Raw genomic sequence first — 1,153,433 nt, forward strand, 5'->3', positions numbered from 1 at the left:
ATACAGGGAGGAAAAAACCCAGAAGTAGCAATATTAACCTTAGACAAAGTAGTGTTTAAGATTACTAATACAAAACAAAATAGAAAGAGGCCTTATAATAAAGGCAGACTTTATGAAAAAAATATAATCAGTATAAATCTGTATTCACCAAACAACATAGCAGCTAAACGTATAAAGCAAAAATGATTAGGAATGCAAAGAGAATGTTGTAAAAGTGTGATTGTAGTTGAAGATTTAAGAAGTAGACTTCTTTTTAAGGAAATTTCCAAACATACATAGAAGAGGAAAGAATTACACTATGTTAGAAAAGTGTTATGACTCCTGTGTTTTCATCAGCCAGCTTCAAAAATTATCAACATGGTGCCAATTATGATGGGAGATTTTAATGTATCAATCTCAGAATGGCCAACCTATTAGATAAAAAAGCATGTAAAAACAGAGAAATTGGACAAGATAATCAATGAATACAGTTTAATAGATATGCAGTTTTATATACAGAGAACTTTGCATTCAAGAAATATACTAGTCCCCCTTTATCTGTGAGGGATACATTCCAAGACCCCCAGTGGATGCCTGAAACCATGGACAGTGCCAAACCCTATATATGCTATGTTTTCTCCTATACATACATACATACCTATGATAAAGTTTAATTTATAAATTAGGCACAGTAAGAGATTAATAACAATAACCAGTAGTAAAATAGAAAAATTATAACAATATACTATAATAAAAGTTATGTAAATGTAGTCCCTCATTCTCAAAATGTCTTACTGTACAAATTTAATGCCTTTTCCATCTTAACTAAGCACTTGTCACACACTGTGTGGCTGTAACTTTTGCAGTTTGAGTTCAACAGCAAAACTAGCATGAGGGCTTACCTGGTGGCACAGTGGTTGAGAGTCTGCCTGCTGATGCAGGGGACACGGGTTTGTGCCCCGGTCCGGGAAGATCCCACATGCCGCTGAGAGGCTGGGCCCATGAGCCATGGCCGCTGAGCCTGCGCGTCTGGAACCTGTGCTCCGCAACGGGAGAGGCCACAACAGTGAGAGGCCCGCATACCGCAAAAAAACAAAAACAAAAAAACCCCCCAAAACACAAAACTAGCTTGAATTTGTTTTTTCTTCTTCACAATTTCATTGATAGAAGATTCATTATCTTAGCAACCTCAGCATATGATTTTATTTCCTTATTAAGTCAAGAACTTTTGCCTTTTCACTTACTGAAGCATTTGCAGCTTCTCTTTGGCATATTTGCATTGCCAGCATCACTCCTCTTGCATTTTGGGATCAATATTAAGTAGAATAAGGGTTATTAGAATACAAACTTTTTGATACCATGACAGTCATTCTGATAATTGAGTCAGCTAATGACCAAGAAACAGACATTTCTCCAAAGAAGAAATACAAATGGTCAACAAGTGCATGAAAAACGTGCCCAGTATCATTAGTCATTAGGGAAATGCAAATCAACCAACAAAAAGCTACCACTTCATACCCACTAGGGTGGCTGTAAGAACTAGTGTGAGCAAAGATGTGGAGAAATGAGAATCCTTTGCTGGTGGGAAGATAATAAAATGGTCCAGCTGCCCTGGAAAATGTGTCAGTTCCTCAAAAATGTAAACATAGAATACAATCCAGCAATTCCCTCTTGGATATATACTCAGCAGAGTTGAAAACTTATATTCATACAAAAAGTTGTATACAAGTATTTATAGTTACATTGTTCATAATACCAAAAAATGGAGCAACAACCCAAATATCCATCATCTGAAGAATGGAAAAATAAAATGTAGTGTATCCATACAATGGAATGTTATTCAGCCACAAAAAGGGATGGAATTCTGATACATGCCACATACAACATGGATGAACCTTGAATACATGATGCTAAGTGAAAGAAGCCAGTCCTGTAAGACCACATAGTGTATGATTCCATTTATGTGAAATGTCCAGAATAGACAAATCCATAGAGATAGAAAGTAGATAAATTGTTGCTGTGAGCTGGGAAGAGGGGGATGTGGAGTGAATGCTACTGGCTATGGAGTTTCTTTTTGAAATGATAAAAATCTTCCATTCATAGGGGTGATATTTGCACAACATTGTGAATATATTATAAATCACTTAATTATATACTTTAAATGGTGAATTTTATGGTATGTGAACTATATATATCTCAATAAAAGTTAAATATATGTATATTTTACATATAGATATTTATGGAAAAGATCAATGACAGAGAAAACCTTAATTTTAAAAAGCAGAAAGTTTACTGGCTATGTTTTCTGATCATACCAATTCAATTAGGTAGATAAGAGATAATAAAAGTACACATTACAAAGATGGCCAAAATGATATTTAAAACTTGAAAGTTAAGAAACAGTCTCCACCATTCTGATCCAATAATACGAAGTGCTGGTGAGGATGTGGAGCTACTGGAATGCTCATACATTGCTGGTGGGAATGCAAAATAGTAGAGACACTGGGAAAAACTGACCATTTTAATAAAGTTAAACACAAACCTACCATATGACCCAGCAATCCCACTTCTGGATATTCACCTAAGTAAAACGAAAACCTATGTTCACACAGAAACCTCTATGGGGATATCTTTAGCAGCTTTATTGATAATTGCTGAGACTGAAAACAGCCCAAATGTCCCAACTGCTGCCTAGATGAACTGGTACAGGCATATAATGGGAAACTGCTTGGCAATAAAAAGAAATGAACTATTGATACATGCAGCAGTGTACATGAATCTCAAATGTATCATGTTAAGTGAGATAAGCCAGACTCAAAAGGTTCAAATTTTAGGATTCCATTTATATGATGTTCTAGAAAAGGAAAAACTACAGGGATGGAGAACAGACCAGTGATGGCCAGGGTCTAAGACTTGGTGGAGAGTTTGATTGCAAAGTGATAACACAGAGGAATAACGTGGGGGGCAGGGGAAGTGTGATGGACCTGTTAGTATCTCCATTGTTGTGGTTGTGAGATGGCTTTTGTCAGAATGTATAGAACTGTAGTTAAAAAGAGTCAATTTTACTGAATGTAAATTTGAAAAGAAAGAAAGAAAAATATCCTTCAAAATAACACTTGGAACCAAAAAACAAAATAAAACCCACCAAAAATCAAAATTAAAGTTTCTTTAACACTGTGCCAAAATATACAGGATGTAGTTAAAGCTGTATTCCAAAGAGAAGTTATAGCCTTAAATCCCTTCATAATTAAAGAATAAAAACAAAAATATAAAATAACTTAGCAGTCGTTTTTAAAAATTAAAAAAAGAAAAATAAGATTGAAAGAAAGTACAAGAGGGGCTTCCCTGGTGGCGCAGTGGTTGAGAGTCCGCCTGCTGATGCAGGGGACATGGGTTCATGCTCTGGTCCGGGAAGATCCCACATGCTGCAGAGCGGCTGGGCCCGCGAGCCATGGCCGCTGAGCTTGTGCGTCTGGAGCCTGTGCTCCGCAACGGGAGAGGCCACAACAGTGAGAGGCCCGCGTACCTCAAAAAAAAAAGAAAGTACAAGAAAAGGAATTAAAAACATTAATGCTGAAATCAGTGAAATAAAAAACCAAAATATTTTTACAAGAACAAATAAATCCTAGAGTTATTTGAATAACTCAATATGGAAAAAGCCCTCTGAGCCTGATTACAAATTGAAAAAGGAAAAAGGAGATATAGCCACAGCTACATAGATATTAAAATAATTTTAAGAGAATATCACTTGCAATTCTTTGACCAAACTTGAAAACTTAGAGGAAATGGACGATTTCTTAGAAAAAGTACAATTGTCAAAATTGATGAAAGAATAATAGAACAATTACCGTAGAAAAAAGTGAAATGTTGATTGGGAATCTGCCATTAACACAATGTCACAGTTGAGTTCTATCTAATCTTTAAAGAACAGTTCATTCCAATGTTATTTAAACTATTCCAGGCCATAAAAATAGTTCATTCATTCACTTATGAGTCCTGCATCATTTACATCAAAACCTGATAGACGAATCAAATAATGAAGTTATAAATCAATCTCCCTTATGAATAGAGATGCCCAAAATTTTAAGTAAAATATTAGCAAACTGACTCAAGCAACATATCAAAAATTGATAAATTCTGATTAGGAGTGCAAGGTTGATTTCAATATCAGGAAATCTATTGATATAATTCAATCACAAATTCAAAATATCAATAAAATCCATATCTATAATCATACCAACAGATGCAGAAGAGTCATTTGATAATAATCGCATTTATTTTTTTTAAAAAAAGTAAAATAGGCATAGAATGAAAGAAAATGACTTGTGCATAATAATACCAGATTCACTGGAGTGAAGAACAAAAATCAAAACAGAAACTAAGAAAAAAGCTGTGTTCTTGTCAGAACACTTTCAGAAACATTGTCCCACTGTTCTCACAACTCTGTGAAGCCTGAGTTTGAGAACAAACTTTAATGGTGCTGTACTTCATTTTTCACGTTTAGAAAAGAAGACTTGATCTAAGTGATGCCTGAGACCCACACGGTGATGGACCCACTTCTGGCTGAATTCGCCAAGTCAGAACAGCAGAGGACGCAGAGACCCGCGGTTTCCAGCTCCACTTCCTTCCCTGTGCCTCGTGGAGAAACCAGGGCCTGAGTCCTCCTCATTCCAGGCAAGTACAGGCTCTGGAGCCCCAGCTGTGGGGCTATGTTTTTGTTGCCATTTTGGAAGAAGAAAATTAAGAAAAACCATCCTTTGTTTAGGGTTTGCCCTTTTGGGGTGGGGGGGGGAGTTAATTTTCATTTTCTTGTAATTTCAAACCTGCAAAAATGTTGAAAGCATAGCACAGAGAACCCTGTTATGCCCCCTCTCAGATGCACCAGTTATTTACATTTTGCTCAATGTGGTTTATTTGAGCAACAAATTACTCTATTACTCTGTTCATGTAAACATTCTTCTTCCTGAACTGATTGAGAATAAGTTGCTGATCCTGTACCCCTTTTGCCCCTAAATACTTGAGTGTGTTCTCTTGCATAACCACAGGGCAATCAGAAGCCGGAAACATTTATACAACACCGCCAGCTAATAACAATCCCGATTTACATTTCATATTTTTCTCATCTGGAATTGAAACCCAGATCACGCAGTATCATTTCTCTTCAGTCTATTTCGATGTGGAAACATTTCTCAATATTTCATTGTCCTTTGTGAGCTTATGGAAGAGCAGTAGGCAGTTCTGTAGACTTTCTCTGAGAAGGAGAGAAGCATCCCCGATGCCCAGGCACTGGCAGATCCCAGCAGTTGGGGCCTGGGGCTGCTCTGAGCAGCTGGCACCCACAGGAAGGGATCAGTGTTCTGCTGAAGCCCAACGATATCACAGAACCCCAGGGCCACTCTGTGACCATGCTGGATCATGGCAAAAACAAAACCACCTTATGATCATGTCTCAACAAAGAGAAGACATGACCATTGCCAAAGCTGCAAAGTACCAGACACCCGCTCTGGCTAATAAGTGACAGCTGCTCTAGCCTGCCCTTCCCATAGACAGGATTAAGACGTCTGGGCATAACTTACCCCTGTGTCTCAACAGTAACCAACCCAGAGCAAAGCCCATGCCCTTAAACCCTCCTCCATACCACCTGTCCCAAATCCCATAGGTCCTCCTAACATGCTTTGATAGGACGAAGAATAAGGCTGGCTTGTCCAAACACAGGGATGCTGCTGGCCATCTTTGATTGATCTTCCCAACTGGGACTGGTTTGCGGTTTCATTGTGATTAGACAAAGAAGCTGACGCATCTAGGATGGAAACTGACTGAATTTTAGAAAATAACTTGGCCTGGGTGGCTTTTCAACAACCAGTTGAATACATTTTCCTTAAATGTGATCCGAGAGATCATGGGGTCCCAGTTGTGGGCCAGAGGGGCCCTGCAGTCACTTTGGCCATCCTCAGACAATTCTCCAAATTATTGTGGAATATCTTGTTGTCCCAGAAAGTAAGGATGCTTTGCCGGACGGGTAGTAGAAACGGCAGTTCCTCAGTCAGAACTGGCTCCTTTTCTCTGAAATGCTTGTTCATATCCTTTACCTATTTTCTATTGCGTTGTGTTTTCTTACTTATTGATTTCTAGGAGGTCTTTATGTATATTTGGTAGTAATCTTTCATCAGTGATATTTATGGCAATACCTTCTTCCAGTCTGTAATTTGTCTTTTCACTTTCTTTAGGGTGTCTTCTGTTTGTTTGTTTTTTAAATTGTGTGTTTTTTTATTTTGTACTTTTTATCGTGGAAAATTTCAAACACATAAGAGTCGAAAGTATAATATAATGAATACCCAGATACCTGGGTTTTAACAATACACCAGTTTTTAACAATTATCAATGAGTGGCTGAAGGTATTTTTGATGAAAAAAGTTATTAATTTTAGGTAGTCAAGTTTATCGGTATTTTATCATTAGAGATTCTTTGGTCTTATTTATTTTCTAAATAAATAAATATCTTTTGGGATAATTTTAGATTTACGGAAGAGTTGCAAGGATGGTAAATGCAGAGTTCCGGTCTCCCCTGACCAGTTTCCATTTTCCCTAACATTATCCTACATTACCATGGGACATTGTTAAAATTAAGACACCAACACTGGTGCATTACTATTAACTAAACACCAGACTCTGGATTTTGGATTTTTCCATTCACAGCCTTTTCTGTTCAAGGACCTCACGCAGGAAACCACAGTGCATCTGTCACATCTCTTAATCTGTTCCAGGAACGTTTCTCCGGCTTTCTTTACTTTTCATGCCCTGACACTTTTGAGGAGTAGTGGTCAAGTATTTTGTAGATAAGGCCTTATTTTAAAATTAGTCCTTACTTGCAGGCTAGAAGAAGTCACCTATGTTTTCTTCTAAAAGTTAAAATTTTTTCTCTTGACATTCAAGTTCTTAATCTATTCAGGATTTACTTGTATAGTGAGGATCCATGTTCATTTCTTTTTCCATAGGGATAACTATTTTTTGTCATTGAGCAGTTTCTCTTTTCCCCAAGGATGTGCCATGACCCCTAGGTCATATTTTAATGTTCCTCTTTTGCATTCTGTTTCAGGCTATTTCATTCCATTGGTCACTTTGCCTGTCTGCCAATAACACAGTTGCCTTAATTACTCTAGCTTTATCCTGAGTCTGTGTTTGGCAGAGGTAGTCTTTTCTCTTTCATCATCTTCTTCAGAAGTGTCTTGGATAGTCTTTGCTCTTCCTCGAGGGTACAGTTGTCATGTTTTATAAAAATGAACACATAAACTCTGCTGTGAACTTTGATGGGAGTTGCATTAACGCTATAGATCATTATGTGAATTATGACACTTTGAGGTTAAACTTTCCTGCCCATCAACATATAATATCATTCCCTTTATTTGGGTCTTCCTTAATGTTTTTCAATAAAGGTATACAACTTACTGTGTATAGGGGTTGCATATCTTTTATTAGATTTATTTCTAGGTTCATTAAGGTTTTTGTTACTGTTAAATGGTGTTTTCTTAAAATGAAATTTTCTAATTGGTTGTTGCTAGTGAGTAGAATAAAACTGTCATTTATATGTTTGTATATATCATCTTGCCAAACTCTCTTTCCTTTTTATATCTAGTAATTCATTTGTTAATTCCCTTTAGTTTCCTATGAAGACAATCATATCATCATAAAATATTATAATTTTATTTCCTCCCTTTCAGTCCTTATGACTTGAATTTCTTTTTCTTGTCTTATTGTGCTGGCTGGGACATGTTGAATGGACATGGTAATAGTGGACATTGTTGCCTTCTTTCTGACTTTATAGGACACTATTCCTACTGTTTTTTTAAAATCAAAGTTATACTTGCCTCATGAAATGAATTGAGGAGTAAACTTTTTTCTTTATTCTAGATGTCTTTATAAAATTAGAATAATCTATTCCTCAAATAAGTTGACTTGCCTGTAAGACAAACTGGGCTTGGTGTTTTCTTTAATGGGAAAGAGCCCATTTCTGACATACATCATGTTTAGAAAGTCACTAATTTTTCAAATGAAAACCTACTTATGACATTTATTTTTCCAGTAAAAAAGACTCTCCTTATCTATCTGTCTGTCTGTCTATCTATCTATCTATCTATCTATCGTGAAACCTTTGTAGTATTTTACTCTGCTATGTGGCTTTTGGGTTAAATATTAGCTGACCACTTTTGAAGGGCAAGTTTCTGATTAAAGAAACTGATTTCTTAAGTGCATTTTAAATGAACACACACACACATTTACATCATACTGTTCTTACCAAAATACTTTTGAGAAAATGACAGTGTTTTAAAATAAATTAATTTTCTGTGTGTGGATTGTTAAAAATCTCTTTTGTGATTCCAGGCTGACTTCTTTTTGACATTACATTCATGTCTCATCATGTCCCTCCTGACTTGCTGAAACATGATTACCTGGAAAGGAAGTTCTGCTAGGAGCAGAGATTAGTTTTGTGAAAAAGAGGAAGACAGACAGGCATCCATAGCAAGCCTGGGCATGTTTCTTAGGTCTCCTTTAAGATTCAGTCCTTGAAGAACAGATTGAACTCTTGCTCCCAAAGATAAGATCAGCTTTTCAGAGGAAATGTCAAAAATTTGAGAAATAAGAACAAAGCTGTTAGTAATCATACCTTCACTCACATAGCTGTTTTGAATGCCTCCAATGTGCAAGGTACCATAGTTGACACTAAGGATACAAGGAATAAATATGAAGCAGTTCTTGCCCTCAAGCAACTCACAGTCTAACAGTATTAAGTTGATAATTAAATATGCACAGGGTATTGTGGAAGGTGAAAGTGTGTGTTCAAAGATAGCTTCCTGGGGGAAATGATGCTCCAGAGTAGGAACTAAGCCTACAGATGGTCCACAGTACAGAATTACCACTTTGTTTTCAGTAAACAATGAATGATGACTCCCTTCTACTACTAGGTCTGAGTTGAACTACCTAACACCCCAATTGCCTTACTGAAGCCAGCAAAAAAGCCAGACAATATGTTTAAAAAACATAGTCTTCCTAAAAGCATCAAAGAACTAAACAGATAGTGAAGAGTTACAAGGACAGGATGTGGGATGAGATAGGAATCCAGGGAACGAAGTCCAGTATTGGGACTGCTTTTGCCTAGAGGACACTTGTTGACCCAGAAGAGGTGGGTGAGTGGCTGGCAGCACAGAGATAGCCTTCCAGGGCTAGGAGGACAAGCAACGGACTCGGGGCAGTGCGGGGGTGTGGGCAGTCTTCAAGGACTGCACCTTAGGAATAACAGAAAACCTGAAGTAACCATGATATTAACTGCAGCCTACTTTCACGTCCTTTGGATTGTCTAGAAAAATCTCAGCTGTTACCGTATTGAGGTAATAATGATTGTTGGTGTGCCTAAGACCTTGGCAGAAACTTAAGAAAAGCATCTCTGGAGGAAAATAATACCTATGCTTGGTCACAGCTTATTTCTATAAACAATTGTAAAACTGCAATGATCAACGCAAGATCAAATATAACCCACTACATGAGGCGCTGAGGCAAATAAATGAGAATCAGCACAAACAGCAGACACTAGGAATAGACTCAGAGATACTCTAAGGTGCAGTTACTAGACAGAAACTGTAAAATCACAATACCTGTTATGTTCATGGAGATAAGCCAAACTTTAAAATTTTAGCAAAATATTATCTTTTAAAAATGACATTGCATATGTGAAAAAGAACTGCATCTGTCTGGATCCAGACAGAAAGTCAACCCCAGATAGGCTGTGCACTAAATGTGAAAGGTTAAACAATGAAACTTTTAGAAGATGAATAACATAGAAGAATATTTTCCCGACCTTGCATTAACACTATTTTTTTTTAAAAAAGATCAATACATTTGCCTACATTAAAATTAGGAACTTCTGTTCATGAAAAGACACTAGGAGGAGAGTAGAAAGGCCAGCACAGACTGGGAAAAAATGCTTGCAGCCTGTCTAACTGACAAAGTGGCTTCTATCTAGAATATTTAAAGATGTGCTGCCAATCAATAAGAAAAGGACAGATAACCCAGCAGAGAAATTGGCAAGAGAATGAACTTTACAAAAACTGAAATCCAGAGGGTTAATGAACATATGAGAGGATGCTCAATCGCTTTAGTAATCAAGGAAATTAAAATTAAAATCACAATAATATACCACTACCCACCTACAGAATGGCTAAAATTTTAGAAACTGACTTCCAGGATGTGAAGCTACTGAAAAATTCATGCATTACTGGTGGCAGTAAATTAGAGCAATCACTTTAGGAAACTGATGGCTGTCTCCTAAAATTGAAAATACATATACATACCCTGTGACCCAGCAATTCTACTCCTACCTTTATACCCCCCCACATATGCTCCTAGGAATTAACAGAGATGTGTCCGAATGTGCACAGCGGCCTTGTTTCAAATAGCCCAAGACTGGAAAGAACCCAAGTGTCCATCAACACCAGAATGGGTAGGTGGTGGTGTATTCGCATAAGAAATGCAAAGAGAATTGTTTTGGCTGGAAGCCATGATGACAACGTAGATGAAGGGGCTCAAGTAACCGCGAGATGATGCAGAGGAGCAGACCCCGAGCTACAGAAGAGTGAACGCGCCCCTGGAGACACCCCCAGACCTGCAGTCCTGTCTGCTTCCACCTCCCCCACCCCTCCCTTCTCCTTCTTGCAGTAAACGGGGCGTTTCTTTCCCCATCTGCCCCATGCTCTAGATCCCTCTCTCACTTAAAAAAAATAATGTATTTATTTATTTTTGGCCGCGTTGGGTCTTCGTTGCCGCGGGCGGGCTTCTCATTGTGCTGGCGTTTCTTGTGGCGGAGCACGGGCTCTAGGCGCACGGGCTTCCGTAGTTGTGGCTCATAGGCTTCAGTAGTTGTGGCTCGTGGGCTCTAGAGCGCAGGCTCAGTAGTTGTGGCGCACGGGCTTAGCTGCTCCGCAGCATGTGGGATCCTCCCGGACCAGGGCGCGAACCCGTGTCCCCTGCATCGGCAGGCGGATTCTTAACCGCTGCGCCGCCGGACGCAGTGGCAACGTGATGCTTCTCAGGGCCCTTCCTCTTTTCTGGGTTCCCATCTCTTTGCCTGTGAATGAGCTCTCCTCCAGAGCTCCATGGCCCTCTGGTCTTGGCGCTGGGCCCTAGGGCCTGTGTCCTGGAGTGCTGTGAGGTGGATGGAGAGGGGAAGAGTCTCCCCACCCTTGTTCCTCCACCTCGGTCCTCAGAGCAGGGGCTGGGATGTGAAGCGGAAGGCGGGGGGTGGGGGGGGTGGGCGTCAGCTCAGTTAAACTGTGTGCCAGGGTCTGTGATAGGCTTCCTATATTTCCCCCTGTATTTTATTTATTTATCTATTTATTTATGCAGATCAGGAAGTATATTAGTTTGCTGGGGCTGCCTTAACCAGATACAGAGACTGGGCAGCTTATACAATAGAAATGTACTGTCTTTCTGTTCTGGAGGTGGGAAGTCTGAGATCAAGGTGCCAGTAGGGTTGGTTCCTCCTGAGGCTGTGAGGGAGAATCTGCTCCAGACCTCATTCCGTGGCTTGTGGGTGGTCATCGTCATTCACTGTCTTCACATCATCTTCCCCTTGTGTGTGTCTGTCTATGTGTCCAAATTTCCCTTGTTTGTAAGAACACAGCCATATGGGATTGGGACCCGCCTAATGGTCTCATTTAAACTTGATTGCTTCTTTTCTTTTTAAATTAATTTTTATTGGAGTGTAGTTGCTTTACAATGTTGTGTTAGCTTCTACTGCAAAATGAATCAGCTATATACATATACATATATCCCCTCTTTTTTGGATTTCCTTCCCATTTAGGTCACCACAGTGCATTAAGTAGAGTTCCCTGTGCTATACAGTAGGTTCTCATTAGTTGTCTATTTTATACATAGTATCAATGGGGTATATATGTCAATACCAATCTCCCAATTCCTCCCAGCGCACCCTGTATTTTTAAAAAACTTTTATTTTTAAAATATTTATTTATTTATGGCCATGCCACGCAGGCATGCGGGATCTCAGTGCCCCGACCAGGGATCCAACTCGTGTCCCCTGCAGTGGAAGCGCGGAATCTTAACCACTGGACTGCCAGGGAAGTCCCCCATCCTCTATTTAAAAAATAATTTAATTCTCAAATCAACCCCCTGAGGTGGTTTTTACAGGAGAGTGAGCTGAGGTTTAGAAAAGGTGAGTCAGGTCCCCGCCTTCCCCTCGCCCGGCTGCCTCCGCGGGACACGTGCCCGGACCAGCATCAGCCTCTATCCCGAGTCTGGACCTGGCTTCTACTTCCTGAGGCTCTGAGGCCTTGAGCAGGTGACAGAGCCTCTCTGAGCCTCAATGTAAGTTAGGGAACTGGGTAGGACCCCCCCCGCCTCCCCGCTGGCTGGCGTCAACAGGCCCGGGGGAGCTGAGGGGCAGGGTTGGGGGCTGGGAGTTGGGGTGCATGGCAGTCTCTGCCCTGTCCCATGGCCAAGTTCGAGGGGAGCTGGAACAGGGGGGCCTCCGGGACAGGCAGGTTGGAGGGAGGGTCCCTCACCTGCACTGGAGCCTGGGGGAAGATGGGAGTCTGGAGGTCTGCAGTACCTTTCCAAAGCCCTGTGTGGCCACCACGGGACATATAATGTAGGACATTCCTACAGGGCACTGGACTCTCCAGAATCCCCCTCCTCTGACCCTCAGGTCCATTTCTATCACCTTTTCTAGTTCCACCTCAGGCCACACCTGTCTCGAGTTCAGAAGAGGCTGGAATCTTCCCAAGGTCTCTGTCACCTGTCTCCCCTCTCACGGCTCTCAGCTGTCATCTCTTTACCGACTGCTGCTGTCATCTCCTTACCGTCTCCTTCCTTCTCATCTCCTCACACTGTCCTCTGAGCCGCTACAGATCAAAATCCTGCTCCGTCTTCAAAGCCATCTCTGCTGATCACTTCAATCCGAGCTGAAAGCTGAAAGCCGAAAACTCTTTGTTGGAAATCCTCCGATGCCGCTTTTCCGCGGTGCGGGAGCCATCTGCGTTCTGTAATTCTGTGGGTTTCTCTGTTTGCACACAGCTGACCGGGAACTCCTTGAGGGCTTTGTCCCTGTCGCCCCTCAGCCTGGCCTCCGACCTGCCTGAGGGAGCAGCACATGAGAGACCACAGAGCTGGTCCTTCATTTCTCAGGGCAGAAGGTGCCATCTGGAGGGGACAAGGACACATCTTGGTCTCTGGGAACGTGCACAGGAGGCGGTGCCCAGAACGCTGGCCTCTGCTCAGGCTGGGGTATCAGCAGCTCGCTTCCTCACTGCCTCCAACCCGATGTTGAGAGAGAAATGCTCCACTAGAAAGAGTTGCCTTGAGGCTGAGTTATGGGAGCTTTCTGGCAGTGCCAGGCTGACCTGTGGTCACTGCAGGTTCCTACAAGTAGTAAAAGTTGACGGTAAGGAGAGTAAGACAAGGAAGCATGTTTCTTATTCCAGGAGGGGATGGGAGGGTATCTAATGGCTGCAGAGCATTCGTGAAAATGTCTGGATTCTCATCTCCGTTCATGGGGTTGGGGTCTGACTCCAAACATCTCCCAAGGCCTCGTCCCTGGTCCTGCTCTATTCAGGGTCTACCAGTATCTGTGAATCTTTGCTCCTTGACAGAAGGAGGAAGCCTAAACTCAGGGCATCAGCCTGTCCCAGGCCAGAGGTCACGACCTTAACTGTAACTATGGTTTTGCCGATCCTTCCTGCCCTCAGGGTCTTCTCACAGGTTTGACCCTATTTACCCCACTGAACCCCAGGCCTGCCTGATTCTCCTTTATTTCACAAACCTTCTTGGCTCTGAGCTTGGTTTCCCCAGTGAATGCTCATTTCAACTCAACAAACATTCCTTGAGCTTCCAAGAGAGCTGCAGTCTCTGCCTTCAAGGAACCTTTACCTTTGTAGTGAAAATAAGACACTTCCACAAAAATCAAAATGTAGGTTGTGGTGTTTCAGCAGATGGAGAAGCAAAGTACTACTGGAACCGAGAGGAGGTTAGTTCCAAATGAGTACAGGGAAAAAGAGGAAGGCAGGTCTGGGAAGGCTTCTTGGAAGAGGTGGCATTGAACGGGGCTTGAAGGCTTCAGGAAGTCCAGACGGGTGGAGGAGGGCATTGGGCAAAGGGAGGGTGTGCTTGGGAAATCACCAGCATTCCACTATGGCTCAAGTACAAGTTGAGAGAGAAAGAGAGAGACAGAGACACAGAGACAGAGAGAGATGATCAAAGGAAGGTTGAAATGATGTCATTGACGGTCTTCAGGTCAAGCTTAGAAGCTTAAACTTTTGTAGACGAGGGGAAACCAGAGAAGAATTTTGAATCGAGAAATGCCCAAGACTCAGTCTGGAAGCCATTCTTTGCATATCTACATCCGTAACCTCTTTAAGAAGTCACCCTTCTCTCTCCATCCGTAGGGTCACCACAGCCTCTCTTCACGCCACCATCTTCTCTCACCTGGATTGATGCAGCACTGCCCTAACTGGTTTTCCAGTCTCCAGTCTCCCCTCCACTATGTCCGCTCCTAGTGTATTCCTTCCCCAGCAGCCAACTTGGTCACTGTCAAAGTGCAAATCCAGCTGTGCCCATTTCCTGCTTTGTGACTTGCGAGAGCTTCATGTTATCCTTGGGATAAAGCCAACATTCCTTTCATAGGACCCACCTGTCCCTTCCTGCGTCTTGCCATTTCTGCTGCCTTACTAACTGATCTCTAATTCTGCAGTCCCTTTCTCCGTGGGAATGCCCCCGCCACTCATTACCTGGCTTGACCCCATGGGTCTCTGGGTCAAGGTTCAGCTCTGGTGCCCCTCTCCTGGGGACCCGGCTCTGTCTCCCACCTCTGGCTTCAGCTTCCCAGCTTCCTGTTGTTTTAACACATCGTGCAGTGTCGAAATGGCCTGTTGATCTATTCTTTTCCCCTGGTCTCTGATTTTTGATCGGATCTGTGTTCCCACAGAGCAGGTGCTTGGGGCTCAAAAAAAAAAAAAAAAAAAAGTGTTCTCAGAAGGATGAGTAAGTGTTCACTTCCTCCCTAGACTGACTGACCTCTCCTGCCCACAAGCCCCACGCCCTCTGGACAAATTATTTGCCCCTGTTTCTTCTCTTCTTCTCCTCCTTGTCTTTCTGTCCGAAGAGGTAACTATAGTGCAGTAGGAAGAGGACACATAAAGTTGTTTACAAATAACACCTCTGTGAAAATTCTGGAGTGAAAGGCCCAACGGTTAGCAGTGGCGGCCTCTGAGGAGTAGGGCAGGAGATGATACTGTATTCTTTCCATTTTCTCTAATTTCTTAAATTGACCGTATTTTGTAATGGGGAAATACTCTTTTTTTCCTTTTTTTTTTTTTTTTTTTTTTTTTTTTTAGTTAGAAAGACTGAAAGAGTTTGGTTTCAGGCAACTGTCTAAAACAAGAAAAGCAGAAAAAAACATATATTTCTAAAATCTCTCTCGAAGGACATATAATAAATGGACAATGTCAATCACCTCCTTGGAGGGGAGCTAGGAGGCCAGGGCCTGGGGAGACGAACTTTTCACCGTACCCCTAAGTACCTTTTGGATCTTGAACCACGTGCAAAAAATAGTGTGATTACAAGGAAATGAGTTTTTGACTTTTAACCCTCAGGTAACCGAGGGAACCTCGCTTTCCCCATCTGTGAAATGGACAAAACAGATGCGACTTCACAGGGTGGCTACAGGGAGTGGGTTGCACGGCCGGGCTCTGGGGCGCCACCCAGAGGCAGGCTGGGGCCTCTGCCCTCCGATCCCCTAGTGCTCCCTCCCTCTCACCCCTGCTTGTCCTCCAGATGAAGCTGTCAAGGCCGAACTGTGTCTGCCAACATATCTCCCCGGGAGTTGCCTGCCTTGGCTTCCTGCCTGTTGGAAACCAGCTAATAGCATGGAGCAAAAGCCACCCTTGGAGGCTCTGGGCATCTCAAACAGCCAGACAGCTCTTTGTGTTTCCTCAGGTTCTCGGCTTGCCAGCTAGTTCCACACATCAGAAATATTTTGGGTCAGCACTGCAGTTTCAACCACACAGATGCGTTTTGTTTCATGACTACTTCCTTATAATAGCTCTGGGAAAAACTGCGCTGGGCCCCGTCCCAAACCACGTTCCTGGCATGGCCAGCTACATTCAAGATGGTGTCTTTGGGTAGAATCATAAAAGAAATCGAGATCTCCTGCAACTCACTAGGATTTGGTCTGGAAGAAAGGACTGTTTGGGTTGAGTTTCTAAAGGGCTGTCATCACCCCAACCTTCAAGCCGTTTGAGGCAGGAAGAGGAGCTTAATTTGCTATGTTTCTGCCTGTTCAGATATCCCTGCTTTTCTCTGCAGCCCTGTAGAATTTTTTTCTCCTGTATGTGGATATTGATTGAGTGTTGATGAGAAATGTGATGCTGAAGGAGGTGCTGTCTTTGTTGCCTGGGATAGGGCTGCCAGATTTGGCAAATAAAAATACAGGGCACGGGTTAAATCAAAATTCCAGATAAACAATGAATCTTTTTTTAGTATGTCCTATGCAATATTTGGGACACGCTTACATTAAAGATTTTTCATTGTTGTAGTCTAAGGATGTCCCATGTAATATTTGCATACTTATATGAAAAACTACTCATTGTTGATCTGAAATCCAGATTTAACTGGGTGTTCTGTCTTCTATCTGACAAGCCTGCCTGTGGAGGACACAGACGAGCCCTCCTTAGCTCCACGTGGGAGACAGGAGGCTGCATCCACGGCCCACGGGCCCAGCCGCTCCACGGCATGTGGGATCTTCCTGGACCGGGGCACGAACCCGTGTCCCCTGCATCAGCAGGCAAACTTTCAACCGCTGCGCCACCAGGGAAGCCCTAAGATTATGAGGTATTTTTGTTTGTTTGTTTGTCTTTTGGTGGTACGCGGGCCTCTCACTGTTGTGGCCTCTCCCGTTGCAGAGCACAGGCTCCGGACATGCAGGCTCAGCGGCCATGGCTCACGGGCCCAGCCGTTCCACGGCATGTGGGATCCTCCCGGACCGGGGCACGAACCCGTGTCCCCTGCATCGGCAGGCGGACTCTCAACCACTGTGCCACCAGGTAAGCCGGTCCCATTCTTAAAAGCAGCCCTCCCGGTGGGAGGGAGGCTCGGGAGGGAGGGGATATGGGGATATATGTGTACATAGAGCCAATTCACTTTGTTGTACAGCAGAAAGTAACACACCATTGTCAAGCAATTATACTCCAAGAAAGATGTGAAAATGAGTAAATAAAGCAGCCCTCCACCCTAGGCCACAGGCCCAGAACCCAAACGCGCCGGGCCCAGCGCGCTTGCTTGGTCCCCACGCCCTCCTGAGCACTTCTCCTCCCCCTGCCTGGGATCCACGTCCAGGATGGGATCCGCTCTCCTGGTTCCCATGACTCAGGCTCTCCCCAGATTTGTTCTATCCTCTTTAGACAGATCCACCCATTGCCTTGGTGTGAGGAATCTAGTAGAAACGCTATCCGTCCAGAGGCCCGAGTTCCATTGAGACCCTGTATCTGAAGATGTGATTGGATTCCAGAGGTGGGCGTAGACGTGTATCCGTGCTGAATTCCACCCAACACCATCTGCTGTGGGGCAGGTGGTGACTGGGGTGCCTTTCCTGCTGTTTCATTCTGGTCCAGTAGGTGAATCCTCAGTAGTGTCTGGGCCGGAGTCCTCAGAGGGAACTGTGTCACCTGAGAAAATAGGATTCAAACTCACTTCTGAGTCACTTCATGATGCCAGATGCCCTGCTAGCTCCTAGAGACCTATACCCAATTGTGACTTTCTGCACAATTGTGACTTGGACTGCTTTCTGGCACGGCCCTGACCTTCCTTCCAATGAGAGGCCGTGTGAAAGGGGCCCTCAAGCCCTGCTGGTCAGCACATGGTGTGCAAGATGCTGCTTGTGGCTTAGTGAGGCCTGACAGGACACTCCACATCGTGTTAGCCAGAGGCCATGAAATACCACGTCTGTGCTGGCTGCTGGGGCTGCTGAATGGGGCACCACAGCGTGTACTGTCTCTCGGTTCTGGAGGTTGGAAGTCCAACTCCAGGTGCCAGAAGGGCCGGGCTTCCTCTGACACCCGCTGGGAGGCCTCCCCAGCTTCTGGTGGTTGCTGGCCATCCTCGGTGTTCCTTGGCCTGCAGACCCGTCACTCCAAACCTCCCCCTTCACTTGGTCTTCTCCCTGTGTCCTGTCACCAGATGCTGCCCATGACATGTATTTTAACAAAAACTGATTGGTTGCTAATAAATAAAAATGGAAAAGTTGACACCAAAAATCTGGACTGGGGCAAGTAACAGTGACCAGTGTGCCGGCTTTGCTAGAGTGCAGGTGACTGTCTTGTCACACACACGAGTGTAAATGAATTCGTCGTACCCTTTTCTGAGAGTAAACACAGAGAAAGGTGGGGGACACGGGATGGGGCACTCGAGGTCGGAGGTGAGAGGGGACACCTCTATCTGGGGCGGGGTGAGGGGAACCGAGCCCCTCAGCACCTGGGGGCGCTCCACGGGCGGGGCGGACCGCAGACCCTGCCAGTGCAGCCCCGGCAGTGATGTTGATGGCTCAGAGCAGCGCCCTCACTCCTCGGCCTCTGCGCCACCCTCGGTCCAGCCTCTCAAGGTCCCCTCCTTCTCTGGCACGTTCCTCGGGCAACACAAAGGTTTTTCATGGGATACTTTGGAGTTGTTTTAATCATCTGTACACGTTTGGGCTAAGGAGGTGTTTTTTGTGACTCTCAGCCGTGCCTACTTCCATCTGGTTTCTCGTGGTTTCTGGGACAGTCCTCGCCCCTGACCCCGAGGCAATCAGAGCTCTGATTTTCAGGAACATTTCTCACCTGCACGATTCTGCACCCCTTAGAGCCTCTGCTGAGGAGAGTTCTACAAATGCCGTCCTCATTCATTTTTGTTTATACAGCACAGCAGGAGGCATTTGTCCACATCCTTGTTCCAAGGCAACACCGTAGCTAAAATTTCACTCCTTAGTTTACCCCCAATTTTGAATTTCTTGGTTGAGGACCATCACTTTCTTAATTTAAAAAAAATCTTCCACCACTGACACATAGCATTTGGCTTTCTAAAGGGCTATTTTCGACAAAGCTACTAATCTTTTTAAAACGATTTAAGTACTATATATACACAAGCTAAAGGTTCTATCCCTGATGAGTTGGAACAATAAGAATGCACTGAGTTTCAGCTGCTGGGAGGTCAGCAAGGTGGGGTTCCTGGCAGTCCCAAGGTTCTGGGTCCACACTGGGTGAGATGCACCCACACGAGCCTATGAGGCACACATCGCTGTCTGTGTGCTGGGGAGGGGTGGCCAGAGCTCAGAGCCCAAGGAGCTTGTCCAAGGTCACTCAGCTACTATAGGGCAGAGCAAGACTCTGCACTCCGGTTCCCTCACAGCAGAGCTGATCACTCACAGCCTCTGGCCGGGTGACCACCTGCCCCACGCCTCCCACTCAGGGGAGTCTGGGAGGAAACACCCTCCTATAGGGGGTGGGGAGCAGGGTGGGGAGGGAGTTAAAAAGACACGCCTTTAACTTTATTTGTTTGTGGATTATTCAACTTTGATCCAGGGCCAATTTATTACCTTGGTAATTCTTAAGAAGCAAGAAAATTTTAAAATCGATTGATCCATCCATACGAATAAATATTTGAAGCCTAAGAGAAAATGAAAGAAATGGAGGCTTAGCAAAACTGCATTATTCCACGTCGTTGACTTTTATAATCTTTTTTTTTTTGGCTGCATTGGGTCTTTGTTGCTGCGTGCGGGCTTTCTCTGGTTGCGGCGAGCTGGCGTTACTCGGTTACTCTCCGTTGTGGTGCGTGGGCTTCTCATTGCGGTGGCTTCTCGTTGCAGAGCACGGGCTCTAGGCACTCGGGCTTCAGTAGTTGTGGCACGTGGGCCCAGTAGTTGTGGCTCCCATGCTCTAGAGCACAGGCTCAGTAGTTGTGGTGCACGGGCTTAGTTGCTCTGCGACATGTGGGATCTTCCTGTACCCGGGCTCAAACCCATGTCCCCTGCATTGGCAGGTGGATTCTTAACCACTGTGCCACCCGGGAAGTCCTATAATCTTTTGAGAATAGTTGTAAATCAATAGATGTTGAGAGTCTGTGGTGTTGGCTTGGCTGCCACCATCTTGTTGGAACAGAATTCAGTTCTGGATTTTGTCTCCTGTGTATCACTGCTGACCCTACGAATTTTGGGGGTGTATTTTGTAAATCTGCATACCCGAAGGATGGCAAGCCCCTTCAGAACACAAACTACGTTCGCATTGCACCTTTATCGTCTGTTCTCTGGGGCATCTTGGGCAAAGTGCATAAACATTCTCATCCTGGGTCTGAGAACAATAGATCTTTTTTTGCTCAGAAAACTAAACAACTGGAAAACAGTTAAGACATAAAAGTCATATGAGAAGTACAAGGCTTAACTCAACAGTCAGTATTTACATAGTTAATATAAAGTGGATCATTAATATATAAATATATTTGGAGAATGAAAGAGGAAAAAATAGAAGTAGGTAGTTGCGTTAAGTTCACAAAAATCCTGTGAAAACACTGGCTCTAAAGTTAATATGTACCAGAATCGACTAAAATGGTTCCAGTGTTGCCACTGGGAGTGGGGCTTAGGGTGGGGCTGCTGTTTTTCATTAGGAACCCATAATCCTTTATTGTCAGGGTTCTTAGTTGAGACGACAGAACCCACTCTAGCTTTTTTTTTTTTTTTAAGAAGACAGGAGTTTGGGCTTCCCTGGTGGCGCAGTGGTTGAGAGTCCGCCTGCCGATGCAGGGGATACGGGTTCGTGCCCCGGTCCGGGAGGATCCCACGTGCCGCGGAGCGGCTGGGCCCGTGAGCCATGGCCGCTGAGCCTGCGCGTCCGGAGCCTGTGCCCCGCAACGGGAGAGGCCACAACAGTGAGAGGCCCGCGTACCACAAAAAAAAAAAAAAGAAGACAGGAGTTTAAGGAGTAGCTGGAGCTCCAGGAATCACAGGGAGATGTGAAGAGGCTGGGTTTCTACAGTGGTGCCACACTGGGCTGCAGAAACGGCCACTGCCTGGACGCCCACTGCCCTGCTGAGAGCAGCAGCCTCCTCGCCACAAGGAGGCGAGGCTCCGGGTCAAAGGTGTGGGAGGTCAGGCGATGGGCAGAGCCCACCTCCCACGGTCCAGAGTGGTGCTGAGAACCAGCAAGGCTAAAACGCTGCTGGGCAGCTGGGTTTTTATGACATGGAACTGTTCAAACAAATTTTATTTTTTGAAGCCAAGCATACATATTACTTTGATGAAAATAAAAAAAAAACTAAAAAAGGGAAGGGCTTTGTGAGCTGGAAGTAGAGCCAGCTTCTAGGCTTGTCAAGTACTTTTAATAGGATGAGTTGGCATTTTCACATGGTAGGTGGAAAGTTATTTGAAGGTTGCTTTTAGCTCACTTCATCTTTTTTTTGGTTTTTTTTGTGGTACGTGGGTCTCTCCCATTGCGGAGCACAGGCTCTGGACGCGCAGGCTCAGCGGCCATGGCTCACGGGCCCAGCCGCTCCGCGGCATGTGAGATCTTCCCAGACCGGGGCACGAACCCGTGTCCCCTGCATCGGCAGGCGGATTCTCAACCACTGTGCCACCAGGGAAGCCCTAGCTCACTTCATCTTAAGGGATGCGGTGTAGCCCTCTTGCTGGCTGTAGTCAAGTACAGGTGAGGCCGTGAGCCTGGTCCTTACCCAGGAAAGAAAGGCATTTGCAAAGCCATTGCCTCTCCCCCGGTTTTGTTCTGAGCTCCTGACCTCTGCCCTTCCCCAGACCCCTTAAGATCGACATGGGAAACTTGATTATCCTAAAGCAGTCATCTGAAATCGCACTGTGTCAGGTCAGATGGCTGACTGAGCCTGGCCAGGGACAGGTGTCCAATGAGGAGGGAGGAAGTGGACACTCCAAGGGGCGTATTTATAGCAGTTGGAGTTAAAAATACAACCAGCCTGGTCCCAAAGCCTGGGCGCGATGGTGTGGACCTCTGTGGTGAGTGAGCCTCGCAGCGCCGAGAAGCAGAGTGGGGTGGGAAGGCCCCTCGCCACAGAAAGCCCCAAGAGACGTCTCGCCCGGAGGCCTGTGATGCCGTGAACACAGGCCCTGGGAGGTGACTAGTCACCGGCAATCCGAGGTCTCTTCCCACATCTGGCTTCCTCGCCAGCTGGAGCTTAGATCGCGGAACACCGAGGGGAGCTGCAGGAACGCATTGATGAAATCTGCAGGGCAGGGGAGGACTTTCCAAAGAGCTTCACATTTAATCACCGTGTTTTCCCCCCAAGTTTTACTGAGATATCGTTGACATGTAACACTGTCCGTTTGAGGTGTACAGCATCATGATTTGCTATATGTATATGTATGTATTGAGGAATGATCATGGTGGTAAGTTTCACTAACAGCCATTACCTCACACAGTTACTCTTTATTCACAAGTTGACTGATGGGCAACTTTGTCACTGATGTACATTGTGTTGTAGCTATTGAAATGCGCTTCTGGAAAGAGATGGAACATTGAAGAAAACTGCTTTTGTGGTGAAAACATTGTTGCAAATTACAAAAACCACATTTTTTTATGAATGTAAAATTTTTATTCATTTCTTTTGGTACGAACTAGTGTTTATTTAAAAATAACATTTAGGAATTTATACTCCCAGGACGTGTTATAGTTAACATCCAAAGACAATAAATATTTCGTGACAATTTATTATATGCTTAGTACTAAAAAGCTCCTAAATCTGAACAGTGTTGGCACTACAAGATTAGCGAATTGTGTTTGGCTAATGATTATGATAGAAAAACACTGAGGAAAATTTCAACCATTACAATCGGTAAAGGTATAATTTTGTATTTCATGAAGGACAGTAGTCATATTTAGCAATAGCCTCATTTACACATTAGAGTATACTCACCTCGAGGTTGTAGTTTGATGCTGTTTCTTTTCAATTCTCTTCTTGCAAATAACCAACAAGGCAGAAACTGCTTCCAACTGACGGTCCAAACAAAGGAGGAATCATGGCTAACCGTCTGGTTGCTAACATTTGTTAAAGGCAAATCGCAAACTTCGGAGTATGGTTCAACATCACCAAAAGGGGTAAAGTTGCTTCCTCTGGCCACCTTCTTCCATGAAAAAAGTGTACTTTGACTTCTAAAATGGATTTCAAAAATTCAGTAGAAAGATTTAACAACTATCAACACTTCCAACACTGATTTTTCTAATACCCAGAAACATCCACTTAGCAGTTGTTAAGACTAAGTTGAAAAACTGAATACTATTATACAAATGTAAATTATTACTATTAGCTAGTAGGAATAATCACTTGATTCTTAATCCTGTTTATATTTAATTATAAACATGAGACTGATTTTTAGAATAAAAAGAATGAAGAACATCTCCATCATGTGTCTTTGTTCCCAATAATCCCTTTCAGATAGATCTGTGAAGTAATACACAGCACAGTGTCGACATACCTTTCATTTCAAAGGCCAAAAAAAATGGGCCTTAAGTAGTGAGATCACTTCTATTAGGCTTTATATTAGTATCAGTTAATGAGTTAAGCAGTCAAACGAGTATCAGTTGATTTAATCTCGCCCAAATGAATGGGTCTCTGTTGGTTGATCAATGCAGAGAAACTCTGCAGGTAAGAAGTATCCAAGGTATTCCACTATGTCTGGGGTGGTGTCATAATGGTAGTGTCCACCTTCTTCATGATGACTGAAACAAGGAGTGTGCTCCAACCACAAATCAAACCCTGGGTCTCTGGAGATAAAAACTGGCAAACCAAAGGAGCCTTCATCTCATGAAAACGTAACCATTGATTCAAGTCTTCATCAGAGTTCAATGGGCAGGAAGAAAATTCTGCCGGCATAATGTGAATCTTCACTTTTCTCTTCTGAATCACGAAAGTACCTCCCATTCCTACAGGCTTATCTCCATAATGTTTTTCAAGAGTGTGTTTCACACAAGTCACAAACTTTAGTTTTCCAGTTCTTCTTTTGGCTTTCACCTCAATGACCTTTCCAGGTTGGCCTTCACTGGCAAAAAGATTAGCCAGTAATGCACACCCCAAATCATGATATTTCTCACTGTATTTCTCCAGTAGGCACCCTCCCTCTGCCGAGTTAACAGGAGCAAAGTAACTTCTATTCACTGGACGTTTGTGTTCACTTTCTGTTTGAACAACTGGCATAAACTCAGAATTGAATCCAAGAGTTTGAAACGGGCCTGCTCCTGCTCCAAGAACAAAAGCTCCAGGAAGCTGGATTTCTTTTGCGATTTTATTTAGATCATAAACTTTTTTTTTTTTTTTTACTTATAAGAGGCAAAAAGTAAGGTACACCTCCTACTTCTGCAATTCTAGTTTTCCCACAGATACCTTTTACGGGAAAGGTAAATGGCTCCTTAGTCAAATTAGGGCAATCAACTACAGACACCTGGACATCAGCAAAGTTATCCGTTAGCGCCTTTGGCTGAACTCCAAACTCCGGAACTCCACGCTCCAGCTGCCCTCCTTTCCACGTGCTGCCTCTCCCCTTCTGCGCAGGTCCCTAGCAGAGGCCCCGCCCCACGCTTGGACGTCGCCCCGCCTAGGCCCCACCCCACGCTCCAACGTCCCCGAAATCGCTTTCTGAAGGGAGAAAGAAGGCTGCTGGGAGAGGCGGGCAGCGGGCCTTTGTCCGCTTGCGGGGACCCAGTGCAGAGCGGGTCCCGCGCGAGGCCAGGGACGCGGATGCAGACCTCTGGGGCCTGTCGCAGGCCTGGATTAACTGACACACATGGCAGAGAGACGCCAGCTCCCAGGTACTGCCCGCCACCGTCCACCATCTAGGGAATGCGGCCGGGGAGCCCCTCACGCACTGCCCTGGGAGCGGGACGGGGCTGGGAAGAGGAGAAACACGCAGGGATGAGGCCTGACCAGGGAGCGCCCGGGGGACCCACATGTGAAATCTAGAAAAAGATGGGTGGTTTTTTTTTTCCAAGAGAGAAAGAGCTGGGTCTTAAGAAGCACACGAACAGGAGACCCGAGTGTGAGCGGACATGTGCCTCCTTCCCTGCCTCCTGCACACTCTGCTGGGTTGATTACTCACCGTGGCTGGGCCGTGGGGTCAGGCTTTGCCCTGGGGAGTTGCGCAATCACAGTTCTGAGTGTTGAAAAAAATAGTCTCATTGCGCCCATGGGTGCCTCTGGATGCTCAGAGGGAAAGGAGTCAGCGGGGTCCTCCTCGTCGAGCTGCCCAGAGACCCTGACTAAAGGGGAGAATTATGTGTATTAAACCCCCTGCGTCCTTTCCTCCTTTACTCCTACCCACCCCTACTTCCCAGACCCCAAAGCAAAAAACAACACAGGAGTGACAACGGTGGCCAGCTTACAGATAGAGAGCTGTGAAAAAAAATCCAAACTAGATTTTCAAGTCCACCCTGTTTATGCGACTTTCCAAGTGATTAAGTCAATGATTCCCAGCCCGGGTTTTAGGACACCCCCAGGTGTCTTTATTCCAAGGGCGATCGTGAAATTCCCCAAATAAAATGATTTTAAGTCCCTGCACTTTAAACTAAGCTCACACCTTGTACTCGTTACAAGCACACACTTTCAGAGGGAAGGAGATTGTGAAATCCAACAACAGTCTGATTCCAACAGACCGGCCACAGCAATCAAAATACCAGTTTGTATTTGGGTAACACTTTGCGGCTTTGAGAGCACTTTCTGATTCCTGGGTTAGTGACTAAACGTGTGAATTAATACAAAAGGTGACTGTTCTAGCCTCCACATTGCACTGGAGGTAGGAACGGAGACGGGCCCTTCCTCTGGCACGAAGCTATCTCCGTGTAGCTCATCTGTGAAGTTTCAGTGTGTCAGCGGCTGGTGGAGGTGCTGTTTGGAAAAAGGCTGGTGGCCCAGGCCTGGGCGGCAGTGGCATTGCTTGGGCCAGGCAAACAGGGCTCTGCGGGGCCCGGGGTCATGGTCAAAGAAAAGCAAGGGCAGGCAGCTTCAGGCTGGCTTTCCCACTGGGCCGAGCAAGGCTGGAAGTTCTGGGGTAGCGGCGTGAGCAGCTGGCCAGGTTAGCAATGAGCTCATGAGCAGTAAGGCCCAGGCTGAAATCTGGGTCCATTTCTTCCAGAGCTCACTCCCCTGCCAGCCTGCGGAGCTGCCTCTCGGTCAAATTCCTAGAACTGAGTTGTGTTCAGACAGACTGGGGTCTGCTTACGTGGGGCTGCCTGCATCCTAACAGGTTGATGTTTATTTTAAAACAACACCATGGAAATTGAAGAACAGAGAGCAAACTTGGTTTTAAAGAAAATAAATATGAGAGAAAAACTGAGAGAAACATTATGTGTCACGGAAACACAATTCTTTGGGTATCTGTCTCCAGAAATCTAGCCCAAAAGGTACACTGAGTGTTTAAAGAGTGAACTAAAGTTAAAAACATAAAAATGCACATTGTATGTGTGTTGTGAATGACATTCACACGCACTATGTACAACTGTACTGAATACAGTTTTCCAGTCCATACGTGAAACAATGTGGCAGATTAATAATCTCGGCAGTCATATTAGCTGTAGATAACCAACACATAAACCCACATGCTACTGTAATTTGGCAGTTTATTTGTATTTTAGGGAGTCACAACTAACGCTGCATAAGTACATCAAGGTTCACTTTATCAATTCGGGGACTGACTGTTGTGTTATTTTATATTTCACTCTGAAACACAGAATTAAAAAATCTTTAGGGTAGAAAGACATATTTCAGAAAAAACTTTATTTCCTCTTTAAATTGACCATATCTGGCTATGTACTGTTTAACTTATTTCAGTATTTTTACCGTGGGTAGTTAGATCTAAGCAATAAAAAGGAATTGTCATTCCCCAGGATATAATATACATGATAGAAAATGACTGTCCTTCTGTATTCACACTGACACAGACAATTACAAAAGGGGCAGTCTGGGATCTACTTTATTTTCTGCAGTTGTCATAAAAAGCAAATGTCTATTTTCACTTGGGAAATGGGATACATTATAAAAATCAGGTCAAAACATGCAGATAGTTGTCACTGTTTATATGTAGCTTTAAACCCTGGAGAATGTTTTTTTTTTTTTTTTTTTTTTTGCGGTACGCGGGCCTCTCACTGTTGTGGCCTCTCCCATTGCGGAGCACAGGCTCTGGACGCGCAGGCTCAGCGGCCATGGCTCACGGGCCCAGCCGCTCCACGGCATGTGGGATCTTCCCGGACCGGGGCACGAACCCGTGTCCCCTGCATCGGCAGGCGGATTCTCAACCACTGCGCCACCAGGGAAGCCCGAGAATGTTTTTAATGTTTTATTTCCCAGTCATTTAGTAGCTTCCATGACTAGGTTTGGGTGCAAGGAAATTTCTGGAAATTTACTTCATAAAAAATCATGCACCACATATTCTTAGTATACACTTTCAGTAGTCAGGCATAGTCTCCAGATTTCGATTTTTCTAAAGTCCTGGCAGTTTGCTACACGTCAGTGATATTTGTTCATACTTTATATACTATTTTATGATGATTCAGGCAGATTCGCGTTATAAGTATCTTTAGGAGAACTGCATCCTTTGTTTATTACAGAATATAGACAAAGCTGCATGAATAATTTCTAGCCTAAATGGATGGCAACCACATACTTCTACTTGCTGGGGCCAAACTTTCAGCATCATTTTTGATTCCTCTCACATTCTACATCCAAATCCACCAGACAGTGCTTTTGACTCAACCTGTGGAATATATCCAGAATCTTCCCGGGGCTCACAGCTTCCCCTGCCATCCTGGAGTGGGGCCCCGTGTTCGGGCACTGTCCTCCTGTCTGGTCCTCCTGCACCGGCCCTGGTCCTCTTTCAGTCTGTTTTCTGCCCAGCAGGCAGAGTGTCCCTCTTAGAGCCTGAGTCAGATCTTGTCACTGTCCTGTCCCAGCCCTGCCGTGGCCCACCTCACTCAGAGGGAGAGCCCGAGTCCCCACGACGGTCAGCCAGGCCCACACTCCTCGCCCCCAGCTCCACACTCTGCACCAGCCATGCTGCCCTCTCCACCCTGCCTCCAGGCCTTTTCTCTCCCTTTCCGGAGAGTCACCTGGCTGCTTCCTTCACCTCCTTCAAGTATCGGCCTAAATCTGGCCTTCTTATTGAAGCCTGGTGTGAATACTCCCATTTAGGATGGGAGACCGTCCTGTCACAACCCGTTCCCCCAGACAGCGCTGATCTCCCCACCCCACACTCCTCCCCCTCTTTCCTAGCCCTTATCCGTCACCCTTAGCAAACGGTAGAACTTGCCTATTTATCACAGTTATTGTCTGTTTTCCCCCAAAACTGGAACGTACATTCTGGAAGGCAGGGATCTTCCTTTGTTCTGTTCACCGATGCATCCCCAACTTGATAAATACCTGTTTATTTCAAGTGTCCAGAGGCGCTTGATAAATACTTGTTGGAGGCATCAGTGTGATGCCTCAATCTACCTAACGGAGCAGCATCACGTGGTCGCTCTGGTGAAGGCCTGTGGGGCTGCAGGCCATCCTCCCTGCACTGGGCTATGGCTCAGTCACGTCTTACCTGGAGAAGGACCAGGGCCCAGCCTCCTTTGAGCTGAGTCTGCTGTCTTATAGATGGATTCATGGAGTGCCTGTTTTTCTTTTCCTTTTTAGCACCTTTAATTATCCTGAAAAACAATTTGAGTGTGATGGTAAATTAAAACATGTTTCTAACATGAGTAATTTATTCTGACGTATGTGCTTTTCCAGGTTTGCAGGCAGGGCTGACCTCGTGAGTAGCCCACCCATGTAGTGTTGTGCAGTTGGAAGGGTCTGAGGAAGGCCAGCTTGCCCCCAAATATCTTCCTTCTGGTGGCGTGGTCCACCGGGAGGTTAATGGGCTGGAGGGACAGTTATTGAAGTTTGTGATGACTCCCACCTGGTGGAGGCAAGTCTTGATTGTTCACTTGGTTAGTGAAATCCTAAATGGTGAGAAATAGTATGGAAATGCATTAGCGAATGAGTTAAAGCTAGAAGCATGAGAATGCATATTAGAGCAATGGCTTGTTGACGGCATGTCTGACGTTCACAGTGCAGTTTTCCTTTAATGTCCTTCAGAATGGAACTTCAGCATCTGCCTCGGTCAGGATGGGGCGGGAGGCTGCGTGGTGGTCCCTGGGCCAACCTGCCTGGGTTCCCTAAGGAGAGCTGACTGGCTCTCAGCTGAGGCTCAGTTCAGAGAAGGAACGCCTTAGAACAGCAGTCCCCTACCAGACAAATAGCAAAAGCTCTGGGCACCTGGTGACAAAGATGAGCACGGCAGTTTTTGTTTGAAGGATTTTCCCGGATCTTTCTGATCTATCCACCCGGAAGTTAATGCGGATGAATGCCGACCATTAGTCTGGACCAACGGGTCTCCAGCCTTCCTCGGGAGCATTCGGGGCTGGCAGCTTTCCTACCAGACACACAATCCACTCGCACACAAATGAGGAAGGGAACAGCCTTGGGCCCTGAGGCTCGGAGCCCGTGGGTGAGGAAAACAGGTCCCGCAGCATCTGTGACTATAGTGCACAGACCGTCACCTTCTTTTCTCCCCCCCACTGCAGTCAGGAAAGTGCAGGGTCTGGAAGTGCACACAGTGAAAGAGGAGACACCCTGTTTGTACTGCGCACATCTGCGGTTTCTGAAGTGTAGGCTTGTCCACAAGTGTAAATTCTGCTACAACGCAACGTCTTTCTGCTGCTTCTCCCTGCTTGCAGCTGGGAGGCTTGGTAGGGACCGCCACTGGGCCTTCGTTAGGTGGGTCTCACCAGGGCGCACGGGCATGACCTCTGTTCTGAAGTCGCTAAAGCATTAGTGCAGGCCGTGGGTCCAGCCCTCGGCCCATCGCAGGCCTGCTCGTCTCACTTCCCAGAGGGCGGAAGTCCCTGTCCTGCTTCCCAGTGTCCACCAGGCCACAGGTTGGCTGATCCAGGAGCTTCCATCTCCAGACAGGCCTGGACCTGGGGGGCGGGGCCGCAGCGGGATAAGGAGGAGCCTGGAAGGCGCAGCGCCTGGGGAGAGGTGGAGCCTGGGCTGGAAAGGGTGTGTCCTGGGTAGAGCCTGAACTTGGAGGGGCGTGGCCTCAACTTGGGCAGAGCCCGAGGTGGGGCAGGGTTGGTGGGACCTGAAGTCCCCACCCGGGTTGGGTGGGGGCTAGGAAGGGGTGGGACCTGAACTGGGAAGGGTGGGCCCTGGGTGGAGCCTGGATTGGGAGGGGCGGGGCCTTGGTGGGCGAGGTCACCCTCCCTTTGTTGGCTCAGGTCCCTCTAGGCAAAGCTGAGTCTGATCTGGAGGGGTTTCCTTGTGGAGCGATTGCAGGCAGGGTGATGTGCTCTAGCCTTCTTGTGTTTGTCCTCTTCCTCCCCTACACCCAGGGATAAGCTAACTGGCTCAAACAAACGGAGAAATGTGCCCCATCAGGGCCTCCAAGCGTTTTTCCTGGACCAGGCTCCTGGCCATTAGAGTAGATGAGACAGACACAGGTCCCTTAGGGATGAGCTGCCTTTCAGGTGAGATGAACTGTGTGACCTTCCACGAATCAAAATGCTTTTCAGTGGTTTTACGGTTTAAAAAAATCACAAAAGAAATACAAGATGATTGCATTAAAAAATCAAAATAATGCTGTTGTATATGGAGTAAAAAGTGAAATCCTTCTTTATATTTCTTGCCCTCCACCCCCACTGTCCACATGGGACACTGTTGTAAGCACTGTTGAAAGGTTTGGTGCACCTTTCTGGAGGTTTTCCTGTACATTAAGTGTGAGTGCACACACAGTCCACATTAAACACACACATGGTATTTTTTTTCTTTTTCTTATGTACATAGGGCTGTAGCTCACATACTCAACACAAAAACACTGCATCCGGAGGGTGTTCCTAGCAGTGTATTTGATCCATCTCATTCTTTTCAACCAGGGCCTACCATTCCACAGGATGGGTGCAATCATGAAAACATTTGGTGGCTGTATTAGTTTCCTGAGGCTGCCATTAAAAAAAATTACCACAGTCTTGGTGGCTTAAAACCACAGAAATTTGTTCTCCCACAATTCTGCAGTCTACAAGTCCAAAATCAAGGTGCCGGCAAGACCATGCTCCCGCAGGGCTCTGGGGGAGGATCCTTCCTTGCCTCTTCCAGTACTGGGGGCTCTAGGAAATCCTTGGTGTTCCTTGGCCTGCAGCTGCATCACTCCAGTCTCTGCCTCCATCTTCATATGGCCTTCTCCGTGCATCTTCTCCTCTTTTTATAAGGACATTGAATTTGGGGCCCATCTTCTTAACTAATTGCATCTGCAAAAACTCTGTTTCCAAATAAGGTCACATTCTGAGGTTTTGGGTGGACACGAATTTTGGGGGACCACTATTCAACTCACTCTGGTAACCATAGGTCTTGATGGCTTCATTTTACTGCCCATTGTCTGTGTCCCAGTCCAAACCCAGATGGAAGAGTCCTAAGGGCCAATTCCTGAAGAACTTTCCATTCCTCCCGTGAACAGCAATGGACTGACCACCTGCTATGTGCTAGGCACCTAGATTAGAATCAGCTGTGGGCAAGACTGAGGCTCTGGCCTCACACAGTGCACTTGCTCTGTGACAAGGGCTACGTCTGTCGTCAGAGAATCCCTATGCCTAACACAGTGCCTGGAGCTTCATAACTAAGTGTTCAATTAATGAATGAGTGAATGGATAAATGAGAGATACTGACAAACAAGCAGATAATAATAATATGTTGTGGTATGATACTGCAATAGGGGCAAAGTACAGGGCAGCCGGAAGAGCAGCTGGAATCTAGACTTTGGGGGTTAGGGTTGCTTTCTTGGATGAAACAACTCCTAAGTTGGGACCTTACTGAAGTTAGTTAGGCAAAGAGTGTGGGGTTGGAGTGGGTGGAATGTTCTAGGCAGAGGAAAGGGTGGCTTGGCAGCCGGAGGTGAAACAGGTGTAGAAAATCAGAAGCCATTAGCAGCTCAGGATGGGTCCTGAGCCATCTCTGCGGGGGACAATGGTAAAGAAAAAGCTGCAGGGCCTTCTAGAACAGTCTATCTAATAGAACCTTCTTCAGTGAGGGAAGTGCTCTAGATCTGGTCCGTCCAAGGTGGCAGCCATAGCCACATGTGGCTAGTGAGCACCTGAAATGAGGCTAATGTAACTGAGGAACCGAACACTTAATTTTATTAAATTTTTAAGAATTTAAATATAAGTAGCCATGTGTGCCAGGAGTTCTTGTATGAACAAAGCAGCTCTAGATCCTAATATCCTAACTTAATCCAAAATCACAGTTTTGTCCATGAATTCAACTTCTTCCTGTACTACTAAGTCCTTTGCTAGATTCATCTACTGTCAGGGAGCCAAACGGATCTGAGCTCTGCCTGCTGTCCAGGGTAACAGAGGCCAAGTCAGGAGCTGGGTGGCAGAGGCAGAGCCAGGGCTTAGATCTGAAATGCAGTTAACATTTCTTAAATGTCTGTGGTAATCTAGACACACATGACCATTCTTTGAAACACATGCTGTTACTTTTAATTTAAAAAACTACGTGTAAATATGTACCAACAGTGGGAAAGACCCATTACCTCTGGGTAGAGTCAACTGAGGATCGGAGGTCAGGAGGTCAGGGGGCAGGAGAGTTTCTTTTCCCAAAATGCCCTTTTATACTGTTAGATTTAATATGAGCACATGCCATCATTAAAAGTGAACCAAGAAAGCAAAACCAATGATTTTTAGTGGTAAACAGTGGCCACTACAAAGCGAAGGGAAGTAGAATTCCCCTTGGCTCTGGGAGCCAGCCAAACAAGGTCTAAAGTCAGTGAGATTTACTTGATGCACTTACTGTAGATGAGATTTTATTTTATTTATTTATTTATTTATTTTGCGGTACGCGGGCCTCTCACTGTTGTGGCCTCTCCCGTTGCGGAGCACAGGCTCCGGACGCGCAGGCCCAGCGGCCATGGCTCACGGGCCCAGCCACTCCGCGGCATGTGGGATCTTCCCGGACCGGGGCACGAACCCGCGTCCACTGCATCGGCAGGCGGACTCTTAACCACGGCGCCAGCAGGGAAGCCCTGTGGATGAGATTTTAAAAGCTCACCATTTCCCAGAGACAGTGCTTCCTGGTTGTCGTCTGGAGAGGGGCAAGGAGGCTCCCCAGATTCCATAAGAAGCAGGCAACCTAAAATGTACCCCATGCCAAACAAGCCATGAGTTGTGACATGTTTAAACTGTAACTGGGTGAGGGAGAGTGAATCACAACTGAGAAAATGTGGTCACAAGGAGAAGTCAGGGTACAGGTTTGCTGGGCAACTCCAGGGATATGTCAGAAGCGGCTGCACCAGCAGGCTGACTCGGTCCTCTGGCTGCAGCCGGACAGCCACGGCCACAAGGACCTGAGAAGGGGATACTTTAAGGATATCGGGTCTCCTTTGTTCTGTCTTTACATTCAGTAAGTAGCGTTCTTACCTTCCTTTGCCTTTTGTAGTGCGTTTTCCCACTAGGGAGAAACAGTGCTGACTGGTTGAAACAAGTATGCTCACGATACACAGGAGTGAATGAATGCGTTAACGCTCTGCAGTGCCACGGCCAGTCCTCTGTGAATTTGGATTTCGGGGGCCAGTGTCACAAATGCAAGCAACGCAGGCTTGGAATGAGAGGTACCCAGCTCCCATTCTCAGCTTCTCCCCTCATTAATGTGTGATCTTGACCTTATTACTTAACCTCTGAGCTTCAGCTTCTTCTGTGCAAGATGGAAATGAGCTTGGGTAAAAATCGAGAGAATACGGGCACAGCACTTGAGATAATGTCATGTGATAGACATTCGATAGATGGTTCTTTCTCGCTCTCCCATGTATAAATGAACATATCAAACCATACATATATGGCACAGAGTCCCCCTCAGTGAGTTAGACGGGACTCCAGCTACACGCACAACCTCTAAGCTCCCCCGGAGTCCGTCGGCCAGCTCCATCGAGTTTATTTGGGTTTGGGACATCAGATCAAGCTCTGAAGACAGGAGCCTGGATCTAGGCAGAGTCTACCACCGGCTGGATCTGTGACTCAGCAAGTGACAGAGCCGGCCTGGGCCTCAGAGTCCTCATCTGTCAAATCATGGGGCCACCTGAGCAAGAAAGAGCCGCATTGCAAACCGCAGAGAATAAAAGGTGGGAGTAATGGCAGAGGAAAAGGGCTCAAGTCAAAGAGAGTGACGCTTGCAGCGTCATCTCCTGGACCCTTCTTTCCTCTGTGCTGACTGATGACGCTGCAGCCGGGCCCTAGCCTTCGGTGGCCGCTTCCGAGCAAGTGCACTTGGCGGGAAGGAAAGGGCCCCTGGCGGCTGTGCAGTCAGGCGGGGTCGGGGCAGGGTTTGTGCCCGGCGGGGAAGTTCCATTCAGGTTGCCTCTGTCGAGTTTGACAATGATTTTTCCCTGAATGAAAGACCCTTAAAAGAAAACATTTTCTGGCATGTAGTGAAATTTTAATAACTCTGTATTTTGTAGCAGAAGCAAGATGTAAATGTTACTGGATCACAAGGGAAAACTCAATTCTGTTTTACTCATTCACACAACCCATTGAAGAGTGTACAATGGAAAGGACTTGGATGGGTGTGATTCACGCTTCTTTCCCAAAGTAGGATAAGCAACAAGGCCGTGTCCGAGTGGACGGTGGTCATGAAGGCCCATAACACTCATGTCCAGATACTGTTGGGAGGCAGTAAGATGCTCTGATATGGGTTCAGCAGGGGCTGGAAGCCAATAGCATTTGGAGAGAGGAGGGTCTGAACAGTAAGGCTCTTTCTTCTCCCGGAGTCAGTAAAGACTAACACCGTGAGCTTCAGAAATTGCCTTCCTGGGCTGAGTCCCCACTTCTCCTTCTAGAACTTAGACAAAGGCCTCAACTCTGTTCTCAGCTTCCCCACCTGTAACTTAAGGGCATCCTTCCTCATTCTCACAGGGTTGTTCTGAGGAGTAACTCGGTGAGTAGCCATAGAGCCTGGCCCTTAGCGCTCGTGGAGGCCAGCGTCGTGCGGAAGGAGTGGAGGAACAGGGTGGCGGGGCGAGGTGGACCAGGTGGAGCCTAAGAGGCGAAGTTCGGTTTTGAGCAAGCGCCGTCATGGGAGGTGAGGCTGACACAGCTTCTGGTGTTCAATCAGGAAGAGAAGGTTTAATCAGTCATCACCTAGTGCGAGAGGAAAAACTAGGTTATTGTCATCCTTCCTGCCTCTCCTCGATATACAAATGCAACATTAATGACGTCCCCCAGAAAAGAATCCCGTTTTGACCCACATGCCCCTTCAGTTACTGAACCCTCTGTCCTCTGTCCACTCCTGACTCCAGGGACGGTCCCGCTGTCTCTCCTCCGTCCACAGCAGGACTCCAGGCTGCCTGTTACACCGTCCTCCTGTGCTTTCTCTTGTTCTGTCTTGCACTTGCTCCATCAGGCTTCACTCCACGAAGGCTACCTTCGTGGGGCTACATCAACCCGCAATTCTCAGTCTTCCTCTTTCTTTCTTTCTTTTTTGTGATACGCAGGCCTCTCACTGTTGTGGCCTCTCCCGTTGCGGAGCACAGGCTCCGGACGCGCAGGCTCAGCGGCCATGGCTCATGGTCCCAGCCGCTCCGCGGCATGTGGGATCCTCCTGGACCGGGGCATGAACCTGTGTCCCCTGCATCGGCAGGCGGACTCTCAACCACTGCGCCACCAGGGAAGCCCAAAGATATTCTTTCTGACAAAGAGGCAGGAGGAGCCGGGGCTGCCTGACCTTTGGCGAGGGGTCAGCCTGGGCCTGCCTGCACCTCCTTGCTTCGGTGCAGGAATTAACCCTGGCGGCTTCTTCCTCGAAGGCCAGAAAGCCCAGAGCACTGAGTGTACTAAGCCTACTGCCTCCCAGTTCCTGGTGGGCGCTGGTTACAGGGAGGCAAGGGGTCTCTTGAGTTCGGATCCGGCCAACTTGGGACTATGAGAGCTGATTGCCTTCAGAGTGCTTCTCTTGCTGAGTGTTTGTGGTCATTCTTTAAAACGTCCTGAAACAGGCGGTTAAGAACCGGTGACTTCAAAGTGAAATGAAAGGCATAAGAGAAAGCATCACGGGTGTTGTATAGCAGCCATCTTCAAGAAACACAAAGCACTTTGCATCAGGGGATGTCTTGACATACGGTCCCCAGACTCTAGAGGCCCTGGTTGCCTTCGGTCCCTTGCCATGGGATGCTGGGTGGATATAAATGATTCGTTTCTCATCTTTAATAAAGTACTTAAAATGGCCACAATGATACATGCATCTGGTTAAAAAGTTCCAGCAGCGCAAAGGCTTCGTGAAGGACCACAGGCTTTTCTCCAGCTGTCTCTCCCCTCCCACCACCCCTCCTCCTCTCTTGGTTTTTTTCAGGGGACTTTTAGTTTTACACCATCATGGTTCATACCCACGTTTGCCTCTAGAAACACAATGAAGTATGGTGCTCTGTCTGTAGATTTATTCCAAATGTTTCAAAGCTGTAAACAGTGTTTGATATGCAAATGTCAAGGTCTTTTAAGATCTTTAGGCTCTAACTGTCTGAGGCCTGGGTCCCTGTGTGATTACCAAAGAAAACCCTGGCTTGGCCCATTCAGCTGTCTGCCAATCGTCCCCTTTGGGGTGGCAGGAACCGTGCAGGCAGCAGCAGATCCTATCATGTAAAGGCTTCATTCTGCACGTATCTGCATGGCTCCAGACCAGGTTTGCAAGGCACACGCAGATGTTGTGCAATTACCTGAGGTAATTACTGACTAGTCTTGCTGGCTGCCTTGCAATAAAATCAGGGAGAAGGGCTCCACAGCTCAACCCCATCAGGTCACCAGAAGGCCCAGTATCTTCTTCTGAGCGTGAGTTTAGGACAGGAGAGCTGGCAAAGATGGAAACGTAGGCTTCTCTGTAGCTGTCAGGGCCTGTTGACATCACCCCGCAGAAGCTGCAAAAATAAAATAAAATAAAATAAAAGTGAAAAGATTTCCCAAAGCCTTTGACAGAAAAAGTACTTTTTAATCAGATGCAGAAATCCTTCTCAGCAAACAGCCATGCTGAAGCAGCCACACTCAGGCCACAGCACGGCGAGGGCCAACAAAGCAGGACCTGCTTTCAGTGTCAGAGACTGTGGACCCAGGTGGACCCAGGTTTGGTTCTTGGCTTTGTTCCTTATGAGCTGTTGGGTCCTGTTAACTTACTTCCTTTCTGTAAGCCTGTTTCCTAAAGTGTAGGGGTACCTGCCTTACCCTTCTTGTGGGATGGTTAACCTCCACGCCCAGAAGGCTCTGCACAGCTGGTCACCACAACCCACCTTCTGTTCCCAGGAGATGTTCATGTCTTCACTCTGGTCCATCCTGTTTCAGGCTGGGTTGAGCCAACACCTGCAGACGGACCTCGTCTTCAAATGCATATTTTTTAAATCATCTTTATTGGAGTATAATTGCTTTACATTGTTGTGTTAGTTGCTGCTGTATAACAAAGTGAATCACCTATACGTATACGTATATCCCCATAACCCCTCCTTCTTGCATCTCCCTCCCACCCTCCCTATCCCACCCCTCTAGGTGGACACAAAGCACCGAGCTGATCTCCCTGTGCTATGCGGCTGCTTCCCACTAACTATCTATTTTACATTTGGTAGTGTATATATGTCCATGCCACTCTCTCACTTCGTCCTATCTTACCCTTCCCCCTCCCCGTGTCCTCAAGTCCGTTCTGTACGTCTGCGTCTTTATTCCTGTCCTGCCCTTAGGTTCGTCAGAACCATTTTTTAATTTTAGATTCCATATATATGTGTTAGCATATGGTATTTGTTTTTCTCTTTCTGACTTCACTCTGTATGACAGACTCTAGGTCCATCCACCTCAGTACAAATAACTCATTTTCATTTCTTTTTATGGCTGAGTAATATTCCATTGTATATATGTGCCACATCTTTATCCATTCATTGGTTGATGGACACTTAGGTTGCTTCCATGTCCTGGCTATTGCAAATAGTACTGCAATGAACATTGTGGTACATGACTCTTTTTTTTTTAATACATTTATTTATTTTTAGTTTTGGCTGCGTTGGGTCTTCGTTGCTGCGTGCGGGCTTTCTCTTGTTGTGGTGAGCAGGGGCTACTCTTCGTTGTGGTGTGTGGGCTTCTCATTGTGGGGGCTTCTCTTGTTGTGAAGCACGAGCTCTAGGCACACGGGCTTCAGTAGTTGTGTCACGTGGGCTCTGTAGTTGTGGCTTACGGGCTCTAGAGTACAGTCTCAGTAGCTGTGGCGCATGGGCTTAGTTGCTCCATGGCATGTGGGATCTTCCCGGACCAGGGCTTGAGCCCGTGTCTCCTGCATTGGCAGGCAGATTCTTAACCACTGTGCCACCAGGGAAGCCCACATGACTGTATTTGAATTATGATTTTCTCAGGGTGTGTGCCCAGTCGTGGGATTGCTGGGTTGTATGGTAGTTCTATTTTTAGTTTTTTAAGGAACCTCCATACTGTTCTCCATAGTGGCTGGATCAGTTTACGTTCCCACCAGCAGTGCAAGAGGGATCCCTTTTCTCCACACCCTCTCCAGAATTTATTGTTTGTAGATTTTTTGATGATGACCATTATGATAGGTGTGAGATGATACCTCATTGTAATTTCGATTTGCATTTCTCTAATGATTAGTGATGTTGAGCATCCTTTCACTTGTTTGTTGGCAATCTGTATATCTTCTTTGGAGAAATGTCTATTTAGGCCTTCTGCCCATTTTTGGATTTGGTTGTTTGTTTTTTTGCATTGAGCTGCATGAGCTGTTTGTATATTTTGGAGATTAATCCTTTGTCAGTTGCTTCATTTGTGAATATTTTCTCCCATTCTGAGAGTTGTCTTTTCGTCTTAAGTTTTCCTTTGCTGTGCAAAAGCTTTTAAGTTTCATTAGGTCCCATTTGTTTATTTTTGTTTTTATTTCCATTTCTCTAGGAGGTGGGTCAAAAAGAATCTTGCTGTGATTTATGTTATAGAGTGTTCTGCCTATGTTTTCCTCTAAGAGTTTTAGAGTATCTGGCCTTACGTTTAGGTCTTTAATCCATTTTGAGTTTATTTTTGTATATGGTGTTAGGGAGTGTTCTAATTTCATTCTTTTACATGTAGCTGTCCAGTTTTCCCAGCACCACTTATTGAAGAGGCTGTCTTTTCTCCATTGGATATTCTTGCCTCCTTTATCAAAGGTGAAGTGACCATATGTGTGTGGGTTTATCTCTGGGCTTTCTATCCTGTTCCATTGACCTATATTTCTGTTTTTGTGCCAGTACCATACTGTCTTGATTACTATAGCTTTGTAGTATAGTCTGAAGTGAGGGAGCCTGATTCCTCCAGCAATCTTAAGATTGCTTTGGCTATTCAGGGTCTTTTGTGTTTCCATACAAATTGCGAAATGTTTTGTTCTAGTTCTTTGAAAAATGCCAGTGGTAGTTTGATAGGGATTGCATTGAATCTGTAGACTGCTTTGGGTAGTATAGTCATTTTCACAGTGTTGATTCTTCCAGTCCAGGAACATGGTATATCTCTCCATCTGTTTGTATCATCTTTAATTTCTTTCACAGTGTCTTATAGTTTTCTGCATGCAGTTCTTTTGTCTCCTTAGGTAGGTTTATTCCTAGGTATTTTGTTCGTTTTGTTGCAGTGGTTAAATGGGAGTCTTTCTTTAATTTCTCTTTGAGATTTTTCATCATTAATGTATAGGAATGCCAGAGATTTCTGTGCATTAATTTTGCATCCTGCTACTTTACCAGATTCATTGATTAGCTCAAGTAGTTTCCTGGTAGCATCTTTAGGATTCTCTGTGGATAGCATCATGTCATCTGCAAACAGTGACAGTTTTACTTCTTTTCTGATTTGTATCCCTTTTATTTCTTTTTCATCTCTGATTGCTGTGGCTAAAACTTCCAGAACTATATTGAATAATAGTGGTGAGAGTGGGCAACCTTGTGTTTTCCTGATCTTAGTGGAAATGGTATCAATTTTTCACCATTGAGAACAACGTTGGCTGTGAGTTTGTCATATATGGCCTTTATTATGTTGAGGTAAGTTCCCTCTATGCCTACTTTCTGGAGAGTTTTTATCAGAAATGGGTGTTGAATTTTGTTGAAAGATTTTTCTGCATCTATTGAGATGATCATATGGTTTTTGTCTTTCAATTTGTTAATATGGTGTACCACATTGATTGATTTGCATGTATTGAAGAATCCTTGCATTCCTTGGATAAGCCTCACTTGATCATGGTGTATGTTCCTTTTAATGTGCTGCTGGATTCTGTTTGCTAGTATTTTGTTGAGAACTTTTGCATCTCTGTTCATCAGTGATATTGGCCTATAGTTTTCTTTTTTTGTAACATTTTTGTCTGGTTTTGGTGTCAGGGTGATGGTGGCCTCATAGAATGAGTTTGGGAGTGTTCCTCCCTCTGCAATCTTTTGGAAGAGTTTGAGAAGGATAGGTGTTAGCTCGTCTCTAAATGTTGGATAGAATCCGCCTGTGAATCCATCAGGTCCTGGGCTTTTGTTTGTTGGAAGTTTTTTTTTTTTAAATTTATTTTTTAGTTTTTGGCTCTGTTGGGTCTTTGTTGCTGCAGGTGGGCTTTCTCTACTTGCGGCGAGTGGTAGCTGCTCTTCATTGCGGTGTGCGGACTTCTCATTTCGGGCACGTCTGTTGTAGAGCATGGACTCTAGGTGCGTGGGCTTCAGTAGTTGTGGCACGCAGGCTCAGTAGTTGTGGCTCGTGGGCTCTAGAATGCAGGCTCAGTAGTCGCGGTACACGAGCTTAGTTGCTCCACGGCATGTGGGATCTTCCCAGACCATGGCGTCAACCCATGTCCCCTGCATTGGCAGGTGGATTCTTAACCACTGCACCACCAGGGAAGCCCCTGTTGGAAGATTTTTAATCACAGTTTCAATTTCAGTGCTTGTGATTGGTCTGTTTATATTTTCTATTTCTTCCTGTTTCAGTCTCAGAAGGTTGTGCTTTTCTTAGAATTTGTCTTTTTCTTCCAGGTTGTCCATTTTATTGGCATATAGTTGCTTGTAGTAATCTCTCATGATCCTTTGTATTTCTGCAGTGTCAGTTGTTACTTCTACATTTTCATTTCTGATTCTGTTGATTTGAGTCTTCTCCCTTTTTTTCTTGATGAGTCTGGCTAATGGTTTATCAATTTTGTTTATCTTCTCAAAGAACCAGCTTTTAGTTTTATTGATCTTTGCTGTCATTTCCTTCATTTCTTTTTCATTTATTTCTGATCTGATCTTTATGATTTCTTTCCTTCTGCTAACTTTGGTGTTATTTTTGTTCTTCTTTCTCTAATTGTTTTAGGTGTGAGGTTAGGTTGTTTATTTGAGATGTTTCTTGAGGTAGGACTGTATTGCTATAAACTTCCCTCTTAGAACAGCTTTTGCTGCATCCCATAGGCTTTATTTAGGCCATCGTGTTTTCATTGTCATTTGTTTCTAGGTATTTTTTGATTTCCTCTTTGATTTCTTCAGTGATCTCTTGGTTATTTAGTAGTGTATTGTTTAGCCTCCATGTGTTTGTAATTTTTACAGATCTTTTCCTGTAATTGATATCTAGTCTCATAGCGTTGTGGTCGGAAAAGATACTTGATACGATTTCAATTTTCTTAAATTTACCAAGACTTGATTTGTGACCCAAGATATGATCTATCCTGGAGGATGTTCCATGAGCACTTGAGAAGAAAGTGTATTCTGTTGTTTTTGGATGGAATGTCCTATAAATATCAGTTAAGTCCATCTTGTTTAATGTATCATTTAAAGCTTGTGTTTCCTTATTTATTTTCATTTTGGTTGGTCTGTCCATTGGTGAAAGTGGGACATTAGAGTCCCCCACTATTATTGTGTTACTGTCGATTTCCTCTTTTATAGCTGTTAGCAGTTGCCTTATGTAATGAGGTGCTCCTATGTTGGGTGCATATATATTTATAATTGTTATATCTTCTTCTTGGATTGATCCCTTGATCATTATATAGTGTCCTTCTTTGTCTCTTGTAATAGTCTTTATTTTAAAGTGTATTTTGTCTGATATGAGAATTGCTACTCCAGCTTTCTTTTGATTTCCATTTGCATGGAATATCTTTTTCCATCCCCTCACTTTCAGTGTGTATGTGTCCCTAGGTCTGAAGTGTGTCTCTTGTAGACAGCATATATACGGGTCTTGTTTTTGTATCCATTCAGCCAGTCTGTGTCTTTTGGTTAGAGCATTTAATCCACTTACATTTAAGGTAATTTTTGATATGAAATATGAATATTCCTAGTACCATTTTCTTCATTGTTTTGGGTTTTATTATTGTAGGTCTTTCCCTTCTCTTGTGTTTCCTGCCTAGAGAAGTTCCTTTAGCGTTTGTTGTAAAGCTGGTTTGGTGGTGCTGAATTCTCTTAGCTTTTGGTTACCTGTAAAGGTTTTAATTTCTCCATCAAATCTGAATGAGATCCTGCTAGGTAGAGTAATCTTGGTTGTAGGTTTTTCTGTTTCATCACTTTAAATATGTCCTGTCACTCCCTTCTGGCTTGCAGAGTTTCTGCTGAAAGATCAGCTGTTAACCTTTTTGAGATTCCCGTGTATGTTATTTGTTGCTTTTCCCTTGCTGCTTTTAATATTTTTTCTTTGTATTTAATTTTTGATAGTTTGATTAATATGTGTCTTGACGTGGTTCTCCTTGGATTTATCCTGTACGGGACTCTCGGCGCTTCCTGGACTTGATTGACTATTTCCTTTCCTATATTGGGGACGTGTTCAAGTATAATCTCGTCAAATATTTTCTCAGTCCCTTTCTTTTTCTATTCTTCTTCTGGGACCCCTATAATTTGAATGTTGGTGTGTTTAATGTTGTCCCAGAGGTCTCTGAGACTGTCCCCAGTTCTTTTCATTCTTTTTTCTTTATTCTGCTCTGTGGTAGTTACCTCCAGTATTTTATTTTCCAGGTCACTTATCTGTTCTTCTGCCTCACTTAGTCTGCTATTGATCCCTTCTAGAGAATGTTTAATTTCATTTATTGTGTTGTTCATCACTGTTTGTTTGCTCTTTAGTTCTTCTAGGTCCTTGTTAAACATTTCTTGTATTTTCTCCATTCTATTTCCAAGATTTTGGATCATCTTTACTATCATTACTCTGAATTGTTTTTCATGTAGTCTGCCTATTTTCTCTTCATTTGTTTGGTCCGGTGGGTTTTTACCTTGCTCCTTCATCTGCTGTGTATTTCTCTGTCTTCTCATTTTGCTTAACTTAATGTCTTTGGGGTCTCCTTTTCACAGGCTGCAGGTTCATAGATCCTGTTGTTTTTGGTGTCTGCCCCCAGTGGGTAAGGTTGGTTAAGTGGGTTGTGTAGGCTTCCTGGTGGATGGGACTGGTGCCTGTGTTCTGGTGGTTGAGACTGGATGTTTTCTTTCTGGTGGGCAGGACCACGTCCAGTGGGGTGTTTTGGGATGTCTGTGAACTTAGTATGATTTTAGGCAGCCTCTTTGCTAATGGGTGGGGTTGTGTTCCTGTCTTGCTAGTTGTTTGGCATGGGGTGTGTAGCATTGGAGCTTGCTGGTCGTTGAGTGGAGCTGTCATTGAGACAGAGATCTCTGGGAGAGCTCTTGCCAATTGATATTATGTGGGGCCAGGAGGTCTCTAGTGGTCCAATGTCCTGAACTTGGCCTTCCCACCTCAGAGGCTCAGGCCTGACACCAGGCTGAAGCACCAAGACCGTGTCAACCACACAGCTCAAGTCACCTTTGCCAGCAGAAGCCTTCTTGCCGCTCTCCTATCAAGGAAGCCAGCCATTCCCAAATTAGGAAAAAAAAATCTTTATGCCCGTGGCCCAAATGAATATATTTTTTTAAACTAAAGTCATTCTTTTAAAAAATATATATAATTTATTTTTTTGGCCACACAGCACAGCTTGCAGGATCTTAGTTCCCAGCCAGGGATTGAACCTGTGACCCCTGCAGTGAAAGTGCAGAGTCCTAACCACTGGACTGCCAGGTAATTTCCCCCAATGCATATTTAAAACTAGAGTTTCTGGGCTTCCCTGGTGGCGCAGTGGTTGAGAATCCGCCTGCCGATGCAGGGGACACGGGTTCGTGCCCTGGTCCGGGAAGATCCCACATGCCGCGGAGCAACTAAGCCCGTGAGCCATGGCCGCTAGGCCTGCGCGTCTGGAGCCTGTGTTCCGCAATGGGAGAGGCCACAACAGTGAGAGGCCCGCATACCGCAAAAAAAAAAAAAAAAAAAAACAACTAGAGTTTCTGGAAGGAATTCCTACTGTCTCTCCATTCTATTTTTGCTGACTGGGATTTTTAAGTTTCAAGATATTTTACCTTTCCCAGGTAGGCTACAAATAATATCATACTTTAACATTTCTTGACGGGCAGTACCATAAGCATTTAAAGATATGTGTCTTAATCTCAGCCAATGTGAGCCTAAGTGAGTTGGAGGGAGATAGAATTGATAAAAATTCTGGTATTAATAAGATGGAGATCCCAGAATGTGTGTATGGGTTCCAAATGAGGAAGCATAATACCTGCATGGACCTCATTTTAGTGCTGGCATTAATATCTTGGCCAGGTTTTTAAAAGGTGTCCATAAATAAGAAAACCTTTATAAGATCCTTCCAGTTTCTATTGAGTGTGTATAAGTACATAGAAGTGATACTAGAGAAAATACAACTATCTCAGCCACTAAAATTTGTGTGTGTGTGTGTGTGTACATATATATTTCCATTTAAAACCCAGTGAAGATAATTGAAATAAAGGAACATTCTGGATAGGTATCAATGTAGACAAAAAGTACACTGAATTGCACCATCATCCCTAAGTAAATAGTGCAATTCAGAATTAATAAGTGATAAAATTACTCCTTTGCTTTTTAACTCACTTGATGTTTTAAAGTTCCATTTCTATTACAAACTCACTGAAATACTCAGAGAAAACTCTCAAGGCATCTTCAAGCTGACTTTTTTATAACGACTAAATGAAAACTAACAGCCAGTTGCTCGGAGTTTGGAAATCCAGGCACTGGGTTGTTCTGGCCTTTTTGGTAAGTTTCCTTTTATGACAATAGCTGCAAATCTCTTTTTTTCCTTAATAAACTCTTTATCTAGACATTTTTATTTATTTATTTACTTTAGGCCACACCACGCGGCTTGTGGGATCTTAGTTCCCTGACCAGGGATTGAACCAGGGCCCGGGCAGTGAAAGCACTGAGTCCTAACCACCACCATGGAATTCCCTAGTAATTTTTAGATTTACAGAATTATTACAAGGTTAGCACATAGAGTTCCACACACCCTGTGCTTAGTTTCCTCTATTATGACCATCTTATATTAGGGTGATATATTTGTAACAAATGGCGAACCCATATTGATATATTATCATTTGAGTCCACACTTCAGATTCCCTTATTTTTAAACTAATGTCTTTTTTCTGTTCCAGTGTCCCATCAGATACCATACTATACTACTTGTCATGTCTCCTCAGGCTCCTCTTGGCTGTTACCTTTTTCAGACTTTCCTTGTTTTTCTTGACCTTGACAGTTTTGAGGAGTATGGGTATGGTGTTTTGTGGAATAGCCCTCTATTAGGATTTGCCTGATATTTTTTTCACGATTAGACCTGGGTCCTGGGTCCTGGCGTGGAAGGTAAAGTGCAGTCCTCATCACATCATATCAAGGTACGTGCTCCCGACATGAATTATCGCCAATGATGTTACCCTTGGTCATCTGGCATGAGGTAGTGTGTATCAGGTTTTTCCACTGTAAATTTATGTTTTTCCCTTCCCTTTGTATCCTTTTTTTTAATTATTATTTTTATCAAAGGAAAAACATCTCTCTCCTCTCTAAACTCATCCATAGCATTAACTTTGTACCCATGGAGATTTAGGATGCTAAAGTTTCCTTAAGGATTTAAGTCTCTGGAAATCCCTGAGAGCGATCTTTTCAAAATATTGATAGTGAGTCTGTTCACACCTTCTGTCTAAGATCTGATGGGTAGTAGTGGTCATACTTTGGTAGGAGCACAGTGGAAACAGATTTCTCAACATAAATATCCAGTAAGTATGGAAGATACGTATTCTTGTGGCTCCTTAAGGTTACAGTTATCATTATCGTTTTCTCCCTGTGCTGCATATAAGTCCTCCCACTTTAAAAAGAAACAATTCATTCTCTGCAGTAATCAAAATATGTTATGTAAATAGCCTTCTGTGTTCTCCTATATTCAATATATCTTCTGGCTAACGGCTGTCAAAAACTTAGCATATTTCCTCTCTTATCTATGGTAACTAGATTATCTGGTGCAGCCCAGCATTTGTGCTCTTTGGAGCCCAGCAGTTTCTGAGAGTTGGAGCCAGGTCAGATGAAAGAAGCGACAGGAAGATGTTTGGGAAGTATCCTATGGCTGCATCCCATGTCCCTCCTGTCCAGTTGTGGTTAGAGCAGAAAGGGATTTGGTGTAGGGTATTGGCTGGCTGAAAGGAGCACTGGGAGGACAGAAGAAGCAGACTCCGGGCTGAGCTGCCAGCTCCCACATTCCAGCAGTGGGTGCGAGGGAGTCATGGGTCCAACCACATCAGAAAGCTGCCTGCAGAACTGGGAGGCCTCCCCTGGAGCGGTTGGCACCAGATCCACCCAGTTCAGCTGCAGTGCACACCAGCAGGCTGGAGGCCCTGTGCCCTGCCTCTGCCCCACTAATTCCATTCTAATGAGCGCACCCAACTAGCAGCACCTGAATCTCACGTAGGACCCTAGCTGCTCAGGAGCTCACGAAGTGACCTTTCCTGTCCTGGCTCCCAAGCCAGGAAGTACATTAGAGTGAGGCTGGAACGCAAACACAGCGAGTAAGTCCCCAGTCACACCCCATAGCCCTACAGAGAAGCATTGCTTCTCTGACGGGTAGGGTAGCATCACTCCCAGGGCCAGTGAGGGGAGGTGCTGGTACGTTCCATCAAGCCCAGAAGACTCCGCTTGAGAAATGGAAGGTGGGAGCCGGGAAGCGGAGTGAGTTATGCAGGCTAGACCTTAGGTCCAGTCCCAAGGGTGAAGTGCAGAGCGGAGGGCTGAGTGTTGGGGTCCCCATGCAGTGGGAATCTAAATCAAGAGAAGGGGCAGACAATACGTTTTCATTTCCACATTGCCTGTGATTAATTGGTAATGTCTTCTTGGAGCGCCAAATTAAGAATTTCTAGGTTCAGTGGAGAAGAAAGTTGTGATGTATTAAGAATATCTGCTGTAGGCACAGGTAAGAGTGACTTGGGTGTAAAGTGTTGACCATCTTTTTCATGACGGTCTCAGGACATCAGCAACAAGAAGTGAGTGTAGGAAACTGAAGCTCTTGCTTCTTGTGTCCAAGAAGAAAGAGGGTGGGGTGGTCAGAGGACCTGAGAGCTGGAGGTGGTTAGAGGTGCCTCGCTCAGAGAGAGAGAGAGAGAGAGAGAGAGAGACACAGAGAGAGAGACAGAGAGAGCAAGATGGCAACACAAGGTCCTTCCTGGCCTGGAGGACGGCTGTACATTTAACTTTATAAGGAACACCATGAATGCAATTCAAAATAATACACAACTATTCATCTTGAAGTTAGCAGTGAAAGCTTTTTTTTTTTTTTGGCAATGGAATAACCAGACTATGTTTAAGTGCACATGAAAAGGAGGAGTGCTGGTAATCGACTTAAATAATGGAAATACTCATCCTGAGTTGACTCCTAGTCTCAAATGACGTCAGCAGATGATGCAGCCACGTCCTCTCCAACCTCAAACCCTGACAGCAGCAGGGGGTTCCACAGGGCTTGCCCCACACTCTCTTGAACAGCTTTAGACTATGGTTCAACGAGGCCAGAATTCTGCATACTTCCATTATACTTTCCAGTTCCATTAAGGAAAAGAACAATATGAATTACAGAGTTTTTAGACACCTGCACAAAACGACTGAAGTGAAAGTAAGCCAGAAGTGGCTCCACAGAAATTAACTCTCAGTAATTGCTGAGAACAATTAGTGGCTGAATATTTCCAAATTGTTTTAGGATGCTTGAAAGGTTGTTCTCTGAAGTTGCTCACACAACCCACTGTCAACCTTATTTTTCCTTTATATTTTTTTCTCTCACTTTTCTCCGCTTTTTCTGTCTTCACTCCTATATTATATGACCACGATTGATGGGGCTGGCACCAGATCCACCCGGCTTGGAGTGACAATACAATACAAAATACCATTTTCGTTTCAAAATATACAGTGCCATTTTTATATGGCTTACTTGGGACCTGCTTGGGACAACAAATATAAAAAAGCATGTAAGGAAAAACATGAAACTTCATGCTCATCCGCAGAAGCACCTACTGTTAATAGAGGCATACTTGTAAAAAATCTTGTCTACAGTGAATCAAGCTTTATGTTCTTTCCTGTGGCTATAGAATTTGCATTGTCCTCTCAAAGAAAAATTTCCTCAATCTGTTTTTTATATTAACCAACAACCCAGTAAGTGAGAGAATGCTTTTAAAAAAATCAGATTCACTTTTGTCTACCTATATCTATCTATCTATCATCTGCATACAATACACATACACACAGACATATAGATATGTATAATACAACCTTTAAAATGATCTAACTTAAACATTTTTTATGAGGATACAAGCATTTATTAAAATCATAGCACATTATTACAACTACTGTTACCAGTTAGACTCAGGGTTCCTCGTGACCTCGTGCCTAGGTCACCATTGCTCACAGGATCCCCGTCACTCATGGCCCTAAGGAAGCACCCATCAACTCAGGCTGCCTAGGAGGTCTTTCCATGTCTCCTGATGACATTGTTATTGCTACCTGCTCCAACACCTACCTCTTCATAAAGTGTTTACTACTTAAACAAATAATGGTTTAAATTTGATGAAAAATTGCTCTTGAACTACATTTTAACGATGGCTCCAGGGTGTGAGTGATGGACGATAGGTCAGGCTTAGTGCCTTGTCCAGGACGACCCCCCAAGCCCGAGTGAGCCCATTAGGCGTGAGCTCCCTGTGCGGTCTCTCTTGTAGCCTGGAGTCTTGTCTGTTTCCTATAAAATTCAGAGTGCATTTCCAAAGCCCTGAAAATGAATAACAGCACACAGCGAAATCTCTGAAAGTGCCTCCGTGGCTCACAAATCTAATTAGAGTCCAGTCAGCCCTGCCTGTCCCCAGACGCCCCACATGTCCAGTGTTTCTCTCCCCACTGACTGGGGGCACCCACGTGGCAGCCCATCCGGTGCCCTGACCTCCCACATCTGCTCACATCCTTCCCCAGCATCACGGTCACGCCTGCCTCTGGATCAGAGGAAGAGCATCTCGAAAGCTTGAGGGCCTGTTTCTTAGAAATGGAAATTGGTCTTCTTGGCCTAATTTTTTTTTTTTTTTTTTTTTTTTTTTTGCGGTATGCGGGCCTCCCACCGCTGCAGCCTCTCCGGTTGTGGAGCCCAGGCTCCGGACGCGCAGGCTCAGCGGCCACGGCTCACGGGCCCAGCCGCTCCGCGGCACGTGGGATCCTCCCGGACCGGGGCACGAACCCGTGTCCCCTGCATCGGCAGGCAGATTCTCAACCACTGCGCCACCAGGGAAGCCCTTCTTGGCCTAATATTTTATTAAAACGTTTGTTCTTATACATTTTGTTAAGAGAAGTCTCCTTTATTCATCAAAACGTTTACTTTGTGGCCAGTGCAGGCAGTTGTCAACTGTCAGCTTTGGCCTTGGTAGCTGCTCTGCTCTCTGCATACCCTGGAAGCTGGGAGCAGTTCTGCCTCCTTCCTTGACATCCGTGCACTCAGGGGGTCAGTTCTAACGCAGAGCAAATGGCCATGGAGCCTCATCATAGAATCGCCTCTGCTTGCTCTGGGTCCACTATTAATACTGGTCAAGAAAAGGCAGAGTAAGAAACGAACTTACAGTGCAAGGGGAAACATCTAGTTGTTTTGCCTAAAGAAAAAGAAGTTGGTGAGATGGAACTAAATCCAGATTTTCTTCTTCAGTGTTCAAGAATAGACTTTAGAATCTCTTTTCTCTTTCTTTTTCTTAGAACAGGTATCCCAACAGTTTCTTGTAAGATCCCATTTTCCATGTGATCACCTGACATCCTGTAACAGATCAGGGTTCTTGTAGGATAGACTTTTCCTAATAAGCTAAGTTGGTTTTTTTTAAAACAAAATAAAGGGTTACCAGCTTCCTCCTCTGTCCGTAGCAGATAATTCCATGTATTTTAGCTGAAAATCTGTGAGTCTTTAGGACTCAGATTTCTGTGAAAGTATCTTTCTACCTGTGTACATTGAGACATTCAGCCAAACGTGGATGGCCTGGGGATGGGAGAGGCCTGGAGACCCATCCTGGACTCACGTCAACCGACACAGATGAAGACGGGGCTAGGGAAAGGGAAGTGTATCTGAGAGACACATTGAAGATGGAGCTGACACAGCTGGCAGCTGACAGGGCAGTGAGTGAAGGCGGCCTGGGCCTGGGTGACCAGCATGTCTGTCACAGCACTGACCCAGCACCAGGGCGCCTTCATCAGATTCCATCCCTCTCACTGGGATGTCATACATCACGAAATGACAGGGCTGGCATGAGACCAGGCTTTCTCAGATGCCCCCAGCCCTCCTCTCAGGCTGCCACGCCCCCTAGAGAAGGCCTCGGCGCTGCAGTCGCCCCCCCCCCCCCCGCTTCTGCGTCCCCTCCCTGCTTACTACTGATATTTCCCCTGCTGTATGGGCTCCCCGCACCCATCATGCTGCAGACCCTGCGCCAGGGAGGTGGCTGGGGACCTCCACGTGGCTAAATGGCGTAGGTGCTTTCGTGGTGTCCTCTTGAATGACTTCGGCGTCACTGGTGGAGGTGCCCCTCCTTGCAAACCTCTCCCCTCGACTCAGTTCCCAAGGCCGAGTCTCTGCCTCTGTGCCCACTCCTTCCTGCCTGTCTGTTGGCAGCTTCTTCTCCAAGCTCAGCGCCAGGCTGTCTTCTCTCTGCACCCTCATCCCCCAGTGAATTTTATCTGCTTCCTCAGCTTCGGGTGCTGTCAGCACACTGCCGAGGCCCCAGTGTGTGTCCCCAGCCTCTTCCAGCCAGCTGCCCCCTCCACTTCTCTGCGTGGCTGTCTCGTGGACACTGCAGACGCAATGCGCCCCACATCCGGCTCCCTGCCTCTCCCCCTCACCCTGAGATCTGCCCCCTTGGGTGTCTTTGTTTCTCATAATGTCAGTGAAGGAATTGTTTGGTTTTTTTTAAACTTTTTATTTTATACTGGAGTATAGTTGATTAACAATGCTGTGTTAGTTTCAGGTGTACAACAAAGTGATTCATTTATACATATATATGTATCTATTCTTTTTCAAATTATTTTCCCAGCTAGGTTGTTAAATAATATTGAGGAGAGTTCCCTGTGCTATACAGTGGGTCCTTGTTCGTTATCCATCTTAAATAGAGCAGCGTGTACATGTCAATCCCAAACTCCCTAACTATCCCTCCCCCCCACTTCCCCACAGTAACCATAAGTTCGTTCTCTAAGTCTGTGAGACTGTTTCTGTTTTGTAAATAAGTTCATTTGTATCATTTTCTTTTTAGATTCCCCATATAAACGATATCATACGACATTTGTCTTTCTCTGTCTGACTTACTTCACTCAGTATGATAATCTCTGAGCTGTTCAATTAGGTTGACAATTAAGAGTTGTTCTTAATATGTTCCTCTCCTCTTACCCAGTCAGTTAACATGTCCACTGAGTCCACTTTCAAAATCCACCTTGTCCTGGTCTGCCCTGTCCACTCCCACCACTACCCTTGCAGCCCAAGAAACCATTTCTCGCTGGGAGGGTTGCGTGAGCATCCTGACTGGGCTCCACCTGGTCTCCCTGCCGCGCCCCAAGCTGATCTTTACAGAGCAACCAGAGCCACCACTCAGGGGGCCAATCTAAGCATGCGCCAGTATTTCAAGGACCCGCTGTGTGTCCCTCCTGCGTGAGCAGCCTCCTTGGAGCCGCTGGCCCTGGGTTCACCATGCTCGTGCCTCCTTCTGGTTCCTCACTCACCACGTCCTCCCTGCCCCAGGGTCTTTGCACGGGCTGTTTCCTATGCCCACGACTCTTCCCCACACTCTCTGCCTGGCCAGCCATTCTTCATCCTTCAGATCTCACTTTAACATCAGAGAGCTGTCCCTAACTCTCTGCCGCCCCCCACCTGATCCGCGTGTCACCTCTCAGCACACCTTTGACTTTTTCTTGGTAGCTCTCATCACATTTAGCAATTATATATTTACTTATGTGATTTTGGGGTTTGATGTCTGTTTCCCTCATTACTTCTTACGCTTTGTTCATGTTCTTGTTTGCTATATCCTGGCACATAACAGGGACTCAAAATTTTGCTACACACATGTGTGAATAAATGATTACTAATGGGTTTAGAGTAAATGATTTCACTCCAAGTCTCTAGGAATAATATCATTTGTCTGAATAGGGGACATGGCTGTTTATCTCAAAGTCACTTTTGTTAGAGTAGCTATACCCACGTGTGATGGTTATCTGCTCTTTCAGAGACACATTCTTCCAAAATTACTGGCTCATACTTACCTCCAAATGGTCAGTCTCTTGTTCTAATAGCCACCAACCCCACTTTTTCTTTTTTTTAAATTTTTGGCTGTGCTGCGCAGCTTGAGGGATTTTAGTTCCCCAGCCAGGGATTGAACCCGTGCCCTTGGTAGTGAAAGCACGGAGTCCTAACCACTGGACCACCACGGAGTTCCCCCAATTGCCCTTTTAAATCCAGAAACCCGTGGAATGGCAAGTAGACTCCTGGGCTTATTGTCACCCACATGTTTAAACCACGGTTACCTACCTATTACCTTTCTTGTCATCTTTAGTCTTCCTTTTCTAATGAAACGATTTCTTACAGTTTTCAGTAAGAAACAAACAAACAGAAAGTCCCACAAGAAGCAGTAAAAAGACAAAACCCCCCAAAGCGAGATGAACACCTACCCACAACAGTAAAAGCCTTACTTGGATCATTATAACCGATTTGTGTGCTTCCTGGCAACACACATCTTGGGGGCGTCCTGGCCTCCAGCCCCCTGTTGTGGTTCTGAGCGCTTCTGTGATAGGAGTGTCAGCATCGAGCAGATTGAGGTGCAGCCTGAATTTACAGAGCCTCACGTCACCTAGTTAAGCCAACAGCCTGGATGAGAGTTGGAACCTAGAGGGAAGAGCTGGCCCTGGCTAAGTGGGGACTCAGGGCTGGCAGGGAGGCCACCATCACCAACGGGGAGGACGCCACAGTCGCATAAGCAGAGGTCCCATTTCAGGGACGGTTATGCTTCTCTGCAGAGGCCAGCTCGCCGAGGGGTTTTCCCCTCCATGTGAAGGTGGTTGAAGGGAATCAGGGTTTCAGGACCACAAATCAGGAAACCCATCATTTTCTTTATCTTCAGCCAGGGTTATTTTTCTCCCAGCAAGTGGTCAGGGTCCTGGGCTCTGGCCTGAGCTGGGTTGCAGTAGCTGGTCCCCGAAGCTTCAGGGCAGGAACTGAAGAGCAAATGACACTGTCCAGGGACAGGAAGATTGAGAGACCCGGTACATCCTCCAAGATGGGTGCATAAATAAGGGTTGTGTGCTCAGGAGGGTGGCCAGGTGCAGAGGCTGGAGAAGCCGCTGGGGTGTTGGGGGCAGAAGTGGAGCCTGTTTGCCCAGGACGCTGGCTGGCAGTCACCTCTCTGGGAGCCTTCAGGCAGCCTCACTGTTGCTTGTCGTCACCATCACCGCCTGGTTCTCTCTGCCTGGCACGGCGTCCTCCACTTGGGAGGGGGGGGTAGGTCACATTGCGCTTCAGGGGGCTCTTCCTGGGATGGGCTAGTCACTGTGCTGTTGTCGCACCTGTTGGAATGTGTGTGAAAGTTCTGCGTCCCTGGTACTAGAGCCACAGCAGGAACCAAAGGAAGGGCCAGTCGGGCGATAGAGTTGGCTGTGAAGACAGCACACTTCACCTTGCTGCTGCAGGCTGCTCAGAGCTTAGACGACCACCGCCTGAGCAGTGTCTGGGCCAAGGTGGGAACGTGGCCAGACCTGCTCTCACTGCCTGATCTGTTCGCTTCTGAAAAAAGGCTGCTACTGGTCAAGGCTGAATCAGCTTCCTGCCAGGCACATGCCAACAATTCACGTCTTAGAAACCACAGCCCAGGGCTTCCCTGGTGGCGCAGTGGTTGAGAATCCGCCTGCCGATGCAGGGGACACGGGTTCGTGCCCCGGTCTGGGAGGATCCCACATGCCACGGAGCGGCTGGGCCCGTGAGCCATGGCCGCTGCGCCTGCGCGTCCGGAGCCTGTGCTCCGCAAGGGGAGAGGCCACAACAGTGAGAGGCGCGTGTACCGCAAAAAAAAAAAAAAAAAAGAAAAAAAAAAGAAAAGAAAAGAAAGAAACCACAGGCCAGCAGGACTGATCCATTGTTTAGCCTGTTGATCAGGAATTCTGAAGAGCAGGCGCCCACGACTTTGCCTACAATGTGTGCATTTAAAAGGGGGAGGCTGCAAATCTGTGGACCCTGGAAACTGCTCAGAGAGTGTGTTCGGTGAGATGAGAGTCCTCCCAGCCCCGGCTCTCTGGCTGTCTGCTGCCCACGCGGTAACAGCTGATCAAGTATTTATCAGGGCAGCTTCATCTCCGTCTGGTGTGCTCCGAGGAGCTACTGGAATAACAAATGCCTTTTTGGCTGGCTAGACTCTTCCAAATGAATCCCAGCAGAAAGCTGGAAAGCGAGTGCTGTTTCTCCTTCCTCCTAGCCTTTGTCAGAACACAGCTGCCTTTGCCGAGGGCTTGGGTTTCAATCTCTGGTTGAAGAACTGAGATGCCGCAAGGCACGGCCATTAAAAAAAAAAAAAAAAAAAAAAAAAAAAAAAAAAAAGGATACAGCTGCCCTGCTATTCAACACTGCCTCACTGTCCAAGCCAGAGTCCACCTGCCCCCAACCCCTGCCCCACAGCCCCACCAAATGTGGGGATCCCACCATGAAAGATCTTTCTCTGGGGTTGCTTAGTGACTTCAGGGCAGGGGCCTTAAAAACACCAGTGTGTGGGGCTTCCCTGGTGGCACAATGGTTGAGAGTCCGCCTGCCGATGCAGGGGACACGGGTTCGTGCCCCGGTCCGGGAGGATCCCACGTGCCGCGGAGCGGCTGGGCCCGTGAGCCGTGGCCGCTGGGCCTGCGTGTCCGGAGCCTGTGCTCTGCAACGGGAGAGGCCACAGCAGTGAGAGGCCCGCGTACCACAAAAAACAAAACAAAACAAAACAAAACAAAAAAAAAACACCAGTGTGTGGCCGAAGGAGGGTAATAGTAAACTCAATTTTTGTTAGTCCAAATTCTGGACACGCAGGGGAGGAAGCAGGAATGGGGAAGGGGAAAAGCTTAGGCATGTATGTTCCCATGTGAAAAGCGGCAACAGGAGACAAAGTGTTGGTGAGAAGACAGCGAGAAAGACCTCGGGGTGGTGGTGGGTCTCCCCAAAGGTAAAGCTCTGGCTTCAAGTTGCCTAAGGCCTCTAAACCCCACACCAGAGGACAGGACTGGCAGGCTCGTAGAAAGGCCGTTGTTCCTGCGATGTAATTCACCGTTTAAAAGATTCTGTTGGGTCTATTTCAGTTGAATCCAGCCGCACATCTGTTTGCTGTTAAAAGTGTCATCTCCATCCTAATGTTCTTCAGCTTGAAGGAAATAAATTCTGGGTACTGAAGGCAGATAAACTGGGATGGCTCATGTACAATTGCCTTGGCTCAAGTTCAAGGGCATTATGACTCTTGGCCTAATAAAACCCATGGGTTGTTTTCAGCTACTATAATAAGATGCTGGTTTTCCATTTAGTCTCCTATAAAGAAATTAGAAATTGAACATCTTTATTTCCTTCAGCATTTTTATATAAGGTTTAATTATATGGTGCCTACCGTATTTTCAAAAGTGGGTCACCATTCCATCTAGCTGTTGGATTCCTCCAAGTGTAGAAACGAATAGGGTCAATGTTACTTGCCATTTGCACACCAGCAGGCTGTATGCTCAGTGGGGTCAACAGCAAGGAAAAAGACGTGATTGCTCTTTTGGCCAGTTTGACAATATTGACCTTGATCTGCTGATCTGAAACCACACATGGGAAAACAAATAGGGAAGAGTCTTGGCTTTGATACTTGGTGCCCAAAGACAGTGACTGATAAGAAAAATTGCGGTACCCTTTCTTCAAAAATACTTTTAAAAGGAGTTTTGCAGTGAAAGTGTCCATCTTCCCATGGAGGGGGATGCCCTGGGGCCCACCCGTGGGCCCAGACAGCTCAGTGCTGTCTCTAGCGGTCCCCACCTGGGCTTGCGAGGGCTGCACAGGCCCCCCGTGGGTAGCTCCTAGCAGCTGGTCCTCTCTCATCAGCATGTACGGACACGGGCCTTGAACACCAGCAGTGTGTGCTCGTGGGGCGGAGGCACTAGAGTCCCTGAGCTGGAAGTTTCACTCTGTCATCCAGTGCCTGTTGACAGTGGTTAAGTGCCAAGCACTTTCTAGGCATCATGGACGTGGCTGTGAACAAGAGGGAAAAGTGCCTGCCTCATGGGGCGCACATTTCAGTGAGAAGACAAACAATAAACAAGGTAAGCAGAGAGGTGTGAGCGCTATGGAGGGTACGATTTAGTGAGGGGACGAGGAGTGTGGGCAGCGTCTAGCACAGCAGCCAGTGCGGCGGTTTGCGTGGGCGTAACCATTGGTCCAGCCTGGCTTTTTTTTTTTTTTTTTTTTTTTTGCGGTACACGGGCCTCTCACTGCTGCGGCCTCTCCCGTTGCAGAGCACAGGCTCCGGACGCGCAGGCTCAGCGGCCATGGCTCACGGGCCCAGCCGCTCCGCCGCACGTGGGATCTTCCCGGACCGGGGCACGAACCCGCGTCCCCTGCATCGGCAGGCGGACTCTCAAGCACTGTGCCACCAGGGAAGCCCCCAGCCTGGCTTTTGACGAGCAGGGATCCCCGCACTGCCCTTCCCTGCTTCTGGCCGTCACAGGAGCCTGGGGGATGCTAAGAGCTTGAAGGAGATCAGTTTCTTTTGGACTGCAGGGATACTGACTTGAAGGGTGCAAGGGAAGGTGCAGGGCAGAGTGGTGTAGGACATGGTACCTGGGACGTCCTATGTCTTGTAACATCAGAGAACGCAGTGACGTTGGTGGCCATTATTATGCATATTTTCCATAAGATAATAGCCTCCATGAATCTCAGAGAGAGAGACCCCATGGAAAGGCAAAATGGGTCCATCTTAAACCTAATCCCATTCCCACAGCACAGCACAGGTGTGATTTTTGTGCTAGTAAATGCTTAACAGCAAGCTCTCTAAAAAAAAAAAAAGTTTGTATATGTAAAGATTTTATTATAAACTTTACTAACATAAAGAATGTATAGCACACAATCTACAGATAATAATGAAATATACAATTTTTCTTTTCCTTTCTTTTTTTTGGGCCGTACCGTGCAGCTTATGGGATTTTAGTTTCCCGACCAGGGATTGAACCCCGGCCCTTGGCCATGAGAGTGCAGAGTCCTAACCACTGGACAACCAGGGAATTCCCATGAAATATACAATTTTAACAATGCAGTTGACCCTTGAACAACAGAGAGGTTAAGGGCACCAACCCCTGTGCAGTGACAAGTCCAAGTATAACTTTACAGTCGGCCCTCTGTTTCTGCAGTCCTGCATCAACTAACCGTGGATACAACTAACTGAGTAGTACTGTAGCACATAATTTAGTGAAAAAAAGCCGTGTCTAAGTGAACCAGTGCAGTTTAAACCCTTACCGTTCAAGAGTCAACGGTATTTACAATTTTTATTGTAAATTCCATATAGCCAATTAATTCTCACAGAATGACTTCATTGATTTTTTAAAAAATTTCATTTCTTGTTTTAAAAAATGTATTTATTTTATTTATTTATTTTTGGCTGTGTTGGGTCTTCGTTGCTGCACACAGGCTGGGCTTTCTCTAGTTGTGGCGAGCAGGGGCTACTCTTCGTTGCGGTGCGCGGGCTTCTCATTGCGGTGACTTCTCTTGTTGTGGAGCATGGGCTCTGGGCATGCGGGCTTCAGTAGTTGTGGCTCGTGGGCTTTAGAATGCAGGCTCAGTAGTTGTGGAGCACAGGCTAAGTTGCTCCGCGGCATGTGGGATCTTCCCGGACCAGGGATGGAACCCATGTCCCCTGCATTGGCAGGTGGATTCTTAACCACTTCGCCACCAGGGAAGTCCAGCTTCATTGATTTTTGTCAAACTGTGTCCATAGGCAACCTAAGGTTACAACTAGAGAACAAGTGTGGTTCCATCATGCATGTTGGTTGATATTTTCCTTTAAGTGAACAAGTTAAGATAAAAGTGAAACAAGCAAGATGTGTGTCATAACTTCACTCACTGGTTCACCAACAACACGAGTGACTGATTTGCTGAACTGGATAATGGTTTTTGAAAACTGAAAAATATTTCCTGAATTTTCTGTGCTTTTGTCAATGGAGCAGTTTTTCCTATTCTTTAAGTCTAGACAATCAACAAAACAATAAATCAAATGAAGCCCGGATTTGTAGTATCTGCCAATTTCCGAGGTGTAAATACTCCCACAGTGGCTGATTTCAAGCTGCCCAGTGACCTCATTGAACTTGAAGTTGAGAAGGGATATGTATTCCAATGTATACGATTTCCATCATGTGGATATAAGAAATATAAATAGCTTCAAGAGCACAGACAATAATAAAATGTAGTAAAATAATTAGGAAGTGATGAATTTTGAGTATTTATTACCATCATGATGCTCATGAAAACTGGTACAAACATTCCATCTCATTCAGCTTTCAGGAAAAGAGCCCAAATCCAGCTTCTTCTCAGCATATCCACTAGTATGACCGTGGTTCAAGCATGGTCATCTTTTGTTGACATTATTTCACTCACATACTGCTATGGACTAAATTGGTTTCTTTTTCTTCTTTTTTTTTTTTTTGGCTGCACGACAAAGCTTGTGGCATCTAAGTTCCCCAAGCAGGGATTGAACTCAAGCCCCTGGCAGTGAAAGTGCGGAGTCTTTCCACTGGACCACCAGGGAATTCCCGTGGACTAAGTTGTACCCTTCCAAAATATATACATAAGTTAAATCACTAGCCGCCAGTGTGACTGTATTTGGAGGCAGGGCTTTTAAAAAGAAGGTTAAATTAAGGTTAAATGGAAGGGACCCCAATCCAATATGCCTGGCGTCCTTATAAGAAGAGGAACAGACACCAGGCATGTGGGGACACAGAAGAAAAGCCCTGGGAGACACAGAGAAGGCAGCTTTCTGCATGCCAATGAGAGAGGCCTCGGGAGAAACCAAGCTTGCCAACTGGCTCTTGGACTTCTAGCCTCTGGAACTGTGAAAAGATAAATTTCTGTTGTTTAAGCCACCCAGTCTAAGGCAGCCCTAGCAAATGAATACAACTCCTGACGGGTCTCCCTGCCCCCGTCCATGCCCCCCAAAATACAGCAGCAGCCTGAGCCTGTTGAAACGTGATCATGGCATGCCTCGCCTCTGCTGAAATCCCATCGGTTTCTCATGCAGCTCAGGCCACAGCCCATGTCCTCACGCTGGCCACAGTCCGGTATTATTCGGCCCCTGCCCTCTCCTTGACCTCATCTCCTAAGTCTTCCCTTTTCTTGCATGACTCTGACCGCCATGGCCTCTTTGCTCTTTCCCAAACATGTCAGGCACGTTCCTGTCTTAGGCCCTTTGTGATGGTCCTTTTGCCCTGAACAGATATGAGCACGGCTCACCCACGTGTCTCCCTCTCCTCCAGGGCACTCCATCCTCTGGGCCAGGCCTTCTGACCAAATCACATAAAACAGCAAACTCTACCCTCGGTCCAACAGTCTCTGTCCCCTTATCCAACTTGTCTTCATAATTCTTACTACCTTCTGACATTCGACACGTTTGCTTCTTTACTGTTTATTGTCCGAATTTGTTTATTGCATGAACAAACAAATGGATGAAATTTCTTCATGTTCTTTCTACTTGTAAGTACCCTGCTGTGATCTGATTTTATTCTCCAAAGGACTGCAGCTGGGAGTCTTAGGAGCCTGTTTAAGAAAAGGAATAAAGTCAGAAGATCAGCCTCTGTGAGTTTCGGTGGGTTGGATGAGACTGTGAGGCTGTTAGGACCAGGGAAGTAGCAAAAGATAACAGATCATGAAAACAGGGACCTCATCACTGCCTTCCTTATTTTTAAGTCAGAAGGGCACACGCCACTTGACACAGCGCTCCCAACTTTGCGTAGGAATCGATGTACGCGAGTGGCATATCATTAACATGAACTGGGGTGCCAGCTGCCACTGGTCATAATGAAAGTGGAGCGTTATGGCATTATAATTCTGTTAATGCAAAACCATCTTGCAGTGGGAACCAGTGAAGGAAGAATCTCATTAAATGCAAGTACTCATTTCCTTAAAACTCCCTCGAACGCTGCATACTGTGTGCCCAGGAGATGAGGGTGGAAATGCGCCTCCTTTGATGCGTGGTACAGAGAAGCAGCTGCGCAGAGCGAAACAAAGCTTCCACACGTCCATCAGATGTCCAGTGCTGGCAGAAGATGCGGGGCGGGGGGGTGCACGGAAGACACAGCTGTACTCCTGAGCGGTGGGCATTTAGCCACATCGAAGGGGGCTTCTTTGCCTCTTAAATTCATTAGTGTCTCGATAAGACTGTGCAGTGATTAGCAGGCAGACCTGACTTCTCAGGAAAATGGAATGAGAGCAAAGTGCTTGGGGGAAGGGGCTCTTTCCTGGGGCAGCTGTGAAGTCCTATCAGGAGGCAAACAACTGATGACACAAAAGGAGAGCAGCTGCAGGGGAGCCTCTAGGGGTTGGGGGTCACTGTCCCAGACAGCCACCAACCTGGCAGGCCGGGAAGGCAGGGCTCCAGGGTCGAGCTGCCAGGTGACAGCTGTGGCTGCAGCCCCAGCAGACCCCACAGGGCCATCTTCCAGGCCGGAAGCTGGAGAAATGTGGATGGTGGCCCTGATTCAGCTGTTTTGGGTAATTCCAAGCATTTGGCATCACATCTGGTGTCAGTGATTTGGTTACTGTTTTACACATTTCATTTCACATTGGGTATTAAGGGATGAAGGCAGTCATCCACCAAAGCAGGGAGTGTGGAAAAAGAGCCCACTTCTGAGCAAGTCCTCAGGTCACAAGGTTAATCCACTCTGGTGGCTCCTGTAAGAACCACTAATTGAAGCGTGGCTCAAGTCTGGGAACGCAGGCAGCATCCTTGCCTTGGTTGTTACCGCATCCCTGTGGACGTTCATTCAGCTTCTGGCCCAACTGCCTTTCTGTGGATGCTACCTAGTACTGGGACAGTTTTTTTTTTTTTCAGAAATGACTGTCAGAACATTAAGTGTTTAGTGTAACTCGCCCACGATTGAGTATTGGCTCTGTGAAAAGAGGAAATCTCTAATGCATAAATCGGGTGTAAGAGTGAACAGCTGGGTAAAGAGTCATGTGAGGTGCTCTGGTTATTACTAGACCACCGGTGGGAACGGCTTGGGCAGGAGCGACCTTTAGCCCTATAAGCAGAAGGTCTCAGTGTGAAGAACACACAGCATTTGGGCTTGAACCTGGGTCGTGTCCAGGTTCTGCCTCTTGCAAACTGTGTGGCGGGCTCAGGGTCCCCACCAGCAAACGGGGACAGCACGCACCTCAGATGGTTATCTGAGGTCGAGTGAGGCGGGGTATGTGAACGCGATGGACGATCTGTCCACTTAGTGCCAACCGTGGGCATCCCTGGTGCTAGGGGCCCGGGGCTCCTGGGGAATCCCTGTTGCCGCCCAAGCTCCGCCCACATCCCGGCCCTCCATGCATCCCTGCTCTCCCACCCATCTTCCTGACACCTCCACGCCTTAGCTTTTTTTTTTTTTTTTTTTTGTGGTATGCGGGCCTCTCACTGCTGTGGCCTCTCACTGCCGTGGCCTCTCCCGTTGCAGAGCACAGGCTCCGGACGCGCAGGCTCAGCGGCCACGGCTCACGGGCCCAGCCGCTCCGCGGCACGTGGGATCCTCCCGGACCGGGGCACGAACCCGCGTCCCCTGCATCGGCAGGTGGACTCTCAAGCACTGCGCCACCAGGGAAGTCCCCCACGCCTTATCTTGATCTCCCATATCCTTTTTCTTCTTGTTTTTTTTTTTTTTTGACCATGCCTGGCGGCTTGTGGGATCTTAATTCCGGGCCAGGGATCGAACCCCGGGCCCTCGGCTTTGGCGGTGAAAGCACGGAATCTTAACCGCTGGACCGCCAGGGAATTCTCTTGGTTTCCCATCTCGTGGCTACCTTCCAGATGCGACTGTCACTGAGTTTTAGCTGCAACCGTCCCCCAGGTAGAGGTGTCACTGATCTCCTCTGAATTTCACACGCAGGAGTGACAGCGTGCCCACCTCTAACTGCCCTGTGCATCAGTCGGTCTCCCTGAGTGGATTTTTAACCCCAAGGGCGGAAACGGCTCCAACTGTCTGTCTGGTTCAAGTAGCCAAGTGGGGAGGCTCAAGGAACACCTGAGCACCTGCTTTTTCTGGTCACAGGACAGAGAAGGGGGTGTTGACATTATATCATAGTTTTGCAGGGTTTCCTGTTAGTCTTACCCAACTTGGAATTAAGGTGACTGCCTTTGATAAGGTGGTAGGACCATCACCCCCTGGTCAGAAGCGGAGGAGAGCCCCAGGCCGGCAGGCGCAGGGACGGGGGACCCAGGGGAGGTGGGTCCTTCCCAGGCTCAGCCAGCGCAGCAGGCCGTCCGCATCTGAGCATCTGCAGAGCCCCCTCAGGACTGGGGGGTGGGCCAGGAGAAGCCAGGGAGGGCTTGTGTTTCCATCAGCAAGGGACTCATTATGACTTTTAATGCTAAAATATCTATTAAGCTTCCACAATGAGCCAAATACTATTTACAGGGTATCTAATAAGATGGTTCTTGCTCTCAGAGACAGTTTTGAAAGCACGGTAATCACAGTTTTTTAGATAGTACAGAAAATTTCTTTCCTGGCTTCTGAACGGCTGGGCCCGCCCATGCTGCCGTTTCCAGCTGGGTGGACCCATAGGGGCTGCTCTCGGTGAAGTGGGCAAGTGGACGGTGCCGGTTTTTCCCACCCGGGTCCAGCTCTCAGGTGCCTCCCCCCGGGAGTGAGTGGTCCGCTGCTCGCGGGAACCTCCACTGCTGTCCAGAACAAGCCCTTTCTTCCCCCGCAGGGAGCTCGGCACAGCCATCTCTCTCCAGACCCCCTCTTGGGTCATGTTCTGAATGGAGTATCTTTTTCACTACTAGGATGATCCACACAAAATTTAGGGCAACAATGGTCCAATGTCAGCAATCTCATAGAGTTCACCTAATAGATGTCAGATTGAAAGAAGCAGATGCATTATTTTAGTTAGTAGCTTAAGGGAGCATCGAAGTGACTAGGAACCCAGACTCGGGAGTCAGATAGGCCTGAGTTCAAACCCTGGTGCTGCCCCCCTGGCTGTCCAACATGGGTCACTGTTTCCCTCTGTTATCAAATGAAGGTAACAATACCGACCTCAAATGTTTGGTGTGATGGTTAAAATTCACAACCCGGAAGAAGGCTTTTACTAACTGATGGGCATTTACAGGTGAGCCTTGATGATACGCTGGTAACAGAGCAGATCTTAGGTGGTGTGTCCTTTGTCTGTTTGGAAGGCCCGCTGAATGCTGAGTGCACCCCACATGCCCAGCGCTGATCAAAGTGGTTGACATGTGTTAATGTGTGGAACTCTCATGACAACCCTGCAAGGTAGATACTATTATTATTGTTCCCATTTTACAGATAAGGAAATGGAGGCTCAGAGAGGTGAGGTAACTTGCCCAAGGACACACAGCTAGAGAGGGGCAGATCTGGGTTTCAAATCCATGCGGTCTGCCTCCAGAGTCCACACATGTAATCTCCTTGCACCTGGTTTCTCTCTGGGTCCTGTAATCGACTTGGATAAGAACTGGATTTCAAAAGACTATCTTATTAAAAAGTGGGCAAAGGGCCTGAACAGACATCTCAGCAAAGAAGATACACAGATGGCAAGTAAGCACATGAAAAATTGCTGAACATCACGTCATGAGGGAATTGCAAAATGAAGCAACGAGATACCATTACACACCTCTTAGAATGGCTAAAATCCAAAACACTGACGACAAAGGCTGATGAGGATGTGGAGCAACAGGAACTCTCACTTATTGTTGGTGAGAATGCAAAATAGTACAGCTACTTTGGAAGACAGTTTAGCAGTTTCTTACAAAACTAAACATACTCTTACCGTACTATCCAGCAGTCACACTCCTTGATGTTTGTCCCAGTGAAATGAAAACTTGTGTTCACACAAAGACCTGTACAAAAATAGTAGCTTTATTCGTAATCGCCAAAACTCGGGAACAGTGAAGATGTTCTTCAGTAGGTGAATGGATAAATAAACTGTGGCACATCCAGACCGTGGAATACTATTCAGCGCTAAAAACAAATGAGCTATCAAGCCGTGAAAAGACAGGGAGGAACCTTAAATGTGTATTACCAAGTGAAATAAGCCAATCTAAAAGGACTACACAGGGAATTCCCTGGCGGTCCAGTGGTTAGGACTTGGCGCTTTCACTGCCAGGGCCCAGGTTCAATCCCTGGTTGGAGAACTAAGATCCCGCAAGCCGTGCCGTTCGGCCAAAATAAAGAGATAAAAATAAAAATAAAAAAATGAAAGGACTACATACTGTGTGTTTCGAGCTCTGCGGCATTCAGGAGAAGGTAAATCTGTGAAGACAGTGGACGATCAATGGTGGCCAAGGGTTGGGAGGAGGTGGCGCACAGAGGACTTTCAGGGCAGTGAAGCCAACTGCAGCAGTAGGTATCTGTCATTATACACACAGACGTAGGATGCCAGGAGTGAGCCCAGATGTAAACTGCGGGCTTTGGGTGATCACGAGACGTCAGTGCAGTTCATCAGTTGTAACAAATGTACCATCTGGTACAGGGTGCTGATGGTGGGGCAGGCAGAGCACGTCCTGCGGGGACAGGGGCGTTCGGGAGCTCTGTACCTTCTGCTCAGTCTAGCTCTGAATCTAAAACTGCTCTAAAATGTAAATCCTAGGTAAAAAAAAAAAAAAGAAAAAGAAAAAAGAAAAGACTGGCGCTTTGGAGGCCAAAGAAGACTTTGAACTAACCCTCCCTTTAAGCCCTTCCAGGATCTAACTTCAGCACTCAGAAAGAAAAAAAAAAAAAAATTCCTGACTTCAACTCAGAGTTCACCAGACCAACCCAACACTTCGCCAAAGCTATGCGCATGTGTGTAAGGGAGAATTCCATGATAACACAGCGTCTGGGAACATGCAGCTGAGAGATGAGGACGTTTCTGGACATTACAGTTGCTGGAAGAGCTTCCTGGTAGTCTGGGCTCGGGGTTTGCAGGACAAGGCTCTTAATGAATGAGGTCTTCGACTAACTTGTGAGCAAATGGTGTGTGGGCTCATGTCAGGCACCACCTGTGCATGAGTCAGAAACACTTAAAAAAAAAATCCATGCTGTTCATGAAATCAAGAAATCCAACACATGCAGAAATATCAATGCTGTGTCGTCACTCAGAGGCCGTCGTCAGACACATGTGAAGTGGAACTAATAAACTCAGGTGCTGAAATAGTCATTCTGTCCTTGTTTTCTTTCTTGTGTTACAGTCTCAAAACTCAGAACATGTAGAAGTCTGCTCAACAAATTGATTTGGACTCATGGTTTTGGGGCCTGAGCAGAACTGGGCCAAGCTTTAAAAAAAACTCGGGGGGCTTCCCTGGTGGCGCAGTGGTTGAGAGTCCGCCTGCTGATGCAGGGGACATGGGTTCGTGCCCCGGTCCGGGAAGATCCCACATGCCGCGGAGCAGCTGGGCCCGTGAGGCCATGGCCACTGAGCCTGCGCTCCGCAACGGGAGAGGCCACAACAGGGAGAGCCCCGCGTACCACAAAAAAAAAAAAAAAAAAAAAAAAAAAAAACTCGGATTGGAAGAAAACTTGAAAATACCACTTGCTCTGTAGACAGGGGGTGGTTTCAGGGTGCTGTCTCTCCTTGCCATCAAATACTACTTCTGTTCTACTTGGACTACACAAGGGGAGAACTGGCTAGAAGGCTTATAGGCTGAAGTTGTCAAGTTCTGTCTGTAAGAATCTGAGAGCGTGTACCTAATAAGTCTGCTGAGTAAAAGCTCTTTTGTTGTCTGTGCAGGAATCCTGGTCTTCAGGGAGAGCAGAGGAAACTCACTTTTTTATCTTCTGGACTTCCATCTTCTTTAAAGGCTGCTTCTTCTGGATCCTTCTCCCCTTGTGAGGTGGTCACACATTGTAGCAATAAACTCACCCTCCAGGACCCACCTTTGCTTTTTGCTTGGAGCAGACAAAAGAACACCCCCCCACAATTCTGAGGGCTTTTCCCGGTTTTGTAATTGCTTTAGATGTAAATTACTTGGGACTTAACTTTTGCTTCCATTCTTATCCACGTTGTACTAGACAGTTTTCCATGCGGGCAGGTTTAGTGTTCCCTAAGGACCAGGGATATCCTGTTCCCTGAATAACTAGTTTTGGAATGGAAAAGAATGAGTAGAAATAACTCATAATCTTTTGACTTCTTCCAAAAGTACTTATTGTCAGTGAGACTGGCCTTCATCTGGTACAGAGTCATTGGCACCTCAAAGGGTTCATGGCTGGCAGGTTGAGAACATTCTGTTAGGACACAAAGGAGACTTTCCTACATATTCTCTAACAGGAAAAGTAAAACAAGTTTTCAGTCTGCCATAAAGGGGCAAGTAGACATCATTAAGGTGATTTTCCTGAAAATCTGAGCACTCTTTATCTACGACTCTGCTTAAGAGATGCTCAAGGAAGTGGTTCTCATTTGAACTGCTTGATCATCTACTCAAAATTGTCAACAAGATGATTTTTTAAGAGTCTGGGTAATGTTTTCCGTGTGCATTTCTGTATTATGCTAGGGTAATTGGACAGATGGAGGCTAATTTGAAAATACATTAAGATGAAACAAGAGGATCATTTTTAATCGACACAGGAGATGCGTAGCCCTTTCACTCCTCCGAAGCGTCCCACGAGCCAACCCCTCCTGTACGAGGCCAGGTGTTCAGCCATCGGGGAGGAGGCTGCACCAGTATAAAGGTCCCGATTCCAGCCTGTGGTTCATGATGACAACGCCTGTCACTGTCCCTGTGAGTCCACTCTGAGGAGTTAATTAATTGTCAGCCAAACAGCCTCAGTTGGTGGCTGGAATGAAACTCGGAAGTTGATCCATCGAGATAGTCGTCTCAACGGTCACCTTTCCTCGAAGCTCACAGTTGTGATGCCTCTTTGCCAGCGTTCACATCTAGATGGTACGTGGCTCCTACCACTTGGTGGCACGGGGCAGAGCCCCCTAAGCCCCTTCCGGCTGAGACCAACCTGGAGCAAGGGGCTGGCAGTTGCCGGGCTGGCAGGGCGGCGGCGGGGGGGGGGGGGGGTGGCTCAGCGCGTTGCCCGGTGCAGGCGGAGAGCTCTCGCCCCCCACTCTGCTGACTCCAGGGAGCAGCTGCTCCAGACACACCGTGCGGGGTGTGTGTGACAGTGAGGACTGTCATTCTCCTCTGAACACCCTGCCTTCCCCAGAACCACCTGCCTCACGTCGCAGTGTTTGGTGTTTTTGAAATGGGCTGTTGGCGCTGAGGCAGCAAATACTGCTTTCCGTTTCCCAGTGATGCTGCAGCCCCTCTTTTCTGCTCACTTGTCTTCACCTCCAGACACGATGCGCAGAGAGCAAGAGCTGGGCACTCGGCAGATGCTTAGTAAACACAGACTGATGGATTGGTTGATCAGCTGGTGGGTGACTAATTGGTTGATTGGAGCTCCCTGCTCTTTGCTTAGGTCATGGCAATGCATCCCCCTAAGGACAGGGGTAGAGGCAACGTGCATTTGAGGGGTGGGCTGGTCTGCAACCGGCTTAGTCTCAGAAACCTCTTCCTCCAAGACGTCCAGCTCAGAGAGACTCACATTTGCATGATTAAATCCAGAGGAGCCTCAAAACGCTCAAAGCCTCAGGACTGAAAAGTGCTGGGGGAAGAGAGTTCCTTTGTGGTGGGCCCAGCCTGTTTTCGCCTCTGGCTCAGGGCCCTCTGCAGCCAAACTAAAACAAGTGCTGGAGGCCTGCTGGCTGCTGGCTGAATGAACTAGTCAGGAACACGGTCAAATTTCCCCCCTCTGAGCTTCATAGCCCCTGCTTCAAGGGAGCTAGCAACTGTATACCTTCGAACAGCACAGGGAAGGGCGAACTCCACTGGTATTTTTGACATTGCAGTGTTTGTCTTTGTCTTTAGGTTTAACCGGGAACATTGGGAATCTGAATTTATTATAAGCCGGTGACATTTTTAGCTGCCATCCCTACAGTGGGAGCTGACTCTGTATGTGTATGGTTTATGGTTTTTGAATTTACTGTGCCTGGCAAAAATGATTATGCAGAGAAATGTTCTTTATTGTAAACTCTTCTTATATAGTAAAAGACAATTTTGGTCAGACTAATTGCTAAATTAAGCTTATCCCTAATCAAGCTCAGCTGATTAATTTTAAAGGTTTTGACAATGGACATTTTAGGAGTGTTTAACCAGGCTAATAAGTGCTCTTAAAATAGAACTCTTATGATAACCACACTCTAAGCTGGGTAAGTAAAAATATTCAATGGACACCCCACCCATTAGCCACAAAGAGGAAAATTATAGCCTATACATACACATACATGTGGTATATATATATATGTGTGTGTGTGTGTATATATATATATATATCTCCTTTTAGCTGAAATCTTATAATTTATTGTATATGATTATAGAATAGGAACAAATAAGGAAAAGGTTTAGGCTCTGATGAAATTTTAGCATTATGTTGGAATGGCTCGTGGTAGCATGTATAAATAAAGTTTAGAACCCCCCCACCCTGTCCCGATAAATAAGCAATGCAGATATACACACTCTGTTTTCAAGCGAATAAATTTAGATGCTCAGGGCTTCACCTCTAATAGCCAAGGCCTTCTTTAGCTATAAAAAATATGGTTCTTTCCAGGAGATTTCAAAATTCACTTCACATATACCTGAAAAACACGAATGCACAATTGGCTGGTTTTCTTTATGGGATAATAAAATGATCTGTTCTCTAACCTCTCATTTTTATCGTTGGCAGGAATGTGACTGTACTCTAACCCAAAAGACATCTGTTAGCAATTTGCAGTCTCTGAGTGGCCCATGGTTTTATAGGAGCTTCATCTAAATCTCTGATTCATTTGTTAAGAAGTCAGCTAACTGAAGTGGGGTGGGGCAGCCATTCCCCCCCGCACTGGGATGGGGGAGGGTCTGGTTGGAGTCGGGGCTAAGCAGAGGCTCACAGCATGGGGCTGATCAGCCCAGGGTTTCTGGGCTGCCCCAGAGCAGGCAGTGGAGGGCGGAGGCTCTGCCCACCGTGGGCCTGAGGTTGGTTGCTGAGAATCTGGTCTCTTGCCTTGCCATCCTCTTTTCTGTAATGTGCTCTTACTTTCACAGAAGGGTCTATTCCGAGTTGACACAAGCATGTTTCTTAAGGCATAAAATCGGAAAACACACACTCGCACCCTGGAACTAACGGAAAAGCTCACCCTTGGATTCAGACAGACGGCTCCAAATCCAGATTCCTAGCGCTGTGACCTTAGGGAAGTAATGAATTTTCTCGTCATTTAGAAAGTGAACGTGATAATGCCAGCCTCGATGGAGAGGAAGTGATCTATGTCATGTTCTGGGAGCAGAAAAGAGCATCATTTTGTAAGGCCGGGTGCGCCACCCTGCCACTGTGTTTCTGTTAATCAGAAGATCTATTTTAGGCCGTGGTGTTTGCACAAAGCAGGCCAGCCCCCTCACGCTGGCTTAGCCTCTACCTCTCTCCTGGTGGCTCTGTCCAGTAAGGAGCCCCTGTTGCCCACTCTCCAGGGCAAACACTTCAGTTTCCTGTAGCTCTTTCTTCTAGTATTTACCTCCATATTTCTCAAACAGTGCCCGTACTCTGCTATTTCTCAGTTCATCAAGTTTAGACATTTTCTCTTGACTTTTGATTCCAACAGCTGAGCATTTCTGTATAAAGCACCACCCCCTTTCTCCCTCCCCCATGCGGTGGTTGTATCTTGAGAGAGGACTGTATTGATGCAAACTAGTATATAGAGAATGGATACACAACAAGGTGCTACTGTATCGCACAGGGAACTATATTCAATATCCTGTGATAAACCATAATGGAAAAAAATGAAAAAGAATATATATGGGGGCTTCCCTGGTGGCGCAGTGGTTGAGAGTCCGCCTGCCGATGCAGGGGATGCGGGTTCGTGCCCCGGTCCGGGAAGATTCCACATGCCACGGAGCGGCTGGGCCCGTGAGCCATGGCCGATGCGCCTGCGCGTCCAGAGCCTGTGCTCCGCAACGGGAGAGGCCACAACAGTGAGAGGCCCGCGTAATGCAAAAAAAAAAAAAAAAAAAAAAAAAAAAAGAATATATATGTATAACTGAATCACCTTGCTGTACAGCAGAACTTAACAAAACATTGTTAAATCAACTATATTTCAATAAAATAATTTTTTTTTTTTAAAGAGAGGGCTGGGGACTTCCCTGGTGGTGCAGTGGTTAAGAATCAACCTCCAATGCAGGGGACACGGGTTTGAGCCCTGGTCCAGGAAGATCCCACATGCTGCGGAGCAACTAAGCCTGTGTGCCACAACTACTGAGCCTGTGCCCTAGAGCCCGCAAGCCACAACTACGGAGCCCATGTGCAACAACTACTGAAGTCTGGGCGCCTAGAGCCCGTGCTCCACAACAAAGAGAAGCCGCTGCAATGAGAAACGCGCACCACAACAAAGGGTAGCCCCTGCTCTCTACAACTAGAGAAAGCCTACGTGCAGCAATGAAGGCCCAACGCAGCCAAAAATAAAAATTAATTAATTAATGTTAAAAAGACTTAAGAAACGGAGAAGACTCAAATTAACAGAATTAGAAGTGAAAAAGCAGAAGTAACAACTAACACTGCAGAAATACAAAGGATCATGAGAGATTACTACACGCAACTATATGCCAATAAAATGGACAACCTGGAAGAAATGGACAAATTCTTAGAAATGCACAACCTTCCAAGACTGAACCAGGAAGAAATAGAAAATATGAACAGGTCAATCACAAGCACTGAATTTGAAACTGTGATTAAAAATCTTCCAACAAACAAAAGCCTAGGACCAGATGGCTTCACAGGCAAATTCTATCAAACATTTAGAGAAGAGCTAACACCTATCCTTCTCAAACTCTTCCAAAAGACTGCAGAGGGAGTAATACTCCCAAACTCATTCTACGAGGCCACCATCACTGATACCAAAACCAGACAAAGATGTCACAAAGAAAGAAAACTACAGGCCAATATCACTGATGAACATAGATGCAAAAATCCTCAACAAAATACTAGCAAAAGGAATCCAACAGCACATTAAGAGGATCATACACTATGGTCAAGTGGGGTTTATCCCAGGAATGCAAGGATTCTTCAATATATGCAAATCTTGATACACCATATTAACAAATTGAAGGAGAAAAACCATATGATCTCCTCAGTAGATGCAGAGAAAGCTTTTGGCAAAATTCAACACCCATTTATGTTAAAAACTCTCCAGAAAGTAGGCATAGAGGGAACTTTCCTCAACATAATAAAGGCCATATATGACAAACCCACAGCCAACATCATCCTCAATGGTGAAAAACTGAAACCATTTCCACCAAGATCAGGAACAAGACAAGGTTGCCCACTCCCACCACTATTATTCAACGTAGTTTTGGAAGTTTTAGCCGCAGCAGTCAGAGAAGAAAAAGAAATAAAAGGAATCCAAATCAGAAAAGAAGAAGTAAAGCTGTCACTGTTTGCAGATGACATGATACTATACATAGAGAATCCTAAAGATGCTACCAGAAAACTACTAGAGCTAATCAATGAATTTGGTAAAGTAGCAGGATACAAAATTAATGCACAGAAATCTCTGGCATTCCTATACACTAAAGATGAAAAATCTGAAAGTGAAATTAAGAAAACACTCCCATTTACCATGGCAACAAAAAGAATAAAATATCTAGGAATAAATCTACCTAAGGAGACAAAAGACCTATATGCAGAAAATTATAAGACACTGATGAACGAAATTAAAGATGATACAAATAGATGGAGAGATATACCATGTTCTTGGATTGGAAGAATCAACATTGTGAAAATGACTCTTACTACCCAAAGCAATCTACAGATTCAATGCAATCCTTATCAAACTACCACTGGCATTTTTCACAGAACTAGAACAAAAATTTTCACAATTTGTATGGAAACACAAAAGACGCCGAATAGCCAAAGCAATCTTGAGAACAAAAAACAGAGCTGGAGGAATCAGACTCCCTCCCTGACTTCAGACTATACTACAAAGCTACAGTAATCAAGACAGTATGGTATTGGCACAAAAACAGAAATATAGATCAATGGAACAGGATAGAAAGCCCAGAGATAAACCCATGCACATATGGTCACCTTATCTTTGATAAAGGAGGCAAGAATATACAGTGGAGAAAAGACAGCTTCTTCAATAAGTGGTGCTGGGAAAACTAGACAGCTACATATAAAAGAATGAAATTAGAACACTCCCTAACACCATACACAAAAATAAACTCAAAATGGATTAAAGACCTAAATGTAAGGCCAAACACCATCAAACTCTTAGAGGAAAACATAGGCAGAACACTCTCTGACATAAATCACAGCAAGATCCTTTTTGACCCACCTCCTAGAGAAATGGAAATAAAGACAAAAATAAACAAATGGGACCTAATGAAACTTAAAAGCTTTTGCACAGCAAAGGAAAACTTAAACAAGACAAAAAGACAACCCTCAGAATGGGAGAAAATATTTGCAAATGAAGCAACTGACAAAGGATTAATCTCCAAAACATATACAAGCAACTCATGCAGCTCAATATCAAAAAAACAAACAACCTAATCCAAAAATGGGCAGAAGACCTAAATAGACATTTCTCCAAAGAAGATATACAGATTGCCAACAAACACATGAAATAATGCTCAACATCATTAATCATTAGAGAAATGCAAATCAAAACTACAGTGAGATATCATCTCACACCGGTCAGAATGGCCATCATCAAAAAATCTACAAACAGTAAATGCTGGAGAGGGTGTGGAGAAAAGGGAACCCTCTTGCACTGTTGGTGGGAAAGTAAATTCATACAGCCACTATGGAGAACAGTATGGAGGTTCCTTAAGAAACAAAATAGAACTACCATATGAACCAGCAATCCCATGACTGGGCATATACCCTGAGAAAACCATAATCCAAAAAGAGGCACGTACCACAATGTTCATTGCAGCTCTGTGTACAATAGCCAGGTCATGGAAGCAACCTGAATGTCCATCAACAGATGAATGGATAAAGAGGATATGGAACATATATACAATGGAATATTACTCAGCCATAAAAAGGGACGAAACTGTGTTATTTGTAGTGAGGTGGATGGACCTAGAGACTGTCATACAGAGTGAAGTAAGTCAGAAAGAGAAAAACAAATACCCTATGCTAACACATATATATGGAATCTACAAAGAAAGAAAAAGAAAAAAATTGGTCAGAAGAACCTAGGGGCAAGACGGGAATAAAGGTGCAGACCTACTAGAGCATGGACTTGAGGATGGGGGAGGGGGAAGGGTAAGTTGGGACAATGTGAGAGAGTGGCATGGACATATATATCCTACCAAATGTAAAATAGGTAGCTAGTGAGAAGCAGCTGCATAACACAGGGAGATCAGCTCGGTGCTGTGTGACCACCTAGAGGGGTGGGATAGGGAGGGTGGGAGGGAGGAAGACGCAAGAGGGAAGAGATATGGTGACATATGTATATGTAAAACTGATTCACTTTGTTATACAGCAGAAACTAACACACCATTGTAAAGCAATTATACTCCAATAAAGATGTTAAAAAAAAGAAAAGACTTCAGCATGGACTGTGTGATATTGTGTGCATGCTAGTTAGTTCAGTTTATAAATAAATAAAAAAGAGAGGGCTGTATTAATAGTGTCAGCATTATTAGGACCTTTTAAATTCTGTCCACTGCTGAGCCATAGAATGTGCTATAATTAGGTTTCCTTTCTTACACGACATTTCCCTTTTCCCTGGAATGAATAATCAATGTTTTGTCTTTTCTTTTGCTTTTTTATAAACTTAATTTGATCCACAAGCTTCATCTAGGATTATAAACATTGTAGTATTATTTTTCAAATAGTGAATAAGCTAGTCGATCAATCAATTCCATTCCTCTGCCCTTTCCCACCCCACCCCCTGGAAAGCCCCTCCCGGACCTCGTCACTCTCCTGTTCCCCTCTGTACTGTCCTGGACAAAGCTGTCCTCGTAGAAACTACCTTTACTGTTTACTGCTCTCCTCTGAATCCCACTTCCTGGGTTGCTTCTCTTCTTCATCTATGCTCTGGATTTGGAGGGGGAAATCCTTCATTCTCGGGAAAGAATGTAGGGGAGGCAAATTTGAGTCCGTGCAAATTTGCAAATTTCATATTGGAGACTGTTCTCAGATGCTCTTTGCCCCTTGCCTGTCCGTCCGTATTTGAGAGGGAGGTGCTCACGATGCTCTTTGGAAGCTCTCTGTGCTGATGTAGCTTGTCCGCTCAGGAACTTCCGCGTTGAATGATTAGGTGGCCTTTTCATTGGCCCCAAAGTCAACATGTTCAGGGTGTTAGGAGAAGATTGCCCCCCCGTCCCGCCCCTTTCCTTGGGGGCCAGAGGGCAACCTGCTGGAATTCTGGAAGCAAATTAGGAATGAAGGGAGTCAACTTGAAGAATTTCACTTATTAATCCTATGTTCAAGCCCCAGGCTCACCCTGCTTTCTCTCTGTTTCCTTCTGGTCTCTTGGCATTTGGGGTGGTAAGGCGGGTGCATGGGTGGGGTGGGCAGGTGCCTGATTTCTGGGCGTGGGGGAGTGAACTCCACCTCCCACCTCCCTGTCGTCAGTTCTGAGCCTTCCCAGGTCCCTGGAAAAAAAATCGGTGCTCTCTTTAGCATCCCCTCTGCAAACCAAACTATTGATCCAACCGCCTGTCCTCTTTCACTCTGCCAATTAGCCGCCCCTCCACTCTTGGCTCTCAGAAATGTGTTCAAATCCTTCATCTTCTGAGGTCTCCTCCACCAATATCTTTGCCCTCGTGGTTTTATATACTTTTTATTTTGAAGGGGAAGGAGATATATGTACGTGGCTAATTCATCACATTTAACCAGGAGTCCCAGACCTGTCAATTTTGCTGAAGAAATCACCAGCACTGGTGACAGGAGGGAAGGGCAGAGATTCCTCCACTTCTGGGTGGTGAGGCCATCCCAACTGAGGCAGGACAGAATTTTGTTTCGGAACCTTCTTTTATCTTTTAGGCCTTCCCCCATCGGTCAGCCACATTCTGGCTTTGGGCAAAGATGATACAGCAGAAAGGCAGAGAAAAGTCTTTTTCTGACTCACACTTACTTTTTTTTTTTTCTTTTTTCGGTGCGCGGGCCTCTCACTGCTGTGGCCTCTCCCGTTGCGGAGCACAGGCTCCGGACGCGCAGGCTCAGCGGCCATGGCTCACGGGCCCAGCCGCTCTGCGGCATGTGGGATCCTCCCGGACCGGGGCACGAACCCGCGTCCCCTGCATCGGCAGGCGGACTCCCAACCACTGCGCCACCAGGGAAGCCCCTGACTCACACTTTCTTAACTTGGGATCCATGGACTGGTTGGGGCGCGGGGAGCCTGTGGTTAGAATGTGAGTGAAGTTGGATGGGAGAAATATCTCATCTCTGTTTTCAATAGCCTCTAGTTGAAATTCAATTATGAATGCTACAACAAACCACAACGGTAAGTAATGGCAATATTTGTGACTTCATTACCAATAGAAATCAGAGATATTTTCCTATCACAAGACAGTAGTTGCAGGTACCTCTAATGATCATTTACACTCATTGGAAATCGTGGTACTCATCAGACCTGTTCGTCTTATTTTTTTAATGCGTTAAAATAGAAGCATTATGTAACAACCTCTTTTTTTTGGTGGCACCACGCAGCTTGTGAGATCTCAGTTCCACAACCAGGGATTGAACCTGGGCCCCAGCAGTGAAAGCCCAGAATCCTAAACACTAGGCCACCAGGGAGCTCCCCTTAAATATTTTGATAAGTATATTTCCATATGTTTGGCTTATTTTGTAATCCAGTGTATTATGTTTTTGCAATTACAACATTTTCTGAGAACTGGTCCATAGGCTTCACCAGACCCCCCAAAGTTTAACATCCTGCTTCAGAGTTTCAAATGCTTAGCATTCAGGGCTGCAAGAGTCTAGGCTCTGAAGGGACCCAGAGCATGGAGGATGCATGAGGATGCAAGAGGGATACGGGCTCCAATCAGAAAGTATATTTCTATAATCAAAGAAGTTTAAAAAACGTTACATAAAAGTGTTGTATTTCTTACCTACCTGAGTTATCAAATGCAATTTACATCCAATACACATGATGAGTGACTTTGGTTAAAACTGCACAGGCCTGAAGGTGTCTTTTTGCTACAGACTTGTTTTTTCTTTTCTTTTTCTTTGCAGTGAACAAAATCAACAAGAAAGAACACCAGATTGGCCGCAGAAGACCCAGGCTCTGGTTTCAGATGGATGGCCTCTTGGAATCACCCAACCTCAGCTGGGAAACTGGACCAGGTACCTTTCAAAGGCCTTCCATCTCTCTGGACGTGTGAGATTTCAAAACAGTTTTCCTGTCTGGGTTTCAGGATCTTCTGAGAAATAGAAAGATAATGCGTGATGAGCCATGAGCATATTGTGAACCTCAAAGTTCCTTGATTCTTGCAAGGAAATAGATTGGCACTTTCTGACGTTTTTTTCAGAGGGAATAAATCTTGATCTCCTTTGATACTGCCCCACATGCTTTGTGCTGAGTATTTGGCCAATGAATATCTATTGACTCATTGAGAAGCAAAATCTTAGTTTTATTTATATTAGTTTAGACTAGTTCCTGTAGGAGACGTAACTCTGGGAGAGGTCTATGAGTTTAGTGAGGTGGGCAGCACGTTCCCATTTCCCGTATTACTACACTGAAACATCTGCCTTCAACTGTCTAGACTGTTACCTACAAGTGGCAGCAGTATTTCTGCTTCAAAACCCACCTTTCCCATTCCTCCCTCCCTCCTTCCCTCCTCCCTCCTTCCCTCCCTCCTTCCCTCCTTCCTTCCTTCCTTCCTTCCTTATCAGTTTAGAATGATTTTGGATGCAAGTAACAGAAAACCCCTAAGCTGTCTAAAATAATTAGGGAATGTGTTCCTTGGCCTAATGAGAGGTCTAGAGGAGGGTGGCTTTGGGGCTGATTCATTCAGTGGCTCCGCACTGTCACCAGGGGTCCCCATTCTTTCCTCCCTTCCAGCCTCAGTGAGAACTCTGGCTACTCACCTTGTGTTCACAAGATAATCACGGTAGGTCCGAGCCTCACATCCAGATATGGCAACACGGACAGAAGAGAAATGATCGTTCCTTCACTTGGGACTCTTTTTATAAACAAGAAAATGTTTCTTGGAATTCCTTCCCCATCCCCAGAAGACCTCCCCTTATGTCACAAATGGCCAGAAATGAGCACAGGGACATCCTAGATAAATCACTGCCGAGGGGAATGGAACCACTAGGACTGGCTTATCCAAGAGTCACAGAGGAGAAGCCCAGATGCTGTGACAAAAGTAGGGCTCTCTTGAGAATTCCCTGGTGGTCCAGTGGTTAGGACTCCGAGCTTCCACAGCAGGGGGCACAGGTTCAATCCCTGGTCGGGGAACTAAGATCTTTCAAGCCCGGTGGTCAAAGAAAAAAAGAAAGAAAGAAAAGAGAAAGAAAGGAAGGAAGGAAGAAAGAAAGAAAGAAGTAGGGCTCTCTTGGCAAAGAAGAAATGGGGAGTGGTGGTGGTAGCCAAGCAGCAGCGCATTACACCGGCTGACGGTTTTGTCCTTGTTAAGATGGTATGTATGGATTTTTTTTTTTAATTGCTCCACTTCCTCAGAGAGAGTGAGCGCCTGAATCCCTGTTATTTCACCAGTCTCCTGAGGCGTGTGCTGAGCCTCTGGTTCCATCCTAGGGGCGAGAGAGCTGCCTTGGGGGCTCCTGCTGGCCACTGGCCATGCTGTGTGGTCTGACACTGGTCTCTTGCTCTTTGCCACGCTTTAGGCACCCTGACCAGCTTGTGGGCTGGAACTTTCGCTGCACTGCTGTCACAGGTCAAGATCCCATGCCCCCCCCCAAGATTCTTCATAGATGGGTCTCATGGGAGCCAGGTTTATCCTAAACCATGTGGTCCCCCATGTTTGTAGTTGCACACTTGGGATCTTCCAGTGGAATGAAGTCGATTTTAGTCATGTTTGTCCTTACGGCTTAAACTCAGGTGAACATTTATCTCAAGTTTGTTGATGTGAAGCAGAAGGCAGGGCTTAGCATACATATCGACCCATCCTAAAGTGTCTTTGGATTTCCTTACAAAGGTGGCGCAAGCCATCAAAATACTCAGAAAGTCAAGCAACTCCTGTTGTTTCAAAATGGACTTTTCCTCCTGTCACGGCCTGGATGTTCTGATGGGACTGTACTTCCAGCTGATGGCCAGCCCAGATTTTGAAAACTGATCTTCTAACACAGTCTCCCGTTTTTCTAATTCGCATGTCTTCCTTCTTCTGCCCGCAGTGGCAGAGGTTGCTGCCCCATCCCAGGAAAAGCCCTGGGCAAGCTGGCTTTCTCTCTATGTCTGGCTGACGTGGCCAAGAGTCTACCTCCTGTCCTAAAATCCTGGTACAGATGAGATCCAAGAAGAGGTTAGAGTCTGTTTGGAAAAACACAGGGCTGCATATCCCCCAGTTCTTTGCTTTCTACCTTGTTTGTGTCTATAGACCTGACTTTTTTTTTTTCCCCTGAAAATCCCCTTGTCCCCTTCACTCCCTGCTTCTAACACAAGTCGCTCTGTGCCTGGGGCTGCATACACAGCCCACAGCCCCAGGGGAGAGGAAGGATGAACAGAATAAACTGAAAACCAAACCAACTAACCAGAGCTTAACCAACCTGGGGGAAGAAAAATACTCAACTCCAACCTTCCACGTGGAGATCGTACGCCTCTCACAAAAATTAAATCAAAATGCATCATAGCCCTAAATGTAAAGTGCAAAATTATGAAACTCCTAGAAGAAGACAACATAGGAGAAAATATAGATGATCTTGGGTTTGGGCATGACTTTTTAGATACAACGTTAAAAGGACAATATACAAAGAAAACAGTTTGGTAAGTTGGACTGCATTAAAATTTTAAACTTCTGTTTAGAGAAGGACGCTATTAGGAGAACGAAAAGATAAGCCACGCTCTGGGAGGAAATCTTTGCAAAACATGTATCTGATAAAGGAGCAGTATCCAAAATACACAAACTCTTAAAACTCAACATTAAGAAAACATGCAACCCAATTTAATAAAAGGCGAAAGATCTGAACAGACACCTCACCAAAGAAGATATATAGATGGCAAATAAGCATATGAAAAGATAGTGTACATCATATGCCATCAGGGAATTGAAAATGAAAACTGCAATGACTTACCACTACACAACTATTTCAGTGGCCAAAGTTCAGAACACCGGCAATGCTGGCGAGGATGTGGTGCATCAGGAACTCTCACTTACTGCTGGCGGGAATGCAGAATGGTGCAGCCACTTTGGGAGACAGTGTGGCAGTTTCTCACAAAACTAAACCTACTCTTGCCATATGATTTAGCAATCACGCTCCTTGGTATTTACCCAAAGGAGATGAAAACTTAAGCCCATTCAAAAACCTGAACATGGATGTTTATAGCAGCTTTAATTATAATTGCTCAAACTCGGAAGCAACCAAGATGTGCTTTAGTAAATGAATGGATAAATAAACTGTGCTACGTCCAGACAATGGAATAGTATTCAGGGCTAAAAAGAAACTAGCTATCAAGTAACGAAAAGACATGGAGGATCCTTAAGTGCATATTACTTAGTGAAAGAAGCCCATCTGAAAAGGCTACAGGCTGTGTGACTCCAACTACGTAACCTTCTGGAAAAAGGCAAAACTGTGTAGACAATTAAAAGATCGATGGTTGCCAGGGGGGTGGGAGGGAAGGAGGAGCAAGAAGGTGGAGCACAGGGAATGTTTAGAGCTGTGAAACTATTCTGTACTATTATGAAACGTTTACACACCAAACATCTGCCAAAACCCATAGAATGTAGAACAGAAAGAGTGAACCCTAATGTAAACTATGGACTTCAGTTAATAGTAATGCATCAATACTAGTTCATCAGTTGTAACAAATGTACCACACTCACACAAGATGTAAATAATAGAGTGGGAGTGGGGTGGGTGGGAAGGAGTTTATGAAAATGCTGTGTACTTTGTGATCAGTTTTCTGTAAACCTAGAACCGCTCTTAAAAAGGAAAGCTTATTAATTAAAAAAAATAGTTTAGGTGTGGGTTCATTTATCTACATGGTGATCCTTACTGCAATACCACACTTGACTACTTAGCTCTAAGCTACGTCTTGAAATCAGATAGTGTGGTTAAGTCTGAAACTGTGAATCTGAGATGTTACCACCTTCAGAGTCATATCTGGAGAGACAGATAGATGATAGATAGATAGCGGATTGGTAGATAGAGATAGAAGCAGAAGCACCAAGACTTTGAGTCAGAAAGCACATCTTTATTTACTTACTTAGGAATAATAGTGGCCAGAGTGGCATCACAGTGTTGGTCCCCACGAGCGATATGATGAGAGCCAGGTAGATCCTGAACATTCGATGAGATGGTACCACAGAAATATAGAAGCAGGAATACCTACCCCTCTCTTAGAGGGAGAGAGAGAGAGAGAGAGTTTATCTTTTCCTTATTTGGGGGAGGAAAGGAAGGTCACTTCTCCAGAGCGTTAGCCGCCAGCTTTGTGGGGGATCAGAAGTTTCACCACCCTTCAAGTGAGAGCAGATGGCTTTATCATGAAGGAAGCAGGTGGATCAGGTTTAACACCCACAACATGTGAAGAGCAAATGTTTCTGGGCGATCAGAGGAGACCTCATCTTTACAGCACGTTGATATCTGTTGCTCAGGAGGCAGGACTGTGCAAAAACACTGAGAAATCCAGGAATTACTGCCTTGCACAACGTAAATTCTCTAACTTTATTCTTTTTCAAATGGTTTTGGCTATTCTTGTCCCTTTATATTTCCATATAAATTTTAAAATCATCTTGTTGATTTCTTTTTTAAAAAAGTATATTAGAATTCTAAATGGGATGGCGTTTAATCTATAGGTCAGTTTAGGGAGGATTGGCATTTCAATGTTGGGTTTTTCCATATACGAACATGGGGTGTCTCTCAGTTTGTGTAGGTCTTGAGTAATTTCCTTTTGCTGTGTTTTGCAGTTTTCCATGTACAAAAGACGTGTGTCTTTCATATATTTCTTTAATTTTATTCTTAAGTAGTTTTTGATGCCCTTTTATAGTTTTATAGATTGATGTTATTTTATAATTATAAGGATTTCAGTTTCTAATTCTTCATTGGCAATCAAGAGTAATACAATTGATTTTTGAAAATTGACCTGTATCTTGTAAGCTTAATAAATTCACTTACTAATCTGGATGAATTTTTAAAGTAGATTTCTAGCATTTTTTTCCTTTTCAGTCTCTATGTCTTTTATTTCTTTTTTGTGCCTTATATCACTGGCTAGGATCTCTAATAAAATGGAGAAGTGGTGAGAATGAACATCCTTGCCTTGTTCCTGATCTTAGGTAGAAAGGAGTAAGCTTTTTTCTACTGAGTATAATATTAGCTGCAGGTGTGCTATAGATGCCCTTAGTCAGGTTGAAGTCAGTTCCTTTCTGGTCCTAGTTTGCTGAGAGTTTTGATTTATTAGTTTTTTTAAAGTCATGAGTTGGTGTTGAATTTAATCAAATACTTTTTCTGCATCAGTTGAAATGGTTATGTGGTTTTACCGTTTATTCAATTAAAATGATGACTTATTCAATTAAAATGATGACTTATATTGATTAATTTTTGTATATTAACCAAACTTGAACTTCTAGGATAAACCCCACTTGGGCATAATGTATTATCCTTTTTATATATTGTTGGATTCAATTTGTGAATATTTTGTTAAGAGAACTTCTGTCTATATTCATGAAGAACATTAGTCTGCAGTTCTTGTTTCTTATGACATTTCTATCTGGTTTTGGAATCAGACCTTTTGTGTACCCCAGCATTTACCAATATTTAACATTTCCATTGTTCTTCATTCTGTTTTGAGTACCAGTTTCACTACATTTCTCTTCAGTCTAAAAAAGTTCTTTTATCATTTCTTATAGTGTAGTTCTGACTATGATGGATTTTCTTGGTTTTATTCTCTCTGAAAAAGTCTTTATTTCACCTTCATTCTTAAAGGATGTTTTCACTGAGTATAGCATTCTGGGCTGATAGTATTGTCTTTCAGCACTTTAAAGATCCTGTTCCATTTTCTCCTGCCCTTCAGGGTTTCTCATGAGAAGTCGGTAGTGATGGAATTGATATTCCTCTATATGTAATATGTTGTTTTTCTCTTGTTGCTTTCAAGACACTGCTCTTTATTTTTGGTTTTTAACAATTTGACTTGGATATAACTCATAAGCTTCTTTGTGTTTATCCTGCTTGGTGTTTGTTCATCATTATGTGTTTAATCAAATTTGGGGAAATTTTTGGCCTTTATTTCTTCAAATTTTTTTTTTTTTTCTGCCCATTCTCTCTCCTCTCCCTTTAGGATTCCAGTGACACAAATATTAGGCCACTTGATATCATTTAACTGGTCCTTGAGTTTCTGTTCAAATTTTTAAAAAATTTTGTCTTCTCTGTTTTCTTCATTTTGGATCATGTCAATTGACTTATCTTGCATTTCCTATAGTCTTTAGTATGTCTATTCAGCTAAGTGTATTCCTGTGAAATTTTTATTTCAGAAATTGTTGGGGGTTTTTTTGTTGTTGTTCTAGAATTTCCTTTTAGTTTTCTTTTTTAAATTGTGTCTGTATCTCTGATGAGATTCCCTGTTTTTCTGCTGAGATTTTCATTTGTTGAAAGCATGTTTCTTTCACTTCACTGACAATAGTTACAATACCCACTTCCAAATCCTGCCTGTGGGGTCCAGCTTGGGTTCATGTGGGGATACGGCTTCGTTGCTTTTCTTTTCTCTTGAGAATGAATTCCATTTTCTTGATTCTTCATATGACAGGTAATTTTGGATTGATCCTGGACATTATGAATGTTAAGTTGTAGAGATTCTTGATTCTGCTATTTTTCTCCAACGAGTGTTTTTCATATGTGTTCACAGGAAAGTTTTGTGTGAAAACTCAGTTTTTCGATGTGAATTCTAGTCTCAGTCTAGATCTTATTTCCTTAGCTGAGCTGTCTTAAGCCTGTTTCACATACATGTGGCTCAGGGTCTGTCAGAGACACGGGCAGGTAGAGTTGGAGGGTCTGACCTCTGAGTTTCTCCCTCCTGGGACCCCTCCCCTCCTTCAGCATTCATGGTTTCCTGGCTTCACTTTTCCGGTTCACTGTCTTTATTTTTCTTGTTTCCCAGGGCAGAAAACCTGTGGGGTTTTCCATGTTTGCCACCAGTGCTGCTGTGCATGCTGCATGGACCACACTTAGCCACTGGCAAAAAGCCACAGAGATGGGAATTTACTTGTGTGGCTCCCGGTCTCACCTTCCCCAGTAAATGTGTACCACCCCACCCCAGATGTCAGCTTCTGTTCACTCTCCAGTACTTCTTTTCTCTCCTTCTCCTTCTCCTTCTTCTCCTTCTTTTTACTTTTTGGCCACACCACACGGCATGCGGGATCTTAGTTCCCTGACCAGGGATTGAACCTGTGCCCCTTGTGGTGGAAGTGTAGATTCTCAACTGCTGGACCACCAGGGAAGTCCCTCTCCAGTACTTCTTGCTTCGTGTTCAGGTTTTATAGTCGTTTCCTGCAGGGGCGTGGGGGGCTCGTCTGGTTGTGTTCTAGTCCATCAAATCCAGAGGCAGAATCTTTCTTTTTTTAGGGGAGAAGACGTTCTATTGAGATTTTGCTATAGAAATAGCTACAGAAGGCTGGGGACTGAAGGGAGCAGCTGCCGTCTCCCTCTGCACAGGTCACTAAGGTACCCACGGGAGCCTGGTAATGCCCAGAGGGGGAGAGGACACCTGAATGCCACCTAGTGTGAGGAGTCTGATGTGAGAGAGAGAGAAACAGAGACACAGAGAGAGAGAGAAAGAAGGAAAGAAAGCAAAGGCAGAACCTTGATTGCAGTTTTGATATCAGAATGGATATGATTAGACTTTAAATACCCCAAAAAGAGGCTTCCTGCTGTTAGCTGAAAGTGACTGTGGGATCTGTGTGACCCTGTTCACTTGGGTCGGGAAAAATACTTCAACTGGGTAAATTTCTTTGAGACTTCACATATCTAAAAATGTCATTATTCTTCTTCACAGAGGATTGACAGTTTGACTGGGTAGTCCCTTAACCACCGAGGCCGTGCTTTTATTATGGAACAGTATTTACAATGAACAAAAACAAATAAACGGATAAAGAGATAAAGGTATAGAAATAAGAAAGTCCTAGGAGGTTTCTGTATCCATTCAAGCAATGGACTTTTTGGCTTTTGCTGAGGTTGTGAGTGTGCCTCTGGAGTGACCATGCAGTATTTGTCTGAAAGCACTTCTTAGGAGAATCACCTTTCTCTCACTGGTGGGTCTGGTCGATCGCGGGGTCCTTCTCCATCTGACCACAGGGATAAGCACAGGCGCTCACGCAAGGCCGGTCACGTTTCTGTTGTGTGGTTAATCATAGGTCTGCCGGGCTGTCCTCTGTTGGCCTCTCCAGACACGTCCTTGCCCTGTGGTCACCCGCTCGCTGTCCTGGGAGGCTCCCTGATCCATCCGCCGCCCACTGGACCGAGCCTCTGGGACGCTGCCCGGAGATCAGTGAGAGGGCCGGGCAGAGGCCAGACGGCGTGGCTTCACTGGGCCCCCCCCCAGATGCCACAGCTCCTGTAAGAAGGGCCTCTCCACACAGCTCCCCACTCCAGCTCCTCCGGATTGCTTCTTTCTCCTGCCTCTTCTGGCCTGGGAATAACACGTCCTGTGGTTTGTAGCACCAAGGACAGCACTAGCTTGTGCTGGTTTCCTTAAAACCTGTACTCACCACCGTAAATGACCCCTTTATTAAATTATCTCACATCGCCTAATTTAGAGTGTGCGATTTGTTACCTGCTAGGACTTTGGTGGATACACTCTTTCCCCTTAAAGGAGGTGAGGCCAGAATTTCTAGTCGCCACCAGCCAGGCAAGCAGAAACAGAGCCACGAGGTGGAGATGAGCCTGATAACGTCCTCTGAGCATCTGGCCTCAGCTTGGCCTGCAGCTAGCTGTATCCCAGTCTTCCCAGAAGTATCAGCTAACAAATTCTCTTTTTGAAAACTTAATCTAACTGGTACAGGATCCATGGAATTTATGGGGAGCCTGCTGGCTGGCTCTGGGGGGCAGGAAGGTAGCTCTCATCTTGACTTGGTACTGTGTGGCCGCGCCAAGTTACTTAATTCTTGATTTTGTTACCTTTGTCACAGCTAAATATTCACCTGCCCCTGCTAGCCTATCTTGTGGTGTATTGAAATAAGACCTTCAGAGCGCAATATCAATTCTTATTTTGTGCCCAGCTTATTGGCAATGCAGTTCAAGGTTTAAAAAAACTTATTGGAAGAAATATGTATCATATTCCCTCAAGAGATCTCGAACATTACACAGAAATTTCATGTATGTATCCCTGTGCTGGTGATTCTGAAGCCTAGGGCCAGAGGACTTATTTTTTTAAAAAAAGGAAAATGCTCTTCATCCGGGTCCCTGGGAGACTCTGGGAAGCTGGGTAGATCTTTGCTGTCGGCCTGTGGCAGACCCCATGATTTGCTTACTCGGTGTCTATCTCCCACTTCCTCCTTGCTAACAGAGCTCTAATTTTGTTGAGAAACCAGTAAGTCCAGCCCCAGGTTATAGGCATCAGAGACCTAATCTAATTGCTACCATCAATGTTTCCTACCACTCTGGTCTCCTTGAAAGCTGGGGTGGCCATATGCCCCGATCTGGCCAGTGGCACCAAAGTGGAGGTCTCAGGGTGGTGAGAACAGGGTTACTCAACCCTGGCACTTCTGACATTTTGAACCAGACAATTCTTTGTTGTGGGGAAGCCATCCTGTGCACTGTAGAATATTTGACATCATCCCCAGTCCCTACCCACTAGATGTCAATAGCACCCTCTTAGTTGTGACAACCACTAATATCTCCAGACATTGTTAAATATCTCCTAGGTAGTAAAATCACCTCCACACACACCAGTGTGTCTGGTCCCTCCTTCTCTGTCCTCCCTCCTGCCTTGGACAAGGGTGTGAGCATTGTAGCTGCGAGAGCCATTCTGCAGCCATGAGCGAAAGGCCAGACATTTCCTCCAAAACCACTGCTGCTTAACAGCCACCACCTAGTATGTGTTTATGTCACTACAGCCAGATTTTCTGAACTTTTAACCAGATACATTCCTAATTTGATGGCGCATATAATGGGCCAGGACAGGCGTGCTCTCTACGCAGCACTGGAGGTGGAAGCGTGTAAGATCAAGTTGTGGAACTCAGTTGTATTCCTCTGTACTAGCAAGAGACAATTAGAAATTGAAATGAAAAAATACCATGTACGATAGCATGGAAAAATATTTAATACTTGAAAATAAACCTGACAAAAGATGTGCAAGATGTGTACTCCAAAAACAATCAACAGTCAACAAAAACAATCAAACCTTGCTGGGAGAAAAGACTTCAATAAACAGAGAGATACACCATGAGTTCTGAAAACTCAGAATTGGTCAAATGTCAGTTCTCCTCAAACTGATCTACAGGTTCAACGTAATCCCAGCAAAAATTCCAACAGGCGCTTTTTAAAGTATAAATTGACACTCCCACAAGGTGGAAGAAGTATCAGTATGCATGTAGACCCCAGACTGATTGCAACCGGAAGGCTGACTCCCAATCACCTCACCACCAACCAATCAGAGGAATGTCTACGAGATGATCACGCCCTCTTTGAACCATTACTATAACACTCCTCACTACCCCCTCCAGGTTGGGACACACAATTTTGAGAGGCACGAGCCCACTGTGTGCCCCTTTGCCTGGCAAAGCAATAAAGCTGTTCATTTCTACTTCAAAATATATATATATATATATATATATATATATATATGTTGACAGGCTGATTCTGCCATCTTATAAAAATGTAAAGGAGCAACAAGAAGCAAAACAATATTGAAGAAAAGGATAGGTTGGAGTTCTTACACAACCTCCTTTCAGGCTTATAACCAGGTAATCAAGGCAATGTGGTGTTGATATAAAGACAGACACATAAACCCCTGCCACTCTCTCTCAAATAGAGTCCAGATACAGATCCACGTGTGTACGATTAGTTGATTTTTGACAAAGGTGCCAATTTAATTCAATGTGAGATGGATAGTATTTTCAACAAATGGTGCTAGAACAATTGGACATCCATGTGGCACAAAAAGAACCTCAATCTTAACTCATGCCATACACAAAAATTAAGTTGAAATCCATACGTATAAAAGCTTAACACTATCAAACTTCTAGAAGAAAACAGAAGAAAATCACTACTTAGTTGGGGTAGGCAGATTCCTCAGGCAGGGAAAAAGCACAAACACAAAGGAGAATTCACAAATTGTACCCCATCAACATTAAAATCTTCCATTACTTGAAAGACATGATTAGAAAATTAAAGGGCAATCCATAGAGAGAAGAAAATATTTGCAACCCATACATATGAGAAGGAACAAGCATCTAGCATATATAAAGGAGTCTTACAACTCAATAATGAGAAGAAAAAACACTCCTAAACTGAAAATGGGCAAAAGATTTAAACTGACACTTCATAAGAAGGACATAGGAATTGCCAATAAGCACATGAAAAGATGCTCAGTATCATTAGGCATCACAGGAATGTAAGTTAAACCACAATGAAGTACCTCTACACAGGCACTAGAATGGCTAAAATGAAAAGAACTGACCACATCAAACGTTGATGAGACTGTGGAAACACAGGAACACTCATACCCTGACGGTGGAAATGTAAAATACGGTACAACCGTTTTGGGAAACAGTTGTGCAATTTCTTATATAGCTAAGAATATACCTATCATACCATCCGGCAATTCCAGTCCTAGGCACTTACCAAGAAAAATAGAAACATGTCCACAGAGACTTTTCCATGAATAATCTCAGCCGTCCTATTCATAATAGTAAAAAACAACACCAACACCTATCAGCTGGTGAATGGACACACAAATCGTGGTACACCCATACAATGGCACGCTACTCAGCAACAGAATGTAAAAGTCCACTGACATACAACAGCATGCATCAGTCTTACACATACACTGAGCAAAGGCAGCGAGACACACGGAATATATTATATGATTACATTTACAAGAAATTCTAGAAGAGGGAAAACCAATCTCTAGTTGCCATCTGGGCATGTGTTGGGGTGAGGGGTGTTTTGCCAAGGGGCAGGAGGAAACTTTCTGGAGCAATGGAAATATTTTGTATCTTGATTGTGGTGGTGATGGATGCACGGATGTATAAATTTGTCAAAGCTCAGCTATGTGCACAGTTTAAATGGGTGCGTTTCATTATACATTGTTGACTTAAGAAAGATGACCAGGACTGGTCTTACTGCTGTAGGGTAAGCTACAGGGGAGACTCTTCCCCTGAGGCAATAGTGGGCGTCAGGGGTTGGTTGTGGTTTCCTAGTTCTATGACGAAATAAGTCTTCCTTGTTAGGGAGACACAGGAGAAGGTTGATCTGACTGCTGATCTAACCACATTTTCTCCCTATCCGTATTGAAGAGATACCTTCTGAAGCATGATACAGCTTACTGATTTAAATATTTACTTAGTTCTGTCCCCATGTGTCACCCCCCTCACCCGTATTATAATTAAGCTTTCATCTGCTTTTCTCATTGTGCCTGACACATTGTAGGTATCAGTTAAGATATAACGGATGCCCAGCTGTCATCTTCTGTATCTTATTTCTCAGTTGGTTCCAGAATCAGAAGGAAAAGATGGAATTGTTATTTATCTGTCTCCTAAAACTCTAACAGTCCTCTCCTCCTATTGAAAATCATAACACTAGCACAATAATAAACCATAAATTGGCCATAAATAAATGTTTATTGGGTGTTTACTATGTGCCAGGTTTACTACACATGAAAATGCTTATAAAATGGCATATCTTCCTCATAATAATGCTCATAATAACTCAGTGAAATGGTACCATTTTCATTTGCCTTTTGGAGTGGATAAAATTTAGGCAGAGAGAGGTTAAGTAACTCTCCCACCGTCACACAGTTAGTAGGCGGCAGAACTGTTTTTTTTTTTTTTTTTTTTTGGTGGTATGCGGGCCTCTCACTGCTGTGGCCTCTCCCTTTGCGGGGGACGCGCAGGCTCAGCGGACATGGCTCATGGGCCCAGCTGCTTCGCGGCATGTGGGATCTTTCCGGACCGGGGCACGAACCCGTGTCCCCTGCATCCGCAGGCGGATTCTCAACCACTGCGCCACCAGGGAAGCCCTAGAACTGGGTTTTGAATCCAAGTAATCTGTTTGCAAAATGTTGGCCTCACCCACCACTGCTTCCATTCTTTTTTTTTTTTTTCCAATATATTTATTTATTTATTTTTGGCTGCGTTGGGTCTTCATTGCTGCACACGGGCTCTCTAGTTGTGGCGAGCAGGGGCTACTCTTCGTTGCGGTGCGCGGGCTTCTCATTGTGGTGGCTTCTCCTGTTGCGGAGCACGGGCTCCAGGCACGTGGGCTTCGGTAGTTGTGGCTCATGGACTCAGTAGTTGTGGCTCACGGGCTATAGAGTGCAGGCTCAGTAGCTGTGGCACACGGGCTTAGTTGCTCCGAGGCATGTGGGATCTTTCCAGACCAGGGATCGAACCTGTGTCCCCTGCATTGGCAGGCGAATTCTTAACCACTGTGCCACCAGGGAAGTCCCTGCTTCCATTCTTGTCTGGCTCTAGTCCATTCTTCACACAACAGCCTGAACAATTTATTTTAAGGTAGATTTTATCAGGTCAGTTCTCTGCTGTAATTCCTCCAGTAGATCCCCATCACCCTTAGGGGAAAAAACAAAAACAAAACAAAACAAAATCCCCTTGATATGGTTCATAAGACCCTGCCACAACCTTTTCAGCCTCATTGGAGCCGTTTTCTCCTCACTCTTCCAGGGCCGTACTCATCAGGCACATCACATGACTTCCTGCCTCGGGACCTTTGCACACGCTGTGTTCGTTACATGGAAGGCTCTCCCCACACCTCTGGTTCTTCAGGCTGTGTTGAAATACCACATTTTTAGAGAGGCTTCTCTAAGCCCTTCTTCCCCAAGGCCAATGGTATCTCCCTTTTACTGTCTCACTTTAACTGTATTTTACAGCCATGGCACTTAACCACATTTTGAAATTATTTTCCTTTCCTGTGTGTAACTGGTACGACCTGCTTCACCAGCCTGGGTGAAAATTAAACCACAGTGCTTCATTTTCAAGTCAGAACTGGCTCTGGTTTCCACGAGCCAGATTTCCAGGAAGCTTACACCCTTTCTGGGGTTGTGGGTATGTTCTTTTCCCATCAAGTTGCCCAATAAATTCAGGGGTTTACTCACCTCGAAGGGGCCAGTCCGGACCCCAAACACCTCGACAAGAGTGAGCTGGAGCCTCTGATGAGTTCAGGAGTTTGCACCCTTATTTTACATGGTTGTGCTCCTTGTTGAGAACTGACCCGTGCACTGCCCCCAGTCCACTTTTGTTGGCCGAGCTCACACTTTGGGGCTCACCGTGTGCTGGCGGGGGGTCCGATGTGGCTCTGGGGCTCAGCTCCGGTGTCCCATCCCTGCCCAGTGGCCGTGGGGTTCCTGGCTCTACCCCAGGCTCTGTAGCTGGCGCTGCCCCTCCATGGTACGTTGGAAACGGGGTTCAGGGGTGATCCCTGAGGACTCCAGCCTGCTGCAGGGTAGACAGCTTACACTCCAGAGTCCCCCGTGGGATCCAGCTGCACATCCTCCCTCTTTTGTGGTCCTGCTTCCCCTCAGCCCACACCCCAGAACCGCGTACTGATGAATCCTCGCATCTCAGGGTCGGTGGCTGCGGGAGGGGACCCGAGACCCGCTCCCTCTCAATGAGCTGCCTCCGCACCCTTGACAGCCTTGCTGCCAGCTGATCACGGAAGCCATCTTGTCGCCCAGGCTGTGCAACCTGCACCCGCCGTCGTGCTCTCCTTCCCTTTCATCCCGGGGAGGCCTGGCCCCCGTCTGAGTCGCCCCCTCCCCTGCTTGCCTGGAGGATTAGGAGAAGCAGCTTCTGTTGGGCGCACTCAGACACGGGCCTTCCACCCGCCAGCTCTAAAGCAAGGTTGGCGCTCTCCTCCCGCTACCAAGGGGGGCCACTCACGTGAGCATTTCCAACGTAAAGACAATTTGCTCCTGAAAAATTGAGAACTTTCCTAGATACAAACTGTGAGAAACTTTTACATGGAAGCTCATTTTAGACTGAAAAAAAAAAAAAAAAAGCCTCCATCCTACTGAGTGTTTCCTCACTGCAAGTCTGTCTCCTGTTTAAGCCTCGGGACCTCAGCTTCTGTGAACCCACTCCTGGCACATGGCGGGCAGCCAATCAGTATTTGCTGAATTAATGAATATATCACCAACTCCTGAAAAAAATAATGCCTATCAGGAAACTAGGACAAGAGTTCGAGAACCAAAGGATTAGCGTGGAGTTACCTAATCACCTTATGAAAAGCTGATCATGGGTAGATATGTTTGTGTCTATATACATGTAATTTTATTCACGTTTTCTTCTTTTTTATTTCAAGAAGGGCTGCTTCTTTTTATTTGGAAACTTTCAAGTGAGAGTTCAGACATTCAACATGGAATGAATATAAACAAGAAATAGAATATAACAAACACGAGGGAACTCACCACAAAGTTTAAGGAATAAACCCAAACTAAAGTACAGCTGCAGCCACTTGGGTATCCCTCCTCACTTTTCCTCCCACCAGAGGTAACATTGTCCTAATTTGGAGAAACTTCCACAGCCCTAGAAGCCACAGCCCAACACAGACGAGATCTTTCCCCTCCCGCTCCAGCCACAGGTGATTCAAGCCAGGTGGACGCTCCACACACCTGGGCCAGTCAGCTGCTGCTTCTCAGGAGTTTAGACTCGAGAGCCTGAGCTACTTTGCTGTGATGAGCAAATCTGACGCGTCATGCAAAGTTGACGGGCTTAGACTTATTTTGGGTGTGGCCACAATGAGCCTTGAGAGGGAAGGAAAGTGAATAGCATGGAGGAATTTAAAGATTGAGCAGATGCTCAGGGAAGTGAGGGGAAGGGGGGAGATGGGGAGGTAAAGAGAGGGAGCGGGGAGAGGGAGAGGGGGAAGAGAAGAGAGGGAAGGGGGAGGGGGAGAGTCTTGTGCCCTATTTCCAAGTAGTTTCCACTTCCCTGTTCCACACGTCCCAGACCTGTCTGCTTTTCCTAATTGTGATCTGTGAGAGTCCTTTATAACCTTCCCATGATCTCCATTTTACTTGACCTAGTTTGGATGGATTCTATTACTTAAAAAAAAATAAATATATTTATTTTATTTGTTTATTTTTGGCTGCGTTGGGTCTCCGTTGCTGCGCATGGGCTTTCTCTAGTTGCGGTGAGCGGGGGCTCCTCTTCGTTGCGGTGCGCGGGCTTCTCATCGCGGTGGCTTCTCTTGTTGCGGAGCACGGGCTCTAGGTGCGCGGGCTTCTGTAGTTGTGGCACGTGGGCTCAGTAGTTGTGGCTCGCAGGCTCTAGAGCGCAGGCTCAGTGGTTGCGGCGCAGGGAACTAAGCAGCGGGCTTAGCTGCTCCGTGGCATGTGGGATCTTCCCGGACCAGAACTCGAACCCATGTCCCCTGCATTGGCAAGCGGATTCTTAACCACTGCGCCACCAGGGAAGCCCCAATATTACTTTTTTTTTTTTTTTTTTTTTGTCTTACGCGGGCCTCTCACTGTCGTGGCCTCTCCCGTTGCGGAGCACAGGCTCCGGATGCGCAGGCTCAGCGGCCATGGCTCACGAGCCCAGCCGCTCAGCGGCATGTGGGATCTTCCCGGACTGGGGCTCGAACCCATGACCCCTGCATCGGCAGGCGGATTCTCAACCACTGAGCCACCAGGGAAGCCCCCCAATATTACTTTTAACTAAATAATTCTTAAGGTAAACCTTCCCCACAGAAAGAAGAAATATGATTCACCCAGTACAAGTGGACGAAGTTCCTAGAATCATAGAATTTGATTGATTCATTTATTCAACAGCTATTTATTGGGCTTTGTGTGAATCTTTGGTCCAAACTTCCGGTTGGGGTGATCAACCCACTTGGTTTGCCAGGATTTTCCCAGATTGAGTACTGAAAGCCCTGTGTGCTGGGAACCACCTCGGTCTCTGCAAACTGGGACCCTGGGCCACCCTACTTCAGTGCACCATCTTGGTCTTCTAGTTATTCACACCGCACAAGCATTTGGCTAGACTTTAATGGCTAGAAAGTTCTTTGTGCTAAGTTTATTCCATCTTCATATAGTTTCTGCTGCCATATTCTGCTCTGGTTCTTCTCTGGTAAGACATATTTTTCCAGTGTTAAAATGTATTCCTTCCTGGCCAGGCATGAGCTATAACTTATGCCTGGATTGGTTACCCATGGCCTACGCCAGAGCAGGCAAAAAATCAGGGTACTTCGCCGGCTCCAACAATCCCCTGGCGCTGTGCCTGTGCTAGTCTCTTCCTTGGGAGGAACGTCTGAGAACTCCTTTCTCTGGCCAAGTGATCCCAAAGCTCTACCCATACACGTGCCCCTGACTACTGCATCCGTTCACCAAACACATCCATAGAACCTCTGGTGCCGATACAAGAAGGGGAGATGGGTCCTGGATGCCAACGAATATAATACAAGGTCCTGAGCACCAAATTCTATAGGAGAGACGGGTCAGATGCTAATGGGATTGGGAGGAAAGAGTGAGGACGGGCAGCTGGGGGAGTCGGTCACTCCAGATTAAAGCTCCGGCTGAAAAAGCAACTGCTCAACTGCAGTTTTCTAAACGAGAAGACCACGCACACTGACCTCATTGTGAGGAGTGACCCACTTTAACAGGTCAAACTTTTTTATTTTTTTTTTTATTTTTTATTTTTATTTTTTGTGGTACGCGGGCCTCTCACTGTTGTGGCCTCTCCCGTTGCGGAGCACAGGCTCCGGACGCGCAGGCTCAGCGGCCATGGCTCACGGGCCCAGCCGCTCCGCGGCACGTGGGATCCTCCCGGACCGGGGCACGAACCTGCGTCCCCTGCATCGGCAGGCGGACTCTCAGTCACTGCGCCACCAGGGAAGCCCTAACAGGTCAAACTTTTGGAGAGTATTTTTGTTTCATTTTCAAGTCAAAGCACTTAGAGACCTCGGCCTGAACTGCCTTCGCTCAGGAGGTGCATGACCTACTCCCTAATTTAAGGAGGTGTCTTTCTTTCTTTTTTTTTTTTTTTAATGTTATTGAAGTATTGTTGATTTACAACGTTGTGTTAATTTCTGCTGTACAGCAAAGTGATTCAGTGTACATATATACATAATACATTCCTTTTCATATCCTTTTCCATTATGGTTTATCACAGGATTTTGAATATAGTTCCCTGTGCTAGACAGTAGGACCTTGTTTTTATCCATTCTGTATATAATATTTGCATCTGCTAATCCCAAACTCCCAATCCGTCCCTCCCCCACTCCCTCTTGTCAGCCACAAGTCTGTTCTTTATGTCTGAGTCTGCATCTGTTTCATAGATAGGCTCATTTGTGTCATATTTTAGATTCCACATATAAGTGATATCATATGGTATTTGTCTTTCTCTTTTTGACTTACTTCCTTAGTATGATAATCTCTAGGTCCATCCAGGTTGTTGCAAATGGCATTATTTCATTCTTTTTTTTATGGCTGAGTAGTATTCCATTGTATATATATCCCACATCTTTATTCATTCATCTGTCGATGGACATTTAGGTTGTTTCCATGGCTTGGCTATTGTGAGTAGTGCTGCTATGAACATAGAGGTGCATGTATCTTTGTGAATTATAGTTTCCTCTGGATATATGCCCAGGAGTGGGATTGCTGGATCATATGGCAACTCTCTTTTTAGTTTTTTGAGGAACCTCCATACTGTTTTCCATAGTGGCTGCACCAACTTACATTCCCACCAACAGTGTAGGAAGCTTCCCTTTTCTAAGGAGGTGTCTACTTAAGTGCCTCCTTCGTTGAGGCCTCCTCAGCCTACCCTATCCAAATAGCACCCCGGTCATCGTCGTCTATTTTTCTTCTTAGCATTTATCATCACCTATTACATATTTTTTGTTTGTTCGTTTAATCTCTTCCTCACCTCTCATTAGGATGTAAGCTCCATGAGAGCAGAGGTGTTATCTATGTTATGCTTTGCTGTATCTATAGAACAATAGAAGATGCTCAATAAATGTTTGCAGGAAGAAGGAAGGAAGTGGGTGGGTTTTAATGCGAGAGGAAAGGTCCGGTGCTGCCAAGGTAGAGCAAGTCCATTCTGGGTCTTAGTTGTGCCACTTACTGGCTGAGTGACCCTGAACAAGTCACTTAACCTCTCTGAACCTCGGTGTCCTCCTCTGACAAATGGTGGTAACACTAGCACCTGTGGGCCTTGAAAAGTTGTTGGGAGGATTCCATGGGGTCCTGTGTAAATAGCTTAGCAAACTTCCTGAAAGTGGGAGCAGATACCCCATAAACAGGAGCTACAATGATGTATGTGGTGTTAGCAGGGGTGAGGGAGAGGGCCACAGCCCAGATCCCTGGGTGCTCTGGGAAACGGTGATCCTCCTGCAGGGAAGAAGAGTGGGTCCTGACCAGGCTGGAGGTGAAGGTCAGTGGTTGATGACGGTTGGTGATCCAAGTCAAGTCTTTGCCCTGAAAACCAGTTTTTCAGATCTCCAGACATCCAGAGTTTCTTTGAGGATCAAAAGAAATACCTTATACGAATAAGTTCCTTTTAAGCCATAAGTCGTATGTAAAGGCTCTTATTATGATCTCCCAGTTGCCCGAGGCTGTCTATATATAGACGCTTGTCCATCCTGTCCTCCACGGACTGTCCAGGCAGAAACATTGCTAGTTATCTGCATCGAGCTCTGCTCAAAAGACTCAGTTTCCCCCGCATTTATTTTATATTATTTTAGCCTATTTTAATATGGGCATTTAGCAGAACAAATGTACTTTTCTATTATTCTACATTATCATATTATAATTCCTTAAGGGAATGTTATTTGCTTTGGAAAACTGCCTAATTTTTCATTATCCTCATCTTTGTTGGTGTAATTTCTTTGTCCAGTTTGCTCTGTTTATAAATATATATATTACTTTGGCTCATTTTTACCCCTGTAAACCCATCCCTAATCTCCACAGCATGATCACGATATAAGTTTTAGGAATATTTTTCCCTTACTCACCATTATTTGTTTATTTGGTCAGTCATTTATTCATTCAACAGAGAAAGTGCCCACTCTGTGCCGTAGTGGACTGAGGGTAACACAGCCAACCGAGCAGATTTAAAACGAAGAGCTGTGGAAGAAAGTACAGCAGGGAAGGAGGATAAAAGATTGAACTGTCAGGGGTTCCACATTGGGATGGCTGGGCCGCGCTCACTGAGAAGGTGGCATTTTGTAAAGACTTGGAGGGATCAGGGGACAGTTCTAGAATTGCTGTCTTGCAGAGCATGTCACCTAAATTACACCCTCTGCTATATTAAGTGTGGTTTGCGTATCACTGTGCTAGAGTAGAGCTGGGCCTGTGTAATGTAATCCACCCAGGCTGCTGCCGCCCCAGGGCTACAGCCCAGGACTCCTCTGGCATTTTGTTCTCAGTAGTTTTAAATACCTAGTGATTGGTCTAGCATCTTGCCTGCATGAATACTATTTTGCTGTTTCCTCTTATAGTTCTTAGAAGTGGGAGTGCTTTTCCCCCAACAGTGAACGCACAACTTCATCTTGTGTGTCTGCTTCCCGTATTGCATGCGTTTCATGTTCTTCTTTTTCAAATACTTGAAAACAGAATAAAGAGATCTACACATTGTAGACATTTGGCTGTAAAACCGTCCATTGCCCTGAGTGTGCACCACAGGAGCTCTATGAATTATTAAATTGATTATATGACACTGAATTTGGTCAACTTTTTGATACTCCTTACATTTCTCCTCAGCATGACCCCTGAATAGAATCAGGATGTTTTGAAAATCTAGATTAAACAACGCTCATTTTCTAACCAAAATCAAACTAAGCTTACTTTCCCTTTACCCCAGAAAATATGGTCAAACTGCCATAGAATCTACATGGCTTTTAAAAGTTTGGTACAGAAAAAAACCACTAAGAGCCCTTTTTGCTTTTGGTTTTCTTTTGCACTCTTCATATTCTTTAATTATTGTCTTTGCCTGTGGCAGATGAACATCTCAGGAAAGACAGTCACCCCCAACCCACCATGTGAGGTGGGGTGTTGCGGGGATTGACACCGAGGGCCCCCAACCCACTTCACTGCTTGGTAACTCTGACCTTGGCCAAATGCCATCATGTCTCCGAACCCCTGTTTCTTCTTTCATGATGTAATACGGAGCCTCCTTCTCACAGGGCTACTGTAAGCCCAGGGAAACCAGTGGTCCCAGCAGAGACAGACAGAACTCAGGCCCTGGTGGGTCACTGGAACCCCTCTCCTAATGCCAGGTTTCTTCCCGAGGGCCTCATCTCTACCTCCCCATTCCCTCCCCTAGGGTGTCTTCCTACCTTGCTTTCAGTCACCAAACCTCCCCCCCCCACCCCCCGCCATGCTTCCACAGATAACATCATCTCCTTGTGGAGGCTCTGTGGAAACCACAAAGAGAAATCGTAGTGTCGGGGATAATTAACACTGTATTGGTTTTTTTAAAAAAACTCTTTCCTGAACTGCATTAATATTTCCCCATTATCAGTTTCAGTTTTCCAAAAACTTATAGAAATTTTCAGTATTCGTTGGTAAAGAACAACTGGTTTCTAATTACCGTTGAAATTTTTCTTTTTTTAAAAAATTTTTTAAAAATTTATATGTTTTATTTGTTTACTTTTGGCTGCATTGGGTCTTTGTTGCTGCATACGGGCTTTCTCTAGTTGTGGCGAGCAGGGCTACTCTTCATGGCAGTGCGTGGACTTCTCATTGCGGTGGTGTCTCTTGTTGCGGAGCACGGGCTCTAGGCACATGGGCTTCAATAGTTGTAGCACGTGGGCTCTAGAGCTCAGGCTCAGTAGTTGTGGCTCGTGGGCTCTAGAGCGCAGGCTCAGTAGTTGTGGCTCACGGGCTTAGTTGCTGCATTGCATGTGGGATCCTCCCAGACCAGGGCTCAAAACCACATCCCCTGCATTGGCAGGCAGATTCTTTTTTTTTTTTAACATCTTTATTGGAGTATAATTGCTTTAAAATGTTGTGTTACTTTCTGGTGTATAGCAAAGTGAATCAGCTATATGTTTACATATATGCCCATATCCCCTCCCTCTTGAGCCTCCCTCCCACCCTATGTATCCCACCCCACTAGGAGGTCACAAAGCACCGAGCTGATCTCCCCGTGCTATGCGGCTGCTTCCCACTAGCTATCTATTTTACATTTGGTAGTGTACATATGTCAGTGACACTCTCTCACTTCGTCCCAGCTTACCCTTCCCATTCCCCGTGTCTTCAAGTCCATTCTCTACGTCTGGCAGGTGGATTCTTAACCACTGTGCCACCAGGGAAGCCCCGAAATTTTTCTTTCTAGCCAACACGTAGTGAATATCTGCCTTTCTGCTAACCTGACCGCAATGCCAATCAAATTTAACCTGTGGAATACCTAAACATAGAGATAAATAGCACTTCTACATTATCAAGTGTTGTGTTTTATTGTTTGTTTGTTTTTTCCCGGTGCGCGGGCCTCTCACTGCTGTGGCCTCTCCCGTTGCGGAGCACAGGCTCCGGACGCTCAGGTTCAGCGGCCATGGCTCACGGGCCCAGCCGCTCCGCGGCACGTGGGATCCTCCCGGACCGGGGCACGAACCCGCGTCCCCTACATCGGCAGGCAGACTCTCAACCACTGCGCCACCAGGGAAGCCCTATCAAGTGTTTTAACAAGTTAGAAAATGGACCAAATCCTTGTAGGTGGCAGTATTTAGTTTGGGATGTGCTCTGCCTTCATGGCAATTTAGTTACTATGATCCTGGGGACTTTTCTAGACAAAAAATGCTCCATGTTTTCAAATTCGTCAATCCATGTCTTATCAGAGGTTGTGTGTATAAATTTTATTGTCTGTAAATAAATAATATAGTAAGGGGAAGCATTTGGGACAAGACATAGGCTTTCATATAAAAATAATCAGTTTGAAGCATTTAACTTGAAATGAGGATTAAGCACACTTAGATAACTGTCTCAAATGGTAATGAAGTGTTTTGTTTTATTTTTAAATGTCTTTTTGTCTTAATGCAAACTCAAGGTCCTCCTGTGGAGTACTTTCATTTAGCAGGAAAACAAGACCAGACATGAATTAATGCTCTCCTCTGAGCACCTACTCTTTCTCTATTCTGAGCTCTTCAAAATTCAAGGTGCTTCTTTTTTTTTAAAGTAAGATTAATTCTGTTTTATTTACTTTATTTTTAATTGAAATATAGTTGATTTACAATGTTGTGTTAGTTTCAGGAGTACAGCAAACTGAATCGGTTATACATATACATATATCCACTCTTTTTTAGATTCTTTTCCCGTATAGGCCACTACAGAGTACTGAGTAGAGTTCCCTGTGCTGTACAGTAGGTCCTTATTAGCGATCTGTTTTACATACAGTAGTGTGTATATGTCAGTCCCAATCTCCCTGTTTATCCCTCTGCTCCACCCCTAACCCCCTGGTAACCATAAGTTTGTTTTCTACATCTGTAACTCTACTTCTGTTTTGTAGATAAAGTTCATTTGCACCTTTTTTTTTAGATTCCAAATATAAGTGATATCATAGGATATTTGTCTGTCTCTTTCTGAGTTACTTCACTTAGTATGATAATCTCTAAGTCCATCCGTGTTGCTGCAAATGGCATCATTTCATTCTTTTTTATGGCTGAGTCGTATTCCATTGTATATATGTTCCACATCTTGTTTATCCTTTCCTCTGTTGATGGACATTTAGGTTGCTTCCATGTCTTGGCTACTGTAAACGGCACTGCAGTGAACATTGGGGTGCATATATCCTTTCAAACCATGGTTTCCACTGAATATATGCCCAGGAGTGGGATTGCAGGATCGTGTGGTAGCTCTATTTTTAGTTTTTTTAAGTAACCATCATACTGTTCTCCATAGTGGGAGCCGCCTTCTCTTTAATGCCCAAACTATGAAGTTAAAGCAAGTGTTTGGAGAAACCATTTCCTGTAGTATCTTTTCGCTCACAGCTCACAAATATTAAGTTCTTCCTTCTACCTACAGACTATCCCAGGCTATTTGTATGGTTTCTGAACCCATCTGTTCTAACCTGTACTCGCCACTGCTATTTAGAATACAGATGTTAATCACCTCTTTAACATCTCCCAGCTCCTTGCTAGAAGCCTCATGTGCCCCCAAGCATCTATTAGGTTCTCAATACCCATGCCTTTCCTCTTTCCTTTCACAGCAACCCAACTCTTCCTTCCCATTAACTCTGCTTAGAGGGGCATGGATTTGCCCTCCAGGCAGAAGTACAGACCTGACGTTTCATCGGTCTGCACTGAAGTCCCAACTAAGGTAGACCTTCTCCCTCTGAGTTGAATAAAATAGTCTGAATTCTAAACATCTTAAACATCTCGTTAACAGGATGAGTTCAAACATGTCAGAGAGGCTCCTTCCCACCCCAAGTCTGTCCAGCTCGTTTGTAAGCTATGGTTTCCCTCTGTGATGTACAGCCCTGTCTGTGTTTATTCCCCTACTGGGCAGTCCATGGGTGAAGGCTGGTGCATTATTACGGTTTGTTTTCATCTGTGGGTTCTGTCATCTTTTCCCTCTGATTATAAATTCCCCAAGGGGCCTGACATTAATTCTGAGATTGTTATTGGTTTGTCAACTGATTTTTTTCCTTGTTTCTTGTTTAAGGTTCAGAAAGTTGCCACTATAATGAATGAAACGCAGCTTCCAACGGGCCTCTGAGAGCACATAGAAACCCTATTTATCAGTAGAATGAAAACATCACTTTAAATCGTTACTGAGAATGACTCAGTCCTACCCCTTGAAAATAATTCATTTTAGTAGAAATTAAGTATTTGTAATCTGATGAGTCTTCTAGAACTCTGTACTAATTATAATGCCTCATTTTATTACCAAAAGCTTTAGAAGGAAGAGTGCCTTACAGTTGCAAAGAATGGAATTTTTTTCAGGACAGTGAGTTCTTTAAGTTTATTACTTTACATACTCCTAGTAGTGATAATTGAACTGAAAAGGAAATAAGTCAGAACACAGTGGAAAAAGAAGAGAGCACAGTGCCAGGCAAGAATAGATTCTCAACAAATGTTTGCTGAATAAATTGAATGAAAAGGAGAAAAGGAAAAACAGAGTTACAGTGGACAGGATCTAAGAGCTCCTGGGATCATATTCAATTAAAAACATTCAAACCATCCCACTGTGAGCATGTGTATGATTTTTGTCATGGGGAAAACATGTGTCCCTTTTTTGAATAAAATTCTAGAGAACAAAAAGGGGGGAAAGGGACTTCCCTGGTGGCGCAGTGGTTAAGAATCCACCTGCCAATGCAGGGGACATGGGTTTGAGCCCTGGTCTGAGAAGATCCCACATGCCACAGAACAGCTAAGTCCGTGCGCCACACTACTGAGCCCATGTGCCACAACTGCTGAAGCCCGCCCGCCTAGAGCCTGTGCTCGGCAACAAGAGAAGCCACCGCAATGAGAAGCCTAAGCACTGCGTGGAAGAGTAGCCCACGCGCGCTGCAACTAGAGAAAGCCCGCACGCAGCAGTGAGGACCCAACGCAGCCAAAAAACAAAAAATTAATTAATTAAAAAGAAAAAATTGGGAAGGAGAAGATGAATGTCAAGAGAAGTTGAATGAGATGAACAGAAGATGAAGGCAAAGAGGAAACATCACCCTGATACCAAAAGCAGACAAAGATGTCACAAAGAAAGAAAACTACAGGCCAATATCACTGATGAACGTAGATGCAAAAATCCTCAACAAAATACTAGCAAACAGAATCCAACAGCACATTAAAAAGATCATACACCATGATCAAGTGGGGTTTATTCCAGGAATGCAAGGATTCTTCAATATATGCAAATCAAACAACATGATACACCATATTAACAAATTGAAGGAGAAAAAGCATATGATCATCTCAATAGATGCAGAGAAAGCTTTTGACAAAATTCAACACCCATTTACGATAAAAATTCTCTAGAAAGTAGGCGTAGAGGGAACTTTCCTCAACATAATAAGGGCCATATATGACAAACCCACAGCCAACATCGTCCTCAATGGTGAAAAACTGAAACCATTTCCACTAAGATCAGGAACAAGATAAGGTTGCCCACTCTCACCACTCTTATTCAACATAGTTTTGGAAGTTTTAGCCACAGCAATCAGAGAAGAAAAGGAAATAAAAGGAATCCAAATCGGAAAAGAAGAAGTAAAGCTGTCACTGTTTGCAGATGACATGATACTATACATAGAGAATCCTAAAGATGCTACCAGAAAACTACTAGAGCTAATCAATGAATTTGGTAAAGTAGCAGGATACAAAATTAATGCACAGATATCTCTGGCATTCCTATACACTAATGATGAAAAATCTGAAAGTGAAATTAAGAAAACACTCCCATTTACCATGGCAACAAAAAGAACAAAATATCTAGGAATAAATCTACCTAAGGTGACAAAAGACCTGGATGCAGAAAATTATAAGACACTGATGAAAGAAATTAAAGATGATACAAATAGATGGAGAGATATACCATGTTCTTGGATTGGAAGAATCAACATTGTGAAAATGACTCTTACTACCCAAAGCAATCTACAGATTCAATGCAATCCCTATCAAACTACCACTGGCATTTTTCACAGAACTAGAACAAAAAGCTTCACAATTTGTACAGAAATACAAAAGACCCCGAATAGCCAAAGCAATCTTGAGAACGAAAAATGGAGCTGGAGGAATCAGGCTCCCTGACTTCAGACTATACTACAAAGCTACAGTAATCAAGACAGTATGGTATTGGCACAAAAACAGAAATATAGATCAATGGAACAGGATAGAAAGCCCAGAGATAAACCCACACAAATATGGTCACCTTATCTTTGATAAAGGAGGCAGGAATGTACAGTGGAGAAAGGACAGCCTCTTCAATAAGTGGTGCTGGGAAAACTGGACAGGTACATGTAGAAGTATGAGATTAGAACACTCTCTAACACCGTACACAAAAATAAACTCAAAATGTATTTAAAGACCTAAATGTAAGGCCAGAAACTATCAAACTCTTAGAGGAAAACATAGGCAGAACACTCTATGACATAAATCACAGCAAGATCCTTTTTGACCCACCTCCTAGAGAAATGGAAGTAAAGATAAAAATCAACAAATGGGATCTAATGAAACTTCAAAGCTTTTGCACAGCAAAGGAAACCATAAAGAAGACCAAAAGACAACCCTCAGAATGGAAGAAAATATTTGCAAATGAAGCAACTGACAAAGGATTAATCTCCAAAATTTATAAACAGCTCATGCAGCTCAGTCAATAACAAGAAAACAAACAACCCAATCCAAAAATGGGTAGAAGACCTAAATAGACATTTCTCCAAAGAAGATACACAGATTGCCAACAAACACATGAAAGAATGCTCAACATCATTAATCATTAGAGAAATGCAAATCAAAACTACAATGAGATATCATCTCACACTGGTCAGAATGGCCATCATCAAAAACTCTAGAAACAATAAATTCTGGAGAGGGTGTGGAGAAAAGGGAACCCTCTTGCACTGTTGGTGGGAATGTAAATTGATACAGCCACTATGGAGAACAGTATGGAGGTTCCTTAAAAAACTAAAAATAGAACTACCATATGACCCAGCAATCCCACTACTGGGCATATACCCTGAGAAAAATGTAATTCAAAAAGAGTCATGCACCAAAATGTTCATTGCAGTTCTGTTTACAATAGCCAGGACATGGAAGCAACCTAAGTGTTCCTCATCGGATGAGTGGATAAAGAAGATGTGGCACATATATACAATGGAATATTACTCAGACATAAAAAGAAACAAAATTGAGTTATTTGTAGTGAGGTGGATGGACCTAGAGTCTGTCATACAGAGTGAAGTAAGTCACAAAGAGAAAAACAAATACCGTATGCTAACACATATATATGGAATCTAAGAAAAAAAATGTCATGAAGAACCTAGGGGTAAGATGGGAAGAAAGACACAGACCTACTAGAGAATGGACTTGAGGATATGGGGAGGGGGAAGGGTAAGCTGTGACAAAGTGAGAGAATGGCATGGACATATATACACTACCAAACGTAAAATAGTTAGTGGGAAGCAGCCGCATTGCACAGGGAGATCAGCTCGATGCTTTGTGACCACCTCGAGGGGTGGGATAGGGAGGGTGGGAGGGAGGGAGGGAGATGCAAGAGGGGAGAGATATGGGAACATCTGTATATGTATAACTGATCCACTTTGTTATAAAGCAGAAACTAACACACCATTGTAAAGCAATTATACTCCAATAAAGATGTGAAGAAAAAAAAATGATGCAAGTTCGCTCACGTTTCTATTTTTCTCTCTTCTTATTCCCTTTCCTTCTTTCTAGTGTTTATACTCAGAATTCCAAAGGGAGATTTAAGAGCAATTTGGAAGTATGTTAAGGAAGACAACACCAGGTGGCAAATAGCAATTTAATTCTCCTTGCCAACAGGGCTAAAGACTTAGTGTGCTTTTTATTAGAAGGGCCTGGTGGGAGGAAGAGGGGAGGGAATGGGAGGAAGGAAAAAGCCATTAAGTGTGCTGTGATGAAGGCTGCACAGAGACTGATAGAGCTCAGATAAGAAATCTCTTAATACAGGCATGAATTCCCGTTTTCATCCTGCCGCCCGCTAGAAAACTGGGTATACAGGCATTTAAGACGTTTTCTCTGCTGCAAATATTTGCATGGGAGTTGTGTGTTGACACCGTGTGGCTTTGGATTTCAGGGAGCAGGCTGATGCCTCTCAGGACATGTAAGTACAGATGGCAGGGCTGCCACACTAGCTGATTTCAGAGGCAGCTCCAATAGTCCTATCTGCCCTCCAAACTGAGTCAAGGGCGGTACTTTTCATTTTGAAAATAGGATGAGAGGTCTGCTTCTGAAATCTCTCCTATAGTTATGTCCTATTTAGTTTTTGTCTGATGGAAAAATTGGATTTTCTGGAACCTTATACAGACTATTTAGATTGTGATAAATATATGTCATTTAAGATAAACTAGTAGATCTGGCCGTTGCTATTGCTGTTACTTCAGCTTCTGTTCCCATCAGCCTCTTCGTCCCCTTTCCTGCTGTGGAGGTTGCTGAAGTTCTGTCTTCATTCTGGCTAGGAGTATGGGGGAAGCCCAAACCCAGCCTACTGACCTGAATCAGAAGGAAGGAAGGTCCCTCTTTTTTTTTTTTTAAGTCATACACTCTTCCTTTTTGTGAAGATCAGTAAGTGTGAATGGAAGAGGCAGGTAGGAAGTTTTGTTCCCCAAGGGAGCTGAACATAAAGAGAGAACCGTATGGATGCATCAAGGTGAATGTCATGAGCTTGGTGCCCTGTCTGACCAGACCCTCCATCATGAAACAGGAAGTGGTCTGCCCAGAGCAGCCAGACACATCCAGAAAGGCTGGCCGTGCTTCCCCTCTCCCCTCTGCCCTGTGGACAAACGGGCTGTATGGGTACGGTGCGGGGAGGGCACCCTCGGGTGGGAGGATAGCCTGTCTCCCCGTGTGTTTGTGGGGAGCAGCCTTGTCAGGCTTTAGACTCTGGGTCTGCAGATCTCACACTAATCGGAATTTTCCTTTAAAAAAAAGCAAGGTTGGGCTTCCCTGGTGGTGCAGTGGTTGAGAGTCCGCCTGCCGATGCAGGGGGCGCGGGTTCGTGCCCCGGTCCGGGAAGATCCCACGTGCCGCGGAGCGGCTGGGCCCGTGAGCCATGGCCTCTGGGACTGCGCGTCCGGAGCCTGTGCTCCGCAACGGGAGAGGCCACAGCAGTGAGAGGCCCGCGTACCGCAAAAAAAAAAAAAAGCAAGGTTGTGGTAGACAATATTAAGACTGTAAATGTAGTTCTCAACAGAGAACTTTTCAGTTCTTTCCCATTTTTTTTTGTTTTGTTTTGTTTTTGTTTTTGTTTTGTTTTTTGCGGAGCAGGTGGTGAGGGACAGAACACAACGGCCGCCTCAGAAGGATGGAGGCCCGAGGCCCAGGGAGGACATGTGGGCTGTACAGCCCTTGTCAGTGTTTTCGGGGATGGAGGAATCATTGGGGATGGTTTCAGGGGCCAGACAGAGGAAAATGAGGTCTCCTTTGCAGCAGCCAAGAGGGTTCACTTCTCAAACAGACCTACGACACTCCTGGGCTTCTGTGAACCAGCAGGGCTTCTGTCTGCAAGACGTTGGTTCTTCAACTCTGCCAGTGGACAAGGTCATGGGCATAGTACTTTGCTACTGTGACCCTATTTCCCCCTCAGGCAAGTGCACACAGCACAGGCCATGCAATAAATGGTAACAATGACAGCAACACCTGTGCAACGTTTGCCCTGCCCCAGGTGTGGCACTAAGTGCTTCCATACCCGATCTTACTTAACCCAGAATAATACCCAGAGGTCAGCGCCGTTACTGTCCCATCCTCCACATGAGAGAACGGGACAAGAGCTATCCCTGCGTCTGTCCTGAGTTAAAAGGTTAGGAACCAAGGATCCTGCAAGCGTACTGCGATCGTCAGCCTTTTCTTACTGAATTAAAAAGCCCAGTCTGAACACATCGTACACAAATCCTCAGGCTAAAGTGTTCTCCTTTTCTTCTTCAATTTCAACTTTGTTTTCTCAGCTGACAAGATTGTGGGCGAAGTGACATCACCATCTGATCCGCATCTAAAAACATTTTGGCTAAGTTCAAAAAATAGAGAACTTGAGCATGCTCCCTTAATTACATCTGACCATTTGAGCAGCTGCGTGAGAACCCCGGGTAGCCAGCCTGTTCTGCAATGTGTTTTGAAAACAAGCTTTTGCGTCTCTCAGCGGCAAGGATTCTGTGTATAGGGTGTACACTGTGAATCACAGTTTCAAAGGAAAACGACAAACACAGCTCTCAGCCAAGCAATTTGTGAAACTGGATTGCTGACAGAAACCCAGGAAGCAGCAGGAAAACAACCAAACACAAAGACACAGTCAGGCGCCTGGGTGTGAGCTGAGCAACCCCGTGGAAGGGGCCCCAGGGTGGAGGGAAGACGGGGAGCAGAGACCCCGAGGGGCTGAGAGCACGCCGTCTGGGCCCAGGATGCCCGGCTCACCTGTGTGGTACCCCAGCTGCCTTTGACTGCTCCTAACGTGTGTTCAGTTCACCGAGGGAACAGGGAACGAATGTTTCTTCAGTTAGATTCACAGGTTTTATTTGATGTATGTATTTATTCTTAGAAATTTCCACATCCTTTGTTTTTTTTTAAAAAAATTTAATTTTATTTTATTATTTGGCTGCATTGGGTCTTTGTTGTGGCCTGCAGGCTTCTCTCTAGTTGCGGTGCACAGGCCCAGTTGCCCGCCGCTTGTGGGATCTTAGTTCCCCCACCAGGGATCAAACCCGTGTCCCCTGCATTAGAAGGCGGATTCTTAACCACTGGACCACCAGGGAAGTCCCAGATTCACAGGTTTTATAACAGTCATGAACTCAATCAGTCCACATCTCTTTAATGATTACGTTCATGGATTTCGTGGTCTTTTTCTTTAATAATAACAGTAATAACAGCAACAACAACAGCTAACACCTACTGAGCTTTCTACCTTCAACATGTGTCAGAGTCTCTCCGTCCTCACTTGAATGTAAGTTCCACGAGGGCAGAGGAGTCTCTCCGATCTGTTCAGCGATGTAGCTACAGTTCCTGGAATAGTGCCGGGCACACGGTAGATGCTCGTTAGGTGTTTGGTGACTGAATGGATGGCTGAACAAACATACTCCTGTTGCACATTGGCAGGTAGTACTCTAAGGGCTTCCCTGGCTCATTTAGACTTCATCACTATTCTGTGCAGTAGGCATTTGTTATTCTTCCTATTTTACACGTGAGCTGACTGAGTCCCAGAGACGTGACTTAGCTTGTCCAAGGTCACGGGGCTGAAAGGGGCAGAGACAGAAAAGGACCCAGGCAGCCCGACCCCAGAGTCCCCTTCTCCATACTGTTGGCCTTCGAGCTTCATTCACTCACTTTTAGTTTTTCCTCCGTCTCCCTACGTTTAATTCCCTATGATGCTCTTCTAACAGGCCAGACTACCTTATACCAAAGCCTTCTTTACACACAAAAGGAAACTTGTATTTTGCTCTTTTGAAAGCATACAGTATTGAATAGTCTTATTGCTTATGCCAAAGGGCCTTGAGTTAGTTTAGATGTAGAAGAAATTAAGACTGGAGAATGGAAATATGACCTCAAGGGGAACCTTAAATTTATATTTTCTTTTAAGAGATAATATAAACTATTATGATTTATTTCATAAAAAGATCTTTATACTCAAGTTTTCTCTATGGGACAGTATAAAAAAATCATTTCTTTGAAGTAATATGAGGCAAAGTTACCCAGGTCATAAATTATAAGACTAAGTTTTTAATCCCTGAATTTTATATAGTCTTACTAATTCTTGAGGGAAATTTTCTCTCTTTAAGACAATGAGATAGATGAAAATGATACTATGTTCAGAGAAGTACAGGCTCACCACCAAAGAGATAGATAAAAACACATTATTTATCTCTCTCCAGGGCATATATCCAAGGAAAACTCTAATTCGAAAAGATACATGCACCCCAGTGTTCATAGCAGCACTGTTTAAATAGCCAAGATGTGGAATGATATAAATGAGCTTATTTACAAAACAGAAACACACTCTCAGACTTAGAAAACAAACTTATGGTTACCAAAGGGGGGTGGGAGGGGAGGGGAGGAGGGGAAGAGATAAATTAGGAGTTTGGGATGAACATATACACACTACTAGGTATAAAATAGATAAACAACAAGGACCTACTGTATAGCACAGGGAACTATATTCAATATAATAACATATAATGGAAAAGAATCTGAAAAAGAATATATATATATTTATATATATATAATTGAATCGCTTTGCTGTACACCTAAAACTAACACAACTTTGTAAATTAAGTATACCTCAATTTAAAAAATGGTTAAGAAGACATTATTTAACTACAATTGCGGCCTGTGCTGAGCTATATTTTTTCATGATAGATACTCCTTATATATTGGATATGTTTAGGTTTACTTGCTCAGGCAGAGAAGAATCAAGGAAGATGTCTGTTTTAGCACTGTATACTGTTGAATTTGCTGATGGAAATTTTTCACTGTAATTTTGCACTCATGATTAATTGACAGCATTAAAGCTTCTTATGTGATAAAGCTCCACCCTCCACTTTCTCCAGCGATGTCCTGTCACCTCCTAACCCTGGTGCCCGTGCCAGTTGATGAAAATCATGCTCCAGCCACCACCAGCCCCCCAGATAGTCATTCCTTTCGTATTTTGGAAAAGGATGGTAAGGGGAGGTAGAAAACCTTTGCTGAGGGTGTGGCCATCTCCTTTAGGTGTTTCTTGGGTTTCTGATTGCAATCCAGTGGAACCTGTAAGTGAGGACATAGCACTAAACCCAGCCCTTCATTGGTAGTAATTTTTGTGACACCCATTCCTCACAAAAAGTTTATAAATTTAGAGCCATAGACTCTTAAGAGAGATCTTAATAATCATTTTGTACAACTCTCAGGCAATTCAGAAATCGTATATTTGCTAAGTCCTTACTGAATTATATTAGCAGAAGACTAACGTTACAATTGCGAGTTTCAAGTTCTTTTTAAAAATATTATTTTTCCTATTGGAAAATGTTTTATGATAAACGTGGAAAACATGGCTCTATAATTTTTGTGTATCTCAAATTTAGCTGAGTTAGTGGAAACAGTCTTTATGGAATTAGATGAAGCCTCTCTCTTTTTGGGGCAACCTCTCCATTTGCCTTGACCAGGCTTCTCAGACAACGCAAATGTGAAATCTGAATCATATTCGAATGTGTGGAAAAATACGCCATGAAATTGTCAGATCCCAAAGCCCGTTGCCACCCTACGTACCAAATTAGAAGGATCTCTCCCAAGAGAAAGCAGTTCATCTCTTACTTTCATTTTTCAAACAACGATCATGAACCATTTTGTCTCACTTTAAGAGAGGCTCTTCAGCAGTTTTCTTTTTGCAATTGTAGAAGGTTCTTCCTTTGTAAATGTAGACACTGGAAAAACAAAAGCAAACATTTTCTTGCCAATTTTCATAAGTCTTAGTTCTGTCAGCTTTTCTTGTTAAAAACATTAGATTTTTATCTTTGATTTATTTTATGCTCCTTTGATTGGGTCTGAGGATATTTCAGTGGGTGCAGACTTCAAATTTTCTAATCCAGATCTCCACATCTTTAATTTTTTATGGGGAAAAACCGTGTTCCTCTTCTGCATCTCCCCCAATTAATTCGACAAATCATGCCCTCCTCTAAGGAACATTTCCAAATATCTGCTGAGATCTCTTCTCCACATCCCCCGCGTCCTCGGAAGGGCCGTCCCAGCACCTCCCCACAGCACGTATTCACTGACCTAAGATTCATCCCCTCTCCCAGCCCCCAACCACCTTTCAGCTTTTCTTGGGGGGATTTTTGATCATTGAAAATAAATACCTCCAAATATGTATAACTTCAATAGGGATTATATTACAGCACCGTAATGCACAATTTTAAAGCTGACTGAAGTGATGCAGTTGTTTTAAAAGGAGACCCATGGTAGTGAGGTGACAATAATATTGCTCATTCGTTTTCCAAAACTCCTTAGAAAAATGAATCGACTTGGTCACACTTTATAGATACTGTACTTTGCGATCACATAATATAGCCGTGACTCTATCAACATCATTCAGCAAAGCTGGTGATGATAAAAGCTAAGGACATGATTCCATTCTATACAGGTTAAAACAAGTTTAATTTACCCATCTGTGTGTATTATTTGTTTTAAATTAATTTAAGGTGTTTTTCCTTTTGTAGCCTTTCAGATAGGGACACCATACAGAATCTATAGAATCTGAGTGGGGAAATATTCTTGATTCTTCCCTTTTTCTCACCCTTTCAGCCCAACAAATCTCAAGGCTTTCTGATTATAACTGCAAAGTATTTTTCATCTTTGTCTGCCATTTGAAGATTAGAAGGAAATAAACCTCTTATTATTTATTGATGATATGCTTGTCTACATAGAAAACCCAAAAGACTATATAGAAAAATTAGTAAAATCAGTAAGAGTTTGGCTAGGCTGCTGAATACAAAATCAATGCACAAATGACAATTGCATTTTTATACACCAGCAAAAGTGGTTACAAAGTATAATTTTGAAAAAAGATACCATTTACAGTAGCAGCAAAAGTATAAAGGAGCAAGGGAGAAATCTTCCAAAATGAGCAAGCTCTTTATGAAAACAATTTAGAACGTTGTGGACTGACATTAAAGGACAAAATAAGTGGAAAGATGTATTATATTCATAGATGGAAAGCATCAATATCAACTGTTCCTATATTGATCGATTCATTTTAAATTTAGGTCCCAAAAGTTCTTCCCAATCCTTCCCTGCCTGGAATTTGACAAAATGATCCTAGAATTTATGAAGAAGAGCAAAGGGTGAAGAAGGGTCAAGAGGTTCCTGAAGATGTGTCTTGACTTGTTATATAAGACCCATTATATGGTAGTAAAGACTGTTGGTATTGGCACAAGGCTAGACAGACAAATGGAACAGACTAATGCAAATATGGAAACTCTATTTATGACTGGACAGGCATTGAAGATTCGTGAAAAAAGGGTCGGCAATTCAATAAATGCTATTGATCCAACCAATTGGCTCTACATACAGGAAACAATTAAGTTGGATTGTTCCCCCACACATTAAAAATCTATTCTAGGGGCTTCCCTGGTGGCACAGAGGTTAAGAATCTGCTGGCCAATGCAGAGGACACGGGTTCAAGCCCTGGTCCAGGAAGATCCCACATGCCGTGGAGCAACTAAGCCCGTGTGCCACAACTACTGAGCCTGCGCTCTAGAGCCCACGAGCCACAACTACTGAGTCCATGCGCCTAGAGCCCATGCTCCACAACAAGAGAAGTCACTGCAGTGAGAAGCCCGCGCACCTCAATGAAGAGTAGCCCCCCTCTCGCTGCAACTAGAGAAAGCCTGCTTGCAGTAATGAAGACCCAACGCAGCCAAAAATAAATAAATAAATAAATAAATAAATCATTCATTCGACATGACTTAAAGACAAAATCAAAAGGCAAAAACCATGAAAAAATTTAGAAGACAATTAGGAGAATGTATTTATAAGCTTGGAGTAGGTATAGATTTTTTTTTTTTTTTTTTTTTTTTTTTGTGGTACGCGGGCCTCTCACTGTTGTGGCCTCTCCCGTTGCGGAGCACAGGCTCCGGACGCGCAGGCTCAGCGGCCATGGCTCACGGGCCCAGCCGCTCTGCGGCATGTGGGATCTTCCCGGACCGGGGCACGAACCCGTATCCCCTGCCTCGGCAGGCGGATTCTCAACCACTGCGCCACCAGGGAAGCCCAGTAGGTATAGATTTTTAAAATAAGATGCAAAAAGCACGAACTGTGAAGGAAAATAAAGATAAATTCAGATACATTAAAAATAAAAATGTTTGCTCATTGTAAGACAACTTATGAGAGTAAAAAAAAAAAAACTGAGAGAGAACATTTTCAATACCTACCATTGACAAAAGGATCAATATACAAAATATACAAATTAACAAAACAAGTAGATACCAAAAAACAAAACAACCCAATAGGGAAATGGGCGAAGTCATGAAAAGGTACTTCACAGAAAAGGAAACATGAGTAGTCGGTTCATAGATATAGGAAAGTGTGCACAATCTCATTTACCAAACAAGGCAAGGAAAATGAAAGGCACCAGTTAGGAACTATTTCACACTCTTTATACTCAGCCCCAAATTAAAAAGTCTAACAATACTAAGTGCTGGAGAGACTATGGAGAAATGGAAATTTCCACTTTGGAAACTAATTTGGCAGTGACAAGTGAATCCCACATGTGCAGAACCTACAACCAGGAAGCTCTACTGCTAAGAAATATATCCTAGGTATATATATACTATTTCTAGCACATGTGTACCAGGACAGTTGTACAAGAAGTCCTCAGCAACCTCGTTCCTGACAGCAGAATACTGGGGACAACCAAGTGGTCATAACTGGTAGGGTGGCTGGACGGTGAGATAGTCACACGATGGTCATCTAAATTACACAGCAGGGCTTCCCTGGTGGCGCGGTGGTTGGGAGTCCGCCTGCCAATGCAGGGGACGCGGGTTCGTGCCCCGGTCCGGGAGGATCCCACGTGCCACGGAGCGGCTGGACCCGTGAGCCATGGCCGCTGGGCCTGCGCGTCCGGAGCCTGTGCTCCGCGGCGGGAGAGGCCACAGCGGTGAGAGGCCCGCGTATCACAAAAAAAAAAAAATAAATAAATAAATAAAAATAAAAATAAATTACACAGCAGCAAACAGACTGCAGCAGCAGCATGCATCAGTGTACCTGAATCCAACAATGCAGTGTTCACTGAGGAAAGCATGTCATATACCATACACCATGCAATTTCATTTCTACGAAGAATAAGATAAGCAAAACTAAAGATATTGCCTAGGGATATGTACTTATTGGGTGAAACAAAGGAGAAAGGTTGGGAGTTGGCATGAAATTCAGAAGGAGGGAGGGAAGCCATTGAGAAGGGGCTTTACTAGAAACCGGGTTTCTAAGAAGGATCTGTTTCTTAGGGAACAATTACATAGACGGTTCTTCTTGTTCTTCTTTAAACTCTGTTTGTACAATTGCATAAAAGAGAGAGAAGCAGAGATGGAAGAAAGAGAGAGAGGGAGGGAGACAGAGACTTTCACATGATCCATTGCATCCTTGTCTTGTGACATCCTGATGTCTTTATAATAAAATTTCCTTCTTTGTTCTCTAATACTATGGGCTGAATTGTGTTTCCCCCAAATTTATAGGTTGAAGTCCTAAGGCCCCAGACCTCAGAATGTGACTATATTTGGAGATAGGGTCTTTTTATTTTTTCATTGAAGTCTAGTTGATTTACAGTGTCATGTTAGTTTCAGATGTACAGCACAGTGATTCAGATATATATATATATCTGAATCCATATATATATATATATATATATATATATATATATATATATATATACTTAAGATGTTCTTTTCCAGATTCTTTTCCCTTACAGGTTATTACAAAATACTGAGCATATGGGCTTCCCTGGTGGCGCAGTGGTTGAGAATCCGCCTGCTGATGCAGGAGACACGGGTTCGTGCCCTGGTCCGGGAAGATCCCACATGCCGCGGAGCAACTAAGCCCGTGAGCCATGGCCGCTAGGCCTGCGCGTCCGGAGCCTGTGCTCCGCAACGGGAGAGGCCACAACAGTGAGAGGCCCGCATACCGCAAAAAAAAAAAAAAAGAAGAAAAAAAAAAAAATACTGAGCATAGATCCCTGTGCTACGGTAGGTTCTTGTGGAGATAGGGTCTCTAAAGGGGTAGTTTATGGGTGGGCCCTAGTCCAGTATGACTGGTGTCCTCATAAGAAGAAGAGACTGAGACTCAGACGCACACAGAGAGAAGACCACGTGAAGACGCAGGGAGAAGATGGCCGTCGGCAAGCCGGAGAGGGAAGCCTCAAGAGAAACCAACCCTGCCCAGCCCTTGACCTCAGAATTCTGGCTTCCAGAGCTGTGAGAATACAAACTTCTGCCGTTTAAGCTATCCAGCCCGTGGTACTTGGTTATGGCAGCCCGAGCAAACTAACACAAGTAGCCTGAGCTGTTGTCTGGTGTTTGCAGAGTCCCCTTGGGTCCACCCGCTGTGTACTTTAATCTCAAGGGTTCCCACCGCCCCAGCTGTCCTCCTGCCTGGCAGCCCCCCAGCCCGCCTTGCACAGCTCATGCCTGCAGTGGCCTTGCTGGTCCTCCTACGGGCATCCCTTCCTGAAGCCAGGGCTGGGTGTCCCTGCTGGGACGTCAGGCATCCTGCACCTGGTTCCGCCTTTGACTGGAAACCAGTCTTTGTGTCTCTCTGCTCCCTAGACTGTGAGCTCTTGCAGGGCAGGCAGAACCACGTTCATCTTCGCCTTCTCATAGGTAAGCGCCTGGAACACAGTGCTGCTTGTCAAGCGCGTGCAGTAGGACAGTACAGACCACCCCCAGAGAAGGCCATTCATAGAAACACTGTCAAGGATCATCCAAAGCAGCAAACCCCTGTGTTGTTCATGTTATTTGTGTATTTAAAATTTTGTCTTGAAATGTTGTATAAATTCTGAGGAGGGGAGGGAGAGGAGTATCTGATACTAAAATTGCTTTGCATTTTTTAGAGTATTTTCCCTTACCACAAAAAGCAGATGTCGCCACCAATATCCGCTCTTCCACTTCCCAAAAGAAAGTGCAGGATTAAATCCTACCGCTGATGATGCCACAGGGTGTCTCCTTACGCAGGCATTTGACAACTGACTGTTAGATGATGCCTCATTCAACAGACACTTACTTAGGAATGCTGACTCCGTAATGGACAGCAAAGATGGCGGCCAGGACATCTCCCAGGAGGCCCGCATTCTTGTAAGAGGAGACAACAAGCGAGAAAATGATCAGATGGTGATATGTATGTGTGATGCAAGTTCTTAACACAGGCTCTGGGATGGAGCCTGAAGGGGGTTCCTTTGGTTGGACAGTCAGGGAAGCCCTGTCTGAGGAGCTGCCTTCAAGCTGAAACCTGGTGACAAGAAGCAGACACGTGAACGTTGTTGGGAAGAGCATTCCAGACGGCGGGATTAGACGTTGCGGAGGCCCAAGGAAGAAAAGAGGAGCTGAAGGGAGGCCCCTCCAGTGCGGCTGGGGGGGAATACAGGCAGGGCGGTGGGGAGGCAGGGACCAGATGATACAGAGTCTCCTGCATCAAGTGAGGCTTTTATTCCAAGGATGGTGGAAAGTCAGGTAAGGGTTTTAAAAAGAGGAGGGGCACAATCTGACTCATATTTTTGGAAAGATCACCTGGCTCCTGTGTGGGGAGTAGGTGTGAGGGGGGCGGGGAGGGCGAGAGTGAAAACAGGGAGATCGACTAGGAGGCTGCAGTAGCCCCAGCACGCAATGGTAGGGCTTGCAAAGAACCTGGAGAGAACCGGGCAGGTTCAGGGTAGTTGTGTAAGTGGAGGGGAGGGGAGGGAGGACTCTGGGTGATTTCCCGGGCGGAGGGCGGTGCCACTTGCTGAGAATCAGAATCCTGCAGGAGGAGCAGATCGGACATGAGAGTGGGGTGGGCATCCAGGTGCTTTTCAGGTTTCAGATGCTTCTCTGCATCTGGGAGGAAATAGCTTGTGAGCAGATCGAAACAGGAGTCTGGGAGTCAGAGGGGAGGTGGGGGCTGGAAAACTATGCCCTCCATCTATCCATCTGTCTCTCCCTCAGAGTCAAGGTCATGAATGCTGTGTAAGCCCATGGACCGAAGGGGATCACCTAGGCAGCCAGCAGAGATGGAGAAGCTAGTGTGGCTGATCTTTGCTGTGTTCCACAGTTTAGTGATGCTTCAGGCTTGAGATATCGAGGCAACGTCATGGAAAAAAAGAGCAACCAGAAAGGCAGGAGAAAGACCCAAGTGTGCGACATCATGGAAGCTCCCTGGGAGAAGTGCTTCCAGAGGAAGGAACAGTGCCACGTGTTGCTGAAGGGTCAAGTAAGAAAAGACCGTTGGATGGGGAAACAAGGTGTGTGTGACCTTGACCGGAGGGATCTCAGTGGAATTGTGGAGACAGGAATATGATTCAAGAAGGTTTAAGGGAAAATGGGAGTGAGGGTGAGGGTGGCTGTACCAAACCAGGCCTTCACAAAGTCTTGCTCTAACGAGCAGCAGAGAGGGACTGCCCTGGTGGCACAGTGGTTAAGACTCTGCTCTTCCAGTGTAGAGGCCGCGGGTTCGATCCCTGGTCAGGGAACTAGATCCCACGTGCATGCTGCAACCGAAAGTTCGCGTGCCACAGCTAAGACCCGGCGCAACCTAAATAAATAAACTAGAAAATAAAGTTTTAAAAAAAATAAAGAGCAGCAGAGAAATGGGAGCACTTTCTGGAGGGAGATGGGGGGGAACAAAGGAAGATGCTGGGGTTTTTGTTTTTTGTTCCAGGTGTGAGATTCTGGAACTTGTTTGTGTGCTAATGGGAATGATTTCATACAGGGGGAAATACTGATGAAAATTTTGGGGGCTAAAGTTCTCAAGACGAGAGGAGATAAGGAACATAGAATTTGGATTATTGTCAACAAGAGTGTTACTAAACATTTATTTTGAAACCAATCAAAGGCATTCCCCCTAACTCCGGACTATAAAATAAATATTAATAATGATAATGACAATGGTGAGGTAAGAACTGTTTTTATCATGCACCTTCTATTAGTCAGAGACTCTGCCACTTTCTTTATCATTCTGACAACACCCAGATGAAAAATTTATTATTTTCTTAGAAATGTTTACAAGCGAAGAAGTTGAGTCTCGAGAGTTTCTTTGGCTTGTGATGAATAGGTGACAGATCTAGGATCCAAATCCAGCCTTGTTAATGCCCAGGTGCTCTGATTGCCCAGTGATGCTCAGATCTGGGTTTTGCAAGCCCCCCTCCCCACGGCTCTCCGCCCTCGTGCTTCCCCAAAGCCCACAGGCCCTGAGGTGCTGCTACCACAGAACAAGATGTGTGATGATTGCCAAGATGCTGGGAACCTGTCTCATGGTTCTGTTTAGAAGCTGCTCCGTTTTTTCCCATCTGAAACGGTTACGTTTTCTCTCCCAGGACCGAAATGGTTACCACTGTTAATGAAAGAGCTATTTTCGCTTACCAGCCATTGCCTGAAAACAAACAGTCCCGTGGGAATAAATATGACCTGTTCAGGACAAGTTCTAGCAAGCTGTGTTTAAGGTTATTTATATTTTCCAAAGGCTTCTTATTTCGAGTTCACAAATAAATGTGTGTGTGTTTGTACTGCAATCTTCCGGAGATCAAGAATTGTGTTTCTCACTGCTTTATATTTCCCTTATAATTCTCGAAGAGCTTGGTATGCAGAAAATGTGTTCAATAGTGGAACTGCTGTCTGGTTGATGGCAAGTGTTTGTGGAAAGCTCAGACTCTTACTGAGTTTCCTCCTATCTAGGTCATGAAGAACTCCAGGGAATGAGAACTCTATTGGATCGGACCCTTGATCGAAAAAGCCTTTCTTCCATTTTTAACGTCAACCTGGGGAATGGTCGATCGATTGCTAAACTTTGCAAATCTGCTTTTTGTTGTGTATGTATGCCATAGAAGGGCCCTCATTATCTGAGCATAAAAAGCTACCTAAACAGAATCCACTTCCAACAGGGAATGAAATTTCATGTTAATTAAATTTAAAAATTTTTTTGATTGGGACTTAACTAGAAAAATGAAAGTAGGTAATGTGAAAAACTCTAAATTTTAAAAAATTTTAGGACTTCCCTGGCCGTCCAGTGGTTAGGACTCTGTGCTTCCACTGCAGGGGGAGCAGGTTCGATCCCTGGTTGGGGAACTAAGATCCTACATGCCGCATGGTGTGGCCAAAAATTTTTTTAAAATTAAAAATTTATATTAAGAAGGTTTAGATTAGGTCACATAATATGAACTAAGTCTTAGAATAAACCAATGAATTATTCATTTGGGGAGGGCGTGAATTTCTGACACAACCGTACAATCCAGCATCCTTTGCTTCACGGCTGATTTTACAGTCTGACCGTGAAAAGAACTGTTTTTACAGAACATCCCCGAGCTTCGTCAGTTTTCCAAGGACCCTTCTTAATCCTTTGATGTTCCAACCAATTTCTTCTGAAGCCCTGTCCTCGTCGCCCTTGTGCGCTTTCTTCTGTCTTCAGCAGTCTAACCTGAGCGGACCTTCCCTGGTTCACGGCGCTGGCTGTGACGGGGGTGGCTGTCCAACATCTTTTCCATGAAAACCCACCTATGTCATGAGATTGCAGTTTCGCTCTGTGCACATCTGCACCGGATGTTTACCACCTCAGGTGGTCAGATCGTTAATGACTTAGGACCTCGGTGACCTGGACGGCCATGGAGACGTGGCCATTGAGCAGAAAGAGACATCATAATGGTTGTGCCTGGAGCTCCATTAGTGGCCTGTTTTGGTGGTTGTTTCTCTAAGCTAATGTAATTCTGGAGCTAAGATAAAAACATCCTGATTTGCCCATCCTGATGTGAAGTGGTGGGGTGGAGGGAGAGGAGGAAAGAGTGAAAAGAATTAGAAGGATTTGAAGTATTTGCTCTTAACTTCCTTTCCCACTTCATCCCATTCAGGTCTCTTGATGTTCCATATTTCTCTAGAATAACATCCTCCCTCCTGCTTCAACCCCAATTCAATTAACCCCACTTACTAACATTTCCCACCCAACCACTCTTCCCCCACCCCCACCCCGACCCCAAGCAATGGGAGGAAAGAAAGGAAGCCTGGAAGGGCCTGGAGCGTAAAAGTGCTTCTCCAAGAGGCATTTGGACTATTAAACAACGAGGAGATGGATTTAGGCCCTGAGAAGAGGTAGGAGGATTGCACCTTTAGCCCCCACCCCATAACTGAAATTCTCAGCACACCCTAGGGACCAAGGCGTAGCTCTGTGCAGCAGCTGCTCGAATTACAGCCCTTCAGGGAAAGCCATCATGCTCTCTCCAATCTTCCCCTCCATCACCTCACCCACCGAGTCACTGCCACCCAGCTCAGGCCCAGAGCCGCCACCTCCACTGCTTTGCCAAGGCCTGCACCGAGGTTAGATGACCGTCCTCTTCCAGAGTACTGTCTTAAACCACAGTGGAATCCCTTTACGTCTGTACACCATAATAATTACGTTAATGAGACGAATCTACTTGTACTGACACGAAAATCTGCCCGAGATATATTAAGTGAACAAAAACTTGCAAAACTGTATCCATAATAGAACATTTTGTTAAAATAGTTGTATTGACATATATATTGGTTCATGGAACTGGATGTTAAAATTGAAGATTCAATAGAATTGACACGGTAGGATAGACGTCAGATACCATGTGGAGTGTGACGCAGTTCACCCTGGGGGAATCTTCAAAGTAAATCCTGAAAACTGGTTCTGGGACCCTTGAATCCTGTCGCCTATTTTGAGAATAGAAGCAAGTGGAGATACATTGGGAGGAAATGTATTTGAAGAGTTCTGCTACCGAGGGCCAGGAGCCAGGAAGTGCTTGGCCCTTCATCTGGAGCCCAGAGAGGATAGGATTCTACAGACACTTGTAGAGCTGGGTTTGTGTCTCTCGGAGTTGGGGAACCCCACGGATTGGTGCCTGATTCACGCCTGACAAAGCAAATGTGGCCTGTGGCAGGGCAGAGAGTGGCTGGCTGCGTTTGAGAAGCAGCCACGCTCCCATGGATCCGTGTGTATGGACACGGAATGCATGACTATTTCTTCTAGATCCTGGGCCAAGAGGGAGACAGAGCCAGTCTGCAGCCACTTAAAGTCTATCTAAAGTCCAGAAAGAGGGCTGGGGCGGGCCAGGGCCTCCATCAGAGAGAGTCTGAGTGAGGAGTGGATCCTGAGACTCGAGGACTGAACTGGGTAGGATCCAGTTGAAGAAGAGGCATCCCCTAGGCCTGGGGGCCTAGCAGGGGACCCCCAAGATGGCCCCAACACACCCTGGAAAGGAGATGTCAGCTCGAAGCATTTGTCTGCCCAGAGCGGCAGCCAGCAGCTGAGTAAGGAGGTCCGAGTCTCCCCTCACCTGTCTTCCCCACACTTGACTTGACCAAGCCAGCAAGGAAGGAAGAGGAGAAAAGTAAGAAAACCAGATCATCACTTGCAGGAAAGGAAGTCTCTCCTTCTAACGGTGCCTGAACTGATGAATAAAATCTTGGACTGGATACCTAGTTTCTGATTTGCTACTGTGTTTTGTGACTGCACAATAGTCTAGTTCCTAAAAACTGAGCAAGAAAATTGCGGGGCCTGTCAAGTGTTTAGCCAGTGGCAGGGGAAGATTTCCCCACTGAATCAACTTTAAAGGGCTAGAGGGAAACAGAAATACACTGACGTTGTTCTCACACCCCTTTGGTGTGCTTCATGGAAAGACCGGTTTCATAAACAAGGTAAGATGTCCAGGAAATGGACACACCAGCCCTGGTTATCTCTAGGGGGTGGGGACAGGAAGTTGTTCTCTTTTTCTCTTATCTATTTCCACTATATTTGAATTATGGAAGCAGAGCGTGGTGACTTTTGTAATCAGGAAAGCCATGATGATGAATGTGCCCATCTCAAATATTAGGAGGAAAAAATCATCTCCATGAGTAAAAAAAAAAATATGGCGAGAAAGAGAGCAAGCTGAAAAACAAAATACCAATCGTCATAGCTAACATTTGTAGACAGCATTCCATTTTCCAAAATATTTTCATTTTAATGATCTCATTTGATGGTTACAGCAACCCTGGAGATGTGTATTTGAATTATTCACATTGTGCAGATGTAGAAACAGAAACAGTCATAATGGTTGGTTACTTCGCTTGGCCAACAGCACTGCTAGTGAAGAGAAGGCTCAAATTCAAGTCTTCTGGCTGTAAGTCCCATATTCCTCCCATTTCATAACAACAAGTGCTGCCATGGAAGGATATTTAGTTGTCAGGAAGCATTCTCCCAGCCCATTCCCCGTGGAGGGCATGTGGTCCCCTGGTGGACGTGACACAATAAAGCCATGCTGACACAGCCTGCATTGACAGTACTTTTCCGAACTATATTCCACTTTCCTCTCTGAACACTGGAATCTCTCTATGTGTTTAACCCCTCACTTTCCCCCACCTTCAAACTGATATTCTTGCTGAATTCCATGCCTATCAATGACTCCATCATTTTTCCAGCATCACAGTCTCAGACTTCAGTTTTCTTTGATTTCTCCATCTTATTTTATTCCATACTTGGTTATTTTAAAGTCTTTTAGTTTGTCTCCTGAAGGAACTCAGATCTGTCCATAATCCATTTGCGTGGATTGGACCTCCCCCCTTGGTTCAGACATTTAGTTTCCTGTGTGGTTCACTCACTGCCGATGATCGATTTTAAAAATTACCCTTTTCTGGAAGCTTCGTCTGACCACCTCTGGCCACTGAGGCTTCAGCCTTTGTGTTCCCATGGCAAACTACACACCGTGTTATAATGACCTGTTTATATCATCAATCTCCGGCTCTCTCCCTCTCAAGAAGAAGGACATCCTTGAGGGTCGAGATTACTTCTTACCTTTTATCACCATCATTTAGCACAGTGCTTGGCAAAATACTAATTTCCCAATAAAAGTTGAGTGAGTGAATGAATAAATTTTTTTCACAAAAGGACATCTCTGGAGCACATGAAATCTGGGTGTCAGAAGTGGGAGAAGGGAAGCAGGGTGTCGGGAGAGGGAGGGAGCCGGCCAAGGCAGGCACCAGGACCCTGGGCTGTGACCCAGACACGCTGAGAAAGAGGAGAGGGCGCAGGCTCTGGGGAAAACGAGCTGCTTCAGCCTACACATCCCCACTTATCGGACTCTGGGCAGTTTCAGGGGAGGGCAGCAGGGGTGAGCTGCAGGGGTGCGGTGGAGACACTCCAGAGGCAGTTACCACGAGTCATTGAGTGGTCGTGCCTGGGAGGACAGCAGAGAGAGCCCAGGCCTGGGCAGCTGCCCAGGGAGATGCTGTCCACTCAGGGTGAGGTGTCATCCTAAGTCCTAACTGCAGGGGGAGGGCACTGCCCCCTGGAATCACCACTTGTTACCATTTTGCTAGGATGCTGAGGCAGGGAGGCCATCCCAGCTGACCTGACTCCTTTCCGCAACCCACACTGGTACTCCAGATCCTTCAAACACTCCTCACTGACCACTGAATACAAGAGAGGTTTTAGCATAAAAGGCCATCCCTTACTGGGTCCCCCAACACACCTTTCAACGTTTATCTCTAGCCACTCACTTGCAAGAATCCTCCACTTCCACAAGGACTGTCTGCTCGTCGCTGCTTTGCCCAAAGCCTCGTGTCATCTTGCCTCCCGCTCTTGCTCAGCGGGACCCCCTTCCTGGATTACATGGGAGCCACCCTTAGGATGCAGGCAGGAATGTCTCCACGCTATCTCTGTGCTGAGTCGAGACCCAGGGCAGCCAAAGGAGGCTGTGCACGCATGTGTGCACGTGCATCCGCGCACACACATACACACACACACACACACACACACACACACACACACAGACTGTAACAGCCCCTAGCATGTCCAAAGCAAGAATGTCAAAGGAAAAGCCATGGGAACCTGTACATTACTTAGCATCCTAGGTGATTCTTAGCTCTTAAGGAGAAACTTAGAATTTCAAGGTAATTTAAAATAAAATTCAAAGAGCTTCTTGTGTAGATGTATTCATTTTCTATTGTTAGGTGACAAATTGTTACAAGCTTAGTGGCTTAAAACAACACATATTTTTTAACTCACAGTTTCTTTGGGTCAGGGGTCTGGTCATGGCTGAGCTGGGTCCTCTGCTCAAGCTCTCACAGGCTGATTTCAAGGTGTCAGCAGGGCTATGGTCTCATCTGGAGGCTCAATTAGGGAAGAAACTGCTTCCAAGCTCATTAAAAATTTTTTATTTTCTTTATCTTTTTGGCTGCATTGGGTCTTAGTTGCGGCATGCAGGATCTTTTGTTGCAGCGTGCTGGCTTCTCTCTAGTTGTGGCGTGCAGATTTGCTCTCTCTAGCTGTGGCTCCAGACCGTGTAGGCTCTGTAGTTGTGGCACGGGGGCTTAGTTGCCCCGCGGCATGTGGGATCTTTGTTCCCCGACCAGGGATCGAACCCGCGTCCCCTGCATTGGAAGGCGGATTCTTTACCACCGGACCACCAGGGAAGCCCCCAAGCTCATTTGTGGTTGGCAGAATTCACTTTCCAGTGGCTGTACGATGGAGACCTTGGCTCTGAGGTCACCCCCAGCTCCCGGCCAGATGGCCCTCTCCGTGGGCCGTTCACAGCATGGGCAGCAGGAGAGTACCCCTTGAGTGTACTGGGTGGAGTCTTATAGGAGGGAATGCCATCACTGGAGTGGCATCCCATCAGGTTTGCCAAAGTCTGTTGATCAGAAGCAAGTCACAGGTTCTGCCCCCATGCATGGGGAAGGGTTTATACAGGGTGTAATTCACTGGGGTTGCCTCATAGTGCATCTGCCACAATAGATTAGGACATGGACGCTCTGAGAGATTAGCTTGTCAAGGTCCCAGAAGAACGAGAGGCAAATGTGGAAGGAGAAGTCCTATCTCTTGCTTCCAGCCAAGCGTTCCTTCTATTCTAGACTGTCTCCCATCTTCTGATCACCGTGCATTGCTTTAAACCACAGTCAGCAAACTTCTCCTGTAAGTAGCCAGATAGTAAATATTTAAGATTTTCTGGGCCATATGGTCTCTGTTGCAACGGCTCACCTCTGCTGATGGAGCACAAAAGCCATAGATAATATGCAGTGAGTGAGCGTGCCTGAGTTCCAATAAATCTTTATTTATGGGCACTGAAATTTGATTTCATTTAATTTTCACATTACAAAATATTATGCTTGTGTTGATCTTTTTCTTCTCGAACGCTGAACAATGAAAGAACCATTCTTAGGTCACAGGCCACACAAACAGGTGGTTGGTCAGATTTGGCCTGTGGATCAATGGACAGCTGTGCTTTCACAAGGACGCACCTGCTCTGCCAGGGAGAGCCAGACCCTCTCAGCTGGTGTGTCCGCCTGTGGTACCCAGCCCACAGTCAGCATCTACTCTTTTCAAAATAACAGTAACTTAGGAACCAACATGACATCTACCTCACAAGGCTGAGCTCTGAAGTGAAGATGATGCCACAGAGCCACCAGGTGACAAGTGTCTCGCTGGTCATCAGTGACTGAGAGGTATTTAACAAACTCTACTGAGCATCCGTACGGACAGAGCGCTACTGCAGACATGAAGAGTTTCTGCTTGAATGAAGATTACCTTCCTTTGGAAGAGACACGCAGTGAATTAATAAACAGGTAACTGTGTAATGTGTCAGATGGAGAAAGATAAGGCAGGGGGGACAGAGAGGGACAGGGGAGAGCTATTGTTATTCCATGTCGGCGGTCAGGAAATGCAACAGTGACAATTGGCAGAGCCCCTTAGGATGTGAGGGAGGAAACCAAGCAGATCCTGGGGTGAAGGGCGTTCTAGCCGAGGGAACAGCAAGTGTGAAGGCCCCGAGGAAGGGGGCCTCTCAGCCAGGTTACAGATCAGCAAGGCCCATGGGGCAGAGTGGACAGGGAAGGAGTAGAAGAGGTTTGGCGATGCTGGGTGGGTCATGGAGACCTTGGAGATCACTGTCAGGACTTCGGTTTTGCCTGTGCGTGAAGTGGAGGGCATTGTGGGGCTCCCAACAGGGAAGCGACAGGGCCTGGCTCACAAGGTCACACACTTGAGAGAAGGGCTGGGAGAGGCAGGCACACGCGATGTTGTTTTGTCAGCACAGAGACTGCTTCCTTCTGTGGGTTCTGGGTCGAGGATGGGACCCACTGCATCGTGCTCCCCTGGGGGAACCTCCCCACCTGGAACAAGTGTGTAGCCCCTGCTGAGAGGCTGAGCAGATGACATTCCACAGCACAGAGCGAGCTTTTGGAATTGAACCCCTAGCTTAACAAAGTAACTTGACAGAGGAGGGGAGGATGAGTAAGCCATCTAACATCCGGGACAGAGGAGCTGCAGGGCTGGATGCACGCTGGCCCAGCACACCTGAATTACCGCACAGAACGCCAGGGCCTGGGCACTGGATTTCATCAAAGAGCAGCCTCACTGCCCCTCACCTCCTTCTGACAGGAGCAGGTCTGGCTCTGAGGGAGGAGGACGTCCCTCCCTCAGCTGGATCGGGTTGGGGGCCCCTGGGTGGGTCTCAGGCTGGTAACCACCACCCAGAGGCCCTCTGAGAAGGCCCCACGTGGTTGTTTAATTCCCAAAACAGTGATGCAGTTAAAGCTTCCCCTTCACGCAGCCTTATTGTTTCAGGATTTGAGAATTTCAGGCATTTAATCTTGACAAGGTCAAGAAAAAGTATATTGTTCCAATTATCAACCACAGTGCATTTTTTTCTCTTTACTGAATGAAACTGCTCAGCCACATTTGCTAAAAAGTCTTTAAAAGCTGATTCATATCCCCTGACCAGAAGTCCTTTAGAGCTAGATTTATCTAAGCCTTGGTGTGAAGCTTTATGTGAATTCTTTTCATCCTTTTCCTTTTAATCATCAAAGGTTAAGTGTCCTCTGGGTGAGGAGAATTTCTCTTCTTAAGAAATGATTAAAATCATTGCCTTGATCTGCTCCCATTCCCACTTCATTTTCTCAAAGTTTTTTTTTAGCAACTTGGGTCACAGAAAATGACCCAAGTACTTTATGCCTCTAGTAGAACCAGGCCCACCTTGGAGAGAAGGCAGAATGATCTACCCAGCTACGAATCCCGATTCAGACTAGGCATTTCACTACCTACGCCTCTGGTTTCCCCCAACATAGAAGGACAGCACTCTAGGCCTCGCTGGAGAACTTGACCCTGAACTTTGCCCTCAAAGATTCAGCTGAAAGAACCTCGGGTGGAAACACCTCTCCACACCACCACCGGACGCTCCGATCTGCCTTGGGTCAAGTGGCCACTAGGAAGTAAGTGGCTCAGACTGCTTTGCTTGACCCTCCTGCAGATTTGTCTCCAATAGTTGGGTTTTAACATCACCAGCTGTGCTGTCTTCACCCTGCTCTGTGCCCTGCTGGGCTAGCCTTCGAGGACTTGATCGACAAGTTCCCTCGTTCTTAGGCTTTGGAGCCTAGGAGGGAGAGAGGCATTTGACTGGGGACCTGGGCTCTGCCAGGTGGATCATGATGTTGGACGGGTGGATGGAAGGATGCAGGTGATGGCTTTCTGCAAGGAACCCGGGCCTCTCACTGCACTCCGAGGTTGGGTGACACGGGGGCATACTGAAGTGGTGATCTCAGCCTGGACTCCAGCTTTTCCAAGCAGGACAGTGCTGACACAGCTTCCAGGCGTTGCTAGGGGCTGGAACAGGACAGCAAGAGTGTGGTGGATACTTTGGTGACTGTAGCTGATGGACTGGTTGAGGGTGATCTGGAGTATTTTGAAAGTGAGGACTTGGAGGCACATGGTTGGGACATGAAAGTCAATACCACCCCATCTGGAATCACAAGCTGGTGAGTCAGGTGCCTTATGGATCTCACCAGCCTTGAAAGTGAAGACACAGCATTGGATGCAAGGGGAAAGGAGATGGGTTCACCCTGTCCTGTGCAGTTTTCTTCCGTTTTGAACCAGGTCGTTCTGAGTACTTTTCATGACTGATGACAGTTTTCGGTAGGTCGGGGGGATTATTAAGGCACCTCCTCTCTCTTCTCCTTTCCCCTTTTTTTCCCCTTTCTTTCCTTGGCTGTTACTCTCACCCATACAATTTATATGAGCTCAGGCTTCAATAGAAAAACCAGTTTTTAGGCTTATGTTTAATGTTGCACCACAGAGAAGCTCTGTGGAGCCTAAGTGCCGTTCTTATTTTTCTCAATCTGCCTTTTATCCTAAGCACAGCTATACTATTACAAGATTCATATCTATGTCAGGAAACCATCTTTCCCCCATCCATCCGTATTTATTCACTCATTCTTCAAACACTTACTGAGTGACGAGCGTGCGTCAGCCTTGGGAGAACAATTCTGGGGAAGCGCTGTGAGTTATACCACCTCTGCCCTCAGAAAGCTCAATCCACTTGTGAGTAAGCTTCTCGACAGTGCACGTGGCTTCCAGCCATTGGCAGTCCCATCCTCCAGAGCTGCGCCGTCCAATATGGCAGCCAAGAGCCACAGGTAGCCACTGAGCTCTCACGAGGGCAGACGTGTGCTGGTTATTCAGTGTTTGCCGAACGAGTGAATGCGTGAGTGAACGCACATGGAGGCCAGGTTCAGAGTGAGACATGCTGTTCGTATAAACTACACTTGGGGTCATGAAAAATGAGTAGGCGAAAGAATGTATGAAAAATGTTGGTTAGTAGACACTTGGTTCTGTCCAAAACGTCCATAAGACATTCGGTCTATGCCAAAAGGTTCTCGATATTTGGTCATTTTTGGTCCTGTCCAAAACACCCATGGAGACATCTGGTCCATGCCAAAAGGTCCTTGATATTTGGTCCTTTCCGAAACCATTTGGCATGGACCAAATATGCTCATGGATGTTTTGGCCAGGACCAAATGTCCTGCAAGGAAAAAATTCATTAGTATTTTTAAAAAGTTGATTATATGTTGAAATGATAATGGGATATACTGGCTTGAATAAAATACATTATTAAAATTAACTTCATCTGTGGCTGGCTACTAGAAGACTTAAAGTTACAAATGTGGTTCTCTTGATGTTTCTCTTGGACAGCTTCGCTCTAGATGGCCTGCTTCCACCTCCTTCTCTTTCCTCTTTTCCAGGAGTGAGCACTTCCCCTGGGTACCACCACCATTCCTGATGTGTAGCGCCCATTATACTCTAGTGGCTGACCGTTCACGTCTGAAACTTTTGGGCACCTCTTGAAGGAGGAACTTACTATCCAACCTGCAGTTCAGTGCTTGGTATAAAATAGGTGGACACTAATTATTTGGTGAATACTGATCCAATTCTCCTATTAGACTAAACTTGTGTGAGGCTCGGCATACAAGATTGTGAACATGGTCTTAAGTATGATATTGAGTAGGCACTCGATATGTGTGTGAAACATTGCAGTGATAAGTTTAATTTCTAAAGTACAACTGAATTTTAAAAACTCCTGTAAATGTTTTCTTTATTCCTAATTCTTAAAACTTTTAAGGGTAAGATGCTAGGTAATACAGTACTGTTCCTACACACATGGGGTGTGTATTTATTTCACTGTGCACATGAATGCTGCTGGATATAGTTAAATTTATCGTCCATGTGGTCCGTTTGCAAAATAGATACGAAGCCTAGCTAGATTCTAATTAATTCTCAGCTGTTTTCAAAACCAATGTAATCAATCAATTATAAAAAGAGAAGTACAATATAAGGTGTCATAATTGTTTTACTCGAAGTGTGCAGAATTTAAGACAATAAACACACCAGAAGACATTTATGTAACATTTGACCCTTGTCTTTGACGATTTTGCTTCTCACTGGGACTGGGTTCGATTTTATGCTCATCTCAGGCCAGAAGCAATTTGGTCAAGCTGAACACTTTGTAGATGTGAAGGTAGCCTGGCCCTAATGCACCTTTATGGTTAGATGTTAGGTGAGTATATTCGTGAAAACAGATTCATTATTTGTGAGGACATTTTATGAATTTGACCCAAGACACCAAAGTGTCTGGTGTCTTAAATTAACACAGCATTAGTTTTCCATCAGTTATTAATATAAAGGGAATCACTGTATCTAGATAAACTAGGTAGATTTAAATAAAGCTTAAAGGCTTTATCTAGTTAGTTAAATAGACATTATAATTATTAATCTTATGATCGTATTTTTGAAAAGCTGTCTAACCCCTTATTAACTATTGAATAGTGGAAGGAATTGATGTAAGTGAAGTGGTACAGGGGTACTCGGACGCTGCCTCTTTTGTGAAGGCAGGCCTCCCTCCTCAGTACTGCTGTAAACACTTTGCTGGCACTTAATATTTAATGTCTTGAAGTACAGTTATTGGAGTAGCTATCTTATTCTAAAATCTATATTTTTCTTACTCACTTTAAAAATTCTGCTTTCCCCATGGAAGTTCTTCTCTAACTGCATGTGGAATCAAATTAAAGTGAAGTGAGTACAGGCCTGAGAGTCATGAGCCCTGGTCCAGACACTGAACAGCTGTATCACGTCTAGCAATTTCTCTGAGTCTTGAGCTCTGCCCCGCCGCCCCCACCCCCCATTCTCCCTTCCCCCTCAGCATCCTCCTTTGCTGTCTGGTCCTGACTTTGTTATCCTTCACCTACATTATGGTAACTGGACTTTACTAAACTACACACTGCCATGCGGCAGCATGTACTAAGTGTCTTAATACATTATTTTAAAAAATCCTCATTATTTAATCTTCATAATCATCAGTCCCACTTTTCAGCAGATGAGACTGAGGTTAGAAGGAGATTGAATGCCATGCCTAAGGCACTAGTAAATGGTAGAATCAGGATGTGAACCTACGTCCCAGCAACATCTGATTTCCTCTGGCTCTTCCTAAACTTGCCTTTCAATCAGAACTATTTTCAGAAAGCCCTACTGTAAACTAGAATACTCCTCCCTCCCCAAAGCATTAAAACAGAAACAACATCTATAATTATCAGCACTTGTTATTGTGGGTCCAAGTATTTATACAAGAAGCAAGAAGACCTCAGCAAGATGTGTTGTCATCGCTGTCACAACCTTAATTATTGGGTAGAAAAGTTGAACGTTGCTGCTAAACAGAAGAGGAGTATGAGAGCTTTCTCCGTGAATGTGTGGCAAGAAACCTGGGGTCTCTTTCTGGGTCTGCCTCAAGCTTTCTCTGTGGCCTTGGCCAAGTGATTTCAACACTCCTTAGCATCGTGGGGTTAGGTGGGATATTGACACACGGTGCCTACTTATTGCACTGCTTTGCCAGGACAACGGATTGTATTGGTCAAGGGCTGTAGATGAGCGGAAGTACAACGTTTTATATGACAAATCGCACTATACCTGGGGCAGGGAAAGTGCAGGGATCCTGGAAAAGATGAATCTGTCCTGTTCCCTTAGTTTAAAAAGGGAGGTGGACGGTCACCAGCTCTTTCCGGCTCTACCTGCTGAAGTTCTCCTTGAGCCCACGGAGCTGTTGATTGCTTTCACACACCCTAGAAACGCTGGCAAAAATGAATCCACTATCGTTTGGGACAGACGTGGGCCGGCGACAACCCTCTGCTGACATTTGCCATTCTTTCAACACAATGACACACAGCTGTAAGGGTCACCAAGATTCCTGCCCTGAGACAGAGGAGCGCCAGTTACTTTTCTTGGCTTGGTCTCCGTTCCTCTAAACTGTCGCCTGTCCCCATGCAGGTAACTCCTTGCGGAGTTGCTTTCCTCTCCGCGGCTGAGGTGGCAGCGTTCAGCGCCGGCCTTCTCAGTGCATTGTTCATAACTTTGCGTTAAGATTGCTTGGGTTGCAGAATTTTAAGAAATAAAACGATGTGAGTTGCTGATGTTTGAGCTACACCCGTTGAAGCGGGTGGGTCACCCGGGGTCACAGGAGCTTCAAGGTCAGTAGTGGCCTCGGGAGAAAGGCCTCACCGCAGAGCAGCCCCCTCATTTCTGCTGGTAACGCGCAGGCTGGCCTCCGGGGGCGGGAGCGGGGGGAACCGGGCGGGGGCACCCACCCCTCCGGGGCGCGAGGAGTCTGCCGCGGTTCCGCCTGGCCCCTCCAGCCCGAGGAGGGGGGTTCACAGCGACAAAGGAAGGGGGGCTCCAGAGAGGCTGCGGGAGGTTGGGGGCTGCGGCGCCCTGGCTGGGGGTCGGCGGGCTGGCAGGGAGCGGGCGGAGGGAGGCGGCCGCGCGCTCCGCCCCGCGCCAGGCCGCCGCGTGTGCACAGTGTTGTGGGCCCGCCGCGCCCCTCCCCTCCTCTCTCGTCCGCTCCCCTCCCCTCCTTTCTCCCCTCCCCTCCCCTCCCCTCTGCTCTCCTCCCCTCTGTTCTCCTCCCCTCCACTCCCCTCCCCTCCCCTCTCGTCCCCTCCCCTCCCCTCCTTTCTCCCCTCCCCTCCTTTTTCCCCTCCCCTCTGCTCGCCTCCCCTCCCCTCCCCTCTCGTCCCCTCCCCTCCCCTCCTTTCTCCCCTCCCCTCCCCTCCTCTGCTCTCCTCCCCTCCCCTCCCCTCCCGTCCCCTCCCCTCCCCTCTGCGTCCCTCCCCTCCTCTCCCCTCCCCACGCCTCCTCCCCGTCCCTCCCCTCGCCGCCGTCCCCTCCCCCGCGGCCCGGAGCGAGCACCGCGCCAGCGCCACACTGCCCCGCCGCCGAGCGCGACGACACGCCGAACAGGTGGCCGGAGGCTGCGGCGCCGCGCGGGCACAGGCGGGCGAGCCCCGGGCCAGGCGAGGCGAGGCGAGGCGAGAGCGGCGGGCCGGGCATGCGAGCCGAGCTGGTCCCCGGCCTCGGCCCCTAGCCTCGCGCCCGCGCCGCGCCCCGCGCCCCGCGCCCCGCGTACAGCTGCCCCGGCCCGGGGCGCTCCGGCCTCTCTGGCCGCGGTCACCGAGGGGCGCGGGCCGGCCCGCGGCGGCGGCGGCGGCGGCATGAAAGTGACCGTGTGCTTCGGGAGGACCCGGGTGGTCGTGCCGTGCGGGGACGGCCACATGAAAGTTTTCAGCCTCATCCAGCAAGCGGTGACCCGCTACCGGAAGGCCATCGCCAAGGTGAGGGGCCGGGGGCGCAGGCGGGGGCGGGCGGCCCAGGGGGCGGAGGAGGGGAGGAGGAGCGGGAGGAGGGAAGGCGCCGGGATCAATATGGCGCTTCCTGGAAGGGGAGGAGGAGGCGGAGGCGGGGAAAGGGAGCGCGCGGCGGCCGACCCGGCCTGCGCCCCCCGCTCGGGCTGCGGGCCGCAAACTTCCGCGCGCCCGGGCGTGGGGCTCCGGCCCCTGCCTCTCCCTCGGGTCCCGGCCGCCGGCGCCCCGAGCCTCCCGGGAGCCGAGCCCGAGCCGCGCCGGGGCGCGCGGAGCCGGGCCGGACGCCTGTTCCCGGCCGCGGGCTGCGGCCCCGGCTCCCCGCCCAGGCCCGCGGGCGGAGGCCGGGCGAGGGAACTTTCCTGGTGGAGCGGAGTTCGCTCCGCGCGCTGCGAGAGTGGCTGGCTCGCTGTGCCTCTGGGCCCCCGCCGGGCAGTGGGAGCCCCTCGTGCGTGCCCGGCGGGGGTCCCGGGCGGATGGGGCCGCGGCGCGGAGACCGACCCGCTCCCACTGGCTCGCTATCGTCGCTGGAGCCCAGCACCTCGGTGACCGAGGGGCGCCGGAGCACGGCTCCTTGAAGGAGCACAGCCCCGAAATCGGTCACCGAATATCGAGTTTTCTTGCAGGCACGTCGCCGTTGACCTGTCTGCCACGAGCTCCATGTGGAGCCCGGGCCGCGCGCGGCCCGGGCCTGGAGTTGAGTAGCTTTCCCTTTTTCCCCGTGGAGTGATAACATTGTCTCCACTTCACTGCATTCCTGTACAATGTGTCAGAAGTGAAAAGGCATCTTGTTAAATTGTTTTATCGTCTGTGTCTGTTTGACAACAGCCCACGCGTCCCAAGTTTCTCCCCAGCACCTGAGGATATTTCCTTTGCGGCAGAGTAACGTTTGGTGGAAAGTGTGTTCACTTTCAAAATTTCCATTTTGTCCCCGATCTTGGAGTGGTTTGCGTCCTGTGGGTTTGGGGGGTGTCGCAAGTGAGAGGGACGGTGGCTTTGGCAAACCTGATTGAGTGTAGACAGGGTGCTGGGGTGGTACTCTCCAAAGTCTCAGAAATTAAGAGGGGAAAAATACTTTTTACACTGTTGTTTTTAGTGTAGAGAAAAATAGCATAAATTTCGATTTTTAAAGATAATATTGGGAACGTTTAAGAACCTGACACAATGATGGAAGATGTTGACTTTACTTAACGGCTCTAAAATGTTCTTTACAGTTGGTTGAACTCACTGAAAATCAAATAAAATTAGTGGAAATTGGGCACCTGTTTATCTTGAAGCACTGTCAAGGGGAAACCCCCTCTAAACCCATGTTTAGCATTTTAAAGCTCTGTTTATGAATGACAGTTTGTGATCTAAATGTTCTCTATCAATAAGTCAGGTTGCATATGTACTCAGGAAACCAACTAAATAAGTCATGCAAGGAAAGAGAAATACAGTAATATATATATATACTCTGCATTGTGTCCACGTTCCTGAGTAGGGAGGGGTGATCAACATTTCTTTGCTTACATGCTTAATTTAAAATTTACATGCTTCAAATTAATCATTTACATGCTTAAACATTTACATGCTTAAAATTAGTCTTATTTCATTATGCACACGAGGCACGTTGGTCGAACAGCTTGTTTGGGAGATACACATGTAGTTGTTTGAGTCATTTGTATGTTCCACAGAAATTCTTAAGCGTTTGCCATGTCCAAGGCATTGTTCTAGGTGCTGGACACCTGCGGGACCCCCTGGCTGCTTGTGGAAGTTGGACCGTGAGAGTCTAGCAAAGGGGCTCCACAGTCCTCCAAGTGAGGGCGGCCAGCCTTTGGACTGGCGAGTCGTGTTGAAGTGGGGAGAAGAGAGGCCTCTGGGGTGTCGGGTAGATGGAGTTGAGAGGTATTGCTGAGGATCTGGACTTTGTTTTTAGGTATCAGTGGTGGTGGTTCCACAGTGACTGGGGAGCAGGAAAGGAAGCGCAGGGTTTTGCAGGGTGCCTGGGAAGGCACCCCAAGAGGAGCACAACACCTGAGTTGTGAAGGGTAGGCATGAGATTGATTACTTTTTCTAGTGGAGAAGGAAGGAAGGAAGGGTGATTCTCAGAGAGTGATGGTATTGTGGGAGTTGGAGATCAATGACTCAGAGATGATTCAGGGGTTTCCAAAATTATTTACGTTCTCTTTAAGTGCAACTCACAGTTCAGCAGGTAAGTTTTAAAATGGGCTTTGTGGTCCACAAAGTTTAGTCATTGGATCACAAGACTGTTGACTCTCAACTGTGGCAAGAGCTGGAGTTTATTACAGGTACAGTTGTATTTTTTCCTCTTAAATGATTAGGTAATTGGCTAAGATTAAACTTTAGTCACTCTTCCCATTTCTCCCACCCGGTTTAAAATGATTATGAAGCAAACACTTATTAACACTTGTTTTAACTTTTATTCTCTTATCTCTTCCTTACCCCTTACTGTTGAATAGAACAAGATAAATTTTGTATGAAGAATTGGGTAACTGGGTAGCTGTAGAGTGGTGTTTGGTTGCTAGGTGACATGTGCCATGATGAACTCCCATCTGGTGGGGAAAAATGGGGGAAGATCATGTTTATGGCTTTGTATAAAAACCAGATACGCTGGAAAAAAAAAAAAAGAAAAAGGAAAGAGAAAGAAAGATCCCAAGCCACTAAGACTTTCTCTGCAGAGAGCGTTTCGTGGTGTGATGGGGTTAATTTTTTGGCATTATACTTGAGCTGTTTTCAGGTTAAGCAAATCAGTTTTTCTGGGCAGTGGAGTGGCATGACTTAATATTAGAAATGTCCTCAATAAGCAGATATTTGAAGGCTTACACTTATTCATAGCATTTTTATTTTTTTCTCCAGTGAAAAAATAGTTTTCTGTTTATGATCACTGATGGGTGAAAATGCTTTGGCTGTTCTTCTCCATCCACCCATCCTCATCCACACCGTCTCTAAGGAGGGTGCTCTGCTAGACACTGAGGACCATGTCACACGGACTTTCTGTGTATGTGACCCTTCTTCTACCTGTGGCCTGACTCATCCACGATCCCCAATGGACACAGGGTGCAGAGCACCAACTGCCGGGACTCTAGTGTGGTGACTTGGCTTGTCAGGGCTTTGCGGGCTCCTTCTTGATTCTGAGTGGATTGGGGCTGGCTCTGAGATTGCCCGATTTTCCTGTTGTGAGTCCCAGCTCTGGTTAGGAGAAAGATAAGAAAATCTCCATGCTTTTTTTTTTTTTTTTTTTTTTAATTGTTAATTTGTTGAAGGGCCACTGTATGCAAAATGTCACGCTCTATGAAGAAATGTAAGGCTAAATTCTTGCACTGCAGAAGAATGTAATCTGGGAGACAGGTGAATATGTTAAACAATAAATAACAGTAGGCAATAGCATTAATTAGCAACAGGGTGGTACATACAGACAGTAGTTGCTTCTGGATTTCAGAGATGGGAGTGGTCATTGTGGCCTGGGGGGTTTGCCTTGGGCTTAGTAAGTGGGAAGGCTGGCCTGGATTTAGGACAGTGCTTCCTAACTGGTTAGTGGGGTGACCTCCAAAAGCACCTGCCTGGCCCAGGTGTCCCAGTCTGTAGGGCTGCGGTAGGGTCCAGGCGTGTGAATCTGGAGAGTTGCTGCCATTCTGAGAGGTGGGAGAGAGGCGTTGCCGGTGAGCGTCAGGGCTAGTTTGGCTCCTGTGCTGCCTTCCCGTCAGGGGGTGGGGCAGGACCAAGCTGAGGAGGACTGGGAACGCTGGGGCAAGACACTGTCACTTCCTACTGTCTGATGGTCCGGGGAGGGACTGGGGTGTTTGGGCAGGACAAGCGCCCCTCTGGGAGGAGGGCCACCAGGATTGCGTTCATCCACGGAGACACCGCCGATTGCTGAGTAGTGGAGGGAAGACGGGGCTAAAGGCAGAAGTGAGGGTGGGGGGGGGTGGCTGGAGCCTCTCAGCTCACTGCCACCGCCCCTGCCACGCATAGCCCTCTTCTGGAAGGGGGAGCTTTGGATTGGGTTTGGAGACGCAGCTGTTTTCACCGGTGAACCTTGGGCACGCCAACCCCACAGAGCCTCATTTCCTCCCCTCTAAAACGGGGTCCTCCCTTGCAGGGTTCACGTGAGTCCTGATGAATGGGAAGCTCCTCAGCACTGCCTCTGGACCCCTGATGGGTTTTACTGGGCGGATGGTTTTACTGCCTGTGAGGCTTTCGCAAGCAGTCTGCTCTTCCTGTTCGGGTTTCTCCTCTTTGCTTAAGAAGAGAGTGTGTAATTTAATTAAAGAATAGGTAGAAATGGTAATGTTTGCCTAAGCAGCGCCACAGTCAGAAGAGCAAATTTGTGTGTGTGTGTGTGTGTGTGTGTGTGTGTGTGTGTGTGTGTACGTGTGTACGAGGCAGGGAACGTGAGAGTAGTGGATATTGGCTTTACCCTAGGTTGCTTTCTGGGCCTGTGGTTTTGGGGCCACTGCTTCTGTCCCTTGAGCATGGAAGAGTTATGTGAGAGTTATTGAATAGCAATTTGTTGTTGTTAAAAAAAATAACAAATTTATGGGCAGTAACTTTTGAAAATGTGCTTTTCTTTTTTTGGGGGGCGGGAGGAGGACTGTTGATGACTGAAATCGTGTAAATCTTGGTTTTCATGACAAATCTTGTGGTTGGTGTGAGATTTCTCGTGAACAGATGGATGGCTGCATGTTGTTACACATTCACGAGCTTATTGAAACTTTTAGGAAAATAGATTGTTGCAGAATTTGAATGACCATATTTTTGAATAGTGAAACGAAATAAATTTTATTATTTCATTAACATCTTCCCATCTTCCCTTTCAGAAAGGAAAAAATAAACAAACATGTCTGAAAGGCTGATCTTTCTAAAATGCAACTCTCCATGTACTCTTCTGCTTAAGGGCCTCGACACCTGCTCTCCCCGGAGGCCAAGGTCTGCCGCCTCAGCAGGGCCTGTCCCTTGCAGGACCCCTCTTGCCTCCAGCCTTTCCCTCCTCAGACCCCCTACCCCACCCCTACCCACTTGGCCTTGCTTGCACTTTCCTGCCTTTGCTCTGGCATTCTCTGTTTCTCCCACCTGGACCATTTGCTCGCCTCCTGTCTACTCATCTCTGGAGCCCCGGCTCAGTTCAGCCTGGCCCTGCACCCCAAGGCGTCCTGAGGTTCTCCCCGCTGGGCATTTGTCTTAGGAGCTTCCCGCACTGATCTGGAGGGACGTGCTTTGCTGTGGGTGCTTCGGTGTGTTTGTTTCGGACCAGAACTGCGCCCCTTCTCCTCCAGGTGAGGTGCTTGAAGGTGACGGCCCTGCCTCGGTCTTACCTGTATGGCTAGTATCTGCCCCATAGTCATCTTACAAGCTGAGTAGATACGAAGTTGAGAACAAATACTCGGCACGTATTCTCACACAAAGAGCGCACTTTTGCTTCAGAGACTGTAATTTTAAGGACTTGAAGGTTTGGTATGTTTGGCATATTAGCACAAAGAGATTGTAATTGAAACTCGGATTTAGTGTGATTTTGGAGTATCTGAAAGTTATTCTTTTGTGTCGGCTCTTTTCAGGGAGTTTGGTCCCTTTTTCAGACTGCGCAGGGCGACGGTCCTGGGGTTGGCATTGGGCCTGGTTCAAGGCAGGTGGCCAGGGCAGTGCGGGAATCTGGCCCCAAAACACACCTATGCTGGGTCTGGCGCTTCTACAGCTGTCAGTTGGGATCCATGGGTAAGTTCCAGGAGTAAACAGAAATGTTCAGGATCTGAGATTCACAGGGAGAGTCTGGCGATGGGAGGTGCTTCTTGGCTCACGGTGAACGCCCTGAACGCCGGTGAATTGGGTGCGGAGGTAAGGTTCAAAGCCCCATCTTCATGCACAGAATCTCCACCTGTCCTTTGAGGCTTGTACCTCCCTGTAGAGCTGGATGCAGGCGGCTGATGGCAAACACTTGAAAGATGAACAGAGCCTTCTGCATTTTTTCAAAGATGGAAAGAAATATGTACAATTGGTCCAGGAAGGTGCTTTCCACAAGTGGAGGTGCTTTTCCACGGGGTGGAGGTGGGTGGCTAGGCCCACACAGGGGGCTTTCCTCCCGCTCGGCCACTCACGGACAGGTCCTACCTGCCGCCAAGGTCAGTGGCAGTAGAGCAGGGGCTCAGGAAATTTATACATTTTACCGAATTTTGGTATTTTTTCTGTTTTACATGGAAAATAGACAGATCTTTATGAAAAGAAATGCAGAGTTCTGTGAACATAGTAGAAAGGTGATTATTCTTTGTCTTTTAGTCATTATTTTATCCTGTTGAAATTTTTTTTCCATTTGGAAGGATTATGTAAAAATGCCTTTCCTTCATGGCTCTGTTTCTTCCTGTGTCTGACCTGCCATCTTTATGTGGTTCTTGTCGTTAAATATTACTTTTGTTTATTCTTTTTTCCTCCATCAACTTATATTGGAACTCAGAAATAAAATTTCCAGCTTCATTCTTTTTTTTTTTTTTTTCTTTTTTTTTTTTTGTGGTACACGGGCCTCTCACTGTTGTGGCCTCTCCCTTTGCGGAGTGCAGGCTCCGGATGCACAGGCTCAGTGGCCATGGCTCACGGGCCCAGCCGCTCCGCAGCATGTGGGATCCTCCCAGACCGGGGCACGAACCCGTGTCCCCTGCATCGGCAGGCGGACTCTCAACCACTGCGCCACCAGGGAAGCCCCTCCAGCTTCATTCTAAGTGACTTGAAATGTGAATTATTTAATTTTTTTCTCTCAGAAATAGCTCATACACACATACACACACGAGAAATGAAAACACATGTCTACACAAAAAACGTGTACATGAATGTTCATGGCAACATTATTCATAACAGCCAAAAAACAGAACAAGCCAAGTGTTCAACTGAACAAAATGTGGTATATCCATACATTAGAATATTATTAAGCCATAAAAATGAAGTTAGGATACATGCCTCGCTATAGATGCACCTTGCAAACATTATTCTATGTGAAAGAAGCCAGTCATAAAGACCCACATATTGTATGAGTCCATATATACGAAATGACCAAAGTAGGCAAATCTATAGATGTAGAAAGTAGAGTAGTGGTAGCCAGGGCTTGGGGGTTGAGGGTAATGGTGAGTGACTCTTTATGGTGATGGGGTTGGTCTTTGGGGTGATGAAAATGTTCTAAATTTAGATAGTGGTAATGGTTGTATGCCTCTGTGAATATACTAAACATCATTGAATTGTGCACTTTAAATGGGTGAATTTTATGGAATACTATTATGTCTCTGTAAAGATGTTAAAAAAATAGACTATATAAGCCACTATGAACAAAGATCCATTTTTATGTATATTATAGTTCTGAGAGTCCCATAAAACATGGGACTTTTCTGTGTTTTTCTGTGTCAGAGATACTCAAAAACCTCAAATGAAGACTGGCTATTTTTAGGAGTTTTCCATACAATGTGTGAACCTGCTTTCTCGAGCCTGCCTACTCTATCCTGGTGCTGTCTGCTAAGCCCCGGACTACTGAGGGTCTGAGTCCCCTGGTCCCCCCTTTAAAGACTTCACCAACTAACCGTTCACCTGTTCTGCCTTGTTCTCCCTCAGCCAGAGAGTCCTTCCTCCCCAGCTCACCAGCTGCCCTGGCAGTTGATTCGGGTGCTCTAAGATGTCCATTGTGGAAGAGCTTCTCCAGTTTTTGGTTTTGGACAGTAGTTTTGAGCTTTGGCAAATCTCACAAGCTCAGTGAGCGCCAGTTTTCCCGTCCTCATCTTCTCGTCTTCAGAAGTTCTGGGCTGGGCTCCTGATGTGTTTCCCGGTGACAGCCACCCCGAGTCTGCGTGGTCGGTTGTCTGCGTGTGGGACCATGAGGCCTGAGGGGTGTGCAGTGGCTTTTCAGAGGCGCAGACAGGGTAGATCTCTACTCTGTCCACCCGCCCTGTGAGAATGTTTTGCTTCCCTTACTTTGAAATGATGGGCTCGGCCCCCAGGTCAAACATATACTGTTTGGAAGTTAGTATGTATTTCACCTGGACTGTCCCTCAGAATTCCTTACTGTCCCAAGATAAGTATCTTTTAAAATAAAATTACATGATCAGAAGTAACTTAATAAGACTATTCATTTTGTGACGCGAAACTAAATGTATGCTTCTGCATGGTTCTAAATGGTTGGTATATGTGTACGTATACACGCACATATATATTCATGAACTTGGTATTTCTATGGTGGTATAAATTTAAGTGGTTTTAGAGATGACAGGTCAATATTATTCCCACTTTTAATGTTCTTTAATATACAGAAACAGTAAGAATTAATTTTTTGGAACCCAGGTTTATTTTTTTCTGGTGTGTAGTTTTTCTTGTTATTGTATTACATCCCTGTATGATAGGGTTTCTGTTTCTGAAAAGGCCTCTTTGAGATATTCTACAATAAAAATCAATGTTTCCTTCTCATTGTTTATTTCAGAAAACAAGTCACTGTATATCAAAAACCTAAAATTGCTGAATACTGAAAATATGTGGTATTAGCAGGTGAAAAACACAAAAAAGAGAGTGCCATTTTTGTGTAAGTGGTTGATATGAGAATGGGTTTTTTTGTTCTAGTTCTTTTAAGTATGCAGTAAAAACTGGGAAAGTTTTTTCATGTTCGTGGGTTTTTTTTTTTTTTTTTGGCGGTACGCGGGCCTCTCACTGCCGTGGCCTCTGCCGTTGCGGAGCACAGGCTCCAGACACGCAGGCTCAGCGGCCACGGCTCCCGGGCCCAGCCGCTCCGCGGCATGTGGGATCCTCCCGGACCGGGGCACGAACCCGCGTCCCCCGCATCAGCAGGCGGGCTCTCAACCACTGCGCCACCAGGGAAGTCTCATGTTCGTGTTTTAATTTTTTTCTAAATCTCATATTGAATCCAGAATTAAAAAGCCATTTCCTAGTGACCACACAAAGGCATTTAAGGTGTATCATTTGTAATTCTGAAATCCAGTGTGCAGAGTCGTATGTGGATAATAGTTAGCCAGGTTCCTGCCCAGCCGGGTTACACTCTAACCTGAGATTCTCTCGTCCCAGCCAGCAGCACCTGCAGAAGGAGGTGGGATGTGCGGGATACTGGTTCCTGGTGTACCACCACCCAGGATATGACTAATCACAAATCCATGAAAGTTGAGTGTAGGGTTTGGAATCTTTACCACTTTGTTAGAGATCTGGAAAAAACCTTTCAGACAAATCAGGAGGATCTCTAAGTGAAAGTGCCTCCTTTGGATTGATAACTCTTTAGACAACTGCATCTGGAAGACGGTGGCATTTCAGCATTTGTACTGCCTGAGGAATATGAAATGAGTCATATTTTCAATTATGAAGGCCCATACTATCAGGGATATTTTTTTCAAGGAAACCTGGAAAGCTGATGAAACCCTGAACCTTTTATGGTGGAGTCAGTTTGACCCACTTGTTAAAAACACAGATGTTTGCACAAACACAGTTAGCTGGAAGTGGAAAGTTTGGCGGTGGGTGTTTTTTTCCTCCTAGGAGGCAGGCACACCAGTGTGACACACACTCTGGGCCAGGATTCCGAAGAGCAGATTGCATCGCTCGTGTGTCTGAGAGCAAGAACGGCAACTTCTGTAAGCCCAGGATCCTTGGCTTCTAATACCACGTCCTTCATGGGATTGTTGTGAGGGCATGAAGAGAGAATGTAAAAAAGCATTGTAGGAAGTGAAACGGAGTAAATGTGAACTGTACTGTTCTTTGGTTTTTGCTAAGAACGGTCGCCAGTGAGTAAGGCTCACTTGAGTAAATGCTTCTAAATTGTTTCTTCTCATCCTCCTTAGAATTGCTCTAGATGTGGGAAATTGAATGTTTGGTAAAAAAAGTTCTCCCTTAAAAAAGTCTCTTTTTAAACTTTCTTCTGCAGTTTGGGAAATAAAATCCCAGTGACATTGATTTAGATGCTCCGAAGGTGTCCAGAGTGGAAGAGCTTTTCTAGTTTCTGGTTTTGGCCACAGTAGTTTTGAACTTTGGCAAGTCCCACCAGCTCTGTGAGCCTTAGTTTTCTCATCTGTAATTTGGGAATGTTTTCTTTTGTTGGCAGTAATGAAGATCAAGGGGTTTAATGTAGATAGCCCCCTTGCCATATTATATAGACTCTTAGTCAACTTTAGATCTTTTTCTTTGTCTCAAGTTTTACACATAGATTAGGCACACTTTTAATGGCTAATTCATAAAGTCAACTTGATTTTTATTTGATGTATGATACCAGTTGTCACTTTTTCAAGATGGTTTGTTAAAGAGTTACTACTTTCTCCTTAAAAGTACTATAGAAATTCCAGTTTTAGTATTTATTAATAAATCAATTGGAAATAGGGAAAAAGAATGTTCTGATAACCCAGTAGTTAAAGCTGATTCTTTTACAGATCAGGAAGTGTGTTTGTCTATCTTAACTGTGTTCTTTTTCTACTACTAGCCCTTGTTATTTTCTAAAATAACTGTGGCTGCCATACTGCTAGATGAATGGAGATTATGGAAAATTTCTTTGCTGTATTTACAATATTTTAAAAGGCATTGGTTACACATTTTTCCATTAAAAATGTTTTGAAACTTGGAAAGAGTAAAACTAGAAATTGTAAATACTGTTGATATTTATCAAATGTACAGATGTTTTAAAGACCTTTAGCTTTTAATTACTAGTAGTAGCTCTGAGAATACCCTGGAGCTCAAAGAGGTAATCTGAGTTATAAAATAAAATGGGAAAGTCGACATTTCTTTTTTAGAATTTTTGAATTTTATTTTATTTTTTTATACAGCAGGTTCTTATTAGTTACCCATTTTATACATATTAGTGTATATATGTCAATCCCAATCTCCCAGTTCCTCACACCACCACCACTTGAAAATCGACATTTTTTGACCCCTCTAATCCTTTATTATATAGGCCTCTATAATTCATGTGCCCACTTCTTTGGAAAACAAAGATAAATGGATAACACTTCTTTACTCCTCTGGATCTTTTAATTTTTTTAAAAATGGAAATGCATTTCTTTTCTTTCTTTCTTTTATTTTATTTTTGGCTGTGTTGGGTCTTCGTTTCTGTGCAAGGGCTTTCTCTAGCTGTGGCAAGCGGGGGCCACTCTTCATCGCGGTGCGCGGGCCTCTCACTATCGTGGCCTCTGTCGTTGCGGAGCACGGGCTCCAGACACGCAGGCTCAGTAGTTGTGGCTCACGGGCCTAGTTGCTGCGCGGCATGTGGGGTCTTCCTAGACCGGGGCTCGAACCCGTGTCCTCTGCATTGGCAGGCAGATTCTCAACCACTGCGCCACCCGGGAAGCCCTCCTCTGGATCTTTAAGATGGTGATTCTGGGCAGCTACATCAGCAGTCAGTGAACACAGAGCATCTTTTGCTTGGGTAGGTAATTGTAAGGGTTGGCAGATTGATGCGACTTGTAATACCTTAGTTCAGCTAAAGGCACCCAAGGCCAGTCACCTGAAGACTTCACCCCAGAAGAATTGACCTGTTTTTATCATCCTGAACCCGGGAGTGGTATCGGGAGGCTTGCTCTGGGTGTGGCCTTACTGCTCTGTCAGTCTTGCCAAGTCACCACGACTCAGCTGGCTTTGTGCTCAAGGGAACCACCTCTTCTCACACGCCTCTTCCCCAACACAATACAGAGTCCTCTTCCTCTCTTTGAGGACTTTAAACCTCCTATTAATTAAAGGAATGCCTCCTCCCTCTCTGCATCTGTTCTTAGGGAAGCTGCTAGGCAGTGATTAAAACAATAAAGCTTATCTAGTTGTGCAACATGCATATTTTGACTTTGATCCCTTCCCGTATTTGTTTGTAAACACCGTGTCATGTGAGTGCATTTGAAATCCAAAGCTTTTGTTTCATATACAGGACATGAAAAAGAGATACGGCAGCTTGGGAGATTGGAATTTATACCTATCTTTTCCATTCACAATTTCCTGTGTTTTTGTGCTTTGTAATGAAAGTGATGAATGGTGCTTTCAACACCTTTACAGAATACCCCAGCATTTTTTAACAAAACTGTAGAGAAGTAACTCTGGGAGAGTTCCCCCCCACCCCAGCTTTACTGAAGTATAATTGACAAATAAAATTGTAGCATATTTAAAGCGTACACCATGATTTGATACATGTATACATTGTGCAGACTTTCCCCGCATCGAGTTCACTAACACATCCATCACCTCGCGTATCTCTTTCTTTATGCTTGCTGAGAACATTTAAGTTGTACTCTTTTTACCTGGGAGAGTTTTAGACAGATGTGCTTTGATAGTTGGTTGGCGTGGGATTTTAATCTAAAGCAGAGGAGCTTTTGGTCCTGGGCTGTTTCTCCACCTACGAGGAGGGGGGCTGCTTCCTCTATAGATTCAGGGGAGTAGTATTTTCAGGTCAGTCTTTGCTTTTGGTGTCAATAAGCTTTTTAGGTCAGGATGGATGATCGAACGCTCTTGCACAGGAGGTGCTGTATCAAGGGCATTATTCATCTGCCTATCAGGTTGGAGAGCTGCTGAGAAAGTACCTTTAACAGTGATCTCCCTCACGTCTTCTCAGTCCTAACTCACTGAGGAGTTTGCGACAGGCAGGAGGGGAACCAGGACACAATGGTATCGGGAAATAGAAGCAGTGATAGATACCCTTATTATCAAGAGTCATGGTTAGCGCTTTGGGACATTTTGTGCCTCAGGCCCTAAGTGCTGGGCTCGTGCTTCCAGTGTATTCCTTAATCCCTTGGAGTGGTAGTGATGCAACTCCGAGTTTACGGGTGAGGACGCTTGGGCTAAAATGGATTAAGAAAGTGGAAAAAATTGTACGTCTGATGTGACCCCTCTGGCTGGAGAGTCTGTGCTGTTCCAGAAGAAAGAGTAAACAGTGCCCATCAGAGAAGACAGGTTGTTTTCTGACCTGGGTTTCCTTGAGTGGCTCATGCGCATAAGGAAGAAGTGCGCCTTCAGGAAGATGGAGTCGGTGGGGTCAAGGAGGCTTCGGTGTGCCTGGCTAGATGTCCGAGCCCCTTGCTGCTCAGGTGTGGTCTGTGGACCAGCAGCACTGGCTTTGCTTGGAAGCTTGTTAGAAATAGAGAATCATGGATCCCATCCCAGACTCTCTCAGAATCTGCATTTTGGCCAGAACCCCAGATGGTTCCAGAGCAGTAGCTCTCAACCCTGGCTGCAGGGTTTTAAGAACCAGATGCCCAGGCTCCCCACGAGCCATGGGTATCAGATATCCAGGCCGGGGTGGATACTTAGATTGCTACGAAGCTCCTTGGGTGTTCTCTGTGCCGCCAGGGTGGAGAACCTCTGGTTTAGAGCAGCCTCCAGGCCTTTTGGGGTTGTTGTGTTATGTGACCTGGGGCCTGCCGCCTTGTAGCTGTGCGTGGAAATTTCCAGAACACGAGTTGAGAGGATCAGCCAGGGTGCTCACACACAGGCTGGTCACTTAGGTGACAATGGCCCAATCTGTACATTTTCATTGCTTTTGAAGTCACTCACTTATTTTTTTATTTTTAAATTTTTATTTTATATTGGAGTATAGTTGATTAACAATGTTGTGTTAGTTTCCAGGTGTACAGCAAAAGTGATTCAATTATACGTATACAAGCATCTGTTCTTTTTCAAAATGAAGTCACTCACTTTAATGACTGTCTGTTAATTTTTGAGTTTTATTTGTGGATACAGTTGACAGCACCCATATTAAGTATTCCTTAGGTTTTAGCTGTTAACTCTTAAGGGTGTCTAGTCTGAGCTTAATAACATAAATGAGTTAAAGGGTCCAGGAGGAGCGGTAAAAAGACAGCACGTGGGATAGAAATGCGGCGGTGAGGCGGGAAAGGAAAGGTCATATTGAGTAAAATATGCGAGTTTCGGTGTGAGTCACATGATGTCCTCTGGGTGCCTGTGATGTGTAGAGACAGGGCAACCAAGATTTTTGGTTTTGGGTAAAGCCGGCTTGTGAGCAGTGGACTGAATGCTCATTTTGCTGGAGTTGCTTTTCAAGCTTGTTTGTGGCTGAGCCTCCCGTGTAGGAGAGAAGGCGTGCCTCGCCAGGCCAGCAGGGCGTCCCTCTCACACACTTCCACACTCAGCTTGTTGGAATATTCCCGTCGAACGGAGTCCCATCCCCACACCAGTGAGTGAGGGCAAACGTGTCTCTGGCCCGAGGCCTCGGGAACCTGAACGTGGGTCAGAGGATGTGCCTGCCCGGATCCGTTTTATTAACTTCGACACGGCATGATTGTTTTCGTTTTTCCTGGCATCATGGCTCGTCATACCCTACATTTTTATACGTTTCCTCTGTTACTCGAAGTAGGGACGGAAAAGAGGACAGATGACCAGCTGTCATTCTTTTTTTAAAAAAATTTAATTAATTAATTAATTAATTTTTGGCTGTGTTGCGTCCTCGTTGCTGCGTGCTGGCTTGCTCTAGTTGCCGCGAGCAGGGGCTACTCTTCGTTGCGGTGCACGGGCTTCTCATTGCAGTGGCTTCTCTTGTTGTGGAGCCCGGGCTCTAGGCGCGCAGGCTTCAGTAGTTGTGTCTCCCGGGCTCCAGAGTGCAGGCTCAGTAGTTGTGGCGCACGGGCCCAGCCGCTCCGCGGCATGTGGGATCTTCCCGGATCAGGGCTTGAACCCGTGTCCCCTGCATTGGCAGGCGGATTCTTAACCGCTGCGCCACCAGGCGAGCACCCAGCTGTCATTCTTTTTTTTTTTTTTTTTTTGCGGTACGCGGGGCTCTCACTGCTGTGGCCTCTCCCGTTGCGGAGCACAGGCTCCGGACGCGCAGGCTCAGCGGCCATGGCTCACGGGCCCAGCCGCTCCGCGGCATGTGGGATCTTCCCACACCGGGACACGAACCCATGTCCCCTGTGTCGGCAGGCAGACTCTCAACCACTGCGCCACCAGGAAAGCCCCAGCTGTCATTCTTCACATGGAGTTTGCCAACCGACCTTCATTTGGGTCATTGGCATGTGGGGCTGAGCTCCCGTGTTGCGGTGCAGGGAAGACCCAGCACAGGGCTCACTGGCAAGAGGTGATTCAGGCAGGACATCATCGCCTCAAGGGAGCTTTCAGAGCTGCCAAGTGCAGTTCTTGGCAATAACATTTAAAACATTGTCTTCAAAGATGCTGCAGCTATAAGAACTTACCAGGACTGAATTTTACAGACCTGTTAGAAATTACTTTAGTTAAAGGCGTAATGTGACTGGGAGAGCTGTGCCCACGTGAGAATGTTTTTCTTGTTTAGCAGTTTCAAATAGCACTTAACCATGAGTTGGTTAGTAGAAATGTTGCTTGAAAATTTGTTTGTCTAGCTATTGCTGCTTAACAAGCCACCCAGAACTTCATGACTTAAATCAACGACTAATTATGTCTCATGAGTTAGTGGGTCAGGGTTTGGGCAGGGCTCAGCCCAGTGGTTCTTCTGCTTTACTTGGGGTTACTCACGGCTGTTCAGCTGACAGGTGGTCTGGTCTGGGGGGACCTAGATGGTTGCATTCATGTGTCTGGTGCTGGTGGCGGTGGTAGAAGCTTGGGGTTCGCTGGGACTGTTGACCAGAGCATCGTGTCATTTTGTCTCCAGCATGGAGGGCTGAGGGCTCTTGGAGTCAGGAGAGGAAGCTGTCACTCTCTAAAGACCTAGACCTGGAAGCCAGCACAGAATCATTATCCCTGTCTTCTCTGTGCCAAACCGGTCACTAAGCAGCCCAGATTCCTGGGCAGGGGATGCTGGCTGTACTTCTCAAAGCCAGGAGTGTCCAGGAACTTGTGAACTTGTGACCCTCTTTATTCTGCTGTCAGTGTAGGGGTGTGTGTGTGTGTGTGTGTGTGTGTGTTGCATGTAACATCAAACATTTAGTCTTTTTATTGTTTTGTGTCATGCTTTAAAATTCTCCTTTTCTTGATCTGGGCACAGTAATAAAATGTATGTCCTGAACCTTCAAGGCTGAAAACCTAAGAAGTAGTTGGAGTTCCTACTTCCTGAGTCCAAAGACCTGACAGCTTTTCCAGGCTGTACTGCAGAAAGAGAGAATGATAATAACACCTTAGGTTTATGTGGCATCTTCTGTAAGAGGTTCAAAGTGGCTGGGCCACTCATGATTCCTTGACTGGAATGTCCTGTGAGATAGATTAGCCATATACCCTCAAGTTCATGTGCCGATGAGGAAATGAAGTAATTCCATCAGTCTGCTAATGAACAGTATTCAGAATGCAGCTCTTCCAATGTTCTACATACTGATTAGAACTTGAGTATGAGTTTACCTTTCTTAGATAGGATTCTGGAAAATGGTGGAGGCTGACTTTTGAACAACTGGTAATGTTTTGAATTATATGCTGTTTGCCAAAAGGTGTCATGTTTAAAAAAGAGGTAGTTATTTTTCTAACGTGGATTTTTTGGGGGTGGAAGCTTATGGGTATTGCGTCACTGGGGTGTTTCATTATAATGAGTTAAATTCTCTGTGCTCAGCAGAGACAGGCAGACAGTAGATGGGGTGAAGGTGGCTGCCCCCTCGTGAGTGTGTGTTGTGGACTGAGTGCGGCCTTGAAAGTGGGAGACCCTTGTCCCCTGGGGTGTCCATTCCTGCGTCCTCCCATCGTGGGAGCATCTCCTTGTGATTATGGGCGATTAAATGGAGTTTTCAAGGGTGGTTTAACCATATGTTAAGCTCATTTTACTCATGCTGTTGAGCTCCTGACCTCTGGGTAATATGCGGCTCTACCGTAACGATCTAAATGTGGTATTGCTTGCATTCACTCGTTTTTGCTTAAAATGAGACACTTTACAAATAATTGATAGGTATCAGGCTTTGGGAATAAAGCTCTCCAGCCATCACTTGTTAAGAGCATCTCCTGGTTCACGACCTCCCCGCCCCATGTGCGGGGACCCACCCTGCATGTTCCCGGCAGGGAAACTCACCAAGGACGGCTTTCATCACAACACTCTCCAGCACAGGGCAGTCCATGGGGTCAGCAGGGCCTTCCAGGGAAAAACAACATATATCGGCCTGAAAACGGCCCCTGCCTACCTTTCGCCTTGATCTCCCACCACCTCTCGGCTCTGCCCGTCACGACAGAACGGACTCTCCTGTTTCCCCGTTCCCTGGCCTGGAGGCCTCTTGCCCCCGTTTCCCCTCTCACCTCGGTCCTCCCATCATCTCCCCTGTACTGTTGCCACAACCGTAAGCTGTGCCTTTCTGCTCTGATAGATTTAGGGGCTCCCCGTTGCCCCAGGACCGTCTCCCTCCCACACCCCCCAGGGGACATCAAGGCTCTGCCCCGGCCTCGGCGTCTCCTCGCCTGGCACCACGTGCAGCTGCCCAGGCCCTGCGGGGTCATCTCCGCCACGCCCCACCCCCCAAACCCAGAGGGATCCAAAAATTGACACATCGAGTTACAGGGCTGTAAAACATAACTAATGCCAACATGTTCTTTTTGAAAGGAAGTTACCCCAATAATTTCAACTGTTATTACACTAAAAAAATAAATTTATCTATTTATTTATTTTTGGCTGCGTTGGGTCTTCTATGTTGCGCACGGGCTTTCCTCTAGTTGCAGAGAGCCGGGGCGACTCTTCGTTGCGGTGCTTGGGCTTCTCATTGCCGTGGCTTCTCTTGTTGCGGAGCACAGGCTCTAGGCGCGCGGGCTTCAGTGGTTGCAGCACGCGGGCACAGTAGTTGTGGCTCATGGGCTCTAGAGCGCAGGCTCAGTAGTCGTGGTGCACAGGCTTAGTTGCTCCGTGGCATGTGGGATCTTCCCGGACCAGGGCTCGAACCCGTGTCCCCTGCGTTTGCAGGCGGATTCTTAACCACTGCGCCACCAGGGAAGTCCCTATTACCTGTTTTATTACTTGTGAATAATTAGAAGAGGATGCACTTTTAAGAGACCGTACGCGGATACCATCAAGAAGGATTTCTTGCATGTTCCTTCTGCAGTGGTGCTGGTTCCAGCAGCCCATCTCCCCGAGGAATCTGTGGTGCTGTCCGCCCTCCCCTGCTGACAGCCTTGGCTTGACACGCTGGATTTACTGTGCTCAGATGTCACCGTAAAGATTACGGGTGGATATGCACGTTCCAGGGGGTGGGTGACTTTTCCATAAAGTGGATAAAAGAGGGGGAAGTGTGTCCTTTGTGGAAAAACAGGGTCCTTGGAAACTGCATGGCAACTATGACTAAAGCTGGAGTTAATTAAGAAATACTCCTCTGGCGGCAAGGAGCCACTTTTTAAAAAAAAAATAATTAAACCTGGGGCTTCCCTGGTGGCGCGGTGGTTGAGAGTCCACCTGCCGATGCAGGGGACACAGGTTCGTGCCCCGGTCCGGGAAGATCCCACATGCCGCGGGGCGGCTGGGCCCGTGAGCCATGGCCGCTGAGCCTGCGCGTCCGGAGCCTGCGCTCCGCAACGGGAGAGGCCACGACAGTGAGAGGCCCGCGTACCACAAAAAAAAAAAAAAAATTAAACCTGAATGAATATTAAGATGTGTTTTTTTGCATTTGCTTTGCTCTGAGGAGTGGAGTCTGTGAAGCACTGATAGTGGGAGAACAGGTGCTGCTGTATTAATGACAATTTTTGAATCGAGTGAGGAAAGTGAACTGGCAGCCTGAGCTGGGTATTTGAAATGTTCCTCTTTCCTTACTTGGGAGAATCGGCAAGACCTTCTGGACTCCGTTCTGTCATCACCGATCTCCTCAGCCTAGTGCTGAGCAGAGCAGGAGGTCCATGCAGAGTGAGTGGTGCACAGGTACCTTCCACGAGGCTGAGCTTCCATCCTGATGGATCGGGACATTTAGGTGATGGGTCACGGGCAGTTAGATGATGGATGTGTCGGGGCAGTTAGATGATGGGTCGGGGCAGTTAGACGGTGGGTCAGGGGCAGTTAGATGATGGGTCAGGGCAGTTAGAGGAAGCTGCCAAAGCAGGAGGTGAAGGACCAGTCCACGTGTAGCCCAGGGCAGCTTGGATCTGCTGCCCTTGAGTGAGTCTCGGTCAGGTCAGTGTGCCGGCTCCCCGGGAGGTGCCGAGGGCCCCTGATGGGATGAGGTGAAGGATGAAGTGTGCTGACCCGTCCCTCATTCCTGTCTCTTCCCGAGAAGGCTGGAGCCCCACTGGGCTACCCGGCCCACCTTCCCGAGGAGGGTGCCGGCCCCTGTCCATGCTCCGGGGCGCAGGCTGCGGCCCGCAGTGGGCTCGGGGGCTCGGGGGCTTGGCGGGCATTGGTTCGGGGTATCAGGGCCGCCCAGCCTGAGCTCAGGGTTCTCTGGCCTGGGAGGTGGTCTCCTGCGTGACAGCTGCTCACTCAGAGGTGGCAGGAGACTGCAGAGTGACAGTGTCTGTGTGGCTGGATTTAGGAATGGTCATCAAGGAAAAAAATGGTGTTTTGTATTTTGTGTTGTGTAGCTGAACCCAGGAAGAGCGTGTTAGAGGTGAGTTAGGCCCTCAGTTTGCTTTCTTTCTCCCCGTGGGATGATTTTCTGTTTTATGATGCTCTCAAACTATCAACCACAGTGTGTGCGTCTGTGTGTGGCCCGTGTCCAAGTGTGTCGGTGGATCTGTGAGCACCACATGTATGTATGTCTGTGCGGGAGGCTGGGATGGGGGGGTGGTAACTGCACTGAGTTCTCTAGCGAAAGACTCGGGACTTAGTTTACAGTCCTAGGCTGGCTTTTGGTGTCTCCCAGGGAATAAAAGAAATGCAGTCAGTTTTTGTATGGTTCATTAAATCTTTAAAAATCCATTTATACTGGGGTACATTGCTGGAATATTTAGAAACCAATTTACAGAAAGCTTCATTTTTTTTTTTTTGGTTCAGTTTGTTTGTATTAACTCAGCTATGAGTTGATTTTTCCTGCTTCATTTCCAAACTTCTCATTCACGTACAAGTGCTGCATTGCGTGAACGCTGGTTCTGCACCGGGCGGCGCCTCTGAGGCCCCTCTCTGCCACTCAGCTCATCTGCGCGGGTGCTCTGCGCTCTCGCCTGTGGAGTAATTTCAGCATCTTTTCCCCCCTCGTTTATGCATGAGCGTCATTAGCGCGTCTGGCTCCTGGGGGAGCTGACTGATTGGTAAATTCGTGCTGGCAGAGGAAGTGGAAGACAATGCACAAGTGTTTTATTCAGACAAACACTCTACAATTTATTTTATTGGATTTTGGCCTTTGAATGAGAACACCGCAAGTAATCCTATTACAGTCTAGGAACTGCTTGCTCACACCAGATTACAGGCTTCAGAGTGTGCTGCTGTGCCTTTGGAAGCACAGACGTCTTTGATAAATGAGGCAATTTCCAGATTCATCAATAATTAACCAGGAATATGACAAGTTTTATCCCAACCCAAGCTGCACAGTGTCTGAGACAATCTGCCTCTGCAGATGAAATCTCTGTAGCTCACGGTTCAGCATCTGGGGACGCAGGCTTCCTCCTCAGAGGTGCTGGTTTGAGCTGGTGTGATGAGTGTTTTCTTGAAAAATGTTAAGCATTAATTGTTTACAAGAGCATAAATACTTATTATAGGGAATTTGGAATATACAGATGATTTTGTAGAACATAAGAAGTCACCTGCAGTCTCGCCAGAATAATCTAAAATTTGAGTATTTCTTTTCAGTCTGAATTTCTGTATGTTTGTAAATACAGATGCTTTTTTTTTTTTCTTTCTTTTTGTGGTACGCGGGCCTCTCTGTTGTGGCCTCTCCCGTCGCGGAGCACAGGCTCCGGACGCGCAGGCTCAGAGGCCGTGGCTCACGGGCCCAGCCGCCCTGCGGCATGTGGGATCTTCCCGGACCGGGGCACGAACCCGCGTCCCCTGCATCGGCAGGCAGACTCTCAACCACTGCGCCACCAGGGAAGCCCCAATACAGATGCTTTTAAAAAATAGTTGAAATCATGATGTATGATTGTTCCTACTTCGTTTACTTGTTATGTTCACATTTTCCCATATCTTGTTTTTTGGCCGCACTGTGTGGCCTGCAGGATCTTAGTTTCCTGACCAGGGATCGAACCCGTGCCCCCTGCAGTGGAAGCGTGGCGTCTTAACTACTGGACCGCCAGGGAAGTCCTTCCCCTGTCTTTTAAAAATTGTCATAATGAATTTTAAAGACTATATAGTATTTCATTGTGTGGATATATACATATTTATCTAACTGTTTGCCTAGTGTTGGAAATTCGTTGCCCTATTTTTCACCATTTAAAAATATTGTAACAATCAAGCGCGTAAAATTTGGTCTGTGGTTTGGATTATTTATTTAAATTAGGTGTATAGTTTTTTTGCGGGTAGGAAGTCATGAACTTCTTTAAGGCTCTCAGTTTATGCATTTTGCCAGTTTGCTCTCCAGAAGTTGTGCCAGGGCACACGTGGCCAGCCTGGGAGGCTCTTCCCGCCTCTGCCAGGGAGACCTCCTGGGTCAGTGGGTGACACCCTCACAGCTGTGGGCCCCTGGGCCCAGGAGTGAGGTCTGCAGCCTCATTCTGATCGTCTGTTAATTAGCTGGGCTGTAATATGTGCACCTTCTCTTTGAAGATTGAATGAGAGACACGTATGTAGAGGCTGTGGCCATGAGCTTGCCCACTGTAGGCATCTGGTGCTTGGTCCTTGCGGAGGAGGTGACTGATCTCACGTGCAGGGTTTAGATTCGTCCGTGTCCCTGGAGCAGGGCAGTGGCTTGGGAGGTGAGAGGCAACCACAGCAACTCATCCTCCACTTTCAGGGAGACACACAAAGTGCTCCTCCGACCCGGGATTCTGCGTAAAACAGTTTGACAACCAATGTTTCATATTAAAAAAGTAAAACAAACCAAAGCAGCTTTTTCTCCTGAGGATGCTATGTGAGTGGAATGCAAAGGTGTCCTTGTGTGTAGATGATCTCCCGCCCTTCCACACGGCCCCCCTGCTTAGTCAGTGCACGTCAGGTGCCCCTCTGCCCTGTGCTTTGGGTGTGGGATGACATTTTCTGCAGCTTTCCTGCTAGCCTGACTGGGCTGTGGTTGTGAAGTTTGTCTTTTCTCCACTTCAAGACTTAACACGTTTCCTTTGCCTCTGTGGTCTTCAAGGGTTCCTCCTCTCTTGCCTGAGATACAGAAATGCCAGGTACCTGCACCGCTGTTCATCCTGCTGCTTACCTGCTCCCAGGCCTTACTTAGATCGGTTGTAAAGCGCGTCTGGTCTCAGCGGTTCCCTGACAGTTGTCATCTGCCCACTCAGCCTTCTCACCGAGCGGAGTTATCTGAGCAGCGCTCCGTCTTCTGTTCAGATTCCGCTGCTGGAATTATAAATGTTTCCTCCGCTTCTTTTGAGCGTGTCACGCCTCCCCATGGTACGTGAAGAACGTGTCCTTGTTACCACTGCGTTTGCGTTAGTCTGTACTTAGTCTGTACGGCTTCAGTACTCTTCATATGAGCTGGGTCTTATCTTTGTATCCTTGAGGTGTGTAACAGATTTATAAGGATTTGTGTTGAGTTTCGTAGGATTGAAGAAGTTGGGAAAGACCCGGGAGTTTTTCAGTTACTTGACTCTGAGGTGGATGTGGTGCTAGTTTTTAGACTAACTGCTTTTGAGAACTTTTTACAAGACTTGGCAGCTGTGTGTCCCACTTTTGGGTGTCTGAACCCCCTGAAATAATGCACAGCAGTCACTTTTCCACTGAAGTCTGAGTGACATCTTTGAACTGAAAACAAATCTTTGCGTACATATTGGAAAAGAAATAGACACATAGGACCCTAAAACCCATTTTTAAGTTTTTAATATGGCAGTGAGTGTCAGAAATGGGTAGATTTTTAGGCGGATCTTTCGGGCGTGGTGTTTGAGCGGGGCTGGATCGGCGCGTGGCTGTTCTGTGCCATCAGACACTGGCAGGCACCTCTGTCCTTTACAATCCCCAGATGTAACGAGATGCCTCTGACTGTAGTTACTTCCAGCTGCCATGCATGAAACTGCTGGCCAGCCCTCCCGGGCGGCATTGGCGGTTGCAGAGCCTTTCAGACTGTCAGAGGACGTCTGCCATCCCCTCGTAGCCCACTTGCCCTTCCCTTGCGAGGCTCACACCGCTCAGGCCAGTGGGGTGTTGTTTGTTGACTTGGGCTCTTCCAGCATCGAATGCTCTGCCATCGCTTGGCCACGTTTAGTCAGTGATTATGGGTCAGAGCTATGGCCAGAACCAAAAAACGGTTGCCGGAAAGAGTCGGTTAGATCATCCCAAGCTGCTATCGGAGTATGGATTTCAAAGTGCAGAATTAAGGCAATAAGGAGAAACCTGTTAAAAATCATGGATTTTGTTGTCTGGGGTCTCAAAACATAACTATGTGATACTTGTGCAAGTTTTTGGAGACTGAGGTCACTTGAGATTTGAAAAAAACCATTCATTTTTAAAAGGATAGAATCATTCTTCTTTTGTGTATTTAAGTAAAAATGTAACCTAACATCCCAGGTAGCTTTGCTGTGTGGACTGAAAGATTAACAGCATTTTTATGAAGCTCTAGCCATTATCTTCTAGAAACACTTTACTATTCCTATAAATGAATTTAAATAAATTCCAGTGTCCACTTTAACCATTTCCAGCAATTCTAAGGCCGCGAGGAAGCTTAGTTGGTGATTGGATTTCTGGCACCAGCTTTTCAAAGAGGACATTGATGTGAAGATTGAGAGGAATGAATACTAGGAATTATTACTATTGTAATGCCTTTAATAAGAGGGTTTCAATGTCCATGAACAGTTATGTTCCCACTTGACTCTGTGGGAAACTTCAGGATGCATTCCCAGTTCCACAAGATTAGATAGGAGAGACAGAAAAAGAAAAGGGAAGAAAATCTTCAAAAAAGTACATTTGAGGGACTTCCCTGGTGGTCCGGTGGTTAAGTATCTGTCATGCAATGCAGGGACCACCGGTTCAATCCCTGCTCAGAAAACTAAGATCCTACATGCCGTGGGGCAACTAAGCCCGTGCACCGCAACTACTGAGCCCACGCCACAACTAGAGAGAAGGCCACACACTGCAATGAAGAGCCCACGTGCTGCAACTAAGACCCGATGCAGTCAAAAAATAAATTAAAAAAAAAAAAGTACATTTGAAAATACCAGGAGAATGCTCATCTCCACTTAGACCTGCTCTTTTGTTAGTATCCAGATCTTCATTGGACAAAGTGAAACATGCTAAAACACTTGAGTCCTTCTTCTCCTGCCATCTCACAGGGAGCTAGCGTTTTCTTCCCTTAGTTTGTATTATTTATTATTTATTTCTTTGTTTGTTTCTGGCTGTGCTGCACCGCTCGTGGGATCTTAGTTACCCAGCGAGGGATTGAACCCGGGCCCTGGCAGTGAAAGTGCCAAGTCCTAACCACTGGATCGCCAGGGAACTGCCCCCTTAATTTTTATATCTTGCTATTTATATTGTATGGCTTGGACTACTATTAACTTTTTAGAATACTTACTTTAAATATTAGAATGATGGTTACAAAAACTGTAGCAGTTTCAGAAACCACTTATAAGATGCATATTTTATATATAACATGCTTCCAAGTAGTAAGAGGAATGCATTAGATGATTTGGAAACATACTAAACCAATAACAGTTTGTTTTAGAGTGATGAAATATGGTGGTTTCCCCTTTTTTTAATTCTAAAATTTTTATAATGTGGCTTTATGTTTGTGATAAACTAAAACTATATACTCTCTTGCTTTTATTTTAAATGTCCTGGAAGACTTATTATAGTCTTAAATAATATGCACCCTGAGGCAATTATTCTACATAAAAAGTTGATATCAATCAGATATCTAAAAAGTTCAAGTAAATGTACGTTAGAGAGAATATTTAAAAACCGAAATTTCTAGATGGGAGTTACATCAGTCCCAAACTAAAGCATTTTAACTATTGTCCCTTGGATTAAAATAAATTCAACTTAATCAGTCAAATCTTAAGTTTTACCACACTGGCAAAGGTGGTATTTTTAAAATGTTTTAAACTAAGTGAAATTTAAATGCTTACCTTAAGTCCTTCTCGGAATAAAGCTGTCATGTAGGGGGAAACCACGTTAACGTTTGTAATTCCTTGGGTAAAGGTGATGGCACCGACGTGTTGGAGCGATGGTTCCTAGTTCTGCAGGACTTCCGAGCAGCCGGAAGTGGAGTGGCCAGCTATTAAGTGTGTTGATGTCATTGTTAGACTTGCAGTTAATTAAAAAGAACAGATGGGGCTTCCCTGGTGGCGCAGTTGTTGAGAGTCCGCCTGCCGATGCGGGGGACGCGGGTTCGTGCCCAGGTCTGGGAAGATCCCACGTGCCGCGGAGCGGCTGGGCCCGTGAGCCATGGCCGCTGCGCCTGCGCGTCCGGAGCCTGTGCTCCGCAACGGGAGAGGCCACAGCAGTGAGAGGCCCGCGTACCGCCAAAAAAAAAAAAAAAAAAAAGAACAGATGTAGGGCTCATCTCAACGCTGGAGGTTATGAAAGATGGAGCTCCTCAGGGAAGACCTTCCTGTGTGCCCCAGGGTTGGTTGAGCGCCTCTGGCTCTCTTGGAGAGGGTTGGGGTCCTCCTTCCAGATTCCATGGTAGCCTTTCTAAAACTTCTCTCCGGCGCTCAGCGGAGGAGGCTGGGTGTAGCCTCTGCTCCTCCGCTAGGACTTCTTGGGATCTTCCGTGAGCACACAGGCAGGTCTTCTCACGCTTCTTGATCAGAATGGACTTGGGTTACACCCTGGCCTTAAATTGGGCCTCCGTAATTTGTTGGAGGCTTTTGCTATGATGCAGTTGGGTCCAGAAGCTAGTTGGGATGATATATGAGGGAAAATTACATGGTAATAGTGGAGTCAGGGTGTATTCCCTTACTCTGTTCTCTTTACAAAGTTAAAAATATCTAGAAAGTATAGCAGGCGTGTCACAATTTTTCAGTAGGTGCCAGATTTAGGCATCAACTTTTAGAGTGCTTAAGCGCTGTGAAGAGAGAATTCCATTAATTATACAGTTTTGTTTTTCTAAAAAGTTCCAAGGCATCTCCACTGCTGTCTTGGGGTTGCCGGGACCATGCAGTCCGGCGCTGGGTGTGCAGTGTGGCTCATAGGCTCCCCTGGCCCAGGAGCTGCCCCCGCCCCCAATAGAACTGTGAGCTCCGGGCCAGGGGTGATGCTTTGTTTCCTTTACACCTTGTGAGTGTGGACCTTGCTGAGAAATTAATTTGTGTCCGACTCCCCTCCCCACACTTCTCCTAGAAACCCTTGTTTACTCAGATAACTGAAGTTAAATGCCTTATAGGAAAAGGCATGGTGTATTTAGAGAATCAGATCCAACTTGGTTTAAACATTCTATTACAGGATCATACTGACCTTTTCCTGAAAACACCACCAGACTCTTGATTTGAGAGGTTTTCGCCTGTTTTCCTTTTGCATCAAGTACTAGCCATGAAAGAAAGCCGAAATCTGGTGGGCCCCTTTATTCTGCTCTTTATTTTTCTGAATATGGAAACCACCAGAAACCAATAAAAAAGAATAGGAAGTGACTGGAGAGCAGACGGGAAATACCAGTTTCCCTAGCGAAGTACTGCAGCTCATCCAGAGCCTGAGGTCGGGGTCAGAGGGGCGAGGGAAATAGCACAGAGGGCGTCTCTGCTGCCCGGACCCGCAGCATCTGCAGCTGTGCAGCCTCTCGGGAGACGCTCGGTGTCACCCAGATGCCTAGGTTGGATTGATGCTCCTGTGAGCCTCTGCACATGTGGGCGCTCCGGGGGCTGGTCGGGGAGGGGTGCCCCAGGTCCCCGAAGGGGCAGAGCTTGGATGCTGTGCTGGAACTGGAAAGCTTGGGATGGGAAAGCCATCTGCCCCCCAGGTTCAAGAAAAGTACAGAGAAAACGGAAGTACTTCCCTTCAAATACAGGAAGTCTCCAGTTGCTTTTATGTTTCCCCTCGCAGCTGTGGGGAATAATATCTTGCAACTTAGCCTGAACATTGGGTTTCAGCTCCTTTTCCCGTGTAGCATCCTGAGGGTTGGTTTTCTGTTATTTCCTTATTACAGTGTACTGTCGTCTGCATTGAGTACTGTTCTTCGTTAGTTTAGAAGTCCTGTTTTACCCAGAGACACAGAACAGAAAAATAGCAGCAATTTTGAATTGCAGCTCTTCTCGTTCTCATTTTTAAAAATACGGCTTCTGTAAAAACTGTGGCAGGAGGAAAGAAGGGGCTTGCTCTTGTCCCTGGGGATAAAATAGGCAGGAGACCAAAGACAACTCCGTTTCCACTTCGTAGTGATTTTATTAATGAATCCCAGTAGAGTTTTAACAGCAGAGCGGGATTTCCTCCTATTGTGATTCCTGATGACCTCCAAGATATAATTCTTTAGGATAGTACTCATGTGACCTCGTTCTGATTACAGGCTGGTAATAATTAGATGCTTATCCCCAGAAAAAAAAATGCCATAAAATTTTATTACTTGTGCAAGGGAAATGCTTGTGTACCTTATCATGTGAATTGTTATCCTATAGTCTACATCATTCCGAAAATGTATTGAGAAGGCTGTTGACCAGGAGTCCTCCCAGAAACCAGTTCTTGGACTTACAGAGAATACCTTCAAGGTGCCTGACACACTGTACCCACACTTCCATCGTTGAAGAGCATCTGGGTCTGGGGGAAGAAATAGAAAACCAGGGACGTATCTGCTGATTGGTTTTTAAGGTTAGGTTAGGTCAAGGGCAAAATAAATATTTTATAAAATATGTATCAGCAACTTTAAAACCATTCACCTAAAAGACGCAGAGTCAAAATAAACTTCACAGTGTTTCCTGTGGGGATAGCCAGCAGGTGTCAGGCATCTCAAGAAGACATGGAGGGTGTGATGGGGAACGTTGATTCCGTGTGTCACGCGGTGGCATCAGTCTCCTCGCTCGCTGATTTCTAACCACATGGATCCTCAGCTACAAGGGACCCAGGAAAACCACCGAGGAGTTTGCCCCTGTATACGAATTTCTCTGAAATGGGCACATCTTCCCGAAAGTGCCAAGTGAGAGAGCTGTGTTGGATTTTTTTCCACGTGTGAACCTCACCTGGGTCGTGTTTGCAGTTTTACATGACACGTGATTGAGACGTTACAACAGGTGCGCGTCTCCTGCTCGCTTTGTCTGCCCGTCACTTCGTGGAAGTAGTGAGTCCAGTGGCTTCTTGCAGCAAATTCAGGAACGGTTGATCTCTGCATAGTTGCTTTTATTTTATGTGGATGGTGGCTGTAACTTTACATATATCGATGTGGGTTGATTACATGTACTGTCTATGCTGTAGGACGCTAGGTTACTCTTAAGTCAGAATCCGACATCTTTGTCAATTGGCTGTTTTTTTGGCCATCCCTTGTGAGCAAAAATGCCGGTCTACCTGCCTCACTTTAAGGAAACGTGATGGGCCAAAAACAACAGATGCATTTTTTACCAAGGACGCACTAAGAGGAAAATCACACTAGGTCTTTTTTTTTTTTTTTCGTTTAAAGAAACTGCTTTTTAAAATATTTATTTATTTATTTACCTTTGGCTGCGTTGGGTCTTCGTTTCTGTGCGAGGGCTCTCCCTAGTTGCGGCGAGCGGGGGCCCCTCTTCGTCGCGGCGCGCGGGCCTCTCGCTGTCGCGGCCTCTCTTGTGGCGGGGCACGGGCTCCGGACGCGCAGGCTCAGCGGCCGTGGCTCACGGGCCCAGCCTCTCCGCGGCACGTGGGATCTTCCCGGACCGGGGCTCGAACCCGTGTCCCCTGCGTCGGCAGGCGGACTCTCGACCGCTGCGCCACCAGGGAAGCCCCCACACTAGGTCTTTTCAACGGCAAGCTCTTCATTAAAAATATGATTTGACATTTACATCAGTTCAGCATACGTACAATTCCCCGTGTAATTGGTAGGATAGAACGTAGGGCAGTACAGATCCTAAGAAGTCGCTTTTAAATATGAAAGCCTTCTGAGCAGTGTAGACGTGTTCCTCACCACATGTCTGCCTGGGGATCACAGGTGTGGCGATGCACTCAGTGCCATTCACAGCGGCCAGTTCTAAGTGTTAAAAACTCTTGCTGGAAAAGCTCTGTCGGCCTGATACCTGCTTCTTTTCCACCCTTGGCAGTTCACGTTGCTTGTTGCTCAGCAAGACAGGCGAGTCTTCCCCCCTCCATCTGTGATACCCAGGGCTAGAAGCTACGAACCCAACATGAGGTCGAGGCAGCACAGAGATGTTGCTGCCTGCCAGACACGTGGATCTGAGCCAGCCGCTGTCTTACGTTTGTCCTTGGCCGAGGGCTGCAGAATCAGACTGCGAATCAGACCTGGAGGTCACCTGGTGCTCTCTCCCTCCCTCACTGCCCACTTACGGGGGACACCTGGACCCCCCACCGGCTTACAAGTGCGGTCCAAAGTGCCACACGTGTGGTTTTGACCAGGTTCAACACCCAAAGGACATTTACCACCCATTCACAGTTTCACCATCTAATATAATAATAACAGTTGGGGAAATTTGAAAAATACTTGGTTGACATTTGGCAACCATAGTATAAAAAACGAGGCTGGTTTCATGAATGTGGCCCAAGCGGTCCCAGCGTAGGTCCCAGCGTAGGTCACAGGTCACAGTGTCCCTGGCTGATGCTCAGAGTTTACTGGAATCTGCTGCTTCTCCTCCCCTCCCCCAGCTCCACCTGAGGGAGAAGGGAGAAGCTTTGGAGGCATGTGGATATGGGGTTTGGAACCATTTCTGGCTGTGGGACCTCAGTCAAGTTATTCGACCACTGAGTTGCAGCTTTTTTTTTTCTTTTTTTGCGGTACGCGGGCCTCTCACTGCTGTGGCCTCTCCCGTTGCGGAGCACAGGCTCCGGACGCGCAGGCGCAGCGGCCATGGCTCACGGGCCCAGCTGCTCCGCGGCACGTGGGATCTTCCCGGACCGGGGCACGAACCCGCGCCCCCTGCATCGGCAGGCGGACTCCCAACCGCTGCGCCACCAGGGAAGCCCCTAGTTGCAGCTTTTTCTTTTTCTTTTTTTGAAGGGCACGGCACTCTCTCCCTTGGAAGGATGTTGGAGAATGAAGCTCTAACTCAGAGACTAACTGGTCTCCTGCATCCTTGGGGAGACAGCACTGCTCATCTTAATTTTCTGACCTCTTTCCTGGCCCCATGACCATTCTTCAGAGAATCAGTCATCAGTTGATTAATTAAGAATTGAGCATCTCTTACTGAGTTTGTGGTGCTGGTGATGTGAAGATGCCCCCTCAGAGCCCCCAGTCCAGTGGGAAACAGCGGCAGCAGGGTGAGCAGTGGGGTCAAGACCCAAGCACCATGTGTCGTGGGAACCCAGGGAGGGTCACCTCCGCTCCTCCCAGGCTGATGGCAAGTAAGAGCCCATCCAGAGAAGGTGACGTTGAAAGTGGATTTGGGTGAGCCCAGCAGGGGAAGAAGCACTGGCCTTGGAGGGAAGGGGCTTACTGTCAAGCACAGGAATTTGCACCTGCCTCCGTGAGCATTTGAAGGTTCTAAAGTGGGGGAAATTACACGAAATTACTGAAAATGCTTTGGAAATGTTCTTATTTTAAATTTTTTTTGGAGGGAGAGAGAGGCTGCTGGTTTCCTGCTCAGTGTTGTTCCGTCTCTAACTTGAAATTCTTCTGTTATAAAAGACCAAGAAGAAATACAATTGGTTAGTAGTAGCCTACGTTCTCCACCCTGTAGCCTGTCTGTTCTGTGCTCCAAATATAGCGTAGAACCTTAATTTCCTCTTTTAGTTACTTAAAAGAAAATTGTTCCTGTGCTTCAGCTAATTCTTGGGTTTATTTTCCTGACAGAGTTCTTTGTGGTTCAGAGCACATTTCTGTTTCCTCCTTGGCCATGTGCCTGCCCCTCCAGTTGTTTTTTTTTTTTTTTTTTAATTTTTTTTTTTAGCATTAAATTAAATTAATTAATTTACTTTTGGCTGTGTTGGGTCTTCGTCGCGGTGCGCGGGCTTCTCATTGCGGTGGCTTCTCTTGTTGCGGAGCACGGGCTCTAGGTGCGCGGGCTTCGGTAGTTGTGGCTCGCGGGCTCTAGAGCGCAGGCTCAGCAGTTGTGGTGCACAAGCTTAGTTGCTCCACAGCATGTGGGATCTTCCCGGACCAGGGATCGAACCCATGTCCCCTGCATCGGCAGGCGGATTCTTAACCACTGCATCAGCAGGGAAGTCCCCCCTTCAGTTTTTAGATACATTATTTTAAAAACTGAACTACCCAGTTAGTTCATTTCTTTGCATAATGCTGTGTTATCTTCCTCAGATTGTCATGCTCTAGTGTCCCCAGAGCTGCAAAAACAGTGATCTCTTTTTAGGTGAGTAATGTGTTCTTTTTCTTGGAGTTTTCAAAATTAGGTCTAGAGATGGTATCTGCTGCTGTGCTTCTTATTATTCCCTTGTCTTGTTATTACTGGTTTCAAAACTGGATTCTCACTTTCTTCCATGGCTCTTGACTGCCTGACTAATGAGTTCCTGTTTGGTCCAAATTATGGGTGAATTTGATTTTCTTCATACTTTTCCAACATTTCTACAATGAACTACATTTATTTTGTTAAAGAACAAAGTGTTATTAATTACAAAGAATGAAACTGAGGATGATAGCTTCTATTACTGCTTCTTCAGAGGCAGGTCAAGAGTTCTTATGACATGCTCTTAAAATTCTAGAGTGATACTTGGAGGTTTCCCTCACATCTTGATTCTGTGCAAATTTGTGGTTAAAAACAAGAAAGTTGTACCTACTTTATATATATAAAACTTGGTTTCTCTGGATAGTAAGTGGCAAATGCTGATAGCAGTGCTTTGTCTATTTTGCTTCCCTCTTATTTGCACCCAGATTTCTTCATACTCCCGCAAGTACATCCAGTGTTTCCTCTTGTAATACATTTTCTGAACAAAGGGTACCTTTAACTGGCAGACTTGTATTCCATTGTCTGTCCAGTCTTGATCCTGCAAAGAAATGTGTTCTTTTTGCTGGTCAGTCTTGGTCTAATGGCACATAAAGGTTAGAGTACTGCTGTATTTTTTTTTTTTTTTTTGCAGTACACGGGCCTCTCACTGTTGTGGCCTCCCCCGTTGTGGAGCACAGGCTCCAGATGCGCAGGCTCAGTGGCCATGGCTCACGGGCCCAGCCGCTCCACGGCATGTGGGATCTTTCCGGACCCGGGCACGAACCCGCGTCCCCTGCATGGGCAGGTGGACTCTCAAGCACTGCGCCACCAGGGAAGCCCTGTACTGCTGTATTTTGAGCAGGTTCTCTGTTGCATAATCTTGAACAACTGGGTACTATGCTACTTCTTTCTATGTTGTATCAGTCTCCAGAAGAAAGGGATTTTGGAGTTTAAAAAGATTCCTTTTCCCTCAAAGTCCATTTTCTTTATCTGGTTGGCACTTGTCTTCAAAGCACTGATTTTCAAAGCATAATTTCTGACAATGCAGATCTTGGGTTCTTCCATTTCATATACTTTCATTTTTAAAAAACTAAGTAAAAATTTAAGAGTTACTGAAGTTTGTTATCTGTAAATGAAAAATTAGTGTGAGATTTGAGTTCAGTATTTTAAAGTGTGGATGTCACTTAGTACTTGGCAAGGTTGCAAAACAGTAGCAGGTATGTACATGCAGGTGATTTTAATTCAAGTAATAAAACTTGAGAAGGAAGTTTTATCAGTATAAGATCAGTGTGATCTTTGAGTTGGTTGTGGTTTTCAGTGGCTTTTTTGTTTTTTTTTGCTTTTAAATTATAAATTAGTTCATTTGGTGTCGTCGTTATCAATTTACAGTGGCCTTGTGTCATGTACATTTAACTTATGCTAATTTAACTATAAATATTTGCTTAAAAATAATTAACAGTATATATATATATTTTTTCCACGCAACATTCTCCTAAACAAGTCAGACTTGTGTTAACCAGACTTCTGGTGTTCAACCAAGGAAATAGTCTCTTCCAACACTACAAGAAAAACTGGCAGCGTTGGCCTTTATGCGAGAAAATGCAATACTCAGAAACCCATATACGTGCTGTACTGTGTAGTCTATTTATGTAATTTTCAGGGATAATTTTGTCTTAACCTTAGCCTTGATCTTAGAAGCCCTGCATAAAAGGTGATGCCATGCGGTTTGCTGTGAATTCTTTGGCCAGATCTACAGGGTGTAGTGATACACTTTATTATCAGCAGCATTGGGGGATTATAATTTTTTAATAATGAGAATTTAAGTTAGGTATGCTTTGGTGTTCAAGTATGACCCAATGTCAGTAGATGTGTATTTTCACCCTCCATTTGTTTGTACAGTGACAGTCCATTTTTGTCATTGACTTTGTTCTCTATTGGGAGGTAGTAATGGTTGAGAAATGTGAGCTGTGTTAGATAAACTGGAGAGCCACTGGTTTAAAACAAAGCCGTCTTTCCTTCTCAGAGGCGGGAGTCCCTGGGAGTAGTGATGTGTTCACTTCTGAACTTTCATCCAACTGATCAGTGATAGAATTAAGTCCCTATTATTCTTCTTCTAGTATGAAAGCTTCTCACTGAAAATGCAAGGCACTTGTGGGGCACTTTGACTCCATCAAACTCATGAGAAGAACATTAAGAGCCCAGTGGATGGTTGGCCAAAGGACTCAAATGGGCAATTTACAAAGGAGAGAACTAACTAGTAAAAAGCCATGGAAAAACACTGAATATACCTACTATTCACAGACTCACGAATTAAAATATTATCATTTATCTTATTAAGTTGGTGAAGCAAAACGTGCATAACATATCCCCTGCTGCAAAGTCATAGTAACCTGGTGCTTTTGGACCCACCACATTGCTGGAGCTCTTGTGCAAAAGTGTCCATCTCCTTGGAGAAGCGCGATGGCGAGACTATCAAGATTACAAAAATGTTCTTACCCTTTCATTCAGTTCCTGGAATATTGTTCTCTGGGAAATTGTTTATCTAGGAAATTGAAATTATGGGTGAGAATATTCAGCCAGCATTATTTAAATTCTGAAATCCTCAGAATGACTTCAAAGGTCCAACAGCAGGAAAATCGTTATGTAAGCCATGGTTTATCAATTAGAAGAAATTATATGTAGCCATTAAATGCATACAAAGATTTTATAGCAAAGTGAAAAAAGGTTATGCTAGGTTAAGTGAAAAAAAGGTACAAAGTTAAATATACCCTACAATTAGAACAAGGTTAATACGCTATAACTAAGGTAAAACCCAAATGTTATTTGTTGAAGGGTAGAGAGTTCATAGATGCATTTTCTATTTCTTTGGTTTATAATGAAGAGCTTCATCAAAGTAAAGAGAAAGTTAAAGAATTAGATAAGGTTATGGTAGGATGAAAATGAAATGCTGGGATGATTTTATTTTGAATCCAAGGGAGTGTGTCAGCTCCTTTGGTGTGCCGTCTGGTTCTGCTAGCAATTCATTTGCTGTGTAAGTGGATATTGCTTTCCTAGACGCCCAGGTATGAATGAGAAGTAATTTTGGTAGTTAAATGAACATGTTAAGGCCATATTTTATTCTATTTTATTTTATTTTTTAACATCTTTATTGGAGTATAATTGCTTTACAAGGGTGTGTTAGTTTCTGCTTTATAACAAAGTGAATCAGCTATACATATACATAGGTCCCCATATCTCCTCCCTCTTGCGTCTCCCTCCCTCCCTCCCACCCTCCCTATCCCACCCCTCTAAGTGGTCACAGGACACCGAGCTGATCTCCCTGTGCTATGTGGCTACTTCCCACTAGCTATCTATTTTACATTTGGTAGTCTATATATAATGTCCATGCCACTCTCTCACTTTGTCCCAGCTTACCCTTCCCCCTACCCATATCCTCAAGTCCATGCTCTAGTAGGTCTGTGTCTTTATTACCTTCTCACCCCTAGGTTCTTCATGACTTTTTCTTTTTTTTCTTAGATTCCATATATATGTGTTATCATACGGTATTTGTTTTTCTCTTTCTGACTTCACTCTGTATGACAGACTCTAGGTCTATCCACTTCATTACAAATAACTCAATTTCATTTCTTTTTATGGCGGAGTAATATTCCATTGTATATATGTGCCACATCTTCTTTATCCATTCATCTGTCGATGGACATTTAGGTTGCTTCCATGTCCTGGCTATTGTAAACAGAGCTGCAGTGAACATTGTGGTACATGACTCTTTGAATTATGGTTTTCTCAGGGTATATGCCCAGTAGTGGGATTGCTGGGTCGAATGGTAGTTCTATCTTTAGTTTTTTAAGGAACCTCCATACTGTTCTCCATAGTGGGTGTATCAATTTCCATACCCACCAGCAGTGCAACAGGGTTCATTAAGGCCATATTTTAAAGCTGAAGTTCCATCTGCTGAGTGTGTCTGTTTTTGCGAAGGTATTTATTGCAGCTTCCTTTCTCTATTGAGAATACAAGCCAGAGGACCATGTAGAAATACATTTTCTTTCTTAAGTATTTTAGAGTAGATCTCTGAATCATCAACTATTTTGATTCTTACTCCTCATTTTGGATCATTTTTATAATCCTGTTTGCAAAAGTCTGTCCACCTTTGATATGTAATTAGTGTATTAGTGACTGATGCTTTTTAGCAAAGTATTTACTACATTTTTTCTATAGTACACGTCTCTCAAAGATATTCAATCCTCACTAAATAACTAAGATCACACGTTTTTGGATGAAGGTTGAAATCTGCATAAATGCTTATTCATGCAGTGTAAGTGGGTCTTGGCCAACAAATAGGCATATCTATTCCATATATTGGTGACCTATCAGTTGTGTTTTTCATTTGTACATATTTTCCTTACTGTTCCAGAAGAACTTAAAGTGACTTTATAGAGAAAATGTTACTTTGAGAAAAATATATGGAATCTTTCGATAGTGGTTTTATTTTTTTCCTTTCGTGAGGAACCATCTTATGAGCCCTTAGCAGTGTGTTTTCTGCATGTTTGTTTGTGTTTGGCAACGATTACTTGGGTCAGCGGGCATAATGGTCCCTCACAGCTTGGTGAGTTTTTTCATTTAAGTTTATATCTACTGAAGAGCCTCCTCATTAAATGAAAGTTGCTTCTTGGAAGATGAGGAGGAGAAGTGTAGAGGAGCTAAGCTCTGCTTCGGGCAGATTCTTTCCTGAGTCTCTTCAAATCTTCCTTTTTAATTTGGTTTCTTTGGTTCTTTACTCATGGAGTCTCTTTGTGTGATAACTGAAAAAACAGGAAACCCCGTCTATTGATTCAACCAGTGTTTCTTGAGCACTTATTTGGTACCAGGTAGCATGGAAGGTGCTGAGAGAGATACATGGTATCCTAGCACTTGAGTATTTTAGAGAATATTTTAGAAAATAAGGTTAATCGCTGCCTTTGGATTGTAATCATTGGCATATTACAAGGCCTAGGTTTGGAAAGTTAGCGAGGGGTACGTACACTACCCTTATTAATATAGCCTTGTTGTGAAGAAAATCTCCTTGAGGGATCCTTCCCGGATCTCTTCCCCCTTCCTCCAGAAACTTACTTGAGTTGGGTGGCTTGAGTACCAAGTTGGGAGAAATCCTTCCATTGCAGCTTTCAGCAGTCATCACTTACTCTGCAGTGTGCTTACCTACCGGCTTGTCATGTTGAAAGGATTCACAATACAGTCGTTACCCTGATGGAACTCACCAACAGGACAGGAGAAGAAGGAAAAGGGAATGTCTGTGAACATGAACTCTTCAGGGACACAGAGAGCCTTGGCCCCATGGAGGAGGTGGGACTTGGCTTTGGAGATGGGACCTTGTTAGAGTAACAAATGCCAGGCCAGGAGACAAGATGTGAGCAACGCGGACTCTGCAGGGTATCGTGAAGTTTACTCACAGCAGGTGGGCTGGTGCACAGAGGGTGCTGTCGGCCATCTGGGGAGGTGAGGTGGGAGAGACCTACCTGCATGGCAGGCTGCATAGGCAGACGTGGGCGTTTCTCCCTTATCGCCTAAGAAACGGGGTCCTATCAGGTTTTTGAATGGGTGCGCTTCCTGATGATACGTGAGGAAGGCTGTGGGCAGGGAGCTACTGTAGGGTTATCTCAGTTGCAGAGGGGATAAACAGAGGCCCTGGGGGAACGTACATTGCATTAGGTAGTGAGTGATGAGCATCTGAACGAAGGTGCTGGTGCGAATAGAAAGGGACAATGCAAGGGACACGATCCTTCTTTTGATACAACGTGAGAGGAAGGAGGCAAAGATGCCATGCTGAGTTTAGGCGCCGAGACTGGGAGATAGAGAATTATTCAGTCATAACTCGATTCCAGGTCAGCAATCATCTTTGTAACCTTGCATATCAATTTTCTCATCTGTAGACTACAGAATTAACCTGCAGGTTCCCTTAAACTTGGAAGTGTACTGATTATCCACTTTTATGTAATCACACATCTTATTTTCTGAGGATGGCCCTGGCTTTTACTAAAGGATAATTTCAAGCCCCTGAGTTCTGGTGTGCACATTTTGTCAATGGGATACTCTAGTAAGCCTTGGGATTTTATCACTGCCACATGTGGGAGGCCTGGTTTCATGAGTTATACTGTTTTTCTGCTGATACTTCATTACATTGTTTTCTGTGTGTGTGTGTTTTTAATAATTAATTAATTGATTAATGTTTTGGCCTTGCCGTGCTGCATGCGGGATCTTAGTTCTCCGACCAAGGGTCGAACCCGTGCCCCCTGAAATGGAAGTGTGGAGTCTTAACCACTGGACCCCCAGGGAGGTCCCTTTTTTCTGTGATTTTAAATGCCACACTCCTCTAGAGCAGCGCTTCTTCAGCTTTCATGTGCACACTGGGGAACCTGCGGAAATGCGGACCCTGGTTCAGCAGGTCCGAGGTGGGGACTGAGAGTCTCCACTTCAGACAAGATCCCAGGCAGTGCAGATGGTGCCGGACCTTTGATGATCAGGAGAGCAAGGCTCTGCAGGAAGGGTGCTTCTACTTAAATTGCATGCTTTGAAAACGGGTTTAATTATTGATGGTGGGAAGGAACTCCACTGCTTCAGGTTTTTAGTGTTATTTAAATATTGCTGAGAAGGCAGATTTCGTTTGCACCCTGCTTTCCATATTGCCGAATATCAGAAAGAATCCCCCCTACTTCCCTTCTAGAGCTTGCATTATAGAAATATTAATATTTAGAAGAAGTTTCATGTATTAAAATAAACTCGACATTTGAATAGTGATACTTTCTACTGCTGAAGAAACCTACGTTGCTTAATAATAGCTGCAAAATATAGAATGCTTGCAAATGACTTCCTGCAATCTGCAATTCAGAGCAGACCCAAGAAAAATTAGCAGGGTTTATTCTGATAGTTTCAAATAAAATGGCTTCCTTTTATTTTGAATAAGCACAGCACTGTGGAATAAACTGTCCTGTGAAAAATATTGGAATTAGGTTAGTGAAATTGTAAACATCACTGTGTATCTGTCATATTTTGGTGCCAAATGATTTGAAGCAAAAGTGATATTAACTGCTTAAGAAGGTAATCATGAATAGAGAATGAAATTTTTCTTTGGGAGGTTGGCTCCTGATTTTATTATCTCTTTTAGAGAAATATCTATAAATAGGCATTTTAAATAAAGGGAAATACAGAGAAATCAATTGAAAAAAAAAAAAGGTTACAAAAGCATTAAATTAGTCCCGTTTCTAGCATCCATTTTTATTGAGTTGCCTGTGTGTTTTAGAAGAACTTACCTGTTTATTGCTTAATTGCTAACATATAAGGTACTTTATATATATGTTATATATATATTTTACATATTTTATATATAGATTTATATATATATATATTTTAATGTATTGGTAGTGTACCTTAGAAAGGCTGACGTTATAAAATTGATATCTGCTTTTTATTGTATTAAGAATTCTTCGACTTCCCTGGTGGGGCAGTGGTTAGGAATCCACCTGCCAATGCAGGGGACATTGGTTCAAGCTCTGGTCCGGGAAAATCCCACAGGCCGCAGAGCAGCTAAGCTCGTGCTCCGGAACTACTGAGGCTGTGCTCTAGAGCCCGTGAGCCACAACTGTTGAGCGCACCTGCCGCAACTACTGAAGCCGGCACGTGTAGAGCCCGTGCTCTGCGACAAGAGAAGCCACCGCAATGAGAAGCCTGTGCACCACAACACAGAGTAGCCCCCACTTGCTGTAACTAGAGAAAGCCCGTACGCAACGAAGACCCAATGCAGCCATAGATAGATAAATAAATAAGTAAATAAGTAAATAAATAAATAAATTTAAAAAAGAATCAGCCACAAATAAATAAAATTTAAAAAAGAATCATGTACCCATGATTAAGCATTCACTATAAACGAGGGTACACACTGATTTAAAAGAAAAAAAAGGTTTCTTAAGGATGTGCATGTCAAAGCTTGAACTATGTTCTTGATCTGTGGAGTTGTAGATCCCTTTCTGAAAAGGAAATAAAACATTTTGAAGTTCTGATAATAAATCACTTGGGTGATTTCCCATTCACATTTTTAATATAATTGACTCTCTCAGGGAGCAACTTGATTTTTGCCAACTTTAGTGTAATTTCCTGTGTTCAAACATCCAGTGTAGTTACGTCCATCCTGGCTGTTGTTCATGTCCTCGGCTCATAGTGGCAACAACAAAACAAAAAACAAAAAACAGCTGCTCGTGGACCAGCCGACCTGCCAACCGCTTTAGCCACTGCTTCAATAGCAAATGTGGGAAATTTTGCCCCAACCCAGAGGGTTTGAAAGATTAGCTGCCTTGAGAGGATGGGCTTCAAACCTGGTAAACATGCATCACGCAAAATCTGGTTTTATCTTCGGATCCTGTTTATGTCCAGCTCTATTCACTTGGTTTATTTGTTAGATTCACACGGGCCTGAGGCATTATAATCTGATGGGTATATTTCTGCTATAGATCGGACCAAGGCCTTACAGAGTTGTTGGAAAAAGCAGAAACCCTTAGAGGCGCGTCCTTGTGCTTTGCTAGTGGGGAGTAAGAAAGGCAGCCACGCCTTCCAGGTTGAAAAACTTCCTTGGTATTTGGTTCCACTTCTTACCACTGTCAAGGGCTGACCTGAACTTGTTTATAGGCGTGACCCACCTTTGTTGGCTTATCCTGTGAGCTGTTAGGAAATAGTGTCATTTTAATTTGCTCTATTTCTGTGAAGCTCCATTAAACAAGGTCTGAGCTCACCCCGTGGAAAAACTGCTTTGTTTCTGCCTAAAAGGACAGGGCGTTCATTTCTGTCAGATTGGTTCTTTTAAATATACCAGCCTGGGCATGTGTGTGTCTTTGCCTAAACACCTGTTGCTTCATGAGATACACCACGGAATTGAAAGAGGCAGTGAAAACTGTTCCTTGGCTGGCATTAGAACCGGACACCGCCACCAAGAAAAAGGCAGCAAGTGTTTGTAAGACTTACATGGGTGGGACTGGCTGAGGTTATTTTTCTTTCTCCGTCCTGTGTAATTAGTTTTTGCTTTAGAAGATTGTTTTGCGCTAACAACACGCGGACAGATGTACCCTGCTAGTTGCAGGGCAGCCGTCTTGACAGTGGCGGTGATGGGAGCAGCAGATGTCCGTGGTGTTCGCCCACGTGCCAGGCACAGTGATACGCACGGGGGATCCTGTCCATCTCACGGCCATCCCGTCTGGTGGGTGCGATCATTGCTGTCGTCCCCAGGAAATGAACCCACGAGGCTGAGTGATACTAAGTGCAATAGCTGGGATGGGCTGAGCTGTGCTGTGCCTGCCTTCGGGGAACCTGCCCTGGTGAATGGCTTCGGCACTGCTGTGCTTTGTCCACATTTGCTTTCAGACGCCAAGATGCTTTTTTTTTTGTAATTTATTTTTAAATGAAGTACAGTTGAATTACAATGTATTAATTATTGGTCTACAGCACAGTGACTCAGTTATACATATATGTACGCTATTTTTCATGTTCTTTTCCATTATGGTTTATCACAGGATACTGAATAGAGTTCACTGTGCGATACAGTAGGACCTTGTTGTTTATCCTGGAACATTTTAATGAAAGGAGTACAAACTTTAAAAAACCATTATGAATTTACTTATGTGTAGTTCGTTGAGGGAAACGTGAATGCTCGCATGTTTTACCGTGAGATTTTTAATACCAGGTCTTCTTCCCTCCCTTGTTTCCCTCCTTCTCATCTCCCAGAGCGCTTGAACTTCATTCCAGAAGAACCTCATAGACTTTTAGGGTTTTGAGTTCCCGGAGGAATATCACAAAAACTCCCCAAATCCAGTGATGTTAGACCTTGAAGGTCATGGCAAATCCATGGCCTCTGCCTGGCGTCCCCACGTAACCTCAGTCACTGCAGGCGCCACCACTAGGACATTGAAACTGGAACTTGACATGCAGTTTATTCGTCCCCTCTAATTTACTCTCAAAGCAGACATTCTGAGTTAGGTTCCTGTGGTCCAGAGGGTGAGTCATCTGTCCGCAGTTACATACCTGGTAAGTGGCAGGCGAGTCTGGACTCCCCGTCTAGTGCTTTCCACTCTGGTAGGCCACCCTGCTCCTCTGACAGTGAGCTCCAGTCCTGTGACGCACCTGTTCAAAAACGTCTGTGCCTCTCTTTTACCTACAAGCTGTTCCTCCTGACACTCAGGGCCTCTGTAATGAAAAGTTGGGTGAAGGATGCTTTTTCAAGTCCAGGTAAGCCATTCTGTGCAAGGTGCTTAGCAGAGGTGACGGGATTAGTCAGAGGTCACAGCTCTGTCTTCAGAGAGTTTATAGGCTAGCTCAGGGCTAGAGGTATAAGCTTAGTTCAGTAGTACCAGGCAAAAAGGGGTCATTTCAATCAGAGGGAGAAAGTCCTTTTGCAGCTCAAAGGCATGAGAGATGATCATTGGTTGAATACCAGGAACGATGTGGGAGGGGAGATGGCATTGAGTGGATCTTAATAGAAGAGCAGGTATGTGGGCATGTTGGCTGGGACAGCATGGAGAGCCGCAGTGGTGACAGGATGGCTCATGTCTGAGGTGCAGGGACTATTTGGCTGAATAATGTAGCTGTAAGGTGGCAGAGGAGACGGAAAAATGGCATCATGTAATAGAGGGTCTTGGATGTCAGACCATCAGCTGATACTTAATTTAGGAAGTAATTGGGAGCCATTGAAAGTTCTTGAGCGGGGGAATTAAGTGATTGGGGCTGTATTTTAATAAGATAAAGCTGGCTTTGGTAGTAAGGGCTGATCAGAGCAGGGAACCTCCCCCTCTCCCCACCAGCCTTTCCTCATTCTGAATTAATGCCACTTAGAAAAGAGCCACAGAGACTCAGCAGCTGGGGGGCGGGTGGTTACCTAAAGAGGCACTTAGGCCTCACACCCAATTTCAGACACAAATGGATGTTGTCATTCTGGGAAGAGGATGTGCTGGAGCAGAGCTGGCGCTCTCTGAAAATAAATGGCAGCAGTCGTGCTGCTGAGGCGAGTGTCCCCCATGTTAATTAGAAGGCACGTTCCAGGGAGCTGTCATTCTCAGGAGTGTGGAATGGTTGTGGGGTGTCCTGTGGGAAGTGCACAGAAGTGTAACTGAAGAACACTGGATACGGTTTTATACAGAGAAAAAAATGCACACTGAAGAGTCTTGTCTAATGTAACTCTTTAAAAGTCTCAGTTCTATCAGTCTGTCAGGGTTAATGACTGTGCTCATGTATAACCTATTTTTTTTTTAAGACCTTTGAGTTATTTGGAGCATTTTGGTTGCTTTCTCATGGCGTGCAAAGTGCTAAAAGAATTGTTCTGTTTTTCAAATGGCTGAACCGAGAAACATTGAGGTCCCTTCATTTGTAAAATCCTTTTAGAGCTGAAGTATTTTAATGGAGAAGAGAGCAATTAATTCTGTTGTTGCTGTTTTCCTCAGTTAATCTCCATCAGCGTTTGGTTAGGCAGTCTTTTTTGACCGAATCCATCCTTCCCAAATGTCCCCTCCCCCCTCCTCCTTAGACACACACTTACTCTGCCTCTTTCTCACCATCCCTCACCCAGCCCTGTTGCTCTTTAGCGATCCCATCGCATTTCCGGGGGCATTATGCTGTAACGTGTTGTTATACGCATTCTTAGCCACTCGTGTTCTTATCAGACCGTGGACTCCGTGAGAGCACGGCCCCTGTTCACGCTCCGCCCCGGTGTGTATGTGCTTGACAGATGTCAGATGAACGGAGGAATTAATATGCACCTACAGTGAAGCTGGGGTGGGCTTTTGGGAGGAAGTTGAACTATTGTAATTGCTGGAATATATGCAAACAGCTTCAATATATGAGGGAGGTTGATACTGTTGTGACATCCTCTGCCTCATTTTTATCGATTAGAAGAGTGAGGCTTAGCGGTCACCCAGAGAATATCAGAGGATATGGAAAGGGCACTGATGGCCTCTTCATTTTCACACCTTAATGCTTGTGAGAAATCCTCGGATAGATTCTTTTAAAGCACTCATAGGATTCTCAGTGCCGTGTGAAGCACTGACGGCTACACGGTAAACGTTAGTCACGTGCTGGTCTTCGAGGGGCTGTCAGTGAAATGGTAGCGGGATACACAAATGCAGAACCCGTACATTTACAGGAGGGCGTCCACGGTCCGGGCACAGCCTAGCTGAAGAATAGTCGGTGACATTTCGGAGGGTGGGCAAGGGGTGGGTCAGCTCTCGTTCACCGGTTTAAAGACTGGCTCCTTCCGCATGGAGGCATAAACTTGAGTATGGTGGTGGGGGGGAGTCAGAATGAATGCAGGGCTGGCTGCGTCCTTCGGTGATGCCGACTTCTGTGTTCAGAGGCTTTCAGTTAAACCAGTTGAAAGCTGTCTTTTTTTTTTTTTTTGCGGTACGCGAGCCTCTCACTATTGTGGCCTCTCCGGTTGCGGAGCACAGGCTCCGGACGCGCAGGCTCAGCGGCCACGGCTCACGGGCCCAGCCGCTCCGCGGCACGTGGGATCTTCCCGGTCCGGGGCACGAACCCGCGTCCCCTGCATCGTCAGGCGGACTCCCAACCACTGCGCCACCAGGGAAGCCCGAAAGCTGTCTTTTAAGTGAGAGCGTGGCTGTAGAGGTGGGTTAGGAAGTGGTGACAGAGTGGCTCAGGGTGGTGGTCCGAGAGCTGTGGCCGAGGCTGCGGTGCGCGGGGTCACTGGCAGAGCACGCGGTCGGCGCCGAGCTTCAGCCGAGCCCCACACCTGCCGGACGGTGGCAGCGCCTACCTCGGAGCGCCAAGTGGGCCAGCCTGTTTTCTACGGGCAGTCAGGGTTTGTTGACGGCGACGCCAAACTGAGATCGAGATCGGGTGGGATGATGGAATTCATTCAGCTCTGGCAGGAGGCAGACGTCGAGGGCGTTTATTGAATATATTGACGGAGGGCTGGGAAGAGGAGGCGGTGAACATGCGTGTTGTCAGGTTGGCGAGCAGTGAGGGCTGAGCGCTGAGGTTGACGGTGAACTCGAGCTCAGCGCCGAGAACTGGGCATTTACCTGTTTGGAGCTAAGGGAGTCACACCCATCAGAGCTCTGTCTTGGTGCCGGCTGGAGCCACACCCCAGCTGTGCTCACAGGTGGTGACATGTGTGCAGGGCTGCAGCCAGGGCTGGGAGCCAGGGACCAAGCTGTTTGAGAATAAAGGTGGACAAGGGCCAAGTCTGGGCTCCTTTCCCTTTTTCCTCTGTGGTGATGCTCTCAGAGAGACAGTTTCAGGGCTGTATGTGGTATACTTGGATCTTGGAAGGTCCTTCGAGCACTGAAGTCCAGTGGAGTAAAGCAGCTGCCAACATAAGGAGACGAGGTTGGTAAAGAGTTTCAAGGAACAAAATATTTGCATGTGCTTTAAAAAAACAAATTCGGGCTTCCCTGGTGGCGCAGTGGGTTGAGAATCCGCCAGCCGATGCAGGGGACATAGGTTTGTGGCCCGGTCAGGGAAGATCCCACATGCCGCGGAGCAGCTGGGCCCGTGAGCCATGGCCGCTGAGCCTGCGCGTCCGGAGCCTGTGCTCCGCAACGGGAGAGGCCACAACAGTGAGAGGCCCGCGTACCGCAAAAAAAAAAACCAAATTCATCCTTCTTACAGACAGATTGGAATCTCATCACTTAGCATTTTGTATTTTCATTTTTATTTCTCTCATATTCTTATGAATTTGGAGGTCACACTAAGGTGATTAGTTACTACTTTAAAAACATATTAATGTTTTCTTCTATTAATATTATTTTAAACGTTCTTAATGGCTTACATATTTCTTTGTATGGCTATACTATGTACATAACTTTTCTTCCTAGATATATAAACAGTTTTTATAAATAACCCTGCACCGAGCTTGTTTATATGTTAATACTTGTCTAAATATCCAATATTGTCTTTAGATTCCAAAAGAAGAATTATTGGGTTAAAGGAAACAAACTGTCTATATTGCCATGTTGCTTTTTAGAAAGGCTGTAATTTTCTAGTCCCACCAGCATACCAACATTTATGAAAGTAAGGCTTCATTTCATATCTACTGGATTATATCATTTTAAAAATTTTGCTAAATTTATTCAGAAATAATAATGAAAAACCCTGCTGTTGTCCTCTGCTTCCTGGAACTTTACCAAGGGAGGGTGTCCACTCCTGCACTTGTGTCCAGCAGTGTTTGGATTGCAACAGTAGCAGGAGTGGACGTGTTCGTCAACCAAAACCCCAAAGAGAGCTGGAGGCCACTCTTCAAGACGCTGCTTCTTGTAGTAACAAGAAGCCATTACTGGTCGCCTCTCATCAGCTCAGTTCACTGAGGTTGAATTAAAAAGACACGGAATCGGTTGACTTTCTCGGGTGCTCAGGTGCGCAGGTGCGCAGGAGCACTCCTCGAGGGGCTGTCACTCAGGCGCCCAGAGCTGCGTTCGTTCCTTGTTCCTTGTGCCCAGAGGAGCAGGGTGTGGCATTGACCAGTTGCTGGGCTCCACCCGCCCTTCTCTCTCCTTATCCTGTTTCATTTTTCAGGGCCCTTCTTCCCAAATGAAATCATCTTACATCTTTGATTCTTTTTTGTCCCCTTAGAATCCAAGCTCTGTTATAACAAGCACTTGGTTTTTCTAGTTTGTGCTGTCCCCCCCCAAGATCTGGCCTGTAAGAGGTGCTGAGTGAGCCCCAGAGGCTCTCTGTTGCCCGTGGAAACAAGTGCAGACTGTCACCCCATCTTCGGTTTGCCCCATCGGCTTTCCCGGACCGTCTTCCTGAATGACACTGCCCTGCACCCCGTGTGCGCCCTGCCTGTGGTGCCCTGCAGCCTGGGGGCCTCCTTTCCCTGACTGCCTCCTTTCACATGGGGCCCGATGAGGACCTGTGAGTCTTTAGGGTCCAGCTCAATGTTTTGTGGGTCTCCCCGCTAGAAGCCTTTCCTCACATCCTAACTGGCTCTAGTGCTTGCTTTTCTGAACCCCTGAAAGTCATCCTCTGTCTTAAAAGTGCCTTCTAACCATGGGTGTGGTTGTGTCTGTCTTTGTGACTTTGGGTTGGGGACCTGCTGCTCACCCAAGTTCCTGGCCCAGCAGCTGAAGGCCCACTGGACCTTTCACTTAAAGGACTTTGTTTCCCAAACTGCTTTTTTTTTTTCCCCTCTGAAAATTTCTCAACATTTCTCATCTTACCTCTTCAGTTGTATATTTTTTGGTCAATGAATTACTTAAAATGTTACAGCTGGTAGGAATCTTGGCCAATATCTAGTCTCATTAGAATATGTACCTTGTACTACGGTTTTTCCCCAGGAGTTTCGGATCAGCTTTGGGGCTGGTAGCAAATGTAGATAATTGTTTCCTGATTAGGAATCAGATTTGACACTTCCTATTGAAGTGTTTTGCTGTCTGGGATATGAAGCAGATGGTCGCTTATGGCAGAACAGATGTCTGTGTGGAATCAGAGCATTTTAATCTGCTCTTGTACCTTGAGGTGTTTCCCTTGACAAATACCTACTTCTGACCTGCTTGTTTCAGCTTTGGGTGATTTTTCCCTGCTAAGGGGCTACATAGATCCTTACAAAGAAGTCTGATAAAATATGACAAATGAAACATAAGTAATTCAATATTGGTTAATCCACATGCTTATTCGAGTGCAAGTCCAATGTCTTGATTGACTGGGTAAGCGGCAATTTGTTGATAAACACTCCGTTCACGTGAACTACTGTTTATAACACTAAAAAAGTCATTTCACTAAATACAGTTTGATTCTTCAGATTATCTGTTGAACTCAGGCTGTCGGTGGGCTGCCTGGTTTTGAAATTTAGCTCTGTCACTAAGACCTGTGTAGGCTGAGGCAATGACCACGCGTTGCTGTGCTTCAGTTTCCTGATCTGTAAAACGGGAGTGAGGGAGGGCGGCTACAATAGTATTGCTTTTAGGATTGAACGGGGGTTACAAGAGTTCATGGGTGGAAAGTGCTGAGCGTGCTTCCTGGCCCACAATCACCACAGAGATGTTAGCTCCGTCACTGATATCGTTAATGTACCATCACTCTCCTCATCTGAGAAATCAGAGCTCTCGCTGCCCACGTGCACAGTAGAGAGGCTGGAAGAAGGGCCGGATCTGAATAACGAGCGTCCAGCTGAGACCTGTGCGTGGTCTACCCAGCTTGGCTTTGTTTCTCTTTCAAAGGCGCTGGTTGTGCCAGCTGTTCCGTGGCATGTGTAATGTCTGTGGATGGTTTTAGTTTGAAAGTATAGGTTTTTGAGACTCACAGAAAGAAAACTTGTGGTTTCCAGGGCCCGGTGGGAGGGCTGGCCTGGGAGTTGGGCATTAGCAGATGCAAACTATTTTATATATATATCTCTCTATATATATATCTGAATCACTTCACTGTACACCAGAAACTAACACAACATTATAAATCAACTATATACTTCAATAAAATAAATTTTTAAAAAAAGGAAAGTATAGGTTTAGACATCTTGTTTAGGTTTGAGTCTTTGCCTCAGAGTGTTACATTATTCATTTTTGGATAGAGATGTTAAATAGAGGTATTAGAAAACCAGTGTGTCGAAGTTGAACTTTTCCAGGCCGTCTTCGCTCAATTTGCACGGTCACTGCATTCCTACAATATTGAGTGCCATTGAAACTGGGCAAAATACTGTGTAGGACGGATTTAGCCTCAAGGATCAGAAATTTATAAAAAATTTGTTACTTACCTGAGTGTCTAGTGGGACCTTCAGAACCTGAAGATGATTTCTCCCCTCTGGGAGACTGTCCCCACGCTGCAGGCTGTCTGGCTCCCCTGACCTCTGCCACTAAATGCCAGCAGTGCCCCAGCCGTGTGACAACAGAATTTCCAAAATGCTGCCAGGGAGTGGTACCTCCCCTTGGAGAACTACTAAGACAGAGGGAGCAATGTGAGTTCTCATGGCGGGGTCTGTCCCTAGTGCCCACGTTGGAGAGAAAATGCTCAGGGTACGTATGGAGTGTTGGTTTGAACCAGTCTGATGATATTGATGTTCTGATGTACAGTGTTTCTTCTTAAAAATATAATATGCCCGAGGTGTATGTTGTGTTTGCGCAGGACAGATGGAGTGCTCTGCAAGTGTGCCGCCTGCTAGGTGTGAGGGCTTGTGTTCTCTGGGAGTGCGGACCCCTGCCAGTCCCAGCGCCAATAGCTGCAGTTTCTTCATCAGTAACAAATTCACTTTTCCCTCGCCCGGTCTCTAACGTATCAAAGCTACTTTGTGGAACAGAAGAGCTTTCGTCTTGTATCATATAGATGGAAAGAAACTTTACGAAAGTAAAACGTTTAGTCAGATAGGTTGCTAAGTGTTCTTGCGTTTTGGGACCTAATCTGTTATTGGGCTGAACTGGATGACTTTCAGGGTTAGAGGCAGAAACAGAAATTTCTGTTTTTATGATTTTCTTTTTTCAAGGTAAACTTGTTTCAATGTCATCAAAAGTATGAGTGTAAACAAAAGCATCAAAAGAGCCCTGTTGGGTCTTCCCTGGTGGTGCAGTGGTTAAGAATCCACCTGCCAGTGCAGGGGAGACGGGTTCGAGCCCTGGTCCAGGAAGATCCCACATGCCGTGGAGCAACTAAGCCCGTGCGTCACCACTACTGAGCCCACATGCCACAACTACTGAAGCCCGCGTGCGTAAAGCCTGTGCTCCACAACAAGAGCAGCCACCGCAATGAGAAGCCCGTGCACTGCAAAGAAGAGTAGCCCCCGCTCACCACAACTAGAGGAAGCCCGTGCGCAGCAAGACCCAACACAGCCAAAAAAAAAAAGCCCTGTTAAGTGAAATCGAGGTCTCTTTTGTGGGTGTGTGCACATATGCATGTATATGTTATGTGGATACATCTCATGGGTTCTCACGCAGTGTATATACAAAGCTACCTACACATGTGGAAGCACTTTTTCAAGCCCCATCCTTGAGACCTCTTCCTCTCTAGTTCCTTTATCATGGTATCCATAATTCCTTTGGTGGTAGCACTTTGTTCCTTTAAGACATCACGTTCTTAAATAGAAAGTAAATGTGAAAAAAAAATGTATCATACATAAAAAAATAAAAAGTGTATCATACATAATAAAAAATAAAAATAAAATTAAAATACTACAAAGATATTACAGAAGGAAGGCATGTATCTTTGCTTAGCATTGATTCTCCAGGGAACTCTACTCATTTAAGTGTCATGGGAGGAATGCTTGAATCATTTTATGCAACTTAGTAGGAGAAAAGTGCCATTATTTGCCTCTGGAAATCTCCTAGGAATTTTATAATTTGGCTATATTTCTAAAATGCTTCACTGATCATTTTCTTAGAGTTAAAGAATAATAAATCCTAATGGTTTAGTTTTAAACTACCCTAGATACTAAGATATGTGTGTAACTCTTTTCTTTAATGTTTGAAAAATAATAAATCCAAATTAGGATTCTTTTTTCAATAAGGTCAGATACTTGAATACAGTTGTGCCTTTTTTTAAAAAAAAAAGATTGGTTGAAGCTTATGCCCAGATAATGTTGTTATCTCTTCTATGATGGGCTCTATGTAAAAAAAAGTATATTAATTATCTTATTTATATAATTTATCCATTGCAGTATAAAAATTATCCCCGAACGTAAAGGCTTAAAACCCTGGATACTTATTAACTCATCGTTTCTGGGGGGCAGGACTTACAATGTGGCTAGGCTGGGTTCTTGGCTCATCTCTTATGGGGCTGCGGTCGTCTGAAGGCGAGAGTGGGGTTGGGGAACCTGCTGAGGTTCACTCACGTGGCTGTTGGCAGGAGGCTTCAGTTCCTCACCATAGTGAGTGAGCACCTAATACAGGAGCCACCTGCTTTTTATAACCTAATTTGGAAGTGACAGGCCCTCTCTTCTGCTATATTCTCTTCATTAAAAGTAGATCACGGGGAAGGGATCACACGGGGGCCTGACAACTAGGAGGTGAAGATCACGGAGGGGGTGGGGTGGGGTGGGGGTTTGGAGGCTGCCTCCTGCATTACGTTTACTTATATAATATACAGTGTGCTGGAGCCTGGAATTACAGTGAACTTGTTGAAACCTGAATACCTCATGGCAACGTGAAAGATTTTGATGGGTAAAGTTCTGTTTCTGAAAGCGAATAAAGAAATCTCCAAGGAAAATGAAGGATTTTTAAAATTCATAAATGTTCTAAGCAGAAAGCTCAGTGGTGTATGCAGAGCTTCTCACTATATTAAAACATTACACCTTAAGACTCTTTTATTTCATATGTGAACTAAGTGACTTGGGAATTGCCACTGGGGGTGACCTTTCATTCAGTAATCCTCTCTAATATTAGTTTTTAACCTCAGCCTTATTATGCGGACTGAAATCCGTGTGCTTTAACATGTTCTTTGCTCAAAAGAATTTGCCATGGTTTTGGGTGAGGAGTGATATTGGCTGGCTTAAATCAACTCTATCAATTCTTTTTTTTTTTTTTTTTGCGGTATGCGGGCCTCTCACTGTTGTGGCCTCTCCCGTTGCGGAGCACAGGCTCCGGACGCGCAGGCCTAGCGGCCATGGCTCACGGGCCCAGCCGCTCCGCAGCACGTGGGATCTTCCCGGACCAGGGCACGAACCCGTGTCTCCTACATCGGCAGGTGGATTCTCAACCACTGCGCCACCAGGGAAGCCCTCAATTCTTTTTTTAGACTGATACTTTTTCTTTACCCTTTTTTCACTTGCTTTATCTTGGAATGTTTGATTGTTAAGTGTGTCATCGTTCAATGAAATGTTTGAGGCAGAAAGTTCTAGAAGTTTATTTTCCCTTTTTGCTGAGGTGCTGAATAGATGACAGTTTCTTGTGGAAATAACCTGGATGATTCTAACCAATGACCTGATGTTTTCCTTAAGCAGGGCTGCTTGTGAAACAGCTCTCAAGAGTACATTGTATCTACTATTAAGTCTATTAATTGTAGACACTTAATATTTGTTGGTTACATTTATACTTAGCTTTTCTTTGGAGGTGATAGGGCCAGTTAGGTCCTAAGTTTAGAGACTTGACAGTGTGACTAACATCCACTGCCAAAGCCTTGCTGTTGTTTTCTGCGCAGCAGTATATTTCTTTGGCTTCCTGTTTCTGGTCTCAGTATTGAGTCTTGATTAATGGAAGCAGTAATAAAGTATTTGCTCTTCATTTATTTCTGTTCTCACTTATCTTCAGTGCCTGTGATTCCATAGCTTTTCTTTTACCCTTTCTGCTCTTCTTGGGCAGCAGTGAGTGGATCCAAAAGCACCCTTAGTGTATCCTTTGTTTACATAACCTATTCTGTCTCACACAGAATTGGGTCTGTCATGACTCAATTTAGCTGTTTTTGTCACACCCATTATACAATGGGGGATTTCCAGTGTTGTGAAGCCCTCCTTGTCACCAGAGTCCAAGGTGTGCCTTTCAGGGGGCAGGGCTAGAACTCTTCAGGTCTTGCATTTTGGGTGGGAACTGTTCTTAGGGATTTTTTTCTTCTGTGAATGAGTAACAGTGAAATTAATCCAAGCTCAGGGCTTAAATTAAAACACATTTACATATTTTACACTGTAAGTTGAAGATCCAGGTACTTAGCTGCCCCAGTGACAAAATGATTCATCATTAGGTGTAGTTCTGCAGAGAGCATGACATGACAGAGGAAAAAGGAAATTTCAGGTGCAACAGCAGTACTCTGATTGAAATGCACTTGGCTTCTCTAATGTCCTTTGTTTCAAAACTCCTCTCCTGCAGTTGAGAGTGAGACGTAGTGCAGTGTGGTGGGGAGACTTAGGAATGATGTTCTGTCACTTCCCAGCTTCAGTACTCGGAAAAAATTACTTAATCTCTCTGAACTTGGGTTTCCTCATCTGTAAAACGAGGAGAATGCCAATTTCCTTGAGAGATTTGCTGGAGGTTCGTAAGAATGTACGAAACAACGTCTAGCACAGTGTGTGGTAATCGGTGGGTATTCCAAAACAGCTGGTGGGATTTTAAAACTCTTCTCCTTTCTTCAGCTGACATTTCCTAGCCTGGCTCCCCCTGCATCAGTGCTAAGACTAAGGCCTGGCTTGTGTGAGGTTTTGTTAAAGTGACCCATGTAGATGATGGTAATGTGTCCAGCATATGGTCTAGGCAGCTACTGGATGACGGAGAAACACTGAGCGCTAACAGAGGGGACGGGAACAGATGTGATTTAGGAGTAAAGAGCAAGGTGGGCTCGTAACTGAGTTGACAGCAAGGAATCAGTTTATGAAATTAGGTTTCACACCTGAAAACTTCATGTGTAAAAAAGGCAGCTTTGCCTTAAAAGAGAGAATTTTAGAACATCTTTGTGAAGCACCAGCAGCGAAGCCCTCCAGGTCTAAGGGCAAAATGAGGCATCGCATGTTGGGTATTTCACAGCATTTGTCAGAAAAAACGTGTCCCTTACCAGGGTAAGTGGGGACCAGAAGCCTGGATTGTGGTCTTAGTTTGTCCAGGGGGATTCACTGTGGTTTGTAGGATATATTGTTTGAGAAAACAGATTGTTCCGGAGTCTCAGTGAGTGGATAAGAAGATAGGAGCTAAGGGGGAGGTCCCTGAGCTCACAGCTTCTGTGAATTTCCTTAACCAGATATTGTGGTACGAGGATGCAAACTTTACGTTTTTTCTTTTTTTTTTTTTAGCTTAGGCTGTTGTTCAGTTAGGAGGTTCAGTCACGATCTCTATATTTGAATCTATCATGCAAACATCCTGGAAATACATATTTTTGAAGTGATAAAGTTTTTTTTTTTTTTTTAATGTAAATGAAGGCTCAAAAGTAAAGAAAAGGATTCAAAATGGCATCATAGACTTCCGAAATGGCTTTGGATCAGAAGGAAAACAGAACAAAACAAAACAAAAAGCCCTAACGTTGTACACTGCAAAGGAGTCAAAGGGAAATTTTCTTTCACAAATATTCAAGAAATCATGTCATTTATCTTGTTTAAAAGCCTCCTTTTGGGAGAACGGCAGTACCTTTTTGTGACTTGAGTCTAAAACCTGAAACTGAGATTCATGCAGAGAGGCAAGTAGAAGAATAAAATTTCAAGAGGAGGGTGGATTAGAAATGTACTCATCTGTCTTCAACTTGACAGTCCTCTAGAAACGAGGAGCTTTGTACTGTAAACAGTTTATTGGTTCAGAGGGACAGAGATCGTCTGTAAAGAGGTGAAGGATGGGAAAGAGTACTGTTTCCCTGCCCAGCGCTGTCAATCCAGATGGGACTCCAGTTCCTCTGCTGGTTTTACTTGACATCTTGTTGTGAGTCAGCTGCTCCCCTCTGAGCCCTGGACAGTGACCTTGCTCGTTTCCTCAATCACAGGGAACCTCTCCACCCCCAGCCCTAGAGCAAGAGGGGCCAGTGGGCACAATTCTCACTGTTCCCTTGGAGGCAGGTAAACACAGCCTGTCTTGACTCTTGAGATTAGTGTCTATTTGATTCTGTTGATCTGTCATCATTTTCTCTGTTCTGTGATTAGTTGATCAGCACGGAGAGGGAAAGTTGGAAAAAAAGCGTGTTGTACATGGTTAGGGTGGGACGTTTTCTTTTTCCCATTCCTCACCTCAGCTCTCACTTTAACGACCATTCTTTGAGCATCCACATCCTTGAGGAGAGGCTATTCTTAGGAGGCATTTGATTAGAAGACTGCTAAGAAGTGGCTGCAGATGCTGACACTGTGGAAGCTTGCTTAGGTTAATATTGTTAGTACCTAAGATGCAGGTCTGGATGACAGTAGCATGGAGCCCAGACAGACCCTGACTAAGACCTCATGAGTGGCCAGTTGAGCCTCAAGAAGGGAGGACTCCCTATGGAGTGTGTGTCCTTGTACCTGGGCTAGTGCTACACCCAACAGTTCTTGGTGGAGCTGTCAGTCCCTCCTTTGCCCGTGAAAACGTTTTGTCTTTGGCTCACTCCACTTCTTCTAAGGCCCTTGGAAAATGACAGCAGCACCTTGATCGAAATTCTCAATTTGTTCATAAACTTGGGGGATTTCCTGCATGTGGTCCTGCATCTGTACAGTCAGGCCATATTCTCACCACTACTGACGTCTGTGGTGTTGGTTGAAGTGTCTCTTCCTGCTATTAACTACTCATAAAGGCCATTTGTTAAAAGGGGGAAGGTTATTTCTATGAAAATTATTTGTGATGAGATGCATAGAAAATAGATAGATATAAAATATTGTCCTTGTTTTCGAGGAACTTGCTGATTTTGAGAGGTAAGGGATGACATACAAGTTGTCACCTAAGGCAGGGGTTATAGCAATAGCCACTGTGACTTGGAAGAGTTTTTGTTGGTGCTGTGAACAGATGCTTGTGTATTTCTCAATAAGTCAGTGATTCAGCAACATTAAAAAACATCTAGGGCTTCCCTGGTGGCGCAGTGGTTGAGAGTCCGCCTGCCGATGCGGGGGATGCGGGTTCGTGCCCAGGTCCGGGAGGATCCCACATGCCGCGGAGCGGCTGGGCCTGTGAGCCATGGCCGCTGAGCCTGCGCGTCCGGAGCCTGCGCTCCGCAACGGGAGAGGCCACGGCAGTGAGAGGCCCGCGTACCGCAAAAAACAAACAAAAATCTATATGCTGTCTGACCTATGACAACAATTTGTTTTACCCACAATTTCCTAAAAACCGCTTTACCTTATGTTATTCAGGGGAAGCCACTTTTGAAGTGGCCTCATTATAAGCAGGGCCAATCTGTTTTGTTAACATGCTGTAAGCCTGACAAGCACGCCTATTTTCTAACATATGCTAGATGACAAGTATCTGCCCCTTTTTGGCTTTGAGTTAGTTTTTTCTCCCTGTACTTCCACCATTCACTTTGAGGTTGATTTTGTGCCTCCCTTGCCCACAGCATGCTCTCCTGTCGATGATTCTCTGCTTCTCCACAGGCTGCATTGGCCAGTCTAGAGATAGAAGAGGATTTGAAGCAAATGTCCTCTTGGATTTTATTAGCCAGGCATTTGAAAGTTCAGAGATCACAGCACTCTCTGCCATGCCCCGTGGGGATGGGCTGCCCAAAGGATGTTCCCTCTTCTCTAGGAGTTTTCTGAAGTCTCAGGAACTGGGCTCAGACACTAGCCCTGGAAAGCAAGTGGTGGCTTGGAGGAGGGAGGGTTAAATAATCTTGTTTTCGGTGAAGACTTCCACCAAGTAATTCAGCCCAGATCAGTCGAGGACTTCGTAGGTTGGAAACTTAAATGCCCACATGCTTTAAACAAATGCTTTAACCGTGTTCAGTGGAGCTTGCATTTTGTGGTGTGGAATCACTAGTGTGTATACTTCATTCAGGTGGGTTAAGATTGAAGGGAGGGGAAGGAGAAGAAAACGTATTACTAAATTAATGAGAATCAAAACATTTCCTTTCACACTTTCCATCTTGGTCAAAAACTTTGCTTCCAATCCTCTGCTAAAAATTATGCATTTTCTGACTGGTATCCTATTACAACTATTGTAAGTAGCTAAATATTTACTTTTATCCTGATTGGTATTTTGATAGGCAGCAGTAAACCCTACAGTTGCATTATTTGACCAGAGCACGAGTTACTTTCTGTGTTACCTTCCACGCCACGTGGTAAGGTCTCAGGAATATTTGTGCCTTTGGCATTTTAAATGACTGCATTCACAGCTTCGCTTTGCAGTGATCTGGCCTTACGTCGCGCGGGGGTGGGGGGAAATTAGAGGCAAAGTCAGTTGGTGTGTCAGGCAGATGTGGCACCCCGTGGTTCACGGTTGGCACCCAATACACCTGTTCTTCGAGGTTTGCCTGGAGCTTGGCCGCCAGCTTCTCCAAGGGCGCCCTGCAGTCTTGGTTAGTTTTTCCATTTGTCAGTCCAGGCATCCTTGGGTCAGGGGTAGGGTGTCATCCAGTTCTGCTTCTCAGATGGGTGCGGGCGAAGAGTAGAGGCTTTGTTTGTGCACACATCCAGCCGGGTCGGGTTCTGAGCACTGACCCCTGGGGTCCGAGCCAGCAAGGCCGAGGCTGCCAAGTGTGTCAGGGGGGGTTCACCTGCTGCTCTGTTTCTTTTCTTCCATTCTGACAACTCGTGATGGGACATCTGGAGAAATCGGTAGTGGCAGAAGAAGAAAGCATTTCCACTCTGACTTTGAGACCAGTCTCTGCTAGTATTCCGTTTAGTAACGATAGGCTTCCTTGGAACGAAACCTTTTGGCTTCGTGTCCTCAGCCCCTGGCCGTGCACATGGGGCGCACGGCCACACATCAAAGCACTGTCCTTTACCGAATACCAGTCTTTGCAGGTTTAGTTGTGTGACAGGTGACAGCGTCCCATTGCCAATTAAGGACAGGTGTCTGTTGTAAGTCAGATCTGCCTCTTGCATTTTGTTTGGCTATTTCTTTTTTTTTCCTTTCTTTCTTTCTTTCTTTTTTTTTTTTTTTTTTTTTTTTTTTGCAGCACGAGGGCCTCTCACTGCTGTGGCCGCTCCTGTTGCGGAGCACAGGCTCCGGACACGCAGGCTCAGCGGCCACGGCTCACGGGCCCAGCCGCTCTGCGGCACGTGGGATCTTCCCGGACCGGGGCACGAACCCGCGTCCCCTGCATCGGCAGGCGGACTCTCAACCACCGTGCCACCAGGGAAGCCCTTGTTTGGCTATTTTGTAAAGAGATTCCACTGAATTGGGAGACAGAAGTATTTGAGGTCAGTGATAACACTTGACCCCATGAAACACTGTGAAGTGGTCTTCATATCAATCAGCTCTGACTTAGCTTCGATATAAATACTTTAAAGTATAAATACCATATATATATATATATTTTCAAGACTTTCTTAGCTTTTGCTGTGGTTTCAGGGGCATCTAAATGACTTCTTAAAAGTTTATCCCATAAATAATATGAAGTGCTGCTTTATGTTAGTGGAGCTGCCAGGTCGGGAATGCTGTCTGCACAAGCTGACGTGAATACCTTGTTTTCAAGTTGTCCCATTGAGGTTTGAGCTGGGGATAGGAAGGAGATGGCCTTTATCATATACTTCTTCTGTGATTAGCAGAGGGGTTGTTCTCTCCTGGTTAAGCTTGTCTCCACTAGTTCTTTCTAGTTTACGGGCACCTTAGAAGCTGGGTTTTTCTTGTCCCACAGAAAAACCTCCCACAAAAATAAATTGTTATTCTCTAAGGAAGTATGACTGCCTTTTAGTTTACTGGGAAAAGCATTAGATTAATGAGTTAGGAGAACCGCGGGTCTCAGATGTGTAGCCAACTTGAGCTCCCTGTCTCACAAGCACTCAGTAACTTACTCTGCAGAGTTGAGGTGCTCTTGCTGTCTTAACCCTAGTCCTCATCAGCACAGCAAGTGTTTCCTTTCGGTGGGTAATTATGTGCCAGGTACTAGGCTGAGTATTTTTATGCGTTTAATACTTAGAGCAGCTCACGGAGGAATGCATCCTCATCTTGCAAAATGAAGTTGTGTAAGCAACTTCCCCCAAAGCTCACGTGAACAGTGCCTGGAAGTGAGGGCTTTGAATCCGGTTTTGTCTGATGGCAATGCCTGTACTTCTCTGTGTGCCTCCCACTCCGAATTTACAGTACAAAAGGGTATAAATAAGAAAAGAAAAATGTTTCTTATCTCACTTCCAAGAGTAATCCACATGGATATAGTGTGTAAACATTTAGACAACTTAATCAGTACAAACAAGAAATAAAGGCTTCTGCCCTAGCTCTTCACCTCCGAATGTAAACACGTTAATTGTGGCTTCTGCACAGCCTTCCAGTTTTCTAGGCTTTTAGGTAGGGGCGTGTGCGTGCGTGTATGCTTGTGTGTGTGTGTGTGTGAGTGTGTGTGTGTGTGTGTGTGTGTGATGGTTCGGTAATACTAGAAGTATGCCTGTTGCTTTCTAGAAGTGGAATTGCTGAGCCATTTTTCTTTTCATAATCCTTTTTGCTTTTGTTTTTAATCTTCCATAAATTAAGATATGTTTGACTCTCTTTCTGTATTCTGTATCTATTCTGTTTACTTTTTTCTCCTTTTCTCTCCTCAGTCCCAAACTGTTTTTTATCCTGATAAGGCACCTCCACACTACATTTTGTTTTCATAATTTTTCTGAATTTTCCGTGTTTATTTTTCAAGATTATAACTTTAGTCTCATTTTGCCAAAGCTGACCCATTCCACAGAAACAAAACAAATAGAAATCTGTTAATATTGTAATTGAGAATGCATTTTAATTATCAGTTCCTTTATGGATGGAATTGACATCTTTATCAATAGTTAAATCTAACCCCCCAGAATTTCAAGAATATATATAATTTCCCTTTTACTTAAGTCTTTTTTTGATCACTTTTTAGAGTTCTAAATACGTGTAAGTCCAACACATTATATTGTTTCCTAGGCAGTAAACCCTTTGGATTGCTGCTCTCAACTTTTTCTCATTTTTAAAGTGGCCAAAGTTTATATATAGGGAAGCAATTATTGTGTTTAATTTTCATAACATTTATGAATTATTTTTATAATAATTCAAGTTATTCTTTTGCATTTTTCAGGTATATAATTTTATCATATGCAAATCATGATAATTTTGCCTCCTTTTCTATATTCATAGCAAATACTGACTTCTCTGTTTAGTTGCCTGGCTAGCACTTCCAGAGTAATGTTAAATGAGAGTGGTGTTAATTAGCATCCAACCAACTATCTGCCAGATGACATGATGTTTTTGGTATAAAAGCTATCAAGGTCTTCCATAAAGACACGTGACTGTTAAATTTATAAATGTGGAAAGAGATAAAGTAAATTGAAAGCAAAGGTACACGGGGGAGGTAAGAGACTAGGACTAGGCTTTGAGGAGTAAATAATGAGAAAATCTAAGGGAAGAAAAGTAGGGAAGAAAAGTAAGGTCCGTCCAAGTGCAAGGGCTGCACCCAGTGCTGTGCTGAGTTGGCCAGAGCTTCGTAACCAGATATGCATCAAGGCACCGTGTCTGTCTGATGGATGCTCTGAAGCTGACATCCTTTCATGAAGCGCCTGAGACAGAGGGGCGGCTCCATAAATGTCTGCGAAGGGGTAAACGGAGGGAAGGGAAGGTGGGAGGAGAAGGAGAAGCTGCTCCTTGGAGGTGGAAGAGTTGGACGCAGGTGAACCATCCCCGACAGGGTCAGAGCGTGTGGCCCTGTTTGTCGCGTGGGGCTTTGCGGAGGCGCCTGGAGCGGATGCAGCGTGGAGGGCTCCTGGTGGCTGAGATAGGGTGGCAGCCCCTGGTGGGCTGGCCGGTGTCGGCTCCTGCGCCCACATTTTCTCAATGTTCCGTGCTGTGAAGACAGGACAGAGGATGGTCCAGGTGCTGCCCCGACCCCGTGCCTGCACTCCATCCTGCACTTGGATGGCTGGTGTTAGGTCTCCTGGGTCAGAGAGCAGTGAGCACAAGGTTTGAGCTGTTCCGTACACCTTGGGGAACCAGCAAGGGCACAGGGTGTTGGAGTGGATGCGTAGCCAGGCAGTCCCAGGGTCTGCTGCAGAGCCGTCAGCATCTTTCAGGAGCGGCTTTTCAGTCACTGTTAGTCATGGGCCCTTTGATTAAATGAACTCTTTTGAGGAGGGAGCCCAGTAGGGTGAACATACGATGAAAAGACTGCTTTGGGTTCGGGGAAGAGGGCCGGGAAGAGCTGAGACCATCTGTCTGGGACGCGGTTTGAGGGCATTGGGCCGGGTCTCCAGGATGCTGCCAGAAGCTCAGCAAGAATATCAGCGAGTATCAGTGGACTTGTGACCTGATAATATTCACTTATGGCCGAGTGGCGGAGAAGGTTAGCACTGTGTAAAGTCATAGCTCCCAGTGTTTGCTTTTACGTTGTTTAAGGATGAGATACTTGACTTCCATGGTTTAAAAAAAAATTACGTTTTCAGTATTCTGACAACAGTATTTAAGAACAGATTTTTTTTTTTTTAAGTTAATTTTTTGGCTGCGTGGCCTGTGGGATTCCCCGTGTTCTGGGACGGACACTGGTGTTTATTGCCGGCTATATCACAGTCTAGGGGTTTTGTATACGTTATTTGATTAAGTCCTCACACTGATTCTATGATGTAGGCGATATTATCCCCATTAAAAAAATTTAATTATTTTATTTACTTATATTTGTCTGAATTGGGTCTTCGTTAACTGTGCTCAGGTTTTTCTCTGGTTGCGGCGAGCGGGGGCTGCTCCATGTTGCGGGGCGCGGGCTTCTCATTGCGGTGGCTTCTCTTGTTGCGGAGCACGGGCTCTAGGCACACGGGCTTCAGGAGTTGTGGCACGTGGGCTTCAGGAGTTGTGGCTCACGGGCTCCAGAGCGCAGGCTCAGTAGTTGTGGCACATGGGCTTAGTTGCTTCGTGGCATATGGGATCTTCCTGGACCAGGGCTCGAACCTGTGTCTCCTGCATTGGCAGGTGGATTCTTAACCACTGCGCCACCAGGGAAGCCCGATATTATCCCCATTTTGATAGAAGATGAAATTGAAGTGTGGTGAGGTTAAGTAGTTTGCACCATCTCTCAGAGCCTGTGGGTGAGAGTCAGGACTGGAACCCAGGAATGTCTGACTGGAGCTCCTGGCTGGGATGGGAGCAGTCAGGTCTCTGGCCCGTGAGGTGATGTGACCACTTGCTGCAAAGCATACTTTTGTAGGGGGGCTGCTGGCATTGAGGTGGAGGGGGAGACTGGGATTTCCCCCTAGTCTGAGAATTCAAGGTTCTGTTCCCTGTTCCCCTGAGATGATGTGTGCTAAAGGTAACATGTATGAGAGCTTCTCAGAGGAATTATGGCCCACATGTGATCACTCAGCCTGCACTATAAATAGCAACTTAAGGAGACGTTTGTGTTGCAACTTGCAGATCTTTGTAAAATGGGAATATCTGCTAATTCCAAAGTGATTTTTTAAAAATAAAACTTAATAATGCATTTTATAGTTATTTTTTTTGCGGTACGCGGGCCTCTCACTGCGGTGGCCTCTCCCGTTGTGGAGCACAGGCTCTGGACGCGCAGGCCCAGCGGCCATGGCTCACGGGCCCAGCCGTTCTGTGGCATGCAGGATCCTCCCAGACGGGGCACAAACCCGTGTCCCCCGCATCGGCAGGCGGAGTCCCAACCACTGTGCCACCAGGGAAGCCCCGATATTAACAATTTTAAAGATGTAGAGAAAGAAGGCGTGTCGATTGCCAAGTCTTCTTGGATTGCAGCCCTGGGTGGGCCTGGGATTTCTGGGTTCTGGTCCCAGCCTTCTCACTACCAGTCAGTGGGACCAGAGTGTGTGTATTCATTTCTGGAATTTACCCCTTTAACTCTCATTTTTTTATTTGCACCATGGTGAGTTTGGTGTCTTGGTTACCACTGTTGATTTTCAGGACAGAGAAGGTGCCTGGGAGGATGCACAGGTCCTTCTCACCTCTGCTTCCTCCAGCTGACTCCTCCCACCTGCAAGTGAATGACTGCGGGGGGTGGGGGATGGCAGGTTGCCCTGGACAGAGGGTTGACCTGAAGCAGCAAATGCCCCAAGCGGCTGGGTCTCTAACCTGAGGCCTGAGCTCCTGCCTGTGCGCTAATTTCCTGAAGCACACTGACCCGCTTCTGATCCCTGGGGGGAACAGTGTGGCCTGCAATTATGATGAACATTTGGAGGGAAGTTTCTAAACTCTCCTCAGATGATCCTGTTTTTATTTAAAATTTTGGCATTTTATTCATCATGGATTTTTGGCATTAATTTTGATTTTTTTCAAAACTTGCTTTAAAGTGTTTATGAGAATCTGGCCCCTGCTTAAATTGTGTCTCACAGGCAAGTCCCCCTTGTCTCACCCCAGTCCTGGCCCTGCTCTAGTCATTGCCTTGTAAAGACTACAATTCTTTGTTGTTTGTCATAAAGAGCGGTTATCAAAGCCAGGTAATTTGGAGGTTTAAACAAGAGATTCCAGTGATATGCTGGTAAACAGATGCCTGTTTATGCCGACTTAGTTGGTGGCTGGGCAATAGCAGTTGCAAAAACCTGAGGTAAAGATACAGAGTGAAGTAAGTCAGAAACAGAAACAAATACCGTATGCTAACATATATATATGGAATCTAAAAAAAAAAAAAGGTCATGAAGAACCTGGGGGCAAGATGGGAATGGAGACGCAGACCTACCAGAGAATGGACTTGAGGACATGGGGAGGGGGAAGGGTAAGCTGGGACAAAGTGAGAGAGTGGCATGGACATATATACACTACCAAACGTAGGGTGGATAGCTAGTGGGAAGCAGCCGCATAGCACAGGGAGATCAGCTCGGTGCTTTGTGACCACCTGAAGGGGTGGGATAGGGAGGGTGGGAGGGAGATGCAAGAGGGAGGGGATATGGGGATATATGTATATGTATAACTGATTCACTTTGTTATAAAGCAGAAACTTAGACACCATTGTAAAGCAATTATACCCCAATAAAGATGTTAAAAAAATAAAAATAAAACCCTTGCAATTTTTCAAGTTAAAAAAAAAATGCTGTAAGGCGGGCTGTGGTCAAGGTGCCAGTCTCTCCCCTTAGGGGTGAAAAGAAACCTTTTAGTCTTTCAATCCTGGAAGGTGAAGATAAACAGCCAAATATTGGATTAACTTAAAAAACTTTATTACTTTTGAGGGCTTCCCTGGTGGCGCAGTGGTTGAGAGTCCGCCTGCCGATGCAGGGGACGCGGTTTCGTGCCCCGGTCCGGGAGGATCCCACGTGCCGCGGAGCGGCTGGGCCCGTGAGCCATGGCCACTGAGCCTGCGCGTCCAGAGCCTGTGCTCCGCAATGGGAGAGGCCACAGCAGTGAGAGGCCCGCATACCGCAAACAAAAAAACTTTATTACTTTTGAGATGATAAATGTAATGTCCTTGCTACTGAATTCCTCTTAACGGTGCGGTGAACTATTTTTTAAAACTGGGATTTCTCACGGCAAATACGTTAAGATTTACTCAGATAATGCAAATCTTCCCCCACGGTGAGTAATGTTAGGAGAAACAGAGCCACCTGGCTTGTTGCCTTTAACTGTAAAATTAAGCTGTTGTGATATTTATTATCATTTCTGAGTGATGCCATGGGGGGCGTCCCTAGAGCAGAGCGAGATGCAGCAGGGTGGGGCTTGCGGTGATGGTCTGGGTGCCTGGGATTGCCGTGCTCTGTCTGTCACTGGGATCGCCCAGGCCTGGCTGTCTGTTGCTGCTTGCATAGGCTCAGAGTGTCTGGGGATCTCTTCGACTAGTAGAGACATGCTTCTCCTCAGAGCAGTCTTGCGGGCGGCCCTGAGTGCCAGGTGCCCCCCGCTGCTCTATAAGGCCGGGAAGGGCCGCAGTGGGAGGGCCTGCCTTGCCCCCTCCCCCGCCAACCCCCATCGTGGGGGGATGCAGAGCCATCCCGGGCAGTCCTGTGGCTTGCCCAGCCCTCAGGCCAGCTCTGTTTTCCTCTTGCCTCTAACCGTGGCATTGACTTCTGACAGCTGAAATGCAGGATCAGTCTTCACGTAACCTGGAAGAAGTCACTTCATCTTCAGACAGTCATTCCCAGTCAGTGCTGCCTGTAAAAATCCATCAGGGCTGGTGAGGATGTCTGCGTGTTCAGAGGACATGGGTTTTAGGTAGGGGAGAACCTGGCCGCTTCCCTTTGGCTCAGCGCGCTGCATTAACTGGCAGGAGATTTCCGGATCTGAAATTTAGAGTCGGTTTCAATCCATTTTGAAAGGCAAGTGTGAGGGGAGGCCCTCTGTGTGTGCTGATTAAGTTGGGGTCTTATCAGGGTCCGTTTACCCTACGTTCAGCTGTCTGTCCATCAGATCTATCTCAGAAGCGGGTCTGAGGCTGTGCCACCTCCTTCTCTGCGAGTTGACAAAGCTCTGTTGGGGCATTGACTCTGAGCCTTGTTGACGGGAGGACTGAAGTTACTGACCAGACGTGTGGCTCTGGTTCCTTAAGAAACTGCTCACTCCAGAAGGCAGGGGCAGACAAGCACCGTGGCCTGGGGCGGGGGGGGGGTTCTGTCTGGCCTCTGGTCCTTGCTGTGCATGTGCCCTGGAACCTAGACGTCCCCAGAGGTTTCCTGGTTGGGAGAAGGATATAGTGGAGAATAATGAGGAGATGATGATACAGTTTAATTGAATGTCTGCTAAGTCCAGGGCACTCTCCTAGGCCTTCCCGCGTGAATCGGTAACCCCCTGAACTAGGTGTTACCTTTACATCATACAGGTGGGAACTTTGGCATGGCTGGAGTGAGCAATGGAACCCGAGACCCCGTGGCTCCAAAGCCTTGGCTTCCAGCAAAGAGCCTGTGGAAGGAGTGCGAGGGCCACAGTTTCTGGGGTTGCAACGTCCCATCCCTGTTGCTGGTTGTAGATTTTTCACTCTGGACACAGGGGGGCCAGCCTGCATGGTTTCCTTTCTTCTTTCAAAAATTGGTTTTTAAACATAACACATATTGTTAAAGAACAGCAAGCAGTACAGAAGTAAGGACTGACCGTCTTCTTGCCAGGTTCACTCCCCGGCTTGAGAAGCCGGCCCTGCACAGGCAGCGAGGGAGTGGGTGTTGGGCTGTGGGCGGGGTGGGGGTGGGCTCAGTCGATCATCTGTGAGCTTCTCTAGAGCGAGTTAATGACCTCTGACCTGGTGACACAGTTTTGCTCCTAACCTGCCAGGACATTTTAAGGCCAGGAAAACTGAAAAGAAGTGAGGAGCTTGGGCTGTAGGATGTGAGATGGAGACCACTGATGGCGTGACGCCATTCAGGGCAACCAGACCAAGAACCGGGAGTCGGAAGATCTGGGGTGGCAGGGGATCCAGTTAATCTCCTGGTTCTGGGGATGTCACGTGCCCTTTCATCCTCTCAAGGCTGTTATGGGGAGGTTGAGACAACAGAAGTAAAGACATCCTGAAAACTAAAAAGGCAATTCTTGTGCTGGATGAAGAGAAGGAAATGTTTCATTTGCCTACTAAGGTTTTGTCACTGAACCTGCTTGTAAGAGTTTGCCTTACTGTTATCTGTTTTAATGATTTTGTAAACTTTTATGTTTCTAATGACTTTGAAATCTTAAGAAGTGTCCTGTGAGTTTACAAACAAAAACCAGTCATTATTTTTTGCACTGAAGCAAGCGTTTTATCACCATTGTTAGCTTCTCTTTCTTGTTCATCGTGAAGTGGTGGGCGATTTCTCAGTGGAAACGTACAGTGTGCTGATTCATACATGATAAGGGCTACTGTTGTCCGGGAGCCCCGCACCCCGGGGTAGTGAGGACCACATTGCACTGACCAGCACGGGCAGAGCTTCTGTGCTGCCTGTTGAATACGCTGTTTGGTTTCTGGTCCCGTGCAGGTGGCTGTGCTCCTGTGCACAGGGGGCAGTCACTGCAGAGATTTGGAGGCATGTTCATTCAAAGCTGTTAGAATTTTGGTGTCCAAGGACACAAACAGAATTAGCTGTTTTTGGGGTCCATCAAAGATTTTCTTTTAAAATAAAAATAAATATTTGACTTGTGAAAACATAGCAATAGACTTTTCCATAGGCAACAACCTGTTTCTAAGTTTGGCATTTTATTGTGTTTGGAGAGATGGTGTTGAGGAGACATTGGCCAATTGGTCTGTCCATCTGCAAAGAGAGCAGCCCCATTAAGCCATAGTACTCATTTTTGGGGGAGAAGTTCTGTGTAACTAAGTTCTAACGCATTTATATTTAGGTGTGTTCCATTAAAAGTGGAACTTAAGAGTCAGCGATTTGAGACCTCTCCAATGTTGTGTGCCCAGCAGATTATTGATAGAGTGATGTTTCTGCATAAACAGACTTATAAAGTCAAGTTTCACATTTTAAACGTTTAAAATCACCGTTGCATTAATTGATTTTATTATCCTCTGAGGTCTGGATCTAAAAAAAAAGATATATGCCCATTAATTTTTCTTGGTTCAGAATCAAGATTCGTCTTTGAGTCCCCAGGAGGAGAGGGGGAGGGGACAGAATTTGTTGTTCATAAAATACAAGCGAGGCTGGTGGGGGAGACATTTTGAAGCTTTGGAACAGATTGCCGTGAACATGGAGGAGACCCGGGAGATGGCGGGTGAGAGGAGGTGGGGTGTGAGATGGGGCGGGAGCCAAAAGAGCAGTCAGCTCTGAACACGCTTTTAACAGCCCTGCCAGGACCTGAGGATAAACCTCCGTTTTGTTGTGACTGCAAAGGTGATTGACAGGAAGTTATCTCGTGCCACTGCCACCGATTCAAAAGGCCGGTGACTTTGAGATACTTGGGTCATAAAGGAGGCCAGATCCTAATGGCACATTTGTTTACAGGGAGACCAGATCCACTGATATATATATATATATATATATATATATATATATATATATATATATATATATATATATATATATATATATATATATATATATATATATATATAACATTTTGCATTCGGAGCATCTGTGTCTGCTTGAATCAGCTACTATCTCGGCATCTAGGGGAGCTCTTAGAGTCATCTCCCGCCGCTCAGCTTGGAGCTTTTTCCGAGGACTTGCGTCTCACCCCCAGGGCTGGTCATCGTCTGGGAAGGGGCCCCGCCTCCGTTCCCTCTTGCACTGGTTTCTTATTTCCTTCCCTCCTCCTCTGGGGGTAGGTGGGGGGCCTGGCTCTCACCAGCTGCCGTCTTTGTGTTTTGTGTCTTTAGCAAAGGCCCTCTGACATCCTCCTGCCTCCTCTTTGCCTCTTGTGAGCCTGGGGGAGGTGAACCTCAGTGGTTGTCTGTGCCCTTGCTTCTTCCACTGCTTGCCTGGTGTTACTTAACCCAACTCCAGATTTTGTTTGCTTTTCTCCAGTTTTTCCATAAATGTCCTCTTTCTGTTCCATTATAGTGAGTTATCAATTGTATAATAAGAAAAACTTAGGTTTCAATGCGTGTTTCAGTGGGGGAGGGTGAGTTACCTTCTCCTGGCTGTCATCTTTCCTTACTTCCTTTGGTAGGTATTTCACTCAGATGTATCATTTATAGCCTTTCACTGAAGACCCCATTTGTACTTTTCCGGTTTTATGTTCTGTAGTAGTGTGTTCTTGAAACACTTGTTTACAAGTAAAATCAGCAATACTTTGTATGAAGTGGCAATAGGCTTCCCTCCATTTTCATGAGGTTTGAATACACAGTAGCTTTGATGTTCCATGGGGCTGATTAAAAGTGAGATTCTATCAATATTTTGTAATAACCTATAAGGGAAAAGAATCTGTAAGAGAATATATATATGTATATATATAACTGAGTCACTGTGCTGTACACCTGAAACCAACATGAAATTGTAAATCAACTACACATTAATTTAAAAAAAAGTGGGATTCTACTTGTATGACAGATGTATCTAGTACCAGCTTTTCCAGGACCAGCGGTACTTGTCTAGCTGTCTAATAAAGGTATTTTCCTTAAAATTACAGATGTTTATATCATGTAGGATAGTTAGTCCAGTGTGGGAGGAGGGAGGGGAGGTTGTTTCGTAGTGGGTTAAAACTGGCATTAAAAAAGAAGACTTAAAAAGAAAATAGTTTAGGACATTGCATATAGTTAAGACCCATAGCCTTTAGGAAAAGTTCAGAGTCTCTGCTTCTTCAACAAGACACCCACACCTGGACTAGCCTTCCTCCTTCCTGGCTCTTAGCCCAGGTGCATCCTGTGCCCCAGGTGCCTAGATGGCGTCTGTCCCAGGCTTCTGGGCGTGGCAGCCTGCGTGCCTGTGTTCCTGTTTTCTTAAATGTGCACCAGGCTGCCCTGCTGTAGTTTTGCCTCTCCAGATACAAGCTTGTTGAGGAAGGGGACCTGACTTTCACCTCTCTGTCCTCGGGGTAAGTGCCACTCAGTGATATTTGTGGCAGACATCTTTTCTGTCCCTGGGGTGCCAAGGTTAAGGGCCTGACTTCACCTGTCCTTGAAGGCAAATGTAGCCAAATACCTAGAAGGGCTTTCTGCTTTTTTTTTTTTTTTTTCTTGCAGTACACGGGCCTCTCACTGCTGTGGCCTCTCCCGTTGCGGAGCACAGGCTCCGGACGTGCAGGCTCAGCGGCCACGGCTCACGGGACCAGCCGCTCCATGGCATGTGGGATCTTCCCGGACCGGGACACGAACCCGTGTCCCCTGCATAGGCAGGCGGACTCTCAACCACTGCGCCACCAGGGAAGCCCTGGGCTTTCTGCTTTTGACTGTTGTGACTGCAGAAATAGGAAATCCTCCTTGCCTGACCACATAATCACAGAATAACCTTTGGCTTCTGTTAAAAAGTGAAAGGCAAATTGTATGAGTGAGATACCTTTGACCTCACAACTATGAGCTCAGCCACCTAAATACACAGCGCAGAACTAGTTCTTGGGACCAGATAAGCACCACGCACCCCTGCTTCTCCCTCTGTCCATTCGTGTTCCTGGGACTGGATTTGGATCCTGCTGTTCTCAGCTGAGATTGTGGAGAGTCTTAACTGTAAGAGGGGATGGAGACATGAGGCTGGGTGTGTCCAGCTTTCTGGAATGTCTAAAGTAACCTATTTCCAACATTTCAACATCATTCTTAAACTTTTCTCTCTGTATCTGTCACTTTTTAATGAACATAGACACTAGTGCAGAAGTAATTATTTAAGCAATCTATTTCTATCCCATTTCTTTAATAACATAGGCTGTTAATGAGAAGATCAACTCTAAATTGAGTTTAACCAAACACGAATTATAAATGCATGGGGTGCATGAAAGGTGGACTTAAACCTTTCCAAGGAAACCATTTTTCTATTCGTTCATTTCTCTCACAAACATTTATAATGCACGTACTCTTTGCTAAGCCCCATTCTAGGTGTTGGGGCTCTGGTGGTAAAGAGGAAACACAGGCCCTGGCCTCAGGTAGCTGCCTCACAGCTGGTGGTGTGGCCACTGACTGGGGAGGTCCAGGGAGGAGCAGTTTTGGAGGGGTTTCAGGGAGCTGCGCTTGGCAGTGTTGAGTTTCAGATGCCAGCAGTATGTTGTTTTGTTTTGTTTGTTTTTGTAAAGGCCAAAATTCAGTATTCACTTATCATTACCCCCTCTTAATTTTCTATTTCCTAAGTGTTAAAAATTTGCTGTTTTGTTGCAGTTATAATGGTCATACGTTTTTCTTTCTTTGGGCATCCTGCATGCACTAATTAGAAACAAATCTTTGGTTTGACTGTCTCCTCTTCCTTCCACTGGGGAGGGAGGTACTCCTGCCCTAGGGATAGGGGGATGACCAAACCCATGACACCTGACACGGGACAGATGCCCTGGTCGGCAGGCCATTCCGCAAACAGTAGCTTACATATACCCACAGCCCAGGGGAGGAGAACCCCTCATGCCGATCGGGGGGGAGGGTCCACTTGGGAACAGACTGAACAAGCAGGGGCCACAGGAGGAAGGCTTTGTAGGATTGAGGGGGAGGGGTGACCCCTGGTTCCCCCAGGAGGATGTAACTGGCTCGTTTGAATAATTTCGTGCGCTGGTGGGGAGCTAGAGGCGGCACCTCAGGGATGAGCAGGAACTGGGCCTGGTCCCCGCGTGGAGGGAGGGTGGGTGGGGGCCGTTTCCGTGGGATCAGGGTGGGGAGGGGACTTGAGCTAGGCCATTGGAGATCCTCCTGGTTCTCCAGATGTCAAGGCAGCACATAATATGGAGCCTCAATTTTAGGCTTTGCCCCACATATTTGAATTAAAACAATGCTTTATACTTATTAAATGTATGGAGAATGGTTTCTCCGTTTTAGAAGGCTGTAAAATATTTGAGGATATAAATGTACAGATAATTACAGTATCAGAAATGCACATATCATGGAACGATTTAAGCGAGCCACGAGCAACATGTGGTCCGTCCAGCTTCTTTGATCTGCCAGGTCTTGGTTAGGTCAGAGGACTGTTTGCTGACAGCTCTGAGTGGCTGCAGGGGAGGCCAGGGCATCCTCCCAGGAAAGGGGGCTCTGTTATGGGGCCAAAGGCCTTTTCTTTCTGTGTAAAATTTTAATTCTTATTACGTCTTGCTGAAGGGAGAAAACATGCCTGGATAAAAAAGTGTTTCAGATATTGATCTCTAATTAATGATACGCATGAAGTGATTGGGGAAAGATTACTGATGTCTGCAACTTACTTTGAAATGCATCACAAAATGAGATGGAAAATGGGTGGATAGACGGATAGATTTGTGATAAAGCAGACGTGCAAACCATTACTTGTAGAATCTAAGCAGTGGATATATGGGAGTTCACAGTCTAATTCGTTCAACTTTCTGTATGTTTGTATAATTTCATAATACCACAGTGGGAGAACAGTGTTTCAAAGTAAATGGAATGTGTTTCATTAGTGGATAAAAATAGCATTAAAAAAGAGAGTTGAAAATATTTGAGTGCACGTAGAGTAAGACTGTTCAAGAGAGTTTTTTTTAATTAAAAAATTAATTTTAATTAATTATAGTTGATTTATCATATTGTGTTAGTTTCTGGTGTAAAGCAAAGTGATTCAGTTATTTATCTGTTGTTTATCTATTTTATATATAGTGGTTTGTATCTAGTAATCCCAAACTCCTAATTTATCGCTCTCCCACCCCCTTTCCCCTTTGGTAACCGTAAGTTTGTTTTCTATGTCTGTGAGTCTATTTCTGTTTTGTAGATAAGATCATCTGTGTCATAGTTTAGATGCCACATGTAAGTGATATCATATGGTGTTTGTCTTTCTCTGTCTGACTTACTTCACTAAGTATGATAATCTCTAGGTCCATCCATATTGCTGCAAATGGCATTATTTCCTTCTTTTTAATGGCTGAGTAATATTCCATTGTGTATATATACCACATCTTCTGTTTCCATTCCTCTGTTGATGGACATTTAGGCTGCTTCCATGTCCTGGCTATTGTAAATAGTGCTACTATGAACATTGGGGTGCATGTATTTTTTTCGAATTAGAGTTTTCTCCAGATACGTGCCCAGGAGCGGGATTGCTGTCAGTAGAGTTTTTGAGTTTGTGTGTGTGATGCAGGGTTTTCTTGTGAAAAAATACACATTTTACAGTTTGAAAACACTGGCCTCAGGTGTTTTTTGCAATAAAGTGTGCAGTTGTGGTGTGAGGGCCTGGAGAGATGCACGACATTATGCAGCTCTCCTCCTACAGGGAGTCAAGGGAAAGCTAGACGTGAAATACCAACTGTCTAACTTAACGATGAATTTTTGTTCAAGGGTTTAATGATGTTGAAGAATTTGCTGTAAGAATTAGATCATATCATCAGCACTGGCTATTTTATCTTGTTCTGTTTTCAATTTTAGGCAAAAGAAAGGGAAACCTTTCATTGATGGGTCAAGAAAAATGAATGTGTATATTCAGTTGCTAATATTGCATTTCCTTTGCAAAATGTAATTTTTTTAATAGAAGAAAGGAAAAGAAGATGAAAGCAACTCTTGGATTATTTATTTTTTAGGACTTTCTCCATTTCAGAATTATACATTTTAATTGCTTGTACAAATATTTGGGGAAAAACACACATGAGGGAAAAAAATCTATAACTTTATCACTCCAAGAAAAGTGTTTATTACACAAGTGGGGTGTGCACTGTATATAAAATACTTTGTTTAAAAAATTGGGATTACGAGCCAGGTGCAGGCTCTGACCAGCTGAGCAGTGCGGGACCATGCCAGTCCGAGGTCACCCCAGAGGCCTGGAACACTGCCTATGGGCAGCTTGTGGGCAGCAGGGGGCGCTGTGGAGCCTCTGTCGCTTCCTGGGAGAACCCCTCCCTGGCCCAAGTGGTTAGTGCAGCCCACCATGACCGGCCCCAATTTCTCTACCTATCTGTGCGTACTTCCTAAAAAAGACAGTAAACCCTGGGCCGGGACACGCCAAGCACTGAATGAAAGTTCCTGTAGCTCCACATTCTTGCCAGCATTTGGTGTTGTCACTCTTCTGGATTTTGGCTGTTCTCATATCTTGGCTTTTCCATTTGTCCTAGGGTTCTGTCTGTCCGTTTTTTTTTTTAAAGTATGGTTTTTAATGCTTATTATCATTGGTGGATTTGTTTTTTGGTTTGGTTGCTCTCTTCTTTCTTTTTTAAAATTACTTTTTAATTTTTTTGTTTTTAATAATATGTTTTTTATTTTAATAACTTTTTATTCTATTTCATTTTATTTTATTTTCTTTCTTCCTTCCTTTCTTCCTCCCTCTCTCCCTTCCTCCTGCACTCCCTCCCTCCCTCCCTTCCTTCCTTTCTTTTCCCTTTTCTTCTGAGCTGTGTGGCTGACAGGGTCTAGATGCTCTGGCCAGGCATCAGGCCTGAGCCTCTGAGGTGGGAGAGCCAAGTTCAGGACACTGGTCAACGAGAGACCTCCTGGCTCCACGTAATATCAAACGGCAAAAGCTCTCCCAGAGGTCTCCATCTCAGTGCTAACAACCAGCTCCACTCAACCACCAGCGGATGCCCTGTGCCAAACAACTAGCAAGACAGGAACATAACCCCACCCATTAGCAGAGAGGCTGCCTAAAATCATAATATATTCACAGACACCCCAAAACACACCACTAGACACGGTCCTGTGCACCAGAAAGACAAGATCCAGCCTCATCCACCAGAACACAGGCACCAGTCCCCTCCACCAGGAAGCCAACACAACCCACAGAACCAACCTTAGCCACTGGGGGCAGACACTAAAGACAGCAGAAACTACGAACCTGCAGCCTGTGAAAAGGAGACCCCAAACACAGTAAGTTAAGCAAAATGAGAAGACAGAGAAATACACGGCATCTTAAGGATCAAGGTAAAAACCCACCAGACCAAACAAATGAAGAGGAAATAGACAGTCTACCTGAAAAGAATTCAGAGTAATGATAGTAAAGATGATCCAAAATCTTGGAAATAGAATGGAGAAAATACAAGAAACATTTAACAAGGGCCTAGAAGAACTAAAGAGGAAACAAACAATGATGAACACCACAATAAGTGAAATTTAAAATTCTCTAGAAGGAATCAATAGAAGAATAACTGAGGCAGAGGAAAGGGTAAGTGACCTGGAAGATAAAATAGTGGAAGTAACTACTGCAGAACAGAATAAAGAAAAAAGAATGAAAAGAATTAAGGACAGTCTCAGAGATCTCTGGGACAACATTAAAGGTAACAATGTTCAAATTATAGGGGTCCCAGAAGAGGAAGAGAAAAAAAAAAGGGACTGAAAATATTTGAAGAGATTATAGTTGAAAACTTCCCTAATATGGGAAAGGACATAGTCAGTCAAATCCAGGAAGCACAGAGAGTGCCATACAGGATAAATCCAAGGAGAAATATACCAAGACACATATTAATCAAATTATCAAAAATTAAGTACAAAAAAAGATATTAAAAACAGCAAGGGAAAAGCAACAAATAACATACAAGGGAATCCCCACAAGGTTAACACCTGATCTTCAGCAGAAACTCAGCAAGCCAGAAGGGAGTGGCAGGACACATTTAAAGTGATGAAAGGGAAAAACCAAGATTACTCTACCCAGCAAGGATCTCATTTAGGTTCAATGGAGAAATTAAAACTTTTACAGACAAACAAAGGCTAAGAGAACTCAGCACCACCAAACCAGCTTTACAACAAATGCTAAAGGAACTTCTCTGGGCAGGAAACACAAGAGAAGGAAAAGACCAACAATAACAAACCCAAAACAATTAAGAAAATGGTAATAGGAACACACATATTGATAACTGCCTTAAATGTAAATGGATTAAATTCTCAAACCAAAAGACGTAGACTGGCTGAATGGATACAAAAGCAGGACCCATATATATACTGTCTACAAAAGACCCACCTCAGACCTAGGGACACATACAGACTGAAAGTGAGGGGGTGGAAAAAGATATTCCATGCAAATGGAAATCAAAAGAAAGCTGGAGTAGGAATTCTCATATCAGACTAAATGGACTTTAAAATAAAGACTATTACAAGAGACAAAGAAGGACACTATATAATGATCAAGGGATCAATCAAACAAGAAGACATAACAATTGTAAATATTTATGCACCCAACATAGGAGCACCTCAATACATAAGGCAAATGCTAACAGCCATAAGAGGGGAAATCGACAGTAACACAATAATAGTAGGGGACTTTAACACCCCACTTTCACCAATGGACAGATCATCCAAAAAGAAAATAAATAAGGAAACACAAACTTTAAATGATACATTAAACAAGATGGATTTGATTGATATTTATAGGACATTCCATCCAAAAACAACAGAATACAATTTCTGCTCAAGTGCTCATGGAACATTCTCCAGGATAGTTCATATATTGCGTCACAAATCAAGCCTTGGTAAATTCAAAAAAATTGAAATTGTATCAAGTATCTTCTCTGACCACAACGCTATGAGACTAGATATCAATTACAGGAAAAAGGTGTAAAAAATACCAACACACGGAGGCTAAACAATACACTACTAAATAACCAAGAGATCACTGAAGAAATCAAAGAGGAAATCAAAAAATACCTAGAAACAAATGACAATGAAAACACGACGGCCCCAAACCTATGGGATGCAGCAAAAGCAGTTCTAAGAGGGAAGTTTACAGCAATACAGTCCTACCTCAAGAAACAAGAAACATCTCAAATAAACAACCTAACCTTACACCTAAAGCAAATAGAGAAAGAAGAACAAACAAAACCCCAAAGATAGGGCTTCCCTGGTGGCGCAGTGGTTGAGAATCCGCCTGCCGATGCAGGGGTCACGGGTTCGTGCCCTGGTCCGGGAGGATCCCACATGCCGCGGAGCAACTAAGCCCGTGAGCCATGGCCGCTGGGCCTGCGCGTCCGGAGCCTGTGCTCCGCAACGGGAAAGGCCACAGCAGTGAGAGGCCCGCATACCACAAAAAAAAAAAAAAAAAAAAAAAAAACCCAAAGATAGCAGAAGGAAAGAAATCATAAAGATCAGATCAGAAATAAATAAAAAAGAAATGAAGGAAATAGTAGCAAAGATCAGTGAAACTAAAAGGTGATTCTTTGAGATGATAAACAAAATTGATAAACCATTAGCCAGACTCATCAAGAAAAAAGGGAGAACACTCAAATCAATAGAATTAGAAATGAAAAAGGAAAAGTAACAACTGACACTGCAAAAATATAAAGGATCATGAGAGATTACTACAAGCAACTCTATGCCAATAAAATGGACAACCTGGAAGAAATGGACAAATTCTTAGAAAAGCACAACCTGCTGAGACTGAACCAGGAAGAGATAGAAAATATAAACAGACCAATCACAAGCACTGAAATTGAGACTGTGATTAAAAATCTTCCAACAAATAAAAGCCCAGGACCAGATAGCTTCACAGGCAAATTCTATCAAACATTTAGAGAAGAGCTAACACCTATCCTTCTCAAACTCTTCCAAAAGATTGCAGAGGGAGGAACACTCCCAAACTCATTCTATGAGGCCACCATCACCCTGATACCAAAACCAGACAAAGATGTCACAAAGAAAGAAAACTACAGGCCAATATCACTAAAGAACATAGATGCAAAAATCCTCAACAAAATACTAGCAAACAGAATCCAACAGCACATTAAAAGGATCACATACCATGATCAAGTGGGGTTTATTCCAGGAATGCAAGGATTCTTCAATATATGCAAATCAATCAATGTGATACACCATATTAACAAATTGAAAGAGAAAAACCGTATGATCATATCAAGAGATGCAGAAAAAGCTTTTGACAAAATTCAACACCCATTTATGATAAAAACCCTGCAGAAAGTAGGCATAGAGGGAACTTTCCTCAACATAATAAAGGCCATATATCACAAACCCACAGCCAACATCGTTCTCAATGGTGAAAAACTGAAACCATTTCCACTAAGATCAAGAATAAGACAAGGTTGCCCACTGTCACCACTATTATTCAACATAGTTTTGGAAGTTTTAGCCCCAGCAGTCAGAGATGAAAAAGAAATAAAAGGAATCCAAATCGGAAAGGAAGAAGTAAAACTGTCATTGTTTGTAGATGACATGATAGTATACATAGAGAATCCTAAAGATGCTAGCAGAAAACTACTAGAGCTAATCAATGAATTTGGTAGAGTAGCAGGGTACAAAATTAACGCACAGAAATCTCTTGCATTCCTCTACACTAATGATGAAAAATCTGAAAGACAAATTAAGGAAACACTCCCATTTACCACTGCAACAAAAAGAATAAGATGCCTAGCAATAAATCTAGCTAAGGAGACAAAAGACCTGTATGCAGAAAACTATAAGACACTGTGAAAGAAATTAAAGATGATACAAACAGATGGAGAGATATACCATGTTCTTGGATTGGAAGAATCAAGATTGTGAAAATGACTCTACTACCCAAAGCAATCTACAGATTCAATGCAATCCCTATCAAACTACCAATGGCATTTTTCACAGAACGAGAACAAAAAATTTCACAATTAGTGTGGAAACACAAAAGACCCCAAATAGCCAAAGCAATCCTGCGAAAGAAAAACGGAGCTGGAAGAATCAGGCTCCCTGACTTCAGACTATACTACAAAGCTACAGTAATCAAGACAATATGATACTGGCACAAAAACAGAAATATAGATCAATGGAACAGCATAGAAAGCTGAGATATAAACCCATGAACATATGGTCACCTTATTTTTGATAAAGGAGTCAAGAATATACAATGGAGAAAAGACAGCCTCTTCAATAAGTGGTGCTGGGAAAACTGGACAGCTACATATAAAAGAATGAAATTAGAACACTCCCTAACACCATACACAAAAATAAACTCAAAATGGATTAAAGAACTAAATGTAAGGCCAGACACTCTAAAACTCTTAGAGGAAAACATAGGCAGAACACTCTATGACATAAATCACAGCAAGATCCTTTTTGGCCCACCTCCTAGAGAAATGGAAATAAAAACAAAAATAAACAAATGGGACCTAATGAAACTTAAAAGCTTTTGCACAGCAAAGGAAAACTTAAACAAGACGAAAAGACAGCCCTCAGAATGGGAGAAAATATTTGCAAATGAAGCAACTGACAAAGGATTAATCTCCAAAACATACAAGCAACTCATGCAGCTCAATATCAAAAAAACAAACAACCTAATCCAAAAATGGGCAGAAGCCCTAAATAGACATTTCTCCAAAGAAGATATACAGATTGCCAACAAACACATGAAATGATGCTCAGCGTCACTAATCATTAGAGAAATGCAAATCAAAACTACAGTGAGGTATCACCTCACACCAGCCAGAATGGCCATCATCAAAAAATCTACAAACAGGGCTTCCCTGGTGGCGCAGTGGTTGAGAGTCCGCCTGCCAATGCCCCAGTCCGGGAGGATCCCACATGCTGCGGATTGGTTGGACCCATGGGCCATGGCTGCTGAGCCTGCGCGTCCAGAGCCTGTGCTCCGCAACGGGAGAGGCCATAGCGGTGAGAGGCCTGCGTACCGGAAAAAAAAAAAAAAAAAAAAAAATCTACAAAGGATAAATGCCGGAGAGGGTGTGGAGAAGAGGGAACCCTCTTGCACTGTTGGTGGGAATGTAAATTGATACAATCACTATGGAGAACAGTATGGAGGTTCCTTAAAAAACTAAAAATAGAACTACCATACGACCCAGCAATCCCACTACTGGGCATATACCTTGAGAAAACCATAATTCAAAAAGAGACATGTACCACAGTGTTCATTGCAGCACTATTTATAGTTGCTAGGACATAGAAGCAACCTAAGTGTGCATCTACAGATGAAGAGATAAAGAAGATGTGGCACATATATACAATGGAATATTACTCAACCATAAAAAGAAATGAAATCGAATTACTTGCAGTGAGGTGGATGGACCTAGAGTCTGTCATACAGAGTGAAGTAAGTCAGAAAGAGAAAAACAAATACCGTATGCTAACACATATATATGGAATATATTTTTAAAAAAAGGTTCTGAATAGGCTAGGGGTAGGGTAGGAATAAAGACACAGACACAGAGAATGACCTTGAGGACACGGGGAGGGGGAATGGTAAGCTGGGAGGAAGTGAGAGAGTGGCATGGACATATATACACTGCCAAATGTAAAACAGATAGCTAGTGAGAAGCAGCGGCCTAGCACAGGGAGATTGGCTAGGTGTTTTGTGACCACCTAGAGGGGTGGGATAGGGAGGGTGGGAGGGAGATGCAAGAGGGAAGGGGATATGTGGATATATGCATATGTAGAGCTGATTCACTTTGTTATAAAGGCGAAACTAACACACCATTGTTAAACAATTATACTGTAATAAAGATGTTAAAAAAATCTGGGAATGGGCAAAAAAAATTGGGATTATACTACATATATTGCCTTGCTCAAATGCTTAGAGGCAAAGTGTCCTGACATTTGCCACTTATGTTGAAATGAATAAAAAAATAAGGTGGATTAATTGTTTCAATTTTCTGTATTATAAACGATGTCATGAGAATCTTCCTGAATAATGATTGCGTACATGAACTTTTCTTTCTTTCTCTTGTTTTTGGGCTGTGTGGCATGTGGGGTTTAGTTCCCTGACCGGGGTTCGAACTTACACCCCCTGCATTGGGAGCATGGCATCTTAACCACTGGACTGCCAGGGAGGTCCCTGGACTTTGTTTTCTTAGGCAAAATCTTTGAAGCCTGTTTGATAAGGGTAGGTTGCATTTTGATAGGCATTGGTGATGAAGTCAGGGAGATGGAATTCTTGAAGTATAAGCCAAGTTTGGGGGCTGGCAAGTACTCTTCAGTTGGAACAGATCATTTGAGGAGGAGGAAGAGTGGGAGATAGGCAGAGAATTTAGATTGTGGTTAGTTACATGAGGGTTCAATGCCAGACTGAGTCTGGATTTGCAGGTCCCATCTAGTGAGAAGTCTTGTGAGCGTCACCACATAACCCATAATATCTCATAGTATGGAGGTAGCCTCACTTCGATAACCATTCCTATAATGATGATTTACATTTTTTCCAATATTCTGTTATAAATAACTACTGGGAGAGCATCTCTACAGATCTGTTCTTTGTGTGGGAGTTTTTCCTATAGAATATAAATGAGTTGCTTGGAGCAAAGGAAGTGCACATCTTATGTTTTATTAGATATTGATAAATTGCACTAAAAAAGATAATTTATGCCGCTGGCCTTTTGTGAATATTAAGTTATGTATTTATTATTATTTTTGTGGTCAATTTAGTAGTCAAAAGTTGGTGTATGATCATTACTTTAGTACTGGTAGGTCTAAGTATTTTCTTTTTTTAAAGTTTTTTATTTTATATTGGAGTATACTTGATTTACAATGTTGTGTTAGTTTCAGGTGTACAACATAGTGACTTAGTTATACAGATACATATATCTATTCTTTTTCACATTCTTGTCCTATATAGGTTATTACAGAGCACTGAGTAGAGTTCCCTGTGCTATACAGTAGGTCTATGTTGATTATCTATTTTATAATTTTATAGATACTGTCTATCTATGGTAGTGTATGTATGTTAATCCCAACCTCCTAATTTTTCCCTCTCCCCTACCTTTCCCCTTTGGTGGGAGAGATCCCCTCAGTGTCTTCTTATATATTTTTATCTTTTGCTCAGAATTTCCTAATTATTTATTCATTTTTCCTTTGGGTTGTTTTTTTAATGAGCCCTTTATAATAGTAACTTTGTGATACACACTGAAAATATATTTTCTGTCTTTTCTCTGTCATTTAACTTTTTTAAAAAAATGGTGCATACTGTACAGGAATTTTAACTTTCTGCCTTTTGAGTTTTATGTGTAGAGTCTTGCTTAAGAAAGCTGTGTTTGTAAATCTAATACTTTAAAAATAATGAAACAAAATTTTTAGAATCTAATCTTGAATTAATCTGAAATTGATTTTGTTTGATAAGGTAACAATCTAAGTTCTTCCCTGCATCACCCTGCCTGCCAAGTGGAGAGCCAGTTGTTTTAACACAGCATCTAAAATTTCTGTTTTGTGTCTGTTTTGTTTTGAAAGTGCCCACATATTTCTTATGTACAGAAAGAGCAATTCTTCGATGGGTGGGAATTTGTCTGATCTTTAAGTACAGAAGCATGTTGTCCTAGGGCTTTTGTAAGGTACTTATTTGATATAATATCCTGTGTTTACTTTTTTGGATTGGATAACACTGATGCATTGCATTGTGATAAAAGTTTTTAAGGGAAATTATTTTTTGAGCCTGAGAAATAAGTTGTAACTTTCTAAGTCATAAATTATTAGATTAGGAAATATTTTGCCGATCATTCTTTATGACTTTTAAAATCACATGGTTTGCTTACATACTGTTTACACTCTTTTCTGAATAAGTGATGGTTTTGCTATTTATGGGGTTCATTTTGTCAGTGGGAAATAAGTGGAAAAGAGCTTTGATTTCACATTTACAGAAGCATAATTTACTCTTTTTTTTGTGGATTGTAGTTAGCTTGATATTAGGGATTTTGAGAAATATGGTTCATATTAAGTTTGAATCTGCTTGCTAGAATAGATAGATACCTGATAAAAACTCTGATCATGCTTGTCACTAGTTGTGTGTTTTTCTTTTTTTAATGGGATACTTTTTCTTATTAGTGACAGCATGGAAATATGTTTGCACTAAAATCTTAGACAACTAGTAGTAAAGAAAATGTTTTTTTTTTCTCTCCTTAAATTTTGTCTTCAAGAGAAAGAACCCTTTGAAGAGTGATTGTAATGGGATTTTTCAGTACTAGTAGTTGCTGGCAGTGATGCTGTAAAGTTCAGCTTTCATATGCAGTCAGGAAACGAGTGGTTAAGTGATGACTTGGTTGGTCATGCTTTCACACATGATTAATGGTGTTACCTTTGAACTTTGGTATAAAGTCTAAGTAAGAGGGAAGCATATGTTTCATTGTACTAGTGAGACTCTTAGGTTTGCAGTTGACAGAGATTTATTGCCCAGCACCTGTGTTTTCCTTGAGAAACCTCACGTTTCTTTGTCTGATCCTGGCCGCCTCCTTTGTTGCAGTGTCACCTCGTTTCCTCCAGAGGGCAGGAGAGAGGGAGATCCAAAGAGTAGGTGGGCAGTAGGGCAAGAGGCAGGAGCCCAGGGTCTTTTGTGCAGGGACTCCTCCGTGAGGCCCTGCGTCTGCCTGGTGCTGAAAGGCAAGGGTTCTCTCTCAGGCGCTGACCCTCACTGCTGGGGGCGCGGTATGGGGGGGTGTCAGGGATGCTCATCCCTTTGTCCAGGAGTGCTGGTTTGTTTTATTAAGACAAATACGGATATTGTGGAGTAAGATACACATTTTTTATGCATTTTAAAGATAAAACCGAGATACTCCAAAAGAAACTTGGAAGCCCTTTGTGCTGGGGGCAGGGGAGAAGAGGGCTGTGCAGTACATCTCAGACCTTCCGCCACGGGAGGAAAAGTGAGAACTGCCTGTTGTTATGGGGGACTCTTCCGTAGTTCAGCGTTTTCATAAGCTTGCACGTCCCTGTGGTGGTGTCGCCTCTATAATAGCTCTTTTGTGGAGGTCTTTTAGATTAGAGACAGGGACGCTTCCCTGCTGTCTGTCTTTCAAGAAGGGATTAATAGCTGTGATTAATCTTGCAAAAAGCTATTCGTTTCAAGATTTCATCTTGCAAAGTTCTTTCTCTTCCTTTTATTCTTACGCTGTCACTTCTGAGAAGCCGGGAACCCTGAGCCCTTGGGCTCATTTCCCTTTATGTCTGTCGCATTTAGTTGGCTAACTTTGTTCCCCTCTTGTAAATATTTGCAAATTCATTACAATATTTACTTTCCCTGTGGTTTAAGTTTTAAAAAAAAGATTTTGGCAAAAGGTGTGGCATGCTAAAGAAATATTGGCATAGTAGTTGGGAGTTAGAAGTTTTTAGGTCTCGCTCTCCAGTTAACATTTAATTTTGAGCCTTAACGTTCTCAGTTATTATTCACGACCTTCAAATTCTTCGCATTCGTTTAAATCTCATTGGTTTTATTGGCAAACAGAAAGTGTTTTATGTTCTTTTATGGCCTAAAAAGTGCTGTTTTAGGAAGTACATTAATTTATAGGACATATAGGTATTTTGTGTTGTGTCTAAACAAACTTGGTACAGTAGTTCAGGTAATGTGACGTCTGATTAGCACTCACTGTGGTCAGCACTATAGCAGGGACTGTTAACAACTGTCAACGTCAGCAGTGTAAAGGACTCATGTAAAAGACACATGTAAAAGAACAGCTCTGCAAATAAGAGTTGAGTGAAATGTATAGGGGAACTGAGGATCTCCTACTAGAATACATTTTCTTTGCATACAGCCTCAAACTCAGACCTCCTCTATAGAAGCGTTCTTTTTCTTTTAGAAAACGTTTATTTATTTGGTTGCACTGGGTCTTAGTTGCGGTAGGCGGGCTTCTTAGTTGCGGCTCGCCGGTTCCTTAGTTGTGGCATGTGAACTCTTAGTTGCGGCATGCATGTTGGAACTAGTTCCCTGGCCAGGGATCAAACCTGGGCCCCCTGCATTTGGAATGCATGGAGTCTTAACCACTGTGCCACCAGGGAAGTCCCGGAACGTTCTTAAAAGAAGGTGATCAGTCATAATTTTGTAGTTTAACATTTTTTCTGAATCAGAAAAAAATGATAAGCACAGAGAAAATAGTTTAAAGAAACAGCTCAAAGCATATTTTACAGATGTTTATAATGATGACTTAGTCATGTATGCATTCATGGGGATACAAATATCTTTACAATACAGAGACCCTGCCTATGGAAACTTGTAGCTATAAAATTTCTAAGTTTGGGTATCAGAGTTGAGTAACTTACAGTGATAGAGCTGTGTAGCCAGGTCACATTATGGGCTCCTGCCCCCCCACCCCCATTGCTTTTGGCATTAGGTCATTTCCTTTTAATTGGGAGACGATAAAATAAGCATACCTATGAAACTCATTGCTTGATTTATTAAAGAATGATTTTGAGGACATGGGTTTACTATGTCTCACACAGCATTCTTCTTGAGAATCCGCAGGGGAAATTTCTTCCTGTTGATATACACAGTTGTGGCTCTCTTCTTACGTGTATGTACTCAGTGAGAGGGGCCCTCTCTTGCCCAGGCTGCTAGAATCCTTACAGCCAATCTGGAGACTTCATGGAAGGCATTTTGAATATCGCCCTTGACTTCATCTTTGTTTTCTAAATTTAATTTCTCTGCTCTTGATTTTGGATTATTAAAAAATAATACTGCTGCATTCTGCAAATTTGTAGCTGTATTGTACAATTTAATGTATGCGAAAAGTTTTCAATCTGCAAACTCTTTAGTTTCCAGACATAGTTAATTTATCCTGTAGAAAACAAAAAAAGGTTTGGATTTTGAGGAGGGAGAGGCTCTTAAGAGTTGTGGTTGTGGACAAAATGCCTTTATATCCTGACTGCTTTTATGTATTGCTGGGTTTACTTTGCTAATATTTTGTTAAGGATTTTTGTGCCTGTATTCATGAGGGAGATAACATATATTTTAATCTCTTTGTCTGATTTTGGTATCAGTTTTATGCTGGCCTTTCAACATGAGTTGTGAGATGTGTTCCCTCGTAGTTCTCGAAAAAGTTTATGTAAAATTGACATTAATTCTTCCTTAAATGTTTATAAGAGAATTCAACAATGAAGCCATCTGAGCTTGGAGTTTTCTTAGTGGGAAAGTTTTAAATTATGAACCTATATTTTAAAACAGGTTTATTCAAATTTTCTGTGTCTTTTGGTATCAGTTTTGGTAATTTGTATCTTTCAAGGAATTGGTCATTTCATCTAAGTTGTCAAATTTTTCAGCATAAAGTTGCTCATAATATTCTGTTATTATCCTTTTAATATCTGTATGATTTGTAGTGATATCCCTTTTGCATTCCTGTTATTATAATTTGTGATTTCTCTTTGATTAGTATAGCTAGGGATTTATCACTTTTATTAATTTTCAAGGACCCAACCTTTGGTTTGGTTGATATTCTATATTTGTCCATTTTCCATTTCATTGATTTATCATTTAGCTTTATTATTTCCTTTCTACTTACTTTGGTTTAATTTGCTTGTCTTTTTTTCAAGCTTCTTAAGGTAGAAACTTAGATAATTGTTTTTAGACCATTTTTTCTTTTTAAATATAAGCACATAGAGCTATAAATTTCCCATCAAATTTAGCTGCAATCCACAGGTTGTGATATGTTGAGTTTTTATTATCATTCAGTTCAAAATCTTTCTGATTTCCCTGTGAGTTCTTTTAGCCTTGGGTTATTTAGAAGTATGTCCCTTAACTTTCAAATATCCAAACATTTGGAGATTTTCCAAATATCTTTATTATTGATTTATAATTTAATTCTGTGGCTAGGGAATATATGCTGTATTATTTCAGTCCTTTGAAATTTATTGAGACTTGTTTTATGACTCAGCCTGTGGTTGAATCTGGGTGAATGTTTCATGTGCATTTGAAACCCTATTTCCTTCTTATTTTAGCCAGAAAAGGAAAGACAGGTTGGATTGAGAACAAAACAGCATCTTTCTCCCAGCTAAGGTGTGGGAGTGATGCAGGCTGCTGTGTTCACAATGACTTTCTTGGTGTATTTTATGTGGGAGGGGATCTGGGGGTCCCTTCCCTGTATGATTGACAGCAAAGCTATAATCATGCAACGGGAGGCAATTGTAGTCTATAGAAGCAAGATTGCTTCATTGGTTCCTTCCTCAAATTGCAAATTTGCTCACATTCTTTGGGCAGCTCAAAAAATGATGGAAATATGATTCGTCTTACTGAAATTTCATTTTTCAGCAGTAGGACTTTTATGTAATATTATATAGTTGTCCCTCAGTATCCATGGGGGCTTGGTTCCAAGACCCCTTCGGACACCAAGATCCGTGGATGCTCAAGTCTCATATAAAATGATATGGTATTTGCATATAACCTAAGCACATCCCCCTGTACACTTTAAATTATCTCTAGATTACTTATTAGATTACCAATACAATGTAAATGCTATGCAAATGTGCTGACATATGGCAAATTCAAGTTTTGCTTTTTGGAACTTTCTGGAAATTTTTTTTTCCTATTTTTGACCCGCATAGTTGCTTGAATCCTTGGATGCAGAGCCTGTGGGTACAGATGGCCGACTGTATATATTCTAAGGATGATAATTTCATAGGTGGATGACTCAGACTGTTTTGTTGTGAAATAATTTATTCACTATGCATTTCCTACTAAAATAAATACTAAAATTTGATGCCTTGAGCCTCTCTATTTTAACTTAGAATTCTGTAGCTGGAGTGTGGCAGGTAGAATAAAACACCCTGGGATAGTCAGGACAAAAATCATCATCACCTCTTACAGAACTTAGACTAACAGGGGACTCTGTCAGATAAATACAACCACTTGGCAACATAAATTAAATTTTATTTTCTAGGAATATTGACCTAACTGAATTTCACTAATCCCTAAACATTGAATTTTTTAAAAAGCATTTTGCTTGTACTGGATGGTGATAGTTTTAAAATCATGACAAATCACAACTGCCACCACAATTTTTACCTCAGTACTCATAATACTCATGCATTGTTCAGCTCACATTAGGGTGAATAAAGGGCAAAGGAGGCACTTCTGTGAAAGTTTGACTTCAACCAGTCATTGGTTTATTATCGAAAGTTTTGGAAACTTTTTTCAAAAAGTTTTTTCAAAAAGTTTTGAAATATTTACTACGTTTTTTGGAAACCTTGGTAATGTTAAATTTTCATTGTCTCTTGATGTAGTTTAATGTGTTTTCCAGGCTCAGAATCTCACTTTCAACAGCCCGACATTCCCACATCTGTACATTTATTTGTCCAGAAGGCATAATTTCTAAAAGATGAGCTAAAACATTAGAACTGATAACGAGTGTCAGAAGTATCTCACATTTCATAAGATGAACCATGTGTGTTATGTGTTATAAGATGCTGCAGGAGGGTTAATGCTTATCTTGGGTCAGGATATAGCCCTGAGAAATGATTTTTTTGAGTATTTTAAGAAACAATAAAATTCTTTATGAATTACTCTTTAGTTCTGATTTAGACTATAAGACCTATTAAAATTCTCCAACGCATATTGAAAAGCTCCTGATTTTGCATAAGCGAGGCAAGGGGGATGTTGGATGTGGTTTTTATCAGAAGGATCCTCCATTCTTTTCCCATCCTTTTAAATTGAATCTCTCCCTGGGGATAGATCACAGATGAATGCACAAAAGCCAGAGTGAAGCACAGTGAGCTGTTGGGCTGCCGTCAGATTACTTTCTGGCTCTTCTAGAAGGTGGTTCATTGCATAATGAGTTAATTTGTTGTGTGTAACTTCCTTAGCGTATCTTTAATTAAGTGGGGCTTTTGTGTGCACACACTGGTCAGATTGGTTTATAGTAGCAGGCCTTCTTTAATAAATCAAGAAGTCACACCGTTTGAAGATCTTTAGCTTCCATTTCACACATAGAATATTTTAAATTCTCACGAGAGCTTTTTATTCATAGCATTGTCTCTTTTAAAAGAGTAGGCTGTTTTTAGCATTTGAAGAGTTTTACATATGAGGATACTTGGATAATTTTGCCAGATGTGAGGATTCAGAATATTACACTACATATGACAAACTATTTTAAACATTAATGGGGGCTTCCCTGGTGGCGCAGTGGTTAAGAATCCACCTGCCAGTGCAGGGGACACGGGTTCGAGCCATGGTCTGGGAAGATCCCACATGCCACGGAGCAACTAAGCCCGTGTGCCACAACTACTGAGCCTGCGCTCTAGAGACCGTGAGCCACAGCTACCAAGCCCACGTGCTACAACTACTGAAGCCCGTGTGCCTAGAGCCCGTGCTCCACAACAAAGAGAAGGCACTGCAGTGAGAAGCCTGCGCACTGCAACGAAGTGTAGCCCCCGCTCGCTGCAAGTAGAGAAAGCCCGCGCGCAGCAAGGAAGACCCAATGCAGCCAAAAATAAATAAATAAATTTATTTTAAAAAATTAGTGGACTTCCTGAAAATGTGGAATCTTTGATTTCTGCTTCTAGGTAATGAGAAAGAAAAGATAAGTATAGAAATGGTTGTGTTCTGCTGGACAATAAAAACATTTTACTGCAGCTTGCAGTGATATCAGCTGATTGGGGAGCACTTCAAAATAGGCAACGATGTGACACGTTTACTGTAAACCGGGTAGTAGCTTTAGTGGAAATGAATCATTTTAAAGTGGGAAGGCACTTTTAGGTGCATATGTTCCATTCTTTTATACTCATCCTTTAGTATAAAAGGGGATGTTTCAGGATTGAAGAGAATTTTGTTGCTTTTGTTTCTCAAGTGCCCTGTGTCGTTACAGTCTGTGGAACTATTTAAGATCGGGACTCGCTGGCTACTAACGTGACTTTTTCTAATCTGTGAAGATGTTCACCAATGACATTTATTATCAGAGTCTGTTAAAAGTTTTATCTGCTGTGTTTTTTTTTTTTGCGATACGCGGGCCTCTCACTGTTGTGGCCTCTCCCGTTGCGGAGCACAGGCTCCGGACGCGCAGGCTCAGCGGCCATGGCTCACGGGCCCAGCCGCTCCGCGGCACGTGGGATCCTCCCGGACCGGGGCGCAAACCCGTGTCCCCTGCATCGGCAGGCGGATTCTCAACCACTGTGCCACCAGGGAAGCCCTATTTGCTGTGTTTTAATGTACAGGTTTCCCAAAGGCTGTTTGTATGTATTTGAAGAGCTGTATACTTTTGTTAAGTATTTGAGAGCCAAAATGTGAGAGCTTTTTCTAAAAAAACTGTGCTTTATTAATTATGATAAATTCTTAACTAGATTGAGGAAAACGGAGAACGAAGGGCTTTTTCTCTGCATGATCTTTACCTCTGATCCATCATACACAACACACTACTAAGCCTCAAAGCTGTGGAATCTAATCAAATAGAAGGAACAAACATGGTCTTTGACCCAGAATGGGTGCAGGGATCTGGTGTTAAGGTTGAACATGACTGGTCAGATGTCAGGTGTACACGGTGCTGGTGGAGGGGCGAGTGCCGGGTGAGGTAGGGTGAATACTTCCACCATTCCCAACGGGGAAACCCGCCTGTAATTCTCAAAGAGAGTGTTTAACAACAGGGCCGGAAGAGTTTTATTCTGGCAGCAACGTAGGATCAGGGATAGAAAAAGAAGAGACCAGAGACAGAAAAAATTTAAAAGGCTTCAAAGTGCCCATAAGTCATTGTGCTTATGAACTTGGGTAGTTTTTGATTAAGAAAACAAATGTAGTGGTCTCTCTAGCGGCTGTGCTCGGACTTGTTCCGGTGAAATGAATTTCGACCTCTTTCCCAAGCACAGGGTGGGAGCTCTTCTCGCTTTCAGGCTTAAGCTGCCTGGAAGGACAGGCCTGCTTGGGGTGCGGCGGGGCTTGCCCTGCCTGCAGGGGGAGGTAGTGTGGACAGCAGTGCTTCAGTGGCATCTGTCACGGCCACCTGAGCAGGTGAGAAGATGCCGCATGGCTCATCAGAACGTGCAGCTCCTCCAGAGACCCGGGGCCTCCAGGCGGGAGCGAGCCCTCACGCCACACCCCTGATTTTCCTCCCCAGGCTGCAGGAACCCCATCCGCCGCCTTCATCTGCTCTCTTGGTTCCCATAGGCACGTGAGCTTGGGACTCTTGTGCCAAAGTGTTTAAACTTGACTGCTCCGAATGATGGGCTAGCCCGGCACACTGTGAAGGGGGAATGGGTGGTCTGCTTTTTGCGGCTCAGGGGTTGGTATATGTTTGGGGTAGTGGGCCCCTTACGTCTTGAGCTGCTCGTCTGTGATTACAGGTGGGGAAACGGCCAGAGCTTTTAATTGCCTGAGCTCACACAGCTAGTTATTGGCAAAGCAGGGACTAGAGCTGATTCCAGTCCACAGAACCCTGTGGAAAGCTGCCAGGCTCCTGGGCTCTGGGGCTCAGGGACACTGTGGTCCAGGCTCAGGGAGGAGGCTATACAGACGCAGTGCTGGCCTTTCCTGCACGTCTAAGAGAGAACAGCTTTTGTTTTAGGAAACCACCAACTCCTAAGTATAAAAATAGTTATAACTGAGAGCTTTAGGGAGCTTTAGGAAGTTATATTGCATCTGGCTCACAGATGGTTGGCCGTTGATGGTTAAATTGAGGCAGAGATCCACGAGGTGCTAACTGTTGACCTCTACTGACCCTTAAAGCTGGGAAGAACTTGGACCAAATCTCTGTCTAGAGAAATTTGCACTTAGATACTACATTTAGCTGCTGCATGGCTGAGAATAGAGGAAACAGGGGATTTCTTTATAAACCAGGAGTGTCCTCACCCAGGAGAGTAGAATCAGGCCACACCAAGCAAATCATCAAGCAAGGTTCTGGGTTGTACAGAACTTCGTTATTCAATTGTAACCCTCATGGGAGGTGGGAGAGCTGGTTTCCAGACCAGTTGGTCTGGGTTGGGATGGTGGGTAGCTAGTTAATAAACCTCCCTGGGCGTTTCAGATGAAGTGGGACTGAGAGCTCCTATGTATACCCTCACTCCCTTTTGGGGTACATTGACCCTAGATATTTGCACCCCTAAAAGGGTAGGGTTTACAATGTACAATACCCATCTACGCAGTTGAGGAAGGGGCTTTTTTTTTGAAAATCCTGGCTATAATGATAGTAACCAAACTTACCGAGCAGTGACTAAATGCCATGAGCTATTTTTAACCGCTTTAACGTTTTCGACTCCTGTAATCGTTTTAACTGCCCTGTGCGTTGGGGACTCTTGTTACGTTTCTCAGCCGCGGGGAGGAAGGCGGAGCGAGGCTGGGTAGTTGGTTCCAGCGGGGCGCAGAGTCTGGACGCAGACTCCTGGGCTCTGTTGCCTGTGCGGAAGCTCCCTTCATACTGATGATCAAGAAGCCACTTAGCGCACGTGGCTGACTCAGAGCGTCGGCATTTCTAGTGCTTGGGCTCTTGCTACACAGCACGTCTTTGTGCCTTGGACCGTGGCATCCAGAACCCTGTGTGATGTGCACGAGATCTGGAAACACCTGCTTGCAGGGTGGACTGATCCCAGAGCTCTCCCCCACTGCCACCTGTGGTGCTTTGTCTTAAGGATCAATAACACGACATAGCGATGAAGAGAAAAACAAAAATGTCCCATGGTTTGTGGCCAATTTAACTAGTGTGTGTGTGTGTGTGTGTGTGTGTGTGTGTGTGTGTGTGTGTATATATATATATATATGTATTTTCACTGTAGCATTTTCTGTGGTTCCATGTGCTATGTTTACTGTGGTAGTAATCAAGTTATTTTAAATAGTTTGTTGAGATTAGGAACAGGGCAGTTTATTATATATAATTTAATTTTTTACAAGCAAATTTAGAAACTTACTAATAAATTTAGAAACATTTTACTAACAAATGTAGAAATGTATGAGCTTTTTAAAAAACCAGTCATGTATGGGATTGCAGGGAAATAGACAGCTCTGTCTCTACCATCACAAGAGAGTGGATGGTCGTACAAGACTTTAAACACGGGCATGATTTGGAAGGACACTTTAATTGCACGGCTTCATAGATCACCATGCAGCTTCCAAATGCACTGCATTGGGGTTTCCCCCCCTGCCCCTTAAAAAGTGTTTTAGGTAGAAAGATGTTTTAAACAACATAGGATTCGTGTCGCAGCATCCCCAGATTGCCTGTTTATTTTCTCGTGAGCACATGAGTTTATTCTAATTTCTGATTAAACTGTTCCCATGCTGAATATGAAGCATCAGCTAAGAATGTGTTTGCTCTGATGGGATGAAGGCATCCGCGGAGGAAAGGAACCTCTGCTCGCAGAGTGCCCTCTGCTGGCGGCTCTGGCTTTTATCAGCAGTCACAGAGCCATCATCCTCGAAGTAACTGAAGGAACGCGACCGAGCTTGAGAGTCAAAGGCACTTTAAAGCCACCTCCCAGCAGCAGCATCCCTTTGCCCTGTGGCCTAGAGTGTAAGGCAGCCCCCGAGGAGGAAGCAGCCCCGTCCCGGTCCTGCATCCCTGCATCCCCGCGGAGTTGCCAAGCCCGAGCGAGCAGGCGCCTTCAAATGCCTCTGCTGCATCACTGTGATCAATACTTGAGCATATTTTAAAACGCAACGTAGGGGGCTTCCTTGGTGGCGCAGTGGTTGAGAATCCGCCTGCCAATGCAGGGGACACGGGTTCGACCCCTGGTCTGGGAAGATGCCACATGCCACGGAGCAGCTAAGCCCGTGTGCCACAACTATCGAGCCTGTGCTCTAGAGCCCGTGAGCCACAACTGCTGAGCCCGCGCGCCACAACTACTGACCCGCATGCCTAGAGCCCCGTGCTCCACAACAAGAGAAGCCACGACAATGAGAAGCCCGCGCACCGCTACGAAGAGTAGCCCCCGCTCGCTGCAACTAGAGAAAGCCCGTGTGCGGCAACGAAGACCCAATGCAGCCAGAAATAAATAAATTAGATAAATAAATTTCTTTAAAAACAAACAAACACGCAAAAAACACAATGTACTGGGATAATGCAAAATTTATGACGTGGTTCGGTTTTCCCCCCCAAGCAGGGAACTAGCGAAAGTAGGAAGTTTAAAAATTTTCTTGACATAATAAAGCCTAGGTTAAAAGCCTCTGATCTGATTGATCCCTAACACATTTTGATTTTTAACGAATTGTTTGAAATATACAGTGATCTGAGCTGAAAGAGGTTGAAAGAAGACCATCTTATCTGTGACAGATAAAATCTGGGGAGTCGGTAAGGCACCGTGTTCATTTAAGGGGGAAAAGCTCCAGGAAGTCACAATAGGTATGGTGACTTTGCTGGTGTGTGTGTGTTTCTGCTGTCCTTGACGACTTTTCCTCTTAAGGTTTTATTGGAAACACGAGAGTCAGGGGCAACCTCTACCCTTCAAGTCAATGTATGTATATGGCAGACGAGAACACTAAACTAAAAACACCCTGCTCTCGGCTGTGCTTTGTAAATAAAGGCCACTCTGTTTCGGAAGGGGTTTTAAACATGCTTTGCGATATCCCAAATGCAGAGGCAAATAATACGAAGTTAAAAGTTTTTGATCTGGACGCCTTGAGCATGTGTCCTGACATGAGGAGGGAGTGGTGTGACCACAGGGGCTGCCCTGTTGAACACCGAGTGTGAGCGGCCCTGTGCCCCCCGGAGATGGAGCAGCCAGGCCTGTCCCTCAGTTCCTGACCGTCATGGCGCCTCCATGGATGCCTCCTGTGGTCGTGGTTGGCAGGGACCCTGTGCACTGAGCCAGTTTACTCTTAAAATGTGTGGTAGGAAACGTAAAATAGCTAGCTAGTGGGAAGCGGCCGCATAGCACAGGGAGATCATCTCGGTGCTTTGTGACCACCTAGAGGGGTGGGATAGGGAGGGTGGGAGGGAGACGCAAGAGGGAGGAGATATGGGGATATATGTATATGTACAGCTGATTCACTTTGTTACACAGCAGAAACTAACACACTATTGTAAAGCAATTATACTCCAATAAAGATGTTAAAAAAAATAAATCACACTACATCTGAAATGTTTAAATGGCTATTTAGAAAATTGTAACAAATGGAAACTTATATACAAAAGCATCTGTGTAAAAAAAAAAAAATGTGTGGTAGGTAAACTATGACTTGTCTTCTCTGAAGGTGATGTCCATCCGCCAGAAGATGCAAGGGTGAGGGTTGGGGGGCGATGGGTGAAATCTTACTTATTACTATTTAGAAAATAACAAGCCAATGTTTTTCTAGTGTAGAGCCTATATATTTGTAACTTAATAGATGCTTAGTTGAAGGTATTGGTGTAACCCAGTACAGATTTTTCTTTTTTTTTATCTAACTCAGATTGGCAGTGATACTTAATGCTTTATTTGTGTCTTCCATCAGATACTGAATCATCCTACCTGTTAGGTCTCTCACCTTCTTCTTCAGTCTTGTCCCGATTGGTGAAAGTGGGGCTTCTGACAGCTCCGGGAGATGCGGGTCCCGCAGTGTCTGTGACTTGAGCCGTGGAACCGCTGTGCCTTTCTCGCCTGTTGACCCTGCGGGGCTCGAGCACCCCGGTCACGTGCCCGTCCCTTGTGCACACTGGACACTCGCAGGGAGAGGGACCCCCACGCACCCCCGTCTCATCCAGCCCAGCGTGTGCGCTGAGGTTTGGAGGGAAGGGGTCGGTTCTTCTGTGTCCTCCTGCTTTGCTGTCCCCGCAGAGTCCAGATGCTAGGCCAGCGTCCCTGCAGCGTGAGCCCCCATCATTTTCCTTCTTCACATGGTTTACTTTACACTCTATTCTTTCCACAGTTGTTTGACTCTTTTCAAAGACAGCATGGAGATACAGGAAAGAAAGAAACAAACTTAATTTAAAGGTTAGAATTCTGTTATTTTCAGAACGCAATGTCCTCACCTCTGGCATTGATTTCATTTGGTTGCCACTGGCCTTTGTGAACAGTGGACCTTGCTTAGGATTTATACTTCACCGAGTCAAGTTTGCTTCCATATCGTATTCCTTTGTGTGAGCTTTGTCAAGGGGGCTTGAATATTTGGTGTAGATTTCAGAATTAATGCATCACCCTTCTCAAGATACTTACATTGCCTTTCTGCTGTGATGGGGCCCAAAGTTGTATCAAATGCCCTCTAATTAGTCTGAAAAGTTCTATCTTCTTAGTTCATAACATTGTGACTTCTCATTAAATGAGAGTGACAGTCCTTAAAGGCAAATTATTTTATTTAAATTATGATGGATTTTGCCTTCCTAAATAACTGGGCACATTTTTAGGACTTCAGTGGTATATGTTCATGTATCTATATGTTTTATTTTAGATGAGCTGAGAAGAATTCTTTTTTTTTTTGCGGTACGCGGGCCTCTCACTGTTGTGGCCTCTCCCGTTGCGGAGCACAGGCTCCGGACGCGCAGGCTCAGCGGCCACGGCTCACGGGCCCAGTCGCTCCGCGGCACGTGGGATCTTCCCGGACCGGGGCACGAACCCGCGTCCCCTGCATCGGCAGGCGGACTCTCAACCACTGCGCCACCAGGGAAGCCCAGAATTCTTGACATGGTACAAAATGGCATCATTTCAAAGGCAGCTTTTCTTTTTTTTTTTTTTTTTAAAGAAAAGGAAGGAAGGAAGAAAAAAAAGAAGGCAAAATTGAGTGTCAGTAGTCTACAGTCTATTTATATTCACTTGTGGGACCAATTGTTTCCCAGCATACCTTGCACCACAAACTGAAATTTTGGTGCCAGTCCCCTTGTGCGTGGGTCCATCCAGAACAGAGACAAGTTTTTGCAGGAATGTCATGTGACTGTAGGACAGGCCCACACAGAGGCTTTGTGTCAAAACAAACACTCACCAAGGCCAGATGGGCTCTGCCTCTTGTTCGATGCCATAGATTTTCAGTAAGAATGGGCCCTAGTGTTCACATACGCAGATGCCCTGGTGTTATGCTAATTCAGTCACTTTCGTGCTATTCATGGCTCTGCTGTGACATGATCAGAGTGGTATCTTGGCAGCAGGAGGGGGTCAGAGGGCCGGGCTGGACACGCCTGATGCCATGGGTGCAGGGGTCTCTTCTCTTGCTCATATAGCACACGTCAGACGGGTTTTCTGTTTTCCTTGTCCAGTCTTGTTGACCTGCTATTTACTTTCGTCTTTTGATAAACAGGAAGCGCTGCTGCCGTGCTTGGAGGGGGTGTTTTAAGGACCTGTTATTCTTAAACACATTTGAGGGATGGGAGTTTCACCTAGATAGCATTTAACTTCAAAAAGAGGAAGGAGGGGTTGAGGGTGGGGGGGGGAATGTAGTCCCCAAATAATCCCATAAGCCTTAAAACTTTGGAATTAAAAAAAAAAGATTTGGGGTCTTTGGAAATGCTTGTCAGATCTCAGATTGCAGGTTCACACGTGCTGCTTCTGTGGGTGACATCTTAGCTTGTTTAAATAGTTGTTTAGAGCAAACGTGAAGCTCTAGATGACATTTGGATTAGGGCTTGAGTGTCAGCGATTCCCACTCGGGTTTAGAGAGCCTCTTCTGGGTTTAGAGAGGCCCTTCTGTAGCCTGGCCCCCGGGGGTCCTGTGTGTGCAGCTCAGCTCAGCTCAGCACAGCCCGGTCCTGGGGAGGTAGAAAAAGTCAAGTGTGAGACAAGTGCTGATGGTGTGTGTCGAGTCTGGGCTTTATTCCCCGCTATTCAAACATGCCATGTATGTCTTGGCCTCCACCTTTGTCCTAAGATGTCCCCCATTTGAGGTGACACATGATTCCTTCATGAAGCGTTCTTTGTCTTTGGTGTTTTCTGAGTTTTTGTAATTCCTGTACCACTTGGTTGGCATTTAATTTTGATGACTGGATATTGTTAGTGAACTTCCCACATACCTGTGGCTTGCCTCCCAAAGTTGATTGGAAAGTCTTGGCGAACAGGGGCCTTACACAGACCTGGCAGTACCCGCTTTGTCCTAAAACACAAGCACTGCTTTCAGACTGAGCATTAATTTCTTCATCATCTGGTGGTGTGTCACCTGCCACCCTGTAATCTGCAAGCTGTTAAACCGGGTAATAAGTGTACAGTGTCTTCAGTCATTGGGAGCCTCCAAGTGGGTGGATGTTCTTCCATGTCCTCGACTGTTCCTGCTGGCAGGAATCTTCCAGTCATCTGGACGGGCCCGTGGCCTCGCTTCCTGCTCTTCTGCTCCGGGTGGTGCAGGCTTGTGGTTCTGCCGCCACCAGGCGGCTCCCTGGGTTTGGAAAGGTGGATGGGATCCACAGAGCTCAGAACTCTGCTGCGGCAAAGACGCCTGTTTGTCAAACATATGTCAAAAGAGAATGTTGTAGGGGAGGTTAGGTAGTTTTAATTTTGCATCGCAAGTTGCTCTCAAGATTGGATTATGGTGGTTGTGGAAATGCTTATCTTCCTTCCACTTTGAGAAGGAGAGCTGCCTGGAGTGTGCTGAAGTTTTGTGACTGCTTGAGCACTGTGTGAACGAACCTCAGAGATAGCCCAGCCCCTTCATTGCTACCCACACGGCCTCAGGTGTTTGCAAGGAGCACATGATTGTGCCGGGGTCGGCCCGGGTCGGGCCACTGAGCCCGTGGGGTCCTTTCACTGCCCTTTTATCGTGGCTACTGACTGATGAACGGGCTCTGCGCCCACTGGAGGGAACCTCAGTCGATGAACGGGCTATGCACCCACTGGAGGGAACCTCAGTCGTTAAAGCCAGGCTTCCTCGCCCCACCCACTCTATGTGTGCATCTTCAAAGCTTCACAGACCAGCTGTCCCCCACCCTGTCTGATAAGTTTATAGTCACAAGTTCTATTGTTGTTTGAGGTTAGTCCGTTTCACCCTTGAATTACTAGTTGTGTAGTTAGGTTTTCCCTGAGTTCCCATACAGCTAATTTGCAGGATTTTTTAATCGGAAACTTTAAAGTTATGTGGCAGAATAGGGTTAGTACAGACTGGTCGGGTTTGGGCTGGCTATGTTTTCTGTTTTAGTGAGTGCTTCGAATGTGCTGCTTAGTGTGTTTTGGTTCGTTCGTTTGTTTGTTTGTGAGATACTGTGCACCATAATTTCTCAGAAGCAATAAATTGAAGGCATCGTTAACCTAAATTTCAAATACCTCGTACGGGAAAACTTTACAAGGACAGCGAACTAAGCATGTATCTAAGGGATTAAGAAATTATACGGTACTAACCTGCATCATCTCCTTTACGTTATTTCATAAAGTGCCTTGGAGCCCTTCCTTTAAAATTCCCCCATTTCAAATGTACTTGAAATTGACCAGATAAACCCAGATGACTTTATGAGTCGCACTAGGGATTTTCAGGAAAAATCTAAGCGCCAACGCATTTTGAAACAAACGAGTTTGTAAAGGAATACAAACCGATCTTTGGTTTGAGATCACCAGTGGCCTGTCGATGAGTTTTGGGCTTTGGGGCCGTGTTTAAGCGAGAGTCCCTGTTGTTTCATCTGCTAGCGACTCCAGGGGGCGGGGACCGTTTGCTGCCGTAAACCCTGCGTCTGTCCAGGGCCTGCCGTAGCCTGGATGCACCGCAGGTGTGCGAGGGTGTGAATCAGGTCCGCGGGCTCCTTAGTGGGGATAATTGTAAAGCGTGCACGCCCTCGACCCGTGGGTGTGCGTGCTGTGGAGAGACAGGACAAAGGGTGAAGCGGGATGGAAGGCCGATGCTGGGGAGAGGTAGAGGTTAGGGGCGAGTGGCATTTGGGTAAAGCTTTCCACAGGGGAAGAGGTGGGGATGGCTTCCCAGGAGGGTCCAAACGAGCCACAGCAAGCTGAGCAGCAAGGAGATCCCACGGACCCACTGGCCTGGATCTTGGTGTGTGCGGGGCCTGTGCCCTTTGTCTGTTGCTCCTCTCCCTCCTGAAAATCGTCCCGAAAGCTGGCGCGGGTTCCTCGCCTGCAGGGATGTCCATGGCCGTAAGACTCGGGAGGACTCCCGGCTCCGGCCCATCCGTTGACGACCCCATCACGGCTCCCTCCCTGGATCGATGGTGGCCGTGGCCTGGCGGGAGGAGGATGCCCACCTCTGGCCTCGGCGGTCCCCACAGACACCGGGTCAGGCCCTTCCTCCCTCCCTCCCGAGCGCCGGGCGGTCTGAGCCTCGCTCTGAGCCTCGGGGCCACGCCTGCGAGGTGCTGGTGCTGCGGCCCAACCCGCCCCGGACCCCGCGCGGCGGGGGGCTGTGCTGGATTTAGGTGTAGGGGCCACAGGGTGCGTGTGGCTGGACGGCTGCGTGCCCAGGCTTCCAAAGAGGAGACCCCAGGTAGGTGCAAGTCCTCCATCAAAACCCACCGTTTCCTCAACATCCCCTCGGTTAGTTCAGGAGTATTTATTCTGATTCAGCCTGGTCGGGTACTGCCAGGTGTAAGGAATTAATTGTGGATTTTTAAGCAATTTGAGATAACTTCTTTAAAGAAAAACTGGGAGGCGGTTTTTGGATTAAGTAATAGGAGGGTGCAGCGGAGAGCTGCTTTGGGGTCAGATATGGTTGGTTTGTTTTAGAATTCTGAGCTATTTAGAGTTTCTCATGTGTCAGGGAGGCTTTCTTTCCAGGTCAGAGAAATTCCTTTTGGTTTGAGTCAGCCTCTCTTGTTGGCTGGTTGGAGAGTAAATAGGAGAGGGGAGATTTTTCTTCAGTTAGGCTGGGTGAGAGCCCTAAGAATCTCTTAGGTTGGTTATTTCTTTATAAACACTAGAAAAACATTCAGCATTTTAGTTCGCTTTAAAAGATCTCAGTTATTGCCTGAACTGCACAGGTGCCGTGGGCCGCTGAGGCTGCAGGGTGGGTCCGTGCCCTGAGGGGACCGAGGCCCGGTTTTAATGGTTATGGCTTGTATTTTTCTGCAGCTTGGAATCCAGCACTGCCAGGTGCACGGCTGGAATGCAACGCTTCTTAAATCAGTGTGTCCTTTATAGGCAGCATGGGGTAAAGCATTACTTCCTCATACTGAAGTTAGTCAAGTCTGTTAATTGGTGGGTGATATATTTTTCATTTTTTTTCCATTCTTAAAAAATTTATTTATTTAAATTTATTTATTTTTGGCTGTGTTCTGTCTTCGTTGCTGCATGGGCTTTCCCTAGTTGCGGTGAGTGGGGGCTACTCTTCGTTGCGGTGCGCGGGCTTCTCATTGCGGTGGCTTCTTTTATTGCAGAGCATAGGCCCTAAAGCATGCGGGCTTCAGTAGTTGTGGCTCGCGGGCTTAGTTGCTCCGCGGCATGTGGGAACTTCCCGGACCAGGGCTCAAACCCATGTCCCCTGCATTGGCAGACGGATTCTTAACCACTGCACCACCAGGGAAGCCCTTTTTTTAAGCAAAAAAAAAAGAAGAAGAAGAAGAAAGGACTCTATCGATCAAATTTTCCCTTCCACATTTGTCCCCTTGACGAATCTGTTTGATCCTCGTGCAAGAGGCAGTGTGTCAGAAGGAGCATAGCAGGAATTTAGAAGTTGGAGTCATGAGCTGAAACCCCCTTTCCCCTTCACCTGTAATTACATGTGTGACGATCTCAGACAGGTTAGGTTTCCTGCTCCCCTGTCCTCACATCTGCACGTGGAGCTGAAAGCGTTTCCCACGAACGAGTGTCGTGGAAACAGTCACTGTGCATGAGTGGGCCCACCGCTGGCCCTTTGTGGAGTCAGGGCAGGGATGGGGAGGTGCAGGGGAGGCCTAGAGCAGGCACCTACCTTCAGAGCTCCGGTGGTCACCACGCCTGGTAGGAGAGGCTTGGAGTTTGGGCTCAAAATCCTGTAGCTCTCCATTGTGTTTAGGGACTCAGGCCCATGTGCTACCTCACACCCCTCCTCTGGTGTCTCTGACCCAGCAGGTGACAGTACTGCCCACACCCTGCCTTGGGCATCCCGACACTGACCAGGACATGAGCAGGAAGAACTTGGCTGGTCCAGGTGAGCTGTTGTCTGGCCCACCCTTTCATGGGTTGTAGGCAGGTTTATCCAGGCGTAAACTCACTTTTTCCTGGCCTTCCAGACCCGCAGTGGTGCTCGGGATGCAGCTCTGTGGGCGAGCATCAAGGTGTTTCCGCTGGAAATTGGGTTCCTTTACACTGGAAGGGTAGAGTATCTGGAAGGTTTCTTTCCCCATAGCTCACGTCGTCTGGAATGTCAGCCGGGGTAGTCACACCGCGGTTCTTGAGTGGGCTCTGGGGTCTGAGGCTACAGGGTGAAGGGGGTGTTGATCGTGACAAGGCACCCCTGTCCACGGGCTTTCCCTGGGCAGTTAGGGGAGCACAAGCCTGCATTTGTTGATTATAGTTTCTGAGAAAGTCTTGTTGAAATTTTTTTCTTTGCCCTATAGGGTTATTACTTTTTTCATGTATATTTTACACATTATTTATACAACAATATGGTGTTTTGTTCATTGTTCTGTGCTAAAAAGAGCAGAAGATGCTCCCTGCCTTTAGGGAACTTATCTAGAGATAACAAAATACCCGCTCGTGTTCAAGGAGATAGGCTATTAAGTGACAAATTTGTGGTCTAGATGAACACCTTGGAGCTGGAGCACATTTCACACAGGAGGTGCTGTGTTCTCCATCAGGAGAGGCACAGACGGCCTGGGTCGTCGGAGCCATGGGCGTGAAAGCGTTCAGACGTGTGGAGGACCTAGTGTTTACTGAGCACCCGCTGTCTCAGGCGCTGCGCTGAGTGCTTGGGATGGGATCCGTGGAGAGCCCGGAAAAGCAGGCTTGGAGAGAGCATTGAGTGCTTGGCCAAGGACGTTGGGTTTTACCATTTAGGATGTAGTGAGTCACTGGAAGTGACTCATTGTGGGGCAGGGACACGATGAAACAGGTGTTTTGTGAAGATGGGGGTGGTTGCAGGATGTGGGCAGGATTGGGAAGAAAGGCGCCTGGAAGCAGTGAGGTGACTTAGCAGGTGGTTCCATTATTGAGAACAGGAGAAGAAGGAAGGGGAAAGGAAAGGATGTGTTCACTCGTTATTTAAGGTGATACAGTTATAAGGTAAGATTGCACATACATGTTTGCTATGAAAACCAGAAGGTACAGACAAGGGCTGCCACCTGTGTGTAGCCGTTGGTACCTTTTGTCCATGTCTGCAGGTTGCACTGTCTTCAGACTAAAGATGAGATGATACCTTCCATGATATTCTGTGCACAGCATTTACATTGCTGTATAGTGTTTCATTGATCGGATGTACTCAGCCAATTTCTAATTGTTGGGTATGTGGCTGGTGTCCTATTCTGTATTATTGTTTCTTAAAACATCTGATTTCATATATACATCTTGACCATGTAGACAAACATTTTAAATTCCTGGGTTAATGGGTATGTTCAGTTTTAAGCATATTGATGCATAGTACCAAATTCTCCCTCCCTGCAACTCACCCCTAACTACCTCACATATCCCCTAAAAACAAGAATATTCCTTTATGTAATTACTCTATGCCGCTCACATCCAGGAAATTTTCCAGTTATCAATTCTGTTACATGATATGACAGATTCTTCAATTGTCCCAGCACTGTTTTGTTTTGTTTTTTAAATAAATTTTCTCTCCAGATGCAGGATCCACTCTAGGATCATATACTGCATCCAAATATTAGACAACGTGGATTTTTTTTTCAAAGAAATCAGTGCAGTTGTGTTATTAAAGGTCTCATATTCTGGACTTGTCTGGCTGTTTCCTGTGGTGTCATTTGACTTGATTCTCTATCCCCTGTATTTCCTGTAGAGAGGCTAGGTTTATGGCTTGATTAGATTAAGTCTACTGCTGCCAGTAGAAATGAAGATAATACGTTGCTTTTAGGGGAAAGATAAGGAATATAAGCTTCATAAATTAGAATTAAAATAGGACTTGATAAAAATATTGTTCAGTTCTTAGTTGTTCCCAAACAGACATGCTTTTTATTCATGGCATTAAAATTTCCTGGCAAGCAATCAAAACAAGCTCCCCGGGGAATTCAGATAGCTCCCGAAGTCACATGCAGTGAGAGAGGTCGATGTCTGAGGCTGGTATGTCTGGAGGGCTCTGGTCTAGAGATATGGATTTTGCAATTCTCTGCAAAGAGCTTAGAGGTGAAACAACTCTGAGAAAGAATTTGTATCTGATACTGCGAATACATGTATAACCACCTATATGGTCATCACAGGAATGTCAAACATATGTGTATGTATTCATGGTGACGGTTTTTAAGATGTAGTAACAAACATCTGTTTGATTTAAGAAGTGTTCATAGGACTTCCCTGGCGGTCCAGTGGTTAAGAATCTGTGCTTCCATTGCAGGGGGCACAGGTTCGATCCCTGGTCGGGGAAAGCTAAGATCTCACATGCTGCGCGGAGCGGCAAAAAAAAAAAAAAGTGTTCATGAAAGCGTTAACCCATGAATTTATGAGCTAAAACATAATACATAATGATACATAGAAGAAACACAAAGCATTTCAGCCTTGAGAAATGTCAACTCAGTTGGACCAGGGTAGAGCCTGAGATTTGGAACTTCTGGTTAGTTTTCAGGTGATGCTGATCTGGGATGGAATTCCACTTAGAGAATTACTGCTTCAAATCATGGATGAGATTAGAACTGTAGTATAATACTTAGGTGAGTGGGTTTTCAGACTTGATTTTTTAAACAGGCAAAACACTTTTATTAAAATAAATATTTTATGGACCTCCCCATTATGCAAAATATTAAAAAAATGATGCTGTTGGGAAGAGATTGGGAGGAAGGGCTGCAGGAAGGCAAGCGCCTGTGATGCTGTCTTTGGAAACCGTCCGTGTGGGTCTGAGAAAGTGCGGGAATGAGTCGGCAGACGTAGGGCCGAGTCCCGGCTGACAGCGTTTATTAGTTGTGACTTCTCGTCAGCAGCTTACACGCTGAGTCTCAGTTTTTTCATCTGAAAATAGGGATTATAAACCCTCCCATCACATTAGATAATGCACACGAATGCAGTGCAAATATAACTGGTGGTTACTGCATTCTCGTTCTTGCCTTGGCTCTGTCCCGAGCCAGCTCTGTGATCTCTTGTACATGATTTCTGTGGAGTGGGGCTGGAATCGGGGAGCATCCATGGCTCAAGCAATCTCTATGTTGTTCTGAAAGTGATGTCACAGGTAGAGAGGTCAATAATGGGCTGCTTTCCCACACTACTGGGCTAATATGCGACCCTATGAGAGATTATGTGCTGGTTCTAATAAAGCAAAATGCCAGAATGTTATTTCCTTGAAGTTGGAATTCACCTTTGGTTTCAGGCTGCCTTTTTCTTTTTTGATTGACATATTAAATGAAGCCATCCACTCTTCAAGGGAGGCAGCAGGTTTGTGGTTTGCTCTGTTGTGTTGCTGTGATGAGGTGGTGGCATGGGCGTTGGGTGTGGTTTGGGGTGGAAAAGTGGGAGTGCACTTACCTTGAGGCTAGTATTTAATGGTGGTCTGCTGTTGAACAGCAGCTGTGTTTTCTGCCTTTACTGAGAAGGCAACAAAAAATCTGTGTAATGTTACTGCAGCAAAATTGAAAATGGGTCCTGTGGTTTGAATTTATACATGATAGGCATTTTTGCAGTGGAAATGATTAAAGTAGCTAAGGTCAAAATCACACGTATAGTCGGCCCTCCGTATCCGTTATGTGTCTCAGATTCAATCTTATCTACAGATTTCAATTGAAATTATTTTTAAAAAATTCCAGAAAGTTCCTAAAGCCAAACTTGAATTTACCACTTGCACAGGCAACTATTTACATAGCGCTTACATTGTATTCAGAGGTGATTTAAAGTAGACAGGGGGATATGGTAGGTTATATGCAAATACTACACCATTTTGTACAAGGGACTTGAGTGCCTGTGGATTTTGGTGTCCTGGAACCAACCCCCCTACAGATACTGCGGGAGGACTCTACCACATCTGTCTTGAAATACCAATGATTCATTAAAAAAAAAACAAAAAACACTTTGGAACATACTTTAAATGTCTTGTTTTTGGTTTAAGTAGATTGGAGAGATACTTAACCAAGAGTATCTAGCACGAGGCATCAGTCCTCTTGACTGTGCTCTTCTATTGACTTGAACGAGGAGGTGCTTTCTATCAGTAATTGTGATGTCATTACCAATGGCTTCATTTGTCCCGAGACACAGTTATCCTCGGCTCACGGGATGGACGGTTGCTAACCTTGAAGCTGTGTGCCATGCGCATTATTTTAAGGCATTTTTCCAACGGTTTCTCGTCTTTTTGCTTCTGAACATTATAGATGTGCAGAGTGAGGGAGTTCTACCGGGATTTTCTCATGAAAAAGAGCAGCGCCTCCTATAGAGGTTGCCGTTTCCAACTCTTGTACCCGATCCTTTCCATATTCTCCTCCATATTTCTGTGTGAGGGCTTATGTCGGTTCTTCTTTTTTTTTGCAGGGCTGGGGGTGGGGGCGGTCGTCTGTCTTTTGACTCAATGTGGAAGATTTAACCCTGTTTCACTGCCCTGGGAGTGCGTTGCCCCCCCCCCCCACCACAGACTCTCTCTCTCTCTCTCTCTCTTTAGACCTCTTCCCCCCAAAGTAGTTATAATTTTGATTAAATACTTGACGTTCACACTATTTTCCGTATTACAAGCTTCCCATAGCTGAACCATGTATGATAGATACCTTGATTACGCTTTCTTTCCTTCACAAGGTTTGTGTTTTCCGTGAAACGAACAACTTTTTTCCCCCCATTTGGTTGGTCTTCTATGAACTTGCAGCTAATTCCATCCCAGCTCTTCCAGCTGTGAAGTAGCATCTGGGTGTGTCTAGTTGCGTCGGGTCCTCTCCCGGCCTAGTCTTGGGGACGGCTCCTGGCCGGGCCGCCCCCCCGGCAGATCTCTCCTGTGTCTGCCCCCTGCTTCACACGCCATGCCTTCCTCACTCACGGTCATGTCTTGGGTTTCGTCGGTGCACATCCTCTAGTGTTCACTTGAGAAAGGTACAGAGAGGGTAAGTTTTTAGAGGCACTGCATTTCTAAAAATGTCCTTTTCTACCTTCACTCACACTTTCCTGGTAGTTGTTGGCTGAAGTCTAGAATTCTATGTTGTAGACAATTTCTCTTAGGAATTTTGAAGTCAGTATTCTATTATCATCTAGATTTTGGTGTTGCTCTTGAGAAGGTCCAACCCATTCTGATTTCTGATTCCTTTTCCCTTTGTTGTGGTGACTTGTATTTTACTTTTTGGAAGTTCCTTCCTTTCTTTCGCCCTCCCTCCCACCCTCCCTTTTCTGGCATCTGATTCTGCTAAAACCTCACCACAAACCTTTCCCAAATCTTTTCAGTGAACGTAATCTTTTCCTCTTCTGAACTCACAAAGCATCTTTATGTTTACTTTTCTCATGACTCACGGTCTGTCTCTTTTTAACTCTTTGTTTTATCTGATAGATTTTAATTTCTCACAGTAGGTAATGATTGTCAGTGCTTCACACATAGTAAATACTCAGTTCTTTTGGATCAACATGAAGTTTCTAGTCTTACGTTTACAAGTATATTCTCATTTGAAGATTTGACAGGATGTAGACCATTGCCGTGCACCATGGTTCATGCACGAGTGGGGTGCTGTTTCCATTTGTAGACGCTTTTCTTGAAACGGGCGTAACATATGCGGTGCTTGTGTGTTACTCAGGTCATTACTCGCAAAAGCTCAGTATCTTGTTGTACACTGTGACAATGCTCTTTATGGAGTGTGAGAGATTTCTTGAAATTTGGATAGGAGTCCGTCTTTCATTAGGACTTTCCCTGCACTGTGTTCTCTTCCTGTGTCCCGGGATAGGGTGGGTATCAGCATTCTTTGTAACTTGCATCTTATCAAATCTCTGTGCTTTCATTCCAGCTGGTCATAGAAATGTTCCCTCCATCTTTTTTCCCAGTCATCTTGGGGTAGAAGCAGTGATTCTGTGTGTGGTTTTGCCTCCCGATTTCGTCTCTGGGCTTGGATCCATCCTGGGGAGCCTTGTCTGGCGGGGACATTTGCTTCTTGGTAGCCCTCTCTCCAGCCACTTGTTGGACGAACCCTGTCTCTCATTTCTTGCTCATGTGTGATGGATTTTTGTTCATCATACTGTAAACTTATTATTAGTGTTTAAATCTTTGGTTATTTTATATGTACATACTGTAAGTGAAACTTTTTTAAAAAAAATTGAGTGTTGTGTCATGTTTGTTTTTTAACCCAATGACAGGTCTACAGATTGTAGAATTAATGTTTTGGGTATTTTTAAAAGTAGCTTATCACAGCTTTCTGTTCAGGTACATTTCTAAGTTTCTACAGCCAGGACAGCAATGATTTCTGTTATTATTTCAAACTTAGTGTAGACTGACACAAAGTGGAACCAACGAATATGGTCTAAATTTTTTAGAAAAGTTTTCCCTCACGGGTACTTGACTGTTCCTTGAAAACACAACGAGTGCTCTGGGTATGGAGAGAGAATTGTGTGCCTGAAGGCTGTCAGTTACAATCTCCTGAGAGACTCCTCTTCCAAGGAGTTGTATTTCTCAGTGGCAAAAAGCCTCCTTCCTGGTTTTCTGACTCTGCGGGAGGAGGTCATTTTCACATGCACTGCTCAGATCTGATTTTTTAGTGTGCTGTGCTCTCTCGAGATTACTGATGATTCCCTCTCGGTGCCTTCTCTCCAAATGGTCGTTTCCATTCAGCACATGGTATGGAGTGACATTTAATAAGCACCAGCCTGATGAATGCCTTGATATGGTGTTGTCAGGGCTACTTGGCATAGCTGACCGTTGAATCAGGACCTCTCTGGAGGCAGAAGTCAACAACTGAATCTCAGAATTAGACAAGCCTTGATCAGATCGTTGAAGGATGATAAGCCAAGTTTGCAGAGTGTTTCAAGGAGGAGGGAGTGACCAGCGGCATCTTATTTTGCTGATAGACCAAGGAAGACGGGTCTTGAGAACTCCTTTAGCAACATGGAGGCTGTTGGTGACCTTGATGGACGGTTTTGGTGGGGAGGAAGCCTGATTGGAACAGGGTTATGGGAGAAGAATCTGAGATGACAGATCTTTAAAAAATTTTGCTGTCAAGCGGGTCGAGGTGTGGTAGCTCGAGGGTAAAGTAGGGTCAACAGAAGATTTTATACTATTATTTTAGCATTTGGAAAAATACAGTATTAACAGCTTTTAAAGGCTCAAAGTTGATATCTGAATACTATTTTCCATACTGTTATGGCTTTAAAAAATTTTATTGAAGTATAGTTGAGTTGTGTTAATTTTTGCTGTACAGCAAAGTGATTCAGTTACATATATATATATACACACACATATATATATACATTCTTTTTTAAAAAAATATTCTTTTCAATTACGTTTTACCATAGGATATTAAATACGGTTCCCTGTGCTGTACAGTTGGACCTTGTTGTTTATCCATCTTCTATATATTAGTTTGCATCATACCATTATGGTTTTTAGAGACATTAACAGTGAGGCTGGAGATAGCGCTCCAACCTTTCTTGGGGTGTTCCGGTCAGGAGAAGCTCTTGGAGAAGAGGATGGCTGAGGAGACTTGATGGATGGGAATGGTCAGCCTGGGGGGTAAGGTGGGTCCCCAGGCACTGGGCAAGCGAGGAGGGGTGCAGTTATACAGGGCACAGTGCGGGCTGTGAGAGGGGAAGTGGTGGGAGAGAGGCTGGACGGTAGCAGGTTTTCAAGTACCAATTTAAGAGGTTGGGAACTCTTTAGGAGGGAATTTATTTCAAAGGACTAGCTCCAAGTGTTATAGAAAGGCAGTAGGTTGTGATCTCATGTGGAAAGAGTGAGGAGGGTTAAGAGGCTTTAAGAATGTGTTTTATAAGCTACATGTTAGAGGTCAGCCTGCTTCTGTGTGCATAAAGGTGTTTTAGAAGTGAAAGCTGATATTTGCGTTGATTAGGTCATCCTGCAGCTTGCCTGGGGGAAGCGGAGGGCAGGATGGATCAGTGGTAAGTGGCTGGGGATGGTGCCTTTCTCTTTATTCACCCCCAGGTTATTCATTTTTCCTCATTTCTCTTGGAGAGTTAATACCATTTGGTAAGGAAGAGTAGCAGTATAGTTTGTTTCAGGACTTTGTTCTTCAACAGCTCAACAATTCTAGAAATGACAAATTCTGGAGACTTTCTGGACTCACAGCAGTGGGTTTCTTAAGAACTCTCTGGATGACATTGTAACCAGGGAATTACACAGAGTAAGGACCAGTGAGTGAAGGGGATGCCAAGGGTATGTGTGAGTGTGTGTGTGTGTGTGTGTGTGTGGTGTGCGTGGTGTGTGTGTTTTCTACAAGCTTACTTTCCGTGCTCTGGATGAACAGTTGATTTCAGCCCTGAATCTATTAAAGAAATCTAGATAGATAAGGGTACAGAGGAACTCTGGGTTTTTGGCATAGTAGTTTTTATGATAATGTTTAATAACTTTGAGAATTAGGGTCTGGACTGCCTTCTGTGCTGGTTAGAAATGACAGGGATTGATAATTCTGCATTTTGTATGTGTTCCATTTTTTTGTGATTCTTAGTCATGGCTCTCTTAAAGATGCCCTTGGAGGGCTTCAAGGGTATGGATTGCCTGACCCCACCCCTGGAAGGTCAGAGTCAGTAGATCTGAGTAGGGTCCAGAGTCTGTATTTTAACTCTCATTAATCTTGTGCCTCCTCCATCCCAGACTTTCCTTTAAGAAAAAACTGTACCAGACATCACTGGTTAGGCTGGGGAAATGGAGTGTTACCTTGAATTGGACTTTTTATTAGTAATTCTGTGCTGTGGATGATTTCGTAGCTAATGGCAAAAGGTATAGTTTAGTATATTTTCATTTAAGTACACAAGAGAACGATTATAGAAGTTTAAGAACAACTGTGTTCTCTCTTCACATAATTTTAGAGCTTGATTTTATGTTACATTGTGTGTATATGTATGTGTGTGTATATATATGTGTGTGTGCACATGCATGAACGTGTGTGCACACACACATACCCCAGGTAGAAGTGTGTAACACTTAAAATGAAGTCTTTTCCCTTCCTTCTCCCCCAGTCCCACCCCCAGGGATAAACATTGCAGATTTCGGTGTGCATCTTTGGAAACTTTGCTGTATGCACACATACAAGTGTATGTAACTTTGTCTTTACAGCAATAGACTCCAGCACGCGTGCTGTTCTGAGTTTGCTTAGTTCACTTGTGGTCTTAACATTCTTCCGTGTCAGTATATTTAGACCTGTTTGTAGGGGTTACTTTGAGCCACCGAGGCAGGCAACCTCCTTTTCTTCAGATAAGCTGTGACATGAGCTTTTCAGACACACAGTATACGTTGCTGGCTTATTAGAATATCTCAGTAGATTGGATTAGGAGGATTCATAAGTATTTCATATTGGACCATGGGAAACCCAGCATAGCTCAGAGGAATTAATAGTTCATGGGCAGTGAGTTTTGCTCGTTTCTGCAGTTCCTGTCACCATAGTGTATTGGCGTCTGAGCCAAAGGGACGTGCATGCAGGAGTGACTCCAGGCTAAAAAAAAGAAAATGGACTCAACCAAAGACAGGGAGCCACTTGAATTTTCAGTCAGTTGGGATATTCTCGATGAGGTCGATTTCTTTTCACGGCAGGAGGTTATCCCCATGTGAACTGTTGCGTTCGCTTTTGGTGATGCTGACTTGCTGTCTGTTCTTTCATACAGGATCCAAACTACTGGATACAAGTGCATCGACTGGAACATGGAGATGGAGGAATTCTCGATCTCGACGACATCCTCTGTGATGTGGCGGATGATAAAGACAGAGTGAGTTCAAGTCAGGAGAGCGGCTCTGAGCGCGTTCCCTGAAGGCAGGGGGGCGGGGCGTGGGTTCCTCCCTGTTTCAGACACATGTATTTTAAAGGACATTTGGGCCACTTATACTGGTATGTTTGTTTTATAATAAGTGTCATGAATCTTCCCAGGGTATAATGATTTTCTTGATACCTGGGACTTAACACTAGGTTTTGAACTTTTAAAATTGCAGCGTTTTAAGTGGAAGTATCTTTAAGAGGTTTCCATGCCATCCCCGCCTTCTTTTAACCAAATGTAACATCTTTCCCGACAACTCAGGCCTGTCATTATGCTCAGTGTTTCCCTGGGCGACATACAGAACAGGTCCCTGTTCTGACCCCAGAGGTGGCCCGTCCCAGCAGCTGGCATGGCCCGGCTGCATCTCAGCATATCCTCCCGGCGGGCTTGGCTTTCAGGAAGCCACCCTTTCCTCGGTGGCTCCTCTCCGAGTGCTGTCACACCGCAGCAGCATCTTCACTGTTGGCTGTGATGGAGGCATCACTGGCCGGCGTCCGCCCTCCTGTCTGTCCTCCTTGAGGGAATGAGGCAGAGGAGTGACTCGGAACGTGTTAGGGACCTGTGGCAGGATGTTGAGCTCTGGCACAGGAGTCAGCGGATTCTTGACTGCTTGACTCCAACTTGAGCAGGCTGTGGCCGCACCCCCTCGTATCTGACCTGCTGGGAGACGCTGGGAGGGCTGGCGGCCGCATCCTCACCCGTCCGTCCCGGCCTGTGATAGCTCAGGGTGGGCTGCACAGCGAGGTGACTGCGTGGGGCCGAGGAAGGTACATCTTCCGGTGCCCACTCCTCTTCCTCCCGGGAGCTCCAACCGCTGGCCCCTGGCCTCCGGAGCTGTGGGCTGGGCGAGCGCGGCTGCCGTGCCTACGCACGCCTGTGTTCCTGACAGCGTAGCGCCTGGCTCAGAACCGGCCAGTGTCTTCTGTGTTTTCTTGAAATCTTAAGGAAAATGAAAAATTCCAGGGTACCAGGTATTGTGTAATGTCACGGATGTTTGATGCACTAGCCCCTGCCGTAGTGGGGTTTGTTCCCTGCAGCGGCCGTGGGCTGGGAGCTTGTGGTGTCAAAAATGCAGAACTTTCCTGCCTGTCTGTGATTTGCTGCTGTTTCTCCTGGGCTCAGTTCTCCTTGTCAGGCTCTTCTGTGAGCCAGGAATAGGGTGGCTCTCAAATCCTTTTCCTGCAAATCCACATGAAGAGCATCCTCTAGAGACTTAAATTATAGTCATCTTATTGTGCAGCTCAGCTCCAGAGCTTAAACGACAGAAATTTATGAAGAATCTAAACAGGTTGCCCTTTCCCAGCCATAATGCTGTAAAGAGATGAGCTAATGTGTTGTACTGATCTTTTAATATTTTCTCCTCTCCCTTCCTCTTCCTTTTCTTTTTTCTTTTTCTTTTTTTGGTGGTTTTTCTTCTATAAAATAATACAGCTTCTTATGAAGAAAAAGAAACATAGAAAGAAGGAAATAGTCACCTGTGACCCCCTTGCTGCTTAAAGCTCATTACTGCCGCTATTTGAGTGGGCTTTGCATCCTGACGCTTTTTTCCTTCAGAGACAGACACACACTTTTTCCTCTTAAATAAAAAGGATTGAGCAGTAGCCTGCTTTTTTGGAGTTGATTATAAATACATTTCCACATCCATTAACCATAGCTGTGCCGACATAACTGCACAGTATTTTCTTTTAGGGATTTATGTGCTCTTTCATTCGTCCTGTTTTGGATTCTTGGATTTCTGTGAAGGAAGCTGAGTGGTCCAGGGTGTGTCTTTTGCACCCAGCAGCAGTGGTGAGCATTCCTGTTTCTCCACCTGTTTCCTTCCTTCCTTCCTCCCTCCCTCCCTCCCTCCCTCCCTCCCTCCCTCCCTCCCTTCCTTCCTTCCTCTTGAAGTGTAGTTGATTTACAATGTATGTTAGACTCAGGTGTACAACAAAGTGATTCAGTTATACACATATACATATATCCTTTTTCAGATTCTTTTCCATTAGAGGTTATTAGAAGATAATGAAACCTGTTTCCTTTCTCATTGAACACAAATGTAATTTCCCCCCAAGTTGGTGCCATCCTACTTTATTCTTCAGCCCACGTGGTATAGCGCCGGGCAGGTTCATGGAGCACAAGTAACGCTCCTCCCTGCACCCCCACCAGTGTTCACACTCCAAACACAGTTCACATTTTGAGTAGGTAGAGTATTGAGATGTAGATGTTCAGCCATAGGATTTTTGTTTGTTTGTTTTGCGGTACGCGGGCCTCTCGCTGTTGTGGCCTCTCCCGTTGCAGAGCACAGGCTCAGCGGCCATGGCTCACGGGCCCAGCCGCTCCGCGGCATGTGGGATCCTCCTGGACCGGGGCACGAACCCGCGTCCCCTGCATCGGGAGGCGGACTCTCAACCACTGCACCACCAGGGAAGCCCCAGCCATAGGATTTTAAAAAGAACTTTAAAACCATATTGGGACTTATTTTATGGCCTTTTTGGTGGGCATTTCATGGGTACTTGAAAATAACATGGATCTGCAGCTGTTGGATCTATAAAGATCTACCAGGTTAAGGGGTTTGATGTTCTTGTTTAAATTTGGGGGCAATTTGTTACTCAGCAACTGAAAATAATACACTCTTCTTTCAGCACCACCATTAGATTGCACATAAAAACCAAAAATAAACTGTGTAATCTAAAACAGCTGCATATTGAAATCATAGGATAAACAAACCGTGTTTTAGATTTTATATTCTTACGTGAATTTGATGATAAATCTACATTTTCTGGAATCTTTTCTTATATATCCTATGTAGGTTAAAAAAATCTTTTAACCTGAGAAAAAGGTTTTAAATATTAGTAAGTGAGATCAGTTTTCAGACAATTTTACATCATGTAGATTAAATTCAGTTTTCAAATAGAAAAACGGTAGAGGGTACAAAGTACTGCTGACTAAAATAGTTTTAAAATCATTGTTTTATTTGTTCAGAAATATTTAAATATGTGTATGTGTATAATTAATTTAAATTTTTGAAGGAGCATCTTAAAGCACCCATTTTAAGTTATAACTGTGAGAATATAATTAATCCAGAATCCCAGCACCCAGATTCACCGATGTTGTTGGGTGCATTATTCAAAGTGAGGGATTGTGTGTAGTGAGTTGTATGGCTCTTTTCCATGGTTCTGAAATCTGATTTAATCACCCTAGAGTGTTTTCAACTTTTCTTGGCAGTTTCTCTAGCTAAGGATCTTGACACCTATTTTGCTTTTAGGTTAGAAAAACATTCTCCTAAACAATAAAATACCTCTTTAAAAACATGTCCTCGGGCTTCCCTGCTGGCGCAGTGGTTGAGAGTCCACCTGCCGATGCAGGGGACACGGGTTCGTGCCCCGGTCCGGGAAGATCCCACATGCCGCGGAGCGGCTGGGCCCGTGAGCCATGGCCGCTGAGCCTGCGCGTCCGGAGCCTGTGCTCCGCAACGGGAGAAGCCACAGCAGTGAGAGGCCCGCGTACCTCAAAAAAGAAAAAGGCAATAATTCAAATGATCACGGAAGAAAATTGAAGTATCTATTTAGCTGTAATTTTGCTCATTATCCTTTAGTTATTAGAGTTCAACGCACAGCACTGAGGAATTTTTCATTTAGTGCCTGTACGATTCCAGTTCCAGGGTTTACCCAAATGTATTCAAAGTGGCGTGAGTGTGGGTTGTCTTGCGTTCTTGGAGTAGGTTTGATTTTCTGAGACATAGACTATCCTAGGTCTACTTTGGGTATGAAGACGTGCCCTGTTTGTTTGTTCCTTCTGGACATTGCTGCTTCCAGGCAGCGTTGTCATAATGCTCTGTTTACTCTTAGGATCTGACTCTCAGTCTTCTTCTCATTGACATTCCGCGAAATCGTGAAAAGCTGACGTGGATTTCACGCCATCCCCAGCACTGTTTACAATAGCGGTAATGGGAGCCTTCCTGAGTGCTGCGCTGCGTTCTTTCTGAATTTCTTCCTGGTTTGCTCTTCATTATTTATAATTTACTATCGGTGAGCCTCTCCCAGTTCTCTGTCCCTCCCGTCATTCCCTCTGTGAACTACAGTAAACTTAGTACATAGACGACAGAGTAAAAATCCTGGGCATTCACTCACTTCTCCCTCCAGTCTGGCACCTCACACTGACCTTGGGTGGCAACAGGTTTCAGGGGGAAGTGACCAGCACTTAGAGTCGTGCAGGGTGGGTGCTGTCCGCGGGGTGGATCAGCAAGAAGAGTATCTTTTTCTCACTCACACCATTGTCTTCTCGTTTATGTTTTTGGTGCTGAAGGTGGTTTAAGATGTGGCATCAAGCATTTCCTCTGTCACATTGGGATGTCATTTTGTTTTGACCTAGAACGATGTCATGTGTGTTCTGTTTTGGGGATGACCTTTGGAAATAATCTTCCACTATCGGTGTCTTGCTTTTTTTTGTAGGAAGGGTTGGATGGGATAGCAATGTACATTCTTTGAAGAGCTTGTGTGTTTGGAGTGGGGTTCAGGCACCGTGAAGGGTTGTTGTGGAGACTGTTGATTGCTGCTTGTTGGAAAGGAGCCAGGATTCTCTGGGGGACAGTCTGGCCAGTGTCCTCATGTAGAAGAATGTGGAGAAAAAGAAACTTTTAAAATATATTGGGATTGTGGGCAAGCAGCGATTTCTACACGTCGGTGAAAGCTAGCACAGAGGCCCTTATGGAATAGACAAGTCAAAGCTGCAATGTTGAACCGAAGCTGAGTGTCCCTCCTCCTGCTGGATAAAGGTTAGGTAGAGAATTTGTTCAAACCAGGGTGCCCGAATAATAATAATAATTTAAAAGATGGCACGTATAATAATTTTCTTTGAAAGAAAAGACTTGTAGTCTTTTTTTTTTTTTCTTTCAGTATTTTAAATTAATGTAACCTGTTTGCTGAGCACCTGTTGTGTGCCAGGGCATTGTGCTTAGTGCTGTGATACATTGTTGAACGAAAGTAACCATGTTTCCTCCTCTCCTGGGGCTTATGATCTATTGTGAGAGTCAGAGTTTCTGATAGATAATGATTCTGAAGAAAAGGAACGGTCCTGTGAAAGATGTGCCAAAGCTCAGGGTGAAGCAAGACTTGCCTTCAAAGAAAATGTGACACAGCTGGACTCTGGACAGCCAGGTGAGAACGAGGGGGGGTTAGGTGATCAGATTAACATGGCAGAAATATCCCCGGCTGAGTGTGTCAGAAATGAATGGGCAGGAGGCAGAGTGGACCCCGGGGGGGGGGGCCTGTGTGTGGGTTTTGGGGGAGGTGGGAGACGGATAGGGGGGACAAGGTGGAGAGGTGGGGAGTAGGTAGATCTGAGGTGGCTTGACAGGTAAATGTGATGGTGACATTATTCCCCAAGGCAGGGAGTGCGTGCTGCGGGGGGTGACTTGGGACGCAGTGGGGAGATCAGGATTTAGTCCTGGTTTTAGTCAGTTGGGGTGCCTTGGAGGAGGTGTCGGTTAAGCAGTTGGATATTTGGGACAGAAGCACAGACAAATGTGTGCATCTGATATAAATTTGTTAAAAAATGAGATTAAAACAACATTCAAAATATGGTCTAATTTTAGTGCAAACAGTTACATACATTGGAAAGGGTTTAAGGGACCGACTGAAATAGTTATCTCTGAGGGTGGAATGGGTGAAAAACTGGGGATTTTGTTACTTTCTGTTTTTTAATTTCTCCATAATTCTCCTGCCTAATTCCAGTATGAAGAGAGCATTAGGCAGTTCTAAATTGAGGTTAGAATATAAACATCTTTTTTTTTTTCCTTTAAACTTTAGTATGAGTTGGCATAGGGAAGGAATGATTTAAAGAGTTTGCTAACTTGGAATTGAAATAATTTGTATAAACAGGCTTCGTTTAACTAGATGCCTTGATTAATTTCCTCCTAAATGGATTTCTTTGAGTTAGGTTCTAAAGAAGAAAATATTTAAATTAAGTGCCAAGTAGAGCAATTAAATGGCTAATTAATTAACTCAAAGGGATTATTTGAGTACCGGTTTGTCCCCAGCTGGTCAATTTGTGGGTGGGTGGGTCGGGGAGCACAGGGCCAGGTGTAGCAGAGGTGGTGATGGGTGAGGGCTATTAGTGCAAAGGAACAGAAGAGCGGACCCGGGCCCTGCACGGCCCCTTGGAAGCAGTAGGAGCTTTGGAGGGCGGCGGGGGGGGGCGGGGGGGGGGACGACACTCTCTGTAGAGTCTTGGCTTGTCAGCCTTCCCGAGGGAGGCAGTGAGGACTTTGCTTGGCTGGAGCTGCCCGGTGAGTCAGGAGGAGTGGGGGGCAGTTATCATGTTAATTGTAGGCTAGGGCTTGGTTCCCTGGTCTGCTGCACGTTGCTTTTCTATTGCTCCATCAGCAAGGCGCGTCTTCTCTGGGGGGTCCGGGGAAGGAGGCCATACTGCCTGTGTCTGAATTCTGGCCCCGTGACTTCTTTACTTTTATGAGCAATGTATTTAATCTCTCTAACCTCAGATTTCACATCCCTAAAGGGAGGTTAATGATTGTAACCTACCTTACAAGGTCATATTGAATTTAAGGCTGAGAATTTGTGTTCCGGTCTCAGCATTGTGCTTGGCAAAAATAGGGCCCCAGGAGATGGTAATAACTGTCATCATTGCGGGTCACCGTTGCCCCCACCATTCATTGAATTAGGTGAACTAGTCATTCTTTAAATACCAGTTTCTAATGGTTTAAAAACAAACATATAAGCCAGGCTATCGTAGGTATTTGTTTTATAAAATGAATTTCTGTAGATAATCATTTTCATTTACGTATTTTACATTCCTGTCACTTTGAGGAGAGCTTGCTGCATAATAGGTGTTCAGTAACAGTTGAGGGAAGAAGTATGTTATTTTCTGCATCTTTAGAATTTGAGGATTCCTAGTATGCTATCAGTATGTATGTTCTTTTCTGAAAAGAAGCAAAGATCCTGGTTTTGATTTTTAGTATTTAGGAGCCAACAAGGACTGTATCATTAAAAACCAAACCAAACCAAAAGTCTTGGAATCAAAAGCAAAGGCAGCAAAGGCAAAAATGAACAAGTGGGAATACATCAAATTAAAAAGCCTCTGCTCAGCAAAGGAAACTACCAATGATAGGAAAAGGCAGCCTACAGAATGGGAGAAAATATTTGGAAACCATATATATATGTGATAAGGGGTAATGTCCAAAACATGTAAAGAACTCAAAAAGCCAATCAGATCAAATAATGGACCGAGGAACTGAATAGATGTTTTTCCAAAGAAGACATACAAAATGACCAACAGGTCCTTGAAAATGTGCTCGTGGCTGATCATGAGGGAAACGCAACTCAAAACCACAGTATCGCCTCACACCTGTTAGAACGGCTGTCATCAGAAGACAGGAGATGACAAGCGTTGGTGGGGATGTGGAGGAAACGGGGGCCTTGTGCACTGTTGGTGGAAATGTCAATTGGTGCAGCCGCTCTGGAAAACAGTATGTACGTTTCTCAAAAAAATCAAAACTGGGGCTTCCCTGGTGGCGCAGTGGTTGAGAATCCGCCTGCCGATGCAGGAGACACGGGTTCGTGCCCTGGTCCGGGAAGATCCCACATGCCGCGGAGCAACTAAGCCCGTGAGCCATGGCCGCTAGGCCTGCGCGTCCGGAGCCTGTGCTCCGCAATGGGAGAGGCCACAACAGTGAGAGGCCCGCATACCGCAAAAAAAAAAAAAAAAAAAAAAAAAAAAAAATCAAAACTGAAACTACCAGAGGATCCAGCAATTCCTCCTCTGAGTATTTAGCCAAAGAAAATGAAAACATTGTCTTGAAAAAATATCTGCTCTCCCATGTTCATTGAAGTATTAGTCACAATTGCCAAGATATGGAAACAACCCAAGCGTCGTCCATCCATGGATGAATGGATAAAGACACCCACACCCACACCCACACACAGAGGACTATTATTTATTATTCATCCATAAGGAAGACCCAAACCCTGTCATTTGTGACAACATAGATGGACCTTAGGGAATTTATGCTAAGTGAAATAAGCCAGAGAAAAAGAAGTATGTATTGTATGATCTCATTTATATGTGAAATCTAAAAAAGGCCAAACCTGTAGAAACAGAGATTATAATGATGGTGGTTACCAGGGGCCGAAACGTGGGAGGAAAGGGGTGATGTTGGTTGAAGGTACACATTTAAGATGAATAAGTTCTGGGGAGGTAATGAACAGCGTAGTGATTAGAGTTAGTAATACTGTATAACATGCTTGAAAGTTGCTAAGAGAGTAGATTTTCAATGTTCTCACCACAGAAAAGGTATGGTAATTATGTGACACGATACAGGTGTTAGCTAATACTACGGTTGTAATCCTCTTGCAGTGTAATAAGTTTATCAAATCAATGCTTTGTACACTTTAAACGTACACAATGTTATATGTCAGTTACATCTCAGTTAAAATTGGGGGTCAGGGGGAAGGAAGGCCTTGTTTACAGTTTTAAAATATTACTTGTCCAACACTGACAATTCTCCAGAAAAACAGCACATCTCAAAACAAGTGCTCCAGAATAAATGCTGTGAAAAGCTGTGTTATAATAACTTTCAACTTTTAAAATGTTTAGCCTAGGTTTTCTTTTCTCTCCTATCTAGAGTGAAATGTATGCAATTCAACTTTTCATGTATATAATAAATTGTTATCATCACAAAAAGGAAAAGAAGGAGGAAGGTAGATGACTGTTGGTTTCTTCCTCATTAATATTTTCTGAATAATTGGAGAAGTAATTATAAATGATAAACAAGATCATCCCATTCATTCATTCATACAGTTATTCAGGTATAATCATGTAGAAAGTAGCAGGTTTTTTTTCCTCCTGGATTTTATAGTAAAAGAGGAGGAAAATAGGAAGAGCCTGGACCCTTTGATCCTCTTATAATTCCAAAATAAGTCAACTAATAAAACTGAAGCCTCATGTGTTATACACTGTAGCAGGATATGGCTGTAACTTTGTATCAGCCCTGAGAGTTGGATAGATGGTAGTGTCCGTGGTTTGAGAAGAGGGAGAACCAAATATACTTCCTGAATCTGCAGATCTCTTTTGCTTCTTTGGGCGATTAACTGGTCCCAGATAACAAACATTTTTATCGTTGGTTGGGGCTGGAGAAAGAGGCTAGTTTAGCTAGTAAAAATATATTGATTTTAACGACTGTCTTTAATTTTGTTAGATTACTTATATGTAATCTTCTTTATGAGTGTTTGTTAAAATGCCGGGAGGTTAGTGCCATGTATAATTGTATCACAATTATTGATTATTATCACAGTTATTGATTATTATCACAATTATGGATGCTTCCTGTTCATGTATCAGACTAAAATTACAGCATCTGTTTGAGCAAAGGTTAAGCAGATCTTACAGATTCATTCATTCCTTCATTCATTTCATCTTTCTGACATTCATTCAACAAACACTTTTCAGTCTCTAATATACTAGAGAAACAGCTGGAGGTGCTGAGGGAATATCGTTGGCGGGGGGGGGGGGGGTGTCCTCTTATCTCACAGGGCTCTCCTTGCAGTGAGGAAAAGAGACTCCAAAGGCAGTGAGTCTGGGCAAGGACAGCTCTCAGGAGGAGACAGGTGGGCTGATCTCAGTGGCTGAGAAGGAGCCAGATCTGGGAACAGCTGGAGGTAGAGGGAACAGCATGTACAGCAACCTGACGTGGAAAAAAGGGTCCTGGATCTTAAGCAAATGCGTGTGGCATGGATGCAGCAGGCAGCTGGGAGAGGGGACATGGTGGGGTTGGAGAGGAAGGGGGGTATTAAGGACTATATTAAACAATTTGAGATTTGCTCCTAAATGTAATAAAAAGCCCTTAAACTGTCAAACTGAGAGGTGATACAATTAGAGGTGTATCTTAGAAGGTTGCTTCGGGAAGAATGCATCGTAGATGTGAGCAATGAGGGCAAAGAAGGTAGAGTGAGAGTGATTTTAGAGTCTTAACGGGGAGCTAGGTGGGGGTCCTTTGGATGTCCATTTCATTTAAATGCAAGATGTCAGGGTTGGAGACAGTCAAGTCTCTTTCCTATTGAGATATTTAACTGATTTTGCAATGCCTTTGAGACATCCAAGCAGAGATGTTAAGTAGGTCATTGGACATATAGTTCTGAAGCTCAAGGGAAAGATTGGAGTTGGAGGTATGAATTTGGAAATGACAACTATATAGAATAGATGGTATTTAAAAGCATGTGACAAATAGCGTTTCCACGTGGCAAAAATTTGCAATCATTCTAACCTAGTCATTCTAACCAGTCTTTATTGGTTCCTCCAAGGGTACACCCCCTCAGCTTAATACTTGCCTTTCACTGTGATGGAAAATCCTAATAACATTTTAATTAGGAAATTAGTATTAACATGTGGAAAAGGAACTCAAGTTCTTCGGAGTCAAAACAATTGAATGAGAGTAACGTGACATTTAGATTTGGAGGAAAACAACTGAGTATAAAAGGCTATAAAGAAGCAGCTCAGGGAGATGACTTGTCAGACGTGAGGCGGTGGCAGTATTATTTCTAAGACACACACAGAAAACCCCACTCAGAAAGCCTCGAGAAACTTGTGAGTGCTACAACCATTTGATCTCAGATGGCAAGCACCTGACTGCCACCCAGGAAAGGGCTTATTTAATATAATAAAGGCACATAGTATAAAGGCAGAAACTCACCTGGAATAGGGGGACCCTAGAATCTGTATCCTGTATTTCAGAATTCTGAGAGTCCCTGCACTGGAATGCCTAATAGATTGCTTACTTTCTTACAAGATATTAAGCAACACTTCTTTTCAAGGGGACAGTCACATGGTGATTGTCCTCAGGGATTTTGTTATTAGCAGTAGTGTGTAGTGTCAGCAGAGATTTCTCCGTACGGGGAACTTGAGACTGAAACCTAGCTGCAGTCACATCATCATTATTATTTATTTTTATTATAACAGCATCATTTTCTTTAATTTGGCTCAGACATGTTTATTGAGCAGCTGTTCCATTCTGGGCAGAACTTGAGATGTTGAAGGGAATAGGAGATGCTTGCCTTTGGGGATCCATCAAAAAACAGGAAGATGAAAATGCTAACAAAATATTTTTCATCTAAAACACTTTTGTTCCACATTCTAGGATTTGGTTATCTCTTTTGTCTCTCTCTTTTTTTCTTAGTCCCATTTAAAGTAATTCCAAGTACTTTTAAAGCAAGAAATGGTCCATAGGTAGGTGAGAATATTCAGGCTGGATAAGTTAGGAGGTATGTTCAGCATCCAGACCAGAGATGCTTCGAATCCCTGGCAGTCTAGTGGTTGAGAGTTGGTGCTTTCACTGCCGAGGGTCCGGGTTCGATCCATGGTCGGGGAACTAAGATCCCACAAGCTGAGCAGCACAGCCCAAAAAAAAAAAATTAAGACTTTCCCTCCTCCAGAAAGGCAGTCTTGAATAAAGGTAATTCTGCCTTCAACTGACATAGCAGAAGACTACCTTGTTTATTAACATTGTCCCCTTTAAAATTCCCATACTCTTATGATTTATCAGCTAGACATTCTGGTGTAGGCTAATCTTTGGTTATGTAGTTTTTCAGTTATGTAGTTTGTTTAATGATTGGTGTGTGTTTTAAAAAATAATATTGGTGTACCACTTGTTACAAAAATAAACTCTTGGGATTATGAGCTGAATTTAAAAAATATTACCTTGACTGTACTTCCTTTCAGTCCTTGAGTTAGGCTGTGTGGGTCCCAAAGCACTGAGTTTTGTGGGGCCCTAGTGTTAATAGTACCATGAGCATTAATTGTGTTGTGAATATTTGTAGCATTCAGTACTTACTAGAAACTGAGTTCTCTGATTTCTCCTCTACCTTATTTTCCTGTCCCTCGTCACACTCAGCATCATTCAGTTAGACCTGAGATAAACTGAACAATGCTCTTGCTGCCTTCAGAAGGGACATACTACAGCCTCCTCTCCTTTCTGGGACAGAGGATGCGTGTTCCAGACTCCTGGTTCATTTTTCTTGTGACTATTTTGTCCTATACTTTTCTGAGTAAAAGTATTTGAGCATCAGATCACTCCACTTCTTATTCACTGGAAGAAGAGAATGTTCAAGGAGTTTAGAAAATAGTCCTGCTGAGTAAGAGGGCTCCTGCTTTGAAGTAGGGGTTGGGACTCCATCCTGTCCTAGAGCTGGCTGTCTGTTTTGTCAAGGAATGAGTTAAAGAGACTTCTTTGAACCTGCTGTGTTCACTCACATCCTGCTGACTCCAAGGTGTGTTGCTACATGCTGTCGCTCCTGACAACTACTCCTGGCCTGTTTAACTGGTGAAGGGTGTTTTCATTTGTTGCAGTGCAAGCTGTGTCCCTGGTCTCCCTGCTGTATCCAAAGTTCTTGCTTCCGTGGAGGGTTACTTATATGGAGAGGGTTCTATCTTATATTTCCCACCTGTTTGCAGTTTGTTGCCCTTTCTAGAGGACTGAGCAAAACATAGGCTGTGTATCTGGGTTTTGGGGACGGTTTATCTGGGGACAATTTTTTTCTGTAGTTAGTTTTGGAACCTGAGTCACCGTGGATTTTGCCTTTCTAATGGGTTGAGATGGCTGACAGATTGACAAGGAAACCCGCGAAGTATTACTCCTTTTCTGGAACCTCTCGGAAAGATTCAGTGAAGGCACTGAGGTTTTCAAGGTCACTGAACCTCAAAAGAGTCACTGCAGAAGTCAGCCAAAGGCAGGTTGGTACATAAATTTCTTATCCCTCTAAATTTTCTTTGGAGTTGAAAATAGTTGCAACTTTTGGAAAAAAGTTTCTTGATTAATTTGAACATTCTTTTATAGTTTCAAAAACATACTGACATTTTCTGCACCATCAGTGGGTTTGTGAATGTTTACTATTTATTTGTGTGTATGTTTGTTTTTTTTTTTACGTGGGTTTAAATTACTCACTGTCACAACACAAGGTCGTAATGTTATCAGAAGATTCTGATTCCTAATACGAACTCTTCTCCTAAAACATTGTTTTAATGAGGACCCTCATGCTACCCAAACACCTCACTGAAAGGATTAGTTGACTTTTGTACATAAACAAAATATTAGAATAAAAACAAATTAGTGTTTATATAATTTCATAGGAATATTGTTCCATGGGACTATGTGGAATTAAACTAATTTTTTCCTAAAAGATAGTTGGAGGCTATCACATGGAAATATAAATGATAGGAAGTGATTCTGGCTGTGTGCTTTCTTGTTGTTCTGTTTTACTATCTATTTGTTGAGTACGTAACTTGAGGCTGTTCAAATAATACATAGCAATTTTGTTTTAAATAGTATTATGTGTTAGAATTGAAAAGATTCCTCCTTAATATTAATATTTTTGGAGGTCTTTTTCTGTTACTAAACAACAATAATAATTGGTAAGAAGTCAACTAACATCTCACATAGACTGTGATTTTTTTTTCCCCTTTCATCATTTATTTTTGGACAAGTGCCATGGCTTTTGTGTGCCCCCCAGTGGCCTTTTGGTAGAATGGTTATTTTTGAGCTCCGTTAACAAGTAGTCAGGATATCCAAACCACTGCTAGGGGAAGGACTGTGCTTTCGACATTACAGAGAAGTGCTTCAGAACGACTTCCTCCATATGATTCAAATTCAGCTCAAATACGTGATCCTTATCTGGCTAGTTTCTGAAGGATGTGTGTTTTGGAACATCTCTCAATGGTATATAGAAGTGGACACTGAGGGGCTTCCCTGGTGGCGCAGTGGTTAAGAATTCGCCTGCCAATGCAGGGGACACGGGTTCGAGCCCTGGTCCACGAAGGTCCCACATGCCGCGGAGCAACTAAGCCTGCGCGCCACGACTACTGAAGCCCAGGTGCCTAGAGCCCGTGCCCTGCAACAAGAGAAGTCTCTGCAATGAGAAGCCCGCACACTGCAAGGATGAGTAGCCCCTGCTCGCCACAACTAGAGAAAGCCCGCGCGCAGTAGTGAAGACCCAACACAGCCAAAGATAAAAATAAATAAAATAAATAAATTTTTTAAAAAAAGAAGTGGACACTGAAAACTCATATGTATCATCAGTTCTACGCTGATTTTGGTCCTCACATGCTAAATCTTGAGTCATTTTAATTTCCTCTTTTCCCCCTTCTCTTCCTCGTTGTCATGGAGAACGTTGACATATCAGAAACAGGTCAAGTCTGAGACATTCCAAATCACTCACCTTTTTCCTCCAGCAGAAATCACAACCCTAACAGATGTTTGTTGGTTAGGAATTCTCAACAATCGTGATTTTTTTCAGTGTGACAGTTGTTTATGTGCAGATCAGTGTAATTTGAGTTGAGGACACAGATTAAAACCTGTTTCTAAGAAGTTAAACCTTCTATACAGAAAGTATACAGAAAATAATACCAGAGTATATGGAAAATAATACCAGAAATGAATGAGGAAATGAAGGGCACTGATTCAGTTGGCAGAACCTTTTCTCTCCCTCCTTGAAGAAGCATCAGGTTGAAAACTCTGCTTGAACTTGAGCAAGGGGGGTCTGCATGCTGGAATTCCATGCTTGAGAATTTCAATGTGAGTGCCCTGTCTTGTCAAGAAGGATTCCATAGCATTGTTTATAGAAGTAGGGTGTTCACCTTGAGTTCTCTGTCAAAGTCCAGTTTGTCTAATTAAATTCTGCTGAGCGTTTCAAACTTCCTGCCTGAAACGACTTCTAATTGCTTGTAGTTCCAGGGGTGGTAATAATAGTGATGGTGTTCTGCTCTCATGACATGCTTTTAAGTGATTACATTCCAAGCTGTTGGGTAAGATGAGATTACTTTTCATGTTAAAGACAAGACGTGGCCTTTTGGAGGATGCACGGGATGTTGGCTTGTGTCCGGGAAGAGCAGTTAGGTTCCTGCTCAGAGCTCCTGGGTCATTATGTATGTGGCAGTGGGTGACACTCATGACAAAGGAAGACATGTTTTTTTTCCCCCTCAAGGAAGACATGTCCCCTCCTCAGAGCCTTGTTTCTCTGATAGAGGCCAGCGTGTGACATTTAAGCAACCATATAATTTCAGCTTTGTGCATTGTTTTGCTTGAGGAAAGGTTGCCATAGAAAATAGCGTTCAAAATCAGGGTTTGTATACTTTTGCGGGCCGAGGGTTAATGGTTAAGACAAGAGTATGATGATACCTCTGAGAGTTGTCAAGAGAGTTAAGATCGTGTGTTAAGTGGAAAAAAACTAAGAGAAGCAGAAATGTCATATCTTGGACAGTTTGCTGGGCTCACAAGACAAAGCATTCAATTTAAAGTGTGTGAGGCTGAAAAATCTGCCTCAGCCAAAACACAAGCATTTTGGAGTAAATGGCTGGAATTCATGCATCAGGACGTGTGCGTGGTCCAGTGTGTGGATTTCAGTCATTTACTACAAAACTCTCATTGTGATCTTTTGTCTATGTGTCTCTGTCTCTATGCTGACTTTCTACATCTTGATTATATAGAAAATCACAATCTAGACATGGAAGTTAGCAGAATAACACATTCTGACAAGGTTGCTTAACAGTAGAAGAACAATGAAGCTAACTCAGAAAGTTAGATGGCTTTTTAATTCAACAAAAAGGAACCCCAAGAACTGTAAGTTATATAGACGTACATTTTATCTTGTTATAGAGCCTTCCTTTTAAAGTAGAAGACACAGAACTCAAAAGAAAGCTGCTTTGGTCTTCTAGGGCCCAAAGATAATTATTTTGAACCCCTTTGTTAATTATCCTCAGGTACAAAGTAAAGGAAATTGGGTGGATTTTGTATTCAAATACGCTAGAAATTTGTAGTATCCATCGTGTGTGTGTGTGTGTGTGTGTGTGTGTGTAGAGATAACATGCTAAGGCTTTTTGTCTCATGCTTTTCCGTGTTCTATTAAGAGCAACATGTAGAAGGATCACAGTTGATCGAAGTGTAACTCTGTGTGCTCAAAGTTGTATTTTTATAAGAGTCGTTCTTTCCACGATAGACAGTGCGACTCCTCATCAGTGAGAGCTTGCAGTTCTGTCCAAAATAATTCAAAGTACAACACTATTTATCATAAAACACTAAAACATATGTTCTTGGTAAGAGCTTTTTAGAAAAGTGTCAATACTTTAAGACTATGTAACAAGTTAGGAATATGTAAGTTCTATTTCATAAAATGTAACCACCTTTTTTTTTTAAAAAAAGAGAGAATGACTTAGAATGTATATGTGTGGATAAGTTGGAAGAGTGTTTTGTTTCTTTGTTACCAGAATAGTTTCCTAATCATAGCAGAAAAGATAGTGCTGGGCTTCCCTGGTGGCGCAGTGGTTGGGAGTCCGCCTGCCGATGCAGGGGACACAGGTTCGTGCCCCGGTCCGGGAAGATCCCACATGATGCGAAGCGGCTGGGCCCGTGAGCCGTGGCCGCTGCGCCTGCGCGTCCGGAGCCTGTGCTCCGCAACGGGAGAGGCCACAGCAGTGAGAGGCCCGCGTACCGCAAAAAAAAAAAAAAAAAAAAAAAAGATAGTGCTGCTCACTGATGTCACTCAGACGGGAAGAAGTGTGTTTTTGATAAGTTTTGTGTCCGTATTATGTCATCAAGTTAGATTCCCTCTTACTCCTGTGTTGCAGAAGTTGTACATTCTTGCTTTTTATCACATCCTCAATTAATAAGAAGCTCCTAAACTTAAATACAATTTATATTTTCAAGAATAGCTCGGGCTTCCCTGGTGGCGCAGTGGTTGAGAGTCCGCCTGCCAATGCAGGGGACGCGGGTTCGTGCCCCGGTCCGGGAGGATCCCACATGCCGTGGAGCGGCTGGGCCCGTGAGCCATGGCCGCTGAGCCTGCGCGTCCGGAGCCTGTGCTCCGCAACGGGAGAGGCCACAACAGTGAGAGGCCCGCGTACCGCAAAAAAAAAAAAAAAAAAAAAAAAAAAAAGCTTATGTATATATTTAATATTACATTTAGCTTAATAACAGCTACGTATTTGGGTGAATATGTGCACATTATAGTACTCCAAGTATTAGTTTAAAAAATACAAACCTTTAGTCTTTGCTAACCTCAAATTATTCTAAGGCAAATAAATTTTCTTCCCAAAACACGCTGTCCCCAGATTGAGCTATTTCTGATTTGGATTGAAGCAAGGCCTTTTTAGTTATTTTTAGGGAAATTTGTGCTGGGAATTAGGCATTCATTGTACTCCTTAGTTCTCCTTTGACATTTCTTGATTAGGTGGTTTCATCTGAAACGGCAGCCAAGTTAAAGTAGGCTGAGATAATTTAGAATTTAAGAATAGATGAATCCAGAGCTTTTAATACTTAAATGTCAAAGAGAAGAGAAATGCGTGTAGGTGACCATGTTGAGCTTTATCATCCTTGAGGGGAGCAGAAAAAGACTGTTGAACACCGTGTTTTAGAAAGCATCAAGCAGGGCCTAGGTCTTTAACTTCACCCTTTTTAAAAAAAATTCTTTTCTTAAAAAAGTAATTAATAATTAGGCTGTGCTGGGTCTTAGTTGTGGCATGTGGGATCTAGTTCCCTTACCAGGGATCGAACCTGGGCCCCCTGCATTGGGAGCTCAGAGTCCTAGCCACTGGACCACCAGGGAAGTTCCTAACTTGACTCTCAGTCTACAGCCCTTACTGTAGTTAGCATGTCACCATGTCATAATGCCAGCCAGAACAGGCCTTGGCCACCAAGAGTCAGAAGGACCAGCATGAGACGTGGCTCATGATGAGTACAAACTTTAGGCCGTGTGGTTGGAGGATTCCTGTATGTTCTTTCGAAAGGCAGCAGCTCTTTTATCGGAGGGTCTTCAAACAGGGTGGAAACAAAGCAGCCCATCAGTGGCGTGTACACGATTTATGTTATGAACTGTTGGTTATACATGTTCCTGAGGAGGAACGGTCTCTGTCGGGTGAGAAAGGACGGTTGTTCCTGCCATGGGGAACATGCAGTTGCCTGGTTAGAGTGACCGGGTGCTCGGCTGGTGGTAGATTCCTTGTCTACCTTTTTGGGCTGTGAACTAAATGCACTGTAATTTATGTTAATTTGTGCTTTAAAAGTCTTCCAATTTGGTACTTGATCATAAGGCTGGGTGAGAAAGATGAAGAAATGTACAGAAATAGCAGTGTTCCTGGGGAAAGGGAGAGCAGTTAACCTTTTGAATCAGTCATATGTAAATAAACCTAGGCTTTTTTTCAGTGATATATCTATTTTCAAGTTGTATCTTTAAAACCACAAAATGTGTTGTTTTCGAAATTTGTGACCTGCTTCTCTGTCCCTTAGGAACTCTGCTGCTGAGTTCTTATAGCACTTACAGCCTGTGCTGCTCTTCTTTGTAACAGGTGGAATGATTGACATTGTTTCAAAGAATCAGTTCTCTTTGATTTGGAAACATATAATCATTTTGGCAAGCATTTTCCCTTTTCAGTTTCTCCTAACCCTGATGTTTCAGTGTCTCTTGCGGCATTATATGGTAACATTGGCCCTTAGTGTTTAAATTATCCTTGAATTTAATTTTCATATGGAGTTTGAAATACATATTACTATGATGCATATAGTAAAAAATTTTTTTAAATGTTTTTTATCACTATGATCTAAATATCAACAACCAAGCAAACTTTTAAGTTTTTAAAAAAATTTTTTTTGAATTGTTTGAACCTTGTGGAGGAGATACATGCATTACCTGAAGAAGTTGGTTTGAAATTCATTCTCTTTTAAAATTTGATTTGCATTCATTGCTTTATATTTATTTTTCTATACTGAAGTTGGCATTTTTATACAACTCGAATATCTGTTGATACATTTGAGTTTCCTGAGTGAGAACTATTTCTTAAATGCAAAAAGCAGTGGCTTGCCTTTATCATACATCTTACTCTTTGATTGGAGCCATGACTGTGACAGAAATACGGTATATAAAACGAACCCAGGGGCACCTCTCTGATGCTGTGTGTAATGCAGGCCGAATGCTTATTTCTTTTGATTTGAAGACTGTAATTCCTGCTGAGGTCTCAGCTTCTGAAAGAGTGGCCACTGGCAGGTGTCCTCCATCGTCTGACCTTGGCCAGTGACTCTGGATTCACTGTCGTCTCAGTTTTGTAGACTTGAATGGCTGTCCATGTATTATTAAAGAACAGTTGAAAAAAAGAGACAGAAATGCATTTCTGTGCTTTTTGTGAGGCTCAGTTACATAAAACTTCAGGTTCTAATGATCTCAGCTCCTTTCTTGTATTTGGCTGTCTCTTAAAAACAAAGTTGAAAGTGTACATAAAACAAACAAAATTCCTCTCGGATCAAGTGTTGTGGGATTGTACTTGGAGAATTTTTATAGCTTGATTGGACTTTAGATTTCATTTAACCTCAGAATTCTTTTTTCAAAAATTTTTTTAAAATTTAGTTTTGGCTGTGTTGGGTCTTCGTTACTCTGCGTGAGCGTTCTCTAGTTGTGGTGAGTGGGGGCTACTCTTCATTGCAGTGCATGGGCTTCTCACTGCAGTGGCTTCTCTTGTTGCGGAGCACAGGCTCTAGGTGTGTGGGCTTCAGTAGTTGTGGCGTGTGAGCTCAGTAGTTGTGGCTCACGGGCACTAGAGCACAGGCTCACTAGTTGTGGTGTGTGGGCTCAGTTGCTCCGCGGCATGTGGGATCCTCCCAGACCAGGGATCGAACCTGTGTCCACTGCTTTGGCAGGCGGACTCCCAACCACTGTGCCACTAGGGAAGTCCCTAACCTCGGGATTCTTAACCATGGGTCAAGCCAGATGTTGTAGACGCTTACAGACACTCTCGAACATGCTTGTGGGGGCCAGTCGGGGCCTCTTCCTCCCTCCAACCCCCCAAACAACCTTAAGTGAGTCTGGCCTAAACCACTGAATGCTGACAGGTGAAGAAACAGCTCTGGAGAAGTTAAGGGACTTATGGAAGATAATAGAACTATGTAGCTGAAGATTTGAGAATAGAACTCAATAGCAATGAGCATAGGACGCGTGCTCATCATAGGAAGAAACAAGAGCATGAGGCTCCGGGCCCTGTGAGTGACAGCTGAGCCAGTACGCTGGTGTTGTGTTGGCTGGTGTTGTGTTGGCTGGTGTTATGTTGGCTGGTGTTGTGTTGGCTGGTGTTGGCCCTCACACAGGTGTCCCTGTGTTCTGAGGCAGGTGAAAGAGTGTCTACAGCTATGTAGGTGTGACCTCTGGTGGAGATAGGAGGCTGGCTACTAACGTCCCCTCAGATTCCCACACCAGAGATTTTTATCTGCAGTAACAGCACAGGTAAGCTCCTTTCTTTCGGATCAAGATTTAAAAGTCAAGATCAAAATATCTAACCTCGTTACTAAGTAAGACTCTCTTAGCTCCTTTAACACAAAGTATGATCTTGTTAACAAAGTTATCTAACTTTGGATAGCTTTTCAGTATCAATCTGAGGAGGATACATAAGTCGCTTTGTCATATGGTTTAAATATTTATTCTTCATCATAGAATTTTAGGATTTTCCTTCATAGGATTGAAGGCCAAATTTTTAATAAATAACTTTGGAATAAGGTTTTCTGTCTATATTGAAAACCATCTGAGGAGTCCAGATATCTTAGGTAAAATATTTATTTTTGGCCTTGCAGCTTGTGCAATCTTAGTTCCCCAACCAGGGATTGAACCCGGGCCCTTGGAAGTGAAAGCGTGGAGTCCCAACCACTGGACTGCTGGGGAATTCCCTAAAAATTTTTTTTTTAATCACCTTTTTTTTCCCCTTGGTTAACAGGATTGTTTCCCCTTTACTAGTTTTTTTTTTTTCAATTTTTGAATTTTATTTATTTTTTTATACAGCAGATTCTTATTAGTTATCCATTTTATACTATTAGTATATATATGTCAATCCCAATCTCCCAATTCATCACACCACCCTCCTTCCACCCCCCCACCGCTTTCCCCCCATGCTGTCCATACGTTTGTTCTCTACATCTGTGTCTCTATTTCTGCCCTGCAAACCTGTTCATCTGTACCATTTTTCTAGGTTCCACATATATGCGGTAATATACGATATTTGTTTTTCTCTTTCTGACTTACTTCAGTCGGTATGACAGTCTCTAGATCCACCCACGTCTCTACAAATACCCAATTTCGTTCCTTTTTATGACTGAGTAATATTCCATTGTATATTTGTACCACATCTTCTTTATCCATTTGTCTGTCGATGGGCATTTAGGTTGCTTCCATGACCTGGCTATTCTAAGTGGTGCTGCAGTGAACATTGGGGTGCACGTGTCTTTTTGAATTATGGTTTTCTCTGGGTATATGCCCAGTAGTGGGATTGCTGCGTCATATGGTAATTCTATTTTTAGTTTTTTAAGGAACCTCCATACTGTTCTCCATAGTGGCTGTATCAATTTACATTCCCACCAACAGTGCAAGAGGGTTCCCTTTTCTCTACACCCTCTCTAGCATTTACTATTTGTAGATTTTTTGATGATGGCCATTCTGACCGGTGTGAGGTGATATCTCATTGTAGTTTTGATTTGCATTTCTCTAATGATTAATGATGTTGAGCAGCTTTTTATGTGCTTCTTGGCCATCTGTATGTCTTCTTTGGAGAAATGTCTATTTAGGTCTTCTGCCCATTTTTTAATTGGGTTGTTTGCTTTTTTTAACATTGAGCTGCATGAGCTGTTTATATATTTTGGAGATTAATCCTTTGTCTATTGATTCATTTGCAAATAGTTTCTCCCATTCTGAGGGTTGTCTTTTTGGCTTGTTTGTAGTTTCCTTTGCTGTGCAAAAGCTTTTAAGTTTCACTAGGTCCCATTTGTTTATTTTTGGTTTTGGGTCCATTACTCTAGGAGGTGGATCAAAAAAGATCTGCTGTGATTTATGTCAAAGAGTGTTCTTCCTATGTTTTCCTCTAAGAGTTTCATAGTGTACGGTCTTACATTTAGGTGTTTAATCCATTTTGAGTTTATTTCTGTGTATGGTGTTAGGAGTGTTCTAATTTCAGTCTTTTACATGCAGCTGTCCAGTTTTCCCAGCACCACTTATTGAAACGACTGTCTTTTCTCCATTGTATATCTTTACCTCCTTTGTCATAGATTAGTTGACCATAGGTGCATGGGTTTATCTCTGGGCTTTCTATCCTGTTCCATTGATTTAGATTTCTGTTTTAGTGCCAGTACCATACTCTCTTGATTACTGCAGCTTTGTAGTATAGTCTGAAGTCAGGGAGTCCGACTCTTCCAGCTCTGTTTTTTTCCCTCAAGACTGCTTTGGCTATTTGGGGTCCTTTGTGTCTCCATACAAATTTTAAGATTTTTTGTTCTAGTTTTGTAAAAAATGCTGTTGGTAAATTGATAGGGATTGCATTGAATCTGTAGATTGCTTTGGGTAGTATAGTCATTTTCACAATATTGATTCTTCCAATCCAAGAACATGGTATATCTCTCCATCTGTTTGTATCATCTTTAATTTCTTTCATCAGTGTCTTATAGTTCTCTGCATGCAGGTCTTTTGTCTCCTTAGGTAGGTTTATTGCTAGGTATTTTATTCTTCTTGTTGCAGTGGTAAATGGGAGTGTTTCCTTAATTTCTTTTTCAGATTTTTCATCATTAGTGTATAGGAATGCAAGAGATTTCTGTACATTAATTTTGTATCCTGCAACTTTACCAAATTCACTGATTAGCTCTAGTAGCTTTCTGGTGGCATCTTTAGGATTCTCTATGTATAGTATCATGTCATCTGCAAACAGTGACAGTTTTACTTCTTCTTTTTCAATTTGTATTCCTTTTATTTCTTTTTCTTCTCTGATTGCCGTAGCTAGGACTTCCAAATCTATGTTGAATAATAGTGGTGAGAGTGGACATCCTTGTCTTGTTCCTGCTCTTAGAGGAAGTGGTTTCAGTTTTTCACCATTGAGAATGATGTTTGTGGTGGGCTTGTCATATATGGCCTTTATTGTGCTGAGGTAGGTTCCTTCTATGCCCACTTTCTGGAGAGTTTTTATCATAAATGGGTGTCGAATTTTGTCAAAAGCTTTTTCTGACTCTATTGAGGTGATCATATGGTTTTTATTCTTCAGTTTGTGAATATGGTGTATCACTTTGATTTATTTGCATATATTGAAGAATCCTTGCATCGCTGCGATAAATCCCACTTGATCATGGTGTAGGATCCTTTTAATGTGTTGTTGGATCCTGTTTGCTAGTATTATGTTGAGGATTTTTGCATCTATATTCATCAGTGATACTGGTCTGTAATTTTCTTTTTTTGTAGTATCTTTGTCTGGTTTTGGCATCAGTGTGATGGTGACCACATAGAAAGAGTTTGGGAGTGTTCCTTCCTCTGCAGTCTCTTGGAAGATTTTGAGAAGGATGGGTGTTAGCTCTTCTCTAAATGTTTGCTAGAATTCACCTGTGAAGCCATCTGGTCCTGGGCTTTTGTTTGTTGGAAGATTTTTAATCACAGTTTCAATTTCATTACTTGTGATTGGTCTGCTCATATTTTCTATTTCTTTCTGGTTCAGTCTTGGAAGTTTATACTGTTCTAAGAATTTGTTCATTTCTTCCACGTTGTCCATTTTATTGGCATAGAGTTGCTTGTAATAGTCTCTTAGGATGCTTTGTATTTCTGCAGTGTCTGTTGTAAGTTCTCCTTTTTCATTTCTAATTTTATTGATTTGAGTCCTCTCCCTCTTTTTCTTGATGAGTCTTGCTAATGGTTTATCAATTTTGTTTATCTTCTCAAAGAACCAGCTTTTAGTTTTATTGATCTTTGCTATTGTTTTCTTTGTTTCTATTTCATTTATTTCTGCTCTGATCTTTATGATTTCTTTCCTTCTACTAATTTTCGGTTTTGTTTGTTCTTCTTTCTCTAGTTATTTAGATGTAAGGTTAGATTGTTTATTTGAGATGTATCTTGTTTTTTGATGTAGGCTTGTATTGCTATAAACTTCCCTCTTAGAACTGCTTTTGCTGCATCCCATAAGTTTTGGATCATCGTGTTTTCATTGTCATTTGTCTCTAGGTATTTTTTGATTTCCTCTTTGCTTTCTTCAGTGATCTCTTGGTTATTTAGTAACGTATTGTTTAGCCTCCATGTGTTTGTGTTTTTTACGTTTTTTCCCCTGTAATTGATTTCTAATCTCATAGTGTTGTGGTCCAAAAAGATGCTTGATATGATTTCAGTTTTCTTAAATTTACTGAAGCTTGATTTGTGACCCAAGATGTGATCTATCCTGGAGAATGTTCTGTGCGCACTTGAGAAGAAAGTGTAATCTGCTGTTTTTGGATGGAATGTCCTATAAATATCAGTTAAATCTATCTGGTCTGTTGTGTCATTTAAAGTTTGTGTTTCTTTATTAATTTTCTGTTTGGATGATCTGTCCATTGGTGTGAGGTGTTAAAGTCCCCCACTATTATTGTGTTACTGTCGATTTTCTCTTTTATAGCTGTTAGCAGCTATATGTATTGAGGTGCTCCTATGTTGGGTGCACATATATTTATAATTGTTATATCTTCTTCTTGGATTGATCCCTTGATCATTATGTAGTGTCTTTCCTTGTCTCTTGTAACATTCTTCATTATAAAGTCTATTTTATCTGATATATGAGTATTGCTACTCCAGCTTTCTTTTGATTTCCATTTGCATGGAATATCTTTTTCCATCCCCTCACTTTCAGTCTGTATGTGTCCCTAGGTCTGAAGTGGGTCTCTTGTAGACAGCATATATATGAGTCCTGTTTTTATATCCACTCAGTGAGCATGTGTTTTTTGGTTGGAGCATTTAATCCATTCTCATTTAAGGTAATTATTGATATGTATGTTTCTATGACCATTTTCTTAATTGTATGGGTTTGTTTTTGTAGGTCATTGTCTTCTCTTGTGTTTCCCGCTTAGAGAAGTTCCTTTAGCATTTGTTGTAGAGCTGGTTTGGTGGTGCTGAATTCTCTTAGCTTTTGCTTGTCTGTAAAGCTTTTGATTTCTCTGTCAAATCTGAATGAGATCCTTGCCGGGTAGAGTAATCTTGGTTGTAGGTTCTTCCCTTTCATCACTTTAAGTATATCATGCCACTCCCTTCTGGCTTGTAGAGTTTCTGCTGAGAAATCAGCTGTTAACCTTATGGGAGTTCCCTTGTATGTTCTTTGTCATATTTCCCTTGTTGCTTTGAATAATTTTTCTTTGTCTTTAATTTTTGTCAGTTTTATTACTATGTGTCTCAGCATGTTTCTCCTTAGGTTTATCCTGCCTGGGACTCTGTCTTCCTGGGCTTGGGTGGCTATTTCCTTTCTCATTTTAGGGACGTTTTCGACTATAATCTCTTCAAATATTTTCTTGGGTGCTTTCTCTCTCTCTTCTCCTTCTGGGACCCCTATAATGCGAATGTTGTTGCGTTTAATGTTATCCCAGAGGTCTCTTAGGCTGTCTTCATTTCTTTTCATTCTTTTTTCTTTATTTTGTTCCGTGGCAGTGAATTCCACCATTCTGTCTTCCAGGTCACTTATCCGCTCTTCTCCCTCAGTTATTCTGCTACTGACTGCTTCTAGTGTATTTTTCATTTCAGTTATTGTATTGTTCATTTCTGTTTGTTTGTACTTTAATTCTTCTAGGTGTTTCTTCTTTAATTCTTCTAGGTCTTTGTTAAACATTTCTTGCATCTTCTCTGTCTTTGCCTCCATTCTTTTTCCAAGGTCCTGGATCATCTTTACTATCATTATTCTGAATTCTGTTTCTGGAAGCTTGCCTATCTACACTTCATTTAGTTGTTGTTCTGGGGTTTTGTCTTGTTCCTTCATCTGGTACATAGCCCTCTGCCTTTTCATCTTGTCTGTCTTTCTGTGAATGTGGTTTTTGTTCTACAAGCTGCAGGATTGTAGTTCTTCTTGCTTCTTATGTCTGTCCTCTGGTGGATGAGGCTATCTAAGAGGCTTGTGCAAGTTTCCTGATGGGTGGGACTGGTGGTGGGCAGAGCTCAGTAAAACTTTAATCCACTTGTCTGCTGATGGGTGGGGCTGGGTTCCCTCCCTGTTGGTTGTTTGGCCTGAGGCGACCCAACACTGGAGCCTACCCAGCTCTTTGGTGGGGCTGATGTTGGACTCCGGGAGGGCTAACACCAAGGAGTGCTTCCCAGAACTTCTGCTGCCAGTGTCCTTGTCCCCAAGGTGAGCCACAGCCACCTCCCACCTCTGCAGGAGACCCTCCAACACTAGCAGATAGGTCTGGTTCAGTCTCCTATGGGGTCACTGCTCCTTTCCCTGGGTCCCGATACGCACACTACTTTGTGTGTGCCCTCCAAGAGTGGAGTCTCTGTTTCCCCCAGTCCTATCGAAGTCCTGCAATCAAATCCTTCTAACCTTCAAAGTCTGATTCTCTAGGAATTCCTCCTCCTGTTTCCAGACCCACAAGTTGGGAAGCCTGATGTGGGGCTCAGAACCTTCACTCCAGTGGGTGGACTACTGTGGTATAAGTGTTCTCCAGTTTGTGAGTCACCCACCCAGCAGTTATGGGATTTGATTTTATTGTGATTGCACCCCTTGTACCAGCTCATTGTGGCTTCTCCTTTGTCTTTCGATGTGGGGTATGATTTTGGTGAGTTGCAGTGTCTTCCTGTCGATGATTGTTCAGCAGTTAGTTGTGATTCTGGTGCTCTCGCAAGAGGGGCTGAGTGCATGTCCTTCTACTCCACCATCTTGAACTGCTGTCTTTAATCACCTTTTGATGCTGATCTTCGAACACTCAAATCACCAAACATGGGAGAACAGGCATTTTGTCAAAGGATCGTGTTCCTTTTCATTAGTTCCAAACTAATTATCACCTCCTTTTATTACAGTGCACTGTTATGTTAGTATTTGTTTTTGTTTTTCATAATATAAAACAAATCCTTTAATTTTTCAGGTGTTTAAAAAACGCAGTTTTATACTTAAGCCAACCTTGAAGATAAGCACAAAATTTGTGCTTAAATTTACCAGTTTACATGTTTATTTTTGGTTTTTTTTTTTTTTTACCCCCAACACCTCAAGCACCCATTCTGTGCATAGAACTGTCCTAGGTGCAATGAAAGAGATTTTTAACTTTTAAAGCATGATTGCACTTTCTGGAATTGTGTTATTTCCTTTTCCATAGAGTAAAAATAAATAAAATCACCATTGTTTTCTACTGACCTGCCCCAAACCCACTTCTGGCTTATAGAAATGCTAGTTTTCTGCCACATTTAAGGTGTTTCAGTGAACTCAGCTCCTAATAGCTATGTTGGTATTACAAGCATTTTTTCCATTCTCTTTTCTGTCTCCCATATTTTCATCTGTTGTATCCTCAACACCTACAACAATGCCTAGCACATAGGAAGTGCTCAAATATTTGTTGAATGAATGGGAATGTGATATTACCCAAAGTATCTTTGCTTTGAGAAGGTCCGATTGTGTGAACAAGTTTTTTCTTTTGCTTATCCATGAAAATGAAATATTTACCATTCGATTTAGGTATAACTACAAAGAAGGCTCTGGAGATGTTGATATTGTGAGCATTTATATGCTGTAAAGCCAGGTTTGGAGGAAGTGAATTGTGTGTGCTCTCTCTCTTTCTCTCAGCTCTTCTTAGGTTTTGATTTCTCTCGAAGTTACTCTAATGGATGTGAACTCTGATAGACAGTTTCTACTGATAGTTCCCGTCTTCGTGGAATGTAGGAGGAGTGTGGTGACAATGAGGCAGTCACTTACGCGGAGTAGGTCAGGTCAGGTGGAGAGCACGGACAAAATCCCAGTACAGACCATTTTATAATGGGAGGGGTTCTACATATGGGAAGGTGTTTTTATGCTGGTGGAAAGAGACTTTTAAAAAACTTATGGCCAAGAAATTGACCTGAGATGCGGTTTGTCTGGGCCTGTTCTGGCCTTGTGGTTTCCATGTGTCTTTGTAGGTGAGGGCTGTGAACAAGTAGCAATTAGTCGTTCACCCATCTGCCACCTTAACCGTTGCAGGCAACCAGCGAGAAGCCACGCGCGTCATCAGCCCATGCGGGAGGCTAAAGGAACAAGGAGAGATGTGATGTATCTCCTTCCTTCCTTCCTTGGTTTTTGGAAAATCCCTCCTCCTCACTCCCTTCTAATGACCTTAGAACAGTAAAGTGGCAGGTAATTTTTCCTCCAGGCCCTACAAATGAGGATGGAGCTTCATATAATTATATTAGAGCTCAGGATAATTATTTTCCACGAAGTCATCACAGTGTCATAAGCATTTCCTGTGGAATTTAAGACTAAACACTAGCTACAGTAGCTGATGTTTACATTCAGCTTAATTTACCAAGACCAAGTGCACCTCGGCTGGGCGTTCGGCTGTCAGTCATCCGACTGGACTGAACTAGAAAGGGGAGCGCCCTGGCTTTGTCCCACGCCACCCACGTGTGAGCACTTTGATGCTTGGAATTAACTACTGCAAACACCTCTCAAATATTGTATAGATATATGTATTTGTACAGATACAAAATCATCTAAAATCATTATTCATTTTTCAGTGCCCAAAGCTGGCAGATAAAAATACCTCTTTGCGTAATGTTCTTTCGGCTCAGTAGTGAATAAGGTGGCAACCCTGTAACCCCCACTTGTCATGCTGCTGTTGGTGTAGCCACAGTGAATGCTGTCGTAGGCGCTGGTGGTCTCACCACCATCACTTGCTCTGGATGTCGATCAGTACGTTCTGAGAAACTGTGCGGTGACACTTGGAGTACAACCCATTCTTCACATACTGAATTCTAATTTCCGACTCGTCGGCCTTGCGTTAACTGAAAGATCGCTTCTGCCGGCTGGTTGGCCCTCGATGACTGGTTCATTTTAACGTTTGGATTTTGTTCTTGGATTTCCAAACCAATTTCTCAACCTCTATGCCAATAATTATGTGGTAATAAAGTTTAGAGTATTTGCTGAGAGATCTGGAGCAGATGCTTCTGTTGTTGGATATGCATATCAAGTCTGGTTTCAAATTAGGTCCAAACAAGGTCTGGTTCAAAGTGCCCATGTTTAGTGTCTGGAACCCTCGATCCCATATTATATGTGCCTGCCCTGCGCCCCCTCTGTCTGCCTTTAAGGATGAGGGGAAGGTAGTCAAGCCCAGGAGCAGAAGAACGAGAAATGAGGAACCCTCCGTGGGCAGGTGGTAGAAGGTGAATAGGACAAAACTGAGTAGCTGAAGTTGTCTTGTTGGGTCAGTAGCTGAAGTTGTCTTGTTGGGTCAGTAGCTGAAGTTGTCTTGTTGGGTCAGTAGCTGAAGTTGTCTTGTTGGGTCAGTAGCTGAAGTTGTCTTGTTGGGTCAGTAGCTGAAGTTGTCTTGTTGGGTCAGTAGCTGAAGTTGTCTTGTTGGGTCAGTAGCTGAAGTTGTCTTGTTGGGTCAGTAGCTGAAGTTGTCTTGTTGGGTCAGTAGCTGAAGTTGTCTTGTTGGGTCAGTAGCTGAAGTTGTCTTGTTGGGTCAGTAGCTGAAGTTGTCTTGTTGGGTCAGTAGCTGAAGTTGTCTTGTTGGGTCAGTAGCTGAAGTTGTCTTGTTGGGTCAGTAGCTGAAGTTGTCTTGTTGGGTCAGTAGCTGAAGTTGTCTTGTTGGGTCAGTAGCTGAAGTTGTCTTGTTGGGTCACTCCTATAGTGCTGTGTAGAGTCTGCTAGTGATACTGCATTAACTCCTGAGCTTTGACAAAAAACCAGGTTGAGATTCTTACATACTTCGTATTGTATTGGGAACCAAAAGTAACAAGTCAGCAGAAGTTTCTTGCTACTTGATTAGGCACATAATTCGTCCACATATATTGCATGAATACACGTGCTAGGGTTTTAAAAAAATCATTAATGCCTCAGTAATATACCTCCTATACTCACACTGGGGTTTTTTGGAGGATTGGCTTTTATTTGGAAATAAATTAGGTGGTTCATGAGAATCTTTTAGTATGATTATCCTCTAGCTTATTTGAATTGCTACACCTATTTTGTTAAAGACAGTCTAGAAATCTTTATTATTAATAACTTGCACAGATTATATTAATTCAGGAAACTTCTCCAGGCAAGTTTTCTTTTTTCCTAAAATGTATGATTTTCCTGGTAGTTGTGGTTTTGCTTATGTTGTCCCTACGCAGTGGGGTGCCTTTGCAGAAAGTTGCGTGTTCCCTCTTACGGGCTCTCTGTCCGTCTAAAGCACACGCACGTAAACACATAATTTATGAAGCATTTCTGAACTGTCCGCAGAGTCTGTATAAGGTATTACAGAAAGCAGGACAGAATGTGCTTGAGAACCCAGAAATGATTAGAAAATGTATTTAATATTTTGCACAGAAAGACTTGCTTGGGATGAACCTCTTAATAAACCTTGTCTGGGATGACAGATGCAGCGGCCACTAATTTGACTAAGAAAAAGGTTCTGATTGCATTTGCTGTTGATACAGACATTGACATAAGTATATTAAAAGCACTCTTTTGGGAAAAGTGAAAAGTGGAGCGTTTTGTGGATGCATAGAGCGACACAACATCTTTAAAGTATTTGCCGTGTCTGGCTCTTCCCAGGCCAGGTGGGTCACATGCAGGAGCCCGTTCCCTGTGTCGTGTGCCCGTTTGTCACATCGGTAGTTGCCTACAATTGGGTGTCTGGAAGTAGAGAGAGGGAGTGTTTTGAGACCAAGGAAAGCTGACCATAGAGAGAGAAAGGGCCAGCAGTTCTTTTCGGCCACCCTAAGACGTCAGCTGAACCCGTTTTAGAGAAAGTGATCACAGACGAAGTGGAGACACCATTCTCTTGACGTGTGTACCTCCAGGGATGTGTGGGGCGTGGCTCTCTGCCTGCTTGTTTTAGGGACTGAGATCCAAGGAGCTGAATCTGACCCTCTCTCCAGGGGGGTGCGGTCTTTGCAGCACATGTGCCCCTTTCTTTGACTGCACTGCTCGGTGACGGGGAACCTTAATGCATCGCTCATTGTGCCAATACCTCCCTCTCTCGAAGGGCTTACCTGAAGGTCAAGGGCTCTTGTCTCTCGTTTCACTGCAGTGAAGTCCAGAAGTCCCCCATCGCTGAGCTCTTTGCAAAGCTGTGGTGATAACGGCTCTCCTTTCTGTGATTCTTTCCTCTTCGTCACTGAACCTGGGTGAAGGCCTGTGGACCATAACCCAGACGCAGTTTTGGCTGCAGATGAATAAATAGATCATGCCCATTTTTTTTTCTTTCCCCTTTATTCTGTGTGGAGGTGACACTCAATAACTGTTAACTTCCTTTCCTAACCTCCACAGAAAAGGGCTTGCTCCAGTTTCTCTGCTATGACCATCAAACCTTCCCTTGACTAGATATGAGCAGTTTGGGAAAAACCACAGGACCTTCATCAGACCTGTTCAGGAAAAAAGTTTGCTCTTTTTTTTTTTGCGGTACGCGGGCCTCTCACTGCTGTGGCCTCTCCCGTTGCGGAGCACGGGCTCCGGACGCGCAGGCGCAGCGGCCATGGCTCACGGGCCCAGCCACCCAGCGGCATGTGGGATCTTCCCGGACCGGGGCACGAACCCGCGTCCCCTGCATCGGCAGGTGGATTCTCAACCACTGCGCCACCAGGGAAGCCCAAAAGTTTGCATTTTTGCTGCATGAATATCCCGAGTTCCTTTATTCGTTCATTTGTTTTAGGATGTTTGCAAGTGGCTTTGTTTTATTTATTTCCTAAGAAACTGTTGCTTTATTAGTTACAGAAGAACTAGCTTTGTCAGCATGTTGGGTATGCGAGATGCATATTTTTTGTCTCTTGTTTCTCAGGGAGAGTAATTACAGCTTCAATTAAAAAGTAGTTTTTGACTGGAGGTGCCTAGGATGTCCTGAAGGGCTATGTTATGTCTAAAGATGAAAGCATCTTTGTTAGATCTACCGGTCCAATGAGTTATAATCCTAGCCCTTCTGCCACATGTAAAAAGTGGCTTTTTGGTAGATAATTTAATGTGTGAAAGAGCTCCTGTTGTCGGTTCAGTTTTTAAAAGTAACATTTGCTTCAGTTCCTCGTTGATGGGGTCAGCAGATTCCATTCTTGGGTGCCAGCACAGGATATGAGGGGCGAATTGGGATACAACATCCCTCACCGCAAAAATGCCTTCGAGTATTGAACTAGAACACAGTGCTTCTGTGTCTTGTTTGAAAATAATTTTCCAGTCTGGAAGCAGCTGAGCGCTGCTGTGTTGGGTGGTTCAGCCCCCTGGTTCTTGCTGCCGGAGCCGCTATCCCGGGTGCTGACTGGGGCTCTGGGGGGCTGGTCCGGTCTGGCTCATTCAGCCCCAGAAAGCCTAGTGATGGCTGAACCCACCCGTGAGACCACCTGTCCATGTGTTCACTGCGGTGTATTTGGATCAGGGAGAGAATGACAGGCTCTGTCCTCACATGCATCTTCATTTTGCCCGGTGTAGCTGTGCCTTTCAGTGGCCACGCACTCAGGGTACCCCCCGGGGTGGGGACGGGAGCCCCCCGGTCCAGAGGCACGTGGCAGCCCTGTGCACAGTCATTTACTCCTCAGTTGATGCTCTTCTGAGACTTCCCCCATGTTTAAAATGTCCTTTGTGTTCTAAAATTTTATTCTAAGTTTTAAATGGTCTATCTTTTGAGAAACAATAAACAGAGTGCAGGCATTTATGTAGATATTCTATATGTGGTTCAACCAAACTTCTGTCCTATGAGAAGCCTTAATTAAAACCAAGGACTTTTAGAAATTAGTTTCAAATTTGAAATTAAACTAAAGAGGGTTTTTAATAATTCTAAAAATTTTAAACACTGGAAGGAAGCTTAGAAATAATTTGTTTTATCGGCTTCCTTGCTTGGGGGAAGAAGCACAGGCCCAGGTGGCGTGTGGAGTCGCGTTGCTGGCAGGACCTGCCTGGGCGCTGGACTCCTGGAAATCTGTCTTGTTTTTACGGTCTGCTTCCTGAGGGTGTAGACCAAGGCCAGGCGATGTGTGCTCTTGTTTTGCATGAGAGTTTTCTATGAAAGTGGATTTTGTGGGTAAATGTTAACCAATAAAATTATACAAGTTAAATAACGAATACTTTGAAAATAATGTCATGTATAAATTTAGCATTTATCCCGCGCCAGGCATGCTTATGAGGACTTTTAAACAAACGTGATGATCGATCACTGTGTCTGAGTGGAGTCTGCTGTCTTCTCCAGTTCACGGACGAGGAAGCCCAGGCACCATGATAACGTGCCAGGATTAAGCGGTTATTTGTCAGCCCCGACCCGGCCACCTAAGCTTTGCATTGTACGTCCTGCATTTGCTGCTTGTCCGTTGCTCCTTGTCGGGGGTGCTGGACGGAGCCTGGAAGGAAGGACCAGGAGGTGGCACCTGGTTTTGCTTGCTTCCTTGCTCTTCCTGTCAGCATCGCCCAGCCAGGGCCATTCAGTGGCAGCCGATTCTCGTTTTCAGCTCTTTTCTCAGCATTCCCAGAACCAGCTTCATCAGCCCTCCCCGGGGGCTAGCAACACCCGCCAAGCACCCCGCTCAGATGCCCCAGCACCAGCTCTGCTTAGCGTTTCCTCCGAGCTCAGAGGGGCCAGCCCAGCCGGGCAGTGTCCCCGCCCCAGGAAGCCCCTCCGTTAAGCGCCCCCCATCCCAGCCCCAGCAGGCAGCACCCCCTTCTCAGAGGCCTAGGTACCAGCTGCCCGAGGACCCTCTTCCCAGGCTCTTGGTTCTGTTTACCCTGGTCTCCCGCCTCCTCTGTGTCCCCAGCTCCAAGCTCACCTGTTTACCTGATTCCTTTTACTCTCTGTTGCGATTTCTCTTTTCCTTACTGGGCCCTGACTGTACTTTTGGCATATATTAAATAATATTCAGGATTAAGCAAATTAGCCAATAAAATAATTTTGGTGAACTTATCCTAAGAAAGATTGTAATTTAAACCAGTATCTAATTATGAATTAGTCCTAGTACATATTTTCACATAAATACCAAAGGGTATAAAACCCAAAAAGTCTTTTTTCAAAACTGGAATGACTTCTTTATTGAGTTCCAAAAAAAGTTAAAATGAAGCTGAAAGAAAGTAGGAGATAGTCCCACATATATTAACTAGTAAAAATCTGTGGCTTTTGGGAAAGATGCTGATCCAGTTAGAATAAACAAGTATTATTTGATTTTAATAAACTCCAAGTGGACTTAAAAAAGTTCTTTCATTAAATGAATTTCAAATGACCACAGACCTCTATGTCTAAATTCCTTTCTCTTCACCCCAAATTTAAGGAAGCGTGAAACTGTGTGTGTGTGTGTGTGTGTGTGTGTGTGTGTGTGTGTGTGTGTGTGTGTGTGTTCTGGTTTTTCTTACTTGCGCTTTTGCCAAGGATCTAGAAGACCTGGTCACTCTTGCAAAAGTTTGGGGTCCAAGTTTGCATCCGAACATAATTCCTTGCGGAGTGAAATGTAGAACTGTGACAGCTTGGCTCTTTCCCTCAGGCACAGTTTGGAATGTTCAATAAAAGACTGTTCCCTCACACCGTGTTTCCATTGAGCTTGCATGCATGCCTTAGCTTGGTGCTTTTGCAATTTTTATGTAGCATCTGCTTCCCAATCCGAGGGTGCTAACAAGGCCTTAATACAGATAGCAGTCAGGACAGCGGGGAGCTGCCCCTGTCAGCTTCTGACTTCTCCTGCATCTTGAGTTATTATTCATAACATAAACTGTCTCCCAGTTCCCAGCATGTTCATAATTAATGGAAGAGACTATCCCAGGAAGTTCAGCAGCCACAAGTAGGTCACCATTACCAGATGTTTAATTATCGTCATTAGGAAGCATTTGGAAATACCTGGTGAGCTTTATAAAACCATAACAATAAGCAAATCCCTTCGGATTTTGGCAGATCGGTTCTTTTGTATCGAACGATGATTAAAGTGATTACAGGCACAGCCTGGAGCCTTCCTCGGAACATCTTTATCAAAAAGAGGTAATAATTATGCTACACTCCACGTGAAATACACACCATCTTCCTTTTCATTCGTTTCCTGATTTTCTTCAGCTGTGCCAAGTTTTAATTAATGTGCTTCAATAGTATGAAAACTTGAGCATCTATAATTACATCTTTAGTAGCAATATTTAAATCTTTACTGACAATATATTTATCAGGTAACACTTCCTGGAATTAAGGTCAGTTATCTGGGACCTCAAGAAAATATTGGAATGGAATGTGTTCCAGATATATATATATATGTATATTTTAATTTTGAAGGTTAAAAGTAAAATGCAAAATAGGAGAGGCCGAGAGAAATCTCATGTTAGAGAGAATGGATTTACAGCCACTCTGTCAACATTACAATTGTTTTGCGAAATGTGAGGGCGGTCCTAGTAACTAAATTTGACCAACCAAAGGAATTTTAAAGAAAATGCTCTTAATTTTTACTTTTTTCTTCAATCTCAAGTTTGTGTCATAAAAATTTTTGAGTTCTTTACTACTGTGTGAAAGGGCTGTTTTCAAGCCATCCTTTTGTTTGTTTTTGAGCTCACACTGAAGATTACACTAAAAAGTCCTTTTGGTTTTTGAATTCAGTTCTGAGGAGCCCGGGGAATTTCTGTATCTTGTTCTTTACTGCTTTCTTTCACTGCTCATTTTGTTACTCTTAATATTTGTTTCATTCCCTTTCTTGTGGCTTCTCTTAGTGGAATTGAAAGTTTCTGTTAAGGTAAAGTTTTGGTTTTTAAACCAAATTTCCTAGTCTCCAGTTACGTGGGTCCTCTCTGTATTGTCATTCCCAAGGCTCTTGGTAAAAGGGCACATGATGTAACATAGTTGCTGTTTTTAAGAAGTGAGAATGGCCGTGTTCTTCAGCGTTCCCATTCCCTTATTTACTCTCCCCTGCCCTCCTTTGCACGTTTTTGTAGTGATATCATGCACATGACACGCCCCCACCCCACCCCCGGTCCTGTGTGATCAGGAAAAACACAGGCTAGGGCAATGCCTGCTGTCTTTTACAGAGAAAACACAGATAAATCATTGAGAAATAATATGCTAGGAAGATTTATAGACAAACGCTGTGTAGTGTGCAGCAGCTAGACAGGTGGCCTTAGGAGAGAGATTCTCATAAAGCCTTTGTGTTATGTAAAATTCAAGCTCCACTTTTTAGGAGTTTGCAATGGTTTGATAGGAAACTAAGTTTACTTCTATTTTGAACAATGTAACACAGGTAAGATTGCAGAGTAAGCATGTTAAAGCACAGAAAAATCACTTGATTACATAAGGGAAATTGCTGTTTTCTTAACAGAGGGTTTGAATGGCAAATACTCTTCAGAGTCGTGCTTAATGGGCATTGGGCAGAGGTGTGGGCTCAGAAGAGCATGTGTCGTGTCCTCTCCTATTTTCATGATAGGAAAGAATAAACGGTGATTTTTTTTTAACCACTTATTTTTATGGTTCTTATTATGAGGCAGTTGGTGTGTAGCAGCGGGTGAGCAATTAGGGATGCACTGTGATTTTAGAAAGAAGAGGCGAGGGTCACACATGTTTTGGGCATCAGCCTTAGTGAAGTATAGATGCGGAAATGCTTCTCGTGTGTCCGTGTAGCAGTGGGCTGTGTTCATGAGGGAGCCGCTGGGGAAGAACCCAAATGGAAGCTCTTTAAAGCCAGACGTCAGAGCTGAGCTTAGGACAAAGTGCCGTGTGCTGGTGAGGGAAAGGTTTTGTGATTGGATTTGGTGTGCGACTTGATCTAATTTAGCAATGTAGCAACCATGGTGCTATGTTTTTGTTTTTCATCAGTGGAACAATTGCCTTTCCATTGAGAGTCACAGATATTTTTTCCCTAGAAAGGCTGGCAGTGCATCTTGGATTCTAGAGCACAGAGTCTGGATTCAGATGGCTTGGATTCAGGTTCAGTCCAGCTATCTGACTGTGTGACTTTGGGCACGTTACCTAACCTTTCAGTGCATCTGCAAAAAGGCCGTGATGATAATAATAGTACCATTTGCAAGGGGGTGGTTGTGAGGGTGAATGCAGTACGTGGTGGATGGTGTCGCCTTATACGTGTTAGCTATTATTATTTCATTGTTTTGTATCTGCATAGCCTTCCTCAGAAGCCAGTCGTGGAGTCATATTTATGATACTTCTCTGAACTGCTTTTCACAATTTTACTGGCACCAAATGTGTTTATTTTCACCTAATCCCTATTAGAACTGTAATCATATTTATATTTTGCAAAGGTTGTCAGTTTACTATTAGAGCAATTAATAAAGACAAGGCGTGAATTATTCTGTTAGCTCACTCCTCTGTGTGAAGCGGTTTTAAGGATTCTGCCATTGTCAGGTGTGTGTGTGTGTGTGTGTGTGTGTGTGTGTGTGTGTGTGTGTGTGTGTGTGTGTGTGTGCAGGCGTGAACGCTTCTCTTCTAGACTTCTCTTCTTTCTGCCCTGTAATCTCATCTGCAGGTAACAGGTCGCAGAGATGAGACTCTTCCTTCACAGCCGGCTGTCCCGTGGACACCCCGAGGGCTGTGTCAGGGTCCCCTGGGCTTGCCCAGGCAAGGGTCCATCTCCAGGTGCATCTTTGTAGAGGTGTCCTGCGAGTCTGAGTTCCTTCTCTCTTCCTTCCAAAAAGCCCCTTCACGGGCTCACGCGACACGTGCTCTTGTTATGTTCGTGTGGGAGCATTTTCTTTTCAGAGGAGGCAGGGTTTGTCAAAACAGGGAAAAAGATGAAAAGATTTGGTTTTTTCCAGTCCTTAAACATGATGAACAGATCTCTAAGGAGAATGAGAATGACATGTACTAGGGAACGAACGTGTGAGGGACAGGCTGCCCAGCTGATCACAGGGAAGGACATCCAGTGTTTCCAGTTTAAGTATCTGACCCCGAGGCTTTGCTTATCAGGTGGTTCTACTCCCAAATATTGCCTCCTTTTTAAAGTTTGAAAATATTTCTTTCCCTCCTAAAGAACATAGTCCTCATGACTGACCCCAAATATTGTTTTTCTGATTATTATTCCTTATATAAGACCTTCAGATCTTTCTCTTCCTTAAGAGTGATCTAAGCTAACACATTTTTTTCCCTCTTAAACATGTGATTCATCTTTTTTAATTTATTTCTCGTCCCTTACCAGCCTCAGAGCTCTAGGGCTTGTCTTTTAAATGAGCACTTGTTTTAATGCTGCCTTCATCCCCTTTGACTTTTTATTTGAAATGCAAATCTCTGCATAACAAGCCAAAGTCTGACCCACTTATACAGTTTGTTACTTTCCATATAGGCTCCTTGTTACAACTGGGGAATTTACATATTTATTACATTTGGTTGCAGCTAGCCTGGATATTGACATGTTTCGTTCTCTAGAATCTTGAGTCTGTCTTTCCAGGAGGAATCTTTTGGTGATGCTGCAGGCTCAGAGGCGCCGGGCCAGGTGGTGAGGCAGGACCCCTCCCACAAACAGCACACACCCCAGTCAGTCCGCTAGGTCCTGTCGCCATCTGTGCTCTTGTCTATTACTTGGAGGATGTTGGCGGTTTCGGAATCTCAGCATTTCTATCCTGTCCCCGCCTCTGGCCGCCAGCATCCATGTGGTTATTCAGCAGAACGTCTGAAGCCAGGTGCCTTCCCTGCTGTCTGGAATCTAGTGTTTGGATTTGGAAGAAAGTGAAAGGAAACCTCTGTCTCAAATCCCCTAAGGAAACAGGGTTAGAAAAAAAGGTGTGAAAGCTTCTGGGGCCATCGCCTTGTTCTTGTGATTGGCACAGACCATCCCCATATGCCGGCCTGTCTCTCCATGGCCAGCAGCGGACTGAGGGGTGGCCCCGTGTCCTGAGGTCATGCACGGATGGGGCGTGTCTGCACAGTCACAGCCGGCTGGCCGGGGGCTCCGGGCGAACTGTGAGCAAGATGCCGGAGGTGGGGCGCTGTTTGTCCAGCATGAATAAGTGCTGTGTCCGCTCCTTGGGGCTTGCTTCTCCTCGGGAGACAGTCTTCAACCACGGGACTGCGCTCTGCGTGTGCAACGTGCAAGGAGGGCTGGTAGTGTGTGCCGGGGTGTAAAATGCGAGCGGGGGGTGGGGACCGGTTGGCCCACTTTGTTCTGCAGAAACAGCCCCTTGTTATCCAGAATGAAGAGAGCCCGGAGTAAGTAATTTGACGTGTATTTCCTAAAGCCCGAGTCTCTCACGCCTGCCGTAGTAAGAGCTCAGGGAGGTCAGCCTCCTGGCTGTGCCTTCGTGACCCCGCAGCAGGGTTCACAGGCTTGGTCACTGACGGCGTCTTGGCTCTAGAAGGTGCAGCCGGTGGCTTCATCACTTGCCAGGTCTGGCCGGAAGGTGGTCTCAGTGTTGTATGGCCCAAGAATCTGGGGAGGGCTTCCAAGTCGGCTGTGCAGACCGGCTCCCAGGGTCCCGGGGGCCCGGAAGGTGCCACCACTGGGTCTGGCCGAGGAGTCAGGCGGGGGGGGGAGACCCCTCTGCAGGGACCTTCCCGGTCAGGGTGAGCCATCGCTGTGTGTGTGGGGGGGCTGCCCCTCCCCTTGTGGCTCCCCGGGGAGGCTGGGCGGGTAGGGGGCACAGGGCTGTCTTGTGTGAGGGAATCCTGAGAGAGGAGGCGGTGGGTCATGCACCCTCGTAGGAAGGGTGTCGGCCTGTGAGGGCGAGACTCTGCTCTTAGAGAAACGGTGTCATTCGCTGCTCGGACCAATGGAAAAGCACATGGGAAGTCTTCGGCTTTATGGATTTTTGCCTTTCGGAGCAAAAAAAATCCCCTTTTTGTGTCAGCGCTGCCAGGAGCGTGTGAACTGTGCCCGTGGGTTCCCCAAGCACGGGCCGGGGCGTTGGGGACGCCCTTCCTCAGCAGTCACGGTTGGGACACCACGGTCAGACCCCCAGGGGGTGACCACGGTGCTGGGTTCAGCCTTCTCAGTTTTCCCTCCCTGTCCCTGTGCTTTCCGACCCAGGTGCTGGTAGCAGCTGTGTTGCTGAGAGTTGAAGGTGAAGACAGTTTCTGAGCTCACCCCAAAGGCTCCAAGTTTTTCTAGGCTTTCTTGGATATGTCAGCAACTTAAAAAACATGCCCTTTTACTTTTGGGGTCCTTGCACTGCCCAGGCTGCAGCTCCGCTCCTCTTGAGTTCGTCACCCGAGATGCATTTGGTCTCCAGGCGTCACGGTCACTCACAGGGATGCAAGTGCTGGGCGATGCCCTTCTTGCAGCTGCACAGGCGTGGGACAGGGGAGGGGCCGGGAGAAAGTTCAGGGACCTGTGGAACTTGGTCCCTTTAACTTGGAGCATACACAGCTCCGCCGCCACGTGTAAAACCAGTGACATGGCTTTCCATTTTGGAGGAGTCATTGGCCAGCCACTGTGATAAGTTCACGCCCTGGGACGTGTAAGCTGATGGCCCGTCCCCTGTGAAAGCGCCACGTGCTCTGGGGAGGGGGCCCACAGTTTGCGTGGAGCTCCTTAGATCTCCACGTGTCACGGGGTCTCATCACAGAGTCCTCACAGCGTGGCCGACTTGAAAAGAGGAGCTTTCACACAGCTCTTGGCATTTGTTTTCAGATGAAATACATCAATATGAACAATAAACTATAAAACATTCATGAAAGTTTTTGGAGTTTCTTTTAAGAATTGCTTTGAAGCTGACTTAACATTTTGCATTTATTACCGTCACTCTGCAGTTCAACTCAGCTTTACAGGTTTTAAATATTGGGTTCCCATATGCGTTTTAGGATGATATAGCATCGCATGAAGTTTCAGTCTGTTTATACAAATCAAACGCAGTCCCCAGACCCACGTGCGTGCCACATGGCAGTATTGGGATGAAGAACGTGTTTCTATTTATAAACAAATATGCTGCTGAGTATTTTAGGTGTGATTTGCATATTGAATGTCTATCTACGATTGGTCTCTGCAGAGAAGAGTCGTGAGGCCCCCTACTCTTTGGCCCTGTTCTTGGAGGTTTTAATAGAGGTGCCTGAAGCAACGCTTAAATACTCCCACCCGCAACTGCAGTTTCAAGCAGTACAAAGCTCGGTTTCCAAATATGTTTATCATTTCTTTATTGAATATTTTCAGAAGCTGACATGTCCTAGGATTTCTCTCACATAGGTGTTAGCAGCTCCTCACATTGATTAGAAGGCAAAGAGTGAAGCTGTGTTATACGTGCTTGCATCGTGGCTCCAAAATCACAAGGAAATTAAGGCTTCGTGTCAGCCTGGTGCCGACACGAAAAGAAGGCTTTTCAGATTTTTTTCTGGATTTTTCTGTCAGGTATAGATCTGTTCCTGGGGGCTTGCAGGGAAGGCTTTAAAGGTTCCATTGTCACTGCCTGGGTACTGGTTATGTCTTAGAATACAGAACAGAACAGCTTAAAATTGGTGGACTTGTATTGGGAGGCCGCTGGCTTTGTGAAAGCTTCACCCAGCAGGCATTCTGAAGTCCCCTACTTTATTTAATTCAGCCGCACTTCCATTTGTGAAGCTTACAATATGCCTTCCAGACGTGGGACATGGCAGCAAGGGGGCCAGAGCCCGCACGCCAGCTGCGCTCACAGTAACGGATGGTTTGGTGAGGGATGCATTGTGGATGCTGTTCACGATGAGATTCTGCTACGTACGGACGGAACAAAGTTCCACGTGTGAGCAGTTGTCTGGCTGTATTTAAAGCAACTCACCCTCCTCTCTTTTCTCTTAAACTGTGTAGAAGCAGTCAAGGTGAAAGAGTAATTAGTAAAGCTCTCCACTTAAATAAGAGCAGATACTTCCACATTTTCCAAAAAAATAAGTACTAAGTGGGCGGCGTATGGCTCTGATGCTGAAGAGAACCGTGAGAGGTGTACGCACATTTGGAGAGGGAGACAGTAATGACATAAAAGATCATGCAATTATTGCATTAGAGATGTGACGGGGAAGTGTTCCCATCTAAGTAATGAGCAGAGTGCGCTTATGTGAAGAATGTTCCGTGAGGCACATAAAGTCCTACCGGGCCGCCATGTCAGGCTATTAGTGTATGATGATCACACTTCATTTTATTGCCAAATCACTATTATGCTCTCTGAGGTATGAAGTGATATTAATGACCATTTGCAATGAGAAATAACTTTATAGCATTGCTATCATTTACACATATTAAAATACATTGTAATGTGGGAGAACACCCTGAGGGTAGAGATGAAAACTTAGGAGTTTAATTTGAAATGCAGTTGGGAAATTATTTGGGTAGGAGAGAAACCTTTCGGGCAAAATTTCAATTAAAAAGTACAATATTTTCTAAACTATTCATGAGAGATGAGAGCCTGTTTTTCACGTACCTGGACTGAATTATGGTTACCAAAAAAAAAAAAAAAAAGTTCGGGTACTTGTACTCACTCATCAGTACTCATCCAAAAACAAACATGAAAAGTTATTAATGCAGTTATTTAGGAAAAGCATAATTGATTGTTTGACTGTAAGCATTTAGATATTGTAACCACAAATTGATACTAAGTATTTCTAACTTGATTCTTTTGTGAAAAATCATATTTCTGCACTCTTACTGTGTTCTGGGGGATTATGTCCTAGTTACTATAATATATGCTTTTTATCAAGCCTCAGTCTTGTCCTAGTGATTCTCCAGAGAGCTAAGCAGTTAAAGAGATTTTCTTTTCCATTTCAGATTTTAGCCTAAAGTTTTATTCTTAGTAGTCAAATATTCTCTAACTGTATAACAGGGAAAAATTAGAACATGTCAAATACAGTAACACAGTTTAATAGTTGGCTCTAAAAATCTATTAATCACTTGGTAATCTCTGCTTAGCTGCATTTCTACTTTTTTTCTTTTCTCCATTTCTTAGGGGAGTTTTTATTCGTCCGTTGATCCAATATTTTTAGGAGCCAGAGAGGGTCTGGCTGTGCTCAGTGCAAAGGTAGCTGTCCCACCTGCCATCCTTCTCCTCCCCTGTCACTGTCCACAGATATGGGCCTTGTTGGGGTCACCTTCAAAGCCACGTGGCAGGGACCACGGGTCTGTGTTTGGGGCCTGAGCTCCAGAGGCAGCGCTGGGCGCGCCCTTGTGTCAGGCGCTCTGAGATCACGGGGCTGGGGGTTTCTCGCCATCTCCCACCCCGAGTGCCTTGCAGAGGCCGGGGAGACCAGGTGGCAGCCCCGAATCTGCTCTCCCCAGAGGAGGGAGGATGGGTAACCCTGAGGGGGCTGGGCCGAGACTCCTTGGAGCCCCAGGCTCCAGGGATGGGGGGACCAGGGGCCCGAGGCAGGCCCATTGCCAGGCCACTATTTCTAATTTTAAAAAACTTGGTTTCCTAGTGTGGCTGGTGAGAACACATGCGTGCAAAAAAAATTCTTGGTTGCTTTGGGTGGCAACACTGAGTCTAGAATCTCATTATCTTGGCTTCTCATTTACTGTCCTTTTCTTAAAACTGTATGTATGTACTGTCTGCTGGTCTGACCACGACAGACACCACCCCCCCTTGGAAAATCAGGTCAGTATCCCAGCACCACAAGGAAACAGTGTAATACACAGGCTTTCTTTTACTCGTTTAAAATATGTATCTTTACTCTCACGTATTCAGCAAATAAATTTCTTAAAATTCATAACCTGCTGAAGACATTGAATGCCAGTTTCCTCATCGCTGAGAATGCGGGGGCACCGGCAGAGTCCCTCAGGGCAAATGGCTGCCCAGTCCCGTAGGTCGGGGGTTATTCAATGTGAAGGCGCGTAGCTGTTGTGTGCCCCGTGAGCAGCGAGTGCCCTGGAGGAGGGGTGTGTCTTTTATCCTTCTTCCATAGACTGGTGCCTGGAACGAGCTGCCAGGAAGCATCCCAGGGCCCCAGGTGCCTGGGACCTCGGAGACGGCTCTCCTCTGCAGCCGCCCTTGGCCTGGAGCACACCCTGTCTGTCAGCCACACTCGCATCTCAGCGGTCAGACGGTTGTTAGGGCACAGAGCTGGGCCCTGCGGACCCAGCTGCTACTTGTGTGCAGCAGTTTTAATGCATTAAGCTTGGAAAGCTCCTGCTGAGCTGGACAAAGACTTTCTGTCCTTCCCGCCCACCCGTTCTATCAGTTGCCGGCTGCAGGGCAGACGTCTCCCCTGCTGAAGCTTAGGCCCTGGGATGTGCAGCTCGCAGATTTGACTCTGGAAGCCCCCAAAGACACGGAGAGATGGTTCTGAATTTTGTGTATTTGTCTCAGAGTTCAATATCCAGTCACTGTGGACAGCTTTGCAAGGTTTTGCAGCTTAAAAGTATTGTGCAGGCGGTAAATGGAATGAAAATCCGAGAGGCAGACACACACTACATACGTATCTCACCTCTGTGGAGTCTTTTACTTTTGTATGTTTTGTAATTCTCTTTTAGATTTACGTGAGAAGTGATACTCTTTTAAAATGTGGAGAAAGAAATTCAGTGGTATTATATTTGTAGGTGTCAAAACACGAAGTAATGGAATTAGAAAAGGCCTTTGTGCCCGTTTGACTTAATTATTTTATATTTCTGTCAGCAAAGGATACTTTAGTATATTTAGACAATGTAGGACTAAAATGTACACAGAATCTCCTATTCACTCACTGCACAGATGTTCCTTGAGCTATTTCTTTTCCTCCACCTTTATTGAGATATAATTGACACATAACACTGTAAGTTTAAGGTGTACTGTGTACTTAGTATATATTGTGTAATGGTATCACACACTAAAGTTGGTTAACAAACCCATCATGTCACAGAGTTCCTGTGTGTGTGTGTGTGTGTGTGTGGTGAGAGCATTAAGATCTACTATTTTTGCAACTTTCATGTATACAATACAGTATTGTTAACTGTAGTCACCGTGATATACGCCACATCCCCAGAACTTATTCATGTTATAACTGGAACTTTTTACTTTTTGACTAACATCTCCCCTCTTCCCCCCAACTCCTCCAGCCTCTGGTAACCGCCAATCAACCTTATGTTTCTGTTAGTTCAGCTTTTTATAGTTTCCACATATGAGTGAGTTTCCGCATGTGAGTGAGATCATACAGTATTTGTTCTTTCTCCGTCTGACTTATTTCACTTAGCATAACTCCCTTAAGGTTCATCCAGGCTGTCACAGATGGCAGGATTTTCTTCTTTTTCATGGCCGAGTAACATTCCACTGCCTAGATATACACCATACTTCCTTTTTTAGTGATGTTGAGCACCTTTTCACGTACCTGTTGGCCATGTGTATGTCTACTTTGGAAAAACGTCCATTTAGGTCTTTTGCCCATTTTAAAATCAGATTTTGTTGCTGTTGCCGTTGAGTTGTATGAATTCCTTGTATATCTTGGAAATCATCCCCTTACCAGACACATGGTTTGCAAATATTTTCGCCCATCCCATAGGTTGCCGTTTCATTTTGTTTATTTCTTTTGCTGTGCAGAAGTTTTTTAGTTTGATGTAGTCCCACTTGTTTATTTTTTATTTTGTTGCCTGTAGTGTCGTATTCCAAAAATAACGCTAAGACCTATGTCAAAAAGCTTTTCCCCTATTTTTTTTTCAATCGGTTTTAGGTCTTACACTTAAGTCTTTAATCCATTCTGAGTTAATTTTGCGAGTGGTATAAGACAGGGGTTCAATTTCATTCTTTTACAGATGGATATCCACTTTTCCCAGCACCATCTATTGAAGAGACCCATACTCTCCCCATTGAAAATAGAGAAGACTCTTTTCTCCCTTATCAGATCTAGTTGACCATATATGTGAGGGTTTATTTTTGAACTCTCAATTCTGTTCCATCGATCTGTGTGTCTGTTTTATGCCAATACCGTAGTGTTTTAATTAAATATAGCTTTGTAATATAGTTTGAAACCAGGGAGCATGATGCTTCCAGCTTAGTTCTTCTTTCTCAAGATTGCTTTGGCTATTTGGGGTCTTTTGTGATTCTACATGAATTTTAGGATTTTTTTTTTTTTCTGTGTCTGTGAAAAATGCCATTGGAATTTTGGTAAGGATTGGATTGAATCTATAGATGGCTTTGGGTAGTATGGGCATTTCGACAATATTCTTCCAATGTATGTGTCTTTAATTTTTTCATCACTATCTTTCACCTCCTTGGTTAAATTTATTCCTAAGTATTTTAATTGTTTTTGATGCTGTTATAAGTGGGATTAGTATCTTTATTTCAGATAGTTTGTTAATAGTATATAGAAACACAATGGAGTTTTGTATTTTGTTTTTTTTTTTTTTTGTGGTACGCGGGCCTCTCACTGTTGTGGCCTCTCCCGTTGCGGAGCACAGGCTCCGGACGCACAGGCTCAGCGGCCATGGCTCACGGGCCCAGCCGCTCCGCGGCATGTGGGATCTTCCCGGACCGGGGCACGAACCCGTATCCCCTGCATCGGCAGGCGGACTCTCAACCACTGCGCCACCAGGGAAGCCCGAGTTTTGTATTTTGATTTGTATCCTGCAACTTCACCCAATTTGTTTATTTGTTCTCACAGGTTTTTGGTGGGGTCTTTAGGGTTTCTATGTATAATGTCATGTCAAGTGCAAACAGAGATGATTTTACTTTTTCCTTTTCAATTTGGATGCCTTTAATTCCTTTTTCTTGCCTAATTGCCTTGAGTCCTTTCTGTATATGAGCTATGGGGGGACCCCAGGCCAACATCAGTGCAAAGGACACACAGACCCTGCTGTGTGCAGCCCACGCAGTGCCCCTTGCACAGCAGAATCGCACCGTTTAGGACCTGAGGTTGTACCTTTAGGTCACCCCCATGCTTGCCTGACTTCATCCTGGGGGATTGTCAGGGAAGCGGCCCCTGAGATGTCTGCTTTTAAACCAAAGGCTTGGAAAGGAGTCACCAGCTGGAGGACAGGTAAGGGAAGGGAAGCCTGGAGGGGGAGGAGGGGGAGAAGGGGGAGGAGGGGGAGGAGGCGGTCTGTCCTGCTCGGAAGGCCAGCAGAGTTGGAGGTGGAGGAGAGGGGCCCGGGCGGGGCGGTGGGGCCATCTGTCCACTCAGCAGACATCTGAGTAGCTGCAGGGGCCCAGCGCAATTCTAGGTTCAGTGAAAAAGCCAAGTTTCTGTGCTTGTGATCTTTATAGTTTGGGGGCAGGCATGGACAGTTACGGAAATAGACACGCAGGGCGTCAGGAGGGCTGAGTGCTGACAACACCCGTAAACAGGAGGGGCAGCGTGACCCCAGGTGGGGTGCTGGTCCGATGGGCTGCTTGAGTCCCTTTTCGCTGATGGGACCACATACAGCAGAGGCCCTCAGAGGCGTATTAGGGTTTCTGGGATCAGTTACAAGAGCACAGGAAGCATGGAGCGGGCTCACTAGGGAGTGACCAGGCGTGTCTTTATAAAGGTGGTCTGGCTCCTCTGCGGACGGTAAAGCAGTCACGAGGCTCTTGCAGAATCTGGGAGAGAGCGGAGGGCAGCTCTGGCAATGGAAAGAGGGAATAGCGGGCAGATTTGAGAGGCTTGTTAGGAGGTGGGGTGACAGGGCACGGCTCCTGGCCAGTGCAGCAGAAGAGGGGGCGAGGTGGGGGGGCGCGTGGTGATCACAAGGGAAATTTTGGTGCACTGAGTGGATGTGCTGGTGGCGTTCAGATTGCTCTGTTGAGCAGGTGATCAGCTTTGGGGCTCCTAGGAGGGGTCTGGCCTGGAGTGATGAAATTGGGTGGCTGAGGACCAGGCTCAAGGGTCCAGGGAGAGCCTCGGTCACGTGAAGGTGACGGGGTCCTGAGCTGAGCCTTGGGGCCTCCGGTGAGGGTGAGCCCCACTGCAGCAGGGAATGGGGGAGAGTGGGTGGGGAGGTGAGCAATGAGGGCCCGAGGGGGCTGGGTCCGCAGGCTGGGGGAGCCCTGGGGTGGCAGGGGCTTGGGGGGTCAGGGATGCAGCTGAGCCGTGCCCGAGGGGGGATGCGGAGCCAGGGAGGCAGTGGACAGTGAAGGGTCGTCCTGAGGAGGGTTGGTGACCACAACACATTCACGGGGCGTTTGGAGGGCCTGGTTGGTGGGGTAGAGGAGGAGGGGGCGGAGGCGGGCAGAAGTGGTGGACAGTGCAGGGCGCTGAGGAGGGGCGAGGGCCCGCGTGTGCGGGACGCAGGGGACCGGCGCTGCCCCTCGGGTGCAGGCCTGCATTTGCATGGGACCTCACGCCCACCGTGCCACTAAGTCCTTTTCACAGCTCCGTGCGAAGGTCGTAGGTACGCTTTGCTGGGGAGGTGCCTGCCGCCAGGTAGGGGGACCTCAGTGCATCTTCTGGTCCCTTGAAGCCCTCCTCCACCAGTGGTGCCTCTCCCGCGCGCTTTCCGCTCTCAGCGCACCGCGTCCCTACACTTGATTATCACACAGCACGGGGTTAAGGATCAGTGAGCAGGAACCTGCCCAGTGTTGCTCTGAGGCGCCTCCCTCCTAGCCAGTGGGGTCGTTGCCCCATTTAACAGACGAGGGGACCGACTCAGAGCTGCCTCCCGGCTTGCCCAGCACTGTCCTTGGCCTTGGGGCACGCGGATGGGGTGGGGGTGGGTTCTGAGCGGCCCTGCTCGAGGCCTCCTGTTTCCTCCGCCTCGGGGGCATGTGCTCAGAGGATCCATCGCCCGAGGGCCCCGAGACTCTCAGATCGTGCAAGTTCAGGGCTCAGGGTGGCAGTAAAGGCCACACTGGTCTGGTGAGAGATTGGTTTGGAAGGCAGAGCTCGGATGCTCTCAGATTCCACCTTCGCACGAGTTGTTGGCGGCGGGGGGCGGGGGGGGGGGACGGACCGCGATTTTCCGAGGAACGAGCAGAGATGGGCTCAGCCTACACGCCGCCCCCGCCCGCCCTCTCCCCACGCCGCCCGGCGCGGCGCCGGCAGGAAGGCTGCTGCTGCATTTCATTGCCTTGCAGCTTTGGCCTCTGTGGTTTCCTCGCCGGTCTCGGATGTGTTTTGGCACAAGGAAGGATTCAAGTTGGGAGCTGTTTTAATTATACAGTACAGTGTGCTCATGATAAGGAAGTCATACATCACGGGAGAACGTGAGGAAGAAACTCAAAGTACCATCATTTCTGCGTCGTGCAGCAGGAGCCCTCCTGCTCCTTAGACCGTCCCAGGCGAGGACTGAGCAGTGCTGGTCCCGGAGGCTGGGTGGACCTCTGCTGGGTGGTTCCGAACGGGGAACCTTGGAAGGCGTGCAGGGGGCAGGGGAGGGAGGTCTGTCCTCTGTGTGTGTGTGTTCACATAAAGTCTCCTGTGTGGCGAGTGTGAGATGTGTGCTGGGCGAGGTGCTCACATGCGTTCTCGTAACAGCCCTGCTCGATCGCTGCTGTTTCCGGGTTCACAGCGGAGGAACTGGGGGCTCCAGCCACTCACCGGCGAGCTGGTCCCTAACGCTGCGATCTGGCTTTTCACGCTGCGCCCTCCACACGCGGACGGGGAGAGCTGCCCCAGGCGCTGCGCCAGTCCTGTTGGTTTAAAAGCACGTGTTATATTTCCCCCTGGATTTTCCTGTGCATTTTAAAAAGAGTAGTGGTCCCCATCAGATCTTGTTTTGTAGATTAGAAAGCATTTGAAGCCAGAGAAAAATCTTAGCTATTACGCGAATGGCACGAGGACTGTAGGCATAGTAAGAAATATTCTTTGAAATAACCTCTCACAGGCGTATTTCATATTTTATATTTTTCTCTTTTAGGAAATGTGAAGGAATTTTATTTTATTTTCCCCGGAGGGAGAACTGTAAATCATCTACATACTAACAAGACAAAGATGTTTGTGGGTGATTGAACTGAATTCAGAGCTGATTTCCAAGTCAAAGCAAACCCGCTAAAAAGTTAAGCTTTTCAAGTGCTTTGTAACACCAGGTTGAAGGGGCTATTCTAAGACTAAATAGTTGAGCTGTTTTGTGCTATTTTTATTTCAAAATACCCAGGAATGAAAGTCAATACTTTGCTAATTTTCAGGGTGTGATTCCTGGACCTTCCAGCAGAGGTCGCTGCCAGTTTGTGATTGAGTTTTACCGCTGGCAACTAAGTGAGCCTGTGTCTGCGGTGCTTTCCAGAGGAAACGGGTCTGAGTGTGATGTGAAAATAGTTAGACTTTATTTTAGAATGTTGTCATGAAAATTATTATAGGTGTCATAATAGCATGTGTAAGGTATCTTAGAAGATATGACTGTTTCTTTCTAGCTGGAGGTACAGACCAGTTTCCAGTGAGGTTTGACATACAGTAGGGGCTGTTACTAAACGTGGCTTGATTCCTTACTTAGCCCGCTCCCCGCCCCCTACCCCCCCGCCCAGCTTGAGTTTTATAAAGGAAATCTTATTAGTTATGACTTTAGGGGACACATTTAATTTCTGGTGTGATTTTAATGTGTAGCAAAAAAAAGAAAGCGTGAGAATTCCTTATTGGTGGCTTTGTGATTTCCTGGTGACTTTTAATCGTTATTAAGTTTCAGTTAGTATTGCATTATCAGCTCCGGATCCTGATAAGTGATTTCATTTTAAGTGGAGACTCAGACGGCCTTGTTCCCTCCACTCTCCACTTCCCCGCTCCCCAGGGGGTCCACGTTATCTTCCTGCGTACTTTGTCTGCTAGACCCACCCAGCCCTTGTATTCTGTGGAATTTACTTGTCACTTTTCTCAGTACAAGAGTGGTGGGTGCAGTAGATGTCTGTATGTGTATATGTGTGTTTTGTCTATACATACGCATATGGATACAGATACATTTTGGCTTAAGTTTTTTAGTGAGAAAAATTTTAAGTAATGTGTCGGCATGTCCGTACATTGCTGAGGTTTGAGTATATTTCATGCCTGCAGTCTTGATTGTTTGATTCCCATCAAATGCCGTTGAAGTTTTTAGGAGACCCCTTTATATTTTCTGGGGGTAACTTGTGTTTTCTGTTGTTGTTTTTTCCTTTATCCAGTTCTCTCGCTCATTTCACAAGCTTTCCCTGCCTGCCTGACCTCCAACTTTAGAGGTGCTATGCCGGCGGCGTCCACTAGAGGGCAGCACGACCGCACAGCGTCCGGCAAAGTCTCCGGGCTTTCTTTTCAGTTGGCAGGTGCGAGGGGGCACTTGCGAGAACAAAGCACATTATTACTGAAGGCAGAAACCCCCAGCGACAGAGCATTGTCGTGAATTCAAATACACGGTCCGGGAAGTTCTCAGGGTCCCGGGCACTGGTCTCCAGGGCGAGCCTGAGACACTGATCACTTGAAATTAAAGCTCACACTTGTGGATGGGGCGAGCGCTGACAGTTACCGGGCGGCTCATTGTGGGGCTTTTGTGGCAAACCCGGGGAGCAAGCTCCTCTTATCCCTTGAATACTTATGAGGCGTAAAAATAAGAGTTAGCTGGGAGGAGGCTTGCTCTCTGGATTCATCCCTGTTTGTGAAAAGAATGTGGAAATTACTTGCAAATAAAGGCATATATGGATTACTTTATCCATCTTGCAGGAAACGACGCTCATAGCACCTGATGGAGTCCTTGCTAACAGACTTATTTTACTTGTTGATTTCTGGAAACTGGACCATTTAACTATTAAATCCTTGCACAGGGGTGTAATTATAGTATTAGATGTCTATGCTGTTTGTGTAACTCGCGTCTTAGAATATTATCTTGATTTTAAGTTCCTTTCTTTAGCTTTCATGCCGCCTTTTCAACGTTCTTTGTGCCTGACACGGAGTTTTGAATGTGATAGGTCGTAGCCAACATTTGTCTAATAGGTTTCTATAATACGAGCAACTGTGCCATTCCTCCCCCGGCTCAGTTTTCTTGTTAACATACTTTTCCCAAGCCGTGCTCCGATGCTCCTGCATCCAGGCCTTCCCGCCTGTCCGTGATCACGGCAGTGCCCCGCCGCGCCCGCCGGCTCTTTCCGCGCTGGTCCTCCCCGCGAGCTCGCAGGCAAATTAACGCAGGGACGTCGTAGCCCATCGTGAGGTAAATCAGTTGATTCTGCTAACTGGTTGACAACATCTGGCTGATGGGAACTGCACGCTGCCTTAAGCATCACTGTTGCCTTGACTCGAGGTGCAATTTGGCTTTTGTTTTTCCTTCTCCAGCCCTGCAGAAGTGCTTGCGCGGTCACCGTCTCCGTTATTTGTCTGAGGCTTTCAAAGGCTCTCACCCGCGGGTGTGAGATCGGGCGAGGTGCCAGCAATGAACCGGAGTCAGAGGCCTGGCCCCGCCCCAGAGGCCAACCAGGTGCTGCCCGCGGGCCTCATGGAGAAGGTGGGCTCCTGCGGCCACGTGGGTGGCCTGGGTGACCTAGGCCCGGAGGGACTCGGGCCGCCTGGCTGAGAGCGCGGAGATGCCGGGCTCGGCGGGGGCAGGGCAGCGCCGCGCCTGAATTTGGGTGTCCATGGGGCTGCAGCCATGTTGGTTTGGCTGAAACTGACCAAGCCTCAACACACGCAAAAGCTTGTGTGTATCCTTCCGGCAGAGTAAGTGTGACCAGTTGTGGCGAGCATTGCCCTCTGAGGAAGGCACCATTAAGACCCTCATAAGCCTCAGGGCCCGATTGTACTCTCCTTGGTATGCATCCTGGACTTTATGGTATGAACGTAAAAAGGGAGATGGCCTTTGGCCAAATCGCTCCAGGGACCTGCTCAGTTACTGGGAGTCCCTGGTTGTTCCCTAAAGCTAGGAAAAGCAACCCTGGAGGGGAAATTGGTGCCTTTGAGGGAGAAGCCGAGAAGCCAATCAACCAGCTGATGCCGATAAGGCGTGACTAAGCCGAGAAGCCAATCAGCGAGCTGATGCCGATAAGGCGTGACGAAGCAAATTCCCTGCTTTAGGGGTATATATACGGCTACGCTTTGTTGTTAAACTTGCCTTGCAACCATCAGTTGTCTGTGCCCTTCTGATCCCATACCTTGGTGCGTTCAGTTCCCTACCCCCCTCTCGTCGATTGTTGCTGCACTTTGAGGACCCGCCGTGGCTGGCGGCAACCAGTAGAGTTTTTGGCTTTTTTTTTTTTTTTTTTTTTTTTTAAGAACAATACATGAAGACAGCATCCTGGGACTTCCCTGGTGGTCCAGTGGTAAAGAAACTGCCTTACAGTGCAGGGGATTCGGGTTCCATCCCTGGTCAGGGAACTAAGATCCCACATGCCGTGGAGCAACTAAGCCCTTGTGCCACAACTAGAGAAGAGAAAACCCGCACGCCACAACTAGAGAGAAGCCCGCGCACTGCAACGAAGAGCCTGTGTGCTGTGACAAAAGATCCCGAGTGCCACAACTAAGACCCAACGCAGCCAAAAATAAATAAATAAATAAGTAAATAATAAATCTTTTTAGAAAGGGAAAAAAAAAGACAGCATCCTCGTCCTCATTAGAGCGAACCCCGCCATGGCATGTGCCGTGGCTTGCGTCGGCCACCACCTCTGTGACCTTGGGGGTTCCAGAACCTTTCCCCGACTTCGCCCACTGACGTGTGTGCTCTAATGCCCACATAGCTCGTGGGACGATGTCACATCACGTTTATAAAAGCCCAGCACGAGGTCGGGTGTGTTCCAGCAGGCGCTCACATGTTCATTTCTCTCTTTCCGTCATCCTTTACAACTGAATTAATAGAAAAAAATCAGAGTTAAAACAAATATATTGAGTATTTCCTACATGCCAGTGGTCTGATCTCAAGGAACGAACAGTTTAGTGGACTTGACTGATGAGACTGGGTACCAGGTTCTGTCCTGAGTGCTTTCGTAGTTCCCCGAGTCCTTTTAACCACTCCTGTCGAGTTACTGCCCTCGCTTTACCCCTGAGGTCTCTCGGGATGGTCAGGAAGGCTAGGAACCCTTTCTGTGTCAGGAAAGGAAGCAGTGGGGACTCAGATGTCCCCTGTGTGGCCCCAGGACGAGCCCTCAGCGGGCGCCCAGCCTCCCACCCACAGGGGTAGCCCAGAGCTGACCTCAGTGAGAGCGGGCTGACGTCAGCTTTCTGCTCCGGCCGCTCGAAATGCTGTGACCACGGGCCTTTCCTGAGCACAGGCCATGTGGCTGCGTGCGGCTCCCGCGAGGGCGGAGCCTGTGCTTGGAGCCCATGAGCCTTCACTCCTGGGGACCTGGCTCCTCCGCCGTTTGGAACCGTGTGTTAGCGGGGCCCTGGGCGGGCAGCCTCGGGCGAGCTCCTGCGCTGCCCTCGGCCTGGCCCCTGCCTCGTTCACATCAGGGCGTCTCCTCGAGGCTTGTTGATGCCTTTTGTTGCTGGCCGCGCAGCTTCCGTCGTAAGTAGAAATCGCCCGACCAATTGAAAAGGCTCCCAATTCTGGAAATGGAATTTTGTGGCTTTCACTCAATCCATAAGATATTTGGAAGCACCATGTGTAGGGTCTTCTGCAAAAACCAAAGCTGTCCCTGTCTCACTGGAGGTGTTTTTGCTGCCGGTGACTCCTGGTGCCTGTGAGGGGATTGTTAGCCATGGTTTTCTTTCTTTCCTTCTTATTCAACAGAACATCTCTTAAAAATGTTGCATCTGCCCTGCTCTCAAAATCTCTCTGTTCCTTAAAAGCCTGAGATGTTTTTTTGTTTTTTCAAATTGTAAAAGTAGTGTATACTCATGGGAAAAGAAAGAGAAGTGTATAAAGTGGAAAATAACACAAAATGCCCCAAATACCACACCCCTATCCTCCCCTGGAGGGAAAACACAATTCTCTTATTTTTTCTCTTTTTTTGGCAGCATTCTTCCAGAAATTTCTGCACATACATGAACATTTTAAACACACCCCCATACACAAATGGTTTCCTGCTATACATACTGTTCTGCCAATATATCTTGGATGTGTTTCCACATCAGCAAATATAGCTTGACTTCATCTGTTAACAGCTCCTTAGTAATTAGGGGATAATTTCTTACAACTCCCCTATTTTTTTTGGTTCCAAAGCAAGACGATCTGGACCCATTCCCAGGGTTCTCTCCGTACCACTTCCTGTTTTCAGTGCTCTTCCAGCCCTGCTTCCTTTAGGGAGAGTTTCATTTACTAATGTCACCCACTCTTCAACTTTCTGCGGCTTTCAGTTGCCTAGGTGTGTTACCAATTACCTTCTTAATAAGAAAGGCGGGAGTCACAGGACTTGAGCTGGAACTGGAAGCAAGTGCAGTTGAATCGGGAGTTGGGGACCAGGATGGAGCAATCGTCTTTTTATTCACGGTGTCAAAATTGGAGCCTCCAGTGCAGAACTTCTGGGGGTGAAAGTTCTTTGGCCAGCGACCTGGGCACCCCTCTTCTGCACCTGCCTCCTTTGTTCTTGGCTGAGTTGTCTTCGGCCACAGGGCTCCATTTCCCTTTTGAATTTAGTGGGAAATCAACAGACACAACGACGCGTTAGAAAAAAAATTACAATTAGAAATGTAACTGACTCCTTGTATTTGAACCGATGTCAATATTATCAATATTTCTATGACAGTATAGCTTGCTAGGTTTATCTTCTAGAGTTGTAACGCGACCGACAATTTGTGTATAATCGGTATGATTAGCCTTCAACTGCATAAGATTCTCATTTTCAAAACATGCACTTTTAGGTAACCCATTCCTACTTTCTCTCTAAAAGCAGCATTTCTTGGTGTTATCTACCTGGTGTGAATGCCGTAGAAGCTAGTGTGAGTAGCATTATCTGTAATTATCTGTGTCCAACTATTCATACCTCCTTACTTACTTTTTCTTTCTGTATGTTTGGTGTCCGCCTCTTAAAATCAACGTTAATTCCTTCATTCTAAGAAAGCCTGGAGCACCTGGGGGAAAGGCAGCCCCTTGGTCTACTAACTGACACGGAGGTTGTGATAGCCCCTTGGCGTGGATTTTGGGTTGGGTTCCGGGTGTGGGCAGTGGGGCGGGAGGAGACACGCGAAGTGGAATAGGTGAAGCCAGCAGAGAGCTCGGTCACTGTGGCTGTGATCGCTGAGGTGTTTTGTTTTTTTTTAAAAAAATAACTGACAGCTTTGTGACTTTTTAGGGTCTCTCACAGTGATGTATGAGTGCAGGTGCCCAGTTATTCCAAACCTCATCCCAGCCCAACGTCCCGTGATGGCAGAGAAGCAGGCTTTGTTCTCCACTTTGGCAATTCCTGTTATGCTGTGGATACCACTTACTGGGGCAGGAGCTGGTGGGAAAGCGGGGTCAGGTCCTCACTGGCACACAAATAGGAAAACAAGGCTCTCGGGCACCGCGTAACCCCTGGCCCTGCTGGAGTGAGGGCTGACTGCCTGGCCTGGAGAACGTTCTCCCCACACTACCCCTGGCTTGTCACATTCCCCTGAGCAGTCCACTCGCCTTGACATCATTTACCTTTCTGGGCCATACGTGACTGTGGTTTTGTACCCAATTTAGAAGGAAACGGTTGGCTGATGCTTGGAGGGCAGCGGAGAGAGGCCAAGCGGGTACTTTTTGACAAGCTGACCACATGGATGTTTAACCTCAGTGGTCACTCAGCCAGGATTTGGGATGTTGGAAAACTTGAGTGTTTGGAATGTTGGAAAAGAAAGATCTCCGTTCACAGAAGAGTCACTCTGTGTGTTTGCTCCCCACCAGTGAGTCTCAGAGAGAGGCCAAGTGGGGACAGAGGTGCCAGGCCTGGGCTCCTGCTCATGCGTTTGGAGGTTGGGAACCTGGACAGGTGAGGGAGGTGCCTTCCTCCGTGGGGCGTGTGTGCGCCTGCCAGATCCGTGCAGGGGCATGTGATTGCGGCTTAACCCCCGTGAGACCAAACAGGGCCTGGCAGTGTACGCGGAAGCGAATCTGTTTTTCCAGGTTTGCTGACTGGGGACCAGCTCGAGGCCTAAAGGGAGCTGAAGTGTTTTTAATTTCCAGAGCCCTGGGTTATCATTGTGTCTCATTTTAGATCTCCTGTCCCAGCACCGCCTCTTCTAGTCTGATGGCCTGTATGTTTAGGTGACTTCTGCGGGGGCTGCTCGTTACCTGGGGGATCCTGGCGACGTTCACCGACCCCGGTGGGGACAGCTGCGTGTGTTCCCATGTATTCTGTTTCACGCATTAGATATTTATCTAAATATCTACATACTGCCTATATTCAGTATCTAAAGACCTGTAGTGTTTGCTTAGTGAATAAATAAACACGTGGTCTATTGAACTCAGGAAAATGACAGATTACTCAAAAAACAGTCTTAAAAATCTAATGAAAGCTGAAGGTCTTGAATATTTTGGTGCTTGTTTTAATCAGGTCACTAGACATAGGTTATGACAACCAGATGCGTGTTTTATCTCAAGCATTTGAGCTACTTGGGTGGTCTGTTTTCCTTGGGTCCCAGATAATGCAATGTGATATGAAATTTTTTAAACTTTTTATTCTATATTGGAGTATAGTTGATTAACAATGTGGTGTTAGTTTCAGGTGTACAAAAAAGTGATTCAGTTATACATATGCATGTATCTGTTCTTTTGCAAATTCTTTACCCAGTTAGATTGCTACAGAATATTGAGCAGAATTCCCTGTTCTATACAGTAGGTCCTTGTTGATTCTCCATTTAAAAAATAGCAGTCTTTTTTTTTTAATGTCTTTATTGGAGTATAATTGCTTTACAATGGTGTGTTAGTTTCTGCTGTATAACAAAGTGAATCAGCTCTACATATACATATATCCCCATATCTCCTCCCTCTTGTGTCTCCCTCTCACCCTCCCTATGCCACCCCTCTAGGTGGTCACAAAGCACTGAGCTGATCTCCCTGTGCTATGTGGCTGCTTCCCACTAGCTATGTATTTTACGTTTGGTAGTGTATATATGTCCATGCCACTCTCTCACTTCATCACAGCTTACCCTTCCCCCTCCCCATGTCCTCAAGTCCATTCTCTACGTCTGCGTCTTTATTCCATTACGATATGACCCAGCAATCCCACTCCTGGGCATATACCCTGAGAAAACCATAATTCAAAAAGAGTCATGTACCACACTGTTCATTGCAGCTCTGTTTACAATCGCCAGGACATGGAAGCAACCTAAGTGTCCATCTACAGATGAATGGATAAAGAGGATGTGGAACATATATACAATGGAATATTACTCAGCCGTAAAAATTGCAGTGTCTTAGACATTTCTCCAGTGAAGACACATAGATGGCCAAGAGGCACATGAAAAGTTGTTCAGTATTGCTAATTATTAAAGAAATAAAAATCAAAAGTACAATGAGATATCACCTCACACCAGTCAGAATGGCTGTCATCAAAAAATCCACAAAAATAAATGCTGGCGATATTAATTTTGATGAATGAGGGTACATAGGTATGAAATGTGCTTAGTTGAGCCCTCTCTGTGAGGCTCTCCACTAGCAGATTGGAGGTGATTTTCTTTCTGGGGTTGCAGTCAGTTAGATGCTCTGAGCTGGGGAACGTAGCACCACAGTGTCTTACTGACCTCAGCTTGTGTGTGTGTGTGTGTGTGTGTGTGTGTGTGTGTGTGTGTGTGTGTGTGTGTGTGTAAGTTAAGGAGACCCCCCTACACCCCTGTGCTTTGGGATTACTGCTTTTGTACATGGAGGCTGGAAGATGTCCTCTTTTTAGGACATGGGCTGTAAAGAGAGATCATGTTAGTATAACCTTTGCCCCCTAAGGTGTGGATGAGTGCATTGTAGTTGGAATTTAATTTTAACAGGGTTTATCAAACTGCTGAAAGATATTGAAAATGTTTAATGCGAGAGTCGGGACAGTAAGTCACACGTGGGCTTGTTAAATCGGCATCCATGGGTGAGGGCGCTCGGGCCGTGGGGCCCTCCTGGGACCTTCATTACTGCGCCAGCCAGGACGTCGCGGTCACGTCGTAACTCTGCGATATTGCACGGCTGCTGGAGCCCGCGGTGAAGGGGGATTTAACACCCTGTCTCCCCCTCCAGGGAGAGGGTTTAAGGACCTATTCTTAGATCATTTGGCTTTTCACCGGGATTTTAAAAGTCACATCTGAAGTGTGTAGGCTGTGTCACTGTGACATTGAATGGTGTCTTGTGACCCCCTCCCATCTGTGATACATTTTTTTCTTTTTGGTTCATCTTTTTTTCCTCCCCTTTGCATGCTTTTTTTTTTTTTTTTCCTTTTCTTCTCTTTTTGTTGACTTGCAATTTTCTTGCCGAAATTACACGTTTAGGATGCAGGTATGGCCACCCTTCTCTTGTTGGAGACGCTCATCGGGGACACCTTGCTGGTCCCTGTCTCTCAGGCTAGATGAAGCCTCTACCCCGTCCTCTAAGTCAGGGCGGCAGACTACGGCCCTTGTGCCAAACCTGCCGCATCGTCGGATCCGGCTGCCATTCCTGTGCACCGTCTGTGGCTGCTTTCACTACCCAGCACTGGGCACTGTCGAGGAGTTGCCTCAGGGCCTAAAACACCTACTGTCAGGTCCTTCACAAGGAAAGATGGCCAACCCCTCATCTAAATCATTGCAGGTATTTAATAACTGCCGAATGAATTGACATATTAAAAATTTCCCAATCAGGTTTTACTTAATATGGAAACAAAACCACCGGTCGCCGGTACTTGGGCTACGGGTACACCTGCAGTAAAGATGCGTCAGAGCATGTGCTTGAGTTTAGTCCACACGGATGCGTACCGCCCCATCAAGGTCACCGCTAAGTACAGATGTCGTGTAAGCTTCTGTGTGGTGCCTCTCAATAAGAAAAGGGAAGACTTGGGGAGATGAGTTGCCGGACTTTGGAAAGTATCCCCAGGTAGCGTGGATGGGCACCCCACATTCATTGAGAATTAGTTCCTTACTCTTGGCTGTGCAAGTCCCCGGCGAGTCAGGCAGGTGAGGGCAGAGGCTGTGAGCTCCTGCTCCCCGCCTTTCTGCCTTCAGGTGGCGAGGCAGGCCACGCCCACCGAGAGAGCTGGTGAACGGGGGTGCACAGGGCTTCCGATGTTTCACAAAAACTGATGAAGCAACTTCTGTACGCCCCTCGTTTCCTCCTGAAGTCACTGACCTTCTTTCCCATGGGAGACGTTAAAAACGGTTTCAGTCAGAGTGCTTATGGGTGGTCTGGTAGTTCTGGAGGGTGTGCTGTAGCAAAGGACCAAGAACTGGGTGACTTCAACAACAGAAGTGCGTTGTCTCACAGCTCCGGAAGCTAGAAGTCTGATCAGCGGGGCGGCGTTCCCTCTGAAGGCTTTGAGTAAGGCGTGTTCCACGCCCCTGCCAGGCTTGCGGCGTCGCACGTGTCCCTTAGCTTGTGGACCCGTCACTCCAGTCCTGTGTGTGTTCACGTCGTCTTCCCTTGATGTCTGTCTGTCTCTGCGTTCAAACTTCCCTGTTTTATAAGGTTACCAGTCATACTGCATCAGGGCCCACTGTAATGAATTCATTTTAACGTAGTTGTTTCTGTAAAGATCCTATCTCCAAATAAGATCATGGTCTGAGGTCTTGGGGCTTAGGACTTTAGCCTGTCATTTTGGGGGGGGTCATAATTCAATGCATATTAGATGGGTGTCTGAGATCAATATGGTTTAAAAGGATGTTTGGCTTCAAAAGGGAAGTCTTATAAAAACGTGGCGAAGGGCTTCCCTGGTGGCGCAGTGGTTGAGAGTCCGCCTGCCGATGCAGGGGACACGGGTTCGTGCCCCGGTCCGGGAGGATCCCACGTGCCGCGGAGCGGCTGGGCCCGTGAGCCGTGGCCGCTGAGCCTGCGCGTCCGGAGCCTGTGCTCCGCAACGGGAGAGGCCACAACAGTGAGAGGCCCGCATACGGCAAAAAAACCCAAAAAACAAAAAAGAAAACACATGGCGAAGAGAAGGCAACATGTCACTCTCTGAGCCCGGACAGTCTTGGGCATGATTGCTTAGGCTTCGTCAGTGGGCTCACATGTTGATTGCATCGGCCATGACGTCTCTTTTTGGATATGCACATTCACATGCTTGGGTGTGGTTAGAAAGAAGGGACTGGTTTTTGAAAGTTTGCCCTGAAATTGCAGCGCACACAAGTGTGTTAGATGTGAGGATCGTAACCACGTTATTCTCATGTGTTTTGTCATTTCCTTGGCTGATTTTCAGACGTTTATATCCAAATATGAGTTTCAGCCCTCAAACCAGTCAGAATTTTATTCTTGATTTTACATTTTAGTCATAACATATATAATGCATAGTCTGTGAGTGCTTTCAGAGACCCTCTTCTGCCAGATGTAGAGTTATGAGTTAACCACACAATCATGTCCAACTATATTGTTCTTTTTGTTCGGTTTCCTTCCCCTGTCCTCTCTAGAAAGAAAGAGATTAAACAAGACAAGCCTTATTCTCACAGAGAGAGAGGATGAGAGTCAGAGAGCCAGGGAGACAGAGAAGACACTTCCCCACTCAGAGAGGAGGAGAGAGCAAGGAAGCACGCACAGATAGAGAGTGATTGCAAAAGGGTTGCCAGTGCACCTGCCCTTCTACTGAGTGGACATGATTGAGAATGAGCATTTGGTGGAGGCTGGAGTCTGCTCTTCCTTCGATCCCAGCGCCTCTGGCTGCCCCATGTCAGCATCTTGCTGCATTGAGTGAATTACAATGTTTAGACGGTGGTCATCATCCCCCGCTGCACCACCTACTTCATGTTTTGGGCAATCAACGCAAGAGCAGTCTGCTTCACCACTGGGTAGTTTGAAGAGATTTTTAAAAAATGATACTGAACAGATAAGATCTTTGCCTTCTGTCCTGATTTAGGCTTAAGAACGTATCCCCAAATTAAGATAGGGTTCTGGTAAAGTTGACTTTTAATCTTACTTTGAATCTCCTCAATATCACTATTTTCAAAGTTGGAAGTGAAGCACCCCCCATTCAGGTCGCATTAATGGGAAATAACTGAACTTGGATTTCTCCAGCTACAGCTTGGGCGTCTGACCAGAGTCACCGGCGTGTGACACCTGGTGCAGCTGCGCCTGGAGGGCCCTTCCCTGACTTGGTGCCACTGGTGATCACAGCTCACACCAAGAAGTGCGCCTGGTGCGTCGTTGGTGCTCTGCGTGCTATTTAAGCTGCTTTCTGATCCTCAGCTGCTTGATCTTGTACATGAGGCGAGTAATTCCTGCCCTCCCTGCTCTTGTGGGTTACTCTTATGTAACTCTCACATGAGTTACTGTGAGAAGAGCACGTGGATCGGCCCCCAGGCTCTGAGCTGCGCGGTGAGGGCTCTGTGGCTGAGCCAGGCGAGGACTGGGGACTCCACTCGAGGCCACCCTCTGTAGCTTTCACGTGTCTTCCCGGCCCAGAGCTTGGGGCTGGTGACCCCGGCCCTGGCCTGAGGCCTGATGTCCCCTGGGCCCTGCCTGGTGTGACATCAGGGTGGGGTGAGCAGGTCTCCCTGGGTGCCTGCCTCCCAGAGGGGCCTGCAGCAGGCGGGGTGTCAGCTTTCACGAAGCCCTGCATCCCGGCCCCCAGGTCCCAGGCCGGCCTCTCTGCCGGGGTCCCCTGGTGGCTTTGTGCCCTCGTTGCAGGGTGGGCCTTGCTGACTGTGCTGGCCTTTCCACTGAGTTTCTTTTCCACAAGTTCCTCTTTCCTCACTGTGCTGGGACAAGGGTCCAAATATCACCCTTATTATGTAAAAGCTGCAGCTTCTGCTCCAACTGCTATGTTCCCAACAGAAAGGGCCAGTCCCCCTTTTATGCACATCTTCCTGCCTCCAACTGGAAGGCACAGACGTTGCTGCCGGAGATGCAGACAATCAGGAAACCAGTTTTTCATTGTGGGACTGTCCATTTTCCTGGGGAGATGACGTGAAACACAGCAGAGACACATGACGGTGACGGCAGTGGCCAGCCGGCAGTATGGGGGGACCCGTGAGCTCCGGCCATGATCGGCCGCCCACTGGCCTGTCCCGAGGACCTGGAGCGCACGTTTAGGATTTGGAGGATGGATCAGGTGGCTCCTTGCGCTAAGATGTGTCTCATTGAAATTTATTCTGCTACAAAAACAAACCCGGAAGAATTAAGAAAATGGTCATAGGAACATACATATCGATAATTACCTTAAACATGAATGGATTAAATGCTCTGACCAAAAGACACAGGCTTGCTGAATGGATACAAAAACAAGACCCATCTACATGCTGTCTGCAAAAGACCCACTTCAGACCTAGGGCCACATACAGACTGAAAGTGAGGGGATGGAAAAAGATATTCCATGCAAATGGAAATCAAAAGAAAGCTGGAGTAGCAATTCTCATATCAGATAGAATAGACTTTAAAATAAAGAATGTTACAAGAGACAAGGAAGGACGCTACGTAATGATCAAGGGATCAATCCAAGAAGAAGATATAACAATTATAAATATATATGCACCCATCATAGGAGCACCTCAATACATAAGGCAACTGCTAACAGCTATAAAAGAGGAAATCGACAGTAACAGTCATAGTGGGGGACCTTAACACCTCACTTACACCAATGGACAGATCATCCAAACAGAAAATTAATAAGGAAACGCAAGCTTTAAATGACATAATAGACCAGATAGATTTAATTGATATTTATAGGACATTCCATTCAAAAACAGAAGATTACACTTTTTTCTCAAGTGCACAAGGAACATTCTCCAGGATAGATCACATCTTGGGTCACAAATCAAGCCTCAGTAAATTTAAGAAAATTTAAATCATATCAAGCATCTTTTCTGACCACAACACTATGATATTAGAAATGAATTACAGAGAAAAAAACATAAAAACACAGACACATGGAGGCTAAACAATACATTACTAAATAACCAAGAGATCACTGAAGAAATCAAAGAGGAAATCAAAAAATACCTAGAAACAAATGACAATGAAAACACAACAACCCAAAACCTATGGGATGCAGCAAAAGCAGTTCTAAGAGGGAAGTTTATAGCTATACAAGCCTACCTCAAGAAACAAGAAAAATCTCAAATAAACAATCTAACCTTACACCTAAAGGAACTAGAGAAAGAAGAACAAACAAACCCAAAGTTAGCAGAAGGAAAGAAATCATAAAGATCAGTGCAGAAATAAATGAAATAGAAACAAAGAAAACAATAGCAAAGTTCAATAAAACTAAAAGCTGATTCTTTGAGAAGATAAATGAAATTGATAAACCATTAGCCAGACTCATCAAGAAAAAGAGGGAGAGGACTCAAATCAATAAAATTAGAAATGAAAAAGGAGAAGTTACAACAGACACTGCAGAAATACAAAGCATCCTAAGAGACTACTACCAGCAACTCTATGCCAATAAAATGGACAAGGTGGAAGAAATGGACAAATTTTTAGAAAGGTTTAACCTTCCAAGACTGAACCAGGAAGAAATAGAAAATATGAACAGACCAATCACAAGTAATGAAATTGAAACTGTGATTAAAAATCTTCAGGACCAGATGGCTTCACAGGTGAATTCTATCAAACATTTAGAGAAGTGCTAACACCCAACCTTCTCAAACTCTTCCAAAAACTTGCAGAGGAAGAAACACTCCCAAACTCATTCTATGAGGCCACCATCACCCTGATACCAAAACCATACAAAGATACTACAAAAAAAAGAAAATGACAGACTATGGAACCTAGAAAAATGGTACCGATGAACCGGTTTGCAGGGCAGAAATTGAGGCACAGATGTAGAGAACAAACGTATGGACGCCAATGGGGGAAAGCAGCGGGGGTTGAGGGTGGTGGTGTGATGAATTGGGCGATTGGGATTGACATGTATACACTGATGTGTATAAAATTGATGGCTAATAAGAACCTGCTGTATAAAAAAATAAATAATATAAAATTCAAAAATTAAAAAAAAAAGAAGAGCATTGGTACAAGAAGAGAAAATAAAAGAATATTCTTCTTCAAAAGTTAAAAAGAAAAAAAGAAATTTATTCCGGCTCCTTTGGTTAATGATGGGGAGTGTCGTCTCTTGGTTTCCCTTTAACCACTTGTTTTGTTCAGATGGTAAAACACTCTTGTCCCAGAAGTTTTCAATTTAGATGCCTTGTTCATGATTTAAGTTGAAGATTGAAGTTATTTAAAACGGAACATAATTATTTAGGGTAAGAAAGTTTGATAGCCTTTTAAAAAGATGCCTAGAAAATTCCCGTTTTGGTTTAGTTGCACCGTTAAATAATGCATATTTAATGTGCGTAAATAATTGTGTGTCTGGAGCAGGCAGGTCTGCTATAAAAAGACGCCGTCAGACGGGGTGCGATGCTGTACCTTCATGTGTGCGAACAGCCTTGGGGACTGTTCCGTGGCTTCCCCCGTATGTGCTACAGACACGGCCGTGTGAAGTGTCAATTTTCACTTCTGGGCTGCTGAAGCCCAACTTATATTCCCATATGCTTTTGTGTGCCTTTGTAGAGCACTTTAGGGTAGATTTTTGCTATTTCATCACTTTTCTTACTCTGCCTTCAGGGACCAGAAACACTGATGTTTCACACGTGACCTGCAAGTTCTTAAACTGACACGGGGCTGAAGGGCCAGGAGAAAGAAAACAGTCCATTTGTTAGGAAAAAAAGAAATAAGTGAAAAAGCTCAATTCCCACTCCTCTCCAGTGATCATATCAGGAGGATTATGAGAAATACTATTAATATGGACTATCCCCCAGGCACTAAAAACCAAACCAAACCCAGGCACTATTGTTTGTCATGCATTTTGTCCTAGCAGAATCATCTTGTTTTCCCCAGAGCTTCTTGTTTTTGTAAAAGACACTAAAATCAACTGACTAAAGTTTATCCAGTATATTCTTTCAACCATAATTTATTCAGTGTTTTTATGTAGCCTGATGGGACTAATTATAATTGATATCTTGCTTACAGATACAAATTCATCTTTATCTCTGCAGTGGCTCCACCCCACCCCCCTAGAAGGGGGATAAAACCTTCCCTTGTGACAAATACTGTCTGTCATCCTTTTGTAACATTGAAATGGCTGACATTTTAGGTGAAAGTTATAGTATGGAATTATTTTCAGAAGCTTCTTTAAAGGAAACGTAATTTCCTTTCACACATATAATTTTCTTATTTGATAGCCCTTTCTATGTTATTTCATGATACCTGGAGCCTTTGGGTTTTAATTTAAAACAGCATTGATCTGCAAAATTAAGCAAAATGTATAAATCAGAAAAAGTGAAGTTTTTCAGAATAAATGATGATCTTGGATTTCTGTCACTGGAGTGTTTTCCAAATTAAGTTCTATAAATGTATCTTTCTTTCTATATGTTTCTAATAGATGGGCAATATGGCCCTGTTTAGAGGAATTCTGTTCTTTGTTTTTAGCAAGGAATGTGGTCAGGTGTGAGTTTGACTTGGGTTAATAAGTAAAAGTCTAACTGAAAACAAGTGCAGGAATGGCCACCTGTAGAAGAACCTGGTTCTTCTACTGAATTTTAGGAAAGGTGTGAAAATTAAATAATGATTAAATAAATGATCGGGATTCACGTGTTGCTTGAGAACTCTTTTTCCTCAGCTGGCACAGAACGTTATATAAATGTGAGCACCACAGCTTGGATACTTATTTCATCAACATACATTTTAAATGAAAATATATTTAGGTGCACAATCTTTTTTTTTCAATTTAGGTACCCTAAAGTAGGTTTAATAAGACAAAAGTCTGACACTGAAAAAAAAGAAATCTGTGCATAATATGATTGCATTTGTTGTTATTGGTATAGCCTGCCATAGAAACTTCTAGAGCATAGCAACATATTGCCTATGGCTCTTTAGAAAGCATATATTTACATAAAGAATTAATGTGTGATGATTTTTGTAAGGAGGTGGGAAGGCAGAGGTGCTGTTTATTTCAGGTCATGGTGTGAATCGGGTGTCTGGGTTCTGTCTGGAGAGTTTTCAAGTGTGTTTTGAACTGCTAGGAATGTGCGAATAAGTCATGTTCCTTTTGTTCAGTGTTGGAACTATGAATTCTTTAATGGGTCCTGCCTGATTGAATATTTTTTTGTGCAAACCTAGAATACAGTGGGATTCTCCTGCCATCTCTGTTCGGAAGTTTCTCTTCATTGGATCACTACCAAGGAAGAGGTCATGTGAGCCCACTTGGGGGAGCAGGGACCTCCCGTGGGCTGGAGGGCACTTGCACGCCCGCTCAGTGTGGTACCAGGGCATGCACGTGGCCATGTAGCGATGTGGCTTTTTTTTACTGCATTTTAAGGTTTGAGCGCTTCTCATCTCCTGGAGCTTTCATAAGGAATGAGAGCTGGTTCATGGTTAGGGATTTGGAATCAGAAGTTTCCCACTTCTCTTTCAAGCTTTGGACTTGGTTTAATTAAAGAGTGCCCTGAAATTATAAGGTGCGCTTTTATCTGTTTATCGGTGAGACTTTTAAGCTGATAACAGGGAAGCAGCACAGAGGTGGAGAAACAGATTGGATTCTGAGGTGGATGAAACGCTCAACCCAATTTCGACTTTTCTGTTGTGTTCATCAAACAGCATGTTGTTTTCTCCAACTGCCTTTTTCGTAAGAAAATGAATGTACATTCCAAATGGAAAGATAAGTTTATGCGAGTCTGGATTTTAGCTTGTCTGCGTATGAGGGTCTGTGAAGGGTTTTGTTGGCACACTGGTTCTTCTCCTGGTTCAGAGAGAGAGGGAGACCCTCCTCGCCCCCAGACCTCTTGCTTTCCAGTGACGGTGAGTTTGGAGGGAGTGCATCTGGAAAAGAAGCAGGAAAATGCAAATGGAATCTGAGAGCACAGATGGGGGTGGGTTCAGCAGCTTTGGGCTGCTGCTGGAGAAAGAGTCACCTCTTGGTTGTTAGGGATGCAGGTCGTGTTTTCTTGCTTTTTTCTTTTTTTTGGGTAATAAGTTGATGGCATTTGAGAAGGAGATGCCAAAATAACCAAAGGGAGGCAAGATCACATCATGCACGAGTGGTTGATGACCTGGGGACGTATCTCGTGTGTGGTTTTGTCTGAACAATGTCCATTTTTTCCAGTTGTTTTCACTCCACGAGAGCGGGACCCATGGTCCTGCTGCGGAGGTGGTGGGAGTGTTCATTTTTACCCCTGGTGCCTGGTGTCGGGTTGGGAGCTCATAGTAGGTATTCAGGAAGTGTTTGATAAATGAATAAACGAAGGCATACACCTAGAAGGTGGTTCTGATGTCGGACAGACCCAGAGGTAGGCTTGCTCTGCACAGCGCCGAGGGGAAGCCTGGGGTCCTGTGTTAGGAAAACTTTTCCTGAGTCAGAGCCCCCTGAGATTGCTGTGAGCTGCCTGGGGAGGGAGGGGCTGCAAGCAGGGGTGAGTGGTGGAATAAAGCGGAGGGCACTCAAAGGTTTTTAATGGGCAGTTAAACCAGATGATTCTAAAATGCTATTTATATTCTGAGACTGCGTTAAATATTTGAGCATCTCCTGTTTCCATAACGATGTGTGAGTCACCAGGGAGAGAGATGGCAGTGTGTGCAATGAGGTGCCTACCTAGGCTTGGGTATTCCCAACCTCATCTTGGTAGTAAAATAAAAATTTAAGAATAAAACTTGGCAAATAACAAATTGTACATAGATACAATGAAATTCAGGACAGTCAAACCATTCATTCAATAAATTTTTGAGTGCCAATAGGCATTATAGGTGCCGGGGCTGTCTTTGTAGTTGGAGAGAATAGCAAAACCTCCTGGGAGGGGATGGGGATGGGACTGTAAAGAATTTCTAGAAGTTCATTGGCGGCCTGGAGCATCAGGGGGGTGTGCAGTGGGGGGAGATTGGTGCGGGAATGGGGAGGTGCCCTGGACAGTGAGGAAACCTTCCTTAGGAAAGTAGTAGCAGGCAAACCAGGAAGGAGGCTGGGGTCACGTTGTGGTGGACCTCAGGTATCGCCCGAGCACTGAGTTGATCCTGTGACTGAGTGCGGAGGGAGAGGGGTGTGCGGTTCAAGTGCATTTAGAAAAGTGATTGCTTCCGCCAGATAGGAATGTGGAGTAGGCAAAAATGATGTAATCATAGACATGGAGATCCAACTGGCCAGTCAATCAGGGAGGTATCATAGCTAAAAAGACATTTGGCGTTTTGTTAGTGGCTCATCTGTTTGCTGATTTAAACTTAGTTGGTTCATTTTGGGTCTATTCTTTTTCGGGTCCATTTTCTTTTCAAGTGGATTCATAGGCATTTACCACTTTCTCATTTCTACACTTATTGTGACTGAGTTTGTCACTGTTATGGAAGTGTTCTCACATGCTGGCTTCACTGGTGTAAGATGTCACTTGATGTCACCAAGAGTTGAGAAAAGCTATTTTAAGTGGGGTGGGAAAGGAATGTATTTCAGTTTTTAAAGGGGCCACTGAATTTTCCAACAAAGCTGAGAATTTTTAAGGAGCTTGGGCACTTGTGCATTCTGTAATGTTGGGAGGTCTTGTTAAAAGGCTTCGGATTTCGTTCTGGTTCTTTGTTTCTAGGTCACTGTTAGTGAAACGTCATTGGATACTTATAAACAAATATAATCGAGTGTTAAGTCCTTAATATTTTAAAATAAATATTAGGAAGCCTGAATTTTAGAGGAATTGTGCCCCCCCCATTTCTTCTTCCTTTTTTTCAGGGCTATGGCTTAAAAAGACCATGGTTTTGAGGATCCTCTGTTACAATAATATAATTTTGCACCAGAGAATACAGTTAAGTACCAATATTTATAGAGAACTGTAGCTAATATTTTCAAATATTTTCCTTTAAAAATTTTTCAAGCAAAATTGCATTTCTTTTAACTTTTACCTCCACAGTTTTACCTAAGCTAAGACGTTAAAAGAGTTTAAAGATAAAAACTTTTAAAGAGTTCCTGGAGGCTAGCCCCATACTCTGTGAGGGTGGCTGTCCCTTCAGTGAGTTCAAATGTCCAAAACTAGTCCTGTGAAAACTGTCCCTCCGTGCCACGTGTTCTCTGCTTCAGTTTGTGAAACAATTAGTTGACATGGTTCTGTGGGCCAGATTACTAGGTTATCTATAGACACATTGAAAGATACTTTAAAAAACTTTTTAAGGAAGTTAGGTAAAACTATTAATCAGTATTAACAGTCTTTTAAAAATGCATGTTTGGGACTTCCCTGGTGGCACAGTGGTTGGGAATCCACCTGCCAACGCAGGGGACACGGGTTCGATTCCTGGTCTGGGAAGATCCCACATGCCGTATCCCCGTTGACTAGCTTGGCTCTTGTTAAAAAAAAAAAAAAAATGCATGTTAGACATTTAGAGTATGATGTAAAGAAGTGATCTTGGTACCTTTAGATAATTTGTTAATAAATGTGGTCATTCTTAATTAGTTTTCTAATCCTTGAACAGCACACTTTTTTTTTTTTTTTTTTTTTTGGTCTCACCCTGATTTTCCTTGAACTTTATAATTTTTACTCCTTTTTCTCTCATTCTTCCGTCAGAGAGCTTCTTGATATATTCAAATTTGTAGTCTCCAGAGCTTCAGCTCTTATTAGCTCTTCTTCAGAGGCAGCTCTGAGATAATTTCCCAGAGGATTCTGCTGCTTCCTCGGAGAGCCGTGGTCCCTCCCCACGCAGGGGAGCCAGAGGAGGGAGGTCGTGGACTCAGATGACGGATGTTGGCTGACTTACGCTGTCAGGAGCACTGTTTCCAAGAAGAAATAAAACTTTAAAGGAGGAAAAACATTTTTTTCCTTTCTCCAAATTTAGCTCTTTGCCTTTGAAAACTGGATCCAGGAAAACAAACGCATCCATCCGAGTATGTGTATCTGAGTATGTTTGTTCGCACATTTCTGTGTCTATAAACTTGTCCCATGAGTATGACTGAGGAGTATATTCCTAGTGATTGCTTTAGTTTTAGTAATTTGTGTAAGTTGGTTCACTGGAGGGTCTGCTGATCAATAGAGAATTATACATTTGCAGCTCGTGGTGCAACATAATTTCAAAAAGCAAATTTAGAATAAGAATTGACAAGGGTTTTAGAAAACCGTGTGTTATTTTGTTTTTTACTACATGAGATTCATTTTCTAAAAAATTTTTATTTATTTATTTTCATTCGCAAAATGTTTTTGGCCCTTTGACCCTAAAGGGTTTCCTCCATAAATTCAGAAACTTGGAAGCTGATCCCCAGAGAATATTGGGCAGAAAACCAGTTTTTAAACCTTTTTTATTCTACAGGAAATGAATGTGTTTGCCCTTTTCCTGTGGTGCCATATTGTCTGAATTTTCTTTCTGTTCTTATAATGGGCAGAAAGAGTAAGAAGGCCACACATTTGCTAATCCTCTTGGTGCTGTGTCGTGCTATGCTGCAGGGCTGAATAATTATGATTAATTGTGAGCTGGACCATGTGCATTTCAGAGAGTGGATTGTAATTAAATAAAACCTAATGATTTTAACATTGGGCTACTGGTATGTATTTATGATACATAGCTCTATTATTCCTACATGATATACTTTGTAATTGCACAGATGTTGCTGAGCTCAAATTTCAAGCCATAAAAATGTTTTGGGACTGCTTTCTAACGACAGTAAGGTTTCATGTATCTTTGTGTTTCACAGATTAGACCTCAGAAAGGTGAAAACTGAGTGGTGAATCAAAAAGAAAGCAGGTGGCCAGTAGCACACATAGGCACACACTTTAATCAAGATGCAAGTTGGCTTTCTTGTGTATTGCTCACTTGACTGTATTTTTACATATTTTTATAAAAGTGCAAATGTGAGTTTATGTTAATGATTTAAAATACTTGAAACCATCGAGCCATTGTGGGTTGGTTCTGAGCATGCCTTTAAATTCATCAAAGAAGTTATTTTGTGTGATGGACTTTAAGTATAAATATTTATTAGTTTTTGTACGGTAAGTAGCTTTGGTTGAAATATTGTCACCTATATGGTTTAGGTTTTATAGCTGCTTGGAGAATTATGTACATTAACTCGAAAGATTAATTACATTTAATTTTCATTTAAGATTAATTAGTATTGTTGACTTGATTGCCTGGCTAGGTACTTTATCATCTCCCCTTCAGCTCGTTTCCAGCCCACGGTTATTCAGTCATTTTGCAGGCGAGTAACTTCGTGTCCCAGGCTCTCATTTTTCCCCATAATGATAATAAGGATACCCACACTGCTGCATTGCTGTGATGATTAGCAATGCTACTAGGTTCCATTCACTGTGTCCAGTGCTGTAAACCAGAATTAAGAAGCTTCTGCATCCATTATGTCATGAAACCTTGCTACTGCCCTTTGGGGTAGGAATTTTGCCCCAGTTTTCCTGATAAGGAAATTAATCATGCAAGTTTCCCACAGCTTGACCAGGGTTGCACGCAGCTCCTGAGAAGCTGGGTTAGGACTAAGCACGTACAGCACCCAGCACTGTCCCGCTCACCTTGTGGTGGTTGTTATAGATTCGCAATGACCATTGGAGGAAAGTGTGTAAAGAGGTGAGAACTAATTTTTTAAACATTACATTGTCTTAGGCTTTTTTTTTTTTTTTTTTTTTTTTAAATCATGGTTGTCTTCTTCCTAAGGGATAATTTCTCTCTCACTGATAGGGAAAATGTCTATATGTTTAAGGATTTGGGGGTGTATTTGGAAAAGGATTTTATATGTTTTTAAATTTTATATTTTTAATGCATTTTAAACATAGCTTTAGAGCACTTTGGGTGTATACATACAATTATATACACATATTACTAGCTTATGTCTATGTTTATGTATCGCTTACACACTGTGTTTATAGACGTGTACTATATTTGAATTACTTTATTCTAAATGTCAGGCATTCCGTTTCATTCCCATTTTCGTCTACGTGGATTAAGATAAATTTATCAGTTTTCAGCTGCTTCTCCCGATGTCATTATGCACAATCGTGTATGGGACCTCAGGGGTGCAATTCTTGTGGTTGGTCCAAGATCTAAATATTTCCCTGGACCTCCTATGATTTTATTCTGATGTGTCCTATTTAGAAGTTCATAGGGAAGGGATTCTAAAAATGATATTAATTTTGTGATTTGTCAAGTTAATTTTTCTGGCCATATTTGAAATTAAATTTGAAAAGGCATTTTAGGGGGACTTCCCTGGTGGTCCAGTGGGTAAGACTTCGCACTCCCAATGCAGGGGGTCCGGGTTCCATCCCTGGTTGGGGAACTCAATCCCGCACGCATGCCGCAACTGAAAGTCCGCGTGCCGCAACTAAAAACGATCCCGAACACTTCAACAAAGGATCCCGCATGCCACAACTAAGACCCGGCACAGCCAAAATAAATAAGTAAATAAATATTTTTTAAAAGAGAAAAGAAAAGGAAAGGTATTAGGAAAATCTAAAATTACTCCCTTATGCTTCTTTTCCTTGCTTTCCTCAGTGTATGAGTACTCTCTGTGCCTTTTGATATTTTGGTTTTTAATCTCTTCTGCCTTCCAGTTTTGTCCTGATAACGCTTGGTTAGCTAATGCCTCTCTAAGAGTTACGCTCTCCTATTAGTTTGTATTTCTAGAAAAAGTTTAAATTTCACATTTTGATTAGCTTACTTTCTTTCCATTTTTAGGTTGAGGACTACAGTTGTTTAACAGTAAACGAACTTGGTGGTTAGGCAGCATTATGTTCCTAAAATGTCTACTTATAATGTACAAAGTTGTGATGGAAAACATTCATATTTGTATTATCTCATGTTTTACATGTAACTATTAAACACAGAATACCTCTGAAGACTATCATTGATTTTCCCAGCCATCAAAGATTTTTACTTTCATGTAAGCATTGAATAATGAATGTAAAAATAAATTGGTCCTTATTCTGCCTAATTCTAGATTCATGGGTTTCTTCTATTTTTAGGGCTGAGTTTGGCTGGCATCATGGCAATAGACTGATATCAGCTCTTCTAAATTGTTCGGGGACTAGGATGTTTTCAGTTACTAGGTATTTTTAAACAAGAAAAGAAAAACACCCATTTTTGTCCCCGTCTTTGTATGAATGTATTTCCCTGGGTGCTGCTTACTTTGTAAAGTCATGGAAGGGTTGAAAATTTTCAAGTTTGCTATCAGCACACACACAGCCTTGTCAGCTGGACTTGCAAATATAAATAAGCCTTGTGTATTTTCAGCAATCAAAAGCCATGGCTGTTTTCTCATTATTCTGATGGGTACCACACTTTATAAAACCTAGAATTAATCACATACAGTGTTCAGCAATTTCATTTTACAATCGATGACGATCATGACGTGAAACAAAACGAAACACCCCCTCCCCGCTACCATTATCAGAAAAACCTCCTAACGTAGCATATTCTCGGAACTACAGAAATATTCTTTGGGGAATGAATATAGTTCAACCCTGATCCTACTGGTTCCTTAGAATTTTCCTCCTGTCCATTCTCTGTACACGCCTCTTTTCCTCTGATTGACACAAGTCTACACACAACATTTTGGTTTATTTGCTAATCCTCCTAACTGTCCTCGAAGGCTGGGTGTCTGCTGAGACTGTCTGCATAATGATTTCCTGGTTTGAAGAGCATCCCGGTCCCACAGTGCCCGCCGGGGTTTGATGAGTGCAGCTGTCTTCTGTTGTTTTGGACAGGGACACAGCCTAGCATGTTTGACATGTTTGTGTATGGAAGAGTCTGAGTAGCAGCCAGAGACAAATGAGCATCTGAGAGCAAACCAGGCGCTCGCTCGGGACCGGCCGAGTAACTTGCGGGGACGCCCTCGTGCAGAGTGAACGCGCCTGGTGCCTGGTTCAGAAGGTCACCATTCAAGACACTGACAACAGAGCGTCCACCCAGTGCGGGCCTCTGTGCTGATGCAAGGGTGGGCGCACCCCTGAAGCCTGCCCTGCTCTTCCTCTCAAACAAATGAAGGAAGAACACCTAAACGTTTCTCGCAAAGCTTTTCTTTTCTTTTTTCTTTTCTTTTTTAAATATTTATTTATTATGGATTTGGTTGCGTCGGGTCTTAGTTGCGGCAGGTGGGCTCCTTAGTTGCGGCATGCGTGTGGGATTTAGTTCATGCACCAGGGATCAAACCCAGGCCCCCAGCACTGGGAACGCGGAGTCTTAACCACTGCGCCACCAGGAAAGTCCCAAGCTTTCTCGATTCTGATGCTAGAGGGCTGAGTAGAGTGGGGTGTACCTGGCTCCATCCGGTCTAGGTCTTGGAATCGGGTTTTTCCTCGCTGATTGACCCCTGGTCCTCTCACGGCTATAGAATGAGCTCTGAGGGGTGCCAGACCCACGAGCAGATATGTCTGCAAGGTGCCAAAAGATGAATTTACCTTTCCTCCCTTTTCTCAACACATTTGGAACAGAAAAGGGATGATAAGAACAGACATCACCTCGGATAACTGCCATTCAGAATGTGTATAATTATTAGAGTGTATAAAACACAGAGGATCGTTTTCTTTGAATCCATTCACTTTCCACTCATACTCTTTTCCCTCCCAATAATCCCAGGAAGTTACTTAATTATTTAACTGTTCTTCTAGCTGTTACACATTAAGAATTCCTGTTGTTGGCACAAAACCCATCACTTAAGCCTCGTCTTGGGAATGCGCTCATCCTTGTTATTTCTGATACGACCATGAGATGTTGTGGTTTTTAGCACATTTGTCTGTACCCTGGAGGGTTGTTTGCAAACACGGATCACATGTGTTGTGAATTTATCTGTAAAATGATGGAATCTTTTTATGGTTTTAATGTATCTGGAGTAATGACTTTGTGGGTGGGCTGGGGTGAAGCTCTGACAGTTTTGAGATCTGTAAAATGCAGAAAACTTGGTACTGCCTTTTGAGGCACTTAGATGGGCCCCCAAAGATTAAGATTTGCGCCGAAGTACGTTTCTCAAGTTTGCCTTTCACCACAAAAATAACGCATCTATCTATGGATCTGGACCACTCTTTCCATGTCCCAGCTGTGTTAGGGCTCTCCCGTGGATACAATTAACTGGTTTGCCCCCTAAGACCTGCGAAGAACCACCAATCAACAGAAATCCTGGAAACACATGCTGCACAGCGTGCGAACTTGATGGAGGGGATTGGATCAGGCGTGCTTTTCCCGCTTCCAGCTTCATCTGTCTGCTCCTCTCCTTTCTCTTGGTTGCTCCACTGGTTTGAGTTACCCAGGGTCCCACGTCACCTTCCCCCTCCTACCCTGAGCATATGCCTTTAGACACCCACCTGCACATGTGTACAGATGTAGTTTCTCCTATGAAAACTGGCAGGACTAACAAGAAATTACTTGTATTTGTGGATTGGCTGGTCACAGCTTTATAACGCTCACAGAGGTATATTTCATTGGCTGTTTGTCCTTTGCTTTGGGGGCCGTTTTGTGAAATGAGGGAACCAACTTTTCTGATAGGATTTTAAGGCAGCAGTTTTTTTTGGGGGGAAAAACTAGATGGTTTTTGAATTTCTTCTTGAAAGTGTCTGGGACTGAAGGCATCTTTGACAGTCACCTCTCTCCTCCAGGATTTGGGTGTAAAGGGATTGATGGCACGTGGGATGGTTTTCTTGTGTGTAATTGTCTTGTCACTGAACCCAGAGCAGGGGCGCACCCCAACTTACCCGTCTTCCCACCTTTCTCTTTCCCCCATGACTGCTACATGTATGTTTTCGGCTTTTTTTTTTTTTCCCCCCTATTTCCGTTCCTTCCTAACTTTCTCCCCCCTTCTGGTCCTTCTGCTCCCTGTCTGGTGTGCGAGCCGCACGTGATGGCCTTACACACTGTTACACGCTTCTGGTTATGAAGTCTCTGGCGAAGAGGTGAGTTGTTTGCAGAGCCCCCCTCCTTGCTGTTCGACGGCTTAGATAACTGAGGTTCTGTTCTGAGTTGTGAACTCTGGTTGACTTGGAAGCCCCTTTCCCTAAAGGCAGGGTGAAGCGCCCCACCCTGGACTGCGTGTCTGCTTTGCAACGTGCTCCTTTACCCCTTGCCGTCCTTTTTGGCTTTGTTTTGGAGGGAACTAGGCAGAAGGGGCCATCTTTGCAGATTAAACCCGGGCAAGTTAATGTTGTCATTGGGCAAAGACTATTAATCCCTGGGGTTCTTGGAATGTGTCAGATCTTCTCTGCCAAGGGCAAGATGCCATCAAGGACAAAGATGAGCTCTTAAGGGAAACAAGGATGCAACTTTATTAGTACCAGAGCTGCAAAGCACTAGGCAGGGGGTCCTTTCTAATTTAAACTTGCAGCCCACCCAGGCGCCATTGCTGCGCGCCAGGACACCTTGGCAAGCTACCAGCAAAGAGTAATTTTCAAAGCACAACGTTATTTTCTCTGATATACTCTCTCAGGTCCTATATACTCTGCTTAATTTTGATAACCGTTTGCTGCTCTAGCACTAGACGGTACTTTTCTTCTTTCCATTAATCTCTTTCTACCAAACTATTGCATTAAAGGGTACCACACTTTGAAATTTAAAAACTACAGCATAACTGTTTGTCAACTATTTTAAATTACAACAATTTAAAAAATACTAGTGATCTTGAATACATATTTTACATTTTTTGAACCTCAGTTTCTCTTTCTGTTCATTGTAGGCATTATGTGGGTAGTAGAAAAGACCTTTAAACGTTAAAGTGCATATATAGTGGATTGAAGAACCTTTGTGTATCTATAAACGCATGCAACTGCCACTCAGATTGAGATGTGGCACATTCCCTGCGCCCCAGAAGGCTCCTTGAACCCATTTTGCCGATGGGCAGTTCACCCCTTGCCTGTTGTTCTGATCGATCACTCAACATTAGTTTTTCCTGTTCTTGAACTTCACAGAAATGAGATAATACATTATACACTCTCGTTACTGGCTTCATTTGCTCATTATTATGTCTGTGAGATTTATCCATGTTGGGTTGTAGCAGCGGTTCATTTGGTGTAGTAATCTATTGTATGATTATGCCACAACTTTAAAAAAATTATTTATTTATTTTTGCATTGGGTCTTTGTTGCTGCACGTGGGATTCTCTAGTTGTGGTGAACGGGGGCTACTCTTCGTGCAGCGCGCGGGCTTCTCATTGCGGTGGCTTCTCTTGTTGCGGAGCACGGGCTCTAGGCGTGCGGGCTTCAGTAGTGGTGGCTTGTGGGCTCAGTAGTTGTGGTTCGCAGGCTCTAGAGCGCAGGCTCAGTAGTTGTGGCGCACAGGCTTAGTTCCTCTGCGGCATGTGGGATCTTCCTGGACCAGGGCTCGAACCCCTGTTCCCTGCGTTGGCAGGCGGATTCTTTTTCGTAAAACATCTTTATTGGAGTATAATTGCTTTACAATGGTGTGTTAGTTTCTGCTTTATAACAAAGTGAATCAGCTATACATATACATATATCCCCATATCCCCTCCCTCTTGCGTCTCCCTCCCTCCCACCCTCCCTATCCCACACCTCTAGGTGGTCATAAAGCACTGAGCAGATCTCCCTGTGCTATGTGGCTGCTTCCCGCTAGCTATCTATTTTACGTTTGGTAGTGTATATATGTCCATGCCACTCTCTCACTTCGTCCCAGCTTATCCTTCCCCCTCCCCATGTGCTCAAGTCAAGTTTTTTTTTTTAAGATTCCATATATATATATATGTGTTAGCATACGGTATTTGTTTTTCTCTTTCTGAGTCACTTCACTCTGTATGACAGACTCTAGGTCCATCCACCTCACTACAAATAACTCAATTTCATTTTTTATGGCTGAGTAATACTCCATTGTATGTATGTTGCAGGCGGATTCTTAACCACTGCACCGCCAGGGAAGTCCCCATATGCCACAGCTTTTTAGACTGTTTCCAGTTTGGGGGTACTTCTGATCAGTGGTGTACCTAATGTATTTGACACCAGCATGGATCATTTTTATAACACCCTACTATACAACAAAATTATTTTCATTAGTAATTACAACACAAAACACAAAATAACCTCCAGAAACGAAATGCAGTGAAAGTTTTCCTTTAGTGAATCTCCAATATTTAATTGTGTCAGTTAAAAAAGTATTGCAATACGAAAAAAGGAAAAAAAGAACTGGATGAACAGTTTTCAGTTACACTTAATTTTATTTTTCTTGAAAGAAAAGTGAACAGTGTATACCCACCTATGTATTGGTCTGTCACAGTAATGAATGTCAACATTGTGGTTTCTGTTTTTGAGACTTCTCCAATCTGAGGACAACAGGAAAGGAGTATTACCTCCAGCTGAGTGTAGGTTTTGTTCTATTTGGGGGAGTGTGAAAGAGAGAGGGGATGGTGGTGGCAGTGGTGAGTCGGGAAGCTTCCAGACCTACCCCCTGAATGTTGACTGAGTCTGGGTAGCTGCAGGGTCAGGGCAAGGCTGTTCCTGGTGGAGGGAGTGGTATTTACACTGGCAGAGGCTGCGACGTGGTTCCGTATCGGTACCAGTTCCGGACCATGAGGGGCAGGGCGGGTCGAAGTCTGGTTGGAGCTGTAGCCAATGCCAGACCCTGGCAGTCCTGCCTTCTAAGTCGGGCTTTCAGTGTAGGGCACAGCGGGGCACATGTGAATTGGGATTTTAGATCATCCGCTTTAGCGCTGGTCCCCTTATTAGAAGCTGTTCTTAGCTCTTTACTCCTGTATCCCCAGAGCTTATTGATGGTTCTCGACCTCTGCCCTAGTTTTTAACAGTTTCCAAATGTATTTGGTGCTGGGGCAAAACCCAGTTTACTCCTGAAGTCCTGGGGTAGGTACACTGAAGCATTCCTGATAACATTAATAGTTCCGTTTAGTAAATATTTTGGAAAAAGAGCCTCTTTATGGGCATTCTCTCCTCCCTCACTTGAACAAATTTGCTTTTTCTTTCTCATGTTATCCAGAAAGTTCTCTGAAGACTTGCAGTGTTACATACATTGAATGTTCTATTGATTTTTACCTTTGAATGCTAAAATATCTTATACCAGGTTGGACAACTCCTTGTTATAAAGCTCACGTTTAGTTTCAAACTGAGTCTGGTGCCAATTTTATGTTCCAATAGTTTATTTATATTTAAAATTCCAATTTCCCAATATTTGTGCTGTTTTTCAGAATTGTGTCTTCGTGTTCTTTCTTTCAGTGGGTGTTGTTTATTATGCCTCACCTCTTTCTGCAGGAACTTCAGAGATTCCTTCTTGCTCTACAGAACACATTAGAATTTCTTCTCTTTTTCAGTGTCTTAATTAGGTGATACGAATATGTGCATAATTAAATACATTCTGCAGTTCCTAGCCAAGGATTTCTTTTTGACTCTTGTAGACAGACATTTATGGGTAATAGTTGTTACTCGTGAGTTCATTTTTAAAAAAGATAAACGTCTGAAGTTTCAAAAACTGATTTCATAGTTCATGGGTTAGCTTTTGATAGGTTCATATACAGGTGGAAACAGGGTCTGCAAGAAAGTTACTACTTTGGAGTCATAACTAAACTGGTTGTGATTGTCACCCACTGGCAACAATTGGAGTCTTGTTTTCTTTCAAGTGACTGTTCCTTAGAAACTGTTTTCTGCGTGTGTACCCCAGTTCACCCCAACTTTGTCTTCCCCACACATTGAAAATTAGATGATTTCTTAGACTGTTCCCCCTCCGAAAGAATGTTTTAAATCACAGAAAAGTGTTTTTATTTTATATATATATATATATATATATATACACACACACACACACACACACATATATGTGTGTGTGTGTGTGTGTGTGTGTGTGTGTGTATTTTCGCCGTGTGGCCTCAGTTTCCTGACCAGGGATTGACCTAACCACTGGACCTCCAGGGAATTCCCGAAAAGTGTCTTTCTAAACAAATTGTCCCAGTAAAACTTGGTAAGCAAGATGGTAAGCAAGAAAAATATACAAATATGTAACACATTACATTATAGGATATATAATAATATTATATAAGTAAAACCAAAAAATCAGTAACAAATTATAAACATAGGTGAGGCGGGTACAGTCATCCTCCGAGGATACTGGCTTCTCTTAGCAGCCTTTGCTACCCTCGTTCTGCCATCACCGCAGTGATGTTGAGAACACTGCGGTCTTCCCAGATGTTCTTATTCCCGTATTATCTTGAATGCCTATCTTCGGCTACTAACTTATCCTTGCTCCAGTTTAACCCCTCAGCACTGTTTCCTTGACCATTCTGTTAGGAATCTAGAGATTTCGGGGTTTTCAGTGTTTCTTTGATAAAGCAGATCCTTGGAATGTTTTTGGCACTGGAGTGGGGGCGGGGTGTGAAATCTACCCTCTCTCCCTTTCAGCTCTACATCTGGGAGCCATTTCTTATTTATGTGCCTAAAAGTAGTCAAATCCCTTCTCTCTTTTGCAATCTCTCTCTAGATTTATTTAAGATGGAGATAATGAATTTAAAAACTGCTGGACGCCTCTGCTGCTCTTTGAGGTTGCTTTAGGGACACACATGCCCCTGGCTTTGTCATCTTCCCTGCTCTAGAATTGGGTTAGGCACCTCTGCACGTTTTCTGCAGGGCTTTGAAAATCTGTGTGCGTGTAATAGAAGGAAAGTCCAACGCAGTTATGTTTCACCAAGCCCATTTTCCAAAAAGAGGTAAAAATTAGGGTTGGATGCACATATTGCTTGCAAACTTGGATGCTCCCAAGGTTATCTGCATAGACGTGGCAAATCTCACCTGCTCTGTAGTGACTGTATAGGATTTAACTGGAATTAGAGCTCAGGAACAAAAGCAATGATTGGAACAACATTTGTTCTTAAAGGTTAATGTGGTATCCACGCCCGCTCACACTTCTTTTTTTTCATGGAAAGAATTGGTATGTTCCGTAAGGATAAAATTAAGTTTTTATCCTCATCGTGTATTTAATGAGAAAGAATAGGAAAAAGAAAACAGAGATAATTCTATTGCAAAAACTGAGGCAGAATATTTTTTGCCCTAAATAGTGAGCTCTTTCTATTTGAAGTAACTAAGTGAAAAATAAAATTTTACTTCACGTCAGTTTCAGTGGAAAAACTTAATTTATTACACCGCAGTGTAATAAACTTTACTTTTTGCTCTAGAAAGTGACTTAGTTATGGTGACATACCCCCTCCTTCCTTGAAGTCCTTTAAATGGGTAATTCTGAAAAGCATCACCATAATTGGTATTTGGTATGTCACTGGGTACACATGAGGATAAATAAGAAATTGTAGTGAAATCAACTTGAAATTTAACCAAATTGGAGACATCATGCCTTGTAGTGTGCTTTATGAAGTATAGTCATATTTTGTAGTACTTTGTAGTAGATTTCAGAAGTTGTAGTTGCAAGCAAAAAATCTTTTATTCCTAACTTTCTGAAGGATTTATTTGAGACTGAATATTCAGTAAACACTTATGCCAATATTTTGCAATAGAAATTTCTTTTGTAGTACAGTATTTAGTATTTTCAGTTTATTAATCTTTGCTATGCTAAGAGAAAAATAAATCTCTTTCCCTCTCTCCCGTCCAACAAGAATTACTTCTCAAAAATTTCATCAGAGGCTGATTTGACTTCTTTAAAGCTAGGACAGAGGGATGAAGACAGAATTTCACAGACTATGGTCTAAGTCTGACAGCCTGATATTTTTAGGGAATATTTGGATTTTTAAGCCTTAAGAAGTTCTCATATATTCCTGGACCACAGAACTCCAACCTCAAGTTTAGAATTTAAGCACCTGAATAATAATGATGATGGCAGTGGTCCTTTCCTATGTGTCTGTTATTTGCTTGGCCCCGTCCTAGGTGTTTTAGACATTGCTGTCTTATTCAAGAGGCAGACAGCCCCACGGTGCTGATCTGAAGAAAGTAAAGCTTCAAGAGTGGCTTGGCCAAGATGCCTTGCGTCTGAAAGGCCAGTGTTGGGATAAAAGCCCAAATCTGACTTGTTTTAGTGCCATGTCCTTTCACGGTCCTCATCTGCCTTCAGAAGGACTTCATGGCTAGGATAATGCTCTCTTTCTAAATTCTGGCATTACTTAATCCTCATTCTTGAGTTGTTTTGGTCTCTATCTAGCCAAGCCATGTGAGAGAAGAGTTGAAGAGCTTTTTACACAGGCTTCAGTGATGTATTTGTGTAAATGGGTTGCAGAGTCCACCCAAGTTCACTTCCTCATGACAGAAGTGATTGTAGACTCTTTGTACTACTTGGAAATAGGAGTTGAAATGTAATAGTCATGAAGTGTCAATTGTGGGTCATTTCAAAGACACTGTTTTTACAAATTTATTACACACATGCTAGGTCCTTCGAACAGCATGCTTTGACTGAAGAGTCTTTACTAGCAGCACACGTTCCCCTGTGCTCGGCATTGTCCTTAGGGTGTAGGATTGACTTTTGAAGTAATAAACCTTTTCTTTGCTCTCTGTGATCTGAAAGGGAAGCTATAGTCTGAGTGCTCGGGAAGAGGCATAAGTCATAATTGTGGGTTGTAATCAATGTAAATCCATGAGAAAATGGTTCAGCTTCAAACAGCCGGGTAGCAGAAGCTTGTAAACCCATGCCCCCATCCTCCTTTCTGGGGCCCAGATCATGGAAGAATTATTCATCTTTTTTTAGCCATGGGATTTCTAAGGCTTCTCACAATCTCCCGTCTCTTGGCTTCTAGCAAGAAAACAGTATCAAGTCTTAAAAGACAGAAATGAATTCCTAAGTAAGTTACACTTTTTCAAGTTTTCACTAAATTTAAATAATAATAATACTCCTACAGATGACAGCTCAGGCCATCTCTTCCTCAGTGGTGCTGAGCTAACATTCTGAAATCAAGATGGCATTCTCTCTGTTCCCCTGTCTGGGTAATAGCTGATAAAACATTAATCATCTCAAGGTTCTATTCAAGTCCATTGATGGAAATGGTGAAATGTAATTTAGCTTGAGGAATTGAATTAATGTTTTCTAATAGCTCTGAGGTATTCAGTGATTTATAGGTTTCAATGCTGGAAGGTGTGTGTGTGTCTCTGTGTGTGTTTGTGTGCAGTAGTTAATCTAAATAGGTGATTACAAATGATGCACATCCTGTGTTACAAAAATGTGTATTAACTCTGTGGTGAATGTTAGTGTGGTTTATTTGTGTCTGTCATTGTAACATTTATTATATTATACACCGGGCACAAAGTGGTACTCAATTCAGAACTATTTGTTGAATTTTTACAAAACCTTTAACTATGGATGTACATATGCAGATGTGGATATGGATATATCTACATCTATATCTATATAATGATATATTTTCGAGAAAGTTCAGAATTTATTCTTTTGTTTTTAAGAGTGTAAGAGTTTATTATTTGTCTGATCAGAAAGATCTTAGAAATCAAGTACACACATTAAGTAGTTATTGTGAATGTCCAGAAGTAACAAAAATTAGCTAATTGTTGCATATCCTTACTTGCATACATAAATACTATTTTAAAGATACCACATAGGTATTTTTACCATATATATCTTCATACTGCTAAAATACGTTATTAAGATTTACTCCTAAGGTGACTTACTTTAAATGCCCTTCTATAGAATATTTTGAAATTACTTCATCATCTCTAAAGCTATAAGCTTATCATAAACCATAGTATCAAAATACACTTTATAGAATTCATTATGCTACATAACATTTATTCATTACAGAATTTATTCTTATTTGATTATTTATGTTATGAGCCTCTAGCATGCAAGCATTAGCTTTCCAATCTATCATTTCCCTCCTTTACAGCTCTTTTATTTCTCCCATCCCCTACTCTCTACCCTATAGCATTTTTGCCTAAAACCCACATTAATAATATACTTGTGTCTTTCTCACTACTCATTTCTTTTAAAAAGTTACAGTAGGATGCAGGTCACAGTACGGAATGAAAGTGTGGGTCCCTTGTTCAAAAATGATTAATAAGTTTGAAACTGCAGCAGCAGAGCATTAAACTAAGTGCGTGGGACCCTGTGCAGTGACACAAGTCGAACGCCCACGAACCAGCCCTGCGCTGCTGTCGGAGCGCTAGTAGAAATAATCTTAGAGCGCTTATTCACACTGATCTGTGAAATGACTACCCTCATTGGCCCGTGTAAAATCCTTGTGCTGCTAACCAGTCATGGTTTTACATAGTGTTTGCACAAACCTCTCAGGATGGGGAAGCATGAGCATGTGGGAGGTATAAATAGAGTGACCCCTGACCTCCGCATATCTCTGTGTGTAAAACAGAACATTGCCACCAACACCACAGTGACTATGATACAGAACTCATCTTTCCTTTGGAAAGGCTCAAAGGCGTCTAGGCCATGGCGCATGAATTCCTTTGCCAAAATGATGATTTTTCTCCTTTGTCCTTGAGATAGCACTCTGCCTGCTTTTTACGGTTGGATTTAACTCTGGGAGCAAAATGCATTCCATTTTTTTGAGGTGAAGATCGTTGTAATAATAATAATGTAAAGATGGAGTTTTAAATGCTTGGGTTACTCATAACATGGATTTGTCAGTTTTTCTGTGCGGGGAACAAATGCACCTGTGTACTGAGTCATACATTTCAGAATTGTCTCCCCACTTCCCTGCTTGCTTCTCTCCCCCCGCCCCCACCCTTTGCCTTGAGGGAACTGTGCAGGTAGATAATTCTAGAAGCCAGGGAAATGTTTTTCATTTAGGATTAGCCCAAGGAGAAACCTGAGGTTTAATGAGCATGGTCTGAGGTCTCTTCCTACCCATTCATCCTACTAGATTGCCTCTTGGTACTTTTCCAAATCCTTGGTACCGAGTTCCTTTAATCAAGTAATTATTTCAAAGACAATGATCAGGTTCCTAAAGGGTCGTTACTTCTTTTATAGTCTTGCTTTTTAATACCTCGTTCCCATATCTTTATCTCTAGATGTCTTATTTCGGTATCTTTCAGTTGGGGCTGAGAACGAATCAGCATTAAAGTAGTAATTGTTGCTTGATGTTACTAATCTATTTTCTTTTCATGGATATTGGAATTATGGAATCTTAGGGAAAATAGTTTGTTTAAAAAAATTCTGGGGCTTCCCTGGTGGCGCAGTGGTTGAGAGTCCGCCTGCCGATGCAGGGGACACGGGATCGTGCCCCGGTCCGGGAAGATCCCACATGCCGCGGAGCGGCTGGGCCCGTGAGCCATGGCCGCTGAGCCTGCGCGTCCGGAGCCTGTGCTCCGCAACGGGAGAGGCCACAGCAGTGAGAGGCCCGCGTACCACAAAAAAAAAAAAAAAAAAAAAAAAAAAAAATTCTGGTAAACATCTTGTGGAGGATTCTGATTCTCTTGGTCTGGAATGATAACCCGAATTTTTTGAGTAAGTGATACTTTGATACAGCTCAAAATTCAAAAGGTATGACTGCCACCACCATCCCCAAGCCATCCAGTTCCTTCCTTGGAGGCACCCAGTGTTTTGTGTGTGTGTGTGTGTGTGTGTGTGTGTGTGTGTGTGTGTGTGTGTGTGTCCTTCTAGAGTGAGTTTAGGCTTAAATGAGCAGATGCACGCACCCCTCCCTCATTTTACACAAATAATTTTTACAGTTTTGCACCTTTTAAAAATTATCTAAATTATAATGTTATGGGATTTTACAAAAGGCAATAAATAACCTTCAGGACTGTTGTTGTGCAACAGTTGTCCTGCAATAGAGGCAGAACAGTTTGGGGGATGGGAGGGAGGTATGTGTGCTCAGTGGCCCGAAATCACACCTGCATTCTCTTCTCATAGAGTTGGTGCTCTCTGTAGGCTTTTAGAGTTTTGCCAAAAAAAAGGGAATATTAGAAAAAGTGGTGGGCCTTAGTACTAGAAATAATAAAGAATTAACAGGGGAAGTTTAGCAGATTGTTTTTAAAAGAAAAATTAGCATCCAGTTAGTTTAATTTCAGTTCCTAATAGACTCATGAAATAACATTAACAAGAATGTGTAAACATCTATAAGATAATGGAAACAGGACTAGAGATTTTAAAGCAGTAATCATCACACAAAAACCTGATTGCTTTCCTTGATAGTTTTGTAGAATTACTTGATTTTAAAAAGGCTAAAGATGTTAAATATCATGATTTTGAGAAAATAGTTTCTTTTTGAAATCTTATATACCAAATTAACTGAATTGGATAAAGAAATGGTAAATGTGTAATAAACTATCCAGAGGGATAATGATTACTGAAAACATCAAATTGAAGAGAACCACAGGGTAACACGTATATATTTTTCAATGATCTGGAAGAATTAGCTAAGCAGTATATTAACGGCATCTACAAATAATAGTGAAGGGGAGGTGCCTTTTTTTATGATTATTAGTGAGAATGAAGCATAGGGTCAAACATGCAAGTTTAGTATAATAGCAAAAGGTGAAAAAGACTTCTTTTCAAAAACCTATTGTATCTGGGGAAAAATCATCAAGTCCATGGGTCAAGGGAAGGAAAAACCTAGTGACCAGATGACTGTTTCAGGAGATGATAGTAATAAAATAACAGTTGATTATTATGTGAATTAGATATGATATTGATGTACAATTAACGTAAAGATTTTTAATCCGCATGATGAACAAATGTCAAGTGGTAGTCATGGAGTACTATTATATATATTTGCCAGCTCCATTACCCTCCCATCATTAGATGGCATTATCACCGGGCAAAACAAGAACTTCTAATGCAATAAGGGAAATTTTCAAAAGAAGGAGTGTCTCTCAACTGAGAAGGTAAAAAAGGGGGACACATATTGTAGAGACACATGTGAAAATTCATTGAGCTGGATGACATTTGTTTTACTGTGAATTATTGGGATACTCAACCTTTTGATGAGTTGGGTACCGCGTTGCTCTCTTTCTCAAGGTACTGCACACTGCTGCTTGAGAAAGATGAAGTGGGACCAAGGAGCTAGCCTCTGAATGGAATGGCCTTCACCATGACGTTGTTCCTATTTTACACGTTTAGGCTTTAGCTTTGAAAAGTTGCAGCATCTTACCAAGTGTGGTATACACAGTGCATGGGTCTTTAAGCACACGGCTTTCTCCTCCTTACTAGACTCGGGAGTGTTTGCACTGGATTTTCTGAAGTAACATCAGTAGTCATTCTTCATATTAGGATAAAGTAGGGATATTATGTCTACGTGGACAAGGAGGAGGATAAGATTTCTGTCTCTAAGGCAGTCATGATGGGTTGCCCTTTTGACTTAAAGAGCCTCACAGCAACAAATGCATGTCTGCTTTGGACCAGGAAGAAACAATAGTTTGAAAAATAATAGCTTGAAGTCAGTAGGACATGCCAGGCATCTTCATGTCTTCAAATTCATGTATCAAGCATAGGTTTTCTAACCTGAGTGAAGGATCCTAAGGATTTGGCATACTGTATGATTCATGTATACCAAAGGCTCTGGTAAATAAAATACCTGGAAATGGTAGCATTATTGATATATGTTAAACTGGTGGAGATAAAGGAATTAAAATTAGTCCCTCATTTGCATTGATTAAAAAATCAATTTTATAGAGACTTTTGAAGTTATTAAAGTGATAGGAAATTGCCAAGCACATTCTCCTTCTGGTAGGGAAAATGTTCTTTTTTCCTTTCTTCATGAGTTTGACATAGAATCAATACTAATATCATTTGTATCGTACTTTAGTGTTTACAAAGTGGATTCACATATATTCTCATATTTCATCTGTGCAATGACCTCTGGAAGATAAGATTTCCTAATTGTGTTTTTTACTGTCTATTTCTTAACTCTGTCTAAAAGCAGATTGATTGGGCTCCATTTCCTCAATTGAGAAGGCTGGCCTGATTAACGGTGTGGTAGAACATTCAAGGAGACGGAGGAAAGGAGGAAGCAGGGAATCTGGGTGATAGGAACTACTCCTGAAATGGTTTCACCAGCAATCTCCCTTCTTTTCCCAAAGGTTTAAGACAAAACACAACCCCAAAACAAGGAGAGCAGGGAGCATGCGTGTCTCGGAACTTGGTGGTGGAGTCGGGCTTTCCTGCTGTCTGCAGAGGAGGATGCCTTGGGTGTCTGTTCTGCAAAGTCGACTTTGTTTTTTCTCCTCAGTGTCTTGTTTAAGACATTCGCTTAATGGCATTCGCTTAAACTCGGTTTACATTTCATAGCATTAAAACAAAAACTGAGATCTCTGTATCATTCTTTGTATAATTATATTTACTAAATATCTGGTAAATACTTTTTCGTGAATCTTTGACTTTTATTAGTTAGGATCAAGCATGGCAGTATACAACCCCCAATTCCCCAGATAACAACAGTGGCTTAAGCATGCTAAAAGTTTATTTCCCGCTTAAACAGAGAAGTCAAGCATCGGCATGGCATTCCCAGGGCTGGTTGGTAAGATACCCCCAGGGTCAGAGAAGCAGATGCCGGACTCACTTCAGTGTTACCCTCAGCCCATCAACCCCATGGTCCAGAGTGCCTGCCAGAGCTTCAGTGGTCAGGTCCACATTCCATGCATCAGAAAGGAGGGAAGAAGGGCGCCTGGTTTCCCTTTCATGTAGAGGTGCATGTAAAGTATTAGGATAGTCACCTGATTCATTTAAACTAGGGGCTCCGAAAGGACGTTGGAGAACATATTTGTTCTCACAAGTCACTTTCTCACTAGTAACCCTCACTCTAGATTTTTGTACTGCTTCTACTTTGGACAGTATTTCCCAAGGCTCCAGGAGGAAATGTAAGCAGCTTGATGCTGCAATAGTTTTCTATGTGATACCCCCTTACCCCCTTATTCTTTAAAGGAACAAATAAGTGCCTAGAGAACAATGGGCAAAATGCCAGCCCACCATTTCTTTAAGGGTCTGAGATTTGGCTTTAGAGAATAGAAGAAAATTCCAGAAACGCTCTTAAGAAAGTTATTATTTCTTTCAGATGTGATTTGGAACAGCAAAGGACAATATATTTTATAGCGCAACTTTTAAGACAACTGAATTGGCACTAAATTCACGTAACTTCCAGCAAGCCTTTATATTTCTACTGGGGAATTCCTCGGTTCTTGGTGTAAATTTTTAAATAGTTAATATCAGCTTTCTATTTCTGTTCCTTTCGTTTTAGAGCTAATGGGGAAAAGGCTCGCTTTGTGACAAAGAATGCCTTCTAGTTAGCCTGTGAATCAACTCATGCGTATTTCGGTGTCAGGCGTGTTAGATAGTAGTTTTTAGGTACTTGAGGGATTGCCTATAATATCGTGATTGTGAGATTTTCTTTCTCATCCATAACCAAGTGAAATCCCTCCTTTCCACTGCTGCCTCGTCCAGGCCCCCAGCGTTCTGATTCTTTCCCACAATCCATTTTCATCAGGTTCAGCTCTATACCAGCAGAGCAAGTCCTGGTTTCTCAAAGACCTGGATCTTAGTTTTAGAGTTCCTGTTGAGGGACAACATATGCATTTAGGCAAATTGTTGTGTCTTTTGAGGCCTCAGTATTCCCACATTTAAAAAAGAGCTTAAGTTACAATATTATTCTCTTCCACTTCTGAAATTCTGTGCAATGGTTTCTTTAAAAATTAGCTAAAAATTTTACTAGAACATATTTTCCCCAAGAATCCCAAATAACCTGTTAATTTATATTTAAAGATGCTGTATTTAAGAAATGTAATAATTATTAGCTTTTTGAAAGGAATTTAAGTCAAGAAGTGTTTGACATTTGAATATTTGTTATTATGAGTTCAAGTAGGTAAGCTTATTCTTTTTTAATGATACCTATATCTTGTGGGAAAAAAGAAGTTGAAACAAAAATGTTAACTTTCGAACCCTAACCACATTCTACATTTTCTGTTAGAAATTAAATGATAAATGTGTTGGATCACTTAAGTCAGATAAGGAGTCATCTCATGGGGCAAACAGTCTGTCAACCTCCTTGATGACAATTCAGTTTGATTTGTATTCAAATAGTGAGTCTCACTTGATTGGCAGCTAGTGTTGTTCTGAAGTTAGGTGCCTGTCCCGAGCACGCTGCGTCTGTAGTCTTTTTTTACTCTGTGAATGACGGTATAAATCTTTATGTGCCCAAGTTTGGTCAGGATTTCAAGCTTAAAGAGTTTAAATGGGGGAGATTCCAGGTTTTTGGAATAAATTTTAGGGATAACTGCCAGAATTAGTAAAAAGTATGGGGAATAGATACAGCCTTTAAAAGAGAAATCTCATTTTGCAATTTTTAGCAAGCAGATTAAAGTGCTTTTTGAGATTCTACCAGGCAAGTTTAGTTGGAGATTTAAAATTATTTTCTTCAATGAGAATGGTAGGTATTATTTATTTAGTGCCCACTGTCTGGCAGTGAACTAGCCTCTTGCATGTATTTTCGCTTAATCTCTCCAAAAGTTTCCTGGGAGAACACCTGTCTCACAGGGGAGGAAACCAAGGTCATCCAGGGTGAGTGACAGGAAGGCAGAGGTGCAGGTGGGCTCACCCTCATTTGAGATAATACTTAGACACCAGGGCTTACTGAAAAGGATGTTGCTGAAGTGGTTTATTTAATACTTTGCTTTCTTGATTAAGCAGATGTCCTGGCATTGTGTGTGTCTGGCATATCTTTCCCCCTCCCCTAACCTCAGTACTTCTCCTCATAACTTACAGGAACTCCGCCTGAACTGATTCAGAAAAAGTGGAAAATAAACATTTTGCCCACATAAAAATCTGATTAGTACGTGTACTTGGGTCCATCCTAATACTCTTAGAAACGTAAGGCATGTACATTACCTCAGGGGTTGAGTGCGTTTGAGAAGTTGGAAATATGAGTGTGAATTGGTAAGGGCACAGCCTGTGTAGACAGAGAACCTGGGTTTGAATCCTGGCTTCACCTAGTACTTAACATGTGACCACCCGGAGCCTTCGTTTCTTCGTATGTTAAACGGGCTGATTAACAGAACTCACTTCAGGGCTGTCAGCTTAAAGTGAGATGATAATTGTGAATCGCAAGAATAGCACTTGGCAAAATGTGAGTTGCTTTTGCCATTTTATAATGTCTTCTTTGGTAATTTTATTGTTCATTGCCCCAGGAATACCTTCTCATTTGATTAAGAAAAATGGCATGTCTTAAGAATTTTAAAAATAAGAAATAAAGATTTACTAATTAATATTGGGTGTATTTTTATAGGTTATTTATTTAAAAAAAACTCTGTAGAGTCCTCTAAATAGAACCTTTTCAGTGTGCGATTCAGTTAAACGATTCAGTTAAAAATATTTTCCTTAAAAATTTTTTTTCCAAATTTTCAAAAATTTTCTGTGATATTTTTACTGAATAGTAGTTAAAGTATTCTGAGGAGGTGTTACAGTTTTTAAAAGTTTATTCTCAGTTTTCTGGCATTTTTATTGGAAAAAGTTATTTCTCATTCCCATTTTACAGGCAGGGGATGATACAAGAGCAACAGAGAGTGATGGATTTGTGCAGAGGAGGAAAAGGGTGTGAGGAGAAAAGCATCCTTGATTCTCATTCAAATTGGATTCGTTCTGCTGTGCCCTGTGGTGTTACCAGCATGGCCAGCGGTTTGAAACGTTTTAAATTTTGCTTCTGGGTTGTCATATAGTTCAGTGCATGTGACTGGAAAGGTCTCTTGGGCAAAGATGCTAATTTAAGAATGTTGTCAGTCTAAATGTTCCTAAGAGGATTAAACAAATTCCCCAGCAAATAAATGGACATGTTTGGAAGGTTTTCCCCCCAAGTAATTTCCAGAGAACACACACAAATCATTTGTTAAACTAAATATACAGGTGTATGAAGGAGCCCAGCTCACGTGGCTGGACAGTCGTAGAGGGAACCTCTTCAGTGGGCTTGGGTTCAGCTGTAGGAGCTGCACACCATTTTAATTAGAGTTTATTTACAGCTAGCAGCTGCTCCTGTGTTCCTCTCCCCAAAGTCAGTAAGGAAGCTCCCCTCCTTGCATTAGTATTCAGAGCTCCGTCAGCCCTCAGCTCAGACTCTTTCCCTTGTTTTTGTCAGGGAAGATGATGGAACAAGGTTGCTTAGAAACACTTAGCCACACTCTCAACGGGAATTACCAGTCTGTCCTGTGTGTTCACCTCTGCATGCAGGGGAGAAAATTGAGTTTTGCTGCTGACAACATTAACTGATTGCAAGTTGTTTTAGAGGGAGTATGGTGTTGAAAACCAGATTCCCTTTCCTTTTTATGCGTTGGATGCAGAGAAACTATACGGTGACTCATTCTGCTGTAACTGAAATGATCACGGAGGTGTCTACGTTTGGATTTGTACGTGTTAGTATTCAGATCTTGACACTGGTCAGCTTACAGGATTCTCTTTGGGTTTTGGAGACGGTTTCTGTAGTGATTTCTTTGGTTTTCAATAAATTCGCACAGCCGCCTCCATCAATAGAGTTCTGATGCGTGCAGTCAGGGAATGAAACATGAAATTGGGGTGAGATGAGGGCTGAAAGGAAAACCAGCCTCCAGCTGTTTACTTCTCATTTCATATGGTCCAAAAATGCTTTTGTCGTTTTTTTGTTTCTTTCCTCCACCCATCTGGTCAGATAGTCGCCTTCAAAAATCTCTTGCCCTCAAATGTAAAGAGTCATCAATGCAATGTGTTTCTGTGGTTGATTTCATTTGACTTGAATTCATTTTTAAAGATTTTTCTGATTTGGCTATTATGAGCTCTCTTAAAAGCTGAAAGAGGTACAGAGCAGATGAGAGAAAGTTAGACAAAGCAACCAACCACCTCTCTGAGGTCAGGATGGGTACACTTGGGGTAGGAAGAGGGGCCAGAGACAAGCAAAGGGCTTTTGTTCTGGATCTGCAGCCCTCTCCTCTGTAGCACCTAAGCCAGCCAGTGTGTTTCAAGCATAGTCTTTTGTCATTGATGTGTTCTACCGTGGACTCCCATTGAAACGAATGCATTGAGATTTGGGGAGGCCCTGTCTTTTACCCTCTTGTCAAACAACTTTTAAATTTCTATATATATATATATAAAATATATATGTATTTTGGCCATGCCATGCGGCCTATGGGATCTCAGTTCCCTGACCAGAGATTGAACCTGGGCCATGGCAGTGAAAGCCCTGAATCCTAACCATTAGGCCACCAGGAAACTCCCAAACATCTTTAAAACTGACTCATTTATTCAAGACGACACATAAAAATCACCTGCAGAGCTTGAAAAAGCAGTGCTTATTCCTTGTCTTGCTCTTTCTTTGCAGATTCTGATTTAGTGGAAAAGAAAGCTTTCAAATTCTTAAAGGATATATTACTCTATAATGTTAACATTTATAAGATGTATTGTATGCTAATTTGACCTATCAGGATAAAATTGCAAATACAAAAGAAGTTACTTATAAAAATATTAATCCAAGCCTTACCTAACTGGACAACAAATGGCTTCATAATGTCAAAAGACCTCTTGGAGAAACTCCTTGGTAAAGTTATACTTCTTGATAGTGCTTCATGAAAAGTGGATGCTCTAAGCAAATTCAATCCAGAAACTACACAGAAGCTGACGCTGTGAAACCCTTCTAAGCCACAACTGTAATAGATCCTTGAAATTCTTGATGTTAACTACAGAGACCATTTTAACTCTCCAAAAATTGTAATACCAGTGTGTGATATAATGACCCCCACAAAATATCTTAAATAAGGCAGAAAACATTAAGTGCTGCCTTTAGTATAGAAATAGGGTATAAAATAAATCATTATTAAAAAAATGCTACCACCAAAATAAATTTTATATCACTGCATCATTAGATTAGACAACTTTACTATCATTTACTTTTACTACCACATCTAGTAGTTATATTTTATTTATATCTTTTTTTTTTGTACAAAAAGAAAAGAAATCATTTATGAGTTCTTGTGTAAGAGAGGAGAAGCAGAGAGCAGCAAAGCCATGAATGTGATGCTGGTTAGGCTAAGATGAGCTCGGTCACAACTCAGGTTCATCTCAACTCATATTATTGCATTTATCTTCAAAGTACCTTCTTACTTGGGAAAATCCCTGGATCAATTAGTTTTGTAAGTAAAACAAAACCTTTGTCTTACGTAGAGCATCAATAATATTTTCAAGGTAATCCAAAATAATTGTAGATGGTATTCAGAGTTAACAGTTGCTTGCTTTCATAATCCATAGTTCATACACTCATATGTACCAGTTTGAGAAATGTGTTTTCTTTGTGCAAATTCTCATTGCTTTGGTAATGCAAGGCCAGATATTCTTACTAGATAACGCATAATAGTATTGTTTGCATTCTCTCACTAAATATGGAGTCCTGTATTATTTTTCCTGTTAGTGAACTTAAAGAAAACAACAACAAATATTGTTGTTTACCTAAGGAGCTAACTTTATACCAGTGATGCACATCAAATTGGTCCAAATATGAATTCGTACATTAAACCAGAGAGTAATTTCACAACCCAGTGTTCCAAAAAGTTGAACTGATGGTTCAGTTTTGCTAGGGACGTTAGCATTCTTAATTGAATCAGCCATTGCTTTCGCCACCAGAAGTTTCATTCCATCTGTTCTTTTGGTTTATTATTCTTCAGTGTGTCATTTACTTTATTTCCCAAATATATAGGGTTCTTGCTTTTGTCATTTAAAATTATTGCTAGTTTTGCTACCTTTTGCTGAGGAGGAAGCCTTGTGACTTTATGTTTTATAGTAGCTGATTTATAATGTTAATGCTACCTCCCAGGGTTATAAAGACCAAATGAATTGTATACGTAACAGGCTTGGAGCCATGCTTACCCTATACTGAGTTCAGTATTAATGTTAGCTGTTCACATCATCATCATTAATCTAAAAGCCAGCGACTCCTGGGTCCCACGTGGCAGCCGAGCTTTGCCAACTCAGTTTGCTCACTGAGGCACGAGGATAAAAAACTTCAAACCTACTTCTGTGCTACCTTTCGTAGAATCCCAGAATTGAACGTTTTACTATCTGAAGAGGGATGCTAATTTTAATTCACATTCATCTAGCTGTAAGAATAAGTTACTATGCCCCTGTCACAGTTTGGAACTTCATAACCGATTAGAGTTCTGTGTGGAAACAAAAGCAGTCCCTCACATCTTAATTTTTCCAGATAGTCCTTTGTAGCCCAACATTGCTAAGCACTGCGGTAAACCAACAGAGTTGTTGTTTATAAAATAACTCAAACAACAGGTACAATTTTGAGTATATTTTTGAGAGTTCTGGTTAAAACTAGGAGAGGAAGCAACTTTTGGAATTCAAGTATGAAGATTCTTTTTTTTTTTTTTTTTTTTTTTTTTTTTTGCGGTACGTGGGCCTCTCACTGTTGTGGCCTCTCCCGCTGCGGAGCACAGGCTCCGGACGCGCAGGCGCAGCGGCCACGGCTCACGGGCCCAGCCGCTCGGCGGCATGTGGGATCTTCCCGGACCAGGGCACGAACCCGTGTCCCCTGCATCGGCAGGCGGACTCTCAACCACTGCGCCACCAGGGAAGCCCAAGTATGAAGATTCTTAAAGGATTAGATACGTGTGTTGTTTTTCTATTTTTTGTGTCTGCTTGAGGAAAGTAAAAATATGTATTGGTGGCACCGGAATCACCTGTTCCTATTTTTATTTTAGCAAAAAGATGTAAAACCTTGAATAATGGTGTGGAAAATATAATCGTACCTATTGTTTCTAGTTGTCTGAGTAGAAAGGAAAGGCCTGCTTAATCAATGGTCCGTTAATCCTCATTCATTCAGCTATGGATGAACTTAATTTCACCATTTTTTCTGATATTATAATTTTTCTAAAAGTTTTGGTAGCATTTAGTGATGGTGACTTGTTAAAAAATTACTGTCACTTATAATGCTGTGTTATATAGCATTGCATATTTATTTTGAGTCAGTTTCTCCCTCATGATTTGAAAATCAAAAAGAAATTAAATGTCTGTGTGAGGTTTGTGGTAGTAAGATCAGCACCCCCCACCCATTCTTCTGTAGAAGTATTTTCCAGTTTCTCTATAGTTTCCATATGCTGATGTTTAAAACTTAATGCAGTAAAGCTTTTCTTATTTTGCACTTGGCTGAGGTTGTGTTACTGTCTTTGCTTGCTCCGAAGAGCTCTGGGAATGATTTGGTTATACCTTAGATGATTATTTATAGAATACCCTTTTTCTGGCATTTAAAAAGTTTTCATATATTTTTAGATAGTATGAAAAGTAGTATGATGAGTTTAGCTTTGAATATTAATACCTGTTAATTATTAATCATACTAAGGAATGATTCTTTGTTTTTGGAAGGCTTTATTAACGTTTTTATCTGGAGGTAATCGGACACACTGTAAGTGTAATTGCCTGTGCCAGTTGAAGTATTTCTTATGCAACACTATTAGGAATAAAAGTTCGGAAGGGAATTGGGCAATTGACATTTGAGTGCATCCTTCCTACAGCTGAGGAAATTGAAGTTCAGAGAGGTTAATTGCCCAAAGTCAGACAGCGAGCAGGTTCTGGAACAGGATTTTAGCATCTGACTCCAGTGTCTCTGTTCTTTAACTTGCAAATTGCTGCATCTGAGAAGAACGGAGTGGGTTACCCTTGGCTCTGCCACCCCTTAGCTGTATGTCTCTGTTATTATATTATTATCATGTTATTATTCTTACTCTTAGACCTCAGAGTTTTATTATTTATGAAAATGTCAAAGGATTTTTGAAAAATAAAATCCCCTTTATTCTTTAAAATTTTAAAAATATGATTTATGTTTTCTGGTGTAATTATCAGAGAAACAAGTTTGCTTTTTTATTGTGTAGACACTTTCAAATTGAACAAGGCTTTGATTCATAACAAAAGTTATTTAAAATCACAATGAATTAAAGCTTCTTCATAGGTGTCTCTTTTGCCAATAATGAAAGACAAGATTCCTGCAACACTGGTTGACTGTAAAAAAAAGTGTGATCATCGTGGTGGAGAAGGTCATTCACATCTGTAACACTAACTTCAGCTGGGTGAATTTTGATTTCACTTTTCTGTCCAGTGATAGTCCCAGCCAGGATAAAATGCAGGTTTTTTTGGAAGGTAGTTCCTGAAACTCCTCTATTCAGTAGGAAGCATGGATAACAGACTCAAGGTTGGTCCTGGTGGTGACCCATGGAGCCTGGAAGGGACGGCTGAGGGACGGTGTCCCTCTGATGGCTCCACAGGAAGAGAAGTGCAGAGTGAATGGGAGACAGTTGCTTTCCCTCCCTCTTAGCCCAACTATCCGTACTTCTCCGACAGGCAGAACTCGATTATACTCTGTAGTAAACTAATCGTGCTTGCTAGCTAGCCCCTCAACAGTGACACATATCACACCATCTGAGGACAGATGGCTGGAGCATAAATCTGGAAATGTCAAGTCTATTGTGCAGGGCTTCTTGGTAAAATATTGATAGCTTAGTGTCCAGCTGTAACTGCTGCTTTCGGCTCTTCTTGTGTTTATCTTACTGTTTAAACGAATAATGCTCTTACTACTTTAAAAGCCACTGGAAATTTTAAAATTAGATTAAATTGTCAAAGTACATAACTGATGTTTGCATCTCTGTGTATTTGTGTTAATGAACGATTCCAAGTAGTACTCCATGGGTGGATTTAGCCTCTGAATGTTTGAAATTCTGACCAGACCAGTTGTTTAAATCAGTGTAAAAAGAAAATGTCAAAGGACACAGTCTTCTTAAGGATTAAAACTGTTTCAGAGATGATTTGGTGATTTAAATTTTCATAATACTCGTTACACCCAAGCAAACATTCCTGCATATGTACACACCCATATTTAGTTACTATTTTAATTTAAAGTGGTCTCAATTCTTTATCACTATTTTTAAAATGAGTGCTTGTCTGTATTGACATTGTTTTTTGAATTTTTTTTTAGTAGATTAGTACTTCGTTTTCAGAACATATACTAAACCAGTTCATGGTGTATATAGACACTGATATTCACACTCTGTTGAGTATCTTTTTTCTCTGTTGCACATTAACTAGCAACCCTGTTTTCAGGGAAGGTTGGATCAGGCAAGACCTCATCAACCGCTTGTTTTCTTTGCAGTGGGGCGCTGTACTAACAGCTATCAATTGCGTTTCCTGTTAGTTTCCTGTGCAGCAATCTTTCTTACCTAGTCTGTAGTGCTCTTTATTTCCAAGTCTTTACCGGGGAAGTGACTATAAATAGAGAAGTTAAATTTTATCCTAAAATACATTAAAAAAAATCATCCGGAAAGTATCTGAACCGTTCTAGAATTTTAAAAAAAAAGTTTACCCCTTAAAATAGTACAAAAAAGAGTTTTAATAATAACATTTAAAGACATGTTCTTGTCTTAAAGCAATATTGGCTCTACAGCCATCAGATCAGCATCTTGTGTGTTGTTTGGCCTGATGCAGGAATGGATGTACCAATTGCAAAAACTCTTGGATTAATTTGGTTAATTAATATCTAGATAGAACACTATAAATGAACTACTGTGGGACTTCTATGTGATATTTTCCATTGCAAAAGCAAAAACGCATGTAGGAAAAAGAAAACACACAACTCATGTTTAAAGCCTGTTTTTTTCTTTGTTTTGATATTACACAAGTACATTTTGCATTATGATCCATTCTGCATCACTTTATCTACCATTTCGGGTCAGGTGTTCTCACTGCATTTCCTGAATAACGTATTTACCATACATTTAACTCGTGGTCTCCCCCGCTCCCCCACCACCCCGAGTCTACACCTTATTTCCCCCAGGATATCTTTGCACTTGCGGGTCAGAAGGGCCAAATCATGACCCTGACCTGGTTTTTAAGGATTTTAATCTGTGGAATTAGTTGCAATCTGTGTTTTGTTATAAGATTAAGGCTCTTTGTAGATGCTTATAACGACCTGTATAGAAATGTCCCTCAGGGGTGCTTCATGTTATGTTCACATCATTTTCAAGAATGCACAGCTCTGTCAATCTCTGAAAAAAATAGTTCAAAACTTTCTGCAAAGTAGAAAATTTCATTCTGTGCTATGGCATTGACAGGGGCTGGTTATTGTTCCTTACCCACACCGCAGGGGGTTGTTGACTGAGCCTTGAAATCCACACCCTCACCCCCATAGTAAGAGCTCCCTCCCTGCTTTATCATTGGGGTGACCCCAGGATTGATGTTGGATTGTCAACGGCCAGTTCATTGGACTTTGTTTAATCATTGAAAAATCAAGGTTGGTGTTTTCCTTTTGATAAAGTGGAAAAATAGTTGAATCATTAGTTTTATTTTTATTTTATTTTTTGCCATTTAGAAAATGGGACAAGTTAGGAAAAGCCAATTATCATGATAATCTGAATCCTGCATTTTTCAAAGTTTGTCTCCCCACACCAAACCGGTGATCTAATTAGTGTTGTGGGCTTACACACTTAAAGAAAGGGACCATTGTACTTTCCTGTTTGAAAGTGAAGGTCATCCGTAATTACCTGAGGCAGAGGTTCCCAGGTGTACTAGGCATCAAAATCACTTTCTAAAAACTTAGATTTTAAGAATTGGGAATAAACTAATTACAACACAGAAGTTGTTAAAGAGCAAGTTGTTTATTGAGTTAAGAAAAATGGGATTAAATCTTTCAATGTTATGTCTTCTATCTGGCCATATGGTCTTCAATAGTGACCAGATGAAGAACTGTCTTGATGTAATTAAACTAGCTCTCATAATTGGGTATAATTGGACAATGAATTATCTTGGGTTTCTGGACAGCAATTAATATCACTAATGGTCTAAATTTATTTTAATGCTATTCATTTGACAGACAGTATTGCTTAACAATACTGAGTGGGCTTGAGAGCCAGTTTCCCGAACTTAATCCTGGCTCCGCAAGTTAATAGTTCTGTGCATTTAGACAAGTTACTTGGCTTTTCTGGACCTCAGTTGACCTGTCTCTTAATTGGGGATAAGAGATGTACCTACCTCATAACTTTGTTGTAAGAAATAAATGAATTACAGTGAGCATTTGAGAAGTGTTGGTTATTTTTATTCCATCAATAAATGAAAAATTATCATATTAATGGCTTGCAATTATAGACTGAGATAATAAAATGTGTTTATATATTCTCACAGGACATGAGCATCCCAAATATCTACTCAACCTATATGCATATAATAGAAAAGCCACTCAAGAGAGAGTGAAAAGATAGAGAATCTGTACTTTGCACAATCACATATCCTAAAGTAGTGTGTGAGGTTTCATTAATTATGTGACTCAATAATGTTATGAGGGACCCAGCTCTTTCTTTTCTGTCATCCTCAGCGTCTCGGCTGGTTCTTCCCAGAATCACAAAAGAACTGTAGTGGCTCCATCCCACACATGCCAGCAACGTGAGTTCAAAATCCATCCCCAAAGCCCTAGGAAGACCTGATCTGCTGACCTGTGGGCTAGAATTGAGTTCCTTGTTCTTCCCTAAGCAAATCCTGAAAATGAAATGAAATGACAAGAAGTCACATAGCCAATCAGAAACAAATAGATACTGAAAAAATTGGGGTTCGTGACGGTTAGTGACGAAGGAGTTTGGAAAGGATATTGAGTAACTAATGTTGTAGCATTTTAAAAAATATTTTAAATAGATAAATAACATTTATTTATATATGAATAAAAAGGCTAGGGCTTCCCTGGTGGCGCAGTGGTTGAGAGTCCGCCTGCCGATGCAGGGGACGTGGGTTCGTGCCCCGGTCCGGGAAGATCCCACATGCCGCGGAGCGGCTGGGCCCGTGAGCCATGGCCGCTGAGCCTGCGCGTCCGGAGCCTGTGCTCCGCAACGGGAGAGGCCACAGCAGGGAGAGGCCCGCGTACCGCAAAAATTTTAAAAAAGGCTAACATTTGGCTGTATGCAGCCTACCTACCAGAAGATGAATTAATTGTTATATATATAATTTCTCCTTATAAACTATTAACTTCATTTCATGGATAAAGAATGTCAATAGTCCAAGATGACGGATCCTCCAAGGTGAGGATCAGCTGACAGATACATGGTCCTCTGAAGTTTAAGCTCTTTCCATTATAACATGCAATTTCTTATTCCTTTTGGGCATCAGGATATTACATGATGCTCTTAATCGTACCTTATTGTAATGCTGATTTACCTTATTTCTGAAGACAGGTATGACTTTTATGTATATACAGATTCCGTATACAAGACACAGTGTTCGATATTCTCATATTAGCACAATTTTTCCTAATGAATTGACTGTTTTATTAAATGGAAATTGGATGTAGAATTTGTGAAATGCCTCATAATATCTTTTGGAGTAACATGTAAGTGCTTCTGTTGAGCCCTGTGGCTCCAGCAACTTATTCTAAAGCATGTATTTTAAACTCTAATTTTCAAGATGTTAAAAACCCCCAAAGAGTCCTTGTTGTCTATCCTTAACATATTACAGTATTAAGTTTATAATCTGGGTAACTAAAAGAATGGTGATACAAAATATGGTTGTATTTAGAAGGATGAATGATTGCAGTGTCATGGTTAGTATAGAGTAGAATTAGCTGGTGTTCACAGGACTAGAAAGATGCATTAGTTTAAGTTAAACAATGATTCATTTGGTTGAAATTGTTTACGTTCTGCTTGGTTTTGAAAAATGGTTTTAACAGTTATAGAAATGATAGACTTAAAAAAAAACTTAAATGGTAATCCTCCCTTAAAATTTCTGATAAGAAACTTGGAAGATGGAAAACCAAAATGGACCTATAGAGTAAGCAAGTGGTCCTGGCTGCCTGTCCTCGGAGCAGAGATGCAGTGGGCTCCACCAGTGGTCCTAAGAGTGCTTCACCAATTACTAGGCTGTCTAATGGGAGGATGACATTTCAACATGGCTTCCACCCTGTACCTGGTTTTAATGCATATGATTTCGGATAAGTGGAAATTGAAACTGAGAAATCTGATGACACTGGTGTGAAATTAGAGGAAAAATGCAAAGCAGTTAGTAAACTTTTAGCAAGATAAGATTCCCATCATTTCACCTTTGTAATTGCCATAGTGAATGAAGACAAAGGCTGGAGTAATTTAATTCCTACAACGCAAAATGTTTGGGGTGGTAGTGAAGGGGATATCTTGTTCTCATTCCTCCTCCCATCTCACCGCCCCCAAGATTGGAGACAGAGTGTAATTTGCATCAGAAATTTGGAGTAATCAAGAATATTTCCCGGTCCCTGCCCCCTTCTCAGGATTGGAACCTCAGCTGTTGCTCTCTTGATGTTGAATAGCAGTGCCACATATTTTTACCACAATATATATATTCTGTTCTTTAAAACCTTACCCCAAATAGTGGTTTGAGAGAATCCTAACCTGCGTACATGCCCAGAGGGAAAGGATAGAGACTAATTTGACTTCAAATTCTGTTGTTTTGCATGAAAAAGCTGAGTTTGTTGCAAATGCCTCAACACATCCAAAGAGGGCTGACACTTTGTTCCCCTTGCTATCCTTTGGAACTCATGAAAATGTGATTAAAATTTAATATCTTTTTTTTCTTGATGAGTCTGGTTAATGGTTTATCAATTTTATCTTCTCAAAGAACCAGCGTTTAGTGTTATTGATCTTTACTATCGTTTCCTTCATTTCTTTTTTATTTCTGATCTGATATTTATGATTTCTTTCCTTCTGCTAAATTTGGAGTTTTTTTGTTCTTCTTTCTCTAATTGTTTTAGGTGCAAAGTTAGGTTGTTTATTCGAGATGTTTCCTGTTTCTTAAGGTAGGACTGTATTGCTATAAACTTTCCTCTTAGAACTGCTTTTGCTGCATTCCATAGGTTTTGGGTCATCATGTCTCCATTGTCATTTGTTTCTAAGTATTTTTTGATTTCCTCTTTGATTTCTTCAGTGATCACTTTGTTATTAAGTAGTGTATTGTTTAGCCTCCATGTGTTTGTGTTTTTTACAGATCTTTTCCTGTAATTGATATCTAGTCTCATAGCGTTGTTGTCGGAAAAGATACTTGATACGATTTCAATTTTCTTAAATTTACCAAGGCTAGATTTGTGACCCAACATATGATCTATCCTGGAGAATGTTCCATGAGCACTTGAGAAAAATGTGTATTCTGTTGTTTTTGGATGGAATGTCCTATAAATATCAATTAAGTCCATCTTCTGTAATGTATCCATGTTCTTGGATTGGAAGAATCAACATTGTGAAAATGACTGTACTACCCAAAGCAACCTACAGATTCAATGCAATCCCTATCAAACTACCACTGGCATATTTTACAGAACTAGAACAAAAAATTTCACAGTTTGTATGGAAACACAAAAGACCCTGAATAGCCAAAGCAATCTTGAGAACGAAAAATGGAGCTGGAGGAATCAGGCTCCCTGACTTCAGACTATACTACAAAGCTACAGTAATCAAGACAGTATGGTACTGGCACAAAAACAGAAATATAGATCAATGGAACAGGATAGAAAGCCCAGAGATAAACCCACACACATACGGTCACCTTATCTTTGATAAAGGAGACAAGAATATACAGTGGAGAAAAGACAGCCTCTTCAATAAGTGGTGCTGGGAAAACTGGACAGGTTCATGTAAACGTATGAAATTAGAACACTCCCTAACACCATACACAAAAATAAACTCAAATGGGTTAAAGACCTACATGTAAGGCCAGACACTATAAAACTCTTAGAGGAAAACATAGGCAAAACACTCTATGACATAAATCACAGCAAGATCCTTTTTGACCCACCTCCTAGAGAAATGGAAATAAAAACAAAAATAAACAAATGGGACCTAATGAAACTTAAAAGTTTTTGCACAGCAAAGGATACCATAAATAAGACAAAAAGAGCCCTCAGAATGGGAGAAAATATATGCAAATGAAGCAACTGACAAGGGATTCATCTCCAAAATTTACAAGCAGCTCATGCAGCTCAATAACAAGAAAACAAACAACCCAATCTAAAAATGGGCAGAAGAACTAAATAGACATTTCTCCAAAGAAGATATACAAATTGCCAACAAACACATGAAAGAATGCTCAACATCATTACTCATTAGAGAAATGCAAATCAAAACTACAGTGAGATATCATCTCACACTGGTCAGAATGGCCATCATCAAAAAATCTAGAAACAATAAATGCTGGAGAGGGTGTGGAGAAAAGGGAACCCTCTTGCACTGCTGGTGGGAATGTAAATTGTTACAGCCACTATGGAGAACAGTATGGAGGTTCCTTAAAAAACTACAAATAGAGCTACCATACGACTCAGCAATCCCACTACTGGGCAAAACCATAATGGTTTTCCTGAGAAAACCATAATTCAAAAAGAGTCATGTACCAAAGTGTTCATTGCAGCTCTATTTACAATAGCCAGGAGATGGAAGCAACCTAAGTGTCCATCATCGGATGAATGGATAAAGAAGATGTGGCACATATATAGAATGGAATATTACTCAGCCATAAAACGAAATGAAACTGAGTTATTTGTAATGAGGTAGATAGACCTGGAGTCTGTCATACAGAGTGAAGAAAGTCAGAAGGAGAAAAACAAATACCGTATGCTAACACATATATATGGAATCTAAGAAAAAGAAGTGTCATGAAGAGACTAGGGGTAGGATGGGAATAAAACACAGACCTACTAGAGCATGGACTTGAGGATACGGGGAGGGGGAAGGGTAAGCTGTGACGAAGTGAGAGAGTGGCATGGACATATATACACTACCAAGCGTAGGGTGGATAGCTAGTGGGAAGCAGCTGCATGGCACAGGGAGATCAGCTCAGTTCTTTGTGACCACCTAGGGGGGTGGGATAGGGAGGTTGGGAGGGAGGGAGATGCAAGAGGGAAGAGATATGGGAACATATGTATATGTATAACTGACTCATTCACTTTGTGGTAAAGCAGAAACTAACACACCATTGTAAAACAGTTATACTCCAATAAAGATGTTAAAAAAAATTTAATACCATTGTCTCAAAAGAAAAAGGGGTAAAAAGAACTTCTTGGGCATGTGTGTCTCTGCCTTTCCCTAACCACTCCCCTCCCCCAAACCAGGTTGCAGGTACTGGCCCCATTATTGAAAGGCTTTGTCTTCCTGGAAGTTTTAAAATAAAGTTCTTGCATCTGTTGACACTGACTTTCAAACATAGGAATTGTTTTTAATACTAGAGCCATGTATCAAAAAAATTTTTTATCCCTTATCTTTGACCAGATATCTGGCGTGTTCTGGAAAATTTTTGGTACACCCCTTAGAGAGTTGCTTATTAATTGTTTTGCAGCTTACAAAAGCACTCGGCCGTGTTGAGACTGACAGTACAGTTTACACACATACACTGACAAACATTCATATTTGACAGAGTAAATTGTACAGTCAAATGTTCATTGACTTTGTTATTTTAAAGCATTTTCTAATTGAACTATATCTGGTTAATCCTACTATGCTATACTGTCTAGTAAAGTAAATTTACTGTATCTTGTGATGTTACATACTTAAGTATACCCTGGTATACCTAGGACAGGGTTGTTTTGTACCCATAAATAGCAAAATATTGTCCTCACTGATTCATGGATTAAAAAGATAAATGTTAAAAGATGCATTACAAGGGGGAAACCAAAAAAATGAATGTATTTCCATTTAGTAGATCGTTTTGGTTTTCTGTGACATTGTACTAGGCTTGTGTCCTTTCTTCATTATCAAGTCCTATGCACGTAACAACCTCTTAAACTCTTTAAGCATTAGAATTAGAATTAACATATATAAAAGCATTTGCTTTTGATAAGTATCTGTGGTATCATTAACTTTTCTGCATGGCCTAGATTTGAGCCACAGTTGTTCTGGGTTTGAGAAATATTATTGCTATTTGCCAGTACCCCAGTATGGAAGCAAATGGAAAAAATATTCAGGATATAGTAAAGTCAGCCTTCTAAAGGTCTATAAAAAATCTCCCCAAATTCTGTTTTGGACTCTGATGTCTTCTTCACGAATCATGGTTAGTTATGGTTTCTCATGTTTAAGTCTTAGAAATTAAGCAATTTCTTTTGCCTGGGAAGCCAGGCATTTACCACTGTTGTGAATTACTCAGTAGGACACACCAGATTTTATGATGCACGTAATTAAGGCACATGACCTATGTCAGCTTCTAATGCAAACTTTTAAAATCCTTTACTTTGTAAAAGATATTTTATTAAATAAGAAAACTCTCTTCACGGACTCATTTTAAATGCCTGTTTCTGTACAACATGAGGGATCTCAGTTCAGCTCCCAGGATCATCTTAAACACACCCAGTGTGTTCTTCACTTTGACAAGCGGTGGAAGCCTCTCAAGTGCGTTTTTGTTGTTATAATCACTTCTGTTCTCATCCAGTAAGTAAGGTCAGATTATATTGCTGTCCTGGGAGTCATCCTTTTCACCAGTTATTGTGTGTCTTTCTGTTTGGTGAGTAAGTCTATTTATTAAACTGTGGAATAATGATTTACAGGGGAAATCATGACATTGACGAGTGGGCATTCACTTTAAGGAATCTTGACTTGCTGGGATGTTAAAAAGGTAGCAATCTTGAGCTTCCCTGGTGGCGCAGTGGTTGAGAGTCTGCCTGCAGATGCAGGGGACGCGGGTTCGTGCCCCGGTCCGGGAAGATCCCACGTGCCGCGGAGCGGCTGGGCCCGTGAGCCATGGCCGCTGCGCCTGCACGTCCGGAGCCTGTGCTCCGCAACGGGAGAGGCCACAGCAGTGAGAGGCCCGAGTAATGCCAAAAAAAAAAAAAAAAAAGGTAGCAATCTTGTTTTCTCTTTCATTGGTATGTGTCTGTTCTGACTGGTAACTACTGCAACTCTGGTAGAATTTACAACTCAGTGTTTCACTTTTCTTTTAGAAAGTGTTGTGAAAGCTCCAGACGCTTACAGTTTAAAATAAAATTGGGCTTAAAAAACATCTTGGGCTAATTCTCTAGAGTTTATGACACTTGCCTAAAAGTGCGTGGGTACTTAGCAGTTACAAATAAGAGGGCAAGACCCCTAAGCCATGGGTTATAGAAAATCATAACAAGTTTGTACCAATTAGCCTACAAGCCTTTTTAATCTTAGATCATTTAAAAATACTACTTTGCCAATAAGATCAACTCAATCAGATTGAGCTCTGGTAAGATGTGCACAATTACCTGAAGTAAAAGGCAGATGTGGCACCAGTACTAAGAGGACATGTGGACCAAGGACGGAAGAATGACAAGAGGCAGTGCTTTGGCATAGGGTCTCCAGAAAACTTAAGGCTTTGAAGAAAAAGAAAAGTCTTTTAATCCTTTACGAGTTGTTTATCTCAGGGAGAAGGAATAGCAAATGTGTGGGTTTGGAAGCAGCATTTAATTGATCAGTGGTTCCGTGTAACTGGAATAAAAGCTAAGTGTGTATACTTGGGTTGAGGGGACATCGTGGCCGGGAAGGTGTCTTTGCAGTAGGTAGCTTTACACTCTTGCAGATTTCCTATTATAGAGTCAAGGGACCGTCAGAAAGAAGGTAGGACTCATTTCTAAGTTACTGAGGACTTGACACTTAGAGGAAATGAGTTCGTAGGCACGATAAGTATTTTATCGGTTGCTCTAAAGATCAAGGCAATGATGATAGTTTACAATGTGATTCTTGCCTATCATTCCATATGACTGATAAAATGAAGCAGAATTTCTGTTAAGAACTATAGGTACCAAAAACTTTGTAACAGCACACGCTCAAATTGGTTTTGGAATAAACAAGTCATAAATGCGCCTCTGATGTGGCCGTGATAGATCATTTGGGCTGTAGCAATGAGGGATATAATGACTTTTGAGCCATACTTTTGAGCAAAGAGATGTGCAACCCATGTGTCAGTAAGTAAGTAGGAGCTGAGAAATGTGTCCCTATAGGGAGGTGTGTTTGAAAGGTCTTACTTTGTCCAAATCTATCATATACGGCCAGTGATACCACAATTGTCTGCATCTTTCTTTGACTGAGAAATAGTCTTGGCAAAATAATAATGATGATGATAATAATAATTATATCATGCCTTTTGTATTTTCTAGGTATTCTGATTGGTAATTATTTTCTATGCATGTACTATATTCTACATGATGTGTTGGGCGCCAAGGATGTAAAATTGAATAAAGCACAATTCCTACTTTTCAAGTAGCTGAGTAATTCTCATCTGTTTTCTTCCCCAAACTACTCAGAGGTAAAATCACATTCTGGTGATAACAGTGACCTACTTTGGAAAGGGTGCTGTTTGGTGATTGATATTCCTCTGTCCCGGGTGAACCAGTGGGTCCATTGAGCATTGCTGTGCTACTGGCTGAGAAAGTTAAACCCACTATTATACCTTCCTTTATCACCTGTGCCTGCTGGTGGGATGGGGTCAGTTACATATATGTCTTCAGAAAATGTTTGCATAAAACACAGACCATCTATGAACCAGAAATATCCTTGTCTAGATATTTTCGGGTGGAACATAGAAAAGTGAAGGGCTGTGGGTTTGTAGAAGGGAAAGAGTGTGTTGGGGAGGCTTAGTTATCGCCCTTGAAGTCCATGATTGGAACAGGTGTGGACAGAAAACACCCAAACATTTTAACTTTGTTCATCTAAATGATCTTAAGCCAAGGGATTGAAGAGTGGTAGCACAGTTACATATGTTAAACCTTTATTGCACATAGGCTGTGAGGCTGTATTCAGTTGAGTTTCTTGATGTTCCGCATAGCAATAACCAAGTCAAGTTAGCGTAAGAAGAATGGGACACACTTCTCAGAGGGGTTCTTCGTAACCAGAGGTACCAGAGGGGTTCTTCATATCTTCAGCTAGCACGAGAACAGGAACAGGGTCTAAAAGGGCATTAGGGACACCAAAAGTCCCGCTTCTTAAGACGTGATTTCTTGCTTGCTTCTGGAATTCTGCTTTGTTCTTCCTCCCCTAGAGCAGCTTTCTTTGCCCCTCTGTTTCCATGTTATAATTTGTCTGTCTCACATCCCTAAATGTGCCTTACGATTGTCTCAGCCTCTTTCGGTCTTTCAGTCCCACTTGCCAAGTTCCTTGGGGAGATAGTGCAGTTGGTCCAGTTGAGATCAAAAATCCAACTCTGATCTCATCAGTGTGGCTGGAAGGGGAGGGCGCAGGTGCAGTGATGGTGGCAGTGGCCGTGGGGTTGAAGGGGAACCACTCAGAACACCTGTGTTTACCAGGCGCCCACCCCTTTGGATGGGTGGTAGGAAGGTAGGTGTGCGGGTGAGAGGAGGCGTTTCTGAGAAAATGGGGGATGGCATTGAATTTGGGCATAGTGGCCTTATAAGAGACATATGATTACAAAACAGCTAAAACATCTTGAGGATATTAGAAAAGAATAAGGATAGTAAAATAATAATGCAAGTTAAGCGTTCAGGCATGTATTTGGTACAAGGCTTTCTAATAGTTAAAGCAAAAGTTGAAATATTCATTATTCTTTGACCCTATAACTTTGTGTTGTTCCTCAGTTATTTTGACTTATGTTTTTCCTGGGAGATCATTTTCCCATACATGCAATATACAAGATTTTGTCTTCTGATTGAATTTAAAAAATATAAATAAAACTTCCCAACATTTTCTTCAAGTAGAAGAAGCATCATTCTATTTGAATGGATTGGGACCACAGTCTATGTCTTGAAAGCTAACATTTGAATTTCTATTCTTAAAAGACTGCATGTATTTATCCATTTTCAACCAGTTAATAGGTCCTCAAATATTTTACTCAGTGCTATCGAAATATCTTACTATTAGTATTCTAGATTTTTCCCCATGAGTTAATGATTTTGGCTATTTTTCTCATTGTGAAAGATGAAAGAGTTGGCGTAGTCTTGATAAAAATATATCAGTTCCTACTGTTAAAAGTTTTTTGTCCCAGTCTTAAAGCTCAATACTTTAAAAGTGGCCCCAATTCTGTGGGATCCTGATTCCTTATGAAAGGCTGTTGCGTTGTCATTGATTAACTTGGCATATTAAGTTTCTTTCCGTTTATATTAAAATTCTTCTTTAACTATGGGGATTACTCTGCTTAGAAAGTAAAGCCTTTAAATGATGAAGAATTTATGTTCTTCTTTTTAGATTACTTAAGAAGAAAGCTTGACTTTAAGCCACGTACCAGGCACTCTAACTTTTCCTATTGTTTAAAAAAGGCGAGCATTAAAAAGTTAGTACAAAGAAAGAACCTAAGCTACCTTCCTTCAGAATTTTTCACATTCTTAGTTCACTGAAAGCATTTGTCAACACTTCATCACTAACATGCAGTATAAGTTAATGACGCACAAAGTTTAAAACCTCATATTCAGTTAGAAGACCTATTCGTTTTGAAAGCAGTAAATAATAATTGGCATTTACTGAATTTTAAATAGGGTCTACGTGTTGTATTTTTGGTTTAGAGTGTGTATAGCATTTTGTGTTATGCTGTGAAACTTGATGTTCTGAGAATGTAGTTACCTTTCAGCATTTAACCTAAAGTCTCTTCCTGATTTAAATGTGGAATATTTCCTCCCTTTAATTGCTAACATGTTTTTCAAATATTTACGCATGGTTTTTAAGGTGCTAATTGGCACTAGCATAGTTGATGGATGGTAAACTGTTGGAATCAACATTAACTTAAAGCACATCCATAGTAAATTTTTGTATCCTGGCCTGCTGGCATTTGTGCATTAAATGCATCCCAGCCTAGCAGTAAAATACATAAAACGGCAGTATGCAGTTTCAGATTTTATCTTTCCAGAGCCTCAGATGCCAGCCACTGGGTTGGCCTCGGCAGAATTTGATGGAGTCTTTTGTAGAATTGTAAATGTTACAGTGAGGGTCTTATTTTTTTTTGCCTGTTTACGTGTTACAACTCATTTGGTTCAGTGGGGGGGTTTAAAAAAAAAAAACACCGTTCTTCTAAAACCCAAATCCGTGATTAATGTAATCATTCACGTCTCACTGTTGCTTTTTGTTTCATTCATGCTTGTATTTCTTCCCAAATTTTCTTCCACGGTCGTTAGCGTGTTCCGTAAAAACACGCATCCTGGCAGATGGAACGCGTTCCCCTGAGCCAGGCATCCTGCCCCTCATCTGCTCAACTTCCCTTAACCCCTCTGTAGTTGCCCTGAGAGTTTGCTATTTATCCAGTACACCATTTTTGCAATTATTCTATCGTTCGGAGACATTCAAACAAAGGCCTTTTCTCCTCCGAGTGCAGAACCTGGCTGGGAACTCCAGTCCCCACACCGTTTTCCTGTGTGGCCCCTGGGGGTCCGCTCTGGGGACTCGGGTTCAGGGGACCGGAGAGGAGGCCTGCGGTTCCCTTGTCCGCCGCGTCTGTGCGGGTTCTGACCCAGGAGCCCTGTCTGGCGACCACTGTGGCTTGTGGTGAGTTACTTCCCAGCTCTGAAGCTGGCTGCTAAGAAGGACAGGAGGGTGGATTAGTGGCGATTTGCTGCCATCCTCCGGAGTCCTCGCTAGCACGTGGTGAAGTCTGATGACAGTACCTCCCAAGTGTCATTGTCTTGTTGGATTATGTCGCATCGTTTATGGAGCGTCAAGTGTGTGAAGCGCTGCTTTTTGTTACTGACGTTAACATTTCAGTAGGTTTTCCCATTACATTCTAATAATGGTTATTTTGACACCTTAAAGGCTTTCTCAGCCCATTTACTGAAGTTCCCTTAAAGCTTTACATCAGTCGTATGCAAGAGTTAAAATGTCTTTTCTTGGCATAAAGTTTTAACTATTTTCAGTGGAACCAAAACCTCCTGGACCCCTTTCAGAATCATCTAAAACTTGAACTTCTTCTATTTCTGGGTAAAAAAAAAATCCGTTCACAAATGAGCTGTGCAAGTCCATCACCCTTTTTGACTTCAGACTTTGCCAAAATTAAACAGTAGAACACCAACATTTCCTCTGTAATCTTCATCTATGCCACCAGCCCCTACATCTGTGAAGTGTTTTGCAGCCAATCCAGAATGTGGAGCTACTCTCCCTGAGCACCCAGGAGGAAGAGCTATCTGAATGTCGGTTTTCACAGGGGCTTTCTCCACAGGTGGTAGTATGTAGTCATAGGTGCCGTACAGGCCATAGCCCACGGCACGTGCATACCCCTTGGTCCGGGTGGCCGTGTGCTCCGAGAGCCGGGCAAGGTGGGGCTGCACGCCGCCCTCCCCCGCAGGCCGGGCCCACCTGCTGGGGGAGACGACTTGTGCCTCTTGAGAGAAGGACATGCAGGGCAGAACACGAGCACAGGAGGCAGCTCGGGGACCAAGAGAGAGCAGGACGAGACCAGCGCGCTAAACTTCTGTTCTCTAACTTAGAGTTAAAAGAGCCAAACCACCTTTTCTTGTATCTGAGTTAGAAGAAAATCCTGATTATCTCTAAATATGGAATGACTGTAAAATATGTAAGCCCCAAGTTGGGACACTTGGTTTTCTTAAGCCTCTGTGAACATGATTTCCTTGAAATGTTTTATGTTGCACCGCAAGGTATATATATATTTGTAAGGGAAAGATTCAGTTTCTCTCTGGTTCAGTACATAAAGATGGAGAGCATTCAGCAATGATGTTCATGTCACATGGTGGCGTGAAGGGACCCTACCTTCCTGGATGTACATCTGTGCATCCGGCCTTAGCACTTACAGGTGCTCCCGCTTTTTTTTAAGGAATCAACAAATGAATCATGACTCATTTCACACAGCTTGCGGGATTTCCTTCTCACTAAGTTGGCTTAGACGTGGGAAAGTCCAGCAAAGTTCTCGCCTTATTATTAGGTCATCGGCAATGCTGATTGAAAGCGGGGTGATTCTCACTGACGGGAGTGGACCTCTGTCTGGCGGATGGTACCCCTCCTCGAGCTGTCTGGACGTGGTCATGCAGAAGAAGCAGAAGTGTGTGCTGGCTCAGACGTTTGCGCCGCCCAGTCGGACGCTAGGACCTTCTCACAGAGAGGTCAGAGAAGCTCTGACCTCTGCAGATAGCAGCTTCCCACATGGAGGGGGTGACTGGAAGAGCATGACCCATCCAAAGATAGACACCCAATGAAGTTCACTTTTTGAGATAAAATTTGTAACTCTAGTGTTTCAGTGAAATTTATTCCTGTTTGAGGATCGTGGGATATCTTCTAAAATAACAAACCCCTTCTAAGTCCAACTCTAGCCAGTGTATTTTAGGAGATACTATAAATGTTCTGTTGCTAAAATGGCAGCCAATGTAAGGAAAAAGCAGAGCTGCATCAATGGGAAGCAGGGATTGGCTGGATTCCGACACAATTCCGAGAACCAACTTCAACAACAGCAACAAAACTTAACACGTACTGGTCTTACTTTATATTGTGGCTTCAAAACAGAAGAGATCCTACCTCTACAAAGTAAAGGCAGGGGGCTATGTTTTATTTATTTTCGACTTTATGAGGTGCATCATAAAATCTTAAGACCTTCAGAAGAGAAAACTATTGAAAGCTGCCTCTGTTGTCTTATTTAAATAAGGCTTTGTGGTCAGATGCTCCAAGTCAGAGGGGAACCATCAGAGTTCTGTTGAGACGAATCCGTAGCGTATCCCAACAGGGCTTCTAGTTCAGAGTTTCTTATGTGGGAATTAGCACTATTGCCAGCAGTTTCCAATATACTGGATTTTAAAAGATATCACAATTAACGTACGGAAAAAAACATATTGGCTTGAAGTTTCTCTTGTTGGAAGATATCGGCTAAAACATTAAAAAATGGAGCTTTTGAGATGAGAGCTGTCTGATGGTTGCAGTTCAGTTTTGCAGCCCCTGCCCGTCCTCTTTATCGATGCTTGGCTAGTTTGGTTGGTTGGACTTGGCGGATGGAAGGTCCAATAATGGATATTCCGGGATCATTCTGTTCCCAATAATTGAGACTTGACTATTTCAGATGACCTAACTTCTGCGAGTGATGAACTGGAAATAGGACTTGGGACGTGATAGAGACCAAAGAAAAACTTAGGAGGCAATCCTGTTCAAAGTATTTACAAAAATAAAGCCAATCAAAGGTGCCTCTTCTATGACTCTTTAGTTCTTGGTCTTCGAATCAAAGAGAAGAATGACACTTCCTGTTTGGAAGGCTGGAGTGTTGAGGAGGATTTTTCATAAACCACTATGTTTAAGGTTAGATTTTAATGCTATTTGGGTAGTGAATTTCATGCTGTTTTAAACATTGGAGAAACTTCTGTAGGAAATGAGATTTTAAAAATGAAAGGAAGGGCTTCCCTGGTGGCGCAGTGGTTGAGAATCCGCCTGCTGATGCAGGGGACACGGGTTCGTGCCCTGGTCCGGGAAGATCCCACGTGCCGCGGAGCGGCTGGGCCCGTGAGCCATGGCCGCTGAGTCTGCGCGTCCGGAGCCTGTGCTCCGCAACGGAGAGGCCGCAACAGTGAGAGGCCCGCGTACCGCAAAAAAAAAAAAAAAAAGAAAGAAAGGAAAAGATTATTTTGACTTATAGAAAACTGTTTCCAGGGTTAATCGATGTTACTGCTTTAAAATAGGTTTTTAAAGAACAGGATGGCTAACTGGTAGAACCTAAAACATCAAATAGGGAGGCTTTGTGCTTGATCACTAGAGACAGAGCTGTCCCAGGACGCCGACCCCGTTGTGTAACTCTTGTCACCATCTCATTAGCTTTTAGAGCCCACAGAAGCACAACCACATTTATCGAGTCTTGGGAAAGTTTTTGTTTAATGTAGGCTAGCTTTTCAGTAGTTAATAGAAATGATGATCAAAGTTTGCTGGTTAATTAGCCATTTTAAGAATAGTCATTGCCTGAAATATGTTTTTCCTGTCCACACAGTGTAATTTTTCTCTCACCATTAAACAGTATTTTAATTTGAGTTGCCACTTGAGCAATAGGTGTCAGGTCATGCAGTGAGAATAAGACAGCTCTCTGTAGTAATCCATCCGATTGCAAACTCACCCGAGTGCTTCGCGTCCCCTCCCTAATCTTTTTTTTTTAAATTACCTTTATTCAAGTCAATTTCTGTGTGTGTGTGTGTGTGTGTGTGTGTGTGTGTGTGTGTGTGTGTGTGTGTGTGGTACGCGGGCCTCTACTGTTGTGGCCTCTCCCATTGCGGAGCACAGGCTCAGTGGCCATGGCTCACGGGCCCAGCCGCTCCGCGGCATGTGGGATCTTCCCGGACCGGGGCACGAACCCGCGTCCCCTGCATGGCAGGCGGACTCTCAACCACTGCGCCACCAGGGAAGCCCCTCTGTTCTATTTTTAAGTGGCTGTATGAAAATAAAGAAACTAAGCAGAGTAAGTAAGCTTGTTTCTGCATATTTCCTCTTGTAAATTCCTGTAAATTCCTAATGTTCATTGAATTGATCTGCGGATGGGAACTGGCTGACGGTGAGGGTGTCCCCGTAACTGTTTGATGAGCAGTTCAGTAATGTTACCCGTTCTATAAATTTGCGCGAACATTTGAAAGTTTCATTCGCCGTTGTAGACTCAGAAAATTTGTGTTCTTATTATCAAATATTGAATAACTAAATTTCAGAAAAATAACTTGTGGAATAAGTTAAAAAATTTAAAAACATTTCTTCCTTTTGTGTGTTTGAAAACTAGACAGCAGGCTAGTAATTTCTTGCCTTTTCAGATAATTTCATTTGTGTTCCTGCAGTACTAAGTGTTTTATCTGACTGTCAGGGGTCCTTCTCCATGATGGTCTTAAATTCTAATGTGCTCATTCATTGTGTTGAACCAAAAGGATACATTAAATGTCCAAAACAATATGAAAGAAGAGGAACACCGCTGGGTTAATGCAGTGGAAATTAAAGCTATGTATTCTCAGTGGAATCCTGAAACTTATTGATAAAATGAGTATTGGTAATTGATCTGATCTGCGAAGTATTTATTTTTCTTCTTTGTACAAGAATGTTCATCTAGTATATTCAGCGTTTTAGTGAGTAATATAAAATGTTAACTTCAAAATTGAAAACAATTTTTCATTATTACTTTACTATCAATATATGTTGAAAATTCAGTAGGTTCTAGAGGTATAGAACAAGTAATTTATTTATGGTATTTTTTTCTAATTTCATTTTATCATAAATATATGATACGTTTTACATTAAAACGTGCTTATAGTGTAAGGTATTGAAAAACAAAGGAGTACAAAGTAGAAAAAATATCTCCTGTAATTCTGCAATATCAGATGTTTACTACAATATGTTAATATTTTGGGGTGTGTCGTTTGTTCTTTCCATGCCTGTGAATGTATTTTTTAATAGCTATATTGGTTTAAAATACCTTGGATGTACAGTGATTTATTTAATGCACCTCCTCTTGCGTATAGTTAAAGGTGTTATGAATTTTTTTTTTTTTTTTTTTTTTGTGGTACGCGGGCCTCTCACTGTTGTGGCCTCTCCCGTTGCGGAGCACAGGCTCTGGACACGCAGGCTCAGCAGCCATGGCTCACGGGCCTAGCCGCTCCGCGGCACGTGGGATCTTCCCGGACCGGGGCACGAACCCCTGTCCCCCGCATCGGCAGGCGGATTCTCAACCACTGCGCCACCAGGGAAGCCCTGTTATGAATTTTTGATAGGACTGTTATCAGTGTTTTCCCTCTCATCGTCCATGTTGCTAGATTCTCACTGAGATCTTGTCCACAGGTTTCTCTCTGTTGACAAGTGCTTTCCAGCAATGGTGGTGTTTGGCCCATCCCATGAGTTTAAGGGGCCTCAGGCCACTTTCAAAGCTCTACTCCCGGAGTGCCTGTTACCTTCTGTCTCTCACCTCATCCCTTTAGATTGGGGCAGTTGGGATTTTGGTCAGAGATGAGCCAGTTTTGGAAACTTGGCCTTGATTCAATAACAGGAGATCACATTGCAAAGATCACATTGCGAGATGGGCTACACATAAGTTACTCTTTAAAAAAAAAATTATTTATGTATTTCGGCTCTGCCGGGTCTTAGTTGCCTCATGTGAGATCTTTAATTGTGGCATGCAGACTTATTAGTTGTGGCATGCGAACTCTTAGTTGCGGCCCGCATGCGGGAACTAGTTCCCCGACCAGGGATTGAACCCAGGCCCCCTGCATTGGGAGCTCGAGTCTTACCCACTGGACCACCATGGAAGTCCCTAAGTTATTCTTTAGTCAAGCAATTAATAAAAAATTGAACTGATGAAAGAGGACTCCAGTGGTTGTCTGAAATTCACACCCTGTCTATGTTTTGAGGAAGGTAGCCTCAATGCATGTGGGGCTTTCTACCTGTGATAGAAGACTGAAATTACGTCCCGAGGGAAGCTGTCCATTTCCACAAAGCTTATGTGAGTTACTGAGTGGATGAACTTGTACTGTGAGAGCAGAAAGGGAGGGACACACTCCTTGCATGCTGCGGGTAATAGTGGTTAACAGTAAACTTTGGCTTCAGACGGCTTTGTAGAGAGTCTCGGTTTAGAGCTTAATATGACTGAGCCAGAGCTGCTCCAGTGTAATGAGAATATGAGTTCTAGTTCATTGAAACATAGGATTTTTTTCAGAATATAAAAATAGATGCAGAATTTAAAACAATATTAGACTGTGAGCTTAATTTTTTTATTTTTATTTTTATTTTTTTTTTGCTTCGTTGTGAAAAATCTGCAGGGACTAGGCTCCTTTTCACGGCATTATTTCTACCAGATGTTTAAAACAACTGGAATCGTCTTGAGTATTGTCATCAGTTGCCATTGATTGGCCATCATCTGTGAGAATGAAGCTTCACTCATGTAATTTTCTTGACGAGTGCAAGACAGGGGCAGGCACTGAGTGTACGGTGTTGACACACTTAATTTAGTACTCCTTCTGCAAAGCTATTACATTGACTATTAATTGGCCTTCTCATAAAATTTCTGCTTAATGCAAATGATGAAAAAAATGCACCCTTGGATATTAGCTGCTGCTTCTGAAATAATTCTCATGCCCTGAGATCTTATTAGTGACAGCAAGCACATCCACTTTCCTTTTGAACATAATTAGGTTTCTTTTAAATATAATGATGAAAATATATTAGACTGTGATTTTAAAATATTTTAAGCAAAATCCTTAACTTAGAACTTTACAGTTTGTGGTTGTTCTGTTGCTTCGTCTTTTTCTTGGCAGTTTGAAAAGCAAAGAGGAGCTTGTCTGCGTTCAATCCTTCACCAGGCTGTGCTTTTCCATGGCAGTGCCTCTGTCTGCAGGCGCGAAATTTAGCAGTTTCAAACCAAAAACACTCCAACTTGCATTGTGGTTTGAAAAGCACAAGCAGTGAATAGGAAGTAGGTTTCTGCTTGTGTTTTCCTGGCTTGGTCTTATCTCTCCTTTATTTTTCTCTTTCTGGTTCTCCCTTTCTCACCATCTTCTGCTTTAGGATTTTTTTTAGTCAACTCTAGTAACTTACTCTGGTGGTTTCTGATGATGTGAGAGCTGTCTTATTATTATTGAAGTTCTTGTCTGAAAAATTGTGAAGTTTAAACCAAAAAAAAAAAGAAAAACCTGAAACCAGTGGCTTCTTCACAACGTGTAGAGCATAGGAATTTATTACTTTCTGGTGAAGGATTTACAAATTATGAGACCGTCCTGCCTTGCTCTATCTTTTTATTATTTGTCACAAAATCCTTTATTCTCTTTCAGTTTCACAACTCTGCAGCGAGCATCCGTCATTTTTATTATAGGAAAAAAAAAATTGGAACCAAGTTTTAACTTGTCCATTGAGAGGCTATGGTTACATTTACTTCTTTTTTAAAATAAATTTATTTATTTATTTTTGGCTGTGTTGGGTCTTTGTTGCTGTGTGTGGGCTTTCTCTAGTTGTGGCGAGTGGGGGCTACTGTTTGTTGTGGTACGCGGGCTTCTCATTGTGGCGGCTTCTCTTGTTGCAGAGAATGGGCTCTAGGCACGCAGGCTTCAGTAGTTGTGGCTGGTGGGCTCAGTAGTTGTGGCTCACAGGCTCTAGAGCACAGGCTCAGTAGTTGTGGCACATGGGTTTAGTGGCATGTGGGATCTTCCCAGAGCAGGGCTCGAACCTGTGTCCCCTACATTGGCAGGCGGATTCTTAATCACTGTGCCACCAGGGAAGCCCTATGTTTAGTTCTTAACTATTAGCAGATTCCGCTTACAGGGGTGCATACGTGGGCCCTGTAGGAGTGACCGTCAGATGGCGTGAACTACAAGGTCAGTTAGTGGTCTTGAAACTCGTAGCTGTCTCCAGTGTTGGCACTGGAGACATTTGGGGCTGGATTGTTCTTGGTTGCGTGAGACTGTCCTGAGCATTGTAGGAGGTTTAGCGCTTTTCCCTGACCTGTACCAGCTAGTGTCAATAGCACCCTCCCCCCGTTGTGACAACCAGAAGTGTCTCCACACCTGCCAATGTCCCTGGGACAAACACTCTACAGGAAGAGGTGCATTTGACTTGGTGGCCAGGTGAACAAATATGTAAATCTTAAACAGCCTTCCTACTTAAAATATACATTGATATTTTCTATTCTTTTCTGTTCCATCTCGTTCATTTCATACCATTTTATTTAAATTTATTATTATTATTTTTTGGCTGTGAGGAAAGTGGGATCTTTCATTTTTCGGTGTTTTTTTTTTAACATCTTTATTAGAGTATAATTGCTTTACATTGTTGTGTCAGTTTCTGCTGTATAACAAAGTGAGTCAGCTATACATAAACATATATCCCCATATCTCCTTCCTCTTGCATCTCCCTCCCACCCTCCGTAACCCACCCCTCTAGGTGGTCACAAAACACCGAGCTGATCTTCTTGTGCTCTGTGGCTGCTTCCCACTAGCTATCTATTTTACATTTGGTAGTCTATATATGTCCATGCCACTCTCTCACTTTGTCCCAGCTTACCCTTCCCCATCCCCGTGTCCTCAAGTCCATTCTTTTTGTCTGTGTCTTTATTCCGGTACTGCCCCTAGGCTGTTCAGAACCTTTTTTTTTAGATTCCATATATATGTGTTAGCATATGGTATTTGTTTTTCTCTTTCTGACTCACTTCACTCTGTATGACAGAATCTGGGTCCATCCACCTCACTACAAATAATTCAATTTCGTTTCTTTTTATGGCTGAGTAATATTCCATTGTATATATGTTTCATATCTTCTTTATCCATTCATCTGTTGATGGACACTTAGGTTGCTTCCATGTCCTGGTAAATGTAAATAGTGCTGCAATGAACATTGTGATACATGTCTCTTTCTGAATTATGGATTTCTCAGGGTATATGCCCAGTAGTGGAATTGCTGGCTCATATGGTAGTTCTATTTTTATTTTTTATTTTTTTTGTTGCATTATGCGGGCCTCTAACCATTGTGGCCCCTCCCGTTGCGGAGCACAGGCTCCAGACACGCAGGCTCAATGGCCATGGCTCACGGGCCCAGCCACTCCGTGGCACGTGGGATCCTCCCGGACCGGGGCACGAACCCGTGTCCCCTGCATCGGCAGGCGGACTCTCAACCACTGAGCCACCAGGGAAGCCCTATTTTTAGTTTTTTAAGGAACCTCCTGTTCTCCATAGTGGCTGTATCAATTAACAGTCCCACCAACAGTGCAAGAGGGTTCCCTTTTCTCCACACCCTCTCCAGCATTTATTGTTTGTAGATTTTTTGATGGCCATTCTGACTGGTGTGAGGTGATACTTCATTGTAGTTTTGAGTTGCATTTCTCTAATGATTAGTGATGTAATCATCCTTTCATGTGTTTGTTGGCAATCTGTATATCTTCCTTGGAGAAATGTCTATTTAGGTCTTCTGCCTATTTTTGGATTACGTTGTTTGTTTTTTTGATATTGAGCTGCATGAGCTGCTTATAAATTTTAGAGATTAATCCTTTGTCGGTTGCTTCATTTCCAAATATTTTCTCCCATTCTGAGGGTGGTCTTTTCATCTTGTTTACGTTTTCCTTTGCTGTGCAAAAGCTTTAAGTTTCATTAGGTCCCATTTGTTTATTTTTGTTTTTATTTCCATTTCTCTAGGAGGTGGGTCAAAAAGGATCTTGCTGTGATTTATGTCATAGAGTGTTCTGCCTATGTTTTCCTCTAAGAGTTTTATAGTGTCTGGCCTTACATTTAGGTCTTTAATCCATTTTGAGTTTATTTTTGTGTGTGGTGTTAGGGAGTGTTCTAATTTCATACGTTTACATGTAGCTGTCCAATTTTCCCAGCACCACTTATTGAAGAGGCTGTCTTTTCTCCGTTGTATATCCTTGCCTGCTTTGTCATAGATTAGCTGACCATATGTGTGTGGGTTTATCTCTGAGCTTTCTGTCCTGTTCCATTGATCTATATTTCTGTTTTTGTGCCAGTACCATGCTGTCTTGATTACTGTAGCTTTGTAGTATAGTCTGAAGTCCGGGAGCCTGATTCCTCCAGCTCCATTTTTCGTTCTCAAGATTGGTTTGGCTATTCGGGGTGTTTTGTGTTTCCATACAAATTGTGAAATTTTTTGTTCTAGTTCTGTGAGAATGCAGTGGGTAGTTTGATAGGGATTGCATGGAATCTGTAGGTTGCTTTGGGTAGTATAGTCATTTTCACAATGTTGATTCTTCCAATCCAAGAGCATAGTATATCTCTCCATCTGTTTGTATCATCTTTAATTTCTTTCATCTGTGTCTTACAGTTTTCTGCATACAGGTCTTTTGACTCCTTCAATTGGTTTATGCCTAGGTATTTCATTCTTTTTGTTGCAGTGGTAAATGGGAATGTTTCCTTAATTTCTCTTTCAGATTTTTCATCATTGGTGTAGAGGAATGCCAGAGATTTCTGTGCATTAATTTTGTATCCTGCTACTTTACCAGATTCATTGATTAGCTCTAGTAGTTTTCTGGTAGCATCGTTAGGATTCTCTATGTATAGTATCATGTCATCTGCAAACAGTGAGAGCTTTACTTCTTCTTTTCCCATTTGGATTCCTTTTATTCGTTTTTCTTCTCTGATTGCTGTGGCTAAAGCTTCTAAAACTATGTTGAATAATATTGGTGAGAGTGGACAACCTTGTCTTGTTTCTGATCTTAGAGGAAATGCTTTCAGGTTTTCACCATTGAGAATGATGTTGGCTGTGGGTTTGTCATGTAAGGTCTTTATTATGTTGAGGTAAGTTCCCTCTATGCCTACTTTCTGGTGGGTTTTTATCATAAATGGCTGTTGAATTTTGTCAAAAGCTGTCTCTGCATCTATTGAGATGATCATATGGCTTTTCTTCTTCAGTTTGTGAATATGGTTTATCACATTGATTGATTTGCGTATACAGAAGAATCCTTGTATTCCTGGGATAAATCCCACTTGATCATAGTGTATGATCCTTTTAATGTGCTGTTGGATTCTGTTTGCTAGTGTTTTGTCGAGGATTTTTGAATCTATATTCATCAGTGATATTGGCCTGTAGTTTTCTTCCTTTGTGACATTGTTTTCTGGTTTTGGTATCAGGGTGATGGTGGCCTTGTGGAAAGAGTTTGGGAGTGTTCCTCCCTCTGCTGTATTTTGGAAGAATTTGAGAAGAATTGGTGGTAGCTCTTCTCTAAATGTTTGACAGAATTTGCCTGTGAAGCCATCTGGTACTGGGCTTCTGTTTGTTGGAAGATTTTTAATCACAGTCTCACTTTCAGTGCTTGTGATTGGTCTGTTTATATTTTCTATTTCTTCCTGGTTCAGTCTTGGAAGGTTGTGCTTTTCTAAGAATTTTTCCATTTCTTCCAGGTTGTCCATTTTATTGGCATATAGTTGCTTGTAGTAATCTCTCATAACCCTTTGTATTTTTGCAGTGTCACTGTTACTTCTTTTTCATTTCTAATTCTATTGATTTGAGTCATCTCCCTTTATTCTTGATGAGTCTGGCTAATGGTTTATCAATTTTGTTTATCTTCTCAAAGAACTAGGTTTTAGTTTTATTGATTTTTGCTATTGTTTCTTTCATTTCTTTTTCATTTATTTCTGATCTAATCTTTATGATTTGTTTCCTTCTGCTAACTTTGGGGGTTTTTTTGTTGTTGTTGTTCTTCTTTCTCTAATTGTTTTAGATGTAAGGTTAGGTTGTTTATTTGATATGTTTCTTATTTCTTGAGGTAAGATTGTATTGCTATAAACTTCCATCTTAGAACTGATTTTGCTGCATCCCATAGGTTTTGGGTCGTTGTGTTTTCACTGTCATTTGTTTCTAGGTATTTTTTATTTCCTCTTTGATTTCTTCTGTGATCTCTTGGTTTTTTAGTAGTGTGTTGTTTAGTCTCCATTTGTTTGTGTTTTTTACAGTTTTTTTCTGTAATTGATATCTGGTCTCATAGCGTTGTTGTCAGAAGAGATACTTGATACGATTTCAATTTTCTTAAATTTACCAGGGGTTGATTTGTGACCCAAGATATGATGTATCCTAGAGAATGTTCCATGAGCACTTGAGAAGAAAGTGTATTCTGTTGTTTTTGGATGGAATGTCCTATAAATATCAGTTAAGTCCATCTTGTTTAATGTATCATTTAAAGCTTGTGTTTCCTTATTTATTTTCCTTTGGGTGATCTGTCCATTGGTGAAAGTGGGTTGTTAAAGTCCCCTACTATGATTGTGTTACTGTCAGTTTCCCCTTTTATGGCTGTTAGCATTTGCCTTATGTATTGAGGTGCTCCTGTGTTGGGTGCATAAATATTTACAATTGTTACATCTTCTACTTGGGTTGATTCCTTGATCATTATGTAGTATCCTTCTTTGTCTCTTGTAATAGTCTTTGTTTTAAAGTCTATTTTGTCTGAGATGAGAATTACTTCTCCAGCTTTCTTTTGATTTCCGTTTGCATGGAATGCCTTTTTCCATCCCCTCACTTTCAGTCTGTATGTGTCCCTAGGTCTGAAGTGGGTCTCTTGTAGACAGCATATATACGAGTCTTGTATCTGTAGCCATTCAGCCAGTCTATGTCTTTTGGTTGGAGCATTTAATCCATTTACATTTAAGGTAGTTATCAATATGTATGTTGCTGTTACCATTTTCTTAACTATTTTGGGTTTGTTATTGCAGGTGTTTTCCTTCTCTTGTGTTTCCTGCCTAGAGAGGTTCCTTTAGCATTTGTTGTAAAGCTGGTTTGGTGGAGCTGAATTCTCTTAGCTTATGCTTGTCTGTAAAATTTTTAATTTCTCTGTCAAATCTGAATGAGATCCTTGTTGGATAGAGTAATCTTGGTTGTAGGTTTTCCCCTTTCATCACTTTAAATATGTCCTTCCACTCCCTTCTGGCTTGTAGAGTTTATGCTGAAAGATCAGCTGTTAACCTTATGGGGATTCCCTGGTATGTTATTTGTTATTTTTCCCTTGCTGCTTTTAATATTTTTTATTTGTATTTAGTTTTTGATTGTTTGATTAATGGTGTGTCTTGGCGTGTTTCTCCTTGGATTTATCTTGTCTGGGACTCTCAGCGCTTCCCGGACTTGATTGACTATTTCCTTTCCCATGTTAGGGAACGTTTCAACTATAATCTCTTCAAATATTTTCTCACTCCCTTTCTTTTTCTCTTCTTCTTCTGGGACCCCTATAATTCAAATGTTGGTGCGTTTAATGTTGTCCCAGAGGTCTCTGAGACTGTCCTCAATTCTTTTCATTCTTTTTTCTTTATTCTGCTCTGTGGTAGTTATTTCCAGTATTTTGTCTTCCAGGTCACTTATCTGTTCTTCTCCCTCAGTTATTCTGCTACTGATTCCTTCTAGAGAATGTTTAATTTCATTTATTGTGTTGTTCATCACTGTTTGTTTGCTCTTTAGTTCTTCTAGGTCCTTGTTAAACGTTTCTTGTATTTTCTCCATTCTAAGATTTTGGATCATCTTTACTATCATTACTCTGAATTCTTTTTCAGGTAGACTGCCTATTTCCTCTTCATTTGTTTGGTCTGGTGGGTTTTTACCTTGATCCGTCATCTGCAGTGTATTTCTCCGTCTTCTCATTTTGCTTAACTTACTGTGTTTGGGGTCTCCTTTTTGCAAGCTGCTGTTTCGTAGTTCCCGTTGTTTTTGGTGTCTTCCCCCAGTGGGTAAGGTTGGTTCAGTGGGTTGTGTAGGCTACCTGGTGGAGTGGACTGGTGCCTGTGTTCTGGTGGGTGATGCTGGATCTTGTCTTTCTGGTGGGCAGGACCACGTCCAGTGGTGTGTTTTGAGGTGTCTGTGACCTCATTATGGTTTAGGCAGCCTCTCTTCTAATGGATGGGGTTGTGTTCCTGTCTTAATTGTTGTTTGTCATGGGGTGTCCAGCACTGGAGCTTGCTGGTCGTTGGGTGGAGCTGGGTCTTAGTGTTGAGACGGAGACCACTGGGATAGCTCTCACCGATTGATATTATTTGTGGCTGGGACGTCTCTGGTGGACCAATGTCCCTAACTCGGCTCTCCCACCTCAGAGATTCAGGCCTGACACCAGGCCGGAGCACCAAGACCCTGTTACCCGCATGGCTCAGAAGAAAAGGGAGAAAAAAGGAAAGGAAGAAAAAAAAGTTATTAAAATAAAAAATGAAAAAATTATTAAAAATTGAAGAATAAAAAGAAAGAAAGAAGAAAGCAGCCAAACCAAAAAACAAATCCACCAATGATAATAAGCGCTAAAAACTATACTTAGGAAAAAAAGAGACAGAATCCTAGGACAGATGGTAAAAGCAAAGCTATACAGACAAAATAACACAAAGAAGCATACACATACACACTCACAAAAAGAGAAAAAGGAAAAAAGTATTTATCTATATATAAAAGAAAAAGGAAGAGAGCAACCAAATCAATAAACAAATCTACCAATGATAATAAACTCTAAATACTAAACTAAGATAAACATAAAACCAGAAACAAATTAGATGCAGAAAGCAAACCCCAAGTCTACTGTTGCTTCCAAAGTCCACCGCCTCAAGATTGGGGTGATTCATCGTCTATTCAGGTATTCCACAGATGCAGGTACATCACTTTGATTGTGGGGATTTAATCTGCTGCTTTTGAGGCCATTGGGAGAGATTTCCCTTTCTCTTTTTGTTCACACAGCTCCTGGGGTTCAGCTTTGGATTTGACCCAGTCTCTGCATTTAGGTCGCCTGAGGGCATCTCTTCTGCTCTCAGACAGGACAGAGTCACAATAACAGCTGATTCGGGGGCTCTGGCTCACTCAGGCTGGGGGTGGGAGGGGTACGGATGCGGGGCTGACCTGCGGTGGCAGAGCCCAGCATGACGTTGTACCAGCCTGGGGCGCGCCGTTTGTTCTCCCGGGGAAGCTGTCCCTGGATCCCGGGACCCTGGCAGTGGTGGGCTGCACAGGCTTCTGGGAGGGGAGGTGTGGAGAGTGACCTGTGCTTGCACACAGGCTTCTTGGTGGCGGCAGCAGCGGCCTTAGCGTCTCATGCCCATCTCTGGGGTCCGCGCTGATAGCCGTGGCTCACACCCGTCTCTGGAGCTCCTTTAGGTGGTGCTCTGAATCCCCTCTCCTCACACACCCCAGAACAATGGTCTTTTGCCTCTTCGGCAGCTCCAGACTTTTTCCCGGACTCCCTCCCGGCCAGCTGTGGTGCACTAGCCCCATTAGGCTGTGTTCACGCCGCCAACCCCAGTCCTCTCCCTGCGATCCGACCGAAGCCCGAGCCTCAGCTCCCAGCCCCCGCCCGCCCTGGTGGGTGAGCAGACACGTCTCTCGGGCTGGTGAGTGCTGGTCGGCACCGATCCTCTGGGCGGGAATCTCTCCGCTTTGCCCTCCGCACCCCTGTTGCTGCGCTCTCCTCCGCGGCTCTGAAGCTTCCCCCAGCTCCGCCACCCGCAGTCTCTGCCCACGAACGGGCTTCTAGTGTGTGGAAACCTTTCCTCCTTCACAGCTCCCTCCAAGTGATGCAGGTCCCATCCCTATTCTTTTGTCTCTGTTTATTCTTTTCTTTTTTTTTTTTTTTTTTTGTGGTACACGGGCCTCTCACTGCTGTGGCCTCTCCCGCTGGGGAGCACAGGCTCCGGACGCGCAGGCTCAGCGGCCATGGCTCACGGGCCCAGCCGCTCTGCGGCATGTGGGATCCTCCTGGACTGGGGCGCGAACCCGCGTCCCCTGCATTGGCAGGCAGACTCTCAACCACTGTGCCACCAGGGAAGCCCTATTCTTATTTCTTTTGCCCTACCCAGGTATGTGAGGAATTTCTTGCCTTTTGGGAAATCTGAGGTCTTCTGCCAGCGTTCAGTAGGTGTTCTGTAGGGGTTGCTCCACATGTAGATGTATTTCTGATGTATTTGTGGGGAGGAGGGTGATCTCCATGTCTTACTCCTCTGCCATCTTGAAGGTCTCCAGCATGTGGGATCTTAGTTCTCTGACCAGGGATTGAACGAGCGCCCCTTGCATTGGAAGCAGGAGTCTTAACCTGCTCGACCTCCAGAGAGGTCCCTAACAATTATTGTAAGGATATTTTTCTGGATGGAGTGGGTCCCTATGGCACTTAGTATTCACTATTTGTGGGATAAAGATACATTGTGGGTTTTCTTGATGTGCGGTGCACCAGGGCTAAAGAACACGCTTTGTCCTGGGCTTCCCGTAGCTGCTGTGTGCAGAGATGGTTCTGAAAAACAGCAGCAGGTGAAGCAGCAGAACTGCCCAGAGCCGCTCCTCCCTGTGATCCAACACCTGCCGCTCAAGATGGATCATCCTGTTACAGACCCGTGGCTTCCTCAGTTCAGGACTCTGTCAGCATGAGACGGTGTGCCGTCTTGGGCTTCAGGGGGTTTGCACAAGATTCAAACTGGAGGTTGCCCGTGAGGCCAGACTTCATCTGTGGAGGATCCATAGAATAAGAGAACTTTGTTATTTCTTTAGGAACATAGATTAGATCTTAGGGCGGAAGGCTTTTTGAGTCTCATACCACAGATCGGGGAGGTTTAAATTTCCATTTCTGTAAAGGAAGCATTTAAAATGTTAGGTGCATATGCACTGGAAATCCTTCCCTTCTCTTTGCATTTGTGTTTCTCGTGCAGATACCATGTGTGAAATATCAGTTACACACTGTTATGTACAGGATGATGGTTCTCTTAGGCAACAAATAAGAAACCTTCCGAGTGCCTTATAAATAATGTATTAAGATTAGGAAAGAAGCATTAACTTTACCTCCTGAAAAATTGGCTCCTGCATTTTCTATATTATTGTGAATGTGTCTTTATGGAATGTTTTGATTATTTAATTGTTTTGAGTGGTGGTTATTTTTTTTCTCTTTAAAATTTTACCTGTATCTTAAATTAAGGCTATGAGAGCTTGTGAAAAAGTTGCTATGGTGACTATATATTTAGGCTTCTATCTCCAACTTAGGAATGGATTTATGCTCTAAAACCTCATTTTAAAATCAGTTATTTGGAACTCTGTTGTTTTTTTCGTAGAAACAATATTGCAAGTAATAGTTAGATTTCAGACTCAAGCAAAACCACTTACTTAAATCAGAAAGTAAAGGAAATTTCATATACTTCTATCTTTATAAATAGAATAGAGTACTCATTTTTTTCACCTCATGAATTCTTTTGCTAGAAGAGGTTTAGCAAATGGTCTGTTTGTTTGGCACTTTTTCTTACCTTACAGGATTTGAAATATAGCGTCTATTGGACCACAAGGTGCTTTGGAGGATTCATTCATTCCTTCAGTAAATATTTACTGTGTACCTACTATGTGCAAGGCGCAGCTTGAGGCCCTGGGGCCTTAACATTGAATAAAATGGTTAACCCCTGCCTGATACCTGCTGGCAGTTGGGAGCTGACCTCTAAGTAATGCCCTGGGAATGGGGTAGGAGGCCAGGGAGGAGGCTGTCTACAGGGCTTGTTCTCTGATTGCTAACAGAAGCCTGCGAAAGGGACCCTGTGGTTCCTGAAGTTTCTGCTCCATAGGCCCGTCTCTCAAATTCCCCTTCTGCGCTGTCTGTCGTGCACTGGAGCCCGTTCTGAGCTCCGCCATCGTGAGGCACTCGTGACTCATCTTTGTCTTCCGAGTGTCAAGGGAGCCTGAAGCACAGATGTGCCTGTAAATGTTCAACAAGCCACCGATTTGTGGAGTTTGTTGGTTTCTGTGCTGCGAATGCTCTGCCGCGGCCCGTTTCAGGAACCAGTGTGATGTCAGGGAGTGTGGAGTTGGAAACACACCATTTACACCGTTATGTATGTAACATTTCCACCCTGTGGATGAGAGAGACGCGCATATCCTCAGACCACAGAGAGCAGTGAAACGCAGTAGTGTAATCAGGAAAGGGTGAGTTTTTATTTATTTCTTACCTTTGATTTTAACTGAATTTATTCAGTTGTAAGTTTGCACAAGTAAATTTTAACGATGACTTTGTTAACAGCGGGTTTGCAGAGTTCCTGACAATTTAGCCGTGAGTTCTCGAGAGCCAGCACACCACTGAGAGCACCACGATGCCTTGCCTGCAATCCCTACGGCCAGATGTTCGAGTCGAGATTTTTTCCCATTTTAGAAAGGCAGTAGGGAAGGTGATCAGAACATGTAACATCCCCTGTGACGCTGAAGGCAGAACTCTGTAGTCCAATCATTGATGGCTCTGCGGGGACACATGCCTCGTTACCAACATGCGAGTAAATGCGTATTATAAATAATCTTGCATCGGTCCAGATTCGGTTTTGCCAGCACATGTGCTTCTCAGAAACTTATGAAAACATGTTCGTTTCTGGAGCCATTTGATGTTGGAATTGTGGATAAGGCATCGTGAAGCTGTATTATTTGTTTGCAGATCAAAGATTGTTATTCCAGGTCTATGAGAACCTGTGCGTTTGCCTTCTCTGTTTGAAAGAGGGTGGAAACTCAGCAGCCCTCCCCCTGGGATCAGAGCTGCCCTGTAGGAGGGGCCGTGGCCCCGCCTCCCTCTTCCTCCTCGGCAGCCTCTGGCCGGGTGACTCCCCTTCACCCTTGAAGACTCTTTCTGTGCTTCCCTCTTTCAGCCCAGCTTCTTGGCCCCGCCTCTCTCAGGGCTTCACTCCAGTCTATCCGCTGCTCTGTTCACCCTGGCACCTGTGTCCCGCCTGGCACTGATGGTACAGAGACCGCAGCATCTGGAGTCCAGCCCCTGAGCTCATCCTCCAAGAAGTGGAATGAAGCTGACAGCTACCTCGGAAGAGCAAATTCCCAGGGTGGAAGTGCATTCCAGAGTGCTTGGACTATTGGTGTTGTGTCTTTGCAAAGCTTCTTTTCTTTCAAGTCCTGTGACCGAGACAGCTTTCGTTAGATTCTCATCAGTCAGACCCATTTCTCTGCACACGTGTTGTGTCTTGTTTATCAGGGAGCGTGTATCCCAGGGATGTCACCTGGTGGTTGCTTCCAGGAAGGCGGCCAGGTTAGGGCACAGCGGCCAGTCTTCCTGGAGCGCCCGTGCAAGCTGACGCTCAGATTTCCTGACTCTCTTGTGGTTTTTGAAGGCTCCACTGGGAATATTTGACCCCAGGAACTCTGGATCACTAATTTGAGGGGTTTTCCATGACTGTTATTTTATGAGGGGAAACTGATAAGTGAACTTACAGTTTCATCACATGTGGAAGTTTAATTCAGCCTTTCTTTCTTAGTGGAAGTATTGAATAAAGATCTTGTCTTTACACAATCTTGTGCAACATTCTGTTTTATTCATGTATGACACTTAGTGATGTCACAATTTGTGAAGTGACTCCCCCTCGCCCTCCTAATTTACCGCTTGCCTAAGTGTGTTTTACTGTCTGATAGGATTGAATCAGGCCAGGTTTAAGGTGGCAGCATTCTATAAATAATATGCTTCTTCCAAAGAAAAAGCAACAGCCTATTAATGGTTTGTTTACATGAAGTGTGTGTTTATTTCTGGCAATTTTGATGTTAAGTGTCTAATTAGATTTGTGTTTTACAATAAGCACTAATTTGACCAGTTTGGGAGTTTGTATTTTCCTTTCTTCTAGGCTAGTGTGCAAGGTTGTAGGAACTGTGTTTAAATGTCCCAGCAGTGGCCTTTTCTGCGTTTGCTATCATGCCTGTGTAGACAGACTGTGCGGTCTGTGGGGTGGGTCTCTTGTGTGTGAGAGTGATTTTATTGTCTGGGCGGTTTCCGGCTTCTGGATCATTAAGACATTTCCAGCATTTCCAGTGGTTTCAGAGATAAAACTCTTGGTGAGGAGTGCGGGCCCCATAGCAGCCGGGTTCTGGGTTGGTTTGCCACCGGATCCAGGATCCCTGGGGTCTCCTCGGCTTGCAGATGGTCTCCTGTTGTTACTTTCTTCTACGTTGTCTCTCTCACCTTTTCTTTCAGTCCTTGGGTCATTCATACTGTTGTTTTGAATCCCTTATGTCGTGTCCAAGGTATTGACTGTGTTGACTTCATCGGGAGAGAGCAGGGTGATGTGCTGAGACCACTGTACAGATGTTCAGACGGGGCAAAGTGTCACAGCAGAGGTGCAACCAAGGACCCTGGAATCCAGGGTTCAGGATCCCCCCGGTGGTGGTTGGTTTTCTGGGGGTGGATACTGTCTTCTAAAAAGGTGTGAGATCCTTTTACAAGGAAATGTGGTGATCTATGGGAAATAACGTTTGTCCTGCAGGGATTCACAGCAAAACCATTGGCTTCAAGCACACTTGGGAGGTTTTGCCAATTACAGGTGGTGGTGGACCACAGCCAGTTAACGCAGCCCTGTAGGTTTCTCGTTTCCCTGGGTGTTGAGAGGGTGTGATAGCAGTGCTCTTTGTATTTTGAGGATAAGAAGGGTCAGCTCCTGCCATTAGTATCACTTGGTTGCTACTGCTGCTGCTGTTACGGTAATCATATTTTTTATTTTATTTTATTTTAAAAAATTAATTAATTTCATTTTGGCTGCTTTGGATCTTCGTTGCTGCGCGCGGGCTTTCTTTAGTTGTGGTGAGCGGGGGCTACTCGTCATTGCGGTGCGCGGGCTTCTCATTGCGGTGGCTTCTCTTGTTGAGGAGTATGGGCTCTAGGCACGCGGGCTTCAGTAGTTGTGGCACGCGGGCTTCAGTAGTTGTGGCACGCGGGCTTCAGTAGTTGAGTTGTGGCGCATGGGCTTAGTTGCTCCGCGGCATGTGGGATCTTCCTGGACCAGGGCTCAAACCTGTGTCCTCTGCATTGGGGCAGGCGGATTCTTAACCACTGTGCCACCAGGGAAGTCCCACATTTTTTAAATCGTCAGGAATTTTGTTTTTGATTCTCTTTTATTCCAATCCATGTAAAGTGATTCCTTATTTCTGGGTTTTAACTTTGAACATTTATATAGTAAAATGGGAAGATGGAACAGAGAAAGTAGCAGGAATACTTCAAGGAAATGAAGAGAATTTGAGGATATTGAGAAGAGATTTACACTGCTAATATATAACTGTGGCCATCAGAGTGATGTGATGGAATTTAAGAAATGTGTATTGATATTTAACTGAATGTTAGAAAATGTGTCTTTAATTCTGCCTTCTCTCTTTTAGAGGGGAGATCTGTGAATCTGCTGCAACTACATGCAGAATTCAATGCCTCTGTGCATTTTGTTTTTTCTCTGGAGAAGGTTCATTCTTTCATTTCGTTCATTTCTTGGCACATAGTAGGTGCACGGTGCGAGTAAAAGAATAAGTGAAGTGAAGTAGGTGATGGGCCTTATAGGCCGGTGCAGCCTCGTATAATCAGCAGTGCAAGTTGTGTGATCCTTCCTACGGGAGAGGCGGAAACCGCAGCTGGAGGGTCAGGGACTCCGGGAACGTCCCTGGCTCCTTGTTTTGCATCAGCTTACTGTTACCCGGGACTCTAGCCTCAGCCTACTTCAAAAGGACTTCTGCCTTCAGAGAATAAATAGTACGATCTGGATGTTAGAGTGTTGAAAAAGTAGGGGGACGATGACGTGGGTAATTGGTCTCATTCCGTGAACTAAGGTACAGGCTGCACTGATCTCTTTCTCTCTTCTTGCAGGCTGTGGTTTTCTGGGTGTTCAAGCAGAGGCGTGAGGTCAGGGCATGATGCCCTGAGGACTTGCAGTGGATGAGCTGCTGGTATCAGCTTGCCTACGCTCTTCAAAGGGCTTGCACGATAGATATGCAAACTGATATTAATTCATCATGTATTTATTGGGGGCACCTTTCAGGCAGGAGCAGGGTGGGACGTGAAGATGAAAGAAATAGACCTTTTCACAAGAAAACCAAGAGCTGTTTACAGAATGCTCATCTGTTGAGACAAGCATAATGTGAAGACGAATTAATTTGTTTAGTGTTATTTGCACAAATATCTGAGTGTCTATTTTTTTGTATATCAGTGGGCTAAAAATTAAGTTTTTTTCCTATTCTTTTACCATTTATTCCCTATCATTGAAATTATTTTAGCACGGGTATTGCGGTAGCTTTAGGTCCCACTTGTTGAAAATATGTATTGATGTCATCTTCCTTGAGAAAGTGCTAATATGCCTCCTGGTGGTATTTAAATACTACTGATCGCTACCCCGTGATAACTCTCCCTTTCCTGGTTTCCTTGAGTTTACTTACATTGTTTAGTCAAGTCTCATATTTCTTCCAAAACGAAATTGGAGGAAGAAAAGAGAAGCCTGCGATCTCAACTTTGTGGCGGTTTGGTTCTGATTTCTCTACATGCTTCACATCCAGATCGGGACCTTAAATAAACTCCTGGCTTCGCCCACCATCCACCAATGACATCGCCCAGTTCCATGTCACTAGTCTTGAACTCCCCTTCCCACCATGGACCCCCCAACTCCAGGTGTCTACTGGGAATTGGCTCCTGGATGTACCTCAACCTGAATGCATCGTTTTTCATCCCAAACTTCTTCGTCCTTATACTTGCCCCCTGCCCAGCCACCCAAGCCTAGACATCTCAGATTTGCCCCCCTCCTCCAAGGCACCACTCACCCACCAAGCACCAAGGCCTTTTAAATAAGTCTCAGCTCTGCGTTTTAATAATTATTTGTGTTAATTGTGTTTTCACTCCACTGCTTTCCCATGAGTCTAGGCCCCCCTGACTTCTTCGCTACTGGACTGACAAGCTGCCATGTTTACCCTTCCAGTCCTTTCTCCAGACTCCTCCAAGCCTTCTGCAGAATAGATGCAGATTACACTGCTGTGCGTTCAGGGCCGCCCCACGGTTTTCAGGATGAAGTTCACATGGCTGAACTTAGTCTGGGACCCTTCATCTTCCTCGGGCGATAACCTCAATCTCTTGACGCTCTCTAAAATCATCACGGTAGCTGACGTTTACTGAGTACTTGCGACCTGCAGGAACCCTTCCAAGCACTTGCTCAGAATTAAGTAAAATAACATATGCAACAGCCCTATGCAGCACTGAGACCCCAAATGTGGAGGGGAGGAGCTGTCCAGGTCCCACAGCTGGGAGGGGTCACCTCTCTGAGCCTCAGTCGTCCTGGGGAACCCATCCAAGACTGGCAACCTCGCCCTTATGAAAGGAGTGGAGGGCACTGCAAATGATGGATGACCTTGACTGGACCGCCCCCCGCCCCCATTCCAGGTCAGCCATGGGGAGGTTTTCTGTGAGATGCAAATGGAAGGAAAGCAGAGGTTCTGTCTTTCTTCAGAATATGTTCTGCCAAAAAGTAAGGTTTCAACCCTCTTTGTGCTTGGCTAAATCCATTAGATGGCACTGGATTTCAAAAGATTTGTGTGAAATTTTAGTATTAAGCTGATCTGTGGATTAGGGGACATGTTCAACTTCTAAGGTATTTCTTTCATCTGTCAAATATGGAGGAGAAAGGATTGACACACAATTAGTATTTATTCTGTGTTCGCTTTAAAAAAAAAACATTGCTAAGCAGGTTATACTAATGAAGAGTAGTTGCCATAAAGAATTTTATTATTTAGTTACTTTTTGAATAAACCTGCCAGCTGATTAAAATGAGCTTAATTTAATCAGCATTGTCTTGCATACTGAAGATAATTTGGGATAATGTCAAGGCCACGTTATCTCTCCTTTGTAGAAGGTGGTGAGATAATGAGTGTAGCAAAAAGGAGTCAGAAAATGTTTGAAGTTTTTCATCTTTGCCTCTGGGTGGATATTTAAAAATCACACTTTGTCTTTTTGCATGCAAATTAAACTGAAAGGCATTTTGTAATGTAACATTAGTGTTATATTTTACAAAACAAATTCGTTGAACTCTGATCTTTTGCTAATATTGGCTTGTGGTTGTCAGAACGAAGAGTGACTTTTTGTTATATATCAGTATAAACTGAACTTTCATTCAGAACTTGGAGTGAACAGAAGTGGTGCGTTTGATGCGCCTTCAGTGGGAAACAGATGCCTGAGAAGCAGCGACTCCCAGTTCTTCTGCTCTGCTTTTCTTGGTCACTTTTTGCCCCTGTGTCCCTCTCCTGCCCCTCAAAGTCAATGAATGCCATAGAATCTTCTGAATTCCTGTCTTTCCAAGCAGTTAAACTCTTTTTTTCTGATGATGCTTTTAGATGGAAGCTAAGCTATCAGTGGGAGTCTGGTTCAAATTGTGAAGTCAGCAGTTAAGGGATTACTAACCCCCAAGTGAGTCCCCTATACGAATGGCAAGTTGCCTTGGAAACAAGGCAGGTTCCTTCAGTTGGAAGCATGATCTTGCCTGTAAACGCAAGAGATGATGATTTGCTTACCTCTCTTGCACCATCTCTAGGTCTAACGTTGTGCCGAGATGCTTTCTGCTTAACTCCTTCTCAGTACTGATGGCTTGATGGAACCAGAGCCAAGTTTTCTTTTCTCATGCTTCTAATTTTAAACATAATTTGCACAATTTAGAACTAAGGAAGTGATCCTTTAAATTTCTGTTTTAGGATGGGAAGTTTTCCACTACCAACTGCCAAAAAAATAAAGTATTACAGTTCACCGGATTTGACTGGCAAGGAATTTTAGTGATGAGTCATTTGTCATATATTCAACAGTGGAATGAGGGATGGGTTGCTTAGGGAGAGTATGTGAACGCATTGTTTGTTCTGTGAGGTGGTTATTTGATGAGCCGTGGCATATTTCTCCTGCGAGCCTGGAATCACCCGATCCGTCTGCACTCCGTACAGCACAGAGGCTAGGGCACAGGTTGATGCGAGGCTGCCCTTGCGACTTGAGGCTGAAATCGACTCCTGCTCCCCTCTCATGTAGACGTTTGTATCTTGCTGGGTGCAGGGGTGGTGAGGGCATACGGAGACGAGGTTTTCAGGTCAGTGGAAGAGGCCCTGGCTTAACTTACCTGGCTAGCTGAGGAGGTGAAAAAGACTAGAGGGGCTTCCTAACCAAGGTCTCCACTCAGCTTCAGCAGACTCACCAAGTGGAGGCAGAAATCTAGAAGTGCAGGACGGCAGGCATGAGCAGTGGTCCTGCCTGGTGGTGATGGTGGCGCTGCGTTTCTGGGCTGAGCCATCACATTGCAGCCTCTCATCCCTTTGGTCTGTGGTTCAGGGGTTGGGGATAGTTGAGGCTGGTGTCCTAGACTGTGGAGTCCGTGTACAATGGCATGTCTTTGTGGGACAGAGGGGAAGTGTCACTCATGCATACATACTCCGCAAAGCTCAAGTCGCATCTCTGGGGCTATGCGTTTTCGTCGCGGACCTTTAAATCACAGTTTAGAGTAGAGCATTGATTGAAAGGCTCTGTGTGTGTGTATGGTTTTCGCTTGTCTCATTGTGCCTGTCTGTTTCCTACGTGATGTTGGACTTTTTTTTTTTTTTTTTTTTTTTTTTTTTTTGCGGTATGCGGGCCTCTCACTGTTGTGGCCTCTCCCGTTGCGGAGCACAGGCTCCGGACGCACAGGCTCAGCGGCCATGGCTCACGGGCCCAGTCGCTCCGCGGCATGTGGGATCCTCCCGGACCAGGGCACGAACCCGCGTCTCCTGCATCGGCAGGCGGACTCTCAATCACTGCGCCACCAGGGAAGCCCTGGACTTTTGATTAATAATACATATATTTTTAAACTTAGATTCCCCAACCCCCAGGCTATGGAATTCATCAAAGGAGTCACTCCTGGGGGAGTCTCTCATTTACAGTTCGTTAATGCAGCTCTTCCTGAGTCAGTGTTTAACACGTACCGATTGTCGAGCTAAATTGTGTACAGATTAAAACACCTTGTTGCTGAATCCTGTTTCTACCCCTCGCTCACTTTTGGAGAGACGTATGTTAGGAGGGTGGCAGGGGCAAGGAGACGGGGGCAGGGCACCCATAGGTGAGGACCTGCTGCCTTTCAAATCCCAAGCCCCGGAGCTGGAAGTTGAGACAGATTTGAGGTTGAGGCTCCAGGTACAGTGCAGGGAAGGAACTCCAGCTCTTTACCTTTCTTAGCTTAGCCAGGAGGAAAAGTGGCTACGCCTTCAGCATGCATGGCTTTTAGAGTTCTCTTCTAAGCTGTGGGGTTTTTGGTGTGGGTTTTTTTTTTTTTTTTTTTTTTGTATCAGACAATATACACTTAATTTTTAAAATGTTGATGAAGCAGAGAATCAATCTTGCATATATAACATATAAAGTTTTTCAGTGGCAAGCTTGAGAGTCTACTTCTGTTGTGAGTTTGTTTTCATTAGTACAGCTTGTATTACTACTATTACAAAACACCATTGACCCAAATATATTCTTTTGCTGTTGTTTTGCTTACTCGACCCGTAAAACTGTAGCTTTATTTAAATGAGTTTTTAATGAACCATGAGAGCGAGTAAGGCTCAGAGAGTGACTAAGGATTAAGTGTTGCCTCTGTCATTAAAGTGAGTTCAGTCATTAGAAAGCTTACAGATTGATTTAATAGGTTTTTGGCCCATGTCTACACAGTAATTCATGATTACATCATTACCTTTGATTCTGAGGTTCATAGGGCTTCTTTCCCAGTTCTACCATCACCTCTTCGAGGGGAAGCTGCATGTGCTCATGGTAAACTCACAACAAATGCCACCTCCTCCTCCAGTTTGGTGTCAATCCATATATGTGTGATTAGCCAATTTCAGATTCATTTTGTTCCGTCTTAGTGCGCAGTCTTGCTTTTTATTAACACTTCAACAATAGTGTAATGTAGTTGTAACCTCATGGATGGGTACAAACGGAACAGTGGCCCTTGGTGACGGGGATGGGAGGGCGAGGGGTTTACATTATGTCTGACAAGTGGGTCAGCCAGCTGATGGCTTCAGCATTTGCATGTGTTCATTGCGGTTTGCGGTTGATACACTCAAGGCTATTAGTTGAGCACAACTCTTAAATTGGGAATCTAATTAGTCTGAAGCCTCAGTGGGTGACGCAGTGTGTCACCCTGAAGGACAGCAGAATTAAATCCCAGCTCTGAAATAGAAGCTGGGGAGTGTCATAGGTGAATAGATTTCACTGTGATTTCCAGATGAAGTATAGTATCTTTATTAAGCATCTCTGTCCATGAAATAGTACCTTCTTAAAGGATGCTCTTAGCTCTTGTGGGACGATAACCTTTGATCATCCACAGGTAGAAGCTTGTGATGGTGTTGGTCTCCTTGGTTGTTCAGGTAGGGAATGTCTTTACCCCCTCCTACATGGTATATTGTTTGAAATGACACTGTTAAATATTTATCTCATTAGGTTCCCTTCTTGTGAGTAGATAACATACTGCACTAATCTATATAACCGTGCTGGTGTCTCTTAGTTTTCCTTTTCTTTTTCCTTTTGGCTGTGCCACACAGCTCGCGGATTCTTAGTTCGCTGACCAGGGACCAAACCTGGGCCTCAGCAATGAAAGCGCCGAGTGCTAACCACTGGACCATCAGAGAATTCCTTACCATGTTTTTAAAGGTGTATCCTTGAGTCAAAGGGCAAAAAAAAACCAAAAAAACAAAAAAACCCGTAAAGGTATCGATATGTGTGATCCTAACTATAGAAACTCCTAGATTGACCTATGGGAAGAAAAAGTCATTTTTGGAATAGTGATAGTTTAGAACTGTATGTTATGGAACAGCCTTACTTCCATCATAAAATACATGTATCTCCAACTGCTTGATTTTTATTGTTAGTTTTTTGGAATGTTATACTGTGATAGAGCTCTCACATTTTTATTGCATTTTCTCTCTGTTGCATTTATTCTTCACAGCTAAATCTGCCTATGAAACCTCCCTGCCGTTGTCCAGAGATGTGTTGTTTTACGTGATGCCGTCGTTATCTTGGGGGTTCAGAAGCATCATTGTCATAGTCTCGTGTTAGGAAGAATATTGAAGAATGTGGCAAGCACAGAGAGTTCCCCACCAGAAGCAAAATCAAGTGCATGTTGTCTTTTGTGTTTCTTGCCGATTTTGCTTTGATACCGCAGACGAAGTGATTCAGCGGAGTCTGGCTTACTCATTGAGGCCAGTCATGTTCCTTAGGTGAAGAAAGGGTCTTAAAGGCATCTTCAAGTTCAGTGACATTTTTAGTATTTTTCCACATACTTTGGACCTTCTCCAGGACCGGAAACATGATGCCTTTCTAAAGAGTTACAGGTCTTTATTTCAGAGTCAAACAATTCGGTATATTAATGTTGAGTGTGCAAAAGATGTTCATGAGACCCATAATAATCAGCTTTTTCTGGATATGTGCAGCCCTTACATGAAGAAATCAACAGAGACAGACGGATGACTGAAGGGCTATGGCGGTAAAATGGCTTTGGAGGGCGTGTGGCGCCTGGGCCTAGAGTCTTGGCGACCTCACTTAGGCAACTACTTGACTTACGTCCCCTGCCATTTCCTATATGAAGACAGAATCTGCAACATCTTTTGATTCTCTTTTAAAAAGCTCTTCTGATCAAGACTGAATGATGATATCTTTAGCATGGTTACCCTCAGATATGTTCAGAAACTTTTAGGTAGTGGTATCAAAATTATGTTAACTTGGTAAAGTGGGCTGTTAGCTTTAGTTAATCAAGAATGAATAGAATTCGATTCCAAGACTGGTAGGTGCTCATAGCCTGGAGTTTCCCAGAAGGCTTTGCTGTCAACTTGTTAGATGCTCCAGGGCAGTGAGGTTGGGAGAAAATAAGATCTCTGAAGTTGGATGGATTTGACTTCCAATTTCAGATTCATTCTATACGTATAGCTAAGCTCTAGTCATAATAATTTTTCTGAGTCTCAGTTTTCTTTTCAGTGAAATGAGATGTAAAAAGCTGCTCTGTGTCTGTGTGAGGGGTTGAGGGGAGGATGGAGGGCACCTGCAGAAGAACCTCATTCTGTGCTTATAGTGATGTTGAATTTTTCTAGCAAGCCTTCTCCTTTCCTTTTCCTGTTGTTTTCCCCTCTTATTATCGGTGTATCAAAGAACTTTGCCTCAGTCTGTAGTTACTCTTGAAACTGATCCTCAGTTTTCCAGAAGTATGTATTTATCGACCACCACACTATCACTTAATAATAGCTAACAGTAAGCATGTGCTTGTGTTCTGAAAGTCGACACGCCTTCTCTCTGATTTGTCACAAGTCCAGGAGGAGAGGTCCTGGCACTAGATTAGTTTCCTATTGCTGTCATAACAAATTACCACAAACTGGTGGTTGAAAACATCACACATTTATTAAGTTGTAGTTCTGTGGGGCAGAAGTCTGACATGGGTAACGTCCAGGTGGAGCAGAGCTGCATTCTTTCCTGGAGGCCCTAGGGGAGAATTCATTCTCTTGCCTTCCAGAGGCCTCCGCGTTCCTTGGCTCATGGCTCCCTGGCTTCATCCTCAAAGCCAGAAGTGTAATCTCTCTCTAACCATCATTATATCTCCCTCTGACCACAGCTGGGAAAGGGTCTCCACTTATCCAGACTCCTGTGATTAGCTGGGGCGCGCTGGGTAATGCTGGACAGTCTCCCGGTTTTAAGGTCCTTGATCTGAATCACATCTTCAGGTCCCTTTTACCATGGAAGGGCAACGTCCACAGGTTCTGGGGATTTGGATGTGGACAGACATGGGCATTATTCCGCCTTCCACAATCACCATCCTCTTTCCAGATGAGGACAAGTAAGGCTTAGAGATGGCCGAGAGGCCAGTGGATTTGGCCAACATCCGTCTAAGAAATAAGATCAGAGCTGGTTTTGAATGTTGTTCTCTTTGCGAATTCTATGCTCTTAGCCACTTGGCTACACACAGTTCTGGGCTTTTAGCTCATATTTTTATCCATGAAAGAGGCCACCCTTGATCCAAGTGGTTTATATATGCGTTTGCGTGTGATGTTTACAAAATGGGTTTTCTGTTGGAGGGTTCTGATGTCTCAGGCAGCTGAAATGGCTTGTTCTGAGGGAGGTGGAAATGTGTGGCCAAGTTTGGAGTTTTGTTTATAGGCGGGTCATCATGGATGTTATCCTAAATTGTGCCTGTCTTTTCTCGTGGAGGCTGGATGGGTGAATGGATCAGAAGAGCAATGAAGTAATAACTATTGAAAGTTAAAGTGAACTTTCAAAAACAGTCTACTTCATGGACAGCAGTGAAGAGTCCATCTGTTAAAATATGGATTTGAGTCACGTTTCACAAACTTAAAAGCAAGACATTTCCTTTATTTTTTGAAGGACATGATAGAGGTTTTTAATATGTGATTTTTTGTGAAGGTCTCGTTTTCTTTTGCTGTGCTACTGTGTATTCTTGTAGAGTAGATTTTCTAAAATCATATATCCTTCCCAGTTTAACACAAAATTACTATATGTCTGCACCTGGCACTTACATTTTGGTTTAAATGAAAGCTGTAGAATTGTATGTTATTGGCATATTGCAAATCACCAACTGTGATTCTGCCACTGAAATTCAAACAGCATTTGTTTGTGGCACAGTCCAGATTTCATAATTCTTGTGTTTTCTAAAAATGCTGAAGAAAATTATTGAAACTAATATATGTGTATCAGTTCTTCCATCATGTGTGGTATTTAAGGCTCGTTCTTTGTAATTTTCAATCTCCATTTTCAGTTTGCAGAAAGGACTTGATTCTTGAGAGAACACATCATTGTGAAAAGTTAATAAGAAAACTTGAATTTCATTTGTTTCCAATTAAGCGCCAAAATGTCAGAACTTAATATCTTCGAAATGCATATTAAGCCACACAACTTGTGAGAAGTCTGATGAAATTAAAATCAAGTACAGAAATTCAAAATCCTGATGAAGAGCTTGAAATGAATATTGTTAGCTTATCAGGGTTACCAAGGTACCTTGACTTCTAGTTTTATTTCCCAAATTGAAAAATTTAAATTGGATGTTACTAGAGGGATGAGCAATCTAGTGCAGGATCGTCAAACTATGGCCCGTGGGTCAAGTTTGGTCCACCGCCTGCTTTGTAAATAAAGTTTTATTTAAACACAGTCACCCTCATTTATTCAAGTATTGTGTATGGCTGTTTTCATGCTACAATGCAGAGTAGAATAGTTGTGACAGAGACTGTTTGAATTGCACAGCTCCAAAAATATTTACTATCTGGACCTTTTAAGAAAAATGCTTGCTGACGCCTGATCTGTAGCATGTCTGTGTTACTAATATGGGGAGATGCTTATCAGATAAACAGGCTGATTATAAATATGCATATATGCATATATATACCTACAACACACACACATATATACTGTCTATGGAAACTTTAGTGTATATATACAAACACCTTTCCATTTTTTGTAACTGCTAAGGATTTCTTTTCCAACTGATGTTGCTTATTATAAGGTTGAGTGGCCCAACTATTCATCTGACTTTAATTTCTTCTTAGCACTTAACCTTCCTTCAGATCGTTTAATCAGCTAATTATATAAGATGCCACAGCAGGATTCTGAGCTTCCTGTTTGTCTCATGTCTCTATGACCTTATGGTGGTTTTCTTGTTTGTCTTATGAATTGATTGATGTCAATAGCATTTGTTCAAAATGACAAACTGTAATTATAAATACTTTTCATATTCTGTGAATACACCTTTTGGTCTGTTAACTGATCGGAGTATTGGCGTTGAAAAGGCCTGCATTGGAGGCAGAAGGTGTGGTTCTTTTCGTGTGCAGTCCTGACTCTTCTTTTCTCGGAAGGCTGAGCTGAGCTCTCCAGGCATGGGATTGGAGCATGAATGACCAAGGTGTTCTGTGCCTTAGAACTTCATTACCCTTTGAGATTTTAAAGAAGTGCTGCCACTGTTTAGTTATAAGAAGAAATAGGTTGAATTTTAATTTTTATGGTACTTAGTTATGCTGTATTGTGAAAATTTTCAATTTTGAAACAGTTTTATATTTCAGAAAAGGTACGAAAATAGTACAGAGTGCTTCCATATGCCCTTCATCTATCCCTAGTCTTCACATCCAACACAATCATAGTATAGTTGCCAAAGTTAGGAAGCGAATAACATTGAGTCCATACTACTAACTAATCGATAGCCCTCATCTGAATTTTGCCTCTTTCTCACGAATGCCTTTTGTGTAGCCCAGAAGCCAGGCGACGGGCTCACACTGCATGCAGTTCCTATTTCTCCTCAGTATCCTCCAATGTACACAATTTCATCAGCCTTTTACTTTCCCAGCCTTGGTATTTTTAAAGAGTAGTAGTTATCTTACAGACTGTTCCTCAATTTGGATTTATCTGACGTCTCCTCACGGTTAGACCAAAGTTATGCATTTGGGGCAAGAGTACCACAGAAGTAACGTTGTATACTTCTCAGTGCATTTTTCAGAGGGTACGTGATGTTGATGAAGTGAAGTGACAGCACTGGGTGAAGTGCTGTCTGCCAAGTTTCTGCCCGCAGACACTACTTTCTCTTTTTAATTAAAAAGCATCTTATGGGGAGATATTCTGAGATATGCCCATATCTCACCATTCTCTCACCCATTAACGTCAGCATCCATTGGTAGATCTTGCCTGAGATGGTTCTGACTGTGGAGGTTGCCTAGTGATAATTTCTCTTTTAGTTATTTTTTTCCATATTTATTAATTGGGATGCTCCAGGAAGGAAAAGCTGTCCATTCTCCACCATTTGTTTATTTATTTCTTCGATTATTTCCTTGTATCATTTTGAACTCATAGATGTTTAGTTTATCTTGGGTTATAATCTGATGCTATCATTATTTGATCATTTACAAGTGTCCCAAATGGTTCTGGCCCTTGGGAGCTCATTAAGGTTGGCCCTAATTCCCTTTGATGTGCTTCCCTTGATGTGTTCTTTAGTATCACAAGGTGTTCCAGGCTCATCATGTATTTTCTCTGTCCCCAACCCTGGAATTAACTATTTTTCTAAGGAGCTCTAGTTCATTTATTGGAGAATAGTATTAGAAACCATGATCTGGCCACTTGTGTTCATTGGTTCTTGGACCAGCAATTTGACCTTGAAGCAATGTCATTGCTTCTAGGATCTCTCACTGGACAGAGCTAGGACACATGTATTCACATCCATCCATACCCGTCTGCCTACCTACTTATAAAAACCACAAGTTCATATTGATGCCTCTAATTCTAATCTAATACTACAATATATTTCCTTGCTTGTAACTTCTGTTTCTGGCGGTGAGAACTTTGGCTCTCATTATCCAGAATATTTTTCTTTTTCATTCATTCCTGCTGTGTGTGTCTGTGTGTATGTGTGTGTGAGGAGGAGGAGGAGTGTGCATTTCTAAACCACGCGCTTGTAAGGAACAACTTTACTAACTAGAATACAATATGTCTGTGACGGTTCTTTTTGCCTTCAGCCTTACGTTAAACAGTGAAAAAAAAAAGTTTTATAAAGTGACTTAGTTCTTTTCTTCCCCACCGTTTTTATTGTGGTTCTGTTTTTCATTTGTAACATAGTTGGGATTATTTATTTGTGCTCCATTTTAGATTCCCGACCCCCAGACCCCACCTTGCCTCCTGGTCGATTTCAATTATTTATTTCTCTTTTAGGTATTTGAATCACTATGATGGTTCTAAGAGTCAGAGTTACAGAAAAATATATTCAGAAAAGTGTTACTGCCCCATTATCTCCGCTGTTGTTCCCATTCTCTCTTTCTTTCAACCCTGTTCCTACGAACTCCCTGTAGCCTACCCGTCTCATTTGTTTCCTGTATCCTTTCTGTGTTTCTTATGCATAAATGAGCAGATGCTGCACGGTTGTTAATATACTCTTCTTCCCATATGAAGAGTCCATTATAACTTTTGCTGTATAAGCTATATATCTTGTATATGCATTATATATAGGTATATATGCACTTTCTTTTCCACTTGATCTATCATTTACAAAAAGATTTAAATCCACTCCATTCCCTTTAGCATTGTGTGAATAAATAAAAAATAAAACCATTTTATTTTTATTTTCACTCAGAGAATTTTGCATAGGAAGTGTATGACTTAGAAATATAAAAATAAAGCATCAAAACTCAGGGCAAGACTATGTCTTTGAAGTTTCTTTTCCTAAAACATAACATTCCTGGGTGTGTACATGTCCATATTTTTCCCCTGTAGATTTACATCAAAGGTGGTGGAAGTTTTTGGTTGTCATTTTAAATGCCTTTCTTTATAATTGCAAATTTACCTGTCATTTCTAGCTGGTAGCAGTGTTTGATGAGCAGGACCCGCACCATGGAGGTGACGGCACCAGTGCCAGCTCCACAGGCACCCAGAGTCCGGAGATGTTTGGCAGTGAGCTCGGCACCAGCAGTGGTTCAGCCTTCCAGCCTTACCGAGCAACGAGTGAGATCGAGGTCACCCCTTCGGCCCTCCGAGCCAGTGAGTGCAGATTTCGTCTTCACTTACGGGGATGCCGGCTGTTTTATCCAGCCATGCTCTTGTGAATGGAATTCGTTGTCTGTTTATATAAAAAACTGATCAAGTTTAGAACCTGGGTGAGTGTCTTTTGCAAGAGAGGGAGGCAAGATTCTTTACGTTTTCACAGGTTGGCCTTACTTTACTTTGGACTGGTAGACTTTTAATTGCTCACCAAAGGTAAATCAGGATAATAGTTATACTACCTGCATTTTACTTTCCATATGTTTTGTATGAACTCTAGAACAGATAGAAATAATCAGCATCCTTCCATTGAAACCAAACACAGTGTGTTGGATTGACCATCAACTCGGTTGTAACAGTTACTTGAACTTTATCTGGAGAGCAGGGGCTGAAGGGACCTCAAGGATTGTTATCTTCAGGGATCTGGAAGAGCTGCTACTAGATACCATCTCAAGAAAGGAAAATATTGGACTTAGTGAGTTCATAGTAGGAATCCTAGGATTCCTAGTGCCCAAGTTCCAGGACACTAGCTTGAAGAATCCTGTAGCCATTCCTGCCAAGCTTACAGTAAAGAACTTCTGCTAAACATTCTATTTAGCATTTGTAATTGTACAGTCTTATCATTGAGCAATTGTTAAGACTAACAAGGCCTATTTCAAGAAATTTATAACTTTAAAATCATTTATCTTTTAGGCACATCTATCTAGAAACATTTCAGTTTTTCAGGTGGAAAATTTAGTCTTGTGTGATGTTACTGGTAGTCTTCAGTAGATCTTCACGTAGAGATAGGTAATAATATGTAATAATATATAAAATAATCTATAAATATAGTTAGATAATTTTTAGAATATATAGTTTATTCTTATAAAATGCCTCATTGTCCCCACTTTTCACACTGGTAACCATCTGTAGCATTTTGGTAATTTGCTTCTGGATGTTCATAAACTATTTCTGCTTCCTTGAGGATATATATATGTGTATATATATATATATATATATATATATATATATATATATATATATATATATATAGAGAGAGAGAGAGAGAGAGAGAGAGAGAGAGAGAGAGAGAGACGATCCATCAGAAACCACAGGGAAAGTATGCCATATAGAGATGTAGAGGACTGAAAGGCACATTGCATGATGAGATATGTATGTGATGCCCAGGGGATCGTGTCTGGTTGCAGACCAATGTTAACTACTTTCTAAAATTGCTTTCTATCACCTGGACAAGAATAATTGTAGTGAGAGCTGGGCACAGTAGAAAATGTTTCCAGGGAAGTGAGGACAGGAGCAGCCACTGTAAGGGGTTTTAGCTGGACCTTTCCTTGTATCCAGGAGATGTAGGTTGTTTGTGCACATACATGGACAAATATATTTTAAACTGATTTTGTGGAAGTAACATTTGATTACTACATGGATACACTACTTAAAAAATCTTATGTAGGATTTACTTTGGGCAGTGGTTTTCAAAAGGTGAAGTGTGTACCATATGAAGTAATATGTAGGGGGTGTGCAGGTCATTTTCTTTTCTTTTATTGTATACTAGCTCATTAAGTCCATGCCTTAATGATTATCTGCTTGGCACAAGCTTGTGTTTAAGAAATGGATTGCCTAGTTTTGATATAAAGAAGATTTTAATGAAACAAGAGTACAAGGATTCATAGGTGCCTAATGTTTGGAAAACAGTGTCTTTATGTGAGTAATTACACCTTAATGTATATAATGAAATGCAGAGCTTTTTGTTGTGTTACTTTTGTGGTTTTTTTATTCATGTGTTTTACAAAGCAAGGTGCACCTTTAATTTAGCTGCACCTTAAAAATGTGTTGGAGAAAAGGCCAGTCCTGTCTTTAGGTTAAGAAGAATTTGAATTGGCTTGCTGCCCATCCATTTATATATTTTTTTAAATTTATTTTTTACTTTTTGGCCACGCTGTGTGGCACGTGGGATCCTAGTTCCCCAACCAGGGCTCGAACCCAGGCCCCCTGCATTGGAAGCGTGGAGCCCTAACCATTGGACCGCCAGGGAAGTCCGCCATTTATATCTTTTGACTTCACTGACTCAACAACATTTTTAAACCATTACCACCCATATCTGGCTGGCTTTGTGTGTTAAAATTTAAATGCTGTTTTCAACCCCAAATGTATCTTTTACCTTGTTTTAATTGAGAAAAGGAAGTTATACTTGAAGCATATGCGTTGTCTTGCAGTCATCAGTGGGAAAATATGCAAATATTCAGAGCAAGAAGCTCTGAATTTTATTTGCTAACGTTATTTAGATTTTATGGCCTTGGCAGGCACTGGGTAAATGTATGTTAAACATCTACTAAGTACAAGGTTTGGTGACTATGTGAAAGTTACCCAATACATATGAGTTGTTTTCTACAGTATTAATACCATTCATTCGGAAATAAAACAGCAGTAGGTCTGTGCTGGCCAGGCCTTGTGCTAGGTGATCAGAGTTCAGAGTTGAGTTATTATGGCCTAGTCCTTGCCATCAAGGAGTTTATGTTCTTCCTCTTTTTCAGATATGGAAATAAAGAAACCAACAATATGTAGAGATTTGTTCAGTGATGGAATAATCAACTCCAGTTAGGGGCATGGTTAAAAAAGGATTTCAGATAAATAAGCCTCAAAATTTATCTTGAAGAAATAAAGTGATAATTTTCCTATGAATGAATTAACTTATCTCCTCCATTCCTTAAAAAACTGATGGAAGCTAAGAAAACTGTGGAAGTATTTTCCTATGACGTGAGGAAAAAAATTAAAACATTTTGTTTTCCTCCCAAAGTTCATTATTCCCTTCTGATTAAGAAAAATAATTTAAAACATTTGGGCCTCCAGACGTGCTGTGGGCCCCGGGCATTGGACCTTCTCTGCCTTAGGACTGTCCACACTGGAGGGATGCAGCAGTTTTCAGGCCAATAATGCCATTTTAGGGAGTGGTGCATAAGGAATATGCTGATTTGACATCAAACCCTTTGAAATGTTCTGGCATTTCTTGGAAGGTCTCTGCATCCTTCCGGCATAGATGGGTATACTTCAATTTAAAGATAAGCAGATATGGATAACCTGAATAAATGTGTGTGTGTTGTGTTTTGTTTTTTTTTTCCCAACCAGACTTTTGATAAGTTTGGGAGTATAGTCTACTTTATGCTTTTTTTTTTTTTTTTTTTTTTTTTTTGCTGTACGCGGGCCTCTCACTGCTGTGGCCTCTCCCGTTGCGGAGCACAGGCTCCGGACGTGCAGGCTCAGCGGCCATGGCTCACGGGCCCAGCCGCTCCACGGCACGTGGGATCTTCCCGGACTGGGGCACGAACCCGCGTCCCGTGCATCGGCAGGCGGACTCCCAACCACGGCGCCACCAGGGAAGCCCTACTTTGTGCTTTTAACATGAGCTTGCTGTGCAGACACTCCTTTCTAGGGTGGCGGTTCAGCATATTCATGGTTCAGAAAGAGGCAAAGCCACATCACGCGAGGTCAGCAGTCTCACTCAGCTTCAGTTCGTTCTTCTCCAGGTAGCTGGCCCAGGACTGTGAAGAGTAAATGAGATGTTTGAACTTCTGATAGTGCCTGACACACGGCAAGCACTAGGGTAACAGGAGATTATAGACAGATGATGGTGATAATGATAATGATGTCTCTTGAGTGCAAACCCAGTAGTCATGGATGTTCTAAAGGCGTGAGGACTTACAGAACCCAAGTAAATAGGACATGTCTTCCTGGATAGGAAACATTGCCTTTCTTAGGTAGGTGGGATGGAGTGCTTTCATACAGGGTCAAAGTGGAACCGTGTTCTCTTAACCTCACGGTTCTGTGATAGATGTTTAACTGTATTTTTATTGTTCACAAATCCAGTTTTAGAGAGACCTACTGTGCTCAGGAGCACAATTTCCGGAGCAGATCATAGAGACCAAGTCTAGCATTTTTTTTCCCCCACTTATGATTTTTTTTCTTTTTTAATTCTCAAAAGCTTTTTATAGAGATCAAACATTCTGGGGGTAGCCTGGCTTTAGGATGATGGCAGGATTTCTTTTCATCCCAGAATACTGATTTAATATTTCCTTTGGAAGAGCCAGACTGAAGATTCGAGAGTCCTTGGCAGTGGCATATGCCCTAGTGATGGAAGAAGTCCTAGAAGTAGAATTGCTGTAGAAATTTTGAGAAACAAAATATCCGATTAGATTGTCTTTTAACATTTTAACCTTTCTGAACTATGTTAATTTTACAGTTAATTTTTATCCATGTCTGGCAAAATGTTGCTGAAAACGGTGCTCTTTAACTAATTGGTAAGATTTTACTAGCTCCCTAACTTTGAAAACTTACAGAGACATCAAGAACTGCTGTACAAGGCTTGTGTCATAAAGTTAGGTGCCCCCGACCCCACCACCTCTTTCTTGAGCTCTAAATTTTTTTTCTTACTCAAGAATATACGGATTGGTTTTGTCTTGCTACGAGATCCAAGATCTTTGGTTTAGAGACCTATTCTCTTAACATTACCTGGTATTAGAATACTATTTTCCGGATTTTATTTAAACATATACTGAAAATAGAAATAATATTCCTATTGTATTTCCTTTCAACTTGTGAAGTGGAGCATGGCATACAAATGGCATTCTCAGCATTTCAAATAATTACCTTCTTACTGTGCAAGTTCTATTCAGCATAGAAAACCCATCCAGTTTTGTTGTAGATGCAATCTGATTATTACATGTTGACAAGGTCATATATCTATTAATTGGATTGGAGATGGGATACAAAATTGCTGTAATTATTGTAATTTTCTAGCTAATTGCAGGGTTGGTGGTGAATATTTTACTTCTGCAAAATGAAAAACAGTATTCCATCAGAAGTTGTTTTATGGGGTTTCAGACATTGTGTTTCGTATCTTTGGTGCTTTTTGCCCACAAAGTATCTCTTTTGTATCTTTTTTGTGTATCGATCCGCCTCTGAATGTCAGCGCGCTCATTGGCAGGGATCAGTGGAAGCAGCAGAGGCAGAGAGCCTGGAGTACTCTGAGCTACCTCTTTGTTCCGGTTGCCACGGTACCTCTATTGTTTATTTATAAATTGGAGTACCCTCCCTTCAGACCTGCCATCAAGGTTGGATGCGTCAGATCCCATTGGCAGAGGACTCCTCTGATCTGATCTGCTCTTTTGCCACCTGTGCGCCCAGAAATACTCCATGAAATGAGCGTTCTTCACGATATTCAGACGGTTTATGTGTTCTTTTTTGGCATGAATAATTAAGTGAATTATTGGTCAGCCCACTTCACATTGTAATACAGGGCTTATGTTGCATGTTCTCCGTCTTTTGTATCGTTTGCTGTATTTAAGCTAAGCCAGCTTCTAAGAGCTGGAAGCCGAATTGACATTTTAAAAATAATGGTGTGTACACCAGGTGAGTGTGTTTGGAGGGTTGCAGGTGGGGGGGCCGGGCTACTGAGGGGGGTGTTGGAAGCTTGCTGCCGAGGATGGCGCGAGCAGACCGATGTTTATTCCCTGCTGGAGTATGAACTGGAGGCGCAGGTGACAATCGCCAGGCCTAATGAGCAATTTGGCAGATAAGACGGGCTGTCAGGCGACAGCAGTTCAGCAGCAGGCACACTGTCTGTGGACCAAGATGCTTGTCCCAGAGATGGCATTTCAATACCATAAAGAAAGCCTTCTTTTTTGTTGATATCTGGTGTTGCAGAGATGTGTGTTTCATCCTTCAATTTTCCAGTGAAGTAACCAACCATCAACATATGGTGATTTGGGTTGTAAAATTATTTTTAAACTTGCCTTTTCATGTGGTCATCCATTAAGAAAAATGGAGGGGGGGGGGACGGCAAGATATATTTTCCCCACACCAGAACACAAGAAATGTTAGGTTTTAAAATGCTAATAAAATGTAAGCGATCAGTTGCTTCGTTGGCCTGAAACATTTCATCTGTGGTCTTTACATTGGAACTTAACACTCCACAAGGTAACAGTGTAGTCTTTTCATCATGGTGTGTCATTTGTATCTGCTTCCTTTACCCAGGAATCCCTTCCTTCCACAGAGCACACGAAAATCTAGACGTGTGCATGGACTCTCCCCACAGAGGCTATGAGTATACTGTATTGCGTAAGGGATGCTGGGGACAGGTTTCCACATCTTTGTAGGATGGAGCAGTTCCCCAGGAAACCTCCAGGTCCATCTCCCCTATTTACCATCAGGAAACTGAGGCTCGGTGGAGTGAACTAACACAGTCTGTGCTTATGGCATAACCATAGCACACCTCTTCATATTCAAGACAAGTAGAGTTATTGCTGAAAATGTATGGGCACTTACTGTATGTCAAGGTCCCATTGTGGCATCTCCAGACACCAGTCTTGAAGTCAGAACATCTTTGCACTTCCTGTCTGACACCAGTATTTCCGAGTTATCTTTCAGCAGAATAATCATTTGCTTCCTACATTGTTTAATTACGTCTTTGTGAAGTACTTAATTAAAAAAAAAATCTCCACACAGATGTATACAGTATTTTACACTAAATAATGGTGACTGTTGGGCCACTGGGAGGAGGAGTATATTTTAGAAACTCTCTGCCCCAGGTAATCAGATGGACTTTGGCCTGTAGTTAGCGGGTGGTCCTTGGTCATTGAAAAGGCTTCCTGTAGTGTTCGCGGCAGTGCGAGATCTCCACACCCCAGACCTGATGGAACCGGACCCCTTGTGCACAAAGTCTCTGTATCTGTCACACCTGCTGAAATCTAGGGAAGAATAGTTTTACAGATTCCGTCCCCACTCCACTAAGATTTCTCCACTGTCCAGTCACTTCTGTATTTCTCACTTCTTTTTGTCCTTGGCTAGTATATTTTACTTGACCCTGAGGCCTCGCCTTGTAGCCTTGCCTTTGTAGGGGGATATAGCTTATGTGTCCGGTTTTTTTTTTCTGCCTATCAGGTGCAGGAACGGTTACTGACACTTGAAAATTTGTAAAAGTGATATAGCTATGAATATATTAAGAAAGTACAATTTAAATCGAAGCAAGAAAGCCCATTTTCAAATGGCAATAAGAAGTGCATTACATAGAGAAAATAATTGTATGAAAATGTTTGAGCAGACACCATTAGATTGTAATCAAGCTTTCTTTTTCATTTTCATTCTACATTCTAACCAGGTATCTAGGTTCTTTTTTCTATTAGCACATGTCACAGAGAGACCCACATGTGGATTATTTTGTCATCATGAAATCCTGGCAAATAACATCTTCTCTTTCCTTCTTGCTGCTCCTGATACAGATCTCTTGTATAGATCTTCTTGAAACTGTGTTTGCTTATTTATTCTTTCATTGCTTTTAATGTCAGAAATGTCTTTGCGTTCCTCGTCCTGTTTGCCCCTGTCTCCAGCTAGAGATCGGCCTCATCTCTCAGAATCGTTGTGTGAGTCCCAAATGGGAAGGGACCGAGAGGCAGCCCTGCAGGGACACAGAGTGCTTGGTAAATGCGCCCCTGAGGTTTTCACCCCCTCTGCCTGTTCCCTGAAATGGACAGCTAGTGGTCCCTGTGTTGGCCACGTTTCGAAGAAAAACCACCTTACATCTAAATCAGTGTATTGGTTCATTTTACTATTTTGTATTTACAAATGTCATTTATATTGATGTATAAATTGACAATTTATTAATTATTACTTATCACTCCATTGCCTACATTTTAGCAAATTGGTTTTCTCCTGGAAAAGAGCCTGGGCACTGCAGCCTGTGTGCGTAGTGGCCTGAGATCGTGTGCTCCAGGACACACGTGAGAGAGGGCAGCGCCTTCCCACAAAGAGGTCTCCAGCCAGCCCTTTCTGTGGCTTAGATTTGACGCTTCCTTTACAGATTTCCCTCCAGTTGGCGTTTGACAGATCTTAAATAAATCTAGAATTTTTATAACTGCAAAAAAGGGGACTGTGCTTCTGTTACCTCACCTCCTGTTTCTCTCTCTTGGTCTGAAACATGGTCCAGACCATGGACCTGGCTTATTCTCAGGTACTGTCACACTGCTTGTTCCTTGGTGGAATGCCTTTCCATTTGTATTCTCTCTAAAAGTTGTAGAAAGTTTTCTATCCCTGCATTTTTCTACATTACCCTCCATTTTCTATCTGTTCTGGGGATTAAGCAACCACTACGTGTTATCTTTTCAACTCTTTCTTAGCGTTGAGAGTAAATACAGCAATTACAGCAGCCCGTTGCCTGGGCTGCAGTTGTGTTTTGACGGTATTATAGAAGCATCATTTTCTTGTCTTTATAGTGGTACCCTAGTAATAAGTCTTTGTATGTACATATACACATATCTATGGCTGATATTTAGTGAGGTTATATATGGAAGGAGTATAGGAGTAGCATGTACCTTCAGGAAAATGAATCATTTTGTAGAGATAATTCCCGTGTCTAAAGATGGAAAATTACAACCGGAACCGTCTAGGACCAATCATAATATGCAAAGAGCAGGAGCCAAAGGGCATTTCAGACTCCACCACTTTACTCAGCCCATCATCACATTTAATTAAAATGTCAGTTTGTGCCATGGCTGATCCACTGGTTAATTTGTTATTTAGATCAGCCTGAGAAGTGTTTATTTTAAATATAGAATTTGTGTTAATGCATTGGAAAAGAATATTCTCTTGCTTGGCAGAGATGTTGCAGCCTAAAGATTTATGACTTAGAGCAACAAAATCCAGCTGGTGATCGGTTTGCATAAGTAGTATATGCGGGTATCCACTAATGCAGGATAATAACCGTGCTGTGTAATCAGAGGAAGGGGATTGGGGATATGGGAGGCAGAAGCAAGGTCAGTGATGAGTCACAGGGGCTTCCTTGGGGGTCCAGTGGCTAACACTCTGCTCCTCCACTGCAGGGGGCACAGGTTTGATCCCCGGTCTGGGAACTAAGATCCCGCCTGCCACGCAGTGCAGCCAAATAAAGAAAAAAAAAGAAAGAAGAAAAGATGAGTCACCCATCATAGAGCAGAACTGCACTGGATCCTGAGAATGGGTCTGTGATCCATGGTCAGGGCTTGGGGATCATGTGTCCACTCTGAGGGGGCTGGGAGAGCCAGGTGGGCAGGGGTCTGTCTGGGCTTTTGCCCTTGCTGCTTCATCCAGAAAGCTTCCCAGTCTGCCTTCCTCATTTCTCTCCCTCATCGAAGGCATGGCACCTCTTTTCTTCAAAATTGGGAAATTCGTTTGATCAGAGTTAATACATAAATTTTGAAGAGCAGGGTGTTTATAATTTTCTGTGTGTGTATATGTATCAGTTTTCCATTCCCGCCATAACAAGTTACCACAAACTTAGTGCCTTAAAACAATACAGATTAATTTTAGTACCATAAGTCAAGAGTCTCGTGTGGGTCTCAATGAGCTGAAGGCCAAGGGTTGGCAGGGCTGTGTTTCTTTTGGAGGCTCCAAGGGAGAATCCCAAAGAAGGGAGAATCCATTTCGTTGCCTTTTCCAGCTTCTGGAGGCCACCTGTGTTCCTTGCCTGAGGCCCTTTCTCCATCTTTACCTCCGGCAACCTTGTATCCCTTTGACCATTCTTCTGCAGTCACGCCTCCCTCCCTTTCCTTCTCCCCTTCTCTCCCATTGTTAAGGACTCTGATTACGGTGAGCCCCCCTGGAAATCGAGGATCATCTCCTCACCTCAGTCTTTGCCTTCATCCCACATGTACAAGCCCTTTTGCATGTCAGGTAACATGGCAGGTTCTAGGGATTAGGATGTGAACCAATCTTTGGGGGCCATTATTCTGCTTACACAATATACAGTTGATGTATAATATTAATAATGTGAGGTAGTGTGAAAAAAATACCACTTCCATTGCTCTCTGTTTGGGGCGTTACCTTTCCTCATCAGGTGACTCTGGATAACGACAATCAGTGTCTGACCCAACAACATTTATGTGATGATCATTTTGATGTAAGTACATTGGAAAGGAAAGTAATGAACGTTGGGACAAACCGTCTCATTAGAAGTATTTCTCTGAGACCATTTCTAATTTAGGTGAGCCAGATAGAGCAATATTTATAAAAACATCACTAGCCATTATTATATAATTCTGTTTGCTTGACCTTCATGTAATAGTTTGTTTGCTATTTATCTCTTTTGCATAATTAAAAAGAATTTTCAGAGTAGTGACTTTTATACTCTAAGGGAGAAATTTTGATTAGAGAAATTATGTGCAATTTGTGAATCCTGGAAATATTGGGCAGTTTCCTTATCTCACAGGTACTCTCTCTTCTTGCTCCAGCTCTCCTTCTTACCTTCCTCATGACTTACTGTATGTGTTTTTTTAAGCTTTAAAAAATCATCTGCAAAGTTATTGCAGATGTTTACTTTAGTTATGTTCTAGGCCTTCCCATAAAGTATCTGAGCAATGACTTTTAGGATGATGACATACGTTGATGGAGCTTGTGAGTATTAGATGTAATTTTTATTCTTGAACCTCCATCAGTTCGCATTCTTGAGCTCTTCTAGAGGTTTCTAATAATTCTGTTTTGAATGGCGTTAAAGTGACTGAAGCCTAGTTTTTTTTTTTTTTTTTTTTTTTTTTTTTGCGGTACGCGGGCCTCTCACTGTTGCGGCCTCTCCCGTTGTGGAGCACAGGCTCCGGACGCGCAGGCTCAGCGGCCATGGCTCACGGGCCCAGCCGCTCCGCGGCACGTGGGATCCTCCCGGACCGGGGCACGAACCCGCGTCCCCTGCATCGGCAGGCGGGCTCTCAACCACTGCGCCACCAGGGAAGCCCTGAAGACTAGTTCTAATGAGCCTTCATGAACACATTCATCTGAAGACCCTTTTTTTGGTATTACTTCACCTTGTTTCCTTCTTTTGCCTGTAAAGAAGTGCATTGTTGGGCCTCTACCAATCTTTTAAAGAATTAAAAGTTTTCTAAGACAGCACTCTTTCCTCTTTTTATTTTGTAGCTGCTTTATGTACCTCTCTGGCAGTTCAGTTTCTGAATAATGGAATGTGATAAAAGACTGTTCAGTGCTTCCCTGGTGGCGCAGTGGTTGAGAGTCCGCCTGCTGATGCAGGGGACGCGGCTTTGTGCCCCAGTCCGGGAGGATCCCACATGCCGCGGAGCGGCTGGGCCCGTGAGCCATGGCCGCTGGGACTGCGCGTCCGGAGCCTGCGCTCCGCGACGGGAGAGGCCACAACAGTGAGAGGCCCGCGTAACCCCGCCCCCCCCTCAAAAAAAAAGACTGTTCATATCTGTGAACATAAAATTGCAACACATCCAAGTTCAAATGTGTACTTGATCTTTAAATTTTATTTGCCAGGGTGCTAACATTCCTTTAATAGGATTTTTCTTTTACACTGAATAAATGTTTTATAATATTTTCCACTGAACACAATTTTATATATATTTCAATTTTCGTACATTCTGCGAGATTGTAAATTTAAAAGGCAACCTCTCAAACAACCTTCTACATCTATATCCTCACCTGGATATGCTTGATTCGGGGCCAATGCAGTATTCTTATTAGTGAAGAAAATTGAGACCCTTAATTAGAAAAAATATCTCCTGAAACCACATTTAAAATGACTGCTCTCTGCTCGATGATTACGTCATCCATCTTCATTCACTTCCTTCATTATCAAGACATACTGAATTGCTGCATTTTTGTTAAGGTCTTAATATAAGACTTAATTGTGTCAGAGGAGAAGTTTGGTTTAGCTATCAGTGGTGGTTATTATCCCTTACCAACTTTAAAGACAGAGTATATACTTAGAGGGAAAAAAAAACATTTTTGAACTATAAATAGATTGAGTAACTACTGCTGGCACAATTTTATTCTCTGGAACTTGGCTGTTGTAGACCTTGATTCCTGTTTACTTATTTACAATGAACGACGCTTCACCATCATGGGTAACACAAATGCTGATGCATGCAATCTACTTTCTTACGCAAGAGTCAGGACTGTCATGATAGTGGGTGTACTAAACATGTCTGGAAAAGGTGTGCGTGCGTGCGTGTGTGTGTGATTTGCAGTGATGCCTTGCCTTTATTTTTGTATATTTCGTAAGTATTGTCTTTTTTTACTGACTGAAAACTGAGTTTTGATATGAGCTTTTTAACTTAAAATTTCCATAGCAATACTAAAGATTATTACATGACGTGAAGGTATTGCTCATAAAACGAATGGGGCAGTTTTTTGCTGTATGATGAGTCTATTACGTTTCTAAATAAACGAAATGTTACGTTTTCTAGATTTTTTTCTTCATTTACTTTCATAAATTCTGTCCTTGAAATAAGTACACATCACACACATGCCACACACCCAGATGGATTTTTAAGGAAGTTATTAATCAGATGAAGCTAATAAATAGTGAAGACTCTCTACCTGCATCTGACCGCTTTTTATAATTTGCTTTCAGTTCCCATGGGTTCCAAGCTTCAAGTTTTTATGCTACTCATACTTGAAAATTTTGTTTTTTTTCTGGCAGCTCATCTGCTAATCTTTTTGGTAACTATTATATTTTTGAGCATTTTCTCACAGTAAATGTTAAGACATCAAAATAATATAAGAATATTTTTCACATTTCTGTACCATTACTTATTGTCTATCACTGCATTGCTCCTTGAAAAGATTTACTAGGTGTTTGGTGGGAAAAAGCAGCTGCTTTATATCTGTGCCTTGATTATCATCAAATATGCTTCATCCTTCTGAAAAATGGAAGAAATCAAACTACAGTAGTACTTGTCACTTAACCTTTTAAAAGTCAAGGCACATCTAAGTAAATGGGTTCAGGGTCACATCTAGACCCACTAATCATGTTGTTAAATTTCATGTTGCATCTTAGACCTTTAATTTGTGAGAAACAGCACTTTAGGAGGCTTGACTTAGCAAATCTTTTTGGTGAAACTGAGCCTCTTCTGAATAAATGTTGTATTGATATAAAGTCAGCACAGCCTGTTCGGAAGAGATTCATTCAACTGTAGCACAGAAGATATTAAAGAAACCATCATGATGAATATGCAACTTTACACAGCTTTCCTTTTTAAAAAATTTAACCCTGATTGGGGAAAAAGACTATTATTCAGTATCATTACATTGCATATTTTCACTTGTCTTTATGATTTTCTCCTTTGCAAGGTCACTTGTCTTCTGTTCAATTTTTTAATCGTAGAAAATTTCAAGCATATACAAGATTAAAGAGAACAGTGTAAAGAAATGCCATGCCCCACTATCAGTTCTAACAATTATCAATTTATGACCAATCTTGTTTCATCTATACTTCCCCAGATGGGACTATTTCAAAGTAAATTCCAGATCTTATATCATTTCTTCTGAAAATATTTCAGTACTGCATATATTTCTGAAAAGTAAAACTTTAAATATATAATCCCATATAATACTTTCTCAATGCTATGTAATATAATATTATTATTAAAATTACTCTGTTTTGTAAATGTGGGTTCATATTTGGCTTCCTTAAATCAGCATCCAAAGAAAATCTACACACTAGATTTGATTGATAATGTTTCTTTTAGTCTATAAGTTCCTCTTTCTGTGTGTGTGTCTGCATGTGTCTATATATGGGTATGAATATATGTATGTATACACACACACACATATGCACATTGCAATTTACTCATTGAAATTGGACTGATTTTCTGGTGGTTTTCCTCTGTCTGGAGCTGAATCCATCCCTGTGGCATCTATTATGTTGTTACATACCCTGTGTTTCTTATAAGCTGGTAGTTATTAGATGTAGAGTCTTGATTTGATTCTGGTCTGAGTCTTTGACAACAGTTTCTCTAGGTGGTATTGTACAGTTCACTCGAGAGACAAAGTCTGGTTGTTTCTCATTGTGTGATATTAGCAGCATTGGTGATTATTGCCTAGATCTGTTATTATTTTTTTTTAATGCTTGCAGCATGTTGATATTCCAGTTCTTTCGTTTATTGGCCACGTAATTTCTCTAAAGATAATTTTTTTTTTTGTCAACTAGTTTGTTACCCTGAGCTATCCTTTGTATAGGAAGAACAGATCACATGGCCAATTCTGTCTTTTTATCAGTTTTCATAATAATGAGTTTGTTTTCTTGGCTAGCATCTCCTGGTTTCACTTTTCCTTTTCCCCTCTTCAAAAAAGTCAGTAAGAACTCGTAAGCATTAGTATAGTTGTTATTTCAGTCCATCGCATTATTGTTCTTATTGCTCAGACCATCCTTGTTGGTGGCAGTGGGGCCTCTCTACACTGGCTCCTGAGTGTTCTTGAGAACAGCATCCTTGCTTTCTGCTGTGAAATGTGTTCCATGCTCATCTTATATATTTTCTGCCATCACATCTGGAATCAGTCGCTTCCCAAAGCAGTCCCGTCCTGTTAATGGGAAGAGGTATTCAGAGACTGCTATTTGGGCATTGATTTCATTTTGCTAAGCCGAAAAGTAAGTTAAAATTAAGAGCATACTGGTCGGGCTTCCCTGGCGGCGCAGTGGTTAAGAATCCACCCGCCGATGCAGGGGACACGGGTTCGAGCCCTGGTCCGGGAGGATCCCACATGCCGCGGAGCAACTAAGCCCGTGCACCACGACTACTGAACCCACGTGCCACAACTACTGAAGCCCGCACACCTTAGAGCCCGTGCTCCACAACAAGAGAAGCCACCACAGTGAGAAACCCGCGCACCACAACGAAGAGTAGCCCCCGCTCGCCGCAACTAGAGAAAGCCCGTGCGGCAACGAAGACCCAACACAGCCAAAATTAAACAAATAAAATAAATAAATTAAAATAGAAAAAGAGCATCCTGATGTAAGTTCAATTTTCAGAGTGACGCCTGAAAGTGTAGTGAATCTGCTCTTGATTATTTGAGAGGTGAATCTTTCTAATCAGCACGGGTTCTTCCTGTCAATTCCAAGTTCCTTAATTTGAATTCTGATGAAGTTTTTAGGCAACTATAAGACTAGCGTTGGGAGTTCCCTGGCGGCCCAGTGGTTAGGACTCGGCACTGTCACTGCTGGGGCTCGGGTTCAATCCCTGGTCAGGGAACTGAGATCCTGTAAGCCGCGTGCGTTTTTATAATGGCTTGCAGCCAGTGGTTTAGGGCTTTGTTGTTGTTCAATTAGTGAAGAAGAACTGGCATCTCAGCTAGTGAGCTTAGCATTTATATGTGCCCCTGGTGAAACCGAGTGGCCAGAGCACTGTCTCTGGTGGACACCATGGGGGCATTTGGTCATGGCCAGAGCTGCCGGGGTCTTTAAGGGTCTGTGCGAACTGGCTGTCCCTAGTGGCGTTGCACCCACCCAGCTCCTAAAGCCTCACCAAGCCTTGTGACTTCACGAGCCTCATTTCACCTTCCAAGGCTGGTGTCGGTGGCGGTCTGTGCAGCTGGGTCGTGATCAGGGACGTGGGGACACAGAATACTGAAGCTTTGCATACATCTGTATTGTCTCGTAGTTTAGAATTTACCATTTCTTGTATATATGATTTTTTAATCTGATGGAGGCATTTTAAAAAATATTTATTTATTTTATTTTTTTTGCGGTACGCGGGCCTCTCCCTCTTGTGGCCTCTCCCGCTGCGGAGCACAGGCTCCGGACGCGCAGGCTCAGCGGCCATGGCTCACGGGCCCAGCCGCTGCGCAGCATGTGGGATCCTCCCCGACCGGGGCACGAACCCGTGTCCCCTGCATCGGCAGGCGGACTCTCAACCACTGCGCCACCAGGGAAGCCCTATTTTTATTTTTTTAACATCTTTATTGGAGGCTTGTATGTGTTTAATAATGCTTCTGTTCCTTGAGCATGCGTTTCAATGATTAATAAATAAAAAACGCTACTGCGGCTGAAGAAGGTTTTTGCTTTTACTGCTCTGTTATCGGGAAAGTAAAGCTCCCGGGCCTGTCTCTGGCCCGTCTCTCTGTGTCCTCTCTTGGGCAGTCCTGGAGTCCCTTCTGCTCATAGCAGGAGTGATTGTTGAGAAACCCACATCTCTTCCTTCTACCCCAATGATTCAAAACTTTCCGTAGCTTCCCAATATTTTTTTAATACAGTTAATATTGGTAAGTTTTGGTAAGGTTTGCAAGAACTCTTTTGCTTCTGTCTTTGCTACCCTGTACTCAGCTACCTTGCTGTGTTTCTTGGGTGGGTCTCACGCTCCAAGCACCTTGTTTCCCTCTGAGTGTGGTAAAGCTGCTTCTCTGTCCTCATTGCCCACCTGCCTCACCTCAACTTATCCCTCCGGGCTCTGCTCAAGTGACAGTCTCTCTGGTGGCTCTTGACTGCACAGCCTTGCCGTGTGCTCCTGAAGGGCCTTGTGCTTTTGGTGACTCGAGGGGAATAGGGGATTTGTCTCCACATCTACTGGCGTGCTGGTGACTGTTTAACAGCTGAATCTCTGAAACCAAAAGAGACCTGGCTTGTCGCATTTGCCCATTTCCATGGTTTCTCACTGGGGCCAATTTCAAGTTCCCAATATCATGTCACTGAACACAGAACTGGAGAGAAATGCCCCATTATGGTGTTTCCACCACATGGATGCAATTGATGCATCACGAGTATATGTAACAACAACACGTAGTAAAGGAGTTGGGAAGCGCTGTGTTTTGAGTATTGTCCTTGTTTTTAATATAATCTATTTAATTATACGTTTATATAATTTAAATTTTAATAATGGCTCTGTTTAACGACCAACTCTCAAAGATTTCTGACAACTTCAGCTTTTCTCCTAAGATGTTTGAGCCAGCTCTGGAGCTCACCTTTGTGAAGCACAAACAAGTCACATGTTTTGAATTGATTACAAACAGTGGAATAAGGCAAGTTTGGTAGGTGTTTACTGCAGGCAGTTCCAATTGTGAGGGGCCTGGAGCAATTCTGGGACAAGTCAGTGGAGGAGGAAGAGAGAATGTTACAGGTAAATCGATCTATAGATTGGCAACACGTAGACACTGGCTACGTGTTGGAAAGGAGGGAAAGAGAATGTTCATATTTGACCATGTTTGTACTAAAAAATGTGTATAGCCTCCCTCCCCCATAGCGGGAAGATAGGATCTTTCATATCATAGCTATGCCTGTAGTTGTGTGAAACGGTGAAAATGAACCTGAGTCATGACTGTCTATCTTGGCAAAGCCTTTGTGATGATTACCCTTTCCGGGATGTGCAGTAGCATAGCCTGCAATGCCCACCTAGTGGTACACAGCAGCCCACCCAAGTTTTAGCCTGATGAGAAGTAAAGGTAGGGTTCTTGTCCTGCTTGCTCTTTTCTAGTGACTTAGCTGTCATAGAAACATAGTTGATTTTTATTTTTGATATTTTAATTCAGTAAATGTGTTTCGACGTGGAACCAGCTCTCTGATAGCCAGTTTATTCTTAATGAATCTTATGATTAATTTGTAAAGATACTGCATACTATTTCTTTTCAATAGGAATTTCTCTTTTCTCTTTTTAGAAATGCAAGCACAAAAAGATTGTGGTTTGTCAAATCATTGTTTAATCCCTTGTAAAGATCCTACACTTAGGTCATTATCGTCTTTACCCATAATTTGCTTTAGAGCATATGAGATTTTTTGAATTTTGAGGTTTCAAAGGTTTGATGTTAGTTTTTTTTTTTCTTCATAAAGGAAGACCAGTGTTTGGTCCCAGGCCTCTTGTGAAATGTGTGATGTATAATCGGAATACTGTTGCTTGGAATAAATAAATGCCAACTAACTAATTTCTTCAACATATACTTTTGAGCATATTAAGTTCTAGACATGTTAGAATGAATCGGTTGTATATATCCTGTTAATTTTGATACTTTAAAGCTTACCATCCTTTGTATAAATATATTGTTGATACTGTATAGATCCAATAATGTTAGATATGTGCTCTGATTATCTAGTAGGCATGGATTTATGTTGGTCTCTAGAATAACAATAAAAACAATAATTAGAAAATAAAAATAGAGAATTGTGAAAAAGGAAAATGTAAGTTGAAAACTAAGACAAAGGAAAAGAAAATTTTATCTCTATGTAATGTGTGTCTATACCATCTATCACATAGTATACATTTAAGTCCACAAAACTTTGTGTTTACTCCCTGGCAGCTCTTGTGAAAATTTTAACATTTCCTTCCTTTTCAAACTTCCTGACCAAATACAGGCTTTGGCAGCCTCCTCACAGACATGCACATAATTTCAGTCCGTCTACCTATGAGGTTCTTTTAGCATTTACTCTTTTCATTTTTCTTTTAACAGCCATATTGTTTAAATTTTCTTTCAGTTGATCTTACACATACCATGTATGAAGGAGCTTATTTCTATGGAGGTATATTGATACCCAGTGTTCTGAAGAGTGAACAGGAAAATAATCTAGAGAGTAAGATCAAAAGCCAAAAGAAAAGCAAATGTAAGTGAATGGAGGCAATTCCAGAGGAGCGTGATGGCATTAAATGGGATCTAATGAAGTTCAAGGGCTCTGGGGAATGGATTATAATGTATTAATCTGACTTTGTTGGATAGACAAGATAGAAAAAGAAAAAGCAGTGAACATATTCTTGTTTGGAAGCCCTATTTTGCTATTCATTCCCTTAATTTACCAATCACTGAAAGGTGCATTATCAGAAAAACACTTCAGTGACATTTGCCTGTGGCTACTAAGTTGGTAGTTTTGCCTGAATTACTTGATCAATTCAACCTAGGTTCCAATTGACTAAACGTTTGGCTGGAAAGACTTTTGGTGAAAGTATAGACTATTTCACAAGCTTGTAGTAGCACATTGTGTGAAAATATAAATTATGAGCATCCAACACATTTCTGTTAATCCAAGTAAATGTTCCTGACTTAGACATGAGAGCAAATGCCATCGTGGTTACAAAAGCTGATGTAAAATGTAGACATTTTAATACCCGTGAAGTGGGACATTTATAATATTATTTTCTAAAGGTTAACTGTCAACGTTTAGGTCCTATGAAGAAAAAGTTTTAAAATGGCTTAGAATATGGTATTTGTGTTGTTTCAATGTTTGAAGACAAAAGAGCCCTTCTATACTTTATTTCTAAAAATCAAAAGCTGTTAGAGCCAGAAAGGTTTTTGAGTTTGAATCCAATCCCTTCTTGTTATAGATGAGGAAAAAGAAGCCTGGTGAGAATATGGACAACCTAGTGCTATTTTAATCTGTGTTGTGAAGTGTGTGGTTTACTTTTGAAGTAAGACCGAAGCATGTATGAGCATGTCTTTGTAACAGAGGATGCCCCGATGCACCCTGTATCCTGTGCTACCCCGTCATCCTGGTGACTCTCTTCTTTTGTACGTTGAATCAGCAGATAGTCACAATTGTGGAGAAAAGTCAAGAGGCATATTAAAAATCTATACTAATGTAGATAAATTTTGTAAAATCAAACAAGATTGATTACCATCCCTACTTAATTCAGAGCAAAGGAAAGGAAACTAATTTTTCTATTTTTCCACACCTCGTTTGCCATAATGAAAATGGCATTCTGCTTTGAATCATTTTCAGTGAAATGATTTTCAATATTGTTGTCTTTGTGGCATTTTGACAATTAAAATGTATTTCTCAAGCCCACTGGAAATGCTTCAATGCTTCTCCTTCTTTTCATTTTTTCCGCTGGTCGTATCTGTGCTTGTTGCCTAGGAAACTACTATTGGGTTGAATTCTCTTTGCTTGCTTGTCAGGCTGTCAGAGTTATGGGTAAAGTTCGTGGCTTTATAGTTGTAAAAGTGCTTCTTAAATATTAGAAATGTTTTATCTATATTAAAGTGCTTTATCTCCTCAATTAAAAAGTAGCCAAGCAGTTGTTTGGTTTTCTTAAAATAATATTCGCTCCCCCTCCCCGATTATTATTGGGATTTTCTGTGTTGTATACAGATTTGCAGTAGGATTTGAATTGTCACAGTGGGTTCATTACAAATATAGCACTTTAATAAAAAATTTCTTCTGTAAATATTTGTTTTGTTTCTTTGGGGAGTCATGGACGTGTATTATGATTCCCAAAATGTGCAAATGCGCACATGAAAATATTACATAAAAAAGTCCAATGAGATCTTAGAAAATGTAGGTTATTTGCCCTATATCAAATAAGTTGAAAAATTGTTCTCTCTATATAATGTTTTTGAATTAAAGTTAAAAAGAAGCAGGACTTTGTGTTGTTGAAATTATTAATGACAAATCAGTCAGTCAGAATTGATTTCTCCAAAACACCTTGCCTCTATTAAGCATATTTGTTTTAGGGAAAGCATAGCTTCCAGATCAGATTCTGAGCTCCTTGAAAGAATGGGGATTTTCAGATTTCTGTCTTTAAACCATTCCTCTCTTAAGGACTATGTTTTTTATTTACAGGGAAATAAATATAGGAAGGCCAGTGAGGACTGTCTGATAGTTATAAAAGCTTCTGTGCATCCTATTTTGGAGGAAGTTTATTTCTGGCATATTTCATTGCATTTGCTGTTTAAAAAGAAAAAGAAGAAAACATTTAAACATTCTTTATTTGAACTATTTTTTTTGCACTTTTTAATACAAAATTAATTCCAAATAATTTTAAAATTCATTTCACATCAAAAAAGTGGCTGATAGATAAAAGGAGTTTAAAAATACATTTTTAAGAACATACCTAAGCAAATTACTTAAAATCATTTTTTTAAGCACAGATGATAGACTTGGGCTGCTGTGGACCCAGTCTCAATCCCTGTCTCATGAATGTTATGATAAATTATTAAAACTAAATTGTGTTTTAAAGATAAATAATTCCATTTTGTAGTTGAAGCACTCAGCCCAAAAGGAATGGAAAACTGATGCTTGATAGTCTTAGAAGCTGAAGCAGTTTCTCCCCCCAAACCTCTAGAAAAAACTGCTTTTAAAAAGAAAAACTTATGATTTTACATTTGCTTGTATGATTTCTCTTCAAAATGTCATCAACAGAGGTGCCATTTTGCAACAGCATGTATTCTCTTTTGACCCCTGGATAGAGTTCTAAAAGGCCCATTTTGAAGCTTTCTCAATTTTATAAGTTAGAATGTTGTGGCGTTTGTAAACCAACATTAGACAGAAAAAGCTCCTTTTCCTCTTTTGCTCAGTTCCATCAAGATTATCCTCTCCTGCAAGACCAGCCAAAACAAAGTGAGAATACATCAAATGTGATCTAGCTTGAAATGAGTATCTATACTTCTATGAATACCTATAAGACTAATTTTAGAGAATGAAATTATATTTGCAGAAATTTAATAAATTGATTAATATTTAATGTAAATAAAAAGCAGCAGGACTGCCTTATGTCTTATCCTTTCCTAGTGATTAAAAGTTAACAAAACTGAGAGTGTAGAATTAATGATTAATTATATTTTTGCTAAGCTAAATTCAGTGTCTGACAAAATTGTTTATATATATTAAAAATTTCAGTAATGTTTATTTTGCACACTGTGGTAGCCACTAACCCCATGCAGCTGTTGAGTCCTTGAAATGAGGCAGGGGAGACCCAGGAATGGGATTTAAGTGGCCGGGGTGGCTAGTGGCTACTTACTGGGCAGCACAGAAAGGGGCCTTGCTACTCCAAGGCACCACCTGGGGACTTGTTAGAGATGAGGCCTCTCAGGCCCCACCCTGGACCTACTGAATCAGAATCTGTATTTTTAACAAGATCTCTTAGGGTGAATGTGCAGTGCTCTCCAGCCCAGAGCAGTGATTCCCCGCCTTAGCTGCAATTACAATTGCCTGGAGAGCTTGTAAAAATAACGCCCGAGCCTCATCCTAGACCCGAATTTCAGGATTTCTGGGTGGGGGCCCAGGAATCGGCATTTTCCAGGATCGTCCCAGATCATTTTAATGACTAGTGAAGATTTGGAGCCACAGATGTCACTCAGAGAATGTACGAACAAGTGCAAGGTGGAGACGGGGAAACCTTAGTACTGACCCGGACTTCCGACCTTTTACTAAGGTCAGATAAAGGAGGGCTGCAAGTGAGAGAGAGAGAGACTTAGCCCTTATTGAGTGCTTAGTGTATTCCAGCCATTATTATCCTAAATTGAGTATGTACTTGACTGAAAAGACTCTTTTGGTGAATATATAGCCTATTTCACAAACTGTAGTGACATACTGTGAACATACAGATTGAACCTGTTAATCCAGATAAACGTTCCCTTTGTGGATATGAAGTATTAAGTGTATAGTTTTACACACACACACACACACACACATATGCATACACACGCATATACACACACGCATATACACACACATACACACACGCATATACACACACACGCATACACACACATACACACATACACACACACGCATACACACACGCATACACACACACATACACACACGCATACACACACACACACACACACACACACACACACACACATTCTCCGTGAGGTCCCTCCGCTTCACTGTGCCACTCTTCATTCCTCCCCACAAATCCCCTAAGAATAAAATGAATTGTGATGAAGTTAAAAGCATCATTTGTTTGCCAGTCCTAGCGAAAGGGAACCTGTCTCATCCTTAAGTTCTTTCATGCCCTTTCTTTTCACCTGTGGAAAGGATCACACAAAGATGCAAACATCAGGTGAGCCATTGGCTCAGGGACAGTGATGTTTCTGCAGCTCTGAGGTTCGGTGTGAGCGAGTGAGTGCAGCTCACATGGATTTGCTGCTGTCCTCCCTCGGGTGAGACCACGATGGTAGAGGTTGGTGAGGAAGTTGTGAATAACTCAGAGCCCCGATCTTTCCGTTCTTGGTGTTGCAGGATTCCATGCTTCCTGGAGAGGGGCGTGCTCTCTGTAGCCTGACTATCGAGGCTTGGATTTGTCTCCACCACTTACTGATAGGTTAACTTCAGCCGAGATATCTTAACCCTGTAACACCAGTTTCCCTACCTATAAGATGGGAGTAATAATGTAGCCTGTTTTGTAGCCTTGTTCTGAGGAGATGATCAATTAATGCAATAAGGTTCTTAGCACATGCATGACCCACAGTAAATGATCAACGAATGTTAGTGATTACAGACTTAATTGGCTTGTTATAAATGATCAGGGTGTATTTGCTTTACATGACTCTTTCCTCAAGGAGAAGGAGGAATGGATTAGATTAGCTATGAGAGACCTCTGCACTTTGAAGGTAACACAAACAGACATGTGGCCATATGTTTCGGAACCATCCAGTCTTATTGCCGCCTTGTAGCAGCCAGGGCCAAATGGCTTTATGAATAGCCAGGGTGTACAAGGAATTAATTTGAAGCTGGAACACTCAGGACAGGAAAGTGGGTAATGAGCTATTCAACTGCTTTTGCAGTGCCGCCGTCAGACTCCCTCGGGATAAACTAGCATTTCTCCACTTTCTGCAGCCCCGACGTCTTCCTCTGCTTCATTTTACTTTACAGTCCTGATCACCTCGTGACATCATCTGCACTCATTTGTTTATCCATTGTTCTCAATCCTCTCAGTGAGGGAAATGTACAAGGGATCTCTCTGGTGATCTACATCACCAGAATGTACAGTCCTTGAGGGATCACTTAATGGCAGCAACTAGAAGAGTGCCTAGCACACAGTAGGTGCTCAGTAGATATTTGTATTGAGTGAATGACTTCTGATACATTCTTGTATAGCTTTTAGTACCATGAAGATTCAAGTTCAAGATGAAGAGCCTATATATGAGCAAAATGAAGTGTAGAGACTCTAGTGGAAGTTTAACACCTGAGAGCTAAGAAGGGCCTTGCCATTGTGAAGTAGGTGATGATGTTTAATGTGCTAGTGAAATAATTATAAAGTCTAGTACAGTAGAGGACCTTCAGATGTACATCCTTATGTAACAGAAAATTGGCTCGTGAAATTAGGGAAAAGCTGGTCATTAGTTAGGAGAAAAATATTACACTTTTGTATAGTATTATGAAATAAAGGTTAAAATAATAAAGGAATGGGAGAAAAATGCTAATCAAAAGTTAACTTGACAGTTACTGAGGTACTTGAATCCTTAATAAAATAATAGAAGACAAATATCAAAGGAGAAAGGGCATTGAACATTTAGAGAATATCTCCAATGCAATCAATAGTCAACAAGTTTGAAAGACAAATGACTCGTCACTTGAAGTTGATAATTTCAAAACTTAATTTACATGATTGTTGAACTAAATTGGTACAGTGAAAGTGATATAAAGGATTTGATATGGATAAACATGTAAAATTTTATGTGAAGAATTAATTTAGATTTGCTTGTACTCAAACATTCTCTTCGGAGAGCACACTGCGTGAAGAACAATAGTGCAAAGATAATAATAAAAAATTAGTAGAATGTTGTTGAGATTCTTGGCCAGAGAGAGTTTATCACCAATATGTCAATTAATAATTCTTTGAGCTTCTCCCAGGAGAACCCCCCCCCTCCCTTTTTTGGTCTCCTCTGGCCATCTAATATCTGTAATTGTTTTTTCTTTGCTAAAATGATTGCCCTTATAATACTTGAGACAATCAATGTGAAAAGGATGGAGATGGATGGATAGTCACATTCATTCATCTCTTTTATTTATACAACAACATTTTAGCAAACATTTGCTGGGGTGGAACCTCTAAGATTAATGAGGGAGACGGTCGAGAGAGAACTGGTTCTAATCAGTGAAATTAACATAAGGAGTGGTGTCACTTACGCTTTCCGAACCATGGGGACTCCTTAGAGAAGGTGGTACCCTCCAGGCTGACCTTAGAGTGGTGAAGATGGGGTGGAATGGGGAGGAAAGGACGAGGTCTGGAGGAGTATGTGGCCTCTGGCCACTTCAGAGCGTTCCAGGTGGATCTGAGCGTAGGGTGGAGAGGTGCTACTCAGATCACGGGGGTAGGTGCCAGGGCTTAATCTGATGTCCTGTGCCCCGACCGTACCAACCGTTCTGAGTCGTGACATCTGACGTGTGGTTTAGCAAAGGTGTTACGGGTGTTCTGTAAGGGATGCATCCAGATGGCCAGGCTGGAGGGAAGGCACACACAAGGGGGTGAGAGTGCACCAGAAGTCTTTAGCACAGCTCAAGGAAGTTTTAGCATAGTGCCGTCCTGCTGCATGGAATCCTGAAGTGTGGTGGTGGACGCTAGAAAGGCTGAATTTCATCTTCCATGACCCGAGATCTATGGAATCGTCTTAACAAGAGCCCCTGGCGTGTTGTATACACATTAAAGTGTGAGAATTTCTGACTTACGAGACCCTGCTTGGCTCATCCAGGGCTCCCTCCCTGGCGTTCGCTTTCTACATCATTTCTTTAAATCTACACCTTAGCCACATGGAGTTGCTTGCGGTCCTTTTAATTCTGAAGAATTTAGGCGTCTGGCCTCTGCCCCTGCAGCTTTCTCTGGCTGCATGTTTTCTTCCTTTCTGTCCATCCCACTGGCCAAACACCACCGTCACCACAACCAAACAAAACCGCAGACACACAAACCCAAACCTTCAGCATTGGTGTCCTCTACATTCACTTCTTCGATGGTTCGGCACGTGTCCAGGGCGACCCCCGGGGGAGTGTGACGGTGACGAGTGCAGTGTTGTCCCCTAGGAGCTGTGTGCTCAGGGGAGGCGGATCCCCAAACTCAGATGACGGCACAGCAGAGACGCTGGTGGCATGAGGCCATAAAAGGAGCCCCTTGTAGAAGTGGCCAGGGCTTCCTAAGAGAGGAGACACCGAGAGTGTGAAAGGACAGCAGGGAGAATTTAGCCGTCCCTTCTGTCGTGAAGTGTTCGAGGATGGTCTTGGAAAGGTCACCCCTTAGGTGTTCTGGCGGCTCTTGGTATTTCTCCTGAAGCACCATGATCACCCTGCATAGGGCTGAGTGATCCGTCTGCCTTTTCCACCGTGCCGCAGCCTCCACGAAGGCAGAGGCCGTGTCTGTGCCACACCCTGAGCTCCCCAGAGACTGGTGCTCAAAAGTACCCGCTGATAAAGAGAGGGAGGTTTCCGGTTCTGTATTAGTGGGCTGGTGGGAAGGAAGCCACATAATAGTGGGTTTAAAGGAAAAGGGAGGGATGAAGCACTCCGCTCTTCTTTCTCCGAGATTGCTTGTCAAGGAAAGAAGCCAGGGGGCAGTATCTGGGGAGGAACCTGGAGGAAATGGGGGTGGTTCTCTTTTAAAGGTTTCTGAGTCGATTATTCATTTGACAAATATGTATGGGAGAAGGTACAGTTGGACCTCACCCTTTGTGGAGGTTCCCACAAATATTGTCGAATCCAGTCGCACGTGTCCCCAGTTGACGGTGAGCTAGTACCTCCTGCCTCTTTTTCAGTGCTCATACTGTAAACAGGGTCCCTTTCGTGGTCTACTTGGTGCCATGTTTTTTCACGTTTTTGTGCTTTTGGTTGGTGATTTTGCTGTTCAAAGTGACCCCCGAACATCAAATGCAGTTTTGTGCTCCTAAGTACGGTAAGTCTGTGATGTACCTTATGGAGAAAATACACACGTTAGTTCATCTTCAATCAGGCATGGGATTTGGTCCTGTTGGCTGTGAGTTTCATGTTCACGAATCAACAATATCTATGAAAGGAGGTGTCTTTAAACGGAAACACATGTAAAACACGGCCATTCGTGGATGGGTTGATGAAATTGCTGGGAGCAGAGGCTCCGACCTCACCTGTGGCCCCTCCCGGACCACTGCTTCAGTATTTCCGAATTCTGGGAAGGTTAGCAGTTGTCTCACGGCACAGCTGCCGCGCACAACACGCATCAGGTACTTTCTCTTCCGGGGGCCGCTCTGGGTCCCGGGATCAGACAGTGAGGAAGACAGAGCCGGACTTGACGCTCCCGGTCCTCGCCCTCCAGCTGGCGCGACTGTCCCTGGAAATAGACAGAGGGCACGTGCAGGGCTCAGCACACATCTGGGAGGGAAAGCTCCACCGCTGGCAGTAACACAGAAGTCCTCCCCGCCTTTTCCTGTTCTTTCTCCGAGTATTTCGTTCATTTTCTAAGAAGAGCTCGGGAGTAGCTCCTACCTGCTCCCCGCTCCGCCCTACGTCTCCTGCCCCCTGTCTGTTTCTTCCCCGCTCACTCTCTTGTGTCCTCAACTTCAGTCCCCTCCTTGCTCTCTTAAGGTATTTTTCTGAAAATACAAAAATTAGCAGCCAGAGTTTCCCACAGTCTTGTCCTAGAGAAAGTCTCCCCTGCCCTCTGTTCACGTGACTGTGCCGCGCTCCCTGCCCAGTGTTGGGTTTCGTCGGCACCCTGAGGTGTCATTCCTCTTCTTACCCTCGCCTCCTTCCTTCCACTCACACCTGGTCTTACCTGTCCTCAGCCCTCGCCGGGCAGGTGGGGGTCGGCTTGAGTATTTGAATGGTCAGAGTGGGATTCACTTGGAGTGATTTTTTCCACAATACACAACTCTCAAAGGACCCTTGGCCCCGTATTCATTATTCTGTAGACTCTCTAGAAGCGTTGTGTCTATTAGATGTTGGCAAGTGCGTGTTGACTTCACACCTGCCACAGCAGGACAGAAAGGGGACCCCAAATCAGTGAAAGGGCCAAGGTAGCCCTTGGAAGCACTGTTTTCTCTGCTTTGGGGGCTGCCTGGGTGTTCCCCATGGGCCAGGAGGGAGCTCAGGACCCTGACAGCACCCACCCTGTCCCCAAGTTCTGTCTTAGCAAAGGATTTGGGGACACTCAGTTTTTATGTCCGGATTTAGTAGCCAGTGCACATTTTTATAAGCCCCTGGTCACTCCCATAATGGTCTCAGGCCAGCCCTCCCCTCCCCAAGGAGGCCGGGAGGCAACCATGAAAGGCTTTCCACCTCTGCAGCCAGACCGGAACCACTCTCTCCTACCCTCAGGGACCACAGGAAAGCAACCCCCGAATGAAATCTTTAACGGTTAGGAAGTTTTTTTGTTGCTGCCTGATGGATCTTTCTTTTTAAAAATAATTAATTAATTAATTTTTGGCTGCGTTGGGTGGGTCTTCGTTGCTGCACACGGGCTTTCTCTAGTTGCAGCGCGTGGGGGCTACTCTTCGTTGCAGTGGGTGGGCTTTGCATTGCGGTGGCTTCTCGTTGCGGAGCACGGGCTCTAGCGTGCAGGCTCAGTAGTTGTGGCGCACGGGCTTAGTTGCTCCGCGGGTATGTGGGATCTTCCCGGACCGGGGCTTGAACCCGTGTCCGCTGCATTGGCAGGCAGATTCCTACCCACGGGGAAGTCCCACTGACTGAGCTATCTTAACGAAAAATTTAGGTTCCCACTTTGGGGGTATGTGCGCATGCGTGCAGGGAGGGAGGCGGGGCGGTTGCAATGATAGCGTGAAGACCTGTCCTGCAGGTGCACGACGGGCTGATGCTGTTAGGAGGAGGAGCGAAGTGGAGTGGGAGAAAGGGGTAGAGGAATCCCACTGGTGTCCTGAGCTCCTGCAGGCCCGCTGTCGGTGCTGCTGCCGGCGGGGGAAGGGCCGACCCTTCTCGGAGTGTCCGCGGGCTCCAGGCTCTCTCGTGTGGCCTGGTTAGGCCCGATGGCCGGGCCCTGATGGAGAGGGACGTGAGCCCTGCCCGGCTGTGCTGTGCCGGTGGCTGTGTCCCTGCAGTGAAACCCTCCGCTCCCCTTACCTCTTGGGGAGTTCATCACCGGCTGCTTTTCCCTAATCAGGTCGTATATTTGTCCTTCCTTTAAACTTTCATTAATTGCCCCTTTCCGAGTCAGCCGTCTGCTGCTGGATTGGATGGATTTGAGGAGTTGGCGCCTTTCGAGGAGCAGCCACGGGGCATAGGACCCTGGGCAGTGAGAACGGGGGTGGGGGGAGGCACGGAGGCACCCGAGCGTGGAGCATATTGGGTGAGCCGTCGGTGTGGATGGTCAGCAGGGCGCCAGGACGGGTGTGGCGGGAGGAGACTGTTCTAGGAGATGGGGTTAGAGAGGTGACTTCAGTCCCGGTGGCTGCAGGCCTTGACCTCGAGATATCTCGCCTGGGACCTTCTGTTTAATTCTTTGGAGGGCTTTTATTTACTGTTTTAAATTGAGATAACTGTAGAATCACATGCAGTTGTAAGAAATAATATAGAGGGATCCTTTGTATATTTCCCTTACCGGGAAGATTTTGAAACACTGTAGTTATTAGATCGCGGCAACGCTGAAACAACCCACTGATCTTATTCACATAGGCCCACTTTTCCTTGTACTCATATGAGTATTTGGAGGGCTCCTGATCAGGGTGGTTGTGTTATCGGTTTCAGCATGAGAATTGTAATGATGCCAGTTTCGTATGCCTCAGAAAAATTCTCGGTTTTATTTTGTAAACATTCGTATGACATTAGAACATTGCATGTATATTTTCCCCTTGACTCTCTTTTCTCTCTTTTCCCTCCTCATATGTGTCTAAGATTCAGTGGGACCAGTGAACGCATCCTCTTATCTATAGAAGTGGGTTTTAAAGTCAGTGTTTCTCAATTTTTCCAAGGAATCACCTGTTATCGCTAGTGACGTGTAAGCATATTGTGGCTTTGACACGTCTTAGTTCTTCCTGGACAGCAGTGCGGTCAGCTCCAAGTGGCACGGATGAGGAGTCTCTTGACAGGCACTCCAGGGACAGCTAGGTCACAGAGGAGCAGTGTGACCTTTGACCCAGCCCTACAGTCTCTGTCCAGGCCTCAGTGCACTTATCTGTAAATGTGATATTTCAACTTATCTCTGAGGTGCCTTCCAACTATAGTATACTTTATTTATTGCTTGTATATATATAAAATATATATATAATAGCAGGGTGATAAAGTCATTTTATATCCTTCTCTCTGATTCATTCATTGTTTTTTCAAGCTTATTTCCTGCCTTGCCTTCCCTAGATTTCTTCCAAGGATTTTATCTCAGTAAGTGAAATACTGATAAATACCTTTATAAAAAGGGGCAACTTATATTGGAAGGTGGGCTTTGCAATCCTGATGCCAGGGTTTTTCTCCCTGTGGCATGTGTTAATAACTTGGTCCTTCTCACTGTGAGATGTGTCTTTAAGAAATGTGTAATTGCCCCAAAGATGGGGGAGACGGTCTTCATTTTGCATGAAGAGTAATTATGCCGTTTGCATCGCATGTTCTAACAGAACTTGTGTCACTGCATACGTATTATTTTTAGATTTGGTTAAATACCTTGATGACTGCTGCCTGTCTTATGGAAAAGGTTTCTTCATTGCCTTGAGTGGGTAAATAATTTAAAAATCACTTGAAGAATGAAAGAAGAGAAACATTGGGAAAGTTGATTATGTGTAGGGGTGTAATGTGTAACCGTTAAAAATGTATCTATCTGCCCTTTCAGTATTTGTTCTAATTCATTATGAGATGTTCCATTTTCCCACTTATTTAAAAGGCACCTAATCTAGAGAAGCAAATCAATACTTACAGTGCATTAGTGCCACAGAGAATTTGAGATCTTGTGATGAGGGTTTATTGCTGTTTTATCCACTCTTCAAAGGAAGGCACACATCAAACAGCTGTCCGGGACCGGGTGGCATTGCGCCCACCCCCTGTGTGCTTCAGTAGCTTAACTATTGAAGATCCTCATCTTTGAATTTTCTTGTTAATATTTCAGAGGCTATACTTTGAAAATATATATATACTAAATAACTCAGAAGACTATGAGGAGAGAAAGTTTTATTATCATGTTTTGAAAGGCATCGATTTTCCTAAAATGGAGGGCGAGGAATTGTAATAATAATGACCAAATTACCTGAAATGAGAAGCTCCCATTATTTCTAATTGCTCTGAAGAACACAAATTACATCAGATTATTAGTAATGCTGAAATAGGCCGTGAGCCCCAGAAATATGGAGCAAATTATAGGCAAAAAGGCTGTATTTGTATTTTATTTCTCCGAGGCCAAGACAAAATTGCATTCTTTCTGCAATATTATGCTTTATCAGTACAGTGAGAGGTGGGGAGCTTGTCACATGAATCAGGCAGTTGTGTTTCGTGCTTCTTTTTGTTGATAAGACCAGACGTTTGGAAGAATCTCTCTCCTTAAAATCAAGTAGGGTTCATCCAAAGACCTCACGCCAGTTGCGGCTACTTCTGCACTGTTACCCACACCTCTGTGTATCTTCATCCTCCTTTGTTGCTTGTAATACTTTCACTTATTTAGAGGCAACTGGTCATTCCTGTTGATACTGTTTTAAATGCTTTTCTATTTTTTTTCTAGTACATCTTCATAAATTGTTTTAAGTTCTGTTAGGATGAGGTTTGGTGGGTGAATACTAACTAGTAGAGAAGTGTATCCCATGCGGAGTCACACCATTTTTAGCATTAAAAGGATCTTCTGTCCCCGTTAGTGCAGCCTCTGGTTTTATAGACGCGGAGACTGAAGTCCAGTGAGGTGAACCAGCACGCCAGGATTATGCGTTCAGGCCAGTGGTTCTTCGTGTGTGTGGTCTCTGGGTCCTTCACATCAATAAGGCCCTGTCAGGGAGACTGTTAGGCAAAACTCTTTTCATGGTGTTCCAGAAACATTTTGTGTTGTTCACTGGGTTGACATGTGCACCAGGGGCGCCCAGACACGATGGGTAAGAGGCAGGCTCCTTGGCACAAAGTGAGATGGTAGCCCCAAATGTATCCTTCGCCCAACACGCCCGCAGTTTAAGGAAAAAAGCCATTGTATCGACTATCGTTGATGAAGCAGCAAAATGATGACTTTTAAAAAATCCTGACCCTTGAGTTACACAATTTAACATTTTGTGTGACAGCATCGACGGTAGTCATAAAGTACTTGTACATACTGAAGAGCAGTGGTTTATTGAGAAAAACTTTCATGTGATAGTTTGAGTTGTAAGCTAAGGTAACCGTTTTTAGTGGAACACTATTTTTGTTGGAAAGAAGGCTGGAAAAACTGTGCTTATTCAGACTTTGGTGTCTGGCAGGGTTTCTAGAAAATGGATGAAGTGAGCCTGTCACTACATGGCAAATGACTGACAATATTTGTTGCCAAAGATAACATTCAAGTTTTCTAGTAGAATTAGATTTTGGAAAAACGTATATCCCACTGTGAGCATGACACCTTCCCAGTACTTAATGATTTTTCTGATGGAATTGGTAATGATATTCACATATGTGATTTTCTGATATAAAGAAATATATCGGGCTTCCCTGGTGGCGCAGTGGTTGAGAGTACGCCCGCTGATGGAAGGGGACACGGGTTCGTGCCCCGGTCCGGGAGCATCCCACGTGCCGCGGAGCGGCTGGGCCCGTGAGCCATGGCCGCTGCGCCTGCGCGTCCGGAGCCTGTGCATTCAGAAGATTGGCAAAACCCAATTAATAATATATTCCAAATAACTAATGTTACAAAATTTGTCACGGGTAAAAGATCCATTCCAGGTGTAAGACAGACAAATGTAACAAAGAATGGGAAGTTTACATTCCATATTGTAGCTAACCTTTGAGAAACTAATTTCTCAAGTTTTGGTGTGGTATCAAAGAAGAAGATTTACAGTTATCTGAAAAGATTACTAACATTTGATTTCCTCTCCCAGCTAAATATTTGTGGAGCTCGTTTTCTCTTCGTATACTAGGTCATATTGCAGCAGGTTGAATGCAGAAGCAGTAGTGAGAACCCAGATGTCTGCTACCAAGCAAAATGTGAAACAGTGCTGCTACCCCACTACATATGCTTTATTTTGTAAAATTGTTTTCATAAAATTCTGTTGTTTGTGTTAACATGTAATAGGTTTATTATTGTTAACTTAAAAATGAATAAATAAATATTAAAAATTTTTTTCATTTTCACTTCTAGTATGGTAAATATCCCTAGCTATAACCCACATAAACAAAAGCTCTTTGGGGTCCTCAGTAATTTTTAGAGTGTGTGAAAGGGTCCTGAGGTCAGAGTTGAGAAATACCGGTGTAGGCGGGTCTCGCTTGGGGCATGCTACATCATCTTATACATCATACTTCCTCTATTGAACCAGTAGAGGTTTTGTTTTTTTCCTTCTCCTGTTTTATCATTTTGGAAATTGGGGCTCCAGTTGTTTCAGTCTGTGTATAGCTGATGTAATAGTTCTTTAACTCTCCCAAATCTAATGATGCTATTAGTTAAAATCAGTGTTTGGTTTCTAGATGTAAGTAATTTTACCGTGGTCTTCTCTTTTACAAAGTCGAGACTGTTTGTATCTGCAAGTAGCTAGAAGTGGAGTTTGTTTTCCAATGAATGGTTGAATAATAGAATTAATTTCATGATTTGGGTAGTGATGGAGCACTGACCCAGGCGCCTCAAGTTCTGGACAGGAAACTGTCCCTGTGTTCCTCCTGTCACCTCTCCAAACCTCCGCTTACTCATCTGTGAAGCAAGTTGCATGTTTCTCCACTGGGACTAACGTTAAAAACGAAAAAAGATTTAGATCCTTTCAAGTCACTGGTTTCTTAATGTTATTTAATCTGTGTGTGTGTGTGTGTGTGTGTGTGTGTGTGTATAAACCGGATGAAAATGGCAATTTTCACACAACCATAAAACCAAGAAGAAATTATAAACCAATAAAAATATAGATTTTCACCATCAGTGTGAGACACTGTGTCTAAATCATAGGCAGTATGGGCGTGGACACGTGGTGTGTTACAGGGTCTTTATATTTGGACCCAGTTTTGCTGCCCGTGTGCATACGCTCTGATACTCTGTTCTAGCAGCTCAACAATTGCAAGAAAACCTTAACTTCAAGATCATCACGATGTCACTTGGCATTCTTTGTTGAGAACACGTTGTTTACTTTTTAAAATGAGTTCTGTTCTTTTCTCATTCGCCTGGTTATCAGATCTAGGACGCCTTCCTGAATTTGACTGTGGCCACCACTGTAACCATGGGGTCTGACACTGCACGGCGGCGGTGGGGGGGTGTACTCAGTTACAGGATGGTGCAAATGAAAGATCCACACTGTCCTTAGATTCATTTCTTTTATTGCCATCACTAAAATGAAAACAGGAAGTGGAATGAATGTGTGAGCAACTCGTATGGTAGGAAGGGCTGCCTAGCAGCACGTCTCCTGGGACATCCTTTACACTGTGGTTGATGTAGATGCTGCCTGGGGGCTGTGCCCCAGGATCTCCCCAGAAGGTGCAACCCAAGGGTCTGCAGTCCTGCTCTAACCCCCCCCACCCCCGGCCTCGAATCCTCTTTCTTTCCCTGCATCTAGAATTTTGAGACTTACAGATACAAAGAGGTAAAGTGCTAATTATTTGTGTCTGTTTCAGACTAACAGATTAACACAGAGATCATGTCCCTTCAGAAGATGATGATCCTAATTATTCGTCTAATCTGAATCATGTCTGCAATGTATTTCTCTTGGGGAAATTTTCAAAAACAAGTTGAGTAAGCTGTTTTATTGTGTCCAAGTGAATTTGGTGAAATGTATAGTCCCTGAATTTATTTGGGGATTGAAATAGACTTTCATGTGGTTATTTTATTATTGTGGGTACTGCTTCTAGTCATTACCTCTGTACCATTTTTAAAGGCCTTTTGTGAACTAATAGTGCTTCTTTTAGAATTAACACACACACACACACACACACACACACACACACACACACACAACTTGAGATATACAGAATTCCTTAACAACTAAGTAATCCGCGACCCTGTAATTGGAAAGCAACAGAGCCCATATCTCAGGAGCATTATTGTAATTTCCCAGAAGTATTTTATTCTTCCTCCTCCCCATGTTATTGCTTTTCTGCTTACATTTTTGATTTTTGAATCTGGGAACAATTTTGTTAATTGGGAGGGAACTTTTTTATGGTGAGAGCATTGTACTATTAACACACATAGTTCCTTAGATGTATATTTTTGTGAACTTGTTTTGCAAGTGACTGTATAGTTCTTTGTTGTGTTTTATTTTTATTTGTTTGGTGCAAATTATAAGCAGCAAGAGCTGCCACAAGTTTTTACACTTTTTACACACTGAAAATTGAAAATTATTCTTCCCCATGATTTTCATGCATGTGTTTCTCTCAGCAAGTTAAGATAACCACCAACAATATTAAATGTTCAGTATATTTTTTTCCTCTGGTAGTGTTAGTCAGGCTCTTTCTTGGTTATCAAATCCTTTATTGGAAGCAAATGTTAAATGCAATATTATTATGATTCATATGCTTCTGTTTTCTCTAGTTGTTTCTAATTTGCTTTAACATATTGGATTGACAACGGTTTAAATATAACCTTCAATGCATGTAAATAGTCTATCTTTAGTTTCATATCCTCAAGGATCTCTGTAGCCACACCACTGAGCAAATGCATCAATATTCCAAAAATGTTTCTCATGGCAAATGATGAGTTTACTCCTTCACCGCTCAAGCTGCTTTGTTAGAGGCTTTTTATAAATATTTAACTTGTATCCTAGTTTTTGAAAACATTGCTCTAAGCGTAATTTCATCTAAAATTTTTGTGTTACGTTTATTACGCTTTTCACTCTGTTGATGTGTGGGGCTTTTGGTTCTGATTCTCAGTGCTACAGACTCATGTGCCTTTATTCTTCTCTCTGGTTTTGTGGTTCTGTTTCTTTTCTGTAACAGTGATCACATCTGCTAGGATGTTCTCAGTGCTGCCATTACAAATTTTAGCCTGGGTTTGTTGTTGATTTTTTTTTTTTTTTTTTTTTTTTTTTTTGCGGTATGCGGGCCTCTCACTGTTGTGGCCTCTCCCGTTGCGGAGCACAGGCTCTGGACGCGCAGGCCTAGCGGCCATGGCTCACGGGCTTAGTTGCTCCGCGGCATGTGGGATCTTCCCGGACCAGGGCACGAACCCGTGTTTCCTGCATCGGCAGGCAGATTCTCAACCACTGCGCCACCAGGGAAGCCCTGTTGTTGATTTTGTTAAGAGTCATTGCAAACACACTCCTCTTTCATTTGAACACAGTTGCTAAAACACTATCTTTTGTGTAATTGTGTATGTGTGTATATGGCAGACACTACCTGCGTATTGGTGTACTACTTCTAAGATTTCCGTTTTCTTAAGGATAACAAACATGTCTGTGCTCTGTACTTTCTGATAATACTTTGTTGAACAAAGGAAATATTTTATTTAACAGATTTCTTTAATAGGCGAGCCAAACCAATATCAGGATGATAGGAACAGCAGTGATGACTCTTGTCACTCTCTATTGAGTGCACACCATGTGTCAGACACTGTCTTATGCACTTTAGCTCATTCAGTCCTCCCGGTACCCGTAGGAGAGAAGTACTGTTTTATTGCTGTTTGTGTAGGAAGGGCCACAGGCAGGGGACAGGGAGGCCACTTGCCCAGAGCCACACAGGTGACCAGGGTGAAGTGCAGATGCCAGCCCGGCCTTCTCACTCCAGATATTGTGTAGGTACCATATTTCTTTTGCAGTGAAGTATTTAAAGGGACTAAGGAAATTTCTATTTAGGAGGCTGACCCACTGTCACCTTAAAGTGTTATTCTGGTCTTTAATCTTTTGATTTAACTACCTTTATCCTAACATGTAGTTTTCAGACATTAGGTTATCTTTAATAACGCTGTTTTGTGTTGTAGATATGCCTCTTCACGTCCGACGAAGCAGTGACCCAGCCTTAATTGGCCTCTCCACGTCTGTCAGTGATAATAACTTCTGCTCTGAAGAACCTTCACGGAAAAACCCCACACGCTGGTCGACAACCGCTGGCTTCCTCAAACAAAACACCGCCGGCAGCCCTGCAGCTTGTGACAGGAAGGTAACTGCTTCTAGTTCGTGTCTTTCTATCAGTGATGGGAGTCAGCCGTGGACCAGGCCTTTGCTTCCACGGCGTCCCTGCTACGTCCTCTGTGACCTTCACACCAAAGTTCAGATAACTTCTTATTTTGTATTGCCCTCGAATTTTCTGATTAAATCCTTGCTATATTTTGTGTATCCATTTATGTATCCATTTTTGGAATGGATAATATGTTCCTATGATGAAAATTGAAACCTTTTAACATGAAGTATGTACACCTAAGGACCCTCTCCTAACTCCTAACTTGTCTGCTGGTCACCCCATGTCTCTTCCTGGGCAGCCACATTATGAGCTTTTTGCATGTCCTTACAGGAAACTTTTGTGCATGTATAAGCCCATATGCATGTTGGCCCCTGAAGTACATTAAAGAAATCACAGCATGTGAACCATTAAGGATGAAAGTGGATGCCTTCCATGGTCATTTGCTCTCTCTACTCAATTGAAACGAAATGGAAGTGTACTGTCTAGTCTTAATAATCTCTTCTTTGACCAAATTTAATTTGTCCATGACCTAATTTATTTAGTCTAAATAAATAAGCTTTATTTTAGTCTATTTAGTCTACCTTTTTTCCAATTTGTGTTAATGCTCCGTGTCATATATTCCTACAGAAGCTGTACCATCCCGTTCTGTCATACCTCTAACCTTTTACCCAATGAGCTTTAAGCCGTGCTTGTCATTTTCACTGCTGAATCTATAAAATAGATTCTCAGCAAACATCTGTTGAATGAATTTATAAACGTTTTTCAGTGCAGCCAGTAACTGAGCACCATACATATCGAGAAGTGTGGAAATATATTAATCACATATTTATTAATAGTAAAAATCAATGTAGTTTGATATTTGCTTGATTTATCCTTTGCATCTATGTCAAAATACCTGTTTTAAATATTTCTTTTATCTTGGTTTCACATTTCAACAAACTCTTCTTTGTACCAGTTCAAGTAAAGGAAAAAAAAAAAAAAAAAAGAAGGGAATATGTAAATTTAAACTGAGAAGAATCTACCAAGAAAATACAATGTACTATAGTCTGATTTTTTTGGATGAGGGGTTTAACTCTTCTGTTAGATCTTATTAGATATGTGATGAGTTTCTTCTCATTGAGATTAGCCTGAAAATTTAGAATGCTTTATCATGCAGTAGACCATTCAAAGAATCTGGTTTCTGAATAGGCCTCGTGACCTTTAATTTGTGCTCAGAATAGACCTGATTTCCATGGATATTCACAAATATATAACAAGTCAAGTTGGTAGTTTAAAAAAATTTATTACTTTTAAAAAAGGTTTTCACTTAGTTGAAGGATAGAGGGTCAGAAGTCACTGAGGTAATCACAGTTTTCTTTCTCACCGATTCAACATCTTGGCTGTATGAGTCAGCTTCAGTTACAGCAAACCGAACCACAGAAGCTGTTTTAAACATAAAAGGACTTAATGTTGAGAATTTCTTTTTCAGAAAATTATTGGAAGGGGTAGAGGGGCAGGCCGTAGGCTGGGCCCCCAGGGCTTTCTGGACAATGCAGTACAGCGTGTCTAGCTGGCCGGGGAGGGGGCAGAGGTGCAGGACCTGGCATCCTGCTGCCTGCATTGGCCCAGTAGATGTTAGCACTGTCTCCCCCTATGCTCACCTTGCCGCCTGTCACCTGTGGGCCTGAACCCAGGAACACCCTAGAAAACGCCCTCATCCCCATGGCTTGCCACTAATAACAGCCCAAGAAAATCCCCTATTTCACAATTATCATGAAAATCTCAGGCTGTTGAATCCAGATGGGCAGAATGCAGTTTGCTCCAGATCTTTATGTCTAGGGGTGTCCGGGAAACGGACTTCAGCCTTCCAGGCTCTGCAGCCCAGGGAAGCTGCCTGGAGAGGATGGAGATGCTTATGGCCAGTTAACCATGTCCACCTCACTGCCATTCTCTTTTATTTTGTTTTATCTTTTGGCCGTGCCTTGTGGCACGTGGGATCTTAGTTCCTCAACCAGAGAGTGAACCTGCGCCCCCTGCGGTGGAAGCGTGGAGTCGTAACCACTGGACCGCCAGGGAAGTCCCTCATTCGTTGTTCTCTTTTAAATAACATGTGTCTATCCTTGTAAAAAATTGGGCAACTAGTAGAATAGAACAAAATTACATTATCCATAATTCCAAACTCATCAACAACCAGTACTAAGATATTAGTGAACATACAGACATACACACACACACACAGTCGGAGTCATTCTTTGTCTATATATTTGCATCCTGATTATTTCTACACTCTTTTCATCTCATAGGGATTTCCCCTGGTGTGAATTTTATTAGAAAATATTTTTAATGAACGCAAAGTATTCCAGGGTAGAGTATACTTTATCATTCTCTTATTGTTGGACATTTATACTACTTTTTTTCACATTATAAGTATCAGCACTGTAAGACAAACTTGAATATAATTCTGTTTTAAAAATGGTTACTTTACCCAACAAGCTTTTTCCCTATTGGGAGTGGTATTTAATGTAGCCAGATGCCTACACTTTCCCATGGCAGAGGCCTTGATTCACACACGTATCTCTAGATGAAATCATATTCACGTACGACACACATAAAAGGTAATGTGTAATGAATTCGTCTTTTGAATTATCTTTGGCTTTACTTTTCGAATACCTATTTACTAAGTTTCCTAGTCTAGATTTTTAAGCTGTTTGTATTTTAGTCTGAGCTGTTTGGTTTTTTTTTTTTTTTTTTTAACAGGTATATGTCTGATAAATGCTGTCTTATTTTCAGTTATAAAATGACTTCCAATGTCTTCAATATTAAGAAAGGATGCTTGGAGGAAAGCATACTTGCTAATCAGTATGAAATTTATTTATTTCTGTTGCATCCATGAGAGTTTACCTATGCTGGGCAATTTCAAGATGTTATAAATTCTTATCAGCATGTAGAGGTTTAGGTTTTCTGTATAAAAACACGGAAATCAATCAGTTAAGCGTTCTCAGTCCTGTGATTCATTGATCTCTAATGGTTAAAATAGGTTGGTGTTCTTGTATAACTCATCTGCATATGTAAGTAGCTTCTATTCTTCCAAGTTAAATAAGCAAAACAGTTTTAGTGTAATGTCACCAATCAGTTAAAATCTCTTTATTTCTGAACGAGGCAGTTCCTTTCTCGTGTGTGAGAACACAGCCACGTTGAAATCTCCCTTGTGGTTCAAAACCACAGATGAGAGGTAGACTCTTCCCAGTTAAAATAGTGATACTGTTTCATCCCACTCTCGAGTTTAGAGGGCAAAGTTCACAGATTTTGATGCTGCTAAGCCAGTTGAGGGCTCTAAGAGACCAAGGGTGTCACGGGCTTCTGGATTTCCTAAACTCTGTCATAATTTTATCCGGCAGTGAGGCATAGCAGGGAAGAGAATCTTGGCTTTTTTTTCTGAGTTCTTTGGAACATTGGCTTATTCCTGTTACCCAGCTCTTTGTGGCTGACTGCCCTTTTCAACTCTTAGAGACCATTTTGCTCACAATTTGTGTGGAAAGTATCTTGCTGGAAGATGTATCTTCATTTGAGATTTTGTGTGTGCATATTAATACTTCATCTTGGGAAAGAGTATTTAAGTCGGTGTGAATTCTCAAGTCGTTCTGCCAACTCTTTAGCCATCCTTACTAGGTCCGTGTCCCTGTGAATGAAGAGGCCACCAAGGATGTGGACAGAGTTTGACTCATTCCACTGTAATGCGGCACTTATCAGAATCAGTCTGCCATGAGGCTTTAGGAATCAGGTCTCTGTTCTGTTTTGTTGGGCAGTGGTTGTAAGCTGTTGTTTCTTCCCGTAAATAATAAGAGGTGTTGTTTTTCTAAGTTATATTGCCCCCCAATTAACATAGGTAGAATTAGCATAAAATCGTATTTTGACTAGTTTCCAAGAGAGATTCTTACCTGATCAGGGTAGGGGAGGAAAGTGGTGAGAGAACATATTGCCTCAGCATCATTACGTTAAAAAAATTTTTTTCCCCATTTCTTAAAGAGATGTTTAAGAACATCTCTGGATGTTTCTGACCCTCTGGGTTTATTATTTCTGTTTGATTTAGTCTCTTGTCACATTTGATATCTTTCCAATACCCCTGACACATGCAAACTCTTGGAAGAGGTACTGTCTTAATTATGTCTTTGTCACCTCTCTTTCCATTACATTCAAAGCAATGTGAGATCTTCCTTCTAACTTGATTTTTACAAATCTTTCTTGTGGTATATTTTGAGTCCCCAAACAGTTTTTTTTCCCCCAATAATAGCATTTCTTGCTCTTTGCATTTTCTAAAGAAATGAAACACATAGAGAAGCAGGTAAGTAATTTGGGGCCTTGATGATGAGGAGTGTTGACATTTGGTGTACGAATTTGAGGACTTCTGTGGAGCATAGTATAGTTCTACACAGATGGTGGCTGTCCTTGGTACCAATGGGGAGTCATCCAATCAGTACAGTTTAATTTCCTGCCTTTTCCCCTAATCTGTGTTATACTGAGAGCATTTTCCTTTGTCTTGTAAATGTCGATACTTTGCATTTGCACAAGGTTCTATTATGTAATGATTTTTTGGAGTTGTTTATTAACTTTATTTGGTGATTTTTCTTGTTGCTTAACATATTTATACTTTAGCCTATTTTTTTTTTTTTTTGCTCTTATAAGTAACCTTTAGAAGTACCCTTCAGAGAATATCCTTATATACCAATTTATGTTCACACCTCTGATTATTTTCTTAGAGTAGATTCCTTAAGTACACTTATTTGACCAAGGAAACAAACATTTTTAAAGCTATTCATAATTGCTTCCCATAAATTCATGAATAATAAAGTGCAGAGTACTTATGATGTATAAAGAGCTCTGTGAGAAGTCCTAGATGGGGTAGGGGATGAGGGGTAGGATGCAGAGCACCAAGAAGCAACTGGTACTGTTTCTGAGTTCCAGAACGTACTGTCTTATTGAATAGTTTAATAGTTCCGTTTGGCTGTGTATCAAAATTACCTGTGGGCTTTTAAAAGATGAAACACACTTATACCAATAGATTCATTTACCCATTTCCGGACGTTTGTGTGTTTTTCTTTAAAGCTTCTCTGTTGATTCCGGGGCACAGTCTTTTTTAAAGAACTTGGGTCCAGCGGGAAGCAGAAGGTATCTTTGTCTATCAAGAGGTGGCAAATAGGAATATAATCGTTGTTTTGATATGTCTTCGTTTGGGGCTAATTTTTCTATCTTAGAATAGAATCTGGAACATTTAGCATATTTGGTTTTGTGACACTTCACTTCTTTTCACACTTAGCTCAAATTTTTAAATGAAAAGCTATTAATTTTTTTTTTTTTAGTTTTGTTTTAAAGTATTACAACACTCCATTGAGATATTGGATCCTATCTTATCAATACAAGACTAGAACAGGAAATACTTTTCTAGATAGAAGCTATGATAGAAGCACTGTTTCTGTTTACTGTTACTCAGTGCATCCCACGTCCCCTCCAGTCTTAGTTCAAGTGCATTTGAATAAGTAAGGTCAGGACACTGGATTCCCAGCATTAGGGTCACCAATCAGGCACAAGAAACCTCCAGAAAATGTCTGCTCCCTGTTTTACTGAGAGCGAGAAAACTTTTGCAGTTGATACACAGACAATATAATAGCAATGACATTTGAATCCTGCTCCACGTGGCTCTTTAAAATAGCTGCTTACTGACTCATTCATTCATTTGTTTGTTCATTCATTGTAAAGTGATATTCTCTCTATATATTGTCTATAACTGAATTACCTTGCTGCACACCTGAAACTAACACAACACTGTAAATCAACTATGCCTCAATTTAAAAAAAATGGATCTCTGCTCTCTTTAGAATTAAAAAAAAAAAAAGGAGAACTTTTCTTTTTATGCAGGACCTTTGTAAAAGCATATAATCTTGATCAAGTAAATTATGTACAGACATTAAAAAATAAGTAAATAAAGTGGTATTCTAAATTCACCTATTTTTTGCTCTCTCATTCTCTTCTCAAACCTTTGGCTTCCTGGTCTGCTTCTTCCCATTTTTTCTTTCTAATGTAGAAGGTGAATCATATTGGTAAATTTTTTATTTTTGAATTAGTCCATTTGACCAGCTGGCTATTAAAAAAAAAGTTGTCTATCTTTTGCTTATTTATGGGCCAACCATAGCTCCCAGCTAGTTACAATAACCATCTAAAACCTCAAAGGATGGGCTAAGAAGTGTTTTAAAACTACATTTCCTTTGCGAGAGCCCTATAGCTGTGTTTAATTTTCTGGGGTATTTGCTTCAAGGGGAACCCAGGTCTTAGGCTATCCTGCTACAACATTTGTACTTCGTATAGAAGGCCTCGAAAACTATAAATTTCACCCTTCTGTTTTGCATATTAAAAGATATTAATTTGAACGCACTGCATTTTTGTTCAGTAAGTGATGGTTCTACTCATTTTTAAAATAGGCTAACCTCTAGTGCCAAGCTGCCCTAGCCTGAGCTGTTAATAATTGAGACTCATCTATTTCTGGGCCACATTTAGGAATATAATCCCCCTTCACATACTTTAAGTATTATAATTTGTGTTCCAAGTTATGAAATCCTAAGGTGCTATTGAGAAAATGTTTAAGCCTGGGTGTGATATTTTTAGAGTTCACAGACCATTCCAGGAATATAAATCCAAAGCAATGTCAGAATCCTTGTTGAGCACCCTCAAAGTTACATATCATACAGAGGGAAATGAAGATGTTATACCCATTTTTCTTGATTTGGGAGAGGAGACCAGGAACTGGCACTGATTAAATTATATTGAACAGCAACAACAAAAAAATTATATTGAACAAAAACTCATGTATTCTTTAGACACTTAAAAATATTTTGGCCTCATTTCATCTTTCTAAGTTGGTGTCTACTTTTAATTTTTAATACTTTAGCTTATAAACATACCTACTTTGGGTCATGAAGTCATGTCCTGTTATTAAAGAGAAGAGCCTAGTGAGGTGCTGAGACTGAGGTACCTGGTGTTTGCTTTCCAGCTGCTGGGGCAGCTGTGTTTTAATTTTCATGTGTTCTAGGTGCCATCATGTGCTGGACCACCTTTGGGGCAGTGTTTTTTACAGGGTGGGGATAAAAATGGTTTCCATCTTTCCCATCTCCAAACTGTACTGTTTCTGAGGTTTTGGTATTTTCATGTAATGATAGCCAAGTTGATCTGAGTACTTCTTGCTGGCTGTGTTATATCTCATTTAATCACCTTCTGAAGTGTAAGTAGTGTGGCCGTTCCCAGTTTATTGATGAGGAGGTAGAGCCTGAGAGAGTTTAAATAATTCACCTAAGAATTAAACCAACTGCTGAAAGATACGGTTGTGTTATGAATCTCAATTGTCCTGTTTCATATTCTGTGCTCTTAAGTATGCTACCCACTTTCCAACATACTTACAGACTCTATATATTGCCCAGTGTTCATTTAGTTGAATATTTTAAACTGTAAAATATTTCATAACAACCTTCTCATTTCTATCACCTCTAAAACCTTCTGTTAAGCAATTAAAATAGGAATATAAGAATAACCAGCATTTATTATTAAAACGAAAATAATTTTTAAAACCTCACCAAGTCATATTATATCTTCACATCTTAGTCTTGAGTGAAAATATGCTAGCGTCATTAATATCACTACTAATAATCTGATTTTGTTAACTGATCTCCACTTCTTTCCCCCTTTTGGGGGGAGCTTTTGTCTTTTGTTTTTTTCCAATCCTTGTGATTGATATTTTTATCATTGTTATTGCGAAATTATATACTCAGCCCTCTTCCTGATATTTTATGTGTGTTGTTCAAAATAGCTTAACAACAGCAAAGTAAATAATGATATAATTGGATTTTATTCGAAAGACCAGAATAAATATCCACGAGACTACGGTGATACTAATAAATGATTGAATAAAAAATAAAATGGGGAAAAGGTCCAAATTTCCTCGCAGGAGAATTCCAAATAATATATGTTATACTTCCCCCTCCAGAAGGTGGAGCTTAATTCCTCTTCTCTCTCGAGGACTGGCTGCCCTTAGTAATTTGTTTCCAAAGAATAGAGGATGGAATGAGAAAAACATTAACTCTATAGTGGGGAACTGTGGTGAACTGACCTGAACCCAGTGGTCAAGGTTAGTATCACTAGCGATAATTCATGGTGATGGCATGAGCCCCTGATGTAGTGTAATGAGATGGGACCTCAGTGGAATTTTCCCCAAAACTCTTGATTCCAATTTAATCATGAGGAACCTTCAGACAAACCGAAATTGAGGGACGTTCTACACAGTACCTGACCACCATCCTTAAAGAATGTCATGGTCGCAAAATACCAGGGAAGACTGAGAAACAGTCTCAGATCGGAGGAGTCTGAGGAGACACGATAAGTAAATGCAGTGTGGGATCCTGCCGTGAAACAGAAAAAACTGATGACTTGCAAATAAGTCTGTAGTTCGGTTAACAGTGTCGTACCGATGTTAATGTCTTCATTTTGACAGATAAACCAAAGTTATGGAAGATGTCAGCATTGGAGGAGGTTGGGTAAAGAGTATGCAGGAGCTCTCTGTACCATCTTTTCTGTAAATCTAACCTTCTTCCAAAACAAGAAGGTACAATGTAGGTTGTACCACCCACATTTTGTGCCGAGAACCAGATGGCAGTTAATGCACCAATAATGAGAATTATGGAGCGAGGAGGGTTCAGCCACTGGGCTCCATGAGCCTCCTGACACACCTGTTTGTTCCCTGAAATATGTTTTTTGCTTTGAAAATGAGTTCTGTTAAAAGTTCTTCAACTGATTTTGTTAAATATTGGTTTAAGGTTGGCCCCCTTTCCTGCTACAAGCCTGAGTTTGAGAAATGCGTCAGTTTCAGACACTCTGCATCTTCAGGACTGGGGGCTCCCACTTTGTCTTCAGTTTTTATTCTGACAACCTCCTGCACCAGCTGTTTCTTTTTCACTTTATTCAGATTGTTAAGATTTTTTTTAAGGTGTGTGTGGGGGCTCAACAGCAATCACTCAGAAATTTCCCAGAATCACATTTTCTAAAATTATTCAGTTATAATTTGCGGACCAAAGTAGTTTCCTTGAAAATTAATATTCTCAGAGAACATGCTTTTTCTGCTGATGGGGTTTGGAGAGAAGGACTTAATTCTTTAGAAGTCTGAGCCATTAATTTCTTTATTCTAAATGCTTCTCTTGTGGAGGTAGAGCCTCACAGATAACTTCTTTTGGTTTTGGGGTTATAACCCAATTATATCATTATTGACTTTGCTGTTGTTAAGCTGTTTAGAGCAATGCAGGCAAAAAGAAGAGGGCTGAATATATTATTTCTCAATAACAGTAACAACAATAATATCAATGACAAGGATTAGAGAAAACAAAGACAAAAGTTTCCCCCCCAAAAGGGAAAGAAATGGAGATCAATTAACAAAGTCCGATTTTTAGTAGTGATATTAATGAAGCTAGCATAGTTTTACTCAAGCCTAAGATGTTGAGATATAATATAGACTTGGTGAAGTTTTAAAAATGATGCCAGTTTTAATAATTAATAAACTTTATTACTTACTGCTGATTAGTCCTGACTATTCTTAGATTCCTATTTTAATTGCTTAACGGAAAGTTTTAGAGGAGATAAAAATGATCTTCTACATTTTTGAAAAATGTAACTGTGGAAAAGGTTTACCTACGGAGGCCATTTCCCAATTAAGGGGAAAACTTTACAGTAACTAAATTGTAGATGGTACCCGAGAACTTTTCACAGGAATGACTCAATTCTGCTGTTCCACCCAGTCCATTGAAGTTATGATTGTAAACGGAAAAAATGTAAGGGGCTGCTAATATTTACATTGCCACATTAATTATATATGGTGCCAATTGTAGTAATTTCTTTGGATATATATTGCTTTAAGACTAAGGTAAAACTGTTTTCAAATTTTAGCAATTTCTTTGAAAAAAAAATATATATAGCTTTAAAATTAAGGTAAAATCTTTAGATAGGTAAGCATAGAAGACTCATCTTGCACATTTGGATAAGATGTAAGATGGCAGATCTTTTGGAATCAGGCGACTAAGTTACTCTCTCTCCCTCACCTCCTCGCATCCTCCCTCTCTTGTGCAGTTCGCTCCTGATGCCAAATGCGATCATTATTTACAATTTTAGTTTTGAGATATGAACATTTGGAGTTATGTGTCTTCGAAAGAAAATGAAATGGAGATGGGTATTTTGTACCTTCAAAATAAGAAGCGTGTAGCACGTTCTAAAATATTGGAAAATTGTTTCAGATTCCATTTTGTTTTGCGGAGTCAAGCAAGTGCTGCCCACATCCTTTATGGTTGTTGTGGAAAATGAGCCAAGCTCCTCAGTGGGATCTGACTCGCAGCCTTTGTAGCCTGTGTTTTTCTCCTACACTTGCCCTCGGTGGAAGGAGTAAGGTCAGACGTGGTGGTCCCGACCTTGCTGACTGTGGGGTGCAGGTGGCTGTAGAACAACTAAGTGACCATGGTGGTTTTCGTGAAATTCTGTGAAAGAAATAAAATGGGAGCTGCTGTTTTTGCTGCTTCTCTTTTAGCTCTTTTCCTTGGTGCCTCAGAATACAGATGGAGATAACGTCTTTGTAACTTGAAAAAAGATTACACTTCCTCCCCATCTACCTTCTCCTCACCCCTTATGCATGTTTTCATAAGATAAAGGAGATAATCCCAGTTATATCAGACAAGAGATCATTGTATTTAAATCAGTTTTATAAATTTATTTATTTATTTGTTTTTTATATTTGGCTGTGTCGGGTCTTCGTTGCTGCGCGCGGGCTTTCTCTAGTTGCGGCAAGCGGGGGCTACTATTCATTGCAGTGCTCGGGCTTCTTATTGCAGTGGCTTCTCGTTGCGGAGCACGGGCTCTAGGCGCGCGGGCTTCAGTAGTTGCAGCATGCAGGCTCAGTAGTTGTGGCTCACAGGCTCTAGAGTGCAGGCTTAGTAGTTGTGGTGCTTGGGCTTAGTTGCTCCGTGGCATGTGGGATCTTCCCGGACCAGGGCTCGAACCCGTGTCCCCTGCATTGGCAGGAGGATTCTTAACCACTGCACCACCAGAGAAGTCCCGAAAACAATTTTAAAACAAACATTTTACGCTTGATTATTCCTAAGACTATGTAGTATTTATCAATGAACCAACCATCTCTAACATAAATAGAAGTTGTGATTCAAGATTGTGTAATGGCCTTGCCCTAGTTGACAAGCAAGAACTTGGGAGATGCTTTCCCGTGGGAGGGGGTCATTATATAGGAATGGCTGGATATCAGAAGTTATACCCAGGTAAACTGCTCTTCCTGCTTAGATGGAGAATGAGAACTTGGAAATGTCCTCACTCAGAAATTGGGCATTGAAGTGGGGAGATATAACTGTGGAATCTGGTTAGTCATCCTAATCGCCATAGAGCATTTGTCGTAACTTCTCTGAGTCCCTGTTTCTTTTTTTAGACAGTGAGAGGTTCAGCTGGATGTTCTCTAGCTTTTTCCTTCCAGCTTTAAAAATTCTGTATCTAAAGTTTCTCATGGCATTCTGAGCTATTGAGGTGGGTCAGGAACAACTGGGGAAATTGGTTCCAATAAGGAGCCCGAATGAGGCTCAGTTTTGCTGATCTTTTTCTTCTTGGATTTCCTGGTCTGCTCCACTAGTAGGTCTGGTAGCTTCAGAGACCTTTGTGCTCTGATGGTCACCTCTGGAAACACCATGGCCTTCATAAGTTGGTGTACCTCCATGTGAGATTTGACCAACCCCTTTTATGCCAGATCCTTTGTGTTATAGCCTGATGCATATCTGTTCCAGGGGTTATTTTTCTTACCTGACATCAAGACTGTTAACAAGGTCAGTTGTAAGTTGTGAGATAAACCTATAATATCAAGCTTCTGGTTTTGTGAACATATCAACCTGAAGCATTTGCTGTGCAACAGGAAACTTATTTACAAAATTAATTTTAGTTCTCAAATGTGTTCTTCCATATTGGAGAGTTCCAACATATTTTTTTTTTTGGTGTATTTAACATTTTTGAGTGTCCCACTGATCTAAATGTAATTTTATGATCTAGAAGCTATTGAGCATGTATTTATGATACATGCTGGAAAAGACATGAGTTATAGTTCAGAATTTTTAAGGCCAGATTGAGTTTTGAGAACTGTGTATGGTACCTTTAACATTTCAAAGGAAAAAGAAAACTAATAAAATTTGATGTGCATTCTAGGAGATTTTACTTCATACATTAATAAAAAAATTTGCTTGGCTAATTAATATTTTTCAACTTTTTTTTTTTTTTTACTAATTTCTGTTCAAAACATAAACTTGGTTTACAAAGAAAATTAAAATAATTAAAAATAAAATATTTATTACTTATGAAATTTGATCTAAAGAGGTGATGTGGTAAATGTTTTGGCATTCAAAATCTTTGGACTTTGACCCTTTTGTTTTTTAATTTTAAACAACTTACAGTGTCAGTGTAATCAGTGTCTCTTGTTGCAAATTCTACCACATTTTATTAGACTATATATCTATCATTTATATTTATATATAAATAAATGATAGATATATAGTCTACTATTAGACAGAATTTTGTTTTGACCACAAATCTATGAATGTTCGAATCCTCTTTGTCCTGTCATAGTTCTGCTCGGAAGTAGGAACAAATTTTATTTTATTTTTTATACAGCAGGTTCTTATTAGTTATCTATTTTATACACGTTAGGGTATACCCGTCAGTCCCAGCTTCCCAATTCATCCCACCCCCCCTGCCACTTTCCCCTTGGTGTCCGTATGTTTGTAGGAACAAATTTTAAACACACATTATTTTCTTTATCTCCTCCACCCCTCTCATTAATAATGATTAAGAATGTGGAAGAAGGCAATTATCAAAAACGAAAGTAAGATGTATACATACAGGTACCAGTACTTATGCTCATTTAGGGACAGGAATTACCACTAATATGGAAACGATTGTTTGACCTCTGATCAACGACATTAGGCATTGCATGCAGGATATTGGTCACCATGTATTTCGAATAATGCTTTTTAGTTCATTACACTTGAAAATAGCCATGTGCCTAAGATAAGTGATGATAATTACTGTGTTTGGAATAAAATCCTGTGTTTCCTTACTTTGAGAAATGCCTTAATAGGTAGGCAGTTGGTTTAAACTGATAGGGACTGCCATACTTTCTGACTTCATTTACAAGTTGGCTGTTGAACCTGTGTGTGTGCGAATTTATTTATCTCCTCCCTCCCCCCAATTCTTATTTATATCTAGAGGGTGGTTTGAAGGTCAGAAAAGTACATTGACAACAATCCTGTTTACAGACCATTTTATGGCTGTTATCTTTAAGCTTTAGCCTTGGCATTGCTTCCAAGGTCATACTCTGGTATAGCTGTCAGGAGGCACAAAAGACAAACTCTGGCGCAGGAGCAGGAATGGGGCTCCCACACTGAATTGACAATATGACTACTGAAGATTTTAGCAAGCTTCCTGCAATTAAAAAATTGTCCTAAGCCGTAATTACTCATTTCACTTCAGCCTCATAATTTCAGGTTAGACATTCTGAAAATGGTTTCCTTTGTTATTTTTTGTCTGTCTTTTCTCGTGGAAATGATAAAGCGGAAGATTGAATTCTCTTTGACCACAGTTGCAGAGTTGAAAAATATTGTAAATTTAAAACCTTAAAACCACATAGGAATATTCGAAACCATAGGATGCACAGAGAGTGCAAAAATGAAATCTATATGCATTGGGTGTTTGGTGTTTCAAAATATGGCACAGTTCCTAGTGATTTTTAAAAAGATGTTTGGAATTTTTACATTGAGATAAAGTGGAAATATAGTTGGGTTTCCTCTCGTAACACAAAAATATCCATTACTTCTGTGATGTTTACGAAATATTCCTGTATTTCTGCAGTAGGGATGTAGGTTTGCCAGGAAATCTGACCATCAGCTAAATAGCTATTTCTGAGAGATAAAACCTTGGAGCTGCAGCTTAATATGCCAGGAATAAGCCCCTGTCCCAAGGCATTGGGTGGGTTCTGTGTTATTTCTTTTTATTGGCTCAGGGAGGGGGCAGAAAGGACAGTCACTTTCCTTTCCCTGGAAGGGATTTACTCCATGACCAAGCTATTGCTACTCGGGAGCCGCAAATTAATATGCATTTCTCAGACTGGGTCGCTTTTTGACACCTGATGATATGGTAGTACATTTAGAGGATAAGGAAAATGCCTGCTCACAGCAGCAACATCTGGTTTTTTTTTTTTTTCTGGCAAGAGGGAAAGTTTTCCACCCAGTGCAAAAGCTTGAGTGGATGTTTGGGCCAGTCTCTTAAGTGGAGGATTCAAGTTGTAATTTTTAAAAAAGGAGCGTAATTCATTATGGTATTTTTCTTATATAATCTTTTAGATGTAAAGTAGTGGCTTTAATGATTTTTTTATTGTTAGCAAATTCAGTAATTTTTAGGATTTTCTATATGGGTCCTACTGCTAGATTTTTATAAGTCTAAAGAAAAAGATTTCTTTCTTTCTTTTTAAAGTTTGCCAATATACAGAATGGAGACATTAATTTGATCATAGAATAAAATAGATTTAAAACCCCATTCTCCAATTTATTGTAAATTCAACTCTAACTTGTGAAAATATCAATGATGAAAAAATTTGTTGGTTTATTTTTTTCTTCAGGTTATGAAGTGGTTTTGCATATACATTTAGCAAATATTTTGACTTTTTTGTAGTTGACTATAGTTTGGTCCATGAAAAATGTAGTCTTGCATAGACATAGTCAAAAGTACCATAATTTAAAAATCATTTATACTGGAAAAAGTATTTTCAAATTGAAAATAGAATGCATTGTATCCATTTCAGTTGAAAACAGTGACTATCCATGTATATATTGTAGAAAATACAATGTAAGTAGAAAATACATTGTCTGTTACGAGGTTTATGGATGTGCTAACATCACAGATACTAATCACAGCTTTATAGGACTATACTCTGTGTGTGCACTTGATCCAAACTTCAGACAGGATTTTGAGGACAAACAGTGCTGAAATCCTAGTAGCACCTGCATGGTGCTGTTGACAAAAATAACAGATATGTTGCATAATGATTAGTAGTATATTTTAGAAATTCTTCACTTACCTGGTGATGACTAAGGTGACTGTAACTGGACTTTTCATACATAATAAATCAATTAATATATGCATTTATTATTGACTTTACCATATCAACATTGAATTAGAATTTTTTTTTTGTTATGGGGGTATGTTTTATTTTTCTTACCAATTAAATTACTCAATGTTGATTCTACGAATATAAAATTGTAGAATTTTTCAGATGGAGTTCAAAAGGACAGATCTTTTGATTTTTTTTTTTTTTAGCCCTATCTGCCTTAATATGATTACTTTGTGGTGGCCTGCTGCATGAATTACATGTCATAATTGGCATAGAGAAATGCCACACTACTTTTTAGATGCAATTGGACATAATCACCTTTTTCCACAGACACTGTATACTGTAGGTGTGACATTAGATTGAAATAGGCATCTAACAGTGGTATACATCTTTCAGTATAAATTTAAAAGTACAGGCATTGTATGTCAGTGAAAGTACATTTCCACTTGTCGTGGTACCTGATTAAAGCATTTCCTTATTGATTTGATTTTTAAAACAACGGATAGAAATGTTCCTTTAAAATTCTGGGATTTTGAAACCTTGTGAAAGTAGGAAACGTAGTAAGTATTCCAGAAAAAGCCGTCCACGTAGGTGCAGGCCACCGAGCTAAGTGCTAGAGTTTAAAGGTGACTGGTGATCTTCTGCCTAGGTGTCACTGTGATCATGGAAATAGCAATCTTAAAAATTAACTAAATTATAAGTTAGAACTATAATTAGGAGTAAAATCGGAATTTAGTAGTTCAGAAAGCACGACATGATCAGTTCTGTTGAGAGTCAGGAGATTCTTCTTAGAGAAGGCAGCTTGGGAACTGGGCCTTGAAGAGCGGTGAGTATTTTCACAGAAGAAATGTTGCTGGGAGTCTGGGCTCAGGAAAATCCTGACGGAGGTGAGGAGGCCTGTGACACCACGGGTCCCCGGGTCTGCCTCATGCTTGTTCCAGGTGTGACGTGACCTAACGGGCATTTTAGAAGAATCCTCTGTGGAACGTTGTTGGAGAGGAGAAGGTTTGAGCCAGCCTCCAACTAGAAGGCTGCTGTAATGGTTCAGAAGAGAGGCACGTCGATCCTGCACTAGGGTGATGGCCAAAGGGTAAGATCTTGGCCATGAGCTTTGGATTAACGAGACTGTGGAGATTAGGTACGTACCTTTGGGACATCCTGTTCGAAATTTAGATCATGAATTCAGAAGAGCAGTTTAGTGTTGGTGACTTGTGCATAGAAGTTGTCGGGGAGGAGGTTTTGCACTTGTACCTTTTTGAGCTTGTTCAGGGAGACGGTAGTGAGTGGTCCATAGTAAGAGCCTGCAGGGGCCATTTAACGGAAGACGAAGAATGATGGAGATTCAAAAGGAAGTACCGGCAGCTCTTTGGATTCTAGACATCAGGAAAAGAGAGTTTTGTGGCATCTGGTCCCTTTACTTTAAAGATATATATTTCCCTTTGCAAGTGGTATTTTGTCACTATGCATACATCCGGTTCATTATCAACTTTTCACCTAATGGTTTTAGCATCCACTGATTATCTTTGCCTGAATGAATGATTTCATTAGGAGTTGAAAACGGTGATTTTTCTAATACTATTAATTGTTCTACTTCCATACCTCGGCATTTTCCCGAAAAGACGAGCTTTCCCCCATTGGCTGGCACTATTGGTTTCTCTGAAATACAGTTCCTACTGAAAAGGCACGATAGAATTTTAACGCTTTCTGTTTGATTATTCATTTTCAAAGTAAAGAGTTGGTATAATAATCACCTCTAATGGTGGGAAAAGAATAGAAAAACCAGGTCCCTAGCCAATGGTAGGATCCTGCACGATCCTTGACGTAAAAATTGTGCTTGTGTTTCTCCACACTTCCAACCCTTTCTCTCTCCGTAGACGTTTAAGGTTCTGTCATTAATAAGTTTATCTGTCCCTTATGATTTATTTGAATTTCTGGTCAGTAAGTTTAAGGACAGCCATATGAAACAGATAGTTTCGCTTTGTTCTGAAGTTACTATGCTCAAATTTTAAGGAAGGGCTCTTAGTATTTTGAGATACAGTGAACTTTAGTTTCTTCATTTGCTTCATTCTTTTCTTTTGACTTTGTCTATGTCCTCTGCTTATTTTACCATTTCCACATTCCTATAAGCAAGGTCAGTACCTCATCCCCGGGTGCAGCGCAGCAGCCTAATCTTACCAGCCTCTTCCTTTTACTTGTGGTTATGCCCCATCACAGCTTTCTTTCTTCTTCTTCTTTTTTTAAATAACTTTATTTATTTTATTTATTTTTGGCTGTGTTGGGTCTTCGTTGCTGCACGCGGGCTTTCTCTAGTTGTGGCGAGCAGGGGCTGCTCTTTGTTGCGGTGCGGTGGCTTCTCTTTTTGCGGGGCGTGGGCTCTAGGTGCGCGGGCCTCAGTAGTTGTGGCACGTGGACTCAGTAGTTGTGGCTTGCAGGCTCTAGAGCACAGGCTCAGTAGTTGTGGCACATGGGCTTAGTTGCTTCGCGACGTGTGGGATCTTCCCGAACCAGGGCTCGAACCCGTGTCCCCTGCATTGGCACATGGATTCTTAACCACTGTGCCACCAGAGAAGCCCCTATCACAGCTTTCTTGAGCCATAGTGACCAAAAAGGTACAGAGTTTTACTAGTAAAAAGTACTTGCTGCTAATGGTTAATTCCCCTATCGAGTTTTTAAAGTTTATTTTCTGTAGTTTGATTTTTAAAAAATTACAAAGTTTCATGCCAAAACTATACTGGTAAATCTTTATAGGTTAAAAAGTTTCTTTTTCATATGTCACAGCGTTGGCATAGGTCCAGGACAATCAGTTCATTTTAAAGTTTTATTCTCTGATGAAATAGAAAACAGTATCCTGGTCTATTGCTAAGGTCTATACAATGCAAATCTATTATATTACACTTTTTCGTTTCTGTGTGTGTGCTGACTGCTCATGTGGTTTAAGTAATAAAGAATAAGGATCAATCATGTATATGATGATATTTACAACCACGCTACCCTTAGCAAAGTTTTTAAGGAAAATATTTGGGTACTTAAAGTGGGGCACTGATGTAAGTGGGTTAAAGTGAGGTTAACATTTTAAATTTATTCTTGTAGGAGATACTTGGATTTAGTTATTGAACTAAAATGTTCAACTTTCCTACCTTATCCTAGCCTTCTCATTTCTTTGCAGAACATTGAAATTAAGTTTTGCAGCTCTTAAGCCAAAGCAAGTTGTTATACATTATTATTTGAAAGAGATACCTTGGTTGCTCTGGGGTGTATTAAATAAATATTTATCAGTTGACTAGGTTTTTATGTAAAGACATCACTCGTCATAAGCATGTCGGGGTGAACAACTATGTGTCTATTGTGTACCATGTATTGGGATAGACTAATTTTTTTCTCTACTTGATGTTTGAATTAATGTTTACAACTAGCCTGTGAAGGAGGCAACAGAAGAACCCAGAGTCTTCAATCTCTTGCCCAAAGTCACAAAACTGTGAGGATCTAAATAAAGAGCAAATTCATTCGTCTTCCCTGTTTTAAACATTTTTGGTGAATTATAGAAAATATCTCACAATATTATTCTAAGAATGGAAGGAAGAAGAAAAGAGAAAATGCCGTGATTGAGTGATGATAAAAGTCTGGTATAGAAGTATTTTCCATTTTCTGGTACATGTACTTGGCTTGGGGAGGTTGATTCGAGAGGAGGGCAGGGTGTGTTCTTCTGTCTATAGTGAGCCTGCATGTGTGGCCACAGCCCTCAGACTCCCTTATCCCAGGCAGGCAGGTGACTGCATTTCTGAGGTCTAACCTGGAGGAAATGTCCTCAGTCAGCTTTTTGGTATAGACTTGGGGAAAAACATTTTAAATATGTAGAATCATTTTTCTGCTACTTTTGAAAAACCAGGTGCATCATTAATTTGCAAGATCTGGTTTTTTACAAGACACCTTTTTGTTTCTTTTCGAATAGAAAGATGAAAACTACAGAAGCCTCCCACGGGACACTAGTAACTGGTCTAACCAATTTCAGAGAGACAATGCTCGCTCATCTCTGAGTGCTAGTCACCCAATGGTGGACAAGTGGCTGGAGAAGCAAGAACAGGTAACATAAACGAATCCTTCTACATGCGTCGGTGGTGTAACTTCCTAGCCCATCCCCCAGACGTTTCCCTCCATCACAGTGATGACTGGAGATAAGTGATTCTGCCCAACTGTAGTTAAGGACCAGGCTCTGTATCAGAGTGTGTGTAACATATATAGAGAATATTTCGGTGGTGGTTCCTGATCAAAGATTTCTCATAAGCAGGTGCTGTAGATTCTCAAGTATCACCACCGTAGAGCTTGTTAGGCTGTGAGGCACAGATACTTGGTGTGAAGAATACTGTTGATAGGTAGACTTTCAAGACCACCCATGGGCTCCCCTCTCGACTGAGAGGCAATTAAGTCCAAGGATCTGAAGAGGCAAAATAAATTTTCTGTTATCCCTGACTTCACTTTATGGGAAAAATATAAGCTGTAGTGTTGTTTCAGCATTTAGACTGTCTTGTCAGGTCTGGGGGCTTGTCCTTTCATAAATGTCAAGGACCTGTTGTAGGTGTCTACATTTTCAGAGTAGCTTAGTTCACTCTGCCGGGTCGTCACCTCCAATTCATGAAATCGGAATTACCACTCAGTATACATAATGGCTTCCTGGCTTGGGAAGAGGACTGTTTGCAGCAAAACTGTTGGTTTGAAGACTAAGAATTTATCTGGTAAGTTTTGATGTATAAAAAATTCTTGCAGTGTTGTTTTTTTCAAGTGTTAATTATTTATTGTTAGTCACAGTGTTTCTCTGTAGTGGGAACACGAGTGTTTTCTTTGTAGTTTTAATAGTTTTGATACTAAAAATGCACTTATTTGGTTCCTTCGTCATCTATATTCTTTAAAAAGTTCATATGGATCACAAACTAGGTGAGTACTCGGTGACAGAATGTTTTGTTGTGTATCAGTTTCAGTAATTTCTAAAATTATTGGTAATTAGGTTGCCTAGATACTGGAATAGATGTTTTTCAATTTAGATTAATGGTATCAGTGGAAAGAAGCCCTAAGTGTTTTGCTGAATTCATCTCAGTCTGTTTTATAGCATAAACCTCCTAAAATAGTTCTGTGTATGTGGGGTGTTTGATTATGAAACAATAAAAAAAGGACAGTTTGCCTTTGAGACCTGTGATGGAACGATTTTTATCCTATAGTAAGAAGCATAAAACTTTGTGTGCTGGAAATAATTTTAAGATTTTTTTTTTTTTTGATGTGGACCATTTTTAAAGTCATGATTGAATTTGTTACACTATTGCTTCTGTTTTATGTTTTGGTTTTTTGGCTGCAAGGCATGTAGGATCCCAGCTTCCTGACCAGGGATCAAACCCGCACCCCCTGCATTGGAAGGCGAAGTCTTAACCAGTGGACCGCCAGGGAAGTCCCTGGAATTGATTTTAAATAGTTTAAAAACCGTGGAAGTTCTCCTTAGGAAAAACAAGTGATAAAAACAAGTGAAAACCCACTGATGATGAAACAGTAACACCAATTAGTTTAAAATCTGTATTGTTTTCAGAAAATGATCACTCTGAAGTAACTTTTTAGGATCGAGATAGTTCACCTCGGGCCTCGAGTCAGACTGGCTGCTATCGGCTCTTCACCACGTGTGGGGTTTGGGCACTTGCTCACCTTGTCTGCCCCTGAGTTTATTCACATAGTGGACATAGCGGATGGGGTAATCATAGAGCTGGCCTCATTGGTGATATAATACCTGCTGAGGGCTTAGAGTCATGCCCGGTACCCAGACAAATTCAGTGTGTCTCAGTATATTTGTTGGAAAAACATTGGGTGCTAATGCAGAACATCTAGATTGCATGATAAGGAACTACTCCTTGCTCCTTTAACAAGAAGTCAGGGGGAAGGGAAGGTAGGGGTTCATTTCTGGCCCAGTGGCCTTCCTGAGGGTCAAGGTTCCACAGCTTCTCCCAGAGCTCCGCAGGCTTGGCCAGTCCTTTCCTGCTGGGTGCAGACCATCACATCCTTGCAGAGGAAGGGGGCCGGGCCCTACTCTTCACTGTGGCCCATTTGAAAGCAGATAAGCTTTTCCTGTCACCACCACCTCCCCCTTCCCTGCCCACCAGATGCCCTTTGTGTTTTGTTGTCCAGAATCTCATGACTTGCCTACCCCTTTGGAAGTCAAAGGCAGTAAAAGTACCTGTGTTGGTTTAGACTAATTGCATTTGACCTCCTGGTGCTGCGGCTGGAAATGGGGGTTTACCTTCCCTGAAACACAATTGCTCATCACTAAACACAGTCAGGGCTCCGTTCAAGCTAAAGATGCTGAATCTGACCATTTTTATTGCAAGATTAGGAGAAAAAAATTGGCAGCCCAGAGTTTCTAAAATATGATACATTTAATTACTTCTAAAAATATAACTTTGTCTTACTATTGCGATTGTAGGCCTGGTTTTGAGGGAAGTAGTATAGATTTTCTTTGTAATTTGGGGGTTTCTTTTTAAGCAAAAGAGATGCATTGAGACACAAAGACCTTTTTTTTTTTTTTTTTCCCCCAAAACTAAGCCTTGATTGGCTTTTGTTGAAGTTATTTGAAGTATTTGTTCCATGATAAGAAAGTTAAAAAAGAAAAAAAAAAAAGTGCTTTCTTAGTATGTGTAGCCCACTGTAAATGACATTAGCTTATTGACTTCTGAGCCTGCAGTCATCTCCTTCCTTGGCTTCAGTTTAAGAAATGCTGATCCATTCATTAAATTTAATGATTTACCATCAGCAGGATAATTAACTAGCCTGAAGTCTATTTAACTGGACAGGAACAGCAAAAACAAAACAAAACCCATATTAAAACTTTGGCCAAAAGTAAGCACAATTGTTTGGGTAGAAGCGTACAAATAGGTTATGCTGGATACACTGGAAATCTAGTCCAGCCATTCTCATTTAATTGTGGATTTATTCACTTAACTGTTCCCATGAGTCATTTGACTTTAATGGCCTGATGTCTCTTATGTGGTTTGTTTTTTTTTTTTGCCGTTAAAAATATAGTAAAGGAGTGGCATCATGTAGATAAAAGAATATTTCATATGGTTAAAAGAAAAATCAGCCCTTGCCTTTATGCTTTGGGATCACTGGGGTGGAACTGATGTCTTCTTTTAGTTATGCCATCTGGACTGAAGAGGTCAAGAGAGTTCTAGATTGTATATGCCTCCAGTGGTTTTGTTTTTGCTCTATTTCCTACTAGAGTGCTTGTTTCTCATTATCTCTGTTTTCTGAAGGCAATTATGACCACATCACCTTTGCCAGTGGGAATAAACAGTAGAGATGAAAAGGACAAAGGAGGGTGTGAGTGCTGGGCTAGCAGGCACCTCTGGAAGCTGAGGTGCTTTCTCTTTGGGGATTGATAAAGGGGGCCATTGAACCTTCCTTCCCTCTGTTAGAGTGTTGGTAAGTCACACCTCTGTCTCTAAAGGTAGGTGGTATATCTGAACTCTGAACTCTGACCCAGGAAGCACTTGGAGTCAAAGTCAACATGATTCCAGAATCACGGCTGACTCACCTTGCTCAGATTTGCCTGTAGCGGCATCCTATGTCAGGGTCATCTCAGAAGGTAGAGGACTGAGCATCTTTTAAAGACATCCTTTTCTGGGCTTCCCTGGTGGCGCAGTGGTTGAGAATCCGCCTGCCGATGCAGGGGACACGGGTTCGTGCCCCGGTCTGGGAGGATCCCACGTGCCGTGGAGCGGCTGGGCCCGTGAGCCGTGGCCGCTGTGCCTGCGCGTCCGGAGCCTCTGCTCCGCAACGGGAAAGGCCACAACAGTGAGGCCCGCATACCAAAAAAAAAAAAAAAAAAAGACATCCTTTTCTTACCTCAATCTTGTGATTTCCTTCTCCTAGGAGCTCTCAGAGGAAGCACAAAGGATTAGAAAACTAAACGGGTTTCTGTCGTGTTGCCTTAAAAACGTTCTTCTGCTTCTGAAATTTTGACTCTGAGACCCAAGAAACAAAAAACACAGAAAACCCCCCTCAGTTTTTTTTTTTTTAAATAATTAATTAATTTAATTTATTTATTTTTGGCTGCGTTGGGTCTTCGTTGCTGCACGTGGGCTTTCTCTAGTTGTGGTGTGTGGGCTTCTCATTGCGGTGGCTTCTCCTGTTACAGAGCACGGGCTCTAGGCATGTGGGCTTCAGTAGTTGTGGCACACGGGCTCAGTAGTTGTGGCACACGGGCTTAGTTGCTCTGCAGCATGTGGGATCTTCCCGGACCAGGGCTCGAACCCACGTCCCCTGCATTGGCAGGCGGATTCCTAACCACTGTGTCACCGGGGAAGCCTCCCCAGTTTTGATGTATGACAATGCTTTAAGAAATCTGAATTCCTTTTAACAATTACCATGTCCTTGACTCTGCATGGACTATAGTTTAATATTGGCAGATAATAGATCACAAGCTGCCTTTGTTCTTCTATCCCCACAGTTTATTGCAACGAATAAATTCCACAGAAGAGGAGGCAGGAACTTCACAATACATGATTGGGAGAATTTGGGACCAGAATGTAGGGGGACCTTAAGGGAAATTTAAGCTAATTGGGAGCCTGCCATTTTCACTACCTTGTCTGGGTGAACAGGCCTGAAGCCAATTAACAGAAAACACTAGGAGGTGGAAGGCACATTCCAGCCACCACTTTCGCTCTGTTACAGGCGATGACTACCCTGACCTTTAGAGAAAAGTCCGCGCTTTAAGGTTCTTTCCATCAAGCAAAACCTGCATCTAATCGGCAGATTATACCGAGGGAGGCGGACTCAGGGAAAGACCTTAAGTGTGTGGTGATCACGAGGTTTAGGTTTGACATTGAATGGGCCGTCCCCTCCCCTTTGGAGCCTGTGAGGCCATGAGTTTTACAAGCACCGAACTGCCTTTTTCCTTCTTATTTTGTGCACTTTTGTCACTGTCTCCAGCCACGATGCTTTTGCTCCAGGCTTTTTCACGCAGACAGGACATTTCTGAATTTTGATCACTTATTCCTTCTGAAATGAATGTGGCTAATCCAGGGATAGGTCTGTTTTTACATCAGGCTCTATTTGTTGACTCCTAGAGGTTATAATTAGAAAATAGCTGATGGTTAAATAGAAAACCTATGTAATAAAATAATGCCAGGGAATGAATGCTTATCATTGGTCCTGTTCTCAAAAAAGAAGAGTCCAGGGCTTCCCTGGTGGCGCAGTGGTTGAGAATCCGCCTGCCGATGCAGGGGACGCGGGTTCGTGCCCCGGGCCGGGAAGATCCCACATGCTGCAGAGCGGCTGGGCCCGTGAGCCATGGCCGCTGAGCCTGCGCGTCCGGAGCCTGCGCTGCGCAATGGGAGAGGCCACAACAGTGAGAGGCCCGCGTACCACCAAAAAAAAAAAAAAAAAAAAGAAGAGTCCAACATTGTCTGCTTATCCTGATACTTTTTAAACTTTTGAAAATATTTATACATTATGATTGCTATTCACGTGCTACACAGTGAGTGTAGTCACAGATCATGGAAAAGGTAAGTTACTATGAAAGTGTTTCATTTCTACACTTCATTGTAATTTGATTAAAGCCAGAGTTTTGAGGAGCTAGAGCAGAAGTAAATTTTAAAAATTAGAGCCTGTTTTGGATGCGAGTAAACAGAGTAGTGAAGCAACGTTTTTAAGCTTTTCCAGATCTTATATGGGGATAGTTTAAAAAAATGAGTAAGTCAGTCAGTAAATCCTCGTGTTCCTAGGTTTTGCCCATTTCACCCTGGCGTGATGAGTGACGGGGTCAGGGGTCATGCTGTGGGCCCACACCTCTCGCCGTGGTTGGGTTTTCTTCCATCCACCTGCACAGGGAAGATCCTCATCCTTCCCTAAGTGCTTAGAAACCTTTTCTAAATGGGGAAAAAAAAAAAAATCTCATCTCATTAACACTTAGAACCATCCAGATGACATAAATAACTTGTTTTCCAGAATATGAACTGATCATACTTTCTTAATGACAAAATGAGGGGGTAGCTTCTTCAGAAATCTGATTACAACAGCTGCAAACCCGTCAGTGAAATGACTGCAGGGTCAACCCCTTAGAACAAGGAAGAGCCATGGAAATTCTGACATGGGAACTGGCCGGGCTTCGTGGTCTCTGCCACGCTAATGGGACAAGAGGTTAGGGTCTGGTCTTGCTAAATAGTAACTGGAATGTGGTTTGTTTGTTTATTCTTTAGCACATAGACACTGAGTAACCAAAGGACTTGATAATCTGGTTAAAAATAATCAAAGGCCCCTGCCTCCCAATTCTAAAGTTCTACAGTTTGCTATTAAAAAGCAGGGGACTTATTAATATTATTTCCTAGTTGGCAACGTTTCGCAGAACTTGTGCCAAAGCTAATAGAATTGTGTCCACCTCTAGCAGCAGCAAATGTAGAAACTAAAAACATTGATCGTTTTAAAAATTAAGTTTACTTTTCATTATAAAATGCCAGAGAGTTTCTTTATAGCAGAAACATGTCATGTTCACAATAACACCAAAAATAAAACCAAAACAACCTTCGAAGAGAGGTGTCATGTCTCCTGGCTATGCCAAGAGCAGATTATCTTGTGCTTTGATAATGGGAGGTCCGCCATTATAATACCTGTCTTAACATTAGTTGAGTTTTAAAACTGATAGTGTCATCTACGTATGTGACACATATTATTTTTCAGAAGCCCTACACATTTTCTACTTGTATTATCAAAGAACAGTGGACTCATAGCATCAAATACAAGAACAGGACTGGAGCGCAGGGGGCTGGTGGACATTCTTCCGAGAAGGAAACGCGAGTTTCCCAGGGAGCCTTGCCAGCCACGTGCAGGGCCGCTTTGGATGGTGTTTTCTCGTGAGAGCGACAAGCAGCATTTTACCCTTATGTAAATTCAGTGGCACGTAACTCACTGGCGTGGCCTTTTCTCGGTTGTATAAAATCTCCAACCTTCATTTTCACTATAGACAAAGTGGGGAAATAATAGCCGCTCTTGGCTTCGTGCGTGAAGATTGAGTGAGTAACACATATCAAAATGCAGATCCAGTTTCTGGTGTATCGTGGGCACTTGTTAGATGCTGCTTTCCTATCATTATTTTGGGTAAGAATAGCCTCGGGAACTCTCCCTAGTGTCACAACGGTCGCTGGCTGTTTTTCTCCTGGCATATTGGGAGTACCGTTTGGGGTGCTGTGCTGCTTCCTTTTCATCCCTGGTGTATTTCTAATGCTCTCATCATCCTTCCAGAATTGGATTCTCGCTTCCATGGCGTCTTACCAGAATTAAAATAAAAGTTAATCATTTAAAATCATCTCTGGTTCTTTTCTGAAGAACATAATCTGACATAAAAATGACATTACTGTCCACCTCTGTGTCTGTGTCCATCTTTTATATTCCCTTTTGGTTTTGGCAAGCACGCGTGGTTTTGATAACGATTAGATTTAAGGATGCCATTTAAGAATGCTAAGTGTCTTACTAGGGTTTCTGCTTTGGCCACTTGCTAAGCTTCTGGGTGCCTTTGTGAAGTGAACGGAGCTCGGGAGACACAGGGCTGCCCATGGGCTTTTAGAGTGAGGGGTGCAGTTTAAGGGGTACTAGTCAATTCTCGTGTTCCTTTATGACTGGCCATTTTTATTGCTTCTTTGGCCTATGGAGCTCAAAGCCTGCAAGCAGCAGGGAAGTGCTTCAGAAATTCTACCGAGTGAAAAATCTTTGGTGGTGTGTGGATTAACCTTCAAGGGGAGTCTGTTAGTAGCTGATGATTTTCTTGCCTGTGAATACAGCTGCTAGAACTAGATGTTGCGAGCTTGCACTGTGGATAAAGGCGCACTTTCTTTTTTAGCTACAACCCTCAGGTGCCTTTTCATAAATTCGTTGCAGGCAGTCTTCAACATTTTGTTGTGAGCTGTGTGATTAAATATGACCATGAAAAGAATACAGGCTTTCTCCCCTCTCTTTATCCCCACCCATCTGTATGTCATTTGCTTTTGAAAATTTGTTCTTTATTTCTACGTTCAGTGAGCTGGGGAACTGCTATCCTTTAAAAACCCTGGTTAAGAAATTGCATTAACATCTTTGGCTTACAGTATTTTGTTTTCACTACCCGTTTCCTGCAGCCTGCCTGTACCAATTGAACCGCTCTAAGCCATGTAAAATTTTGGAATGTTATGATCTAGGTAGGTATACGTTTTCAAAATCAGTCTATACAGGCTTTTTCCAGCTACCTTCAACAGGATTCTGGAATGGTCCTGAAAACATGGCCGTTTTTAAGCACTAAAACGTTTTGCCCAATGGTTTTATGTTCTTTCTTCCCCCACTGAGGCCTGGGTATATGTGCCCTGTAGTATTTTCATTGGGTCTGTGTATCTATGAGATATTTTTTTAAAATTAATTAATTTATTTATATATTTATTTTTGGCTGTGTTGGGTCTTCGTTTCTGTGCGAGGGCTTTCTCCAGTTGCGGCGAGCGGGGGCCACTCTTCATCACGGTGCGTGGGCCTCTCACTATTGCGGCCTCTCTTGTTGCGGAGCACAGGCTCAGTAGTTGTGGCTCACGGGCTTAGTTGCTCCGCGGGATGTGGGATCTTCCCGGACCAGGACTCGAACCCATGTCCCCTGCATTGCCAGGCAGACTCTCAACCACTGCACCACCAGGGAAGCCCTATGAGACTTTTTTTTTCCTTCAGTTCTTCCTCCCTCCCTCCCTCCCTCCCTCCCTCCCTTCCTTTCTCTCTTTCTTTTCTCTGCTCTTATGGCTGAAAGGAGGTTGTTGTTCAGCTTTCTTACTAAAGAAGAAAATACTGAAAAATAAACATGTAATTTCCACAACATACACCTGATGGTACTGCAAGGCACGGGGGTTTATTTGGGCTTTTAGGTTTTACTTTATGTATTTGTAGAAATATATACTGCTTTGCAAGAAGAACATATTACTTGAAATATTTTTATTTTTAGTAAATCAAACTTCATAAGATTAGAAGCTGGAGCAATGTTCTCTCTCTCTTTTTTAATAAATACCATAATTCCCAAACTGTAAGATGAAATGGCAATGTGGATATTAATCAGAATCAAGTTAAACCCTCTGAGAAGCGCACTGTCTCTTCCTGCCTGCGGTAATCCTTTATTTCTCTGAATTCATTCTTGTATCCTCCTGTTCCCATCACTAGGGTTACAAACCTTCCTGGCCTTGTGCTTGCTGCGTGTCCTCACAGCTGGAAGAAGCTTCCCTAAGGCCAGCCGTCTTCACCTCTGTTCTGTCTGCCACCCCTTCTCAGTCTTAGGACTTTGCCTTCGTATTTAATTCCTCCCTACACAGCCCTGAACGTGTGTGTGTGTGTGTGTGTGTGTGTGTGTGTGTGTGTGTGTGTGTGTGTGTGTGTGTGTGTGTGTGTGTGTGTGTGTGTGTGTGTGTGTGTCTCTGCACTAGATCTTTCCACTCAGCAGACACATGCTCCATTACCACTCCGCCTGTCCCCCAGCCCTTGTCTCCCTTTTGCCTCAGCCTGGCTCACTGTCCCTCCCAGTTCACAGATTTTGTTCCTTCTTATCTTTCATGTATCCAACCCACGCATCCCACACCCTCCCTAATCCCCATGCTTGCAGGAGGGGGACATTCCTGCCGCCCTTACATTATTGTCTCTTCTTTCATCAGCCTTCTGTTTATATTTTTGAGTTTGAATTTATCTTTGTTTATGTCTGTTTCCATGCCCCGCAATGGCACAGGCGTTGTCTTGGTTACTGTTTGTTTGTAGCTCTGAGTCATCCCCCATGTGTTTTTGAGTGAATCAGTGTTGTGAAAAATTGAAAGGAAGAAGTCCATAATATGTTTTACTTTTTCTGATACCATGTATTACAGTTGGATTCTTTGTTGGGTGGACTAGATTGGCCGTTTTTATGCCATATGATATGATATTGTGATATGATATCATATGATATGATATTGTGATACGATATTGTGATATTAGTTACGAGCTAAAAATGGCAGATTATAGGTAAAGCAAAGAAAACCTGTTAAATATTAAGTCATGTACATAAGTAAACCTTAGAAACACGGTCCTACTTCTGAGTCATCGATGTTTGGCTGCATCCTGGCTTGTGTTGCAAGTGGTGCAAGTTTTACTTCAAAAACCCTGACCTGGTGGAGAGTGCGGTCTTCCTCCTCCACTTATTCAGCTGCTCTGATCTTCCCCCGAGAACATCTTGTAACTGCGCATGGGCTCGGGTGTTAAAAGGTGGGCACCATCAGTCTGTTACTAACAGTGTCTCGGCATCCTTATAATTTTTGCTGTATGACAGTTGGTCACAGTTGCGCTGGGAAAGCCCTCTGAGGCTTTTAAGGCTTTGTCTAGAAGGTCATGGTCTTAGAGGGTAAGAGCTCCTGGGACTTACTGAAGTGAGGCATTAGTGGGACACGAGGAAAAAAAAGGCCGCCTAAAATGTTGCTCGAGGTCCAACATAGCCATCAATTCTATTAGCTCTAAAAATTTTAATTACTTGAATAATTAAAATATTTGATTATCAGAAAATATTAAACTACTCTGTTTATAACTAAAGTGACAGATTAATTTTCCATTTAATTGGAAAAACAATATTTGAACAAACCATTTGATTATATTTAATATTTTATAAGCAAGTGAGTTGAAAGTAATATATTCTCTCCTGAATTTATATTTTATTTGTTTCAGAGCTGTTTTCTTACTGTTTAACATTTTTTTTGCAGAGAGTGCTGAGGTTTTTATTGTCATTAGAATGAATATGAATTATACTATTACTCCGGGACCCCAGCCTGGCGAAAATGTTTTCTTTAAGAGACTAATTTTCTTATTCTAGGAACAGTGGAGTTTGGTATTTACATGTTCAGTATATAAAATATGGATGTTATAAATTCTGATATACCATTACCATTTTAGATCTAGTAGATAGCTCTTTGATATGGTTTTCTTCAATTCTCTGAGTAAAGTTTCTCTCCTTATACATGTATATTTCATATAAAATTGAGTTTTAGAAATTATTTTCAAAGAGAGGAGTGATATCCTTTGTGTCTTATGGAATTGCACAAAAAGTTTTTTAGTGAAAGGAATTGATTCTTATAGAAAGATAACCTCACATAGATTTTAGAGAATTTTTTTTAAAATTAACGCTTATTAGGTATCCCTGTTTATTCCTTATCCTCTGGGCTCATTGAACATCTAATGAGATAAATGATTAGAATAATGGGGTCTTCCCTGCTACGTTGGAAGATAGTATACTCGTTGGACTATATGGGGATTAATTTGATAGCATGATTTCTTTTTTAATTAATTAATTAAAAAACATCGTTATTGGAGTATAATTGCTTTACAATGGTGTGATAGTTTCTGCTTTATAATAAAATGAATCAGCTACACATATACATATAACCCCATCTCTCCTCCCTCTTGCGTCTCCCTCCCACCCTCCCATATCACACCCCTCTAGGTGGTCACAAAGCACCGAGCAGATCTCCCTATACCATGCAGCTGCTTCCCACTAGCTATCGGTTTTACATTTGGTAGTGTATATATGTCCATGCCACTCTCTCACTTCGTCCCAGCTTACCTTCCCCTTCCCCATGTCCTCAAGTCCATTCTCTACGTCTGCATCTTTATTGCTGTCCTGCCCCTAGGTTCTTCAGAAACATTTTTTTTTGCAGTACGCGGGCCTCTCACTGTTGTGGCCTCTCCCGTTGCAGAGCACAGGCTCCAGACGAACAGGCTCAGCGGCCATGGCTCATGGGCCTAGCTGCTCCGCGGCATGTGAGATCTTCCCGGACTGGGGCATGAACCCGCGTCCCCTGCATCGGCAGGTGGGCTCTCAACCACTGCGCCACCAGGGAAGCCCTTTTTTTTTTTTCTTAGATTCCATATATATGTGTTAACATATGGTATTTGTTTTTCTCTTTCTGACTTATTTCACTCTGTATGACAGACTCTAGGTCCATCCACCTTACTACAAATAACTCAATTTCGTTTCTTTTTATGGCTGAGTAATATTCCATTGTATATATGTGCCACATCTTCTTTATCCATTCATCCGCTGAGGAACACTTAGGTTGCTTCTATGTCCTGGCTATTGTAAATAGAGCTGCAATGAACATTTTGGTACATGACTCTTTTTGAATTATGGTTTTCTCAGGGTATAGGCCCAGTAGTGGGATTGCTGGGTCATATGGTGGTTCTATTTTTAGTTTTTTAAGGAACCTCCATACTGTTCTCCATAGTGGTTGTATCAATTTACATTCCCACCAACAGTGCAAGAGTGTTCCCTTTTCTCCACACCCTCTCCAGCATTTATTGTTTGTAGATTTTTTGATGATGGCCATTCTGACTGGTGTGAGGTGATACCTCATTGTAGTTTTGATTTGCATTTCTCTAGTGATTAGTGATGTTGAGCCTCCTTTCATGTGTTTGTTGGCAATCTGTATATCTTCTTTGGAGAAATGTCTATTTAGGTCTTCTGCCCATTTTTGGATTGGGTTATTTGTTTTTTTGATATTGAACTGCATGAGCTGCTTGTAAATTTTAGAGATTAATCCTTTGTCAGTTGCTTCATTTGCAAATATTTTCTCCCATTCTGAGTGTTGTCTTTTCGTCTTGTTTTTAGTTTCCTTTGCTGTGCAAAAGCTTTTAAGTTTCATTAGGTCCCATTTGTTTATTTTTGTTTTTATTTCCATTTTTCTAGGAGGTGGGTCACAAAGGATCTTGCTGTGGTGTATGTCATAGAGTGTTCTGCCTGTGTTTTCCTCTAAGAGTTTTAGAGTGTCTGGCCTTACAGTAAGGTCTTTAATCCATTTTGAGCTTATTTTTGTGTATGGTGTTAGGGAGTGTTCTAATTTCATTCTTTTACATGTAGCTGTCCAGTTTTCCCAGCACCACTTATTGAAGAGGCTGTCTTTTCTCTGTTGTATATTCTTGCCTCCTTTATCAAAAATAAGATGACCATATGTGCGTGGGTTTATCTCTGGACTTTCTATCCTGTTCCACCGATCTACATTTCTGTTTTGTGCCAGTACCATACTGTCTGGATTACTGTAGCTTTGGAGTATAGTCTGAAGTCAGTGAGCCTGATTCCTACAGCTCCGTTTTTCTTTCTCAAGATTGCTTTGACTCTTCGGGGTCTTTTGTGTTTCCATACAAATTGTGAAATGTTTTGTTCTAGTTCTGTGAAAAATGCCATTGGTAGTTTGATAGGGATTGCATTGTGAATTTTTTTTAATTAAAAAAATTTTAGAATATGTTATTTACTTGATTCTTGCAAAGGTAATACATTCATAGCTCCCAAATCAAACATTATACATGGATATTACACAATACTTCCTTCCAGCCCCCAGCTCACCTCCCCTTATGCAGCCACTGTTACCAAGTTCATGTGGACCCTTTCAAAGAATACCATTCTTGCATGAGTAAATATGAAACTATATTCTCCTTTTACATTGTTACTTAAATACTACCTATCATCTTCTGGGCTTTGATTTTTCTGCTGAGAATGGCTGGGCGATCTTTGTATATGGAAACTTAAAAAAGGTCTATTTTTGAAACAGTTTACTATTTTTCCTTTGTACAGATAGGATGTTGTCTGCTGATGAGCATGTTGATTGTTTACTGTGTTTTGTTCTTGCAAACAACAGCCCAGTGAGTAACCTTTGTCCTTCAGCCACTTGGCATTGAGTATCTCTTGGACAGAAACCTAAAAATGAATTGTACATTTGTGGGTTTGTACGAGAGTATATACATGTATAACTTTGATGGATGTTTCCAGACTGACCTCAGTCGATGCTGGACCAAGTTACACTCCCACTAGCAATGCCCAGGAGACCCCGTGCACTCTGTCATGTCACGTTACAACATGAGGTTCTGTGAAATCTGTTCAGCTGATGAGATATGCCTTTGAAATCATTCCCTTTCCCCACTCTCTAGAGCATAAGGCTGTTGACACAGTTTGCAGCTTGTGAGCTGAGAGTGGGCTTCCTTTCCTCTTAGGGAGAATAAGCCACTCAATCCCTGTCTTCCTGGGAGGAGAAGGAAGCCTTGGCGCGCACAGTGGGGGTGGCGTGGGGTGGGGAGGGGGTTCTTGTTACTTCTTCACAGAGTAACACGGAGGAAACACACCATAGTATTAGTTTTGATGCTACTGTTTCTGTTGTGGGTAGATCTTCCTGCCACCCCTTTATGGACATCCCAGCGCTCCTCCCCTGCAGCCCCAGTGCTGCCAGCTCCCCTGAACTTGTTTGGTCTCCAGATTCATCTTGCGCTTCCATCGCTGGCCTTTTAAACATGCTCATCAACTCTCCCCTTGCCTCTTCCTAAGTCCTCTCGCCCTGGTCAGAACTTGGAAGTCTCCACCTCTGGAGACATCCTGACACCTGCCTTCCATGGCCCATTATCCTATCCGCCTGCTCCTGCAGGCGGGGGAAGGTGCACCCAGGAGCTTTTATTCCCTTTCTTTCCATCATGGCACTTACCGTGTTTCATTTTAATTACGGGTCTTTCTCTTTTAATGAGTTCACGGCCGTATTTGTTGCTCAGGGTTTCTGTTTGTGAGGGAGGCATACCTCAACTTCTGGTGGCATTAAAATCTCTTTTGCAACCTTTGCATCTAAGCACACCTTACTTTCACTGAATGCTTTTGTAATTGTAAAGGGCCACATGCTTATAATTTGTGTGTCTAAATGGTTCTTCTCTTAACACATTTTTATAGCCAAGATTTTGATTAAAAATATATTATTCCATAGATAGTATATCTTTCCTTACAGTGAATGTTTAACTTTTCAAGAATCTCTTCTAGATTAAATTGGGAAAATGTTGAAGGGAGGGCAAGGAAAGTTAGATTATATCAGCAGAAATCTAGGCTTTTGGACTTACTCCTATTTTAAGTCCCCTGGGGGACGAATTTTCCTGAGAACTTTGTCTTTTAATCATAAACATACCCGATTCAGTTATACTTTCATAAACCTTTGGCTGAGAGTTTGGCATTAATGTCCTGAACTCATAGAAAGAGAAACATATTTTTGTGGATTGGCCAAGAAAAACAGGTCTCAATTCAAATAAAAATAATGTTTCTTACTTTAAAAAGATTTTTCCACTGAGTTATGTGTTAAACATTTTGCTAATTTAGTCTAATATTGCACATGACTTAGGCAGTGACTTGATATACTTTCTGTGGATCAATATAATGCCTATCTGAATATTTCAAATTTTGCTCTTGAGTAGGAGTTAAGTTGAATTAGGGTACACATAATTCTTTAACTAACTTTTATTATTTATTTTGTGGATTTTTATAAAAAGATAAATCCCATGTCTTATTTCTTTAAATCTACTGGAAATCGTAAAATAGGCAAAGGACTTTTATTGATGGTGAAAATGCCTTCTTTAAGGTGCATGTGCATTTTGCCTTCTGTATGTGACTGGACCAGCATTTTGAATCTACTGCATCCCTGGAAACTCTTTCTCTTGGCTTCTCTGACATTCTGTCTCTAAGCTCAGTCATTGTTTTATTTGCAGAAATGTCTTTCTTCTTCTCTTCCTGTGTGCGTGCATGCAGGTCATTTTTCTAAATGGGATTTTACCTGCTCTTCCTTGGCATGACCTTTCGGTTTCTCTTCCCATCTTACCAGCTTTGTGTTGCCCACAAATACTAACTGACTACTTCTGTCTAGCCGTCTTTTTACACTTTCTCCCAAGTAGAGGGAAGTGGTTCCTAGTCCACAGGGCAGTGCGAGTTGAAACCCCTTGCTCTGGACCTGACTCTCCATCCATCACAGGCTCTGTGTGCCAGAATGACCCCCCTGTGAAATTGTCTGTAGTTAATTTTCAAGTGTTTCCTAGAGCTAGAAAATTCTATAATTGCCAGTGACTTTCTTGTTCCTTGTCATTTTGCCTTGGGGTCTCCCAGGTTTCAAACTGACTTTGTTTCTTTCTCTTTCCGCTGCTTCTTGTTTTCTCTGTTGCCAGGTACTACATATTATACCTTTAGTCTTGCATATATACGTGTTCTTTCTACCTTCTAGCACCTGTTCTCACTTCAGCCGTACTCCTTTCAACTGGACTGATGTGACATGTGTCTCCCTCTACCATCTATCCCTTCTTTAAGTCAATGCTGCACATTCCTATTTGCCTAATCTTTCAAACCACTGTTTGTATTGCATCACCTCCAAGTTTAAAGGCATAAAAAACTCCCTCCTGCGGTGATCTAAAATTAACCTCATGAGCTTGGTGTTCTGTATACTCTGCAATCCAAAATCCAAGTTAACGTCTTTAGACTTCGTCTCCTACCATGACCTCATGCATATCCTATGCTCTGTTGGACTTCTGTGCATTCCTTTTAAATCAATATGCCTTCTGTTAAATAAATATTCCTTCTATTTCTTCTATTCCTCCAATGTCCCCCTCACCTTTTGAATCAGTGTTGTGCCGTTAATTACTTAATCCAGTCTCTGGTCACGTGTTTTGGATGCTCGCTTGAAGATGCTGTCCTGCTTGAGAATGGAGTAGTTGGAACAGGGAGGAGACCAAAATTGAGTCCTAGTTCATGCTTCTTAATGGGAATCTTGAATAAGCTGCTTAACCTCGAGCTTCCTGGAGGGGCAGAACCTGGATGGAAATGGTCACTTAAGGAAAACCAATATTCCAGAAGTCTGTCTGGAAAACAAGGAGTCTGGTAAAATATTGAGGAAATCCAAATCATTGATTTCAGTTAATGATCTTTACACAAAATACCAATCAGTTTTTATCCCATGACGTCAGGGGTTATTTTCTTGCTTTTGAGTCAAAGATGTTGTGATGCTCTGCTCTGTCTGTGTGGGGCCCCCTGTGAGGAGGCTGTGTCATGTGCTCCCAATCAGAGGCTCAGATTTGATTCCTGCCTTGAGGGATTTATTAGTCTGACTGCTCTGAACCCCCCTTTCCTTATCTGGACCGTTGGAGGAATTACCTCTTTCTTACTAATAAAGTTCAGAAGCTTTCATGACCTTATCACAGTGGTTTACAAATTATGCTCCTGACCAGAAAAACTTAGATTTCTGTTGCCCTTAGCTGTGTGACCGAGGTCACTTTGATTTGACTCTTCAGTAAAATAATATAGCTCAATAGTCAATCAATGTTACTTTAATTACATAATACATTAGTCAAAACCTAATAGAAAAGTTATTGCTGGTCTTTGCCATACACCCTGTCCTAGTGATGGCTTTAAATTTTCAGTAGTCATGTTCTATCATTAGGAGCTCAACTTGCTTCTTTTTTTTTTTTTTTTTTTTAAATTTATTTTAATTAATTAATTTATTTATTTTGGGCTGTGTTGGGTCTTCATTTTGGTGCGAGGGCTTTCTCTAGTTGTGGCTAGCGGGGGCCACTCTTCATCGCGGTGCGCGGGCCTCTCACCGTCGCGGCCTCTCGTTGCGGAGCACAGTCTCCAGACGCGCAGGCTCAGTAGTTGTGGCTCACGGGCCCAGTTGCCCCGCAGCATGTAGGATCTTCCCGGACCAGGGCTCGAACCCGCGTCCCCTGCATTGGCAGGCGGACTCCCAACCACTGCGCCACCAGGGAAGCCCCAGCTTGCTTCTTATCTTTAAATATAAGGCCTTGTTGGATAGAATAATAAGCAACTTACATTCAACAGTCTATTCTACTGTCAAAATATGTAGGGGTTTTTTTGTATGTGTAGTATTTAGTCAAAATAATTCTGTCCCTGCTCTCAGCTGCCTTGTAGTCTCTTGGGGCCACAGAGCCCTGTGATCCTTGCATGCTTCTGGTGAGTGAGAGGTGGGTGAAAGGCACCACGTGGCCATTTCAGTGCATGTGACAGTTGGATGGATATTCAGGTACTCTACCCCACAACACTAGGACTGCTTTGGATAAATAGATGGTATTCACTTTGGGTCTTGAAAGATGACAGTGGTATCCCGGTAAAGCCCGGTTACAGAAAGATGAGCATAGGGGAGGTTTTGTTGGCGAGAAGTCTGGTGTGATGGGAGTTTAGTGTTCATGTGTGGACAAGATAGATATTAGAAGTTAAATTGAGTCCAGATTGTGCGGAAGTATCCAAATAGATATTATGCAAATACAACATTGGTGATGGAGAAAAGGGGTCAAGTCTGTCACATTGGTTCAAACACCAAGTTTCTTTACCCATTAAAGTACACTGAAAATGGATTTGAGAAGAGAAACCCCCATTAGAAGGATAAGAAATAATGTCCTAGATCCATGATGTTGCAGCAGAGATGAAAAGAATAAATTTGATAGGTACTAGGAGGTAGAATCAATTGGTCTTGGTAGTAATCAAGATGTGATTTTCTGTGGTTGGGATATTTAAAATGGCTCACAGCAATTTCAGTAGAACGAAGGACCAGGCACCGGATTTCTAGGGGGCTGAGGGATAAGTGGGAGGTATAAAACATGAAAAACTAAGAGAAGAAGAGGAAGGCGTTTTGTTTCTTTAAATGATGGGAGGGGTTGCTTAGTTGCCTGCTGATATGAAGAAGTCATTGCTCATTGGGATAGGGCTGTTCGCTCAAAATTTAAAGTTAAAGAGAACCTTGATTACCTTGCATTAATAAGCCAGATTTCATCAGGCTTCGTATTTGATTAGTTCCTCCTGGAGTCTTTAAAAGACCCTTCTGGGGGCTTCCCTGGTGGCACAGTGGTTGAGAGTCTGCCTGCTAATGCAGGGGACACGGGTTCGAGCCCTGGTCTGGGAAGATCCCACATGCCGCGGAGCAACTAAGCCCGTGAGCCACAACTACTGAGCCTGCGCCTCTGGAGCCTGTGCTCCGCAACAAGAGAGGCCGGGATAGTGAGAGGGTCCGCGCACGGCGATGAAGAGTGGCCCCCGCTTGCCACAACTAGAGAAAGCCCTTGCACAGAAATGAAGACCCAACACAGCATAAATAAATAAAAAAAATTTAAAGACAGAACTCTATAAAATTTAAAAAAAAAAAAGACCCTTCTGGTTTCTACTGACCTGAATGGTTTTGTGTTACTGGAATATATCTTGTTTGTTTCTTCCAACAGATTACTATGAATATATTAAATAACATTAGGCTTGATTCTTATCCCAAGGAATTCTGAGTATTAAAATCTCTCTTCATTCTAAGGAACTTTTTGTTTAGCAGAAAATATGATATGGCTGGTGATTTTATTTTTTACCCTCTGCATGTGTTGATCTACGTAATGAATATGAGTTGCTCTACATAATGAGCTGATGGAACTGTTTATCATCAAACTTCAGCTTCTTTCTTCTATTGTTTTTCTACTATTAGGTAAGATGTTAATGTATAACTAATTGTACCTTATGGTATATACCAGTTGAAAGTACAGAAATATATCTGAGCTTCAGAATAAAGGGGAATTTAAGAGTTAATCTTCAGTCAGTGGTGAGCTGCTTTTTGCTAGAATAATATTGCTTAGGGACTTCCTACGAATAAGAAGATAAAAATTGGGCCAGGGTTTCATGGTTTCTTTTCAATTTCTCATGTGACTTAAAATTTGCCAGGTTGTTAATATTTGAATTGTAATAATGATTCTGTGAATTTAAAAAAATCATTGGGATTTTAAGGTGGTCTGGAAAACGTGGGTGATTGTTATATAATTTAATGTCTTGATACTCCAGTTCTCATCAAAACAACTTTAATAATAACAGAAACATGGGCTGACTTTTTTTTGTTTTTAACCCCAAGAGTCTGTGTGTGTGTGTGCGTGTGTGTGTGTGTGTGCGTGTGTGTGTGGTTGTATATGTGCATCTCTGTGTTGTATTTAGTTAGGGTAATTAATTTTTGGTTAATAATTACAAGATATACTATTTCTTGACCTTCAGTGTGCTAAACTCTTTTTAAACTAAGAGCTTGTTTATTTAATTTATTTTTTACTGAGATAAAATTGATGTTTAACACTGTGTAAATTTAAGGTGTACAAAACGTTTATTCGATACATTTATGTTTTGCAGTATGGTTACCACTGTAGAATTATCTTACACCTCTATCCACATCACATAGCTATCTTTTCTTTTTTTGTGGTGAGAACAATTAAGATATAGTTTCTAGCACCTTTGGAGTTTGTAATACAGTATTGTTGACCGTAATCACAATGCATTAACCACCAGTGCTAAGCTCTTAATATGCATTGTCCTTATACAGAACCTATGAGGTAATGTTTAGCATTATTATCCTCATTTCCTGGATGAGAAACGTGAGCCTTAAGAGTCATACAACTTGCTAAAGGTCACGCAGGGAGTACAACACTTTGCATTCAATTCAAGGTCGTCCTGGCTCTAATATCCATTCATTCTATTATCTAGTTAATGACAACTGCATAGACAAAGATAACTTCCCCTTAAACTGAGATTCACAGGGGTGGAGCTGTTGACCTGGGGTGTGTCTGGGGGGAAGCCTTTGAGGTTGCTTGATTGCTCAAGCTTTCTTAGGGTCTTTCCTCTTGCTTCTCTGCCTGGAATGTGCTTTCCCCAGACTTACCCTTGCTTAACTCTCCCCCGTCTTTCAAACCTGTGCTCAGATCTCACCTTCTCCCTGAGACTTTCCGAACCCCTGTTTAGGGCTGTAAGGGGTTGCTACCCCTGCCGAAACCCCCACTTTCCCTGCCTTTGTCATTCCCATTTCCCCTGGCCGTACTCTATGTTTACTAGCACTTTCTTACCTACATGTAATTTGCTTATTTATCACATTTATTGTAAATTTTCCATTCCTGCCTGTTAAAATGTGTTTCAGGAGGGCGGGAATATTGCCTGTTTCGTTCACTCCTGTGTCCCCAGTGCCTTGGACAGCGCCTGGCACATCATAGGCATCCAATCATTGAATAAATAAATAAGTGGCTAGATGCACGAGAACTCCCTGAGTTCATAAGGAAGATAACCCCCTCCCCTTTGTTTTAATGAGCTCGTTCCTAGGGAAAGCATCCCTGGCTTTTTTCAGGTTCTTTATTAGACTGTACCCTGCGTCTATCCCAAGGGGTGGTGATTCATATGCTCATTAACTGAATTAAAAAAACATGGAAACAAAGTCACTAACTTGAAAAAAAAATGCACCCCCATGTTCACTGCAACATTATTTACAGTAGGCAAGGTATGGAGACAACCTAAGTGTCCATGGATGGTTGAATGGATAAAGAAAATGTGGTGTGCACACAACACACACACACAATGGAATGTTATTCGGCCATAGAAATAAGGAAATATTGCCATTTGTGAAACATGGATGGACCTTGAGGGCATTATGCTAAGTGAAATCAGTCAAACAGAGAAAGACAAATACCACATGATCTCACTTATACGCGGAATCTAAAAACAAAAACAAAAAAACCAAATTCATAGATTCAGAGAACAGATTGGTAAGTTGCTAGGGTGCAGATGCATGGGGGTGGGTGAAGGGGGTCAAAAGGTACAAACTTCCAGTTCTAAAATACATAAGTCCTAGGGATATAATGTACAGCATGGTAGCTACAGTTAACAATACTGTATTATATATTTGAAAGTTGCTAAGAGATTAAAGTTCTTACCACAAGAAAAAAAATTTGTAGCTGTGTGGTGATGGACGTTAACTAGACTTGTGGTGATCACTTTGCAATATATACAAATATCAAATCATTATGTTGTACACCTGAAACTAATGTAATGTTATATGTCAATGATATCTCAATTTAAAAAATGGATACCAAGTTTTCAGCTGTATATGATTCAGAGAGATCAAAAATATCAAGAACTAGCATATACTAGTTCATTTAAAATTTTTCCTTGGAATCATTTGGAAAAGATAAATTGTGTTTTACATTTTAAAATTACAGATTGGAGAATAACAAAATTCATGTTAACATGTATATATGTTTGAATGTCATCATTTGAGACAGCAGGCCAAACTGTGGGACTTAATGCCTCATAAATGCTATAAATACACAGTTGAAGGGACCAGTCGTGGTCTGTATCTTCTTCCTGAGAATGTACACCTATGATGTGTCTCAGTTCAATTCTGCAAGAATAATTGTACATGTAAAATATGTAACCGAGCTGGGCAATGAGCATCTCCTGGTCAAAGGGACGATACCTGTCCTTAGTCATGTAAATGGCCGCAATGCTGTATAATAAGTAAGAAATAACAGGAGCATGTGTGCAGATGTAAACATATAGTTGAGGCCCACTGAATTCTGGGGTCTTGGTCATGAGCCATTTGGTCACTTATTTCATTCTCTTAATGATCATACACCCTTGTTTTAGCCGTCTGTCTCCCACACATGAACTGGTTGTTAAAAGTTTGAATGCTGTTAATCAGAGTATATCATTTAATAAAACAAGTAGGAATAAAAATTCCTCTTCACTTCGGTATATTGGCTTAATGAAGCCCTTTTTACTGAAATAAAATATTTTTGACTTGGGACTTCCCTGGTGGTGCAGTGGTTGAGAGTCCGCCTGCCGATGCAGGGGACACGGGTTCGTGCCCCGGTCCGGGAAGATCCCACATGCCGCGGAGCGGCTGGGCCCGTGAGCCGTGACCGCTGCGCCTGCGCGTCCGGAGCCTGTGCTCCGCAACGGGAGAGGCCACAACAGTGAGAGCCCCGCGTACCACAAAAAAATATATATATATATTTTTGACTCATTTCCAAAGAAAATGAGAGTAATTGTCTTCTTATAAATAGGTGCTCATCCTCACTGGGAATCATGAAAAAGCAAATTAAAATATTGATTTTTTTTGGCTATAGTTCAGCAGAAAATTTAGCCAAAAAATTTTAGCAATCCATTGGTTGCAAGGATGTGGCCCTATAGGCACACTTGCGTGCTATAGATTGGAATGTACTTGATGAACCCTTTCTGAAAGTGAATTTGGCAATATCTCTCTCTGATTTCAAGACTTTGCTAGTGGGAATATTACCTACAGAGAAATGTTTGCTCATGTATAAGTATGTTAATTGTTACAGTAGTAAAAAATATAGAAACAAGCTACTCTTGTCCATTAATGGAGGAGTAACTATGTCAATTATTCTGTATTGTACTAAGGCATACTCTGCAGCTATTAAAAGAATTCAGGTAAAAATATCTGTATAAATATTGAAAGATTTCCAAGACATGTTGTTAAGCAAAAAAAAAAACAAGTTTCACAGGATATATATTATATGTTTCATTTCATATAAAAATTACACCTGCATATATGGGCATCTCACGTATATACTGTTATAGAGAGGGAATTGGAGGGATATTTTCCAAATTACAACTGTGATTCATTTTAAAGGGGGGAATTGTGGAGGTAGTATGGGGCTTCCGTGTTTTATTCTGTGTACATGAGCACCAGTTTAATCTTTTACGAGATGACATGATGATGGGGAAACACTCCTCATAACATTAAAAAAAATTGCCAAAGAAACACATACACTCCAACGCTGAGGTGGGTTGTTTTCCCTTGCTTCAAAGAGCATTTCTTTCTTTCTTTTTTAATCATTCATTCATTCATTTATTTATTTATGGCTGCGTTGGGTCTTCGTTGCTGTGTGCAGGCTTTCTCTAGTTGCGGCGAGCAGGAGCTACTCTTCATTGCGGTGCGCGGGCTCCTCATTGCGGTGGCTTCTCATTGCGGAGCACGGGCTCTAGGTGCGCGGGCCTCAGTAGTTGCGGCACGCAGGCTCAGTAGTTGTGGCTCGCAGGCTCTAGAGCACAGGCTCAGTAGTTGTGGTGCACGGGTTTAGTTGCTCCGCGGCATGTGGGATCTTCCCAGACCAGGGCTTGAACCCGCGTCCCCTGCATTGACAGGTGGATTCTTAACCACCGCGCCACCAGGGAAGTCCCCAAATAACATTTCTTTGTATTACTTCTCTCCCATTCTTCCCTCAACGCCCAACATCTTCTTTAACATTTACTTGATGATAAATTTTAAATTAATATTTTAATATTTAAAAATTACCCTATTATTTTTTTATATTCAGTTTTATAAATGCATAGCACCTTTTATTTAAAAGTTTAATGCATTCTCAGAAGATAAGATTGGAATCACTTGCCCTCTAAAAACGGCCCACGACCAGATAAATGTCCTCATGTCTCGCGCCGTGATTTGAGGGTAGTCACTCAGTAAACACTAGTAAATTAAAGATTTCTAAACAGATTAAATTAATTTTCTGAAGAACTGTAATCATGGGTGTTTAAACAGACCATGAATTTATTTGCTGTCATTTATGAGACAAAAGATTAAGTCTGGTAGAATAAGTTACTCCTAATTTCCATCAGGAATGTGGATAATGTCCAAAATAAAGAATGTATGATCACCAACCATGGTACTTAACTGCCTTGAAGAGTTTCATGATAAACACCTAAAAATTTACTTTTTAAATCTCAAAAATTATCATCCATTCATCTTGCATGTAGAATAATTTTTTTTGAATTAGTACATCCAAATCTTTGAAAATATACAATTATGAAATGGATTTATTTTTCTAGACTTAAGAAAAACCTTTATAAGTATGCTTTTAATAAGCAAAAGTTATTCTTTAAAATATGATTTTAGACTTGCCTTGATACTTTCCTACCACATACTCTGAAACCAAATCTTATCCTTTCTAGGTTGGTCATGGGTCATTTCCCTCTGGAAACTTTTATAAAATCACACTGTAATCTGTTAAACCAAGGGTATTTTAATTTGTATCATATGGGAAAGCACCTGTGAAATCCTTGCCTAAATTTCTAATCTTTCATAATTTAAACTTAATTTGTCTCTCTCCTTTTTTCCTTTTTTTTTGGGTGGGGGCAGTTTAAAATATCAGCAAAGCTGAACAGAAATAAATGCATTTGGTAATTGAAAACAATTAAGCTGTATACTCATCATTTTTTTGCAAAAAATTCTCCAAATTAAAATTAAACCTAGGGCTTCCCTGGTGGCACGGTGGTTAAGAATCCGCCTGCCAATGCAGGGGACACGGGTTTGATCCCTGGTCCGGGAAGATCCCACATGCCACGGAGCAACTAAGCCTGTGCGCCACAACTACTGAACCTGTGCTCTAGAGCCCACGAGCCACAACTACTGAGCCCGCGTGCTGTAACCACTGAAGCCTGCACGCCTAGAGCCCGTGCTCCGCAACGAGAGAAGCCACCGCAATGAGAAGCCCGCGCGCCACAAGGAAGAGTAGCCCCTGCTCGCCGCAACCAGAGAAAAGCCTGCGCACAGCAACGAAGACCCAACACAGCCAAAAATAAAAATAAATAAATATTTTAGAAAATCAAACCTATCCAGTTGTGCTCCATTTTCTGTTTTTATCCTCAATTCACCTTTAAGATATCTCTGGCAACTTAAGCCCAGTGGTTCAAAAATAAAACATATGTGAGAGAGAAGACAGATGTTAGCAATTAGTGAATTTAGACGAAGGGTCTATTGAGTGCATGTAGTCAATTTTCTGTAGGTTGGACATTTTTCCCAAAAATTTGAGGAAAAGGAAGTTGCATGTAATCCAAATTCTTTGCATTTTCTTTAAAACAGCAAAGTCAATTCATTCTTACCATTGCAGCTCAGGAAGTAAAAGTGTTTCACAGTCTCAAGGTCTTGATTTAAGAAATATTTGGCCAAAAACTCAGGTACCATTTCATCCGCAGCCCCTGTTTGTTTATTGTCTCCCTGTCCACATTCTGACTCCAACAGTGGATGTGGATGTTGGTATCTGTCAGGGTTGGGCCATGTTGTCATTTTCCTGTTGCCCTTAGGTTGTTACCTTGGTAACCCCGAGCTGTCCAGGATAGCCCAGCCTCGTGTTTGGGGCCCTGGAGTCAGGAACCTAGTCAGCTGTTGTGAGTTTGTAAAGATGCCTGGTGACTGTTGGGTGACTGCTGGGTGTGCTCAGGAGACCTTCTCAGCTCTGCAGGCTGCCTCCAGACCTGGCTCAGCAGTAGCTGACTGCTGAAAGACAAGGGGGGTGACTGTGGGTGCTCTCCTCCTTCCCTGCCTGTAGGCTCTCTTTGCATTTCAGCTTGTGGTGCTGAGAATGTGTGTTTGCTCCCTTTACAGGTCACCTGCCCCGCCCTCCAGGAGCTCGCCTTTGAGTCTGGTAGATTTACATGAGGATTGATAGCTGTGTGACAAAGGATGGGTTCCTTAACCACTCTGAGCTGCAATTCTCTATTTGTAGAACAGGAGCAGCACGGATATAGGGCCTGGCTCATTCGTGAGGATGTTTAATATTATCACCCCTGTCAATAAATATTTTCCCTCTGCTTACCCGTCTTTATCCTCTGAGGTAATTATATAAAGTTCTTTTCAGTGTTTAACTAAAATATCTATAAGATAAAATAAAGTGCTTTGTTCAAAATGTATGCACTTAACAGGTATATAATTATTAAACACTGAAAAGCAATGTTATGCTCAAGGCCACTGCTTTTAGTTGTTTTGCAGAAGGGGAGAAGTGGGGTGAAGTACAGCCTGTGCTTTGCACCCCAAGCCAGATTCTCCAAGGGGACCCCTTCCTCTAGTCTCACTTAGGCGCCATAGAGGTGCCAGATGCACTTTGGTGTCTAGTCCCTTTAAAACTGGCCTTTCAGGAAATTCAGGTTCCAGTTTAGATAAAAATTGTCCTTTGCTGTCAGCGTGGTGGTGGTCATTGTTAGAGAGTCATTGCTTGATGGTACACATGGTTCCCAACTTAGGATGGTTCAGTACGCATTCATAAGAAACCTTACTTCGAATTTTGAGTTTGGATCTAGTCATGGATGTTTGCATCCATTCTCTCCTCTCTCGTGTTGCTGGGCGGTGGCAGTGAGTCGCAGTTTGCAGTCGGCACGTGATCTGGAAGGTAAACAACCAGTACACCGACCACCATTCTGTTCTTCTCTTTTGGTACAGTGTTCAATAAATTACGTGAGATATCCAGTACTTTATTATAAAGTAGGCATCGTGTTAGACAATTTTTCCCAACTGGAGGCTAACGTAAGTGTTCTGAGCACATTTAAGGCAGGCTCGGCTAAGCTGTGCTGTAGGTTCGGAGCACTGGATGCATTTTGGGCTTATGATATTTTTGACTTACCATGAGTTTATTGGGACAAACCCCATCATAGGAGATCTGTAATTGATTTGTTAGTTGGTTCAAAGAATAGTTAAACATCTGTTACATGAATGGCCTTCCTAGGATATAAAATAAAACTAAGCAATAATCTGGCCAAGTATGAGTAAGTGTCAGACAGAATGTTGGTACTTTATATTATTGATATTTTTAATTCATCTTCTAAGAATTCTTTCCTTTCCTTCTCATCTTCCCCAGAACCACCTGAGTAATTATAGCCGGCTTCTGCCTGATGGTCCCGTGTCTTCCCAGCTCTGTTAAGTGGCATCATGTTGGTAGTTTCCAGTCTGCCACAGGGCGAGTGTTTGTATCACAGGTGTTGGCGAACATTACAAATCAGATCTTTTTTCCCTTAAAAAAGTTTTTTTTTCCCTTTGGCGAGCCAGCTCTTAGACAGTTACCAGCGCACTCCTGCGTGTATCACATCTTCAGGGCACTTCCTAGAAATGACTGGTTATCCTTCCCAAGTCTCCGCTTTGACAGCCCCGTCATTGCCTTGGGTTTTGTCTCTAACCTGATGAGGCTTCTCTTTACGCCAAACAAGTTTTTGCGGGCCAGAGTCTGTCCCCACCTTCCCCACTGGAGCCCCCAGAAGAGCTGGGCTGAGGATTGTTCAGGTCCACCTCCAGAGTGCTTTCTTAGTGACATTGCTCTGATGGAAACCCCAGGACTGACCTGAGGATGTGATGTCAGACTGATGCTTTCACACTTGCTAGTCCTATCAGAGAAGCAAGGCAGGGCCCGAGCGCTCTTTGGGGTGTCACAGAGTGTGAAGTCTTGAGAAGACCCCTGCTCCTTAGCTGAGTGCAGGACAATATGTGTGTTTCTATTTTTTAAATGACATTTGTATCTTGATGGTATCTCTTGAGACTGTCAGAAGTGAGGTCTGTAACTGCAGGTCTCTTTGACCTCATCAAATGTTTGACTCAACTCACTAGTAATAATGTCTGTTTAGTGATTCTTTTAAGAAGTTGGAATTTTATTAATATCTCACTGCTACCCTCAAGAGTATATATAGGCACAAAACCCCCCTGCAGTTCCATTTTACAAAGAATTCTCATACGTGGAGGTGATTTTTGAAATGATAGAGAATAGAGACAGAAGATGGGTTTCACGTTTAATACCCAAGGGAGAAAAGCCACCCGCAGACACACGTCCAGGAAGCCAGCAACCAAGGCTTCACAGAGAGAGAAGAATCCACGTGAAAGGGCTGTGAGACTTATTTTAAGAAATTGCCTAATGACAGATTCAGGGTTTTGAATAGGAAATAGTATTTGGTATTCAAGATTTCTCAAATAAAGGAAGAAAGGTAGCTCTGGCGCTTGAAAAGCTAATCTGAATCACAAAGGCTGAGCTGACTTTACAGGAAAAGTGTGGAAGACTTCTGAATGTGCTTCCCTTGTACTGTCTTTATCTGAAGATACTACAAGTTGTTCACCCTCGTGAAATTAGCCCACGCTCTGGGTCGTGATGCTAAAGATAGCTGTTGAGCTTTTTAAAAATACATGGACTGGGCTTCCCTGGTGGCGCGGTGGTTGAGAGTCCGCCTGCCGATGCAGGGGACGCGGGTTCGTGCCCCAAGATCCCACATGCCGCGGAGCGGCTGGGCCCGTGAGCCATGGCCGCTGAGCCTGCGCGTCCGGAGTCTGTGCTCCGCAGCGGGAGAGGCCACAACGATGAGAGGCCCGCGTACTGCAAAAAAAATAAATAAATAAAAATAAATAAATAAAATACATGGACTGTCTAATATCTGGGTCGTGATGCTAAAGATAGCTGTTGAGCTTTTTAAAAATACATGGACTGTCTAATATCTTAAAATGTATTTCAGTTTGTTATTAGTTACAAAGTCTATTTTCTACCAAATTGTAGTACTTGCCCGGTAAAACTTTTTAAGAGAGGAAATTCCTACCACTTATCAGTCCAATTCAACCTGTCTATTATCTGGAGAACAAGTAAGCAGGCAACTTGATCCTCTTTTATCTGAACATTCAGGAGTAAATATTTCAAGAGTCAGACAGTTTCTATCCCCATAAATGACCTAAATAAATATTTCAGAACTTTTACTTTTGTAACTGAAAGTAACCAGTGTCTGTTATGTTTTCTTTTTGTCCCGGATATCACTGCTGCGATCATTTTATACTAAATATTGTAATGAGTCTCTTACTCTGAAAGCATCTCTTTCTGGTAAATACTGATAAGACAGTCTTTCACATAAAATGAGCTCAAGTTTTTTTAGTCCATTTGCAAATCACAAATTCCAGATTTAATTATATCCCAAGGGAACAACCTGAGGAAACCAAACAAACTGACATAATTGGATCAAATTGTATAATCAAAAGCAAATAATATGGTTATTAAACCTAATGAAATGACTTCCCAGCAATTAATTCATTTCCCTGACTCCAGAAATTTTAGTAACAAGTAAGTGTGTTGAAAGAGATACTCTGAACAATCACCCTTCCTAAACAGTTCTTTTCTCCAAGACTGTTTTTGGTTGAAATATTTCTGAAAGTTACACATTAGATGGGATAGTTGTTATCTTCTGGGACATGAGTAAAAGGAGAGGTGGCAGGAGGTGACATCTGGGTCCTTATTAAACCCAGGAAGAAATCAGTGAAAGGGGCAAATGCTTTTGTAAAGTAATGATCTCTTGTATTACCACCTCCATTTTACATAAAGTGAAAACAAACTGTAATTGGTAATAGCTATATGACATCTAAAGGATTACTATCACTAGTTTATAAAGATTTTGTTGAAATTCATAGAAAAAAATAGGCTTCTGATAAATAGATGAGTGAGATGAGTAGATAAATCAACCACATATTTTACTTATGTAGTAGGCAGTGTTCCAAGCATTTTATGTTAATTAACTCATTTGATCCTCATAGAAACTCAGTAGATAGTATTATTCTTCCCAGTTTATAAATGAGTTAACTAAGGCAGAGAAGTTACATAATTTGTCAAAATCATTCTGCATGGAGATTGTTTTTAACCACCAGGCTAAAGTGCCATGTTTTTAACCACCAGGCTAAAGTGCCATGCCAAACATAACACATGTTTATTGGTTTAAATTAGTGTACTTGTTTAATGTCTTAATTTTTGTTTAGCATTTGTATCAGATCCCAGGCATTAAGGGCAATGCAGCAATACACAGCTAATTAGCTTTATTAATGTTAACCTCTATGTTTATTATAAACTTTTGAACCAACCATGATTTTAAATTGAGCATTCAGACTAATCATCGTTGCCATGTACCTTGTGTCAAAATATAATAGGTTTTGTTCTGTTTGAGATAATACAATCTCTTGATCCCCAGAAAATCTACCAACTAGCTTTTACTTCATTGAATTTAACTAGAAAATTGAGTGAAAACGAGATTTTTCTTTTTTTTTTTTTTTTTTTTAAAACTGCTTACTTATCGAAGCCATTTACTGGTTTCAAGTAAGTTAATGACTGCATTTCATTTGTGAAGTTATAAGATTGCATTGGAAAATAATAAACCAGTGCAAACTCTAATAGATGTTTAGAGTGGATTTTGTTAGAGGACCCATGTGTTGCTCTTTACTTGCTTATTAACAATTTAAAATAATGAGGTGTAGAAGTTTGGGGACTACAAAATTGTTTTTTAATAAGCCCTTCAGAATTAATAATGGTAAACTACATATTTATCATCAGGGAAAAAGGGTAAAATATATACATCTTGGTCCCCGTTGGAAGCCGTGTGAGGTTTTTGTGGGCTGTGCACAGAGCCCAGTGGTGAACTTGCCTAGCTGTGACTCTTCTTCACTCTTTATTCTTTCTTTAATTTTTAATTGAAATTTCTTCTAATTTTTTGATATGGCATCTTATCAGTCTTTTGCTCTTCTTCTCCATTCAGACACTACACCAAATCATTGATTTTTAAAAAAAACTCTCTGCTTGATTTCTAGGACTGATTCAATATGATATACATCAATATCAATGACTAGTTCCGTCTTTTTACTTCCCTATAATGTTCTGTTTTCTTTCTAGATCCTTGATTCTTTGAAAAGTCACTTTTCAGACAAATTATAAAGCAGCGATATTATGTAATAAAAAGTACTTTATGAAAGTTTTGTAGGGTTTTATTAAAAAATAAAAATAACCTTTCTTTATTTCTAAAAGGTTTTATGCTCATTGTAAAAATAATGTTACAGAGAAACAGTAAAAATCACTGTTACCCAGATGTAACAGCTGGTAAGAAGATTTCCTGATGTTCATTATTTAGGTTTCTCCTAAAATGAAAATTCACACACACAAATATTTTAATAGTAATTCTCACTCTATGAAAGTACATTTATTATATGTTCAGAGTTTAATATTTTTTACAACATAAATTTTATTTTCATTTCTCACAGGCCCTAGCCCTGACTAACCAGTCAGCTAGGGTCACATGAGTACTGAATAGTTCTGGGTTACTCTTCCCTGAGTGAAATAGAGTGAAAAAACATGGTGAAACTGAAGAACCACAGGCCATGAAGCTGTTTTCAAAATCCCAGGGCTGCTGCTGCAGAGAAATCTGAAATCTTTTCTAGACCTAATTTCTTCATAATAAGAATTCCTACCTTGTTGTGGGGATTAAGTGAAAGACTGTGTACGCAGTTTGTGGTGCGTTATAGATGTTTAGTAAAATTGGTTCTTTTTCTTTTTCCTAAAAATTTTGTTTTAATATGTAAGGTACTTTGCATGTAGTGATAGCCATGAGTCAATCCCAGCAAGTTTATGAGCTAGAGAAAGTCGTATTTCTTTATTTGGATTAAGAAAGTGGGGCTCGGTGAGATGAGTAATACATGGCAGAGGCAGGCCTCATACCCCGGTTGGTTGTTCATTACACCCGTTCACGTACTGGGTGGATCCAGTACATTTCTATATATAATCTCATGTAGAGCATTCAGTAAACCTTATTAAAGAATGCTTTTCGAGGCTTCCCTGGTGGTGCAGTGGTTAAGAATCCACCTGCCAACACAGGAGACACGGGTTCGAGCCCTGGTCCAGGAAGATACCACGTGCCGGGGAACAACTAAGCCTCGTGCCACAACTACTGAGCCTGCGCTCTAGAGCCCGTGCGCCACAACTACGGAGCCTGCGCTCTAGAGCCTGTGCTCGGCAACAAGAGAAGCCACTGCAATGAGAAACCTGCGCACCGCAATGAAGAGTAGCCCCTGCGCGCAGCAACGAGGACGCAACACAGCCAAAAATAAGAGAATAAATAAATAAATAAATTTATGTTTTTTAAAAAAAGAATGCTTTGAGTGTCAACAACACAGCTCTGTTATCCAAGCTATGTTGTGCTCAGAGAGCTGGGAGCTTGTCACATGGTTACATGGCTCAGTTATATTTGGAAAAAAGACTTGCACAAAATGCATTTTAAAAATCCCATATACTTTGTTTTTTGGAATATGTTTAAGGGTTGTGTTGTTAAGGATTAAACTGAGGTTGTATTGAGGACTAAAGAAGTGGGTTCTTTAGTAATTGGCACATCAGAGTCCTTGGTGTATACTAGCAATTATCATTTTATTGTTAATTAAAATTTGTGAAGTTTAAAAGTTGTGTCTTGCCTTTTTAAGAAGTGATTTATACTTATCTGTAGCAAGAAATATTTGTTTAGATCTTTTCTTAATGATCTAAATAAAAGTTTAAGTAATTACTTTAGTTTCTCCATTAACAAATCAATGGTTAATTCGGAAATCATCTTTAAGCCAAGGAGAAATCGATTTTTTGAAAGAAAATAGTTATAAGTGGTTTTTTAAAAAATAGATCTGAATAAGTATTGTTTACTTACCCATGTATTACTTATTTCACCCCAAAGGTAAAGCATTTTAAAATTTCACCTCAGTAAGGTTTAAAACGTTATTGTTAGGCAAGATTGGTCAGATGACAAAATCAGTACATTTCAACAATCCATACGTCAGAGTATTTTTTCAGTAATGTTCAAAAGAAAACCAATGGGTATTAGTCTCATAAGGAAGCCACACCTGAACCAGATTGATTAGGCTGATTAAAATCATGTCATGATTAAAATCAGTGTAGCTAATGGGTACATTTGGCCATTGGTGTGTGGTAGGGAAACTGAGCAGTGTATAGGCACTTCCTGCAAAACGAATGGCCTCCATATGGTTGAAGTGGTGATAGTGGTCAAGTCTTTGGGATAAAACTCTAATAATCTATGAGAAGCAGGCTTACGTTTTGGAACTAAATGTCAAGATTCCACTGTGCATGTAACAGGTGCAATGAGACGAACTATTGGCTGTTCTCTGTGGTTAGATTAGCTTCATCAGTCAGCATCATCTGCTCTTCTTCTCAAAGACTCTTCTCTTGCCTTGGGTCGTGTGGAGTCCTGTTGTGTATGTTTCAAGACAGGAAATGTTTCATTTCTGTGGTAAATGCAAATTTCATGGACTGCGTTCTGGGCTATGTTTGCCATTCCATTTGATCAGTGTTAGCTTGAGATGAGGATGTTAGGTATCCGGTCTAGGGCATGCAACTCACATATAACATTCAATATCACAGGTACTGAATACTCCTTCATTTAATCCAAAATTATTTGGTGTTGAGCTCTGGGTTCTGTGGAGCAAGTTTATATTGTAATGCACTGCACTGCCTTTAAAGGTATAACAGCTATTAATTTCCCTCTAAAACATAATACAAGAAGATAGTTTTATTCTAAAAAGTCTTGTTTATTATCTCGTCTATTCTTAAGAGTATTTGAATTCTTGTTTTTATATAAATGTTTTTACTCTAGTAGAATATAATGATCTTTAAGTAAAATTATATTACACACTTCCTGATTTTATTTCTTCAGAAGTTTGCTATAGATTTATCGTTTTCAGTTGTGAAATTCCCCTGCCCCCCAAATGTTTTCAGTTGTTTTCCACATCTGATGGGAAATTATTTTTCCCTGGCGATTTGGCCAATTAATCAAGTAGTGGAAACCTTAACACAAGAGCCTTCTGGAATCCAATTTGTGATACTTAGAGGACTTGGAAACAGATTCCCCTTGGAATTTATTTTCCACCATATGTGATTCCCCCCCAAAAGTGGTTTAATTCATCCTGTCAACATTCAAATAAATATTTTCTCTGGGATGCTATGGTTCACTAATAGTTAATGTCTCACATTGAATTCAGAAAATTTTGCAATTCTAAAATTCTAAAAAGGTGACAAAGATCATTTGGTTGAGCATTTGTGTAGCAATATAACTGAACCGGTCAAATTATTTTACTCTAAAAAATAATAATAAAAACACTTGAGGAAGAATATTGTAAATCTGTTTCCCAGGGTATCATCAGAACTTTCGTTTCTTTTCTTGCTTCTTAAACATAAAAATCAAGGTCAGGTATGCAGGAAATTTACGTACACAAGTATAACCTAAGTTTTTGAAAAACGTTTTAAAATGATTAAATTATTCCTTAAAATTGTAGGCTTTTCTTTAAAGTAGTAACTATTCAAACTATTTAGATCCTTGGAACCCAAGAGTTTGAATGTTGACATGCAGGTGATTGCTTTCCGGATGAAGTTTTATTATGTTCCCTAAGGCAGACAGTGTGCTTTTGCTTTCCTTGTTTGGTAAACAAACCAGTTGCAAAGCTTGTCCTCTTAATTCTTTATATGAGTGATGGAGGCAGGATTCAGATTTTAAGTGTTCTAATTACAGATCCTGTACTATTTTGCAATGGCATCCACTTTAGTATTTGGATATCATTTTTAAAAATCTGTGACTGTAGAGAAGATATATAGTGCTCAGTGGGAAAAAATACAACTAGATAATTTTTGAAATTAAAAAAGATAATTAGAGGCTTAGCCAAATTTGGTTTTCTTAAAGACATAGTTCATGTGAGTGCTTGTGATTTCAGAATATATCATCCATTGGTCCTTCAAGAACTTTTTCAATTGAAGGTGACTCTTTATATTGTTAATATTATGGAAGAGAGTAGGATTATTAATTTTTATGAGAAGCAGAGAACAAATAGGTTCACATAAAGCTTTTACTGCCATTTGTCTAATACGAGTTTCTAACCTGATCTAAAACTCACTCTTCTCACCCAAGCTTATCAAATACTCATTTTTCTCTCACTTTTTTCTCTTCCTTGACTACTTGTCTCCTCCATCTTAAAAAAAAATTGCTTAGATCAATATTTTACGGTAGATCAAAGGTTAACAAAATCTTTTCCCCCTCTGTGTGAGAATGTAAACTTCGGTGGGTTCTTCTTGGCTCCCTTTTTCTGGAAACCTGTTAGTTTCTGTAAACAATCTTTGTATGGTAATTAAATTATTTTGATTGGTAATTTGCATCTAGACTTGAAAAACTGTAACTAGCTGACAAACAGGCTGTCCCTATGGCAGTGTCATGAGACATACTGGCTTCTCTGAGACAGGAGGCTCCCAAGCCAGGGTAGCGCTTCGCATCCAGCCCATGTGAGTCTCTTCCCCCGCACCTGAGCTGTCATCTGGGGGACACACAGGAAGAGACCCTAGACATCTTCAAGGATGGCTCCTGCCAAGGACAAAAGCGGGACACTGCCTTGCTGGCAAGTTGGGTTTCCTGCCTTTTATCCTTTGCAGTAAATCTGATGCCACGTGGCATTTGGGGGTCTTGAGAGTCTGGCTGTTCAGGTGGATCTAAAGAGCCGCTCTTGGTGGGCATTTCAAATATGTAGTCAGAATAAAATTACATATATCATGCTGGAAGGCGTTTAATGAAAAAACTAGCAGTCTCTGTGTTCTCCTCCTCTGTGTTCCCCCAGCCCCTTTCCCCAGAGGCAGCAACTCCCAATTTATGCAGACGTTGGTTCTGCTATTTACTTCCATGTTTCTGAATAAAATATTTATGTTGCTCTTTCCTGGTTACCAGTTATTGACATCTGTTGACTTGCCATTTATGGAAGATGGGGTTTTTCCTTTTATGCCACTTTCCCTTTCTTCATCCCATCCTCTCAGTATTGTTACATGAAAAGTCCAAGTGAAATCAATAGCCAGTGTCACATTATATGGTGATGTAAGAACTGCTCACTGCATAACCAAGTTAGGTACTCTGATTACATGTCCTTTCCTATACATTTTCCTTTGTTGTGCTTGGAGCTAATTGCTTTGACTTTTAAAAAATTTGTTTTGTTTTCTCTATACGTATCTTTAATTCCCCTCCCCCCATACTCTATCAGGTCTGTCAAAATGTTTCCCAAATGTTCAAAAATATTGAACTATTATTATTATTTCTTTCTCATTGAGATTGACTTTCCAGACCTCTCCAGCCTGCTGCTCTAATCTGCACTTGTTTTTGCGTCTCTGGACTGTCACCATATTCTGGGACTTTCCTTGGGTTTTGTCCATTGTTTTATTGAATTTTCTGGATTTTGCTGGAGCACATCCAAAAATAGCTTTATTATGGAAGGGTCCATGGGAAGTAAAGACTTTGCATGTCTGAGAGTTTTTTTGAATTTTCACACTTGCTTTTTTTTTCTTGCCGTACGCGGGCCTCTCACTGTTGTGGCCTCTCCCGTTGCGGAGCACAGGCTCCGGACGCGCAGGCTCAGCGGCCACGGCTCACGGGCCCAGCCGCTCCGCGGCATGTGGGATCCTCCCAGACCGGGGCACGGACCCGTGTTCCCTGCATCGGCAGGCGGACTCTCAACCACTGCGCCACCAGGGAAGCCCAACCTTGCTTTTTTTTGTTTGGTTGGGCATATTGTTCCACGTTGAAAAATTAGTTTTTCCTTTTTTACTTTTATCTGGTACAATTTAATGTTAGCATTCAAAAGATATTGTTATCATAGAGCATTGTTAATGATATTCCCAGTTTTAGTACGCTAGCGATCATATAAATGCTACCACTTGGCAATGCTCAGATTAAACTGTGTTGTTGGGAGATAATTCTCCAAGCTTGCCTTTTTGTACATCTTGAGAATGAAGGCCTTTGTTCTGGATTCTTCTTTCAGCAATGTGCTGAAAGAAGCCTTGGAAGATAGGCATAGTGTCTCTCTCCAAAGCAGTGGGCAGACATGCTTACTGCCTATGTAAAAGGTTCGAGTTCCCTGGGCTCATGTTTCTTCTGTGTGGGCCCCTGAGAATTTTAGCTTAGGAATCAGTGCATAAGAGGATGATGCTCTGGCTAATGCTGTTGCTGTAATGGACTGTCCTTTGTCTCCGTCCCGGGAGTCTCGTGTCCTCTATGACATCCATGAAGCTATGGCAGGCTCACTATGAGCTTTCATGTAGGGTGAAATCATAGACCCTTCACGGTTCTTCACATCTATTTTATCTTTGAAAATTTCCTCAACTAACAACCCATGGTCTTTTCTTCTTCCCACCATTTACTGGATTGTATACAGCATTAGTTGTTTATATTTTTAAATATGTTTTCTCATTCCGGAGGCCTTTTACGATGAAAACACGTTGTATACAACAAAGTGCAACAAATGTTAGGTTTTTTGCAACTTTATAAAATGCAGATGATACAGTTTGTAATTAGCTGAGTAGGTAATATGTTTAATATTAAATTTTACTGCAAGGCACAAGGTATGTATGGACAAATATATACTCTCAAAATATTTTATAGCTGTGTAACATTACCCTAAAACAATTACTAAGGTATGTTTTATATGTCATATATTTATTGTTTATTTCTCTTTTCAATAACAGCTAACATTTATTGTCAGTTACCATGTGTCAGGTATTATGTTATGATTGTGATGTGGATTATCTTACTTATTCCTCTCAGTAGTCCTACAAAGAAGATGCTTTTATTGTTCCTAGTTTACAGAAGAAGGGATAGAGATACAAAAGGGGTATATAACTTTCCTAAGGATAAAATTGGCAGATGGCACACTTAGTGTTCACATCTCGGTTTGTTTAATTTTCTAATCTGAACTCTTAACCACTACACTCTGCTGTAAAAAGGAGAGAAGGTAAAGGACACAAAGTACATTGACTCACCTGAAAATTTTTTTAACACTATGTAGCTTAAATTGATACTCTAGACCTTCTATCTTGATTTGACATATATAATAACTGAGCTTCATTTACTATGGTTATGATGGAATTCAGTGTATAACTCCTACTAAAAGTGACTATGTTCAGCTGCAGCTTTAAAAAAGTACAAGACAACAAAATAAAACAATATAGGAGCTGATACTGTACACATCCAGACATTGTGGTTCCCACAGCAATTGCAGCTCAGCTTCAGGGCAGTGAAATTTGCAAAATAACTGAACACCGTATGCAGCTACATGAAAGAATATTCTGCATGCTCTCGGGGACCTGGTAATGGCCACTGTGGGAACAATGAATGTGTCAATTATCAGTTACTGTTTCATCACTGTAGTCTGGGGCGTTTCATTTATGTGGCCGTTTCACAGTGTCACACAGGTTGTTTCTGTTGGTTATACATCATGGTGGTGTTTCAGCGGTGTTTACATTATTAATGAATCCTGAAACAAAACGTCTTTAACCCATAAGACTGTTCGTATGTTTTCCATCTGATTTATATAAACACAATCACATTTCTCTCCTCCCTACCCCCACTCCCAATGGAAAAGCATAATTTGGGGAGTTCTTGTTTACATTAAGTGTGGCTCTTAGGCAGGTTCAAGGTGCTGGTTAACCTTCGAAATGTATTATGTGCTGGTGCTTAAAAGAGATAGGTGACTAAGAACTACATAGTCGAGCCTCTCAGAACACAGGGTCACCAGTCTTCAAGTAGCTTGACTTCATGCAGTGCCCTGCCATTGAGGATGCACGGAGCCTATCTAAACTCAGAGAAAAACTCGGTGCATTCAGCTTCTTATTTGGGCAGATTCTCAGAGGCAATGTCAGTTGGGCATTACCAACTGCCCTGCCTTGCCTTCAAACTGCTTCAGTAATTTGAAATATTGTTTGATGCTGTGTCTTGAACCTGTAACCTTTGCTTATCATTTTGTTGATTGATGTCTCTGTTGATGGTATATATATTTCTACTGTGAGTCTGTTAAATACATGATTAAAAATATACAGTTTTTTTCTCTACTGGTGCACTCTCATTAGGTGGTTTAAGTTAAGTTCACATATAAAGTCAGTGTTACCAAATTTATACAGTAGAAAGGGTAAACCTAACAAATCGTATGTGCACATAAATTCTGCACATTGTGGATCCAAGGTGAAACTCTCATGAGCCTCTTAGCCACTGTGTTTGGAGATTCTGAGTCTTTTCTGAATATTCTAATTTGGATAATAGGACCATTGATATCGTCAGGCATGATTATCCTTATTCAAACGATCCTGCAAAGCCAACGTCACTGTTAGTGAACTGCTTAGTGAAAAGACAGTGGCCAAGATTATAAAGTAAGGCATATTCTTGGGTGACGTTTCATTTACTTTTATGAACCATCACATTTATTCCACATGCACCTTTTGAAGCACCAGCATGTTTACCCAATTTCTACAGCATGTTGGAATATAAGTTTTACAAACTATTACCTTTCTAAAAGGAAGAATACAGTGGTGGTTGTCGAGGTTGTTATCTTACTCTTTGTGCCTTTCCCGGCACTGGGTCCTTTGTAACGGAAGTAAACAGAAGTGGTTCTTCATGGCTAAGATCTTAATGCCTTTACCTCTAAATGATCAGTTGATTGGCTTAGGGTAACTTTATGTGAGATTTCACAGGATGAAGTATCTAAGTCTAGGATTGTGCTTACCTGATGTTCATTTTGACAAGGTGTGTTAATAGGAACTGGGGAACTGACAATAGGACTGAGGGTTTTGCTAGTTGTTAAGGTTTATAATGATCTCAACTCTTTGGATTAGTATCAATGTTAACCAGGCATCCCCAGTGTAATGTACATTTATTTATTAGTTTATTATAACATTGTAGTGATATATAATTACTTCCTAAAACATACACCAAAAAGTGAAATAAAAATGATAAGAGGGTTAATATAACTTCTAATGTTTTCTTTCCTTATTGCAGTGGCATCTTGTTCGCCCCCTAGGATATACTAACTCAGGAGACTATTGCTTTAAGATGCAGCTTTTCACATGTACAAACCCATCTTATCATTAAAGGTCATCCTTGCTGGAGGAGAGATATTGTTAACATTATCATAATGCCCCTTAGACTCCAGCTTTATTCAGTTTCCTTTCATTCACTGCATAAGAATAAACCTGACTCAGAGTGTGCTTCTCTTTGTGTTGCGCCCTCTCTAGGATGAGGATGGCACAGAGGAAGACAGCAGCCGTGTTGAGCCCGTGGGGCATGCCGACACTGGTGTGGAGAACGTACCCAACTTTTCTCTGGAGTAAGTTACTGACAGTTTCAACTAACTCTGTAATATCCATGTAGCTTCACTGATAGCAGCAAGTATTCCGAAAGCATATGGCATGCGTTATGTTTGTGTTTAGGTAAAACATGCCTTGCATTGGTTTGTTTTCCAAAGAGCATCTTTCATCTATTGAGTTAATGATCTAATGTAAGAACTATAGCATGGAAATTCACATGTACCTGCTCTGAGTTTCATGCCTTGGCAAATACTATTAAATTATAATATAAAATAGTATTTGATTGAAAAAAGTCTGTTGTGTTCACAGCACTGTAACTGTTTTCAGATTGCTTTTGTATGTCAGTATTTTGGTCATTTGTTTGTTCTTCAACTTTGCTAAATTAAAAAAGAAATTGTGGACATAATTTATTTGAAAAACTAGTTGAATCATGTAAGCATGACTCATTTTAGTGTATATTTTTTTGATTTGAAGAAATAGAATCTCTCAAGATATTTGATAAAAAATTACAGGTTAGGGATCTTGAACATGATTTAAAGTGTAAAAAGTCAAAGAAAAACTTCCATATATTGTCACAACTTTACAACTATCTTAAATAATGGCAGGTTTGAATGGAAGATGTTCTCAAGACTTCTTCTAAGTTACCTTAGAGCAGGGAGGGCAGTCATTCTAAATTTTTTCTTTGATTTTGGGTAAAAGTTGGGGTCCAGATATTAGTAATTAAACTCGTAATTTTGTCTTTTCTTGGTCTTCCAAGGAAGGGCTATAAGAACTTTCTCAGTGAGATTAAACAGGCTTCGAATCAGATTATGTTTGGATATTCAGCAACCAGCACTCTCTAAGTATTTACACACTTAAGAAACACTTGCACTGTCACAGTTCTTTTGAGAAAGAATATAAAATAAAATAAATGTATTAAAATTACCATACTAGTTGGCAAACCATCTTAGTTGACAAACCAGTCATTAAATACATGTTCAAATGGTATTAACAGTATCTCAAATAGGATTTTAGGAAATTCTATGAAAATAGAAAAAAATTAAATATCCATTTAAATAGTATTACTTTAGTAAATATGTTGGCAATATGACAAAATTTCAATTTTGTCCTAATTAGTGTATGTGATTGAATCTATCCACTTAGAAATACAGTTGTAGCATTGGCATTTTCCATTGCATAAAAACTATGTTGTGATCTTGGTCAAGTCCGTTGGTAATCACTTATGGTTGTCCAGATTGCTTAAAACTAGATATGTAATTGAAATGGTATTTCCAAATATTGCTTGTTAGATCAGGACTGCTTAGGTTTCTGTGCAGTACTCACACCCACAGAAATACCTACAAAGGAAGTGGAATCTCATTGAAATGGTGTAGAAAATTTACATTCTCCAGATTATACCAATTGCATTAAACTTGGGCTTTTGATATTAATACTAAAGTACTGTAGTTACGTGGTAGAAGTAACTTCATGTTACTTCATATAAATAGCTTAAAGACTTTAGAGTTCAATTACAAACACCCTTGGGACAGTCATTTGATTTTTTACGGGTATCCCGTGGGGTTGCATTGCCTGCATATGCAGTGAGCTTACAGCAGGTAGGATGGCGACCTTCTGTGGAGCTCTGAGTTGGGAGGTAAGGGTGGCTGTATCCCATCTGGATTTTGCCACCTCCCGCCGGGGCAAAGCGTTGACCTTATTGGACTTTTGCGGGAGGGGATCAATGATGTGACATGTGTAGGAGCACTTCGTAAATTATAAAGTGCTGTGTAGCTGAAGCATCTCTATCCCATTAATCTTCGTAGTCCTTGAATAGATATTAGGATGGGAAACTTCCAGTGGAAGTCTAGAGATGTGATCACAAAATGTAGGCTTGGACTACACAGAAGAGTGGGGTCCGAAAGCAACGGTGCTGTGTCATTTTGAATGTAGTTAATCTCTGATGATTGCTCCCCCCTCCCCACCCCATGCCATCAGACTAGCGTGCAGGTATGTAGAGTTCAACGTGCCCTCATCACCACGCTTGTGTTCCAGAACATGTATGTATGTGCGTGTGTGCCTGGTGGGGCTTTTCGTTTTGTCCTCCTCTGTTGTTTATTGTGCGTCTGTGTCGTTGTGGTTTTGTGTTTGGTCTGGTTTCAGTTTCGGTTTGTGATGGTCCATGTTCATGCTCCCTCATTCATCATATTGTCTCACAGTGCTATGCTAAAGCTCGTACAAGTCCCCAACGACGGAGGGCCTCTGGGAATCCATGTAGTGCCTTTCAGTGCTCGAGGCGGCAGGTAACGTATCTTTGCAGGGTTTTAATTGAATCATAATGTGGAGGGTTTTGTCTTCATTTATGCTCGGGTATAGAGTGGTGTTGACTTAGCATATGCTTAACAGAAGGCTTTTCACTTGGGGGCCACTGCATTATAATCACAGAAAGCACTTAGGCTGATGAAGAAATCGGGCATCGAAATTATCCTAATAATTTTATTGTTCACCACATCCATGCAAATTGACGATAGCCTTTAGAGCCAGAACTCCAGCTGAACGTGCAAAGGTAAGGGAGAGCTTAAAGCAATTTTCTGGGGAAAAAAATGTATCCAATAAAAATTACCTAGGTAACATAGAAAATGAGTCATTTAAAATTTGCTTTTATGTTTATTTAGTTCTTAAATTTTATATGATTTTTATGATTAGGTTTGAGATTTTTTTTAAGTTAGACAAACCACAGATTTATTTTCTGCTGTGTGACTTGTGTCTCCTCTTCAATCTGCCCACTCAAGTATCAAAATTTTGTACTATTTGTTAGTATGACTTCATTACTTCATAGAACATATATCCTTAAAAACATCAAATGTTATATGAGTTTCTCTTATCCTGCTGCTTTCTTTTTGTGAAAGAATTAGTGTACGTTTGCTTTTATATGTATTCAAATACTATGAACTGAATTTGCAACTAATCAAGTGTTTGATGAGCCTCCCATCATCCACAAGTGAAATGCTGCCTCCTTCCGCATGGAGGAGGGGGCGGGCATTAGCCTTTGAAGTTTACTTCCATCCTCTCCGATTTACCCATCTAATTATTACCCATTGAAACATTTATGAACTATCTGGCTTCTTAATTTGAACTTCCTTCTTTTATTGTTATCATTTTGTCTATTTTTTAACTTCTTTTACACTGGGAGGAGAAAAGGGGGAGCCGGAAAGTCACCTTAGGTCAGTGACCAAGAACAGGAACATAGTTTCAACCCTTGTCAAGGAATTCCAAGCATCCAATATATTGTGAGAGATGGAGGAAGCATCAGTTACAAGCACGTGATTGAGTTTATCTACTTAATTGTTCAAAATAAGTATTTGAACAATTGTACTGCCTTCCCGGTATATGTTCCTGACGGTATCGAGTCCAGATTTCATGTCTTTGGCAAAGCACACGCTTTATGGAAGGTCTGGAAGCTGACACTGTGATTTATGTAGAGGCTTGAATGTGAGCGTTATATCTAACAAGATGTGAAATTCACCTTGAATCAGGGGTGGGGGGGTGTTAAATTCACAGAGTTATGACTGCTTTCACTTTCTTCCTTTTTTAAAAAAAACTGTGGAGAAGCATTGAAATGTCTTCAAAGGACTTTCAGTTAAATAAGCTTAGTTGTTTTCAAAATGGCCCTTGCCTTTATCTCCTTTAAAAATTATAATTTTAAGTGATCTCAGAAGTTAAACCCTTTTTCCATTTATTTCATGAGTAGAAAAATATGAGAAGAGGGTAAAATGCATGGATGATAGCCTCCGAATATTAGTGTGCCTTTAACTGCTTGTGGAATATAACTCATCACAAATGAGATTTAATTGTGTACGTACCAGCTTTAAACCAGTATTTCAATTACAAGCATGTTATTTTCTGTCATTTATTACACATTTCCTACCTCAGTGTGAAAGAATATTAGGATAAAATAGGTTAAAAAGCCTAAAGCAAAAGGAGTATAAGATAGAAAAAGAAATCTACCGCAGATTAATTCAGTGGAAGGCATTTCACAAAATCGACCACAGTTACCGGTTACCATGGCGTTTCGTTTCGATACACAGAACACATTCAAGGAGACGAGGATCCCTTTACAGAACTAGAAGGTGTTTTATAGCTGAGTCATTTTTAATCCCTGTTGATGTGGCAACTTAACGAAGTCTATCCTGTACAGCTTCCCTATACAAGGGACAAAGAGATTAAGAAAATGAGATTCTTTATAAATCCTTTTTTGGCATTACTAGTTTTCCTACTGGGAAACAGAACAGAATTCTTTCCCCCCAACACCTGTGATGCATCTTTGAACTTCCTCATCACCTTGACAGTCAAGGCTCTTCAGAGTGAGGCTGACAGTGCGGAGAACAGCAGGAGGGCTGCTGAAGACTCATAGACGCCAGTCTTCAGGAGCCAGAGACACCCATCTCGCTTGTTCTCAGACATGCTGACACGTGGTTTCTTCTCAGTCAGTCAGAAACCTCCCCAAGCATTTACCGTGTGACGGTTCCTGTGTTAGGTCCTGGGAAACAAGGATGAACAGGACACAGTCTCTCTCCAGGGGTTTGCAGTCAAGATGGAGTGATAGCCAAGAACTCACACTATTATAATTATGTGATAAATGCCGACATCCCTGTATCATAGGTGTTCTGTGAGCTGATAGAGGAGGGGTTGTCTGAATTAAGTAACTGAAGTTGGCTTGTTGTAGAAGATGATTTTAATTGTGATGACAGCTTATAAAGGGAGATACATCAGCTCAATGGTGGCTGCAAGGGCAAATTAAGCAATGCAGTATAGCAGAAAGGAAGAAATTAATCAGGACTCGTGAAGAAATTGCACATATTATCCAGTGGGAATACAAGAATACATATTCATGGGATGTAAGTTGAAATCTCCAAGAATAACTTTCTTTGTACAAAATTCCAATCATACTTGGGCCCTCTCAGTTTGGGAGATGTAACTAATTGCATAACACTTACTGAATACTTATTTTCCTAAAAGTGACACATGCATGTCAGTATTGCTTTCTGATTTCAATCTCTAAGTCAAAAATTCTCAAGGAACAGTGCAGAATGGGAATTAAACATCATAAAGAGAGAGGAAACTCAATGCCGAACATCTCGAGTATCGAATATAATTCAGGAAAATTGGAAGAGTGTGAAGTCAATGTTAGAGAAATTTTTAAAGCTACTTAGGTACTATTATGGCCTGAGGTATAATGAAGTTTTTTGAATAAAAATCCTGCTGGACCAATTTAAAAAGGCTATTTTCTAGAGTAGGTTGAATGTTGTTCCCTGATTGGGAACATTAGTGACCGGTGGCTTGTGGCTGCTGTTCCTACAGCCACTGTCTTGGATGGTAGAAACGGGGACAAAATAAATGCATGGGAGAGACTGTGCTGTCTCCCCCCTCCCCCCCTTTTTTTTAAAGTTTTTTTTTTTTGATATGGACCATTTTTAAAGTCTTTATTAAATATGTTACAATATTGCTTCTGGCTTTTTTTTTTTTTCCTTTTTTTTTTTTTTTTTTTTTAAGTTTTTGGCTGAGAGGCATGTGGGATCTTAGCTCCCCGACCAGGGATCGAACCCACACCCCCTGCGTTGGAAGGCGAAGTCTTAACCACTGGACTGCTAGGGAAGTCCCCGTGCTGTCTCCCCTTGATGCTCTGTTTTTCTCTAGTCATCATCTTGTATTTTATTCAAAAATATAAAGTTAACTGATCCCCACCCAGAACTCTTTATTCACAGTTTTGTTACCTTGAAATTAATTTTCACTTCACACATGTAATTTCATTTCCTCCTGATTTAAATGTCAAACATAACCTCCTTATTTAAATCACAAGTCCTACTGTTTCAGGAAGGCTATGCCAAGTAATTGTCATTTCCTTTGGCAGAAAAACCATGTTTCCTGTTTTATTTTTTTATATTTCTAGGACCTAGCCCAACGGTATTGCTCAGTGAAGCTTACTGTGATGATCCCTATTAGCTCTGCATTGCTGTATTAGAAACAAAACAAGAATGTATCCTGCCTTGATGTTAATGAGTTTTCCGAGCCTTTCTAATTACTTAGGGATACGATTATGTTGTCATGTTAAGTATTTAGAAAGCAAAATATAAAAGTATATTCTGAAATGGGGCTGGACTTATGAAATAAGGTTTTGTATTTAGTTTTAAGGGACTTAAGGTCTAATTGAGAAATCTGGATATAAAAAGATCTGTACTATGTGTCTAAAGAGCTCAGTGCACATGTGCCGTAGGGTTGAGAGGAAGTAGGGCTATTGACTATTGGATGTTATGAAGCAGTAGAAGTTGATCTGTTCTTTAAAGGAAATATAGGACTTATGCTAGTGATGTTCCGGAAAGATAGTCTTTCTAGGAAGAGAACGTTTGAAGGGAAGACGCTCCATACAAATTTGTGTGATTTGCTGAGAAATAATGAGTCAATGATTTGAAACTGAGTGTATTGGAAGATAACACTGGAGAGATGGTTAGAAAGCACTTTATGAATGGCCTCTGAGACTTCATTCAGTAAATAATAGAGAAATTGTTGAAGGTTTTCGAGAAATATCATTGTATGATTTTAAAAAATAACTATCATTCCTCTACTTGGACTCCCAGTCTAACTTATGGTGGATATTCTTAATCTTGTCCCCTCTGGAAACACGTATGGCTAAAGCATATTATTCTTAATAAAGTGCCATCTGCTTCTCCGCGCCTTTTCTATAATGGGCCTTTTTCCATTTACATACATTCTTTATTCTTAGCCCTGTGGCCCTTGGCATTTTCTTTCACTGTGCTTTTTCTTATGCAAATAGTAATTGTATGTTTGTTTATTTGATTAAGCAAGTGTTTTGTTGTTGTTGTTGCCTGTTTGTTTTTAAAGATCTGCTATCTCCTAGGCACCATTCTTGGTTCTAGGCAAACTCTCTGTAAAGGGTCAGATAGTTAAAATTTGGGGCACTGTGGGCCACCGAGTTTCTGTCGCAAGTATTCAGTTCTGTCATTGTAGCGTGAAAGCAGCCATAGGCGTGGATAACCCAACAAGCCTGGCTGTATTCCAAAAAAGCTTCATTTGCAAAAACACGCGGCAGGTCAAATATCGGCTCATGGCCCGTAACTTGCCAGCCCTGCTCCAGAGAATCAGACAAATAAAAAACGCCTGCCATCATGGAGTTTACATTCTATTATTTTTCATATCTAAAATTCCTTCTCCTCTGTTTCCTATTCATACTGTTTTGGGGGCCAGGATCCAGAATTTGATTTCCACCTACTTGGTTGATGAGAAAGCCTCTTTATTGTAACCGTATATTATTTCCCCTCATTGCACCCTACTAATTCTAGCAAATTCCCAGGAGGAAGGGAAATAGAAAAAAATCAACCGCACTTAACATCCTCCAATTAGTAATAGGCACTCACGGATTTCTTCTTTCCAATATCTGATTGTCAACCGTGAGACCTGAGGAAAAATCTAAAGTCTTTAATTAGGAAAACAGTCCTTGGTCAGAAGGAGTGTGTGTGTGTTTGGGTCTACGTGGTTTTTTTTTTTTTTTTTTTTTTTTGCGGTAAACGGGCCTCTCACTGTTGTGGCCTCTCCCGCTGCGGAGCACAGGCTCCGGACGCGCAGGCCCAGCGGCCATGGCTCACGGGCCCAGCCGCTCCGCGGCACGTGGGATCTTCCCGGACCGGGGCACGAACCCGTGTCCCCTGCATCGGCAGGCGGACTCTCAACCACTGCGCCACCAGGGAAGCCCTGGGTCTGCGTGTTTTAAGCTTTCAGCTGCTGCCTCATGCTGCCAAATACCTTACTTATTAATTGCTCTCAACTTTCTTTTTACAGATGTGCCATCGTTTGATTTGTCTGATTAATTTTGAGTTGTATCCCAAATGATTTTCTTCAGCCATTTACCTTCAGTTTGATAGAGTTATCAGGTGAAGGGTCAATACCACACCTTTTGACTGCCATATTGTTTCTTTTCATGACTTTTTTCCTGGACTTATTTTCTTACTTGTATTACTATCCATAAATTCTGCCACGTAAAGCTAAAAAATGTCACATCCCTAAAAGAATATTTTAAATGTTTAGGTTTTGGAGTTGAAATAACAGTGACCCTGATGGAAAATATAATTCCTGTGATCAGATTAATATAGAAAAGGAGTGAAATATAATTGTTTGTTTTCGGTATTGTGGATGCACGTATTGAATAATTTTCCTCTCAAACAAAAACTGAAGTGTTTATAAAGTTTTTAACTATTCTGTACACAAGAGTAGTTAGCAAACATCTTTGGAAGGTCTAAACTCCTCTACTTAATTATTCAGTGAAAATCTGTGAACTTGGCTACTCTGATTAATATTTACCTGGGTTATAAATAATGTTAGTTATAACTCTTAGCTCATCTAACCTTTATTTTATTATCTTTGGCTCTATAACACATCAAAAACAGACAGTTCATCTTTTCCCAGAATTTCCAGGTAGCTGTGCCGTCTTCCCTCTTTGCGGCAGTCAGCGACAGCCTGGACCACACGCTGAGTCTTCATGTTATTGGCAGAGGGGTTGTTAGGAATCACCCATGTTTTGAGGCCAGAGATGCCTGCGTCAGAATCTGGCTCTGTCTTTTTAGTAAGTGTGGTCCGGGCAAGTTAGCTTCACTTAGCCTCGGTCTTCACGTCTGAGGGCTGGGACACTCCTCTGACTTTGGTTAAAATATGAAAATACATGTACTTATAAAATACATGTAACATACTTTTAGTGAGGTACTTGGCAGTGACAGCTAAGAAGAATGCTATTTCACCTTCCACTTATGTTCCTGTGATGTGCCGTTAAAATTTCCTCCAAGTGCTGGGAGTTCTGGTTGTCTAGGCAAGTGCTGCTGAGTCTTTGTAACAGTGGAAAACGATCTCTTCTGTCATGAATGTGAGATGAGAATTTACTCTTTTATCATAAATCTGAGAATCCCGGTACACACTTCTTTAGTTAGTTGGGTGTATTTGTTAATAAAGAATTACAGCCAATTTGAATTTCATGGAAACAACTCAGGTGTTAAGAAGAGATTTATCCAAGGCTTGTATACTGTATTTCAGTTCACTGTAGAGTTTTAAAGTTGACTATTCATTTTTAAAAGAATACATATGCTCCTGAACTCTGTGTACTTGATTTTAATTTCAGTATTTTCCATGAAACACAATTTAACTTTACCGAATCTGTAGCCTTTCGTCTGTAAGTCTTAGGTTGTGCCTTCTCAGTTGCAGACTTGCTTTGTTCTAATAAAGGGACATGCTAAATGCATTTGTTTTAGAGAGGAAAGTTGTATTTTACATTTAGATAAATCTTGCTTCTTTAAATGTGGTAGTAAGATGCCTATCATTTCTGCCCTCATCTAAAGGAATTCTCTACTTTTACTTTACCATTTGGGGGTCTACTTTATCTCATCCCCTAAAGATTAAAAAACAAAAAATCAAGATGTTATATTAAGTTGGCATTCTGGCTGTGGTTCTGAGGGATCGAATGTAGGTCATTGCCAGCCCCCTGTTTAGTGCTCAGTGAGGTGAAAGGGTCTTGCTGATGCGAGCCCTTTCTGCCCAGGCCTTCTCTGCCTTCACTGTATTGGTGGTGTTTATACCATGTCAGATTTTGTTAAGATGAATTATGATCATTTCCATACAGCTGGGTGGCAGTTGTGGGAGTTTACATTATCAAAGCAAAACTCAGACTTGCTCAGCCAATTTAGATGTCAATAAAACATTTGTTACTTATTTTCAGTTTTATCATTGGCTGTAATTTATACTTAGAATTGAAAATGTTAACATGTGTGACTGAGTTCGTTTTAATTAAGTGTATAATTAGGCTAATGAACCTTGTAAAAATGTAGTGGTGCAATCCTTAATATAATCTAAGCAGTTAAATTTCTAATTATGCATCCAAAATCATGTACAGAGATGCCGCCTTTCAACGGCTTGCTCTCTGGGGCTGTATTCTTCTTCTTTGCCCGCTTTGGGGGTTAAGAAACATGGTACAAAAGCCATGATGAAAGACTTCAAAGAAACGTGTGTATTTACCTATTTTTTTCTTTTAGGAAAATTATTCAGAAGTGGGATTTGTTCATAGTGGACGTAGTATTTTTTTCCCTAAATTTTTGAAAAGGTAGAAGGACCAGGGAAGAGGAGTAGACTTGGGGCTGTTTCCGATTTACCAGAAGAAATCCACTCGTTCAGAAAGCATCTTGCCAAGTCGGGTTTACGTTAGATTCATGCAGGAGGTGAAGAGGTCTGTCCCCTGTACCCCTGAGCCCCTGTAGCCATGGCTTCACAGAGCCGCCCTCCCTGCTGTGTTAATAATACACCTGCTCGTCCTCCTGTGCCGGCCAGCACAGCCAGGCCGGTGCTTCTGCCCCTGGACTGTGCCGCACAAGCAGGGCTTCCACCCCTCCCCCAACTCCTCTTCTCCTGCTCCCCTTCTCTTCTATTTTTTGCAAAGTGGTTTCTTCTTCTGATGGAGAGTGGTTGCCCTAGTAAGGAATTCTGGTACTAACTGCCGAGAAGAAAATCCATCGTCTCCTCCCGGTAGAGCGACACGCCAAAATGCTCTGAGCTTTACGACCTTCAATTATTTTCTCTAATAAGAGTGTTATGGGAACCCCAACACCATCGGTACTCATTTCTTTATTCCTTTAGAAGGAATTCTAGTTGCTGGTTGAATTTGCAAAATAGATCCCTAAAATTTGTTTCTACTTGTGCTATGCGAGTCGCCTTTCCCGGGGCGGTGGCAGGTGTGGAGATGTAACTGCTGGCACACACACATTTTTCAGGAAGATGAAAGTCTCTGTGATTACTTCCCGTTGATTTCCCTTCAGAGGGCCCTCTTCATTCTCAGGCTGGCTGTTACGTTATCAGTTCAATTTTCCTGTAAAGTTTTTTTGATAGTTCGTGCCCATTCCTTTTGTAATCACTTTCACCTAGTGAAGCAAATGAGATAATTTTGCAGATTGTACCATTTTCCTTTGAAATTAACCCATTCTTCTGGAGAGAGTGGTTCTAATAGTGTGGTCAAGTACTTAGAAATCAGCAGGCTACTAAGGTCTCCTTAATTCAGTCTGTCCCGTTGCTTCCTTGATCACTTGCTGCGTCTGTCAGGGTGACATTCTTCCCCTTCTGCCCCTCTGCCCGCCCCCCAGCCCACCCCCATCAGCTCCCGAGCCTCTAGTGATGAGAGAGAGGATTCGGAGGTTTTTGCAATGACTTTTACAATGTTGGATTCTAAAACCTCATTTAATAAACGTCTGGGGCTTCCCTGGAGGCGCAGTGGTTGAGAGTCTGCCTGCCGTTGCAGGGGACACGGGTTCGTGCCCCGGTCCGGGAAGATCCCACGTGCCGCGGAGCGGCTGGGCCCGTGAGCCATGGCTGCTGAGCCTGTGCTCCGCGAGGGGAGAGCCCACAGCAGTGGGAGGCCCGTGTACCGCAAAAATAAATAAATAAATAAACAAACAAATAAATAAACGTCTGCAATATTTCATGTAAATGCAATAGCATATTTGTTTATGATTTGTAACATGTTTACTGCATGTTAGGATTACTCATGCATTTGGCCATACATGAGGGCTTGTATAGAAAGACAAGTCATTCAGTGAATGAAGCATGTCAGGCCTTTTTACTGTGGATTATTATTATTATTATTATTATTTTAACATCTTTATTGGAGTATAATTGCTTTACCATGGTGTGTTAGTTTCTGCTTTACAACAAAGTGAATCAGTTACACATATACATATGTTCCCATATCTCTTCCCTCTTGCGTCTCCCTCCCTCCCACCCTCCCTATCCCACCCCTCTAGGTGGTCACAAAGCACCGAGCTGATCTCCCTGTGCTATGTGGCTGCTTCCCGATAGCTATCTATTTTACATTTGGTAGTGTATATACGTCCATGCCACTCTCTCACTTCGTCCCAGCTTACCCTTCCCCCTCCCCATCTCCTCAAGGCCATGCTCTAGTAGGTCTGTGTTTTATTCCTGTCCTACCCCTAGGTACTGTGGATTATTATTGTAAAATGATTCCCATGGGGGAAAAAAAGTAGATTTAAGAAAAGGAAAATGATTACCTAGATGAATATAAATCTATAGACCTATTCATCTGAAAAATATTAATGCCACTTATTAAATTACAGATTTCCAAGTTATATTATTTAAACTGTCATAGATACTGAAAGGTTCCATTGGAGATACATTTATAAATTTGAACAAGTGACTGGTACTAGTTACCTGCTAAGTAATTTCCATTAAACATAGTCTCTCTCTCTCTCTATTTCTCTAAAAATATTCTGTAGACTATTTTGGAATACACAGAATATTTCAGAATACATAAAGGCATTTTAATAATTTTCAGTCACTTTAGATCACAGAAATGTTGTAACCATATTGAGAAATCACTCACGATCTCACCAATTAAAAACTAATTAATTAACTGGAGTGACTCTTGTTGGGCATATTTTTACTCAGGGGCTGAATACGTGAACTTGAAAGAAGCCCTGTTGGTCTGCAGAGGCAGATTTTAGCAGCAGGTGTGGTACCAAAGCTGTGGCTCTGTTAAGACTGCCCACGGGCGGCCAAGTCATCTCTGCCTTCCCCTGTGCTCTCAGGTGGCTGCTGGGATGGCGAAGTGGCCCAGTGTCGTCTTCTGGTTCCACTATTACCAACCACTGTGATTGAATTTGATTTCTCTAATTATTCTGTCCCATTCAACAGAGTCATCGGTATATCTTAATGATGGGATGCTTTTGATAGAACACTTTGCTCAGTCGCCCATAGAGACAAACAAACAGTAGGGAGGCTTGGGGAGATAGACTGTGGGCTTGGTGACACTTTAGCGGTCACTTAATTATTGGTGTGGCACATTAAGAGATCACTTCCTGCCAAGTAGGAGCTCAGACAGTTAAGTTGCTCATGCTGCTGTGTCAGTGTACTTTTTCTTATCTTTGAGCTGAGAGAATTTTTATATTTAGTTATCAGTAGTTCCAATATACGGTGGCAAGTAACTAAATGACCTACGTCATATTTTTTTCATTGGGCACCAAGCTTCTTAGACTCTTACACTAGTAGGTGCTAATCTCCAAATAGTAACATGACAAAAGGCAATTTAAATGTTATCTCCTCTTACTCTTGTAGGTAGGTATGCTTAACCATAGTAAAACACCATGTGTCTTTATTATATTTAATAATAAAGATTAGAATGAAGTTAGGCAGTGACTCAGTAAATGTTTATGAAAGAAAGAAGGTTAAACTGCAAAATAACAAGCAAAAAAAAAAAAGGACCTTTGCTTTAATTCAATTCATTTCAGCTCAGTCCTATATTTGGAATAAGTGACACCGTCATGAAAAAAAGGATCCGAATCTGGATGTTATTTCACTTATTCTATTTTGCAAAAAGCTTATTAGAAATAGGAGACTTGTTTGCTTCAGCTAAACTCAAGCACCCATTCATTCAGTTGTCATTTGTCAAGACCTTACTACAAGCTAAGTGCTGGAGCGTGTATTGCTGAGTCCCACCTTCCCCGCCTTCCAGGAGCTGACAGTGCAACAGTAGAGATAAGGTGTGTGTACAAGTAACAGTAGCAGGGGAGCGAGATCAACAACAGCAATTACTGCAAAGGTTTAAAAGAAGAAGGACACTATCTATTGGAGTATCTTTCTACTGGAAAGCATATACAGGGTACTGCAAATTGTACTCCATTGGAAAATACAGATAGGCGATTGGAAATGATGGTGTCTTCAACTTTAATTTATTCAGGATTCTAAATGCTGGTTTCTTTTTAAAAATTTTTTTTGGCCGTATTGTGCGGCATGTGGGATCTTAGTTCCCTGACCAGGGGTTGAACCCGAACCTTCTGCATTGGAATTCTGCACAGAGTCTTAACCGCTGGACCGCCAGGGAAGTCCCCTAAATGCTAGTTTCTGTATGGGTATTTTTTTTGGTCTCTAAATATTAGGATTATGAAAGAAAATGCAAGCTTGGGACAAGCCAAAAATAAAGTTCATAAAAATTTTAACATGCTCGTAATACAGAGTACATGCTAACCGCCAATTAAGTCAGAGCATCAGAGAACTAGGTGGAGATTCCTATTTCGTGTCAAGCTGTGTTCATATATAGTGTTTGTTATTTGTCCCAGGGTATAAAGAATGTCCGTCCTGTCAGTCAAGGAGTTAGTGCTCTAGACCAAGTACATTTGTAATAATTTTTTTTTTCTCCATCTTGGTCTCTAAAAGTTCATTTGGGCTTTTCTTTTGACTTGAAATTTGAGTACACGTGGAGGGGTGAATGGTGACTGGCATTATTGGAACTTGTCGCTCGCTTTCTGTTTTCTTCCGATGGGAATAATGGCAACAACTTACTTACTTTTTGGGAGACCTAAGAAGTTTTGAAATTCAGAACACGAGGCATTACCAAATTCAGATGCCAAGACTGGAAACTCTTCTATTTTTGGAATCTTCCCAATTTTCCATCTCGTGTACAGGTTAACCTTTCCTTGGTACCTTTCCTTTCATGGAAAGGTGGGGCTGCCATCAGCACTGTAGCAGCTGGCTTAAAACGGAAAACTGCCAGAGCTGTTTACAGTCCATGCTCAGCCATGCTGCCCACGGCCACGGCCATGAGCCGTCAGGCCAGCGCTGCCGGGAGCATTTTTAAGCATAGCGAGAAGTGTACGATTCGTTTCAGAAGCATAACACTGACACGCCAGAAACAATTGCTCATATTTATTGAAAAGATCCCTTTCTACACACCATTTATACTGTTGTGATTTCTGTGTTGGTGTTATTTTTAAATGTCTGAATAGCAATTTAATGCACCCCTTTATTAGGCAGTCTTTGTAAGTATAATCCCGCCATTAAAGCAGTAGGGCACTGTGCACGGTGGAAATATTACATGTGTAATGATTTGCATTCTTAATGTTCCAGAACCCTGGGGTTATTAGTAAAACGATTGGAGAAAGGTGGTAAAGCTGAACAAGAAAACCTTTTTCATGAGAATGATTGCATTGTCAGGATTAATGATGGCGACCTCCGAAATAGAAGATTTGAACAGTAAGTGTGTGCTGCCTCATTGCTGCTCTTTTCCTGCATCAGGCGTGACCGAGTGCGGGCGATTGGGGTACCTCAGTCCATATGTCTGTGGTCTCTGCCTTCATGCTGGAGAGGAGTATTTTCTGCCATTATCTAGCTTTAAAAAATTTCATCAAGCTCCAGGTAATGACTATCATTAGACTGTTTCCAAATGCCCTCTGACTGACGCCGCACTTCTTAAAATATTATGGGCCCGATTTAGGCTTTACGGTTTGGCCACTTCCTCGCCTTTTGGAAAATTCATCAGGTTGCTAGTTTTTCTTATACTTTTAACTCACACGTCCAACTTTGTCACATATAATGTGACAAATCGGAAGACAAAGCTCCTTGGACCTGCAGTGTCCGCTCAGATTTTCCTCATCCTGACTCAAGCCCTTCCTCTATTAAAAAGATAAGAATTGTCCAGTTCCTATAAAACAAGGCAAAAATGAGCAGAAATCATAAGGACTTGGTTAAAGACCTGACTAGGGATCCAGATAAGATGGAGTAGCTTCTTGGGCTGGTCTTGGAATAGCACTGTGACCAACAGCTCTTAACATTTTGAGTTATTGAAGCTGCGTTGGCATTCCTAAGATTCATGCGTGCCCAAACTTGGATTAATTTTTCTGATAAATAATGGATTGTCACTTTCTAAAGTTTTCTAAGTATACCTATTTCTTTAACAACTCGACTGGTCTCCTTGTAAGGAAGTACTTTATGATTTTTACAAGTCGTACTGGATAATGTTGTGGAGAGAAGTCATATTTAATTTCTCTTAATATTGAAATGATAATACCTGTTGTGCTTAAAACTACAGTATGATTGAATGATTTACAGTGGAGGGTATTTTGTGGAGGGCATACCAAAATACTGGTATTTTGCCTGCAGTTGTACATAACTCTGTCATTTTTATCTAGAGAGTGGGAAATTTGTATCCGGAGACACAGCCCTGCTGCGATCAGAGCAAACCCGATTGAAAAATGGGTTATGAGGATTTTGTTTTCAGTTTCGACAGAGTGTGTCCGTCCTTGTTGCTTGATGAGTATACTTAATTCAGCTCATAACATCTTCGAGGCTGCCAGTCTTCGTTTGCTAACTTCCCATTCTTTCTCAAACCCAGAGCACAACATATGTTTCGCCAAGCCATGCGGACATCCATCATCTGGTTCCACGTGGTTCCCGCGGCAAACAAAGAGCAGTACGAACAACTGTCCCAAAGCGAGAGGAACAATTACTATTCGAGCCGCTTCAGCCCCGACAGCCAGCGTGTGGATCACAGGAGTGTGAACAGTGCAGGGCCGCAGGCTCTGCCGAGGATGCCCCGGCCGAACCCCCTGCCCGAGCACGCGGACCCTCACCCCCGACTCCTACCTCAGAGCGCACAGCCCTCGGGAAAGCCGCCCGCGGCTCCGGGCCCAGCCGTACACCACGTGTTCAGTCCCAGCAGTGGTTACAACACCAAAAAAGTAGGCAAGAAGCTTAACATCCAGCTTAAGAAAGGTATGACCTGTCTTCCTGTTTTTCATGACATCTATTTTCAAAATCAACCAACTAACCCAAAGCATCCTAAGTCTTACCTCATTATTAAGAACTGATACATCTTTTGAAAGAAGCATTTACAGTTGTATATTTTTTTATGCTTTTCAGATTCACTTTGCTGTATAAAAATTAACACGTAGAAGATCACAGGGTAGGCCTTAAACGTTACGTTTCTATGAAAAGAGTAGCAGCTACGACTGCCGTAAAATTTTTGACAAGGAAGGAAACGGGTTTCAGGATGTTACCATCAAACCCAAAGCAACAGGGAGGCTCTGACTGTTTTGAGTGTCCCGCTTGATGTCCACATACAACCCCCCTCGAGGACGTTAGAAGTCCTTCCTCCAGTTCAGCCCGTCCTTTGGTGACGGGAAGGGATTGACTCCTTTGAAGCTATTGTTGGTTCCAGGTGAAATGCTGAGAAGCAAGGCCACCGGCCCCTTGTCTCCTGCTCTTCCAGAATATCGCATTCTTTCCTGCTCTTCCAGAGTATCGTATTCTTTCCTTCCTCAAGGTGACAAGGGGAATCGGAATGGGCCTTGCTAATATAATACTTTATTACCTATGCCTTACATCAGTGTGTTTATCTAAGGATCCCCCGCCCTTAGACAGAGCGTCGTGTGTACAGAAGGTGTTCATTTCTGTGCTGGCCTCCCTGCCGACTCCGATCAGGCTCCTGGCTTGACTTTCTCGTTCCCAGTCACCGTCCCCTCCAGGCACTGAGATACACTTTTGCCATTAATCATCCCTTTTAGCTGAGCATTTTTATATATTTTTACATCATGTCCTTCAAATTGGTGTCATTATAAAGAATATTTCTCCTTTTATGAGCTCAACCAACTCCTACAGTTAGTTGCAAATGAAACCAAGAGAGGCTGAGTGATTTCCTCAAGTCACGTGGCCACCAGCAGCAGATCCTTCCTGGAACCTTTCCTGTGTCCTGACCTTGAGACCGTTCTCCTTTCCATTCGGGGTAGAGTTTACACCTCCGTAAACTCTGAGATTCCTATTTCCTTTCTAAATCATACTCTTTCATTTTACTTTATGTGAACCACAAATGCCTTCTTTCTGGTTACTGGCTTTTTAAGCTCCAAATACTTGGTTGACCTGATCAGGAATTGACAACCTCACTCCACTTTTGGAACCCCTTACAAATAATCACATCAGCTTAAACCCCTTTTAGCCCTGTTAATGCATAAGTGAGAGGGATATCGGATTCTCTTTCTTCCTTTTTCTATACTCAAATGAAAGGACCTGGTTTTTAAGCAAAAGCATATCAAGACGCACAAAGAGAGTTATAAAACATAAAATTCTGCTTGGGATCTTTCCAAAAAGGAAGACTATTTTCCATTGTCATAAAGATTTTCGTTCATAAATATCTTTGCCTTTTTACTCTGATATAGGCATATTCATTGTTTAATTACAGTTTTCCATACAATTATTATATGTTAACACCTTATGATATAATATGAACTTTTAAAATGAAGTGAAATTTTATTTGCCGTTAAAAGAATCACTCTTGGGCTTCCCTGGTGGCGCAGTGGTTGAGAATCCGCCTGCCAATGCAGGGGACACGGGTTCGTGCCCCGGTCCGGGAAGATCCCACATGCCGCGGAGCGGCTGGGCCCGTGAGCCATGGCCGCTGCGCCTGCGCGTCCGGAGCCTGTGCTCCGCAACGGGAGAGGCCACAGCAGTGAGAGGCCCGCGTACCGCAAAAAAAAAAAAAAAGAATCACTCTTTTGAATACAGAAATCAATAGTTTTATTTTGGTAGCATTTAAAAATATATGATTACATGTTACAGAAGTTAATTTAGAAAGATTATGCTCAATCAACATAAAAATAGAAATAATAGTTTTCTTTTAAACGTTTTTCTGACCTTGAGTTATATAACTGATACAGAGCGTCATAGATCTGGCCTGATTTTAGTTTATTAACTATGAGAATGTACGGCAAAAGGTGGAAACTGCCTGTGCATTCTGCCAGGACTTACAAATATAAAAAAATAATGTTCACTATAAATAAAAGTGACAAAGAATGCTCATTGTCTTTGATTAGTACTAAATACAGATGCTTTAATGATTGTATGGGTTGAACAGGTTTTCATTGTAGTTAACAGGCAATGTTTTTACCAGTTATTATTGTTACATTTAACATTTTTTAATGAAGTACATCAAAAATGTAGGGTTTGTCAGTGTTAAACTTTAAACTCAGTTCAAAGTGAACTGACACGATTTGAATGACAGAAGCTCTTCATAAACTGTGGTCAAAGCTAAGGACTAAGAAAACCTTTGTTATGATGATTCTTTGGCATACTTTTGGAACTATGTCATATAACATGTCGAAATAGAGGAGCCCCTATGTACCTGCTTCCGTAATTATGATTTCTTAATATTTATTGTCATTTTGGCATTCTCAAATACCCTGCTCTTTTGTAGAAATTAGCTTTTTAATAAAGTCAGAGGAGAAGGTCAGTGATCTATTTCAGTCAGTGCAAAATGTTTTGTTGGCTTTGCTAAATGAAAATTGATATCTATTTATCTTTCTTTGAAAGGTCATCGCCTGAACTTTTGGCGTACAGATTTAGGGGTTATTGCTGATATTTTAATAGTGTTTTGGTTCATATAACAATCAGTCTTTGTAGTCCATAGAAATTAATATTGCAAAAGGAGAATAATTTAGAATTCTTCCTTAATAAATGTTATTGCAAGTCATTAGAGTTTCATGAAAGCACAGAAACATATGGAAAAGTCCCAGCAGAATAATTAGGAAAATTTCATATAGACAATATGCCATTCAAGTCTTCACAGAAGACTTAAGAAATTAACAGCGTAGGCACATTAAAGTGATTTCAGACTTGAAGTAAATGAATGTTTTGTTTGAATTTGAGAATATTTACAGTAGATTTTTGTTACATGTACTGTGTTTTCATCATTTCTACTTTGTTTCTTCTTTAACCCACATTTTTATTCATGTTTATTTGCCTATATTTGTTTACTTAGAGATTCATACACTGACTTATAGTTTTTTAGCGAGTGCTGCATCAAATTAATGAATTCTTCTGTAGATTTTTCACCTTTACATATCTCCTTATTCTTCCTTTGTTGAGCAAGTTATTTGTCCTCAGATCATTTTAATTGGAATGGAATCTAATATAGTTTTTAAAAGCTCTGGTAGGAGTGAATCATTATTGGAAGCCTTATAAAAATTCTGTTGATTCATTAGAAATTTATCATTATCGTCACATTTTTTCTTGGCTCATTCTGGCTCACTGCATGCTGGTTTCAGTGACATAACCCTTTTCACTGTCCTGAGCTTATAAGGGTGCCTGTCGAGAAAGCTGCCAAAGAGCCTGGAATGGAAATTATACACTAGTACAGTAAAGTGTAAATGCCTCGTTGGTTTCAGTGCCTTTAAACATCATATGGAGATCCTCAGATATGGTAGCTATGATCTCAGATGGGTAATTTGCCTTTTTTTTTTTTTTTTTTTTAAGAAATATAAACGGTAGGATTTAGGTGAACTAGAAGAGAACTAGGCAAAGGTAATATGGTTCATCCTGTCAGTTTGGGGAGGTTCTTTTATCTGTATCTAGAAACATTTCTCATTTCACTCGTTCTTTTCCATCTCCCTGGACTTGTTCTCTTCCTTTTCTTCACTGCTTACCCTTCAAATGTGGATACCATTATTGCACAGTAATACTTGATAATTGAGATACAATGGGTTTTAACAGAAGGTTTTTTGTGGGGTTTTTTGTATGTAGAGAAATTGTTTATTTTCATAATCAAATACTTAGACAAATTTAAAAACATTCGGCAGGCATATTTGTATATTATTTTCATCTGTCTGACTAGGTTCCCGTTTTTTCTTAGACTAATGAATTTTGATATATATACCATTTAAACCTTCCGTAATTTAGTCTATGTTGAAAAATCTTACAACTTTTAAAGTATTAAATGTGTAGGTCACTGTGAAAGTTACAAAACGTCAAGTTGAGGTAGAGAATAATAACAAATCCTTCGTGTATGATATACTTGTGAAATTTAAGATATCTCATTTTGTTTACCTCTTTTTTTTTCTGTTATATATTCAGGTACAGAAGGCTTGGGATTCAGCATCACTTCCCGGGATGTGACAATAGGTGGCTCAGCTCCAATTTATGTGAAAAACATCCTCCCACGAGGGGCTGCCATCCAGGATGGCCGACTGAAGGCGGGAGATAGACTCATAGAGGTGAGTGGCTTCGGATGTTCCATAATTCTTGAAAAGTTCCATTTTCAAGGGTCAGAGTCTTTTTAGCATTTTCATAAAATATGAAATTAAATTATATATCTTAGCAGAAGTATGCATCCTAAAACATTGTATTTCCGCTTCACTTTTACATTTCTCCGTGTTATTTGATGAGAAATGTCTTTTCATTTAGTTTACTCATAAATTTTTAGTTACTTGGACATTTGGTTTATGAGATAACATAACATTTGTCATTATGTAAGTACAGTGTCTGTTAGGTTATATTTCTGGATGACTTTAAATTTATGTCTGGCAGTATAGAAATGTTATCTCCTCTGGAATCAGAGCAGAGACAAATGAAGTAAATCAAAACAGTGTGTCTTGATGAGAAGAACAAGGAAATTTGGAAATGTCAGCGTGGAGAATGAATTGAGACATAAAAATCAAATGTCAGGGAAAAAAAGAAATAGTTTTTCAAAATTTCCTTTCTGTACCTCATGGGTTTCATTCCGTTCATTGGTCTTTGAAGCTATCTTTGACATACATAAAGATACATAATTTCTTATGTATGAAGTTTGTGTGAATGTTGTGCATATAGAAATGAAGGGGAGAAAGATGGAGAAAGAGGATACCTTGTTAGTGGTTTTTCTAGTGTTTTCTTTAGAAAACATAGTCTGTATTTTTAGCGGCAGGCACTGTGTTTCGTAATTATTAACCAGCATTTAAGTACTAATGTTAAATATATTGAATGGATAAACAACAAGGTCCTCCTGTACAGCACAGAGAACTATATTAAGTATCCCATGGTTAACCATAATGGAAAAGAATATTTAAACAAAGAATATATGTGTATGTATAACTGAATTATTTGGCTGTACAGCAGAAATTTATACAACATTGTAAATCAACTGTACTTAAATTAAGAAAAAAAAAACAAGTACTAATGTTAAAGTAAATTTTTATGACATTATCCTTTTTTCTTAACTTGTAGTTTCTTGTAGTTTTGAACTCCCCAGCTCCAGCTCTTATTCTAAAGACTTCTTGAAAAGTAACAGAGCAAAGGATTAGCTTCCAGGATTTTTTCCTGTGTCTACATTTTGGGCCTAGATTCCTTCAATCTTCCTCTTTCCTCTTTGTCTTGTTTGCATGACACCATGTTTTAAAGGGAGAGTGATAGAGGCCCAGTAAAAGGGAAGGTTTAAGTACAAACTGTGTTTAGGGTATCGTTTCCAGAAAGGGCCTCTTGTCCTCCGGCTGTAAGTTGGGTACTCTTAGTCCCCGTTTGTAGTTGTAGCTTGTTTTATTTAGGAAGTGTATCAGCTTATTTTTGCCTCTAAATCATAAAAAAGTCTGTCCTCTTCCTCCCGCTCTCTCCCTGCAGGGCCCCCGCCCTTCTTCCTTGCTAAAGGTAATCACTTTGTTTTTGTGCCTCCCTTTCATCATGTAATTGCTTTACTTGTGACACATCACAGAGGCTTTTGCTTTTCTTTTTGAGGAATGGAAGGGTCTGCGATCTGTATCTCTTCAGAATTAGGCTTTATCTTCTGTAGCTCTCAGGCATGTTTTAAACCTACCTCTCTAGTATCCTTGGTTGTATTTCTACAATATCAGCAGTTCTGTGGGCAAAAAGTTTTTCTGAGTATCTGGATATTTGCAAGCCTATATTTAAATCAAGTATCAAGTGACTAATTTTAAAAAATTATCTAGAAAATTTTTGCTTTCTTTGAACCTATTATTACTGACCTATTTCCTACAGTCCCTTGATAGTAATGCATTGAGCTATATAAGAAGGTTTCCAGTGGGGGAAAGGTTCCAGAACATTAAAACTACAGGAAAATTTTGATATTACAATTTAAGTGATATATTTAATTGCCTTAGACAAATGCTATTTCTGTCTAAAGAGAGTAATATAGAATACTTTGAAAAAGAAATTTCCACTCATTTCCGTTAAATATGTAGTGCTTGCTGATCATATTCTACTTTCTACAAAAAATGATGAGATTCCCCAGGAAGTGGTATTTTCAAATCTCTCTTTTTTTTTTTTTTCTGATAAAATTTTTTTCTTAAAACACTGAAAAATCTTGAGGTGAACTACTTCAAGCCCTCCAAAAATATTATTTAGTAGAGATTCTTCTTCAGTGTTTGCTTTTTAGGGATTAAAAATTTATCATCCTAATTTTCAATAAAATTTCAGTGAAAGCTAAAATGTTTTTACCAAAATATTTTTAGTGTGTTTTTACTATCTTCTGCAAGGGTGGCATCTTTTTATTTTGGTGTAAGGAAACGTGTGATGCACAAGGGCATCAAGATATCCCAGTTCAAAGCCAGGAAGTTTTGTGTTAACTTGGCGTTGTAGATATATTTGTATCTCTGGTTACTTGTTAATGCACTAGTGGCTGTGCTTTTGGTTTAATGATAAGACCTGAAGGATTGACTGCTTCCTGCCTCACTTCCAGGTAACTGCTCTGCATTTCTTTACTAGCCCCAGCAGCCTGGCGGTTACCAGATCAGGGCAGAATGTACCACGCAATGAACCATGTTCCGTGGCAGACACGATCAGTTCTAGAATGTGTGTCTCGTCTCTTGTTATCTGTTTGCCCAGTATTGCAGCTGAAAACTTTTTGTCTGTTTTAGGTAAATGGCGTTGATCTAGCAGGCAAATCCCAGGAGGAAGTTGTTTCCCTGTTGAGAAGCACCAAGATGGAAGGGACCGTGAGCCTTCTGGTCTTTCGCCAAGAAGATGCCTTCCACCCAAGGGAACTGGTGTGTAAATTCAGAGCAGATGAAAGGTTTCTGATGTACCTGAGGCAGGGATCTGGGCTAGCGACCCGCTGGCCAGTGTTTATTAAGAGACTTTCCAAGCAGTTTCTATATTTTATATATCTTTCAGCCTTAGCATAATACAAGCATTCCTTCCTCATATTTCTTCTGTTTTGGAAACAGATATCCATAATGTTGAGTGCAAGAGTATTTGAAAATCAGATTGCAGGGATATTTTCTAGGACAGCAAATGTTTATTACTGAACACTTTTAGATGGACTGATTGAATACAGAGATGTCGATTATTCCATAACTGTCACTTCAAAGGCTGTTGTTGAAAGCTTGCCATCTTCTCCACTACATATGACAAATTTTCATATTTCAAGTTTTCATGGTACATGTAGCTAAGCCAAATAAAGATGCTTGCTTACTGTTGTATGAAAAAGAGGACCTTAATTAAATACTCTTATTGAAAGTAAAAAGACCTGAGTTGCAATAAGCCCCAGGGCCATTAATTCCTAACATAGACATTATTTAGAATGACATAAATGAAATGAAAAGGCATTTGTTTGCAAACTATTTATTTCACTTTTTATACATATGTCAGTGCATCTAAATATTAGATAGGGGTATTTACATAGTATTTGTGTGAATGAAATCTGTATATTAAATTGACATAGTTCTTAGTGTTTTTCTGCAAAAAGTGGTAGGTTTCATTTATGTGTAGAAATAATATAATGGGAGGAATCACCTTTATCTTTTGTTTTGATGTGGTAGGAAAATTGTTTTACTTCAAGTACAAGTGGTATTTTAAATATTTCACAACAGATTCTAGTTGGGTCATTTTAGGACATTTGACCTGTCTTTCAGATAGCTTTTAGCTTTATCTAAACAATAATGAATCCATATATACTAGAGTGGTTTTAGGGACGCAGTAGGTTTTAGGGACGCAGTTCCCAAATTTGTCCGATTACCCTAATTCTCTTAGGCTAATCCTTCAAGGATGGATGTGTCATGGTTAATAAAAATTTCCTTTTATTATAAAACAGATAAATTTTAGTCTTGGGAATATCCCACCTCTTGGTTGCACACACACACTGACAATTTACTATGATTTCATGGAAATTTCAGATTGTGCTAGGGCTGAAAACGGAACACTTGTGTTTTAAGTAGATTTTGAGAAATGATGAAAACTTCTTTATTTCTGTTTAGAAATGTTTAATGCATTATTTCTCAATTTAAATTTGGTTTTCCATTTTCCCCCCACTGTTATCCAATTCTGTGCTTTAAATGCCACCTGATCCTAAATCTGGAGTTGTCTCTATTAAATTGTAAATGAGCAGTTAAAAAAAATTAAAAAAAACACGAAGCTTTAGATGCGATAAAGCTTTAGTCCTTCCTCAGTGTATCTGAGCCTGGGTGATAGTTGGCATTATTAGGTTGCCAAAGCTTAAACACTGCTCTTACAGCCGTTCCCGAGTCAGTGCCAGCACAGACCAGCTTAAGGTTATTCAGGTTCTTCTGGTCCAATTTTGATCTTCCAGGCTTCTGTTTTCCCCTTCTGCTGCCTCCTTTTTTTTTTTTTTCTTGGTTATTTAATTTATTGCTTGTGAGCTTTTCATTAAGGAGTGAGCCAGTAGGCCGTCAGTTTATTCACGTTGCAGCTGCTATTCAAGGTTTTAAAGAAAGAAAATTCTGAAAACTTAAAGGAGTGCATTGAAAATGATCTTTCAATCCAATTAACAGAACTCTTTTCCTCTGTTTGGGGTGTCTGTGTTTAAATTCTGTGTCTAAAACAAAATACTTTTATCAATAGGTGTCCTTTTTTTTTTTTTTAATAAGTCAACCTTGTAACTATCTATTAATTAATACAACTCTAGAATACATGAAAAAAAATCACATTTATAACCTGTGTAATATTGTAAAGTATAATGCTTGTGGTTCAGACTGTTATTATCTGGTCTAGCTATCAAATTACAATATACCTTATAATTTAGACTTAGTTGGGAAAATTAGAAAACAAAATTAGAAACAGTGCCAGGAATAGAAAAGCAGTTTCGTGAGATGTTTTCCTCCAGATAATAAACTCATGATATACTGTGAATGAGCAAGTAAAAATTCACATCTAGAACAATTTTTTTAAACAACCCCGCCCACACACATACACACACATAAGATAATATAACCACATCCATGAAAGTTTGCAAGACAGAGTAATATATCAGCCATAATATAATCACCCTCTATATATTTTGTAGATTTTAAGAACAAACAATTTTTCCTTGAGAGTAAAGCTTTGTGTCCCTGTGTGTTGAAGATGGCTTTGGTCAGTCTGTATTTATGTTTTTCTTCAATTCTTCTAGAATGCAGAGCCAAGCCAGATGCAGATTCCAAAAGAAACGGTAAGAGCTTTGTCTTTTGCAGGATGCAGAGATGTTGGAAAGATAAATTGAACTAACTTCTTACTAATTAATTACAAAGTTATTTGTCCTCTCTTTTCTTGGCTCATAATAGATCCTAATATACAAAGATTTATTAAATCCCAAAGTGGTCTTACCTTAAGTGACTTATTGCTACTACCCCAAATGAAGAATATTTTGTGATTATTTTTGATCAGACAGTGATAAAAAAGAGACATTAAAGACTTTCCTATTCACCTGCATATTAAGAGGGAGCAAAATTGGTGAGCTTAGTAGTTTAACATCTATCTATCTATCTCTATATATATAGCTTTCATGAGTTGTGAAGTGCTATAAGTGGCTACAAAAATGAAAAAATGAAAAAAGAAAACAATTCAGGCATAGAAAAAATAGGGAGGGCTAAAAGTACAATAAAAATGTATCATAAACATGAAAAATAAAATATCAGCAATTAGACTAAACATATTGTCATAATAACTTATATTTAATATGTTATTTATTATCAGTTATTATAGTGTATTTTAAGGGGCTAATTCTCCTAACCGAAGTAACTTTTCACAGCTTAGATTAAAAAGCAAAACATAGGTGTTTAGAAGATAAATCCTAATACAGGCTGAAAATAAAGGAATAAGTTGAGTACTAACGGGTGGTACTAACATAATGAAAGTAAGGATTGCCGTATCAGTCTCTGAACTTCTCTTCTTTTTTGTGTGGGTGCATTGCATGGGGAAAAAAGAGAGGGTGTTTTATATTGACACATGATATCATCTGGTAGAAATTCCAACAGTCAGGATCTTTTATATATTAAACAGCACAGCACAAACACATGTCATTCCCAAACCTTTGTGAGTAAAATGAAAATTTAGCAAAACCAGACCCATGGTGGCTGATGCTAATACGTATTTTTACAAATTTGGCATGTTAGATAGACAGATAAAGTAAGAATATGAAGAAATTGGATAACATAATTAACACTAATAATAGCATTACATAATTTAATTTTTCTTGACACATTCATAACCAGACAACTTTGAACCTAATAAGCAAACAAAATGTTATTTTCAAATATTCCATCATTACAAAAATGGATGAATAATCAGACCTCAGAGGAAAATCAGTAAACAACCTTGAGAACATTACACATTCATAAGTACAGGTTGTAGGAAATTCACAGCCTTCATTTTGTACCCATTAAATCAATAGGTCTGTGATAGTTAATCAGAATCACAATAGTATTTGTGTGTGTGTGTGTGTGCGCGCGCGCGTGTGTGTGTGTGGTGTGATGGCGGGTATATTGAGAGGTGAGGGGAAATTGGACAAGTTGATTCTGAAGAGTCAAGTGGGACACAAGAATGATTTATTTTAAAAGATAATAATTATAGCAAAATGTACTTTAAAGCTAAAATACTTAAAATAGCATGATATTGTTATAGGAACAGACAAGTAGATCATTGAAACACATCGATGATGTAAGCAGTCCCAGTGTTTACGTGTTGTGTGCATGTTTGTTAAAGGAGACATTTCAGAATAGCAGTAAAGAGTGGTTTGTTTACGTTTAGAACAATTGGCCATTCACTTAAAAAAGTTAGATTCCTTTTTCTCACCATACACCAAAATAAATCCCAGTTAATATGAAATTAAACCTAAAAACATACCCAAAAGTATTGAGAAAATATGTGAAAAATTTCTCTGTTAACTTTGGAAAGTCAATGCTTATCCCAGCATGACAAAGCCAAAATGTCCTAAGAGAGTAGATTGATAGATTTGTTTATATATATTAAAAACCTTTCAGAGCAATAACCACACCATGAAAGAGTTGCAAGATAAATGCTAAAGGCATTTTGCAACGTGATCCTTGGGTGAAGAACCACTCTTTGGTGTTTGGAATCTTAATATCATAGAACTTTTTTGGAAAAGCGAATGACTTCACACATAAACTATATCTGTTTATGCCGAAGATGATCTGAGATGGAAAATGATGATATAAGCAGTAAAGATAGGTGTGTTCTTTCAAAACATTTAGTCACTCCTTGTGAGGAGATCGAGGATTAGCTCTGAAGTTTTCAATCGCTAACAGGAAGAAGCAGCTTTGGCTTTAAATGTGGTATTCCGTTGAGAATGTCTAGGTTTGTTCTACTCTACTCCTCACCCACAAGATTTTTGTGTTCTTGATAGCATGGCCAGAGTAAATGACAATTCAGTCACCTTAACAAAAGAGATGATATATGTGTATGTGTGTCTGACTTGCAATTACAAATGGGAATTTTTTTCTGATAAGCGTTTTCCAAGCTAAGTTAAAGAAAGTACAGTTTTTTTGTTTGTTTGTTTTTGTTTTTGTCTAAATGTTTTCTTTTCGGTTTCTTATTCTTTCTTTTCTCTCTCACATCTGGGCCTCTCTTTCTACTCCTGCTAGGTGATATACCATTTTGGGCTGTTAAAGGCTTCATGTTAAAATTATAATTTAAAAATTGAATTCCAGGATCTCTGCTTCTCTCTGTCTTTTGATGGCAAATCATTAAATTTATTCAAGTTGCAAAATTCTCTGTTATTACTTAAACTTTCCGTGATTGTAAGCACTTTGAGAATGGAATGTCCTGAAGCTCAATTAGTTTGTTTGTTAGTTGATTATCACAATGACTCCCAGAACTGATTAAGTCCAAGAAATTTTAAAAAAGGTCATTTAGGTAGATGAGTAGGGCTGTACCAATAGTTGGTAGACCCTTTAAATATCTGAGATGCAGGTTTCTTGTACATCTTCTAAGTATTGTATTAATTAGTGAGAGTGGGCAACTAGAAACCCTACTGAATTTTAGGTTATCTATACATTCAAAATTGGACAAAAAGCTGAATTATTTAGCAGAGGCTCAAGCTCACTTGTTCCATATCCTGAACAAACTCCTTTGCCTTTGAAATGTTTATTCACTTGATAGTTTGTTCCTTTGGATGTCCAGGTTGGACAAGACAATACATGGGTGTATTAGTCAGGGTTCTCCAGAGAAACAGGACCAATGGGATGTGTAGATATATAGACAGAGATTTATTTTAAAGAATTGTTTTGTGTGATTATAAAGGCTGGAAAGTCCAAATCTGCAGTGTGGGCCAGTAGGCAAAGACCTAGCAGAGCCCATGGTGCAGATGAAGTCCAAACGCAGTCTGCCAGAGGATTCCCCCTTGCTCAGGAAGGCCTGTCTTACTGTTCTGTTTTCTGATTGGATGAGGCCCAGTCACATTGTGGAGCACAATCTGTTTTATTCAGAGTTCACAAATGTAAATGTTAATCTCATCCAAAAACACTTCCCAAGTGAACACAAAAGTAACCATCACAATGAAGTAGTGAATTTACCTACAGGCTATCAGGCCTTGACTTACCAAAGTGCCAGTTTCTTCTTTGGGCTTCAAAGAACTATGCAAACCTGCTTAGGAAGGCACCCAAGAACTCTTTGGTAAGATCCATGTAAGAATATAATTGTACATAAAACATACTCAGAGCTACTGGATAGAAGTAGGGCTTTAGAAAATAATAGTGTTTAGAGATGATACTAGACCATATGGATAAGACATAAAACATGCTTAAATGTCAAGAATTCAACATTCATTCTAAGAGTTAGTGAGATCTTCCTGTAGAAACTGCAAGGATACATTGAGGAGATTTGGGGACCCTCCCTGAAGATCAGGAAGCATCTTGATAAGCTAACTTCAGACAGGTTATAATCTTGATTTGGAAATTTAATGAACTAGTCAATAAGCATGGTCATAGACTTATTAAACTAATGGTTGTGGTATATCAAGTTAAGCCTACCATGTTGACCCCACTGTAAATTAAGAAAACAGTTGAAGGAATTAAGAAAACAGTCCCATTTACAGTAGGATCAAGAAGAAGAAAATACTTAGGAATAAATTTAACCGAGGAGATAAAAGACCTGCACACTGAACACTGTAAGACATTGATGAAAGAAATTGAAACAGACAAAAATAAATGGAGTTATATTCCGTACTCACAGGTTGGAAGAATTAATATTGTTCAAACGTCCATATTACCCAAAGCCATCTACAGATTCAGTGCAATCCCTGTCAAAATGCTGATGGCATTTTTCCCAGAAATAGGAAAAAAATAAAACTAAAATTCACTGAAACCATATTGAATCTATTGGTTTGATACTGGTATAAAAAGAGACATATAGAACAGAATAGAGAGCCCAGAAATAAACCCACACATATATGGTTAATTGATTTATGACAGAGAAGCCAAGAATATGCAATGGGGAAAGGGTAGTCTCTTCAATAAATGGCGATGGGAAAACTGGATTGTCACAGGAAAAAGAATGAAGCTGGTCTCCTATTGTACACCGTGTACAAAAACCAACTCAAAATGGATTAAAGATTTGAATGTAAGACCCAAAACCATAAAACTCCTAGAAGAAAACATATGGGGTAAGCACATTGACATTGGTCTTGATGATGAATTTTTGTACTTGACACCAAAAGTAAAAATAAACAAATTAGACTACATCAAATACAAAGCCTTCTGCACAGCAAAAGAAACCAATGAAATGAAAAGACAACCTCTGGAATAGTAGAACATATTTACAAATCATATATCTGATAATGGATTAATATCCAAAACATATAAAGAACTCAGAAGTCAATAGCAAAAAGATAAACAATCTGATTAGAAAATGGGCAGAAGAACTGAATAGACATTCTTCCAAAGAAGACATACTGATGGCCAACAGGTACATTAAAAGGTGCTCAACATCACCAATCCTCAGAGAAATGTAAATCAAAACCACAATGAGATATCACTTCACATCTATTAGAATGGTCATCAGAAGGACAGGAGATAACAAGTTGTGAGGATGTGGAAAAAAGGGAACCCTTGTGTGCTATTTGTGGGAATGTAAATTGGTGCAGCCACCGTGGAAAACAGTGTGGAGTTATCTCAAAAAATTAAAGATAAAACTACCATATGATCTAGCAATGCCATTTCTGGGTATTTATTCAGAGGAAAAGAAATCTGGATCTTGAAGAGATATCTGCACTCCTATGTTCATTGCAGCACTTTTTACAATAGCCAAGATGTGGAAACAACCTAAATGTCCACCAGTGGATGAATGGATAAAGAAGATGTATGTGTGTGTATATATATGTGTGTGTGAGTGTGTGTGTGTATACACACACACATATATGTTATATGTATACATATATATATTGTATATCACTTACATGTGGAATCTAAAAAAGCCAAACTCAGAGAAACAGAGACAAGAATGGTGGTAATGAGGACCAAGGGGATGAGGGAAAAAAGGAGATGTTGGGATTTCCCTGGTGGCGCAGTGGTTAAGAATGCGCTTGCCAATGCAGGGGACCTGGGTTTGAGCCCTGGTCCGGGAAGATCCCACATGCCACGGAGCAACTAAGCCTGTGCGCCACAACTACTGAGCCTGTGCTCTGGAGCCCACGGGCCACAACTATTGAGCCCACACGCCTAGAGCCCGTGCACCACAACGAAGAGTAGCCCCCGCTCGCCACAACTAGAGAAAGCCTGCGCACAGCAATGAAGACCCAACGCAGCCAAAATTAAAATATAAGTAAATAAATGTATTTTTTAAAAAAGATGTTGGTCAAAGAGTATAAACTTCTAGTTATAAGACGAGTAAGTTCTGGGGATCTAATGTAGAGCATGGTGATTATTGTTAATAATACTGTATTATATACTCAAAAGTTGCTAGGAGAGTAGATCTTAAATGTTCTTGCCACAGAAAAGAAATGGTAATTTTGTGGTATGATGGAGGTGTATTAGCTAAGCTGTGATGGTAATCATTTTGCAATATATACATGTACTAAATCAACACTCTGTGCACCCTAAATTTACAGTGTTATATGTCAAATATACCTCAACAAAGCTGGGAAAAATAGTCAAATCAGACAAAGCAAATAGGGAGCCCCAAATGGGGGACTGAATTATGGGTTGTTACATCTTCATCCAAAACTTTGTATAAGTTATTTGGGATAAACTGATCATCAGACATTTCTTTAGGCCTATAATGTAAATTAATTTCAATATCCTAGGTAACACAGATGAAAGAGTACAAAATTCTCTAATTTGAGTTTTTGTTGAAGATTTATACTGTCACACACTAATCATATGCTAACCTCAATAGTTTGGTTTTGAGCATCAAATGTTGCTATTATGGGCTTCCCTGGTGGCGCAGTGGTTGAGAATCCGCCTCCCGATGCAGGTGACACGGGTTCGTGCCCCGGTCTGGGAGGATCCCACATGCCGTGGAGCGACTGGGCCCATGAGCCATGGCCGCTGAGCTTGCGCGTCCGGAGCCTGTGCTCCGCAACGGGAGAGGCCACAACAGTGAGGCCCGCGTACCAAAAAAAAAAAAAAAAAAAAATGTTGCTATTATCACAAAGAATTTTATAAAATGTGTTCTGTTTCTAGTGCTTTAAATACTCAAACTTATTTTAAAGTCATGATTCAATGAAATACTTTTCAATTCAAATGACTCAAACTTAGTTTAAAACAGTCTTATTCCAAGATTAGGATAGAATAATATTTTCATGATCTTACAAAAATAGTAATGATTTTGTATAGTGAATCTCCATCAGTTTTTAGGGGATTCATTTGAAATTCCCTACTTTTACTATAATAAGTTAAGGATTTCCTAATGTTTGGTGTATTTTCCTTTGGGGAACATATCTTAGTTATTTTTTATTGTCCTCCTTTTGTTGTATAGTGGTAAAAAGTAATATCTTTAAAATTTATTCTATGATATTTTTTTGTTATTGAACTCAAATTATTTTAAACATTATGTTGGTAGTAATGTCTGTATTTAAAATAACTGTTTTAGATATAGCAAAACTATTCTGGATTAATTACTACATGCAATTTTTATTCTAAAACATCATGCTGTCACAAAAGTTTTAAGAATAGCCTAAGGAACTCCAGTATACCCTTCTCCCACATTCCCCAATTGTTAATATTTTGCCACATTTGATATGTAATTTTCTTCCATCATCCCCCTTTCCCCTCCCTGTAATTTTTCCTCCTTTCCTTCCTACTATATAAGTTTTTTCAGAATTGAGATAAATTGTAGATGTAACTCCTCTTTATCTGTAAATTTTTAGTGTGTGTACTAGATCATATGGTAGTTTTATCTTTAATAAGAACAAGGACATTTTCTTATATAATGTTTAGTTACCAAAGCCATGAAATTAACATTGACTTAACATTGTTGTATTACCCGTTGTCTCAGTTAGTGTCCTTCATGGTGTGCAAATGTGAACAAATGAACGAATACATAAGAAACAAATCCTTTGGATCACACCTGGCATCTAGTTGTCATGCCTCTTTAGTCGTTGTTGTTGTTTTGCGGTACGTGGGCCTCTCACTGTTGTGGCCTCTCCCGTTGCGGAGCACAGGCTCCGGACGCGCAGGCTCAGCGGCCATGGCTCACGGGCCCAGCCGCTCCGGGGCATGTGGGATCTTCCCGGACCGGGGCACGAACCAGTGTCCCCTGCAAAGGCAGGCACACTCTCAACCACTGAGCCACCAGGGAAGCCCTTTAGTCGTTTTTAATCTGGAACATTTCTTCAGTTTACCTTTGCCTTTCATTTTTGAAGAGCAAATTACTTTGAGAATGTCCCCAATTTGGGTTTGTGTGACATTTCTTTGATTAAGGATTTTTCTGGCTTCACATTACAGATTAACAACTGTACCAAACCTTTTTTATTTTTTCTCCCCAGAATTTTTAGCATCAAGCAAAACATTTTAAAATTCTTTAAATGTTATTTATTTTACGTCTACTGTTTAAATCAGAAAAGATCATAATAAAGCCAGATGTGACATTTTAACTTTGCTAATAAGAATAATTAAAATATCAACACAAATAGCATGCATAAACATTTATCTCACATATGGGATAAATTAAAATATATAGCTTAAAGAAACTGGAGGGTTATTCCTTTATGCAAAAAAAAACCCACCATAACTTCTCTATTTAAAAAATCCTCCCCTTGAGGGCGTCCCTGGTGGCGCAGTGGTTGAGAGCCCACCTGCCGATGCAGGGGACACGGGTTCGTGCCCTGGTCCGGGAAGATCCCACGTGCTGCGGAGCGGCTGGGCCCGTGAGCCATGGCCGCTGAGCCTGCGCGTCCAGAGCCTGTGCTCCGCAACGGGAGAGGCCACAACAGTGAGAGGCCCGCGTTCCGAAAAATAAAAAAATAAAAATAAATAAAAAATCCTCCCCTTGATTAAAACCATAAATGGTTGTTATCATTTGTCTGCTCTACCTGCATATTATTTAATCTCTAGATATAAATAAGTGTATTTTCTCTTTAACTTGTATGAAAACAGGTGTTAAGTGTGAGAATACGATGACATAATTTCTTTTTAACATCCATCATAAGGTTTTCCTTCCTAGCCTGTCATCCCCATCCCAGCACCAATCTCTGCCCAATGATTATGTTTCGTCCACGTAATATAATCAACTTTTACTATCTTGTTACCCATTTTGCAGATTAACTGCAGACTTAGAGTGGCCTATGGGCCAGCTGTCTCCCCTTAGCAATTGGGGCTTGTTTGGAGAGGAAGGAAAACTGGTCTTTAGTGCTGATCATTTGTGGCTGTTTTTCTGTCTCGCTGCAGATATGTGTGTATCTTTCCTGCTGTTCTGAGGATAGCGGGAAAGTAAATAGCTTTCATACTGCCCATGCAGTAGGTTCCCTACTTCTAATATGCTTAGCAAAAATGCCCTGTTTTTCTGGACATTAGAAGGCAAAAATGCCAATGGAGTAATGGCCAAGGGAAAACATGACAGGTTGCATTGATAGAAAATCACTTGGGGTACATACATGTCTGTACATGAGGGACATAATGTGCACTTGAGTGACATTCATGTCCAAATGGCTTGAGGAGCAAGTTAAAGGGAAACAAAATATTTATCATGTTTCCTTAGAAGGAACTTGACTCAAGAAACAGTTGAGATAGTACAGAATCTAGATGGAGTAACAATCGAAGGTGATAGAAAATTAGCTTCTCCTTTCTATCAGAATGAAGAGATCCCCATACTAGTAAGATTTTGGAAAAATTCTCAATAAAGTAGCCTTAAAACTGGTTTTTCGGGCTTCCCTGGTGGCTCAGTGGTTGAGAGTCCGCCTGCCGATGCAGGGGACGCGGGTTCGTGCCCCGGTCCGGGAAGATCCCACATGCCGCGGAGCGGCTGGGCCCGCGAACCACGGCTGCTGGGCCTGTGCGTCCGGAGCCTGTGCTCCGCAACGGGAGAGGCCACAACAATGAGAGGCCCGCGTACCACCAAAAAAAAAAAAAAAAAAAAAAAAGTTTTTAAAGAGCAAATTATTTCAAACATTTTGCTGCCAGAGAATTAAGTTCTCAAAGCTGGAATTAATTTCAGTCTTATGTCAAGAGCCAAATGGATTGATAATGCAATATCAAAGGAAAAGTACAATTTCTCACTTAAATGTTTTTAATGATAATAATGACTTAAGACTTGATAAGAAAGCTGAAAAAGGATATTATATCCGTCTGCAGTTTTCATAGGAAATGAAACTTTCCCATAGAGAATACATTCTCCTTTAAGACAGGTTCAGAGCAGGGTATGTCAGGAAGTGACTTGAACTTGATTAAAATTTCTCTTCATATATTCAGTCAGCTCCTTATCTTGATTTTTCAAGTAGAAGAAAAATGAGAATTTTAAGCCTTTGTAAAACATTATGGAAATGTCAAAATCAGTAAACGTTAAAAAGCCAAACAAGATATAAATCATTAAGTGACAATTAAGAACCTTCCAGATTTGAGGCAAATAAACGTACTGAATGATCAGATCGAAATGTGTCCAGTTAAGGACTATCTTTGGTTTCCATGTCTTTTCAAGTGCAACTTTCCCAGGAATATAAATACTGATTCTGATTCACAGAGTGAATTTTATCTTTCAGTTACTTCTGAATTTAAAGTAGGAGGGGCTGTAGTGTGTTTTGATACTATTTTGTATTTCAAACATCAGAAACAGATTTTATATTGAAGTAGCTGTATTCGTTCACACAAGGTCTTTATTTACTACTCTTGAATTGTTTTGAACCATATGGATGAAAATAAAATTTTAAGAGCAAAACAAGTATATAAAGATAGTATAGTAAATATGATGTCAATAGTAAATATGTCATAGTAAATATGATGCATAGTAAATATGATGTCAATATTTTGATATGAGTATGTAATATTTATTTCTCCCAAATCCATTGATTTTATTTGAGCTGTAATTATTCTCTAGGAATATTTTAAGTGTAAAAAGGCTTTTATAATGGGCAGATATAGGCTTTATTTTGATTTTGATACTGAAATATATTTACTTTGTATAGTTAACATACTATCCCTCTGTATCTTTTCAAGTTGTTCTTTCTTTAATATTCTTTATTATATATATATAGTTTTCCTGTTTTTAACATATTAACGATTTTTTTTTAAAACACACCTTGTCCTGATAACTATGAGGCTATCTTTTGAGAGGCACAAAGAATGTTAACAATGAATATTAGTAAATTAGAAACTTTGAAAAATCATGTTATGGATTTGGAGATTTAAAAATAACATATCTTTTGTATTATGATAATCTTTTTAAAAAATCTCTTACTGATACACTCTGTACTTCCAAAAATTATTTCATCTAATTGAGATTTCTGCAATTGCATGTTAAATCTCCAAATTATTATTAAAAATTAATATTAAAATTATTTTATCATTATTATGTTAAGTTTGATAATTATTAGAAAAATTTTAAAAATGTGTTGAGAGACAAAGAAAAAAAACTGAAGTCTACCTACATTTCCATTGCTGTGCAATAGGCTTTCATGTGTGTAATTGAACATTCTTTAAAAGTGTAATCTTTAAAGGATGCGTTATATTCCAGCCTAATTACATACCATTAGATGTTGAACCATTAGCTGTTGAACCATTCTTTAAGTATAATTTGATACTTCCAGCTTGAATGAATAGGTGGATGCTGGAGAAATATTCCAAAATTACAAAAAGAGAAGGAGGAAAAGTTGTGACGAGGCATTTCGTTGTGATTTAAAGAGTTTGTGCCACATGTCTGTTATGTGACATAAAATGAAATGCTGAATTTGATAAAGAATTCTGGCCTCGTCTGTTTGGAGATGGCCAGTGTAGAGCTGGGATCCCTGAAGAGGATTACAGAAGGCAGATGCCTTCCTCTTCCGGTGTCCGACATTTTTATATGTCATCTCATTGCCTTTCATCAGGTTATACTTGAAGCATTCATTTCCTCCCTGCTGTTTTAGGGGAGCTGAGCAAAAGTCCGTGTATCTCAAACGTGTCGGGTTCTGCAACAGTCTCCTTATGCCCTCGATGGCTACAATTACGAAGTCACAGCCGGCATATACAACTCTTTAATTAAACAATAATGCTTGAATAATATCCCCAGCTGTAGATGTATCATACAGTACTGTGGAAAAAAATTTCTCTAATGTTGTTTATCTCTACTTTGTCTCACAAATGTCGAAGGTTAAAACTCTCTAGTGACTCTCTGAAAATGAATACCGTTTTTTCTGCTGACTTTGTATCATCAGGATTTGTTACTGTTTGTGAATAAAATGATGCACCCTTAGTGAACATTAAACTATTAATAACATTGAAAATTTCTTCGTGAAAAACAAAGGGACAAATGAGTTATATTTATTTATTTTGATTTCCTGCTGTTACTGTTTTTCTCCTGTGGTTTAGAATATATAAAGAGATTTTTTTAAATCCCGCAAAAAACAAAAAAACAAACCAGAACTCTGAGTCTACGTGAGTTTAGTCCTTCTGCTACATTTTTTTCCCCATATTTCTCGGAATCTGGTTTAGGTTTGTTTGAATATTGAAACAAGTACCGCATACAAATATTAGCAGCTGGTTCCAGGAATCATCTGGAGGGAGTGCAGATGCGCTGTTATCATGGATCTTGTTGTGGAACTTTGGTGGAGATACTGTGCCTGTTATGATTAAAGAACTGCTCATTAGCAGTCCTTAAAATAACAGAAAGAAACATTGGAATATAATGCGCAGTTTTGTTTCCTGTTAGAAAGCAGAAGATGAGGATACTGTTCTCACACCTGATGGCACCAGGGAATTTCTGACATTTGAAGTTCCGCTGAATGATTCGGGATCTGCCGGTCTTGGCGTCAGTGTCAAAGGTAACCGGTCAAAGGAGAACCACGCAGATTTAGGAATCTTCGTCAAGTCCATTATTAATGGAGGAGCAGCATCTAAAGTAAGCAAATGTCAACATTATCAAGCTTATGCTCATTCGCAAAAATGTTTAATTACAGCCCTCTTCTTATTTTGGAAACATGGAAGAGGTAGGGGCGAATTCTTTCCTCTACCCTCTTAGATTCTGTTTCTGTGGCCTGTGAATTAAACCAACAAAAGACAGGTTAACAGGAGAAAATGTTTACAAATTTGACTGATGGGGGCTCCACAGGAAAAGTGAAAACCTAAAGAAGCAGTTAGACTTGGAAGCTTGTATACCATCAAATGCTGATAAAGTGTGGAGTAGGGATTAGACAGAGAAAGAGGGTTCAGACTTGCAGGTGTGGTAAATAGTGGGATGGTAAATGTATGAAGGAAACCGATGGTAGAAAAGGCTTATTTTGTAGGCTCATCTCAGTGCATCTCTGTCTCTGGTGGTGAGGGTCATTCTCTCCTTCCAGGGTGTGGAGAAGAGAGGGGGCACCTTCACAAGGAGAACTTTATGTCCACATTCAGCCAGGAGCAGGGAGAACAGAGCCCCCTTCCTGTGTCTGCCACTTCTCAGTTGCCTTCTGCTAAAATAATCCCCATGCCAAAGCGGCGTGTTTTGGGGTAGTGTATTCTGATACCCTGTAACACTTAAATGTTTTCAGTTTTCTTCCCAATACCCCATCCGTGATCAAACAACTAGTGCAATCTCAGTGATCTCTCACTGAGAGGAATTCATATCTTCGACTCCCCGTTTTTGGTCTCACAGAATTCACAGCCCGTGGTCATTACAGTGAAATGGAGAGTATCTCTGCAAAGACTTAGCTCAGGTTCTGGCACGGAACTAACCTACTGGAAAGGTTACTCTCTTCCCCTCCCCTCTCAACCCCTCCCATGGGTCACTTCTCCTGTTTCCCAGTCTAGAGAAAAATTTCCTGGCTGTCTGTGAAGGGGGCACTTCTCTGCAATTGTCTGAGAGCCTGGAGCTTTTGGCTGTTGTAAATAACCTCTCTGGGTGTCTCTGGAAGCAGGAAAGTAATCACTTTGTGTCCTATGAATTAGTATGCTATTTTGGTAAACAGATTATGATAATGACTTGATTTACAAATGTATAAATGATTGAAGTAGACACAGGCTGCAAGGGCTGCTTACGTATTATTATGCCGGTGTTCAGTTGGGCATAATCCATTCGCATTCAAGCCCTTTTCTCTTTCTTTTTGCTTTGTTTTTATTTATTTTTTTAACGAACGAAAGGGAAAGCCGCTTCTTTTGTCACAGACTATTTCATGGCACTTATTTTTCACCTGCCTCCTTCCCAGGACGGGAGGCTTCGGGTGAATGATCAACTGATAGCAGTGAATGGAGAATCCCTGTTGGGCAAGACAAACCAGGATGCCATGGAAACCCTGCGGAGGTCCATGTCCACCGAAGGGAACAGGCGGGGGATGATCCAGCTCATTGTGGCGAGGAGACTAACCAAAGGCACCGAGGTAAAGAATGAGAAAGACAAAAGGCATCTGAATGGTCGTAGGGCCCAGTTCCTCCCTAGCACTGGGCCAAGACTGGCAGGTCCAGGGGCTTCACCTTGAAAGCCTCTCAGTTATCTTCGCTGGCTGGAGTTTATTGTACTGTCAGTGGATGGTGATTTGTTAATTCTTAATTCTGCGATCAAAACACCCCTAAGTGTGCAGTAGTATTTCTATTGCCACCTCAACAGATAACACTGGGATCTCGAAGGCCCCGTTAGCTGGGTTCAAGAGACAGGGCCACGCCTTCCTGCTCAGAGCCCGCACTTTCTCTTCTGTTCAGCAGTGTCGAACCAGGAGGGAGAAACATTGAAGTGACTGCTCGTTCCCTTGCTTATCTAAAATGGGTGCCTCTTGTAAAGCCCCTCACAGGGGAGAGTCGGTTTCTCTTGTGACATTGTCAGAAGTGTAAGCCCGCCTTCCTACCCCCTGGCCCCCTTTCTCCTTCGCTGTAGGGCTGAGTATTTTCCTCCGGAGGGGCTGCCTTTTCAGTGGTATCTCCTGCATAAAGCCACGCTGGGTTCTGCGCATGTGCTGCCGTCTGTAATTAGGCAATGGGTGGGAAGGTTTCCTCTCCCGAAGGGCGTGAGCGTCTGTCTTCCCAAATAGTAAAAACGTACCAAGTAGACTTGCATAGCGGGGCATTTGAGAATTTAAAGGGAATTGCGTACAGATTTGTTAATTAATATTAGAACCGGAAAAAAAGTTTTTTCAAAGAATTTTTATAAAGTATGTGCCGCCTCTAGGAAACAGGTGGGACCTGCTTGCTGAAGGTATAACGTTTGTCGTTTTTGTTTTCATTGATGCTCAGCTCCTCACATTTTTAAATCAACTAAGAGAAAATGATTAGCAAATGGTACAAACTGGAAAGTATATCTAAACTGCTTAGGAATTTTAAAATCTGAGTTTACTATATAAAGCAAGCCATCGATGATGGCTCATCTGATCCTTTAATACAATAGGATTTTGCCACATACCCTTGAGCTCAGTGGGTAGTCAGTGGAGAGGTGACCGATTTTTGAAAATGTACTGACTGTAGACTTATTTTTACACTTGTTTTTATTTTCCAAATGGGAGAGTGGCTTAATGCTAATTAACAAATTAGTTTCCACAACAACAAGAGAACAGTGTCACCTTAACTAAAAACCTCAGAGTGGAAAACTGTGGGAAGTAAAACATTTACTTTCTTATTATAAATATAAATGCTAATCCCTCAGAATAGGCTACTGGATTGGCATTCTTGAATGATAATTTGTATTGGTTTCCAAATCATTAACTGATTTTTTAAAAAACAAATTTTATTTATTTATTTGGCTGTGTTGGGTCTTCGTTTCTGTGCAAGGGCTCTCTCTAGTTGCGGCGAGCGGGGGCCACTCTTCATCGCGGTGCGCGGGCCTCTCACTATCGCGGCCTCTCCCGTTGCGGAGCACAGGCTCCAGACGCGCGGGCTCAGTAGTTGTGGCGCACGGGCTTAGTTGCTCCGCGGCACGTGGGATCCTCCCGGACCAGGGCTCGAACCCGCATCCCCTGCATCGGCAGGCGGACTCTCAACCGCTGCGCCACCAGGGAAGCCCAACTGATGTTTTTTAATGTAAGTCCTCCAAAGAGCTATGTGAAAAATTCTCCACAGTAAGTTCACCAGACACATTTTTCTTTATTAGGTCTTTTTCAAAAATGGAATAATTTCATATACCCTAAGACTGTATTCGTGTGACAGATGTTCATTAAGCATCTACTACCTTCAGAAAATAAGTTAGATCCTGGGGATACAGTGGTGAATAAAGACAGATGGAGTTCCCTCTCTGGACGTTCTCCTGGGCAATAGATCACATTCTTAGTCTCTTTAAAAGCAAACTAAAATTTCTCAAAGTTTTCCTTTAGAGAGAAACATTGAAATGTTATAGGGGGACTTAAAATGTAAAAAACGCACTGAAGGGCAGCATCCCGAATCCAGGCGTGTTTTTGTCTATGGCTCAGGTGGTTCCCTCTTGTCCCCCAAACAAACCTGTACCAACCTGAAAATGTTTTGATAAAAGCACCGATTTGATCCCCTGTTGCCCTATAAAACACACGGAATTGGAATCCCACTGCAGTATCTCTGTCTCATTCACTTCTGCATATGAATTTATGTGAATGAAAAGGATTTAAGTGAGGGAACAGAGGCAGCAGGCAGTAATAGCCTTTAATATTCAATATCCTTTACAGTATCACTTTCATACATTGCTGGTTATTACTATTTCTTAGGCTAGAGTAAGCTTATAAAGCAATTATGTCAAAAAAAATCTTATCACGAGTGCTGTGCTGTCTTTGTAATACCAGCAAAAAGCCTTTTGTACTGACAGGGTTTAACTAAAGAATTCTGTGAAGACGGAAGAGCTCATTTCAGCTTCCCATAAGCCTTAAGACATGACTTTGCTGCTGTTGTACTTATATATTACCTTTGGAAAAACATCTCCCTGAATTACTGGCAGGGTATGTGTAAATTATGTTACCGTAAATATTGATATAAGCATAGGGTGTCTTGTCACGGATGAACCTCAAGCCAGAATAATGTGCTGAGTTCTCTCCTCCTGGGTCCATCTGTCAGCCGTGTGGTCCGGCCTTTGACAATATCACAGAACTATATTTTACTAACTCGTCTTTAAATCAAGGGTTTGCATACTTATTTTCAAGCTAGAGAAGACGAAAATTCGCAGAGGAACATCTTTTGTGCTTTGTCACATCCTCCCTTGCCCTCTTCTATACGTGGGCAGTGCTGTCTGTTATCTTAGTATGTTTTCTTCAAAATTGGCAACTCTCGGCACAAAGTCTCATCTTCCCTTGCACTTCCCTGGTCTTTGTCCCCATACAGCACATTTGAGACATTTTCTAGAAGGTGCTTCTCAGTCTCTTCCACTTGACTTCTCAGGAGTCTGTGAACACTGCCTCGTTCTTGAATCCTTTCCTGCCGGCTCTCTCCATTTTTCTCCTGCTTCACTCTGGCCCTCTGTCTCCTTTAAGGTTGCTCTCTTCTGCCTGTTCCTTTTTTGGTTAGTGTTCCTCAAGGGGTTTTCTGGGCTGTGTCTCCTTTCGCACATGCTCCCTGGGAGACCTTCGTTCCTTGGTCTTCAAGTACCACTTTCCTTATGATGAATCCCATGGACCTGTTTTCAGCTCAGGACCCTACTCTAGTCCCAGCCACCCCTGGAGATGTCCACTGGTAGGTCCCTCAGGCACCTGTGCTTTTTCCACCAAAACCCATTCCTCCCTCAGTTCCTCATCTACCTTGTCCTCCTTCCCCCCCGAGATAGCTCCACTGTTTCTTTACTTGTCGAAGCTGGAAATCTGGGGTGGCTCTGACCTCTCAAATGCCTTTCCTGTCTCTGCCGCCTCCTCCTCTGGACTCTTCCTCTCCTCCCTCACTCCTCTCCACCCACCTGCCCTTACCCCATGCTCTCACCGGGCTCTCTGCTGCAGCTCCCTGCAGGATTTCTCTCTCGACCCGTTTTGTCTACACGGCAGTAAGGCACATCTTCCCACAAAACAAACTGATCGTGTCACTCCCGGCCGCAGTCTCTTCAGGAGCTTTCCTTCCTTTCCAGGATGGGCACCAGTCTCCATCACGTGGCCACTAGGACGTGCACAAACCAGTCCCTGTGTCCACCAGCCTGTCCCTTACACGACCTGAAATGTCTCAGGTGTCTGATGCTGCCTTTCACCTCTGGATTCTCCATGTGAGTCAGCTCTGCTCCTTGTCCTCGCAAAGTCAGCCTTTAGATTTTAGTGTCCTCTCTCCAAAGCCTTTCCGTAGTTCTGGGAACTCCCCTTCAGGCAGCAGCTGGCACACCATCATGGTTCCTCTCTGCTTTTCTTTGGTGGGAACTGCACATTCTGAGACGGCTGGGATCTTGTTCATCTCTCCATCACTGGGGTCCAACCCAAGGCTGACACCTAAACGTGGACTGGATGATGAGGGGAATAATCCCAGAGAGTCAAGCCTTTTTAGAAGAAAAAGATGAACTTACTGTTAATCTTCCTAAACTTAAGTTACTGTTAGACACTGAAGTTCTAACAAGGCAAGGTAACAGAGTTAATATTTTAGCAGTGATTCTGGATTTCCTTCACTTTTCCTTAGCTCTAATGCTCTTACTTAAGTATTTAAAAAGATTCCGTAAGCAGTAATGGTTTCTTTAAAAAAAGAGAGAGAAAAGAAATGGCTTTCCTTTGTTTTGTGCTCCTGAAGGATGGATGAACTTTTTGGGCATCTTTTCCATTGGAAAGAATACAAAAAGCAAGAGGCAGAAACATTGGTATCACTGCAAAGGACAAATTTGTTGAGGACTTTGAAGGAGAACTTTGGGAAATGGGTATTGAAAATCACCTGTGTAGGAGAATTATGATAATTCTAAATGTTCCAAGGAAATTAGTATTTGTAGGAATTACTGCAATTTAACCTACTTTGCAGTCACTTCATTATATCTTTGTTAGACATGATTTCATATAAAGCCTGCCTTGATACCAATAGAGAATAAGACCAGGTAAGTTTTATCTTAGCCCCCATGCTGAGGAATTTAGTCACCAAGGACTACTTTTTTTTTTTAAGAAGAAATAAAACTTTTTATTTCTAGATAACATGATTTCTACGTAAAAAATCCTAAGGAATCTATAAGGCAATTACTTTAGAACAAGTAAGTGAATTTAGCAAGATCATAGGCCAGTAGGCCAATGTACAAAATCCATTTTATTTGTAAGTACTAGGAATAGACCATTTGACAGTAAAATAAAAATCAGTATCATGTACCATAATATCAAAGATCATAAAATACTTAGGGATAAATTTAACAACACAGGTAATCTCTGTACTTGTAATTCTATAAAACGCCACTGAAAAATTAAAATAGACCTAAATTAGTGGAGTGATATATGATTAGCAGACTCAGTATCATTGAAGTATCAGTTCTCTCAAATTGGCCTATTGATTTAATAAACTCTCATTAATCATCCCAGCAGGAATTTTTATAGCAATGGACAAACTGATTACCAATAGGGATTATTAATTTTTATATTATTTATTATTAATATTATATTAATATTAATTAATTTATATGAAAATCTAGAACTGGAAAAACTATTCTAGGATGAAAATATCATTGGTTGCTTTTGGGTGGGTTGGGATTGAGTGGGAAATAATAGGAAGGAATTTAATGAGGTGATGGCAATGCCCTTTATCCAGAGAGGGGTGTACGTTCCATGGGTTTATCAATTTGGCAAAACTCGCTGAACTGACCAAGGGCTACTTTAAAATGAATTCTCTCTCTACGTTTAATTCTCTTAGAAAGCTACATTAGAATAGGAAGGGGCCTAAGGTATCTTTTATGATTCTCTTTATTTTATATATGAAGAAATAAATACAGAGAGGTCAACCGAGGTGCTTAATGGCTGCAAGGCCAAGGTAGTGGCAGAGTAATTTAGAAGCAAGGTGTCCATCCCTCTTATGCACATGAGAGGGTCTGATTGCCTGTGAGTGTGGGGTTCAGGCAGTTGATACTCTGGCTGTGTTGGGAAGAGGTGGACAGTAAACCCATGAGTCCCAGCGTCAGGCAGACCGTCGCGTTCTGGGTCTGCCACATCCAGGCTTACTTCACCCTCTGGTCTGTGCTGTCAGCCACATGGGAACGTGAAGGACATTAACTGTGGTTCTGCATGAAAGCAGAACCTGGAACTGAACCCTGACACTCCGGCCACTCTTCTCCAAAGAAAACTAGACCCTGTCTTACTATTCATGGTCCTGTGTTAACTTGTCCTTTGGATGTTAGTCCTTTCTGCAATGTGTGATTGTAATCTCGATCAACTTTCTTTTACTTTCAGCCTTGTGCTGTGCCCTTAGCTTTAAAGGCCCACTTCCACATGGCCTATATGTACGTATAAGATCCGTAAACCGATTTAAGGAAACTCTGAGTCATTCACTCAGAAATGAATTTATTCATCCAATTATTCACCCAGTGCTTGCTCTGTGCCAGGAATTGGGGATAGAATAGAATAAGCTTATAAAGACTGAAATATCGGATAATAAGATCGTTCCAATTACTAACTGGGACCCAGTTTTAGGTTTGCTGGAGGGGATTAGGGCCATATCTATGCCAGCTTTTCACCATTTCTAGTTGAGATGGTGGGATACATTTTCTTTATGTGAAAGACATGATTTGACCCACTATTGCGCACTTATAACAACTTGAGATTTTATTAAGCCCCACAGATATTGTATTAGTTTTTTTTTTAAAAAAACAATATTTTACCTTTTCCTAGGAAGAGTAGGCCAAATGTATAATATGAGGCATATTCATTGGACAATATCCAGTTCTTTGTTATTGAATAGCACTTATTATTTTCTGATTATAAAAGCAATATATGATCATTTGAATATCTTTTTAAGAGCGTACTACATTACATTGTTTTTAGATATGGGGTAATTCCCAATTTTTATGTCTTTGTAAATGAAGTTCTGATAAATATTGATCAGCATGAATCTTTATGATTCACTTAACTTATTATTTTGTGAGGATACTGACCACAAAATGAAATAAATTGCCTGGTCACAGAATATAGGATATTCTTTGGCCTGTGACATATATTTCCACATTACTTTGCGAAGAGACTGTATCACTTTATGCTGATCCCCAGTATGAGTTATCTTGCTGCAAACTAGTTTTCTTTAATGGGTGGAAAGGCTTTCCTATTTTCCTAGGGATGGAGTTGAGGGCGTCCCACACAACTGTCCCTACTCGGGACTGAGTTCTGTTGGATGGAAGAACATTTTTTGCAGTTAAAATGACAAAGTGAAAATTGCAGTTCTTTTATTTTGGTGTCTTCTTCGAATTAAGCTTAATTTGATAAGGTTTTTATATAGAGAGATCAGAAGGGCCTGGGAGCAGCCCATACTGCAGGAAGGCCAGGCCAGTCTTCCAGGACTGCCCTCCTTGGAGTGGCTAAGCTCCCACTCCGATAATGCGATGCATTCCTCTTTCTTAAACTCAATTGCTTGCAACAAAAAAAATCATCAAAAGATTTAAAACAAAACTCTGTACCCCAATCAGTTTTTTTTTTAAGAAATTAAAAGGCATTGTGTCTTCTGTTAAATATTTATGTATTTGGCCATTGATGTCTTCATTTAAATCTGTCTTTTGAGATGCAAATTAGACATGGTTAGGGAGGTGGGGAGGTACAGAAGCTTTCCCATGAAAGTGTTCAAGTACAAGGTTCCTAATGAACAGGCATCTTATTGTTTTTCTCTGGAAAGCCTGCATGTGCTATTTTTTAAATGGAATTTTTATTTGACTTTATAAAATTCTAAAATAGCCTCTTGAGATATTGAGGGATTTCTCATAAAGGTGCTTTATAAAGACTTTATCATCTAGAAAATTGCAGTTATATGCTTCAATTAAATGTATTTGTTAAGCAGACTCGAGGATGTGTTGTCTGTCTTATGATTAAATAAATTATTGTGTAGGATGCAGGTCTTGTGTGTTGAGACTTGTATAGCAGGTCACTAATGTATGTGCTCATTAAAAAAATTCACACATGCCTGTTTTTAAAGGTATTAGGTATTTGTTGTGTTTGTTTTTACTTCTCCAGAGTACCTTGGAATTTAGGAATAATGTTCTTTGAGAAAATGTTCTTGTATTTTTTTACATCTAAGACCTGGAATATTTAATTTACTTTTCAGTAAAGCTGTCAGTCGTAATCTGCAATTAAAAAAAAAAACTAATAAAACAAATCCTCATTTCACAATTTAAACCTTATTGAGTCTAATTCACTAGCTCTGCAAGTTTATTATTCTCCCGCAGTTTGACGTGCCTCCAATTGTAATTGTGTTGACCCTTCAATGCATTAAATCTCCCTGGTGCTTATCACACTGGACGAGATAAGTCTACAATTCGGAACTTCATTAAATATCTCATTTATATTAAACAGATGATAGCTTCTAACAGAAATAATAATTTGTTCAGGTGAAGGAGCCACAGTTGTGGTTTCCTCTGTTTGGAATGTTCAGTCTTCTCTCCACTTTGCTGTGCTCTGCCCCCTGCCTCCACATGGGCCCCTCCACCCCACCCCCCAGCCCTCCCTGTCTCTGGCTTCCAGCCAGCTCCAAAGCATCATAAGATTTTAGTTGGTGGGGTTAACCTCAGAGCCCACACTGGGAGGATTTGTGTGCTTTGTTCCTCCTTGTTTCATAGCTTTACTAGCATAAAGTTCTCACTCATATTATGTTTATGAAGTATATGACTTTATAAGGCACAACTGTCTTAAAGAACACCACATACTATTTTAATTCTTGCTGATAGAAATCCACCTGCATTTTTTGCTTATCTAGCAGATTCTATATATTTGTGAAATAGCTACCTTTGCCTGCCTTATTAGAATACTTGCTTTTTACTTCTGTATTGTCAATATCCTGTGTAGTTTATTTTCTCTCAGTTACTATCTCATACTTAAGATCACAATGAGAGAATAGGATGATTGTTTCTAATTTCAGCAGAAGAAACTAAGGCTCAGTGTATTGTTGAAGACACTTGAACTGACAAGTGGTCTTTAGGTCTCAGAGAGCGGGTGGTCATTCTCCCCCCCACACACACCAGGGTGTGCTGTTAGGTGTATTTATGCACTCTAAGTGTAAAAAGTAGACTTAAATTCCAGCTTCCATTCTGATAATGATAAAGCATGTCTAGCGCAGGGCAACATCGCATAAAGAATTCTGAATTAAACCATAACTCAAATTGACTTCAACAGATACTGTCAAGCTGAAAAAAAATTAGCAACAAGGTGAGTTTGGAAAAAAGCCTTTCGTATCCATATTTTTCCTCCAGTGGTTGAAATCTGACACCTTCCTGGGAGGCACAGTGTAAAGTGGCACAGAAAGTTGGTCATTAGGCAAAGCTGTCATCACCAATTCTTTTGGTACAGGGTGAAAAGTTCTAGTTCATTTGGTACCCAGTTCGATGCAGACCCTGGGCAAGTTGGTCTAATGCCCCCAGGCTGCTCATGGGCCTCCAGTTCTGACTTTAACTCCCCCCCCACCCCCCCGCCAACTCTCTGCAGCTGAAGTCACCTGGGAGCCCCTCTGGACCTGAGCTGCCCATTGAAACGGTGTTGGATGATAGAGAACGAAGGATCTCCCACTCCCTCTACAGCGGGCTTGAAGGGCTTGATGAATCACCCACAAGAAATGCTGCGCTCAGCAGGATAATGGGTGAGTCAGGTAAAACCCTGTTGATCACATCTTGTTTTTATGCTTTTACTGGTTCAGGGAGAGGTTATTAATGTAATATTAATGTAAAGGAGGCCCATGTTTTCAAGGGGAAGAGGAGCAGGTTCATTATAATCATTCAGGAAGTGTTAATGTGAAGAGAGGAAGTCAATACATTGATTTTGTTAAGTGAGTTTTGGATCCTGTAACGTGGGAAAGAGAAAAAAGAAGGGGAATCACACAGAAGTCTTTTCCAATGATCAGGATATTCTTAGCACGTTTGAGACGATAAGCGACGCTGTGTTTTTGTTTTTAAATCAAAATTTAGTGGCTTATGGCAAGAAGGATTCAGAAGTTACATGTTTACAATAGCACTGTTTGGAGGGAGGGGAAAAATATGTATATGCATGTATGTGAATATTCACATTTTGTGGTTTGTACTTAATAAGGTGTTACCCTTTTTTCATTGCATCTTGACTTTTTCAAAGCCTTCATTTGAAAATCCTGAAACTAGTTGTTCACATCCTTTGTTTGCATTCAGCACCATACTGTCTGCGTGGCCCCCAGTGGGGAATGAGGTGATTAGCACTTGCGCTGCAACCGTTCAGCTCTCCGCTAACAGATCCGGTTAATAAAGACTTGCTTTGCCACCAGAGTGGTTTGATTTACTGAGTTGCTCATCTTGGGATTAGCTTGCGAGAGTTGTCAAATTTAACACATAAGAAGCTGTTTTCATTAAAATAGCACGTGACATAAAACAGTTACTGCTGGTGTGTTTTGCAAGCCTCTAATATGAAGTACAACCTAAATTTAACTCCATTTTTAATGGAGATTTAGTACAATTCACGTCTCCATTTGGAAGCTTCACTGGAACAGGAATTTGTTTCCTTCATCAGTGGATGTTTATGGAAAGCCTACTGTTGGCAAGACATTGTGTATATACTTTGCTGTAGATACAAAGACAAGTGAGAATCAGTCTGCCGTCGAAGAACTTTCTACCGGGCATGATAGGAAAAATACGTGAACATGACTGGTAGAATTTTCTGTTGTTCTTCCTCTAATCCTTCTAGCTTTCTTGTTTGGAAAAAGTGCTAAATTCCTCATTTCTTAGTTTGTTACGTGTAGAATGAAGACGTGCCAGCTCTCTGGTTTAATGTTGCCAACAGTTTTCCTTTGGCCTGCTTGACATGGTGCAAGTCGGGGAAGGATGCTGAAGATATTGCACACCTGTCAGGTGACAGGCCTTGCACATAGTTTGTCAGATTAACCTTTGCTTATTCATGATCACTCTCCTCACTGTGGTGGGGTTTTCCCTACTTTCTTGGTTTTGCCCTGACACTTTATCTTCGTTAAACACTTTTTTATTGATGAAAATTCAAGACCCCTTGAGCGAGAGAGTGTATGTGTTCCCTGGATCTGTGTGCATACAAAGTGATTCGCTGTAATTTCCCCTTTATTATAGGAACATAGGACTTGCCATACTGAATCAGACCATTGGTCCACCAGTTCCTGTAACCTGCGTCCTGACTCCAATCCCCGATGCTTCAGAGGAAGGCGAAAAACTAAAACTAAAAAAACAAAACCCCCCCAGTTCACCTAGTGACCTTTGGAAATGCTGTATATATGGGTTGAGGATTCCTTCTTTGTCTTCAGTCTGTTGCTCTGATTTTATTAGCTGTGGCCTCATTAGTCCTCTTAAGTTTGCATTAGAGTTGCCATTGTTTTCCCTTCCCTCTGCTAGAGATGTAATGGACTTTCAAATTCCAGATGCTTCTGCTGGGGCAGTACTCTTCCAGCTCTGTGCTTTGTGATGTACTGTGCGTGGCCTTTTGGGCTGGGGTGGGGGGCAGTGACAGACTCCTTACTCTTCGTTGGTAGGCCAAATTGATGTTGAATGATTTGGATATTTTCTTAAGATAGTTTTTTACATGTTGTATGGGAAACTAGGGATCCCATATAGTTTTACTCTGAGAAATGTATATGCTTACTTTGATTTATCTTGAGTTTTACAAATTCGAGAATTCCTCAGTCTTTGTCAGTCCCTATTTCAGCATCATTGGCCCTAAGAAACAGACAGTGTTCGTAACATCACTTTCCACTTAAAGTTAGAAATCTTGCAAAGATAGTACCTTGCAACAAGATACTAAAGCCAGGTACCAAATATAAGAAATTAAAGCATTGACTTTCAGTTAACCTAAACCAATAGCAACGGTACTTACTGCTGGGCACAGTATCTGGGTGCATGGAAAATTTTCAGATCTTGTTTGGTCTTCTATACCTTTAGGATACCTCCTGTGTAGACACCAGTGGAGGCGGTGGTATCTGCTTCATGATCTGCTATGATTCAGATAGAACTTTGTATTGGAATTCCAGCTGACTGCATTAGGAAGTGATTAATTTTATGTGGACAGGGTGAATTTTCATGTAGCATATTCCTCCTGTGGGACTGTAGACCCAAAAGGAGCTTTGAGGCTTTCTGACTCATTTCTATGGGAACCTAACCCAGGAGAGAAGCTTCCAAAAAATAGACCAAAAAAGGAAGAGATTTTAGAGTTGGAAGCACGTCAGATGTCATCAGCTACACTTTCCCACTTAACAGATAAAAGAACTAAGTCCCAAGATCCCATGACGATTTTTGTTTTATTTTGTTCTTGGCTATTTCCTCTTTCTAAAAATAGCCATCTCTGCGGAATACTGGGATCACACAATAAGTGTTAGTGACATTCATCCTTTATTGACATCCATTTTTAAGTATCCACATTTTCAAGCAACTGGCTTTAGACAGTCTAACAGAATCTTCCATTCTGGCAACCACTGTGATTTAAAAATCAGCGAAGTTATCTTTGAAACAACCTTACAAATCGTGTACTCCAACCTACTAAACGTCTGTTCAGGGGAATTCTGGCCCAAAGAAGTTAAGTGACAGGTCTGAAGCCCCAGACTTCTGTGTTTCTGAACCAAAATTACGATGCATATTTTTTCTGAGTCACGAGTTCCACGTTACTGGAACCTGATCAATCTCCTTAGCTTTTGGTGGGGTCAGCCAGAGTCGCGGCCAAAGGCAAGAGTTCTCCAAATGTCATCTGTATTGGCTGACTTTCCACTATCATGGATTTTCAAGGAGTAATTTTGGACATTTATCAAAAAGAAATTGGTAGCAAGGCTGCATAGGATTTCTTCCTTTTAAAAGCCTTAAAGTTTTACAAATTTCTGGACTGTCTTAACTAGTACTACTAATAACCATAGAGGTAATAGGTGCAGCTAATTTCACCAGCGTGTTCACTTCGTAGGACATATCACAAGCTGACATTTGGGCGCATGGAACCTTAAATGTTTTCCAACTTTTTTATCTGAAGAATTTTTCCATTTAAAGCACAACTAAAATCTGTGGTCTCCATTTTTTAATGTAATCTCAGTAGTTTTTATATTCATACATTGTGGTGAGTTTAAAAAATAATTCTGTTCAGAATACTTTGATCTTGTTAGAAAGTCAACGTAGAAAAATGGAACATTAAGGTTGTTTTTATTGTGAGTCAAATCTCTGGCAAAAGGTTTCTCATTTCACGTAGTGTTGCCTTCTATGTAAATGTACCAATGAATAAATGTTTAGTAAACAGTCATTCTGCATCTCATTGTTTCACTCGGCTACAGTCTAAATCTTAGTTTGTTGGTTAACTAGTTGAGGAAAGGAAAGTTTATTCATCAAAAACCGGATCAAAGGTTTCTGAAGTCACCCTTCGAAGGGTTCACATTTAGCATATGCCAAGTACCTGCAAACATAATTGAGAGTTATTCTAAGGGGGGCTTGGTAGAATATGTAGTTTGATAGCTTAGTTCATTACCCCCAATATATTCTTGGAGCCGCATCCCAAAACACTGTTCGTTGCAAGTATGTTAAGAAGTGGAAAATTGATGGAAAACATATATTCTCAAGTCTTTTGAAATATTAGCCTCCAGAATCATAGGGGAAAGAAAAAAAGCTGAATCCTTGTCTTACTGTTAATAGGGACATTTCCTGCCATTTCTTTAGTTATAAATTTTTAGATCACCTAAGGAACAGTATTTCTACTCAAAACAACATAAAAAAGGATTGTCACATGAAGAACCATTCTGTGTTCCATACTGCTTGCTAGACTGTCTCTCAGAATATATTGCATAAACGTTTTTGTTTTTGTGTTTAGAAATGAATGTGCTATATTGCACCAATATAGTTTCTTCCAATAAATCTTGCCTGTGTGAGGACATGGCATTTAATGCTGTGACATGTGCCTTGTCAGTGGTGAGCTACCAGGGATAACTTGGATTTGTCATTCTATACACTGTTTGGGGAAAAAAGTATGCTTTGGGAAGGAAATGTTTCTTTAGGTAATAGTGCTGGAATGTCCGATCTTATTTATGAATGATATTTTATTGAACAGATTTCTGTCTTTCTGTACTAATATCCTAAAACTCAAGTAGGCATAAAGGAGTGATTTGAATTCAGGAAAGGGAAGCAATGAAGTATTAAATTTGATTTACATTTTTATCATGAGCATTTATAAACAGTTGCTAGTTTTCACAGTTTGTCAAAATGGATGCATTTCAAATCAAAATAGAGTATTTTTCATGATAATTTGCTGAGTAGAGGTTTCAGTGAACATATATTATTTCTGTAATAGAGTAGTTGATGCTAAGTAATGATTGCATCTGAAATTTCTAGCAAGTTTGCTTTCGTGGGTTGTCCTGAAAAGATCAACTTAATGTTTGCTCGTTTGTTGAAATGTCTAGAATAATATATATTTTTTAAAATCCTTCAAGTCTATATATGCCATCTCCCAGTTTCCAAAATGGTGTTAAAACGAAAATTATCGTTTACACATTCTTGTGAATGTTTAAAAATTCGATCTTAAGACAGATGTGAAAATGTTCATGAACTGTCTTCACATTGCTATTGTGCTATTTTTAAAAGCAATTACTCTGAAAGGACAAGGGCACCCTGTTTGAAAAGGTGGTAGGATTGGGAAAGTGCAGCAATCCTTTTTATTTGCGTAGGAACCAGGGGAGGTGACTTAACAGCTGTGGACATTGGACTTGAAATGACAGTGTTTCCATCCTCCTGTAAGGTGACAGGGAAACTGTCCATTCTCCTTGCTCTGTTGGGAGAGACAGGCCAGTAGGGCGACACCACACCGTGATGCATGTTTCTCTGAGGACAGCCTTTCGCAAGATATCCATGTGAACCGAAGCTTCGCCCATGAGTTCTTGCTCAGAGGAAATATGGCACAAGATTTGAGGAGGAAGCCAGAAGAACTATAGGTGTTTTGGGGAGGAAGATGGCAACATTTGGACCCCAGCTTTATCTTTAAGGATTCAGGCCCCTGAAGTATAATTTTATCCCAGGAAAGATAAACGCCTATCATGCCGATCCCGGAACCTGAGCAGATTTTACTGAAAGAAACTGATCATTGTGGACAGTTCTGGGTCTTTTCTTAACTGAGAACACTATATCCTAATTGAATAAATCAAAATTTACAGGCTCCCCTGTCTTGGCCTGAGAAACCTCTGGGCAGTGAGATCCTAATCTTTTCTCTTTAATATCACTCCTGCCATCTCCCCATAAGGTTCTGCAATCACTCATCTTTGAAGTGTCACCTTAGTGCACTGTGCACTTTTCTCCATTATGCATTTAATGATGTTGTTGCTGATGTCTAAAATCAATGTCGTCATCTTTTTTTTTTTTTTTTTTTTTGCGGTACGCGGGCCTCTCACTGTTGTGGCCTCTCCCGTTGCGGAGCACAGGCTCCGGACGCGCAGGCTCAGCGGCCATGGCTCACGGGCCCAGCCGCTCCGCGGCACGTGGGATCTTCCCGGACCGGGGCACGAACCCGTGTCCCCTGCATCGGCAGGCGGACTCTCAACCACTGCGCCACCAGGGAAACCCCCGTCATTTCTCATAGTAGAAGAGATTGTATTAATCATTCAAAACCCATCTCGGATGTTGACTTTTTTTTAAGACTCCCAGCATCCTCTTCCTTCAGCTACCCAGGCGATTACCAGCACTAGTGAATGCCAGGGCACTTCTGGCACATCACTCAGAGCACCAATCAATTACCACTTTATCTATCTCCTTCTCTGAGGTGTGAGCCATGGAGAGGCAGAGATTAAGTCTTCCTTACAAACCTGCCAGGTGGTAGGTGCCCAGCTAGTGAATGAGTGAATGATTGATGTAAGTCTGCAGGGCTTCCCTCCAAATTTCCTGGTAAAGTTTTTCAAAGGACTATAACAACTTCAAATCTATGTGACATTTTCACATTAGAAGTCATTCTGGAGATCATCTCTGGCCTTAAGAAACTTAATACCAGAGATATTGAATACCACACCCAGAGCGCCATAGCTGTCATGTCAGAGGAAGGAATAGACCGGAGGTCTCCACTTGACATTCATTTAGGAAAAATAAGTTTACTTAATTGTATTTTGTCCTACCAGGTTGAGCAGATTTTGGAAACTTAGACTTTTTCTAATGTAGCAAAGTGTTAACATTCATATACATAACCCTTAGATGGATGTCTAGAATTTCTCTTTGTTTTTCTCCACTGGACAGGTAAATACCAGCTGTCCCCCACAGTGAATATGCCCCAAGACGACACTGTCATTATCGAGGATGACAGGCTGCCAGTGCTCCCCCCACATCTCTCTGACCAGTCATCTTCCAGCTCCCACGATGATGTAGGATTTGTGACAACGGACACTGGCGCATGGGCCAAGGCCGGCATCAGTGAGTCAGCAGAGTGGTAAGAGCACTCTTGGGAAAACATCGGTTAATCGCAGTCACACTTGATTTTAGGGTTAACTGGTCCGTCACCGAGCACAGTGAATCCATGTCTTTTATAGCGGTGTTCTGATTTAATAATAATGATTTAATACTTGTAGTTACCACTCCTCAAACACAAGATTCCCTCCAACCTCATAAACCCGCCCAACTGTGTTAGCCTTTCCGGGGCTGTCGTGAAGAGTTCAGCCAAAGCAACAAGAAAACTACCACTAACCCCCAAACCCTACTCATTTAAGTTAAGTTTCACAAGTGAAACTTTTATTTTAGATCTGTGTGAATTCGACGAATCGTTTTTCTATTCCATAAATAAATTCGAAGCAAATCCGTTCGGTGACTGAGAGTTTGTAACAAATAGATGACTTTGGCCAAAGTAATAGTTGTTATGTTCTGGGAGTGGAAAGAGGCTTTTTCAGATTTTCTTTTTAGAGTGCTGTATCCACTAGTCTTTGTACTTACTTCTAACATTATGACTTCAGGAGCAGTCTAATGCTAGTTTTTTTCTCCTGTATCTCTCAGAATAGAAGAAAGCATTTGATATTATTGAGCCAACGTGTGGCAAATAAATGTGGATGAGTGTCTTCATTTGCGTGCCTACTAATTATATACATCAATAAGCGAAAGGAAAGTCCCTCCTAGGGGTGACCTTGGAAGGCTGTAGTGATGATGAACGCAGCCATGTGAAGCATTATACCAGAATCTTCTTATTGCCCTTTCTCTGGGGTCTTTTAGGAATCCATCAGCAAAATGATATTTCAGTGTTGAGACATTGAGCTACACTCAAGCCCGCGTGATAACAGCTTATCTCTTTTTTTTGCGGTACGTGGGCCTCTCACTGTTGTGGCCTCTCCCGCTGTGGAGCACAGGCTCCGGACGCGCAGGCGCAGCGGCCGTGGCTCACGGGCCCAGCCGCTCCGCGGCACGTGGGATCCTCCCGGACCGGGGCGCGAACCCGCGTCCCCTGCATCGGCCGGCGGACTCTCAACCACTGCGCCACCAGGGAAGCCCGACAGCTTATCTTTGAACGAGGTTTTTGGTTCAACGTAGAGGGGGAACTACCATACAAAGTAAAACCCCACGTGAATCAGATGCTGTAGCATTTTCCGCTGCAGTTTATATCCTTCTGAAAGTGAAAGCAGTGACAGAAAGTAAGGATTAGATACTTGCAGTATTCATCGAAGGGACAAAAACCTTTTGAGTCTCCACCGTGATGAGGAATTTTGAAGGCAGCTGTAGGAATAGATGTTTGGGGCCTTAAGAAATGCTGTATTGGTGAATGTCAATAAACAACGAGCAGGGCTGGAGTGTGGCATTAATTTCCCTAAGGGGATTCATAAAACAGTGAGGACTTGTATGATTTTGCTGTGGGGAATGTGCAGGGGCTGGAAAAGAATATGAATGAAGGGTTATCCAAACAAGAATGGCAGCTGTTCTGAATCACAGCAGAAAATGTAAGCTTTTCCAGCCTGACAATATCTCCCTAATCCTTGATGAAAATGTTATGAAAACAAAAGGGCAATAAGGCAGGATTAATAACTGGAATTTTAATAACTTTTTGGGGGGGTCAGGGTATGGTTACATTCTTTAAAGAATCAGCTGTCAGTCCTGCAGACTAACTTGCTAAGTATGCTAGCGTATTGTTTCTTGTGTCTGAAATTAGTTTAATGGGTATATTGATAGGGAAGAATTAATTATGTTATGGTTTAAGAATATTTAGTTATTTTAAGATGCTTATTCACTCAAAAACTCATCTGCCATTTTCGGTTGTGTATGTGTACAGTTCGCTGCACGATTGTGGAAGGCTGAATATGTCAAATGGCTAAACTTTGCATTTCTTAACTGATAGAATATACTTGTTTTCAATCCATGAATTGATTTAGGGAACATAACGTTTTTAAGGTGAAGAAGGTAAAACAGCAAATACTAATCTTAGTGACAACATAATTTCAGAGGATAGAAAATTAGTTTAAAAAATACGCCAGGATGTGGCTTTCAGGAACAAAAATTTGTACTTCTTTGAAAAACCTTTAACCAATAATTTTTATTAAAAATGTATTGCAGATTCACTCTGTTCACACATTTGATGCCTATTTGGAATTCAGGTTTTAGTGTAATTCACACGATACAGAAAAGGGTTGATGAGAATGTGCAGGATGGTCGGAGAGATCAACTTTCAGTATGTAAAAGAATTACTCTTGGGGCTTCCCTGGTGGCGCAGTGGTTGAGAATCCGCCTGCCGATGCAGGAGACACGGGTTCGTGCCCTGGTCCGGGAAGATCCCACATGCCGCGGAGCAACTAAGCCCGTGAGCCATGGCCGCTAGGCCTGCGCGTCCGGAGCCTGTGCTCCGCAATGGGAGAGGCCACAACAGTGAGAGGCCCACATACCGCAAAAAAAAAAAAAAAAAAAAAAAAGAATTACTCTTGGACTTCCCCGGCGGTCCCATGGTTAAGACTCCGAGCTTCCATTGCAGGGGCCGCGGGTTCAATCCCTGGTCGGGGAACTAAGATCTCGTATGCTGCATGTCTCGTATGCTGCATGGCACGGCCAAAATAAACAAACAAACAAAAGAATTACTCTTAGTTCAAATATAATATTTAGTGTTTATTGTTGCAAGATTGGGTCATAGTTCTCACCATATGGGTTTTAATTTTTCACTTCTAGGACTGTTTTTGAATTGGGATGTATGTGCCCTGGAAATCATAAGCATAGTAGTATGTGGATACTACTATATAAGCATAATATACACACACATATATATTTAAGAAATGTATAAAAGCAGTCTCTACTTATATACATAATATATGATGGAGCTGTGCACACATATGTATGTACATACATACATAGGGTCTAAGCAGAGTAGTATGAGAAGGGGCACCTAAGGCTTCTAGGTGAACATGACCCTGCTTCTTCCTGGAACGTCCAGTTTATTCCGGGCTTTACAGATGAGATATGATATATTAAAAATGAAAAGATTTAGTGTAGGATGCAAACAAAATAACATTGATTAGGATATAACATAGTGTTTTACATAAAAAAATCATTTTTGCTTTGGCCTGAGCTCCCAGTCCCCGGGCCAGAACAAGGGTTAGCCAGCTAGGTGCCCAGGGGAGCAAACGTAAGGAGCTTCTCACTCTCATGTGTGGCCCCTGAACTCACAGGACCCTGAGATCAGAGCTCCCTTGAATTCTGAGTCCCAGGCACCTACGTTGCCTCCTCCCCGGGCCCTGCTCTGTACTTGGTGGAAAAGATGGAGAAGGATCGTTCATTTCCTTTTTGAGCTTTTGGTTGGTGGTTGGTTTTTAAATACCCTGTTTCCGTTATCATAATTTTCATAACTTTGAAAATTTGAGATAGCAGGTCTTTGTTGGCTAATAATAATTTATTTTGCATGGTGGTTTGCAGTTTACTGAGGGCTTTCCCCTTGTGTCCTTGAATTCTCTCAGTGGCCCGGCCAGTGGTTGGGGCCCCTCTTTTTTTCATGGAGCCAACGAAGACACAGGGGCTCAAAGCGTTCAGGCCACATCACCTGATGGCGAAGCACTGCCTGATGTCTTCCTTGTCGCAGTTTTTGGTTTAGCCCTTCCCTGATGCCATTTGTCATTTCATGCCCGGTGAATTGCAGCTAAATTTCTGATGTATATCCAAACCAGATCACTACCCTTTTACCAATATGCATGGTTATTCCCATAGGACCAATACAGGCTTAGAGAAGCTGGTTTCCAGCAGAAGCATAAGGAGGGCTTGTGTAGTGGAAGCTGACGTAGTGGAGAGGCCGCCACACTCTAGTGTGTCCAGTGAGCTGTAGAGGGATGTTCTGCTATGTGGCCACATAGGCAAGGTGGCTCCACACTGATACAGGAGAGCTCTCTACTCACTCACTGGGCTCAGCATAGAGAAAAACCACTTCATTGCGGGGTTGGGCTCACAGCACCGGGTGGTGCTTCTGAAAGTGTTAGTGGGATTTTACAAATAGGACCGATTCCCCTGCCACTTCCATTGTGAAAACACTTGATACTGTATCCTGTTACCACTGACCTGCCCTGTGCTTCAATGTCTCTGCCAGAGCCACTGTGTTGGTGTCACACAAATCAAATGCCATCCAGACTTAGTCATGCTTTTCCGGACCCCCTGGAATACCAGTCAGTCTCCCATCCATGCATCCACAGTCTTCTGTGTGCTTCTGGTTTGGTATTCTTCTTAGGGAATAGAGATCTTTTCTTATTTATTACTTTGACTTTGGTACGCGGCACCACACTTGCATCAGAATAGGTTCTGATCGTGATTTGTTGAGTTGATTTCTTCTCAGTTGAGTAAGTATTGCAGAGAAGCTACATCCTCATAAAACGACATGCCATAAAGGTGTTTTGGTTTTTCTTCTGAAACATAAGATAAAGGATATATAAGATGACCAGAACGTATGCTATTTTTAACAAAAATTTATTTTACTGAAGTAGAGTTGATTTACAATGTTGTGTTAATTTCTGCTGTACAGCAAAGTGATTCAGTTATACATATATACATTCTTTTTCATATTTGGTTCCATTATGGTTTATCACAGGGTATTGACTAGAGTTCCCTGTACGATACAGTAGGACCTTGTTGTCTATCCATTTTGTATGTAATAGTTTGCATCTGCTAATCCCAGACTCCCAATCCGTCCCTCCCCCATTCCCATCCCCCTTGTCAACCAGAAGTCTGCAGAACATACCCTTTTCAAAACTTCTATTCAGTTGCAATTCATATAGTCACTAATTTGCTGCCAGTATTTGTATTAATATATGAAAGTTTTCCTCAAAGATTCAGTCTTTCTCACATGGATAAGGAATTGCTCTAAATGTAAATTAATGTCATATTTTCCCATCACCTCCTACACAACCACAGTTTTTTTTTTGATGGACTGTATTTGTGCTATTTAGTTTAAATATTTCTGAGGACTATCCATATACACACATTCATACACACAGGTGTAGATGAACTTTCCTGAACGTCATGTCTCTTATTTTCAGTAAATGTTTTTATGTTTCTCTTTCTCTTCACGCCAGCTCTTTGAGTCCAGACGTCGATCCAGTTCTTGCTTTTCAACGAGAGGGATTTGGACGTCAGAGTATGTCAGAAAAACGCACAAAGCAATTTTCAGATGCCAGTCAATTGGATTTCGTTAAAACGCGAAAATCAAAAAGCATGGATTTAGGTAGTGAGTACAATCTCCATGAATCTTTATCTAAATACAGTTTAGATGCTTTCAGATGAAAATTGATGGTCCCAAACACATGTCTGTTTACTGTGAGCAATAGAGAAAATAAATGCGAAATGAGGCAATTTGGCAAAAATTAGTTTTTCTCCAAGTTTGAGATAACCATACTTCTCCTAAGTGGCATGTTTACATCATGTGCAATATGTTAATATATATGTTTTCTGATGAGAAAAGAAACAAACACATGTGCATATCATGCTCTATTCATGTATCTTTATTTGAAAAAAATGCAATGTTTTAACACTTTCGCTGCTTAAAACCAGTTTCATTGGAATATGATTTGGTTGGTTGTGGGGATGTTCGAACCAGAAGAAGCAGTTTTGGAGAGAAACCATTATCTCAATCCATGTCTAGAGTTTGGTTACTTCATGATATTTTCCTTCCATTGCTGTCCTTTAAGCTTTATTTGATAGAAACTCTTATGTGTTGATAATTAAGGCCTTTAACTGGAGGCATAATTTAAGAGCATATTTATTGTAGAAAGTGTTTGGAAGCAAATGAGAGGAGGAAAATTATCCTAGTTGTTCAATCAAACACCAATCAGGTAGTGTCTCTTTTAAAATCCAAATCCACCCCAAAACCAAAACAAACAAACAAGTTAATTAATTATATCCATACACCAACTGAATGATTAGAAAAACCTTTGTTAATCAACTAGAACGTATTTACGCTGTTCTCTGGTGGCTGTTTGTACTTCGAGACTAAAAGCATTCATTTATCCCATGCAGAAAAGAAAAATCGGGCTATTCCTTGCCTGGCTAATTATGATATGCTAACATATCAATAACACACGTGTCTGTGAAATGACATGACTGGCATTGCATGGAGACACTGCTTTTTTTCCCCTTTTTTTGATTATGAATGTTTGCTTGATATTTCATATATTTTGCATGAGATATTACCTAAGAATTATCACCTAACTGAAAAGATCTGGGAATGGTTGAAGCATGTTGGGCTGTGGGACTAACTGGGCTAACCATTATACATTTACCTTTTAACAGTAGCTGACGAGACTAAACTCAATACAGTGGATGACCAGAAAGCAGGTAAGAATGGACACTTAGACTGTTGCCATAGAAACTGCGGTCCAAGGAGCTTATCATAATTATAGAGCTGCCAATCACATAGCACGTAAACATAAATATTCCAGGCTGGCACGGATGTTTTCATAGTAGGAAATCAACTGGTACAAGAAAAGGAAAATTTTCTTGCGAAGAAATTTATCACTGTAGTGCATAGTAAATGGAAATATAATTTAGTGCTTCAGAAACACTAAAACAACCTTGATCTTCTTAATTATATTTGTGTGGGAATGTTTCGTCACAATTTTTTTAAAAAGTCAAAATCCTGAAAGCGTGATCTCTTTGGGTGGATTCTTCGTTTCGAAGTCATCTATCTGATGCTTAGGTTAACATCCAAAAGTGATTCTCAAAGTGGCGATTTTTGTTTGACGGATAATGGCACAAATATAAATATTTTCATTGAAGGACAGTGTCTAGTATTGCTCTCATTAGTCACTCAGAAAAGCTTAGATCTTTTTCTGATGCAAGCATTGGTTCGTAGTTACCTAACATTGAATTAGACTATGTATTGCATCCTTATCTTTGTGAACCTGCTTGAAGGTTTTGGTTTTGTTTTTGTTTTTTGTTTTAATTTATTTATTTTTTGGCTGCGTTGGGTTTTCATTGCTGTGTGCGGGCTTTCTCTAGTTGCGGCGAGCGAGGGATACTCTTTGTTGAGGTGCGTGGGCCTCTCATTGTGGTGGCTTCTTTCGTTGAGGAGCACGGGCTCTAGGTGCATGGGCTTCAGTAGTTGTGGCTTGCGGGCTCAGTAGTTGTGGCTCGTGGGCTCTAGAGTGCAAGCTCAGTAGTTGTGGCGCACAGGCTTAGTTGCTCCGCCGCCTGTGGGATCTTCCTGGACCAGGGCTTGAACCCTGTCCCCTGCATTGGCAGGCAGATCCTTAACCACTGCGCCACCAGGGAAGCCCTTGTTTTTGTTTTTGTTTGTATTTTTAACTATTTAGGGCTTGCTTCTAAAATGTTGCCTAAATCATTCCGTAGAAACAATGGATTATTTTGAACTGGGTTTCACATGATAGTAGATTTTATATGTTATTTTATGACAGTAATCAGAGGAAAGTCTTTATGTGTAATTAAAGTCATGTGCTTTGTACAATTGAGCGTTTTGATTTATTATTATAAGTTCGGAGTAGAATTTTAATTATTCTAGATCCAGTATGATGTAGTTACACCACTTAGCACTAATTAGCTTCAATTCACCTTTTTAACCTGTAGTAGTAATTAGTTTTAGGCTTCTTGAAAAATATGTATCCCACATACATATGTAAAGATAATTGTGGACATGGTTGGAGTTTTCACATTCTGTAAAGATAGATTGTAAAAACTACATCCAGTAAATCATTGGATTAACTGTAGTGCAGGGCAATTAACAATAGCCTCAGCCCTTATTAAGTAGTTATTTTTTTAATCAAACATAACATTCATTGGAATTCTGAAGCAGAGCTAAAGAAAAGCATTATTTGATAGTTTACATATGTAAATTAGTAATAAGTTTTTGGAGTTAATGGTATTCAGTACTTTGCAAGAAGTAACCCCTGTTCAAGTTAATGTTTATAAAAAACAAATTGAGCTGCTCAGATTAAAGAACATGACTTTATATAATATGCCAATTAGGTAAAGTAAGGAAAATAGTTAATTTAACCAACTCATTAACAGGAAAAGTACAATTTATTATGATTAAAAAATAATAATATCCAGATTTCAACTGAAAACATTAAATAACTTTCATGGTGAGAAGGCAGATTTTTATCATCTAATTGAATCATCTGCTTTCATAGTGCCGTAGAACGTTAGTTAGATCCTAGATAAAAAGCATTTATAAAATACTATGCAATCTATCCTACCGAATTAAATTGGAAAAACTTGGGACAAAAAATTATTACATAGACATCAAAGTAGTTTCTGGTCTATTGCTTTTAAATCTACAATGAATAAAATATCTACACTGAATCCTTCCCATCCTCCAGTATTAGACAGTGAACAGATTTTCAGTTATTTTTCTTTCTTCACTTCACTTGAATTGCTAAGATTATCATGATTTTACAGTTTAGTCCAAAGGTTTTTGGTAGAGTCACAGTGGCATTTTAGTGTAGATCATCTGTCTAGCTGTAAGCCTTTCATAATGAAAATTGAATTCATTTCCCTTTGCCCTTGCAAAAGACATCCTCTCCTTTTTTTTTTTTGGTGAGACACGTATTAGTAGGTAAGAGTAGAAAAATAGACCTAAGGAAAATAGTATGATTATGATTTCCCCCTTTATTCCTGGATTTAGGAATCTTCTATGATATTTGGGGGGTAAATTTACTTTCTGCAAGAAAAGAAGGAACAGCAATAAGAGAATTGTGTTTCTAATAGTTTAATCCTTGAATATAAAAAATAAGCAAAATATCCCAATGACCTAAAAGATTTATATAAGGAGCTTCAAAATACTATTTTTAAATTATTATTTTAAATTTAAAATAATTTAAAAATTATTATTTTACATTTAAAATAATTTAAAATTTAGAGACATTGATTTTTTGTGTGTGTAAATAAAACTACTGTCTTGCCCCTACTTTATATAGTGAGAGATATTTTCAGCTTTTATTCCTGCTAAATGATAAGTTTATGATGTTAGGAATCTCAGTGATCCTCATTTAGGAATCTTATCAATTTATTACTTAACAAAATCTCTGTTAAAGTTTCTTTGACAAACATAGCACTTGCATGAATGAAATCCATGTTATAGATCAAGAGTCAGCAAGCTCTCTCTGTAAAGAGCCAGGGAGTAAATATGGTAGATCTTGTAGACCAAACAGTCTCTGGTGCAATTACTTAATTCTGATGTCGTGTGAAGACAAGGCATGGAGGATATGCAAATGAATGGACATGGCTGTGTTCCGGTCAGAATTTCCAGATTTGGCCCCTAGTTTGCTGATCCCTGTTATAGATGCACAAATTATAGATGTTATGAAAATTTTCAACCATATCTAAAGACTGTAGTTTATTAACCTACCATATACCCAATACCCACCATATATAATTATCAACATTTTGCCAAAATGTTATACTACAGTGTTAAGAATTTAGAGAAAAGAGTAGATAGGTAAGCTCCCAATTATGTTTACAAAATATCTATTGCTTATTTAGTTACAATTCCATCATTTTTTTATCCCTGATTTGCTTGTGTTTTGTTTCTTAATAAATACATATATACATTTATCTATACATATATCAATATTTATATACATGTAATATATATACATTTATTTGAATAAACACTCATGCCATATCTGAAATTATTAAAGCTTTTAGTGCTCTGAGTATCTTAAGTCAAATCTCAGCTAACTTTTCATACATAAATTATGGGGTTTTTTTTTTTTTGGCTGCGTTGGGCCTTCATTGCTGCATGTGGGCTTTCTCTAGTTGCGGCGAGTGGGGTCTGCTCTTCATTGCGGTGTGCGGGCTTCTCATTGCACTGGCTTCTCTTGTTGTGGAGCACGGGCTCTAGGCACTTGGGTTTCAGTAGTTGTGGCATGCAGGCTCAGTAGCTGTGGCTCGCGGGCTCTAGAGCGCAGGCTCGAGAGCTGTGGCCCATGGGCTTAGTTACTCTGCAGCATGTGGGATCTTCCCGGACCAGGGATCGAGCCTGTGTCCCCTGCATCGGCAGGTGGATTCTTAACCACTGCGCCACCAGGGAAGCCCATAAATTATGTTTTTATGATAACCTTTACTGGAAGCATCAAATCTTCATTGGAGATATATACGTAGATACATATAGATGCATACATGTATACATACATATATACATAAACATGTCCTTTGTGAAGCCAAGAATGTACTGAATATTTGCCATATAAATGTTTATAGGACCTAAATGGAACTAGTAAGTTATGAAAATTGATAGGCATGATTTATTCAGAAAAAGATCTTCCTAGTGCTAATTCTAGAAAATGTGAACGTAAATGTCCCTACCCAGGAATCATCTTTTCCCATTCTCTTTGATTCTTTGATTTCTTACTTTTTCTTTCATTTTTCGGAACAAAATTCATTTTCCTTCCTGTGACATGACCTTTATGGGTATTTAAAACATGAACTTGTCAAAAATAGGGCTATCGGGCTTCCCTGGTGGTGCAGTGGTTGAGAATCCGCCTGCCGATGCAGGAGACACGGGTTCGTGCCCGGGTCCGGGAAGATCCCACATGTCGCGGAGCGGCTGGGCCCGTGAGTCATGGCCGCTGAGCCTGCGCGTCCGGAGCCTGTGCTCCGCAACGGGAGAGGCCACAACAGTGAGAGGCCCGCGTACCACAAAAAAAAAAAAAAAAAAAATAGGGCTATCAAGAGAAAAAGTAAGATTGATCATCCTAGAAAGAAACATTTCTTGTGAATTTTTGTCAAAAAATAAATAATCAAATATATACAAACCTGCATGGAAAAAGTTAAATAAATTATATTTTTCTCCCAAGCACAATGGTTTATAGAATATTTTTTCTTCTTTAGAGTCATCTGTCTGCCTTTCTGCCTATGTTACATTTTAACATACTAACTTAAAACTGCTACCCCATTGTGAAAATTATGTGAAAGGTGTCATGTAAATGAATCTTACAAAGATAATTCTTGTTTTGACTCTCCCAATTTAATTTATATTCTGTTTTATACTCTGAGCAATGGAAAGCCCGTGTGAGAACTATTTGTCTTCTAAGTGATAACATATCAAGGCTACTCCATAATTATTGATCCACATATGGGCTGATGGCCCCACTTGGAGAGAAACTATCCAGCCTCTCCTACCCTACATTTTTTTTTTTTTTTTTTTTTTTTTTGCACCTGTCTTTTTAACAGTATAAGTGAAGAACTAGTTCTGTAACCTGGATTACCCAGCTGGTGGTTGCTGGCATTTCAGCCATCTAGAGGCTAATTTCATCTATCTCTGAGTGCTGGGTCAAGCAATGATGGATGAGTTTGTCTTACCTGTTTAAAGAAATCGATTTTGATTGCCTTCTAAAGCTTGGTTACCGTCTCGGGACTTCCTGCCCTAGATCCTCAAATCACAGAGCCACATTTTAAAAAAAATATTTATTTATTTATTTGGCTGCACCGGGTCTTAGATGCGGCACAGGGGTCTTCGCTGTGGCATGCAGGATCTGTTTTTAGTTGTGGCATGTGGGATCTTAGTTCCCCAACCAGGGATTGAACCCAGGCCCCCTGCATTGGGAGCGCAGAGTCTTAACTACTGGACGACCAGGGAAGTCCCCAGAGCCACATTTTTAATCCTCTGAATTCTCTCCTGCCATCCTACTGAAATTTCTTGGTAACTGTGATGTCTTGTTCCTTTTGTTCATCACCTGTTGCTCTTTGCAGGCCTGGAGCTCTAAGTACTCACATCCAGCTCTTGAGTCCTTTCTCCCTTACTTCTCTCTCTCTCTCTCTCTCTCTGTGTCTCTCTCTCGCCCTTATATAGTTTGTTTCTATTCACATCTTGTGTTGCTTTTCCAAGAGAACTACCGTTTTCCAGAATTAGGTTTCTACCTGGTGCCAGGGTGCCCTGTTTCTATTGGTGACACGTGGTCTCTTGTGCTTTTCTTACTTGCTGAGTTGTCCGAACCTGCACCATGATGAGGAAAAGCCTTGATGAAATTCACTGAGGTGAAAGTTTCACTTCCATTGTAAATAACTTTAAACCGCCAAACAATGATTTCAGCTACATTTTGAAGCTTACTCTTGGTTGCTTCCCTCAGCCTTCTCATCATTCTGCTTTTCAAATGAGCTCCTGGGTTTTCTGCCTCTTTTATATTATTGACATAACTTGGAGCAAATGATTTGACAACGATTTCATCTGTTAAGCTAAAAATGGAAACTAATAACTCAGAGTGTTTCCTAATGAGAATAGAGAAAATAGACCTACTTTGATGTACATTTGGGAAAAGCTAAAATTAGTTACTGTTACTTTACTTTTTATATCTTGCCACCCACAGTCCAGAAGTTGACGTTGAGCAAATAATTTATGTGCCTGATATTTTCTACAATTTGTAGATATTCAGACATGTAATTTTCTCCACTCATTCTAACTAAGATTTTGTTTTTGCAAACCTCCAAGGTTCTCCCGGCAGAGATGTGGGGCCTTCCTTGGGTCTGAAGAAGTCAAGCTCTTTAGAGAGTCTGCAGACAGCAGTCGCTGAGGTGACTTTGAATGGGGACATTCCTTTCCATCGCCCGCGGCCGCGGATAATCCGAGGAAGGGGATGCAATGAAAGCTTCAGAGCTGCCATTGACAAGTCCTATGATAAACCTGCGGCAGATGACGACGATGAAGGCATGGAGACATGTAAGTTTACAATGTCTGAAAGAGTAGCCATGCCAGGCATCTCTATAAAGCAGAAGTTCTTAAAGTGTGCTCCAGGGAACCCTAGGGGTTCCCAGCATCCCTTCAAAGGGATCCAGGAGATCTAAATTATTTTCATAATAAGAAGAAGATGTTATTTACCTTTTTTACTCTTATTCTCTCACAAGTGTACAGTTGGGTTTTCTAGAGGCAACATGTCACGTGATATTGCAATAGACTGAATGCGAGAAGATAGAAGAAACTTTTCAGCTAGATATTAAAGAGATTTGCCATTGTTCTCAATAATCGTTTTTGGAGAATACGGTGGTTTTTTTTCTAAAAACCATAATTTCTGTTAACATGAAATCTATTATTTTTTATGAAGTAATTTGTATTTTTAAACTTTCTCAGTTTTAGTTTAGTAAATATTGACAGACATAATCCACATAAAATTTTGAGTCCTTAATAAATTTTAGGAGTATAAAGGTATCCTGAGACCAAAATATTTGAAAACCACTGCTGTATAGTATGTCTTTAATATATCTCAAATGAGTACATGTAATCATCTGTGATTTTGATAACATATTTTTGTTTTGTTTTTATGAATTACTCTTGCTTTCTTTGAACTGAGCTAGCAAGACATATTTGTGTATGTGTATTTCCAAATTGCCAAATATTTTAAGCCAAGATTATTGAAAGTCAAAGGTTACCATGAATGAGCAATGTGTTTTCCATAGTGTATTGAGAAAAAAGTAACATTTATAAATACGTACAAATGTATGCTTCAGGGAGTTGTCACTGTAGTTAAGTATTTATGGTATAAAAATAGCCATTCAATTTAAACATAAGGAAGAAACTCAGTAGCATATTTACTTAGAAGAGAAAGGACTAGAGTCCTAACAGAAAAAATTGTTGATTAACTTATATTGTCCGTATCTACTAAATCACATTTTAGTTTTCTACCTTCAGAGTGACTCTACCCATCTAACCATTGTAAGAAAAGCTAGAGGGAGAAAGAAAAGAGAAGGAAAGCTGGAGACACCACTGCCCAGGGTCAAAGCAGAGATCATTTAGGTGGATTGTAAACAATTACAGTTTAACTTTTGGGTGAACCACTTCGATCACAGGTACCTAAGGAAGTCTGTGCTGGGGAAGGAGAGTTTTAAATGAAAGTCACATTCTGAGGAGATTTAAAGCAAAATTATATAATCTTTGCCTATCAGATATAATGTGTTTCGGACGATGAATATTTCTGCCATAATGTAACACACAAAGCAAAGCTTAGGAGAGGATCACTGCTTTCTCCCCCCAGATTTCTTAGTCTAAATCTGGACAGTTGTTCACTCCATCCAGCCAGTGATTTCAAATCTGTGCAGCTCATTGTTCCCAGATGAAGAACATATTTCCTATTTTTGCTGCCAATCTTGGTCTCCAAGATCCTGAGTCATATGAGTTTTCAACCCTCTTGGGTTTTTCCCGGCGTATCAGTGGTTCCTTGCCAGCCTTACCAGTATTACTCGCGCTGCCTTTCTAGAGTGAGGACCCTATATCACTTAGAGATCTTGCCTCTGTCCTGGGTGCATATTTAATAAGAGATACAGTGCTTTGGCACCTCCATATTTGTTTTTGTAAGCACAATTTATGCTTCTGAGCTTTTTTCTTGTGCTGGTTAAAATGTTATTTAAATTCCCTCATAAATGCAATTTTCTCACATATATCACTTATTTCAAATGTGCAACAGGGGATGGCATAGCTATCAGTACCAGGCATGTTCTTAATTCTGTAGCCTCCAGAGCTTCCCACTGGTGTGAACATCTAAATTTGTCCCTCTATAAACTTAGTCTCCTTTTTTAATTGGAAAGAACAGATTTAAGTATTTTATATGAAAACTTTTGTATTCAACTATCATCAAGACAAAACCCAGTACATAGACAAACTACGATTTGTGTAGGGCAGGGAAAGTTCTGGACGGGAGCTGAGAGAGACACACTGTGACAGCGTGCACCTTCGACCACAAAGTGCTGGGTTTTCCCAAAGTCCTGACTTTGTGATGTATTTTTCTAGACCAGTCTGGTGAACTTTGGATATGGCCAGAGAAAGGCAACTCTTGTACATTGCAAATGTTTGCAGTGCGGAGTGTCAGAACTGTGTGAGTAGGGTGACGTGAGCCTGGGGTCCAGGTGACTTACATCCTATTCACATTCTTCTCACCCATTTGGGATTTGGGTCAAGTTGCTTAACATCCTTGAGCTTTAATTCCCTCACTTGTAAAACTGAAGCTTTGGACGCCCAGGTCATTGAGGCTCAGATTGTGTGTGGCAGCGGCCAGTGAAGAGGGGAGCCTCGGTGGTCTCAGGGAGTCGGGAAGCACATGGACGCCTGAGTGGGTGGGCTCTGTCAAAGTCACCAGCCCCCCCACACCCCGCTGTCGCCTCAACAGTCGTGTGTTATTTATTGATTTACTTAAATTTTTTTGGGGGGGGGTGCTGTGCGGCTCGTGGGATCTTACCCAGGGGTCAAACCCGAGCCCCCTGCAGTGAAAGCGCCAAGTCCTAACCACTGGACCACCAGGGAATTCCCAGTCCTGGGTTTTTTAAATCGCTTTTCATACATTGTGGTTCTTTGTCAATTTTAAGTTTAAAAAAAAAAGGAAGTTCGCAGTTTTCTAGAAAAAGTTTGAAAAGCTCCGGTTTAGCTGGTTCCATTTCTGAGGTTCTTTCCAGTTTTAACTTTCCATGACTCAGTTTCCCCCTTCACTTACTGACCTCAGTCCTGCCTGCCCGCTTCTCTCATTGTCTGTAAGGTCCGCGAAGAAAGACACCACCGTGTCTTATTCCTGCGTAACCAGGCTCAGAGCTCGGCAAAGCATTGGAGTCAGTGACTGTTTGTCACATCAGTAAATGGACTCCTGCTTGACTAGCCCCACCGTTTGTGAGAGACACACACCCAGACACAGCGAGCTTCGGGCTGTGGTACTCGGGGCAGCAGTGACATGTCACTCCTGCTTGTGTCCCACACTGGACCTGCATGTCTGAGACCTCCAGTGCCCCAGCAAACCGTTTGTTTTTCTTTAAAAAAAGAAAAATACTCTCTCAAGGCAGGTGTTACTGCTGGTGGTCATGAGACTGTAACCTTTACGTATGACTAGGTACAGGTGTGAGAAGGAGGCCCCGCTTGGCTAGCTCCTCCTCTAGTTCCCTGAACACCATGCTTTTCCGAGTCAGGCTGTGGATTCTCCTGGCCTGACCCACACGCTCTCTTCCACCGTCTGCATTTGTGTTTCCGCTTATGCTCCTCCCTCGGGCATCCTTGCCCGCGCAGCCCTTGCCCGCGCAGCCCTCGCCCGCGCGGCCTCGCCCGGCATCCTTGGCGTACGGGAGCTGTCCCCAGCCACATGTCTAGGCCCTGCCATCCTCGTGCTCTGTGGGACGCTCCGTACAAGAAAGGGCCTGCCTTGTACGGAGGTGGGACTCAGAGGACTCAGTTATGGCCACCGTTAAATTAAAGATGCCGGGTCACTGTGGAGCAGGGCTCTGTAAGAGGACCCTGTCTGGGCAGACAGCCTTTGTTAGATGGCTGTCCCGTGAGGATGCAGTCCGTGCACCCTGGAAACACGGGGGCGGCATTACCTGTACCACCCAGCTGCCTGTTTCTGTCCCGTGCAGCCCTTTCCCACTTTGCAGGAAAGTCGCTTAGGCGGAGGCCTGGTTGACTGCTCTCGTCAGTGGGGTCGAGGTCCTCCCCGGTGACTTTCTTCCATGGCTCGGAACAGGCTTGCCTCTTCTCAGCAGCATCGAAATTGTGGCGCGCACACAACAGTGGAGGCCAAGAGACTGGGGCGGGAGCCACGTGGTATCTGGTATCTGTCATCCTCGGTAACACTTACGTGCTTCCTGTGGAGATGGCAGAAGCCAGCGTTTTTGTCTCTCATTTAATCCATCTGGCCTCTCCATGTTGTGTGTGTCTGTCTGGATCAAGATGGAGCTTTGTATTCTGGGACCCATTATCTCCGAGGCCCTACCTGCGTTTGACAGGTCAGGGCATCTACAATCTGCTCCCTGTTCTATGCAAATCACACTTCCCGCCTGGCTCCCAGCAAGCAGCTCCTACATCCCCCATAATAAATCAGTTTCTGTTGAAACCAAGAACATGGATGCTCTATATAACATTGCTTTGTTTTATTTTTGAAAATATGGAGTCCCGTTTTTTTTTCCCTATTAAAAGTTGCCAGATTCTCAGCCTTACTATCAATTCAGTAACAGGTTTTCGTCGGGGTCACGGAGGTGAAACACAACCAAACCAAAGACTATCCTATTAATTGTACTTCTCAATTTTAAGATCTATCCAGTTTACAATTTTAAATGTGAGAACTGTATGCCTTGAAAACACAGAGACAGATAGCTTTTGAGTTGCTTGCCTACTTTCTTATAGTACTCTTTTAACAGATCAGAAAAAAAGCACTGCTCTAAAATATACATAACTTAGGTTAGCAGTATGAGATTTGAAGAAACTGAATTTATGTTAGTAAATCAGCTAATCTGAAAGCTTCCAGGAGAATTTTTGTTTATTTTATTAGCTTCAAATAGCATATTGCATGAATATCTCAGATTTTCTACTCTCAGCATCCTCCACATTTCTAGCCACCTTTCGTCATTACATTTTGAACAAAAAAAAATGCAAACTAGGTTGTTATCTTAAGAAACCCCATTAGATTACTGTTAATCTGTAGTGGAAGAATTCAGTATAGGGGTTTCAAAGTCGAAGTACTTTGTAAAAGATTTCCCATTTGATTATCATAATGGATAATTGGGTGTTGATCTATAAAAAATATTTGTTCTGAAGGGCTGGGAATAAGAGTAACCTGTCTTGGGCTTCCCTGGTGGCGCAGTGGTTGAGAGTCCGCCTGCCGATGCAGGGGACATGGGTTCGTGCCCCGGTCCGGGAGGATCCCACATGCTGCGGAGCGGCTGGGCCCGTGAGCCATGGCCGCTGAGCCTGCGCGTCCGGAGCCTGTGCTCCGCAGCGGGAAAGGCCACCACAGTGAGAGGCCCGCATATGGAAAAAAAAAAAAAAAAAGAATAACCTGTCTTATCCTCTTATGCCAACTTGTATACTTAAGTATCACTTGCAGTTTAAGAAAAGGAGCTTTGATTAATTTTAGGAAATTTCTGAATGCAGTAGAGGTGTAAGCATGTGAAATAGCCGAAGCTCTCTATTCCTTACATTTCTTTTTCTAGGTGAAAGGTAAGTTAAGCTAAAAGTATGATGAAAAGTCACATATGAAGTGTTTGAATTATAGAATCCTCATTTTAAGCATTTTTTTTGATAAGGAAAAAGTATGTCAATAGATGACCAAGATCGTACTTAGAAACAAAATCATAGAATGCATGCCTTCTGATTTGCAGTCCTGTGAGTTTTCTAGAGTATTAAACAAAATTCTGAGTGGGAAAAGCCATTACCCTGAAACTACTGTAGAGTATGAATGAGTTGTAGTACCTAACATCTGATATTTAAGCTCTGAGCTCCTGAGGGGCTGGCGGTGGTCCAACCCAGTGGATAAACTGCCACTTGGGAAGCAGTGTGGTTGATGGTGAAGGGCCACTGCAGTGCACGGGTCACCATGGCACCAAACCGTGGGGGACCCACTCAGCCCATGTGGAAGTTGAACGGGGTGGGAGATCGTAGGGAGAAGGCTTCCCAGAAGAGGTGTTGTTGTAGGTGAGTAATACTGCTTGAGTGGTCTTCACTGGGTGCGTAGGAAACGCAGGGAGCCGGGACCACCTCTGGCCGCCATCATCTTATTAAGGTTCATGCATGCACTGCGGGTGAGGGCGCGGTGAGGGGTGAGGTTTAAGACGCAGTCAGAGAACACATCACAGGTGGCCTCGTTTAAATTATCTTTGTTCATACTAAGGACCTTAAAGAGCATTTGAAGAATTTCAAGGAAAGGAATGTGCTTGTTAGGGCTGTACGGGATGGCTTATTGGGGATGGGATGGTAAGTAGCAGTGCTGGTGGCAAGGCTGGTTCTGTGATGATATTGCAAGACTCCAGGTGAGTCGTGATGCTTGGCAAAGCCAGAGGAAAGGGAGAGACTGCGTTTACATGCTTAGCGTCTCACGTGTAAAGATGGATAATGATGATGGGATTTTGCTCATTAGTACCTCCGGGCTCAGAAACTTAGAATCATCATCTCACTGTCTAATCACTCCATTACCGGGTTTTCTTATTTTTTCCCCCATGAAATTTCCTCATTTCTCTCCTCCTGCCCCGTCTAGCCCCAATCTGCATTTTTTAATATCTGAGGTTGCTATTAGGATCTCCTGACTGGTCTGAGTGTCTCTACGTTGGCTGAGTAAGCTCTGGGATCACACTGTCCTCACAGTCCTTCAAGCTCCCGCGTGCGTTCTCACCCAGACCGTGCACTCTCTGTGAGGCTTATCTTCTCACTGCCCTGACTGTCCCCTACCCTCTTGTGTACATTGGTCTGTCCTCTTCCTTCTTCAAGACACTTATTCCCAAGCAGTCTAGTTTTCCTTTGACTTTCTAAAGCCCCAACTGGGTATGGACGCTCCCCGATTTACGATGGTTCAGCTTAGGATTTTTGGACTTTACGACGGTTCGAAAGTGACGTGCATTCCGTGGAAACCGTACATCTAACTTTGAACTTGGACTTTTGCCCGGGCAGGTGATACGCTGATCCTCTGCGGAGGTGCTGGGCACTGGCAGCAGCCGCAGCTCCCAGCCAGCCACGTGATCACAAGGGGAAACAACTGATACGCTGGCAGCTGTTCTGGTTTCCACTTTCAGTACTGTATTCACTAAGTTACAGGAGGCATTCAACACTTTATTATAACCTAGGCTCTGTGTTAGGTGCCTGAGCCCAACTTAGGCGAATGTCAGTGTTCTGAGCACATTTAAGGTAGGCGAAGCTAAGCTATGATGTTCGGTGGGTTAGGTGTATTCAGTGTTATTTTTGACTTAACGGTATTTTCAATTTATGTTGGGTTTAAAGGCCGTAACCCCATCGTAACTCAAGAAAATTTGTATGTAGATGTATCTGAGACTTTTTAATATAAAATATTTTTTTAATATCAAGAAATTTTGTGGATCTCCCAGTTTGGATTGTAGGGCATGGGAGTTAAGAACACTGGCTTTTAGGGGACAGTTGTTTTGATTTCTCAGTAAAAAGCAAAACAGAGCACTGCTCTCCATTCACTGTTTCATCACATTTGCACATTTTTATGTTGTTATTTATTTTTGGTTTTGTTTTTTCACTTAAATGAGTCAGAGCAGTGGCCTGGACACTCTTTCCTTGACACCGTAATTTTTTTGTATATTGCTAAAATATACGTTTGACACCAATTCAGTCCTTGATAAAAATAAAATTCTTAGTGGCAATTCCAACAGCACGGTTATGAGTGCTACCATTTTCATTGTATAGCCAGTCCATTGGGTCTGTTGAAAGGAAAGCGTTCAGGTTCTTTATACATTGTCCCCTGTGCACAGGAAACAGTGTCTATTGTGGACCATCATTTGTATGTGAAAATCAATTATACACTGAAAGCAAATTTGCAAGCGTTCAGAAAATGGAGGGTGTCACCCTCATTGTATTTGTTCTGCAGCATTCTCCTGGGCAGGGGGGGATAGTGGAGGTGGCATTCTACCAAGATCTTCAGGAACATTTTACCTGTTTGTTTGGAGGGGTGCATTAAAGAAAACTTTCGACTGGGAAGTAGAAGTAAAGAATGGTTTTTGATAATAAGTCTTAAACTCTTTGGAAGTGTGGTTTTATTGTTTTTGTCTCTCTACTCCTTACTCCAATGTAAACTAAGAGGTTGGCTTTTTTTTTTTAATGAAATAAATCTAATTTTAGAAGAGTGGGTTTTAGGAATCATCTATTTGAACATTCCTCCAGTTGCTGAAAACCCTTCTCTAAGCCTGCTGATAAATGTCACCCACTTCCTTCATGGCTTTTTCTCCTTTCACCGTCATGTTCTCTGTTCTTCATAATATCAGTTGTTACTCCCACCCCACATTTTAGTATAAAAGCTTCTTAATTCTTCTTGCCAGCTTTGTGTGTGTATGTGTTTTTTTTTAATGTTCTGAAAAAGCTAAGTTTTTCCATTGCCAAAAACTCATCATTCTAATGTTAAAAGTCAGGGTCCAGAAAAGCAGATCCTATTATTCAATACCATCTGTGTCACTAGCTGTTCATTTCTTACATCTTTTCTTCCTTTTCCAAAGTCAAATATTCAACTAAAATAAGAAACAAAAATAATATGTGTATACATATATTAAAATATATATGTATATATATTTATAATAAAATGTTCTCAAATCCTATGCAGGATTTGCAGTGCCTGGGAGTTCGGTCCTCATTTATTTTTATTACATTGTATTTTACCTTACATTAGTCAATAGAAATTGGTAGTGGTCAGTGGATTTGCTAAGTCTAGTGAAATTTTCTAATTACTAATGTCTCATTTTAACTCACTCATTTTAAATTTTACAAAGGTAGATTCTGAAGACTGCGTAATCTTGTGTCCAATTATTACGTTTAATCCTTTGTCTTCCAAAGTAAATTGGAAATTACTCAAGAATATGTGCTTCTATTATTAGATATTTCTAATTCCTAGAGTAGTTCTTTCTAAACAGGGAGCAGTAAAGGATGGTTTTCACATGATGGGCTATTTGTTCAGTCCACTCAACAAATATTTCATAACACTTCTTTGAGCTATGCCCTCGGAGAAGAGTACTTGCTTACTGGCAAATAAGAAGTAATGCTGTCATTTTCATCTCGTATTTCTCCGTTTTGTATTTCTCTGGATGTTTGTACCAATTCATTTAACACTAGTAACAAGTCTGAACAAATAATTCTAGTAAAATTGTCAAAGCTGCCTAGAGTGACATTAACTGCTAAATCTTACACTTGTGATAAATAGTACTGTGGATGTTCCCCAGCTGCTCTAAAGTTTGATTTATATAATGTACCTATTAGGATGCTTTCCGCTGCATTTAGTAGAAAACCCAGCTCAGACCAGCTCAGACCATGAGGAAATACATTGTCCTACGTAACTGGTTCATGAGTTGGGTAGCGTCCAGGATTATTGATTCCACAGCCTAACGGTGTTATCAAAGCCCCGCCATCCTTCTGACCCTTCTGCCACACTGTCCACGAGTCAGCTTACCCAGGGGGTAACTGCAGGGCTCAGAGGCCTCGTGCTTTCCTGATCACATCCACATGAAGGGAATGAGCCGTCTCCCCACACATGGAATATGTCCATTCGGGGTGATGGGGCCAGTCTTGGACCAATAACACTGGACTAATAAATCAGCAGGGGTAGGGGCCCATAGGCTGGTGTAAACTTAGTAATGAATTCACCCCTTGAAGCTGGGTTGCATTCCTGAGCACAATCAGAGTTCATTGGGAAGAAGAAATGGATTTGGGCTAAGCAAGCAATGGAGATCATTACATTCGCAACAGTAGTATTGCTTCTCAATGGAAAAAAAAAGACCATGTGGCTTAGAGTCAACTGTTGACAATGAAATGTGTGTGATGACCAGATCAGAGTGTTTATTTATGGCAGAAGCTACAGAACTTTGAGGTTCAATTGACGCCTAAGGTCATTTTCTCCATAATCATTACCGTGTATGTGCTCAGTCTTTTCCAAACTTCTTGGTGACCCAGTCCTAACGTGATATCTTGCAGAACTGAGTAGCTGAATTTGTCACATGGACTAGAATTTTAATTGAGCTGTATTTGCATCTGTTGAAAAATGGTAATTAGGTATGTCTTAATTATAGAATGTGCTGCCTGAAAGAAAAATAAGCAACTTCACGTTATACCTTCTTTAAAAAGAGAAACTTGAAAGTATCTGTTTTTATAGGTAATCACATGGGAAAGTAGCTGATAGTGCAGTGCCTAGCGCAGAAATGTTAGTCAAAAATAGAAATTTCCATTTGTTTGGAAGGAGGTAATCATCTTTCTTTGTGCAGACTATCTGCAGAAGGAAAGCAAACAATCTGCAAAGAGCAAAATTAAAGAGAAAAAAACGCAAAATTTATATAGCATTTAAAATAGTCAATTACCTAAATGTAGGCTTATGATTAGTCCGTGCGTTGTAATTTATTGTATGAACGCAATAGATCAAGCCATTTACGGGTGACATATTACCAGTACTTTTCTTACTTGAAAAATTTGTTTATCTGAATATCCTTTGTAGTTTAAGAGAATAAAAATATTTTATGTACCTTATTATAAAGGTAGTGTTAAATGTACAAAGACTGGTTTTAAAACTGAAAACAAAATCTGACTATCAGTGACCTTGAATACATACATTAAAAAAAAAAATTAAGCACGTGTAACCAATTTACTTAAGCTTTTAAAAACCACAGTAATTCTGCATAGGGATGGGGTAAAGTGAGATTCTTATTTTTCTCTATCAAATAATTTTAGCGTTTGAAGCATACACAATGTAATACTCTAAAAGAACATCTTATGTTTATGCATATGAAGGCACATATTGCTAAATATTTTTAATTAGTTGGCATTCAAAGGGATTAGTTACATCAGTACAGCCCCAGAAGAGTTTCTGTGATAGTGTATTATCTAAATCAGAATGTTCAGATTAAGCATAAAGAATTCTCAAATGTTCAGGTATGATTGTAAAACATTCCACTTGCTTGGGGCAGGAAACTGAGCGAGGAGTTTTGATTTTATAAAATGAGGTTACAAAACCTGAAGTTAATAAACGACTTAATACTAATTTTCTCTGTTTCACCCAGTTTAGAAAATAAGTTGTATTACATACACCAGGAAATTATTGTGACTATGAAAGGACTTGGCATCAAATGTGACTTCGGCGTATAGTTCGTCATGAAGGAGCTGCCTTTATTCTGTGACGGAGCCAAGAGCAGACATATGTCCCATGTGCTTCTCCCAAAACGATTAGGCAGAAAACTAGCAGAATTGCTACCGATCTTTCCATTCATGATTTATGATAATGATCCCTGTGGAAGACGAAGTCTTCTACATGTATTGAACTCGGGTTTTTTTTGTTTATAGTTTCAGACGTTGTAGGGTGCCAGGCAAGCCACTGGATAATACGTAGAGCACAAACAATAATAGCATAAAACTCTACCAGAAACTGATGAGAGCTTAACCAAGCACAGTGGCCTTCCTGGGGATTCTGTTACCGGGTGTGGCGTGTGTTGTCAGTCTTCATTAGAGGAGCGTAGACATTGTTCTGAAGCTAGAGGATGGTGATGTGCAGAGGTTGGATAAAAGTTTGTCTGGTTGGGATAAAGTCACGAGTCAGGCTCACCAGTAGTCTTCCAGATAAACAGCCATTTACGGGCAGCTGCTGTCTGCTTAGCAGTCCTCATTTTAGAAGTTTAGGGAATGGGAAACGGACCTGTGATCGTATCATATGAGAAGTGCAATAATAAAAGTTTGTACAAAGCGCTATGGACAGATAGGTGAAAGGAGTTTTGTCTGCGAGACTTTTAGAATAATCACCAGCATCCACTTATCTAATCTATCTTGAGCGTACCAATAGACACACCTAGGTTTTGTAGTTCCCGGGAACTTTTGAGAACTGTTTTATCCTGATTTGGTCCATTACCTCAAAGTTGAGGCCACACCCATTTCCCATAACGTGGAAGCCAGGGTCTACCATCAGTCAGAGCACAGCCAAGTTCAAGGGTGTTTTCAGACAAGATGCTCCAACCCTGCCTAAGCTATATTTACATTTTCTTGGGGAACGCCCCTTGCAAAGGCTACACAGCAACCCCCCCCCCCCCCCCCCCCCGGGCCAGGAGTCTTTCCCTGCTCTCTGTGCACCACACAAAAATGACAGCCTTAACTCAGCATTTATTTGTAAGGCTATGGATTTTCACTAGCAATGCCCATCTGAAAGCTGTAACTAACTGACTTTCGCTAACAAACCCGCACGATTCCTTTTCCATATGAGCTGACAGAGAGGGAAAGAAGCAACTTTTTAAAAAGCTGCCTTGTCTCTTGCAAGAGGAGAGTGGCTTCCAGTTAGCTACCCCAGTGCAGGGGGAGGCCAGCTTTTCTGCTCATCTCTGGTTGGGAGCCGGTCCTCGAGTCCCTGTGCACATTTGATTGAGCAGCTACAAGTCACGCTGCTGAATGGCTACAGGATTGACGGTGGGTTTCTTGAGATGCAGTGCTGGCTGCTGGAATGATCTTCTGGGCAGACCGTGGAGTGACTGGATGATAGATGGCCAAATCCATGCTGCATGAGTTGTGGAACTGAGCAATCACAGAGGTGATCAAAGACATGCATGAAGGTCTGGCTGAGGTACAATTGTACCAGAATAAAACAGTAGAGCGAGCCCCACACTGGCGGTGTGCTGGCCCCAAATCTCTCTGTTTCCTCCACAAGAAATGGAAGAAGTTGGTCTAAATGACCTCCAAAGTACCTTCTGGATTTAGACACAGTGGTATTTTTACTCTTTGGCTGTACCCAGGGCATGACCTGCTGGGATGGGAAATATGTTGGCTTGTGTTTTTAATCAAATGTGAAAACAAGAATTCTACACTTTTTCTGTTATGTTAAATAATTGGCACTTTTTAAAAAACTGAATTATTTGGTTATGGTTGTGCCATCATTTGATAGCATCCTCTATGATCTGTGAGGGTTGAATAGCAGAACAAAGGTACTAAGATTGTTTTTTAATGTAATTTTTATTTTACATTAGAGTATAGTTGATTTACAATGTTGTCTTAGTTTCAGGTGTATGGCAAGTTGATTCAGTTATACATATATCCATTCTGTTTTAGATTCTTTCCCCATATAGGCTATTACAGAGTATTGAGCAGAGTTCCGTGTTCCCTGCTGATTATCTGTTTTATTTTAATTTTATTTTATTTTATAAATTTATTTATTTATTTATTTTTGGGTGTATTGGGTCTTCGTTGCTGTGTGCGGGCTTTCTCTAGTTGCAGCAAGCGGTGGCTACTCTTCATAGCCGTGCGCGGGCTTCTCATTGCGCTGGCTTCTCTTGTGGCTCACGGGCTTCGTTGCTTCACACATGTGGGATCTTCCCGGGCCAGGGCTCGAACCCATGTCCCCTGCATTGGCAGGCAGACTCTTAACCACTGTGCCACCAGGGAAGCCCTGATTATCTGTTTTATGTATAGTAGTGTGTGTATGTTAATCCCAAATGCCTGATTTATCCCTCCCCCGGCCTTTCCCCCTTGGTAACCATAAGTTTGTTTTCCAAGTCTGTGAGTCTGTTTTTGTTTTGTAAATAAATTGATACTAGGATTGTTTTTTTTTTGTTTTCGTTTTTGTGGTACGCGGGCCTCTCACTGTTGTGGCCTCTCCCGTTGCGGAGCACAGGCTCCGGACGCGCAGGCTCAGCGGCCACGGCTCACGGGCCCAGCCGCTCCGCGGCACGTGGGATCCTCCCGGACCGGGGCACGAACCCGTGTCCCCTGCATCGGCAGGCGGACTCTTAACCACTGTGCCACCAGGGAAGCCCACTAGGATTGTTTTAACTGGTCTTATTATACTCTTGATTTTGCGTGTTGCTAACTCAAGTGCTGGTGGAGAGGCAAGACTGAATTTCATTTGAAGATACGTTAATTTGATCTAGAGATCAGTTCTTTGGGAAAGATTTCTAACTGTCTTATATATTTCTCTGTTAGAAGAAGCAGAAAAACACTGATTCATACTTTGTTTGTTGATGCAGGGGGAAAATGACCTCAGATTTCAAGGGGTAATCTAGAACCCCAATAATTCTTATTATCAATATATTTGTAAGAACAGCTTAGGCAGCTAATCTGGAAAAAGGTTTATGAGAATGGCTGTTGATGTGTGCGAAACCTACTCTAGCTACTTGTCATTCTTTCAAATGCAAAAAGTTGGGGGTATGCACCTGGACCATATGCTTACTAAGTGTTGCTTCAAAGTATGGAACATCGTTATCACTAAGCAGCGCTTTTATCTGCAAAGTTCAAAGGAGTGTGAGGCTGTGGATTTATGCCTTCGTGTCTCCATCCACCTCTGTTCACCTGCCATCGTGTCGACCAACATGCAAAATTATTTTGGATTAGAACATATAGGAGCGTTGGCTTATGATGTTGGCCTTGTAATGACCATATAAGGAAAAGTTAGACAGGCTGTGAAGATCCAGTCTTCTCTATGCAGAAATCACAAAGGGTCATACATATTTGGGAGGCTGAGGAAAGGCGTCCTGTGCTGACATTGGTGTGCTTACTAGGGAGTGGTGCAGTTGTACAGATTCATCAGGGGCTGGGGTGGAGCTACATCATCCTTACCCAAGAGGAGAGGAAGCTCTTGGCGAGGCGCTGCTTGTCTTCATTTCGCCAGTGTGGTACACAGGACCCTTGGGCTTGGCTGTGTGATGAGGGCTAGCTTATCCCCCCAGCAGTACAGGCTCTATATCAACGCGAGAGAATCCATCCGGCCCAGGAGCCAGATTACTGTTACTCTTACTATTACTGTTACCGTTACTCTCTTACTGTTGGCCCACGATCTTCACGCGGGAGTACACACGTGCATAGGAAGAATCGTCCACACCACGTGTTCATTCTAATCCTACTCAGAAGTGAACAGCCTTGCAGACCTAGTTGGAAATGTGGGAGAGAAGACCCTCACGCGACTTCAGCCTCCTTGTTTTTGTCCCTCTGGTTCCCTGTGTTCCTTACCTGCTTTGTGTGTTTGTTTCCTTCCCAGTGGAAGAAGACACGGAAGAGAGTTCAAGATCAGGGAGAGAGTCTGTCTCCACGGCCAGCGACCAGCCTTCCCACTCTCTGGAGAGACAGATGAATGGAAACCAAGAGAGAGGCGAGAAGACCGATCGCAGGAAGGAGAAAATGGGGAAAGAGAAGAAGAAGGACAGAGACAAGGAGAAGGAGAAGATGAAAGCCAAGAAGGGGAAGCTGAGGGGCCTGGGAGACATGTTCAGGTAGGTGCTGTCAGCCAGGGCCAGCCGGCCCCCGTGTGAGTGCCAGGCCAGTGCAGGCACAGCTTTGACGACCTTGTCTTTGAGGTCAGTGGAGATTTCTTTTTAGATCCCAGGCTTCGCTGCTGTGTTTTTACTTTCTTAAGGGTTGCACTTGAACTACTTCAGGCCCTTTTAAAGAGCCTGAAAGATGCTATCTTGCCAACCATGTAAGTAACTGTGGAGAGGAAGGAGGGCCGGAGACAAAGGGCCCTCACAGCCGTGTTTGTTCTTTTGTGCGTGTGAACAATTGTTCATTGTTGAAGTTGAACATCGAGCCCAAGTTAGTGGTAGCATATAAAGGTTCATTAATAACAAGTCTAATAAAAAAAAAATGTTACAAATAGAGCTTCAATTAAGCTGTGTTGATTAATGTAATACTTATTACTTCAGTCGGTAAAGATTTCATTAAATGCAGTCTCTGGCTGTTCCCTGACAGCTGTTTTTGTGCCCTTAAATTATACTGTAGGATTACTTAGCATATCATTTTTTTACAAATCATGGCTGCACAATAAAAGTGACAAGGCGTTCAGAAGTTGCTCTGAAACTCTCCCATAAACGTTCATCGGAGGTGATTTATAATATTCAGGTATTTAATGTTAAATATAAAGATTGCTTGATTGTTCCATAAATTAAACCCCTAAACATATCAAGATGATGGTTTAAAATTGAAAACAGATGGCATAGCCCTTTGACTCTTCCAAAAGTAGCTATCCTGCATTATGAATCCCTTCCTTTTAGCTTTTTTTTTAATTGCAAAATGTGAACAAGAGTTTTTATTTTCATAGAATTTCCTGATTTATGGTCCTGAGGTTGACCTCAATAACTCAGGGAGTTAGAGATAAGTCAAGGCCATGAAGCGAGGACTCAGGCCCAGCCTGCAGGCTACACCCATACCAGATGTGTCCTGTGGATGTCTGGCTAAGTCAAGTGCATGGAATAAGTAAACTACAGACACAGATCACACAGAGCCCGGCCCATTGGCAGTATCAGCTTTAATTTAAATACGGTCGCATTTCCATCTTCAGTGCTTCAGAACACTGGGATTTGCATCCTTTCGCACCAGAGTTTTTCTTGTTTATATACCGCTCCTCCTGAATGCATTCGCAGTCAGATCATCTTTCATCATTATATTCCGTGTCCAGGAACACTTACGGATGGAATTGAGCTAACTGCCACTTTATTTCAGTTTCTGTGTTAGGCAGAGGGCTTCTCACTCTATGTATGCAAACTGACAGCTCGTCATCAGGCACCTACATGATGCACAGAAATAAAGCTGTTGTCTATCAATTAACATTGAGGGAATTTGCACCCCTGTTTTCTTTAAATCAGAGAATATGAAGTAAGAGGAAACCTCCGCCCCTAGGATATACACATCCTGCCTGGAGCCCAGTCTCACTTCCAGGTGCCCCCCTCCCACCCACCCCCCCAGTGAATTCTTCCTGAAGGCTAATGGCTTGTAGGTTTCCTTCCTCGGCCAACATTTATCTGATGGATTCAGTGCTCTGTTCTTCTCATTGAATAAAAAAGTAAGCAAACTTCTAGATTGTTTATAATTATTTTAGAAATTATACATTATTTTAATTATACATTAGTTTTTCTGTAGCTTGGGACTCCAGAGTAAGAGAGGCTTTATGGTAGAGTTTTCTTTTTGGGGCCAGAGGAGTGGTGAGTTTGAGGACCATGGGGAAATATATGTTGTTTCAAAGGGACCCTGAATGCAACCCAACCCAGCCCCGTTTCTACTAAAAGTTCTGTAAAACACTGTATGATGTTTTCTCTAGATCAAATTCTACAGATTATACCTCTAACACGTAGTGAAAGCCAGCTTTGTGATAAAGAAGTTGACCCATTTGTAACTTCAAAGGCCTGAGTATTCTTAAAAATCAACTTCTGTGTTCAAGTGCAGGGGCTGAAGGTATTTTCTTAAAAACTGAGCTCACAGTCTCCCAGTGTTTAAGAATGGCTACTGAGGAAATCATGGGTGTCCACACTTTTCTGGGACCAATTTGCTGGAGTCAGCCCATGTTGGCTTGTGAGGGTCAGTTGCTCAATTTTTAGAAATTCTGCCAATTGATTGTTAAACACAGACATTATTAAAGATTAGGTAAGTTCTGTAAAAATCAAAGGTAATGAATAACTCAAAACTCATCACTTCCTAATTTATTTTATTACATTTCACTATGATCTCTGCTTTTGAGGTGATTTACGCCCACTGTATTGGCACGGTGCTGATGCCACACCCTGGTAGCTTAAAATGAGCCGTGTTGGGGGTACTTATACCCCAGGAAGTGTATGAATTCCACAAAACAGGGCTTTTTCTTCCAGGAGAGCCACATACCACCACATGGAGAATGCAAAGATATCCTAACAGGTTGCAGTATCTTGTCTAGTTGGCTTGAACGTGGCCCTCTTCTCTCTGGTTTCCCTTTGGGAAATGATTGAAGCTTGCTGAATATTCCTCCTTGAAAAGAAGTTGAGAATCCTTTATTAGACTAACAGAAGCTTTTTGTTTGGTTGTCTGTTGCCTCTAACTCCTTCACGGCATTATGAAATGTCCTTAGTATTTGAGAAGACCCTTAAAGCATTGTTAGACTTTTCAAAACCTTTTTTACCACCTTCCGTACCTACTGGATCTAATTATTTGAGACTAATAGACTTGCAGGTTGATTCTTTTATGTTTCCTTTTTTTTTTTTTTTTTAATTAACAGAGGGGAATATAGTAAGATTTTAAAATTAGTCTCTTCCTTCCTCTTTGTTCTTTTGAGGAGAATAGGATGTGATTCCCTTAGCAGTGTTGCTTTAAAATACCTTAATCAAAACGTGTATGTGCATATAATTTCTTAGAGCACTTTGTAAGAAGATTCAAGTATAGCTGCCCAACATAGGCCGAAGTACAAAGCAGGGGTCTGTGTGTGTGTGTATGTATGTGTGCGTTGGGGGATGTTGTTATGATTTGTTTCTGTTTTTTGGTTCAGTTATAACAGAAAGAAGAAGGTAAGGGTAAGGGGTATTAGATGTTGGGAGTCTAGCTTTTGAGGCATGTGAGCTTTTTCCCTTTAGTCTCTTGAGGGAATAATAATATGGTTTCCTTCAAAAAGCAGGCTCACAGGCTCTGCTCCCCACCGTGTCCCTCCCCTTGACCCCAAAGCACACACACTCTATTCCCACCCCTGTAAGCTCTCTGTGATTTTGTTTACATTTGATGAGGGCCACATAGATGTACCATATCTCAAAAACTGTACCAGAGGAAACCACGGCACCTTGAGTCGGTATTTTTATTCGTTGGTCTATACAGACGACATGGTTTTCTACTTCGTGCATTGAATGGTAGTCACAAAAACAATTTAATTATTGATAAACAGCTCTAAGAAAGAATGTTGGGAGTCACATGAATCGCTCCTCTGTTTATAAATTATGGAGTATATGAAGTGCAAAAGCTGCCTTAATGCAAGTTTTAAATCACAAATTTAAGTCTACAAGGAATCAAATGACAAATGTAAAGTGTCCCGTGTTTGTAGGAATTTCTCCTTGTATGTACTACGTCTTCTTTTGCCCCTAAGGCACTCCCATTGCCTTAATTAAAATGGCTTTGGATCTGAGAAGGCTGAGTTTCTCTACTAAAAAGGTAAACTTGACTTTGTTGATGTGATCGTTCTGTGTGAAAAGTGCAGGGCAGGGTGAGGGTCTGAAATGTGGAGGCTTTGCGTATATGTCTGATTCTCGGATGCATGGCTGTTCACATTTAATACTATAAAATATTTCTGAGAATTCTGCAATTGTATGAAATTGTCACCAAAGAGGGAACTGAGTCCATGCTTTAGAAGGAGAGAGATCTGTTGTTTAATGTTTGAAATGCATCCGTTTTTAAAGGAAGGCAATAGCATTGTTTAGCAGCATGTTTTTGTGTGAGTTTCCATCTCCAAAATGAAATAATCAGTAAGATAATAAACTCCCTTATTTAGGACAATATTCTCAGACAGTAAGCATTTAAAATCATGTATTCTCCTTTTTTTTTCAACCCTTGAATAAGTGTAATTCGTTGCTACTTTGCCTGAAAAATGAGAATCGTTTTCTTTTGAATATCATGGAATTGCCTGCCCTCTGAAACGGAAGGTTCCTGGACATGACCCCACTCACGCCTCAGGTGCTTTGTGTGGTGCTGTGACACATGATGGCCGAGGGCCTGTCGCCCCCTGGACCACTAAAGCAAGAGCCATGTTGCACTGTTACCGTGAAAACTGAATCCTCCAGTTACGTTGAAAATGATTCCCTGGGTCCCTACAGCATGGCTTTATTCAGTTCTGTACGAGGAAAAGGATAATTTAGTTTGAAAGCTTGTTTGGTTGAAATCAGATATACGGCTGTCTTTCCCTTTGTAGAATATGATCGTCTTCAGAACGCAGTGAACACGATCAGGTTTTAAAACTCGATGTCATAGTTTGGCTCGCACCCTCCAGGCTTTTGAGAGAATAACAAACACACGTCTCGGTTGCCTCCCTTACCTGCGCTCACTAACCGTGTGTCTGTACCGTGTTTCTCGTTTAGCCTGGCCAAACTGAAGCCCGAGAAGAGATGAGCAACAAACGAGAGTCCAAATGTCTTGAGAAGCACATATTGCACAGTTCTGTTCTTTGTTTTTGTTTTGTTTTTTAAACAAACAATAAATTTACTTTCAATGAATTCTCAGTGGCTCTTGACAGATTTTGTTTACGACATCAGCAGTTTTGATGGTTTCGTAACACCCACGATAATCGCTTTGGGACTTTCTGTTCTTGATGTCAAGCTTGGGGGTTTACTGCTTGACAAGGCAGAGAAGTGTTTTTTCCTCTCTTTTCTTGGCCCGTTTTCATAGTGGAAAACCAGAGTCCTCACTGCTGGTGTATTCAGAACTCACCCGCCCACACCCATCGGGCGCGAGGATGGGTGCTTTGAGAGTGCGCGATGTACCGGGCTGGTTTTGTTTGGCATGGCAGCTGGGGACACCGGCAGGTAGGGGGACAGTCTGCGGGCGATGAGGTGTGTGGGCCGGTGTGAAATGGACTTTTTGGCAGAGGTTCTTCCCTTGATGGGTTACACAGTTTAGACCAAAAAAATGGGGGGCTGGGGGCTGAGAAAACAGATATCTTTGCTCAGGGATGGCTGAACCAGCAAGTTCTTCCAGGGTGAAAAAGTAGAGCGACGTTGGCAAATAATGACCCCGAGGTTGCTGGGAGCGCAGGGAGTGAGAGTGCACGCTCTCTTATAAAAACCTTGCTGGAAGGATCTGCCAGGTGTTGTCATCACAGGTGTGAAAGCTCGTGCCGGTGGATCTCAGACCGTCCTTCCTTTAGAGCAAAGCCTTCATCCACAACCCCTTCATGCTTCATGGCCCCCTGGGATTTCGGAGAAACTGCAGAGTTAGCGCCACTTCCTGAGAATGGTAGAATTGCATCCGGCTCAAAAAGAAATGGGATGATGAAGAGGAAAGCCATGTCATAAGCGGCATTACGGTACTGGGATGGGAGCCTGTGAGAAGGATTCCCCTCCGCTCTGACCTGGGAGCGGTTGGCAGCCCGACCCGCGCACCCTCCCCGGCTGAGCAAACCCTCTGGTGCTGCCGGAAGGGAGCACACAGAACAGTGTCAGTCTGCTCACGTCAGAAATAGCAGGACGTGTGGATTTTTGCCTCGGGCCCAATTGCCCTGTGGATTAATGTGACCGGTTTCTCGTTGGCAGAATTGAATGACCTCCAGTGCAGCCTGCTGGTGATTCAGGGGACGCAGTTAAAATAAATGTGGAGAAAAATTAGGCCTACTTAATGCAACACAAGAGCAGTACTTTGTCGTGGGAAGGAGGAGCTGGAAGAGAACGGTTTTGCATACTTTTATTTGTTTTCTTGTTTGTCACCTGGACAGGGAACCGGTCCTTAATATAAGTGAGGTTTCCTCGGAATAAGTTCTGAATTTGTAAATCCGATACTTAGTATATGCTTCTTTTAATTTGAAAGGAAACAGGTTCCCGTTTTTAACAGAGGAAAGTAAGTGCCAGACTGACCTCTTAGCAAAGATGAGTCCTAGGGCAGCTGATAGCATCCCTGGTGAGGATTCTTCTGGCTGAAGCAAAGAGCCTCTGACATCTCCAGCGTGGAAACCGACTGCTGGGGGAGCCGAGGGTGCCGAGCGTGACGACCGGGCCTCGCTCAGACCTTTCCTGACGTTCTTGAACGCTGCTTTTGCAGAGACCCGCGGCCTGAATACAGAATGCAAGTGTCAAGGATGACACCTACTTTATAGTCTCTGTAAAGCAAACCTTTTCGTAAAAGAAATTTTTGACAGTTCTGAGATGCTAAGTCAATTTCAATACCAGACTGTGTAGAAAATGGCATCTTTTTTCTGCAGTTGATGTGAAAATTGAAGGCTAGTGACTATTCACTCCTTACTAACAGTGTAAATAAATACCACACACTGTTGAAAACTGCACTAGAAGACAGGCTTGGCTAACGACATCTACCACAGCATAGATTGGAAATATTCTGTCTGACTGTTTTTTGTTACCATTAGAGACTCTCTCTATATCTTTTACATTAAATATCGTGGCTCAAGTACCTGTTATTCCTAAATGGATTTTTGTCAAGCCACAAAGTATTATATAAAAGTAACTGTTTGATCCTTTCCAACAGTCTTTTAAAGAATTCACTGGGGGAGTGGCCTCTCACACAATGGAGTGTTGGATGGTTTTCTTCTGACCTATGTTTAATAATGGCCAATTGAGAAACAAGAGACGAAAACTGGGTTAGATTTCCTATCATAGTGAAATAACCTATGGTCTCCTGTGAACCTTTCTGCTTACATTTTTTCTTTTCTTTTTAGGACGGATGAGCCACCCATGCCTTAAGCTCAGGCCAGTCTCCCAAAGCTGTCTGATCCTTTCTTACTTAGGCCGGGACGTCGCTGCAGCAATTCTTTCTTCTCTCTCCTGCACCCTGATGCTGGCCCTTCCGTCCTGGATCATCTACTCTGTCCTACCCTCCGCCTTAGAGAAGAGTCTGTCTTGCCCTACCTCCCCTTCCAAGTACCCCCTCACTTTCCCATGTCCTCCTTTCTCCTTTAGCAAGCCCTGCGATCAGTTTCTACCTGCTGCCTCCGTTGTCCTGTTCTCTCTTAAACTCCCTTCAATGAAGCCTTCGTCCCCCTTGGCTCCCTAAAGCTTGTTTTCATCCGGCCACCAGCGGCCTCCCCTGCTGCGTCTTCCTGCTGTATTCGCACCCTCTCCTCGGTCCGCGGGACCCTTCGGCATGTGGCTACCTGCTCCTCTCTGATAGCACCCTGCCGGGGTCACCTTTCTCCCTGCCCACCCCGTCACTGTCTCCTTTGCCACTTCTGGACCTGCCCCCGTCCTCCAGATGTTGGAGTGCTCCAAGCTCGGGGCCTCAGTCTCCGTCTGTTTTCCTCTATTCTGCAACACAGAGCGTTTGCATTCTTAGGAAACAGAGCCTCGGGGCTCCAAAGACAGTCTGCTGGCACATGACTCCCAAATTCACATCCCCCGCTTGGGCAGCTTCTTTGAACCCTAGATCAGCAGAGGCTACCTCTTCCCCGGCGCCTGAAACCTAACGTGTGGGGAGCACACAGCTCCGGCGTTTCTCCGGATTGTTCCCCTCCGTCTTCCTTTCTCACGTAATGGCAGCTCTGGTCTCGCTGTTGGTTAGATCCAAAAGCTGGCAGTAGTCCTCGATTCCTGTTTTTCCTTATACCCCGCATTTAATCTGTTAGGTACAAACGCAAAGGCCCATTTGATCTGTTTTTGACGCATCTCTGGAACCCTCACACTTCTCAGCATCCCCAGCCCCTCCTGGATTTGGGCAGCAGTCTTAGCAGCTACACTCCCCGCCCCTGCTCTTGCTTCTCTTCTGTAGGTTCTGAACTTCGAAGCTAGAGTCACGGCACGTCCCTCCTCTCCACCCCCAGTTGGCTTGCAGGTCTCTCAGAGTGAAAGAGGAAATCCTGAGTCTCCCATTGGATGCTACAGGATCCACCCTTCCCCCCAGTCCCTCCGACCTCATTTTTTCTACTCTTTCCTCTGCTGACTTCACCCCGACCACCCCGGCCTCTCTTCCCTGAACTGCCAGGCCCACTCGAGCCTTGGACCTCACCCATCCCTCTACCAAAATAATCTTTTTGTCAGACGGTCACGGCCGGGTTCACTCTTGGACATTTAACATCTTCACTCAAGTGTCAGCTTTCAGGGGGCTTGTCCAGTACCACAAACTGTTCTCTCACCCACGGGACACCTCCTGCCCCACTTCTTGGCATTCTTTTTCTCCTTTGCACTTACCACCCCCTAACATATGATCCATCCCACTTACCTGGTTTAGTAAAATGTCGACAGTGTCAGGGACTGTTACCCCCTTTTCCCTTGTCTCAGGATTGGCTTCTGATGAAACCCAGGCTAAGATAATGTGTTTGTTGTGTGAACAGATAAAGAAAATCCATAAAATTGCTAGAGTAGGTGGTGCCAGTGCACGTGAGGAATTTCTACCTGGAGTGGTTTTGCCTGTTATAAGCAGTGACCAAACCAGGGCAGGGCTGCTTGTTCCCACCTTTGGGAGATGCAGTCGCTTCCCGAGTTGGCCTGTGACTGAGGGGATGGTCCTCAGGGAGCAAGTCTTTTCATGCTCCTAGAGCACATCATGTTCTTTGGTTTCTTGTGGAAGTGACTGTTTTCTCTGCTCTTAGTAGTCATAAATGATTTAAGGATTTTCTATTCCATCAGACTTGCAAAATAAGATGATACAGTTTCCAAGTTAAGTCCTCCTGTCGGGCAGTCCCCAGCCTTCAGTCTGGGGGTTGTATGGTTGAGGGTTCATGGGTTCAAACAAGGAGTAAGTGTCGACATTGCCCTACGGACGTCTTCCTAAGCCTCAAATGTCAGGCTCTGGGCGATGGCGTGAGATCCTGTCCCTAAAAGAAGCCAGAACCTTGGTTTTACTCTTCACAGTTCTCTGAATAGCTGCCTCAGAGAGAATTACCTGGTAGCTGACCTCCCCCTTCCGGGGACCACTCCCACCAGGTTTAGTTTACAGACTGCCCCACCCCTAGGTGGCGCTCTGGAGCTTTCCCCTTTTCCCTCCCAGCCCCACGGGGCCTGGAATGGCCCTGACCAGTGCGAGGTGTGGCTTGACCAAGATGGGGACATCTCACTTCCTTCGTTTCTCCTTCCACAATGTCTGTAACGTTTATAACTTATCTTTCCCCTGTATTGAAAACAGCGTCTCTGTTTCTCACGATCTTTTGGTTTATGTTACAATTCTGGTCCTTAAAACAAAGAAACTAAAGGAACAACTTTACATTCTCTGTCGACACAAAGGAACAGAGACTTTGAACTGAACTGACACAAGCTAACTGGAAAATATCCCCACTTTCTGTCCTAAGCTCTCTCCGTCTCTGCTCTTCCAGTTAATTTAGAGGGCTGTCCATCCGAGACCACTTCTTGGCCCTCCTTTCTGATTTTGGGGGTGACGGGCTGGTCGGTACAGCTTTAGAGAGAAGAGCATCCTTTGGCTGGCCTGCGTCCACTGACCAGGAGTAGTCACTGAGCGCTGGGGCCGGTGGACCGGCCGCCCAGAGCACTATTTTCGATGCTCCTTTAACTCCTCAGAGTCACCTTGTCACCAGGTAGGTGCTCTTTTTAGCCCCATTTTATGGATGAAGAAACTAAACCCACAGGTTGGGAGAGGTGAACTAGTTACAGAGGCCACCCAGTGGGTGAGGGCGGGGCCGCTGGGTTCGAAGGCCTGTCGCCCTTTAGGGGCAGGTTTGCACCCCTCTGCTGGACCACCCGGCCTCCTCAACCTTTTCTTGTGGGTTCTGCTGCCCCAACCCCATGTGGGAGCTGCGACGGCCGTGAAGGTCGTCCTGTGAAGTGGCCCTGCTGCTAGCCGGGAAGCGTGGAACGCAGTACCCTTGGAACCTGGCTTCTGTTCCTATTTGATCTCTGAAGCTTCTTCTCTCTGTGGTCCTCTCTCTCTCCAAAATACTTCTTAAGGACTCAGGAATTTTACTGGTAATTAAGAATTCCCAGTGGCCACATCCCCTTGCCCACAGCTGACCCTCAAACTGGACCACTAGCCCTCCTGCTCTGCTCTCTCAGGATGGTCCCCTGGTCCTGTGAAGGCTCTGGCATCCTTCCTGTTTTCACACCTCATTTCCCTTCCCTTTCTACACACCTCCGCGATGGATCCATCACTGCTGTCTGGTTTATTTTTTTCTATTAAAATAATTGTGAGGCCGTTCGTCCTTTCCTGGGAGTATGCCCTCAGCCTCGACTTCCTCTTCTTGTCCTCCGGTGGGTCTTCTGCCCCCTCCGTGTCACCCACGCCCCGTCCCTGCCGCCCACATCAGCACCTGCCCGGCCCTTGGATGCGCTCAGCCCCGGGGCCTCCGCTGGGAGGCTCTCCCGGCTCCGCGCCTCCTGCCTCGGTTCCCCCGCTCACTGTCCGTCTGGGGTCATCATCCCTGGCGTTGCCAGATTCCCACTGTTGCTTGCAGAGAGATAATTTATCTAATTCCTGCCTCTGTAACTGATTTTAGCCATCAGGAGAGGATCTCAGGTGTACTTTTGAATTCCTAGAATTTCAGGTTTCTTTTCTTTCCTTTCTAATTTTATCTCCTTTTAAAATATAATGCCAAAAACATTTTTAATTGAGAAAAATGAGAGCATCTCCTTTATCTCAGTATAGGTTGATTCTGGAACAGTTTCAGACAGGTACTCTAAGAAGAGGGCGGTTTTCCTTTGGTGTGTCTCTAGAGCCTAGCGGCAGCCGCTTGGCAACAGCAAAGCACTGACAACCGCTTGTGCAGAACGCTCTCTACTGCGCGCGCACAAGCTGTCCTAAGCACACCCGGGAAAGGCGACTCCCCTAAAATAAACCTGGTGTGATGTGTTTCCACAATCAGGTAAGTATAAATGAGCAGTAAACCTCCCGGTGGGCCATCATATTTGATAAGTAATTCTATTAAAGATGAACTGTCACGGCTCCTTTGCAAACTGGCGGGTGAGAGTGGAGAGCTGGGGCCAAAGAAGGCTTGTGAAGGGCAGTGCCTTCCCTCGATGGTGCTTCGGGCAGGGAAGGCACTTACCTGCTGGGGGGGTGCGACGTGGGCCTCTGGTCCCGATTACTTCTTTTTTGTTGTTTATTGAAGGACAGTTGATTTACAGGGCTGTGCTAGTCTCTGCTGTACAGCACAGTGACTCGGTTATACGCAGATAGACATTCATCTTTTTTATATTCTTTCCCGCTGATGACTTCTTAAGGGAACGGCCTCTTCCTCCCACCACGTCCAGTGCCCTCGCTGCCACCCCGTCAGCTGTGCTGTCGGGCGACTCGGAAGCAGGTGCGGGATGTGCAGCCATGCGTCTCACGCAGGAGTCACCTGGGCAGTGAAATGAATTCTGAGTGTTTCACTCTTGACCCGGAAAGAATTGTTTCCACCCACGAGGGGGTGGATTCTTTTCAAGTCTGTTTCGATCCTTCGGTAATTGTGAGGTGAAAGCTTTAATCCACACATTCCACGAATACTTAACTGGAGTCCTGCTCCAGGCAGGCTAGGCTCGAGGCCAGGTGCGGGGGGATTGTGTGACGGGTGTAACGGGAGCCCGAGGGGGCCCTGGGCCTCAGGAGGGGGCCTGTAGGGGTTGAGGGGGGGCTCAGAGAGCCGGGGGGCTCAGTCCGGGAGGCAGAGTCAGCCTCCCTCCAGAAGATGACCTCCAAACCGAGGTCCTACAGATGTTGTGACTTCTGTATCCGAAGGCGCTTTTTGGAGGAGAGGAGGAGTTTTCATCAGAGGGATTCAGGCGCCTTTGATGTGATCCTCAGCAAGACACACATTCCACCTGTAACCCAGCGAACACATACGCGCCAACAACTCCAGTAAACATTTTGCCGCCTGATCCCTGACCTTCCTCCTCGTGATGGGCTCTAATGCTGAGAGGCATCAGAGTATAGAGGTTGAGGGCTCTGGACTCTGAAGTTAGATGGCTCGGGGCCAACTCCCAGCTGTACCCTCAGCAGCCTTGGGTTTAGGGCAACTTTTTGAACACCTTTGTGCTTTACTTTTCTCAGTTGTAAAGTGCGGATCATAATGGTAGCTGCTTCCCAGGGTTGCTTGGAAGCTCAAGTGAGCTGGTATGTACAAAGCACTTTAGAACCCCTCCTGGCACAAAGAATGTGCTATGTAATTGCTAGCTGTTATAGTCATTATTATTGTTCGGTAATTCCATTTTCGAAAAGAATGTTGAGTCCTACCAAATCAGTTTTACATCTTTAATGGGTTGCAACACCCAATTTGAAAAATGCTGTTTAGGGGGTAGAAATCCTCTAGGTTTGCAGAGGTGTGGCGGGGGGGGGGGGCGGGGGGGGGTCTGGAGGCATTTGAGAAGCAGGGTGGCTCATCGTGAAGGACTCATGACTCAGTTAGGACCTTATCCTGAGGACACTAGGAAGCCTTTCGAGAGAAGGGCTTGATAAAATTTACATAGTTTTAGAAAATAATAATTTTTAATTTTAAAAATTAAAAGGGCTGAACCAGAGAGAATGCAGGAACTCTGTTAGTTCTCTGTTGTAAAGATCATGGTCAGAAATGGTGGTGGCCGAGGGGACAAAGATACAATATACATTTCTCAGGAGGAATGTAGGCTACTTGACTGTTCGGTTAGATATAAAAAACAAGAGAGAAAGAACAGTAAGAAATAATTCCATGTTCTGGCCTGATCAGCTGGATGGATTGTCACGTGCAGACAGGAAAACCCCGGAAGAGGATCGTATTTGTATACTTGGGGGAGAGTGACATGTTGAACCCGGTGTTTACTTATCTGCAGGTAAAAGTGGAGGCGACAGGGGCAGAGGAGGGGGAGGCCTGGCGAAGTGAAGATTTGGGAGATGAAGACAGAGGAGGTGACTCTGAGCCCGGGGCAGTATCAGTGGAGGGGCTGCCGGGGAATTGTGTGCAGGGGCAGAGGCCAGAGCTCTGAGGACCCTTCAGATGCCTGGGGGCTCAGCGTGGGGACTCAGTCGGCAGGAGGAGATGCTGGTGATCCAGGAGAGGCCGCTGCAGAGAGAGGAGGAAAACCAGAAAAGTGTGGTTGTCAAAGCCAGGGCAGGAGTACGTTTCGTTTTTAAAAATTATTTTATTTTATTATTAAAGTATAGTTTACTGTATAGTATTATATGTTACAGGATGTCAACATAGTGATTCACAATTTTTAAAGGTTCTCCATTTATAGTTATTATTCAGTATAAACTATTGACCATATTCCCCATGTCATACGGTATATCCTTTTATCCTGTCTTACACCCAATAGTTTATACCTCTTGCTCCCCTATCCCTAATTGCCTCTCCCGGCTTCCCTCTCCCTACTGGTAACCAACAGTTTGTTCTCTATGTCTGTGAGTCTGCTTCTTTAAAGAATGAAATTTTGCCATTCGCAGCAACGTGGATGGACTTGGAGGGCGTTATTTTGCTAAGTGAAATAAATCAGACTGAGAAAGACAAATACTGTGTGATATCACTTATACGTGGAATCTAAAAATACGACAGACTATGAGTGCATTTCTTACTTGTTAGAAGGATGTGCTCTCACCAGGGAGTCACAAGTGCTCACGGCCTCGGCTGCATGGGAGCTGCTGACGTCAGGAGGTGTCCCTGGACCCGTGTTGAATGGTGACCGTTGTTTCGTGCTATACTTCAGTGTCTCTTTGTGATGCCAGTACTGACAATCTCCTGACACTAGTTCTTGTTCCAAGTTAAGGATATTATATATCAACTCCTGTTTCAAGAAGCATAGCTCTTTTTCCCCCCCCCCCCAACACTCTCTACACAAGCACAGAAACCTGTGCCAGATTTCCCTGTTTTTGAGCAATAGAAATGATGTTTTTAAGTGGCATGTTAATCCCAACTGCAGATATTCACAGAGGTTTGTAGAAATTAGGATTCGAGGTATCAATTTTTTTTTTTAAGTAAGTTATTACCAAAATATAACTTGGAAGAAAGATGAGTAAAATGATGAAATGGTTTTGTTGACTGTGGGATCGCTCTTTCCTTCGAGGCGGGAGAATTTATCATCTCCTATCTCTGTCCTGTTCCCTCCTGTTGGCAGTTGTGGGGTTGCTGTGCACGTGACCCGAGCGGGTGGACCCTGGTGACTCAGGTGCTACGTGACAATAGGACCCTCCTCCACTTTTCTCTCAAAACAAGAAAAATCCTGAGGTCAGATAAATTGCTTGCTTCATCAAAGAACCAGCTTTAAAATTACCTTGTGTGAAAGATATTTTTTAAAATATTGTGACATTTAACCATTATGATACATACTCAGGGGTCCTCATTTTCAGACTGTGCTTTCCCAGGACCTACTTTCCCAAGATTCATGAGTGCTTCCATTCCTGTGGCTTCAAAAAAAAAATTTTTTTTTTATTTTTTAATAAACTGTGATTTGCAGATATCTTTGTTTTTCAAGGCAACACTGCCATGTTTTATGTTCCATCCAAGGGGATATGACGTTTTGGCTATGTTCAAGCTCTTCATGGGTTTATATACTGTTGAATTGGTATATTGAGCATGACTGTGATTTTAGCTTATTGCCCTTTCATGAAGCGTTCCTGGCTGTGCTCTGCTTATGTGCATAATTTTTAAAAAACCTTTTTATTATTTTTATATGCATTTTTGCTATCATGAATCATTCTGTGTATTCTGTACTTTATAGCCATTGCTGCATTCAAAAACATTGCAACTAGATTTCTTTCTGGAAATATATTTCCCAGGAAAGTGTCGAATTATATGTATTTCCTGCTGTGACACAATTTTGACTTCTTTTATACTTTCAGTAATAAGGTATTGTAAACTAAGTAATTTTTAAAAAGCAGAAAATGTAACTAGTTAGCTATTGTTTGGTCATAGTTAGAAACCATTACAAAGCTTTAGAAGGTTATTACTAAGATTTTAGATCTGTCTTCTCAACTTCGATGAACAAATAGAAAAAAAATTATATAACATTTTTCCTATGGAACTCTTTTCTTGAAAGGTCCCATATTTAAATATAGTTTTATCCATATGGGTCTTATTATCTTTACTGTCAAAGTTTTACACTTTTTCTCTTAGAGTAGACCCCCGTCTAGTCTGGCAAAACTCCTTTGAACATTATTTTTCTTGTGAGATGGGAGTTATATAATTCACTAAAGCAGGGTTTTCATACTGTTTCCAGATACTCTGGTCAGCAATAGAACAGGATACTTTCTTCTAGAAGTATCTTCCACTGTCCTGCATACATGCAGCTGAGCTGCAGCTGTCTAATTAGAGAGAAACACCATTAACAGCCAAATAATAAAAAGTGTGTGAAGGTGTCTCTGCTCCCCCACTGGAGAAATGCCCACGTAGCATCAAAAACAACGAGGGGAAATGAAATCATTTCTGACTCAGGGCGCGTGGTTTGCTTCTTGTTTTCTACTGAGAAGTCTTTGTCAGCTCGAATAGCAGTATTGTCCTGAATGGAGGAGGCTCCTGTTGGTGGGTTTTTTGGTTCTCATTTAGTTCTGCTCTTTCCCTCTTGGAAGGCTGCTGGCCCCATCCTGCTGTCCCTTGGCCACCATGGACCGACTGAGAGGGTGACATCTTGAAGAGAAAGTTAGTTGCTGGGAACTGTAGGACTGAACCAAGTTGAGGTATTGATGTGAAGATGGGATCCTTTCCAAAGATGTTGCAAAGAATGTAGTCTCCTTTCCTTTATTTGGGAATCTGAATGCCTGAAAGGAAACGCTCCTTCTTGCCTTCTTATCTCCGAGCTTTTATCTGTGAGAAGTTGTTTTGGTTGTAGCACAGTAACTGTGGTTAAAGGATGACGCGGCTTAGTTTTCTCTAATTTAAAAGAGGTCTGGGGCTTCCCTGGTGGCGCAGTGGTTGAGAATCCGCCTGCCGATGCAGGGGACATGGGTTCGTGCCCCGGTCCGGGAGGATCCCATGTGCCGCGGAGCGGCTGGGCCCGTGAGCCATGGCTGCTGAGCCTGCGCGTCCGGAGCCTGTGCTCCGCAACGGGAGAGGCCACAACAGTGAGAGCCCCGCGTACTGCAAATAAAAAAATAAAAATAAAAAAATAAAAAATAAAAGAGGTCTGTGAAGATTGACCATCCAAGCCTTGTATGATGGCCACAGAGCAGCAGCAATGTCACTACCTCTTTTTTACTCAGCCATCCTTAATATGTATTTCTTTATTTTTTTAATTGTGGTAAAGTACATATAACATTTACCATCTTATCCATTTGAAAAAAATAACTTTTTACATTGAGGTATAGTTAATTTACAATGGTGTGTTCGTTTCAAGTGTACAGCAAAGTGATTCTGATATTTATGTATATATTCTTTTTCAGATTTTTTTCCATTATAGATTATTATAATATACTGAGCATAGTTCCGTGTGCTATACAGTAGGTCCTTGTTGTTTACCTATTTTGTATATAGGAGTGGGTATATGTTAATCCCAACTTCCTAATATGTCTTCCCCCCCTTCATCTCCTTTGGTAACCACAACTTTGTTTTCTGTGTCTGCGAGTCTATTTCTGTTTTGTAAATGAGTTCATTTGGATCATTTTTTTAGATTCCACATAAAAATGATCTCATATGATATTTGTCTTTGTCTGACTTACTTCACTTAGTATGATGATCTGTAGGTCCATCCATGTTGCTGCAAATGGCAGTATTTCATTCTTTTTTATGGCTGAGTAACATTCCATTGTGTGTGTGTGTGTGTGTGTGTGTATACATACACAAATATATGTGTGTGTGTGTATATATATATATATATATATATATATATATTATATACCACATATGTGGTACATATCATATACCACATCTTTGTCCATTCTCCTGTCCTTGGACATTTAGGTTGCTTCCATGTCTTGGCGCCATCTCAACCATTTTCACATTGCTGTGTAACCATCACCGCAAGCCTTCCCCAGCACTCCTTTCATCTTGTAAGATGGAAACTCTGTCCCCTTTAAGCAGTAACTTCCCGTTCTCCATCCCTCACCCCTAGCAACCACCACTCTAACTTTCTTTCTGAGTTTGACTACTCAAGGTATTTCATATAAGCGGAATCACGCAGTATTTAACTTTTTTCGACCGACTTATTTCACTCAGCATAATGCCCTCAAGTCTTAAACATGTTGTAACGTGTGTCAATCGCTCCTTCCTTTCTCAGGCTGAGTCATAGTCCATTGTATGTATCCACCACGTGTTCTTCATCCATTCATCCATCCGCAGACACTTAGTTTGCATCCGCCTTTTTTGGCTGTTGTGAAGGATGCTGCTATGAACACGAGTGTCTTAACGTGTCGTTGTGTCCTCGCTGTCACTTCCTGGTGACAACTCTGAGCATCCTGTCAGAATCCTAAGCAGGAAGAAGCAGGAAGGGGAAGAGGCAGCTGCTGTTTTTTATTATGATTCTTACAAAGGGAGCCCCCTCTGTAAGGGTCTTCCCGGAAGTGCCGCCATCCACCTCGATGAGCCGGAAGTGGAGACTCACGATGATAATGAAATAGTTAATATACATGGAGTGCTGGTATGTGCCAACACCGGGAATGTATCGTCCATTTAATTCTCAAAATAAATCCGTGAGGGTGGTCGCATTTCATCCAAGAGGTTGAGTGAGTCGTCCAAGGGTAGTAAGTCACACAGCTAGTAAGAGGCAAAGCTGGGATTGTAACTCAGGAATCTGGCTCCAGTGTTAGGCTCTTGACTGCTATCTTCTGTTCCTGTTTTCAGAGGAGCTGGGGAAGATAGTTTTATCTCAACTAGGCGTATTTCCTCTCCCTACCAAATCGGGGCTCCGCTTCGATGGAGGAGGAGGAGAATGGACATGGGTAGGCAACTAGCAGAGTCTGCCCTGGAGCGCCTGCCCCTGGGAGCTGCCTCTCCGTCTCACGGTTTCTGAAGCCCGGTGGCCTCTGGCCTCTGAAATTGCAGCTGCCCCGTAGCACTGGGTTGCTGGCCACCGTAACGCTGCCGTGCCAGCCAAGCCCCACCACCGGCCAGATCATTTTGGCTGAACCCAAAAGACGGGGAGTAGAGCACAAATCCTGGAATACCTGATTATATCTACCACTTGAAGCGGTCATGGTCTCTCCAACGTCGGGAGCCTAGAGGAGCTAGCTGGAAACACAGGAGGAGGGGTTGAATACATAGATATTTTTGTTAGAAAATTGTTTCTGTTATTTACTGAGTAATGATTTCTGCCAGCAGTGCATTACCTGTTTAAAAACATCGTATTTAATCTTTGCTACTACTACTTTTTATAGTTAGTATTTTTATTATTTAATAGTGCCAATTGCCACATATCAGATAACCCACGTCTTCTTTTTTTTTTTTTTTTTTTAACAAATTTATTTATTTGGCTGCACTGGGTCTTCATTGCCGCGCGCAGGCTTTCTCTAGTTGCGGTGAGCGAGGGCTACTGTTTGTTGCAGAGCGCGGGCTCTAGACGCGCAGGCTTCAGTAGTTGTGACTTGCGGGCTCTAGAGCGCAGGCTCAGCAGTTGTGGTGCACGGGCATAGTTGCTCTGAGGCATGTGGGATCTTCCCGGACCAGGGCTCGAACCCATGTCCCCTGCATTGGCAGGCGGATTCGTAACCACTGCACCACCAGGGAAGTCCAACCCATGTCTTTCTGATTTTGGAGTAGAAGTTCTCAGTCAGTGTTCTAATGTTGATTGTACGAATTTGGTGCTTTTTTAACCCACTGATTTGTATGGATATATTCCCCCAATATTCCAGCTAGATCTTGTCTTCTGGGACTTAGATGGTCATCAGCTTTCAACCTTAACCCTCTCTGTAGAAAGAGCTTTCCTTCTTCAGTGTGGAGGAAGTAGTCCTGAAATAAATGATTGGTTAAGACCAATTACCTTCTACTATCCTTTGAATCCTCTTCTTCTTTGTAAATAATAAGGCTATCACATTGAACTTAGTTGTTTGTCTTAAACCCTAGCCCAGAAGTTCTCAACCCCCAGGAATTTGCCCCACAGGGGACTTTGGCTGTGTCTGGTGACGTATATGGTTGTCACAAGTAGGGGTGTGTGTGTGCTGGCATGTGGTGGCTGGAGGCCAGAGATGCTACTTAACAGCCTACGATGCACAAGGACCCCCTCACCCCACACACATAGGATTATCTGGCCAGCAATCTTGACAATGCCAAGGTCAAGGAACCCTGCCCAAGCTCAACTGCCGTCCAAGATGCGGTTGAGTTGTTGACCTTCAGATAAGTTTCCCTGGATGCTTTGGTGTTTTGTGTCCGATTGTCTCTGGTCCATCTATCAGCAATACGTCTCAGCCATCATTCTGTGTGGAGGACCCCTGTTTAAGAGTTAAAATTACATCGACCACTTTCGAGTATTTTACAGTCTAGTTGATGTTACGCCATTTAAGGAGCTTATGTGGTGACCTTTCTTACAGTTTACTTTGAACGTGATTTCAGTGCAATAAAGATTTTGCTTTGCTTTTAACATATAAATGAACATGAAGAACCTAAGGGGCATTCGAAGGGGTTGAGGTCAGTCTAAGAGGGAGAAGGGTATTCTGTAGTGGAAAGAACTTGGGGTTTAGAGTTTGAAGCCTTCTTTTCCCAACCCAGCTCCACCATCTCTGGCATTTAACCCATCAGCCTCAGTTTCCTGATCTCCACTTTCTTCACATTTCGTTTTAAGAACAAAATGAAAGACTGTGTATTGAAAGCTTTGTGAAATTTTAAGGTGCTGCATATCTGTCAGCTCCTGTTGATTAAGTTCTTTTCTCATGGGCTTTTCTCCCCTGAGATTAATTATTCCTGCGTTAGTTCCTAGATAAATATTCTGAGTGCCTTTGCTTAAAAAAAAAAAAAATGTATAGTTTATTTCTATCCAGAAATATGTGTGTATACATATATATGTGTGTGTGTGTATTGCCCTCAGTGAAATGAGGTTTACTAATATACCATGATTATACTAGTTTAGGCCAGACAGGTCGAACTTCAGCCCAGGAAAAGCAACATAATGATACCCTGTAACAGCTGCTGTAGCTGGGGAGACGTGGGGATTTAAACCGACTGCGATTGGTGTTGGCTCCAGTTCCAGGAGGGTTTGTTGGACAAACATGCGTGTTCTGACAGAGCCCCACTTACGCCTTGTGTTTGCCAGAGAGTCATGGAGCCTCAGACCACACAACAGGCAGTACAGACGTGACAGTTCTTAGGAGGTGGAAGTGAGTTGGGAATGAGAGGAATTCCAGGCCAGTGCACAAATCTACAAGTTCTGTATTGGAATGCTTGTTGAACTCTTTAGCCAAATAAGGGAAAATGTGGTGGTTGGCCATTTGTCAGATTTCATGTCCCCTTCCCAGGAGGGGCATGCTGATTGGAGGGGAGACCCTAAACCTGTCTCTTCCTCCTGAGCCCCTGTCATTGGATCCCTGAACCCACCCCAAGATCGTGGATCGCAGTCACCAGCTGGGTTCTTACCCACGGGTGAGTCACAAACAATACTCAGTGCTGTGCATCCTAGTGGAGTGAAGCCCCAGGACAGAAGAATAAAGAAAAGAGCCATTGCCAGGTTTTGGTGTCACACGGTCACCTTCTGTATGTGTTAGACTTGCCAGGACCCAGGTGCACTGTAAGAACACCGATTTTAACCAAGTCTGTGACCTTAGGTGCTTTGTTCTTTAAGAGGTGATGTGAGTCAGGTAGACGGTGGCTGTGGGCCCTGAGGCCTGAGGGGCAGCATTGCTCGTTGTTCTTTGTCTAAGAATTAGGTGTGGCCTCCAGCTCTTGGCAATTTGCCTGCACAGCCCCGTTGGTCAGCTCCTTAATGTTAAATCTGAATATGCAAATCAACTGAAAGATAAAAAATGAAAAGCTCTGACTCCTAATTTACTCGGCAGAGAGTATTCTCAGAAATGTGAATCATCAGAAATTGGTTCCTTTCATCGACAGAAAAAAGTGCTGACTGACACCTTAACTTTACATAATGAGATCTTTGGGGAAGTTTGAATGTTTCATAGTTTCCCCGGAGTTGTTTCCTTCCTCCCCTCCCCCAAACGGCAATGACCACGTTATCTATCTGTCTTTACCACTTTCATTTGCTCTGTAAACATAAGGATAAGAATATATTGGAGGGTGTTTTAGCTGAAACTGTAATTAGGTGTCTCGTATCAATAGTCAAAACATAGACTTTGAAGCACAATACATATTTAACTGCGGGTGAGTATTTCTGAGTCAAAAAAGATACCCTTAAGCTGTGTGTGTGTTTGCATTACTTTCTCAGCATTTATAACCCGGATGCCAGTTTGAGCCTCAGATAGGCAGATGGTAACAAATAATTAGAATTATCTTTGTTACTAAATACTCCTGACTTTGTCCTAATAGAAAAAAAAAAAAAAAGGTATGTTGTAAAGTATCATTCTATCTTTTACTTTTTCTTCTTTCAAGTGCCCTTTTATGTAGATGTGTTTTTTGACTTAGGTCTCATTAACATTTCTTATAGGAACTGCCTTTGGGGCAGTACCACTTATTAAATTGTTCTGATGCTTTAGGAAAAGGAAAACCATGGTAACCAGATATAGGGTGTGATTATTTGCCTCTAACGTGGCAAAGTGTTGGGTTTAACAAAAGAAGCTTAATACAAATGTTCCAATTGACCCTTCTCATCACTCAGGCTGCTTAGAGCTCAATCAATCTCTCATTATTATCAGAGTTATTTTAGCAAAGGCAGCAGTGATAGTATTTTTCATAATCACTCCTTGAGCCAAATGTAATTTGCAATTTGTAGTATTGTGTTATGAAACAATAATGCATTAAAATGAACAGTGCAAGAATTAGGAGTGTAGTGGTAAAGAAAGGATCCAGAGAAGTAGTTGTGGGATGGACATGGCTGATTTCAATGCCAAATTAAGCATTTAGAAAAATCAGACTTGTGTCTTGTTTTTACTATATTTAATTGTGTGTGTGTGTGTGTGTATATATATATATATATATATATATTTTTAAATCTTATATGTAATAATATATATATTATTTATTATAAAGGCAATGTAGTAGCTGGAGGGAAACAAAAAAAATTACCATATTATTTGCCTTTGCGTGTTTGGTGTTTTGAGTTAGCATAGTTTGATTACCTGCGTGGGTATATTTTGAAAAAATGAGGTATATCAAGCCTTATAAAAATCCTGTATGGAACAGTCATTACTGATTGACCCCTTTTTACAAAGAGGAATTTATTTACTACAGAAAGTATGTAGTGTGGTCCATGGACTAGCTGATGTCAGGGAAGCTTTAATATCATAATTAAGATATACCTTCACCCATCTAATGTCATTTGACTTGAATGGCTCTAAGTATAGATTATAAATATTATTTCAGAGTTATTTATATGTTCATCTTGTGTTTTGAAGGATTACTATGCTTGCTTGTTGTTGTTTTTTTTTTCCTTAAGCCTTTATATCTGGATCCCGCGCTATTTGGGGTGTGTGTGTGTGTGTGTGTGTTTGGTTTGGTTTTTAAGATCTTTGGAGTTTATGATGATTCTTATAAAGTCAAAATTGTTAATGTGCTGGGTTCAAGTTTCTTAATTGCTTTACTATTTCCTTGTCTTTATCCGTCCTGGACTCCTGCAGTGTCAGGTTACTAGGCATATCTGTGCATCCTTGATTCGATAACACAGGCTACGCAGGGGAAGAATGCACTTCTAAGGGCATTTAATGGGGGTCCTGAGAAGGATATGTTGTCCATTAAGGGAACGTCACATGTCTGAAGGCTGTTCTAGCTTGGTTAAGTAGAAGCTATATTTTCTTTAAAAAAAAAAAAAAAAGTCACTTATTTTTTTTCCTGGATGCCAGGCAACACAAATTTAGTTTATTAAATCTAATCAGACTAGCACTGATGAAAACCGTACACAATCAAATAATGATTCTCAAGTTTGCAGATTTCCTTTTAAAGAGAACCCCTGCTACACTGCGCTGACTTAAAACCGCATCCCATTTGACAAAAGCACTATCAAGTTGTCATGTACTCTTTCCGGGGCTGCTTCTCATCATGGCTGATTACCAAGATGTTTTTTGCCTAAATGGGAGCTTTCTGCTTTTCCTAATCAGCCCTCTTTTCCCTGATTGATCCAGCACTGCCAAAAGCCACTGCTGAGCAAATCGGTACACAATCATGGTAGCAATTTCTTTAAATGTCACTAACATATGGAAGATCCTGTATGGGAAGGACACATTAGAAAGGACTTTTTCCCCTCGTTTATAAAATGGAGGCTGAGGCACACACATAAAAAAGGTAGGGCCAGAAACCACGAGCACATCATCATACAAGAGAAATGCACGCAGTGACTTCTTGCTGTTTTACCCTCTGATTGGGTTTGGGCCATTTGACACGCTTCTGCTGTTGCCTGGCACGATTTGCATATATTACATAGACAGCGTTGACTTCTGGAGTGTCACTGCACTTAGAAATATTGGCAATGTCTTAAAGATGGGTATGTGGCAGTTTGTGTGATCTTTTCCAATGATTAGAATCAGTTCTTGACCTTGCGTCTGAACTCCTGGCCTTCGTGGAAAAGTTCATGCAGGAACAATGTCCCTTGGACCTCCTTGCTTCCAGCAATACAAGATTTATCTCATTGATTTCACCCAAGATGTTTTAATCAGATGCTCTCAGTATAAAAGCATAGAGTGACTGGCTGATTTGGAGGTGGCTGGGTGTGGTAATAAAGAGTCTTGGGCCGGAATTCTGGTTTTGCTGCTTACTTCCTAGATGACCTGTTAAATCACTAAATCGCCCTGTGCTTCCTGAGGTTTCCCCTAAAGAATACATACTTAATATGCCGGTTATTGGAATCAATGAAATCGAGTATACATAAATAAGAATTCAATAAATTCTAGTTAAGTGTTGTTAAGTGAACAAAAGAGTCTTCAACAGGTGCTCAGTTCTACGTGTCACTTAGGAGTGAACTTTGTGGGTCTGGGAATTTCATTTTCTCTAGGAGTGTCCAAGTTCAGACCCACCAAGGTCTCTTTTTTTTCTTTTTCTTTTTAATTATTTATTTATTTATTTTTGGCTGCATTGGGTCTTTGTTGCCACGAACAGCGGCTACTCTTCATTGCGGTGTGCGGGCTTCTCACTGTGGTGGCTTCTCTTGTTGAGCATGGGCTCTAGGTGCTGGCTTCAACAGTTGTGGCACGTGGGCTCAGTAGTTGTGGCTCGCGGGCTCTAGAGCGCAGGCTCAGTAGTTGTGGCGCATGGGCTTAGTTGCTCTGCGGCACGTGGGATCTTCCCAGACCAGGGCTCGAACCCGTGTGCCCTGCACTGGCAGACAGATTCTCAACCACTGCGCCACCAGGGAAGCCCCCACCAAGGTCTCTTAAACTCACTGAGGTGAACTGAGCTCTGTTCCTGACTCGCAAGGTGACTTTGCACAGCTCTGTATGCAGACCTCTTGGGCCTCAATTTCCTTGTCTGTCAAATGAAGACATTGGACAAGGTGACTCATCTCTAGGCTTCCATCTTCAGACATACGTGCATGTAGAGCTTCAGTGCACTTGGACAGGAGTGCACTAGAACAATCTAGCAGAGACAGACTCTGCTGTAGACTCTAGACTCTGCTAGACAGACTCTAGCAGAGACGCTTGGCTAGATTTTTATTTTCTTCAGCTAAAATTTAGAGCAGTTACGTTTTAGGGCTTTAAGGCAAAAATTAGTTCCTAAGTTCATCACCAGGGTGATGAATTAAGGGAAGTCACCGCTAGCACCAGGAACGTGGGGTAAGATTATACGAGATTTAACTGATAAAGAGCTTGTAGAGATACTTGGATCCAAAACCATTTAGGAAAAGTATCACTCAATGGGGATGCAGGAATGGCACAGGACACTGTCTTCGGTTTTGCTCTACAGGTTCTTGAACTCGGCCCGCTGGGCAGCTGGCATCTCTCAAGGATCTTTAGGGCCCTGGCACATTAGTACAGCAGGCAGTGGTCAAAGATGGGGTAGCACAATGGCTGTACCAACACATGTGTCCACCAGAAACTGGAAGCTTCCAGAAAGAGACAGCGAGTTTCTGGAGAAAGGGATGATTAAATCACGTGATGGTGCACATATGTAGAAATGAGGGGAAAACATAGGGCAGGGGATGGAGTTAGAAGACTGTGTTGACCATTACCAGTGTGGGAGTTGTTGGGTGTGGGGGGAGGGCGCAAGGCTTCTGGTAGCTGACACTGAATTTGGATTTGTGCCATTTTCACTTCTCTCCCCAGCCAAGCAGTGTCACTTAACCTATACATTTCTTAGGGTAAACAGTAAGACAAGTCTTATAGCAAAGCCCTCCTTAGACCTGAAGACCTCTGTTGAGAACTACCAGACTTCTAGGTGACATTTCTGTGAGTTATTTTGGAAGAAAATCTTATTTTAAAAATTATTTCTCAAAACTTACAAGATAATTGGTTCTAGATAGTCTGTTCATCTATTTTTAAATATGGCAGCAGATTTTTTAGACTTTCTTTTTTCCTCTATTGTGTTTTCAAATATGATATTAAGAAAAGCCCTTTCATTACAAAACCAATTTTATTTTATGTATAGCAGGATGCTGTGTGTTATCATTCAGCCTAATCTTTCCTAAAGATCTCTAATTTTAGTAGCAGTAGAAAATATAGTAAAAATAGTTCAGTGTTATTTATACCACAGAGAGAATGAGGTTAATTTGCTAAAAACCAAAATGATGGTTGAAAAGCACAAAACTCTTATCAGTTAATTTTTCATGATGGCTCTTTCTATATAAAACCAGCAGAATTTTGTTGCAATCCATTGTGACTGTTGGTTTGTTTGTTTTTTTCTTCCCGCATTCATCAACAAGTGCACATCTCGCCCATCACTCTTTGCAGTAATAATATATATGGCTGATACTGGCAGACGCAGTGATCTCATTTGTAGCGCGTCATGGTAGAACCCATTTGGCAGATTACTTGGAGATTAGCTGAATGGAAACATCGCTGTATCCTTTATGAAGAAAGCCATATGTTTAAGCAAAGTTGCAATCAATTTCACTCTGATAAGACGGGCTCATCCACTGTATCCTTCTGTGAAAGAAGTCTTCAGTGGCTTGTTGGCACTTTTTTCATAGTACCTTCTGTCTCCATGGGGCAGTACCTGTAGAGAAATTTTTCCCTTTCAATTTTTTCTCAAGCTCTCTATTTTTTTTGGTCTCTATTTTAAATAAAAGGCCATTCTACTGTATTAATGCATCCTAAGATTTGACCAAGAAGTTCTTCCAGAGGTGGCAGACATTTCTCTTTGAACATGTGTATGGGGTAGTCAGGAGGCAGTTGATGAAACTGATTCTCTGCTGCGAATGGATTTGCTTCCTGGACAAACTATTAGCACAGTGCTTTTTCAGCTATGCTGTTCCTTGGAAAATGATCCATTTGAAATTCATCTGTGGCTTTTAAAAGATAATAAAATAAGTGTAACTGATGTCCTCCAAGTTTCTAAGCATCTTGCTATTAAATGATTGTCTTCATAGGTTGATTACTGATTTCAGCTGTGAAATTGACTGTGAGTATGTGTAGCTGAAATTTTTCAATGACCTCTCCTGTCGCCCTTTGAGAAAGAATTAAGCAACTATAAATTAAGATGAACACTAGAATAGATTGGCAATTAGAGTGATGAGGAGATAGCTAATTCCTTTTTCTTTCTTTTTTTTTTTTTTTTTTTTTTTTTTGCGGTACGCGGTCCTCTCACTGTTGTGGCCTCTCCCGTTGCGGAGCACAGGCTCCGGACGCGCAGGCTCAGCGGCCATGGCTCACGGGCCCAGCCGCTCCGCAGCATGTGGGATCCTCCCGGACCGGGGCACGAACCCGTGTCCCCTGCATCGGCAGGCGGACTCTCAACCACGGCGCCACCGGGGAAGCCCCCTTTTTCTTTTTATACTCTGGAATGGTTGGTATATTTTTTTCATTTACAGCCTTTATTTCATTCTGTCAAAAAGTTATAGCTGAGGGATACATTTTTACCCGTTAACAAGTAATGTGCTGTGCTTTTATAGTATGCCTTAAAGAAATCACATAATTTATTAACTAAAGCAGGCATTAAGGGAAATGTCCAAATGCTAACCTATAAACATTTTATCTATGGTTTGTTCAGTTTTTCATACATTAATCTTGAAACTGTAGTTTTTAAAAGGAAAATAAAAGTTTGATAATAAATTTACAAATAATAAAATAGTATATTCTGGTGATTATGAGGCAGCCGAGGAAACTAATATTTTGACATCAAATACAATGAGAAAAAAAATTCACTTCCTAAGTATGAGTTGGGATTCATAGGGTTTTTTTCTTTTTAATCGTGTATTTGAGATAAAAAACTGAAAGTTGGTAGACTGAGATAGAAAACTGAAACTTTCTTCACAAAATAGGACGAAGACCATTTAAAAAAAGATGTTAACAATAGCTGATTAAATTCAGTGTTAGGTTTTGGGTTGAACATATCGAAACTGCTTTAAAACATGGGAAAGGCAACCACCTCAATTTTCCCCCACATTATTAACTCAAAGGGCAGCTTCTTCTTGGAAGATTCAACTGTACCTTTTGGTAAAGATAGATGATATATGTTGTATGACGGTAGTGTTTCTCAAATATGATACAGGGTTGAATGTATGTAATCTAGAATGTGAACCAGCAACACAAACAAAACAGGTCAATATGGCAACGTTGTATTGTTTGAAGGATATTTATGAACTGAAAAACTAAATGGTTAAATGATTTACCTTTAGGAATGTGTATTATAAGTAAAATGTCACATAGAGCTGATTCACTTCATTGTATAGCAGAAACACAACATTGTAAAGCAATTATACTCCAATTAAAAAAAAAATAAATGTCATGTATTAAGATTTGAACTTGACACTTTTCTTGAAGTTAGACTTTAATACATTTTATATTTCCAGGTGCCTCAATGTTGCAGAATTTTCATGATGGGATTCACATGGGCTTTAAATACCATCTACATGCTGATGACACTCAAATGAATATGTCTAGCCCTGTCCTTAGATGCTCAATAAATTTTTGTCAAATGTTGGCTCCTCCTGGGATGTATCAGTTGTTTATGTTTGCTCTTTCATTTATTAATTCATTCTATAAAGACAATCATTATGCTTAACTCTTAGACATTATTGATATATTGACAAAAACAACGGAAAGAGAAAGTTTTTATTTTTAATGCTTTGTATCTATTCGTTTTAAAAGCATAATACATAGTTTCTCCCCTGTGAGAGATCATCAGTTTCGGGGCTTAAGTTCCCAGGGAGTTTTTCTTTTCTTTCTTTTTTTTTTTTTTCTTCTTTTTTGCCACTGAAAAGATCTTCTAATTTCTAAATAAAATTAAAATTTAAGGGTAGATTTGCTTGATGGAAGTTAATTTTACAGGCAGTTTTCAATGCCATTTAATAATGCACATAATTTTGAAGGAATAGTGGTGGTGAGACTTTAACTTTTTTCTATTTTAACATCTTGAGAATGCTTTCCCTTACTTATTTCCAACATAGTGTTACTTTGGTGAACCCATGAGATATTCCCATGTACACTTCCTGCATAGACCAGTATTTGACATCAGATTTATATCAAAAAAGAAAGACATATGCTCCCAACCACACCAGTAATTGAGATACTTTTTTCTCTTTTATATCAGCTTTGGACCAACTCTTTTACTCGTCTCTTTTTCAATATGATTAATTGTCGCCATAAGCCAGATTCCTACTTTGTGCTCAGAAAATCCTTGGTATACTTTATATATTTATGAATGCTTAGTTGAGTAACTGTCTATAAAAGATTTCTTTTTTGAAACATCTGGTGACCAAATCACTACAGATGAATATTATTTCAGGGTATGGAACACATGCCTTCCAGGCAACATGGTCTGGAGAAAAGTAGAAAAAAGTAACAGAGCAGGAAAAAGAGTGGATACCAAGTCTGAGGTTTCTAAGGTATTTTGGATGCCCGAAGGGAATAATATTAGTGTTTTTTTGGAGAGCCTCGAATTCAGAGCCCACATGTGGAAATGTGTGTGCACTGTTTCTGAATTGCGTGTTTGTTCCTCATGTTTGTTTTTGGTCAGATACAGATTTCCAAGTCAAAGATGCCACATTCGGCGATAGCTTTTCATCAGATTTAGGAACAGTATTTGTTGAGACTGCCTTAAAGCTTTCAGTTTAATAAGCCCAAAGTACGATCACAGTGTAAATTATCCTTTTTATTTTGAACCTTGCAAATGTGACCTTGTTTGTCAGTGTTTAAACTATGAGGAATGTTGCCAATAAAACTGACTGTGAAAATAAAGAAGAATAGTTGTTTATGGAGAGATCATTAAAAAGATGATTATGGATTATCATTCTGCAGTCCTAAGAGAACCCCACTCTGATGCAGATTTTTATCCTCGGCACCTGACGTACTCGGCACTCTGTTCTATACATTGATGGCTTGTGTGTTCAATAAGGATGAACTGCAAGGATTTTGTTGTTATTTTTGTGTTGCCTAAAGAAAAATGGGTATGGAGGCCATTTCCAAAAAGGGTGTTCTCCGGAAGTTCTAATTAAAAAGGATTAAAGTAATCTGATTGAAAATATTAATACTGGGCAGGAGACATTGGGGCCTCCTTTTGAGGATGCTCACACTTCGTTGAGTGCATAGGTCTTTATCCCAAAAGAATGACAACGCGTTTTGTATATATTGACAAGTTAGAATTTTTTGTTATCAACAGGTTTGGCAAACATCGAAAAGATGACAAGATTGAGAAAACGGGTAAAATAAAAATGCAGGACTCCCTTACATCAGAAGAGGAGAGAGTACGGATGAAGCAGGAGCAGGAAAGGTAGATTTCAGTTATTTGGTTGAACCTTATTAGAGGGAGGTTCTTTTGTTCCTTTCTACTCTTTCTTTCTTTCTTTTTTTTAGTATAAAGAAATTGCATTTATTTTATTTTTGTTTTTTTCTGTGTCAATCCAGATACTGATGGTTGGATGAATACAGCATAAAGAACGATTAAAAGAAAAAACCTTATATTTATTTGAGGCATTAAAATGAATTTTATTGGTTTTAGTTAAGATCTTTGTATAGGAGATGGTATGGCATATGAGATGAATAAATCAACTAATGATCAATAAATCAATGAATGATCACTTAAAATCACAAGATATATGTAAAATTCTGTCTAATTCATCTGTGAATATATAGTATATTATAATAATTTTAAAGAAACGCTCATCTGGAAATAAAACTCTTTGAGTTTTTATATCTCATTTAAAATATTTTGATTTCTAATAAGAATTGAGGAGGCTGTTGGTTTTTTACTGTGTTGTTTTCCTATCAAATCTGACATCTATTTCTTTTTTCTCCTTCTATTTTGCTATATTTTTGTGACATTTTTTACTTAAATTTTACTCCATCTCTTCCAGAAAGATTATTATCTATTGTTGAGTCATTTCATGTTGGGAACCCAAAGACCAATGAAATGAATGAGAAGTTACTTGAAGCAGACACTTGAAAACCATTTTATGAGCAATTAGAATTTTTCTCCTTATAACTCATAGGGGGATGAGAGAATCATCTCACCCTTGTATTATTATTGCAGGCTTGGAGTGAGCTTCTCTGTAGCAGCTATTTCATTTCAAGCTGCCAGAGCAAGAGCTACTATGCCTCTTTTACTTTTAATAATCTGGGGTATCAGGAGCATGAGAAGCCTTGATCAAGGTTATAAAGCTAAATATCATCCACAGCTTAGGATTGTAACCCAGCATCTCTAAGACCAAGTGTGACATTCTTACCATAATTCTAGAGTAGTGATACGTTTGATCTCATTCTTTTTTTTTTTTTAATTTTATTTATTTATTTATTTTTGGCTGTGTTGGGTCTTTGTTGCTGCGTGCAGGCTCTCTATTACATAATTATTGACTATATTCCCCACACAGTACATTTTATACCCGTGACTTATTTATTTTGTAACTGAAAGTGTGTACCTCTTAATCTCCCTCACCTCTGACAATTTCACCTCCTTATTTCTCTCCTCCCTGCAACGCCCTCTCCTCTGACAATCACTGTTTGTTCTCTGTATTTGTGACTGTTTCTGTTTAGTTATGTTTGTTCATTTGTTTTGTTTTTTAGATTCCACATATAAGTGAAACCCTATGGTATTTGTCTTTTCTGTCACTTAGTATAATACCCTTTAGGTCCATCCATGTTGTTGCAAATGGCAAGACTTCATTCTTTTTTATGGCTGAGTAATATTCCACTGTTATACCACATCTTCTTTATCCATTCATCTGTTGGTGGACACTTAGTTTGCTTCCATATCTTGGCAATTATAAATAATGCTGCTAAACAGAGAGGTGCATATATCTTTCTGAATTAGTGTTTTCATTTTCTTGGGATAAATACCCAGAAGTGGAATTGCTGGATCACACGGTAGTTCTATTTTTTGTGTTTTAAGAAACCTCTATTTTGTTTTACACAGTGGCTGCACCTACTTACATTCCCACCAACAGTGTACAAGGGTTCTCTTTTCTCCATGTCTTCTCCAACACCTGTTATTTGTTTGATAATAACCATTTTGACTGGTGTGAGGTGATATCTCATTGTGATTTTGATTTGCATTTCCCTGATGATTAGAGATGTTGAGCATTTTTCATGCACTTGTTGGCCATCTGTATGTCTTCTTTGGAAAAATGTCTATTTAGGTTTTCTGCCCATTTTTTACTTAGGTTTTTTTTTGTGTTTTTTGGGGTTTTTTTTTATGTTCTTTGTTTGTTTTGAATATTACCCCTTATTGGATATACTGTTTGCAAATATCTTCTCCTATTCAGTAGGCAGCCTCTTTGTTTTGTTGATATAGTTTCCTTTGCTGTGTAAAAGCTTTTCACTTTGATATAGTGCATTTGTTTATCTTTGCTTTTGTTTCCCTTGCCTGAGGAGACATATCCAAAAATATATTGCTAGGAGCCATATCAAAGAGCACTCTGCCTATGCTTTCTTCTAGGAGTTTTATGGTTTCAGGTCTTATGTTTAAGTCTTTAATTCATTTTGAGTTTATTTTTGTGCATGGATGGAGGGAATAGTCCAGTTTGATCCTTTTGCATGTAGCTGCCTAGTTTTCCCAACACCATTTATTGAAGAAGCTGTCTTTTCCTTGTTGTATATTCTTGCTCCTTTTTAGTAGATTAATTGCCCATATGAGTGTGGGTTCATTTCTGGACTCACCATTCTATTCCATTGATCTGTGTGTGCTTTTGTGCCATTACTATACTGTTTTGATTACTATAGCTTTGTAGTATAATTTGAAATCAGGGAGAGTGATACTTCCAGCTTTGTTCTTCTTTCTTAAGATTTTTTTGGCTGTTTGAGGTCTTTTGTGTTTCCATACAAATTTTAGAATTATTTGTTCTAGTTCTGTGAAAAATGCCGTTGGTAAGTTGATAGGCATTGGATTGAATCTAGATTGCCTTGGGTAGTATGGTCATTTTAGCAATATTGATTCTTCTAATCCATGGACATGGTACATTTTTCCATCTGTCTTTGTTGTCTTCACTTTCTTGCATCAGTGTCTTATACTTCCTTAGTTAGATTTATTCCCAGTTATTTTTATTTAGATTTTATTCTCTTTGATACAATTGTAAATGGGATTGTCAGAGTTGATTGTTTCATAGAACTGTGAGCAAGTTCTGAGCCAGTGCTGTGAACTTCCTCTACTTTATGGCTTCTGTTTTGGGTACTTATGAATCTTATCCCTGAAACATCTTTTTTTTTTTTTTTTTCCAATTCTCTCTTTCCCACATATTTCTCATCTGTTTAAAACATATATCTTTTTAAGGTCAAATTCTAAATTTATCCTAATTCTAAATCTACAGAAAATTTGAAAAAAAACCCATAAAATAGGAAAACTAAAATTTGTCTGTAATAACAGCACTGTTAACATACTGGTCTATGCCATTCTAATTTTTTTCCTATAAAATACATATTTCCACACATACATACTTTTAAAAAACTGACATCTATTTTCAATAGTTAACAACTATTTTCATTTTGATTTATTTTACATTTTCATACAGTTTTAGAAAATCATGTTAAATGTTTTCTGGAGCAAGGCCAAGGTTGTATGAACAGGATGGATGGGAAAGAAGGACAGAAGGAAGGAAATAAGGTCTGAAAGATGAAATTTTAGCTGTGATAACTGGCCAAATTCCCCAGTTCTCAAATAATATTTACCTCATATGTTATTCATTCTATTAAATGAGATTTATAACTTTAACTGGTTTACATTTTATAGTTACTCAGCAGGGGATACCCATGATGATATTATTATCTCTATCTACCTTGTAAGTTGGAAATATTTTCAAGGAGACTGAATGCTTCTAGTGGAGACATGAAAAAGTTAATGAATTTCTTAGGAAATTCTTCCATAATATGAAGAATATTTATAAATCTGCTAAGGACTTATGGCTTGAAATGTTCTATTATTCAAAGTGATAATCACCTTAAAAGCCTTGTGTTTTCAATACCTGGCCATTGAATTATCTTTGTCCATAGTGTTGCACTCCCTGTTCTGAGTGTGTCATTTTGGAATGCTTTGTGGCATTTTTGCCTCCAGTTTCCAATCACTGGCATTTCTCTTTTCAGTTTTACCAACTGTTCCCAATATCTGCTTTGAGTAAGTACTTGAAATTTTGATAAAAACGTTTTTGTAGTCTTTCTTAGTTGATAAGATCCTTTTCACAGATAATATATGTTTATTAGTTTTTGAGAAATTAATATTTAAACAATATTATCATAATGTAGTAGTAAAGTTTCTTTAAAGTGCATGAATAAAAAATTAGTGAAATTACAGAAGGAATAAACTATATAGCAATAATAGGTGCATTCCCTGTGCATCTGAAAGAATAAGCAAATTTCACTCCTTTTGGCTTGAAACTTAGTGTTCAGATTCCCCAAATTCTGGCATCAGAACCCAGATATCCTGGATAATTTTTGCATGCAGGTCACATATTGTCATTCAAACAGAGCTTGACTTTTAAAATTTGACCTTTTAATAGAAAAAATATATTTTTGTATCATCTAGCAGAGTTCTTCATATTTTCTCTGACCTCTTAAATCCTTCAGAAAAGTCAGTTCTAATCAATGAGATTAGTTCATCAGACATATTTTAAGAATTTGTTGTGCAAGTGAACAAATTTTTAAAGAATCTATTAACTTTGTGGAAGTCTAAAATAGACCAATACTTGGGCAAATTGGAACAGATTTTATTGACAGTCTGTAACTAGAGTAGGAAAGGCAGTTTTATTTTTGATTAGAGCTGTCTTAGATGTATTTGGCCAATTGTAGCTTCTCTTTGAGTTGGAAATAATCGTAGGTGCTTTGACACTCGTGAAAGCTCGAACATGATGTGAGTGAATGAGCAAGTATCTATGAGAGAGAGAGAGAGTATGTGTGTCTGTTTTGGTTAGTGAAATATCATTCTAGTGTTTTGTTAGTGTAAAAGAGAAATGTTTGTTGTTCACGATATATTAAGTACATAAAATGATGGTATAAATTTTTTATTATTATTATACTTGTTCCTCTCTCAGGGATTCCTTGCCTCTGTTCAGAGGAAGAAAAGATTTAAACCTCATAATATTAAAAAATCAACGTAAGACATTATAATCAATTGTGAAAGTTGGTGGCCACAGAGCTTTGGGAAGGGAAGAGGTTGGGGGGTTAGAGTTAATAACAAACACTTCATAGAGAGGGCGATTTGGGGTCTAGATCTAGTTCCCAAGAAATTATGAATTTAGCAAAATGGAACAATTCTACATCCACGCTCAGATACAGGGCTCATGGTGGGTGCGCGTTCTTGTAACTGCTTAGATTCTGGAAAAGTTGTGGTTGTATTACTGATTAGTACTGTCTCTATGAATGCTGTTCTTTTATCTCTTTTTCAACTTTTAACCATTTTATATTATAAAACTGCTATTATCTCATTTTAGCTTTGAGGGATGAAATTTAACTCCCCCCACCCCCCACCGCCCCCCACCTATTTATTATAAGATACCACTGTGGATTTCAACAGCTTACCTTCTTCCCTTGAATGGAAATGTATCTTTAAAACAGTTGTTCCTGGCCTTCCCTGGTGGCGCAGTGGTTGGGAGTCCGCCTGCCGATGGACACGGGTTCGTGCCCCGGTTCCGGAGGATCCCACATGCCGCGGAGCGGCTGGGCCCGTGAGCCATGGCCGCTGAGCCTGCGCGTCGGGAGCCTGTGCTCCGCTACGGGAGAGGCCACGGCAGTGAGAAAACAAAAAAAATAAACAACAGTTGTTCCTGCTCAATTTTTTTTAAGGCCCCATTCAGAATGTGGAAGGCTTTTCTTTTCAAATCAACTTTTGCCCCAGTATTACACAAGTATTAAAACCTTACTTAAAATTATAACTGTGTTTTCAAATTTAGTGGGATATTGGCCTTCTTTAGGGAGTTCAGCATAGACACCTTATTGGCCACTTACATCTTGGTAGGTGGCAGTTGTTAGATTTGCCCAGCAAGGTAAGCTGAAAATGGAAGATTTCTGACATCTGCCATTTGCTGAAGTGTTTTGAGGGGCAAATAAAACATTCAGTTGAACACAAACTTCTATTAAATCGAACTGTTTTTTCCAGTTGCCTTGTAGCTTAAATTTCATTCTGCCATGAAATTGGGGTTTTATTTGACGAATTTCTGTAGTACTGGTTTTTAGAGAGGAAATATTGTTGGGAAAAGATCCAGGAAATTTATTCCCAGACTGAGGCTTCTGGATGGTAGTGCAATAAGTTGGGGGTAAAATGTTTCCCAAAGGAGTTGATTTCAAGCTCTTAAATATTCTTTTGAAGATAGTTAACCCTTATCTAATATGTAGCAATCTGAAGTTTATTTTAATTTTTATGTTAAACTAATATTAGTATATTCTATCTTCTGTAGATGTTAAAAGTGTTTTAATTTTTTAAAATTAAAATCATTAAAGGTTACTTTCTGCTTCTTGGAGTCTTTTAAAAAGATGCATGATTCAATACATTCCATTTATTGAGGCTTCATAGCTTTGGAAGTGGAAGTATTTTGGATACAGCAGAGTAATTTAGGTAACCATTGATTTTTCCATCCTGAGAAGTTGTTCTTCAGTCGTGCTTCTCAAGCCTTATGTCTTTTCTGGCTATAGAAAAACTATACTTCATAGTCATAAAAAAGTTATTTTCATTTCACTCTACTGCAATTAGTGCTAAAAGCCATTCATTGTAAAAATAAAAATTCTAATGAATAGAAATGTTACAAGAACAGAAGTCCTGTGTGTTTTATCTTCCTCATGCATCATCCATTTTAATTAGAGAAAAGGGTAGTGAACACTGCAATGAGTCTGGAATGAAAATCATTAATTGATGTCAAGCTGAAGAGAGACCTTAGCATGAATTTAGTGACAGCAGGAAAGAAATTAACCTTATTACTTTATTTAGTATATTACATTATTTTGTGTATTCTTTTCTATGCAGGTTCAAGGCAATTTCATTTTCATAATGGAAAAGACTGTTATTTTTCTAACAAAAAAGAAAGGTGTGAATATTTATGTTTGAACATACCAAATTGAAATGATGAATTCTTTACTAACATTTTAAAAAGTCTTGGTAAAAAGTTTTAATGGTTGTTTTAATATTTTTGTTAACATTCCAAGAACAGGGAAATAGTGCGTGAAGATGTTGCGCATCAATGTCAGAACAGCTGTCTGCCATCATTTAAACCTCAGAATGGTTCTCTTGTTTATGGCTCAGAACGACTTTCTGGACTGCTTAAAGCAATAGACATTTATTTCTTTGGCTAAGTTTTGGGCTAATCAGTTACTTTTGTCATTGGTGAGGTTTGGCCCGAGATAAATTAGATGGATAATGCTAAACAACAACCTGACTGTTCAGAAAAATGGATGACTCTTACATCTTAGAGATAATTTGTGACCCCAGGGTCACCGTAAAAGGGCGGAGGGGGTGTCCTTTTATAGCATTGACCATCTGGAACTGTTAAGGGCTACACTGCAAGATACCCTCTTTTTGAAAAGTTTCCATAAACTATCCTGTTCTCCTTAAACAAAACTATTTTCTCCTCCGAGCCAAATATTTTTTTCTGAAATAAGAAAAATATGAAATGTAAATGTGAACATGAAAATATACAACATGTATATATAACTTTTGGTTGTGTTGCAAAGTCCCTTTTCTCACTTTATAATAAACAAGACATTCAAATGTAAAAGTATGTAATAAAATCATTGTGTGTCTTTTGTTGACTGAACTGTCACTAAAATGCACCAAAACCACAGTGCATTCCTCCTTTTAAAACTCTACTGTTTTGTGCCATTTGCACAGCAAGGTTCATTAGCATTGATTTCTAGGATGAACTTTGAAATACACATTGGTTCAGGCTAATAACCAGATTTGTCAGTCCTTTGTGGCTTGTCCCACCGTTGGTGGCCGCAGTTATACTGTAGTTTTATTCTAAGGTTTCCGTCAAAAGTATGAACCACTAGCATGGAAAGGAGGGATACAAACAGCTTTTATAACTTTGGGGATAAATTTATTGGTAATGACAAGGTAAACAATAAAAATATAATTTCTTATGTTATTGGAGCTTGAGGGAAAAAAATCAATGTTTTTAGAAGGTACTATAGATGTGACTGTAATGTTTATTGGATGTAGTGATGAGTGACAATTAGTAATAATGTGCAACTTTGGGTAAAAGAAAGCAATTGAGAACTGGCATTTATGATTTGTTCCTTATGCCACTAAGCATTTCTTCTGAGCCATTGACTTGTCAGAAATTGACCTCCAGTCAACATGAGTTTCTGTGTAATTTGGAACAAAAGAACATTCAAATCCAGGACCCATCAATAATACGTTGAAACTGATGTGTAAGTAGTTTGGGGAGATTATCTAGGTTTCGTGCTTCCCTTGAGAAGAGACTGTTTCTATTCTCTTTTTCTGGTGACTTAACAGTGCCACACTTCCAACCTCAGTAAGCAAGAGTAGTTTCACTTTTAACCAACCACAGGGTTCAATCATTTTTAAAACAATCCAAATCACTCCTTTTGGTTTCAAGAGGTTCTCCAAATTCTGAAGTTTTGGCTTTATTTCTAATATAGCCCCTCAAATTTCTTTGGGTTCCCAAACTTCAAGACTTGTGTGAATGCCCACTCACCCTGAATATTACCTATGATTAGGTGATTGTCCGATGGTGACCAAATATAGTAGTAAAGTGGGTTGTGAGATAAGTGGTCCTAACTGAGCTTCAAAATAATACCCCACTGAGTTGAAGAAAGAAGTCATTTCCCTCTCTTGAAAGTTTTTCTGGCTGAATACAGAGTCGAAAAGACAGTATGGTTTAAAGAATAAAATTATCTCTGAACTTATAAACTTTTTCATTGTGAATGTCTAGTATTTCGTGGTACTCAGCTTCTATAATGCCATCCTCGACTGTCATATTTGCTCCTAAATGAATAAGTAGACTATAATAAAAAATGTACTATAAATTTAAATAAATTTGACATTACAATTTGAGTTCCTACTTCTCTTATGGGTGTTACAACTTACATAAGTATAATACAATATCGAAACCAGGAAGTTGACATTGATACCACCTGTGTGTATAGTTCTGTGTCATCTTATGTGTAGATTCATGTAACCACCCCTGCAATCAAGAAACAGAATTATTTCATCACAAATATCTCCTTTTATAGTCCCACTCACCCCTTGCTTACAGATTAGCACCATTAATCTGTTCACCATGCCTATAATTTTGTCATTTCAATAATGTTACATAAATGAAATCTTATAGTCTGTGACCTTTTGAGATTGACTTTTTTTTTTTTCCACATAGCACAATACCCCTGAGATCGATTCAAGTTGCCGTGTGTAATGGTAGTCTGTTTATTTCTATTGCTGAGTAGTATTCTATGCTATGGATGTTTCTTCAACCATTCACCTATTGTAAGATATTTTGATTATTTCCAATTTTTGAATATTAGAAATAAAGTGTTTAGGAACAATTGTGTACAGGTTTTTGCATGGACCTGAGTTTTCATTTCTTTGGGATAAATGCCCAGGAATGCAATTGCTGAGTGGTATGATAAGTACATGTCTGGTTTTGTAAGAAACTGCCAGACTCGTTTCCATGATGGCTGTACGATTTTACCTTTTCAACAGCAGTGTGTGAGAGATCCAGTTTCCCTGCATTCTTGCCAGCATTTGATAGCATCATTGTTTTATTTCAGCTGATCTAATAGGTGTGTAGTGATAGCTCTTTGTGATCTTAATTTGCATTTCCCTAATGGCTGCTGATGTTGAACATCTTTTCATGTACCTATTTGTCATCTGTACCTTCTTTTCAGAGAAATATTGCTTCATGTCTTTTGCCCTTCTAATTGCATTGTTTTCTCATTGTTGAGTTTTGAGTGTTCTTTATATATTCTGGATATGAGTCCCTTGTCAAATATGTGGTTTGCAAATATTTTCTCCCAGTCTGTACTTATTTTTTCATTCTCTTAATATTTTTACAGAGGAAATGCTTTAATTTTGATGATGTCCAGTTTATCTGGTTTTTCTGGTATGGATCATGCTTTTGGTATGATTTCTAAGAATTCTTCACCATTGCTAGGTCCTAAAAATTTTCTTCTATGTTTTCTTCTAAAGTTTTATAGTTTTACATTTTACATTTAAATTTGTGATCCATTTTGAGTTAATTTTTGTATAAGGCATGAAGTTTAAATTCAATATGGGCTTTTGTGTTTTGTTGTTGTGTTGTGTTGTGTTTTCATTTTTGCCTATGGATGTCTGATTGCTTCATCACTATTTGTTGAAAAGAGTTTTATTTCATTGAATTGCTTTTGTACAATTACGAGAAATCAGTTGGCCATACTTGTTGGATATTTCTGGGTTCCTTATTCTGTTCTATTGATCTAAGTGTCTATCACTCCACAGAAACCACACCATCTTTTTTTTTTTTTTAGAAAATGTGAACAATTTACTAGCCATTATTGTAATCGTTTTTTAAACATATTTATTGGAGGATAATTGCTTTACAATGGTGTGTTAGTTTCTGCTTTACAACAAAGTGAATCAGTTATACATATACATATGTTCCCATATGTCTTCCCTCTTGCGTCTCCCTCCCTCCAACCCTCCCTATCCCACCCCTCTAGGTGGTCACAAAGCACTGAGCTGATCTCCCTGTGCTATGCGGCTGCTTCCCACTAGCTATCCACCCTATGTTTGGTAGTGTATATATATCCGTGCCACTCTCTCACTTCATCACAGCTTACCCTTCCCCCTCCCTATATCTTCAACCCCATGCTCTAGTACGTCTGCGTTTTATTCCCATCCTACCCCCAGTCTCTTCATGACATCTTTTTTCTTGGATTCCATATATATGTGTTAGCATATGGTATTTGTTTTTCTCCTTCTGACTTACTTCACTCTGTATGACAAACTCTAGGTCCATCCACTTCACTACAAATAACTGAGTTTCATTTCTTTTTATGGCTGAGTAATATTCCATTGTATATATGTTCCACATCTTCTTTATCCATTCATCTGTTGATGGACACTTAGGTTGCTTCCATGTCCTGGCTATTGTAAATAGAGCTGCAGTGAACATTGTGGTACATGACTCTTTTTGAATTATGGTTTTCTCAGGATATATGCCCAGTAGTGGGATTGCTGGGTCATATGATAGTTCTATTTGTAGTTTTTTTAAGGAACCTCCATACTGTTCTTCATAGTGACTGTATGAATTTACATTCCCACCAGCAGTGCAAGAGTGTTCCCTTTTCTCCACACCCTCTCCAGCATTTATTGTTTCTAGATTTTTTGATGATGGCCATTCTGACTGGTGTGAGATGATATCTCATTGTAGTTTTGATTTGCATTTCTCTAATGATTAATGATGTTGAGCATTCTTTCATGTGTTTGTCAGCAATCTATATCTTCTTTGGAGAAATGTCTATTTAGGTCTTCTGCCCATTTTTGGATTGGGTTGTTTGTTTTCTTGATATTGAGCTACATGAGCTGCTTGTAAATTTTGGAGATTAATCCTTTGTCAGTTGCTTCATTTGCAACTATTTTCTCCCATTCTGAGGGTTGTCATTTGGTCTTGTTTATGGTATCCTTTGCTGTGCAAAAGCTTTTAAGTTTCATTAGGTCCCATTTGTTTATTTTTGTTTTTATTTCCATTTCTCTAGGAGATGGGTCAAAAAGGATCTTGCTGTGATTTATGTCATAGAGTGTTCTGCCTATGTTTTCCTCTAAGATTTTGATAGTGTCTGGCCTTACATTTAGGTCTTTAACCCATTTTGAGTTTATTTTTGTGTATGGTGTTAGGGAGTGTTCTAATTTCATACGTTTACATGTACCTGTCCAGTTTTCCCAGCACCACTCATTGAAGAGGCTGTCTTTTCTCCACTGTATATTCTTGTCTCCTTTATCAAAGATAAGGTGACCGTATGTGTGTGGGTTTATCTCTGGGCTTTCTATCCTGTTCCATTGATCTATATTTCTGTTTTTGTGCCAGTACCATACTGTCTTGATTACTATAGCTTTGTAGTATAGTCTGAAGTCAGGGATCCTGATTCCTCCAGCAATCTCAAGATTGCTTTGGCTATTCAGGGTCTTTTGTGTTTCCATACAAATTGTGAAATTTTTTGTTCTAGTTCTGTGAAAAATGCCAGTGGTAGTTTGATAGGGATTGCATTGAATCTGTAGATTGCTTTGGGTAGTAGAGTCATTTTCACAATGTTGATTCTTCCAGTCCAAGAACATGGTATATCTCTCCATCTATTTGTATCATCTTTAATTTCTTTCATCAGTGTCTTATAATTTTCTTCATACAGGTCTTTTGTCTCATAGGTAGGTTTATTTGTAGATATTATACTCTTTTTGTTGCAGTGGTAAATGGGAGCGTTTTCTTAATTTCACTCTCAGATTTTTCATCATTAGTGTACAAGAATATTGGAGATTTCTTTGCATTAATTTTTGTACCCTGCTACTCTACCAAATTCATTGATTAGCTCTAGTAGTTTTCTGGTAGCATCTTTAGGATTCTCTATGTATAGTATCATGTCATCTGCAAACAGTGACAGCTTTACTTCTTCTTTTCCAATTTGGATTCCTTTTATTTCTTTTTCTTCTCTGATTGCTGTGGCTAGAACTTCCAAAACTATGTTGAATAAGAGTGGTGAGAGTGGGCAACCTTGTCTTGTTCCTGATCTTAGTGGAAATGGTTTCATTTTTTTCACCATTGAGGACGATGTTGGCTGTGGGTTTGTCATATATGGCCTTTATTATATTGAGGAAAGTTCCCTCCATGCCTACTTTCTGCAGGGTTTTTATCATAAATTTGTGTTGAATTTTGTCAAAAGCTTTCTCTGCATCTATTGAGATGATCATATGGTTTTTCTCCTTCAGTTTGTTGATATGGTGTATCACGTTGATTGATTTGCGTATATTGAAGAATCCTTGCATTCCTGGAATAAACCCCACTTGATCATGGTTTATGATCCTTTTAATGTGCTGTTGGATTCTGTTTGCTAGTATTTTGTTGAGGATTTTTGCATCTATGTTCATCAGTGATATTGGCCTTTAGTTTTCTTTCTTTGTGATGTCTTTGTCTGGTTTTGGTATCAGGGTGATCATGGCCTCATAGAATGAGTTTGGGAGTGTTCCTCCCTCTGCTATCTTTTGGAAGAGTTTGAGAAGGATAGGTGTTAGCTCTTCTCTAAATGTTTGATAGAATTCGCCTGTGAATCCATCTGGTCCTGGGCTTTTGTTTGTTGGAAGATTTTTAATCACAGTTTCAATTTCAGTGCTTGTGATTGGTCTGTTCATATTTTCTGTTTCTTCCTGGTTCAGTCTTGGCAGGTTGTACATTTCTAAGAATTTGTCCATTTCTTCCAGGTTGATCATTTTATTGGCATAGAGTTGCTTGTAGTAATCTCTAATAATCTTTTGTATTTCTGCAGTGTCCATTGTTACTTCTCCTTTTTCATTTCTAATTCTATTGATTTGAGTCTTCTCCCTTTTATTCTTGATGAGTCTGGCTAATGGTTTATCAATTTTGTTTATCATCTCAAAGAACCAGCTTTTAGTTTTATTGATCTTTGCTATCATTTCCTTCATTTCTTTTTCATTTATTTCTGATCTGATCTTTATGATTTCTTCCCTTCTGCTAAATTTGGGGGTTTTTTGTTCTTCTTTCTTTAATTGCTTTAGATGCAAGGTTAGGTTGTTTATTCGAGATGTTTCCTGTTTCTTAAGGTATGATTGTATTGCTATAAACTTCCCTCTTAGATCTGCTTTTGCTGCATCCCATAGCTTTTGGGTCATCATGTCTTTATTGTCATTTGTTTCTAAGTATTTTTTGATTTCCTCTTTGATTTCTTCAGTGATCACTTTGTTATTAAGTAGTGTATTGCTTAGCCTCCATGTGTTTGTATTTTTTCCAGATCTTTTCCTGTAATTGATATCTAGTCTCGTAGCATTGTGGTTGGAAGAGATACTTGATACGATTTCAGTTTTCTTAAATTTACAAAGGCTGCATTTGTTACCCAAGATATGATCTATCCTGGAGAATGTTCCATGAGCACTTGAGAAAAATGTGTATTCTGTTGTTTTTGGATGGAATATCTTATAAATATCAATTAAGTCCATCTTGTGTAATGTATCATTTAAAGCTTGTGTTTCCTTATTTATTTTCATTTTGGATTATCTGTCCATTGGTGAAAGTGGAGTGTTAAAGTCCTTTACTATGATTGTGTTACTGTCGATTTCCCCTTTTATGGATGTTAGTATTTGCCTTATGTATTGAGGTGCTCCTATGTTGGGTGCATAAATATTTACAATTGTTGTATCTTCTTCATGGATTGATCCCTTGATCATTATGTAGTGTCCTTCTTTGTCTCTTGTAATAATAGTCTTTATTTTAAAGTCTATTTTGTCTGATATGAGAATTGCTACTCCAGCTTTCTTCTGATTTCCATTTGCATGGAATATCTTTTTCCATCCCCTCACTTTCAGTCTGTATGTGTCCCTAAGTCTGAAGTGGGTCTCTTGTAGACAGCATATAGATGGGTCTTGTTTTTGTATCCATTCAGCCAGTCTGTGTCTTTTGGTGGGAGCATTTAATCCATTTATATTTAAGGTAGTTATTGATATGTATGTTCCTATTACCATTTACTTAATTGTTTCGAGTTTGTTCTTGTAGGTCTTTTCCTTCTCTTGTGTTTCTTGCCTAGAGAAGTTCCTTTAGCATTTGTTGTAAAGCTGGTTTGGTGGTACTGAACTCTCTCAGCTTTTGCTTGTCTGTAAATGTTTAAATTTCTCCATCAAATCTGAATGAGATCCTTGCTGGGTAGAGTAATCTTGGCTGTAGGTTTTTCTCCTTCATCACTTTAAATATGTCCTGCCACTCCCTTCTGGCTTGCAGAGTTTCTGCTGAAATATCAGATGTTAACCTTATGGGGATTCCCTTGTGTGTTATTTGTTGTTTTTCCCTTGCTGCTTTTAATATGTTTTCTTTGTATTTAATTTTTGATAGTTTGGTTAATATGTGTCTTGGCGTGTTTCTCCTTGGATTTATCCTGTATAGGACTGTCTGTGCTTCCTGGACTTGAATAACTATTTCCTTTCCCATATTAGGGAAGTTTTCAACTATAATCCCTTCAAATATTTTCTCAGTCCCTTTCTTTTTCTCTTCTTCTTCTGGGACCCCTATAATCCAATGTTGGTGCATTTAATGTTGTCCCAGAGGTCTCTGAGACTCCTCAGTTCTTTTCATTCTTTTTTCTTTATTCTGCTCTGCAGTAGTTAGTTCCACTATTTTATCTTCCAGGTCACTTATCCGTTCTTCTCCCTCAGTTATTCTGCTATTGATCCCATCTAGAGTATTTTTAATTTCATTTATTGTTGTTGTTCATCATTGCTTGCTTCCTCTTTAGCTCTTCTAGATCCTTGTTGAATGTTTCTTGCATTTTGTCTGTTCTGTTTCCAAGATTTTGGATCATCTTTACTATCATTATTCTGAATTCTTTTTCAGGTAGACTGCCTATTTCCTCTTCATTTGTTAGGTCTGGTGGGTTTTTCCCTTGCTTCTTCATCTGCTGTGTGTTTTTCTGTCTTTTCATTTTGCTTATGTTACTTTGTTTGGGGTCTCCTTTTTACAGGCTGCAGGTTCGTAGTTCCCGTTGTTTTTGGTGTGTGTCCCCAGTGGCTAAGGTTGGTTCAGTGGGTTGAGTAGGTTTCCTGGTTGAGGGGACTAGCGCCTGTGTTCTGGTGGATGAGGCTGGATCTTGTCTTTCTGGTGGGCAGGTCCACGTCTGGTGGTGTGTTTGGGGGTGTCTGTAGCCTTATTATGATTTTAGGCAGTCTCTGCTAATGGATGGGGCTGTGGTCCTGTCTTGCTAGTTGTTGGGCATAGGGTGTCCAGCACTGTAGCTTGCTGGTCGTTGAGTGAAGCTGGGTCTTGGTGTTGAGATGGAGATCTCTGGGAGATTTTTGCCGTTTGACATTACGTGGAGCTGGGAGGTGTCTTGTGGACCAGTGTCCTGAAGTTGGTTCTCCCACCTCAGAGACACGGCCCTGATGCTTGGCTGGAGCACCAAAAGCCTTTAATCCACATGGCTCAGAATAAAAGGGAGAAAAAATAGAAAGTAAAGAAAAAATAGAAAGGGAGGAAGGAAAGAAAGAAGGAAGGAAGGAAGGAAGGAAGAAAGGAAGGGAGAAAGGAAAGGAGAAAGGAAGAACGAAAGAAAGAAGATAAAATAAAGTAGGATAAAATAAAATTCTTAAAATAAAAAATACTTACTAAGAAGAAAAATTTTAAAAAGTAAAAAAAACGGGACAGTCAGAAGCCTAGGACCAATGGTGAAAGCAAAACTATACAGACAAACTCTCACACAGAAGCACACACATACACACTAACAAAAAGAGAAATAAGGGAAAAAAAGAATATATCTTGTTTCCAAAGTCCATGTCCTCAATTTGCGATGATTCACTGTCTATTCAGGTATTCCACAGATGCAGGGCACTTCAAGTTGATTGTGGAGCTTTAATCTGCTGCTTCTGAGGCTGCTGGGAGAGACCACCCACTCTTCTCTTTGTTCGCACAGCTCCTGGGGTTCAGCTTTGGACTTGGCCCTGCCTCTGCCTGTACGTCGCCTGAGGGCATCTGCTCTTCGCTCAGACAGGACGGGGTTAAAGGAGCCGCTGATTTGGGGGCTCTGGCTCACTCTGGCCGGGGGGAGGGAGGGGTACGGATGCGGGGCGAGCCCGCGGCGGCAGAGGCCAGCATGACGTTGCACAGCCTGAGGCGCGCCGTGCGTTCTCCTGGGGAAGTTGTCCCTGGATCCCGGGACCCTGGCAGTGGAGGGCTCCACAGGCTCCCGGGAGGGGAGCACACCATCTTGATTATTACAGGTGTATTACCAGTCTTGCAATCAGGAAGTGTTATTCCTCCCACATTATTGTTCTCTTCACAGTTGTTTAGCTGTTCTATCCTTTGCCTTTTCGTATAAATTTAAAAATAATCTTGTCTATATTTACTAGAATCTTGTTGGGTTTTTTTATAGGAATTACATTAAAACTACATATCAGCTTGAGGAGAACTGACTTTACTATGTTGAGTCTTTCATCCGTGAATACCATTTGTTTCTCCAGGTTTTAGATCTTCCTTGATTTCTTTCATCATCTTTGTATAGTTTTTGGCATATAAGTCCTGTACATGTTATGTTAGGTTTACATCTATGTATTTTATGCTTATCTATAAACCAACCATTATAATCTAAGTATTTCATTTTATTTATTTATTTATTTATTTATTTATTTATTTATTTATTTATTTATTTTGCGGTATGTGGGCCTCCCACTGTTGTGGCCTCTCCCGTTGTGGAGCACAGGCTCCGGACGCGCAGGCTCAGTGGCCATGGCTCACGGGCCCAGACGCTCCGCGGCATGTGGGTTCCTCCCAGACCGGGGCACGAACCCGTCTCCCCTGCATCGGCAGGCAGACTCTCAACCACTGCGCCACCAGGGACACCCTCATTTTTTATTCATTGTAAATGACATCGTATTTTTAATTTTGGCATCTGTGTTCATTGCCAGCATATAGAAATACTATGGATTTTTGTATACTAATGTTGTATCCTGTGACCTTACTGAACTTTCTTTTTAGTTCTAGGAGATTTTTGTAGATTTCTTGGGATTTTCTACAAAGACCATCATGTTTTCTACAAATAAGAACAGGTTTTTTTAAAAAAAGAGAACAGTTTTATTTCTTCCTTTCCAATCTGTATGCCATTTATTTCCTTTTTTAGGCTTGTTTCATTGTCTAGAATTCCCAGCATCCTGCTGAATTACAGTGGTGGGAGCAGGCATCCTTACCTATTTCCTAATCTTAAGGGAAAGCATTCAGTCTTTCTCCATTATGTTACCAGTAGGTTTTTTATAGATGCTTTTTATCAAGGTTAGGAATTTAGTTCTGCTCTCTTACTAGTTTTTTGAGGATTTCTGTCATGAGGGTGTTGAATTTTGTCAGATGCATTTTTCTGCATCACGTGATATAATCATGTGATTTTTCTTCTTTAGCCTATTAATATGATATATTACATTGATTGATTTTTCAATATAGAACTAGCCTTGCATTCCTGCAATAGACATCACTTGGTCATGGTGTGTAATTCTTTTTATATATTTCCAAATTCTATTTGCTAATATTCTGTTAAGGAATTTTGTTTCTATATTCATAAGAAATGTTGACCTGTAGTTGTTTTTTTATTATTGGACTGATTTTTCATCTGATTTTTTATCTTTTCTGTATTCTTTTGAATACATTTATGTATCATTTATGCTAGCAGTGGTCTACTTCAAATATGAAAAAAGTAAATAACTTTTCAATAAAATATTAAACACAGCTGAAAATATTGCTTTTTATAGATAAGACTTCACTTTTAAGTTAACATTTAAATTTGTAAGTATGTAATAGAAATATTGTTTTCCCATCAAAAGTTATCAAAATTCTGTCAAGGGTAGTTGAATTATCTTCAGCTAACTAAGACCATCTTAGGACATATATTATTTCAATAGGTTGAGGGGGACTTTGTACCAATTAGCTTAATAAAATCTTAGGAAATATTTAAACATATCTTCAGTAAAAGGGGTTATTTAAGGTCTGTTTCTTAGTTATAATACAGGCGTTTTATTTCAAAATTTGATTAGATACATGCCTTCTTGTCCTTTATCTCAGTATTTGCCAGTTCTGTATACATCACATAAAATCAAAGTCACTATAATTAAACTGAGATCTTCTTTTGCCATTAATAAGGAATTGTGGTGTGGATTCGTGGTTAAGCTTCATAGTATGTTGAACTTGTATGTTATATTTGTAATGAGTAAGATTGTACATGGTTCACCCACACGTAAATGTATACATATATACTATATGTGTGTGTAACTTTTCTCCTCAAAAAATGTCATGAGTAAAACCCAAGTGGATGCCTAAAACTATTCCTAGTGAATTTTAAAAGCTAGTTAATAAGTGATCATTTAAATTAAGATGTAAGTCATGACTATGTCTTACTGATATGAACAAAGCTATCTAAAATGATAATTTTTGAGCATCCATGACATTACCTTGACAATCTAGAATGAAAATAACATCGTTTATCCTATCTATCTTCTTAGAACTACATGAAATAATAGGTATTTTACAACATATTTTGAGGAATGTTTCTATATGCAGTTCTTAGGAAAGACATGGTTTCTCTTGTTCCAACTTATTCTAATTTTACAGGATTCAAGCGAAAACTCGAGAATTTAGGGAGCGACAGGCTCGGGAGCGTGACTATGCTGAAATCCAAGATTTTCATCGGACATTTGGTGGTGATGATGAGTTGATGTACGGGGGAATTTCTTCCTATGAAGGTTCCATGGCTCTCAGCACCAGACCCCAGAGCCCGAGAGAAGGGCATATGATGGATGCTTTGTATGCCCAAGTGAAGAAGCCGCGGAATTCCAAACCTTTACCTGCAGACAGGTAGGCTCCTGGAGCAGTCAAGGTATTGCTTCCAAATCAACTTTTATATAGTTTGTGACAAGGGAGTAGATTGTTCATCAATTCTCAAACTAGAGCTGCCTTTTATTAATGTCCTTTAAAAACCCCCCTGTGTCTAAGAGTATTGAGTTTTTACAAATCGAAGCCTAATGGAAGGAACAGTAGAGATTTTGATAGCTTGTCTCATGATCCCAAAATATATCATCTTGTTTTAAAATGATTTCAGATGGGAGAACTAACCTGTACTTTATAACTCAAATAAGAAGCAAACTTGAAACTATGGTTCTTCTATTTAAAGCATATTTCCTTTTATTGCTAGGAGAGCCTCTAGTCGTGGTAGTTAAGTAGATGGGCAATGACATGATTTGTTCCAATTATGATTGATTTGGGCCTTTTTTTTTTGGTGACATGATTTCATATCATGAAAGAATTAGTGAATGAGATGTATAGTATAGCCAGTCTTCAAATTGCTTCTTAATAGCCACAGACCACAGGTCTGACTGTGTATATTAGTGTAGCACAGACGAGTGCAATGCTGATCCTATGTTAATGGTTATATATTTATTTCAAATTTTATCTGAAACAATTTAGAAACAGATCTTCAGCTCCTTCATTTATGTATTCAAGCACCATATAAAGTTTAGTTCATGAAGAACATAATATTCATTTCTTTTTATTTGAAACACATGCATGCTATCATCATAAATAATATACTCATTCCATCCCATCTTGTAGTGATGTCTTATAATCATTGTGAAGCTAGGCTTTAAAAATAGTAGGTCTCACTTCCAACTAGTGATTCTTTAGCACATGTCAGATACCTGGAGGACTTCTTAAAACACAGTTGGATCAACCCTTCCCCAGAATTGTGATTCCGTAGGACTGGAGTGGAGCCTGAGAATTTGCATTTCTAACAAGTTCCCGGGTCTGATGCTGGTGCTGTACTTTATGAACCCCTACAAGACTAGAGATGCATTGGAATTCCTTTGTCTCTAGCACCCATGTGTTATTTGGCTGCTTTATTTTGCAAGCTGTCTATGTTTTAGCTGTTTACTTGCAACTATTTTTAATAAATGTTTGCAAAGGCAACAGGTAACCCTCAGGCAAACCCAGATAGAAGCATTTTAAAGAATAGCAAAAGGAGAAGCAGATCTTAGGGAAAGCTAGTCAGATTGTTGTTCTGTTCTTTCTTTTTTGTTTGGTTTTGTGTGGTTTTCAGGTTTTAAAAAAAAATTGTTTTATGAAGATCTGTTTGGTGTTGATTGTAATGAGTGAGCCTTGTAAGTTAACATAGGAGGCTCATGGTTTATTTAAACCCCTTTGGTGTTCATTGTGCTTATTATCTAATATGGATGTATCAGGATTCAAAGAATAAGGTTATTATTAGCGAGTGACATTTTCTTAAAAAGCTTTTACTAGGTTTTTGCTGTACTTGTGAAAGCTGTTTGTCAAAGGTCAAATCGCACTTGAAGGCCATGGATGCCCCATGGAAAGTGTTTTCTTGGGAGAAGGCACAGCAGCAACGCTGGCACTGCCAGTTAGTAACCCCTGGAGGAACTAAAAGAAAATTAGTTAATGTGTTATTGATCATTGATAAAAAATATTGATCATTTTCAGCACCTTCCAGGTCTAGTTTGAAAATCTAAAAGATAGTGACTTACAGTGATTATTCACATGGCTCAGAAATCCCCCCTGACAGAGCTGGGAGTCCGAAGGGGTCTCTCCAGCTCCTGGGGTCCAGAAATGGTTGCTTTAAACCCCCGTTTAAACCCTATTGCCCTAACAAGAGTCTAAGCCTCCTGAAGATCTCTGCAGATTTTCAAAAGGCCTTCTGTGTCCAGGATCCTAGGGTCCCCAGCACCCCAGCCTGCAGGCTCAGTTCTGCCCCAAGCTGACCTCAGACTGAAACTCAGCCTCCTAATTCATTTCCATCAAAATCCCACTCAGCAACCCGTTCCAGAGGAGGCTTTGGTCTTGGGGAGAAGAGCTCAGAATCACATCATACACATCGGTATGTTCAAGGCCCCTCTCAGCCTCACTCAGGCACATCCCAGACAACTGTGTGTCAGAGATTTTACAGTTCTATGTGTTAGTGTCCCAGAAGGGTGATTGGACTACAGACTTTCTAAGACGTGTCCAACTCAAGAGAGAGATAATTTATTTTTTAAAAAATGGATCACAGAAATTTATGTTCTGTGGTTTTATAATTATTATTTTTTCAGAGAATAAGCTGTCCATTGAACAATGATTTCACTAATCCCTGAAGTTGGGAGTTATGGCACCTGTAAAGCATTTCTTCATCAACCTATAATTGAATTTGCATTTGGTTTGGAAATAATGGCATCACCTCCATTGCCTTTTTCTGTCAGAGTAAAAGCTATAAAAAAGTGTTTCTCAGACTTGAGTAGCCTAGAGACTCTTTACAAGATGATCTCTTGATACTGCTGCATAGAGTTAAAGTGTTTTGATTATAATGTTACTTAAATATGTATAAAAATAAAATAGGGCCAAACTCCTTCTGTTTACGGCCATTAGGTAACTATAAAACCAAACATCTTTACAAATTAAATACAAACAAAACAGTAAAACCATTTCATTCAAATGAACAACATTAATTTAATGTGGCCAATAATGTTTTTTTAAAATCTTAAGTCTCACACAAATCATGAATATGGTTGTGGATGCTCCATGCCTGGTTCATTTCAGTTTGTTTGCTCCACAAGCCAAGGGCTGACTCAGTTCAGCCATCACTCTTCTCAGTGAGATTCTGCAGTTCTTTTGCATGTCTGTATCCCATGACCTTTGACCCGTGTGCTACATCCACGCATCCTAATGCATGAAGTCCAACCTGCTTCTCTTACCATTAGCTCGAGACAGTAAAAGTAGCATTTCTTGGTGCCTCTGTGTCTGTAAACTTAAATTCAGACAGTGAAATAACACATAAGATGATCTAGAATATGCTTCTATTAACTTTGTAAAAAGTTAAATGATGGAAACATAAAACTTGAAACTCCTCAGAGTTTTTACTCAATAAAGAAACTCCCATCAACTAACTAAATTTCACCCGAGTTTGCTGTTGGTGTCAGATGAACTTTACTGTTCAAATTTTTGGAGTTCATGGGAGCGTCGCCAGTCCGTTGACAGTCTGAAGCGTAGCCTGAGTCTGTTCTGGGATTTTTATTATTCAGTAAGAAAGCCATATTCTGAATTTCATTGCTTATAATTTTGATTGATCTAATGGAAATGTGGATCTGGTAGTCCCACATGGAAATAACCAGGGATAATTTATTAAGTGCTGTGAATTTGATGTCAAAATGGAACACTTTCTCAATTTCCACATATTATTTATAAAATGCTTTTTCTACGATAGCTTCATACTCTGTCTGGCAATATTGTCCATGCCTGTTTAATTGTATTGACACACGAAACATTATCTGACTGTACCCTTTGGCCATTGTTACTACTATTTATTAATGCCCTTGGTAATATTCTGAGTTTTCATGTTGGGTGGATGCCAGAGAAGTCACCCCTACCCTTCTGTTTTCTATGAATAACAAAGTTCAAACTCACAAAAGTGTGGGTGAACTTACTTTTATCCTGCTTATAACCAGAGACCTCAAAGACGTAGCTATTGTAAACGATTCCTAGTCCTATATCTCTTTGGCGGAGTGTATTTCCTATGTGATTGCTGTGTCTTCTGATGTAATGTGCCCAGCTTAAAATTTTCAATTTCCCAGGCTCCCTTGCGGTAACAGGTGACCACGTGACATTTTTGTGATGAATGAGCTAAGTGGGACTCATTTATAGGATCCACAGTCTCAGAGGATGGGACCTTCTGCCAAGTTAGGTTTTTCCTGCTGAAAAGAGAGCCGACTCAGCTTTTTCCCTTTGCCATTTTCCCTTCTCCCTGCCTGGATTTGGCTGGTGCCCTTAGATGGGGCTCATCTAATAAGCCTGAGGATGAAGGCCACATGGAGGGAGAGGGAAGCAGCCTGGTCCCTTGAGCAGTGGCTTCAGGCCTGGGCTGCCCGCCCTCTGCTCCTGTTACCTGGGCACTGAGCCCTTCCTTACCTAAGTCCCCCTCTACCAGGGTTCTGTTTCATGCCCAACACCATTCTGAGTTTAGGGAATCATGCACACAAGAGCCCAAGGGAATCATCATCTTTATATCAAGGTTGTCCACACACACATTGGAGAACTACCCCCTAGTCAAATCATTGCCACAATATATTGTGAAATTAAGTAAGAATTGTGAGATTCTTAAGTGTCATTCAATAATCTCTTCTGCCTTTCGTTTTGCTAGCCTCTACTGAAAGAAATGTTATCAATCAAATGTCTGCTAGCATTTATCCTTTTTTTATTGATGTATTTGAAGTATAATTGACATACAATATTGTATTAGTTTTGGGTGTATGACACACTAACTCAACATTTGTACACATTGTGAAATGATCAGTGCAATATATAGTTAGCACGTGTCACCATGAAAAGTTAAAAAAAAATTGTCTCCCTTGTGATGAGAACTTTCAAGATTTGCTCCCTTATAGCAGCTTTCAAATTTGCAGTGCAGTGTTCCTGACAGCATTTATCATTCTTAACTCTGATATACCACTCTCTCCTACCTCTATCAATAATCCTGTTATAAAATCAGAAACTCTTTTTTTAAAAAATTTCATCTATGTATTTATTTGGTTGCGGCGGGTCTTAGTTGCAGCACGCGGACTTCTTCGTTGCGGCATGCGAACTCTTAGTTGAGGCATGCATGTGGGATCTAGTTCCCTGACCAGGGATCGAACCCAGGCCCCCTGCGTTGGGAGTGCAGAGTCTTACCCACTGCGCCACCAGGAAAGTCCCCTGTTATAAAATCAGAGGCAGCTAAGTGTGATGTCCAAGATACACACTGCCTGACTTTGCTTCTGGGCTCGTCCACCATTGGTGTGAACTCTGTGCTTCATTTTCCTCATCTGTAAAATGGGGATAATAGTGGTACTTACCTCATTAGGCTTGGGGTGGACTAAGTCTGTTAATATCTTCCAAGCACTTAGCACAGTGCCTGGTCCACAGTAAGCACTATTTAGGTGTTTGCTGTTGGTATTATAAGTTGGGAAATGGGCACTTACTCTCAGGAAAGGACAGCATCCCCACCTGGATACAGAAACAAGCAAGGAATGAAAATGGAATGAAAAAAGATGGTTTTATTCCTTATACTTAACATACATATAAAAGTGTGGGGATGCAGTTCTCTGATGCCCACAGATCAGTCATCAAGTAGGTTGGTCCCTAAGTATTCTCCATAAATCACATCATATCATGAACCATTTCTCTTTAAATTAGGACTTATTGAGTTCAGTGTGAGGCATACCAGATTGCTTCTGTAGTATAAATACTTGGAAGAAAAGGTAGATGGTAGGTACTGAAAAAATGCCTTATTTGAGAATGAGTTAGGGGGATAGTGGTGTCAGGACATGAGTCATCAATTTCAGTCTGTTTTTTGCGAATTTGTACTTTCATGGACGTCTTTGAAGTTCTTCCTGTTTTACTTTCATGAAAGTTTTGCTGATTCCAAGCTTCAGTGCTCCATGGAGATATGGAGGCTTGGACTTCTCAAACCTTGGGGAAAATGTTGACATTACTCTTTACATAAGATTGTCTTCTGGTGGGCCAGGCAGGTAGGGATCATGCTCTTAAGAATTATGAAAGCCTGCATTCTAGAACAGTGATCTTTCAAATTTTGGTATGTATATCAAGAACGTGGAGTGCTTCTCGCCAGTGTTGACCTCCACGCATTGGTACCCTGATGCAGTAGATCTGGCTGGGGACTAAGAACTCACATTTTCAATAAGCACCTCAGTTGACTGATGCAATTGGTCCATCCACCCTTTGAACCGTACTATTCTTGGGCTAATAAAAAACAAACTGGAACTCCATTATCGGTTAGTTTAGTAAGGTCTGTTTACAGTGAAGAGGTGAAATAATTTATAATTTCCATATTGGATACAGCTTTAACTGGGCATTCATAAATGCCCATTTTTCACCTATGACTGAATCATCAGTTTATTCAGAAGGTCAGCCTGCAGGTGTTATTCGTAAACTTTATTCAGTGTTTCTTGACACTTACCAAAAAGTTTCTTTTCACGTAAGTTATACAATTTCAATTCAAAATTTCGTGTGCTTTGAATTCTAGCAAATAATTGATGGAATGTCAGTTGATAATGCTTTTTATTTATTTGAGGACACGATGCAATTCATATTTTTATAGTCAGATCCAAGAATCTGTAGTTAAAAACTCCACAGAAAGACAGCTCTAATGGACATTTGCTGACTGTCACCATGCAATCATTTGCCACCAAGAGAGCAGTGTCCTCAAATATAATTGAAATAAAACAGTTACTGCGCTGCTGTAAGTCTAAATAGCAGGAAAATAGTAGGCTAGACTCCCCCAGCTTGCTGAGGACACTTTAATGGAAACATAAATACCATAATCATATGCTTTTTGCATGCATTTTACGACTAAAGAGAAAATTCCGATTTTAAAAGAAAAGACCTCTGTGAACTTGTTTTTTTCCCCCATTAAAAACCGGAAGCCAGTTGTGTCAAAAGGAAGTCTGGCAAGCACAGAACAAAACTAATTTTCTTAGCTACAGGCTGTTATTAAACAAGTGCTCTTTTTAAAAGGTTGGGTCATATAACAAAGTTGTATTTGCTATTCAAAAATTCAAATACAATTTTATTTACTTACATTTACTTAGTTATTTTTTTTAATCTCAGCTTTTCTTGAGATGTGAGAAAGTAATTTTCAAATGGAATCCATCTCATTGTAACGTGTTGTGCACATGTTTTGCTGATGAATGAGCTCCACCCTGGCCCCATCTAAGTGTCCCCACTACACATCTCTGACCTTGGCCAGCTCCATCCACCTCTTCTGTCTGTGCCTGGACCACCTCTCTCTCCCTGCTTGCTGAGGATGGGTTTTCCTTCTTCTTGGCCAGCCCTGGGAACACTCTTCTGGATCCCAGCCCCACCCCTGCAAGGAGCCTGTTCCTCAGGCCCCCTTCCTGGTGCCTTCTTAGCCTGTGCGTCTCTGCTGTCACTTCTGCGTAGCTGATAAACATGATGTCTTGATCACGCTGTTTAAAAAAAAAAAAAAAATTGTTTTTTAGCCTCTGGCTATTCTCTGCCCTATTTTTCCTCTTCACTTCTAATCCAGACTTCTTGAAAGATTAATCTAGGATTGACAGAGACTGCTGTTTCTTCTTTCCTACATCTTGTTCACTCCATGTAGTAGGCATAATAATGGTCCCCCAAAGAGGCCCCTGCCCTAGTCCCTGGAACCTGTAAATATGTTACTTCATGCAAGAAAAAGGACGCTGCAGATCTGATTACGTTAAAGATCTTAAAATGGGGACGTTTCCCTGGATTCTCCAGATGGTCCCAGTGGATCATAAGTGAAGGAGGTGGGAGAGTCAAGGTTGGAGAGAGACTTGAAGATGTAGGCTGTTAAAAAAGGAAATCCTGCAATAGGCAACAACATAAATGAGCCTTGAGGATGTTCTGCTAAATGAAATAAGTCAATCACAGAAGAAAAAATACTGCATAACTCAAATTTATATGAGGTACCTAAAATAGTCAAACTTAAAGAAGCAAAGAATAGAATCATAGTTGCCAGCGCTGTGGGAGAGGGAAATGGGTGATTGCTAATATATGGGTATGAAATTTCAGTTATGCAAGATGAAAAGCTTCTTGAGATCTGCTATACAACATTGTGCCCATAGATCAAAAAACTGTATTGAATGCTTGTTGAAATGTAAATTGAAAATTTATTGAGAAGGAAGATCTCATGTTAAGTGTTCTTACCACAATAAATTTTTGAAATGTGCAAAAAAAAAAAAAAAGATGCAGGCTGCTGCTGCGAAGACAGGAAGCAGCCTTGAGCCCAGGAGGGCAGTGGATTCTAGAAGCTGGTAAAAGCCAGAAAGCAGATTCTCCTCTAGAGCCTCCAGAGGGAACCAGCCCTGCTAGCACCTTGGTTTAAGCCCAGTGAAACCAATTTCAGACTTCTGACCTCCAGCACCCAAATATGATAAACTGTAGTTATCTTAAGGCAGTAGGTTTGTGGGCATTGGTTCCAGCAGCCATGCTGTGTTAGTTTCCCAATGGCCTCCTGGACTCCTGGTTTAGTGAACACCTCCGTTCTTTCCCTCTGGGTCACTCTGGCCTCCGTGAAGCTCTTTTCTCTTAGTTTCTATGTACAATACTGCTATCTCTTGCTTCCTTCTTCCTTTTTGACTATTCCTTCACTGTCTCTTTAGAAGTCTCTTCTATTTGTTCCCTAACTTTGGATCCCCTAACGCAATAGCTCTGGACCACTGCTATTATCTACACGTTCCTATTGGGATTTTTTTTTTTTTTTTGAATTAACACCTTTAATAAAAGAAGACAATTCCAGCTATTAGAAAAACAATATTAATGTCAGTACTTGTAATGAATAACTCATCCTATTTACATATTATTGATTTTTTAAAATTTTAATCAAAATTTGGAATGAAAAAGAAATTATAAAATTAATAGTGGAGGGCTTCCCTGGTGGCGCAGTGGTTGAGAGTCCGCCTGCCGATGCAGGGGACACGGGTTCGTGCCCTGGTCCAGGAAGATCCCACATGCCGCGGAGCAACTAAGCCTGTGAGCCATGGCCGCTGGGCCTGCGCGTCCGGAGCCTGTGCTCCGCAACGGGAGAGGCCACAACAGTGAGAGGCCTGCATACCGAAAAAAAAAAAAAAAAAAAAAAAAAAAAAAAAAAATTAGTAGTGGAAGGCCATTTTCTTTTTAATTTTTGAATTTTATTTAATTTATTTTTTTTTAATACAGCAGGTCCTTATTAGTCATCAATTTTATACACATCATTGTATACATGTCAATTCCAACCTCCCAATTCATCCCACCACCACCCGCATCCCCTGCCGCTTTCCCCCCTTGGTGTCCATACATTTGTTCTCTACATCTGTGTCTCAATTTCTGCCCTGCAAACCGGTTCATCTGTACCATTTTTCTAGGTTCCACATATATGCGTTAATATACGATATTTGTTTTTCTCTTTCTGACTTACTTCACTCTTTATGACAGTCTCTAGATCCATCCACGTCTCAACAAATGACCCACTTTCGTTCCTTTTTATGGCTGAGTAATATTCCATTGTATATATGTACCACATCTTCCTTATCCATTTGTCTGTCGATGGGCATTTAGGTTGCTTCCATGACCTGGCTATTGTAAATAGTGCTGCAATGAACATCTTTTTGAATTGTGGTTTTCTCTGGGTATATGCCCAGTAGTGGGATTGCTGGATCATATGGTAATTCTATTTTTAGTTTTTTAAGGAACCTTAAAAAACTCTGTTCTCCATAGTGGCTAGATCAGTTTACATACCCACCAACAGTGCAAGAGAGTTCCCTTTACTCCACATCCTCTCCAGCATTTGTTGTTTGTAGATTTTCTGATGATGCCCATTCTGACTGGTTTGAGGTGATACCTCATTGTAGTTTTGATTTGCATTTCTCTAATAATTACTGATGTTGAGCAGCCTTTCATGTGCTTCTTGGCCATCTGTATGTCTTCTTTGGAGAAATGTCTATTTAGGTCTTCTGCCCATTTTTGGATTGGGTTGTTTGTTTTTTTTAAATTGAGCTGCATGAGCTGTTTATATATTTTGGAGATTAATCCTTTGTCCGTTGATTCGTTTGTAAATATTTTCTCCCACTCTGAGGGTTGTCTTTTTGTCTTGTTTATGGTTTCCTTTGCTGTGCAAAAGCTTTGAAGTTTCATTAGGTCCTATTTGTTTATTTTTGTTTCTATTTCCATTACTCTAAGAGGTGGATCAAAAAAGATCTTGCTGTGATTTATGTCAAAGAGTGTTCTTCCTATGTTTTCCTCTAAGAGTTTTATATTGTCCAGCCTTACATTTAGGTCTCTAATCCATTTTGAGTTTATTTTTGTGTATGGTATTAGGGAATGTTCTAATATCATTCTTTTACATGTAGCTGTCCAGTTTTCCCAGCACCATTTATTGAAGAGACTGTCTTTTCTCCATTGTATATCCTTGCCTCCTTTGTCATAGACTAGTTGACCATAGGTGCATGAGTTTATCTCTGGGCTTTCTATCTTCTTCCATTGATCTATGTTTCTGTTTTTGTGCCAGAACCATATTGTCTTGATTACTGTAGTTTGTAGTATAGTCTGAAGTCAGGGAGTCTGAGTCCTCCAGCTCCGTTTCTTTCCCTCAAGACTGCTTTGGCTATTCGGGGTCTTTTGTGTCTCCATACAAATTTTAAGATTTTTTGTTCTAGTTCCATATAAAATGCCATTGGTAATTTCATAGGGATTGCATTGAATCTGTACATTGCTCTGGGTAGTATACTCACTTTCACAATATTGATTCTTCCACTCCAAGAACATGGTATATCTCTCCATCTGTTGGTATCATCTTTAATTTCTTTCATCAGTGTCTTATAGTTTTCTGCATACAGGTCTTTTGTCTCCCTAGGTAGGTTTATTCCTAGGTATTTTATTCTTTTTGTTGCAGTGGTAAATGGGAGTGTTTCCTTAATTTCTCTTTCAGATTTTTCATCATTAGTGTATAGGAATGCACGAGATTTCTTTGCATTAATTGTGTATCCTGCAACTTTACCAAATGCATTGATTAGCTCTAGTAGTTTTCTGGTGGCATCTTTAGGATTCTTTATGTACAGTATCATGTCATCTGCAAACGGTGACAGTTTTACTTCTTCTTTTCCAATTTGTATTCCTTTTATTTCTTTTTCTTCTCTGATTGCTGTGGCTAGAAACTCCAAAACTATGTTGAATAACAGTGGTGAGAGTGGACATCCTTGTCTTTTTCCTGATCTTAGAGGAAATGCTTTCAGTTTTTCACCATTGAGAATGATGTTTATTGTGGGTTTGTCATATATGGCCTTTATTTTGTTGAGGTAGGTTCCCTCTATGCCCACTTTCTGGAGAGTTTTTATAATAAATGGGTGTTGAATTTTGTCAAAAGCTTTTTCTGCATCTACTGAGATGATTATATGACTTTTATTCTTCAGTTTGTTAATATGGTTTATCACATTGATTGATTTACGTAAATTGAAGAGTCCTTGCATCCCTGGGATAAATCCCACTTGATCATGGTGTATGATCCTTTTAATGTGTTGTTGGATTCTGTTTGCTAGTATTTTGTTGACAATTTTTGCATCTATATTCATCAGTGATATTGGTCTGTAATTTTCTTTTTTGTAGTATTCCTGTCTGGTTTTGGTATCAGGGTGATGGTGGCCTCATAGAATGAGTTTGGGAGTGTTCCTTCCTCCACAGTTTTTTGGTAGAGTTTGAGAAGGATGGGTGTTAGCTCTTCTGGAAATGTTTGATAGAATTCACCTGTGAAGCCATCTGGTCCTGGGCTTTTGTTTGTTGGAAGATTTTTAATCACAGTTTCAATTTCATTACTTGTGATTGGTCTGTTCATATTTTCTATTTCTTCCTGGTTCAGTCTTGGAAGTTTATACCTTTCTAAGAATTTGTCCATTTCTTCCAGGTTGTCCATTTTATTGGCGTAGAGTTGCTTGTAATAGTCTCTTAGGATGCTTTTTATTTCTGCGATGTCTGTTGTAACTTCTTTTTCATTTCTAATTTTATTGATTTGAGTCCTCCCTCTTTTTCTTGATGAGTCTGGCTAATGGTTTATCACTTTTGTTTATCTTCTCAAAGAACCAGCTTTTAGTTTTATTGATCTTTGCTATTGTTTTCTTTGTTTCTATTTCATTTATTTCTGCTCTGATCTTTATGATCTCTTTCCTTCTGCTAACTTTGGGTTTTGTTTGTTCTTCTTTCTCTGCTTCCTTTAGGTGTAAGTTTAGATTGTTTATTTGTGATTTTTCTTGTTTCTTGAGGTAGGCTTGTATAGCTGTAAACTTCCCTCTTAGAACTGCTTTTGCTGCATCCCATAGGTTTGGGGTTGTTGTGTTTTCATTGCCATTTGTTTCTAGGTATTTTTGATTTCCTCTTTGATTTCTTCAGTGATTTCTTGGTTATTTAGTAACGTATTGTTTAGCCTCCATGTGCTTGTGGTTTTTACGTTTTTTTCCCCTGTAATTCATTTCTAATCTCATAGTGTTGTGGTCAGAAAAGATGCTTCATATGATTTCAATTTTCTTAAATTTACTGTGGCTTGATTTGTGGCCCAAGATGTGATCTATCCTGGAGAATGTTCCATGTGTTCTTGAGAAGAAAGTGTAATCTGCTGTTTTTGGATGGAACGTCCTATAAATATCAGTTAAATCTATCTGGTCTATTGTGTCATTTAAAGCTTCTGTTCCCTTATTTATTTTCATTTTGGATGATCTGTCCATTGGTGTAAGTGAGGTGTTAAAGTCCCCCACTATTATTGTGTTACTGTTGATATCCTCTTTTATAGCTGTTAGCAGTTGCCTTATATAGTGAGGTGCTCCTATGTTTGGTGCATATAGATCTATAATTGTTATATCTTCTTCTTGGATTGATCCCTTGATCATTATGTAGTGTCCTTCCTTGTCTCTTGTAACATTCTTTATTTTAAGGTCTATTTTATCTGATATGAATATTGCTACTCCAGCTTTCTTTTGATTTCCATTTGCATGGAATATCTTTTTCCATCCCTTCACTTTCAGTCTGTATGTGTCCCTAGGTCTGAAGTGGGTCTCTTGTAGACAGCATATAGATGGGTCTTGTTTTTGTATCCATTCAGCGAGCCTGTATCTTTTGGTTGGAGCATTTAATCCATTCACATTTAAGGTAATTATTGATATGTATGTTCCTATGACCATTTTCTTAATTGTTTGGGGTTTGTTTTTCTAGGTCCTTTTCTTCTCTTGTGTTTCCCGCTTAGAGAAGTTCCTTTAGCATTTGTTGTAGAGCTGGTTTGGTGGTGCTGAATTCTCTTAGCTTTTGCTTGTCTGTAAAGCTTTTGATTTCTGCATTGAATCTGAATGAGATCCTTGCTGGGTAGAGTAATCTTGGTTGTAGGTTCCTCCCTTAAATCACTTTAAGTATATCATGCCACTCCCTTCTGGCTTGTAGAGTTTTTGCTGAGAAATCAGCTGTTAACTTTATGGGAGTTCCCTTGTATGTTTGTTGTTTTTCCCTTGCTGCTTTGAATAATTTTTCTTTGTCTTTAATTTTTGGCAGTTTGATTACTATGTGTCTCTGTGTGTTTTTCCTTGGGTTTATCCTGTATGGGACTCTCTGTGCTTCCTGGACTTCGGTGGCTATTTCCTTTCCCATGTTAGGGAAGTTTTTGACTGTAATCTCTTCAAATATTTTCTCAGGTCCTTACTCTCTCTCTTCTCCTTCTGGGACCCCTATAATGTGAATGTTGTTGCGTTTAATGTTGTCCCAGAGGTCTCTTAGGCTGTCTTCATTTCTTTTCATTCTTTATTCTGTTCCACAACGATGAATTCCACCATTCTGTCTTCCAGGTCACTTATCTGTTCTTCTGCCTCAGTTATTCTGCTATTGATTCCTTCTAGTGTATTTTCCTTTTTAGTTATTGTATTGTTCATCTCTGTTTATTTGTTCTTTAATTCTTCTAGGTGTTTGTTGAACATTTCTTGCATCTTCTAGATCTTTGCCTCCATTCTTTTTCCGAGGTCCTAGATCATCTTCACTATCATTATTCTGAATTCTTTTTCTGGAAGGTTGCCTATCTCCACTTCATTTAGTTGTTTTTCTGGGGTTTTATCTTGTTCCTTCATCTGGTACATAGCCCTCTGCCTTTTCATCTTGTCTATCTTTCTGTGAATGTGGTTTTTGTTCCACAGGCTGCAGGATTGTAGTTCATCTTGCTTTTGCTGTCTGCCCGCTGGTGGATGAGGCTATCTAAGAGGCTTGTGCCAGTTTCCTGATGGGAGGGACTGGTGGTTGGTAGAGCTGACTGTTGCTCTGGTAGGCAGAGCTCAGTAAAATCCGCTTGACTGCTGATGGGTGGGGCTGGGTTCACTCCCTGTTGGTTGTTTGGCCTGAGGCAGGCCAACACTGAAGCCTCCCTGGGCTCTTTGGTGGGGCTAATGACAGACTCTGGGAGGGCTCAGGCCAAGGAGTTCTTCCCAGAACTTCTCCTGCCAGTGTCCTTGTCCCCACAGTAAGCCACAGCCACCCCCTGCCTCTGCAGGAGACCCTCCAACACTAGCAGGTAGGTCTGGTTCAGTCTCCCCTGGGGTCACTGCTCCTTCCCCTGGGTCCCCATGTGCACACTACTTGGTGTGTGCCCTCCAAGAGTGGAGTCTCTGTTTCCCGCAGTCCTGTCAAAGTCCTGCAATCAAATCCCACTAGCCTTCAAAGTCTGATTCTCTAGGAATTCCTCCTCTGTTGCCAGACCCCCAGGTTGGGAGCCTGACGTGGGGCTCAGAACCTTCAGTCCATTGGGTGGACTTGGGTGGTATAAGTGTTCTCCAGTCTGTGAGTCACCCACCCAGCAGTTATGGGATTTGATTTTACTGTGATTGCGGCCCTCCTACTGTCTCATTGTGGCTTCTCCTTTGTCTTTGGATGTGGGGTATCTTTTTTGGTGAGTTGCAGTGTCTTCCTGTTGATGATTGTCCAGCAGCTATTTGTGATTCTGGTGTTTTCACTAGAGGGAGTGAGAACACGTCCTTCTACTCCGCCATCTTGGTTCCTAATCTCTCCTTTTGGTTTTAATTGCTGTGAGGCACTGGTGATGCACAGTCTGCACTAGCCCAGCCCTCTCTGTAAGCCCCAGGTTCTCAGAGCTAGCTACCAGCACACGCTTCCTGTGCCTCCCAGGCACCTGAACCCAACCCATCCAAAACGAAATTCATTGTTTCTCAGTCCAGACCTCCTCTAGTATCAGCAGCCTAATCTCAGAGAATGTTGTCACCACCCACACATTTACTCTAGACCAAGCCTTTCTTCTGCAGCCAGCCTCCCTCCCCAGACATCAGTCAATGACAAAGGCCTACCAATTTTACATCCCAAATAATTCCAAACCCTTACTCTCCTCCTGTTCCAGTACACATGGAAGCTGGCAGTAGTCTTGTAACTCTTCCCCCAGCCTCCAGTCTTGTTATTCTCAAATCCCTACTTCACCCCATACCTGGAGTTTTCTATCTCAAATTAAAATTTGACATCTCGTTCTCTTGCTTAAAATTATTCTGTGGCTGTTTATCATCTCCAAGATACAGTTCAAGCCCTCAGCATAAGATTTATGGGCCCTAAGATCTCCTGTTCCAGCCTCATCCCTAATTATGTCAGGCTGTGTCATATTGGCTCACATCATACTTTCCTAATAGAGGATCAGTCTCAAAGTATAAATCCAACTTCATCTAATACATGGATGAATTAAGTGGCTCTTTGGTGTTATATGTTCTGCAAATGTTAAATTTTGGTGAGTAAAAACAAGCCATCACCATTCATTAAGCTATTCTAATAAAGTTAGAGATGCAGCAATTAAATTAAAGGCTGAGGTGACATAAACAACCCAACAATTGAAATCTCGAAAGTAATGAAGCCATAAATAAGGTCATGGCTAATTTTAAAGACTTCTTTTTAAATTCTTTTTTGTTGATTAACATTGCCTGAAACCACAATTTATTTGGAGAAGTAATGCACAATGGGGGTTGTTTATTTATATATTTATTTTAGCCTTAGAGAAAGTTTAAATATTCTGCAAAAGTATCAGGATAAGCGGAAACTATTGTAGACCTTGGTACCTATCAGGCAAATAGTCCTCCAGCAGAGCGTGTTTGTTTTGTTTTAATGTCTTTCCCTCTGCAAGGCACTGAACTTTTGGGTCTTTGATGATGAGCTGGCCACACTGTTGGAAATTCCCTTTAGCTGCTTGGTATTTCATTTGATTTTAGCCTTCAAACAGAAGCACTAAGATCCTTCTTTACATGCAGCTCAGCATGATAACTCATCTTTTTATTTTGACCAACTGCTTGGTTCTTCTGTCCTTTAGACAGTCCGAACCTGTGGATTCAAGCGCCAATCTTATTGGTGTTTAGCGGTCTTAGGTTGGTGTTTTTATTGAGGTTCAACTCAATATAAATTCATGAGGATTTATGTGGAGCCCTGTTGTGAGATGCATTTTCAACTTCTTGGGAGACTTATCAAGATCTGAATCCAAAATCCATTTTTAAATTAACTTCCCAGATGTTCTAGAGCTTTTCCGTGGGCACCCCTGCCCTCATTGTGGATAACTGTTTGATTATTCTTTATTTGCCATTCCATTCCTCTCCTTCCTTTAGTGTGCCCTTGGTTGACTTTGTGTAACTCTGTGTAAGCAGTAGTTGATTAAAAATGATGTTTGTTGTCTTTTCCAATCAAGGAAGTCCTTAGATTCTTCCACTAAAATAGATGTGTGGATAGAAATGTGAAAATTCCAAAACTTCTGTATTGTCACAGAACAGAAAATGATTAGATAATTCATATATCCTGTGGATCTGTAGTAATTATTTAATAGGCATTTAAAATTGCATAAAAGGGACTCAATAAATAGAATGAATAAATATTATCATAAATAAACATTTCTGTAAAACAACTTTTTTTTTTTTTTTTTTTTTGGCTGTGTCACACGGCTTGCAGGATCTTAGTTCCCTGACCAGGGATCGAACCCATGCCCCCTGCAATGGAAGCACAGAGTCCTAACCATTCGACCACCAGGGAATTCCCCAAAACAAATATTTTTAAAACTATATTTTCTGTATCAGTCCTAACCATTCGACCACCAGGGAATTCCCCAAAACAAATATTTTTAAAACTATATTTTCTGTATCACTTTATACCTTTCATTATTATTTCTAGTCAATAAACTATACAGGGATTATATCGTTGAATCCTTAGGGATACAGAGTTTTGAAAATATTTGTCCTTGAAACAAAATGCCTTGGGCCCAGGTAAGCATCTCCAAGGTGGTTCCTTTTGGTAGGGCAGGTGGCTCTTTCAGCTTAGCTTTTTTACAAATAAGTTTAGTATAATTTAAAAAGTTAAGCAGATGTTATCCGGCAAGAAACTAGCCTTAGCCTGGATTTGCATATCTGTATTGCCCATGTTTTGAGGGAAATTTTTGGTTCTCTCCCAGAGAGGCCTGCCTGGCCCAGGCTCCGTAGATGTTAACCTTCCGTGGGTGGAGCCTGACAGAGCCTGGAGCAAACCAAATAATAACAGGCCAGTGATCCTGGCTCATATCAAAGCTCAGATTCTCCAAATGAAATGAAGAACATAACATCTTCAGGAGTCTGGAGGATGTCCGGGGTGTGCATGAATCCAGACTAAAACGTGCTTACTTGGAATGGATCGATAATGTCAATCTGAATAGAGGATATAGCATAAAGCCTGAATTAAAGGCTCTGTTCAAAGATACCATACTTTGAATTTTAAAGAGCAACTCAGATGAAGGGCTACCAGTGCTCCAGTGAGCAAACCTTTAGTTTTTAAACATTATAAATTGTTTTTACTATAGGGGCTGTTATGAATTTCCGGAATGTGTCCCCGTAAATTCATATGTTGATATCCTAACCAACAATGTGATGGTATCAGTAGGTGGGACCTTTGGGAGGTAATCAGGTCATGAGGATTAAACCTTCATGAATGGGATTCGTGCTCTTATAAGATGAGGCAAGAGAGCTTGCTTCCTTTCTCTGCTGTTAGCTATGTGAGGATACAGCGGGGCAGCCATCTGTGAACCAGGAAGAAGGCCTTCACCAGACAGTGGATCTGCTGGCACCTTGATCTTGGACTTCCAGCCTCTAGAACTGTGAGAAATAAAAGTGTGCTGTTTAAGCCAAAAAGAAAAAGAAAAAAACAATTGTTTTTATTCTCATTTAGGTATGTATCCAGTTTGCTTAAATTTTGTTTAGATGAGACACATTTTTTGATCTCAACACCACTGGAATCGAGAAGGATTATCCTAAATTCCCTTCAAAGAAATCCTCCTAAAATCCCATTTCTACTATAAATGTGTATTAAAAAAAATTTACTAGGGGAAAGACAAATTTCTTCGTAGATTTTCAAAAGTTGTAAATGATGGTCTCTAAAATAATTACAAATTACCTGTCTAAGAAAAATCCTGCTATACTTTCATGCAGACTTCATATAATTCTGGAACTGTGAAAACATATTTAAAAAATAAAAATATGGTGTTGTCGTTCATGAAGGAAAATGTGACTTTAAGGAAAATGTTTGACATACTAGAACTTACTGATTATCATGACAAGTCTCTCCAGATAATCTGCATGACCACCAAATACCAGATATCTTTTGCTTCTCTTCTCTGGTCTCTGCTTTGATACTTAATGGGTCATTCAATGCCAGGTATGAAGTTTGAAAAGCAATAGTTGCTTTGTCTTTTGAAGGTTGTATAATCAATTGGCCCAGCGTCAGGCGTGTAGGCCAGAGAAGTGGTAAAGTAAAATGTTCACTCCAAGTTTGCTTTAAATTCAGATGGCGCTTAGAATTCTAAAGAACACTGGAAGCAGAGATGGACAGGATGCAGAAGGAACTGGGGCTTACTGGGGGACATGGGGTGTCTGTGGAACAAGTTACAGACTCCAGAGAGTTCCACGAAACTCCCAGCCATTGTGGATTCGGACAAGGATGGTAAATTCTGGCAGGTGGGACTCCGTGTCTTGAGGAATGAGGGTTTTCTCTAAATTTCACAGTCACATGTGGCCTGTGGAGGAAAGGAGGACCTAGAAATGGCTTCGATTCTGTATAATTCTAATTCCGATGCAGGAGAGTTCCAGTTTCGGTTTTGGTTTTGCAAGCTGCATTAGCGTGACTTAAAAAAATCACCTGCTTTGTGACAGAAACTAAAGCTGAGGATAAATACTTATTTCGAATTATTCTCTTTTTTTCCATTTCCTTCTTTCCTTTCATCTGGATGTTTAAGCTTTGTGAAATCTTCAAGGGCTAAATCTTTAAGGGCTCTTTGAACAAGCCCCAGATTCTTGTACCTGTTCTTCTTCCAGCCCCCATGGCTGTCCATTCCCCTCCCCAACGATTATTTGGCGGCTGCAGTGTACAGGGGCGTGGGAGGTGTCTGGGATACAGAATTGAATAAGAAATTCACCTCCCACTTCCTCCTGCTTGGTGTCATGTGACAGACCACGAAACGTATTGTACCCAGAGTGATATGAATTCAATAGGATGCTAAGGAGATTGGCTCAGGTCAGGGAAGGAGGGGCTTCTAAGAGGTGTTGTGCTTGAGCTCCATCCTAAATGGGTCAGCACTATAACATGTATATAATGTATAATGTGAGCAATATAATTATATGTGTATTTATAGAGATTTGACTGATGGTGCAGCCTAGCTGTTTTACATGCTGGATTTACGTACTCCTGGCAAATATTAAATATGGTCAACACTTTACTGTATAAATTCCTTGATTCCCTCCTGCCCCTAAGAACCAGTGGCAGAACTGTTGTAGCTTTTCTCTGAGCGGTCTATGCTTTGACAAGTGGTATGGGATATCAGCAAGGAAGGCTCGCCCAGCCCCTAGGGCTCTTGGTACCTTGAACCCTCATGCATGTGGGACACTGAGGGCTGCAGGATAACAAGATGGAGCCGACATGGGAAGAGACGCTGCAGACCTTACCGGGCAGCAACCGGGTGGTTGCTGTGTGGGCGGCTCAGGTACTGTGAGTGAGGTTGACCTCACGGGTTAGTTCCAAAGCAGGTTCATGAGAATAGTAATGACTTCAGTGTAGCATTGGAGGAATCTGAAATTCTTGTTTTGGCCATTTGTGACTCTGAATGACACGGGATTCGCAGCATTGCTACTTCTGCAGGCTTTGCTGGAGCACCGGGGGTACGGTATCTGTTGAGCATCGTCTAGTCACAATCTACCTTGCAAAAACAGTTCAGGAAGACGGACAGATCTCGTGGAGTCATCATCTAGTCAACGTTTCCTCCTAATGTGATTTCTAAGGAATTTTATTTGCCCCTGGGAGAATCCCATTCATCCCTGTTTGTAATGAATGAACCCAAAACATACTACCCCGGTTTCTTTGAAAAATCAGCGCATCTTTGAACTGTCTTGGTTTTACTACAAGATTTCCAGCCTTTGTACTAGATCAAGGCCACCTGGATGTAGATGTAGGGTTGTCCTTGCTGACTGAGGAATTGACAGCCTCCAACAATCCCATCCGCTGATAACTGAAGCAGTGGGTTGATTGATTTGGAAGGGTGGGGACGCCCTGCTGGTTTACTGGGACTTCCTTTACAGCAATTTCATGAGACCATCACTTCTCCACTTTCACATCTTAGGCCATCCTTAAAAATGCTCAAAAGTCAAATGCCTGTGCCAGTTCCATCCACATGTGTGTACGCAGGGGTAGAAGAGGCTGTGTTCCTGGAGAGATGAGAACACATGGTGAAAGTAACGCTGGTGCTTCCCGTAGGCGCTGGTGATAAACTCTGCTGTCTTGGAAGAACCCAGGACTGAGGAAGATACAAGCAGGTCCCTGCCGTCCCCCCATCTCTGTGGGGACATCTCGGTGGGGACAGGCCGGTGGAGCCAGGCTTCATCCTTTCCCGTGGACTGGTGACCTGCCGGAGCGCTCTCTGGTGGGCTGTGCCCCATGCTGGCACTTGGCCAGCACCATGAGTTTTCTCCTGGGCCATCACTGCCGACAGTGGGAAGGGGGCCGCGAGGAAGACGGTCAGTCAGGGAGGGGAAGACAGGCCAGGTGACAACAAGTCAGTTGTCACTCCACGCGAATTCTGGGGCATCGCTGGAGCCTCAGGCCTGAGGAGGGAGTGGGTCCCGGGTGCTACCACCTGGAATGCTCTCATGGTCACTTCTATGCCCAGAGCCCCCTCGTCTGAGGGACCCGGGCCCTGTTCCCGCAGCAGTGGGGGAGGGGCTTTAGCTGCTTATGGGGACACACAAATAATTTAAAATCACTAATCTCCCCCCGTCCTCCCCTGACCTCCCTCACCACCTTCCCTGCTTTATTTTTCTGACTAGAGCCTATGACATGATGATATGGCATATTCACACTTGAAAAATTGTGTTTGTCATTCATCTCTAGCAACTAGAACGGAGTTCCGTTTCAACGTAGGAGTTTGGGTCTATTTTGTTCATGGCTGTATTCCAAGGCCTGGCACGTAGGCATTCAAATAGGTTAAATCAAGGCATGAACGAAGAAACCAAACTCCGCAGCAGCACAGAAAAGGCAGTTGTCGGGGTGTAGTGTATGTCAAGAAAACCGGAAGCGTGTGATCGGGATTCCAGAGAGGGCCTGCTTTCGAAACAAATGTGGAATTTCTATCAGCAAAATGTAGTTAACCGTTTTAATTGTTAAAATCTCTTTTGCTTATGCTAAATCCATGATGCTTGCAGGTTTCCTAGAGCTGATGTAATTTTGAGAGAGAGAGAGAGAGAGCGCGGAGACCATGCACTGCGATCTGCTAAGAGCGCGTAGGATACAGGTGTGCTTGACGCAGGTCTGAGCCCAAGAAGTATTAGTTGCTATTATCATTATGCTGCCACCCCTGCCACCATCAGCAGCAGCATTTGTATTCTTGAGTGCATGGGACATTTAGACTTTGCTGCAGAAATTGTCTTTGCACGGGTATGATATTGGATGATTCTGTGCTTTTTAAAGCATCTTTTGTGTGTAAAACTTTTAGGTTTCTCGACTTTTAGTTTGGACGCTACAGTTGATGCCTGCAGCTTTTTACATTCTATACCAGGGGTCCCCAGCGGGGCCCGTCAGGACCCTGGGCCGCACAGCAGGAGGTGAGCCGTGGGCGAGCCGAGGGAAGCTTCATCTGCCGCCCCCCACCGCTCGCATTACTGTCTGAACCGTCCCCGCCCCGTCCAGGGAAAAGCTGTCTTCCAGGAAACCGGTCCCTGGTGACCAAAAGGTTGGAGACCCCGCTGCTCTATACTGACGCTAAAGGGTGCCTGGCTGAGGACGTTTGATTGATTTCTGTAATTAGGAAGCCACCTAACCTGCAGAAATTTGGTATATTATTGAAGCTTGAATAGGCACAGATTCATTTATTTCCAAAACAGGAGACTAAGGTGACAAGGGTTATGATATTTGAGGCCATGAATGAAGGCGGTGCAGGCTTGGGGCAGCCGTCACATCCTCCCACGACTTGTGATGTGACGTGTGGGCGATGCCCACCTTTGGAGATACCGTTTGTGCCTCTTCCTTCTGAAGGTGTGGGTTGGAATAATAGAGCCGTTTTCAATAGCTCTGTGATATACTTAAATAAAAACTACCATGTCGTTCCATAATATTGGTATTATAAATGCCTTGTATTCATTATATGATAATTAATTAAAGTAGGGTTCAATATTAATAACTATGTAGTAGAGCATTATAGATGTTTTATTTATGGTACACAGGAAATATCCCTTGTGATTTTTTTTAATTTCCAGCTTGGAAACGATAAATCAGATATGAAAAGGAGCTAGATTTTTTTTTTTTCATGATATGTCTTTTTCAGGCACACTCGTCCATGAACCTGGCATCAGCTACATACATACCTCACAAAATGAAGTCTGACTATACCCAAGGATAGCTAACTGCCCATCAAGGAGTCAGTGAATGCTTTTGAGTTGTTTTAATTAGCTAGGTGTGATTTAAAGGTTGCCAAAATCAAAAAGGCTTATTCATTTTTCATCAATAATCACTTACCTTAATATTTCATCAGAACCTGCTGATTTGCAGACCTCCTTCTGGGCTTTGATTCGTTAGGACTGCAGACATAATTTAACTTTCCCTCTTTTCCTCATTCTGTATGATACTCTTTCATCTCCGAGACACTGTTAAGATGTTTCCAACATTCATGGGGCTGCTAATTGATCCACCCTTTTTTAAAAAAAAAAAAAAAAAAACACTGTACTTAAAGCTAAGGGTTCTAGGCTGTGCAAAGCTGTGTGTGTGTGTGTTTAGGCATTTTTTCTTTCATCATTTGAATATCTGATAATAACATGCAACTTTTCTGTTTCCTCAGTTCTGAGAGTAAGGACTGATTTCCTATATGCAGAAGTCGGGAAGTAAATAGTTCGGGTGCCTTTTTAATGCCCTCAATCTTCCTCTTCTGAAATTGTCCGCTCTGTGATGGATGTCAGCCAGAGCCAGCCCGTGCGGGATTTGGGGGTCTGATAGGAACCTCTCAAAACCCCAAATTCCAAGCACCTCTCCTTAAATGCATAGAAAATCCTAGGTTTTTTGGAAGTCACTAATCTAAAACATGGAAGAATCCCCAACACAGACTGAGATTCTGACAAGCTATTGCTAGCAATGAAAAAATATGTAAATATATAAATAGATATTTTCATTTTTCCAGATTAATTATGGAATACTCTATGTCTGTCGCCTATAGGCATGTTAAACAATTTGTATACATCACATATTAATAACTTTCACCAGCTGTACCAGTTTTGAGGCTGAGCAAAAATTGCTTCACGTTAAGAAATAAAAATGTGTGTGCTTCAAAATTATGTGTTGAAAATTATAAATATTTTCATTGGATGGGAACCTTTTTTAATATTTCCCAGAAAACACAGTGATGACTTTCCTCAGGTCCCAGATTTCTATTACAGAAATATCTGAAAAAATTCATAAGCCACCAATAAACATATAAATATCTACTAATGGAGAATTAAAGTAATGCTTCTGTGTTAGGAGATATTAGCAACCATTAAAAATTAAAAGTCCTTGTTTGCCCAGAGCTACTCTTTACATCTTGCTTACCTGTGGAATGTTTGTTGAAAACCCTTTCGATAAAATAAATCCTTTAATATGTTGGAGTTAACATGACTTGCTTTGGGTGAGTAGGTAGATTTCGATAATTCTGTTCTTTGCATGTGGCTCTTCACGATTCTGGGGGGAAGTTTTGAGGTAGGGTGGACGATGTCTCTTTTCTAGGCTTCTCCTTTACCTCTGTGATCTCCACAACCTGCCCGTCCTGCTTTACCGCCTTTGTTCCTTCTGCACGTGCATGCAGGCCTGAGGAAGCACAGCAGGTGACATTGTCCGCCAATGTGGTTTTAGATTTAGATCTTGGCTCTGCCACTTACTTGGATGTTTGGCAAGTTATTTAACCTCTGTAAGCCTCGTTAAACTCCACTGTATTTAAATTTTTTTGTCCCATTGTTGGACCATATGTCAGCTGTGTCCTGATTTTTATATTTAGAAAATTCATTCTTTATAACCATCCATCATGATCTGTGTTAGCAGCTATTGGGGGTAAAAGAGAACTACAGGTCCAGCCTCTGATAGTAATGCTCTTCTGGTCTTTTGGGAGAATAACAGACAGATTTAAATAACACAACCGGTTTTATGGACCATGCTGTTTATTCTACTAGCTAGACCAGAATGGTTTGATTGACTTTTTAAAAATCTGGTATGTTTTTTACCATATGGCCAAGGCCATATCTAGAGTGCCAAGCTAATAAGCCTTCTTTTCTCTGCCAGTGAACCATGAAAGTTGTTAGCAAAGCGTTTTATTTCGAATTGATCCATTTTCCAAGCTCTTGGTGATATAAACACCCATCTTAAGAGATAAAGTGTGGATTATGAAGCATTAGTCATTGGAAATTTGCTGCACCAAAGAGTCATAGGCAACCAGTATGTAAAATGACCCAGAAAAGAAGGTACATAGTATGGTTGAGGATGCCTGAAATGTTATAAAACTACCCTAAGTCAGTTGGTTGTGGGTACACAGTACAGGTTACGTTCTTTCGAATGGTGTTGTAAAACAGGAAGAATGTAAAACGTGGGAGTTTAGTAATACTTAGCAATTACATGTTTTTTTAGATAGGGTTTAAAGTAGAATGACTTGGTGCTTTCCTCATCTATATAAAGGGCTCAATGTACAAATTCTTCTGAATCATAACCACTAATTCCTGTGTATAGCAATGCAGTAATATAACAGGATTAGGTTGTCTTCTAATCTAACCAATCAATTCTTAAAGAATCCGTGGCTTCCCCAGCTTCCTCGGTACCAGCAGAATATTTGTATCTTTCATTTCTCTCCTCCTCGTTTGTGTTTTCCTTTACATCCTTTAGCATATATACCATATTTAAATCAGCTTTTGAAAAGTCCTTTTGCCTCTAATTCCATCATCACAGCCCCTTCTGGATCTGTTTCTACTGACTGATTTTTCTCCTGGTTCTGGGTCACATTTTCCTCCTCCTTCTTATGTCTAATAATTTTTTCATCGGCTGTCAGACATTTTGAATTTTAGGATGTAGAGGACTGTGTTTTGTTCCCTCCGGTCAGCATTACTGGAAGTCTAGTCCTCAAGTCTGGTCTGGGTGGCATCACTTCTGCCCCCAAAAACCTGACTGCAGAATCAAGTCCAAACTTCTTAGTGTGGCATTCTCCTCCCAGGGAACCATCACGGTCTTAACCCTCTGTATTTGTCCTCGTCAAAACTCTAGTCACTCCAGGCTGTTCCCCATCCCAGAGTACATCAAGCATTTTCCTACCTCAGTTCCCATTACAGGTACTTTTCTGTTGTTGTTAAACCAGTCTGGAACTGATGCAAACAGCCCTCTTTATCTCTATTGTTAAAATCCCAATTCTCCAAATGCCGTCTTTCTGCAATTTAGTACAACTAGTTGGACTAGTTGTACATTTGTAGAGAATTTATAAGTGGGTGCGTAGGATGAACGAATGAAAAAATTTTGGCTTTAAGTTGTTTGGTGATTTGATTGATTGAAGAAGATTCCTCTACCTAGCTTCAGCATGTAAGCATAATTCAGTTGATAAAAATTAGCTATCTATCACTTTCCAGTAGTGTGTCAATGACATGGAACAGAGTGGGATTGCTTTACAAATCCATTCCTACAGTATATTTTTTGGCTAAGACTTTTTTTCCCCAAATAACTATAATTCGGTGTTAAGAAAGTTGCATATATATTTTTTCTTTGTCCATGTCTTAAGCCAGTGATAATGATATGTTCTTCTACTGATAACGCTGGATTCAAGAGCAGGAAACAAAGAGCTTAGGTTGTTTGGGGACCCTTCAGTATCTCTGTAGTGTCTGTTTTCTTCCTGTGCAGCTATTCAGACACTACCGGCCACTGTATTTAACGAGGCACAACATTTTGCTGATTTCCTTTGTTTCCTGAGTAAGAAACATATTATCCCTTAATCAGCTTCTTTTGAAATGTCTGTTTACACTAAACAAAGCCCTATTCCAATTAATTTCCAATTCTAAGCAAAAACTCTGGTAATTGAACATCGTCTGAAGGAGCGTGCTGCTACTGGACTGCAATGTGGAAATTGAGGTGAGGTAGAAACGATATTAACTTTATTAGCACATTCATCAATTTCATTGGTCATCCGCACTGAAGGACTACATACTGACGTAAGGAATTGTTTTCTCTCAAACTTAAACACTATGGGACTTCGGGAAACTTAGCACTTCTCTCCCCTCTTCTGTAAAATGAAATAGCTACACACGAATAAATAATAATAATCACTCTTGTCGGGTTGTGTGGGATAAATGAGATAATATAGGTAAACCATTTGGTACAGCGCCTGCTTGCTGTATTATAAATACATATATTTAATTGTGGTGGAGGTCAAATCTCATGTCAAAACTATATTATGAGATGCAAACTATCATATGTAGGATGAATAAACAGCAAGATCCTACTGTAGAGCACAGGGAACTACATTCAATATCCTGTAATAAATCATAATGGAAAAGAATATGAAAAAGAACATACATATCTATATAACTGAGTCACTCTGCTGTACAACAGAAATGAACACAATATTGCAAATCAACTATACTTCCATAAATTTAAAAAACAAACTGTATTATGATAAAAAGCCTTCTAATAAGTAGATCTTGAAAACTCAGTGAGAAGCACAGTTACTTGAATAAGCATTCTGTTTCAGCACATTATAAATTTCTGGACAACTTCTTGGACTTAACTTTAAATGGAATTTAATCTGGATAAACTGCTGGCCAAACTATGGAGTAAATAAAATGAGATAATCCCTGACTGTGACATAGTGGGCAGTGTACTTAATATATGTCACATATGCATGATAACAATTTTGTATCTCTCTAGTGTGTCCTGAGTATGGTATTATAAATGTTGGTATCAGCTGGAATGAGAGCTTTTCAAACTTTGACTGTCAGTAGATGAACCACTGTACCATTAATTGGCGATATAATTTATTTCATAACGTGTGTGATCTGTTACAGTGGTAAAATAGATTATTTTTAGATTCCCATATAAAATTGTTTTCTCACTAGATAATTATAATTGGCTCTATGTGTAACATAAATTTTCAAAACTTTATGTTTTTAGTAACACCAACATAACACGGGAATTAACAAGATAGAAAGGCAGATACATTTTCCCGTTTCTTAAACTGTGGCTGCGAACGGAGAATTGGTTCTGTAAATTATTTTTAATGTGCACACTTTTTAACAAGGCTCTGAAAGTGGTAATCATTTCTCGGTTTCCAGCGTCGAGGGGTAGTGATGGTTTGACAGCCATACTGTTGCTTTTGTGGGCGATGAAATATTGGTTTTCATTAAATTTTATGTTAAAAACCCTTATTTAGAATCATAGATTTCTACCATTTTAGAGCAGGAAGGAACTTGATTTAACAGCCTCCTGTTTTACAGAAGTGGGAACAGAGGGGTGGTGACGGTGAAGAAGCTGGGTGCACCTTATCCCCATCCTTCCAGTTAAGAAAGTCTTGGTACCATGGTAGGAATACCTGATACGGAGGCAGGAAACCTGCGGGCTGGGGGCCTGCTGTCCTGTGTAGAGGCCCAGCCTTGGATGAGTCCTGATCATGAGTAGCTTTTTTTCAGATTTATAAAACAGGGATACTCACTCCTGGTTTGCCAGTTACAGAAGAAATATATATTCATCAAATAAAGTATATATGTGAAAGCATACTTAAAAACACAAGTTCCTACCTGTGTGTTGTATCATACTGTTATAATAGCCCCTGCCTGTTGACCTCTATTGTGACCTGTAGAATTCTGTTGAGTAGGTGAATTAGTTCAAAGATGGATATGATAGCAGCTTTGAAAAGTAGATATACCTCACCATGCCAGAGGGTTATTGGAATAGTCCTGAATTTAGATATAAATATATTTCTTATAAGCACTATCCAAGTAAGACTCTAATTAGACTTCAAGTGAGAAGAGATTTGTTTTTTTTCTTTTCTTTTTTTTTTGCGGTGCACGGGACTCTCACTGCTGTGGCCTCTCCCGTTGCGGAGCACAGGCTCAGCCGCCATGGCTCACGGGCCCAGCCTCTCCGCGGCACGTGGGATCTTCCCGGACCGGGGCACGAACCCGCGTCCCCTGCATCGTGAGGAGGACTCTCAACCACTGCGCCACCAGGGAAGCCCGAGAAGAGATTTTTTTTTAAAAGAACTCAAAATGCACAATCTTGAGAGTCATAACCAGATTTCCTTCAAAGTTAAATGAAGCAGACACAGCTGTTTGTGAGTAAACAGTGCATGTGTGATTTGCATGTTTACCATCCTTTTTATTGAGAACCTGGTAAGATGATCTGGCCTGGGAAGTCCAGGTCTATTTCCTCTGAATCCCACGTCGTCCTTGCTACTTCTGCCGGCCGGGGATGGTGGCGCCCTCGGCTCTGTCCGTTGCCGTTTTCAGTGTGTTACGGGTTCTCGCTCAGCATCTGGGTGTCCCTTCACTGCACATGGGCTGAGGCAGGTGACGGGCTCTGTATCAAGTGATCCCCTTACCCTCCTGCGCCCACCATCCTTCAACCGACTTGGGGCTGCTTCCCACTCTTCTGTTTGGTTCTTTTCTTCATTTCTTCCTTGTTGATGGAGCTCTGGACGCTCTGCTCGACTTCTAGCGAGGCCGGCCTGAACGCATGTGTTCCGGTCAGGCCTCCCAAGCCCACCCCACGGCCTCCTCAGGCCTGTCATGCGTCTGTAAGCTCCCACACGTTGGCTGGCAAGCAGCAGGTGCTAATGGGTATGCGTATGTGCGTGTGTTTCATGTATGTATGCAGGTACGGGGGATGTTTATGCTTGTTTAGACTGTGTTTCTGTGGGTTTCTATGTGTGTGTGTTTGCATGTGTGTTTCATGTATGTACTGTGTGTGCTGTGGATGTTTGCATGCATGTCTACTTGTGTGTATGTTTATATGTTTGTATGTCTGTCTGTATGTGGGGTGTGGGCTCCCTGCCCCTTGCTCGGTAAGCACTCTCACCTCCCAAAAATCCTGCTGGGGGTGGGGGTGGGTGACTAACTCCTGGCTGGGTCACCAAGAAGACCATCCCCATCAGGACCAGAGCAAGCCCTCTCCTTATGATGCTTCCTGTTGCTGGTTTTCAAAGCACCTCCTTGTCACCAAATCTAAAAATCCTACCTTACCTCCAGGTGGCTATATATCAAAGGCTATTTATCAAACATTTTGCTTTAAACCCTTCTTTCTTGCATGCCTTCTAAAAATTCTTCTTCAATAGTATATCATGGAGAGCTTCTAGAAGCTGTTAACATGGAATAACACACAGTAATGGTATCATTCCTTTCACTAAACCTGAAAGCTATCTTACTATGAAAGTAGAACTTTTTCATATAAAACTTAGAAAACACAGAAAAATTAAAGATCTCACCCCAAGCCAATAATTTTTAACATTTTGGAGTATACACACACAGACTGCTATCTGCATATGTGTACTTATACACAACTAAAAATAGAGTCATATAACATGGCTCTTTAGAAACCTGCCTTTTTACTTAATATGTCACAGGTATTCTCTTACAAAAGCATTTTTTTAATGGCAGTAATATTTTATTTCATGGATTTATCTTGGTCAAATTGCTGAACTGCCTGAGCCTCAGTTTTCTCATGTGTAAAAGGAAATAATAATAATGCCTTAAATGGTCTCAGGGAGTTAAACGAGATAACACACAGGAAGGACTGAGAATAATGCCTGTCACAGAAAGTGCCTGATTGATTATTAGCTGCAGTTTTTATTTATCCATTTCCTACTCTCGTTCAAGAACTTAAAATGTACTGTGATCTGTCCTACTACAATTTCTTTTTTATTTTTTCTTTTTCTTTTTGGCTGCATTGGGTCTTTGTTGCTGCGCGCGGGCTTTCTCTTGTTGAAGTGAGCGGGGGGCTACTCTTCGTTGCAGTGTGCGGGCTTCTCATCATGGTGGCTTCTCTTGTTGCAGAGCACGGGCTCTAGGCACGCGGGCTTCAGTAGTTGTGGCATGCAGGCTCAGTAGTTGTGGCTCCCGGGCTCTAGAGCACAGGCTCAGTAGTTGTGGCGCACGGGCTTAGTTGCTCCATGGCATGTGAGTTCTTCCCGGACCAGGGCTCCAACCCATGTCCCCTGCATTGGTAGGGCGGATTCTTAACACAGCACCACCAGGGAAGTCCATAAGATATTTTTTTGTTTTGTTTTTATTTTTTGGCTGCAGTCTTAACCACTGGACCACCAGGGAAGTCCGGTTCTACTGCAGTTTCTTGTGAATGTAAATATGTACTTGTATTTTATCAATCAAATATTTTTAAACTCTAAAAATGTTCTTCATTTTCAAATAGTATTATCAAAAGGTGGTAGGACATTTCTATTTAAGGCAAATCTCAAGTTTGAAACACTTTGGTGTTTGCCCTACGGGTTACCCTCTGAAGGTGCAAGTTCCTCCCACTTCCCTCAGTCTGTCTCATCCTCAGCCTCTGCCACCTCTTCACCCGACCTATGGCTAAAGGTTGATATTCCCCTAGGCTGTTACAGACAGATGCCCTGGAGTGCCACTCAGTTGAATCTGGACAGCTCCCCTCCTCGACTCTATTTCCTCTCTCTCTCAGGGCTCATTGGGCTGCTAGCCTCAGAGTGAAATTGAACCAAAGAAATTGTCTATCAGAGTTGAGGAATTCACCAATATTCTTTCAGAGTGCACGTGACCTTCAATAAAAAGTTGTTTGATTTAATTTAAACATTCTTGACCTTCAATAAAGAGTTGTTCTATTTAATTTAAATGTTCTTATTTTGAGTCTTTTCTCTCATTAGGTGAAGTATGTAAGTAAACAAATTTAGAAATGTCAGAATGTTTCTGTTATTTGGGGTTATTTTTTGAAATACCCATCTCTATTTCTAATGAAGATCTAGTCCCCTTTTAAAATATGTCAAAGTTACAGGGTAGAAAGCAGAAGCAAGAAGAACTACAATCCTGTAGCCTGTGGAACAAAAACCACATTCACAGAAAGATAGACAAGATGAAAAGGCAGAGGGCTATGTACCAGATGAACGAACAAGATAAAACCCCAGAAAAACAACTAAATGAAGTGGAGATAGGCAACCTTCCAGAAAAAGAATTCAGAATAATGATACTGAAGATGATCCAGGACCTTGGAAAAAAAATGGAGGCAAAGATCAAGAACATGCAATAAATGATTAATAAAGACCTAGAAGAATTAAAAGGTGAACAATACAATAACTGAAATGAAAAATGCACTAGAAAGGGGCTTCCCTGGTGGCACAGTGGTTGACAGTCCACCTGCTGATGCAGGGGACACGGGTTTGTGCCCTGGTCCGGGAAGATCCCACATGCTGCGGAGTGGCTAGGCCCATGAGCCATGGCCGCTGAGCCTGCACGTCTGGAGCCTGTGCTCCACAACAGGAGAGGCCACAACAGTGAGAGGCCCGCGTACAGAAAAAAAAAAAAAAAAATAGTACACTAGAAGGAATCAAAAGCAGAATAACTGAGGCAGAAGAACGGATAAGTGACCTGGAAGACAGAATGGTGGAATTCAATGCTACAGAACAGAATAAAGAAAAAAGAATGAAAAGAAATGAAGACAGCTTAAGAGGCCTCTGGGACAACATAAACACAACAACATTCACATTATAGGGGTCCCAGAAGGAGAAGAGAGAGAGAAAGAACCCGAGAAAATATTTGAAGAGATAATAGTCAAAAATTTACCTAACATGGGAAAGGAAATAGCCACCCAAGTCCAAGAAGCACAGAGAGTCCCATACAGGATAAACCCAAGGAGAAACACACAGAGACACTTAGTAATCAAATTGGCAAAAATTAAAGACAAAGAAAAGTTATTGAAAGCAGCAAGGAAAAATGACAAATAACATACAAGGGAATTCCCATAAGGTTAACAGCTGACTTCTCAGCAGAAACTCTACAAGCCAGAAGGGAGTGGCATGATATACTTAAAGTGATGAAAGGGAGGAACCTACAACCAAGATTACTCTACCCGGCAAGGATCTCATTCAGATTCGATGCAGAAATCAAAAGCTTTACAGACAAGCAAAAGCTAAGAGAATTCAGCACCACCAAACCAGCTCTACAACAAATGCTAAAGGAACTTCTCTAAGCGGGAAACACAAGAGAAGAAAAGGACCTAGAAAAACAAACCAAAAATAATTAAGAAAATGGTCATAGGAACATACATATCAATAATTACCTTAAATGTGAATGGATTAAATGCTCCAACCAAAAGATACAGGCTCGCTGAATGGATACAAAAACAAGACCCATCTATATGCTGTCTACAAGAGACCCACTTCAGACCTAGGGACACATACAGACTGAAAGTGAGGGGATGGAAAAAGATATTCCATGCAAATGGAAATCAAAAGAAAGCTGGAGTAGCAATACTCATATCAGATAAAATAGACTTTAAAATAAAGAATGTTACAAGAGACAAGGAAGGACACTACATAATGATCAAGGGATCAATCCAAGAAGAAGATATAACAATTATAGATCTATATGCACCAAACATAGGAGCACCTCACTATATAAGGCAACTGCTAACAGCTATAAAAGAGGATATCGACAGTAACACAATAATAGTGGGGGACTTTAACACCTTTAACACCATTTAGCACTTACACCAATGGATAGATCATCCAAAATGAAAATAAATAAGGAAACTTTAAATGACACAATAGACCAGATAGATTTAATTGATATTTATAGGACGTTCCATCCAAAAACAGCAGATTACACTTTCTTCTCAAGTGCGCACCAAACATTCTTCAGGATGGATCATATCTTGGGTCACAAATCAAGCTTCAGTAAATTTAAGAAAATTGAAACCATATCAAGCATCTTTTCTGACCACAATGCTATGAGATTAGAAATGAATTACAGGGGAACAAATGTAAAAAGCACAAGCACATGGAGGCTAAACACTACATTACTAAATACCAAGAGATCACTGAAGAAATCAAAGAGGAAATCAAAGAATACCTAGAGACAGATTACAATGAAAACAAGACGATCCAAAACCTATGGGATGCAGCAAAAGCAGTTCTAAGAGGGAAGTTTATAGCTATATAAGCCTACCTCAAGAAACAAGAAAAACCGACAGCAGACATCATTCTCAATTGTGAAAAACTGAAAGCATTCCCTCTAACATCAGGAAAAAGACAAGGATGTCCACTCTCACCACTCTTATTCAACATAGTTTTGGAAGTCCTAGCCACAGCAATCAGAGAAGAAAAACAACTAAAAGGAATACAAATTGGAAAAGAAGAAATAAAACTGTCACTGTTTGCAGATGACATGATACTATACATAGAGAATCCTAAAGATGCCACCAGAAAACTACTAGAGCTAATCAATGAATTTGGTAAAGTTGCAGGATACAAAATTAATGCACAGCAGTCTCGTGCATTCCTATACACTAATGATGAAAAATCTGAAAGAGAAATTAAGGAAACACTCCCATTTACCACTGCAACAAAAAGAATAAAATACTAGGAATAAACCTACCTAGGGAGACAAAAGACCTGTATGCAGAAAACTATAAGACACTGATGAAAGAAATTAAAGATGATACCAACAGATGGAGAGATATACCATGTTCTTGGAGTGGAAGAATCAATATTGTGAAAGTGAGTATACTACCCAGAGCAATGTACAGATTCAATGCAATCCATATGAAATTACCAATGGCATTTTATATGGAACTAGAACAAAAAATCTTAAAATTTGTATGGAGACACAAAAGACCCCGAATAGCCAAAGCAGTCTTGAGGGAAAGAAACGGAGCTGGAGGACTCAGACTCCCTGACTTCAGACTATACTACAAGGCTACAGTAATCAAGACAATATGGTACTGGCACTAAAACAGAAATATAGAACAATGGAAGAAGATAGAAAGCCCAGAGATAAACCCACGCACCTATGGTCAACTAGTCTATGACAAAGGAGGCAAGGATATACGGTGGAGAAAAGACAGTCTCTTCAATTAGTGGTTCTGGGAAAACTGGACAGCTACATGTAAAAGAGTAAAATTAGAACACTCCCTAACACCATACACAAAAATAAACTCAAAATGGATTAGAGACCTGAATGTAAGGCCAGACACTATAAAACTCTTAGAGGAAAACATAGGAAGAACACTCTTTGACATAAATCACAGCAAGATCGTTTTTGATCCACCTCCTAGAGTAATGGAAATAAAAACAAAAATAAACAAATAGGACCTAATGAAACTTCAAAGCTTTTGCACAGCAAAGGAAACCATAAACAAGAAGAAAAGACAACCCTCAGAGTGGGAGGAAATATTTGCAAATGAATCAACGGACAAAGGATTAATCTCCAAAATATATAAACAGCTCATGCAGCTCAATTTTAAAAAAACAAACAACCCAATCCAAAAATGGGCAGAAGACCTAAATAGACATTTCTCCAAAGAAGACATACAGATGGCCAAGAAACACATGAAAGGCTGCTCAACATCACTAATTATTAGAGAAATGCAAATCAAAAGTACAATGAGGTATCACCTCACACCAGTTAGAATGGGCATCATCAGAAAATCTACAAACAACAAATGCTGGAGAGGATGTGGAGAAAAGGGAACCCTCTTGCACTGTTGGTGGGTATGTAAACTGATCCAGCCACTATGGAGAACAGAGTTTTTTAAGGTTCATTAAAAAACTAAAAATAGAATTACCATATGACCCAGCAATCCCACTACTGGGCATATACCCAGAGAAAACCACAATTCAAAACGACACGTGCACCCCAAAATTCATTGCAGCACTATTTACAATAGCCAGGTCATGGAAGCAACCTAAATGCCCATCAACAGACAAATGGATAAGGAAGATGTGGTACATATATACAATGGAATATTACTCAGCCATAAAAAGGAACGAAAGTGGGTCATTTGTTGAGACGTGGATGGATCTAGAGACTGTCATACAGAGTGAAGTAAGTCAGAGAAAAACAAATATCGTATATTAACGCATATATGTGGAACCTATAAAAATGGTACAGATGAACCGGTTTGCTGGGCCGAAATTGAGACACAGATATAGAGAACAAACATATGGACACCAAGGGGGGAAAACCATGGGTGTGTGTGTGTGTGTGCTGAATTGGGCGATTGGGTTTGAGGTGTATACACTGATGTGTATAAAACTGATGACTAATAAGAACCTGCTGTATAAAAAAAAAAAAAAGGTACTAATAGGGAAGGACTCTAAGACACATCAATAAGTGAGAAAAATAAGGTGTAGAATGGTGAGTTATAATATGCTGCATTTGCATAAAAATAAGAATGATTTTTCTGGTTTTTGAACTATGTGAATAAATTATATAATTTTGAAAAAAAAGAAATATTGAGGAGATTTTTGGATTATATTATCTCTAAAATTACAATAAGGGCTTCCCTGGTGGCGCAGTGGTTGAGAATCCGCCTGCCGATGCAGGAGACACGGGTTCGTGCCCTGGTCCGGGAAGATCCCACATGCCGCGGAGCAACTAAGCCCGTGAGCCATGGCCGCTAGGCCTGCGCGTCCGGAGCCTGTGCTCCGCAACGGGAAAGGCCACAACAGTGAGAGGCCCGCATACCGCAAAAAAATAAATAAATAAAAATAAAATAAAGTAAAATAAAATTACAATAAGATTAAAGTTTTATCAATTAAAAAATATGTCAAAGTTAAACTTCTATTCTGAAGTTCCATATATTACAAAAATCTATGTTCATGGCCGTATAATGCAGTTATTAAGAGTTGGAAAGAAAATCCTGTTTAGGCTTTAATTAAGTTGACACGGTGTATCTGTTATTATTTTTTTTCTCCATTTCATGAGTTACTCAATCTTTCTTATAAGAGGTGGAGCGTGAACATCTCTTGCCTGGACTCCTGTTTCCCAGATAGAGAGGATTGAAAGTGTCTGGCATGGCCTCGCTTCTTAAGAGCACTTTTTCTGATTTTGAAAATATTTTCTTATGTTTTCCCTTAAAATTACACATCTTTTTTTTCCCCCATATTTCTCTTTCTTAGTCTAAACCGAGTGCTGGCTGCCAGTTTCTTTGTTCTGGGCCCATATGTGCGGGAGATATTTTGGACTGAGGGAGTTTGTCACCCTCCTGACATCTGTATTGTGGAAGTGGGACTGGCCATTGACAAAGGCGAACACAAAGACCCCGCCATTCCTTTACCGATGCATTCGAGATCCTGACCACATTTCAAAACCAGGAGAGCCTTGTGGAGCCTGAGTCTGTTAGACTCTGAAATGCACCCTGGGTTTTGAGGAAGAAGCGAGCCCATTTATAGCTTGAATTACTCATTTGGGATACTACAGGCTGTTGCCAAAGCCAGTTACCATCAGCTTTGATTAGAAATCAGGAAAGGCAGCTGCTGAAATGCAGAGTGAAAAGAATTGTATTGGATTAGAAAGGCATTCTTTTGAATCTGAAAGAGAAAGCAAGCATCTTTGGGAAACATCTGAATATGCATTTATTTTAATAATTGAATAGCTAGAGGTATTAGTACAGTACATTGTAGCTTGGAGTGGTTTTCATTATTAAATTAAGTGCCTTTGTTCAGTTTATCTAGATTTTCCTATTGGCTGCTCTAGTCTTTTCCCTCTTTTAGCTCCATTTTGATGCAGTGTTACATCCCAATTTGTGGGTTGAAATGTGTCAATATTCATAAACTAAATCCATGAACCATCCTCCCAATCATTTGGGCTGATGAAATACCATTTACCAGTGTGAAGCCAAGCCAGGAGAGGCATATAAAAAAGTACATTCAAATGCTAAGCTTAAAAAGACAGTGTTCTTTATTCCCAATTCTGTGTGTATGAAATACTAGTTTGAGTCCTATTATTTTTGCAATGTAATTTCGGACCAGAACGTATATCAGAATAATTTCATAAGTAAATGCTCATAAGTAAATCAATATTTCAGAGTTAAATTCACATGTATGTGTCCATAGCTTGTAAAATCAAAAGAAGTGTCAGGAAGATTTACTTTCCACTTTTTGAAAGCTGTTTGAGATGCTGTATGGAAACTTAAATAAGGCTTTATCCTCCTATCTTTAGCTAAACTTCGTTAAACAGCAGCATTTCTCCTGTTTCCACAGAAGACGATCACAGTTGCTTAAGGAAATAGATAAATAAACAGTGTATACAGAAGTATGCCTATCCCTTAAATAACTGTGTAAGCACTAAGAATAGTTGGATTTATATTCATATTTGCTGGAGAGTAAACGTTTATGCAAATACACTAAGAAAAGTGATCAAACACTTCTGCATGTGCTCTGGCTTCAAAGTAAAGCTGAGAATTTTCACCCAGTTATTTAACTCTAGGCAGTATTATGCTTAAACAAAACAAAGATAACATTCTGTACCTACACAATGGATCAAAACAGCTTTCTTCATCCTCACTTTGGACCATCTGTTTAAAAAAACCCAAAAACCCTCAGGAAGCAAACCTCTAATCTGTGGTTAAGGGTTTAAAGACTCAGGCTCATTCTGACAACCCAGCGCTCTGTACGGAGCACTGTAATGGGTCTCGTATTAGCTGTAAAAGGCTGCGTGGTTTGACCTCGGCATCTGTCACTTACAGTTTCTCTGCTCTTACTAGGAATTCTTCAGTTCCCTTTATGGAGCATCTAAATCTACATTATTTTAATATCCACTGTTATAAATGTTGGCAATAATATTTTCCAGGAGTTAAATTATTCTTTAAGTTTCCAAATGCTTTAAGAGTCATAATTCTCAGGGATAAATTGGGAGATTGGGATTGACAGATACACACTACTATATATAAAATAGATAACTAATGAGAACCTGCAGCAGTATAGCAGAGGGAGCTCTGCTCAATACTCTGTAATAGCCTCTATGGGAAAGGAATCTAAAAAAAAAAAAGAAAAGAGTGGATATATGTATATGTATGACTGATTCACTTTGCTGTACACCTGAAACTAACACAACATTGAAATCGACTCTACTCCAATTAAGAAACAAATAAACAAAATCTCCAAAAACCTAATCAACAACAACAACAACAAAAGGAAAAATAGGGTAGGGCCATGCTTCTACAATAAACTATCTTTAAGTCATTAAAGAAAAATTAAAACAAGAAGCGTAGTTCTCAGTCCCTCCCCACCCCCCAGCCCCAGCCAATAACACATCTGTGTAACGGAAGCCACTCAGACTTACTGGAGAACAGACAAGAGCATTGTGAAGATCGTGATCCCACGTTATTCCTTCTTGACTTCCACTAAAACTTTTGAAAGTTTTACCTTGACTCAAAGATTTGGGCATCTGTTAACATTTTCCAAACTTTCAGCATCACAATGGGTTTAGGGCCCTTTCCTTCCTGTGAGTGAGGGTTGCAAGACAGTCAAGTTGCAAGACGATTTGTACATAATATAAATGGGAAAACAATAGCAACGAAAAGGCTTCTAGTTTACTAGAGGTGAAAGAACATTTTTCATAATTAAAGCTTTTAATGACTATCATACTCATTATAGGAAAATGCTATAAGGCTATAATATTATTTTTAGTTTTATATCTGACACAGTTAAATGAATGACCTCTTCTTTATTAGAATTGTGGGAAAACTCAATATCCTTAGTCAGAATATCCTTAGAATATCCTTAGTCAGAACTCCATGAGATCTGATTTCATGCCAGTCACACACACACACACACACACACACACACACACGTTTGTTTGTTTATGTAAGTCATTAGAGATCAGTAACTAAACGGCAGTGGTAGTTCATGTGGCGTTTTACAAACACATAAATGAATCAGAAAAAAGCTAATTGTCCGCAAAGAGTGACCATTTGTAAATAATGCCATGTCCATTGCAAAAATTCCTGTGAGTAGGAAAGAACAGGACAAAGGCCACTAATTTGAATGTGGTTATACAAAAAAGTCCAAGTGGGAGACTGGAAGAAGGCCTAGAACCTTCTCAGCCCTTGAAGTCATCTTCATCCTTGCACAGCAGGGGGCTGACTTTGCAAATCTCTTCCCTGCTTCTTCATTGTCTCACCGAGCAGTCTTATATTTTCAGGATAACTTTTTGTGACATTCTAACCCTTGGAATTAAAAGGATTTTTATACTTCTATAACAGAATAATCTTACTTTTAAAAAATGAATGCAGAAAGCACAGCAAAACTTAATAAATTCACATTAAGTAGGAGAAAAGCCTAACTAAATTAGTGGTCTGAATTATAGAATCTTAAAAGATTTAATAGTAATTTAATTACTCTCAGATTCATGGAGTTCCTTGGAGAAATTGCTTTGGTAAATAGATAAGAAAAATTTACAAATAGCATATCAGTGAGTAAATAAAGCACTGTTTCTAAAGAATCCACCATGGACTAGGATTTTTAAGTGGTTTTGCTCCCTGAAGTGAATGCATGTTATGAATTTGCCTTGCAAAATCATTCTCTATGAGACATAAGGAGAGATATTCCTGATTTTTAAGCTGCTTGTGGTGTTTGGAAGTCCTTCACTTACTCATTCATTCCTGCATTCATTCACTGAGCAAATACACGTTGAGGTCATTGTGCTGGGGACCCAGAGGTGAGTTCAACAAAGCCCCTGCCTTCCACATCCTGTGGGTTGGAGTTAAGGAAATATGGTTTAATGAATAAATGTTTAATTGTAAATTATGTTAAGGACAGAATCAGGGCTCTGAAATACTTTAGGAAGAAAGAGATTTCTTTGAGAATATGCCACTTGGGCTGAATCCCGAAGAACACAGAGAGGTCAGACGTGAAGGATAGAGCAGTCCAGGCGGAGACAGTAATACATGAGCCGGTGAGAGGCAGGGAAACAGTCCGCGTGTTCCAGAAATCAGAAGGAAGCCTGTAGGGTCTGGGATGAAATTGGAGAGGGATGTCGAAATCGAACCTGTCCAGGCAAGACTTACAAGATGAGCTTTATTCAGTGTCATGCGGGAGCCATTATAGTGTTTTCTAGATTGTAAACACAGTCTGGTTTAGACTTTGTAAATACCCCAATGGCTGCTTTGTGCAAAGTAGATTGTAAGGTGGGTATGTCGACCAGGAAAACAGAAGCTACACTAGACATTCAAACCGGTGGGATTTAGTATGGGGGACTGGTTATACAGGGGGTGGAGAGGAGAAAGATAACACAGAAGTTTCTAGGGATAACAAGTGCAGGAAGCAGCTCTCACAAGACAGAGTGGAGTATAAGGTGGCTTTGGAGCAGAGACCATAGAGAAATACCCAGCAGCGAGCACAGGAAAGCCGTTGCCCCACTGTGGAGGTGAAGCTGTTGCCCCATCCTGGAGGCTTGGACTAGCTGGTGGGATGGGAAGGGAATCGATTTGAGAACGAATTTGGAGCTGGAACCAGTAGGACCTCCTGTGATGGCGTGGTTTCACTGAGAAGGAAGTCAAGATGCACTCCCAAACCTCTGACTGATGGAGCTAGGGAACCCAAGAGGGGCAGGTATGGGGAGGAAGGTAAGCATTGAGTTTAGAACATGTTGAGTTGGGATGTCAAGTAAACCGTTGCGTTTGTGAGTCTGGTGGTCAGAGTTGTGTTACCAGAGATACAAATGTGGGAATCAACTTTCAGACAGTATTAAAAACTATGGAACTGGATGGTGTCATGTAGGGAGGGGATGGAGAGAGAGAAGGGCTAGATCTGAGCCCTGGGGGTCGCCAGTCTTGAGGGGTCAGCACAGGAATGGGAGAGAGCGAAGGACACAGGATGGAAAGAATAGTAGGAGGGAAATCAAGACAGTGGGATTCTATAGAAACCAAGACCAGAGGGAGGCAGTGGTCACCTGTTCGTAATGGTGCTGAGCGCGTGGAACGAGATGTGGACGGAAGGATGTCCATGGGTGTAGCCACATGAGGACATTTGGCTACATGCTTGATGGGGTGAAAGATGGAAGATGTCACAGAAGGCCAGGGTCCTCCATTCTGACCCAAAGCGTCCTGAGGGTACAGAAAGGCCACACTGTTTTCTCAGCTCAGGGCACCATGCAGAGATGGGCCCCCCCGAAAAAAGTTATTCAGATCTGGGACTGATGTATGTGAGTCCTGATAGTTTCGTAGCATTTGTTCTCTACTTGCCATGAGATGAAGATCCCATCTACGGCGTCAAGTTGCTTTCTCTACAATATAACTTGGGGACCCGAGTACCCGGTGTATGCATTGCACAGATCCATTACTTAGTGATTTTATGACCAGCTTTCTTCAATCCTACTGCTCCATAAATGAGGAAAACTCCATTCACAGGCGAAAAGTCCTCACGTTTGGAAAAATCTCAGAAAAGATGTTGTTGAGAGTTTATTTCTTTTAAGAGCTAATGAGGGACTTCCCTGGTGGCGCAGTGGTTGAGAATCCACCTGCTAATGCAGGGGACACGGGTTCGATCCCTGGTCCGGGAAGATGCAGTGGAGCAGCTAAGCCCGTGCACCACAACTACGGAGCTGGTGCGCCTAGAGCCCGTGCTCCGCAACAAGAGAAGCCACCGCCAGGAGAAGCCCGCGCACCGCAAAAAAGAGTAGCCCCCGCTCGCCGCAACTGGAGAAAGCCCGCATGCAGCAACGAACCAAAAAATTTGAAAACTTTAAAAAAAAGAGCAAATGAAAGGCTTGCCTTTCCCAAGTGCCAAAGTGAAAGCACATTGCAGCATTTTAGCAGGTTTTCTAAACTTTGTAGGTCTGTTCTGGGACGCCAAAGATCAGTATTTTCACCGTAACCTTTTCAAGCTTTGCTGCCTGCCTGTCACACCCAGGTGAAGCCATCTTTACCGAATGGTCAGGGTGATAAAACTGCCATTGATTGGAGTCTTTGGAAACTGACATTCTGTCAGCTTTATCAGGTCCTAAATATCCCATCTGGACTAAAAGCATAATTTAGATGTTGCTCTTGTGTACGTATAAGATGTTTTTTCTAGTAACACCTGCCTCTGCCCTTGGACCAGGATTGGGAAGGGGATTGTTTGCAAAATGATCAATTAATATTTGGACCTTTATTAGAGTCTATAAAATGCCTAACAGAGCCCTGAGAGTTTTAGACTATTATCTCTTCTTACAGAATGTATCTTGCAGTTTACTTTGCTGCCGTAACTAGAGGGATGAGAGCAGAAATCCTATTTCTTGGTCAAAGTGCTATTTTTATAGTAGGACAAAACATGCATTGTTTTCCTTTACTTATCAACAGGCCACAGTGCTGTTCACTCAGGTGGTGTTTAATAAGCATGTTCTCTTGGGCCAAATGTCAAATATATCCCTAATGAGTTCAGTGACATCACGGAGCACGCTTCTGTTCCCTGCCAAAGTCAGCATTGTTGGAGCAGATCACATTAGCTGGCCTTAGAGCACAGATGCCAAGGTCAGGGCATTAACAAGCAAAAACAGATGAAGATTTAAAGCAAAGTCTGTCCATGTCAGAGAACGGTGGACGGCTGTTTGGAGAGAGTGGTGGAGACTGTCCAGAGGTGGCCTTTGCCTCAGACAAGTTTTCTGTGTGTCTCTGCCTTTTGAAAACCATGTAAGTCAGTGACAGACCTGAAAGATGATCACCCTTAAGCCACAGCTGCCACTTTGAGTGCTGAGTTTTGGAATATGCCATGGACAGCCCTGATATTCTAAAACTGATCGAAATTTTATGACCTTCAGAGGTAACTAATATAGTCCCAGTTAGTATGACTTCTGGAAATAATGAAGTTCAGCCACCAAAGGTTGATTCTTCATAGCAAGTAGTTCATGAATAAGTTCTTTATTTGTCTTTTAAGATTGTAGCACTCGAGCACGTGTCCGACGAAAGGGAAAAAAATCTCATGCTGTAACACACATATTTTTTTCCGGTAAGACTGGAGTTTATTATTTCATTGATTTCAAGAACTGCTGCTGTGTGCGTGTGGATATATGGATATCTGAATCTAATTCGACAAACTTCGGCTGTTTTTTGTGGCTGGGATTAGCCTCTCCTTTGGATGCAGATGGAAGAAACTAAGAAAGAAAAGCAACGTTAGAGGAGATTTATGTTTTTTGTTTTTTTGTTTTTGCGGTACGCGGGCCTCTCACTGTTGTGGCCTCTCCCGTTGCGGAGCACAGGCTCCGGACGCGCAGGCTCAGCGGCCATGGCTCACGGGCTTAGTTGCTCCGCGGCATGTGGGATCTTCCCGGACCGGGGCACGAACCCGTGTCCCCTGCATCGGCAGGCGGATTCTCAACCACTGCGCCACCAGGGAAGCCCGAGATTTATGTTTTTTAAAGTTATTGCTTGTACATTTTCTCCTCTGCTTTCTAAATTTGTTGTCATTTTAGGGAGACTAGAAAAAGGGGTTCTCGTTTTGCAGGTGGCTGGTTTGCATTGAGCAGTTAAAGGGCAAAAGAAGGCAAGACATCCCAGTACCAAGTTGATTAAAAGAAACACAGTTTCTGGTGTACAGCAAAGTGAATTATTTATACATACATATATATATATATATATCTCCATGTTTTTCCGATTCTTTTCCCATATAGGTTATTACAGAATATTAAGTATAGTTCCCTGTGCTATACAGTAAGTCTTTATTAGTTATCTTTTGTGTGTGTGTGTGTGTGTGTGTGTGTGTGTGTGTGTGGTATGTGGGCCTCTCACTGTTGTGGCCTCTCCCGTTGCGGAGCACAGGCTCCGGACGCGCAGGCTCAGCGGCCATGGCTCACGGGCCCAGCCGCTCCGCGGCACGTGGGATCCTCCCGGACCGGGGCACGAACCCGTGTCCCCTGCATCGGCAGGCGCACTCTTAACCACTGCGCCACCAGGGAAGCCCTAGTTATCTATTTTATATATAGTAGTGTGTCTATGTTAATCCCAGTCTCCTAATTTATCACTTCCCCCCGACATTTCCCCTTTGGTAACCATAAATTTGATTTCAAGATCTGTGAGTCTGTTTCTGTTTTGTAAATAAGTTCATTTGTATCGTTTTTTATTAGATTCCACAACCCTAACACAACATTGTAAATCAACTATACTCCAATAAAAAATTTTGTTTTTTAAATGTAAAAGAAACACAACACGGAGGAGATAAAATCATTCCAGGGCTGCATTCCAGTGTGCAAGGGAGTTGCTGGGCATGGTAAGCTTCCAATCTCTGTCTTCCCTAAGCAAACAAACACCTAGATACTGGCTATATCAAAGTGTCTTTTTACTATCGCTTTTTGACACATATAAACAAAATGCTTAGCTTTACCAATGTGAATTTAGAAAGAAATCTGTCTTCATAGAGCAAGCTGGAGTAGAGATACAGGCCAGAATGGGACGGGGGTGCAGCACTTCTGGTACCAAGTGGTGCTGTGGTCTGGACTGGGCTGTGCCTGGTATATTTCTTTCTATCCAGGAAATCGGCAGGTCGAGGCTTTCCTGGTTTCTGTGGCCCGGGTGGTTTATATTCTGTTGTTATGTGTTTCTTTATTGGTTGCAGTCTTTGATTTGTGGTTGCTCCAGGTATTAAACAGAGCCCAAAGGCCAAATGGTTTCCTCCACTCAGGGCCTCCCAGAGCTGGGTGAGGAGAGCTCATCCATATTTGGCATTAAGGTATTTGAACCTCATAGCTGACCAAAATATCTAATTATGAACTAAAGCTATGGTGTTTTCCAACTGTCCAAATGTAGATCGGAATTAATATGAGAACCATGTGATAAGTATTTGTGGATAAAGAGTTGGCACTTAAAGACTTTTCTCACGTAACCAAAAGTATTCAAATGGGCAAATTGGATGAATCGTTTAAAGTGAAAGAAATGTTTTCTTTGGTGCCTCTGCCTTCCTTCATTCCTTTGGTCATTTGTTCATGCATTGCCCAACAACAGAAATAATGAAGATAGATTAGGTGTGTTGGACGCATCAGAAATACTGGGTAGAACGTGGTTTGAAATCTTGAGCTTTCAATCTGGTTACAGACACACACACACCCCCAACTAGAGAAGAATGACAAAAAGACATATGAATAAGAGCAAGATAATACCATTAAAGAGACATATGTAAGCTTAATTGTTGTGGGATGTGTTTAAAAAGAAAAATGCTGGGCTTCCCTGGTGGCTCAGTGGTTGAGAGTCCGCCTGCCGATGCAGGGGACACGGGTTCGAGCCCCGGTCCGGGAGGATCCCACATGCCGTGGAGCGGCTGGGCCCATGAGCCATGGCCGCTGAGCCTGTGCCTCCAGAGCCTGTGCTCCGCAACTGGAGAGGCCGCAGCAGTGAGAGGCCCGCGTACTGCAAAAAAAAAAAAAAGAAAAATGCTACACCACCTTTGGAGGAACAGACGTGAACTGTCCCAGAGAGAAGGGGAGGTACCCCATCTAGGAAGAGTCCTGTAGCTGATGCTGAGAAGCTGGGCTTGGGAGCCACTGCCCAGGTGCTGTGACATGGGGTAGCTGTTTGGGGGGCTGAGGCTTTAGACCAAAAGTAACAAGGCGCCAGGTACTGGAAGTTTTGAGGCTGAGGAAAATGATAAGGAAACACTGCTGGTAACCCTCGGACTTGGATAATTTGGTTATAAAGGAAGAAAGCACAATCACAGGCAAAGTAAGGTGACTATAGAAACAAAAGCAGAGAGGAGAGAGACCTCAGAATAATGCCAGAGTCACCCTCCAGGCTCGAAAGTACCCGTTTTCAACAAAGGAGAAGGTGAAAGAGTTTTACGTGATGGGATATTTATCAGCATATTTGGGGGGCATGATGTTCATTCTTTTTTTTTCCTATTCCTTTGTTTAAATATTTTTATCACGCTCCAGGCTAATCAACTGTCATGCTGCCTCAAAATCTTTATCTTTCCCTACTTGTACCCTAACCAATAATTTTTAACAACTTTATTGAGGTATAACTTACAAACCATAAAATTCACCTGTTTTAAGTGTACAATTCATTTATTTTAAATAAATTTATAGAGTTGTGCAACCATCACTCTAATCCAGTTTTAGAACATTTCCATCATCCCAAGAGGTCCCCCGTGCCTGTTGGCAGGTAATCTCTCTTCTCATCCCCAGCCCTAGGCAACCACTTACCTGCTTTCTGTCTTTATAGAGTCGCCTTTTTGGACATTTCATATTTCATCTAAATGGAACTATAAATTATAATTTTTGTACATTTGGTTTCTTTAACTTAGCTTAACATTTTCAGGTTCATCCATATGGTAGCATATATTAATAGTTCCTTCCTTTTTATTGCCTCATAATATTCCATTTTGTGCATAGTCTACATTTGTTTATTCATTCCCCAGTAGATGAATATTTGGATTTTCTTTGGTGTGAGGCTATTATGAATAATGCCATTATGAACTTCTACTTACAAGTTTTTGTGTGGACACATGTTTTATTTCTCTTAGGCAGATATCCAGGAGTGGAATTGCTGAGTTGTATCCCAAGTTTATGTTTAACTTTTTAAAAGAACTGCCGTGCTGTTTTTCAAAGTGGCTGTACCATTTTACAATCCTATCAGCAGTATATGAGTTTCAATTATTCACATCCTTGTCAACACTTGTTATTGTCTGGTTTTTTGATTACAGCCGTCCTCGTGGGTGTGAAATAGTATCTTATTATAATTTTAATTTGCATTTCCCTAATGACTAATGACATGGAACATCTTTTCATCTGCTTATTAGCCATTTGTATGTCTTTTTTTGGTAAACTATTCGTATCTTTTGCCTCTGTTTTAATAAGGTTGGTTGTCTCATTATTGGGTTGTAAGAATCCTTTCTATATTCTGGATATAAATACTTTAAGAGATATATGATTTACCAGTATTTCTCACAGTTTGTGGCTTGTCAGTTTTCTTAATGATGTCTTTTGAAATGCAGAAGTTCTTAATTTTGGTTAATCCAATTTATCATTTTTTTTCTTTTCTTGATCATACTTTTGGGGTCATAGCTAAGACCTCTCTCTCTAACCCAAGGCCTTGAAGAGTTTCTCTTACATCTTCTTCCAGAAATTTTACAGGTTTAGCTCTTACATTCAGGTCTGTGGTCTTTTTTTTTTTTTTTTAATGTCTTTATTGGAGTATAATTGCTTTATAATGGTGTGTTACTTTCTGCTGTATAACAGAGTGAATCAGCTATACGTATACATACATCCCCATATCTCCTCCCTCTTGCGTCTCCTTCCTTCCCACCCTCCCTATCCCACCCCTCTGGGAGGTCACAAAGCACCGAGCTGATTTCTCTGTGCTTGTGGGGCTGCTTCCCACTAGCTATCAGTTTTACATTTGGTAGTGTATATGTGTCCATGCTGTGGTCCATTCTGAGATGACTTTTGTGTGTGGTGTGACATAAAGAACTAAAGTAATCTTATTTGCATGTGGATATCCTAATCAACAATCAACTCAAGATAGGCAAGAGTCTGCCTGGAAAACTCCATTCATTCATTCACCTGTTCATCCTTGAGGACCCAGCTTGGATAATTAAGTTACCCAGTGCATCTGCGATGTACTCGACGTCTACTCTCCTCTACTCTGATAGAACTTGCTTCTCCTCTGTGTCTTTGTGCATTTGCCTCTTGTTGAGAGTAAACCCTGTGTGATGACAGTGTTTTATGTCAGCCTTCCCCATTACCAGAGGAACCTCTTCATCTCCAGAGCCTCAGTGCCGGAAACCTAGTAGGACCTAAAATACTCGGGGTTGAATTTGACTGAATGTCAACCTCTGCAAACTTTGAACATCTCTTTCTCTCTTTTAAAATTTGAAACACACTGGCATTTGAAACAACAACAATAGTCCAGGGAACCAGCTTGTTCAGGAAAAGGAATAAATCATTCTAGCTGACAGGACCCAGATTTCTGCAGAGCTGCTTTGCAGCTTTTTGCGATAGACATATAAAAAGGGACAGTGATTTGATGGGACTTGGACAGGGTGATGGATAACTGCTGAAGACCTAATGAAACAGCGTATCTACAAAAGCCTGGAAACCCTCAGACGACAGCAGACCCGCAACCAGGTCCACCTCTATTATTTACTCACGGTCCTCCTGTGCTCTGTCCTCTGAGGGCCTTCCTTGTCCCTGTTGATAGAGAGACGTGCCCTTTCTCCAGCTTCCTGTCCTGCACACTTCCTGCTATGGCCCCCGACACACTGTTTTTCTACCCCACAAGGTGAAACAACAACCAGTGCCTTAAGGATTTATTTTAAATTTGCTGCAATAAAGGTTTGTTTATATTTCTTTGTAATCAGGTGAGAGAGAATCCAGCTCACTTTCTCCACAGATATTTATTGAGGATTTAGTATGTATTAAACTCTATGCCCTATACCCTGTGGAAGATACACACACACACACACACACACACACACACACACACACACACATTTGAATGAGACCTGGCCCTTCCGCCACAGGGGGTTTTCAACACGTTTAGAACATTGATGAAAGAAAAAGAAATATTCCTCAATTCCCCCATGTGCCTCTGCAAAAATCTGGTGAGATTTCCCCAAATCCAGCTGAGAAATCATCTTTCCATATTGTCCATGTAAGCAGGATTCGGACAGCAGTGTATCTGGAAGTTGATCTTCTTAACTATGTCTTATGAACAGCTTTTAAGTCAATCTCTTAAGGTTTGTTGTTTTGAGACAGGAATGGAAGGGCAGCAGTGATCCTAGGATTCTCCCTCCTGAGGCTAACCTGCTCGGGAGGTTGAAACGTATCAAACAGTAGGGATCAAATACATTCTCATGGTTTAAGAACGAGCTTTTTAATATCTACCTCGATGTCCTCACCTTTCCTCTAGTTTAAAACACACGATACTGATCAGGCTGGGATTTGGAGCCACGAAGATCCGGGTTGGAATTTGGGGGCTGTGTGTCCTTGAGTACATGACACGATCTCTCTGAGCCACAGTTTCCTGTTACATAGCAATGGTGTTCACACCTATCTCACGGAGAGGTCGTAAAGATTGACTGAGAAGTACGTAGAAGGTGTGCGGATCTAAGCTTGGTGCATAATAGGCTCTTATTAGATGGCCATCGTTATTAACATTTTTTTTTTTTTTTTTTTTTTTTTTTTTTTTTTTGCGGTACGCGGGCCTCTCACTGCTGTGGCCTCTCCCGCTGCGGAGCGCAGGCTCCGGACGCGCAGGCTCAGCGGCCACGGCTCACGGGCCCAGCCGCTCTGCGGCACGTGGGATCTTCCCGGACCGGGGCACGAACCCGTGTCCCCTGCATCGGCAGGCGGACTCTCAACAACTGCGCCACCAGGGAAGCCCCGTTATTAACATTTTTGACTACTTTTGTCCTGACTTGAACTTGATTATGTTACACCTGTATGATCTCAGCATAGCATTCTGTGCCTCACAGAGTGTCCCTTGCTCTGATTCTCTTTTTTATGCTATAGATTCCTTATTAAAGGAATCACGTATTTCAGATGCGGTCCAGTGCATCTCCCATTCCATTCACCTTCCCCCTTAAAGACATGAGCAATGTCCTGAAATTGGTCTTTGTCCCCTAACCCATTCTTTAAAACTCACCTCCTATATTAATATTGACTCAGTGGTATCTGACGTATAATCCATGTTCAGGTTCCCCCAATTGGTGCAGCTTGTTTTGATCCAGGATCAGTTGAGTTCTGTGTATTGCATTTGCTTGCACTGTCTTTCTCAGATTCTTCCCATCTAGAACATTCTCTCCCACGCATTCCCTTTTCATGTCTTTTTTGAACGGTGCCATTTGTGCCGTCCAACTGGTTGTCTTGTATAATGTCCCGGATTGCCACGTGCCTGTGGTTTCCTCGTGGCCCGGGAGGCCCGGGCGGTGATGGGAAAGGGCAGCTGCTGATTTCCCTGCATTTCCTGTACCCTTCCTGCTTTCTCTGTGACACCACATGTGCCACCCCATCTCTCAGAACCTGCTTTGCATCTCCCACATGGGACTTGGATTTATTGTGCTGGGTGGGCTTTGGCGTCCAGAAGGAGCAGGACAGCTGAGGCCTTAGAGCAAGAGACGGAGGCAGCGGATTCCCAAGGGCTGTGAGGGCAGAAACGCTTCTTTAAAGGTGGAAGTTAGGGAAAGGCATTGCTGGTGGCCTCTGTTCCCAAAGCCAATCTGCTGGTCCAGTCCTGGGCCTCTGGCAGGCCCTTTGTAGACGCCAGGGATGCTCGTGGACCCAGTGGAGCCTTCAGGTAAGTAAGAAGTGCATTCTCTCCCTTCACCACCACCAGGTGGATCCCTCCTTCTCTCCATGTGTTATTTTCTGGTGGTGCCAGAAAGCTGCTACTCTACTGTTGCTTCTGTTATCACATTTATTGCCAGAGCAGTAGAGTCTGTGGAGGGTTCCTGAATCTTTAAGGCGTCTCTGCATTTGGAGCCTGGCGCACTCAGCCCCTAGTGGGAGGAGCCCTGAGCTCTGCTTTCTGCAGGCAGGGCAGCTCCCGTCCTCCGTGGGCAAGCCTCAGTTTCTCCCAGGTCATGCCGAGGACAAAGCCTTGTGCTCAGACACCTGGCTCGTGGTCAGGGCCAGCTGCTTGCTTCGTGAGGCCCAATGCAAAATGTAAACATGGGGCCCCTTATCTGAAATGCAAGAAAAAAATGCTGTAAAAAGCACGAAAACTCAAAAGCACCTTTCTTCTGTAGTCTCTCTTCTGACTTGTCATGATGTTTTCAGTTTGCTTATTGAATGTTTTCCCAAATAAAGAAACACTGACATTTTAAATTATTAGCATGAATTTTACCATTCAGCTTTACACTGCACGATGCAAGCCTTTTTATTGTGGTCAAAACCACAAAACAGAAAATTTACCATCGTAACCGTTTTTTAAGTGTTCAGCTCCGCAGTGCTAAGTACATTCACGTTGTTGTGATCAAGCCAGTAATATAAGAACATCTAACTCATACACAGAATCACTGAAACTACATGACCTGTTTTTCGTAAAGCATACGTGCAGGTGCATCGCATAGTTGGCAGAGCAGTGAAACACTGCACAAAACTAACTCAGCTGTTTGTATCTCTTCTTGATGAGTGTGTGTTGTACCCACACGCCCTGCCTTTGACTCACTGATGAGTAAGGAAGGATTAAAAGGAAAAGGAACTGTGGTTGCCTTATCTCTCCCTTCCCTTCTGTGCCTCCTTTCTATTGTATGTGGTTAATTACAGGAATTATCACGAGTAAGAAAGGATACAGTAGGACTCCTTGGTCATTCCTGTTTCTTAGACTGTTACCTCCTTTCTGCATTTGAAGCAAGTTGTGGTTTGAATGGCAAGCGTGGTGGGGAAGCATTCACAACAGGACGTGGAAATGGGGTGAGGAGGGTCCTCAGTGGACACAACGTTGCCGGGAGATCCATCGTCCCATCAGACGGCACTTCCACAACACAAGTTCAAAGATAAAGGATCAAGACAGTCAAAGCAGAGCCCTCTTGCAACACAGGCCCTGAGTGCTTGCTCAGGTCACACACCCGTGGAGCTGGTCCTGCTCTTGGTTGATATTTTACACGTGGTTGCAGGAAGGGAAGATTCTGGGGACTGCATTGCTCTTGGACGTTCTTAAATCGGACCACCTGGAATCTTGAAATCAGTCTCCCAAAGTCTGGCCCTGTCCCCACCTTCTTCCCTTTCCTCATTTCAATAGCTCTTTCCCTCTTATCCCAGATGTCATGGGGCAGCTCCAAGAGGTGGCACTGGATATGCTTTATTAATCCGAATACGTTTAATTAATTCAAACTGTTTTGTGAATCACAGAACCACAGTTTTCTAAGATGAGTAAAGCATGGGTTATCCAATGAGTATTTTATTAAATATGTGCTGGGAGGTGCCTATTCACAACTATGACCTAAGAAGAAAGTATCATCGGCCCATTTCACAGCTGAGGAAATAGAGGCTGAGGGCAGGTGAGGTGGCGTTTGGCATTCCTCATTTACATTACAGATCCCCATATTCTGATTTCAGAGCTTTGTCAATAACCCCCTAATGTGAGGGCCGGAGAGAAAACTTCCTTCTCTGCCGAGTCACCAGTCCCCTTGAAGCAGTTCGTGTTTGAGCATTAAAACATATGGGTAAAATGCGCTCTGGGTGTGAGGAACCAGGTGGTATCCAAGTGGAGAAAAGCACTCATTAGTTTGAAGGTTGCAAGTGGACTTCAAAAGTGGGACTGTCCCTTTCGCTTCCTTCTGGAGATGAAAGTGTACAGTTTTCACAACGTATTTTTTTCAAAAGCTACATGAGAAGCTTCATATTTTTCTTTAAAATGCAACGTGCCACTCCCCATCACCCCTGGAGTTCCCCTGTGGTTGAAGATTTTAATCAGCTGTTTTTGTGCCTTAAAGATTTTTCATTTGATTTACAACTTGTAGGAGTGGAGTTGCCCTGTGTAATCAGGAAGAATGCCACACAGAGGACAAAAGGAAGGTGAAACACAGCGTTAATAATTTAGTTTCAATAACCTTAAAAGGTTTACTGTTCACTTTTAACCTTGTATCCCAAAAAGCAAGCTACTGTGGTGAATCAGAAAAATGTTTCTTTTAATTTGCAAGTCATTTATTGAAGTCCGCTTACAGGGACTGATGTATTCCTTAAACAAAAAGGTTGGGAGGCAATCGCAGCTGCTGGAGTCGATTCTGGCTATTTGAGGTTGCTTTGCCTTTGATGGGAAAGATCTTAGGGTTTAAACTCTGCAGAGATTTGCCTTCAAAATGTATGGATTATTATAGTGTCAATTTATAAGTTTAATAGCATTTTAGTTAGTGCTGGGCAAATCAAAAGAGACTCACACTGGCAGAGAGGCAAGCAGGGAGCAGAAGTGACTGTTGCTGAAGGCAAATTGACTAAGAGGTTTACAGATGATATTTATTGATTTTTTATTTTATTTTATTATACATCTTGATTGGAGTATAATTGCTTCACGATGTTGTGTTAGTTTCTGTTGTACAACAAAGTGAATCAGCCATATGCATACGTATATCAGAGGGTGGGAGGGAGGCTCAAGAGGGAGGGGATATGGGGATACAGGTGATATTTAGCATCTACTGTCAAGACTAGGGACGGGCTGGGACCAGGTTGGCGAGGAACTTTGAAACACTTGCCAACTCGAATTTTAACATCTCAGGAGGACTGCTAAATTAGCAGAGAGATTTTTCACCCAGATCTCATTACCAGCCCTATTAAAACAATCCCTGTTGAACATCGTACTATGCCATTGCCTAGAAAATCGTCAGGTGCATAAAGGTGTACTTTGGTTCATAATTAGCGGGAGATGCATAGTCCGGCTACCATGAAAGAGCTAATGGCATATTTCTTTGGGGTTCTTCCTCATCTTTAATTAAGAATATGTGCCCTGGGCTTCCCTAGTGGCGCAGTGGTTGAGAGCCCGCCTGCCGATGCAGGGGACACGGGTTCGTGCCCCGGTCCGGGAAAGATCCCACGTGCCGCGGAGCGGCTGGGCCCGTGAGCCATGGCCGCTGAGCCTGCGCATCCGGAGCCTGTGCTCCGCAAGGGGAGAGGCCACAACAGTGAGAGGCCCATGTACCGCAAAAAAAAAAAAGAGAATATGTGCCATAATAAATGGAACCAGTTTCTTACTAGGATTCTTCTTTTGTTTCTGGTTTGTAGGTATTTTGTTTCTCAGTTTCTTGGGAAACATTGTGTGACCCTTCCTCCCTCGCAGTTGGGAGATTAGCCTCCTAGGATCGCCTTGTCTGATTCACCCTGAAGAACAGGAGAGAGTGAGATTATTTAGAAATCCAGAAGAAAGTTTACTAGATTCTTTCATTTTGATTTTAATATGTTAAATGGGCAGACCCAGCTGAAAAGGGGAATTAAGAATTCCTAACCCTGCCGTGGATTTTGATTTCTAAGGTGAACCTTTAAAGGGGTCTCTTTATCCTTCTCTAGGCCTGTGAATGCTGTATCTGCAGCTCTGCCTCTGCCCTTTGGCCTTCAGTACCGTTGCTGAATCTCCCCGCACCCCCAGTCCTGACTTATTCCTGGGCTCTTAGTCTGGGCACCAGCCTTGACTTAATTTCTTCGAATTGGACTCTCAGCTCTTTCAACTGGAACTTTCTTGGATGCTTCAGCTCTCGTGTGAGCTTCACTTCGAGCCTATATTTGGCCCGGCTTCCTTACTGTCTTGCCCTAGAAAGTGTTGGGCTGGTTTAAGTTACATAGAGGAGCCCTTAATTAATTTCCAAACGCCGACCTGATCTTAAAATGTCCTTACACTCTGTCATTCTTAGAGGCCACTGATCACAGAATGAATCGGTTTTTTAACCCTTCCCCTTCCCCTTTCTCCTCCTGCATCGCTAATGCTCCATGCCCCCCTCTTCCACATCCTCCATGGCCTCTCCACCCATAAGGTGGGATCAACATCACCTGTTATACTTCTCTTGAAGGTCATTTTAAGGATGACTGTGATAATGAGTTGTCATTTCCCAAGACTTACAAAAGTATGGAGACTTGTACAAATGGAGCGTTTTTACACATGTGGACAGTGTTTTGTGCCCTTCCTGTTCTAATAGTTGAAGGGCGGCTTGCACCAGCACTGCGGGCCCTCTCAGGTCCTTAGCACTCACCACCATCTCCCAAATGATGATGTGTTGTCTAGTCTGCCTTCCTGGAGAGCCTGATGCGCACTGAGGGACAGCAGGGCAGTCGGGTGGCCCACCCCAGCCCCAGAGGGTGAGGTCTCAGGCAGGTCTAGAACTGAGCATTTCAGACTCTCATCCTCCGTGGCAGAAACGTTCCCTTCCCCCAACGCACCAGATCTTATCACCCACACTCTTCTGAGGAATAAGAATGATGCTTTGATGGGTAATTACTAGAGGTTTCATAATGGAAGAAGTCATTTGTCCAAACTATAGTTAAAGAAGACACAAATATATGTATTTAAAATGAAGAGTTTCTTTTTCTCAGAAGAATGCCATTGACTGGGGGTGGGGATAGAGTTTAAACGTGACGTTAGCTCAGAACATGTGAACCAGAGCAATTTCCTCTAAAGTGTGATTGGCTGTGGTGTTAATCGCGATGGCCACGGTCAGGGAAATCCACCATTATAGTTTTCGCATGGGAGGGAAGTCAGAGTGCTTTGTTTACATTACTGCCATTTAAAAAATATTTAAAACAGCTATTCTGCCAAATAAACATTCAAGAGCCTAAAGGATAAGCATATCACTTAAACTTCTTAAGACTAAACTTTCCAAACCATTTCCTGCAAGAGGGACCCAACAGCAAAATTGCAAACTCTGTGCCCTGAGATGAGATAGGCCGAATTAGATTAAGCCGCTTACTGTTGACGTGTCTATTGATCTGGGTTCAGTGCGGTTTCCTGTCTCTGCCAGCAGTCAGATTGCTGTATACAATAACACAGTGGCCTGGTTTATGTGAAATTGGGGACTCCAAGCATCAATTACTCCAGGAAGGCAGTGGCACTGGGAGATAAGGTTAAGCTGCTTGCAGTGTTTAAGACCGCTAAAATCCAGGCAACATATTTGCTGTCTAAAATGTTGCTTATAAATTTGACAGTGTTCCATTTATAACATTTCCAAAGAGATCATCCAGTGTTATTCTCTGCAGGTCGTAGTACAAATAGCATTATGAAAGGTTATTGTTAAAGCAGTGTAACCCACTTGCTCAATTTCATGCATGTTTCTTAAATATTTGCATAAAGAGATTGAATTGGGTGGCGGGACATCAAAGGCTTTGTGGCGCCATCTTAGACCACGGCTGTGCCCACGTGAGAGAATACAGGTAGTGCCAGAAATAAGTGTCAGCCATTTGACATGGATTTTTTTGTTGTTGTTCTTTTTGGGGGACCAGTTGAGTCGATTGAGTCAACTAACCTTCTTTGTATTTCTAATACCTACTCATGTTTTCAGAAAGCACTTCTTATTTTCCTAAATACTAAATACTACATCTTTAATGCCAAAAGCATGGAGAATACAGAAAGGCACAGTGCAAAACACAAGTATCACCTTCAGTGATGATTAGTTTGTGGCTTTGGATAGCGTATTTCTTGTGTTATTCTTGAATACGTCTCTCTCCCTCTTCCTCTTGCCTCCCCACACATGTACCCACATGCAGACATTTCTCTTCTTCACTAAACGCTCATTTAATTGTGCATATGATTTGTTTTCATTTTCTTTCTTTCTTCTCTCTGGTTAAAGGAAATGTGGCTTTTCCTGTCTTCAGACATTATGGAAAGGAGAGTAATTGAGCATATGTTTATGTACTTCTGTAGAGAGTGACAGAAGGGCATTTTTATAATCCATGAAGTTGGGACTCTTCAAAAATTCTTGATGGATCAGCTCTTTGAGGCTGTTCACACAAGTTGTTAAGTATCATACTTAAAATGCAACTCCTTTTTCCTGTAAGAGACGTTCACATGGCAAATTCCATGCTTTCTGGTAAGACATATGTGCTAAGAATTGGATAAAAGGATAAGTTTTTTGAAAGTGACATTTCAGTATGCTTATCATGACATTTTATGTATTTTTCAATATGTGTATTTATCTCAGAAATATCTCCCTTACTTTATTACAGGTAGAAACAGAGTTTCATGTAAAACTTAGGAAACCCCTTAAATGTGGCACTGAGGAAAACCAGACCTGGAAATTTGACAAATCTGGGTACATTTTACTAATTTAATTGTATTTTCCAGGTTGACCTGCTGAGATCGGCACCATCCTCAATAAGGCTGTGCAACGTTCACACCATTCTTTTCCATTTTATACCCTCCAAGAATGATGCAAAATGAATGCATTTAAAGTGTGTTTAGCATTTATTGGCATAGTTGTAGGTTTTAGCTTTTAATGAGATTTTAATTGGTTTTACTGCAGGATTTATGCAAGGTGCCTGGAATGCCAGTAGGCGAGGGGGACCCAATAAGTCAGCGGACCTTTAATGCTAATATGACATCCGTCAGCAAAGCTCGTGTGTTAACTTCCTCACTGGGCTGATCCCTAAGGGAAACCAAGCCTGATCGTTTGAGGTTTTTCAAAAAGTAGCATAGACTCTCTGAAGTGCGGAAAACTCATCTCATAGTTTTCCTTTCCTGAAAAGTCCTGACTTGGTCAAGTTTTTAATTATCTTCGAAATGTCACTTTCTGATATTAGACTTCTCCCGAGGAAGAGTTGTTAAAGGCCCGTCTGTATGTGATACTTGCAGGCATTCATTAAAAGAAAACCAGTGTAGACACCCACAGCTTTTTCCCCTTTGGATAATGGTGCTGGCAGCTAGAAGGAAGGGCTAGTGGGAGACCCACGAGCTGGTCTCTCTTGTGTGCACAGAACAGACACGCCTTCCTACCCACCCCACTTTGCTTGAAACTGCAGACTCCTCTGTGGTCAATTTAACTTGTCACTGACGATGGGGAAGGAAGAATTGCTGAATTCTTTCATACAAATTGCATATATGGCTAGATTAATAATGCCAGTGACTTCACTATGGCTTCTGAAATCACAAACACCCACCCCACGCCCAATTTGTAGACCCCGAAGAGCTATAAATTAGGGCACTCTACTTAATCAAAAGAGTCCATGTACAAAAATCATCATGAAAAGTTACCCTGTAAAAAAATCACAATAGGTTGGAAAACGTATAACAGGAAAAAGTCAGCAGTTTGTCCTCATCAAATGAAACAGTTCTAGGATGTGGAGCTCCAGTGGCTGCTTTCCCTCCTGCACTGTGAACTGTTGGGTCGTCCTTTGACCTTAGCCCTGTTATTTATGTAACCATCTTATCTCTCCCTCAGGATGTGAGCCCTTGAGAGCCTCTCTTGATGTCCTCTACACATAACCAGACAAACAGGAGGCCTGCACTTAGCGTCCTCAGTAAACACGTACTTGAATCAAGTTAGGCCAATAGGATTTCTAGGTCTGAGTGGAGAGTAGGGAATCAGGATGAAACAGAGGTGGGCTTCATCTGATAGAAGACCCTGTGGCACTTTTGTAAAGGCCTGAGGTCATGTGAAGAATGAGGAGAAGCCAGGGAAATTTTAGGTTGATTTAAGATGATTTTAGGAGTGGGATAGAAGAGCAACATTGGAGATGAAAGGGCTTTCAGGAAGAATGTCCCGATGGGTCTGTTGCACCTGAGGTTGGAACAGTATTGATGGAGATGCATCTCTTTCGTGGACTCTTGCAAGAGCCTCCTAACTGGTTTAGTCATGAGTTTCTGGTCCCTCCAATCCATCCTCAGTAATATGGGGGTTTGCTGATTCGTGAAGAGCCTTTCTTAGCCCCACCCCACCCCCGCCACCAATTAGTTAAAGGATCATATCTAGACATCTCAGCCTCTTACAATGAACTGAGGCCCATCCATGGTCCATGAACCTCTCCTCCCACCGTTGTACCCCACACCCCCTGTGAACCCTCCCACCCACCTTCCCATCGTTCCCTCCTCCACGAGGGGCTGAAGGACATACAAGACATGTCTTGGTCTTGTTTCCCTTATATATTGTTTTTTCTTCCAGTTTTATTGAGATATAATTGACATACAGCACTGTATGAGTTTAAGGTGTACAGCGTAATGATGTTATTTACATACATCATGAGATGATTACCACAATAAGTTTAGCGAGCATCCATCATCTCGTATGGATACAAAATAAAAGAAATAGGAAAAAAAATTTTCCTTGTGATGAGAACTCAGGGTTTACTCTCAACTTTCATATATAACATGCAACAGCGTTAATTGTATGTATTGTATCATACATAACACCCCTAGTACTTATTTATCTTATAATTAGAAGTTGGTACCTTTTGACCCCCTTCATCCAATACCCCCTCCCTCAACGCCCTGCCTCTGGTAACCACAAATCTAGTCTATTTTTCTATGGGTTTGTTTGTTTCGTAAGTATAATTGACCTACAGCACCATTAGTTCCTGTTACACAACATAGTGATCCGATATTTCTATACATTTCAAAATGGTCATCACGGTAAGTCTAGTTACCATCTGTCACCATGCAAGGATATTACATAGTTATTGACTGCATTCCCCACACCGTACATTTTATACCTGTGACTCAATTTATTTTGCATCTGGAAGTTTGTACCTCTTAATCTCCCTCACCTATTTCTTGTCTCCCTTGCATTTAACATTTTATGGTTATACCTTGGGAGTTATTTCCCTACCTAAGTGAGGCCCTCGTCTGAATATCTTTGTAGCCCTCACAGCCTAGCAGAGTATTTTCACTTTTAACGATGGAAACAAAAAGCTGGAAAAAAGGAAGCAGAGAACAAAATAACGATGCTCATTTGGGCTAGAAGAGATTGCCGTCAGGGATCAGGCTAGAACAACGCAGAAGTTGCAAGGTCACTTAGGGAGGCAGCCACAAGTCCCGAAGAATGAGCTTAGGTAATAGGACTTCACATCCCGACGTGAGTTTATTAAAGAGGTTTTAAAAATATATATTGGCGAATTGTGGGTCTCTAGGGAAATAAAAGCATGGGGTGAGGAATGATCATTTTGAGTGTTGGATTCCCCAGCATGGTTCATCTGATAGTGTCCTAAATTCAGCTAGGATGATGTGATCTGAGCACACTGCAATAGGAAACACAGAATGGGAGGGGTGGTCAGAAATGTACATATGGGAGCAAAATATAGAGCAAAAATATTTGGGAGCAAAAAAAGAAAGGTAGTCTAGGGCACCGACAGGTTCTAAAGAAATAACATCTTACATGGAACACCAAAAAGTGGCCTTTTTGTGATGATGGAAAAGAGGAAACTCAGCATCCTCAAACTCCTGACAGCAGGAGAGGGGAAGGAGAGTCGGGTAAGGGGAGAGGGGCTGCTAATAGAGAAGGGGGCTCTTGGGAAAGGGACCAACATCTCTAGTCAGTTTTCCAACTGGACCTCTGCTTCCTGCTCCTTCTTCTTCTTTCTCCCTCCACCTCTTTCTGCTTCGCCTTTGTCCTCACCCCTCCCCAGATTCTGAGCGTTTCTAAGTGCGCGGTCATCTCCTGATATCAGGACTCTGATCTCGAAGAGGATACACATGCTTTGGAGGAGCTGACTTGGCAGAGGGAAAAGGGCCCGCTCAGACTTGGGGTCACATGGGCCCAAGCTGGGCATAAACCCTTACTCAGTGACTTCCTGTCTTGAGCACCCGGGATTTGTACGGGGATACACATTTCTGTATCTATGGGTTGGGAGTGATTACGCTGACCTCACAGTTTATCTGTGCTTATAATGTGCCAGTCAGAGGCCAAAGAGCTGTGCATGCATTCTCTCTCTTTCTTTTATTGTTAAAGTAGAGTTGATTTCCAATGTTATATTAATTTCTGCTGTACAGAAAAGTGATTCAGTTAAACATATATATATTCTTTTAAAAAATATTCTTTTCCATTATGGTTTGTCATAGGATATTGCATAGAGTTCCCTGTGCTCTACAGCAGAACCTTGTCGTTTATCCATTCTATATGTAATAGTTTGCATCTGCTGATCCCAGACTCCCAATCCACCCCTCCCTCAACCCCCTCCCCCTTGCCAACCACAGTCTGTTCTCTATGTCCAGGAGTCTGTTTCTGTTTCATAGATATGTTCATTTGTGTCATGTTTTGGATTCCACGTATAAGAGGTATCATACGGTATTTGTCTTTCTCTTTCTGACTTAACGTCACTTAGTATGATAATCTCTAGTTGCCTCCAAATGGCATTATTTCATTCTTTTTTATGGCCGAGTAGTAATCCATTGTATATATGTACCGCATCTTCTTTATCCATTCATCTATCAGTGGACATTTAGGTTGTTTCCATGTCTTGGATCTTGTGAATAGTGCTGCTATGAACATAGGGGTACAGGTGCATGCGTTCTCAATCCTCCTGACAACCCCGTGAAGCAGGCATTCAATGAGATCACACACATGACCACCTTGACACAGCAAGTAGAAAACAGTACACTGTCGCCTTCTCCTAATAGTGGGGAGAGGGGATCACAGCAGGTCTGGCACTACCCCTCACTCCCTCCCTGTGTTGAAAAACTAAGTCAAGAGGAAATGGTCAGTTTGTGAATGGCCATTGTGGACTGAATTCTAGTTTTTGGTGGGATCAGGGGGTTGAGGTCATCCTAGACCATCGCAGGTCCTGGGAAAGGAGTCCAGGCTGTAGCCACAGTGGCACAGAGGTGGGTCACTTCTGTTTCACAGTCAGAGCATCTTCACAGGTAGCAAGTATGTGATAATTAATATCTATTATATCAGTCATGAGAGAATGATCAACTATTTCCATTCTGTACTGCCAGGTAGATCTTTCCTCATTGTGTATGGAGGAGCCATAACAAGTTGAGCTGTTTCAGGTGCTACAGGAGCCCTGGGCTTCCAGGCAGAGGTGGTACCCTACCAGAAATACTTTCTGTCTCCTCTGGTCTCATCAAACGCCTCCTCCAAAATTCACGAGCAAAACATGTGGGGGCAACCCACCCATGAAAGAGCCATTCTGATTTATGTTAACATGTCACTGAGGCGTTAAAACACAACCGTCCTGGACAGAGTGAAGAAGCAAAACCCAAATACTCTTTAGTATTGGTCCAGTTTCTCTTCTCTTCACCACCTCCAAGCACACACACACACACACACACACACACGTGGGCTCACACACACAACCCATCTTTACATTTATCATGGTAACGGAAGTGACATATGAGGTATTTTCTTACGTTATATGTTGGGAAATCCTTAGTCCTGGTCCTGCACTGAGCACATCGCAGACAAAGACAATGTCGTGCAGATGTTCACAATTTGGTATGAATTCTAAAAAATCCTTCTATCCTTGCGATATGTGGACAGTTTTGGAAAGATATATGTTATAACTTCAGTGGATCTAATCTCCACTAGGGAGGATTTTTGGTAACTGAGGCTGAAGGTTACATAAGGTTACATAAGGTTACATAATCAAACTGGGTACCTGTTTTGGATTTCTGTCCACGAATATCTCACCTAATATAGTTTTATCATTACCACAACTTTGTGGTAAAAATGAGAATGTTAATGATAACTAATAATAGCTAGCATTTATTAAGTGCTTTCGTGTGCAGGAACTTGCATGCATTTTCTCATTTCGTTTTTGCATCATCCCTGGGAGGTGGGCACTTCTTTTAAACCATTTTACAGCACACAGAGTTTACAGAGACTTGCAGAGGTGACTCAGCCAAGCTCCCGTGGCCACTAAGTGGTTGAGGCAGCATTTGAACACGGCTCCCTCTGAATCTGGTTTCTTCACTCTGGGTTAAGAAAACTGAGTTGAGAACTATTTTCCCTATTTATAAAAGATGTTAAGTGTTTACTCCCATGGTAGTTCTTCCCCAATACATTAATATTAAACAGTAACTTAATTTTGTTTTCATGTTTTGAAATTGGAGTATAATTGCTTTACAATGTTGTGTCAGTTTCTGCTGTACGATGACATGAATCACCTATACGTATACATATATCCCCTCCCTCTTGGACCTCCCTCCCTCGCCCCGACCCCCATCCCACCTATATAGGTCATCCTAGAGCACCGAGCTGAGCTTCCTGTGCTTTATAGCGGGTTCCCACTAGCTGTCTAACTAATATCAGTCATCTCACAAAGAACAGAATCGGCCAGGCTTTGCTTCTCAGAACCCTTCTCTTCCAGGTCCAGACTCTAACCCTGGCACTGACAACATCTCCATGTAAATTCCACCCCTCCGTCACCTCTAGGCTATTTAATAGCATGGTATTAAAAGAAGCTAAGTAAGGTTGAATCCTTTTGGCTCCAATAACTACATAATCCTCCAACTAAATATTCTGCTAGACTTTTGATGAGAAGACGTTTCCTGTGAAATGAAGTTTGTTTCTCATGAAAACCAGTGCATTCATATATTCTTCCTCTCTCGACCCAAGAAATGGAATTTAAAGGAATCTGGGATTCTTAGGTTACTGAAGTAGAAAGAAAATCTGAAGTCATTTTTTTTTTTCCTTCTAGTTAATTTTAAGTGACAGGATTGAAGTTTGCTTTGTTTTACCTCTTTTTTCCGGGAGGGGAGGTGTCCAAATATCATATGTGAACATCTAGTTTGCCTTAAAATGGTCATCCTCGAATATTATTGCTTTTCCCCTTTAAATGTTCCTGTACATCAGACAAATATATTTCTGAAATCTGGTCAGTAAAGGACAGATTGCTGTGTGCACAGCTCCTGTTCACTACCCAGTTGTCCTGAGAGGGGTACCTGGGAACCATCACGTCCTGCCATCTTTGCTGCGTCTCTTCTCTGCTTTGTCTGTTATCTGTAACCTGGTACAAAATGAAACTCACAAGAAATCAGCCCTAGGTGAGCCTATGCCATGAGGTGTGATGTATTAGTAAACGACCTTGTTAAAGACGTATTTAAAGGCCTGGCAGCCCCTGGTGGTGTTGGCAAGGATTTTGAAGATTTAAGACAAAACGGTCATCGTTAGTGATGTTAGATGAGAACTCAAAGATATTACTGTTCTCATCTTGAACGACTGAATAAATAGTCATGCAAAGCCTCTGTAATGTGGTTCAGCATCCCACACTCGGGCCACCTGCAGGCAATCTTCACTTAGGTGTCATCCTTATGGTCAGTTACTTTTCTTGGCCGAAATACTTCTCCTTTAATGAACGCTGTTATTTGCACTTTAGAGAATGGCTCATCAGCCCTGATTTGACTTGTGTCTGTGACAAAGACTGAATTTTTTAAAAATGATACAGACACAGAAGAAAAAAAGGAAATCTTATGTTCATGGCTGTGTGTTTCTAAAAAATGCAGTACTGGTGATTTGTAGCTAAAAGCAGCTCATTAATTAGCAAAGGTACTTACGATTGTTTTACACCATAGAGAATATTCAAACTTTGAAAAACTGGAGCAGTACGTTCTTCGCATGAGAATCCCAAGCATATTTTGTCCAGAGAGAGCTCATTACTTTTTTTCTTTTATGAAAAGTTAGACCACTGCCTCTTTTAACATCAAATTTCTATTTTCTGAAAAAAAGGACTTTTTAAAAAAATCAGATATTTGAACTTTTCTGACTTATATCATCTTAAAAACTAAGATCATACTGGTTATTTTTATTTAAAGTTGGTATTGAGAAATTTGCAGTGAAACCCTTTTGATAAATATCAATTGGAAATTCCCATAAGGTCTACCGTGTGTCTTTAATAGTGTGTGCTTTGGGGGATTTGTAAAAACGGGGGAAAATCATCTTTTCTTGGTGAAAGAGAAGGTGGAGCAGGCATTTAACCCTTTGGTGACTCTAGGCCTTATTTATGTAACCAGCTTTGTCCTGAGAGTGAAACTGAATCCACGGTGTCCCAGCCTATGGTGACCTCTGACACTCACTCCCTCTGAGGACCCCGGGTGTTCTCCACCCACTCAGGAAATGCTTTTACCAGGAACCCCACGGGCTGGGGTTTCACTTTCTATACGTCCTGACTTGTTTACATTAAATTAGCTTGCGGAAGATCAGTTCCACCTCCCAGCAGTTAATGTAAGGGTTGCATATCGAAAACACTCACTGCTGTGCTTCTTTTTATTTATTTTATTGTTGAATACTTTTCTTTTTACCCAAGAGGTGCAAAACAAACAACCATCTGAATGAGAAATAATCAGAAGACTGAATCCTAATGAAGTATGAGTCCCTCTATAAGATAAAGGGGGAATATATTTTAGGAGCGAATTGCTGATGTAAGCTTTATAAGTCTTGTTTCTCCAGTTAAACTGTAAACAGGGAGACCTTACCTGTCCCAACTCTTCCGCTACACAGACCAGCAAGCACACCTGCGGCCACTCACACACGACGGCAGTTGGTGGTTTCAAACTGGGCGCGGGGCAAGGGACAGCTAGGTGCCTGTCGGTTGATGGAACTGTGTAGACTCCCGCGTTGATCCTCTTGAATTACACGGAGATACCACAAGTTTTCTCTAATCTCAGGAGGACTTCCTCCAGAAACATACAAAAGGGACAGGCCTGGACCTTGACAGGTTCCCAGTAGCAGAAAGAGGGCCGTAACCAGGGCTTTAGGGGCTCACTCAAGGCAAATGTCACCTGTTTCCTGCTTACAGACAGTGCTGGATTTGCTGGAACTCTGTCACGACAGCCAGTGCCACCTGGGAGCCTTAGTCTAGTTTCACACCCCGGTTACTAAAGACCTGCGATTAACAGCCAGGGGGCAATAGGGCTCTTGACCCACCAGCACGCTGTTCTTCCCTCGTGGCCTCTGGGCCATCACGGAGGCATGCGTCTCGGTCCTTTTCAGGCACAGCCACCTCTCACGGCTGCTCCTGGACCACCCCACTTCTCCTCTCTTCCATTAGCCTGAAGTAAGTGTCCCGCGAGACGCCGCATGGGATTGCCTGTCAAGTTATGTACCTGTGCGCAAGTTCTCTCCATCATCCTTTCCGCCCTCGCACCCCACCTGCCACCGTGCGTGCGGCTGCCCCTCCTCCCACGCTCAGCCGCAGCCCATCGGGGTTTGGTGACAGTAGCCCTCAGATGCCCAGCCCCGGGGGGTGGGGGGCTCCACCCAGAGCAAGTGCCTCCTCCCAGTCCAGGTAGCCAGAGCAGAAACAAGCCAGAGAATCCTTGGGATCTGCTGCCTTCACTGGACCCTAGATGAGGTTTCAAAAGCGGGGAGCCCTGAGGAACAGTATCAGGAGGGTGAGTCCTTGCATTTCTCCAAGATCTGGTCTCCGCTTCCTTCAGCACTTTACCCAGGCTTTGCCTTCCCTGTCCTGGTGCCCTCTTTCCCTCCCTTTCCCCTTTCTTCCTTAGGGCTTGCCATCCTTCTCCAAAATCCATTTGCATCTGACAGCTCACCAGAGTCCTAAGTGATGACTGTTCATGGTTTTACTTCTGAAAACGGATCAAGAGAATAGAGTTGGAAGAGTTTGTTTTTGTATTTAAAAAATTTTTAAAAACACTACAGAAAGATTTGAATACTTTATTAACTTTTTTTCTAATACATTGAAAAGTTTTTCCTCATTATACCTGGCCTATGTAGCATTTCAAGAGAATTTAGGCCAACATAGGAATATTTTAAACTTGAGTTCAGATATCAATATAACAGACTAAACATAGATTAGGCAGGTTCAACAAGCAAGCGTTATAGCTCTCGGCCCCTGCTGATTCTCACCTGAAAGTTCCAGTGACTTCAGCCTCAGATGTCTCTTAGTTGAGAAATACAAAATCAAAGACTAAAAACCACAAATAGAACTACCATACGACCCCGCAATCCCACTACTGGGCATATACCCTGAGAAAACCATAATTCAAAAGGAGTCATGTACCACAATGTTCATTGCAGCTCTATTTACAATAGCCAGGACATGGAAGCAACCTAAGTGTCCATCAACAGATGAACGGATAAAGAAGATGTGGCACATATATACAATGGAATATGACTCAGCCATAAAAAGTTATTTGTAATGAGGTGGATAGACCTGGAGTCTGTCATACAGAGTGAAGTAAGTCAGAAGGAGAAAAACAAATACCGTATGCTAACACATATATATGGAATTTAAGAAAAAAAAATGTCATGAAGAGACTAGGGGTAGGACGGGAATAAAACACAGACCTACTAGAGCATGGACTTGAGGACAGGGGGAGGGGGAAGGGTAAGCTGTGACAAAGTGAGAGAGTGGCATGGACATATATATACTACCAAACGTAAATAGATAGCTAGTGGGAAGCAGCCACATAGCACAGGGAGATCAGCTCCGTGCTTTGTGACCACCTAGAGGGGTGGGATAGGGAGGGTGGGAGGGAGGGAGACGCAAGAGGGAAGAGATATGGGAACATATGTATATGTATAGCTGATTCAATTTGTTGTAAAGCAGAAACTAACACACCATTGTAAAACAGTTATACTCCAATAAAGATGTAAAAAAAAACAGACTTTTTTCCCATTGTTAAATATATAACACAGCTAATTGATTTCACTGGAGCCCTGAGGCTGCTGTTGACGAAATGTGCTTATGATGCAAAAGGTTAACAGTGCGTTTTTTCCGATTTTTTTGAAGATGGTTGTCCCCAGACTCAAATTATGCCTTGCATTTGCCAGTAATGATGCTGGTACAATCATTTTGCTTAATTAGGGTCGACTGTCTAAAACCGCCTTTCCCTTGAGTCATTGAAAGTTTCATTGGAGTACTTTAATATGATTGTTAAAATTAATGGACTTGTAGTTAGATAGAAGAGAAGCACATCCAAAGTTTGCCAAACAAACAGTTTTTCTACTTATAAAGTTACATTTCTGACTATGTAGATGCCAGAAATATACATGGCATGAGTTGAAAAAATCTTATGCTGGCTAAAGTCCACATCAAGAAAGATAATTTGAAAATTAATCCAGATCCTCCTGTAACTTTCATTGTTATCATCATTGAAATAAATACCATCAATAAATGTTGATATATCAAGTTTTACTTTCCATACCTCTTCCACTTTCTACATGAGATCTAGGCTTAGTCAATACATTTACTATTCGGAAACCTCTAATCAAGGGATAGAACTCTAATTATGAATATGATAACTACAATCTAGCTGCCATTGATTTTTTTAAAATTTATTTTATTTATTTTTGGCTGCATTGGGTCTTCGTTGCTGCATTCAGGCTTTCTCTAGTTGCGGTGAGCGGGGGCTACTCTTCGTTGCGGTGTGCGGGCTTCTCATTGCAGTGGCGTCTCTTGTCCCGGAGCACGGGCTCTAGGCGTGCGGGCTTCAATAGTTGTGAGACGAGGGCTCAGTAGTTGTGGCTCGCCGACTCTAGAGCGCAGGCTCAGTAGTTGTGGCGCACGGGCTTAGTTGCTCCGAGTCATGTGGGATCTTCCCGGACCAGGGCTCGAACCCGTGTCCCCTGCATTGGCAGGCGGACTCTCAACCACTGCGCCACCAGGGAAGTCCGCTGCCATTGATTTTTAATCATAACATGAGAGGCATCTTTGACGTATTCAGAACATTCTTTAAAATAGATCAGACATCTCCCCAAATTCTCTTGCATGTAAACCAAACATATTCACAACATTCCTATTTCATGACTTGAGTATACTTTCTACTGTAGCAAAACCAGTCATTGCCAGATCAGCAGAACTCAGATGTGTGGATTCCAGGCGGTGATTTTTCTGATGATATTTGGGAGTGCTGGCTTCAGAAGCTTTGCAGATGATGAAGAAGGCTATAGGAGTCAGGGGGAGTTTTAGCAGCCTCAGAGGTGCCATTCATTTGATCTGAGTCTAGGAGAATTTCTCTGGAGGAGCTGCTGGCGATTAGTCCATTTTGCCTTCATTCTTCAGGTGCTTGGCTCATACATTGGAAGCGTTTTGCTGTTCTATCTCTTGGTAGAGTCAGAGGGAAACAGAGCTCCCTTTTGCATTATAACCACCCCCAAAAGGACATTCAAAATTAGGTTGTCCTGTTGTCTTGACACAGGAGAAACTGGAGATGTGTCCTGTGGGTTTGCAGATGGCAGCAGGGCCTGGGCAGTGGGGGAGGGCAGTGTTAGAAATCCCTGCCTTGGCTGTTTGCAAATCCAGACCTTGGTGGATTCCAGCTCTGGCCCCTCAGAATGACAGACATTCTGTTTCAGCCAGCTCAGGATGGCCACTGTCACTGAGAAGACTCACTATTTTCTTTTTTTCTGGATCTAAGCCACTTGTCTTTTATGTGTGTTATCACAAGGAGAGAAATTGAATCATGTATTATGGCTTAAATATTGCCAGGAAAGAAACATATTAAGCACATATTTTCCTTTTTCATCTTCTGTCATTAAATTGGAGATAAACTCATAAAGGATGAGTAATGGATTCTCTGATGGAATTGCATCAATGCATATAAGCAGTGCCACCATATGCAAAATATCATTTGAAATGAAAGGAAGAGAAAGTTTGTCTTGTCGAGTTTTCAGATATGTTGGGAAGGAGTTTGGTCTCCTGCCAAGGCCCTGGTTCTGGATCCACTGTGTGAAGTCACTTAGCTTCTCTGTACCTCTGTTTTAGTCCTCATTATGCAATGGGATGTTTGGACAAGAGGTGATGCTTTCTTCTTCCAAAGAGTGGATACCTCAATCTTTGTAAGCTCTGTCTCGCTTCTCATCTGTAACGTGGTAAAGGGATGTGTAATGAATATGCTTGAAAAGTCTTTAAACTAAATACTTTGGAAGCTTTCTGGCCTCTCTCACCAACAACAGCGCTGATGCTCTGGGGTGCGGGTCCACATCCTTCAGCCTCACGTCCCTAGTGACCCTAGTTAATACCCGGCACACCCAGCGTGAGTGAGCATTCAGGGAGTGTCTGCTAAATGGACCACACTTCTCCCCTTTGAATTTTTAGGCTGAAAGACCCTGGATCCTGACTGTGGGATACTTACATGAGTCTCTTGATGATTAAAACTCATTTTTAAAATTAATTCCTTTTACTATAAAAACGGATTCATTTTATTTTAAATTTACTTTTGATGTATGAAAAGGCGTTTTATTTCCAAAATTATTTTAATGAATTTTATTTTTAAATGAACTTTTAATGTATTTTATTTTTAATTAGTTCATTTTCTCTTTTAACTTTATTTGTATTTAATCTCTTGATGTGTAAAAAATTAATTTTCTTTTCTAAGAGTAGAGTTGACATTTTGGTGTACAGCTCTACGGGTTTTAACCCAGAGAACCACACAAGTCAATTTTACTTTATGTTGATTTAAAATTTAAAAAACAAAGTCTCCCCTTTTGAAAGCGTCACTGTCAGCACTCGGAAGAGATGAAGCAGCAGCTGGAATTTCTCTCTCCAAAACACGCAGCCCTCTTAATACATGTGGCTTTTCGTTTCTCTCTAATTTTAAATTATATTTCTCTTTGGTTTTCTAATAATTTACTTAAATAAAGCTTTACTTATGCGGAGATAAGGGTCTTCCTTTGTTGTAAAATATTGTTTTTAAATAATGAGAGGATACCTGTTTTCTTCCCAGAAGGTTCTCACAGTGGAAATAGAATGTGATTTCTCAGCATTTCCTGAACAGCGGCTCCTAACAGCAGTATTAGCGGTAGCAGTCACGGAGTGCACTGTGTGCGTCGTGACTTGACTTCATCTGAACTCAGAGCTCTCTGCACGCAGGTGAGCGCATCCTTCTCTGACAGGTGGGAGGTGAGAGACGTCCGGCATAGTCATTTCTGGGGACAGAGACCAGACTGGAACCCAGTTCTCCCTCTGTCTCCAAACTCACACCTCTCCTATTCCAGGCTGTCTCCCGTGAGCAGATACAGGGCTTAGAGATAACTTGGCAGGTGTGTGTGTCCGTTGCACACACACGGGCACTCACACATCTGTTGCAGGGAGAGAAGGGGAAGTTTGCCAAGAAGCTGCCAAAGAGTTTGTTCAACGTCTGCCCTGTTCAGGAAAGAGCGGAGACTGATGCAGGGACAGCCACACTCGTCCTGACACCTGCGTTGACCTCGCAGCCAGCTGAAAACCATCTGCTGTTGTGGTCCTGCTGTCTGTCTGGGGCCGTGGTTCCAGGATGCAGCAGGAGCCTCGGGGTGGACAGAGGCAGTAGCCTACCGGCTAATGCTTTGTCCCCTCCTTCCTATTGTCACTGCTCGGGGTCTACTGATACTCAGCCCCCTGGCTAGCCCGTTCTTTATCGCACATCTAGTTGGATGTGCTAGTTGGACTAGCCCCAGTGAGCTGTCAATACCTTATTGGAAGTCGGTAGGTAGCAAGCTGTGTGATGGACGAGCAGAGGGCAGCTAACAATTTCCTTTTTCTGAGACAGGCTGAGGCTCCTCAACTAGAGGTGAGCAAATAGCAGACAGGTCCCATGTACTGACACAGGTTCCTTTCTTGATGCGTTTCGTCTCTCCAGCGAGGTTTTAACTCCCTACGTTTTGGGCAGAAGTTCCACAGGGCAGCAGCCATGGGTTTATTGTTTGTTTTTTGTTTTTAAGCTTATTTTATTGAAGTACAGTTGATTTACAATGAGGTGTTAATTTATACTGTACAGCAAAGTGATTCAGTTATACATATATATACATTCTTTTTCATATTCTTTTCTATTATGGTTTATCACAGGATATTGAATATATAGTTCCCTGTGCTATACAACAGAAACTTGTCGTTTATCCATTCTGTATATAATAGTTGGCATTGGCTAATCCCAAACTCCCAATCCATCCCTCCCCCAGCCCCCTCCTCCTTGGCAACCACAAGTCTGTTCTCTATGTCTGTGAGTCTGTTTCTGTTTCATAAATAAGCTCATTTGTGTCATATTTTAGATTCCACATATAAGCAATATCATATGGTATTTGTCTTTCTCTTTCTGACTGACTTCCCCTAGTGTGATAATCTCTGGGTCCATCCATGTTCAGCATACATGTTCGGTTTTTTTTAAATTAATTTTTATTGGAGTGTAGTCACTTTACAATGTTGTGTTAGTTTCTACTGTACAGCAAAATGGCAACGAAATCCAAAAAAGGGGAGATATATGTATATGTATATCAGCCGTGTTCTTTTAACTTGCACTCCCAATCAGCGAAAATATCGCCCATCTCTCAATAAGTTAACTGTCTGCAGGAAATCGATGGTTTGCTTTTCCTGTTGTTAAGAGGTTTGGAAGTCAACACTCTTAGGGCTTCTCTCTTCCTGACCCGAACTTCAGTGGGTGACATTAGACCGGTGACTCAGCCTGTCTAAGCTGTACTCCACGAAAGAAGGTTGACTTGGGGATTCAGTGAGACAATGTATAAACTGCTTAACATAGACATAAGTTTTTACTGTCATCACTATTTGTAACAAAGATCCACACAATCATAGCCTCAAAGAGTTCATTTGTAAAATTCCACTTTTTTTGAGCAGGTCTTTACTTATCAATCCCATTTCACGGCTGTCTTGATATCCTCGCCTCAGTGAAATTCAGGATATACACATAACGTTCAGGAATCACTAGACCATTTTTCATGGATTTAATATTCTGACTTTTGATGGGGTCTGCCATCGCTACTCACATTTGAAGGGTAGTCTTTGTTGTTAAAGAACCTAGGAGAATACCAGGGTGAACTAGGCTGTAACTAAGAGCTCACACCTTCTTTTGACCCAGCTACTGATTCTCCTGTTATGTAATCAGGAGAATTGGCTCACAAGAGAAAGTTTGCATCCTCTGTTCTCAGAAGTACGAGAGGGGTGCTTTGTTCTCGTGTTGTCATTTGGGCTTCCTGAACACGACAGGCAGCCTTTGCTGACAGGTAACTGGAGTTGGGGCTGTTCTCAATGGCTGTGGAGCAGAGCGGACTGCCTGGTCACCAGCTTGAAGCTGTGGCTGTGGCCTCATTAACTCTGAGCTCTGCCTGCCGCTAACCAGCCATAGGGCATAGATGTCAGCTTAGAGCATTCGCGGTTACCTCGTGGTCCTCACACCTGTGCTTCTGGGAAGGCCCTCCTTCCGGGCTATGTGTGGCATGTCCGTGGCTCCGTGGAGCCGGCCTCCATGTCTGTGGCTTCTTCAGGCTGGGGCTGGTCCTCTCTTTAAACAGCCCCACCGAGGCTTCCCTGGTGGCGCAGCGGTTGAGAGTCCATCTGCGATGCAGGGGACGCGGGTTCGTGCCCCGGTCCGGGAGGATCCCACGTGCCGCGGAGCGGCTGAGCCCGTGAGCCGTGGCCGCTGAGCCTGCGCGTCCGGAGCCTGTGCTCCGCGAGGGGAGAGGCCACAGCAGTGAGAGGCCCGCGTACCACAAAAAATAATAATAATAAATAAATAAACAGCCCCACCTGGGGAGCAGGGCATCACTCACGTTTGTCTGAGCCCAAAGCTCTCAAATCCTGCCCAAGTACTTTCAAGGTCTGGGGTTCAACCTGGCAATTTGGCTTTCCCTTTGTGTTTGCCTATTTTATGACACCCTTTGAAGGAATTAACTGCTTGCGACAATTTTGTAAGCTGTAAAGGTGTGCATATCAGGGTGCATCTGTGGTTCAGTTGACTGTCCTTCCCATTTTGCTGTACAGTGGTTCAGTAGAAAATTTTTCACCATCTGGAATAATTTTTTAATAATAAAAGGTATAGTGTTCATTATAAAATTCAAAAATGCAGAAAAGCATAAAGAAAAAAAAAATAAAGATGATCCCATATTCTATCAATATCCTTCCAGGGCCATCCTTCCAGATATTTCCTTACGTGTGTATACACATGCCAACCAGTGATTTCAGATGGGCATGCTTCTAGATTTTAAATTAATTTTAGTTAAAATTGGTACCCAGGTGGAATTTATTGAAATATGATAAATCTTCATTAACTCACCCATTGAATGTTGACGACATTCCTTGGAGGTTGACATTCCTTGGAGGCCGTGTGGGCTGGGTTTCAGACCACTGCAATACAGCAAATACCACAATAAAGCAACTCACAAGAATTTTTTGGTTTCCCAGTGCACATAAAAGTTATGTTTACATTATACTGCAGTCTATTAAGTGTGCAGAAGCATTATGTCTAAAAACCAGTGTACATACCTCAAAAATATCAATACTTTGTTGCTAAAAATTGCTAACCATCATCTGAGCCTTCAGCAGTAATAGCAGTAACACCAAAGATCACCACTGATCGCAGATCATCAAACAAATGTAATAATAATGAAAAAGTTTGAAAGAGTGTGAAAATTATCAAAATGTGACACAGAGACACAAAGTGAGCAAACGCTGTTGGAAAGATGGTGCCAACAGACTTGCTCCAAGCAGGGTTGCCACAAACCTTCAATCTGTGAAAAACACAAAGTGCAATCAAATGAGGTCTGTCTGTATAAGGAAAAAAGACCCAAACATTAAAATCATAATTGCCGGGATTATGAATGATTTCCTCTTTTCTTCTTTTTATATAGCTGTATTATCTGAATTTATTAAGGTTCTTTGATAATCAAAAAATAATTTTAAATGTAAGTTGACCAGAAAATATGCACATGCTTGGCTTATAGAATTTTTTTTTTCACAATTTTCATTACTGCCCCATCTTCTAAAAATTTGCTGCCATCATTATTGTTAAGAGCTATATTGTGAATGTCAGGGTCCAAGAGAATTTCTCATTCTTCCATAAAATAATCACAGATTTACATTCTTCTGCAGTAACAGCTAAGGTTTGCATGGTAAACAATAGTGGAGAATTCAAGCAAGTAACTAGTTATGTTTAAAAAATCTTTGATGTGTTAACCTAGAATCCTGGATTTGGTAGTTCACTCCTTATGCACCTGGTCTAAGTAGGAGAGCAGAGCTGAGCAATTTTTATGTCCCAAAGGAATTAAACACAAACTAATGATGTTTACATTGTTGAAAGGATCCATGCCAGGAACTGGGTGGTTGGTGGTTGGGGTGTTTCTTTTGTTTGTTTTTTTGTTTTAAGTTTGGTAGAGGCAGGCAGGTGGTCTGCATTTTTTCTTAGAGGAAAACAATACATTGTCCTAAGAGTTGTCTGAACAGAGTGCTGATGGAACAAAAAACAGGAGGTTGAAGGTTTCATTCCAGTTCTGGTCCATTCAGTCCCTCAGACTGAGTAATTAAAACATGAAGACCATCTGTGAATACTCAGAGGCCAACTGAATCTTAAAAACAAATGTTTTCCTAAGAATACATAGGTAGTGTTTGGTCACTGCAAGAAATTGTTCAAGATTGTGTGCTAGATGTCTGTGCACCTGTGTGTGTGTGTGTGTGTGTGCAAGTGTGCACACACTCTTTAAATTTGGAAAAGAGCACATTATTTCAAGACACTGAAACAATTTTCAAATTCATTGCACTTAGTTTGGAGCTATTTACCCATCTAGTGAGTGCAGGTGGGAAAGGACAAGGTGATGAAGTATGATGTCTACCTGCTTCCAGGCACAACCAGCCATTTCCTGAGGGGGACTCCCAAAGCTCAGACTGCCAAGTTACATCAAGGACAGAAGTAGGGCTTCCCTGGTGGCGCAGTGGTTGAGAGTCCGCCTGCCGATGCAGGGGACACGGGTTCGTGCCCCGGTCCAGGAAGATCCCATGTGCCGCGGAGCGGCTGGGCCCGTCAGCCATGGCCGCTGAGCCTGCGCCGTCCGGAGCCTGTGCTCCGCAACGGGAGAGGCCACAGCAGTGAGAGGCCCGCGTTGCAAAAAAAAAAAAAAAAAAAAAAAAAAAGAACAGAAGTAGGCAAGGGGGGGCACCTCGCAGGATTTTCCACAGATACTGGTTTTAGCTCTGGTCTGTCTCCCTCTTAACATCATTAGTGATCAGAACAGAAAGGGTAACAAAGTATTTGTAACTTAAAAGGTAATACAGGTCAAAACTAAGTACATGAAATGTTAGTATCATGAAAATCTGTGTGACAGAATAGGTTCCAAGCTTCCCCTGTTTATTTCACGCATTGTTCAATTTAAGGCGGGAGGTAGGATCATCCCTGTATTGTATCAAAAATGGTCATAAACACAAGAACCAGTCCACGATATAAGGAGATTCAAAGATCTCAAGAATAACAGTGATAAAAAAAAAGCGACTCTCACCCCAGGGTGCTCTTTAGTTAGATTTGATCGGCGATAGGTGGGTGCGATTGCGTCCGTGTCCTCTGTCTAAGGCCGAGTGTCACAGAGCTGAGTCGTCCTGTGTAACTCTGCCCAGCACCAACACCGAACTCTGCCCGGATCACTTGCTTCTAGAAAGTGTAGACAAGGGGCTCCCAGGCCAGCTACAAGACTGAGGATGAGAACAAATCAACTGACATAAGAGTGAATAATCGGGCTCACAGGGGGGAGGTAAGTTTAATGTAAATCAGTTCTGTTAGAGCTAACGTTTCTTGAAAGCGTGGTCCATGCACCAGCACTGTGTAAGCGCTTTATATGGATTCGGGTGGCTTTTTCTACATTTCGCTTTCACAAGAACTCTGGGAGTTACTACTGTGATCCACATTGACTAGATCGGGAAGCTAGGATTGAGAGAGATGGTGGATGAGCTTGCCCAAGTTTTCGTAGCTCGCGAGTGACCAGCTTTTCTGTTTGTGAGGACGCGAGGATGTTTGTGTGTATGCGTAGAGCCTGTCCGATTTTGTTTGCTGACGTCACACACCTCTTCCTAAGATTCTGTTTGGGATATTTGTGCCCATCTGCATGACTCTAAATACATTTTTAAGCATTGCTTCTTCTGGCACCTTCTGTCCCTTCTCTTTTGCGTGTAACATATGATGCCTTATATTCTTAGTAATATAAATAGATCTTGTCTCCCAAACTGGAACTGGTTTCTTGAGGATGGTGAATGTGTCTCCTGCCCCAGTACATAAACACTCCATAAATGTTTGTTTATGATGCGTAAACTTATGATTTGTCTCTTTTAAAGAAATTTTCTCTGACGGGCACCAAGCGTGTTGCTGTGTATCATCGTATCATCAGTTAATACTCATTTTAGTACCTTGAGGTGTGTGTGTGTGTGTGTGTGTGTGTGTGTGTGTGTGTGTGTGTGTATTCATAGCAAGCTTTCTGTGAATGTGCATATTATACATTTTATTCATGGAATGCCTGTTCTAAGGGCCAGACACTGCTAGAACAGCACAGAAAAGAGCAGACACCTTGCTCAGTGTGGTGAAAAAAGTCCACCGTCAGCACTGAGTATCTTATTATTTGTCTAAGTCTGAAAATGACACATAAAAAATCAATTTTGTTTTGAGGTTGGAATTAGATGAGATGGAAATTGAAGGAAGAAGCCACAAACATTGGGTTAATTGTATTCAATTCGTTTTCAGCTTATTCTATATAATTGATTATCAATATGCTTTTCCGTAAGAGACATTGGCATATTTATTTGTAAAATAAAACGACTTGGATTCTCCCATTTACTAAGCATGGAGAAATCGCTTTGGCGCCTCTTGAGGTATTTGAACAGACAATTCAGGAAGTTATGAAATCAGGACTGGGGATTTGGACTGCTAGACCAAAAACAGCAAATCTGTTTTATAAATAAGCGTAAGTTGACATTTTAGCTTAATAGATAAGTTCATCAAATTTTACTTTCTCAGATGTACGTAATCACACCTGCTATAAAATTTAAGTTTACAAAGTTTTCTTAAGCACTTAGATAAAAATGGTGTTTCTTTTTTCCTCTGCTACAATTCCACTGGTACCCTTCCGGGGCTATGGTGATACCTTAGACCTTTAATCCACAATCCGTCTCCCATCATCTGCCTAACAGTGCCTTGAGAAGGGAGGGAGAAAAGCTTTTTTTTTTTTTTTTTAAAGAAAAACAACAACAACATAGCTTTGGCATGTTGCAGGATATTCACAGTGATTTCTTGAATTATTTTAGGGAACTCAGTTCTTGCTGATTTCCAGAGACCACAGCTGACATAAATCCCCTAATTTGTTTACTTTAGAGAGATCATCTTAAGTGCAGCATCTGTTTTTGCTTTCTCTGTGAGATCTTGGTTTTACATCAGGAGGACACAGGGGAGTCATGTGACCAGCGGAGCCCACACAGGAAGCGGCTGGAGCCTGCTGTGGCTGGAGCCGCCTCCAGTCGTGGGCCCCCGGCCTCCCTTACTTCTCTACAGAGGCAACTTCCACCCTAACTTTTTGATTGTCTTTCAGGGATAAACTACATCTGCCAGTTCATGTTATTTTACAGCTAGAAGATTGTCAAAACTCTCATTCTGCTTAGGTATGTCTTCTTTCGGACAGACAGCTTTCTTTCCTGAAGCTCAGAGCAGTAACCTAGAATTACTTTCAATATGTAGAGGGGAGAGCGTTCAGGAAGCGCAGTGGTTATTTATAAAGCTTGGGTCCGGGCGGCTCCCTGCCATGTTCCAATGAAATTAGAGAGAGAAGATTTTAATGTGGAAGGCACTTATATTTTTAAGTGTGTGCTACCATTTTGCTTCCTCTGCAGCCCTGCAGAAGTGGCTGCCTCAGGAAATCTCTTCCCAGAGCCCTGGCAGACCCCATGCTCAAGGTCACAGGGAGAGGAGCACCCCATATTTTGTGATGTTAGTGGAAATACAAGGCATTGAAAACCAGGGAGGTATCAACAGCTTCCATCTCTGCAAAATAACCAACTTCAATTTTCTCACATAAAGAGTGGCCCGAACTGTACCTCCAGCTTCTTGTAAGGATGGTGGAGTTATTGTGAATATAAATTTAAGCTCAAGAAGAAAGAGAGATGTGGAGAAAAATCCAATTAACTGGAGTGAAAGTCATACAGAATAAACTACCCATCGCTAAAAGAAATAGTTTTAAAATTGGATGACTCTTTAGAGGAAAATTGATAAACTATGTCCTTATTGTATGAGAAGATGCACTTTGCAAATATTTTTCAGGAGACATTATCCGCTCGAGGATGTTGCATGTTCACATTAAGAAGGCGATTAGAAGTTTGGAGGCTTTTTCATCGTTCTGATTAACTTGCAGGAGAAACTCTTCCTATTGCAGCATACATTCAATGGATCTCTTTGTGTGTACAAATACTAAAAGTAGTCTTGAAAGTACTATAGGTAAGCAAAGAAAAAATGCACTGTTTGTTTCCTCATAGAGTTGACATTTTCATTTAGGGAAAAAAAAACCCATGAACTTAACAATCTCCCCCTTTCTAGGTTTTTCAACATTTCTTGCAAATTGTATGTAAATGAATGCAAATAAGCAGTCCTCATGAGCAAGCTGTTTAGAAGTGTAAAATGCATAAAATTAAGACGCTGAGAGAAACGTGCATCTAATTAAGGTAGCATGTAAAGAAATGTTTAAATTCAAATTAGATACTTCAGTGGGAAGAATTACTTGTTTAATTCAAAAGATGTTTTGTATAATTAAGGGAAGGCTTCTTCTTAGCAGTGTTCCCATTTCCTTCAAAAATCAGTTTTAGGAGCCGTCACTGGCTCAGCCAAACTTTAAAACTGAGTTTAACCGACGAGTGAGAATACCATCAGAGTGCATTCTGGTTGTAATGCCTTTACCCCTAACAGACTGGAGAGGTGAGGGTGGCAGTGTGCAGATCCCTGTTTCTACCTAGTCACATGAAGCTCCCAAAACCTTGAAACGCAGACCACAGCCAGCCAGCTCTCCCTAGATCCTAAGGTTTTTTACACGAGCCAGGAAGGATGCCAGCCCAAGCCATCAACGGGCATCTTCCAGCCTCACCGGGGACAGAGGAAGAGGGGAGGAATTTGATCTCCAGTGGGTAGCCCTTAAATAAATGGAAGACATTTTTGCAAAGCATGAAGCAGTAAGGAAATTGAGAAATGTGAGATCTGTGTTGAGAAGATACGAACTATCTTCTAAGACTAGTGCTGTTTCTGCCTCAGACACGTCCACCCAAAGGGCAGACAGGAAAGTCATTGATGCTTGATTTTGAAGCGTTCCACAAAGTTCCACTTCCCACGGTGAAGTTCTAGCTTCCTACCGGCTTGTGTGTTCAGACCAAGTCCTCTGATTTCAAAGGAGCCCATGTGTTAGCCCAGAGTATCTATTTCCTGGCTTCAGAGATGAAAATAGTTCCTTGTTATGAAACAGTTTGGCTCACATGTCATGTACAAAAATCTCTCTTGGACTTGGGTTCCCTCATCTGGAATCCTCCGTGTCTGACACAGGGAATTAGTGGGTGATGCTGATACTGTCATTCTTCATTTAGGGGCTTGGCTCTGTTCCCTCTTTTCGGCAGGGGCAGAAATCCTTCTGACTCAATGCCAGCCTCTTTGATCCTTCCCTGCCGCTTCTGCCCCAGACCCGGCTTCACCCCACCCACACCCACGGTACTGAGGCACATCCTACACTGAGCCTTTGGGATTGTGAGTTGGAAAACATCTGGTTGGTAACGTCCATCTTCGATCCAACAAGTCAATTTAGGTTTAATCAGAAGGGTCATGGTTGTTGCTGCTCCCTCCTAGGACCAGGGGATATTTGTGATGTGGAGCTTGGAGTACGCCTTCCTGTGTGTTAGCCCTTGTCTTTGTCTCGCTCTGATTCCTTGGTACTTTCAGTGACTGCCTCTCCATCAATTGGTTGGTTCAGTGATTGGTACAGTCAAGCCCAGAGTCCATCTAGCTGCCCACCTTTCCTGCAGGTCCCACATTCAACACGGTCAACATACCCCAATTCAACTCGGTAACTTTCCTCCAATCTGGCGCCTTCCCTACCCAGTCTCTCCTGGCTGTTGGTGTCCCCATCTGCTCTCCTCTCCCTCGGAATTGTCCATGCCATCACTTGGGCTGCTTTATTTCTTACCTAAACTTTTTTTGGGGGGAGTGTAGTTGCTTTACAATGTTGCGTTAGTTTCCCCAGGTGTACAGCAAAGCAAATCAGTTACGTTAGTTCCCCAGGTGTACAGCAAAGCAAATCAGTTACATATCTATGTATGTATACACATATATATGCATACACATATAGGTATGTATACATATATATGCATACACATTTATGTATGTATCTATTCTTTTTCAGGTTCTTTTCGATTATAGGTTATTACAAGATATTGAGCAGAGTTCCCTGTGCTATACAGTAGGTCCTTGTGATTATCTACTTTACATATAGTAGTGGGTATCTGTTAATCCCAAACTCCTAATTTATCCCTCCCTCCCCCCTCCCCCTCCCCTTTGGCAACCACAAGTCTGTTCTCTATGTCTGTGAGTCTGTTTCTGTTTTGTAGATAAGTTCATTTGTGTCATATTTGAGATTCTACATGTAAGTGATATCATATGGGGTTTTTCTTTCTTTGTCTGTCGGATTTACTTCACTGAGTATGAAAATCTCTAGGTCCATCCATGTTGCTGCAAACGGCATCATTTCATTCTTTTTCGTGCTCTCTTCTGTTGCATCCCAGGCCTCTGGTCACATGCTCATTGCACGGTGCTCTAAGCCGCCACCTCCTGGTCTGTCTCCCTATTAGGCTGTGAGTTCCTGGGGGCAGGAATAGTGTCCAGTGAGATGGTGCCCAAGGATAAGACTGGAACAGTGGTTCTCACGCTTTTTGGTCTCAGCCTCCCTGTTATACTCTTAAAAATTATTGAGGCTGTCAAAGGGCCTTTTGTTTCTTATGTGAGTAAGCAGGTATTGTTAGTTACCACATTTGAAATTTAAACTGAGACATTTAAAAATTATTTATTTATTCATTCCTTTAAAATCAATCATAATAAACTCATTACGTGGTATTACAAATGCTCCATTTTTATATAAGGTAACTATTCTTCAAAATAAAACGTACTAAGAAGATGGACATTGTTTCACATTTTTTCAAAGCTCTTTATGTTTTTAGAATGTCTGGCTTATTAAGGGAAGACAGCTGGATTCTCGTAACTGTTTCTACATTCAGCCTTGTTTAGTGGGTGGTTTTGTTTAAAGTACATGAAGACAGTGCACATTGACTGTGTGCAGTTGTCTCCACCAAAGCTGACAAGCGGTAGTTTCTTTCATGCGACTGTGATGTGAAACCTGAAACCACAGGGATGAACTTTTCTCTGTTACCTTGAAACTTTTGATCTCTCCTGCTCTTAAAAATCTTTTTTTTTTTTTGACCCCTGCATGATTTAGTTACACCAGGCACTGGTCACTTTAAAAACATGGGTCCATTAAGTTCTAAGGATCTTCCAAATGATGATACATTTTATTACATTTCATTCAGCTTTTTTTTCAAAAAGCTGAAAGATTAGGAAGCTATCAAACTCATGGTGAGTTTTCCAAAGTTTGAATTTTTACTGAAAAACCCAGATTTTATCATTGGCCGTAAATATCGTCAGTTAATTTGCCTCAAAGGGACAAATCCATACTTTGTTTATTTTCAGGAAAATGCCTTTTAAATACCTAAGTCTGAATAACAGGTTTTTGTCACTTGTTCTTTTTAATTAAAAATGGTGTTCTGTCGGGGGAGGGCGGGGCGGGCAAGGCTAGTTCAGCTTTCAGCTCCATCCCATAAGTGCTTTTACTTGAGACAAACATCATACTTTGGTATGTATGTGACACAGCTGCTTTATGCATACTTGCTTTCTCAGGAAAGAATATTACAAAGAGGGGTACCCCATGTCCAGAGTTACTAACGTTAATATTTACTGCTTCATCAGGATTATGCCTGAGTGAAACTGGCACTCATGTTCCTTCACGTGCTTGGAGGGGAAGAACTCAACGACCACCAGTGTAGTTTGGTGTCTGCCTTGGTCTGTTCTGATCGCCAGCTGTTTCGCCGGCTCCCTGGCGCACTGTCTTTGCACCATCAGTGCAAATGTTAATCCCTTGAAGAAAGCAAGTGAGGTCTTAGTATTATACAACAGTTCTGACCTCGTGGACCCTTTGAAAGGGCCTGGGAGACCCATGAGTGCACAGACCACACTTTGAGCACCATGGGGCCGGAGGGTGAGGCCGAGACCCTTGGCAGGGGCTGCAGAATTAGTCAGTGCTGTGCCGGGAAGGACGGGAGGGGAGGAGCCACATGGTCAGATTTGTACTTTAGAGTGACCATGGTGGCCGCAGTGGAGCATGTTCTGGGGAGTTGGGAAGTTGGAACTGGACATCACTGCCCAAATGAGCCGTGTTTTTTTGAGTTGCCAAATGAATGTATAAGATTAAGTAAGCTCCCCATTTTTTGACACTTTGGAGTGGTGTCTTTATTCAGATCACATTCAACTGCATGAATAAATTAGGTTGCAGGTATTTCTGGATGTTCTTGTGTCTACTTCGTGCGGGTTACTTGGTGGATGAATCCTAGGCATATATTCACGCGTCCGTGTGTATAAACTTGGATGTACAGGCACCGTTGGCTGGTCAGCCTCCCGGCCCATTACTTTCTGGCCCAGTTTGTTTTATCATCAGCAGTACATTCCTTGGACTATACACATTCATCCTGTATCATATGTGGAAAACATTTGTTTACCATGGAGACCTCCCACTCAGGGGAAGTGTGGGAGACTCATTGCTTAGTTAAAAGGTCCAGGTCCGTGTATATTCAGAAGTAATCGCCCATCATTCGCTCAGGCCAGCAGCGCTCCCCTAGGATTCCATTCAGAAGCCCTGCGTCTCTGTGGGTCTCTTTAAAAATACTAAGCAAAAGACAATGGATCTTCAAACTCAGCTGATTCCGTTGTGATTGACCTCAGCCAATGTTTAAGGTAATTGATGATATTGCCTTAGTTGAGTCTGTTACTGCAAATAATTATTAATCAATAGGCTCTCAGCTCTTACTTGAGAGGATAATTGGAACACATGATTTATTCGGAATCATTTCAATTGAGCTACCTTTCCAAGAGGAAAATCAATGGGTGAGTGGTCTAAAGCACTTTAATTATCTGCTGTTCCAGCCTCCTTTCCCAGCCATATCTACCCGGTGGTTTGCTGCCCCGCTCTGGCAAGGCTGACAGGAAGGTTTTCATTGCCATGGGAGATAGATAATAGATAGCTCATCTTTGATTGACTGGGTTGATTAAAGTGAATTAGTTAAATGCCTTAAAAACAAAGCCTGGTGGCTTCACTTTTGGAGAGTATAGTTAGTGCTGCCCTAGAAAAAGAAGAAGCACGTTGCTGATTTCTCTCCGGTTGGAAAGCAGTTCACTGTTGTGGGTGTGAACGTCGTGTAAGTCAGTTTACCCTGAAAACACAGGGAGACCAGGATCACAGAAGGAGATTCAGGGGGGAACATTTGGGGCTGCGCTTATATTGCCACCCCCACCCCCAGGCCACGTGACTGCTTCAATCAGTTGTTGAAGATGCTTTGTGACTTCCTTATGCTAAGACTTTCCAACCTGGGATTCCTTGTATTGCCCTTTCAGGCAGTGTCTTGAGGAATGTTGTGGTCTGATACTTTCTTCTGTGAGACAAGATGCAGGAGAAAATGATCCACACCAGAACTGATCCTGCCTTCGTCCCTGGAAGAGCTTCCAAGCATCTGTTTTGGTTGTGCTTGGGAAGGGTACAGGAATGTGTGGGTCTTGGCCGGGGGCTTTCAAACGTGATTCTAACAGATGGGAATTTTCAACGACACTTCCCTGCATTTTCCTTGTAGAAGCATCAAGATGTTCTATTACAGGTCTCGCCCAGTACCATGCCTCTTGCTGCTATTATGGTGTCTCTACATGGCCAACTGTGAAGGCGTCCAGCAGCCTTTGAGACCAGTCCTTGAAGCCTCCGCTCCCTCCCCCTGCCCCATGTCCCCCTGGGACCAAGACTCCACACACCGATAAACTGAAATCCAACTCATTGGCAGCTGCTGGCTCAGGCTCCTTTCTCCAGAAGGAGAGGTTCCTACGCTTTGAATAGAGTTCCTATTATCAATTAAACAGTGGGAGAGAGCAAAGGTGGGTTCTGAAAGGACTTGGGGTTTTTCGGGAGCTAATACAGTAGACAGTTCTGGAATGTCTGGCTTGGAATTAGTACGCAGGGAAGACCAAGAAAAACAAAGGCCTGCTTCTGGCCACAGGAAGTCACAGTCCTGTTGGGAAGGGCTGGAGCAGAGAGGGGAGACATCAGATGTTAAGGGTACAGGAGACAGGGGCTGACCCCAGGAGGGCAGTGGGGAGGCAGATGTCCGGACCCTCAACACCCAGCGAAGAAGGAGGAGAGGCTGGTGGGTCACATGGACCCTTGGTGGGTCACACACACTGCGCCCCTCCCCACCCCTCCGCAGCTGCTCCACCCAGTGTTCCCTGGGGATAGCAACTCACTCCAGGCTGATCAGAGGGCAACATAGGCATAAAATCTGGGGCCAGCCGTGGTCTCTGAGATGACTTCTTCCATAATGACTCTCAGAGTCGCCAGTGGAGGCCAGGGGACCAGAGTGAGCTGCGACTGAGGGTCAGACCTCATATTCCAACCCGTATAAGCAGATCCACGTTGGAAAGTCTTTCTGACGGGGGCGCTGGTGGGAAGCTGGCGGGTGTCTGGAAAAGTTGAGTCTCCTTTCCTCAAACATTCCCCGCCCCGCTCCTCCTGTATTTCTTCTCTCTTAAATGTTGTCTTTCTCCGTGCGCATCAGATGAGTTAAAGTGCGAGAGGCCGACCCCTCTCCACTGCTCCCTGGAGAAGGAGCTCCCTGGTCCAAGTTCGGGACATGCACCTTGACTGGCTCTGCGCTCTTGGGCACGGCACCCACTCCCTGGAAGCCGAGTTTTCCTATCTCTCAAACGGGTGTAATACCTCACTTGGGGGGTTGTTATGAGAGTTAAATGGGGCACATCTTAATGCACCTTCTAAACTATAAAACTCTACAATATAATATACAGTATGTACACATGCGTGTGTATGCAATACAATACGTAAAGTGTTATTTTACTTTTTCAATCTTACGATTCCTCCTTACCTGCTCTGGGGCCCGTCAAGGTTCCCGGTAACTGTTTCTGTTCTGAGATGAAGCCCTGAGTGGGAGCTGTGGTCACTGCTTGCCCTGTCACCTTGTCACCAAAGTTACTTAAATGTCCTAGAGCTGAAAAGTGAGAGAGAAAAGTATCCTAAAATAAATGCCATGTCTGGTTCCATAGAGAAGTTCAATAAATGTCCAGCAGATGAAGGCATTACTTACAGTGATTCCTTTGTTTCCCCTTTGTTTTTTGTTTTTGTTTCTGTTGTTAACATACAAGAAGACTCATTTAAAGCCTTTTCTCCTTCCTCTAGTGTGTTTGGAGACCTATATGACAGTGTCCCCTGATGTTGTGTAATAGTAATGACATGATCCAAAAGAGTGTTTTTGAGTACAAAGGAATGGATTTCTCAAAGACCAATAAAAGTTGCCAAAGATATTTGTGGATCAGGGCTCTGGGTAATGCTTACAAAACGTCCCAACTGTATTCCCAGGTTCGAAGTGAAAATAACAGAGATAAAGGCAGAAAGTACACGTGTAAAGATGATATATGAATGGCTCCTCCAATCTACATAACAAAATAAACCAGGGGTCTAGGCCCTAAAAGTGATGGCCGTGGTGGCTCCCCTTATTCCAGAGGAAGGGCTGTAGTAGGTGACCAGCAGCACTCGTTTAAGGGGAACAGAGGAAGGCTGCAAAACATTCAAGGCAGGAGGTGGCAATGCATACCACCTGCAGTTGGCGCGGCAGGAGACTTTGGGGGGTGAGCAGACCGTAATCGCTCAAAGCGGAATTCAGCCGGGGCCTCCACCAAGGGACACAGCGAACTTTCCAAAAAGCCAAGACCTCTGTCTCATCTCCTCCCAATGATGAGGAAGTGAGATGTGGAAATTCCTTTCTGGAGGTGGGATTTGCTTTTCACGGTAAGTGCTGATCTCTTTTGCAGCCTTTGAGTCTGATAACCGAGGGTCCCAAAATAGATCCTTGAGAAACAAGTTAAAAATCGGAAGGCCTGCAACAGCCTGATGTGCAGGAGCCGGTGATCTGGGTTGTATGTAAATCCACAACCCATTTAACAGAGGAAGACCTAGTTAGGGAGACTTGGTTTTCGTATAAGGCATGAATAAGTGCTCTTGGTAGTCTGCCCCTGTGGCAAACAGAATAATGCTAATAATTTGCATTTATGTAATACCCCTTGGCTTGTGGATCTACAAGCACTTTGCAAACGTTAATTAATTCTCTAAACCCCCTGTGAGCCAGGGGAGCCTTGGGTAGCTAATCACGAAGAGGGGGCCAGAGATTCTTGCCAGAGTGGAGATCCAAGTTAGTCGAACACAGCAGGCCTCGGGAGCCAAGGAGGTTGCGTGGAATTTTTATGAGAAAAAAACCACAAAGGTAGAATGTGTATCAGCCTGTGTGGGAAATAAACCTGGGTTTTATGACCAGGTTGAATGAAGGTCTGTCCACTAAGAATTTAGTTTCTCTCCTGTGATTCCAGGCATTTGCCGTGCAGTGTGCTGTGTGACTGTTTTGCCTCTTGCTGTTCCCTCTTCATGATGAAAGCTCTGCTTGTACTTGGTCTGAAACCCCAGAGATCTGGGTTCAGTTCACCTCTGCCCAGTATAGGAGGACGGGCAGCAACTGGGCCATACTGGAAATCAGGATTTCCTTAGCGGTTGTTTTTTTTTTTTTTTTTAAGTCCAAGTGAGTCCTGGGCTCTTGAGGTATTGGAGGGATGGAGGGGATTTCAAATAGGCCTGCATTGTTCTTTTTTTTAATATAAATTTATTTATTTACTTTTGGCTGTGTTGGGTCTACGTTGCTGTGCGAGGGCTTTCTCCAGTTGCGGCGAGCGGGGGCCTCTCACTATCGTGGCCTCTCTTGTTGTGGAGCACAGGCTCCAGACGCGCAGGCTCAGTAGTTGTGGCTCACAGGCTTAGTTGCTCCGCAGCATGTGGGATCTTCCCAGACCAGGGCTCGAACCCTTGTCCCCTGCCTTGGCAGGCAGATTCCCAACCACTGCACCACCAGGGAAGCCCTTCCTTAGCGGTTTTAATAGTCAGTTCAGAGAATCATTCATTCATTGATTTATTCCCTCAATCACTGCTTTATTTGGCAAACACAAGTTTTGGAATGTTCACTTTCCATTAGACATTGGATTTATCCCCAAGGACTTAAATATGAGGAAAGCAATTCCTGCCTCATGGTCTACCGGCTCCATGCTATTTTCTTTTTTCTCCCCATGTCAGGTGAGTATTTTCGTTTCCCCAGCTTGCTTATCTGACAGAGACGTTAGGATCATGGAAATGTTTTTGCAATTTGGATGTAATTTACCAATAAACATTATGGACTTGAATTTCTTATGAGAAAGACACACTTTGCATGGAAGATAGCAATGGTGTGGCATAAAAAATCCCATTTAAGTGTGTAGTGAAATCTCACTTATTCTAGCCTCTTAGAAAGAGTGTTGGAAATTGTGAAGTTCACGTTTTAACTTGTTTTTTAAAGAAATATAATTTTTTTAAAAAAGAAGTGCATCAATAGTTTGAAGCTAGGTCAACAAAGTGTTGCTTATTAGGGGGACTGGGAGTTTGCTTGTACTGAATAGATAAGATTTGTTCGTGAGCTTCTGGCCTGCGTCACCTGGAGCAGATGGGTACTTTTGAAGTGCTTTTTCTTTCTTTTTTTTTTTTTTTTATTGACTTTTGTTTTTTTTACTGGAGTATGGTTGCTTTACAATGTTGTGTTAGTTTATACCGTACAGCAAAGTGAATCAGCTATATGTATACATATACCCCTGCTTTTTTGGATTTCCTTCCCATTTAGGTCAAGGCAGAGCATTGAGTAGAGTTCCCTGTGCTATACAGTAGGTTCTCATTAGTTATCTATTTTATACATAATTTCAATATATTGGGAGATGTCAACCCCCATCTCCCAATTCATCCTACCCTCCCCTTCCCCCTTGGTATCCATACGTGGGTTCTCTACATCTGCGCTTGAGAGCTGGTTATAGCAGTTGTTTCCTATGATAGATTCCCATTGCGTTTGATTTTTTTAAAATACAAGTAATTGCACAACAACTCTTTATAGATTAGTGCACAAGCCAACTTCAATGTGGCTCTTCCCAAGTTTTAAGAACGAGCGATATATGAATTGCTGAAATAGATCCTGTGTTCACACATGTGTATATCTGTACTGTGGTGCAAGTCAGATGAAATGGTTAAATCATTCTGGGAGAGTTAAATCATTTTTATGTTACTTTCAAGTTAGCTAGCATATAAGGAGAGATCTACTTGGGGGAGAAAAATGTATATATTTTTTCAAGTATTTTTGAGCTCTAGGAAAAAGGATGAGGTTATGCTATTGTTCCCAAAGTCTTTGCTGAGCTGGCTGCCAAGACAGTGACACAGGCGTGGACTGAGGAAGAGGAGAGCTCTGTTCGTGTGTGTAAAAGATCAAACAGGCCAGGGCCCGGACTCCTCCAAGAAAGACACACAATTTCTTGCAGGATGTTGCCAGCTGGTTTTGCTGTGCAGTGGTGTTAAGCTTTACAGATTGAAAACATCTGGCTTTTCACCAGCCGTATGTACTCAGAAGGAGGGCAGTGTTAGCCGAAGTAAATTCACCAAATTCTTATCTGACACATTTAGTTGACCCTGATATGATAAGTTGGGGCGATTTCTGAGGATGAATCGTGTTTCCAGCTGTGCAACTTTTCTCTTCGATCCTTCCCCGGCCTTTGGAAGAATCTGGGTTTTAAAATTTGGAGCTGTGCCTTTATTGGGGGCTTTCAAATGCAACGTCAGGTCAGTAGCCATGTCTGAAAGTACCAATGTTATCTGCATAGAGGTCAAACACACTGTTTCCTGTAGGGACGTCCTGAATTATGAAGCTGCAAAGCAGTCGCACATAACCAGATGTCAGCAGGTTTCAGGAAGATGGCTTGTTACCTATGGCTGTTAAGATTTCTGGCGTTAACTGATTTTGGAGAAAAGAAAGCAAATTTGTAGATAGTAGAACAGTTTGTATGTATCCATCAGGCACATACCGAGAAACAAGAACAAATTATAGTGATGGGACTCTTGGTTGTGTTTTCCTTCTGAAAGCATCCTTTATGGTTTTGAGGCTCTTTCCTTCTTCAATACTTTACAGAAGTGGTGGGGAGATGTTGAGGCTGAAACTTCCTCTAAGTCTCTCTCCTAATTTTAGCATGTGAATGTGTTTTAACTTGCAAAATGGACATTATACAGATTTGTATTTTTGGTTAATTGGATCATAGCTTCCTACTGAGTTAAGGCTTCAGAGCTGACTGAACCATGTTTATAATTGGTCTGCCCTTGTCATTGGTCTTGGCACTTTAGCTTGAAGTGTCTCCAGAAGTTAATGACCTGTTAAAACAAAATCCACCAGAGAAAGTTCTTAAAAGAGACTGATGAAGCCAGGAATATTTATATTGTGTCAGCAGTAATTTTGCACACCTATTGTGTGCCAGGCATGTATCCGCACAATAATCCCATCAAGGTGGTAGCAATTATCTTCATTTTACATTGAGGCTCAGAGAGGTGAAGTAGCTGGCCCCAGGTCACACAGCTAGTAAGTTCCTGTGTTAGCTGCCTCCCTGGTGACCAAAAATATGTTGGAGTTTAGGTAATCATCTTGGATTACTTAGCCTGGCCCCTTTTCCAATTTTAAAGGGCTCAGAAGATGAAAAGGAAGCCCTTGAGTATGCAGGGTGAGTACCAAGCACTAAGCTGAACACTCTTCCCCTTGCTAATGAGGCTTCTCTTGTTCCACAGGCACATTTCTTGTTGCCCCAGGGCCTTTGCACTTGCTGTTTCTTCTATCTGCAATTCTGTTTCCCCAGATCACCATGTAACATAGATGTACTTTTCTCCTTCTTGGAGAGCCCATCGGACCACACTGCCTCAACAAAACTTCAGCTCAAACCTCTCCAGAGCCTGTACTCCCTGTGGATGCTGAGAACTGGCTTCTCCTGTATCTCTACCTGCCTAGGTTACTGGCATTCTTTACTAGCAAGGAGTTTCAGCCACAAGACTGGCCTAAGCATACCTGCCCCCACTGCACACATGTCCATTCTTCTTTTTAACATGTTCCTAAAGGAGGCAGTTAAGAAACAGGCTCTATTAAAAATATGGCATGGTTCTGTTTGATGGATATTGTGATCATTTTCATTGATTTTCATCCTGGACTTTGTTTGCCCTATTCATAAGCCTGAATATGTGTTTTGTGTAGGTTTTGCTGGATTCGAATCAGATAACAACTGGAAGATAATTTCATTTAGGACAGATGTAGCCAAGCGTATGGTATTAGCATGAGTTATATGAAGAAAGTCAAGTCATGTTATGAACAAATGAGTTCTGAGTTTCTTTTGAGTCTGGGGACATTTATTTATCTTGGATTGTCACAGAGATTTTCTGGACTATTTTTCTGTAATTACCTTGATTAATATTTAAGCGGTATGTTTACATTTTGAGTTGATTTATGTGACGCTTTGCTTTTCCTCCACCGAAACACCCAGGTTTCTCACATTACCACATGATAGAAACCACCTCCCCCACGCCATGTCTCCAGTTGGAAGGATGGCAGCACACCCACGCGGATATTCTGAAGCAGCAGCCGTCCCACAGGCGAAATGTTCCACCCGAGGGCTGCCCTTCTAGATCCCCGTGCTATTTATAGATACCCCCACTCAGGGCCTCTGTGACCTGCAGTAAATTTTAAAATACACTCTCTAAACTCGGTGTGCGTATGCGTGCTGTAAACGAATCACCAGTGTGTTATTTTTCTGTTAGAAGGGCAGGGGAAATATTGGCATCTCCCCCCTCCTCCACCCTGGTGTTTTCCTGGTTTTGCTCTCCCTCAGTTTCTATGGGAGGGGGGGCCTTGGGGCGAGGGCAGTGTGCTTGCCTGGCTGGCTGGGTGACCTTGCAGAGGCCACCAGCCACTGAACAGCTCCAGGAACCTGGTATCCAGTCCTGATTCCAATGCTTCTTTCATATATCACATGCTAAAGAAATCATCTCTCATTCCCTCATTAGTGAAACAGTTCTAATCATATACCGTGTTCTTGTTAAAGTTATGAAAGCACTGTGTTAGCTGACCACCATGCAGATTATGGGAAGTGAAAATGATCGTATCTGTGATCCTCCAATTGTTTTTTCCCTTCCTTCTATCCCAAAGCATTCTTTTTTGGAGCTGGCAAAAGTTCATCCCTTTATACACTCCAACCCGTATGCCTCAAGGTCCAGCATTTCATGACGAATTTAGATGGAGGCAGGTCCATCCATTTCTACATGCTGATTGCAGATAATTCCATAAAAGCCACTCAGAAAGAAGGATCTGTGAGGGTTACTTTCTTATCCCTGTTTTTCCTTAGGAGATTTTCTTACGCTAAAGGTCAGTGTTTGTGAAGCATCCTGATTCATGGGTTTCTTTTTTCACAGAAACATGAAAACTCATTATCTTGTCTTAAAAAGAAAAAAAAAATGTTGGCATCCACGTCTCTGTGGTCTGGTAGAAAGTGGGCTGTGGGCTGAGCTGACCTGTCCGCTGGACACCTTGACTTTCATAATCTCTGTTTTCGCCGCTGAAATCTTAGGTTTTTCCATTTGCTGAACTTGGATGTGAATAAAGAAACCAACTTTGCTGTAGGTAATTATCTTAGAGGAGAGTTGATTGGTGTCATGTTATTTTGTTAGAGAAATCTCAGCCTATTCACGATGCGTCTTTTATCCCCTTGTCTCTATAAATGCACACAATTTACAGAGATCTGCAACCCAAAAGGTATTGTTCTAATTAAATCAGTTTGATCAAACATAAGAATTTTATATATGTTACTTTTTACAGCAAAGACAATAGAAGATACTTCTGCAGAAGTATTCTTCTGGATACTTTAGGTTATGTTTTATTATTACAGTACATTCTCAGCACCAATAATGGTAGTTTGTGGAAATAACTTTATACGGTTGGAAGCACTGGAAGACCTTAGAGTGGCCGAGGGCTGCAAGCCCCCATCGGGGAAGAGCTGCTGCGGCAGATGAAGGGGCGAGGACCAGGGAAGCGAGGCCTCCCTGTTCCTGGGGTCGCTCTGTTAACTGTGAGGGTGGACGTTGCAGCATCTTGAAAGCGGCTGTGATGTTCCCCAGCCCCGTGCGAGGCTTCCTTTCACGGGAACTCCTTGATCAGGCGTTCAACTAAAACGCGGCGGCTGGAAAGCAGTGCTTGTGTTCTAATTGCCCAGTGGGTTGAGGTCTGGGGACAATAAGTGGATATCAAGGAAGGGTCAGGCTTGAAAGCTGGCAGCCCAGTGAGCAGACCAAATCGGAGAGAAGAAAGGATGACTTTTTAAAAAAAATTTATTTTGTCTAAGATAGAGGTCTTCTTAAACATTTTGAAATCTGCTTGACGAAGACTCGTCAAATCGATTTGTGGGGGGGGGGGGTCTTTGTCTTATTTTTTATCTTCTTCCAGGAGCTGCCCTGGGGTGCGGGGAGGTGGGGGGAAGGCACAGGTCAGAGAGCAGTGCTTGTCGCTCGGTTATTTCCTGCTCCCGCTTCAACATCTGCTGTGCCAGAGTGCAGTGTTAAATACTTGGTGTATTTTTTAATGACTGCATGTCCTTTTGCTACGTTTTTGCCTTCCGTATGCATATATATGATATAATGTATATATACATATGTGTTTATACATATTAATATACCTAATGTCTATGTATATGTGTGTATATATGTAGATCCATACTAGCCTTAGATTTTAAGATCAAGACATTTATAATAAAAGCAAATAATGGCACAGATTCCTCCAACCCCAATCCTTCTAGGAAGGATTTTTAAAGAAAAAGACCAATTTGTGCACAATTGCAAATCGCTTCCCCCTGACGATCTTGTACCAAGGAAGGCCCAGTGACTTCAGTTGCTTTGTCATTTAGGGTTTTATGATGGGCCGGCTTTCATCCCTATAGCGGGGCTTACCCCTTGCAAGCTTTTTTCTTCTTTTTAATTGTAGTCATTTTCAGATCTGATTGCACCAGCCTCACCCCAGAAGTCCAGGCCTCTTCCAAGGCGTCTGATGGTGTGATTGGCAAGCCTAGGGTGGACTTGGGGGTGGGGTCTGCAGTGACCCCACCAGGGTACAGGTGGCAGGAGCTGCCCTAGAGACTAAACACAGCACCACTGGGCCCATTATTTTGGTTGGAAATAGGTAAGAAAACCTTTCCTCAAAGTGGAAACAATAAACAAATTATCCGCTTCCACCATCAGCTAATTGAGGCTGTCTCTCAATAAACAAGTGGATTTTCTGCTAACGAGCACGTTTACGAATTTAATCTCCGGGGCTCTGCTGCCCTTACCCCCATTTAATTTATGCTCACTAAAATTTTCCCTAATAACATTACACATTAGTGATACTCACTGTCCCGATTTTTGCATCTTCATGGCTTAAAAGTCTGTGACTGTCATTTAATTGCCAGACACTTATTTTTAATTGGAATTAAAATTATATTGATTCAACTCTTTTATATTTTCTTGAATCTAATAAATCAAGAAAGGGAAGTGGCAGCTCCGGCAGTCCACACGCAGACAAGCCGCAGTCATTTCAGGAGCGTGGTGACAACCTCCTGTTTTATAATAACCTCTTACTTTAAAATCATGTCAAAGAGATGACTTTTAGTCCCAAAATATGAAATAAAATTTTAGAGAAACGTATTTGCTGAATATCTGAATAAGAGAATTACCTTCTCTTTATCTGTCTGTGGGTTGTTTTCAATCACCCTTGTATGAAGGATGATTTCAGCAACTAAAGTCACTATTTGAAAATTATCTTAATATGGTGAGAGGAAAAGAGTGGTGTATGTTTGAAAAATGTAGCGTAAGAACTTAAACACCTCTTCTCTGTTTAGCAGTATAAGGGGATTTGAATGAACTGACACATAGGGATTTAACGCTTAAATTGTTAATATAATTTTGCTTTAAAACTCTCAATCACCCCATAAAATTGATTGTTTTAAATTCCCTTTCTTATATCTCCTATATTCTTCACTCTATATTACCTTCTAATACAAGGGAAAGTAGTAGCTTGATTAGACTTTTTAAAATCCAGAATGTTCATTTATTAGAAATTGTCTGATACTTGAACATCTAAACAAAATACCCCATTGCTTGTCTGAGGAATATTTTTCCCCGAGTGGAAATTTATTTTATGTGATTGTGACGATGAAATTGCTTAGTACAGTTTTTGAATCAAAAATTAATGGAGGGCTTCCCTGGTGGCGCAGTGGTTGAGAGTCCGCCTGCCGGTGCAGGGGACACGGGTTCGTGCCCCGGTCCGGGAGGATCCCACGTACCGCGGAGCGGCTGGGCCCGTGAGCCATGGCCGCTGAGCCTGCGCGTCCGGAGAATGGGAGAGGCCACAACAGTGAGAGGCCCGCAAAAAAAAAAAAAAAATTAATGGAGACCATTCAAATGTGCAAGTTTACGATCAAGTCTCTGGGGCCCTGGCACTGGCATGTGGAAGCGTATTTAAGTTTGTTTTTAATTTCCTTTATGGCTGGCATGGTTTCTTTGGGTTCACACACACACACACACACACACACACACACACACACACACACACACACACTAGCAGAATGCATAAACAGGGCTTTTTCCAAGTTATCAAGGCAATTTTCTGAATGAGCTGCAAAACTGAAATTAATATCTTTCTGTAGAGTCATCAGGACAAAAGCTCATCATCTGCCCGCACTGCATGATGCTTAACTCACCGTGAAGTTAATGTGGATTTTGTGTACATAAGGAAGTGTGATCAGGGGAAACAGGAGATTCTTTTAGACCGTGTGCAGTTAGATCCCATTATGGTACATATTCCGTCTTAATTAGTTCTTATCATAGAATGTGATGTGGCCAGATTGATACCATTAATAATGGTGATGCTGTAATCACTTTGCCATTATAGGTGCTAGGAACTCCAAGTGTCAAATGAAGCGTTTGTATTATTTTAAAAATACAATGAAGTTTAAATTAATTTTGAAGTGATTTTGTATTATAAATAAAATAAACTCCTTGAAATTAACAAATGCTGTTCTTTCCTGTGCTGACTAAAAAAGGCAGCTCTCCCTTATCAGTTATTCTTTTTTTCTCAATGAAACTGTACGTAGAAACTTAGTCTATACAACTAATCAAAGCAATCGTATTTTATTAACATAAACTTGGTTTTAAGGTCAAAGGTATTACATTGATTTATTCTTAATGTAAGTCATTGAGAATTTTGAGTCACCTCTGCAGAATCTTAGAATTCTGAGAAATCTTTTTTGGAAAGCGTCCACTTACTGGCTGGAACCTACACTCTTTGACTTGATGATTTTCTTACTTTCGCCACAGCCTAAATCTCTACCTGAGGTGTCCCTTTTGCACCAGCCAGACAGGTGAGCATCAGGGTCCCAAGACTGCACACCCTCAGTCTGGCATGCTTTTCCCTCCTCTTTCTTTCCACAGTTTTCCTGACCTTCAAGAATAACTCAGAACCGTCTTTCTTGTAATTCTTAACCATTTCAGGACATCTCTTGCATTAATATCCTTGGCTCTGTCAAGCTGCTTAACTGCTTACATGTATGTATCTTGTCTTCCCACCTAGATTGCAAACTTCCACAGTTCAAAAATAAGAAGAAAAATTAGCACTGTTCCCAGACTCAGCCTAGCATCGTGCTGTGCGTATAGTTGCTGTTCAGCTGATACTTGAAGGGTGAATTTGACAGTCGTACCTTCGAAAAGTCCATTTTGAACAGTCCCACTCAAATAGGTAGCACTTAAGTTTATTTCCGTTCGGCCGTGTGTAAGTTGGGGTACATTTTCCTCGCGAGCGTCGTTACGCTTCAGGACAACCACCCGACCAGCACAAAGGACGTTGTTTCCATGACCAAGCAGCCAACCGTGTAACATGCGGGAAGGAGGAAATGCTTCCTATCCCTGCCCGAGGGATGGGAGGCTGTGGCCTTGGGGCCTCAGCTGCAGAAGAAAGAACTCAGAGCAGGGATGGGAGCCCATAGCTAGGACTCTGAGGGCCACTCTGAGAGCTGCCCTTCTTCACTTGCTGTAAGAAGAGGACCTTCTTTCTGGGAGCCCAGGTGCTTTCATGTGGAAAATGCCGGGCAGTGACTGGGTGGCTCCTTCAGAGTGGCAGGGTGTGTGCATGGGTTTTTCCAGAATCTGGGATGACCTCACCCTTGGAGATGCAGTCAGATAGCATGGTTTGGAAGTTGGAGGGCTTGCTAAGTCCTTTTCCTAGCATTGCCCTTGTGGTGGGACGCTCAGAAAGTTGCTTCTCTTCTTTCGTTTACCCGAGAGGAGAAAGGTGGCATTCTTCATCTTAACGAGGTTCCTGTAAAGCTGCATGTATGAAAAATGGGCCCATTCACCCCCTAGGGAAGGAAAGAAGGTACGCATTTTTCATCAACCCTTGTGGGTAAGTAGCGAATGTTTTCTCAGAGCATGTGTGTTTCCTTACCCAGCTCCAACTTCAGCCTCTGCCCTCAGCCCCTCCCTCCAGGTGACAAATAGAATCAGTGTTATTGCACGGTGAGCAGCATGAATTCTGACATTGTATAGAAACGGCTATGGCTGTTGGTACAACCTTGAAAGATTATCAGCTGAGATTTACCAGGACCCTACAACATGGTTATACAGGACGTGTAGGTGGTTTCATGGTCAACTCAGAAAGCATGCTGAGGGTTCTGGAGAGTTCAGGAAGGAAGGAGACAGTCCACACCCTCACAGAGGTTAAAATCTAGTTGTGAAAGTAAGACATCCATATGTGCAAAACTCATGCGTGCAAAAGACCAGCCGATGTCTTACTAATTAGTCACATGGTGAACAAAAAGTGCTTGAATTCAAAACAGGCCGTCTCTCCGATGTCCGAAGTGATTTGGAAGATTTTGTGAAAGAATTCCCAGTCAGATTAGGATGTAAAGTGGTAGCAGAGCTGGTAATGAGGAATATTTACTGTTTCTTATTTGTTTTCTCATTGTTCATGTGTCATAATGAATACATTACTTCTAATCAGTGAATATTGTTATGTAAATTTCAGAGCAATCATCTATACCTTTTTAGCAGGGTCTTTTAATTCTCATTTATGTAATTTTGCTTGCTTTTTTTTGTTGTTTTTGGTTTTTTGTCACCAAACAAGTAGGAATCTCAGGCAGCCCCGAGATCTGTAAACATGGTATTAAATGACTTATCTGATGAGCAGCAGGGGTGGTTACATCCTTGCTGCTCTGATGGGGTCCATGGACCAGTGGCATTAGCATTACCTGGGAGCTTGTTATAAACGCAGAATTTCAGGCCCTACCTGAGACCTGCTGAATCAGAGTCTGAATTTTCACAAGGTTCCTGAATAACACACGTACTGTTTACTCATTTCCATTCTCACCGATTCTGTGGGAGCTTTTTACAAAATTGTGAAGGTGGGTGCTTCTCCATATACATATAACCACTATATATGTAATTTTCCCTGAGCATGACGCATCATTGAAAAGAACGAAGTTTTAGAGGCTTCTGGATGACTGATTTCTGGCTATAGTTAAAAGTGAAGTGGGTACCTAAACTATTTCCCCAGCACTTGAAATTTTTCAAAACTCAAACCATCCTTTGGAAAACATTGTTTTCCCTTTTATATCTGAGTCCATATGAATTCAATTTTTGTGGGAAATTTAAGCCACATGTTTCTGATTCATTTGCACTTAACCCTTGAGAAGGTTGTGTTACAACAGCAATTGCCTGTCCAAAAAATCTCAGTCTTGGAGTAAATCCTTCGTAAGGGCAGAGAGAAATGGGGAAATGTCACTGGAAAGACCCCAGAGAAGTTGGGGTTTGGGTTCCAGGCTCTGAGCATGGAGACAGATCTGTGCAACCTCCCTGTGTGGACAGCTTCTGTTTTACACATCCTTGGTGGGGTGACGTCAGAGGATTGTACGGGCTTAGGTGCTGAAAAGGAACAGGGCGCGTGTAGGTCAGGCAGCCTAGCCCAGATCCATACTTTTACTAACCATACATTGACATTTCTCTCCCTTTCTTCTACAAATTGAATTTATATCATTTTGTGAGACTTCTGTGTTTTGAATCCCTGGCAGGAACCTTATCCATATTTCCTATTAGCGACCTCTTAGCCATGCTGACAAAGCGGACAAAGGCTGCTGGGGAAGCCCCAGTGGGCGATGAACCTACGAAAAGCAACCTTGGTTATCTTTACTCTGAGTATTATAGTTTGAGCTGATGTATACCAGAAAAATTTTAAGATGCATTAAAGCTTCTTTTTGCCTCTTGGTAAAGCTTGAGTTCTAGCTTGCCGAATCATATATTCAATGTGACACCTTTTTTTCCCCTGACTGATGGATAGTGTGTATAAACACATGGGTCCCCATATGAGAATATATGTCATGAATAAAAAGTTGAGTGTTTACAGTGGGAGAAAACAATGATCAATAAATCACGTTTTCTGTTTAGGCATCTACCCTTCCATTTAGTGAGTTTTGTTTAGATAAGAGGACTTGGCTTGATTACAATTCTTAGTAGCCATTGATAAATGAAAGGGCATTTGAATTCCGTGTCTAACACATTATTCTAAGGAGCCAGCAAATACATATTCATATGACAGATGCTCTAATCAAAGCTGAAGGTCTTACTTAAATATTTTAAAAAGCAACCTTGGCTCTGGAAGGCAGAGAGAATGCTAGCTGAGATTGTGATGGTGATTTTGCCAGATTTCCCCATGCTGTAGGCTTTCGCACAATTGTCCTTTGTGGCGGCACCTAATACCTTTGAACGTGCCCCGCCCGTTATCTGGAAAGAAACCTTTTCTGCTCTGTTGTCAGCTGCCTGGCTCTTCCTCCCGGGATCGCTCCATGTCCGCCTGTGAGTTTTCCCTGTACGGTTTGTCTAGGGTCAGTGTCCGCCTTCTGTGCTCCGCACACATTCTGGGCTTCCCTCTGTCCTAACATGTGTCGCTCTTGTGTATAATTAACTGTTTACGTGCCTGTCTTCCCCAGGTAGTGACTCTGTGTTGCCCTGTGCCGACCACCTATACACATCAGAGCTGTTGGATGGATTAACCTGTGACCTCAATAGTATATATATATATATATATATATATATATATATATATATATATTTGGCTGTGTTGGGTCTTCATTGCTGCACGCGGGCTTTCTCTAGTTGCTGCGAGCGGGGGCTACTCTTCGTTGCAATGCGCAGGCTTCTCACTGCGGTGGCTCCTCTTGTTGCAGAGTAACCAGGCTCTAGGCACGCAGGCTTCAGTAGTTGTGGTATGCGGCGGGCTCAGTAGTTGTGGCGCACGGGGCTTAGTTGCTCCGTGGCATGTGGGATCTTCCCGGACCAGGGCGTGAACCCGTGTCCCCTGATTGGCAGGTGGGTTTTTAACCACCGCGCCACCAGGGAAGTCCCCTTCAATAGCATCTTAAACCAGCTCTTAAAAGCTAAACCTCTTCTAAGGACGCCGGACTTAAAAGTTTGAGCCTGTGGATTAAGTGTGTGGAGGATTCTGCAAGCAAATCTAGTGTTGTGGGTTCACGTCACACGGAAGCTGAACCTTGATTCTCTGCGTCTGATCTGGGCTCTTCTTGGCTGGTGACCTCTCAGACGCCCTCTGTGGGTCGTAGGTCACTGTGAAGGAATGTGGCGGCTCACTTGGACCATCAAGACTAGAGAAGGAATCCAAGCAGAAGTGGCCAAGGAGCCTTTGTCCTGTCCTTGGAAGTTAATGCTATGTGGTTTCCATTCGGTTACTCCACTCCATACCTCACTGATCCACTCTTTAGGTTGTTGAAAATGTATCCCAATGTTAAAGACTTTCACAGATGACATTTTCACAGTTTCCTTCTCTAATCTCTTCCATCATTCACTTAATAAGTCTCACTGTCAGAAATGTATTCTCTTGTTCTAATCTAAATCCCTCAATGTCCGTTGTCCTCCGTTCAGTCCCCAGCAGAGAGGTGGAAACAGCTGGCCACCTCCAAGTGGTCTTCCCTGGCCATCCCTTGGATCATGTATCATCTCCGTAGGGTTTCCAAAAGTTTCTCATTATATTTGTGAGTAAAAGCAAAACTTGAACTTTCAGCTCCAAGTTTATCACCAAAATATCCAGCTTGCTTTGTCATCTCCTGCTCTCCTATGAGTCTTCTCCCAGGCTGTTTTCCTGTCTCCTTTTGTCACCATCTCGGGACACCAAGCTTACTCCTGTGCTGTGTCCTGCATCTGGTCTTCCCCTGCAATTGTAAGCTTCTAGAAAGCAAAGATTGCATGCCTCCTCTTTATGTTTCCTGCTACACATAGTACGTTGAAATTGAATTTTCAGCAGCTGTTCCTTTCTTTGACATGCGTGGCATCAGTTCATCAGAAGTTAATTACAAAATGTAGCTGGCAAACTTAATTCCTACTCACAGGGAAAAGTCTGTATAGAGAGGAGGCATTTTAGAAAAAGAAGTTCAGCACCAAAATTTAATGTGAAAAGCGCAATGTGGAACAGATAAGATTCTGTGGTATGCATTTCAGAATTCTTTATTTGTCAACAAGGCAGCAGACATTTCTAGATAGCATTTAGGCATATTCCATTAAGTGTATTTCCATGGTACAATCCAATATAGAAAGTGGATTTGTCGGTATTATGGATAATTAGGATACCAGTAACACCAATAATTACTGTGAAAGGATTTTGTATGGCATAATTAATGCCCTCAAACTATTAGAAATTCTTGGATGAAAGAAGTGGGAGTTTGGGTATTGAAAAGACAAAAGCAAACCGTGTTTGAAATATGTTACGAAACATCATGTTTTGTGAGCACAGATTGGCAAAACATCAGGACACAGCTGTTGATTATAGCTGCTCTTTTTAGTAACTACCTCAGGGAGAGCCCGTCAGGAGAATCAGAGCAAAGCACATCACCCTTGCAATGACTTACCAAATCGTATGCCTGTCCTGGAGATTTCCCCCCATCTCTCAGAAAAGTATTTGGCTAAATGGAACCACATAGCAATGTGTGGGCTTGAATATTTAACATCAAAACCAAGCTTTGGCAAGATGTGTTGGCATAGCCCAAAAACATGCTCTCGGTCCTCTGGATTAAAGAAAAAAATTAGAAACTCATTTTAAAATGAGTGTTTACTAACACATCTTTTATGCTAACTTAATTTTGCAGAAGAAGCCTGCCATTTTAAGTAAGAGTGTACATCAAGGGAATTAAGCTTTCATACCAAATACAAAAATATTACTAAATAACTATTTCTGAAACATAGTGTATAGTCTATCATGTATTAAATTATCATTTCTATTGGAGGAGGCATTTTTCATAAAATATTTAAGCTACAGATCTCAGAGCTCTATTTTGGCAACTAATACCAAAGCTATAAAGTGAAGATAGCTCACATGTTACAGTTCTGTCAGATATTCAGCCTTTTCATTAAGGAGAAAAGAAGAAAAGAAAAACCGAACACCAAGCCATTACTAGTGACATGACCTTTGCTCCAAAAGATCCATGTTTCAACATCACACTCTTGCACCCCTGGGAGCAGTGAAGGCCAGAGGGCAGCCCTTTCTGTTGATGGTGGTACATGATTTTAGGACACAGGGTCAGTGGATATGTCAGTACCAAGAGTCTATTATTGTACCAAAGGACACAAATGTGTAGCTATTAAAATAATTAAATTAGAAAACAAATTAGAAATTCGTGTCTTATAAAACTACCTTCCATTACTAGAGTAGAAACATGTTCAAGCATAAACAAGTTATTCTGTTTGAAATTGACAGAATATGTTTAGAGTATATCACAGATAAATTACCCTTAAGGGAAGACACTTTTCTATTTTCCTTAGTTCTGCTCTCTCTGTGCTTGCTTTTTTTTTTTTTTTTCATTTCAGAAGATGTTCTTTTTTTCCATTTACCTGAATATTGCTTTTTTCCATTTCCTACTACTAACCATAGAAGTAGTTTCTCGACTTGAGAGGGTCTTTGTTTTGTTTTTTTTCAAATATTTCTTTAAAGAATGAAGAAGTCTTGTCACTTACGGAGCACGTTTTCTTGAAAAATGCTCAGTACTGCTCCTAGTATGGAGTGTATAATGAAAAGGCTTTCCTGGGAGCCTAATTGTGCGTGGCACGGCATGCATTCAGGCGCTACAGCCCATCACACCAACACACACGTGCCGGTGGAAGCCAGCAACGATGGTGGACTTTCTCAGTGACCCTAAGGTGCTCAGTGTAATTTTGCGCTAAGGATACTCTATCATAGTCAGACTTGCGGTAAGTAAGATCTGGATGAATAATTGTTAGTGAGCAATATTTAATATGCCTCCGTGGAAAAGTGGGAGCTTTCCGTAGCCAAGCTCAGCTCCTCCCCTGCTTGAGGTGCCTGCCTCAGACAGATGTAGCCCGCCAGCAGCCGACGTGAAGGCGGCAGAAAAACTGAGCTGACACCGCAGCGGGTGTAAATCTTTAGCGGCGACCAGGTTTGTATCATTGCTGCCCAGACAAATTGGCCAAGCTTATTTTATTTGTTCTCACAAATCACTCTTTTAATTGGCATGATAGTTTTGTGGGTTTTTTTGCAAATAATGACCCCAACATAGTGCATTGTTTCAGATGGAATGTTCAAAATGTTGATACTGAATTATAGCAGCCACCCTTCCTTAACTAGAAATGGAGGGAGACACAGGTCACAAAGATCTTCAAAGTTTACTTTTAGTTTATGTTTTTAAACTTCCAGTTACAAGATAAATAAGCTCTGGGGATATAATGTACAATATGATCTGTATAAAAGTTGTGAACAGAGTAAACCCTAAGAGTTCTCATCACAAGGGAAAATCTTTTTGGATTTTTTTCCTTTTCTTCTTTCTTTTCATTGTGTCTGTGTGAGAAGATGGATGTTTGCTGAAACTATTGTGGTAATCATCTCACAATATATATAAGCCAGACCATCATGCTGTGTCCCTTAAACTTATACAGTGACGTATGTCAATTGTTTCTCAATAAATCTGGGGAAAAATTAAAAGAAGTGTTTCAGGAGAATTATAGGTTAGGTATTGTGTGTGTGTGTGTTGTGGCTGTGTTTATCCAGTGTTTTGTGACTGTCCTCTCTTCTAGAGGGGTGAAGAGGCCTCAAGCTCCCATACATGGGCTCAGAGTCTTTGAGACTTTCTGAGCTCTTTTTAATGCAAGTGAAATTTCTGGTGTTTCCATTCATCAAGGTCAAAATGGAATTTTCCTTGAGACTCAGGAGAAGAATTAACATCCACCAGTACTTCTTAAGAAAGAACATAGTCCATACTTTGGAAAACACCAAGCTTTATTACTAAATTTAACTTTGTTTTCCAATTAATTTTACCCAGTAGAGCAACTGTTTTTCATAGCTTAATGTTTTATCAGCAATAAAGCAAAATCCCTTATTCCTACTTCATGTCTTTGAGTGTAGCTCATTGAATTTGTGGGAGGGATTAGGGAAATAAATTTTTAAATGGCTGATTTTAAAGATAGAATATAGGGATAATAGAAGGAAGGGAAGCTCTGGGGAGAAAGATTTCATTTTTGTATGGTTGTCCCTTGGTACCCATTGGGGATTGGTTCCAGGACCCACCACTACAGATACCATAATCCACAGATGCCTAAGTCCCTGATATAAAATGGCATAGTGTTTGCATATAACCTACTCCCATCCTCTGTGTACTTTAAATCATGTCTAGATGACTTATAATACCCAGTACCATATCAACACTATGTAAATAGTTGCCTGTGCATAGCAAATTCAAGTTTTGTTTTTTAGAATGTCGTGGAATTTTTTTTTCCAATTTGTTTTGATCCTCGGTTGAGTCCGCGGACGTGGAACCCGTGGATATGGAGGGCCGACTATGTGTAACAGGTTCGAAATGTTGTCAGCATATGCAGGTGAGATACCCAGCAAGCAGGCGGTTCATTAGAATAATGGATGTGGGTTTTAGGAGAGAGGTCGGAGCTGCATGAAATGCATGGGCCAGCCTATGGATGCAGCAAATAAAGATAAAAGATGAGTAATAGGGACTTCCCTGGCTGTCCAGTGGTTAAGATGCTATGCTCCCAATGCAGGGGGCATGAGTTCGATCCCTGGTCGGGGAACTAAGGCTGCATGGCACGGCCCAAATAATTAATTAGTTAATTTTAAAAAGAGATGAGTAATAATTTCCTCAACAAATATGGGGAATTCATGTTTTTGCCAAAGGAAGAGAGTCAGCAGCATCAAATTTTGCAAGAAACAAGCCCCCGAAGAGCCCACTCGCTGCCGTAACTATTAGAATGTCATGTGAGGATGCAGTGGGCAGGGCCGAAGCCATCCCGCTGGGCGCTGAGAAGACAGTGTGAAGTGAGGGAGTGGGGGATAAGTGGCTCTTGGGCAACGCTGGGCACGAAAGGGTAGAGAGGGAACTGGGCACCTATGACAATCGAATAGGAAGGTCAAGGAAACGCTATTAAGCTGAGTTAAAGCAACCAGCAACGAAGGAGGCGTTGATGACGTAAGAGGAAAATAACTCAGGTAGGGACGTCCTAATTGCTCATCCAGAATGAGCAGGGGTGGAGAGGGCAGTGTGCGGGCAGGTGGGTGGAGGAGGGTGTAAAATAGAGGCACGAAAGAGAATTATTTGGGGGAAAAAAATCAAAGACGATTTTTCCTTTGAGCCATGATTAAGTTTGTCTCCAGACAGCGTCTCTCCACGTGCGAGATAATCTGTACGGTTCCAGGAAACACAGAGTCTGGCTTTTTACGTTTCTGATTTTACTGATTATAATAGAAGGATGTTCTGGCATGCTGGAGATGTGATGGAAGGCCAGAGTGAAATTTGATGTCCGCTTATCGAAAGCGACTAGGAGGACCTGGCGGGTTCCACCGGCAGGGCTGAAGGAGTGGAGGAGAGGCTTCGTGTCAAAGCTGGAGAACTGAGATTTACTCAGCTTATAAAAGAGAAAACTGGATGGAGATCTAGCTCTTATTCTCAGAAACACAAAGAGTTTTGTGAGGGTGAGTCTGACCAGTTTCTTCCTACTCTTCTGGAGGCCAAAATAAGGGTGAAATGACTTTAAATGAAAGGAGATATTTTTTTTTTTGTCTTAGAACTTGATGAAAATGTTAGGGCGGGATTTTTTTTAAAAAAAAGAAAAAAGACTCATCTGTTTTAAATAACTGCTATTCAATTGGCTGAAGTCAAGGGTCAAGGCCAGGTGATTTCTTGAAAACTTTCCGTTTAGTGACTTGATAACATCTATGGATGTTTTCAGTCAGTTTGTTTCAGAAATGCTCCCATGTGCCTTTTTTTTTTTAACCCAAACAAAGGACTATGAAATTAAAATACTGTGTGTGTGTGTGTGTGTGTGTGTCCTTCCAAGGAGGAGAGAAACTAGAAGTAGTACTTTGTGAATTTTGAAAAAGTACTATTTCTTTATATGTAATTCAGCTTTAGATTGTTTGCCCCAGTAAAACTACAAGTCCTCTTCAGCAGTGGCTGTAAAACACCTGCAAAACTTGTTGCTGGAATTGGCTTAATGTTTCTCAAAGTTTTAAAAAAGGACTGGTCTCCAGCTCTCTCTGCTTCAGACTGTGATTCTTTGTCTTGCATTGTCCTGTATTTTGGTGAGAATAATTCAACAGCTGCTATTCCTCGTTGAAAGCTTTGGCATATTCCTTTCTAGAACATTCCGATATGTTCTAGAATATATTTATTATAAGTGTATTCTTATGGTATTGAATGACCTGAAAGTATCCCTGTTGCGTTAATTCCTGGAAATTACAAGCATTACGGCAGTTCACGCAGAAGCTGTTCGCGCTTGCCCGCTGCAGCAGTAAACCGCGATCATGCTTGAATGTGTTCAGCGATGTTAACGGCTCAGTGGAAAAACTGCCCATTTGAGATAAACAGAAACTTTTCCACTCAACTCTCACAAGCTGGTCAAAAACAGAAGGAATGGCTTTTATGGCCACCTCATCCTTTTCTTCGTTGTTTGGTAGCTCTCTGTTTGGAATACAAAGCCTTCTACAAGCTGCTTACTTCTCTGCTTTACGGAAGGTCTGTAGCAGGGTTTTCTATTCATTGGCTTCCACAAGTCAACCAAGGTGTGTGGTGTTTTATGTAACCATTTCTGCGTCTATTTTTATTCTTTATATATTAAAAATATAATAACAAGGCAAAGTAACACGGAGTAATCATCCACTTTAGCTCCTTTGCTCCTTGTTACCTCTTTCCCTCGGATATTTATTGTCTGGGGAACTCTTTGGTATATGTAATGACAAGAATCCTTACTTCAGAATGTCACCGTTACTCAGTGGACACACCCCCCTCTCCGGGTCTTACTGCAGAATATCCCTGATTCTGATCTGCTGTCCCAGTGGCCCTCCCAAAGCTGTGCTGAGCAGATCTTATCTCTCTGAAGTCCTCTAGCACAGGGTCTGCCAACGATGGCCACAGACCAAGTGTCCCGCCTGCCATTTGGGGGGATGTCATCTGCTTGTCTGTGGTACTTTGTCTCCCACAAAGGCAGAGCCGAATAACTGAAACAGACTGTTTGGCTGAAAATATTTGCTATGTGGCCCTTTATAGAAAAAGTTTGCTAGTGGTTCTCAATCCCACTGTACGTGATTTGTCCCCTGTGTCTTCACACTTTTATCTCCCACTCTCCTCTCTCTCCATTTGGGCCTCGTGTGTCTCAGGCTTATTTTTGGCGGACATTCCTTTTTTTTAATCCAACCACATCATCCTATGTTAACTTTTCATCTCATGTCCTTTCCTAAACTTTTCAAATTCTGCTTCTAAGATCCAACACGCATGCTACCTCACCTAAGCAGTCTTCTCTGATTCCACCAGCAAGGATTACTCTACTTTTAATCTAATTTTCTATCCTGCACTTTGCGGCACTTCCTTTCCCAGCCCATAGAGTGTCCAGGAGCTCAGGCCTCTCCCCCAGACTTAACTTCCAAGATAAGGGCTCAGCCCTTCCCGGGGTGGGTGCTCTGAGTCCCAGCCTGGGTGTTGGGCTTAAACCCCTATCATCTGTAGTCTAGTGGGTGACACATCACTTGCTTCTGAAGTCAAACGTAACAGATTTGATCACCTGATAATCACAGAAGCATTTAAATTAATTTACAGTGATGTGAAAAGCTACCCTTCATGGGCGTCATAAAGTAAGAATACGGAGTTGTTTCTGCTCTGATGGTTCATATGTGCCCTGCGTCCCCTTAGAACTCAACTTGCCAGCTTGGGGATGCATTTCTGGCTCTGAAATTATGCGGTTTCAGATTTCCACGTGGTGGTGGCCTCTATCCGAGCAGCTCACTCCAGGGTTGGGGGGAATGAGTCTGAATTCTCACAGTCCTGTCAAAAGTGTATGGCCAGTAGCTTTTTTTTTTTTTTTTTTTTTTTTTTTTTTTTTTGCGGTACGCGGGCCTCTCACTGTTGTGGCCTCCCCCGCTGCGGAGCACAGGCTCCGGACGCGCAGGCCAAGCGGCCATGGCTCACAGGCTTAGTTGCTCCGCGGCATGTGGGATCTTCCCGGACCAGGGCACGAACCCGTGTCCCCTGCATCGGCAGGCGGACTCTCAACCACTGCGCCACCAGGGAAGCCCTGGCCAGTAGCTTTAAACGCCCATCTGAGAGCACTTCCATGGCTGAGGGGTCCTTCTAGCCTATCAGGGCAACATTTAGTGGAGTTTTTTTAAACTAATCATTTCAACCCATTTCATGAAGTTGGAATTTGGGTGAAGTTGGAACGCCGGCTCACCTCAGTGCAGGTGTGTCTTGTTTTCCTCCTTCCTGGCACATAACACAATTCTAGTGAAAATTTATTATGGGCACAGTTACTACATAAGGACAGGAAACATACCTGTTCTAGGCATCACTTTATGCTCAGCACGTAGCACGCTAGGTTCTGCTGAGAGGCATGTAATGACATGCATAGGTTCACACACCCAAGTGTGGACCTTTCCTACTCTAGCGACTGTGTCTTATTCATCTTTTTATTCCCCATGGGTGTAACACGGTGCCTTTCACTCACCATATTACCGTAGAAATGTGGGAGTGAATCCCATTCCTTAGCCTCTTGGCATTGAGTTTCAGGTGAGTACCACCCCCCAATTCTCTCTAGTTTGCACTGGCCTAAAAAGGAAACTCACGTGGGGTGATAAGCCTTCTCCATGTGCCCTCTCAGCTGGGCCTGTGTCCTAGAAACAGGCCCCAAAGGCACGTCACTCCTTTTCCCAAGAGCACTGCAGTAGGTCCTTCCGTCCAGCTGGTCACTTAACTGCACACGGAAGGGGGCAGTTTCCATCTTGGCAAGAGGTCTGGGGGCTGTACACCGTCGTTCTCTTGCTTTCTTCCTCCACTGGAAAGCAGTGGTGTTGAACACCCAAAAACGATGACAGAAGATGTTGCCTTTGAAAGGCAATATCTGCACCTTGTTCAGTGTGAGAACACAGCCGGGGAAATGGAGTGTGCCTAGCACAGCAATTACTCACCTCGTTAGATCTAATTTCAGAATGCCTCCATGGCCCATTATTTTAGCACATTTTTTTAAATGTACCCAACAGCAGTGTTGAAACTGCAGTTCTCTTGAAGGCTGTTGTGTTGGTGCCTACTGATTGCACCAGGCTGTAGACTCTTTTTGAATATAAGCACTTAGAGGACATTGAATCCAGGCTATTTTGTTTATTGAAGTCTTGTTTGTTTTGTATAACTATTTCGTGTGTTCGTGGGTTTCATGTGTATAGCGAAGCTTTCAAATAACCAAAGCTTACCATTTTTCAGAACTAAAAATGTTCCCTATGTTATCTGCAGTATTGAATGGGAATTCTCGTTAAGTCAATGTGATGATTTCCTAACTTCCCCCGGCAGTTATTCAAATGATAGTTGAACCTTACTTAATGGTTCTAGGTCATCTATTTGCATTAATTTTTTCTTTGGATTTCTAAGATATAAAGAACTGATTGCTCCTATATTAAATCACTTCAGATTGTTAAAATAGTTTAGCCTGTTTTTATAAGACTTCTTCTATAGTCATCTACGATTTCTCACTTCTACCATTGTGCCCTTGATGCAGTTAAGATGCTCGCTTATTTTAAATACAACTTCCTGGGTGAAAATGTTAAGATGACTATACTCCATAAAAACCCACTCTACGTGTAAAGGCAGTTTTGTGTAATGATTAAGAGTCCACACCCTACGTTTTAATTCCTCTTCTGCTATCAGCTAGGTGTTGATCTTGGGCAAGTTACTTAATTTTTCCATTTCTTTTCTCACTGTCTCATCTGTTAAATGTGCAGAACTGTTCTCACTTCCTAGAACTGTGAGGATTAGGTACCTAGGACAGGCCTCATGTGTGGAAAGAGCTCTACAGCTGTGTTAGCTGTTTTTGCTGTGGATACACTAATGGATAAGGTAGTGCAGAGAACTGATTTGGGCCAGCTGTATTCTAGGTTGAGGGATTTGCTAATAGTGTAAGATTGTAAATTGAGGGATTTCTATTCAGATTATCCTATGACCTGCAATTTTTAGATGAACCTCCTTTTTTGTAGGAGTTACACAGATGTCGGATAAAGTCAGCCTTCTTTCCACCTGTGATTGAATCGGTAGTTATCCTGAAATTGACTAAGAATTATGACCCACCTGCCTGTGTGCACACATTGTGGAGTTTTGTGCTGTAAACCACAACGTTGTGCTTCCCTCACACCGACTTTCTTCCTGCTCCCAGCAGCCCCTCAGCATCCATGGGGCTAAAAAGAGCATTCGGAACATGCTCTGGGTCTTAGAGCCAGTAAGTGACAGCAGAATCTAGACTTAGGTCCTTCTGAAACCTTACTGTGAACTAGATGCTTGCCTCCTCTGCCCCTAGAAGCACATGCAACTATTCCTGCAAACACCCTTCACCACAAGTGTAGTTGGAAGGAACTGCTTATTACTGATGACAGAATCCCAACTTTGAAACTCCGTGGTTGTTTGGTTCCATAGACTCTGTTTCTCTTTCAAGATTTGAGAATGCAAATGCCAACAGTTCAATGCTCAATCTTGGAAATATCTGATGGGATGATTGGGATCAGTATTTCAAATTCTTACCCATCCCTAGGCCTTCTGACCTCACCTCTCAACCCATGTTTAATAGGTTCCAGGGTCTCACTGTCCAGTATGGAAGCCACCAGCCACATCTGGCTCTTTAACTTCCAAACAATTAAAATGAAATGAAGTTAAAAACACAATTTCTCCACTGAATTACCCAGCGTCAAGAGTTCAGTAGACCCACGTAGCTAGGGGTGACCATACAGTCCGGCACGGATGAACAACCCTTCTGTTACGCTGGAGCTGTGTTGCATGGTGTTGTAGAGGGATAGTCACGGAGGCACGTGGCACATACACACTCTAGTTCCAGCTGAGGTCTGGCCCCTGGGCTGTGGAACACAGGACGGGTCTCAGGTGAGCTCTCAGCCTTCCTCTGGCCTTTGAGATTAAAGCCTGGAGTGTCCAGAGTCAGGCCTGAGCACAGGCTGCTCTTCTGTTTCCCCCGGGCTCGCCTACTTCCTGCTTAGTCTTAGCCACATGAGCAACATGAAATGGAAGAGAAAAGAGAATCAGAAGTTATCCAAGAACCACATGAGGCATGAAGATACCAAAGGGAGAAGAAGCATGAGAGAGATTTCTCCAGAAGATTCTAGGTTCTTTCGCTTCTTCCATGAAAGTTATTTCCTACCTCCTGGGTCTTAAAGACTCTCTATTGCCTTTGAATCATATCAAAACTTCTCTCTTGAGATGAAATGAGAGATGGACAACTTTAGTGTTTAAACCATAAGTCACTTCCCATGGTCAGGCTATGAAATCATCTTTGTAGATTGTTATCAGTGGTTTTTAAAGAGAAAGTGGTAGAAGAGAATAGAAAATATTAGAGTACATTAGCAATAGAAATGGTTTTGTTTCATAATCTCTATTTCAGTTGTAGATTTACGTACATTTATTGTACTGGTAGCTATGTAAAACGTACTTTTTATTGTGGGTTGTGGTCAAACCTGAATAATACTGGGTTTGAATTGTAGCTCACACAGTAAATAGAATTCTTTTTCTCATTTTCCAATGCCCATTTCTGTGATAATGTTAGACTTGCTTTGTCAAGTGTTATGTCATCCTTTTCTGGGTATCAGAACCATGAATAATAAGGGCTTCATTCTGGGGGTGTGCCCTGTGCAGGAAGCACGTGATGGTCTCAAATCTTTAAACATGAGTCACGGGTTTGGAAATCCTGGAAATCCAGGATGGAAAGAGTTTTGTTGTGAAATTTGCAGATATGGGTAGAGGGAGTCCTTTCTGGTTGGTTTCATGGGGGAAACACTGTGTATGTACTCATGATGTTCTATGTTAGGAGGTACAGACATGGAATATAACTACTTATCAAGAAAATGGGAGAAGAGGGGAGCATATCACTGGAAAGCATAGATCAGAGGTTCTCATCCATTCAGCAAATTCAGGCAGCACATATTTCCCTGGTATTGGGATCAGGGCTAACGGAATGAAAATGAAAACGACAAGGTCCCTCCACTCAAAAAGCTCACTGCCTAGTTCCAGAGAGAGCCGGTCCAGTACGACAGCTAGGCATGGAGGGGCTGGGGGCGTGGAAGGGTATCTTCATCCCCGAGGCCTTGCTGGTTCAAGTAGGATCTTCTGGCCCACGTCAATCTCATCATCTCAACCAGGTTTGAGAATCCCTGCCCTTGATGATGCGTGTTCTAGTGTAAAGTTCACTGGGCTCCATGCACGGCCATTCAGAGGATTGATAAGTAGCTGTAAAATGAGATTTTAAAATTCAGCTTGAATCTTTTCATATCATAATCACGCTCATGATTCAGCAGAGATTTTTTTTTTTTTTTTCATGTTGCATTCATACTCAAGGGCTGGTGGGGTTTTTTGCCCTCCTTTTTTCTACTGTAAGAATGCTAACAGCAATAAATGGAGTAGCATGAGCCTTCATTGTCACCTTTTTTCTTCACTGAGGTATTTATAGTAAGAAGATTAAATGTGCCGAGCTGTTCTTGCCATTCACGTAAACCAAAGCGAGGAGTTCAGTGAGTGCCTGGGCGGCAGTTTGGTCTAATGAGAAGAGCGTGCCCACGGCAGCCCGGCGACTTGGAGCCCAGCTGAGCTCCGTCCCCGCGGCTCCGGGAGGCTGCTCCCTCCAGAAGTGGAATCTAGCAGCTGTGCTCCTGCCCAGAGCTCGGGTGGGGCTAGCAGCAGGACCTCCTCACGCAGAACCTTGACTGCAACTCACCTGTCACTCCTGCGTTCTCTTGGGGGAGCACTCGCCTTACCACAGGCTGACCATCTAGGCCCACCTGAAAAATTGGGGCATGTAGTTGGACCCTGAGCACTCTGTTTCTGGACAGAGCATTTGAAATTGTGCCTGTCCAGCAAAATCTGACTTGTGGCTGCTCTATTAAAAATAGGAAGTTGGGGCTTCCCTGGTGGCGCAGTGGTTGAGAATCCGCCTGCGGATGCAGGGGACACGGGTTCGTGCCCCGGTCCGGGAAGATCCCACATGCCGCGGAGCGGCTGGGCCCGTGAGCCGTGGCCGCTGAGCCTGCGCGTCCGGAGCCTGTGCTCCGCAAAGGGAGAGGCCACAGCGGTGAGAGGCCCCGCGTACCGACCAAAAAAAAAAAAAAAAAAATAGGAAGTTGAACCATGCAGCGTAATACCGACCTCGTGCCTGCGGACCACGTGCCTTGCATCCCCTTGCTGGCCTCCTGCTCAGGGACCGTCATCAGAGTGAGGTAGCTTCCGTGTCAGAGGTGTGAGCCACGGCCCTCTGGAGTCTGCTGAGCAGCTGGGTGTTGTCCTGCTTGGGCAGAGCAGCAAGTTGTGCACGGGCAATGTCACATCTGCCTCCTGCCTCTAAGCGTGACGGTCCATGCAGATGGTCCCCGTGCACATGCCCAGTTCCCAGAGGACCTGTCTGTTCACCAGGGGCCACATTTCTCCATGGAGCTCCTTTCATCGGCCTTGTTGCTGCTGCCACGGGAGGTGAAAACATTAATGTAAACATATACGTATATATGTATGTATACTCATACACACGCGCACGCACACACACTCTTTTTTTATATATATAAATTTATTTACTTATTTTTGGCTGCGTTGGGTGTTCGTTGCTGCGCGCGGGCTTTTCTCTAGTTGCGGCGAGCAGGGGCTCCTCTTCGTTGCGGTGTAAGAGCTTCTCATTGCGGTGGCTTTTCTTGTTGCAGAGCACAGGCTCTAGGAGCATGGGCTCAGTAGTTGTGGCTCTTGGGCTCCAGAGCGCAGGCTCAGTAGTTGTGGCACATGGCCTTTGTTTCTCTGTGGCACGTGTGATCTTCCCGGACCAAGGCTCGAGCCCGTATCCCCTGTGTTGGCAGACAGATTCTCAACCGCTGCGCCACCAAGGAAGCCCCTTACACACATATTCTTAAAGGTCTTGTGGTTTCTGAGGATGGAGAAGGAGAGAAACTGTGTAAAGCAAAAATGCCCAAAGGGTCATCTTCTGCTCTGGCTGACCACTCATCTTCAGAGGTTCCTGGGCCTCCATTCCTGAGTCTCTCTGGGGTCCTGCAGAACCAACGTTTTGCCTCTTGATGTCTTCCCCCAATGAAGGCTCTGCTTTCCACCTTTTCCTATGTGCTAAGTCCCATCCCTTAGCCCTTCAGCTGCTAAAATCTTATCGTTCATTTATGTATTTCAGTCTCTTCTATCGTTATTTTTTTTTTCTCCTTGTGGTCTTTAAGACTTTTTATTCCTCTCTTATTTTAGTGGAGTTTTGGAAGAGAGCTGAGCTGCCTGTCTCTACTCAACCCGTCCTGTTTGGCTGATGTCTCAGTAGCCTCTCTGTAAGAATTGTCAGCATCCAGTCAGGGACCCCTGAACCACTTTCTTCTCAACCCTGACTCACCTTCCCGTGGTCTGTCTCTTTGCTGGCCGACACCTGTTCCTCACTCCAAGTCCATCCCCAATCCAGGGAGCCTGTGAAGATGCACCTGGCCCAGTCTCTACTTTTCCTGAAGAACTGGTCACTCCCTCCTCTCATTTTCACGCAAAAAAAAGTATACATTTACTTAAGGCCTTATCTATTATTATGTTACTTGACTGGTGTAGGAACCATTTTTCACCCCTTGGTATTCTCAGCAATTGGCAAGGGACCTGGCATCTGATAGGTGATCAGTACATTACAATGGGAACTGTTGCTACAAATTACAAATGACAGAAATATGTTATAGCAGTTTTAAGTCTCAGCTGATCTTCCCATATTAACTGGGAAAAACCTTCTCCACCAAAAGCAATGAGGCAGCTATGGCCCTGCAGGTGTGGTGTCGGGGAAGCGGCTGGAGGGTGCAAAGAAATAAACTATAGGTTACTGCCACCTCTCTGCCTCCCTCTTTCCCTCTCTCTCTGGCTCAGGCACTCAGCGATTAGAAATCTTTGTGGCTCCTCATCTGTCTGCGGTTGTGTCTTTTTTTTTTTTTTTTTTTTTTTTGTGGTACGCGGGCCTCTCACTGTTGTGGCCTCTCCCGTTGCGGAGCACAGGCTCCGGACGCACAGGCTCAGCGGCCATGGCTCACGGGCTTAGTTGCTCCGCGGCATGTGGGATCTTCCCGGACCCGGGCACGAACCCGTGTCTCCTGCATCGGCAGGCGGACTCTCAACCACTGCGCCACCAGGGAAGCCCGGTTGTGTCTTATTGATGCGGAAGATGAGGTGATGCCGGTCTGGGGCTGTCTGTGTCGTCCTTTGCTCAGAATCCACGCACTCTCAGTTCCAGGCATCCTGGAGCCAGTGCATTGCCAGGAAAGCTGTGGGTGCTAAGGGGATTCACCAACGGCTGTAAAATTCACAGGACTTCTTTTCATTCAAACTCGCCGAGGAGACAGCTTCACTTGTATTTGCCCAACACATATTATTCTTATTTTATGTTTCCTCGGAGCGTTTTCCGCTGAAGCCTCACTTTCCGTTTCCCGTCCCCACCGCTGTACACACTGTCATTTCAGTGGCAAGTCTGTTTGTCAGAAAACTCTAATTGCTTTATGTGTGAGAATATTTAACTGCAATAAATTTATGTACGCAGCTGCTCCATTACTGCAGAACAAGTTTTATCTCCTAATAAATTGATGTTTCTTTTTAGTGTCAACTGAAACCAAAATTTACACACAAGGAAGTGAACCTTAACATTATATAATTACTTCAATGCCACGCGTGGTAAGAAAGGGTCCACACTACCCAACTCTAAAAAGGCTGGAGCCAGGGAAATGGTTTTTTCCTCTGTTAATTGTTTCTTGAAAGCATAATTGCGCAACGGCTTTAATTGAAATAGGAATGGGAGCTATGCCCTTTTAAAGCAGATACTGTAAATAGTGTCATCATGTGGTATGAGTTACACCATCAGGGAGAAGACTAAAAGGCTTATTTATGTTGAAGGGTTAGGGGGAAGGAGAAAGATTTGCTTTGGTGGTTTGTCTGGAGTTGCCTTTAAGATAATGGGGTGGATGCTTAAAATTTGCTGGACTTTGATGAATATTTAATTCATCTTTTCTACAAGACTTTGAATTCAACCAACCACTAACAAAAGGCAGAGCTTGGATAAAGGACTTCTATAAATTTGACTGACTTTTAGAGGATCTGAATTAAAATGGCCAGAGGCTGGTTTTCTTCTTATTTTTATGTTTATCATACCTCAAATATGGTGCTCTTTTAGGAATGATATACATTAAAGACTTTACTTGGCTGATCCCATGTGGAATAAATAAGAAATAGTATTATTATCATTATTATTATTATTTGGATTCAAGTCTTTACAGTGGATTTTTTTAAAATTGAAGTATAGTTGATTTACAATAATATCATGTTAGCTTCAGGTGTACAGCAAAGTGATTCAGTTATTACATACATGTGTATATGCATATATATATATATTCTTTTTCAGATGCTTTTTCCTTATAGGTTATTACAAAATATTGAGTATAGTTCCTTGTGCTATACAGTAGGTCTTTGTTGGTTATCTATTTTATATATAGTAGTGTGTATCTGCTAATCCCAACCACTTTAGGGTGGATTTCTGCAGAGGGAAGAAACTGTTAAGAGAGCATTTACAAATGCTGGGCTGTTCTTTCTATTTTTCTTTATTTAGTCCCCACAGTGAGCCTGCAAGGAAATTCCCACTTCACAGAAGAGTTCAGAGAGTTTGTCATTTGACTCAGTTCACAAAGCTGATCAGAGATGGAAGAACCATGATGGAGCCCAGCTCTCTGCTTTCACACCCCAGGCTACACCTGCCTCTAAAAAGCTCCCTTTCCCTGGGTCTGAGATTCTTTTCCAGATCCCACTGGGGGCTGCTTTTGCCACAGCCAGACGGTGGGTGGTGGGTGGAGCTCTCAGTGTGTGAAGGGCCGGCAAACACCCTCAGTGGGTGAGACCCCTGCAGATACATATGTTTACTTTGAAGTCATATTATGAACTGAAAGTTTATTATGTGTGTGTGTGTGTGTATGTGTGTGTGTGTGTGTGTGAGAGAGAGAGAGAGAGATCCCCTAATTCAAGTATGGCACAGATTAGAAAGCTTTCTCTCCAATTTCTATGCATCAGGAAGACAATAGCAACAGAGTGTTAAAATGTGGGCCAACCCGGCATAGCCCTGGGCTGAGAATCTGTATATTTGCATCTTCCTGTGTCTGCCTTCTCCTAGTTTGTTAATAACCTTGGCATGTCATTTTATCTCTCTGGGCCTCAATTTTCTCATTGATAAAGAGAAGCTGGTCCCAGTGATCTCAGTGCTACCTTATGGTTTGAGTGTTCTTCAGTTCTTTTTGGGGGGGGGGGCTCAGTACTGATTAGCTATAATTATTGTCATTTTTTAAAATTTAATTGTATTTGTTTTTTATACAGCAGGTTCTATTTTTAGTTATCTATTTTATACATATTAGTGTATATATGTCAATCCCAATCTCCCAATTCACCCCACCGCCTCCAGGGCAGCACCCAAGAGTGTTCTTCAGTTCTAAAAGCAATGGTCCTATGATCGTGGAGTAGAGACTGCAGCGTAAGAGTTATTTGAGTGCTGACTGTTTATTCCCTACTGTGTAAGAAACAGTTACAGTTTCCTTTTCTTTGCCTTTAACCTTCCCAGCCCTGTGTGACCTAGAAGACAGAAAGCAGACAATCCGAGGACAGCCTGGATGTTGTTCTATGCCAGTTCTATCAATTATCTGGGAAATGATTGAATATTCCTTTTTTTAAAGCCAGCTTTGTTTTTTAAATGGCATTTGAATAAAATGTTAAATGCCACGATGGAGATCAGCACACACCCAAACACTTAGTTGGACAATCTGTGATGTCCTGGCTCTAGCATTTTGGAAGAGTTATGAAGTTGATGGTATGGGGTTTTTTTTGAAAGTCTCTGTTAGCTACAGGGAAATTTTTTCAAAGTAACAGAAAGATCCTGTGAAAAATCACATAAAAAGCATGTTGGGTCTACAGGGTAAAATTGAAGGATTTAACTAGAAGACGTCCCTCTTTGTCTTCAAAAAATCTGGTCTTAGTCCTCTGTAAAGCCATTTTAGGTTTTAAAAAAAAGCAGAAGTATTATGATATTTAGTTGGGATGTTCATTTCATGCTGAATTTCTAAAAATTTCTTAGTACTATAGATAGATAGATAGATAAAGCTTGCTAGCTAGCTATATATATATATTCTGTAGAATCTTGTGTTCTCTTGTATAGGGAGTACATAGACTGTACTTAAACTCGTTTTACAGTATTTGCAGTCTACTTTTACTATTTAACTATAAAGATTTAGAATTATTATATCTTTCCTTATGTGATCCATTGTTACTATATCATGGCCTTATCTGGCGCCAACTCCTTGGTCAGAAACATAACCACCAATTATAACACTGCTCCTATGGGAAAATGTGATTCACTTTATGATGTGGTTTCTGGGAACACATGGGGAAAAGTCAAGAATGCCTGCCTTTTTTTAAATATAGGCTTTTCAACCCTTTATACTATCAGTTACACCTTGGCAAGATGTGAACAATGTGTCTTAGATTGGAGGCTGTTCATGGATTGGGTTTGAGTGGGGTCTCAGAGCACCCCCCCACCCCCCCCACCCCCGCCAAGTGCATGCAAAGGGGATAACAAATGTATATGTCAAGCTTAAGTTTCAGTTGGAAAGTTTGCTACAAATATATACACTCATGTTTCTGAAATGAGAATTTTATTTAAAATGTTATAAAATAAAAAGATCTCTCTTCTCTGTGATGCCAAACATCTTGATCTTCCAAACATAGGCTATAGTCATAGTTACTGATAAATCCTGGCTTTTCTCTCAAAAATGCAAAAGTTTGGTGTCCTTTTGTGCTCCTTTTCATCAGTAATTAGAATTACATTATTGGTAAAAATCTTTAACGTACTATTTTACTTCCTTCTAAGATCCTGATATCTTAGTTACGAGATTCTCAGTTACAAGGACAAAAAATAAAGCTTATTAAGTTTTGGGTTGGTTTTTGTTGTTGTTGTTGTTTTGGAAAGTGCTTAAATTAATTGAATATGTCCAATCAACTTAAAAAAAAATCTCTGTCATAATAATATCCATTGGGACTTAGAAGTTACACAAACTACATAACTCATCAGAAATACTGAGAATATAGTGAACGGTAGCCTTGGTCCTGAGAGGGCACATACTATACTCTTTCTTTTATTCTTTTCATGCGAAGAGTTAGCCAAACTCTCAATGGAACAAGGAACGTATTTGATAACAGATGTTAACCTAACATCAAGGAAATGAGAAGGTTAATCTTACAGGCGTGGAGTTAGGATAATCCTGACAACAGTACATCAGAGCTGTCACGTTTAGTTCATTCACACAAAATTTTAATTTTCTTTAAAGTTTCTTTCAGTTAGTGAAAGCTTAGCTCTCATGAAAGGAACTACGTCGACAGCCCCTGAGGATACTCTTTTTTTGTCACCAGCACAGCAGCATACCTGCCAGCATCCCAGGTATAACAAGCCCAAGTCCCAGCTGGAGGGAGCAGAGAGGTTGGTGTTTGGACCAACCTCTATACAGGGATTCCCTTTATACAGGGATTCCTTGCAATGAGCCTTGAGCAGCAGAGCCTAGCAGGTTACTTGAGTTGCTGCTCAAACAGAGCATATTTTTATATCCCATTAGAGACCTACTTCATAAGCACTTCCAGCCTTCTTTTTTGCTTCTCTATTGCTGTGAAAAGTAAAAACAGTCCTTTCCTAACAATATTGGTTGGATTTATCATATATATTCATCCCTCTTCTCTTTCAACATGTTCTTTCTGTATCTGATCCACTGTTATGCCTTAAATTACACCTGTGCATGTGTTGGTGGCAGCTGAAGCTCTCTCTGCAGTTTCACTTCTCTCCTGAGCTGCAGGCCCAGATGTATAACCTACTCTGTGCCTCTCTCTAGAAGTCATTGTCTGCAGTGTTTATCAAGTGCCTGGGTTAGATGCTTTCTTAGACATCATCTCACATCATTCACATACACACAAGCCAAATATTATTTCTGTTAGAAGAGTCAGAAGAAATGACTACTCAGAATAGGGAAAGAAATTCTAGGCTTATATTCCTTACTCAACAGAGTGGTCATTGTGACCCTCTAGGAACTGTGGTTAATGAAATAAAATTTATTCTTGTAGGAGTACTGACCACTGAATTTCCAAAAATTATTGTAAGCAGCTCTTAAAAATAGTTATTAAAATGAAGCTTAAAAGGACCCAAAAAGGTAAAAAAAAAAACATTAGAAAATTGAGCTAGTAATTATAATTGAACATTACATTTATCTCAGTTTCCTGGTAGCCAAGGCAAAAAGGACAACATGAAAACTTTACTCTGTAACAAAAGGAAATGCATGAGTTTATCTGGAGAAATGCTCTCATTAGCAATGAATTCCAGGAGTCATTTTTAACATACATACTGGTAAAAGGGAAATTGCATAACAGAATGACCATTTTCAAGTGAAGGGTTATATAAGATTCATGAATGCTCTTATTATGAACAACTGTTTGTGCAATAAATGGAAATATATGAGATCATGTGTAGAATATCTTCTCTGGTGTTTATGTTAGGAGTAATTTCTCACATATACACTTTCTAAAATAAAAATTGTATAACGAATTGGATTACGCTTGTAAATATAGGGTTGCGAAGAACACAGAAATGTTCACGTTATGACCATTTGTCATATTGACTTTTGACCAAAGTTGAAGATATAACATTACATTGTAAAGATATTTTCCTGAGAATTTAAGGTAATATAACCTAGAAGTATTTAGCTTTCTGGATAAATATCCTTGGTCTTATTATGAACAGTAAAATGTTCATAGATAATTTTGTAAATCCAAAAGAAGGGGGAAGCTACTAGGAAAGGGAGAATCCTTTGTCAGGAATTTCACCAACAATGTCTACCTAACACTTCAAAATCAGCTTAAGATTTATGTTTTTATCCCATGATTTTTAAGAAAAAATGTTCAAACTATCATAAGTTTTTTTTATAAGTTTTTCTTTAAATCACCATTTTTGGTAATTGATTTTATCAAATGCCATACCACTGTACTTTTCAACAATTAAAAGATTCACATTTTTCACAATTTAAAATCTCCAATACTAAGATACTTCTTACAACCAATGTTAATTGGCAGCATTTTCTTTCTGTCTCAGAGATATATAAAATGTGTCATGATTTAATGGTTTCTTTTTTTTTCCTTTTTTGTTGAGTTGAAGTATACTTGATTTACAATATTGTGTTAGTTTCTGGTGTCCAGCAAAGTGATTCAGTTATACATACATATATTCTTTTCCATTATGGTTTATTACAGGACATTGAATATAGTTTCCTGTGCTATACAGTAGGGCCTTGTTGTTTATCTATTTTATATATAGTAGTTTGTATCTGCTAATTCCAAATTCTTAATTTATCCCTCCCCACCCCCTTTCCCCTTTGGTAACCGTAAGTTTGTTTTCTATGTCTCTGAGTCTGTTTCTGTTTTGTAAATAAGTTCATACGTATCATATTTTAGATCCTGCATATAAGTGATATCATATGTTATTTGTCTTTCTCTTTAATCTCTAGGTCCATCCATGTTGCTACAAATGGTGATTTAATGGTTTCTTAAATTCAGCAAAATATAGTTATAATTGTATACTTCATACATACTTCTTACATCTTAGTTCAGTTTGCAACACAAAAAAATCAGACTATATTGATTAAAAGAAAAGAAAAAAAACTAGATTCTGGCAACAAAAGGGTAGTGGATTACTTCTCCAAAATTGTTGACATGTTATTGGAAAGATAGAGAATCAACTCCTTAACTGAATCCATGTTGTAATAAACCCTAGTGACTTGATGGAAACAATTTTGCAAAATTTGCAGTTAAGTATCATATAAATTTGTGTTTATCAAAAACACCCTCAAGTTTATTAAATGTTTGGCATTTTACCCATCTATTCCATGGACTCCATACGACTTCATAAAGTTCTCTAGATAATGTCATGCCAAGACCATGGAGATGACATTTTGATGTCAAAACAAAATAATATAGTAGAAACCTATGGAAACAATGTTGCAGTGACAAAATGAAATGTCAGTGGAGGTCTGTTGTAGCATAATGTCAAAACAAAATGTCAGCCAAAATCCATGGAGACACTATTATGATATCAAAATCAAGCAATATCAGTGCCAGTCTGTAGAGACATTACAATATGAGAAAAGACAAAACAGAATGATATCATTGAGATCTGTGACTTATGAGTCTCAATGTAGCTTTATGTCAGATAATTGGCTTGTGACAAAATGGGTAATAGTTCAGTATATGTTTTCTAAATCCTTCTTTTGCAACTCAAGAAAATATCTCAGGGCTTCCCTGGTGGCGCAGTGGTTGAGAGTCCACCTGCCGATGCAGGGGACGCGGGTTCGTGCCCCGGTCCGGGAAGATCCCACATGCCGCGGAGCGGCTGGGCCCGTGAGCCATGGCCGCTGAGCCTGCGCGTCTGGAGCCTGTGCTCCGCAACGGGAGAGGCCACAACAGTGAGAGGCCCGCGTACCGCAAAAAAAGGAAAATATCCCAAACTGGTTCTTTAGTATAAATGCCTGTGTTAGAAAATTGCTGATGTTTACATCTAAATCTGTGTCAAAGTCTGTGTCTATGTTCTGGACTTCTGTTGCTACCACACACATAATTAGTTCTATTTGGTCTTGGCTTCGCTTCCCTGCACACTAGTACTTGGACATCAGTTGAACGTAAAAATATGGGAAAGGCGGTGTTACAATCTGCTTGTAAGGGATCATACTGGGTTTTAGCAGATGCTTTGCTCCATTTCCTTCTCCTCTGTCCTCAGGTATAGGTGGCACTACCCCTGCCTTGGGGAGCTTTCAGGCATCAAGGCTGGTTTTGAAATGTACATCTGAATTCCCATGACCTTTGCCCCTTCCACTCATGGTTCAGTAGCACCTTGGCTGGGTAGTTACTCTTATCTCTTTTCCAGCTCTTTGTTAATTGAAAGATCAAAAATTCTTTGTTTATTGCAGAAAAACAAATCTTTTAAAAATCTGTGATCCTGCTAAATAAGGATTTTGCCCCAAAAGAAAGTTATTTAAATTAGTAAAGTATCAGATTAAAGTCTTTGAACAATATTTTTGACACAGAGGAGTGAAAATTTCACCATATGAATCACCTTATAGAGGTCAAAAGTTTTTTGTTTTGGGGGTTTTTTTTGCGGTACACGGGGCCTCTCACTGCCGTGACCTCTCCCGTTGCGGAGCACAGGCTCCGGACGCGCAGGCTCAGCGGTCATGGCTCACGGGCCCAGCCGCTGCGCGGCATGTAGGATCCTCCCATACCGGGGCTCGAACCCGTGTCCCCTGCATCGGCAGGCGGACCCTCAACCACTGCGCCACCAGGGAAGCCCGGTCAAAAGGTTTTTATCCACATTTTAAATGATTTGTGTCTGGAATTCAATATTACCAATTTTTTTTTTTTTTGGAAATTTGAAAATCCCTGAAACTGAGAAAAAGTCAAACTAGAGAAAAGAACCTCTTCTATGAATACTGTTCCCAGAAAAGAAATTATATTTTTTTCTCATTTTATTCAGCTAAAGTATAATTTTAAAATTTTTAAATATTTAAGCAAAATGATACAATAAAATCTTGATTAACTAGAAGCCAACCAAGCAAACCCACAATTAGCCAATGTGTTTGCAAATTGCACTTTTTAGGAGAAAGAGGTAGATGCCTACAGAAGTGCTACTCTTGGGAGTTTGTCAAAAAAAAATTGTCAAAAAAAAGTGAAAGGGATTTGGGACAATACCTATAGTCAGTAGAGTAACATTCAACTCAATTTCTTCCTTTTGTTTCCTACTCAAGAGTAGTCAGTAATAAGAACTAAAGGTCAGGACTTCCCTAGTGGCATAGTGGTTAAGAATCCGCCTGCTAATGCAGGGGACACGGGTTCAAGCCCTGGTCCGGGAAGATCCTATATGCCACAGAGCAACTAAACCCATGCGCCACAAGTGCTGAACCTGCACTCTAGAGCCCGAGAGCCACAACTACTGAAGCCTGTGTGCCTAGAGCCCATGCTCCACAAGAGAAGCCACTGCAATGAGAAGCCTGCACGCCACAATGAAGAGTAGCCCCTGCTCGCCTCAACTAGAGAAAGCCTGCGCACAGCAACGAAGACCCAACACAGCCTAAAATAAATAAATTTATAAAAAAGAAAGAACTAAAGTTCATGAGAATCTTGAAACTTTTAAAAAAGTTAGATGATATTAATCATTCCTTCTTTCCAAGATGGAAGAGAATTTAGTGCTTTCTAGAAGGATTTTCAAACACGAGGATTGAAACAAACAAAAAGGGCTTTTGATAAACTTTTAGTTCTTCAGTCTATCAATTGGTTCTTCTAAGACTATGATTGTTCGGGAATCTTATACTAGGTTTAATTTGCTTGTATTAATTCACATGTGGTAGCCTCAAAACTATGCTATCTCCTGAAAAATGACATCAGCTTTGTGTGTGGTGGGGTCTCTGGAGTCTGGAAGTGTATTCTCAAAGCATGCTCTGTAGCGGAGGCAGGACTGTGCTGTGGGAAAAGTCAGGACACATTCTTTATCATGAGCACCGGTGCAATGATTTTAAGAGATCCCAATGGGAGCTGGTCACTATTTGGCAGGACAATTAAGAGTGGAGGCCAGAAAATATTGAAGCAGAGAATTAAAAATTATAAATCATAGCCACCACATTGACCAGTGGGAGTAAACTTGTGTAATAAGCATAAAGCCAAGCTGTGAATTTCATCACATGTCAAAGAAGGAAAACTGTTTTGAGTATTAATGTCAGAACGTGCGTTTGGGGGGAGAGAGTTAGGAGGACTTGGGTAAATCATTAAAATATGATTTACTTATATTTGGAGCTTGGTAGATTACAGTTGCAATGCTTTAAAGATTTAGTCTCCAAGTTTATATATAAGTATATATATGTATTTAACACATAAAAATATAAACATATAGCATAAAATCATATACTCTTAAAAAGTTGTGTGTGTATGTATGTGCGTGTGTGTGCGCGCACGCGCGTGTGTGTGTGTGTATATATATATATATATATATATATATAATGATCCTAAAAAGTAATATAAAAATAATCCTAAAGTATATTGAGGAGTGGTAGATATCATCCTGTTATGAAAAACAACAACTATATTATAATTTCAGAACAGTCACATCCGTGCCTTTCATATACTAGAAAAAAAACCAATGTAAGTATCCATATACCTTGAAATATTAAATATCCTTGAAAAGATATTTGATCTACTTGGAAATAATTGAGAATTAAAAATAATACAAACTCGAAAGTCCAAATCTTGACAGAGAATAAAGATGTTTTCCTCTTTTCTTCTCGAAAATCACTCCAAAACAGCAAAAGGAATAAGAAACAGAAATACTATCTCTATTTTTTATGAAAATAGGTATATCTTTTTATTACCATATATGATGACAGAATAACCCCAGGATGTCAAGACACAAGCTGATGCCCCTCAGACCTAAGACTGGCGGGTTCTCCTCTGAAGAAACTGAATGGCCCCAGTAGGAACGCTCATACACTGACATGTGGGAATCACCAACCGTAAAAGTGGCTCCCTGCCTAGCCTTTCTGGAGTAATAGCTGCCGTTTCATAAGCCCCACCCATGCACGCACACAATGACTAATCTGCTTTTTAATGCCTCTTTTTCTTTTTTCTTTTGGTTGTGTGGCATGCAGGATCTTAGTTCCCTGACCAGAGATCCAACCTGTGCCCCCTGTAGTGGAGGCACAGAGTCTTAACCACTGGACCGCCAGGGAAGTCCCAATGCCTCATTCTGAAACAGAAAGGACAGGCAAGCTTATCAAACATCTGAGGAATGCCTTAATTATGGAAGACAGATGAAAGCAATAACAATAAACTTAAGAACTTGGAAGAAACAAAAATTACAGGGAAGAGAAGAGAAAATATTTAAAAACTGTAAGTAATACCCACCATGAAATAAGAGAAGATACTGCAACCATCAAAACATGACCAGGAAGCTATTGGAAAGGATTATTAAGAAAATATGAACGAACTCTTGGAAAATAATAAATATGATAGCAGTATGAAGAAACACAATAGAAAGCTTCGTAGGTAAGATAGAAGAAATTTCCCCCAAAATAATAAAATAAGAGATATAAGACAAACATGGCAAAGAGAAAGAAAGAAAAAGAGAAAGAGAAAGAGAAAAAAAATCAAAGTTCACCTTGGGAGGTCAGGCATTTAACATATATGCTTTCTAGAAGGAGAGATGATGATGGAGAGAGTATTAGAGAAATAACATAAGAAATTTTCCTGCAACTGGAGAATTTAAGATTCTAGATCAAAGAATCACCTAGTGCTCAGAAAAATCGATTTTAAAAAGGGAGCAGTGGGAAGTTTAAAAAAGTGTACAATAGGGCTTCCCTGGTGGCGCAGTGGTTGAGAGTCCGCCTGCCGGTGCGGGGGACACGGGTTCGCGCCCCGGTCCGGGAGGATCCCACGTGCCGCAGAGCAGCTGGGCCCGTGAGCCATGGCCGCTGAGCCTGCGCGTCCGGGGCCTGTGCTCCGCAACGGGAGAGGCCACAACAGTGAGAAGCCCGCGCACCGCAAAAAAAAAAAAAAAAAAAGTATACAATAAAGAGTTGGGAGTCGGAATGTTAGCTGACTCAACAGCAGCATTGGGAGCAAGAAGACAGCGGGGCCCTACCTTCAAATACTGTAGGGTAATGTGATGGTAGAATAAATACATTTGAAGCATGCAAAGATACAACACTTTTTGTTGCCAACACATCCCCTTTTAGGCAGCTATAGAATGCATGCTCTAACAAATGCCAGGTTGCTGATGAAAAGAGACGCTGGGAACTAGGGAGCCAGTGCAGACTGGGGCGTGTGGGACCAGCATGGGGGCTGGAGAACTCCAAGAAAATAACGAGGTGATAAGTTGTGGTAAGTTTGATCCTGTGGAAATTTGTATTAAAAAGCTGTAGAGAGGGAGAAAATATTTGCAAAACACCCCACATATCTGATTAAAAAAAATACACAAAGAACATTTTAAAAATCGTTTAAAACAATAAGAAAACCAACAATCTGATTTTTTAAAGGAGCCAGGGCTTCCTTGGTGGTGCAGTGGTTAAGAATCCACCTGCCGAAGCAGGGGACACAGGTTCGAGACCTGGTCCGGGAAGATCCCACATGCCGCGGAGCAACTAAGCCTGTGTGCCACAACTACTGAGCACGTGCTCTAGAGCCCGCGAGCCACAACTACTGAGACCGCTTGTCACAACTACTAAAGCCCATGTGCCTAGAGCCTGTGCTCTGCAACAAGAGAATCCACTGCAATGAAAAGCCCATGCACCACAATGAAGAGTAGGCCCCGCTCACCACAACTGGAGAAAGCCTGCGCGCAGCAACAAAGACCCAACGCCGCCAAAAATAATACATTTTTAAATTAATTAATTAATTAAAAAAGAGCCAAAGACCTTCACAGGCATCTCACCAAAAAGGATACAGAGATGGCTGATAAGCATCTGATAAGATGTTCCATACCATATGTCGTCAGGGAAAAATGCACATTGTGAGATACCGCTACATACCTATTAGAATGGCTAAAATCCAAAACGCCTACAATGCAGTGAAACCACTGTCTATGATACTGTAATGATGGATCCGTGTCTTTATATATTTGTTCAAACCCATAGTGTGTGCTGGTGAAGATGTGGAGCAACAGGAACTCATTCACTGTTGGTTGGGATACAAAATGGTACCAGTACTTTGGAAGACTGTTTAGCAATTTCTTACAAAACTAAACATACTCTTACCATAAAATCCGGCAATCGTGCTCCTTGGTATTTACCCCATAGAATCAAAAACGTATGTCCACACAAAAACCTGCCCACAAATGTTTGTAGCAGCTTTATTCATACTTGCCCAAACTTGGAAGCCACCAAGATGTCCTTCAGTAGATGAATGGATAAATGAACTGTGATATATCCAGACAATGGAATATTATTCAGGGCTAAAAAGAAAGGAGCTTTCAAGCTATGAAAAGACATAGAGGAAACCTAAAAGGTGTACTACTAAGTAAAAGAAGACAGTCTGAAAAGGCCACATACTGTATTATTCCAACTTTATGACATTCTGGAAAAGGCAAAACTGTGGAGACATAACAAGATCAGGGGTTGCCAGGGGAGGGGTGGTGGGAAGGGCTGACTAGGCAGAGCATAGAGGAGTCTTAGGACAATGACATCACTCTATATGATCCCGCAATGGTGGATCCATGTCTTTATATATTTGTCCAAACCCATAGAATATGCAACACCAAGAGTGAACGCTACTCTAAACTGTGGACTTAGGGTGATCATGATGTGTTAGTGTAGATCCATGAGCTGTAACAAATACCCCACTTTGGTGGAGGATGTGGATAGTGGGGAAGGCCATGTCTGCATTGGGGCAGGGTGTACATGGGGTAGCGCTGTACCTGCCTCTCAATTTTGCTGTGAACTGAAAACTACTCTAAAAAATAAAGTCTTTTTTAAAAAGGCTGTAGGGACAGGGTCTAAGAAAATGAAGCAAAAGAAAAACCATGAATGTCATAGAAGAAAAGAAATGTGACCATGATGCACCACTTGAATTAGCAGTGAACAATATATGAATAATGTAAGCACTAAAAAAAAACAATCATTGAAAAGTTGTGCTAGAGCTCTTTTGGGAGGAGCTGGGAGTGGGAATTGAGGTTGCAGTGTCTAAGAGAGCTAATGCTTCACCAACCTTCGCAGGAAGTCAGCAGTGTTTTTTATTTTATTTTATTTTATTTTATTTTATTTTACTTTTACTTTACCTTCTTTACTTTACTTTGCTTTATTTTCTTTTCTTCCAGTTCTGTTGAGATCTAATTGACACACAGCACCGTATAAGTTTAAGGTGTACAGCATAATGATTGGATTCACATACATCATGAAATGATCATCACAATAAGTTTAGTGAACACCCATTGTCTCATACAGATGCAAAAGTAAAGAAATAGAAAAAAAACAGATGTTTAAAACTAATAAATCAGGGCTTCCCTGGTGGCGCAGTGGTTGAGAATCCGCCTGCCGATGCAGGGGACACGGGTTCGTGCCCCGGTCTGGGAAGATCCCACATGCCGTGGAGCGGCTGGGCCCGTGAGCCATGGCCGCTGAGCCTGAGCGTCCGGAGCCTGTGCTCCACAACGGGAGAGGCCACAACAGTGAGGCCCGCATACCACAAAAAAAAAAAAAAAAAAAACTAATAAATCAGAAGACAGCAGTAAAAATTCAGAAGACAGCAGTAAAAATTCAGAAGACAGCAGTAAAAATGTATCATTCTGAAATATGTAGTTAAATACCAGAGGTATTTGGCTAGATATGGATTATCGCTAAATCCCTAGCTTTTGTTTTGTGTAATGAGTCATACTGATAATATTGATAAATTTACATAATATTGAGTCCAGTATTAAAAATCACTAAGTGAAAGAAAGTGAGTCTTGCAGAAATCATCAAGAGTATATCACAAACTGGGAATTATGATCGATTCGTTCTGACTATGTCAGGTTGAGTTAAAAAGAAATATCATAGAAAACAGCTAAAAGCCTTAAAAAGTGGGGGGTTTTTGGGGGGGGAGGGATTGGGTAGTCAGAGGGACAAGATGTGATGAAAAAGGAGATTCTTTTATTTTAAGCTTTTTCTTTAGCATCGTAACATATAAACTATACATAGGCGAGTATTACTGTGAAAAAATGTAATTTACAAAAGAATGATGTCTACCATTAATTCCAAACCAATATGGTCACACTTTTTGTGCTTTCTCATAATAATTCAGTTAAACCTAAATGAGAAGTTAAGTTGATTGACATTTCTGTCTCATTTATTTCTAGATAAATAATTTGTAAATTAGGTCATGGTCAAATTGTGAATAGAAGAAAAGCCTAGAAAATTATTAACTAATAATTATGAAATTAATTTAGAGCATAAATAGAAGTAAAAACATTAATTACCAGTCACGAAAAATATTCTAATGATCTTTAAAATGTTTAAAAATAATAGATGCAGACTCTTTATTTGGGCCCATCCAATGTTCTGTTTTTTAGAGAATGAATAAATTTATGTTTCTGCTTTTATTCTAGGCATCAAAAATGTTTCAGAGTTAGCCACTCGTGAAACCTACAGGCACTATATCTCCTGTTACATTATTTTCCACTTTAAGTCATTTCAGAAAAGCCATATAGAATGTAACCATTATTTAGAATTATGACATGAGTATTAAGCACTGCACTGCATTGGAATTTTTATCCTAAAAAAACCATAGCTTAGTGTTGTATAATATTTTGCAATTATGCTTTCATTAAAGACAGAATGCAAAAACAAAGAAAATGTTAGCCTTAAATTCTGTGTAATCATTTCATGATTAAAGAATTAAAATAATGGTTCTATAATTAGTTTCTATACTTGTATGATAAAACCTCCGTAATGTGAAAAAGAACTTGATAATCGTTTTATTTTGTCATCAAAAACCATCAGTTTTGGTAATTTAATTTCTATTGTTTTTTTTACTTCAAATTTCCATCATATATTCCTGATTTTCACTCTTCTTTTAGTTCTTCAGGGTTTTCACCTAAAATATTAAAATCCACTTGCTCTTTATTCAGACACTCAAATGTATATTTTAGTTTAAAGCACAGACTTTAACTGTAGGTCTCAACTGACTAACCTTTGTATCCCCAGTGGTTTTATTGAATGAATAGTATAATCCATAACCTTTCCTCAACTCTCTAACCCATTAGAATAACCTTACATGTCCTTGCCGTTTGATAGACAGTTCAAGAAAAATCACACGATTTATGAAAAGTAAGTGCACTTTGGGTATTAACCCCAAATTATAACTGCTTCTTGCATTGTGCAAAGAGAAATGACATATGTGGTTTCCTATAGGCAGTAACATTTTATTTTCAAGAGTGCATTTAAATTCATAGGTATACCTGGAAAACATTTTCTCCCATCATTTATTCGTTTAAAGCCACACAGGGTTGCCTGCTAGGAAGACGCATGCCTGCAGAACTCTGCTTCTGTCCAGGGCTCAGCCCCCATTTCTCACAGGGGCTTGTGGAAGTTCAGTCTGGGTTTCTCCACCATCCCTGGGGTTTGAGATTCTACCATTCACCCTCACAGTATTCAAAGACTGTCTGTTTAGAAAGGTTTATTAGGATACGCTCTCTTTGACTGTTTTATATTGATAGTTTCTGAAAGCTTGCTAAATCATATCACTTTTGTGCTGAGTTTTACCATATGCCTCCCTGGAACTGTGGCCTGAGGACTGATCAACCCTTTCTGGTAGAAACCAACTTGTATTATTTCTGTGAAATTTCCTAGTTAGGAGGAGCCACCTCAGGCTCACAATGGAATATCTGTTTTGTGTATTTATTGTTGAGTCCTGAAATTATGTGTGTCTGTGCATGCGTGCGTTCTTTGTAGCTGGAGGAATTCCCCTCGAAAAAGTAAAGCTAAATTTTTCTCACTCCTGCCTGAGCCCAGTGACAGGCTAATAAGGAAGAATGATGATAGTAATAAAATGGGGCGAGGGGTACATTCCTGAGATTTTGCTGCTTATAAAATGATCGCCCTGTTACCGAATGACCACAGAGGGACTTGGAGTGAGACCCGGTCCCACATCTTTCTGATGGAGAGAGAGGACCCTCCCTATGACTCATCACATCAGAAGCAAGTGCAGTATTAACAGCTTTGGTGACCACCTTTTCAACCCAGAGAACATAGCTGTACATTTTTTTTTTTTCTTTTTTTTTTTTGTGGTACGCGGGCCTCTCACTGCCGTGGCCTCTCCCGTTGCGGAGCACAGGCTCCGGACGCGCAGGCCCAGCGGCCACGGCTCACGGGCCCAGCCGCTCCGCGGCACGTGGGATCTTCCCGGACCGGGGCACGAACCCGCGTCCCCTGCATCGGCAGGCGGACTCTCAACCACTGCGCCACCAGGGAAGCCCCTAGCTGTACATTTTTAATTTGTTATGATTTATAACACTGAAATTGGTGTGAAATGGACCACAAATCATGGGTGTCAGAATCTGAAAATGAATTTTATCCGCTGAGGAAAGTGAGTGCCTCTGGCATTTGCATAAGTTTCTCATAATTCTTTTTATATTACAGATGATGAATATAACTGAAAATAAACTGAAATTGACACGATATTTCCTAAGTAGCTAATTTCAAATGTACACGTAAACATATATGAATATAGCCATTTAGCCTCACTTTAGACTTTCCCTATAATTCAGGGTGATTTGTACCTACCCATAGAAATATTTGTCTAAAATCCTTATAGCAAATATTAAGACCATTCGTTACATCTCATAAATATCTGGGATCATCTACAGAAAAATGCGAACGTTAAAACAAGGTATTCACCAACTTTATTTTTTCACTGTACAAACTTGGAAGAGAGAATTTATACCAATATAAAAATGCTAAGATTGAAGAAAGACCCATCCCCAAAGTTCAGATGTTGTAAATACCTTTCAGCATCACAAAAGAGCTGCCCCTGTTAGAAACTAACTTTGCATGCATAATTAATTTGAGCGCCACATTCCTCCTTCACAACCAGAAGAGAAATTGAATTCAGGTGTTTGGTGAACATATGGAGGGTTTACTGAGAATTTATGACCTGTGGTTGGAGTGTAAAACCCCAAGATACTTGCTGATAAAACTTAATGAAGCTTGTGCAGAGGAGCTATTTTTATTTGTAGTTTGGTAATTGATACATTTCTTGGTTTAACCCTCCCACCCTTTCTCCCATTCCTCATAAATCTTCCAGTCTGAGAGGTAGAGCCACAGCAGAAAGCCAGTCTTCTTAGCCTGGTCCCACTAATGCGTTCCTAAGCTGAAGTTCAGAGTTGGCTTTGTCATGGCATTTTAGCCTGTTCCGTCCCTTTTAATTTAGAAATTTATGTCTCTTCGCCTGCACAGGTGACAGGAGGCAAACCACGGGCCACGGGAAGAAGTGCTTCAAGTTTCCTCTAAGAGAAGCACAAGTTTTCAGGGGAGCGATACCACTTACTCTGACTTAAGGAAGCAAAGATGAGGCGCAATGTAGCCCATTGTTAGAATTTAGGCAACAAATTCATTGCCATTTAGAGGCTTTTCTTTTTCCCCTAGAGGAAGCACACTTTGGGGGACAGGAACCCACCACAAACACACCCTAGCACTCCCTCGCTGCTGCTCTGTCTGTCCCTAGGATTTCACAAAGAATGCTCCTGCTTTGAGTGCCAGGAAAGAGAACATATGACACGTGCTCCATTTTACCATACGGGGTGTAATGGGTTTAATGAGAAACCTGGGTTTGCTCACTAATTTACAGCAATTAAGAACTCGGTTCTGACATCTGTAGATTATAACTACTTGTCTGGCGATTAGAAGATCAGGAGTATTTTACGGAATTGCTAATCAGTAGAGAAAACTATCTAAGCGAGAAGAACGTTGTTTACCTGCAGCCTCTGCATGGCGTTGGTCCCTGGTCCCTGAGCTAGCATCCCTTCTTAGTTCAGTAACGTCACCCCCTCACCAACACTTTAGTCATCCCTGTTCAAGAACTTGTTTATATCCACTTTATCATGCTGACGATCTGTCTATTTTGAAAGGATTACAACTCCGTACATTGACGCGTAACATCACAGTAAGACATTGCTTAATGATCTGAGACGCTTGTGGTCATTGCTGGCTGCCTGTTTCAAAGCTATGTGACAGGTCTGCCCTACATATGTTTTCTCCAGTGTCACTTTTTGCCTGCTCCAGTTCGATTGTCTGTTTTAACTGATATCCAGGAAATAGCTGAATTTTGGACTTGCCATTGGTACTGATAAAGGCACTAAAAGCTTTTCCGTTCCTAGGATGTAAGAAGAATTAATCAAGCAAGGGAGGGAAATACGCTCTTAATTTTTCTCCCATGAAAATGTTTCCAAAAATACGAGTAGGGCTTCCCTGGTGGCGCAGTGGTTGAGAGTCCGCCTGCCGATGCAGGGGTCACGGGTTCGTGCCCTGGTCTGGGAAGATCCCACATGCCGCGGAGCGGCTGGGCCCGTGAGCCATGGCCGCTGGGCCTGCGCGTCCGGAGCCTGTGCTCCGCAACGGGAGAGGCCACAGCAGTGAGAGGCCCGCTTACCACAAAAAAAAAAAAAAAAAAAAAAAAAATACGAGTAGTCTTGCAGGATAGGTTGTTCCCGTACTGTGCTGGATCTTTATAGTCTTTCCGTCTCTGTAAATACCAAGGAAATCAATAAAAAGATAACATTTCCCTTAAATAAGTCGACTGAAACCCAGAAACCTTGCACGAAGTTTGAGTTGTTAGCTAAAGACATCATCAAGGCTTGGAGAAGTCAGAGGTGAGCAGAACAAGATCTGAGTATAAATGAATGGAGTCTTGGAAGCTTTAACTTGCTATCGCCTTTCTATGTGTGCTGGGATGCAAACCATAATGAGGTTTCAGCATCCTGACTGTGGCATCCCAGGATCCAGAGAGGAGAGGTCTTTGAAGTGCCGGCAGGTGGAGGAGTAAAAGTTCCTTAAGCAGAGACACTGGCACTTTTCCCATCTGGTGTGCCCATGGAATACCTGGGGGCAGGTGATAGAAATATATCAACAGGAAAAAGCTTCGAGTGTGGAGCTGCTTTATTTCCACGGTCTCAGATATAATTTGGAAATGGGCTTTTGCAATTTTTTTAATTGGGAAAAAGAATAATGTCCTTTTGCGTCCCCAGTAATTGGATGCCAAGTACAGGTATGAAATTCACTAGCATTTGGAATAGAATTTTGTACTTAGGCCAAAAAGTAAATTGCTAGGGCTGAGAAGTATAGAGCAAAAATGAAGAGGCCGCAGGTATGAGCTGATACGGTTAACCAAAATCTTTACTGTGTACCTATTCTTTTGCAAATTGGGGATTTGAAGGAGATCTGTTACAAACTGAATCCTTGGCAAAGTAACTAAAACCCGTTTTAACCAGGAATATCTCCTTGTGGGTTGTGTGTCGACCCAGATCCTGGCAGGTCACCAATTTCTTCCAGAAAGAGAAACTAGGGTGAGTCCTTGAGTTTGCTTTTACCAAACCACCTGGGTGGTGGGTCTGTTCTCCCCACACTCGGGGAAAACATTGTTGCTTTGGCCTTATGAGGGCTGATTTGCAGAGATCACAGAACCAGAGTGGGGCGTTTTGGTGAAGTGATGGAGAGGTTGACAAAAGGAGTTACCCCAAGCCATTGGGTAGATTTCCATGGGGTGTTCTTGGTTGTACACTGGTGTCTAGTGGAAAGTGCACTCCACTGGTTTCACGTGTTAAGATCTGGCAGTTACCATCTTTCAGTGACATCTTGTGCAATAGTATTTCCTTTGTGTAATTTTTCTAGGAGACCAGAACTTTGGAGTGATTAATCATATAAATGATAGTGGTAAAACTCATTCATCAAGTATGATTCCTCTCTTTTACTCTGCTCTTCTAACCAACAGGCTTTGCAGCAGGCAATATTTATTAGGTTGCAACTGTGGACAAGGCATAGTTCTGTGAGCCCTTCCAGGCTACTTGATTTCATTTAATAGTGTACGATGCCCTCACATTGTTTAAGGTGACATGGTGGTGATAGTGGTGGTGTGTGTGTGTATGCTAAAGAGAGCAAGGTTTAGGGAGTGTAGGTGTTAGCTTCTGTTGTCATCAGAGGGAGGCCTGCCTTGCAATCACATTGCAAACCCCTGTGTGCATCATATCCACTTAGGCGCACTGGCCAAATCAAGTCACACAGCCAAGGCCGTCATCAGTGGGTGTCAGTTTTTGCTGCAGAGCAAGTTGACACAGACTTAGCTTCAAACAACACGTGTTTATTGTATCCATTTCTGTGAGTCTGGAGTCTGGCAACGGCTTAGCGGAATCCCCCAGCTCAAGGTCTCATCTCGGTGCAATCAAGGTATCAGCCAGGCTGGGTTCTCACGTGGAGGCTATGCTAGAGAAGTCCCACTTCCCCGCTCCTGGAGTTGCTGGCATTATTCTGTTCTTTGAAGCTGTAGGATTCGTGACAGCTTCCTTCTTCAAAGCCAGAAAGGGGAAAGATGGACTAGTAAGATGGACCCTGTGTTCTTATTTAACCACATACATATAATCATACACATATCTTGACCTTTGCCTCATTCTACTGGATAGAAGCAAGTCACAGGCCCTGCCCACACTCATGGGTTTGGGTTGCACAAAGGTTGGGATCCCAGAGGCAGGGATCATGGGACACCTGAAAGTCTGTCCATCATAAATATTTGCTAACAATTTAGCTGCCGCAGGGATGTGACGTGTTCTCTGTCTCTCTGTCTCTCTGTCTCTGTCTCTGTCTCTCTCTCTCTCTGTCTCTCTCTGTCTCTCTCTCTCTCTCTCTCTCTCTCTCTCTATATATATATATATATATATATATATATATATATATATATATATATATATATATATAACATGATTGTAATGAAGGCCTAAACTTAAGGAAGAGAAACATGCACCCATCTAAGTACCAAACACTGTAAAACGGTATTTGGGTCAGAGGACAAAGATTATTGAGGAATTGAAAGGAAAAGATGAACGTGGGCTGCAGTAGTTAGGAAAGGCTTCAAGGAGGTGGAATTTGATTTCTTTGACTTCCTGGTAGAATTGGAAAGATGGAAAGAAAAAGAAAGGGTATTACAGAAAGATACGAGCAAATTTATCTCCTCTCTTCCTTGGGAGTGTCTCTTCTCTTATACTAGAGTCTAGAATCATCTCCCCCTTCTGGGCCCGTGGATCCATCCCCTCCCTGTCTTCCTCCTCTCTTTGCTTTCCCTTTCTCCTTCCTTCTCTAGGAAGGAAAGTGTGTACCAAGATGGTACCTCCTTGTTCAGAGCCATGAGTGGTTATTCTCCCTTCCATTGAATTCTGGGTCTTAAGGCTATGCCCTCTATTCCAGTTTCCTGGGCTTCCCTTGCATAATTAAAGATGCAACTGTTAAAGTATTTTTAGTCCATAAAGAATTCTTCAGTCACGTCACAAACACCTCTCTCTCAGCATATGATGGTCTGAAAAGATAGGTCAGAACTCAAGCCTGCAGGCCGGTGTGCCCAGCGTTAGACAGATCAGGAGCAAGGCTGCATGGACAATGCCCAGTGGTCTTTTGTTTTTAATATTTGCTTCTTGGGCCTGTTACTAGGGGTCTACTAGCCTTATCTCGGAGCAGTGAAAGTAAATAACCTAGAAAAAAGCAACATATAAAATAGGCAGCATCTGTAGAATATAAAGTAGAGCTTACAAGCTAGCAGGCAACAGACATTTTTTTTTTTCTCACCTAGGACTGAAAAATTAAAATAAGCCAACATTTAAAATTAGAAGGTAGGGTGGGAACTATAATTCTGACTTCTCTCTCAAACAAAAAAAGTTAGAAGGCAACATCAGACCCATATCCTTTCAGGGCAATAATCTCCTGGAAGCAAGTAAGGGCCTCCCTTTCTAGACCAAGCATATTTCTCCCCGTTGTCACAGAACATACTTCGTGCTTGCAGCGCAGTGGGTCTCCTTCACTCTTTAGTTAACTGCCCTGCAGGCATTGGAATTTGTCCCGACTATGAAGCCTGCAGGCCTTGTTTTTCGAAGTGTTGTCCACAGAGCACTTGCAGTGCCTTCAAATGCATGCAGATTCCTGGGCCCTGCACTAGCCGGGCTGACTCAGAATATCTCAAGATGAGTCTCAATTAGCATTTTTTAAAAAGCACTCTGGATGATGAGATTCACACGCAAGACGTGTCTAGTGGTGAGACCCACGAATATGAAGTTTCTTTCCTCATTCAGCGCACCTGTGCAGCACAGATGCAGGGCGGGCTCAGATGCTTACCTACAAATAGGATCGTGGCTGCAGTTAGCATGGATTGGTGTTTTCAGCTACTTTTGCTTGTGAAGCACGTCGCAGGAGTCCAATCTGAAGGGTTTAAAACTTAGTACTCTGTGTGATCTACCTCTGATAGGAGAGAGTACATTCCCACGGCAATTGGATGGGAAAGATTTAGGTTCCGTCTAAGTCAGGGTTAGGTTGTACATGTGTGTTAGGGATCTCCGTAGTGTGTGATCCCATGTACGCTTTCTTGACCCTGTCAGAAAAAATCCCAGATCATTACGGAACCAAAACCCTCTTCATTTAGTTTAAAAGACGCACACACACACGAGTGTGTGCACGTGTATAAACACCAATGTGTAAGAAAGGCTAAATGCTAATGTTGGACATAAACCGTGTCGATTTTTTTTTACCCAGAAAGCATCTCTGTCATTGGTAAATTATGATTTGCTGACTCCTCATTAAGAATTTTATTGTCTCATTCACCCATCTGATCAACTTAGGTGATACCTTTATTATATTCCTCACCAAAAAAAAGAAATAATGAGCAACTTTAAGTTGGCAGTGAACCCAAATACAAGTTGATTGGGGTCTGCAGGCATTCGTCACGAATGCTAATGAATATTTCAAATTTCCTTTGGCCTTCTTGGCAGAAGAGGTAACCAAGAGCTTTAGAAATCCAGATGTGAGTTATTGGCCCTCAGAGCCTGGCCTCAGAGGCAGAACTAAGCAGTTGCAGTGGTTGCATCTCTAGAAGCCAGGGTTTTACCTGCAGACTGCCAGCTGTTATTCCCCAAGGATGCTTGATGGGCTACCAGTCTTTGGAAATCTCCATCCATCAGAAAACCACTGCAGCCTTCAACCCTTGGGTGCTTTGCTAGTCTTAGGCAGGTCAGTCTGCTTCCTCTAGAGCATAAGAAGAAAGGAAGCAAGGAAAAGAGAGTGAAACAGTGGTCTCGCCAGCTGCTCAGATTTGGAAATAAGGTCAGAAGTGACTTCCAGAACTTGTCTTGTCCTATGAAAAGCATGAAGGTCACCAGAACTTAAGATTAAGGACCTGGGTCCACTTCCCTTGTTGTGAGACTGAGAATGTAAATTGGTACAGCCACTATGGAGAACAGTATGGAGGTTCCTTAAAAAAACTAAAAATAGAGCTACCATGTGATCCAGCAATCCCACTCCTGGACATATATCTAGAGAAAAATATAGTTCAAAAGGATACATGCACCCCAATGTTCATTGCAGCGCTGTTTACAATAGGCAAGACATGGAAGCAGCCTAAATATCCATTGACAGATGAGTGGATAAAGAAGATGTGATACATATATACAATGGAATATTACTCAGCCATTAAAAAGAATGAAATAATGCCATTTGCAGTAACATGGATGGACCTGGAGATTACCATATTAAGTGAAGTAAGACAGAGAAAGACAAATATCATATGATATCGCTTATATGCAGAATCTAAAAAGAATTTATTTCATGATGCAAAAACTTATTTACAAAACAGAAACAGACTCACAGACTTAGAGAACGAATTTACAGTTACCAAGGGGGAAAGGTGGGGGGGAGGGATAGATTGGGAATTTTGGATTGACATGTACATGCTGCTATATTTAAAATAGATAACCAACAAGGACCTACTGTATAGCACAGGGAACTCTGCTCAATATTCTGTAATAACCTAAATGAGAAAAGAATTTGAAAAAGAATAGGTACAAGCATACGTATAACCGAATCACTTTTTTGGGAGACTGCACATTCAGGTAATCACACATAGTAAGAAGAGGTCCATTTTCACCAATGGTTTGGACTTCATGGACCTAATAATCATGTGGTTAAAACTGTCTGTGCTACATGAAAATAATAGGGAAATATTTCTACTAAGACTTGTAAAATATTTCGCCAGGCAAGCCTCCTACAATCCCCCTATTAAAAGCTGTGAAGTATGCAGGGGACAAAAGAGTCACGGCTGGAAGGAGGGCAGTGAGGTGAATGAATGTTCACTTTCCTAGCCTCTTATGAATCTATCCACATACCTATGCCATCACAGGTCCACATGGAGGGTGAGGAGTTCTGTGGATTGGGCGTTTCATCTGGAAAAATGTATCTGCTGGGACAAGATAAGATGCTGTATATATGATTTAAAAACCAGTAGGAATAACACCCTGCTAGGCTCAGGAGTGTGGAGGGTAAGTTTAAAGTGGTACCCACATGTGGACGGAAGCTTCGTGTTGTCAACTGGCGCATTTTACATATTAACTTTCCATGTTCTCTGGCTGACCAGTTCCAAAGATCTATCAGAAGAGGAACAAAGGGAACACAAGTTTTCATTGACTGGGAAAATCATCAAATTGAATGTATCAAGAGGATATTCCAGAAGCTCTCATGAAATTGATAGAAACATAAGGGTGATAGGAACCCACTGAGGAGATGAAGTAATGAAAGACAGTCCCCTATTCTTAGAAGATGTTCATGTTATGGTCCTGGATGTGATCATTTTCAATTTGAGATTTTCAAACCTTTGGAATTCTTGAAAATATGTAAAATTATACAAAGACATGGTAGTTTGAGAATTTTATAGGCTCTCCTATGACAGACTTTCTCTTTCCAGGCCACCTCTCACAAGTGACATTACCCAGGGGGCCGTGCAGCCAAAAGAACTCAGATCCACTCTGAGTCATCAGGGCAACATGTCTTCAATGAAGGGACCCATCCTCCTATTGGCTGACAGTTTCCCATTCTGCCAGAAGCTTGGAGGGGTATATGTGATAAATATAAGACTTGGTTCTTGTCCTCGGGAAGTCTGAAGTTTTGTTGGAAAACTATATCCCTAATGTGCTTGAACAGCTGTCCAGATTGGATGTAATTTTGTGCTTAGGGAATGGAATCCACCAAAAGTGCTGTGAGATTGGGCTTCCCTGGTGGCGCAGTGGTTGAGAGTCCGCCTGCCGATGCAGGGGACACGGGTTCGTGCCCCGGTCCGGGAAGATCCCACATGCCGCGGAGCGGCTGGGCCCGTGAGCCGTGGCCGCTGAGCCTGCGCGTCCGGAGCCTACACTCCGCAATGGGAGAGGCCACAACAGTGAGAGGCCCGCGTACCACAAAAAAAAAAAAAAGTGCTGTGAGATTTAAGATTGATTTTTGTTATATCTATTACTCTTGCAAAATACTGTTTTAAATATGTATGTAATTTAATAGGAGTGGGGCTTTGGTGTCTGCTATGTGTTTTACTAAATGAAACAACAGGGTATAGTGAGATGAGGCTGGGTTAGTGGCCAGAAAATTCTGGATTCTAGTCTCGCATTCGCCACTGGCTAGAGAAAGACTGGAGACTTCAAACAAGTTACTTATCTTCTCTGAATGGCAGTTTCTACCTTTGTGTGTGTGTGTGTGTGTGTGTGTGTGTGAAATACTAGCGTCTGCACCTATCTTACAAGCTTTCTGTGAGGATAAAACAGAATTCAAAGCTATAAAAAAGAAGAGAAAATTATTATGAACTCATTGGTTCAGTCAAACTACCACCTGAGGTTGTTTTTAAAATGCTTTTCATGTATACTGTGAGTGTTGGATTTTGTGTATAGACGTGGGAAAACTCATAAATAAGAATTTCATATAATGGCATTATGAAAGTAATACTGCACGTTTGTGAGTCTATAGTGTATGGTGTTGTCTCACTTGATTGTTACAACTATGATATTTAGAGCAAAAAGGATTCTTATGTGCACTTCCTATATATAAAGAAGCCGCAGCCCAGAGACACTAAGTGTCTTACTTTAAGAAGGTGAAGGAGCTAGGACTGGACCCTGGTATTTCCGACTTTTCATGCAATGTCCTTTCCAAAAAATTTTTGCTGCCAACACCTTGCCAGATTACTGAGAGGAAATGAGGCTTTTAAAGAGCTGCGTTAAAAAAGGCATGTCTAAAAATACCACTTGCCCTCTTGAATATCCGTCTAAAATCACCTCAGTAAGTCTTAATCATGAGAACAAAATGAAAACATATTTCAAATGCCTAGATATTGTCATAAAATTTTACTTCCTCTCAAACAGCACCATTTCACAGCAAGCTGCCATTTTTTTCCCAGCAACTGCCATCCACAGATTGTATTTCTGAAGGGTGTTCACTGTTGCCCGTTTTGTCTTTTAGCAACAGATCAACTCCTAGCAACCATGATCGGATACAGCGTCTCCGGCAAGAATTTCAGCAAGCAAAGCAGGATGAAGATGTGGAGGATCGGCGACGCACCTATAGCTTTGAACAACCCTGGGTGAGTGTTTGGTGCCTTGGCACAGTTGTAGGAAGTCCTGCAACTGCCCTGCAGTAAAAGCCACTAAGCTGTGACCTCAGACCTTTATGAAACAAGACAAGATGGAGCCAAATCCCTTTGACCTTTAGCATGTCGACCTTTTCCTCATTTCCATCTGGCTTTCATCACTGCTAATTTCATTTTATATCTTGTTGCACCATCTGTCCGTTGCAGAGATGACAAGACAGAGCAGAGTATTCTGACTCTCAACTCTGCATTTTTTAAAGCTTAGTTGAATATTTTTCTATATACATTTTTCTGAGAGTCAGAGCCTGAATAAATCAGTTCAACACGTCTATGGTGTATCTACTCTACGCAAAGTACAGTATTTAGAGATTCTTGATTCTCCCCCGTCTCCTGAGTGCATTTGTTGAGCCCCTGCCAGGTCTCTGCCTCCAGCCCATCTCCAGTCCTCCCTCCCATCGCCGCCAGAGGGACCCTTCTACAGCAGCGCTCTGAATGGCTTCTTAATGCCCCCAAGATAAGTCCAGATTCCATAGTGTGACGGGCTAATTAATCCTCCCAATCCAGCCCCAGACTTGGGCTCTGATCTTGTGTTTTGCCTTAGAGATGATGTCACTTCTGGGAATGGGAGGCATTGGAGCAGATTTGGGGGTTCAATATGATGGGAATTGTGAAGGCTTTCCTTGGAAACCTGAGAGAGTCAACTAGAGATGAGTAAATAAGCTGCCTGAGGCAGGAAAATCTAACTGAGGGTATTAGTGAGTCCAGTCAACATGATAGTGTGACCATAGCCAATAATGCTTTGAGGACAGGGAATAGAAAAATCATTTTTAAAAAATTAATTAACTTATTTATTTTTGGCTGCATTGGGTCTTTGTTGCTGCGCACGGGCTTTCTCTACTTGCAGCGAGCGGGGGCTCCTCTTCGTTGCGGTGTGCGGGCTTATCGCGGTGGCTTCTCTTGTTGCGGAACATGGGCTCTAGGCGCGCAGGCTTCAGTAGTTGTAGCACGCAGGCTCAGTAGTTGTGGCCCGCGGGCTGTAGAGCACAGGCTCAGTAGTTGTGGCGCACGGGCTTAGTTGCTCTGGGCATGTGGGATCTTCCCAGACCGGGGCTCAAACCCGTGTCCCCTGCATTGGCAGGTGGATTCTTAACCACTGTGCCACCAAGGGAAGTCCCAGAAATTAGTTTTTTTTAAAAAAATTTATCTTATTGAAGACTAGTTGATTTACAATGTTGTGTTTATTTCTGCTATCCAGCAAAGCGATTCAGTTATACATATTGATTCTTTTTCATATTCTTTTCCGTTACGGTTTATCACAGGGTATTGAATAGAGTTCCCTGAGCTATACAGTGGGACTTGGTTGTTTAGAGAAATAATTTTTTGGTTGAATTCTGTGATGAGGATTGGCCCGACAGACACGGCAGAAAGTCAAGGAAGGCAAGCCTGGTGAGGTTACTGGTGAAGCAGTGCCGCGTGTGGGCAGGGAGGTCAGTACAGCTCAGGCATGAACAGTATTCACCACAGCGATGAACCGGTGGTCAGTACTGCTCTGATAGCCTGGAAGGCTGCTGGGAGGGGAGCTGGGGGTGCCAGCAGTCTAGGGTTATAAAGCTTAGGGGGCTGCGGTCAAAAGAGTGTAGTTTTTGAGTCCAGGCAAATCTGGATGATGTTGGGATCGAAGGTGTCCCGTCCATGCATGTGAGTTCCTGAAGTGGAGGAGCGATTAGGGCCCCAAACGTGTATCGAGTTCAGTTCAACGTGTTGGGGATACGATCAAACTCGATATTTGGGAGAGTAGGGGCAGACGAAGAATGGTGTGAGAGAAGTCTGACATAGACCCGAGTGTGGTTAGATTGTAGGGAAAGAGAGATGAAGGTGGGAAGGTTCTAGGAGCCTTCAACGCCAGACTGAAAGTCTGAACACAAATGGTATATGGACAGAATGCCGGCCCACTAGCCAGGTTAGAAAAAATAATTTTAAATGTTTTTCTCCAGGCCTCAGTTTTCTTATTTGTAAACCAAGGGGGTTAGAGTAGCTGATTGTCAGTTACTAAACCTTTCGTTAGAATGAACATTTAAGAGGAAGCTGGGGGTGTAGAGTAAAGCAGGTGTCCGTAGAGCTCCTTGGGTTGAATACAGAGGCTGCTGCCGTGGGTCAGAGCTTCTCCAAGTGTAGTCCACGGACCAGCACCTTCAGCTGCTCCTGGGAGCTTGTCACACGTGCACGTCCCTGGGCCCTGCCTCGGACTTACTGGATCTGAACCTCTGTGGCTGGGGCCCAGGAATCTGTATTTTAATAAGCCCTCCACGTCATCTCAAAGGATGGTCAGCTCTGGGAAGCATTGCTCCAGAGTTTAGATCATCGCTGAGGTCCTTTTTGGTCCTAAAATCCAGCACCCTCAGTACACAAAGCCAGAAAAGGTTCTGATCTGGGGTTTGGTGATCAAGTTGGAGTTTGTGGAAGGTTCATTTTGCAAATGAAAGAAGAAGGAAAAATTGGAGAAGCCGTCCCAGTTTGAAGGGCCTCACCTTGGTTCAAGTGAGGAAGAAGATGGGACCTTAGAACAGGCAATATGAGACCGGCATCCCGGAGGAAAAACTCAGGAAATCAATCATAGCTGACTTTGGGAGGTTATAAAACATGTGTGCACAGATTTAATACGTGTGAAAATCTAATTGTCCTCTGCAACAATATCACTATGAATAATATTTAGTTTATTTTTCTAGATGATCAAGTAAACTGAGTTATTCCCGTGTAGCCACAGGATGGAATTATGTTCGTCTATTTCTGTTGTTTGGCTTAATGACTCAACCCAGTCCTGCTGGGTTTCCTAAAACAGGCTTCTTTTGTGTTGCGGGGTAAACATCCTTAACTGTGCGTATTTGCACAAAGGTGCTGAAAGGAAGAATGAGGCCAGTGGCCACCTGAAGGGGTAAACAGCCACTGCATATGGAAATGGTCCTCGCACCCCGTAACTCTAGCAGCCCAGGCCCTCCAAGGGCTTTTCACTCCTCGTCCAGCCCGGGAGGGGCAGCGTTGCGCCCTTTTACTTTACCAGGGAGTGTGGATTATCCAGACTGCATGTTTTCGTCCATAATTAATCATTTGACTCGCCAGATTTCTTGAGTGTTGATTATGTTCTGTTATTGTGTTTGGTTCTGGAAAACAAAGAAAGAATGCCCTTAGGATCCAACCGTGGAACTGATACAAAGGGAAGGCATGCTTTTACAGTCTTGAGAGGGGGATGCAGGGACTATTGAACACAGAGAAACCACACCCAAATTGATTGTGGGTGGGCCCAGAAAAAGCTTGAAAGAACACCTCTTTGAAGTTGGAAAATATTTTGAATATATAACTTGGAGAAACAGAGGAATCCATCTTTGGGAACTAAAATTAATTGGAATTATTTCTGGTTAGTTACCCACATGCAAGATCCCCGGGTCTGTTGGAGGCTAAATGAGCATTTCCTCCTTCTCAGCGCTAGAATTTTTGCGCTGGGAGAGGTGGCAACCATTTGGTATCTCTTAGTTTTCTTTATAAGTTTTTTTTTTAATGCGGGGCATGAATATTTTGCCACATGTTTCTATGTTATCTGCTTAATATGAGCAATCATGTTGGGGAAAAAAATGTTTGAGAATGTCTTGTACGTTGGGAAACTCAACTACTGAAGGTCATAGGCCAAATTATTGGGTATCAAAATGCCGTAGCAACTTCAGACGGACAACTTGGCTTGTATGGTCGTTTCCTATAATGATTGAGCGGGGAATTATTTGGATGACAGGCTGATTACCTTGGGAATGGAATAATTTCCTAAATTGTGGGTCAGAAGTTGACCTTCTCCATTTATTTATTCATTCATTCATTCATTCATTCATTTATCAAACAATTGGGATCTTGCTGTGTACTCTCCGTTCTACAGATCGTGTAAATGAGTGTAAAGTGACTGTAATTCTACTCAGTGTATTAATTTTCATACAAGTTCTCATCGTCGCCTTATTCAGAGCTGCTCAGTTGTTCAAAATGTCACGTAGCCTATAGTTTTTGTTATCTGTTTTACAAAATGAGCTTTGAATATCTTGGAATCTTGATTCTTTTCCCGTATGCATTCTGACCTTGAAAGATCCCTGTGTCTGGAAAGGATGAGGCCAGGATCTCACCCACTGGAATTATTTGTAATCATTTTAGTGTTAAGGAACCACAAGCCCGTCTTCAAACTGTGTGTACGGCTTAGACCATATTAATTGAAATTGTCCCGCTTGTCAGAAATGCCCACACATGAAGTGCAGTCAGATGTATCATTTAGAAAAATATCCAAGGCAATGACTTTACTTACAGAGGGAGATGCTGCAGACAATTCTTCCAAGGGGCCCTTTTCAACTCATCCATTTTCAGAATGTTCTCTCTACTCTAGCAGAACAGTATGCACCCGTTCCTGGGCTTTTGTTCAAAATCACGTTTGGGCCTGAGGGAGCTGATGTGTGGCACAAAAGGTCCTTCGATGAGCAGAGGCCCAGGACATTTCCTTAGCTCCATAACTGAAGTGAATTCTCTCCCAGGCTGAGTAAAAGAAGAAGAAGAAAAAGCAACTTCTTCCCCCAAAGCAGTGCCAGGTGCAGTATAAATAAAGCAGCAAGCTGCTGTCAATCTTTCTTTAAGATAATGGAACAGTAGCTGAGGTTAGGGTTTATCACAGAGCTCAGATATGGACAGGACTTAGTGTTGCTTTTAAAAGAATTAAATTGCAGGCTGCAGACCTAAGTACAGTATGCTGTTAAAACTTTACAGATACCTGAGTGTTGCCCACAAGCAGACTTACTGGCTGAGACTTTTGATGGATGGGATAATGGAGCTTTTAATAGCTGTATTGCTAAATCCTTTCCATCCTGGGTGGGTAGTGACTGAAAGTAGTTTAGTCCTTCAGATAGAAAATTGATCCTCCACGATGTGAATATCCTGTTCTCCCCCGAGCTTTCTTCCTAGCTGTCTGTCCTTAAACAAATACAAAAAATCTGTCCCTCTCTCCATTTTCCTGCCTTGGACTTTTAACAACTGCCCTTTCCCGTTTCGGTTCTTGGCTGCTTTCGCAAGAGGGCCAGTCACACTGCACAGCCATCCTGCATCCCTAGACCGCATTCCCTGGACCTGGGGAATTTGAGGAGATGATGCTTCTCTTCTTGTCTTCCTTTTCTTAAGACTTCAGAGGTATATCTGCTGTCATTTCCTCCTAATGGGCCTCCACGCCTGGACTCAAGAAATACCTTCTTCGGGCTTCCCTGGTGGCGCAGTGGTTGAGAGTCCGCCTGCCAATGCAGGAGACACGGGTTCGTGCCCTGGTCCGGGAAGATCCCACATGCCGCGGAGCAACTAAGCCCGTGAGCCATGGCCGCTAGGCCTGCGCATCCGGAGCCTGTGCTCCGCAATGGGAGAGGCCACAACAGTGAGAGGCCCGCGTACCGCAAAAAAAAAAAAAAAAAAAAAAAGAAATACCTTCTTAGCTGATAGCCTTGCTTGTGTGTTACTCCAGTTCAAGTTGGGTGGCAATCACCTCTCTTGAAACTCCACCTGGAGGAAACCGTTCGTGCAGCAAAGGGGTGCCCTTTAGTTATGGCAAGGGTGTCTCTGTGCTGCTGCAGAATAGACCCTTTTCTTGGAGTCCCGTGACCCACCCTCCCGGCCAAAGCCTCCATGACCCGCGGGCTGTTCTACCCACAGAACCCTCGGGTGGTGAGGTGCGTATACCACCCATCAGTGAGGGACACCGGAGGGCTGCTCCTTTATTCTCAACCTACTTGCTGATGAAGATGGGAAAATAGATCCAAACCCTGGTTGGGAAAGATGAGAAGACAAATAGTGCGTTAAGACCAAAACACATATTTATAAAATCTTGATGAGGGAAATTGGTGTGTGTGGCAATTTTTCAACCATTACTCACATCATTAGTAGCAATTAGGCTTTTCAACTTTCGGAACCCACAGAGTTCAATCGATAGCTGTGTAAGTACAGTGTGTGATGGGTAGAGGGGAGGGCAGGGAGGACAGGATCTAGAGGCAAAAGTTAACTTTATTTGGATTAGCGGCTGGCAGTAAGTCCTCTATGGAAAATCATTACCAATACTAGCAGTGGCCACTTTTAAACAGAGTAAACGACTTACACTTTTCACATGATTAAGTGACTATTTGTTATCGGAATGTGGAATTCATACTAGGATTGCAGTGCATTTGAACTGCTAAAATAAGGACTTGAAATCTCAAGGGATATCACTGTTCTTTGTTTCATCGTTATCATCATCTTCATCATGGGTTTTCATCCAAAGCACAGAAACTTCTTGCATTTTATTTTCGTTTTCTCTACATGCCCTGGACATATGTGAAATTTTGAACTTTTTATTATTCATAATTTTAGAAAACCCACCCTAAATTCTCATTCATAAGACTATTACATATATGTGTATGTGTGAATATATACAAGTGCACACACACATATGCATACATGCTCTTTTTCTTATCTATATGAAGAAAAATTAGATTATTTAAACAGTAATAACTGTTAATAAAACTAATGAATTTTATTTCATAAGAGACACACACACTTTTATACGAAGCTCTAAAAGTCTTATAATATCACCTAGTTCAAATTAGTACTGAAAATTTGTACAGTATAAATTTATTTTTGTTCTTTCTTTAGTCTATTGACAGTTTGGGTTTTGTATTTTTATTTTCTGTGTTGTCTATTTTTATTTTGGAAAAATAAGGATGATTTTTACTTAATGGAGAGAAATGAGTAAGGACTTAATTTAGTGAAACACCGTACAGAGGATATTTTCAATATTTTGTTCTACGTTAGTGATACCAAAACTGTGCAGTTTTCGAAGCTTTATGTAATTTTTTATAGAATATAAATCGTATCTCTTCATAATCACAATAAAGACCAGTACTTTGAAGCTCATTTACAAAAGCAACCTGCATCATTTTCACTTATGGCTTTAAACATAAGCCATGAAGACAGTCGCATATCGTGGTTCTCCAGTGTATTGTGTGAGAGATAATCATGTATATACCTCTGTCTTACAACCTCTGTCATTATTATGGCCTTGGCAACCTGGGCTATTTTTTTACTTAAAAGGTCGCTGCTTGTCACCAACTTCATCACAAACAAGGCCAGGGTTATTTATAATTTGCACTCTTAAAGCTGAGCTGTTGCCTTGCTGTCTGGTGAATCTCTGGAATCATTGCAATTATGTGTGTTCCCTGCGTGTTTCCCTGTGTAGATGTCGCTTTGTTGTTGCAGTTGCTCATGTTGTTTTATCTGAAAACATGTTTTCAGATAAACCTGATCTCTTTTTTCATTGCCATCTTTATTTTTGGGATTTTGGACTCTAGATAAATTATTCTATTTTTGCCGTAGGGATGAAAACCACAGAACCACAGCGTCTTAAAGTCGGGGCTGTCGGTGGTAAGACTGTCCCCACAATTTACGTTTTTATGAGATCTTCATTGAAATCATGAATCAGGTTATTTTTGATTCAGGCCAAGTAGAAAACTTGCCAGGACGACCTTCTCTCATTGTTGCTCTGGACCCGTCATGCACACAATCTTCCTTGAAATCTGCGGCCCAGTCAACTTTCATCCTAAAAATAAGGGTGACTCTTTCTTTCTTTTCTTTTTCTTTTTTGGCTGCGTGGGGTCTTCGTTGCTGCACACGGGCTTTCTGGCTTTCTCTAGTTGCAGCGAGCGGGGGCTACTCTTCGTTGAGGAGCGCAGGCTCGGCAGTTGTGGCGCACGGGCTTAGTTGCTGTGCGGCATGTGGGCTCTTCCCCGACCAGGGATCGAACCCGTGTCCCCTGCCTTGGCAGGCGGATTCTTAACCACTGTGCCACCAGGGAAGTCCCGGTGGTTCTTTCTAATAACCTACTCTTTTGCATGCTCTGAAAAGAGAAAGAGAGTAAAATATTAATAGTAAGGCTGAGGTTTGTATTTCACCAGAGTGAGCAAACAGAATGAAATATGTCAGTTTGCTGATTCCAAACCCATTCCCTCCTTCTGAGTCTTCAGATCCCATGATAATTTCATTACTGGGGTTCATCCAGATCCAACCAGATGTGCCACTGATAAACAGTATCAGAAAACGCACAGTAGCGGAAGCAAAAGCCCTTCAACTTTTTTTTTTTTTTCCCTCCATCAGAATCAAATTTTCAGGCCTCTAGGAGAAACAGCTTTCTACAAGACCTTGCATTTTGTTTTTACAGCTCCACAAGCAGCGTGTCACAGAACGGCGTGAGCTTGAAAAGCTGGTTACTAAATCCTGCAGCAGAATGCCAGGCCTTTCAAGACTGTTTGACACATGTGTGTACCTTAGACTGGGTGTAAAGGAAAGGAAAATGGGGTTCTTTTTGAAGGCGTATTTGCTTGCTTCACTTTCCCCGTCCAGTGGCCCTTCCCCGGGCTCCCCACCGATAATAGGTCAGCTCAGCGCTCTTCGGGGCCGGCCTCATCAAGGGTCATGGAAGAAACTCTCTGTCTCCGTAATGCTGTCGATGAGCAATTGCTTCATGCTTTGTTTGTATAAGCAGAGCTCACCCGGCAATGTGTTTTCTTTGCTGAAGGCACCACTGATGTTATTTGAACGGTGTTGTGGCGTGGGTCTCCGAACACACATTTGTTCCAAGGCGTGTGGTTATAAACATCCACCAGTAGAGACTGGGGTATTGTGAAGCCTAATCTCTTCACCCATTATTTTTGTATCGGGATATTTTTAATATGCTCGCTGATGATGCTTTGAAATTTTGTCCTGCATGTTACCTCATCATTGCTCACCAACAAATGGGATATGCTAGCTAGGCAGAAAGGGGACAGTAGAGATCACTTTCTTTCTCTTTGCACAAAAGCCAACCAGAGGAGCCACTCTTTAAGGAACAAACCCACGTGTTACCTTACCGCGTGCTCCAAATGAATGCTGAGACTCAAATGATTTCAGAAAATGATTATCGAGCCCAAGGCTCTCATTGGCTTTCAACTCTAAAAGAAAATCAATAACTTGCTTATAACAGACAGTCTTCATTCAGAATAAGCCTATTGCGCAATGTTGCATAACACAAAGGGGGCAGAGGTCCGGCGAGCACTAAAAAGGATTACATAAGAGCGACTGCCATTGACGCCATGATCAACCATTCATTGTCAGCTGTTTTGTGAAGTTAGAGGCATTGTTGTCTATTTTGAGTGGAGCTGCTTTCAAAAGGCCAGATCTCGAAGGTGAGCTAAACGCTGATGGTGAGAAGCTAAAGCATCCACAGGGGCTCAGCATCATATATCACTCAATATCTGGTCTTGGGCAGCGGTAGCAATGAACAGACGACCTGCTGACCAAAGTATTTAGCCAGAGGATGGAAAATTTCTCTGTAGCGTATAATTAACCTAGGTAAAAATGCCATATCCTCATAACAAAGGCAAAATGTATTATTTCGTAACCAATTCCAGTAGCTGTCAGCATGCAGATTCATTCTTTTGATAAGTGTTTCTGTTCACACGCGGCTGCCATCCGTGGATTGGACGACCTGTACGTGGTGAACGCTGCCTAATTTCAAGTAATCTCGGTTCAAAATTTAGCTGTCATCCTTTAATAAAAGGGGAATCAGCTACATTGTATCCTACTGCTAGAGTAAAATACATAACGACCGAAAAGACTCACCAGCGTGGCCAACTTTAACGTGTGCACCCTTGGACTTTCCCAGTGTTGTGAATTATTGTAGCAAATTTTTATATTTTTTGGCATTGACTTCTAGATTTCTGAGCAGCTTTGCTCCCCCGTATTTGCTGTATATACAAGGGATGTAAACTAGTGTCTAATGTCAGCATTTACCAAACCTCACTTAGGCACACTAGAAAGGTGGACGTCTCAATTTTAAACCATTCTAAAGCCGTAATTAAAATTTAGGATGATGGGCTCACAAGATCAATGAGATGCCTCTTGAGAAGATTGCACTCGATTTTTAAGAAATTCACAGAAGTTGCAAATTGTTTCTAAGTCAGTCTATGAGAATGGAAATAGCCACCGGTGCTGTGATATTCGTAATTCCTTTCTCGTGACTCGTGTTGCGTTTTCCACCCCCCGCAGCCCAACTCCAGACCGTCGGCGCAGAGCGGCCGGCACTCGGTGTCGGTGGAGGTGCAGATGCAGCGACGACGGCAGGAGGAGCGCGAGAGCTTCCAGCAGGCCCAGCGCCAGTACAGCTCCCTGCCCCGGTACGGGCACCCCACCCGCGCCCCCGAGTGTCGCCATCCTCCCCGCCCTTGTCCCTTGGGAAATCCCTCCTCCCCAGTGCACCGTCTTCTTCTCCAATAACGAAGAACCGCACGTAGATGGCGGGAATCATCGCTTACTTAGAGGCCACCTTACCACGTGGCGGGGAGAGCAGGAGGGAGGTGTTTCAGGAGATGCCCACACCTTCACCGGACAGCTCCCCCACTGGACCCGAAGGGGCTTGATCCACGAGGACTGGGCTTAGGGGTCAGACCTGGGTTCTGCCACAGGAAGCCCCCTACATATGAACGAGTTCCGTTCTGAGAGCGCGTCTGTAAGTCCAGTTCGTTCACACGTCCAACAAAGTTAGCCTAGGTACCCGACCAGCACAATCAGCGACATAGTGCTGCACTGTAAGAGGTTTAGAATACTTTTCACACACATAACACCTAAAAAACAGAGACATCTTTAATCTTACAGTACAGTACCTTGAAAAGTACAGTAGTACAACAGCTGGCACACAGGAGCTGGCATCGAGTGCACAGGTAAGAAGAGTTACGGACGGGAGGAGAGAGAGGAGGGGGGGAGATTGTAGAGCGGGAAGGATCGCCAGCCACAGGACACGGAGGGCCAGCTGCGATTTCTGTCACGCCTGTCGTTGATGGCACAGGTTCTGGTTCCTCGCTGGAACCAGATGCAGGTTCACGTCTTTGCAAGTTCGCAGCTTGAAGGTTCGCATGTAGGGGACTTAACTGTGTTGGTTCCGCGACCTCCCATGGGGCTGGAGACAGATTCCTCAACTGAGAAATGGAAAGAGAACTTTTACTTTGCTCGGCTCGGGGGTAACTAGGATAAATGGTATCTTGTAAATCTAGAGTTCTCCAAAAGGATAGGTGCTAAACGCTGCAGGCACCATATTTAGGGGGGATCAGTGGTCCCAAAGCTGCCTCTCTTGCCGTCCTGCCATCCTTGCTTCGGCTCGGTGTTGAACCTCAGAGAGGCCCGGGATGTCCACCAGCCTAGCTGATGGCTGAGCCAGAAGGGTTTCCCTGCCGGGCTCCCCACGTGGAGGCCCCTCTGCTCCAGGGCTTCTCTGCCAAAAGCCTGGAGAGCCCTCAGGTAACGGCGCCCTAAGATATTGAAATAATAGCCATCTTCCATCTAAGTATTGTAAATAATGAAAGTGTTTAAAAACCTTCAGCTTTCCAAACTTCCCCAAAGAAGTCACTCCTATCATCACAATTCTTACAGGCGTTTGTAGGGAACACGATTTCAAAACCACGTGACAAAAACATTTTGGGTGGAAAACGGTCTACTTACCATGTTTATATCAAGTAGACCGTTTGGAATCGGGAGGAAAACAGTGCTGGGGTGGGGCAAATTTGACCGACTGATATAAAAGTGATCCTGATTCCAATAAAGGTGAGTCCTTTTAATGTTAAATAATCACCGTAACAGCCCTGGGGGACTTCACTGCACTGACCCGGGTCAGCCGCGCCACGTGGGTGTGAGTGCAGCTCTGTACCAGGAGGGGCACTGCCTAGCGTGGGAACTCGATCACTCAGCTGTCCTCTCTCAATCTGTACAGCTGTGTCTCCTTTGAGTACAGAAGTATCCTTTCCTTTACACAGGAGCATAACTGTTATTTAGCCCACTCTAGGCAAGAGTCATTGAAGTTTAGGTCTAGACAAGACCTTGGAGAGCACGTCTTCCAAGGAAACAACTCAGAATTTAAGGTACTCCCCTCAAGGTCACACACTAGTATGTAATTCCACCAGAATTCAAACCCCACCCTGCCCAACCCCGACCCTAAACCACTATTTGGGGTTTTTTTGTTTGGTTTTGTTTTGTTTTTTGTGGTACGCGGGCCTCTCGCTGCTGTGGCCTCTCCCGTTGCGGAGCACATGCTCCGGACGCGCAGGCTCAGCGGCCACGGCTCACGGGCCCAGCCGCTCCGCGGTACGTGGGATCTTCCCGGACCGGGGCACGAACCCGTGTCCCCTGCATCGGCAGGCGGACTCTCAACCACTGCGCCACCAGGGAAGCCCTAAACCACTATCTTGTAACGCTCATTGCTCCCGAGGGCTTTGGTGCTCACATTTGGAACGTGAGCAGATATGGATATAAAGGCCTCTGTGCTCTGCTGCCCTTAGCCCTTGCGGGGAGGCCGCCGCCTGAATCACCCCAGAGCATCAAATGGGCAACACTTCAAGGCTTACACAAGAAACTATTCCTGTTGGGCTTCCCTGGTGGCGCAGTGGTTGAGAGTCCGCCTGCCGATGCAGGGGACACGGGTTCGAGCCCCGGTCCGGGAAGATCCCACGTGCCGCGGAGCGGCTGGGCCCGTGAGCCATGGCCGCTGAACCTGCGCGTCCGGAGCCTGTGCTCTGCAAGGGGAGAGGCCGCGACAGTGAGAGGCCCGCAAGCTTCTCCTGTGTGAGTTCCCTTCTTGCAGCCTGTCAGCTTGCCCTCCATCAGAAAGGCGAGCGTGAGGATGGGGACGGCCTGACACGCGCGGTGCGGCCCTGCTGTCCCAGCCACGCAGTGGCCATTGTGCATCACGGCGCACGCGGATGGTGCTGTCCGCGCCGGGGCTGTGATCTGATCTTATTGGCAAAATGTTTGGCTTCTTATAGTTGAGTTGTGTTTGAGAGTATCTGTAAGACATGGAGGAGAGCTCTCATAAAGTGTGTGTAAGAAGAAAGTGAGATGGGAAGTGGCCAGGACTAGGGAAGGGGAGGAGGAGGGTTAGGGGTGGGGGGACCTGGTGGGAGGAGAGACTCTGGGGCCCCGTCCTTGGGGAGAGGACCCCAGAGAGCCGGGTGCACCGGATTCCTCCTGCTTACCTTCCAAAGTCGCTCAGTTCAACAGATCCTTTCACCCTGGTGCCCCCTCTCCATCTCCACTCCTAACCCTCTCCAGCTCTCCCCTCCTCTCCCCCAGAAGCACAGGTAGAAGCACCTGTAATTCCATGCACCAGAGGCTTGCTGCTGCTGGGACTATTGCTGTCAGTTAGTGTTTCCCTAAAGAATCAGAACTTTCCCTCTGGTCATTTATAACTCCCTTACTATTAGCCATTTTATTCTGTGCAGATAGGAGAAAAGTGGAAATCTTAAAACGAAAGAGCCGTGTGAGTTTAGGTGAGCGGGGCTGGTCGGCCTGTACAGCCCCTTCACTTCTTTTAGAGGGTACAGTTGGGGGGTTAATTTGCATATAACTTATTCTCAGCCCTCCGTATCCATGGTTCCATCCACGACTCCTCTGTATCCATGGATTCAACCAACCACAGAGCCTGTCGTCCTGAGGTATTTACTGTTGGAGAATATCCATGTATAAGCGGGTCCGTGCAGTTGAAACCCATGCAGTTCAAGGGTCGACTGTAATTCCTCAATGCGCATCTCTGAGTGAGGGAATGAGGAATGCAGGGCCTTGCACACAGCTTGGTTCCTTGCAGGGAACCTCACTCAGCCAGAGGCTGGAGATCGGAGGGGGGCTGTGACCCGCACGAGCTGGAGGCGAATCCCCGTTTCTGACATGTGATATTCTTCAAAAACACTTGACCTCAGCTCTTCGGATGTGGACAATTAGCGGACTTTGGTCTAAGCAAGTTGCTGTGGCATTTGATACCAAAACGATTTCACGCACACACAGAGAATTCAGTTGCAAAGTGGAGCGTAAAAGAAAACAAATGGTCGGGACTCCATATCAGGCGCGCTAGGTGAGGTGGTTTCAGTTAGAGAGACGTATACGCACCAGAGGGGTTTGTAAATTCTCACTGTGATTAAGGAAACCTATAGGCAGAATTCAGGTTGCATTGTGAGATGTCAGGAAGAAACGCAAGCCAGGTGGTAACACGAGATCGGGGGAAAGGGGACACGAGTGGCCACACACTTAATTCTCAATCAGAGGAGGATTTCTCTTTTATTTTTTTATTCCTAAATTAGTTTTCTTTTTTTCTGTTTTACTTTCTTTTTTAAAATCCTTCTAAAAATGCCTAGCTTAGTGCCTTAGTATCCAAAAGGCAGCTCTAAATCTGAGTAGTAGAAAAGTATGTTGGGTCATAGTCTCTGATAGAAAAACGTATTCAAGATTCTTTGTTGAATGCTTTTCTTTACCTTTGCTCTGCACCTTTCCTCCTGCCATTGGTGGCTTCTTGCCCAGCCACCTTGCTCCCCGGCTGTGTCTCTACACCCTGACCCAGTCTCCCCGACAGGCCCGTTTATTACGTGACTCGACTGCCTCTCACCGTGTCAGCTGTGGTCTGTCTTTCTTCATCGCTGTGTGTCCTCCTCAGCGCAGTGACTGACGGCTTTCCTCAGGCGCTGGGGCTTTGCTGGGTGTCCTGCACATGACAGTGGTCTTCAGGCATCATCGCTAGGAGGCAGGGTCCGTGCTTTGGGTCGACTCACGAGTCTCCGGTGAGCGCATTCCAGGACCCAACAAGCCTGCGTGTTGACTATAAAGAAGGAATGATGCTTTGTTGCTCCCGTGGTTATTCGTGGCCTTTGAGCAATGCCGGGACAGCGGAAAGCTTGCTTCTGATTCTAACTCTGGGACGTGTTTGTGAGTTGCTTCCCCGAGTGAGGATTCTCCAGTTAGTCTTTGGTGCCTTTCTCTGCTCCCTGATCTCTACCGACCCTTCAGACAAAGGACAGAAAGCTGAACTTTTTGTTTATTTTTTTTTCCCTTGGTCAGAAAGATGCCCTCCCAAACCCAGAGCCTAATTATTGGAGGCAAAGTCACCCAGTAGTGAACCATGTACTATGTGCCACACTTTTGTGAGCATTTTAGGTCTGTGATTTCATTTATTTCTCCCCAGAACCCTATGAGATTAGAGATTGTGCCTGTGTCACAGATGATGCACCTTGGGCCCAGGGAGGATAACCCTCCCAGGCTCACACAGCCACATGCACAGACTCAGGGCTGGATCTGTGTCCGCGGGACGCCCGGCCTCTCTCACACTGTGCTCTGCGCCTGCATGCCTCATCTTCCAGTGGAGGAAACTCTCTGTCTGCTGCTTTCTCGTGTTTCTCTACAACCTGCTCATCTCTCGTCCTCTTCTTTAATCAAGAGCTTGTTGCTACGCTAGCTTCCTTTCTGAGGAAGCATGAGTGTGTGTGTGTGTGTGTGTGTGTGTGTGCGCGTACATGTGTCCATGCGTCCATGTGTACATATCTGTGTGTATGTACTTTCCTCAAGTGTCTTACTTTGAACCTCAGGGAGGTTTGCTTCCTTCTCTCTAAACTTCTTGATTTGAAGAAAATTTTAGCTTCAAGAGCTTCTTTCTCCCACATCATCATAATTTCCACCCTGAACAAACCGTTAGTGAATTCTCAATGTGTTTGAATACAAAAAGACTCTGTTTTCCTGGACTGATTCTAAATGCAACTTCCGGTACGTGGTTATGTGGAGCAAAGCCTCTGGCATCATGGAGATGGAGACGGGGATGGACAGGGCTGGTGGATCCCCGTGGACCAAGGGTGAAGAAGCCTATTTCCGGTTATCCTTAAACTGATAACTAACCTGTGAAGGAATCCCACGTTGTTGCTATAACATCAGTAACAAGTAATTAAAGTTTCATGATTAATGTCAAATCCCTTGGTTTCATGCTGGCACTTTCCATCATTCATTGCTCTGAGCAGATTAATTTATGACTCTTTAAGTGAAGGTAATCAGTGCTTTAGGCAAATAAACTATTCCATCAAATATAAGCATTCTTGCCTGGGCTGATGGTACACATGGCCCAATTCCCATTAAAAGGATGGATATACTGTAGACTGTTCAGTTAATCAGAGTCATACCCAGGATGGATTCTGGACAGTCGTTCATCTTTCTTATTGAAAATACCCTTGACTCCATTTTAGGTCCTAGGGAAAATGGGCAGATTTTATCCCAAACCATGTTGACGGCACTTCTGAATGTTCAGGAATGCAAATGGCTTCATTCCTGTGGGAGACCCAGTGCTGCATAGACCTTATTTTTCCTCTACCAGTCTTTCTGAACACTCTGTCATGTTGTGTGTGTTGATGTGAAAGGCTGAACAATACGTACTGGCACCAAATGATTTCCTCATTGATAAATGGAGCAATATATTTTGTTTTATGGCTCAATTCTCGCTCCTTCTCTTCCATTTTTAAGGCAAAAAAAAATAGGGCATGTCTTCCTTCCTGGCACAAAATTGTTTTACTTTATCATAGCCAATCTTATTGTAAATTCATAAAAGCATCTAGAGACTTGATAGTAAATTAAAGAGGTTTCAAAACAATAATGTTTCCTGAAAATGATGTGCAACTTTATTGCAGAAGGGATAAGAAGCTGAAATTTCTATAGGATTCTGATTTATCTCCCCATCCTGGGGTGACAGAAAATGAGTTGAGTAAGTTACCCTGGGCTTGGGTAAGGATACCGTGGGCAGGAAAACAGTGCTTCCTCCACCCACGTCCAGGTTCTGCAATCTTGACGAGCATGCATTCTGAAGGGTGTCAGCTGCTGACATATACAACTCAAAAGCCAGGGCTTTAAGGGACTCTGCCTGGTGCATTTTTAATCATAAAGCAGTCTAGACTTAAATCTTTCATAACTGAACTCAAATCGGAATCCATCACACGTACTTCATATTAGCAGGCGTCTCTGGCATGATGGTGGTAGCTGTGTAAAATATTTGTTTGGCTTGTTTAGAATTGAATTGTAATGTTCTAAAGCAAGAAATTACTGCCCGTGTGGAAGCTGCCAAATCGCTAATACCCCTAACGGCACTCTGCCAGTGAGTCTAAGCTGCAGGAGATCTTGTCACCCCGAGCGGAACAGGTATAGCATCACCCAGACACAGGAGGAGGACCCCGCTTCTGAGTAGCTGCAGAATCTGTTAGCTGCCTCTCCTGTGCGGCCATTGTTTGTGCAGACTTGTCTCGGACTTGAACTTGCCAGGGACAGTCATGTTTTCATCCTCCCGCCCCTGTCACAGTGTCTGGCACGTGACGGGAACCAAATACAGTAAGTCCCCTACATTCGAACGAGTTCCGTTCCGAGAGCATGTTCGTTAAGTCCAGCGAAGTTACCCTAGGCACCCAACTCACACCGTCAGCTATATAGTACCGTCCTGTAATCGTTTTATAATACTTTCCACACAAATAATACATAAAGAAAACAAACCAAGCCCCCCAACTAAAGAAAACATGTTTAATCTTACAGTACAGTACTGGAAAAGTACAGTAGTACCAGCTATACCACTGCTGCTTTTACACTGGCTTCCGGACATCCTGGGCCTGAAATGAAGACACTGTACTACTGTACTGTACACAGTGCTGTACAGTAAAGTGCACAAGAGCCCAAACCATCTGTAGAGGATGCACGCATGTGACAGTGTGTACGCCAGACACGGGAAGTAACTTTCTGTGATTGGACACGCGAACGCACGTTCGCCTGTTTGCAAGTTCACAACTTGAAGGTTCGTATGTAGGGGACTCACTGTAATGTTTGCTGGGATAGAGAGCTGCTATTTGGGCTCGGCCCTGCCCCCCCACTCCTTCGTTCCATCTCTCTCCCTCCCCTTTTCCATACCCTCACACTCAACCTTCGGGCTTTGCTTTCTAGGCAGAGCAGGAAAAACGGCAGCTCCGTCTCCCAGGATTCCTGGGAGCAGAACTACGCCGCGGGGGGAGGCTTCCAGAGCGCCAAGGAGAACCCCAGGTATTCTAGCTACCAAGGCTCCCGGAACGGCTACCTGGGCGGCCACGGCCTCAACGCCAGGGTCATGCTGGAGACCCAGGAGCTCCTCCGCCAGGAGCAGAGGCGGAAAGAGCAGCAGATGAAGAAGCCGCCCCCTCCCCCCGAGGGGCTCAACAACTATGACTCATATAAGCAAGTCCAGGACGCCAGTCACATGCCCCCCAAGGGGCCCTTCCGGCAGGACGTTCCCCCCTCCCCTTCTCAGGTCGCCAGGCTGAACAGACTCCAGACTCCTGAGAAAGGCAGGCCCTTCTATTCCTGAGCAGGACGAGAGCAGACTCTTCGTGTCATGCAATAAAGGACATTTTCCCATGAAGACTTGTATTGGGGGAGTTGTTTTGAAACCTCGGTGGTAGCGTGGAATATTTCTGTTGCTGGTATTAGTGCCTTTAGCCACTGTGTCCCAAGCGTCTATTTCATGGAAGGATTTCCCACTGTCTGACAATCACCTGTTCGAGGCATCGTACGCTCTGCATCTCTCAGGTACTGGGAATCTGGCCCAGCCCGGGAGACGTCGTGGCTTCGTGTCACCGCCCCGTACAGCTTGTGGCAACAGATTACCCTGAAGTCAAGGGTGACGTTGATCCCTCTTTTTTCCCTTTAAGTTTCCTAGGTGAGGTGACATCTCCATCTCTGGTGGATGAAAGTGGGTGACATGCACCAGAAATTGGGACTCCGTGGTACTTCCCGGCACAGTCATTTTTAATCCTTTGTAACCAGTACGGTTTCCCTTTTCTTTCTCAGCCCCTTGCAACGAGAAAGTTCCTTCATCTAAAAGAAGCTAAGCCATATTCCAACACTGTCTGTTTATCGGGGTGGGGGTGGGGGGTCCTTTTGTAACTGCCTTATAACTCAGTGTTACCAATAAAGTGATTATTCTGTCTGCGTGTATAAATACCCTGGCTCAGTCCTGATCCTGCCATGTGTGTTGAGTCACCATGGCTCTGCGTGGGGAACAGGGGAGACAGGCGTCAGCCCTGGTGGGGCAGGGGGCCGCCCACCCGCGGGCCCGGTGTGTGTCATGACACGGTGGGTGGTAGCTAAGGAAAGAAAGAATTCTCCCAGGATGAGCGTCTGGCCCAGTACATCCCAGCCATTCTTTTTAAATTAGTTTTTGTTTGATAAGTTGGCAGGAAGGGCGTAGCATGGAACAAAGATCAGTCAGACACTCATTTTGGGATTCCCGAAGCTCACCTGCTTTCTCCGGTTTTTAAAGTTGGTTGCAATGGATGGTTGTCTGTTCATGCACCTGCTGTCTCTCTGCCATCCAGGTTTCTAGCTAATTCTGCCATGAAATAGAAAAGGTAAATCAGAAGAAAGCTGTTCCACATCCCACAGAACATTCTGGTGTCCCCAAACAGGGATAACAGAAGATTGCCCTGGTGTCAATATGTTAATGTGCGTGCGGGTCATGAGGACCTAGGTTACTCCCATGCTCCCATCTTCTCACTTGTTGGTCTGAACACCCTGTTGTGGAGTGTGGCTGGATTGCTAACGTGCCTGCAAATCCCGGTGTGAAAAAAGCTTGAGATGAAAGCTCAGCATACTGTGTGCTAACGAAAAAGAAAAAAAAAAAAAGACGTGTACTGATATGCCTATTTTTTATTTTTACTGGCACATTGTATTTTTGTGTCCACTTCCTTTTAGAAAATATGTGAGGGGTTCATCCCCATACCTACGTCTCTTTTTGCGTTTCTGTGTAATGGTTCTGTTTGTTCACGAACATAGCGATGTTGAAATGACGTGACCAGTGTAAGCATGGTGACCTCCGACGACAGTTGCTCTTCCTCACAGCCTCCCCTGTGCTGTGAGAAACAGCTTTCCCTGTACATATGAGACTTCGAATAAAAGGCGTATTTCTTCCTGTTCTCTGTGTGTCTGTAGTATTCCTGTGAAAACTCTCCTAGCTGGTTTTTTTTAAAGTCTACTAGCAGATGTAATTTTTTTTTTCCATATCTTAGAGAAAGTTGAAAGTTTCCTCATCTCTGTCTGTGCAAACACGGAAGTGGGTGATTGATTGTTTATTTGAACACCTGAGGAGAGAGGAGGCAGGAAAGAGAGAAGGACCTAATTAATGAGTCCGCTCGAAGGCCCAGGCTGCCCACAGTAGCCGGGAAATTCGGAATGGAAGGAACCGATACACTAGAATAAATAAAAGAATAATTATACAGAGAGCGATGTAATATTTGTGTTGTTGCCCTTTGCACTATGGACCATTTCAACAAGGCGAGTGTTCTGCTTGAGTCCTAACCATGTGTACCTCGATCCCAGAGGGAAGTCCAAATTCAAGCTGACTTCCAAACTAGCCTGGTTCTCACTTCCCAGATTACACGATGAGGCTTTGCCCCTTCTTCCAGAGGGACACTCATTAATATTTGTATGGTGCTTTGAAGGCACGAAGGGTACTAGATCCCTGGGTGGGTCTTGTGCACCATTATGGCCGTGGTCCCCACCCAAAGGGCAGGCTTTGCAAAGACCTGTCCAAAATGCCCTCCCATGGAGGGCCGAGCATCAGCTTGTTGTCATAGCAACCGTTATCCTGCCACTAAATCCAAACTCTGTCACCTCAAGATTAGTAACGAGAGGTGTATAGCAAGCCAAGGAGATAACACGTCCTTGGTTCTTATATGCCTACAAGGTGTGGGAAAGTAGAAAAGCGAAGATGGACAGATTTGTTAATTTTCTCACTGACCAGGAGGCCCGCTGCAAATGCCAAAACTCATAGGTTATTTATCTCACCTGACAGTGAGAAGAGACACAGTACTGAATGTTGTGGGAGCCTAAATCACAGAAGATTTGTTGATTAAAACTGACAGTTTGAGCCACACAGAGAAGAGGTGGAGAAATAGATGGTCAGCACAGAAGTGAGAATACGCCCGACGAGGCAATCTTGTCTAAATGAACTGGCCTCTGCTCCAACACATCTCACAAGGACTTGTGGGGACCAGAGGGAGAGTGTGTCCACAGGGAGAAGTCTCAAGTCAGGAAAGGGTGCAGGTGGCAACCCCAAGGCCCTCACACAGCTAAGGATAGAGGTACAGTCACTCAACTGTCCCTCAGAAAACATGGTTTCCCCGTTATTGCCTCCCTTAGGCCATTAGGACTATAGATAGTCTTATAAATATGTATATGTAACTATACGTTATAAAACAACATTATATCATGTAGCAATAGTCTGTGTAACTCAAGCACCACGCCCACCTCCTTTCCCTGGAGTCAGTTAGACCAAAGGCAGCTCAGAAGTGAGCAGATCCCAGGTGTCTCACTAAAAGGAAGGAGAGATGGACCCGGGCTCCTCAGGTTTTCTGCCAAGGAAGTCAGATCTATCAACGCCAAGACGGTAAACCAAATGAATTTTGTTTCATCGAGTGGGGGCCATCGGTTTTGTTGCAAACCCTTTTTGAAAAGGGGCAGAAAATAAGCGAAGATTGCTGACCACCACTTAGGCGGCAGTGGGCTTTGTCATGATCTGCTACCATGACTCTGAACACGAGGCCAGAGGGAAGAAGACACCAGGGGTCCGGAGGCTTCTCTGTCCACATCACTTACCCCAAAAGGGCACTCATCTCCTGGGCTGCTCCCCTTCTCCGATTGTTTTCATTAGGGAGTAGACGTTGTTCGTGTATACATGTGACAGGCACATGCAGCAGATGTGAAATGCGTACGTAATTCCATATTTAGCTGGTTATTTTCATGTGTCCCTTATGTCATTCTTAAAACCCAAGTCTTACCTCCAGTTGATATCAACCTGAGCTTAAGCAGATAGTAATTTGTTTCTGGCTTTGTTTGCTGGTCCCGGCAGAGGAAGTGACTGAGGTTCCATCACGCTTGTCCCATCGTGGATGTCCTTGTACGACATGGTGTGCCGTACATTTAAATGTCTATTTAACAGTCAGTTCTTTTCTTATCCTTTTTTTTTTTTTTTTTAACAAAGATTACTCTGACAATGACATGTCAGGCAAGGAGATAATCTTTCCTTACTTCAGAGACAGGATATCATCTTAATAAGGCAGCTAATAAGAACGTTCACAGGTCAGAAAGTGAGAATGATGGAGAGACTTTAATGGAAAAACCATCTTCATCTCTGAGTAATGATTAGATCACAAAGCTGGTTGAATTAAGTTGACTTTTTATTTAATGCAAAAGGAGGATGAAGGTTGTAATTCTGAGCATAAGCTTTTTTTTTTTTTTTTTTTGAACTAGAAACTGATATTTTACTTCAGATTTCATAGAGAAAAGGTGGGATTATCGTTGCCTTCTGCACAGAAGGAGCTTATTTTCCCGTTAGAAGCGTTGTTCCCTCCAAAATTCATCATCTTCCCAGCCAGCATACATCTTCCTCTGCCTCTTTTTCCTTTTCCCTAAGCTTTCATATTCAGCAAAGGAAAAATCGATGGGTGCCCTTTGTCCATAAATTTAGTTTTCTTAGATTAAACCCTATAGTGGAGAATTTGATTTTTATAAAAGATTCCATTATGAGTCAGATAAGATCAAACGTCTTTGCTAAAGAGAGTAATCAACTTTCCTCGTGAGTTTTTTTTTTTTTTTTTTTTCCTTTCTGAGTTTAAATTTCAACAATCAGTTTTTATCTCCTGATTTTTAATTTTTTATAGCGAGTTAGCTGTGCGCTGGTCTGTCACTGCCTAGATGTGTCTATTTCATTCCGGACACGGGAGAAAAGTGCAAGAAACAAGGACTAAGGCTTCCCACTGTGAAGCTGAACAATTACTCATCTTTCATCCTTAACATTTATTTCCTCACAGGATCAATTAAATGTGTGAAAAAAGCGCTTTTTTGCATTGCTCAACTAACTGCTGAGTCACCTTGCACTGTCGTTGGCTTAGAAAAACCGTTTGGAGTTTGTTCCCATCTCTGCAAAGTCTCGTGATGATCTGAGTCTCCTCCTGGGGTGTCATCAGCTCTTGGATCAGCGGTTGGAAGGCGGTGTCAGGGCCGGAGCCCTTCTCCCTTCTCTGAAGGCAAGTTGCTGCTTGCTAGGAGGCTCCTTCTGAAACTGAAGTTCGGCTTCCATGGGGGATTTTACGATGCAAATATTTTAAGTACAACTTTGAAGATTTTGCCATTAAAAACAGTCTCACGTGGCTCAGGGCCCAGCCGACTGCAAACTACAAGGGGGAAGTGCCATAAATTGCTGGCAAGGGACAGGAAGGAAACAGCCCAAATTTCTAAACCAATCGTGACCTTGGTGAATGATTTGGTTTCAGGGTTCAGCTCATATCTGACTTGCTTTTATTCGGCTCTCGTTATCAGTGGCAACAAACTTATCACGGTTGTTTATGGTGGGATGAAATGGAGCAGACATTAGCCTGACAGCCCAGACAGAGGCGGAACGAGGACTTGCCCTGAAAGCCGGGTATTTTGGAATCGTGCAAAGCTTTGAACTTGGCTTGTGGGGGCCTCCAAGTGAATTTGTCCTGCACATGCCCTTGACTTGCAACTGCATTTCCAAGGCTTCTTCAATGTTATCTGCATGGCTTGCCTCCCACTTGAGCCTGAGGAGCTCGCCCTCTGGTCCAAGCAGCCAAAGCGTGGACACAGAGTCTGAACCAGCCATCAGAGGGCACAGCGGCCCCTGGCTCCCACGTTACCGGGTTGACTTATGCGTGTAGTGCTTTACAATTTGTACAGCATTCTCTTCTTTCGCATCCCCAAACCCTGTGAAGCACGTTAGGGAAATGAGAGTCCAATTTTACGCATGAGGCAATGGGGATTCCGAGAGTTTGTGACTTGCCGGTTGGTGAACAGCCCAATCACAACGTGGAACCCGTTGTCCTGAACCTGTGGGGTTATAAGGGTTTTATCAAAAGTCTGGCTTTTTGTTTTTAACAATTTAAAATTCCTTACTTGAGGGTAATTCATTGATTGGGAAAAGAAACGCAATATAATGCATAAAGAGTTAGGAAATTAACAATGCCCTGAAAATAAATTGTATTAATCATAATACTATTTGCGTGCACTTACAAATACATATGTACATATATTATATACATTATGTGAGATAAATATAACGGTTCTATAATGGTTTACTTTAGTCCAAAAATGCCTTTTGAAATTGACAACCAGCCAGGCCTCCATGTGGATCTGCAGACCCCACTGGGTCCCTTGTTGGTAACGACTGTTCCATGCTTTGGATCCTTTGCTTCACTATTTAAACCTCTTAGACCAGAAAGTATGTATTTCTAAGCCAGGTTTTAATGTTGAGAAAAGAAAGAGTCCTATGAGATTAAAGGCAGACAAATTAAAAAAAATAAAATAAGGGTCTGCACCATGGGGAAAGCAGGATGCATTAGAACACAGAGTGGCCACAACAGAAAGCCAGTCCTAGCAGGCGAGTTTCTAAAGCAGATGCAAAAGAGACTCCCAAATGCTAATACAAAATAGAAAAGATCGCTGGGAGATTGTGCAAAAACACAATAACAATTTGCATTAAATCATCAGCTGTTTTCAGCACAGATGGGAAAAGCCTGTTACAAAATGTTGTAAGACATTTGCGGCGGGTTTCAAGCTGGACAGGCATTAAAAACATTCTTAAGCTTTTCACGTTGGAATAAAAATGTAAATCATTTTTAGTCAGGAGTTCTTCTTTACCTATCCTTTTTTCTTTGTATTTGATTTTATTTTTAGTAAAGAGATGACATACTAATGGCCAAGGGGAAACGATCCATTTACAGAGTTGGGTAGATAAAATTTATCTTCAAAGAGGCAGAATATTAATTATGCATAGGAAGAAACTTTTACTCTGAGACATTCCCAATGAAACCAGTGGCTTATTTCACTCCAGATCCTAATCAAACACAGTCACAGCATCTGGAGAGAAACACAGGAGGTTACTGGGTGTGTTTCAGGGCAGGGGGCAGGGTCGGGCGGCTCAGAAGGATGGGACACCTCCTCCAGGAGGCTCTCCGGGGTTTGCCCGCAGCTTCACCGTACAGCTGTGTCCATCCTCTGCTCCTTTAAATGGGCTGTGGGGTTGTGAAGCAGGAGCCAGCAGCTGATGCTCCAGGGCCCACTCCTCTGATCCGTGGCCCTGGAGAAGAGACGCAGAGAGCCACAGACTTCACGTCTGGAAGAACCGTCTGGCCCAAGGAAACGAGTTTCCAATAACGGATCCAGCTGAACGAGACACTTCCCTTGGCTCCAGCTCTCCTTCCCGTAAGCCAGGAAATGTTCTCTCTATTCATTAGGGGATGGCTCTTCAGGGACTTCTAATCTCTGATTGGCTACTTCATACACTGTGGTAGTATCTTCCGCTGCCCATCTGAAGTCCTTTTAGGGTTCCCTCTGGATTAATTGAAAGACATGGATATCCTGTTTGTGTGATCTATTCAAGGTAATTGTAAGGCCACGAAGAGACCAATATTGATTTTTAAAGAAGATGCCACTTTACAAGGCATGAAATGGACAATGTGTAATGTGGAGTCAGTTTAGGGAAAGTCATTCATTCATTCACTCACTCGTTTGTAGTTCCCACTGTGTGCCGAGTTCTGGGTTAGATTCTGGGAACACTCCAGCGAGTAGCACAGTCTTATTCTAATGGGGGCTTACTGATACCAGTCAGAGGGTGAAACTAGCATGCGGAGAACGAAAGAGCGTTAGGGAATAGAGAATGAAAGGAGACAGGGATCTTCTGTTTCAGGAGATCACAGCTGAGCAGAGGTCTGAAGGGGCGAGGGAGCCCTGGGGCTGTCTGAAGGAAGAGCCTGCCTGGGAGAAGCATCCATAAGTGCAAGCGTGAGGCCACCGTGTGCCTGGTGTGTCGCAGAGCAGTCAGGAAGCCGGGCTTACGATTTGTCAGGTGACTGGGCTGGGGAAGAGGAGGGTAGTGATCGGAGCTGGATGAGGAGGAAGTGAGGGCTGGAGTCAGGCGAGGACAAGAAGTGATACCGGGCCCGCGGGGCCAAAGGATGGCTGGAGCTGGGGATTAGAGCTGGTGAGTGGGTGATCCGAGGAGCGATTGTGGAGGGGTATGGAGGGTGTGTCCACGGGAGAAGGTGGCCCATGTGAGACGGTCAGGCACCGAGAGACCAGTATGGCAGAAGGAATCTTCTTCGTGGGTGTTGAAATCAATCACAGCAACGAAGATGGTTGCAAGACAGTAGCTCAGGTGCTAACATCGTCACAAGATGGAGGTCTGGTAGAAACCTGCCACCAAGAGTGGAATAGCACATATTGTAGCCAATTCGCAGCTGCAAAGAATTGGGGGAGGGGGGTTGGGGAGAAAGGAGGAGGAATGCCCTGGAGCATCAGCAGGAGGGAGAGGGACACCTCACCCACGGCCAAGCCCGACACATGCACGGTGTTAGGGGAAAACAGCCACCCCTGGGAAGGCCGTGGGATCGACAGGAGGAAGAAGTGGTGGGGATGGAGAAAGCCCTCCGGGGATGTCAGACAACGTTAGGAGAACAACCCAGACCTCTTGGGCGTCTTCTGATGAAGTGAAAGGGGGTGCAGAGCAAGATAAAGTTCTGTGGTCTCTGAGTGGGAGGTAGAAACTCAGTTCTAACCATTGCCTACTTCTCAGATGCCAGAAAGCAGGAGTCTAGCAAAGTGTTAACGGTCCCCTTTGCCTAGGAGTGTGCTGCTATGACTTTGCATCTCAGCAGCTGAAATGCCCAAACCCGCTTGATGACAATAGACGTATCCATCCATCCATCCATCCATCCATCCATCCACCCATCCAAGGGCTGATATATACCAGACAATGTGCCGTCACTGGGCATTCAGTGATCAACTAAAGAGACATAGATATTCTCATTAAAACTACAGTCCAAAGGCAGAAGCAAACACTAACTAAATAAACACACTAATAGATGTAGTACGTTAAGCTATGACAAGGGCTCTCAAAAGCAAGTTGCTATGAGAGAAAAACAGGAGGAGGGGACATAATTACAATGGGGACAGTGAAAGGTCTAGTGAGTTGAGACCTGAAGGATCCTGCAAACCTAACAATTTGGCAAAATATCAAGAACCTGGAAACTTCATAACCTATGGTGTTGAGGTTTCGTTTTCTAAAATGGAACTAACGAAACAACCCAAAAGGTGGACGGATTTATACCCAAAGCAGTTTAAAAAAATTGTTTGTTACAAAAATTGGACCTAAACATGCAAAAATAAGAAAACGGTTAAGTAAATCACGGCATATGATGTACTCGTATATTGACAGTTATTAAAGTGAATATAGCATGTATATATAGGAGGTTAATTTTTTCTCAGTAAATCACTGCATGCGGATCATGGAAGCTCTAACACATGAAGATCTCTGATACACTTTACTACGTCACTTAGTATTAAGAGTAATAATCAAACTTGGAAATACTGTTGACGTGGAATGATAAAAGTGTGCCACATTTTAATCCCTTCCTTTTCTTTTTATGACGCTCTTATTGTACCGTAATATGTAACAAGAAGCCCCAGAGAAAGAAGAGGGCTTCAACCAGGTGACTTTTGACAAGACTTTGAGTTTTGTTGTTTATGGACTGAGAATAGTAGAGAGTTGTATGGCCTCTGTACCTCACACAGCTGCTCTCACGGGTCCTTAAGTTCTTGCCAGTGAGTTTAAAGCCCTTGAATGTTTCAAGTGGCTCCTGCCTCAATTTTTTACCATGTAACCATCCCATGTTCTCTGGGTAAGTGTCATGGATCAAAATTATTTTGACCCCTCTTCAAATCTGCTTGCTGCGTGGGAATTCGTTGGTATTGACCAGTGACTTAAGCTAAAGAAATTAATAGAGAAACTACCTTCCACTGAGCGTGTGTGAGAATTTTATTTTTTTTCCTCAAAAAAAAAAAAAAAAAGCTGCATGCAACAAAGAGGAGCCCGAGAAGTTTTCTAAACCCTCAGGTTGGTCCAACAAGAAAAGCCTTACAGCCTGTTTCCTTCATCACTTATTCAGTACCTGGAACAAGCTTACATCTCTTACAATGATGAACTCTTGGCCTGATTTTTTCTGACTGGCCTTTATCAACAGATTTTAAAGTTTAATCAGGAAAAGAATTGTTTAAAAGCTTAGCTTTTACAAATACCGGACGTTAAGAGCTCTCACTTAGCTACGGAGTGATATTCAGGACGGACAGTGAGATCCTAGAGGGGGAAGAGCATCGGACGTTCTCTACGGGGTGGGGACCGCCCTAGGATCTCTCTCCTCCCATTCATGGCTCAAATCACGACTTTTCCAGAATGCGTCCACCAGACGACTACTTTGCACTAGAGCTCGTATTGAGGGTGAGCCAGAGACACCGAGAAATCACGTAACATACTGGGAAGTTTAGGTACAAGTTTTCCAGCCCATCCTTGGGAGGATGATGAGGGTGGAATGAGTAGCAGGTGGCTTTTGAATCCTGAAATGACAAGACGCTAAGGCGTCTGGAGCCATCTGATTAGTATTTAATAACGCTGGCCATTAGGAGACCGTCAAAGATTCATGATCTGCTCAGGAGTGCCAACTTTCCTTTTGAAACTTGGAGAGACTGGCGAAAATGTTGGCTTTGGCAGATGGGCTCTTGGCATGCGTGAGTATCGATCGCCCTTGCAGGGTAGGAAAGGCTACTGTCTCCCTGATTAAAAGTTTCTTACAAAGGAGAACACGAGGTGGTCCGCGTCGTTAATAGCCTACATTTGAGAGAGCTCCACATGAAGGAGTGTCTGTCGCCAGGGTGTCCATCCGACTTTAATGGATCTGACAGCGTTCCTTTTCCCTTTCAGATGCTGTGTCCTTCTTTAGTCCGACTCCATCATCGTGCCTCTTCCCTTTGCCCATTTTCTCTATAAACCTTTCTTTGCTGAGATCTATGGTTTCTCATGTGAAAATGGGACCCTCAGTTGGAAAAAAAAACTCACGAATACTAAGACTTTTAGGGACACGCATGTTAAATCCCATTTCGGTGAATCTGAAGGTGAGATACTGCAACACCTTGCAAAGTGATCCATCCACGCTGCAGGACTCGAGTCCATTCAAATCCAGATGAGACTTTGGCCCATTGTTTTAAAAAAACAGCTGGATCCCTTCAAGACCCTAGAGGTGCACCCTGAATCCTTGGTCTTGGGTGAGCCCTGAGGCCCGATTCTGATGTTTAAATCTCCACGTTGATCTTTTCACCCAGTTAACCTCAAGGATTTGTTTAATCCCAGCATTGTGTTTCAGGCTTATTTCTGGCTTCGGTTTACGTCTCCTCTATGCAAGCCCTCTTTGGTGACGCAGCCTCCACTGTCTTTTGGTTTGACCAAGCAGCTCAGCTGCATCTCTCCAAACGGGTTCCAGGCTTGGATCACCCTTTGCTGTCCCCAGATGACACCCAGGACGCTACATCCATCACCTCTGATAGGTTAACTTCGTGAAATTAATTGACCACGAAAGTAACCTGGCTTCTTTCTCAGAGTAGACACTCAATAAATGTTTGTTGAGTGAATGCTTCGCCTGAAACTTTATTTAAAGGACTTGAAGTTTTTGCTGTAGTGTCTTTCTGACTTCCCTTTTGGCACTTAAAGCAAGCATGCAGTGTTTCTGTAACCAATGAGCGAGAGACAAGAGAGAGACGGAGCAAGGTCTAAGAAAACAGACGTAGGTATGTTTGAAGTAGAAAAATTTTTTAAAGGCAAATACTCCTAGACTCTTGAGTGACTTTGAGAGTTATTTCTAATGAAATTTGACATGTTTTAATAAAATTCAGTGGATGGAGTATTGACCCCCACCTTCATCCTTGAAATGTTGGTGTTCCTCTGGGATATGTCCTGGGCCCTCTTCTCTTCTCTCTTTTGTCCCCTTCCTGTTCATCCCTTCTACTGCCACCTGTACGTTGAAGACACCCGGCCCCCATGTCCCTGGGACCCTCACTTCTCCCGTGGTCTTCGCTCTGCTTTGCTCTTGTCTGCGGCACTGAGGAGCCACTGCCTCTGCTGCTGGCACCCTCTCGGGGTCTACCAGTGCCTGTGCCCGAGGCCCTGGTCTCTGGGGGCCCTCAACCTCCCATTGAGGCTCACTGTCCCTCCCCATTGCCCCCCATTCTTGTTTGTGACACAAATCAGTGCAGTGTCGAGGGGCATGGGCTCAAGTCAGCTGCCCTGGGTTTGGATCCCAGCTTTGCCACTTACTCACTGGATAATCTTGGCTTTTAACTCCTGCAAGCCTCAGTGTTCCCATCAGTGAAATGGGGACAGTACCCCATCTCAGTACCTACCAGATAGGGTTGTTAAGACGATTTATCAATAACACAACTGCATAGTCCCATGCTTAGGACCTAAGTGCCCCCCAAATGGTAGTAGTTTTTCTTCTTCACAGATTCCTTTGTGAGAGTATCTCCTTCAGTTTTTCCTGGCAGCCCCCTTCTATCCATGGGGCTCAGAGGGAGTTTGCAGGGATGTTCAGAAAACTGGATCTTAAACAGTCACTGGGCTCTTCACCCTCCACCCACTGGTCCCTCTCCTGTTCCCTCCTCTCCTCCAGAAGATGCCTTTTTTTTTAAACATCTTTATTGGAGTATAATTGCTTTACAATGGTGTGTTAGTTTCTGCTTTACAGCAAAGCGAATCAGTTATACATATACATATGTCCCCATATCTCTTCCCTCTTGCGTCTCCCTCCCACCCTCCCTATCCCACCCCTCTAGGTGGTCACACAGCACCGAGCTGATCTCCCTGCGCTATGTGGCTGCTTCCCACTAGCTAGCTATTTTACGTTTGGTAGTGTATATATGTCCATGCCACTCTCTCACTTCGTCACAGCTTACCCTTCCCCCTCCCCATATCCTCAAGTTCATTCTCTAGTAGGTCTGTGTCTTTATTCCCATCTTGCCCCTAGGTTCTTCACGACCATTTTTTTTCTTTCTTTTTTTTTTTTTTAGATTCCATATATATGTGTTAGCTTACAGTGGTGGGAATGTAAATTGATACAGCCACTATGGAGACCAGCATGGAGGTTCCTTAAAAAACTAAAAATAGAACTACCATACGACCCAGCAATCCCACTACTGGGCATATACCCTGAGAAAACCACAATTCAAAAAGAGTCATGTACCACAATGTTCATTGCAGCTCTATTTACAATAGCCAGGACATGGAAGCAACCTAAGTGTCCATCATCGGATGAACGGATAAAGAAGATGTGGCACATATATACAATGGAATATGACTCGCCATAAAAAGAAACGAAATTGAGTTATTTGTAGTGAGGTGGATGGACCTCGAGTCTGTCATACAGACTGAAGTAAGTCACAAAGAGAAAAACAGCAGATGTCTTTTATAGACACTGACTGTTGGAAGCTCTGGTGTCCGATTCATCGCATGCTCAGAGCTCGTGCATCCAGGCTGGGACCCCGCACCCGGCAATCTTCCCAGTGTTATGGATTCGACTCTTCCCCGAGGAGCAGAGGCCGCCACTACTGTCCTCCAAAGAGCTAGCTCACCTTGCCCGGCCTGCGGATGAGTGATAGACCCTTGCTTCCTGACGGCTGGGTGGAGACTTTCAGGATATTTACTACAACTTCTCTTTGGGTCTGTTACTCTTCGGAGGGCCTTTCCCAACATGTTTATACAGTAGTTGTTTAAATAACTCCGAAGTCATAATTTGTTTTTGAAGCTTATTATTCTGCTTAAGTTCCTTGAATTATTAAGATGATCTGGTTTCTTGGGAAGTAGTTGTGTTTTAGAGGAATTTAATTGTCTACTGCAGGGGACGGTTGGATACTGTCTGGGGGTGGGGGGACTCCCCCCCTCCAAAAAAAAACCCTATTAAGTCTACTCGTTCCTTAATTTTCCTCATTCAGCTGCTCAGTCCCAGGTAAGAATACGTGTCCATTACGCAGCTTGCACAGATGTTGCAAGAATTCTCAAACGGCCCCTTCTTGCCTTCGTTTTTGTTCTGTTTCTCTTGCAGTGAGGAGGGCCCATCGGAGAACACAGAAACCCGTAGAAGGAACGTCCACCTGGTGGACACACCGGGGCTGAGGAACACAGTGAACAGTCCCTGCTGGTCAGGACCAGGCCGTCCTATGGCCATAGGGTGACTTGCTAGATTATTCGGTGCCATCTGCACTGGGAGCTTCTGGTTGGGACTGCAGCCTGAAGCCAGACCGGAATCAGCGTTATCAAGTCACCCTGCAGCTCAAGGGCCCCACGGAGCCTCATGGCCTGTGACAAAATGTTCGACTTCCTTAGCTTGACTTCAAGGCTCTCCATGACCCAGACGCACCTTTCTGGCCTTTTCTCCTTTAGGTCACATCTCTAACTTGCCCCTCCCATCCAACTGCATCCCTCCTTCCTGTCTGATCTGGGTCCACGACGTTCCCTGGACTAAAAGGTCTCCCTCCGCCCTGCCCTCGCCACAGGCCATTCTGCCTGCCCGGATGCAGCTCGCCCCTCAACGTCTAACTCAATTCCTGTCTCCTTCCCGTAAAACTTTCCCCCAGCTGCTCTGTGATCTCTCTCCACACACACCTCTTCGATTACATGTGCTGCCCACTGAGCGCTTCTCACGTTTGGCGTCTCATCGTTGGTCATGCCTGTGGGTGCTCACGTCTTACCGGTCTCCCTGGTCTGCCCGCTTCCCCGGGGACGAAGCTTGCACTCTGTGTTTCTGTGTTTTCTCCATGGGCCTCCTCTTCTGGCAGCTTCCCTGCAATGTTCTTGATTCATTGATCAACTTAAAGCAAGTCCAGACTCTTTGGGAAACTTGCAGCTCGTCCATCCTGTAATTCCCTGCCTAACCGCAGTGCAGAAAGGCAACACGATGGAATCCATGTCACTCTGAATGAGGGCGGAGAACTAGTTCAGATCAGTTCAGCAGGCACTGAGCACGTGCTATGGGCTGCACATGGTGCCAGATATCTTTTTTAAAAGATACATTGGCTGCGTAATATTCCATTGTGTATGTATTGTGTATGTATTACTCAGCCATAAAAAAGGATGAAATAATGCCATTTGCAGCAACATGGATGGACCTAGAGATTATCCTACTAAGTGAAGGAAGTCAGACAGAGAAAGACAAATATCATGTGTTATCACTTACATGTGGAAACTAAAAAAATGATACAAAGTAACTTATTTACAAAACAGATATAGACTCACAGATACAGAAAACAAACATATGGTTACCAAAGGGGAAAGGGGAGGAGGAATAAATTAGGAGTTTGGGATTAAAATATACACACTTGGACTTCCCTGGTGGCACAGTGGTTGAGAGTCCGCCTGCCGATGCAGGGGACGCAGGTTCGTGCCCCGGTCTGGGAGGATCCCACGTGCCCCGGAGTGGCTGGGCCCGTGAGCCGTGGCCGCTGAGCCTGCGCGTCCGGAGCCTGTGCTCCACAATGGGAGAGGCCACAACAGTGAGAGGCCCGCGTACCACAAAAAAAAAAAAAAAAAGATAAAATATACACACTACTATATATAAAATATAGATAACCAGCAAGGACCTACTGTATAGCACAGGGAACTGTACTCAATATCTTGTAATAACCTATAAGAATCTGAAAAAGAATATCTATATATGTATAACTGAATCCGTTTGCTGTACACTTGAAACTAACACAACATTGTAAATTAACTATACTTCAATTAAAAATAGAAGATATACTGGGTGCAGCTTTTCCCTTCAAACAGCCCACTGTTTAGGAGACATTTCCGACATGAAAGAATTAGGAAACACTTAGCCCCGAATAAGAGGCCATATCCGTTCAAGTGCTAAATGGATTGAACTCCAAAATCCAGACGAGTGAAAGAGGTAGCAAGTGGTGTGGGTTCCAGGATGCGGGGGAGCAGAGAAGGGAACCTCAGAGGGCCCTAGGGAGGAGCCCGATGTTTCAGGGGGTAAGACAGGACTGGCGATGCTTTCCACCAGAGGGACATCAAATACCTCAAAACACAGGGTGGGGAAAAGAAAATGATTGAGCGCACGTTGTACAGCAGGCGTCACGGAGATGCCAACTCATTTATTCCCCATGTCCCTGCAAGGCTCACCTTATCTTCCTATCACAGAGGAAGAGTCACCAGGAGAGGTTGAGTAACTTGCCCAATACACGGGCAGTACTGGTAGCCTGGCTCTGGTTCAGCCCATTACCAGGGAGTCGGTGCTGAGTGAGGAGCCAGAGCTGAGGGAGGGAATGCCCTCTCTGGAGCAGCCCCCTTCCCCACCCCTCCATGTCCAGGACCTACTCGTCTCTTCTCCTAAGTTGCAGCTCAGAAGGGAGGGAGTGTTCAACTTAGGAAAGAGACCTGTTCTCAGCCACTTCTACCATAGCTCCCCCATGATCCGCACGGCCTGGTGTTCACTCCCTGTGTGATGCCCCCTTCCCCTCCCCCTCCCCCCGTCTGCGAGCTGCACCCGGTGACAAGTTTCGGTGAATACATTACAGCAAAAGTGATGGGCTTTTCCACGACTAGGTTATAACAAACGGTAACTTCAGTCCTGCTGGCGCTCTTTCTCTTTGGCTTTCCTCGTGCATTCCCTCTGGTAAGACAAATTGCCATATGGAGGGGCCCACAGGGCAAGGAACCGAGGGCCTCCTTGGTCCAGCGTGTGAGGAATGGATGCTGCCAGCAGCCATGTGTTGGAGCAGATCCTTCCCCAGTTGAGCTCTCAGATGATACTGCAGCCTCAGCCAAAATGATTGCAGACTCGTGAGAGACCCCTAAACAGACAACACAGCCAAGTCTTACCTGGATCTGTGACCAACAGAGACAATGAGATAATAAATAGTGTTTGGGAGTAATTTGTTATGGGATAATATTTAAGTAATATAAGACCCCTTCTGAATGTGGTCTCTCCTATGGCTGAAGTCTGACCTGTCATTAGAAACCTCTACCATTGGTCACTTCAATTGAATTAGACAGTTAAAAAAATACTATCTGAATGGCATGCCAATCCATACGTCTGACTGGATTGCCTGGTCCCAGCAGGTGCTTACATGAGGGAGGCTGAAAATTCTAACACTTTCTTCCATTATCAGAAATTCTGGAAAGAGGCTAGAGAATCTGCATTTATAAAACCACATCATGTGCAGCAATATTCTATTTTGGTCTGGATGGTAGTTGCTTCATGAAAATGTATTAAGCTGTACAGCTATGCTTTGTGTGTTTTTTTCTGTACTTACCTTATATTTCAATAAAAAGTTTACTTTAAAAAGTGTTGCTGGTTGATGGTAAGGGGCACACGTTTGAGATCCATCAAGCTGCATAATTATGATTTAAAAGGAGCAGATAATAATCATAGCTTGTATTTATTCTTAGGCCGGTCTAAGTGCTTTAGATACATTAATTCACAACAGCCCGAAGAGGTCGATGCTATCTATTATGGTACCCATTTTACAGGTGTGAGAAACTGAGCATAGAGAGGTTTATTATTTATCCAAAGTCACACAGCTAGCGAGCGGTAGAGCCAGGATTCAGACCGAGGTGGTGTGGCTCTCCGTAGAGCCAATGCTCTCAACCAGACAAAATCAGAGACTGGACCACCCTTTCTCAGGCTCCCTTGGCCTTGATTCTACCGGGTTCTCTGTCGTGCTGCTGCCTCAGTGCAGCTCTCTGAAAGGCCACGCAGACGAGTGGGGCAGCTTTCTGCAGGCCTGTGCCTGTTGACAGAGCCCACACCGTCCCCTCCCTGCTTCTGGTGGAGGAGGGCTGGACGGCCACCTCCAGCGGTTTTCTGTTCCTTGTCCAGGACCAGCTCCAGACACCAGCGCTCTACCCCTTCCCTCTGCACCACCCAACCTCGGCGAAGAAAGGTAACGCATCTCTTGGTGTCATCTTCTCTCAGCCACGGTGAGTCACAGGCCCACAGAGGGTTTCCTCTCTTTCACAGGGATGTCTTGAGGGCAGAGGCGGGTTCACAGGGCTGCTCAAAGAGCTTCCGTTCCAGGCCCCTCCCTTGCAAGGCCCCTTCTGAGAAGACCTTGTGCCTTCTGGGAGAGTCATAACTTTCTATTCTTTTCCTAGAGCTCCCCTGACTGTGTGAGTCTCACACCCTAGTTTCAAGGCCTAGATGTGTCCCCGCTCCAGGGGCCCTTCCAGGCATTGCCTCCAAAATGAAAACTCTTGTTCTGCTCCTCTTCAGCCTAGCTCTCGGGGACTTGGTGACGAGCCCTTAAGTGCTGTTCTCTCTGCCCTGGTCTCTCCCACTCACTGGGACGGCGTGCTCTATCCTGGCGTCCACTTTTCCTGGGTTGTGAGACCCAGGTATCAAATTCCCTTTTCCTTCCAGCCTAGAACAACAGGTAAGGCCCCTCTCACCCTGGTTCCCAGAACACAGTCAGATCCCCTTGCTGGAGCAAGGAAACCAGACCCCAGACTTCGCCTCCCTCCCCTGACACCCTCCCCCACCCCATGGATCCCCATCTCTGGCCTTCCAGGGGCCGTGAGCTCATGTTCTTACAATGCAGCCCACATCCCACGTATTAGGATGCAAGAAGCACCGTAATTACCTCTGCAGCTGATTTAAGCTTCCAGGTTACACACAAAATGTTGGGAGCTTGCGGGAAGGGACTCTACTATGGTTATCTAGAATGCACATTGTGGGGGAATCTTGTGATAAAGGTATAAAGAAAATCATTTTTTTTCTGCCCTGGACTTTGGCCAGGAGAAATGTCGAGAAATACTTTTGTGAATAACCATTCACAGATTTCAACAATTGTTCACTCTTGATGCTAAAGTCTCTGTGCATGAATGATTTTCTCATTTTTATGCAGAATTTTCCCACATGTTTGTTGACTAAAATATTACTAATCTAATTTCCTATTAAAAAACTCATTTCCAGCATCGCAGAGCTGAAAGGTGCTACCAACCATTTATTCTTCAATTTACATACAACAAATCCTGTAATGTGATGGGGGCTTTTACACAAGGGTGGCTGCAAGCAATTACATGGGCAAAAAAATATTTTAGTCCAGAGCTGTGTGCTGTGTTAATTTCATCTGTTGAACTCCCTTGAGATTTCTCCTATTGTTAAACTGCCTGTTGATGTGGATTTAGAGAGCAAACTCCACCAAGTACAGCAATTCAATGTTATAATGCTGTTTGTGCTCTAATATTTTCCTTTTAATTATAATTTGGGAAATTGGGGTTTATTAGAAAAAAAGAAGGCATCAGACTGGAATAATTTATTCCATTTTTCTCCACTCAGCACCATGACAAAGTGGAACATTTTCCAGGTGAAATATTGATTTGGAAAGGCCTGGAAAAATTCTTGATGTCACAACAGGGCTCTGGGGTGGACTGGATCTCATGATCCCTGGCATGGAAGGAGCATGGGGTCTGGACTGCTGGCCTGGGGGCGCTGTGGCTATTGGGAAGCGTCCAGGGGGATATTTCAGAAGCTAACTCCAGGTCATGCGGAATTATAGACTCAGATCCTACAGACTCAGGTGTGGTCAGGCTAGTGGATCCCATCTGTCCGTCCATCTCTCCAACCATTCTTCCATCCATTCATCCATCCTTTATTGAATGTTAGGCATATATTATGTCCCTACTTTTGTATCTATTTTGTATCTATTTTAGGAGATGCAAAGTGAATATTTAAAATTCTTTCATTTAGTCACTCAACAAACACTCACTGAGCATCTATGTTCCTGGTGCTATGGTATGTGCCAAGGACACAAAAGTGAAAGTTGGAGCCCTGCTCTCAGTACCACACAAACCAATCAATCCTTACAAAATACCTTAATGAGTGTTATCATAGAGGGACGGGGGCACACTAAATAGAGTGGGGGAGGGGGAGGGGAGGAGTGGTGGCCAAGAAACCTTTCCAGAGACGGTGTTAGATGCTCAAAGGATAAAGAGGAGGTCGTTCCCAGAAGAGTAAAAGACATATATGTTTTTAAAACAGCTTTACTGAGGCACAATTGACATACAATAAACTGCACATATTGAAAGGATGTAATTGATAAGCTTTGTCCTGTGTTTACACCTGTGAAATCACCATCACAGTAAAGATAAGGAACATACCCGTTAGCCCCAAATTTCCTCGTGCCCCTTTGCAGCCCCTCCCTGCTGTCTACTTCAGCCACAGGAAACCACTGATACTTTCTGTCAATACAGATTAGTCTGAATTTTCTAGACTTTGATATAAGTGAAATTACGTAGTACGTATTCTTTTTTGTCTGGCTTTTTTCACTCGGCACAATTATTTTGAGATTCATCCATACCATTGTATGCACGAATGGTTCCGTCTTTTTTTGTTTTCCTGGGTGCTATTCCATTGACTGGATTTACCATCGTCTATTTATTTACCTGTGGATGGACACTGGCATGTTTCCAGGTTTGGCTGTTATAAATAAAGCTGCTGTGAACATTCAGGCACAAGTCTTTGTACGGTAGTAGCTTTCTTTTCCTTTGGGAAAATACCTGGGGGTACAATGGCTGGATCTTATGGTGGGTATGTGCTTAACTTTTTAAGAAACTGCCAAGCCCCAATGTTCGAAGCAGCATTATTTACAGTAGCAAATATATGGAAGTAACCTAAATGTCCATTGGCAGATGAATGGATAAAAATGTGTATATGTATACAATGGAAGGAAATTCTGCCCTTTGCAACAACATGGATGGACCCAGAAGGTATTATGCTCAGTGCACTAAGTCAGACAAACAAAGACAAATACTGTATGCTATCACTTATATGTGGAATCTAAAAGATAAAATGAATGACTATAACAATATAGAAACAGCCTCTGATAATAGAGAACAAACTAGTGGTTACCGGCGTGGTGGGAAGTTCAGATAGGGGCGGGGGATTAAGAGATACAAACTATTCTGTACAAAATAAATAAGCTGCAAGGATATATTGTACAGCACAGGGAAAATAGCCAAGATTTTATAGTAACTTAAAATGGAGTATAATCTATAAAAATATTGAATCACTATGTTGTACACCCGAAACTAATATAATATTGTTTAGCATAATCAGCTATACTTCGGTAGGAAAAAAAAAGAAAGAAACTTGCCAAGCTGTTTCCAAAGTGTTTGTACCGCTTTAACCCCCCACTAGCAGTGTAGGGGAGTCTAGTTCTTCTACATCCTCGTAAAAGGCATTACACCTTTCGTCTGTCATTGAGTGCAAAGGGTCCCGAGGCTCCAAGACGTAAGTGCCTGGAGCTGTCAGTCACAGAAGGTCCCGCCCACCCTCCTCTGCCTAACCATCAGTGTACCTGGCTCATTTCAGAACAAGAGCAGCCTCGGTGGCTCGTGCTGGAGGCCTGGCGGAGGGCACTGGCCGTGATGCAGTCTCACAAAGTGGAGACCAGGCTGGTGCTTTTGTTAACCAGCCCTTCCTCGAAATGCTGGTGCCCTACAGACACTGCGCCTTCACGGTTTTTCCTCATGGGAGGTTTCCACGGTGTCTACCTTGAAGGACCCCAAGTCCTGCCCAAATGGATGTGACTAGCCGTGAGGAGGAGTATGGAAAACAGCTCCATGAAGCCCTAAAGCATCTTTCCCTGTGCGCTGGTCAGCCACCCACCTTGCTTTGTCCTGAACCCACCGCAGAGTCACACCCCAGGCCCCAGGGGAGCGGGCAGGCGCATAAAGGACTCCTGCTACGTCCCTTTGACCAGCCTTTACTTCACAGACCTTTTTAAGCTAATTTTTCCTGACATTTCCAATAGGCCTTTGAAAACGCGGTGATTGAGAGAGCAAACGTGTGCTCCGTAACGTGCCTCCAAAGCAGGGGGGGGTTATTACAGCGAATCTGTACCCTCCGCCTCGGGCCTGAATCATCGGGGCAACGAACGGCTAAGAAGGTTAAGAAGCAAATGCTGGCAGGCGGGATGTGTGTGTCCAGAGAACGCGGTGGTCTGATCGGCCAACCAAGTGGGCGTGAGTTTTCCAACACTGACCTGGGAGCAGTATTCCTCCTCGTCTTTTCACAACCGCCCAGAGCAACGCAAATCAGTCTTTGGCCTTCTCGCCACAGTCCTCTGGCTTCCTTCTTCTGGGGAATCTGGATTCAATTTGTGTTTTTGTGTTTGTACCCCAAGGTCTCCAGGGATTAGGTTTATGGGAAATATGCTAACAGAGGAAATCGGCAAAATGAAAGTCGATGTTTGCTATCACACATTCCCGTGGTGAGCTGGCCTTTGGAAATTGGTATGTTGGCCTGGCAGGCCAGGTCGCAGACGTTGGGGAAAGTGGCTCCAACCATTCCTTGCCCAGAAGCAAGCTAGGGACACAAGAGAAGCATGGTCTGTGATTCCAGATCAAGCCCAGAAGCCCAGGGGTGGCATAGGGAAGACAAGTGACCAAATAGGCCGATATTGCCTGAAGTAGCTATGGTTTCTAAATTTTGTGGGTATTTTGGGGGTCAAATTCCCCAAGATCTGCCTTAAAGGGGGTCTCATCCCCCTGGAAAATGTTCCTGTATTTTTTCATGTCTAGACGCAGCGAGGAAGAGAAGGCGTTGGTGAAACTCATGGGGACAAAACGGTAGCAAAACGGTAGCACTGGAAAAGAACTCGGTGACCCTCATCCAAACTCCTGATCAATTGAAGCGCAGGAAGAGGGGCTCAGTGATTCTCTTGAGCTGGTTGATTTGCAAACTACGTGTATAAGCTGTGGCTATAAATAGCTCTGGGGTAAAAGCAAATCCACCATCAAAGAGAATCATGACACACGGTGGGGGGGGGGGGGCGCATCCCAACAGAACGCTCTGCCCTAAAGGGAAGGCCTGAAGATTCTACACCATTTTCATGAGAATATGGCGCTCTGTGCTGATTTTGGAAGGCAGCCGCCACTTTGTTCACCTGCTCTGTACCTTTCGGTTCCTGCATCTTCAGCACTTGGCTTGTCGCGACCCCATTTCTACCCCCCAGCTCCTTTTATCCATAAACGTGTGGAGCTTCCACTGTTCGAGGAGCATTGTCTTTGCATCTTTTCCGATACTGTTCTTGCTGCTTGCTCCATATGCTTTCGCAGTTCAGACAGCTGATGAGCACATCCCGTATTTTTTGAGGTGGATGTCACTGACCAACAGAGACATTGGCTCGCCCATGGGTCGGTTGTCTTTCAGTGATCCAGTATGATCTGGCTGGGGAGAGGGGCTGCGTTATCTTAAATGTGGTTGTTTAAGGTGCTGTGGGCAGGGCACGCTTTGGGACCGTAACTCCAGCACCGTCGTGTGTGGGGATAGCAGGTTAGTATATCCAGCGTCTTCCCCAAATTTACCGGACGCCAAACCTGTTTGCAGAGTAAGCATACAGTTGCTTCTGGGCGGATGGACCAATCAAAGCCTGGATGGATTCACTGCTGAGGGATAAAATCTAATGTTTCCATCTGTCGGCTAGCTTTGGTTGCTTGTGTTTGGCTCCTAAACATTGCTCAGATTTTCACTCAGTTCTTCCTTTTTCTCATAAAGCAAAAGTTCTTAAAGTGACCAGGAATCTTCATTCACTATCAAGTACCATCTACACGTGAGGCACTGTGCATTGCCCTTAACAGATGACAAAGAACGTTTTGCCTTGTGACCTCAAGGGACAAATGTTGAGTTGTTCTTTTTTTGTAGAAGCTGCATCTTTCTTCAAATAAGATTTGATTTCAAAAGGTAAAAGTCTGTTGGTTTCTCCAAAAAGTCAAATAGACCTACATACTTTAAGAGCTTGAAAGGGACATCTAATCAGCTACAATACATACTAGTATGTTTCATTTCCCATATTTGAGGTCTTCCTATCCTGCTGTCTCCTGGGTATAAGAGTCAAAGGAAGAAGAAGCAGAGAGAGAATTATTCTTCCTATGGCTCTGTGGTGACCTTGGGGGTTTCTGTTCTCATATCCATTCCATCTCAGATGAGGAGGTTAATGCAATCACACCAGTTCCATTCGTCTTGCCAGGTCGACCAGGAAGGTGTCTGAGACCTGATTCTGGCCAGTGAGACATGAGGCGACATCTGTTGGGGGCAGAATCCCAAGAAAGAGAGAGTGGGTCCTTCTGTGTTTCTGGACATGGCCACGTGTGTGTTTGGTAGGGCTGCCACAACAAAGTACCAGACTGCGTAGCTTAAACCGTAGAAGTGTGTTGTCTCACAGAAGTCCAAGCTCAAGGTGTCAGCAATCTTGGTTTCTTCTGAGATCTCTCTCTTTGGCTTGTAGATGGTGCTCTTTTCTCTGTGTCTCTACATGGTCTTCCTTCCGTGCGTCTGTGGCCCAATCTCCTCTTCTTATAATAATGCTAGTCTGGGGCCTTCCCTGGCGGTCCAGTGGTTAAGACTTCACTGTTCAATGCAGGGAGTGTGGGTTCGATCCCTGGTCAGGGAACTAAGATCCCACGTGCTTTGTGGCCAAAAAACCAAAACATAAAACAGAAGCAGTATTGTAACAAATTCAATAAAGACTTTAAAAATGGTCCACATCCAAAAAAAAAAAAATCTTTCAAAAAAAGAACACTAGTCTGATTAGGGCCCATCCTAATGACCTTGTTCTGCCTTAATTACCTTTTTAGAGACCCAATCTCCAGGGCTTCCCTGGTGGCGCAGTGGTCGAGAGTCCACCTGCCGATGAGGGGGACACGGGTTCGTGCCCCGGTCGGGGAGGATCCCACGTGCCGCGGAGCGGCTGGGCCCGTGAGCTATGGCCGCTGCGCCTGCGCGTCCAGAGCCTGTGCTCCGCAACGGGAGAGGCCACAACAGTGAGAGGCCCGCGTACCACACACACACACAAAAAGGACCCAATCTCCAAATACAGTCAAATTCTGGGTCCTGGGGGTTAGGACTTCAGCGTACGAATCTGGGGGACACAGTGCAGCCCATGCACTGGGCATGACACGATGCCTGGAGCAGCCGTGGCCGCCTCGCCGCAGCCCCAGGATGGGCCCAGCACAGCCGGCAACAGGAGGCCAGCAGTCGGCGGCCTGAGCTGCCCCCTGTGCTCCCTCCCTCCTTGTGCGATGACAAATCTCCTTATTGTTTTTTTTTGTTTTTTTTGTTTTTTTGCGGTACACGGGCCTCTCCCGTTGCGGAGAGAGTTGTGGCCTCTCCCGTTGCGGAGCACAGGCTCCGGACGCGCAGGCTCAGCGGCCGTGGCTCACGGGCCCAGCCGCTCCGCGGCACGTGGGCTCCTCCCGGACCGGGGCACGAACCCGTGTCCCTTGCATCGGCAGGCGGACTCTCAACCACTGCGCCACCAGGGAAGCCCTTCCTTATTGTTAATCCAGGTGGAGTTGGGGTTTCAGAAGCAGCCTATGGGAGGGACATAAAACCTGAAAAGTGAAAAGATGAGCAATTGGTGTTTGCAAAGCTCCTTTGAAGGGGAGAGAGGAGCACACTTTGTTGCTTCTTCCTTGGGAGGCTTGATTGCTTTCCCCAGCTTGCGAGCACGCACACACACTGCCCAGGCCACTCACCCCTGGCTTCCGGGAAGGGGGCCGGAGTCCTCACCTCCATCCTCAGTCACAGCCCGCGTCTTCCTCCAGCCCTGGCTCCAGGCAGGCAAGAGCCCCATCGTGCCCCCTGAAACACACCTTCGCTGTGCGGCGTCAGGTGAATGGAATCCTGTCCCCTTCTCTTTTTCCTGCCAGGCATCGTCTACACGGAGGGGATAAGCAAAGACTAAGAGGAATTCTCATGCCCCTAAAGCAGAGATCCCGGGCATTTTCAACACACAGAGATGTGGTTGGTGCTACCACAGTAAGAAATCACGAAAACGAGCATAAGCTGTTCTGAAATCACATGGGAGGGATGTGTTAGGAAATCTGGGGTTCAGGGAAGGCTCTTAAACCAAGTGTCTCTGTCCTATTCCGCCCCCCAGAGTGTAGGGTGGCCGAAGAGGGGGAGGGAAATGGGTCTCCTTTGCAGCCCGTGGCTGCACTCAGAATCCCGGTCTGCTCTGTCCCTCCTCTGAGACAGCCAGTGCCAAGTTCATGCCAGGCAAACTTCCCTCAGGATAAGGATGGCTGCCAGCCCTCCAGGGCAGGGAGTCAAGCCGGGGAAGAGCGGGGTTCTGAGAACATCACGTTACACCCTCGAAAATGGTGTTAGGGAAGCACAGGAGGGAGGTGGCTCCAGGAACAGAGAAAGAGTACAAGAGGGCCCGGGATTGTGCCGGGACAATGGGGGCCTTGCAGTGCTCTGTGACACTGCGGGGACTCAGGTCCTTCCGGGTCGGGGCCTCCCGGGCCGCCCACACCAACCCGGCCCCCGTCACTCTTCTCCCGCACCGGTGTCGCTCTCCACCTGGCACCGACCCCCTGAGGGCGCCAGCCACGCCGCGGCTGCGGAGGAGAGCCCCGTGCAGGGTGCTGACCTCGGACACCTCTTCGCATACACGGCAGACCCTGTGTATGGGGAGAAGTCCTGATTCAGAACTCGGAATTTGGACTCTCTGCTAATCAGGTACTTTTCCTCTGGCTGCAAAATAGTTTTGTTTCGGTTGCCAAGAAACCCTTTTCTGATGGACTATGGAGTTGAGTGGCTACAGTACAATAATATGCCATGCAGATGTCGGGAGAATAGCACAGTGCCCAGCTGACAATCGGGCCATTTCTCATGGTGGGCATGTCATACCGCATAAGTGTCTTCCCAGATTTTCCTCACTGGGTGCAGAGGCGCTGATTTGTGATTGCAAACGCAGGATTCCCTCCCCAGGTCTGAGGCATGACCCCTCAGGGAGCTACCTGTGTCTGGAACCCAAGTCAGATTTGTTTTATAGGCTGATATCTTGCAGGCTGTTAGTCTGAGTGAACCAGTCTCCTAATGATCAAATCATTATAATGGCGTATTTGTTTGATGCCGGGCAATGAAATATTGTTACCTCCATTGGGCTGGCTGTCTACTGTGGGCCTGATCTCATAATCTCTGCTTAACAGAAGCCTCCTTGATGCCTTTTGTAGTAAAGAACAGGTACCTGATAGAAGATCCCTTTGGGGAAAGGACTTTCGTGTCATTTAACCAGCTCTGAAAGCCCTGATAAAATTAATGTGTTCTTTTACTTTAGAGACAGACGAGGGTGGGTCATGCATTGTTTGCCAGGCACTTTCCTAGCGAACGGCTACTGTGGGCCACGAGGTGGGTTCATATCTGTTCGCTGAGAAATCAGATACAAGCGCGGGTGGGGTTGAGGTTGTCGATTAGCACGAGGCCTCAAGTAGATGCTTTGTTTCTCACCCTGATGGGCTGAATTTAGTGTTCGAAATGTGGCCCGAATAACATCAAAGTAGTCCAAAAGTTGGCTTTCACACATCTTTTAGTGGATAGAATTGGAGTCTTGTCTATTTTTTTAAAGAGTTATTTCCCCTGCTAGCAGATAGTATTCCATCTGTGACAGCCAGGTTCTTTAAGTGCAAAGCAACAGCAACTCTGCTGACCTTAATCTGAAAAGGAGTTTATTAAAATAATATTGAGTGGCAAATATATCTAAACTATTTGGACAACGAGGGATCCAGAAGAGCCGTTATGAGGGCACCTAAAGGACACCTAAATCCGAATACAGTGGCTTCAACCATTTCCTGTATTTTTATTACTTTGAGATTCAAATGTCAGGAGAGAGTAATTTGTTCAATTGCTCTAAGGGATAGCTCCAGAATTCCGATGTAGAAGGGACTTCTGCACTGTAACGAGCACAGTGCTTGGGGTGATTTTGCAAAGGGGCGTGCGAGGGGGGCAGGTGGAGGTACTTTGGTTGACTTGTAGCATCTGAGTCACTTCTGAGAGCAAAGAATACACACCCACCTCCTGGCCAGCGACAGCATAGTGTACCTTGACTGACAGACCTTCAAGATTGGGGAAAAGCAAACAACAGATTCTTTCCACCCCACCTTCTTTAAGCATGTTGTTGGTAAATTTTTATGACTTAAGCCTCTGACAGTTTCTAGGGCCTAAAAGGGCAGCTGCCCCTTCTTTCTAGAGCAGCACCTTCTGTTTCCATGGCCGTACCATGGGTTGTCTACTCAATGTCCATTTCTAAGCCCCTTCTTTGCTGGCAGAAGCCATTTCTCACAAAAAGTCTTGAAAAAATGCCATGCATTGATTTTGGCATTCTCTCCTGCAGCTGGTCATGTGACCTAATTCTGGCCAATTAGACACAAAGGGAAGTCTGGCTGGGATACAGATTTGATGTTGCAAGCTGTGGCAGCCATTTTGGGATGGTGGGGACAAGACTAAGGTGAGGTCAGTGAGATGGGCAGATTTCAGTCCTCATGGGTCAAGTACAGGAGGGCCACACAGATGCTCAGATGGAGATTCCTTGATGGGTCCCCAAGAGCAGGGGCCAGGGGCAGTCAGCTGCCTCCCCTTCCCCCAGGACCCTATCCCTGAGCAGCTGGCAGGTCCTCACTGCCTGCCTCCTCTGCCGCTTTGAGGGGAGGGATCAGCCAGGGCTGGGGGTTGAGGGAGCTTCTCACGGGAGGGGATATTATGGGCCAAACTCTTGGTGAGGACCTGGCTCATCACTGTCCCAGGGACGTGAGAGGAAGGCCTCAGCATCCCACTTCACCACTCACCATGGCCGACCCTCACCCTGGTCTCTGACTCCAGACCAGAGGGCTTTAACAACTTGGCATTAAATCTCTTTGGCTGTTCATGCAGCCTTGATGTTGGGCTACACAGTGTACTGATCACTGTGATTTTATATATTCCTGGAGCTCGGCTATAGCTTTGTATAAAAGCTCTGGAGACTGGATGGTCTCTGGTTCCCTAGACTAAGTTCCATCTTGGTGATGTGACCAGCAGCCCAGTCCCCTGGGAGCTGGGGACAGGTCGGGGGGTGGCAGCTAAAGCCCTGTTTCTCCCTGCCCTTCTTCTCTAACAGTTGCAACTGCTCCCCAGCTTGCGCTTCTGGATTTCCCTGGTACCTCTGCTCTTTTTTGTCCACAGAATGAATGAGTACTGCTGGGCTAAGAGACCCAAATGCATGGCATAAAAAATTAAGTGTTTATTCACTCATATGAAAGCAGCTCAGAGGCAAGCAGTCCAACACTCAAGCTCCTCCTATCTTTCTGTTTGGCTGTAGGATGACTGAGATCTTCAGCTTTCTAAAATGGCTGCAGGAGCTCCAGCCATTATGTCCACAGTCTAACTGAGAGTAAAGAAAAGGACAAGCAGCTCCAGGGGCGCTCTCCCAGAAAGCCACTTGCATCTCCCTTGCCCCCTCCTAACTGCAAGAGTGGTGGGAAAGACAGACTCTCAGCTGGGCACATCATCACACGAAATAAGCTGGCATGCTTTTGCCACGGCAGAGGGGAGACTGGATGCTGGCCAAGCTCCTGGCACTATCTTCGGCATCTTACTCTTCTTGCCTGTTGACACGGATGCCGACCACTGGCAGGAGGGCAACCTGTGCTCTCTGGCTGCCCCCCATGAGCCCCATGCCACCCTCCTTTCCTTCCTCCTCCACGTTTACAGCTGTGGTCCCTGACCGGCTGCACTGCAGTGGGAAGACCCAGTCCCAGGGCCCAGTCCTCTCCTAAGCCACCTCTCCAATGACAGCTCATTGGCTGTGTGACCAAGACAGAGCCTTGAGCATCTCTGGCCTTAACATACCCGCCTCTGTGACCAGCAGTGCTGGAGGTATTTCTGGGTGTGCCCTGCAGAGCAATGTTTAACGCTGTACAGGATGGCCTTGAGACCTGTCCTCACCAGAAAGGACTTAACTACCTAGGCTTCTGGAGAGGGTCATACAGGTCTGAAATGGCAATAGGTCTGCATGTGGGTCCAGCTGGAAAAGTAAACGTGATGAAAGGAAGCATCTTGGCAATGGAGGTGTCTGTGTTATTGACCTCTCCTTGTGCTTCCCGGAGGTCTGGTGTCCATCAGCACAAGAGATGCATGAGCCACCATCCCCATTCTCACACAGTTGCTGATACTTCTTATTTATTAACCATCAAATATTAATAGTAGTGTAGGTCCCTTTTTGATGGAGTTAAGAAGTTTTCTTTTTTTAAAAAGTATTTTTTAAAGCAAGGATTCCTTTTATTTTTATTTTATTTTATTTTATTTTTTTTTTTTTTTTCGGTACGCGGGCCTCTCACCATTGTGGCCTCTCCCGTTGCGGAGCACAGGCTCCGGACGCGCAGGCTCAGCGGCCATGGCTCACGGGCTTAGTTGCTCCGCGGCATGTGGGATCTTCCCGGACTGGGGCACGAACCCGCGTCCCCTGCATCGGCAGGTGGACTCTCAAACACTGCGCCACAAGGGAAGCCCAAGGATTCCTTTTATTTTATTTATTTATTTTTTTAAACATTATATTATGTTATATTTTATTTTATTTATTTTTCTTTTTGGCTGTGTTGGACCTTTGTTGCTGCGCACGGACTTTCTCTAGTCGCAGTGAGTGGGAGCTACTCTTCCTTGTGGTGCGCGGGCTTCTCACTGCAGTGGCTTCTCTTTTTGTGGAGCACGGGGGGCTCTAGGCATGCAGGCTTCAGTAGTTGCAGCATATGGGCTCAGTAGTCGTGGCTCGCAGGCTCTAGAGTGCAGGCTCCAGAGCACAGGCTCAGTAGTTGTGGTGCGCAGGCTTAGTTGCTCTGCGGCATGTGGGATCTTCCCGGACCAGGGCTCGAACTTGTGTCCCCTGCATTGGCAGGCAGATTCTTAACCACTGCGCCACGAGGGAAGTCCAAGATGTTTTCAACAAACTGTAGGGCTTTCACTTTCCCTCCATCACCAAGAATCCTGGCTGAGATGGTTTTCACAAGTTTTCCAAAACGCGTACACCATCACTGGGTTGGGAAAAGTGGGCCTGCTTGGAAAAGAATGAGTCACCTAACTCCTGTAGTGCAGGTTTGTTTCTGTTTGGAGCCCCAACTTTCCAATCGTGTGGGGTCTGGTGGGAGGTAGGGCATCACTTCTGACTGAGAAATCTTCATGGGCTAATAATTCTCTCTCCTCACTTCCTAGCAAGTGGGATGTTAAATAGGACCTAGGCTGAGGAGTCAGATACTCTTTCCTGGACTCTGAACTTTGAGGAAGTGAGTTAAAGATAGGGCGAGAGATGGAAAAGCATCCATGGCGCAGGAGTCCAGGGGCTCGATCCTCCCTCGGGAAACAGAGCTGGTGCCAGGATCTCCCGGTGGGGGAGATGGTGGGGATACTGGCGACGTGCCGGGTGATTTCGTGGTCTACATGACTCTGTTCACACCCTCCACCTTCCAGTCCATTTGCCAAACCTTGTTCCCTAGTTCTGATCATAGATTCTATGAGCTACTTGGTAGCCTTATATTAAACTCCTTTATGGCTTAAACTAACTAGAGTGGTTATCTGTTCTTTGCAACAGAGAGTCGTCATGGGCACTTGGACGTCAGCTTCCTGTATAAGGGCTAGTTTGCCTGGGTTGCTTTTTGCCATGGACTTTCCCCCTCTCTCAGTGTGCATCTCCAACACTCGGCAGAAGAAGTGGAAGTTGACCTGGGTCTGGGAAGAGAGAGAGAGAAAAAGGTGTCAGGAGAAAAAAAGCAGTGTGAACAAAGCCACGACAGCCGGAACCAGCAACGCGTGCACAGGAGCCAAGGATGAGCACCTGCTGTAACACAGCAGGTTTGGCCTCCTGGCGCCAAAGAGGGACAGACGGGTGTGTAAGGGGCCGGGAGAGCCATGGAATCACAGTGCAGTGGAAATGGAGGGGCCGAGGAAGGATTCTGAAGAGGGAAATGACCTGAGGGAAGCAATGTTAATACAAGTCAGTAGATCTTTAAAAACCCAATTCCTAGGTCTCAGCCTGGGAAACTAGATGGCAGAGTGGTCCCTTGCGAGGCATCCACTCTTTCATGATGCCATTGTGGGTCCTGGTGCAGAGTTCCTACAATGGGCAGCATTGAGGGTGAGGTGTTAGTGAGGAGAAGGAGTTTGACTATCACCATGGAATTGGCCCCCTTACCAGGCTGAGGTTCCCGTTACTCGGAGTATTTAAGCCAGCCTGGACATCCAGCCTGTCGTCCTGTGGATGATCTTGGGAGGAAGGAGGGATTTGACTTCAAAGGTCAATTTAACTTCTGTGAATCTATGAGTCAGTGCAATAAGGAGCCATCCAGATTTTAAAAATATGTAACACAATGCTATTTGCATGTAATAAAGATACCTGTGCACAAAACAGTATGAATTTTACAAGAATATACATTTTGTAAGATTACATACACATTAAGCACAGTTGAATGGCTTTTAGTGGGGAGCAGGAATGGTGTATGAAGAGAAAGGGAATTAATTAATTAATTAGTGAGAAGGGAAAGAAAAAGATGAGATCCAAATATGTATTTTGGGTACTCATAAAAAAGACATGAAATAGTGGAATGCCAGTTTCTGATTTAGTTGGTAGAACAAACTCCTCAGTAGTCATCAATCGGAATCTTATTTTTAAGCTCTCATTATTTTTAAGAATACTAGACTTGGCTCGTAAATGTCTCTTTTATGCTGTGACATTATTATTTATTAGGGCAATCAAAGGAGAAGCACTTTTGATACTGGCATGTCCCAACCGGATCTCTACTTGAGAACTCCGTAACTTAAATCACCCAGCCACAGTTTGTTTTAGTTTGCTACTCGTGATAATATGAGAGAGAAAATATAGTTGATTTAAAAATTTGTTTTAGTAGAGGGCAATTTTCTCAAGTGGTTTTTCACAATTACCTATATCATCAGGGAAAGGTAATAATCCTTAAAAGACTGTGCATCATTATACAATGTATTTGATTTTGAAAAGAGGAAGGAAAGTCTCTCTCCCTCTCTCTCTCTCTCTCACCCTCTCTGCAATGAGATTAACTCTTTCCTGCCACGTATCAAAAGCTGTGTTGCAAAACTGCTTTAATGAGCCATCACAGCTAACTCAGCTTCACTTAATTTAAAAAGAGAGGTGAAATTACTCCCATGTAAAACTTGACATTCAGATTCTTTATCAATGTGTCCTCAACAAGATCAGTCACTTTCTTGACTCTGTTTTCTTTCTTGTATCTCAGACAACCCACATGGGATCACTTTCCTTCTGCCCAAAGTGCATTCCTGAAAACTGTGCTACTGAAAGTGTAGTCCACAGAAAGATTGCCAATCTTCATACTGTCAGTTACCACCACGAAGTACAGAAATTGAGAATTTAAAACTTGTATAGCAATTTAGCATTGCCAAATATCCAAGGGATGATCAGTGTACTTGACCTGTTGAGCAGGGAATAAACCAAAGGTCCAAGTCTATGACAGATTGAACATTTAAAAAAATACAAAATAAAAAACCTGGTTCTTCACCATGAAACATTTGAGAAACACTGCTTTAGAAATTCCTCTAATGAAGGTATGCTGGTGACAAAATCTTCATCTGTATTTTACCTTCGTATTTGCAAGATTGTTGCACTGGCTATAGAATTCTACATGGACAGTACTTTTCTTCAGTATATGAAAGGTATTTTTCCATTGGCTTTCAGCCTTTATTGTTACTTTTGAGAAGTCAGCTGTCACTCTAACCATACCTTTTTTTTTTTTTGCGGTACGCGGGCCTCTCTCTGTTGTGGCCTCTCCCATTGCGGAGCACAGGCTCTGGATGCGCAGGCTCAGCAGCCATGGCTCATGGGCCTAGCCACTCCGCGGCATGTGGGATCTTCCCAGACCGGGGCATGAACACATGTCCCCTGCATCGGCAGGCAGACTCTCAACCACTGCACCACCAGGGAAGCCCAACCATACCCTTTTTAAATTTTCTTGTTTTTAGATGCTCTTTGCTTGTAGTTTCACTGTGATATGTGGAGGTGTGAGTCTTTTTATTTACTCTACTTGAGATTTGTTGTACTCCTTAAATCTGTAATTTGGCATCTTTCATCATTCTGGAAACTTTTCCATTATTATTTCCTCTAATATTGGTTCTTTCCCCTTTCTCTTTCTTCTCCCCTTTTGAAACATCAAATAAAATGTATATTAGATATTATCAGTCTGTTCTCTATGCCTCTTACCCTTACTTCTGTATTTTCTGTCTTTTTGTTTCCTTGTGCTGCATTCTGGATAATGTTTTCTGACTATTTAAGATAATGAGGGCTTCCCTGGTGGCGCAGTGGTTGAGAATCTGCCTGCCGATGCAGGGGACACGGGTTCGTGCCCCGGTCCGGGAGGATCCCACATGCCGTGAAGTGGCTAGGCCCGTGAGCCATGGCCTCTGAGCCTGTGCGTCCAGAGCCTGTGCTCTGCAACGAGAGATGCCACAGCAGTGAGAGGCCCTCATACCACACACACACACACAAAGATAATGAGCACTCTGTTGATAATTATTGTCTGATAATTCCACTATCTGAAGTTTATTTCTGATGCCTCTTGCTTCTGTTGGTTGCTACTCATGGTGTCTCACTTCCCTGTTTGCCTGATTATCCTTGATGGCAATCCTACCTCACAAGGGGTTTATGTTTGCTTCTGCTAAGTTCTTGGGGCCTTACCAGTCTCAGACACTTAAACCCAGTGTAAAGCTTTAGGTAGTCTGAACTGGGATGCCAACCTTTAGGTTTTGGTTACTTCTGGTTCACTTTTACCCTAAGACTGCCCTCCTTTGGGTTCCAGCTTATCTGGGGGTGACCACATCTTTTGTAAACTCTGGACTATAATTTGGATCCTTCTCCATCATGAACGTCACAGAATGAAAATTCATATTTTCCCAGATTGGCAAATGTGCTACAGATTCCTTTCTATCTTATCACCTCTTTAAGAAGGCAGTTTCTTTATTTTAATCTGCAAATTTTGGTTGTTTTCAGCAGTATGATTGGTCCAAATAGCCCACTTTACCATTCCTCAAAATATCATGCACTTCTATTCCTTATTTGGAGCAGAGAAATGACTAACGTAAGAAGTACTTCGGGAGGGGACTTCCCTGGTGGTCCAGTGGTTAAGACTCCATGCTTCCACTGCAGGTTCAATCCCTGGTCGGGGAACTAAGATCCCAGATGTGCTTCAGGAGTGGTCAGCAGGAGAGAATGACCATTGGAGTAAGAGACTAGAGGAGTCATATGGGAGTGGAGTTTACTTACCCTCGTTGCTCCAGGACACAAAACAAAGTCCCCACTTTGACTCTTTGGGTCACTTGGGCACAAATGTCATGTGAGGTTGGGTCAAATTCAATGCATCAGCAATGATCCATTTAGTAGAATTTGTGGACATTTTTGTCTGTCCTAAAATGTATTTTCAAAAACAAATTAGACTGTTCATGCCCATTAAAACAAAACTCTCATTTTCTTTAGAAGAATCTATCTGAAAAGGGGGCACCTGGGTCTTATTTCCCACACTAGAGATTGCAGGCTAGAATTGCAAGCTGTATGAACAGTTCATTTGCAGTTCTGGGATTGGTTCCTTGAACAAACAAAATTGCCTCAAATGAGAGTTCCCAAAATGTCATATTACATAAATACTGGAATTCTACAGCAGTGTTTCTCAAAGATTAATACATTTACAAATCACATGGAGATCTTGTTAAGATGCAGATTCTGATTCAGCAGGACTGGGGTGGGCCAGATATTCTGCTTTTTTTTTTACAAGCTCCTAAGTGATTCCAGCGCTACTGGTCCCCAAACCTCTCTTTGAGTTGCAAGGACTATAGCTCGGAACATTTCACAGTGAACCTGGATCTGTGTTCTTTCCCTAAACCAGGTTTCTCCACATATGGAAAGATTTTTTGAATTTAATAAAAACTGGAATGTCAAGAGAAGAGCCGTCTTAACTGGCAATGCCATTAAGTATTTACAGTAGTGCAGCAGGCCCATCTCTTCACACGGGCTTATCTTTTGGGGCCCCAGAAATGTGGGCAAAGAAGAATGCATCATGATTCTCTATGGAAGCAGAAACCCAAACCAAAATCAGTCAGCAGTTTCACATTTTTGTCATTGAACATACTAATGAATGGTTGTTTTTATTATTTTTCTTTACTTGTTTTTTTTTCCAGGTCAATCATTTTGTTTTTATTTTAATCAACTCTCTCTATCTTAATCCTTGCTTGCTCTAAGAAAACACTTTTATTTGAAAAGCTTTGTCTTTTAGTTAAGTAAATAGTCAGATGGGAAGAGAATGAGGGGTGGGGTTGAAGGGCAGTTCCTTCCTGTGAAAGTCAGACCTGCCCTTTGCAGAACTGACCAGGTAGCAACCTGCAGTGCAGGGTCATGTGGAGAGCAGAAAAGATGCTGGAAATCTCAGGACTACAGATGCCAGCAGCCCCAAGTCTTAGGTGAGGCTCTGTTAAACTGGGGACAGGTGGGGTCCCTTCCTCAAAGGTCAGCTCAGATGGGGAGGAAGGCAGGTCAGCCAGTTCGTACTAGTGGAGAAAGTCCCCAAAGTAAGACTCTAAATAGTAAAGCTAAGCCACACCTGGAATTCTCCATCTTCCAAGAGCATACAATTTGAGCATCCCTGGATGGCTGTGCAGAAAAAAACATTGGAAGTATTTTGCTGAGAATTAGGTGGTGTGTTGTTGGAGAGCATCTCCTGTGAGAGGCTGGATGGGGCCACCTATGGACTAAGTGGTCCAGAAACCAGAGTACATTCCTCCTGCAGGCTCTGCTCTCCAGCACCGCATCCTCCCTCTAACTCGTTGGGAGCCACTTCTGCGTAAGGTGGTACCAAGTTCTCACACTTGACATCACTTAGGACCTTGCTACTCAAAGTTGTGGTCCACGGGCCTGCAGCAGCAGCATTGTAATGGGAGCTTCAGGAATGTAGGTTTTCAGGCCTCACCCCAGACCTCCCGAATCAAAACCTGATTTTTAACAAGATCCCCTGGAAGTTTACATGCATATTAATGTTTGAGAAATGCTGACCTAGAAAAGTTGTTGTAACTGAAGATGCCCTTCCTTAGCCAGGTTTGGAGAACTGACCCTGTGGCCTGGCCAGGAAAGCAGATGAGGGCTCTTGGTCAACTCGTTCCTGAGACGGAAGGACCTCTCAAGGAAACCCAAGATTCGGGATCATCTGTGTTTATATGGACTCCTTCTCATGTTCCAACTTGTGAGTTTGGAGTTGCCTGAATCTTTCTTCTTTTTTTTTTTTTTACTTTGATATAATGAGATAAATATATGGTGTGGGATTATCTTACTCTTTCTTCTCTAGACTGTTCCAGAAATAATCATCCATAAGCCTTTGGGGAGTTGAGATGAAAGCTTTTGAAACATGAAATTTTGGTTTAAATGGGATTTTTTTGCTGGTGTTACTAATTAAGATTCTTGTCAAAACTAGGCCAACTCCATGCCATCCAGTTGGCAGTATGTTTAGAATCCCTCTGTAAACACACAGCGGCTTGTGCAAATAGGGAGGCTTTTCTTTCCCATCATAAGGAGGGCCTGAAATAAATCCCTGACAACTCTAGAAGTTTGTCTTTGCCATAAAAATAGTGGAATTCATTGAAAGCTACCTCACAGCACCCAGACAGGATACGGGCTGGCCAGTTAATTGGCCCTGGGAACAGGTGGGTGGTGGGTTTCATTCTAGTCAAGCTGCAAAGGGGAGAGCCATCTTAGCTCTGCTTTCTGGAGCATTTAAAGCTTTGCAGTTAGGTGATGCTAGTATCCAGATAGAGTAAACGAGACGCCTGGTTTTCATTAATGACCCTGTAGGACAACTGTGTAGTCGCCCTTCATGAAAAACTTCTCCCAAGCTTTTCCATGGCTGGTGGCTGGTATCGCTGTGCTCCTCTTTGAAAGAGAAATCACAGCTGTCAACTCCTGACTTCTGTATGGTTAGTGGAGCGGAAGGAAGAGTTTAACTCTTTTTTCTTTAATAAACTGTGTGCCAGGCAGTGATCATGGGTGGCCAACACAGCCTAAAAAGCCAAGTAGCTGGAAGGAGCTGGGGCTGGAAGAGCCATAAGGGAGCAAACGACACCAGCCCAGGGCTTTGTATATTGTATGAGCAAATAACCATGTATTGAGTGAATGAGCAATTGATTCCCCACAGGGACAGAGATTTTGTTTGTCGTATTCATCTCTGTTTGCTCAGAGGCAAGAACGGTGCCTGATAAGTAGACTCTCGATAAATCTTTGTTGAATGTGTGAACGGATTGGACCATTCGCCTTTGGGAGGTAACTCTTGAAACTGAGTCCATTTTGCATCACTTAAGTTGTTTTTTTTTTTTTTTTTTTTTTTTTTTATAAGATGATGTACGGCGAATAATCTACCATTTTGGGGGAGCTCTGCTCTCTCGTTTTTTTTTTTCTCCTGTCGCACATTTCTTCCCATTTACCACTGCCTACAGAGTCCCCATACTTCTTTGCCCTGCTTACTTGATGGGGTCCTCCAATCCCTGAGCTGATCCAAGGACTATTGCTGAGTTAATGAAAACTGCTTGTTTATCAAAGCAGGACATGAAGATACGGGCCAAAAATCCAGTATCCAGTTTACAGACTTTTAAAAAGCAACAGCTGTGGGGATTTTCCTTTGGAAATTTGCTAAGAGCTAATGTAAGATTTAAGTAGCTCTTAATGTAAGATGTAAGTACATCTCACAGAATGGCAGACAATTTCCCTAGTTATTGGGCACTGCTCAGGCACTGTATAAAGACCTGGTGTGTTCAGGCTATAGAACTGCTTGGATAGAGAAGCCGTGTGAGGGCGAGGCCGTCAAATTCTGCCCGATCACATTTACTCTGAAGCTAAGCCAGTGATATGGCCGATTGCAGGAATCAGACGGCAAGTAGCACGCATCCGGCATGAGCAGTGGGGACAAGCCTGTCTCCTCTGACGGCACATAGGCTGGCAGGCAGGGAGAACTCAGGCTCCTACCCGGTGCTGCCTTGTGATTCCATCAGTGAGGGAGGGGAGAGCTGCACCTTCTGTCTCCTTCCCAGGTTGGGATAGTGATGATGTGTCTTGACACTGAAGTGACTTTGCTCAATTCAAAGGTGCTCTGATGGAGAAAGGGTTTCTTTTTGAAAAGACCTTCATATTTTTCTTCTAGGTCTTTCCTACCAAGGGAGTAGGGCTCGTGCAACTGAGCGAAGGGTGCCTGGGAGGGAGGGTGATCTGGCCTCCATCCAGGGTCAGGGAGAGAAAGTACTAATGACATTTCTAGCTGGGTGACCTTGAGCAAGAACCTCAGCCTCTCTGAGCCTCAGGTGGACAGGTTATTACCACTTGGGGGGTAATTACATTTCCTTTGATAAATGCCTTGTTGGCACATGGTAATGACACTTGCTGCCATTTATTGAGTACCTGCTATTATTATGACCTAAACTTTGAGAATTAACAGTATAGATTACAAAAGGAGTCATCAGCCTTGTGTGCTAATCTGGGTACCGCATCATTAAGAGGAGAGACAGCGAAAGCTTCTTTGCATTAACCCCTTCACTTGTGTTATAATAATAGGTTAACATAACCACAGGCCAATTCTGTGGTTCAGTATCAACGTCTCCTTTCTAGAGCTCACTTAGCTTGGATAAGTGGCTAAATTTGGTTACTTCACTATATGTATGTGTGTGTGTGTGTGTGTGCGCGTGTGTGTAGGGTATGTATGTGTGTGTTTTGAAAAATTTCTGTTATGCTTGTTGGCCTAGGATCACTATTCAGAAAGCTGCACTGCTGTATTAATTTATGCAAAATCCTTGTAGAATTGACCTATCCTGTAAGATGCTTTTAAAACATTTTTTGAAAGAATCTCAAACTTAAAGTTGCAAATGCAGTATTATTTTTTAGTGGGATTGTTTGAGATCAAGTTGCCAACCTAATAGTTCATCATTTCTGAATACCTTAGTGTGTATTTCTTGTAAACAAGGATGTTCTTCTGTGTAACCACAGTGCAACCATCAAAATTAGGATATTAGAAATGATACATTTCTATAATTTACCTCTCTCTGGAAATTTTCTCAGTCCTTGCTTAATGATCAGGATGTTGACGTTGCTGAAGATGACAGACTAGTAGCATGCAGAATATCCCTCAGTCTGAGTTTGTCTGATGTGTGCAGCCTCCACCGAAGCCAGCCCCGCATGGATACCCTTCACCCCACAAGGGCTCGCATCCCCTGGGCTGGACCACTGCCTGACACCCCTTGCAGATGACCCTTCTATGCAGATGTCCCCTTCATCCTCTTTGGCTTCTTCACCCCACTCTGGGCCACTGTGACCCCTTCCCTCCAGCCCTTGCCCTGTCTCACCTAATATCTGTAGGACTGGGTAGTTCAGAAAAGGTTGGAATAAGAAGGACCATACCAGTTTTTTATGATTTGGAATACAAGCCTTTCCTTAGTTTGAAAGATTATCCCAGTTAGTTCAAATCACCCTGAAACTTGAGCTGGTGTCAACCCCATCCCTGGAATGAGACAGAAACCCCAGAGCTAGGATGCTCTCTAGTCGATCCTCAGGAACAAAGCTTTCCTTCCCCAGCCCCACATTTTGCATTTCTACTGCTCTTGTTCCTGTTCTCAGTTCTTTGCTTATGCTTCCCAAATACAGCAAACAAACAAAACTTTCACAACCATCAATGCCTTCTACTGATGAAGTGGGAAAGGATTACAACATTACAGTTTGAGGTGAGAAAAATAACAAAGCAAAGCAAAAGTCCTTTTCAAGCGAAGTATTACCCCAAAGACTAGGATTTCACTCAACCTCACTTTAATCTCTGGTGCTTTCTGTGTCTTACTGCAAGCATCCCACCTGGAGGGTACTTCTAGCACCCACTGCGGTTCAGATCTGTACCCCTTTGGGATGGGTTGGCACCCAGGCTTGCCCCACATCACGTGTCACTAGAGCGGGGACAGCCTCCTGCAGCAGTCGCTGTCCCAGGTCACACTTGTGCTTTGCTGCTCGCCAGCTTCCTGTTTCATGGCAACACCACTCATCCATTTCAGAACAAGCTTCTACTTAAAAATCCGACCGTGGCCACTTGTGTTCAGAAGTGTGAAATCAAGTAGATATTTTGGAAAAAGCTTCCTGAAATAATAGGAACTTTTGACTGCTGTTTTCACACAATTTCTTTCAAAAACATTCCCAATGTATGGCTAAGTGTTGATCTAGGCAAGGCCACTTGAAGTGGGAGGGATGGTATTTAAAAAATCCTCTTACCTGTTGACATTAGCTTCCTGGATTTTTTTTTCTTCTTTTCAACAAATCTTAATGGAACAAATGACATGACAAAATACTCTGAAAGCATCTGCAACCCGAGCTCCACCTACACACGCCTCCAGATAATCATCTCGACAAGTCTGAATGCCCGTTTTCCGGTGGGTGTCTCTGGGGCTGGCTCACGGCTCCACGCTCCGCGCCCAGGATCTCCGAGTTCATTCCCTACATACTTGCCTCTCTTTTTTTGATGTAATCGGGCAAGGCAAAGCAAGTGCCCTCTCAACAGTTCTGAACCCCTGCATCTTCTGTCAAATGAGTTTGGCTTTTGAATGGTGCCTGGAGGGAAGAATTTCCTAGCATTAGATTTACATTATTTTCCTGCTGTGCTTTAGCTATCATTTAAAAAATTCCATTCACACTAGCAGAGGAAATAGTTTCAAGAAAATAAAGGGGTTGAAAATCTGTCTCCTCTGCACATGCATAATTCCCACTCTGCCCCACTGTCAAAGAATCAGGCCAGCAGACGTTGGCTAGAATGACCTTCTCCAGAGGTGAAAACACAGTAGGAAGGAGATGTGGATCGTTCAGACTGCTTTATTCTTCTCTCTATATGGGCAGGAAAGTGGCTTCTCAGAGTGGGATGGAGTGTGACTGGTGGGTATGTGGTCTTGGGAGTGAGACCACTCTAAGCCATTGCTCGTCAGGGAGAGAAATCTGGATGGCAAGACGGCATGGTGTGTGGTGTGAGACAGGTGACAGTAACACAGGGCTCACCTGGAGACGAGGGGAAGACGTGTCCAAATCCTTCCTCAAGCTGGGGGAAATGCAAGACATCAAGAACATTGGTGCTCAGCTCTCCTTGGGGAAGCTGCGACCTTCATGTCATAATTTTCACAAAGCTGACCTCGTAGCATCTGTAGATAGCAAAGTGCTTAAATTAAATCCAGCTCAGTCAAGTGTATCTAGAGAATCCCTTGAAGAGATGCTGAGAGAAGTGATCGATATATCTGATCATGATTCTTAACAAGGCTGATTTTCAGACTGGTGTGGAGAGCAGAGTCCTACAGCTGTGAAATTGGACAGCTTATGATCAAGTGTTGGTTCTGTGTGTGAACCAGGTCCCCATTGGTGGACAGGGTCGGTGGGCACGGCTGCCCAAGTGAGCCTGTCCAGTAGGAAGGACGTGCCCACTTTGCCAGACTGATAGACTGGAAGGTCCAGGGACATTTTTTTTTGTCCCTATGGTCTACGTATTTGATGCACCGCCTAGGCCTAGAGACTCATCATTCCCATCTGTGCTGGAAAGATCATGTAATGGTAAGACTGGGGAAAATCAACTTAGTGTTTTGATTCTATTGCTTAAGAGTAAACACAAGGACCCACCAAGCAGCTGATGGTCATCTACCATCACCAATTTGGATTCTGAAATATTTCTTGCACTGGCCAGCTCTCAATGCCCTACTTTTCTGCCATTAGGCAATACTTGATTCTTTTTATTTTTTATATATTTTTTAAAATTTATTTTTGGCTGTGTTGGGTCTTCGTTTCTGTGCGAGGGCTTTCTCTAGTTGCGGCGAGCGGGGGCCACTCTTCATCGCGGTGCGTGGGCCTCTCACAGGCAATACTTTTAGTGTGAAGACATTGAAGGGACCACCTAGGTCAAGTAACCGAATCTTGATACTTAACTGAACCTTTAAAGCCAGTCAAGGCGGACCCCAAAAGAACAGCACAGGAGGCAGGCACTTTTTGGTTTAGGGGAAGGAAGGGAAGGCCTATAACAGGGTCACAGGCAACTAACTCCCAAGACAGATACTCTGAAATATCGTCACCTCTGGAACAGTTAGCTTCCTGCTGGCCTGATGTGAGCTGGGCAGCTTCCAAGGTCACACCGTGGCACAGACAGGACAAAGCTTCGTGGAGTTCACCTGCCACCCGCCCCCACCCCCCGTCTCCAGCCCCATCCATCTCTCTGAGTGCTTCTTGGCTTGGGATATGCACCACACATTAGTGATGGGTAGAGTTTGCCATGAGAGTGCTTAGAAATATACATGAACTTGAGGCATCGAGTCCGGAGCAGGAAATGAGAGCCGAGTAGAGGGATGGAAGCTCTTTTGGAAGGAGAGAGCATCCCCTCAGCCGTCTTAGACCTGCCAAGCCCAATGCTGTTCTCCGAGTGGATGACAGGACTCAATAAGCACGTGGGACTGTCTGCGCTCAGGCCCCACTCCCCGTAGGAAAGTCTGTTGTGGATCTAAGGGTAGGAATTTGGTAACATTTTGCCCTTGGGGTTTGTGTGGAGGGAAAAATCATGCAAAGTCTTTTTTAGCTTTGACTTCTGTGATTCTATGGAAACAAGGCAGCAGTGCTGAGAATCCAGGGAAATAAAGAACAGCTAAAGCAGGGAAACTTCGGGGTGGGGCCGGGAAGAAAGCAGAAGGAAGCATAATAGGATGCATTTGAGACGATGCCTGGCTGTTCACTTTTGTCTCTGAGATCTGAAGTAAGGAAGCTTTTCTATGGGCTCTTGATTTGGATCTGAGGGGGAGACTTATTGGTAGTGTTTAGAGAACAGCTTTGGAGGAGAGGGAGGGGTGTCTGGATATCCTATTGTCTGGGCATTTTCAACCTCGTCTTGTTAATAACGCCTTGGCATTTCCCCACCCCCTTAGGAACAATGGCACAATAAGACAACATTTCATTTGAATTGTACTCTCTATTTATTGTAATCATGGGATGAGAAAATCTCAAAGGCTCAGAAATGTAGCTCTGGGATGGTCTGCGTGCTTGAGACTGGGGCAGAGATGCGCGGTGCGTACTCTGTCTCCATCTGCAACGCTCCTGTGTGGTTCAGACATACACTGAATTTGTGGCAGATGGCCGGAGTGCTCTCAGAGTTTGGAGTGAGTATATGGATATTTACATATACACAAACATGCCTGGAGCAGCTGTCTGTCCTCGCGTCTCCCTGGTGAAACCGGAGACAGGGCCCCCAGGTCAGCAGCGCCGGGCCAATTTCACTGTTCCTTCTGACAGCATGTTCAAGGTACAAGTCCCACAAGGACCTTCCTCTGAGGGTCCTGGGAGCCGTCCTTCACTCTTTGATCACACAAAGTGGTGCAGTTGGAGAGACAGATTGGAGATAAAGAGGGCTAGTGAGAAAGTACCGCTATTGATCTTGGTGAATTTGAGACTCCAAAGAACGTAACAAGTTGTTCCATCCAGCACCTTGATTTGAACTTCAGAAGACCAGTTGAAATTACCCCGGTGTCCCTTCTGTTCATCTGCTTTCTTCCACACTGGTGTAGTTTGATGTTAAATTATCTGATTAAAAAATAATAGGTGAGGGCTTCGCTGGTGGCACAGTGGTTGAGAGTCCGCCTGCCGATGCAGGGGACGCGGGTTCGTGCCCCGGTCCGGGAAGATCCCACGTGCCGCGGAGCGGCTGGGCCCGTGAGCCATGGCCTCTGCGCCTGCGCGTCCGGAGCCTGTGCTCCGCAACGGGAGAGGCCACAGCAGTGAGAGGCCCGCCTAGCACCAAATAATAATAATAATAATAATAATAATAATAATAATAATAATAATAATAAGTGACAGGAAACTGTAGAGAAAAGGGACTTTTATCTAGGATTGGATATAAATGAGACACACTGACAAGGATTGTACTTACGAGTTTAACATAATCTACATGTAACCTGTTACAGGAAAGATTTTTAAGATGTTTAACAATAACTTGCTCATCAGTGTCCCCACCAAAAAACATTCCAGGGCTTGGGTGGCCTCCACCCTCTGGGATGAACAGGCGACTACACAGCCGGAGTCCCTGCTAGGAATTCACCATGTGGAAGTGATGACACAGGTACAGGAGTTGGTGTTAAGATCGTCATGTACTGAAATCTGTGTTGAACAGTGAACAGTGCGGAAATGGTGGGACCTTTCTGGCCAGCTGGTACTAATGTGATAAACACTCTTCTCTTTATCCAGGTTGCCCAGCACAGCTGCTTCTATGCTCAGAACAAGGCAGTTGTCACCCAGAGGAATGGTCCTGTGCTGTCTGGCGGATGCCTCTCCGTGGGGGGGGGGGGGGGGGGGGGGGGGAAGAGAGTGACCTCCCCAGCTTGGATGGCCAGTTATGGTCAGAGGTAGATGGGCTCCAAGATTACTGTCCCTTTAGTTTCTGCTCACATCCCCAGGTGTGTGTGCCAGAATGCTGCACTGCACTAGCCTCGTGGGTCTGGTCTACATGCTGGTCTACAGCATGGGGCCCCCGCTTGGCTGGGACCAGTTCGTCCTATGACTCTCACCCTCGGCTGACCTCAGGTCACAAGCACAGAACACCTTCCCTCTTTTGAACTTCCTATCCGGGTCCTTGGCTTCTTTTCTGCCACAGACCACAGCCAGAGTCCCCTAGCCGACGTCGGCTGGCCTCTCCAACGTTCAGAATTGGGAAGCAATTCTGGCCACTGGCAGCAACCCCTCTGCAGAACCCTTCACCAAGGGCTCCCGGGGAAGCCTTCCTCCAGCCATGAGTGTTTCTTCTGGGTTTCCCGTATGCTTGTGGCACCTGCTGGCTCTACAATTGTTTAACTAAGAAGAGCAATCCAAGTTATTCCTCTCTCAAGAGTGACCAGTCGGCTTCTCTTTCTCGGGCACAGTAGTGCTGAGCGTTGGTTTAAATGCTTTGCCCTTCTGTGTACCTTGAAATGACCTAAAGAATCAAGCAGAACCTCCCAACTGAGGAATGGTGTTTGCATGTGGAGTGAGTGGATGTGAGCGTGTCCACGAAATACGAACCCACAGCAGACTGCCGGCCCTTGTGTAAGCAGGCCCCAGATGTTCCGGCTCCCTCCTCGACCCTCTGCCATCTGTCACAGCCCTGCCGTCTCCAAGGCCCACGTACATCACAGCCCTCTTCAGGGAGCCTAACTGAAGCCTTCCATCTGCCCGTGAACTGGCCGTGGCACCTTGCTCCATCCCCCCCATGGCTCTCCACTTGCTTGACACCATGAGTGTCTTTCTGTGCTGGTCCAGACACCCTGAAGTAGAACTTCCTTGAGGAAGGGCCATGCTTTGGCTCATTCCTGTGCCTCCCTCCCATGGTCCAGCCCGAATCACCCCCACGTGTCATGCAGCTGATGCCCTGCAAATGTCAACTCCGTGAACTGAGGAATGTCCAGAAAAATGAGCAGCAAGTGCTGTGCCTCGGAGCTTGGGACTCCCGCCATGGGGTCCCGTTTGGTGAGCTGGAGGGGCACGGGAGACAGCCCTCTTCTTGACAGTAACACTCTCTAGGGCTTGGGAAAGCCATTTCCTGTTATCAACAACGATCAGAAGAGCTACCGTGCTGGGGTCTTTCCTTCCGTATTCTGATTTCTTCCATGCAGAAAGCTGGAAGTGTTATTATTTCTGATTTTCAGATGAAATAGAAACTCAGAATCAAGTTCTGGTCATTGTGGAGCTAAGGTTCAAATGCACGTATGTCTGTTACATTTGTTTTACATCAAACTACCTCCACTGGCCTTTCTGGGACCCTGCTGTTATACAACCTCGAAGTCCCCCAGTTCCAGCACCCCTGAGGTCCTGAGTGGTGAGGTCAGAGGGGAGCCAGAGAAGGCTCTGCTGTCGTGATGGGACCAGCCTCTTTCTCCCCTGACCCAACCCCTTCAATGAAGGTCTACGTTGAAGTGTTGTTTTCTGCTATCACACACACAAGCAGAAAGTGTTTGACCACGGTGACATTTATCTCCGTGTTGTTAATGAGCCTTGACTTAGCGCCAATGAACTCGACACAGTTCTAGCTGCCTGCTTCACATAATACCCCTGGATGGTGCTGGATGCAGCATCTCACTTTTCCCGTTGATTTTGACAACTTTGGGCCTGGTGTCCTGAGAGCTCTAAAGTGCTTCAATCACATGGAGGTTGGGATCCCATTGGCAGATGCAAGTGACAGGATGCTTCCTGGAACATTGTTAAACCTCTGGCCATACAGGAGGGTCCTACTCGGCCTTGCGATACTAAGAGATTTGTGAGCTAATCCAGAGCTGGAGAACAGTGGTTGGCGGAGAAGGAATTTCAGTGATGAGTAGGTTTAGTGGTAAATAAGAGATATTTGTTCTCATGGCCCATCTAGTCCAGAGATACCAGTGTACTCTCTACACATCCACCTAAAAAATGGAATCAGACCTAAGAGTGCCCTGGACTGTCTGCCAGCTTTTATTTCTCTAGTCCCTTGGGACTGCAATACACTCTGGAGTTTTTCAGCTCACTGTTCACTGGAAACTAAGTGATAAGCATATCCCTGCATTACAAGGTGGGCTTTATTGAAGGAAAATTAGTGTGAGAGCAGACAGCTATCCTTCTAGTTGCTTCAATGGCTTGCAAGGGAGACCGGGAAGCATGGTGGCCTTGGGTCTGTGGTTTGATGTGGTCAAGGAAGGTGGCCACTTCCAGCTGGAGGGTGGGCGTGGGAGGTGGGGAGAGGGCAGGAAGAAGAACAGAAAGGGATTTGTTTCTCCGCGACTTAAATCTACAAAACCGTTACAGGATAATCCAAACATACCTTAGATTTACCAATCGTTAGCATTTAGCCACGTTTACTTTCCTTCACTCTCACACACACAAAGATACTACACAAATATATTTATATAGGGTTATTTTTCTGAGCCATTTGAAAGTAAGTTGAAGCCGTCATGACACCTCGCCCCTAAGTACTTCAGAATTCCTCCCCTCAGATGAGGGGCATTCACTTACATAACCACACGACTACCATCACACACAACTAAACTAATAATTCGATAGGAAGCTTTAGTAAATAGCTCATAGTCACATTTCTCCAACTCTCCACAGCTTTCTTTTGCAGCTTGTGTTTTTCAACGCATAAGAGGGAAAGAATTTTAACAGATGCATATGTTTTTGAGAGTAGATACATTGGAGGAGTGGGAGTGAGGCCTGAAGAGTCACTGGGGTTGTTTTTGGGGTGAATTATTCTGTGAGAGTCATGCCCTGCCATTGTCATGACACCTGCTGTAACATAGTTCTTCATGGACTGTGGTATCAGGCTGTTTCTTTGCATGCGAGTCCAGAAAAAGACGAAGTCTTGAGAGAGCCCAGGATTTTTTTTGAGGGGGAGTTCATTTTTTTGGTGGAGAGATTACATAGGCCAGGATGATAATAGCTATTATTAGTATTTAACTTAGTGGTTCTTAGACTTTAGGGTTTTTTTTTCTTTTTTCCTCTCATTTGGTTAGTTTATTGGCCCCTTTTCCAGTTCAGTAATTCTTTCTCCTCCTCTGTCTAATCTGAGAAACAACTCGGCAATCAAATTCTTAATTTCAGCTAATTTCTTTTCTTTTTTAAGCTGAAGAATAGTTGATTTACAATATTATACTAGTTTCAGGTGTGCGACATAACCATTCAATATTTTTATAGGCTATACTCTATTTAAAGTTACTATGAAATAATGGCTATAGTTCCCTGTGCTACAGTATGTTCTTGTAGCTTATTTATTTTATACACAGTAGTTTGTATCTCTTAATATCTTACCCCTATCTTGCCCTCTGCCGCTTCCATCTCCCCACTGGTAACCACTAGTTTGTTCTCTATATCTGTGAGTCTGTTTCTGTTTTGTTATAATTATTCATTTGTTTTATTTTTTATATTCCACATATAAGTGATAAAATACAGTATTTGTCTTTCTCTGACTTTTTCACTAAGCTTAATACCCTTTTGGTTCATCCATGTTGTTTCAAACGTCAGAATTCCATTCTTTTTTATGGCTGAGTAGTATTCTATTATATATATATATACCACATCTTCTTTATCCATTCATCTGCTGGTGGACACTTAGCTGCTTCCATGTCCTGGCTATTGTAAATAATGCTGCTTTGAACATTGGGGTGCATGTGTCATTTCAATTTAGTGTTTTTGTTTTCCTTAAATATATACCCAGGAGTGGAATTTCTGGATCATATGGTAGTTTTATTTTTATATTTTTGAGGAAACTCCATACTGTTTTCCGTGGTGGATGCACCCATTTACATTCTCACTAACAGTATGCAAACATTCCCTTTTCTCCACATCCTCTTCAACATTTGTTATTTGTAGATGTTTTGATGGTAGCCTTTCTGACAGGTGTGAGCTAATATCTCATTGTGGTTTGATTTGCATTTCTCTGATGGTTAGCGATGTTGAACATCTTTTCATGTGTCTGTTGGCCATCTGTATCTTTTTTGGAAAAACATCTATCTGAGTCTTCTGCCCATTTTTTTAATTGTCTTTTTTGGTTTTTTGAAATTGAGTTGTATGAGCCATTTATATATTTTGGATATTAACCCCTTATCTGTCATTTTATTTGCCAATATTTTCTCTCATTCAGTAGGTTTTCCTTTCATTTTGTTCATGGTTTCAGACTTCATGGTTCCTAAGAAACCCTTAGAATGTTTGTTAAAATTACAGATCCTTAGCTTCTCCCACCAAAGATTATGATTCCATAGGGGTAGGACCTAGAAAGCTGTAGTTTCAAAGAACATTCCAGGGGACTCTGTTACTTGAAGAAGGAATGAAAATCAGTGAGGCCTGTTAGAGGTATACTAAAAAAAATTCCTTCATAGCCAAGCATATACACTTTTTTTTACAAGATAAATTATCAAGCTTTATGCATAAATTTTTTCTTTTTTTAATTTTAGAATTTTATTTATTTATTAGTAATCCATTTTATACATATTAGTGTATATATGTCAATCCCAATCTCCCAATTCATCGCACACCATCATAGTTAAGCATAAACACTTTTTAAACTCCAAATGAGTGATTTACTAATGACAGGCTTCTAGGAAAAAATTGCTCACATACACACACACACACACACACACACACACACTCACGCACACACACACACACACATGCACACAAAAGGCACTCAGTCACTTGTGCAAAGATAATGTTTTGAAGTGATGAAGGGCTTTCCTATCTGTCACCACACCATGTGAATAACAACCCCACTTACATATAATTTTGGAAAGAGCACTGTCAGATGAAAATCAAGCACACCAAAAAATAACAAGAAATATGGATTTCTTTAATTTCAGCTAATGTAAAGCAGAATGTAAAGAACCCAGGTCAAGGGTATCTTTCCCAGACCATGCTCTTCTGATTGCCAGGAGAAGGCCTGGATTGGATGACGAGGCAGAAGGAAGAGTTTTCAAACATATGTGCATTAGGTCCAGAAGAAAATAAAGCCAGGGCAAGAATCTTCAGTGCACTGCTTCAGTGGCTCCCTCTCACTCCTGGAAGAGCTTCCTTCAGGTGCAGGGTTTATCTAAAAGCGATCTATCTATCTAAACAGGGGTGCAGGATCTATCCAAAAGTGATCTAAGGAGTGTTCAGGGTCTATCTAGAAGTGATGTGTCTAAAGAGGGAAAAGGCCCCGTCACACTATGGGTGCATCTTGAAATACAATAGCCCTGGGGTCACTGGGACATTCCGAGGTCGCCCACAGCGAGGGTGATCCTGTTCAGACATTTTGGACCATGTCATCTAGCAGAACAGAAATAAAACCTTCTGCTACCTTTCCAGCAGGTGAAATATGATGTGAGAGCAGTATTTTAGCACCTGGAAACTTTACCAAAAATGTTGGGACCTCAGGGATGCCGTGTCAGGGGTGGGGCCTCCAGAATTGGTCGGGGTCCAGGGCAGTCTTCACATAACCAAGTATTATACCCAAAGAGACATTTTTCAGGGGCTTCCCTGGTGGCGCAGTGGTTGAGAATCCGCCTGCCGATGCAGGAGACACGGGTTCGTGCCCTGGTCCGGGAAGATCCCACATGCCGCGGAGCAACTAAGCCCGTGAGCCATGGCCGCTAGGCCTGCGCGTCCGGAGCCTGTGCTCCGCAACGGGAGAGGCCACAACAGTGAGAGGCCCGCATACCGCAAAAAAAAAAAAAAAAAAAAAAAAGAGACATTTTTCAGAACTGAGCAATTTTTGGAAAGAGATTCGGAAGCTTAGGGAACCTAAGGAGACTATTTAAGAGAGATATGAATATACTTAAACTGGATTAGGATTTACAGATGAGGGATGGAGTGAATTATCTCTGTGCCTTGAGCTTCTTTTTCATGAAAAAGATGATTTGCGAAAATATTTTCTACGCACAATTACTCAGAGTAGTGATGTCGTTGAGGAGGAACCAGCCAGCTGGTTGAATGATTGTAATAAGCACTCCAGTTTTGTCTGCATGGAAATATGACTGCATTAATTAGGATCCAGATGGATTTACTAGTATTTGCTGGTCTATAAATACCTGTGCTCTGGTGACTTGGATATGTTTAAATGTCCATAGGAAAGTATTTGATGAATTTCAAGAATTTTGCATTTAATGCACATAATACATATATTAATAAAACCCAATACCATTGAAAGAATCCCTTTGCTATAGGATATTTTTGAAATGTGAAACAACTTTCCCCCAGTGTTTCTTTTCTTTTTGTGGGAAAAATACCAGAATTTTTTTTTTTTTTTTTTTTTTTACTGAAGTAGGGTTGATGTACAATATTATATAAGTTAACAGGTGTACAATATAGTGATTCACAGTTTTTAAAGGTTATATTCCACTTACAGCTACTGTAAAATATTGGCAATATTTCCCGTGCCCCAACCTTTCTTTTTTTAATTTTGTCCTGTTCCCTGTTCAAACTTTGGACTATTCTGTGACTCTTGGCTCTCAAAGGGGAAATGAGAGTAGAAAACAGAGAAGAAGAAACCTCTTCCTGGATTGTTTTTTCTTTTAATGAGAAAGGCAAGGACTAACCCAGGCAAGATTAGGGAAAAAAACCTCACGAGTGAACACAAGGCCCCCACCCGATCCTCCCTCGCCCTCAGCCCCTGCACCAGGACAGACGTCCAGGCTCAGAGGTGGAGGTGGGTGGAGCCACAGGATGGAGAGCACGAGGAGAGGAGACCAGGCCGACAGGAGAGAACCGGGACGCGGACTGCCCACCCTCCCTGGGGCGAGGCTCAGCCAGCCTCCTGCGCAGCTGCTCAGCTGGCAGGGGCTGCCTGGGCCCGCACCAATGCCTTCCGGTCCGATTAACCCCAGGTGGGGAGCTCCCCTGAAAAGAGTCAAGGGAAAGATGTGGGGCTCTGAACCCCACAGCAGGGCAACGGAAGGGAAAAGGACATGCCTCTCTCTGTACATGGCTGGGCTCAGGAACCACCTGAAGGCCCCCCTGAGCCAGGACAATGTGATACCCACCTCTTTACATGGGCACACCAATGGCACTTGAAGTTTCCTTGTCATGGTGCCATTTTTGTGGCACTACATTGGTATTGGAGGTGAGAGGGTGGACCCTCAATCTCTTGTAGTTCATTAACAGGTGAAAGTAATCCCTTTTCTAAAATGCAGGTCCTTACCCATAGAAGATCATATAGGGGCCTCCAGGACGTCTCCCGAGCACGGAGCGCAATGTCCTATACAGTCAGAGCCCCTGTATCCCTCCGGCCCTCTGGCCCTCCGCACCTCTGTACAGCCTCCACTGAAGACACATTGGGTCAGCCAGGCTCCCCAGGAAGCCACGTGTCTTCACCCTTCCAGGTCTTTGCGCGTGGCCTTCCTCTGCCGGGAACACTGGTCCACCAGCATTCCCAGCCCCGCCCAAGCCCACCATGCACACACCTGACATTAAGGAAAATCTTAGCCCTCACTCAGAGCCCAGGGAAACATCACTTTCTAAATCAACCTTGCCTTGACTTTAGCCACCAGCCCCACCTCAAGGAAGACTCACGCTAGTGTCTGTCACCATCCTTGGGTCTCAACACATCTTTATGAATTGTCAACTCATTCTTCGCCTGACAGAATTGTGCTCCCAGAGAGCAGACACCGCGTCCTTCTCATTCTGGCCCTGAACTTGGCACAGAGGTTTGTATACAGTAGTCACTTAATTAATGTTTGCTGAGTTTAATTGAAATGATAAGGAAATAATTCTTTGATGGTTACCCACCTATGTGTATACACATCATATATGAGATACTGTATTCTTTTTTTTTTTAAATTAGAGTGTATTTGCTTTACAATGTCGTGTCAGTTTCTGCTGTACAGCAGAGTGAATTAGCCATATATATACATACACCCCCTCTTTTTTTGGATTTCCTTCCCATTTAGGTCACCACAGAGCATTGAGTAGAGTTCCCTGTGCTATACAGTAGGTTCTCATTAGTTACCTGTTTTATACATAGCAGTGTATATATGTCAATCCCAATCTCCCAATTAGTCCCAACCGCCCCTCCCTCCTTTGGGAGAGACTGTAATTTTTCCCATGGTTCAAGACTCATCTAATTAACATGATTCCAGAGGGATCCTGTAAGGAAGGGAGTTCCCTATCCGTCTTTCAATGATGCTTGAGAATGCATCACAGCGTTTTTGGACCAAATATTTCAACATCATTTATAGAACGTCTTCTATGTACTAGACATGATGACTCCTTTTTCTCCTTCCACTGAGCCAAGGGCAGGCTGGGTGGTAGCAAGCAGTGGAGAGGGAACGGGGAAAGCTCAGCTCCTCTGTGTCCTCACGCTACCATTCCCATCCAGCTCGCAGTGCCCCAAATATTCCAAGGTGAGAGGAAGCTTGGGTTGCTCTCCCGGGAAAGAGAGGAGACGCCACGGCGCAGCAGAAATCTATGACTGGTGGCAAAGCTGAGCCCGAAGTGGGCCGGGGCCTCTGTGCTTCCGCAAGGAAGGTCACCTGAGGGTGGAGGGGAGACGGATGCTGTGTAGAGTGGGAAGTGGGCGGCGAGAGGAGGAAGGGAGCTCTTCCATCCTGCTCTTGGCACGAGGCCACTGCAAGGGACAGGCCTTCCAGGTCTTTCGCAAAGATGACCCGAATGAGTCATCTTTGGCCGGAGGAAAGCTCCGCGGTGGGGAGAATTTTGGCAAACTCTCACACTCCTTTGCCACAGATGGAAGTCATATTTCCATCGACAGAGGGCAGTCGGGATGGGGAACGAGGCTGAGGAGCAGAGTCTTGATGTCCACGTGTCCACCTTCAAGTGCTCTATTCCAGGACGTAGCTGGCGCCCTGCTCCACGCTGTGTGGGAAGTCACCACCCCTGGGACACCGTCCTCATCCTTAAAGAGCCTATAGGACCAATGCAGAGGAAAACGTGCACCAGTCATTCATCAGCCACGCCGGTGAGTAAAGTCAAGGGCCATAATAAATAGCTGTCCCTCTGGCCTGTGGAATATAGGTGTCCCCCACTTTTCGAAGGTTCCCTTTACACCACTTTGCTTTGATGAAGAACCTCCACGAATCCCTCTTTTCACCAGCCAAAAGAAATCCAAAGAGGATTTTCGCTCTTACAAAGAGAGGTCATTGCTTCTTCACTTTACGCCATTTCAGTTTACAAAAGCTTTCGCTTTTGGGACAGCGGGGGAACCATGGAATGCAGGCCTGAGCCAAAGGTGCACAGAGCCGCAGGGAGGCCCCGATTCCTTAGCGGCAGCGAACGTCCCATCTGCCCAGCAGCCGTGCCCGCCCTCTGGGGCCACGTGGCTACACATGGTTCCGTGGAAACATTTGCTCTGCCCAGTGGATGGAGGACATGAGAGGGCCGTGGGGAGAGGGTGTCCATGGCGTCGTCTGCAGCTCAGCACCCACGTGCCTGATGGAGCAGAACCTCTCTGTGGACACTGCTTGTCATTGTACCACAGGTGCGACAGGATGGTCAATAAAAGCGAATTCATTGTGAAATATTTTGATGGCGTTTCTCACTCTGCCCTGATGTACTCAAACTCCAGTTCCATTTTCTGTGTCTCTTGCAGGTCTGCAGGTGGACCGGTTCCTGCAGCCACAGGCTGAACAGAGTGTCCTTGGCCGGTGTGGTCCTGGTTATGTAAAACCATCCACTGGTGTTTTCAGGATTCATTCTCACTTTTCTTCCATCTATCTTGATCTTCACTGTTCTTTCATCGAATTGCCTCCTTCTCCTCTTTTGTTACTCCAGCCCTACCTAACATCATTTTCATTCCTACTCCTTTCTAAAATTTTTCAGGACCTGGTATTGATGCTTGAGCATAGAGAAGTAGAGGAAAAGAGATTATTTTTTTAATCTATGTAGACAGATTCCCTAAGCAAGGTTGAGATCATCATTGAAGCGAAGCCATGTGGACATTGTTCTTTATTCTAAACCCTAGGGTGGTGCTCAGGGGTGATGCTCTGGGGTGACAGAGGGAACCCCAGTTCATGGACCAGGTGGTGTATTTGTAAGTTGAATAGGGAAGTTTTCCCTTTCTGACATTTTTTCACTCTTCTCGACATCAGAGGCCAGCGCTCTTCCGGGCAGGAGAAGCCGCTCCCAGCTTCTGTGTCAGTGCCTGGCAGTTCCTTCCCAGTGGGAATCTCCTGGTAACAGTCACATACTCATTACCTCCCTCACCCCCTGCTGGCTGACCCTGCAGCGGGGCGGTCCTACTGCAGGACGGGGAGCACAGATTGCCTTGGCTGACTCATGTCTACACAGATGCCACCAGGGTGTTGCAGTTGGATTAATCCCAGGAACTCAGAAGCAAATACGAACTTCCTTTGTGGTAGTTCTCCTCCTGTAAGTTTCAGGAGTGTGGAGATGAAGGCATGACGTGTCAACTGACTTGTACTGTCCTTTCTGACAATGACACTGAAGGACAGAGGATGGACCCCTTGGGGAAGGCTGCCATACTTATTGACACAGCAACTGAGCAGGTCTTTGCTTAGAGTAGATCCTTGGTATTTAGAGAACAATGGATGTTGGCGCCATATTTAATTCCTGAGCTCCCTCACTCATTGATTCAGTAAACACATCCTGAGGGCCTACCCACCAATGAGGCGTCATGCTTTGGGTGGACTTGAGCACACTCAGCAAGGGGTCAGCAACACTGACAGGTAGAACAGGTGCAGAAGGCAGGACTAGATAGATGGGGAGAGTGTCTGAGCTGTGGAGGCTGATGCCGAGAGGCAGCTTGATGAGCCGGGAGTAATGGCCAGGTGGGTGGTGAGCTCAGGTATAATGGCACAGCTCAGCTGCAGTTTCTCAACTACTTATTATGTGCCATTCAATTCTCACAACTAGACCATGAGGTAAGTATTATTCTCTTCATTTTGAAGATGAAGCTGCTGAAGCTTAGAAAGGATAACTTTCCCAAGACTTTGATGGAGGTAGAGTCTGAACCCAGGTGCTCTGAATCCAGAGCTTTAAACTACAATCCACACAACACCCTTGAGTGTGGTTAGGTAGGTGTCAGTGATATATGACATACATCTATGTATCTATGTATGTATCTATGTATGTATGTAGCTATCGATCTATCTATCTATCTATCTATCTATCTATCTATCTATCTATCTATCTATCTACGTACCTATCCATCATATCATGGGCAGTGCATGGCCATAGGAGTCAAGAAGGCAGGCAGGGAAATGACATTAAGTCTCTTCCATTCATGGCAGGACCCAACCAGCCCCAAAGACGAAGAGAATTTGTAAGAACGTGGCAGGGTATTAGGACACTGGCTTGAAGACTAGGCTCCAGTTCCAGTGGGTAGAAGGAACAACAGACAGGGGAACTAAGTGGACACCCCATTGTGGAAACTCACTGGAATGACCTGAACAGGCAGGTGGATGGAACAATAGAGCCTCGTACCTACAGGCAAGGCTGATTCCAAGTACTTGATTGTTCCTATACCTGGGGCCCAATAAGTCAGAACGGACACTAGATGTAGCCTTGAAGCAAAGTCCTGGTGAGCCTTGCTAACCAGGTGAGTCGGACACTAACCCTTTAGTTGCTGGACAGTGGAGCTCTGGGGAAGATTAGGGTGCTGGGGCAGAGGTCAGTCCTCTCCTCACGCCGCCCCAGCCTCCCTCCTGCCATAGCGCCACAGGCCTGACCACCTGACTATGGCCCTGCAGCCACACTTGTGTCCTCAGTGACACTGGCTCTGTGGGAGGACGCTCATTTCAAATTCATCCAGCCTCAGTGAGACCGGGGCAGCCAGCGCCTGTCAACCCCTGGCAAGACCCACGGGACCCCGGGCAGGGACACGCTTCTGGGACAAAGGCAAGCGCAGGCCGCCCCCCGGGAACCGGAGAAGGAAGGCTGGACAAAGGTGTGGTTATCCATTTTAATCACCTTAAACATTATAGTTTCACGTTCACACAGGAAACTGAGGGGTCCTAGATGCTGACTTCTAGGAACGTCAATTCTGAAATGCATAGCTACTTGGATATGCACTTACGTAGTGCTTGTCATAGTAGAAGTAACGTCCAGCTGTCCTAACAGGACCGATATAAAGGGTATCAGAAGACAGAAGTTTATTTCTCTCTCATGGAACATTCCAGGCTGATATGGCAGCTTCCCTGTGTTGGGGACCCAGGATCCTCCTGTCTACTTGCTCTGCCGTCCCTAAGGTTTTGGTCTCGTCTACACGACCCAAGTTGTTTTACCACCCAGTCTGCGTATCAGCTGTCAGGAGGGGTGGAGGGCATGCCTCTCCCTTTCAGGCGTGACCCGTAGGTGAGCATGTCTCTTCTCACATACTCCACTAACCCAAGCTTAGTCACGTGGGTGCTCCAACCTGCAGGAGGCCGGGATATGTGTTCTTTATTCTTTCTTCTCCAGTGGTCCATCCAGCTACTGGGCATTCTATTAAGAAGGAGGTATTTGGGAGGCGTCAGCAGGCTCTGTCACAGGCCCGCAAGCATCCACGTGCTTTCTTCCCTCATAGAACACAGCCAGCCCTTTCCCAAGAGAGACCACCATAAAGTCCCATGGAGTCACTGCACCCAGAAATGCCCAGGGTCTCCGGGGGAGGCATAGCCACCTCAGTCCCATCTATATAAGGTTCCTCTACACAGTGAAACGAGTCATCTGTTCCCTTTTCACAGTCAACACACAGTACAGGGTGCGATTAATGATGATAACCAGTAAAAACGCCCATTCAGAGAAGGGAAGAGTGGGAAACACACAATAGTCATTGGACCATAACCATGACTGATCCCACCAGGCAGAAATAGCGTGAAATCCTCACCCTGGCCATGCAGTAATGCCCTGGCTCCCCGGTCCCCCCTCAGGGAGAAGCAGCCTGAGCCCCTGGCATTCACAGGGCAGAGTGGCAAAGCAGCTTTGAAATTTCACCTGTGAGTAAGAAACTGTTATTTCAAGGTCCTTTGACAGCAGAGAAACCCATATCCCAAGTAATGCAGTGCTTTAAATTTTTTCGAAGACACAGAGGGCCCAGAAAGATGAATTCCTGGCATTCTTGTCATGAGGCCTTTTTAACTTTATGTAAGATAAACCCACCCCAAGTGAGCTCAGGGGTGAGGGAGATACAGTGGTTCATAGGCCCACACTAGGGGGAAGGGCAAAGTCAGATCTAAACCTTGGGAGGATGGAACTGGAGCTGACAGTCACTGGGTTTTCTGATCCCTGGTCTCTGCTGCTCTGGGTGTGTCTGAGTCCTAGTTTCTTTTTACAAACCTGCTACTTGGCGGCAGACGTAGTCACTGGTGGCTCCCAGATTCCCCTACAGAGCACAGGGAGCCGTTCTTCCTCTCTTAGTTCAAGGTCAGCAATTCCCAGGGCAGCTTGGGTCACGTGCAGTGAACACCCCGATCCACATCCCCACTAGAAGACGCGCTTGGTGGCCGGGAGGGAAGAGCATCTCCCAGAAGAAACAACGGAGGAGGCTGGGCAAACACGGAGGTGCCTTGTATGGACCCAGGGTGGCCCCCGAGGACCAGATTCAAGTCTTCTGATTCCTGATGCAGTGCACTTCCCAAGTTCCACCTTTTCTTCTGTTGTCTGGCTCCGTTGATTTTTATTTCCGTGTCAGTGACACATGACATAGTTGATGTTGGTTGGGTCTGAGCCATCACATTCCACATTCAGCAAGGATACACAAGTGTCAGGTCATAATCTTTCTCAGTCTTGTGAACCAGTTAATACTGCAAACAGGCAGAACCATTAACATGCTAACTTACTCTCCTAACATAATCATCCTCCGGCAGCCTGAGCTCTACTGATTGATATTCAACCTAATAAAGCTCATCTGGATAAGGTTCCCTGGTCTCCAAGGACACGATTCTAACTGTGGGGAGTTTTAAAAAAAATTCTTTTTGTTAAAGTAAGTTTCATATCTCTACAGAAATATGTTTTCCAACCTCCTTGCTGGTCCTGACTCATTTGAGCATCTTCTGTTACAGAATGCGTGGAAACGCAGTTCAACGGCTGAGGACCCTCTCCGTCCACCGCTGGCTACCTTCATGGCCAAGGGCAGTTGGTCCTACCTCCCCCTCCCCCTCCCTCTCCTCCTCCCTGGAGAAGAAAGATTCAGCATCCAGGAGGCTAACAAGGGAAGCAAGCAATAAAATGACAGACGGAAGAAAGGGAGCGAGCAAAGAGTAAAAAATGGCAGTAAGGTTCCCAGCCCATCTGTAACCCATTAGAATGCTGTGCACCGTTTTCCAGGATATTTTTTCCAGTGTTGTTTTCAGCTTCTGTGCTCGTTCAGAAGAGCCCATCTGGGAACGAGGACAGTGCGACTGAGTAAACGAGCCCCTTTGAGGCACAACAGTCCCTGGAAGTTTCTTTGAAGGGTCTTGCTGGTATTGGTAGTAAAATGACAGATAAGAACAACCCACTATCAATGTCTACGTGCCCTTAAAACCAACTTCCACAAAACTGGTTTTCTAAAGACACAGTGTGTTTAAAATTAAAAACAGAGCTTTCAGGTAAACGAGTGAAATACACTTATTTTTTTCCTGTGAAGGTCTCTGATTCTTGTCCTGTCGATAGGCCAAAAGTGCTAAATACACATTTTAGTGAATGGTATAGGAAAAATGTCTTTTGAAATTTTTTCTTGTGTAGATGTTACTTATGTTTTGACTTGTAGATCCCATAATTCTTGGTCTAAAAGCAGGGAATTAAATATGCTAGCTGGGAATAGGTTTGTGAATTTTACTCAACTCCCCTAACTATTATCACATTCAAATGGAATAATTAAGCAATGTAGGATGAAGGAAATTGGATCTAGGAAGTTTAAATAATGTTTTCAAAATTTTTTTAAATGGACATAAATGATTTCCATTTTGAAAAAAGTTAAATTTGGGGAAAAGCTTAACAAGCAAATTGCTCTTAAGATGGATGTGAAGAAAGGATTTTATGTTCCTGTTTAAAAGTTGTTTTTCTATTTAAATGTATTTTAAGATATATCTTCTGGGAGGAAAAGGGATGTGTATGGTCATTTCAAAATTGAAAATATTTGGGAATACCTTTGAAACCTGCCAAATGTGATACAGGAAACGTGTGCGTGTGTGTGTTTGTATGCGTGTGCGCTTATGTGTGTTTATGTGTCTATGTGTGTCTGAGTGTGTTTGTGTGTCTGTGTATCTCTGTGCGTCTGTTTCTGTGTCTCTGTGTGTGTGTCTGTGTATCTCTCTGTGTATCTCTGTGTGTGTGTGTCCCTTCCCAGTGAATTCCAGGATTGGATGCTTGCTGGGGGAAGAACGCTTCCGTAGGATGCAGCAGGAGGGGCACAGGCTGTGTGATCTGACATTTTCTCGAGGCTGTGAGATTTTCTTCTACAGGAGTGTGTGCTCCTCCTCGCCATGGGCAAGTCTCCCAACCACTGGGGACCACAGGGTCCTCGCCTGTGAAATAGGGAAACCCCAGGACGTTTGGGGTGATGAAACAGGGACATGTGTACACGTGTTTGGCCATAAGGAGTTTTCAGTGAGTGTCGCTGTTACTCTGATCACGACTGTTCCCGTGAGTCAGGACCTCATCTGGGTGCGGGTCTCTGCTGACCTGGCGTCTGGGTGTCAGTTTTCAGCCAGGAGGCTTCCACCTCCCCCACCAGGGTCCAGCCAGCAGCCGCTTCCCCGGGCAGGTGGAGATTTCGGAGAGATGGCATTGCATTCGTTTTTCATCTTCGCTTTCTCCAGCCAGCGTGGTGTGACTGGGAACAGGCTCTCCTCCCGCCACCTGTCGGGGGACCGCCTTTGCCAGAGAAGAGGGTCTGCTCCCCGCTCCCTAGCCCGCTGGCCCGGCAGCTGCTTTCCATTTTCTTCACCTGCGGGGCTTTAGGCCAGACTCGCCGGGGAAGAGCAGAGCTAGGGAAGCAGACTGAGAAGAAGAGCGTCTGGATGTGGCGGCGTCTGCTGTCCGGGCATCAGGCTCTGCCTCTCCTGTGTGCTGGTGCCTGGGTCCCAGTGAATGTTGCCCTTGATCTCGTTGTAGGATGTGGACACCCGGTCTGTTTCTCCCCCAACCTCCCTCCTCCACCCCTGCCATCGCGGACGCTCTTTGCTTGGACTCTGGGTGTCTTGCCTTGACTTGACTTTCCCATCTGCCCTCTTGCACTCTATTGGCTTGTGCAGTCTGAGAACACATGGTTGCCGGCTTCTCCTTTCTCCTTTCCACGCTCTTTCCCCAGCCCTTTCCCAGCTCAGAGCCCGCAAGTTAGAGCGAATCAGGGAGAGGTGACGAGGGTCACACGGAGAGCGAGCTTTGTAACCGTGCAGACCCGCGTCTGAATCCTAGCTCAGCCGCTTTCTCGTCCTGGGCACCACGGGAGGTCCTCGACCCCTCTGAGCCCCAGCTCGTTCACAGGTAAAGTCACAATAACAGTAGCCCTGTCACAGAGGTCACCCGTGTCCTTTGCGTGTGGTAAGCAACACAGCCGTGCCTCTCCATCGAGGACGGGCTCAGTAATTGATGAACTGTCGTAGCAGACCCGAATCTGCAAAGCCACAGTGAAAGGAGCTCTGCACTGTGTCTAAATTAAGATTTGTCTCATAGCCATTTGCTGTTTGGATGGAAAATGCCACCGTTTCCTACGTGTCCCGTTCAGGGAAAGGGTCTGTCCTGTGTCTCTACAAAGCCAGCCTGAGGCTATGACCCAGGAGCCTGCGTTGAGTGGCGTGGTGACCATGGGGAAGTGTGGACAGGCCTCCTGCAAGTCACGGAGCCTAAGGGAAGTATCATCCATGCTCCGCCTCTCCTTTTCTTTTGAGTTCTTTCTTTAACATTGTATCTTGTTTCCTGTAACTTCCCTGCAGGTTGTAAGTGGGCCAGTGGACCTCAACTGAACATTCTATTCAGTGAGATTACCTCTATAAGAGAAGTTGAATTGTGGTATACCAAAATCTCCATTACCTTAGGAGACATCTAGAAAGGACCAAGAATTGCAGCTTTTGAAACTAAGAGTCCCTAGTCACCCCCCAGATGTTTCCCCAAATCATGACGGAGCTTCATTAGAGTGACAGGGCCCCAGGTTCATGCTGAGCTAATCCAACCCCTCATTCACAGCAGGCCTCACGTCCCGTCTTTACACAGTTTATGGTAGTCTGGGGCCCTGTGCATTTTTTCTGCCTCTGTATTCCTAGAGAGGGGATTTAGATTATACCCTATAGCTGATTAGAAAGAACCCCATTCAGTCAAGCTTTTAATATTGAGTTATTACCCAAGCCTGACTCTGAGAAATAGACATTGATCCTGACCTTGAATGTGGCAATGGAACGAACAGTGGTATTTTCTGTTCAGAGAAGAGCGGGCAATGTTTTCCGCTCCTCTGGGCCGTGGTGGCACAGAGGTGGCACCGTCGTTAAGCTCCAGGCTACACCCGTGGAGAGCCTACCACCCAGTCCTAAGAAATGAAAGATGACATCTCGAAACATACTTTTCATGAGAATCCCTTTCAAAATTAACCCAGCCAGATAAAGGTCTCCAAAAGCTATCAAGGCAACTTATGACAGAGATGGATGTGAGCGATACCCTATTAAGTGTGTCCATTAATCACTATTTTTAGAATTTTTTTAGCAGCACAAATAATTTTCTTTTCTTTTTTCTTTTTAGTTTGACTTCAAACAAAGATATCTGGTTAACTATTTATGTGAGACTAGATGCTGTTAACTCTTTCTCTCCCATGGATTTAGGCTAGAGTGCTAAAGGAATTCAGCACGTTGCAGCCCATAGTCTAGAAAACTCTGCGTTGATCATATGATTCTTGGTATCTCACCAGAATCATGAAAAGGCATTTACTAGGCAGCCTGCTGTGTGTGATGCTGTGTATGACACGGCCACATAGGAAGCAGAGAAGTATTTGCTCTATGTGAAAGTATGCTTGGTTTTACCACTTTTGATAATCCAGCAGAAGGTGAGGCTTATACTCCACTGGGGAGTAGACTGCAGTCAGATTAGTGCTGCGAGGTTGTGAAGCACAGGAATATTCTGTTTCTATTTTCCCCCATTTGTGTTCTTGTCAAGCTACGTAGATGACCTACATTTTGGCTCAGAACGTGAGGAAGTAACATGTGTATATGTGTGGACATGTGTGTGTGTGTGTACACGTGCATGCATGCATAGGGACCCACATGAACATGTACACGTACACTAGCCATGATGTACTTACTACTTCTTGGCTCTGGAAAGGTAGAAAGTAGTAGCCATTCTTCTAAGTTACTTCTCCAGATCTTAGACAACCCGTGGGATGACTAGGAATCAGCAGAGTCGGTCCCTGAATCTGAGGGATGGCTCCCAATATGATGGGTTAGTCTTGTCTTGAACTGCCACATTTTCTCCTCTCTTGGCAGGCAGATTCTCTCACCACCCCCCTTTGAACCTTGGGCTACGACTGCTGTAGGCTTGGCTCCTGACCTCATGAGAAGCCTCCCTGGAGCTTCTGGCTGATTCAGAGCTCTGCCTCCACGTCCAGGGCTCCTCGGCATCCTCTGGGTGTTGGTGCCTCAGGGGGATTGTCAGGTCTGTCTGCTGTCCAGGCTCACAGTGACAGCCTAACCTCTGAAAACTCTATGCTCTGGACCCTCCCCTCACTTCAGCCCCATGTTCATAGAAAGGCTGTAACACACAGTACTTCCTTTTCGACTGCTGTGCTGCACTAAGACTCCCTTTCTCCACTGCCCGGGTTGGCTCCCTTTCACACCACAGTTTGCTTGTTTTTATGGAGTATCTTTTGCTACGGGGCCTTCCTGAGTGGCATGTCCCATTATTTAGGGTCTGATTTCCCTCCAGTCTGAACGGTGATCCATCTTTAAGGCCCTCTGAGCCTCCCGAGGCCCCAGATTTATCATTTACATCCCATCATGTTCCTTGACTGTGAGGACAGGGACAGTGGAGGACTGCCAGGGACAAATCAAATGACATGTCATATCCCTGATGGACATACATGCAAAAATCCTCAGCAACATATTAGCAAACTGAACTCAGTAATGCATTACAAGGATTATACACCATCATCAAGTGGGTTTTATTTGAGGGACACAGGGCTGGTTCAACATCCACAAATCAATCAATGTGATACACCATAAACAAAATGAAGGATAAAATTATATGTCCATCTCAATAGATGTGGAAAAAGCATTTGAAAAAATTTGTCATCCTTTTATGATAAAAATTCTCAACAAAAGTATAGAGGTAACATACCTCAATATAACAAAGGTCATACATAAAAAGAACGCAGCTAATATCATACAAAAAAAGCTTTTCTTCTAAGATGAGAACAAGACAAGGATGCCCACTATCATCATTTTTATTCAACATAGTACTGGAAGTGCTAGCCAGAACAATTAAGCAAGAAAAAGAAATAAAAGGCATCTAAATTGGAAAGGAAGAAGTAAAACTTCTCTATTTGCAAATGACATTGTATTATATGTAGAAAACCCTAAATATTCCATCCAAAAACTGTTAAAACTAATAAACAAATTCAGTAAAGTTGCAGGATACAAAATCAACATGTAAGAATCAGTTGTGTTTCTATACACTAAAAATGAACTAACAGAAAGAGAAATTAAGAAAACAATCTCAATCACAATTGCCTTAAAAAGAATAACATACCTAGGAAAAAATTTAACTAAGGAGGTGACAAATCTGTACACTGAAAACTATAAAATACAGATAAAAGAAATAGAAGTCTCACATAAATGGAAAGATCTTTCACATTCATGGATTGGAAAAATTAATATTGTTAATATGTCCATACTACCCAAAGTGATATACAATTTCAATGCAGCTCTATCAAAACTCCAATGACATTTTTCACAGATACAGAAAAATAATCCTAAAATTTGTAGGAAACCACAAAAGACCTTGAATAGCTAAAGCAATCTTGACAAAAATGAGGGGGCATCACACCTCTGGATTTTAAATCATATTACAAAGCTATAGTAATCAAAACAGTTATAGTAATGAAAACAGTTTTTATTGGCGTAAAAACAGACACATAAATCAATGAAACAGAATAGAGAGCCCAGAAATAAACCCACACATATGATCAAGTAAGTTACAACAAAGAAGTCAAAAATAAACAATGGGGAAAGGACAGTCTCTTCAATAAAAGGTGTTAGGAAAACAAGACAGTCACAAGCTAAAGAATGAATCTGGATCCCTATCTTACACCATACACAAAAATGAGCTTAAAATGGATTAAAGACTTGAACATAAGACCTGGCTTTAGCGATGATTTTTTTGGATTTGACACCAAAAACAAAGTCAACAAAAGCAAAAATAAACAAGTGGGACCATATCAGACTTAAAAGGCTTCTGCATAGCAAAAGAAACTGTCAACAAATGAAAGGCCAACCTACATAATGGGAGAAAATATTTGCAAATCATTTATCTGATAAGGGATTAATATTCAATATATATAAGAAACTGAAAAACCCAATAGTAAAAAAGCAGTCTGATTAAAAAATGGGTAGAGGATCTGAATAGATATTTTTCCAAAAACGACATACAAATGGCCAACAGGTACATAAAAAGGTGCTCAACATCACTAATCATCAGAGGAATGCAAATCAAAGCCTCACACCCATTAGAATGACTATTATCAAAAAGACAAGAAATAACAAATGCTGGTGAGGATGTGGAGAAAGGGAATTTCTGTGTACTGTTGATGGAAATGTAAATTGGTGCAGCTAGTATGAAGAACAGAATGGAAGGTCCTTAAAAAATTAAAAATAGAACTACCACATAATCCAGCAATTCCACTTCTGGGTATATATTGAAAGAAATGAAATCATTGTCTTGAAGAGGTTATCTGCAGCCCACATTCATTGCAGCATTATTTAGCATAGCTATGCCTTAGAAACAATCTAGGTGTCCGTCAATGGGTGAATGGATAAAGAGGATGTGGTATATATATATATATATATATATATATATATATATATATATATATATATATATATACACAATGGAATATTATTCAGCCATAACATTGAAGGAAATCCTGCCATTTGTGCCAACAGGGATGGACTTTGAGGGTATTATGCTAAGTGAAATAAGAGAAAGACAAATACTGTATGATCTCACTTATATGTGGAATCTAAAAAAATGAACTCATAGAAACCAAGACCAGATTGGTGGTTGCCAAAGGCAGGGGTGCGATGAGTGAAATGGGTGAAATGTGTCAAAGGGTATGAACTTCCAATTATAAGATAAATAATGGACGTAATTTACAGCATGGTGACTATAGGTAACAATAGTGTTGTATGTTTGAAAGGTGCTAAGAGAGTAGATCTTCGCAATATATGCATATATCAAATCATTATGTTGTATAACTTAAACTAATACAATGTTATATGTCAATTATATCTCAAAATGGCCAACTGGGAAAAATTATAGCAAAACAAACAAACAACAAACTGTATTTATACTGGTGTTTCTGGCTGGTTCTGCTCTTTTCGGATCTGGAACTAGACCTTGACTTGCTTCACTGCCCTTGGGCCCCGTGCTCTGGTTCTCTGTACTTCCTGTTACCTGATTCCTACCCACCCTCCCCTCCCCACGCAGCCACCAGTCCCTGGACTCCACACCTCCAAATCCTGGCACCATAAGACGGAGCAGAGCCCCAGCAGTGGGTTATTTATTGACACAAACTCAGGACCAAGCATCCAAAGGTTGCAGTTCTCACAGATTATTAGCTAGATTGGCCCGATACTTTGTGATCCTTTTGGAAGGCAAATATCCCTGCACGTTTTACAGAGTTTGGTTGGCAGGGTTGAGCTTATATCCAGGTTAAGACAGGAATGCTATGGGGTGTGACACGGGAACTAGGGATAACTCACCCTATAGGATAGACACACAGAAACTGTGTGGCTCTAGAGCATCGTGTTATGCAGATTTACTACATTATCTAAGGCACCGAAGTCCTCTGTTAAAATGCGTATGTACTATCTGGAGGAAAGCCTGCCAGACCGGGTATCAGCAAAGTGGGCTTCTGTCCTTCCTAGCTAAGTGACCTGTGTGTGGAAGCACAGAATACTAGCCATGGCAGGTGTCTTGGAGGCGTGGAGTGACACTCCCCACCCAAGGGTGTGAAATCCCCCTGAAACCTCCTCCATGTGACAGGGGTGAATCAGCAAGTGAACGACAGTATTCACTGAAATGTCCAGGTCAGCTCTCTGTCATCGTGCGTGTGATCGCTGCCTCTTTTCTTCTCCAGCTGAGTCCCCTTTGTTCTCACGCTGCACTGCCCGTCCCCGGCAAGTTTATTTCTGTGAAATGGAAGCAACCAGGGTGTTCAGGTGCTCATCATAGGTCATAGGTGCCCTAGGAAGTCTGGAAGAGGAGAGGGGCGCCACTCTCTTGATCCCTGAGAGCCCGTGTTTGCATTAACTTTCAGGGAGCCACATCATATTGTCGTTCCGTTTCAGTTAAAATCAACTGAAGCCTCTGAATCTTCTCCTGGTGAGCTGTTAAGTCACTCTTCTCCCTTCTTGTAGGGAAGCAGACTTTTGACGCTGAGGGCAGGCTTTTAAATGTATTTCAAACGCCTTTCTCTTACTTAATGTCGAGCAAGCGACAGATTTTTTTTGGAATCAATTTTCTCATCTCCAAAATGATAACGATGCTACCTCTTCTGTCCACCCCTCCTCCCTGCTGTGCGAATAAAGAGGTGATGTGCGTGGAGGCTGCAGGGTGCCTCTTTTAGTGTCAACTCTGAGCCACTGGTGGTGGCTTCCTGAAGGGCTGTATTGAGATGATTTCCGAGGACCTAGCTGGAACGAGACCTGCGATTGATTTGTGACGTCTACCATGGTGTGTATGTGTGTGTGCGCGCAGGCTACATCATTCTTGACACAGATTTTTCATACTTGTACTATACCTATGCAGGAAATATTACCATTATTAATTCATTAACATTGAACACATATTAATCATCCAACGTGCATTAAAGGGCAGGTGCATTTTGATGAGAAAGGAGCATGGCTCGTTACACGGAGACCAGAGGACATTGTGGGCAGAGGTGGGGTGCACTGAAAGGAGGGAAAGGAATGCCATGGTCTGATTCATGTACCCCTCAAATCTGATTCGAGGGACAGTCCCGGGCTAGTAACATGGGTCAACGTAGGTTCTACAGACTGCCCTTGCAAGGACTTTAGACCAGGGGTTGGGAGCCCTAATGCCCACAGGGGAGGCACAGGTAACATCAGTGAGGCAGTGGACCAGGGAGCACTGGGGAATTGGGTGAGGTGATGTGTACATGCTCCATCCAAAGGGAGTGGCCTGTCCCCACTTCAGTCATTTCCTCTCAGGCGTGAGTACAGGCTCATTGTTGCCAGAACACTCTACTTCTAGAGAAGCTGAAAATCTGGCATTTTATGTACAATATTCCATTGAAAAATGTTGACTCAATTAAAAAAATAACTGTGGATTCAAGAAAACACATCTGTGGGCCAGATTCAGCTTCTAACTGCCAGTTTGGGACCTCTGTTCTAGATGCCACTAGAAAAGAAAAAATTAACTCTTATTAACAAAAGCTTACACATGTGCAATGGAATTTCATTAATTCACGCCAACAGACAATTACTACCCACCCAAAGCCCCGGGTTAGCAGACATGGATTTGTCCTATAGGAATCTTGGACTTCAGCAGAGGGTGATAATTCCAAGATACAAATGATTATAATTAAGGTTAAAAAAAAAAAAAAACCCAAACAGTGAGTGCCACAAGAGAAGTACGATAGAAATGCTATGAGGAATTTTTTGGGGGTGGGAAGGACATGTTGGTGGAGAGGAGTTGGTGGTGGGATGGGGTTGGAGATGGTCCTCATGGAATAGAAGGATTTCTAGAGAGAAAACGTGGTGGATAAGAGAGATGAGAGATGTGGGTTTAATTCTTTGAAAGGTGAGCAGTCTAGTTTGCTTGGGACTTAGGGCAGGTAGAGGAACAGTAAACTGGAAAGGTGGGCTATAAAGTCTCAAGTTATGGAGGGATCTGAAGGGACATCAGGGAAGTTTGTACTTAATTCAACAGGCAGTGGGGGGGCGTGAATGCTTCTAAGCAGCAGAAACACGAGTGGAGCTGGACTGTCCTCTGAAATGTACAACCTGTTGAAGAGACAGACTGTGAAGACGACCGATTAGAGATCTGCTGGCAAAGAGTCAGAATGGCCTAAGCCCGAATGAATGGCGGGTGTGTGATGGAAGATGGGGAAAGACGTGAGCAAAACTGGGCACATGAGGTAGATGGGATCTCTCCACAGATTGGACTCAGGGACCAAAAGATAAGTGAGAAATAGGGAGATAGAGGAACAGAGGCATTGGGAGGTGGGAAGAGGGGGTTGGTGCAGGTGCAGAGTTCAGTTGGGCTACCTTGAGTTTAAGGGGTTTCTCAGCTGATGAAGTTACAGAAGCAAAGTACACAGGAGTCTCTGTCAGAGATGGAGAGAGAAGGATGGGGAGAGAAGAGAGACACAGAGACAGAGCAAGAGACAGAGTGAGCCAGAGGCTTGGGGAAGCAGCTGCAGGAGATAAGGTTTGGCCACGGAAGTGATGAGGTGTGAGGATGGGGCTCTTGACAGGGGTTGGGGATGGGGGAGGGAGGGAGGGGCAGGGCAGTCTGGGGGCTGGACCTTGGAGAGTGCCAATGCTCAGTGGGCATGGGCAGGAGAAAAGAATCCAGGAGATGAACGGTCTAGGATGCAAGAGAAGGCAGAACCCAGATGCCAATGAAAACTCGTGGGAGACACGGTGGGCGGCCATTGCTAGTCCTGTGGAGAGGTCTGAAAGGCAAGCTCTACCATTTGGCTTTTAATCATCTCTTTGCTAGATTGCTCTCAACAAGGCTTCTAGTGACCTCTTTGCCCTTGAACCCAATGGCTGTGATTTGACCTTCATCTCTTAGTAGCACTTGGCGCTGTCTGTCTCTTTTTCCTTCTTGAACCATTCTCTTTCTTTGCCTTTATGAGAACATACTCAGTTTTCCTTCTCCTTCTCCAGCTCTTCCCACTCAGTCAGCTCTTTCATTTCTTCTTCCCCAAACACTGTTAAATGTTACTTTTAATTAGGTTTTTGTCCCTGTTGCCTTCTCCTCTTAATTTCCTCTTTCTGTCTCCAATGACTTCAGTCGCCGTTTTTATGTTAATGATTCCCCATCCCATCTCCAAGTCGGAGCTCGTCTAATCCAAGTCTGAGCCCTTGTCTGGTCAGCCAGTTGCCAACCAGTCACTTCCAACTGGGATGTTTCACAAGTACACCAAACTCAATACCACAAAAACTCAACTTATCTCCTTGCTCTCCCCACTTCTCCTTCTGTGTTCTCTGTCACAGTGAATGATGTCATTTGCCTAGGTACCCAAGGCAGGACCCAGGGCCTTATCCTTGACTTCTCCACCTGCTCTCCCCATATTCAACCAATCACTGATTCCTCTAAATGTTTCCTCGGTGTCTGGAAAGGCTGAGCACTTCTCTGTATCTCCATAGGAACTGCCTTTGCCCAGGTCACACCACCTTCTCATGCACCTAACTGCTCTCCTTGGGCAAGTCTTCACCATCTCTACACTACAGCTTCATACCATTTGATCATTTTATTCCTGTATCTTAGGACACTTCAATGGGTTTTCCCATTACCCAGAAGATAAAGTCCTAACTTCTTAATATGGCTCACAAGATCCTGGCCTGATCTTACCACCACTCATGCTGATTTCTCTGGTTCTGCTTTCCTTTCTCCCTCCCTCCCTCCTTCCTCCCTTCCTTCCTTCCTTTCTCTCTCTCACTCTTTCTCTTTCTTTCCTCCCTCCTTCCTTTCTTTCTTTTGTTCATTCATTCTTTCTTTCCTTCCTTCTTTCTTTCTTCCCTTCCTTCCTTTCCTTCCACCTATCCCCACTCTACACCCTTGGACTCCAGTCCAGATTAAAATTGTTCCTTAACAACATGTTCTTTCTTACCTCCTCTCTTTTTTTTTTTTTTTTTTAATTTATTTATTTATTTATGGCTGTGTTGGGTCTTCGTTTCTGTCTGAGGGCTTTCTCTAGTTGTGGCAAGTGGGGGCCACTCTTCATCGCGGTGCGCAGGCCTCTCACTATCGCGGCCTCTCCTGTTGCAGAGCGCAGGCTCCAGACGCGCAGGCTCAGTAATTGTGGCTCACGGGCCCCGTTGCTTTGCGGCATGTGGGATCCTCCCAGACCAGGGCTCGAACCCGTGTCCCCTGCATGGCAGGCGGACTCCCAACCACTGCGCCACCAGGGAAGCCCCCCTCCTCTCTTTTATATGACCAGTTCCTTCTGACTAGAGCGTATCCCTTGACAAAACTATCACATCTTGCTAGACGCTGCTAATTCTTCAGATTTCAGCTGGTATCTTTTCCTTCGGGAAGATACTCTTCCTTAGGGAAATATTCCTGAGACCAGGAGAGTCTGCTGCTCTTCTCTATCATGTGACTGCTGAGTCATGGCTGCTTGTATAATTCTACCTATCTCTCCTGAAATATAATAGCCTCTTAGTAAATATTTATTGAATTGGTTATGAATGAGCAATCAGATGTGGCTAAAGGGAAAGGATAGTTGGTGACTTGAATAGCCAATTCAATAGAATCATTTGGATATTTTCTACCTTGTAAGATTTTTAAAAGGTTGTGGGTCTTGGGGAAATAAATCAGTAACTGAATCCTGACTTTGTCCCCAATTAGGTGGAGTGAAATCCACTTCAGTGCTTCAGGCCCGGAATCACAGACTATATTTTTTAAAAATATAATTTGCTTTAGTGCAACCAAAGGAAACAGAGTTATCAAAATGAAGAAGGATTTATAATGAAGTAATCAATTTGAATCAAAAAGATGTACTTGAAGTGTGAAAAAAGGAAAGAGAGAAAAGAAAGCTTTTGCTCAATCATTTTCCATGAGTCTTGTTTGTCAGACTTTATTAAGTTTTTCAGCCATTTTTTTTATTATACCATGCAAAGATAAACCTTAGTATAACATTTGGTTGCAAATTAATGAATAAGAATCATAGACCATTAAAGCTCAAAATAAATTTAAAAATCATCTAATATAAATGCCTGACTTTGTAGTTGAGTAGTGAACGTTTGGCTCTCCAACAAAATACCTTACGTACATACGTTTAACCAACAGATTTATTGATTATTTACTATACAAGCTATTGTGTTAAGTGAAGTTGCAGGGAGTTACAGAAATATATGACAGTAATCACGCTATCTCATTTGAATGGCTCTTGTGTCTATTAGTTTACCTTCTACTCTGACAGCATGATAAGTTTACAGAAATAGACAACTAACTCTACCAGTTAGGGCAAGTACCTCGTGAATGTTTGAGATAAGAGCTGGTGGAGAGAAAGGAAGAGAGCAGGGACTTCAGGCTGGGCTGGTCAGGAAAAGGCTTGCAAATATGAGACTTCACCTTATAGCGTGTCAGCCCCAGAATCAGGCCTTCTTCTCTTTGTGTGTTTTCCCTGAGCATCAGATCAACAATCCCACGTTTCCAGGAGGGACTGGAGTCATGCTGAGGGAGAATTCAGATGTGACACCATGAGTTGGCGGAAGGGCTTGGTGAAAAAGATGGTTCAATGTGAACAGTGAGGTTCCCCAGGCTGAGTCCTTTGTGCAAAGCTTCTCTCTCTCTCGAGGTATGTGAACGGCAGTCATTAGGATGCTGAGAGAGTAAATCATTCTTCTGTTTATAATAGAACAGAGAGAGCTTAACTGCATTTCTCATTTTCCTTATTAGACCCAGGGTTTGTTTTTTTTTTGGAAGTTGATTATTTGAATGCTCTGACATGTCAGCATTATCTCTTTCGCTGTTGACCTTTTCTACTTTCTCCTCATCAGTCAGAGCTAGAAATATGTTCTCAAGGAAAACAATTTGAAAAATATTCATCAAATCATAGATTCCATTTATAAGCGCACGTGTCTTCACAGACACAGGTAAGAAACTTAGGGTTTCCAAAAGAGGAAAGGGCAAATTAGGAGAATGGGGTGAACAGATACAAACTGCTATCCATAGAATATATAAGCAACAGGATTTACTGTAGAGCACAGGGAATTATATTCAATATCTTATAGTAACCTATAATGGAAAATAATCTGAAAAAATATATATAACTGAATCATTTTGCTGTACACCTGAAATTAACACAATACCGTAAATCAACTATACGTCAATAATAATATTAAAAAGATAGAGGTGTACATGTCTCGACTTTTCTGTTGGTGTTTCTCTCTGGGACTTCGTCCTAAAGGTCTGTGGAATTTGGAAGTGGTGCTCCTCTAGCTTGATGGTGGTACCATTAAATGGCCCAGGATTGAGAGAAGTAATTGTGTTGTTCGCAACAGTCATACACCTTGATCACAGAAGCTATGAAAAACATCAGGGAGTTTATTTGTAGGGCTGAAGATAGGGGTAATCCTTTAGAGAAACTGAGGTTTGAATTACTGACTTTTTCATAGACGTAATTAACAGATTTCTCATGCTTGGCTGTCAAATCTCGATCCTGAGCCCTTATAGCCCCTGCTTGTTTTCTAACCTCTCCACTGGTTAGGTGTCCTTTCATTTTTAAGAATGGCCTTCTGCGGGTGAGTGTTTACTGGAGAAATGCTTAGCATTCAGGATCCAACCTAACTTTTTAAATGATTGGTCAGCCAGCCAATCATTAAAAAAAGGTGGTCCCTTTCCATCTTCTCATTTTTTAAACGCAGTCGAGGATCGTGTTTGGCATATACAGCAGCCTGGCAGGAAGGCAGGATCTAAACATATTTATAGAAAAGGGTTGAATTCTGAACTAGTGGTGATGCTTATCTGTCAGCTCTTTGATGCTGCTGCTGTCGAAATAATTTGTTTTACAGGAGTTGACTCACCAAATTCCTATTTAGAGGTGGTAGTTAATCTTTAATTAGTAATGGTGCAGAAATGAAACTGGGAAAAAGATAAGTTAATTTAGAATTTAGTGTTTATTCACAGATGTCCACTTACATGTTCAACAGCAGTTGTGCCTTACACTTAGAACGCAGACCAAAAAGGAAAGAGCCATGTCTCTTAGGACTGTTTTATCCTGCAAAGTGGTGGTGCAGTTCAACGATAGAGCAGTTAGGCTGTGTTAGGTTTGGGGGCTGGGGAGGCCCCCCTGCCCTGAGGTGAGAGTTTTACTGACTGTTGGGGTAGCCATGAGCGAGTCTCCTTTCTCTGGAGCTCCTTGTGCCTTTTAAGATCATTCTTCTTGTTCTCCCTTCTGCGGTTATTTGTGATTGTTCGGTCAGATTTTATTTGGGGGAGGCCACCCTCTCTTCCTAAAGCCCTCATACTTCTGGCCCTGATTTCCCAACTTTCCTTCCTCTGAGCCCCTTGACAACATACAGTGAGATCAGATCATTTTCCTGTTCTTCTGGATTCTTGGTTGACGAGGTGCTATCATAACCTTGTGTCTTCCTTTCAGGGGTCATACTTATTGGGCATAATTAGGCGGAGAGGTTGCCCTTTGGACTGCTTTTCCAGAAGTACTGATGGGTTTTCATTGAACCCTTGGTGCTGGGTCCCCATGTGACCTGACACGTTCGCTCCTGAAGCCAACCTGGCCATGTTTACCATTCCTCCCTCTCCAAAGACAATGAGCCCATATGGGGTTTGACCCTGCCACCCTGCCACCATTAACATTGTTTTCAAAACAACTCAGCTAACCCAGTCACAGCATTCACGACTTTGTTATGCTAGCTCAACTGTCCCAGAGAGGAAGTCATTTCCACTCAATTGCTTGTGAATTGCAACTCCGCAGTCCAGCAAAAGGGCTCCTGGTGTCCGTTGGGGTCACTGACCTGCCTCCTAGGTCACCTGTAACATGACAGCTTTCGGGCTGGTTTTGCACCTGGTGTCCAGGGCCTTGGCTGATAAGATTATGAAGTTTTCTGAACGGTATCACTTCATCGACTTTTGGGTCAAATAATATATTCATTGTTAGGATCAAATTCCTCTTACTTCTTACAGATCGAGTTTATGCCTTTTTATTTGATTCATTAGAGAATGCTTCTGGGTCTTGACATCAGAAATGAGAATGTGTGTCTTGTTATATTTGGTGGAATTTAATTCCTCTGTGTAACCATCTTTCTTAACCAGAGCATTCATACACTTTTGTTTAAAAAGCCTACTTTGCAGTACTCTTGGAAACGAGTAAAGCAGTTGCATGTTTGAATGCTTGACTGAGAGAGCAAGCTGCATGTTTACCCTTCCTATCCCGTGGAAAGCTTTCTACACAAGACACAAATGATCCATTTCAGAACGGAAACCAAAGGGATGGGGCAGAGCAAAGGGAGCGATGGAGGCATCAGCGTCATGGGAGGGGACTCTGTCCTTTCAGGATTCCCCGTGTGATTTACAAACTGCTAAGGAGCAGAAACAGTCTCTGTTTCAATGTCATGGTGGGAAGGGCCCCCCCTGATTAGGGGGGGTTTTCGTTGAACCCTTGGTGCTGGGTCCCCATGTGGCCTGACACGATCGCTCCTGAAGCCAACCTGGCTCACCTCTATCTTTTTAATATTATTATTGAAGTATAGTTGATTTATGGTATTGTGTTAATTTCAGGTGTACAGCAAAATGATTCAGTTATATATATATACATTTTCAGATTATTTTCCATTATAGGTTACTATAAGATATTGAATATAATTCCCTGTGCTCTACAGTAAATCCTGTTGCTTATATATTCTATGGATAGCAGTTTGTATCTGTTAACCCCATTCTCCTAATTTGCCCTTTCTTCTTTTGGAAACCTCTTAAGAGACCCCCCTTAAAAGGGTCTCTCACGTAGTTCAGCTCAATTAAAATGCTCTAGCTCTGGTGCCCATAAAATACGGCTTAAGGAGAGGACAGTTTAACGCAGAGCCTCCCTCACCTCTCAAGGACAGTAAGTGGCTCCGACTTGGCTGAAGTTAGAAGCCACTTGTGCAGGAAACTCGGGCCACTCCGACCTTGCATTTCTCGGTCCCCTCCGTCTTTGGGAGTCGCCGGGCTCCGTGATGCATCTTTCCTGCCACATTACAGATGATCCTGACACTTCGGCGGAACCCAGCTGATTTCTCCGGCTGGCCACTTTCTCTTTATCTCTCCCACCGATCCGAGTGGCAGCAATGTTCCCGTTTATCATACACTGTTCTGTGCTGTCATTTAGAAAGACGCTCGCCCGGTGAATATTGATAAGATACCTTTGGAATGAGATAAAACGTGGCAAAGGAAGCATATCTTTCCAATGTGATAAAGAACTTTAGAATGTGTGATAATTTGTGATAAAAAGCACTGCTACAAGCCCATTATTGGGAAGAGCCGTCTGGGATGTGCCCTGCGCTCCGGGTAGGGGGCCAGGGAAGATGCTTATTGTTTGGATCTGCTCTTTCAAAGGTTTAGGGCCTTTCATTTGTGTTTCCAAGGGAAAAGCTCTTTGAAGGTCATGTTTGAATTAAAAGCTGTATTTATTATCTGTTTTTCCATGTTATCTATATTACAATTGCTTATCGAATTTGGAAGCCCAGAATGTCCTGAAGGTAGCTATTTTCTAATTCCACTTTTATCCTACCCTCTGGTATAGTATTTGTCAGTGCATGCTTGCGTCTGCTGGGGCTGATAAGGTAGAAACGGCTACCTGACTAACATTATAGTTCTCTCATTCTCCCTCTCCTGGCTAGTTTGAAATGATGATCGCCTCTGGACTCGGGTCACCTGCTAAAAGATAGCATGGTTGCCAGCTGCAGTTCTTCCCCAATCCCTTTGAAGTAATGGTGGCTCCATATTTTCCCGGCTGGTAGATTTCAGCAAGAAAGGGAAAGGATCTGAGGGAGGGGTCAGGGTGGGCCTGAAATGGATGGGATAAGAGTTGGTTTTATAACCTAAAGCCAGGAGCTCACTCCTTGTTCAGATTTCAGAGAAGGCAGTTAATCTCTCTCATTTGAGACTAGTGCAGTGTGGACCATAGGGCAACTGTGGTCGCTCTAGGGATGGGTAGGCTGGGGCCAAGTGTGACATCCTAAACTGACCTCATTATGGACATATTTTCTCAGTCTAGCTAGCTTTTTTAATAAAGGAGAGAATAATATTAATAAATAACAGTCAATCTTTATTTTAAGCCCACCACTTGCCAAGCATTGGCGCTTACATGACTCTTAGAAACCACCAACGAAGTAGATCCAGCTAAAATCACAATTTTACGGACGGTGAAAGCAGACGCTTGCTTGAAAAGATTAAGTGACCTGCCCAAGGTTGCAGAGATGTGTGAGAGAGAGGAGTTGAAAGCACGCTATCCTCATGCTTTTCTCGGTGGAGTAGTTCTTATGGTACCTTCTGCATCTAAAAGAGATAATGTTGCTTCTAAATTCAGTTTTCTGTAGGCATTGGAGGAATCTGAGAGATTGACACATGGGTTTTTTTCCCTACTTTTATTGACATATAACACTGTGTAAGTCTAAGGTGTACAATAAGTTGATTTGATACACTTTTATATTACAAAATTGTTACCACCATAGCTTAGCTAACACCCACGTCACATCACAAAATTACCATTTCCTTTTTGTGGTGAGCCCATGTAAGATCTACTGTCTTAGCATCTTTCAAGTATATGATACCCTATTTTAACTATAATCTCCACGCTCTACATTAGAGGCCCAGAACTTACTCATCTTATGACTGGAAGTTTGTACCTTTGAATAACATCTCCTTATTCCTCTCCCTCCCCTCCCCAGCCCCTGGTAACCACCACTCTACTCTCTGTGTCCATGAATTTGGCTTTTTTAGATTCCACATATAAGTGATATCATACAGTATTTGTCTTTCTCTGTCTGATTTCTTTCACTTAACATAATGCTCTCAAGGTCTACCTATGTTGTCCCAAATGACAAGATTTCCTTCTTTTTAATGACTGATTAATATGCCATTGTATAAAAATAAAAATTCATCCATTGATAGACACGTAGGTTGTTTCCATATTTTGGCTATTGTGAATAACGCTGCAATGAACATGGGAATGCAGGTATCTCTTTGACATCCTGTTTTCATTTTCTTTGGGTATGTACCCAGAGGTGGGATTGCTGGGTCATATGCCAGTTCTATTTTTAATTTTTTGAGGACTCCCCAAAATCTTTTCCATGATGGCTGCACCAATTTACATTCCCACCAACAGTGCACAAGGGTTCCCTTTTCTACACACCCTCGCCAGCACTTATTATCTCTTGTCTTTTTGACGACAGACATTCTAACAGCTGTGAGCTGATATCTCACTGTGGTTTTGATTTGCATTTCTCTGATGATTAGTGATGTTGAGCATGTTTTCACGTACCTGTTGGCCATTTGTGTGTATTCTTTAGAAAAATATTTACTGCCCATAGTTTAGTTGGATTGTTTGTTTGCTGTTGAGGTGTATGAGTTCTTTACGTATTTTGAATATTAACCCCTTATCAGATATATGATTTGCAAATATTTTTTCCCATTCCACAGGTTGCCTTTTCATTTGTTGTTTGTTTCTTTTGCTGTGCAGAAGACATAGGTTTTTGAGAATCTAGGGAAAATTCATAATTGAGTTCAAGTTCTGACCTATCCCTAACCTCATGTCTCCTTCTACCTGATTCTGCAGTAGAATGATTACATGTAGTTTCCTTTTGAGCTCAGGGATATCAACTGCTCATTTAAATGTGTTGTGATCTAAAAATTGTTTCTAAAACAGACTTGGCTCTTTATTGTGAATAGGCACCCCTTTCCTTCCGTTTATCTTAAGAATCACTGGCTAGAATTAATAAATAATTTAGAATAGTTGCTGAGCACTGACTGAGTGCCAGGCTACATTATCTAATTTAATTTCCATTTTACAGATGTCACCGTTGGGGGAAGGGGGAGGGAGGAGCAAAGCCAGACTTTGCATGTGGCTTTGTGTGTGCATGTGCTTTGACAGTGCATGTGTTTTGTGATGGCCACGGGGTGGGTGTAATATGTGATCACATGCTCAAAAACAGCATTGCCTTTTGTTCTGAGAACTGTTTTCTTTAACTTATTTTTCTTTCCCTTGAATATACCCAGAAGAATGGATAAAACTTCTGGAATCTTGATGAGAATTTTCAAATTAAAAAAAACAACAACAGATTCCTGGTTTTGTTTCGTTTTTGTTTTTAAAGTAAGCTGGGATTAAGATTTTTCCAGAATTTCTAGTTTGTGGGGAAAAGCACAGCCACAGTTTACTGTAGTAGTAAAGGCATATTTTGGTGGGAAAACACCACACAAAGACTGAGGTATCAGACCTACCACCTGGCATAACCAGCAGACGCTGTAGTTTCCAGACCTCCTGTCCGCTCCTCCTGTCTGTTTTCTGATGAGCTTCGCATGGGTTTAAGTTACTTGCATGAAGTTTCCCAAGGCCTTGGATCTGGATTGGAGGAATTTTTAGTTCCCACCTTCCCATTCTGTCTTTCTTTGCCCTCTACTCAGAAACACCATAGAAAGAGGAAAAATGAAGCAGGGCAAGAAATGTATTTCTTAAGTGTTTTCCTTCCAAAATACGCACATATTACCATCTTGGTTCCAACACACCAGGCCTATCTCTCTGTATGATCCAAGGGAACTCTTGGAGTATAGGAAATGCACAGAGAGAAAAATATTTTCAAAGAAAATTCATCTCTCAGAAGAATGTTAAAAGGTGAAGAGTGAGGTAGAAAGAAATGCCTTGAATCTTTGTTTCTCTTTTGGCTTTTATTTCTTTTTGCTAAAGGTTAAAGAGAATCCTGTCTTCTTTTGCCTTTCTTCCTTTGCATTATAATCATTTGTTCATTTGCCTTCAAGTCTTAGGTTTTTATTTTTTTATTTTATTTTATTTTTTTTGTGGTACGCGGGCCTCTCACTGTTGTGGCCTCTCCCGTTGCGGGGCACAGGCTCCGGACGCGCAGGCTCAGCGGCCATGGCTCACGGGCCCAGCCGCTCCGCGGCATGTGGGATTTTCCCGGACCGGGGCACGAACCCGTATCCCCTGCATCGGCAGGCGGACTCTCAACCACTGCGCCACCAGGGAAGCCCCAAGTCTTAGGTTTTTAGATATAAGGTATTTTGGAAATGCAAAGCATTTGCTATTAATGTTTATCCATTACTTGCTTCTTTTAATTTTCAAAAGTATTCATATTCGTCTTGTTTATGTACTTTCTTCCATGAGCTCATTTCTGCTTTAATGGCAATTTTATTCCATAATTTAAATTTTCTCTAATCTTTACTACTGAATGGATTACTTTAATGAAAAATGGAAATAATTACTACTTCTATTCAAGAAAATGTCTTTATTTCACTCAGAGCTGTCACTTTTACTTGTAAGATAAGATAATTTTAAATGGGAAGAAATTCTGTAAAGCTGACTACACTAAGAAGTACTGACAAGCAGTGATGAGAGGAAATGTCTGTTTCTGATTGAAATCAAAACATTGGGCATATATTTTACTAGCCTTGTAAATAATTTTAAAAGAATAACAACACAAAACTTCCCAGAACATTCTCATTCTCTCTTCTCCTCCCTGGAATTTATGTAGTCAATTAAGCTGATAACATTTACGATACTGAAATACATAATAGAGAATATTAATAGAATGGTATCTTGTACTGCCAGTAATATAAAGAATAAAAAATATCATTCCAGAGACCTGGAGGACCTGGATCTAGAAGTAACCTATGTTAACAGGTGTTGCTGTGATGATACTGAAACAGTAACTTTCCTAGACAAACTTTGCTGTGTCTATTTATCTCTCACACTGTTTACAGCAAGCTCCCAGGCTAGTAGAGTGAGGGAAGGACCTGTAAAAATACAGTGTACGGATTTTTCAGTTGTGGAGAAAAGTCATTCAAAATGTTTGCAATGATTTGCAGTGCAGCTTAGGAAACACGTTCGAGTGTGTTAATTGTCAAGTATATCCATTCAAACACACGTTTTGAGTGCTGTTACTCTGCTCAAATGATTAGAAGGCAAGGTGGAATGCAAAACACACCCTCATGATTAAATGTTTACCTCCAGACCTTTAAAAGAGCCAGCTGATGTTTATTTTAAAGGGAAAAACAAAGATTTGTTGACTACTGCAGCATTGGGTAGGGAGATAGACCAATGACTTCCTAAACCTTTTGGACACTTTGTAGTTAAATTTGTCACGTTTTATACCTTTAATTGTAATGACAATTAAGGAAGATAACCTTTAGTTACACAAACTTGTTCCCCTGGGTCTCGTCTCCTCCACACATCCTGCGTTCTCTCCCGTTTAGTTCTCACTGTGTCAACCATTTGGGACATACTGTCTGTTCTTGATGGAGGAGGAACAGTAGCTCATTTATGGGACAACACATCTAGCCTCAGTCCTTGGCGCTCCCCTAGTCTTTCCCTCCCTCCATCTGTGGTCACTTGTCTCCCTGGTCTGCCCTACAGTTAGTAGACTTTGAGTGTGGGAGAGATTTTGTTCCCAGGAAGACATGTTGTCTACCAGAAGTATTTTTTTTTTTTTTTTTTTTTTGTGGTACGCGGGCCTCTCACTGTTGTGGCCTCTCCCGTTGCGGAGCACAGGCTCTGGACGCGCAGGCGCAGCGGCCATGGCTCACGGGCCCAGCCGCTCCGCAGCATGTGGGATCTTCCCGGACCGGGGCACGAACCCGTGTCCCCTGCATCGGCAGGCGGACTCTCAACCACTGCGCCACCAGGGAAGCCCTACCAGAAGTATTATACAGGTACTTTCTCTTTTCATTTCCACTAAGATGAGATGACCTGGAGAATTTTTTAGAGTTGCAGTTGCGGTTATTTGTAGACTTACAGCCACAGTCCTTTACTTAGTAATACACACATTTAAATTACTGCATTTTCCTTTGGGGAAGCCAATGAGAAAAAGAGAAAGAAAACAAGCTCTAGCTTGATATATACCCTTAGGTGAGAGTATTATAAATCTCACCTGTGCTTTAGCCTAACCATTCAAGTTTTGCAAGTGATTATTTAAGGTTATTCTTTCTCTAGAGAAAGTGGCTGACAGAAAAATTGAATAACTGGTAAAAATGATAGGAAAGAGGGTGGAATACCCAGTTATTATAATGCAAATTATTACTGATTGTAATACTTCCATTAGGAAGTTTATTACTTTATTCCTTTGATAAACATTTATAAAACACTGTTTATCGTGGCACACCAGGTGGCAAATACAAAGAATCGTGTAATGCAGGCTCTGGCTTTGGAGTTTGTAGAAATGACACTTGACAGGCACAATGTGTCAAATGTTATCAGAAAAGTAGGTACGGGGAGTTCCCTGGCGGTCCGGTGGTTAGGACTCCGCACTTTCACTGCTGAGGGTGCAGTTTGAATCCCTCATCTGGGAACTAAGATCCCACAAGCCGTGCAGCATGGCCAAAAAAATGTAATTGGAGTTCGGACAAGAGATAAATGATTGTCAATGGAGCTGAATTGAATTTACATTAAAGAAGTAAAATTTGAGCTGGGTCATTTTTACTGACATATATGTCAATTATACTGATATTAGTTTCAGGTGTACAATGCAATGATTACAATGCAATGATATTTGTACATATTGCAAACTGATCACCACACTAAGTCTGGTTAATATCTAACACCATGCATTGCTACAATTTCTTTTTCTTGTGTGAGCTGGGTCTGGATAAATAATCTGGTGGATACTTATTGTGTTTCTTTCCAGCATCCATTTCCCTTTCTCCCTGTGACATCTCTAGATTCTTGGAGAAATCCAGCCTTTTCCTACCCTGCAGGGGAAAAGGTTGAGCGCTATCCGGATTTAAGCACAAAAGGAGTTCACATCAAAGTGGGATTTAAATCTAGTGGTCCGTGGTTAGGGACTACAGATACGAGCCCAGCTGAGAAGGGTTAGTTTTATGGGATGAGTATAGAGAAGGGCTCTGCAGGTTGAATCTGGTTGGAGGAGTGTGTACAGTTAATGAACGCCCAAAGGTCCGAAAGGAAGAGACAGGGGGCTTGGTTTGTACTACCAAGTTCTAAACACATACCCGAAGTCAGTGGGCATGAGGGCGGACCATGGGAGAGACATCAGGGGCAGACCAGGGAGTGAAGACCTCTGAAAACTTGTTTCGAAAACTCCCTCCATCAACAGCTATTGAGTATCTACTTACTATGGAGTACTGCTAATAATAATAATATGACGGCTACCGTTTAGGACGTTGCCTACCATAGTCAGACGTCGTGCCACGTTATTTCATCTTCCTTACAGTCCTCGGAGGAAGGACTATTATGATTCCATTCGATAGAAAAGGCACTAAGGCTTAGATGAGCTAAGCTTCACGCTCAAGATCCCACAGCCTGGACCAACCGGGCTCCATGTGACTCCAAGCCATGCTCTGAGCCATCAGACGACCTCGTTTTGCACAAATTAAACAGCAAGGGAACAGAGACACATATGACCATTTCTGTTTCATAGAAAGTTGTTGAGGATGGACTCTCTCCACATTCATCACTCATTTCAGAACATTTAGGAATATTTTGAGTAACATTTGCGGAGAAGTGGTCAGCTCCTTTAAAACTGTATTCCTTCAGTAATGGCATTCTAAAATATCCTTTTGTCGCTCGTGTTTGAAAATCCTATTCACTCTGTAGACTGACTATAAACGCGAATAAGAGCATTGATTTCCTCATTTCATCACCTCCAGAGAACAATTCATAAAGCATGGAAGTTCTAACCAGCCAATCAATAGTCACTACTTAAGTCAGAGACTCAAAGAGTAGTTTATTATTAAAAAGCGTTCCTCTGAAGATAAAGGCACCAATCTGGGCTATGATCTGTACTCAGCTTCAGGAAATAGTCTGGAGGAAAGGGTCCTGTTAACTGTATTTAGAGCTTTTCCTGTTTCTGGTTCCTGCCTGAGGAAAAGTGGGGAAAATCCAATTTCTCAAAAGCCACTTAAGTGTTATTAAGCAATTCGTGGAAACAAGCAGGGGAATTGGCAGGGCTTTCCCCCCACTCTGATGTGCAGTTCAAACGCTGTCTGTCTCGTTTGGACGTATATTTGACCACAGAATAAATACAGATCTGCATGAAATGTTCACTGCATCCACCAAGACAACCATACTCATTAATTATTGAAAATGCTATTATCTTGCCCATTCTGTAATCCTATTTCTGGAGTTAGTTATGTAATTTCACCCGCCATAGAAAAGGAAACTTTGACCCTCATTACATTTAAAATGAGCTTTTCACTAAATCAGGAAGAAGGGTTTTTTTTTTCCATCTGAATGAATCATAACTGGAAGGCTGTAAGAGGTACGAGTGTGAACATGGGAAAGAGGAAATAAGGATTCCATTCGTTATTCCAAATAGTTCAAATAGTTAAAGCCATACTCTGTCACTCCAAGTTGGGGTTTCAACTGGACTGTTGTTCATGTTTGTCTAATATTGTGTTCTTAAATTCAAGATGCTTTTGGTGCTGGCAGGGATTTTTAAAATCTAGTTCTCCATCTGGATGAGAATTTAGATCCTAGCCCAAGGAGATGTGATTTGTTCGAGATCTCATAGCAGGAGGTCTATGATTTGAACTTATAACTTTGGTTCTTCGTCCAAAATTCATTTCATTCTACTCTCTTTTTCCTGGGAATGACTCTAAAAATGGAGAGTTGAGTTGACAATCAAGTCAATGGAAAGTCTGTTGTTCTTTCACATCCATAACATGTCTGTAGATAAAGAGACCAATGAGGCTGCCTGCAGTCTACAGAGTTTCTCCTCTTCCTCAGTTCAGGGAAATTTCTTTTAGATAAACAAAGAAAATGTGTTAAGTGTTTTGCCTTCTGTATTTTGAAAAAGCACGGAGAATAGGAATGCTCATTGTATAATCAGATTGTGTAACATTTTGCGAAGCGCCATTCTGTACCGTCAAAATGAAATACTTCGCCTAATAGATACTTATGAATAATAGTAAGATTTATGCTTAAAATGGACTGCTTTGCTGTTTTTATAAGAGTAAGCCTTGACATTGACAGAGAAGCATGGAAGACCATTAAGGGTGCTGCTTGGCACAATTCTGGACCAAGAAGGTCCTTCTTTGGCTGGTCACGAGGACTCGAAATCTCAAATTTAGCTTCACCTTTTTCAGGAATGTTAAAAATTCCTTATTAGTGCACAAATATCCCTGGAAGAGGTAATACCGAATGTTTTGCTGCATTTGCTATAAACACCTTAGTCAGTATGGGTCTAGATTTCCCCACTAGGGGAAATTTCTACCAAAGGGGAAGGCACCCAAGATAAGTTTTGTCTATTTAACAATTTTGCCTAGAGCTGAACCTGAGTATTACTATGAATAATAAGTGAAAATAGCTTAAATTCCATTAGTAATATGATTCTAGCCAATAGGTTCTACACTAGGAGAGGATGCTACTATTATAAATCATTATTATTTTATGTTCAGAAAATGAATACACCGATGTTTCCAGCAAGGGAAAAATGCAAGCCAGCTTTCACCTTTCCTCCTGAGGAAAGTGATGAACTAGTATGCATTTAGAAGATGCTGAATGTCTTCTGAGTCTAACCAACCCCAGCCCTCCTAAAATGTCCATATGTGAATGAGGTACTTTGCAGATTTTTTTTAAACTCAGCATTTACTGATCTTAAAAAGAATTGCTAGTGTAAAAATATACCTTACCTTTGAAAGAAACCTGTTATAAGAAAAGGTGTGAACAAAATGCATTATGTTTGTCTGACATATTGGAAGCGGCTTATTTCATTCAAAGGTATTTTTTTTCTCTTCCTTTTTTATTTTATTTTTTTATTATTATTATTTTTGTAAAGTTCAGGTTAGCAATGCAATTTAACAGATAGGTGGTCAGTAGCCTTCCTGCAGGGCCCGTTTTCTATGACTTCTTTCTCAATATTTCCTTTCCTAAAAGGACCCAGCATTAACTAGTCAGATAATGGAAAAGAGAAGGGTTAGTCCTTAGCCATTTGTAGTATGGGAATTTTGTGGAACAAAGACCATAGTTTTTCTTCTTTTCTTCTTACTTTTTGGTGTCTAGCAGGTGGTAGGTCCTTAATATTTTCAAAACAAATAATTAATCTATAATCGAGTTCTCAATAATCTAATACATGATAAATTCCCAAGGTTTTTTTTTTTAGAGGTATATCTATTAAAACCAGGAAGGACAAAATTAGTATTATTTTGCTATTCAATACATGTTATAAAACAACACATCAGGGCTTCCCTGGTGGCGCAGTGGTTGGGAGTCTGCCTGCCGATGCAGGGGATACGGGTTCGTGCCCCGGTCCGGGAGGATCCCACATGCCGCGGAGCGGCTGGGCCCGTGAGCCATGGCCGCTGGGCCTGCGCGTCCGGAGCCTGTGCCCCGCAGCGGGAGAGGCCACGGCAGTGAGAGGCCCGCATACCACAAAAAAAAAAAAAAAAAAAAAAAAAAAAACACACACATCAATCTCCACTGGATATAGAAAGCTTATGAGATATCTGCGAAATGGCATGATTAAGGTTTTTCTGTGATCCATTTGCCAAAATACACAAAACCTGAAAAACAGAAAATAATTGTCTCTAGGCCGGTGTACCATTGTTGGGGAGGAAAGCGGTGAGCTGCTTTGCCCTTTACTCAATAAATCAACTTTACCTGGTAAAATTAGGACAGAAATCATAACACAAAGCAACATTTTGTGAAGTATTTTCTATGTCCCAAATACTTAGATAGCATATCACTTATTTTCTTCTAAGTAACACTAACCAATTTGTCTTTGTGTCATGTAGACCCTTCCCCAGTTGTGTGTAACAGATGATCAATGTATGGTTTTATGTCTCAGTGATTCACATAGAAACTCTCATAAACATTGGATGAAAAGATTTGATTTTTTTAAATTTAATAGGGTCTAAGTGGGGGGTAGATTCTTTAGATGGGCCTTTTGGGAGACATTTTTAGCAAAGATATAAGTGCACGGATTGCCTTAGAGCAGTGAGAATTAGACTAGACCACTTGTCTCATCTCATGTGTTGAAGGCAAGATGCTGGCAGGGGGATGTCAATTCTGAGAGTGTTTGTAAATCAATGGCCAAGGAGCCAAACTGGGGAGGGACAAACTGGGAGAGCTGTTGATTCTAGATGCAAGTAGCTAATAAAGTCAACTAATTTTGTATGTGCTACTTGCACCTGAGGGCCAGCTTCTGTTCTCTTTATACATTTTCATTATAATCTATCAGCTGTCAGATCATGACCCAAAAACATGAGTGGAGAAGGATAACATACTCTTTTCTTTAACTTTTTCTTTTATATTGGAGTATACTTGATTAACAATGTTGTGTTAGTTTCAGGTATACAGCAATGTGATTCAGTTATATATCTACATGTTATCTATTCTTTTTCAAATTCTTCTCCCATTTAGGTTGTTACATAATATTCAGCAGAGTCCCCTGTGCTCTACAGTAGGTCCTTGTTGGTTATCCATTGTAAATATTTATTAACATTTGTCTATTATGTCAAAATAGATGGAGCCAAGAAAAGACAATGTCCTCCTTAAAAGAGATTACATTCTAAAGGGAACACGACTCCTGGTCTAGAGCGGGAAAGCACAAGTTTCTTATCAGAGAAATAGTTATTCAGCTGACGTCAGCTGAGATGGTCAGAAACCGTCTGTCACTTGAAGCCAGTTTGTAGGAAATGGGCATGGTTGGTGTTCCACCAAAGCTCAGCCCAGGAGTAAGGAGAAGTAAAACCATGGTAGCCTGAGGGCGACTTTGAAAACAAAGACCAACTATTGCCCAGTTGAAATGTGGCTGCCCTTTTTCCCTAGAGAAGCTTCTCCGGGTCACAGATTAGGTGCTGTGGCTTTCCTTCCCTCTGCAGGCTCAGCTGTCCTTTGGAGGCACCATTGGGCTGTCGCCTCCAGGGCTGGTCATCTGTCACTCTCCAGGATAACTCTATTTCAGAGGGGTTGTCGAGTGGCCAGGGAGGCAGCAGGGCTGCCTGCTGTGGCCCGATGTCTGGGCCTGACAAGACCCCTCCCTCCTGGCCAGGCATTGACCTGAAGTCCTGGGCTTACGGCCATGAACCAGAGCCAGAATGATCTGCATCTTGTTCTGTTCTATTTCATATCGAAGCTGTACTCTGCTAAGCAGGAGGAGATTGTGTGAGAAGCAGACAAGGAGCAGAACCGTTATCACGCAGGTCGAGTGGCACTTAATGTTGAAAAAGCAAAGGACAAAAATCTGTGCACCTTTTCTAGTCCAGTAACTTCCGATTGTTTTTTTTGTTTCTAATATTGTTTGGCTTCACGTGGCTCTTCAAGTCCCTCTTTTCTTCTGCAGGGGCTTTTTGAGACTTATATGTGTGTGTGCACACACACACACACAAATTTAAATTAATTTTGTCCAGAGAAATTGGAGATAATTACAAAATTAGAGTAGAGCCAATGATGTTTTCATTTAGTTCATGCATCTCCAAGAAGTCCCTCTGTTGTCGTTTGATTGATTGACTTAAAGGAATATTTTCTACCGCAAAGTAAATATCAATAGATAGGTTTTTCTCCTTCAAGGGGATTTTAAGGCCAAATCCACTTTGATTGGTTTCCTTCAGTTCAAGTACTTGCATTCTATAGGGAATGAAATGTTAGTCTGTGGGACCTCCATGGTCTCCATGAGTTTTGTTGACAATGAATTTTGTTGACAATGGGTGGGGGGCAGTGGGTAATGTGAGGAGATGCGAACAGCCATTGTCAGTGGACTGGATCCCTTGCTGGGACCCAGGACATAAAGATTGGGGTTGAGAAATACAAGTGCCGACATCAACTTTTAAATAAAAATACCATCCAGTGAAGTAAAGAAAATGGGATAGTTTTTCAGGGTGGAATCAAATTAAAAGGTTTGGGGGAAAGAGTCTCTGGCTTAAAAACATAAAAAAGACATTTATTTTACCACAAAAACACAAATTTCATTCCATTTTTGAGCTCATGACAGGCTCTACCCTTTATCAAAATGGATTTAACTTCAACATTACAGCAAAGCAAGCTGCATTTCCATCACTGGTGTGGTAAAGATGGCCCAGATAATAAACTGCAGACTAGAAGGGGGCTAAACACTCCTAGCACAATGTAAGATGGGTTGACTTCATTGCTCTTAATCAGATATCAGGAACCAGAAATAAACATAAAAATAAAATTTCCAGGAAAAAGTAATCTGCCAATTAAACTCCAAGAGGTGAAAATGGTCATTAAGGAAAGCCATCTTCATTCAGGCACATATCACATTTCCCAAATGGTCCGTGGATTAGCACTCCAGACTACTCTGGACCATAATTTAATCACTGGTTCTGACCCCCAGTCTTCTTCATTTGCTTAAACTGCCTTCTGGAACTGGTTAAGCTATTACACGTTTACTTGTTCTGGTCCCCACTGGATCCTAGACACCTTCTCCAAAAAGGGCTTCCCTTCTATATTTCATTCTTATCTTTCCCAGCTGGTCTCACATGCACTCAGCTGGCCAGTGCATCTTAAAGTGTCTTTAGGACACTTCTTATGCATTCAAGAGGTGGAATAGGACTGTGCCCTTTAGCTGTGTCTAACAACCTCTGTGGTTGGTGAGGGGGGATGCATTGCTGAAGGGTAGAGGGGTGGGGAGAAAGTTCTAGAACCATCAGCAACAGCACTGGGATTCTAGGATGTGAGGGGAGGGGAGAAGGAAGTAGAGTGTGGAGAGAAAATGGATGGGTTAGTACATATTTAATTAGGCATTTTCTATTTTAAGCAACAGTCACTCCAGATAGATGTTGGCTAGTATGGAAGCCATGGAAATAGAGATAGGTCAGGTGCTCTCTTAAGATGTGCACAATCTTCTATCATGATGTGTCTCTTTCCCTTTGTTCCATTCTACAGTGATACCTACTGACCATTCCCTGCACGTTCAGCCCGAACCCCCCAAACCAGTCTGGTTAACTCTTTACCACTGACACTGCTGGCTAGAGCTATTTATGACACAAAGCTGGGCGCGGGTGCTTGTGGGATGTCTCTGCTTGTCCTGTCACTGGCCACCTCCAAAGAGCAGCCTGAGGGCCGTGCTGCTGGGCAGTGCCGGAGGGCAGGGCAGTTAGCTGCAGGCGGAGAGTAGCTGTGACTTGCCCCATTGACACCTAAACACTGTCCAATTCGGCGTGGATATGCAACGTTTTACACCAAACAGAGAATGGAGTGGACACAGGTGTTATGCTGCTTTTGTCAAAGGAGCAAGTGAAAATCTTGGAATGAAAGAAGTGAGGGATTCTCTTGAGGCATATTCTGGAAGAAGTAAAGATGGAGGGATGGAATGGTTGAATCACTTTCTAGATTATGCTGAGGAAGGTGTTTGAGGTGTGTATTAGAGGTCAAGAAAAGAGAGGCGCTTAGAGCAAGAAAGACTTGGAAATGAGGAGAAAAGAAGGATGAACAATTTTTCCGCATCCTCTTTGGAGAATCCGATCTGCATTGAATTCTCTGCCATGAGTTCCTACAAGGGCAAGTGACTTCTTACAACAATCTTCCACAGAAACTGGGGAGAGAATAGTTTCCCTTCTAAGTATTTTGAGGGAGTGGGTTGCATTCTATAGAGGAGATTGGGAAAGGGTAAGGAGAAATATTCCTGGGTGGACCATTTTGACCATTTTCCTTTGTATGGCAGACTGTGTCATTCTCACAACCTTTCACCTGTGAGGCCCTTCTCTGGGTTGGCGCCTGACTCACAGCAACTGCCCTGACTTGCTCTCAAATGATGAAAAAAAAATCTTTGACGAGGAGGAAGCGCGAGAGCTTTAAGCAACACATCATAGGTAACTAGAGGCATTACTGCACTCAGAGTCATTTTATTAATATAAAGCCTTACGATCTTAATATAAAAATGTAAGTTGAACTGGAAAAAAATGAATGAGTCTGAATAACTATATGCCTTTTTTGCCTCTTAAGAATTTTCTGGGAATGATATTTTGGTAGATAAAAGTAAAATATTTCATTAAAAATTTAGTCTGCACATGAAAACTGAATGTTGAGGACAAAATAGGATCTTTCATAGTATGTGATTTGCAGGAACACATTTAAGCTTCCTCAGACACAGGTGAGCTCTGCTGAGTACTCAGTAGAGCCGTACCTGCAGGTGGATTCTTAATAGATGTTCCCTGGTGAGGAACTCTCGCTAAATGTACAACTACATGGTTTGGTTTTCCTTATATTAAAGGCTGGAGGGAGATAAATTAGGAGTTAAGGATAAGCATATAGATAACTAACAAGGACCATCTGTATAGTACAGGGAACTATACTCAATATCTTGTAATACCTATAATGGAAGAGAATGTAAAAAAAGAATATATATATTTATATGTATGTATGTATAACTGAATTACTTTGCTATATACCTGAGATTAACACAACATTGTAAATCAACTATATTTCAATAAAAATTTAAAAAAATAAAATGCAAAACTGTAATGTTGGTAAAATTACTCCCTCCAAGCCAAATAATAAGTTGCTTAATACGGTCACATGTATTATCATTTTCTGGGCACCTTAAAATGAAAGATGTATAGCCTGGATTGAACCACACATGTGTGGGGTGGAATGTGGGATGGGATGTGGGCTGGAACTGGCACACTTGAATCAATGTGCTTGCATCATTTTATTTTTCTATTTTGCATTTTAAAAATTCAGTACAACTGTTATGAGACCTATTTTTATCTTCTCTGAAGCCAATTACAATTTAAGCTGGACCAATTCAATAAAAATGAATTTGAAAAATATAATCAACACAGAAAGAGGAAGCTAAATGTGCATCCAGTTCCCAAAATTACACATTTCCTTGCTCTGCAGAGAGAGGCTATTGGGTGGGATATTCTTGGCATTTGTTCATTTAAAGATAAGGATGACTCCCTTCACACCAGCCCTGCGAGCAGGATGCAATGAGACTTTCATCAGAGCCTGTGTGATTCTGCAAACACGTTCTTGGGAGATTTAGAAATTCTTACCCTCCTCACATCCTTTTGCATGCACCCTCCATGGATGAGTCTCCTCATTTGTCTCGGACGAATGATGTCTTTTTCTAATTAGGCAGATGCTTCCGTTTTAGAGCAGGACCAGAAGACAATATCTAATTGAGCTTTTCTCTTTTTCTTGGTTTTTGTTTTGGACAGTGCTAGAATTAGCCTTGGAATTTAGTCTCCTGATTGACTCGTGTCCTAATTAAAGCCCAATTTGATTGACTCTGCTTGTGCCTTTCTGTAGGGAGCACAGAACAGCTTCCCACATTGACAGCATGTTGGATTTGGTGACGGCTCCTGTTCCCCGATACGTTCTGACGTTCACAAGCCCCCCACAGAAGCCCAGGCTGCTGCGGACTGTGTGTCTCTTCAGCTCCAACACTAACAGAGCAGCATCTCACCTTACTTTTCAGTATTCCTTTTGCTGTAATACACATTCAAATACAATTACAAAACAGGATCTTATGAAGTAAATATAGTGATGTCCATAGTTTCCATCATCTTAATAGTTTACATAAGAGAGAAAAATCACTTCTGGAATCCAAGCAAGTCTACGTTGGTTTCCTCCCGTCTTTGCCTGTAGCTTTGAAGGCTTGGAAAGTCCTAAAAATTAAATTGGCTTCTTCTAATGCATACAGATGGCAATGACTTGTGCTGGGTCCAGCTGTCATTTTCTTACTCAGAAGAGAGGAGGGGAAAGTACGTATCATCAGAGCACCTGCAGCCCTGAACTTACAGCAGAAAGGTGAGCACTCTGCAGAGAGTAAGGAAGTCTGTCTGATGTCATACATCTCATTAAAAGAAGACCTCCATTTCTTTTTTGGAAAAAAAGAGTTTTCAGTGTAACTCATCACCCGGGTTCTTCCAAAGAGACTTTCAATTTTAGTAAAACAACAAAAACAACAACAGATTTGTACCTCTGCTAAGCAGACCATCATCTGAAAGCTTTCATGTTTGTGTAAGAAAGGCACGATGTTTATAGAATCAGCTCGGTAGATTATCTCCCCAACATTTTCTATTAAATATAGGAAGAGTCCAGCCATCATCTGGCCCAAGATAGAATCAACTCTTTGGAGGGCCCATCGATTTCTCTTAGACTGTGTCATGTCCAGCCTGCCATTCTACCTCGAGTTTATTTCTTTCTACCTTTGGTAAGGTTCTTACCTAGTCTTCTTAGTGTTTGTTAAATGTTTATTAAATAAATGCATAGACTTTTACACATAGATAAAGCATGTTATCCACATCTTCATATAATTTGTATGCTGTCCTGTGTTATTGAACATGTGTTCAGGGAAGACATCCATACCAGGTCTGGTTCCTTACTGTCAAGGTCTAATAAATTCATAGTTTTAAATATGGTCCCAGGTTGCGCATTTTTCACTAGATAATGCAAATGAGGTGAACAGAGAAATGATCACACTTCAGCTAACGGAGGGGAGAGCTGCTCACTTAGCAAGCACCTCCGCCAGCAGATTGCTGAACACTTTCCGAGTTTATTTTGCAGTGTGCGTAGGCCCACTTTGCTGGAGCAAGGCGGCTGAGATGCGCTTTGCCAGAAATCTGGAGTAAGGCTTATGTTGGTGCCATAGAGGAAAACTTTCTTTTAGGGCATCGTGTAAATCTGTTTTGGCTATTTTTCTTTTTTTTTTTTTTAACATCTTTATTGGAGTATAATTGCTTTACAATGGTGTGTTAGTTTCTGCTGTATAACAAAGTGAATCAGCTGTACATATACATATATCCCCATATCTCCTCCCTCTTGCATCTCCCTCCCACCCTCCCTATCCCACCCCTCTAGGTGGTCACAAAGCACCTAGCTGGTCTCCCTGTGCTATGCGGCTGCTTCTCACTAGCTATTTTACATTTGGTAGTGTATATATGTCCATGCCACTCTCTCACTTCGTCCCAGCTTACCCTTCCCCCTCCCCGTGTCCTCAAGTCCATTCTCTACGTCTGCGTCTTTATTCCTGTCCTGCCCCTAGGTTCTTCAGAACCATTTTTTTTTTTTTTTTTTTTTTAGATTCCATATATATGTGTTAGCATACGGTATTTATTTTTCTCTTTCTGACTTACTTGGCTAGTTTTCAAGCCTGCATTTAAGCCTGGGTCAATAACAGGAAACAAATCTGTTATTAATTACTATAAGTTGAAAGGAAGTTACAGTTGACTTCCAGCAATCTGGCTTGGCCGCGTGAAGGCTTTTACCACTGAGATTTTTGGAACTTGCCTGAGCACAAACATTATCTGCTGACCACAGCAGATAATGTTTTGTGGTACGCGGACCTCTCACTGTTGTGGCCTCTCCCGTTGCGGAGCGCAGGCTCAGCGGCCATGGCTCACGGGCCCAGCCGCTCCGCGGCACGTGGGATCCTCCCGGACCGGGGCACGAACCCGCGTCCCCTGCATCGGCAGGCGGACTCCCAACCACTGCGCCACCAGGGAAGCCCAGTGGGAAGGTTTTTGTAGAGATATACCAGCTCCATGTAGGTACTGCGTTCCAGGAAAGGGAGTGAAAAAGTATTTTTAACTTTTTGTCAATGAAGTCCTATTTTAGAGTGTTTAAGAAATGTCCCTCTGTAAAGGGGTTGGTCCTATGGTATAGAAACAATTCACCTGAGTGTAAACTTGGATTTCCAGGTATCAGTTTTATCTGAAATGACGAGCTTCTGTACATGAAGATAAATAACCGTTTGGTTACGGACACCAGAATTAAGCAATTTCAGGAAATGAATTACCATATTGACCTTGTATAGACCTGGCAGGACAGCTTGCCAAGATGGGGTCCTTGCCAAGTTCCTGTCTCGTGTATGTGATTTGGACTGCACTTATTCTTCTGAATTATGATCAATCTGCTTTGATAAAACAGATTGTTTAAGTTATATATTTTTTGAATGTTCATTTCCTCAACTTTTCCTTTAACTGTAGGTAACTTTAAAAATCCAAGGGTCTCCTGGAAGGTGGAGTCAAAAGACACTCATCCTTGAGTGTGGACATAGACTCAGAGATAGAAACAAACAAACAAATAATGAGGCGTCAAGTGGGAGGTTGGACTAGATGGTCCCCAGCTTCCCTTCCTGCCCTGTGGTGCTTATCTCCCATATTCCAGAAGAAATGGAAAGCCCACCACACTCAGGCCCTGTCCTGCACATTCACGGATGCCCAGCATTCGGTGATGACTCCTGGGGCCGCCATCTGTCCATCCTTGTGGGCGGGGAGGTTACCACACAGATGCTCCAATCTCTTTGTAAAGCTGTCCCAGTCTGAATTGCCCAACAGGCAGGCATGAGCAGAAACCTCCCTAAGGTAACATGATGTTCTCTTTGTAATCCTGCCCTACCCTGAACTATCTCGGCATTTTGTCCAAGCCTCTCTTCCGGCGTTCCTCACACCTGCCTTGGGCTAGCGTCATCTGTGTCTGTGTCTGCCTACTTCTCTCTCCACTAGCCTTTGCACTGTCCTAGGGCAGGAGGCAGGTCTCAGACATCCGTTTATTCCTCGCAGATTCTAGGGCAATTCACCTAGAGTAAGTACTCTATAAATACCTAAGAGGTTAGGGGTTTGCTAATACTTCCTTAGTTTTTCTTCACCTTTCTTAAAAATTGTTTGAAATATATTAACATGGTCATCATAATTGAATTTTTGAAAAGACAGCATGTCAAGAACTCCAGCAGATTTAATTTCGTTCAATATAAAACTATTCTCTGTTTCAACTGCACAGTAGGTCACAATGGCAGATGCTTGTAGTCTCTGGCATGTGGTAGCTACTCAGGACATATTAGTTGAATATGCAAAAGAATTCGGATGTGCTCTATGCCAGGCGTGGTGTGAGGTGCTGGAGATACACATGAAATGGTCCTTCCCTAAAGGAATTCAGAGTTTACCAGATGATGACAAGGACATCAACATCTGAGTTTTGTTTAGAGCTTTGTCTTGTGTTTGTAAAGTGCTTTGTATAAAACTTACTTTCAATGACATGGTTTCATTTGATCTCACAATCTAATGAGGTTAGCAGCGCAGTAACTTATTTTTGTTTGTCAAAATGATAGCTCTTTTCCCTCTTCCCCTTAAATACAGACGTTTTCCTATTATTTCCATGTATCTTTACTATAAAAAATATAAGAAAAAAAGGCAAGATCTATATCTATATATCCGTGTGTATGCACACACATATGTAAACACACACACATACACACATAAACACACACACATACACATATTCTATATTTTACTTTCAGGCCTTTTTCCTGATGCCATCTCTGTTTTTTACATAAACAGGGATTAATACCCACAGAGTTCCAGGCTTTGTCAGAGGTTTTGGTGAAATAAAGTCAAATATGAAGTTTCTGCTCTCAAACATAGAGTCAAGTAAGGCAGTCAAAATTGAATCAATAATGACAATGGAGACCTGCAGAAAACAACACATTTTATAGAAACAAAATGAATGTGATGTGAGATTGGGTGAAAACTGTAGGGAAGCCAGCACTGAAGGCCAAGAAGAGAGAGAATTTCAAGTGTTGAGAGTATCAAGATTGACCCCTATCTCACACCATATAAAAAAATCAGCTCAAAATGGACCGAAGCTCTGAATGTAAGGATGGAGGATCATTGGAATTCCAGAAAGGGAAGAACTGCAGACCAGGTTAGTGGATGTATGTTATACCAGGACAATCATGCCATCAGGAAGGTTGAGTAGAACTAGGCTGGAGGGAAATGTTGTAAAACAGGTGCCAGAATGCTCTTTGAACGTGTGGGAGTATTTGAAAAATCAGCAGATAACAGTGACTAGGATGGACAGAATGGCTTTTCTCTTTACCCCATCTGTGTATTTCATTTTCCTAATGCTACAAAAGTTTCCCTTGTTATTATCTACTTTATATACAGTTATACTCTTATAACTAATGGTCATGTCTATGGTTATAACATAATTTATGAATCTCTTGCCACATTCAAGTTGTTTCCATTTTTCAATAATAAAACGAATGCTATGGTAAACATAATTTAGCCCCTTTTAAATTTCCTATACATTTGCAAGCAAAATCGAAGGCATTTTTGAATTCAACCAATGGTTTTGCTTTTCAATTTAACAGCTGTTCAAATTGGGTCAAATCACTTTGTTGACTGTTTAAATTAATTTCATTCCCACCATGCAAGAAGTTGGCCCTGCCCTGGTTATTGTTTCAGATTCCCAGCCCACTGAGAGAGCATAGTAGATAGATAGGTAGAGCATCTTCAGTACTTCAGATGGGGCAGTTCGGTATTCTTCTGGTTTCCAAATTGAGAATAAAGTTTTCTGACTTTCTTCTGACCAGGGAATTTTCCAGATCTGATCTGTAAGGTAATTTAAGCTGTGAATTAGAACTTCAGGCACAAATATGTCTGAGTGTGTGATAGCTGTTTGGAGCTATTTGGAGTGATTAATGATTATGTCTTGATGAGAAATATAAAATAAATTTCTGTGTTAATTGTTGGAAAATCAGAAATGGTTCTGAATCCCTAAGAGAGGAATATGAGTCCAGAAATCCCAGTTAATCAGTGGAAACTTAGGCTTCAAGGGGGGAAGCAGAAAACGGTGAAAGAAAGAGAAATTTATATCAGCAGATAGACTGCTGAGATTACCAGGAAGAAATGTTCCACTGGAAGCTGGAGGAGAAGGTCCTTTTGTGGTTTCATATTGGGAGGGAAAAGGGTAAAAGGGGAGAGTGTCAGCAGAACGTTAGCATGTTCTGGGAATAAAAACTGGATACAGTTAGAACAGCAAAGGACTGAACCTTTACTGAGAGCCTGCTATATGCCAGGAATGTTAATAAATTACTCTATTTTATCCTTACAATGATTACATAATAGAGGTAATTAGAATTAGGTTTGGCTGCTGATAAGAGAAAATTCGAAACAAGGCTGGCTTAACCAAACAGTGTTTCTTCTCTCAATTAGAAGAGTGTGAATGAGTCAGTCTAGGGCAGATGTGGCAGTTCCATGGTATCACAAGGGACTTGGGCACCAGCTTTTCTTTTCCAACATTCTTAGAGAGTGGCTTCATTAAGATCCCAAGATGACTGCTGGAGCTCCAGCCATCACATCTGAGTTCCAAGCAACAGGAAGGAGGGAATGTGAAAGGGTTTTTCCTCAACTATTCCTGCTTTTAAGAAGTCTTCCCCAAATGTAAATTGGTCCAGCCACTATGGAAGACAGTATGGAGGTTCCTTAAAAAAATTAAAAGTAGAACAACCATATGATCCAACAATCTCACTTCTGGATATATATCTGAAGGAAATAAAATCATCTTCCCAAAGAGATATCTGGTGGTGGGGAGTGGGCAAAATGGGTGAAGGAAGTAAAAATGTGCAAAGTTCCAGTTATGAAATAAACCAATCTTGGGAATCTAATTTTCATCATGGCAACTATAGTAAATGATCCTATATTGCATATTTGCAAGTTGCTAAGAAAGTAAGTCTTATAAGTTCTCACCACAAGAAAAACATGCTATAACTATATATGGTGACAGATGTTAACTAGACTTACTGTGATGATCATTTCACAGTGTATATAAATATTGAATCATTATGTTGTATACCTGAAACTAATATAATATGTCAATTATACCTTAATAAAAAAAGAAAGAAACAAAAAGGTGATCTCAGTACTCCCATGTTCATTGCAGCAGTATTCACAACATCCAAGACATGGAAACAGCTTGTGTACATCCACGGATAAATGGATAAAGAAAATGACATTTATATTATATTTTTATATTGCACATTATACAAATGCTATACACACACACACGCAGAAATATTATTTAGCCATTAATAAAAAGGAAATCCTGCTATTTGCAACAATATGGATGGGCCTTGAGGGCATTATGCTAAGTGAAATAAGTCAGACAGAGGGTGACAAATACTGCATGATATCACTTATATGTGGAATCTAAACAAGAAAAATTCATAGAAACAGAGAACAGACTGGTGGTTTCCAGGGGTGGGGGGTAGAGGTTGGGGGGAAATGGAAGTTGGTCAAAAGTACTAACTTGAGTTAGAAGGTGAATTTGTCCTGGAAAAACGGATACAGCATGTTGACTATAGTTAATAATATTGAATCTTATACTTGAAAATTTCTAAGAGGGTAGATCTTAAAAGTTCTCACCACACATACAAATAAAGGTAAGTGTGTTAACTAATCTTATTGAGGTGACCTTTTTGCAATATATATGTGTTTCACATCAACACGTTGTACATACACCTTTAACTTACATAATGTTGTATGACAATTATATCTCAGTAAAGCTAGGAAATAAAGAAGTTTTCCCAGGAGTCCCACAATTTTCCCCTCCATCTTACGATTAAGTTTTAATACCTAAGACCGCTTCTAGCCACATCTAGCTGCCAAGGGAGACTGAATTTGTCATAAGTTCACTCGGTACAGTATGTCCCCAAATGAAAAACAAGGTTCCAACAGTAAGGAGGAGGGGAGAACAAATATTGGGTGGTTAACTAGCATTTTGGGATGCTTCCTTCTTTTATCTTCACTATGTCTTTGGAGAAAGCAGGGCTCAGGGCATCAGCCAAGGTCACGTGGCTGACAAGTGAAGGTGTCTGGATTAGAACACAGGCCTGTCTGGCTTCAAAGCCTCTTTTCATTACGTGGCACCAACTCTCAACAGAAGAGTCTTCTCATAGATTGGAAGGTATCAGATCCATGAACCAAAAAAGTCAGGGCTGTGCTTTGAGGCTGAGAGATGGTCACCTGGTCTTCATCTCCCTAAATGAATGAAGTTAGACTCTGGTCTGTGTATCATTTTTCATCTTCACAATACTCTCGCTTTTTAGTCTTTGAGCCAGTTCACTTCTAGGAATTTCACACATGGAAATAATTACAATGGGTGCAAAGATTTATGTGCTAGGATGTTCACCGAAGCTTTATTTATAACAGTGGAAAATTAAAATCAACCAAAATACCCAACAAAGGAAATTGGTTAAATTACAGAATGCTGGGACAACCATATGGCAGAACACATTGCAACCATTAGAAATCGTGTTCTTCAAGAATACTTAAGGACATGCATGATAGAGCCCATAAGTTATGTTAAAAAGATTAAAAATAGTAATCACTATGATCCCAGTTTTGTAATATATGTGAATAGAGGCATAGGAAGAAACCTGGGCTAATAAGCATGTTCACAGTGGTTCTTTTGTAAATGATGGGAGTATTAATTATTTTACTTTTTATTTATGCTTTTCTGAATTTTCCAAATTTCTGCCATGAATATGTGTTACTTCTGTGATCAGCAAAAGCTCACACGTGTCATTTGGAAATATGCTTCCTCCTAACAAAACAGTTATAACAAATAGTTTGTTATTACAATACAGTTATAACAAATAACAAAAACAGCTCTGTTATTCTCAAGTTGACTGGCTTAGATGTTTAGCACCGTCAAGGTGCTAGCATGAAGAAGGTTCCAGCAGACTGACCCCAATAAATATTTACTGAGCGCCGGTGGCGTGGGAACTGCTGTTCTGGGAACCGTGAGAGAGGCAGGGTACAGGGTACAAGCTACAGAGAGGCGCAAGCCAGGCTCCCTGCCCCGAGACGGGCCTCTCTCGGAGGACTCTGCTTGGGAGGTGACGGTCATAGAGAAGGGCCTCAGGCCGTTGTGAGGTGACAGCCGAGGCAGAAAGGCATGATCTGAGACTGCGTTTTAAGAATGCAGTCAGCATGTCACCTCGTTGTTAAATGCACAGTTCCCCTTTCTCCACGTCAGCCATAGCACATACAGACTGAAGTCAGCTTGGGCTGCCCGTCGGCAGAACTGCCCACATGGTCTCCCCACAGGGGCGCAGGACCCTTGATGGGGAGAATCAACCAGTCAACCGTCCTAAGGAAGACGCCATCTTGCTCAAAAACAACAGCAATACAAGAACAACAATCATCAACGAGTGGGTGAACCCACGGATGGGATGAGCATTCTGTGTGGTTTCTATGTAGTGAATAAGGCATCTTTATGCAACAAATGAGCTGGTCTGTGTTCCAGTCCTGGTCCCACTATTTATCAGGATTTTGGCAAAAAAAAAAATCCAATCTCTTCTTCGTTTGAATTAGTGAGACTGCTGCGGGCAGTATTTCCCCTGCTTTGTTTCTCACCAGATTTGCTCCTCCATGGGCCTCTCTCAATGTCACCTTTGGCCCTGGAATGCGTGCTTCAAGTGGCAGGGTCCCCAAAACCAGCTGCAGGAGAAACTCATCCTCTGTCCGTGCCCCAGGTTCACCATAACGACCAAATCTCAACAAACACACCCTCCAAGGGCTTTACTTCTCCCACGCTCTCATCAATCCCATGCCACCAGCGATGGCCGGGGAACGACCTCTTCTCTACCTGTGTGGTCCTGTAGCTTTCTCGTTCTGAGTATCTTCCAGGTTTTTGCCCACAACTGTGGTGTTTTTATGTTGTGCTTTGGGAATGGGAGGGGTTGGAAAGCTCATTCCTCTGGGTGGATGATTAAATTCCCAACTAGGTCAGAGTGGAAAGGGCTCTTTCTACCCATGGGGAGAGGTGTTAGTCATCTTGTAGACCTCCGGCCTCCATCCTGCCTGGCTGTGCCACTGGGGACCAAGGCCGCTGGGGACAAGGAGGTGGCGGGGTGAACGGGTGACCTTATCACTTCCAATGTCAAAGGAATGACACACTGACCCGCATTTCCTTTTTAAGGTTTTTTTTAAAAAAAAATGTGATCTGGTTTCAGGAAACATCAAACCTGGTCCGCACACCTGTCTTTTAAAATTATTCTTGAAAACAATGTAGCCAGCTCACTACTCTGTTCAATACCTTTTTCCTCTAAAAATAGAGCTCTTTTAGAACCCTTTCCTTCCATTCTTTCTTTCAGGAAATTAGACTGTATGTTTTCTTGGCTCGGAGTAGCTCTCCCTGAGTTCTCTTTCACGACAGATGAGCAGCTTCTAACTTGCCTTGAAGTGCAGGAAAGATCGAGGCACTTACAGGAGGCCAAGGGGCAGGGGGGAAATGTGGTGGCCAGGTAGGCGCAAATGCTGGGCGTGCTCCTGTGAGGGTGCTGGCTTTGTATATCTGTGCATCTGCGATGCTTTGGAATCTGCCCTCCCAAGCTGCAGGGGAGGGCACCATCTTTACAGGATGCCCATTTGCAGCAAATATTGGCAAGCCACAGGGCATTCGAATGGGTGTTGTTGTTATCCTGAGATAGTTCTTCCATCTATTACATGGGAAAATACCCTACAGGGCTGCCGTGATGGTCCACATAGTGACACTTAGGAGATGCTGCTGTAATGAAACAGACACGGATTCTTTGCTCAAGTCAGGGAAAAAGCAAAGTTCTTTTTGTTTTTTATTTTTTCTCAGCAAAACTCTGCTTTTAAACAGTACTAAATATTGCAAATTAAACATTCAATGAAATAAATGTCTGACTGTTTCGTGATTGAAATATGCTATTTTCTTAGGCTAAAGGGAAACCTTGCTGTGGGTGGCCTTAGGAGTCCAAACAGCAGGCCAGACACCGTTTGGGCTTTGGCATCTGTTACCCTCAATCTCTGTCTTTCTTCCATCTCTTAGGAGTTTTGGGACCTTGGATAAGCGACAGAAGCCTCACATCTCCTTTTCTTCCTCGGTAATGTGTGTTTTCCTCATCTCATCTTTTTTTTTTTTTTTCCCCAGGGGCCAGGGCTGTGCTGTAACCAGGCAGTGTCTTTACTGAGGATGCAGCCCTGTGCGTTCACACCATGGGCTATACTTCGGCTGGCAACTAATCCTCTTGAAAATGAACTGTATCCTGATTATGGCCGGTAGTTGAGTTGGTCTTTTCAGAACAGGTAAAAGGTAGTCTTGGTAGCTCAGGGATTAAAATAAACAGCTCTCTCTATTTGATCATAATCAATTTGTGTTGTCCTCCCTCCTTGGGTAAAGGATGAAGAGCATTCAAGTTTTGTGTAATTTGTTCTAAATTGGTGGGGGGGAATGGGAGAGGGGGTCCTCAGGAGGGAACGTTCCCAGTGAATTCGGGTGGAAAAAGCAGTGCATGGCAGCCCGAAGTCCCATGCGGCTCCAGTCACAGCATGGTGGCTGTTAGCACTTAGTTTTTTTTAAGCTGAGTTGCCTTTCTGTTTGTGTGGGGAGTTGGCACAATGCTGTTCCAAAGCATTTGTTTGAGACATTTCAAACATAGCAATTTGATGAGTGGCAATAAAAATATCTTTATTCAAGCGATGTCTTTGGTTGTGCGTATAGTATATCCATACATTCATATTTTGGGGCTTTGTGGGCGTGAAACTATCTGAGTTCTGAGTGCAACTGCAGGAACATGCACCGTAGGGGAATCGCTAGGCAAAGAGGACGGCCGCTGCTGTAACATTGTTGCAGATGGTTAAGGTGTTTGTGCAGAAAGGTTGCATCTTTGAGGCACCGCCGGTGCCGGTCCAGACAACTCATCTCATCAGGTTTCCTCATCAGGCAGCAGCAGAGGTGTATTTTTCCTCTAACACATCCATTCAATTTGTGTTATAGTGTGTACTGTGAATGGAATGCTTTGATATGAGATTTAAAAAAACCACAACTCAATGTTAAGTGAAGGGCGATCGAGTGTGTTTGTTTAATTCTAAAAGAGTAGGTTGAATTTTGGGAGACTCTCATGTGTGGACAAGGACCACACTGGAATCGTGCCATCACTAAAAAGACTAATATTTATGATTCCCACTTATGCAATCTTCACGCAGCCCTAGACATGTATCAAGTAGTTAGATGATGTCAGTGCCATAGATCACTGGATAAAATGGAGGGTACATTACTTAACCCTTAGTTTTCAAGTGAGTCTAATGGTTTGGCACCAACCCGGGATGCATCAGGGAATCCACAGGGCATTTTTCTTTTCTTTTCTTTTTTTTTTTTTTTTTTTTTTAGGGCATTTTTCTTGAGTAACCCTCCCACGATGGGAGGACACAGATGATTTGCCGGGTGGCCTGACTTCACAGAATGTGGAGAATTGAGAATTGTCTCTTATCTTGGAGTGGCCCCAGGGGACATGGGTGTAAGACTTGTCCCAGGCCTGGAGGCAAAGTGAATCCCTGGCCTTAACTGGGGGTCAACAGAGTCCCCATCTCAGGAATTTGGGACTGATACCGGGAAAACTAGTTATTTCGAGTAATCCTTGCCCACAACCAAGGTGATCTAGAGAAAAACAATGGTGAAATAGTTGGGCAGCATTTTCCAAGTTTGTGTCCCATGAAGCCTAAAAGAAGCCAAAGAGAAGAGAAAAGGAAAGGGGTATATATGTTCATGTAAATATGGGAAATGCTCTATACCAGGTTCTTTTTTTGATATTCAAAAGGAACGTTAACATATAAAAACTTCTGAGAATCAAATGTAATCAAGAAATCAGTTTTACTTTTCTCAAGATGGTGTTTCCAAGCTTATTTGACCCTGAAATCCCTATTTGTGTAGCCACATATCAGAATCCTAAGGAATGTTCTGTAAAATGTACTGTACTTTGTATTTCCCTTAAAGCCAGGAGTAATAAGAATATTTGCTATCATCTCTAGAACTTTTTGGCTATGCAGTATGTTGGAGAAGGAATGTGGCAGAGAGAGGTATAGCCATTGGAAAGGAGAAATTAAGTAATCATAATCTACAGAAACCCCAAGATAATCAGTTGAAAAATAATTAGCTGTAATGGTGAATACTATTAAAAAGTAATGAGTCACAAAATCATTACCAAAGCCAGAAGCTTTCTTGTGTACCACAGTGACAATCAGACAAAAAATATATTTAGAAAAAAGATTCTAATTCATAACAGCAACAAGAAAACGCAACTCCTAAAAGCTGGCCTCGCAAGAAGTATATGTGATTTACACGAAGGAGACAAGCAAATATTGCCGAGGGGGGTAAAAGAGCGTGCGAATAAAGGGAAGAGGAAACCATGTTCCTGGTTAGAGGATAAATATGGTACAAAACATCAACTGTCCACAAATCCACTCATAGACTGAACTCCATTTTAATCAAATCACAATGGGTTTGGGATTCCGAACTTATCTAGGCATATCCCATAAATTATGAGATCCAATTGATTTCCCCCCTAAATATTTTCCCTGTTTCTCCACATCACATCATCTCTCCTACTACCCAGGCAACTATCATTTTTTGGATTGCCTCCTAAGTAGCCGCCCTTTTCAAACATTGCCCAAGGCAGCCTCCATTCTTTATTTTTTCTTAAAGAATAGTAAGAAGGGGGATATCTGATCTTGTCACTCCACTGCTTCCAATCCTTCCAGAGCTGCTTATTATTGTACGAATACAAGCTCCGTCCTCCTGTGGTCCATAGGGTCCTGTATCACACAGCTTCCACTGACCTTGCCTGCTGCATCGTGGCTCCCTTGCCCGACATGCCATGCTCCAGGCACAGTAACTTTAGTCTACAAATTGCTAGTATGTTTGCACTCCAAGGTCTTTACTATTCCTTCCGTTCAACTCTTTATCTCCCTCTTCCCCTGGTTATGTCTTCCTTGTCCTCTAAGAACCAGTTCAACATCATGTATTTCAAGGCAGACTTCAGTACATCCCCCCTTGTTGCACTGTATGGCCTCATACTTCATAGCATGCATGAACATTCTTTTTTTTTTTTTTTTTTTTTTTTTGGTTTTTGTGGTACGCGGGCCTCTCACTGCTGTGGCCTCTCCCGCTGCGGAGCACAGGCTCCGGACGCGCAGGCTCAGCGGCCATGGCTCACGGGCCCAGCCGCTCCGCGGCATGTGGGATCTTCCCGGACCGGGGCACGAACCCGCGTCCCCTGCATCGGCAGGCGGATTCTCAACCACTGCGCCACCAGGGAAGCCCCATGCATGAACATTCTAATGACTAGTTTGTGTAATTAACTGTTTAATGGTTGCGTATCCTGCTAGAATATAGGCCTCATGTCTGCAGACATTCTTGTATATTATTCATCTGTGTGTTCTTTTGCCTGTCACAATTCCTTGCATTAGCGGTTTGGTGGAAAACTGAATGGAAATAAGGAGGAAAAATACTGAAGAGTAGCAGAGGACCTGTAGTAACAGATAAATGAACACGATAAAGCCATAGTGATTAAAACAAGTATTGCTTGTATCATATCAGAACTAAAAGAAAGATCATTGAAACATAATATAGTCGTCCCTAGGTATCCATGGGAGATTGGTTCCAGGACCCCCGAGGATACCAAAGTCTGCGGGATTACTAGATAAAGTAAAATCTATTTAACACATGGTGCTAGAGCAATTCACTAACTCTTTGGATTACAGATACAGAACTCTATCTCCTGGATAACAGCATAAATCCCAAATAAGAGAGAAAATAACGATTCCTAAATGTGTTCAAAGGAACTCTTACTTGTAAGCTGTTAATAGTGTTAATATGAAAAACTAGTTCGATGGATGCATAAGTTTGGGAGGTGCCAAATTAAAATAAATTAAGCTGTTTTTTTTTTTTTTTTACTGCAAAAATTCTAAAAATGAAGTTAATGTGCATTGTGAATTCACGAGCTGCATTAGAGTGCAGCGTTTGGCATAATTATGTAGAGCTATTTTTATTTTCAAAGTATAATACCAATTTGGGAAATTTGGATTTAAAAACTAGAGGACAATTCCAAGAAATATTTTTATAATTTTGGTATTTGGAAGGCCTTTCTAGACATATTGAAGGTAGATCTCCGAAAGGAAAATTGTATTTTTTTTTTTTTTTTTTTTTTTTGCGGTACGCGGGCCTCTCACTGTTGTGGCCTCTCCGGTTGCGGAGCACAGGCTCCGGATGCGCAGGCGCAGCGGCCATGGCTCACAGGCCCAGCCGCCCCGTGGCATGTGGGATTTTCCCGGACCGGGGCACGAACCTATTTACGACTCTTAACCACTGCGCCACCAGGGAAGCCCGGAAAATTGTATTATTGAAGATTCTTTGGTTCTAAGCAACAGGAAACCTCTCCGATCAAGTGAGTAGAGTCGTCGCTAATATTGTTTCCAAATATTCACACTCTCTTCTTGGGTAAGGTTTATACTTTTCTGCCTCTGTAACATCTGGCTTGGTCATGGGACTTGCTCCGATCAATGAAAAGTAAGCAGAAGCGATGGTATGCCACTTCCGGGCAGAAAATTTCAGAGAGGTTTCTTTTTTTCTTTTTTTTTTTTTTTTTTTTTTTTTGGCGGTACGCAGGCCTCTCACTGTTGCGCCCTCTCGCGTTGCGGAGCACAGACTCCGAATGCGCAGGCGCAGCGTCCATGGCTCACCGGCCCAGTTGCTCCGCGGCATGTGGGATCCTCCCAGACCGGGGCACGAACCCGCGTGCCCTGCATCGGCAGGCGGACTCTCAACCACTGCGCCACCACGGAAGCCCACAAGGTGCTTTTTAAGGTAATAAAAACTGTAGAATATAAAGCACATTATTATAATGGAATCAGAAGGGCTACAATATTCAAGAGCTACAAAGATGTTTTATCTTTTAAAATGGGGAAACCAAAAACTCTGTTTATAATACAAAGGGAAATGCAGATTTCCAAATATTTTTTTTTGCGGTTCGCGGGCCTCTCCTGTTGCGGAGCACAGGCTCCGGCCGCACAGGCCCAGCGGCCATGGCTCACAGGCCCAGCCGCTCCGCGGCCTATGGGATCCTCTCGGACCGGGGCACAAACCCGCGTCCCCTGCAGCGGCAGGCGGACTCTCAACCACTGTGCCACCAGGGAAGCCCTCAGAGAGGTTTAACTTGCTATTTCCCTTGGCCCTAGAGCCACGGAAGTATGTATTAGCATGAAAATTCCGCCAGTTCGGAGAGGAGCGGAACTTTCTTGCCAGCACAGAACTTGAGTGAGAGGCGAACTTGGGCGAGGTTTGTCGGGTTATTTGTTAAGTTGGCACAGCATTGCTTACAAGGACTGATTCATTAAGGAAAAAGATAGTCATTGGATTAATATCAGGAGCTCCCAGAGTGGATGCTTGGAAATAGGCAGGCTCTGCAAATGCTAGTTATCTGAAGAGCTTTGGAGACAAGGAAATCAAAATGATAAGAATGATTTTGTAGCAGGATAAAGGGCCCTTCGGCTGGAGTTGGAGGAACTCAAACCTTTTTCAGTTTCTTTGTCCTCCAGCTGAAATTTTAAATTTCAAAGAGAGCATGTACTAAAGGCCTAATTTTTAGCACGTATCCACCCTCTGGCTAAGGGAGGGGAGGCTTCTAATTGCGGTCCCTGTAGAGGATGCCCATTGGAAGTGGAGGAAGGAATTGGAGTGCTGTTAAGGACATGATAGGGATGCTGGGAAGCCAACGTGCAAATATTCACTACCTAAAACCAACAGATTTCACCACTAAAATAACTCAGTATACCAAACACACATTTTAATACAATTAAAGAAAAAAATGAACACAAAATATTTGTAACATGTCAGAGCAAAAGGCTGATATCCCAAATATATAAAAACACAAATGAAAAGTAAAAGAAGGTGACATCAATAGAAGAGGACCATCCCAATGCAAAAGACATAAACAGAAGTTTCCAAAATATGAACTCTAAAAAGCCAGAAAATCTGCAAAAAAGTTCATCACCAGCATTCAATGAAATGCAAATTAAAACAGAGATATTTTTTATCTGTCAAAATTTTCAAAATGGATACTACTCTTTTTTTTTTTTAAGGAGGAGGAACTTTCCCTAGACTAATATCAGATTACAGAGAAAACAGTATTTTTCTCATACTCTGTGGTGAGTGTAAATTACTCAGTCTCTCTATAGAACCATTTGTCAGTATACATTCAAAGTGTTAATAATGAAATAGTCTGTAATAACCTAAAAGGGAAAAGAATCCGAAAAAGAATATCTATCTATCTACCTATCTATCTACCACTGAATCACTTTGCTGTATACTTGAAACTAACACAACATTGTAAATCAACTATACTCCAATATAAAATGATGATATGAAAAAATAAAGATAATTATAACCTTTTTAGATTAATTAAAAAAATAATACTTACAACCTTTGACTAACTAATTCCACTTTGATGAATTTAACCTAAGGAAACAGCCTCAGATTTGGGAAATGTATTCATAGGAATGTTTATTTCAGCATCATTTATGATAAAGAAAAATGAGAAATAACATTAATGACCAATGATAGAGAATTTGCAAAATAAATTATGTTGTACCTGTATACTGTTGCAGCCAACAGAAATGATGTTTTAATAAACTATTAATGACATGAAAGATCATTTATGTTATATTATTAATTATGTCAAAAAACCATGTTACAGAACAGGTACTATAAAATGCCAGCTAGAAAAATATTTATTGGGAGGATATAATAAAAAGTTAGTGAATTTATTTGGGACATGGTCTTGGGATGATAATATAAAATTTCTTCTTTGTGTTTTTCTTTTTCCTTGTGTTTTTCCATATTTCTTAACTGTTCTATAATGAATTGTAATGTTTGCCAACAAAGCCTAATTAATAAATGTTAACAAAATGTATCACTTTTAGCACATTTTAGGAAGCTATTGATTAACATAGTAATTTACACTTTATAGTTTATTAATACAAATAACACGTGCCAGAATTTTGCTTTAACATGCACTATCCAGTAATTAGAAACTGCAGTCTACAGAAATATTTGTTATCACTGGAAGATTTTACTGTGAAAATTAAATTTAACAAATATATGTCAAGTGCTTTTATGTGCCTGATACCATGGTATAGGATGGTATAAGATGTTCCCTTGAGAAACCTACAGCAGGTAAATAAGACCTGCCATGCAGAAGAGGGTCAACCTCAGATAGGAAAGAAGAGGCATACAACTTTCACTTGACATGGTATACTTTTGTCCTTTAGGATGCCAGCTCCCAATGTGGGACTGCATTTAAACTTTCATCGTTTGTATATATGGGTAGCCAAGTTCTCTATGTGAGGTTTATATGAAAGATCTATAGTTCTAGCAATTTTATTTTCAGGTACTCTCTTCCTTGGGAAAATTTTTTTTGCCCAATTTTCTAAAAAGAAGATACTCTTTTTAAAAATGATATGATATTTGTCTTGGGAAGTTGCCTTCTTCTTTGAAGAATGCATATAGGCTTGCCATTTATTTCTGGTAGTCCAAGAGACTTATTTCTCCATGGACTCATGTATATTTATTGTCTACCTTTGTTTTTATGGCTATATGACAATGGATATTTCTTTAGAAATTTCCTGGTTTTGCCTGTTTTTAGGTCACTGCTTTAGTCATCATCAGTAATGCAGAAATACAAGCAAATGTGGCCCATATTCTCCAATTAGTTATAATGTTATGTTTATTGACAGGTGTACGCACACATTACGTGAAATGAACAGTACAACATTCCAGTTGGTAAAATGTTAAATGAATGACATATGATAGGGACTATTAGCATTCTGGGAAGATGGAGAGTAATCAAAAGGGACTTTAAAGACTATTGCTTCATAATGTAGAACAATAATTCAGATATGAAATATTATTACAGATTTGCTGTTATCCTGAGATAAGAAGCTATGTAGTAAATCTAAATTTAAATATCTATTCTGAAAAATCACTGTTCCATGGCTGGTTCCAGAAGTGAGCTATATTGTCTAGGAGTAATTTGCTTCAGGCAATAGATGCATTCCTGAAAAGTCAGGTGAAACTGTGATTTGCTGAATTAAAATTATTTCCATAAAATCTGCAATTTGGAATAATAACTCCAGGGCTGTTCTAGTAATCACATGTGAATTTAAGAAAGAAGCCAATCTATTTTCATCATTAGAAAAGAATGAATATAAAGAAGCACATGATTAAACTTGCCCATTTCTCCTTCGTCTTCATTGCTGAGGATTATGGAGGAACCATCCTTTATCTTTAGCTAAAGCCAACTGTTCCCTTTGTCCACTAGATCTTATCCTCTCTCAAACTAGGGCGTTGTTCTAACAATTTTCCTCTCTCCTACATCATCATTCTCCCTTTCTAGTCGATTATTCCCATGAGCACACAAATGTGTGATTATTTCTCTCATCTTAGAAAAAACAAAGCAGACAAAAAATCCTTCTCTAGAGAATACTTACCCTATTGCTACTACTCTGTTTCTCTCTTTATTTATTTTTTAAATAAAAACAGAGTTTCCCATATACACTGTCTCTAATTTCTCTCCAGTCATTCTCTCTTGCATCCTCTCCATCAACTTTTGTGTCACCACTTCCGCAAATCTCTATCTTCAAGGTCATGGATGATCTCCATGTTGCTAATCCCAATGGTCAGTTCTTGTCATCATTTTACCTGACCTACAAGCAGCATTTTATATATATATATATATATATATATATATATATATACCACATCTTCTTTATCCATTCATCCGTCGATGGACATTTAGGTTGTTTCCCTGTCTTAGCTACTAGAAGCAGTGCCGCTATAAACATTGGGGTGCATGTATCTTTTTGGATTAGTTTTCATCTTTTCCAGATATATGCCCAGGAGTATGATTGTTGGTAACTCTATTTTCAGGTTTTTTAAGGAACCTCCAGACTGTTTTCCATACTGGCGGCACCAATTTATACTACCACCAACAGTGTAGGGGGGTTTCTTTTCCTCCACACCCTCTCCAGCATTTATTATTTGTAGACTTTTTAATGATGGCCATTCTGACCAGTGTGAGGTGATACCTCATTGTAGCTCTGATTTGCATTTTTCTAGTAATTAGCAATGTTGAGCACACTTTTTTTTTTTTTTTTTAACGTTGTCTCACTTGACTATATTCTCCACAAAGGCAGAGATTTTCGGCTGCCTGTTTCCATCATTAAGTCATTTGTTCACTTATATATTAGTTTTAAATCACTCAATGAGTTGAACACTGGGATTCCAAAGATAAATAAGATATAATCCCTGCCTCCAAAAATTTTACAGTCTACTGGGAAAGATAAACAGAGAAACATGATCTTAATTCTCACATACTATCCTTAGTATCAGATCTTTACCTCATATAAGATTTCTGTGATAGAGGTTCATATTTCTGTGAATGAATTGACTTGTTATTTTTGTCATTTGAATTATTTTGTGCGGAATTCTTTTGTAAAGTGTAATCATCATCTAGTTCAATCATAGACTATGATAGCTGGATGAACCCTCAGATATGGACTCACACAGTTATGTTATAGGCTGAAGAATTTGCTGGCTAGAAATAATGTCTTAGGAGAAATAATGATACCCATTATTTATTGGGTGTTATTATCTACTAGTTGCTGTGCTAAATGCTTCCCATGCATTATTGTATGTAATATTTACAATGACCTCATGAGTTGGTTACTATTATGGTCTCATTTTTATAGATGAGGAAAACTGAGGCTCGGGGAGTAATTTGCTGAAGGTCAGACAGATATATGTGGTAGAGCTGCCGTTCAAACCAGGGTCTGTCTCATTTATTAATCCCAGGCTCTTGTCCAATGAATGTGCTTAAGTAAGTGGCCGATTGGCATCTGAAACCCTATTTCTGATTTCCAGTCCAATGATTTTTCTACAAAATATTACTACTTTTGTTTCCAAAGTGTTTTTTATGATGGTTTTATCTTTTTTTTTTGGTAATTGACATGTACAGATATACTAAATCTTAAGCAAACAACTAGGCTAGTACTTCAACGGCCATTGCTTCTCAATCCATTTTCCAGTGATTTAGGAATAAGAGAGAAAATTGAGATGAATCACAGCTTTATAACAATGTCAATAGGCTCTTTTGTTTATGTGCCATTAGACCAACATTCTGTAGGAGCGCCAGACATCTTCAGCAGTTCTATAGTACAAGGGCAATGAAGTAGCTCCATCACATCAATGTATATAGCATATGACTATTTACACACAGACACCCAGTTTGCTATAGTCAGATAAAATGATCATAAAATTTTTCCTTTCCTTGCATCACTCAAAAAATCATTTACTCCTCCTAATGACAGAACAATCTGTGTATTTTTGCAGTTGCGGTGAGTAGCTGTAAAAAGCATTATGATAACATCAATAGAAGCACAGGATGGTAATGTAAAATTAGTGAGCAAGATGGCAATCTCCTTTTTAGGCAAATCATACTTTATAACACAGCACACGCTCTCACCTAGTCTGTTCGCAGGAACCAGAGACCATGGGTATTGTGGTGAAGTAAGTATCTAAGGAAGAGGGTTGTGAGTGATGGTTACTGTACAGTGGCTGAGTACAGACATAAAGAATCGTGCATACTATGTATGCATTTACTCTTTTTGAATTTATTTTTTGATTCTCTCATAATGGCCAGCATCATGATGGAAACTTAACTGACTTGTATTTAGTAGAAATAAATAATGAAATAAAGTAAATAAACAAATAGGTATGTGCCACCCCAAGTTTTTCTGCTTTCCAAAATGGTATAAGTTCAATGATTAGCAAGACTAGCAAAATGCATAGAGATCTAGCTTTGCTCACCCAGTAATTAACCAATTTCATCATTGAGGCTGAGATGCTGATTTCCCTGACTCTTGTTGAGGTCCAAATCGCTTAATAAATACTGAACTGGAGTTTGAATGAGAAGGGCTGTAGTGTGCTTTCAGACTCACTGTTCAGAGGGGTTGAATTGCAGAAAATCAAAAGAGATCAAGAGGAATGTTTAGAAAGTAAGCGTTTGATAAGCACTGTAAGAATTGTGTCCGCGGACTTCCCTGGTGGCGCAGTGGTTGAGAGTCCGCCTGCCGATGCAGGGGACACGGGTTCGTGCCCCGGTCCGGGAGGATCCCACATGCCGCGGAGCGGCTGGGCCCGTGAGCCATGGCCGCTGAGCCTGTGCGTCCGGAGCCTATGCTCCGCAATGGGAGAGGCCACAGCAGTGAGAGGCCCGCGTACCACCCAAAAAAAAAAAAAAAAAAAAAAAGAATTGTGTCGCCTCAAAATAGTTGAGGAGGTATGATCTGACTGAGGTTTCAAACAAAGAAAACATAGCTCTGTAGGGTTTGTTTTAATTGCCACTTAATTTTCTTCTCTAAATTATGGTTTCTCTTAATATGCTTGTGGGCTGTGGAAAAGAAACATGAGAGGAACTTCTGTGTTCCTGGCAATGTTTTGTTTCTTGATCGAGGTATGAAATACACTGTTCATTTTATGAATTTGCAGTGACTTGTACACCTATGCTGACTTCTCTGTTCTATATTATTTGTCTTTTTTTTTTTTTTTTTTTTTTTTTTTTTTTGCGGTATGCGGGCATCTCACTGTTGTGGCCTCTCCCGCTGCAGAGCACAGGCTCCGGACGCGCAGGCTCAGTGGCCACGGCTCACGGGCCCAGCCGCTCCGCGGCATGTGGGATCTTCCCGGACCGGGGCACGAACCCGCGTCCCCTGCATCGGCAGGCGGATTCTCAACCACTGCGCCACCAGGGAAGCCCTATTTGTCATTAAAAAGCTAAAGAAATGGAAAAATAAAAATTAAAAAAAAATAGAGAAAACTGTAAGCAAGGGGGAAGGAGTATGTTTCCTTTTCTTGTCTTAATAGCTGGGATTTCTAGTATAAATAAGAGTGGTGAGAGAGGACATCCTTATCTTGTTCCCAATTTTGGGGGTGGGGGGAGGAAGGGTTTAGTTTCTCACTATTAAGTATGATATTAGCTGAAAGGTTTCTTACCTGTCCATTGTGAAGTTGAGGAATTTCCATTCTATTCCTAGAAGGCTGATAGTTTTGTTTTTAAACCAGGAATGGGTGTTGGATTTTGTCAAATGCTTGTTCTTCATCGATTGGTATGATTCTATGACTTCTCTTTTAGCCTGTTGATGTGATGGATTACTTTAATTGGTTTTTGAATGTTGATCTACCCTTGCATACCTGGAATAAACTCCAGTTGGTCATGGAAAAAAATATATATATATGCTTGTGGGCTGACAGAGAAAGATGTTGAAAACTGTGAATGTAGTCAACTAGCTTTAAAATGATTATTGTTTAAAAATTTTTTTCCTTCAATTTTTTTTATTGAAGTATAGTTGATTTATTATACAATGCTGTGCCAATCTCTGCTATACAGCAAAGTGACTCAGTTTTACACAGATAGACATTCTTTTTTTATATTTTTTTCCATTATGGTTTATCACAGTATATTGAATATAGTTCCCTGTGCTACACATTAGGACTTTGTTATTTATCCATTCTAAATGTAAGAGTTTGCATCTACCCACCCCAAACTCCCAGTCTGTCCCTCTCCCTCCACTCCCCACCCTTGGCAACCACAAGTCTGTTCTTTATGTCTATGAGTCTGTTTCTGTTTTGCTGATAGGTTCATTTGTGCCAGATTTTAGATTCCACATGTAAGTGATATCATATGGTATTTGTCTTTCTCTTTCTGACCTATTTCACTTAGTATGCTAATCTCTAGTTGCATCCATGTGGCTGCAAAAGGCATTATTTTGTTCTTTTTTAATGGCTGAGTACTATTCCATTTTATAGCTGTACCACATTTTCTTTATCCATTCATCTGTTGATGGACATTTAGGTTGTTTCCATGTTTAAAAATTTTTTTATAGGCCAATTGTAGGAAATGGGAAAAACACATGTGCAAATACAATAGAAAATTATTTTTAATGTTACTGCCCAGAGAAAAGCAGTCCTGTTATTTTGGTATACAGTGAGCCCTCCGTATCTGCATGTTCCGCATCCATGGATTCAACCAATGATGAACTGAAAATATTCAGAAAAAAAAAATCCAAAAAGTTCCAAAAAGCAAAATTTGAATTTGCCACACACCAGCAACTATTTACATAGCATTTACATTCTATTAGGTACTATAAGAATCTCTCTCGACTTTCCTGGCAGAGTCTGGGGCTACCTCTTTGTGTCTTTCCATCCCATGGAACACGTCTCTGTTAAGTTCCCTTCTCACGCTAAATGCTAGTTTACATGTCAGTTTCTCAGCCTAGGCTGAGAGTTCCTCGAGGGCCATGTCTTGTCCATCATTTTATATCTGAAACTTAACACAGTGCCTGGCAATTGTCAACTGCTTGAACAAATAACTAGTATCATGCTGTAGACACTAGAAGTGCGCGGACTTTGCTGAGCAGCTGCGGGAGTGGCATTACCCACGTGGTTATTCTAAAAACTCAGGTCATGTCATTGGTCTCCAAGTCCTTTGGGCTTTAAACGTATAGAAACATATTGGCAATTTGAACATACCAGCTCTGATGCCAGACAGATGGTTCTTTACTCATAGAGCACAAGCAGCATCTCAAAAAATCTCCTTTCAAATGGTTGCTATCACAATGGATAAACTTCCATGCTTTTAAGACAGGAAACTAGTAATTTCTCAGTGAGTAACGACCTCCCTTTTTCAGTATGCTAGAGCAAAAAGAGGAAATCTTTTAAGAGTGGTGTAAATCTTACATGAGCATTTATTAGAATTGATTGTGGAGGTCTTGTATCATTTATATTGTATGTATTTTTATATGTATTGTTTTACCTGGACTCCAGTTGGCATTTTAAACTTAGTGGTCATTTAATAATTTTGTTCCAGGGAAGTTTGCCAATTGCACCTAGCAATGATGGGGTAGGAATATCCACATGTAGCTCTCCTAGTGATGCTTGATAATTGTGGATTAATTTATCTGAGGAAAACCTTGCTTTCAGACATACTACCTAAGTACTATACTTAAGAAAACAAAAACTTGTGCACACACCATTGATAGTAACTAATATTAATTATAGCTTGGTTCACATCTAACTCTTTTATTTTTGTATAGACATCTTTTGAAGCCAAGTTACTTGCCTACCTCAAGGGATGTTGAGAGCAAAATTTATAGCTGTTTAAGAAAGAATAGTCTATTATTAGCAAGGGTGATGCTAAGGAAAATTTATTCATTCATTCATTCATCTAGTTAGCTGATGGAAACTTCAAATGCCTACTGCGTGTGAGACATATTTAACATGGTGAAGTTTACGGAGAAGTATGTCAGAACTCCAGGGAAGGAACTAGTGGAAAAGCTGAGCTATGTGCAAAAATTACAACACAAATATGGTAATTATAATACTTTGAGTGTGAGACACCATCACCTAGTTGATATATAATCTTAAAAAATACATATATAAAAAGGAAGAGACTACGTATTTCTGACTGATTGGGGGAGAAGCTTAGACAATAAAGATACATTTTGTTGGATCTTTAAGAATGCATAGAATTTTTTTTGTTTTAAATTTTTGGCTGCATTGGGTCCTGGAGAGACAGTGAACCCTAAAGAGACGAGGGTGCAGGTGAGGTTAGGGAAGCACAAAGTGTGCTATTTCAATCTCATTGTTGATGGGACCTTGACTAAGTTCATTAAGTCCAACCTCACATCCAGTGTTCAGATCTTCTCTATATCAATGTGCAAAGGGAAAGTTCAACCTAGGATAGGCATCTCCAATAATAGGCAAGGTCTATCTCCTCAAAAAGCATCTACAAACTTGAGAGTTTCATTTTAGATTTCTTGAGTTTGTGGTCAAGAGAGGCTGTTCAGATTATTGGAAATGAAGGATTTTAAATCAGTAGAGAGACCGGAGTTGGAGATAAAGATCTGGAGCCAAGGAGATGAGGTGATTTTGTGACTAGTAGCGAGGAGAAACAGTTGATGGTAAGAGAAAGAGATGAGGGGAGAACCATGATTGGCCTTTGGAGGACAGGGCAACAGAAAAGGAATCGTTAAGGCAGAAGGAGACCAAGGGAGGAAAAATTAATTATATATAATACAGTGTCATGGAAGTTAAGGAAAGAGAGTTTCAAACGAGGGCAAATAATGGCAAACACTGCAGAGAACAAGCAGGAAGGACAGGATCAGGAAACTCTTCCCAGATTCTTCTGGATCAGGTCTTCAGAATGTGACTTGGTTATCTTGTTAGAAGTCATTTCCTAGAATATCAGACATAATCATGTTTAAATTTCAGGAGAACATCATATTCCAAATCCAAATATAAATGGCTTATTCTTTTCAAATCGTTTGAAATTTGTGCCTGGACCAGGTTCAATCGTGTATTGTATAGCAATTGTACTGGATTGTGTATTTGTCTAGTGTATTGTATTGGAACCAATAGTATAGCTTCTTTCTTCTCAAAGATGAACATTTGAATATTGAACTCAGGGAACCCTGAGATAGTATATTGTATCCAATAAGAACAATACCGAGGGTGTGAGTATCCTGTGTTATGTTTTTATTTGGATGCTTCCCCACATTATTTTATACTATTTTAGTGGACTCCAAGGTGAAGTGGTCTGAGTTATGAATGTACTTTTGGGAGAGATGGTTCAAGTCTGTCATAGGTTGTCAGTGTGGGACTGTAAACGATTTCATTTTAATCCACACTGGACGTTTCTCCATATCAAAGACTCACTGACCATGAAATTTGGCAGAAATGGCAATTTTGTTCACTGCAGGTCTAGCACTACGAGGGTACAGGATATTACAGGTCAGACGTAAAACGTTTTATTGCTGTTCCCTGGGAAAGTTCTCTGGTACCTAAAGCTATTTTCTACAACTTGTAATCTAACCTATAAACCTGATAATCGTGGCTAAATCATTTATTTTGTTTTAGGAGATATAATTGGAGGGGTTCAGAAAAGGAAAAAAGTTCACCTAAATGACCTTGCTATAAAGCCTTGAAATTCACACATTATTTACATTTTTGTGGGGTTGAGTTAAGGTATTGGCTCATGAATAAGTTGATCTGATTAGTTATTTTTGGCAAGAAATGTTCCCCACCACGGTGGGATGTAGGATGGGGACATTTTGATGGAAAGAAAGTTTGGGAAAGACCTAGGGTTTGGGATGTCGTGTGGAAGGCATGCTGTGAACACCAAGGTGAGGGTGTGAGGACCAGAGGGCAGTGAGGACACGGGGCTCCTGGAGAGACAGTGAACCGTAAAGAGACGAGGGTGCAGGTGAGGTTAGGGAAGCACAAAGTGTGCTATTTCAATCAACATAGTCATCCACTCTTTTTTTTTTTTTTTTTTTAACATCTTTATTGGAGTATAATTACTTTACAATGTTGTGTTAGTTTCTGCTTAACAAGGTGAATCAGCCATATGTATACATATACCCCCATATCCCCTCCCTCTTGCGTCTCCCTCCCACCCTCCCTATCCCACCCCTCTAGGTGGTCACAAAGCACCGAGCTAATCTCCCTGTGCTATGCGGCTGCTTCCCACTAGCTATCTGTTTTACATTTGGTAGTGTATATATGTCCCTGCCACTCTCTCACTTCGTCCCAGCTTACCCTTCCCCCTCTCCGTGTCCTCAACTCCATTCTCTACGTCTGCGTCTTTATTCCTGTCCTGCCCCTAGGTTCTTCAGAACCTTTTTTTTTTTTTTTTTTTTTTTAGATTCCATATATATGTGTTAGCATATGGTATTTGTTTTTCTCTTTCTGACTTGCTTCACTCTGTATGACAGACTCTAGGTCCATCCACCTCACTACAAATAACTCAATTTCGTTTCTTTTTATAGCTGAGTAATATTCCATTGTATATATGTGTCACATCTTCTTTATCCATTCATCTGTCACTGGACGCTTAGGTTGCTTCCTTGTCCTGGCTATTGTAAATAGTGCTGACAAACACTCATCCACACTTTAACTTTCCTCTTTCACTCAACTGTATACGTTTGTCTCTAGTGTTAAGAAAGGTTGCTAAGAATAGGCTTTTCTGAACCTACAGAACACAACGGTGAGGGCAAGCTTTGGGAGAAGCCAGATCGGGATTCAAATCCAATCTTCAACACTTTTAAGTTGTAAAATTTGGGAACGGTGCTCTGTTTGAGCTTCTTTCATCTGTTAAATTGACGTACCTTCTTTGGAATGTCGTTACAAGAGTTCAGTGCAATAGCAGGCATTAAATACAACCATCCCGTGTCATGTGAGATGCTGGTTGATGCTCTTCTCTTCCTCTGGACCAGAGGTGAGGTGGGCTTCAGGTCCACGGGACCTGAACTGAGACAGGGCCTGGGCTTGGTTTCATGGTCCACTGTTGCCACCTGGAAATTCTTAATCATTTTTGAAATAGGGGCTGGTGTTTCATTTGGGTTCGGATCCCACACATTACGTCTTGGTGGAGGATGCTCCCTCGGGTGCCTTGTCCCGTCCCCAATGCACGCGTGTGCACTATTTTCTCCACTTTCTAAGGAGATGAACCATGACTAGACCAGCTGCCTGCTGTGGGGAAATGAAGGAGGAGGATGAGAAAGACTCAGGAAATCCTTTCTCTGGCGTGAAAGAATTTTTTAAAAAAGGAACGAACGAAGCATAATTTCTACTAAGGTTTACTTGGTCAGTGAAAGCATTGTGGTATGTCAGGATGAATATTTAAGGATATTCTCTCTTTTTTTTACATTACATATTTGGAGCCTTAAAATACACATACTCACATATCCTAAAACACAAACCAAATAATACAGCTGCCAAAGGATTTTGGTATTTTAGGACACATTTGTTTCTCTTACATTTTGTTGATGTCTAAACACAGGCCTTCAAAGTGAAAATTCCCTCGTCTCATTTAATTTGTTCACATCTTTACATTGACTCCCTGAGCGGTTTTGAGATGGGTTGTGCTGAAGCTTTGTTTTCAACCTCTGAAAGCAAAGACCAAAACCCTGTAGACTATTTCCACTGAAGAGACGAGACATGGGTGGTTTTCATAAACTTGGCCATTTATTGAGCTGAACCAGGGCCCAGCCTACCAGAAAGCTGCTCCCTGACTGAATGAACAAAGGCTAGGAATCACTGTGCTTTTGCAGCCTGCAGCCCCTAACACTAGCCCGGGATCTGGGAGTCAAATGGAAGGTGGTGTGGAGTGAACTGTCAAGAAGGACCCGAGTCAAAACTAAGACTCATTAACCACTGAACATAGCTGTCATAGCTCACAGTGGTGTTGACAGCAAACGTCCTGTAAGATATAAGGAGATGCTTTGTCAGAGCCTCTCTTTAACTTTCTGTCTGGAGAAAATTTCAAAGGCCTTGGATAGGCAGAAAAGGGCATCAAGATAAGGGTGAGCCCGGGAGCCTCTTCAGCTCGGCCGCTGTCCTGGCAGCTCTGTGACATTACTTCCTGTCAAAGACCCAGAGGGGCTGGAATGGAAGAAGCAAGAAAAATGGTTTTTTTCCCCAGGCCCACCACCCCTGACCAAGGCTCATCACCTGTAAAATGGAGCTCTGTGTAATTTTCCTCTAGATTTCTGACCAGGCTCAGGATGGAAATGCCAACATTCCCATGTGAAAGCCTAGTCACTGGACACTGTCTCCTAACTTAAAGCAAAATGACCAAAGACAGCACCACGAACCTCTTTCCCATGGTTCAGATGTTTTTGAGCATGGCGTCATAAGCCAAGGAAGTTTGGAAGAGCATCCAAAAGTTGAATTAAATGAGTGAGTGGACATGAAAGGACTTTGCAAAGTATAAAGTGCCATTTAATTGCCTGGTGTTATTATTATTAATTAAAATCAATTCAGTTTCTATTTGAAGCTTGTGCCCTTTTCTGAGAAATATGCAAATTTTTCTTAGATGTAGTACTTAATTGGAGGATAAGAGCAGTTTTTATCAGGGAAGGAAAACAAACTGGGACCTACTGAGAAAGAGGGAACCAAGATTACTGTGAAATACAGAAAAAAATGGTGATGGTTAAAGTCAGTTCTCTGAAACTAAAAAACCAAATGTTCATTCCTAATTTTAAAAAGGGGGGGAAAGTTTTGCATTGGAATGCTGACAAAACCAACAGGAGGCTATCAACTGGTTCGGGAAATCGAGAGAAAAGTTAGTACCGTGTTACTAGGCAACAGATTCCCAAGCTGAGTTCTCTTCCTTTCTTGAAGGACTGGTGCAATGTTTTAGTTCTGCAGATACTAACTATTTATTTACTTCTTGTGAATTAGAAGGGTTATTCTCAGAACAAGACTGGCAAAGCCAGAGAGAGACCAAATACAGGCAATTAGAATATGATTAGGAAGGCAACATTGGGTACAGAATAAGGCATTTGCTATGCGGGGTGAAATAATGGCTACTCTGACCAAAAAAAAGTTTCATATGACCAAGATGATTCCTAGTTAGAGCTTCAAGTCTAAGGAAATTATAGTTGCCCAATAAAAATTTATTGCAAAAGATAAAATGACTGACCGAAGACAAATGGCCGAGTGGCTGACAGCAAAGAAAGTGAAGAGTTGTTGTTTGGAGAAGGACCCGGATGTGTGTTCCAGGGTCAAGTCCCCCAGGGGGCTGTCCCTTGTAGGTCATCGCTTCACAAACACACAAGATTGGTCACTGCCAGTTCTCAGGTGTGGACTCTGACCCCTCAGTGAAGGGGCTCCGAGGGGACGGATAAGGCGCAGCCTGATGGTTTGCTAACCTGGAGATGGAATCTGTGGTCTCAGAGATGAAAGCCCCTCCGAGTCTCCCTCACAACAGAGCCACTCCATCAACTTTCCTAATATGGACTCAGACTTCAAGCTAGAGGGAGGGAAGGAAAACACTCTTGGCGCTTGAGAAAAAGGGGAGTACATTTGATTAATGTACAGATAGGGAGTGAACCCTTTCTCAGGAAAAAGAATCTTTGATCAATGGTATGAAGAAGCATCTTTCAAAGCCCCCTCCGATTTCAGCCACTTTAGAAGGAACACAAAGAAGCTGATTCAGAGCCCAGCTGTTGTTATTAAAACCAAAACCAAAACAAGAAAAGAAAGACTGCAAAGTATCATCTCAAATGGATTACCTGAAACACCCACAAATGATGTCTCTCATCAGAATTCGCCTCAAAATTGGAGGGGGAATGTTTGGGCCACTGTGTTGGAATAAATACAGGTCTTCTGGGAGAGCTACAGGGGATTTTGTTATTGGTCTTTTTCCTACAGAACCGGGCCTGTGTCTGTGTAGGTGGACATCTTCTGAAAAGAGCAAGTTGACCTATCAAGTAATAGGAAGGAGTCTAACTTCGACCAGTTGCCTACTGTGTGTAGGACCCCCTCCCATGGGTTATCTGGTTTAAACAATATTCTTCAGAGCATTCATACTGTATGAAATTGCTGACAGAAAATACGGATCCTCTGTGCTTACATAAGCAACTGATAGGCAGATGCATTAGAGAAAGTGAGTAATCATTACATCTCCAGGGCTCCATGTGTGAGTTTGTCCAAATGGATCATGTTGAACTCAAATGTTAGTTTTTGATGTCAGCTTTTTCTAGAAATCTGCTTTGCTCCTTAATTATTTTCTTTCTTTTTTTTTTTTAACATCTTTATTGGGGTATAATTGCTTTACAATGTTGTGTTACTTTCTGCTGTATAAAAAAGTGAATCAGCTCCATGTATACATATGTCCCCATAACCCCTCCCTGTTGCATCGACCTCCCCATGAGATGCAGCGCTTCCCACTAGCTATTTTACATTTGGTAGTGTATATATGTCAATGCTACTCTCACTTCGTCCCAGCTTACCCTTCCCACTCCCCGTGTCTTCAAATCCATACTCTATGTCTGCGTCTTTATTCCTGTCCTGCCCCTAGGTTCATCAGAACCATTTATTTTTTCTTAGGTTCCATATATATGTGTTAGCATATGGTATTTGTTATTCTCTTTCTAACTTACTTCACCCTGTATGACAGACTCTAGGTCCATCCAGCTCACTACAAATAACTCAATTTCATTTCTTTTTATGGCTGAGTAATATTCCATTGTATATATGTGCCACATCTTCTTTATCCATTCATCTGTTGATGGACACTTAGGTTTCTTCCATGTCCTGGCTGTTGTAGATAGAGCTGCAGTGAGCATTGTGGTACATGACTCTTTTTGAATTATGGTATTCTCAGGGTATAGGCCCAGTAGTGGGATTGCTGGGTCATGTGGTAATTCTATTTTTTAGTTTTTTAAGGAACCTGCATACTGTTCTCCATAGTGGCTGTATCAATTTACATTCCCACCAAGAGTACAAGAAGCTTCCCTTTTCTTCAAAACCTCTCCAGCATTTATTGTTTGTAGATTTTTTTTTTTTTTTTTTTTTGTGGTACGCGGGCCTCTCACCGTTGTGGCCTCTCCCGTTGCGGAGCACAGGCTCCGGACGTGCAGGCTCAGCGGCCATGGCTCATGGGCCTACCTATCTGCTCTGCGGCATGTGGGATATTCCCGGACTGGGGCACGAACCCGTGTGCCCTGAATCGGCAGGCGGACTCTCAACCACTGCGCCACCAGGGAAGCCCCCGTAGATTTTTTGATGATGGCCATTCTGACTGGTGTGAGGTGATACCTCATTGTAGTTTTGATTTGCATTTCTCTAATGATTAGTGATGCTGAGCATCCTTTTGTGTGTTTGTTGGCAATCTGTATATCTTCTTTGGAGAAATGTCTACTTAGATAGATCTTCTATCCATTTTTGGATTGGGTTGCTTGTTTTTTTGATATTGAGCTTCATGAGCTGCTTGTATATTTGGGAGATTAATCCTTTGTCAGTTGCTTCGTTTGTAAATATTTTCTCCCATTCTGAGGGTTGTCGTTTCATTCTGTTTATAGTTTCCTTTGCTATGCAAAAGCTTTTAAGTTTCATTAGGTCCCATTTGTTTATTTTTGTTTTTATTCCCATTTCTCTAGGAGGTGGGTGAAAAACGATCTTGCTGTGATTTATGTCATAGAGTGTTCTGCCTATGTTTTCCTCTAAGAGTTTTATAGTGTCTGGCCTTACATTTAGGTCTTTAATCCATTTTGAGTTTATTTTTGTGTGTGGTGTTAGGGAGTGTTCTAATTACAGTCTTTTACATGTAGCTCTCCAGTTTTCCCAGCACCACTTATTGAAGACACTGTTTTTTCAACATAGCCTCCTTTGTCATAGATTAGTTGACCATATGTGTGTCGGTTTACCTCTGGGCTTTCTATCCTGTTCCATTGAGCTATATTTCTGTTTTTGTGCCAGTACTATACTGTCTTGATTACTGTAGCTTTGCAGTATAGTCTGAAGTCAGGGAGCCTGATTCCTCGAGCTCCGTTTTTCTTTCTCAAGATTGCTTTGGCTATTTGGGGTCTTTTGTGTTTCCATACAAATAGCGAATTTTTTTGTTCTAGTTCTGTGAAAAATGCCATTGGTAGTTTGATAGGGATTGTACTGGATCTGTAGTTTGCTTTGGGTAGTATAGTCATTTTCACAATGTTGATTCTTCCAATCCAAGAACATGGCATATCTCTCCATCTGTTTGTATCCTCTTTAATTTCTTTCATCAGTGTCTTATACTTTTCTGCATACAGGTCTTTTGTCTCCTTAGGTAGGTTTATTCCTAGGTATTTTATTCTTTCTGTTGCAATGGTAAATGGGAGTGTTTCCTTAATTTCTTTTTCAGATTTTTCATCATTAGTGTATAGGAATGCAAGAGATTTTTGTGCATTAATTTTGTACCCTCTTACTTTACCAAATTCATTGATTAACTCTAGTAGTTTTCTGGTAGCACCTTTAGGATTCTCTATGTATAGTGTCATGTCATCTGCAAACAGTGAAAATTTTACTTCTTTTCTGATTTGGATTCCTTTTATTTCTTTTTCTTCTCTGGTTGCTGTGGCTAAAACTTCCAAAACTAAGTTGAATAATAGTGGTGAGAGTGGAAAACCTTGTCTTTTTCCTGATCTTAGAGGAAATATTTTCAGTTTTTCACCATTGAGGATGGTGTTGGCTGTGGGTTTGTCATATATGGCCTTTATTATGTTGAGGAAAGTTCCCTCTATTCCTGCTTTCTGGAGAGTTTTGATCATAAATGGGTGTTGAATTTTGTTGAAAGCTTTTTCTGCATCTACTGAGATGATCATATGGTTTTTATCCCTCAGGTTGTTAATATGGTGTTTCACATTGATTAATTTGCCTGTATTGAACAATCCTTGCATTCCTGGGATAAACCCCAGTTGATCATGGTGAATGATCCTTTTAATGTGCTGTTAGATTCTGTTTGCTAGTATTTTGTTGAGGATTTTTGCACCTATGTTCATCAGTGATATTGGTCTGTAGTTTTCTTTTTTTGTAACATCTTTGTCTTTGTCACCATCCAGGGTGATGGTGGCCTTGTAGAATGAGTTTGGGAGTGTTCCTCCCTCTGCTACATTTTGGAAGAGTTTGAGAAGGGTAGGTGTTAGCTCTTCTCTAAATGTTTGATAGAATTCACCTGTGAAGCCATCTGGTCCTGGGCTTTTGTTTGTTGGAAGACTTTTTTTTTTTTTTTTTTTTTTTTTTTTTTTTTTGTATGCGGGCCTCTCACTGCTGTGGCCTCTCCCGTTGCGGAGCACAGGCTCCGGACGCGCAGGCCTAGCGGCCATGGCTCACGGGCCCAGACGCTCCGCGGCATGTGGGATCTTCCCGGACCAGGGCACGAACCCGTGTCCCCTGCATCGGCAGGTGGATTCTCAACCACTGCGCCACCAGGGAAGCCCTGTTGGAAGACTTTTAATCACAGTTTCAATTTCAGTGCTTGTGATTGGTCTATTTATATTTTCTATTTCTTCCTGGTTCAGTCTCGGAAGGTTGTGCTTTTCTAAGAATTAGTCCATTTCTTCCAGGTTGTCCATTTTATTCGCATATAGTTGATTGTAGTAATCCCTCATGATTCTTAGCATTTCTGCAGTATCAGTTGGTACTTCTCCTTTTTCATTTCTAATTCTGTTGATTTGAGTCTCCTCCCTTTTTTTCTTGATGAGTCTGGCTAATGTTTTATTAATTTTGTTTATCTTCTCAAAGAACCAGCTTTCAGTTTTATTAATCTTTACTATTGTTTCCTTCATTTCCTTTTCATTTATTTCTGATCTGATCTTTATGATTTGTTCCCTTCTGCTAACTTTGGGGTTTTTTTGTTCTTCTTTCTCTAATTGCTTTAGGTGTGAGATTAGGTTGTTTATTTGAGATGGTCTTTGTTTCTTGAGGTAGGACTGTATTGCTATAAACTTCCTTCTTAGAACTGCTTTGTCTGCATCCCATAGGTTTTGGGTGTTGTGTTTTCATTGTCATTTGTATCTAGGTATATTTTTGATTTCCTCTTTGATTTCTTCAGTTATCTCTTGGTTATTTAGCAGTGTATTGTTTAGCCTCCATGTGTTTGTATTTTTTACAGTTTTTTTTCGTGTAGTTGATATCTATTCTCATAACATTGTGGTTGGGAAAGATACTTGATACAATTTCAATTTTCTTAAATTTACCAAGACTTGGTTTGTGACCCAAGATATGATCTATCCTGGAGAATATTCTATGAGCACTTGTAAAGAAAGTGTATTATGTTGTTTTTGGATACAATGTCCTATAAATATCAATTAGTCCATCTTGTTTAATGTATCATTTAAAGCTTGTGTTTCCTTATTTATTTTCATTTTGGATGCTCTGTCCATTGGTGAAAGTGGGGTGTTAAAGTCCCCTACTAAGATTGTGTTACTGTTGGTTTCCCGTTTTATGGCTGTTAGCCTTTGCCTTATGTATTGAGGTGCTCCTGTGTTGGGTGCATAAATATTTACAATTGTTATATCTTCTTCTTGGATTGATCCCTTGATTGTTATGTAGTGTCCTTCTTTTCTCTTGTGAAATCTGTTTTGTCTGATATGAGAATTGCTACTCCAGCTTTCTTCTGATTTCCATTTTCATGGAACATCTTTTCCATCCCTTCACTTTCAGTCTTTATGTGTCCCTAGGTCTGAAGTGGGTCTCTAGTAGACAGCATATATGCGGGTCTTGTTTCTGTATCCATTCAGCCAGTCTATGTCTTTTGGTTGGAGCATTTAATCCATTTATGTTTAAAGTAATTATCAATATGTATGTTCCTATTACTATTTTCTTAATTGTTTTGGCTTTGTTTTTGTAGGTCTTTTCCTTCTCTTGTGTTTCCTGCCTACAGATGTTCCTTTAGCGTTTGTTGGAAAGCTAGTTTGGTGGTGCTGAATTCTCTTAACTTTTGCTTATCTGTAAATGTTTAAATTTCTCCATCAAATCTGAATGAGATCCTTTCTGGGTAGAGTAATTCTCATTGTAGGTTTTTCCCTTTCATCACTTTAAATATGTCCTGCCACTCCCTTCTGGCTTGCAGAGTTTCTGCTGAAAGATCAGCCGTTAACCTTGTAGGGATTCCCCTGTATGTTATTTGTTGCTTTTCCCTTGCTGCTTTTCATATTTTGTCTTTGAATTTAATTTTTGATAGTTTGATTAGTATGTGTGTTTTCATGTTTCTCTTTGGATTTTTCCTGTATGGGACTCTCTCTTCCTGGACTTGATTGACTATTCCCTTTCCCATGTTAGGGAAGTTTTCAACTTCTCTAATCTCTTCAAATATTTTCTGAGACCCTTTCTTTTTCTCTTCTTCTTCTGGGACCCCTATAATTCGAATGTTGATATGTTTAATGTTGTCCCAGAGGTCTCTGAGACTGTCCTCAATTCTTTTCATTCTTTTTCCTTTATTCTGCTCTTTGATAGTTATTTCCACTATTTTATCTTCCAGGTCACTTATCTATTCTTCTGCCTCAGTTACTATCCTATTAATTCCTCCTAGAGAGTTTTTAATTTCATTTATTGTGTTGTTCATCATTGTTTGTTTGCTCTTTAGTTCTTCTAGGTCCTTGTTAAACATTGCTTGTATTTTCTCCATTCTATTTCCAAGATTTTGTATCTTTACTATCATTATTCTGAATTCTTTTTCAGGTAGATTGCCTATTTCCTCTTCATTTGTTTTATGTGGTGGGCTTTTTCCTTGCTCCTTCATCTGCTGCATATTTCTCTGTCTTCCCATTTTGCTTAACTTACTGTGTTTGGGGTCTCCTTTTCAAAGGCTGCAGGTTCATAGTTCCCGTTGTTTTTGTTGTCTGCCCCAGTGGGTAAGGTTGGTTCAGTGGCTTGTGTAGGCTTCCTGGTGGAGAAGACTGGTGCCTGTGTCCTGGTGGGGAGGCTGGATCTTGTCTTTCTGGTGGGCAGAGCTGTGTCTGATGGTGTGTTTTGGGGTGTCTGTGAACTTAGTACGATTTTATGCAGCCTCACTGCTAATGGGTGGGATTGTGTTCCTGTCTTACTAGTTGTTTGGCATGGGGCATCCAGTACTAGAGCTTGCTGGCTATTGGGTGGAGCTGGGTCTTAGTGTTGAGATGGAGATCTCTGGGAGAGCTCTCGCCAATTGATGTTACGTGGTGCCAGGAGGTCTCTGGTGGTCCAGTGTGCTGAACTCGGCTCTCCCACCTCAGAGGCTCAGGCCTGACACCAGGACCAGGCCAGAGCACCAAGACCCTGTCAGCCACACGGCTCAGAAGAAAAGGGAGAAAACAAGAAAGAAAAATAAATTAAGTAATTAATTGATAGTAAAATAAAAATAATTATTAAATAAAAAAGTAATAAAAAACAGAAGAGAGCAACCAAACCAATAAACAAATCCATCAATGATAGCAAGCCTTAAAAACTATACGAAGATAAACATAAAAATCAGAAACAGTCAGTTGCAGACAGCAAATCCCAAGTCTACAGTTGCTCCCAAAGTCTGCTGCCTCAATTTTGCATTGATTCGTTGTCTACTCAGGTATTCCACAGGTGCAGGGTACATCAAGTTATTCCGCTGCTCCTGAGGCTGCTGGGAGACATTTCCCTTTCTCTTCTTTGTTCGCACAGCTCCTGGGCTTCAGCTTTGGATTTGGCCCCACCTCTGCGTGTAGGTTTCCTGAGGGCATCTGTTCCCCACCCAGACAGGATGGGGTTAAAGTAGCAGCTGATTAGGGGGCTCTGGCTCACTCAGAACAGGGGGAGGGAGGAATGCAGGGTGAGACTGAGGTGGCAGAGGCCAGCGTGACGTTGCACCAGCCTGAGGCACTCTGTGTGTTGTCCTGGGGAAGTTGTCCCTGGATCACGGGACCCTGGCAGTGGCGGGCTGTACAGGCTCCTGGGAGGGGAGGTGTGGATAAATGGCCTGTGCTCGCACACAGGCTTCTTGGTGGCTGCAGCAGCAGCCTTAGCGTTTCGTGCCTGTCTCTGGGTTCCGCGCTGATAGCCGCGGCTCACACCTGTCTCTGGATCTCATTTAGGCAGTGCTCTGAATCCCCTCTCCTTGTGCACCCTGAAACTATGGTCTCTTGCCTCTTAGGCAGTTCCAGACTTTTTCCCAGACTTCCCTCCAGCTAGCTGTGGTGCACTAGCCCCTTCAGGCCGTGTTCAAGCAGCCAACCCCAGTCCTCTCCCTGGGATCCGACCAAAGCCCGAGCCTCAGCTCCCAGCCCCTGCCCTTCCTGGCGGGTGAGCAGACACGCCTCTCGGGCTGGTGAGTGCTGGTCGGCACGGATCCTCTGTGCAGGAATCTCTCCGCTTTGCCCTCCACACCCTGTTACTGCGCTCTCCTCCGTGGCTCCGAAGCTCCCCGCCCCCTCCACCATCCCCCGTTTCCACAAGTGAAGGGGCTTTTTAGTTTGTGGAAACTTTTCCTCCTTCACAGCTCCCTCCCAGGGGTGCAGGTCCTGTCCCTATTCTTTTGTCATTGTTTTCCTTTTTTGTTTTGCCCTACCCAGGTACGTGGGGAGTTTCTTGCCTTTTGGGAAGTCTGAGGTCTTCTGCCAGCGTTCAGTAGGTGTTCTGTAGGAGTTGTTCCACATGTAGATGTAGTTTTGATGTATTTGTGGGGAGGAAGCTGATCTCCACATCCTTCTCCTCTGCCATCTTGAAGGTCCACATCCCTATTTTTTTCAGTTTCACAGTCAAGCATGAATTTAAAGGTTTTGGATGTTTGACTCTGTTGTTCCAATCATTTCTATGAAGTATTTACACATACATGCAGATTTTTTTTTTTTAAAAAGGCTGTTTGTGGTTTGTCTTCAGAAGATATAAAAGCATAAATCCAGGAACGTGGATACCTTCTTTCTGTGGGCCTAGGTGGATCATCCATGCCTACCTGCTAGAATGTTCCTGATTGCTACTTTTCTCTCACTCTTTCGTCTTTATTAAAACTGGTTGATCTATTACTGCTACTTGCAAAACGTTTAACGAGTTTTAGAGTTCTCCCGCAAAACTGCACAATATTTGCCAAGTCTGTTCTGTGTGCCATTCAGAAGAAGGAACTGTCTCTACCTTTTTACACACCTGTCCCATGAACTAAATCTGAGTCTTAACCAGCAGAACTGTAACATCGGGAGGCTGGCTGTGATCAGGACTCTGCCATCCATAATTGCCTGTTGCCACTTGTCCTGCAAGGTGTTTGATCTGCGGGGTGTCTTAGGCTGAGCCCCAATACTCGGGGGGCTGTGGCTGCAGTGATGCTTCAATCCCAGCTGCCAGTCAAAGCAAGCTGTAGGGAGTGAGCACAGAAGGCCAAGGGCTGCGTGTAGCTGATGAGCGTTCCGTGAGCCCACCTCAGGGGCAGGCTCCTCAGCTGGCCCCAAAGAGCCCTGTGTTTCACAGACCCACGTTGGCCAGATGTCAAGTCCAGGTTTTCCGCGAGGTAGGATGGGCTGCTCCAGGGCTGCGTTCTGTTGGCTTTGAGGTGTGATCCTGGGTCCGTGATGGTCAGCCACTCCCCAAGGATCTCTGGTTTCTTCATCTGGTTTTCCACTCTGCCTCCTGGGGCCTGGCCTGTCAGTGCACTGCTGAGAAGGCATAAATCAGGGATGCTCTCTGGTCTTTATCTCCAGTGAGGATCTCCGCTGCAGGAAGGTCCCCTGGTTGATAACCAAAGGTATCAATCGGGGCCTGCTGGAGTCTGGGCCTGATGCTTATGCTGAAATGGAGTTTGCCATTATGTGTGGAGCTAAATAGTTCATTTCCTGCTGCGGGACAGAAGCAAATCACTCAAAGAAGGCTTTGGGATTGACGATTCCATTAGCTGAGAAGCTACGAAAGAAAAAAAAAAAAATTAAGTTTTTCAGAATTGATTGCAATATTTTGAAAGATATTCTTTATCTCTTCCCCAAAGCAAACTTTCCATTTGGACTTGTGAGAGTCAGCTTTTAGCGAGACCTATTTTTATGGTTCTTTTTGATTAATGGAAAGGAGCCGTTTCTCTTCCTTCACTGTAATAAAAATCAAGCCGTCGGAGGGTGCCCTTCAAACTAGAAATCAAGAGATGATTTGAACAGAATATTAATACTGCTCTTTTAAACTCCTGTTTTCGTATTCTGGTTTAATAAACTAAAGTTTCAGCCAATCTCTCCTCTAAAAGGCAATCTACATTTTGTGAAAATATGAGTGTTTCTGACAGAACTTGATCACAATCTTTCATACATTCTTTTCCTATTTACAGATAGCAGCGAGAAGAAAAGCTGGGACTCATTCTTTTGTGCTTGAATAGGCCAGACAGAACATGTGATTAGATGAATTTGGGCATCTCAATCATTTTATTGTAGCTATTGTTATCGTTCAGAATTCATGGGGCATAATTTTTAATTCAAGAAGACGGAGTGGATTTGTCTCTTGGAAAAAAATGATTTCTCAGTTTCCAGCAATGAGGCTCTTTAGAAGCAGGCCATGAGCTAACTGACAACATAATGGAGTGTACTTTACTGTGCATTGCTTTAATTTCACCCCATCCTACAGCCCGTCTTAAAACTTTTGCCAATGATGATGTCTTCCAGAAGCTCTGAGGCCCCCTCGGAATCTTCAGGAGGCATCAGGATTATTTTCATAGATCTGCCTTAAAATCTCTTTTATCGGAGCATCCTGAGGTTTTTCTGCCCCCAAATCTGCATCAGCCTAGTTCACTGAAACAGTATCTCTCAACCTTTTCTCCTTAGTATCCTCCTACACTACCCTGCCAAGTTTTTTTAGACATTTTTTTCCCCAGTCACTCCTTTTCCCCATGAAATTTTAATGCCGCAGATATGCTGTATATCTGTTTATGTACTGTGGACCGCCGTATGACCATAGACCATTGTAAAAGCTGAGATTCTTTTGCCTCCCAAGAATCAGTTTCATCGCCTTGGGCAATATCCTTGCCCCCACCATACATGTACTGAAATATACACACAATACTGCCACGTCAGTCTCACACTGTGTTTCCTTAAGGCACGATAAGTGAAGAAAACCTGTTGAAATGGTTGGCTACTGATTGACATGTAGTGATTATACTTGGTGTATATTTGCACTAAAAGATGATGGGCGTTGAGTATACCCCTCTCCCTGACAATGTCAGCACTGCGGCTGCTGGGCCATGAGGGGCAGTGGGGACATGGCTGGACTCAAACTGGACATCTAAAACTTGGTCTTGGTCTACAGGGGTGTCATCAGAACTCAGCCCAATCCACTAAGGAAGCGAAAGTGCCTTCGGCCAAGCCTAGTGAGGACACTACACATTCTTTTGTGGGGTTTTCACAGTAGCGTGGCTTCAAAGCAGCAAAGATTATCTCCCTCCCAACCTCCTCCTAATCTTTTCAACCAGGATCAGCTTCCCTTTCTCCACTTCGGTTCTCCTGTGTTGAGTTTTGGTTTCAAAGAGGGTAAAACAGAAGAATAGGAATGACAGAGGAAAGGAGAGAAGAGACATAGGAGGAGACATTGGGAAAGGCATTAGAAAGTGTCTGATAGGAGGGGGATGGATTACGGAAAAGTGTCTGGGAATTGTTCTAAAAACTTACAGACACTCACAGAATCTTCCCAGCAACGCTTTGCTTACCAACATCCTCCTTTTACGATGGGGGATATAGATTAGGAAGAAGGTATTATACTTACAGGGACGTTAAGTGACTTGCCCAGGGTTACCCAGCTAGTAACCTGCGGAGCCAGGATTTGAGCCCAGACAGACGAGTCCTGGGGGCCATGTCATCATCATATACACCAAGAACCTGCCCAGTTTCCCAAGTGGCTCCTTTTCCCTAGCCCCATCCTCTCGGAATTCTCCAGTAGTTGGTGTTATTATCTGGAACAGTGTTTTTCTGACTGTCCTTAGCAGAGTGATGTTCAGTTTTTACTGTTTCAAAGAGTTCTCCAAGGATCTGATGTAAAATGCAGATTATCATTCTCCGTGCCTGAAAGAAGAAGATCCAGAGGTTCTAAGTGGAGCCCAGAAAACTGTCATTCTAATAAGCACTCCCAGTGACTGTCCTTCAGGTGACTTCTGTACCTTCTTTCCTTGGGCCCGTGGTCCCACTTCACTCAGGTCAACTCCTTGTTGTGTCTGGTGCATTCTTGGGCTTCTGCCTAAGATTTCCTTCAAGGAGAGGACTCCAGCTGTGACAAGCCAGAAAACCACTGGTCTCACTGGTTATGCACCTGTGCTCTTTTGAGGACATTATGACAAATTATTTGTGATTAACAAATTACCAACTTTAAGTACAGAAATTAAGTATAATGTATATATTTTATTGGTATTATCCTATTTGCATCCTGCCATATTGGGCTAATTATTAAAATCCATATAATACAATAATGTGTTAAAAGTGAGGAATTCATTCTAAAGAGAAAAATTGGTTAGAAAAACAAGATAAAAATGGGATGCATTTCCATAAAATATATGCTGTGCAATCCAATATGCTTGCTAGATCTGAACAAATTGGCCAGTGAACTTTGCAGCAGCTAAAGCAAAGAAGGAAAGTTATCAGTGTTATTTGTAATAAGCCACTTGCCCAGGAGAACCACCATTCCCTACGATCAAGACCCCAGAGAAATCACTGCCCACTGTCAAATAGCAGCGTGTGAGGTTCTGGGTGGCATCTTCTCGGTAAACCCAATTGTCAAGTTCATCTCCCATTTCTACGCTTCCCTTTGTGTAGTTCAGTAGACGTAATTCAGTAGAATCACGTAATCTAGCCATGGGCCAAAATGAGAGAGTCAGGCAGTCTGTTCTCCAATGATCAAGGATACATTTGAAAGCAGCTAGAACTTAGGGTAAGTTGCCAAATTATGGCCTGTTGGTCAAATGTGAATTTTTTTCTTTTTGTATTTATAAGTAGTTGAAAAAAAAGATTTTATGACACGAAAATTATATAGAATTCCAATTTCAGTATCAGTAACTAAAACTTTATTGGAACACATAATATTCATTATTTCATGTATTTTTTTTTGGGGGGGGGGATCAGAAGGGCACAAGCAACTGATGGTTGCAAGGCAAGTTTAATAACAAAGCATAGCCATATATATACCCCTAAAGCAGGGAATTTGCTTAGTCATGCCTTATTGGCATCAGCTGGTTGATTGGCTTCTCGGCTTAGTCACGCCTTATCGGCATCAGCTGGTTGATTGGCTTCTCGGCTTCTCCCTCAAAGGCACCAATTTCCCCTCCAGGGTTGCTTTTCCTAGCTTTAGGGAACAACCAGGGACTCCCAGTAACTGAGCAGGTCCCTGGAGCGATTTGGCCAAAGGCCATCTCCTTTTTTACGTTCATACCATAAAGTCCAGGATGCATACCAAGGAGAGTACAATCGGGCCCTGAGGCTTATGAGGGTCTTAATGGCGCCTTCCTCAGAGGGCAATGCTCGCCACATTTCCCCCTCTTTTATTTTTTAAAGCTTGATAATGCAATTTCAACCCATACACCTCCTGATGAAGAGCAGCGAGACGGCCAACAATAAAGCGTAATAAATAAGGTAAGGCAATTAACATCAACAATACACATGACCCCACGGTAATCAATCCTGTGAGTCCATTTTGAAACCAATGCATTGGGTTTAACCATTGAAGCTGATCCAAGAGTCCTTGAATTAATTGTTGGGGCCCGTCTTCTTGTAGATGAGCTTCTTGAATTGCTTGTATTTCCGCATTAAGTTTTTGTATGTTCAAACTAATGTGTCCATCAGTCCATACACTTAAAAAGTGCATTTTTACTTTGTTCCAATCCCAGTCAGTTTCATTATAAGCGTGTTGAGTCACACAAATCCAAGTATATTTAGCATGGCAAATCAAACGCATTTTCAATTTTAAAGCCATAATTTGGTCTCCTAAACCTATGAGAGCATTTTTTAACTCATCAACCTCAGTTTTTAGTTGAGTATCAATATGACTTTGTAATGCTAATGCAATACTGGTGTTTTTAGACAATTGATTAACATAATGTGCTTGTTGTACAGTTTTACTTAATGCTAAACCGGCAGTAGTGGCTGTGGCTGTTAAAGCGGTTAAGGCTAATATGCTACATATTAATATTCCAATGAATCGTTTAGGTCTTTTTAAAGCTTCAGATAATCCTAGCCAAGCTTGCATGCTAGTACTATGATACCATGGTTCAGAAATATTTACAGGCAGCATTACATAGGAAGGTTGTTTTAACATCATAACAGAAAAAGTTCCTTTCATAGGCAGAAGGCAAGTACTAAAAATACAATTCTGACAAGTTATATTATATTCCAAGGAACCAGAAGTAAACTCAATCTGTAAATCTCCTATTAGCAAGGCATATGAGGGTGTAACACAAGTAATAACCGGTTGATAAGAATAAGACAATGCAAACTTCCCAAAATCCCAATGCTTATAAAAAACCAAACTATTATTAGTAACAGAAACTGAAGAAATTAAAATGGTACCATTATTATAATTTAAGGTGCACCAGATTTGAGAATTCAAAATCAGATTGGGGAAAGTCAGAAGGAAAAAAGGAGGGAAATGTCAAACTTGTAACAGCTTTAACTACCTTTAAACTATGGCCGGCCAGTAAAGTCCCTTGTCCTCCTACATATACTTCAACACAAAAATAGTATCTTTGACTTTGCAGCTTCTATTAGAGCTCCACTTTCAGCTTTATGATTAGACCCATCTTTGTTGCTGTAATTACCAGTCTCATTCTTTCCATTTTTGTTATTGTTGCCCTGTGAAATCATTTTTTCTAGAACAGCAAGAAGATGTAAAGCTTTCTCAGCTTGGTAGGTTAATATATACAGGTCTACGAACAAAAAACACACTGCTTGGGCAAATTTTTCTTCAAAAGGTTCTACGAACTGATAAAGTTTTTCACCAACGGATATGGCTTCTGTATACTGTCGGACATGATACAGGATGACTGCTTGATTGCAATACAACATACTATTTTCAAGATCATCTAGTCCATCCATTTCTTCAACAGCCGAGTGCACCTGATTCTTCAACTGGTTAAGTGTCTGTCTTAAACTATCTGTTGTTGTCTGGTTACTTTTGAAAAACTCAGCTACTGCCGTATTCAAAAGTATTTTATAATCGTCTTTGTTTATATCTTGTAGGCAGGCAAGATGTTGCAGACAGACATCATAATTTCCAGCTGTAAAAGCCTGGAAAGCACTGGTGGACAACTCCTTCTCTTGATCAGGGATCTCTGGTCACTTCTTGGATACTTCTTGTCCCATATTTTTTTACTTCTGACTATTGCCCCGAGTTACTATCAACTTTACTATGTGGCCACACTTTCACTCTTCACTCCGGGGATTCACCTACCGAGATTCAGATGTCCCTCTTGTCAGGTCCCCGTTCGGGCGCCACTTGCCGCCAGCCGTGGCGGGTCCTCAAAGCTCAGCAACAATCGACGAGAGGGGGTAGGGAACTGAACGCACCAAGGTATGGGATCAGAAGGGCACAAGCAACTGATGGTTGCAAGGCCATTTCATGTATTTTTTATGCCCGCTTTTGTGCTACAGCAGCAGTTACACAGTTGGGGCAGAGCATGCTGCTCACGAAGTCTGAAATATTTGCTCGCTGGGCCTCCACTGGGAGAGCTTGCTCCTGCTTTAGACTGTGCAGAAGGCGAGGGACTGCCTCTCCTTCAGTCTTGTTTTTCTCGCTCCGTTTTGCTCACTGCAGAGAGGCAGGGAGTGAAAAGTTATAGTCCCCGATGAGTAAGTAGAGGGGGTCTGTGCCCTTTTCCTCCTATTAAGGTAAGACAGGTATTTTTAAACAGTCAGTTGAACTGGGGGGAGAGAGACATCCCCCCTTCTCTGAAGCTTGAAACGCCGAATGGAGGCATGTGGCGTGTTCATAAGACACAGCCACAATCATGAGCACACGTGCACGTGGGGAAAGAAACAAGCTGTTGAATCGGCAGGGTCCACTGTTACTGAGTCTCCCTGACTATTTGCTGTTCGTTCATCCGCGCTGTCTTCGGCCAGCGTGCCCTAAGAGCCACGTGGGGAGCTACCATCGAGGCTTTTAAAAAGATACGTGTGAGGAAACCTACTTGACAATCATTAACTTCAACTTTTTCCTAGTAATTTTTTCTGTCTAACTTTATTAAATGCTACTTGTGGAATATTTTGACCCAGCTTCTGGAGCGCTGTTATTTTAAGGAAACAGTCTGAGAATGACTAGTTTAAAACAGATAGTGGACTCTTAACTCCTTTATTGCAAGACTGGCGTCTGAAATTTTCCAGACAGAGAACCTCGAAGGGATGCCATTATCAACAAATGACTATATAATTGTATCGCGATAATGATTCTTAAACAGTCTGGGTGCCTGGATATGTATGTTCTTACAAGTTCAAACCATGAACATCACCGGCGAGCCTGTTTGGGGTTCTTTAGGGTAAGCATATGCCAGTCCCCTGGGCGTGAGTCAGTGTGGTAACAAAATTCTTAGGATGCATTTTTTTTTTTATATTGTAGATTAGAAAAGTTGGGTAGGGCATCTGCTCCCTAATCAGGTTCCAAGGGTGAGGAGAAGGCTGTCCTGGCTCTAGCTGTCAATCTGTGTCTAGAAATGTCACCAATAATTTGTAGCCTGGAAGTGCTTGACTTGTGGACCGCTGGTGCTAATTGGATCCACTGATTTCTATAAAATCCCCACCTGTCATCAGCTCAGCAGTAGGTATGATACTGAAGCTCTAATGAACCCAGGGATAACTTTAGGGAGTCTGTCTGATTTCTTTTGATTTAATGAGTGGGCCAAAATTTTGGATTTTTAGGGAGGAAACTTCTTTGATTGTCTCTTCTAACCTTTCATTAGGATCCAAGCTGTTTAAGAAGGAGGTCAGGTTTTATCCTGGAAGACACCCCATTCTCGTGAAAGGTTCTTAGGACGTAAGGACTTGTCAGGTGGAGCTTGGTTAGAACCTGCAAGGAAAATGAATCCGGAATTCTTGTTAACTAGGAACCGACTTGTTTCACAACAGCAGCAGAAAACTCCATGCCAGGAAGTGGGGAGCAGGTGACCTGGGGCTCTGGGTTGCTGCTGCCTGAGTTGTTTTGCCTTGTTAGTTATTTTCTTTGGTCCTTCCATATTAGAGCAGGATTCACTTGCAAACCTATTTTATCTTGCCCTGCGAGTTCCCTGTCCCTAAAAACAGAGACTATCTTGTCAAGGGGTACCATCCTCTGGGAGAAACATGAATACATTTGGATGGGCTCCAGCCTGCCTGGCTGTTCTTTGATACCACAAATGAGGCTACCAGTGTCCTTTTCTTAGCAGGGCACTCTCACGAGCTGTTTGTGATGAAGGGGACGTGGGCTGCTCTGACTGCAGACTGTCACCACCTCCAGCTGGGCTGAAGCACTGTGGTCTTTGTCAGAATATTCTCCTTACGTTGTCTACGTCAGAAAACTACGTGCTTACATTCTTATGTTTAGCTAGATGGATAGAATGTAAGATGCCTCCCTTCCCCAGACATACCCCATCAGCCACCTGAAAACCCCACAAGGACCCAAATGTTCTTTAGAAATTTTTTGTTTATGGTTGAGAAGCAGTTTGCTTTTATGGTGATGGAGAACCTGGGTGCCAGCAGGGAAAACACGCTTGTGTTGTGCTATACTGTTTGCCCAAACTGGCAATTTCATATGCTGTCTCCATCAACCAAGGTCCAGTCACTATCAACCAAATGATTGTTCTTGTTCATGGAGCCCTCGCGTCCTTGCTGTGGCTCTCATCCAGCCCTTGCTGCTGTGGCTCTCATCCAGCCCTTAAGGAAAGACTTGTTAAGTCATGCAGCCCGGTCATCTGATCCCAGTGGTGTGTCTTTCTGATGCCCAGACTTGCCTGGATTTGAATAATGCCAGCAAAGGGTTGGCAGCATCTTCCCTTGGGAGTTGATAATATATTGTCCTCTTGATTTGGGCATGTTTTTTCATTTCGTGATTTTTTTTTTCAGTCATTCCTGAGAGGCTGGCTCTCTGCTTAGGGCTCCCTTTCTCTTCCTCTTCTGGTTGTTTTCCGAGATTTACCCATCTTAGGGGATGTGGGGTTTCCTAGACCTCTGCTTCGCAGTCATCTTTCTGCTAAACGCCGTCTGCTTTGGATTCCTTTGCGACGCCAGCTCTCCTCCCCTGCACTGTGAGGTCGCCGCAGGACTGTACATTCCCTTCATTTTTTTTCAGCCCCTTCTCTCTGTGTGCCGTTGATGCGTTGGTGCGAGAGAACGGGAGCGTGGGAAGAGAGATGCGTGGGAACCAGGGGCACCCCTCGCTCAAGGATCCGTTGAGCCAATTGTTGGCTCAGGGCTGATTTGGAGTCAGAGATGCCAAAGTGGAGAAAAGGCTGAAGATGCTGGTTTTCCAAGATCCGAGATGGAAATTGTGAAACTGAAAAACAGGCTCTTATAATCCCACCACCTGACATTTTTTTTTTGGATCAAATCGCTGGCCTGGCAACTGAACTAGTTTCCTTCCAGGCCACTGTCTCTTATCTTGGTTCTCTGTTCTCCCTATGACTGTGCTTCTTTCCTGTAACCACAGATGGTGATATTAGGGGTGGAGGAGATCCTTGAGATCATCTCGTGCAGCACCCTTCAGTTAGATATGAAGACATAAGCCTCACAGAGGCAGTGACTTCTTCAAGGTCACACAGCAAGCTGGTGGAGGAGCCGGGACCAGCAGCCCAGATCCTGAATCCCAGGCCAAAGCTGTCTTCTCTCATGGATCACTGCTTCAGCCTGTGGAATTCAGAAACGTTAACTTCTGCTGAAGTAGCTGCCTCCGAGGGTTCTTGGAAAGTAACGGTGTGCATCCATTTGCCAGAGAGAAATGGCAAGGAAAAGAACCCACAGCACTGGGAGAAGAAATATCAGATAAGCTTTCAATTACTCTTCTGTAGGAAAACTGAAATGAACATAGCATGTGATACCAAATTAAGTGATTTGACTTGGAAGCTACCATCATTCACGTCTTCTCGGTTTTCTCCCCTTCAAAAAATAAGGTATTTTCTCTCTTTTTAAGCAATAAAAAGTGGTCTAGGCATTATTTAATCATCCAAACTTTCGTTACCTACAATTCTTGAACCAGGTGGTACACAATTGGATGATTATAATTTGGAATCTGGAATGAAGTCTTTTAAGTAGATCCTATGGTGGGCAGCAACATGTATGACTAATAATAAGGTGACATCCCCTGGTTGTAAATTCCTTTGCCTCTGATACTGTTTGTAATTTGCCCTTGAGCTGTCCTGTGGTCTGTTAGCCAGTTATCATTTGTTTTTCCACTGGCACCGTGCATGTGAGAATGAGCTGTTGAAAATGTGCTGTTCCCTACGTGGAGACGCCTCTCGACCATAAATGAGCTTTTCTAGGGTGTTAATTATATAATGACCTGATTCTTAACCCTAAAATGTTATTCATTAATGGCAGCGTCTCCAAATAAAGGTGAGAAAAGGTACTTATCTTCTATTTTGGTTCTGAATACTCGAAACTAAGAAACTAATCTACTTCTCATGTTATGAAATGTAAAAAAGAAAGAAAAAAATCAACGGAAAATTTCTCCAAAGATCTTTGTGGCTTCATAACTCTCGCTTTGTTCCCTGTAATATAAACATACTGTTTCTAAAGTGATTGAAACTTCTCGGTGTCTTCTGCCTAGGACATCAAAGAAACTCTAAAGCAGATTGAATCAGGCATCCGGCCAAGAAATGTTCTGGTTGTGAGGTGCTGGTGGTGAAGCCATGTTGGGCTAACGTGGGGATTTCACCCGAGGTGAGGAAGTTCTTTCTAGAGGCTTCGCAGGATTAGATATCAGCAGATATATGTGTCACTTCTGCCTTTCGTGTGTCTCAATGCCTGAACAGCTATATGTGTCCTTGTGTACACTAGATATTTACACGCTTCCTTTGGAAGCCATCTTTGGTTGGACTCATATCCTTGTCACTGAGTGTAGCCTCTGTAAGTACGTGTAGGTGTGTGGACAGAGCCTGTCACCCGCCTCCAGGGCACACACCTTGTATATCCTCCTCAATGTAGTGCTACAGAGTTTTATTAAACAAAGATGTATATATAGCATGATAAATCTGTGAACTGGGTAGAGAAACGAAGAACCTTGGCAAGTGGTCTCAGTCTTTAAAAAGTCCGTCTCACTCAGGCTGTCTGTTCTTTGGGTGTTTTCCTTCCTATTTTGGGTCTTTCTATTTTTACCAAGCATGGTGTTTCTGGTTTGTAGGTACCCGCGCTGGGAAGAGAGCAGCTCAGCCCTTGCGAGCCTCCCCTTGAAAAGACACCCAGATTCCCAGGCCTCACAAAGTACATCTTACACCATCACACTCTTGTTTTCCCCGAGAAACTCTGATAACACTCCCACTTCACCCCTCTTCACCTGAAGAACCGAGACGCTACTTTCGTGCCTTGACCAATCCCATTCACTGAGAGCTAATCTGATTCCCAGCCTAGGTGACTCTGTGGACAGTGGGTTGAGGAATGTTTCCTCCCTCACAGTGGTGGAAACACCCTCACCTGGGAACTGCCCCGATAGAAGCCCGGAGACTCAGGCAAGGCTCCACCCATGGGGGCCTACCAGCCGTCTCATGCTGCCGGGCCAGGCACACCTATTGGAAAGATAGACTCAGTGGAGTCCTTGAAATTAGCCTCCAGTGATTTTCTTTTTCTTTTTTTCTAATTTTGCTTATTTATCTTTTTCGGTTTTTTTTAAAATATAATTTTTATTTTATATTAGAGTATAGAGTTGATTTGCAATGTTGTGTTGGTTTCAGGTGTACAGCAAAGTGATTCAGTTATACATATACATATATCCATTCTTTTCCAGATTCTTTTCCCATATAGTTTATTACATAAATTTCCCTGTGCTATACAGTGGGTCTTTGTTTATTATCTATTTTATGTATAGTAGTGTGTATATGTAAATTCCAAACTCCTAATTTATCCCTGCCCCCACCTTTTCCCTTTGATAACCATAAGGTTGTTTTTGAAGTCTGTGAGTCCGTTTTGTAAATAAGTTCATTTGTATCATTCTTTTTTTTAGATTCCGCATGTAAGTGATATCATATGTTATTTGTCTTTGTCTGTCTGACTCCACTTAGTATGATAAAGCCTCCAACGATTTTCATTCTCAGACTGAGAGGACAGACCCCAAACCTCCTCTTCCCCAAGGTATTAGGATTATATCAAAACTATGTGTACTCACTGCCACCCCATATGATCTGCTCATCCTTCTGAATTTCCTTCTGGAAAAGGTTCCATCAAAGAAGGGTGTGCCAGCACAGTTGTGCACAAAGAATGCATCCGGGTGATGTCACATGAGCTCTTGGGGACTGAGGCAGGAACAGGCACTGACACGTGGCATTCAACTCTTGGGAAGGACGATGATGAGTATTTCCATGTCCGTTTTTGGAGATAATTCTTCATTGCTTCTTGTTACCTGTAGAATAAACTACAAACTCCTTTCCGAGAGTCATATACGTCTCTTTATGACTTCCCTACTCCTAAAGCCTTGTTCTTTGACATCACCCTCCCCCCATTCTATGTTACAGATGTATAGAACAATCAACAGTTATTCATTCAACGAGTATCCACTGAAGGCATACAATAAGGCAGGTCTGTGCTAGAACTGGGGCAAAGCAGTGGACAAATGGCACCCATTGGTCCATTCTCTCTAGAGCAGGTACATCCCTTCTGGATACTATGTTACCTGCTCACCCTTCTCGGACAGACTCACATACGTCCTAGTGATTTCTCCTATGACCCACCTGCTCCCAGAGATTTCTCTGACCGTGAATCTTAGTTTTCCTTCTTTTGTGCTACTCCACCATGGAAGGCATACCTCTGCCATAGCAACGGTCACTCTTATTTTAGCCAATTGTTTACCCCTGTGACCTGCTTTCTCTACCCCTTCCTTCTGTACAACACTCCAGTCATGTTCAGGTTTCTTTGCAATTTTAAACTAGGATCTATGTCTTATTCACATTTTTTCCTTAGGGCCTTGTATAGCATCTGACATGTAAGTGATATCATATGATATATACTAAACATTCAATAGGTATATTGTAGAACCACTGAATGATTAACTTACTGAGGCTACTCTGATTTGGGGTTACCTAAGGTACAGAGTCATAGATTGGTATAACTGTAAGCAAGAGAGAATTTTGTAAGATCATTTCTAACCCTCCACATCACAGATGAGGCATTTCTTAGTTGAATCACAGGAAGCAATACAAATACCCAGTGTTTGGAGCTGCAGAAAATCTGTGAACAGAAATAATAATAACTGAAGTCGGAGGACATCCGTTCAGCAGTTAGTCTAAGTGCTAGTCAGTAAACAGGTAGGAGTTTGTGTAATGATAGCTTATGTTGAAGTCTGTTCTACTTTGTTGAGCTCAAGCTTCAGAGTCAAGAACCATAAGACATTTACTCAACTGCGAGCTCAATGATGAATCATGAGTTAACTCATCTGCCATCTTGCAGCCTTGTTCAATGAACGACTCCCAGGTGGGGGGAGAAGAATCGTTCAAGGTTAGGGTAGAATGCCTGGGATGGATTTAAGGGGAGAGGGGAGGGATGGAAATGGTTTTTATTAGGTGAGTGGAGGTGAGACTTGAGTCTGGTGTCCGGAGGAGCTCTTCTGGTCAGAGCTGTGAGGCAGGAAGGAAAGGGAGGAGTTTGCTCCTCTAGAGGAAATTAATATTTTTTTCCTCTGATGTATCCTCTCTTTTCATTATCTCTTGCTTTTCCTTTTCTTTTCTCCTTGTGTTTCTCCCATAGAAATCTCTGTTTCTCTTTGGTTACAGTTCAGTTCTTTAAAATGTAACCACCTGTGTGTGTGTTGAGGAGCATATGCTTTTCATCTTCTTGTTAAGTTGTACTTAGAGTTGGTTAAGTTCTACCATAGTGGAATCTGCCCAAGAAAATGTCCAACAGCTTGTGGAATGTGATTTGATAAAGGCAATTCTTTTATTTTTTAATTGAAGTATAGTTGATGTATAATATGATATAAATTACAGGTGTACAATACAGTGATTCACAATTTTTAAAGGTTATACTCCATTTATAGTTATGATAAAATACTGGCTGTATTCCCTGTGTCGTACAATATATCCTTGTAGCTTATTTTAAACCTAATAGTTTGTACCTGTTAATCCCTTAACCCTATATTGCCCCTCCCCTCTTCCCTCACCCCAGAGGTAACCACTAGTTTGTTCTCTATGTCTGTGAGTCTGTTTCTTTTTTGTTATGTTCACTAGTTTCTTGTATTCTTTAGATTCTACATATAAGTGATATCATACAGTGTTTGTCTTTCTTTGTCTGAATTATTTCACTTAGCATAATGCCCTCCAAGTCCATCCATGTTGCTGCAAATGGCAAAATTTTGTTCTTCTGTATGGCTGAGTAGTATTCCATTGTATATATGTACCACATCTTCTTTATCCATTCATCTGTTGATGGACACTTAGGTTGCTTCCATATCTTGGCAACTGTAAATAATGCTGCTATGAACACTGGGGTGCATGTATCTTTTTGAATAAGTGTTTTTTTTTTCCTTTTTTTTTCAGATATATACCCAGGAGTGGAATTACTGGGTCATTTGGTAGTTCTATTTTTAGTTTTTTGAGAAAGCTCCATGTGGTTTCCTACAGTGGCTGCACCAATTTACATTCCCAACAGCGTATGAGGATTCCCTTTTCTCTACATCCTTGTCAATGTTTTTTATTTGTGTTCTTTTTGATGATATCCATTCTGACAGGTGTGAGGTGATAACTCATAGCAGTTTTGCTTTGCATTTTCCCAAGGATTAGCGGTGTTGAGCATCTTTCATGAGTGGTGAGGGCAACTCTTAAGCTAAGAATTGAGTTTTCTCACTGACAATTCATGACCAGGCCAGTCGGGTGTTTGAAGTATGTCCTCCACCTGGTGACTTGCTTCTCTAACTGGTGGCTACTGTCCTCATCAGGCCTTCTAGCCCATCAGCTATAATTGTTAAAACTGGCCAGAAAAGGAAAATGAAACACCAGGTTTTTTTATTCCTAATTAAAACAAAAAACTCCCTTAACGCGTTAAGGTCTTGAACCAGGACCATTAAAAGAAAATACCTTTCAAGATGAAAGTGAGGTGTTAACAAAGCTTCTGATATTTATAAATGCAAAACAGTGACTTTAAGTTTAGATTTTATATCTTCAAGCAAAATTTACAAAGAAGTACTCACCATAGCCTAGATGTTCTTTCTCTGGGTTACAGAGCTTTGTAGCGCTGGTCAGGGGGTGACTATACCCTTAATCTATTTTATCGTGTGCACTTGGTTATAGCCTATATTTTCCACAGACTTACAGGTAATGCAAATGAGGTCCTTTTGATAGATAGATATTTACTTTTCATTACCTAGAAATTGGACAAATAAAATATTTTTAGTCTAGTATTTTTATTCCGGTAAAGTGTTTTATCCCAGTAAACATGCTCTTTCATTCATGTACAATTTTAAATGGTTTCTTTTCTCATTTTCCTTCCTGATTCTCCTTCCTTTATTGGTCAGACCAACCTATTTATTAATAAAAGATTAATAAATGTCAGGCAACACCTGGGTCTGAGCTTCCTAGAGGAAGAGGAGAGACGGCAAGGAACTAAGTATCTTCTGTTCAGGAAAGCTGTCATGACTTTTTTCTCAGCTTTCCTTGCCCAGCAAGGAAAGCACTGTAACTCCTTTGTTTCTGTATTTCCAACTTCGTGTTAATAATCATCCATTTTATCAGAAACTTCTCATTTCCTTGAAATATGCAATTTTAAAAGGATTTGGTACATTCTTAAGTATGTCTACTCCAAATCCAAGCAAGTATTTTTTCCTGCAGCCATGTCAAAATTTATAATAGAGTTTGATAAAATTTTAAATATTTGATGGATTTTAAATTTTTAATATTTGAATAGCTTATATATTCCATAGTAAAATATTCAAAGCATGTAAAGGATATATATGAAAAGTAAACCTTTCCCCATTCCCTGCCTTCAGTTTCCTATTTCCAGTTCTCTTTTCCAGAAACAACCAAGATTACTCATTTCTTATGTATCCTTTCAGACATACATTTATATATGCAGAGTATTTATACTTGCCCTTCCCCCTTTGGAAGAATAGGAGTATATTGCACACTGTTCTGCATTTTGTGTTCCTCACATATCTGCATATCTCAGAAAATGTTCCAGATGGGTATTTACAGAAGTACCATCTCATTATATTTATAGCTGCCCTTTATTTCAGTGTATGGAAATACCATAAGTTATCCAACAGATTTCTTATTGATGAACATCTAAGTTGTTTCCAATATTTTGCTATTACCCTCCACTCTGCGGTGACTATCCTTGTGCACGTGTGTTTGTGCACACATGTGAAACTATCTGTAGGATAGACTATTAGATTCAAATTGCTTGGTCAAAGGGAATAGAAGCACATTTCAATTTCCATAAGTGTTGCCAAATTGCCCTTCAAAGATGTTTCCCCAATTTATACTCACAATAACGTGGCTTGAGAATATGCGTTTCTCTTTAAAATGTGCACCATCTATAAAGAGAGGTAACCTGTTCATTATTTGCCATTCCATCTTGCAATCAGCAACTAAATGAATCTACCAGACACTACATGTAATTAAGAGCCCATTACAGTTACTACTGAAATTAGTCAGTGTGATGCTCTGTATCACCTTCTGCAGCTGAGTAAACGCATGGTTAACATTCATGCCTCAACTTGCAATCCTGCAAGTGTTTAGTGGCTGCACCCAGAGCATTTGACAGCAGTGCTCATTGACGGGAGAGAGAACGTTCTGTGTGTTTTAGAAAAACAAAGGTCAGTGTCTTCAGCCAGATGCTCTTTTGTTAGACAAGTATTTAAACTGTGATCTTATATCTCAAAATTCAGCACAATATTAACCATGATGGGAAGTTCAGCAGGTATTTGCTCTCCCTGCTGAAAAATGTCTGCACGTTTGAAGATGGCTCGTAATAAGATCGTTTAGAGTCAATCTGAAATGATTCTGTCTGCTTTTCACGTCAATAAAAATAAAAATGGTTTCAACCTCTGATTTTAGCATTAGAAATGTTAGTTTTATTATTATTATTGGTGGATAAATATTTTATTTTATTTTGAATTTTATTTTATTTATTTATTTTTATATAACAGTTTCTTACTAGTTACCTATTTTAGACATATTAGTGTATATATGTCAATCCCAGTCTCCCAATTCATCCCACCACCACTCTGCCCCCGCTTTCCCCCCTTTGTGTCCATATGTTTGTTCTCTACGTCTGTGTCTCTATTTCTGCCTTCCAAACTAGTTCATCTGTACCATTTTTCTAGATTCCACATATATGTGTTAATATACAATATTTGTTTTCCTCCTTCTGACTTACTTCACTCTGTATGACAGTCTCTGGGTCCATCCATGTCTCTACAAATTACCCAATTTCATTCCTTTTTATGGCTGAGTAATGTTCCTTTGTATATATGTGCCACAACTTCTTTATCCATTTGTCTGTCGATGGGCATTTAGGTTGCTTCCATGACCTGGCTATTGTAAATACTGCTGCAATAAACATTGGGGTGCATTTGTCTTTTTGAATTGTGGTTTTCTTAGGGTATATGCCCAGTAGTGGGATTTCTGGGTCATATGGTAATTCTAATTTTAGTTTTTTAAGGAACCTCCATCCTGTTCTCCATAGTGGCTGTATCAATTTACATTCCCACCAACAGTACAAGAGAGTTCTCTTTTCTTCACACCCTCTCCAGCATTTGATTTTTGTAGGTTTTCTGATGATGCCCATTCTAACCAGTGTGAGGTGATACCTCATTGTAGTTTTGATTTGCATTTCTCTAATAATTAGTGATGTTGAGCAGCTTTTCATGTGCCTCTTGGCCATCTGTATGTCTTCTTTGGAGAAATGTCTATTTAGGTCTTCTGCCCATTTTTGGATTAGGTTGTTTGCTTTTTTAATGTTGAACTGCATGAGCTGTTTATATATTTTGGAGATTAATCCTTTGTCCGTTGATTTGTTTGCAAATATTTTCTCCCATTCTGAGGGTTGTCTTTTCATCTTGCTTATAGTTTCCTTTGCTTTGCAAAAGCTTTTAAGTTTCATTAAGTCCTATTTTTTTTTTATTTTTGTTTTTATTTCCATTACTCTAGGAGGTGGGTCAAAAAAGATCTTCCTGTGATTTATGTCAAAGAGTGTTCTTCCTATATTTTCCTCTAAGAGTTTTATAGTGTCTGGTCTTACATTTAGGTCTTTAATACATTTTGAGTTTATTTTTGTGTATGGTGTTAGGGAGTGTTCTAATTTCATTCTTTTACATGCAGCCATCCAGTTTCCCCAAGCAGTACCAGCAGAGGCTAGTGGGACCCCTGGTAGTACCAAGGAAAACAAGCAGACAAAATAATAACACATGGCTCTGAAAAATAAGTTGTCATTGGAACCGTAACCCACAAAATTAGGCCAGGACCTGTATGCTAAACCCAAATGTGGTGACTGCCTACTATCATAAAAGATCTAAATAGAACCCAGAGTCTGGTAACATAAAAGCCAAAATGTCCAGGATATAATAAAAAAAAAACTACCTGTACACCAAGAACCAGAATTTTAAAGCAGTGATCATAAAAATGCTTCACCAAGGTATTACAAACTCTCTTGAAACAAGTGAAAAAAATAGAAAAATCTCAGCAAAGAAATTAAAGTGATTTTAAAAGAACCAAATGGAAATTATAGAACTAAATAATGCAATAAGAGAAACAAAAAACTAAGTGGATGAGCTCAATAGTAGAGTGGGTATGATAGAGAAAACAATCAATGAAGTTGAGGACAGAGCAATAGAATTTATCTTCTCTGAACAACAGAGGGAAAACATCCAGAAAAAAAAAAGAACCACAGAGACCTGAGGGACAATAACAGGAGATCTAACATTTGTATCAGTGGAGTCCCAGAAGGAGAAGAAAAAGAGAGTGGGACTGAAAGAGTATTCAAGTAAATACTGGCTGAAACACTGAGCAAAAGACCTAAACCTACAGATTCAAGACACTGAGCAAACTCCAAGTAGGATGAACTCACAGAAGTCCACATAGAGACATATCATAACTAAATTCCTGAAAATTAAGGCAAAGAGAAAATATTGAAAACAGCCAGAGAGAAACATGTTACCTACCTACCAATTTGAATGACAGTGGATTTCTATTCGGAAACCAAGGACCCCAGAGAGAAGTGGCACAGCATTTTTCAAAGTGTTGAAAGAAGAAAGCTGTCAACCACAAATACTATGTCTGGTGAAACTATCCTTCAAGAATGGGAAATAAAGGCACTCAGATGAAGAAAAATGGAAAGAATTTGTCACTAGTAGACCTATCCTTAAAGAATGACTAAAGGAAATTCTTCAAACAGAAAGGAAATGACAAAAGAAGGAATTTTGGAGTATCAGGAAGTAAGAACAATGGGAGGAGCAGAAATAGATGTGTATGCAATAGACCACTTATCTCTTCATGACTTTTATAAATCAAATCTGATGACTAAAAAATTATAATACCATCTGATACTGAATTATATTTAAAAGTGGGGAAGTTCAAGGGACTTAAATGGAAGTGAGATTTCTAAACTTGAAGTGGTAATATGTTAACATAAATAGATGAGCATAAGATAGGTATGTCTTATATGTACAATACATATATAGTTTTTTTTTCTTTTTTTAACATTTTCATTGGAGTATAATTGCTTTACAATGGTGTGTTAGTTTCTGCTTTATAATGAAGTGAATCAGTTATACATATACATATATCCCCATATCTCTTCTCTCTTGCATCTCCTTCCCTCCCACCCTCCCTATCCTACCCTTCTAGCTGGTCACAAAGCACTGAGCTGATCTCCCTGTGCTATGTGGCTGCTTCCCACTAGCTATCTATTTTACATTTGGTAGTGTATATATGTCCATGCCACTCTCTCACTTTGTCCCAGCTTACCCTTCCCCCTCCCCGTGTCCTCAAGTCCATTCTCTGGTAGGTCTGCATCTTTATTCCCATCTTGCCCCTAGGTTCTTCATGATCTTTTTTTTTTTTTTAGATTCCATATATATGTGTTAGCATATGGTATTTGTTTTTCTCCTTCTGACATACTTCACTCTGTATGACAGACTTTAGGTCCATCTGCCTCACTACAAATAACTCAATTTTGTTTCTTTTTATGGCTGAGTAATATTCCATTGTACATATATATAGTTATTATTGTACATATGTATATATGCTCAGCATAACTAATAGAAAAACTATATATAAAGCTCTCAAAAACAAACGAATCAAGATGGAATCCTAAAGTTAATTTGGGTAAGAATCCAAAAGAACCTTCCATGATATAGCTGCTGTATAAAATCATCTGCCCAATTCAGATGATCAGAGAATTTTATGGCTGGAAGATCATTTATTTCACTGTTTCTCAGTCATTAACATGTATTTTAATCACTTGGTGATCTTATTATAGTGCAAATTCTGATTGATTAGGTTTGGGTTGGGACCAAAAATACTGCATTCCAAACAAGCTGCTGATCCAAGGACTACACTTCAATAGCAAGGATTTCTTTCAGTCCCTTTCTGTAGCAGATAAAGGATGGATAACCCTTCTCCTGACTTTTTAGAGCATTGCAGTGACTTTGGAGGACCTAGCACAATTGGACCTGAGGTTATTAATAGCAGTTTCTCAAAGTCTTATCATGGTGGTCTCTGAGCTGGCCCTGGCTGCTGCCCTTCCTGTGTCATGGTTTCCAATATTCCATCAATTCTGTGACTGTATTGCAAAAGTCCTTTAATTAACTTCTTCCTTATTTTATTTTATCTTATTTACTTTATTTTTGCTTTAGCTATCCAGAGTCAGTTTCTGCTGTATGTGATCAAAAGAAGAACTTTTACCAATACAGATAGGCTGTGTGTTGGACTGGGAGTGCAAAGAAACATAGCACATATGTTTCACAAGAAAATAAGTTCTTCTTCCCCTGGGATATAGCAGTTGAAATATTTTCTTAAAAGTTTACACAGCCCCCTGGTGACTCCGAAATATTCCTCTACAGCATGACTGTTCCCCTCATCTTCTAGGCTCCTGTCCAACATCTTAATTGACCTCTCCATTTGAATATCTAATAAACATTTCAAACTGAATATGCCCAAAACAAAACCCAATCTCCTGCAGCAAATGGCACCACCTTTTGTGTAGTTGCTCAGATAAAAACATGGAAATCATCCCTGATTTCTTTTTTCCTTTCCCAAGTCCAGTCAATTTATAGTTTCTGTCAGTTCTACCATAAAAATATAGCCAGAATCCAACCACTTAACATCTGAACTGCTTCGTTCTGCTGTACACCACCCCTCTCTCTCCCATGGAAAACTGCCGCAGCCTCCTAACTGCACTTTCTGCTTCTCCTCTAGCTTTGCCACATGTCAACCGGAGTTATTCTTTTAAAATGTAAACCAGATCATGTTTCTTTCATGCTCAAAACCTGTCAGTAGCTTCTCATCACACTGAGAAGAAAATCCTAATGCCTTACCATGATCTACAAGGCCTTATGTGATCTGACCCTTGACTGAACCTCTTACTTCGGTTTCCTCCCGTCTTCTCCTTGTGTACCCTGCTCCAGTCATCCTGGCCCCTTGTTATCTCTCCAACTAGAGGTTATGTCTCAGAGGCCAAGGATTTCTTTCTGTTTCACTCACGGTTGTATTTCCAGTGCCTAGAATAATGCCTGCCATAGAGTAGATGTCAATGAATAGCTCTTAAATAAATAAGCAAATTTTAAAAATACTGAATCCAGGGCTTCCCTGGTGGCGCAGTGGTTGAGAGCCCGCCTGCCGATGCAGGGGACGCGGGTTCGTGCCCCGGTCCGGGAGGATCCCACGTGCCGCGGAGCGGCTGGGCCCGTGAGCCATGGCCGCTGAGCCTGCGCGTCCGGAGCCTGTGCTCTGCAACGGGAGAGGCCACAGCAGTGAGAGGCCTGCGTACCGCCAAAAAAAAAAAAAAAAAAAATACTGAATCCAAAAGAAAGCAGAGAAAAAGAAAAAAGAAATAGGACAAATACAAAAAATAGTGCAAATATAGATATAATTCAACCACTTAACAAGAAATAGATGGGACAAATAAAAATAAACAGGGAGATGTTGGATATAACCCAATCATTTCTATAATTACATTAAATCACAAGGGCATAACTCTCCAATTAAAAGGCAGAAATTGTCAGATGGGGAAAAAAAAAAAGCAGGAATCACTATATGCTGCCTGCAAGAAATGCAGTTTAACTATAAAGGCATAATTAGGTTACAAGTAAAAAGTATGGGAAAAGATATATCATGTTAATACTAATCATAAGAAAACTTCAGTGGCTATATTAATATCAGGCAAGACAGTTTTCTGAATAAAGGACACCAGCAGTGATAAAGAAGTTCATTTCATGATGATAACCAGGTCAATTCATTCTAGAACACAACCATTGTAAGTGTTAATGCATCTAATAACAGAACTTCAAAATATAGGAAGCAGAACGAATAGATGGGCAAGGATAAGTAGACAAATCTTGAAGAATGTCCATAAACAAACCCGCACATACATGGTCAATGAAGTTTCATTGCAAAGGCAATTCAGTGGGAAAAAAAAAAAGATAACTTTTCCAACTAATTTTACTAGAACAATTGGATAACCATACTTACAAAGCAACATCAGTTCATACCTTGCACCATATACAAAAATTCACTCTAATTGGATCATAGATCTAAATATAAAACATAAAACTTTATTATAAAACTTTAGAAGAATGCTTCTATCTTCACAGGAGAATATTTTTATGATGTTTGACTAGGCAAAGACTTCTTACATATAAAGTCAGAAGCACAATCCCTAAAAGAAAGAAGTTTGGTAAATTAGATTTCATCAATTTAAGGACTGTTTTCAGGACCGTTTTCTCTGAAAACACTGTAAGGAAAATGAAAAGACAGCCACTGACGGTGAGGAAATATTTACAAATCACATATCAGCTAAGGAACTTGAATTCAGAATATATTAAAGAGTTTCAAGACTCAGTAATAAGAAGATGAACAGCCAAAACCAAAATGAGCAAAGTATTTGAGTAGACATTTCATCAAAGAAGGTATATGGATGGCAGATAAACTCATGGAAGAATACTGAACATAGGAAAATGCAAATTAAAACCACAGTTACATGTCGCTACACACCGATTAGAATGTGTAAAATTAGAAAGACTGATGATACCAGTGTTGGCAGGGATGTGGAGCAACTGGAACACTCATATTCTGCTGGTGGGAATACACACGCACACAACCCCTGTGGAAACAATGCGTCAGCTTCTTAAGAAGTTAAAGATACACTTACTGCAGGATCCAGCCACTCTGTTCCTAGAAATGAAAATATACGTCCAAAGATGTATGCACAAATGTTCCTAGCAGCTTCATTTGTAATAATCCCAAAAACTAAACAACCTCAATGTCCATCAACAGGTTAATGGATAAACAAACTCATATTTCCATACAATCGAATACTGCTCAACAATAAAAAAGGATAGCTTATCAATATTTGCAAGAATATGGATGAATCTCAAAATATTTATACTGAGTGAAAGAAGTCAGACCAAAAATCAATTCATACTATATATTTTTATATATAAAATTTTTGTATAAAATTCTAAAAAATACAAACTAATCTGTAATGAATAAAGCAGATCCGTGGTTCCCCGTGGGTTGGAATGGGGTTTGAGGAGAGGAGTGACAGGAGGAAGGGATTACAGAGGAGCATGAGGAGTGTGGGTGATGGATATGGTCATTATCCTGATTTGGGTGATCATGGGTATATATATCAATCAAAACTTATGTTTAATTATGTGCAGTTTATTATTTGTTATTTATAGCTCAATATATGTTTTTCCAAAAAGGAAATAGAAGCCGACCTATTTGAATGTCTCATTTGCTGCTATTTGACCTACAAAATGCTAACATTTTTTAAAGGCTGTGTCTCTTTGACTACAATACAATTATGCCTTCTTGAAGGTATCAGTGGATTAAATTCATAATCTTATAAAATATACACCAAAGAGAACTTAGGATTTCAGCAGTAGTATTTTTTAGGTGAAGAAACTAGCCTGGATGGGGTAAATTGATGTGCCCTGAATCATACAACAATGCAATGTGTCTAAACCAGCTGACAGAAATGAGTTTTGGTTTCCTGCCCCCCATAAAGCAAAGGCACAGTGACATTTTAACAAATGGTCAAAATGTCATGTTCATGTGATCTCAAACCTGACTTCCTGATGGTGAAATCTACTGGTTAAAAAATGTAAGCAATCTTTTGAATTGTTGTTGAGTATAGCACAAAATAAGCAAGAGTTTCATCTGACCATAAATCTCAGAATATTTTGGTATACTCTGTAGACCATATCGATGGCTTTAAATGGAATGCATTTAATATATTTAGTATTTGCTCCTGTGCAAATTAGAAGAAGCCATACTTTCCTTGGGGTGAGTGTTTTCTACTCGCAGAAAATTGCCACACTATGCTGTTTTTGGTTTGTTTAAGATCAAAAGAGTTTAATTCCATTTGCTGGAGAATGGTCATAATAAATACACAAATCTATGATTTTTTTCCAATGTGAGTGGCGCGCTGTAGAGTTTGGCAACAATGGAGGCCCTAGATGTACATTTATCAGGAAAGGGAATGTACCATTAGGTTATTAGAAGTCTAACTGCTATAATTTCAACCAAAGCATTTAAATATTATTAACTCTGAAATTTTAATCTTCCTCAACTGGTAAGCAGACGTGTATTCTCTTACCTGTGTATATAAGTGATTTTAAAATTACTTTTATTCACATTGAAGTTTTGGGGACTTTTGGGAATTAGAGACAAGAATTTTCTCCCTCTTTAGGAAGAAGTGCTTTATACCCTGTCATTTATGAGTTGAATATATGTAAATAAACAAGATCAATTATATTTTAGAAAATACTTTTTTGCAGTAATAGTCTTTCTAGTTTAAGATGACTAAGGATGATGTCACCGTGGCTCAGCACCATGTTTCAGTTAAGACTGCACTCAAGAGAATTTGATTTGCTTCCCAGCTCCACAGTTGGGCCAAGAAAAGTAATTACAGTGATTAAGAATAATATTTGATTTTCTAGTCCCCAAGCCCACTCCTCAGAGCTGGTATTATCTGGAGGCAGAGAAACAAATTGCAGGAGGGAAATGGGAAGAATGTCTTACCATTTGAATTTGTAAGCATTACATGGTCCCAAAGCTGCCATTGCAAACCCTGCCTGTGTCATCCATGGATTTTTCCATGAGATTTTTCAGCACCTTGTTTTCCTGGTCACTCCAGAACTCAGGGCAGAGCAGAGGTGGTGTTTTTACTCTTTAGGGACAAATTTTAATGAATATCCTTTAAGGAGCACCTCCTCGTGTTGGTTAAGTGGTGTTAAGGAATTTGTAAGTGGTCATGGAGAGTACAGATTTAAGTGAGTCAGGGCCTCTGCTTGGAAACCCCCAAATGAAACAAAACAAAAATAACGCATCTTTTGTCCTCCAAAGGATCTCACGTTCTCATGTTCTCATCTCTGGCAGGATTTTGATGGCCAATGCAAGGAGAGTTCTAAACTACCCAAGATTTAATATAAACAAGTAAGTGAAGAGAGAGAGAGAGAGAGAGAGAGAGAGGAGAGAGAGACAGAGAGAGACAGAGAGACAGAGAGAGACAGAGAGACAGAGAGAGAGAGAGAGACAGAGAGAGAGAGAGACAGAGAGAGAGAGAAGGCTGCCCAGGGCAGGGCTGAGTTTCAAGACTCCAGTAGCCTTCAGGAGGCTGCCAGGAGGAGTTGCTATGGAAACCATTGCAAAAGATTAAATATATCAAGATACATGATTGTGAGAAATGGGTGGGGAAGGGAATTATATTAATGTTGAAACAATGGTTCTTCTATTTGTGGGGTTTTCACATTATATTTTTCTAAATCATACGAAAACTCCTTCCCAAACACAGAACTCATTAACAAATAAGTTTGCTGTATGCAAAACACAGAGAAAATAAAATGTTCATATTTCACAGTAAAAATTAAAGGGTTATGATTTTTTTGTAGTGCTTGCTTGTTTTCTGACCCCAGTATCACTTTTGGAGTAGACTCTGCCATCTCCCCTTAACTGATAAAATAACCTCATAGCATTGTTGGCAGAGGGTTCTGGAGCAGGTCAGCTTGAGGTTCCTCACTTTTCCTCTCATCCTTGCATGTAGCACATACACCACATTTATTTTGTCTCTAATTGTAGAAAAAAAAATTTAACCTCTGTTGCTCCTTGCAATGCTCCTTAGAAAAAAATTTCCAGAAAAGTCAAAGCTAGAAGGATAAGTCTCTTAAGAAAGTTTTTTGAAATAGTGTAAATACTGTGATTTAAATTAGGATTCACCAAGTTCAGAATTCTTCAAAAGCAGCTTTCTCCTCCTCCTCTTCCTTCTCCTCCTCCAATTATTGTTATTATTATTACTATGACTTTTTCTCAATCTGTGAGAAGTCAGTTGTTGAATCTCACCTTGCAAGTAGGGAAGCTGGATCAGAGTTTCACTAATTGACTCCCGGGGACCCTGTCACCCAGAGGCAGAACTGAACCTCTGCATTGCCAGGCTATTGTTTTGTCTGTCACCATGTTGCCCCTTTGCCCTCTTGGAAGAATTTATTTATTTTAGGAAGTAAGATTTAAATTAGGAAAGTCCTTTGTTCCTTCATTTTGAATCAACTTGTTCAGATGAGGTAGGTTTCTAAAACATTACAGGAAAACATTTCCCTCTTTTGCAATTGTTATGGGTCCCAGTTCCAAGTAAATACCTGTAAGGCACATATTGCACTTCTTTGGTTTACTTTGCCTTTTCCCACCCTTTATTATTGCTGTCACAGTTGGCTGAGGAAGAGCTGTTTGTCTGATAAGATGACGCCCTCGGAAGATTTATTCTCTACAGACATTCTGTTCTACAGAAACAGTGTAACAACAAGATATTTATTTTGAAAAGCTGTAATATCCACCACATACAGATGTATCTACATTGAAGTGTTTAAAATTAAGAAGTAGACTAACGTGTGCATGCTTTTTACAATATGGCCTCAAGTTATTTCAAAAATGATACATTTTTCACTTGGAAAATAATGAATAATCAGAGGAAGAAGAGGCATGTACGCCAGGAGGGAGCAGTGGAATCCGTCCCTCCCTTGAGCGGCCCCTCATGGTTGGGTCTTCAGAATACCTTTGACCGCTCCTTCTTTGGCCCGGTTGCAGCTCTTTGGCTGTTTTAGAAATATGCTCAGGGTGGCGAGGGACATTGAAGGCTGGGGATAAAAGGTTGGAGATGGTCCCCTGGTGGGATCAAGGGGTAGTATCGTGGGAGAATTTGAATGGAAATCATGCACAAAGATATTTTTGTTGGAATAAAAATGGATCACCAAGTTTTCTTCTATTAATCAATAAGTAACACTAAACAACAACAATACCAACAAGCCTGGCACGGAGGTTGCTACTAGTTGCCATTTGCTTCTCAGACAGAAACGTGACGACCACCTTCCACTCGTGTATAAAGGCCATTCATACGTACAGACTGCATTGGCTCATGAGCTAAAGGCGCTGTAAACAAACGCCTCCGTCCCACCTACAAATTTTGAGAGGTGGCAGAAAGCAAGGTTGCGTAACTGACCTTACCTTTATCCAATAGTGAAGGGTCTTTGAGGGCGGTGGCCAGTGACATGGTCCTCTCCAAATCAAGCATCACCAGCTCTTCTCTGCCACCCTTTCCTGAGCACTTTTGGTGTTTTCAGCACTACAAACAAGCCCACACTTATTTCAAGATGATGAGAGTTGGGTAATGAAATTAATCTTCCCACCACCCTTTGCCGGAGGGCTTTGACGAGAGCGTATTAAGTGTACACTCCTTGTTCCTTTCATAGATTTGCTCCAGGTGATCTCACTGTGAAAGGAAATCAAATGCAAAGTCATATTTTAATGCATTTAAGACTCAAGGTTTACATTCAACATGCTTCTGTTTCACTTGTGGGTATTTTCCTCCTCAAGTGCTGTCAGTTGCCACTGGGTTTGGTTCTTTTCAAATGCAGCTTGGCAGTAATGCTGACCACATCAATTTCTTATTCTCTTTTATCTAACTCGAGGGTATCATAGCCTGTTTCATCTTAATGAGGTCTAGTTCTATTCCTATTACCAGGCGATTTTCCTCTGATAAATCACAGTGTCCCGTGGTATCACTGCACCCGTAGTAGCAGGCAGGTGAAGAGTGAACCTCCATGCTTCCTGCCTAACTGAGCTATTGCTCTGTGGCAGAGCTGCCTGGTTTCAAGATCTGGAGCAAATTCCTGTCCTGTGGATTTCCCTGTGTCATGCCTCGGCTCGCCCCTCACAGATGCTCTGATTCGTGGTGGGAAACAAGGTCTCCTTAAGAGGCTATATGACGTGTGGCTTGCTTGAAAGGTTTCTGCTCCCTGTGAAGGGCCACATATGAAAGCTCTTCTCTTTGGTCTTTAAGAAGTGCCAAAGCAGGCCCAAATGACTATATTCCCCTGGAAGGATTGTGTTAAATTAATTAAAAATAATGAAAAAGTTCTGACTTTTCTGCCTAATGCAGCCAAGAGAAAATTCTGAGATGAACATTCATGCACTCATTTATTCACTCAATATTAATTGAACTCCAACCTCGGGCAAGACATTGCTCTAATTGATCTGTGGGATACATAGCTGACAGGCCTTGAACGCTGGGTGGGATTAGGGTTTCATTTCGGTTGGGATCAGAGAGGTATTTCCACTGAAGGAAACAGTGTGAGCATTGGCAAAGAGGTGGAAAGGGCAGAATTTGTATGGGGTAAGGATGTTTGGAAAGGCAAGTTGAGATCCAAACATGATACAGCTTATTCTGGTAAGTAAAAGAAGACCATACTTCTAAAGTCAGAGGTGTGTTTTAGAAATCTGCGACTTAATTCGATCCAAACTATTCCAACTCTTCTCAAAGTGTCAAGGCTGAAGGAGCTTAGAGTTCAGTAATTCCAGGGGAGATGCAGTGATGAGTTGACTTAGGGCAGGAGTGGAGAGAAGACGGAGAATGTTGAGATCAGGAGTTGAGGTTTCAGGAAGACTGTGAGGACGACTGCATTTTTAAAGCTTCCCAAGTGAAATGCAGAGGAGGATTATGTGACATTGTTCAACATTTTATAAAGGCTTGTTTTCAAGATGATAATATCTAGGGATGACTGCCTTAAATATATGCAATCCATCCATTTTTCTAAATAGACCACATTGTCTTGGATTAAACCAGATGAGGGGACAGCGGATTCTCTGGAATGCTCTGGAATGCTCTGGACCTCCTCTTGGCATTCTCTGATTGAGTTCTCTTCTGGGGTTGAGCCATTGGCATGTATTTAGGGATGTATAGAACTGAAGTCTTTTATAAGCCATGATTATATCATGTAGGACAGCTGTTGAGAATACAGAGAATTCTCTCTAAACTGACCCAGGTAAAACTTTTCATGTGGGTCTTAATGCCAGGCCCAATTATACTTCTCTTGAGCAATTGCTTTCTCTTCTAATAGTTTCAAAAAGAGTGTTTCCTTCTTTGGGTTGGCTGCTAGAAAATGAAGATCCCAATATTCAGCAGACTTCTAGTGAAGTGTACTTAATAGCAAGTATTTCTTCTTTCCTCATTTTTTTGGCTTGCTTTTAAAAGTATTGTATGTACGTAAGTCACAGCAGATCATTTTAGGAGTAAGAAGTGACATAAATAATAACTAAAATGTGAGTTACAGAAAACACTTAATCTTTCAAATATATTCTAGGCTGAGACTTGAAATTTCTCCATTTTTTTCCCCACGGGTTGAAGCTCTGAGTCATAGTATCATACATTTACTGGAATCTACAGTAGAAAAACAATATTGGATGAAAATTCTAGACTTGTGGAGGGCCAGACATGTTCCCAATTCATATTGTCTTTTGGCATTGTCTTATGTGACCAGTTTCCAAATAGTTATTTAAAGAAAGTTCTCAATCATAAATATGAATTAGGAAAGAAAGGATTTGGCAACTTTGGGACTCAGGAATTCCAAGCAAAAATGAGGATAAAGCATTAAATTCTTCAATTTTCTGATGCAGAATTTCTGGTATCAAGAGCTATAAAACAAGACAAATTTGAAAAAATGCTTCTCTTTTCTCATATACACCGAGAGACATATACTATAGATAGGAGAATAGTTCCACCTTATATATATTTAAACTAATTTTCTTCTTTCAGGCCAATTTGGTCAAAATTTTGCCTACACAATTTCTCCTGGAAAATATAGGCATTAATCTCAGAGTCAGATACATCTGTAAATAGTTGAAAATCAAACAATTCATGCCATTTACACTGCCAAAGTGACACCCCATTTAAATTTTTCAAAAATGTTTTCCAGATTTGCAAATCCTCTTTGATGTTTTAAATTTAATGAACAAGTGCTGAAATGGTTTTACAGTGGAAGTGAGGCTTTTGAACCAATAGCTAAAGTGGCTGTCTCACTCAGATCACCTGGGGACACAATTTCTAGATGGCCTAACGGAATATAACTGTCTGGGAGTCACTTTTTCAGTTAAATGTGGTGTGTGTATTACCGTAATTTCCTGTGGAGAGCACTTGAGCCCGTCCCCACCAAGTCAAGTTCAACACCAAACACCTAATGTGCTGAGCAATATCAGCTCTTTCCAGAGCTCATATGATTCTCGGTTCTCTGGGCAGGTGTTCAGATGTCTCCAAGGACTTTTAATAGGCCTGGATACAAACCATTGCTGGTGAAGAAGGGGAGGAAAAATATCCTCATCTAATATGTAGGGATTTCTTGAGTTGTCTTGAAACTGAGAACACGAAGAAGTAGAATCACAGAATAACGAGGCTTTCCATTAGTTTAGAGAAGGGCTCGAAAAGCTGTGTATATATTTGAACCAAACTTTCCCCTGTGGCAGAGATGACTCTGTGGGATGGAAACAACCAATGAGCCCTCTCCTTGGTTCTTGGGAGCTTGGGTCCCACTGGACACTGGTGCATCTCAGTGGTGAGCAAGTTAACGTCATCCTCTGCTAAGGGGCCTAACAGAATATGCTGTTGCACTGCCCGTTAAGGCACGTGGACACCAGGTTTCCCATCATAGTTCTGCATGGTAACCAAGCTCTCTTGCAGAACTTGACTGTCGACAGTGCCAGGAGCACTGACACCACCGGGCGGGGGGCGGAGGGCGGAGGGGGGCGGTTGTTAGACATGCAGATGTACTGGCCTCATCATCCCAGACCTGCCAAATCAGAATTTCTGGGGCTGGAGGCCCTACCCCGCCCCCACCACGCAAGGCCTGGTGACAGGTGATTCTGTGGATGTTGAGCCTTCTGTTCCCTGGGCTCTTTATGCCTTTGGTGTTGGCCTCTGCCAGTGCCTTGCTCTCAACTGTCCTCAACATGGTACCCTCAATCACAGGTTTTCCCTGGAGATATACCCTTCAGCTGTTTCCTCCCAGCTGGTGTACTTCCCTTGCCCCACCCAAGCCCCACCAACAATGCAATGCATCCTCCATTGTTTCTTCCTAACCCTGCGGCCACTTTATGCGTACCTTCTCCCTATTGTGGGGGAGAGAAGAACCCTTGACTATTCCTGGAAGTGGAGAATAATATCCCCCTTCAAAAAAAGGAAACTTTTTAATTTTCATTTCTTTCTCTCCATGCACTTCAGTGGCTTTTTCCCACTTATTGTGTTCTTAGTCATAAAGCTTGAATAACTCCTCTTCCCAGAGCTGGAGGTGGGGCCTTATCCAGTTTGAAAACTGAATAAAACCATCAAATAATCTTCCGCATTCAACGTGACTGTGCTAGTGACTCACTGGACAGAGGCCAGGGGCATCCTCCCCCTGGAACCCACAGCTCTCCCCAGGCCAGGGCTGATGTGTATCTGTTTATAGTGGAACTGGCCTCCTGCTCCTGGTGGCATGAGTGTATGGATATGGGTGCCTGAAAGTATACCTGTCGGGTAACAAAATGGAGGAAGAAATAGAAAAACCAGAAATGTCATTGTCGGTAAGACTCCCTGAAGTTCATGGCGAGGCTAGTGGTTGAGTATTCAAAGATAGACTTTGGGGTTTGGGTAGGACGTGGTTGGCTGCACATTGTGAAGTGAAGGCTGTTTCCTTGTCCTTTCAGTAGAACCTCAAGTTCATCGTGGTTACATAGAATGCTTCCAAACATTTTTTTTTTTTGAGGATCTTAAAGAATTTACCTTCCCCCAAAGAAAGTTTGGACAAGGGTCAGAGGGTTAACTGCATTGCCCCTTTTGAATATACAAATTAAAGAATCCATTTCCCCTGAGCTGGCTTTAATTATTCATCATACAGAAGACTTGGGATCCTAACTCGGGAATCAGGATATTACATCGTCTTTCTATCAGACTGTTTTGAGTCTTAACAGATTGATTCAGTTAATTGCTCCTTCCCATGTATTGCTGTCTTTTGGAGGCATTATTCTACCTCTTTTGAACATCACTTCCTGCTCACCTCTCTACCTTCACCATCACACACAGATACTCTTTTTTTTCCCCCTTCCCCTTTGTCTTGAACTCTTTTGGTTTAAATATCTTTCCAAACCCTTGAAGAAACACTTGAATTGCATAAGGATGTCACCTGTGGGCTGTGTGTCCTAGAAAAAAATGTGTTGTTCATTGCAGCCCCAGTGCTAACTTTCTCTGATCATTATTAGTTCATCCACCAAGTACAATTAAAACTGTGGTCTTGGTGGCATCACAGAGCAGCTTAGTAGCCGATCTTACTTCCCTTCACTTGCAAGCTTTTAAACATGCTCGGCCCTATTTGTTTCTTTCGGTTCAATCTTCCCATCCAGCCTGAAGACAAGAAAGTAACTTGGGTATAACTCCTAACCAATAGGCTTTGTCCTGACACCTCTCTCTGAAAGCCTGAGATCTTAAAACCGGTACCACTGATGATGTGCTACTTATATTCATGACCAGAGTATGATAAAGAGAAAGGCTTACTGTTTTAGGGTTGTTGTCTTAATCCGTTTGGGTGGTTATAACAAAATACCATAGACTGGGTAGTTTATAAACAGCAGACATTTATTTCTCACAGTTCTGGAGACTGGGGAGTCCAAGATCAAGGTGCTGGCAGATTCAGTGTCTGGTGAGAGCCCACTTCCTAGTTCATAGCTGGCTGCCTTTTCCTGGTGTCCTCATATTGCGAGAGGGGTGAAGGGGTTCGCTGAGGCCACTTTTATAAGGGCACTAATCCCACTCAGGAGGGCCCACCCTCATGACATCATCACCTCCCAGAGGCCCCACCTCCAAACACCATCACACTGGGGGCTAGGCTTTAACACATGCATTTTGGAGGGACACAAATATTCTGCCCATAGCAGTCATGTGTTACTATGTGAATTTTAGAGAATTAATGGGTGTTCTAATTGGTACTCTTTTGGTAAAAACATGTCTAAGTATTTGGGGAAACAATGAACAAAACTAAGGAGAAGACAAAGGAAGGAAAAGATGCTTGTAACTAACTCCTGAAGCTTCTTGATGGTGAAGTGGAGGAGGCCCAAGCCGTGCACATGACCATGGTCATGCCAAGGCGGACCTTCCTGGTCCCTTCTCCCTGCCCTTTTGGTGTCTCTGACACCATCCACACCCCACTCAGGCATGGTCTCCCTGTGCCCTAAGCATCCTTCTCCTGCCCTGCTGTCCATGTGCTTTAGATACTCAGTTAGTCATCAAGGGGTAGTGTCCCTGTGACTACCCGTCACTCTCCTGTCTCAAATGTTTGCATTTTATCAGGGGTGGGTACTCCCACCTGCAAGCTTCATGAAGGCACAGAGCTTGGATCTATAATGGGTGCCAGTAAGTACGTGATGACTGATGACTGAAGCTGTGAGTGCCTTATCTTCAGGCCACCAGGAGAGTTGGTGTAATGTTGGGCTGCAGATGGGCAGAACAAGGATCCCTGGGATGTATTTTAGCTCTTCCTTGGAATGGAGAAGCTGATTCTGTGTGTCTATGAGTGGTAAGCTGCCCTCAGGGCGAGCCATCCTGGGGAAGGGGAGTCAGCTTTGGGAATCAGGTGAAGCTCAGAGCATGTGCAGGGAGAAGAGTCAGGGGAGTATCCTAAAATTCATGCTTGGCTTCCTGCTTTATGCCCTTGCATATTTTGTCATTCTATTTAAGTGACGGGTTAGAAATAGGGATCCAGACTGGGGTGGGGGTGAGGGGTCTCAGGGCTGGTGATGTATTTCTCCGACAAAGATGAGCCACAAACTGGGCCATTCTCAAATCTCATTGGCCTGCAATTCACAGCTCTCTTCTGCTGTGTCTCCTTCACAGCGTTACCAGCTTCAGGAAGGCCTTGGAGAGCATGCACCAAGAGAGTTCTGGGTCTGGAAAATCCATTGCTCTGCTGTGGCCAGGAGAGAGCAGCAACCAAGACTTTAAGAAGCAAGGTAAGTTTCCCCAGCCCCTGGACCATAGGAAGGTCTTTATCAGCAGCTGTCACATGACCCTCCTTTGTATTGAATGGATGCTCCTCTCTTTGCTCCTGGCTTCTGTATCTGATTGGGTGGAGATGGCCTTGAGCTTTGTGTATGGTACACTGAATTGCCACACTGCAGGCTTCCCGTGTGTGTTTTTATTAGACACTAAAGGACCAATATACAGAGTAAATTATTTATGGGAATTTTAGAGTCCTATGAGGATTATTATAATTATAAACTACCTCTTTACACAGATCTCCAAAGACTAAACCTGTTGAAAAGACGAAGTTGGTTTTTTTCTAACTCATTTCAGTTCAGTCCTTACTGTATCTGGGACATCTTGTTATGTTCTTTCTTCGGTATATAATGAAAAATGTTGTCTCTGGTCCTTTTATGTGTGGATGAATAAATTGTGTTGTACAATTACAGTATAAACTTTTTATTGTGGCAAATTTTTTTATATAGACAGTTCAATTGTTGTCGTATGAACTTCACATCTGAAAGTGACCCTCGGCCATGGTTTGAATATTGGTTCAGAGCAGAGCTGTCCAATAGAAATTTCTGTGAAAATGGAAATGTTCTTTGTTGTCCAATATGGTAGCCACTAGCCACATATGCCTACTAAGCCCTTGAAATACGGCTAAGTGATGGAGACTCTGAATTTTTAATTTCATTTAATTTTAATTAATTTAAACATCCACTTGTGACTACAGGTTACAATAATGGATAGTTCAGGCTCAGAGTTGAACAATGGCATGTGGCCATCTAGATGGAGTGATTTCTGAGGTATCGGGAAGGGCTCTTTCTCCAAAATCACTGTCCCACCCATCAGCTCATAATGCTTGAAATAGCTTACACAACAACAAAGCTGTTATGGACTGAACATGTGTGTCCTCCCCAAATTCATATGGTGAAATTCTAACCCCTAAGGTGATGGTATTAGGAGGTGGGGCCTTCGGAAGGTAATTAGGTCATGAGGGTGAAGCCCTCGTGAATGGGATTAGTACCCTTATAAGAAGAAAAGACAAGAGAGATGCTTTCTCTCTCTCTCTCTCTCTGCCATGTGAGGACACATAAGAAGTCAGTCATCTGCAAACAGGAAGAGGGACCTCACCAGAACCCAACCATGCTGGTACCCAGATGGTGGACTTCCCAGCCTCCAGAACTGTGAGAAATAAGTGTTTGTTGTTTAAGCAACTCAGTCTTTGGCAGTTTGTTATAACAGCCTGAGCTAAGACAAAAGTCCTAAAAGCAAGTATCAGTGGAACTTAAATTCCTGCTAAAGTTGGGGAGGTGGTGGCTATAAAGTAAGGGAGGACCTAGCTTTCCATACATCATGCAAGGAAATCAGCCTCCTGGCTTTAGAGTGACTGTCGCTTGTTAGGGATGCATCACTGTGTTCTGACCCCAACAGAAACATGTGGCATTTCTTGTCCAACCAGCGACCTCAGACCCTTTCCTGAGAGACGGAAGGGAGGTGTGAGCCAGAGGATGGTGTTTCTGAGACAGCCAGTGAGGGAGAGACAGGAAGCGGCATCTGAAGGAGAGAAAAGAGTGGGGCCGAGAGAAATGAAATAATTCACACTTTTGCCCCGTCCCTTCCCTGGGCTGAGAAGAGGAGACAGTGGGAGGGTTGCAAATAGCCAAGGGGGCCCAGAGCAAAGGTCCCTTGGCCCGGCCATTTCCAACAGTGGCAACAAGTGGGGAGCTCTGTGGCTTCCCTATACAGCTCCCATCTCCCAACTCTCGCCCTCCCTTCTACCTCTATCCCCCCACCATCACTCCTGTGGCAAAATTATTTTCTTTCAAAATGAAAGACTGTGATTCTTCACATCATTAATCTGCTTAGTCCTGCAGCCAAGGGAACTTTAGTGCAAGTCATTTCAGATGATCTGTTCACCGTGGAGGTTTAGAAAGATCTGACCATTGATGAAAAGAGGACTCAGATTTAAGAGTTGACATCTTAATAATACAGTTTATTGGTAGAGTAGAGAAAATTTTATTGACCAAGCTCAAAAATCTCTAACATGAAGACCATCCTATTTTCCATCTACACTGGTGTTATGACATAGTTCTAAAACCATCCTCAGCTCTTTCAAGTGGGGATGCTGTAGAAATACAAATTGTTAATATTATTACAGTTCCGCATTTCTTCTCTGCTCCTAACAATTTTTTGGACACGTACACACACTTGTCTTCCACTAACACCCAGCCTCTCAAGAAATGAGAAAAAAATCAACTGTTTGAAGAAATAACCACTGTCTACAACTTCACTGCTATAACATCCTGCTAGTTTCAGGAGGGAAAAAAATACCCAAAGAAAACGATTTACAGCAGTTGATGACCTGAAGCATTGTTCTCGATGAGAGATTCAAAAGATTGGACATCCCATGTAATGAGCCACCTCTGGCAGCTGGGTGCCTGGATTCTCAGATTCAGAAATACCGCTGTTTTTGGAAGAATGCCATAGGTCCGTTTTGATTACATAATTTATTGAACAGAGCAGTACTCTTGGTACTTTAAAAAATATTCTTGGATTTTGTGAGTGTTTGTTCTAGTTCATTAGGGCAAGTTATGCTCTGTTATATAATTACATCATGTTATGCCTATTTTATTAAGTAATTTCTAGATGGCAGGAATGGCTTCAGTTGAACTAAGCATTTTCAGAGCCCCTGCTTCCTCCGGTCTTTTATGCTCTCCAGCCTTTATTTGTATCTGAATTTCATTGATTCCACCTTTGCTGTGAGTGGGGCTAATGAATATATATTCGTATTTTTCTCCCTCTCTCCCTCTCATTCACTTAAGGAACTGATACTTAGGAAGTAAGCAGCACCCTGCCATTGACCCTGGGGTCCAACATTATGCAGACTCTCCCCCAGCCCCCACCCCCCATCACCATTTCTGGTTCTTGGCTGTTTTCTCTCCTGCAGGCCTGTGTCTCCAAGGCTGGACTTGGATGTCTGGTTGTCCCCTCAAATGAAACATCTGGGACAGGTTCCCCAGGTCCATCCTCGGTGACACAGCCATCCTGGTCACTTGGGCTGGGAACCTCAGAGTAACTGTGCAGTTCTTTTCTCAGCCCCCAGCTTCAGCTCACATCCGAGTCTCTGACACACCCTCCGTCCCCGACTTCCAGCCCCACTGTCCCCGCTGACTCAGACCTTCACTCCCCTTGAGCTTTCCGGTGCCAGCCTCCAGCTGCTGCCTGCCTTGCCCTTCCTGCCTCCATCCCACCTGTGCGGTCAGATTCATCTTCCGAAGGATCCTGCTCTGATTATGACAATCTCCTGCCCAGAAACCGTCAGGGGCCCCCCCCTCTGTCTGCAGAATAGCCTACCCGCTTCAGCACGGAAGTCGGACCAACCAATGCGAGACCCTCCAGTTGCCTTCCCAGCTTCTCCCCCCGACCCCCTGCGGCCCGCTTGCCTTTGCTGCTACTATTTCCTCTCCTCGCACCCCTGCGTGACGCATCCTTTTTCTGCCTCTTCTTCAAAATCGTGCTCAAGGGTTGCTTTCTTCATACAGTTCTTTCCAACTTTCCTGCAACCCATAATATGGAAAAAGTTGAATCTACTTTCGTCGAAACGTTATTATTTGCTAGAGACCGAACGACACTGTATTCTTCTTGAAGCAGCGTGCCGTAGCTCTGTCTAAAACACAAACTCACTTTACGTTTACCTCCAACATTGCCTGGCAGGCAGATTTTGACCAGGACAGGTGTTACTCCTTGGTTTGCCCCACTGGGCCACAGAGGTGACATCCGCTTTGCTGTGACTACCCACTACATTATGGCAGCGCGCTTCGCCGCCATCATGAAGTAGCGATGAGGCCACCGTCGCCTGGCTCGCTGCCGGGAGCCTCATGTGCGGAGCAGACCTTGGGGCTGGGCAGGATGGGGGAACAGAGCTAGCCAGAGAGGCAGAATCGGGAGGAAGTTGTGCCTGCAAGACTTTATGCGGAAGTTAAAAGGGAGAGCCGGACAAGGACCACACAAGTCAGATGCCACAGGGAGGATGTCTTCTGGGCATATGAGCTTTGCGGCTACTTGACCGAAGCAAGTCACCCTCTTAACGGGATGACTCAGGTCTTCCCTTATTGTTCCATCCAGGGCCTTAGAGACCACGTCTAGACAAAGGAGACTCTCAGCCCTTTAACAAGGAATATAATTCAGTGCACATGTTGCCATCTATCAGTTAACGATGAGTAATGAGATAAAATACATCTTGAAGTGACTCTGACTCCACTGCCCTGAAAGATGCCCTGGTCATCAGCACAAGTGATCCTCTCCTGTAAGTGATCTGCAAGAGGGACCAGACTTGGCCACCTAGTCATTTATAAAGATCAAGAAAAAAACCCTCGAATTATGGATTTAATCTTAGCAACAATAGGTAAAAATAAAATGGTTAATGTCTTCTTTTGTTTGTGAATAGTAACTTGAGCTAAGTAAATTGACCAAAGAAAGTCGCCGACGCGGTGCTTGTGAAAGGGTCACCAGGACTCCCTTACGGATTGTTTATTTCTATGAAACTATTCTTTCCATTTCTCTCAGCCCTCCTTAAATGAAATACTTTAGTAACTTCTACGTATGTTAAGGTTGTGTTTTTCAGCTGTTTGCCCAGTGCCAACATTCTCTTCCTTGTCCTTTTAGCATCCCGTGAGCAACACATTTTGCTGCAGACATTTCTTGATACCTTTAGATGTTGGCTCTAAAGGAAACTTTATTAAAAATGGAAGCTTTTTGGTGAGGAAACTAAGTGGTCCACTTTTACGAGTGTAACTGGACTGAGTTCTCTTTAAAAAAAAAAAAACACAAAGGACTAAGCTTTGGGGCACTTCAAACCTCATCAACTGCATTTGATCCCAGATATTATCGAGGCTTACCTTGAATAGGAAAATGCCAAAGGCTCGAGTGCTGAGACTCTGAGAGCATTTTCACTCATCAGGAGGCTGATGAAGCTTATTATTTGCTGTCCAAAAAGCTTCAGGTGCTTACTGACCTGGACCAGACTTGAAAACATTAAAAAGAGAAAAGGAACGTTCTCCTAATTGAAAGCCCCGAGGAAACCACAAAGGAGAGATGGTCACTTCTTGGTACAGATTGGGGAGTTGAGCTTTTCTGCCAAGAGTCTGCAGCTTGGGAAGGCTCATTTCCCATCACCTACCGAGACCGGTGACATCTGACACCACGTTTACAGAAGCTCAGCCATGTTTTCACACCTGGTTAAGTGTCCATATTTCCTTGCATCCAAACAAGAAGAGTTTTATACATACCTTTTCACTCAAGTGTTTGAACTCTCAGGAGAACCATCTAACAGCCTCGTTCTAGAGTTGCTCAGCCCCGAAGGTCAAGTTTATTCAATACCCACAAAGGATCACAGTGCTTGCCAAGAAAAACAGCTCAACAGCTGCATCCTTGCATGTGCGGTGCAAGCTTTAAAATATTATCTTAAAGTCATTGCTTTGGGGAAGATAAAGAACCTTCGGCCATACTGGTATTTTTGAGGGCTAGTTAGTGAAATACCTCCCCCCAAATTATCACTTTTTTCTTCCATTTTGTTCCATTGGCTGTGGTTCTCCCAACTGATTAAACTGTCCAAACTTTCCTTTACATAAATTACTTCAATTTTCCTACAGAAATTACAAAGACCCCATATTTACCAGAAAAAAAAATGTCGATGAAAGAATTATTTGAAAGTCACTTCTGGGATAAACTATGCTGTTATTTATTTATCTATGTATTTATTTATTTGTTTTTGGCTATGTTGGGTCTTCGTTGTGGCAAGCGTGGGCTTCTCGTTGCAGTGCATGGGCTCTAGGCACACGGGCTCAGTGGTTGTGGCTCGCAGGCTCTAGAGCACGGGCTCAGTAGTTGTGGCGTACAGGCTTAGTTGCTCTGAGGCATGTGGGATCTTCCTGGACCAGGGCTCGAACCCTGCATTTGCAGGCGGCTTCTTAACCACTGCACCACCAAGGGAAGCCCCTATGCTGTTATTTGTATTACTTTATTCACAATTGAATATTAATGGTGAAAACTCTAATTAACTCAGTGTTGTGACCGGGCAAAAGAGGCTGCTTTATTTTTCAAAAGAAGGTGCCAAATCCTGAATAGTCTGAGGCTGGTATAAATTCCTCTTGTTCAGTCTTTTCAGGGAGTAAGTTTGGGGGAGGCAGCGGTGGAGGGGACATGTAGAGAGCGTGCACATCTTCAGTCTTTCTATGAAGTATCTGGTGAATCAAAATGTATTTTCTTTCTTTTATTCTGAAGGGCAAGTTTTCTTATCTCTTCCGTGAAGTCAGTATTTTTCAACCCAAGTAAAGGTCAGAGATGACATACGAAATTTTAGCAGCCGAGATCAACAATCTTCTATTAAACCAAAATATTTTGTGGCACTGGCGTAGCTCCTTAACTCACTGGGAGGTTTGCTGAGGAACAGGGAATGGAGAGTTAAATCAACCAGGGATTTCTAACTTGAGACTTTGCCAGTGTTTCTTTGTATTAAACTGTTACAATTCAGGAGTTTTCGGCCCACAGTATCTTCACTTAAATTATTCCATTATTGAACCTTACTCACATACTTGGGTAATTCACTGTGCATCCTTTTTCCTAGGTTGGTCTTGCAGTATGGTCTCTTGGTAGAAAGAAAGCTGCCAAACAATTACCCTTTTGCTCATGTCACCTGAAGGTGCCGTACTTTTGCTGTCCTGCCTTTGATATTTCTTCATGTTTTTTCTCTGGCCTTTCACTCCAGAGCTGAAAGCTCCTACATAAAACCAGAAGTTTCAGTGCATGACAGACTTTTTTTAGGGCACTGACATCTTTGCAGTATATACATAAATAAATAAGCTGAAGAATCCCAAAGGCAAGGGGAAGCCTTCAAAAGAGCAGAGATCTCATTTGCAACCAGAATTCCAATTCTCTCTGCAGGAAGATTGTGCAGTACTTAGGGAGGAAGATGGAAAGACACAGGAATGGAAATCGATGCTTTCTTCAGAAATTTGAGTCCCGGTATTCAAAGGTAGATGGGGAGATTGCCAATAATTCATATTCCAGGCAAAGAAAGGATTTTGGCTTGTCCCAAGGAACAGCTCCAGGTTAAGAAGGGGAGCAGCCGGCCCTATTTTTCTCCATCTGTGTCATCCTGGACAGAGGTGAGGTCTCCGCGGCCCTCGGTGCCGCCTTCCTGCTGTGCTTCCTCTGTAAGCTCAGGTCAGAGAGCACCGTGGGTTCTCACCCCTCTGATCTGGATGCGCCCAGTTTTCCTTCACTGCTTGTGTGGGGAATTGTTGGAAACATTCTGAGAAGCCATTGTTCGATCTTATTTCCTTTATTATGTTCCGCTCCACACGGAGCCTTTTCTCTGAGGAGCTCAGGACCACGTGCCACAATTAAAGGACTTAATCTGAAGTTCAGTTATGCCTTGCTGGGTCAGTGCTCTGTGGGCAGAATTATCGAGATCCCGCTGATGACCTGACAAGGAGAAAGCCAACCGGGGCAGTTGGAACCAGGAAGAGGTGAAGGGAGTGTGGAAGCACTAAGAAGGGTTTGTGAGAGAAGGACTTGCCAGGAGCCAGAGTGTTCACAGGGAGGTCACAATGTAGTCAGGGGTCTATTAAAAAGTGACTGGAGGAAAGGAACCCAGAAAGTTTGGGGAAAGCCGCTGAAAAGGTGCAATGTAGTTGAGAGGAAGGAGAAAGAATTTTCTACCCCTGAGCTGTTCAGAGCCAGGCTGAGATACACAAAATATTCCAGGTTCTGACTTTTTACCAACAGCCCTTCTCTTTTTTTTTTTCTTTTTTTTGCGGTACGCCGGCCTCTCACTGCTGTGGCCTCTCCCGTTGCGGAGCACAGGCTCCGGACGCGCAGGCACAGCGGTCACGGCTCACGGGCCCAGCCGCTCCGCGGCATGTGGGATCTTCCCGGACCGGGGCACGAACCCGCGTCCCCCGCATCGGCAGGCGGACTCGCAACTGCTGCGCCACCAGGGAAGCCCCGCCCTTCTGTTTTTAAATTACTTTATATTCACGGTGGCCAGAGGATATGAGCAATGGTTATTATAATAGTAATATGAGCTATTAACTTTATTTTGTATTAATAATGATAACAATAGTAAAATACCATTATTCAACATCGAGATGTACTGAACACGCGTGATTGGCTGTATTCCCTCCAAAATGCTTCAAAGCTGACAGTAAATAATTTTAAGAGGTTTAGGACCAGAGGACAGGGACTTCCCTGGCGGTCCAGCGGTTAAGACTTTGCCTTCCAATGCAGGGGGTGCGGGTCTGATCCCTGGTCAGGGAGCTAAGATATCACATACCTCGCAGCCAAAAAACTAAAACATAAAACAGAAGCAGTATTGTAACAAATTCAATAAAGACTTTAAAAATGGTCCACATCAAAAAATCTTTTTAAAAAATCAACTCAATTATTTTTTTTTAAAAAAAAAAAGATCAAAGGACAAAGAGACTGAGAGATAGCACAGAGGGGCCGAGAAGTATCAGTGACATTTCAGAAGGATGGAAAGCAGAGGGAAAAGGAAAAGAGACTTATCTGAAATCTCTGTGCCTCCTGACAGAAATGGCAATAAGGAGTCCTTTTATTATCTCATAGGATCTGGGACTGGCTCAAGAATTGACAGAAAAGATACTTCAGTAAGCTGGAAATTCTGTTTATGGAGTAGTTAGAACCCCATCTCCTCTCTCTCTCTCTCATTCTTCCTGGCTTGAGCAGGAGGCAGGCGGGGTCTGTAGGAACTGGAGCAGAGACTCTAGTTCCATGCTCACAAGGCAGCTGATGGTGGGTACATTGCAGAAGTGAGAGCTGGGAGATTCCATGACTATGTCTCACTAAGAGACACACCTCCCTACCCCCAGCTCCCTCCTCTGCCGAGGTCCCCAGCACCCTCGCAGTAACTAGAGACTGGAGGATTTCTCTCTAGAGAACTTGAAGACTCCAGGAAAAAAAGACTTGTTGATGTTGATATTAGGGATCATCCTTTAAAATTGCTGGTCCTTGTTTTGCCCTCAAATGCAAAGCTCATAAGCCCTATGGAGGCACCCTGAGCTTAGAGTTAGCTCTCTAGTTCCTCTTTCTTAAATGAGTGATGGCTAAGAACCACCAGTGCCTTAGGAGAGACTCCCACATAAAGGGTAAAACAAACCAAAAGAAAGAAAAAAATATGAAAAAAACAGCAAAGTGAGGAAGAAAAGAAAACTAAAAGAAAACAAAACAATGCCCCAATAATTATTATCTTCAGCTTGAGCAGGAAGATATTGTATTTATGAAATAAGAACAAGTTTTAGAAATTAAGCAATAGTAAAAATAAAATAAAATATTTAATAGAAAGGCAAAAAGTTGAAAATTGTTCAAAAAGTGGAAGAAGAATGAAGATGACTTTTATCCTTATAAAAGGAGAAAAAGATAAGAAAAGTAGAGGCTTGATCCGGTAAGTAAAATATCTAATTGATAAGAATTCCAGAAAGCGAAACAGAGAAGAAAGAAGGGAGAAAACTATCAAAGATATGATTCAAGAAAAAATTTTAAAACTGAAGGACATGAATTTATACACTAAGATTCCAAAATAAGCTAAAACCAAAAAAAACAAAAATCAGACAAAACAAAGCACCCAAGACTCATTATGAAATTCTAGAGCAATAGGAATAAAGAGAAAACCTCAGAAGCTTCTACAGATTAAAAAAACCACGAAACTGGGTTTCCCTGGTGGCGCAGTGGTTGAGAGTCCGCCTGCCGATGCAGGGGACGTGGGTTCGTGCTCCGGTCCGGGAAGATCCCACGTGCTGTGGAGCGGCTGGGCCCGTGAGCCATGGCCGCTGCGCCTGCGCGTCCGGAGCCTGTGCTCCGTAACGGGAGAGGCCACAACAGTGAGAGGCCTGCGTACTGCAAAAAAAAAAAAACCCCAAAAAACAAACCAAAAAAACACACACAACACACACACACAAGATTGAATTTTAGAATTGCCCCAGACTTCTTAGTAACAACAGTGGAAGCTGGAAAAACGGTATTAAGATGCCTTTAAAATTGTAAAGGAAATGTTTTCCAACCTGAAGTTCTTGAGCAAGTCAGATTAGCAAATGAAAGTGAGGATTTTTAAAGACATATTAAAGTCTCAAATAGTGACCCTCCCTGTGTCTTTTCTATAGAAGCCACTAGAAGATTGTTCTAGGAAGACAAGGAGTAAAGAGAAAGAAGATCAGGAAACTGTGCATCAGGTGCAAAAGAGAGAAAAAAACAAGTTCCCAGGTCGATGATGCAGAGAAGGCACAAAACTGCAGCCGTGCATAGTGAAACCAGAACAGATTAGAGCAGGAGAGAGAAGGCTCCAGGGACGTGAGTCACAAAAGGGTTAGAATTTATGACGCATGTGGCTGTGTTAGGAGGCCCCATCTCTATCAAAGAATGATTGAGTGATGGGGCATAGAAAACCAATCAAACAAACCAAACTGAGGCAACTATGAACTGAAAAAAAAATTATATGAAAGAAGGAAATGTTGTCACAGTTCACTGTGTGATTCAGCTGGAAACAATAATTGCACAGAGTAACAAAGTTATTGTATAATGTTATGGGAAGATGGTGGGGAACAGAGACTGTGTGTGTGTGTGTGTGTGTGTGTGTGTGTGTGTGTGTGTGTGTGTGTGTGTGTGTATTTATTGGTATAAAGAGTTAAATCCTCCCCTGTTTTAACAGGGAACTGATACATCAGGTCTGAATTTAATCATAGTATTTAGAAAAATGGAAACAAGTGTCAAAAGAATCAGCTAAAAAGCTGAAGCTCTTGTCCCTGGCCAGTAGGACTCAGTGGAAAGAGGTGTGGGGAAGGGAATAACTAGTTATTCCTGATAAACTTTGTAGTACATTTTGTGTTTAAATTATGCGCAAATATTGATTTCATAAAAACAGGCCGTCTAACACTCCGCTTGGCGTTAGGCATTCTTTCTCATAACTGTACGTGAATCACTACGTTATCTCCTTCCAGGCCATATCTACGCAATGGTTAGGTAGCTTGAAATTCTATTCTTTAGCATATCAATGTTTCATAAAAGCATGATTCTAGAGAGCCCAGTAAAAATGCTTAATGGCAAAAGTTGAAGAATTTCAGAAGAGAAACGACGGGAAATGGTTTGAAAGGGGATAGAAATAAAACAAGTCGAAAGTATGCCTCACTGAAAATAGGGGGTGGAGCTGGGGTCCTGAGCCAGGTCTCAAGATCCAAAATGAAGTGCTCGTCTGTGTCACAGAGTCACCCATCTGGGTCACCTGCCAAGCAGAGCACTAGAAATAAGCAGTTCTGTGATTTTGTCATTCTTACTGTTGGGTGAATCTCAGAGAATAATGACTTCTTTGAAGTCAGGACTATGAAATTGCCATAGAAATCATTCTATGCCTCTCTGGATGATTTTGAATAATTATGAATAAAATCAGCGAAAAGCCGTGTTAATGCAGAATGTGTCTTAAGTGCAGAGTCAGAATTAATACCTCGCTTATTTATTTATATCAGCAGAGACATTATTTGGGGGGGGGTGATCATTGTGCAGAGTCAGAATGAATACTTTGCTTCCTTATTTACATCAGCAGATCTTTGGGGGCGGGGTCATTAGTGAAGTTGAATTTTTTTATTTCAGTCGCATGTACTTAATCTGCTTTTTGAGCCAAGAAAGGAAGATGATTGCCTTGATGTTGCAGAATGTTTGCTGTAAGGACAGCATGAAGGGGCAGCTCACAGAAGTCTGTCCTTTCTTTGATTTCATAAGAAAACTTAGCAAGATCCCACAGCACTGAAATGTTGGAGGCGAGGTAATTGCCATTCTCCTGCCCCTCTGGCCTCCCTAGCGCCCTGGGTTATCTCTTTGAAACCAGCCCTGATTTTGATATTGAATTTTTTAGGCTTACTGCCTAAGTAATTACCCATATCAACTTTTTAACCCCTTGTCCCTGAGCAGGTCTAGACTTTCGCCTCACATTCAGTGCCTTCCATTCTGCATTCTCAGCAGGATGAGAATTTACACAGCAAGGATCGTGTTGTCAAAATCAGATTATAAAACTTTATATACTGTCAGTGCCTTGGACTCTATAAAAATCAGTTTTCATGCCCTGCTCGGGTTTGACACCAGACTAGGAAAAGCTGGACTCTGGGTCCTGAGGAATCCTCTTTACCTTCTCGACCACAAACTCACGTCCACTGGAATCTCAGAAGTAGCCTATGCGGTCTGGTTGTGATACCTGCCAACATTTGCCTCAAGCAAGCCCTTAACTTTTTTCATAGTTCACTTTTAAGATTATGCAGTCTCTGTATGTCGATGAGACTAAACTGTCAGCTGCTGGCTTTTGAATTGTTTCTCTGACGGTGTCTTAATATTTCTGTGTTCTCACCTCCTTCCCTTGGAGGCATCATCTCGCATGACTAGAGCTATTAGTTCCACCCAAGACTGTAGTCTAAGGCAGACCAGACAGATGATGGATGCAGAAGACAGATGTTTCTGAATCCACAGTCACAAGCTTTAGACTATGTCCAACACCCAAGGAAAGGGTTATTATTCTGTCTCACTTAGACATTCAGCATTTGGATTCAGGTGGGGTGTGAGACACAGATGAGCTACCTGTCCATGGAAAACAGAATATTCTGGCTTCCCTCTCCCCCCAGAATCTCTCTGTTTCTGTTTATTGCTCTATTTTTCTTTCCCTCTCCTGGGAAGAATAGCTCAAAACTGGAATGCCCCTGTTGTGAAAGGTTTTCTCTTTTTTTAGAAAGTTCAGTTATGAGCTCATCTTTTAGATTTGTGTTTTAAATTGCTTTCTTTTTAATCTGGATCTTGGCTTCATTCAACATATTAAACCACAGCATTAGAATGGTAACTCCATTCATTTTTAAGGATTTTATTTTTCTTTCCCAAACAAGAATCTAATGCAAAGACACTTCTGCATACTCTGCAGAATCATTTGTTGTGTTAAATCTTCCTTTCACCAAAATTAATTTCTAGATCTTGATAATGACTTTGATTAGATAGTTTCAACCTCTGAATATTCTTTCCAACATACTGACAGAGCTTTAAGAGAAACAATTTCTGAGTAGGGGAGATGGAGATTTCTGGATTTTCTTTTGATTTGGGGTTCAAATCATATGTCTGGGTCAGACTCAGAGTAGAAAACAAAGTTTTGGGTCAGTCATTCTCTGGTAACTCCACTTCATCTTTGCCCCCCCCGGCTTTCCCCACAGCAGTGTATGAAGGCTTATTAAAGTCAAGAACATCGAAACAGCTATGGGCAGCCATGTGGACAAGGCAGTGGCCTGCTGGAAAATGTCTGCAGTTACATTTAGCTGAGATTCTCCACACTGGGTGATGCTTTCAACAACAGTGCTGTTTACAGACCCACCGGATGAAGGAGGGATGCCCTAATCCTCCCCAGTACAGTTTATTTTCTATGTGGTTACTGATAAAAGATAAAAATCTCTATTGTCAAGGGGTTATTTTCCTCTCATCTCTCATTTCCTCTGCTTAGGGAAGCCTCCCTTCTTATTAGCACAAGTATATTTACGTAAACAGAGGCTGGGGGAAGAATGTGTGGATTTAAAAGACCCACCTCTTGACCTGTTACCACTGAATGTTTTCGTTAAATCTTCCCACTGACGTCTACTCCTGATTTCCAGTTTTGCCAGTTAAGCTGCATTGATGCAACTGTGGGGACAGGTAAGGCCGGCTCTCACTTGAAGACAAAGACTGGACCCGACCTCTGTGATAGATCCGTTCCTCCTTGCTGCGTCCACTCAGATGCTTACGACAGGGCTTCCCTGGTGCCGCAGTGGTTGAGAGTCCGCCTGCCGATGCAGGGGACGCGGGTTCGTGCCCCGGTCCGGGAGGATCCCACATGCCGCGGAGCGGCTGGGCCCGTGCGCCATGGCCGCTGAGCCTGTGCATCCAGAGCCTGTGCTCTGCAACGAGAGAGGCCGCAACAGTGAGAGGCCCGCGTACCACACACACACAAAAACAAAACAAAACAAAAACAACAGATGCTTACAACAGACAGACATCACTACTCTCTAATGAAGCCAGGGAGGAGATTCGCACCCTGAGAACCTGGTCATGTGACCAGGAGGACAGGATGTGTATCATCCTATGGCGGGTTTTAGAGCCAATCACCAGCCTCAGAGGGAGAGACTCAAACCAACCATGATATGTATTTACAAGTGAGATCAGCTAAAAGGAGCCTCTTAAGTAGCCTTTAGTAGAGAAAGAAGTCACACCGGGCAGCCTAGAGAGGTTTGGTGGAAATGACGGAGGGCTGCATCCTTTCTCCTTGGGTGAAGCTGTGTACATTTCTGTTTGTGCACGTGAGAAAGGGGAGGTGGACCGCTCGATCCTAAACCACATGGATGTTTCCACCTCATCTCTTTTCCCCAATGGCGAATCGTGCGGGGTGTAGACGGAAGGGAAGAGCTGGGGGATAAACAGTGCGACAAAGGCAGCGGAACTGGTTCTTGGTTGCTTAGAGCCCCTGATAGGGGCGGGGATCTGGTATGGCTACTGACACCTCTCAGCTTTATTCCCGCAGCCCCAAGACCCCCGCCCCCCTCTCCTGTGCTCCCATTCATCCAAATGTATTGTCCCGGGGTGAAGTCCACCCCCCTAGACAGTATACACAAAACCCTTCCTCATGTGGCCGTTTCCGTTCTCCAGTTTGATCAGCCAGCTAAGCCCGAGTTGCTCGCTAAGTGCCAAGCACGCCCATCCGGTTCTCAGTTCTCTCTCCAACGTGCTCATCTCACCTCCAGCCTCCTAGATGTTCTTCACTGTTCTTCTCCTCTTGGAACCCAGGGTCAGACTACTGCTTCCATTTTTCCTGGGGAAAACTTGAGCAGACAGCCCTCTCTTAAAGATGCTGATTTCAAAGATCCAGAGAGAGAGAGAGAGAGAGAGAGAGAGAGAGGGAGAGAAATCCAGGCATGCGTAGTGTCAAAGGTTCCCCTGGAAATTCTGAGAGCTTGGGAACCATGTGTGAACATCACTTCTCTGGGAATCTTCCCTGATCTGCCCCTCCCAACTGAACTACTGTGTCTTTGGTTGTACTACTGTTGTACTGTTGTACTACTGTATCTCTCCGATAAATGTCCGCTTCACGAGGGCAGGGACTCTGGCTTAGAAGTGGTTCAAAAAATAACCATTGAACTGAATTGAAATTGGAGAGTGTTTCCATTATTCCTCTCCTGCTCTTGCTAAAACAAAAGCAAACTTCTTTTTGGCTAGCTTTTGCTGGTTTTTAGAAAAACAGGACTTAAAAAAAATAAAGACAGTAGGAAAATTACAAATCTGGAATAACAAAATTCTTACAAAGGCTGGCAATATTGGTCCCTGGTTGGTGTTTAAATGTGAATGATGCCAGGATCACACTTACTTAAACTTTTTTTTTAAAGATTGAATCCAGTGAAATCGCTCCTTCTCATTTTTTCAGTCTCTCGTACCATGATGTGGAAGATGTCGTTTTCTCAGGAAGAAGACTCACATGCTTGCTTTGCTTCCATCTCTTCTAATGTATCTCTTCTCTCTCTCTCTCTCTCTCTCTCTCTCTCTCTCTTTCTCTCTCTCTCTCTCTCTCTCACTCTCTCTCTCTCTCACACACACACACGTGTGCACATGCACGTGTGCAATTTTCTGATAGATCGTGCCAGGATTGAGACACCCAAGCTGAACATTGTGGGTTCCTCAAATTTGCAAAATCCCATCATCTTCCTTTGCTTCCTCACTGTTGCGTTTGCAGTACACCCTTGCTTCTAGAAGTCTCCTGTGGTCAGTGTATTTCATGGATGCTTAGAGGAGCAATGCCTGATTCTGACTCTTGATTCTCTGCAGGTCTTAAAGACCCGATTTTATGCTATTAGCTGTTATTTTTGTTGATGCACATGCTATTATCTGATTTAAACATCGAAGGGATGATTTTGTTTTGTTTGTGCCCCAGAGGCTTAAAAAAAAAAGAGGGAAGAAAAAAGCCAGCACCATTTTGAAAAGGAAAGCATCTAGTAATTAAATATACTTTCCCAGAGAGCTGAAGAACAGATGTTCTGTCTCTTCCTGGAGTGGGAGGGTGTGGGCTCTGAGAGGGTTGTACCCAGAGCATGTTTCATAATCTTAAAAAGTCAAGGGGTTTGAGGAAAGTCCCTAAGCATGGGAGGTCTGGTTGGGGTAAATTCCTACTTGTGCAGCAACACAAAAGGGAATTTACCACAGTTTTTGGCAATCATATATTTCTTGAATTTTTTTTTTTCACTGAACTCTCAAGATGAGAAAGATTTTTATCACCGCAAATTAATAGAGTTTTTGAAATTGAGGGAAAAAAAGAACCTTTTAGACTTGGCTAAGACAGTTTTACTGAGTAAATTGTTACAGCGATTTCCCTAACAGCCTGTTCCGCAGAAGGAAAGTGTTGGCCATGTGAGAAGTGAAGCCAACTTTGGAGGAAAAATCATTAACAAAATAGATTGAAATGAAGGAAAATTCTTTTTATTCTATTTTCTGTAAAAATGATTCTGAAACAGGTAAGACTATGAGAGTCACCGGAGGAACCTTTTCAAACACACTCTGGCCTCATCACCCCTCTCCCACCTCAGACTCTCCCAAAGTACATGTAATTTATTTTTTACTTTTAATTTAATTTTTTTTTTACATGTTGCTCCATTTATTTGGCATATGGAGTATATAATTATCATCATTACAAGTAATGATAAGATGAATAGCTAAACCAGGGTGTATATTTCAAACTATTTTGTTGGGACACACTCCATAAAATGGAATTATTTGGTCAAAGAAAAAGAACGTTTCAAAGTTCTTGATATATTGCCAAACTGGAGTCCAAAATAGTGTGCATTGATTTATACTGCCTATATCTTTGTCAATAATCCTTGAAAAATTTGAGAAGGAAGAGAATATTTCACTGTTGTCTAATTTTTTAATTTCTTTGATTAGAGAACGAAAGAAAACATTTTTTGTCAGTTATATGAAAGGACATGTAATTTAGAAAGACTCCCAGGTTAATTCCAAAATGCTCTCCCCACCCCACCTAGCACCCTTGTCCTCAATTTTAGAACCAGCACTACAAAGTATAAATGACTGAAGAAAGTACAGCTTCTTAAGGCTCTTTCAGATGGAGGATGACTTGATTTTTCTCATAGCCTGTCCCATGGCCACTCTCTGAAATGGCTCCATGGCCCTGGTCCTTCCTGTTCAGACAGATCAGCCTCTGAAGATGAAACAACCACTCCTGATTTCCTTAGACGCTTGCTTCAGAGTGGAGTCTCAGCTGCTCATTTTGTGTGCTGTGTCCATGATTAAATTCCTTCTGTATCATTTATAATGTTACTCTTTTCTGATCTCTCTTTCACTGAATGTGAAATATCTGTGTATCTGAAATCTTCCGGGACTGAAATAAATCTCCAAAGTTACACAGTTTTTAGGTTTGGAAGGAGCACGAGAGATTGTCTCCCACAATTTTGCAGAGACTCGTTTTATAGTATTCTAGTCAGTCACTGCTTGTCTATTTGCAAAAATTAGGCCTGCATTACTTCATGTGGAAGTGTGCTTTATTTTGAGAGAGTGCAGTATTGAACCAAATGAAATGCCCTTCTCTTAAGGTCTTCTCATGCTATGAATCGCAGAGAGAGCTGGTATGTCCTCCTTCAGTAACTGCTTCTCCTGAGCCCAAATCAAGCTGTCAGTCGGCTTAGGAGTGGAATACACTCCCATTTGGTAATCACAGACTTTACGCCCTCTGCTGAATTTGATTTTTCCGCAGACTCACAATTCTCCTGGTGATTGAGCAGTCAGTCCTCTTAGTGATGTTCACGGGACCCTCCTACAGCAGTCAGGGCAGGGAAGGGAAACAGGACTGTACTTCTGACCACGACAGCCACACGACAGTTGGACATTTGGGATTATATAGAACAAATATCTGTTCATGGAATTTGTCCATTACCATCTGGTAGTTTGGGCATTACTGGGAAGCAGTTTTAGTTTTTTGTGTAGAGAAAAGCCATTTGAATCTGGGCTTCTGGGGTCATTTCTCACGTTTCTTCTTCAGAAATTTGTGCACTTGGTAAATATATTTTCACGGCTAAGACTAAACTTGTTCACTTTTCTATTAAAAGTTAGGACCCGTCTCCATTCCAAAATCCTAGTCTTCTTAGAAACACTAGGATGGTTTCCCTTCCTTACTAATGCCTGTCACCTAAATACTTGCTTTGTATTCTGTTTATCCTCTTCCCTGACACTTGATAAAGATTTCAGAAACTCTCTATTGCAGTTTCCTCCAAAATTCCATGGGTTTTGAGATTGATGAGCTTCTTGATAAAAAGATGCCACGTGGAGACTCCTTTGTCTGTGTCCCGGGAGACACTGTGTAGCCTGAATTCAAGACCAAGATGGAAGGACTGGGTGATTCTTAAAGTAGTTCCCATGTGCACCTCATGACTAATCTAATCCATGCTTTGGGGTTTGAATTTCTTCCCCCCAAATGAGATGTTGAAGTTCTAACCCCAGTACCTGTGAATTTGGAACTAGATACATTTATAGATGTAATCACATTAAGATGAGATTATCCTGGTCATATCGGATGATGGGATGGGCTCTAATCCAATGACTGGTGTCCTCATAAGAAGAAGAGACACACAGACACACACAGGATTCTAAGGCCACGTGAAGACGGAGAAGAGATTGGAGTGATGCAGGTAGTAGAAGCCAGGGAAGCACTGAGGATGCTGACACCACCAGGAAGAGTCTAGGAAAGATTCTTTTCTAGAGCCTTCAGAGGGAGCACGGTCCTGTTGACAACTTGATTTCGGCTGTCTAGGCTCCAGAATGTGAGAGAATACGTTTCTGTTGTTTTAAATCCCTGAGTTTTGGTACGTTGTTTTATGGCAGTCCTAGCAAACTAACACAGCTCTCAAAAAGGGCTTTCGGTTTCCTTGGATTACAGAGAGGAAGAGACTTGGAACTCCTGTTTGCAGACCTCCTGGTGTTAGAGGCAGAGCCTGGAAGGAAGAGTCCAAACACCCAGGTCTGTGGCTCTGAGCAGTTGTGTACCTGTGACCCGCAGGCTTTTTCACTCACTCACTCCCTCACCTAGCAGGTGTCTGTTGAGTACATCTGAGTCCTGGGATTGAGTCCTGGACCTTAATGAGCTTTCATCCTAGTAGGAAAGACAGACAATAGACGGAAAAATGGGTTCAAAAGTAAATAATGATGTCATTGCATTAGTGTTCAGGGTCAGGGAGAAAAAGAGTGTCCCTCGTTCCCGTCATAATTCCTGAAATCTTTGGCATCTCCAGAGTGCTACTGAACCGAACTTGGGTGCACTTGCCCACAAAACCAATCTACTGACACCCAGTTTTGGCGAGAAAAAGTGTAGTGTTTATTGCAATACCCAGCAAAGAGAACAAGCAGCTTGTGTGCAAAAGACCTGAACCGCCCCATGGCTTTCAGGGAAGGGTTTTTAAAGGCAACATTTGGGGTTGCAGTTCATGGACTTTCTTCTGATTGGCTGGTGGTGAGGTGACAGGGTGATGTTTCAGGAATCTTAATCATCAGCCTTCTGGTTCCAACCAGTCTGGGGTCTCCTCTGCGCCTGTGGTCAGCAGGTGGTCACCATCCTTCACCTGGGGGTGGGAGGAGATATTAGTTCTTGCAGAACAACTCAAAGATACGTGTCAGATTCTTATGTATATCCCTTGAGGAGAAACTAAGGCTCTGTTTTATTACTGAGCTATTGTTTAAGTTATCATTACTTTTCTTGCTTGACTGCTTTTCCTCTGTTTCTGGCCCCCCACTTCCCTAATTAGTAACTGCTTAAGTCTGCTCTTTGGAGCTCAGGAAAGGCCTAGGAGACTAGAGCCTTTTTCTACAAACAAGAAACAGGGGACATGGAGGGGCTTTAGTACCCGCGAGAGCCCTGCGGGGTCCTGCTCGCTTTTAAGAGGAAGAGTATATTTTGGGTGCTGTCGAGATGGCTTGTGGCTGGGACCCCTAGATGGCTTCAGGATGAAGGTTGATTGCGAGAAGGACCAAGGCATGACTAGAGGGCTGACACCTTCAGCCCCAACCCCCAACTGGGGAGGGGAGAGGGCTGGTGAGGAGTTAATCACCAGTGGGCAACGATTTAATGGATTGGGCCTGCATAGTAAAGCCCCCATGCAACGCCTACAAGCTGATGAACACATTGACGTGGTAGGAGGGCAGTGTGCCTGGAGAAGGCGGAAGGCCCCACCCTCCCCCCAATCACTTGGCCTGACGGTCGCCTAAGTAGTGAAAAACCTGAGCCAGGAGAATTCTTGCCTGACCTGCCCCTTCCTGGGAGAAGAGCCCGTGAAGGGACCTCGGCCGTCCCCTTACTGCTGTCCTGGACCCTGGCTCTGTCCTGACTCCTCTCCCGGAAGTGGAGAGTCTGGGATACTCAAAAGTGGCATCATGAAAAAGCCCTCGACGTTCAGTACTCAGCGAGTGTCTGCTCTGTGCCAGGCGTGACGCTTACTGCCAAGGATGCAGCAATGAAATCAGACGTGGTCCCTCCCTGAAGGAATGCACCGTCAGATAAGGGTGTCAGATGGGCCCCCTGCAACATGAACAGCACACACGAGCCGGATGCAGGGACTACTGGGGAAGCATAAAAAAGGGCCACCTAACCCAGGGAGGCGTCACTCTTTCTAAACAGAAATGTCTTCAGGACAACGGGGCATAATCGAGCCCACATTACGGATCGTCTCAGCAGAGAGGACTTTGACATGAGAAGAAAAGCTCGGTGATGGAGGTTGGAAAGAAAGCCTAGTGATCCAGGGTGTAATCAGGTGTCCCTTGCTGCCTTTGTTTTGGAAAGGAGCAAAAGATTTCCATCAATCTTTTGAACTTGTAGGTTTAATCGCAATGTGATTTGCTTTTGCTGTACCAACGATTCTACTGCTCTGTAATCATTTGCAGGTAGAATGGTGAAAAATGGAATTTATTCCCCCTTTATCATGTAAATCCCATATTTGAATATTTCAGTGTCACTGTATTTTTTTCCACTTAAGTTTCTTTCCTTTTAGGCCTGTGGGAGAGAGTAGGTTCTGATATTATCAACTGAATTTTTTATTTTTTTTAACTTCAGGCTGATGAATCTGAAGTTTGCAGAAAGCTGCATTTGGAGATTCGGTCCTTATTATTTGTGTGCAGATGGAAGGTGAGAATCCCAGGGCGGCAGCTGAGGGTGCTGACTGGGCAGTCCCAGCAGAGGGGCTCGTGGAAGAGACCAGGGCAGCAACACACGTGCTCAGAGACGGGCCACTTCCCCGAGTTGGTTTGTGTTTCAAATTGGCTTATTATGGGTTGAGAGATGTCTGAGCCAAGTAAGATTGGGAGCTGGAGGACGAATAACTGCTGTTCTCGACAGAAGTAATTCCTGGAAGTGGGGGCAGATGAATAGTTAGGTGGAGAAATGGATGACTAAGTGTGTATTTCCCAAAAATGGGTCGGCGGCCTTATGTCTTTATTAATGTCTGATGGGCTAGTTATCTTGTTTGAATTTATGAGAGAGTGAGTTCAGGTAGGAAAGGGGTAAAGACCAAGAGCTCATTTCAAAAGCAAAAGTCTTGGACTCTTAAAGTGACCTTTCGTCTTTGCAGAAACGTGCAGCCCAGATCTGATGTCAGGAGCTTTGGGGGCTTTTGCGAAGCACTTGGCAGATATGGAAACCAGCAGGCGTCTGTGCTGGCCTTAGCAGGACAGGCTTCCATCGGTGCTCAGAGAAAGCACACAGAGAAAGTGCTAGACTCTGCTCGAAGACAGGCCATGAAAACACAAGAGTTTCTCAGAAGTCTGGGGGATTTTCAAGGTTAGTATCTCAGCCATAGAGGTGAGGTTAAGCTAGGGTGAAAAACGTCCTTTAAATCTCAGTAGTGTGAAAACATAGGGTATATTTTCTGTCCCTGCACTCGTCTGTTTCCTGCCTTGTGCCATCTCTAGGACCCAGTCTGATAGAACAATGCCAGCTAAAAGAGTAGCCAGTCAATGTGGCAACTCGAGGAAAAAGAATGCGAGTCACGCAATGGCTTTTCAAGCTCCCCCTTGAAGGGAGGCGTATCACCCCATTCCCTTTCCACCAGAGCCCACACCTTGCTAGGAGGGTGAGGAATTGCAGTCCTACTCTGTGCTCAGAAGAAAATCCAGGAAGATATGTTGGACGGCTCTGATGGCTGTAAACAATGCACGCAGGCCAACTCTGGACAGCCTGCAAAACTGCAGAGAACCCTTCCTAATTTCCAGTGCGTGTGTGTGCACTTGTGTGTGCATACAAAAGTGAAGAGCTGAGAGTGAATATAAACAACGCTACGGAAAGAGAAACGATACCCTCCCTACCCCCAGCCCCCCTAGTAAATCTCTTATGCATCCAGGTGCTTAACTGGTAAAAGTGCTTAATTTATGTTCTAAGAACCCCTGTCTGCTGGGCTACAAAGAAGCCGGGACAGCTTCTGGGTATGGCTGGAGAACATCTCTGCCCCAGAGAGAAGGAGAGAGGAATCGAACCGTCTCAAGGAGGAGGTGGGAAGCCAGACGTCCACTCAGGTCACTTTTCAGGTAGGGAAGCATTTCCCACCCTCTGGGTTTCTAATCTTGTGTAACGATTTTATCTGGCACAGAAGGAATTGGGGGAAATCAGCATCTTTTCTTTCCTCTTCACCCAGAGGGCAATCCTTAAGAAGAGAGTGATTGTTTTTGCTACATCTTCTCAGCCCTAACCCATCTTTTGAATGATTAGTGCTTTATGGAGATTGCAAGCTGTTTTGGAATCCGGTTCCACACATCAGCTGCTGCCTCTTGTGCAGCCGGGAAGATGTGGAGAATCTGCCCACCCTCAGGTTCATGTCAATCACAGCCTCGCACTGCCCTGTCTGCTTTCTTCCGTTACTCACATGGGTTTTTGCGAATCATGCTGTTTACAAATCAGGCTACATCCAAATGCCACCCTTACATCTGAATGTCCAGATCCAAGTCCATTCTTAATTGCTGGGTGCAGTGAGAGGGGTAATCAGTGGACAGAGATGGTAGGTCTCCTGAGATGGAGGAGCCATACAATTCAATTTCCTGTAAAATAACTTCAAGAGCTATATACACTTCCCTTTGCAAACTGAAGTTTCTGGAAGCCAAATGTCTGAGACGGACTAACTGTTAAGTTTGCCAGTGTTCATAGCCATTTCCTCAAATTTAAGATTTCAGGGCTTCCCTGGTGGCGCAGTGGGTGAGAGTCTGCCTGCTGATGCAGGGGACGCGGGTTTGTGCCCCGGTCCGGGAAGATCCCATGTGCCGCGGGGCGGCTGGGCCCGTGAGCCATGGCCGCTGGGCCTGCGCGTCCGGAGCCTGTGCTCCGCAACGGGAGAGGCCACAGCAGTGAGAGGCCCACGTACCGCAAAAAAAAAAAAAAAAAAAAAATATTTCACTTCCAGGATGTCAACGTAAGCAACTTATTTTGTGTAAAACCTGAGATTCATTACGTGGGTGTATGAACATGGGGAAAAATAAAGAAACCACCTAAAACTAAAAAAGTATTTTGAAACATGAGGCTGACAGAATCTTGTTAACCTGTCAGTCAGATGGTGTTATGTCCAGAGAGCGAAGCTCTATGGTGCTTCATTTTACCCACACAATTCCTCTGTTAAAAATGGAATAGGTTTGTGAAGTCTACTTACATCAAATTTTAATGATTATTCATTAAACATGTTTGAATGCGATTAATGTCAATTTCAAATATACATGAATCAACTCCACCTGATTCCCCCACTAATTGGAAAACTGTTTCAGAGTTCCTGGCACTAACCTAAGCTGTTCAGACTGATGAAAACTTCAAGACAATTTTATATGATTACGTTCACAAATTTGTCAGCAAGTTTGTAATTTTTTTCCCTGATAGTGGACGTGCTGAGCTGGGTAGAAGGCACTGCTGTGAGGAGGCCTTTAGCGCCGTGATGGTGAGGTTGGGTGTGGTTGGTGAGGAATGTGCTGTGGTCCTAGGATGAGGTCTCAGTCTTGGTGAGCCTGCGACTCTGCACAGTGAACGTCACACATGCTTCTTGGCTCCACACTCTGTCCCTTAGATGGGATAGGATGCTGGGCTGGAGTTGGGTATTTCCACTGCCCCTGGTCAGTGAGGTCCGATGAAACCTCAGCAGATGAGATTCAGGTTAACTAGTCTCTCCTGAGGGCAGCCCTGATTAATAGAACGGAGTGTCAGGGATATTTCACGATGCTTCCTCTTCCCTCCCTGGCTGAAGCGCTCAGGGACTTTTCTATGATCTTCACTATGAGAACCAGATAGAGCTCTAGGAGGCAAAACTCATCAAAGTGTGGGAGCGCCCTCCCCCTCCCCCTGATCCTGCCCCTCCCCCTCCCCCCGCCCCTCCCCCCACCGCCTATCCCCCCACCCCCATGCCCCCCCACACCTACCACTACCCCTAGCCCCCTACACCCCACCCCCCTATCCCCCACGCCCCGCCATCTCCTACCCCCCCACACCCCCTCCCATGACTGGGCCTCCCTGGAGGGTTTTTTGTTTTGTTTTGTTTTGCGGTACGCGGGCATCTCAGTGTTGTGGCCTCTCCCGTTGCGGAGCACAGGCTCTGGACGCGCAGGCTCAGCGGCCACGGCTCACGGGCCCAGCCGCTCTGCGGCATGTGGGATTTTCCCGGACCGGGGCACGAACCCGCGTCCCCTGCATCGGCAGGCGGACTCTCAACCACTGCGCCACCAGGGAAGCCCTGGAGGGTTTTTAAAATTTTTTATTTATTTTTGGCTACATTGGGTCTTCATTGCTGCCTGTGGGCTTTCTCCAGTTGGGGCCAGTGGGGGCTACTCTTCGTTCAGGTGCGCTCCTCATTGCAGTGGCTTCTCTTGTGCAGAGCATGGGCTCTAGGTGTACAGGCTTCAGCAGTTGTGGCACGTGGGCTCATTAGTTGTGGTGCACGGGCTTAGTTGCTCCACGGCGTGTGGGATCTTCCCGGACCAGGGCTCGAACCCGTGTCCCCTGCATTGGCAGGCGGATTCTTAACCACTGCGCCACCAGGGAAGTCCCCTCCCTGGAGTTTTTAACTCTCAGACTTGTCCCCACTGAGGCTCCAGCAATTCAGTTCAAGTCCAGTCCATTACAGTTGAGGTTTTCCTGCCCGGCACTGGTTGCCAGGAGGGTTGTGGCTTGTGGGTTTCTCTCCAGTAAGTCGTGATTTTCTGTATTTGCCTCTCAGTATCTTTAGTTTGGAAGACAGCAGTTTGTTCTGTGACCTCACTTCTCTGCTGGCTCTAAGAAGAGTTGTTGATTTTCAGTTTGTTGACCTTTTACTTGTTGTTAGGATGGGGTGGCATCTCCCAAGCTCTTTACACGTTGGACTGGAAACCATAAGTTTGTCAGCAAATTTGAAATCACGTTTCCATGCCTGTCCTATATGGTGAACCAGTGTTAAAATCCACATCTATGAACCATCACAGCTCTTGCTGTCTGTTCCTCCATGAGGCAGACCCCTAGTACTTAGCACTCTCCCCAGTGCAAAATGGTTGCCGAGTCAACATTTGTTGACAGACCAGCGGGCAGATCTGAAAGGATGACTTCCCAACCATCAGAAGAGATTCTAGGCATCAGAGCAGATGATGTCAGGAATAGCCATCCAGCAACTTGAGACTCTAGGAGGGAAGGAAAAACAGAGTGGGGAAAAGAGAGAGAACCAAGGACAAGACGAAAAGAATGAAGAGAAGGAGATGCAAGATTGGAAAGAACCTGATATCATGGTGCACAGCAAGGTTCCCATCTCCACTGCCCGCGCGGCCTCACCGTGGACTTAGCACCCAGGTCCCCAGGCTCTAAACCCGCGACCGGCACATCAGCATCCTCCACATCCCACTATTCTATCCTCATTCATCGACTTCCTGCAACCAAGATAGATTTTGACATCGGCATTGCCAACAATGCCATGGAGTTCATCGCCTAAGCGGGGTCACCTTTGAGAGTGTAAGGGGTGTTCTTAATAATTACTATGGAACATCTGGTGTCACTTCCCAAGAATCCTGGGAGGTGGGGTGACCCTGCTGACAGCACATTCTGCCCACAGTTAGTTTCCCTTTTTCAGCTTGAAACATAGGTATACCTGTTGGTATTCCAATAGGACTGATAAGTGTGTGTATCACATACTATCAGAAAATTTGGATGGTTAAAGCTTTAATTTTTTACTTCCAGTACCTGAGAACTTATATACATACTACACAGACATCTTTCTTTTTTTTTTTTTTTTTTTTTTTTTTCTGACACACGGGCCTCTCACTGCCGTGGCCTCTCCCATTGTGGAGCACAGGCTCCGGACGCGCAGGCTCAGTGGCCATGGTTCACTGGCCTAGCTGCTCCGCGGCATGTGGGATCTTCCCGTACCGGGGCACAAACCCGTGTCCCCTGCATTGGCAGGCGGACTCTCAACCACTGCGCCACCAGGGAAGCCCACAGACATCTTTCTTAACACCCCAGAATTTGACACACTCTCTCCCTTCTCTACTCTCTTTCTTTCTTCCTCCCACTTTGTTCTAGAGTTATATGTGTACCCATCTTTCTTCCCCACTAGATATTATACTGTTTGAGGGCAAACCCCACATTTCTTTAAAAAAATTCTTTAAATCTATTAGAAGTACTAATGAGAATGGGATTTTGATAAACATGAAAAGCAGAAAGACACATCTAAGGAAATCATGATTTGGTAATAAGAAATCTTATTTACATTGAACTTAAGGGGTGGGAGGGGGGAAGGCATTTTGCAATGCTTTCTTTTCTGATGAACCTTTGAAAGCCAATTTTTGTAAATGAGTTTACATCTGAATTTTCGTTCTGTTGACAGTTGACTCAAGGGTCTTTTATCTATGCTTAACGTCACTAGCTGTATCCTGCCATCGATCTGAAGGAAAAACTCCCTATTGCAATCAATGGGCAGTTCTATGTAAAAATCAATGGCAGGATATGGCCTGTAAGAATGGTGGTTACTATAAGCTTTCGGCTGGGAGGCCTCCATCAATGGTACTGCAGGGTAACCCTTTTGATCCTGTTAAAAACAGCAATGAAAAAGCCTGCTATTCTTTAGAAGGGTGAGAAAATGGCAGGAAGGAAATGGCGCATGTTTGTACTGGATGACCTGCATGTCCCCACAGTTTAGCAGCAGCTTGGCACATTGTCTTTGCAAGATTCTCAAAGAAAAACCCATAGAAAAAGTCAAACGCTTGAAAAACGTCTGTATTCCTTGGATGGGAAACAAGTGCATATTACCACGCCTAATAGCACATGTCAGCCCATGTGAGAGGAACAAACAGCCCCTTCCTCATTCGTACAGCAGCCCCTGGCTCACATCTTACCCTCTGCTTCAAAGGCACGGCTGGCTCGTCAAAGATGAGAGAAAGAGGAGTCAAAGCTGCCAGGATGCTCACTCTCAGTATTAAAGACCTTGTGTTTTCCAGGCAGGAAAAAGTCTGAAAGCTAAATTCTAGACTCGTTTGAGAAAAACTCTGGACCACACCGAGTGAAAGATGGCAGATTTGCCATTGCCTTTCGATTATTTTGCTAAAAGTGCATACCTGAATGCATTTGGAATCTCTCTATACAGAACATGGTGATCAGTCCCTGCCTACAGGTAGACTTGCCAGCTTCACCAACAGAGGAGCAGCCTGCATCGTGCTCTTGTAGGACTTTGGAGATAAGATGTGAGGGTGGTTGGCCACAGCTGCCCACTGTCCTGTCACTCCCCTCATGCAAGGAGTCAACATACCCGTCATAACGTCAGCGTACCCGTCATAACGTCAGCGTACCCATCATATCGTCAGCATAACCGTCATACAGTCAGCATACCCATCATACAGTCAGCGTACCCGTCATACAGTCAGCGTACCCGTCATAGTGTCAGCGTACCCGTCATACAGTCAGCGTACCCGTCATACAGTCAGCGTACCCGTCATAACGTCAGCGTACCCGTCATACAGTCAGCGTACCCGTCATACAGTCAGTCAGCATACCCATCATACAGTCAGCGTACCCGTCATACAGTCAGCGTACCCGTCATACTGTCAGCGTACCCGTCATACAGTCAGCGTACCCGTCATACAGTCAGCGTACCCGTCATACAGTCAGTTAGCATACCCATCATACAGTCAGCATACCCGTCATACAGTCAGCGTACCCGTCATACAGTCAGCGTACTCGTCATACAGTCAGCGTACCCACCATACAGTCAGCGTACCCATCATACAGTCAGCGTACCCGTCACACAGTCAGCGTACCCATCATACAGTCAGTCAGCATACCCGTCATACGGTCAGCGTACCCGTCATACAGTCAGCATACCCATCATATCGTCAGCATACCCATCATACTGTCAGTGTACCCGTCATACAGTCAGTGTACCCATCATACAGTCAGCGTACCCGTCATACAGTCAGCATACCCGTCATACAGTCAGTCAGCATACCCGTCATACAGCCAGCGTACCCGTCATACAGCCAGCGTACACGTCATACAGTCAGCGTACCCGTCATACAGTCAGCGTACCCACCATATCGTCAGCCCTGCATATGCTGGGAAGAGCTGGCCCTGATGATACCAGGCTTATGAGCTCTGGGAGACGAGTTCCTCCCGTCCTTGCGCACTTGGATGTAATTCTTCAGGCTGGAAAGGTACCCTCTGCCCCTTATGTATTAAGAACAATGCTCCCAATTCCCTTTTTACACAATATGTAATTATATCCTGTTGGATATAAGGGAAAAGGGAGCTTCCTCCTCTCTCTAGGTAAGATGTCCCTTCTGCATGGAAGGCCTACAATCGAGACCAATAGTGTGCGTACCCCGTCAGCTGGGGAACCAGGTAATTAAGATAATTTAATTATCTTAATTAAAATGTAAACATGAACATTGCAAAAGGAATCGCCAATATCACTCTGAGTTATGTTTAAAAAGGAGACATTATTTTGAGGACGTAAAAGGGCAAAAAGATGTGGTTTAGGGCCTGTGACGGAAAATGCTAGAAAGACGTTGGGATTTAAAAACTTCCAAAATGAAAGCACCGTAAGGATATGAGGTGAAAAGTTCCAAAAGGTGAGCAGGATTGAAGGAGGGAATTTGGAGTAACCAGGCTCACAGGATGGGGAGGACAGGGGTTCCAGAATGCTGCCTGAAAGGAGAGATTTTTGTCAGCAGCTGGAAAGTCTCCAGGACATCGGGGAAATAAAGGCAAATGGCATCAGGAGGCAACTATCTCAGTTATTTTAAACCTGAAGTTCTCTTACTGAACACATGAAACCGTGTCAATTTCTCTCACCCATATACAGTTTGTCTCCCTCCCTCAATTCATATCTTTGAGTTGAATAATATTTCAATGGTCAGGGAGGGGTTGGGTGAAAACAGGGCAAATATCGGCCATTTATACTTCTTACGTGAGAACAGACACTAAGAACCCAAAACTTAAGACAGCAGCGAACAGAAAGTAAGAAGGACCAAATCTCCGCTACTTCATTTTATTTTTTCTCCTAATTCCACCTGACTCATCCATTCTGCAACAGTCTAAATACTTGCTGTGTCCCAGCCACCACAGTAGGCACTGAGGTTAAAGATAAACAAGGTCACCGTTTCCCCAAGGGGCCCATCACCTGACATACAAGCGAGAAAACCAGGCTAGGTTATCTCTTGTGAGATAAGGACCAGGAGGAAGCACCTGAGGAGGCAGCCTTTGGAAGAAAGGTTCCAGGGAAGAGTTCTCGGAGAAGCAGAATCAATTTTCCTTGAAGGGAAATTTTGCCTGTCAACAAGACTTAGCCTGATACAGAAGTGCCATATTAAACAGCCATTGAAGAGATAGAAGGAGCAGGACAATAGTGACCACGAGGACAAGACAGTGAAGGAAGAGGAGGGATCTGGGATAAATGCAGATGGAAACCTTTAACAAATAGCCTCAGGGATGTGAAAAAGCATGGCGTGTCTTGGGAATGGTAAGTAGTTTTGGGGTTTCTGGAACTTACTTTTTGGTGAGAAAGAAGACTTGAGTCAAATGATGAAAAAGCCTTGAATGAAAGTGGTCAGCCCTGAAATACTTGAAGCCTTGGAAGTAGGCAGGAGTCAAATGCTATAAGTCCTTGCTTGGATGGCCGTCGAAAAGCGACAGAGGGGGTCACGTGACCTGACTTCCACTGCTCACGTCATTACTCCTTTGGAGACGAAGGGGCGGTTTCGAGAGGTCTTCAAGGGAAATCTCTCGAAAGAGTCTAATTTAGCCAAACATTGTAATCGATTCAATGGGAGGCTGGGAAAGCAAGGATCTTGAAGGACTGCTTTCTGGCTGGGGTAACTGGATGCGGTGCTGTTAAGGCGGCCAGCACCCCAAGGAGGCAAGAGAGGGTGCTGGCCCAAAGCTCGGTGCAGGGACCCGGGACGAGAGTGTGCCCTGTGACAAATGGCATCTGCAGGATATAAGACGCCTAGGGATCTGTGTCTGGTGGCCTCTCTCCTCTGTCATTGACAGAGCTGAGCCAAGAGCTAAGGGTGAGAGGGCGGATGGGGCTGTAGACGCTCTGAGTGTAGGGGCCCTGGCCCCCCAGGTTTTGCGAAGAGCACACAGGACGGAGAGGGGAAGAGAGGGATGTTTGGACCAACTCAGCTTGACCGGGTAGGGGGCTGGGGAGGAGCCACACTGACTTTTTCAGGAAGGCAGTCCCTCACCGTGGCCCTAAGGCACCTGTTCATACCCCACTGGATTGCAATGGATGTTTTTCTCATCTTTGCTCAACTGGATGGTATGCTGGCTGAAGGTGGGCCCAGTAATCTTTCATCTCTCTATCCTCCTGCCCCATCACTAGATCCTTAAAGTTTTGCCGAATGATTGACTAGTTTGATACAGAGGAATCTAGAGAGACAACAGCAAGATTAGGAGGTGGTTTCGCACTGAAGAAGTTCTAAGTGATCATTAAAAAGGCTGGGTTTGGTGATGACTGAGCTTCTGAAGAGTTGTGGAGGTTACATTCAAGTACCTGTGAGGCTTACATCTGTTGTCGCCTCCTCAGCGTTTCCCGAGGGCTGGATTGGCGTGGGATGGACGGGCAGCGTCTTGACGCAAGAAGGTTTCACTCACTGAACACATCACGTGATGTTATACACTCACCATATCAAAGCATAGGGCTATGCTGCATGTTTTAGCCTCTGTGGGGAGCATTACGGTGTAGGGTGCTGTCCTTGTTCTCAATTAACTGACAGTCTCTCTGGGAAACAAAACGCGGCCTGTGCTGTGAATGAAAGGGAAGTTTGCGTTCTGGTCGCCGAGAGTCAGCGTGGCAGATGTCAGATTCTCCTCCTGATTCTTTTGGGTACTGACCGGATTGACCTCCTTCAGGTGTGGCCATACCCCCAGGTCTGTGTGCCAGGGAGTTGAACAGCAAAGCCCATAATTCTAGCGTTTTTGTTTTCTTCACAGGACGAATAAGGAAAATGATAACGTCTGACAATGAGCTTTATTTCACTAATACTCTTCGTGGTGGGGCTAAGAAGTCATGTGACATGAGAATAAGAATTAAAGATCGGATACGAGTGTGGAGTCGGGGTGGACAGTGTGCAAGATTCTGGGCAGGGTCTTGGGGGCCCAGCAGACAGGGCTGTGTTCTCCCACCTGTGGTCTGAGGTCTCTGGGCCCCGGTTCCTCCCACTGGAAGGAAAGCACATCAACTAACGCCTTCCTCACGGGCTTATAGTGCAGCCCAAGGAGGCCGTCTTACGTCTGGCATGCAGTGAGACGTGTCCTCTGAAGGCAGCTCCACATACGTGAGCCTGGACGGAGCCTAGTGGACTTTTGGAGAAGCAGCCATGTGTGCAAATCCACACTCCACCCCGGGGAACGTTTCCATCTATTGTCCTGAGAAAATGCATTCTTTGCAAAGTGCTGCTTAGACTATAGACTATAGTTGAGTGTTTGTATAATTTATAAACTAACCCCCTTCCTTACTTTTAATTTATTATTAATAAAATATAATGATGACAGTGAAGATCTAATGATGTAAAGTACTGAACCCAAATTAGGGGCAGGCCCTCGTTCAGCAGCATTTTCTTTTGTGTATTTAAAGTGAAATATAACTGGCAGCTAGAAACGGCACAGGGGATGGCAGCTGTCACTCTTGCGGTTGCTGTTTATTATTTGGTGATTTCCTGGAATGGCTGTATCATATGATTGGTGTGAAGAAATGAAGCCTTCATCCTGACGTGGCATAAAGGATGTTCTTTCTTTGTTTTTCTATTGGCTGTGCCGCACGGCTCGCAGGATCTCAGTTCCCCAACCAGGGATTGAACCCTGGGCCCTGGCAGTGAAAGCGCTGAGTCCCAGCAACTGGACCACCAGGGAATTCCCTAGTGTGTTCTTTCTTTTCTCACTTAAGGGCCTACTGAATTTTTGTTCTCATCACGTTTGATCAGAGTTGTATGGGAATAACCTTAGTGTCAGGAAGCCTGCCTTTGAAACTCTGTTGGTATCAGACATAAAGAATAATGCAGATGGGTTTGTGGGTTAATTTTAGAGTAATGAAGAGCATTCTTATCTGGTTAAGATGATTGTGTTCATGCTGGCATTTTAAGATGCATTTGCGGATTCGATTTTACGCCTAATATGTTGTTTCTTATTTTCATTTACTACCGAAATTAATGGTGCTATGCTTACAGAGGCCCGGAACTCCTCTTCAGACACTGTTTTTGTCAGGCTTGTGTTGGAAGGTTTTTAGAGCAAATTATAACCTAAAGCTGTCCTTGTGATGTTGCCATCTTGACCCCTCTGGGGAGGTAGGTAGGGCATACATAAGTACATAAATACATGCTGTCAAACATCCAAATAAAAATGTGAAATATTGAATTTACAAGAATGAGTATTTTATCTATACAGTGCCAAAACACCCAGATTTTTGGCTGTCTTTGAACCTGGGTGGGCGTGGAGAGTCAAAGAGACAGAGCCTGAGCTGACTTGGTCTCTGTCTCTTTTATCTGGATTTGGAAAATAATCCAGAGCTGTGTTCTGCAAGCAGGCATCAGCCCTGAGTATGGAGGTAACTGCACCCTGCTAGTTCTTCCGCTTTGTCATTTTTCCCTGCTCCAGGGCTCCCAGGAATTCCTCTCTCTGGGAGGCATGCCTCCAAAAATCATGAGGGCTTCCTGGAAGCACAGACATTCTTACTTGTCTCTTGTGGCTAGTTTGGTGGTAGGCTAAGCCACTGGTGACTTTTTTCTCACAGTGGATATAGGCAAATGTCACTTGCATTTCACACTAAAATATTTAAACACACACAGACAGATTCAGGATCTCTGATTTCTCTAAGAAAGGGAACAGTTTGGGTGACAGTTATGAAATCAAAAGATGTTTTAAAATGTTCAGGATGGTTATAGTAATAATAGCTACCGTCTAGTGAAGGCTTTCTGGGGCTTGCTTTTTTATGTGCATTATTTTTTCATAGGGTTTTTCCCGTGAGATAATGACTGGTAAGTTGCCCCAGTTTACGATGATAAAACTGAGGCTCAGAGAGGTTAAATAATTTGTCCAAGATCACACAGCTAAAGGATGGTAGAGCCAAGGGTCTGTCAGATTGCAAGCCTGCTTTTATTATTGTGTTCTGATAGAACCTCAGCATGTTTGTATATATGACCTCTAGTCAGACTAGAGGTTAACTTATATGTGGTAGTTTACGGAGTGTTCCTGTTGTAACCCATGATCCATTTTGCTTTAAAAAAAAAAAAAAAAAGGAATGTTCCTTTCCTTCCATAAGGGATCCAATATGTTCCCTGAAGGAGTACATCCCACCTGCCTGAGAGTCACCAGCCTGTCAGCCCAGGGAAGATTTTGTCAACCTTTGTTTTCTTCAGATAATGTTACCAAAACTCATTTCTCTGTCATATAAAAAGCTATTTTATAGCTTTTTGCAATTACACATAATTCCCCATCCCACGTAAAATTCTGATAAACCTCTCCTGAACTCAGAGACCTCATCCCCTGCCTACAACTCACAGCTCATACTACTTGAGACTCGTTGGTTTAAAACTGATGTGTGAAGTATATCATTGAAACTGTGAGATAAAAGGTAATATAAAAGTCTCTTCTCCCTCCCATGAGTATTGCACAGAGAAGATGTTGATTCTGAACTCTAAAAGCCAGCCAGCTCAATTTCACAGTGACAAAGGGAGTGGAGATCAGTGAGTTGGCATCTAGCATCCCTGCTAGGAGAGCAAAACACGTATTCTTTTTATGGCGAGTCCAAGGCGACATGGAGGCATCTATACCATGTCACTCGAGGGACAACTGAAAGGTTGCTTGGGACAGAGTCTCCACACAACTCTAGGGGGCACCACTCAATTTACGTTGTGCAGTGTGCAACATACACAACTGTACACAACAGTCCTGCTTGCACCGATAATAACTTCAGCTCAGTTCTCTGAGAGGATCTGAGCTTCTGTTCTTCATGTTGAAGATATCGTGAGATAATAGAAAATATATATTTTGGTTTCTGCCCCTGATTCCTGGGACAGAGCTTTAAAAACCCTTGTAATTTCCTAAGTGATAAGAGCACCAGGAGCATCTTTTGTTCTAACATTTGGTCTTTGGCCTCAGTTCCTGACACTGAGCTCCTAAATCCCTTTGGATTTCCTGGGTGATTGGAGAGTCCTCTGCTCCAAGGAGGCGATTCTGGGTGGACTCCTGAAAGGCGGCTGGTCACCAGAAAGACCAAACCATGATTAGAGGCTTGGAATTTTCTCCCCACCCCCATTCCCCAGAGTGGAGAGAAGCTGGAGAGGGAGAGCATATTGATTTCCCGTGTGATGAGGGCTCCATCAAATCCCAGTGGTATGGGGGTCCAGGAGTTTCCAGGTTGATCAACACATCCACATACCAGGAGGGTGACACAGCCCAACTCCACAGGGACAGGAGTGCCTGTGCTCGGGACCCTCCCAGGCCTGCCCTGTGTATCTCCTCTTCTGGCTGTTCTTCTTCTTCTTTACTCTATCCTTCAATAAACTGTAAATGTTAATTAAGTTGTGGTTCCTTGAGTTCTGTGAGCTACCCTGGCAAAGTAATAGAACCTGAGGAGGGGGTTGTGGGAATCTCTGACTTGTAGCCAAGTCAGACAGAAGTTGCAGGTGACCTGGGGACCTGTTCCTTGCAACTGACATCCCAGGTGGGACCGAGCCCTTAACCTGTGGGATTTGCTGCTACCTCCAGGTAGATAGTGTCACAAGTGAGTGAAATTCTAGGACACGCAGCTAGTGTCTCAGAGTTGCCTGATGTGGTGTCCGGAGGGTTTTGAGTGTGGAGGTGTGAGAATCAAGGAAAGACACAGGGGCGAAGACAGGGGTCTCTCAGTACAGTATGAATGTGCTCTTTTGGAGGAAAAACCTAGTTGTCTACTCTTAACTGTTATCCTAGAGAAAGTTCCCGAGTAACAGAAGTTGGGAACAGGTCAATTTTGCTTTTGAAGGAGGTCAACTCAAGCTAAGAAGTGCAGACTGAAATCTGGCTCTGTGTTGAAAGATCTTGAGGGGACGGGGGTGGCCCAGATCAAGGAGCTGGGAGACCTTAAAGGAGGGAAAAGGGCACGTTTTCCATCGCTGGTATCTCCTTTTAGAATGTGGCCTGGGTCCCTCCAATCAGCCACGTCCAGCTTGCTCCTCTGTACTCTTTCCAAAGCGCTGGACCTCATTAGGGTTCTTTTGATGGAATGTTGATATGGCTAGAAGTTTCATAAGCTGAAAACATAAAAACTCTTGGGCTTCAGAAGTCTATGAAGTGGAAATTATTAAAATCCTTCTGGGGTACCTACCGTGTGACAGGCCTGGGAGATACAACTAAAACTGGCAGAGACCTGATGTCAGTGAGAGGCGGCCGGCACACACTAAGATGTTTATATATTTCATGTGTTGGATCTCCATAAATGTAAGAGGTAGTGCACGTGATCTGGATGTCAGAACACTTCATATTAAAATAAAGGGACAAAAGATCAACCTTTTCAAAGTATAAATGAAATTATTATCAAAAGCAATTAAAAGTGATTGAAAGAGTCTTGCCAAAGACAGACAGATATAAAGGACACAGTAGCTGGTATGTAAGCCAAAGAAACAGCAGGAGTCCAGTGTGCTGACTGGTGAGAACAGAAAGCACCCACCCCCATGCAACCTGCGGTCCACATGAACTTGAGCTGAATGTTCCATGATATTCATTAGCATAACTTTACTCTTCCAAGAAGCTCTTTCCCAGGAAAATAACTTAATTGTTCACTATAGGAACAATTTATGGGAGCCACCAGCTCTGCTATAGAAAGCATAGTTTTCATAGCAAGTTTGGATTCTTTGCCTAAAATTTCTTCCCTTGTCTTTCCCAACAATCCTAAAGGATTGTATTACAATTATTACAATTTAGTCAATCCTAATCAAGCATCCCCCTCCTCTGCCCCCTCATAGGAAGACCTACCTTAAACCTGAAGTGATCTGGAATATACCACTCTTTACAAAGAGAGATTTTTTTTCTTGAACTCTCCTTATCTGCCCCAAAAGCAGAGCCTCCCGAAATAATTCAACCATCATAAATCCCCTCCCTAGGAGTTTTGCAATCAGAGAGTCACTCCTGTCACTGAACACGAGAAATCAGAAATTGGCACTGGCTAGGACTTCCCTGGTGGTCCAGTGATTAAGACGTCGCTTTCCAATACAGGGGGTGCAGGTTCAATCCCTGGTCAGGGAGCTAAGATCCCACATGGCTCACGGCCAAAGAACCAAAACATAAAAGAGAAACAATTTTGTAACAAATTCGATAAAGACTTAAAAAAAAAAATAGTCCACATCAAAAAAATCTTTCAAAAAAAAAAAAAAAGAAAGAAATTGGCACTGGTATAAGAAATCACCTAAACAGATAGGTACCCTTTTTCCCGCTCATCTTCCTTTATTAAGATGGTATATAAAGCCCCCAATTCTAACCATCTTTTGAGTCACAATTTTCTGTGAACTCCCACAAATTTAGGTAAATAAAAAGCTGCCTTTTCTCTTGCTAATATATCATTTGTCAGTTTAATTTGCAGACCTTCAATACTGAAACTAAGAGTGTAGAAGAAAAGTGTTTCCTCTCCAACAAACCAAATTAAAAAACGTCAACAATATTCAATCTTGTCCTTCCCATTTCAAGAAGCTATCAAAGCTCTGTGGAGCTCCCACACACAGCAATAAACTCCGCTTCGCCTTGTCAGCATGGAGTTGGTTATATTTGGAGAGTCAGCCCTTGACTCTGCAATTCAAAAAGCGGTGAGAAACTTCTTAGATAACAGAAAGGCTTCCACCTAGCCGTAATATTACAGTTCCACTGGAAGTCACAGGAAAAGTATTCCTTTTTGTCAGGAGGCAAGTCTTAAAAATATTTGAAACAGATTTGTCCCAGAAATGAAAATCTGTGTATGGGCAGAAAGGGATAGAATTTTTCATTAGATCCCACATAGAGATGGAGTGCTGTGCTTTGATTTGCAAGACTCTAAATGTCCTATAAGATGTTAATTCTGCCATTAAACAATTAGTTTGAAGACTTAGTGTAGCTCATCCCTCACAAACTTGGATCCCAACATTGAATTCATAAAACACTCATGGCTATAGCAGAGCTCATTAAATAATTTGCCATAGCTCACCTGGTCACTTCATTGGCTCCTGAGATGCTAACACAGCGGCAGATAACAGAGCCCGTGTATAGTGAGGGGGCCACGCCCCAGCCTCTTCCAAGGGGCTCGGGGGCTTTTAGGAAAAGGTAAAGAGCAAGCCTTAGGAATAGATGTGCATCTTGGTTTCCTGGAAACTAGTCACAAGACAGTATAATCTTCTTCAATTCTGTGACAATAACTGGTGGAACATTTTTCTGCTTTTTAGATTGAGTTAAAATGATAGACCAGATTCGGTTCTTCCCTGTAATAGTAAGACTGTTATTTCAAAGTGCAGCCCAAACCGTTAGACTAGTTCCAGAGCCATTGATTGCTGTTTCCATTAAAGGAATAGTACAATTCAAATAATTATTATTTTTCCATTAAAATGAACATTGGTCACACAGAAGAAGACAGAGACTGATTTTTCAACTCTGAAGCCTATTACAAGGGGTTGGTACAAAACATGTAAAGAACTTGTTTGTTGACTGTCTTAAACTGAGCCGAAACATATAGAGTAGGTAACAAAATTGGTCAGAAGACCTTAATTAATAAGGAAAATATAAGGAATGACTGTTAGGCTTTGGAATGGTATGATTACAGTATCATTTGAAAGAGGCAAGCCAACTCCACTAGGTATGCTGAAATCATTTTACCAAAATGATTTAAAAATCTTCCATGTATTTCAAATGGCATAAGTTCTATTAACTCTATTCACAGATATAATAAAGGCAATACAAACAATGTTAAGAGCTGTTATGTGGCAAGAAATGATATAATACAGATAAGGAAAATGAAATTATGGTCTTGTGAGATTCTATCTCAGGTACCTCAGAGAATTGGCGCTCGAACTGGTTATCAGACCTAAGAAAGGATGAAATTGCTCTTAAGGGGTTGTACTGCATGGAAACCAAAATGACATCAAGCTGCAATAATTCAATTCTAGGGAAGGCTGAGGAGGATGGGTTTGTTTCCAATACAGCACAAGAGCGTTCTGGCTGTTTTTTTTTTTTTTTTTTTGCAGTACGCGGGCCTCTCACTGCCGTGGCCTCTCCCGTTGCGGAGCACAGGCTCCGGACGCGCAGGCGCAGCGGCCACGGCTCACGGGCCCAGCCGCTCCGCGGCACGTGGGATCTTCCCGGACCGGGGCACGAACCCGCGTCCCCTGCATCGGCAGGCGGACTCTCAACCACTGCGCCACCAGGGAAGCCCTGGCTGGTGTCTTAATTGCTGTTTTCAAATAATGAAGAGAACTAAAACTTTTCTAACAGCCTCTTCCTATCTGACCAAAAAGCAAAGTCGCGGGTGAGTATTTGACAATTGACACAAGGATGCTTTGTCTGGGAAAACATCAGAAGGTAGGCTATTAAGAGCTGGAATAATAACCAAGGGGCTTCAAAGAAAGAAAGAGAAGGCATGAGAGATAGATAGGCAGAACTGAACTGAGAAGAGATAGCGCCAAGGTGTGGCAGGCACGGTGGTCCTTTTCTTCTCCCGGGACATTGGAGATTCGAACGAGGGGAACAAATCCATCCAGCTCACAGCGCCACTCAGTCAGCAATGTGACTTCCAGGGAGAACGTGCAATGGCGTGAAATCCTTTGCAGAGAAGTCTCGTGGGCAGTCCTTCGACTCCTGCTGAAATTCCCAGGATCCACAGGAAGGTCGGCCGCTGAGCAGGGAAACCCCAGCTCCCGTTGGCAAGGGTACCTTTAAGGCTCCCACACAACTATTCCAGTAGACTGAAGGGAAGAAAGAGTCTTGACTGTGTGTTTCCCAAAGCCTTAGGCATTGTCTCCCCCATTAAGGACTTCTGAACGGATTCAATTTTAGATGGAATTTGAGTAAACTGTTTAAATGTCAAGCAGATAGAGCTCCACGGTGTCCTTGGAAACACAGTATCTTCTGCACTGAGGCTCTCCCCTCTGTCTGGGATTAAAGGGGAGCCTGTTCTGATCAACAGCTTTTTCTCGGGCTCAGGCTATGCATTTGGTTCTGTGACACAGACCACGATGAAGGCATGATGCCTATTTTCAAGAAGTTTGACACCAGGTAGAATTAGCATAACTTTACTGTTCCAAGGAGTGTCTTGTGGGGCAAATGGTGGGAATGTTCATTTCAGAAACTTAGCAGCAAGATCCGTGACCCCTTTCCATATGCTGATGGAAAGTATCAACAGATAGTCGGTGCCCCCAAATTCTTTGAATCCTTGGTTTGAAAACCCTCACCTCCTTCTTTTCGTTAATCCCGGACTGTTGTACTGTGATCCTAACTCGATCCGAATCGTGGCTCCGCTTTGAAAAACTCACCTTTAAACCAAACTTCAAATCCTCAGTAAGACCCAACCTTGCCCTTTTCCTCCCAAGATGCTTCCAGAACTGTTTGGAGGTGGTGCTCTCCTTCATGGCAGTACGTGGTAAACTCAGCTTTGTCTCATCAAGAGGATGTGTTGGCAACAGGGATATACCCACATATAAATGGTAGGTAGGTGGTAGAACCAGAATTCCACACCGGTGTTATCTGATTCGAACACCCACTCTCTAACAGCTACATATAGTGCTTCTCCTGAGTGGGGTTGGTACTCAGATTTCTCTGGGAGAGAATTTGAACGAAAAGAAAACTTGGTGACCGAAAAGCAAACACAAAACCCCTAGAGGCAAACCAACACCTGAAAGTTATTCCACCCAGGCGATTTTCTGTTGCATTAGACACAAGTCTGTGTGATTATATAACAGAAAATTGACTCTGCAAAACAACTGTAATTGTACCATCTGACAAGTAAACTATATGAGAGAATAGCAAATGCCTTTTAAATGAATACCTTGTAAAGGAATGGAGGGAAGAACTACATCCATATAGGCCCCATTTTTATTATTATTTTTGCTGACAAATACCCTTTGTCAATATTTGCTGACCGGCTATTCATTTTAAAAGGCGTCGCTGTTCTCTTTGTTTGTATCCTGTTTGCTGTCTGGTACAATTGCAGAGTAAATTATGTTGGGTACCACAATATGCATTATGCTGTTCATTCCAGTAGATGCTGTAGTTGTTAAGACATTTCTATTGTAACCCCAAGTTTCACTCCATTGAAACTTTCCAAAACATTATCCTTTGGGGTTAAGTTTTTCCTTGCTTCTTTTGAGGCCAACTTTTTTTTTTTTTTTTTTTTTTTTTCTTTTTGGAACATAGAAAAAGATTGCCTGCAGCTGCTTTTGAGTTATTGGTGAATTAAATCAAAACGGCTATTTCCACTGTAAAATACTTTGTTTTATAATCTCTGCAAAACACAACAGTTATCCCAACAGAAATCCTCAGAACACTTTAAGAGTTACGTAAAAGGCAAATGTATTACTATTTGCTGATTAGACTGATTTCCAGGTAAAAAACCAAAACAGCCCTACCTTATGAAGATAAGAAAGCAAATGACTAATTCAGTAACTTCAAACACTTAGCTTATGTGAAAAAGGCACCATTCTTCACTTACTGACAAATATTAACTAAGTGCCTACTTTGTGCTAAATGCATTTAGTCTCTCCAGTAACCCCTGTGGATAAAATACTGTTCTGCCGATGACAATACAGAAGCATAAAGTGATACAAATTAGAAAAACAAGATAAAATGAACACTCTTAATAAATTAATGGAAACTGATTAATGTATTCATTCAACGAACATTTATTGAGCACCTACTCTGTGCCATTGGGACTACAAAGGTGAGGAAGACAGACATGGTTCCTGACCTCATAGACCTTGTCGTGTGTAATGTCTTTAATTCTTGGGGCTGTTAAGAGGATTCTATAAAGCAAAGAATATTAAACAAACAAAAAAAGCATTTCATCTGTAGGGGGCCAAGTATCCCTAAGCTGAAAAATGTATAATGTATCTCGAATGGGACACCTTCTAGTATGTAGAGATAGATAATCTAGTTTTGTCATTTTCAAACTCTACTTCTAGATGTCCATACAGGCCCTTCTCAAAGCCCCACATGAATGGGAGAGGTGCAGACACATGAAAGGAAAGCAGGGACAAGATAGAAGAAGGCTCTGTACTCCATTTTAATAAGAACAATCCTATGATCTTTTTACGTATTAGTTTCTAATATTATTGGAAGAAAGGACGCTACTTCAAAAAAAGAAACAAAGAAAGAGGATGCTGTTTCAAAATCATTTTTCTGGTCTAAATACCTCCCAAGAAAACCCTTATATCTACTATATCATTTCCTTCTGTTTTAGGCTGAATACAAAAATGGGAATAATTAGATTAGTAGATGGTCAAGCCAAGAATTTCAGATGTGATCATAATTAATGCAAATTGTCCTCCTACAGATCTTACTCAAGCATTTATTTCAGTATTGAAGAAGCCAAGAGGACCGTACAGTTCAAGAGCCGAAGGTTTATTCACGTCATGCACAAAGAATTTCAAATTAGAGATGGATCTGTAAGATAAAACTTCATTTAGGGAAGGCCTGGGAAGAAAGAAACTCCCTACTACAAAGGATGGCCTCCCACACATTCGAATCATTGCACCCAGGATAATCATCTGTCTTATTCAAAAGCATCAAAGGAAATGAACCAGATCACCTTTCTTCATTTTCCAGAGAAAATCATCCACCATGTGAATCGAAGCCATTTTGGATCAGAAGCCCCTCAGCTGTCCGATAAAGAGATGTTATCAAACCCATGTATAGAATTAGAATATCCAAGACCAAGGGGCAATTTATCAAGATTAGGAAAGTTCTTTAATCATCTAAATCCAGATGCTTAGAAGAATCCACACTGTTCAAGAGCTGCAGGCCCTTCTGGCAACAGGGAAATTAGTACTTCCTGCAGCACTTTTTGTAGCTCTGGAAATAACGCTAACCCTTTATCCACTTCATCCATGCTCATTATTATCTAGTCCAAGCTTATACCTCTCGCCACACGACAGGCCAATCAACTGAGAGACGAGGCATTAGGGCAAGGAATTGCAACTTTATTCGGAAAGCTGGCAGACAGAGAAGATGGTGAACTAGTGTCCCAAAGAACCATCTTGCCTGAGGTAGAATGCAGGCTTCTTTTAGACCGAAAGGGGAGAGGCTGTGGCTGGTTGTCGGGAACTTCTTGATGCTAGAATCCTTCATTCCTGCAGCTGTCCACGTAGGTCTGGTCACAGGTTCCTGTAAATCTCTAACAAGACAAAGGATATTCTCTACTCTTGCAACTTTTAATCTCCATATGAATGGAAAAGTATTATACCTCTAAAGGTCAGAGCCTTGAGTATGGGCTCTCCTGCATATTTCAGGCTCTAGGCAACATTCTTTTACAAAAGGAGCAGAGCCAACAAGACTTAAGCACAAGCAACAGAGCCCAGGGTTAGAGCTAAAGGAAGAAATCCAATATGGAGTCAGGTTTGTTCTTCTCTGTTACGTTGTGACTAGTGGAGACCTACTGTGCTAGTGCTGGGTAACCGTGCTCTATGTCAGATCTGGACCAACCAAGAAGATCAGTAAGAGATAAGAACCCCTGAGAGGACTAGGTCTTCCTCACTGATTGTGTTCAAGATGCTGAATACTTAGTAGAAAATAAATATTTACTGATGAATCAATGAATGCCCAGGAATGGTACAGACCCAGCAAGCACCAAATACAAAATGAAAAGCTGTGGTGGGGAAGTGAGATAGAATAGACAGGGGAACAGAGGCTCATCCAGTGCACTGAAAGCAAGAAACTCGAAACTGAGACAAAACTCATCTCCCATGGGCAGTCTCTCATACACTATACTGTGTGGGGAAAAGCCTTAACAGGCTTCCCTGGTCGTAGCCAATCCAGGCCAGAGGAATCAGAGGCTGTCTTAGTGCAGCAATTCCCTGCATTACCAAATTGATCCCAAACATGAAATAAATCCCCTGTTTGGGGCCACTTGAGTGACCTAAACTCTCACCCTAATCTAGTGATGATTTATAAAGTTGTTTTTATCTAGGATGTAATCTAGGTCATGTATGGTTTAAGAGACTGTACTCGGATTTAGTAAAGCAAATATAAAACAGCTTGAGCAACACTTAGAAGAAATCTGGCCTTGGAGTCAACCACATGCATAAGCTCTCATCTGGGTGACGGGAATAAGGGTGGGCTAGGAGAACCCCTTTATAAAACAATGTCTCCCCCACCTCCTTTCACATATTCTGCAAGTTCATCACTAAGCAGCATGATGAAGAGGCCTGAGCATTGGATTTGACATCCGACCTATAGATTTGCCACTTATGAGAGGTGTAATCTCGGACAAATTCCTTACCTCTCTAAACCTTCATTTGGAACATTTGAGAATAATTCCTATTCAGTAGGGTTATCATGAAGTTTAAGCAAAGGAGTGTGTGAAGAAGCCCCTGACCCATGGTAGCTACTCCACACGTATTGTTATCGTTGTTATTAATTCATTGCCTTGAGCTGTGATGACAATTTTGTACACAAAGCTTACAATAAACCAGTGCAGCCACAATGGATAAAAGCATGGAGGTTCCTCAAAAAGTTAAAAATAGAGCTACCATATGATCCGGCAATCCCACTTCTGGATATTTATCAGAAGAAAATGAAAACACGAATTTGAAAAGATATATTCACCGTGTTTGTTGCAGCATTGTTTGTAACCGCCTGGACAAGGAAACAAGCTAAGTGTCCATCAACGGATGAATGGATAAAGAAAATGTGGTGCATAAATACAAGAGATATTATTCAGCCATGAAAAAAGAATGAAATCTTTCCGCTTGCAATGACATGGATGGACCATGAGGGCATTATGCTGAGTGAGAGAAGTCAGACCAAGAAAGTCAAATACTATGTGATCTCACTTACCTGTGGAATTTAAAACCAAAACAAAAACCAGCCTCACAGATGCAGAGAGCAGACTGGTGGTTGCCAGAGGAAGTGGGGGATGAGGAGGGGGAGAAATGGTTGAAGAGGATCGAAAGGTACAAACTTCCTAAGTTATGGGGATGTAACATACAGCATGGTGACCACAGTTAACAATACTGTGTTGTATATTTGAAAGTTGCTAAAAGAGTAGATCTTAAAAGTTCCAAAAAAATCGTAACTACGTATGGTGATGGATTTTAACTAGACTTTTTGTGGGGATCATTTTGCAGTGTGTATAAATATCGAATGATTATGTTATACACATGAAACAAATATAATGTTATATGTCAATTTTACCTCCATTTAATAAATAAGTAAGAAACAAAGAAACAAACAAAATAAGAAGGTTGGAGAGAGGTCAGGGCTTGGACATTTGTTAGCAGCTTGGCCAGGATTAGTTGTTAGTAACCAGGAAGAGGATGCATCATGGAACCAGGAGTAGAGACAAGGAGCCAAAAAAAAAAAGGCATTGCTGTTTGCGGTTTATGGGTTTCCTCTGTCATTTTCTTCTACTTTGCAGGAGCGAGCCCCTTCTTCTCCAGGCAAATTTGCTTCCTTCTAGGCGGCAAGGAATTGCACAGATTACATGAGAAGCAATTGCCTACGGCTCTCAAGCTGCCTTTCCTTCTGCTTGGTGTTTTCCCGTGAAAATGTGGCCACCAGGGTTCGTGCACATCTCAGGGGCTGCAGTTCTAGCTCATGGGAACCTTTTACACATGAGTGGACCCCCAAGACCTGAGTGAACTTCCACTTTAGTGTTTATAAAACCTAATAGAAATTCTTACAAGTCTCCTAGTTTCTTCTAGGGGAATTAGAGAACACAAAAGCTTTTAAAGTCTTTGTTAATAAAATGGAATAAATAAAAATAGAGTTGTCATATGTTTCCATTGTACTAATCACAGGAAAAGCCTGTTTAGCTCCTTATTCCTCTAATATCAATATCTTATCAAGACTTCCTCTTCTGTAAGATTGGGATGTGGACTCTGTAAACTACCTCAGGAAACATGCCAGCTCTTTAAGGCTGTAAACATGTTCTGAGAGCATGTTTCCTAACTGTGTTAGTCTGTAGAAATCCTAGTTGTTAGGACTCCTTAAAAAGCTGGTCAGAAAGCTTCCAGTTTTCATATGATGGTAGATGCCAACTCAAATGCCATCCCAGATGCCAACTCAGCACTCTTCTATGAATAAGTAAATACAGAATGAGTCAAGTGCTACAAAGAGTGATTTTGCTTACATGCTCTACATCAGAAAAAAATTTTGTAGTGAAATAAATATTAATTTTCATGCATGGACTCTGTCCAAAGAATTTTGATTCTGTTTGGAGAAATGTTTGAAGTATGATCTGATCATTATAATTAAGGGGTCGCTGAAATCTTATCTCAGTGTCCTAAATGCAATTTATAGCCTTATCTTATGTAAATATAATGTAAAATAGGGTAATTTTTTTTAGCATCTTTATTGGAGTATAATTGCTTTACAATAGTGTGTTAGTTTCTGCTTTATAACGAAGTGAGTCAGCTATACATATACATATATCCCCATATCCCCTCCCTCTTGCGTCTCCCTCCCACCCTCCCTTTCCCACCCCTCTAGGTGGTCACAAAGCACCGAGCTGATCTCCCTGTGCTATGTGGCTGCTTCCGACTAGCTAGCTATTTTACATTTGGTAGTGTATATATGTCAATGCCACTCTCTCACTTCGTCCCAGCTTACCCTTCCCCCTCCCCGTGTCCTCAAGTCCATTCTCGATGTCTGCATCTTTATTCCTGTCCTGCCCCTAGGTTCTTCAAAACCATTTTTTTTTTTTTAGATTCCATATATATGTGTTAGCATATGGTATTTGTTTTTCGCTTTCTGAGTTACTTCACTCTATATGACAGACTCGAGGTCCATCCACCTCACTACAAATAACTCAATTTTGTTTCCTTTTATGGCTGAGTAATATTCCATTGTATATATTGCTACGCCTTCTTTATCCATTCATCTGTCCATGGACACTTAGGTTGCTTCCATGTCCTGGCTATTGTAAATAGAGCTGCAATGAACATTGTGGTACATGACTCTTTGAATTATGGTTTTCTCAGGGTATATGCCCAGTAGTGGGATTGCTGGGTCATATGGTAGTTCTATTTTTAGTTTTTTAAGGAACTTCCATACTGTTCTCCATAGTGGCTGTATCCATCTACATTCTCACCAACAGTGCAAGAGGGTTCCCTTTCCTCCACACCCTCTCCAGCATTTATTTAAAGTAGGGTAATCTTAAAGTGAAAATGTTTTGAATAGCTATTAGAGAATGGAAGTGGAGGGACTGTAGCTAAGTAATATCCAGAAAAGCCTTATCTTTTCTGAGTTTTTGAATTTATAAAAGTAAATGACACTTACAAAATTCCATAAGAATGATATACAAAAAAAATAGACAGCTTACCCTTTAATTGAACTTTGGAAATGTTGGAAATGAAGATTATTTTAATAAGGCAAATCTCTGAAAAATTTTCAGTTGCTAGTTTGATATTTGCATGTGCACTTTTATTATGCATTGTGTGCCATGCAAGAATATGAATAAATTTATGGATATCTTCATTTTAATGGCTTTTATATCTGTTTATATTTTCATCTGAAAATTACTAAGAATGATTATGATTAATTGAGACTGGAAGTAAAAATGACCACGTGGTTATCTATATTCTGTTTCATCATCGTATTGTATAAATATTATTTCATTATAGGCATACCAAGAGTAATGAAGTATCATTTCATCATGTGGCTTTTTAAAATTTATATTTGTTTAATTTCAGATATGATCTTTTCTACAAGGCTATTCTTTGAGCAGGTGTTCATTTAAGTGGGCTTCATTGTTTTTTGGGAGGTTTTTTTTGCATAAAATTAAACTGCCAAAGCAATAGACTCTAAAAACATTTGGCCTCAACATCCTATTTTAATTATACCTTTTAAATAGGTTTAAATGCAGTTAAGCAAAACAAATGTTTCAAGAATAAACATTAAGCCAAACTCCGAAAGTCCCCACACCAGTTGCTACTGGAAATTAAAATCCTCCCAAAGCACAAAGAAGATATATGTATGTGAACAAAGAAACAACATTTCCCACTATTTATGGAGGGAAAAATGATTTCTCTTAAAAGTAATGCTTATTGTCTCCTTATATGGAGAGCTTACTGATTTGTTATTTTCCTAAACTTATTTTAAAAGGACTTTGAAAAGAATTCTTTGTTTTAATCTTTGAATAAAAATTACATATCCACAGAGTCTAACTATAGTGTATCTTGAACCATGATACAATGATGTCTTTATGACATTTACAATAAAATAAGAAGTTCAGAATGTTTGATTAATCCTTGGGGGCTTTCATAATCCATTTTCTCGCCTGTATGTGCTCCCAGAGTCTGCAAATCCTTTAATCCATTCATCAGACTTGCCTATAAATGTTAAAGTTGGGTCTCAGTGAGGTCTGACTATTTTAGAAGGTAACTGAGTATTTGCCTCTTGGCCTGAAAAACAAACTTGCTTTTTGCAGTGGGTGACCTGTAGCTCCTTCATCTCAGGCTAGAGTGCCTGCTAGGAATTTGCTTGATCTGTTTTTGAGAAATTATCCGACTTAAGAGTTGATCTCTATCTCAAACTGGTAAGAGAACCAAAGGGTTTATCAGTTATGAAAACTGAGAAAAAGTGATTTCACATTATGAAAATTCTCCTGAATCTTTATGATGAGCATGAAGAGCAAGGAGGCAGCTGGTAGTCATTTGGAACCTGATGCCAGGCCCCTGCCAGGACACGCGGAAGGAGTGATCTACAATCAGTCGGTAGAGAAATGAAGGAATTAGAACCAGGCTCCTGATAAAGCACGATGTCACCATAGTTGCAAAACTAAGTGCATCTCATCTGTGCTGAGAAATTACCAGGATACACTGGATATGTATTTAGTCTAGGAATCTGTAGTTCACATGAAAAAAAGAATATGGAAGGGGCTATTATTAGCCTTTAGGAAGGAAGTTTCAGGACTATCTCGGTGGTTGCTGCTTATTTTGATTCTCATTGTTTTTAGGCAGGTGTCTGGCCCCTTCTTGCCAGGCAGCCTGGCATCTTGTCTTATTCTATTTAGTTGGGAAGCACATTTTAACATCTGCAAGTCATTTTAGCCAAGCGATCAGCATCAGGTTTCCATGTATCTTCTGCCATTCTTTAACCCACGACAAATACATTGATTTACCGTGACAAACTTCCGGAAAGTTTCTCCCTTTGGCAGTGATTTACAATAAGTTCTACTAACAAAAATGCATTCTTGCTGCTCTCAGCTTGAGAAGGGGGAGAAAGAGTTCTCCATTTTGCTGTCCCACAGAGTGTGGCTCAAGTAGGGACGCAAAGAGTTATTTTAACAGGAATAAGCAGCAACGACTTGCCTAATAAGAGAAATCACTTTTCAATGGTCTTCTGTTTACGGTTTATTATGTTGTTACTTATATTTTTCACTACTTTGTAAAAAACCAGAAAACTTTGGGTTTTTTCATTCTCATAACACAATTTCTCTTTAGTGTGTGTCTACCCAACTTTGTGGTTTTAGACTGAAAATAAACAAATCAAGTCAGGTAAAATGGTAGAAACAAGATGCCTCTTTCAAAACAGCCCATTGGGAAGAGCAAACATGGAGGCTGAAGCTCTCGCCACGCAGGGCAATTTTCTTTGAAGCATCTCTCCTCACACAACCTTTATCCAAGTGTGTCATGCTTTTCAATGTAGTTCTAGAGCTAAAGGTCACAGCAGATGAGGAAAAAAAAGTAAATGGAAAGTACACACTACTACATATAAAATAGATAACTAATAAGGGCCTACTGTATAGCACAGGGAACCCTACTCAATACTCTGTAGTGACCTATACAGGAAAAGTATATAAAAAAGAGTGGATACATGTATATGTATAACTGCTTCACTTTGCTGTACACCTGAAACTAACACAATATTGTAAATCAACTATACTCAAAAAAATTTTTTTTAATAAATTAAAAAAAACAAGGTAACAGAAGGAAAACACTGACAAGTAAATAATTATAGCTGAAGTCGAGCCAAAAAGACAGGAACCGTGAAGTTCTTTGCAAAGGAGTGAACCAAGAAGGTTCAAGTATTGGAGGTGATATGTCTTTTTATACAGGGTCTTGAAAAGGTCAAGCATTAAGCGATGAGAAAAACAAAAAGGGGGATAAAGAAAACACTTAAATCCAGGATGAAGTTTGGGCAAAGTAAATCAATGGCTAATGTCCGGAATAATGAGGAGGACTCAGTAAACTCTGAATGCGAAGAGGGAGGGGACCCGGTGCTGGGGTGGGATGGCAAGGCATCCAAGCTGAGACACGAGAACCAGGTGGTCCAAGCCTAGAGGCGACAGGAAGCTGGAGATCTACATGTGGGTTTAGATGGGAATGTAAACCCAGAGGCCCAAGTTCTTAGTCATATTAGCACCTCTGATATGCCCCCAAAGACTTTATTTTTTGCTAAATGATTTCATCCATTGCTTGCAGGGCCTCTAAAGTGGATTAATATTCTTACCTTCCTCCATCTTCCTTTCCCATTTGGCTTTAAGTAAAGAGAAAGGCAGGACAGTAAAAAGGGGGTCCCAAGTCCAGATCATGAATATCCTTTGAAGCCTCCCATGAAAAAGAACATATTTAGGACAACTAGTCTGCTTAATCTCTCAAATGTTTGACTATACCATAACTGAATTTGCCATGTGTTGAAAGGAGGTGATTAATATCTCACCTCAATTTCCTGGTTATCCTAACTACAAATAAACAGAGTCACTCTGCTGATATTAACTTTAGAGATCTTTCTTGGGGGACGCTAAGTATACGATTTTCAAGTGCACTGAACTAAACTGGAGCTTTGCAAATACTTATGATGGGAAATTGTCATTTTTAATTGCTCCAAGCATATGATGGCCAAAAATCATGTGCGTGTAAAGCCCAAAATTCATGAGTTAAATTATAAAAATATTTTCTTCCTCTCTGTCTCACTATATCAATATCTTTATCTACATATATATATAATAAACCAAACTTTGTTTTTCCAGTTGATTGGACCACACCAATAGTATTATAAAAAATTCCAGCCAAGAAATAATCAGTCACAGCATTTTTGTTAATAATTCCAAATGTTCTTGCTCAAGGGAGGGAAGAATGCTTTCCAGCCATAAATCTTTCTACTGTACAGTGAAGCTGAAATTGTTCCTTTTGTCATGATAGTACCAAATGCAAGGAGGAGTCTGATTTCATCCATCTTGACAAAATAAAGATGCTATTTCTACTTTTCTATTTTTTTTCAGTTGGTCAGAGCTATCTAGAGGGGTGTGAAAAGATCATGTGGAGGCGCCATGATTTCTAATGGTCTCACCTACTATTGAAAAATGTGTGGACCACCCCCAAGCTCTTAGAACCGAATGAACAAGGGCTCTTTGGATATGTCACTGACATTTATTGCTTGCCTGTGGTTTCTAAAAGAGAGGAAATGTGAGGATTAGAGAAGATTTGTAAACTATATATTACAGGAATCCATTTGGAGTCTCCTATCTAAATGATAGAACTAATGCAACGTTTTTCTATGGGTCAGATTTTTACAGCATTAAACATTATACATCAAGAATTATTCTGACCATCTCTGATTTCTCAGTTCATTTCCAGTTTCTCTGTTTAGGTACAAGAAAAGATAGCAGATGGTGTTCACGTGTAGTGTGTGAAAATTTCTGCAACCAAACCAGTCAAGAATCACCTTCTGTCAATTCCATCAAAAGGTCATTAACCAAATTTCATTCTAACCTGAGCCAGGATTTGCTCATCTTTGCTTATGATTCTGGCCAAACCGAAACCTGGATTGCGCTACCCAGGCTCATCAGAGGTCAAAGCTAAATTCCAATTCTTGCCCACTGGTTGTTGATTGAATAACTAGGCACGAATTCACCCCTGCCAAGATGCCGGAAACGAAGAGGAGAAGAGAGCATAGGAGGAAAAGTAGAAGAGGAAATGATTATGAAACTTCCTTTCAACTTTAAGTCATTGACACCTGTTTCTGGAAGAAATATTGAGGAAATGATGTGAACGTTCCTTTGTAGTAAGGGGTAGTGATAGGTTTCATCAGGGCTTCCCAGGGCTGGGGAGACCAGATGCCTGGGGATGGCTTTCCACCTTCTCCTCCCCTGACCAATTGCTCTCATCTCAAAACTCAGCAGGACCTCAGACTTGTGTGTTCTTATAGCACTTTGTATCACTTTCAGGCGTCAATTCTTATCACATGTAAACAGTTGAGTATAGAAGGCCTGTCTGCCCTATAAAACTGTAAGCTCACTGCATAGGGAGCATGCTTTGTTCAAAGCTAGGTTTCCTGCATAAAAAGCACAGAACTCTGCATGTGCTAAATGCAAAAAAAAAAGGGGGGGGGAATTCCCCTTCAGTAAGAATGGGGAAAACAGAGATTTAAGTTGAAAAAGTGTTTTCAAATAATCTTAAGAATAATAATAATCAATGAGAACATCTTTTTACCAAGATCTCCAAATTTAGTACAAGAGGCAGACACCAAAATCACAGCACCTGTGTCCGTGTTTCTTTAAAGCCAGTTAGCTATATTTTCTTTGCAACATTACACATTTCCTCCCTCTTCACACATGGATTCTTTAAAAAAGCTTTTTATTTTGATATAATTTGTAATTTAATGAAAAGTTGCAAATATGGTCCAAAGACCTTTTATACACCCTTTACCAAGAATGTCACTTATTGCTCACATTTTACCCCATTTGCTTTATCATTTATGACCCCCGCCCGGTTCCATCTCTCAGGAAGGATCTTCTGAGAGTGAAGGACAGACACGTCATGGTGAGTCCTAAATATGTCAGTGTATGTTTTCTAAGAACAGGTAAAGTCTCTTACATGTGCCCCTCCTTGTACACAACACAGTTATCAAAACTAGGAAATATAACATTAGTGTAATCATACTATTGGATCCACCATCCATATACAAATTATATCAATTGACCTGATAATGTCTACCTTTTTCTCTGTCCTGGATCCAACTCAGAATAGTGAATTCCACTTAGCTGTCGTGTCTCTTTAGTCTCCTTTTTCTGGAACCGTCCCTCACTCTGTCTTTGTTTTCATGACCTTGCCATTTTCGAAGAGTACAGGCCATTTATCTTGTAAACCACCTCTCAGTGTATGTTTATGTAATGTTTCCTTATGAATAGGTTCAAGTTATGAATTTTTGGTGGTAATACTACAAAAGTGAAGTTGTCTCCTTCTTAGTGCATCATATGAAGAGACACGTGATGTCCATGGGCCCATGCTTGGTGATGTTAACTTGGGTTACTGGGTCATGGTGATGGCTGCCAGGTTTCTCCTGTAGCTTCTTAGAGGTCTTAATCACATAATGTAAAATTTAAAGTTGTAGCCGAGGGAATCAACAATTATGAAGGATAGCTGGAAAGATAAGTGAGACACTTCATCCTTGTAGATACTCTAAAGTTGACACTCTAAGACATCCCTAAGAAAGCCGTGTACCTGGGCCCAAATAGGCTGGGTGTGTATAGAATTGCTTCGCCTGATCCCGTTTGGTTTTGTGTCACTGGGTTCTATACTATAATAAAGAATTTGTCTGGTCTTTATCCTGGGTTCCTGACACCCTTGGAATTTCTCAAGGGATAGGAATGTCTTTGTTATTCATGACTCCCTTGGTTCCCTGAGTTCATGCTAATGAGATGTTTCAGGGTGAGGCCTGGTCACAAAAAGACCAACCGTGTGATGAGAGAGAGTTGGGGTTTTGGGGTAGCCTGACCTCCAGGGAGGGAAGTGGAGATAGAGATTGAGTTACATGCCTATGTAATGAAACCTTAATAAAAACTCTGGACCCTACTGAGCTTCCTAGTTGGTGATACATCAATGTACCAGGAGGGTGATGCACCCAGTTGCATAAGGAGAGGGCACGGAAACTCTGTGTTCAAGATCCTCTCAGATCTTTTCCCGTAGGCGTCTTCATTTTGCTGGTCCTGATGTGTATTCTTTATAATAAAATGGTAGAGCTTTTCTGACTTCTGAGTGCTATCCTAGTGAATTATCAAACCTAACAGGTCATGGAAACCCCTTGGATCTGGAGCCAGTTGGACAAAAGTGCAGGTGGCTTGGGGATACTACTGCAGGCTGGCACCTGAAGTGAGGACAAGTCATCTGTGCACTGTGCCTTTACTTGTGGGTCTGTGCTAACTCCTGGTGGGTGTTGCCAGAAATGAATCACAATATAGCAGTTGGTGTTAGAAGAGGCTCTTATAGAGGGACATTACCTACGTTTATAATGATACTTGAATTTGACAACAAAGTTTCAGTTAGGAATGTACACATATGTGTACATAAAATGAATTATGTATATACAAGTAAATATGGATGACAATTTTAATCCACCAATGAAAGTTTAAATAAAAAACCAAAGTTGAAACTTTACATGAAAAAAATAAAATTATTACATAATGGTTCCATTTCTTTTTAATTCTTTAGTACAAATACTGATCCAAGGTTACAATAAAAAATTCTGATCTTCCATGTTTACTTTTTAATGAACTTCCAAACATTTACTTAAATAAAATGTAGAGTTGGCATTGCTATTTTATTTGAGAAAAATGCTAAGTATTTGGTAGGAATTGTTCTAAGGAGTTTGATGTGCAAGTTTATTCAACCATGGTTTTCTTCAGCCCGACTGCACTCATGCATGCTAGGTAATAATGTGAGTCCTACCATCTGAGAAAGCTTCTCTGTGGAGGAATGAAGTGAGCTCTATCACACAGGATTTTCTTATTTTAGGTAAATAGATGAGTATTTACAAATTGTTCAAAGATTTCTAGGGAAGAAAGAACTCAAGAGGTCCAAAGTTTGTTGCCATATCTTAGGTAAGGATTATACTCAAATCATCTCAGGAAGATCTCAGCTTACCGTTAAAATAAAAAGTGTAGTGCAGGGGCTTACCTGGTGGCACAGTGGTTGAGAGTCCGCCTGCCGATGCAGGGGACGCGGGTTCGTGCCCCGGTCCGGGAAGATCCCACGTGCCGCGGAGCGGCTGGGCCCGTGAGCCATGGCCGCTGGGCCTGCGCGTCCGGAGCCTGTGCTCCACAACGGGAGAGGCCACAACGGTGAGAAGCCCACGCACCGCAAAAAAAAAAAAAGTGTAGTGCAATCTAGAATTACTCACCATTCCTCTGTTGCTCAGTTCTTGTGGCTGACCAAGTAAACAAGAACAGGATTCCTTCTTCAGACTTCTCTCTGGCCAAAGGCAGCAACAGGCAGGGACACAGCAGGACTCAGCATTGACTACTCACTGTTCAGGGGAGAGATTTCTCTTGAACACATCCTTTCCATAGAGAGGTATTTGCTTGGACCATCCAGGGGGTTCTAGAGCTGAGGCAATGTGGGGTAGTATCTGATTTTATAATCTGAGTTCCACCTCTCCTCATGAGCATATGGGGCTTTGCCTGCTGACCTGGATATTATTGGTGGACTGGTCAAGTAATGAACTGAACATCCTTGTCCTGCTATTTGTGAAAACTGAGTGGTGGTCTGGAATAGAGAGAGATTTTTCTAGCTATTTTGTGGGGGGAGGAAAAGAGAAAGTATTGAATACCTACTTTGTGCCAGGAATAGGTATCTCATTTAATTTTTAACCCAAGCTCGTGAAGTAGATTTCTTCAATTCCTTCATTCATCCCTTTATGAAAGTGTTTAGTGAGTACCTACTACGTGCTGGCATTGTGCAAAGTGCTGGAACTAAGTGTTCCTTGTCTTCTCAGACCTTTTAATTTTGTGTATTTCATAATTCTTATGACGAATCAAATTTTAATTAACTTGGTGATTAGAATATTTTTGCAATAATATATAGGAAGATTATTAATAAAATATGTAGCAAGTAGGGTGGGAGGAAGAAGAGCAAATGATCTGTTTTCCCTACATTTCTACATGATAAAGGAAGGGAATGTGAAAAAAAGAACAAAAGCCAACTTCTCTGATTTATTTATTTATTTATTTATTTATTTATATTGATTTTTTGGCTGTGTTGGGTCTCCGTTGCTGCATGCGGGCTTTCTCTAGTTGCGGTGAGCGGGGGCTACTCTTCGTTGCAGTGCGCGGGCTTCTCATTGCGGTGGCTTCTCTTGTTGCGGAGCACGGGCTCTAGGCATGTGGGCTTCAGTAGTTGTGGCGCGCGGGCTTACTTGCTCCATGGCATGTGGGATCTTCCCGGACCGGGGCACGAACCCGTGTCCCTTGCACTGACAGGCGGATTCTTAACCACTGTGCCACCAGGGAAGCCCTGATTTTTGTTTTTAATTTTACTCAATTTTTGAAATGAAACAGATTTCACATATATAGCAACTTCTCTGATTTTTTTAACTGCTCACAGTGGGCCCTGCAGTCACCTCTGTTACCTGATAATACTTGGCTTCTGAGATTTTCCCTTACTCATACTCCAAGGAACTTTATTTCAGGATCAGCCTATCTGTTTCACAGGACTGATCTTCTTCCAGACTTCAGATGGGGAATGTCAGCCCTCCTGTCAACATCCCTAACATTTAAATTCCTGGGATACCAGAGATACTCAGAGAAAACAGTCCGGAGTCAGCTGTGTGCACACATTACTCTCCCAAACGCCATTGGGAAGAGCTGAGGAGGGTCTTCCTAACCATTTTTTAATAGCAAAATAGGCCAATAAAAAGATTCTACAAGCCAGGAATCATTTGCTTGCTAAAGAGTTTAGTGGGCTTATTATATAAAACAGAAAGAAGTAAGGTTGATAATTTACTTGATAATTTCTTCTTGAGAATTTTGATAATTTATCAAAAATTGATCAGATATTGATAGAAATATTCATTTGACTGTTTTTCAATCCAAAAAGTTAAGGAAGACATCCCTGTGGTCTCAGATGGCAGGCACTGACCAGGCATTCTGGCCTCCTTCATCAGAAGGACACCCAATTGACTCCTAGGACAAAGGCCACATTGGCCCAAGTTGGGATGTTTTGAGATGGCCTAAGTGTGACACTCTCCAGAGAGGCATCTCTGCAGAAGTGTGTCCTTCAGCCCAGCTGACAAGGCAGCCAGTACATGAACATGAGTTTCATGTCAAATGACCCTCCTTATCATTGTTTGAACGTATGAACCTGCCCTGTGATTTCGCATGCCTGAGCGCCCCACAGCTGACTCAGAAGAAATTCTTGAGGCTGTTTGCTATGTCAGGAGGACAGCAAGCAGGGACCCATGCTTTGATCTGATTACAGAACTTACTGTCATTGGTGGAGAGCTAAAATTAAGCCTGGCGACAGCCTACAGGGGTAGAAGGATTTGTCCCACGGACCAAAGGGGCTTCCCAGAGGCGCACACACAGGCAGGAAGCCAGTGAGGCTGAACTTGGGCAAAGATGCCATTTCAGAACAGATACGAAAAATGTGCCGGATGAGCTTGTGAAGGATGGGTGGGGGGGATGGTGGTGATCTGAGCATGCGATATTATGAAAAGGCTCGGAGGGGAGGGAGCTGTTTTCCCAGGAGACGGAGATCTGAAGAGATTGCTGAAGAGATACTGTATCTGTCCCAGTGAGAATAATCAGTATGTTGGCATTTGGACTCCAGTGACAAGGATGAAAATGAGATTCTGTGAAAGATGCATCAGAGTCAATAGGCAGGGCTTGGCTGTGGCAGGAGGGATGAAACAACCCAATGGAGACAAGCTGCTGCAGAAAGTGAGATGGACATAACTGTCTCAAACCGAGGGTGCGCCCGTGTGGGGGACACGGGGTGCTCAGCAGAAAGCGGGGTGAGCTCTGAGCAGCTGGCGGGGGCCTCCTGGTGAGAAGGCTGGGGGACAGTCGGATGATCACTGCCCAGAGGGAGACAGTGACTTTGGGGTGTGTATGGCCACTGGAGCCCGCAGCAGGCTCGATTTTTGTTTTATGCCTTTACATAACTCAGTGTGACCTCCTTACTCTGTACAGCTATTACATGTGACTCAGACGAACCACGGGTGAGAAGGTATGTACTTGGTGCCATATTTCAGCAGAGCTCTATTGACTAAAAATAGAGTGTGAGCCAGCCGTGGTTTACCCGAGGCCAGCCCGTGTGTGACTCCAGGATTCCTATTTATCAACAGGCTGTGACTCGGGGCATCTCACACGATTCGGATCCGTTCTTACTGGCGTGTCAGCCCGAGAATGCCCATCTCACACAGGCCCATTGGTGAGTGCTGAATCATGATAATACCAATCATTCTTCCACCCCCAAGGCAAGTACCCAGAAGAACTCCAAAGGCGTCAAGTCATTGCCCACACAAGGCTCTAACGAGGTAGGAGCGGGCAGGAACTAGTTCCCTCTGTTCTCTGGAGGGGTGAAGACACAGGTTCAGTGAATCCCGGGGAATCAGACGAGAATGACATCTTCCCTCCATCTCACCTATCACAAAAACTGGATTTTCTCAGCCCTGATCTTATTTTCTGTATGAATAATGTGCCTTGAAATCTGTATTCTGAGACCACTGCTCAATCCAATCTCAGGGAGCTTCTAACAGGCACTAAATGGGAATAGAATCTCTTTCAGGGGCAGAAAGATCACTTCTTAGAGGAAAATAAATCCTTAATGGGAAACACAGCCTTCGGCTGCTGGGGGTCTAAGGAACACAAGGTCTCTGGGGGATGCTTGAATTAGTTCACACACACGTGTACACACACACACACACACACACAATCTTTCTCCAAAACTGTTAAAAAGTTCATACAGAGCTCTAAGAGCTGACAGTCATGTGGAGAGCCCTAGGATCTGATTTCATGAGCTGCCTTCAAGATCATTTGAGAGTCAATTAAAAAAAACCCTGCCATACGACAGGGCACATCCTTGGAGCAAGGAGAGAAAAATGGAAAGCTCATCATCACCAGACAGACATGTGAACGTGGAATTTGAGGGAGAAAAAATGGCCAAGTGCCAGTACTTAAAAGAACAAATGACGCCTTTTAGGCCACGGAAGCCTGGGGCAAAGCTAATGGTTTAGGGAAAGGTCACCTTGCCAGTAATGGCTGTGGTCAAAACTGGGTTCAGTTTAGCAAAAGACAAGATCATTATCCCCAAACCTCTTTGGAAAATAGTACTACCTGATTATAAAGGAAGATGATATTTTTATTATTTTAAATTCGTTTTCAGATACTGTGTTCAGGCCTCTCTCTCTGAATAACTTCCTTTCAGCTTTCCCAGCTCCTGCCCTGTCTACAATTCTATGTGAACAACGGGTGCTGAGACCTGTACTAAGTGACTCCATGCTTGGCTCATCTCAGAAGGCCTGTCATAGACACTTGGGGCAAAACTACTTCTTTGAGGTGTCAGTAGCTCATTTTTTCCAGGAAAATAGATCCATAGTTAAAAATTTGCTCTCTGGGGAGAACACCTCTTGTTGATTATTGCAAAAATATGCCAGAGATAACAGAAATCCTGCCTGTATTTGGTTCCCAGAGAGAAACCTTAAAGCTATTCATAAGTTTTTGTGTGTTTTTGGTCCTTTTGGTTGTTTTTTTTAGGCTATTTATGACCAACAGGGATTCCCATCACCTATAAGCTCACCGTATAAGAGCTCTTTGCTGTAAAATGCCAAACAAGTGGAAGAAAAGTGAAAACTTAGAACTTCTAGGAGTTTTCCACACCTTTACTTGGCATATAATAGCACAGATGTGGGCCGTTTGCATTTATCTTCTGACTTTATACCTCTGTCCCTGCCCACCACTGTAATAGATGCTCTCCTGTGGAAAGGCAGGCCAGTAAGACCCCCGAGAGATGACTTGGTCCAGATGTGTCATGAGTCACTCAGATCTCAAGAGGGTAAGGACACACCTGTCTGGGTTTAAGACAGCTCAGTCTTCCTGTACCTGGGTGTCTCCGTCCGTAAAACGGGGATAACATTAGTACCTACCTCCTGTGACTATTGTTGGGAGAATTCAACGGGCTTTTTAACAAGTGCACAGATGTGTGGGACCTAGTTCGCTGCTATCACCGTCATCACTTGAACTACGATTAGTGTCTCACTTAACTACCGATTTATATTTAGGCATCTCTTTCAGTAATTTTCTGGAGCTCTGGAGTACCATCTTGGCCTACCGCTCCCTTTATTTTCCTTGGGAGTCTGTGTTGTGCAGAACATGAGTGCTGCTATGGAAATAAAATAGAACTTCAAAGCCTAAAAACAGCCGCTCGTTTGTTTAATATGTAGCATCAACTATTGACAAATAGTCAAAGTTCCCCTGCCTGGGTCAAACTTTGCTCTTCAGTATCATGAATGAGGGTTTCGCTGATAAACCATGGCTAAGTCAGAACGTGGGTATTTGCGTAAACACACTTGGCCCAACTCATGTGAAGATGGCTTCTAAGTGCCGGAAGAGCAGCTGAATAAACTTTCTGGAGCAAGTGGACCACAGCCACTTCGAGCGCAACGGCATCCTCCCGTCTCAGTCCCCACGCAGGCGCTGCGGGGACCACAGTTCTTTCTTTCTTGGCCAAGAAACAACTATAAAGAGAGTGGATTATAAAGGCCCGAGTCTTTTTTTAAAAAAAGACATCTTTATTGGAGTATAATTGCTTTACAATGTGTTATGAGTTTCTGCTGTATAACAAAGTGAATCACCTATACGTACACATATATCCCCATATCCCCTCCCTCTTGCGTCTCCCTCCCACCCTCCCTATCCCACCCTCTAGGAGGTCACAAAGCACCGAGCTGATCTCCCTGTGCTATGCGGCTGCTTCCCACTAGCTATCTATTTTACGTTTGGTAGTGTATATATGTCCATGCCACTCTCTCACTTGGTCCCAACTTACCCTTCCCCCTCCCCATGTCCTCAAGTCCATTCTCTATGTCTGTGTCTTTATTCCTGTCCTGCCCCTAGGTTCTTCAGAACCATTTTTTAAAAAAATTCCATATGTATGTGTTAGCATACGGTATTTGTTTTTCTCTTTCTGACTTACTTCACCCTGTATGACAGACTCTAGGTCCATCCAGCTCACTACAAATAACTCAATTTTGTTTCTTTTTATGGCTGAGTAATATTCCATTGTATATAGGCGCCGTGTCTTCTTTATCCATTCATCTGTTGGTGGACACTTAGGTTGCTTCCATGTCCTGGCTATTGTAAATAGAGCTTCAGTGAACATTGTGGTACATGACTGTTATTGAATTATAGTTTTCTCAGGGTATATGCCCAGTAGTGGGATTGCTGGCTCGTATGGTAGTTCTACTTTTACTTTTTTAAGGAACTTCCATACTGTTCTCCATAGTGGCTGTATCAGTTTACATTCCCACCAACAGTGCAGTAGGGTTCCCTTTTCTCCACACCCTCTCCAGCATTTATTGTTTGTAGATTTTTTGATGATGGCCATTCTGACCAGTGTGAGGTAATACCTCATTGCAGTTTTGATTTGCATTTCTCTAATGATTAGTGACGTTGGGAATCCTTTGATGTGTTTGTTGGCAATCTGTATATCTTCTTTGGAGAAATGTCTGTTTAGGTCTTCTGCCCATTTTTGGATTGGGTTGTTTGTTTTTTGATATTGAGCATCATGAGCTGCTTGTAAATTTTGGAGATTAATCCTTTGTCCATTGCTTCATTTGCAAATATTTTCTCCCATTCTGAGGGTTGTCTTTTCATCTTGTTTATGGTTTCCTTTGCTGTGCTAAAGCTTTTAAGTTTCATTAAGTTCCATTTGTTTATTTTTGTTTTTATTTCCATTTTTCTAGGAGGTAGGTCAAAAAAAGGATCTTGCTGATAGGGATTGCACTGAATCTGTAGGTTGCTTTGGGTAGTAGAGTCATTTTCACAGTGTTGATTCTTCCAATCCAAGAACATGGTACATCTCTCCATCTGTTTGTATCCTCTTTAATTTCTTTCATCAGTGTCTTAAGTTTTCTGCAAACAGGTCTTTTGTCTCCTTAGGTAGGTTTATTCCTAGGTATTTTATTCTTTTTGTTGTAGTGGTAAATGGGAGTGTTTCCTTAATTTCTCTTTCAGATTTTTCATCATTAGTGTATAGGAATGCAAGAGAATTCTATGCATTAATTTTGTATCCTGCTACTTTATCAAATTCATTGATTAGCTCTAGTAGGTTTCTGGTAGCATCTTTAGGATTTCTATGTATAGTATCATGTCATCTGCAAACAGTGACAGCTTTAATTCTTCTTTTCCTATTTGGATTCCTTTTATTTCTTTTTCTTCTCTGATTGCTGTGGCTATAACTACCAAAACTATGTTGAATAATAGTGGTGAGAGTGGACAACCTTGTCTTGTTCCTGATCTTAGAGGAAGTGGTTTCAGTTTTTCACCATTGAGAATGATGTTAGCTGTGGATTTGTCATATATGGCCTTTATTATATTGAGGTAAGTTCCCTCTATGCCTATTTTCTGGAGGGTTTTTATCATAAATGGGTGTTGAATTTTGTCAAAAGCTTTTTCTGCATCTACTGAGATGATCATATGGTTTTTCTCCTTCAATTTGTTAATATGGTTTATCACATTGATTGATTTGCGTATATTGAAGAATCCTTGCATTCCTGGGATAAACCCTAGTTGATCATGGTGTATGATCCTTTTAATGTGCTGTAGGATTCTGTTTGCTCGTATTTTGTTGAGGATTTTTGCATCTTTGTTCATCAGTGATATTGGCCTGTAGTTTTCTTTGTGACATTTTTGTCTGGTTTTGGTATCAGGGTGATGGTGGCCTCGTAGAATGAGTTTGGGAGTGTTCCTCCCTCTGCAATTTTTTGGAAGAGTTTGAGAAGGATAGGTGTTAGCTCTTCTCTAAATGTTTGATAGAATTAGCCTCTGAAGCCATCTGGTCCTGAGATTTAGTTTGTTGGAAGATTTTAATCACAGTTTCAATTTCAGTGCTTGTGATTGTTCTGTTTATATTTTCTATTTCTTCCTGATTCAGACTTGGAAGGTTGTGTTTTTCTAGGAATTTGTCCATTTCTTCCAGGTTGTCCATTTTATTGGCATATCATTGCTTGTAGTAATCTGTCATGATCCTTTGTATTACTGCAGTGTCAGTCGTTATTTCTCCTTTTTCGTTTCTAATTCTGTTGATTTGAGTCTTTTCTCTTTTTTTCTTGATGAGTCTGGCTAGTGGTTTATCAAGTTTAATTCTTAAAGAACCAGCTTTTAGTTTTATTGATCTTTGCTATTGTTTCCTTGATTTCATTTATTTCTGATCTGCTCTTATGGTTTCTTTCCTTCTACTAACTTTGGGGGGGGGTATTTGTTCTTCTTTCTCTAATTGCTTTAGGTTTATGGCTAGGTTGTTTTTTTGAGATGTTTCTGGTTTCTTGAGGTAGGATTGTATTGCTATAAACTTCCCTCTTAGAACTGCTTTTGCTGCATCCCATAGGTTTTGGGTCATCGTGTTTTCATTGTCATTTTTTTCTAGGTAGTTTTTGATTTCCTCTTTGATTGCTTCAGTGATCTCTTGGTTATTTAGTAGTGTATTGTTTAGCCTCCCTGTGTTTGTATTTTTTACAGTATGTTTTCCTGTAATTACTATTTAGTCTCATAGCATGGTGGTCAGAAAAGATACTTGATAAGATTTCAATTTTCTTAAATTTACCAAGGCTTGCTATATGGCCCAAGATACGATCTATCCTGGAGAATGTTCCATGAGCACTTGAGAAGAATGTGTATTCTGTTGTTTTTGGATGGAATGTCCTGTAAGTATCAATTAAGTCCATTTGTTCAATGTATCATTTAAAGCTTGTGTTTCCTTATTTGTTTTCATTTTGGCTGATCTGTTCATTGGTGAAAGTGGGGTGTTAAAGTCCCCTACTATTATTGTGTTACTGTCAATTTCCCCTTTTATGGCTCTTAGCATTTGCGTATGTATTGAGGTGCTCCTATGTTGGGTGGATAAATATTTACAATTGTTATATCTTCTTCTTGGATTGATCCCTTGATCATTATGTAATGCACTTGTCTCTTGTAATAGTCTTTATTTTAAAGTCTATTTTGTCTGATATGAGAATTGCTGTTCCAGCTTTCTTTTGATTTCCATTTGCATGGAATATCTTTTTCCATTCCTTCACTTTCTGCTTGTGTCCCTAGGTCTGAAATGGGTTTCTTGTAGACAGCATATATATGGGTCTTGTTTTTGTATCTGTTCAGCCAGTCTACCTTTTGGTTGAAGTATTTAATCCATTTACATTTAAGGTAGTTATTGATATGTATGTTCCTATTACCATTTTCTTTAGTGTTTTGGGTTTGTTATTGTAGGTCTTTTCCTTCTCTTGTGTTTCCTGCCTAGAGAAATTCCTTTAGCACTTGTTGTAAAGCTGGTTTGGTGGTGCTGAATTCTCTTAGCTTTTGCTTGTCTGTAAAGTTTTAATTTAATTTAATTAAATTTAATTTAATTTAATTTAAAGTTTTAGTTCTCCATCAAATCTGAATGAGATCCTTGCTGGGTAGAGTAATCTTGGTTGTAGGTTTTTCTCCTTCATCACTTTAAATATGTCCTGCCACTCCCTTCTGGCTTGCAGAGTTTCTGCTGAAAGATCAGCTGTTAACCTTATGGGGATTCCCTTGTATGTTATTTGTTGTTTTCCCCTAGCTGCTTTTAATATTTTTTCTTTTTAAAAAATTTTTATAGTTTGATTAGTATGTGTCTTGGCATGTTTCTCCTTGGATTTATCAGGTATGGGACTCTGCCCTCGATTGACTATTTCCTTTCCCATATTAGGGAATTTTTCAACTATAATCTCTTCAAATATTTTCTCAGTCCCTTTCTTTTTCTCTTCTTCTTCTAGGACCCCTATAATATGAATATTGGTGCATTTAATGTTGTCCCAGAGGTCTCTGAGACTGTCCTCAATTCTTTTCATTCGTTTTTCATTTTTCTGCCCTGTGGTAATTATTTCCACTATTTTATCTTTCAGGTCACTTATCCATTCTTCTGCTTCAGTTATTCTGCTATTGATTCATTCTAGAGAATTTTTAATTTCATTTATTGTGTTGCTCATCATTGTTTGTTCACTCTTTAGTTCTTCTAGGTCCTTGTTAAATGTTTCTTGTATTTTCTCCGTTCTATTTCCAAGATTTTGGATCATCTTTACTATCATTACTCTGAATTTGTTTTCAGGTAGACTGCCTATTTCCTCTTCATTTGTTTGGTCTGGTGGGTTATTACCTTGCTCCTTCATCTGCTGTGTGTTTCTCTGTCTTCTTATTTTGCTTACCCTACTGTGTTTGGGGTGTCCTTTTCGCAGGCTGCACGTTCATAGTTCCCGTTGTTTTTGGTGTCTGCCCCCCCCATGGGTAAGGTTGGTTAAGTGGGTTGTGTAGGCTTCCTGGTGGACGGGACTGGTGCCTGTGTTCTGGTGGATGAGACTGGATCTTGTCTTTCTGGTGGGCAGGACCACATTCGGTGGTGTGTTTTGGGATGTCTGTGACCTTATTATGGTTTTAGGCAGCCTCTCTGCTAATGGGTGGGGTTGTGTTCCTGTCTTGCTAGTTGTTTGGCATAGGGTGTCCAGCGCTGTAGCTTGCTGGTCCTTGAGTGGAGCTGTGTCTTAGCGTTGAGATGGAGACCTCTGGGAGAGCTTTCGCTGTTTGATATTATGTGAACCCAGGAGGTCTCTGGTGGACCAGTGTCCTGATCTTGGCTATCCCATCTCAGAGGCACAGGCCTGACACCTGGCCAGAGCATCAAGACCCTGTCAGCCACACAGCTGCTACTGTTGGAGGGTCTCCTGCAGAGCTGGGAGGTGGCTGTGGCTTACCGCATGGACAAGGACACTGGCAGCAGAACTTCTGGGAAGTACTCCTTGGCATGAGCCCTCCCGGAGTCTGAGGCCCAAGTCTTGAAAGCCAACACTGTCAAGTCAGAGCTCTGGGTACTGCAGCGTCCTCAGAGGCAGCTTCAGGAGAGTCTGGGAAGCAGGGGTGTTTGCTCTGGCCTCTCCGGACACCCTGAAACAACTACTCTCCTTCTGTGCCGCTCAGTGTCCCCATCTGATGGCCCCTCAGGAAGTGCCCAGGCTCTGCATCTGCTCTGATCTCATTTTCCATCTAAACAGACTTGCTTTCTTGCCTGTCTTCTTATGACTCTGCTCTTGGCTGGGAATAACCTGATAAACTCAGTCTAGTTACCATGAATTTTGCACGCACGTGTGTGTGTGTGTGTGTGTGTCCATGTGCATGTGAGGGTGTGTGTCCATGTATGGCTGTATGTATGCATCGAAGCACAAGTGCAGGTGTTGCAAAAGATGTTAGTGGTTGAGCTTGTCAAACTCCCAGATTCGATTTCAATTTTAGCAAACATCGGTGATGACCTAATTCCAAAAAGAGAGTCCTGGGCACAGAGTCAGGACCCGTAGGGAAAGTTGCCCAAGGAATTTGTTTCCTCTGTCTCTCAGGTCTTGCAACATCGATATGAGTGGCCTGAATATTATGTTGGCTTTGAAAATAATATTAGAGAGAAAACGATGCATAGGCCAAATCCAAAGGTCCTGATTGACCTAAGCTTCATGACTAGTGATTTTAAAAATTAAAATGCTTTTTGTCGGAAGAGGACTTCAAGAGGTAGGGGAGACACATAGTGGCAGAGTTTTGAAAGCTTTCATTCTTGCTTTATGCATTAGCATTACTGAAGAACGTCCTAGCGGCCACAGTGGCTGGGCTGTCTTGCACCTCTTACCCCCGGGGCATCTGGCCGAGCCCGAGCGGAGTAGCTTGAAAAGGTACTTGGCCTCCTGCCAACTCCTCCATCTCTGGTTAAGAACCGACTCACCTGTAGACCAAGTGGCGTTGGCTCCTCGTTCTGCCACGCACCAGCTCTCTTAGCTTCCTAAATCTGTAAAACAGTGACAATACTACCTAATTCGCAGTGTCACTGAGATGAGTTGACAACACAGGCACGTGGCTAGGTGCGTGGCAGGCTTACCTACAATGTTAGTTTCACTTCCCACGTAGTCAGTTTCCTCATGGTAGAAATGGGGCTTTGACTTACTCAAGATTTATTCCAGATCAGTGCGGCTATTTCTATGTACCAGTACAATAGAAATTGACAGAATTTTACCAATGATGGCTGATTGACATCCTCAACTAAGTCGCTTTATCATCCCTGCTTTTTCTGGAAAGGCAGAGGCCAGGATTCGTGGTATTAGGGTATTAGATGTGAGGTTTCAAGCCGTCAACTTGTAAAAACTTATGTCCAACACAAGTATGGTAATTCTGTGACAATTTTTACTCTGTGGGAAGTTGAGATGAGATGACCGAATATATGATTTTGGTGTTGCCACTTTTCTGCACCACCTTATTATCTTTAAATAGAAAACAATGTACAAACAAAATGGTTAGGTACTGTTGTTTTATTCCCAGTCTTTTTCTGTGAGATCTCTTCAAAACCTCTTGGTCTTCAAGCTGTCTACAAAGTGCTGCTTTCAAATATTAAGGGCCAAAGTTTCAACTGGCCTGCTTTCCCTTGCCTCCTGTTATTTACGGGTGCTGATTCTAAATGCTAAAATTCCAATTTACTAGTGTAATTACCCAATTTATATGCATAAAGGCCACTCACAAAAATTAATGCAGCCTGAAGTACTGCAGGTAAGGCCGGTTCAAATGTGATTCTCACTTAACATATTCAGGCCTGGCCGGGAACTCCACTGGCTAGATTATTTTAGGTACCACATCGCTTAATTTTATATCAGTGCCATGACGGGGTCCTGTTCTGAGTGCCCACGGAGGGATTCGGATTGGATCCTGTAGGTGGCGGGGAACTTCGGTGGGTTCTTCAGGAGGGTGATATAATGGAACTGGAATTTTTGCGAAATGAATGTGTTCACCTCTGCAGGGTGATTGGCAGATCCTGAGGTCTGGAGACACAAGAGGAGGCCATGAGCAGTGAAACCATGTGGGCTGGAAACCATGGCCTGGGGATCTGGAAGGGAAATGCATCTGGCGGGTAGTGGGTGGATAAACAAGGTTAGTGATGGCTTAATATGCATGGTGACTGAGATGACTCTAATAGTCCCAAGTTGCCCAAGAAAACAATACAGGCCTTTGACTGGAAGGGGAGGTGATTTAGGAATTCCTGCTAGGAAACAAATAATAAGTTTGGTAACGGCATGGTCTTCGGCGGCAGGGACCACATCTCCATTCCTGTGTTCCCCATATTTTGTATAGTGTTATGACCTGAGTGCATAGATGCTCAGTAAAAACTCTGATGGATCATTGACTGAATAACCTGTGGACATCTGAATTATATAATCACAAGGCAAAGCAGGTCCAGGATGGCTGGTTCAGCGTTTTTGCCGTTGAAGGTTTACACAACTGACAATTTTCACTGTATAAGATGGCCAGTTAATAGAAGACACGCTTAAAACAGCCTGTTCCAGAAATCTGGTAGACTTCTATCTCTCCGGCTTCCTTGATCTGCTGTCTGTATGTGGCTGGGTTGCAGGCTTCCCCTCACTCTGCTCTTAGGCAAACGGTGAGAGAAAGTAGAACGCAGCGTCTCTAAACCTGGGTTGGTATGGTTGTGTTAGGAGACAGGAGGGAACCTGTGTCACCTGGGAGCCACATGGATTCAACGTTCTAAAGTCACACTCATGAAGTCCCCGGAACGCCGTTCTGCAGCTGGACTGTGCTGGCTGGTGCCCAGTGATGACGGGAGCCCTGGCTACTCATCAGACAACCAAGTGGGCGCCATAAACCCTGAAGTTATGCAACACTCATATCTGCTCTGAGTTCACATCTATTAAAAGCTGCTTGATACTAGAGTAAGTTCTATCTTTGGACCTGGCAAGCTTTTTCTGAGATCTTAAAATGACTTGCCATTTAGAAAGGCAAGAGTCCAAAGACAGAGGCTTGAAATGACCACGAATTTGGATTTGCTTTTCCAGTGGACTGCAAAGAGGAAATCTCCTTTTTTCCGCCCCTCCCTTTTCTCTCATCTCTTTCTTTTTGGTTCACCACCCTGTGGGCCTGGCGCTCCTTTATTCAACAATCTGTATAAATTTAACATCAAATGGTTAATGATTTCCCTGCCCAATTTAAGGAGACGATTGCACTCAAACCCCTCTGATATCAATGGCATATTTAAAAGTCTAATTTAACGGTGACATACTTGGCTTTTGGATTCCTTTTGATTTGCCTTATCTTTTTTCATCAACTTAGGAGGTTTTTCAGCTACAGTCTTTTCAGATTCTTCCTGACTCTCAGTGTATGCAGGCGCCCTGGGGACCTTTATTTATTTACCTTTCTTGAAGATTTTTTTTTTTTAATTGAAGAAAAGTTGATTTACAATATTATGTTGCTTATATATTTTATATATAGTAGTGTGTACCTGTTAATCCCAGACTCCTAGTTTATCCCTCCCCCCTTTCCCCTTTGGTAACCATAAGTGTGTTTTCTATGTCTGTGAGCCTATTTCTGTTCTGTAAATAAGTTCATTCGTATCATTTTTTTTTTTCAGATTCCACATATAAGTGATATCATATGATATTTGTCTTTCTCTCCCTGACTTAACTTCACTTAGTATGATCATCTCTAGGCCCATCCATGTTGCTGCAAATGGCATTATTTCCTTCTTTATTATGGCTGAGTCCCTGGGCTGATTCAGAAGGGAACGTGGTAGCGAGAAGGTCAGAATGTGCCCTTTCTGCTCTGGCAAGACAAAGATGTTCGCATGACTGGTGCTGCTAAAAGCGGGCTCCTCTACTGGCCTGTTTATCTTCACGGGTCACGTTTGAGGAATTCTTTCGATCCCAAGTCTCCTGATAGGGAAAGTGAATTCCAAACCCGAGGCCAATACTTTGAAAGGTTATGGGAAAAATAAATACTTCAGTGTCTGCAAATAATCCTTTCTTGCTACAAGAAACATATATCTATTAATAAAATAAAAATTGTTGTGCAAATATTTCTTCCAAGAGAGGCAATGAAAATGGCAAGGCGCTTTACATGAAGGCCTCCAGCCCACGGTAGATGTCCTGAGTTGCTACAAATGCTGTATGAACCCCAGAGTAAAGTGCTTCTCGGACATGAGATCACGAGTCGTGGGCTCGGGGAAGCAGGGTTTGAGCACAGGAGTTCCCAGCTCGTAGAAAAGCCAAGCCAGAGATAGGCCTTCTCAGTGCATTTGCCTGACTCCTAACTCCTTTGCTTCCAGAAGGTCTGAGTGAGAAGGGAATGGAAAGAAACGACTGGAGGGTCTAGGTCGCACCTGGTATATAAACAAAATTCAGGGTTGTCAGTACCTCTGGCATCTTTTTAGGCTCTAACAGCCAGAAAGCTTTTTTTTTTTTTTTTTGCGGTACGCGGGCCTCTCGCTGTTGTGGCCTCTCCCGTTGCGGAGCACAGGCTCCGGATGCGCAGGCTCAGCGGCCACGGCTCACGGGCCCAGCCGCTCTGCGGCACGTGGGATCCTCCCGGACCGGGGCACGAACCCGTGTCCCCTGCATCGGCAGGCAGACTCTCAACCACTGCACCACCAGGGAAGCCCCAGAAAGCTTATTTTAAAATCTATAACTGGGAAAATATGAGATGTTAAATATCTACTCTTCATTTTTTTTTCTTTTTCTTTTACCCTTCCCCCTCCTTCCAGTAGAGGGATATTTGAAGCTGCTAAATATTTCAAAGGTAGTATTAAGGGATTAATAAACTGGAAGTTTAAATTCCATAGGTCTAGAAGTATCTTTAGATACTTCTAAGCCTTTAGAAGGGCTTCGGCTAGTTTGAGATACTTGGGGTTTGCACTTTTAAAAATAATACGATTAGGAGTCAAGTAAATGTCTTCAGGAGATGTGGAATGATAAAAACAAATCTTCACCTGTAAGACTAAAATTTTTTAAATACATATTTATTTTCTAACTGTAATATATGTGGATTGTAGAAGTCGAAAATAAGAAAAATATAAAGAAGAACCTTTTAATAGAACTATTCGTAATCCTACCACCTTTAATTATTTTGGGAGTCTGGCAGAGAAATGCACATTCACATACCCAGAGAAACTACACTAGCATCATATTAAATATACAATTACATGCCCACTTCTTTCCATGTAACATTTTTTATCTTGAGCATTTACGATACCATTAGCTGTATATCAGAGATGCGGTTTTTGAAAACTGAACAGATTACTATCTTATAGATATCCCCAAATTAATATTACCTCACTGTACACCATTTAGTTTCTAATTTTAGTTATTATAAAGGTTTACCTCAATGAACAATTGTGTATGTGCTTGTGTGTAGATAGCTGGATAAATAGATCATTTTCTTAGAATAATGTCTAGGAGAAGAATTACTAGGTCAAAGATTATGAGCCTTTTTGCAATCCAAGTTTGGATCCCAGGTCAGTTTTTCAAAGTCATCCGTGCCAGGAGTTGCAGATTTGAGGCCAGTTTCCTTTGGCGAGGGGTGGGCCATCATAAGGGGCAATTCCAATTTATGATGGGTATCATCCCATTTGGCAGACTCAAGCCTCTGTCAGTTCGGCAGCAGTGGGTTCCATCCAGGCCTGATTTTACCTCCACCTGCCCAGAGTTCATTTTGGACCCTGGAGGAAGGCCCGTCCATCCACAATGAGCTCATCATGGGCAGAGGAAACAATGTTGGCCATTGAGATGCTGGCTGGAGATATAAACTTTGTGCAGATGCATCTCTCCTTCAATTCACCAGCTGCCCCTGGAGAGCTAAGTGAACTGCTTACCCCTCAAACGCCCTTCCTATCTATATGAGGGAGAAGGATAACGAATGTCTACTAGATGAAGCAATTTATCTTTGGAAAAGTAAGAACGAACGTGGGAAGAGCATCTGTGAAAGATGCTGTGTTCTATTTTTGGCAAAATGTGAGCATCTATGGATAAATCGCTTTGTCTACAGCACATTCAGATTTTACCACCTGTGAATTTAATTGAGTCAGTACCTAAGTAGTGATTTAGGTAATATGCTCATTTATAAAGTTGGTGCCTGTGACTTATCCTTACAACAAAGAGGAGTTGGTTTTCTCTGGATTTTCAAAGTTTAAAACATGGTTATCGGGCTTCCCTGGTGGCGCAGTGGTTGAGAATCCGCCTGCCGATGCAGGAGACACGGGTTCGTGCCCTGGTCCGGGAGGATCCCACATGCCGCGGAGCGACTGAGCCCGTGAGCCATGGCCGCTGGGCCTGTGCGTCCGGAGCCTGTGCTCCGCAATGGGAGAGGCCACAACAGTGAGAGGCCCGCGTACCGCAAAAAAAAAAAAAAAAAAAAAAAAAAAAACATGGTTATCTTACTTTAGGGTAGTTTAAAGTTTAAAGAAGGGCAGTGACCCAGGGTCATTGGTCACTTTGTGCAAACATCTGTTTTCCTCTGTGTCACAAAGAAACATAGCCTCCCTGTTTTCAATTATTACACTATTTGGGGGGCTTCAGGGAGTCCCCGTTCTAGCCACTGTTGGTTCCCCAGGCTGCCCTCGAACAGCAGCTCCGAAATGGTAGCCAACGCAGAAGCCAGGTTTGTCCGGCAACAGGGACAATGAAAAGGACGTCTGGGAGTGAAGCAGTTGGCAACATCCATGTAGAGAACATTCCGGTGTTTAATAACTACGGTTGCACTCGGAACCCCCATGGGAGGTATCCACACCGTCCAGACATCACTGTTTTGCCTCAGCAAGTCAGTCTCTCTGTGGTTTGGGCTGGAAGGTGATGGGTTTGGGGATGTGCGCTCTGTGAAAGGAGACATGGACAGTGCCTCCTTCATCTCCATCCTCAGAGCCCAGCACTTGGCCGAGCCCACACTGTGGCTAGGAATCCATGGGAAAGGGCCTTAACATAACAGATATTTCCTATAGCATTAGGTTTGTACTAGAGGAAAAAACCTGGGAGGAAGTAGACCTCTGCTGATCCCGTGGCTAATTTTGTTCCCTCTAGCGAATTAAAATGAAAGCAAAAACATTTTATAAAAAATATTTGGGGCTTCCCTGGTGGCGCAGTGGTTGAGAATCCGCCTGCCGATGCGGGGGACACGGGTTCGTGCCCCGGTCCGGGAAGATCCCACATGCCGCAGAGCGGCTGGGCCCGTGAGCCATGGCCGCTGAGCCTGTGCGTCCGGAGCCTGCGCTCTGCAATGGGAGAGGCCACAACAGTGAGAGGCCCGCGTACCACAAAAAAAAAAAAAAAAAAAAAAAAAAAAAAAAAAATTTGCATTCCAGGTAAACTTCCTGTAGAACATCACATAGAATCCTCTCACGCATTGTCATGGAATCAAGGAATTGCTGTGGACCTTGAGAGATCTCTCTGATCTGATGCCTTTCAGTAAGTGAATGACCAAGTCACCCAGAACAGACCAGGCTTATACTTTGTTCCTAAAGAGCCCCATGATGATGGCAAGTCAGGGAGGAAATGTGTTCTCACTAGACACTGCGGCCTATAAGTTGGTACTTTCAGCATTGTCTGTAATCGAAAAAATTTTAAAAAGCTTAAATATTGACAGTAAAGGAATAAACTCTTTAGATCCTTTTCATGGAATACTTTGTAAAAGGTGGATCAACATGCACTGACATGGAAAGGTAAGCAAGATGCGTATTTCTGAAATGAAAAACATAGAATAATATGTATAGTAGGTCAGTATCTGTCATATGTAAATAGAATGCTCCCCACTAGATACATGTACTGGGTGTGGGCGTGTGTGTGAATGTAAGTAAAAGATCTGGAAAATTAACTATTGTGTTGCACACATTTTGAAACAGAAGTTAGGTGTGGTGGGGAGGAGTGTGGTCTAGGGGAACCTCAGCTTTATTTGCAATGTTTAAATTTTGGATAACTAGTGTTTATTTATTACTTGTATAGTTCATTCATTTATTTATTGCTTTTCATTTACTTTTGATATTACACTATTACTTCATTATAGGATTTACATATTACATATTTACTATTGTATATATTTCTTAATAAGGTAGAAGAAAATCTCTTGAGAGCAAGGTAGACAGCAAGCGCTCACTATGTACGTGTTGTCATAGAGATCGCCAAACGCGGTACATCATTTCAGCGTGTCGCATCCTGGATCGCAGACCTTCTTCCTTTGTCAAGTTGAAATCTTTCCCATTTTAACTTGAACTGATGCTTCTTTTTTCCGGGTTTGCCCTCCTGTTGGGCATTTTGAAAATTCAGAGAACGCGACCGGCATTTCCTGCCAACCCTCCGACAGGCCTGCCTTCAACTTAAGCCAGCTTTGCCTTCTCCCTGGAGGGGAGAGAGTTCTCATCTCTGCTCGCACAGCTACCGGAGGGCGGTTGTGTTCACTGGCTGTGCTCACTTGAACGTGAACGCAGGCGCCTGCGCAGTGTTAGCCTCGGGCCTCCTGGTCTGTCCACATCTTATCAGTGGCACACAGGAATGGTCCCTGTTGGCTGAGAGGAAAACATTAAGATTTATTTTTCTTTTTTGAAGGTGATTGACCCCGGGAAAGAGTGCCCAGCACAGAATGTGAACTGTCAAACTATCCTGGGGACAATTAGTTCTCTGCGGCTCGTCGCATATCAATACATATGTGCAAATTTAGAGGTTTAACAACTCAAGCCAAACATACTTATCTACCCACAGTGGGGAAAAATGTTCACAGTAGATTATGTGAACTGTCGATCCAAGTTCTTTTTAACACATGAAAACAGCTGTCTTACTTTTCTCACAAGTCAGCAGCCTGTAGATTTCTATTACCTGAGTCAAATTTAACACAACTTTTTTTTTTTTTTTTTTAAGTGATGAGCTTTATGATGAGAGACAAATAGAAAATTCCATCTTTGGTTGGTGGCAAGAGGGTGAGGGCAGCAAGATGAATCTATGGGAAACAGTACAACTATTCACAGAGAAGGTGAGGTGCCTCAGTCTTTAATTTCACTCTTTGGCCCTGTTGGGTTCCTCACATCAAATAGCGATATTAGTCTCACTCGCATCCCCGCCGGTTGAACCCCAGAGTGATGTTAAAATGATAGCCAGCACCGACAAGTTCTAGAAGCTTTCCCTTCTTTTGACAATTTCTGAATAGTTTAAAAATGTCTTCTTAGGTGGTTTCCATCTACACAAATTGATGAAAAGCATATGCTTTACAGAATACAGCACAGAGGATGACGGAGGAGACAGGAGTTCTGACCTGCAGGATGGACTTCCAGCCCATTGTCCCCTCTACCAGCAGCAGCTCCTTGTGTCCCCATGGGAGGTCCACCCCCCGAGTGCCTGGCTAGGTGTGGTTTCCTCTCTCCTATGGTGAGAGCAGGGCCACCCACAGACTGAGGGGTCTGCCCTTGTTCCTTCTCTTTCAGGTCCCGACAGAGAGATTCCTGCATGGAATCGGCTCCCTCTCTCCCGTGCCTTCCTACATCCCAAGGAAGTCTTGATAAGACACACATCCACCTCTTCCCAAGTCAGGGTCATCTGAACACTGAAGAACTCCTCTGCCCATGAGTTTTTCAGGGCCATAGAGTTACTTACAAGTCAGATTCCTCCCCCTAGCAGTTGGAAATATCCCTGTTATTTTGTCTGTGTCTTTTAAGATACCACATGATAAACATGTAGCCAACTGTAGGTTTGCTGTGGTGGAAAGAGACTGTTAGGTCCAAACCCCGGACCTTGGCTCTGGGTGGGATGTCCTGTCCACAGAGCAGGAAAACAGGAGGGGTTTGTGGCCTCTCCTCCCCTCCCTGTGCTGGGCCACACCTCCTCTGTCTGAGCTGTTGCAGTGGCCTCTGTCTAGGTTTCCAGGCTTCTCCTCTCTTGCTATGTCTCCCATGTCTTTCCCTGGTTCCCTTGTATTGCCTGCTGAATAATATTAAAATTATTTTAATAAAACCTCATTTTAGTATACAGAGGCCCTTTACTATAATATGCTTGCTGCCTGTTGTAGGCTAATTGTGTGCCCCAGTGAGATTCAAGTCCTATTTCTGATACCTGTGAATGTGACCTTATTTGGAAATAGGGTATTTGCATATGTAAATGATTGAAGTGAGGTCATCCTGGAGAGTAGGATGGGTCCCAAATTCAACATGACTAGCGGCCTCTTAGGAAGAGAAAAAGAGAGACAGGGACATTCACCCAGAGGGAGCAAAACCATATGACTACAGAGACATGTGATGCAGCTACAAGCCAAAGGATGCCAGATTACAAGGAGCCACCAGGAGCTAAGAGACGAGCACAGACCTGGCTCTTCCTCAGAGCCTGCAGGATGAACCCATCCTGCCGACAGCTTGACTTGCACTTCCGACTTCCAGAACCACAAAACAATAAATTGCTGCTGTTTTAAGTCACCCAGTTTGTAGAAATTTGTTAGAGCAGCCCCAGCATCACCTCACCTGCCTCCCCATCCTGAACCCAGCAAAGCAAACACTCCACTGCTGTCTGCACACAGCAGCCTCTCCTCAGATACCTGTGTCTCACCAGGAGCTTTTTTATCTTCAGGTCTGGCCCTGGAGACCACAGAGAAGGTAAGCTCCGAAAAATAGGCAGTCAGATTCCGTCAGACCGTATGACCTCTGACTATGAGATGTCTACTCCCCAGGTGGAGAAACTTACCTGGTCAGATAAAAGATTTATAATACAAATACAATGCAATTGGAAGCGAATTATAAAATAGACCAGTGCAAATTAACTAGCATGACATCTGTATAGTCCTTGCCCATGGAATTTGAATGTCTGTGGTCACTATTGAATGCAGGGGAATCAGAGGGTGTGGGTGTGATAACTGAGAGCCTCAGAGGAAAGGTGTCCTCAGAGGAAGCCTGTCTCTGGTCAGGTTACCTAGGAGTGGAAGCTCTGACACCCAGGCAAGAGGGAGCCCTCACAATAGGTAACTGCTCCCAGCTCTACCATGTGCACTGGACCACGTCCACGGTCAAACATGGCTTCAACCTTTGTGGTCAGACTCTTCTAGCTACAAGGGAGCTACAGGAAATTTGAATACATTTCCATTTCTTTTAGTTTCTTTCTTTTGCTCTCTTTATCCATAGGTACTTTCCCTGACTTCAGTTCAAGGAAATGCTGTAACGTTTAAGTCTTTCCCCCCTGCCACATTTGTAGTTCAAGTGGGCACTGTGGATGTAACACAGAAGAACAAACGTGACTCCATACTGGATCTCTTCCTTTAGCTCTAACTCTTGGGCTCTGCTGCTCGTGCTTAGTCTTGTTGGCTCTGTGCTCCTTTTGTGAAAGAATGTTGCCTATAGCCTGAAATCTACGGGAAAGCCCATTCTCAAGGCTCTGACCTTTAAATGTATAACACTTTTCCATTCATATAGAGAGAAAAAGTTGCAGAACAGAGAACAACAATTGTCTTGTTGGAGGTTTATAGAAACGCAGCTGCAAGAACAAGGATTCCACACCAAGAAGTTGGCAGCAACCAGCTACAGCCCCTCCCCTTTTAGTCTAAAAGAAGCCTGAATCCTAACTCAGGTTAAGATGGTTCTTTGGGACACTAGCCCACTATCTTCTCTGCTGGCTTTCTGAATAAAGTCACTATCCTTTGTGACTCTCAACTTATTGGCCTGTTGTGTGGAGAGCAGTACAAGCTTGGACTAGTCATCCACAGACATACATAGAAAGAGTTAGTATACAATTGAATGAATGAATGAGTGGATGGGAGTCTTGCGCTAAATACATACGCTGAGGCTTCTCAACCTGGTGTTTTTCACAGGGTAAAAGAGAAGGAGGAGATGCGTGGGTGGGTGGCGCTCCCCCCGAAGGCAGGCATATGCCCTCTGGGATCCGAGGAGGACAGCATCTCTCCCTTACAGGAAGAACAGCTGGTACTTCTTCCACTGCTTGGTTAAGAAGAAATTCTTTTCAGAAATCATGAAGGGGTTTGTCTTTATTAAGTTATGGATTTTTTTACGTTTGCATATTTCTGTTGTTTTCTTTTTCTTTTTCTTTTTTTTTTTCTTTTTAACTCTAGGCTGTATCCATGGGATTTGTGGAACTAATTGGAAACAAAATTTCTGATATTCAATCCAGTCAGCCTTTTCCCACATGCTTGCTTCTTCAGAGGGACTAGAACCTTCTCCAACTTGTAGACAGTACAGAGTGCAGCTTCATTTCAGGATCAGAACTAAACATGGGTTCCAGTTAGCTCTGTCAGCCCCAGGCAAAACTGGGTACACTGCCTTCACACCCACCCTTTTAAGATTGACTCTTAGCTATCTCTGAGCTACCTGGAAACAACTGCCTGCACGTGTGCACACAGGCACACGCACACGTACACACAGAGGCATGTACAAATACCCATTCTTGTTTTCTAGAGGGAAAATCATTTATTCCACTTCATGGAATGAGGAGTCTCCTGGCACCACTGGCTCAGCCTGGAAGTGAAGGAGCTGAACCCCGTTTCAGCATAAGGCAGTAGCCAAGGCTGCACAACTGAGCAGCCCAAGTATTTACTGTTGCATTGGTTGCTGATTTGGAAAACAAACAAATGTGTATTGACGTAAAGCAATACAAAAATTCGATTCAGGCATACTGACTTTTTCACACTTAGGCATCAGAGAGTAGCTGAGAAATGAGAGATTCAACCAGTGATGGATGTGTGCCAGCCCCTGGTTGTAAAGCACATTTGAAGGCTTCTCGTCTCAAGTGTGTATCACTGTTTTTAGCACTAAACGAGTGCTCTGGTTGGTGCTTTGACTGTCTTAAGGGGAGTGGATGAGTACAAATGCTTGTGTTTCAGTACATTTTTTTCCTCCTCAAGCCCTTTGCTCTGTCAGGATACACACAGAGGGACCTTCCACGAGAAATCCATCCCCACCACCTCTGGCTTTACCAGACACCCAGCAGAGACAAGTGAACTGCCTCCCCTGACCCAGGACAGCCCTCGTAACTCAGGGTAAATTGGAAATGGTGGGAAGTCTGGAAGCCACTGTTGGGTGCCGATTTCCCAAATACAGATGCTGCTGCTTTTTGATCGATGAATTAGCCTGCGGACTCCCAATCATTGGGTAACTGCCAACACTTTATCACTGGGGTTCTGCTATCCTCTACTCTCCTTGTCTTCTAAAAGCTTATACTTTAGACCCATGAGCTAGAATGTGAGGAGAATTAAAATTATTGTTATCTCTTGAGATAGTTTATAAAAATGTGAATTTTCTGTTATAGTCACTGTAATCCTCTCATCCTGGGACCACATCAGGGTGGCCAAGAGCTGACTGCCATCTTTTTGTAGTGCAGGAAGAGCTGCCATCCCATGAAAGTGGGTATCGTTTGATACAGGTGCTTCTTTGTATGTATAGGAAACAGTATGGCCCCCAAATCCCAGGCAACTGTTATTTCATGCACTGAGTAAACGGAGTAATTATAGGTTCTGAAGAGACAGGGATTGTGGATTGAAGCTGCCTCAGTTTGGGCTTTCTTTTTGTGGAAGTGTTTTAATTATATCTTTAATGGCCTAGAATTCACAATAAACTGAAAAGGCAGCACATTGATATTCTTTCTGGGGATGTATTGGCTGTGACTGTATTTGTTTTGTAAAATGATACAAGAAAGTGGTGAAAAGGCTATAAATACTTTGGAGGAGATGCTTATCTCCCTCTGAAACTGGCAGATTTCTAACGTCAGGGTGAACCCTGATGTGTAGCGTTTTAGGTTGTTTATGGGGAGGGGGCATAGCACCCTTTTTCAGTTTTCAGGGTCTGAGAGATGGATTTCTCATGTTGGTCTTCTAACAAATATTGACTGTAGTCATCTTGTGTAGCTTCAGTAAGTCTAAGCTATAAAATGAAAGAAGAAGGTTTGTACTGTTGGCGTTTTCATAATGGGAAATAGTTGAAAAGCATTGTCTTTTACCCAGACTTGAACTTTTAAAAATAGACTTAGAAGTTTTTTAAAAAGTTTAGAAGGATATCGTATTCCTTGGAAAGGTTTTAAACATGTTCCTTATTTCTTGAGCCGTATAGAATGCATGATTAAATGAACTGAGAAAACATATAGCAGTGCTTCCAAAATTATTTTTATTGTGTTGCATTAAAAAAGAAAGGATATTTTAAAATGGAGGCTGGTGATGACTTGCTTCTGGAGTCTCCTATGAGTGTGTTTATCAAATGCCGATCAACCAAGCAAATCTATGACTCAGTCGTGTTAGTGGGGGGAAAAGTGGGTCAAAGCAATTACTTGGCTTTATGTAGCTAAAAGGATTGGTTAAATGACCTAATTTTTTCACTGGCCAGTAGGTTTGGCATAATGTCCTGTAGCTATAGTCCACATTAGTTTTGGAGGCAGAGTAGAGCCAAGGCTGAAAAGACTATCTGATTAGCTCCTTTGCTTTCTCTATGTTTAGTATTGTTTTACTGCTTTTCTCTTTGTTGAGGACAATGTGATTCTCCCAAGCTTAGCAGGAACAACTGACCTCCTGACACCCTCCCGTAGCCTCATCCATGACAAGAGAACAGAGAAAAAAGTGGAAAAAAATCCCTCTTTATAGATTCATGGATTCTCTTTTTACTTGCTAGAATCATCTAACACCTACTAGACTGTCTCACTGGAGATTGAGTATTGGTTTATATAAAAGTGAAATTCAAGGGAGTATTATTATTCTGTTCAATTCTTAACACTGCGACATGGCACCCAGTTTGGGTGACAATGTCCTGAGAGTCCTGATGTGACTCTTCTAGGCATCTAGTTGCATGATGGGGGGAGCCCTCCTGGGGAAGGTCTCAGCCTAAGTAAGGTATGTATTGAGGCGCGTGGAAGAACAATATTAAGGGCACTCTAACATCTGTCTCTCTAGTATCATTCACCCGAAGCCGCAAAGGCTCAAACAGCAGTCCTAGGAAGAGAAAGCTATAACAAAAACCTAAACGACATAGAAAAGAGCTGTGTTCCTAAGAGCCCCGTAACAAACGCTAGGGGCAGCAGCCTCGTGGCCAGCCTGAGAGCACAGCACCAGGGTAGACAGAGGGCACACTCTCCCTTTAAGCTTGTTGCTGGGATGTGAAACAGTTCCAGCAAAGGGCCTTGGCCCCAGCACTGCAGCAGCGCAGGTATTTCTGGGCAGGTGCGTTTTCACGGGCATTTCAGGCTCTGGTGCCATCTCAGAAGTACCACGGTGGCACTGGAGCCTTTAGACACTGGTGGAAGGATCAGCCCACTGGCATCAACTGTGGCAACTGTGTGTCTGTAGCACCTGGAAGCATCTCAGCAAGAAGCCAGATTAAAGGACAATGGCAGGCACCGCACAGTACCTGAGAGGACTCAGTCACCCAGGAAATAACCTGCAGAGTCCCCTGGGAGGTAGCATGAGGGTTGGAGGAGCATTTGTGTGGTCAGAGGAGAGGGAGACGGAGAGATTCAGCTTCGTCACAGTGACAGTGACCTTACTGCTGTTCTTAGGCTGGGGGCGGCGGTGTCACCAAACGTGCGCCGTGTTTCAAAGGTTCAGACTAAGTTGCTAGGAAAGGCTATGGATTTCTTGTATCCCAATCTGTTGGCAAGAATTACTTTTTGAAAATCCGAAGAGAAACTCTTTCAGTGCAGAGTTGCTGTCAAAACCATGTTATCTTGTCAACCGGGGTGTCAATTAAACTGGGCTTGAAGAAGCATGTTTGTAGCTTCCCATCATGTATGATCTCTTGGAATTTCAGGCAGCAATCCTCCACATACAGTGCATGCAGCATTTCTGTCATAATGTGAGAATGGGAATCATATGCTCTGCCTTCCTGAGGGGGAGAAAAATATTCTCTAATGTTTTCCAGAAATGACACTGTTTTTCATTAGCTGGTGCATTTCATGTCTGTCGTTCGGCTCAGTACCTTGGATTCTCATCACAGTGGTTGTTTCCAGGGGCTGCACTGGGGTACCAGCGTTTTCCTCTGCTACAAGTTTGACAAGTACGTATCCATTTCTCTTGAGAAAACAAGACTAAATTATTCTTCCCCGTCTCTCCATCTTCCCTTCCGCCACCTCTTTTATGCTATGACAAGTGTGTTAGCTCCATCTTGAAAACATATCCCCAGAAATACAAAATTGACATCGAAATAATGGACGTGGTTAAGGTACCAAGAGCATTTTCTTTGCCATAGTTTACTGTTTAGACATCAACTTAGTTCTTGAAGGGATTTTGCAAAAATATAATCTCACAGTACGTTTCAAGACAGAAGGGGGCCATATGGTCTATCCAAACCCATCCACCTGTCTGCCCAATGTTTATACCATGGAATTCTTTTCTTCCTTGTCCAGCTCTTTGAATACACCCACAGTGCATGTTTCGCTGTTGCCTTTGGTAGACTGTAAGGAAGGTGGGAACCTTTTTTTTTCTTCCTAAAAGCTGAAGGGGAAAAGGCTGACCATGACGCCCTTGAATCTTATACTAGCAGGTGGGCAGTTAATTGGGAAATGAAAGCAACCTAACACTAATTTGCAGGCGTTTTCAGATTTCATGAGTAATTGCCATGGAAAAGGTAACTTGGGGGCAGGCTCAGTGGAGAACAACAGACATTTCTAAATATGGCTGTGGCATTTGTGACATATGTTCTTTGCCTAGAGGTGTAAGCAAAAGAGAAGGGTTGTTCCTAGCGGTAAACTTTGAATCAGAAGATGTAGGACATTTTTCAAAGGAAAGTAAAAGTAAAGGGGGCTGCGGGTCTTCAGTGGGGTCAGACGTTCTCTCTGAGAGCTGCGTGCTGTATTGCAGTGTTGGGTTGATGCGGGTGCTGTTGCCTGAGGCTGACTTTCTCTCCCCAAAGCCAAGAGAAAGCCTGTGCCTGCAATCTTGAGGGGAGAGTAGGCATTTTACCCTCTAGCAGCTTAGGCAAGACCTATGACCATGGCTCGCACCTAACAGGCACTCAACAAACAGAAGGTTTGGTGGAAATATGGAAGGTGTGGGCTTCCAAGGCCATCCTGAAGGGAGTGTCCAGACTGAGACGTTTGAAGGACCTAATGTTCTAACTCAGCACTGGCGGCCATGATGAATGGCAAAGAATGTGTTCATTTTTGAATTTCTTCTCCTGTACATCTCTGTCCTCCTTACGGTTGACTCTTCCGCCCCAATTTGGGTTTTTTTTGAAGTATCGTTTATTTATAATGTTGTATTAATTTCAGGTGTACAGCAAAGTGATTCCGTTTTATGTATATATATGCAAATATATATTCTTTTTCAAATGATTTTCCCTTATAGATTATTAGAAAATATTGAGTATAGTTCCCTGTGCTATACAGTAGGTCCTTGTTGTTTATCTATCTTATATACAGTAGTGTATGTATGTTAATCCCAAACTCCTAATTTATCCCTCCCCTTCACCTTTCCCCTTTGGTAACCGTAAGTTTGTTTTCTATGTCTATGGCTCTATTTCTGTTTTATAAATAAGTTCATTTGTAGCAGTTTTTTTCAGATTCCTCATATAAGCGATATCGTACGATATCTGTCTTTCTCAATCTGACTCACTTCTCTTAGTATGATAATCTCTAGGTCCATTCATGTTGCTGCAAATGGCAGTATTTCATTCTTTTTTATGGCTGAGTAATATTCCATTGTAGATATGTACCACATCTTTATCCATTCACCTGTCGATGGACACTTAGGTTGCTGCCATGTCTCGGCTACTGTAAGCAGTGCTGCTATGAACATTGCTGTGGTGCATGTATCTTTTCAAATTAGAGTTTTCTCAGGGTATATACCCAGGAGTGGGATTGCTGGATCACATGGTAGTTCTATGGAGAACAGTATGGAGGCTCCTTCCACTGCAATTTGAATCCTGGACATTTAAGTGCTCTTACCCAAAATGAAACTGCATCATTAATTCATGTTCCTAAGGTAAACCAGGAACCAGGAAGAGTTTTACTGGATTCTTGGCCAAAAGCTGCCTCCTGTGCAAGAGAGCCTACAAAATTAGCCTGAGGATCTGGGATTATGGCCACGGGACAGCTTTGGGACCCAGGTTGTCAGATGGCCCAGAGGCATATTTTATAGCCACAGACATGTCCCTGGGGGTGGAGAGATGGAGTCTATAACTGACTGGGTCCTAAAAACAACTGTTGTGTTTGGCTGACGATACAGCCTCGAATTCTGCCATATGGTGCCAGAGGCTCCTGACCAAGTCATAGCCGAGAGGGCACACAGCAGCCTCAAGGGAAGACTCTCTTTCATGAGGTAGGGAGGGGGTCACTAAGACTCACAGAATGTGTATAGACTGAGGAAATTATCTTTAATGGGAGTATTTCAGGCATATGGGGAAGCATTTGGAAGAATCACAATTTGACTGCTGGCTCCCCAAGTCCCTAAGAAAAAAAAGTTCAGAAAAGGTGTCTTTACCATTAGTGAATTATGAAATAAACGCATCTCCAGGGAGGTACATGGGGGTGTGTACATATGAATATTCCAGGGGTGTGGGCAATATCGACCCCAAGGATTTTCTAAGTATTTGCAGTTCCTCCCCGACTGATTCATCTGAAATCAGTGCACTGCAAATCCTTCAAGGCTGCCAGGTTCCTTTCGAAAGGAAGTGTTTCTTCCCATTACCTTTCAAATCAGCTCTCCCGGGTTTAGCCAAGTGCTGTATTTCAGCATGTAAAGGAGAGGAAGAGGAAGTTTGCCTCTCGAAAGGGGGAGAGAGGAGGCCAGGAGAGTAACTGCAGCCACATTAGAGAGGAAATGTTGCCCAATGACTTCGCTGGGGCTTTTGTATCCTCACCATTTACCAACACTTTGCTAAATGCCTTTTTGCTAAACTGCATCTTCTGCTCCCATTGTTCTACGGAACGGAAACAAGCCAGCATAGCATTGTCATCGATGTCAATAACGGCCACAAAATGGCTTTTTCTTCTTCTGCAGCACACTACCTGCAGCACATAAAAAGGTGCAGTGATGCACCCTAGCAAATTACCCTCCCAAGCTCATTTCAATAACATTTTCCCCTCATACATGCAAAATTCAGATGAATATTTACAACCTCCAGGAATAGGTACCACAGGAAGAAAGAAAAAAAAAAAAAAAGAACGACACACGACCAACCCACCCCAACCCTGCAAGTGTAATCATTCTCCAAATGCTCCCCAAACAAATTGTTCTGGCAGCCGTTGCCCAGCAACAGTCCCACGGAGGTGTTCAGCCCCGGCACACGTAAAGCAGGGCGGGTCCCCTCTGCTCAGAGTGCGAACAGCCAGAATAGCAGCAGAGGTGGAAAGCAAGATGTGAGGCGGGTCAAAGTCAGGGTCAGAAAGTGCGGGTGGCCATGACCCTAAAATCAGTCTGAAGCACCATTCGTGACATTTTTCTGTGTTCCACACTTGATGTTCGTCTTGCAGTGAACCACCTAAATCAGACTTCGGGGGCCATGGGACCTTGGGGTTTCCGGAGTGTCAGGTCAATTTCTACCCATTGATGTACTGCCCCCTGTGAGGCAGACCATTATCTTGGCTTTGGAGCATCTCAAAGCTGTAAAGCTCCGAGTAGAGAGAGGATAAAGTGGCTGGGAGACCCTGACAAAGCTCATCCAGGGCTTGGGCTGGACCCAGGGCAACCTGCCTGTGCAATGGCAACTCCTTTAGAGAAAGCCCACCCTGTGTGAGGGGCGTTTTCCCCAAGGCATTCTTCCAAAGGTACGGGAATATGTTTTTATTCTTCTTTCTGATAGACGTACATGTACAGAAGAAAAAGAGAAAAAGGAAGGACTCGTGTAAAATAATCTATCACCCTATGGCACTAATCATTCATCTTAGGGGGGTTATGCAAGTATGTATGGGCTACAGTGGACTCAGGCCAAAGCTGGCTTTGATCTAAGGCCTGGGGTGAACTTTCATTGTATTTCTAGATATTTTTTTACGTGGTATGGTAGATCTAAGCAACAGATGACTTCATTTATCATTGAGATTTTACTTATTTATTGGTCATTCATTTCTGATATGATTAAGGAGTTTTAGTCAACAAAACTTACAACTATTTTGGGAAGCAATTAATTCATAATTGTTTAATCTCTTACCGAGCTAAGCAAAATAGTGACAGCACATCTGAAAACTACCACATAAAATGTCCCCAAGTACCCCTTGGATTAGGAAGCCTCTCCTGTTCAAAGCTCTTTAGTGAGCCTCCATTCCTCAGGATAATATTTCAACCCCTACTTTAGCAAGTTTCCAGCACTGCCTGGACTTATCTTGCTAAGCCTGATCTCCCACTCCCCCCCCCCCTTGGTGAAACCTGGGCTTCACTCACCCAAAGGTGCAGCCTGACAGAGCAGAGACAGCAGAGAAAGGGGTCCAGCATCTGCGTTCTGGTCTTGGCTCCCTCCTAACTAGTTGTGTGATTAGCAAGTGCCTTAACCTCCCCTGGTCTTGGTTTCCTTACAAGAGCGCTGCAGGCATAAGGCCGTGTGATTCCAAGACCCCACACACCCAGACCCCGACTCCACCAGAGCGTCTCACACTGTCGTCTACACTCTCACTGTAGATCCTTCCGTTTCCGTCTTTCCCAGTATTGCTCCCTCCTTGTTTTCTTTCATCGAATGCTTTTCTCTGTCTGTTTTTCACAGCATGCCTCCTCTAGTCCACCCTGGAATATTGAAGGTACTTGTCCTCAGCAAGCCCCTCCTTCAGTTTCCTGAATAAGCTCAACTCTGACCACAACTTCCTTTAATGCCCCCATGCTGACATCTGCCACCTCCATCTCCAGCCCCGAAGGCCCCCTGAGTTCTAGTTAACACGTTTCCGGCTCCACCAGGCTCTCCACCGGGGAGTCTCAGGCACCCACCCCTCCCAGCATTTCCAAACCTGAACTCATCATCTTCCTCCTCAAACCAGTTTCTCCTTGACTTTGCACATAACATTGAAATTTGAAGACCTCGTTCTTTCCTTCCCTAAGTCTTTTCCAATCATCCTAACCTCAAGAGTCAAGTCCATTTTCAGAAAGAACTTATTATACCTTGTTTCTTTTTTTTTTCTTTTTTTTTTTTTTGGTGATACGCGGGCCTCTCACTGTTGTGGCCTCTCCGGTTGCGGAGCACAGGCTCCGGACGCGCAGGCTCAGTGGCCATGGCTCACGGGCCCAGCCGCTCCGCGGCACGTGGGATCTTCCCGGACCGGGGCACGAACCCGTGTCCCCTGCATCGGCAGGCGGACTCTCAATCACTGCGCCACCAGGGAAGCCCTATACCTTGTTTCTTTCACAGTTAACTTGCCCCATATTCTTATTTCTTACTCCCCAAGTAAGTTATTAGGAGCACTTTCTAAAATTTTTAAATTTTATATTGGAGCATAGTTGATTAACAATGTTGTGTTAGTTTCAGGTGTACAGCAAAGTGATTCAGTCACACATATACGTGCACTGATTTTGTATTTTTCACAATTATTTGCCAAACGCTGGTCTTCAGAAAGCATTTTTCTCTGTATTGATTATTGCTAATGATCCTGTCTTATTAATGCCAGATTTGTCTTTTCTTTCTAATGCAATTCTTATCCCACCAGAGAGAGGTAAGAGCTGTTAGCCCTCCATTCCTTTATGTTCATGATAAGGAAATGGAGCTGGCATAATTTCTTCTTTTCACTGCAAGTCTGCTTCCCTTATTTATTTTTTCATATTTAAAGAAATAAAGCAAGATGTCATAATGACATTATAGCAAATGCTGTCAGGACAAGCATTTATAGTAAAGAAATCCTAGTCTTGTTTATGCTTCCACAGCAGGTCCATTTTAATTAATCCTGCAAGAGGAACTCAGACAAATTTTGGTTCTCAAAACTACAATATGAAAACACAGGCTCCAAATGCCTTAGAATGGTTTGGGAAAGCTGATGGGGGAGATATGTTATTAAGATGAACTGGTGGCTTAAGAGCTATTATAGTTCATGATTCTGCTTCAGATGCCTAATATTTTATGCAGAGGCTCAAGCAAAGATTATCGCTACATTTCTGTAGTCAGTGGAAAAGCCTGGTGTGAAACTTGAAACTAGGAATAAATGAATCTTTTTAAAAACTAAGATTTGGGTTGGGATAAATATCCTACAGTACACTGGAAATTTCATAGAACTAACGTAATCTGCTCCCAGGAGACTTTTTTTTTTTTTTTTTTGCATTACACGGGCCTCTCACTTCTGTGGCCTCTCCCGTTGCGGAGCGCAGGCTCCAGACGCGCAGGCTCCAGACGCACAGGCTCCGGACGCACAGGCTCCGGACGCGCAGGCTCAGCGGCCATGGCTCACGGGCCCAGCCGCTCCGCGGCATGTGGGATCTTCCCGGACCGGGGCACGAACCCGTGTCCCCTGCATCGGCAGGCGGACTCTCAACCACTGCGCCACCAGGGAAGCCTTCCCAGGAGACTTTTAGAGCTTCCTGCCAGGTTGCAAATACCAAGAGGATGGACTTGCTGGGGATATTTCCGTGCTTCACTTATGACTCTGACAAAAAGAAAAAGTAAAATGTTGGTACAAAGGAAAAGTTGTTTAGCAAATTCCTTTGGGCCAGGACAGACTCTGGACTGGAGTTTAGGTGTATACTGTTTATTTAGCACTTAAATTTATAGAACAAAATCTTAGTCCCCAATGAGAATTATATAACCCACTGGAATGAAAATAGTTACTCATCATTTTAAGAATTAACCATTTCTCTAAATGCTTTTAACATGGTGAGAAATATTCTATATCAGCCTTGACTTTTAATTGAAGAAGATCCAATTGGTCAAATATATTCAGCCATCACTCTCAAAATTACCTTTTGGTCTCCAACTCCTCAGGCTAAGTTTACTGGACGAATTCAAAGGACATATTGGAAGACACTGAATAGAAGATGTGATAGGAACAGATTTAACAAAAGAACCACACTACCTTCTCATTTCTTGGGCTTTTGATATATATGAACTTAGTTCAGGAAAATTGGGCCTTGGAACAAAATATGTCTAACTTTCCTTCCATTAGGTTGAACAAGTAAAATTAATAAAAGCCTCATACGCTTCTCTGGGCTGACAGCACCGGAGAACTGAACCCAAAAGCTGCAGCAGCGGATGATGATCTGAGAAAACCAGATTTGTGATGGGCTGTGCAGTCACAGTTTCTATTCCCATGTATGCCACCTCCTTGCGCTGACACTGAAATGGGCTGGACCCCGCCCCCTACCCCTCCAGGGCCAATGAGGCGCTTGGTCTGCATCTTCCAAAATAAAACTCATATCAAGTCCTTTTCCCCAGTTTTGCCAGTGTGTGGCTACAGGTGACCTCTCCTGCCTAGGGAGGTGTTGGGTGTGACCATGACTGCCCCATCCAGTCCTCAGGCAGGTCCAGTCACCAGGAGGATCTGGAGATTCAGGGCTGTGGCGTGGAAGGTCTTGGCCAAGCACAAGGCAGCCCCATGTTGCAGCTGGGGTTCAGCTGTTCTGTGACAGCCGCCAGGGCCATTCATCGCTCGAAGTCCCTCAAATGTGAAGTTCCATTCAAGACGTTACTCATTGAATGTCCTTTCATATAGCAAGCCCAGCAAGGCTATGATACGCCAAGCCACAGCATGAAGTTACTGTGGTCTGCACCTGTAAAATGGAATGTCACTTTATAAAGCCCCAGACCAAAGAAAAAAAATGATACCCTTAAATTTCACTTAAGTATCTGGCCAGCCTCCTCCATCATAGTTACCTTCTCTTGGCTGTTGCCATGGATCCCACTGTTCCCCTGGCAACAGAGCTTCGCTCCTCACTCTCAATTTCCCAATTTGACTCCATGCTATGTTTTCCATGTCACTTACTCCACTCCTTCACTTTGGGTTGCTTTGTTTCACTCTATTGTACTACAAAAGTGTTTTTTCCTATATCCAACTTTGCATATTTGCTTTCCAGTTTCAGCCCACTTAGCTCTGGCTACACTGATTCTTAGAGCCATCCATCTGCACTTCCAGAGCATTTACGTTTCTTTCTGTTGCACATAATAGAAGCCACCTCTTGAGCGGCTCAAGCAAGAGAAGGAATGAAGTGGAAGGATAGTGGAATATATCACAGAAGTCCAGGAAGAACGGAACAAATAAAACTTCAGAAGAGAAGAAAGAGGGCAGCTCTAGTGACTTCAGGGACAAGACATCATAAACTTCCTTTCTTGAGTATCACCCTCAACATTATTCAGCTGCAAAGACTCCTACCCAGGAGGCTCTTGATTGAAAATTCTGACTTCCCACAGAGAAGAACCTGATTGACCCAGTTTAGCTTTGGTTGCCCAATGGCCCAGTCCTGCGTGAAGGACTTAGAGCCAAGAGGACGGGTGTTTTGTAGAGACTCATCTGCTTTCTCTGGAGAAAGGTCTGGACATCAGAGTCATTCCCCCAAGAAAGAGGAATCCTTGTGAGCTAAGAAGACGTCCGAAGCATAATAAGTTCTTTGAGTAGCTAGATCTCAGTCACATGTTTCTGGTATCTGCTTTGTGTAGTATACGTTTAAAAAAATATGTTTCTTCCCTGGGCTAGACTGTTAAGCTCTTCCATGGGGAAATGAGCTGTATCCTTTCTCTTGTCCCACTTAACTGGTGAGCTTCCAGTACAGGCCTGAGTAACCAAGTCAGCTAACACGATGCCAGCTATCGAAGGGTAGGTTTCACTTGGCTAATGTTCCTCTCCTAATAGTTAATAAACACCCGCCATATACCAAGATACTTTCAAGCCATTGAGTATTTAAAGATAAATTAGATATGACCCCTGACGTTAAGACATAATCTAGTAGGTTTTCTGTATGATTAATATTTAGGAGGGAAATGAATGAAAACTAAGCAAATCATTATCAGAGCCATTTGGAGGGTTCTCAGAAGCTGGGCTGTTTCTGCTGGGGTTATCATATGGATTCCACTTTAGGCAAGCATTCAGTGAATTGACATAAAGGACAGGATTCTGATCGACTGTCTTCCCCAACTTCCACCCTTACAATAGTGTTTCTGTTATCATCCACCATATCTGCCATTTGGAGTAAAAAATATATACCCCCAATTTTTTTTTGTCTAACTATCCAAGATATCATTGGAAGACTACATATATTTCTCCACTTTGTTATCTGCAATGACCAGCAGCCCAAGGGGCATGGCCAGGTGGGCTTCTATTACTCCCTGGACAGCCCAGCTTGACTCCTGAGGTTGTATGACCACAGGTAGTCAGACTCTGAGTATCCCAAACAAAAGATTAAAACTGCAGAACAATCTCCCTGTAGCTTCTGGCACAGCTTTGCATGTTCTATAGAGGCTTACTGTTACTGAACTCAGGTCTGGCTGCTGGCCGATCGAAAATCGATACCAAGAGAGGCAAGTGTTGGTAGAAAGGAAAATTACTTTTAATCAGAATGTTGGCGGGCTTCCCTGGTGGCGCAGTGGTTGAGAATCCGCCTGCCAATGCAGGAGACACGGGTTCATGCCCTGGTCCGGGAAGATCCCACATGCCGCGGAGCAACTAAGCCCGTGAGCCATGGCCACTAGGCCTGCGCGTCCGGAGCCTGTGCTCCGCAACGGGAGAGGCCACAACAGTGAGAGGCCCGCATACCGCAAAAAAAAAGAAAAAAAAAAAAAAAAAAAAAGAATGTTGGCAATCTGGGGAGAAGGTGGGCTCATGACCCCCATAAACCAACTCCAAAGATTCTGCTCAGCCATGAAAGTTTTGAAAGGGAAAAAGGGAAGTACTCTCAGTTAATCATTGAGATAGGGGGTCAGACTGCATGCAAGCTTGTCAACTTCTTGTGATCTTTCTTTAGATGCCATCTTGTTCACACAGTTTGTTCATGAGAAGGCTGAAGGGGAAGCTAGGGAAGACGTCTGGTCCTCTGTTAAATACTTATTCTTCATTTCTACTTCTTTGATCTATGGAAAGAACCAACAGCTTAGTTAAGGTATTGTGTGATCAAAGATTTGAATGGTGTGCCAGGGCCGGAGAAGAGTAAAGCATGAAGGCGCCTGGTTCCATCAACAGATGAATGGATAAAGAAGATGTGGCACATATATACAATGGAGTATTACTCAGCCATGAAAAGAAACGAAATTGAGTTATTTGTAGGGAGGTGGATGGACCTGGAGTCTGTCATACAGAGTGAAGTAAGTCAGAAAGAGAAAAACAAATACCATATTCTAATGCATATATATGGAATCTAAGGGGAAATAAATGGTACTGATGAACCTAGTTACAGGGCAGGAATAAAGATGTAGACATAGAGAATGGACTTGAGGACACGGAGTGGGAGGGGGAAGCTGTTGGTGAAGTGAGAGTAGCATCGACATATTTACACTACCGAATGTAAAATAACTAGTGGGAAGCAGCATAGCACAGGGAGATCAGCTCTGTGCTTTGTGACCACCTAGAGGGGTGGGATAGGGAAGATGGGAGAGAGGCTCAAGAGGGAGGGGATATGGGGACATATATATGCATATGGCTGATTCGCTCTGGTGTACAACAGAAACTAACACAGTATTGTGAAGCAATTATACTCCATCAAAGATCTCTTTTTAAAAAAATGAGTTACAATGTAGCTTTGCTCAGTTGACAAGAAAAGGGGTTTCCTGCAAAAAACTGCTTCCATTACTGTATATTTTGTTTCAACATACAGATAAAGATGCTAATGTAATGAACTGCCACAGGTTAATCAGTTGATGGCTCCTCTAGTGGTTTTTGTTTCTTTAAACAAGTGGATGAATGAACAGATTTGGCCTTGGGATGCCATTCAGCTCAAAGTTGGTGGCAATCGCAAATGGGTTTAATAAATGAAAGAGATATTTTGGCAGAGCCCATTGAGGCAAATAAAGATTAAGGTCCTCGCCAGCATCATAGAGTATATTAGATCCTCTACTTTAATTGCTTCTTATGAATGGAAGGTATACAGGAATTGGAATTTTAATTTGTACATCTAAGCTGTGCTATTGAAGGAGAAAGTCTTTGTGACCTTATGGATTTGAGAAAAAAACTTAATAGGGTATAGCTATAACTGGCATAAAAGTTATGTTCCATGGCTGACATTGCTGCTGTTTGATGCTTGCCGTCAAATAAAAAGCAAGACATGAATCCCTGGTTGATTTTTCTGTGCATTTGCAACAAATAAGGCTGAGTCTGGATGGAACCGTGTGACGTTCAGAAACAGCAGAAACATAATCAGTTTCTGTTCTGTCTCCCATTGTGAGTTCTAGGGCTAGTGGTAGCTTTCACAGTTTTTACATCTCTTGCTTGATAATCAGACAGACTGCACGTTCTGTAGGCATACTGTCATATTCTATGTCAAGCCCTGGGGGCTTCCAGCATGAGTTAAGAAAGCCCTAGAATGGTATTGGCATTCATTTTCAGAAAAGCAAGAAGACATAAAGAGCATGGCTGGGGTGCAGGCTGGGGTAACTCCTTCACTTCTGCCCTGTTATCATTTCCACGGCGCTATGTTTGCTGCCACGCCCTCGAATGTGTTCTTTGATGACGGAGCCTCCTCTTCATCTGACTCTGGGTGTTCATGACTTATTCTGCCCTCGGCTCATCATTCCTCCTGAACCACAGCTGTGGTGCAGTTACGTCTCTGCCGTTGCTCACATAATTCTCAGACCATCTTGGCTACCCAAAGATAAACAGCTTGATTTGAGTTATCAAGCAATCTAATCTTCTCTGCTTGCATCTCTAATTTCCAAAAATGAGTTCATTCCTCACAGTATATAAATAGATATTTGATATATATCTGACATATGCCTTAAAAAATCTGATATCTATACACAGCATATGAGAAGCCACATAGCACAATGAAAAAAAAAAAAAAAAAACATTAGACAAAAAGATTTTAAAAGCCAAAAGACAAAGGTCTTTACTTCTAACTAATTATGTGACCTTGAGTAAATAAATAATGTATCCTCTTTGAACCTCTCATTTCTCATCATTGAAATTCACTAACAAGATATTATAAAAATCAAATGAGGGCTTCCCTGGTGGCGCAGTGGTTAGGAGTCCGCCTTCCGATGCAGGGGACACGGGTTCGTGCCCCGGTCCGGGAGGATCCCACGTGCTGCGGAGCGGCTGGGCCCGTGAGCCATGGCCGCTGAGCCTGCGGGTCCGGAGCCTGTGCTCCGCAACGGGAGACGCCACAACAGTGAGAGGCCCGCGTACCGAAAAAAAAAAAAAAAAATCAAATGAGATAATCTATAAAAAGTGTTTGAAAACTATTAAGACCTGTAAAAATGGGAGGTAATACTTTAATCTGAACACATTGATGGTCACTAGGAAAGATCAAGAAATGAAAGGCACAGTACGTGCTTTTGTGGGATTTACAAACTAGCCAGGAAGATCACACATTTACAGGTATAAGACAATTAGTCAAGCAAGTCATTATAAACTGATGAATACAATGTAGACAGATGGCATACCACTTGATAATAGTTCAAAACACTTGAAATCCTATACACATTAAATTACTATACAAGCATCATGTTTTATTAACAATAAGCATGATCATCATCTTTACCACTTCCCCGTCATGCAGATTATTTTAGGGATTGTCTCTGTCCTCCTTTACATCCTAGTTTAGGTTCAAGATAAGTCGACATTTATCTGTCATTTATTTAGTGCCTTTCTGTCTTGTTTACCAATATATCCCAACGCCTAAAACAATGTCTCAATAAACATCATTGAATGAATGGATGAATCAGTTAATCAATCCAGGAGAAAAGAAGCAGCTTTCCATTTGGGTTCACACACGTATTTTGTAATTCTGGAGAAAAAAATTAAAACAGTGGAAGAAAGATTGACATGTGCGCACATGCATGTGTGTGTGCGTGCACATGCATGTGTGTGTTTGCACACACACACACACACACACTACCTTGATCATATGGAGACGTATCAGAATTGAAGAGGGCAAGTGTGGGGCTGGTAGGAAGACTGGTAAAGCCACCCCGATAACTGTCCGTCTCTCCCATCCATTGAGAACCACTGTCTCACATACTTAAGGCTCCGTCTCTCTAACATGGGGTTCCAACAAAATGGGACTCTTTCTTAATCAGTCTCCTGCCTTCAATTTTTCCTAATTCCTTTCAGCTGCCTAGAACCTCATGCTATTTTGTGTGTGTGTGTGTGTGGTACGCAGGCCTCTCACTGCTGTGGCCTCTCCCGTTGCGGAGCGCAGGCTCCGGACGCGCAGGCCCAGCGGCCGTGGCTCACGGGCCCAGCCGCTCCGCGGCACGTGGGATCCTCCCAGACTGGGGCACGAAGCTGTGTCCCCTGTATCGGCAGGCGGACTCTCAACCGCTGCGCCACCAGGGAAGCCCAAACCTCATGCTGTTAAAGCACTTGTTTAATGTCAGTGTGTGAATTTACATCTGATTGGATAATCAATTCTTTTAACCCGCGTATCGTTCGGAGCATGGTTGGAGGTATGTAAAGCAAGCTCTTAACCCATTGATGTTTACCTATTGCTAGTACTGATCCGTTCAAATGGAGCTATTTTCCGTGAAGATAAACTAATCAGTTTCAATGTAATAGTTAACCCCTCAGGCCAGAGCATATGGTTGTCATTGTGCAGCTGTGCTGATAGAATAGCTTGGCCCTTCGGAATGTTTGCTCCATTTTTATGTAATTGCTGGCCACCCATTATCTGTAGTGGAGAATCATTTTTCTTCTTTCCTTCTTAATTTCTAAGGATCAAAACCTGCCCTCCCTTTCTTATAGTAAACAGTTTGAGGAAAAAACAAAAGGTAAAGAATAAGAATACTTTATTGTCTCATGTCTACCCCAGGGCTGAGCTCCCACCCCGGACTCTTTTCAAATATTTCTGCAAAAAAAGGCATTTTCCTAAACCAAGATGTTTTACATAGAACCCAAACAAATCATAGTCTTCAAGGATAAGGCGTTGCAAAATGGCTCACATCCCCAAATAAGAACAGATACGGTTGGAAATTACAAGGATCTTCTTCTTTTAAATGGAAATACTAGCAGATGTCACAAGAAACATATAGAAGTGGGCACAGACAAATAAAGAGCTTTTCTGGGGTGTGGAGTAGTACAGGAGGAGCGTCCACCTTGGACTGTGTGGGGAACGGTGGACCAGGCAAGGAGTTTGCTGAGTCTGGATTGTGTCCTAATGAAACAGTATTAACCATCTTGACTCGGTAATTTAAACATTTCTTGTCAGGCACTCTCAGGACACTATCCATAAAATTATATTTATTTCACTATAGGTTAATCCCAGACATCTTTTCAAATGTGCTTGCCGTTGAACTTACACATTGCTATATGTTCCTTCTTTGAATCTCAGAGTGAAACAAAATCGATAGGCAGCAAAAATGGGACAGGGAGACGGTGTCCACGGGCATTTCCCACTCCGGAGGTCTCCCAACCCTGTGCTGGCTTGTTAATTTCTTGCTATAGGCTGTCAAAAGAACGGAGATGTTATTTGACAGCCCACATATTTTTCTAAAGCCATATTTTTGTACATTTCCCTGATTTCCAAAACTATGGCCAATGTTATTCCGGTAGAGGTATTTTTCTCCCTGAAAATGGCAGTAACATATTAACTGTTCTCTTGCCCACGTGCGACAGGGAATCATGCTACCACGAGATAGAAACAAGGCAAGCACAAGTCATCTTTCCTTAAGTGATACTTATCCTTCCCAAATAGCTCACTGGGGGCCGTGACAGGGATAAGATGCTTTCTATCTACACAAGTATTGTTTCTAAGGATGAAAGAGCCCTGAAACCCTGACGGGCATTCAGGTTGGAGGTACTGCGAATATGTGGAAAAATATAGGACGTTACACGCTGATACCGCCAGTAAGAGTTCTGAAAGGCGTGCTTGTAATGAAAGCGTTCCATTTGGAATAGCGCAGATTGTGGACTGAAATGGTCTCCATGTGGCTGAGGATATTTGTGAATGAAGTGCCTTTCAATGAGGAGAAATCAATTTTAACAGCTCATTTATTGACGAAACCAAGGCTAATCTCAGCAGTCAGAGTGCTTTCTTGGAACAAGGACTAGAGGATTCATCTGTCTCACCTGAACAAATGAAAGAAAAAGCTTCTCATACAAAATGTTTATGACCCGTCCGCTCCCGGAGCCGGGGTGAGCTCATACTTGACACTGAGTTAACAGGGGACTTGGGTGACTGGAGTGCCTACTAACATTTCCCACGCCTGCTGGGTTCTGTGGAGTTAAGATTATTCAAATATGCCTAAAAATGAATCATTTAATGGCCAAATCATAGAGTCATCTAATGTCTTAATTCCGCTAACCTTCTTTAACTCTACCCTTTGCTTTGGCTATGCTGGTTCATTTACCATCCTAATGCTGTGCCTGGCGTTCCTCTGCCTCTAAGTCTGAACTTACACACAGCCAGGGTGATGGCAGACCTAGAGGTGTGTGATGCACAACAGATGCAGTGGCCCTGTACAGGCGCCTCTTCTCTGGGACCAGGTACCTACTCTCCATCCTTCTCAGTTGAAGTCCTGCTCATCCTCCTGGCTTCAGCTTTATTTATTTGTTTGTTTGTTTGTTTTTATTGAGGTATAGTTGATTTACAATATTTTGTTAGTTTCTGGTGGACAGCAAAGTGATTCCATTATATATATATATGTATATGTATTCTTTTTCATATTCTTTTCCATTGTAGTTTATTACAAGATATTGAACATGGTTCCCTGTGCTATACAGTAGGACCTTGTTGCTTATCTATTTTATATATAGTATTTTGTATCTGCTAATCCCAAACTCTTAATTTATCCCTCCCTGCTTTCCCCTTTGGTAACCATAAGTTTGTTTTCTATGTCAGTGAGTCTGCTTCTGTTTTGCAAATAAGTTCATTTGTATCATTTTTCTAGATTCCACATATAAGCGACATCATATATTTGTCTTTCACTGTCTGACTTAATTCACTTAATATGATAATCTCTAGGTCTATCCATGGTACTGCAAATGGCAGTATTTCATTCTTTTTTGTGGCTGAGTAATATTCCATTGTACATATGTACCACATCTTCTTCATTCAACTATTGATGGACATTTAGTTTGTTTCCATGTCTTGGGGCTATTGTAAATAGTGTTGCTGTGAACATTGGGGTGTATGTATCTTTGCAAATTAGAGTTTTCTCTGGGTATATGCCTAGGAGTGGGATTGCAGGATCACTGGCTTCAGCTTTTTTGTAAAGTCCCTCCTAACAAATCTAGCTGTACCTCCTCTCTTGTGTCTGATTACCTCAGTCACAACTATGGCACAGACCAAGTTCTGTTAGTTGTTAACAGGTGTCTGTTGAGAGTTACAAACTGATTGGAAGCACCAAGGCAGAGTCAGAATACCCCTTTCACTTCCCCCTACTCCACATGCTTTCTTTACCTTAGTTACTGATATCAAGCCAAAAATGTAGACCTCATTCTTGCTCTTTCTCTGTTTATGTCCTGTCTATATCCAGAGAGTAAATCCAGTCAGCTCTGTGATCAAAATCCATTTCTAGTCCTACTTTTTTATACCATTTCATTGGCTATCTCCTTAGACCAAGCCACCATCCACTCTCACCTGGGTAGCTGCCATATCCCCACAGATGGATTCCTGCTTTTACTCTTTCCCCTTGATAATCCACCTTTCACATAGCCTATATCCTCTCCTTCCACCCCTGCATAGTCTATATGTGACATTTTTTAGCTTTCTAGAATCTGAAACCCCCTACCTACTTGGGCGAGAACACATCACTGTGTGAATCTTAGTGAGAGACAAGACCATACCTCTTCCAATGAGTTACTCTGAGCCCTGGTAGTGTTACCAAACAAAAGTTCATGTGTTCAGTGCCAAGTGAGGACAAACAAACCAAAATGTCAGAGTTTGGAGCAGAGAAAGGTTTATTTCAGGGCTGTGCAAGGAGATGGGTAGCTCATGCCCAGAAAACCCTGAACTCCTCCAGGGGTTTCAGCAAAGCACTTTTAAAGGCAAAGTTGAGGGAAGGACGGGGTTAGCTGTTGCAAACTTCTTAATGTCAGAATCCTTTCTTTTTGCAGCTGTCCATGTAGGTCAGGTCACGATGTTCCCGTAAACCTCCAATGAGAGGAAAGTTATTCTCTGTTCTGCAACATTTGATCTCTATGTGAATGGAATCTTAAAGGTCAAAGCCTTGAGAATGGGCTCTCCTGTATATTTCTGGGTGGAGGCAACATTCTTTTACAAAAGGTGCACAGCCAGCATGACTAAGCCCAGGAGAAGGAGCAGATCTAATATGGAGTCAGATTTGTTCTTCCTGATTGCAGTAGTGGCTTACTTGCTTCCTCATTAGATGACTCAACCCATGTTCAACAGTGGACTATATTAAATGAGGTTGAGATGGGATGTACTTTGGTAAAATTAAAAATAAGAAATTCAAATTCCTCAGCATTAGCAATGCTGGAGAGAATTTACTCTTGTAAGTTGTCCCACTTTTTCACCTTCAAGGGTGCCTAGAAGGCATTATTCATGAGGACTTTGGTAAAAATGTACCATCATCTCTGAAAAACTTGTTTTCTATGAGCCCTACAGTTAACATACCTCTTTCCATGTGGTTAGAAGAATCCTGCGGTGACAGAGATTAAGCAACAATGAGTAAGAGCTAGAGGCAAACTGAGAAAGGTGAGCATGACTGGCTTTAGGTTCCTCCTGGTGAGCAGAATGTATTGACCAACAGGATATCCCAGGGATCGTAGTGAATCAATGATGGATCTGAACAGTGAGAAAGAGAGGCGTTCCTTTAAGGTCCCACTTTATATTAAAACCCTATTTATATTAAGTAGACAACAAAATTCTAGGATGCATGAAGAAAGGTCTGAATTGAGGCACATTGAGAAAGTGAAAACCCCTCATTCTATTCCCAGAGCTGTGCTAGTGCTGGAGCCCTTGAAGTGAAGGGAAAGGACAGAATCCTTGAAAACTGTGCAATAAAATCCCAAGTAGGGCCATGAAACATCCTCCTAGGTTTCCTCAAAAAAGCAAGAGGCTGTTAATCAGGGTAACTATATATGAGACAAAGGAGATACCCAACCATTCCAGGGGTCATTAGACCTTGGACTGAGCTAATATGAATTTCTGGTACCCCAAATAATGCTGCTGTCTACCAGGCAAAGTGAGGAATGGCAGGGGGTCAGTAATTCAGTCAACAAATATGTATTGAACACCTAGTGTGTGATAAGCGCTATTCTAAATGCAGGAAATACGGGGAATTCCCTGGTGGTCCAGTTGTTAGGACTCCATGCTTCCACTGCAGGGGGCACGGGTTTGATCCCTGGTTGGGGAACTAACATCCCACAAGCCGCGTGGCATAGCCAAATAAATAAATAAATGCAGGAAATGCAGTGGTGAGCAAAATAGAGTCCTTAAAAAGCTTATATTATAATGGAAGAAAGAGGTAATAAATAAATAAGTTAATTTCAGGAACCAATAGATGCTCTGAAAAGGATAAGAGGGAAGATACTAAAGAGTGATTTGGGGCATTGCTAAGGAGTACTGTTTGAATTGTATCCTGAATTATGAGGAAGACATAGTCATGGAATAGAGTTCTAAACAAAGGAAACAGATGATCAAGGATCCTGAGATGGAAAAGTACTTCATTGTCTCCAGGGAGAAAAATAAGGCTAGTGTAGGTCACAGTATATAGAAGATGAAGGAGATCAGGAAGAGATGGTAGGAGAGGATTAGTAGGAACCGGAAGAAACTTGTAGGCTATGACCCGGAGTTCGGATGCTATCGCACAGTCCATATTTGAAAGCCATTGAAGGATTCGAAGTGGAAAAATGTTTGAGAATTTAAGGCATGGGAGTGACATGTTTTGATATCTGTTTGGAAAAACTACCCCCTCGATTCTGGGTGGGAGAGTGAAAATTATTTAGGATCCTGTTACCTTAGTCAAAGAAGAGATGATAGTGGTACTGTATAGACAAGTGTTGTTGTAGCCAGAGCTATTGAGTAATACAATCAGATTTGAGGTATATTTTGTAAGTAGATCTTACAGATGGATTAAATGTGGACATGGGAGTGGGATAAAAAATAACATCAAGGATTTTTATTCTGGGAAACTAGGTAGATGGTGGAAGGCTTGCGTGGGAAAGAGCAGGCTTGCCTGGTGGGGGCAGAAATCAACTCTTCTCTTTTATTAGTTTAAGATGCTTATTAACATCCAAATGGAGGTATGTAGTGGGAAAAGATAGAAGCCCAGGGGAGAAGTTCAGGCATATATGTATATATGCGTGTATTCGTGCATAGAAAAGAGAGATGAGTGCCAATCAGAGCCCTGGACCACTGCCCCCTCCGTGATTAGAGATCCGAGGGAGAGGGAGAAGTCCTCAGTGGAGGACAAAAAGCAGTAGGTCAGGTGATAAATGGAGTTTTGATCCACATCTGCCTCATCATGACTCAGGGGGACCCTAAACCTACCCCTTGTGTTTACCCCAGTCCAACCACATCAAGTTAACAGGTAACATTGACAACTGACAAAAGTCATGCACACTGGCTCCCTGATCTGTGAAGGGAGGACCAAATCAATATCCTTGGCTGTCCTCTCTTCACCAACATAGTATTACAAGAGCAATCCTACATCTTTAAAGACTTGAAAAGTGCAGAGGTATGGTGATTTTGATCACATCCTAATTTCATGTTCCACTGTGGCTTGTTGATGGGTCTTGGAGAATCATAGTATATTATTGTTACATCAATCGAATGAAGGGTGACTCCAATTTCACTTGCTGTTTCAGATGTGTTTTCTTTACTGAAGTAAAAGATTGCATTTCTGCAACCTGGAATATGGTATTAAGTTAAAGAATATTTTTTCTCGGTCTCATTAAACAAAGGACACCAGAATTCATTTGCTTTTATCTGGTAGAGTTTATAATACATTGCCACAATTTTGCCTCAGATTACTCTGACTCTGGGCCACATATGGTCCAGAGACAAATTGATCTTTTCTCCAGCCCACACAGCATCGTGCTGGTCCATTACATTTATAGTGTTTTGCTGCTGATACCTAGAAAACTGAAAGGATAGTTCTAGATGCCTCAGTAAGACACATGCTAACCAGAGGATCTGAGATAAATCCCTTGAAAATATAGGGCACAACCGCATTGGTGACATTATGGGGACTGCTAACTTCTAGGTGCTCCAGACAAAACTGTGCCTTGAGCTTCATATCACTAAGAGGGGTGCCTCTTTGGGTTTTGGAGGTAATATAAACAACATTTGCACGTCCTGTTCTAATCCATTTACGAATTGAAAGACTCGGGTGCAAACTAGAGCAAAACGTTGATCTGGTCAATGCAAACAGGGGATGAGCTGTTTAACTATTCAATCCTCATGGCCCAGCAGAATTCTCGTGCTTTAAGAATCTTGGAAAATAGAAATACCACATGAAACACTGGCAACACCTAATGGGGTATCACCAGAATTTTGGAGCAAAACAATGCCTTCTTTAGAAAATATTCTCCTTTTGAAAGAAAGCTTTTTTATACTGGGCTTTGGTATCACAAACTTCAAGCCACCATGTGATTCATGGTGCCGGTGATGGATTAAGGATGATCTGATTCCCCTTGCCATAAACTCAGACATCCCCAGAGAGCCTTCATCACGTGGAAGCAATGTCTATGAGGCAGGGATCAAGCAGGTTGTGAGAGCACAAGTCAATTACATAAGCACGCGGCTCACATTCCCAGGGTAACTACTCACCCTCTCTGCCACACCCTCTTGAATCTACCCTATAACCTCCTAGGAGGTCCCCATGAAAAGATGGCTACAGAGGAATCGTTTTTAAGCCTGGTTTCCAGATGGCTCTGCTAAGTGTGACTGTGCTAGTCCCACTGGAAAGGGACCGCGGTGTTATTACAGCTGCATTTATCACAGGTGGTCCTCAGGGGAGTGGAGAAAGGACATTTTTTTTTCCAGCACAAATAACTGAATAGAATATCTCAGAGCCACGCTGTCAGAAAGAAGAGAGAACGTGAGATCAAAAATCTATATCAGCTTATGCTCAGGGCTTGGTTAATGGTAGGTGTATAGTCAGCTACACAGAAGGAAAAATGTTGGAGGACTTGTGAGACAATGAGGTTTGGAGGGCAGCGTGCAGGTGGACCTACTGGAATGGGTCCAGAATGAGATATTCGTGTCTCATACTAATGCTCACCAAGAGGATTCCACGACAGAAATACGTCTCAGTTGTTAGATTTTTGAGAGGAGTATCCTTGTGGGTATTAGTTAACCTCATTGCCCCAATATTTCAGGCTCTTCCATGGGTGACCATGGCGGCAGGGGTGAGACAGAGCATAGCTTCAACAACTTGGACATTTTGTCGGTAAAGTTTATCTGCTACTGCCATCCCTAAGAGCCTCATTAGCTTCGGTGAGCATTCCTGAAACCCGGATATATTATATCCCTGGGCTGGGGGTGTGAGCAGCCAGTAGTAATCCAGTGGGAGGCTTTCCATCTTGGAGAGGAAAGTGTCATCATGGTCTAACACACAACGTTACTTCTGATCCAGGAACTCACTTACAGACAAAAAAAAAAGCCTGGTGTTCCTTCCTTAGAGTTCCTAACATGTACCCCTATTACCTGCAAGCACCTGGGTTTGTAGGATGAAATGTCATCTCCTTGGAGAGGCTTTTCCTAACCACACAAGTAACTATCCTATTACTCTGTTTTGTTTTATCTTCCTTCCCCTCTGCATTTCTATCCAGTTTACAAAATCAGCTTCCCCATTAGAATGTAAACTAGATGAAATCGAACCAATTCACTCATTCATCGCTGTATCAGTAGCACCTAGAACAGTCCTAGGAGCAAAGTAAATGTTTAATAAATGTTTGTTGAATGAGTAAGTAAATAAATTATTCATTAGAATGCATAGTTAGGACCCAAGACATATTTGATTAACTATTAGAAACTTAAGGCCCAGATTACTTAACAAACTAGTAAGGACACAATTTCCCTTTTTGAGCGGCTGATTTGGTTCCTGGTCAGGAAACTTAGAATTCTAGAAATTTGAATACCTGGGAAAAAATTTAAGAATAAATCAAATCTGCATTCATTCTCTGAGAGCCTGTTACTTTCAGACCATTATGCTAGATCATAGGGAATATATTGATGAATGTAACATGACTCTGTATGCAAGGAATTTAAAAGTGAGAAAACACGTAGAAAATAATAAATGACAGACAAATAAGACACTCAAGGAACTCGTGTGTGTGTGTGTGTGTGTGTGTGTGTGTGTGCGCGCGTGCATACAGACAGGAAATAGCCGTTTATTCAGCTGAGCTGGGGAAATCAGAAAGGTTTTGTGGAAGAGCTAACCTACAAGCTAGCAGTTGAAAAAAGAGCAGGATTTCAGCAGGCAGGCAAATCTGGAGGAAAAGGTATGGGCTTGGAGAACAGGAGATCTAGAAAGTGCAGAGGGTTTGTTGGAGGTGTGGGGCTGATCCTTCCAGACGCTGGATGCCACACTCAGGTAGTTGACTTCGTTGTGTAGCAGTGGGAAGAGAAGAGCAAAGTTTCGTGAGGAAGGGCGTAACACCTGCTGATCTGTGTTTTTTGCCACACATTGAGGGATAGGTTAGTGAGGGAAGAGACTGGAGATAAGGAAACCAATCAGGAGATTAATCTGGGGGTCCAGGGCTGAAGTGAAGCCAGAGGACTAGAAACAGGCCCGTGGCAGAGGGGATGAAGTGAAGGGGTGGATGCAGAGATATTAAGAGAGGTTTTGTAACAGGATTTGACCAGGTGTTATGTGTTGATGGGTTGAGAGGAAGCATAGTCTAAAATAACTTTAGTTTCAGTGTAGATGATTTGGAGGATGGAGGTGATGTCAAGTGATGGGAATACAGAATAAATCAGGGATCTGGTGGAAGAGAAACTCAGTTTGGCTCTGTTGAGTTTGAAGATCAATGCCATTATCTATCTTCACATGCAAGCTTGCATTTGAAAATTTGGGACGAAAGCTCAGTATGGAAGTCCAGTATGGTGATGCAGTTTTGAAGTGATATGGGGAGGGGTAAGCTGGGACGAAGTGAGAGAGTGGCACGGACGTATATACACTACCAAACGTAGGGTGGATAGCTAGTGGGAAGCAGCCACATAGCACAGGGAGATCAGCTCGGTGCTTTGTGACCACCTAGAGGGGTGGGATAGGGAAGGTGGGAGGGAGGGAGACGCAAGAAGGAAGAGATATAGGAACACGTGTATATGTATAACTGATTCACTTTGTTGTAAAGCAGAGACTAACACCATTGTAAAGCAATTCTACTCCAATAAAGATGTTAAAAAAATAAAGTAGCATAATTATATGTTACCAAAAAATAATAAATAAATAAATATTGCCAAGAAGTGTCAGCACTTAACAACAAACAGGAAATGAGAAGGTAGATAAAGAAAATGATAGGTTTGCCCCAAACAACATGGCAAAGTAGAAATATGTATCATTGAGGTTCCCAGTCCTGTTTTCCATCTTTTTTCCCATGGTTCTTCCTCCTTTTTCCTTTTCATGCTTCAATTATATCTGTCTTATCTTTCCTATGGGGAGGAAAGAAACTCAAAATGCCAACTTGAACTCACAACGTTGATTAATGTAGTTTCCTGCTCAAAAACCATTCATGGCTCACGGTTGTTGGTACACCAACATCCTGACTCTTTCTGTAGCAGTCAGGGTTTCCCCTGATGAGGCCACCCTCTTGCATTTTACCCCAGGACAGTCAGACACCTGTAAGCTCCATGCTGACTTTCCTACTTCGGGGTCTTTCTCCAGCTGCTCCCTGAGCCTGGCATTTTCTTCCTTTCCTCATCCAACCATTGGGGTCCACCCACATGTCAAGGTTTTGAAACCTGCCCAGCTTTTTCCCACTCAAAATTCTCTCATCTGATGGACTCTTATTGAATCCTCGCTGCACTTCGGTCATAGCGTTTGCCTCTGTGTTCTTTGCGGTTTACATGCCTTTGTCCCTCGGTAGCCTGTAGCTATAGACGACTGAAACTTACTCCCTTTGTGCTTTATATGGGCTTTTTTGAGACTCTGAACACAGCAGTGATTAGATGGATGTTTTGAAATGACAGAGGAGAGAAAAATAATTGCAACAAAGCCCACTCTGGCTCTGTGTGTTCCCTTTCTTAGTCTGACTGATTTGATACAATTATAGGAGACATCACTGAACTCTCATAGACAGGTGTAAAGGTCTCTGGTATTGCCTCATTCTCTTGGCTGATTGCTTTCCGAAAAAGAAAGAAAAAAACCCACAAAACGTATGAGGTCTGGAATTGGCGGGGACTTCATAATTTTTAATGTCTCAGTAAAAGATCTTTTTTCTCTCTCTCTACATTTACCAGACTAACCCCAATAATGTCTTTTAAACAATTAATTCTAGTTTCAAAAGCATATTACTCTGCAGTTTGTCCAGAATTAAGTGACCATTAGAAGGCATTAGTTTAGAAACAAGTGCCCTAATTACTTCTGAAAGTTAGCAATAAAAGACGAAAAAGAAATCCAGATTTCAGACACATCAGCATGCTTGCAGTCCTGGATGCTTTTTTGTGTACCCTTCTGTCTTCCCACCATGCAAAGCGTTGGGCAGAGGAAAACACCGGAGTGTCTGACACCCGCCGATTTAATTTTGTATGAGGCAAACGTTTCTTCACCTTGTCCCAATTCTAGAGAATAAAATGTATGGAAAGATATTAAGATGTGGACCGTTTACTCTAGACGAACTTTCAGGAACACCAGGAAGTTTGATGGCGTAGATGGGTCCAGATGACGCCTGTCCAATTGGGCAGCCGTGGAGTTTGTTACCACTTAAAAATAGTGTCCCAGGTGCAACAGCTCTCTGCGGTAAGCATGTTTGTTTCAGCAGCCATGTTACGTCAATTTGCTGTCTGGATTCAGACTTCACAGCTGTTTGTGGAAGGCTGGTGGATATTCTGTTCCTAAGTCTAGGTATAGTAGAGGTTCTAAGTTTCTAGCACATTCTCTTTTCACGGCAGGGGTAGGTTTTGCCACGAAGCCAGCTCGGGGGAGCTGTTCCGGGCTGCACTTGCATGGCTGGTGGGACAGATTTCTCCCGGTGGAATAGTTGCATGCATTCTACGTGTGACCTGTTAGCACACGTCGGATGGGAGCACTCGTAGCCTTAATATGTGCTTTATAGGCAATTACTTCCAGCTTCCACGCGCTGCCCATGGAACTGCAGGTGTTCTCAAAGAAGGTTCTTGCACCGTGGGGCTGAAAGCTTCTTGTATTTACTGTTTTCCCCTTCCCCTCCACTGGAGCGTAAGATCTTCATTGTTGTAACCCTCAGGGGACCAGTATAGGATTATGAATGCTTTAGCCGGGCAGGGGAGCTCTTGGGTTCATTTAGACTGTTTTGCAAAGACTTGGAGGTTTAGGAACAGAAAGAAACAAATTGGCGATTTTTTTCCTTAGCTTTTGCTCCCAAAGAGAGCAGCCACCAGTCAGGCTAACCTGACTTTTCCACGACTCCTTGCTGATAAGGGGTCCTTTGAGGGTATCCTTGAATGAACTCACAGGCCAGTCTGCTCAGGGTTTTGTAGCTCCTCTCACTGAGTGGACAGTAAGAAGTTGAAATGGGGAGGTAGTCTAGCCTGGGGACCCTGGCTGTGCCCCTTCCTTGCTGTGGGATGTTAGACACCTTCCTTACCTGTAAAACCTGTCTCAGAGTCTCAGTGTAGAAATCACATGAGATAATGTGGCTGAAGTATTTGGCGTAGTGCTGAGCACATAAGTCAACAAATGTCAGCCATTAACAAACTAACCACCACAACAAAGGGAATTTGTGGTCCAGCTACCCGAAGTTTCACAAAGGAGAGACGTCCATGCAAAGGAGGGAGCGCAGAGAAACAGCATCACTGTCTCCATATCCCTGTTTTGTCAGGAGTCCAGACTTTCATCAAATGAAAGCATATTAACTTCAGATCATCACTGTAGTCAGATACTAGGCACCATACCTGTCGGCCTGATGAAGGCTTTGATGTGGTTTGTCCAGGTTGCATAGGTACCCTATCTTTAATCATGGGAAGCCAATGACAGATAGTAACTCACAAGGCTCCCTTTCATCTCAAAGTATTCTTCTAGCATGATTTTAGAAGTAAATACCTAGGCATATTACTTTTGCCTTTATACCAAATTAAAAGCAGGTAAAAGGATGCTATTTTGTTGCCTTTGCCGTGAGAAGATGAGTTGCCCAGAGGGGGGAAAAAATATGTATTCTTCTTCAAATTTTATGCATTTCTCTGAACCCCAGTATTTTATGAAAGAGCTCAGGGTTAGGAAACCTGAAAGTTGTGGAAACTTTAGGCATCGCACCCTAGAAACTTGTTCCCACTCCTTCAAGAAAGGTCACCAAATGCAAGAAGGTTATGAATTCATCATGCATTAATCATGTAGCCCCACCAGGGGCTTTCTGTCCCTTGCCTTATCTGTCACTGAAAAAAAAATTCACAAGATCTACGTTATTCCATTTATTTTATGGTTATAAATAATCAAATACAATTTGCGACTCTGTGGTTTGTAATGCATTCAGATGGACTGAGAACATGATGGAAAAGAACAGGCTTGGTTTGTCCTGGAGGTCTGACCTCCCTGGGGAGTTCCCCCTCATTGAGGAGGAGACCTCGCCGGAGACCCAGGGGAAAGCAGGTCTCCTCTCCTGAGGCACGTCCCAGGCAGCACCCCTGGGTGATGCTCGGCAGAGCTGCAGGATGGACGAAAGATCACAATTTCAAACACGGAAATCTTTTGAGTCCTCTTGGCTAGAGATTTCTTGAAATCTCCAAATCCTTCCATGCAAAAAAGAAAGAGAGGGTGAGAATTCGAAACTGAAGATTGTTGCTGTGAATTGGTAGTGACAACAATATGGTCACGGTCTGTTTTTCACAGTTCGGTTCACACTTATTTCAGGGCTGGGGGAAAATGTGTTCTTGAAATAAATCGGAGCTCATTCAGAGATTGCGAGCGGGAGATCTTAATGGAGATGTTTTTTCTTTCACAATCGTGAGCTTTATTCAGGGTCCAGCCTCCCTGCCTGCCTGCTTGCCTGCGATCCTCCAGCAAACTAGAGGCGGATGCTTGTTCTCTCTGGCTTTTCCCAAGACCAACTTCTAAACATCCTCCCACCTGCCCTGTTGGCTGGAGCAGCGGATTCTGATTAAGTCATTGCACACTCCGGCTGTCTCTTCTGGCGACAGAGCCATGGCCAGGGAGATTTCCGAGCCTGTGACAGCATATTCCCGAGTCCCCATCCCTGGCACGGGGCTGCTGCTCGCCCCTGGCACTCAGCCCCTGCTGTGAGCTCACGGGCTTTGTTCAGACGGCGTTCACATGAGCAAGTGAGCGACCCAACGAAACTGTCTCCCTGGTGAAAGCATTAGTAAATTAGTTTAAGGGTCCCTACACCTGATCTCCATCAGGGTGTAAGGACAGCACTAAATCTTTGCTATGACAGGTACCGACTGCCCTGGTCAGATGAACAAGGTCAAGATTAGAGCGGGTCTTCTGACTCTTCTGACCTTGCTCCAGGGGAGAAGAGAGTCTTGGATCCTGGCTCCTCTGTTGGGCTACAACCTTTGAATTGGCTGATCCTCTTGCTACCTTGTGCTTTGATTAGACACCACGGGTGTCCTGTCCCAGGAGATGTGGGACCAGTAGAATCTGCCTCAGACCTCTCTCTGTCAGTATCTGTGGGATTGAGCTCTACCTGTACTGGGGAGGTAAGGCCCCATGAGGTCACCGTCAGAAATTGCTCCTGTCACGTTTTTCTCATCCCTTTCCCCAGTCTGGGCCCTGAAATCTAGCACCGTGAGCATCTAACTCAAAAACGAATGTAAATACGATATTTAAATATTCTTGCCTGCAATCTTGTGAAGCCAATCTCCACTTCCCCTCCCTCCCCTGACGCTTGTCACCTGAGGTCTGGGATGCTCACAGATGCAGCCAAACAGCTCCCACTCGGCACCTGTCCGTCCAGCTCTGCTGGCTGGGAACTCAATTGAAGGAGTACTGAGGTTCCAGCCTGTCATGTTTCAGATCTACCAAGTCCCAGGAGTGATGGGTTCTAAGCCCTCCCTCAGCCTCTGCCGCTAACCCTCCCCTGCAGAGGACTCCAAGCCGCCATGAAGTGTGGCTTGGGGCAGATGTCACCCTGCCCTGTTCTCAGGTGGCTCTGTCCAAATCAATAAAACAACGACATTAGCAAAAAAAAAAAAACCTCCTCTCCTTTCATTTAAAAGCACAGCACCGTCCTGTATATTGATTTATGCTGATGGATACTGACTGGTCACCAGTCCTCTTGTTCTAGAAATAGGCAAAATAGATGCCCCAGGGGCTTGGCTAGGACACCCTGTTACAGACAATGCCCACAGCACAGGGCAGAGATCGCCTGACTCCTTAAAAAGACTCAGCCAGCCCGCTCCTGTCTCTGGGTGTCTGTTATGAACTGAATTGGGCTCCCCTAAAATTCTTATTTGAAGCCCTAACACCTAATGCGACCGTCTTCGGAGATGGGTCCTTTGAGGAGATAGTTAGGGCTCCATGAGATCGTAAGGGTGGGGCGCAGATCTGTTAGGACTGGTGTCCTCACAAGGAGAGGAGGAGATGCCAGAGGTCTCTGTCCTTGTTCCCACACAGAGCGAAGCCATGTGGAAAGAGGTGCAGCCATCCTCAAGCCAGGAGGAGAGGCCCCAGCAGACCCCAACCCTGACAGAACCTTGACCTTGGACACGCAGCCTGTAGGACTGTGAGAAGGTAAGTTTGTGTTGTTTAAGCTCGCACTCTGTGGTATCTTGAGACGTGCCCTCAAGCCTAGCTGTTTGTGTGGTGATCAGTGGGGAGGGCAGGTCCGAGCGCCCTGGCAGCTGTGTGCCCTCCCTTACCCCGGGTTTGTGGCAAGAGGACTAGAGGAACACTAGCCCTGTGCTGTCGTCCTGTGACTTGTCCCTCTCAGGTGGCTTTCATGCACGGCGTTGCATTCGGTTCTCATAATACCTTTATGACCCTTTGCCGGTGCCCTGTCGTTTCATTGCCTTTTGTCAGCTGGTGAAACTGAGGTATTAAACAGGCTGCATAATTTGTGTAATCTGTCTGAAATCGCCCCGAGGGTTGGCGTTCCGGGGCCACTGCAGCCTGATCCAGTAGTCTTTTCACTATGCAGAGCATCTCCAAGGGTATGAGGCCAAGGGACTTCTGCTGGGCTGGTGAAAATTTCAGTTCTTTCGTGGTTTTCAGCATCTGTATGATGCAGTTCCCAGGTGTGGAGTAGCTGGAGAGCAGCTATGAGGGAGCCCAGCAGGGTCTTTTTATGAGACGGAGGACAAGATGGAAACTGCAGGAATTGGCAACCATGATGCCAAAAGACAAGCCTGGGGCAACCCAGTGGAGGCTGGACTGGGAAGCATGGGCGGGCGAAGTGTCAGGCGTGAGCTGGGGACATCCTGCGATGTGTCCTCCTGGCTGTCGGCTGCTCTGGAAGCTTCTACGCTGTGTGTCCCTGCTATGACTGCCGAGCTTCTATGAGTCCCCATCAGAAGGATGGGGGAGCACCCTTTAAGACCTGATGGTCTTACCTACAGACTCCCGGGGTGACCCCTCCACATGTGTCCCCGGGGTTGTAGGACCACTGGAGCTCTCTGCTCAGCCCCCCTAAAATCCTCTGCAGGTAGGATGCTTCCTGCCCACACGTCCCCGACAGCAGCCGGACACCCCTGGGAGCGCCTCATTTTTAAAACAGCTTTTACGTAGGTGGCCGGAGTTGCAAAGAATTATGCTCCAGATTCACCGGGCCTCTTCTCCAACTCGAGAAGGAAACTGCTCAGATGGGCTTTATTTTTCCCTCTGATAATCTGGCTTTTTCAGGGCTTGCTTCCTTCCTGCTAAAGCAGTGGTTGAAATCAGAGACTCGGGAATCCAGCTGCCTGGGATTGAATCTGGCTCTGACACTGGCTTATGTGAGCTTGAGCAAGTTACTTAATCTCCCTACTCCAGAATTTTCCTCATCTGTAAAATAAGGATAAAAGTAGCACTTAGGGTTTATGTAATGATTACATAGCCTGATATGTAAAGTGCTTAGAACAGGGCCTGGTATATGGAAAGTGCTATGTAAGTGTTAGCTACCATTATTATCATATCGGTATTATTTATCCAGTAGTTATTGCTGAGATGAATCCTGCTTGATGCACATAGAACTTGTTCTTATTATAATTAATTTTTCTAGATATTAGTCAATGACATGCATTGGGATTATTTTCAAGCTTACGCTCTTACGCTTGGTCCTTCCAATTCTACTTTTGTTACCTTCCTTCTCAGCTACCCATTAATTTATATAATTTTTAAAATTACTCCCTTTCCATTCTTTCCTCCTATATTATTTTCCAAATACCGAGTTGATGGGATTTATTCCAGTGGCAACCCTGTCATCTCTGGTTCTCTTTGGAACTCCTGCTACATTTCATACCCATCACATGTCCATTGTCACCCAGCTACATTGACGTTCTCAGGGCCAAGGTTTATATCTTATACCTTTTCTGAGTCGTCCCCAGCGTTTTGCATGCATTCGATACTCAGAAATTAAGTGGGGATTAATTTGTTCCCATCCTATTCTTATTTATCCATTACATTTCCAGCTCTAAAATGTTTCTCTCTCACCACTGTGAAGTCTATTGTACTGATACTTAATATATTTCATAGACACCTGATGAAACTAAAACTCACCCAACAAGAGATACCTGCATCATGTTACTTTACTTCTTGAGGTTGGTAGCTACTTCAGCTAAGCCCCTCTCCTTTTAAGCTGGCCACCAGCATTCCCATCTCTCAACTAGAAGACAAACTTTCTGAGAGCCAGAATCTTGTGGGGCTTGTGTGCTGATGGGTCTCTGGTACTAAGAATAACAGAGCCGCTCTCATTAGCTGCTTAGCTATCAGCTGCTGCCCTTGCTTCCTTGCTGACACAACCCTGATTTTGACTGCTTCAGAAAGGGCTAACCCTCAACCTGGCCCAGAGGATGTGCTGTAATCATTCTAAGTCAATGCTAGGTTTTCCTATTCTTGTCGCTAGTGGTTGGTTTAGGAATGGGCATGTTCCATGCTTTTGTGACTGTTGTCCTTGCCCCTAGAAAAGGACAATGTGATGCCTGGATTTGTGGCAGCCATCTTGGCATCATGAGGGGAGTCAGCTCCAGACCACAAACTAAGATCCATTGATGGCAGAGTGGGGAGAAGAAAGATTCTGGAGACTTAACAGCATTGTTGAGCTACAACTGATTAACCAACCTTGGAACCAACCTATCTGCCAACTTCTTATGCAAGATAATGCATATCTGTGGTTGTTCAAGCCACTTTTAATTGGGTCCTCCTCTTCCACAACTGAAAGCATCCTGATCCAGGAGACATACCATAAATATTTGTTAACTTACTGACTGACGAAACCTTCCTTAAGTCATGTCATATTGGTGAACTAAAGCTCTACATGTTGACCAGTAGTGGCAGCAAATTCTGGTAGGAAAAAAAAAATAGCTTTATTAAAGCACTCAGGTAAATGGAATGTTTTTTATGTTGTTTTAAGTCTTGACTTTTGGTCGTGAGGTTGATGGCTGAGGAAATTCTGAACCCTGGAAAAATCACATTAAGAGAAAATGTTGAAAAACTTTTTATTGTCACTCTTCAGTTGCATTATAGATTTCAATTGGCCAGTGCTCAAACTACCACACTTAACTAAGGTGGCCCCAAAAGGTGAGCTTTTGCTCTGGCTGGTGCTGAGACAGAATGTGGACTCGCGTGCCAGTCTGTGACCGAGGTCACAGGTGCTGAGACCCCTGGTCATTTCCAGAGCTGCCACTCATGGAACTATGTGACAGGTACCATTAATGGGGATGTATTCCATCAGGTGCCTTTGGGACCACTTGCAGCCCAGAGAAGCAGCCCATTTTTATTCGTTTTCCATATTCTCAGGTGTTCCTTACCTGCCTGCATAACCTGCATGAGTTTGGAGGACCACAGCACTGTCCCAAGAAGGAAAGCAGGACCTGATATAAGACAGAGCGTTTGCTTCCATTCGTTCTGGTCAACAGAAGGACCTTTGGTGATCGGTCAGTTGGATGCTCTACTTCCTCACCTGGAGCACTGCAGGGACCTCACGTCTACCAGACTTTCTAGTTTTGCCTTCTTCCAGCCTATGCCCTACGCCGGTACCCAGAGCTGATGGTGTCACTTCTCTGCTTACAGTCCTTTAGTGGCACCTCATTCCTCTACAGATACGTGCGAGCTCCCTGGTCTGTCATGTGAGGCCCGGCTCCCTCTGAACTCTGCCCTCCTCTCCAGCCTCTTCTCTCCCTCTCATCTCCCATAGAAAAAAGCCTGCCCACGTCAAACTCCCTGTAGCTTCTAAAGCATGGCGCGTTCCTGGTACCTCCTCAGCGCCCTTCCCCCACTCTCTGGACTCCCTCTCCACCTTGCCCTCCCTGCACACTTCACCTCCCTTTTTGAGACACGTCTGTGATGTACTCTGGGAAGCCTTCCCGGATCCCCTGGTGCAGTTAGAGTCTCCCTTTCCTCTGCTCTTCAGCCTCCTCACCACATCGCACCCATCACCCGGTCACTGGCTGCTTTCTCCCCGCCCCCCCCACCGCCGCACTACATTCTCGTGGTCAGGACTTGGTCCTGCCCATCTCTGTCGCCCTTGTCCAGGGCTTAGCACACGTTAAGTGCATACCAGTCACCTTTTGGTTCGAATTGAAGTAAATCGAAGTGAAACAAAAGAGTAGGAAGAAACACCTGCCGCAATTTCTGAGGCGAACACGTTTGTTGTAGCATCTCCTCTTTGTCAGGATCCTGGGAACTGAGAAAATGAACCAGACATTAACTCCTTTGCCGGTGAGTGCCTAGGAGTGGATACGGAACAGAGAGAGAATTGGGGAGGTTGAGGCAGCAGGTATAGAGAAGCACCACTGACGGACCCCAAAATAATCCCCTGCACTGTTACTCTCTCACTTTTTGTCCTCATTCAGACTCTTAAAATATTTACTCCAGTTTACAGTTACTTATTAAAGCTTAGATAGGTTAATTCTTTTCATTTCATCCTCTCTTTACTTCAGGATTTAGAGACAGACCTGTGGGGCCATGAAATTGCACAATCTCCTAAGGATTCTCAGTCCTTGACTCATTGTGAGACCAGAACATTCCTTATTGTTTTATGTAGGGTTTCCTCCATCCCCATCTGGGAAATTACCATCTGCTTCTGATAGCTCTCCCCAACTTCCTTTGTGAATGAAAGGGCAAAGCTTTGACTCAATAATTTTAGCAATACCTAACTCCCCTGTTGATGAATAAATCATTTTCTGCTTTCTTTTGGGGAATTCCCTATCTCCTTTGGTCACCTATCATTCAATACACATCCTGGCATTTCAGGAACTTTCTCAGGGATGTAATTCGGGTTTATCATAGACAGAGAGGTGTACCTGGAGTCCAGAAAGGTGGTCCCCCAAGGATCCTGTGGATCAAATCCTTCCCCAGTATTTTTTCCAGTGGATTGAGGGATCTTCTTCAGTCCTCAATTGCCAGTGTAAGAGGAAAACTGGTCATTCCTTGTGGGGAAGGGGAAGCACCCAGTTACTGAGAAATTCGAATGAGATTTATTTGTTTGCATTCCTTTCTTCATGGCAACCGATTATGTTCACTTCTGCAGTTTTTGTAAGCTGGATAAATTGAGGTAGCTTACAGCAACTTTGTTTTCCAAATCCATAGGTTATGAGAAAATTATACATTCCCTTTTGCTGGGTTACCATGGCTGAACTCAGAAAGTATAATCAGAAAGATGATATTTTATATAGAAACATTTGCATTTGAGTGTAATAGAAGAATGTACAGCTAATAGAAGAGGTGACAAGTAATTATGTTTTTGCTTGAGCTGCATGGGATGGAGTTTATCTCGGAGAGGACTGGGCACATATACAGCTGCCTGGTGTGGATACAATTAAAAAGGTCTGTGGGATGTCCAGTAACCCTGTGCCCTTGGCATCTTTAGGAAAGCTACACCCACACACTCAGTTTCTTTAACGTTTTACAAAAGAGTTTTACCGGTTTCCTTTGTTGACTTGGTTTCCAGATATTAGGGGAAAAAAATAAAAGAAAGAAATGGGAGTGATGAACAGTTGTCATGTGCTTTAGCTCCCAGGCATGAAATTGGGGCTCAAGCCAGAGGAGTGAGTTTTCTTTGGGTCCAAGCCAGCAAAATGAAACCCCAAGAACTCGGTCTTTGGATATGTCATTACCTAACAAGCCAAAGGAAATGGATGACATGATGCTGACTAAAAGAGACGAATTCTGGTCTATAATTTATGAGACTATCAGCTAACAGTTAAAAATACTGATTAATACCAGTATCAAATTGTCCAATCTCAGTATCAAATGAGAACAGAGACGCAATGCACGCAGATCCTGCGCAGTAAAAAGGAGTTTGGTCTAGATACCCTGGCGATGATCATTAATTTTGCTATGTTTTGATTTAGTGTTTGCGTTAATGTATTCTAGTATGTCTAAGGATATGAAAGTAACACCTGGTGTGCTCTGTGCAAATGCTTCTCCGCTTCAGGAAGAAAGCCAAAGGGGACACACAGCTGAACCCGAAGCACGGTTATAAACAGGCTCCAGGGAATCAACTCCTCGGATTTCCAAGAATAAAACAAAGTTAGAGAAAATATACAAATATAGGAGCCTTCCTTGTTTGCAAGACATACCTTTACGGAAATATTATGCTCAGAAGTTTGTTTGGGGGCAGTTTGTAAACCAAGCTAGGTTTTCATGGCATAACTTCATAGCTTTGTTTGTGTGCCAATGCGCGTGCGCGTGCGTGCATACGGACGCGCACGCGCACACACACAATTCACAACTAGTGGCAATAGGGCTAATTTAAAAAATGCTCATGTCCAGGGATTTAATTTTGCTGATATGGCAAGACTGTTAAAAGGTGGCTATTCGTTCTAGATTATTCCTGCCAGTGCCGGGCACACTGTCGACGTCATACTCCTTGAGGCAATTACTTCCGTGCTCAGTGCCTCTGAGATCAGCATTCCTTTCTCTTGTGTAATTGAGAGCTGGCAACTCACACGTTTAGCTTATTATATAAAGTCTCCAAGAAGAACAGACAAGGCAAGAAGCAACTCTTGCCTCGGAAGACCTAGAAGCACAGCTTTCTAGAGAAAAGCTGCTAGATTACTTGAAATTTATGATATTTCCTAGATCTGTGCAAATCTAATAAAGGAAGATAAATTGACTTTTTGGATTTTCTTGTACAAAAATATCCAAAATCCATTTCACCCTTTTATTCCATTTTTACTTAAAAAAAAAAAAAACTTAGCAGCTGAGTTTCATTCAAGTCTAGCTGGCCCCTGCCACCCCTGTTCAAATCCATCACCAAGGAGAGGATAACTGATCACACTGTCCCATTTTCATGGCTATGTTCATCTTACACCCTTATTGGCAACCCTGTTGGACATTTCTAAGGTGTAATATGAGTAAGAGAGAGCTCACCATTCCCACCCGCCCCCGCCGAGGTCTAGAGGGGCAAATGGTTATCTATCTGCCACAATCTCGCAGGGCTAGGAGGTCCCACTAGCAATCTCCGCCTTCATCTGGAAGGGAAAGGTGAGAATAGGCAATCCATGAATTCAATATACACTGAAAAGACATTTTTAGCTCAACCAGAGTGCTGAGTATTCAGCTGGAGTTCTCAGGTGTGGTAGGAAAATGCAGTGGTCTGTTGAGCTCACATTCTGGCTGATTAATACACTGCTAAATGCTCTTTGGAGCTCTGCCAGGAGAAACATAAACAGCTAAAGAACTTACTCTATAAGTATCTGTCTTTTTGCCAAATCGTATGAGGAAAATGTATTTAAGAAAAAAAAAAAGAGAGGAGGATGTATTTTTATTACATGTATGCTCATCAGACCCCAGCTCTGTAAAACCCATTAAAAACAACATGAAGTATTTAAAATCAGCAGCAATCACCTGGGTTGGTTACTGATTTACAAGATTAAAAACAGTCTGAATGGAAGATAAAGGTACATTAATAAACACGGATTCCAAATCCTTGGTGATTACTTGCTGGTCTGTTCAGAGAGGGGCCTCAACATCTCAAGGAAAATTGTCAGCATGTAAGTGAGGAGGAGGCTTTGATACTTGACAATGACCCCGGGAAGTGGAGAGGGTTGTTTAACAGTCACTTGCAGAGCCCTAAGAACTATCAGTATTTGTTTTAAGGTCTCTGGCATGCACTGGTGCAGGGGCAGGACAAGTTTTCAAGCCAAATATGCTTCACCACGAGGGCCTTCCCAGTGGTAGGGGAAATGTTCCATTTATTCCACACCTGTTTGGTATTGTAACTCAGCTCCTGGAACCCAAGAAAGTTCTCACACCCACATGGCGTAGAATCACCATCATCCCCAATCCCCAGGGCCAGTGTTCACTCTGTACCACACTCCATTCTGAGTGTTTACAGATACAAACACCTTTACTCTTCCCAACCATCTCAGCTAGGCACTCTCATTATCCCCACTGGGTAAAGGAGGAAACTGAGGCTAGGAGAGGTCTAGTAGCTTGTGGAAGAAGTTCTCACAGCCAGTCCATGGTAGAGACCAGACATGAAGCCAGCTGGTCAGCTTTCACAACCAGAGAAGCAGCATCCTGAGAGCAGGGCTGGGCAGGCACCTCGTGCTGTTTTAACATATCAAGGTCTTGTCCTTTGGGGAGCTCCAATTGACAGGATCTCCCGTTGCTTGTCCTCTCCTCAAATGAATAATCTTGGAGGGGAAAAAAATCTCAAGCCAATAGAACCTTTTAAATCTATGTTGTCAGTGAAATAATATGGTGGCTGCATAATAAATATAAATAAAAATAGCAAGTGGATTCCGGAAGTTGCTTTTTGAGGTAGTGTGCGGGATAGTGTGGTCTTTGGGAGCTTCCACCGTGGCGTACCGGGGCCAGGGCCAGGAGGTGCAGAAGGTAATGGTGCAGCCAATCAATCTCATCTTCAGATACTTGCAAAATAGATCTCGGATTCAGGTGTGGCTTTATGAGCAAGTGAATATGCGGATAGAGGGCTGTATCATTGGTTTTGATGAGTATATGAACCTCGTATTAGATGATGCAGAAGAGATTCATTCTACAACAAAGTCAAGAAAACAACTGGGTCGGATCATGCTAAAAGGAGATAACATTACTCTGCTCCAAAGTGTCTCCAACTAGATGATCAATGAAGTGAGAAATGGTTGAGAAGGCAATACAGTTTTTTTTAGGTGTGCTTTGTTAGAAGTGTAGCTCTAAAGCATTTATTCGTATTGTTTTGCTCACCTTTATGTTATTACCAGATGACAGTGAATGCTCTGGGATTGTTTTTATTAAAATATTTACATTGTTTTCCTTTTTTTAAAAAAAATAGAAAGTGGAAAAACAGAAGATGGCAAGCTGCGGTCAGCGTTGAGGACTAGATACCCTAGTAGATCCGTGTTTATGTGTGCAAAACTCACCAGGGTCTTGGCGCCAGCAGATGTCCACATGTTCCACTGGGGGACGTGACTGGAGGGGAGATAAAGGTGAAGGAATCACAAAGGCGGGACTGGAACCAACAAAGGCTGCCCTTTCATCCATTTTTATGCCCCAAAGCCCCTGCAGGGTAAGGCCCCTTCCTCAGTGAGTAGCTCGTGGCCACGGTGACTCTCCTTGTGGTGCGGGGTGGTGAGAAAGTCCATTTGATGAAAATCCACAGGCATATACGCCTCTTGCCACTGAAGGACCCCTGGACTTTTAAGGGTTACAAACCAGGGTAACTCTTCTAACACTCCTAGGCCACTGCACCTCAGGCAGGCCTGCCCTGCCCCCAGGGGAGAAGATCGCGGAAACTTCCATGAGGCTGAGCTGAAGAGCACAGACGTGGGCACCCCCTGCGTGCGTTCCTCTACTCCATGCTGCTCTTACCTTGCAGATGCCATCCGGACATTTGCAAACCAATTTTAGGAGAAAGCCTTAGACTTTCCTTTGTGCTTTAGTTGCTTTTAGTTTGTCTTTCTAAGTAGGTCGATTTCCAAATACAAATGGTCAGGCAAAGAAAAACTGCTTTCCAAAGCAAGGCCCTCCGTCTCTGGGGCAGCAAGGCATCCTCGCAGCCCCTCTAGGCTCCCATAAAATCTCCTGGTTGTGGTGCTCCAGTGACTCAGGTGTTCCCTCCAGGTGCTGCTCCGTCCTCCCCAGGACAACCCCTTTCACTCCTGCTTTGAGTCCTGCAGCTTCACACCTGGACCTGCCTTTAACAGCTGCTTCGGGCTAATGCCTCTTATGGACCGTTTGCATGCTCTCGGGCACAGCTTTCTCCTGGATGCTGTCTCTGGCTCAACCTCGATGTCTAACCACTGACACCCAGTCCCTGAGACACCAGCCCAGCAGGTGCTGCTCTGGGAGGGAAGTTGGAAAAAAAAAAAAGCACATCAAGCTTTCTAGCTCTAAAAATTTTGTGTCTGTAATTAATAAAAATACGCTAAATGTGAATTCTCCTGATGCTGCTGTTCACGTCCCTGCCTGTTCTTTCTTGGATGTCAGAGGGACCGTGCACACTCATGAGACGTTTCCTGCATCCCTGTAGCTATGGCTCAGGGCATGGGGCTGTGGGTAGGGATTTTGCGTGGTGGATGATGCCATTGGGGTCTGAGCCAGGGAACCCAGAGTCCCTGCCTCCCATGCCATTGAAGTATTTCTGCCGTGAGGTCGCTCACTCACCCCTTAAAATGCTAACATTCCATACATCGACATGGAAAATTGCAAACACTAAGACCCGAAACAAAGCGCATCATTCAGGATATCAACAAGGAACAGATGGCTCACTTGAATTAGGAAATTTCAAAGGCTGGTTCACAAAGGGACTCTTTATGAAAATGTAGGGAAGCACAAAGGAATATTGCAGTAACCTGGGGTTAATAGCAGCAGAGAAGCCACCATGACTAAGGCTGGGGAGACGATGGGAAGGAGTGATGTCTGGAATTCTTAAGTCACTAATAGCGGAGATCTTCCGGAGAGGGGCAGGGACGTTGGCTTGAGCAACGCAAATAGGCCATCGCAATATCTCAGAAATGGGGCTGAGGGCAGTAAATAACCTGAGCTCCTCTCCTCCCTCCCTGCCTTCCGCCAAGTCTGGAGTCGGGGAGTCCATTGACGGAATCCATATCCATCAGCCTTCTGGGGCAGGAAGGAGGGTGGAGAAGACGGAGTGTGGATCTGGAGGATCAAAGAGAAGGCATCCGTCACACAAAGAAAACAAATAAACACACCCTAGGGACAAAAATGGCCTGAGACTCTTTCAGGAGGTAACTGAAATCACCTTAAATCACTAGCTGCATAAAAGCAATCACATATTGGTTTAGCTTTGTCTTATAGGCACTTTGGAAGCAGTCCCTGAGAACCGGGAGGAAAAAAGGTTACCCTGTGAGCATCAAACGCTGACACTGACATCTAAAGGATGTGCATGGAGACAAGTAAAAAGGGACCAGATGACTTCCTGGTCCGCAGGACGAGGAAATAACGAGTGAGCACGTGTGCATCTATGAAGCAACATGCTTGTCAGCAATCCGTGTGGGTGGGTCTTGGAGGCAAGATTTTGGTGATGTTTATTTCAACACTGAATGGGAGAGAGTGCTCAGGCCAGAGGAAGGAACCAGTCTGACCCCAGCTTGGATCTTCAGCCTGCTGCAGACAGGGACACACGTGGAGTCACCACCTGTGACCAGGAAACCCCCTTGTCTGGAGCGCACCACGGCGCAGCTGTGGTCGGTTCCCCCTCCCCCCGACGGGATGGGTCTGCCTCTTGTGCCGCCCGTTAGGTTTCAAGTCTGCAAAGCTGAGGTCCAGCATGTGGACCTGGACCCTCCTGAGGCTCTGGGGGAGCCCAGCTGCCATTGCCCTTGAACCTTTGGGAACGTCCTGTCTAATGCCACTTCCATGAGTGCCCTCTCCCCCGCTCTTCACGACAGCCCTCTGAGCATGAGTGTATTGTCCTTTTTCAATGGAGACAAACCGAAGTGCCTAGAAGGGAAGCAGATAGGCTAAGTTTACATAACCAGTGGGCTGCAGAGTAAAAATTTAATGTCACTAGTTGCGATGGCTTAAGTGAATTAAGAAGTGAGTACGGGGGGGTTTCCCTGGTGGTGCAGTGGTTGAGAGTCCGCCTGCCGATGCAGGGGACACGGGTTCGAAAGAAAGAAAGAAATGAGTGTGTACTAAGCATTTTTCTAAATGTTTTATAAGCATGAACTCATCTATGTCTTAACTCTGTGAATGAGATTATTATCATCCGCACTTAGCATGTGAGGAAAATGCAGCCAGGGGATTAAGTAGCTGGCCCAAGGTCACCCAGCTACTCAGGTGAGTCTTCAAGTCCAGGCAGTCTGAGTCCAGAGGTCAGCTCTTAACCACAAGTGCACAGAGCCTGAGGGGCCAGACAGAGAGAGGGAAAACAGGTAGGGGGCAAGTCAGTTTGGGCCAAGGCAACTGTTAAGGGTTTAATGAGCTCAGATGTTAACTGCAGATCTTAACTAATCGTTTACTTTCTAACTCTGAGTTAAATACTGCTTCCTTGTCTTTTAGATTATCTGAGGATCTAAGTTCAGCCCTTGTTACCCACTGGAATGAACAACAAGGAGGTTCAAAAGGTTAACTTACTAAAAACAAAAACCTTGGTGTTTTGCTTTGCTTGGTTTGGGGATCCTGAATGTCTATTTCCAGTGTTTATGGAACCAGGAAGCGCTAATGTAACAGGAATGTGACAGGCAGAGTCATTTGATACCAAAGAAACCAGGAAGTGCTGGAAACTGTTGAAAAAAGGTGGTTATTGCAACATTTCGACTTGACTTTTTCCCCAGTTCAAATAAAGTGTTGGTTTGTCAGAGGTTTTTGCCAATGATGCGTTTAACTTTCACCTGGGTCGTGGCTTGGCCAGATGGCAGAGCCTTCTAGCTCATGTTGAGGTCATGGACAGTGTTTCACTGTCCTTCTTTCTGAAGCAACTCCACAAAAGGGCACTATTTTTTTTTTTTTTTTTTTCATTTCAGAACTAAGAACTACACGAGTGAGGCTGTAAAGTATTGCAGAATAGAATATGTCCTAGACAGCATCCTCATGTGTTACCATCGAACACCTTGGCCACTGGCCACATATAACAATTTAAATTTAAACTGATTAAAATTAATACAAGAATTCAGTTCAATGGTTGCACTAGCTCAGTAGCTTCTGTGGCTGGTGTCTACTAGAGCCTGCTGCGTGGGACAGGGCGGCGCAGGATGTTTCCCTCGTCACAGAAGGCGCTGCTGGAGAGCCACACAGAGCCTGATCTCAACTGGGGAAAAGAGACAAAACATCAAAGGGGGGTTGAGAGGGGGCTTCGCTGGAAGGGACGCCTTTCCTGGACTCATGACTGAAATGGCAATGTGTCAGGGAGCAAGGTGGCTCAGGTAGACTCCAGAGGCTGTACTTTGGAAGGCAGAATATGTCTATCCCATGCTCTGGCTCTGCTTCTCTCCTCTTGCTCTCTGCAATATGACTGACGTTAGAGCCTTTATCAACTGCACAGCAGGAGCCAAGGAAAGGCCTCTGGGGCACGGCTGATGTGAACATTGCAGTGGTGATGGCGACGGTGGTGATGGTAGAAGAAGAGACTCCCAAGGAAAGCTGAAACTTGGGCGAAGGGCATGGAGGACTCTCAGCCTTTCCCCTTGCCTGGAAATTCCTTTCACGAGTGGAACCAGGAGATTCTGGATTTCATTCCTTTATTGGGATGTGTGCTGTCTTTGTAAGAAGCCACACGGCCAGCATCTCTGAAGCTCTCTGCCTCTATTAGGTCAAAATGGACTCAGGGTAATTCCCATAGAGCAATGATTCTCTCAACTTTGTCCATACGTTAGAATCATCTGGCATCTTTGGAAGCCCCCGGTGCTTAGACTGCACCAGACTACTGAGTACAAGTCTCTAGGGTGGGTGCGAGGCGTCACCCGCCGGGTGAGTGTAGCGTGTAGCTGAGGTTGAGAAGTCGAGCTTGCTATGGAGAATCCCTTTTATTCACAGAACAAGTGACTTACACACGTATTCCACAGCCTTTTCTCCTTCCCTCAGTCTGACAATAATGGGAAGGCCTTTAATTAACATTAAGAAGATCTGTCTTGACAGCAATGCGGTGAAGTAGAAAGAACTCTGAATCGGGAGCCAGGATATCAGAGTTTAGTCCAAGCTCTTCACCAAAGAGTGATGATCTGATGCACCGAGCCTCACCTGTGGGTGCTGTAACCTGAAGGTATCGGACTTGAAGGGTTCTAAACCCCCTCACGTGGCACACGTTGTGCCGAAGATGGTACTAAGTGGACTGTTCTGTGAGTGTGGAGATGATGGCCCTTTGATGATACAGCTGTGGACCCAGTAAGCACTTGGGGACAAGGAAACCTTTTCTCCTCTGATGCTTCCAGGTGTCCGGAGCAATGCTCCCTTGTGTGTTGTAGGGCACTTACTAGTGCTGGATGGGTGAGCATACACTTTATTCTCCCCCAAGGTATTGATGAGTCCATTTTACACGTGGAATGAGCAGTCTTGTCATAAGGCAGTTAGATACAGGGCTTCTCCAGGACAGCCAGATAGCTGCCTCTCTGCCACCCCTGTCCCACCTGACTGGAAGAGTCTGAGTGGCCATGTGACATACAGGACAGTGCTTGGGAATAGGACCTAGGATGCTGCCCATGGGTTGAACTTGGCCACGATGTACACTGGGGCTCCCAATATGCTGCCTTCCCTCATTAGACCAGCTCAAGGACTAGGTAGAGCTGAGCCTACCAGTTAAAAGCAGCAGAACCCTCAGCTGCTTCAGGAATGACCTAGGAGACTGAGACCCTCATCTCTATCTGCTGCATGACGTTAGGTGCAAAAAAAAATGTCTTTGTACATCAGTTTTCTTAGCTTTAAAATAAGCTGGTGGGGCCATGTGATTCTAAGATCCTTTCCAAATCCAAAACCATGTGAAAGAACGTTTTCTTTGGAAAGCAATTCTTGTTATTACTCATTGCCCTCTTCCTTTCAAGGTGCTTGACAATAGTTTTTGTGATTATTTCCTCTGACTTTTCCCCTAACTTCCTATATAGAGAAGTTAGAAGTCCAGGCTTTTTCAGGGTCATTTCTTTTTCCCTTTAGAAGAAGAATCTGAATTGTTCCATTCCTGCTTTGGTCAAATTGTTTACCCTTCAAAAAAATCTTTAAAATGATAGCTGATGATCCTGAAATTACTCTGGGCGTGTTCTTAAGTGTTTGTAGTTCAAGTTATCAGGGCCTGGATTGGATTTTACCTGTTTCTCTTATTTTGCTTCATTTTCCTTTCTTCTATTCCCAGGTTTCCCTGTGTATAGACTGAAATAGAATAGCCTGACTTTTTGGACATTTGCCAACGATTTTTCCCATCCTTTCATCCAGAGGTTCTCAATGTGTGGTCCCCTGACCAGCAGCATCACGATTACTTGGCCACTTGTTAGAAATGCAAATTATCAGGTAGTCCTGACCACAGAATAATCAGTTTATGTTTTAACCAGCCTTGAGGTGATTCTGACGTGTGCTAAATTTGAGAATTTGAGAACTACTGCTAATAAAAGACAACATTTTCTCTTACCCTTCTCATTCTTAATGTATTTCTCTATTTCCTTATATAATACATTAAAAGACTGAGATTGTTCCTCTAAATCTTTTGAAAATGAAGTTTTACTTTCTGCGTTGACTTTTCTTATTCTGGCCCTAAAAGACCTATTAATTTCTCTTCTTCTTTATTGAATGGCTTAGTTTCCTCTTTATCTGGCTTTTGCAAAGAATAAGTTTATCACCTGGCATGAATTAAATGAAATGCAACCACATTGGTGGTTGATGAATATTTTTATAAACCTCTAGAGTCTTGCTACTCCAAGCTCGTTGATTCTGCAAAATCTCTGTCTCCACACCAGCTCCACTGAATCAGATTCTGTATCCTAACAAGATATCCAGGTGATGTGTCTACAAATAAAAGTTTGTGATGCACTGCTCTAAAAGACTGTCTCAGACCTTAAATGTTATTTCAGAAGTTGGAGTAAAGTCACTTGAAAATGTTAGCCAAGGAGTCAAATCTTATCTCCAAGGTAATACAGTTGGCCCTCCATATCTGTGGGTTCCAAATCTGGATATTCAACCAACTACAGATAGAAAATATTCAAAAATTTCTAGAAAATTCCAAAAAGCAAAAGTTGAATTTGCCATGTGCCGGCAACTATTTACATAGCACTTACATTGGATTAGGTATTATAAGTCATCTAGAGATGATTTGAAATGTACTGTAGTATGCACATTTGTTACATGGAAATACTATGCCATTACATATAAGGGACCTGAGCATCCCTGGATTTTGGTATCCATGAGGGTCCTGGAACCAATCTCCCATGAATACTGAGGGATGACTATATATCATTATGTTTGGTAACATGAGCTTTATGATGATGACAATGAAGGAAAAGTATACTTAATCTGAAATAAATGGATTACACCCTTAGTAATCAATAAAAAAGGTTTTCATTTTTCTATATAGGATTGTACTAACCTGAGGAAAAAAACCACAGAGAAGAACATGTAGGTGTAGGTAGGGGAAAGATAATTAGAAAGAATGTGACGGGGTTATGATATAAAAGACCACTCAGCCAAGGAAATGGCATAGATAAAGTCACTGTAAAGAGTTTACCAAGTGGTTCTAGAGGCAGATCTGGCTCCAGGGAGGTGCAATGTCTTGATCGTATTAGTCCTGTTGTGTATTTGCTGAGCAGACCCTAAATGTTGGGTACACCGTTCATTGCCAAGCACTTCACCAGCATTATCTCACATAGTGCCCACAGCAACCACTGAAGACAGTACTGTTACTATCCCTATTATATAAGGGAGGGAACCTGAAGATTGGAGGTTATAACTAAATATAGGTTTTCATTCCAGATAGTTTCATTCCAGATAGCTCTTACTGATTTAATGTGGGTAACATTGGTGATAGTAGCAGGTAAAATCTCAAGTCTCAATGACATAAAAAATTCATTCTTACTTATGTGAAGTTCAAAAAAGGTGTTCCTGATTAATGGGAGGCTCTTTTTCAAACACAGCCTCAGTAACCCAGCTTCCTTCATTCTTTTATCTCTGCTGTATTCTACATTTGGCTTCCAGGACCCTCTGGCATCTGCATCACACCAGTGGAAGAAGAACCAACAGCGTGGGGATTGGGTGAGGGGGACTCTTTAATGGGTTGGACTAGAATGGCATGAATTGCTTCCATTCACATTCCATTGGCTTGAACTTCAAGGGAGGCTGGGAAGTGTGGTCAGTCCCAGAAAGAAGCTACCTGCTTGAGTTCAGGCAAGGAAATTATCCTTGACAACTTCCATGTCTCCATTTGTAAAGGAGAATAATTATACTTGCATCATCAGGAGGTTGTTAGAATTAAATTACTTAACCATTGCAGTTATTACTGCAACAGGGGGCTCATAAAGCCTTGCTTTTCCTAGCTGATAATTTCCTGGTCCAGAAGATACAGTCGACTTCAGACTTGTTCTGATCTTATTGAGGATGAAGATATGACAGAGACACTGGAATTAAGTGAAAGTCTCATCCAGGAGTCCAGAGGAGCAAGGAAATTAAATATTCAGCAGTTAGACATAAACATTGGACTTTAGGAAAGCAGATTTCAAAGACTTCAAAGGAAGTATGTTATAGCCTCCTGGTTAGAGACTATAAATGTGAATGTGGTTCATTAGGAGGGAAGGATCTAAGAGAAAAGCCAACTCTGACAACACAACCATACATGATTACACTGAGGAAGAAAAAGAGATGCAGAGACGAGAGGGAACTTTGCTGCTTTTTACAGTGTTCTCTGATAAAAGGGCATGTACAAAATATGGGATACACTCCATAAAATTATCAAGGGGCATCATGTGCCAGGAAAAGCTGAAACCTAAGGCAACAGAAACAACTTTTCCTTCTGTTTAGAGGAGAGGCAGAAAGGAACCAGGCCCTGACTGGAGCAGACGGTGGGAGAGGGAGCAGAGCCTCCCAGCTTTGCTTCCTTGTTCTCCTTCAAGAACTGGAAAGGATAGAAATCTAGTTGGTCAAGGAGATCATCTAACCTTTAAAATGGGTCCAGACCCCTAGGCTTAGGTGAATTTTACCCCAGGGCTTATGAGAATTTATAGATTGAGAGTCCGGATACTGGGAGCTGGTCAAACACCTTGATTTTCAAAAAGCAGAGAAAAGGAGGTAACGGCAACCCCAGTTTGGTAAGCTTAATAGAGACCCACAGCAACCCCAGAAACAGATGATTTACGTGAGGGCTTGCGAGTACTTTGAGAATAAGCGGAATGTCTGAGAACCAGCATGGTTTCACCACATCAAACCCAGCTCGCTCCCCCTTGGAGGGGGCAGTGTGACACAGTCTTAACATAAATTGGTTTCAGCAAAGAATTTAACAAAGTTAGTGCAGTGCTTGGCACAGAATAGGTGCTCAGTTAATCTTTGTTGAATTAATGCATGAACAAGATCCTTAGGAAGAAGATAAATAAACACTGATTTAGATCATGAAGTTAGGTGGAATTGTGCAGTTTGGACAATGGATCTATATTTACATAGAGGAAGGTCTTTATCAGGGTTTTAATCTTAGCTCTGTGTGGGCCTGGACTTGGCCTTGGAATGGGCACAAATGAAGACATAGAAGGTAAATACATCAAATCTAGGAAGGATGTACCCAATTTAAGGAAGTGGTAGCTGCACAGTTCCCTGAAGAGGTTATCTGAGCTGCAGTATTGAAAGCTGCAAACCACATGAAAAGGACCACATCTACCAAAGTAGAAAGTGTCCAAGCAGACAGAGGCAAGAATGAGAACATGGAAATCAGGCCATAAAAGAAAAAGAGGGGCGAGAGTTGCTTAGTCTGGATGGAGTAGATTGGAGGTAAGGAGTGACATACGTTACTCTCCATATGTTCTAAAGTCAGTGGAGGGCGGGTCCATGACGGCCACATGAGCTATTGTAGGGATTCCAGTCTTATTTCAATACACAGAGAACTGATAAAAGAATGAGGAGTCACCCAAAGTAGTGATCTCTCTCTGCTCTGAATGGCCATCTTTCGGTGATGTTTACTAGATTATCCCAGCTGTGGGATGAGAAGGGGAACTAAATAACCCTAAAACTTCTCAGACCCAAAGCCAAGATGGTCCTAGATCCCTCTCTGACTCTTTGTTCTCCTTCCTGATGAAGAGCTGAGGTGCTCGGGCTGCAGCAGCCGGTTGCACGGGGAAGCCAGGGCTGCTGGCTCGCTGCTCTACCTGCCTTGGCTGCCGGGCTGGGAGGAGCTGCGCACATGTGTCACTTCCATAATGCATACCGCCTCCAAGGAAGAGACACCTCTGACAGCCGGCTGAGGAAGATCCCTGATGTCAACTGTCAAAGCACCCAATATTCTGGGTTTGCGAGTTGGCGGGGGGCATGAGATTTCACTGCAGCAGTAAGAGAGCAGACAATGTGTTCAAAACTAAACCAACCTTGTTAATGTGTCATGGGATTTTTGTGGGGGGACAGAAATCTAAAATTGGATTGTTGTGATGGTTACACAAGTCTTTTAGTGGTTACACTGAGAACCACTGAATTGTGGTTCATTAAAGTGTTGAAATTATGGTATGTAAATTATATCCCAATAAAGCTGTTAAAATTTAAAAAAAAAAACAACAAAAAAAAACCTAAACCAACCTTAAGTAAGTCACTTAAGTCTATATGATACTAAGAGTTCTCCTGGGAAAGCCAATGTAATTATCACTGAGGTGATAGTTACAACGAATGGGACATTATTAGCGTAGTGATAAATATTGTAATCTTTGTGTTTGGTTTGAATACCCCGGGGGCTGTCCTACTTTTCTATTTATTTCCTCTTTAACCACAATAAATAATCTCCTTAATGCATCACTCCTTCCTATTGCTAAAGTCTCTTTTTAGGGGGGATAAAAAATCAGAAAATTTGGGAATGGGGGAGCTCTGAATGAATGCTTCTGAAACAAAACTTCAATATAGATTTCATAGATTTCTCAAACAGAACCCAAACATTGAGCCTGAAGCTGATACAAATAGGTAGTGATGTGAGATTCTTACTTGTACCATGTATCAGGGTCTATCTCAACATACCATTAAAAGGCAGCAGTGAAACATTTCAGGATCACTGCACTGTACTCTACATGTAATTAAAAGCATTCTGACTCTACTTCTTTGCAGGTTTTTCTTTTATACTTTTAACTCCAATATTTACCTCAAGCCATTGACCATAACATGAGATCCTAGAGGGTAGGGATAAATTTTTAGTCATTTTTCTGTCCCCTCTATGGCCTGGTGCAGTACCTAGCTCATAGGCACTTAATAATTATTTGTTGAATAAATGGACAAATGAGTGAATAAATGACATTTTATTCCGACAAGTTGAACTATAAATGATCTCCAAAAGAATCAGAGAAACTCAGTGGTTAAATGACTAGTAAAGATTTTTGGTTCTTTAATCCCCTCTACACCGTCTCTACCAAGCACTTTTTATTTTGAGATACTCACTGTCACTCTCAGCACTTAGCTCCAGCTTTGGGCAGCATGAATGACTTTTTGTGTAAAATTCTTCTTTATACCGATTCAGTGTGGCTCCCTGGAGTTTCCACTCAGAGTGTTTATGGCTCCATCCTTGGGGCTGTACACAAGGATTCTCATCCTCTGCAACTTCACTTGCCTCCATAAAATCGAAGACTATTACTACGAAACCCATATACTACTGTTTTCCAAGTAAATAACCCAGGCTCTCCATCCATGACAGATCTTTCACAAGTACCCTCTAGACCACGTTGCATGCTTCAGTTGGTCTTGAAGAGAAATAGCCAGAATGAACTCCCAGATTCCAGAGAGCAGAGGAGGACCTTCCAATACTCCTTCTAATTCCTTATTCTGGCTGCTTTCTTCCTTTTAGCGTGGCCTCAGACCACTTTCTTACCCAAGGCAACCTCTTTGGGCTCTTGGTTTATGTGAAGCTTACTCTCAACGTCGAAACCTTTTATCGTGTTGCTGGTTAATTAAGTCACGTCTTCTTTGTACCATATTGTTCAGGTTATTTATTTTTGAACACGGATGAAATATTTTCCATTTATCTCTGCTTTATTTCATCTTGTGAGATTTGGTTTATCGTATCATTCTGACAAGAACTTATCGAGCTGGTTCCATAATCCCACCTGTTTCTATCCTTCTAAACTTTGTGTGAGCTGCAGAGCAAATAAAGCCACCTTCTGTGTCTTCATTTAAGTCTACCTTCCAGGACATGACAATGGCTTTTGAGTCTCTTTCCCCTTCAAATCATTTGGCTGGAATATATGAAGCCATCTTTATTTTTATTCTGTATTCACCTTCCTTGCCTGCTGTTATTTCACACGTACCATTTATCTGTAGATTTAGTGACCTCAAACAATCAGCATTTTATTGATGCCGGCTGATGGTGGCTCAGGAATTTGGACAGGGCACAGCAGGGTGGCTTGTCTCCGCTCTGTGATGTTTGGGGTCTCAGCTGGGAAGATGTGACCATGTGACATCTCCACGTGGCTCAGGCTTCTCACAGCATGGGGCTGGGTCCAAGAAGAAGCATCCGGAGAGATAATGTTCCTAGAGAACCCGAGGGGAAGCTGGCTAGTCTTCTCTGACCCAGCCTCACAAGTCACAAAGCATCTTTTACTCTACCGGTTGCCCAGATTCAAGGGAAGAGCCTCCCCCCGGCCCCCCGCCACCCGCGTATCAGTGGAATAATGTCAGAGAAGTTGAGGTCATTCTTTTAAAAACATATCTGACTGGCATCTGATTGACAGCTTTCCAAATCTATCAAGTCTTATAAAATGAGAATACATTTTTGTTAAGGCTTGGGCTGACCCATACGGAGCTTCTGTTTGTTTTAGCATGTCATCTTTGGAGGCATGTCTAAAGATCAGTGGAACACTTAAACGCATTGTATTTGGTGGGTTGAGTATATTATAATGACACATGATAGTCAAGGCCATAATGAATCATGCATATAATTTCTGCACTTCATCAATGTCTTCTTCTTCTTCTTTTTTTTTTTTTTCATCAATGTCTTCTTCATAAATAGTCTGATTCTTGACCCTGAACATGGCCGCCGGTGCCGAGTTGCTGTGGAAGCCAGAGCTCCAGCTCAGGGAGCACTGCAGGAGGGGCTGTCCTGCTCTGACCCAGGAGAGCTGAGGGCTCATGGCACTCGGCCTTTTCTGAAACTCTCACAACTCTCAGGATTAAATTCCGTGGGAAGGAAACCATCAGGAATAACGGGTGTCTTTTTCCACTTCACAGGTAGCTCAGGATAAGTCAACCAGGAAAGGAAAATACAGGGCAAAAAGGTGAGGCATGAAGGGGAAGGTTTCATATGATTCTTACAGGAAACTAGTAGCATTGGTAAAGTGACATGCTAGACATTGAAAACTGTTTTAAACTAAATTTTTACCTAAATAGTCTAAGCCAGATTTCATGGTTTTTATCATCACATGAAACTACTGTTCAGAAACCTTGTTCCCAGGGGAGTCTGAATGTCAGCCACAGTGGGACAGTTTGGAAGACGAACTCCAAGAGGCCATGGGCTCTGCGCGTTGGGACAGCAAACAGACAGCATCATCTTCCACTGACCTCTTTTTGAGATCAAATGAGGATCATGGTGCATTGTGGGTTGGCCAGATGGACTGGCCAAACCTCAGAAATGTGCCTGATTAAATTTCTGGATGTAAAAATCATTGTCATTTCCCTCCCAGAGTTTGTTATGTTTCAGTCCTCAGTGCTACCTAGTAACTTCTAGACAGACATTCCCCTTGGAGCGTACCTTTGAGGGGGAAGGCGTATGTTCCTCGGGAATTTTGTGATGACAGCGTCATTTAGGATTCCAAGTGCTCCCTTTAAGACATTCAAGCTTTAGCAGCCCTTTTTAATTAAAGTTCTCTAGACAGGAGGCAGAGAAACAAGAATGACTGGAATGAAATAACCTGCAAGGAGCAGTGCAAAAAAATAAAAAGCCCGTGTGGAGAAGTAGAGTCCTACTGCACTTTTTTGGAAAGCAAATCAATATGTAGTCCACAAACAAAGCACGGGCTGCCCAAAGATAAAGTCAAAAATATCATATCAAGAGGCTGGAGGCATAGGTTTATTTGAAAAATACATCTTCATTGCCTTACAAATTCACTTTAAACAAGAGATTTGGTGGTTTTTCCACTGAAGGACATGCTGATTACTGTCCTGCGGTTTTCAATTAATAAGTTCACAGTTAACCGCGTTTAAGTACACTGAATCATGTAAATTTTTGTATCTCAGAGGCTAATTTATTTGTTTATTTTGATATAGCAGGCACCACATGAATCTGGCTTTGAAATCAATTCCAAGTAAAGCAGATGATTTTTGCAGGGCAGACAATATGTAATGAAGACCCTCAAACCCTCACACCCTGAGCCGCTGCATCTAGAGGGGGATTCACGCTGCCACCGTGAGCTGAAAGGGGGAGGAACCCTGTGTTCATAACCCCGCTGATAGAGCCAGAGGACTGAGACCTGTTTCTATGCGACTGCCTGTGATTCAGTGCTATCTTTCATTTATGATTCCACGATGTTTTTCTTTGAGAGCTCTTAATGTATTCACAGACACGCAAACACAAGGATCATTAAGTTATAAGCTGGGTTTATTTACCGTTTGCAGCTAGCTCAGATGGTATTGCTCTACTGAACAGGATTTGAATTTTAAGATTATACACCAGCATTTCCAGGTCTCCTGTACCCTGTTCCATACCCAGGTATTCTCAGGGAATCTTACTCTGACTTTAGGAAGCTGATTCTCCATAGAACGCATTAGGATTAAGGAAGGATCCTTTTTAAAGACCAGATGTTGAAAAAGTTTCTCAGAGAAGTCATAGGAAATGACTTAGGGGGAGGTGATGCAGATAAAGAGAGGGAAGGGTTATGAAGAGGGAAAGCAAATGGAGAGAAGACACAGAAAGGAATTGTAGAAACTTCTGACACTCTTCTTTCAAACAAAAACAAAAACTCATAACAATGATCTGTTCCTCTGCAATGAATCAGCTTGTGAGCATTTCAATCAGTAAAATGCACAGACCTTGAAGAAAAACTGACACAAAGTCATTGAGAGACACAAGTGAGTAAAACGTCCCCAGCTAATTTGAAAGTTTCAATACACTCTTGAAATTGCTGGCTACCAAAGGAAACCTCACAGCCATGCAAACTGGAATTTTCTTTTCTTGAGAGTTCATGCGGCTGGTGTAATTGCATGTCTGAATGTATATGCTGGCCTTGAACGTGTTGATCTTGGAAACTTTTCTTTTTTTTTTTTTTTTTTTGCGGTATGCGGGCCTCTCACTGTTGTGGCCTCTCCCGTTGCGGAGCACAGGCTCCGGACGCACAGGCTCAGCGGCCATGGCTCACGGGCTCAGCCGCTCCGCGGCATGTGGGATCTTCCCGGACCAGGGCACGAACCCGTGTCTCCTGCATCGGCAGGCGGATTCTCAACCACTGCGCCACCAGGGAAGCCCGGAAACTTTTCTTATGTAACTTATTAATGTTAAAACTTTCTCCCAATGCAATATGAGCTACCATAAGCGTTTGAGTCCTAAAGCAGCTTGATTCCTTCATATTTAGTGTTTCATGAACATGATGAGGAGAGCCCATTTCTGTCCTTTCCCAGAGCTGTCATTTAAAGCAGCCCTCACCTTACACATGTTTACCCCATCTGTCTTCCTTCAAGTCTGCCTTTGTTCTGCAGCAGAAAAAAAAAAAGTGGGCAAAATGGAGATGAAAAACACAGAAACCACCATAGATTGAAAAATATTTGAATCATGCTCTTAAGAGTGGTTTAATTGGGGATTCTTGGAAAAATAAAATTCAGATGTAAATAAGCTAAGCACAAGTGGATCTTGTTTCAAGACAGGGACTAGTTTTTCCGAAAAGCTGGACACTCTCCACGTTGCTCCCAACCCTCGGGTCCATGATGCAGTAGAGTTAATGCCTCTTAGAAAATGAGGCCTGGGGAGTTGGTCATTTTTCTTACTGCAGGTCACAGGGCTCCAGGACACAAAGTTGACCATCATGGTTTGGATATTGGGGCACACCATTCTGATTTCTAAGCAGAGCTTGTATAATCTGCACTAGGACGTCATATTCCTTCAATGAAAATATACCAGAACCAACGTGAAAGCAGTCACAGCACTCTTTCATTACTTCTACCCCAAGTTCCAGGTGCCTGGTAGAAGAAAGACTGAATAGAACAATTTGGTTCAATAGACCAGTACTGGCCAGGAATTTGGAAGGTATAAGGAATACCTCTCAGATTCTTTGAATTTAGTGCTCAAGAAATGGAAATTCACCGAGAGTGTGGGTTGTGGCTGTTCCTGATCCACCCAGCACAGGTGAACTGCTGACACATGAATCGTGACACGACAGCCTCTTTGTGTTGACCTGCGAGGGAAGGTCACGCTAAGGTCGTGACTTAGCTCACGCTCACGTCGATTTGCTCTGTGTGTCCCACCTTGAGAAGTCCTACAACAGTGTCCACTGTGGAAGTGGGGGCTGATTATGTCACCTGCCAATTCGTCCTCTTACACAGGTTACCTGCTCGTGTTCCATAAGCCAAGACCCAGCTGCCTATGGGCAAAGGGTCGGTGGCTCAACATGCACCTGGATGACATTAAACTCACAATCCAGAATTGCCAACTCTGTGTGTTAAGAGATTCACAGATCTGTTCTAAGCAAATATTTGTGATGTGAAATTTCAAATTATTTTGTCATGTTATTTAACAAACGACAACCATCTAGAGGAGATTCTGAGTCAAGATTTGGAGTAGTTTCCTGTGGTATACTTTTCAGTGCCGTCATTTGCTATTTGGTGAGTGGCTAGATCATTACTGAACCCGTTAGGGGGGGTAAGCGCTTCCCAAGAACTCAGTAGTGATGTCCAAGTAGGGCAGAAGAGGGTGCGCATATGAGTACGCAAGGTTACTTTTTTAAAGTCTTTATTGAATTTGTTACAATATTGCTTCTGATTAATGTTTTGGTTTTTGGCCGTGAAGCCTGTGGGATCTTAGCTCCGCAACCAGGGATCGAACCCACACCCCCTGAATTGGAAGGCAAAGTCTTAACCACTGTACCGCCAGGGAAATCCCCGCAAGGTTATTTTTAATTCAAAACAATCTAGGGGAATAATTGGCTCTTTGGGTAACTTTAGAGTAAAAAACTGATTTCTGGTACATACCGGGTGAGATTAATGGGAATAAATGGGTTTGGTATTTTTGCATGGACAAAAAGGACTCTCAGAATCTTGTGGGCTTCAGGATGCAGGATTAGGTGCTCTTTGGCAGCTGAGAAGATGAAGACTGCGACAGACACTCTGAGAGATAAAGAATCCAAGATACAACCGATAGGTAGGTTTAAGAAGGCTAGGAAAAGTAAGAATCAGACAGGCCTACTCTTAGAAAACATGGACTGCCAGGTTCATGACTGGGTCTAGCCTGGATGGTCTCAAAATAGCTCTCCCTTCTGAGAGTCTAGGATTACAAAATGGTAAACAAAATGGGGATTAAAAAAATACCTAGAGGGCTCCCCTGGTGGCGCAGTGGTTGAGAGTCCGCCTGCCGATGCGGGGGACACCGGTTCGTGCCCTGGTCCGGGAAGATCCCACGTGTCGCGGAGCGGCTGGGCCCGTGAGCCATGGCCGCTGAGCCTGCGCGTCCAGAGCCTGTGCTCCGCAACGGGAGAGGCCACAACAGTGAGAGGCCCGCGTACTGCAAAAACAAAACAAAACAAAACAAAAAAAACACAAACAAACAAACAAAACTAATAAAAATATTATACAAAAGCACTGTGAGGATTAAATTTGAAGAGTGTAAAGTGTGGCACAGTGTCTGGCACATAGCAAGTGTGAACTGTTGCTATTGTTGGATTATTATTAATAAGATAAAGCCACTCCATTAATGTAGTATATATATTATATATGTTATAAATATATATAATATTTGTTACGTCTTATATATAATACATATTATGATATAAATATCACTGCTAATGATATATCATTAATTTATTTGATATATGTTATATATTATATAATATATAGTACATAATACATAATATAATATATAAATATAATTATATTATTATTACAATGGTTTTTTACAAGGAGAAAGAATAATAGGTTTGGGGGTCCTGGGAGCATTTCGGACTAAGTGATGCTCTTTAAGAATTGTCACAAGAACGACTTCCTCATTCCCCTCTAGCCAGAGGCATCTGCTCAGTCCTGCTGCTTTCTACCACGGTGAGATTTTGCTCTTAGGAGTCTCGAGTGCCTTAGAGAGGAGAATGGGCCAAACGAGGCTTTTGGACACATCATCTGAGAGCCTCAGGGAACCTGACTCATACGGTCTATGGCAAGATGCCTGGTCCGCGGACATTTCCAGGTTGTTCGGAGGCTCTGGTGTGGGAAAGGAGTCAGCTCTCCTTCCCACCGTATTTAAAACTCTTCCCTTCACCCAGTTGTGCCTAAACTGCTTGCCCCTGGGATACCAACCGAAGACATCAGCTGGCTGCATCTGCCTCTCCTAAAGTTTCTTTTCTCCACCACAAGGGGTAGAGAACAGCCTATAGGGACTTCCCTCGTGGTGCAGTGGTTAAGAATCTGCCTGCCAACGCAGGGGACACGGGTTCGAGCCCTGGCCCGGGAAGATCCCACATGCCGTGGAGCAACTAAGCCCGTGCGTCACAACTACTGAGCTTGAGCTCTAGAACCCATGAGCCACATCTACTGAGCCCGCGCGCCTGGAGCCTGTGCTCCACAACAAGAGAAGCCACCGCAATGAGAAGCCCGCGCACCACGACGAAGAGTAGCCCCCCCTCGCTGCACCTAGAGAAAGCCCACGCGCAGCAACGAAGACCCAACGCAACCATAAATAAATAAATAAATAAATAAAAGCGTATAGGTGGGCCCTATAGCAACACTCAGTATCTAAACTGAGTAGGGAAACATCCTCCCCCAACTAAAGACAACATTCCTGAATGGCAGGTAATGCTTCTCTAGTGCCGAGAACAAAGGGACCCCAGTGTATATGCTTTACTGTATCAATCAACCAAAGCTTGTTCAAAGTCCGTGACATGAAGTTACAGAAGAATCTAGGGTGCTGAGAATGGAGGTGGCATTAGAGCTGGATAGTAGGAGGGGGATGTGTTATAGGGGGATACAAATTGATATGAATATATATTGCTATGGCAGAGTATGTAGTACATAGTGGCTACTTCAATAATAATTATCCTTAGAGATATTGTTGCTACCATTGGGATTCCCTCACTGTTTGTATCTTAATCCCAAAACTATAATATTCATTGGGCTTCTCCCCAAATAGTTTTCTTCCCACATCGGTTTGAAATGTCAATTTCCTTTTTCGCCTACCATCCAAAAACAAGTAGAATTGATGCAAAGATCTCATTCAAAGTAGAGGAGAAGGGGGCTGTCAGTCGCTGACCTTGGAGTCACCTTTGGCATTTTCTTTTTGCTGGAGCAAATAAAGGGAAATACTGAGCCCCTTTCCTGCAGGACATGTTTGGACTTGCTTCTCTATCACCTCTTTCTTCCTACTAATAATCACCCTTTTCCCCTCTAGAGAAATAGTTCTCTCTAAGTGCTTGAAAATGCATTAGAAAAAAAATATATATATATCCAGCTCTCCTCTTGAGCAAAGGGCTCCAGCCCCAATGAAAACCCAGCTCAGTACAAAAGCAACAGGAGAGCATCCCATTCCACTAGGGAACATCCCCTCTGAAACCGTTTTGCATTCAGGTGAGAGCTTCTGATGAGCTCCAGTAGGTGTACCCAATAGGCTGGAGGGAGGGGAGAAGCAGGAGAGAGGATGTGAAATCACAGAGGAGCAGCTTTCTGCAGAAGCTTCTAGGCTAGCAGTGAGTGGAGATCTTGAGCCCAAGACTCTAGACATTGATCTCTCTGGGCTAGAGGACGCCTGGGGCTGGGAGATGTGCCCAAGCAGTGAGACATGCGCCTTCAGTCAGGAAGGACCTTCAACGGAGTCCTCATCCTCTTCTGGGCGATTAGGACGTGTCCTTGATTTGGCTTCCTTTCAGTCCACTGATGTCAGCGCTGCCTTGTCTTCTGTCCAAGCTCTGTTCCCGTCCTCCCATCCCACTGAGTCACTATAATTTAAAAGCATGTAGGGGTGGAGAGAGGGTTGAGCCGGGAAGCAGGAGGCCAGCATTCTGTCTTATGCTCCACCACTGACCTTCCATAGGACCGTGGATGTCAAACCGTCCTTGTCTCTTCATCTGCTGCATCAGAGGTCATAGCAAGTAACTCACCCAGCCAGGAGGGTCTCTGTGAAAATCAGATGAGATCATGCAAGCAAAGGTGTAGGGTAGTATGCAAAGAGGAGGCATTTTTATGATGTTGCTTCACTGAAACTGTTTCCTTTGCTCTCAGATGGGACTAATAATACTACCACACTTTCAGGGGTGTGCTTCAACTAATAAACACATGATTCACGGCTTAATGAATAGAATAAGAAATGTGTATGGAAATCAGATCCAAACAAGCACAGCTGCTCGTTTAGTGGCCACTGTTTAGAAAACAACAACTGGAATCTAGACACTGCAGACCTCTTTAATAAATATCTTCTTAATTGTCTGAGCAATTGAAAACCTGAGGCAGAGGAGGAAGCCTGTGGACCAGTGTTCAAGGGGGAGGGGATGGTCAGGCAGCTGGGTTTCTGAAGGCACATCTCTATTCAGCATCTTGTTCTCACGGCCAAATTATAAGACACCCAGACCCCATGCTAAGAAGGGTGAGAGCTGACCCAAGAAGCAGGAGTGGGACCCTAACTTCATCACGCCCAGGCCAGCCGCCAATAGGAAGAGAGACTGAAAAACTGAAAATCGAAATGAAAGAATACTGTTATTAGTCTCCAAAATATGAAATACTCAGAGACAAATTTAACAAAATATGCTTAATACCTGTGGAAATAGTATATGACACACCTGAGAGAAAATAAACAAAATGTAAACAAATGGAGAAATATGACATGTTTGTGAACTGGAAGATTTAATATTGCTAAAAAATGACAGTTCTCCCTGTACTGATGAATAGAATCAATGCTATCACAATACAAATCCTAGTAAACAAGCTGGTTCTAATACTTACGTTATAAAAACAAAGTACTTATAAAAACCAAAGCAGTTTTGAAAAAAAAAAAAAGAGAGAAGAACTAGAATAAAGCTGAAGAACATACACTACCAGATTTCAAACATTACTGTAAGGAGACAGTAATCAGGGCAGTGGGGGGCTGGCATAAAAATAAACACGTATATCAATGGAAAAAAATAGATTCCAGAAACACTCCTACTCTTATATGGTTAACTGATTCTGAAAGAGGTGACAAGGTAATTTAATGTGGAAAGGAGTCTGTTTTAAAAATTTATGTATGTATGTATTTGTACATTTATGTAAGTATGTATGTATTTATTTATCAGCTTTATTGAGGTAATATTCACAAATACAGTTGTGTATATTTAAAGTGTACAACGTGATGATTTGACATAGTATACTTTGTGAAATGATTGCCACAATCAAGTTAATTAACGCATCTATCACCTCACTTTGTTACTATTTGTGTGATGAGAATAATTAAGGTTTACTCACTTAACAAATTTCAACTACACACTACAGTATTACTAACTATAATCACCATGCTATAGATTCGATCCTCAGAGCTTATTCATCTTATAACTGAAGGCTTGTACCCTTTGCCTGTCACCTCCCCATCTCCCCTACCCTCCCAGCTCCTGGTAACCACAATTCCAATCTATTTCTACGAGTTTGACTTTTTCTTTTTAGATTCCATATATAAGTGACACCATACAGAATATGTCTTTGTCTGGCTAACTTCACTTAGCATAATATCCTCTAGATTCATCTATGTTGTTGCAAACGAGAGGATTTCCTGCTTTCTCGTGGCTGTATCATAATTGATACCATATCTTCTTTATCCGTTTATCCATTGTGAAACTTATGTTGTTCCCATATCTTGGCTTTGTAAACAATGCTGCAATAAATATGTGGGTACACTATCTCTTTGAGATACTCATTTTGCTTCCTTCAGATATATATACCCAGAAGTGAGATTGCTGGATCATATGGTATTTCTATTTTTAATCTTCTGAGGAAGTTCCATACTGTTTTTCATAATGGCTATACCAATTTACTTTCTACCAACATGTACAATGGTTTCCTTTTCTCCACATCCTCACAAACACTTGTTATCTCTTGTCTTTTTGATAAAAGCAACCCTAATAGGTATGAGGTTATATCTCATTATGGTTTTGATTTGCATTTACATGACAATTATCGATGTTGAGCATCTTTTCACGTACCTGATATTTTTATGCCTTCTTTGAAAAAATTCTATTCAGGACCTTTACCCATTTAAAAAAATCAGTCTATTTGTTTTTTTGATATTGAGTTGTATGAGTTCTTTACATATTTTGGATATTAACCTTTTATCAGATATGTGATTTGCAAATATTTTCTCTCGTTCTGTAGGTTGCCTTTTCGTTTTGTTGACTGTTTTCTTTGCTGTGCAGATTTTTAGTTAATATAGTTCCTCTTGTTTATTTTTGCTTTGTTTATTGTACTTTTGATGTAATATCCAAAATATCATTGCCACAACCAATGTCAAGGAAGTTTTGTTCCAATGTTTTCTTCTAGCAGGTTTATGGTTTTAGGCTGTGCATTTAAGTCTGTAATCCATTTTGACTTGATGTTTGTGAATGGTTGAGATGAGAAAAAAACTACTTTGAGTTGCTGCCTTGGCATTTACAGTATGACGACCGTGCTCACACCAGAGTCTGGTCATTTAGATAAGAACCCAAGCTTAGAATTCCTGCCTCAAGCTCCTGCTTTGCTTTTCCTGGGGCACCTTTTAAACTAACCACTTAAAGTTGAGCCTGCAAAAAGTCAGTGACCTCCTCCCCAGCCACCTTATAAATAATTGGCGCTTGCTACCCTGCTATTTCCTGTTCACTTGTGACCTAGAATGGAAGACTGCATTTTCCCAGCTCATTGTGTGCTTCTCCCTCTGCTTCCTTTGTGTGAGTGTATTGAATCTGTGCCTTAAATGAAAATAGCCCCGAGGTTTTCACTTCCCCAGAGTAGGAATTTGGATGCTAAGTGAGTTACCTGCCAGTTCCTGTGGGTAGCTTGTGCCTCCTCATTCAGCAGGTCATAATCTGCATATTCTTAATTTAATACATCAACTACGAGCTCCCCAATTCAGTGGTATAAAATAGGGGTTCAGTTTCATTCTTTTGCATGTAACTATCCAATTTTCCAAGAAGCATGTATTGAAGAGACTATCCTTTCCCAATGTATGTTCTTGGCACTCTTGTCAAATATCGGTTGACTGTATATGCCTGGGTTTATGCTTGGTCTCTATTCTTTTCCACTGGTCTGTGAGTCTGTTTTTATGCCAATACCATGCTGTTTTGATTATTATAGCTTTCTAATATAGTTTGAAATCAGAAAGTATGATGCCTCCAACTTTGTTTTCCTTTCTTAAAATTGTTTTGGCTATTCAGGGTCTTTAGTGATACCATAAGAGTTTTAGGATTTTTTCCTATTTCTGTGAAAAACGCCAGTGGGATTTTGATAGAGATTGTATTGACTTTATAGATCATTTTGGGTAGTATAGACATTTTAGTAATATAAATTCTACCAATCCATGAACATGAAATAACTTTCGATTTATTTGTGTCTTCCTCAATTACTTTTATCAGTGTTTTGTAGTTTTCGATATACAGGTCTTTCACCTTCTCTGTTACATTTATTACTAAGTATTTTATTGTTTTTGATGCAAGTAATCTACAGCCACAGAATGCACATTAGTTGTTGCCTGCAGCTGGGAGTAGGGGGGCAAGTTGGAACTGGCAGTAAAAGAACAGCAGGGTCCTTTTGGAGATTTAGAAATATTCTCTATCTGAACTAGGGTGTTGGGTACATGAATGTGTACATTTGTCCAAACTTATCAAACCCACTTTAAATAGGTACGTTTTATTATATGTCCATTTTATTGTAAAGCAACCTCAATAATGTTGCTTTATTTAAAAAAAAAAATCCCTCTGCTGGATTTATCTTACAAGCATTTTATTTTTCACTTCATACTATTACCCTGTGATTTAGGTAGGTTTATAGCAAAGAGTCAGGGAGCAGCTTCCTATCTACCTGAGAAACTTTCAGTTAATATCCCATTAGTCGCCAGCTTTCCTATATGCACCAGCCACGGCTGCAGAGGATTTTTGCATATATTCTGGGCCTGACTGAAGGAATCTCTCCTTCTTGGATTCATGTCAGACTCCTTTTGTTTAGGACTCTGTGGACATTAAAAAATGGCTTCATTTTCTTTAAATAAAAGCTTATTGGCCTGAGGTCAATTTCTCTAAGGTCGAGTGAACCAGTATTTACTAAGTCCCTGTGTCCAGTGTTCTCGGTTCTCTGTAGCCCTGAGAGCTGGGAGCCATAATCCCTGAACATATGGAGATGATCCTCTGTGGGGGAGACCCAGTTCTAAACCAACAGCAACCAGAAAAATGTACTTAGGAATATAAGCTAAAAATCAGAATATGCAATATATTCTGAGGGTTTTAGGAATTCAGAGAACTGGAAAAGCATCCTCAGTTGGGTAGCCAGGTAAATTTTTATGAAGGAGATGAAATTTAAGTAAGCTTGGAGCAACCTCCATCCCGTTAAACCTTCTTCCTAGGACCATTAGTCTATCCCACAGGTCATTTCAGGCTCTTTCCTCCAGAACCCACAGTTCTGGTTTCAAGCACCGAAGCTTAGGGCCAGTTACTTTTCTGACCTCTTTCTAGGTTGGAGGGTAAGGAGCTGAAAACACAAGAGAGATAAATTTAGAAGTTTTAGAAGGCACTGGAGAGACCAAGGCAGAAATATCCACGTGGAAGCAAGAACCCCTGGCACAAGAGAAGGTGGGAGACAGACTCAGTCTGGGATGCCATGTGGATTAGTGTGCTGATTAGGGACCTGGGCTTTATCACTCAGGAAAGAAAGAGTTGGTGCTTTGCCTTTCAAATTTCCCTAATGGTGCAACAAGTGGCCTTCAGGAGTGAAAATATAAGCAGAAGGACATACAGCAAATAAAACTATAAAAACGAAAATGCTATGCAAAGAGAAAGGTATTTCTTAGACGTAGGAGATTAGCATAATTAACCCTACTCTCTGTTTCCTCATCTGTGAATTGCATGTCATAATAACTACACAAGCTACTTTATGGGGCAACAGAGATAATCTCATGAAAGAAAAGATATATATGTGTTTCATAATATACTTGAAAAAGGCTTTAATTTTCAAGTTGGAAAAAAGCATAGACTGCAGACTTCCTCTTCTCACATCAAATCCATCATAACCATGGAAATGAATGCATATGTATTGTCTTACTTGGAAAGAAGAGAGGACAGGAACTATGAGAAATCTTAAAAGAATGCAAATGGAAAACTGCAGAGGCAACATCAGACAAGGAGTGAGGCTGGAGGCCAGAACAAGCCTAGGAGGAAGCTGCAACACACAGATGGGAGAAGCACTAAACAATCTTTCTGCCTGGAGGTGGAGGGAACTGGAGGCTAATGAGACCAAGAACAACCAGGAGGGTGATTCATCGTGATACCTCAGAGGGAGGGGCCAGGTGGGTTTATCCTTGCACTTTGCTCTCCCTACTCTACAAGCAACAGGAGTAGATGCATCTGACTCATAAAAGAGGAGTGACTCTCAGATCTTAAGAAAGAGAGAACTGGCAGATCCTGAGCTGGCTTGCAACTCCCAGAAAGTACAGGGTTGCCCCATATGGAGGATTAAATGCTGAGATGCCCTGTGCTACAGCAGCCCCCCACACCACTCCCCAAATTACCCTGGAAGGTCAAGTCAAGCAGCAGTACAATAGAGTCAGCCAGCAAAGTAGCCTAGAAACTCAATTACAGAAACAGGTGCTCAAGTGAGAATCCTCTAATATTTGATGAAAGCCAACATGATGAAAGAGAAGCAATACCATCAACAAATGGAAGAATTTACACGAAGACTATAGAATCAATGGAATAATAAGAAGAGGAATGAAAAAAAAGACTATCAGATTTCCCATCAACTAGATTAAAACAAATATGAAGCAATTTCTTGTACAGAAAAGAAATAATTATGAATCTGTGTGGCAAACACTGCTAGTTTTCTACATAGTATTTATTTTATTTTCACCTCTTGCTAACTAACAGAAGTCTACTATTACTTAGAATAGCAATGTACCCGCTTAAAAATACTCATTTCCCCAAACTACCTTGGGACTAGGATTGGCCATGTGACACAGAAATAGAAGCAGAAAGTTATTTGGGCTGTGGTCCCTGGAAATCTGTTATTTCCTTAATAAAAAAGACAGACAAACCTGCCTGTACATGTTGTCCTTATCCTATTCCTTCTTCCTGCCTGGAACATAGACTTAATGAATATAGATATGTGAACCTTTTGTGACACTGAGAACTAAAACCTCATGGTGAGGGATGCAGACTTGTAAAGTAGAAGGAGCTTTTGATGACTTCTCTGAGCAACTGCAACAGCCTAAGACTTCCAATCTCCAACTACTTACTACATTAAAAAAAAAAAAAATCTCTGTTTTGGCAAGCCTCCCAAACCAACCTAATCGATCAAATTGCTATTCATGCAGCCAGATGCAATTCCTAACTTATAAAAGCTAGTCTTCTATACCTAGCTAAACTATCATTCAAAGATAGAATACAATAAACATATTTTCAGGGAAAAAATTCAAGAAGCAATGGAGAAAGCAGTTGCATTACTTGTATAATGTTAAAAATGTTATAGTAATACAAAAATGATATTAAGTGCAAGGTGATTCATAGTTTTAGTTATCAAAGTTGGTCACTAAACCATTAACTGATTTTTCAATTATATATACCATGAGAGTGAAATTTTATCATTAAAAATAACATGATTTCATATAGTCATATATTGGTTCAAAATATTTAATACATTCTATCCTCCCAAGAAATAAGTTAAGGAGAGATAGAGATAGAGAGAAATAGAGATAGAGGGAGAGAGAGAGAGAAGGAAACTCTGGATCTGCTAAACCCTGAGCTACTCCCCAAACTCTGTCTGCTTACTCATCAAAGACCCTAGAGACTTTTGAAAGACTCTAAGAAAATTTAACATTCATTCATTCTTGATAGCAAACTTGGAACACAAAATATGACCTAACAGCCAGATCATTCCTTGGAGATGATAATAAAGAAGATGAGGAGAAGAAACAAGAGGAAGAGGAGACAGAAAATAGGAATTATGACAAGAGTGGCTACGATATGCTTATACATGCCAGGCCCTGTGCTCTGTGCTTTACATGCATTATCTTCTTTACCTGTTTGGAGCCTCTCTGTGCTCTGCAGTTGAGGATTTGGATCATTCATGGATCAATGAAAGTGACAGGGGAATTCAGCAACTCAGCAACAGGGTTAAGAAGGAGTGAGAAACTCTGCAACGATTCCTTTGTTGGGAAAAGTTGAAAGACATGGAGACCCCCAGCTGCTGGGGTCATGCATTTGAGCCCTTTACTCCTCTGTTTCCCAGTTGCTTTTATGATGTATGATAAATGGGTCTCTTTAAAACTGTGCCTCACGTAGACCTTTAACATCTAGGTTCTGTTTACTTTGGCTGACTGGGGAAGAAGAGCAAGGACGAAAAAGTACAACAGAAGAAAGATGGGTAAAATTGATTACCAGCATCTGGTTAGAGGAATATTTCTCTCTGGACTTTTTCCCCAAAAAAGTACTTGCCAAATTAACTTGCTGTATATTTCCTTCTCATATAGAACACAGATGGAAAAAGGCATGAAATACAGCTGAGGGGAAGGCAGAGAGCAGAGTAAAAGGGCAAGAAAACATTTGTTCACTCTCCTTTGCTGTTTCTATAGCATGATGCTGCCTTGCTGTTCCTCCTGGAAGATTATTTAAAACTTTATGAGAGTTTTGCTTCCCTTTCTTCCCCTATGTGTCACCACCCACCTTTGGGTGGGGTGTGGGGGTGTACCTGTGCCATGTTCTCTAACTCGACTTCTAGGTTGCCAGTCATCAGCATTGCAATTTCACATCTGGAGGTTAAGGAACAGCTTGACTGACAGGTGCATAAACCTGTACATTACTCAGAAGAGGCTTGCAACATGGTTATCCACTCTGCTTTTCCTAGAGTAAAACTTAAGTTGGATTTAGTGATTTCATAGTCTGAATAATTTTTTTCCTAAGGTTTTCAAGTCTACTCCATATTAACCTAACTCCTTCTCTGCTCCACTGTTTAAGTTGGTCTTATCTCCTGGTTGCCACCATTTTTACATCCTTCCCTAGCTAGGATCCTATTTCCTTGCCTTCCTGGCATTAAGCCTGACTTTCTAGCTGCCTGTCCAGTCCAGATGGCATGACTTTTGAGCCCTAATTGAGGATTTGAATTTGAAATGTCCCTCTCTGTCCACAGAGAGCTCCCCCTAGACTTTCATCCTTTCTTTACTCCTATAAAATTAACATGGTGGTCATTGAGGAAACACTGGGTTTTGAGGACATCTAGGTTTGAAACATGCTGTGCCATGCACTAGCTGTATGAGTTTTGAAAAGTCCCTTCATCAATCTGGGCAAATCACTTTTCTGATAAAAGATGGATTTGGCCCGGCTGGATGATATTGAAGATACCATCCTAGAATAAGCGTGACAAGTCTTTAACTTGCCTTAGTCAAGTAGCTTCCATATAAAAAGGTTATGCGATTAACATTGTTACAGAAATGATGCATCTTCAAACCTATTTTGATTGGAGAAGGGTGTGTATAAATAGATCTATAAACATATAGATAAATTTGAAGTCTTTCTTGAAAAAACACAATGCAGTTTTTTTTTATAATTTGGCACGTTGTTAAAGCTACAGAAAAATAAGGGGAAATTATGCCTTTTCTTCTCCACATTGAACAGCTCAGTCCAGAAGAGACCTTGTATAACCTGGCCTCTGACATGCGCATTATTTTTCTCCCCAGTACCCACTGCACCTTGGATTCTGTTCCATCTTTTTGTTCTCTGGTCTACACACAATAGAGGTTTTGTTGATGTTTTTATGTTAAAAGTAGAAAGAATGGGACCTTTGTGAGCCTCGGCGGTGACAACAGCGTCGGCCAACTGATGGTTTGCCCGAGAGCCACTTAGGCGAGTACCAGGGTCCCCTCTGATGGATGGACTCACTGTGTGAGCGCACATCCCACGTCTGATGCTCAGATCCAGGTCCCTCTGGGGTCACAAGCAGTCATTCTGCGGGAGAGAACTTCGCCCTGGTGGAGGGATCCCTGCCAGCCTGCCTCAGGGGGGAGTCTCGCTTATCACAGAGCTTTATTGGTCTGCTAACTAGTGTTGACACCGTGTTATTTTTCAGGAGGTGGTGTTTTTTCCTGGACAGCATCTTTGTGGCAGTGGGCATTGCAGCCGCGGCAGCAGCACAAATGTAATGGGAAGTCCCAGCAGGCTCTTCAAGCCTAATGAGGGTGGATACTCGAGGACGGGAGACTTGAGGGAGTGGGCGGTCATTCCCCACCCCCTCACCTCCCGCATTTCCCTTTCCATTATGTCTTAGAGCTTTGTTTCAGACAAGTTGCCTGTGGCAGTGGGTTGGGAAGATGACTCTGAAGGGGCTTCAGCCCACACGGTCACATGTGTGACAAATTATCATGACAAGGCTGCCACTCCAATATTAGCAGCTCGTTAGAAGAGGTGGGTGAAATTCATCTCAGCTTTGATCAGTTTTCTGCTGGCATTTCAGGGCTTTCAAAGAGTCCTATCTCCCCCACTCCTTCCCACTCCCACCACTAATTTCTCCTAATTTTTTTGCTGTTGGAGCCGCGCTTGGCAGGTCTTCCCAAGGGTTCAGAGAATCTGGCAGCAGACCGAGCGAGTCTTACGAGAGTTTATGCCCCGTGTTAGGAGGGAGAAAGGGAATACGAGCCATTTGTACTTGAAGAAATAGAGACGCGAAAAGCTCAGATGATATGATCTTGAAGGTTCTTTCTAACTCTCACACTCCCTGGGAAGAATCCGAAGAGAGGATGGGGGAGGGGAAGGCTTTGCTCAGCTATTTCCGCTACCTGGGGAATCAGGGAACTGGAAAAACCCACAGAGAATGGCCAGTGCAACCACCGGGATGCGGAGTCACAGATGAGACGAGGACTGGTCCTCCTGATTTCCAGTCCAGCGCCCCTGCCACTTGACTGGTCATCACAAGCGAGAAAATCATCAGAAGCGAATTTATCAGTTAGGGCTCTCCAGAGGAAACCAGTAGGAGATGCGCGCGCGTGTGTGTGTGTGTGTGTGTGTGTGTCTGAGAGAGAGATTTGCTTTAAGGAATTTGCTCATGCGACTGTGGGAAGTGACCATCTAACAGGCTGGAAACTAGCTAGGAGGTGATGCTGCTGGCTTGAGGCAGAATTTTGTTCTCCAGGAAACCTCAGAATCTGCTCCTAGAGCCTTCACCTGATTGGACGAGGTCCACCCACATTATTGAGGGTAATCGCCTTCACTTATTCGACCGATTGTAGATGTCAGTCACATCCACAAAGTATCTTCCCAGCAACATTTAGGCTCTTGTTTGATTAAATACCTCGGTACTAGAACTTAGCCAAGTTGACGTGTAAAATTCACCGTCACAGCAAAGAAATGAGCCATCACCCATGCATACTACCTTGTATAATAATGCCTTGTATGATACGAACAAGCACGTACGTGGGGCTTGCCATGTGCCAGAAACGGTCCTTAGATCTTAAAATAAACGGTTGATCCTCATCGTTTGTGGATTCTGTATATGGAGCTCCATCTACACACTAAAATGTATTTGTAATCCCCCAATCAGTCCATGTGGTCACTTCACGGTCATTTGTGGACACGGGTGAGAAGTCGTTGTCACCACACATGCACATTTCTGTCTGAGGTCGAGCAGGGCAACGTTCTGCCTGCTGGTTTCACTCTGACTAGAAACAGTCATCCTTCCTGCTGGCTGTTTAGTGCCGCAGTTTTGCATTTTTGTGCTTTTTGGTGGTGGTCAGGCTGTTTAAAGTGGCCCCCAGGCAAGTGCTAAAGTGCTGTCCAGCGTCCTAAGCACAAGAAGGCTGAGATATGCTTTACGAAGAAAATACGTGTGTCAGGTAAGCTTCATTCAGGCACGAGTTATACATTGCTGTTGGCTGTGAATGTGCGTTCCATGTTAATGAGTCGACAATGTATATTAAATAAAGTGTCTTTATGTAAAGAAACACACATACCTGGGCATGTATCTAGGAGAGAGGAAAACGCTAATTTGAAAAGTTACACGCATACCAATGTTCTTAACAGCATTATTTACAATAGCCAAGACATGGAAGCAACCTAAATGTCCATCGACGGCAGAATGGGTAAAGAAGATGTGGTATATATACAATGGAATACTGCTCAGCCATAAAAAGGAATGAGATATTGCCATTTGCAGCAACATGGATGGATATAGAGATTATCATATTAAGTGAAGTAAGTCAGACAAAGACAAATATCATATGACATCACTTATATGTGGAATCTTAAAAAATGATACAAATGAACTTATTTACACATCAGAACTAGACTTACAGACAATAGAAAACAAACTTGTGGTTACCAAAGGGAAAGGGGGTGGAATAAATTAGGAGTTTGCGATTCACAGATACATACTACTATATATAAAATAGATAAACAACAAGGACCTGCTGTATAGCTCAGGGAACTATATTCAATATCTTGTAATAAACTTTAATGGGAACAAATCTGAAAAAGAATATATATGTGTATGTATGTATATATATATATATATATATATATATATATATAAATATATAACTGAATCACTTTGCTGTATACCTGAAACTAATACAACATTGTAAATCAACTATACTTCAATAAAAAAAAGAAAAGTCTTATTAAAAAAAAAAAAAACATACACAAGGTAGGGTTATGTATTGGTCCATTGACCAAAATGTTGGGATCAGAGGCTCACGGAAAGCTAAGCCCGTGTTTCTCCTAGGAGCCAGGGTTCAGTATTCACTAATTCAAAGTTCTTGGCAACTTTATAGAACATAAATACCGCACGTAACTGCAGATAATGCAATTCAACCGTATGTTAATGTGTTTAATCCTAGAACAACCCTATAATTCCCATTTTAGAGGTGAGACCCCTGAGGCTCAGAGATGTTAAACAGGTGTTGGAGGGGATTCAATCTGGAAGGTTCAGGGTCCAGCGTCCGTGCTCGCAACCACTGCCCTGTCAGGGCTGTGCTAATATTACAATTCCACTGATGCCTTTTCTATTTGCTGACCCTTTTACATGTCTGTCTTATCCTACCTCCCTGAATTTTAATGCTCTGTGGCCCTTCTTTTATGTTTTCTTTTTCTTTTGGTATTATAATGCACTTAAAAATTGCAGTATGCCGAATAATGGAAGAAAGATCAAACTGAAAGAAATATGGAAAATTGTTATTGCCCCTCTGGAATGTTCTGAAAGTTCGGAGCCTCGACGACAAGCCGATACAGAGAAAGACGACAGAGGGAGACAGACTCTGACTGATTTGGGGATGTTAAGTCAGAGGCAAGAGAAGACAGGTAAAAATTGGGTTTGTGTAGATTCCCACAAGGCATTGCTAATTGTGTGTCACTTACAATGTAATGTTTAATCGCTCCCTCTCCTCATTAGTTGTCTTTCTGGAAAATGTAAACTGGGCAAAACACAGCAAGTCGGCCTGCTTTCCAAAGACTTTTATTTACCTGTGCGGTGAGGCACCATGCAGAGTGCATGCCTTTGAGAATTTTACTGTGTTTGAGGAACTAGACTAAAAGCAATACTTTTAATGCAATAGTGGAGGTCTCAGACAGGGGAATCTTGCAGACAAAAATATAGAGGCAGGAAAGTGCCTGACTTATTACAGGAAAGGCAAGTAATGCATTGTGATTAGAACAGGAAGGTGTGAAGGTCAAGGCCATCACTCTGCATGATTCCAAAAGGCATCATTTCATTGTCTCCCAGGTGAATAGAATCTTCTGGGGTGGTCTAGTGTATAACCTGAGAGGCTGAACAGGGAGGACCTGGGTAAACTTGGGAAGGGAGACCCCTTTTTCCTCTTTCTCTTGTTACATAGGGGAAGTTTTGAAGGGAGAAATGGCATCAGATTTTCCTATTTTTAAAAGGACAAAAAGCTTTGTTTTTTCCTGGATCAGCAAAACTGTCAACTACAGATAATGTGTTTGTAACTGATTCCCATGGTACCTGCTTGAAATGTTACTCTCAGTGGTAAAGTGAAAATGCCTAGTTATAGAGTCTCCACGGATGATCAGTGCTCTGACTTAAGATCAAGAACTAGGTCAGAAAAGCAGCCTTTCCAAGTATTTAAGCCTTTTCAGAATGCAATGCATAGGCCCTCGGAATATGCGTAGGCCCTGTGAAAGCTGGATGGGCTTTGAGAGAAATTCCAGTCTCCTTTACAGATGAGGCCAAATATCTTTGCAAATTCAACCTTAGGCAGCGTCAGAATAAGAGCTGGAGCTCACGTCCCTGGCTTTTTTTTTTTTTTTTTTTTTTTTTTTTTGCGGTACGCGGGCCTCTCACTGTTGTGGCCTCTCCCGTTGCGGAGCACAGGCTCCGGACGCGCAGGCACAGCGGCCATGGCTCACGGGCCCAGCCGCTCCGCAACACGTGGGATCCTCCCGGACCGGGGCACGAACCCGCGTCCCCCGCATCGGCAGATGGACTCTCAACCACTGCACCACCAGGGAAGCCCATGTCCCTGGCTTTAATGTGGTGAGCTTTCCTCTCCACTGAACTACCACTAAAATAAACGACGATAATAAACTTTCACACTCTTTTAGCCGGGCTTGAGGTGCTAGGCCAATCTTTTCCTCAACAGCTTTTCTCTTCGGTTTTCCATCGCCTCAACTTAATCTCAGGTTTGTACTGGAACGGAGTCCAAACAGGATAAAATACTATGAGAAGCTTTGCTGGGATTGCTGTGCTGCAGCCTGGCCAGAGACAGGAAATAGTAGAAACCATGAGAGAGCCTGTTCTGACGAGAATTCCAGCAGAGCCCGGTTCCATTCAAGCAAGCTCCAAAACAACAGAAAAATCCTTACATGGTCCGCCAACATTTTGAGGGTGCTCCTCCAACACAAACAGAAATTTACATCTTTAGAGAGTCCCCAAGTCTGGAGCCTGTCCATTGCCTGAGGTCTCCTGGCAGCCCCTCCCTCTGGGTCAGAAGAGGGCTCATGATGGAAAGTCAGTGGTGTGGACCTTTGATGAGGCTGCTGCTTGTCGTGAGCCTCTTGGATAATTCCAACAGTGAGTGCTTTCCTGAGGCTGGGGCATAGAAAACTATTGAGTTTCATTTTTCTTGTGCCAACATTAATTGATATGATGCTGTCATTCTCTCACCCTGTAAAAGAAAATCGCTACAGGTTCATGGCTTTGTCTCTGCTCATAGGAGACGTAATAAAAGCCCTACCTCCCCCCAAAGAGAGGTGAGTGTTGTTAATCACTCTGTCAGTGCAGAAAGATTCCTTTCTGCTGCACAGTTGTTCACTGACCTAAGACAAATTGGAAGAAGAGGTCCAACCCTTGTCTATGCTCCAGAGGCCATCTTGTTTTGCAGATGGTGGAATAAATAAAATATTTCCTGGAGAGTGAACACGTGCGGGAAGAAGCAGAATGTGAGGGTATGCTGCAGGAAGCCGAGCTAGCCAGATGTGAGCACTGACCTCTACTCGCTGGAATCTGATTGACACTGGGGTTGGATTTCTCCAGCTGTTTGGAAGAGCTACATGGGAAGTCAACTCTTTCCCAAGACTGAAGGGGCCACCTGCAAAATATCCCCTTCATTGCCATTGGGATTTCCATTGTGTGTATTTCTGGGATCTTGGATCCCTATTTTTCTATGTACAGAAATGTTATAACAGGGGTTACAGATTTATCAGCAACCAGATCTCTTAAAAGAGAGCTCTGTTTCTTTCCACCATGATATGTGCTCAGAGTGTCAGGAGAACCCTACAAATCCATGTTTCATATGTGGTTTCAGGATATTTTGAACTGTGGATGGCACATACCAAAGCCAACAAGCTAACAAAGGACACACGTGTGTATGTGTGTGTTTGTGAAAGTAGATGCGTGTTGTGAACAAGTTACTGCAAATGGAAACCATCTATAAAACTGCCCACTGGAGCCAATGGAACACTCACTAATTAGAATCATTTCTGGAAACTATTGTTTCAGGAAAGTGGTAGTTCCAGGAAGCCTTGTAGATTTTATTTATTTATGTATTTATTTATGTAGATTTTTATAACTGCAGGCTTGGCTAAAATTAGCATCACGAAGCAAGGAGAGCAAAATTGCATGTTTTAAATGCGCCTTAAACTGAGCATTCGTCGTAACAAAACACCAGATACCCCGGGACTCAAAGCCAGCAACTCTGGTAAAAACCACAGAAATTCGGATCTCATATATAGATTAGGTTGCTGAAATTTACCTTTGCGTGAGAAACAAAATCAAGGGTTTGGGAGTAAACTGCAAATGCAAATTAAATGGCAGGCTAAGGTGTAAATAGAACAAACTGGTTTCAAACAGACCCTTAAGCATTTCAGAAGCAGCTATTTACATACAAGCAATTAATGCCTGAATTACAAATCATTCTTATCAGTTCATTAAAACAACCTCCCCGAGGACCTCTACTAGACTTGAAAAAATCGAGATCTGTAAATTGTATACATTTTATAAGAACACATTCCACGGTTCACCCTCTACTGATTCAGATCGTCCTCTTTGACAATCTGAGTGAGAAAGGTTTCTGCTTGCTCTTGGACGGACGGAGAACAGCTCTCAGTGATAAAGCTGACATTGATCTCCGATGTCTTGGGGATGTAGAAAGGACCTCAGAGTGTAAGAGCAGGTCACACTTGCATGTGACAGAAGAGCCATTTACATCATGTGATTTAAGGGGCCCATCTTGTCCTCCAAATAGGTCCCCCCCCCACTTGAGTCTCCAGCATTTAATGTTTCCATGATTGAATTCATTTGGATGAAGGCAAATAGCTTTTCCAAGGTGCCCCTTTTTAAATGAACATATCTTCTGAGTGGAAGATAGTCCATGAGCCTAGATGTGTTGACAGATACCAGGGCAGCCAGGGTTCAGAGCAGGGGCTCAGAACAGAATGGGGTTGTGGAGGTGTGGTCTGAACTTGGGGGCCTTCATTCTCAGATGTAAATCTCAAGAGCATAATGGGATCAGGTGGATGGGGAAGATGAAGAAAAGAAGTGCAGAGAAGTAATTGTGCTGAGGGCCAGCCTTGGCTCCAACATGCTGGTTTAGCTTCATTGTCTCCAGGAAGTTGGCTCTGGGGACCATTTCTAAATTCCCAGCCTTTGCTCTTTCAAGGCTGAAGCCCCAGGCTCTGGCCTATGCCAATCCCTCCCATAGGGCTTCTTCTGGTTCCTAGAAAGCCCTTTAAAATACTGAGAGCTTGCTTTGAAACATCTGTATGCTCTCTGGAGGGAAACTTTATCACCCCTGATCAAGTATGTCTCTCACTTCTGCATAAATCTCCCGACTTCTGTGAGAAAGCTCTCCAAAATTAAAATTCAAGCCCAAGCAAAGCAGTTCTGGGATATGGTGAAATAACAGTCAGCAACCCCCTAGCATTTCATATGCTGAGAAGTCAAAAACATAAAAAGTCCATGCATTTATATGACCTACTGAACATTTACACATTGTCCAAAGATTTTCTTTTAAATGTTATTTTAGCCTGAGAGGATGTATCTACTAAAAACCACATGAAAACACATCTAAGTGGATGTTTTAAAACATAGTTGCCTATGACCAGTTACTTTTTTCCCACTTAAAAGTCAGAACTTCTTTTAAAGGAAATCCTATTTTTCCTTGGGGAAGGTAAGTGGAAATCTTGTTTTTCTTCCATCGCAGACAGGTGTTATTGTTCGATTCTGGACGAGGCCTCTGTCTCACCAGGCAGCTCTGTGTCAGGCCAGTGACAAGTAACTCACTGCCTCCTTTCCTAATTGGACCATTTCTATGAATAACCGATCCCTACAAATTGTTCACTCTTTATATAACGACCAGTTTTGTTTCCATTTCCTTTTCCATAAAAACAGAGCTGTTGAATTTTATTACTGGGAGGTTTCTACGAGGTGCTTGAAGATCTGCAGTTGTTTTGAGGGTCATGTCAAATATGTGGGTCCGGGAAGGTAACCATTATTTGAAAACTCTGGTGTATCAAGCAGATTTTTCTATGCATAAAACCCCTGTGCTCCCCACACATCCTGGAGAGAAATGGTGAAAGGAATTTTGAGACTGCTACTCAGGTCCTCAGGACTCTCAATTAAGATTCTTCAGATTCTTCAGAAAGAGAAAGACAAATACCATATAATATCACTTATACGTGGGATCCAAAGTATGGCACAAACGAACCTATCTATGAAACAGAAACAAAATCACAGACATAGAGAACAGACTGATGCTTGCCAATGGGGAGGGGGTTGGGGAGGGAAGGAGTGGGAAGTTGGGGTTAGTAGATGTAAACTTTTACATACCGGATGGATAAACAGCAAGGTCCTACTGTAGAGCACAGAGAACTATATTCAGTCTCCTATGATAAACCATAATGGAAAAGAATATTTTAAAAAGAATGCATATATATGTATAACTGAATCCCTTTGCTGTACAGCAGTAATGAACACGACACTGTAAGTCAACTATACTTCAAAGTAAAAAGTACTCTTAAGACTCTTGAACATATATACACGAATATGTATAAAATGGATAACTAATTAGAAGAACCTGCTGTATAAAAAAATAAATACAATAAAATTCAAAAAAATAAAAAAAAACAAAAGGCTCTCGAACAAAGAGAGAAGCACAGAAGGGTCCAACTGGATGACACTGAGGGAACTGAATCATTGTCCCTAGAAAGCCATGAACTTGTCCTGCATAAAGAGGTTGGAAGTGCGTACACCCTTATTTAGGACATTAGCAGGTGACGAGAGGGGACGCTTTCGGTGGTGATTCAGCAAGAGGCCAGATCAGCAGAAACACCTGCCAGGTGAACAGGGATACAGCGGCAACCACCCAGGAGAACAAAGCATCCTGGGCCCTTGGGTCCCCTCAGTAATGAAGCAGGGTGTGGCCCCAGCACCAAACACCACTGAGACTGTTGTCACCCAAGCCCCAGAGGATCCCCTGGCGGACAGAGTCTGGGAAACCAGGAGTTAGGTTTTATACAACATCATCTAAATTCAAACACAAATAGTACACGTTAGACTTAAGCTACACGTTACAGCAGATCTCACCACCTGTTCCTCTTGATCCCCTAAATCAGGCAGTGGGAAATAAAACTCTGAGGTCCCTAAGAGGAACTCTGCTTTCCACTGCCTTCTCGAAACTTTCAAGTCGGGTTCATAGTTTATCACTTAACACCACCCCCCCCGACTGCTCTCAGGACTAAGAAGCTGCTAATCTGATTTGATTCCTCATGGAAAGGTGCTGACAGCGGAACGTCAAGTGCAGATCAACTTGTTGGTGTAAAATATGCCTTTACAAACCTATGGAGCTTTATATCTCAAACGGCTTCTGTCTTTGGCCTCATGAGCCAGAGGAGTGTGGACACTGAAATTCAGTCTGAACGGCGATGGCCCCCCCAGCTCACAGCACCCCCTCCCCACACATCACTTGCTGCCCCTGGCCCTCCCTGAGGACAGTATATGACTCTTAAACTCTGAGCAGATATTAAAGAAGCCCAGTCATTAGAGCAACTGCCCCATCGACTTTAGGAATGAAATTGAACATTAAGATCAAGAACTTTATTTTTCCAAATTTGCTGAATTTTTCAACCCACCCTGCAACGCCAACCGAAAAGAGAGAAAATATGGTGAAAGCAGAACGAAACACAAATGCACGAATTTTACCCATGGATTCATTGAAGGGTTGTTAAAGCCGATGTACGTATTTTGAAATGAACATCATTTTTAGCCAAAATCGTCTTCAAATGTTTCTTAGCAGGATGCTTTTCCTTGTCCTCTTCCATCTTTTTCCTAGAAGTTACGGGTCTTAATTTTTAGGTGATGTCATTTTGCTTAAAAGAAGGTTTTGCGCCAGAAATGATCCTACGTTTGGTTGGAAGAATGTCTTCATCTGATTCTGGAAAAAGTCCAAAGACAATCATTATGAAAATAGCTTGACTTAAAGACAAGATTCCTCAGAAATTTTGCAAGTTGGTGATTAAAGCAGATTGATCACAAATTCTCAAGTTACTTGATCCTTGAATCAAGTGTGGCAAGAGAAATAACACGGTTGTGAGTTGGACACCGTCAACACCTAGAGAAGGAAGTGAGCACCATACAGCTGTCAGCATCTAACCAGGAACCATATTGGCCATGTGTGATGCTGCCCAGTAATGTTTAAAGCCAGTGTCGGGCTTCCCTGGTGGCACAGTGGTTGAGAGCCCGCTTGCCGATGCAGGGGACGTGGGTTTGTGCCCCGGCCCGGGAAGATCCCGTGTGCCGCGGAGCGGCTGGGCCCGTGAGCCATGGCCGCTGAGCCTGCGCGTCCGGAGCCTGTGCTCTGCAACGGGAGAGGCCACAGCAGTGAGAGGCCCGCGTACCACAAAAAAATAAATAAATTTTAAAAATAAAAATAAAAAAAATAAAGCCAGTGTCTTCAGTCGACATGCCTTGGCCTTTGTTGTCAGCTGACCACATGCAAATAGCAGACAAAAGAGCAAGACCCCAGCCTGGCTCCCATCCTGTGAGGTGCTGAGGACATGCTAACCTGAGAGAAAAATCACTGGGACAGGGCATAAAATAGTGTGTTTATCTGTCAGTGTGGTCATGTTTTTATTGAGGAAATAGATTATCCAGAGAAATGTGTACTGTTTATAGTCTGTCAGATGGAGGGGTTGTTTCTAGGTCACATAACTTCTTTACTGTCAGATACTCGGCCCCAGCCGTCTCCCCAAGAAGATGGCCAGAGTCCCGAAGCCTGGGCTCAACTTAATCATTCATCCATCAGCCATTAACTGAGACCAATGGTGTGCCAGGATGTATTAAAGTCTGATTATACAAGCAGAAAACCAAACAAAGTCCTTCCTCATGGTCTGGCTGAGGATATAGACACAGAAAGGGAGAATTATTCATTTGAACCATATGAAATTGGTTCAAAGCCAATTTTTATGTCCCAAAAGATTGCTATTGACCATTTCATATGGTGTAAACGTTCAGATACCATTTGTTACCCTCAGCGATAGAAATATGCATGGTTTTTGCTGTTGTTATTTGTTTGCCTTTAGCATAAGAAAGGGCAGTTCGGGCTTCCCTGGTGGCGCAGTGGTTGGGAGTCTGCCTGCCGATGCAGGGGACATGGGTTCGTGCCCCGGTCCGGGAAGATCCCACGTGCCGCGGAGCGGCTGGGTCCGTGAGCCATGGCCTCTGAGCCTGCGCGTCCGGAGCCTGTGCTCCGCAACGGGAGGGGCCACAGCAGTGAGAGGCCCGCGTACCGCAAAAAAAAAAAAAAGAAAGGGCAGTTCAGCTGGGGAGTGTGGGTTGGAGATGGGGCAGCAGTGGCTGGGTAGGCTTGCTGGGGGAGCCCTGGTCACAAAAGATGAACGTGCGGACTATGCACGTAAGGAGAACCGTCTGGAACAGATTGCCTTTAGAACATTATCCTGAAGAGGCCCTTAGCTGTTTAATCAGGGAAGTTGCTCCCAATGAGAAGAATGTTAGAACCGAAGGGCTATGACCTAAGGAATCGACACAGAAGCCAGCAAGTGTCTGAATAACCCCGATTTCTTTGCAGTTACTGGCCTGGAGCGGCCGAGAACCTCTATCTGCCTGCCTCTTACCTCAGTCCCTGGGGCAGCGTCCCTGACCAGCAACCCCTCTAATACGTGGTACCCTGATATGAGACCTTGAGCCTCTTACTGATTCACGGTCATGTCGTATGTCGAGCCCTCCTGCCTCCCAAGGGTGATGGCATCCAGCCATGGATTTTGACTCTTGCTTTGGGAAATGGTTCTTAAGCTCATTGTCTGGATCCTCAGCCCCGCTCTGCTGGTTCAAAGTTGGTGACTCCAGGCCCATAAGCACTGACCTCGGCTGGGCTTATGATTGGGCTCGTCGCCCTTGGAAAATCTTTTGGTTTTCCTTTCCTGACTTTGCAAATGTCTACTCCTCATCCAGCCGGCTCCTGCCACGCATGATCGGGCTGCATTCTCTGCTTCTGCTTTTTATTCTGCGGGAGCAGTCTGAAGGCTTGGAAAAAAGGTGTTTTGAAGTTCTTAGACAAGAGCACAGGGGACTGAAGCGTATTGAGCATATTGACTCCAATAAACCTTTGCAGCAACTCAGGGTTCTCCGAAAGTTCACTGCAAGTGGGTTACCACTTCCCCGTCTGCGAAGATAGGAATGGTACGGGCTGCCAATGGTTTCGCTTTACGCTCTGTGGCTTACCACACAAACAGTGTTACAGGGAGGAGAACAAGCTTGTAGCCTAATAATTCATTAGAACTGGAAAGCGTGTGGCTCATGAAGATAAAACGTTGTATACAGACGCGTGCTTCTGGATCTGCATTGCTGCTGAACGATGAGACCGGAAGTATGACAGTTCAGAGGAATTGCATCCCTCGGGGATAACTACGGCGGCTGCCCGTGTTCCAGAGGGGTCAGACCTATTGAGCTTAAGGCCTCTTAATGTTACATCTGAGTCTATGATCCTGTGACTTGCAAAAATTTTTTTTTTTTTTTTCAAAACATGAAATAGGACCTTTCGTTACCTACCAGCACTAAGGTCATAAGACAAATGGGTGCTATTACTGTATGTTCTCTGAAGCGTGGGCAGCATTTCCGGGGACGTTTTAACTCATGTGCTCCCCCAAGCTTTTCATCATTCCAGGAAAGTCCTGTGACCCATCGACAAGAGAGGCAGAGTATGTTTGTAGAAGGTGGCCCTGAGCCCTGGATGTTGACACACTTTGGGATACAGTTGGCGACCTCATGTGAGGCCACTCGACTTGTGTTTTTTCCTGCTATCAAGGCCTCATCCGTTTCTGGATGGGCAAACACATTCTGATGCCTCATTCGTACCTTTTTAGTAAAGTCTACCAGGAACTTGTTTTCTGTGACAGCAAGATGCATCCCAAATTACTCTAAAGATGATATTGATTTTCCTGCAAATAATAAGTCCAGCCGCAGGAGAACCATAAAACTTCAAGTTGTTGCTTCAGTGAGTGTTACCATGTAATGTCAGTAGCTTTGGTTTTTATTTAATTTTGTGATTAAAGTTTTTATTGATTTCCCCGCAGGGTAGAATATATCAATACCTTTGGTGTCAAAGGAGCATTCAGGAACAAGAAAACATAAAAGGGCTCAACTAAGAAAACTGGGGCTTTATTTTAAAATTTAAGAAACTGACACTAGGAATCCCCAAGGTATGTCTTTGGAACTAATTTTGGATGAGGCCACTCAGCCTGGTGCAGGGAGCTAATCCCTCAGGTTCACAGGCCTGTGACGTTTCGTTGAGAAATGCTTGGCTGGTGGTTATTACGGCTCATACTCTTTTGCCAGAAGCTGAGGCACCAGCAAATAAATCACAGTCCATGTTACCATAAATCATATGGCTCCTTCCTCTTCACCAGAAAAGGAATGGCCTGATGGGGCCCCATGTATGGAGGCCCTGCAGGCAGCTCTGTACGCGTAAGAAAGATGGTCCTTCGCAGAGGTGTTGCATCCTCGAGAAGCACAGACTGCATCTCTGACTCAGGATGGACCCCACAGTGGTTCTACGGCATCTACAAAACTATACAGGAAACGTGTGGTTTCCTTTAGAGCTAGAAAGGGCCACACAACTCTTCAAGCCACCCAGTTTCCTGCACTGTCTTCTCTTCTCCTTCAGGCTCGGGGGCCAGACAGGGTGCATTCCCTTTTGTGGGACAGGCATGGGGGACATTCTCTTAAGACCAAACTACTTCTTCCTATTGCACAGATCAACTGGTTATGTATCCGTAACACTCACAAGTAAGATTCGTGTTTCACCATTGACCTTTTACCCCATCTTCCTGTCCCAACAAGTCCAATGTTCTTAGCCTTATTCCACCAACTAGCAGACTAGGACTTGGAGGGATGCTGAAGTTGTGTTTCATGACCTACAGTTGGCAAAGTGGAGAGCTAAAAACTGCACCTAGTTCTCTTGGCTACCGGCCTGTTCTACCACCCGGCGATTACATGAATCAGCTCACCTTCTTAACTATTGGCACTGGCGGATTGGTTTGACAGTTTTTTCTGTCTGCGTTGACTGGTCATTCTGGTGTAGAAGAACCGTGGGGGCCAGGTCTACCCTGAACACTGGCCCACACGCAGCTTCTGTCTTTCCAGTAACTGGGGGTGCAGTTCCTTGGAGCAGACTCTTCTAGCAAGAGACTCAGGGCCTCCTTTGGAGCTGGAGAAATGAACACAGGGACAAAGAGAGCAGCCTGGCAGATTTTGCAAGCTCTCCAAATAGTCATTTGTCTGTAGCCAGAAAGACAGAGGAGTCTTCCCTCCCTCTCTTTCCTCCTTAAAAACACACTCCCCTTTGTTTGAAATTCCAACCAGTTTCTAAAAGAATAAGGCAGAATGATCTCTGTAGCACACAATCCTGAGACTATAACTGAGTGCACTGCAGCCAGGGAGAGAGTCAGGAGATGGAGTGAATGACTATTCATCAATAAAAACAATATTAGAAAGAAGGCCCCGTCCTCTGGCCTCACAACAGCTCCTCGCCTATCCTGCTTCAACCTGCTTCAAGAAAACCTCAGTGTAAGTCAAAGAATAAGGAGGAAATTCACGTGTGATTCTTGCTGCTAGAAATCCAGTCCATACTGGGGTTCTCCTTGGATCCGTTGGTTTGAACATTCCTGTTCCCAGGGAAACGTCCATGATGAGCAGAGCAGCCCTGAGTAGCTTCAGAGCTTTGCCTCCAAGATCGAGCCCTGCTCAGGTTCAAGGTCAGAGCCCCCCTCACGGGGAGGCACTGCCTTGTGGTCTGAAGTCACAGGAAAGAGGCCCAAAACAAACCAGACTGAGAAGTGGGGTGACTGAAAAGATCTGCCCACTCTGTGGGGTTGAAGTTCCCATATGAAGGACCCCTTTGGAGTAAGATGTTGTTGATACTACAGTAAAATATTACGTGCCAGGGATATTGCTTGAGGTTACTATTACCCATCAACTCTGAATGCTTGTTTAATTAACTGATCACATTATTTCCCCAGAAAGGATCCAAGGAACTGACACTTAGGCAGGTAAAGAAGAAATGGTCTGGAACCTCTGCTTATAGTCAGGGGTCCCCCGCTACTTAAGGTCAGGGGATGGTGGGAGGGGAGGTGACAAAAGGATAAAGGAAAGGGATCCAAAGTCCAAGGGAAACAGTCATAATTCCGCTCCAGCGAATCCTCCATTGGGTAGATTTGGATTTCGCTAACTGGGTCAAGCTGGCCCTGTTACTCGTAGCAGTTGTGAAAGTCAGCAGTGCAGGAACCCTTGGGGTTTTCTCAACATACCCTAAGAATAGGCCAAAGAAGAGGGCAGAGGGTGGTGTTTCTGGGACAACTGCCAAGACAAAGACACTTTCAGATTTCTGGGGACAAGAGGCCATGTGAAAGGAATTTTCCCTTTTACACACACACACACACACACACACACACACACACACACACACAGAGTCACATACACTGAAGTGCAGCGGAGGGTGGTATGGCTGGCAGAAATTTGATTAATTAGCTGAGCAGCTTCAGCTTTAAATTAAAACAATTTCAAACGTAGCCGGAGAAAACATGGATGGAGAAAACAATCTTAAAATGAGCCCAGGAATTAGAGGCAGAGCCATTTGGAAAAGTGAACCCAGACCATCTGGACCCGAGGATGGGGAATCAGTGGAGCTGCAAGAGCTGGGATGCTGGGGTCTCCTCCTGGGGAAGGGGGCACAAGGGTGGGGTGGAGTGAGGGTGGAAGGGGACCCATGCACAGGTCTGCAGGCAGGGCCAGTGGCCTCCGACCCAGGGCTCGGCTCTGGTGACCGCGCTGTGGGCTGGGAGGAGAGCAGAGCAGCCCGTGGGTTCCCCGAGGAGAAACGGAGCCCGGGGCAGCTGGCTCCTCCGCCTGCTTCTGGCCCGCAGATCGGATGCCAAGGCTCCCCGGACAGGAAATGAGCGAGACTCCACGGAGAATGGTTCAGGGATTCGAGAGGAAACTGTGGACCCTGGCAACAATAAGAAAAAGGGAGGGCGGGGGTAGAGGAAAGAGTTTGTTTGCTTAATGCTGATCTACTAAAGGTCAGAGAGAAATGTTTGCGGAGTCCTCAGGCTGCACACAAGGAACTTCAGAGAACTTCAGAGGGATCCAGTTCCCCGTGCACGGCCCCGGGGAGCTAGGGATGCTCAAAGCACCACGGAGATCCTGGTCGCTCCAGGGTGCCCCCGACTCTCCTCTCTGCCAGGCAGCCTCCCCCAAGTACGACAGAATGCTCAGCATCGCTTTGTAATTCCGGCACAGTTTATGATTTCTTAGCTCAGGCTGGCCAGCAAGAACTTGAGTCCCAATTTTTCCCAAGGCCCGTGAATGGTGCCCTGGGCCAGTCACCTCCGTGTCTTCACCTGCAAATTGGACGCAACTCGTTCACAGAACATTGAAATCACTTAGCACCTTACCCGACACTTAATAACTGCTCTCAATCAGCGTACCATTCTATTTCATTGCCAGTGTTACGATCTCTTTTGTTGTTTTAATTTTTTATTATTTTTTATTGGGGTATAATTGCTTTACAATGTGTTAGTTTCTGCTGTCCAATGAAGTGACTCTGCTATATGTATGCATATATCACCTATCTCTTGGACCTCCTTCCCTATTTATTCCAGCCATTTCCATTTTTCACTGTTATAAATAACACTGCAATAAGTGTCTTCATATGTAAACTCTTGTAGGGCTCTCTGAGTATTTCTCTAGTGTAAATTTCTAAAAGCGGTAAATGGAGTCAAAAGATAGAAAATGTTTAGAGGTGTTTCATAACAGTTGTCAGATTATTTCCCATCCTGACTGTACCCACATCTCTCCCCACTGTCCTGGAATGGGAACACAGGTAGAACAGCCTTGACGATCCCAGGTCGTGCCATTTAAGTCCATTCCATCAGCACTTATTTATGGTGTGTTAGGTACGGTTCTGGGCCCTTGAGATAACAGCCACAAACAACAACAAACAGAATTTCCTGTCTTCAAGGCACTCAGATCCTGTAGGAAGATGGACAAAAATAAATAAATACAGTCACAGTATGTTGATGTACAGCCATTAAGTCCTAAAAAGAAAGTAAAGCAGGCTAGTGGGCTGATGCTATCTTGGACGGATCTGTCTACCTCGTTTAGACAGGAGATGACACCTGAGCCCAGAACAGAATGAAAAGAAGCCTTGTGCAGATCCAAGGAAACAGCATTCCAGCAAGCAGAAGAGCAGGTACAAAGGCCCTGAGGTTGGCACTGCCCCATCATTTTGAGAGCTGGCAAGGAGGCTGGTGTGAGCAGGGCAATGAGAGGGGGAGGGGTGAGCTCATGCTTGGAGCCACAGCCGGTGGGCAGCGGGGGACGGAAGGTTGTTCCTAGTGGGAGGGAGCCCAGAAGGTTCTGACCGGGGGAGAGACTCCACTTGCCTCGGTCTTGGCACTCAGGCTGCATCTCGGATGAGACTACAGGGGCCCCAGTTAAGGGACCACCTACTTGTTGCTAATTTGATAGATTAGAAAAATATTTCTCCTTTTAATTTGCATTACTTGTGAGGCTGCCTTCTCCATATTCTTTTTGGGCATCTACATTTAGTTTTCTTGAATTTCATACTCTTGTAGGACCACCCCTGCTGGGCCATCCAGGACCTTTCAGCTCCCCGCTTTGAGAGGAACTTAAAAGGCAGCACTTAAAAAATCTCCATCCAGTTTCCAGTCTGTGTACGTCTCCATCTTGGAGGCATTTGGGAGAGTTTTGTGGTTCCGTTTCTGGCTTCTCTCACTGTTCTAACAGCCTACATTTTAAAATATGTCCTTTATTAAGCTGTGATTGTGCAAATTGGGGGATGGGATGGGTTTGGATGTATTAAGCCGAAAATTCACGCTGGATAAATATTACATCGGGATTTATTACATTTGATGTAAATATTACATCAGGATTATGCTTTTAATCATTCTGTGAATCCTTTTCCAAGAACTGCTGGCATCTCAGGGATGGAGAATCATTCAGCATCATGCTCTTTAAGTGCAAAAAACTACTAGATAAACAGAATCTTTAAAATAACTAAACCAAAGTGTGCATTTGTTATGCGACATCACACAATTGTTCCATTGGCACACCTTCCTAATGGCCTCTTTATGCAAATGTTATCGTCTTTGTGCTATTTTCTACTTCTGCTGTTTCCAGTACATTTATTTCAGTGAGGATGGCTGAAAACCTCTAAAGGAATTGGAGAGGCTGGCCCTTTTCCTCCTGCTTCAGGATATGCATTTACTTGAAGAACTTGCTTAAAAGACCAGCTGAAACCAGGAAGGGGCACCTCCAAGCTTCAAGTGTGCGTTTCATACGTTGACAAAAATGCCAAGCACGTGCAATCTATCTCAGAACTTCAAATTCTTACAGAGATAGTGAATGAAAGGCACCGAACTGGGGCTTAAATTGAATCTGGTCTTGGGAAGAGCTTACCTTCAGGTTCATGTATAGATTTAGTCAGGTGGTCAGGGGTAAGGATGCTCTATGAGCCCATCCCCAGTGTGAGGGCGAAAGAACTTCTGTTTGTCTTCTGTTTCCTCTGTGGGGATGAGCTTAAGGAAGACTGAGTAGAGACGTTCCTCTGGGATTCCTCACCTTCAGCCCCTTTTCATCTCGTTTGGAGTTCACTGGATGCTGCCTCATTAAATCTGGTATATTACGGACCTTCTGCCTTGGTGCATCTTGCTTCGATATCTTTACTAAAGTCCGACACAGGAAAGGGCATTGAGCACGGTGCTTGTGCAGCTATAAAGTGTTCTTTCTGCACAATGTACATGAAGACAAGGCTACTAGGAACGCGTGGTGTGACAGGAGAGTCACTGGACCTGATTGCGCTGAGGCTGAGCCTCCAGAAGAAATCCAAGCCCCTAGAAAGTCAACCCATTATCATGACACACAGGAGCTGATTGCTTGAGTGTAGAGGTTCTAACAGTTTTTTCTTTCTTTTGTTTTTTTTCCATGCCTAACACCATTTACCTGAGCAGCAAATTCCCATTGATAACATCCCTCACTTCTGAAAGGTGGGATGACGAAGAAGTTAAGATCCAGGGTCGGGCTTCCCTGGTGGCGCAGTGGTTGAGAGTCCGCCTGCCGATGCAGGGGACGCGGGTTCGTGCCCCGGTCCGGGAAGATCCCACGTGCCGCGGAGCGGCTGGGCCCGTGAGCCGTGGCCGCTGAGCCTGCGCGTCCAGAGCCTGTGCTCCGCAACGGGAGAGGCCACAACAGTGAGAGGCCCACATACAGCAAAAAAAAAAAAAAAAAAAAAAAGATCCAGGGTCCTGCCAGCCAGGAGACAAAGATGCAGAGGACTGTTCAGACCCTCACACCCTAATCGACCGAGTATTGTCCTATAAGCAGCATTTCCACAAAGAGCTAAAGAGATTAGATAGATAGGTAGACAGACAGACGATCGATAGATAGGATGTCCTCATATATTTATATATAGTTACACATATTCTATAATAATGTATAGTACATATACTTTTAATTAATTTTATAAATACTAGCTGCAATTCCTTCTGTATCACAAATATGCTAAATCACAAAATATGAGTAAATCTGAATGTTGATAATGCAGAATTATTCATATTTTATTTATGATTTAACATATTTATAGTATAGAAGGAATTAGAGCTAACAGTTTTATTTGGAAAAATTAATTAAAATTTATTGATTGCACATGTTTCTTTGTCATAGTTGTCTTTACTTATCGGGTTGGTAAAGCATCTACCTTTGCCAGAGAATGAAAACCATCTAATTTTTCCAATAAAAGGTGAAGCTTGTCATGTTCCAAAATTCTTGTATAATGCCAATTGTCTCCATTAATCAAATCTTTAATAGAGGTACACTCTCTTACTCAAGCTGCAAGTTGATTTTGGATGTGGAGTAGTAAACAGAGATTTTATTCCTGAATTCAGTAAGAAGGTTTTCTTACTGGGCCTCAGTGGACTTTCATTTCTAGTGAGACACTTATGCTTGGAATAGTGGTTTTGAGTAAGCATGGAAGGAGCTTATGGGGATGCCCCCTGCTGATAATGAATGCTGTAACTTTTTTTAGTTTCAAAAATGCACAGACAACATCAATCTAAACCAGGACTTGGCACTCCATGTCCCCAGGTCAAATTTGGCCCACCGCTTGTTTTTGTAAAGTTTTATCGGAACACAGCCTCACCCTTCAGTTACATAAATAGGGCCCTCAAAGGCTAAAAATATTTACTAGCAGGTCCTTTAGGAAAAACATTTGCTGACACCTGGTCTAAACTGCGCTGGGTAAAATAAGATCAAGGTTAACCAAGGAAAAAAAAAAAGGTAAATAAATCACATTTATTTTGGGACCTGGAATGGAAATGGAGTTAAAAAACTTGTAGTCTCCGCCACATTCAGACCTCTGCCCATCAACTGTGGGACAGCTGCTCCCCTTTTAAAAACCACACTCAACGCCCCTGCCTGGCCTAGCCTCACATGCACTGCTTCACCTCCCTTAGGACACCTTGGAGCCATCTATGCAGCCCGGTATGTGTGCAGGGCCCACTGCACCCCAGAGTAGGTAGGATGTGTCACCAGGAACCAAGAGCAAGGAGCCCTGTGGGTTCTCTGCTGGAGGTAGAACCACAGGGTCTCCTTATTTCTAGGTCCCAAATCTAAATTGCCTCCAGCAGGGCATCTCCCGTGTTTCCTGAAAACTGCAGGCTAAAGTACTGCTCCATTTGCAAAATTGGAAGAATGGAAGTTTATCCGGTGGAGCGTGGAGTTCAATGTGCCATGCTCTCCCGTGGGAATCATTTCTAGATTAAAATTGGCCTTGATGGGCAAGGGGGGAAGCCTGGCACTGTGACAAGAAGGGGAGTTGAGATATTGGGACCAAAACTCCATTACGAGTTGGCTGTGTGATTCTGAGTAGGACACGTTGAACCTCCGTTTGCTCATCTATCACTATTTCTCACCTGGAATAGTAATGCCGAACTTATCGACCTCACTCAAATCGTTGCCAGGATAAAATGAGATGGTAATTCCAAAGTTTTGTGTAATGACTGGTATTTAGTCCCTGGATCAACCGTATATGATTTGAGGAACCATACTGAAAAGGCTTATTTGATGTTAATTTGGGATGATTCAAGATACTGGATAAGCTGGGATCTCCAGGGACCACCTACATGGGACAGGAATAAATGGGGATAGACAGCGCCAGGGACTGGGAAGTTAGCCCAGATGCAGTCTGGAGGCTCTAGGGAAGCTAGACAGTCTCATGCTCAGTGAACACAGGCCCTTCGCAGTGGGTCAGGGTCATGGAGAGAGCAGAACCCACCCCCTCCTAGGCAACCCCAGTCGGCAGTGGCCCTTAAGGAACTGAGAACACCACCTTCAGAGACAGGCTGAGGCTCAGTATCAAACCAAAGTGAAGCAAAGAATTCGAACTGAGGCTTCAAACTCCAGGCAATGGAAGAGGATGGACCAACATGGCGGAAAGCAGTGGAAAGAGGGGAAGTGTAGTTAATGAGTCACGTGGTGCCTGGGACTGTACGGCAGCAAAACCCCTTCCAAATCCCATCCCCTGGCGAGCGGAGGTGCTGACGTGTTCCTGCTTTGACTAGAGGGCCCAGAGCTGTCTTGCTTGAGAGGCCCAAGATGAACTCTCCTCACCCAAGTACGGTTCCCTCTCTGGCTAACCCTCATATGGAATATTTCAACATTTTCAGTCTTTTTTGAATAAAGGTAACTCTTCTGGGAGAGAGTGCAGTAAACTATTAACAGCCATTCTTGCTTTAATGTGAATTTTCTTCATTGGGTTCATTCCTACCATGGCTATAGCCGTAAGGTTATGAAATAAAGAACAGGGAGCTTATAAAATGCACATGGCAAACCACCTATTTGCATCTTGTGACTTGTCCGTGTGAGAAAGGCCACCAGGAACCGGTGTGTGGGTTTTGTCCCACACAAGCCGTCAGTAGACAGGTAACAGCTACCTACCGGCGGCCATAATACACAAAAGGGGGTGATTCCCAGAGGGGCAGCTAATTGCAATTGCTCTGCCTGGAAGTGACATCTTTTTCTAAGCCTCCTAACAAGATTGATAATATCAGGGAAGCAAAAGGGCCACAGGCCCCATTGAATGGCTCAGGCCAGCTGCTTTCCAGACCGCAAGGTCAGAAAACGCAGAGGAATTTTGGTTCCTACAGTGTTCCTCTGCAGACAGCCAGGAGGGGAGAGGAGATACTTTCTCTTTTGCTGCCTGGGTTTCATGAGGAAAGGACACTAAGGCTATTAGAGGTGAGATCAGTCAGAAGCGGCCAGCCACTTTCAAAGATAGTCTTGTTTTCCCTGAAAGTTCTCAGGTGATAATAACATCTCTCAGGATTGAGACCTTGAGAATGAATTCGCAGCTCCCCAGTGATGGATAAAACACCATCAGAAAGTGTGACAGTGCCCTGCACATCCAGCTCCATCAGAGGGAAATGGATCACACTCACACAGAAGAAAAATCACAAAGCAGGCATCCCAGCATGCACTGCAATCATAACCCAGGAACACCATCCATCCACTGAATTTCTGTGATCTACAAACAGTGTGCCGGGCTAATTTTCTGCTGAAGACAGCGTGCCTGTACTAGACTGGCTTTATTAACTCAATTGGAAAAAATGATTTTGCAATTTGCATGGAGCTTAAGAGTGTAATTAATACAATTCATAAAAGGCCAATAGACATTAACCCCACAGGGGATTGTGGAGTAGTTTGCTTTGGAGAGAGTTCTTAGGTCTGCAATTCCAAGGACCAACATTGCCCTGCCTTCTTGGTGGGCCACTCTGATCTTTCTCATCCGTTAAATTAGATTTGCCTCCCCCAGTCGTCCTGCTGTCCAGGGGTAGATGCTTTTGTTTGGATGAAAATAAAAGAATGATACAAGATTAGTGTTCAGGGGTGGAGTCGGGAAGAAGTTGATGTCTCTGCGTACGCACTTATCATGCAGTTTTCTTGTTGTGGGTCCATGTCTTAAGAGGTTAGTTGAGTGCTAAAGGCCTAGGTTTTCCTTGCCCGCAGAGAACCTGGCCTTTAAACAGTGCAGGTCCAACCAGGGAGTACCTGGAATTTGGGGAGGGGGAAGGAGCAGCTTAGATGGAGACTTTGGGCTTTGAGAATGAAAGGAGAGAGATGTGATGGTTGCCTGTAGGTGAGAAGAGGCGAGGTTTGTGGGGGGACCTTTTTGTTGAGAAGTCTCACCTTGGTGAGAGGCAAACACGAATCTGTCTCTCTCTCTCTCTCTTTATTTTAATATATTGACTTTAACCACGTTCTGTCAAAAATCTCTTTCCTGTCCCTTAAATTTGGGGCACACACCATATTTTCCAAATACTTTCAGATATCAAAAGCCCATTCATTTGCTCATCAGTAACCGTTAGGGAAAGGAAATCAAAACCCCAATGAGATACAACTTCACCCCTGTTGTTTATGAAAAAAATTCTTCTGATACTTGTTAAAATGGTAAGGAAGACTTTATTCAGGTCTTTGGTGATAAGTGTCAAGACTACTGCAACAGGGGAGAGAGCTGGCTCGATTTTGAATACAAAAAAGACAGCTGGGGACTTGCAGCCATCAAGTAGGGTGAGGGGGTCAGTGGATGGAATGTTACTAAGAGGAGACATCAGGGGAAGGGATTCTTGCTAAACCGACTTAACAGAGTTCCTGCTGAAGGCAGGTCAAGGGTACAGACATCAAAGGTGAGGGATGAAGAACTTGATCAGATATCAAGTGTGGGGGCATTCTTGCTAAACTGAAGTAGGATTTTTGCTACAACTGGACTAGGTACACCAGGGTGAAGATAGGACCCAAGGAAGAGGCCTAGTCAAGAAGAGAGTTCAGAGGAGATTGACTGAAATTAGGTCAAGGAGAGAGTCTTGTTTCCATTGGGCTATTATCCAAAAGATGGAAAGTAAGTGTTGGAGAAGAGGGGGATTAATTGAAACGCTGGTGCATTTAGGGATGTAAAATGGTGCAACCACTGTGTAAAACAGTTTGATTTTTCCTCAAAATATTAAACACAGAATTACGATGGGATTCAGAAATTCTACTCCTAGCTGTATTCCCAAAATAATTGAAAGCAGGGACTCAAACTCACACTTGCACCCAATACTTATAACAGAATTACTCACCCAAAGGTGGAAATAACCCAAATATCCATGAAAAGATGAATGGATAAAAAATATATAGTATATACATACAGTTTATGCAGCCTTAAAAAGGAATGAGATGCTGATACATGCTCCAACATAGATGAACCTTGAAAACATTATGCTAACTGAAATAAGCCAGACACAAAAGGACAAATATCGTATGATCTCACTTACATGAGGTACTAGAATAGGCAAATTCATAGAGACAGAAAGTAGAATAGAGGTTACCAGAGCCTCGGAGGGGGGAAGAGGGAAGAGGGAGTAATTGTTTAATGGGTACTGAGTTTCAGTTTGGGATGATGAAAAAGTTCTGGTAATGGTTGCACAACAATGTGAAGGTATTTGCCACTGAACCGTATACTTTTAAATAGTTAAAATGACAAATTTTATGTTATGTGTAGTTTACTACAATTTTACAAATTTAGTAAAAAAGAAAAAAAAAAGAAAAGAAAACCTATCCAGCTTAATATGCCAACCTCAAACTCAACTTAAATCTCAGCACCTCCCCTTCCCGTGGTGTAGGTTTGGTGGGATGCCAGGGGGATGTGGAGTGAGGAGGTGCCTTGTCTGCTCTCTCCTCCGTCCTCCCACTCCAGCACCCAGTCTGCCCTGAGATATGCACCCACGTCTCTCCCCTCTTCCCTGTCAAAGGTGAGAGGCGGAAGGGCCGGAAGTGATAGTAGGATAGAGTAACATCTTCTATCATTGCTGGCACAGTGGTGGTGGAAAATGTCTCTGGGTCCTCTCTGGTTTGCCAGCTTCCTTTTCTGCTGGAATGGAGGTCTCCATTGTAGGTGGTATGCATGGCATCTCTTTCTTTCAGGAAGCTGCCTGATTCAAATCAATTTTTGCTCAAATAAAGTCTTTAATATTTCAGTATGCAGTTTATCTGTTAACACTATTCACCTGCATAACCAAAGGCCCGAGGACCCATGTCAAGCTCTCTCAAGAAATTTCTCATCCAATTCCTCTCCACGTCCCAGACAGCAGCAGAATGGGTCTCAGGTTTACTAGCTCAGAAAGGAAAGAAGATGCTTGTCTCTCCTCCTTGCAGGCAATCCCAGTCTTTAGTAAATATGGTTGGATTTTTTAAGCTCTGGAGCACTTAGTGTCTCTTGACACTTATGGGTGGGTTTTGCTCTCCAATTCCTGTGCAAATGAAAAAAAAAAATTCCACTCAGAAGCCGCCTTTATGGAGACTCTACTGTATTGCAGCTCTCAGAGGTGTTCTGTGTTAGGACCAGGGAGAACTGCCCATTAACTGCCCTGAAAATGTCCATCTGGCAAAGCCTGTCATCAGTAGAGAGGACCAAAACATCCCCTGCATTCTAAGAATCTTGGAGAAATTCCTCTTTGTTATGTATGGGTGTTTTCATTCAAAACTCACAACAAGTGGGTATTAAATCGTTTCATAGATGAGGAAACTGAGACTTAAAGAAATGTACTCAAGATCACACAGATGAATTATTGATGGACCTGAGATGCAAATCAAGTCCTTGAGTGAATTCAGAGACTGCATGCTTAACAATTATGTTCGTGTGATCTTATGTGACTAAAACCTACAGGGTCTACAGGTTACAACTGAAGGTATCTGTGCATGCACTCTAGAACAAGGACATAGGGAAGTCCTGACTCTGTGTCCCATATCAGAGGCATACCCTCCTCTGATCCCTAACAGTGTGAGGGACACTTTTAATGATATCACAGACTCAGGATCCCTGTAACTGGTGATTCTCAATAATAAAGAGACAAGATACTGGTTGCTTAGCTGAGGTGTGAAAAGAAGGAAGCAAGCCTTGGAATAAACACTTGAATTTAAGACTGAAATTATTTTTGCCCAAAGAGTCCCTAAGGAGACTGAAGAGAGTTTGGATTTTGTCTGCTGGTGAGGACATTGAGGGGTGAGGTGATGGACCTGGAAAAGTTTGAGAGAGGGAGGACAGATCAGATGCCCTGGGTGAGGCCAGCAATGGTAAGCACAGCAGTAAGTCTATGGGACCCCTCCTACCAAAACCCAGGACTACAGGGCCACCACTGGCCCCAGTGGGGAAGCAAAGGAACCACTCCGGCCTGTGGTCCTCGCCGGGGGCGGGGGTGGTGGTGTCTGTGCTGTCAGACCTGTGCTCTTTTGCATAATGGTCCTTAGGAGTGCTGCCGACTCCCCTGGGGAGGTTCTTCAGGAGAAGCAGCAAGTTGGGCTAGGTCAAGTCCACCCTGTTAGGTATGAAGACCCTTCCCTGCTCTGACTGGTTTTTCAGGAGGGATCATCTGCTGGGTCAGAATTTTCCTGAACTGGTGAGGGAATTCCCTCTAGCCTCCATCCTGGGAAGAATCTGTTGGGAGAGCAGATACTTGGAGTGTTGACCATGAAGGTGGGCCATGCAGAGAATCCATTTTGGGGGGCTGCGAAAATTAAATATTTAGTGAACTTGGCTGTCTGAAGAGATCTGAACTGCTCTTTTCAATTGTGAATCAGAGGTAAACAAGCTTGATAAGTGTATAAGATGGGAACTAATTAAACAAGGGAAAAATAAGAAGTGCAATGATGGGATCCCTTAGAGTTGTGCTGATGTGTTAGGTTGAAAATGCTTTGAACCCATGTATCCATATCAAACCCCTGGAACAAGTGAATGTTACCTTATTTGGAAAAGAAGGTCTTTTGCAGATGTGATTGCCTTAAGGCTCTTGTGATAAGGAGATAATCTTGGATTCTCTAGGTGGGCCCTAAATGCCATGACAAATGTCCTTATAACTAAGAAGGTGATGTGAAGATGGAACATGGAGATGTAGCCACGAGCCAAGGAGCACCGCTGGACACCAGATGCTGAAGGAAGCAAGGGCCAGGTCCTCCCCTTAGAGCCTCTGGAGGGAGTGCCACCTGCCAACACTGAGTTTGGACTTCTGGCCTTCAGAAATGAAAGGGAATACATTCCAATTGTCTGAGGCCACCCAGTTCGTGGTCAATTTTACAGTAGCCGCAGGAGACTAACCTGGCAGGGCAAGGGGACAGTGCAGGGCTGACACCCGGCCAAATCTGAGTGGGTGAGGGTCAGGGAAAGCTTCTGAGAGAAGTGAAGCTCATGCTGGAATTTCAGGATAAGCTTTGAGTATATTCAGGAGAAGGGGAATGAAAAGAAATCTTCTACGCAGAAGAAAGAATACGTGTGAAATCCTGGAGCCAGGAGGGAACATGATGTAGTCTCCAAGGTAAGGAGAGGGTGGCCAAAGATGGGGTTGATAGGCAGATGGGTCACAAGAAAGGGAATGAAGACTTTAAGGGCAACGGGGAGACATTGAAGGATCGTAAGCAGATGGCATCCTGATCAGGTACAAGTTACCTGAAGACCTCTCTGGAAGCCTGAGTTGGAGTAGCTGAAAGAGAGAAAAGTAGGACTGGACAAGGTGACTAGGCAGGAGAGCTGGCAGGATTGGCATGGGGAAGGGTTAGGGAAGGGAAAGAGTGGAGATTGATGTCACGGCTCCTGGGTTGAGGACTGGCTTGGTGATGACGATCCTAATTGAGCTAAAGAACAAAGGAGAAGAATAAGGTTCCCAGTGGGAGGGGCATTTGGGAGCAAAACTCTTGGCCCAGGGAAGGCTTATCTCAGGGGCGGGCGGTGGAGGCAAAATCTTTCACGACCCTTGCAATCTTCCCCTTTGGCCCTGCCACAGTTCCAGCAATTTCTGTATTATTTCTTATTAGGGATTACAACACCAACATTCATGTTAAAATATAGACACTACTTTGGAAGGAGACCTGATTTGCCATGACCAGCCTTAAATAAGTTAGTTTGAACAAGATTATCAGCTTGGCCCTCTGGCAAAAGGAACCCTTGGCAATGGAAGGAAGGCAGGTATTATCCCCTAAAGGAGAATCATAGTTCAGCACTGGCTCTTACGGATGAAGGCAGTGGGAACATGTTAGGAGGCTAAGGGGATATCAGGAAGGCATGGCTGGGGAAACCCTGGCAAGCATGAGCTTGAAGGAAAACATCCCTTAAATAGTGAATGCTTTCTTCCTCTCCTGCTCAGCCTGTGGAAGAGGAGAGGGTCCTGAACTGGGTGTTATTGGTGCAGAGATTTGAAAAATAGCCACACTCAAAGTTGAAAGTGTCCTCTGGCAAAATTGCCCTAACTTGCGATGAGGGAAGACAAGAAACAATGCATGCAGAGTGAGCTTTACCTAGGAAGGGCATGAGAATATGCCACTACCAAATCTGCCACTTTGGCATAAGGATTGTTTTGACGTGAAGGCAATTAAGAAGCAGCAAACTCAGAAAGAGCTCTCTGCCCTCCACCCTCTGCCTAAAAGTTGGGACATAAATATCTCTTTGAGAAGATCTCCTCCCTTCCCTCCCATACCAGGAGGAGGAGAAATATCCACTATCACAAGAAACGAAAAGTCAGCACTGAGATGGGTTTACACAAAAGAACCTTACTAACAGAATCCTTATCTTCCTTTAGTTTCCCATATATTTACTTTCCCACAATTTACTGCTCCTAGAAGCCAATCCCCCTTTCCTTTCCCTTGTCACTCCTCTACAAATTTATTGCCCTTTGTGAAAATGATGTATAAGCCCCCAGGTCTAACTCCTTCTCTGGGACTTCACTTCTTTTTTATGAAGGTTTCCATGCATGTAACATTAAAATATTAACATCAAATAAGATTTTTATGCCTTTTCTCCTGTGAATCTATCTCTTGTAAGTTTAATTTGCAGGTCCCAGACACTAAATATAAGAGGATAGAGGAAAAGAATTTTCTTTTCCTCCCCTACACTTATAAGATCTACACATTGTTGTTTGGTGCTAAAGGGCTTTTCAACAGGGGAAATACCTCATTTTCTTAATGTTTCTACATACTGACTGTTATTTTAAGCCTTTTATTTTTTATATCAAAGTTAATAATTAGCTATGAGTTGAAAGAAAAATGAAAGCAACTCTTAAGATTCGAATAGTTTATTATTAGTACTATGATTTATCACAGGATTATAAAATGTCTGGAGCCTGAAGGAAACAGAAACTTCAACCTGATTTTATTTTTGTAGCTGGGTTGGTAATAATTAGCCACACAACTAAATCATGACTGTTTAGTCATCTTTTCTCTAACATTTTTCTAGAACCTTCTAGAACTTTCCTAGAACAAATCCATGTGTTCAAGTGCTCCTGGTGCTTCTGGTTCCATGACTCACATGCTCACAAGCTCACCTCTGATTTTAGCCACCTCAGGGTGGACAGGCAGTAAGGCTTTCATTCACTTCCTGTCAGCAGCCTTAGCCTCAAGCATAGGCTTCCTTCTTCCTTTCTGTCCCCTGGGCTCCTCCAACCCCTGCTGGGGGTCACACTGCCTGGTATACACGAACAGCCTGGGGTTCACATCCTCCTGGCACCATCCTCAGCCAAAGGTTAGTGGGCAGTGACAGATATATGCTCCTGCCCCCATCCTTTGGGTGGACAATTCTGGGAGAGGAGTTCCCAAGGATTTGCCCTCACCCCATCACCTACAGAAGTGACCTCAAAAACACACTTCTGGATGACAAATATTGCCCACCACATCAGTAAACCAAGGCTGTTGTGGCCATCAGCCACTGCAGCCACCCCGACTGTGCACCCTGAGGGGATTCGGGATGGAGAAAAGCAGGATACCTGCTCTAGAGAGCTAAGGTGCCTATCAAAGGAATAATTTCAATGAGCTCAGACTCTTACATCTTCCCATATATAGAAAAGTGTTAAATGTATTAACTTGAGATTTCCGGGGTTTTTTTGTTTGTTTTAAATTAACGGTTATCTTTTGATGTTTGACTACTTGGGTTTTGTTTCAAAACTCCTATATATCCTGGGTCCTACCTTACCTCTTCAGAACAGTTCATCAGAGGGAATCTGAGAGGCACCTCCCTAGCTTGAGTCCTCAGAACATCCACCCAAATAAAACATAATTCCCAAGTTTTAGGCTGTGCATTTTTTTTTTTTTTTCAGTTGACACTCTCTAATTCTGTAGCTTTCCTCCTGCTCCCTGACAACCTCCCAAATAAACTACCTGGACATAATCCTTGTCTCAGGCTCTGCTCTGAGGAGAGCCAAGCTGAATCATTCTGTGAAAAGTGTACAAGACTCATATTCAGCAAACCTAGGGTCTAGCTGCTCTGTCACCATCACAGGCAAGTCACTTAATCCCATGGAGCTCTTGTTTCCATGATTGTAAAATGAAGGTATCAGACTAATCTCTTTGGTTCTCATTCCTTCACAAATTCAGTTATTCACTTGTTTTTCATTCACACTGTCATGTCTTCTTTCATTCACTCATTTTTATTCTTCATTTATCCATCTACTCTTTCTCTCATTCACTCATTATTATTAGTAAATTCATCCATCATTTTAAAAATTCATTTCCTTCTATTCTTCTTATATATTTTCTTTCTTTATTTACTCATTCATCCATTGGTTTTAAAGTGTCAGTAATTCTTTATCCATCTATTCATTTTCTTCCATCCATTAATTTTTTTTATCCCTTCATCCATTTACTGCTTTATGCATTGACTCTTTAGGCTTTAACTTTGTCTTACAGTTTCTTTTACTCTTCCTACCTTTCTTTCTTTTCTCCCTTCTTTATTTCTTTCCTCAACTGCTGGTTACTGAGCATCTACTAGAGAACTGGCCAATAATCTATCATTATTTGAAATAACTCTGCATAGCATGTAATTGCTTCTGTGGTACATTACAAGAGATATGTGAGGGTATAAATGGGGTGGTTCTCACACAGTATAAATGGGGAAAATAAATGTTCCAAATTCAGGTAGCATCATGTCTTTCTAATAGAGATCCACTCTGTTTAATCATTTTTTTGTTATTTATGAAGGCCATAAGAAGTCTCATTTTAGCCAATAAGGAAAGGAAATTATTTTTGGTGGTTCCTAAGCCATATAAATGTCATTCAGCAGCTTTATGGGAGATTATACTCGTATCATCTAAATGTTTATAAATTCAAAAACCAGATGAGTAACTAACAGAAAGTGCAAAATAGAATGTAATTGGACATATGCTTTCTCCCAGGAGAAAGTCTCATTATCAAAAGTACCTATTTACTAACCTTCATGCAAAAAGTATAAACCCCTCAATATTTTTATGGGCATATATTTACAATTAAATATATATTGATATATATAATAAGGTGCTGAAAATAAATTTCTTCACAGCTGAGCATTATAATCAACAAGTTCACATCATAAAGATTATTCAAGTTATTGAATTGGTAAATTATCAATTTAAGATTTGAAATACTCATGAGCCAGCATATAACCTCCATGTTGCATTACACACTCACAGACACAATCCTCAGACTTTGAAGAATCAGGTACTGTGTGTGTGTGTGTGTGTGTGTGTGTGTGTGTGAGTGTGTGTGTGTGTGAGTGTGTGTGTGTGTGAGTGTGTGTGTGTGTGTGATTTTCTAAGCTTTGTAAAAATCTTATTTACTGTCCGTATTTTATAATATAGCCACATATAGAAAATTATGAAAAACAGTAAATGTATATCTTACTCAAAGATTATAAAATCAATCATCACACAGTTGTAATCATCACACAGTTCAGCAAAAGTCCATTCCCCAACACCCTGGAAGCCCTCTAGTTCTCTTTCCCCATCACATGTCCCTTCTTTTTCAAGACTAATTTCTGTGGCATTTAGCACCTTGCATTGCTTTATGATGTTTGCCTGTTTTTAAATTGGATATACATTTGACATAAATAGAATCATGCAATATTTATTATTTACTGCCTGTCTCTTACAGTCAACATTACATCTGTGAGATTTACCTGGCTATTATGTGTACTTGGACATTGTTCATTTTAATTCTGCCATGATATTCCATTGAATGAACTTTCCACAATTTATTTACTATTCTTCTGGCCATAGACATTTAAGCTCCTTCCAGTATCTGATTATTGTCAGGAATGTTCCTGTGAATGTTCCTGTGTATGAATTCTGGAGAAAAAATACACACGTTTCTCTAGCAGATTCTAGGTTAGAATTGTTTGGTCACAGGCGATATCACCAACTTTAATAAAAAGTATCAAACTGTTTCCCAAAGCAGCTTGACACTCCCACCTGTAGTATATGAAAGTGCTCCTTTGCTTCACGTTCTTGCCAACATTTGCTATTGTCAATCTTTTTAATTTTGTCAATTTCTTTTTAGTTTCATTGTGGTTTCAATTTGCATTTCCCTGGTGACTGAAGAGATGGAGGGCCTTCTATGATTTTATTCACCATTTGGGTATCTTCTTCTATGAAAGACTCTTCAAATTTCTTGGCTACTTTCCTACTGGGCTTTTTGTCTCTTTGATTTTATTTGCATTTTCAAAAAAATATATCCTGAATATATAACATATATTTTTCTGTGTATATATGCTGCTTTTACAATATTATCAAAAATTATCCCCAAAATTATTTACATATTTAAATATGTAACCAAAAACATACAGTACCTCCACGTAGAAAATCATAACACATAATTGAGAAAAATTAGAGAAAGTCTAAATGAATAGACAGAGAGTACTCATGTATTAGAAGATTAATATTGCAAAGACTTAAATTCTTCTCCAAATTGTTCTATAGTGTAATACAATTCCAGTTAAAATACCAATATTTTTTTTCTTTTTTTAATGGAATTTGGTGAACTTATTATAACATTTATGTGGAAAAGCAAAGGCAGACAGATATAGCCAAGATATTCCTGAAGAAGAAGATGATGATGAAGGAAGAGGAGGGGGAGGGGAAGAAGGAGGACTTGCTCTACCAGATATCAAGGCACCTTGGAAACCAAAGCACAGGGCTACATGGTATTGGTGCAAGGATAAGAATACAGATTAGTGGAACAGAAGAGAAAATCCAGAGACAGATCCATATACAGACAGAGACTTGCTGTATAGCAGAGGTAAACTTTCAGGGTAGTGGAGAAAGGACAGTCTTGTTAATTAAAAAGCTCTGGGACAAACAAATATCTGTAGTGGAAAAAAATCAGTTCCAAATGGAGTCTTGACCAAAGTGTAAAAGCCAAGAGTAGAGCTTTTAGAAGTTATCTTGGGATGTTTTATGGAAGGATATTTTCATGATCTTAAGGTATGAAAATAATTTTTGAACAAGACAGAAAAAGCACTAACTTGAAAGAAAAAGATTAATAAATTACTCATCAAAGGGCACCTTTAAGAGTGTGACAAGCACAAAATAGATATTTTGATTGTAAATCTTTCTGAAAACCATGACACTTTTTCTTGTTTTTTTTTTCTTTAAGTAAATGCCCTGAATAAAATATTTTAGCCCTTTACGAAAGTGTGACTCACTGGTAATTCATATACTTCTGAGATGCAGAAAAGTACCCCTAAGTATTTTCTGGAAGTGCTTTCCTCCTTGGCATATTCTAGAAACTGCAAGTCATACCTCAATTCATATTTCCTTCCTTTCTTGGATTTATCTCTTTCATTCTTTCTTACAGAGCAGAATGGTAGAGGACTTTCAAGTTCTTCGGCAGCTGTGAACCTCCTTAGAGAGGCACTGACATGCACACAGCCTTTGGATTTCAACAAAGAACATGCTAGATTTTTTTTTTTTTTTTTGCTTTCTCTTCTCATCAAGGTTGCAAGATGGGTAGTCAGAAGAGGGGAAATTTACTGACTTCCTTTGATGATGTAGTTTTTATGAAAGCTAATACACCTGATAGCTCATCAGACTCCTAGAGCCCTGTGTTCACAAATGGGTGATTGGATGAGACGCCTTCGCCATAGTTTTGTTTTTATAAAACCGCACTGCAGAGCCACTATCTTTTCTTTCTGCACATCTGCACATGATAAATTATTTCTATTCCCTTTAATCCATTTTTTATTATTCTTCAAAAATATCTCACACTTTTTGTCCCTGGTGTAGTTGGAAATAAATCCCTGCCAAGACCAACTCCATTGTCAGGAGGCCAGCATCTTGCAGGATGGCCGTTGACTCGAGTTAACGAATTAGTAAATTAACAAGTGGTGAGTTGAAATTAGATAATTGTCTTAACTTAAAAAAATCTCTGTATTCATGAAGCCCATTAACTGAAAAAAATATTTATTGTCACTGACATCTTCACACACTGGGTGTTTCTGGGCTTTTGTGCTGATGTCTTAAAGGGAAATGGGGGAGGGGTCTGAGTGTCTGGTTTTCTGCTTACACCAACTAAGAGTGTATCAGCAGCTGCCCCATTTAGGGGCTTCAGATAACCTTCCACCTGCAGCTAATATATTCTTATTTCATCTCCACGCTGGTGGTTATTATAGCAAAAGACGGGGCTAATTCCCTGCTTTCCTATAGACAGATTTTTACTCCTTAGTACCCTGAGGAATGAAATGGATACGTGTCATTTTTGCCCATTATGGAGAGAAAGTTCTCAAATTGCATTACAAATAAATAATAATACTGAATGCTGATACAAAACTTCTCCAGATGCTCTCCAAGCCTTAATGAATTAAACCTCACAAACATCCCATCACCTTGGAAATGCACTGGTAATTACTGGAAAGTTGAGGATCATTTGGATGAAAGAGAAACAATGGGGTACTATTTCAGAATGGTCAGAGGAGGGGAAATATGCAGCTTTGGGATCTAAGAGATTGAATGGTAACCGTCCGGGAGAACTGGGTGCTTCTCTGATGATACCATTCTCTCCAGAAAATGGATCTGTGCTTCTGTCTAGAGCAACATTCTCTTGAAGTCATGAGTTAGTTGTCCTCAAACTTCAGTGAACGAATAAACCTCCTGGAAAACGTTGTATACATCCAGATTCTGGAGCTCCACCTCTAGAGATGCTATTTGGAGAGTCGAGGTTTGAGCCTAGGATGTTGCACTTATTTTTTTTTTTTTGAAAGCGACACCCAGGTAAGTCTAATACAAATGACCCTGAGATGTTCCTGAAACTAAGCAAATGTGATTGTCACTTGGAAATTTTGAGTCGGTATCTCTGGTCTTCCACCTTTGTGAAAAAGCCAGAGCCTTCATTCTCTGGTAGGTCTGAGGTTGATCAAAATGTTCCCTCTGGTCACCTAAGCAGGCGATCTGTTGGAACAGCTGTCCAGTGCTTTGGCAAAGGTCTGCCATCAGTAGCAATATCAGTGTAGGTGGAATGAGATTAGGTGACTGTCTTCGGTTCACCAAGAGTGAAGTTTTAGACTGCAGACCTGATCAGAGGTCAGCTGGTCGGGTGGTGAATGCCGTAGGCCTGGTGTGTTCTGAGATGTGTCCCCGATCAATGCTCAGAGCTGATAGTCTGGCTGATGACACAGGAGATGCATGTCTGAAAAAGACAAAAGGGGCATTTAAAAAAATGGAGATGCAAGAGAGTGCATGTCCCATGAAATCTGGAGACATGGATCTGAAGCACTCTTTCTGCCCCTTCCTTAGCAGAGACTCATGTAGGAAGCAAAGTAAAACAAGATAGCCAATCAAATCTGAGTTACTTTTCATGGCACTCCCGTGAATGCTTATTTATGGGATAGACCCAGACTAAATGTGTCAAGTATATTTGGATATGAAAACACCCAAAGTGATGCTAAGTGCACTGTATCATTAAATGTGTCTGTATGTGTGTACATGTGTGTATGTGTATGTTTGTGTATTGTGTGTATATGCATATTGTATGTGTATATACATGCATGTGTGTATTGTATGTGTGTATATGTCTGTATGTGTGTATGTATGTATATATGTGCATATGTGTGTATATGCATGTGTCTGTGTGTGTCTGTGTATATGTGTGTATCTATGTGTGTCCTGGGAATGAGGCTTCAAGTGCTCTTTCTGTGTATGATACATAAATAAACTTTGCTTGACTCATGTTTGATCCAAGATTTTTTTCCTGTAAATTGGAATTGGATTATGTAACCTGCTTGTTTTGTCAGTTTGGGTAGCATTATTAGTCTTAAAATGATACCAGTGAGCATAAAAATAGACTAGTGAATATGTATATATATATACATTCTCTCTCGCAGAAATTATGCCATTTACATCGCTCTATTTGTTCTTCTGTGTGCGTTTATTGATATTCGTTACTTCAAAAGTATCTTCCCTATGGCTTGTGGTAGGGTAATCATCCCCTAATTTTAAAAAAATCCACGGTGGTTTGGTAAATTACAATAAACTCTCTTTTGCAGAATAAAATTATTAGGTCAACTATTTTGAAATTACAGGCTTTTTACTTTTAGCAATTTCTTGACATGTTTCCATGTATTCAGTCAATAAACTGTAGAATCTTTTTAAACAGCAATCTCAAGTGTTATCTCTCAGGTCCTCCATATTTCTTTCTCAATCTGTATTAGTTTTTAAAAAATCCTCAAGAAAGTTAGGCTTGAATTATGTCACAGGTAAAGGAATCTCTAGCTCTTGTAGCAGAGAAACCTCCGTGGACAAGGAAGCACCCCCAGCACTACCACCTGGTGGGTCTTCCCGTCTCACACTTCCCCAGTCCTCCTCCTCCTCCCACTCTGGACCCGTGTGCCTGGCCTTGGCTGAACACGTGCTGACCGTTTCCCAAGCACGCCAGGCTGTGCCTTCACCCATCTACGCCGTGGTTCGCACCACTCCCTTCACCCACGATGGCTTTCTCCTTTCTCACTCCACGTGGCTGCTTGTCATTCAGATTAAGTGCAAGACTCCTGAGCTCGCCAAAGCATTTCTTGAAACTGTCCTGGTCTTTCTTCTTGTCAACCACTCAGTGATAAACTCCTTCAAGGGAATGAATCCATCTCACTCATCTCTGTCCCACCAGCACCAAGAACTGTCTGGTGTTTGATAGATGAGGGACATACACCTGATGGATACAGGAATGAATGAGTCAAAGGTGAGGTACAGGTGAGGAAGCCAAAGCCATGCTTATGGCTTTGGTCTTCTACGGACTGAAAAGACTAGCACCATGAAACCCAAGCACCTCATGATATTTCCTATGAAGAGTGGCTATGTACCAAGTTACCAAGCTCTACCTTCAGATACACCATGAACTGGATTAACTGAATTTTACAGTAGACCCATGTTAACGGTGGGTAAATTAAGGTGAGAAGACGAGAATATCCAATTCCTACTCACCTTTGTCACCCACAGTGACACATAGTGTTTCCTTGAGCTTGTCTGGATTTTGGATTTCTGTACTTTTGAGTCTTGCACATTGTAAATGGTTAATGGATATTTGTCATAAGACAGATGAATGAGTGGGTAGATGGATGCATGCATGATAAAGGCTCTGATGTTGTCATCATGCGTCTCTGGAAGAAATCAATTCTATTTTCCAAACATGGGCACTTGTATCATAATAACAACATTGGAATTAAATTTAGATTCCTCCGTTATTTGTATCTTTCCTAGGATCCACTGACTGCATCTTCAGGTTTCTTAATAGATGGGTTGTTTATACAAGGCCTTGTCCTATCGGCTCACCCGGGATGTATCTTCATGTTTACAATCTGCATTCCCCTGGGTATAAGGCAGTGGTGGAACCTACCTTTTTTTCTTTTTACTTTGTATGTTCTTAGAGGCAGAAAGCAGAGATGTGAGTTTAATAGCACATTATTTATTCCTGCCTCTCAGGGAGAGGAGGATGGTGATGTGCTTGTGAATGTAGTATAATGTGGATTAAGGTATGAGAAGCTTTGTATCATGGATAGTCTTGTTACAGATGTTGCCAGCACCTGTGGAGGATGAGCTGCCTTCGAGAAACGTCTCCCCCGCTCACCCCTTTGGGGTTTCTCTTTGCATTACTATTCTAAACTCTGTCTCCCAAGAGCTTCTCCTTCAGAGCTAAGCTTTGCTCTTTGTTGAAACTTGGCAAACAAAACCTCAGCTTGGGAACGCTTTCTTCCCTCTGTCTCCCCATCTCCTCCACCCCGTGTTTATTAATTTATTCCCAGAACTGCCCAACTGCATTTAATTGGGTACACGTTTTGCAAAACAAACAAAAAAATACATAGCAATGAAATCTTGATCCCCTCCTTTATTTTAAGCTTTTTCTAATTAAAGAAATGTTTTGATTACTCAAAACTTTTAAAAGAAAGTTTAAAATTAGTGGTGACATCCAAATATTCTGGAATAAATTTGTCGTTTTGAGTTCAGAGTTGAAAGATGGTCAAACCTTACCCTAGTATCATGCAAAAGCCTTCTGTAAGCCTTTTTTTTTTTTTTTTTTTTTCCCAGACTGAAGTTGTTAAGCAGCTTCAGAGAATGCTCAGGCCCTGCAACTATTGGATCCCTCCTTGGTCTTTTTTTTTTTTTTTTTTTAATTTTTATTCAAGTATAGTTGATTACAATGTTGTGTTAGTTTCTACTGTACAGCAAAGTGAATCAGTTATACATATACATATAGCCACTCTTTTTTAGATTATTTTCCCATATAGGTCATTACAGAGTATTGAGTAGAGTTCCCTGTGCTATAGCATAGGTCCGTATTCGTTATCTATTTTATATATAGTAGTGTGTATATATCAGTCCCAGTCTCCCAATTTATCCCTCCCCACTGCCTTCCCCGCGGTAACCATAGGTTTTTCTACATCTGTGACTTTTTCTGTTTTGTAAATATGTTCATTTGTACAATTTTTTTTAAGATCCCACATATGAGCGAGATCATATGAAACAAAACCCAAAGTTAGTAGAAGGAGGCAAGAATAAGTGCGACCACCTCCTTGGTCTTATGATGCTTACTGTCTCTCGCTCTCCTCCTCACCCTCTAGCCCTCTGGACCACAAATTGTGATGCTTAAGGAAATGGGCTCCCTTGGGAAATTTCCCGAACTTCTATGCCTCAGTCTTCTCATCTATGAATGGGGGGGTACAATGCTTCCCTGCCTCCGAGTGTTGTTATAAAGATGAAGTGGGTGAAAACAAGCCACGCCCTCAGCACAGCGCCTGGGGGCACTGTAAACAAACCCTAAATGCTGCTTGGTGTGTCCTTATGACTGAGAACCGTCTTCTCCCCTTTTCAACCTGTCCCCTGATTCTTGGTGTTCCCCAGAGTCTTATCTGTAGCCACTTTTCTGTTTGCTATTTTATTTTATTTTATATCATTTTATATTCTTGGCTTGGTCACCCAGCTTGCGGGATCTTACTTCCCCGACCAGGGATTGAACCCGGGCCCTCAGCAGTGAAAGTGCAAAGTCTTAACCACTGGACCACCAGGGAATTCCCCTCTGTTCACTATTTTAAAATATCACTGGGATGATGTGAACTATTATGATACGTGTTAACATGCATTGTGCTCTCCCTATGTAGATGGAGCTATACTTCGTGTCATCAAATTCATAGACCCTCCTGTAGGCTCTGTGTCGGGCAACTCACCTCCCTGAGCCACAATTTCCTTCTCTGTAACATGCGGATAATATTAGTACCTACCTGAGAAAGGATTTTTGCATGAATTTGATGACCTAATACCAAAAAGCCCTTATCCAATGGGTACTAGGATTATCCCCCAGTTGTATAAGAAGCAATGAAGCACAGGAAAGTAAAGTCACTTCCCATGGTCACAGAATGGGACAACAAGGGCATGCGAATCCAGCCAGGCTGACTCCAGGCTCATGTTGGCAGCAAGGAATAGCTTGGGTAGCGTCTAGTTCCCAGAGGCAGGAAAAAACTCAAGAAGTGGTAAATAGGGCTTCCCTGGTGGCGCAGTGGTTGAGAATCCGCCTGCCGACACGGGTTCGTGTCCCGGTCCGGGAAGATCCCACATGCCGCGGAGCAACTAAGCCCGTGAGCCATGGCCGCTGAGCCTGTGCGTCCGGAGCCTGTGCTCCGCAACGGGAGAGGCCACAACAGTGAGAGGCCCGCGTACCGCAAAAAAAAAAAAAAAAAAAAGAAGTGATAAATAGATGAGCTTCTGAAACCAGCCCCATGATGTCCTCAAATGCTAATAAAAACATTTTCCTGGACCTAATTGATGAGTGCCCAGGCAGTATCCAGGCATGTCTGCTCTGTCCACATGGACAGGAAATCAAACTGGGCAGCCCTTGACAGAGAGCAAGACTGTTCCATCATTTTCTAACCCAGCAACATGAGAAGAAAAAGCAAATAGGCTAGATATTCTTCAGGCATCTATCTCCCCTTTGGGCATCAGGTTCACACTGACTTCAAAGGAAGCAACCGCTGAACCCGAGTGAAGGGAAACCGGACCCAGAAGAATTGGGCTACAAGAGCATAAATAATGACAAGGAGCGGAGTCTGGGAAATTGGCTTGAATAATCTGCTGTGTGTTTCAGCAATATACGTGATTAAGTTTTCCTTATAAAGTGAGATTTTCTTTTATCTCACAATTGTGTCCTTAAACAATGTTTTTAATTAGGACCCTTGTTTTCTTTTATTTATTAGGGAAGCTTCACACTTAGCCTGAAATTTGAATGTTCTTAGAAATAAGCAGTTTCCATAAAAGTAAAATTTCTTCATAAGATCATTATTACGTTGTATGGGAAATAGAATAGCCCCTCTGGGAAATGCATGCTGTCAAGAGTCTATTTCAGTAACACGTGATGCTCTCCAGTCAGATCGGCCCTGTCTCCATTTGCTGCTACTTCCCAGGAAACCAGAGGAGACCATCAAATCCTGCTGATGATTAAAATCAAAGGCATTTTCTTGCATGCACAGATAAATTATCTTTTTAAAAATGGAGCCCTTTTGGAACATTAGAATCCCCTGGTGCTTGTGGGTTGAACCCCGTGGTGAAACTTGGCCATCATGGCAGAAGGGGAGAGATCACTGCCAAACGCAAATGCTCCCACTCTTTAAAATGGGATTTCAGCTTTTCTTTTTCTTTTTGCTTTCGTTTGAGAATTTGGAAGAATGAGGAGAGAATCTGTCGAGATGAGATTCCATTGCACAGGAATTTCTAATCTCGGTGGCGTTGGGTAGAATTTCTTTGTTCATAGTTGTCCAAAAAAGTCCCTGACTCTCTGCAAAGGCCGTCCTGGGCCTCGGGCTGACCCCCTCCCCACCTTCCTCAATGACTCATGTGTAATATAACATCTGAGTGTGAATGTAAGCATTTTCATATGAAAAGGATTGATTTTTGCCACTGACATAGGATTTTAATGATTGGAAACAATATATTGATTTTTTTTTTCTTAATTAAAGCCATATTCCCACTCATAATGGAAGGTCTTGCCCTTTGTGAAATTTATATCCATAGTCCTTGGGTGATGTCTGCAATTACAAGTCCCAATGGCTAGCACCACATTTGGGAAGGAGGGAGGATAATAGGAGGGAAATTATTCTCACTCCTTTCTCCGAAAGGGGCTTTTAGTGTTGGTCAAAGGTGGCTGATGGAAGGCTGGATGGATGTTGAGTGTCTTGGCCCCAAGGCACAGCCCTAGAGGGACAAATTCCCCAGGGCATCAGGGCTGCTCCAAGTCATGTGCTCAGAATTCCTTTTATCCTTGTCCTGCTCCTTGAGGCATCTGCAAGATGCCAATAAGGGCACTCCATTTGGAGAAAATGGTTTAAATTTAGTCCCGTTTGGTCAAAGTGCCCTTTCTCATCACAGATATCATTCAAGCGCTGTCACTGGGATCTTGTACCCAGGTCACGAAGACCAGAGTCTAGCTCTGCCCAGAATGGCTCAAAACAAACCCTGAAATAAGGAACTGGAGTAGATTAACGTGGGGCTGTATTGCCCTCCGCTGCTCTCAGCTCCTGCCTCCCTCCCTGTCACCTCATGCATGCATTGTGACCACAGCTGTTGGAGACCTTCCAGGACATCAGAGGGGATCTGAGTTAAAGTCCTCTGTTTTACACCTGAGTACACTGGGGCCAGGGTGGTTAAGTCACATGCCTGGGCTTGTTTCCGCAGAGCCCGGCCAGTGGGAGTTCTCTTATGCCCAGTCCAGGGCCCTCTTTCTGGTACCACATTCCTTCCAGCCCCAAGTACCACAGAAGATTTTCCCCAAGTTCTCTTGGTGACTTACACTGTGGTCCACGGTGGTCTTTCGTGTGGCTCCTCGTGTTGGCCACTGCTCCTTCCCTCATCCCTGGCTCAGCTCCCCTCCCCGTCCCTGCCCTCCCCTCCAGCCGCAGGTTCACCCTACCCCCACCACTTCCTCAGCATCCTAGCTGGTCTTTCTCCCCTCCCCCATGGGCCCCCTTGCTCCTTTCTCTTTCCTTCTACATTTTTCTACACTTAGCTGTAGATAACGTAGATGGAAAGGGCATATGAGACCCAGGTGCTAACCCTGGCTGCCACATTCTAACTTTATTACCCTTTGAGCATTTCTCACCAGCAAGGGGGAAATCATATCCATTTGTCTCTTGGGTTGTTGTGAAGATCGGCTCAAATAATATTTATGAAAATATATGTAAACTAAGAAACTAAGAAATACCCCCAAACACAGCCTGGCCAACGAATGTGAGAACCTAAGGCAAGCATGATAGATAATAGTTGTGAGTGGATTAGGATTTATCCCTCTTGACTGACATGTTTGCCCGGGCAGCATCTGCTGAAGACAAAGTGACTGCTCAGTGGGTGACCCTAATGGGGTGATGGCAGGCACCAGTGCAGGACTTGAGGAGATAATTTTCCATGCAATAATTCCAAGGTCTAGAAAGTTCCATCTTGAGCACTCCTATTCCACCATGCTTAAGGCAGGCGTTGCCCTAAGAGAAATAAAAAGGGAGAAAGTCATTACCTTGAAGATTCACATTCTAGTAGAGCGGAGTGTTTTCCTAAAGTAAAAATGTGACCACTGCAAAGGACAGATGTAGATCATAGTCAGCCATGCGACCCACCAGGTGTGGGACCAGGTACCCTCTTCATCTCCAGGCTTAGCAATTACAGGTGACTGAAAATATCATCACTCTAACTGATGTGTTGCCTCGAATACAGATCCCTCACTAGCCTCGAACGTGGCCAGCATATGGAGAGGCTCTTACAATATCAGAAAATGTCTGAGAGTTAAATCACTTGTCAGGTTTTTATTCTTTGGTGCAGCTGGGTTTGCTATGTTATTTCCTTACTTCGTTAGATAATGAGAAATGGGTTGAGAAAGCAACGAGTCTTTTGGCTCAGAAACCAAGATAAGGGTAAGGGATGAAAAGGTATAAACTACTATGTTTAAAATAAATAAGCTCCAAGGAGATACTGTACAATGCAAGGAATATAGCCATATTTTATAGTAACTATAAAGTATAAGTTTAAAATATTGTGCATCAGTGTGTTGTACACCTGTAACATAAAATACTGTACATCAACCATACCTCAATAAAAATTTTTTTAAAAAAATTAAAACAGGGCTTCCCTGGTGGAGCAGTGGTTGAGAATCCGCCTGCCAATGCAGGGGTCATGGGTTCGTGCCCCGGTCCGGGAAGATCCCACATGCCGCGGAGCAGCTGGGCCCGTGAGCCATGGCCGCTGAGCCTGCGCGTCTGGAGCCTGTGCTCCACAACGGGAGAGGCCACAGCAGTGAGAGGCCCGCGAACTGCAAAAAAAAAAAGAAAAAAAAAAAAAAAAAGAAAAGTTAAAACAAAAAAACAAGGATGGTTCACGTTGCTGAAGCCCTCTTGTGTAAGGCAAGCTCCGAGTCTCTGTATGAAGGAAGGGGGAGAAAAAGCAGTACGCCGGGTAGCAGGCTGCCTTTCTGGCAACCTCAGGCCAACTCTGGAGGCTTCCTGGAAATGAGCTTTGCTGTTCCTCCCTCAGGGGGCATCAGGCAGATAGTGGAGTCATCCAGGGTCTTGGAAGATTTGATTTATTTGTGGGAGTGGCAAGCACGCCCTCAAGGACCCCTGGAGAGGTAGAAGGTCAAGTTGCCTCCTAGTGCATAGGCTCGGTGAGTCCTGTGGGCCACTGTTCATACCCTCCCCCGTACCTTCACTCTGTGTTCACTGTACAAATTGCCTACCAAACCCCATTCCAGTTCCTCTTTGCAACATGCCACAACTCCACAGTTTCTTCCTCTTTACTATTCCTGTGTCTCTGCGTGTCTTGCTGACTGAGACATGTATTTTTCTGCTGACAAAAATGTTTGCCTAATTTTACTTATTCGATAATTTCTTTTTCTACTAACAAAGCATAAGAAACATAGGATTGCAGACAGCACCCTTTTCAAGGCCAAGTTTCTCTTCATGTTACTTAACCCAATAGGATTTCCGTACTTTCGGAAATTTTTCTTCAGATCCATACTGAGACAGGCTGGGACCTGGGACCCTTTGCTGCAGGGCTGCAATACTTGCACCTGGACAAATGTCTCCTTGAGCAACAAAATACAAAGAAACTATAAGGGACTAAAAATAACTGCGTGCATGTGCAGTGGGGCAAATTCTGGACAGAAAGATACAAAAAGACCAAAAAACCCAACTGCCACTTCTGAAGAGCCGGGAACAAAAACAGGGTGTCGGGAGCAAAAGCAGGGTACAGTACATGCCCCCTGCATTCAGCACCACCTAAGCCCCCTGTCTGGCCTGACCCCTGGACGAACTCCTACCCTCATCCCTTATAAGGAGCCAGCTTGCCCCCCACTCGGGCAGTAAGCAAGGGAAATTGTTACTTGTTCTTGCTCCCCGCTGCTGCAGCAGGGACCCCAATAAAGTCTTGCCTGAATTTCTTGTTTGGCCTCTAGTCAATTTCTATTGAGTAGAGAAGGCCAAGAACCTTGGTCTGTATCAATATCACCCACCCCTTCTCCATTTACCATACCGCACATGTCTTGAGGCTTTTCTTACCTCTTTCTGAGAAAGCTCCCTTCTGTGCTTTCACCGTGTTCCTTTCCCATCTCAGCAGTTGCCCCAGCATATATGTCCAGTTCACGTCCTGACCCGGTGCTGTACTGTGTGTGGCTTAACTCGCACGATCTAGCTGCTCTCCTGAAATGCTAAGAGATCATCTCTGGACCTTCAAACACAGTGCAGTTTGAGAAATCTTCTCACAATGGCCAACAGGTGAAATGTGTGCTTCCTACGTTCCCTAATCACTGCAGGTAATCTTGGGGGCAGGGGTTGCCCACGTAAAATGGTGACCACTGCCAACCTGGCAGGGGCTGAAAAAGGGGGAGAAATTGCTATTCCTCCATCTTCCCTGATCATGTAGAAGATTCACCAAAGCCATTGTAAGTGAGACCCATGACCAAGGGACCAGCAATTGTTTTAAATGCAATTTTGTACCAAGAGTTACACTACTTCAAAATGTAGTGAATTTGGATTGGCTTTTGAGGGAGAATCTCCAGATTATTCTGGGTTTCAAACTGATAGGCAAATCCCCACAAGTGGAAACTTGAAGTTCCCTTGAACCATTGCCAGATGTGACACAAGCTAGAGAGTGGTGATGACCTCATGGAAAGCTGAGACGAACGTTTCTTACAAATGTTAGAAAGACATCTCACACCGTCACTCTCTTTCGACACACTGTGATGCCTTATGTAGCCCCGGGGTCTCACTGATCTAGACGTGGTTTTCCATATACCCAAATTTTGCTGCAATCATGATAGACAAAAGTGGGAAAACTGGACACTCACCCCAGAATTGAGAGTAACAGTTTTACTTGATCACCATTATGAACATTGTAGATAACAAGAAATCTGGATTTGGATCCTATATCCGCATGAAAAACGTGTCCATGCAAAGAAGGAATTGCAAATAGTTTTTCGAAGCGCTGAAGTGTGATTTGAGGACCACAGGAGTCCAGGGGTGGGAGAAGGTTGTTAACCATGGGAGGGGAGACTGATTCTGTACCTTCTGATCCTGGTGACCTCCACAGAAAGTCAATCACTTCTGGAGAGCAACAAAGGCCATCTGTTAGTGTCTACTGTATTCCTGTTAAAGGCTGGTGGGGAGAAGTGAACTTTTGACGTTTAATTCCAGCCCCTAGCAGCGCATAGCCTCTGCTTATCTGAAAATGGTATATGCTAGTGATTTAAAAGAGCTGCACAGGTGGGTGACTTCACACATAGGAGTGACAGATGTCCCAGGTTAAAGGAAAGCAACTTGGAGCAAAGCACTTTGGCAGGAGTCCTTTTGATTCGGTTTTCAAATTACTGAGGTCACCTCTTGGTTAAATTCTGACTCTCTTCCTTATAGAAACCTGAGTTTTGAATTGAAATAGTGCTCCCAGGAGTCAGGCTTTGATAACCTGTGATTGTGGGGAAAAAAAAAAAACCTTGTTTTTGTGTAAATGAGCTAGAAGAGGTGAACAAAAGGCCGTCGTTTATGGAGGGAGGTGGCTCTATTCTGGGGGAGTGTTTTCTGAGGCTTTCAGAACAAATGGCAACACGTCATCTAATTTCTGCCAGGGGGCTTTTTCCTCAGGCAGAACCTAGTTGGAGGAGGAGATTTCAGAGAATAATACACTGACATCTCAAAGAACTGGATTCTAAACCTTGCATTAGATATTAGGATCTCAGTTTTCTAATCTGAAAAGGGACACACTTGGACTAGATCATTCCAGTGAAAATGGGCATATTTTTCTCTCAGTGATGAGAGTGAAGGAGACATGATTTGGAACTTCCGAGATCTTTCTAAACTCACAAATCCTCAGCGCTGCCATCAAAAACATGCTAAGTAGCAAAGAGCCATTTGCTTAGAAATCGTGAAGGAGGATAGCTGCTGTGCCATTTTTTTGCTTAAGAGGCAAGCCTTGAAAGGGAATGACATTTATGAAAAGAAACAACATAATGGGATCTCAGGTTTTACTTCTGCATTGAATATGTTTGTATTATAGCCATTAAAATTAGGTCTCTCCCCAAAGGTGGTTTCCTACAGAAGGCATCTACTTTGAGTGGTGGATAGCATTGAATAACAATGAAGTGATGACATTTTGGCAGTGGTTTCTCTTCAGTTGCTGGTGGGCTAATGTTCAAGTGAGAGCCTCTCCCATCTGCTGTGCTGAGTAGCAGGAACACAGACAAGAAATTAGGAAAAACGTCGCAAGTTAAGCAAAACTATTCTGGGCTCACCTCCTCTCTACATCACTAGAGAAAGTGCCGACAGGTTCTCAGAAAGAGGAAGAATGACAGCATCCTCACATGCCTATGCCATCTCAATAGGTATCTCTTCTGCAAAAACATTCCAAGTATCTTAGAAAGCAATGGACTCGGAAATTCTATTTGCTCATTCTTCATTTCAGTGTAATCAGCACATCCAGATAGGCAAAAATGATACATGTCTGGAGGACTGCTTTGCTAACACGCTCACAGCTTAGAAGTAGACGCATTCCTGCCCAGCAGAGCTGTAATCTATACTGATAAGACAGAACACTGGAGATATGTAAAATAATCTTCTTCAAGGTCCTTCCAGAAAGCTTCCACTTAAGCCGGGATTAATGAATTAAATGGGAAACGAATTAGCAATACGGTTCTTCTCTCTTGCCTTTGAGCTGGTACCACAGTCGTATTCCAGGCTCACCTCTATTAATTTTGCAATTCTTTTCTGCACTCGGAATTTCTGCTTTCCAAATTTTTGACCATTTATATGAGTGCCTAGTCTTTACTTCCAGGCTGGACTGCAAACGTCCTGAGGAAAATTGCTCTCTTCCCCTCCTCTCAATCCTTCAAGCTCAGAGATGCACACTCAATACACAGTTAATGACTACTCATCAGCAAAGCTTGCCGTATCCTATTATCTCTCTCTAGCTCAGTGACTCCGAGATGTCAGTCACCTGACTAGGGCCATTCTAAGTGAGGTTTCCATTGATCTTCAGTGAAATGAGAAAAATGAAGGTAATGCAGATAGCTTTTCATAAAACCAAATGTATTCTATTTAGAGGACTAGCATATTCTAAAATGGTGCCTTGTTCCTACTTTGGTATTGATATGTCCTTTCTTTTATCAAAATAATTGGGATGGTAGATAGTAACTACCTGTTTGTTATTTCATATTTTTGTGGACAAAATAAAAATCTCAACAACCCTATGCTTTACTCCCATGTCCCTTATCCCTTCTTAAATGTTATTAGTCCAAGAAACTCAAAAGCCTGGGAAGTCTGCTTTAGAAGGCAGGACTCCTGATTTTTGTTTCTTTGTTTAAAACCATGTATGTATCATATGTAGCTTGGGTTGATTTTTCCAGTAATGGTCCCTCTTGCTGTTGCCAAATTCCTTTTTTCTTAACATTACCTGAGTTCAATGGGTAGAAATTCACTGATATCTACACCTCTGGGGAGACCCTTCTGACAATGGGTGGGGCTGGGCTATGCGATTTGCTTGCACCAGTGGGACAGCAGCAAAGCTGACACAGACATTGGAAAAGTGTTTGCACATGGGGCTTGCCCTTTAGCTACCCTTGAAGCCCTGCCTCTGCCAGGCTAAGGTGCCCAGGCTAGCCTCATGGATGATGAGAGGCATGTGGCCCAGTGCCCCATATTATCTCATCAACACCCAGCCAACCGCCAGCCGAGTGAGTGAGGCCATAGGGATGAGCCAGCCTCACTGTCAAGTGAGTACAGTCATGTGACAGAGCCCAGCAGAGACCATCAGGGCAAGGCAAGAATGGCCCAGCAGAATAATGAGCGAATTAAGGGATTTTTGTTTAAGCCAATCCGTTTTGGGGCAGTTTGTTACATGGCAATAGACACAAGGACTCACTACCAAGTTTTCAAAACATTGTGAAGAATATCTGAGATTAACTTGGATGTACAGGATATGACAAAATCCTTTAGCTAAAAGTGAATTTGGACTCAGAGATCTCTCTGCTCTTCAAGAAGTGCATCTCTCTCTCTCTCTCTCTCTCTCTCTCTCTCTAAGATCTTCTCCAGAGCAGGAGCCCAGTACAATACCTGTTTTTTAGGGTCAACATCTTTTGAACAAATCCAACGACTAGGATCAGGGCCAGCCTAGTGGTAGGAATGATTTGGAGGGTGTAGGAAGGGCTGCCTCTCCGGTCACATCTCCTTGATGAACACTTGAAATTTCAGCCTCAGCAATTTGTTCTCTGGGCTGAAACTGTGCTCCCCGTGAGGCCTTTACAAAATTGCAAACATTCCTGGCTTGGTCAGCATGCTTCCCCTTCCCAGGAATGCACTTATCGGGTAACTCGGTCACCAAGGGGTCGAAGTCGAGTGAGAGTAAACAGCAAAAGGGAGAAGCAATGCTGAAAGAGGTGACAAGGCCCCAGTTACCAACTGAGTGCTGAGTCGGCTCTGCTTCCTGGGGAGAGCCCCAGCCAAGAGTGGAATGGCTCCACCAAGGAGAGGAGCAATGGAGTCTGCCTGGCTTTGGACTGTTGCCCTGGGAGTGAGTTGGTTGGATGTGAGGACAGATTCATCACCTCTCAGTATTAGCATTTCCCTCGCAAGGCCTCCTCTGCTTCTTTGTACTCTGAGGCAATATTTTTCAATACCTTTGTGGGGTGCACGTCAGCCCTACTCTTGGTTACACTTTCCATCATCACAGCCTGCATATCTCTCTCTACTTTTCTTAGACCCTTTGGATATCAAATGGTTTTGCCAACATGCAGAACTCCAGTGACTAAGGGGGACAGGCCTGTGGGATGCATGGCAGCGAGCTGCCAGATTTCTTCTTTCTGAGCATTATCCGAGTTTAATGAGTTGAAACTCACAAGTATAATTAGCATGAGGCTTAAGATACTACTCTCTGTACATAATTGAATTTAATTTACAGCTTGAACAAGTGCATTTACATGTTCAACCAAATGTTTGTCTTTGTTGGTAAAAGTCTCCATCCATATTTATCTAGGAAACCTTAGCAAGGCCAAGGAGGATTTGTAAAGAGCTGGGGTATTAGGGCTTCTCTTTGCTTGAATTGGAAAGTGCGTTTGTAAAATGCAATCCTTGGAAATTACCTAAAAGACTTTAGGCTTTCTGATGTGAGACACTCATCAGCTTTCTAAATGTATAGCCTTAAGTCTTAAAAGAATGCTACTGCGTTGCTTAATACAGCAACTTGGAAGCCTCCTGGGGTGAAAAGTACTTAGCATAATTAAACTGCTGACTATTCTTGAAGAGGGAAGGTGGGTTTTGTTTTAAGATTACAAGTGGCATTTCCAAGCACTTTGAGTGGAGGCCATCTTGATAGTCTAGGGTATCTTGCAGTCTGCCATCCTTGAATTGCTGGCATAGCAAACTAAAAGTGCTTGTAAGAGTCAGTGTAATTTCATACACATGTTCCCCAGGGTACCCCCAGACATAGATGAAATCATCTCTCCCCTCCTTCCTCCCGTCCCTTCTTTAGTAACTGAAAGCAGAGCGTGAACAAGACAAGTGTTTGCAAAACTGAGTTCTTCTTTCCCAGGCATTTGGAGAGAAGACTCTAAAGACCTATGATCTCATCCTCAAGCCCCCCAGGCAAACATGGAGGATCTGCAAGGCTTGGCCCAGTGCAACTGCTGTCTTTGGACTTCAGCCGAGACTTCTGTACTGTTGGGCTTTCTTTGTATCACTGGTTCTCACAGTAGAGGAATGTACAGATAGATCCTCTTTCCAGAAAAATAATCCGTAGATTCCAGTGTTGAATTATAATGTGATTTAAATAGTAAAGTACCTATGCTTCAAAAAAAACCTGCAAACAAAATAGAAGCAAACCTATAAAACCAGTGACATTCAAATGAACAACTTTAATTCAGGGAGATGCCTGATCTTGCATCACCTTTATATCAGTAGGAAGCACAGCTGCCATGTTGTGCTCACGTAGCCCTAAGCTATCAGGAGAGCATGTGAAGCATGTGATGACACAGTCCTTGCCTCACCTTACTGTGTCAAAATCAAAGTGAATTTTTAATTTGGTAGCACTCTGAGCCATTGGTCTTTCATGAACTGAATGTCCATGTATGTCTGAAGTCTGCCTCTGTTCTTTCTGCACTGACCCATGACAATGAATGTCATAATGCTTTAGCACAGAATGAGAAGAGGGGGGAGGGAGATGCTGTTGGTTGCTCAGGCCAGGGGACCACTCCCCAGGAAGGTAGCCCTGCCTGAGTGAACACGCTGCGGGCTCCAGGGTCTGGGGGCTCCAGGGTCTCGGGGCTCCCTGGCATCTTCAGAAGGGTGAGGGGTTTGGAGGGAGTGATGCCAGACATACTCCCTCTTGGTCAGGGCAGCTATCATAAGCACACATCTGAAAACAGCCTATTGTCTCAGCAGAGGCCCGTCTATTCCCCGTGACAGCAGAAGGCAGATGACACTATAAGGAATAGCTTCTCTTTGCTGCAGCTGACAGCTGGTTTACCCCTGAAGACCCTTACAGTAAGTCCCCTACATATGAACGAGTTCTGTTCCGTAAGTCCAATTTGTTCATAAATCCAACAAAGTTAGCCTAAGTACCCAACTAACACAATCGGCTACATAGTACTGTAGTGTAATAGGTTTATAATACTTTTCACACAAATAATACATAACAAACAAACATAAAAAAATAAAGAAAACTTTTTAATCATACAGTATAGTACCTTGAAAAGTACAGTAGTACAGTACAACAGCTGGCATACAGGGGCTGGCATCAAGTAAAAAGGCAAAAAATAAAGATACTGTACTACAGTACTCTGTACAGTACTGTACAGTAAAGTACACAAAAGCACAACTACTTGCAGAGGTTGCACACATGTGACAATGTACGCCAGATACGTGAACTAACATACGTGATTAGACATGCGAATGCACGTTCGCATGTTTGAAAGTTCACAACTTGAAGGTTCGTATGTAGGAGGGTTACTGTATTGCCTGTGCTCCCCATAAAAAGATGCTGCCCACTGATCCGTGGTCACTCCATGGACCACAGTCTTGGAAGACAGAGTCCTCATCCTTCTGGAAGCCCAATGCCACTTCCGACACTGTGCTGGTCCTCTCTCCTGCAGCTTGGAAGTACTGCCCCATCTATGCCAACACTCATTTGCTCTTTCTGTTGCTGACACTTACTCGCTCCCTGGGCTGACCTCTCAGTCACACACTTGGGAATCTGGTTCTTGGTCCCCATCAACACCTCTAATCCAGTCAGCATGTCTTATTGTTTCATTTGTACCGCTGGTTCGGCAACCAAACCTTGAAGCTCTCAGACTCCCTCAGCGTCAATGGCCTTTTATCACCTCCTCACTTTAGCCACCTGCTCAGATGTCTACTGTGTGTGCTTTGCCATCACGCAGAACTCTTCTGCCTCTGAAAGCTTCATTTTCCACGTCTTCCTCTCTGGCCATAAACGTCTACCTTAACTCTCACTACTCCTGATCTTTGACCTCATGCATGCAACTCTGATTGCTTTAATTTATTCCATTCTACAACTTTATCATAACTTTCCATCCTTCCAGCCTAGACTACTTGGACCATTGCTTCAAGCACTTGTTTGCCAAAATTCTCAGTTTCTTTGGTCTATTATTCTTCTGTGACACATGCTCCATAAAACTCCAACTCCAAGTTAGCTTAACTGTTTGACTTCTATGTTTCCTTATATCAAAAACCTCTCAGGCTGGTGATGCTGATTTATAACCTCAGTTAGACTCAAAGCTGCCCAGTAATATTTATATATCTTTCTTATTCCCCACAGTGCTTATTTCAAACCTCATCTCTTCTCACATCTTCTACCTCTCTGCATGCTTTCTCATACTTTTAGCAGGGAGCTATATTCCTATTTCACTAAAGTAAATGGAATAATTTTCTAGAACCCCCCACCATTTTCGCTACCCTACCTAAAACTTAGCTGCATGGGCATCCCATTCTTTACCTTTTGTTTCCTGATTTAATAGAATAGAAGAATTCACCCAGCTCCTCTTCACTCCCACCATGCTAATCCTAGCCACTGCTCTGGATCAAATCTCTTGTTGCCTCTCAAGAGATGTTGTTGTTCATCAGTTACCCCTTTGTCTTCTACAGCTTTGACCCCTTCCTTTCTTTCTTTCTTTTTTTTTTTTAAAACATCTTTATTGGAGTGTAATTGCTTTACAATGTTGTGTTAGTTTCTGCTGTATAACAAAGTGAATCAGCTATATGTATACATATATCCCCATATCTCCTCCCTCTTGTGTCTCCCTCCCACCCTCCCTATCCCACCCCTCTAGGTGGTCACAAAGCACAGAGGTGATCTCCCTGTGCTATGCGGCTGCTTCCCACTAGCTATCTCTTTTACATTTGCTAGTGTATATATGTCGATGCTACTCTCTCACTTAGTCCCAGTTTACCCATCCCCCTCCCCATGTCTTCAAGCCCATTCTCTACGTCTCCGTCTTTATTCCTGTCTTTCAGCTCCTTCCTTTCTATTGGCATCCTTCCATTACCATTCAGACACATTCAAGTTTATCCTATATTCAAATAAAAAAATAAACTTCCACTCAATCTCATGTCCCTCTTTATGTATCACCCTATCTTTCTCTTCACAATTAGATCCATTGAAAGAGTTGCCCACTCACCTTGTCTTCACTTTGTCAATCACCTTCCTTTTACTTCTTACCCCATGTCCTTCTGGCTTCTATACCCATCCTTGTACCAAAACACTCCTTGAACCTGTCTTTCTGTCCCTAAATCCAATGCAGGCTTCATTCCTTATCTTACCATCCTCTCTGCGGCACTGGAGACCACTCTCACCTATTCAAAACTCAACCTTAGCTTCTGTGACTCTGCCCTCTCCTGCTTTTCTTCCTATCCTTCTGGCTGGTGTTTCTCAGTCTAATCTTCACATCTGTCTCTTTAGCTTTGGAGGTTCTTGAGATTCTCTCTTGGGCCCTCTTCTTTTCTTACTTTAATATGTTGTACTAGGCAGTCTCAATAACAACCATGGTTTCAAGTTGCTTAAGAGCTCTGGAAGCAGCAAAGATGGTCTTGAATCCCAGCCAAGGGAATGCCATTCAGAGGTGAGTAATTTCAGCTCTGAGAATATTTTCAGACTCTGGGCCCAGACTGAGGGTTATACTTGGAGTGACCCACTCAGAGGCACTCTCCTAAAGGCAAGAGAAACTAGTGAGACTTTTGGTGATTGTGAAAGGCTGAAATGACATATTAGAAATGTAGGAGATCTAAAGCTGTGGTCTGTTTTTCTCATAGGACAGTTATTTAGTTCTGGGATGCCATGGAGTGTGGTGAGTTACAACTTCTTAGACATGTCTGCAATTGATAGTTGGGGATCTATGTCCCCTACCCTTGAATCTGGGCAGGCTAAGTGACTGCTTTGACAAATAAAATACTGCAAAAGTGATGCTGTAACAAATCCTAAGTCCTGTCTTTAAGTGATTTGCAGCTTCCATTCCCTGCCTCTTAGAAGCCAGACTCTATTCTGTGAGAATATCCAAATAGCTCCATGGAGAGGCCCATGTGGAGAGGAATCTCAGCCAATAGCTCCAACTAGGCTACCAGCTGACAGATATCACCAACTTACCAGATGTGAGTAAGTCACCATGGAACCAGATCCCTCCAGACACAGGACCAAATCCCTCCAAACACAGGTGAGGCACTCCAGCTGATGCCCCATGGAACAGAGATGAGGCATCCCTATCAGAACTTGCCCAAACTGTAGATTCATGATCAAAAAAATGATTGTTTTGAGCAACTACCTTTGGGCTGGTTTGCTAAGCAGCAGTAAATAACTGGAATAGGATAGGTGGTTGGAAAACAATGCCAAAGGCGTCTCAAAAACACAGTGAAATTTTCCATAATCTTAGGAGGCTTAGGGGAGAAAGTTCTACTAGAGGGAGGTGGCCTGCTTCAAACACCCAGGTTGTCTCCATCTCAGGAAATTTACTGATATACTAGATTTCAGAGCCATTGGGGAGAGCTGGAGGGGAAGTAGGGTATTGGAGAGGGAAGCAAGAGACATAACAACTAAGTCCAAAACTTTTGAAGTATGGAATTGAATTCCCTGCAGACTTCCAGGACTGAGTAGACAGAGATCTGTCAGGGTCTTAATCAAAAATCTCAGAAGGGCCATTCCCCTCTCCTTCCTCAAAAAAAGGTTGTATAAGAAATGATATTAGGCACACTAAAACTACTAACCAGTCCTGTGTGAGTTCAGTCTATAACTGGATCAAGGTGAATACCCTATTACCTTATCTACCTAAAAGGAAAACAGGAGTAAATACTTAATGGTGAAAGATGTCATATGGAGATTTTATGACTTTTTAAATGGATACTGTCCAGTGTATTGTCAAAACTTACTAGACTAATGAAGATACAAGGATATGTGACCTATACTCAGGAGAAAATAAGAAGCAATAGGAGACCTATAGACATGAACATAGAGACAAGGCTTTAAAATCATTACTATTAATATGTTAAAGAAAATATAGGAAAAGATGTACAAAGGATGAAAATGAAGAATATCAATAGAGAATTGTAATCCAGAAAAGAGAATCAAATGGCTTGTCCAGAAATGGAAAATACAGTATTCAAAATTAAGATCTCTTTGGATGGGTTTAAAATAAGACAATAAACAGCAAAACACAAATTAATGAACTCAAAGATGGATCAATAAGAAACAAAGTGAAGCACATATTTGAGGGGGCTGGGAAAGAATGGAGAAAACAGATAAAGCATAAGAGAAATGTAGGGCTTAGTAAAAGGTCTAACATATGTGTGAATAGAATCCCAGGAGGAGATAGAGAAGAGCTTCAAAGAAATATTTGAAGTCATAATTGCTGAGGTTTTCAAAATAATTAAAGACACAAACCAATAGATTCACAAAACTCAGAGGGCCATAAGTAGAATAAATACAGAGAAACCACCCCTAGGTACATCACAGTCAAATTTCTGTAAACCAAAAACAGAGGAAAAAATCTTTAGAGTAGCCTGAGGAAAAAACACATTACATTTAAATGAGGGACAATAAAATTGATGACTGACATTTCAACAAGAATCATGGAAGCCAGAAGACAATAGAATGATATCTGTAAAATGCTAAAGTAAAAGAAAGAAAAACTAAAGTTCTATGAGAAAATGGCAGCAAAATGGAGATCAAAATTGAAGGCAAAAACAAAGGCATTTTCAGACAAGCAAAAGTTGAGAAAAATTTTCTCCAGACAACTAGAACTGTCAGAAACATTGAAGAAACTTCTTCAAGCTGAAGGAAAATGATTCCAGAAGGAAGCACAAAACTGGAGGAAGAGTAAAGAACAATAATAATATCTGTGGGTTAACGACACATAGATGTAAATTATACTCCATAAATAATGGGGCAGTAAATGGAGATAAAATACCAAATACTTGCATTGTTTGGGAAGTAATAAAAATACAAATTTAAGGTGGACTATAGTAAGTTAAGGCTGCAGATTATACAATGGTGTACAACTAAATAATTAAGAAAGGAGAAAACAATAGAAATATATTTGATTAATCTGAAAAAAATGAAAGAAGGGAGCAATCAAGGAATGAAACACCAGAAGGTACAAATTGTGGAGAAGTAGAATTGAGTCACTCCCAGAAAACTCACACTTAAATCAAGTCATTTACAGAAGCCACTGAACACTTACAGAGCAATTGTGAAAACTGATAGTCATCTGAATTTACTGGATGGGGACCAGTAAATGCAACTGGCACTCACTCCTGCTGCACTTTATTAAGTTGCATGCACAGCACCCTGCTATGTCCATTTGGATCTCCCAGACTGGAACTGGCTACCTGAAATTAGACTTTCCCTAGCATCATATGAAAATCTCATTGTGGAGCTCTTGTCCTATAAATATTTGTCCCCCAGTCTGTGTGCTCTCTCTCTCTTCTCCTCAGTCTTCAAAGGTCACTTTTGCTGTTGGGCCTGATGCCTTACCCAGGACTCCCCTTTGCTTTACATATGCCTGCTTGAGTACGAGACTTTTAAATTACTGTGACTGCTATTTTGTGTATGGTAACTATTGACATTCAACACCTTAAAAAAGGGAGGGAGCAGAATGCCCAGCTGGCAGAGTGGCATCATAACAGAAATGAAAATAAGTAAATAAACAAATAAATCAACAGGATGATAAACTTAAATCCAATTATATCCATAATTACATAAAAGCCAAGCAAAGATTGTCAGACAGGATAGGAAAAGCAACTACAAACTCTTCATAATACTTAGGACATAAGATTGAAAAAAAAAAGATGGAAAAAAGATACACCATACAGACACCAACCAAAAGAAAATTAATGTACCTATGTTAATATCATATAAAGAAGGCATAAGACAAGATATTTTGTTAGAGGTGATGATTAAAAAGTCAATTCAAGAGAAAAAGGTGTAACAATTCAGCTTGGCCCAGTAACAAAATTCAAAACATATAAAGCAAATATTGACAGAATTTTTTTAAAGAAATAGAGACATTCTCAATCTAATTTTAAAAATAGCCAATGAGGAGACAACGCAGGGTTTTCACAGTTACAGTTCTCACAGGGTTTGTACGGTTTCTGCCTCCCTTGAGCTAGGCTTGTATTTCTGAGGGTGGGCCATCCAGAATCTTCCCCCCATCCCAACCTAAAGGAGAAAATCATGCTGCTTGCTTCCTCCTTGGCTCTCAAGGTGCCTCTGGGCAATTTTCCATTTTATGCCCTGGGACTTGATTCATACACACAGGAATGACCCCCTTTGGGATTTCCTCACCAATTTAACCATTACCATCCATTAATGCCTCCATTTAAATGAGTTTATCAAATTAGTTTTGTCTCCTAATGGGCTGGAATTCTGAGTTGGTCAGCTTTTGCAGAAGAATAGTAGGAACTTAAAGGGATGACACAAGATGATGTATCTCAGACCAAGGGAGAGACCCATAGCACAGGTGTCCAATGGTTTTCCAGTGACTGTGTGTAAGACAACACTCAGACACCGAGTGTGGAAACTGGTCTCTTTAATTCTCTTTCAATCCTTTGCATTAATCAAAGAGAATTTCTCTTTTTAGTTCTGGAGAGTCCTTGGCATTTCTGTCACCCACATGAATCTTCCACTGAAGCCAAGAAAGTTGTCTTAGGGTCTGGGCAGTATTATCAATATTCCTTCATTTTTTATACTCGTTATTTTTGTCACCATTGATTAGTGGTCAGTGGTACTAGTTTTTCATTTATTCATTTAACCAAAGTAGGATAGCTGCTTTGTGCCAGGCATGTCATTCTAAGGAATTTGAATTTTCTCCTTGTAGGGGTTGAGGAACCACAGTGAGATTTTAAACAGAGGAATCATTTGACCAGCTGTCCTCTTCGAAAAATGACACTAGCTGCTTCTCTCTGAACTTTTCATTTAAAAAGAAAAACCAACAAATTTATCAAAGTGCTCTGAAATTGGTAAGAACCAAAAAAAACCAAAAAATCTCTTTTCTCACCCTTCTGCTACCATCCAGTAAAGCACAGTTGGCCATCCTCTACTTTCTGCTCTTAAAGAGTATGCCAAGAAAGATGGTCCAGACAATGAAAAGTCATAGTTGCTTGACTGCACCTTCAGGCACCTGATCACTCTCTATCTGCACCCTTTGGGAAGCCGACGCAGCTTCTCCATCTCCTTGGAAGTTGACGTAATCCTCTGAGGTCTACCTCCTCTCGTTTTGTAAGTGAGGAAACAGACCTCCCCAAGGTGGTAGAGTCCAGGCTCAAGCAGATATATCCTCATTTTGGTTGTTCCTTCCAAAACACCACAGGGCCACTGAAGAGAAACAAACTATTGTCCACGTGGGACTGAGCTTTGTGGCTTCTTTCCACAGTGTTCCATGACCAGGATCTCATCCCCTTTGGGGACGTCACCTACTGACTTCCCTTAATGACTGCACTTTATCTTTCCACTCCTCATCCACATCAAAGAATAACTTTCATTTCACTTTTACCCTTCAAGTGAGTCTTGACAGCGATTTTTCCTACCCCTTTCCAGTAGAGTTCAGTGATAATGTCAAAACCTGACTGTAATAGACCTACCTTGGTTAAGCAGTGCTTTTCTCTCAGCATCTTTAGACTTCATTACAGACCTGGCATTGTAGGGTGGATGCTCTTTACTAATATGTTTTCCCCTTGCATTTCCGCTCCTCTGAGAAGCAGATTATCACTAAACTAAATGCCGTGAGCAAAACTTAATTCATTCCGCGAATTCACATCTCTAAAACAAGCAATGATGGGAGAGCTATTTAAAATGTAATAAGAGCGGAAGGTTACACAGTGAAGAAGAAGAAGAAGAAGAAGGAGAAGAAGGAGAAGAGGAAGGAGAAATGGGCTGACATTCCTCTCTCAGTGTGAAGGGATGAAGATAGATTTGGTTATCTCACCTGGCTGGTGTTATTTCATTTATTCTTGCTCCCTATTGTTTTCTTTTTCTTTTTTTTCTTTCTTTCTTTTTTTTTTTTTTTGCAGTACGCGGGCCTCTCACTGTTGTGGTCTCTCCCGTTGCAGAGCACAGGCTCTGGACACGCAGGCTCAGTAGTTGTGGCTCACAGACCCAGCCGTTCCACGGCATGTGGGATCCTCCCAGACTGGGGCACGAACCCGTGTCCCCTGTATCGGCAGGCGGACTCTCAACCACTGTGCCACCAGGGAAGCCCTGTTTTCTTTTTTTAAAAAAATAGCTAATATTATACCATAAGGTCTGATATTATCATCTAGATTTCTCCCTTTAGGAAAGTTGAAGAGCCCCAGGTTAAAAAGTCAAAATCACAGTTCAAAATGTTCATATGAGGCTTTCGTCACTGTGCTCAGTCATGTACGAATGCCAGCAATAACTGGAAACTCAGGACTGAATAGCTTACACTTTTTTGAATAAAGTAAATGGGTTCCTAATGTGATCTGGATGTGAAAAGAAGACATGGTTATTGAATGTATTGGTGCAACATCACGGAATGTAATCTCAGATCCATCCTCCAGTCCAGGCCAGCCGTGTACACACAAAAGTGGGGTGTTTTGGCGCACAGCAGTTTCTTTTACTGGTTAAAATATACACATGCACTGATACAAAGCAGTAGTTTCTGCTTCTTCCCCTTTATTCTAAGATCATGGCCGGCATCAGTTTAATATTTGCAGTTTTCTCCTCTCCTGTGACCTGGCTGGGAGTAGGGGAAGGAACTTTCCATAGTTCTTTCTCTTAATTACCAAACACCTGAAAATTCTCCTGTGATAAAGACCCAGACAGCAGCCTTGAGCATGAACTATATTAAGGGAAAACGTGAAGGAGAAAGGAGTGAATAACGTAATGCAAAAGGGAACCAATCCAGGGAACTAGAAATTATTATTCCAAACCCTGGGAGCAGAACAGTAAGGTGATGCAGGAAAATGAAGGCAGGTGGCATGTGCCTTGTAGCTGCCTGGCAGGCAAGGAGAGCAGGGAAATAGAACGTGGCCGGTGTGGAGCAGTGCAGACCTTTGCGGGGAGGAGGTCCCGAGTGCTTGGTCCAGCTCTTGGTCACTTCTGTGTAGGAGACTCTTGGCTGCTGCTTTTGTTCAGGAGCTATAAGCCAGAGAAAAACTAAGGAGCAGAAAGTGAAGATGTATCAGCCTCTGATAGGACCAGGGAGGCAGCGATGGGCATCTCACCCTGATCCTGGCTCCAGAGATCTAAGAACAGCCACGCAACAGGATGGTGTTCTTGAGGGGTAAACTTCATGCCTCCTGGCTGAGACACAGGTCAAAAGGCTGGCCAATGACAACGTATGATTAGTAGTTGTAAACAGGACACCCCCCCATCCCAGCTGTCCCGGGGCTCTCCACACCATCAGGAAGATTCAGAGGGAGGCAGATAATCTCTCCTCTCTTTGGAAACATCGGAAGAAAATCTAAGAAACTACTCCCAATCTGATCCTTACCACTGAATGCCCCACCGATGGGAATCAGCAAGGGACACATACATTAGCCCCCTTGTAAAATGGCTTTTGGAGAAGTCAGGTCGGATCCACTGAGCCCGATGGTCATTACAACCTGTCATCAGTGAAACCAAACTTCACAGTTAATGGGACACTTGCTTTTCCTCATCCCGCTCAGGGGAGCCGTGTGTGGACATGGTGGGGAAGGAAGAAAAACATTCTAGCCTGCAAAAACGCCCCATCTCATTCTGGGCAGGCTCGAGGTCAGCTGGATTTTATTTCTCGGGCATTGTTCATACTGGTGGTCCTACTAGCTGGGGTGAGCCAGCTGAGCTGGTTTGTGGAATGTGGGCTGCAGCTTTTGGCTTCCAGCTCAAGTCAGAGCCCTGGGATCTGGCCACTGCTAAGATCAGGTCTCCGTGGGGCTTTGTTGCTAAGGTGAACACAGGTAAGCACCATGAACCAATAAAATGCAGATGAGGGCTGTGGTCATGATCTGATTACCCTCCAGAGTCAATTTACAGCAAATTCAATGGTACTAAATCCCAATGCTGAACAGCTAAGGAACCCCATGGGCTCCGTCCAGAAGGAAGAAAGGATGGTTTAGTAACCTGCTGGAGGCCAGAAAGGAATTTGTCTTTATGAGAATAGCCTACACAATTTAAGGTCTCTCAACACGGGCTTCTTGAGGACATAACATTATTTCTCTCTAAATCTTTTCTAAATTACAAAAATTTTCAACTAGAACAAAAGGAACTTTTCCTGTTTTTCAGTAGAATTCCCTTGCTTTTGATTTCTAAATGTTGGCATCGGGGTTAAAAATCAGAGCATCCCCAGTACAACGGGCAGCAGAGCAGGTTTACCACCCCGTGGGCAAGCAGGGATGGATGCCCACCTCCTGCTCTGTGAGTCACCTTGACAAAGTGCACCTCAATAAACGTTTTGGATAATAGCAGGTCCTACCTCTGAGGGTACCTCTCAGGGAAAAGGCCCCCACCAGTATCCTCAGTGGCCATCAGTGCCCTTCGACAGCTCTAATCATTAAGAAACTTTCCTTTTTGTTCTTTTTGTTAAGCCCTCATCATAGTTTTACTACGCCTCCCACCTCTTCACAAAGGAGACATGAATTTTAAAATGTCTTTGCCCTGGAGCAAAAAGCACTTGGATATAAATACTGTATTTGCTAAATTCAGATAAAAGGTTGATGTGTATCCCTCAGTGGCAATAGGAACCAGTGTGTCCCATATATGCAAACTCCAATGACCACAGCTGGAGTCAACGTCAACATTCTGTTAAGGGGAACCACGTGAAATTTCTCATTTTGTAGGTAGCAGATGAACAATTGGCATCTTTGTACAGTTCAGCCTATAACATGATGGTTAAGAATGCAGACTTTGGGGCTTCCCTGGTGGCG

At 42.6% G+C, this 1,153,433-nt stretch overlaps 2 protein-coding genes and 2 pseudogenes across 50 annotated transcripts; 2 read left to right on the forward strand and 2 right to left on the reverse strand.

Annotated features, from left to right (window-relative positions):
- Positions 1–23,613: 23,613 nt before the first annotated feature.
- On the reverse strand, positions 23,614–24,221 carry LOC131752919 (ester hydrolase C11orf54 homolog pseudogene; annotated as a pseudogene).
- A 108,706-nt stretch (positions 24,222–132,927) lies between these two features.
- Positions 132,928–837,100, forward strand: PARD3 (par-3 family cell polarity regulator). 49 transcript variants are annotated; one of them, XM_067030317.1, is made up of 28 exons: positions 132,928–133,113; positions 242,530–242,631; positions 388,373–388,553; positions 424,940–425,118; positions 444,294–444,425; positions 484,592–484,683; positions 486,859–486,942; positions 499,598–499,723; positions 500,862–501,241; positions 505,370–505,509; positions 508,141–508,269; positions 510,630–510,668; positions 522,791–522,979; positions 524,265–524,435; positions 533,547–533,706; positions 540,275–540,464; positions 545,548–545,699; positions 546,761–546,805; positions 552,915–553,142; positions 567,871–568,102; positions 597,928–598,038; positions 617,030–617,272; positions 759,382–759,502; positions 769,619–769,746; positions 795,139–795,239; positions 831,427–831,554; positions 831,763–832,073; positions 836,596–837,098. In XM_067030317.1, exons 1-28 carry the CDS (start codon positions 132,994–132,996, stop codon positions 836,795–836,797), a joined length of 4,416 nt encoding a protein of 1,471 aa, XP_066886418.1. In that variant the 5' UTR covers positions 132,928–132,993; the 3' UTR covers positions 836,798–837,098. The 49 variants fall into 49 exon arrangements, with proteins under 49 accessions (XP_066886418.1, XP_066886419.1, XP_066886420.1 ...); XM_067030318.1 differs by having other exon boundaries at positions 545,548–545,696; XM_067030319.1 differs by having other exon boundaries at positions 533,547–533,697; positions 836,596–837,097.
- Positions 354,776–355,269, reverse strand: LOC131753464 (deoxyuridine 5'-triphosphate nucleotidohydrolase, mitochondrial-like; annotated as a pseudogene).
- Positions 837,101–1,061,662: 224,562 nt separating the features above from the next.
- On the forward strand, positions 1,061,663–1,061,943 carry LOC131752920 (small nuclear ribonucleoprotein E-like). Its single transcript, XM_059057581.2, has one exon. It carries the CDS (start codon positions 1,061,663–1,061,665, stop codon positions 1,061,900–1,061,902), a length of 240 nt encoding a protein of 79 aa, XP_058913564.2. The 3' UTR covers positions 1,061,903–1,061,943.
- Positions 1,061,944–1,153,433: the final 91,490 nt, after the last annotated feature.

This window comes from Kogia breviceps, chromosome 3 (genome assembly GCF_026419965.1).
Source record: "Kogia breviceps isolate mKogBre1 chromosome 3, mKogBre1 haplotype 1, whole genome shotgun sequence".
NCBI classification, from domain to species: Eukaryota; Metazoa; Chordata; class Mammalia; order Artiodactyla; family Physeteridae; genus Kogia; species Kogia breviceps.

Bases quoted from the DNA above. Each gene is read 5' to 3' on its own strand.
- PARD3 (XM_067030317.1), top strand. From the start codon at position 132,994: ATGAAAGTGACCGTGTGCTTCGGGAGGACCCGGGTGGTCGTGCCGTGC. The intron at 484,684-486,858 runs GTAAGTTACTGA...ATTGTCTCACAG, and splicing joins GTACCCAACTTTTCTCTGGA to TGCTATGCTAAAGCTCGTAC. The intron at 508,270-510,629 runs GTGTGTAAATTC...CAATTCTTCTAG, and splicing joins CCTTCCACCCAAGGGAACTG to AATGCAGAGCCAAGCCAGAT.
- LOC131752920 (XM_059057581.2), top strand. From the start codon at position 1,061,663: ATGGTGCAGCCAATCAATCTCATCTTCAGATACTTGCAAAATAGATCT.